The sequence below is a fragment of the Podarcis filfolensis genome (genome assembly GCF_964270895.1).
Source record: "Podarcis filfolensis genome assembly, chromosome: 3".
Lineage (NCBI taxonomy): Eukaryota > Metazoa > Chordata > Lepidosauria > Squamata > Lacertidae > Podarcis > Podarcis filfolensis.
In genome coordinates, this window is record NC_139606.1 from 52,408,666 (window position 1) to 53,562,098 (window position 1,153,433).

Here is a 1,153,433-nt window from a genome sequence, read left to right on the forward strand (position 1 = left end):
CACGAGGTGTAGAACTTCCATTTTTTGACTGTGAGGGGGAATTTGTAGATCTGGGTGAACTATCTGGGGTTGGTGTTAACGCCTCATTGTTTCTTGAAATATACGGCTCTAAATCTTCAGAAGCTGCATCCATAAGTTCACCATCCGGTGATGATAAAATGGAAGAAAAAGATATACTAATTGAATCAAGTGACTGAACAGGTTCAAAAGTGGCTTCCTTTCTAAAGTGGTTTTGACTCCAATCACTATTTGGCGATGAAAGGTTAAGAAAAATTCCTTTCTTCACTGCATTTCTCTCCAACTGAAATTGTTCTTTTTGGCACATCTCCGCCTGTTGCACATCTAGTGGTAAACTAGGTTCAGATGGTGATGTAATAATGTTATTTTTCCACTGGCTGTGGAGATGGTTTTCATTCGTATCAGGGCACCTTTTATCAAAAAGCTGAGGACTTAGTGGACCAGATCTTAACCAAGCTGTGGGGTCTGAAGAATAATGGTTTTCTTCCTTAGAAATTTTGCTATTGTGACTTAAAAGATCCATTTCTGCTGCTTGACCTGGAAAAAGGTCCTGAGTTACATCGCTCAGAAACTTCTGTGGTAGATTTTGATCTGCTGGGACAAACTGACTTGCAGAATAAAAGCTGCAAAATCCAGTCTGTCCTATAGTATTAATATCAAAATTGTAATTATGATCAGGTGACAGGCTGTCTTCAAGTGAGTAGCAACTTTCAAAACCTGGATCTGAACCAAAAACCAGGCTATCAACAGATAAGACATGGCCAGTCTTACTGTTTTGCTGCTTTGCAGAATCTTTGAAAAGCTTGAGATTTTTTTCTTTAGTTTTTTTCTCCTTAGATGTACGAGGATTTCTTGGGGATGCAACTGAACGTGATTTTTTAACTGATTTGTTTTGATCAAGAGGGTAGGAAGCACTTCTGTTCAACTGAGTTTTAAATGATAACTGCTCATGCATGTTGTTTAGATGTGCTTTTTGTTGTCTTTTTTGAAGTAATTCCTTAAGAACAGCTAAGCCAGAATGTCCTTCACTGAATGCTGAAGGTGTTACCAGTGTCTTGCCTTTACACTGGGAATCAGCTTTGGTTTGAGAGGTTGTTTCTGACAGACCCTTCTGCTTTATATTTTTTTCAGGGTTAAAATGTGACATATCCAAAATAAATCCTCTTTGTTTCTGTTCCCATCCCAGCTTTTTAACTGGACTTCTCAAAGAAGCTACAAAGCATTTTTTTGGCAACTGAAAAGATCCATGGCTTTCCTCAGAAGTTTTAAAAAAAGAAGAAATATGCTCAGCATTTTTTGTTGATTCTGGAAGATAAACAATCTGCTGCTGATTATCTTTACAATGCAAAAGTTTACTAGGATGAATCTGATCAATCTTCATTGCGTCTGAAGAAATATAATTTTCATTTACATTTCCAACAGGGGATAAAAGTCTGCACTGTGAATTTGTAACCTCTTCAGCCTTTTTATGCATTATATCTTTAGAACTGTATGCATTCAGTGCTACCTGAGATATATGGTGAGACTGGTCAAATAAATTATTTTGAATTGGTTCTTTTGTCCTAAATATACCACTTTGACTAGTAGCTCTTTGGAAATTCATTTTGGCTTTTTCCTTTCCAGACACCACAGAAGTTATGGCTGGATGATGGTCCTCCTGTGTCAGGAGGGAACCTTGATATCCTACAGGCTTTTCATTTTCCAAGAGTGAATGGAAATATATCAATGGATTTACTTGTGCATGAGCTGTCAATGGCAGTTGTGCTGATGGTAGATGCCCTGTTGAACAGCCAGTTGCTTGGATATCTTTTTGGGTACAAAGTGGCTGCGAGTTTCCCAAGCTGTGAGCATTCTCAGGTAAATCATGGTGGTTCAGCACAAGTTTAACCTCAGTTGAAGGAGGAAAACTACTTTTTTCATCGGTTACTGTCATCAACTTTGACACTTTTTCTATTTTTTGTTTTGCTCTAGGCTTTCTCTTCACCTCATTTCCGGTTTTGTTAGTCAGATTATTCCTAATCTTTTTATTAACTCTAACAGTAGTATTAACAAATTGCTTTTTACATTTTTTAGTCTGAGCTTTTGCTTGACTATGTTTTCCTGTATGGGAATTAACAGTCTTAGTGCTATATGTGGTAGCATTTTTAAACACTAATGTTTCTTTTTCTAGATTATTAATAATTTCTTCTGCATTTGGGTCAGTGGGAGACCAACAGCGAGGTGGGGATACATTAACTGGACTTGCACTTCTTTCTGACAGAAAGCCTAATTTAGACATAACATCGCTATAGTTCAAGTCACAGTCTTCAGCTTCAGTGCTATATGATGGTAGAGGGGGAGACAGAAAGGCAGAGGTTCTTCTTCTGAAATATAGGGTTCTTTTAATATTTTTACTGTTCATGTTTTGCAGTTTTCCAACCTTTTTCTTGGTTGACTTGCATTTTGCTTTTCTTTTGTGACCTTTCTTTGGCATTAATGGATAAATAGGATATTTGGTTGCAGGCGAATCAGGAACTTTTGGCCAAAAGTCCTTTAAAGGTGCAAGTTTTTTATATAGATTCATTTTTTCCTCTGTAAGTGTAACTTGCTCCTCACTAGAATCTATTTTTCCTAGTTTAACAAGCATATTTTTCCTCCCTCTGAACCTATTTATAATAATATATTTTATAATAACAGGTGGTAATTTTTTAGAAAGTTTTCTTCGTTTTCGACATTTTTTTGACCCATCAATATTTTCATCATTTTCCAAAGAATGAGGTAGGCTAATTTTTGAATTATGCACACCAAAGCTAGATTCGCTGTCTTCAGTTTCATAATTTATCTTGCGTTTAGCTCTGAGTGTGTATTTATTTCCACATAGCCCAAACGCCTGCTCAGATTCTCGAGCACCATCAGCTCCATCTTCAAAATGGCAGTCAATACAATTACTTGTATCCATAGACAATTTATTTTCTGAAGCACCAGGAGAAACTTGAATGATATCATTTGGTAACAAACTCTCTTTATCAGGAATGTTATTACTAGCATTACCTTGTACATAGCAGCTCTCTTTTGTGGAAGCAATATCGCTGATAGTTGTAGATGGCTGATTGCTAAGAATTACTTTCTTTTTATTTAGTTTTAACCTAGATTGTTTCTTGCCTTTTTTCAATTTATATGTAACGGGACCTAATTTTTGTGGCTGACTGAGACAATTAGAAAGAACAACACTAGGAAAGAACATGTAATGCGCTGCTTGTTGATTAACATTTGTTTTTTCAGCTTTATGCTCCTGAAATTCTTCATATCTAATTTTAAGGTTATTAAGGCCATCTCCATCAGTGCTACCTTCAGCAGAATAAATACTAGTTCGATTACCCTCTGAGCAAGACACCATTTCACAGTTTTCTGGTGCTGGGAAGAGGTTATCTGTATTTGTGTTGCTGGCTTTTTTATTTGCTTCATAGGATGCTTTATTTTTGGAGTGGACCAAATCTGAAAAGTTAGAATTCTGAACCGAAAAACTTTCACCCATTTGGTGGTTCATATGCAGAGATAAATCCTTTGTAGTTTTTCTTATTCCAGTGTACTTTCTGTGAGGCAAATGTCTACTTACTGAGGAAATGTCTTCATAAACTGTTTCACACGAAGCAGGGAATATTTCACTTTTATTACTTTCTGTGTGTGAATTTTCAGAATGGAGAATATTATTGAAGGATGTTGGGTATTTCACATTGTAAGTGCTTTCTTTTGTAAGAGAATGGACTGACAATTCAGGGCTTATGTCTCCTTTGTTTGGCTGAGAAAGCCCTTCTAAGTCATCATTGTTCAAAATATGAGAAGAAAGGGCACTTGTGTGTTTACACTGAAAGGTAATCTTAGCAGAAGAAGGTGGTTCCAGAGTAGCAGCATCTTTATGAAAAATCGAAGACTTTACAGATGTTTTGCTTGTTGCAATTATCGAGGTTCGAGAATTCTCATTGTTCAACGGATTGTCTAGAAAGGGATAGATACAACACATGCAATTTTCACTATTCATCTTTTATTTTTTAAGATCAGCTATTTTAAAGATTAGCCAGTCACTTAAGTATTAGGTAAAATAGCAACTGCTAAGAGACCCAATCTCTCTATCTCTTCCTTAATCTTACATTTCCTCTGAAACTCACTTTTGGTAGTTTTTGGTAGTTTTTCTTATTAGAAAAATACCACTCTCAAATATTTTATTGCTGTTTTTTTAATCTGGAATTTAGTTACTCCCTACAATCTATATCTCAAAGACAATTGAAGTCAGGCTTCCCTTGTCTCTTAAGATGCTTTTAAAGTGTGCTACTATGTTTCTGTTTTTCTAGGATTTTATTGCATTATATGGTTTTCTTGTATTTTTGTTTAATTGTTATATATATGTTTGTTATTGTAATGGCCCAAACCTAGAACATTATTAAGCCAACATGTAGTCACTTACCTTCTTGTATTTTTCTCACCAGTTACATTGTGGCGATTAATATTTTTTTCTCCTTACTGCTAGCTTCCACTTAATCCCCGCATCTGACTATTCTACTTGTGCCCGCCCCCTGCCCCGCACTTCATCTCTGCAGCCACCATAGCACACCTTTATATTCTCCTGTAACAGCTAACCTTTCAGTAGCTACAGATGAATATGGGACAAAGCAGATTAGAATACTAAATTTAAAGTTAAAAACAAGGCACTAAAATTGTAGTGAAGCTATTTTTAAGTATTAACTAATAGTAATGCTTGTTTGAAGGATTATTTATCAGGCTACACTTAGTTACTTTAAATAGCACTGCATAAACAGGATTATTGCCCCTTTAAGAAGTTAGACATGTAAAACTGCAGTTTTATCCCCTAACCAAGCATGGCCAGTTACCCTATCATTTTCTTTCTCCAATTAACACACAACTCCCATCACCTAGGACTTTACATGCAGGCTTCAACTTGGTCCTCCTTTCCTTCAGCCTGGAGTTCTTCACTTCTCTGCAGTCTTCAACCTGGCGCAGCAACAACTGCCACCTCAAGTTTACAATAAGCAGTTGTCACTTGACAGTACCTTTCTTTTCAGGACTGCCACAGAGCTTTGCTACCTTTTACTATCCCTCCTTACCCAATCACTACAATTTGGGTGAAATTCAACCCTTATTGGTCTGTAATTATGAGCCAATAAGATGAGGAAGCATGTCTATGATCCAATTAAAACTGGCTACCCTGTTGATGCCTGCGATACTGAATATAAAGCTAGAAACCACTTCAAATATAGGCATCTTGCCAACACTAGGTTGCAATGACAGTTTAACTGACACTTCGCTGCCTGCTAGTCTTTGATACAATGTACCCCTCTATTCCTGGCAGAAACAAAGGCAGTTTAGTTCACATACTTCATCTTTTTTGAAATGATAAAATAGCCTATAATTTCACCATGTAAACAATGCAGTTATCTTTTATAAACTGCTTAAAGTCTGTTTTGGCATTAAGTAGTATACAAATATATGAAATAAATAATGACATGAAAAGTTTGTAATTCTATTTTACCTAGATCAGGAGTTCCCAACATTATGGGGCTTGAGGGCACATTTGGAAACTGATATAGTTGCCATAAAATGGCTGTCATGAGGGGCCTGGCTAGTTGCAAAAAAGTTTAGTGTCTGGTTAGAATAAAATAATAATAAAATTGTAAAGTTGGAAGGGATCCTGAGAGTCATCTAGTTTACTATATGTCTTGCATTTGTTTTTATTTGTAACCTACTCTGGAATTGCAGTTGCAATGAAGAATAGATAATAAATATTTTAAATAAAAAATACATTACAGTTTTGTGTCACAGTTTGAAAGTTAGGAAATTTAAACAGATGAATTAATGCAGTTTTAAAATTTCAACCTATTTATGTTGAGAGTTCTAATTCATAGACTATATTTGCAGAATATTTAGTACAAAGGTATCTATTGAGATATTTTTTATCAAGAAAAGAAAACTACTTTCTCATGGGTATATGAAATTCCAAAACTATGATTTACCACTGTTTTCATCTGCAGTTCCATCTAACTGAGGTATAGATAGGCTTGCCAGAAGCAAATTGTTTTCACTCCAGTCCATATCATCTTCTGAAGTGCCATCATCTTCAGTTGAGCTCTGGTTCCTACTTCTGCCCAATGACCTGGAAGTGCAATTTATTTCAGGTATATAAAAACCTTTGGTCAGCCACTTGAGAATTTACTGGTTATGGTGTTAATACATGATACTTTGCTTGGGAAGGAAAGATACAAAGCATCTGAATGTTGCTTACTAAAAATGAACATTAACTTATTACACTACAGAATCTGGTCTAATACAATATTTTAAAGATAGTCATTAAACTGTATTTCAAACTGACAGGATGCAAAAGTGAATAATCATAGAGCGGTTTCTTCCCCTGAGGATACAAAAATATTTCATGAAAATCACAGTAGGGTTGAAACCCACCCACCAGTGGATCTTCAGAGTGCCAATACAATCTTACATCAGATTATATTGAATGAGCCTGTTGTTGATTCCGTTTTCGTCACAGGACTTCTCCCCCCTGGACTTGTATTTTATCCTGCTTCCGAAATCCTACTTTCCCCTAAAATTTCCACCACTCTTCTGTTACAAGCATGCTACTGTGATTTTGTGTTCCAGACCCTGATTCCAATATATCTGTTTCTTGTTGCCTGCTTATTTGCACCAAGTATGGGTGCTCCCTTCTCCAATGGACCTTCCTTTAGAGGGCTCATCCTCTTATTTATTCCCCCAAACTGTTCACTCAGAAAGCAGGGTATGTGGCCTGAAAATTCCTCTTCTTCCACTACATCTCTCAGCAATCGTCGCTGTAATTTCTCATCAAGTCCACACCTCCCCACCCCCGCCAGTGCTTTTGTTTTATCTCTGCATGCTGACAAACCTGATTTCTTGCTGGTGGGGCTTCCTGTAACAACTTACACAGACACAGCAGCACTGTTCCTTCCTCCTCACAGTATTTAACACACATTACTATAATGTACCCATTGAGCAAATATAGCAATACACAGTAAGGAGTAGAATTCTGGAGCAGTCATTGCAGAACACACTTATAAATCTCTCTCATTCCATTCAAGCTCTGGCAGTCTAGTAACCTTTGGGTTTTCTTATCTGCCTGCTCATTTGAGCCACATGAAATTATATCACCAATCACATTTCTTGTCCAATAAACACCTCCCTTCATACTATACTGGCATCTGGACACCCACATTGATTTTCTTTATTAAGTATGAGAACTTCAGTCTAAGTTAGTTAGTACCATTTCCTCCAGAGCTATTATTCAACAAACAGAAGATACCTTCTCTTTGCATTCACGTCATTAGGACTGCTGTCCCATCGTTGGGACATTAGCAAGCTGAGCTCCATTTCTTCCTTTTCAATTTGTGGTTCATTTTCTTCATCATCACTGTTCTGGGGATTTCTACAGCTTCCAGAGGAGAAGTGTTGTGATAATGTACCATGTCCTCCAATTGCGTATCCATCATCCTCCAACCCAGCCAAGAGATGTATCATGGCTTGATCAGCACTACTGTCCACTGAAAGAAAAACATAAACAAATTCAGACATAGCCTATATCTTAAAAAGTTCAAGATTATCTTTATGATGTGTTCACTTAAATAACCTATATTTTCCATGTGCAGATTGAACACAATATTTTAAAAGCAAGTATTAGACAAACAAAACTTTTTACAGTATCTTCTTTTTGATGCCCTTGTCCTTTGAGAATCTTACTACCTTTTGATAATTTCTCACTTTTGCGGTGTATATTTTAATTTCAAGCTTCCAAAGGGAAGTGGTTTTGCAGAGCACTAGGACTCACAAGTCGCCTCTTTTCAATCAGTAACAGAACACCACTACTGATGAACAGCTAAACTAGAAATACTTTACAGAAATCTAATTTTTGGAGTAAACTCAGTTTAGACAAACTGCATGGACCACTAGAGACAAAACTGCCAGCATATTGAAGAATAACCTATTATTGTGGGGGAAAAGAATATATTTATATTGTACTTACTGAACACTGGGGTCTTATTCAGTCTCTGAGATGAGGATTGAAAATGCTGACTATTTTCCATGATGTTCAAAATAGCTTCTTCATTAATAAGTGCCTCCTCCTCCTTATACTTCCTGCTGGACTCCTCTAAAAATGAGATTTAAAACTCTGCACATGAGCTGCCAACACATTTTCCCCACAAAAGTAGTCACTGAAGACTATTAAACATATTAACATATCCAAATTAGTTGAACAAGATTTTCAGAAGATAGTTAGAGACTTGTGCTAGTTGAGATGCATAAGTTTATACAACTTACAGAGTCTGAAAGAGATAGGAATTAATGGTGGCAATTTGAGCAAACTCAGTTGTGGTTATTTATAACTGTTTTTAATGGAACTCGCAGCAGATCAATACATTTCCAAAGGGTACCTTCTCCTTTCACAAGTTGCCACTTTCCAGGCATTTTGCTCAGAGGAAGTGGCCGAAGATTACTTGAGCATAAGAAGAGCCTGCTAGATCACACCAATGACCCATCTAGTCCAGCATTGTGTTCTCAAGGTGGCCAACCAGATGCCTACGGGAAACCTGAAAGTAGATCTTTCTGCACTTGAGAACAGAGGGGTGCAATTCAGATCTTCTCTTCCCAGCAATTTCTGGAAAGAGAATAGAGTTTTTGGGAGAGGGTGGGGCACAAGGATGTGCACTAAACCTCTCTTTTCTTCAAAAGTTTCTCTCCCCCCGCCCCTGCCCAAAAAAACTATTGGGGAAAGCAAATGCAGAAGGTAACTCTTCCTTGGTGCCACTTCTCACCATCACCACACCCTCAGAAACAGTGAAATGCAAGCGGAGAAATGTTTTTTCTGTGCCTTTCTCTCTCTCTCTCCATCTCTTCACTTTTGCTTTTCTCAGCTGTTTTATGACACAGAAAGAAAAGAACAGAGAATATTGTAGACAGACATGCAAAGGTAAAGATTATTCCTTGTGCATTCTTCTATGTCTCTTTCTCCTCCTTTGCTCAGTTTTTCCATAAAAGTAATTCCAGCTAGGATGTACTCATGAGCTGTATTTGACTTAAAAGCCAACTGTATTAATACTACTAACCTTTGCTGAGTTCTTTATCTCTGTGTACTTCTACCATATTTGCTGGTGAACACGGAACAACTTTAGGAGATTGTACCTCAGAATGTAGCGTCAACTCTGCAGAGAATTCCTGTGATCCATTACTGTAGTCCAGTGATCCAGATAATGTCCTTATTAATAAATTAAAAAAACCTTTTAAAATGACTGTACAACTCACAAATAAAAACAAGAGTAACAGCTAAATGAACGCTTACACAGAGAGATCACTTTGCTTGAGGATTTCTTTAAGCCTCTTCTGAAAGATTTTTTCACTTTCTGTTGCAGTTACAAAGCCACGATCTTTAATTAAGGGGGAAAGGTTATACAGGATGGTTAATACAGCAACAAAGAAAAGACTACTGAATTCCTAAATAAGAAACTGAAACTTCATAGGCATTCTATTAACAATTAGTACCCTTCTCTTTATGTATTTTTTCTAATACTTTTAAGCTCAGAGCAAGCAACATAGTCTGAATTTCAAGCAGCTCTGAGCCAATTTTAAAAAGGTTGTTTTCTTTTTACCATGCTTTTTATATAGTTATAAAAATATTATAAGGAATATAATCTGTTGATTATATCCAAATTTGCTGTTCTACTAATTAAGTTTCTCCCACTCACAGAAGGCTGTTTCCAAATTAGAGGAAGAGCACTGTGTGAAAAAACTGACTCTAAATCCAGAGGAATTCTTCTGTTTGCACAAACATTCTCAAAAACGTTTGTAATCACCCTCTACGTGATGCCGCAACTGATTGCAGGAACCTAGAGCACTATCAAATTATAGCTCGTGGGATCACTTTCAGTTGCTGCAGCCCAAGGATGTGAATGGGATGCTTGCAGTGTTGGGACTGACTTACATGCTCTCTCAATTGTTGCCCATAAGATCTGGTAAAATCTAGGAGGGGATTGACGGTATGGTCCAAGGAGTGATCAGTGGAATGGAAATACACCTAAAGCCTTGAAAAAAGAGTCTCAAGTGGCTTCTGTCATTTGGAGAGCTTATGCCCAGCTTAGGCTGGTTTGCCAGCTATGGCCATTCCTGGAACAGGTAGCCTGGCCTCAGTTGTCTATGTTCTGGTTATTTCTCATCTGGTCTACTGTATTGCATTGTGTGTGGGGCTGTCCTTGAAGGTGGTCTGAAGACTGCAGCAAGTAAGGCTGGTAAGTGGGGCAATCTGATGGGAGCATGTGTCAGTAGTCCTAAGACTGTTGCACTGACTGATTAACCATTTTAAAATTAATCAACGAACCAGGCAGCAGCTTAAATAAAGAATGTAAAGTTTACTATCATGATGTCTCCATTAATTTTATTAACTACAGTATAGTATTAGAAGAAGAATGGGAAAGCTTCTTGACTTTCTGATTGCTGTGATAAAATTAACAACCCAACAAGCAGCAAATGCTTAATTGAGTACTGACCCATCAAACGTACCTGCCCAGGAATTGTGACTGAGAAATAAATATATAACAACAACAACAACAACTTTGACCTGTTTACCTTGTGAGTTAGGAGGACTAATTTGAGAGGACTCATTGTTTTCTCTACGCCGTTGTTTCTCATCATCCCATATCGCTTGCAAACCTGGGTTCCGACCAACCTGGGCTGGAAAAAGTAAAAAATACAGCAAATTCAACAGGAGTGTCAAGCTTACTAAAATGTAAACTGCAAAACCTCTTGTCTGTACAATCTATGCTATTTGCAAGAATTAACCTGACAATATTCTCAGACAATTGCCTTCCCAAAGTGACTACTGTGGTGAGGGGGTGCTATGTTGCTACCCTCCCAATAGCAGCATTGCTGCTGTTTACCATAATGCTGTGGGAGTAACGTGGGACACTGTCTTCAGTACCAGAGTGGCTCAGCTAGTGTACCTGTCTCTGCACCTTCCCAGTAAGTAGCAGCAATGCCACTGTTGGGAGGGTAGCGGCGTAGCAGCCCACCATCTGTTCCTGCCTTCACCTTGTGTCAATTGTTTATATAATCCCTTCAGTTATATTTACTTACTAGGTTAACTGTAACTTAGAGGTTTTAAATACCACTTAGGATGCATTGGGTTATGCCAGCCTTCCTTTTCTGCTCTGGCTGGGGCAGAGTCCAAAATATCTGGAGGAGCAGCTCGGGAACATTGTGCTAAGCACGCATAAAAAACAAACTTGTTAATGTCCTAAATGATTACACAAAGCAAAATTGTTTACCTTCAATATCCAATCTGTTTAAAATATCAGCAGCCACTGCATCTACTTCCAGTTCACAGGTACTCTGTGGTTCAACACCCTCCAGTATCAAAGAACTGCAATTATATTAAAATTAAAGGATGATTAAAATATGGTACTTCCCACTAAAATTATATTCTCTTAAATTCTATTAGTAGAAAAAATAACTAACTGAATATTAAATCACAATTTATCTTAAATAGTCTGAACATTTTAAAGTAATGATATTTATGCCATAGTTAGATGGTAGGCAGAGGCACATTAATCATGCACTCTGAATGAACATGTATGCAAATCATCACCTGTTCCCTACCTTAATGGCACTGAGAGAAAGAGACTCATTTTACCTAAACAGCACCACTGAAAGAAAGTATCTATAGAGATTTGCAGGCAGCACGGGGCAGAGTATACAAGCAAGTTAGGTTCAGAATATGTCCCATGGGATAAATACAGCTACCGTATTTTTCGCTCTATAAGACACACATTTTCCCCTCCAAAAATTAAGGGGAAATGTGTGTGCGTCTTATGGACGAATGCAGGCTCCTTGGCTTCAGCTCCCGCCACACTCCGGAGGCTTCGCGTTGCTTTCGCTGAAGGGTAGGTGCCCCTTCAGCTAAGGCGCAGCGCCCCTTCAGCTAAGTGGGAGGAGAAATGAAAGGGGCTCAGTTTCTCCTGCCGCTTCACTGAAGGGGCGCTGCGCAGAGAGGGAGAAATTTTTTTCTTGTTCTCTCCCTCTAAAACAAGGTGCGTTGTATGGTTGGGTGCATCCTATAGAGCGAAAAATACGGGAAGTCAGGATGTATTTAATAAGTGGTTTGTGAATGTATCGAAAGGGAGAGACATTCATGTGTTCACAATGATAGAAATATAGGCAAGATTCGTATTTTTATTGTGTTTGATGTTTTATTGTACTTGTATATATATGTGGAGGTGAAGATATCAGTATGCAGCCACATGTGCTTTACCGTATTTTTCGCCCTATAGGGCGCACCGGCCCATAGGGCGCACCTAGTTTTCAGGGGGGAAATCAAGGAAAAAAATATGATTTCCCCCTCCGCAGCTCTGGGAGCAGCGGGCAGGCTGCACGCAGCCTGTGCGCTACTCCAAGACCTTCTCCCTGCTTTTGCGGGAGGTGGCGGAATTCCCCTACCTCCCACAAAAGCCCACAGGAGCCGTGAGCAACTCCTGCGGCCTTTTCGACCAGGAGGGAGAAGGGACTGAAACGGCCAGTCAGTCCCTTGTCCGTCCTCGGGGAAAAGCCCCCAAGAGCGGCGCGCTCTTTAAAGGCTGTGCAGCTTCTGCGTGCTTTTGTGGGAGATGGGGGAATTACCCATCTCCCGCAAAAGCCCACAGGAGGGAGAAGGGACTGACTCGGCCAGTCAGTCCCTTCTCCCTCCTTGGGGAAAAGCCCCCAAGAGCGGCGCACTCTTTAAAGGCTGCGCGGCTCCTGCAGGCTTTTCGACCCAGCTTGTGGGGCTGGCGGTGGGGAGAAGCGCTGCTTTCCCCCACCGCCAGCCTCCAAACCAGGTCCGGGAGCAGCGCAAAGGCGTTGCATGCCTTCCCGCTGCCCCCCCGAGCCTGTGGGGCTGGCGATGGGGGGAAGCGCTGCTTTTCCCCACCGCCAGCCTCCAAACCAGGTCCGGGAGCAGCGCGAAGGCGTCACACACCTTCCCGCTGCCCCCCAAGCCTGTGGGGCTGGCGGTGGGGGGAAGCACTGCTTTCCCCCACCGCCAGCCTCAAAGAGCAGACTCTCCTGGCTTCAGTGAAAGCAACGCGAAGCCTCCAGAGCGCAGGCTTCGGAGGCTTCGCGTTGCTATCGCTGAAGCAAAGGAGCCTGCATCCGCCCCATAGGACGCACACACATATCCCCTTCATTTTTGGAGGGGGAAAAGTGCGTCCTATAGGGTGAAAAATACGGTACTTTTCATGACCTGTAACCTTTCCTGACACATGTGAAGATGTTTTATGACTCTTTGTTTGCTGTGTTTGAACTACTATATAAACATCTGTTCCGAAGTGCCTCGGGGCAGACCTTCTCAACTGGCACATTGAGCTGAGTGAGCTCTGTCCTATTGCAATAGCTATAATAAATGCTGGGTTCCTAAATCTGGATGATGGACTTGGAAATAGTTTCCTTGGGTCCGTTGTTTATTCAAAAGGTGATTGTTCCTCAACTGGGTAATGAACAAGGTGGTGTAGAGGTGAATTCTTACCGTACAGGGATTGCGCCTAAAGTCAAAATTGTGTATAGTCAAAACACATTGGGTTCAGCAGTGAGTGGGATTGCCAAAGTAATGTTTCCCAGAACCCCACTCCTTACTTTATATTTATTTTTTGCCACTGGTGTAAAGCTGAATGCACACAAGTGAAATGTGCATAAGTTGAAGACTTACTGTATTTAGTAAATGCTGTTTGGTCAGAACCATATTCTTAACCATGGCTTAACTGGGCCTATCTGTGCTTCCTCCATCCCGCCACCTTTGTCTTGAATCAATCCACCAGTGATAGCAAGTAGACACTGAACCAGGGCAAATATTTCTTTTTCTCACATTTCATGTGTTAATTAGCTAACCAGTGCCTGGACATGTATACTTCCAACTATTTTTTAGTCAGTGGCCACTGTTAATAACATAATTATCAACAGCTATACTTTTAGCATTTCCTTTTCTTTTGACATTACTGTTTACAATTTCCCCCAAATATGCATATATTTCTGTACCTCAGGGTAACACTTCAAGCCTCTGATGAAGTGGAATGCAATCCATGAAAGCTTATGCCATAGCTATTTTTTAGACTAAGTGGTCTCAAGACTATTTAGAGAGATATATATTCAGAGATGCTAACCTTGGTATTTGATTGTTTTCCCATTGAAGAAGGGTTCTGGTAGCAGAATGTCCTGACAAACTGTATTTATAAGATCCACTTTCTTCTAATACATCACCTACAAACAGATAACAGTAGATAAGCTTTCAGGTACTGTGAACTATTATTACTCTAAACATTTTATATTGAAAGTGATTTTTGTTGTTGTTTCTTTAACAAAACATTCATATTCCACTTGCATTGTGAATGAAGTCAGAATCCTATAACAAAAATAAATGCAAAATCAGTTTAAGAAAGGGTGCTTGAGAAAATACAAGAGTATCAGTAGGTATATGATTTTGAATACCAGCTGCTGGGGAAACAAGCGGGGAAACTTATTATGCTCAGGTCCTGCTTGTGGGCTTCTCATAGGCATCTGGTTGGCCACTGTGATAACAGGATGCTGGAATAGATGGGCCTTTGCTCTGATCCAGCAGGATATGTCTTATGTTCTTAAAACTCTCTAATCCCATTTGTTTGCCCTATGTGACCTTTTCAGATTCAGAGAACATTGGGCGTTGCATAAGTAGAAGAGAACCTACTAATACTTTCCAACAAAGTTTGAGCTTCTAGGGCCTTAGCTTTTTTTTTTTTTGCTTGGGTCACATATTTTATTTGTTCTCAATACTCTGTTCCACAGATTGGTCCCTAACCAAATGCCCATTAGTATAACTCAACTGTCCTCTCACAACAGTACTAGTTTCCTGTTGCCTGATAAAAAAAAGTATGGTTTTGGAAGAAATTAATCTGAGCCAGACATTTCTGTCAGAGAATTTGAAGCGGTTGCAATCTAGCAGTTGAGGTAAATTTTCTTTGTTTATATTTCTGAGGTTTTAAGTATCTGAGGTTTAATTTATTTTTTAAATGTATATTTTTATCGTTGTAAGATGCTTTGAGATTTCGATAGTGGAAAACAGGATGTAATTTTTAAAAAATAAATAAATAAGGGCTAAACCTGCTCTCCCGGTGTTGAAAAGTAGTGTCACGGTAGAGAGTCAAAGATAATTATTGACATTCATGGAAGGAGGAGCTTGAGAAATGTTAACAAGGTCCTACAGGGGAAAGGGGAAATGTCTGTGTACACACATTGCCTCAATCATATACAGTTTCATTATTAGTGGTGTGAAGGCCCAGGGAGCAAAATGGGACTCCCCACATTTTTCCAGTTTTTGCTGGTTTGTTTCTGGAAAGTGGGAGAAACAAGGCAGATGAAAGTTGCCACTGTGCAAACTCAGAAGTGGAGCTGATACAGCACTCCTGCCAGTGCATTGCACAACACTAACTTTCCAAATATCTGGCTTCTCCCGGTCTCTGCTGCTGGGTAAGCACTGCCACTACACCCAACTGTCTGCTACTGCCTATGACAGATTCCCTAAAGCAGAGGCTCCCCCATATATATGCACTAAATGCTTTTTTGCCTGCTGGCTATGTTCCTGCAGCTGCTGGGGTGGTGAGGATGTACAAAGAATGTGTCAGCATCTGTGGTAGGGCTGACAGGAGTGTTCCTGCTTCCTCCTCATGTATTCAGTTAATGCATGAGATGGTTGTTGTCTTATCAGCCTTACAACAAATGTAGGGCAGCTGTACAATCTAAACAGCACAACTTTGTGAATAAGCATAGAAAATTACTAGCCTGAAAACAGAATCATCCCTGCTGAATCATCCCACTGCATTCCTTTTTAATGTATTTTAATTCTTTTTCACATGTAATAAACATAATCTAAAATACAATAAACAACAATGATAGCAGCTAGTCTGTCATTTATTGTGAAAAGTGTAACAGGATCTTAAAGTTGGAACCACTACTTAGAACCGATTTATAATGCCTATTTAAAGCCTCTAATCCAATAGGTCTCTACCAGTGTTTCCATAGGTTTGGGGAGGTTGTCTTGATTGAGCATCACATCTCATATGGGAGCATTTCTATGCTAGGCGTGGAGGAGGGGGCGTCTCTCCTCTCGCTGCCTACCTGGTGTCTATCCTAGGCACAGAGGAAAAATGAAGCAATTCACCATATTCAGCTGCATGGAATTACTTGTCATCTATGACTGCTGGCTAATGCTTAAATAGGAGGCTGCAGTAGTTCCAATGTAGCTCTGTATATGCCAGCTAACTTCCTATCATCACAAAAATAACCCTAAGAGAACCCCAAGCTGAATAAATTGTCTCTAAATGTGGGAAAGTACTGTGTTTCTTTCCTCAATTCAAACTACATCTCTACACATTACATGGTATACTAACAGTGAAGAATAGTATGGAAAATACACCATTTATTAGAAAGGCAGAATCAATTATCATATCTTGTGTCACACAAAGTCTATTCCAGAGATTTGTCAAAAACTGCTAAATAATATTTATGAATTGGAATTGCATACCTTTTTTCTTCGCCTTTCTAAACTTGACAGCAGCCAGGTTTATTAGATTCATTCCATACAAGTTGTAATCTATAAAGAGCTGGAGGAGGTAGGGAATATGAGCTTCATGAGGTTGATAGTTTTTATTCATTATGGCTCCACCTTGTAGAAGCTCACACACTCTAAAATGGGAAAAAGTTAGAAATGAAACATATTACCATATTATTTAAATATAATGCTGGTTTAAACATAGCGCTGGTTAAAATATAATGCTGATCAATACTGAAACACAAGCCAAAAGTACAAAATACACTTTTTCTAGCACACAGAATTATAGCTAAACAGTCAAATTTTTAGGCACTAAAACCATGTTCCAAAGAGCCAATTTACATGTGTTATATTTGCAGGAGCAGATATTAAAAGAAGCTGTTTGCATCTGTTTAAGCCAGAAGTTCCCAAACTATGATCCAGGAGCCACCAGTGATCCACAGATTAGAATTAGAAGCAGCAGCTTCTAAATTGTCTTTAAAGGCAGCCGCTGGCAGAGTGCAATATTGAAAGGTAACAGGGAAAGTGTTATTTTCTAAAGTAGACACATCATATTTTTATTACATTACCTTTTCACCATAGCAGGATTATAAAGGTAGATCTTCATAAATTGTCTTTCTTTTTCATGGTAACCATAAAAAGGTCTGGAAAACAAATATTCAGTAAGGTGTAAGGTTATTGTTTGTCCCATGATCTGTATGCTGAACAACCCTATTGTAGTAAATGGCAGTTCAGCACTTTAGACCTTCCACTAAGCTCCAGATTTGGATATCCTCTGTGCATCATAATTATGGCTGTTTGCTAGTCCTACATGAGGGGCATTTTATCATCCAAAATCTATGTAGTAAATGGACCAGAGTGAATCACAGGACTTGAAAGGTAAGACTTTGCTTACTAACACAATCCTAGATGGCTTTAAAACAAATCTTTCGCATATGGTTCTCAAACTATCCAGGAAATATTACAAAAGCTTACCAAAAATATAGTATGTTAAAGAATACAGCACAAGTGTACTGGAAACCTATGTAGTCGATATATTTAATTATTTTGTTTAATAAATTTATAGCCCACTTTAAAAAAAAAAAATCTTCAGAGAAAGAAAAGTTGGGGCTGAATTAAACTCAGGACATCAAATTTACATGGCATCAAAAGGGCAATTAAACTGGTGAGAGAGTGGGAATTGAAATGACTTACTGGGAGGGGGAAAGTTGTTCTCTTCTGTGTATAAGGATACTAACAAGTATTGTCAACTCAAAGCCTTTGCAGAAGTATTTTTAATACACCTTTCTTCAAGTTACAAGAAGGGAGATTCTTACTAAACATTGGGAAGAACTTTCTGACAATAAGACTTGTTTGAGAGTGCAACATACTCCCCCAGTTGGTTGTAGATTCTCATGGCCATCTGTCATGGATACTTTAGTTGAGAGTCCTGCATTTAAGGAGTTTGGACTAGATGATTCTCAGGATCCCTTTCAACTCTACAATTCTATGATTCTAAATCCTTTATTAACTAACAGTGCTTTATAACCTGAATACCTTATAAGTTTCTTTAAATTTTGTCAACAGCAACTCACGCCCCACAACCCACCAAATTAAAAAGGGATAATAAAGTAATACTTACATTCCATATACTAGTGACACTTTGAATACATGCTGAACAGAAGAGGATGGATTTCCTAAAGCTACATTCAGTGCTCGGTCAATGCTGAATGCCAAATGACGCAGATAATGTTCTGCCAGCTGCCCATAACCATCATATGGCACATACAGGTAAGGAAAAATACCATGTAAATGGAGGCAAGTCTTCTGACCTAGAGGACCAGATACCAATATTTGAGAATCATAAAACTGGAAAATTCCAGAAAGTTGTCAAACCTATTTGCCAAAACAATTAATATGATTCACTAACTTTTAAGGGAAATAATAAAAAATCAAATTAATTCTATTGAAAGTAACCTATAAACATAGATTCATGAGTATACGTGAGATATGAACACCTTAAACAAGGTGGATAGTTCATAGAAACAGGTTTACTGTGTGGCCTGTTTTTCATCAGGTTTGAAGTCTACACAATAGTATTTCTGTTTGTTTCTATGAAATTTCTAACAATGCAAAATTTACAATCCTTATTCATCCTAACAGACCTAGAGCACCAAACAAGGATGTCTACTGTCCCAAATCCTCTTTGCAAATGCAATAGAAGCATTAGTTCAAAAACATAAAGTGGCTCCTGGATTTCAAAGTATAAACACAAATGATATGAAACATATTACCAATCAGTCTTTTTGCTGATTATATGCTATTAACACTTTGAACTCCGTACTGACATTTTCAGCACTGAAGTCAATTAGACTGCTTCCATAAGGTGGGTGGTTTAAAAATAATTATGCAACGTTCGTTATCTTTTGTATTAATTTATCACTTTTAGCGCAGAAGCACTTGCAAAAATCCATTTCATACTTGACTTTGAAATTCAGCAGCTTTCAATACATTGCTATCATTATAACTAAGATTATTTTACAAATAGGTGATAAACTTCGATCCCTTGTTAAAAGGCTTAAGGAATGAAAAAAATGTCTGGAAAATATTGTCCTGACTGGGTAGGAATTCAACATGGCATAACTTTGGCCTGAGATTCAAGTGGCACCTTTTCTCAGTCAGGTTGTACTACAAAACAGAGTAGCAGTCCATTCAATTAGACTGGGCCCTCACTTTTTTTTGCAGGGGAGGGGAACCAAATAATCATTATGCAAGGACTTAATCTTCAAAGTGTTCCTTGCAGCGCTTATGGAAATACAGTAGTGCAAAACTCAAAGGCTGGAAACATTTTCTACTTGAAGGTGGTACCAGCAACTAGCCCTGGATGAAAAATTAATTCAGCAATGTAAACTAGTGAAGGAAGAATACAAAAACATGGCTTCTTGGCTATGTGGTCCCTGTTTATCTATGTTAATTCACAAGATGGAGAGATATGGATGCTGCTCTGATTGTTTTGGCAAACCATCTTTGTATGGCTATGGGTGGCATTATTTGGAGTAGACCAATGAAACTAATAGACCTTAGTCATATACAATACTTTTCAATGGCAGTACTATATATTTTAACTGTATAGGGAAAATACATGAATATAAGTTTATGCATTTTTATGCCATGTTATTTCAAAGGAAAATTACCATATTTTCCTTATTAGGAAGCATTAAAACATTAAATAAAACATAAACCTAATTAAAACAAAATTAGCCAGTCCAGAATGACAACAGAGTAGGTCAGGGAATTTCATATACAAAAAGACCTCATAGATACATACATAGAAAAAATATTGCTCATATACTCAATTTTCCTGTTTAATTCCACGACACTATCACAGATTTTGGAAAAATCCAAATTTGCTATCAGGCACCTGAGAATTCCCTCCCCACTGCAGGAAAATGTTACCATATGTGTGTGTGCCAGCAAGTCTGTTCCTTCCTCACAACAGATATAATCAGCTCCATGAGAATGAAAATGGGATGGGGGTGGGGTTGTTTCTGTTTGTTTGCTTTACCTTATCTGCAGGTGAGTGGGTGGGAGAACTGTAAAACTGAACAATTCCAAAATTATACACTGCATTGACAAAAGGCAGTGAATGAATCCAATCAATCAAACTATAACCATTAAGATAAACATGTAAGACATGTTAGCAAAAAAATAGGAATGACCTGAAATCACAAGATTTTAAAGCATTTCCTTGTTGTGGCTGCTACTTGGTATCAAGGGATCCTTTTTTTTCTAAGTAAACAGCAATTATAGTAGTACTCCCTGTAGGGCTGGGGGTGGGAATATCTGAGGTGCTAACAGTTTTGATTCTCTACTACACTACAATCCAGAGCTTTATATGTATACCTGAAAACCATGACTGGAGTGAGGAATCAATATTTTTTGGTGCAGTGGCTTGTAGAAACAAAGAGGCAAATAAAAATTCAGCGTAAGATTTGGAGACTTTTCAGAAAAAATCTTGACCACAGAATCAAGAATCAGGCCATTCACACTGCTTAAACAAGGAGGGAGGGAGGAGCAGAGAGAGGGAATTGACCTCATATATACTACCCAAACTTCGAGTGAAGGCAAGTTAGCAATGTAACAAAAAATAAATAAAACTCCTTTGGCATGTGGCTGCAGTTTGGTAAAAGCAAAGTATAGCATTCTACCAATTTAGTGTTTTTTTTTGCCATGCATAGGATTTATACATAGGCCAAATGACTGATAATAAAATGCAAGCCAAGGATAAAGCAAATACTGACTATAGTACCACTTTCTCAAGAATTTAAAACTACTTTTCTCTACTTGTTTATTTCTTATTATAAATTATGAAACTGGGATACACATTTCCATTACAAGCTAGTTAATCTTTTTTACTTTCTTATTGTATGAAAATACTATTAAATCAGTAAAAGCAACACCAAGGGCTACTTCAATATTATACAACAGTAAATTTATGTTTACCAGCATGTGTACAAGGGTGGGAGGAGAGACCAGCTGAGGCCAACTTCAGCTCCCTGGCGTATACAGCCATATCATATGTACAGTGGAAGCATGCATTTGCTGCAAACACTCATTACATTTTTAGATGTACATGTAAAATGCTTTACATACACATGCAAACATATAATTGGTGCAGCAATGTATTTGATGCTCATGTTTCCATTATTTTGTTGTGTCCAATATAACACAGTAATCCTGGAAAGAAAATCTTTTCTCCTACGTAAATGAACACTTCAGCATTTACCTGATTTTTCCAAAATCAATGAAAATTCCAACACAAATATATTTGTTTTTCATTAAAACATGTTTCAAACAATATATATATATATATATATATATATATATATATATATATATATTCAACAGGCTTTAAAGTGGGTACCGGGCAAGCATTTCTGAAGAGGGATTCAACAACTGGAGTGCCACTGCCCCAAACGCGCACCCTCCAGCAACCACCAGTTGCATATCATTTGGTGAGGGCACCTGGAAAAGGTACTTCAGAATCTGGCTAAGTATATATGGGAGGAGATAATTCAGGTCACCTTGCCATAGCTATTAAAGGTTAAATCAGCACTTTGAATTATTATTATTAAAATTTCTGTGCCTCCCTGGTAAGAGCATTCCACAAACAGGGAGCCACTGCAGAAAAGGCCTGTTCTCATGTTGATGCCCTACAGACCTCTTGTGGAGGCACACGAAAAAGGGCCTCACATGATGATTGAATTGGACCTGGAAACAGAGTTGAAGTAGGTGCAAATGAAGATGTACTGATGTAATTCGGTCATGTTAACCAGTCCCTGTTAAAAACCTTACTGCCTGGTTTGGAGGCACCTGAATTTTTCAGACCATTTTCAATGGCAGTTCCACATATAAGAAAATACAGTAATCCAAGACATGTATTCCCCTTTACTAGCTATTGCACTGGATTAGTCATGGTATATGTGGTACAGTTCTTATCCCCATCTTCCCCTGATACAGTGGATCTTCAAGAAAATAAGTCCCTTTACTTTATTGACCCTGCTGTGCAGGGAGGGCAGCAGCCGATGGAACAAAATTCCCTCTTCACCAGGATTGTTGTTTGTCTCCATACCTCAGAGCAGCTACCAGCAGGCCTTTGCTACCCTTCTCCCTTACCATTCTCACCCTACTGCTACTAGAAGGCGTTTGTTGCTAATGTGTCAAGTGCTATACAGGACATAAAAAAGTTTTATGCTCTTTGCACTATACAGGTGTCTAGACTCTAGACATAGTGAATAGCTTAAGGTCAGATAGAAGTATGCAGACGAGGACAACCAAAATGATCAAGGGTCTGGAAACCAAGCCTTATGAGGAACAGTTGAAGGAGCTTGGTACCTTTAGCCCGTAAAAGAAGAGACTGAGAGGAACTATGATAGCCATCTGGTTTACTGCAATGCACTTGTGCTCAGTCTAGGAGCTGCACTTGTGGGGCTTCACTTATGTTCAATCTAGGGGCTGCAGTTAGTGCAGAATGCTGCAGCACAGTTGCTAACAGGAGTGAGACCTTCTTCTGTTCTGTGATCTGGGTGTTCATTTGCTACTGGGCCAAGTTTATGGATTTACTATTACTGTAGTAGATAAAGCCCTTACCAACTTAGGACCTGCGTTTGCCTCTACACAGTTCCATCCTTATTTCAGACATCATGATATATGAATATATCGTGATGTTTAGCTGGTGATATGTCACTATGTTGAAAACCAGATATTGCCCAGCCCTGCTGTTTACTTACAGGATTGCTTTACCACATATATGCCCACACAGTCGCTTTGATCTGTAGAACAGGCACTGTTACAGGGCACATAATACTCGTTCAGCGCACACACACACACAAAGTCGATCTCTTAGCATGGTGGCACAAACATGTTGGAATGCCCTGCCTATTAACTATATTTGCTATAGTCTTTTCATTGTCTACTTAAAACATTTTTGTTTAGGTATGCCTAGCCAGCAAGTAGTTATATGTTTTATATATTTTTAGCTATTGTTGATTTTAATCATCTTCTGAATATTTTTAAATACCTGTTTACACAGTCATACCTTGGATCCCAAACGCCTTGTGAGTAGAATGTTTTGGCTCCCGAACACCACAAACGCGGAAGTGAGTGTTCCAGCTTGAGAACGTTCTTTGGAACCCGAACGTCCAACACAGCTTCTGATTGGCTGCAGGAGCTTCCTGTAGCCAATCGGAAGCCGCACCTTGGTTTCTGAATGTTTTGGAAGTTGAACAGACTTCCAGAACGAATTCCGTTTGACTTCCAAGGTACGACTGTAATTGTTTTTAGCAATAATTTTAATGTTTTATATTTTGTAAACTACTTTGAGCTTTCTTTGTTTTCAACCATCAATCAGTATATTTATATTTTTTAGCAACATATATAAAATAAAATAAAAATCTGAAGTATGGTGGGATAAAGAACCCTTTTAGTGCATGTGCCTCAGCTTGAAAATATTCTCCCCAGAAAGCTTCACCTAGTGCCCACTTTGATGTCTTTCTTGCAGCAGCCAAAGGCCCTTTTATATTTTAGGCCTTACATTGTTTCTGAGCTAAAATCTTGCTGAAGAATTTGCCTTTGCAAAGAATATACATGTAGTAGGGACATTCAATAGCTATTTGGTATTCTCCTCATTACTCCCCATTAGAGAGCTCATTTTCCTGTTAAAGGCAATAAAGTTGTCAAAGGGAAACTTTCCAGTGTCAGTCTGCATACAAAATTAAGAAGCAACCATGATAATACTTATCTCCAGCCTGTTCACATGGTTGGCTGATCATTTTCTTTCCCATCCAGAGAAAATACAAATGCTCCCCAACCAATGAAATGCACAAGATTCAATAATGCACATAATGTATTTACCAAAATTCAAATTGAGTAGTTCATGTATAAATCCCTTATCCAGCTATGATCACTCTAGTATTATATTATGCAATATATTGATTGCTTCACTGTGAGGTTGCATGCTACATCCTGCAGAAAATTAGTTGCTATATAGAGGATTCCATAAAGAAACTGGTACTGCAGTTCTTTAAATGACCACTGCCCTAAAACCAGGCAGGAAATTTTTTGTAAATTGGAAGAGCTGCCCCCCCGCCATCAGCAATGCCTTACAAAGGCTAGCCAACAGACTAGTAAAAAAAAGTTGTGGCTTGATGTATTTGAGGGACTTACTTGTAAGAATACTCTGGTCACTGTTGTCATGTTGGATCTTATGCAAGTCATGGGAACACTAAATTGATGAGGCATGAAACTTTGATAACAATGCACTAGCTGTAGATTTTTAAATCTTCTTCTTTGGTGATCACTCATAGCCGAGTAAGATGGTCTTCCAAAGACAAGGTTACAATAGCACAGCTATATAATACAGGTATACTGAGGCATGGTACAATGGCAAAATAGTAACTTGACAATTTTTGTACTGCCAGATATGCAGTCATTATATGAAAATTCTGTTCAATTTCAGTGAGACTTCCAGTCCATTCTTATGCAGATTTACTGAAAGTAACTTCCACTGAATTCACTTTGAATATTATTTGGCTTATTCCCAAGTAAGATTGTATAGCAGGCAGCTTTAAGGATGTTGAGAAGCGCTGCTCAAATCTTTTTCCATTCTGTAGCTCTCTCAAGGAGAAGTATCAGGTTAATCTTTAAACTTTTTAGAAGTAAAGAACACCTTATTCCACAGGCCATTTAAAAGTGCATACCATGTTATCAGGGAATTTTATTCAATTACTCTTTATGCTACATTGTGCAGGGGGAGGGGCTTTGCCATACAGGGATGGACAATTTTTATCTTGGCTTGTTGTCAGCCCTCACTTTTGGTTGCCTCCCTTCTCTCATGCCCTGTGGCATATGCAGAAAACTCTGGGATAACAGAAAGGTGCTTTCTGGGCATTCCTAGAAGGCACTGAAGTACTGTCCCCCCCTTTTTGTAAAAGTCCAGTGGGAAGGAAATAAAACATCCTCTCCATCTCACAAGTTGCCCATGAATTGTAGAGAATTCAGTAGAAAAGGAGGGTGTTTTTTATGTCTTTTGTTGGGCTTACACAGGACATATATTGCTTCTCCTCCCGATTCTCTGCACTGGGTATGCAGGGATGTTCACTGCTGCTGTGGATGGGTGTGTAAAAATTTCCAAAAGTAAACATCATAATTGACCACAGTACTCAGGGCGGGGGGGGGGGGGGAGAGCCACACTTGCTAAACAAGAAGCTGCATTTAATGCATAAATACCATGCTGCTTCCACAGCTTCCTTCATACTTATGAATTATGAAAACAATTACCCAGTTTACATAACACTCAAATATTCTCCCTTCATATAATTAGTCTGAAAACGAATTCAAAAAAGTAGGTGAAAATAACATGTGACGTATTAACTTCTGCCAATAATATGTAGGATACTAAACACAAGCAAAGAATCGTAGAAAAGCTATTAATGTTTTACACTAGCATATCTTGTCAACCTACTTCCTTGTTATTCATTACAATATTTGGCCTAAGTCTGAACTATTGTGTCATTTTCTTGTGTAAGTCCAGTCTTTCACCATGCAATCAATATCACTGTGTGGTATCATCAATATATACGTGGCCCAGCTGAAACACAAACTGTAGTTGTCCAGGTCACTTTATGGCTACCAAAGGTTTATATAACATCAACTAAAACTGGTTTGTTAAAACAGTAATGGGAAATTATTATTATTATTTTAAAAACCCAATAACAGTGGTTAGCTTGACTGGTGGAGCAGGAAGATGACAAGAGTAGAGAAAAATGAAAAGAACAGAATGTAGTAATATATGGATATTAACAAGGAATTTTGAAAGGAAAACCAGTTTAGAAATTTTCTGAGGGATTAGAATAGTACTCCTGCAGTGGAGACAACAGCTCTTGTTTACCACCCCAGCGAATTTATGAAGTTTGCAGACTGACAATTTAAAGGCCATGGATTGAAAATGTCCCTGTTATGGATGCTTAATGAAACCTTCATGAAATAAGAACACGCTCAGGAACTTCCTACATGTGGTGTGGAAATTCTACAGCTGAGGAGGTTATGCTTTAAAACACGACAACAACAATAAAAACCCTCCCAATATGAGTTGTTGCTCAGCACTGCCACTAGTATGAAATAGCCCTGTTTATACAGCTGCATTTCATTACGGCTTATAATATTTGTAATACACGGGGGCGGGAGGGGAGCGAATCCATCCACTTCCAGCAGCACAAGCACAGGATACACTGGCAGTGCACCCGAGACACACCAGCAGCAAGTAGAGCGCCCTCCACCCTCCGACCACCTCCCATCCGTGCAACTGTCAGGGGTCAGCGGCGCGGTCCCTACAAGGGAAGGAGGCGCTCTCCCGGCGTTGCCTGCGTGCCATAGCGAACACAATAATACACAGACACACCGCGGCGGGGGCTGCTTGCCGCCGCCGCCGCCACCAGGCGGGGCCCCGGCCATGGGCGACTTCACTCAACCGCAGCGGCCAAAGGGGTGGCGGCGGCGGCGGCGGCGGCAGGTAGGTGAGGCACCCGCTGCAGCGCGCCAACACCGCAGGGAGGAAAGGCAGCGCCTGTCACTCAGCCAGTCACAAAAAGGAGAGGCAGCCCCGAGAAAAGGGCTGCTGCGCTCGCAGGATTCCCGAGCCGCGAATGGTTTCTCAATGGGGCGGAGGAGGGGGAACCTGCTGCACCCCCGACTGGGCGGTTCTCTCTCTTTCTTACCTGCCGGGGTGGCTCCGAAGACTCTCACGACGGGCACCTTCTTGACGGGCGCCTCTCTGAAGTGGGACTGGCAGGGGTCCAGGCCGGGCAGAGGGCTGCTCATGTAGTAGTCGGCGGTCACGACCCTCACTGAGAACATGTTCGCCACTGCGGGGGGAGGCGCCCCTGAGGGCGACCGTTGGGCGCACCGCGAGGCTGGGGTGCACCGCCCCCCACCCCGCACTTACGCCTCCTCAGGCGGCGGCGGCGGCGGCTGCTGCTGCCACCCCGCCGCAGCTCGAGCGCAGCCCCCTCCCTCTCACCCGCCCGCCGCGCGCGCTTCCTCGTGCGCATGGACGAGCGGGCGGAGCACTCATGGGAGGGGGGGGAAGGAGGGGCCCGACGTGTGTGTGCGCGCGCACGCTCCAGCCCTCAGGCGACAGCAGCGGCGGCGGCAAGCCCGGGCAAAGCTCGCCCCAGCCAAGCCGATTGTGTACACCTCACATGGTCAGAAGCCGCCCTCCCTCCCCACTGGAGCTCCTCAGCAGTAGTTCCTTGGCTGCAGCTGTTGTTGCCATGATGATGATGTCACGGACCCAACCACCGCCGTTGGGTGACGGAAGGGGTGTGTTGGCGGTGCCGACCCAGAAGCGCAGGAAGGGCGGGCTGTTGCTTTCTTTCCCCCTCCCACCTCCAGCTTTAGCGCGAGAGTTTGGTTTCTACTTAGTGTGAGGAGGCATCGGTGGCTCGGCTTTCGGCCGCGCTGGCCTGGGTGGGAATGAGAGAAGCCTAGGGAATGCCGAATCGCGGATGGGTGGGGCAGCTTCGGGGCTTGGATGGGGGCTGCTCGTGATCAGGGTCCATGTTTGGCCGCCATTTCGGAAGCCCTTGTCTGTAGGAAAAGGTGAGTCTTAGGGGCGCTTCAGAGGACAAGAGGGGTGATGAAAGGGGAATCTCGGGTGCCGGTAACATTTATAGGGCGCAGACATAAATGGGGTGGGGGGCGAAGAGAAAGGCCCTTCTAAGGTAACGTCTCCTCTGCGCGCGCGCTCCCCTGGGCTTCTCGCGCGGGGGGCGGTGCGGAAGAGAGAAAGATGAATGAAGCGCGGAACTCATTTTATAAAAGGGCGGTTGCCGCTGCTCGTGTTCCTGATTGGGCGGGGCTACTCTCGTGCTCTGCGGAAGTGGAAACCGCCGTGCTCTTCCCTTTGCCCCGCCCATTGCCGCAAGTGAGGAGCTCAGAGTTGCTTTCGCAGGAGCCCCTGTATGAAGGCTAAACCCGGGCGCTCTTGAGCAAAGGGCCTCCGGTGGAAGGACCCTTGCTCCTACTATTGCGTAGCGATGTTTTACACACACACACACATACACACACACACAGCCCTCACTCAAGCTTGGGGATGTATATGTGGGTCAAAACTTGAAATACCTGGAACGTCATGTCTGATACCTGTTATACTCTGATTTCCCCCCCTGCCCTTCCTTTGAGACGAAACTTTGGGACTCTAGCCATTATTCAAACCTGAAAGCCGGAATAGAATGTATTAATCATTCCCCCTCCATCCAGATATCTCAGTGTTCAGTGGAGTGAATTACTAATGGAAAGCGTTGCTTCACTTGGCCAGTTAATAATGTTAACCCTTCTGTTTCTCCAGTCACAATAATACAGTGGTACCTCGGGTTACATACGCTTCAGGTTACAGACTCCGCTAACCCAGAAATATTACCTCGGGTTAAGAACTTTGCTTCAGGATGAGAACAAAAATCATGCTCCAGCGGCGCGGCACAGTGGCAGCAGGAGGCCCCATTAGCTAAAGTGGTGCTTCAGGTTAAGAAGTTTCAGGTTAAGAACGGACCTCCGGAACGAATTAAGTTCTTAACCCGAGGTACCACTGTAATCAGTTTGTCTGGAAACCAGCAATATCTGTCAGGTTGTGTTTATAGTCTACTTTCCCTTCCAGCACAGACCTCAGAAATGACCCGAGCTTAACCAAAGGAAAGCAATACTATTCAGTAAGGATACAAGCACCACATCTTATGTGTTTCTGCAGTTAGGTTATGCTGCAAGTATATTAAAACGAATGCTTTATCTAGTAAAGATAATAGTGCTAAATTATGTGACACCAATAGTCCAGTCTATTGTGCACAATTTGAAGCTTACTGCTTTGCAAGCTTAAGTTGCTGCACTGCTTTGGACATTATAAAGGTTTATATCATAGGTAATGTAAAGAACGTGGATTGTGTACTTGCCCCCTTTCATATTTGTGGTCCTTCAGTGAAAGAGATTCAAATCACATAAAGTATTTTCCCCACAATGTATAAATAACTTTACTACAGTGGTACCTCGGGTTAAGTACTTAATTCGTTCCGGAGGTCCGTACTTAACCTGAAACTGTTCTTAACCTGAAGAACCACTTTAGCTAATGGGGCCTCCAACTGCCGCCGCGCCACTGGAGCACGATTTCTGTTCTCATCCTGAAGCAAAGTTCTTAACCCGAGGTACTATTTCTGGGTTAGCAGAGTCTGTAACCTGAAGCGTATGTAACCCGAGGTACCACTGTATTTGATGGTTTTAAAAGGGGATAAGAACAATTTACAGAGACCAGGTCTATCAATAGCTATTAATCATACTGGCTATGTGAAGCCTTCAGATTATGCTTGAATGAGTTATGGCCCTTTTGATTTCCTTGAGCTATTTTGTCAGCCACTGTAATTGATGGACAAGCACACATACCTACTGTTACCACATGCTTAGTTTTGTTGGTGGCCTTTTGGTCATTAGTGTGCCACATAGATAAGCCAACTGTGGGCTCTTATGATTTGCAATGATATAATAGACCTGCCAAACCTAGTAGGGGTTCTCAGAAGTGCAGTAGCATCAGCTAGGCCCATTTATTGGACTATGCTACTGGTCACCCAAGATACGAAGCACACACACAAAATTCACTGTTAATATGATCAGATATGTATGTATCAGATGCTTATAACTCATAAGTATGAGTTATGCTGGGTTGGTAGGACATGTGACCAAGCTGAACAGAGTTTCACATAATGGGTAAGTGTCCCTGCGGAATGCCTCTTTTTCAGGACTTAGGCCAACCTCAAATCAGATTTCTCTAACAGGAATCTAAGAGTAGAAATTCAGGGGATAGTAAGCATAAAATGGTTGCTAAATTTCTGCTGGTTTCTTGTATACTGGCTTACATTGTACCAGTTATAATCTTCCCATCTGAAGAAGAGTCATGGTTCAGTGGTATAGTGGAAAGAAAAGAGGGAAACAAATTGCTGCTTGTGGGGGAATGGTTCCTTCTTAAGCAGTGCAGACTTTGGAAATGTTCCATGAAAGTTTTCTAAATGTTCCAAGCCACTGCTATAAAGAGGAATGTGGAGGGAAGGAATTCCAGGAACAGACCTTGTTGATAGGCATACTTTGCTGTCTTCACTTTTTCTTGAGAAGCTCTCTGCAGGTTAAGTAAGGCATGCAACAAAACATTATTCAGTTCCCCCACCCACCCACAAATAAGTTCAACAGTAAAAAATCCACTAAAATATTAAATCAATTCATCTGCAGTGTTTGCTGCAGCTGTGAATCACAGGTTGGATGGTGAGGTTAGAAAGCAGAAAGTGTACAATTAATGGTAATATCAGCTTAGGAGAAAGTAACAAGAAGAGCTGAGAATGGAGAGGGTTTTATTTTTCAGCTGCTCTTGGCTGGTTTCCCAGTTGCTTGAAGAGCAATATGAGTGGGGCAAGCCAACCAACAACCATGAAACCACGGTTAGAAAACTGTCTGGGTTCAGACATAATGCTAAACCATAGTTAAAGTCAGCAACAAACCATGGCTTTTTTGTTAACAGACCATAGTAAAGTGCTTGACTGAAGTCACATGTAATGCTAAACTGTGGTTTGATACGATGTGCAAACCAGGTCAAGAGATGATATTGAGTTAGGTGGACCAGTGGTCTGACTCTGTGTGCGTCAGTTTCCTAAGAGATAACTAAGGGTCAGTTCTGAAAATATAGGGGAATTTCCCCTCCTTTTTTGCCCAGTACAGATAACCTGTGACTTATGTTCATTTAACACATGCAGGTTCAACTTTACACATTTGGCTGAAAAAATTTAAAGGGGAATAGGTGTCCAGCAATCCTACCCACCACTGCACTCACCTTGAGAGAGTGTTCAGAGGGGGCAGTTGGAGAGTGTGAGCAACCTTGCAGACAGTGTGGAGGGAAAAAGTGTGAGCTGCTTTTGGAGAGTGTGCAGAGGTGCAGGGAGAGACCCAATTGTCTGTTTCTGTATTTATCTTCTTGAACAGATGTGTTCAAATCCTGTTTAGAGCTGAAACACATTGTCTGTTAAATTATCACACAAATTATTTTAATGTTTAAAAAATCATTGTCGACATACACCTCTGAAGTTCGTAGAGTGTGCACAAACACTTATTATGAACATTGTTGAAGCTTGTTAGCCACTGTTAAAATAGAAATTTCATAGGGAAAAGAAGATACTTACCATATTATGCAATATCCAAAGGCCCTAGTCAGATTTCGTGTTGAAATGAGGAATTTCTGCCCTTTGCCCTTCAGAACTTCTGACATCTGTTGCTAAGCAACATTTACATTCCTCAGTAATCAGCTACAAATTTGAATAAATAACTGGTACCAAAGAAAATTAAACAGCTCTGCCTAAATGCATGTATTGAGTCATTTCTTAGTCACCTATCTGTCCCAAATGGCCTTCTGAGTTGCACATAGTATTAAAAACAAAATAGCATGACACTAAAAAAACTTGGGTAAAAAGTTAAAAACAAACCATAACTCCACAAAGCAACAATGGTGCAAATAAATATAATAATATTAGTTTTGAAAAGTCCACCAGGAATGCAAACAAAAATTTTGCTGTTTTGATAGCTGGCTCTGTAATAGCACTATTGTGTCTGTGTGTGAACATTTAATAACTATAGCTTGATTGGTGGTTCTGATTAAGTTCAGTTTTGTGATGGTACATTTAATGTCTATTAGTGGTAGCAGCGGCAGAACTATTCCCCCCCCATGCTAATATGTTCTGCTACTCCCCATTCATAGTAAGTCTAACAGCTGGAATTGGTTTGCATTCAGTGACTTGGGATGCAGTACATAATAAATACCGTACTTTTCGCACCATTACACTCAGTTTTTTTCGTCTAAAAGGTAAAGGGAAATGTGTGTGCGTGTTATGGAGCGAATGCAGGCAGGAGGAACCGCTCTTGCTGGCTGTTCGGCAGCCTCTCTTCCTCCGCTTGGCTGGCTGAGAAGCCGGCAACAGCTGAGCAACAGCTGAGTGTCGGGAGACAGCCTCTCTTCCTCCTGCCTGCCTGCTCTATGGCTTTTTGGCGAGGTGGGAGAAGGGAGGCAGCTCGGAAGCCAGCAAGAGCTGCACGCAGTGTGTAAAAGCCAAGGTGGGGAAAGGGAGACAGCCTCTCTTTCTCCTGTCTGCCTCCTCTATGGCTTTTTGGCGAGGTGGGAGAAGGGAGGCAGCTCGGAAGCCAGCAAGAGCTGCACGCAGTGTGTAAAAGCCAAGGTGGGGAAAGGGAGACAGCCTCTCTTTCTCCTGTCTGCCTCCTCTATGGCTTTTTGGCGAGGTGGGCGCTCGGAAGCCAGCAAGAGCTGCACGCAGCGTGTAAAAGCCAAGGTGGGGAAAGGGAGACAGCCTCTCTTTCTCAGTGTCTGCCTGCTCTATGGCTCTCCCTTACACAAATGTAAGCGGCTCTTACTCTGCTTTCTTTACAATGAGCCAGAAGGAGGGACAAAGAGGCATCCCCTTCCGTCCCTCCCCCAGCACCTCACCGGTAAATTCAAACAAAGCCGCTTACAAGGCTCCTGTCCCTGAGTCTCCTCCTCCTCTTTTTGCTCCCGTTCGAGGCAAGGCAGCTCCACAAATGTGAGTTCCCCCTCTCTCTTCCTTCCCTCCCTCTTCCAACTTCAAAAAATATTGGGGGGACAGCCAGGTAAGCCCCACTCACATACCACAATGGGGGATGGGGGATGACTCCCTCAAATATTTAATGGGGGGGGTGAAGGCATCTAGGCCCATAGGAGTTGGCTGCTTTGCCTAGGACAAATGTGAGCTCTCCATCTCTCTTCCCTCCCTCCCTCCTTCTTCCAACTTCAATAAAATATTGGGGGGGCAGGTCACAGACTGCAATGATCTCAAGACAAAGTGCATGCACACTGGTACCTTATATGAATGGCAATGCCCATCAGCATGGGGGGATGATGACTTTAATGGGGGGGGTGAAGGCACCTAGGCCTATAGGAGTTGGCTGCTTTGCCTAGGACAAGTGTGAGCTCCCCCCCCCTCTTCCTTCATCACTGTATTGGAGATGTCATACATTACTGACAGTTCCTTCATTCACGTGGTTACAAAACACGGATCCACATGGATCCTCAGGATTTTTGCACTGGGTCACCCCAAATTCACCATCAGATCACATAGCATGTCCATGGCTACAGCATGCACCAAAAAAATCAAGCACCCACTGTTGCCTGGGGCCGCAGTGGTGCAAAAACGTGGTTACAAAGTACGGATCCACGTGGATCCTCAGGATTTTTGCATTGGGCTACCCCAAACTCACCGTCAGATCACATGTCTGTGGCCACAGCATGAACCACAAAAATCATACATCCACTGTTTCGTTTAGAATATTTTTTTTCTTGTTTTCCTCCTCTAAAAACTATGTGCGTGTTATGGTTGGGAGCGTGTTATAGAGCGAAAAATACGGTAGTTGTGAACTCCATGTCACAACAGCGTAGAAAGTGACATTTGGAATAGAGAAATAGCAGAATTTGTGAAGAACAGTGGGCAAACAAAATTTTAGCTACTGCTAGTTTTTTTCTAGTATGAAGTATTTGATTGTATTGCAGGTCCTGACAATGAACACATAATTTCTGCTGCAGCTCTGTTTGCCGGTGAAAAATGTATGAAAGGATATCTTTTCAAACAATCTGTGTTATGTCCAACAACCCTGAGCATGGAAAAGCTGTCAACCTTGAATATTTCAGTTGTTTCAACAAGTAAAATATTTAATAAATGAGGTCAGTTTTTTTTCTAGTGAAAACATGACAAAATTCTATTTTGTTAAATGAACAGTTACTTGTGTTTTCAGCTGCTTTGAATGCTGAGGACCTTGCATGATCCCACAGTGCTGTGGAATCTGCAGGAACAGATCATCTCAGTCTAAGCAGACATTGTGATGAGTTCTTATCTTTCTGTTCTTAGTACTTTTGCCTCAAGCCTGCAATGGCTTTCTTGAAATTGGCATCACAGTGCAGATTCACATTTCATTTACTGCTCATTTTCAGCTTTTGCAAAATGGTTCTCACATTCTCTCATATGTTTTATTAGGTTGTTTGTCTTATATCTTAATTTTCCTAGATGCATCTTTTCTCGTTAGCTCTTGCTTATGTTTTAAGCGAAAGTAGGATCCCTTTCTTATAGTGTACTGCTGCAAAATAACTGTTAGCTTTTTCAAATAACTCAACTTGTAGGACTTCTGATTACAGTAAATGGGAAATATACAAGATCAGTGCTCTGAATACAGAGCTGAAAATGATAAAATTATGCCTAGTGTGAGTTTCAGTAGAATCCCTCAAATTGTGCTGTTTATTCTGCAGTTAACTGTTAATCTTTGTTATGTTCTAATGTAAGCATATGTTATATTTATCTTGAGGGTAACATTTAAAATGCTATGGAGAATGCTGATGTGCCTTTCCATATATTCTGACTGAATAAATAGCAGACCACAACCACCCTTTTAATATATTTATTACATTTTTGAGCTACATTAAAAATTCAGTAGAAGAAAACAGAATTGTTTATTAATATGTGATTGGAAAATGGATTTATCTGTTCTTTCATTTGTCATGTTAGATCAGGTGTGTGGAACCTTTTGCCCTCCAGATGTTCCTGAACTACAACTCCCATTAGCATCAGCTGGCCAGGAATGATGGAAGTTTTAGTTCAGCAGCATCTGGAGGACCAAATGTTCTGCACTCTTGGAATATGTAGTATGTATTTATTGTTTAGTTTTGATTTGTATTTGTGGCAAGGCTATATCATTGTAATTGTTTGATTTCCTTTTTATGCGTGCTTTTGATAGTTAACAAAATGAATAGTTGTAAAAAATGTTAATGTTATACTCAACCATATCTTACTGACTCCACAATATTTATATAAGTATCTCTTTACAGAATGAAATATAATTTCTTGAAGTATGAAACCCTAGCATCTCAAACTAAACAGAGAGCTAAGATCATTTCAGTTCTGCTAATGAGCAAACAAGAACATGGCTTCTCCGTTAACAGGCCAAATGCAAATCCGTTCCTCTCTGCTTGTATGTCCTCACTTGAACTTGATCCTCACAGATCTGTAAACGATTATAACTCTTGCTATAACTAGACCAATATGAGTGACTATTTTTAGAACAGACTCCTTATTTAGCCCACATAGAACAGAAAGGATTGTTTTCCACAGCTCAGTGAAAAAAGTATAGCTTTTCCAAATGTAACATTAAACATTGTATAACTTCTGCAAAAGTAGAGCCTTACTTCATGAAGCCATGGTGTAATTAATTCCAGATGTGATTCTGTACTTCTTTGGAACCATACCAGGGCAAAATCTAGCCCTCAGCTAGTCAGCTACTTATATGCAGTCAAAAAAACAAAACAAAAACACAATTAACTGCACAATCTTGCACATGATTACTCAGGAGTAAGCCACATTGAGTTTAATAGGACTTATTCCCACATGAGTAGGCATAGAATGGCAGCCTAAGAGAAGTATTGTAGTGCTAGAAATAATACTTAATAAGCAGCTAGGTCTCTAACTTCATATGTGGATTTATAAAACAAAGGAACACAAGCTATTTTATCACCAGATCAGACTATTTGTCCATCCTTGCCCATTGTCTGCTTTGTCAGTGACTCTTCTGTGTCTGAGGGCACTTCCAAATTTACTATTTCCAGGTCAGATTCTGTCACATACTGGCAAATTCAGGTTGCTCAATCATAGTTGTGCAACAAACTTGCTTCCTCAAAAGATCACACTTCTTGTGATAAGGAAAGTGATTGGAAATGCACTAGAAAGTGTGAGATAACACCGCTTTGATGCAATGTCATCTAACCACCTCACAAACAAATCAGAATGAATGCTCCTTCAATAGCCAAATGTCATCTAATTTCCCTGGGGGGAAATCACGAATGCTCAATAAATGGGTCACCTGGGGGGACGGACCTGAGGTAATCTTTCACATCACTTGCTATTGGAGATAACAGGAACCAGAGTTAAATGTCAGTAATGTTATTTCCTCAGCTTTGGTCAGTGATTTAAAGCAGAGCTATGTGTTGTTCAACTGTGGTATCTTATTTTATACTTCAGATTATGTTATTGAGTAAAACAGTTTTTTCACAACATGGGGGGGGGGAGGATATGCTCCCCTAAAGGCCACCCCCTATGTACTTTCATACATTGGAACTAGCAGGTGAACAGCAAATTGTGATTTGTTCATTTTCTTAAGTTGTAGTATATGTTGTGTAATAGACTTGATAGGATTTGGTGAGGCCAAGGTTTTAGAATTTAGATGGGGAGTACATTAGCTTTTTGTGCATCTTCATTCTGGTTGAGAAAAGGAAGCATTCTCCAAATGACTTTAGCTCTCTGTGATCGGCTTGTTATGCATCCAGTGATGCCTGTGAGATTTAGTGTTTTATCTGCTAGGATTTCCACTGGCAACTGAGAAAACTCATTATGCACATTTATCACATGATCCACTTCATTAGACAAATAGATCTGGGAGAATAAGCTCTCCTCCTAGAAGACTCTTCAGAGGCTCCCACACAAACTGTTTACTGATGGATAGGCTTCTTTGGTCAGAAAACAATGCATTTCTTTGTAGTGAAGTGAATGATTCAGGAAGTTCATTCTCCCCTATCCTTATTCAGAAGCTCAGAGAGGAAGCACGGAAAGGAACATAGTCTCAATGAAGCTACAGAGAACCTTTAGTAATAAAGTGTAAATCAATGCACAGTTAGCTGTCAGCTAAGGCCTTCACATTTGTACTGTGTACAATGTACTGTGTACCATGTACACTACGTTGTCTTGCATGGACACTGTGTCCATGTGTTAGCTGGGCTTGATAAAAATGTGTTTCTTACATGCCTAGACATGAGCCCACTCACATTATTATTATTAGTGGGAGTGGTGTAGCAACAAAAACAGCTAGACTGTTAAACTGATTTATATGCAATATTATGTTTGGGCACTGTTTGTGAAATTAACTTTGATTTTGATACATTTAGAGAATTTAGGAACATAGGACGCTATTGAGTCAGTCCATTGGCATATTTAGCTCAGTACTGTCTACACTGATAGATATCAGCTTTCCAGAGTTTCGTGACAGGAGTCTTTCCTAGCCCTAGGTGTAGATACAAAGCAGGAGCTTCACCTCTGAGCAACAGTCCTTTTATGAGCTTCCCTTCTGCTGGGAGGCCCTTATCTGTGCTGATAAACTAAGCTGTATAGCTGCTGCTTGACTGTACAAATATTATTTTAATGGAACAGGTGTGGCTATGCTGAAATTCATGAGCTTTGTGCATTTTAAAAAAAAGTGCAATGAAGGACTAGAAATCAATTAAAAGGCTTTTAGGACACAAGCACACTGAGGAACTTGTCTTTGCTTCTTCCGCTCTTCCTTTTCAGATAAAGGGAAGCTCGCCAAAGCAACTGGCAAGGACCCTTTTCAGGATTCAGCAGCATCCTACATTCATTGTACAGAATTGGAGCTGTGGGCATAAATAGAAGCATTTCTGAAGCCTGATTACATAAGGCCTGAAATATAAGCTCATTGCCCTCCTTTTCTATCTAAATACAAGTGGCAGCACTACACTATAGGGACCCCAAGGTAAGGGTTACCTATTTTTCTGATCCAGGTCTCTAAACAGCAGAACAAAACAACCCCTTGGCCAATTCTTGATTAGGACAAGGAACAATCTTTAAATAAACAAATACCCTTTGCCTGATTATCAGAAAGAACACAAACAGAGCTGCTTTAGTAAGCCCTGCCCACTGGCATTTCTTTGAGTACGTGACTGTTTTCTTTCAAGTCTAAGTCAAACCTACTCTGTCCCTTCAGTGATAGGATAGCTCCAAGAGGCTAGTTTCTGCCTGTTGCCATGGTAAACTTGTTGTACAAGGATATGCAGCTTTGTTTCTTTAAAAATCCAGGTATTCACCCAAGCTTCATTAATGTGGACAAGTGATAAATTATAGTAATTATCTTTCCCTTTCAGCAGCCTGTCTCGCTTGTGTGTCACAGAGCTACAAACTATTTCTCCCTTTGAACTTTACAGAGGTTAGTAGCAGTCATTCCTGATTCCTGCTGCACCCCCAGCCCTGGTAACTTGAGATAAGGGATGCTAGGCCTTTAACAACAGGCCTTTTCAATTAAACAACTCTTTTGGGCAAAGCTCTCTTGTTTATCTTGCTGCGCATGTAGTAATAGGTTTTGGCTTTCTTGTTTAAATGGTGCCAAACAGAACCTAAAAGCAAAGGAGTAATTTTGTGTGCGTTTGCTAATGGAAGCTTCTCTTATTGGGCTAGCAGCAACTTGAGAGGCAAGGTGTGAACAATAGCAAGTGGGGAGGGGCTGCTGTGGTTAACACACACCCTCCTATATGCCACAATTCTCCTAACCCCATCCTGCACAGTTGCTGTTGTTAAGAGTAAAAACAGGCATGTTAAGTGCATTTAACCTCACATTTGTTTTGGCTCTTCGGAGTGGCAAATGGGCAGTTCTTGGGACGGTCATTGGCATGCACACGGGGTACACCCAGACACATCCTAATGTTTCAAAAAGACAAGGATCATAGTGAGGAGGAGAGGGTATGGAGCAGCAACCCGGCTCTGTCAGTTGCCATAACCTGTGGGAAAGTGGCGGAGGGAGGAGAGACAAAAGCAGGAGAAAGGAGGAGGAAAACAGACAGAGATACAGGCAGAGAGAGATACAGGCAGAATAACAAAGCTAGAATGGATCTGCAGCTTCTGCCTGTGTCTGTCTCTGGAAGTGGCAGTGGCAGTGGGGTGATTGGCTCCTCCTGTACTGCCGCCACTGGAGCAAATCACCCTACTGCCGTTTCCAGAGTCAAATGCAGGCAGAAGCTGCAGATCCACTCCAGCCCTTTCCTTCTGCCTGCATCTCTGTCTTGTCTCTGGCTTTGTCCAAGCTCCGCTCACCACATTTTGTAGAGAGAAATCTGTTGGGGTGAGGGGCTGCTTTTGTGGCATGCAAGCAAGGAGATGGAGGAGGATTCATCCTGCCCTTTGCTTCGTCAGTTAATTGCAGTAATGTGATTGAGCAATTTAAGTCCATAACACCTGGTGAGAGATCGTCTCATTCTTTAGGACAGAAAGAAAGATGCCATATGTTTTGGCTGGTTTAGGTTAGCTCCTTATCTGGTTAAAGATAAAAATCATGAACATGGAGTGTTTGTATATGCCTGTTTATCTACAGGAAAAAAAATAATGTATTTTGTGTCTCATTTTTTAAGTTTGCATTTTAAAAATAAAGTTTAGTTAATTTTTAAAAACATTTTAGATTCTTTAGTTTCCTTGGATAAAAACAATGTCATTTATGATTGTGTATGAGTATGCATTCAATAAATATTCACCTTAAAAGAAAATTCCCCTGGGTGCACACTAATGAAATGTTTGGTTCATGCCTATAGGTACACTGCAGCACTACAATGGATCATGGGACTAATAGGGTACTTGTACCTTTTTGGAAGTTTCCTGTCGGCTGCATCTCCATGTGAAATCTAAGGACTGATGCAGAGATGCAGCTGCACTTGCGCGGCCCCCACTTGCAATGCTCCCATCCTATTCAGAACAGTTTTAAAAACAAAAACCTATAAAACACACTGTATTGTATTTTTAAGGTGCCAGAGACACGCTTAACTGTATGAATACACTATGTCCCTAACATTTTTATAAAATGTGCCCAAAATGTATGGGTGTTTAGGGGTTTGAAGAGAACAATAAAATTGGCATTCAATTTGGAGTTAGAGGTTTGTGTGTGCGTCAGCTGAAATACTGTTTTGAGAGGGGAAACTGCACTGCATTAGCTCCTATATAAATCCAATTACTCTTGGTGGGCGGTGGGGGAAGACACATTCTCTCATTCTAAACATGCTCTTGTGGCAACTTTCTACCTTCATGATTACCCCAGATCAATAATTTCTGCTAGGTAAGAATGGCAGCCTTAATGTACTCATTAATTAACTGAGCGCTTATCTCATTTGTTATGTTGTTATTTACATGGAAAAATAATGGATTTGGGCAGCAAATATATGGTAATATTTCTTCTTCAACTCCTGGCATGTTCTGAGACTCATTTTCATAATCTATACTATCGGCCCTCCTTTCCCCTTTCACACTAGTTTTAATTAAGTCAAACCAGCAGTAAACTTTTTCCAACCTATTCCATGTTCAGCTTTATTCAGAATGAAGTTCTGAAGCTGAACTTACTTCCCAATATGTTGCAGGTTACAGTCTAAGGGCAGAACTACTCAGAATGCTAAATCAGTCATAGGTGGTGTTTATTTATTTTTGTAACGAGCAATAGTTATGGAACCCTGAGTTTGATCAGTACCACAACACACAGGGAGGTGAGCTTTAAGCCTTATCATCCCAGTTGCAATCCTGTAAAAAAACCTCTCATGCTTCTATTAGGCTTGCGGTGGGTTGGGTAAGCTTCCATCGCTTGTTGAACAAGGAATGTAGCCTTTAACTGTCCTCCACCCATGTCAACAGCTGCCTTCTCAATAAAGATCCCTCGAGTTTACATACAGTATCCCCAGCTGACACTGGTAATGAAATGCAGTTCATGGAGTTGTCATGTCACAGGATAAGCAATTCTGCATGTTATAGGGGAGACTGACATTAGAGGATGCTGTTTGGGGGAGTAGCTGCATGTCAAGTGTAATGTGCAGCTCTACCCTAATAAGTGGTAGGGTATTCAAATAGAGCACAGATGGTGCTTGACCTGCGTTTAACAGTTTATGCTGCCCGAATCCAGCATAAAATCATTGTGCTATGGTTCACAGCCAAACCAGCAAAGAAAACTGCATGATGTATGAAAAAGATTACACACACACACACACACACACACACACAGAGAGAGAGAGAGAGAGAGAGAGAGAGAGAAACCCATTAACCTTGGGGAGGGGGTTAATGTCTGTGTTTACCCACAATTAAACTGTTGAAACACTCGTGTCTTTCTCTACAGTGAGAACGATAGCAATCCATATGAAAGACCAGAGTTTTATTGTGTATATGAAATGACTGCAGGAGACCATTGCACAATGCAAGAACAGCTGGCCAATAATAAAAGGAACCCAGAGGAAACAGGAATGCAATTGTTTTGCTTATTACAGTGCCACTCACTGTACTAACTGGCTGTGCCGCAGACTTCGAAAGCAAGTTGCTAGAAGACAAAGCGATGAGACATTATTTCCATTTGCAGTTTGTTTAAATATTGCCAGGGAAGCAACGTGCCTGATCAGTTGCAGAAGGAAACATTCAGAATAAAAGAAAACACATGGGCTTGCATTAACCCAAGACAATTCTAGTGTGTGTGTCTGTGTGCACATGCTGTTCATCCCCCTAGAAGGGGAAGCCAGGAAAACCCTGGCTGCCAGCCAACAGTTATACAACGATTGCTTCATATGCACTTTAATGGACATTCATAAAGGCACAACCTGGAGAGTGGGCAGAGGTCCTATCGGAGGAGCAACATATTCCTCTTCTCTCAGCAACCGCAACAGAATGTTCTTTTTATTTTGGGGCCAATTGTAGATGTGAGTGTTCTGAAGCCAGGTAGGCACATGCTCCTGTGGGGGAGGAAGGGTGGAAGGCAGCTATATTAAATTTCGTTCTGTATTTCAACTTTTCAGAAACCTGAAGGGATCACAGTCACAGGTATATACCTTCACCTCCCTCCCTTTCTTAAGAGCCTTTGCCAAAACACAAGCAATTAGTCATGCTTTGGGTCCCCTCTCAGCTTATGGTGCAATTTGAATAATTCATTGTAGAAATCACCTGTGTGAAACATTGCTGTCAGCACATTGTGGCATTAACCGTCACTTACTTTTAATGCTCTTTAACTGACATAAAGTAGACATAGTCCCAAAATGCACTCCCCAGCCTTCAAACTGAGGGACAATGGAAATTATTTTACATCACCACATTCATTTATAGCAGAACCTCCCCTCCAAGTGTCCTCACCAAGGCACCCCAAGGAGGCAAGCAAAGTTCCATGGAGAAAGAGGATCTTGTAGTAAGTGATAACTTCTCCCATAATCACACGTGAGGAGACTGCTGACCCCCCCCCCGGCAGTGGATCCCCACTAATCCAAATGGTTGGAGAAAACAGCATTCCTACAGCCTGATCATCTCAGTGGGATTTGGGAAGAGGAAATTGGGAAAGAGTTGATACTTGGTTGTGAGATTTCCCCGTATGGCACAAAGATGGGGACAAAGGCAGTTTGCTCTGTTCCTTTTCTAAGGGCTGCTGTGAGATTGCTACCTATCTTTGACAGGACCAGCAGGCTACATGAACACAACTGCATGTAAGGTCTCTCCACAGCTGCTCATCAAACAGGTGTTTGGTACTATATTGAGCAGAGGGGTTCAAAGCTACCTCATATATAAGTTCAAAGAGGGGAAATAGAAACAATGGGTATATTCCATCAAAACAGGATAAATTGTGCCAGTCACGCTGAATAAAAAGCACACTACTGAAATCAAACTAGACCTTTATCTAAAAATGTTATGAAGCATTTGTCTAAGGTGCCACTTCAAATACTAACATGATTTTATTCAACATTCAAAAAAGGCTTTTGAAGGTTTTTGTCTCGGGTTGTAAAAAGAAATAAAAATAGCATGATTAATCAGTTTTCTTTACCTTTTTTGCATTTGGGAAAAGCACAGGAATGAATCTAAAGTTCATGCTTCCTTGCTGTATAAACTCAATTTGCATCTAAAATATGAAAAACAACATTAGCCCAAATATAATTGTAAGAATTATGCATTCTTATCCTCCAACCATTCTTTGTGCTGGAGCCCATTTCTACTCAATTTGTCTGCTGTATCACATTTCCTGAATCCAGTGGTTATGCTTCACATGTGCAAGCCTGTTTGTGTAGGCCTCTCCTTCAGCACTGAATTTCAGAAGCATCAGGGTGGTGCCAGCTGTTTCTTACACCAGGTCAGAAACTACATGCCCTGCCCTGCTCAGCATTCTCAGCTCTTGACAGTGCCAGTCACACATTTGGAGGTGGCAGAACTGTGCCTCATTCCCCTTTCTCCCTCACCTCCACATTGCAAGTACATTTGTTGCCGTGTGCAGGCAACCCATTGATGCATATTCTTGACTGAAGACCCCTAACACTATGTTGAATTGTATTTTCTCATCTGCTGTTTAGGTATACTAGAAAATGATATCTAAATCTGTGTTTTAAATAATATAAAAAAGAAAATTAATCAGTTCCTTACTACAGAACTTGTGTTTTGTTGACAACAATACAGAATAGAATTGTATTTGATTTCTGAAATAACCTTGACTTTTGACCATCTTAGGGGTTTAATTTCCCCCTGTCCTAATTCAATTCAGATTGATTTCCGAGCCCCCTAGAGTCCATCTCTGGTCTGAAATGAATCTGGATTAGTAACAAGTGATGCTCAGGATCTGCTGTACACACACAGGTGTTTCCTAGGCTTTGGTGAAACCTGTGACACTAGGCTTGTAAGTTGGTTCTCCAAGCTACTTCCCATGTTTCAAATGAGTATCATGAAGAAAAGAAAGGGGTGCTTGACTCAGAAATTGTATCAGGATCCGAGCTCCCCACTGTCCCTTCCTTGTGTGCTGCCAAGACATATCACAAATTTTAGATATTGCAAATACCAGTTGGGTATCTGGGTGAAGAGTCTGGTTAATCTTAAATCACCAGCCATAACTAATCATGACTAAGTCCTACTGAAAGCAGTGGAATATGACTTAGGCTTACATAGCTTTTGCTGAACTGTGCCTTTTGATTGATTGATTGATTGATTGATTAAATTTGTATACAGCCCTTCATCAAAAATGATCCTATGTTGATGCAAAGCAATGTTGGAAGAAAGAAACTAGGTTCTATCCAGCTGCATTATACAGTAGACCGAAATTAATGGACCTAAGTTAGTACTGTCCATTAATTACAGTGGTTCTAATCAAAGTGGACTCATGTTGGATAAAGTCCACAGACACTATTGAAACTTCTGCCCAGCTCAGTTGGTTACAACATGGTGCTGATAATGCCAAGGTTGCGGGTTCAATACATATACAGGCCACATACATATTCCTGCATTGCAGGGAGTTAGACTAGATGATCCGTGGGGTCCCTTCCAACTCTACAATTCTGTGATTCTAAATCAGGAAGCTTTTTCTCCTGTTAGGAGTGTTCATTGTAACAATGTTTGAAGAAATTATGCCTTTCCCTAACAAGATTTGTGCTTCTTTTTCATAGTCTGGCTCTATGTTTTTGTGTCACGTGAAGAAGTCTGATTCACTGGTGGATGTTCTTTTACTTAATACTGTACTTATCTCCCAGCTGAAAGAGGAACCAACTTTGTTGGCAGCTTATTTGATCCGATCAGAAGAAATTCTAGAGAGACTTTGTGAGGGTGTGAGCTAGCTGAGTTTCTGTGGCAATGGGAGGGCCATAAGGGAGAGCAGATCAAATGCATGGAGACAGAGAATACACTAGCTCAGATGGGAATTTCCTTCCCCGCCTGCCCCATGCTTATTTTCATAGGTCAGGCAGTCAGATTTACTGTTGTTTGTGGATTCCCATCTCTTTCTGGAGTGAATCTGTATGAGGAAGTGCAGGCATGAGATAAGCTCATATTAAGGGACTTGGGGAAAGGGTATAAAGGGATTTAAACAGGCTGCAAAAGCCATAAAGAAAGTCAAGCAGCCAGTCATATACATTTATCTCAAACAGAACTTCTGAGCAGTCGCAAGTAGCACTGCTTCTAAAAAACACTCAGTACTAACAGGGAACACCAACAAAGCGGCATTTAACTGCAGGACTGATGAAGGACAAGACACAAAGGGCAGTTATTTGGGAGAAGGGAAGCTGCAGGCCTCTTTTGAAACGGCAAGCACATGTCCTCACTTACCATCCTGTGGATATACTTAGTATGTAAGCCATGCTCATCCTTGTCCAGCTGGGATTCAGCCCCTTCAACATCCTGTTTGTATTTTGGACTGATTGCTATGATTATCATCACTGTCTTCTGTCAGGGAGAAAGACGCTTTTATGAAATTGTAAAATGCAGTGTGGTTGGGCAGAGCAGCTTGGAAACCTGCCAGTTTGTATTATACGTGATCTGATGTTCTCTGGAAGCATAAGACTATCCAGTGCATTTTGGCAATGAAGCAAAACTAATCTCTGCACACTGTATTTCCTCATACCAGATTTCCAGGCTCTCTCTCCGCTAGTAAATTTTAACATACTTTAAAATGGAGAGGGGGGAAAAATACATTTTAGCATTGACCAGGTTATCTTCCAGAAACATAAATCTAGAAATAATGTATGCATAAACAATGCACCATTACTGTTTATTAATTGAAACTCTATCACTCTTTCTAGTAGAATATGTTCCCTATTTCAGGAGAATCTGAATTCTATGCTCAAATAGACCATGATTTGTGACCTGTATAAAATTGTGACCATTAATAAATATCCTTACTTTTGTTTCTGTTTTGTACCTATTGTCTTCTGGTTATGCTGCCTGCCTGTTTGTTTCCAGACCGAATATAAAGTGCTGGTTTCTTCTTTTAAAGTCCTAAACCATTTAGGATGACCTAAAGGCAAGGGAACCCCCAGGAAGAAGAGGGCTCAGAGCCAGGGAATTGGTGGTGGGACAACAATATGTGGTCAGAGGAAAAAGAGGGATCGCACTGGGAGGAGGAGGTGTCGGAAGCTGAAGAGGCAACAGGGTTTAGTGAGCAGGAAGAGGCTGTGGCAGCAGGCAGTCTAGACTCAGAGGTGGAAGCAGAGGCTGGAGAGGATGGGGACCAGGAGACAGAGATGAGGCAGGCTGCATAAGAATCCAGGAACTCTCCCCCTCCTGCTGTGACCAGCTTCCCACCTCCTGGTCTCCCAGAACACACAGAGGAATGAAGAGGGTAGAGCAATGAGAGACAAGATGAAGGAGCCTCAGGCTGCTGGGGAAGGAACCAGGGGAGGAGCCTTGGAGAGCAGAGGGAAGGCAGGGACCTTCAGTCCTCACAAATGCCCCATTGAGGCAAGACCTACTCAGAAGAGTTGCCTGGATCATTAGGACTGAGCTGTTTTATTTCTTTGAATAAAGATTTAACTTCACTGACATCAGGTGCTTTTATTGTTTTATTGCTGACCTGCACCAGACTCCAGCTCCTGACAACGAGCCTGCCTGAGCATGAAGATCAGTCCCATAGGCCCTACTGCCTGGTCCACTAAGATGAACATGTACTAAGGACATGGCCTTTTCAGTGAGGCTCCCGTATTTACAGAATGCCCTTCTACAGGAAGTTAATATGCCCACCCTCGTCACTGGTGACTTTTAAAAAGAACCCGTAAGAGCTTTTTCAGTCTGTGCTTTAATTGCTGTGTCCAGAAGCAGTTTGCCAGGTGGGACAGAGCCACAACACCAGCTTCTTGGCAGGTGAGTCGCCATGCTGTCGTTTCTGTCACCTCCCTGTCCAGGTAAGCATTAGTGGCTCACAGCTGGGAAGCTAGCTTAGCAACTGTGCCCCACCAGCTTCAGATTGTGTCTTGATTAAGTTTTACTTTTCATTTGAAGAGGTATAATGAGGATTTTAACTGAATTTTGTTCATACACACACACACACACACACACACACACACACACACACACCCATGAGCAGCCAATTCACCTTGCTGAAACATTTTTGAGCCTGTTTTCACGGTTTGGGCCCCTGGAAAGAATTTGTTTATTTTTAAATAATTAAAGCGAAGGCACAATTCTGCCTTCAGCTGTACACTTAGCACTAACACAATGTCATTGTGGAATGCACACAGCTTGTCAACAGTTATTTTAATCTTATGTAGGTCCTCCTTCCCCAAATGCTTTAGACTGCAAGCCTAAACTCCATTTTGCCAGGAGTGAGCCTCCCTAAATTCAGTAGAACTTAACCTCTGAGCAGATATGCTTAGGATTGTGCTCTTTCGTTTGTGATCCTAAAATACTTAGCAGTATCTTCTATGCAAAGCCTCTATGTCAACCAGTGTTCCAAAATGCATAGGTTCATGAGGAAATTTGAAAATGGAAAATGTTTACAAACTTTTTTCAGACTTCCTGAGAAGACTGGGGTGGGGTGTGCAATGGACATAGAAAGTGCACCCACAAAGATGTTGGGGCATGGCTGGCATAAGCCCCCCTCCTTCCCCACGTATTTGGAATGCTTGAAAAGTCCTGATGTATTTTATTTTGTTTGCATTTATAAGCTAAAAACACAAATGTTTTTGCTTCTGCATGCAACTTATAAAAACCAAAACAAATAAATATGTAGCTAACACAGGCATTTTACAGAACTATGAAAGCCAAGTTCTCCTATCTCAGAAGGCTCACATTTTAAATTAGACAGAATGGGTGGGGAGGCAAGGGTAGGAACAACATGAATAATTAAGTCACAAGGGGGGCAGGAGATGCTTCTGTTTCAGTCCTGGGTTCTTACCAGTATTGTCTTAAGGACTGATTCCTTAAGGATTGCCATTGAGCTTCCTATGCCCAAAACTGTCTTTGAGCTGCCTGTGGAAAATGCTTCTACAAGAACCACCTTTCCCCCCTTTACTTACATCACTCAGGTAGCGTTCCATCCACTTGATAATGTCAATACCTCGAACTGTGTCCTCAAATATATCAATCTATAAGAACGGGAAAATATTAACATTTCTTCAGCTCTGTGCGCAGAGGCAAATATTTCCATCAATACAAAGAAGATTCTCGAAGTATCTCCAATGCATATTGAAGGCATATGACTTCCCTCAAAGAATCCTGGGAAGTTTAGTTTATTCTTTACAAAGCTACGATTCCCTGCAACCTTAAACTACAGTTCCCAGGATGCTTTGGGGGAAGCCATGCTCTTTAAATGTTTATTGGATGTGCTTTGAAGGCATAATATGGTTCTACCCTCAATGTGTAGTTTCCCAGTTCAAAAGTTGAGGTGCAAGTGTACATAGTCTAACAAGGCTCTCTATTCACAAAGAGCCAGGGCATTTCTGCAGCTTGGTAAGTTTCTGCTAGCAATATCACAGCTGACAAGGAATCTCCAGGGACCTCAGCTAATTATTTTCCCCTTCTGTCACCTGAGGCCGACTCCAGATGGGTCTTTGACAGCAGGTGTATTCTGCAAAAACCGTATACACTTTCAGTGTATTTTAATGGTTTTGTTCTGGACCTCCTGCTCCTCCTGCTTCAAAAATGTTCTTCTGTACTACTGCATTATTGACTCTGTACTGTCCTCCTCTGATTCCATCCAATCCTTTGTTTCAATTTCCACCATCTGCCTTCCCCTCCATGGTCTTTAGCAACACTGAGCCATGGCTCCATATCACCTTGCCTAGTATTCTGCAAGATTGAACCCCAGTTTGTCAAAAGTGGCAAAGAATCACACCTTTCCCCCTCTAGAAAAAAGAAGCATTATTCAGAGTTTGTGAGGTCATTCCATCTTGTCCCCTGTGCTGTTGTGTAGGATTCTTGTATTCCAAGACAGTTCACTGCCTGGGGTTTCGGCTGTGATGCAAAGTTTAGACCCCTGTTTAACCTTGAACTCCTTCAGTGACCTTGAGGGAAAATACAACCCTATCCACACTTGCCCTGAAGCCCTATTGAACACAGTGTGACTTGCTTCCAAGCAAAACTGCATAAGCTTGTGTTGTACGGGTGATGTAGAAACAGTTTCAATGTTCCAAAGGATTGTCAGTACAACCTTACTCCACTTAGTGTATTACATAAACTTTGTGTTGGAATTTCAAACACACCACTTAAGCCTCTTCCCCCCTTATTCATATATTTAGGGTTTGAGTACATGCCCCTGCATACAAGATTCATCAGCACAGGCAGGAACATTAAAAAGGAAGACAAAGCTTTAAAGATATAGACAACCGATTTCATACATTCTTGATTGAATTCCAGCAAAGGGAAACACCCTTCCAGAATAGAGTACTTACAGCTGTCTGAAATCCATTTACAAACAAAAAGTTCACAAATTTCATGACCTCCTCAGCTGTGTCCACAGAGTAGGTTATGAAGACTTTACCTAAGAGAGATGATCAAAGTATTGTTCAAAGTACTAGAAAAAAGCGCTTGCCTTTTCTTTGTTATACTAGCACAGAGCAGACAATAAGCTCTATCTTGTTTGGTTTAGATAATAGTCATAATAATTTATTACTTATACTCCACCCATCTGACTGGGTTGATTATTATTTGTACAATGGAGCTGAACTGGCTCAGTGTCTTGAGATCATGCTAGGCATCTCCATTAGAGACCTCTAGAATACCTTTAATTTGTCCCATGTCCCTGCTCTGAAAAGCAGAAACCCTCAGAGTATATGACACTTTCAATGGAAAATGCTCCTTCTCCAACCACCTAATGATTCCTGGACCCTAACGTTAAAAAACTGAAAGTTCATAAATATGACTGTTATAAGCCATGAAAATGTCACTTCCTCCTCCAGGCACTTCCTCCTAATCCTTCTAGCTGTCTGTTCTCCAGATTAATTGCACGGTGCCTGCTTAACACTTTGAACTGCATGCTACTTTGAACCCCAAAATGTGGATGTGGTTAAATCAAGGACATGGGGAGTAGCAAGAACCTCAGGCCTAGCAGAGTTGTATCCTGGCAGTCTCCACCTGGAATAGTTTCAGGCCCTTTAAGGTTATAGCTGGGCTTCTGGTGAAAAGGATCCACTTTCGGGACAACTAGAAGAAACCAATTTTAAAAGGTCATGCCCTGGTGTTATCTGCTGTTAGGCTGAGGCAGCACTAGAAGTTGCTGCGATCAGCAGGAGAGCGTGGTTCTATGTATGCATGATTCTCCTAGGACTGGGCCATCCACTTTCTTCACTAACCAATGCTATGGCTTTATACACAATTTTCCAAACATGGCGGTGGGGGGCGGGACTTACGCAGCTCTTCTGGCAAATTACTTGTCCTCAGTGTTCCTCTGACTGCAAAATTACTTGGAGGCCTTGGGATGGCAGCTGGGCATGGTGGGCCATTAGGCTGAGCCATGGAATCAGAAGGGCACCTATAGATGTCCTCATAAGCGCCATAAGCCTTGGATGATGCTCCACCATGCAGTAGTTGGTTCTGAAACTGGCCACTAGGAAAAACATGAAGAGTCATTATAAAATGTTAAAAGCTGCTGATTCTAACAGCACATGTGTGAGGCCTGTTTTTAATGAGAAAATTTTCCTTTTATGAAAAAGGCACTTTAGCAATAAAAAGGTGATCTCATGCTGTCAGCTCCTGAAGAGATCACAAATAGCCTAAGAGAATCTCTCTAGGAGGCCCTCCAGCATCTTTCCAGAGGCTGCTTAAAGATCCACGAGCCCCACACTAAGCCCAGGGCAGGGAGCATGTGCCACTAGCCCCTGAAGAGACCACCAGAGTTCTAAAAGAATTCTGTGGCCGGTGCTTCATTATTTTAGCTTTTAATTTTGTTTGTTCTAATATTTTAAATTGCAAAGTTCCTGCAGTGCATTGGCCAAAAACTGGGTTATAAATGTAGCAAAAAAGAGATAAACGTACTCAGCATTCTGAAAAACCCTCTCTGTGTGATATAAAAGCAGTCTGGTACTGTGAATCACCCAGGCCTTTAAACCAGCTCCAGCTAGCACAGTCAGTGATCAGGGATTATGGGAGCTGTAGTCCAAAATGTTGGAAAGGCACCTGATTGGGAAGGCTGTTTAGACCTACTTTAGCTGCCACAGTTAAAACAACACCTTATGCATACCAATAGCACCACTGCTACAGTCAAGACAGCCTCTAAAAAGCTTGCATTAGCTTCTGCCAGCTTCTTGCTGATGAAATTTTCCAGTGAATCTCAGGACAAACTTACTACAATCTTTGAAATTCTCCAGAAGAGCTCTCTCTCTCAGGGAGCCTTTCTTCATTGCATTTAGGAGAAGGAGGACTGGAATAATTTGGGATTATTTGCCGGCCAGGATGGATGGCTCTTACACAAGGGCCAGGAACAGGAAGCCGTGGTTGAGGTGGATGTGTGAAGTGTTGGTAGCGTGTTTGCCCATCTAAGAGTAGAAAAGGAAAACTTGAGCCACTGCATAGTTAAGTCACCTTTGAACAACAGAATTTAACAAAACAGCTAATGAATATGATCAAACTACAGTGGTACCTCAGGTTAAGTACTTAATTCGTTCCGGAGGTCTGTTCTTAACCTGTAACTGTTCTTAACCTGAAGCCCACTTTAGCTAATGGGGCCTCCTGCTGCCACTGTGCCACCAGAGCATGATTTCTGTTCTCATCCTGAAGCAAAGTTCTTAACCTGAAGCACTATTTCAGGGTTAGCAGAGTTTGTAACCTGAAGCGTATGTAACCTGAAGCATTTGTAACCCGAGGTACCACTGTACAAGTTTAGCACATTGCACCAACTAGAATTCTGTCACTTTAAGCAGAACTTCCAATTTGCTGAAGGTGATGCCCGCGATGTAGTGGCAGGCCTTAAAGTTCGCTTCACTAGTTGAGTGATGGAAATAGGTTCACAGTATACCTAATGGGAATGATCCACTTTTTTACTTCCAGAAAAGGTTAGCAGTATGTTGCCTCACTCTGGAAGATATGGCAGATTTGGAATTGAGAATCTTGACAATTAAGAAAATTGCCAGTGTTGTGAACAGACTAAAATGGTGTGAAATAAAATTATGAGCATCAATACTGTAGGGTTGTTTTTGTTTAAGTTCACAGTGCAATCAGGTTTCTCTCCTTGAAAACCTTGGGCACAAATCAGCCAAAGTCAAGTATTTCTACTAGGAATTTAAGAATGTGCTTCACTGTCCCACTGAAATCAATAGTCTTAAAATTCGTTAGTTGTAGATAGATTGTGTTTTGTATTTTTCATGGTTTTCTTACTGTTTTAGATTTTAAGAAAACACCTGGCAAAATTAAGCACTCTTTCAGCAAACTAATGAATAGGATAGAGGAACAGGGCAACCCTTTGCATACTGACACCAAAGGAAGCATTTGATTTTTTGATTGATTACTATAATCCAGTCTGATTATGAGTTATAGAAAAGTGGGAAACAAATGTTGGAAATAAACGAATAAATAAATGAGGCTTACCTCTAGATCAGTGGGGGGAGGATTGCGGCCTTAGACGCCATGTTAACTCATTGAAATGAACAAAGTCTCAAAGTGCTTCACTATGGTGTGATCATAAACTCAAAAAGCTACAAGACTCGTGACGGAAATGCAAGAACTAGGAATGCTCCAGCTCCAGCAATTTATCTTGCCCTTCCTTCCATGGGAATATGAGCTGGTTTCACCTCCAGCAATCACATACCTGTGATTTGAATACTAGGAACCCCCTTGCAAAAGTAACATTCATTTCAGAAGGCATTATCATTGAGAGAATGCAGCTGAAATGCAGTGCTGAGTCTATTATGAATATGAGAGAGCAGATGCCCTGGCTACATGGCTGCCTGGGAGCACAGCACACTAGATTGTTTCTGTCTAGAAGGTGCACATTAGAACACATTAAGTACAAAACCCTATTGTGAGCGATGATTGCCCAGTAATCATTGGAAATGTGAAAAGCTGTCAGGAAGCCATTTTATGCCTCGTAGAAGATAGGAAGTTAGTAAGCAAAATACTGCCTCCAGCTCTGAACAAGTATGTTGGTTTGGGGTTTTTGTGGGGTGGGGGGAGGCTCTTGAAATATGGCTCAAATTACATAATGGCTCACGTTTTAAAGAAAGTGTTGTTCAAGTAGCACTGTTAAACTAGTATATATTTAACAGGGCGAGAAATGAGGGGGTGGTGTAGTCTGGGTCCATTTAGCAAGTAATTTTTGTCTTTATGTTCTAGGTTTCCCTTCTTAGCATGGAAATTGGGGTGATAAAATCTGATGTGATAGTGGCTCAAACTTTGAACATTTCCATGGAAAGACACGATGAACCAGACTGTCCGAGGCCTGGGGATTCCTGTGCATTTTCAACTATCCTCCTAATTATCACTTATATCTTTTCGAATACAGTGGTACCTCGGGTTAAGAACTTAATTCGTTCCGGAGGTCCGTTCTTAACCTGAAACTGTTCTTAAGCAAAGTACCATTTTAGCTAATGGGGCCTCCCGCTGCCGCTGCACCGCCACACAATTTCTGTTCTCATCCTGAAGTAAAATTCTTAACCCGAGGTACTATTTCTGGGTTAGTGGAGTCTGTAACCTAAAGCGTCTGTAACCTGAGGTACCACTGTATCATCATTTCTCATCATGGAAATTAAAAATCTTCATCTAGTGCAGCTTTGCGCAAGAACGTGGTACATTATGGGCACGGGGTGGGATTGCTTCTAGTCGGAAGCATCAGGGTGCCAGAATGCAGGGATGACACGAAAGAGGACATGGCATCCAAATATCTGTCAGGTAACAACACTGGCAGATGGCTATAAAAGCCATAAGACCCCCAGGGAAGATGAGGCACAGTGAGGTGGGTAAATTCACTCTAACGGGGAATCTAAAAACAGGTATAACTTTTCACAGAAGTGAATGAAACTTGCAGCCCCTTCAGAGTGTGGAGCCTGATAAACTGTAGGCAGATACCCATAGGGGTTTTAATGCAGGAGCAGGGCACCTTTCACGTTTCCTCCCCTAAACACAGCCATTGCAATTTCTGCAGTACAGCATGAGCCTGGGAACTGAGGGAAGGCAGGGGTGTTGAGGGAAAGAAATGTCTACATTGATTTGCTCAGGGGAAGGAGGGGTGGAAAGTTAGCATTAATTGCCAGGAAGGACTGGGTTGGTGGAGGAAATGTCACCCTTAGTAAGGCCCTTGTTACTCCAAGGGTCAGTGGGGGCGGAGGGGGTGTAGACCAATTCCCACCACAGATTTTTGGGGATATGTTAGAGATCTCTCCATAGGAGAAGGCATTCAATGGTGCAATCAGAAATGTGAGAACCTTCCCCAGATCACCCTGATTTGCCTTGTAATTTTGGGTACATACAGAGTTCATGCATACCCTTAGTCTAGTTTTAGCAAGTTGATAATAGGAGAGAAAACTATTGAATCTTCAGATTCTGGCAGAAAGGAAGGAGAAAAATGATGGAAGTGATTAAAGAATGAAAAAGGGAAATATAATATTATCAGGACAGGAAGTTATAGTAGAGAAAGGCTAGTGTCAGATCACAAAATGTGAGGATTAGATTAGCAGAGATTTCTCGTTCAGAAGTTTAAACATCTGAACTGTGCAGCTGATTTGTTGAATGGAATCCCCAGTCTTTATGAGGTCACTGGTATAGCTAAGAACTGCAAACATAAAAGTGGATGGCAAGAAATGCTAGAAGCCAGAAGCACACGTTTCTTATGATTAAATATAGTTGGAAAAACATTGTGCAAAATTCTCTAAGCTACTTAGGGAAAAAAGTATTCTGAATACCTGACCAGTTAACTTACATGGATTCTGGCAATGTAAATCCCCAGGAATGTAGTATCTAGGATGCCACTGAGATTGTGGGGAAGGATGGGCCAGTTGTGGGAACACAGGATATGGCTGAGGGTCCATCTGCGGTAACTCTCTGGACATCAGAGGCCTTGGAAGGTCTTGGAGGTTAAACACGGAAGTAAGTGGCAATGGAGGTTCTAGCTGCCTGATGCCCATAAGATCCAGAGGCTGAGAATCATATCCTGCATCTTCTGTCCGTAGGTCTACTGGTGGTCTATTACATTGAGTTTGGTTTAGATTTGCATTCTCCTGACTTTCACCAGATGAATTTTGGTAAATGTCAGATGAGCTTTGTTGCAGACCACTAGAATTGTGTCCAGTGTCAGGAGAATCAGCTGAAGGCCTAGACCTCAGCAGCTGGTTCCTTTTGTCTATAGATAAAATATGAAGTTCTGATGAAGCTGTTGATTCAGTGAATAGACCAGGAGGTATCTCCCTTCTAGAATCCTGGCATCGTTGCAGGTGATTGTGGTTAGACGCTTCCAGATCAGCATTATTATAATCCACACGATTAAGGTGCTTGCAGAAACATGATTGCTTAGTCAATGAATGGGAAGCCATTTGAGATGGATAAGATCCTATGGGCACCAAGTTCTCTATATTTTCACCAGAAGGGTCCAAAGCCTCTTCCAGTGAATGCTCTGGAAATGGCGACCAATCTCCAGTTTCATCATGTTCAACTGGTATACTTCGACCCATCGCAGCACCTAAAAACAGAAAAGAAATACAGTATAAAGTGTCTGTTGATTTGTTATGCATAAAATACAAGCAAAGATGTTTGATCTTGTGAACAACTTGGATAGCTCAGTTGGTTAGAACATGGTGCTGATAATGCCAAGGTTGCAGGTTCAATTCCCATACTACTACTACTACTACTACTACTACTAAATTTATTTATATCCTGCCCTCCCCGGCCAAAACCGGGCTCAGAGCGGCTAACATCAAATATATAACATATTACCATAAATGCAATCAATTAAAATACATCCTAAAATCAAATCAGAATCAAAGTGAAATCCAGTCAGATGGCAACCTGCAAATTAGGGATGTGGACCTTAAATGCTCACCAGGCCTAACTGTTTATACTGATCTTGTATGAGCCTGTGAGAAAAGTTGGGGGGCCACTTTCATGCAAATTCTTATAAGGAGAAAGGGGGAGTCAGACTGGACCCTGGCCAAAGGCCTGGCAGAACAGTTCCATCTTGCAGGCCCTGCGGAAAGATGTCAGATCCTGCAGGGCCCTGGTCTCTTGTGACAGAGCATTCCACCAGGCCGGGGCCACAGCTGAAAAGGCCTTGGCCCTGGTTGAGGCCAGTCTAATCTCCTTGAGGCCCGGGACCTCCAAGATGTTATTATTTGCGGACCGTAAGGTCCTCTGTGGGGCATACCAGGAGACTATATGGGACAGCTGGATATTCCTGCATTGCAGGGAGTTGAACTAGATCAGGGGTTGGCAAACTAAGGCCCGGGGGCAGGATGTGGCCCACTGGGCTCGTTAATCCAACCCGCAAACCTTGCGGACCCTGCCACCCGCTTGGTCAGTCCTTGCACTAAACCGGCCCAGCGCAGAAGCCTCGCCGTGCGGGGACTGACTTCTGTGATGCTGGCGCAGCTTCTGCAGCCAATCTGAAGCTAAAGATTCCTCTGGGTGATGCTCCTTCCTTCTCACTGAGGCAGCCACGTATGGCCAAGAGCCGAACGGGAGGAAGCAGTGGTGGCGGGGAGGCTGCCTCCACCACCCAGGCCAGCGGCTTGGCCTCTGCGCCTCGCAGACCCCTTGCTGAGGAAGAGGACACCGATGCTGCCAAAGATGAGGCAGCGGTGGTGGCGTGAGTGGCGGCGGCAGGGGGTCCTTTCAGGAGAGGGGGGACTTTCGGGGGGGTGCTTTCGGGAGGGGGGATGCTTTCGGGAGAGGGTAGGTCTGGCCCCCCCCAGGTCTGAGGGACAGTGGGCCGGCCCCCTCCTGAAAACGTTTGCTGACCCCTGGCTAGATGATCCCTTCCAGCTCTACAATTCTATGATTCTATGCTCAGATACCTGCAAGCAGAATTAAGTTGGGCACAAGCCACATTGAGCGGCCCCTCACCCCCAATCTTTTTGTTTCATACCCAGCCCTTTGCCCCTGTCTTCAGGTGAGGTGTGTGTTTTTATGCTGGTGTTGGAAGGCATTTGGCATTCTTTCAAGGATAATTTTTCACAGCAAGCAGCACACTGTTTACCCATCTCTGATGTGATTCGTGATTAGACAGCCAAGAGATTACGATGCATTTTATCGTCGCTGGTTGAATGGCTTTTGAAGAATTAAATTAACTCTGCATAGTTGTGGAGCAAAAATACTAACCTGTTAGGGACGCCATTTCGATATTTTTAAATAAATCCGTCGATAGATGTACCAACTGCAGATGCAACTGCGCAGGGGAAGACAAAAATATAGCTGAGGATCAGAGCAAAACTTTTGATCACATTGATCTCTCAATATGGATTCTTAGTCTAGTGGCAGCATTCCTATCTAGTCTTCTATACCACAGATGCTGTGTTGGTTTGGATCCTTAGAACCTGGTGTTCTGCTCTATTTTTTTTCATTTTATTCTTAAAAGTGGGTTCTGGCTAATAATAGGCTAATAAAAGGTTCATTTATGCAATATATTGTTTGTGACTGTCTCCAACACATCACACATCTTTTTTCACTATGATTTTATTTATAAAATAGTTCCATTCTAGCTATTACACCTTCCCAAAGGACCTTTCATACTTTTTAGGGTCTCTGATACACAAATAATAATAAATCCCCTTGCTACTAAAAGTGTTTTTAGTTTGACACTGTCCTCCACGGTATAACACTTCAGAACCAAGAGTTAATACTTGTTAAGGACATCCTACTTTAGCTCTCCTGCGTTTTCATTTTATAGCATCCATTTGGGCTCTGGGTATATGGGTAAAATACCCTGAATTTCATAGCTTGTGACTTATCTAAATTAGCAATTTCCAATTCCATATTGCATCTCTTTTATGGAGGCAATAAACACATAAAACTAGGTAGAGGTGAGAATATTCTTTGTTAAACCCCTTAGAAGTTTTAGTTACAGTTAAGAGATATGCATTTTGTTACATAAATTTGCCACAGAATGTCCAAGTATGGAGTTGGTGGCAGATTTGGATTGGAAGGTGATGCAGGAGAGGGAGGGTGCAAGCCTTTGCCTTTGCACTATAGTCCCAAATCAAGCCAGCGCCCTCCCAAAGCTGCCGGCTTGGGAAAAAGGGGGGGGGGAGGAAAAAAACCCCGCAGGAACTTGCAAGACATTTTCGTCTTGCGAAGCAAGCCCATAGGAAATTCGTTTTGCGAAGCACCTCCAAAACGGAAAACCCTTTCGTCTAGCGGGTTTTCCGTCTTGCGAGGCATTCGTCTTGCGGGGCACTACTGTATTACCCACAGAGGGAAAACCTAAAGGACTTAGGATCCTAACAAGTGAGTGTTTGTTTCTCCATTCTGACCTGTGCAGCTCTCTGGTCCAAAAATCCGTGCATTTAATTTGAGGAAGCACATGTTATTCATGGTTAATTTTTCTTGCCAAGTTTGGAAGAATAATAATGTGTTCCAGTAGAGATGATTTGATGTGTTCCTTCAAGCCTCACTCATTTTGCAGTTGCATAAAGGGAAAAGTTCAATATTAAAACTGAAACAAATCCAATTTAACTTCTTCAGTTTCTGCTGAGGAGAAACCACTGAAAACTGCCTGCACATACCTAGAGTCCTGTAGACTTAAACTGTAGTAACCTCCACACCATCAGAAATAATCACTTAAAAATGTATTTCTCTCTGGAGGAACATAAACAGGCATGATGAAAATCTACTCCTAAATGAAATACAATAGGAGATCTGCTGACTGGGTCAGAGAACAATCCTGTCCCCCCTCTTCCTTCTTTAACCTCTAAAATATCAGGCTGAATCTCATCCTTTCCCAAAGGACTGCAGAACAAAATAATACATGGAAAGAAAAAAGCACCCATTAGTAGCAGAAAGTGAGATCAAATGGACACTGCAACTAGACAATCACTCTACAATTTATTTTTAAAATGAATGTTTTTTGTTTCCTTTGTTGCTTCATGGTCACAGTGAGGTTTTATTGTAACTGCAGGGATGTTGGAAGAGAATATAAAAGACCCAGGAGAACATTTTCATACTGTATCCTCAGCTTGAGGAAAGTTCATTCTGAATTTTGTTTCCAAAGGATTGGAGCAAAAGTAACTCAGTCCTGGTTTAAACAGCTCTGAGCTCTGTCTATAATACGGTCTTCAACCCTCCACTTCCCAAGTCATCTGAATATACAATGAATATATCAGTGTGGCAGGGAAGTAACAATAGTGCTGCAGTGCCAATGTTAAAAAAAAATAGAGCAGGAGACTCTTAACCTCAGGGTCGTGGGTTTGAGGCCCACTTTAGGCAAAGGTTTCCTGCACTGCAGGGGGTTGAGCTAGATGATCCTCGTGGTCCCTTCAAACTCTGCAATGCTATGGTTCTATGGTTTATTTAATTTATTATTACATTTCTACCTCACCTTTCCTTCAAGGAGCTCAAGGTTCTTTCCCTTCCCTGTTTTATCCTCACAACAACCCAAAGTTCTCCAGTGAGCTTTCCATGGCTAAGTGGGGATTTGACCCAGGGCCTCCCCGGTCTTAGTTACACACTGCTATGAAAACTTATAGCACTGATCATCTGTTCAAGGCATGCATATGCACAGATACTTGAAAGCATGGGAACATAGGTTTTTGCATTATACTGACTTACACTCTTGAACCGTCTAGCTCAAAATTGCCTGCATTAACAAAATTTAGGATCTATTAACTCCAATGTTTTCTCTCCCTTCCTTGTCAAAACTACATTATGCAACACAAATTCCTTCTGCAAATTGCTCTGGAGGTCTTCAGTGAGAGATCTGGCAGAAAACTCAAGCTCTTGTGAGTAGGCGGTTCCAAATCTGAGTTGCAAAAGGCCCAGACAGAGAGGCGATCTTCCATTTGGCCTGTCAGCGTGGTTGAAGGACTAGGAAACACCAGAAGCAGGGGAGCAGTTTCCCCTTAGCTAAAACAAAGAGGCACAGCAATGTTGATAACTAAATGACTGCGCCAATGGATAACAGTCATTCAGGCTTCCAAGATGCGGTAGATGAGTAGTAAGAGACGCAGATGCTAATAACTAGCTAATAATTTATCATGGATGAGTTCATATTGATGGCTGAAATGCACAACGTAATAAGATTCAGCATTTAAGAAAGATCACATCTTACTCTCATGCTCAGTTCCAAATTCACACTGCTTAGTACAATTCTTCACATAGATTGTTTGAAATCTGTGTAGTTTCCTGCTTAAAGGCTTGTGTCGGCCTACGAGATTTCCAAAGAACAGGCCTGCTTTTGATTAAACCTTTTCTGACAGGAAGAGAAAGAATGCACAGTGAAGAATGGCGTACTAGGTAAATTCCTCCCACTTCAAAGGCCTTCAGTGTTTAAGACAGGCCCATAGCTAGGTTTCAGGCATGTGAAGAAAAGAGAGGAAGCAGACTATTGAGTATATATATATATATATATATGTGTGTGTGTGTGTGTGTGTGTGTGTGTGTGTGTGTGTGTGAGAGAGAGAGAGAGAGAGAGAGAGAGAGAGAGAGAGAGAGAGGCAGGCAGAGGGAAGAAGAGAATGACACTTGCCTTCATATGCTTTTGTCACAGCATTTTTCTTAAATTAAAAAGAGTACAGGACAAAAGATACATGTCCAAAAGAACTATTCATCAATCTCACTATTCTGCTTTCAACAGCACTCAGTTCTGCATATTTCATAGAAACATTTAGCAGTCATGGAACCCTAGCAACAACCTTCTTCAGCTATAGGTCTGTGACAATGTCCCTCTCCCATAAAAAGTGTGTGTTGTTTATTAATGTATTTCTATTTGTTATCTTGTATTTCTATCTATTATCTATTATTTATTAATCTCTGACCATTAAATCCACTAACATTACTAACTGCTTAACCATTTAACTAGTAGCAATAACTTGCAAGCCCCGTAAAAACACACCTTTTGAAAATACCAAATCCATTACAAATTGGAAGCCATACAGAGGTCGACACTTCTCACACCCATATGCTTAAGCAAGCTCATTTTGCATTGCATATACGGAGGAGCAGAAGAATCACAGCCATGGTCTCTCAACCTGTGAGGATCTGCTGTAGCAAGGCCTGACATTTCCCCACGACAGTACTGCAGATGTACAGGACGACAGAAGCAAACTTTCTGTGTTTTCAAAATATCTGTCTTCCCCACTGATAATCAGATATAACTATCTGCAAAGTGGACACCAAAGCTCTTAAGCGCAACCCTTTTGCTACTGGAGAGAATTGGCAACCAAGAAGAGCACACCCAGACAGAGAAGAACAAACCACATGAGAGAAAGTGGGTCAGCAGCTAGGGAGAAATATATAAGGAAGTGGGGTGGAAGGACCTTTGAGAACTTACCTTAGACCCCAGAAGATGACTAGGGAGGCAGAGAGGACCACCCTAGCCTTGCTAGGGTCCTTTTTCTCTTAGGACTTATTCTCTTCCCCTCCCTTTTCTCTCTCTCTCTCTCTGTTTTCCTCTGCCTTCCTCTGCCAGGTAAGTTGCTGAACAGGCTTCGTCTGTACCAGGAAGTAAAACAGTCTATGCAAATCACACAGAAACAGTGTGGGACGCCTCTTTCTGAAAAGCCCAGAGGGCAGACAAGGGGGAAAATGCAATCGATAAGAGAGCAGAACGATGTTAAAAATTGACTAGAGATTGTCAAAGGAGGCGAAGCTCTTTTTCTTTCAGCTGTTCGGGGAAGTGGGAGAAGAGGGGATTCTACTTTAATTTCTGTCAGAGAAAAAGTATGAAGATCTTCACTTTGTGTTACAGAGTGGGAGAAGGTAGAACAGCTGAATCAAATATTAGTACATTAGCTACAAATACTCCACTACATTGTACAATTCTAAATGCTAACACGAGAGTTTTCAGGTTAGGATATGATGGGTGTTAATTTTATTGTTGAAAAGTGGGGTGTACATCAGTGGGCTTGGTTTTAGGTGCCATTTGTGAAAATGTGTGATTAAAAAAAAATCCCCCAAGCAATGAGACTAAAACATCTTTCAATATAAAGTATATAATTTAAAGTGGAACATAGCACAAGAGCCTGGTTTTAATGTGGCCAATCCTGGGAAACCTAGAAAACCTTTAAAAGCTGTGTGCTGGCAGAAGCTTGTGGGGTGTTTTCCCTGACCCCCATCTCTGCAGCAGAACTACAGAAGAAGCTGCACCTATTCCATCAGATCAGATGCAGTCAACGTGGTGCCTCTCAGACACTGCTGGACTCCCAACTCCCATCAGCCCAGGTGAACAAGTGAATGGCCAAGAATGATGGGAGTTGCAGTCCAACCACATTGGAAGGACACCACTTTGGCTTCTCCCACATCGGATAGTATCCACGTCTTCCTAAAGGTGGACAGTGATGGCAGGAGTGTGCACTGTTGAGCGTTGCTGCACAAAGATGCATAGAGAGCCTTGAGCTGTGTCAACTTTTCCCCTCTTGCTTTTTTCTGTTTGGAAGCTAGACAGGTGGGTGAGGGTTGTATGGAATTGCTGATTTGGCCCCATGTGGCTGAGGCATTTCAGAACCCTTTGCCACCCAGATGCCAAGCATTTCTCTCCTTCCTAGCAACTTCTTGGATGATCCCACCCACCTCTACTGCTTCAGTGTTGGGAGGAAGACTGGCTGCTTGTCACGCTTGTCAGACGACAGGGTCTGCTCTTGTCAACTTTGGCCCTGAGACGGAAGAGCATTTTTGTTTTATTATTTGAAGCATTTTGAACATCTCTTTAAATGTACTTATTCTTTGATTAAATCAGTTAAAAGGAATATGATTAACAAACTAAACATCTTTAATCAGTGGAAGGGCCTCAGCAAAGAGCAATAGTGATTAGAAATGTGAGGAGAGTCTTCATTCTCCATTTTGAAGAGTACTTACCTTGTTCCTGTTTGCTGGTGGAGTGGGGAAGCTGAAATGAAAAGCACCACAATTTTCAGCCTAATTTTTGCTAGTAAGAATATTTTGCTATTTATTATTTAAAGAAAATGGTTATAGTTGTGCGTGCAGGACTGGCCCAAGATGTTTTACTGCCTGAGGCAAAAAACAAGCCCCACACCTCAATTTCATATACAGAAGCTGACCGGCCAGGCAACTTTATTATTACTTGACATCTTTCCGCAGGGCCTGCAAGATGGAGTTGTTCCGCCTGGCCTTCGGTCTGGGCCCAGTTTGACCCCCCTCAGTGGGACCTTGTAAGTTACCTCTTTGGCCCTTTTATCGGCTCATGTGGGACCAACATGGATATCTGGCCCTGATGAATACTTGAGGTTCCCGACCCCTATGGTTGTAATTCGTGGGCAATCATTTAATTTTATCCTGATTCTAATTTTTAAGCTGTATTTTAATCAATTGTTCAGTTGTGTTTTAATGGTATTTGATATTTGATATTAGCCGCCCTGAGCCTGTCTTGGCTGGAGAGGGTGAGGTATAAATAAAAATGTACTTACTTACTTACTTACAAGAGGCCAGTGTCCTCCCTTGTGTTGGTGAGCAGCAGGCAAGCTTTGGGCAAGGCAAACCACCCCATGGCACATTCCTCTCTGTCCTCTAACACCTCACCATTGTTTCCTTTCCCTCAGCCTCTGCTGCCTGAGGCAGCCATAACAAATGGTAGGGATGGTCCTCTGTGTATGTATTACCTCACAGTATTTTTTAAAAACACATTTCATTTTGATAAGCCCAGTTCAGGCATTCTTCTTGAAATTAAATTTATTGTTCTCAGGAGCTGTATCTTTTAATACTGTACCACCATTGTTGGAAATGTTGGATATCTAGCAGTGAGTCATTTAGAGATTATTGGACAGGTAAGATCCATGCACAGGTGGAAGGCTGAAAATTAAAGGTGCTTTGCAAATCATAAATAATTCAGTGACCCTCTTTTATGAAGCTAACTTTGTGGCTTGTTTCCTGGCTTCTCCTATAATTATATTGCCATAGGCAATAAAACAAAGGCGTTGTGCAGTAGGTTGAGGGAAGAACTTAGCTTTGGCCTTTGGATTAAAATCAACCTTTGTGTGGCTCATTATGTGGCTATTGACGTTACTGCATATCAATCTCAGTCCTCAGAATTATACAACACAATCCTATACATGTCTGTTCAACAGTAAATCCCATTATCATCATCATCATCATTATTAATTAAATTTGTATACTGCTCTTCATCTGAAGATCACAGGGTAGTTCACAACATAAAAACACAAAATGATAACATAAAATACATTTAGATCATTCCCAGATAAAATGTACAGAGATTGCAGCCATTGTGACCTGCCTAGCTGCTGCTGCTGCTGCTGCTGCTGCTACTTCTTCTTCTTCTTCTTCTTCTTCTTCTTCTTCTTCTTCTTCTTCTTCTTCTTCTTCTTCGGCAATCACTCGTAGCCAAGTAAGATTGCCTTCCGTAAACATGGTTTTAACAATGAGTCTGTAAGTGACTGTGGAGGCCAATTCTGGATCCACACGTCCTTCCACAGTGGGGACATTGGTTTCTGGGCGGGAGTTGATCATGGTGTGGATTTGCCAAGCATGCTTTCCTCTTAGCATGTTTCTCCCTTGCATCCTGAGTTTGAGTGTCTTCAAAGCCCATGACACCTTTGGTAAAGGCTGTTCTCCAACTGGAGCGCTCGCAGGGCAGTGTTTCTCAGTTGTCAGTGTTTATACTACATTTTTTATGTTGTGAGGGCAAACCCAAGCTTACACAGCATTCTGCAAAAAGGGCTTCTATCCTAAACAAGCTTACCAGGGAGTAAGCCCCATTGAACTTGTTAGGGTTTATTTCTAAGTAAACAAGGTGAGGATCATACTGCAGAATGCTAAGCAGATTATTATTATCATCATGCAATGCACTTTTGTAGCACCACTGATTTCGGTATGAGAGAGAAGCTTATCTCTTCTACTGAAAAAGTGATCCATTTTCAGTTTCATATCAGACCTAAAAATACTTTCTAATTTTTGCAAACCTGGCATGTTTATTTCTCAGGCAATTTCTCCAACAATAAAAAATGATATTATGCAAGGCAGACTTCTCACTGTGAGCTGACAGCTGTCTTCTGGTTCCCTGATTGCTCCCAAAAGTTTTCCAGACGGTGTTTGCAAGAATATGGCAGCCAAGTGAGGAAAACTATTCCCAGTTGTTGGCCTTGTTACTATTCCATAGTTCCATTGCCTTTAGAAATGAAGAAGATCATAGACTGGCAAAACATAAGGCACACAGTCTGTGTTTCTTTTCAGGATAGAGCTCAAGTTTGAGAATGTGTTCATCCTAAATATTTTGCAAAGGTTTTGATAGTTAAAAAAACCCACTGGAATCAATGCAGCGAAAGGATATATAACTGTTAGTTCATTTTGTTCAACTTGTGGTAGATGATATAACCGATTTGGCTTAGCCTTTTCTTTCTGTGGGAAAAGGGTATCATATGTTAATGCTGTGTAAGCAGCTGAGTGAGCATTGTACATGTGTGAAACAGCTGGGCATGGAAGCAGTACGTGTGCTGCGGAGTGCCCTGGAGTTAAGAAAGAACAAACTCGCACACACATTTTGGATTTAGAGGAAACTTTATTGCACAAAGGATTCACACTCTAATGAATTGTGCCACATACTTGTGTGATCACATGAGGAAAGACTGGTGTAAATTGAGCAGTAAAAATGGTGTAGTGGCAGCAATCTCCTTGTTTTTGTAGCTTGTGCCAGGGAAGACGGCTGGCTCATACATGTTGCGCAGGGCATGCTAACTATTTTCCATGCTGTTGCTAACCCCTGCCTATTGTGTGGAGAAATTCATTGATCTGTCCCAGTCGCATTACACACATCAGTTGCAGATACGAATGTTAAGTTGTGGACACTTAAGCACAGAGAGCAGAAAGCACAACACTTGTGCATCCTGGTATATCTGAAGCCGCTCAAAATGGTAAGAGGAAAACACTTTGCACATGCGTACTCAAATGAATGCAGGCTGTGTGGTTGAGCCTTGCCGTCAGTCCTTCTCACAGAACACCTGGCTTTATAGCAGTAAATTTTAGAAGGGAAGATGCAGAGGGTTTAATAGACCACAAGTTATTTGTCAGCAGAACAATACAGCAGCTAAAAAGGCTTAATGCATCAGCAGTGTTGCAACAACAGACATATCATGTCCAGGTCATGAAAAGAAACAGTACTATTCTATTCTTCTTTGCGTCAGACTTCAGTGGAAGTATGGTGTTCTGGTCACCACAGTTTAAGAAGTGTGTCAGCAAACTACTGGAACACAAGAAGGTGACGACGACAGTGAAAGGCCTGGGGACAAGGTGCTGTGAGAAGAGGATGAACGAACTGGGTGTATTTCACCTGGGGAAGACACAATGTGATAGCCATCTTCACATAGATGATGGAGCACCTTAAACCGAAGGGTTCACGTTACAAGGAAAGCGATAAGTTAAATTAAGTTTTAATACGTTTTTTTAAAAATACTGTCAGCTAAGCATTAAGAAGAACTTCCTGATGGCATTAGCTGTTCAACTTGGATGGCAGTGGACTCTTCTTAAAAGTTTTTAAAGCAGAGAATGGATGTCCACCTATTAGGGAGGCTATAGATGCAGATTTCTGGCATCAGCAGTCGACTGGACTGGACGACCTTTGAGGCTATATGTGTGCCTCAAAAGAACAACATCAGGATGCTGGGAAGATTGCTGAGGGAAAGCCTGAGCCCTCTTCTGCCCCCGTAATTGAATTTCTTGTAGAAATCATGAACTATTAACCAGGTCTCTAGGCAGCTTCACTTCAGTGGTTTCTTTACTGTATGACCTGCCTGAACACATCCTCGTTCATAAGACCCTGACGGTGATGAATGAAGCAGAAAATGTGCTCCAGTGTGGCAAGGGCTGACGGCATGAGTTATGATTTGTAATACTGCTGGCAGGAGGAACAGGCTGAATTCATACACACGCCAGGCAGTAGAACAGGAAAAAAAGGCTGCTTGAATATTTCTCTGGTGTGCCAATTTCAAAATAGTGTCAAAAATGCATCTTTGCGCAAATAAAAATGAAAATAAAGTGTGGGGCTAAGGTTTGAAGCATGAGGAAGAAGGCAGTGAGGAAATATATGGTAATATAAGGGTGTCCACCTTGAACAGTTTCAAAATGGAGGAAGTTCAGAGGCTGCAAATTGCATACAAATCGTTAATATGTGGGTCTGGTCTGCTAAAAAAATTGGCAACCTAATTTCTGCTTATATTGAACAAGTTCTTTTCCTCCATTTTAATTGGGATGGTGTTATCTCCTTTATAATTTTCCCCACATGTCTTCCTTCAAGGAGGTATGTTATGTATGTTCTAAAAAGAGGTACTTTCCTTAGAGATGCACCCTACCTCTAAAATGCCCTCCTAGCAAGGTAAGCCTGGCACCAACATGGCAGTATTTTCCGTACCAGGTTAATACTTCTTTATTTGCTCAGGCATTTTAAAGGGTTATGTTGCATCAGTCCGCTGTAATTTTTATACTTTCCTGTTACTACAATTTGTTGTAAATTATTTGAGGGATGTTGTTTTATTGTATTTTTCAAAATTATGGTAATTCATACATTTATTTTCTAATTAATTGGTGAATAAAATTGCAGGATACATTTTTTTAGCACACAACTATTTAATATTCAGATTTTGATCAGTATGTCAAGCTTACAATTGTCACCAGAGGCTCTTCTGCTCCTAGCAGAGGGCAAAACTATAGATTCTAGGTAATGCTGGATGTATAGGCCCAGACAAAACACAAATCATGGCTTTAGCATTATGTACATGAGCCACAGTGCCTGTCTGCTTTCAGGAGGCTATAAAACATCTGATTGTAATTTTGAAGAGTTTCCTGTTTTGTCCAAATATGTGAAACTGCAACATCCAAACCACAATTAGTTAATGAACCAGGATGTCAAACCATGGTTTCTTTCATTTGGATAAAACGTGACACTGTTATTTGTTAGAAACCTTGAGGGAAATATTTACATTTTCTTTCCTTGTGTGAAGGAGTACAGAAGGGGAGGGGAGCACGAAATCCAAAAGTTTACAGCTGCTCAAAAATGCAATCTGTGGTGCACTATCATATCTGAAGGGGCTCAGAGACACTAACCTGTAGCAGCTGGAGTGGGAATAGCCTCTAAAATCAAATAACTTATTTTTGAGGATCAGTATGAGCGGAGTAAGAATGAGGGCTGCTTTCTAGGTAAGCAGCCTTTACCCAGCTATAATGTTCTGTCACCTATTTACAGCTTCGTGGCTGATGAAGAAATTATAAATTATTTCCATTTAGGGCTGTATGAATTTTGTAGCTAACTGAATCTTCATCTTATTAGGATTTAAGGCTACAAGATTTGTTACACCCTGCTGAGATGCAAACAAAAGAGTGATCACAATGCCTCTATGTTAATTTATAAGCAACTTCCAATTAACTCCCTCTTAATGATAAAAACCTCTCTTGCTATTTATTACAGTTTTCCCCACAGCAATACATATCTCCTTAATTAAGATCAGCAACAAACTAATGCTTTCCTTATTCCCTTTTGCTTTCAATTAACTGTTCATTGATCATTACCTAGCAGACACTTGATGATTAATAGAAGAAGAATAAACAATAGGAGAGAGAGAGAGAGAGAGAGAGAGAGAGAGAGAGAGAGAGAGAGAGGAATTTACTTGGAAATTATGCTTCAGGAGTAAAGGAAGATTCAGTCAATATGATGAGAAAGGCGTCAAGAGGCAACAGGGGAATGTACTGGCTAGGAAAAGACAAAAACACACATATACTTGGAAGTGCATGTAGCATTAAGGAAAGCTAAAGGAGTGTTTAATTCAAGATTGAGCATTACACATAATGAGGTGCCAGGGATTTATAGGAGAAGCAAGTTTCTCTGAGTGGATCATTTTTCTGAATTGGGATCCACATGCACACAAGGCTGCTAGTAAAAGATCACAGCCAGTACCTGGGAAAATTGGCTGTACCTGAAATTATCTTCACTCACTAGAACACTCCAGGTACCTGCTGCAGCCTGCAAGAATCTCCCACCTTTTTTCACCAAATATTTGCCTGCTGTTATCGTTTCTGACAGTTCCAATCAACTTTTTGTAGGTGACTGGTTTTCAATTGAATAAATGTTTGTCTGCAGAAATCCTTGTATGCAAGACTATGTGTATGAGGCTTGAAGAATTAGATTTCTGGAATGTTGATGTTAACCGACCTAACTCAGAGCTCCCAGACTGATATATGGATTAGATCAGAATTACCATATGGATTTTGCACTTCTCTGAATGTTGTGATACACTTCTCACCTTAAGAAGCACATCAACAAGGGTTTAAAATGTGTGTTTCAGGATAAATGCATAGATTGAGATAGTATATGTATGTGTGTACATATATCTATATCTATATCTATCATAGAACTGCTGGAAGAATTGGAAGGGACCAAAAGGGCGATCTGATCCAACACCCTGCAATGCAGGACTCTTTTGCCCAATGTGGGTTTTGAACCCACAACCCTGAGGTTTTCCACAGCTCTCTTAGAGTCATTCTTTTGTATCAACAAAGGATTGGGAACTCAAAAGCAGTAGGTAGCACTGAAATGCTATTTGGGATAGCAGCTGTTTTGGTGTTTGCAAAAATTTGATCAAGATTGTCATCCATGCCCAGAGAATGTTATCAGGAAGCCTTACCTTCAGACTTAATCTTAGTTGTTACCATGTAACCGTGTTTGACGCAGTTCAGACATTTTAAGAGAGGTACACCAGATGCTCTCTCTACTGGACAAGTTCAAGTCCAAGAAAGCTCAGTCAATGCAGTCTTTTCCCCACAGAGCTCCTGGCTCTCCTGTTTTATTCTCTTGCCCTGTTTAGTATCTGTTCTCTGTAATGTAGTCGTCCAGGAGGGGTATGTGAGAGGAATGCAGTAGCTCTGTAGCAAAGAAAACATCTAAGCGGCTCTCCACCAGGAAATTTGATTGGCATGGTTTTTGTTTGTTTTTTAAAAGAAGGCATTACTACAATGGCAAAAGCAAATGATGAAGTGCAACATCTAGAGGACTACTGGTTTCTCACTCCTGGTTCCACAGGGAAAGTGGCATCCACGTTAATGGTCCATATATGCGCAAGCCTTTAATGGTTTTGAATAGCATCTTATTTTATAAGATTATAAAGTAGTTTGCTTGCTGGCCAATATCTATATTACTATATTGTTTATAAGCTAACATATGTTAAGCACGGTTAGGAGGTTAAATTTTTTGTATTTTTATATTGTGATTTTATGTTGTAACTGCTCTGAGACCTAAAGGCAAATTTAATAGTTAATAAAATAATAAGTGACACAAAACAAAAAGAAAAAGGAATGGGGATAGAAGAGAAAAGCAAGCAGATTCATATATCAAATTTTCAAGTTAAATAACCTTAGCAGAATCATCTGAGCATGTGGGCCTCCCCGCCTTTAAGTGCACATATTCATACAACCTAGCCGCCCTTAATCTTCTGGGGGATGGAGGGTGCCAGACCATAATGCCCCCTCATTTCTGCAGTCCCCATGCAAATGGAGCCAAATCTTCCTTCTGGCAGGGAAGGAAGAAACTGAGCTTTCTGTAGCTGATTTTTCTCTGGCTGTGGGATAGGACCATTTAACTGTGCTGATCTTCCCGGGAGACAGGGGATATGCAGGCTCCCAGTGGCCCTTGGCCACATGGTCAGAGGCAGAAGTTAGAGTGTGTTTTCTGCTCAGTTATGCAGTCTCAGGGCAACAGGGATGAGAACCAAGCATGTCACACACACATATATATTTTCGGCTGGGGGAGCCGAGTACAGAAATGTTGCTGAAAGCTCATCCCTGCACTCACCGACTTGCTCTCATTGCATAGTATAAATAGATTACGCTTGCTGCCCTACTAAGGAGGCTTGCAAATTCTGGCAGGGAGATCTGGAGCTCAGATCCCTCTGCGCTGTAGTAAATCTGATTACTTGAATCCCTGGCAGGCTCTCAGACACAGATGTTCTGAGCACAACTGGTCCGGTAACCTTTAAACCACTTGCATGGCCTGATCAGATTTCAAGGCTGCCTTTTAGACAGTCACCTACTATTCCTTGGAGAAGGTCCTCATAGCACACAACGTTAGAGGAGTCTTGCAAAAGCCAGAATAGTCTGAACTCCCTGGCTTTAGCATTACACAGTACCAAGGGATTTAGAGCAGTGAGGTAATCACAGGAGTCATCTTGCGGCTGCTAGATGGTTTCAGAAGATTGCACCCAAACCTGTCATCAGATTGGGCACTTCATAAAATTCTACACAGGGCATTTTTTAACATATAAAATAGTGGGGAAATTCCACACCAGCCCTCATGAATTCCCCCCCAGTGAAGTAAAACTTCCTCACCAGTAAAGTTCACCCAGCTTCATTCTTCTACATGATATGGATTCCTTTGCTCCTCTCCCCATGTAACCCATCCTAGGTTCTTTCTCAGTAAACATAAATCACATCCCACTTTTCACCCTGCTTGCTTTGTGACAGGAGACAGACAAAAATGAATGACACGAATCTTATCTGAAGGCTCATTGGGAATAATAGGAGCCGTGAAGGTCAGTTTTAATGATAGGGCTCCGCTGAAAGAAGTGCAAGCTTTGGTGTTAACAGCGATGAAATATTAACTGCTTGCTTAAGTAATTTTCTATCTTAGAATAGAAAGTGGATAGAAAATTTCATTGTACCCAGACTTTTGGATTGCTCCTGGTGTTATAATGGGAGGAGGGTGAAAATTTAAGCCTGTGTTGCTAAATACATAATCATTTAGAGGGTATTCTGCATGTGTGCTTTCATCTAATTTGGGGATCCTTACACAGTGTATACATGCCTTGAATCCTTTGCCAAGCTCCCTTTCCCCTTTGCCTACAGATTACTGATTTATTTGATTCTGTTCATTCATTTGCCACCTTTTCCAGAGTTGGGTGTGCAGAAAGCAGCTTACAACAAAAGTTGATTTATTTTCAAAATACAAAATGGGTGTGGTGGGGGAAGAAACCAGTTTACAAAGCATATCAATAAATTCAGATAGGACAAACACCTATTGGTCTTGCCTAATATTAATAAAGAGGCAGCCTTAAGTCTAACAGGGAGATTTTGCTGGACTGTGAAAGCCAATTGGAGTATAAGCAAGCACCATTATGTACTCTTCCTTTCTGCGAGAGACAGAGAGGCCTGGGTTTGAGTCTCAAGTTGTGAGATTTGAGTCTGTAGACCAGGGGAGGCAACCTAAGGCCCCGGGGTCTGGATGCGGCCCAATCACCTTCTGAATCCAGCCCACGGACGGTCTGGGAATCAGCGTGTTTTTTTTTAATGAGTAGAATGTGTCCTTTTATTTAAAATGCATCTCTGGGTTATTTGTGAGGCCTGCCTGGTGTTTTTACATGAGTAGAATGTGTGCTTTTATTTAAAATGCATCTCTGGGTTATTTGTGGGGCATAGGAATTTGTTCATTATTTTTCAAAATGTAGTCCGGCCCACCACATGGTCTGAGGGATGGTGGACCGGCCCATGGCTGAAAAAGGTTGCTGACCCCTGCTGTAGACAGATATCTCAAGAGACCTGGGGAAGGGGTGTGCATGATGCCAAACGCTAAAAGAAATGCGAAAAGAGAGCAGCTATAGGCACTCTTCAGCCACTGCTATTGCTACCACCGTTGTTAAAAAGAGATGTTTTGGAGTTAAGAAAGAGGCTGATGCTCCTCAGTTGGATAAAAGAATGAGGACAAACCACACACACCCAACAAGAATTAGAATCTGCAGCAGATGATATACCAGAAAGTGACCAGCTGTGCTGGACAAAAGAAAACTAATGAAAAGGGAGACAGTTATTATCAAGGCAAAGGCTTGATGTGATTTTTAAATAAATAAATGAATAAATAAATATCTGAATTGAAAATATTTGAAGCTGTTAGGATTGGGGGCGTGGGGGTGCGGCGTGTGTTATCTTGCCCACAAACTGTGGCTAGAATATTGAGGAAGGGGGAAAGTACTCAAATAAGTGGTCTAAGAGCTGAATAGAGAAGACGTGATTTCAATGCTGAAATATATTTATCACAGTATTGCTTTACTATGGAATTTTTAGCTTTATGAAATGAGTACCTTTGTGCATGTTTAAATGAGTCCTTTTGAGTTCATTCCCCAACAGTTAAAAATCATTAAAACACTGTTCTGAAGGCTTTTTACTAGCAGACCATTTTAAGGCTTGGTTGCCCACAACCGATTCAGTTAGATACTTCAGGGATTACAGTCTTTCTGTGTTTTCTTTCACAGACAATTTTCCCCAGCCCCCAAATCTAAAGGATTACTCATACAAAATACCAGCCTCTGGGAGTTTCCTCTTCTGTTCCTGGAATAATTCATTCGTACTCACATGAATACTCAGAGATGAAGGGCTTTGCCAGAAGTAATTATTTCCGAAACCACTTGGGTGTCTTTTGCCCCTAGAGACAGCATTGTTCAAGGGTAATGTTAGAAACGAAGACTCCTGGAGATATGGAGATCCTTTCTCTATCATGCCACCAAGACATACTATAATCAGACAATAATTTATTGGCAAAAGCTGTACTAGAAGCACAAGAAATGATATTTGCCAAGGATTTAAATAACGCCAGGTAAGGAAATCCTCTCAGCAGCATTCTGAACAGATACATTTGATACCACGCTTCAATAAAAAATACACGCATTCTTTTTGTCTATTACACACTCTGAATAACAATTGCTTTCTGGTGTAGCTGTGGCAATGCTGTGATATTTTAGCATTATGAATGAATCTGTAATTTTTGTTGGCTATGAATTGAAACAGGCAAGCCGTTTTCTGAGGCAAACATTGTGTCCTCCACACATTTTTCTACACCATCTTTGCGGAGCAGCTGCTTAAGGTGTTTTCCACATAATTATATGAGCAATTATATGTCACAGCAACCTCACGTATTTTCACATATCTCTTCTAAGTGTTTTGCACTGTAGAATATCAGACAATGTGCAGATTTGTCTACCTGCTACTTACCCTGAAAATACCTGGGGAACAAATAGTATTGTTACCCATTTTGCTTAGGTTATTACAGGTCTGCTGTACATTGGCCCACCAACCTGAATACAACACACAAGCCTTATTTTGTGGCCTGTTAGACCCTTATAGATCTCCTTTTTTGCTGCTTGTTGGCACTGTTGGCAACAATCTCTACTCAGCCATGAAGCTCACTGGGTGGGCCTTGGGCCAGTCACTGCCTTTCAGCCGAACCTACTGTCACAGGGTTGTTGTGAGAATAAAATGGGGAAGGGGAGAAGAACTATGAGCTCCTGGGGGGAAAAAGGTGGGACATAAATGCAACAAAAATAAAATTAAGAGGGGTGGGGGAAGCCAGCAGGTCAGGCATTCAGAAGGCCCAATGTGGTGGACTCTATTCAACATGATGGTTCACAAACACTATAGCCATCAGGTAACCTATTAATGAAGATAAATGGACCTGCCTTTCACGGAGTCAGAGCAGTGGCCCATTGTACAGAGCAGTCTTCTGTGACTAGGAGCAACTTTCCAGGGTCTCATGAAGAGCTATTTCTTGGCTCCAAGATCCTTTAACTTGGAAATGTCAGCAGTGACACCTGGGACTTGGTTCATTTAAAGTATTTGATCCACCATGAAACTGGGGCTTCATACCTGACAATGTAGGCCTGTTTGTGATCAACTGAGATAGTGCTAAAATCATTTTCAAGAAACGAGATCCTAGCTGCTAGCCCGTGTCAAAAGAAACCAGTTACTCTTTGGGGACACACCATGTTTGCCATGCTGTTACAGAGGACTGATTCACATAATGCATTTGTAGCTGTTTAATCTCAGTCTGACTCTATACATAGTAATAAAACTTTTGTGCATTTGGACCATAAAAACAGATTAGTGATCTGCACAATGTTTGGAGAGTTGTGTAATTCACACACACTCAGTATGCAGGTGATATCGCATGCTTGAATTGAGTTCACAGATTAGAGTTGGCTTTTGAATTGAGCTAATCTTTGTCCCTTCAGATGTTGCTGGACTACAACTCCCATCATCCCTGACCACTTGCCAAGGCCTCGTGGGAGTTGGAGGGCCACAGATTGGCTGCCCCTGTGTTAGATAAACAGCTGTTCAGGGATATAATTCAGACCCCACTCTTCCCTGCAGCTGGTAGGTACAATTGTAAAAAAAGGGCTTTGTAAAGATTGACACAGAGCATTTTTATTGAATGGAATAATGTCTTGTACTTTTGTAGTTCTAGTGAGCCTTCCTGATGGTAGGGGTGGGGTGGCTGTGCTGCGGGATTTGACGGAGCTGTTCCGCCTGGCCTTCGGCTTAGACTCACTCTGACCCCTTATATGGGATTTGGTATATAAATTTTCCCTTGGCTTTTTTGCTGGCCCATGTAGGACCAGCATGGATAGCTGGCAGGGTGAATATCTGATGTTTCCTCTCTTTATGGTCTTGATTTATGGGTTACTACTAAAATGAGGCTGTATTTTAAGCCGTATTTTAATTAACTGTTTGTTTGTTGTTGTTTTCTATTGCGTTTTATTGTAATTTATATTTGGTGTTAGCCGCCCTGAGCCTGGCCTTGGCCGGGGAGGGTGGGATATAATTAAATAAAATAATAATAATAATATCTGCCTGGCTGAGTTGCTGCAGCACTCGAGGAGGTGAGGTCATTGCAAATGTGCTGGTGGAGCCAATCTAGCACTCCTGCCAGCACATTTGCACTGCACTGCCCTTGCCACCGATGCATCGCCTCCATCCTGGGATGCTGCAGTGACTCAGCAAGATGGGAGGTTAGGTAAACAGGGCAGCCCCACCATATTATCAGCTGCTGGTGGTAGTCTAGCAAACAAACACCCTCTAAGGTTTCTTGTAACATTTTTAAAGATCTATTAGCATAAATGACCCTTTGGATTCTTCCAGATATGGATAGGATTTTACCTTTGTTTTGCTTCAACTCATTTGCGATAAGAGTTCCAAGTGCGAACGTTGGGAAAAATATATTTATTTCTACATAGAAAATATTCTTCCTTCCTTCTGACAACAGTGCACAAAGACTCACACTAAAGAAAGTAATTCTTGAATAATTATAAGAGTACAAAAGCCTTTCACTTCCAGTCACCCTCTTAGGCTGAATCCCAGCTGTTTCACATTAGCTTCATAATACAAGGCTGCTGCAAGAGCCAACAGGCCAAGGACACTCATCCTCTGCTACAAACCTCCATCTGGCTATGATTTAAATGAAAGAACAAAAATCCAAATGTAAAATACTCTTTTAATTACTAAATTAAGACGGTTAAACATTTTAAAAAATGTAAACTTGCAAATAAAAACAACAACAAAATGTAATTAAGACTAAAATTATTTTTTTAAAAAAACTTAAAAGAGACATAGAAAGGATGTGGCTTTTTTGTTTCTTTTTGGTTAAAGGTAAGAAAAGAAGGTATCCAAGGCTTATACAGACAACTGAAAAAGTAATACTTGTGTGTATCCCTCCATTCCCTCCCCGTTTCCCCATAAAAGAAGTGCATAGTAATTCCACTGAAACACTTGCAGACATATTGAAAGTAATTTCATCAGCAGTACAGGACATTTAAAACACCTACTTTACGATGGGTTATGGTATATGAAAAAGGTACTCTAGCGGATGCCTGATGAATGGTTAAGCATGGGGACATGATTAAAATGCTATGAGGTTGAGACTATTTGCATGTGGTTGCAATGTTTATTAATTTTTTTAAAAAATCAGAAAATGTTCAGTATACATATTTTGATACAGGAAAGTACTTGCAGTTTCAGTCTTCCAGTCTGAACAGGTAATGGCGCATTTTCTTGCTTTAATAAGTTTGTTATTAAATTTTGATCACAAATTCAAACCACGCAGTTGGCAAAAGTTGCTGGAAATGCTGCACATGATTTCTGAAAGATCAAAAGTTACAACAACCTACAGGTACACAGTCAAACCCAAAAGTGCAATCCAATTTAAAAAGTCATGCTTGGCAAAAGCCAAAAATTCAGTCACTGGCTTTCAGAATCTTCACCAGTGTTTCATGTCTACAAGGAAATTAGTCTTTTTCTGGGTGCTTCAGCATTATGGCTAATCCGTTTCTGAAATGAGTTTCCTCTGCAGTAGCACCCACAACTATATATACAAGTATGTATATATTTTACATATATCTTATATATAAAAGCAAAAAAGGAAAAGGAAAAAACCCAACCAACCAAAAGAAACCAAAATCCCCAAACACTGGTCCTGATTTTATTTTGTTAGAACGTGAAAAAATGTAGACAAAAAGAGGCCACTTTTGGAAAATAATACTTTAGTTGAATCAGGAGAAGACTAGTTAAAATCACATAACTTTGCATTATTATTATTTTTTAAAAAAGGAAAGCACTAGGATGTTATTGGCACTGAATTACTATTTACACTGAACAAAGATTTTGCAGTTTACATAACATCAAAACAATGCAGTTTCTGAGTCTCTGATGAAGAACAAAATCAAGTGTTCACTTTTCTGTTCATAGAAGACATTCAGATCTTTACGGCAGGTTAGGTCTGGGAATTCTCAGCTTCTGGCTCCAGTGCTTTTTGGTGCTCTAAGATGCAGCCTTTGGAAGTAGCTAGTCAGCCTTTGTCAGCTGCAGTCGGAACACCTGATAACTGTAGTCTGCACAGACCAGAAAAATTACAGGTTGTCACCTGGCTGGTACTGGGGTTCAGTTGCAGTAAAGTAGTCTTCAAGGAAACCCTGCAAGTACTCAAATGTTGGGCGCTCTTCTGGGTCTTTCTTCCAGCAGTGGATCATGAGCTCATGTAGGGAGATGGGGCAATCCTGAGGGCATGGCATCCTATAGCCCCGTTCTACCTGCTCCAGGACTTCACGGTTATTCATACCTGCAAAAACAACAACAGAGAGATGTACTGAAAATGAATTTTGTTTGGAAAAAAGCAATAGGGCTGGGCATATTTCCCTTAACCACCATCATCTTGTCAGGACTCCAGTAGCAGATACCAAGATGAAGTATTTATCACACATTATCATTATGGTCAGTGGCTTCAACGTGCCAGAACTATCAAACAGAATAGCAAATTCAGTACTTGGAGTGCCTAAAAGTAGTTTGTGGATGAACAATACTTAAATTTGCATTTGATGGCACCTAAATTATAGGTGCATCAAAATTGTGATTCAGAAAAGGTGTTGTCAGGTGTCTGCTGCAAACACATGAAGAGCACAGCGGGGCCATGCACCCAAACCCTTCTCTGAGTGTCCCCATCTCTTTGGGGAGTACAAAGTTCTGGAGGGGATTTCCTGTGGGTCTGCAGAACACATGCAGAAGCGCCCCCCTCCGTGGTTGGGAAAACTGACTGAACAGGGTTCTTGATTGTGGGAATGCTTCTATGTGTGCTTAGCCAGACACACTTAGAAATCCCCCTTCAGATCTTCCTACTCGACGTGAAAAGTTCAGGGGTGGAGATGATAAGGCTAGGGATGGAGCCAGCCCACGTACCCACATGTCCCCTGTGTGATCTGAGCAGAGTTCAGATAATGCCCAAACAGGGCTACTACAATTGAGAGAAATGGCCTCTCGACTATGGCAAGGATTTGAAGTGCAGTGCATATGCGGAGGAGATCTCTGTGTGCAGGTAGAATTGTTTTTGCTGCCTGAAATGAGGTGGGGGGTTTTTGTTGGTGCTCTGCCATGCACACGTATAATTTGTTGGGATCCAAGCATTAAAGCCACAGATTTCACCCAACTCGCATAATTGTCTGAAATCATTTTTAGCATGGTTTCTTATTTCCTTACCTGGATATGGCACTCTCCCTTTTGTTACTAGCTCTGTCAGCAATATTCCAAAGGACCAGACGTCTGATTTTATTGTAAACCTTCCATACAATGCAGCTTCAGGGGCAGTCCATTTTATTGGAAACTTTGCACCTAGGAGAGAACAAAGCAGCTACCATTGAGGTATCAGTGACTGGTAGGAGGTCACTTCATTTCTTTGCTTGGGGAAATAATTCAAAGCTTCTTTCTACTTAATATCAACTTCAGGCCACAACATGCTTTTTTTCTTTTGTTTCTCATATTTACAACATGATGCTTCTGGGTATATTTGCATATAAATGACAGTGATTTGTGTGTGTGATCATCAGAAATTAGGGTGCATTTGGCACCATCAAAATCTACCTGTTCTTATTGCAAAATCTAGAAGCATAATTATTTTGAACATGATGCTCGCATATGGAAAGGCACCTAAGTATCGTTAAAGGTTTCCAGAGGAGAAGTGAGGAACCTCACATCACTCTCAAACACATGCCTGTAACACCCATCTAAACACCCATCTTCTCGCTTCCCCTTTCCTGTCTTCTCCCCAGCTATTAGCATGTCAGATTCAAAGTTTTACTACTTGTGTATTAAACCCTACGTGATTCCTGACCAGGGTATCTGTGAAGTCACCTTGCCCTCTAATTTCACCCTGGTCTCTTGAGGTCAGTGGATGAAGATTTGCTGATAGTGCAGCATGCCATAGTGGTGAAGCATGCTGTCACTTGAGCACATGATTTTATCACTGTTTGCACCAGTTCTTCAGAATTCTTATCCCCTGTAAGTGAAGCAAGCCCCAATATTTTGTAGGGGGGGAAAATTCCTTTCTCCCAAAGCTTCATGAATTAGCCCACTTTATTTCTGTAGTTTTTAATTTTTATTGGCTTAATGTTTTCAATATTGTTTTATGGTTTGTATTATATTTTCTGTTTTTCTACCATAGTAGCATGCTGCAATGAAAGAGTTAAGCCTTTCCTCCCCAAGTGTCAACCCCCCTGAAAATCCTGCTCCTTCCATCCAGCATTGCAGTTAGACCCTTGGGGGGGGGAGTCTCATTTTTGTAAAACTAGCTTATTTCCCCCCCTCAAAATATACATAATTACATATGAAAACGCAGGCATTTTGTGTGGGTGTGTCATGAACAGGGATAGATGGATCAGTCTTTATTATTATTTATTAATTAAATCTGTATACCAACCTTCCAGTCTATGTCAATTTCAAGTGCGTTCATTCCACTATAATATGTTAGGGCTGCCCTATTTCAAACAGTGAGAATCCGGACAGAAAAGTTGAGCTTTTTTTGGGTTGGGTTGCCATACGTCCACCGCCACGAAAACTGCTTCCGACTGCAGTCTTCCAAATATGTCCAGGAAATTCTGGACGTATGGCAACCCTATGATATTTTTAAAAAACATGATCTGCATGGAAATTGGTACTGAAGTTGTATTTTATCATGCATTCTACGTTTCTATGTTTCTAAATGAATGTTGCCCTTAAATATGCATTTCAAATATGTTTTGGTAAAGGGCAAAATCCAAAGGATAGTTACATTCCAATCCACACATAAGTCTGGGAGGACTAGATCCAGTCAGTTCACAAAGGAATTCACAGAAATTTAATTTGTCAAGCACCTGCTGATCATGATCACTCATTCATAGTGATCAAGACTTGCAGCCAGACTTGCAACACTATGCAGGGAAGAGTGAGAAGGCAGGGACAGCTTTTGCTGCATGCCAGGGAAACCACATGTCAGTGCATGCCCAGCCGTTGCTTCCACATGATTGATAGGAAATAAATAAAGTTTGCAGGCCTATTTTGCTCTTATAAATAGTCAGCGTAAATGTTAGAAAAACACTGAGAAATCAGACTCAACGAATAGTACCACATCTTATAAGACCACTGGAGATGGGTATCAACACCATCTGCTTCCTTTAGCAATTTATTCAGGGATTCATAGGAGCACTTTTTAGAGAGTGGAAGAGGCAGGAAGTCAGTTCTATTAATGTCAAGTACACAAACTATCAGGTGGCAAGAGGAAAAAAATGAAAGCCAAGTGTATTTGACATGCAACCTTCAACGCTTAACAGAAACAAGCGCTTCCTGTCTCCAAAAGCAATTGCCAGCCTGTATCATACTTTCCCAGCCAGTCTTCTGTTCCTGTGTGCCAGAGACACCATAGGAACAGTAGCTGGCTAGATAAACACAACAATCCCCCAGCTGCATCCCTCTGGAAAATCTATGTGAGAGGGTCGTGGGGGAAAACATACAAAAACAGCTATTGCTTCAAAGTGTTACTATGCCATCAACAGCCCCTCTGGAGTTAAGCGATGTTGAGCAAGGGGAAATCTATACAATACTCCAGTATTTAAAAGCTTGCTTCAAAAATTATTTTAAATATAAGGGAGAAATTCCAGACAGTGATCTGAATTACAGGCTCTTGAATGCATATAGAGAAGTCATTGCCAATTGGTCTGCATTAATTCATGTAACTCAGGCTGATTATAGAATTTCCTCTTGCAGAATGTATATGCAGAAGAATCTACAGAAGAATCTGCAAGTGTATTACAATCAACATTCATTTAATTCTGCATTTTTATATAGAGCATACATTTTTGGGGGAACTATTAGCAAAGCAGTTTGGTTACTGTGGGCCCAGACAATGATATTAAGTTTTCCCTTTAAGAGAAGTTCCTAATGCTTTTCACAAAAGCAAGGTCACTAGTGGAGGCTCTCCTCCACAGAGAGGACCTTTTAAGAACATATGATAATCCCTGCTGTCAAAGGCCCATCCAGTCTAGCATTTTGTTCTCAATGGTATTTACAGCGGTGAAGCCCTGTGGATGGAAATCTCTCACTAGGGAAATTTGCTTGGCTTACATGTTTTTGGTACCCAGTAAGACCTCTTCTCTTGGGCTTCTTGGGTGTTCTCTTGGGCTTTTATTTTTTTTTCTTCATTTTTAGACTGTTTTATTTACTACTTTTAATCTGCTGAGGGTTTTTAACTGTGAATTTGTTTTATTTTAGTTTTTGCTCTACTGTATTGATTTTACTGTGGGTTGTATGTCCTTATGCACTGCACTGGCAATTATACTGGACAGTATTCAAATAGATATGATAAAGTCAAAGTAGGATAGTTTAAGTATGCTATGAATTAAAGAATGGTACATATTGTGAAGTAAATTCACTTCAACCAATAAAATATTTAGAAACTAACAAGGAAATAATTGGTTTGCATGATTCATTTTTACATGATCATGCTACAACCATAACGTTTGACTGTTATGTTTAGTTTTCCTTGGGATGATAAATTTCAAGATATGCTGGCTGTACTAATCCATAAGAGAAAAAATACTATATGGACTGATCCATATGTATGGAGTGAAGAATTTACAGAGCAGTTTCTTCTAAAATGTTCTTAACAGTACACCAAGGAAATAATATTCTACTTTAGTTATAGCTGTTGTTCCCTTTGACAGGGTTTTATCCATTGGTTGCTTAAGCTCACACAGCTGATCTTTCTCTCCGTAGGGTCAAAAGCATTCTGAACAATAGGAGCTATTCTGTATGGACCTGTATGGGTCTGCAGTGCAGGGGATGAATTGCCTAAATTTGGGATATTCCCCTTTGCACTGCAGCCCCATATTAAACAGCCCTCATGATTTAGGCACCCAACTGATGTGAGATAGTTTTGGGGGTACAGAGAGCTGTGGTGGGGAGGCGCCAGAAAATAAAGATCATGTGCACAAGTTGCTGCCTGCTTGAGCAGCCATCCAACACAAGCCATTGTTTATGCTGTTGTATGGTACTGAGTTTAGGGCAGGCATAGGCAACCTCGGCCCTCCAGATGTTTTGGGACTACAACTCCCATGAACCCTAGCTAACAGGACCAGTGGTCAGGGATGATGGGAACTGTAGCCCCAAAACATCTGGAGGGCTGAGGTTGCCTATGCCTGGTTTAGGGTCTGTTTCGTTTTTCCTTACACTCAGCAATAGAATCCCATTCCTCTTTGTCTTTCAGAAATTCTTATTGAAAACCGCTGGTCAAATTGGCCAAAGAGGTCATATATTATACAATAACACTTACATTTCCCGTGTATTGTAACTGATAAACAGTTTCATAATCTGTACTTGTAAATTGAACATTGATTCACATTTCTTTTACACGAGATGAGTAGGAAGAAAACCCATCAAGATTTTGGCATGTTTTTCTGTCAATCACATTTGAAAGCTACAGTAAAAGTTATAGTGACTACTTATCCTACCTTGTCTGGCTGTGTATTCATTGTCTTCAATTAATCTTGCTAGTCCAAAATCAGCAATCTTGCATATTAGACCATTTCCCACCAGGATGTTTGCAGAACGCAGGTCTCTGTGTATGTAATTCATTCGCTCAATGTAAGCCATTCCTGCAGCAACCTGTTGGATTTACAATACTCTCTACTTAATAAAGAACACAAAACCTAGACATGAGTACATTGTACTAAGCACATAGTCAAAATTTACCTGTGCTGCCATATCCACTAGGTTTGGCAATTTCAGAGCTCTTCCTTCTCCATCTTTTAAGAAATCTAGCAAACTTCCTGCAATGCAATACAAAAAAAGGGGAGTTTAAAGAGGTTTAGGTACTCAGTGCTGGACAACACATAGACACCAATGTTTTTCATTGAATGTAATGATACATTTTTTTTTTAAGTGTAGGTTATACAATTTATGGAAGATTTCAGGTAAGATAACCAGATGGAGTTTACATGGTTACAGAATCTGAAATGGTAGATTAATGCAAGTGAACTACAACCCTACTTTCATACTTCAAACCTATTACCAGATTTTCTAACACCTAACTATCCCAACCTAAAAATCTCCTGATGTATATTATTATTATGACACCAGCATAAGATTATCGTGCTGTCATAGTTGCCTGTACGCTCCACCTTAAACATTTATGGGCATATATTCATGAAAAGGATTCATGAGAATCCTTCCAAAAATATTATTGTAGAAGTTACTATATGCCTTGTTTGGACTGGCCATTATGCCTTGCTCACGCCTTTTCTCACTTAATACCATTCATTAATTTACATTTTAATATACAGTGAAAGATACATAGTTGCATATAGAGATAGGTGGGCACACAAATGTTGAAAGTGTGATGTCTTGCTGTTTTGACACTTGGCTGGGATTAGGATTTGAGATTTCTTTACTTAGGGTGCCTGGGTTCTGGCGAGTGAAATTCATTTTGAGCAACGTAGAAATGTGCATTTTGAGAAACTGTTATAATTTTCATTAACCTGGCTTGTGTGCCACACTAAACCAAACTATGTCTTCGCATGGACATGCAAGTGTGTGGACTCTGGGAAAGGAGATTGCAGCTCCTTTGCACCTTTCCAGTTCTGCTTCTGTGCTGCATTCTGCTAAGCCATGGCTTGACTTTGTGTGCAATAAGAACCTGGGGTTCTGATTTAGATCTCTCTAGATTAACCACAAGCTGTAACCAAAATTTAGCCTATGGTTTACTGTTTGTGGTTTGTCTGGGAAAGCTAAATCCCATCCTGGGTCTGAACAACATGTTAAATCAGACCATGGCTTAGCACAGCACAGAAGCAAACTTTTTGAGAAGGGGAAAAGTAGCCATGACCTCCTCTCTGGGAAACTACATACTTGGTTTGTGCTAAGCCATGGTGCAAAGCAGGCCAATATATCACATCACCAGGATCTTTGTGCTTTTCATTAACTATCACCAAAGTTACCTCTCTATCAAGTGTATTCAGTAAACTATGTTTCTGGGTATAGAATACAAGACAAGAATACTTAACAAGATATAGTTCTTTTATCCCTAAATGTAAATGCAGCGGGAAGTGTAAAACAGCTTAGTAAAGCCCCCTTTGCCGAAACAAAATAGAAGGGAAAACAGTGTTTTACTCTGAATTTACAACTTTTAGTATCAGTTTGCATGAAATCAGAGCAAACCCAACAAAGAGCGAGTCTTTAAGAAGATCAATCAATTACTTTGTATGAATATTTTTTAAAAGGTAAAAGATGCCAGTGCCCATGCATGGCTAACTCATCATTAAAATGAGTTCTCACCACCCTAACAATACCTTGCAGAGGCCTTCTATGCAGGTAATGTATTTAGAAGGTCAGTTCAGAATGCTTCGTTAAGCATTCCCTGATGGAGAAAGTGGCTAGATCGCCTGAGCTCAGCAAATCCATGGAGCCACAATTGCCTTAGGAAGTGGAAATCAATAACCCTTTCCATTTAAGAGAGAATAAGATGGAGTAATATATAAAAATTTAAAGATACAGTGTTAAGGGGAAATAGCCTGGTATGGATTGCAGAGCAGCTAGGAACAGCAAGATGGGAAAGAAAGAAATGGACCATTTTTCAACACTGAAATGACAAAAAGAGTTAAGTGGTTGTGATAATATCACCAATCTTAAAAAGGGATTTCTATTCTTTGTTATTCTGTAAGAAGAATGTAGCACAGAGGCAAGGGTTAATCTTTTGTGCCCTGAACCATAACTTACAGAATCATCCATGTCTTCAAAAAACAAAAGTAATATCTAAAGTGCTAGATTTCGCAAAATTCTTTTTAAAAATGATTTCTGTCCTAAACAAACAAACAAAAGCAGATGTTCATCTCTATGAAAACATGGTTGCTAGGAAATGCTCAGAGCAGTCTGAGAAGGGATGCAGAAAACAATCTGACAACAAAGTGAAAACACAATTAAAAATACATAAAAGTATGTTTCCTTTCTAGCACTTAAAAATAGCAACTTAAAACTCTTTGCTAGATTGTCACCCACAATCAAGTGGGCATAGAAAAATATGCATGCAAATAATTATATAGAGAGATATGGAGGGGTTTTGACAGTGATATGCAAGGAGATTCTGTGCAGTCCTCACTGTACAGCAGAAGCAACAGGGGCAGGAAGACAGAGGCAGTTTTAATGCTCTGGGACCAGAAAGGTTTTAGTGAAGAAACACATTCTGTCCAAGAAAACATTGCCATTTGTGAAACAAATGCCCTTTCATGTGACTATATATTGTGTGTACCTACATAATTTCTTTTAAGCTGCCTTGTGGGGAATAGTACTATTTTAGTGTTTTGGCTAAATACATGATTTAATTAAAGTTGATTAAATTAATTTCAATATGTTGTTCAATAGGGCTTCATGTGTATATGATGAGGGATTCAAGATTGCTAAAATGAATCAACAACCCTCATTCACTCACACAGGTAACGCTGGTGTGTTCTGGTCAAGACTATCAGGCTGAATTCTAATCCCCACTTAACTTGGCACCCACAAAATATCTAATTCTGACATGGAGTAAATGGCAACTTTTATACCCTCCAATTAATCAAAGGCTGTTTTCTTTACTCATTAAGAGTTTAATTAATGAGTAATCAATTAATTCAACACTCAAAGAAACCAGAGGCCATGTTTATACTATACGAGTCAACGCAAGAATAATTAAAGAGGCGTTCTCCATCACTGCTTCAACAATGCAATGGGGAACAGTGGGGAAACGTGTAATGTAGAGGCTCAGGTATAGCATGCTGATGGCAGGTCAAATCCTCCTTAAACTGTCCTGTGAGCAAGCAGAGGATAGCAATGAAAGATAGCAAGCAGAGGGTAGTGCTGTGAAATGCCAGAGACAGCATACCCACCAAGACATGAACCTCATCTGGGGGAATAGGCTTTGAGCAAGACATTCTTTTTCAACAATATGGTGTAGTCAAACCTTGGTTCTCAAATGGCTCCATTTTCTAATGTTTCAGCTCCTGAACTCCGAAAACCCGGAAGTAAATGCTCTGGTTTCTGAACGTTTTTTGGAAGCCGAACATCCGACGTGGCTTCCGCTTGAGTGCAAGAAGCTCTTGCAACCAACTGGAAGCTGTGTCTCAGCTGTCAAATGTTTCAGAAGTCGAATGGTCTTCCGGAATGGATTACATTCAACAACCAAGGTTTGACTGTATCAGGCTACAGCCAGGGAGACTCTAGTTTAAACAATCATTTATTCAATGAAGCTCAGTCAATGTGTGGCCTTAGTACAGCCAATCTGACCTATTTCACAGGATTGTAACGGGATAAAATATGGCTGAGGAGAACTTATTTATGAATTGCCTTTTACAGCAGTCTCAAGGCAACATGAAACAGCTAAAATAGATTTTAAAACAGAAAAAAAGAAAACGACTGTAAATGAAATATAGGCTTAAAAACAACACTAAATTAACATATAAGGCAGAGATCTTTTCATCCAGCTGAAAAAGCTTGCCGAAAACAAAAAAAAAAAATCTTCAGTTGTTTCTGTTGTATCTCAACTGGGATGCTGCTTCATAAAACAGGAGCAGCCATACTGAAAGCCCTGCTTTGAGTCTTGATAGTTTTGAGACCTGAAGCAGAAACTCTCCTGCAGTATGCAGTGACCTACTGAAATGTAAGGGTTAGACAGGGTGGTCTGTCAAGTAATCTGGATCCTCTAACAGCAGAACTGGATTGAGGAGCACCACTGGAATATGCACATGTTCCTTCAGGGAGAATGCAATCACATTCAGGACAGGCAATTTACTGACTTCTCAAACCCACCACCAGAGCTTCCATCTTGCCAGAATACAGGCTCATTTTATTAGCCTTCATTCAGCCCAACACTGCATCCAGATACTGGTCCAGGGCCTGCTCACCCATTCCCAGTTGAGATGTTATAGAGAAAGCTGGATATAATCAGGGTACTAAAGGCACCTTGCTTCAAATCGTCTAAAACTCACTCTCAATGGCCTGTGATACCATACAGCTCTAGTGTCAGGTCTCTGGGAAACACTCTTCCAAAATCATATTCCCTGGAGATAAGATGAGAAACGCTGCGGAACAGTGCCCCAATATGCATCTCTCATACAGTCCAGGTTACCATGATTAATGGTATCAAAAGCTGATGGGAGCTGCACTTCCAGTGTTCCTCTCTTGATAAAGGGTGATCAAGGCTGATTCAGTCCCAAACCCAGCTGTGAACCCAGATTGGAATGAGACTAGAAAACCAGTTTCTTCCAATGATGCTGGCAATGGCACCACCACAACCATCTTGTAGACCTTGCCCAAAAAGAGGTATTTGTGACTAGGCGGTAGTCGTTAAAACACCATCAGGTCTAGGGTCCCCTCCCCTGAACTGACCATGCTACGGCCTCTTTCAAGGTGCCAAGCACCACCTATTCCCACAAAGATGTGTTTATCATACTCTGGATCCACCCAGTCTTGTGTACATCATCACCTTTTGTCACTATTTATATCACCTTCAGCTTCTTAGAGAGAGAAAAAATGCAATAAAGAACAATTACTTCAAATGGGTAGCTTTAAAAATAATGGGTAAGCAAATGGTTGAAGGTGATGCTAATTTGCATTAATCAAGCTAGAGAGTAATTCCTGACTCACATCTACAAGCAGCATGGTGTTAACCTACCTTTGCTCATATATTCTGTGACAATGTAGATAGGTTCTTCGGACACCACAGCATACAGCTGGACCAGTTTGTCATGTTTTAGCTTTTTCATGATCTGAGCCTCCTCCAGGAATGATTCTGGGGACATTGTGCCAGGCTTCAGAGTCTTTATTGCCACTTTAGTATTTCCATTCCAAGTACCTACAAAACACCCACAAATGCTGTCAGCAGAAACATCCCATGTCCGCAGAACTCACAAGACTCTACTTGCAGTAGGTAAACAAAGAACAGAAGTAGCAAAGATCAGTAAGTGAGACATCTAAGAAGCAGTGGACATTAATGAGGCTGTGCATTTTTTGGTTGCCAGTTACTGTAATCTAGATCCATACACTGTAGTGGCCAAAGGGATGAATACACATATGCTAAGCTAGTTTTAACTTCTCTGTTGTAAACGAAGTGACCAAGGACAAGCCATTGATCTTAGGCTAATCTACTTCATACTGTTATTGCACAGCTGAGACACAGCCCTGAGCAACTTTGAATAAATTTTTCTGCCTCTATTATTAAAAGAGGCCATAATTTTTGAGCTCCTTACACAAATCAGCAGAAGTCTAATTTAGTTGACTGAATAGTGCAGACTGATATTTCAGTGCTAAAATTAGTTCCATTTATTTGAGGGAATTCATTATAAAAAGACTTACTAATGGAAGAAGAAGAATATATATATAGCTTTGGCCAAAACAGCACATCACATAGTGTTTTTTTATTTAAAATAAAACACAGAGCTAAGGAATTCATTCACTCTTAGTTCTGCATTGAACCAACAATGGTGAGTGTGTTAATGCAGGAATTCACACATTAGCTCAATACTTTTTTGGTAACTATCTATAGATTCCGCCTCCCCTGAAATGAGAGGCACTTATTTTGATCCAGAAGAGAAAGCTGGATCATAAAGGGGCTATGCTGACATGCCTATAGATGTTAATACACACAAGCAACTTGTTCTCACGTATTCTGAAGAATAGGTAGTCTTCATGCAACTCCCACCCCCAGGGTTGCTTAGCTACTTATTTGTAACCAGTTTGATAGGAACTGAGGCAGTAGACACAGGCAAGGCACCATGACTATTTGACCTCCTGTCACTGGTATCACTGTGGCTTATTGGCAGGGAGAGACTTGAGGTGGTAGCAAGGTCCAGGTGATGCAAATGCATGGGCAGAACCATGGGCAGAACCAATCTCCTGCTCCTACCAGTGTGTTTACTGAGCTCATTGCCATCTCACCCCTCCTCCCCAGCAGGCTGCAGCAATGCAGCTGACAGGTCAGGTAAGCAAAGATGTCCTACCTCGCTGACTCTACAGGACAGAGTGAAGGTTTTTTCCTCACTACCATGAAGTCTCCTAATGTAGTGCTTTACTTTTCCCCATTGACATGTGGTAGCCATACATATATATGTAGAAAAGTGAACTTGGGGACAACTCTTCGGTGAGCTTCACCCTGCCCAGTGCTGCCTGACCTTGGTTACTCTGAAATCTGGAGCACGTTTTCTCCCTTTTCAGATGTATTTCAAATTATAGGTCATTTACTTTGTTTCATAGAACTCAATAGGAACTATTGACAAAGTAGTCAGTACATATTTGCATAGCCCCAATCTTGATTTCATTTCTGGGACTAGTTAACAAATGCTGAAACTTAGGAACTGGTACAAAGGGCTGTATTCAACCAAATACAAAGGATATGTACTGTATTATTTGCCTGCAGTGCTAGAATAAATTTCTGCAATGTCAGTGTTGCAGTTTGTGACACTGCACAAAGGCAGCACTTGGTGTGATCTGCTCAAAGCCCATGTGGACTTGCACAGCTAGCAAGTTGACAGACTAGGCATCAAGAGACCATATAAAAAATTTAGATTTAGGTGTCACTAACTTTAGATTTATTTCACTTCGTTTAATGATAGCTTTCTGATTTTGAAACGGACAGGTTTTTTTATGACGGCTTTAAAGTTATCTATCCCAAACAGAACAGTTTCCACTGCCTTACCACTCCACACTTCAGCGAAACAGCCCTGACCCAGCTTCTTTTCCAGAAACAATGAATCTCGCGCCACTTCCCATGCATCCTTAGCCAATCCGACAGTTTGTGGAGTGCAATTCGATGCAATCACAGTTAAGTTAAAACATAAACCATCAGCTTTTTCTACAGGAAAGGAAATTAATAAAAGAAATACTTATAATCCACACAGTTATTACATGCACAGAGAAAGATGGAAGGTGGTTTTGTCCTTCAGTGCCCATGCTCACTTAATTTCGAGGTAGAAGGCTCATCACAACCTTTACATAATTAACAGATTAGAGTGTGTGAAGCTTGATTCTTAAGCTGAAGGTAGTTTGTCAAACCTGACATATAGAGCCAGGAGAGCATATGAGATCATCTTTCTTTCTTTCTTCTTCTTCTTCGTCTATAAATTACTCAGTGCTCAGAATGAAAGGTTTTCAAAGTCAGAAGCATGTTATCCTAAGTAATCGAAGACATCTGCTCTTTGATGTTGCTGGTCATGGCTCATTTTGCTTCCACATTCCATCTTCCATACTTGCCCCCAAAAGTTGGGAGACTATGGGATATATATAGATATGTATTTTCTCTGCATACCCATCCATACTTCCCCAAACTGCCCATTTCCCAGTCTCTTGATCAACTGTAGTGACTCTCGTGGAATTTCCCAGACATCTTTGGTTTTGACAGACAGATCAGTAAGCCTTGGCATTCCTTTATGACAAGGGACTACTAAGCGGCAGCAAAGACCTGCAGCTCTCTCTGATGAAGCAGAAGTGAAGCAGAGGGAAAAGAAAAGAGTAACAAACATGAAACATACACAGGAAGCAAGAAAAACAATGCTAGTAAACAAGTTACATCATTTGTTAGTAGCATTCTCCCCCGAAAGCTTGAAGATAAACAAACTGTACACTTAAAACATTCACTTTTGAAATATTCACTCAAGGGCATTTATTAATCCCATTATTTGTTTGGCATAAGGAGTGGATAAATCATCTCTTAGTTTCTTCCTATCATTGCAACATTCTGCAATTATGGGCGACTGGCATAATGTAGTTCAAAATAGTCATTTAATACTGTCTGACTTGATAAATTATTTATTTGTTAAATTTTCAAATTATTTAACAAGTTAAAAAAACAAAGCAGCACATAAAATGAAAATCCTCACACCTCAGTCTAACTGTATTACCTTTATGAGAATCTTACTTTTTATAATAAAAAGTGTTTTAAGTTACAAATTGTGGTTTCCATTAAAAGAAGAAGCACATGCTGATGAGATTTGTGTTTCCTCTCCCCATCCCAAGCCAAGAAGGCCATGAATGGATGCCATACATGTTACATCATTTTGTATTTTAATGTCACCATGAATGTATTTTCACAGTAATGTTGATCTTTAGAATGGTTGGCATGACAAAAGTCTGTAGAATTCTTTGAGCTACAAGGAAGCATGTAGGGCAGGTGGGGCTGGGAAAATAACTTCAGCTTAGTAATTCCACACAAATGTGTGAGCTCCTGAAGACGAGCTTGCAGCCACTTTGCCCTGTCCTGATTCTAAAACTTGGCATAGCAGCAAAAGGGACCAGGGGGGAGAAAATGGCTGGGAGCTCCCTTCCAGGAACCTGCATGTTCAGGCAGTCTCGCCAAACCATGGTTTGGCTTAGCATGCCCCGCAAATCAGCTCCCTGTCTGTACACAAACAATCACAGATGGACTGATTGTAAAGTTATCACCCCAGTAAGCTAAACTAAGCTAAGCTAAGCTAAGCTAAACTAAGCTAAGCTATAGGACCCCTGGATGGTTAAGTCCAGTCAAAGGCGACTATGAGGCTGCGGCACTCATGCTTTTCAGGCCAAGGGAGCTGGCTTTTGTCCACAGACAGCTTTCCAGGTCATGTGGCCAGCATGACTAAACCGCTTCTGGTGCACGGAGGACCATGACAGAAGCCAGAGCACATGGAAACGCTGTTTACCTTACCACCGCAGCGGTACCTATTTATCTACTTGCACAGGCATGCTTTCGAACTGCTAGGTTGGCAGGAGCTGGGACAGAGAAATAGGAGCTCACCCCATCGTGCAGATTCAAACCCCCGACCTTCCAATCAGCAAGCCCAAGAGGCTCAGTGGTTTAGATCACAGCACTACCCACTCTCAGTACTACCTACCCCAACTGCTTCCTTGTAGTGTTACTTTATATTACTTTTTGCTTCTTTCTTACAATGTGTTAAGAGGTTCCAAGTCAGGAATTAACACAAGTAGTGAGGACAACTATTGAAAGGCAGGAAAAGGACATTTAAACTGTAGAATTGTTAAAATAACAGCTATTTGATGGGCTGCAGTATCTCCTGGAAGGCTTTATCTAATATATAAATGCAGTAGTGGCTACTGGATTGTCCACTACTGGGTAAATATATATGATTTACTTGTCATAATTGGTGCTTTAGGAACAAGGGACATGGGGAAACAAATGCCCAGAAGCAAGTTTGTGGTGCCTTGTTTTTATTTTAAAAAAAGCTGGAATTGATTTAAAACTAATACAGCCCAAAATGATCTAAGCCCCAACTATGTGAAAGAAGGCCTTCTCTCATACCAACTTGCTACAGTTTTAAGATCAGTAGGATAAGCACTGCTTGTGGTCCCAAAGCACAATGAGATTCATGGGACAGGAGTTTGTGAGCAGACTTTCTCTATAGGGACCCTCAGCTGTTGCTGCTGGTGCTATCTGTAACTGAAGTCTGCATTTTGTTTTATGCTGTTTTAATTTTATTGCTTAATTCTTGCTTAGGTTTGTATATGTCTGCCCTGGGACCTGGTTGAAGAGCAGATTATAAATAAATGATAAATAAACGTTTTTCTTTTCACCCATGAGTGCAGAAATACATGGGTATCAGACAAAATCAATTAATGGCTATTAATACAATCAAGTTTGTTCTTTGGAGCTGTTAGGTACATGTTATACCTCTTATCATAATACACAGGAGCCTGACCCAGAGTTTGTAAATCTTTTAAATGGGGTTTTCTGAAATAAACATGAAGCAGATGCAGCAAACTTTTGCAGGTAAGGAGAAGAAAAGGGAGAAATGGTGGACGGGGTGAAAGAATTAATTGGGAAACCAATTAATAGACAGTTCAGGGTGGTGTAGTGCCAGAATATGTGTGGAGGATCTTGCAACTTGTTTATGAGCTAGCTCAAATCTAGGCACAAGAATTTTCAAAACTGCTTTCCTAACACTATCAGAATTTGCAACATGGCCAATTATGTTCCCAATGGAAACAAAACCATAGCTTGAGGCAGAGGTTTTTTGTTTGTTTGTGAATTTTGTTTGTTTGTGACCTTCATAGCAGAAGGCCGGGGGGGGGGGGGAGGTAGTCTAAAAGAGGAAGGAGTACTGGGACAGAACACATAGCTAGGAGCTGTAGAGGAAAAGAGCTGACAGCCATATCTGACAGGGGCTGGTGAGGTAGAGTAGAAAGCAGCAAATGGCTGCCACTGACAGGGAGGGGAGGCCTGCGCCCTTATGAGTGGGCAGCAGAGACAGGCAGTGGCTCATGCAGCACCCATGCAGATACACTGCTGGCTAATGTAATTGACCACACCCAAAGAGAGAGATGCTGGCCATTCATCAGCAGCACACCTGCACACCGCAGGGAGATGATTCTCCCTGCTTCAAATACCCTCAAACAGGCCCACCTTTAAGTTTAAGCAGCTTTCCAGGATAGAAGAAGGAATTTCAATAGATGTGACTTGCATGACCATCTATATCTGCTGAAATTCCTTCTTCTACACAAGTTTTAAGCAGCCCTGTACTTAAAAAGCAAAACAAAACTGGCTACCCAGACACCCCACCCTCTCAGTTTCTGTTCAGTGGCGGCAATTTACTGCTTTCCATTCTATCTCACCAGCCATCACACCTCGATTTGAAACAGCCACCCAAATTTCTAGGCTGAAGCCAATGTCTTTGCAGCCACATATTTTCCTAACAATGGCAAAAATCTGTCAAAGATAACATTTCCAGCACTACACCAATAGAAGAGCTGAGACTAGAAACCACAAAGTATTAGAGTATGAAAGTCTGAATGTGTATAGGGATAGAATAAATAGATCTTAGAAGCAAGATTGAGGGCTTTGGTGCAATGCAAAACAGGGAGTCAATGTATGAGAATTAGACGTAGGATTAATATTAAGAAATAGTTGAAGCATAAATTGTCAGCGCTTCTCTAGTTAGCATAACCTTAGACCAAGCAGAAATAGAAGGTCAGAGAGTCTTTTCAGAGAAGCTCTGAGTAATATTACGAACAGAAATAAAATGATGCAGCAATAATCCCAAACAGATTCCCCTCCCCCTACAGTTTATGAAACATTTTAAAGATCGAACAATCTTAGGCACCATTATAGTTATGATATCCTAGACTAGAATAAGCAATTTTAAATATAGTTATGAATAAATTTACTTTAAAATAATGGTAGGAAACATCTTGAATATAAGAACTTTGTAGAATATTTATAGAAATGTGTGTGCATGTGCGCGAGCGCATTTGGAACAACATACACAACATAAAAGTACAAGGAAACTATTTTAAATGATTAAGCAAATTATACAGACATGAGTTTCTAATTATTTCACAGCTGTGCTACAATGCAAAGTATGGATACAATATATGGAAATCAATGTAATAAAACATGCATGTTAACTATAATGTACAGTACTACCTGGACAGAAACAGCCTTACTACAGTTATCCATACTCTGGCAACCTCTTGTTTGGATTACTGTAATAAATTATATGGGGCTGCCTTTAAAAATGATTTGGGGGGCACTTAGGGGGATGCGGGATGGGGGAAAGGAAAGTGAAGTCCTTTTGTATAAGCAGAAGTCTGGTTGCACAACATTGGATAGCATCAAAGAAAGAAAAATTACTGATATGCTACGTAGCTAGCAAGAATTATCCAGTCAATGTTCCCAATAGTTTCTTTGTGGTTTTGTACTCTAGCAGTGCAATTAATGAAGAACATTGCTTATGTAGTGCAAAGCAGCTTTTATTTTATTGGTTTTTTAAAAGGAAACTGTTTATTTGCTCTCATCAGATATTGCTGTGTTACATTTGGAACAGTTTAATGTGTTTTGCAATTGTATCTGTTTTTATAATTGTATATTCTATTGTTGCAACCTGCTCTGGTACCTCATGGTGAATAATATCAAAATTACTGAATGAATGAATGAATAATTCTTAAATGTATTATACAGAAAAAAGTTCTATATACACTATTGATACCTTATAGGAACTGAGAATATATACCAAACATTTATCTGCAAAATTACCTGAATAATGCTGAACAAGCTGTTGAAGAGTTTCAAATTGTGCCCTGGTTGTAATGTAATATCCTCCATTGTCAAGTTTGCGAATTTTATAATGTTTGACATGATCTCCTTTCATATCATCCCAGTCACGAATAGACAATGAATAGGCACCTATTAAACAAGTTTTTAAAAGCTACATATAATCAGAAGTAAAGGAAATAGTCTTAATTCAAACTAAAAGTAATTTAAATTCTTTTGATAACATATTACAGTCCAAAGAAAAAAAAGACCATTCACTGTAATTACAAAAGGCATAATTAAGCCATCATATATAATGTATGCCAAAAGAAGACCTTGCTGGATATACAAATTTACAGCTACAACTTTCAGTATTTTAAGATAAGTGATACCTCTATATTGTAGTCAGCTCTGAACAACAATTATAACACCTGTATAGGTTTTTTTAAAAAATAAAGAATTGCTTGATTGTTTTGAATTGCATAACAGTTTAAAACTCATGTCTAGGGCATGCTTTAAGTGATGACTTAAGCAAAACTAAAAGGAAATCATACTATAAATGCTATCTATGTGCACAGGATCCCTTCATCTTCAACCTCCGTCGTCCCTTTCTTTTAAATATATATTATATTGATACACTTGATCAAATTCTTAACCAATTGCAAACAGTGGTTTGCTATTTATTGTGTCGAATATAAATTTCTTTTTCTGAGCTTTGCAAAATTCCACAAGCATGCAGCAAAAGTTGGAGACATCACCCCATAACCCTGCAGTTGCTTTTCTATACTTAGGAAAGGCACTACAGAAGTAATGAACTAGAAATGATGATTATTCAATACCAAATACTGGTAAACTCAACACTGACACTCATAGGTCGCACAAACAAAAAATCAATGTATGCTTGATAGATTAGGTCCCACTTGTTATCGGCTCATCGCTTTGTAAGCATCCACCCCCACCCCCAGCCCCGGTTTACTTAACAATTAAAATACTGGCCATACTACCTTTGGTGGTTTCACTCTCACGAATCAGGAAAGTTCCTCGAGGATTTCCAAATGTTAGCAGCTGCCTCTCAGCATCCTTTCGTCCAAGTTTGCCAAAGTACCATCTATCAAAAACACCAAGAAAGAAAATTTCATTTTAAATAGAGGGCTCAGCAATATTATTTAATTTGTACAAACAGGAGGTTATTTAAGGGTGATTTGTGAGGATCTTGTGCCCTGAAAATACAATCTGGAAACCTGTTATGGATAGTAAATGGTACAGGACTCTTCTGGAAGCAGAAGATGGAAAAGGACAACTGCAATAGCAGTCAAAAGTACGGTTCACCTCATGAAAAGTCAAACCATGATATAAATGGGGGTGCGGGGAACTTATGAGCCTCCAGATGTTGCCAAACTACAACTCCCATTTCCTAGACATTATCCATGTTTGCTAGGGCTTATGGGAACTGTAGTTCAGTAACATCTAGCAGGCTGAAGGTTGCCTACCCCTGGTTTAGTTTGAAGCAGGCTCTCTGAGAAGAGTTCATGGCCACTTTGATCCTCTCTGATGGTTTTGCTACTGCGCTGTACTAAGTCATGGCCTGGCTTATCTGGTGGCCTGAACCTGGGATCATGATTTAGCTCTATTCAGCCTAACCATGAACTGTAACCAAGGTTTGCTCTATGGCTTATGACTCAGAGTTTCTCTGAAAAAGCTAAACCATGAGCTGACTTCAGACAACATGCTAAGCCAAGCCACGTCTTAGCTCTGTGCAGTGCAGAAACAGAATGACCAGGGAGAAGTGTGCATGCACACGAAAGCTTATAGCCAGAATGAACTTAGTTGGTCTCTAAGGCGATACTAGACATTTTTTTAATTTTTTTATATATTTCGAGAGAGAGTAAAGTTATTAATTTCTCTGGGAGGCTGTACACTCATCCATTCACACAAAGCCATGGTTTGGCTTAGCATGATGCGTGGCTCATGCAAATATGAACAACTTGTACCTGTGGTGACAACTGCCAAGACCTGACTCCTGACATTTATTTGAAATGCACAATGCAGAACAGAAGGATACAGCTATTTAATGTGCATTCAGAATAGTTTCCAAACCGAACCACTTATGCTGGCAGATCTAGAAACCATTGAATAAATATGCATGTTTAAGATTTAAATTTTCAACTTCAATGGACCTTGCACAGTACTGAAAATGCAGTAAAAAAATTCCCATAGCATTTACATTTAAATACTGTAGTCACAATTATAAAAATTTTGTTCAGCTTGCAATTATTACGCCTTTATCTCTAGTGAATTGGCATGTGCAAAATTTATACAATTTGTCTTCTGTACTGACATACCAACTGCAACATGAAGGACACTCAGGCCAAGAAATTTTGGGTGCTCCTACTTTGACCTAATGAGAATGAGTTTAGTTTTCCCCCTTCCACTAATTTACCCAATTATTTATCATTGAGCTGAAGAAGGAAACCAATGTGAAATTTGAAAATCACCCCAATCAATCACACACAAAATCTTTTGCACTTTCTTTAAGCACAGCTTTAAACAGTTTTCATAAAATTAAAAAAGCATACTCCTCTGCTTGGATGGAGTCGACTGGAGCCACATAATTACTGGGAATGTATCCAGTTTCTCCTGTAGTCAAAGAACGGGCTTCCCACCAGTCTCCTTCCCTGAAAAACAAGAGGAAAAAAACAGTAAGAGAATTCCCACTCTGAATTCAAAGCTACTTACCATAAACTGTTATAGACTTAATTTGACACCTTTCATAACGGAATTGCAGAAAAAGAGAGAATTAAAGGAACAGGACAGAAAGAGTCAGAAAAATGACAGAAGAGTGAAATGTGTATTGAAACTATTTACTGGTTTTTATTTTGCTACCGCTGCCTAGAAATTCCACTAGATGGAGATATTTTATCACACCCATAAATACTGTAGCTGGTGTCGTTTAATAGGGGCTTCTCCAAGCGAAATAGAGAAAGGGATTGTTTTGGACTGTCGCATTTTGTACAGTTTGCCTCTCTGTTAATGAATGTGCCAGTATGAGCAGCTTCAGAAGCTCTAAAGTATATGCATCTACACCAGGGACTTTCCCTAATGGCAGCCCCCTGAGGTGCATTGTAAGAGGGTTTAGAACAGGGATGGGGGACCCGTGCCTCCTCCAGATTCTGTCGCATCTGCCCCAGTCAGCATGGTCACTGAATGGTCAAGGATGGCGGGAGTTATAGTCCAGCACCATCAGGAGAGGCACAAGCTTCCCACCTCGCTTTAGAGGCATGTGTGTGGGCAGGACTCTAGAACAGGAATGTGAGAAAGAGGCTGTGTACACTTTACCGGCTTAAAGCACTGAGTTTCCCCCTCCCCGTAACTTGGATAAAGCTGGTATCGGAGGGAGAAACGCATCAAAATGTGGTATTTCAGGGAAAACCATGACAGGGCAGTTAGAGGTTAGGTGTGGATTATGGTTAATTTTGTGTGTACCCCCCTTGCCAAACCAGTGGTAAGGAGTGCCCTGGATGCAGAGTAAATGGGAGTCTAAAAATTCTGTGGCATGAAAAATGGTATTGGGGCAATTTTTCCAGCATGTTTATGAAAGCAATGAGGTGTTCAGCGTATTGGTTGGTATAAAGCCTATATGAGAGCAGGGACAAGCATGCTAAGCTCTGCTCCTGCACTGCTATCTCTGTCACTCTCCACAATCTGGAATACGATTATCTAAGGTGGGGAGTCTCCACAAGTAGGAGGCAGCTTCCCGCCTCACACTTCTCCCTCCAACTTGTGGGGGGGGGGAATGGAGACAGCGATGGGGTAGGGGAAGAGCTAAGTAAGCACATCCGTACTCATCCTCTTTGCAGGTAGCATTTACACTAGAGTAGAATGCCTAAACACAGACTCTCTTTGCTGTGCCCCAAGCAGAGCACCTCAGACTCACCCACTGCAGTTAAGAATTTGTAATGGATTTGTTTATTATTCAAGCATTACTTTCTTAGGCTCGCAGCAGGAGCACTTTGAAGCATAAAGGAAAGTGTATAATGTAAATATTTTGTCGGCTTTTTTCACTGTCAATTTAAAAGAAAAGGGTGTTTTCATTTATAAATCATAGCCCAAGTGACTGTGCTTTCATGTGCATAAAAGCTGTTCAGGTAGGCAGAATAATGAACTATTCCTTGAAATTATCTCATCTTTTTACTTCACTCTTCCAGACATCACAATGATTTATTTGCAATAAATGGAAAACTATAACTAAATACTATAACTAAACACCCCCATCGTTCAGCCCAGACACTGAGGTCCAGCGCCAAGGGCCTTCTGGTGGTTCCATCACTGCGAGAAATGAGGTTACAGGGAACCAGGCAGAGGGCCTTTTCGCTCCTGCCCTGTGGAACGCCCTCTCATCAGATGTCAAGGAAATAAACAACTATCTGACTTTTAGAAGACATCTGAAGGCAGCCCTGTTTAGGGAAGATTTTAATGTTTGAAGTTTTCTTCTGTTTTTAATGTTCAGTTGAAAGCAGCCCAGAGTGGCTGGGGAAACCCAGCCAGATGGGCGGGGTAGAAATAAATTATTATTATTATTATTATTATTACTATTATTATTATTATTATACCTTTGGTTTGCACATCACAGTAAACTACAGTAAGAAATAAACACGGCTTATCATGGTTTACCATAGTTATTTCCTACTGGTCATGCAGACCAAAGATATTTGGTGACCGTTTGTGTGATGACTACAAAAAATTACTTGGCTCTGTGTTCTGCTACAAAAATCCATGTACCTCATAATGCTCTTAATATTGTTTATAGTTTAAATGTGTTGTTTTTAAAACTTATCCAAACCAGAGCAATGTACAAGGATGGTCAGAAATAAACATTCTGCAAATTGCATCAGTATAAGCACTGACTTCTAAAAGGTCATATTTCCATTGCTAATTAATTTATTCCATCTTTCAGATTCAAGGACTAAAATCCAATTCAGTATTTAGCTGCGATCATGAATGGTAGGACACAGTGGATCCTTGCGTGAGTGGGTGGAAGCCAATAAGCCAAGGGTTTCGGACAAGTGAGAAGCAGGACTGTCTTGAGTATCCTGCGTTTCTTCCTCCAACTGTTTAGCTTACTGCACCTGATGCTGTGCTTCTCATGTCCACTTGCACCAGGAGCAGAAGTTGCTCTGAGTGTGAAGATTTCACATAAGAACTCCACTGCATCAGAAAAGGCTCCTCTCTAGTCCAACATCCTGCTCTCTCAGTAGCCAAGCAGATGCTTACAGGAAGCTCACAAGCAAGACATTAGAGCAGCAGCATTCTTGCCACTTCTGATTCCCAGAAACTGGTACAGTCATACCTTGGAAGTCAAATGGAATCTGTTCCAGAAGTCTGTTCGACTTCCAAAATGTTTGGAAACCGAAGCGCAGCTTCTGATTGGCTGCAGGAAGCTCCTACAGCCAATCGGAAGCCATGGAAGCCCTGTCAGACATTTGGCTTCCAAAAATAGTCCGCAAACCAGAACAGTCACTTCCAGGTTAGCAGCTTTCGGAACTAAGCTGTTCGAAAACCAAGGTACAACTGCATTAGGAGTTATTCTGCCTCCAGTACTGGATGATGTACACAACCATCATGGTTAGTAGCCTTTAGTATCTTTATCCTCCATGAATTTGTCTTAATCCCCTTTGAAGCCATCCCTGTACATCTTTTGGGAGTGCTGCTGAAGGTACAAATCACTCAACAAATATTAATAAAGTCATGCGGTAACATAAAACTTACGAGCTGTTAAGTATCTGAAATTTTTCTCCTTTATGAAAACTTAAATCATCTTCTGTTCTTGCTTCATAATCATACAGAGCCACAAAAAGAGTTACACCTAAGAGAAATAAAACGGCAGTTTACAAATTTGCTACTGCATAATAGGGGTAGGGGAAAATAGATGGCCAACAAATTCTGCCTTTTTAAAAAAAAAAAATTACAGAATTTGGTTTAAAAATTGTTTTTTGTTCCACTTACTTCACAAAGTATTATTTTTTCAAAACAAAAACAAAAACTGTGCAAGACAGAGGACTATCGTTATTCCTGTACTGCAGATAAGGAGTGTGTGTGTCTAAGGAAGAGATAGCAGTGGCTTTCCAAAGGCCACCAGTTGAGTTCATGGGTCATACAGGTGATATCTGAACGAGGGAATTCATATCTCAGTCTCTCAACCATCATGCTACCCTGGATTGCACGTGCACTCAACAAAACTTTATTATTTATTTAAATGAGGTAAAAATAGGTTAGAGACTTTGAAATCTGTGTAGCTATTGCTTGTAAGAGCTCTGGCTTCCATGTACTCTGTGGAAAAGAGTTCAGCACAAACAGCAGTAGGCAATGTGAATCACAAGGTCACCTGTTACAGACTGCAAGTATGAATGTTGCATAAGTATGAGAGCAGCATGTAAATTATGAGGGCAAGAAGTGTATATACGTGAGTGCTGAGAATGAGCAGCGTGAGGGGGCTCTGTGTGCACTGTGTGAGACAGTGAAAGGGGAATGGAGACAGAGAATATATTATACCCAAAGTCATATCTGACTTTGTGCAGGCCTCCATTTGTGTGCTCTGCTTACATTGTGAATTATTATTATATTGTGAATTGTGTCCCATATGAGCAAGAATAATTTCATGTCTTCAGATCAGAGGTGGGTATTGCAAGAATGCAAATGATCCTCAATAAAAGACTGATTTTTTGTTTTTGATTTTTGTACTGAAGAAACCTAATATGCTCTGAAAAAGATAAAGTTATTCTAAATGATATACCTGTGCCTCCTCTTGTTCGCAGTGTGCCTGTATGTGATGAGGAATTTACACCACCGAAGACGGTCAGCCCCTGTCCACCGGCTGTGGGGAAGTTGTTGTAGTTTGGAATGGAAGTCACACCAAAATTTGGGTAATGTTGAGGGGTGGGATCTGTCCCATAGCGATAACCTGAACTCTGGTTTAAACTGCCATCCCTCTCGTCTGTCAGTTTTGTTGCTTCTTTATCCTTACATTGCACACAGCCCATTATCTAAAATCCTGCAGTAAACAAACAAACAAACAAACAAACAAACAAAAACTGTTTTCATTTTGATGTCTGATATACTTTACCAACATGATATGGCACATAAACAGTTAATTCTACCAATCAGCAAATGCAGAATTATTTTTTGGATACATCAGTATCAAGCAGCTAAAGGCAACATATCTCTTTTCTGGGACATGTCTAGGAAGCAACTTGTTGAACCTTCCATTGGGTGTTTGTGCTCCAACTGAGAAACATGGTTGGGCAATAAAGAAGTTTCCTTTACAAGGCAATGTCCCCCTTTTTGCATTTCTAAAGTGTGATTCAAACATGGCTTATGCCAGTCCTTTGTTTGCTGTGATGCGAACAGCAAAAAGACAGACTATGGACCAACACAGGATAAAGTCTCCTACAATTCATAAAAAGCATCTTTGCACCCAATGATTTTAGCCTCTTGTTAACCGATCTCATAGGTATCTCTTCTGTAGTTCTCCTGTTAAAGTATTGACGTTAAAGTTGTGTTGGCTTTCTGAAGTCATCTCACATCCTTTCTGAAATCACTTCACACCACCACTTTGGAAAATATTGCTCATAAACCACTGAGCATTTGGTTTCTGATTCTATAGTCTCAACTTCTCCCACCCCATTACAAAAATTCCCCAACATTGAGCAAGCTGCAAGTAGAAAAGGCCACCAAGCTCTTCTGTCTGTTGTATTTGCTTTGACAAGAGATTTACTCATGCTCTAGCTGCCTGACCTGGGCAAACCCTAACCCCACACCAAGTTCTGACCATCCTCAGGTAAGATTCTCTGGAGAGAGACGGATCCCATGGCTCCTCCAATAGTCCTCCTGCTCCACACCTCTATTCACCTATTCTCTGCTACACTTTGGGATGGCAATGGCAGCTGCTCACCCTCAATATAGCCAAGGAGCTGGCATCCATTTTTGAGATAGTTGCACTTTTATACTAGAGGCTGTTACCTTGGGGACAGCTGCTGGTTTACCGCACGTACAGTTCCTACATACATATACATGCTGCATTCAGAGTTTACACTGCTTCACTTTCCACACACAGCATGATTCAGAATATACCACTCATGGAAGAGATCCCAACAAAAGAAGAGTGGCAGATGAAGTTAATGGACTATGCCAAGTTGGCGAAACTAACCGGGAAAATTCGGAAGCAGCAGGACCAGACCTTTTGGAAAGACTGGAATAAATTTACATTGTATTTGAGAGACAGTTGTGAACAACTGACATCGTTAGTAGGGCTACAAGAAGTTTTGTACGGTTAGATATATCAATTATTATCAATATGATGTTTAAATGTTGTATTTAAGATTTGGATTTAAGGGTAATAATAATAACAATAATAATAATAACAACAAAATGCAGTATCAGAGCATAATTAGGAAAACCATTAGTTGAGGAGGAGGGAAGTCTCAGGCCAAGATGGCAAAGCGGTCTTTATATATTATATGTAAGATGGATGTTTTGTCAAAAAATATTTATAAAATTCAATCAAAAAATTATATATATAAAAAACAGAATATACCACTCATATGTAAGAGCCATATGGGAAAAAATGGTGTGGTGTGGGTTTAACCTTCTATCCCTCCCCATGCAACCCCACCAGAAGATTCTAACGGGGACAAATGTGGCAGAATTTTGTATCATGCAACACACAGCCTTGATGGGTGGGCGGGTGCTCTAAGCATCTCCAGGGGCCAATTATATCCCACAGGCTCCTAGAAGCCTCCACACAGGATTGGAGAGTAGCTGCACACTGTGATTTCAAACTGCACATATTGGAAAGGGCAGAATATGCTTTGGAGATCGGAATCCCAAAATAAAACAAACCTCCAAAATGAAACAAAAAAACTTCTGCACCCACATTTGGGCATATGAATTTATGTGGAATTTCTCTTCCACTAGGTTTAGCCCCCATCTCTATTTAATAGTACTTTATAGATATCTGAGCACTTTTCACAATTTGAATTGAGCAAGGATATACTTTATTACAGAGGAAGGGGAGGATATGGCCCTAAATGTATTATTCACACGCTGAGCCAACAAAAAAGTGAATTATTAACTTCGAGGTGCCAAAAAGGAAAAAAAAGGGAAGAAAGAAAAAGGAATAAAGCAGCTATTCAAGAAATGCAGGCCAACTAAACAAGTAAAAGAAAACTAGGCCAGCAATGAATAGGTACACAGGCCTTCCTAACTGTAAAAAGAGAGGGACCCAAACGAAACAGATTTTTATAAGAGGTAATAGTGACATCAGTGCAACATATTTTAATGAATATATTTTAGTCAGTTTCTCCTCTCTCTCTCTCTCTCTCTTTGCTGGCATGTATTTTCTTTGAGAGAGGTGGGGAGGAGCAGGCAGAAAAGTTTGATGGAGAGGTCATTTCCCTTTCTATTGTCCTCTTCAGCTTGGCTCCAGTGCCTGGGCAGTGCACGTATAAAAGCTGCTTGATTGCAGGACTGTGTGAGATGTGACAGAGGGTGTAACCTACATGTTTCTTTTCAAGCCAAGACTTTGAAAAGCTGTCCATTCCTTCTTGAAGACACTAGCTATGGATGATATCATTAGTCGCCTAGTTAAGTTTCAGGAGGAAGTACAAGCACATTGCTGGACTTGATTCAAAAGGACTCCAGGGTTTTTGTAGATATTTTTAAATACATCCTCCATTCAGCAGTAGCACCACAGCTCTGAACAACCAGAGGGCAAGAATCTATTTTCCGCTGTTATCACAAAGCATCTCAAATTCAAACCTGAGCTGAATGGAGGCATTCATGGTTTGGTAGAGCTGAAAACATGCATGCTCAGGACAAGCGGTGATGATATCATTCAACAAAATCTGGAAACTATTTGTGCCAGACCCCTTGGAGATTTATGTTCAACACCACAAGCGGTAAACAAGATTTTAATATAGTTCTAATGGATGATGTATTTCTTCCTCAAATGTTTGGATTGCTGGGTCATAGGACCATTTCAAAGTTTGCCATTACCGTTACCATAATTGTAGCAGCTTAATCTTGATCCACTTTCCCAAAGCAGTATTAGGAATTTTCTGAAGAAAGCTAAACAAAGTTTACAGGAATAATGAAACTTCAAGTGATAGAGCACAAATTTACCTTTCAAAATATTGTTCAATTGTACAGAATCAACAATTCTACACTCACCAATGTGTTCACTAACACATTGTGGCAACACTATACATCAGAAGTGGGGAGCCTGCTATACATTCCTACATGGGCCCCATTAAACTTGATAGGTCTTACTTCTGAGGTGCTATGTATAAGAGTTTGGGGGCTTGATTTAGAGAAAACACGCACAAAATTACGCCAAAAGTGTCATCCTTATGCATGAATATACAGTGAATATCTGTGGAAGGGATGAATTGTTAGGATCAATGACTCATCTAATTCTGTGAGGAACCATGAGAGTCACCTAGTCCAACCCCCCTGCAGTGCAGGTCTTTTGCCCAACGTGGGGTTCAAACCCATGACCATGAGATTGAGAGTCTCATGCTCTACTGAATGAGCTATTGCAGCTGTTGAGAAGCTTTGTACTGTTGATATATAGTTTATTAAACGTATCTTATGTCATTTGAAACAAGATGATCATTTAACTGACATGTTCCTGATGGAAGCTAGAGGAATATGTTGTATTGAAGGTAGAACAGCAGACAGAAAACTGTCAGTTAAATTGTCACTGCAGTCTAGCATGGGGGGGGGGCGGGCGCTTTGCTTGGAGAGATTTCTGGCTTTATACAGGCAACAACCATTTTATGCCGGGGTTACATTCTGAGGCACTACACATTTAAGTGAAATTGCGTATATCAGGAACACCATTGAAAAAGCCTACAAACACCCTTTGAAAACCCTTGAAAACCCCTTGAAAAAAACAAATTCCACCACAATTACTCCTTCCAAACTGCCCTGTCCAAACTCCAACTCTCCACAGGACTCAACAGTCAGTGCAAAGCCTCCTTGCAAAGGCTTATGGGATTGCTAGGCGCTGCTTTTACACTGTTTTTGCCCTTTCTGCATTCTTTTAGGGCCACTTTTGCACTTTTTCTAGTCACCTCTGGGTTTGTGGTGACGTGCACATGTTTGTGGCTATGTGTCAAGCACATATTGAACACACATAAAATGGTTGTTGGCTGTATTGAGACTCAGTCATCAAAAGGGTGGTCAGTTTTAATTTGTCCATTAGTGGACATTCTACCATGTCTTATTGACTCATAAATCAGTAAGAGGATGGAATTTCACCCAAATTTTAGTGACTGCATGGAGGGTCTTGGCTGATGTAAATAAAAGGGCAGGTTTTGTATTGGGTGGGTAGAGCAGCTCTTGGAGCTGAAGGAGGGGTGGGATTTAGGAAGGGGCAACAATGAGCTGGACCTAAGAGGCAGGCATCTGAAAGGTCTGTCATATGTAGCCCTGAACTGGACACAGGCACCTTGGAGGATGGAGTGAACCTCCCACTGACTTTGGGGAACATGCAGGATCCCGTGTCATGAACCCTGGGACTCCCTATGAGGAAGGGTACTCCTCAAAAGGGAAGCACTCTCTGAATACTCCTAAACAGCAGCAACTGCGATTAGGTGGGGGGATGGAAAGACAGGCTACATTAGCCCTTACTGTGAGCTTCCCAGTTGTGAAAAGCATAGGCCCTTAACTAGGTTCAGCCTGACTTCTTGTTCCTGCCTCCTACACTGAATGACCGCTGCTAACCCCTTGCTTTTGAAATTTTGCCTACTTTTGGACTGCTTAATTTTGGCTTTGTCTCATGTCCCTGCTATTGGACCACATCCATGCTTGGCTTGCATCACTGTGCTTGACCTCAGCTTCTCCTCTGTGTTTTTGGATAGCCCTGATGCTACTACCAGATCAAGATAGGACAGGGTAATGAAGATTCAACCCAGGAACTGATAATACTGGGGCAAAGAGCTGAAAGAGGTCTGCTAACAAGAGAACAGGATTGTATGACAGCCCTCAAGGAAGAGCTACGTGTAAGTAATAGTTGGTTGTTGTGAACCTGATGCTTGAGGGTTGAAGACCAAGGCTGCAATCTGTGAGCAGCCTGAAGGACTCCAGAATGAAGACCACGTTGGAGTCTCCATGTAAAGTCCTCTAGATGTATTAAGTTGTGTGTCAACTGGGGAAGGAGAGTGACAGGGTAATTGGCAAGGGTTCAGTTAGGGGATGGAAGTTTAATCTCATATAGTTACCTCCTTAAAGGGACGGTAATTCTGTTGCTTATACAGTGTCATTTATTCAAATCCTTGCACTCCTTCATGAACTTGGGTTGCTGTGTACAATATGGCAGGTGTATAACAGATAAAAATATTAAAAATACATCTTTGATTTTGGAACTTGTGTAAGCAGTATGGTTCAGAAGGGGAAAAACAATTTTTTAGACTCTTTTGATCTTGCTAAATGGGCTAGAACCCGTTAAATAATTTTTTGTAAACTCTTGCCCTTGCTTTCCTCCCACTCACTGTGGTCATCAGTTTTGCATGGAATAGACAAGAGCTGCCAAATACACAGAGTCCAGCTTAGCAGAATCCTTGCTACAATGCTAAACACTGTGCTGTTTTCATTGGGTATTGGTGCCTCCAAAGGGGGTGATTCTCAAATCTTTCCAGGCACCCACCTCACCTCCTGTAATGTGTGCAATGTTGTGAAAGCAGTCACCTAAAGGAAAAGCCCACATAAAACATTCTGTTCATGTAAATTATACTGTCAGCTGTTCCATATGTTCATAACTCTCCAGCTACTGAGCAGCTCCATTCACACAGCACAGCCCCTAACAGAGACAACACAGTTAGAAACACAAAACTAGAACTCCAAATGCAATGCAGAACAGAACACTGGACAGGTATACCCAGTTGCCAACTACGCATTAAGTCACATTCAACTACAATGCAAAACACATTAAGGAATTAAATGGCAAAAGTGAGCAAAAACCTTAAAAATAGGTTGAGTCACACTTATTCGTTATGTGCTCAAGGAGCCAAGTATGTAGGTAATTGTTATCCATTTTAGAGATGGAAATAGTGAGGCAGAGACAACTTGCAAAAGCAAGGCTTTGAGCACTCAGACACAAGCCATTGGCCTGTCTGGTGACCAACACAGGGGAATTAATAAATGGACTTCTAAAGTGTTTTTTTAATCTTTACTTTTTGATTTTTTAAAATCTGCACAGAGCTCCAAGTCTAACCAGAGCAGCAGTACTAGAGTGATAATTATCTGCCTTCACTATTTTACCCAGACTAAATAATTTCCTCACACTGTTATAATTTTAAAAGGCACAATTCCCTTAGCATCAGGCATCCTTTTTTAGTTCAATATTTTAAAACATTCTGAGCAGTTTATCCCAAATAAGATTTCTAACTCCATTGTCTGCACATCCTGCTTTCTGTAGGATCATCCCCCTCTCCCTCCAATTCTCTAATAAAAAATGAGTCACAGAGAAAACAACGTGAGGTAGGTATTGTAGGCTTTCGACTCCTCTTGGATGAATAAGTGCCTTGCCTGCTTCATCATGCCTTTAAATCAGAGTGTACTCTTAATATATATATATTTCTATCATTTTCTGCTTAGCCCAGAATGTAGAGAGGCATCCTAGTGGAATGTGACAGAAAGATAAATTCATGTCAATTCTGCCTTCTATTCACAGGGACCTCATTCCATTTTTAATGCAAAGTATTTTATTCCTTGACCCAGTAGGAAGAAGCATCCGAAATCACTAATATTTGACAAAGTCCAGACAGGTATAACAGCAAACAACATTGCAGGCAATATTGTGGTGTTTCCTGCTTATTTTCCATGATGGAAATAAAAAAGAAAAGTGAGAAGAGAAAGGAGAAAAGTCCTTCACAAAGGAATGCTGATCTCAAAGTCATGTGGTCTTTTCTGCTGCATAGAGATGGGAAAATGAGGCGGAAATTAAGTGACTTGCCAAAGTGTAAGGTGTGATCCAGAACCAAGCAAGAGCATAATGTGCCAAGTGGGAGGTATGCCTGTTTAATTATGTCAGTAGTATAACATCTGTGTTGCTAATGCCAGATTTCTTTACTGGGAAGGGATAGGCCGTGCTTTAATTAGGACCTATTACCCAATACTTTTAATTCTCTCTTTCTTCAGTGATAAACAAATGTTTATTTCAACATTTTTCATACTAACACTAGGTTTTGTTTTTTAAAAAAATGCTATTTTGTAACTCTTTTGTTACCACGGGAACTGGGGCAGTTTCAGCCAGGCACTCATGGGCTGAGACAACGCAGCTTGTTTTCACAGTTCAGCTAGGAATCGGGAAGGTTGTTCCTCCTTCCTAGCTGAGAAAGCTTCAGTGCTCCCTCCACTCACGGGTGAGTGGGCAACCACCAACTGCGCTCCCTTCAGCTGAGCAGTTTCACGGAGCCCCCACTCTGCCGGCGGCTCACGGGAGACAGCCCTGGGCTGGGAGCTCCTTTAACTGCTCAGCTGAGGTAAGGACAGCTGCACACTCCTCAGTCGAGCAGTTTAAAGATGCAGAGGGAAGAACAAGCTGTATCGGCGCCTCATATTGGTCCTGGACGATATAGCGATATATCGCCCAGGCCTAGTATGTAAGAGAAATGGCACTGTACACCTCACAGATCATTTGCCTGTTTCTTCTTTCTGTCTTAATGAACTAGCACCCCAAGAGCAAAATGGCTGAGAGATGCATATGAAGTCAGTCTCACATGGTACTCTCCAGTTCTCTTGACCTGAACATGCAGCTGGGAGGAGCCTTTGGTCAGTTATATGCACACAGCTCAGCTTTGGAGTCCATTATAGTTTCTGCTTATAGCATGCTTATTCCAGGACAGCTGCTACTCACCTCTACCTGCTATAGAAATGGCACATGAAAAGACGTCCTTGTTGCCCACAGAAGACAATTTCCTGGCATTTGTCAAGGAGGAACACAGACAACAAAAAGATGACTTATCTACTGTACCATGTCAAGTATGCCCTTTCTTGTTTTCTTTTCTGCTTCTCTCAGTTGCTACTTTCCATATCTATGTTACATGGAACAAATTTATGGTTATATTGTGCCATTTCACAGCATTGATTCAGCCCCAAATTGGCACTGATATTTACAGCCAGTAAGGACACAGCAAGACAATAGCAATGTTACAATTATGGATGTGTTGCCTTTGCTCTGGTGGTGGTGGGGTGGGAAGAAGGACACACACTAGAAATAAACCCACATGATCACCTTTTCCTGTGAACAAAACTGCCCCTCTCCAGAACAAATGCTGTAGCTTATGAGCTATCTTTCATTTTATATGTACAGATAAGCCTCACAGAAAGAAGCTGATGGAAGGAAACCGAAGAAACCAAAGTAGAGCACTCCATGGGATGAAAATCCACTAGTATTCTGGGTGATGCAGTAATCAAGGAGAGGAAGAATTATCTTGCAGACCATCATCAAAAGCCATCTTCTTTCTTTTGGCATTCTGAGAACCATTGAGGTACTTCAAAAAACAACAACAACTCACCAAAAACAACCTTAGGATATATTCACCACTAGCTGAAAAGGAACAGGAAAGTCAGTGTTCCATCTGGACAGCAGTAGCAAAAACTGACTTCACTTGCTGTGCTTGTTTAAGGAACAGTCGCTGTGGTGGAACTGGCAGGGTGCCCATGAGTCAGGGGGTCACCTGGCAAATCCGCAAGAAAACACATTAGCACAAAGTGGCTGTTTGAGCAGGCGTAATCAAAAACTCTCCAATGCAGGAAATGAAAGAGAAGGAGGCTCACCTCCAAGCTCCCAACAAAAGGCCACTTTGCCAACTCTTCCCATTTTGAACAGAGTTTCATTGCCAGATAATTCTATGAGTGTTAGGGCCTCCTTTTTTTGTTTTGTTTTGTTAACAGTGAATTCTTTTTCCATTCTCTTTGCTTGTACCAGTTTCAGTCAAGGAAAAGAGCAATGTTCAGTTGGAAGGAGAGTAATTTCAGCAAACTTGTTTAAGCAAGTATCACTGAAATCCATCTGCAAGACAGGCAGATTCTGTCATTTCCCCAGAAATCTATTTATATTTTATAAAAAGAACTTATGCAACCTTTATATCATGGAGCACTAATTAGTATAAGCTAAGAAGTAGGTCTGTTTTATTTTTAAAGAGTGGAGGCATACTCTTCTTTGAAGCAGAAATATATAAATTGTAAAGATCTATTATTATTTTTTTCAAATTCATACTGTTATTAAGTTATGCCCTTAGTTTTAGAAGCTCACTTTGATTTGCCCAATCATATTTATTGTGCACTAAAAGTTTAATGGAAGATCCAAAAGACACACCTTTGTACCCTTTCACACTGCTTTCACAAAAGTTTAAAGCTTTTTGTACTCTTTAAAAGGAAGGGGATTATCTTGGTCACTTTTTTTCACGTTTTTCCCCCATGAAGATACTAAGAACAGGGAGGAAATGACACCGTGAGCCTCTCTGCACAGTCTCATTACTTCTCTGTAAAAAATACAGCTGCTCCACGATTCCTTACCACTAACTCTCAACTATTTACATTTATATGCCACTCTTAGTTACCAAAGTAGCTTACAACAGATTATAAACAAAAGCAAATCACTGACACATTATAATAGACTACAATAAAACAAGTGAGAGACAAAATACAAAACCAGAAAAATTGCAAATGCCTGGTAAAAATAAGGCTTTAAGTGCCCTTCTAAACAGTCAATAGTCATTTCCATCGGGCATATAGCAGATCCAAGATAGGACTTTCTTTGGGAAAATGTTATCGAGGGGCCATCATGACAAGCATCCATCAAGTGCTTGTGTTAGGGAACAGCGATCCCCTTTACTCTATGCATCGGTTAAGAGAGTGGAGGAGGAGGAGTTGATGTAGGTAGAAGAAGGAGTGATAGAACAATTAGCAATGAGGAATACATAGTACTAGCAGTACACTTGTGCTATTTGGCTTTTCCATTCACTTACAGTACATGTGTTCAGATCATGTTTTCATCATTTGGTCAACTAACTCATCAGTCGGATTAGAAAGATGCCCGCAATTAACTGAACTGAAGGTTTTGTTTTGTTTTTTAAAACTGTTTTAAACTTAAGTACCTACAAAAACCAGAGCTGATAAGTGCCATAGTGTCACAGGGGAACTTCTTTACCTCAGAAGTAGATGCCTGTTTCAACACGTGCAGCAAAATATATACACCTGAAAGGTCTAAAAGAGTAATCTTGTCATATGTTAGTTACTTGGTACTCCAACTGCTACTAAAGACTATAATGAAAGCATTTTGTCAACATTTTATAGGATATAGCTTCTAAGGACTTTACCCAGCTATGTTTCCTTCAGGCAGCATTATAATAACAAAATATTTGAAGCTCCAGTGGCCTATTTGGATGTGTATGAATATGTAGTAAAACGTACTTCACCCTGCAGATAATTCTCCTGAAACTCAATTCACTGTTATGAGCTTAAAGACGAAAATGACTTGTAACAATGAACTGGCTCCATTTTAAACTCTAGGGAGCAAGTAAGTTTAGGAAAAGAGGAACTGTTTAAACCTCTTTGATCTTAATCTTTGCTTAGAATGTAAAAAAAAATTAAGGAAAAGATTAACATTATCTTTATGTATTATGATATAATATGCACAAATGTATCCTTTTGAATACATTTTAAAGTACAAGCTTTGCTGGTTTTTGTTCTCTGCAATTGTTGAGGCTACATTGCAAAAAGAAGCAAGAAAAAGAAAAAAGATAAGCACCTTTGGTGTTGTTTTTTTTTGGGGGGGGTAATTTCTCAGCATGCTGGAATTCCAAAGAAATTGGACTTTTTATCATAGAAACATTGGGAAGGAAATACCATGGGAATAGCTCCATGTTAAATATGTAAAAATTGTTAAATAAGCAGAAGCATTTACATGCTGGTGACAGCAGATGGACAAGTCTATTGCCAGTAGTGAAAAAAACAGGACAGGGAAAAGGGAATGTTTTCCTAAATGACATCTAGAAACTTGTAGAGATTTCAGTCCACGTAGAACAGGGGCACAAAACCTGGTTTTACTAAGGATCATATTGTGGAAATAAACCATTCATTCATTCATTCATTCTTTCACCACATTTTTTCCCTGGTGGAATTTAAGGTGACTTACAAAAAAAGAAGAATCGCTAAAAACACAGAGAAAAAAAATCATCAAAAACAATGAAACATTAATAGAATTAAAACTATATAGATATATAAAATCTGTTTAAAACATACAAATAATTACAATGAAAACAGCACTGCACCAGCCCTTTCATCAAAAGCAGTTAGTTCCCCAAAGTCTGCTGAAAGAAGACAGTTTTCACCTGCCGGCGGAAGGACAATGAGTCCAGTCTAGCTTCTCCAAGGAGAAAGTTTCAGAGTCTGAGAGCAGCCACCGAGAAAGCCCTTTCCTGTGTCCCCACTAAGTGGACCTCTGAGGGTAGGGAGACCAAGAGAAGGGCCTCCTCTGAAGATCTCAAAACCCAGGCAGGTTCGTATGAGGAAATACGGTCTTTCAGATACCTTGGGCCTAAGCCATGTAAGGGCTTTATAGGTCATAACCAGCACTTTGAATTGTGCCCAGAAACAGACAGATAACTAGTGGAGCTTTTTCTAATACAGTGGTACCTAAGGTTAAATACTTAATTCGTTCCGGAGGTCTGTACTTAACCTGAAACTGTTCTTAACCTGAAGCACCACTTTAGCTATTGGGGCCTCCTGCAGCTGCCGCACCTCCGGAGCCCGATTTCTGTTCTCATCCTGAAGCAAAGTTCTTAACCTGAAGCACTATTTCTGGGTTAGCGGAGTCTGTAACCTGAAGCGTATGTAACCCAAGGTACCACTGTAAGGGAGTTGTCTGCTCCCTGTAACCAGCCCCAGTCAGCAATCTGGCTGCAGCTCTTTGAGCCAGTTGAAGTTTGTGAGTGCTTTTCAAAGGAAGCTCCATGTAGAGCACGTTGCAGGGGCCATTGCTTTACTAGTCTTAAACATCATTGGTTGTGCTACATAACCTGCGAAGAATGCAAAGTTAAAGCTTTGGCAGAGTTGGACTTAAGTGCATGTCTGATTTTATCAGGTGGGATAGAAATTGCAAGCTTGAAGAACTCTCGAAGGAAGGGCCTTTTGTTATAGGAGTCACCCTCTCTGGCAATCCGTCCGTCAGCATGTGCATTTAGTGAGCTCCAAGGACACAGTGCAGGCTTTTGTGCTCCTTTACGTGGGACCACGGCCAGGGGCTTTAGTCCCATCAATGAGTGTATGGGTGGGTAGTGGCTGAGCTGGAAAGAGGGGAGTTGTTTGGCTCATGGCAGCTGCTGTCTTTAGCTCATTTTGATTCCTGGAAAAAATCCCAGGCAGCACAGTGCAAGGAGCAGCAACTATAAACTCTATTAAAAGAAAGGGAAAAAAACCCTGAGTAAGTGAAAATGTACTTTATCTAGAAGCTGAACCACATATTTCAGCTTCTAGGGTTAAATGAGGTATAATGTCAGCTGTCTAAAGGTTTATTTGCTAATAGAATTTTCTATATGGATTGGCTGAACCTCCAAGAAAATGTAATTTGGAATCTCACCCCCCCTCCCTATTATCCAATATATATTACTCTTCCAATTTCTTAATTTACCTGGATTTTTATGCAAGGAGGCAGCATGGGCACCGATATTTTGGATTTACAAATCGTTTTATAAACAGATACTTTTTGCCCCTTAAAAGGGTCTCCCAAGTGGCTCCCATACATAGTAAGAATAACAGCTGTACTATAGACGCTCAAAAGCATACTAATAACTAAATGAATCCAAAAATAGCCTGAGACTGGCCCTTGCATTATGCCTGTGGTGCATTAGTGGCAGCAGCACTGATCCTTCCTACACTGCCAGGGATATGCACCATACATTTAAAGCACCCCCTGAATCCTGGCACCTGTAGTTTATCCCTCACAGAACTACAAGCCTGAGCACCCTTAACAAACCACAGGTCCCAGGATTCTTTTTTTTTTTGGGGGGGAGAATGTGGCTTAAATGTATGGTGTGTGCACAGCCCATATGAGAAGAATATTCTTCCTATGCTTGGGAGTGAGTCCCTGAGTGAACTGCTGCTGCATGGTCATGGGATTCCCATGTCACCTGACTGCATGGGAAGGAATGGGGCTGCTGCAACTCCTACGGTGCCAGAGTAATGCAAGAGAAGCCAGCCCTGGTGCCATCCTTTTTCTTTTCTTTTTTATTAAAGATTTTCTTGTTTTACAGAAGTATGTGTAATGTCTCTCGTATTTTTTCCATGTAACGTTTTTACAAATCAGTTTCATTTGTTGTGATATTAGGGGGGGGGGGAAGGGGTGGAGAGGGTGAAGATGGGGGGTGAGGTCAGGTGGCGATGTTTCTATTTTGCTTAATGTATGTAGGGTTTGGTGTCAGCCTTGGTCATGCTGTTCATTTGTGTTTCTTTGGTGGTGAGAGAGGTTGGGGTTGGCCTAGGGTGTGGTTGTTTGTTTGTGATTGCCCTGGTACCATCCTGAGTAATCCATTCACACACCCATCAGCTGATTATTTTGCTCAATTTTGCATATCTTTCTGCATTCCAGGAGCAGAACCTACCAAAATGTATTCTACAGCAAAAAATCAACCAATCATAGAATCAGAGTTGGAAGGAAGACACCAAGGGTCATGTAGTCCAAACCCTGCATTGCACATTTCTGTAATCAAGGCACAAATGATACCCCCTCTTACCTTTCGGTTAGTGTTTATATGGATTAAAGCCTGCATTTTACCACTGCAACAAGAACTAGGTTATCCACCTAGTAAAACTAATTCGTATTAATGTCTACTTTAATGTCTTAAGGCTTTAAACACGTTCAATTTTAATAGTGACCTATCAATACATATCTCATTGCTTTGCATGGCTTCAAAGAATCACAGGAACTATACTTTGTTAAGGGTACTGGGAATTGTAGCTCCATGACAGGGAAACTACAAGTCCCAGGAATCTTTCAGGAAACTAACGTGTTTTAAATGTACATTGGATGTGCTTTAAATGTTTGGTGTGGATCTTCCCTTAGTAATTTTAATCACATATTCAGTTAAAAATGTATAAAACAATGGATTACTAGAAGTTGTAAAGAAAAACAAATTACAAATGGCAGCTGTGTGTATACACACATTCCCAACACAACTTCTAAGATTTCTTTACACTTGCTATGGTTTTTTTTATATAACTCTCATGTCATGTTTAAACAAAATTCAAATGACTAAGAAATGCAGTATGTTTCTGCTGTTCAGCTCCTTCAGAACTGTAAGTGCAAACACTTAACAGAAATCAGTGGTTCTGGTCTCAGTTTTTTCCACTGCATGTTGCAAAAACTTTACTCACTTTTTCCTTATAATTGCTTATTATTAATAGATGGTATGTGGGAGCTATTGCCCACATTGGTTGTTATCAGCAACTGAGTACAAAATGCTACCTAAGCAGCAACTAGACTTTTTACCCATATTTATGAACTCTCAAGGTGCCCATGAACTGGGTCAAACAGTTTTCCATCTTTGCCTATTATGAAAAATTATGAATTGTTGATGTGATTCAAGGTACTCACTAAGAGCTCATCCAGACTTCTGTTTGTCCCTTGATTTCCAGTTACAGGTCTGAAAAGTTCTTTCGTCTTGCCACTTTTCCTGGGAAAACAAATTGCCAATCAGGTTTTCTGCAGACTGACGTTTGTTCCAATTCAGCAGTAAAGAGCAGGTATTCCTGGGGAAAGCGGCAGGAAAAAACTAAAACCTGTCAGACACATGACTAGAAATCAAGGGAGAAATAGAAGAAATCATGGAACAAACAGAAGTGTGGATGAGCCAGCACAAGACAGAAGAAACTGTCAGAAATGTGTACTTTGGCCTATACACAAACAAAATTAAATTTCTGAAACTGAATTATCCTTTGCTCAGCTAACTTCCCTTCAGTCCAAAATTTCCAGGGCAGTTTGTATTAAGGACAGTTTGGATTTGGGGGAGGCTGCTTCTCAGAATATGTACACACACACACACATGGTCTGCATGTATTCAATCTGCTAAATTCAATATGCCTTCTTAACAGTAATTAAAGCATTAATAGGATTGCTCAGTAGATTAATTCATTAAGTTTAGATTTAGAAGGTAGAGTCTTAGCCAGATCTTAATCAGATTTGTCACCACCGTGCTTAAGATAGTTTCCCAAATAATACATTGTTTGTATGTCAAATACCGGTAATCTTAATTGTAACATAGTTTTTATTCATTTCCATCTTTAAACTGTTTAACATGGTTGCATTGAGATATATCTTTGTCTATATTAGAGCATATGTCATGCAACAATGACATAAAATTAAAAATAAAGCAATAATAAAGACTCAGATAAACATTTCTGAATATATTAACAAACTTGTGTCAAAGTATATAGCTCAGTCAGTAGAGCATGAGACTCTTATCATCTAATACTATAAACAAATTAAAACCTTAAAAACTTCACACAACATTACACACACACACACACACACACACACACTTCAGAATGCACAGGACAAGAGTCAAGGAATAACAGATAATCAGTTATATTCACTACATTCAAAGACTTCTAAGCAATTGGGTCTTTTTCTTATCAGTGCAATTGTTGGGGGGACAAATGCAGCTCTACCTATAGAGGGTTCCACACTGGGGGTGACATCTAAAAGAAGACCATATGTCTTGCCATTGTGAAACAGGCCATGAGCAGGGACAACACCACTGCTTTTAGCGTATGAGCTGGCAGTATTGGAGAAGGTGATTCTGCAGTCACCTGTGGTTCAAACTATCCAATGTTTCAAATACTAAGACCTTGAATAGAACCCAGTGCCTCACAGGTAACTAGTGCAATCCTTTCACAATTAGTGCTATAGTCCAACAGCTGAACAGCCACATTCTGCACTTGCAGGAGCATCCAGACCAGTTTCAAGGGCAGTCCCATGTACAGTGCATTGCAGTAGCATTGTCACAAGGTTACCCAGGCATAGATTTCTGAAGTTAGACTATCCTGGTCCAAAAACAACCATGGCTTGCCATCCCAGCATTGCCTGGGATGTTTCTGCACAGCATCTCCTAATTCCGATGGAACTGAGAGACACAGTCAAGTAGCATCAGCATACTGATGACACTGCGCTGCAAATCTTCAGATGACACCTCTCAGTGTCATCATACAGATGTTAAATATCATGGGGGAGAGAATAGAACCCGGTGGGATCCAATAGCACAAGTGCTAGGGACCAAGCAGATGTTCACGAATGCTATTTTCTAGTAGCAGTCCTACAGGAAAGAATGAAACAACTGTAACATGGTGCCCCTGACTCCCAATCCACAGAGCTGCTTCAGCAAGATAAGGTATCATCTTCTCCCCAAAATGCAGTCTTCATTCTTCACCTTAATGTGCACATTCAAAATTGACTTTAGTTAAGCTGTTACATTTTACAGAGCTGGACAGCAGCTTCCGTACAAAGAGTCATAGATAGAGAGATAGAGAGATAGACAGACAGACAGACAGACAGACACACACACACTTATATTCCCATACTAACCCCCCTCTCCCAAAAAAAGCAGAGAGGGAGAGTAGGAGAGAGCGAGAGCGAGACAGGAAGAAAGAAAGAAAGAAAGAAAGAAAGAAAGAAAGAAAGAAAGAGAAAGGTGGAAGTTAATTTTGTCCATTCCTGTTAATATTTCTGTAAACGTTTTCTCATCTTTAGAACAGTTTTCTTGAAGCATAACAATCAATACTCTGGCTTTGTTTGTAGCTATTCTCTTTTAAATGATTTTAATCACTGCGGCAAGAAAAAGTAAACAGCAGAGTGTTCAGCACCCCTCATCATCTCAGTAGCCTATTTTCTGCATGGGCAGCTTTGTCCTTTAGTTTCTTCAGCATAGAACCTAATCATGTCGTCCCTAATTGTAAGTGATACATACTCGTACATCTGTTTTCTCTGTAGAGCCTTTTAGAATTCTCTGAAGGGCACAGGAAGGATGTGGGCTCCTTTTTAGATTCAAATGAGGCAAATTAGCCTTACATTGGGTGCCACAAAGTAATGCCTATGTTACATTTAAGCGTGAGAAAGCGGAAGGAAACACACCACACACCATTCCTATGTAGGTTAACAACTTTGCCAAAGTTCATTTTGCCTTCCCGCTCAAACTGATTTTAAAACCTCTGAGGTTCTTTCTTTCTTTCTTTCTTTCTTTCTTTCTTTCTTTCTTTCTTTCCTCAAGGTAAGGAACGGTTGCCAAAGAGACACAGGGGAGAGTAAGAAAAAAGTGCAATAATTATGCAACAAAGAAAGTTAACTATCGTTTCACCTGTAGATATTTTTACATACATTTACATGCATCAACAGTTCTGAAAATGCACAGAACCTATTTAAATGCAGTGCTCTTGAAACAATTCCACACACTTGGGAATTGAATGGCATTTCATCTGTCCTTGTTGTGAACCCACGTGGTTTCACTTCAGCCCTAGTATTGCATCTCTGTAGGAAGCAAGGTAAGGCTGGGAGAGGGTCACAGCCCAATGAACTGCAAGATTCAGGGGTAAAACACATAATAACTGTATTTCACAAAGTCAGACAAATGGTGCATATCACCTGCTATTGTAAATCTTCAGTAGCAGGTTTGTCCCATGGCCTGAGGCAGAGATCATTTTCAGTCTTGCTACCAGAAATGGCCAGAAACAGAAGATGAACCTTATACATGCAAAAGCACCCATCCCACTGAGGCGCTGCAGTGGATCTTGCTCTTCTCCCGCATGTTGCTACAAAAATTGATTTTTTTAGTGACAATGGCCTGATTCGCATGCCACAGCAAGTCAAACCTTTGCTTAGTATGACCACATGAGCCTGCAGGCTTCCAGAGGGGAATGTGGTAATGGTTTTAGCTCTCCCTGGCAAATAATAAGCTGGAAAACCATAGTGCAAGCCTTTGATACAGCTCATGATTAGTCTGGAGAGAGTGGTTTCAGACAACATGCCAAGCCATATGTTAATGCATGAGCACTAAGCTGCCACTGTGGTTGGTAACTGTGAGAAAAGGATGCTGGACTAGATGGGCCTTTGCCCTGATCCAGCAGACTCTTCTTATGTTCACAGTAGTAGAATGAACAGGGAGGAGCAGATTAGCTGAATCTCCTCTCCTGGAGTCTACACACCCACACATTCATGCTAAGCTATGATTTGGAAAACTACTCAAGAAACGGGATTTGGAGATAACTAAATTTGGAATTCCTGGGTACTATATAATTTCCAGACCTTGTGATGAACATGCAATGCTTACTGAACACGCAACTGCTATGTAAAAGTATGCCATTCATTTGGTATAAGAAGAACTTGCTATTTAAAACGAAAGTGACTTTCTAATTTAGCGGGTTCAGATTACCAGGCACAAAGGCTGAGTCCAATTAATCAAATTTCAAGGCCAAGAGTTATCTGCTCCGTTTGTCTCCTCCTGTTTTCCCAAAGTAGAGCAGGTTTCAGTCACAAATTTTACACTAAATACTGGCACTTCCATATTACTATTGCCTTACACTGGCAGTTAGCAGAGGAGCACATATAGCCATCCTGTACCTCAGGCACAGCAGGATTTCTCAGAGCTCATTGTAAGTTTTTTTATAAAATTAAATTTGAGAATTTCCCAACTTCAAAGCGTGAAATGCGATGACTGATAAAAGTAGTGAGGAGAAGAAATGAGTCTGAGGAGAACAGCACAGTTTCAGATTAAATGCAACTAGTCGTCCAAGCAAGTTAGGGGAAAAAAAATCATGTGAAGTTAATAGGTATGTATCTTGGTAATTAAGCCTTAATTTAAAATTATCTTTCTTCAAATACTTCTCTAGGCAAGAACCCTATAATTATGCCTGCATATATATATATATATATGCATGTCATAATAAAATGCCAGCCATATGATTTTCACATACATTTAACTTTAACAATTATTTATGAAAATGGGAATAGGAAAGGCATATATTGGTGCACAGGATTTTCCAACAGGACTAAAAAGGTCAGAGTGAGAGTAAGTGTAAACTTTCTCTTTCTCTGTGTGTACACAATGTATGCAAGGTTCTCTTTTCCCCAAAGTCAAAGGTTCCTCTCAGTGAATTGGGTTAGACAGAATCAGGGGTGAGGTGGCAGTTACTGCCAAGTTCATTCCATTGAATAGGAGACATTCACTCATACAACTTTGGGGTGCGGGAGCCCCGAGTAACCAATGTTTGGGGTAAGAGTCAAGTTGTGTCCCACAACAATTGTATTCCATTTTCTTTGTGCTGTTTGAACATAGCTCTCATTAAAAACTGATCTCTCCCAGCACAGGTAGTTTAACGGTGGTGAAGATGACATGTGCGGGAGGTACAAATGGAGCAGAGACATGTGCCCAGGGGTTCAGAAGGAAAAGGTGATGGGGAGCATGAAACCATCAGGTCTCAACTCAAAGCCTGTCTCAGAAAGAAGGAGTGGGCAAACTGGAGAAAGGTAGTTAAGAAGCTGAGTACCACAGTGGAAGGGCAGGTAGTAGTAATATAATTTATTTATACCCCGCCCATCTGGCTGGGTTTCCCCAGCCACTATGGGTGGCTCCCAACAGAATTAAAAGCACAATAAAACATCAAACATTAAAAACCTCCCTAAACAGGTAGGATCAATTATAGGTGCTGAGCAGAGAGAAAAATGGTAGTAAGAGATAAGCAAGGTATGAGTGCATCTAAAGAACAATGTTTATGCAATTTAATCACATTTCAACTAGGAAGTGCCCGTATCCTCCAGTAACTCTAGGCATTCATTCTTCTTAACAATGAATCCCTTAGCCCTAGTACACTTGTTTGTGAGGTACGATTTCCTGCTGTGTTCCATGATACAGTGGTACCTCGGGTTACAGACGCCGCAAACCCAGAAATAGTACCTCGGGTTAAGAACTTTGCTTCAGGATGAGAACAGAAATCGCGCTGCAGCGGCACGGTGGCAGCGGGAGGCCCCATTACCTAAAGTGGTACCTCAGGTTAAGAACAGTTTCAGGTTAAGAACAGACCTCCAGAACGAATTAATTTCTTAACCTGAGGTACCACTGTATAGTTATAACCCCCTATCCCTCTTCATTACCAACAGGCATTAAGTACTCATTGCCCCATCTGTTGTGCATTCTACAATTTCCAGATTATTCAAGGATTCATATTCATGAATTTAGATTTCCTCTATAACCTTTAGAATAAGAACCAATCTATGTAATTAGCACATTAATTACAGCTTAATCACATACTCAGTGATGACATGCACAATGACCTTACCTCTTGAATTAAATACTTCATAATGCTTGTTCATAGCACCCCACATATAATCTCAATAGCTACTAGTTTATATTAAAGCAGTTTTCCTTTATGTTCCACATTCATGAGATAGTGCATACATGTACATAAGGCATAGCAACAAACCTAATGTAGCAATACCAGCAAACTTAAAATGCTGATTTGCAAAGTGAATTGTATCCTAATAGCCAATAATGACATATAATATATAATAAAATTTATAATATACTTTAAAATAGCCCCCCCCAATGATAAGCTCTTTCAAGGTGGGATCAGAACCCCAAAATACCACCTAATTAAAACCCCTAAGTATCACACACCTCATTTCAGGGGGAAAGTTCTTATTGGAGAACATTCAGCACAGCTTTTTCTCATCAAAAGAATAGAGTTCTCAAAATATTTGGAAACATTTTGGTAAGCAATACAACTTTCATTTTTAAAAGGTGTACTCAATTTTATCTTGAGAGAGGCAGATAACAACAACAGATATTGGTTCAGCTTTTGTGGCTGGAAGTTAACATTATTAAGTCAACTTGTGTAGGACAGGACAGCATGTATCTGAAATTGAGTGTAAATGGCTATCAGATTTTGAAGAGCTGGAATCACTGCATCAAGCTCATCAATTTTGTTAACAGTTAAACCAAATAGTTTTAATCAGATTTTGAATAAATGTGCAATTACTTTTGGGGAAAGAAACTTTCATTTTTAAAACAAAATATTATCAAGGAACTAGAACAGAATCCAAATCAAGACAAAATATGAGAAAACAGAATGAATCACTTAACAAACAAACATACACTATATTCTCAAAGCTGTTTGGGTTGTGAAAAGACTAGGAAAACCTGGTATGACCTTTTTCCAATGCCAGTGGCATTTAATTTAATTGATTATCTGCATATTCTGAGTAACAATCATGCTAATTACCCATGGGGTTTAAAGCAATCAAAGTACTGATGAGAAAACAGAGTGGCACATGTGTCTGCGTACAGGCAGCCTGTGTTGCTATTTAAATGCAGATCCTCTATAGTACAGTTGTCTTGAACAGAGGAGCCATGTCTGCAGCTGTCACATCAGCTGACAAGGGATCATTACTGCTATTTACATACAGCTGACAATTAAATAATTTCCTATGGAAGCAGAGCAAACACTGACACTTATGTGAAAAATACCTTTTTTCTGAAGGTATTTCACATTCTTGTGCACAGAAGAAAACAGTGCAAGCTCTGTAAAAGTTCATCTGCATACTTTGCTGTAAACCTGAAATAATTCAAAAATACTTTTAGAACACAGGTGATTGCACAAATTCAAGTTTTAGACTGGGATAGCTATTTTGCCTTCATTAAACCAATGGATTAATGAAATATGAGTTGAACCTCCTATAGTTTGGAAATAAACTGAAGGTTTGTGAACACACAGACACACACACACAGACACACACAGACGATAAATCTCTTTAGTTAGATCTTCCCAGATTACCAGGTACATGTATCAATGCAAATAAAAAAAAAAAATACAAACTACACTTAAGCATCTGGACTGAATTCAAATATACCCTGAATACTACAAAGAAAATCTACGTTGAGCATTTGAAGAGTCATAGTAAATGGATCTATTTATTTATTCTGCATATAAGATTTTCTGTATTTCCTCATGCGTAGTTGTCTTCAAATCTACGTCAGTTTATATTCCACATGATAAACAGGATTATAACTGGAGACCTAACATATAAAGCAAGAGGGGGGGTAGCCCTTCAGATGATGTTTAATTCCAACTTTCCTCATCCCTGACCAATAGCTATGCTGACTGGGGCTGATGGAGTCCAACAACATCTGGAGGAAGAAAGATTAGCCAACTTTGAGATAGATGAATGAGTTAGAGAAATTTGCTGGTTTAAACCTTGCTTTAGCAACAAGCTCAGGACCAAAAGAAATGTGACGTTATTCACTCATTTACTAATTGCAGAAACGTTTTTAACAGTGCAATGCTGTTCAGTAGTATGTACCACTGAGTTCAATGGGGCCCACTCCCAGAGAAGCGTGTACAGTTCTGCTGCTCCTAAATAGCTGCCTCAGGAGGCCCCATCTGGATGGGAACTTGGGGGAGGCTTTTTTACTCCTTTGCCCCTGCAATATGAGAATAACAACACCAATCTACTTTAGTGGGCTGTTCCTAAGATAATGTGAGCTGCTTTGTACATCTGGAAAGTACAATATGCTTCTCAAGTTAAAATGGCTCTAACAGTGCAATCCTAACTATAGAAAGTTTGTGTAAGTTACATGAGTAACTAGTGTAAGATACCCCATTCCAAACTTCATTCGGGAGAAGTTTGACTGACACTACCATTTGCCAGCTAAATTCTGCTGGGTTACTAGATCACATGTCCTAGCTGAAAGGGGTCTAGAATAGGTATGTGTTTCCTTACCCCATCCTGCACTGACCATGTCCCTTTTTGGGGCCTTTGGTCAGTATAAATTCTACCAAATTAAATTCTGGTACACCACCAGCTTAACCAGGGAGAAGGACTTCTACTGGTGTAGCCCCAGCTAAGCCAGGAAGACCTAGGATCCACTGAATCCCAACTCCCTTATCCTGGCAGATCGTGGGTTTGAATTGCACTGTTACTTATTTCCTGAAACGAAGATGGGCTTAGGTGCACCTTCCTCTGCTCTTCATTCCCCCTCCCGCTCCACTTGAGTAGAAAGCAATCCAGCCCCAATACTGTGCCTCTCCAGATTTGCCTCTACTGGGTATTGATTAAGGTAGGTAGATATATTGAAAAATATGGTGCAGCAGCCCCTAAGTCATATCACACTAGTATTGGAAATACTAATCAAAACAAGGGTGGAAAAAAGGAGTACAGCTAAAATAAGAGTGATGCAAGTTTCAAAATCGCACTGATTAATAATAGATAGTACACTTGGGGATTTTACTACTGATTTATTGAGATTTAAATAAATAAACCATCGTAATGGGTTGAGATGGCAAATAATTTAAAAGCATCTTCTTCCCCCCTCCCCTTAGCCACTGCTAAAGCTCTTGTTAGTAGTGGTAAAGTGTACAAAATGCATAAACAAGAAACATAATCTCAATTCTGGAAAAAAAGGCTTCTCTCCCACTCCTCAATGCAAAACCTTAACAATGCAGATACAGACAAACCTAATACTCAGAAATGGATGCTCTGTCAGCACGTTAAAGAGAAAATGTTATTTTAAAAATGGCAAAGAAAGAAGCCACAATTTCTGGGGTCTTTCTAGAATTCAAGCCACTTCTGAGCATATTAAAGAGAAGTGTTATTAAAGAAAGGACAAGAAAGAAACCATAATTTCTGGGGTCAATCTACAGTTCAAGCCACTTCTAAGGATATTAAATGGAAACTATATTTGGATTTCAGTGAGCAAAATCTTTTCGGTTTTGTGGCAGGTTTTTTTTTTTAACCCTTAGCACAGCGCCCCCACAAGTACAAAGCAGAAGATATTCCATTCTATTAAAATCCTCCAAAGACGTCAGATATGCAAGATGTTATTCAGGCTAGTTGCCAAGCTCTCCAGAAATACTCACCAACCCTGTTCCTTCATATTGCAACTTGCCCACAGATTGCACACCAAGGAAAAATCAACTTATGTGCTCTCAACTGGGTTCAGGCTAGACGTATGACAGTTTCACTGCAACATCATGGTGATCATGGTGTTTGCTCTGTGTCAAAAGCAGTGGCAGCACTGGGCTCTCCTGTGCCATATCACCCCACATGGCAAGGGTCCTCCAGATGTTGAATTCCAACTCCTAGCAGCAGCATGGCCAGTAGCTAGGGATGGAGGGAACTTGAGCCCAACAATATCGGAAGAGGCACAGCCTCTCTCCCCCAACCCCATATAGGATGTGATTCAGTGCTGGCACAGCTATTGAGGCAGACTTGGCTTTAAAATCAAAGCTTTTCACAAAGTGAGAGCTTTAAAAGAAGGGGAGATAAAGATGAGAAGTCCAGAGTTTGCCCCATAATGTGGGTGGCATGAAATATAGTTGGGACATGTCAGCGAAGTCTCAGCATGAATGTATGTGTTAACATACTGTGTACCTAGAACATAACTTAGGGGCATTAATTAAAATGGATCTGGTCTGAGTAAAATTTAGGTGACCACCACTCATAAAGTTGGGCACACTGAGCTCCAGATCACTGTCAGAAAGCAGCTGAATCCTAGAACACAGACGTCTGCCAACATGCCAGTGACAGCTTCCTTTTTGGGGCTAACCAACAGCTTCAAGGGGGTGCTTCTTCATAAGGTTCATGGTAAGGGGGGAAAGGCTTGTCCTCCTTCCCCATGTTCCATGGCCCCAATCCTGGTCTTCCCTCCTCCCCTATTAATGTTATTTAGAATAAAATAACTGGACATATTAAATTTAATCCCACATTGAATGTTGCATCTGATTCGACCCTCAGGCAGAAGCATTCACATTACTACCCACCCAGTGTTTATAGCTGGAGATGCCAGAGACTGAACCTAGGGACTTCTGCCTTGCAAAACACATGCCTTACTATTGTGCTATGGTTTTCCCCTGCTTCATTTTGGGGGCCTTCATTTTGAAAATGGCTACTGGTAATTGGCTAAAGATGCTATACTGATGGAGGGTTAAGATACCAAATGTTTATTATAAATAAAATGCTACATTGAGTAAGTATTTTTGTTCCTATTCATAGTATTTTAAATACTGAATAGGCATTAGAAAGAATGCAGAATCACCCTTTGAAACAGTATTAATATAAAACTTTGCACCAAACTCATACTAGATAAGCTTTTCTACCTTATGGTTTATATGAACAAATCCTATCAATGACCACAACTATCTTACCCATAATTATCTCTCTTCAGTACTACCATCAGAACCAAATAATCCTTGAGAAATGAGACAATACGCAGGAACACATCCTAAGTCCAAGTGCTATACATACATAGAACAAATGTTTCTTTTTAAATAGCTATGATGAAAGTCCTCCTGGGCATTTTTTTTTTAACCTAGCACATGAGCATCATTATTCCAGTTCCTGTCACTGGTCAGCTGGGATACTTTCCCAGGCTTCTGTCTTAATTTGAGCTCAGCAACCTGATTAATAAGCAACTCTATAAAAATATTTCATCATGTGTTATTCATTTTTTTAAAAATCACACCAAGCTCCAATGCTGTTTTCATAATTCATGTGCCAAAGAGATTAAAAGTAAAACCTGGAGAGATCTTTTAGTCAGCAAGTGTAATGGCTTTAGGGGTTGCTTGTGCGTAAGTTGCCGCCGCTCTGGGCTAGGTTGGCTGGTTAAACCATTTCTCACTGGACAGCCATCCACTCCGTGGCTGTTCAGTCGCTGGCAGAATCCGTCAGTGGGCGTTTCTTAAACCTTTTCCAACATAAAAGTTGTTTGACGCCCAGTCTCCTCCTACTCTCCCTGCGCGGAAGTCTTCTGCGCAGGGAGGGCGTGGGTAGCGGAGGACCTGTGCTCTCCCCGCTGGTGTCCAGTGAAAAGTCCCGGAGCCTGCTCTCTGCTTCCCCCATTGGCCCCCCTCTATCCCTGGTGTTGCGCTGATTTTCTTCCCCAACCGGAGACCTGCCTCTCTCCCTGCTTGGCCCCTCTCCAGCATCGCTGTGGAGCCTCGCCTCCTCCTCTAGTTCCGATGGCAGTTCCCTGACAGCAAGCAATGTGTAGTTTTCTCACTGAGGCCACATCCTTACTGTTGAGGTTGTGCATATGAGCGTATAGAAAAGCCATAAATATATTTAAATAAATCACATAATTATGTCAAGGCACTAGTATGCCACGCTTAGTAATATGGAAATGAATCTATGTTGCTTTTGCAGAGCAATCCTACTGAACGGTTGTGTAGGGTGAAAACTGATGGCAGAGGATGTAAGATCTCCAAAGTCCTGCTAAGCAGACAGCAAAAGGGTAGAAGAGAGAGCAAAGTGGTGCCTGTGGTTTTTGTCCCCCCTTGGGCTATTTTTTTAGTTAATAGATACATGGCATTTAACACTTATAAGACTCAGCTACATAGAGAAAACATCCTCTTCAGCATGTTGGAGGTGATGCAAGGTAATTGGCATGACTTTCCATATGTGATGGACATGGGAATTTGTGCAGCCATTTGGGGAAAGGTTATTTACAGAAATAAGCAAAAGTATGAATCACAATGTACAATGCAACCCATGCCTAGGTTTATTAACATTTTTTAAATCACTCAAATTATTGCACAAGGAACTTTTCTTCTGGTAGCAGCATGATTGCTCATAGCAAAAAATATAAATAAAAAATTGGAAAGGACTGGATCATCTACACATCACACAATGGAAACAGAACGTATGGACATTGCTTTATCTGAAAAACTAAGAGAGTCCATGCCCTGAATGATGGCAAATGATACGGACGATTTTGCTGAAATATGGCACCCCTTTTATAAAGTATTCAAATGAACACTCTGATGACTGGCAACTACCATCTACACATAGATTTATTACTCTTCTGTCCAGGGAGAGGGGTAGGAGGGGAAAAAACCCAATTGTTTAGACACTAATATCTTCCACCTCTTTCCAAGCCTCTAACAAGAGTTACTACTTTCAGTCAGCACACTGATGGACAAAAAGTTGAATTATATGGGAAGTCCTATCCTCCAATGAGAAATCTGCATGGATCATCTCTAGGGAGTTTTATATGTCATTGTCTGATATAACAAGGAGTAACATTATACAAAATCAGTCCTCGATAAAAAAAGACATGGTACAAGAGACAAGAAACAGATGCGGTATGTCAGTCTCCACACTGTTACAACATCATTTATATCAACCTTTTAAAAATAGTTCTATCAGAACCATAATACTAGTTTGCATGATGCCATAGGAAATTTCTTTTTTAAGGCAAACCTTTATAATATCCCTCCCTTAGATTTTAGCTCCAAGGCTTTTAAGTACTTTATAAAAGCCACAGCACAATAAGTTTAAGCTGTTTCAGAAATTAAACTGTCTAGTGCATTCCTTGCCTCAAGGCTCAGCTTGATTTCTTTCAAGACTTCTCATTATAACCCAAAAGTCTTCATGCAAAACTAAAATAAAGGAAAATAGAAAAGGAGGAAAATACTGCCCACACCAGTAACCAACTTTGTAAAATTATAGGTTTCCTATCTAAGTAGAAATTAAAGCAGAACAGTTGAAAGAATTTAATGGGCACAACTACAAAAGCGTAAGATATAGAGTTGCTTACCAGAATTTCCCCCCTGTAAACAGAGCAAGTTTTTATTCACCACATTTTTTCAAGGGCTTCTGTAAGACTGGACCTGCAACAAAAGAGGGAATTGCTCAGTTATGTACCGGTACTTCCATCATTATTTACTTACACAGTGCCGAACAATTTTGGTGTTTCTAACAAAACTCCTTTTATAACAATCTTTGGATCGGGCTGTACACCAATGATGGGACTGGAGCATAACACCAACACAGGGAGTTGACCTGTTTTTCAATTTTTTAAAAATGCCAATATGGAGTTACCAACAGCCAAGAGAGCAGAACCAGTGGATGAAGGCATTGTCCAATCTTTCTTTCACAGTATTGATTTTTCCTCTTTGTAAAAGGTATACTTGAGATTGAGCGTTATTAACAAAACATATGGTCTGTGATAAAACCAAAAATAACGTACCCTTCAAAATTACAATGCCTACATAATTGGAATTTTCACATATTGTTAAGAGGCCCCATCCAGCAAGGGAAAGTGTTACAATAAATACAATTAATTCCTTCAGACTTGCTCAATTATTGGCATGTTGGTGTTTCACATAGCAATAAAGTGTCTCAATCATATGCAACAAAGTAGTTGTAAGAATGAAAGTCTGCAAATTGCTTTCCCACACTCAGAAAATTGTTACTGCTGCAATTGTATCTTTCTGTAAAGTTACAGTTTGCTGCAACGGGTTTACCCTTTATCGTTATACAAAATCACAAATAAGCAATACAATAAGTCCATGATCATAACTGAACACAATTTTCCAGTTACTGAAGGCCATACAAACAGACATGGCATAACTTGGGCACTGTAAAAAGAAAGAACGGTAAAATGGACACGTGCCACTATTTCACCAAAGTTCACTAATTTTTTCATGGCAGCTACTTGAGTTCTTTCCTTAGGCTATATACATAGACAGAACAGCTTGCAGTGCAGACAAGCAGCACTGTCAGAACAATTTTTAGGGCAATAATCATTGGGGAAAAGAAGAGCCTGTGTCTTGTGGTAGTATAAGTTCTGAGAAACAGAGCAAGCAAGATGTTGGAGTGGTTGGAGAATGAGGTACAATGCCATTGAATGCCTGAAGATTAAGGAAGAGAACAGAGGTACAGTACATTCTCTACAGTTAGTTCAAAACTGTTTCCTCAGCATTGAGAGAAGGATAACAATTGTGTTTAAGGTACACATGACTAAAGACTGAAGGCATAATCCTGCTTGGCCTACACAAAGGCCCAGTTCACACATCCCATTAATTAAACATAGGTTTAAATCAACTATGCTTTAATGTGAATTAGCAGAGTACTTGTTCCCAGCTCCTGCTACTGCCATGAAGCAAAGCAGAGTGTCTGTGTCATGGGTAGGAAAACTAAGGCCCGGGGGCCGGATCTGGCCCAATCGCCTTCTAAATCTGGCCTGCGGACGGTCTGGGAATCAGCATGTTTTTACATGAGTAGAATGTGTCCTTTTATTTAATATGCATCTCTGGGTTATTTGTGGGGCCTGCCTGGTGTTTTTACATGAGTAGAATGTGTGCTTTTATTTAAAATGCATCTCTGGGTTATTTGTGGGGCATAGGAATTCGTTCATTCCCCCCCCCCAAAAAAAATATAGTCTGGCTCCCAACAAGGTCTGAGGGACAGTGGACCAGCCCCCTGCTGAAAAAGTTTGCTGACCCCTGGTCTGTGTCATCTGGCAGAGTTGTGTCATCTCAACCTAGGCTTATGGTTTGCTTTCCCCAAACAAACCATGAGTGGTGAGTCAAGAGCAACCCTTGGTTACCACATGTAGCTTGTTGGGGAAGAATCAATCCAGGAGCCCAGGTTTTGATAACATTGGTTTGGTTTGTTTATGATACGGAAACAGCAGCAGTGCAGAAGGAGCACTATGGGGACATCTGTACACCGTGTACTAGCAAGCTTCTTATTTACATTAAACCATTGTTTGTTTCAAACTGTAGTTTAATTTGACCTCTGAACCAGGCTATAGACCGGCTTCATTAGAGGTCAGTATGGCTCTTTTCTCACCCATGCCTACTCCACATATGCTCTGCCACAGCTCAACTATTCATTTCAAGGAGAGGCTCTCTTAAGATGCACAATAAAGCAATCCAGGAACTGCATTTTCCTTAAGCCCGTACATGAAATACTGTTACTCTGAAAAGTGCCTTATTTATTTCCCTTTCCCCTGGAAAAATGTATTGCTGACTTTAAGAAAACATATTATGGCAGTGAACAGCATAAGATCCACAACAAAAACCCAACCCGAAAGTACAAAATTCATCACAAAAATCAGTAAATCAGCTTATTACACCAAATAACACATCTCAAGGAAAGTGTGGGTGGTTCCATAGAAGCCATGAGGCAGTCATGGCGTTTCCTTGAAGTGAACATTCATGATACAATCTAGAGTGTGAGGAGAGCTGCAGCTGCCGAGTACCCAGGGCAGATGTTGGGGAGGCAAGAGTTATAGCGGTCTCTAAATATATCTCAGGGTATGGTCTGAATGAAGGCATGTGAGGCCATTGCCTCCGTCTGGTCAGTGCTTGGATGAGAGATTGCCTGGGAACCACATGTATTTCCACCTTGCGTTCCATGATGAAAGAAAGGCAGGATATGAATGTAAATACATAAATATACAACATAAATACATACATAAATAAAACCGAGTCTCTGCATGAGTTGCAAGAGTGCTTCACAGGGGAGTTTTTAAAATATATTTTGAACGGCATATGTAAAAAGAGTTCTATTATCTATGTTTTAATGATACACACACACACACACACACACACACACACACAAGATATGACTTCATCCCTCATTAGCATGCCCTGCAATTAAGATTCTCCTTGGAGGTTAGTCTTTGGGTCCCTCTTTAGATGTTAGGCAGGTTGTAACCTGTGACAGCTGCCCTGCCTGTGACACTCTCTCCCCACGGAAGTTTTCCAGCATCTTCTGGGTATCAGGTAAAGACTCTTCGGGTGGGGGCAAATCTTTTTGTTGCTGGCTTTTACAGTGTGTTTTAACTTGACTTGCAATCGTTTGCATCCTAAGAATCACAAAGTGAATTTTTGAATTGTGCAAAATGAGAGTTTCCCTCATGCAAAATGCCTCTGTCTGATTTTGGGTAATTCCTTCTTCCAACACCAGCTCCCCATGCCATTCTCATGCTGTTCAGGAACCTTTTCACAGCACAAAGGGGAGGGTGTTCAGAGGGAAAGGAAAAAACCCTTCCATGAGCTTCTATTTGTGTATTTTTTCTTCTTCAAATCTAAGCCATTCTTTTTCTGCTGCTCTGTTTTATTTTGATTTTTTTAATGTATTATGGTCATGTTTAAATAATATGTTGGCTATGGTTGAATCACATGCTCCTAGAGGCTTTGCTTTGTAAGAATGAAGTAGAAATCTTTTTGTTTCAAGTACCCCAAAACAGTGATCAACAAATTATGATGTTGTAACTTAAGAACATGCGGCACAATCCTATGCTTGGTTATGCTCAGAAACAAAACCCACTGTATTCAGGGATGTTCATACCCTACCATATTGGACTTGTGTTTTCTGAACTACTAGTAGCAAGACTAGTTTTTTTAAAAAAAAGATTATGTTGACAAACCAATGGAGTGATATCTGATTTGTTCAGCAAACTAAATTAAGTATGTGGGCACATAAATTAAGTATGAAAAGAGCTGTGGTGTATGTACAGAATAAACAATAAGTAGTGTATTCTTACAGACTGATGCTGATTCACTTATTTTTGGGAGGCCAGATTACTATTTCAGAGTGTATTTTGTGACAGATCAGTACTGAAGTAGATAGAAAACTCAGATAAAGAAATATATAGATATATATTATGAGCCAAAGCCTCAATGTGTGCATTTCTACTGTCCACCGCTCCCCAGCTATAAACACTAAGGAGAAATTTTTTCCCCATGTCTAATAGATTTGAAAACCAAGGCCACAACTATATTTTCCCCTGACCTAGAATCCTTCTACACCCAAACCACAGTGAAAGGAAAGTCTAAAGATAAATGAGATGTTTTATTACTTGATTTCATTCAGATCACATTCTGCAAAGCAGAAAACAATAATTACTGGAATTTCTTATTTCCCTCTGACTTCTTCCTGCTCTGCTCAGAAACTCTAATAAATCTGCAAAGAATTATCTTGCTTATGTTAATTAGCTTGTTAGCTACACAGTAGCTCAGCTTTTGCAAAAGAAAAATGCTTGCCATAACTGCCAATGAAATTGGTTAGATAACCTCACCCTTTTTCTTAATTTTAAAAAATGGAACTAATTTGAAGAAAAGCTGAATACAATATGATATATTCAGATTCCAAGAGGCAGCCCTTACAGTGGTAGCAAGATATTTTTGTTTGCAAGTCTAGGCCATGCTAATACAGAAGATATTGGTTCAGATGTAATGCTCCAGGCATCATAAACCATGGTTTATGAAACCAGGAACACGCACAGGGCTCACATCTCCTCCTCTCTCCTCAAAATGTGGAACCCTGGTTTAATGCTGGTAAATTAACCAGGATAGTTCTTCCCAGCTTAAAAAAGTATGGTTTATTAAATCTGGAATGGAAAACCGAAACCATGAAACGCTGAAGGCCACTGAATCTGATTTAAGCAACTCTGACACATGGCCCTCAGGGTCCCTTCCAACTCTACAACTCCATGATTCTATGAAGGAACTCTAGCTCATTACGTTCCTCTGCCCCCTTCCTCCTCACTCCCAAACTCTGGATTTGGAATATTAATCAAGTTGAAGCATTCCCTAATATTATTTCTATTATTATGTACTGTAAATCATTTGTACTGCTACCAAATGAAGATGCAAGTGAGTGCTCTAATTTGTAATTATATTATCTATGTTATGTTTTTATTGTTAGCCACCTTTAGTGCTTTGTGTGTGGGGAAAATCACAAGCTATCTCTGGGAATACAGTTCTCAGTTTTTGCTGTTATGTTGCTACTTATGGGTAGCAGCTAAAAACAGTCCAGAAGAAGCACTGATAAGGACAGATCAATATTTGTTCCCCAAAATGGTATTATTATATTATTGTGATTATTTGTTTCGTTTATGAATCATTTCCTATGAAGCATTTCAAAGTGATTTTGCAAAACAATTAAAAATATATAAACAATTGCATACGTAAGAACAAGTTCAAATCCAATATGAATACAAAAGGAATTTTCCACCTAAAGGGCACCAACAGATGCTGAAAAGACAAACGTAATCGTAACTATGAAAGATGCTTAGCAGAACTGGAAAGGCTTGGGCCCTTTATGATTCCAGTAGATATATGTTGCTTTAGATAATGATAATACCTATTATTATTTATTAGATCTTTAGATTGCCCTTAATTCCAAAGGATTCCAAAGAGAATGACAAAGCAATACAAAAACCCAGCTCACATTGAAATAAAAATTGACGTACAATTGAAACAGGGATGGCTAACCTCTCTGGATATTACTGAACTACAACTGCCATCAGTAGCATAGAGCATGGCCAGGAATGATGGAAGCTGTAGTCTGGAGGGCCACAGGTTTTCCATTCATGCTTTAAAACAATAATTGCAATAATTAAGGTTCTATAATATGAAAAAAGCCCAAACCGAAAGGTAGGATCAGTAGGGTGACTCCAAACACAGCAACCAGGAATCTTCTGAGGGAAATTATCTCTTTCCCCAAGCATCAGCAAACTGTAACATCACAACAATATTACTATATACAGCAAGTCTAGACAAGCCAGATCTTTCTCCTGACAATGCAAAATGTTATAGTGGTGAAATCAAGATAGCAAGACAAACTGCTTTCCTTGTTTTAGGTAGATGTCAGGTGCTATCATGTAGGATAGTTTTCATATGACCAAAGCACCCTTGAAAAACAAAGAGAATACTATACATATCTTAATGCATCTAAGAATTGCAATGATAAACATTTCATAATAAAGTAGATCATGTTTGAAATGAAGTGGCAAACACAACTGTATCACATAATTAAGTGGTGAGGAACTGGTCATGAATGAAATATGGCCTGCAAATGAACAGAAGCACACTACTGAATCATGGCCTTAAAGTGAATAGAAGAAATGTCTATCCAACCTTCTCTTAAGTGGCTTCAGAGTACCGCAGATACTGCCAGAAACACATGAAAATACCAGGCATGTTTTATAGTATCCTTCTCATTCCAGGTAGCACTACGGCTTCCAGTCATAGACAGTTGCAAGTATGTAGGAGTCGGCAAGAAAGTGAATGAGAACCCAAAGTCTCAGTGTCAGAGCAAGTCTCCAGGCCACCAGGGGTAGGTGTGTGGATCTGCGTTCACAGCATTGTGCGCTGGACACAATGGGGCCAACATCTTGGTCTGAATGCCTGAGCCCATACTACTACTACTACTACTAATAATAATAATAAATTTTATTTATATCCCGCCCTCCCCAGCCGAAGCCGGGCTCAGGGCGGCTAACAACAATAAAACAGTACAAAAGTACAGCACAAACAACATTCTAAAATCATTCATTATAAAATTAATTTGTATCAAGCCACTGGCAACCATTGGGCCAGAGCTCCGCGAAGATTGCCAAGGGAGGGAGTCAGGCTGTGCCCTGGCCAAAGGCCTGGTGGAACAGCTCTGTCTTGCAGGCCCTGCAGAAAGATGTCAAGTCCCGCAGGGCCCTAGTCTCTTGTGACAGAGTGTTCCACCAGATCGGAGCCACAGCCGAAAAAGCCCTGGCTCTAGTTGAGGCCAGCCTAACTTCTCTGTGGCCTGGGACCTTCAAGATGTTTTTATTTGAAGACCGTAAGTTTCTCTGTGGGGCATACCAGGAGAGGCGGTCCCGTAGGTATGAGGGTCCTAGGCCGTATAGGGCTTTAAAGGTTAAAACCAGCACCTTAAACCTGATCCTGTACTCCACCGGGAGCCAGTGCAGCTGGTATAGCACTGGGTGAATGTGATCTTGCAGCGAAGACCCCGTAAGGAGTCTCGCTGCAGCATTCTGCACCCGCTGGAATTTCTGGGTCAGTCTCAAGGGCAGCCCCACGTAGAGCGAGTTACAATAATCCAGTCTGGAGGTGACCGTCACATGGATCACAGTGGCTAGGTCAGGGTGAGAGAGGTAAGGAGCCAACTGCTTAGCTTGGCGGAGATGGAAAAATGCCGCCTTTGTTATAGCTGCAATCTGCGCCTCCATGGAAAGGGAGGTGTCGAAGATTACACCCAAACTCTTAACGGACAGTGCTGGCACTAATTGCGCCCCCGCAAGAGATGGGAGTTGCCCCCCCAATCCCATATCGTCCCGTCCCAGCCACAGGACCTCTGTCTTCGAAGGATTTAGCTTCAACCGGCTCCCACGTAACCATCCAGCCACAGCTTCCAAACATCTGGTCAGTGTGTCTGGGGCCGAGTCAGGATGACCATCCATCAACAGATAGAGTTGGGTGTCATCGGCATACTGATGGCAACCCAGCCCAAAACTCCAGACAAGCTGGGCGAGGGGGCGCATAAAGATGTTGAAAAGCATCGGGGAGAGTATCGCACCCTGAGGTACTCCACACAGCAAGGAGTGGCGCGATGACAATTCCCCCCCAAGCGCCGCCCTCTGTCCCCAACCAGAGAGAAACGAGCGCAGCCATTGAAGGACTGTGCCCTGGATCCCCACGTCGGCAAGGCGGTGGTCCAGGAGTTCGTGATCGACCATGTCAAAAGCTGCTGACAGATCTAGAAGAATCAGCAGCCCCGACCCGCCTCGATCCAGCTGTCTACGAAGATCATCTGTTAGGGCAACCAGAGCCGTCTCGGTCCCATGACCAGCGCGGAAGCCGGACTGGAATGGATCCAGAGCCGATGACTTGGCCTAAGGGGTATGACATGGGATGGCCTGCTGCCTTGGCTGACATTGTGCACTGCAGTGGTGGGCTCCCCAGATGCCCTGATCATAACTGTAATGACAATTATATGGTCAGAACCATTGGAATGCCAGAACGGGAGCGGTGCTTTGAAGCCTGCACAAGTCAATCACACTTGGAAGAAAATGAACAGGGTAGTGCAGCACGCAGTGTTGGCACTCTAGGGTCAGGTGATTTGTCACCTTGGCATTAGATTTGACAATGGGGCTCTATACAGACCCACTGGGGTGCACTTTCTGCAGGGGGAAATGAGGGCTAGCTGCTCAATGTGTGTAATAGCAGCAGGGATTGGTTGAAGATGCAATTGGTTTGGCAGTGAGTCAGTAGGAAGGGACTAACTTGTGTGGTGGATAAAGTATTAGGTTGGATCCTTAGTCTGTATGGATGGTGGGCTGGGAGCGCCCCCCCCCGTCCAAGAAATCAAGGTATCCTGTTAAAGGAATCTAGGGTGGGGGTGCTTCTGTCCAGACACCCAGATGGGCACTGAAGGGCCACAGCATCACCAATATTGAGCGGGATTGCCCTGATTTGATGTACATCATAGGGCAACCCTTAAGCTCGGTTAATCCTGTCAAACAATAAAGCAGCAGACAGGGATTTGAGTCAGGATACACACCCAAGGCATGTGCCTGTAATCAATAAAGTTGTGGCCTGTTTTATATCCCAAGTGGTTGTCCTCTGTTTATTTGCAATTTCACCATGCCTTGGCCCACCACCCATTGCTTTACTGTGCCTGGGGCCCACAACATCAGTCTCACATACTACATGCTACACCACTTTTGAAGTTCAATAGTGCTTCAGAATCAGTTTATGCTACAGCATGATGGATGGATGTTGATTTTCCAAGAAAGTCCTGCAGGACACACAAGCCTTTAGGCATGCCTCAAGTAGCTCCCTTAATTGCCACTGTTACCTCCTAGCTGTGCCTTGCAAGTCTGAACAATTCAATCTGTAAAAAATTTGCTAAGATTTAAGCATTTAAATTCAGTGGTCTGATTAAGAAATTAAGACAACAAAACATTCAAGCAAGGGGCTATGCTTAGGTTGCAGAAGATATTTGTACTCATTAGATTTGAGATGAACTGTTTTGTTGCTGTTTGTAGAGCTTTCTAAATTGCATATTATAAACGGCAGACAGAGTATGGTGTTTTTTCTCCCTCTTATGAGTGCTGAAATTGGGATGGGAAAAGTATTACTGCCCGTGGCATGTATACTAATCCCACTGTTCTATCTGGTCACAACTTTTTGGTAGGTTTTTTTAAATCTGCAGAACAGATCTGGCCGAAGATGGCAGCAGGTCAAAATAAATGAGGATGTATACCATGAGAAACAATGCTTCTCTCACACTGTGTTCAACTTTCTTAAACTACTGTTTCCCTCCAGTTAGAAAGAGCGTTTTATCATTTATGAGAATGAAAGTTTTAATAATTCCTTGGGTATAAAAAGTTCTAGCATAATACAAAAAAAGTTAAATAAATATAGTAGGCCAGGAATCCAGGAGGCTACCAAAGTTAACAGGAAGACAGTTGCCTTCTAAACTTGTCACAAACTGTGTACAGACTTAGAGCATTGAAAGCATGCTCAGGGGTCACAGAATGCCAATCAGCCATTGTGGCACACTAAACAATTCATTGCATGTTCCACTTGCCTCCATTTTTATTCAGATATCACCTCTTTACACTGAATGAAAGAAACACAAGTCAACAACCCCTGCTTTCTCTTTAAAATCGTTTTAGCTGCTGATCCCCCCCCTCCTCCAACCACAACAAATATTGAAACCAAGACAAGATCAGGGATTGATGTTATTCCAAAACAAATAATCATGTAAACACTGTCAAGAGTGTTAATTCATTTGTTTAAATTTATAGTTTGCCTTATGTGAAAGTCAAACCTAAAAATTATAACTCCTTACAAGATAGCTAAAATAACTGCATTAGAAATAATTCACTATATAGTCTTCCCCGCTTGCCCTTGAGGAGGCAAGAGCTCACACTGAAACAGGCACATACTATGAGGCAGACACATACCAAGCATTTTGCAGATGGGAACAAAAACCCCATTTATAGGATTCTTTCAATGAATGAACTTATGTCAATAGAGTGAGTTGTTTATAGCTTGAACCATACTTGGTGACTGCCCTTTTTAAGGAATCACATTTCACAACTTGAAAACTCTTTTGAATCCCAACAAACTTACAACTTACAAGTTCTTGTTCCATTACACATATTCTGCCACCAGCAGACACAGAATCTCACTGTGTTTCCAGCAAAACTGTGCTGAACACAGCAGCATTCTTATACTTGCGCAGTATTATCAATCATTTTTCATTTCAGAGCTGATTGCTTAGGACTCTCTCTGTTGTGTTCTAATCAGGGAAATAATATTTTGCTGCAGTATCTACTGCAGTTACTACTAGTCTATCAGCCACACAGTTCATATGGTCCACAGATCAAGTGCCCAGTACAAATCACTTTCCAAGAGAAGAAGAACATCACTGTCCACTTGCACATACTAATTAAAAAAATTTAAATGCATTTTGCAGGCCATTTCATTCCTTTAAATCTACTAAGGATTTAATCAAATTTAAAAGGACTTTCTGTTTTTGTACAGAGAGGCTCTCTCTCTCTCTCTCTCTCTCTCTCTCTCTCTCTCGTGTGTGTGTGTGTTGAGAAATCTACCTCACAAGCCAAGCTTTTTTCTTCATGTAGGAAAGAACAGCAGAAGCCTTTGTCTTTTGTTCAAAAAAGAATCACAGAAGCAGAGCTCCGAAGATGCACTGGGGCTGCTAGAGTTACAAGACTCCAGTTGCTAGATCACAGACATAGGCTCAGACCAAGGTATAGTAACTTTTTATTGTGTTCAGATGTTGCAAACCAGAGCGGCCACTGGAAACATATTACATTCTGTTCTCAATATCTATTCTGGTTCTCAAACACTGCAGAAATGATGGTATTTATTTACTATTAACATCTACATCATTTAGTACCAGGTTATCTTAAGAACCACCATCTCTCCATACACTTTAAGATCATTAGAGGTGGTCCTGTTAAGAGTACCCTTTCCTTCAGACAATGGTCCTTCCTGGTGGTTCCCCTCAGGCTATGGGATGTACTAGAGACACTCACTGGATCCATTCTCTTGGCATGTATTTCAATTCAGCCTTTTTCTGATTAATATCTTGTTTGGCCTTTCAATTTTTAAAAAACCACTATATTATTTGCATGAGTTGTAAGGTAAAAGGTAAAGGACCCCTGGACGGTTAAGTCCAGTCAAAGGCGATTATGGGGTGCGGTGCTCATTTTGCTTTCAGGCCGAGGGAGCAGGCGTTTGCAGACAGCTTTCCGGGTCATGTGGCCAGCATGACTAAATCGCTTCTGGTGCAACAGAACACCGTGACGGAAGCCACAGAGCACGGAAACACTGTTTACCCTGTAACTTTACTTGGAGCTTTACTGTTATTTAAGTGTGATTTCATTCTGAGGATTTTGCTTTTTTTTTTTAAACAAACAACAAGATGAGCTTTGTTGAATTTCAGAATCATGAATTGAAGGTATGAAGTTGCATTACACCAACTCTGACCATTGTTCCATCCTCCACTGTACTGTCTGTTCTAATTGGTATCACCTCTCCAAGGTCTTGGGTCAAGTCTTTCCCAGGCTGGTATCTGTGATCCTTCTAACTGGGGATCCTGGGAACTGAACCTGGGGCATTTTGCAGGCATATCATGTGTTCTTCCCCTTCCCTTCCCTTCTGATGTCAGACAAGCAGTCTGATTGAAATAGAAGGCTTTTCTGATATTATTTTAGGAAGCCCATTTACAGAGCTGTGCTTCACAGTAGTTCATTAGAACCACCTTCCCTCATCTATACCACTGAGTATCAGGGCTAAAGCATGTCCACAAGTAATAGATTTAACTAAGAAGGTAGATTTAAGAATTGCATTTCACATTATTTGTAGCAGTGTTACCATGAGCCACCCCATGGTCAAGACTGAACTACACCCTTGTTCTTTAGTCGTTTAGTCGTGTCTGACTCTTCGTGACCCCATGGACCAGAGCACGCCAGGCACTCCTGTCTTCCACTGCCTCCCGCAGTTTGGTTAGACTCATGTTTGTAGCTTTGAAAACACTGTCCAACCATCTCGTCCTCTGTCGTCCCCTTCTCCTTGTGCCCTCAATCTTTCCCAACATCAGGGTCTTTTCCAGGGAGTCTTCTCTTCTCATGAGGTGGCCAAAGTATTGGAGCCTCAGCTTCACGATCTGTCCTTCCAATGAGCACTCAGGGCTAATTTCCTTAAGAATGGATGCGTTTGATCTTCTTGCAGTCCATGGGACTCTCAAGAGTTTCCTCCAGCACCATAATTCAAAAGCATCAATTCTTCGGCGATCAGCCTTCTTTATGGTCCAGCTTTCACTTCCATACATCACTACTGGGAACACCATGGCTTTCACTATAAGGACCTTTGTTGGCAAGGTGATGTCTCTGCTTTTTAAGATGCTGTCTAGGTTTGCCATCGCCTTTCTCCCAAGGAGCAGGCGTCTTTTAATTTCGTGGCTGCTGTCACCATCTGCAGTGATCATGGAGCCCAAGAAGGTAAAATCTCTCACTGCCTCCATTTCTTCCCCTTCTATTTGCCAGGAGGTGATGGGTCCAGTGGTGATGGGTCCATACACCCTACCATTCCTTAAAATATTGTGTGCTTAAGAAACATAAGAGCAAAATGTCTGTCCATGTTGCAAGTCCAAAATTCCTGTTGCTTTCAAGGAGAACATATATTTATCCAATATTTTAGAACTGTAATTCAAAAAATACAGTAATCTACTTATATTTACAACCAGCATTAGAATTTTTTGTGGACTGCAATTCACATTTGGATCCAAGACAATTCATGCACTTACTGGGCCTATGGCTGGCTTCTTACTTCTTGCTAGGTTGATGTTTTTCATCGGCCTAGACTCAAGAGCGTTTGTGGTTCGCATGAGTGCTCTGTCACAATGTGATACATTTCCTGTCTGGAAAGCAATTCAGCGCAGGAAAGAGTGTTAAAACCCACACACAAAACAACGTTCTGACTTAATATCTGCCTACTACACCTTGTGCACATACATGTTATGCCTGCAAAGACACAACTGCATGCAGTCTACTGGCTCCTGTAAATCTTGCATAAAGTAAAATAGGTAAATAGGTAAAGGTAAAGGACCCCTGGACAGTTAAGTCCAGTCAAAGGCGACTATGGGGCTGTGACGCTCATCTCACTTTCAGGCTGAGGGAGCAGGTGTTTGTCTGCAGACAGCTTTCCAGGTCATGTGGCCAGCATGACTAAACCGCTTCTGGTGCAACAGAACACCATGACAGAAGCCAAAGCACACGGAAATGCCCTTTACCTTCCCACCACAGCCATGTGATTATCACACATGGCATCCCTACACATTGGGATTTACAATTTTCCTTCATTAAAGCTTTCTACACAGCTTCCTTCACTGTCTACACAGAACATACATTTTTGATGACATGCCACAGCATAATCCAATTCTTCTTATTTGTACCGCAGCCCTGAAAAGCCTTTTGTGCCCATGAGAGAATATTCTGTGCACATGGACAAGTCCTAGGGCCTTCCTAGTTAAATGGTTTTAGTGTATAGGGCCATCAAAGCTCAAGTTTTGGGAATGCATATTGTGTGCTTTTCAGATATTTATTTTCTTTGCATGTATTGGACATATATAGCTGTAAGTGATGATGACACACAAAAGGTTTTCATTTGTTAATATAATTTTATTTCAGGCCTTGCTTCAGAGGAAGGAAACCTTGGGGAACTATAATATTTACTCTGAAGTTCAGAATGCTGACATGTAGCAAATGTTCCACAAAACGGATTCTCAATAGCTAAATTCCCTATAGGGAGCCAGCATCAACATCGTGTTTGAAGATTCGTCCCTCACATACTCTCTCCAAAAAAAGAAAAAGGAAAAGTGTCAGAGCAAGCAACTGTGAGTCCCAGCTGTTCAAACCGTTCATTTTTCATAGCAATCCTATTCTTAGTCTAGAGCTCAACGGCATGAAAAGAAATATTGCCTGAAAGAGATTACTTTTCTATGGCAGCAACACTAAGCGCAGTTACTTGAAAACTCAGTGTGGCTTACTTCCAGTTAGACATGCAAAGGATCATGCTGTAAAAATGCAATTAACTCTGTGAAACGAATCTATAAAACTTATTGGTTGCTTTTTTAATGTCATAGTAATATTGGATTCATAGTGTCTACTTGCTGACAGATGCCTAATGGACAAAATACAATCCTACTAGGGTCTTTTTCTTCTCTAAGCAGCTGGACGCATTTTCATGTGTCCAAATATCCTTTGGCACTTCCTGGCACTGTAGTACTTTAAAAATGTACTCAATAGGTTTCTGTTATAGACCTTCTATGTAACATAGACTACATCCCCACTCTTCTCTACAATGTGTTAATTGTTACCCCTCTGCTGCATAGCTCTAAACGGCACAACTTGCAAATTACTGTCTTGGTAAATAAGGTTCTTTTAAAATTCAAATTTTGCTAGGAAATAAACAGTGCGGCATAGGATGCACAAACATAACAAATACAAATTAGTAGTTGTATGTGCAAGGCCCATATATGATAGATAAGAAATAAATATTATCTTGTATACATAAGGTACCATATTTTTCTCTCTATAATGTGTGTGCGTCTTATGGAGAGAATGCAGGCAGGAGGCTCTGCTCAGCGCTCCCTTTAAAGAACCGCATGGAGCATGTGTTTTCTCCTCGGGGAAAAGCCCCCAAGAGATGCACACACATTCTGTGTGCTCTTTAAAGGGAGTGCGGCTCTTGAGGGATGAAGGCTCCCCTTGCCAGGGAGAGGCTGCGCGCGGCTATCCCATAAGCCAGGACAGCCAGTGGGATCTAGCTATAGTTAACTTGGGGTAGGGTAATTCGAAGTGGTCAAATCTTTACATCACTTTCTTCCCATTAGAAAAGCAGCTGTTTTGCCCAACCATGTTAAAGGACAACAACTTTTGGTGAGTGAATGAAGAGACTGCCAAAAACCATGATGATTGTGGAGTGCATAAAATATTGCTGTTAGAATCTATCCTGACACAGCTCTAATGAACTAAAAACAGCATTAGAAGGAATTAGAAAAGCAACACAGGAAATCAGTATAATGGTGTGTACCACTCCAACCAACAATGTGGTGGAATACAGATAGCTGTACTGAATACAGGAAATGTTAACTTACAGCTGAAGCAGCATAACAACAGACTTCTCTTGGTTTTGTAGTGGTTTGGTAGCCTCTTTGTGTAAGAGAGGCTTTATCTAGAACTTCTGATACACACTGTGAAGACAAAACTGGCTTCAACAGTTTTCCTGCCATAGCTGATTTAAAATGGTTGCAGAGAGTCACCCAATCTGGACTCTGATGATCTCCTGCAGGCCCCCATCTTCTCTTGTGACACGACCTGTCTGTTCCTAATCACCCTATTTTCAGCTGCAGAAAACTTTCTGGAAAAGCAAAATTTTCCATTTTCTGAGTTCACTATTAATAATGAATGAATGCCCATTGCAAAATACAATATTAAAAGTAAAAGAAACATTTCAAAATAAATGAGTCTCTAGGGCATTTTCCAGTGCAAACTGAAAACTTTCTGATGCAAAGTACAATACCATATGCAAAATTTCCATTCAAAATTTTATGGAAAGCCACATCTCTGCTCCTTCCTCAACCTGTTTGAGGTGTCCTCCTCTCCACTGTCATAACCAACTCCACATTGCTTCTTAACTGCTGTGCTGTGTAGCCCACCTTGGGGAAAGCCTATTTTTCTTGGCAGAGAGGACTGTGGCTTAAAGGCAGCTTTCACCCTGTGTTTCTTCTACTGCAGCGTTGGAGAACCCTTTTGGCTCCACAGACCAATTTTAGCATGTGTGCAGGTGTACCTACCTGTTGATCACCTGACATCAAAATAACAACAGGTGACTGGATGCTCTGAAGTCCCAAAGTAGGGACCTTCAGCAGACTTCTGCTCTACTGCCTATCATCAGTTGAATTCTGCTTTCCATTGCAAATATGCAACCAGGAGTGAACCCAAATGTGCACCGGCAGCTGCATCTCTATGGGCATGGTTTGATGAAAATGGCCTTGTGGGCCAAATCTGAAGTCCTGTCAAGCCAAGTTTGGCCTGTGGATCTAAGGGTCCCCACCACTGTTCCATTGGGATGGGCCTGACAATGGGTCTAATGAACACAGCTGACTACTGTCAGCCAAGGCAGCACCGGTCAAAGCAAGGCAATGACAACACTTCAGGCTGACCGGTGCTATATACACTATCTACCTTTGCAGAGGATTCAGCAAATCAAACACTAAGGAATGTGCTGCCATATCTGAAGGGAGGAGATGAGAGAAAATCACACCTGTTGTTGCCACTGTGTGTCAGGCCTTATGGACAGCTGTGAGGGTCCAAACATTAGCATCCTACTCTCCATCATATTATGTCCTCATCTTAAAGATATCTGATGGCAAGGAATAAAGGGACAAGACACCACAGATATAGTGTGAGAAAATCTTGCAAGTTCTGTTCACATTATTCACCTTGCAATGATATACAACTCCTTGAAAACTAGAGGATGTAAACAGCTGACTACCAAGCACAAACACTCAAGTGAGATGGGCAGAGCTAAGCATACCTCACTTTACCAGTCCACTCACTTTACTTTGTGAAATTCCTTGTCGACTATGGCTATTAGGTAGGTAAAACCAGTTATAAAATGCAAAGCTGAACAAACAATCTTCAAAGTATCAGGACAAAGTGAGGAGTAAAACAGAGGCGCATGAGAAAGTTGTGTTGGTTCAAGTGTTAGGTGAAACGTAAGTAAGAATGATAGCTATGATAACCAATGCCAATTCCAATACCTGATTGCACATAGTGGGGAACCTGAGGCCCAGACATGAAGGCGGCACTTCAGGTGTCTCTATCTGGCCCTCAGGACTCTCCCTAGGCCACATCTCCTTCCCAAGCCACATGTCTTATTCCCAGGCCACACCCCTCACTCTCTCTCTCCTCCGCATCCTCCTTGAGTGCCCTTGTGTGACTGGAGCTGTGATAATGCTTCCCGCTTGCCTCAATTGACAGTGTGTGGGTGTGAGTGTGTAGAAACTTCCAACTTTTGCATGGCTGGAATGAAGCCCACTGTACAAAGGTAAGAGCCACATCCATTGTTACACCAATTTCTGCCTCTGCCTCTACCAACATGCAGCTCTTAGAAGGCTCCTGCTGAGAGCATATAACCATTAGGCTGAAAAGAATTCCCCACCCTAATATAGCAAAAAAAGAAAAGGTCTAACCAAGAGAGCATTGTTAAAAAACAAAACAAAAACAGCCTGCAGGTGCAAGCCTGGATTAAGACTCCTTCATAACACTATTAGTTATAAGAAAACATTTTTATTTCATTTTTAAAGGAACTGCACTTAAAAAAATAAGCCATATTTTAAAAACTGAACTGGTTTTTTAAAAAAATCTCTTACACAAAGCCATTCTTGTAACGCTAATGTCTCCTTTTTGAACTTGAGCAATAGATAGCTACATCACACCACAGGAGGAGAGAAAATGCCACCATGTGCTTCAAATGTCAGCCTTGTTCTACTTTGCTTTGACATTAGAAGTCTGGCAAGATATTCTAAACAATTGCAAAGAGCTCAGAGGAGCGCACTCTGGAATTTGATAGAGTGGAAGGGTAGCCACAATTTCAGAAGTATTTAATAGGGGTGAGCAGTGACCACAAGATTTGCCTTGTATCTGCCGTGTTTGAGAGCATCCTGATCTGTGTTGTTTTGATTCAATTTTTTATTTGGGTCCAAATCTGATATGTTAAATCTGCAGCTCTATTTTATCCCCATATAACAGGGGTAAAACACATTGTTATTTCAACATCTCTCAAACACAACACTGTGATTGAAATGCCCTGGGAAAGTAATTCCCAGTGGAGAAGATGGAGAAATGCTATTGGGTGACAGAGAGAAGGCAGAACTGCTCAACACCTACTTTGTCTCTTATCTTCACCCAAAAGGAAAGCGGTGCCCAACCTTGTGATAATAGAATAAACAATGTAAGGAGGGTGCTGCAGCCCAAGACAGGAAAAATAGGTAGTAAGGGAACACCTAGCTACTTTAAATGAATTCAAATTTCCAGGGTCTGATGAGCTTAACCCAAGGGTGCTAAAGGAGCTTGTGGATGGTCTCAGAAGGTCTCTCCATAGAAGGAAAGGAGCGAATGGCTTCCCTGCTCTTCTGTTACAACCAAGTGCTACTGAGTTCTCTGCTTCAGCATTACATGAGATTTCAGAATACCTGTGGAAATTACTTCCATACATGCATGCATGTAGTAACATATGTAGAAACAGCCCAGGTAAATGAAAATGAGTTTTTGGAGATCAACAAGACAGACTTTGCTCAAGACAACACTATGCTCAAGCAATTTCTGCAATTCATTTTAAAATCTGCTCATCATGAGTTTCTTTTTTGAATATTTGATTTTTACAGGGTTATTCATTCATATCTACATTTCATTTTCTTTTATCCAATCTTCTATACAAGTAATGAACCAATAAACCAAGATGAGTAAGTGCTGACCTATTTCAATCAAATGCCTTAATTTGTATTAAATTAAAAAGTGTAGGAGGTCCCTCCTTGGCCCCTCAAAGCACCAGATGATGCTCCTAGCTTCCTTCCAGTTTCAAGCATCAACCTTTGTTTAACTGGTGCTGTCACTATACCTAGTTTCCTGAACTGCATGCATGTACTTGGGTCCCTATGAAAGCTATGCTGTACCAGATCTATATTTCATGCTGAATACGGTAGTTCTTTCCCCAACTCTGGGAAGGGTTGTTAGGATTTAATATGTAGGCAAAGGGATAACACAAAATGAGACATCGAAAGTAGGACAAAAAGTTAGAGAGGAGGTACTTCCAGGCAACCTGCTTATTGAACATTCATACTAATTTGTTTGCATGAAAATAAGAGGACACTAGCTCTTTATTGAGGATTTGTTCTGATTTGTGTGCAGGGAGTTCAGCAAATGTTATCCCGCACTTTTCAGGGCCTTTCACTGTTACTGTACTTTTCTTATTGCAAAAAATCTGATTTTGAGAAGTAAATTTCTTGCAAAATAGTTCCAAATCAATTCTAATTGTGTAGCCTGAATTTGATGGTCTGTGATTGAATTTCAGCAGGAAACAGTGACACAGTCTGGAGGTGCCCAGCAACGGAGGAAAAGGAAAGGGAGGAAATATAACCTGACCAAATAAATCGGTTCACACCTCTGCCACAATCAAAGCTAACAAAGACCATAGAATGAACACCAATATAATGTACACCAGAGGTCTAAAAGCACATTCATCTCTGCAACTATGTATGTCTGGGCCTCAATGGTGTCTGGGAAACCATTTTCATACATTTCTTGTATACACACATGTGTGCAAGAGCAGCCAAGACACACACACACACACCTACATGGTTTTCTATTCATCATTTTATCTATAACTGACACAAAATCATCAACACACAAGGACGTTGCAATAAACCATTCTGATGTTTCACAATGATAAGACCTATAAAATGCCTTCCTTTCACACACAGAGCTCACACAAGAAGTAATGCACAGCTTCCTTCACTCTCATTATGTCTTGTTCTTGAAATCAGCATTTCAATGCCTATTATTTTGTTCAAGCTTGTGTTATTAATGCTGTTTCTACATCCACCACAGAGAAAACAGGCATATTTTTTTTTCTTACTTACAGAAATTTTTCTAAAATAACATAATGAGGGAAGCAAGATAATCAGGAAGTTCAAGTACACCGGAGATCTCAATTAGATTCAGGGTGTATTCTTTAGCTTTTATTAACCCTTTTGTATTGGTCGAATGCCACTGAAATAGACATTCTTCCATTTCTCTTTGAAAGTACACCAAAGAGTAGAAAATACCTTATACAGTGGTACCTTGGGTTACAGACGCTTCAGGTTCCAGACTCCGCTAACCCAGAAATAGTACCTCGGGTTAAGAACTTTGCTTCAGGATGAAAACAGAAATCGCGTGGCGGCAGCGGGAGGCCCCATTAGCTAAAGTGGTACCTCAGGTTAAGAACAGTTTCAGGTTAAGAATGGGCCTCCAGAAGGAATTAAGTTCTTAACCCGAGGTACCACTGTACAGTTACAAACAGGAGGAAACGACCACACAAATAAAAGTTAGCAAGACATGCATCATCACCGCTACTAGTCTAGCTGTGCTTTGGTCCTTCTTCCCTGTCAACCCTCCTGTAAAGCATAATTTGATAAACTATCAAGAAAACCCTAAACCCACACGCAAACTCAAAGGCTACATCGAATATATCTTGCCCAGGTGTTACTATGAATTCACAAGGAAACTTTTACCAACCTGGTGCCCTCCAGAGCGGCCAGCAGCGTCCTGACCAGTATCTCTTGAAAGGTCTCAGTATATACTCCCTTAAAATCTAAAATGCATAAAACACTGTTTGCTCTTCTTATTTGCAGTGGCTCAGTCTCTCATACATTATATAATCCCCCCTTAACATGCACACTTTTCATTGGATGCCAGGACTGGGTACCCCCCCTCCCTTCTGTTCTGAACAGAGGAGAGGTGCAAAGAGCTGAAGTGACACAACCTGCAAGTGTAACCACAGTGCTAAACAGATTGTGCTCAGGAAACAACAGTGTGAGCTTTTGGTTTCTGCCTGCTTGAACACTTCTATCTCTACAGTAACGAGGTTTCTAGAGCAATAATCACAATCATGCTCTAATCAATACAGATGTACTGCAAACCATGGTTTACCAACCCATTTCAAATCATGGTTTCTGGACATTTGCAAACCATGGTTTAGCTATTCAGATATAATGGCATGATGTAGATGATCATTCCAGGTTTCATAAACCATGATTATGAAGCCAGAACAAATGCCAGGGATGAATTTTTCTCCTCTTTCATACCAATGTGGCACTTCATTTCTGGATTGTATTAAGACAGCTACCCCATTATGTCCAACCAAGGAATTCTAGCTTAATGTCATATCTAGCTTAATGTCATATGTTAATATAACACACCTTAAGCCAAAGTGTCTTGTTCTGACATAAGAGGGAACTGTGGCTTAATACAAGCTAGAAATAAAGCACTGAAGTGGTACATGAAGGAAAGAGCACTAGTTTTGTTCTTGGTTCCAGATCATAGCTAAGGAAGAGAGAGTTTAACCATAATCCCTGATTTGGATGATACAGCTGCTGTATCACGCTGAGCTAAAAAGACCAGCAAGAAACAAAGTGGGGGCAACCTAATCTCCAGAAGCCAGAAGATTCCCACAGTCCTGATAAGCCATGACTTGGCTTACTGTGACGTGTGAACCAGGCCACTGTGTTGATGGATGCCTTACTGTGTGTTCTTTACTGATGACAAGGTATGAAACTTTCTACTTCATCTTATTGGAAATAGTTCCAGGAAGGTCTCCTCTTTTTCCTGGTGTTTAAAAAAATTAAAGTGTAAGGTAACTACAGTGTAAAGGCAGTGCCTTCCTTCCTGGAAGTACTGTGTGATATAGGTGAACGTTTCCAAGAATGAACTCTAATGCAGTTGCTTAGTGCTTCTTTCAGATTGTTGATTTAATTCACCCGGCTGTAATAGGTAACACTTAGAAAGTGCTGCCCAAAGGAGAAAACTTATAAAAGCAAAAAAAGAGTCATCAGTTTAGTAAATCCCCTCAATTGCCTAATCCTCCAAAAGCCCTACTAGTAAAAGTCTTTTCAGAATTACTATTTTTTAAAATTGAAATTATGAATGAATTAATAAGGTTTGAAATTAAATCCATTCTAGTTTGCAGTTAGCACAGAAATTTTTAAAGCTGTATACAGATGCATTATGACTCCTATTTAGAATCCATTTATAACAATACACATTACTCTTCCTAAATCTCAGGTGGATAAGTGCACACAAATCTGAATTTTGCTGTTGTATTCCAAAAGAGGAAGTACTGAAAAAGAATGTGGGACAGGTGGATCTCTGGATGCTCTGTAGATCCCTTTGCATGACCCCATACAACACTGGAGATCAAAAGACATTTGCAGAAGGCAAATGAAGACAAAGGGCTGTATTAAGGATTTTTCTTACCTGGTTAAAAAATCCAGCTTACTACATTTTTTTGCTTGGCTATCCTGTCTGTATTTAAAAAGATTACTGGTTGATAGCCTTTCGTTTTCACTATTGGTTTACTGTCTCCATCTTATGGCTTATTAGAACCCACAGCAATAGGAAATACAGTGGTACCTCGGGTTACATACGCTTCAGGTTACATACGCTTCAAGTTACAGGCTCTGCTAACCCAGAAATAGTACCTCGGGTTAAGAACTTTGCTTCAGGATGAGAACAGAAATCGTGCTCCGGCGGCGCAGCAGCAGCAGAAGGCCCCATTAGCTAAAGTGGTGCTTCAGGTTAAGTACAGTTTCAGGTTAAGAACGGACCTCTGGAACGAATTAAGTACTTAACCCGAGGTACAACTGTATTTTAAAACAAGATAGGTTTTTGATAGTACAAACAAGTTTCTAGAGAATGTTCTTAATCACTGATAATGTGAAATGATTCTCAATTCATTTCCTTCAAAAACGAGAATGAAAGGTGGTTTCTTAATCTTCTCCTGGAAGAAAAAGGAAACAAGCAATTGATAATTTCCAGAGTTATACATTACAGAACTGAACTGGAGGTTCCTTGACTGAAAATTAATTCACCACATTTGCTGCTGAGGAAATCCAAAACTCGTGCAAATTTATTCTACTTTTGAAGATTATGTTAAAATGCAAAGCCATATAGATCTACAGTAACTTCTGGTATGATTATAGGCTCTGGGGAAAGATTTGTAGCATAAATGCAACTGTCATGTTAACAACTTTCTAACCTCCAAAGATATTTTTAACTCCATCCATGCAATTACAAGTATTGATTCCTTTCTTTCTATTTTATCCACAGCTACAGTTGCCTCTGAAAAGTATAAAGTCAGCCCTTTGAAGTTCTTAACTTTTTCAAGCTATACTTTCCCTCCTATATATTTATAGAAACATCAGATACTCTAAACTGTGTCATTTAGCTTGCCTATAAGTCTCACTTCCATTTGGAAGTTGTTTTAGCATTCACACAGATCTATTTCACAGAACAAATGCTGAGCAGAAAAGACAAGGACATTTTTATATATAAGCAAATGCACTGGTCTACTCAGCAAGAGGAAAACACAGCCTTTTGATCTAGAAACAGGCTCTGAACCACATACTAGTGCCACATGGCATATAATATTTTAAAACTAGTTTTAGACTAAATGATAACTTTAGAAACGCATTCAGTAGCTTCCCATAGTACCCAAAGAGAATCAAGTAACCACTCAAAGAAGCATACAGGCAACTCCCTGTTTGCAAAGGGGTTGAATTCCAAGGCACCGCACGAGTTGGCAGGACGTACGTAAGACCCCCCCCCTTTCCGGTGTTGAAAACAGTGCGCGTATCAGTTCTACGTGCCTCAAATGTGTGCAAATGGGGACTTGCCTGCATCTGGTACCCAACATCTCTATTCAATTAGCATATTATGTTATTTATTAATTCATTTAATTTATGCCCCGTATCCTCAAGAAATTTCAAAGTTATCATGCCAGTTACAGGAAGAGTCAACGTATTGGTACATCAAGAATATAGGATAAATACACCTGCAAAATCTGAAAAGTTGTGGAATTGCTTCATGTGTAACCTACCTAGCTCACAGCACAACCTGCATTTAATCAAGCTTTGGCTCAAGTTGCTTCTGTCAGTTTTGCGGTTGCATGGCAGGCTTAAATTGCTAGCTAAGCATATGATGAGGCAATCACACAACTTCACCAAGAGCCACAAGCAAAATGAAAACGCAAGCAGGGTACTTCATGTATGAGAGGAGGGTTTCAGAAAAGCATACCCAGGGCACACAGATACTACAAAGTTTCATATTGGTTAGGGAAGATATCTTTAACTATCACGGCCTTCTCCCAAGAATCTTTTGCTGTTTGGCAAAAGTTCAAAGAATTTGCTTGGATTCTAGCACTGTAATCATATACATGTTTACTCAGAAGTAAGTCCTACTGTTTTCAATGGGCCTATTCCCTAGTAAGTGTGTTTAAGATAAATGTATGCTCTTTTGGAGGACCATTCATCCTCCATAAAAGGGAGGGGATGAATGGTTACTTTTGTGGTGGGCAGGTAATGGGGAAGGTCACTCTCTCATCCCAGGGACATGGTGTGGCCAAGAGCAGCTAAGCCTCTGTACAAAACCCCTGAAGACTGAATATAATTGTTTTTGCTGCAGCCCCGAAATTAACATGCAAAAACTTCAGACCAGTATCAACTAGGGATTGCATCCCAGGGTTCTTTAAGAAGATGCAATTACTATTAAATCAGTTAAAAGTTTACCATATAGCAATGCATCTAGAGGTCTTACTCAAAACATCTGTCAAAGCATAGGGAAATTGTTTTTTATTAGTTCATTAAAATATAATGTGCTTTCCCATCCAAAAACCCCTTGAAGAGGCAAATGGGGGTTAAAGCAAACTTCCCACTGAGAACTAAAATGTGAAAAGAAACCCAAATTGCCCTTTCGACCAAGGAGAAGCTAATCCTCAAAAGTTAACAGAATATCTCAGATTATCTCAAGACTGAGTTCTTTGTGTGACTCATTTGTTCTTCCAGCACAACAAAAATGCCGACAATCAGTGTTAAGTCTTGACTGTGTAGCCTGATAATCATTCCATGTCTATAGAACATACCACCACAGGAATTATTAACACATCATGGGTTGCAACATTTTCCACTTAGTTCAAGTCACCCTCCAGGTTTTTTTTCTACTTAAAAACTCTAGGCAGCTTGCAAACTCCAAATATTTTCACTATTTTCATCCAAGAAGATGGAATAACAGACTCATTGACATGGTAAGGTAAAGGTAAAGGGACCCCTGACCATTAGGTCCAGTTGTGGCTGACTCTGGGGTTGCGGCGCTCATCTCGTTTTATTGGCCGAGGGAGCCGGCGTTTGTTCGCAGACAGCTTCCGGGTCATGTAGCCAGCATGACTAAGCCTCTTCTGGCGAATCAGAGCAGCGCACGGAAACGCCATTTACCTTCCCGCTGGAGCGGTACCTATTTATCTACTTGCACTTTGACGTGCTTTCGAACTGCTAGGGTGGTAGGAGCAGGTACCGAGCAACAGGAGCTCACCCCATCGTGGGGATTCGAACTGCGACCTTCTGATCGGCAAGTCCTAGGCTCTGTGGTTTAACCCACAGGGCCAGTCATCCCTTAACACACTATTCAGAAGCAATGCAGATGCTGCAGAGGTGTTTGCCATGGGGGGAGGGTAGAACAGCACTGAAGAAATGGTATGTGATTGTTAAAAATGAACAGACTCAACTAATCAAAGCACATGAAAGGAATCTTGTTGCCCCAGAACTGATAGGAAACTGATAGTTAGAGCTACTTCAAGACAATGCTTACCAAGAGTTACTTACCAAGGCCTGCTTAATTCCAGAAGATAGTGGGCCATGGTGAAAGTCCTTAAACATGTATACTTCATATGTGTGCTCAGTCGCATTAAAATGTACCTGCCATGTATGCTGGCCAATTGATTTGTAAATGTAGCATGCCAGTGATCAATAGCCTGGTTTTGTTAGGATGATGACATTATACATGAAAGGGAAAGCACACATAGTAACTGCATTTAAATGTAATCAGGCACATGTGAAGACTTTACACAGGTAAGATCATGCCTGTATAAATAAAGCCTAAGGAGAAGTTACAAAATTAGGGTTTTCTGTGTCTCTGCATTTTGCCACCAAAATGTTTTAAAAGAACATTGTTCAGTGCCTTCACCAAAATTCTCTTCCATTTGAGGAGTATGACTTTGGACATATTCATGTCACAGGAGTAGCTGAGGGCACAGGACTTGCTGATCTCTTGCTGCTTGGCTTTCCTTAGCTTTCTGCATTACATCTCCTTCTGGGCTTTTGCAGTATCTGTTCCTTACTTTAGCATCTAAAAGCTCATTCTGATGCTCTCCCTCTCCATTGCCCAGGGTTACTGGGGGTGAGGAAGGAAGAGAAGTAGTGACAAGGACCCACCCTTACGCTAGGAAGCTCATTTCAATCTGTGGATTCATTCACTTATGGGGTGGGGGGAACTGTTGTGAACAACCCACCCAGCCTCCTATTTCAGTTTTGCTGTAAGCCCATAAACCCTCCCCTAACTTCTGAAGCCAGTTCACACTATCCTCACTTCTTTTTCAGTGGCACTGCTGGAATTCAAAATGTTTCACTTCCTTTTTATTTTTAATCATTCATGTTATTCTTTATAAAGCACAGACTTCTGAAAGTTTCTCCTACCCTCACAGGGCTTCTTTGGAGGTTTTTCCTGATTCAAAAGTAAAGAAAGCCAAACAGAAAACAACAAATGCTGTCACTGAAGTAGAATAGCTATTTTCCTTTTTACAAAGCCTCTCCTCAGAAAAACCGACACCAGAGCATTGTAGTCTACTATTGGATGCAATTGCTGCCTGCTGAGTTTCCCTCATCTTCTGTTCACAGTTTCCATCACTGGCTGAACTATTTTTATCAAGGCCATTATAACCTGCAAAAGCATGAAATGGACTTTAGTCCATTAAAGCATATACCATAATAAATTTGTCCGCTTTTAAGATTCTTTTAAGCCACAATACAATTTTGTTGTTCTTTCACATATATAAGGCTGCACACGTCTCTGGGCAAATAAACTCATGTATGCCTGTCCATCTTCTCCTTAAAAGCTTTGCTTATCTAGACTAGGGAAGTACCACCAGAAAGCTCAGAGGAAGGAGATATTAACAGGCTAGTTATGGTTCTCTGTAACCTACTACCTCAGAAGAAATGCCTTTCAAATGCCTCCAAGAACTACATTTGAGGAAACCCCATGATGACTGACAGGATGCTTGGTGCCAGTGCTTTAGTAATACCACTAACTAACTGATACATCAGTTCCTTCCCTCGTATCTTATCTACTTGTCAGATACCAAATCACAAGTCTGATTGGTATGATGGGGGGAAAAAACAGAAGGGTGCTGAGAGCTGCAGCCAGTTCAGCAACACTACAACACTGATAAGAAAATAACTACAGTGGTAGCTTGGTTTAAGAACAGCTTAGTTTATGAACAACTTGGATTAAGAACGCTGCAAACCTGGAAGTAGGTGTTTTGGTTTGTGAACTCTGCCTTGGAATAAGAACATGTTTTCCTTCCTGTTGAGTGGGTTCCATTTGTAAATTGAGTCCCCCACTGCTATGGGAAAGCAAACCTGGGTTTAAGAATGCTTTGGTTTAAGAACAGACTTCTGGAACGGATTAAGTTTGTAAACCAAGATACCACTGTATTTAAATACACCATAAAATATTTGGGTAGTGAAAGCCTGTTACATGCAGAAGGTGAGCAGAAATTAGGATAAGCCATTTCCTAGAAGAGGACAGTTAATGTAAGTTAATGACATACACTTTTATGTCCAAATGGGAGTTTTACATTAGTGGCTGGTGCTAAACTGTTTAAAGATTCATTTTACCAGATGTAGTAATATATACTAAGTCAGACTACTGGTCCATCTATCTATACTGACTGGCAACAGCTATTCAGGCTTTTAGGCGGGGGTCTTTCCCAGCCCATCCTAGAGAGACCAGGGATTGAGCTTGGGACCTTCCTGCATGTAAAGCAAATGTTCTACCTCTGAGCTATGGCCCTTCCTAAACAAACAAGGCGGCAGCAATGCTAAGGAAAAAACAAGACTATAATCTCTTCTATCGGAAAGGTTTCAAAATAAAATTAACCAAAAGCCCAAAGTTCCACACTCTTTCTAGCTGTAGAGGAAAACATGTCCTCTCAGCAGCCATTGCAAAACAAATTAATAGATTTATCACTAAAAACAAACAAACCCCACAAACACAAATTAATGTTTGTTTTAAAATTAAATTAACTGTAGTTAAGGGCTTTGTTTTGACCTATAAAGCCTTAAATAGCTTGTACCCTTAAACCACAATACTTCAGTAACTGCCTCTCCCCATATGAACCAACCTGAACCCTGTGATCATCATCTGAGGCCCTTCTTCGTGCGTCTCCTCCACATAAGGTCCAGAGGGCCTCTTCTGTGGTGGCTCACCATTTGTGAAATGCTCTCCCCAGCGAGGCTTGCCTGGTGCTGTCATTACATATCTTTAGGCGCCAGGCAAAAACATTCCTCATCTTCCAGGACTTTGGCTAATTAAACAATCGATGGCTTTTTAAACTGTGGCAGGGGGTGTTATTGTTTTTGTTTGTTACTATGTTATGCATTGTTGTGTTTTTATATTGTAAACCACTGTGATCTCAGATAAAGGGTGGTAGAGAAATTTAATAAATTATTATTACTATTGGAACAAAACAAGAAGTCATCCGCATGATATCTTCCACAGCTTTTCTACTTGTAAGCAAACAAGATTATGGGAGATATAGTCCCAGTCTGACACTATTCCAAGGGATCCCAGCACGATGTAAGACAGCATAGAAAGGTTAATGGTAGTTACTTTCAAAATTATAATAACATGGAGAATGCGGCTGCAGTATAAACAAAGTAGGTTCCAGAGATCATTTAGGGGTTATAGTGGACAGCATAGCTGGTTCTAGTTTTGAGAAACCTCAGCAGTATCCCATCAGATGGGTCATCTGCCCACCAGTTTCCTCTGTTCAGTGGCAGCAGTGCTGCCCTCTGACGAGACTGAGACATCAGTAGCTGCCCAATGGTAGACCCCTATAATGTCATCCAGGTATGCAGGAGGTCAGCACTGGGACAGAGGCACTAAGCTACAGTCCTCACCCAAATTCATTAATCCCTGGCCCTCAGGCATGAAGCACCCACCACATTAACACCCAGATAGTTTTAACGTATTAAAAGAAATATTTTTTGCGTACCTAATATTTTATTGCTCCTGACAGTTGCCAAAGAGTACTAGCTTTGAATAATTTGTTTATGAACTGAACAGTTGTGGTATAGGCAAGCTTCCCACACACTGCTTAACCATGTGGCTTCATTAGGAAATGGAAAAGAAAAGCTTATTCAGTTTTTATGACTATTCACCCTTTAGCATCTCAGCTGAGGGGGACAAGTGATCCTATTTATGTGAGCTGCAGCCATCACGTTTTGTTTTTTTTTGTTTTTTGTTTTTGTGAGCTGGAAGCCACAAGCCTCGTTTAATGCAGACCAATGAATATGCCAGCCACGTTCTGAAAATGCTTATCTTAAAAATATCGGGAATTGTTTGCACTTTAAGCTGCAAGCAGATTTAGAAATACTGGGCAAATTTACTGTGTGTATTGTATGCACATTTGAAAAACACACACTCCACTATGAATGCAGGCTTTTTTTTTCAAGGAAAAAAAATAAGGGCGGCAATTGTTGTCTTTTGCAACAAGGATAAAATGTTTGAACATACTTTCATCAACCTCTTGATGCACTCTGCAGAAGAATACTGAGCTAAACAATGACTCAACTCTGCACTTTCCTTCTCTGTTCCTTCTGTGCACATCCAAGCCACTGCCACATTCTGCTACTTAGTCTAGTTACTATATAACCTCTTTTGCTAGCCTCCACTCATGCCAAATACCTTGAGAATGGATGTCCTAAAGCTCTCTCTCTCTGCCACTACACTCATTACCATTGTTCCAATCCTTAAAACCTTTAAGTCTCACTATCAGTTTACAAACTAAAATGAATTGACTAGTATTTACCACTCCACCTCTGATTATTTCCCCCCCTACACTAACCGTCACTGATTTGTCCTTCTCCTTTTGTCCTTCTCTCAGGAGTGCATAGCTCTATGTGCCTCTAGCCCAAATCACATCTGCATTTTCAAGCAGTTAAATTGCTATTCAGGAAATTCTCCCTGCTTCACCCCATCCACTATTCCTGTGGATTATCCAATATCCTGCTTTGGATATTGTTACTGCCACCCTCCCCTCTTGATAGTGGGTGGTAGGTAACACTTTCCTTGTTTGCCTATCCGGTGTACTGGTTCATACTCTCCTGCAACTTGATGCAAATAGAATCCCATCATGTCATTCTTGGTGACTGTCAATAAAGTCTTTAACTCACATTTCTACACTACTCCTTCCTACCCACACTTCATTCGAATATTTATTCAGTCTCTCTTCCCTTCCAGTTTCCTGTGAAGCTGACAACACCATGGAAAGCCCTGGTGAAATCGAAAGTTATCTTATCAGCTGTTGGTTTTTAAACAACAACATAAAATTATACATGCCCTTTTGGAAAACAACGACGAAATAGACAAGGCTTTTTCCTGACCTTATTGGTTTGATCAAAGAAGAAAGAAAGGTTTGGAATGTGCTGACACAATCATAGAAAAGGAAGTAGAATTGGGTAAAGGAGCTGAACCCCTTAACAGTAACCAAAACGACATAGTGAGGAGAGATTAAAATGCTAAAAAACATATTCCCAAGTAAGCCAAGCTCTATGGAAAATAGTTGGTGGATCACTAAAACTATTGCAGATTTCGAAAAAATCTGCTCAACAGCAACACACGTGAAAAATGCAGAATGAAATGTGATTGTAAATCTATCTTATATGGCCAGCAATCAATTTAACAGCATTATACAGTATGTACATCAATTAATGCTTCATTTTTGTCTTTCACACATGCACAACAGCAGTGGGAAAGAACCTCAAAAGCCCTTTTAAGCATGTGAAATCTGTCTTTGTCTTGTATACTCCTGTCTTAAATGCCTCTTGTCACGCTTGCATCAGCCTTATCCTCTACATCAACCAAATTAGCACATTATTCTGCCTACAGATTTCTCCTTAAAGCAAAATATACTTTTGTCAAGATTTTCCTGGACCTCACATTTTCTACACACTGCTGGGTCAGCTAGATTCTACTGCATTCCCATGTAGCCTTTAACAAATCTTATCCTCTTTCCTCTATTTTTGTCTCATCTAGCTGCGTCCTTTCATTAGAAATTACATCAGTTCTGTCTACTCCGCAGCATTTCTACGATGCTGGCACGAAGCAGATATGAAATAGTATTCAGGTCAGGAGATGGGTCCCAAACAAAGACATTCTTTGCCCAGTGGTGGAGATTCCTTACTGGCTAACAAGGTTGAGTATCTCCCATACAGTCTACCAGCATAGTCTGTAGTCCAAAGGCTCTTCCAGACTAGCAGGTGGTATTCAAATACATACTTGAAATTCAGGTTGTTAAATTAAAATGGATTTGGCATGCTTGCACAACAAACAAACAAGCAACCAGATGTAGAGGATCAAGAGAACACCCATCAGTTTACATGGGGAGGAGGAAAGCCTGTTCCTTTGTGACATTCACTATTAGGGCTCTTGTTGAAAGTTTCAATATATGGATTTCCATAAATTTATTTCACCTATGCTGATATAAATCTTCACCATTTGGCAGGAAGGAAGAAAACTAACTAAATAAAATTGTAGCAACTCTAATGCAAACACAATTTTTGTCTCATACAAAGAGATGGATGCAACATGAATTCCTAGGCCACCTTTTTGAGCAAGATCTTTCAGAAACCCTGATACCAACAATCTTACTTCTTTCTATACATTTTCCATTAGAATCATAGAATTAAATAATCTCTTCTTCACATGCTGCTCCTACAGACATTTAGGCTGCAATCCTACTCACACTTACCTGGGAATCAATCCCTAGAAATAGCTCAGGCTTACTTCTAAGTACAGGATTGCATTGCAAATCCAGTGAAAATATCTCAACTATCCTACACTACACTCTTTAAATTCACTCAAACTTGACTGTCCTTTACCAATATATAACTCATTAGAATCCTCCAGTAGCTACATCACAGTTTTAATTCAACAACAACTTGGAAAAAATGTTTGAAGACCACTAAGCTTAAAGCAGTTAGCTCTGCAAAGGCATTAGTATGCAGACCCAGGTAAGAGATCTGATTTGATTTATTCTGCATTCACATCTCTGCAACCACTTTAAAGACAGTACAGAATGAGTTTGTCATGTTGCCTTAAACCGCATTTTAGCTGCAGTTGAAGTAGGTGATGCTGAATATGTGACGTTCCTGCCAAAAGTACAAATTAAAGGACTAGAATAGTCAACATTTTGATTACGCTGTCCCAAGGCTATCCAGATTATGTAAAAAAAGAAAGTTTATGCAATCCCAGTATGTGACAGGATTGCTGTTCTCTGTGATACACAAAAAAATTCACAAACATGTTTCACTGCTGGAAGCTTATTTCCAATTCCAGTTTTAGACAATTAAGAGACACTAACTTGGACTGGCAATGGCTGATGACGATTTGCAGTGGATTGTTTTCAGTGGAATGAGCATGTGGATGCACATTTGGATAAGGCCCAAATGCTCACTCCAGTGAAAACAATGTAGTGCAAATAACTGAGCAGCACTCTGATCAATGATGCATGCCTAATTAAACAAAGGGAAATCCATGCAAAGAAACATGTTTCCATATGTGGAACTTCTCAGATGGATTAATACAACCTAACTAGGATAACCATTGCATTCCCTCTGCTCAACAGGGCAGCACCTAGCCAAGGTATAAGGACTGGGGTGGGTCTCCCTGAGCTTGGCTCCAAACACCCATCTCTGCAGGTAGCTATTTCTGGTCTCCATGTGCCCCATCTGGGAAGTAACAGGCTCAAGACCCTCCAAGAAACTACACCTGGCTTGTCTTTGGCTTTATGACTGAAGGCAGAAAAACCAGGTTCATCTCCTGAAGTTGCTGCAGTGGCACCGGCTCATGATAGGGGCAAGGAGGGAGAGAAGTAGCTTGTTTTCTCTCCCTTTCACCCACTGAAGCCACCAGTCACAGAGGGCTGTGCTACGTTGGGATAATGCCTCCTTTACAGTTTAAAAGCAGAGGTGGCAAACCTCCAGTTCAGTGGCCTGATCCAGGCCGTGTGCCTGTGTGCGAGTGCAAGAGTGAGGTGTTGCCTCAAGAAGGTTGGCCAAGGCTGAAAGAGGCCATGATTTTTTTAAAAGGCTTGACACTCTTGGGGTTGGAAGTCTTGTGTGCAAAGAAATCAGTACTGGAAGATGTGCAGGTGCCTATGCACAATTCACAGTAGTTTCCCCTTTGCTGGCATTCTTGTAACTTAAATGGCAGCATGTTGCCTCATGGTTGGAAAGATTAGGAGGGGGAACTGGGATCTCAGGAATGCAAGTATCTTTTCAGCCCAAGGGCAGGGTGCATGTGCCTTCTTCTTCTGCCATTTTGGTCTGTGTCTGTTGTTGTTGTTGTTGTTGTTGTTGTTGTTTTAAAGAAGTGTAGATTTTCCTGCACAACTCAGGAGCAGGAAGTATGCCCTGGCACAGATAAATATACTCATCTTCTCTTTCTGACCCATTTTATCGCTGATCACGTTAGCACATGGGACATCCACTTGTGCCAAAAACAGAAATGAACACATGTCAACTAATCAGACTAACATTATAATTTACAGGATTTAGCCTATGGTTCCTCTGAAAAAGAAAGAAGAGGCCTGATGTTGAATATAATATCTCATATAAACTTATGCATTAACCTTCTCATACATGGGACCTATGAATTTCAAGGGTGTTCACTACTGATAATTTTATCCATAAATATGTATGGGCTTAAGTAAGCTGTTTTCTGACCTATGGAACAGTCTTTTAAAATGTGTTTTTATAAAAAGAAACGATTGTTCTTATAATTAAGTGTTCTTTGTATAACTACAACATTAATATGTACTAGGCAACTGTATTGTGAAGATTATAAGTCTGTGCTAATATGCTGCTTTGGCCTTTTGCCCACTAGTAATAATAAACTTTTGAATTAATTTTCTCCAGGGCTACAATTTTCAATCGATTTAATTGATAGCTTTACTAAAGCTTCAATGACAGATTAAAATTAGTATTACTCCCCATTTAATCAGTGGGTTTGAGATTAGGAGCAAAACTGAACAGATTCAAATGAGTAGTCAAGTTGCCAAATTATACATTTCCTTGCTCAGATACATTAATTTTGGTGGCTTGCAATCATCATCTCAAATATGGGGCAAGCATCATAGCCCTGCAATGTCTCTGGTTTGGATTAAAATCCAAGCGAGTAAAGATTTTAAGTCTTCCCTTCCACCCTGAGAGATGCCAGCTGCATGAGGAAAAATGCATTTTCAGCATGGCTATAACAACATGCCATGTATCAGAGGGGTGTGGAAGGGAGGGAGAGACCTGCTGGTCCTAAGATCTGCAAAAACGTTAAGGTGTTGGAAAGTAGCTGAAGAAGGAAACAAAACATTATTGTGCTCCCAAGGACATATTTAGGAATATCATATAATCTGATTTGATTGACAATTGGGTGAGAATAAATTGAGCAATTTTCTGAGTAGAGTAACATGTCTCGGTTTTTAAGCTTGATCAGGATAGTTTACCCCATCATTATAGATCAGGCTGAAAACAGCATCTTCCCTAACATCAGTTGGCTGCTTTAAAAAGTAATAGTTTTCGGGTCATAGCTGAAATTACGCAACTATCACCAAAATATAATGGAATGGTTCACATGACAGAGTGCAGAGAGATGGCATGAATGTGTGGGCTCCCAGAGTGAAGCTCACAACCTCTTTGCTTCCCCCCAGTCCTTTTTACTGTTGTACCACTTTGAACTAAGCCAAGGTTTGGCTTCGCATATCATCCAAACTGGGACTTGTGGTTAAGCTTTCTCCTCGCTAACTGCGATCTGTTACCTTGGCAAAGTGACTGCAAGCTTTTTGCCAGGACCCCACACATTTGTGGAGCTTTGCTAAGCCACACTTTGGCTTGCCATGCTGCGAGAACCAGGCCAATGTTATATACCAAATCAAAGAATTCCAGTACATTGTCTAGTTAAGCCCCACCCCGCATAATCAATCACATGACACGGTGCACGCACACCATTTGAATGGGAATGCTCATCAACTTTGCAGGGGGCCAAAGCCCCCATGGCCCCTAGGAGCTGGCTCCTATGCCAAGAAGATATCAGTCCTATCATACTGCTGTTCCTCTACCTTTGGAACTTGGATCCTGTCTGATAGTCTTTAAGATAAGGAATTGATGAGACCGATCCACTATGAATAAGCAAAGTTGTAGCTCCCCAAGAATGAAAACTTCTGTGGCAAAATGCAAGCTATTTATCCCTATGAAGCGGGGTTCTTGAAGTTCTCTTTCACATGATAAAAATGTTAAATATTCATGGACACGCTTTCCTTCTTTTCACTGTATATCATATATACATACACTAGGGGTATTTTAAAAAAATTCCAATGATGTTTAAGTTTAGGAGCAGAAGGCAGAACAGGCATTCTGAGAACAAATCTGACAATATTAAGTCAATTAATACTGATACGCCAATAAAACATTCAGCAAAGCAAAATTCCACAGAAGACTTCCAGCAGCGTCACACACACAAAATGGCACACTTTCCCACTCAGAAAATATATTAAAGCTTTTCACCATTTTGCTCCCTTCCACACCAAAACTGACAAGTATAATATAGAAAGCAGTTGAACATTGGAAAATGTGGTTGGAGAAAACAGCAAACAGATGGCTCAGCAAGATATAGGGCTGCTGGTTTTGCTCTTAATTTTAGTTGTATTTTTAAAACATTTCTAATCACCCCAATGGATTTACAATGCTGCAAGTTAAATAGATCTTTTTATTTTAAGTGCATTGAAACGGGCACACCATACATAATAATTCTTGTATAACAAAGGTCTCTTTTTATTATTTTTAAGCACTTCAAATAAGAAACCTAATGACTTCACCACATGCAAAATATATAGCATGAGATCTTACTTGTTTAATAGCACAAGACAACTATGAACCCCATGGGAAGCACCCCACATATTTTTATCTTTTTCCCTGGGAATTTTTGTTCAAACTAGTAACAAAATAACAGTGTTCCCATATCCTTTTTTATTTTTTAAATCAGCGCAAGCCAGTGAGAACTTTTGTCTTCAGTATTAACTGTTGCAGTTGGGGATCATGCAGTCCCAATGAAACAGTTGAAAAAGACTTGCCCATTTAATTAAAAAAACATTCCTGCATGTGATATTTATTTATTTAATCTGCATTAAGGCACACACAGAAAGGGGGCAGCATTAAGGTGCTTAGCCATATCCTGATGATCCCACCCCACCCCACAATTTTGCATACTTGAATTTGTGTTTGGATACCCTACATTGCATTCAGTGCAGCACTATGGCGAACATTCTGTCAGTACAAGGATTTCGCCTTGCATGATGGAACATCCTTCTCCCCGTAAGTGCCCCTAAATCTGCTCTTGGGGTTTCCCAGAACAAGAGTCTGAGTGGTTTCCCCCCTTGCCCTGCTCCTTTCCCAGGGAAAACCTGTTCTTTAGTGCTAAATTGGACTAAACATCAATATGGAGAGAAAATGCACAGTGGCTACTGTGAGAACAGGATGCTGAGCCAGTTGGGCTCTTCTTATGCTCTTACCATGTCTGGAGAGCAATTTGGACACAACACTGATCTCCCCAGGTTCCTTTTATCCTCTAGGCAATAAATTCATGTGAAAGATCTCTCCTGTTTCCCCAACCTTTCCTCTCTGAAAGCAGGAACACTACAAATCAAGATTTCAGAATTAGTGTTCACAAGTGTCTGACTCTGAAATGATATTCAGAGTCACATACCAGTGACTCTGGTATTGAGCGACACATACCAGTGCCACTCAAGTTCTGAACCTGCAAAGGAACCCAATGCCCTTAACATTTATGAAACTCAAAAATCATACAGATTTTTTGGTGGCACATAGTAACCTATGTAAAAGAAAAAAATTGTTAAAGAAGACGGCATGTTTCAGCACTTTCTTGCCATGTTTCTTGTTAAATCTGGGAAAGGCTAACAAGGAAGAGAAATAAAATACAGTGGTACCTCAGGTTAAGTATTTAATTTGTTCTGGAGGTCCGTTCTTAACCTGAAACTGTTCTTAACCTGAAGCACCACTTTAGCTAATGGGGCCTCCTGCTGCTGCTGCACTGCCGGAGCACGATTTCTGTTCTCATCCTGAAGCAAAGTTCTAAACCTGAGGTACTATTTCTGGGTTAGCGGAGTCTGTAACCTGAAGCGTATGTAATCAGAGGTACCACTGTAACTTAAAAATAAAAAATGCAAAACTTTTCAACATTCAGTGGTTGGTTAACTTGTATTCTCAGATACCCAGGTTCCCAAATACTCCAACCAGGTCCATCTGAATAATTTCTCAGCTGGTTCTAGTAAACAACTTAGTGCTTTTAAGGGGTCAAGGCCTAACAGTGTCTTTTTACAAGGTTTCACAATTTCATTAAGAACATGACATACATACCTGCATATTGAATGAAATAATACAGCAGTAGCTCATCTCAGGCAACAGCTGGGGCTCTCATGCAAACGTCGCTTTGTGTCAAAGCCAAGTTAAGAAGTTTCTGCTGTTTTCTTTGAGGACAAGAAGATTTTGTTTTCATTCTCATATGAACCAGTTTTTAAATATATCAAAGTGTTTATATGCCATCATACAGGATGAGCTAGAAATCCATTGCTACATATTCTGCTCCATATTTAAATGTCACAGCAGCCACTGAAAAAAACAAACTCAGCAACAAATCCTCTTATTATCTGCTGTTTTTACTACTCAGCATGTGATGTTTTAAAGTATGACGGCAAAGCATGTTTCCTCCTATATTCTCTTAACCTATACAATTTATTTTGCTCACTTGACATTCATGCTCATATGTTAGTAAAAGAGATTCCACTCCAGATTTTAGCTTGCCAGTAACTTCAGCGTAGGTGAACAATGCCAGAAACTAGTGAATACTCAATCTATTCAGTGGCGTAGCGTGGGTTGTCAGCACCCGGGGCAAGGCAAGTAATTTGCGCCCCCTAACCCGTGGATTTGCGCCCCCTAACCCATGGATTTGTGCCCCCTAACCCATGGATTTGCCCTAACCCCAGATGTTGCGCCCGGTGCGGCCGGCCCCCCCTGCACCCCCCACGCTACGCCACTGAATCTACGCCACTTCTTCCTCCTCCTAAGACTTCTTTCTAAAAGGTTTCTTTTTGCATCTAGGTCTCTTTCCTTATAAGCAGAACCCTTAGAACCCACAACCAAAATACCAAGCCTTTTGTAATCATCGTAACGTTGCTTTGCTTTAATTTTTAATATTGTGAAGAGATCACAGCAGCTTGCAAAACTAGGAATCAGATGACACTCTTGAGATTGGCAAGTCTTTTTCTCTGGCACCACAGGATGCCAGCCAATTATACATATATATAAATCATTACATTTTCACACCAAAAAATGGGCATGTAGTCATAAAATGAATTGTATTACAATGAATTAGACCCAAAAAGACTTTCAGAAATCACTGGAAGCAAGTATGTTACAAGAACATTTTAAATGTTCTTATGTAGCAGCTACATAAATGGCACATCTAAAGGCAAGATGAGACAATATTTGCAGAATTTGCAATATTTGGCAAAATCACTGGGGCCAAGAGTGCAGCTGTCTAGCTTAATTAAGTTTCTACTTGCTGCAAGGATTTAGGTCAAACCCTTAAAGTTACTCATGGGATTTTACAATCTGACATTTTCTTAAGGTCTGCAATGCAGACAGTAGTGTGTAACATGCAAATGAACAGGAGATCAGAGGAATCCAAGATACATAACATCAAGATCCTTCAGGGTCACTAGTTTAAAATTATACAGGTCACAACAGTGGCATGTACAAGTTGCTGCCATATGTTGGCTCCTTGGTCTCTCCTATGGGAAGCAACTATAGGAATTTCAAAACAGTTTCTATTTTGGCTGCTGTCCATAGAACAACTCCATAGAATTTGCATCCTCAATAATATTAGCTGAGGCCCAGCACAGAGTGGACACAGTGACACAGCTGGATTTACAGGTTCAGCAGCAGTGTGAATAAACAAAACTCTGAGATGGTTTTTTTTAATGCAATTAGGAATGAAAAACATTTTTAAAATGTATGTTCACTAATTTGTAACAGCCACATGGCTAACACGCAGACATGCTAGAGCTTTTAATAACTGAGACTTTGTTAGTAGTATTTATTCACTGCTGTTCTCAAACAGTAAGTCGAATCTTAATCTCATTAAAATCTGTCAACAGTCCATATAAGAAACAGATTTTACTTTTCTGCACACAAATACACACGCTGCCCCAGCCATATATAGACAACTAATGAGGAGTGCTTGGTGATACCTGGGAATTTTTAGAAAGCAATAAATATTGTGATTTTTAAATGGATAGTGTAATTTGTGAATTTGGATCCATCATACCAAAAATCAGGTAAAGTTATGTTTTGGTCCACTATCTTGATTAAAAATGGTGACCAGCATCCAAATGTCTGCAAAGACCGCCACCCTCATCTCAGGAACCCTCATGCCAAGTTCAGTGAAGAGGCAGCTGAACCTATGCCAAAAATGGATGAAGTCACACGAAACTGGTGCTTTCGTCTGCCATCTTGATTCAAAATGGCACCTGGCATCCAAATAGCGACAAAGTCCGCTGCCCCACCTCAGGAACCATCATGCCAAGTTTGGTGATTACATCTTGAGATGTGGCTGAACCCATAGAGAACAAACATACATACAAACAAACAACCTTCCAAAATACAGTATATAATAGATAAAAATAGTGAAGATTCCTGCTACCCTTCTCCAGTATACAACAAAGGAGATAAAGGAAAGCACCAGGCAAAACAAGAGGAGAGAAGCTCTAAAACCTAGACAATCCAGAACTACAAGTTCTGGAGGTTACAAGTTCCTTACCTCTGAACTAAAGTCTACTGACTTATCATTCATTCATACCAATATATTTTGATTTATAATCTTCAGCTGTCACTGTAAAAAAGGTAACCCTCTTTATCTTCCGCCTCTGCTTATAATTGCAACTATCAAAATGCAGTGAGCTGTATAGATAAAATTTAGTGCACCTTAGGGGCTGTCACTTCACTATACAGCAAAACAGTTCCATTCATCTCCACCCCAGAGTCCTCTTTTCATTTAATAAACTCCTCATCTCCAAATTGAAAGCTATTATTTAAACAAAAATATTTTTCTTCTTTGTTTGCAAATATTTTTTAAAGAACAATAGCTGTGAACCTGAGATGTAGCCTCACATAGGCAAGTGAGACTCCTCCACTGAAAGCAAAAGCAAGGGAGAATGTCTGATCATAATCTGTAAAAAATATATACTCAGGTACTAAATTCAGAGTAGGGTACATAGAATAGGAGAATATATGTTAATGATCACTTTTGGTGGATTGCAGTATATTAAACAAAATGTTCAGTAATATTGTTGCCATCTTCTGGATTTGGTTTTTTTAATGGTCCAGTGTACAAAGTTATTCTCAGCACATATAACAAGCGTTTGCCTTCTGAAAATACACATTTGTAAAACAGCAGGCTGTTTATACTAGAAACAAGGTTACATTTAACTTTAGATGAGCATTAGAAAAGCAGAACCTTATCTAGTCCAGCTTTCTGCTTCCCACTGTGGCCAACCAGATCCCTCTGGGAAGCATACAAGCAGGACATCAAGGCAATAGTCCTCTCCTATTCTTGTTCTGCAGCACAAGAGGCTTCCTGCTGTTGATCCTGCGGAATGCATTTAGCCACCATGACTAGTAGCCATTGATAGCTATATCCTGTATCAATTTGTCTAATGCCCATTTAAAGCCACCTAAATTGTCAGCCGTTTCCACATCTTATGAAAGCAAATCCCATAGTTTAATTTTGTGATGCTGCCTTGGAAACTGGTGCAGAATGTAATGACTAGATGACAGAAACAGTCACCAGAAACAGCTCTATTGACTTATTTGTTTGCAGCCATAATTCTGGGCAGCATGAGTTTCAAAAGCCTTAACAACCATATACGGAATGGGACCCAGATACCTGAATGGACATCACAAGAAATGAGACGTAAGAGCATAAGAAGAAGAACCCTACTGGATTAGAACACGTCCATCTAATTTCACAGTGGCCAATTAGATGCCTGGAGGAAGCCCACAAACTAGACCTGAGTGCTACAGCACTCTCCCCACTCATGTTCCTCAGGCAACCGATATTCAGAAACATACTTCTTCTGCCACTGGAGGTAGTACATAATAACTAAATATGATAGTCATTGACAGCTTTATCCCTCCCTGCCCCAATAAATTAACAGAATCCCCCTTTAAAGCTACTGAAGTTGATAGCCATTGCTACATGTTGTGGGACCAAATTGTACCATTTAAATATGTGCTATGTGTTTTGCTGTCATAAGAGACCCTTCTTTGTGCTCCCTTACATTCAGAAATGAGGCAGGTGGTGATGGCCCCCTTATGAATACCCTAGAGACTCACATGCCACCTTTACTCCCAAGTTTCAGACAGCAGGTCAAGTTATTTTATTCACCAGGCATTTTAACTGGCTTTATGGACAGAACCCAAAAGTTTCTGTATGAATTGATTTTATTCCCTGATTTTAAACTTCTAGGGCTTTTTTTTTTTAATTTGCTGATTTTCTTGTTTTTAGTTATTTGCTGGAGGTGTTTTTTGTTTTTGTTTTTTCAAACCCTTCGACCTTTACCGGTTTTGGAATTGGTTTACAGATTGAAAAGAACATAAAAATATCTTAAATAAATGAATAAGTACAGTTACCTGTGCAAAATTAAGGCTAGAGGGAAAATACACAAGCTCAATTTGCAACAGCAGAAGCATTACTATCAAATCCTCTGAAGCCACAACTAAACATATTTCATGTGTAGAAGATATACAAGCTCACGAAGAAATGAGTGATTGTATATATTTGGGGTGTAAGATGGACTAAATGCCTCAAGGCAAAGTTAAGATTTCCCCTGAAAGTAGTGTTTTGTGTTGCTTGTTCTGAAGGGTATGTGTGTGAAATCATCTATCAGAATAATGGCTGCTAAACAGAATGATGGTTTCCATCTTGAAGCCATATTAATAGACTGAAGGCTCTCTCTAAAGTAATTACCTGGACACAAAAAGGAAAGGGGGAAAAATCATTTGGGGGAGAGATGAAAGTGCTTGCTGGGAAGAGTGAAAAGGTATCAGGTGTCCCTTGGTTTGCTTCTGGCACCCTTCACTGCCCAGAATATTGGCAAGGAAATTGCTATTAAGTCACCCTGAGCTGAAAGGACAAAGTGGTATTGCTAGTGCTTCCAAGCATTTTAGAACAGTTAACCTAGAAAAAGACAACACATTCCAGTAACGGTTCACAAAACATAAAAGAAATCCTTTGAGCCTGACATTTACCAGAATTCTGAAGCCCATTCCATCCATTTCTTACAAACTAACCACCCACTCATGGGTTCACAATGATTACCACAGAATCACAGAGCTGGAAGAGACCAGAGTCTCCCAAGTCCAGGTTTAGGCACCTACCTATTGATTAACTTTCAGAATTCAAACCACAGGATACTAAAACCAGACAGAAAACGTGAGAGGACATTTTTTAAGATAAATTCATGAACACGAATAAATCCCATTCACTATAAACTACAAGCTTTACTGTGTACAATTTCACATTATCCAGTACACCATATCTGTGATCCATTGAAGCACATGAACAAAGTATTTCCATGCATGATGGGTAGTTGTCATCAAACAACTCTTCTCGCAATGGTGTCTCATGCCTCATGGAGTGCTTTATATCCCAGCCCATGAGAAGGAAAATTCTAGATGCTCCAGAAAGAAAATAGGTAATTTTTATTTTATTTTTTTGCTCAGTCCTTGAGGCATGTTGCCCCATCAGCCTTCACTGCCCTCATTTCCTTTCTCTGATTATTTGTTCAGGAAGTGACTACAAGAAAAAAGCTGAAGACTGGAGAAATGTGCTGCATCTTAGGTTCAGGAGCAAAGCTGAAGTCACTAAAGTTCTAGGAAAGGCTCTGCAATCTGCTGGTATCCTGTAGCATCTCTGAAATAAGATGCCAGCTGAAGGCAATTTCTCACTTTACATTTTATAAATGTATATGTTTCTCAAGTACAAAATGCATAAACTTCCTATTAGTTGGGAACAGCTCATACACACTAAGATTGCCACTTTTTCCAATGAACTATATCTAAAAGTGGCTCAATTCTTTCTTGATGCTGTCTGTACATATTTAATGAGCAAAACACACACATGCATCATTCTCAACTAAATCAACAAGATGCCTGTTTATTAAACCAAGGATTCCATACCCAGGTAGGAAATGTAAGCGAGAAGTAGTCTTGAATCTGAGTGAAATTGTCAGGCCTAAACAAGGCAATTGTAGAGTGTAACCATATGCACTTGTACTCAGAAGAAAGCTGTATTTGTCCCATAAAACGTGCTCCCATATAAGTGTGCACAGGATTGCAGCCTTAGTCTGCAACTCTGATCATCAGCAGTTTTTTTTAAAGTGTAAGGCAGGAAAGTTTATTTAGCTTTCCAATTTCAGATGCCAGCTAAAGACAAAAACAACCAAAAACCCTCCTCTAAACCTAAAGGATGAAATTCTCTGCATTTTCTGAAAACACAACCACAAACTTCTTTTCCTGTGGTCATGCCTGGCTTTCCTCTTATTTTCCCTGTGTCTCTTAACTAGAGTTTGTAGCCTGGTCTATAAGAATGCAAGTCCTTTCCACTGAGCAAGAACTTCCAAAATGTAATACGTGTGCAAGCCCTAAAAGAAGAACAGCTGACTCCTGAGATGCATTCATTAAACACAGAGGCTCCATAGTAATGCTAGTGTTCCATTCTCTCTTTGCACACCACACCACTATGAAGGGATTTAGAAAAAATTACTCTAACGGGGTGGGGAATCAAGAGTTTCAGCTGCTCAGTCACAGACAGACTATCATATATGATGCAAATATTTTGCTTTATGTGGAATGAAACAGAATTTCCAAAGAGCAAATGCTCATGTTGTAATACAGCATCATTCTGCATTGCTGACATGTGAAGTCACCATGTCATGTCACCGTATAGGAAAAATCTGATTACAAGCAGGCGTGCTGAGTATGCTTAATGCTATTCTTTCTCTGGGATTCAATACATTTTACGTGTTTTTAAAAAACAGAATGTCTACACTAAAAAGGTGACCTCCAAGTAGCAGTGCTGAAAACACCTTGTCATATATTAGAGCAGCATTGACCAACTTGATGCCCTCCAGATGTTTTGGACTACAACTCACATTAGACAACTAGCTATGCTGGCTGGGGCTGCTGGGACTACTTACTAGTTCAAAATATTTAGAAGGTACTAGAGTGTGGAAGTCTGCATTAAGAGAGCTGCTGCCAGTCAGAGTGGACAATATTGAGTTGGCTGGACAAACTATTTCAGCAGAAGGGTTCAGTTTCACTGATAAAGAGGCAAATACAAATTGCACCCTAAGCACATAGACGCACACAATTTGAATTCCTATCAAATTGAAAGTTAATAATGCTGGAGCAGTTCTTCCCAAATCATGAAACAATGCATGGATTTTCCAAATGTGAGTTTCACTGCAACATTCATCAGCATTCAGTTATCTGCATGGGTATACACAGAATTATGCCTTATTAATTTTGCTTGCATTAATTTTAGCTCTTTTTTCTTGTTGTGCTTGACCTACCAGCATAACTACTAACATATAGCTATACAACAATATTTTAAAGGGAGATTTAACAGTCACTCAGCATCTAATAATAATAATAATAATAATAATAATAATAATAATAATAATAATATTTATACCCCATCCATCTGGCTGGGTTTCCCCAGCCACTCTGGGTGGATCCCAACAGAATATTACAAACACGATAAAACATCAAATATTAAAAATGTCCCTAAACAGGGAAGCAAACCTTACTACTTTAGTCTTAAAAGACAAACAGTGCAAATTAAGGCTACAAAACTTTGTTGAACATCTGTCACTGAGACTTCCTACAGTTTCCTAGATTGCAAAAATATGAAGCGATCTGTACCCCATACTCATCAACTGAGGCCCTTCTTCATGTGCCCCCTCCATGAGAGGTCTGAGGGTGGCAACATGAGAACGAGTATTTTCTGTGGTGGCTCCCTGTTTGTGGAATGCTCTCCCCATACAATGATGGTGCCATCATTGTGTATCTTTACGCGCCATGCATTTCCCCCCCTTTATAACTGGGCCTCTGTCCTTTAACTATCTGTGGCATTATGGAAGTGGGCAGGATATTTTTAATGTATTTCTTTTTCCTCTTGGTTTTAATTTATCTCGGGGAGGGGGGGTCTCTGTCTATTTGTTTGGTTGTAAGTTGCTTTGGGCTGGCCTGGAAAAACAAAGTGACTATATAAATAAACAAATAACAGAATGTATAAATAAAATGCATAAATAAAATGCATAATAAATTGGGGGTAAATAGGATCCCCAAAACCTGCAGTTTCAGTCTAACTGCAATGACTAAAAAATACTGTAATGTGAATCATACTTCTGCAGAGGCTAGACAGTTTTAACTTATCCAATCACATTTTTATTAGACCATAAATTTACTGCAAATCATATCATGCCTAATGAAGCCCATAGGGCTGTTGGCCTCAATGGTATCTTCACATAATGCTCCATATATATATATATTTGGATAACATTACTCAGGCTCCTCAAGCAGGATAACTGTTGCGTATTAACACATTCCACAACTGCAAATTCACTGTTTTATACATAGGAAGCATCTGTTTTAGAAGTGATCTTCTTTGTTGGAAAACTCCACAAGCAAAAATTGTCACATGCTATGCCTTGCATTTGCACCCTCTGAAAAAAAATCACCAGATAATCCCTACTTCAAAAGCCCACTGTTTGTCCATCTGACAACTGCTTCCAAAGAATGCAAACATGCCATCTCTATCAAGTGGTAACAAAGATTACTACAAGTGTTATGAGTTGTGTGCCCAGTACTGAAGGTAAGAAATAAATATTTTGCTGCAGATGGGTAGCAGAAAATTGTTACTACTTAGGTTTTTTCTAATGCCAATGTGAGCTCAAACATTAATAGCACATCTGAATGTTCTAACATGTATATTGCTTGATGAAGTATACTGTATATGCTTCACAGAGGCAAAAATGGAATTTGCTCAGTAAAGCAACAATTATCCACTATAGGCCATGTCGCTTATAGGAAAAGGATGCTCATTATTATAACGACACAGTTCCAGGCGTAGTTAATGCCTGTTTTCAGCAGCTCAACTCTTTCCAAAAGCATACATATGAACTACAGTCAAGAACATTTATTCTGACATGATTAAAAACTCAAATCCTATGTCCCGCTGTGCAAAGACAACAGAGCACAGAATTGTGTTCAGGGTTTTCAGACCCGTAACAGTAGATTGCTATGCTGGAAGTCTGCCATTCCTATTATTATTATTCAATGTATTTTTATACCACCCTTACTCCCATAGGAGTTCAGGGCGGTTCGCAGCATAATAAAATATAACCAACACAAAGCAATAATTAAAACATCTAAAACTGCGTAGCTAAAATCAAAGACACAGTGCAGCAAACATCAATAGTAAAACTGTTGGGGAGGAATTTAATGTACTGCTAAGCAGGCCACTCCACCAGTGCAAGTATTTCTGCTTCCCTGATGGAACATTCTACTTTCTCCCCTGACCTCAGTGTTGTTCTAGGGGTCTCTCAATTCCCTTCACAGCCAACTTGGGGTGGCAAGAGAGGCACCTGGAAGGAGGAGCAGGGGAAGCCCTGTTGCACTAATGGAAGTCCTTGTGTGGGCTTCTGCTGGCATGACTAGTTAGTTGAATTTGTCCCATGGACTCCATAACACATTTATGTCCTCCAAGCCCAGGCAAACAAATGCAAGATCAGACCTAAAGCTTGTCAACATAGGAGACAGACCCACTTTTTCAAGAAGAGAACTCCACAGTTGGCACACTACCGCTGAGAAGACTCATTTTCATGTTACAACACCACAACCCATAGTCATTGGCTGGACCATGAGCTGTGCTTCCCCCACTGATCTCAAAGCATGAGCTGGTAGGCATTATAAGAAGCACTCCTTTAAGTGCTCCGGCCCCAAGCCATTCATATATCAGTGCTAGCACATTGAAATACATCAGGTACCTCACAGACACAGAGTGCAATTCTATAAGGATTAGTGACATCTGAGCCCATCCTGCTACTTGACTAAACTCTACAATTCTATGATTCTACAATTCTAAACTCTGTGATTCTATGATTCTATACCTGCTGCAGCTACAGGACTGTCTTCAAGGATACCGCCACATAAGGTCACAAGGTCAAACTGTGAGGTTAATACTGCTGAAGCTGGGCTATCCTAGTCCTGGAATGGCCATAACTAGTGAACCAGTCATAGTTGGATATCACTCAGGCTTCTAGCAACAGCTTGGAATGAATGAGTACCCACAAACTATGTACCTGTTTTTTTCAGGAGAAGTAAAACCCACTCCAAAACAGGCAATTGCCCTAATTCTTGGACCCAAGAAACACCTGTCCGTAGCTCTCCATCTTGTCAGGATTCATTCTCAGTTTACTGGCACTCATTCAGGCCATCACTGCTTCCAGACATTGGTCCACCTCTCCTAATTCATTTGTAATGTAGTGTCATCAGTAAATCAGTGAGACCATGCTCCAGATTCCCAAATGAACCTCCTAGGAATTTCAATAGCATGGAGGACAAGTAAGTTCCTTGTGTCATGGGGCTGAGCGAAAGCTCCTCAATGCTACTCTCTGGTAATGACCCCACAGGCAGAAGCAGAATCATTGTAACTGAGTCCCAACCTGCACAACTGCTCAAGGATATCATGGTCAACGATACTAAACACTGTTTGTCCCCTGATAAAGAATCAAGATGACCAAAGCTGTTTCAATGGTGAATACAAACTGAAATGGGCCTACACATTATCCATGCATGTCTGCAGCAGGCTAGCCACCACTCTCTCAATCCCCCTGCCCAGGAAAGAAATATTTGCAACTGAATGGTAGTTATCTAATACCTTGGGATCCAGGGACAACCTCTTCAAGAGGGACCACACCACAGTCCCTTTCAAGGCAGCAGCCATGTACTTTCCCACAACGAAGCATTAATCACTCTCTGGATCCAGCCAGTCAGTCCCTCACTGTTAGATCTTAAAAGTAATGATGGCCTACCCGTGCAACACCCAGTCCACACTGTCAGGATACAACAACTAAAAGTGATCCCATTAACTTTTACCAGATAGTGTAGGACCTGCATGAACTGGATAGGAGCTCAAAACGATCGCAATAATTAGTACTGCTATTCTAGAAAAAGAAAGTATTGCATGGCACAACAGCAATGCTAAGACAAATTTTCGGTATGTGTTTTTCGGATATGAGCGTTACGGTATATGCAGCTCCGTGCAACCCTTATGAAGTAGCACCAACATGAGCACCACCACCTTGCAAGTGCCAGGCATTTCTTTGAAATAGCAAGGTCAGCAGAGACATACAGCTCTCTGCCCCAATTGTCTCACATAAAATACTGTGGCACTGTTGCAAAGGCAGATAATGCTAGCATTTCCTCTGGCATGGTACTGAAAAGTCTGAAGATAGTATATTTGACAAAGTGCCTGGAACAGCTACAGCTTTCTGTTCTTTCCTTCTTGCTTCTTGAACATGAAGCCTGAGAAACATCCTATACAGTATGTACAACCCAAAATACTGCATCCCACATTTTAAACATGATGTAATTCAAATAAAGTTACCATTTCACTTGCTCTGTGCCCCTAAAGCTTGTAAATTATTAAATTATATTTTACAACCTCAAATTTTAGAACCAAGAGTTTATTATACCAATTTAATTATAAAAAGAATAAGCACAATTCATCCAAGATAGGTATTCTGAAGCCCATTACATGAGATGTTTGCAGATCCAAACATCTAAAATGGGCAGGGGGTTGCTGCCATCATGTCTAATTTGGATCTTACTGTCTTTGATTTCACTGTAAGAAAGCGCAGACATAATTTAAGAATCAACACGTGCTTCACTTTGCTCCCTACAATCAGTGGTTATTTTAGAGCACTCAATTTACATTTTGTCCAAGAACTGTAAATTATAATAAAATGGTGGGCATCTGAATAACTATTCTCCTTTTTCTGTCACTGAAAGATGAACTAAATTAACTGCAAAAACAGGACCCTTCAAATTTACCTTTCAGACTAAACCACAACAAATTGTATCGTCTGCAAACATAACCAAAAGTGCTCAACAATTGTTTAAATGCTGACAGAGTTCTCATGAGAAGAGTTTGTTTAAAAGAACTACAAATTGTTACACATTTTTTCAGGTAATACAAAGAAGAATGTGGGGCTGAGAACACATGTGAGCAGGTAAGTATCCTGGAAGAATTTTCAATTTCTATGCATGCCTTTCTAACACACCCTGTCTCCACTTCTGAGCATAAGAAATGAATGTACCACAGTAATGGAGCAGGGGTCGGGGGGAGAGAGAAAGCATTTTACAAACACTATGTCTTTTAGGCTACAATCCCATACACGGTTACCTGGGAGTAAGTCCCATTGATATTGATGTGACTTACCAGACATGCACAGAATTGTGCCCCTGATGTTCTACTAATTTCCCTTCATTCACCATCTTTCCTGATGGAAGCAGCAAAGATCACTCTATTTTTTTTTAATATTTCACAGGTTAAAAAAGAGGGGGAGAGAGAGAGCTGGCTTTAACATATAAATTGTGATTCTGCAGGCACAGCAAAATGCTGGCAATCCATGTGTGGTGTTAGGAATCCTTCACTAGACTAAATGTGCCTGGAAAGATACTGAGAACAGTTCAGTGGTATCTTCTGGAGAAAGAGAAAGAAGAAGCCCCAGGGAATAAGCAAATAATAACAACAACAACCAAAGGAAGAAGGGAGGGGGAAAGGGGGTCTCTTTTAAACCTCACTACCCTTGAGCATTGTGTGAATCTCTTTTCTTCGCTGAAAGCCTTCTTTGTCACACACACACACACACTTCAAGTTCTATTTGCAAGAGGGGGAGGAGTCACTTTATTTATTATTTTCCCCACTCCCCCTTTTTGCAGTTAAGTTGCAGCACATAAAGCCTTGGGATGAATCTCGGCTGTTTCCCCCCCTCCCCTCTCTAAACTAGTAAAATCATCAGTCTGTGTGAGTTCAGAAGGTGGGGATCTGGACAAATTTCAGCATTTTTGCCAAGAAGGAAGGGGGAAGCAGCTTGTGCATGTGGAAAACTCTACTGTACTGTATAGGACAACTATCAATTATTAAAGGATTACATCATTGTAGTTATTCTCACCCTCTCCCTCATTCAACGTGCCACAAAACATTATCTAATTGATCCTCTTGCAATCACAATGCATCCCCATCAGGGGTTGACAAATGTCCCTTATACTGAAGCGGAATCCCCTTCTTTTTAAAAAGAAGGTTTTTGTATTCCACAACATCTCAGCACGTAGAACCTAGCAGGCAGCAGTCCTCATTTGAGAAAGCCCAAGCTCTACTCTGTAGATCAGAGGCATCATCTCCAAAGTGCCCCTGTTTTGAAAATCCTGTCATATGGCCACGCCAGTCACCAACCCCGTCAGCAGCAGGGTCACAAGAAGGGCCAATCCTACAGAGCAGACAGCAGCTCACACAAATCTCTGCTTTTGATAGCTATGAAGCATTTCTGCAAAGGCGTGGGACAGGCAGCCACACACGCACACACACACAACATCCTATAAATCTCAAATGAAAAACTTCTTAACTGCAGACTGTTCCTCCCAGACGCCAGCACAGGGCACCCTTATCCAACAAGAGCTGGACACAAATGGCATATGGAAATAGCAGGGCTTTAGAGAGCTAGTAAATACGTTGGATGCCATGCTTTAGAAATGACATTACAGTATTCTGGCTCCCCATCCACACCTCTCTGCCATGTTCGACGATGCCGTTATTGTTATTGTTCTGTTCTGGTTTCCAAATCTTCTTTAGGCCCAGCCACCACCACGCCTCTCGAATTATAAACGGACCCATGCCTCTGGTCCCATCATCACTCCCTTTCTAGGTCCCATCCCCTTTGGTCTGGCGTTCACACACACGGCTCTAGAGGTGGGAGCTCCGCGCGAGAAACGACATGCAGCAAGACAATCTTCCCAGAGCCACTTCAGGAGAAGAGCGCGCGCACACATACACACACACACGACAGCACAAAGCGGGGAACCCAGCCCCGCGGTACAAAAGCCGGCGCATGCCTCGTTGCCCTCCCTCCCTCCCTTCTATAAGGCAGGGGCTGCGGGAAGTCCGGGCGGCGCGTTCTCGTGCTTACCTGAAGCGCAGCCGGACTTGGGTCTGCAGCGCCGCCTTCACCCCAACGCCCCCTCCCCCTCGCGCTCTCTGCAGGGTCCGGAGGGCGGCGGCGGCAGGCGTCCCCTTTCCAGAGGAAAAAAGCTCCGGGCGGTATCTGTCGCTCGCTCCCCCTTGCTATTCTTAACGTGAGGAGCGACGGGAGGAGGGGGTGGGGTGGGGTGGACGTCCCTGCCTCAGCGGCCGGGGGGCGCCAAATGGCCGAGGAGGGGGCGGCAGCTTTGTCTGGCGCGCGGGCTGCTTGTCCTGAGGAAGATGGGCTCGCGCTGCGCGGCTCCGTTGCCTCCTCTCTCTCTCTCTTTTTGTGCCCAAGACTCAAGCCAAAGCCGCTTCAGTCTGTCTCCTCCCCTCCTCCTCCCACCACCGCCACCCAGGCTCCTGACAGATGGCGCAACCGCAGCATCGCTGCTTTGGCGCTCCTCCTGGCCAGCTCGCGCGGATGGAGCCTGGACTCCTCCACTGCCTTGCCTTGCCGTCCCTCGCCTCCTCACCCCTGCGTCAGTTCACTAAGCGGGGAGAGGATGGGGGGGGGGCGCACGCACGCACGCGCGGAGGAGGAGGGAAGACTGACATCCCTAGCCGGCCTATGGCGAAGCTTTTTTGGGGTGGGTTAGGCGGGGAGAGGGGACTCCGGTTCTTATTGGCACGCGCGCCACTCGGGAAGGCGGGCGCAATGGGATTCGCTTCTGCACATCGCATCTCGGGTTGCTCTGTGGGATGGATGGGGTGGGTGCGCCCAGCTGACAGAGCGCTTTGTTGGGGAAGGGTTCTTCCAGCCGCCCAATGAAACGGAAAGGAAACTGGAACAGAGGGAGAGATTCTTCCTTTTTTTAAATGTCTGGGCTTTGCATTGCAAGGATGTGAGAGTGAGTGAGTCAGAGAGTTGGAAAAACCAGCGTGTCATCTCATCCGCCCGCAGTGACCATCCGCGCCAGCATCCCTGTATGAATCAATCCAAGGAAACGTGAATAGGGATCTGGTGGTGCTAGTCTGATCAGAATGGCTTGATGCTTTTCACAGTTTGCCAAGCCATAGAAATGTAGGTGTTTTCTGACCTAGTGGGCAGGTTTGGTAGGTAAGTTCGGGCTGGGCCAAATGCTAGAAAGAGGCTCAAAGTTTCCATTTGGGGCCACCAAAATCTGGTGCTGCCTGTGCTACACCCCTGTTGGTTCCTTTTCAGCCACTGAATGAATGCATAAATTTACACTGTAGATCTCCGGTGCTCTTAACTCCAAAAGAGAGCTTGACCATGCCAAACTTTCCTTGACTTTCCCACTGATTAGGGAGGGAGGAACACTGGTGTTTAGCACCTCACCTCTTGAATGGAAGGTCTGCTTTCCATCATAGAACATCTGTTTCCTATTCTTCAGTAAAACAGAATTCATTGAAGTGTTGTACTTTGTAATGCCCGCAGAATTATGAAATCCTCAATTCAGCCTGCCAAATGTTTTGCAATAATATGTGGGTAAGTTCAGATAACATGACTTTGTTGGTCTTCATTCATATGACAAAGAAAAAAATAAATTGCTTCCCAATCTGACTGCAGCCCATGAGTGTGTGTGTTAGGTGGAATACACAGACACACTCCATCTTTTTAGGTTTTTTTTTATATGATTATGTCGAATAGCATATCTAGGCCACTTTTTGGTCCCACACAGTGGTCCCCAAAGCAGTAACAGCAAGGCATTTGCACTTGTCTTCAAAGTATAATTTAAAGGTAATGTAATCTGCTATCCTATACACAATTATCCCATTGAACTCATTAGGGCTCGCTTCTTAGTAGATGTGTTTGTAGATTGCACTGAGATATCTATACATTGGAGGTAAACAGAAAACGAACATATCAAAAGTAAACCACCAAATTAAATTTTACCTCTTCTCATGCAATTAGAAATATAGTCTCATTTCTATGTGTAGAAAAAAAGTCACTTGTGGAACCTTAAAGACTATCAGATTAGATTAACACCTAATTCCCTCACCCCTTCGTTGTTTCAACATGTGCAGAAAATTATGTGCCTCTTAAGTTCTATGCCTGACAGTGCATTGCGGTCAGAGGTAGATCTGCAATCTTATACACTTACCTGTTTAACTCAATGAGACTTAATTTTGAGAGGGCATGTATAGGCCTGTGCTCCTCCATAATATATTTCAGCATTTCAGGGACTGTGCTATTGCTCATTAAGGATACACTACCTGCAACAGTCAACTAACTGCAACAACCAACAAACATGTTTATTGTGACATAATATTCTATGGTCAGAAGTGGGTTTATGCCACAGTAACTGTACATACACTCTGCCTACATTCACTCAGAAGTAAGCCCCACTGAATTCCATGGGGTTTACTTGCTGACCTAGTGGTAAGCATGTATTGAACCCTACAAATTGGTTAGCCTTAACCAATGGACTTAACTAACTCCTTGGGCAAAAGGTGAGGCAGAAATGTAAAAATAAATAATAATACCAATAAGAAGTCAATTTTTACTATATAATTATAATACAAATCAATAAAATGCTGAAACAAGTTATCAAAGTACTGATGAGAGAAATAGCAGGATACACAGAAAGAAAAAGTCTATTGTCATCCTCCTTGTACCTTACAACAGAAGAACAATGATAGGGTACCACTTCCCATCTAGAAGCAGCCTAAGTGTAGAAACATTTCAATAATTACCTTCTCTATCAATGTTTTGCTTTTTAAATGATGTGAGCCACCAGTGCAGTGCAACTGAATAAATCCTTACTCAGAAGTAATCCACACAGAATTCAGTGGGACTTACTCCAATCCAAGTAGGTTTCTGTGCATAGGATATGACTGGGCTGTTAATTTCATATAGCTGTTTTCCTTTTATCTCAGAATTAATTAAAACATCCAAGGTTTTCTGCACATTCCTAGCTCCTTCTAACTTCTGAGCAACGTATCTTTACCCTTTGATCACACATCATTCCAAATGTGGTATTTTGACAGTTTCTGTGAGCCTTCAGAACCACGTATCAAAGATCCTTTGACTTTCATAAGAGCAACCTGAAAACAGCAGGTATTGAGATGGAGAGAACAAACAGGGTTTCACAAATGCAATCTGTAGCAAAATGTGCTTTTGTTCACTGTTCCAGCCAGCCATACCTTCCTCTATTTCCCCATGCCCAATACCTCCCACTGCTAACACACACTCCAAATTCTACACTCATTAAGCACGATCAGTTCTCATTGTGCTACAGTATTTGGAATTCCACCCACCTTAGGGATTATTCCTTTTAAAAAAAAAGTACTTCTGGAAACCTCAGGATTTCCCTCAGCCTGGCGATACCTCCAGGAGTGGCTGGTGCAATGAGGGAGTTCCATGCCCCTGTCCTCCTGAGAGTGGTGCTACTTCCATTATTTCTGCTTACCTGGGTGGGGCAGAGTGATGGTGAGGTTGTGGCTAAGCAACTCCACCAACGGGAGTGATGGATTGGCCATGTTGCTGCACCCACACAGCTTTGGCCTTGATATCAAAATTAGGGGAAATTCATGCTAAAAGGCTAATGGCTTTTTCATTAACACACACACACACACACACACACACACACACACACACAGAGTGAGTAAATTGATGTAGAAATGTGAAGTATGGGACTTAAGATTGTGGGAAACTAAAATCTCAGTGAACTCAGCAGGGCTTCCTTCTGAATAAACATGTATTTGATTAGGTTTCATAGGTCTGCCTTCACTTTGAAAATATTATAAATATTTTGAAAGGAGATAAAAATTCAGAGCCAACTATGCAAATCTAGTACAACCTCCAAGCTTTGCTGTCCAATCTTCTATTGTCTGTGAAAATAAAAACCCAAATGATTACTATGATAATTTTTACAAGTGAAGTGCCACATCAGATTACATAAAACAAATCCTTGCTAAAGCCTGTCATATTAAAAGGTCATATTCCCCTCAAGCTGCTCCGCCTCACTTTTGGCAGGACTTTAGAGAGGGAAAGCTTATGGAGCAAAGGAGATGAGTGGGTGGGGAAGAAGAGCAAGCAAAACGACTTAACAATGTACCCAGTTAAGACAGGAGCATGAAACTGTGGGTGACCAAGGAGGAAAGTCTGGTAACTCCCCATCACAATCCCTCCAGGCTGGTAAACACTGGATTGGACCAGTGCCATCCATGATGCATCTCACAGTGATTGTAGAACTATATCCTTGATGGAAAACATAATGTGGAAACATAATGGAAAACCCATCTCCAATTTTAAGTCAGGAACAGGTATGCTGGGGAACTCACCAGGAATCTAAGGTAAAAAAATATACAGTGGTACCTCGGGTTAAGTACTTAATTTGTTCTGGAGGTCCGTTCTTAAACTGAAACTGTTCTTAACCTGAAGCACCACTTTAGCTAATGGGGCCTCCTGCTGCTGCCGCACCGCCGGAGCACGATTTCTGTTCTCATCCTGAAGCAAAGTTCTTAACCCGAGGTATTATTTCTGGGTTAGCAGAGTCTGTAACCTGAAGCATATGTAACCTGAAGGTATGTATATCCTTCCCACATTTAAGTGATGTGTTTTTGTGTGGTGTTTTGTTTTTTGGCAATGGAAATGTTTTGTAGTCCTACTACCTTGAACAAAACTTGCAATGTGAAAAGCAGCATTCTGTTGCTTCTCCTTTAGATATGCTCTGCCCTGATGGGATGCTATCATGATGTGGAAAATAATTTGACCAAGGATGACAGATGCATGAAAGCTGCAGGTAAAATTAAAGTGCCAACATACATATTTTACTGTTTTATTTGTTTGTTCAACTTATATTGCCACCCATCAATGAAACTCTCTAGGCAGCTCACAAACAAAAGCAAATATAATACAGTATTTTAAAAATACAATAATTAAAGCAGCAAAACGCAATAAAAAAGCAAATAAAACTTTCCATAGCAGAGACAGAGCAAACAGTTTGCAGCTCAGCTTAATACACGCTAAAATATGTGACTTTCAGTGAGTGACTGGCTCTTTTTTCTCATACTACATTGTAGTATGTATTGTAGTATGCTGAGGCTGTAAGTCCACTTCTGGTCCACCTACACACTACAATACAAATATTTTACTTCAAGTGACTGGCTCTTTTTTCTCATACTACATTGTAAAAACTGCTGAAGATGTAAGTCCATCTCTGGTACACCTACATGGGCTGCTAATTTGTTACTGAGCCAAGTCCAAAGTGTTATTTTGAGCTATAAAACCTTATATGGCTCAGGACCTCCATCCAGGACTGCCTTTCCCCATACAACCTACCTGGACCCTGAGGTCGATCTCTCAAGACCATTTTCTTTCTGCCCCCTCTGAGAGATGTTTGGAGAGTGACAATGAGAGAACTGGCTTTCTCTGTGGCAGCAACCTATTAAGGAATCCACTTTGCAAGGATGTTTGCTTGACGATGACTTTGTCTTCTCAGTGCTCAGTGGAAATATTTTTATTCTCCTAGGCATTTGGACAACACTAATGGTTGGGGTTTTATTTGGTGTTTTGGTCTGTTGGATGTGGGTGGATAATTTATGTTGTAGGATGATTTCTTTGAACGCTTAGTATTTCTACATATGTGCTGTTTTAATTAACTTTATAATGTATTGTATATGATAGCTTTGAGTTTTATTGTTTTGTAAACTGCTTCAGGACTCCCTTTGAGGGTATGATGCAATATATAAATTTAATAAACTTAAGTAATTAATGTATCCAATATTTTCTCTGCAGTATTTGTCCGTGTGATAGGAGGCATTGTTTAATATATTAAACTATAACAGCACTGCAGGCAAAAGCAAGAATTCTTGTTCTGTTAATTCTAGAAACACTAGTGCACAGTATATATGGTCATATTTTTACTGCATTGTGTATTGCCTCTTGAGAGGAAAAGTGGTATAATAATACATCAATTACATTTCTAGGGCTAGCCCAAGACAGATTCTATACTGAAAATTTAAATGCTATCCAGGTACATTTTAAAACCAGCTCGGTGTTTGCACTCAAAAGCATTTGTAATTTGTTAATTGCCTTGCAATGTGTTCTCAGTTAACACAAAATCCCTCTTTAAAATATAGCTGCATATATGAGGATGTTTTTAATATATAATATGAGGATGTTTTACAAATAATGTTTTCAACAGGATTTTTAGGAAGATGTGATTCTAAAAAGGAGCAATAACAAGTTTCCTCATTGCAACCACAAATTATACATGATTGGTCAATGACGGCGTTTATATTATCGGAACATTAGTCGTCATAACTAGTTGCAGGGACCCTCTTTCTATACCTTACAGTTGACCTGGATGATGAGAAATACAAGCTTCCAGAACCTTACATTTTAAAAATTAAAACTTAAAGATGTGGTTAAATTGGCTTTCATCCTATCCTGTATCTATCTATAAACAAATACAAAAATGAATTAAGTGGCTATGATTTGAGAAAACAGGTTTGAGAAGAAAAACATAATATTTTCCTTTGCCTTTATTTCATGAATCAAAATCTGTTTGGTTTTATTTGCTTAAGTCGGATTTTCTAAATTGTGTAGCCCAATGTTTGAGGGAATCAGGAGAATATGGAAGAGGTGAACCTGACAGCTGAGGAGGCAGAGTGGGACTTGCAACTGTTTGCACTTGCACTTCCAATGCCCTATTCAGCATCACATGTCTGCAATATATATTTATGCAACAACCTATCACACTGACCTACTTGGAGAAGACAGATGTTGCTTAGGAAGGGTGGTGTCTTTGTGAATTTGCGTCTCAGCAGTTCTCACATGCTTTAAGCCTAATTCCAGAAGAAAGGTCATACATATTCACAGGTGGCAGTGGATGCCTTTAGAATTTGGATAGCTTGATGCAACAAAATGATTAGAGCTGTGCAGCTGCCACATAACTGGGACTTAGACAAGGGATGGGGAACCTGTGGTCCTTCAGTTGGAATGGTTGCACTCCAACTCTGATCATCCCTGACTATTGGACAGACTGGCTGGGACTGATGGATGTTGGAATCCATGTACATCTAGAAGACCACAGATCCTCATTAGATATTCAAATCAAATGAAAGTATCCCATGATCTGGGGCTCAGAATCTAGAATGAGGTATGTGTTGTTGAACCACTTGGGAATGTGTTGTTAAATCGCACGAGTGTCATCAAATCTGACATATTTTTTAGATTGCCCTGAAAGTCTAAAGATGTCAGGCACTAGGCAGAGGAGGACGAATGGTGGAGACTACCTCCCCATCCTGATCCTTCCAGGGAGGAGGAAGAGGAAGACAGTATAGATTTACAACAGTGGTGTGCAGGAGGTCACAGCTCAGAGGCAGATGAGCAGGAAAGTTGGGAAATAATGGGAGAGGAGCAGCAGGCAGAGCTGGAGCAGCATCTGGCTTACACGTTGTCATTAGAAAGCATTCAAGATCCACCATCTCCCAGAACCTGGCAAGCCTTAAAAGTAGGAGAGCAAAGAGTTCGAAGACAGAGGGCACTTAGCAGCACCCATAGAGGAAGTGATGGCAATGACAAATGAGGAAGTGGGAGAGATGGGGGGGTGGAGATTCACTCAGGACAACGCCATTATCCAAGAGGCTCTCTTTACAGCCTCTCTCGGTAAAGTTTGAAATAAAAAAGGATTATAATAAACTTTTCCTTGTCTTTACACTTTCCTGGGCAACCAGCTGGGAGCCACTGACAGCATCCTGACAAAAGTGGTTATGTTTTAAAGAAGATTAAATTTCTTTGAAAAAATGATGGGAAATTGAAACCAGAAGAATTAGGAAAATCAAACCAGCGCTAGGGAATTATTTAAAACCATGATACTATAAGCTCAGAGAGAATCACAAACTAGTTTAAGAGGATGCCTACATGATTAATGAAGAGAGGCAAGGAAGTCATAATGAGCAAGAAGACTTCCTTTAGAAAGTGTTGGTCTTGTTCAAATTATGAGGAGGCAAGGAGCAAAAGTAAGCTGGCAATAAGGCAAGCAAGAAAATAATAATCTGATGAGCCTATTACTGAAAAGATTTGGCTCTTGCCCCACTCACTAGTGGCATGTGATCCTCAAAAGGCTGCCCACAAGGGAATGTGGCTGTTGCTCTCAGACTGAGAAAAATTCCCCATCCCTGTGTTACAGGACAAAGAAGAGAAAAGGTTCCCATGAATCACGGACTGAAATGACAAATGAGCTAACGGAATTCTATGCCTAGAATTCTATATCCTTCACCGCAGAAGGTGTTGAACAATTACCCAGGCCAAGTTACTTACTGTTTCTCTTCTCTCTCTCTCTCTCTCTCTCTTTAATTTTAATGGCGTGTGAAGAAGAGCCTGAATTTCAGCCTGTTTCTCGCCTGCTGCAGTCATGTCAACAATGGCTTCACACACTATCAGAAGTCATTGTCCCCCAGTGGTGCAATGGGTCAGTGTGTATGTATGGCTGTTAACCATACATAACTGTTGTTTTGAGCCCACCCAGGGGCAGTTGTGGGCAGGATTGCTCAGGGTCCCTTCCGACTCTACTGTTCTATGATTCTAATTGGCTATGAGGTATATTCATGTTCAGAAGCACTGCACCTCTGAATACCAATTGCTGAGGGGTAAACTATTTGAGGGGATGATTGCTGCCCAGCTTGTAAACTTTCTGGAAGCATCTGCCTAAGTGCTTTGAAATAGTATAATGGATTAGATGGAACTTTTACCTGCTTTGGTATGGATCTGTGCACATCTTATTTTTAAATATTTCTGTAGCCCTGCAAAAATATATTGTTCTTTGAGGTAAGGCCAAAGATGTTGCAAATATATAGAAATATCCCTATTTTCATTTTGAAGGGTATGCATTAGTATTGCCATGAAATTTAACAGGACTGCCAAATGACATGAATAAATTTAACAAAATAAGCTAGAATGTTTATTAAATAATGTTTAGAAAGACCTACATTAGTCACGACTGATTCTAGGCACTGTCAGACATGGGGTAATCCTTAACTTCTGGCAATAAGAAATAAAGCAGCAATCTTGCCCAGTTAGGATGAAATTAATCGGAGTGTAAAGCAGCCTTTAAACAAGATTTAAGCCCTAGTGGCTAAAAATACTAAGCTGCATCACTATATATAACAGAATTATGGAAATATTTCATCTGCATGCATATTTAAGACTGTGTGAAGACAGTATTTTTATTTTTTTACCACAATACACTATAATGTCCTGTATTCATCATTTCTCATAAAACTGTATTTCAATGTGTGGGTGAAGGAACTTGCATTCATCTCTTATTGATTCTCCTTTTGTGCTTCAGCTTTTAAACAATGTAAACAATGTAAAAAATGTAGCCTATTATAGGGCAGCTTGCTGGCTCCCAAGGCTATTGTCAGCGTTCATCAGGAACTGCAGTAACAGTGTATTTGTTCTGCACTGTGGCTAGTCATAAAAAAAAAATTAAAATCTGTTTTTCATGTTTTCCATTTTAAATATTCAATATGTCACAACCGATTTAAAATAAAAAGCGAAGCTTCTGCAACCCTATGCTATAATATGCAATTTTTAAAGACTGAAAGAAACACTCATTTAAATGTCTTATTTAGTCTCTAAATGTCTTCTGAAAACTTTTCTACGTAACTTTCCAAGCTAATGCAGGCAATTAAGAATATAGCTATATATAATATTTTGTTATCTCTCATTCTGAATCCTCTTTTTCCTGCCATATCACCCTGGAGCACTCATCATGTTGGGAGTTCCCCCAGTCTGGCTCCATGCCATTTGCTACAGTGGGAGAGGGGCATTTTGTGGTTAGTTCTCTTAGATTAGGGAGGCAGGACCTTACTGGATTCCAACTTCCATCATGGCCATCAGTCAGGGAAGATGGGAACTGTAGCCCAACCAAATCTGGAGGGCTGCAGGTTTCCCACCCCTATGTTAGATGTTATGTCATGAAGACCAAACGCTTGAGTCATGCTCGACAAAGGCCTGGTGAGTGCAATGTAGCCAACATGATGCGCCCCTGATGCTTTGGACTGCAACTCCCACGAGACCCAGTCAACATGGACAAGAGCCAGGAATTATGGGAGTGGTAGTCCAAAATCTCTGACGGACACCATATTAGCTACCCCCCCCCCCCGCTTTAATTTATGGCCTAGCTGTTAGGGTGCTCAGAAGGATCAATAGAGTAAGTGATCTTTGGGAGAATGATCATTGTGTACAGTTGTTCACTTGAGAAAGCAACCTAGCTTTCTAATAGGTATGCTCTTGTGTTAGCTATCTTCTGCAATCTGGGCATAATTTTGCTGGGTCGTTTTGCAAGGCTTATGCTGGCCACGTATTTGGTAAAAAGACCTTCCTTGTTTCTTAGATGCCAGGTAACATCCCCTGTGAGCTTTAGCATGAAAGAAAGGTAATGCAAGAGAGCTGTGATTGTTCTATGAAACACTCTGGAGGAATGCAGAGCAGAGGAATCATGTGGCCATCTTGTAGCTCAGATAGCCCCACCCCCCTGTTAGCTGTGTAGGGAAGCACACTTTCCACCTGCAGTTTCACTCTGTCACTTAACATGGCAGAAGACCAAATTGAATGACAAAGTCTATTTCACAGAGCAGAATCAAGTGATGCCACATAACAATAATGCAAAGAAGCCGTTCTCTTTAGCTGGAGATAGAGCAAGGAGGCGCAGCTGACAAAACACATTGTCAACACCGCTGATAAGAAATCCCTGAGCAGGATGTGCCACATGAAGATGTGCAAAAACATCAGGAACCACAGAGCTTTAGAGGAAACAAAACAGGAAGCATGTCCCAAATAATCAGAGAGCAGGCCCTAGACAGGTTACCCTGCTGAGTCAGGAAAGAAAGGAGCGATCTGTTCAGGGTGGAACGTTAAATGTGAACATTATCATTGTGACAAAATCCTGCCAAAGATGGACCATGGGAAATTCATGCTGACACTCTTGCCTTTCCACGCTTCATCACCAAATAAGTGAGAGAAGGGAAGGCTGTGGGAGCAGAGTGTAACTGACACAGACAGGGCTTTTCATACGCTCTGTGAATATACCATGGCTCTTTCTGTTGCAAAGGGAAATAATCTGGGCCTGGGAGCCTTTGGCTCAAAGAACATCAAAGCCTTCTATGCACAGCCTCAGAGCTACACTTTGAAATCACTTGCCTTTTAAGACTCATATCCAGTAGGGCTGGGGAACCTCAGGCCCAGTGGCCAAATGCAGCACTCCAGGACTCTATCTGGCCCTTGGGACTATCTGGCCCAAGGTCACACATCCTTCTGAATCATAGCCCTCTCCTCAGGCCACACCCCTCATCAGCCCTACTTCCTACCCTCCCTGAGTGGTTTTGCTTGGCTAGAAATTAGATAATGCCTATTGTTTGGGTGGAAGTAGGAGAGGAGTGTGTGCAGGAACTAGCTTGCCATACACAGGTTAGAGCTCTATTTGTCGCTCTGCCCACCAGTGGTATGTGGCCCCTCTCAAGATATTGTCACCAAACTTGGCACAAGGGTTTCTGAGGTTGGGCGGTGCTCTTTGTTTGGATGCCAGCTGCCATTTTTAATCAAAATGGCCGACTGAAATGTGACTTTGGAATGATTGCACTGGGTTTTTTTTTTGTATAGGTTTGGCTGCTTCCCAATATATTTTCACCAAACATGAAAAGAGGGTTTCTGAGGTGTAGGTGGCAGACTTTGTCACCGTTGGGATGCCAGCTGCCACTGTGAATCCAGTTAGCAAACCAAAACATGACTTTGTCATGGCTTCACCTGGTTTTTTGCATAGGTTCAGTTGTGTCTTGATATATTGTCACCAAAGTTGGCATGAAAGTTCCTGAGAGGTGAGTGGTGGACTTTGTCACCATTTGGATGCTGGGAGCCATTTTGAATCAAGATGGCAGACCAGAATATGACCTTGACATGATGTTGCCAATTTTTTATTTTTTGGGGGGCATAGGTTTAGCTGTCTCTCAATATATTGTTGCTAAACTTGGTACAGGGGTTCCCGAGGTGGCAGCAAAAGTCTTCCTTGATGTTTGGATGCCAGGCACAATTTTGAATCAAGATGGTGGGCCAAAAGGTCACTTTGGATTGACTTCACTTGATTTTTGGCATGACAGGTTCAAATTCACAAATTGTACTATCCATTTAAAAATCACAATGTCTTTTGGTTTTTAAAAATACCTGGGCAGTGTGAAGCACTCCCCCGCTAGAACTAACATAAATTAAAAATGGGCAAGCCACCAGTTCCTTATGTTCTCCTACACAGACAACCTAAAAAAATTGTCACAGGAGTTTTTGCTCAGGAATTCAGTTTTGTGAGTTATGGAAGCATATATTTAAAGGAAACCATTTCAGCTTGGACTACTGCAATGCACTCTACATAGGGCTACCTTTGAAGGTGACCTGGAAACTACAATAATCCAGAATGCGGCAGCTAGACTGGTGACTGGGAGTGGCCATCAAGACCATATAACACCGGTCCTGAAAGACCTACATTGGTTCCCAGTACATTTCTGAGCACAATTCAAAGTGTTGGTGCTGATCTTTAAAGCCCTAAACAGCCTCGGCCCAGTATACCTAAAGGAGCATCTCCATCCCATCGTTCAGCCTGGACATGGAGGTCCAGCTCCAAGGGCCTTCTGGCGGTTCCTTCCCTGCGATAAGTGAGGTTACAGGGAACCCGGCAGAGGGCCTTCTTGGTAGTGGCGCCCACCCTGTGGAACGCCCTCCCATCAGATGTCAAGGAAATAAACAACTATCTGACTTTTAGAAGACATCTGAAAGCAGCCCTGTTTAGGGAAGTTTTCAATGTTTGATGTTTTATCAGATTTTTGATATTCTGTTGGGAGCCGCCCAGAGTGGCTGGGGAAACCTAGCCAGATGAATGCGGTATAAATAATAATTTATTATTACTATATTATTATTATAGGAAGCTGCCTTGTACCAAGTCAGATCTTTGGTCTAGCTAGCTCAGTGCAATCTACACTGACAGGCAGTGGCTCTCCAGGATTGCAGAAGGCTTTCCCAACCCTTCAAACTTCAGATACCAGGGAATAAACGTGGGACTTTCTTCATGAAAAGCATTTGTTCTGCCACTGAGCTAAGGTCCTTCTCCATGTTTATCAAGGTGCTTTTATACACATGCAGTTAAGCCACATATAAGATGATACAGCTGATACACAAATAATTCTGTGCCACTTGGCACTTCTATGACTAAATCAATTTTCTGTAGGCCACTGTTGAACAGTTCCCTAGTCTTTAGCATACCAGAATGCAATCCAAGTTGGCTTAATCCATGCTAAACCAGAGAACCTTTTGAAAATGCTAGAGAAGAAAGGCTATTTTCTTGGACTGTGTTTTTTCTGTAAAGTAAAAAGAAGCATTTAAAATTATAGATGCAATAACCCAATATGCCATTGCTAAATTTTATTGAGTGGATGAATCAAAATAATTTTATTTGTAATTAACTTTTGTTCAGGTGTTTCATTTTCTATTACCGTTTTGAGATGATGAATGGCTCCTAGCTTATTTTAACATCTAGATTTTTATTTTATCATAATAGTGACCTCTAGTGTATAGTTTGCAGTGTGTATGCTATGGCATTCTAAAATGATGGAGAATTTTGTTTCATGCAAAAGCTGAAGGTCTTGAGTGCAGCTTAACTGTGCATTCTTAGTTTTTACAGGGATGAAGAAAACAAATTACACCCCAAAGAAAACCCAGAACAAAGTACACCTAGCAAATCTCCATGCCACCCCCCCAAAATCTGGATTTTACACATTTAGGACACCAGAAATGTTAATCTATTTTCAAATGCCGACAACGTCTTGCTAGAAAGCATCTAGTATTAATGGTGTAATTTTCCCCCCAACACTAGATTAGCTTCATCATTATTATTCTGCATATTCAAAATGGATAGGCATCATTACCCAAATTATATGTCTTAAAAAGGGTCTTTCACTGTAGGGCAAACTAGAAAAGAACATTTAAATGGAAAGCAATTTTCTCTCTTTGCTGTGTTCTGTATTCCCTTAAGTGGTGTTGAAGTAAAAGCTTTCCTTGTGCTCTACACTAATTTTCTTTTTTTCTCCTTTAGTCCAACTGTGAAATCATAAAACTTCATGTTTATGCCAATGATTTGTCACCATGGATACATCATGATGTCATGCATTTATTCACAGGATATGGCCTCCCTTGCTGCAAAACTCATGGGAATAGATATGCTAGGAATGAGGCCTTTTTGAACCAGAAATGTCTATTGAAACATTTTGCTGTTAGCCTTTTTGGTTCTCAATTAATAACAGAATCTCTGATATGAACTCCAAGACCAACCATGATGCCTTTTAAATTACCCTGAATGTGATTTTGCATGTCAGCTATCTTTCACTTGAAACTCTCTTTTATAGATTTCCCATCCCACTTAATAATATATTATTATAGTTTTGGCAGTCACACTGCCATCCTTTTGCATAATTTCGTTCTGACATTATGATGCAAATTTTATCCCAGCCCCAAAACAGCAGTTTAGTTGTAGCCAGAAAAGCTTTGAAACTGCTATTCAGCCAATTTGCACCAAGATGTCTTTCAGAAGCAAAAGTGTTGTATGGCTTCATTTAAGAAAAGCCACAACACTACAAAATCTTATTTTTTTTTAAATGATTCTTTTATTGAGCATTTTCTCTTTTGTTTTCTTTAATATACAAAAGAGCAACAATATTGAAATTTTAGAAACCCTGCAACTGAGAGCATTGTTTACAGTTCAAAAATTGATGCAGAGAGACGAAAGGTAAGACAAAAAGAGCTAATGGACTGGATTAGGTGAACAGAGATTCAATCCAGACAAGACAGCTGTACTGTTGATAGGTGATTCATTTACTTGGATGAGTGGTGCTCAACCCATTCTGTAAGGAGTTGCACCCATCCCTAAAGAATAAAGATTGCCATGTGAGTTGCTTATTGATCCAACATTGTCATTAGAGGCTCAAGCAGTCTCTGTGACTGAAAATGTCTTTTAATAACCCAACTGTGACAATACTTGTATAGAGATAGCTGGCCACAATTACATGTGCCCTGCCAACCTGTGTCTATTGTCATTGGTCCAAGGTAGGGCTAACCTATGTCCCTTGTCATTGGTCCAAAGTAGGTCTACATTTTTGCATTCCTTTCCACCCCTCATTACACCTTTTTGCAGTCATTGTATCCATTTACTTTTTGCTCTGTCCATGACAAATATATAAGAACTTTGCAGAGCTCCTGTGGAAATCTGCTGGCCCTATATTATATTGGAAGCTATTCTATATCTTAAGAGAAAATGTGTTTGATTGCAGACTTTCTGATTTTTCACTGTCTACGCTCAAAACTTTTTCTGTTGTTTATCTGCCTTGAATTATTGTGTTTCCAAAATAAATGCAGTGTTATTACTGAGGCCCTCTGACAGGGTAACACTAACGTAAAATGACTTGCTTGCATATTATTACTTTTCACTGGACAATTCTTGCCTTGGTATATGACACAGACAGTGACAGGGACATGATGATTGTTTACGCTGAATTTTTAAAAAATCTCTAGGCTCACAGCTTCCCCACAATTTATATTTTCCTCCCTTGCCTATATTTGCTTTTATTTAATAATCTCATTCATGCTGTTTATCATGATGAATCTGAATTTTGAGGAAAAAAGTAGGAAAAGTTTTTCTATACAGTGGTACCTCAGGTTAAGTACTTAATTTGTTCTGGAGGTCCGTACATAACCTGAAACTGTTCTTAACCTGAAGCACCACTTTAGCTGATGGGGCCTCCTGCTGCTTCTGCGCCGCCGGAGCCTGATTTCTGTTTTTATCCTGAAGCAAAGTTCTTAACCTGAAGCACTATTTCTGGCTTAGTGGAGTGTGTAACCTGAAGCGTATGTAACCTGAAGCGTATGTAACCCGAGGTACCACTGTATTTAAAGCAAGGGTACTCCCTTTGTAGGCCAGAACAAGAGGCTGTGTTTTTATGAACAGGCTATCACATTACAGTACAACATAGATAAAACGAAAGTAACCACAAGAACAAGCTGAAGGGTGCAGTTTTAGTTCCAACCCATAACGACTTTAGATAGTATTTAACTATGGTGACCAACCACTACAAAAGGTTAATGTAACTTAATGCGGTGGGAATTTAAGCAATTTTTTTGCTGATATTTTATGTTTTATCACTGATAGATTTCAAATGTAAGAGTCACCAGTGTTGTAAGTGACACATAGCCATTTGCCAGCTGGAAAATCCCAAGAACAGCAGGGAAAAAATTCCAAGGAGCTCAGCACATTTGGACTGATTCTTAGAGTACGAGTGGAGGCACAACAAAACACAGGTAAGAATTAGACTTACTCTGTCAAAATGACGGTGGTGAAGAAATTGTAATTGTATTGTAGGGTGCCTCCGGGTTCCAGCTTGTCCCATGTGGTGATAGAGTTGGCTCAGTCAGTAGAGCATGAGCCTCTTGATTTCAGCATCGTGGGTTCGAGCCCCATGTTGGGCCAAACCTCGTTGTCCCTTCCAACTCTATGGTTCTTTGATATGAGGGAAAGTAATTCAGATTACTAAATTCCAGATACTAAAATTTAAAGTTGCATGATTGCTTTAGTTGTCCAGATGGGGCCTATGTAATGTATAAAATGCTGCCATTCCCTCTCTTGTGAAGCAGATGAAAAGTGGCCCCATTTTTATAACTACAGTAGTAAGTCATATGATATTCCACGCAACTGTTTTCAGGTTATGCACAAGTAAGTGCTATACTGACCTTCTCCTGGTGGAACATCTTCCCACAAGGAAGATGGATGCCGGAAAACCAAAGCGGAGGCTTTTGGCTATTGAAACATGTTGCTCAGAAAGAAGATGCAAGATGGAAGCCTTGTTGAAATCCCAGAGGGAATGACTGGAGGGAGATGAAAGGCAGCAGCAGGACTGCCTTCATTGGCATGGTTGGGAGGGGTCAACTGCTCTTTGGCTCCTCCCTTCCATGGACCACAGAGAGAATCAGCAGCAAGGCCTCCAACACCAGCATCAGAGGAAGAAGCAAGGCAGCAAGACTGTGGTTACCAGATTTTTTTCAAGGAATCCGGGGACACTTTTTTTGAGGGGGGGGGGATTTCATGCTTTATTTTAGGAAAGGGTTGTTCAGAGTTCTTGACCTTTTTTTAGGGGGGGACCCCAAAGTTGTCAGTCGTGCACCTTGACACAAGGCAGGCGGAGAAGCCCATCTACAACACACAAACACCAAACAAAGAGGTTGGTGGGTGGGGCGGGGGAGAGATGGAGTAAAGGCACTCACTGGTCTTGGGCAAACACACATTAAAACACACACACAAGGCACCAGCTTCCCATAAACTGGAGACTGCTGGAGGGTGAGTGCAGACTCTATGGAGATTTAACTGGCGTGGTGGTGTCTTGTTACCAGAGGTGGACAAACAGCAGACTCGCACACAGCCCTCCTCACAAGAGAGGCTGCTGGTGCCGGAGGCGGCGCGGAGGGAGGGAGGCTTCGTCTCCCGAGAATGTTTCAAACCCCACCCCCCGCGCCCCAGTGGCGGACTGGCTGGCTGGAACTTTGACATGGCCGGGACCTCCGGTGCTGCTCGCTGCCATGGTGTCCACCATGTTGCCTCCCTGGAAGTCCCCAGGCATGAATCTGGGGACATTAAAATCCGGTGACATTCCGGGGACAGATTTTGTCCATGGGACAGAATGGTGAATCCGGGGACTGTCCCCGGGAACCGGGGACATCTGGTAACCCTAAACAAGACCCCCACTCCACTGACCTTCCTGGGACCAACTGCCATTTGCATCCTCCTTTGCGTTGGTAGTAGAAGGAGAAAGCACAGATCAAAATTTTATGTGACGTTTGTTTTGTAAACCGTCTTGAGGGCTTTTAAAATCTAAAGGCCAGGCAAAAGTACCCCTTACATCCCCAAATGCCTCCATAATCTCATTAGCCAATTCGTCTTGGGCAAGAGTTGCGGCAGATTTGGGGTTTTGTCTCATAACTTCAACAGCTTTCTACATCCAGGGAATATTTCAAAGGATAACCCACAGGCAGTAACCCTATGTCCATTCTGAATTGTTAAGCCTACCCCCCCACAGCCCCTCCCATTTCAACAGATGAAACTAAGGGAATGCTTTTATGCTCAGCTTCCAGCTGGCATTTCCATGGAAACAGAGAACTTGATTATCCATTCACTCAGATGAGTTAAAAAATGAATAGCATTCCTATCATAGTAGTCAACGGATGTACATCTTTGGAAAACTGAAGCAAAAAGAGATTCAAGCCTATTTCTCTTTTTTTGTAGACTTTCACAGAGCACACACCTCATATAAGAGCTGTGTTCAAGTCATTGACACCAGTTTGGTTAAAAACGAAGGATGTGGTCATTTTTTATATTTTTTAATGTATTTTTATTGACGATATTAAGTGTCTTTGTGTGCACATCACAATATAGCAATTGATGACGTGCTAAAGCTCTGGGAGCTAGAATCTCCACTGCCTTATGCCATCAGCAGTTAGAGTTTGTAACCAGGGACAGCAAAGATTATCTTTGATAATTACAAGTTGTCTGATGTAGTCCTGATGATACTGTCCAATACCAGCCTACTTGTTTCAGCTATTGGAATTTGCTGCTCTTGTTAAGTGTGATGGGCACAGGTTGTGTACTACTAGATATTATTCCAATAATAATAATATATAATTTATATCCCACCCATCTGACTGGGTTTCTCCTGTAACTATTCTCCTGTTGAGGTTTTGTATTTTCATTGCTTTCTCAGAGGAGCAAAGACAAACCTCTTGTCACCTTCTAAAGAAAATAGTTATATGGTTTTGATATCTTATTGTTGTGGCTGTTATAGTAGAAAGAGTTAAACTTCAATGGCTTCAGATGATGTCATCAAAAAGGGACAGCTTTGTTTGGAGGTAGGTTGGTTGCAGTAATGCTCTTGAACAAATTAGATCTGTCTCAGCTCTCCTGTGTTGTATCCATGCACTGTGTACACATGTACGTTTATGCTGCACCATCTATACGTGAGCACCTTCAGTTTTATGCATCTGAAGTCTATCTCATTGCTTCCGGTTCGCATTAGTGGGTGCTTCTTGCACTGTGTGTTTTCCTTGCTGCTCAGTACTTCCTGACTCTCTGAGTTCACATGAAGCCTGTTTATCTATCTGTGCACACTTTTAATTTTTAAATTGTTTGTGGCCCTGCTTTGTTTTGGCAATTTGCAGATCTGAGTAACTGAAAATTGGTCACATCTCTTTAAGCTAAATAATCATTGCCAGGAAGATGTCTCTCTCCCTCCCATTCAAGCATGCCTGTGTGGCTCTTAATGCAGCTGTTTTGTGCTAAAACAATTCTGCAAAAAATAAATAAATCTGTTTATATTTTTTCACAGCATTGTTTCCGTTGGACAGATGGAATAAAATGGGAGTACGGTGTGTGGTGATAGCACCCCAAAAATGTCAACACACCCACACAATAACGGTATTTAAGAGCATCCACACGTGGCTAATGTAATTTTACATTGGATATACTTCCTTGCTGGATTATCCCTGGATCAGGAAAATCCAAATTTAATGGAGGGAAAGTGCAGGCTGCCAGGTAGGTGAGAATGATACTATGTGGGTGAAACAAAGAGAGGCATAAGCAGCTTCAAATCCACATTGAACTCCCTTGTCGATGAGCCCTTAATAATATTGCAGTGATGAGAATTTTGTGCCCCTAAACAGTCAGCTACCACTCTGTTGTCAACTGGAACTCCTCCATCTTGAGGCAGCCAGCTCCAGCTAATTTAGGGCATCTTAAATGTAGCAATCAGCAGCTTGCTTCAGCTAGAGAGCAATGAGCCAATGTAGCTGCTGCGGAGAACACTGGAAGCAGAAGCCTGCAGGGCACTTTATGGTTCAGTTCAGCTTTAAGCTCTTGGGAAAGAGATTAGCCTGAGGAAACTCTCGGCTATGTTTTGAAGAGCAGAAATGACTCTCTGGGGGGTACACTGGAAGGAGAGAGGAGGGAGGAATCTATGAAAGTGATTTGTTTTTTCTGACATTTGTTGACAAATATTTTGCTGCACTGACACCTTTAAATAGGGGTGTCTGAATCATCTTTCACAAGCCTTCCTTAAGCAGCTGCTTTCCTGAAGTCTGTAACAAAGCTAAAATTAGCAAAGGGGGCTGTTTTAGGCCTTGTTCAGTCCAGGCACAGAGTGTGCTATTTAGGGGTTCTTGATCAAAATATTCCACAACTTATCAGTGCAAACAACTATTTATGATTTGGGCTCCTCTTCACTCTCCTTCCAACCTCTATTGCCCTGCCCCTAAATTAATAACTTCCCAAATATCTCCCAAAAGTTCTTTGGTATTTTTGTATCAGTGACAGCCATTTCAACCAAATGTTCCAATTCCATCTTGTTTTCTCCTCCAGTGGCTTCAAGTTACAAGAAATGAGATTCCAGCTAAACTTCAGGAAGAATTGTCAGACAGTAAGAGCTGTTCGACAGACTCCCACAAGAGGTGGTGGATTCTCTTTCCTTGGAGATTTTTAAGCAAAGGTTGAATGGCCATCTGCCATGTATGATCTAGTTGAGATTCCTGTATTGCAGGGAGTTGGACAAGACTAGACAATCCATGGGGTCCCTTCCAGCTCTACAATTCTAGGATTCTATGGTTTGTAGACAATCCTCATCCTACCAGTCTACTTGTTCCCTAGCTTTAATCCTGATCTCAAAGCTGCCATACCCAATATGGACACCCCCACATCTCTTACATCTTCAGACAGACACAACCTACCCCTGAGCAGTGCCTCACGATTTGCTAGATTGAAATTTGAAAAAAAAGAAGAAGCCAGGGAACAATCTCATGCTTTGCATTAAAAAATAATGCTCTGAAATAAGGGGAAATATTTTAAAATATATTCCTAAAAGTAATGAGCAGGCACAACTAGCCTAATTTGGAGAATAAGCCTCAGGAAAAAGAGTTATTTGAAAGATTCAGGATGAAGCTAGTTTTTTTGTGAGGGATTCCAAACATGAATATGTGTGTCTTTGTGAGTGTGCTGAGGAGAGAAGGTTTGCAGAGGAGAGACAGAGGAGACTTTGTGCATGGTGTTGGCTCTGACACAGCTCAGCCTGTTCACTCTCTCTGTTTTTCATTTCTGCCTTCACAGGAACATGCAGTGGCTCCTCATCCCCACCATCCTTATAATCACTTATGCTCAACAGGTAAGTTTTCTAGAAAAAAAATCCTCGCCAGAACAAAGGCTGAAACTTTTGTTTTGCTTCTTAAGCAAGTGAAATTAACTTAAGGGAATAAATTGTTTGTGCATAATATTGAGTTGTTCCTACTTGTGGGTGATTCTTTTTTCTTTTTACATAATTTGCAATTCTAACACAAGGCACTTGATTGGATTATTATGGCATTATGCTTTTATAAAATTCTTAGAGCGTTTTTTTGGGGAGTCTCTAGAAATTTTTATAAATTGTTTTCTGCTACTATGTTTAAAGCAAGCATATCCCCCCTGTTTAGGTCCCTGTTGTCTTTCATGGTACAGTCTGCTTGAGTTACAAATAAATTTGCTTTTAGAAAACAGCTTTAATTTTATTAACTAAATCTAGTCATTTTTCATCGACCAATACAAATGACCCAAATTACATGGAAATGGGATTTCTAGAGTACACAAGCAGTTTCTTCCTCGTCCCCATTTCTGTATCTAGTTATTTTCCATAGTTTTATCTTTCTTCCTAGCCATAAAGTCTTTTAGGACTGATTATCTCCTTTCCACCTAGTTAAAAAAATAACATTGCAAGGTTACTATTGATTCCTATCACAAGTATTTTGTTCAATAGTACCTTTGCTGCAAGAAATTGCTGCACAATTTTCAGTTCTGCACTCCACTGTTTTTACTTGGTGGGAAATGGTTAATCGGTCCTAAAAGGCTTTATGGATAGAAAGAAAGATAAAACTGTGGAAATCAACTTGATACTGAAAAGGGGGATTTTAAAAAAACTTGCCTTGTGTTTTGATATACTCTGTTTTATAATGTTTATTATCATTCTGATATTTTGCATTAATTGCTTTTATGTTTATGTTAGCTGCTTTGGGATTCTCTTGGGAAGGAAAGGCAGGTTATAAGTAATCAGTGAAATAAGGATAGCAAAACTGTTCAATATTAGCTGTACACTTTTTCCAGGACGGTTAACAGATAATTTTAGAGTAGAGCAGAACTAGTTTTTCTAAAGATTACAGAAGTTTGCACTTGGGGGAGTAGAGTGGGGAAAACTAATATTTCTGTGTATGGAGCATGGTCCCCTGAAAGATTCCTGCAGCTTGTTTTGTAGGAGCGCCAATCTGCTGAATATGCATGTACGCATGTGCTGTTATTAAAAGAAATCCTTTGCTGGCAGGCCTTCATTTTCTTTCCTCTCACTGGATATTATTGAGGCTCTTCCAGCTATGTGCCCACTGCCCAGTTCTCAAATATTTGACTTGTGTGCTGTAGGCACTGCCATTGGACGCAAGAATTTACAGATGCTCCCTTGCGCCTCCAGAATAGCATATCCTGAGTAAGTTGCTCAAGCTCCTGAGTAACGTAAAGTACACAAATAGTGTCATCGGTTAGTGACATGGTGCTGCACCTGTGAACGTTTGCACAGGAAAGGAAAGAAAAGTTATGAACACCATTTCCAGCCTCCTCTCCCCAATGGTAATAGCAAGCTCAGGGCCCCTGGGCTGGATTAGGATAAGGTTACCAGATTTTTTTCAATGAATCCGGGGATACTTTTCAACTTCCTACTAAACAGATGGATTTTGTGAGGGAACTGATTTGTAAATCCGGGGACTGTCCCCAGGAAACGGGGACATCTGGTAACTTTAGATTAGGACCACAGTGGGGACACACAAAGAAAGGGTGAAAGCCCTCTACCCTCATGCCAGGGTCCTGGTGCAAATCAGGGCCTTCCAATGCTTGTTGTTCACTTTTAAGATGTGATCTACAATTGCGAACTGTGTGAATAGTTTCAGGTTTAGTTGGTCCTAAACTACACCTGGCAATTGAAGCAGGAAGCTGGCTAAACACTGTTAGCCAAGCCCCACATCGAAAGCTGTTGTTGTAAGGATACTAAGATTGCCCCATAGCCCTGAGGATATTTATAGTTGTATAGTTTCTGTGTCACTGTACCATCTGGGTACAGTGCCATTTACTTGACTCGATGGAGATGTGTGTGTGTGCATGTGTACATGGTGTGTATGTAGATACCTCTGACTTTTGCCTAGCTAGAATGTAGACTGCTGTACAAAGGGAGGCAGTCATACCTGACCAGACTGAATACATGCCCCTGTGTGTCTGGGAGGCTGGGAATCCTCCTGGCCGGGCATTAGATCCAACAGACAAATGCATTATAGAATTTTCTTTAAAAATGTTTAGGGGTACTGTCATTTTGACTCAAGAAAACCACCCTTTTATAGTTCAAATCGGGGAAAATAAATACAGTAAATGGCCCAAAATACAAAGATTCACAAAATGTTTAAGGGTATGCGTCCCCTGCATCCCCCCAGAAAAAAGCACTGCATTATACAGTACCAATTAGGACAGAGTTAAACAAGATTTTCTTTACAAGGGAAAATATTTTGTTGTTGTATTGTATATAACTGTAGCTTGCCACGATCTCTTGCGAAAGGGGAAATAAATATAAATAACAGCAGTGTGTTTGTGTGTATACACACGCACATTTGCCATTTTTGTTGGATGTTTTCCAGCTCTCAGGTAAGTCCACCTATATGAAAGCTTTCTTGCAGGGTGCAAACCAACAGGCAGAAGCAAGGAAAGCCTGGAGAAAAATCTGCAGAGGTTCATCAACGCAGAGAGCTATGCCACTGGCCCTGCAGATGCCCAGTGGTACCAACCTGCAGTCCCGGGGTGAGCCTGGTGAAGGATGGCTGCGGATGCTGCAAGATGTGTGCCAAGCAATCAGGGGAAACATGTAATGAAGCTGAGGTCTGTGACCCCCACAAGGGGCTATACTGCGACTACTCTGCAGATAAGCCTAGGTATGAAAATGGAGTATGTGCATGTAAGTCCCTCGTTTTTTTCTATTTTCTATCACGTGTGTAGTATGGGAATAGGGAATAAAATGTAACACCATGACTTCCATTGCTTTCTTCAGTTTCACACCCATTTTCTTTCAAAGGAGATGCAACCCTAAATGATAATTAAAAAATGTATTTTCTTGATGTCAATGGGCCTTAAATTTTTAAGAAAACTATTATTGCTGGTGTTTAACAATTTGGAAATTATATCTCTAAATTGGACTCTGCTAACCGTTAGGAACTCAGGCACCCACAGAGAGCTTTGGAAAGGAATCTTGTGGCGTTGCCCTTTTATAGAAGATTTTTGGGAAACAGCAAATAAAATAATGGTTGTAGCAACTGTGATATTATATCCTGCTGTCATAGTCAAGGGTTATACTACAGTAGGTGCAAAATCTTAAGCAGTCTGAATTGTGGATTTTTAATAGTCAGTAAATTTATATATGCAAAATAAGTATATGTAGTTATTTGAATACTCCAAAGGACCCATAAAAGCTAAACTCTACTGTTATTAACAAATGTCGCCTAGGAAGTCTTACGTTCCATTTGTCTAGAACAGACCTCTTGCAGGGATCCACACAGGTTTACTTGGTTTTTTTCTTCACTATTCCCAGATATGATAGCAGTGGGTTGTGAGCTCAATGGGGTGCACTATGTCAATGGCTACAACTTCCAGCCCACTCCTCTTTACAAATGTCTGTGTGTGAATGGTGCAATTGGATGTACACCTGTCTTCATCTCAAAGCCAGCACCTAATGAATGTGCAGCACCGAAGAGCAGAAAGAAATCTGGACAATCCAAATGTGTTTCAGGACAGCAGGAGCAGCAGTCAACCAGTTACAGATTAATGTCAGGTAGGCAAGGCTAGACTGATATCTTCTTCATGATAGATTTATTTTTTTAAAGAGGTGTTTCCTTATTATTTGAGGCAGGTAAAGTTATTTGCATTTCCCCTTTTTAAATAGGTAACAAAAACTTCTGGTACTTGTAGGGCAGCTTTATAATTGAATTTATAATTGTTAGATTGGGGTAGAGTAGGTGCTTGTCTCTTCTTGTAGGTCACTGTTAGGTTCCGGGGCAGGATTGGGAAACCTTTGTGTCAAGAGCCTCAGAGGTAATCTTTTGGGGGCTCTGTGCCAGAGCCACAACTTTAGTGCTGCCACTCCTTTTTCTCTCTTTATGCCCCTTTGTCTCTCTCCCCTCTCCACCCCATAAGCTGCCAGAAAGAATGGGAACAACTTGCTTTGGGAGGACTGTTTCCCCCCCCCTCCTTCCATGACTCCATTTGTTTGAGCTTTCTCCATTCTTCCCTCTATCACCCCAACCGCATGAAGTTACACCGAGGGCCACATGCAGGACCCAGAATGGATGGCCTTCCAGATTTTTCAGCTACATTATCAATATAGTCAGAAGTACACCAGCCAACCTAGGGGTCCAAAACAATATGACTCCTGTAACATAGAAAAGCTTTTCAGAAGATATCAACACACATTGGATGTAGAACATGCCCTGTAATGTTGCTTGCAAGATATTAGGGCAAGACTAGGCAGCAAGTAGAGAAAAGTTGAAAAAGACAGATTAGACAAAACACACAGTTGCAATCTTACTTCTATGAAAATGCTGAGAACCTCCAAAACAATCCAAGCAGCTTATGATTTATACACTATTAATGCATGGTTTGCATGCTCTCACAATTAATTTTGAAAGCTAAGGGTTTTTTCCTTCCGTATCTTGCCGAACAAGCTTAATTTTAATATTTTACTATCTTTCCTTCTTTCTGCATGCACTGCCCTAGTTAACAAATCCCTGTTGTAAAAGCAATGAAATTATTTTATGTACAACAAATATATATATAAACCCACAGCTTTGTAACCTTGCTTTATTTATTTCAGATCTGTGCCAGGCTTTTAAATTTGCTTCCTGCGCTGTGATTTTTAAGCTGCTGCTGCTTACTTCCCAGGTACCCTCATATATCTGCTCTGTCCTCTTGAACTGTGCACATTTCAAATCTGGTCAGTCATCCTGTAGAACTCCCATCATCAGGATTTGCTATGTGGAGATTGTAAAAAGCAGGTTTAAGATCTATAGCTATTAATGCTCCGACTCTTTGGAATGTGGGGATAAAAGCCCTCAACCCCAATCCTCTTAAAGAAAACTAATTTGATACAGAACTTTCAGCATATGTATGTTGATAAAGCCTGGCCTAGGTGCCCCATATCTACTTTAACACAGGTATTTCACATAGCCAGTCTATTTTGTAAGAACTTTTTCAGGAAAATGTCTTGCTTTCTAGGGCAGACTTGAGAGTCATGGCATTAAGAAACAAACAAGCAGCATTACCAAGATATAAAATCAAATCTTTGGAGACTGAGGTGCTAAATTCCTATAAAAGTTAATTGAACTTGTGGCAGCTATTTCTTAAAATCTAAACCCAATTTCTGTAATTTAAGCAAGTAAAATCCAAAAGGTGATCCTGGCAACCTGGCATGCTTAATTCTCATGTTCCATGCTATTTTGGGGTTGCCTTAGTAGAACTGATCTGAATTAAACGGCTTAAAAATATTTGGCTCAAGATGTAATATAATTCTGTCTTCTAGCTTTCAGAAGTGTACCGCTTGTTTTAAAGAAGAAGTGCCTGGTTCAAGCAACTCCTTGGACACCTTGTTCCCGAACCTGTGGCATGGGAATATCTGACAGAGTGACCAATGAAAACAGTAAATGTGAAATAAGGAAGGAAAAGAGACTGTGCTACATTCAACCATGCCAAGCAAAATTTCCAAAGAGCATAAAGGTAAACCACATTTCAGAACACAATTTCCTCATTAGGCTGAAAGTATTAACTGCTAGATGTATGATTTTTTAAATAACCATGGGGCTGGTGGGGAGAGAAGTTATGGTCTTGCTGTTCAATTGTGGATTTGAAAATTAGGGAGACAAGAATAACAGATCATCTTGTAGAAGCTTGTGGAATGTTTTCTACATTGCACATATGGCACATAACTACCAATAGAGAATTATTGGGCCCTTCTTTGTACTACTGGTGTTCAAAGGAGATTCTTTCAGGTGCCATCTACCCTATTCATTTAAAGCAGTATTATACCACTTAAAATATGAATTGCATTCCTCCAGTGAATCCTGGGAACTGTAGTATATTCAGGGTACTGGGAGTGGTTAATAGACTCCCTATTCCCCATAGCGCTACAATTCCAAGAGTGATTTAACAGTCAATCTCTTCCCAGCAAACACTGCGAATTGCATCTACTTGAGGGGGACTAGAGGTCCCTAGGAACTCTTAGAACCCTGAACAAACTACAGAACCCAGGATTTCTTTGGGGGAAAGCCATGGCTATTTAAAGTGGAATCATGCTGCTTTAAATATATACTGTAGTGCAGTGTATAATCCATGTCTATTAGCACTGGTGCTTGCTGACTGCATTCCCCAGTTGTCACGTTTATATTAGCCCAAATCAGGTGTCCAGAAAGTCAGGTGGTAAAGCGCTGGGATGAATCTCACAGGTCACTGATTAAATTTCCCACTCATATAGTGCCACAGTGGTCTTGAAGTGGTAGGATAGTGAACCTGCAGGAGTTAACTGTGTAGAACTAAGTTATCAGCACTGCACAAAAATCAAGCAATGCTAAACTTATTATTTTAAATTTGCATGCACTGTAGGTGGCTAAAAACATGGCCTCAACACTGCTTCTTCAATATGCATGTACAGTAATAAACTTCACTTTGAACATAATAGCAAGATTTTACTTTTACTTATATTTCAAGATACCTAAAGGAAAAACATGCCGACCTACATTCCAGCTTGCCAAGGCAGAGAAACTAGTATTTTCTGGATGCACAAGTACACAAAGATATAGACCAACCTTTTGTGGAATCTGCCTGGACAAGAGATGTTGCATACCCAACAAATCTGTAATGATTACAGTGCAGTTTGATTGTCCAAAGGAAGGCTCCTTTAAGTGGAAGTTGATGTGGATTACATCTTGTGTTTGTCAGAAGACATGCAATGATCCAGGAAACATATTTTCTGAACTCAAACTCTTGTAAGTGGCAACACAGGAAAGAAAATGGTCAAATGTTCCCATGAAAAGTTGCTCATGTAACACCACTGACAGGTAGCTGTGTTTGAAATTTTAGGTTTTAAATGAATTCACATAGCAATCCTTTCATCCAAGACAGAGCTTGCCCCTAATGTGTTTATTTTGAAAAGCAGAATGTGTGGCTATTATATCCAGTTAAATACTGTAGCTACAAAGCATTTTCTTAAATATTTTAAAATGCAATACTTTGATAATTTATGTGGAAGGGGTATACCAATCCCATAAAAAAATGGCAGGTTTTCAAACATAAAAATTCAATCAGTTACCTATACACAACTGATTCATATACATGATTGCCCAAAGATGCATATACACAAGCCCCACCCCAACATCCAAGTGCTCAATCCCTGATCATCGCCACAGTGAACAGGTCTGCAAGGGACCTCATAAAGCCTGCATGAGATGTTCAGCTGACATGAGTGAAAGCTCCCTTAAGATCTTCCCTGTTCAATGCAGGTATGATTAGGGATTGAATGAGAAGTGTGCAATGCATGGACATTGTGTGCACACCCCTTCACTTTTCTCTAAATTTGCGCATAAGCAATATTTCAAAGCTGTAAAGTGAACAATATCAGACTGTTTGCAAAAGAAAGAATTCAAAACGCATAAAATCATTTATCCAAATAGTTTGCATGCATGTGCATAGTGTTAACTTGTGATTAAGAAGAACTCAATGGAGTTTACATCTGAATAGAAACGTATAGGATTGTACTGCACCTGTGTGAAAATGTGGTGGTGTGCAATTTGTCACCCAAACCAGCTAGTGATGGGTACATAAACTTCAACACATGCATCTCCTCAGATAGATCAGGGTGATTGAGGGAGTCAACACAAAACAAGGATTTGGGCATTTATTTATGATTATTTATGCGATCTACAAAGCATGATTGTATGTATCAAATTGCATATTTCTTGATGATCGATAGTGTAGTGAAACACCTTTATGTTTACTGGAACCAAAACGTAGTTTTCTAGACAGGCAATTTTCTATGGAACAGTCTTTGATATTGATCTCCCAGGTTAGTATTTTCCTTTTCTCTTCAACAAAAACAAAGCAAAGCAGCCAAGCAATTTAGCAGCATTTCTGTATGCCTCTTAAAAATATTGTATCAAAGCCTGCAAATCGGTAAGAATGTAAATACTCGACTTGTGAACTGGAGGATAGAACCTTCTTGTATGCCGTTTCACGGATAACTGCGTTATTTAAAGTTACTCTGCTTGCATGGAAAATCTCTATAACATAATGTTCTCTACAACATAAGGTTCAGAAGTATGTACTGAGTTTACAGTAGTAGATATATCAGGTCTTGTATTGCTGTTTAGAGCTAGTAATGTTATGTTGTTAAACTGCATTTGGTGCTCTAGACTGGTTGATAACCAGATGTATAACAGTTTGGGGCATGTAGTAGACAAGGATTCACGAGGACGAGGCCAAATTTTATGAAATTATACATTTTATTATGTAAATATCTTGTAAATAAAATTCATTTATGACAAAATCCGATATGGTCAAATTATATTAAAGTGGTTGTTTTCATAATCTACATATAAAAGTATCTTCAAAATAGTGCTTAAGTTAAAATTACATCATGAGAGGTAGACCATAAGAAGGTATTATAATTATTCTACTTTTTTGAGATATGTAATCCAGCATCTGTGCAATATGAGAAATATGTGAAACTGTCACTTAAACTGAACACTTCCACTATCTTTTGACAATGAAATTTACTAACCCCAGCCAAAGTAAGTTCGTCCCAGGTTATTTTTAACTGGATTGCATGAGAATAATTTGCTGATCTAAACTTTAACACACACACCCCGCCCCTGTAACAAGTGCTACATTGCTATCTTCAGTCTTGGTGGATCTATAGCAGGTCCACAGTTAGCAGCATCTAGCTGATTATAGTCTTCTATTAAATCAGACAAAGATGAAAGCGCTTCAGGGAAATAGGACTGATCCATCCCATCAATATGTAGGTAATGGTGAAGGTGAGCCTGCAAGAATAGATGTTACATTAGTCACATGATTTACAGGAACATTGAACAAAATGAATTCAAGTCTTCTTCCAATTCCATGTGCAAAACTGGTTATAACTTTAATGTAAAGATCTGTTGTGATAATTTTTGGATTAAGGGTTAACAACAACAATAATAACAAGAATATCACGCACAATCTATCCAGCATGTGTGTACTGTAGTTGGGTATGTGAGGGATTTGACTTCCTACTTTCGCTCTCTTTTCCTCCAGTTCATGTCCATGTGCATTTGCACCACAGTCACCCAACCATTTATTTAACTCCAAACTGTATTATAACCCTTTGTAAGTCCAAGTGAAGCATGTGGAGAGGCTACCATTAGTGCAGCATATTTCCACATACCACTTGTAATATAAGTACAACTGAACTACTTATAATGACAATATTACTTCTCATTATGTGGCATACCTTTTTCTTGTACAGCCTTGTGAATCTCTCCTTGAGCTCTACAAAAGTAGATTTCACACAAGTGTTATTTGCTAGCGCCAACAATGAGTGGGAATGACCCACAGGTGGTACTGAACAGAGGCCAGTTTTCCATCCTTCTTGATTCCAGGAGACAAACTGAAGTGAAGGTTTCAACCTGCAATACGAAATTAGGAGACTGACATGAAGGCAACAGTAAAATAAACTACACAAAACATGAACCCTAAATGCACATTTGACTCCACCCCCCAAGTGGCACTTTTATGGGCTTTCAGCTACTGCTGTGCAACCGATCTGGCTGAATCCTAAACATAATTGGACCAATTTCTACCAAATCCAGATTGGCTAAAGGCAGCTACAAATCACTACAGAGTGGTTTGGGTTGATCTGAATCAATCTGAACTAAAAACAGGCTCTAAAAAACCAGTGTTGCAATTAAATACAGGTAACCCCCCATTTACGCGGGGGCTACGTTCCGAGGCACCGCGTGCATCATTGAAATAGCATATATTTGAAACCACTGAAAAAGCCTGCAAACACCCTGTTCTGCCCATGCCCTGCCCCTTTCTGTGACGTTTTTGGATCATGATGTACACGTGCAGTTGCGCACATATTGAAGGTGCGTAAATGGGGTGTGCGCGTCTATACAGAAGAATGCTGGGTGTGAGGGAGCTAGACTTTGCTCATTAAGACCTCCAACTTCCAATCCAGGATTAGAATCTCATCCAATGTATTTTGTTTTCTGACTGTCTTTATAAACAGGCTGTCGTGGGTTTGTGTCAGTAGGTCTTGTGAGACAAATGTATCATAGCAAAGGCTTTGAGCAGTCACCCTGCCCTGCTACTTCATAGAAACCAGTGCCAGACCGGCAGTGAGCCGAATTACTATACTGAAATGCAGCTGAACAGGCCAAAGAGCATGAGAATTGGCAGGACTGAGCACTCAACTGACTGTACAGTCTTCCATACACAAACACGAACATCTCTCTATGTGTGAGCGTATTTAGAAAAAGCAAACTTTAAAAGGTTGCTAGCACAAAATCCCCCTCATCTATTTACCTGTCCAATGTGTAGCAAGGAGGGGCTGCTATGCCTCCAAATTTCATGTAACTATGTGACAAAAAACAAAATGCTGTGGTTGTTTGGTTTTCCAAATACACATGAATGGGAGTACGAAATATTTGAATTTCCAGATCCAGTCAAAATGGGTCACACTCCAGACTGATTTCTGCCAGATCAGGGTAAGTTGGATTACCATATCCAGCCCCAAGTTAATTAAATGCTCAGTTAAATAGTATGTGATAGTGTTAATACCTATTTTCAGGCAAATATGTTATGCTACCTTAGCATTTAACAGCATTTATTTGAAAAATTATATACATATGTACCTAAATATATGTGACTAATTTTTCAGTCTCTGTAGGTTATTGAGAATATAGTCTTTCCCCTCTCCCTCTGGATGCAGCTGTGCCTGCAGGAGTGGATCAACATAACCTTAATAAGCTTACTGGAATTTGATCCTACAAACCCAACACCAACTGTGAAGATTTGCTGTATGAGCAGTTAGCAGTTTCTCTTCTAATGTATGATGTGTGCAAACCTTTCAATGTTTCTACGAAGGTCTGAAATCTGCACATTTCCTCTGACTAACAGGGCACAGGCAAGGTACAAACTGTGCTTTGGGTCAGCTCGTAACAGTTGGTGATCTTTGCTAAAAGCATCTGAAAACATTTGGTCCAACCTAAGAAAAAAAAAGAGTATCTGAGAATATGCAGCTGAGAAAACTTAGCAAATGTCAACACAATCATAATTTGTCAGCAGAGTAATTCTAAATATGCATCAAATAATAGAACACTATTTCAATTGAAAAGTATGTTGAAGATTTAAAAATAACAAGAGTACAAGATTCCCGTTACTTTATCATGTGTTACTAAACACATTCCATTTTATCTTCATGTAGTGAGCAACTATCATTCATATGCCAAACAAGGTTACCCACCTTCGAGAGGGCACATTAACATCAGCCAACGTATACAGAGGTGTCAAGCTGGAAACAAGATAATGAAGTCGAGGAAAGGGAACCAAATTCATGCTGATTTCATTAAGATCCATATTAAGAGATCCTTCAAACCTAGCAGAGCTGTATACAGATAATGCAAGAGTTATATAAAAAAAGTTTGGACACATATATTGCAGCATACAAAATCACGCTTTTGAATATTTGTAAGCTTGCACTGTGAAATGTGTTGCAATCATTTCAATGTAGGGGAAAGTCCCTTAGCAATATAGAAAGAAGCAACACCCTAGGGGCTACAAGAGTATTGCTTGCTGTGTTCAGCTGCTGCTACAAGAGCTTTTCCTCTTTGTACTGGTGAAGCAGGGCTATTCATCTCTGCTGTGCTTCCCTCCCACATCATACCGTAACAGTTGCACTACGAGCTTCTGTTCAATTATGGGATGGAAAAGGAACGTCTCTTAGTATGCTACAATAATGGGTGTAGGTAGACTAGACGTGAGAGAAGCTGGGTTTTCCAAACGGAAGAAATGAAAGGGGAGCATAGACATTTTACCACACAAGCTAAAGGTGACACCCATTGATTTCAGTTTTAGCAACCACTTATCTAATTAAAAATTTCAGAAGCTCACCTTGTCAAGTTCAACAGTAAGTTGGCCACAATATTGTTCATAGCATCAAATGGTTTCTCCCGAGAACACTTTATTCCACCTGCACTTGAAGTTACTAAGCTGGCTGGCTTTATGGTTGATCCTAACTTTCCACTGTTGGTCATCTGGTTAATTTTGCTAACAATGTCAAATAAAGACTGGAAAAAGCATAGGTGAAAAAGCTGGTAAATTTTTTTGAATGCAAAGCTATCCAACGTACAGCAGACTCCTAAGCATGACTACTCAGAAAGCCTGCTGGATTCAATAGGGCTTACTTCAAGGTAAGTAATTATAGGATTGAAGCTTTAATATTTTACTCAGTTGTTTCAGGTAAATTTTAAAATGAAGAATAAACAAAGAATAACTACATTGCACTTAAAACTGTAATCTAGAAAGGCTTTAATACATTAGTACAGTATTATAAATTCTTACTTCATTTTCAATTGGCAATACACAGTCTGCATGGTCACTGAGTTCTTTCATAGCCAATACACTGTTATAAGGAGATGTAATGACATCATCCTCCCGGGAAGGATAAACAGAAGTAACAAATCTATATACTTCAGGAAATTCATCCTCAAGAAGCTTTAGTACAAATGTACCAAGACCAGATCCTGTCCCTAGAAGCAAGAATTCAAATAGTTAGAACGACAAGAGTACATGAAAAAGTCTTGTGTGGTATTCAACTTCCTTTGGATTTTCTTACAAGTGAGAAAGGTTTTTATTTTTATTTTAAAGTTCACCAATTGAAAGTTCAGATTTGGAGATGCAAAGATTGTCTTCTACTGGAAAAATTATGAGCGCTTAAGGTAGCAATTCACCAATATCATTTCTTTTGATAATGAGATTGCAGTATGGACTGCAATCTCAAATGGTATCCAACATTTGGATTTAAAGAGATGACCCAGATTTGAAGGCACTATTTCCATGAGACTTTCTAATCATGACTAGCTTATTATTTTAAGCAAAAACATTCAACATCATAAGAACTATCCAATTTACAGTATTTTACTGAGCAAAAACATTTATGTTGTGTTCTGTGCTTGTGATAGAAATATACTAATTGCAGAAATACATTTTTTGTCAGATTACAATGAAAACATCATTATATTGCTCATTTAGAAACTGTCAATGTATTCTGTACATTACAATGTTGTCCTCAAAAGAATATTCTAGCATAGAGTACTATTATTCACAGATCATAGATTTCAAGGATAATCACTTGCCTAAGGTCACCTAACGAGTTTATGACCCAAGTAAGATTTGCAACTGGGAGTCTGGCTGCACAAGAACCATGCTCTTCTCATGTAAATTACAAAGATGCTGACAAAAGTGTTTTGGTGCATAACATGCCATTATGCAGCAGAGCTTTAAGATGCATTATATAAATATTTTCTGATAAGGAGGTCCACAATTCAATCACCAGATTTCTATTGGTTATAGCTTTGATTCAGGAAACGTCTACTTGCGTGCCCCAAGCTCATTGCACAACACAGCAAACACAAGAGGTCAAAGGGAACTCTTGTTTGTGCTGGGTTGGAGACAGACAAATCCTCCTCCAAGTACTCTAGTATGCCCAGAGGATAGGGGAGAGGCGAGGGTCCCATCTTTGATCATGTGCTGGGTTTGGAGCACTAGAGGCGGTCCTTAAGGTCATGAACTCTTAAGCTTTTGTTTCACCTTTTATCATACTTACCCCCTCCCATGGAATGAATGACAAAAAAGCACTGCAGACAGTCACAATGCTCTGCAGTCTTTCTTAGCTTTTCAACAATATCTTCTCGGTATTGACATCCATACACTTTGTGACCCACAGCCCTGTAAAGAGGAAACATTTAATATGCTACCCTTCTAGTTCAACTCTGACAATTCTAGTTTATTTAAAATGTTTTAAATTCTTCAAGTATTTTTATGCCTATACAGAGTTCTCCCCACTGAGTTTTTTAGTCTTAACAGAGCAACAATGTAGAAAGGTTTACAACTTAAAAATTAAATGAAATGAAACTGAGGAGAATTTGAAAGCAGCTTTAATTACGCTGGAAATAGCAGGCTGAGCCCCATTAAAGTCAACCAGGGGAAAGGCCTTCTGGCATGTACAGGGCTGACTCAGCAGCTGTGTGTCCATGGACACTCTTTGCCTCCCTAAACAAAAAGATAATGGATTCATGTTAAAAGAGCCGGGGGATGGGACGGGACAGGGGAAGATCAGTGAAACAGCATGAAACAAAATACCATATTACCAAAAGCTTTTTACCAAAAACAAAAAGATCAAGAAAATAAAGCTATAACCAAACCATACAGTGTTCAGTGTGACCAGGATAGAATTCTAAAGAACTGCCTTGTCCTTTTTCTCTTGGCCTTCTGCTGCCTGGTTAAGACATTTTTATTCTAAGTGGAATTTGACCTGTCAAGCTGAGGTTTAGTGGACTGATCCTTTGTCTTAACTTGTTTTTAATCTGATGTATATCTTTTTTAGTATTTTTACTATTAGATGTATTATTATAGAATTTTTCCCTAATGACTGAATGACTTGTTAGAAGTTTTTAGTACTTCTTTGTGATCATCGTTTGATCTTCTGTTTGGAATCTCCCCTTTCATTATATAATCATTCAAAAGCATTTTTTTATAAAGTTTAGATTTCTTTGACTTAAATTTCCATCTGTTTCCCTTCTTCTCTTTAGTCAGCTGTTCATATCTGTAATTAGATTACCATTTGACCAGAATGAACAACACTAGGAGTAGAAGAATACCAACACAGTAATATGATACATCTGTTCATGGAAATTCACAAAACTGGTTTTTTAAAAAGAGTAGCTATGTAGATATGACATACTGGCAGAATAGCTGTTAGTTGTGTTTTCAAGTTTTCCTAAAGGTAACAATAAAATAAAATATTAACATGTCCATTTATTCAAGAGACTGCAGGAAGTAAAAAGACAGAAATGTAGGGGTTCTGCTTTCAATTTCCATCTAATCTGTGTAAGAAATTTTTGTATGAAGATTTGAGGGGAAAAAATTCTATCCTCACCAGTTGTTCCCTGAGCCAGAAACATCTGTTATCAGCTGCTTGCTATCAAAGACATCTCTCAATGGCCCCTGCAGAATTTCATTCACTACACCCTCTTCCATGTCAATCAGGAGAGCCTTAGGGAGCAGAACAAAAAGAATTTGGACTGAGAACGTCTGTCTTTAAAAACATTACGCAAAATAAATGAAAAAGATAAAGATAAAAAATGCTTTCTTTACTTTAATTTCAGCACACCCTTGGAATAAGAAAGCAGACTTCAGAAGAATATCTCTAATTTATTTGCCTCAGGATGAAATTTAATAAAGGATCATTTTGGCAAGCCTGATTTAGGGCAACTCAAGAATTAAAATGCACATATGCAACACATAAGGAAACATGCTCTTGCTAAAAAAAATAAACAAATTAGAATGACTGCTATTATGTCTCAGCTAATTTCCTTTTTCAGAATGGTACATAACTTTTAATCTTTTCTTATTATTTATTTCAATCTTTTCTCCCCTGTATCAAATGCTCTTGGGGCATATTCCACAAAACAGGTAGCAGAATAAAACATCTTAAAATCACAACCAACAATAAAATTAACTACTAGATAGACCCTACTATAATTAGCACAACCAAAATGGCAACTTAAATACCCATGTTTTTAACTTGATGCTAAGCAGCAAGGGGATGACATTCTGTAACCTGAGTGCACTACAGCAGAAACCGAGACACTATTGTAGTATTGGAGTTCCGTTCCTGACTCCTGTGTGCATCCACAGAGCATGTAAGCCCGCCCTGCCTTCTTCAAAAGAACATGTGTCAATTGGACACGTGCAAAATGGTCACCACTGGTATTTTCAATTTAAACACATTGAAGCCAACAGTACTTTATCACTAGCTAAATGTACATAAAATAAAATGGCACTGCTAACGGTACCGTGTATGGAGAAGCAGCAATTGTGCCATTAGCTATCTGATAAAGAGAAAATTATTAAATCTAGCTTACAAACTTGCTCATCTTCTGATGAGCTTTTACTTATTTTTCTAACCGGGCTCTTTAAGTGTGGAAATGACAGTTGGATTGAAGGGGGAAAACTGTGCATGCGCAGTTCAGAAGGTTTGTGTGTCTCATAGCTGGATCAGTGTCAGTCTCTAAGGAACCTGAAACATTCCTATATTCCTTGTACTTGCAATTTGTTTCTTTTACTTGGTTTCTCGTTTGTTAAAATATATGTTTCTGGAAGCCATTATCTTTAGTTTACCGTTTACAATTGAACTATAGGATTTGTTTTCAAACAAACATATACCCAAGTGCACATACATATAGATATAATAAAACCTAAAATTTCAGATATTTCAGAGGCATACAAAGTATAAGAAGTGACAGAATCAAAGATGTTTCCCCCTTACGCGTGCTTTTAAGGAATAGATTTTTCCTCTGCAGTCAGCGCTATCATCATCTGTCCTAGAAAAAACAGAAGCAAAATTAATAAAAATCATGGAAGAGGACTACACCTAAGCTATCAGAGTATTACAATTTTCCCCTTTCACTGAAATTAAATTAAATTGAAAAGCAGAATAACAAGAACTAATATAAAGACTGTACACTTTATGAATTTCATTGCTCTTGCTCATTTTATGGAAGCCTGCCATGCAGAAGTCAATTAGGCTTTTCCTAGCCTAGGGATGGAAAAAACATCACCTGCTTAATTTCTGCAGTTGTGTAGACAAAGGAGAACTATTAAATAAAACCTGGCATGCCTACCAATTGTAAGCAGTTATATATTTTATATCTTGGTTAGAGCAAACTGCAAAAAACTAGGGGTTAACAGTTTCATGAAGGCAAAAAGCAGATTCAGGTTACGTATAAAGCACTTTTCCTATAGTGAAACATGACAAGCAATGGTATTAAAGGGCACATTAGTAACTCAAACTGGAGACTGAAGGGCTCAGGATGCGAGGACAACACTGACCACAATCTTATTTAGACAAGTTGATACTGCAAAATGTGAATTACTCCAAAACAATGAACACAAAGCACCAAAGCCCATTCAGTACAGGTCAGACACAAGTAACTGATTGTAATGTATGCTGACATGACTGGACACAAGATCCTACCCACTGATACCCACAGTATCTACAAAACCCAACGGGAAGGAGAGAAATAAAAATAATAAGTGGGGCATAAACTGAACAAGAAATCCACAAAGTAAATGCTGGATCACTGCAATTTTATTTTTGTGACGCAGCACAAGGTGCTAACTAACCTGCCTGCAGTAGTACAAGGTATGATGAAGCAACATTTCTCTATGGATCCCAAATATTGTGTTGTTATTTATTTTAAGGGCATCTTTAATAATTTAAGATTGTTCATAAGAAGAAAACTTACCTGGTATTCACATTTCTAAAGAAACTGCTTAATGCTTCATCATAAATTCCTTTCTAAAAAAGAATCATTCAGTAAGCAAAACTTAAAGTGTGACACTTGTGCTAAGACTTAAAGTATGCATTTTTAAAACTATTTAACTCTTCTGATATTATACATGCTCCTAATATAAAGCCTCATGTATGCCACTAAAGTGAAAGTAGCGCTCAAAAACATGGAATCCACAAATTATTTCATATCTATAGTGGAAGAGTATGACTCTATATAGAGAGAACATCCTAATGAAAAGGAAAGTTGCATCACAGTAAAGCAATAATTTTGGATTTTCTTCAGAATGACTTCATACTTTAATGCACACCTGGACTTAAAGGCTCTCAATATTTATTAGTAAAATTTGGAGTGAGGTTGTCCAGCCTGCCCTGGCAACCCCTCAGGCATCTGGTTGGCCCCTGTGAAAACAGGATGCTGGTATAAGGTGGGCCACTGGTCTGATCCAGTAGCCTCTTATATTCTGCAAGCAGAGCAAGTGGCTGGGATCAACTCATCCTAGACTCCTCTGCAAGAAAACGACAGCTTTTTCATCAGTAGTCTGGTGACCCAGGTGACCCATCTGAATGATCACGCTTGCCCTTGTTAGCCAATAACAGCCGACAAAGAGTTGGCTAGTGGGGTCCAGGAAGTGGTTGATGTCTCCTTGTTACAGTGGCCTTGAAATGGTGGCTATGCATCTCTAGAGTCTTTTGGATGAAACTGATTTTAAACACCCATTTCAATCGGGTTTCAGGCCCAGTTTCGTAATGGAAATTGCCCTGGTCATCCTGATGGATGATCAGTTCTTGGAGAGGGAGGGGAGAACATGCCTCTATTGATTTTCCTTGACCTACTGATGGCTCCTTATTTAATGTTCCGACTAGTTAGCCATCCCTTCTTCCAGGATACTGCATTCCACCAAGCATGCTCAGTCCTCACTGGGCCTTTTTGTTGTTGTTCCCTTCAGCTTTTTTAAAAAAGTGTTCTCTGTCCTTCTACAAACCTTGAGTTTCTCTTGCGCACATCCCTGTTCTATATTAATTGTGCCACTTTGGCCACACAAGCTTTAAAAGAATGGTGCTCGTGCGTGGAGATCTTGTGTTCCACATTCCAGCCATTCCTTTCGTTCTTCCAATGCCCATTAATCTTCCCACGTTTCCCCCAACAGCATTCCCTGACCACCGGGTATATTTAGTCCCTCGCCTAAAGCAGACGAACGAAGACACGGGAATGCCAGAACAAAGGAAACGGCAGCTATTTCTAAAAATGACTTGAGTAAGAATAGGATTTGCTCTTTTAAACAAAGCAGCCATTTTAACTCGTCTACTGCGGAGCTCAGCGACAAGTATTAGCTGAATGCGTTAAAAATCGCGCCAGCGCACGCGCCAGGACCACGCCCACAAATTCCAAAGCGCGGCGGTTTAACGGACACACCTTTCAGCGGCTCCCTCAGAGGGGCGGGGCAGAGGGAGCTGTTAAGCAGGCATGCGCGTAAAAACGTTCCGAACCGTTTGCATTTTACTGAGCATGCGCGAGCTGACTGGCGTTTTAATTCTCCTCCCAGTCGTCAGGCGGTTACCTTGTTGACGGCGGCGTGTTCCCTCAGTGCCAGATCCCAGAAGCGGCATCCTATCTGGTTGCCACACTGACCCACTGTGAGGTGAAAAAACAAACAGAGGTCAAGCTGCCGAACAGAGCAGAGTGGTGTGAAAAGGGGCCAGAGAGGGGGGAGGGAGAAGGGGGCGGGAGAGAGCACGCGCGCGCTCACCCTGAACCACCACGGACTGCGTCATGTCTTCCGTTGGCGCGGATCTGGTTTCTAAGGCCGGCGAGAAGTGTAGCCCCGCCCACTACGGACGTGAGTGTGAGGAAAGTTCCCCGCGTTGTGTCGCAGAGAGGAGTTCTGGCCGCACGTTCCGCTGTCGAGACGCGCCGCGAACGCTCATAGAGCGTTTCGTTGTTGCTTTGCGCGCATGCGCCGCGCCGCAAACGGTGCTTTCCTGCCCTCCGGTTCCCTCGCTAATAACCGTTATCCGTTTGTAGACCGCGGGCCACTTTGGCTCGCTTTGTTCCGACCGTACTTGATGCAAAGGAGGGCGAGGCTCATGTCAGAGCGGGGGTTTCGGCGCGTCGGTCCCGCTAGTCTCTGTCGCCCCCTGCAGGACAACTTATTTCCATGCGGCTGCTAAAAGGTCCGGGAGTCTCATCGCTCTCCCTTCTTATCTGGCCAACATCTGGAAATGACCGTCTGGAAGCGAGTAGAAAACGCGAAGGGAAAGGACCTTGCCGTTAAGCACGTCGCGTATGAATACAGAAAAGTAACATTTAATTTTTTTAAAAAAGTTGGAATCAAAACGCATTTTTTGATCCTGCTGCATGCATTGCAAAATAATCTGTTCAAAAATGCACGGTTCTGTTTGAACAGTGCATCCCTTCCATTTCATAATATTAAAACCAAATTACTAAACGCTGAAAAGGCAGACATTAGGTGACCCTCCTCCTACGCTCCCACCTGGACCATGCGCTGTACTTGGTGGGCTCCTCGTTGGTATGTTGAGATAAGTTTGGGGACTAAATAGGGAACTGCAGCAAATTTCTTCATTATTTGACCCAATTGTGCAAAGGCACAAAATTCTCAATCACAAGGGTCTGGTAGGTTATCACACTCCTGTGACAGGAGTGCATTGTGCTATAAAGATCAGTTTCGCACTGAGAAGTGAGCTGTAATAATACAGTCACAAGAACCTAGAGCACTCTAATCCAGAAACATTTTAGCAAAAGTATCTAAAATAGTCAATACAGTTTCATAATGCCTGTGAAAATAATAAAAGCTAGGCTTTTAATTCAAAATAGAATATGAAGTTTACAAAAGATTATGCTTCGTGATTTTGTAGGTATATTACCTTCAAGTACTAGAACAGACAATCACCTGTTCCATTTTTTCTTTCTACTTGTTTTCAGACCTGCGGATAGGAAGTATATTGCTGACCTTCACCCTTACCCCAGTGCAGAGGGTGAAATGAAGCAGAAACAAAGCTTGATTGCATACACAAGTTGATTGGAAGAGACAGCCTTGACCTTTCATCATATTCCCCTAAATAATCCCCCCGAAGAAATGCATTAACTCTGTTCTACCTGTATACAGGCTCTGTATCTTGTACAGAAGCACGAGAATGGATGTTGCTGTGTTTTTCCCCATAACAGTCAAGTGTCTCTAAATTTCAAATAAAAGGGTGAAGCTTCTTTGCTCTGCATCGTTCAGACTAGAGATTGTTTTGGAGAAGATTCCATTAGGTGTACTCCTACCTAACCCTTGGGAAGCTCATTCTTAGTTCAGATTACCTGCTGGTGGACCAAACAGGATAAATAATATGTTGCACTAGAGAAGATGGTTGGTAAATGAATAAAGTAGGGCAAATGGTTGCACTGTCCTGAGGTACTAGTCATCTTTATAAGGTACTAGTTTCTAGAGATTTAATAACTAAAGATCTCCATATCTGATGCAAAATGTATTGCTGCTAATTATAAGGAAATAATGTATATATAGCAGATATATAATTTAAAGCTTTATTTCTTTATTTCTCATTTTTCTCCTGTTTACATTTCCATAGAGATTATTCTGCTAAGGTCAATCAACTGCCATTGTTTTGGCTTTCATTATAGAGAAATAAAGGCACAAGCATTTGAGGCATGCAGTTCTTTTATTTGAAACAAGAATTACATTTGGAATTTAAAACATTTGAAATAGTTTTTAAATGAACACTCATTCAGTGTGCTGAGTACAGCTTGTTTTAAGGTAGACTAGGCTGGAAAATTAGAATTTTTCAAGTGGAAAATGATAGTTCAGGTTTTTTTTCTAGTTTCAGGGATAAATGCATAACTCTGCCTCCAACTTAGAATGTCATTTTGTCCTTAACTGAAAATCTGATTTCCTAATAAGAGTGCTAAGAGTAAAACCATGTAGCTGAAATTTATCTATAAAACTAATATGAGCAAAAAAAAATTAAGGAATTAATTACATTTGTCAGTTATGGAAATGAATTATAGTAAGTTCAATGCATTCAAATGAAAATTGAATAAAATATCAGTTTTCCTGTGACAATTGTTTTCCCCAGTCTAATTGAATGAAGAATAAAGAGACCAAACAAAACGATTCAAAAGACAGTTGCTTGTGAAGCATGTCCATGACATAGTTTATTTTGTAATGTACATGTAGCAGATTTATTCAGTACAAACTACAAGCACAGATCCACTCACAGCACAGGCAGAGCACCTGTGCATGAAGGATCCCAATACAGTTCAGAAGAGATCTGTTTCCCCCCTTTCCCACCATTGGGTGCATCTAATTACATGCACATGTGGCAACACTCCTCTTGTAGTGTGCCTTGCAAGTTATTGAGGCTTCATGAGTACTGCACTGGGCAGAGAGATAGGACGGGATGAGGATTCTCCATGCATTTGTTGTAGATCCATAGTGAATGCAGTTGACTCAGAGGACTTATGTTCCAGGGATAGTGTGTAAAGCCAAAATCTTGTATAGTCAAAATTCATGTGCCTTACATCTCCAAACTCTCTCCCAAGGCAAGTGCAATGGCAAGTGGGATTGCCAGTGTTTTTTCTGCTGGGAGCTTGCCCACTTAAAAAAAAATTCCTGGCCAAGCACATAAAGCTGAATTCATACAAGTTAATGTGCATAAATTGCGAGTTGACTGTAGTGACCAAAGGTTGTTTTAGCAAATCTGCAGCATATGAACTGAAATAAAACCTTTGGTTCTGTTAAACCTTTTAAAAGATTTTAATTTACTTGTTTGTAGCCAATGAACATTTCAGTGCTCTTAATACACCTAGAAAGGCTTGCTACCCAGACTCAGTTGGGGCAGAATTGACAAAATGATTTTAAGTGTGGGGGAAGCAGAAATCTATATTTGAAGTGCAGTTTCTGGGCAATGATGAGCAAGGCATTGGTAGTGTCACAATAGAAGAAATGAAGTTTTCTGTCTGGAGCCTCTTGATACAGATGGGTGGGTTTCTGCTTGGGCTCCTTGCTGATTCACACAACAGCTATAATTTTGTCCAGAATTGGGCATGCCTATATCGGTTATTTCAGTGGGCTTGGTGAACCTATACAGTGGTACTTCGGGTTACATACGCTTCAGGTTACAGACTCCGCTAACCCAAAAATATTACCTCGGGTTAAGAACTTTGCTTCAGGATGAGAACAGAAATCGTGCTCCGGCGGCGCAGCAGCAGCAGGAGGCCCCATTAGCTAAAAGTGGTGCTTCAGGTTAAGAACAGTTTCAGGTTAAGTACTGATCTCCAGAACGAATTAAGTACTTAACCCGAGGTACCACTGTATCTGCTTAGAATTAGACTCATAATACTCATTCCCCAGTAATTTGGCACATTGCAACATACTTATAATTTTTTTGGAAGCAAATTCCAAATGAAAAAAGAATAATGCTTTATCGTGTACATATAGTGAGTGATACATTTTTATTTCCTTGGTACTAAGAATTGAAGGTAGCACGGTTGTTTTTCTCCTTTGGGGCTGTACAGGCCCCTGCAGTTAGCAGTTCATCAAGTGGCAGGACATAGGTTGATGCTCACAGCACCACTGACCAAAGCTGCCTTACTGAAACTTACTGGTCTTTCATCAATCATAAAGTTACGGATGCATCCAGTAAAGGAACTGTGGGTGGTAAGGCTGAATGTCAGGAGAGACTCTGTAGAGAGGTAAAATAATAATAATACATAAGTCATTCAAGAACTGCAGTATCAATATAAGATCATGCTAGGACTAGTTTAACTAAAAGAGACAGCTGTGTAAAACTTGGAATGTGGTTTGTTTGAATGGTATTGCCCTTGTTACTGCTATTTACTTTGATATATATATATGTATGTATGTGTATATATGTGTGTGTGTGTGTAATTTATAAATAGTCAAATAAAGGTTTTCAATAAACTAAATTGTTTTAGTCTTATATTTGTATTCTGTTATATTGTCAATCACTTGTATTAAATCATTCCTTCTAAAATATAGCACAAAGATGTATAGAGAGCTACTTCATCCCACCTCCAACAGCAAATATTTATTACAGTCGTAGACCAGCATAAGGAGGGAGGGGTACAATAATTTAAAATCTAAAACCCCCTCCCCCAAATTATAGGTCTTTGCTAATGAACAGCACAAGGTATGTGACCATTACTTTAAAGAATACTTTTTTTAACACACACACACACACACACACACACGATTAATCTTTGAAAATAATATTAAAATGAGAATAAATCGTACCTGGCACTCCTCCAACAAACACAGGCTCCCTGTGGTCAGTTGCTCTTGGATTTAATGGCCCTACTACATGATTCACTTCTGAATCTACATCCAGCTGTACCACATTAGCATCTCTTATAACTGTCACATGAAGCAAAAAAGAATAATATGGATCACCACTCTTTCTGGTTTTTCTTGCATACAAGCATACTCATAAACATACAAAAATCCTGAAGAACTAGACTATTTACCCATGGCCTGGATATGCTCTCATATCTGAATAGCTCAGTAGGTCCCAATGTGGATCTTATAACTCCAAAGCCATGGGCAGGATTTACCTAACAAATCCCGTAAGTGGAAGGTGTGCAAGAGCTTCAAATTGCACCATGGGGCTTTCCCCCTTCTGCCTCTGAAATTAGCTGGGAGGGGACTTGCAAGAACCTCAATAACAACACATTTGAGGAGGACGGGGGGGGGGGGTTTGCTGTCTGACAAGCTGAAATGCTGAAAATGGAAATGACATTTAACCTCCCTCCCATGCTTAGGACAAAATACATACATCCTAATATAACGTGGCATTGTTCCCCACACCCTGTTATGCAAGTAGCAAATGATGTGCCTAGAAGCAGGAAAATAGATAATGTGACAGATATTGCAAAAGATGATAGGAGATTAATTGGATGTTTTCCATTTTCAGTAGCAGCCAAACTCTTAACCACAGAATTTTGGATACATTGTCACCCTTTTTCAGACCAAGCACTACCTGATTTCCACACATGCATGGCCTTACAATTCTAAGTCATTTACATACATGACAGGATTCAGAGCCCTAGCCAGTATTGATAATGTTCAGGGATGCTGGGAGTTGTGCCCCAACAACATCTGGAGGGAGCACCCCATCAACCATCCCTGATTTAGAGTACTGATGAGAGGGAAGATCAGGAATCAACACTGAACAGGACTTTAGATGTTCACTCACCTGCAATTCTGTGCCATCGGCCATCACAGAGATTCTGTTTTGGTGTAACTGAGGTTGAGAAGTCTTTGATGCCATTGTTCAGCTTCACAATGACCTAGGAGAACCATTTGATTCACATTTAAAACCTTAGTTTTGACTGGAAAGATTTAATTAAAATGCATAAAGCGGTGTAAAGGCTTTTTAACAAACTGTTCTCCAAATGAATTGGCATGAATTTATACCACAGGCATAAGGTCTATATTTCTTCACACTTACAATGAAATCCCATACATGTATATTCAGCTGTAAATTTGAGTTTCTCAGGGCTTATTTCAGGTATGTCTATAGGATTGCAGTCTAATTCTTGCAAAAATCCTGGATGGTTGATTACCACCTCCAATGTCTACACGAGGTGAGGCTGAGAAATAGTGGCTTGCCAATGGGCACCTAGTGAGCTTTTTTTTTTTACCATGGCATAATTTGAACCAGGACATCACTTTCAGGATTTACACCATACTAGCACTATCATAGCCTTCAGATGAAATATTTCCAGCATTTAAAACACAAAAGGAAGCTAATAAATAAATAACATAAAGTAATTGGTTCTCAAATCCACTTAGCACTGCTACATTACACCGTATAATTCATTGGAAAAATGTGATCTTTCCTAAGCTTGTGCCCAACATAAAATATAGTCACTAACACAACAGAAATTTTAAATTATAGCAAAACCTTTTAGCTTCTACCAATATCAGTTGCTGTGATAAAAACGATTCCGTTTCTATGGTGGCAGTTACAGAGCTTTGAGGATGGACTGCTCAGACGGACTTCATTCGTTGAAGCTAAGCGATGCTGGTACTATCCTCTAGGCTGAAGCTTTGCTATCCAGAATAAACTTGTCTCAAGGACCGTACAATGCTTTCATAGCTATCTAGTTTTTGGGGTCTGGCTTTTTTGTCACTCCCTCTATTATTCAAGGACACTCAAACACATTCACAGGAAATGGTATTTGTGATGCATGCTATAAAGAAATTATCACTTGATCCAAAACTAAAGAAAAATTACCTAGCTAGCCTAGTGGTGCCGCCAGGGCCATTCAGCAAACAACACAGCAGGGCTGGTGTACCAAATTACCACCTTAAAAGGGCTTTTCTTAAGACCATTAAGCTCAGGGTCTAAAATTAACTAGGGCTGCAGTCCCAACCACATTACTCAGAAGTGAGCCCCACTGAATTCAGTGGGGCTTACACCCAGATAAGGGGGGTTAGAATTGCAGCTTAACTGCACAACTCCTAACCTGCAATCTCTTAGCAGTTACTGGAGACCACAGAAGGGGAGAGTGCTTGTGTGCTTGGATCTTGCTCGAGGGTTTCCCACAGGCATTTGCTTGGCCACCATGAAAACAGGATGCTGGACTAGATAGGCCCTTGGTCTGATCCAGCAGAGCTCTTCCTATGTTCTTAGGTAGCAGCTGTAAATTTTGAATTTTTAAGGCAGCAACACAAAAATATCAAATATTTTCCCCCTTCATCTTGACAGTGTTTTTAAAAATCGATGTGGACTCTTAATGCACCTGAAACAGAAGAACTACAACTAGTGTATATTGTGTCTTTTATGGGTAAATGGGATCCCCTTTTTGAGAAATTAGAACCTGTTGCTATAAAGAGCGAATTTTGGTTTGTACACAATGAACATTCAGAAAGGCCTGCATATAAGAATATAAAGGGAAATATTAGTCCTCCTTCATACCTGCCCTTGTTTCATGTGTACATTCAGGAATTCTCCATTTATACTGTGTGCATGCATCAGGATTCCTGAACTGCTTCGAGGACGGATTTCAAAAATAACTTCAAATTTCAGCCCCAAACTGAAGGATTCATCTGTAGGAGAAAATCATGACAAATCACAGAATGATTTTGTGTTTGTTTGTTTTTTGCACCAGAGTTAACTGGAAAAAAAATAGTCACCTGCTGCAGGACATAAAGATTAACTATGACTTCCAATTGTGTATATTTCTTAAATATTTTTCATCTTGGGAATATGAGCCCCCCCTTGATAGCCTCAAGGAATGATGATTAAGAGCCTTACTCTTCAATTCTTGCTTGAATTTGTATTTGGTGGTATCCAGTTAACTTAAGCCAGTATCATGGCTAAAGTTATGACCATTTATTTCAGTGGGTATCAATGGGTTCTACTGTATATTATGTATATTAGCAGAATTTCAGTCCATTGCCACTTGAGCAATGTGCTGGTTTTGTGAGAGGGCATGGCTCCACGCTTATCCATTTTTAGGTGAGCAACCCCTAGGCACTATTTATGAATTTATAATCTGTGGCATTGATGGTGACATCCGCAGTTCCTATGCTACAGTAAAGCCAAAGACTAATGGCTAACGGCTGGACAGTGCCCACTAGCGCTGCCACTGAAATGACTGGAATCTCTTCCTCCAATGAGGCAGGTTATCTGGAGCAAGGCGGGAGTGTGTGGAGCAAATGATTCTACTGTATGCTAATAAGACTACATGGCACCCAGCATAATTTTCATATAATAGTTTCATTTCAATTTAATTATGTCTCCCCCCACCCCTTCACTAGGCAATTGGTATCAATTCAGGCATCAGTCTGATGGAATAGTCAATCGTTAGTGATACATTACCAAGTATAATGTATCCTCCTTCTGATGAAAAATATGTTCCTTCTTCTGATAGGCCTTCAAAACAAGGAGTTACGCTAAAAGTTTGTGAAGGAGAAGTGACTGGTCTTCCATTGAGCTGTAAACTGCCGAGACAACCACTAAAACTGTAGACGGAGTTGATCTGATAAAACAAAACAGAATAAGCAAAATAGTAAAAGAAGTAAAAGAAAAGCCTTTGGCCTTTCCATTTGCTTAGGTGTACAAGTGTTAATGGATACTTTTTCAAAAAAGCAATTTAAGGCCAAAAGGAATAGTGGGAGTAATAATGAAATGGCCTATGATTCTCACAGTCTGCTTGGTTCTTTTTGTTAGTGTCAAAGCAGCCTAAGTTATTTTCTAATCATATAACTGGAGGTTCTAGTCTAATCTCATTTGATGTAGGAAGTTTGGAATGAGATCATTGCCAATGAATCCAGAATATACTAGTGCTAACAGATTCAAATGCAGGATATATTCTGATTCATTGCAAATTGTCTCCAGTAGATGCAGAGCTTTAAAACATTTCTGTCCAGTTAGTTCCCATGTTATAAATGTTGCTCTGGATCTTAATATATGCAGGCTTTGTTGTAGAAAAATACTTTTACCTGGATATTTTTGGCAGCTTTTCCTGGTGCCACACCCCCTACGTAAAAGGGTCTAGCAACTTGCCATGCTTTATCAAAAGAAGGAAGACTGTCTTCAAGTACCCGGAGACCATCAATTGTCAAGCGGCCAATATTTTTCTCCCGAACAAACATTACCTAAAAAAAGGCAGAGGTGAAGTCAACATTAGCATACAGAGACTAGTATATAATATAGAATTGTATAGCATCATATGTATTTTAGAGGAGACTGTTTGATTTGTTCCACTACTTTAGAAACTCTTCATCCACTTCTCAAGTGGGAGCCTGGTATTTTATTGCAATAAATCCCAAATGTTTTGACAGACAGATTTTATGTTTCTTTGGAATAGCACTTTTCTAAAGCACATCATAATCTTTTCTCTTCCCACTTACATTGTGCCATTGGTCATCATTGTACTTCTCCTGGCTTCTAATTCTTAATTTCCGGTAGCCACTGTTGAACATAAAAACCAGACGGCCGTGGGCAATAAAAAGGGCCATGAAATTTTCCTCCTCTTGATCAGAGACATAGAAGATCATTCCATGGGATGAGTGAGTCTTCAGGCTAATGGAAAACTGAGATCTGTCAAACAAAAACGGCACTTTAATATGTGAACGGAAATTGGTGAACAACCTGCCTTGCACAACTTGGTGGGAATATGCATACAGGGAAAAATAGTTGTGAAATGTCAAAAATTACTTTAGTTAGTTTAGTTTTTATTCCTTCCATTTTGTAAAAATGCTTATCGGCATTTATATGTAATATTACAAGTGTATGCTTAGCTGACTGTACCTTTCATTGAAATCCTTTGGTAAGTAATCAAATTCTTGCCGGCTATTTGCTGTTCCTCCAAACAGATATGTATGCTCAGTTGCTTTGGGGCTGCTGAGGAAGTGACAATGTGGGTCCCCTTGAGCGATCTCTTCTTGACCTTTTCTTTTAATGTTTGCTGAAAATTGTGAGGCTGCTGTGTTGTCCTTTCCAACCTTCATACAAATAAATAATAATAATAATAATAATAATAATAATAATAATAATAAATAACAACAACAACAATTGCTATAGAGTTGGTACAATCTTCTGTCTACTTCTAGATGTTACTTCAGATTAACAGATCTAATCTTCACTATAGTGCTAATATAAATCAGCTCTAATCAAAACTGCACAGGCCCATGGTAAAAACAGCTACCTATTTATTTAAAGCCCTTGGAGAGAGACACTACAGGATGTGGAAAGACTCCAGTTGTCCTCACTCATGTTTCCCCTTTGCTATTAAAATTATATCCCTGTCCTTCTTTATATATGATTGCAGCAGACAAAACAGATCTGCGGTCCATCACATTTGATGGGTTCCTTGATTTCTTTTCCTTAAAGGGAAACAGTCAAGGTCACGTACCCCACTCCAGATTTGGCACTGAGAACAGGAATACACAGGCTCATCCCTGGAAAACCAGGCAACCTTTACACTTATCAACTACACCAGTAGTTCCCAAACCTTTTTCTTTTTGGGCCATTGGTTTTCTGCCTGTTGTAGCAATTGTAATGTGTGGTGCTAGATGCTATATGATTTTTAATTGCATTTTAATGCTTCTTTTATTTCTTACAAATTGTATAACAATTTGAATTCCATAGAACCCTTTCCACTGCTTTCAAGTCGCTGCCTTTTTCTTCTTGCTGATCTGTCCTTTGTGCTGCTAATCCTTTCCACCCCTTTCAAGTGCCTCTTCCCCTTCTCACTTCTGTTTTGTCCTGGTCACCTTCAGGATAGACCAGACTGCCATGTTCTACAGCTGCTGTGCTTGCCTTTCTTCACAGACATGCTGTGGACCAGCTGAATGAAGCATGCAGACCTCTGGTGGTCTGCAGGCCACAGTTTGGGGACACCAATACTTTGCCCTAAATGAACTAACATTTTGCAAGTCCAACATTCAATGGTGTTCAAAGTCTTTGTTCCTTCCAAGACATCATTGAGAGCCAGTGTTGAAGGAAACTTGGATCCCGCCCACTCCATCCCTGGTCTGAAAGCACCATGAGTAGTTGTAAGTCTGGAGCAGCTCACCCGTTTCTTTTGGCTTCCTTTGGGTTTGGAGGAATTTTTTCTTTTCTTATGGAAAAGGGCAGCAGGAGGAGATTCAACAGGACATCCATATAAGGATGCTTGGATTTTCTCAGGATACCGCTGGAAGTCTTCCACCTCAACGTCTTGATCCAATCTGTGTGGGTTTTTTAAAAGATAAAGTTGTTATTCCTAACAATCCACTATGATTGTGCTTGTAGGGATTTTCTTCCTTCCCTCAAAAACAAACAACAAATTAAAACAAATTTTTAAAAAATCCATGTCAGTAAGAACTACATGCTCATGGAATAGATTCATGGAAACTCAGCCCTTTGCCACTTTTTTTGCTGCACTTACAGCCAAGCTTTGCTGCATCATTCATATAATTTTTGTATTATATTTCAAACTGAGTGGCTGTATGTCTGTTTGTTAGTGTGTAAATGACTGCAAATGGAAATATAAATGGGATATATGATCTAGATCGCCTTTCATCCTCAAGGGAAAAGCAGAAACATAAGAGTGTATGGTTGTAGATCGGAGACTTTGTTGATTGCCTGCAGTTTTAAAAGGTTAGCAATTGACTTTAGTGAAGTGTTCCAGCAGCTTATCTCAGTAGCATATTTTTTAATGCACTCATTACATTTTAAAATCCTGTCCCATCCTAGAAGGCTCTTGGTGGGTACCAAACAATTTAAACACAGCATTAGGTAAAATGGCCAATATTAAGAGGATAACTGCTCAATCCTTTGAGCCTGGTTTCAGCAATGACATTAACACTGAAAACATTGCCAGGAAAAACAGATTCATTTATTCTTTTTTAGTTATCATATAACTCAAAAGATGTATCAAGATCCAAATTCTATTATCAAAAGACATGATCACATCCTCAGAAAGCCTATGCAGCAGAAGCTGCCATTGACACAGGGGTATCTGATTTTTCTCTCTTCCGTGCAACACAGCTCCTGGCTCCTTGATGGGGTATACAGGGCGGTCCTAGATCCTTGCTCCTTTGCCTTAAGGCAGTAATTGAATCTGAAGCAGGTTTGACAACAAGTGGGTAACTGTTGTTCTCTTATCTTGTTTCTTAGCAGATGACATTACTTTAGCTTCTGTGGCAGAAACTGCTCTTTGCACCTCTGTAGCTATGATGCCCCGGGGTTGTACTCAATAGTTATCAGAGCAGTACATACCCTTACATGGAAATACTACATATCAACATATCACACGACCATGGAGTCAACGCGTATCAAAACAAACAAAACCAATGCAGTCCCGGGAAAAGACAGCCCATCAGGTCTCCCAAAGACTTGAAGCAGAAAATATGTTTTTCATGACACATAAAAAATTGATAACATGAAGAATAACTATATACCCATCAGGAGGAGTTCGGGACCCAAATAGTTGAAGAAACATCTCTATACCAGCTTGTCCGGGCTGCTATCTATAGGGGTGCCCCTTTTCATCATCCCACCAATGAGCTTGGCTCACTGTGATGCAAGACATGGAGGTTTTTTGTAATGGCGCTCTCTTTTATGCAACTCTCTAGCCTTGGAGGTACATAGAGTATTAATTACAGTGGTATCTCAGGTTACATACGCTTCAGGTTACAGACTCCGCTAACCCAGAAATATTACCTCAGGTTAAGTACTTTGCTTCAGGTTGAGAACAGAAATCGTGCTCTGGCGGCGTGGCAGCAGCAGGAGGCCCCATTAGCTAAAGTGGTGCTTCAGGTTAATAACAATTTCAGGTTAAGTACGGACCTCCGGAACGAATTAAGTACTTAACCTGAGGTACCACTGTAATGGGGTTTCAGTGTCATCATAGGCCTGATAGAATCATCCAGGCCATTAGAATATACTAGGCCCTGAGGTGAGACCAGCTGTAATTGACATACTCAAATGCTGGAGAAATACTGGTGGTTCATGGTATGGTGTTTTAATTTGTTATTATTGTGCTATAATTGCTTTTATTTTTGTTTTAAACTGCCCCAGGATGGATTAACGGTGGTATAGAAATGCATCAAGTAGCTAAATATACAAGTTGAAATGCACTTGCCTTGTGAAATAAGCGTTGCTTATACACCCGGTGAAGTTGGCAAACTCAGTAGTGATGGGAGATCCACCAAAGTAGAATTTCTTGGTGCTCACTGGCTTTTCCTCACTTTCATATGCTGAATTATCTACACTTTTCTTTTCTTCATCTACCAAAAGCTCAAGTCTGCAGAACAAAATAATGCACCTTACACGGAGTCTTTTAAATTTAGCATGCGATAATATATATTACCCAAGCAACGTAGCCATTTCGGTGATGTTGAACTTGATGAACGAGTCACTAGGTGGCACCATCAAACCACGAGTGTGCTCAGAAATGAAAGGCAGCTCAGTAAAACCCCTGGAAATACTGAAGTCACACACATCTTAACTGCAATACCTGGGAGCAAGCCTCGCTGAATTTAATTGGACTTACTTCTGAGTAGAGATAGGTGGGATTGTACTGTAAATCATTGTAACAGTGCAATCCTAACTATAACACTATGCTTACAGCAGCATCGCAGACAAAGGAAATGCAGAAACTGAAAAGCCATTGAGTTTTTATAATATTTCATGTGGCAGGGATGTGAGTGACATTGTTTTGATATGGCTGAATAAAAAGCATGCAGATGCCATGCCCCCACTCATTCCTTTCGTACTGATATTTCAATCTTTGTGTGTGACCACTGGGCTGCTGTTGTGGGAGGGAGACAGATCTAACATGGCAGGACTGCCACACAGCATCTTGCCAGTTTCAATGTCGCAAAGATATACGAGGCATTTAAAACCTATGCTGCATATTCAGAATATTGACCTATTTCAGGTGCCTTTGGGCCTCCACATATTGCTGAACTACAAGTCCCATCAGCCTCGGCAAACATGGGCATATGCCCAGGGATCATGGGAGTTATAGTTCAGCAACATCTGGAGGGCCAACGGTACCCTGGACCTGAGCTTTTTATTAATTGTGTTAAATAAAAATATTGTAATACTCTTCTGCTGAGCTAGGGTGTTCCTACTAGTTTTGGGATACAACTATTCCATGCTGACCTTCTTAAAGAAGATATTAGTGTGGAATGTAGTGTGCATTTTTTTATTCTAATAAATATATCCAAGTGGAGTAATGAACTGTGAGTGTAATAAGTGCATCGAAACAAAAATAGTTTTTTAAAATAGTTTTACCTTTCTGGTGAGGCGGATGTAATGACAAAATGGGCTTTGCCATCATTATAAGATCTTTCTTTTGCCTGAACTTTGACTCCTTTAGCATTTAAAACAACAGCTCCCTTCTCCAAGGAAATAGAGAATACATCTGACTGAAACACAGAGAAAAACATTGGACCCACAAGTCAAAGAACGGTTAGTAATAATTCTTGTAATGTAGTTGAGCAAAGTAAGCGTACTGAGATAGAACCAAAATGGACGGGATATGATGTTTGTGAATGCATTGAGGGGTTAAAAAACCTCATGTTGTAAACACACCTGTTTTGTCTCTAAGTGCTTAAGCATTTTCCCTATCATAGCATTTTTAAAAAAAGATGGCGAGGGTGGGGTGGAGAGAGAAATGAGGTCATTTTCTTGGCTGGGATTCAAAAGGACATAAAAGTTCTGCATATGTGCCCACACTCCCCCCAACCTAACAGTCTTTCAGAAATTCACAACTGCTGTTCAGATGTACCATGTTGAGAATTTGGCAGAAGAGAAAGGGTCCTTTGGTAGGAGAAGGGCCGCCTCTGCAACAAGGAGTGGCTCCTTTGATGCAATTGTCCCAGGGCTCTGGATTGACATTTCAGAGGGGGTTTGAAATTGCACTTTCTACTCTGCTTCTTCATAAATGATGCAATACCTATTTATTCCAGAGTGCCTTTTGCAGCTGATTTGTCACCCACTGCTGTAAATTTGTTGATGCATATTTTTTTATTATGGCTTGATATGTCTTGTTTAACCTGTTCATTGTATTTTATGTAAGTTGCCTTGGAAAGGCAGCTGGATGTAAATGTTTAAAATAAACAAATTCATCTGGACTGGTGCCATTTCCTCTTTGAACAACTATTATGCCAAATCTTCTAACCGAATCTGAATGTGCAAGGTAGTTTCCAGGAAGTTGTGAAAAGTTACTTAAAGAAATTCACACAGAGAACTGGGCTTCTGGGTGATCAGCTGATTTTTTAGCATCAGTCACCCAGACCTACGCACACTGATTATTTATTTTTTAACACCACCATTTAAAAGTCTGAAAGTGGTGATATTTACTGACCACAAATAAATTCCATCCAAAGTTAAACTACAGTTGTAAAAGTACTATCTCAGATTTTATGTACAGGACATTCACATTTGCACTCACTGTCAGGTCTCAGGGAGAATTTAATATTTTGGCCCCAATTTAGCAAAAGCTGGTTGCATTGAGGTCCACTGAAATAAGAATAACGTTCCACTAATCTCAATGGGACTTTATTTTGACCAAGTTTCTCTAAGTCATTACCACTGCCATTCAGCCCATAGGCTGCCCTGAAATATATCTACTGACAAAGCTATTTAGAAATAACATTTTCTTTAAAAACAACACAGGTTTTTATTATATTTAATGGGGAAACTCGACTTACTCCTTCACTACAATAGAAGAGCAGTCCATTGGGCTGTAAAGTTCGGAAATTAAAGCCACCTTCAAATCCATTAAAGGGGGAGATTTTCTGGCTGGATGCAATGTAGCTTTCTCCATTGAAATATGCTTTGCGGGACATCTGCTCATCAAACAAACAGAACAGAGGTAGTCGTAGATTATTATTTTTTTAAATAACAATAGAAGAAACAGAATATGAAGGCCACAGGTGGGTAAGTTTTCATGTTCATAAAAGTCCAGCAACCCCTGTGCTTCACATGTCATTGCTACAGGATATTGCAAACTCTTATTACATGGGAACTTTAAAGTGCTGTTGAGCAGTACTTCATGAACTGTGTCTCAAGTGGAAGAAAGGGACTGTTTGGATGATACTCTCCCCCTCTTGGAACCTCTGTGTTATGGCCTGGAAATAGATCCCCCATTGTCAGGGATGAAAGAAAGGGCTCTGAAGCAGAACTGGAAGGCCACACAGTGCCAGCGCAAGAAGCACTCTCAGATAAACCTGCCAGTGCAGGAAACCCCCACCCCCAGGATGTGGCACTGTTTTCTGACTGCAAAATGTCCAAGGCTCCAGGAGACTACTGGAGAAGGCTGGGACCTTTAAGAGCTATTGTGTTAGTTCTTGCACAGGGCACCTGCTGTTGGGACTCATTAGTTGAATCCTGCCCATAGGGTTGTTGCTGGTATCCACCAATCTCAAGAGACAATGGAGCGTGCCTCTGGGGATGAAGTCAAACTGCTGTGTTAGCAGCACCAGAATGACTTCCCTAAGCTGTAAGTAGGGAGGTCCTGGGCCGCCCAGACGACAAGACCCGCCCCCTCAGCCTTGCTGTTGTGGTCCAAATGAAAGCAGAATATATTTGGCACCAGCTTGGCTGCAGGAGTTGCTGGAAGGAGGCATACAAGACGCCATCCAACCATCTTAGGGATTCCACTCTAGATTTGTGTAGGGTTTACTTCTTAGCCTTAGACCTATTGAAATTAATGAACCTTAGTTAGTCATGTCCATTCATTTCAGTGGGTCTACACTGCATGGGACTAATATTAGATACAACTCATAATTCTACAAGTCAGTTTTTTGGGACTGAAATTTTACTTGATGGAGAGAAATTGCCCTCATATTTATGTTCAGTTTTGTATTTTGCTTTATGGTTTGTGTGTCTTCCCTTTCTGAGGCCACAAAACATTTTTACATCAGGGGCTCCTCTGGTTTCATCAAAATTCTGCAGCTGAAATTCTGCTGTTTGGCATCATACATTTTTGTACTTTACTTGTTTATGCCAAGTATGCAAATCTGAAGATTAAAAGCTAGTTCAAAATATGTAAGCCTAGAAAGATTTATTAAGCTTTCAGATTTCTTAGTGGATGCATAGTGTTGGAGGCCTACCACACTGGGTTTTTTTAAAATTCAAATTTACTTTCCACATTCAATAACATAAGGAGCACTACATTTCCATTTCTGTACTCTAAATGAATGTAATTTATTTTGTGTGTGTGTATTGTCTTGAGAACATCAACTGTTCCTATCCCCTAAGTATCATAAGCAGATGGGGAGATAAATAGTAATGCTTTGCACTTTAAAAATTGAGGAAAAACTCAGTAGATATAGGGGAAAATATCAGAATATATAAATGTTGAAAAACACAAACAGAAGATCTATGTACCATACTTACAAGTGATTCTTCTGGGCATCCATAGCCAATTCCTAGAGTTCCTGGTTCCTCCAACAAGTTGAAGTCCTTCTTTTGGAACTGGAAGCCTTTCATGCAGCCTCTAAAGCCTGTGGCGGTGGCTAGGTGTGAGCTCATACTACTGTGAAGACACAATGTTTGTTCAGAGGGAACCAGTTAACCACTTACACAGAACCACAGCATGCACAGTCATAGGTACAGAAATATTGTGTGAGGAATGTCCATTCTACTAGGTTCTGCCTGAGATGTAAGCAGTGGTTTGATGCAGGGAGTAGTCCATTGCCACTTGCAGGATGGTCAAAAGGGGAGAGCACTTTTATTACTTCCCCCTCCCTCCTTGTTACGAAAAAGGAGCAATGCTGCTAAGTGCTCCAGATGGCTGGAAAGCCAAACAGGATGTTGATGTTATGGGACTGTACCGTGGGAACAAGGGACAGTCTATTCTGTGCTCTGAGCACCGGATGTTAGCTCAGATTGTCACATGACCCTGTACCAGAAGTACATGGGTGGAGTTATTCTCTCTCTGCTGCTGATGTGAGAGAGTGCAGACACGTTTCTCTGCACTACTGGAAAGACAGAAATAAAGGCATGTAAATACATTTCTGTCTGTCTCTCTCCCCTCCCTGGGAAATGAGGGAGGAGGGATGGTTGTGTTCTTCTCACGTTGGGAAGGATCGGCCGATAGAGATCTCGCCTTGTCTTGCCGGGAGCCGAGACGGGGGAGATCAACAAGGATTCAAGCCGGGCACCTGGAGAGTGGCCAATTCCTCTGACTGATATGGGCTTGATTCAACATATGGTAGCAGAAGCTGCTGGTTATCTGATCCATGGGAATCAGCATGAGAGGTGAGAGGTTGATGGATTGTGTGCCATCCTCTGCACCAAGCAAAGAAGATAACGTCTGCATTGCAGCCAGAAGCTGAACAGACGGCTGGACACCGAGAGGGGGTGTTTTCCAAGCATCGGAGCCCCGAAAAGGTATGCTGAATATCGGGCTGAGAGTGTGAATGCAGATTGATTTATTCTCTGGTTCACAGAAGAGCTGCGTTTGGAAAAACAGCTCTGAGAGCCTAGCCTTGCATACCAGGCATACTTGTGGTGAGATAAGGATGAAAAGTATGCACAGTTGCTAAGCAACGACGGTCAGTCGGCTTGGAAAGTTACTGACACGAGGGGCTGGCTCAGTCAGAGCCTGGGAACTCAAAGAGATGTTTTGACTTTGAGGCTGCTTGGAGATTGCCTGCCTGAGAGAGGCAGAAAAACAGCTCAAAAGAGCTTTTGGATTTTACTAGCTCGAGGGTGAAGAGCTGAGACTTGGATTCAAAATGGATGCCAAGGACAGGGGGAGGGAAGAACGGAGTTCTAATTCCCCCACTGATGTTGCTACTGGAGAGAATGCTGTAGCTTTGAACGTTGTCCGAGTTTACAATTGTGGACAGGCTGGGCATCGTCAGCGGAGCTGCAAGAAGCCACGCCAGCCAACAGGAGCGAAGGGCCGCTCAGCAAAGCCTGAGGCAGCAGGCAAAGGTCATACCAAGTCTTCGGTGAAACCTGCAAAGGCCCTGATGGCGAAAGGAACCACGCCAGATATTGGACACTCTTTTATAATCGATACGGGCTGTAATTTTCATATGTCCCCACACAAGGCGCTCTTTTCAACGTTTAAGAAGCAAAGCTTCGCTGTGGAACAAGCCAACGGTCAGAAGCTGGAAGCGACCGGGGTTGGAACTGTGTATCTTAAGAGTCTGAACCTGACTATACACAATGTTTACTTGGTTCCTGAATTGAAGTTCAATCTGCTGAGTGTTTTGCAGATTGCAAAGAAAGGACTGAAACTGTCCTATGATGCTGAGAGCTGCAAGATCTTCAAAGATGGAGAGTTGTATCTTTCTGCCAGAGAGAAATGTGGACTGTATTTGTTGGACTTTGAGCAAAGTGATTACATGGAATGTAATTCTGAGTCTAACATGATTTCTCTTGCAGGTGTGACCAAAACAAGCGCCAAGAAGGTGGCCAGGGTCGACAGAGCGTTTCAGCGGGTGTATGCTGATGTGATTGGTCCTCTAGAACCGTCTAGAGGCAATGCAAGATTTTATCTTGTGTGTGTGGATCATTTCTCTAACTTTGTCTGGGTTTATGTGTTAAAGAGGCCACAGGAAGCCTTGGAAAGGTTTCAGGAGTTTTGTGACAAGGTTAAAGATATGCATGATGCTAACATTGATTGTCTTTTGACAGATGAGAAGCAGATTTTTCTTTTACAGGATTTCCAGAGGTTCCTGCACAAGAAAGGGATAAGACACAAGGTTGCTGTTTCAGCGGAAGCGTGGAACAGGGGTGTCTGTGTACGGGTGAACAAAGAATTGCAAAAGGGGATGAATGCGCAATTGCTTAGTTCACATCTGCCACATGAGTACTGGGCGGAGTCACTCATGTCGTTTAGTTATGCGTGGGTGAGAAAGGTTTCGAGAGAGTTGGGAAGTTCTCCTTTTGAGAAACTGTTCCAGAGAAAACCTTCTGTTGCCCATTTCAAGGTTTTTGGGTCTCATGTGAGGACAGAAGCTCCAGGTGGAGTAAAGAATGCCAGAGGCATTTTTGTGGGATATGAAAAGGGTCTCTACAGAGTAATTTTGTCTGAATCTGGTCAGGTGATTCTCACAAAATTTCTAGAGAGTGCTCCTGAACAGGAGAGAGTGATAGGACACACATTTCCCACAGAGGACGATTCAGATGATGATGATGATTTCACAGAGTACAGTGGTACTGAGAGTGACAGTGATAGCTCAGACAGCTCAGTTGTCACAGTCATTGAGAGGAAATCTCACTCAATGGATAGACCTTCACAGGTGAAGGATGAACCACTGTTTACTATTGGAACTGGTTCTCCTAAGAGTCCTGAGACTGAACCAGTGAGCAGAGAGGATCAGCACCTCTTGCGCAGGTCTGAGAGAGTCACAAAGGGTGAACCACCCAAAAGGTACTCAGAAGAGTTTGCAAACTTAGCTGTTGCATGTGTTGCTGTTGTACACAACCGAGGACAGGTTGGAGCTGTGTCTAAGTCAGAGACAAAGACACAACAGAGAGTTGCTAGCCAAGGGAATGCAGATGCACTCATTCCTTGGAAGCCAGACAACCAGAGAGGTACACTGGGGAAACCAGTGGCGGGTAGTTCCAAGGGTGGAACTGAAACAACAGGGGAGTGTTATGGGTATAACAACTGCTTGTTTTCTTCTCTGGATCACGCTTTGCTTGCCGCAACACGCATTGATTCTTTTGGGGGAGGTTGTTACGAAAAAGGAGCAATGCTGCTAAGTGCTCCAGATGGCTGGAAAGCCAAACAGGATGTTGATGTTATGGGACTGTACCGTGGGAACAAGGGACAGTCTATTCTGTGCTCTGAGCACCGGATGTTAGCTCAGATTGTCACATGACCCTGTACCAGAAGTACATGGGTGGAGTTATTCTCTCTCTGCTGCTGATGTGAGAGAGTGCAGACACGTTTCTCTGCACTACTGGAAAGACAGAAATAAAGGCATGTAAATACATTTCTGTCTGTCTCTCTCCCCTCCCTGGGAAATGAGGGAGGAGGGATGGTTGTGTTCTTCTCACGTTGGGAAGGATCGGCCGATAGAGATCTCGCCTTGTCTTGCCGGGAGCCGAGACGGGGGAGATCAACAAGGATTCAAGCCGGGCACCTGGAGAGTGGCCAATTCCTCTGACTGATATGGGCTTGATTCAACACTCCTATCACCTTTCCATTCTCATCTCAGTTCCACTTAACCGACCTGGAACAATCTACCAGAGAAAAGGCCGCCACCCATGGGACAGAGGGTCATGGATGAATGATAATCCAGCTTCTACCTAGGGTTTTAATAGGTCATAAGATTTTAATAGGTCATAAGGGTTTAATAGGGTTTATATTCGTAATGTATTTTTGTCGGTGTTTGTCCTTTGATGCTATGGCTTGTTGGCTACGCAAATAAAGTCTATTCATTCATTCATTCATCTCAGTTCCTGCCAGAGAACAACTTGCTGGTTAGATACACCACATTGCAACGCTATTGTTGTTGTTTAGTCGCTTAGTCATGTCTGACTCTTCGTGACCCCATGGACCAGAGCACGCCAGGCACTCCTGTCTTCCACTGCCTCCCGCAGTTTGGTCAAACTCATGTTAAATTCATTGGAACATTGTTGAACATTAATTGTCTTAGGGAAGTCTATGAAGGCTGAAATGCAGTAAGATAATCACTAGTCCTACTCTATCAACATGCCTTAAATGCTGCGGTGATGTATCTGGAAATAGCAATTGTTCCTATTATGATGGTGCCAGCAAGAACTTGCCTGGCCTCTCACTAAGGGCAAGCAGGTTGGTAAGTATCACTGACAAGGCATTTTCAGTGGTGGTCCCACACCTGCAGAATTCCTTTCCCTGAAAACTTCAGAGCCCTGCCTCTTGTGGCCTTTTAACAGACCCCAAATACTGTTCTTAATTTTTTTTACTAAGCTTTCTTGTAGTCTTATTGCTGGCCCATTTTATATGCTTTTAATCAGGGCTTTTTTCAGCTGGAACTCACTGGAACTCAGTTACAGCATCTCTCAGGTGGGTTCTGGCACCTTTCAGGTGGGTACCATTGCCCTTCTAAGAGAATAAGGTGAGTTCTGGCACCTCTTTTTCTAGAAAAATAGCACTGCTTTTAATCTTACGTTTATTCTTTCTTGCTTTTTTCCAAATTGTAAACCACTTCGTGAGGGCTTGCTCCAAAAGGCAGGGTATAAATATTTTAAATAAATAATGAAATATACAATGTATGCAAAACAATATGCCTACATATATAATTTGTCTTATTAGATAAAAAAACTTTCCCCCACTGGGTTACATGTTTTAATTTAGCAATGTGGGTGCAGTAAATTCATTGCAACATATAAAATGAGAAATTACTGAAACATTAATGGTGATTGAATGTGGATTATAAACCAACCTAGATTTTAAAATCTCAGGAGGAGCCCCTCCTATATAGATATCAGTAAACGGCATGCTTTGCTTCTCGTTTTCCACACTTCTGATATGTCTCCTATCCACCAACAAGATCATTTTCTTGGAATTGTGGTATATAACAGATATCTGAAATTTGAAAAAAGGGAGTTAAAAACCACAGTAAATATAGTACATAACTACATTTTAGAAAGATGCATTAAAAGTTTGTAAAATAAGAGGGCTTTTAAAAGAGAGAAAGACACTTTATTGTCTGTTTACTGTTCATTTGTAATTGTTTTGCAGATATACTTAGTAACTTTGGTGGACTGGAGAGGGCCCATTGGGGCAGTGGTTAAAGCATACCGTATGTTTTGTGTTCAGAAGATCCTATTTCTAAAGAAACAAGGCTCAGAGTTCTTACTCGGTTCTTACCTGGCAACTGTAGTTAAGAAGACATACTCAGTTTGCAGTTTCATTGTCACCATCTCTTTCAGAGAGTTTGTTGCCACTTCACTCAATCTGTTCTTGGAAACTGTGTTATTTCCCACTCAATAAAGGTTTTTGGTACTTAATATAATATGTTGCATTATTTTGCTCAATAATCTATAGTTATTTACTTATTTCTTATTATTACACCTTGTCTTTCTGTGTAAAGCACCCAAGGGAGATAACTATAGTGATAATAATACTGAGATGATACATTAACTATTAAAAAAATAAAATAAAAGCAAATTTCAGAAAGTCAACAACAATATACCTCATGGAATTTTGCATCATTAATCAGAGCTTTCTTCAAATGATCGTCGAGAATCATAGGGCCACCGGGGAAGCCAAAGTCATACTGTAGATACAGGTACCCATTCTGCATCTCTAGGCTGAAGAACATACTCTGCACAACAGACACACAAAACCAGTAAGATTTATCTGAGAGGATTTGTATTTCAGGTATTTATAAGGCTTCACAAATTGTTTGTCAGTATATGGCACAACTGCCTATTACTTTAAATTTATAGCTGTAAGTGAGGCACAAGTGTAGTTTCCTTTATGCAACAACACCCTCTCCTGTCCACTTCACCACCTTTTGGAACAGCATAATGTTGGGTGTAAGTACTGCAATAGAAGGAGACAATCTTGCACAAGTGGATGTGCTTTTCTACTCACAACAACCATCTATTTATGTTCTTAAACAAGCTTCTCTTTGCTTAGATGACATCTCAGCCAGAGCAACTAATGGTTGTAGGCATGTTAATATCTTCAACCTTTCATTTTTCTATGAGTCTACCAGATAAATGCCAAGACCAAGGATGACCCTATTATGATTTTTATTGGAAACTAGGAATTATTAGGCATCAGTAAAATGAAAAATAAGACTTTTAGGATTTTTCTTTTCTTTTCTTTTCACTTACTCCATTAACCATCAGGAGGAGAAGTCCATTATCTGTTGGTGTCCGAACTTCCACATCAAAGCGCGTCACCAAGCCAAACCTCCCTCTTCTCTCAATATTCTTCACCAAAGCATAGCCAGAGCCATCAAAGAAATAGTTGACAGCCCGGCTCTGTGTAAAGGCCAGCTTATTCCTAGGGTGGACAGGAAAAGATGCGAAGAAAAATCAGAAGCCTGAAGGCCTACATTCTCCAACCTAGAAAGATCATTATGGAAGCAATACTGAAAGGGAACTCCAGAAATGAGGTTGTTGGCCTGAACAAAATATAGTCAATGCCAATAATAATAATAATAATAAATTTTATTTATATCCCGCCCTCCCCAGCCGAAGCTGGGCTCAGGGCGGCTAACAACAATAAAACAATACAAAAGTACAACACAAACAACGCTCTAAAATCATTCATTATAAAATTAATTAAGTTCAAGCCACTGGCCACTATTGGGCCAGAGCTCCGCGAAGATTGCCGAGGGAGTGAGTCAGGCTGTGCCCTGGCCAAAGGCCTGGCGGAACAGCTCTGTCTTGCAGGCCCTGCGGAAAGATGTCAAGTCCTGCAGGGCCCTAGTCTCTTGTGACAGAGTGTTCCACCAGGTCGGAGCCACAGCCGAAAAAGCCCTGGCTCTAGTTGAGGCCAGCCTAACTTCTCTGTGGCCTGGGACCTTCAAGATATTTTTATTTGAAGACCGTAAGTTTCTCTGTGGGGCATACCAGGAGAGGCGGTCCCGTAGGTACGAGGGTCCAAGGCCGTATAGGGCTTTAAAGGTTAAAACCAGCACCTTAAACCTGATCCTGTACTCCACCGGGAGCCAGTGCAGTTGATATAGCACCGGATGAATGTGATCTCGTAGCGAAGACCCCGTAAGGAGTCTCGCTGCAGCATTCTGCACCCGCTGGAGTTTCTGGGTCAGTCTTAAGGGCAGCCCCACGTAGAGCGAGTTACAATAATCCAGTCTGGAGGTGACCGTCGCGTGGATCACAGTGGCTAGGTCAGGGCGAGAGAGGTAAGGAGCCAACTGCTTAGCTTGGCGGAGATGGAAAAATGCCGCCTTTGTTATAGCTGCAATCTGCGCCTCCATGGAAAGGGAGGTGTCGAAGATTACACCCAAACTCTTAACGGACGGTGCTGGCACTAACTGCGCCCCCGCAAGAGATGGGAGTTGCCCCCCCAATCCCATATCGTCCCGTCCCAGCCACAGGACCTCTGTCTTCGAAGGATTTAGCTTCAACCGGCTCCCACGTAACCATCCAGCCACAGCTTCCAGACATCTGGTCAGTGTGTCTGGGGCCGAGTCAGGATGGCCATCCATCAACAGATAGAGTTGGGTGTCATCGGCATACTGATGGCAACCCAGCCCAAAACTCCGGACAAGCTGGGCGAGGGGGCGCATAAAGATGTTGAAAAGCATTGGGGAGAGTATCACACCCTGAGGTACTCCACACACCAAGGAGTGGCGCGATGACAATTCCCCCCCAAGCGCCACCCTCTGTCCCCGACCAGAGAGAAACGAGCGCAGCCATTGAAGGACTGTGCCCTGGATCCCCACGTCGGCAAGGCGGTGGTCCAGAAGTTCATGATCGACCATGTCGAAAGCTGCTGACAGATCTAGAAGAATCAGCAGCCCCGACCCGCCTCGATCCAGCTGTCTACGAAGATCATCTGTTAGGGCAACCAGAGCTGTCTCGGTCCCATGGCCAGCGCGGAAGCCAGATTGGAATGGATCCAGAGCCGATGTTTCATCCAGAAACCCACCAAGCTGTTCAGCAACCGCTCTCTCAATCACCTTACCCAGGAACGGAAGATTCGAAACCGGGCGGTAATTGGATAGATCTAAAGGATCTAATGATGTTTTCTTTAAGAGCGGGCGCACCACTGCCTCCTTCAGTTCCCCTGGGAATGTCCCCGTACCAAGGGACAAATTGATGATATCCCCCAGGAGGGCCCGCACCTCGTCTGGACACGCTCTAATCAGCCAAGACGGGCACGGGTCGGGAGGACAGGTGGTGGGCTTTCCAGCTCGGAGGAGTTATTATTATTCAGGAGGCATTATTATTCAGTAAAATTGTTTACTTAAAGTGCTACCTTATGTAAAATTTACTGGGAGTGTTTGTATTATTTTTGCTTGCACGTTTTGTTGTACTAATCTGCAAATGTGTGAAGTGGGCAAGGGAGTTAAGAAATCAGTATGATCAACTGAGGGGGCTGTATATGATTTTTATTTTTATTTTTTATTTTTGTAAACTAAGGCTAATGTAGTACAGGTATCATCTAAGGAAAGGCTGTAGCTCAGTGGTAGAGCATCCAGTTTGCATGCAGAAGGTCCCAAGTTCTATCCTAGCATCTCCAGGTAGGGGTGGGAATGTTCCCTCCCTGAAACCCTGGAGATCGTCTGCTAGTCTGTTACTGAGCAAGATGGACCAATGGTTTGACTCAGTATAAGGTGGGTGCCCATGTTCCTATTTATATAGACAGGGGTCTCAGAAATGCTGGACAGGAAGTGATGTCGACTGAACTAATGGCTGATGAGAGGTATACATTAATGCCTGCTAACTTGCAATGCTTAATCAAGCAAAGTAGATACACGTGTGACCAGGCCACTAGGCTAAATGCAATATAGCTAAATCCATTCCATCATGAGAAGTACAGTGAATACAGTTCACCCTACCTGGCACAGGGTACTGATTTAGTGACGTTATAGATATTTTTGAAATTGTACAAACTGATGACATCGTCATTCAGAGTTGCAAGCTCCAAACAGCCCGTGAATCCAGGCAGAGCCAAGGTTGCAGGGAGCTGTAGAGAGAAGGAAGCAAAATAGATTATGTTCAAGTCAATGCCAAATGAGATAGTGAGCCAATCTGCATCTGTAAAAAGGCTTTTTGTAGGGTAGACTTAGGTGACAACATAAAAATCTTATTTGTTTAATACATTACAAACCAGCTGTCTACAAAGGTATTTCCAAGATAAAGGTGCCAACTTAATAATTATTCCATCCTGTTTTGCTTACCTTAAAATCTGGAGGCACTCCACCAACATAGAAAACTGTATTTTTAGGTTCCAGATTCAACAGCGCATCATCACCAGGGACTTCTCCCTTTTTGATAAACTTTTCCTCAGCTGTGCTGCTAAGACTTGGTACAGTTAGAAACACTTTGCCATGCTTCCCAATCCTATTGAAGAAGAGTAGGGTGAGAAATTGGACCCAAGGTCATGTTCGCTAGCTGAATTACAAAAGACTTGTTAAACAATCAAAAACAAAAAGTAAAGTTTAAGTTTATATTTTTGAAGTCAGCAGCAAAAGCAACAGTTGTCTGAAATTCTAGACTTCGAAAGGAAGAGCTAAACTACAGATTCTAGATCATGTTGTTTCTTTGGAAATGAAGAGTTGTAGTTCTATAGGAAGAAAAATCATTTCAGAATATTCAGAAGTGGTCTTCCTCTCAGATATTACGAGTAAGCCTAACACCTGAAAACCCAATTCAACCTCCAAGCTGCTTATGAGACAAAAAAAAAAGAAAGAAGCAATCTGCAGCGAGATTAGTGGTTTTAACTGCAGTGGACATGGTTCGTTCCGGAGGCTCATCCGTAAAGTGAAAAGCCTGCAACTTGAAGCACCGCGTCTGTGTAGGCGCATGGTGCAATTTGGTGCTTCTGCGCATGTGCATGTGCATGCATGAGTGCCGAAACCCGGAAGTAACCCATTCCAGTACTTCTGGGCTGCTGTGGGATGCAAGATGAAAACACGCAACCTGAAGCGGATGTAACATGAGGTATGACTGTTTTGCCATTTATTTACTTCCATAGATGATGAAATACAATAGTAGATTGGTCATCATCTCTGGGCACAATTGCATAAAGGAACATAAGTAATCTCTCATTGACACAAGGTGGTTAGCACCCTCACCTTTGATGTACATATAGACAAGGGGTGTAATCTTGGGATAGTGGGTTGTGGATGTAGCAAACTATGTTAACAAACATGAGATAAAGTCTGAATCTGGTTTATGCAAACAAGACTTCAATCTCTTTGGAACAGATATTAAGATCAGGCCAGGTTAGGCCTGGTAATGGTGATGCATTGAAAAGTATTGGATGAATGAATGAATTAAAGGGAAGGTGCTTATACAAGCCACAAGCAAATCAAGATGAATGTTCCCCCCCCCCCCACTTTTTAGCATACCGTATGTGGTGATCAGAAAAAGGAATGGAAACTTTTCCAAACTTACTTTCTTTCTCCTCCCTTGGGGACAGTTGTACCGAAGCAGTAAGTGCTGATGATAATTAAGGGGTGATTGCCATCTTATCAGTTTGTTCAAAAGGTACAATTAACACCTTAAGCATTACTCCACAATGTAAGTTTTTTAAAAACAATGTTTCCCATTTCATCTCCATTCTATTCAACCCATCCAACCACATTAAACATGTAGCAGATCAAGATCATATTACCTCTCTATTTTAACAAGGCTGAAGTAGGCAGGCCAGGAGCTGACTGGCTTGGAGTCTAGCGGTATCTCCACATCACCGCTACCCAAATTATAAATGTATACTAAGTTGTCATTCTTAATTGCAAGACCCAGGTAATTTTTTGTCTAGAGAAGGAATGAAAATAGACAGTCACAATGGTTTCAAGATATGCTACAGACAACACATTTGGTTCAGCATAGTATTCAGAGATGTCTATTATGAATTTGTAATGCAGCCTTTAGGACATCTTTTGCTACTGAATGTGACTACAAGATTTCTGGGGGCACAAGGGAGGCCATTATTGTTTGCTAGGAAAACCACAAACTCTTACAGTCAATAGGCAAATAAGCACTCTTTATCTTTGAACTGGAGCACTTGATGTATATACTGCAAGCAATCTACTGCTCATTGAATGTGAACCTTAAAAGCTAAAGTGGAGTCATTTCCTCAATATATTCAATGTCTGTGGAGAGTTGATTGGAAATGTGGAAGCTCAGTATCACACCATAGTAGATGATGTAATTTGCTATTTGAAGAGACTGAAGTGCACAATGAAGAATATGGAAAGAGAATCTGTTCACAGGATGTTCGAAAAATCAATAATTTTGTTCATGCTGCTATGAAAATCTCATTAAAAAATAGAACCATACTTATGAAAAATCCTAAATCACACAATTCATAAAACAGTGCACTTTCTATGAGAACAATTAAATGTTGCTTACATTTTTATTTCCTAGATACAGAATAAACTGATCCTGAGGTGTTGTCCGCTCTGCATTGTCCTTATGAAGCATCATGTATAAACTCAAAGATGTGAAAGCCTTTAAGTCTTCCATGTTTGTTTGGGGATTGACTTCAACAGCAGATTGACCATCAAATGACATTGAGACTTGAACCTAGAAGATAAAATGTGTTAGATTTTATGCTAACCTTAGAGACATAGTTTATGGACAGTTTGCAAAAATCACAGGCAACAGTTACACCTTATAACAGCATGATACATAGTTAATGAACTGCATCTGGTTTGGTGGCTCACGTGTTTTGAGGGTGTGGGGAGAGATTAAAAACTAAAATAAACTAGAAAATGTAAATCATTCATTAATTAATTTGAATGAACTATTCCACCGTCAGAGGTGTAAAATAGTATTTGAGATGATTAATAAACTATGGGATGGATCCAGACATGGTTTTCCATGAATGAAAGGTCTTCTGTTTGTAGATAGGACTGCAATCCAGTAGACTGCCTGCATATGGAAGGGGGTGAGGGAAGAGAAAGCAATTTTCACTGATTCCCTGTTCTTCCTGCAGCCCCCAGACCATCTCCCATTTGTTCTGGAGGGTCCCCCAACCCTCTGGATTAGCTTTCCTGGGGGGTGCAGAAGGAAGAAAGAGAAATCAAGGGAAACCCTCTCCTTCATCCAGTGAGGGTATTTGTTAGCAAAACTTTGCTCATGAGAAGTCTGGATATCCAGCCCTGTGAAATTTTCTAAAATGAAAAAATATATATCCAATGCCATTTATATCATTAAAAGCAATTAGTATTTTGCTTTGAATGTAAGAGGGCTGCATTTTGGTCTCACACTCATGTACTTCAGGTGTAAAATATATGCAGTGGAGCTGCATTAGTGTAAGACTGTAATGAATGTGAGGACACCCACCCCAAAGTATTCATTTATTCATCAGAATTCATTTTAATGTTTACCATGCAGCATTTTTTTGTCTTGTTAGCTGCACATATAAATCCTTAATTTATATGTGGGAAATAAATCCTTAAACAAATAAAAGTGGATGGAAAACACTGTGATGGGTTTCAATCTGCAGATTTAAATGTCTTTTTGAAAACATTTTTTTCTAACACTGCCACTCTGATAAAGGTGTAACAGAAGAGCTTTAGACCCATTTGGCAAACTCATACTCAGAGTAGACCCATTGAAATTAATAGTTAGCCATGTCCATTAATTCTAGTGTGTCTAACTTTGAGTATGACTTAGTCAAATATGACCCTACACCTACACACACAAACAAAATAATTTGTCATGAAGCTGGAACACAAGAAAGCCCCCACGAAACCAGATCAAAGGTCTATGTGGGTCAGCATCCTGTTTTTCCAAAGTGGTCAGCCAGATGCCTTGGAAAACCAATAAAAATCACATGAGGGCAATAGTCTCCTGCTGCTGCCCTCCAGCTCTGGGCATCCTGGAGGTTTCCTAGAGTTCAGGAATTATGTAGCAGTAAACATTAGCATAGTACCAACACTATTCTACCATTCAGGAGGGATGCGGGTGGCGCTGTGGTCTAAACCACTGAGCCTCTTGGGCTTGCTGATCAGAAGGTCGGGGGTTTGAATTCCTGTGATGGGTGAGTTCCCATTGCTCTGTCTCAGCTCCTTCCAACCTAGCAGTCTGAAAGCATGCCAGTGCAAGTAGATAAATAGGTACCACTGTGGCGGGAAAGTAAACAGCATTTCCGTGCACTCTGGCTTCCGTCATGGTGTTCCGTTGCACCAGAAGCGGTTTAGTCATGCTGGCCACATGACCCGGAAAGCTGTCTGTGGACAAATGCTGGCTCTCTTGGCCTGAAAGCGAGATGAGCACCACACCCCATAGTTGCCTTTGACTGGACTTAACTGTCCAGGGGTCTTTTACCTTTACCTTTTACCTACCATTCAGTTAACAGTTAACTGTTAACAGTTGCTATATTGCCAAGGGTCATCCAGCTCAGATGATATAACTGAACACCAAGTTTAAATTTAGGAGATGTTTGTAATAAAAAGCCCAATATATTATTTGAACACATAAAGTTTCCAGCAGCCTCTTTACCTTGTTGGCTACACTCCTTGTCTGTGCAATGAGCTCCCTGACCCTTTGAATGCTGGCGGAGACATTGTTTGCGGGCCACTTCTGTTCCACTGTCCGCAGCTTATCTAGCAGCTGGGGGACAACTTCTGTGAGACTCTTCACTATCATGGAAAAGGAAAGAAGAGGGTGGGGGAGAAAGTAATAATTCCATTCTGTGAAGAATTCTGTGTACATTTTTCTAAACTTCAACTCACAAACACAAGAAAATCTTACTTGTAGCAAGGAGTGAAAAAGAAGCACTCCTATATCTATACAGTGGTACCTCTGGTTACAAACTTAATTTGTTCTGGAGGTCTGTTCTTAACCTAAAACTGTTCTTAACCTGAGGTACCACTTTAGCTAATGGGGCCTCCCGCACGCAATTTCTGTTCTCATCCTGAGGTAATGTTCTTAACCCGAGGTACTACTTCTGGGTTAGCAGAGTCTTTAACCCGAAGTGTTTGTAACCTGAGGTGTTTGTAACCCAAGGTACCACTCTATCTATCTATCTATCTATCTATCTATCTATCTATGAATAATATTATTATATAGCAGTGGCTCTTTACTCTTTGTTACAAGCAAGATTTGTCCACTATAACAATTTATACATTATATCTCTTCTCTTTTCTCTTCGCAACCCCCCCAAAAAACCTTGTGGGGTTGAGAGGGTACAGCCCCCCGAGATCCCACCAATTTTGGTACCCATTCTGCATACTAGTGTTTCCCATCACTGTACCTGTATCCCTTGTTGTGACTGTGGCACGTTCATAGGCTGCTCTTTCAGGCTTAAAGTTCTTCAGGTCTTGGGACCATTTGCTCACATTCTCAGCCATTGGATTAGTAGTCTGTGTTACTGCTGCAGCAGTATCTAGAGCTTGATCTGTAATGACTTTCAACTGGTTCAGACGTTGTCTTGCATTATCTGTTAAAAGAACAAAAGCAAAAAACGACTCTTAATAGCCAATAGATAGGATAGATACACTGTAATGACAGAGGGAGGGGGGAATTCTCTATAGTAAGAAATCACTAAAAATTTGAACCTGAGGACTGGGGTGGAGGCTGGGGTGGGGAAACCAAGAACAGAACAAGATATGGTAGAGAGGGATGCAGTAGTGAGGAGAGAAATGGCAAAAATTGGCTGCCTCAATTCACCCAAGGGAAAATATTTTAGTGGTGTTAGATGTTCTGATTTGCATGCAAGAGGTCCCCCGTGTTTCTCCAGCAAGGGCTGGGAGTGACCCCCTGCCTGAAATCCTACAAAGCTGCTGTCAGCCAATACTGACAAGTTCAAGTTCAAGTTCAGTTCAAGGCAACTTCCTATTTTTCTATACTTTCTATTACGGCAAAGCTACCATAGGATACAACTCTGTCTCCCCTTGCAGACACTCACACACACTGAAAACAGAGGTGTGAGTCAGGATGGACAGAGATGTTTTGCTACATTATATGTGATTTTCAGTTTGTTCTAAATAACTTATGCCAACTATTTGCTATGTAGTCATTCAGAGGTATTTCTGCATGGGCACTAAAATGTATTTTATTATCTAGGTAACTTGGCAGCCTTGCACCATGCTTAACCCTTTTGAACATTGCAGAGATTGCCAAAATTAATTGTAAATAGAATTAACAATTACCTTTATGGAGAAGATCCAACAAACACAACAAATCTGAAGGCAATTTTGTGATTCAACTATTAAAAGGAATCAGCAAAAGTAGGATTTTGATTTGAATCCTTCCTGACATAATCGCTAAGGGGATTTTTAGTATAAATTTCTTCTTCAATCAGTTTCACAAGATTAAAATTTTCAGTATTTATCTCCTGACCTTGTTCTGACATCTGTATTTTTGAAATGACTTTCAGCAAATAGCTTTTCCAATTATTCTTTCTGGCAACAGTTCCATTAACACGGCGACCTGCGTCAGCAACAGCTAAATAATCTGTAAAGGAGAAATAAAATGTAAGGAACAGTTTTACCACTATGGAGGACTCAAGACCCAGTTCACACATGTGCTAAATCATGTTATCAGGATGAACCGCAATAAGCCTCATGTGGTTTCCTTCCTCCCCTCTTCCAGTGCAGCTTTGACAATGAGATCAAATGCTTCTGCTTTCATTTTAGATTAACCACAGTTTTAGTGCTATATCCAATCCCTGTGGTAATTTTAACTATGGTTAGTGAAAACAAGTGAGGTTCATAACCCATGGTTTGAAGTCAGCTTTTCCCAATTAACCACAGTTCATGACTAACCACAGTTTGCCTAAATTTGGATGTCACCACAAGCTGTGGTTAGTCTTAAAAGGCAGCAAAGTTTCTAAACTCTTTCTTGTGGCAATTCCAGAATAGGATGTGGAAGCATGCAAGCTCAATGCTCACTGTGGCTTATCATTGTAAACAGTCTACATCTAGTCTTAGTATTAATTTTATCAAAAAAGGCACTCCTCCGTAAGTATAACTGGTGCTAATCACGGCAATATTTAATTAGGAAATATTTAATGACACACATTTAGGTAGTCTCGCTTTCTCAATAGTCTCCTTGTCAGTGCCCAGCAACAATTCCTGATGGAATACTGAATTGTCTTCAGGGACCTCTTAAAAAGAATTTGGCAGATGGTATTCTCTTGAGCTAGGTGACAGTACATTTACATTAGAAAAATAATGCACTACAAATGGAAAAGCATTTGCTTCTGACAGATTAAAAGCAGTAATTTCCATAGTTTTAAGTTTCAGAAAAAGAAGTATTAGCATCCTGTAAATCTTCTATATGGCCTGGTAATTGTACAGACATTTGTTGCAGTGCAGGTCCCAGAGAACAAGAGATACAAAATGGATAAAGTAATGAGTGTTTATTAGACTAGCTTCTGTTCTACTGAAAATAGACAAGCTTTTGAATTACAGAATTCTCAGTGGGATATAATGATTAATTCTCTCCTGTCAACATTTTTCATTCTTCATGATGCTCCCTTTCCATATGCAGAGCTATTATACTTCCAGAGAAGTGTCCAAATCAAGAGACAGGATTATATTTACTAGTATGTGCCGTCTGTTCCTGATCACTGGCTTGATTGAGAACTTTTTTGCTTTCTTCTTTATGGTAAGTGATCTGGGTGCCAATTCCAACAACAGCCTACAAATTCATTTTAGAAAGAGAGTCAGAATAAAACCTCATTTATTTCTTTTCATGTTCAGGATTTCTATGCCACCTTTTCAGAGCAACCCCCCCCCCAAGGCAGCTTATGTCAAAACTATGACCCAACCCAAACATTTAAAAACGACACTAAAAAAGGAGCAGTTAAAATAAAACTTGATTTGAAATAAAAAGGGGTTTCATTTCAATAGAGAGATATTACACGTATCTCCCTAGGGAGAGAATTCCACAGGCATAGAGCCACAACCAAAAAGCCTCCTCCCTTCATTTTCTCTCTTTCTCGTAATTTCTGCAACAGATAGTGGAAGGTTATGAAGCACAAATTCTTATTAAGTCCATAACCATGGTGGAATCTAAAGGTAAAGGTAAAGGGACCCCTGACCATTAGGTCCAGTCGTGACCGACTCTGGGGTTGCGGTGCTCATCTCGCTTTATTGGCCGAAGGAGCTGGTGTACAGCTTCCACATATAAAAAATGTTATGAAAATGCTTTTAAAAAAAGTTTTGAAAAATACATTGAATTTAGCATAGCTCACTGTGGCCATCTAGTGTCACTTTTGTATATTGCACTTTACGACACATTAAAAATTTTTATTTGCAGTTGTATAGCTGAGTCTCATGTCTAATAGCAGTTTAAGGTAAGTGATCTGAATTTGGAGGAGGTGCGTAAGACTCAGGCCGCCTCTTCCCCTTTGACACAGCCATATCCAAATCAGGCAGCCCATACAGCTGATTTTACTAAAGAAAATTTACATTGGGAGCTTGAATGTGACATGTGGTTTGGCCCTTTACTTTTAAAGGGGCTGGATGGGAAATTGGCAAAAAGTCTCTAACTCCACTTTGCCCAGCAAAGGCATCCTGCAACCAAGGTTCCAGTCATGGGTGCTCTGAATCTAGCCTATTGTAACTTTTGCAAGTATACAGAAATTATGCAATTGTTGCAGTAAAAATTAGAAAATGGCTCCAAAATGAATTACCTATACCAGAGACTGCGACTGAAATGTATTTCCTCTCATTTGATGAACTGGGCAATAGTTATGGAAAATAACAGTCACATGATTTCTGGTGTGTTTTGTATGCAGCCTAATAATTAGACATTACATGTGAAAAATTCTATAAAAGAGTTTTCAGCAGGCGCTGGAAATATTGCTTCATCCCAATGATACAAGGGTCATGGAGCATAGATCAGGGTTTATAATGCTGCTACTTACATCACTGACCCGCTCTGTAGTGTTTAATGCCAAGGTAGAGATTTGTTCGGCTTCGTGAATGTAATTAATGATATTTTCATGAACATTGGAAGCATTTAATGCTTTTTGGACTAATCCATTTGTATCAACACCATGCAACGTCCTACAGCAAAGGAGAAAATAATAATAACAATAATAATCTGAATTACTGACAGGTGAAAACAGGTATTTGCCAGTTGAATCAGGTAATTGAGAGACAGTGGTCTTCTGCACATATTTAGTGCTCAGTAATGGCACATGCACATGCTAAAAGGTGAGTACAGATCTCCCCAGCAGCTCAGCTGTCACCATTGCACAAGTCAGCTGCAGTATCAGTTGCATAACCTGCTGCTAAATCTGTCCATGAACAGGGATTGGAAATATGCCTACCTTTTTGAAACCCATTATTTGCAATAAAAATACTAAACCTACCTCCAGACTGTTATGATTTTGCAGAAGGGATTCATCTGCACACTGGAACTTTACGTCTGCACAGTTAAAGTGGATTAAAGGACTTTTGTTATAGCGCAGCAAACTCACTTTAGAAAAGAATTGGACTTTTTATGGTTTGGAAAGTGAAATGGGTATTCACTGAAAACTGTGTGATGACTATTTCTAAACAGCTGCTTTGAAGGAAAGAAAAATACAATGGTGGATTTGATCATCTAGTTGGACCCTATGTTGAGAGCTGGTATGCATAACACAGTGGTGAAAAGACTATAATGCAAAGTACAATTACTGTATTGCTATATTCTACTTTCCTCCCAACCAGCCAATCCTTTTATGAACATTGGACACAATCCAGCCAAAGCAAAGCACTTTTAAGTTCCATTGTTTTCAGTGGGAGAGTAAACCACACATTTAATTCTGTTCCATAAGCCTGAAATGCACTTCACATTGTTCTGGTTCACACATCACAGTCAGGCAAATCATGGCTTAGCGTGAACACACAAGGTTTGGGAGAAGAGGCAATAGCTGCTTCTCCCCAGTCATTTTGCTGCCGCACCATGCTAAGCTAAGCCATGATTTGGCTTAGCATGTTGTTAGAACCTGGACTCATGGACAAACCACAAGCTGTAAAACCTAGGACAAGTCCTGGAGACAGCACACCAGGAGCAAAATAACCAAAATGGCAGCAAACTCCTCTCTGGGAACCTAAATACTTGTGGAGTCACATGAAGCCAGGGTTTGGCTTAATGTGATGTGCAAACTAGGCTACTGGCTGAATTGTGCTCATTTGTTTGATTTATAGAGCACAGTTAATCTGATATATTAATATATATTAACTGATGGCAGTTTACCTGTCTAGCTGATCTGCAAGAACACCAAGCTCTTGTGCATATTCCATGGCCCTTTGCACCAAATCACCATCAAACCTTGAGAGGTTGGCCAGTTTGTCCTGTAGCTGTATTTTTGCTCCATCTATTTCTGCATAGAACCCTGATGCATTCTGTTCAAATGAGAGTACAGAGTGGGGAAAAGTAATTCAAGGTTAATATTTCTAGAAATTGATACTATTTTCCCAGCAGGTGTGTTGTTAATACTTACCAGGAGGGAAAGAGGTATGGTGGTAGGGAGGTTGGCATGGTACAAATGTACTAGAAGGAGCATTGGATGGGCTTTGCCAGTACATTTGCACAGCACCAACATCCCCATTGCCTCTCCTCTCCCACCCTTTAAGCAACAGCATCCCACTAACTAGGAAGGTAGTGCAGTGACTCTGCCCCACCTGGTGAGCTGCTTCTGGGCATTGCTGTTGACCATGATTAATGCTATTGGGGAAGTTAAAGGTAAAGGTAAAGGGACCCCTGACCATTAGGTCCAGTCGTGACCGACTCTGGGGCTGCGGCGCTCATCTTGCTTTATTGGCCGAGGGAGCCGGCGTACAGCTTCCGGGTCACATGGCCAGCATGACTAAGCCGCTTCTGGTGAACCAGAGCAATGCACGGAAATGCCGTTTACCTTCCTGCCGGAGTGGTACCTATTTATCTACTTGCACTTTGAGGTGCTTTCGAACTGCTAGGTTGGCAGGAGCTGGGACTGAGCAACTGGAGCTCACCCCGTCGCGGGGATTCAAACCGCCGACCTTCTGATCAGCAAGTCCTAGGCTCTGTGGTTTAACCCACAGTGCCACCCGCGTCCCATTTGGGGAAGTTACTCTTAGTCAATATTTGAAGCTGGTTAGCAAACGCTGGAAAAGAAAAATTGGGTAGTGTTAACCAGTGCGTTTTTATGGGGGGACGCAGGGGTACATATACCCCTGAGGGGCACACATACCCCTGAGGGGCAGTATTTCAATATGAGTAGGGAAATGAGAGTACCCCTAAACATTTTTTTAGAAAAAAAAGCACTGATGTTAACCATGGGAAATGCTGGTGCTGATGCAACGCCTTAACTCTGATTAAGGTCAGTGAGGAATGTGTCATTCACAAGGAAGTTACCTTGATTGCCTCACTCAGTTCCAAGTTGAGTTGCTGAGGTACATCTAAAATATCTCTTGCCTGTAGCAGGGTACTGTTGACATTGTTAATCTGTGCCTCCACTACTTCTTGTTGCTTCTGTGAGAAAATAGATGAATGAATGAATAAGCTCCCAGAAATGTTGGATACATTTATTATGTTCTTTTGGGTTAGTGGCTTTGATCTATCCTAAAAATGCACTGCTGAACTTCTGTAATCCAATTAAAATTTGGAAGCTGAGGTTATTAGGAGGTTCTGAATTAAGAAAAATGGAATTTTAAAAGAGAGCAGATAATAGATAGTTTAATTGACTCCTATTGTGGCAGGTCACTTTTGCACAGTCTGTTTTTAGACATTCAGTAACGCTGCCAAGAGCGACACACACGACTTTCTGAAATAAGACTTGAAACAGCTAATATATCTTAGGCAATTTCTGAGAAAAGACTTGAAATATAGAAAAAGAAGATTGAAAAAGCAGTGGATTGGGAAGAAAGGTAGATGGTGTATTTTCCTGAGTTGTTACTGGCCTCATTGTAGTACAGTAGCAGCAATAGTAGTTTTACTTACCCGCCCTTAACCAGAAAGTCCCAGGGCAGGTTACATCATGTGAAAACACAATAAACACAATAAAAAAATGATACCTTACAACACCTCACAGGAAGGACACCAAAATCTGTTCTTCAATTTTCAAAGACCAGGGCAAAGAAGTGCATAAATGTGCACATTTATAGCCAGGGCTTTGTACATGTCATATCAAGAGAAATCCATTTTGTATATGATCTTTTCTGCAGCCAAACATGGCAGCAACAAAACGCATAGGGCAGCATCCAGTTAAACAGTTCCACCAGTGCAAGGACCTGTACTTCCCCTCCCTCCCCTCTGTCCACGCAGGGGGGCGTGACCCTTAAATCTGCTCTGTGGTTTACTCCAACCTCTGGAGCAGATTTTGGAATCATGCTGAGAAAGGAAACAATTCCTGAAATCACCATCCTCTCTTTCCACTCTCCTAATCAGGGCAGGAGGAGGGGAATGTTCTTCACAGATTCACAGTGCAATATACTGCATGGTACCTCCTGCCTTCGGAATGTGGCGGTGCTTTCTTTATTTCTAGCTTCTGCTTTCTTAATGTCATCAACAGCCTGGTCCAGGGCCTTCTGCAAATCTGCAAGCTTGGTGTTGTAATCCCCAAGCTGGTCCAAAACGACAGGAATCAGAGATCTGGTTTCATTGTATGTCTGTCTCCACTTTTCCACTTCTTTTAGCACTAAGAGAAGATAAAGCTGGTTAACCATTGTGAATGGCCTTACTCTTGGTTTCTGCAGCAAGTCTAGCCACACATGGTTAGGGATGAACAAACTGTTGCCAATTTCTTTCATTTTCTCATTTCAGTTCAGTTCTTCACATTTCCATATCTGTTTGCAATTACTATCTTTTTAATTGTAAAAATTCATTAGCATTTCAGGACAAATTTATCCTAATAAACTATATTCGGGGTTGGTGGTTGTACGACAGCACACAGAGTGTAACAAGGACTGAGAGACTGTGGGGGGGGGGGAGGGGGGCTCATTTAATCTCACTGTAAACAAGTGGTACAGTGACAATAAAGTATTTTTATTTCTATATATTCTGGATGCAATTTTGCCTAATGTACACATTTCTGCATAAACACCCCCATAGAATGCATTTTTAAATATTATTTTGATGAATATATGCTTTTATATGCACTTTACATTATTGTGCACATTACATGGCTGGAGAATTGCATTGCAAAATTCAGAAAAGTGTGAACTCTGAAGCTCCTGCAACCAATCAGAGGCCGCGGAAGCCCCATTGGACATTCAAGTTCCAAAAGAATGTTTGCAAACTGGAACAATCACTTCCGGGTTTGTGGCGTTTGGGAGCCAAAACGTCCGGGTTCCAGGGCATTTGGGATCCAAGATACGACTGTACTCTTTTATATGAATTGCACATGATTTTGAATTAATTGGTGCCATCATGGCTGACACTCATAAAGATCTGTGAGTATGTATTTCAATATGCAACTGTGCTTTTCCAATGCCACATTACACTGTCTTGACAGATGGAAAACTCACACTCTTGTGCTGCATCAGATTCTTCGTATGCAAGTGGTATCTGAATAGTGAATGGCTTGCGACGTTTGATGTCCTTCACCATTTCTTCTGCTGCCTTGAGCTTCTGAATGATATCCTCAGGCCTCAGGTCATGTTCAATGCCATAGTATTCCACCTTGCTGCTGACTTCTGTGAACAAACCCCAGGCAGATAAAGCAACAATGAATTGTGATTGAACAACTAACTACACAAGCCCCCTTGAATCATAGGTTTCTGACAAGACCCTGAATGTTTCATATCTTTATTGATATGTTTATAGTCCCTTCCCCCTGAGGTCCTTCAGGGTACCCAACTCTTGTGCCCATGTGGTTCTCTTTCTCTGCATTGTAGAAACAGCCTTGTGGCCGGTTGCAAAAACCATTTGTTGGTAACAACTCGTTTTCTAGAATTGCAAACCTGCATTTATAAGAACATTGCATTATGCAGAATTTGTAGTTAGCAGCAAACACCTCACGATACACCAGTGGCATGGAACTTGTGCCTCTTTTGTACACAGCTGCAATGATTTCAGGGGGCTGCTTTTATGCTATCTCTCTTGATCAATAAGCTAGTATGAATAAATAGCAGTTTTATAAGTCCCAGGGCAGCAGGAAGATTTAATAATTCAACATCTATTGTATTTGGTTACAAATGGAAAACAGCTCTAAATTCTTTTTTGCAGGTTGTTTCTTTTTCAGCCCCAAATGACTGTACTATTCTTTCAGAAACTCAGAGCTAGTTCTCCTGTTTTTATTCTGATAACGTAATAATAAAAGTTGGGCGGGGGGGGGGGGAACCAACAACTGGTATTTTGATGGCTACATAGACATAATGATCTCAAAGATCTCAGTCAAAATACTTATGTTTGCTAAGAGTTGTCTAGACAGGACTTGGGCATTTCCCCCAGTGGTGTAGAGTGGGTTGTCAGCACCCGGGGCAAGGCAAGTAATTTGCGCCCCCTAACCCGTGGATTTGCGCCCCCTAACCCATGGATTTGCCCTAACCCCAGATGTTGCGCCCGGTGCGGCCCGCCCCCACTGCACCCCCCACGCTACGCCACTGATTTCCCCCCATGTTTGAAAGTAACAAACCACAACATTCTGGTGGACTGCTGATTGGCATCAGAATAGGGAGCCTTTTTCACTTCCTGTTACACCCTCACTAGAGCCACATTATCACTGCTCTTACACAGGAAATTGAATATATTGTTTCAATACACACAGGAAACTTCATCAGACACTCATCCGCACATCTGGTAGGAGCAACTGTGAGACCGATGTGTAGCTTGCACAGCTATTTTCTTTCTCTCAGCACAAAAATGTATTGGGGTGGTACTAGAAAGCCTGATTACTTCTTCCGCACTTGTAATGCTCCTGTGATGACTTTTGCCCATTGGCAGCCTCGCCATTTCGATGAACCAAGACAAAACACAGATTTACCTTGGATATTATCTATCATATTTTCAAGTGCCTCCACAAGAGCAGCAGCACGGTCAATGCTCTTCATGGTTTCCTTCTGTATCAATTGGCCTTTGCTGGATTCTTGATTTCCCTGTGAATAAGCCATGCAATTGCGATATTAGATTTTTTTTTCAATCTCTAGGCATGTGCAGGTCTGACTAGTGTAAGCAAAATCTGTCTGATGAGTGCAGGAAGGTCTATTGAGCGTATAAATGATATCTGGCAATGTTGGAAGAAAAGAGCTGCATCTCATTAGGTGCCTGGTATTTACAATGCAGGCTTTGGAAACCTGCTCCACATTTCAGCATCATTTGCTGCACTCAAACCATCACTTATCTGATCCAACTCTGAAGCTGATCCTTATGCAAACTTCCCTAGGAAAGAAGTTTCATTGAATATAGTGGGATTTATATCTGAGCAAATTTTCTGCACAAAATATTTGGCAACCACATATACAACATTATATTGATGATCTTTTTAATAAGCAGCTTCTGAAGGAGGCAATTTGGAAAAGAAGGAGATGTATGTGTGTGTGGAAAAGTAGATTAGAAAAATGGTGAACAGGAAAAATTGTTCCCCATTCCCCTTCTCATGCTAATTTTGATTTTCTTTTAAGTCATTAGGCTTTTTAAAAAAACATACACATGTCTTCATGGCATGTAGTGTCTAGTTTTGTCATATAACATGACTCAGTGTGTCACCTTCTTTTGCAAATCAGTGCTTTGCTTGCTGAAGCACCAGGTGGCGCTTTCAACCAGTTGGAAAAAAAATGAGTCTAAGATCACATAGCCACTTCCTCAAATCATGAGAACAAATCTCCCTTGTGTCCTCTCCTGATACTGAAATGTACAGTTAAAACACATTTGTTGGTGTAGGATCGAAGACCTGAATTTCTTCCTGTTAGTGCTGTGCTTATGGGAACCTGCTTTTAGAGGGCTTTTTATGTTAAGGGCTGCATTCCCTCATAAGTGGTCTGTCAGAGGCCATATCCTGGCAGTGGACATATTCAGAGTCAGAGGGAGTGGGGCAGCCCCCCTTTCTTGCTCTTTCTGCAATTCCCTTCTCTCTCTCTCTGCAATCCCGTTTCCTTTTGCTTTTCCCCTCCTTGCCACTCTGATGAAATCAGACTATTTGCTTCATGAAATTAGGTAGGGGGCCACAGATTGCCCAGGATTATTTTAGACATTGGAATTTCCAGCCATACTCTACTTAGAAGAGCTTTTTTAAATTAAAAAATCAATTCTTTTGATAGAATTATCAAAATGGGTATCCTGTTTCTGGACCTGTTCCAAAAAAGAAATTTACAGGAACAGTATAGCTGGGAATATATATATATATATATATATATATATATATATATATATATATTTCACCAAACAACAGCAGCACTATACACTAAAGTATTTGCCATAATGAGAAATACAGAATACAGGAAAGAAAAGCTTCTTTTCCAGTGTGTTAGGCACAGCCAGTACAGCAAAATAATAATAAAGGTATGTGTGTGTGTGTGATCACATGTAACATGTATTGTTTTTATTTCAGCAGCTACCCCATAGTCTAGGGATGGGGAGCTTCCAGACTATAGGCCAAAAGTAACCCACTAAGGTGTCTCTTTCTAAATGTGCCGCATGCATTTATAACTGAATTTGTGGCATATGTGGTGTGTATGTGAGAATGTGATGTGAGTGAAGGGGGCTAGTGGTGTGTGTGTGTGTGTGTGTGTGAACTGTGTGTGTACAGCCTTTGACCAAGAGTATGCAGACCTTGAGTGGGGTGGTTCTTCAGCTCCACCACAGAGATTATATGACTGAGAACTTCTGATGTGATCTAATGTTTATAACAGGATTGGGGAACTTGTGACCCTTCATATGTTACTAGACTACAAATCAAAACATTCCTGATGCTGGCTAATGGGAGTCCAAGACTATCTGGAGGGCAGCAGGTTCTCCAGGTAGGAGCTGTACTGTTGTGGCTTTTGCACCACAAATATAATTCCACTCATACTGACCCTTCGTGATCCACAAAAGATGCCTGATTAGCAAATCCCTACCAGAAAATTATGATCCTTATTTAAGCGCCTGCTACTTACTGTGTAAACAATTACTGCTGATAATTGACAATCTCGGGGAAGACTTTGAAGTATATTATTGTGCTAATGGAAATGCTACAAAAACTTCCATGCACAGCACCCATAGCTTGAAATATCCAAAAGAGAAAGAAAAGCAACTGAATGTCATTTATCCTGATTACTGTAATCAGTTTAAATTAGAATTTGAAGTAGGCATGCCATATTTCCATTAGGGGGGAAAAAGGAGCACCAAGTGAATAACAGACAAGCAGGATGTGGAGGAAGCTGCCTTCTGTCAGGTTCACCTTTTGCTACTTGCCTTATGCTACTTGTTCACCTAGCTCTGTCCTAGCCTGAGGGGCAGCAAATTTCCAGGGTTCAAACAGGAGTCCATCAAAACTTTTTAACTGATCATGTCAGGGGTTGAAACTGGAACCATATGCATGTAATGTGGCTCTTCAGGTGATCATTGACCATGCTGGTTGGGGCTGATGGGACTTGGAGTTCAACAACATCTGCAGAGCCACCAGTTCACCACATCTGATGTTCTGCAACTGAAGCATGGCCCCTCATAAATGGAGCCCCACATTAAGATATATTTTATGTATGTTTTGGGGACAAACCCATACTATTATGCCAAACTTTTTTCTTCATGTGAACATTTCTCCCCTCCCTCATCGCCTCCCCATGCACACACATATTTTTAAAAAATAAATAAGTGTTTTGTGTTACGCAAAATTAAATAATTCTTTAGTAATTCGTTGAGCTCCTAGGACTCATAAGGGTAGATTGCACCAGTGTGGGAATCATCAAATACTCTTTGATGGCCCGGCAGCAAGGCAATAGGAAATTTCCTACCCATTCCCAAAATGTTCCTTTCACGGTTTTCAATCAGAAATGCTTCATCCCCATTTACACAAGAAAAAGGGGGAATGGTCAGAGATCTCCAGTGGAAATAACTAACTCTGTATTTGCATCTGATGCTACCTATTTGATCATAAATGTGAAAAAACACAATTGTCACAGACTGTATTTTCTGCATCCAGTTGACACATAACCACAACCTGAACAGTTTTCCCATTTACATTCATGTGTAAATGCCTGATTACTTGTCTGTTCCTGCTGTTAACCAAGTACTAGGAATATGCTTTCGATCTGCTGATGACATGAAGCTCTCTGGGGAAGGGCTAAGGGAGGGTCATTGGATGCTGAGGCAGGGACTCATGTTCCTGAATACAGTATAGTTTTATGTTGTATATTTTTTGTGTCTGAAACTAAAAAAAAATATATGTTAAAAATACCTGATTACTGAGGATCACACTCAATGCATCTGATGTAAATGGGTTCCATGAAAGCTTATGCCATAATAAAATTTGTGAGATCTTCAGACGTGGGTGGCGCTGTGGTTTAACCACAGAGCCTAGGACTTGCCGATCAGAAGGTCGGCGGTTCGAATCCCCGTGACGGGGTGAGCTCCCATTGCTCGGTCCCTGCTCCTGCCAGCCTAGCAGTTTGAAAGCACGTCAAAGTGCAAGTAGATAAATAGGTACCGCTCCGGCGGGAAGCTAAACGGCGTTTCCGTGCGCTGTTCTGGTTCGCCAGAAGCAGCTTAGTCATGCTGGCCACATGACCCGGAAGCTGTACACCGGCTCCCTCGGCCAATAAAGCGAGATGAGCGTCGCAACCCCAGAGTCGGTCACAACTGGACCTAATGGTCAGGGGTCCTTTTACCTTTTAAGATGCCACAGGATTCTGCCTTTTTTGCTGTAAGAGATGAATATGGCTGCCCCTGTGGAATTTGTTAACCCTTGTCCCTCAGGTCTATCTATACATGTAGCATTAATCCACCTTACTACCCAATGAAGTTCACAATAACTTCCATAGAATTAACAAGCTTTATAACAGGCCTTTTCATCAAAGGAATTGAAACCACAAAATGGCAAGCAAACCTTTTCATCAAGTGCGTTGATTTCCTTCAGCAGTTCTGCCATTTCATTCGTAGCATTATCAATCTGGCTCTTCCTCAGCAGAGAATGGTTATCCTTTTCTGACAATTCTTCCTAATAAAGCAAAACAAAACACAAGGGTTGGTTGAGTTGTTTTTAACAAAGCATCTTCATTCAGTACAGGTAAAAGCCAATTTCCTCAATTTTTTTTTAATGAGCACCATCAAAATAGCACACTGATGAAGTACTTAGTGAATGTCATAGAATCACAGTGCTGGAAGGACCTCATGGGGCAGCTAGGCTGACCTACTGCAGTGAGGCTGGAGTTACTAGCTCTAAATCATCACTGACAGATGTTTGTTTAGTGCTTTATTAAAAATGTCCATTGAGGACAATTGCATAGATTCCCAGGGAATTTGTCCTATTGTCTGAGGGAGGATTCACATTCCTGGTCTGGACTTGTTTGTTCTTTCCATACCGTACATGCCACTCTGCATACCACCCCAGTGCAAAGTGGCCAGGGGGCCTGACGCTTTTTGTTGTTATGGGGTATGGGAGCTACCTTTTGCGTGTGCACTGCTCTTGTCTGCTGCGGGGAGCAGCACACAAACAGAACATAACCCCCAAATTTAAGCAGGAATTTGAACTTGCTATTCTTACCATTGGGTTACAGGATTTTTAAAAAATTGATCACTAAATTGTATAGCTTCTTATACTTTAGGTCCAATGCCCCTTTTTTCTGTTCTTAGATGTGAGGGAAAACAACGGTGTTCCTGCTGTGATGGAAAATGGCTCTGGGAAGTACCAAAAGGCAACAGGGCATTCAGGAGATAATAAGAACACCTTTCAGCCTTGGTCAAGGCCCACAGATATGCATGGTCTGGCTGAGTGATAGAGTGAGAAGGATGTGGCGAGAGCCAACCTTCACACGCACCTACCATCTTGCTTATGAACCTCTTCTATATATCTAAGGAGGTAATTCCTCTCTCCTATTTACAGTTTTTTCCTCACCAACTTGTTCTACTTTTTTCCTCAAAGGCACTGCAGCAGGTAATGCTTTCAAATACCAGTTGCTGGAAAACACAGGTGAGGAAAGTGCTGTTGTGCTCAGGTGCTGCTTGCATGTTTCCCACAGACAACTGTTTGGCCACTGTGAGAAAAGCAAGCTGGACGAGATGGGCTGTTGGCCTGATCCTGTCGGCTCCTATGTTCTTAGTTCCAATTCATCTTGTCTTCTTTCTCTTTGCACAGAGTACTACAGCTGCCTATGCTGCTCTATAGTAACATTCTAGCCCACATTTTCCCCAAGAGGGCACTCCAAGTGGGCATATATTGTATTTCCCTTACTTTTACTCTCACAACAATCCAGCAAATCAGGTTATGCTAAAAGAGAATACCTGCCAAAAGTTTGCCCAATGAGCATCATGGTTAAATGGGGATTAACATACCTCAGCTGTCTCCAACCACTACACCTCACAGACCAATTCACTCATGCACATGACTACCATCTGAGTTTATAACACTTAATTATTCAAACACTTCATGACTGAAAGCAGAATGTGAGAACTGACTGCACGGAAAAACAGTGGTGATAGATCTGGGACGGCCTGTTCACATGTGTAAAGTATCATGTTGCAGGCATGGCAGGGCCAGCACGTCCCATTTTGCCGCCTGTGGTGAATGGGAAGTGCTGCCCCACTACCTCTGCCGGCAGTGGACAAGTGGCACCGGCATCAGCACTGATTTCCAGTGCCACTTCTCTGCCACTGGCAGAGGTTGCAGGGCAGGCAGGGTGTTCATGGCACTGCTGCCTCAGGAGCTTATGCCACCCATGGCTTCACCTGCCTCATGGGTGGGCTCGGCCTGAGGCACAGAGTGATGGACATGCATCTGAGAACAAGACTCAGACCTTAGATGCACTTCAATCAGGGTGCACAGCCCTTACCTATATTTATATCTGTATTCCTGCATACCCTCCAACATTTCTCTGGTGAAAATAGGGACATCCTATTCCATAATAATAATTTTATTACTGATATCCAGTCCATCTGACTGGGTTGCCCCAGCTACTCTGAGCAGTTTCCAACATAATAAACATAATAAAACATTTAAAAACTTCCCTATACAGGGCTGCCTTCAGATGGCTCAGGGGTCGCATAACTCCATACTCTCCAACATTTTTCTGATGGAAATAGGGACATCCTAAGGAAAAGCAGGACATTCTGGGATCAAATCAGAAACTGGGACACCTGCAAAATCAGACTGTCCCTGGAAAATAGGGACACTTGGAGGGTCTGTCCCTGCACCCCTGTCCCTAGACAGGGCAGCCATAGCTTCAGGGAATGGCAATTTAAAACAGGAACATGCCAGCAAGCGGAAGGATTAACTTCCTTCCTCAGTCTTGATTTGAGGCGTCCCTCTATGGCTGTTTTTAATTGCACCACATCTACTTTGAGTCTGACCTTTCTGCAGCATATTAATGCTGAAGGAAAAGCAGAGACACAACCAAATAAGGTATAACTGGTACCTTCAGCACATAAGTAGTGGAGTTGAGGTCATTCAAGTGTCTGTGAACAGCAACCCCAGTGGAGATGCTCTGCAGGGTAGCTTTGCTTTCATCAATGGACCGAACTGCCAAGCCAATATCATCAGTCAAATCCCAAATGCATTTGTCACAACCTGGCAATGAAATGAAATGAAATATGGGCAGTTGAATGGGGAATACATTCCTGTTGGAATCTTGAAATCCACTGATTTCTCTTGGAAAAAGTAAGTTTCTGTTAGCTTTCCCAGTTGTGAAGATAAAATTGAAATTAGAAAAGACAGTTCCAAGAGGATGAGAGAAAAGCTACAAATAAGAATAACCAATTCATTATGTTGTCAAGATCTCCTAACTTCTAATCCCATATAGCAATATTGTTTTGCATTTAGAATGGCAGTACCCATTGTAATCTGCCACGTTCTCACAACTCTATCCAAATAAATATCAAAATTTAGCATAATATAGAAACTGTTCACTATACCAGGCAAGAAGAGAAAAATGGCTTAACCCCTAAGCAGGTTTTCTACAAAAGAAACAATTTTAGCTATTAAGGAGTGATTTCATAGACAAGCTTTTTAGATTATGTCATGTTATGCAGAATATGTCTGTATGTAATTTTGTGAAAAATGTATTTGCCAAAAAAAAAAGCCATAAAATATGTAGAAAAGCTGCATCCCCTGCGCCCCCTAGCTAAAGACATATTCAGGACTTAATTTCTAAAAGAAGAAGTACCGGGTTCAGAGTTTCTCAGAAGCTATACACACTCTGATGAAGGGCACAATACTATGTCCCCTGTATGGGCTTCCCTGCAGACAAAAGACGTTTTGGGTTTCCTTCTCTGAGGGGTTCAACCTTAGGAGCCTCCTAAGTGCAGTCTGAAACTTCAGCAGTCTTTGTTTCACTGATGTTGTCATTCTGACAAAAATAGGATTGCTCTGCCTGAATTACTGTTCTTTACTCCAAAATATATTAGGGGTGGGCATTATTAAAAAGGGAACAGCACACACACAAATGCAAACTCTGCTTCATAACTGCACACATGTGTTCCAAGGCTGAACCCTGGCACTGAAAAAAAGAAAGGGTCTGGGTTAGAGCTCAAATTAAACCCTGTGCCTGATTTTTTTATATGGCCTCAGTGATGCTTAGACAGTCTATTCCCTGCTGTAGCCTAAGCAATAGTATTTTGCTCTGACGTCACTGGCCTCATAGATATTAAGATGTAGCCTTGTTGATATGACCAAACAGAAGATACCAAGCACGGCAAAGGGGTACAGTGGGGTTGTGGCAGCAGCTGCTGCCACTGATCCATGGAATTCAGTGCAGGGCCTGCTGTATCCAAATCTGTGCCTCCGTCCAGGAGCTTGGTATTCCCTGTCCAACAGGACGTGTGGGGAACACAATGGTCCACTTCTGCACAAAGGCTCCAGATAATGTATGAACTGGGTTTCCAAATTACAAATTACTCTGGAATCCCTCACCCCACCAATTATTACATGTTTCGTTCTAAACAGCACTGCCATTAGAAGCAACTGTGTCATCGTATCACTGAATCAAGTCTTTGTTTTTAGAGTTAAGGGCAGACAGTATAACCACAATGGACTGTGTTTTGTATGCTGGGGAGCACTGAGGTTCAAAGTCAGTGCAGTGGATAACAAGTGAAGGTTATTGCAGATATGCTGCTGCTATTATTATTATTATTATTATTATTATTATTATTATTATTATTAAAATTATGAATAGCTTCATATGAAGCATATGTAGCAAAATAAAAATCATTGTGTTTAGAAGGCCTGCTTGATTCTTGACTCCTTTCCTGATTCCTTGATACAAGAGGCTGTCTTTGGCCTGTCAGGACTTTTTCTGGACAGAGAAGCTTCCTGCCTTTTTCAGAATGACCAGCTCCAAAATGAGTAGCCACATGATTGGAGGGTAGGACTAATGTGTGCCACATGGTAAATAATGGGCTGGGATAAGTATTAAATTCATCTACCACAGGCCCAAGTAATTTGCTGTCCTGGCTCTTTCTCCCACACCGCTAGTGAACATTATTTCAGATATGTTTTCATGGCTGCCTCAGTACTGGTCACTAGCATCACTAGCATAATCTTTTTCTTTAGGGCGGGGGAAAGGGACAGAGGGAAATAAGCACAATCACATAATCAGACCATAACCCTCAATGTATGTCCTTCAAGATACAGATGCTCTGGAAAGGGGGAAGCTGGAGGACGTTGACAGTGCAGCCAATGTTTCATATAATTGCTATTCTTACTGATTACTGGGCAATCTGTGACTGGAGGAGACACTGGAGGTTCTGCTAGGCATTGCCCTGTTCGACGGTCACAAGGTCCTCCTCTGCAATTGCATGCTAGGAAAGGAGAGAGAGAGAGAATTTTATAGTAATTGTTTAAAACTGGAAACCTACAACCAAATACTTAACTTCTCTTCTTAGCCCCTTCTTGGTTCCCCGCCCCTTCTGACCCTTTCCTTGAATTTACATTGTCTTCATCTACCATTCACATGGAGTCCCCTTTTTCAGTATTTTCATAGCTCTATACGGTCTCCTTTCCTGGGAGCAATTTCCGGTTCTCAGCCTCTCATGCATAGCTACTGCCCCCATGTGATATTTTGATCTCTGCCAAACTGACGTGCTTTCGTTTGCTCATAAAAAACTGAACTGTTAAAAAATCCAAACTGCTATAGGCAGCAGCTGAATAATTTCTATTCAAAGTAACTAAGTAACATTAAATACATTACTTATGAGGAATAAATTTAAAACCAGAATTCCAAAGGTGTTTTGCCGTGTAATAACAATGCCATTTAGCATTTCTTTATCACATTTGAGTGATAAAATGATAAAGCACAGTCCTAATGACCTACAACAGAGAAGGTGGAGGCAGATCTTAAATGGAATGTCTCTGTATGTTTTCTGTTACAATTGCACATATTATTGCTATACATGACTGAAGTAAAATAACGGTCCTTTAAATCTCTCACTGCTTGAATTGTTATTTATTACTGCAGAGATTAAGAACCACAGTATATCACCTACCACTTAGAAATTCTGTGCTCTTCTAAAGTTTGCATTTTCAGAGTACGTTAAAACCTTCTGGCCATTTCATCTTATTATGGCTTCTAAAATTAGCTTTGTTCCCAGGGGTAGTTTGTTTTAAAGACATGTAATGTATACATTGCATGGCTAATGAAACACTGAAAAGCAGACAGAAGCCTTTTATGGTTAGCAACGTGAGCATATTAGTCTGCCTTAGTTGCAATGACACAAAAAGTGGAGCAGTTAATGTGGCAAAAAGGGAAAAGAAGCCTCTACCTGAAAGTAGCTCCAAAGCAGTGATTGGTGTATTTCACTGGTTATTAGCCACAACACCAAAATGAAACATCCAAGGCTACAGGTCTCAAAGTATTAGATGTGGGAATAAATAACATGGGAAGATTTTTCCTCTGTGCCATTCTTTTAAGTTTTCCAAAGGCATTGTTAAGGCCAGTCTAGATGTGTCATTAGGTCTTGTAAGCCATGAATCCTAAAGGTAAAGGTAAAGGACCCCTGACAGTTAAGTCCAGTCTCAGATGACTCTGGGGTTGCACGCTCATCTTCCTCTATAGGCCAAGGGAGCCGGCGTTTGTCCACAGACAGTTTTTCTGGGTCATGTGGCCAGCATCACTAAGCCGCTTCTGGCGCAACGGAACACTGAAACCAGAGCAGTGCACGGCAACGCTGTTTACCTTTCCACCGGAGCGGTACCTTGCACTTTTTGGAGTGCTTTCGAACTGCTAGGTCGACAGGAGCTGGGACCAAGCAAGGGGAACTCACCCTGTTGCGGGGATTCGAACTGCCGACCTTCTGATTGGCAAGCCAATCTGAACCTGTGGTTTAGACCACAGCGCCACCCACGTCACCCATTAGACCTAGTAAGTGCTTTTAAAAAACAAAACAAAAACCAACAACCTAGAAACAGCTTGTGGGCTTGTGGGGTTGGGAGGGCTACTCCAGTCTAGCTTGCCCCATGTTTACCCATAGGCAGGTTTTGCTTGGATCTTAAAAATGCATAAATAATGACATCGTTGTACATTGTACATTGTACAGTTGTACATTGGTTGTCGAACGCCTTGGTACTCATAAGTTTCGGCTCCCGAATGATCGAAACCCGGAAGTTCTGGTTTTTGAATTCTTTTTGGAAGCCGAATGTCCAGGGCTTTCTGCAGCCAATCAGAAGCCACACTTTGGTTTCCAAACGTTTTGGAAGTCGAACGGACTTCCGGAATGGATTCCATTCAACTTCCAAGGTATGACTGTAATAACAGCAGTAGTATTAATTAAATATATCCATTAAAAAATTCTCAAAGTGACATATAAGATAAATATACAATAAAATGGACAAAAGCAATAAAACCATACTAAAATGTACATGGACCAAGAATCAATACCAATATCCTTTCCCATCCAGCTAAAAGGTGAACACTAAGAACAGGACTAAAATTAAACCAATGTTGGACCCAGGCAAGCCTCCTTGGGGAGAGCATTCCCAGGCAATGGGCAGCCACTGCTTGGGGTCATTCTTGCATTATCACCCTCTGCAGACCCTCTGATGTCCAAGTAGGTTCATATGGGGAAAAGTGTTGGGGTCAAAAACAATACAAGGCTTTATAGGGCATGTAAATCAACTGGTAGCCAATGCAGTTAAGCCAGAATCCATGTTCTGTCTGGCTTGGGCCTAGTCCGCAACTGGACTCCTGAGTTCTGCACTAGCTGCAATTTCCGAGCATTGCAGTAATCTAACCTATAAGTTACCAATGTGCAACTGCAGCAAGGCTATCCACATCCAGATAAGAGTCATGGCTCGGCTACCATCCACAAGTGACAGAAGGCACTCTGCAACACAGAGGCACCTCCAAGGACAGTAAGGGATCCAGAAGCACTCGCCAGCTCTGCACCTGCTTCTTCAGGGTGTGACATGGCGAAATCCATCCAGAATAGGTTGCACTCCATCCATTCAATCTGAGCAAACCCCTGTTAACAGAACCTCAGACAGCCATTCTGGAAGGATACCATAGCTGATAGTACTGAAAGCTGCCAAGAGATTGAGGAGAATAATTTTCCGTTCAGTCACAGCAGCATTAGCCAACTTCCTTTCTATAAACACGCAAAAAGCAGACTGGCAATAACAGAAATATCTCTGGCCCCAAACCAATGAATGGGCTTAATATGAACATAGCAAATACCTGTGCATATTTTAGCATTTCTGGCATCCCCATAATAACCAGGAGCACATAGTTCACAGTTGAACCCTGTAGTGTTGCGCATGCAGTTGCGACACTGGCCTGTCACTTCATCACAATCCTCAAAGATCAGGTTAGGATCTGAATTGCCACTGCAGTCACATTTTTTACAGGAACTGCCAATCACTAAGGGATTTCCATAGTAACCTGGAGCACACCTGGAAGGAAACACAAATTCAGCAATGATTAATGGCAATGTCTTGTTAACTCTTTTGCTTGGGGGCATTCTCTGTGGTCAAGTCAACAAAATCAATGTAAGGTGAGGGGCTGTGCACCCAATTGTCATGGTCTGATCATGATCTGGTAAATTTTGGACTGGTGGCCATTCTCCCCTGCAGGGATTCTGGACCTGTCCAGATGGGCCACCCTTGGATACTGATGGAACCTGATAGGTTCCTGAATGTTCAGGTTTTTTTCCAGTGGAAAAAGCAGACAATCCTCTTGAAGCTCGCATCTTACTGTGGAATGGCAAATGAGATGGGCAGTAGACACAACTGCCTCATGTGTCCTCTTTGCCACTGTTGAGCCCACTGGCTCGCTGGTTTTCTGGGGAGCTATGGGCTATGAAGCAAGCTGGATTAACAAAAAATAGAGTGCAAGTGGCACAAATCTCACTCTGAAGTTGAACAAACACTGGTTAGTGCACGTGATTGTGCCTACATGTGGATGTGCAGGCAGTGAAGGGGGGATAGATACTGACCCAATATAATGCCTTGCCCTGAGCTGGTGTGTCTTGAACCTGTCAACATGGGGACCCTTGAGCCAAAGGACTACAAACTGGGACCTCCAGAGAGGGTGAGTCTGTATGCCTTAAGGTATTGGGCCCTTCCACAACAGGAATTCTGCATCACCCAATGCTGAATCAAGATATTTTGAAGTGTTCTTTGATTCAAAATTTAAACCAAAGAAGAATTTTAAGCCCTGGAGGAAAGATAATTCCTGAGTTCCCATTTTGTACTCCCATATTCATTCATATTTCTGGATAATTTGGGAAGCTGCATGAGTTGTGGGGAGTTTCTTGCTAAACGAAGCACTGTTTTTCCAGATCTGACAAGTTCTCAGAATAACCTTCAGATGACAACCAGCTTTCATCATTCCCAATCCAAGCAGGTCTGTCACTGTCACTGACAGCAGAAAGACTTTCTTTGCCCATTTAAAGCAGGGAGGGAATATAAAACCTGTATCTGTAAAACCAAATGTATATTGTCAAGATAAATGACACAAAGGTTCATAATCCTTAACATTTGCACCTGAAAATGTACTTACCTTTCACAGTTTGGCCCTGCATAATTTTCTTTGCACATACAGCGTACCACTCCATTTTTTCTGTAACAGGAAACTGCAAAACTAAGCACACATTAAAAAAAATCAGAGATTATGGGTTATGCCACCATCCACTAAAATATTTTGGAGTGGGTTTTTTTTTAAAGAACTGTTGTGATCAGTCAATCATCAGAAGGCAAGGAAAGAATGTGGTCTGTGTATTGTTTCCCTTACGAATGAAAAAAAGTATCAAGGATTCTGGCTTACATTCAGTTTTTTCATCTGCTTTTCTACAAAATTATTCTCCAGAGTTAAAATGAGTGCATTTATTTGCCTTGTTTGGAGACATTTATAGCATCAGTGAGATTTGAGGTTTTCAGTTTGCAATTTTCGTGAAAAACAATACTCATACACTTCCTTCTGTAACATTTCAATGACACCATCCCAACAGAGCTTTAGATATTTTCCCCATGAATGGGTTAATTTCTTAAGAAATTGCTCTTTGGGACACAGTAACAGGCCAAAAGTATTCCTGAGCCTTTAAAAGGAGGTTTCATTACAAAAAAAGGAATAATAATAATAATAACAAAGTGGTCTTACAATTCCAAGCGAATAAAAAAACCTAAGTACATTTGCAAGGGTTTGGAGCAGCTGGTATCCAGTTGTTCGAAACAAATGATAGCTCTTTTTAATGAGAACTCTTCCACAAGTTCCCAGGATATCAGATATGGATGGAAATCATTTGGCCAGACAAAAATATTGAAATAAAATCCACAGAGATGAATCCCAAGAACAACTGTGTATATAATGAATCTGCCATCTTAGAGCTTTTGATACAGTATTTGTCAGACTTCGTAAACCCGCTGGCATGTTATTCATGGGGTTCGTTCCTTTGTTGCAAGCAGAAGAGCAAGCCCTATCTCCTCTCACACTTTCAAGGTATGAAATCTGATTCTGCTTCCATTCCCTCGCCATATAAAGAAGGGATGAAGAAAGGGAAATAAATCATTATAATCATTTAACCCTTTACAAACCCAGTTAACTGACCGGAGAACTAGGCTCTCTCTTTTTTAATTACAAGTTAATAAGTCTGAAATCCTAGCCCTTGTAATGGCAGACAGCAATGGGTGTTTTGCTAAACTTCTTACTATCAGAGAAAGTTCTTGTTCTGAAGAGAAGCCATTAAGCTGTGATGCAACAGAACACGTGGAGTAGTCGTAGCTCAGCATACAGGTCCCTTCTAAAAAAACGGAAAACCCAGTTTTCTGGGATTGGATTACAGGGGGACATAAAACAAGCCTACTGGATCAGGCCAGTGGTCCATCTTGTTTAGCATCCTGTTTTCACCGGAAGCCTGAAAAAAGACCTGAGCACAACAACACTCTAAGCACTCCCAGCAGCTACCTCCTGTTGAGATATTCCGTTCCATCTTAAGAACAGACGTGTGGAATTGTTGTATGTCACATGTCTGTTTACACTCCACCACAGCTTGCTGGGAACTTATATTTGTGTATAGCTTTTGCTTATGCCGTCTTGCTTGGACACGAAGGAGATTGGACATGTTTTCCTTTTGTCCTGCTTCATGCTGAATAAACTGTTTGTAAATATGCTCACACAACTTCTCCTGCCACTTCTGTTGCATAGCGTTTACTCTGCTGAGTAGCGTGCCCTAGCTTCTGAAGCTCGGGTCGCTGATGCTGCACCTAGGACTGGAGATCGCCTGGCACACTGGCCGGTGGGCTGGGGCCAGCTGGGGGCCTGCCAATTGTCTCAGTTTCCTAGGTGAAGGTAGAAGACAGCCACCATGAGCCATACCCACTGATAGACTTAACCTCCGTGAAGGACTGCATCCCAAACTCTGCCATAGTCAGCTGATGTACAAGCATGTAGCCCCAACAGCTACACTGCGGAAGGGAATTGTGTGTGCAGCATCCATTTGCATGCAATTCCTCATCCGTCTGTGCCGAGCTGACAAATCCTCTGTTTTTTCAGCTCCAGGCAGGAGGCAGGAACAAGGATTTATCAAGAGCTTGCTGCAGGCAGCCTTATGTGCATTGGCATGCCACATAAAGACCAAGGGCTTCTGATGCGCTAGACTTGATATATTGCTGAAAAGCAGCTTCACCACTGTAATAAATGTTGTTGCTGTTTGCGGAACCTTGTATTTTGCAAGGCTCCCAATGGGTGGTACACACAATGTAGTGAATGTGTGAAGGTCAGGGACAGGCCTTACCATTGCATAGAAAGGCTAATTTTATAGAGTATCTGCATAACCAGCCATGCTGCACAATAATATAAACCAGTGATAAGCGGATATGAATATATTAAAGCAATAGAATTGCCCAGAATTACCAGCAAATGTGCATATTAACCATTCAGAGACTACATAGATTCTGTCATTCATGTACACAACTTTATGTATCTTCCACTGCTTTTGGTGAATGCATGCATTGTGCTATGCCCATGCTCTAATTACGGAGATTTGCTGTAAGTAACATATACCTATGATAAGCAGGGGTGCTTTATTTTAGGTCACTAGAACACTGGTCCATCTGGTACAGTATTGTCTACTCTAATAGGTAGTAGCAATCCAATGACTTATGCAGGGATCTTTCTTATCCCTTCTACACAAGCTCTTTCATTGGAGAAGGTGAGGACTGAATCTACTAAATTCTACTAAAGAGGTAAATGGGGAACCAGCCGATATCATATCTCAACAGGGCTCAAAATGGCGCCCACCAGTTGTGTTTGGACAGGAGTCTAAACTGGAGGGATTAGACATGTCAAAGCTGTGCATCTGATCCCCTATCTATCAGCAATGCCAATGAACAAGCCATCACATAGTTCAAAGTTTAAAAAGAAAAGGGGATTCGGAGATAATCAAATGAATTGTACTTCTTTGTGTGCTTGTTGGAATCGCCGGCGTGACTGGAGAAGTAATAATAATAAAAAAAGGAAAAGCTATTGCATTTTCCCAAGCTGACAGTAAAAGCAAATAGGTCAAAATTACTTGTTCTTTTGTCATTTCTCCCTTCCCTTAGAAAGTCTCATGGAATCTGGCCATAAGATGACTTAGCAACTGGGAGAGCAGCTGCTGGAACCAATAACATAAATCAATTGAGCATACTTGGCAACCAGTGGCAAGGGACAAGGGCAAGGTTGGCAGAAGCTGGGTGCTCCTCTGGTGACATCTCCCAGGTAGCCATCTGGACATTGTTCACAATGGTCTCCAGTTGTGTTTCTTTGACAATCCTGCAATTAAATAGAAAGAAGGAGGAGGACACTTGTGAACAGCAAAGGAAGGGACTTTGAATTCATGCCTAGCAGAAAGCATTAAACATCCTTGGCAAGCAGAATGAGAAGACCTTCTGCCCTTTACCAAAACCTTCCAGGAATCGACTGAGTAAACTGAAAGGGCTTGGAATTGGCAGTGCAGTGCCAAAGGAGATCTTTTGAACAGTAATGCTAGACTGCCAGAGATTTTTTTGACAAAACAGCCTACAAGAGCAAGGCTATCTCTGGAGGCATATATCTGGAGGCAGTTCTGACTCACTCTGTACAACCTTTGTATCTCCTACAGTAAAAGAAGTTGTTAGCATTCAGAATTGTCCATGGCTGGATATACTCAAAATAAACAATCCCTTTTATTGATACCTCCTCATTCAAGGCTGGTCACTGATGTGTATTCCGGTGAACCTACAATTATTATTACATTTCAAAGAGGATGCATACTGGTATGAGAAGTCTGGTCCTTCTTTGTAAAATAATGGTTGAAAGGGAGCCTCAGTGAAAACTGCAGGTTAGCAGTGATTGAAAGGTTGGTGTTATTCACTTTATTAAGGATTTGCATATTCATTATTCTTAACAGAGTGGTGCATAACATTGTTGCAGCCTTCAGAAAATGAAAGAGAAGAAAATGATCTTTTTAAAACACTCTAATTTCAACAAAGCAACATGGTTTAGTGATAAGGGAATGTGGGTAGTGCTGTGGTCTAAACAACTGAGCCTCTTGGGCTTGCCAATTGGAAGGTTTGCAGTTCGAATCTGTGCCACGGGGTGAGCTCCCGTTGCTCTGTCCCAGCTTCTGCCAACCTAGCAGCTTGAAAGCATCCCAGTGCAAGTAGATAATTAGGTACTGCTGCAGTGGGAAGGTAAATGGCGTTTCCATGAGCTCTGGCACTTCTCACGATCCTCTGTGCACCAGTAGCGGTTTAGTCTTGCTGGCCACATGACGCAGAAAGCTGTCCGTGGACAAACACTGGCTCCCTTGGCCTGAAAAGCAAGATGAGTGCCACACCACATAGTCACCTTTGACTGAACTTAGCCATCCAGGGGTCCTTTACCTTTAGTGAAAGCTTTTAGTATTTTTGTTTTTTAAGAACTTATTTGCAGTTTGTAGAGACTTTATACATCACTTTGCATTTTAGTCAATTGAAAGCGCAGGGCAGAATTTTATGTGTTTGCTACTGTAATACATAGCCATGCCACAAATGTTCCCTGAGTGTCATGTTCAAGCCTTCCAACTAATAGCTGTGTGACACCTGTACCTATTGCTGCTAAAGGCAGTACCAGTGACAAAACTCCTGTGACAAAGCTCAATTATCTGTGAGAATCAGGGTCAACCCGACATTAAGCAGAGCAAAACAATTGCCTTAGGCACCAGATACCAGAGAGAGGGAAGAAGTGACAATGTATTGGAGAATGTATTGGAGAGGAGGGAGAAAGGTTGTTTTCTGCTGCTCCAGAGAAGCGGACACGGAGCAATGGATCCAAACTACAAGAAAGAAGATTCCACCTAAACATTAGGAAGAACTTCCTGACAGTAAGAGCTGTTCGACAGTGGAATTTGCTGCCAAGGAGTGTGGTGGAGTCTCCTTCTTTGGAGGTCTTTAAGCAGAGGCTTGACAACCATATGTCAGGAGTGCTCTGATGGTGTTTCCTGCTTGGCAGGGGGTTGGACTCGATGGCCCTTGTGGTCTCTTCCAACTCTATGATTCTATGATTCTATGATTCTATGAATGCCTGCCTACCATTCTCTAAGCTAGCCTCCTTCCTTCAGGTGTAATCAGTAGCAGCCACTGAGGTAGCTTCTATTGCTTTCTTGGCATTTCAACACAGTGGGTTGCTGCATTGGAGAGGGGGAGGGACGGGGCTAGAGTCCCACCTGTGTCTCTTCACCAGCTCTATTTGTTCAGCCTCAGGCAGAGAGCAAGAACAAGGCTTTATCAAGAACTGAGGAAGGCCTGTTAATGATCTGCCTTTTCAGTCCAGATACCATTCATTACTACTTTTGACGAAATATGCATCCACTTACCTGGGACTAAGCCTCACTGCATTCAGTAGGTCTTAATTCTAAGTAGACATGGCTAGGATTGTGCTGCAAGTAACCAGAAAAGGCTACTTACCAGACAAACACCAGATCCATCAAGGCACTTGTATGCATTGTTGTTGCACTCACATGGGCTGCAGTCTCCTGAGTAAGTTCGGAAAAACCCTTCCTGGCATCTCTGCAACACAAATACAAGAAAAACATTCAGTACGCATACATGATTGAGGTTTTACACAGGTTATTAAGGGTTTTGGATTATGTGTGTGTGTGTGTGTGTGTTGTTTTTGTTGCTAAAACAACCTTGCATTTTTGTAACCCTTTGGTTATAGGAACTACAAGGCAGGCCAACAACATAAAAACATAGGAAGCCGCTTGATATTGAGTGAGACCATTGGTCCAGCTAGCTTATTATTGTCTACACTGGCTGACAGTGGCACTCCAAGGTTTCAGGGAGCAGATACTCCCCCCAGTGGCGTAGCGTGGGTTGTCAGCACCCGGGGCAAGGCAAGTAATTTGCGCCCCCTAACCCGTGGATTTGCGCCCCCTAACCCGTGGATTTGCGCCCCCTAACCCATGGATTTGCCCTAACCTCAGATGTTGCGCCCGGTGCGGCCCGCCCCCCCTGCACCCCCCACGCTACGCCACTGACTCCCCCCGGCCTACTTGGAGATGCTCTGGATTGAACCTGGGACCTTCTACACACAAAGCTGATGCTCTTATCCCTAAGCTGCAGAGATGGGTGATGGAGGAACAGATGGTTGAGTTGGTGCTGAGGGAAGGGCAGAGAAGAAGAGACTTGTGAGGAGGTTTACAAGGGAAAGAAATGAAGTAGGGTGTGCACTGGATTTTACCAGCCAGGCCTTTATTACTGGACATTTCAGATAACAGAGCTTCAGATAATAGACATTTTTGTACTTCCGTGACCACTTAGTGAGAAGATTAACAGGCTTTCAGATTCAGTATCATGTAAATAAGGATACAATGGGAGAAGATATGGAAAGTGACAAGCCGGGGGTGCGGAGCTAAACTGAATGTAGGCTATTTGTATCCATTAATAATAGCTTTCAGGTGACATTTACAGTTTAGCAGGTTGTGAAGGAAAATATCAGGGGAAGAACTGACTTCAGGGGTTGGGTGGTGACATTATGTGATAACCAATAAAACCCATGAATACAGGCATAGAGCTGTTTAGGATAATACACACAAATTATCAGCTCTCTTTCTCTCTCTTTGTATATCAGGAATGGGGAGCATGTGGTCTTCCAGATGTTACTGTAGTCTTAGGCTGTGTACACACTCCTGTTTACTCTGCATCCAGTGTGCTCCGATTGCTGGTTTGGGAAGCAGTATACACACAACGTGAACCACAATCCATATCTATCCTGCCATTTCTTATGAAATACGGTACTTTGATCATCACCCCCACTCCAAACAAGCTTTAATTGAAATTGAGAAAAAGAACCACCCTGTTGCCATTTAAGCTGGTAATGTGTACGCAGTCTAATTCCCATTAGTCCCAGTCAGGATGCGTGATGGCCATGGATGATGGGAGCAGTAGTCCAATAATATATGGAGGGCCACAGATTCCCCAGACCAGCTCTTGATGTTGTTGTATTGACTACTGACCACAAGGAGCATGGCTCTTTCCTTGCAACGGATGAAAGCAGAAGAGTTCTGTTGAAGCTTATTGAGTTCTGAATATCAGGTCCAGAATGCTATCTTTCTCTAAGGCTGCTATCGTCATTATCTTTGTCTTTATTTCTTGAGACAAACCAGTGATGTTCCATTACGCCTCTAGTACTAAAAAAGCTCATCATCAGAGCATCTGGCTGGCCGAATGATTTGCGTTACTTAATGTTCCTTGGTGCATAAAATAACTGATTGGTGTGTGTATGCAGGTCTGGAAAGGAATCAATCTGGCAAACTGCCCTTGGCTTTCTTCATTGCATGGACAACAATTAACCCACCTCTCCATTCCCTGGCCTGTATCTGAACTTTGGAAACAGTTGGTGGGCTGAAATATCAAGCCTGTATTTCAATTGTTTCTTTAGGATTAAAACACTTATTGGCTCTGGAGGTCGGTTCAAGCCTGGAGGGTTGGAATTCTTTTTCTAGTCCACAAATGAGAAAGCATGTTTATTCAACAGTTGTTTTACTAATCCCAGAAACATATTTTAAGTTGTTTTGACACCTGCATTTTTTTTTGAAGACAGAATACATCTGCAGTCCCATAATGCCAAAGCAATGATTGTTGTCTTCCTTTGGGCATTTTGCTATGCCTAAATCAGACAATAAGTGATATTACTTCCTCTTCCCTTTTAGCTTCTTTATCCTGCATTAGCCAGTATTAATGGCATAGCGTAAAGCTGTCAGCATAGAGATAACAAAACATGATATGAAAAGGAAAGGAAAGGAAGTGTCATGGTCAAAGCAGAAACAAAGCAAACCAGTCTAAAACAGGATGTGTGTGAACTGGAAAGTTCTTCTTTTTTTTAAGAAAAGCAAAGTGTGACAAAGGATTAACAGTGCCTTATGGCCTAACAAAGGGGTAGCCAATGTGATGCCCATCATCCCTGATCATTGGCTACAAGGGCTGGGGCTGATGGGAGTTGAAGTTCAACAGCATCTAGACATCACCACACTGACTATCCCTGCCCTATCAGATTCCCCATTACAAGTGGCAGTAGTATAGCTTCTTCCTTTCTTTCCTATGTCTTTTGCCTTTATTTATTTTTTATTTTTTGCTGCTGCAGCAGCAAGTGATTTGGCCTCATTCTGGGGCACTGTGGGAAGAAAATGGCAGCCATCACAATTTTTAAAAAATGGTGGAAAATACTTGGGGGGGGGGAATGCAAAGCAACCTTTTTTGGGAGGGGGGAGTAGAAAAAAGAGAAAAAATTCAAACATTTTCTCAGGAGAATGTAGTTTGAGAAGCTTCAGTTCAGATCTACTTAAGCATCATGAGCACAGTCCCAAAGAATTACTAGATTACTAAATTATATATACTACAAGAAAGGTAAGTTTGCCTTTAAATATGAAGTGAATTGAACTTCTACCCCAACCATACGATCTGACAACATCAACTGATTGCAGAAGTGCTGTTTTTGTTTACCCTTCGCTTGTTGCACCCAAAATGAAAGGTGGGTCTAACTTACAGAAGTTCCAACACACATCCAGAGGAAGGGCTGAGCGCTCTGGCAGTACTGTGTTTTATCCTGGGTTTAAATGGTTTACTGCAGGGGTAGCTAATGTCCAGATCTTGTTCAACTCCAAATCCCACCAGTCCCAGCCAGCATGACCAATAGCCAAGGATGACAGGAGTCGTAGTTTAACAGCCCCTGGACAGCACCACATTGGTAAAGAATGAACATGACCACCATAGAGCCAATGGCACGTAATCCTTATCCACATGCACACAAACGTCTTGCAGTTGGTGAGGCAAGATCAAGCACTTCACAGAGGGAAACTTTGCTATCATTGGAAGACCCCATATGAATGCACCACAAAGTTTCTACATTCTAATTCCGCCCCGAAAGAAATTCTCTCCATTTTGAGTCAATTAAAGCTCAGAACTCTAAATGACTAAATGGATTCAAAGGAATAAGACATAGCAGCTGCTTTCTATTTTGTTGGAAAAGGAAGACTCTGTGTAATGGAAAGAAAAGCTTTTTTCTCTGCATATCTACTTTTATGGTAACATGACTAGCTTATTAAGATACATTTTCTTTTGGTTCTTTCAAACAAATCATAAGCCAAGCACATTTCCTTCCCAAAGGCAAAGGGGGAAAATTCCTCCCATCCTCTTTTGTTCTGTGAAAAAGATTTTGAATATTGGCTCTCTTACATTGCATTGTATAATAAGTGATAAAATGCTCACTTTATGGTAAGGTCAGTGCAAGCAGTTCTAAATTCAGTTCTCAGCTCAGGCCTTCCCCACCCATTATGACCATTTCATGTTAGAGCAGCAGAGGAGCACCCTTGTGTGGCTCCCCGTGCCAGCAACAATTTATTGATACATCATATTTAAAATGATAATAATACAGCAGCACATGTAAGAAATTTGTGCCTTCAGTACATTTTTGTTGGCATCCATCTGTCTTGAGAGACAGTGGGGTGCGCAGTACAAGGGATGTACTAATTATATCCAGATTTGGAGGCTGGAATAAAGCCCATTCTGTGAACAATACTGGAATTAACAATCTTAAATTACACCCACACCCTAGCCCAATTCCTGCAGCAATTAAATGGTAACCAGATAATGTAACAACTTAAAGCCTCTTCAGTTGTTGCTGTTAGTAGTCAGTGAGGATGAGCATGCTAGCTCTGCATCCCCTCTGCTCAATTTGTGTTCCCTTTCAACATGTGGAAGCAGGGAGCTGTTTGTATCCATGGAAAATCAGGGTTATAAAATGTGGGGAGCAAAGCATTTCCTGATACACTGTCTACCTTCTTCCTCAAGATGCTTCTGGTGTTCTGTTTCTCGATTTCTGCTTTTGCCATGATATACAAAGGGGCTTCGCTTCTTAAACATGATTTTCTGTTCTTCATTCCATACCACAACACCTGGTCTAAACTAGACAACTAATCCCATCAACATAAGGTTTATGGGACTGTTTGACTTTAATTGTGGAATAACTTTTGTGAAATTCATTCATTCATTCATTCTGCTTGAACTTCCATGCCCAGAAATGAGATTTGCAGCCACAAAGAACGTGTCTCATCTTTAAACTACAACATCAGCAGTGCTTAACAAAGTATATCAAACAGGTTACTGGCACATCACTGCGAGATGACTAAAGCGATATATAGAGATAGAGATATATATACAGTGGTGCCTCGCAAGACGAATGCCTCGCAAGATGAAAAACGCGCAAGACGAAAGGGTTTTTCGGTTTTTGCGTTGCTTCGCAAGACGATTTTCCCTATGGGCTTGCTTCGCAAGACGAAAATGTCTTGCAAGTTTGTTCGCTTTTTTCTTAAAGCCGCTTGAAGAGGCGCAGTTGTGACGGACCGTGCTTCGCAAGACGAAAAACATCGCAAGACGAAAAGACTCGCGGAATGAATTAATTTCGTCTTGCGAGGCACCACTGTACACACATCACATTCAATGAGTGAACAATTTGTGTACATAGATAGTTCACCTGTACACTTGTACAGTTCTTCACAATCAGGGAGTGTATAGGGTACATGATAGTTGAGCTGCACACTCTTTAAATGTACTTCTGTGGAGATGCTTGCACCTGTGTTCAGTGTAACATGTAAGCAGCCTTATGATACCTTGCTCTCATAGAGTTTCTTCTTGAGGTTCTTCATTACTACAATATTCCACAAATACCACATTTGAGGCTTTGGCACCTTCCACTGGGGAAATACAGATAACCTTGTTACTTTCTTTCTGGAGGACACATATAAGTTCTTAAACTACAGCATACATGATTTGGGCAGTTTTGCCACACCATACTTTGGTAACCACCAATTTTCACCATGAAATTTCATTTTGAAAGTTAAAAATACATGCAAGAAAAGAAATGCATGTAACAGCACAAGAAGGTCACTTCAGTAATAAAGAAGCTCACTAACTACAATACTTAGTAGAGCATACTTATGAAGCGACTGTAGTATTAGGGACCCGGAAGGAACTGGCTGCATTACTTTACCACCAGGGACATGCAGTAATATATCAGTCTTGGTACCACCCATGAAGACTTCAGCCAGATTTTTCATATAACCATTGACGCATTTGTTGTACTGAAGTTCAGTGACCTGAACTTGATTGTCCACAAAGACAATGAATCTTTTTTCTACTGGTCTCTAGATCTTTCACATCATGGAGGATGCTCTGAAGGTCGAATTACATGGCTAGATTTAAGACAATGGACTGGAACTATGTCCTTATTATCAGGAACAACTGGCACAGTGGGGGGGGGGAGGAGAGGCCTATGTGGGTACCCACTGGTGGGAGCACCAGATTGGAGCATCTATCAGTGTGCCCACTGAGCCTCAACGTTGCTGCAATGTCTCAGTAAGCAACACTGATGCCACTGTTGGGAGGGTGGCTTCATATCCCCACCCCACCATACCATCATTCCTGCTTATTTCATTTTGGGGTTTCTCCCACCACTGGGAAGATGGTGGTTGTGAGGTCATCATATAATCCTCAATGTGCCAAATTAAATGAAAGTTCCAGAGTTATCTTGGTATGGCATTGACCCCAAACTATTGGTTAGAAAGGACTAACTAACCACAAAGTTCATGCTCTGGACAGCATCAAACGCTATTTGTACAAAAGAAAAAATGGAGACTTCTTAGCATCTCTTATAGGATATGAATTGTTTGTGTTGTGTGCCTTTCTTGTTATTCTCATGGATGCTGCACCATTTCAAAATACCATCACATCTTGACCAAAGTAGCAGCTGTCTCAAATTCCAACCAGTACACTGAGTCCAGAAGTGCAGTTTTGCAAACACAAACACAAAGACTCAGTTCTTCAGGAGATTGATGGGAAACAGTTTGCAAAACAACAAGAGCTATAATAACTACTCCCAACTGTTCTGATATTTCTTCATCTTGTGGCATAAATTTCAAGTCCTCTGTTGCTCCTCTATTCTTTCTTTCTTTTTAACCATACATTCTACACATATTAATTTATAAAAATATTTATAGACTGAACTTTCAAAACAATATAGTCAGGCAGTATACTGCTTAAAAAATTACAACAAGAAGAGAAATAAAAGTATTAGCAAAAAGATTAGTAAACAATCTGTACTGGTTGGTATTCACATTGCAAAGGCCCATCTGAGTAATACAGTTTTTAGGAAATGTCTAAAAGAAGGGAGGAATGATTTCTGCCAAGCCTTAACTGGCAGGGAGTTCTACAGGGCAGGGACTGCCAAACTGAAGGCACAGTCTCAGCCTGATCTTAACTTCTTTTAACTACTTATTTTCTGCATGCTGTTGCTTATTTGTTTTTGAAAGTGGTCGTTCCTCATTGGTATTATGTACACCAACCCGTTCTTTATCATAAATACATGGAACCTAAGGGGGATGATCCATCTGTATCAAATACATTCTTCCCTAGGACACAGAGCTCTCCTCCTCCTCAAAACATCTGGATGAACATCTGCCAGCACTTCTATATTCTGTTCGTCAATCTTCAAAGCATTCCTTCATTTTTTCACAATAGCATCTCCAACCATTACACTTTACATTTCATAATGATGATTCTATCAAGTTTTTCCTTTTATGTACAACTATAATTCATTGGGGACACGGGTGGTGCTGTGGGTTAAAGCACAGAGCCTAGGGCTTGACGATCAGAAGGTCGGCGGTTCGAATCCCCGCGATGGGGTGAGCTCCTGTTGCTTGGTCCCTGCTCCTGCCAACCTAGCAGTTCAAAAGCACGTCAAAGTGCAAGTAGATAAATAGGTACCGCTCCTGCGGGAAGGTAAACGGCGTTTCCGTGCGCTGCTCTGGTTTGCCAGAAGCGGCTTAGTCATGCTGGCCACATGACCCAGAAGCTGTACACCGGCTGCCTCGGCCAATAAAGCGAGATGAGCGCCGCAACCCCAAAGTTGGCCACGACTGGACCCAATGGTCAGGGGTCCCTTTACCTTTATTGTGTATACCCATTATATGATGGTTTCACATTCCTGATCTAACTCTAACATTGTCTTGATATATATGTTGCTCAATGGTGACAGGACATGTTCATGACAGCTATGTTTTACCAGTCACAGGTGGGGAGAGTGCTATTTTGCTCAGGTTCTGCCTCTGGGCTTCCCATAAGCATCCGGTTGGCCACTGTGAGACCAGGATACAGGACTAGATGGGCCATTGGCCTGATCCACCAGGGCCCCAATGCCCTTATGAATGGCGGTTTGCCTTATTTGGTGCTCACTGAACTGTTCCTGTGTAGTCTGCCTTGGGCACTACAAGACAAGCTACATTATCTCACTGCCATAGCCCAGTTAACCAAAGAAAATAAGGAAAGATAATCAAGAACAAAAGTCATATATAATACTGAAAGTTGTGGAATAAAAATAATCTCAAGCCATGCCTACTTTAGTCATACACAAGTCCATTCAAGGAAGAAGGAGAACTGATTATTATTCCTGCTTATATGGTATTCTTCTAGTATAATTTTCTTGGTATGTGCACAAGACACTCATGCCTTTTAAATAATAACCAGTTCACTTCTGCTGTGGTTATGGAAGTTTGTTAAATGGCATTTCTCCCAAGATACTTTACACAACCACTGAAGTAAATGAATAAGTTCTGCTCTGAGGAATCATGTTCGCATTGACTTTAAAGACTGCAAAAGAAAGGTGGTTATGGGGAAATTACTGCAGAGGAACAGACCCCCAAAATTGACCCATAAAGCAACGCCTTGTAACCAAACCATCCATGGCAGTGATGAGGCTTGTTTGTTGTTATGGTCTGTTAGGTAGAGGAAGGCCCCATAGCTCAGGGTGGTGAAGCATTAAACTCCAGTCTTTACTTTCTCACCATTCTATTTCAGGCAATTCACATTTGTTATTTATAGGTTACCTTTCAGCCCTGTCTAAATTGAATGTTTTCCTTGTTGATGAAAAGAGCTTGGATGTCATTTCACATTTCTAACCTCATTGCTTCTGACGCAATGACATTGTTTGTACTTGGCTCATCATCAGAGGCGCCCTATGTTTTCCTTTGGAAAGTGTTTTATTATTATTATGAACAGCCGGTGCCTAATATCTTTTGTCTAGAGACCCTTCCCCCTTTTCCTCACTAACCAGTTTACTGCATTGGATTCAGTTCTGAAAAGTCAAATGTAAATAAGCCAGTACTTTCTGAATAAACACAATCCCACAATACGTATATTGATGGTGATGAAAATTACTACTGTTTCACAGCTGCAGTGTGCAATGTGCTATGTGGAATGATTAAACACACCCAGTGGTTCAAGCAAGTAATTTTAGAATCTGGATTAATGGTCTAAGAGGAGCGAACTTGTTAGATGATAATGCACATAATTTAATTTAAATATGTGCTATGGAATACTTATACAATAAACATACATACATACATAATTTTATTTGTATGTCACCTTTCCATAGCTAAAACCATGCTCAGGGTGGCTTACAGCATGAATCAAATTACATAGTTACAAATATAACTACAGTAGTCAAAAACAATAAATAAAACACACCATATAGTATCCTATAGTTTAGTATAGAACATAATTAATTATTATATTCATTAGTAACCATGAATACTGAATCACTGGATAGGCAAACTCTTAGCCAGTCCAGTGAAATGGCATTCATTAATCTACTTTATCAGACCTATTTTACTGGAATATAAAAGGCATATCTTACAACTTCAGGACATTCCAAATAATCATAGGGTGGAAATCAACACCACACTATACTGAACATTCCATGTGTGCAAGCTTAACAGCTTGTGAGACTGAACAAAACCCTCACCCTATGTGCTGTTCTGGGGGTACTCACAATCCCCCAAGGGGTGTGAAGGCGCTCAGGAAGAAGAGAGGAGGGAAGCCCCATTGTGCAAGTGGTAGCCCTTGGGGTTGGGAGAATGCTGCCCCGATTATCTACTCTATATGAACTTCATTACAATTACAATGAAGAAGGGAAAGAACCAAACACCCACATAAGTAAAACAAATCTCCATTATTAAAATTAATAATGAATCATCTAATACCTAAACAGGTGGCTCTTTGGGTTTTCTGTACATATCCTATACCCATATAGAAATTGTTTGCACATATCAATACACCCATACAAAAATTGTATGAACACATTTGCATAATCTTGGAACCAGAAAAACCTGGATTCTCAGTAGTGCACAGAGCTTTTATGTTCATAGGCTCTGTTGAGAAGAACTGCTGAACATGTTAAGGACAGGAGCAAGGTCTGTCACCACAGTCATGCTCCTTCCCTGACACGTTCAGTCTATCCACATGAGCAGAGCTGATGCCCAACTTTAGGCACAATGCTGCCAATGGGCCCACCGCACTCCAACATCCACACATGTACAGACCCTCCAAGTGTCCCTATTTTCCATGTACGTCTCTGATTTAGAGAAGCCATCCTGGTTTCTAATTTGATACCAGAATGTCCCACTTTTCTATCGGATGTCCCTATTTTTATTGGAGAAATGTTGGAGGGTATGGAGTTATCTGACCCCCGAGCCGTCTGAAGGCAATCCTTTATAGGGAATGTTTTGGGTTTGTTTTTTTTAAAAAAAAGTTTAATGTTTTCTTATGTTTTTATGTATGTTGGAAGCTGCCCAGAGTGGCTGGGGCAACCCAGTAAGATGTGTGGAATGTAAATACTAAAATTATCATTATGGAATGGGATGTCCCTATTTTCATCGGATAAATGTTGGAGGGTATGCATGTAGCTATAATACTTTCTTTGCTGCTGCCAAAGCAGTAATAACAACACCACTCAAACTGCCCTCCCTGCTGTCCCACCCCAGATGGCATTTTAGCACAGTGGGCAGGTGGGCAGTAAAGCTTTTGAATGTGAGCCAAAGTTGGTTCCCATCAGTGGTGGCTACCCACCATCTTAATTTATCCAAAATGCAGCATCCAACATTTTAGTTATATTAAGCAACCACAGAGGAAAACAAAATTTTGCTCCCATTCAAAAGCAGCACTACCACACGCCAACATCAAAAGACCCATGCTGTGGCTCAGTGAGAAGGATGGTGAGAGTCAACATTCCTTGGTTAGGTTGGTGAGGAGCCCTTCTGATCCCCTGGGGCCTTCAACCTATGCCCAGCTTGGCTGACTATGGGTGCCAGGCCTGGTCATGACAACAAGGATTCTATAAAAGCTGCAGTGGAAATTTTCTTGCTTGGGAATGGGCAAAAAGTTGCCTTTGTTCAAATCAATTAAGCATGAGCTTATCATTTGTACTACGAGCAAAGTCTGTTTCCTGATCATGAAGTGTGTCACAGCACTTGAATGCAGCTGAACAGCAGCTGAGAAAAAAGCATAAGTCTCTCTCTGTGTATATTGGGTCGGGGTAGCTTTTAAATCAGATCATCTATTGCTATGGTAAAATCTAGTTTTCTTCTGTTGCCGAAGCTTCCATAGGGCTGCTCCTCTCCTAGTTCAAATGCAAAACAAAATACCATTCAGCAACAGAGAGTGATTTAGAGATGGGGTTGATTCCAGTATAAACACTTCGCAGTTAGGCATTCTCTATAAAAGTGCACACTCATATTTTCCATATACAGTGAGATAGACAAAGCCTTAACTTAAAAGGGATTCTTTCCTACAAAGGGGGGGAAAAACATGCTTGCTGTTTGCAAGATTTCTAGGGTATAAATTATTTCTGGCCTCATAATTTGTTTAATTCCAAAGCTTGCTATCATAAAAAATGCCATCCATAGCAATGTGCCCTACAAGGTTTGACACTGTTGATAATCTGTCATTCTGTTGTTATTTATATGCATTGGGGTGGGGCTTTTCCTTGCTAAAAAATTAATATAAGGTGTAAATATATGTCGTTTTATCTCATGGCTTCAGATGTTGTGCACTACAGGTTATTTTTCCTCATATCAATTCACAGGGCACACTAGATAGAAAATGACAGTTGGGTGGTTTGCATTTAATTAAACATGCAAGTTTCTTAGATGTTGAGCAGCTTTGATGTGAAATAAAAGAAAGAAATGTAAAAAGGCAGGTAGGCACCTTCAATAAATGGCATACTTAATATAATTAAAGACCTGTAACAATCTGTGGACTTTTAAGCTACCTGCCTCCCACCTTGCTCTCCATCCCTGACTACTTTGGTCTCAGGTGGAGGAATTCAGCGCTGTGCTCTTCTGATCTGCGCAAGCATCCCTGCTTGCTACATGGAACAACCTCCTCTCTCTTCCCCCAAGCACCGTTCTTGGCATTCTGGGGGGGGGACTGGGGAAAACCCCATTGGGCCCTTGCACTGGCTTCTTCTAGCACACCGGGTAAGCTGAATCTGAGCCAGCTAAGAACATAAGACCCTATTGGATCAGGCCAATGACCCATCTAGCTCAGCACCACTGAGTTGTATAATAGCATTTTGATGTTGGCCATTGTATCTTCAATTCATTTTCTAACTATCCCTAAAAGGCTATTCACTGGGTTGACATCTTTATCGAGCTGTTTACTACTTAATGCTCTCTGTGACAGACAGAGCAACACCACCTTTGTGATGTCCTTCTCTGACCTTCCTATAGAGCTTATTTCCAGAGACAACCATGTCCTACTGGTTCTCTCCATTCCACCAGGTTACTGTTAGACTCAAAATATCAATACCAAGACCAAGCTTCCGTTCCAGTTCACCCATCTGGGCTCAGAAGCTTCTAGCATTAGAATATAAATGCTTGCATACAGTCTCTTTCTTCAAGTGTCTTTGGTACTTGCATTTTGTTCTGAAGTGCTTTGGCGCCTCTGAATTGCTGTCCTGTGCCCCTACACTCACAGCACCTAGTCGTCTGCCACCTCCATTTAAATTTTCATCTACTTTATCATCATCTCAGGTGGGCAGATTCATTCTGAACCGGAGCCTTCTCAGCTCTTGTCGGCTCCCTTTCCCCTTCAAACGGTTTAAAATATGCTCTGACACCTTTATGATTTTATGTGCCAACAGTCTGGTTCCATCCTGGTTCAAGTGGTGCCTGCTCCTTTTATACAGGCCCAGCTTGCCCCAGAATATTTCTCAGTGCCTAACAAATGCAAACCTCTCTTCCCAGTACCTCATCCATATTGAGACTACAAACCTGTGTCCGTCTAGCCAATCTTCCATGTGGAACAGGTAGCATTTTAGGGAAAGCTACATTGGAGCTCTCAGCTCTCAGTCTCCTACCTAGCAAACTAAATTCGGCTTCCACCATCTCAACAACCCCATGTCACTGGTGACAAACAAACCACTGACTCCTCCTCAGATAACTCTTCCATGTTATATAAGCAAAGGGCAACACCCACAACCTTTGCACCAGTCAGGCAATTCACCCTGCCATCCGTATGCCCACCGCACACCCAACTATTTATGTTCCTAATGGTTGAATCACCCAATCTCCAAGCCTCCAGAGAAGTTTCCTCAGACAAGAGGAGTCCCTCAAGGAACGGGCCCCTTCTAAGGGAATGCTTCATTCTTCCTCAAGGCGACACTCTCTTTTCCTGAGACCTTCGTGCTCCCAGACAGCAGGGGAGCTATCTTTATGGGAGTGGGACACAGCTTAAATGGTCCTTGAAGGCCTCATCCACCACTCTCTGCCTCTCTTGCATTTCCCCCCATTATTAAAGGTAAAGGTAAAGGTACCCCTGCCCATACGGGCCAGTCGTGTCCGACTCTGGGGTTGCGCGCCCATCTCGCTTAAGAGGCCGGGGGCCAGCGCTGTCCGGAGACACTTCCGGGTCACGTGGCCAGCGTGACGAAGCTGCTCTGGCGAGCCTGCACCAGCGCAGCACACGGAAACGCCGTTTACCTTCCCGCTATAAAGCGGTACCTATTTATCTACTTGCACTTAAGAGTGCTTTCGAACTGCTAGGTGGGCAGGAGTTGGGACCGAACGACGGGAGCTCACCCCACCGCGGGGATTCGAACCGCCGACCATACGATCGGCAAGTTTTACCCACAGCGCCACCCGCGTCCCCATTATTTACCTTTAACTAATAACTATCACATTGGGAAAAGAGAAACAGATGTACATTAATGGTTGTTCTCCTTAATCTTTCTCTTCTCTGCAGCTTTTCTTGTCTCAAACAGGCTCATATTTTCACCAGAGTCCAAGAACAACCCTTTCTAGCTAATAAAGGTGTATATTTTGTTTAGAATTCCACACTAGATATTTCAAATGAAATATGTTTTCAGCATGGACAGTCTATGACCAAATCATTTGTAGGAAAATTTCTGTGTGGCATTCATCTGACATGCCATAATTGCCTATGTATGTATTCAATATGCTTTTCTTCACTATATAGTGCCATATTTTCCTAGTGGTTTTTCAGAAACTGTAGTCCACCTCGGAACATTCTATGAATTGCTTATGTGGTTCTCATGAAACCACCCTTTATAAAAACTGGCACTGCTGAGCATGACTAACAGACTATGTCTGTTTAGGAGAGAGAGGCCAACCCAAGTCAATATTTGGACTAAGAAATAAATCAAGAAGGATTTCTGAGTGAAATATATATATATATATATATATATATATATATATATATATAGCTCATAAAATGACTTGTTTTATATACTTTCACATACAGGGCAATCCTGAGCCTGAATGGCTTGGATGAGTACAGCTAGTCATTTTGTGCAGGGATGTGCAAAGGAAAAATAGTTTTGTTTTTAAAGCTGCACTTCTTTCAGTTTAGATGTCTTTGTTTTGTTCTACTTTTATTTTATTTACACTCATTTTTTACCTCTTCTGTTCTAGTAATTTGGATATTTCCCCTGAATGTTTCATGAAACTTGCATGGATGCTTCCTCAAGGCATCATGCCTGACAAATATGGACAAAAAGTCCATAGCTCAGTGGTAGAACATCTTATTTGCATGCAGAAGGTCCAGGGTTCAATCTCCAGCATCTCAGGTAGGGTTGGGGACATCGTGTCTGAAACCCTGCAGAGATGCTGCCAACACAGGAAGCATCCATCAGGAAGAGTCCAGAGCAGAAGAAAGAAGCAAGCCAGAAGTTATGACTAGATAACAATCATAGGATACAATAACACACCAAAGCTCAGTAAATCTGTGTTGCCCAGGAAAGCTCAGCTGAGACCAGGAAGTCCTCATACCCCTTCCTGTCCATAGGAGTCCAGTTGTTGGCTGGATGATCAAAGGCTGCCCATGGCCTAGATAGATGTTGCAATGGCTTGGTGTCTCACCATATGAACAGAGATCCCTAATCTATCAATTGATGTCATTGCAACTCTTGATACAAAGGAAGGGAGGTTTTCTGTGGTCCCATCCAAAGCTGCAAAAGCATGCAGTGCTCTATTCAAGATGGTGCAATGCACGAGGTGGGACAATAGCTGCACTACTCAGATTGGTCCTTCCTACTACATTGTTGATTACCACTGAGCTATAATGGCTGGCAGGTATCTTGTCTGCTGCTTGGTAGCAGTTTGCCTACATTCCATGGGGCCACCTACATGTGGTACACAACTGGTCAGCATTAGGAGATCTTTCCTAAGCTGCGCTGAAAAAATTACTCTGTTTCCTCACTGTAAATTCCAATCTAGTTAAAGAATGTACAGAAGATGTGTCTGCATGGTTCTAACCATGTCCCTTAAAGGAAAACATAAATGTGTTTTGTAAAACCTAGCCCAATATAAAATGTGGAGCTAGAAATCCCAGATTGCACTCAGCTATCATTTGTTTTGTGTGGGCTGAGATGGGTGATCTCATGCTCTTTCCACTCCTTCCTTAATCCACTGATTATGGGAAAGGTCAAAGCACATGTTTAGTTCCCCCCTTGAATTTTGGTTAGGTTGTGACCACTCTCTGCTCCAAGCTAGGATTTATGTCCCACCCAGATTACAAAGTACATTTTGATCTTAAATCAAATACTTTATTCACCAAGCAGCAGGTGGTGATCCTATTTCTTAACTATTAATTTCAACAAGCTTCTAAACAGGCAATTTCCCCACCACATTATGGACTGTATTCATGCTCGCTCCTAGGGAATCTCAGACAATTCCATCAGAAACTGAAATGTGAACAGAAATTGTCACAGTTTGCATGCTTGTCTGGTCAGGAACAGAGATCATAAAAATGAATACGAGCAGGTTTCTTTTTTTAGTACACTAACATTATGTAAATAATTACAGTGGCACCTCATGTTAAGAACTTAATTTGTTCTGGAGGTCCGTTCTTAACCTGAAACTGTTCTTAACCTGAGGTACCACTTTAGCTAATGGGGCCTCCCGCTGCTGCCACGCGATTTCTGTTCTCATCCTGAAGCAAAGTTCTGAACCCGAGGTACTATTTCTTGGTTAGCGGAATCTGTAACCTGAAGCGTCTGTAACCTGAGGTACCACTGTACATCATTTTTGCAGTTTTTAAAAAATGTTGTCCTTCCTTTGAAACACACTTAAATTACTTACATAATTGATTGTGCTAGCTTTTGCTGTAGCGGCCCGTGAGATGAATGACATATGTTTTAGTGGAAGCCAAACTGCAGAGGAAAAGAAACAGTGCTGATTGCAACAAACACAAGGTGGGATGGAAATCGCTCTCTCCTTACATTCCTAACTCCTTCCTCCAAGTTACAAATGACTAAGGCTAGCCTTATCAACTCTAGCCTGATCCTGAAGTCAGTGCCCACATGATTCAAATTGCATGGAGAGCCATAGCAGTGCCATAGGTGCTAACTTTGCCCTTGGCACTGCACCCTATGCTGGCCCCTACCTGAGGCTGTCCAAGTACTGGCAGAAGGTCTGAAGAGAGGGAAGCCTGCACACAGGCTGTTGCCATGAGCTGGAACTCTGAGGGAACACCAGCACCTGAACAGGGCTACTTTCTAGTTAACCATATCTTACCACCCACCCAAAAATGGTAAGTGTTGAGTGATTTTGATTGACAGGCATATTTATTGAGATCAACATATCAGAACACAATGGAAGGAAATCCTGATGTAATAATAGAATGACAGTTTTGTTTTTAATAAATTCACCCTTAGTTGAATCTTGATTCAGCTATATGTGCCAGTGTGGCATAGTGGTCAGAGTGCTGGATTAGGAGCAGCAAGAGCCAGGTTCAAATTCCCACTAGGCATGATGCTCATTGGGTGACCTTGGCCCAGTCACCATCTCACAGCCTAACCTACCTCAGAAGAACCATGCATGCTGAAGCTCCTTGGAGGAAAGGCAAAAAATGCTGTATATGAATTAAATACCAAAATTGTTGCGCTTCAACCACGACTGCTGTTCATTTATCAGTAGTGTTATGTGTAGTAGAGCTAGTAACTGGAACATGTCATTACTGTGATATTCACATTGCTGTGTTAATCTCTGCTCATTTTCAAGATCTGGCGCCAAGATACACACTCCTTCCTTTCCCATGACCTTATGTGTCTTAATTTGCCTGCTACACTGAGTCACCTCCACAGGAGGTACTTACTCCCATTCCATAACCTCATGTTATGCTGCTCTCTTGTTTGTAATTTTTGTTTTTTCAACATAGTTCTGTTCAGCTGCTACCAAACCAATGAGTTCCAACTATCTAAGATTTCAAGAAAACAAACGATGTATTTATTATATAGGGTATTATATGGTGTTTCTCGATGGGCTATACCTGCCATCACCCTTGACCATTGACCATGCTGATCGGGTGCTGATGGGAGTTGGAGTTCAAAAGAATCTAGATAGCACCCCTTTGGGGAGCTGATATAGGAGGCTTCCAACAGCAGCTGACTTGACCTCTTGTCCCTCTCTCCACCACTGCACACCTCTACCAAAATTCTGCTCTGGAAGGTCTCTGTACCCTCCAGAGTATATTTTTTTTGTGGGGGATGCCTGGGGGGCGGGCGGGAATCCATTATGCTAACAATATCTGTTGTGTTGGTGCATGGATTTGCTAGCTACCTTGTATAATACGTACTTTCCCATACAAAAACCTGATAAAAACTAGTTTAAAACATATACAATATTAAAACAAATAAAAAAACAGTAAAACCATAGCAATCATAACAATTCCATTCCATTCCTGCACAAAGATTAAAGATAGGGCTACTAAGAAACAAATAGCAACCTAATCTGCACTGCCAATTAAAAGCTATCTGAAAAAGAAACACAAATGACAATGGGGACAGAGCTGATCCCATTTCCTGAGGGAAGGAGTTCTGTAAGTGCCATCACTGACAAGGCCCTGTTTCCCATGTTTGCCAGCCTAATATCTCTTCCTGGTGCCCATGCACAGCACTTCTCTAACCACATTGATGCTCTGGAAGGTTTGCATGGACACATTAGATAGTCCTTTAAGTGTGCATGTGTGTACACAAACATGAGAGTAAGAGCACCTTCAACATTTTCTGTTTTTTGTTTTTAAATATCACTAAAGTATTGCCATTATTTCTGGCAAAGTCAAAAGCGTTTTAAGCTTCTCTTTTCATTCCATTTCTGCAGGTGTTTCCTCAGCCGCTTGTTTTCCATTGCTAACTTAGAAGGAAACCCCATGGAATTCTGTGGTAGCTACTTACAAGTCAACAAACAGTTCTAGCTGCACATATTTTTTTCATATAGATTTCTTGCAGGAACTATAGGATCCTGTATGGCACCCTAATAGAGGCATACACATCCCGCTGAAACCAACAGGATTTGTGGCCATTTCCCTCATTAGGCTTTCATCTCATGGGGATGCTCCTACAAGTAACATGTTTATGTAAAATCATAGACCCCAATACAAATATTGGTCTGTGCGTACAGGACGCCCATAAATTCAGGGCTCCTAATTCACACCGAGTACATGCAACAGTGAACATGTATCACTTTGTGCATATACAGTGTACACTTTTACTCATAGAAGTAAAAGTGTGCATAACCAGAGCTCCTATGTCCCCAAGAGATCGCTGGATGTGGTGATCACATAAACATAGAATTGAAAGGGGTTCAAAAGGTTATTTAGTCCAACCCCTGGCAAAACAATAAAATCCACTGTCACAGCATTTCTGATAGGTTGGCAACCAGCTTCCTATTATGCAAGGACTTCTTAAGCAGTACTGATTTGAAGAGAAGTGAGCTGAGAATCCAGAAAAATACACACCTTTCCTACACTACAAGATTAGACATGAGAGGGACTTTCAGGATAGGTGGGCCCTGACAGACATAGATCAATGATTTCACACTGAAATGAATGGGATTGACACATGCCCATCAGCACAGTCAAAAGCACTGAAATGCACCCCAGACTTTGTACACACTGTTTGAGAGTGCCCCCCTCCTGTCACATGCTGCCCACCCCCATAAAAGCTCCTCCTTTCTGGATACCCAAAGGCATTAAAATCTAAAAAAAAAAAAGTAGCAGGTTTTTAAAATGTGCACTGATAAATCTATCCACTTGAAACTCTGCTTTGGGGGGACAGACTCGTTCTACTGCTCTTGCATGAAATCCAAGCAACTGAACATGACTTTATAATACAACAGCCTATTCAAAGAAGGCAGCGTGACATGTACATTTTGGACGGGGGGGGGCATATTTTAGAGTTTCCCTTGAAATGCCCTAAATCCTGAAAACTCCACACTCCCACTTCAAAACACCCAGTAGATTACATTCTCTTGAGCCAAATGGAGACACTATAAAAACACAAAGGGGTTAGGGGAGGGGGAGTGCTGGAAACAGTACAAAGAAGGAGAAAGGTCAACAGACAGAAGAGTTACTCTACCTCAGCAAAATGCGGCCAACTTTGAAAAGATACAGATTGTTGCTGCCCTCTGATAAGGGTGTCTTCTTGGCTGCCGACCGCTGAGCTGCCTTCAATGTCAGCGTGAAAAATGTTGCCCTCCGTTGAGGCAGAGCTGAGGGAGAGATATCCCAGGCAGAAGAATAGAGGAGAAACCAGGGGCCAGGCCAAGATCAAAGCCATCTCCTCCCCTCACATCCAGCAGTGATTCTGCAGCTTCCGAGCACTGATTTCTGCTCCTGCTTTAATCGCACCCCCTTTGGTTTAGTGGCGCCTCAGTTGTTTTAACTTCCAGCTTCCAGAGGTGGCACTTCTAAGGCAGCTCTTCAGCAGATCCTTATTAAAAGGAGTGCCTTTGCTTTCGCTCTCTGCCTTTCCGTGCCTGTAGCTCCTCTGTCTCCCTAGAGGCTCCGGCTGAATAACATACAGATGGGCAGTGCTTAAACAGAGAGTGTCAAAATGCGGATTGTATTCCAGGAAAGCACCATGAGCTGTGCTGCCACCTTATCTTCACTCTGTCAGGATACAGACTGAGGCTGCATTCAAAGCTCTGGCTTCCTTCAAGTTGTTATTATCATCACTCCTTTTCCACCTTCCTCGCCACCCACTCAAACTTTGCCATTCACACACACACACACACACACACACACACACACACACACGGGTCAGACTGCTTCCTCTCTTCCTACTGCCAAGCCCCACAATCAGGATTTAATTAATAAGAAGCTTCCCGATTCAGATGGTCTCCTGTAATGTTTTAAAGCACTTTCAGTCACAGAAAACGTGAATTAAAAAATAATATGTTCGCAGTCTCAACAGGCAAAAGAGATTCAAGGCATTCTAAATGTTGGGAGGAGTTGAAGCACCTTTTCTTTTGACCAAAGGATCAGGTTCACGAGAATCGCAAGACCATACTTTGCGGGGAAATGTGCAGCCGAACACAGTTAATTAGCTGTCCTAATTCTCCTCAGCCCCACTCCTCATCATCATGTCTGCTCGCAAAAAGAAAAAGAAAAAGAGTATCATTCAGCACTGTTTTGGAAAGGGACTTCATTACGCAAATGCATGAACTTTTATTTACAAAGACCAACTTGTTTTCCTCTTCAAGAGATGCTTTGTGAGGTCCCTGAAACAAGGCTCTTAGTGTATAGACGCCTGCCAACTATACTGGTTGGAATGGACCCTGTAAAGTCTCTTGACATCAGCATGTGGACTAATGTTTCCAAGGCTCTTAAGCAGGGTTGTCACCTTTTCCTTTAAGCATTCCAGTTCCTACCTGGATCTTTTTCTCCCTTCTGATTCTCCCCAAAGCCTTTCTCCCCTCCCCTAATCAGTTTAGTGCTGTAGATCCGGTGTCCTCTCCCACTCTCTGACCAAGCAGCACTGTAAAAATACTGCCTATAGGTGTAATGTTATCATGCAAAGATGTTTTGGGGGGAGATAGGATTTTGCCCAGACATACTTCCAACAACCCTGTGAGTGACCATTGTCACCCATGCCTCAAGTAACAGCTATGCTTGACTACTGCAGTGTGCTGCACATGGGGCTGCCCTTGAAAATTTATCAGAAATTTCAGGCGATTCAAAATGAAGTAGCTATATGTCTTGTCAGTTCTGTAACAGGTTAAGTGGCACCCTGTTTCTAGGTTCAGTGGCAAGTGCTGATGTTGACCTAGAAAACAGCTTGGAATAAGGGTAACTCGAGAATCACCTACTCCCATATGAAACTGCCCAAGGTCCTTTACCCACATCTACTGAGACTAGGCAAATGGGGAATGTGGATTGGACCTTCTCTATGCCAGTTGTGAAATGCCATCTCCAGGTGAAAATGATTTAATCCACCTTTTAACTTGGCTAGTACATTGTTGTCTTACCTGGCTACTTGTCCTGAACTCCTGGCCTACCTGGCGGCAAGTCAATATGTCAAGTCCCCAGTCTGGGGTTAATCCACATGTCCAAACTGAAGCACAGTCCCACACAGACCCTGGAGCATCCAAGCTGAGGTCCATCAACATGAGCAGCTGAGCAGACACAGCTCCTTAGCTCTAAGGTACAGGTAAAGGGACCCCTGACCATTGGGTCCAGTCGTGGCCGACTCTGGGGTTGCGGCGCTCATCTCGTTTTATTGGCCGAGGGAGCTTCCGGGTCATGTGGCCAGCATGACTAAGCCGCTTCTGGCGAACCAGAGCAGTGGACGGAAACGCTGTTTACCTTCCCGCTGGCACGCTACCTATTTATCTACTTGCACTTTGACGTGCTTTCGAACTGCTACGTTGGCAGGAGCAGGGACCAAGCAACGGGAGCTCACACCGTCACGGGGATTCGAACTGCCGACTTTCTGACTGGCAAGTCCTAGGCTCTGTGGTTTAACCCACAGCGCCACCTTTTTATACTCTGCATGCTGATTGCAGCACCTGCGCTTGATGAGTCATGTGACTCTCACATGTTCCAAGCCTCCTCCAGCTGAGGAATCACAAGCTACTTCCAGAGATGGCCAAACCCCACATCCCTAGCTAGGGTTTGGACTGTGGGCCCTTGCCTGCCTCAGCCTCCTAGAGCACCCCTCTCACTGCTCCCTATGCCCCAGAGCCCACTGTGTTCATGGGGAAAGGGGCTCATCTGGCTCTGGTGATGGGTCCTGCTGCTCTGGTTCCTGTGCATTAACCCCCAATCCCCTCATCATCTTCCGCCACCCCCACCACCAACCTCTCCTTCCCCATCCCCAGTGTGTCCCAGTCCCAGCTACACCCCTCGCTGGAATCCTCTTCTTCCTCTTCTCCCTTGTCCTGCCAGTTCATGACACTAATGCTTTACATGCTCTTTAAAAACTTAATATTTAATTTCAACAAAAATAAAATAAACATATGGTTAGCTGCTACCTTGAATTTTGACATTAATGCTTTGAATTTTTTAAATGTTGGTTTATAGAGCAATTCTAACCCTTCCAAGGCTGAAGGCTGGTTGGAGGGGGGTTGTAAGGATCTCCAGGAAGGGCTACCTGAAACCTTGAACAGCTGCTATCAGCCTGTGCTGACAATAGTGAGCTAGATAGACCAATGGTCTGACTCCGTATAAGGCAGCTTCATTTTTCCTTGAAAAGGGAGAGGGAATGCCTGGACTCTGGGTGGTCTTTTTCTCCGCTGCTGTCACACCACTAATCTGTAAGGCAAAGAGGGAAAGGGAAAGGGAAATGCTTACACCGACCAGGTTTTCTGGCTGTTTCACCACCCTGTGCTGAGAACTACCCTAGACAATGGTAAAACTGACAGGCTGGCAAAACACTAGTCAGGTGGCCACTCTTAACACAGTCTGGACTGTGATCTGAATTAGAAGGAAGAGAGTTTTCATTCTGATTTTCAGTTTCTGAATGTTTGTGTGGATATCCAGTTTCAAAAGAAACTGGTTTTGATGAGTTCAGGGCCACCTGCCACGCATGATGTGAGGTGAGGTGGTCACCTCAGGTGGCATATCTGAGCAGGTGTGCCCCTCCTCTGCCACTTGCTCTGCCCTTGCCACTGCCTTTGCTGCTTTGGGCGCACCCCACCATCACCACGGGTGCGCCCTGTGTGGTGGAGGGGGTGCACTGCACCCATGGCACAGGAGGCAAAATGTCCTGGCCCGGCCCACTCTACCTCAAAGTGAGGTACTTGCCTCAGGTGGCAGATGCTGGTTGGTGGTGAGCAAGTTGGAGGTTAGAGCTGTGACTACCACATAGCCTGCCCTGTGCCCCTTACACTAACCTGCTGCCTTTGAGTATAATACGTTACCTCTTTGCCAGCTGAACAAAAAATCAATCACTAGTCCAGTTGGCTTCCACAGGTGGAATATAAAAGGCACTGAGCTCTGCTTCAGGCTGTAAAATGTCTTGGACATGAAGTGTGTGTGTGTGTGTGTGTGTGTGTGTGCCCCTCCAGATTGGTGTTTTATTGCAAGTGTCTTCTGCAACATGTTCTCGACACATGCTATAAAGTGCATTCACTGCCTTCTACAGACTCATTTTTCAATCAATGCACACCCATTGTCGTCTTCATATTGTTGGTATGTCATTCTTTTGATGTTTTGAAAGCTATTATAAGCTCACTTGTTTTTTGTGACACATTCTGAAGCCCTTCTTGCCTTGTGTGGAAACTGAGAGCACCTTCCCTGGGAACCTCCTATTCGGGAGGGTCTTGTAGCCTTGTTTGGTTGCACTTGTGTAGCCAGTGATAGAACACCTGATTTGCATGCAGAAGGTTTCAGGTTCAAGCCTTAGCATATCTAGGCAGGACAGGGCATATCACATATGCCTTTTTCCATTCTCCATGTCTCCTCCAAACCTCTCTCACAATTTCATCCCATCTCTTCTTCCCTTCCAGGACCAGGAGTCAAATACCGGCTGAGCCACAAAGCTTGTGGGTTGACCTTGGGCCACTCACTGTCTCTCAGCCTAACATACCTCACAGGGGTGTTGTGTGGATAAAAGGGAGAGCGGGAGAACCATGTATGCCATCTTGAGCTCTTGGAGGAAAGGTTGGATATAAATGCAATAATAATAATAATAATAATAATAATAATAATAATAAGTAAGAAACTGGCCATACGCTGCTCCTCAAATTCTCTTTCAGTTTGCCAGCAATTTGCAGAGCCATTCTACATGTAGATCCTGCAAACTGTGGCATGAGATACCCATTTTCTTCTTGGTTTCCTTGATCACAGCGTGTGTCTGGGGAAAAAGATAGGAAGGGTTGAAAGGCAAGTCTCTATTGCAACCATCAAGCACATGCACACTAAGAGCTTCATTTAATACTGCTTTAAGAAGCAAGATCTATTTCAAGAGGGCAAAACATAAAAGCTATTAGAGCACTATCTTTAGAAAAAGAAAAGTGCTTAGAAAAATATTGGAACAAGAAAAAAACTTAGGGAAAGTGGAGCAAAGATTGCATTTGATAGTTCCTTGCCCGGCCAACTATATATTTGCAGCCTTATAAGATCTTAAAACATGGAAGGTCATGTTACAAAGTGAGAAGAACGAAAGGGGACACAATAATAAAAATGTTCACTGTAAGATGTCTATCAGTAGGCTGGCCCTATATGAGGAACAGAGAGGAAGTTCGACAAGACAAGGGCTGTTTCTGAGTGCTAGGAAAGAGGTTGCTGAGAACTGGCAGCAAAGCAACAATCAGGCATCTTTCAGACTTCTATTGCCAGATTGGGTGGGTGGATGATTTTTGTCGGTTTCCAGTTCACATGATCCACAGTAACAGTAATTAATACCTCTGGGAAGCATTGTGAGGAAAAGGAGACTGCAGAGTCAAGTCACACAGAGAACAGCGAGTTTGTGTATGATGCTGTTCTCTGTTCAAGCTCTTCTTAGCTTCCGAAGCAAAGAACTTTGCCAGTTATTACCTTTGCCAGTTATTACCTTGGACTTATCTACTAGTTGTATTGTATGTCAAATCAGGCCCTAGCAAATTCAGTGGCTACTGTTTATTTAATTTGTTGTATTTTTTACTTCCACCTTCCTCCTACATCCAAAAGGATTTCAGGGCAGCTTAAAAGTGGCACATCCTAAATTCTTATTCCATTGTTAGTTACCTTATACAGGGCAGTTTCTAGCTCACTTATAACCAAGATAAAAACATAGAAATTGAAACTTTGGTTAGAATCTAACATAGTGCCAAGTGGGGTATGTGCACTGGGAATGTGGTCGGCTCAGGCAATGGGACTTCCCACTCCAGGAGGTGTACCGTGGTCAGGGCTCGGGGGGCCTTCAACCTGGTCCCAGTTTTTTTGGGAGGCACATTCCTCACAATGCCCTGCCAGTCCTCAAGGTTGGCAGGGTGTCGTGAGCTGTTGCATCCTTCTGAAGCTGCCCTCTGAGTGAGAAGGATGCAACAGGCATGTGCCCTGCCAGCTCTTCACCGCTTTTGCAAGTATCGCAAAGCAGCACTGGGCTCACAGGGTGCCGTGAGTGCACCCCTTAAAGCAGGGCAGCATCGGCCGAGTCGGCTGGCAGGGTTCCCCACTGTGCGGCCGGGCAAGCAGCACAGCGCAACCCCCACTTAGCTCCAGTGGGTAGGGATCACTCCAGCGGTGTTCCCCACATGCCCTGCCCCCAGTGCATTTGAATTTGGATACATTTCAGATAGACAAGACAAGACTACGAACAGCTTCCTGGATACGTCATAGTTTATCTAGCCCAATTTTTTTTTGTACTAACCAGATGCATCTGGAAGGTCACAACCAGGCATAGAGGTGATGGCCACCCTCTCTTTATTCCAGGCAACTGGTTTTCAGAAATATAGTGCTTCTGAATCAGGAGGACTTATCCAGATATTATGGCTAAGAAATTATTGTTGTTAGGGTGTGATTCCTGTAACATGCAGTTTGGCATCTTCCATATACATAGTAGAACTCTATTGGAGTGTCTGGTGTTTCCTCATAGCTTAGGTTGTCCGTGAAATGGGTACCAAATAACTAGATAACAGCTAGAGCAAAGTATTGCTTGGGCCCTTTAGCACTATATAGCACCATGGGGAAATGTTTCAGGAAGATGGGAAAGAAAAAGGTCCAAACATTACTGCAAAGGTCCATTTTCCAGACAAGAGCTTTCTTGCTCAGGGACTTGGAATACGCTGCAACTTTTTGGAGCGCTTGGGATGTCCTCAAGTTAACTAGGGGTGGAATGTGTCCAACAGCTTAGGCCAACACTCTTGGGAAATAACATTTTCTCTTCTTACTTCCTTCTTCTGCTATCCTTGTTCTTTCATACAAGATTGTATTACTTTCACCATTTGGTCCGGCTGCTGTGGGAGATGCTAGGATTAATGACGTAGAATGATCCAGCTGGATGAAATAAATACTGCCCCCCCCCGCAATATTTGGAGTTCTCAAGAAGCAAGCAAATAAACAAACATGAGCACATGTTCTACTTTTTTCTTTCTTTCTGATCTTCTTTTGGATGCTTTGTATGATTGCCCTTTCCCATATGACAGTGTTTTCGCCTTGACATCTCTAATCCTTTGCACTGTGAACTTTTGGCATTTGGCCAGTCTGGTTTATGCTATGAATACCAAGCTAGTTTTTCTCTTTCTTTCACCCCTAAGGCTCATTCTCTCCCTGCAATGCCCTGAAAACATGGCTTGTTTTTGTTTATCTTGAGTCTGATGAACATCCCCAGGATGACGACGACCACAATTTGATCTCCATATGGGACAGCTGCATATTCCTGCATTACATAGGGGATTGAACTAGATGATCCTCAGGGCTCCCTTCCAACTCTATGAGTTATTTTTTACTGAGGGGGGGGGGGAGACACATCTGCACATTGGCAAGAGCTCTCAAAGTTATGATCGTGAGACGGTAAGGGAAAAGGAAGTGTGGACAGTGATGTAGTGCATCTGTTGTGTTACAAAAACTGAAAGATGGGTGGGAAATCATTTATAAGATGCAGATCTCTATAGTTATGTCTCATGGGGAAAATGGAAGCAACAGAGTGGCTGGGGAAATAATAATAATAAATAATAATTATTATAGTTATATAAACTATAGTTATAGTTATTGTTATTATAGTATACAAAAACAGCTCATTGAGCCTAGCATTTAAAAACACAATGCTGATGAGTTTTCTTTAGATCACTGAAAATGGCTATTATGCTATAAATACTTAAAAAATTGGTAGACTCAGAGAACTTGAAGGGCTGAAGGTTGAATAGTTCATTTGATAAATAACAAGTCAAATGAGTTGCACAGTTAGCTGCTGGCTGGGGGGCGGGGAGGGCAATACTTGCAAAAGGGCAATACTTGCATTCAGACACCAACCCAGAGCTTTTGCAGCTTCTCCTGATTCCAGTGTTAATATATCATATGATAGCATGCGAATTAACCCAAATTCTATTATGATGTCTTGTGATTAATCTTGATGAAATGGTCTGGACAAAATTGGATCATAAGGTCTATGACAGGCTTACTATATATTACAGTATATGTTAGTAAGAGTGAGAGAATTATCAGGTAGTTCACATTGTTTCTAAAACGCTACAGGTGCCTAGTTATTTGACTGTACTAAACACTCTGAGCTCATCCATACCTTCTTGCCCTGTGGCTAGAAAGCATGGGTCTGAGTGGTCTTCTACTTGTTCCGTGCTTTTTAGGCATGGGCCCAGGGCCAGATTTAGATGAAGAGAGGCCCTAGGCTACTCCACTTGTGAGGCCCCTCCCCATCCCCCACCCTCACAACTAGAAGAAAATGGAAGAGTGTTATAAACAAAATTGAGTGAAGCCAAGGATGATGACGGGTATTTAAAATTCTGCAATTCACAATTTCTCCTCTAAAAGACATAAGACATTATTGTTAAATACTATGGTGATTTTTAAAAATGCATAAAATTAACACTCAAAAACTTTAGCAATAAGTGAACTTTGTAAACCTTTTGTGGGCCTGGCCAGGGCAAAGGCCTCTTATATACCTGCTGGGATTGACAAAGCAACTGACCCTCACCTCATAACTCTCCTGACAGGTGATTTGCTCTGCAGTCACAGTGTGGAAATAAAGGATGAGCACTCTACTATTCAAATTAGGCCCGGTGTTTTTGTTACAATCCCCTTCTCAATTAAGTAATCAATTTTAATCTAGAATTTAAATTCTCAAAACTTTCTTATTAATTTGAGCAAGTAAACTACTGCTCTCCCTTCATTACAAACAGTATTTCTACCTGCAACACACTTGAGCAAACCTGCTTCTCTTCCTTTCACAGATATTTTGTTGCCATTTGCAACTGTAGCTGCCTTTGATTAGTTATCATTTAACTCTTTGGGGAAATGATTAGCATCACACGTCATGTGCATGGAAGTTGCCAAATAAATTAACCAACTAGGGTTACTGTTCATAGCACCAGTTTTCCTATAACTTGATATTGCTGGATAGTTCTGATGAACTGCCAAAGGATTTTTAGTTTGCTTTCTGTTGCCACCCTGGAACTTTTCTTTATTAGTGCCACTTTGTTTTGTACGATTCCTTGCAAATGAAGGAAAACAACTTTTCTCCTTGTATATGTTGATAATAGGATTTTGGTTACTGAGAACAAACAAGAGTGTACAGAAACAAGATTGGGTGCAGGCCTGGCCTGGACATAGGCATGACACACCTGTGACAAAGGTGACCTGTGTGCTTGCTTGCTTGCTTAACAGCTGTTGGGAACTTCAAGGTCCCTGCTCTCCCTTCTTATGGTCTTTATATTGGACCTGGAGACTCCAATAGAGAGCATTTCATGTCAAGTAGGAGGGCAAGTGGCACCCTATCAAATGACAAGGCAGGAGCTACACGGAGCAGGGCCTTTTTACTGGTGGTGCCCATTGTATGGCTCACTCTTTTCAGACCTGCTCTCTTTTGGCCTGTATTTTGGAGCTTTATAATCTAGGAAGACTTTGGAATAACAGGTTGACAAGTCTTATCAGTCGCTGACGTATGAGTGGATTTTATTTGCTATTATTCTGGGTTCCTGGTGCACCAGGGTTTACACCAGCGTAATAGAGTTGGCCAGTACAAAAGAAGGGATACAGTTTAGGAGCTTTCTCCATTATCCGCACAGCAGGCGGTGTTCAGTCAACAGTGCAAAGGCTGAGCTGAAGCATTTTCTGCTGGTTACCTGCTTTCAGCAATAGGGGTTGCTGTTTAGTAGTACCCAATTGGTTAGCTGTCGGATTCTAGAGCTCCCTATTGGTAGCTCTAGGTAATTCCAAAAATACAGAGTACATTAATAAAACACAGTGTTCATTCATAAAGCAATAACATAAATCTCCATTGCTACATATTGGGTGTGTATTTCAGCGGTTGAACGTACAGCTTTATGGCCATGCTGTAGTGTAGTGCTTATGAGACTGTGAATAAAAGGTGGCTGGGCTCATCGTCCCCGGGGTTTGGCGGGGAGGTGACAAAACTGATTTCCAATAAGTTCCCCCCCTCATTTCCATTACAAGTCCTTGAGTCTGTACTCTGAATAGTGACACCAGGGACCTAGAAGGTGCAGGGCTTGTCAGTCCAACCCCTGCACAGACTCATCAGGGCTGACCTTAAGGCCTGGAACAATTGGGCCACATTGGGCCTTGCGGGCCGCTCCTAAGGGGGCCCCCACACCAGGGCACTCTAGATGGATTTTATTTATATCTATGAGATTTTGCAGATTTTGGCTGTGAACTGGGGCCCTACTAAAAAAAAATAATCAAGCTGTGCCCCACTGCTTCAAATTGGGCCCGACTGGCTAGCCCCAAGTCTCATAGTTGCTGAGCCTGAGTTGCCCTGCCCTTGCATGAAGTCTTGGGTTTGCAATTTTGGGAGAGGGGAAACTGTGGCACTGGGGAGTGGGCAGGCTGGCGAGGCCCCCTAGATTTAGAGGCCCAAGTTATCCTGCCCTCACATGAAGTAGAGTGGACCCTCTGGATATGAATGTAATTCGTCCTGGGGGGTCTGTACTTACCCTGAACAGTCCGTATCCAAAGTTGCTGCTTCTGCGCATGTGCGCAGCACAATAGAGCGTGTCTGCGCACGTGCGAAGTGTGCAGAGCGCTTTTGCGCATGCGCAAAGTGGCGGCAAAACCCAGAAGCAACTTGGGAGCACCCAACACAATGATGGATGAGAGAAATTTTTGGACTGGCTGACTACAAAGTTTGCAAGCAAGAAGTGCCTAATTTTCTCCTTGGACTTTGAGAGAATATTTCATTATGTTTTAAACAAATTATTTTTGTGTTTCGTTCTTCTTGAGCGATCACTCTAGCATAAATATGGTTCCAACAAAAGAAAATTTGTTCACTTTAACTATTTGCAAATTTTATTCCTCCTAAGCCCAAGAAGATTCATACAGGCGGAGGTTTTATATACACGCTGTATAAATGTTTATGCTTGTATAGTACAGGACGTCCAGGGGTTTAGAAGGTCAAGTGAATGTTAAAGAAATACTGCCACATATTTTATGTTTGAACATACACTGTGGTTCCCCCTCCCCATGCAGCAAACTGTCTTTGAGGAATTGGGGAGACATAAATAGAACAAAATCATTGTACAATTATGCCCTCCATCTCTATAGTTCCACTGCAAATATCTTCACTCTCTCTGAGATCATTCGACCACATCCTCCTCTGACAGTGCATTCATAATTTCCTAATCCTCATGTGCAGCTAACTGTGCCAGGCTGAGGCTAAAATAATTCCCCCGTTGAAATGTTGCATGCCTTCATGGCCGAGCAACTGCCAAAGGCCCACACCCCAAGAAAAGAGCATTTGGACCTGCTGCCCTGAGAGCTGGGAGAGACTGCCAATTTTAGTTTCTCATGGTTTCTCATTTTTTTCAGTCTTCATTAGTTCACATTTCCCAATCGGTTTGATTTTTTAAAATGAAAATTCTTACCTTATGCAAACTCACCAGTATTTTAGAGCAAATTTCTCCAAATCAATGCATGTTTCTGTGAAATTTGTCAAATACAGTGCTTCTCAAGCTATCTGATGTGGTGGACTGACAGTTCTGCCCCCCTTCCCAGTGTCCCAGGGACTGGGACTGCATTTGGTCCCTGAAGCATCCCACCCTACATGGGCTGTGGTGGAGTTCCTGGGAATCAGCAGCTGATGGCTCACTGACTGGTACCGGCTGTGGACCACTACTTTGAGTAGCACTGGTATAATACACAGTTTCTGCTAATATAATACATATTTGCATACTATTTGGCTACGTCTTCAGGCAGACCTAAGTCATCGAGCCTGAGCTTCCCCAGTCGCTGTCTGCCACGAACCACCATTGGCAGGATTGGCAGCAACAGCAGCAGATATATTCTGTGCTCATAATATTTTATTCTCTTGTTATAACAAAAATTTTTTTTTCCTTCCAGTAGCACCTTAAAGACCAACTAAGTTAGTTCTTGGTATGAGCTTTCGTGTGCATGCACACTTCTTTAGATACTACAAGATATTCTCTTGTTAATTATGCTGTTTTAAATGTGCACTTTATATCTGACTTCCTTTAGTAAGATTTTTTTTGGAATGTTTACGATATTTATTTATTTTGTTAACTTTGCTGTGTTAAATGAGCATTCTGTTGTTGACCTTGCTTGTAATGTTTTATTTTGAAATCTTTAAGATAGTATTTTAGTTTCCTGTTTATTATGCTGCATTGAATGTATACAATTGAATTTCTTCATTAATTTTTTGTTCTGTATTGCTTTATTTGATGTTTCAGTGTGTTGTAGAACACTTTGAAATTATTTCCCCATAAAAATATAAAGTGGTTTGTGGTTTCAATTCATCCCTGGAGGTGCACTCCATTGTTTCTCAAGACATATGGATGCCAGCAATAGAAATTAAATGAATAATAACAACACTAATTTGAACTAATATATGTATATTTCTGCCCCAGTAGGTGCATTTTTGTACACATTACTTGGCTGGAGAACTTCATTGCAAAATTCAAAGTGTTCAAAGCTGTGTTTTTGGGGCATGGTTCTCACTGAGCTCTGCCATGGCTGTCAGCACAGGACTATGACACCTTGCGATAAAATATGAGATGTCCCAGTTTTTCCAGGACACTTGCATTGCTCTGTGTATCTTAGTCTTGTGAATGCTGTTTGGCTGTGGTTCTCCAGGGTTTTATTCTTTCACAACACCAGGGGTGGAACTTAGGGTTTTTGCAGATAGAACATGCCACTGAGCAGTGTTTGTTCCCACATAAATGGCTTTGACATGTCTTTCTGTGGCTGTGGGATTCGCAGCATCCTCGGTGTTTCAGAATGGGAACCTCCAGTTCTTTCCATATCACCTCCACTGATAAAAATGGAAGTGCACCAGCATCAGACATAGATATATTTGCCTGAGAGTTCGTAAGTCCTGGTCAGTTTTCCACAGCCAAAAAACAAGTGTTTTATGACAGTGGGGAGGCATGTCTGAGGGACAAACCCCTCTAAAACCAAGTATGTGTGTGTTGAGGGGGTCATGCAAATATCTTCCAGGCTCTAGCAGATATTTAAATCCACTGGATTTTACAATTGCAGGGAGTGGGCCTGCAAGAAGCACCCTTCAAACAGCTGCACTGGTTGTTCATTCTGTAAAGCCACTGGAGAACAGCAGAAGGGACAACAACTGTGATTGCTCAAGCATCGCTTTTTGCAGGTGCTGGATGTATTTGTTCTTTAAATCAGTTTCTTGAACACTGTGCTCATAATCCCTAAACTCCAACAGAAAACTGAGCAACGAAATGTGACAGAAGGTTGAGGCTGATTTGCTTTTCTGTTAGCAGCCAAGCTGGCTGGGCAGCTGGCTCCCATTCCATTGGTGGGAAATGCTGACAACAACAGCTACACAATTCAGCTGCTAACCTGCTTTGCAGTACATCTTGCGGCCTAATGAAGTGCGTAAACACAACCCAGCCCAGCTTGAAATTAGAAGAAAAGAACAATCCCTCTGGGACTGCCACTAGGGATATAGATATTTGCACTGTGGAAAGTTTTACTGCACTTCTTGTCTGATAGTCATTTTGAGGCTGGGAAGGAATTTTCCCCATCTGGTTGGTGAGCCTGGATTTATTTTTGCCTTTCCCTATAGCATGGGAATGTTTTCTTTTTGCCATGCTGGTGACTCTACACACATTTATTCCATGGTTGCTGCTTTTGGGTGTTATTATGCTGCACCTTGGTAGCTTCTTTTCTCTGCTCCTTCGGTCCTGGCATATTATAATGAACTATATGTGTTGTAACCAAAAAGAAGTTAAATCAGCACCACTAACCAAAATTCTGTGCAAAGAAAAGCTGAATTATATGATCATTTGCACATAACGAACTTGTGTCGTGCTTGCTTACATCAGAAAATAATGTTGCTTCTGTGAGTCATGCGTAAGAGATTAGGGCACTGATGTTCCATATACTTGGCTCATTTCTAGCTTTTGAGTTTTCTTGAGGCATGGCTGAACTGGCCTGTTTTCAGTCTACTCTAGGTAGCCAATATGGGCCAGAAACTTGCTTTTCTGAAGATGCTGACTTCAGTGTCAGACAATATTTTGAGCTTGACTCTCAGTTCAGCTGGTTAGAGTCATGGTGCTCCTAACACCAAGATTATGGGTTTGATCCCTTTATGCGACAGCTGCATATTTCTACATTGCAGGGGGTTGGACTAGATGATGCTCAGGGTCCCTTTCAACTCTATAAAGCAGGCATCCCCAACCTTCGGCCCTCCAGATGTTTGGGACTACAATTCCCATCATCCCTGACCACTGGTCCTGTTAGCTAGGGATTATGGGAGTTGTAGGCCAAAACATATGGAGAGCTGTAGGTTGGGGATGCCTGGTATAAGGGAAGCAACCTGATAAAGGTTGGCCTCTCTGCTTGAAGCAAATTGTGAAGACATCAGCATATTTGCCTTTAGGTTCACAATGGCTCGAATCATTATCCATCTGCCATGTGATAGAATCATAGAACTGCAGAGTTGGAAGGGACCATGCAGATCATCTAGTCCAAACCCTGCAGTGCAGGAATCTTTTGTCCAATCTCAGGGTCAAACTCATGACCCTGAGATTTAGACACACATGCTTTACCAAGTGAGCTGTCCCTGACGTGGAAGTAGGATTCATATTGGAATTTCAGAAATATTTGTTCTGATCATTCACAATTTATAATCAATTAATTTCAGCAATCCCTTTCAGTTAGGATATACTGGAACTGCTACTGGTTAACATGTCTATACTGTCAATCTCCTCAATGTAAAGTGAGCCAGCACACATCTTTCTGTAGTCATGTTCTTAAACTAGTATTGCAAAGTAGTGAGTGACTGAACAGCCCTCTTAGTCTATGATGGCAAGCACTGTCTGGAAGTTTCTATTGCATGTATCCTGGGAACACTTCATAAAACCATAGGCATGCATTAGCAATCCCATTGATTCCAGGATCAATAGGGAGGGGGGAAAAGATTTTATTTGACAGCCTTGGTTTAGTGGATCTTTGCACATTGGCTTAAGAAACCTAACAGATCTTTACTTGCCCCCAAGTTATAACTGAAAATAGAGAGAAAATAAATCCTTTTATTTCTACATAAATATCAGCCATTTTTTTTAAGGAAGAAGAAATGTGAAAACTCATTTTCTTGGTAGCCACCACTAGCCCAGTAAATTGCCTTCTAGCTGCCAGGAAGTTTTTCACACTTCATCATTAAGAATTATTCTCCAAATACTTTCCGCATGCTCTTATTTTCTACATTCCTTTTTTACTCAGTTGACAAGCACAAAATTAGCTGGGGGTGGATTTATATCCTGTCCTGCTGTGATAATCTTCTGCTCTGCAGCCTGCTCAGCTCCAGAGCTTGTTAGGGGCAAATGGAATGCTTGGGCTGGATAGGCACAGTGGACTTCACATTTTTCTTTCTTTCGAAGCCTTAGAGACTGAGAAACATCTGAGTGCTTAGGGCAGCTGCAGTGGCTTTATGTTTCTGGTAACCATAGCAGCCAACACTACATTGCAGGGGGAAAATAAAAACCCCGTGTCATATTAACGTTAAATTGGCCCATGAGGATTTAAATTAATGAACTAGTCTGTTGTGCATCATGTACAGTGAAATTGTCTACTTCAGATTATTGTTGAGTTCTTATTCTTCCAAGGGCTTATGTTGTTTGACTTCTGTTTCCACATTTCTTTATGGGCATTTAGAAAGAAACAAGATTCTGGCCCTAACCCTATTTTCCATCACCTCATGGGAAATTTTAACATTCATTTCTTCAGAGAATTTTGCAAGGGAGAACTCTGAGTGATTTGTAATGTCAACTCAGCAATAGTTTTGCCCAAAATGAAAAACCAAAACTGAAAAACAAAATCTCTTTCAGGAAAAAGAGTTTCAAATGACAGACAGAAAGTTTGACATGGCTAGGGAAAAAGTTTGGATTATTGTTGGTTTTACTCAGGGATATAAATGCCTAATCCCCTATTCGATACATCCGTTCCCAAACAGGACACTGCATTTTATGAGTTTATTGAAATGTTTAGCAGCTGTTTTTCATACATATGCAGTATATTATATGTACAGTAAAATTATGCAGTTGTATCTTTTCCCCTCCACCCAGATGAGCTCATTTCCCTCCATCAATATTAACTCCATTCTCTTGAAGTGGGAGGAGGTGGGAAAAACACAGTCAGCATATGAAACAAAAGCATTAAACATGTGTTGCGACCTTGGTTTTCTACGTATAATGATCACTGAAAGAAATTTAGGCTGCAATCCAATACACCTGGAAGTATGGACCACTGAATTGTTTCTGAGTAGAACAAGGGTAGGATCACACTGCTAGGAGTCTTACAGGCCAACCCCAGCATTTAAATCAGGGATGGGGAACCTGTTGCCCTGCAGACTGGGTCTGATGCTAGGAGGAGTCCAACAAAATTTGGAGGACTTCAGGTTCCCTATCCTTGACTTCAATCCTGATCTACTGAAATATGTACTGGTAGTACATGCAATTTCCTTGTCTTCTCATGTGTTATACAAATGTATGAATGGCTTCACACCAGGCTGGGGAAGGCTGCATATTAGTCTCTTTTAAAGCTTCTATCAGACTGCATCCCTATTCTGCTGGTCCCCAGAGAGGAGAGGAAGCGCTGCTGGATACTTTTATAGTAGTAGCTCTGTGTGTGTGTGTGTGTGTGTGTGTGTGTGAAGGACATATTTGTTATGTATGCAGGCATTTTAGACGGAAGCCAGGCTGTATGCATGCAATACAGGCCTAGGCCTTCAGACCTCCTGGAGCTCAGGAGCTTCATCTGCATAACAAAAGACAGAGAGGCTTCTAAAACCCTCCAATGACATTGTTAGTAGCTGGCAGGCAGCCAATTCCTGCTGAGACAGTATTGTGATTCGCTAATTGCAGTATTAAGGTGACCTATCACAGGTGGTGTGTGTGTTTTGCCTGGGCCAGCTTAAGGGATATATAGGCCGACTGGGCCAAGTACTCCTGTTTGTCATTCTTGTTCCTGATGCTCCAATAAATCCTTTTTTAGCTGAATCTTGGTCTTAGGTCATGCCTCAACCCATATTATCTCACCAAAGTGAAATGTTAACTTCAAAGGCAGTGAAAGTCAAATAGGCGAGTGTGTTGTATCCCCTGGTGGTTGGAAAATAGGCCTAGCTATGGGAATTTTTTAAAAGAGAGGTTCTGTTAAAGTTTTTTTTTGGTATCATCACTATATATTATTTCAGGAAACACAAAGACTTGGCAGGAAGGCACTGCTTGCACCAAGGCAGGGGGTCACTTTTCACCCAAGAACAAGGCAGATGAGTGACATGCCTGGCAGCGTATGGAGATTAGCAAGCACAAAATCCCATCCAGCTGAAGCTGCAGGAGTCCTGCAGCTTAATTCTTCACGATTACAAACCCTAAACGCAGCCTTGAACAGTTGTGGAGATAGAAACAGGGGCTACCAAGAGTCTCTCCTTAGCCAAAGATATGAGAAGGCAAAGATTTAAAAAGAATATTGTGAATTCCTGTTGTTTGTAATTATTGTATGCTAAAACAGCATAGAACAGCTGAATGTACAAACAAGTTATTTCTAATTTAGTTGACATGTGTTCCAACACAAGCAGCTCCTATCTTCACATACTATTAGGCTATTTGAATTATGGTGCTGGAGGAGACTCTTGAGAGTCCCATGGACTGCAAGAAGATCAAAACTATCCATTCTTAAGGAAATCAGCCCTGAGTGCTCACTGGAAGGACAGATCGTGAAGCTGAGGCTCCAATACTTTGGCCACATCATGAAAAGAGAAGACTCCCTGGAAAAGACCCTGATGCTGGAAAAGATGGAGGGCACAAGGAGAAGGGGACGACAGAGGATGAGATGGTTGGACAGTGTTCTCGAAGCTACCAGCATGAGTTTGACCAAACTGCGGGAGGCAGTGGAAGACAGGAGTGCCTGGCATGCTCTGGTCCATGGGGTCACGAAGAGTCGGACACGACTAAACGACTAAACAACAACAACAAATAAGGCTAGCACCAAACAGTCTACAGTTTAAGACCTGTTCCTTCATTGTTTTCCACAGATTCTCCTCCAGGTCTAGCATGTACTTGACAAATGAAATATTTTACCCTATTTAAAAAATGCTTTTTTCTTTTTAAATGAAGAAAAAATATATATCAGTAAAATTTACAAGTAAAAAGCTCTAGACAGAGAGCAAACAATGAATGAAGCAAACAATGAATGACACAAACCATAAATGAAGTAGGAAACCCTACTGTTACAAATACAAGATACACACCCACACACCCACAGACACGTGTCCCAGATAGCATATAGAAGTAGAACACGTGTAGTATATAGAAATAATGAAGCAGGTGATCCTGATGTGTGTCCTTGGTCCATGCAAACCTTTACACTTTCAGGCTGAACACCTAAGCAGAGCTATTATGATGTGTGAAAGCTATGGACATGGTCCTTTGCCAAACACTGTTTAACCCCAACAGTAATATCCACCATGGAGTAGAGATGGAAGCAGCAATTACAACTGAACCACAGCTAGGATGGCCAATGGTCAGGGTCAGAATCAGCCCACCCATGAGGCAAGGTGAGGCGACTGCCTCAGGTGACAAAACCCACAAAGGTAATAGAATCTGATCTAGATTTCTATTCCCCTCCTTGTTCCTCATGCAGATCTTTCCTCAGCCCTTCTTCCCTGGCCATTTTGTGGCTTGCCTCAGGTGCCAAAATGTCTTGGGCCAGCCCTGTTCAGGGATTATAGGAGTTGTAGTGTAGCAACATCTGGAGCGCCAGAGAGTTCCTCACCCCTGCCTTAGAAGACAGCTCAAAGAGACGACAATACTAAAACTACAATTTAGGGGCATGCATATTCTTTATCCCCCCCCCCCCCGATTTCTCATTAAGCATTGACTCTTAACACATTATAAAGTATTGTTTTGCATGTTTCCCGTTGCTAAATGATACATACAAAACAAAGCAGCGCAGACTAATGAGAAGACCCTGAAACACAATTTTACTATGTGATTTTGAAATGTTTCAAAGTTTGGTTTCCAGCCAAGATATCTAAGCAGAAAGTAGGACGGAAAATGCATAATGAATACTGAAGCTGAAAAACCTCTTATTTTCATTTTCTCTATTCATTTTATTATTCTCTTACTTGTTTAAGCTGTTAGGAACATGAGAGGAGATGATGTTGATGTTTCTGCAATTTTTAATTTCTGGGGGAGGAGAGAATCCAAGAAAACGTGTCAGCTAATGTTAGAAATTATTCATGCCTGCCTGCCAACACAAGACATCCCTTCCTCTTACAGCAAAAGGTCAACAGCACAGCAGACAAAAACTGCTATAGTCTGGAAGCTGTAGTTAAGGAAGGCATCCAGCTTACAAAACAAGCTGCTATTAGCACTGAGGGTTTTTACGGGCTTGAACCCGGGTTGCTTTGACCATGAGGAAGAGGATCTGGACACCATTAAAAAACACAAAATGGCCTGATATTTATTTATTAAAAACAGTGTGAGAGGTGGTGATTATTTGTTTTCACCATAGTTGCCAAAATGGCTTGGGATGGCTCTGCCATGAACCATCTGTTCATGCAAAGGAAGTTTGGCTTGCTTCTCTTACACGTATCTCAGGTCCCTTTGTGGGCAGTCTTTCATTAGAACATAAGAATGGCCCATCTAGTCCAGCATCCTGTTCTCACAGGGGTTGACTAGATGCCTATGGGAAGCCCCAAAGCAGGGACCCAAGTGTGTTAGCACCCCCCCCGTGGTTTCCAGAAACTAGTATTGAGAAGCATTCTGCCTCCAACAGCAGAAGTAGAACATAGCCATCAGGGTTCCCAGCCACTGATAGCCTTCATTAATTCGTCTAATTATTTTAAAGCTATCCAAGTTGGTGGCCATTACTGCCTCTTGTGGCTGTGGATTCCATAGTTAAACTATGTGCTGTGTGAAGTACTTTCTGTTGTCAATTCAGGTTCATTGGCTGCCCATGAGTTCTAGTGTTATGAGAAAGCAGGTTGCCCCCAAAACTGAGGGAATTGAGGGGGCCCAGCATGTGCTGAGTGTCACATGACATCACGGGCATGTCGCATGATATAACACATGTCTCCTGACACTGCGCAGGCCAGGGCAGCCTTCTGGTAGGCTGCGTGCTGGGCTGCCTCAACATTGAGGTGGCCAGATCCCCTTGAGACAAATATTGAGGGGGCCAAATACACCGTGGCCCCCCCTAGAGTTGGCACACCTGTGAGAGGGGGAGAAAAACTATTCTCTCTCCACTTTCTCCATGGCATGCATAATTTTAGGCACTTCTTTCATGGTGCCTCTTCCTTGCCTTTTCTGTAACTAAAAAGTCTCAAATGAGCCTTTCCTCATAGAGGGGCTGCTCGATCATCTTGGTCATTTGGGTTGCACGTTTCATAGGAATTGTGGGTTGGGGAAAGGAAGGGAAAAGAAGGAGCTTATGCTCTACTCTCACGCCTGCCTCTGGACACTTTGCAATAAGCACACTAACGTAAGAACTGCCTTGGTGGCTGAGAGCAAGATGCATCTATCCAGTCTAGTCTTCTGTTTCAACAACAACAACCAGCCACATGTATTTGGCGAGGTCATGAGCAGAGCGTGAAAGTGATGGCCTCCTCCTGCTGTTTGTTCCCAGCATTTTGACACTCAGAGGTATAGCATGAAAGCTTTCCATCTTTAAAAAAGAGAGAGAAAACGAGATAAGGAATTACACAATAGATAAAGACACTGCAATAAATCAAGGCAGATAAAAACCATTCTGATGTTGCTGTGTGTATCTTGGCTTCTGGGCCAAACAAAGTGGGAAAGAAAAAGCCATTCCCTCTCCCTCCTGCAATTCTCAAGCTCCTTCTGGAAAGTGCAGACATTATCTTGATTATGAGCTGACTGGCTTGTGTTTTCTGTGGCAACGTGCTGCAGAGATGAAGTGGGGAGAGACCACACAGGAGCAGCCAATGTGCACTCGCTCATAATGTTTACTGATAACAAAAGGATGAGGAAACCGTAAGAGGCAATTTGTTAATTTTTGAACGCAAGAGCCCTGAGGTCCATTAGAGGTTTCTCAGATTGCTTCAGGAAGCACTATCCACTGCACTTGGTGTCTGTAGATATAGGATTGATCCTTAAGGCTTTGCAGGTTGCTGCAAGGTCACAACATTAGCCAAAGACCTCACTTTTTGTAGTACTGAATGGTGTCTTTGTTTTGAGGGCCAGTTCCTTAAGCTCGTCATTAGTTTTAGTGGTGCTTTGAGGCTCACTGTGTACAGAAAATGCAGAGTCCATCTCAACAACTTGGCACTCTGGATTATCTGCTTATTTATTAGACTCTTATCCTACCCTTCTTCCAAGGAGCACAGGGCAGCAAACATGCATCCCATCTTCCATTTTATCATCTAAGCAACCTTGTGAGGTAGATTAGGCTGAGATGTAAAGATAAGCTGATAATGCCAAGGTTGCCGGTTCGATCCCTCTGTGGGACAGCTGCATGTTCCTGCATTGCAGAGGATTGGACTAGATGATCCTCAGGGTACCTTCCAACTCTACAATTTTATGATCACTTAGTGAGCTTCATGGATGAACAGGCATTTCATTTTTCTTCCTGTTCCTAGGCCAGCCTCCACAAACCTAGTGTTCTCCAGATGTTTTGGACTACAACTCTCATCAGTTCAAGCCCACAAAACTCCAAGTAGAGCTTCTGAAGTAAACGAACTTAGCCATGCCTACTGATTTCAGTGGATCCACTTTGAGTAGTATTTAGTTGGATACCATCAATGGAAAGCAACAAGTGGATATTCATTTATCTGCAGGTTAAAATGAGAAGAATCCAAATTAGAATAGATATGTCACATGCCTATATTAGTCAGATGTGGCTATCCCAAATATCCTAATACAATGCTGGTTTCCTTTAGCACTGTTTGGGAATCTTTCAATAGATCTGTGGAATTTCAAAATGGTGCCAAAAATTTGTTAACAGGAATTTTGCAAAATGAGCATGAGGTCACAATTGGAATGGGACTACTACTTTCTACGGAATAAAATAATTAAAAGGCTAATAAAGGGATTAAAAGGCTTTCAATTCTAAGGGTGCCTCCTGATGTCCTGTGTATTGTGCATTCAGCCTGACTTGTTTGCAGGGAAGTTAGATGATGTTTAATAAAAGCATTATCCTACATTTTCTACTGTATTTTCCTGTCACTTCCCTTATTACAAAAAGTCCACTATTTTGAGAAAGTGGGGTTTGTTTTGCAAGAGCCTGCAATCCACTGGAACTGTGCAACCTGAATTAGCTGGTATGTGATTAAATCCCATCTGAAAATAGTGAGTCGCCTGTAAGTGCATTTTGACCAGCCATAGATGCGCCCAAAGGGCTGTTTCTTTGTATGTGGATATGGATCGAGGCCTAATTCACACATGTTATCACTTAATATCTTATTAGAGGAAAGACATCAGGAGGCACACCACAGAATGTGTGACCTGCTACTATTGAAAATTAATGTGTTTGATAGAAGGTGAGGTGTTGGGAAAGCTCTCCCTCTGGTGTTGGATCTGTGATGGCAGTTTCACACATGTAGATATCTCTACATACTGTTGCTTTCAAAGCATCCTTCTGAGAACTGCTATAGAAATTTAAGGATTTACTTAAACACAGTATTGGTATGAAAGTCAGTGCTGCTAATTTTTTAAGGAAAGGGAAAGCATATGAAATTAGTTTTGTATAGATGCTGATAATGTGATTTTTTATTTTTTATTTGGCATGGAAAACAAATCATTGGCCAACAGGAAGAACTGGCTCAATGGAAACTACCAGGAAATGGTTTTTGTATTCATTATTAATCTTGCCTGCCCAATGTTACAGGGAAAGGAAGAGCAAAGGATGAGAACCGTTGCAGACATTTTGAACCGCCTGCGAGCTGGATTCATTTCAAAATAAGGCCCTCAGAATTATTCTACTTGGGCCAATTGCATTCATCCTCAAGTTTTGATTTTTTTCTTAACTGTATAAGAGTGAAGTGGTTAAAGATTGGCTGGCTGCTTTCCAGTGAGATATCTCAAGAAGAATAGCTCATTTAATGGATTTTGTATGGGAAGGAAATACTGCTGTCTTTGCCTGTAATCTGTGTTCAGAGCAGAAAATATCTAAGTTAGAACACAGGGAAGGCTATCTTTTTATTAGTCTGGCGTGATGATGAAAAGGACATGCAGAGCTTTTATCTATCTATAAGAACATAAGAAGAGCTCTTCTGGCTCAAACCAAAGACCAACATTCTGTTCCCATAGCGACAAATCTACAAGCAGGACAGGAACACAATGGCACTCTCTGGATTATATTTATACTCTTGACCTTGGCTTACTTCTTGGATCTTCAGATATACTCTTATGCAGCTTTTCTTCCTCTCATGCACTCTAGATGTTTTGGACTCGAATGCCCACCAACATGGCCAACAGTTAGGCATGATGGGAGCTGTAGTCCAGAACTTCTGATGGACAGTAAGATGGGGAAGCATGTGTTTGTGAATCACTGTCAGAATTCACATGACAACATCCACCAGATTTTTGACATTTCACTGTAACATCCTTAGAAACTATATTTAATTCTTAGGAGGGAATGATAGGGGACTTTACAGCTATATATATGGAATGATCAGTTATCTTTGTATCTTTAGGTAGACTCCTCTTTCTGCAGTGATTTTTTGGCCTTGTCACAGTATCATCTTAGAAATTTCCATTTCTAGTTCATTCCCCTTCTGGGTGGTGCTTTGCTTTTTATGGTGCAGGCTGAGGCCTCACTGCTGTAGCACAAGTGGCTTTCATATACTAGGTAAAGGTAAAGGTAAAGGGACCCCTGACCATTAGGTCCTGTCATGGCCGACTCTGGGGTTGCAGCGCTCATCTCGCTTTATTGCCCAAGGGAGCTGGCGTACAGCTTCCGGGTCATGTGGCCAGCATGACTAAGCCGCTTCTGGAGAACCAGAGCAGCGCACGAAAACGCCGTTTACCTTCCCGCTGGAGCAGTACCTATTTATCTACTTGCACTTTGACGTGCTTTTGTTTTTTTTATAAATATTTATTGAATTTTCCAATTTTATACAAACACAAAAAGAAAAAGAGAAAGAAAAGTATTAAAAACAAATCAATTTCAATAACAGTTTTTCAATAACATGTTTCTTTGACTTCCTCATACCTCCCCTTCTTGTTTTCTAGTTCAAATTGTTAATCCAGCAAATCCTAATCTCTTAACATTCCTTTTAACTAACACCTTATTTTCCAATCAACTTTTTAAATTTTATAACTTAAACAATTTTAATCCCAGTTATTTTTATCATAACAGCTAGAGACCACATAAGTTCAATCCAGCATCTTTCAGAGTTCATTAATTTTGTAGTATTTCTGTAAATAGTCCTTGAATTTCTTCCAATCTTCTTCTGCCGACTCCTCTCCCTGGTCGCGGATTCTGCCGGTCATTTCTGCCAGCACTTTGACGTTCTTTTGAACTGCTAGGTGGGCAGGAGCAGGGACCGAGCAATGGGAGCTCACTCCGTTGCGAGGATTCGAACCGCCGACCTTCTGATCAGCAAGTCCTAGGCTCTGTGGTTTAACCCACAGCGCCACCCACGTTCCTTTCATATACTAGGCATTTTTTTCATATACTAGGCAAATATAATTGCGTCACATCCAAACAACTTTGTACCACTTAATTTTGGAAACACCCAACACCAGCAGCTGTGCATAAGAGTATAGAATATGGATGAACAAATCTGTCAATTTTGGTTTATCTCAGTTTCTCGTTTCTCTTAACAGCATCATAACCTCAGTGCACCACATTTCCACAGAGAAGTCATGAATATTGTTCGCATTTTAGTGTGCATTTCTCCTAATAGACACATTTTTGCAGGCAATTTCTCTTAATGTATTGAATTACTGCATGCTCTTTTAAACAAATATACTATCTTTTATTCACACTTTCTCCTATATGCATTTTTGTATGCAAGTTTTGGTTGGAGAACTGCAACACAAAATTCAGAAAAATGTGAATTTCAAAGGACAGCTCCATTTCAGCTCTCCTATTATTTCTCAAGGTGCTAATTGGGTTGGCATTAAAATGCAAATTGAATGGAATGCCCTCCACTACTTCAGACTGTTAGGATGATATTTTAGGGATATAAAAGCATTGTACAGGAAACACTTTCTTTACAATGTGGTTACCGAATAAAAAATGACGAGTATGAAATCATTTCTTTGATTTGAAATGGTTTAAAGATCATCTCCACATTCTTCCTTCTAGCCATTTTGACAATTTGCGATTCTGCTGGGTTTCGTTCTACTTTTATAAAAAAACAACAAGAAGTGCTTATTTATTGTACCTGGCTATTGCCCAAAGTTAACTTTGAACATCAAAGGAAAAGCATAGGATTTGCATCCCTCAAATACATCAGCTTTTCTGTGTGTATTGTTAAAAACACCAGTCTTTTATTTATTTCTCTCACCCACAGGAAGGAGTTAAAAAAAGAAAAAGCCCAAAGGCCCAAAATAGTTTGAGGCTTGGTTAATAACAATAACAGATTCTTGGGAAAGATGAGTGCCTAGGGTTATTTCCACTGTGGGAATGAAATGAACGTAAGGCTGTTTCTTTCCAAGCCTAACAAGAGGAACACCTGGTATCCCACTCCCCACCCATGATTATAGATTGTGGACTGTGCTGGAAGGCTGTACAATTCCATCATCTTGGACCATGGCTTGAGCATGACACAAATACGTTTTTACAAGAATGGGAGCCCCAGGGTATAACAATTTTTTTTCTTGGGGCCTTTCCAGACAGTCCTTTTTTTGCATGATAAATGCAAAATATTGCAGTATTTTGTGGCAGGGGTATAGTATATGTTCCAGATACATCACTTCACTAGAGCAAGTGTACAACATGTCCCTGTAACACCACTATCAATTAGCTGGGGAAAATGTACTTATTCATTCAACTGGTATAGTGCACGGATGTGTAATATACAAGTGTAACAATGGACAGAGATGTTCTTCTAGATGTGTCTATTTCTCCAAACCCAGTTGCTTAAATTCCAGCTGTGCCTTTGGCATGTGGCAATTGGTGGAAACAGTTTGTCTCTTATAGAAAAATGGTTAGCTGTGCTAAGGTGAAGAGCAGAAGGAAGTAGAGGCATGGTGATAGGTCAAAGAAGATTGTGGCCCTTTAACAATATATTTTTTACCTACTAGATTTTCTGTGTTTAGAAGAAATCTGGATCATATGTAAAGGATAAAAAAGAGGGGGGAGATGCTGATATTGATGCTGATGACATCTAGTGGCTGCTGTGAAAAAAGTGGGCATGAGCAGCACTGACTCTCCAATAAACTCCTGCCTGGAATAACTGAATTCAAGTTAAGAGCCAGTCTACAACTTTTTTCTGCCACATGAGCTGTCTGAACAGCACCAGGGTGGCAGCAACAGCTGCAAAATTCAGAGCCGTCCCTATCATGGCACTGAAGGCTGTAGAAGGGGAAGATCACTGTTCCAACCTAAAACATGAAAGACTTAATAGCAGTGAAACACTGTGGATCACAGCCTTCATTCTAAAGTTAATACAGTTTTGTGTCATTTCTTAAAATGTCACTGTCATAATCCCTCACATCCTCTTTAGCTAGGTTCCTAATTTGTGATCATGAAAATGAAAGATAATGACTAACTTAATCTAGAATTCAGTTACAGATAGGTAGCCGTGTTGGTCTGCCATAGTCAAAACAAAAAAAAAAATTTTCCTTCCAGTAGCACCTTAAAGACCAACTAAGTTAGTTCTTGGTATGAGCTTTCGTGTGCATGCACACTTGTGTATCTGAAGAAGTGTGCATGCACACGAAAGCTCATACCAAGAACTAACTTAGTTGGTCTTTAAGGTGCTACTGGAAGGAAAATTTTTTTTTTTTTTTTAATCTAGAATTGTAAGCTTCATGAGCCCTCTAACTAAATTGTCTCTTTATCTTTCCATGTTTCTTTCAGGTGTTGTCCTCCAGAGTCTGAGTGACAGAAAAGTGACTTTGAATACATCCAGTAAACAAACAGGGAAAAGAATAGCAAGTGAATTTCTGGAGTCCCTAACCTCTACTTTTAGGCATTAAAAATAAAAAGCCATTAAAATAATTGCAAACCTATGTATGTCTGTGTACCTAATACATTCTCCTAAGCATGCAGAAGCCATTGGCTTATTTTTGGATGTCTTCTGGGAGAAGAGATGCGAGTATGGAAGTAGCTGCAGTGACTGTTCATCCTATGTGATGTTCCCTGAGCAGTGCAGGAAGCAGCCATACTACAGCGGCTGTCATGCTATGGAGGTGATATTGAATGAGAGCCCAAAGACCTCCAAAACAGGAATCCCTGCAGGTGCAGGTTCTTTTCTCACGATACTGAAACAGCAGTGGGGGCAAAAAAAAAAAACAAAAAATGTAATTCAGCCTTCAAGCTTCTATGCAGGCTATTAAGTGTGCATGGGTCCAGCCTAGCACAGAACATAATAACACTGGCTTGAATCAGATAAATTGTTCTTCTGACCTCACATCAAGGTTACACTTATTTCCCTTCCCCAGAGTGCATACTTCTTGTTTCTCCTCAAGGGATTTATGGCACTCAACACAGCTGCCACCAGCAGTCACACATTCTTCCCTAGGGAGGTCTAATCACTGCACCTGTCCTGTGTGCAAAAAGATATCATAAACCATGCCATTATCCTTGACTGGTTGGAGTTTAATCAAAAAGTGTTTTCATGTGCTTCTGAATGGACCAGAAATGAAGTCAGGTGGGTTTTTTTCCTCTTAGCAGGGTCCTAGGGTGGGGTTTTTTTTGGGGGGGGGTAGGACGGGCTGTTAGATAAACATAAGGAAACTACAATTGAATTTAGGTGGCTGTTGCTGATTGTCTCTGAGTAACCCAGGTACACTGGAGACTGAAGCCCTAGGTCTTTATTCATGATGAGAAAAAGGAAATTTAGGCAGAGGCTGCTTGTCAGGCAGGGATGAAATTCTGCTGCTTCTGTTATGGCTTTGCTTCTGTTATGGCTTACAATGGTGCAGGAGCCCTGAAACTCATTGACATCTAGAAGAATTCAAAGGTAGGTGCGTCTTGGAGGTTGGCTTACCAGCCCAATGCATTTCAAGTCTATTGACTCTTCCTCTGGGCAAAGTGATTTGGCTTTTTCAAAATATGCTTGAGACAGTGTGGTTTGGGTTGCAATCCTAACCCTGGAAGTGATCCCTCTTGAATTCAGCAGGACTTACTTCAGAGTAAACATGATTAGATTTGCAGTCTTGATCATGATCTGAAAGAGCTAAATCAGTTAACCCTGAAGAACAGACGATAGATTTAAAAGACATATTGGGCTGGGCCAGGAAGCCATTCATTCTGTGCCTTTGCAGTTTCCTCTCTTTGTTCTTGAATCTGCTGCTCTCCCATATTCCCTCCAGATTTATACCTGCCTTCAACAGAGCTCAGAAGCAACTGAGCAAATTCTATTAGTCAATGAATTGGGTGGTGGTGGGCCATTAAGAAAGACTGAACCCACCACATTCACCTCACAAAACTGGACCTTAGGTTCATATGTGACACCAGCTATTTTTATTAGTATGTTGTACATTATTAAGAGGAAGAGTCTGTGCATAAATATGTTGACCACATAGACCCTTACTATACCAATGCAAAATAAATAGATTTATGCACAGCTGTTGCCATTCAAGAGCATTTTGAAATTCAGAACAGCTTTTAAAACAGTATTTCACCCAACCAAAATGGGTTCTCTTGAGGGACTACCCACAAATAGAAGGGGGCCCCTCTAGTGTTCGTTTCATTTGTCTTTTAAATTTTTCTTTCTTTAAGAAAATGAATAGATTCTTTGCCTATCACATGTTTACATGCTGGCTGTGTGACAGATAAAAGCACACTTCCCATAGTGCTGGAATAGCAGCCCTCTCAGTGCAAAGGTGTTGCATCATCAGCCCCACAAGGCTGAGGTGAAAAAGATGCTTTTGTGAAGCTCCCAGCTTTTTTATTATTATTAAAAAAAACATGCAAGCAGGAATTAAGCAGACAAAACTTCACCTACCCCTGGAAAAAAGTAAAGTCCTATATTTCTCCATGCCAGGCTTCATACATGCGGCTTTTTCTACATAATGTTTTCTACATAATATTAGCATTTTCAGCCTCCAGGCACCACCCACGCAAGTACTGTTGTTGATATAGAATCAAGCACATTTATAGTAGTGCATTTCTCTGGTCAAACGCCATTGGAGGTTTTCAGTATCTGTTGTGGTTAGTTAAATGATACCTGGCTGCCTTTTCCAGTCTACTACTTCTGCTTGCCAGAAGCTTCACTGGCTTATACCATTATAAACACTTGGGCATAACTTGGCCTTTAGAGAGAAGATTGTCCTTTTCTAATTTTGTCGATCACAGAGGAGGCCCGTAAGCCCTCTTTAAACTCTGTCACTTAGCATGGCAAGACTGACGGGGCTGGAGTGGTACAGACAGGCCAGTACTTATAGTTTAATAATGCCTGAAGATGTATTCCGACATTATGTTCTTAGACATGAGGTTGATTGTAGGAGGAATCCTATGACTTAAAAGCAGAATGTGGTAAGTACATACAAATATCCAGCAATATTTGTGAAAAATGCGACCACTTTTTTAAAAAAAGAAACGGATTATTTGTATGTTACCTCAGAAGTATGCTCCACTGAGTTAAAGAGGGCTTACTCCTAAGTAAGCATGCATAGAACTGTAGTATCACAGCAAGCTCTGTGTGAAGAACATTAAATCTCTGGCATCTTCCAATTTAGAAGGTTCTCAGGTAAAGTGAGGGCCCAGGAAAGAACGCAGGCAGCTCTGCTTGCATATATATGGTTTGTGAAATATGTTGATGGCACTTCCCCTCCACAATACTTTAATGGGATGTGCACTTTGAATATGCCATTTGAGACTACAGCAAATGATATATGCTGTGGAAAGGCACTTTCAGACAACTTGCATCATTAATAAAAGTCCCACAGCAACCCCTCAGCTACAAGAAAAGGCATTTCAAAATGATAGGCTGAAGGTTGTAACTGGTCTCAGTGAAGGAATGAGTAATAGGATACTGAGGGAAGAGAGACAAAACAGAATGAAATTCAACCTCGACATCTCTTTATACCCACCCTCTTTATCCTTGCTTCAAGGTTGAATTCCCCCTCCTTTCCAAGGACCTGTGAACTGCTGCACGTCTGTCTCCTTGTGTATATGTTTATACAGTAGGAGCTTAAATTCACAACCTCCCCAATATTGCTTGAAACATTAGCATATTACCTAACACCACAAGCCTATGCACATTTTTGCAGATTCACTGAATTAAATGAGGCTTACTTCTAAGGAAGTAGGCACAGGATTTCAACCTTAACAATCATTGGTAGAGCACATGCTTTGCATGCAAAAGATTCCAGGTTAAATCTTGGCATCTCCACTTTATAAGGATCATGGCCCATGAAGAGCGTTTTAGCAACCTTTCAAGGTCTAGCGTGGAAGCAGCTTCTGTCTGGAGAAGCTGCAGTGGGCACACCAGCCAAGATGATGAGTGGCAGCTCTTTACCACTGAACATCAACAGGTAAATCACCTAGCCAAAGCACTTTCTTGTCAGGAATGAGTTCAACTGATTGGCCTTCATCCAGCCGGTTTCTGATTTGAGGTATCCGTTTAGCACTTCATCTGCATCACCTGAATCTGATGAGAGAGAGAACTCAAAGTTTTCAGCATACTGACATCACCTCACTTCATATCCTCTGTCCCAGTGGTTTTATGTAAAGGTTACAAAAAGCATGGAGGATAAGATAGAGACCCTGAAGATGGTCATACCATAAAAACCCTAGAGCTGAGCAGTAGCACCTTCTTTAAGTGTTTATTACCACCCAGAGTGGGACGCAGGTGGCACTGTGGTTAAACCACAGAGCCTAGGAATTGCCGATCAGAAGGTTGGCAGTTCGAATCCCTGCAACGGGGTGAGCTCCCGTTGTTCGGTCCGAGCTCCTGCCAACCTAGCAGTTCGGATGCACAAAGTGCAGGTAGATAAATAGGTACCGCTCTGACGGGAAGGTAAACAGCGTTTCCGTGTGCTGTTCTGGTTCGCCAGAAGTGGCTTAGTCATGCTGGCCACAAGACCCGGAAGCTGTACGCCGGCTCCCTCGGCCAATAAAGCGAGATGAGCTCCGCAACCCCAGAGTCGGCCACGACTGGACCTAATGGTCAGGGGTCCCTTTACCTTTACCTTACCACCCAGAGTGGCTAGGGAAACCCAGCCAGATGGGTGGGGGTATTAATAATAATAATAATAATAATAATAATAATAATAATTACAGTCACCAATGCAGTGTCCTACAGATGTTGGACTTCAATTCCCATCAGCCCCAGCTGGTCAGGGCTGTGGATGACATGGCACTGGCAACCCCTGGTTTGTTAATAAGACACACTCCTGTTTTCTCACTATTGCACTTTCAAGAATGCAAAACACTGGGTTTCTTTTCTGCCTGTACACTGATGTCATCGCATCACTATGTTAGAGAGGACACATGCAATCTTGCTGTCTGTCTAGAGACTGAGGTGCTAGACCTTTTGCAAACTAACAGAAATCAGCAATGAAACCCCTGGAAGAATAGGAACAGCAGCATTGTACCCGGCCTTCTCCCACCCCATGTACACACAGTCAAAATGTAAGCTAGTCCCATGTGTCCCATCAGCCAATTAGCCAAGCCAGCAATAAATATTAATGTACCTAATTAAAGATCTGTAAAAAAGAGACCCCAAACCTAGGAAGCTGCTGTTAATGATAATGTAAGCCAGTGATCTCATAAAAAGAAATCTTAATGAGTCTTGCATTTTTATTCATTAAGCACATTTCCAAGACGCAAGGAAACACTGGTTTGTAATTGTTGTAATGGTTGAAGGATTTACAATGAGTTTTTATTAACTTGTTCACATAGAGAATATTCTACAAATTAGGCCACTGTTGGGGTTTTCATAGCTGCTATTTTATTATCTTTGTGCTGCATCTGGTATGGAGCTCATAAACATTCTCACCAATACACACACGTGCTCGTGTGTGCGCGCGCACACACACACTTGCACACACACAAGCACATGCACACACATTGTTTTCTTATGTCAGAAAGAAAGCCACTGTGAGGAAAGGATATTGGACTAGATGGCTCTTTGGCTTGATCAAGTGGGGTTCTTCTCATGTCCTACTGGAGAGCCAGTGTGGTGTAGTGGTTAAGAGCAATAGACTCGTAATCTGGGGAACCGGGTTCGCGTCTCCGTTCCTCCACATGCAGCTGCTGGGTGACCTTGGGCCAGTCACACTTCTCTGAAGTCTCTCAGCCTCACAGAGTGTTTGTTGTGGGGGGGGGGGGAGAAAGGAGATTGTTAGCCGCTTTGAGACTCCTTCAGGTAGTGATAAAGCGGGATATCAAATCCAAACTCCTCCTCCTCTTCTTCTTCTACAAAATACATAGACCCATCTGTAGATTTTATAGACCTTTGTTCCTACTGGGATTATCTGTCTATCCATTTTATAAATCTATAGACCGGGGCAGTGCATTTTGGATAATAGCTGGTCTGGTGATGGGAACGCAGATGGGAACCAAGCTTGGCTCCCATTTAAAGCAGCAGCAGCACCTCCCCAGCTCTGGGGGCCTAGTGGGGAGGGTGGTAGTTTGGGACTTGTGGCATTGCCTTTCCCATGTGTGGTTGTAAGCAAGGCAGGTGTCCTGTCCTTGTTGGTGTATGGTGGCCTGGAGAGAAGGGGCTTTGCTGCCCCCATGCATGATGATGAACACACAACCTTCCCTGTTCGGCACTGTGCTGAGAGCCTCCTGAAATCTGGCGCCCACCCTGCCTAAGTGCCACAATTCTGTCTCCATTTGTGATTCACAGCATTCTGATGCACACTTCCTCTGGAACTGGTGGTCTAGTGTAGCCATCATGGTAGCCACTGAGAGCCTTATTCTCCATGAATTTGTCTAATCCTCTTTTATTTGAAGAGTTACACTCCTTGGTTGGAGCTGTCAAATACGCTGGAGGTCCCAAATGCTCATCCGACTATCGTTTTGATTCTGTGGTTTTGGTACAGCAGGCACAATGAAAGTTATCTCTTTGAACTTCTTCTGAACCCGTCCTAAATTGCCATGGGTGAGCTTCAACGTCCAAAGAATTTGGAAAAGCAAAGCATTATTGGCTGCCTAAGCAATTATGATGCTCAAAACAATCAGGCTGACATGTACTCGCTTGTTCAAGGGTGGTTGCAAAAATTCTGGAACCATCAGTGAAGAGTCCGCAATGAGAATCAGGCCTTTTCCCAAGCAAGCCTGATACTCAAAGACTGCTTCCTTTCTTCCAACCAGCCCTTGAAACAGTATCTCCTCAGAGAGCTGGGCATAGGTGCACTGACTGCACCTATGGGTCACTACTGCACACTGAGGAGGAGCAGAGTGGAAGCTTGCTGTGGATGGGCAATAGCAATAGCTACGTGATGTAAGGAAATGTGGAAGTTTTCCCTGCTCTGGGCTTTGAGCCAGTGAACTGGTGCTGGAAGAATTCATTCACACGCCCACATGTACACACACATGCACAAAACTCTTTTTGTTTCCCACACTGAGGCATAGAAAAGAATCGGAAATGTTTGCTGCAGATACTAGTAAATCCTTCATTTCCTACACCCAAACTCTGCTAATCACAAATGCACAAATGGTTGATTTCCCTTGAGAACCAATGCAGATAGTTTAAAAGGGTAATTAGGGTTCAACATCATAAAGAATTGTGAGGGGAAAACTCCAACCTTATTGGTTTTGGCTCTTTATGGGAAGAATCCCTGGGAATTGTGAAAGCTTCATTCTGAAAATATGGTGGAAAAGAATTCTCATTCTGACTGTCACTCAGTCGATTCAAAGATTCACAAATGTACATAGCCCAGCAGAGGCGCTGGGTTGCCCCCTAGATTGAGGGGGCTTAAGAAACCTCTGCCCCCTAGAGTTGGTGTGCCTGTACAACACCAACAGAGATTTAATAAGCTGTTTGTGTGTGAGAGAGTCTCATTGATTTCAGTGGGTCAGCTCTAAGCATAATTAAGTCTGGATCCATCCTATTCTTCTGTCCCCATAGGGAATATAATTAATGAACTTAGCACTGCTAGAATTTGAATTTGAATGCACAATATATACGTCAGAAAACTGAGGATAACAATAAAACTGAGGATAAAATATGATTAAGTGGAATCTAGTTGATGAAAGCCTATGCTGTAATAAAATTTATCGGTCGTTAAGAAGCTACTTATGTTCTGGCGTATAAGAGGACTTTTTAACCCAGGAAAATCTTCTCAAAAGTCAGGGGTCATCTTATACGCTGGGGATATACGTTGTGGGGGTCGCCTGAGTGTTGCCCTCCACAGCGGTAAAGTCCAATGGGAAGCTCTCCACCGGCTGCCCATGCTCCCCCCACGAGACATGGGTCGGGGGGCAGCTCCTCTGACGTCCCTCGGAGACCTTTGAAGCGGAGGCAGGAGGAGCCGGAGCGAACCATTGTCCCCAAAAGAAGCGGGGGGGGGGGGAGAGGAGGAGGAAGGGAAATCCTTTCTCATGGCTCGCCATGCCTCCCGAGTGCCGAACCTCCCCACTCACCCACACAGACCGCCGAAGCAACACCTACCTCGGGTGACCCCAGCGTGTACACGCATTTTCTACAGTTGTGCTTGTCTCCGCTGTCTCTCTCTGCCCACCCCACATGGATGGACGCCGCCGAGCTCAGGCGCGAAAGAGAAAGAGAGAGAGAGAGAGAGAGAGAGAGAGAGAGAGAGAGAGAGAGAGAGAGCTTTCAGGCAGCTGGTGCAAAATTTAACCCAAATTTAATTGTGAATTTAGTCAGATTGACCAGCTTTTGCTTTCTTGATGCCTGTTTGTTTTGCACTCCCTCAGCTGACAGAGACTATTTCTGAGGGGAATCATCAGGGCCAGCATGAGACATCCTGCAAGATGAGGCAGAGTCACTCCTGCTCCATATGCCGCCCTTCCCCAGTGCACTGACCTCGTCTCTCCTTATCTTGTCTTGGCCACCAATACCAGCAACATGGGATGTGCTAAGGCTCCCCATCTGACAGTGTCCTTCTCTGATGAATACAGGGCCTGCCATGTTTGGTTGCTTTCTCTTTCTCATTTTTTTTCCATTTCCATTTCCGTTCTCCATATTTCCACAGCTATTTTTGGGAAACCCATTTTTGTCTGCAGCTTTAATTAATGCAAACTTTTTTTTGCGAGCAATTTTCTCTAATATAATGCATTTGCATGTTGTTTTCACCAATATACTCCCATTTATGCACACTTTCTTCTACAGACACATTTTTGTATGTATTGATTGGTTGGAGAACCTCACTGAAAAATTCAGAGAAGTGCGAATGTTGATTTCGGTATCATGTATTGGTTCAAAAAGTGCAAATTAGGTAGTTTCTCATTAAAATGCAAACAAAATGGAAATTCTCCCTCATCCCTTCTTAACCCTAATCTTTCCTCAGAACAAGGTGTGAGTGATCTGACCCCTCTGGAGAGCACTGTAAGAGTGCTACTGACCACTTTGGTGGCACTGTTTCAAGAGTGCTAAAAGATGGCTGGCCAGGGAATGGCATACACACCCACTGCCCTTCCCAAGCTGCCACCTGAGGCAAAGGTCTCCATGTGGCTAATGGATGGGCTAGCTCTCGAGATCACACTTACCTTGAGTTCCCTCCAGTATCAGCAAATGGAATGTGGGGGTAGTGTCTTTCTAAAAAAGCTATGAATTTTGAACTCTCAAATTTCATAGATAATAATAATAATAATAATAATTTTTTTTATTTATATCCCGCCCTCCCCAGCCGAAGCCGGGCTCAGGGTGGCTAACAACACTAAAATAGTGCAACATTATAAAAACATTATAAAAATTAATTAAAATCAAAATTGATGGCAACCATAAACTAAAGTTCTGTAAAGATTGCCAAAGGAGGGAGTCAGGCTGCGCCCTAACCAAAGGCCTGGTGGAACAGCTCTGTCTTGCAGGCCCTGCAGAAAGATGTCAAGTCCTGCAGGGCCCTTGTCTCTTGTGACAGAGCGTTCCACCAGATCGGAGCCACAGCCGAAAAAGCCCTGGCTCTAGTTGAGGCCAGCCTAACCTCTCTGTGGCCTGGGACCTTCAAGATGTTTTTATTTGAAGACCGTAAGTTCCTCTGTGGGGCATACCAGGAGAGGCGGTCCCGTAGGTACAAGGGTCCTAGGCCGTATAGGGCTTTGAAGGTTAAAACCAGCACCTTAAACCTGATCCTGTACTCCACCGGGAGCCAGTGCAGCTGGTATAGCACCGGATGAATGTGATCTCGCAGCAAAGACCCCGTAAGGAGTCTCGCTGCGGCATTCTGCACCCGCTGGAGTTTCTGGGTCAGTCTCAAGGGCAGCCCCACGTAGAGCGAGTTACAATAATCCAGTCTGGAGGTGACCGTCGCGTGGATCACAGTGGCTAGGTCAGGGCGAGAGAGGTAAGGAGCCAACTGCTTAGCTTGGCGGAGATGAAAAAATGCCGCCTTTGTTATAGCTGCAATCTGCGCCTCCATGGAGAGGGAGGTATCAAAGATTACACCCAAACTCTTAACGGACGGTGCTGGCACTAATTGCAACCCCGCAAGAGATGGGAGTTGCCCCCTCAATCCCATATCGTCCTGTCCCAGCCAGAAGAGCTCTGTCTTCGAAGGATTTAACTTCAACCGGCTCCCACGTAACCATCCAGCCACAGCTTCCAAGCATCTGATCAGTGTGCCTGGGGCCGAGTCAGGATGGCCATCCATCAACAGATAGAGTTGGGTGTCATCAGCATACTGATGGCAGCCCAGCCCAAAACTCCGGACAAGCTGGGTGAGGGGGCGCATAAACATGTTAAAAAGCATCGGGGAGAGTATTGCACCCTGGGGCACTCCACACACCAAGGAGTGGCGGGATGACAATTCCCCAAGCGCCACCCTCTGTCCCCGACCAGAGAGAAACGAGCGCAGCCATTGAAGAACTGTGCCCTGGATCCCCACGTCGGCAAGGCGGTGGTCCAGGAGTTCGTGATCGACCATGTCGAAGGCTGCTGACAGGTCTAGAAGAATCAGCAGCCCCGACCCACTTTGATTCAGCTGCCTGCGGAGATCATCTGTTAGGGCGACCAGAGCCGTCTCGGTCCCATGACCAGCGCGGAAGCCGGACTGGAATGGATCCAGAGCCGATGTTTCATCCAGAAACCTACCAAGCTGTTCCGCAACCGCTCTCTCAATCACCTTACCCAGGAATGGAAGATTCAAAACTGGGCGGTAATTGGATAGATCTAAGGGATCTAATGATCTTTTCTTTAAAAGCGGGTGCACCACTGCCTCCTTCAGTTCCCCTGGGAATGTCCCGGTGCCAAGAGACAAATTGATGATATCCCCCAGGGGGGCCCGCACCTCATCTGGACACTCTCTAATCAGCCAGGACGGGCACGGGTCGAGAGGACAAGTGGTGGGCTTTCCAGCTCGGAGGAGTCTGTCCACATCGGCTGGGGATATCCGGTCAAGGTGGTCCAATACTGGACCCGAGGACAGTCGAGGGGCCTCCAGTTCCTTTATTGTATCCAAATTGGCAGGGAGGTCATGGCGGAGCAACAGGACCTTCTCCGCAAAAAAGCTCACAAATGCCTCACAACTGTGTGTCAAATTGTTATTTAAATTTGGCTGTCCTTCGAGGGACGTTAAAGACCGAATTATACTAAATAATTGCGCCGGGCGAGAGCTAGCGGATGCAATGGAGGCCAAGAAGTAGGACTTCTTAGCGGCCTTCACTGCCATCTCGTAGGTTTTCATAAAAACCCTATAAGATGTTCTTGAAGCTCCGTCACGGGCACCCCGCCATACTCGCTCTAGCCGTCTGAGGTCCCGCTTCATTTTCCAGAGCTCCTCGGTAAACCAGGGAGCCCGGTTTCTGCGGGGTCGCAGAGGGCGCTTAGGTGCGATCTCATTGATGGCTGCCAGGAGCTGGGTATTCCAGCCCTCAACAAGCTCAGTCAATGAGTCGCCAGGGGGAGAAAGGTTGACGGAATCTATCAGGGTCCATCAGCCTCTGCGGGCAAGCCCAAATCGGCTCGCCACCTAAGCAGGGTGGGGGTGGAACGTCAATCCTGGCTTTCAGAGCGTAGTGATCAGACCATGGCACCTTCATTGAAGGAAACATGATCGCATCTATACCAACGCCAAAGATCAAATCCAGCGTGTGGCCTGCTTGAAGTGTGGGGTCTGAAACAAACTGGGAGAGCCCTAGTGTCACCATGGAAGACACCAGGTCCAGAGCCTGTGAGGTGGGAGTGGCGTCAGCATGGATGTTGAAGTCCCCCGATACCAATAGGTTAGGGAACTCCAAGGCCCAGCTGGCCACCGCCTGCAGCAGGCCTGACAGGGTGGCTGCTGGTGTGCTAGGTGGCCGGTACACCAGCCAGACAGCCAAGTTCACCTCGGAGCCCCACACTAGGCCAACACATTCAATGCCGGGGATTGATGGCGATGGTAGAGCCCTGAAAGAACAATCTTCCCGGATTAATAATGCCACCCCTCCCCCCTGGCCCACAGTCCGCGACTGGTGGAGGACGGAGAAACCCGGGGGCGCCATCTCTCGTAAGGTAGCAGTATCCCCTTCGCGCACCCAGGTCTCCGTCACACAAGCCAGGTCGACCCCCTGCGAGATGAAGAAATCTCGCAGGGTGGCAGTTTTGTTGCCTATAGACCTGGCATTGCACAACACCAGTGACGGAGGTAATCCTTGCTCACCCTACCCTCGTCTCTCGGGATGGGGCGCAGATTGGAAGGGGTACGAGCATATCCGTATCTCGATCCCCTTCGCCTATGACATCTGCCCCCACCGCCATACCTCCCTCGCCCCTCCACAGTAGGAATCCCAAGCCTCATACTCGCCTCCATTTACAAAATATAAAAGCAAGCAAACAAACAAAAAACAATTACACCAAAACAAAACCAATCCCCACCCCACTTTGTTTGGAGATAGAAATATGTTAACTGTAGCTTTAGAGCATGTCTGTTTAAGCTAAAGGCACCAGCATAATGATGTAGCAGTTCACCAAAGGTCTTCCAAAGCAGTTCGCCAAATCTTTTGCTTTCTCTGCATGCCTGGCCCTGCAGCAAGACCTGGCTAGCATTTATTCAAGACTGGACGAGCTGTAATACCTGGCTTGGTGCAATTTTTATATGTCTGCTCTCCAGGACATATTTCCTTCCATGCGTTTGGCTCCAGGTTATGCTCCCATGTCTTTTAAAGGTGCTGTGAGAAAGAACAAAATGGATTTCCATTTTTAAATGGAGATGAATGCTGTTATTGTCCTTTTATCCAGATATCAGGAAATGGATGTTGCAACAGACCAATTATGGACAAAATATGCCACAAATCTTATGATACAATATGTGAAGTAATAGAATTTCCCCAAAGGTTTGAATAGTCTCAGAAGGCCTATTTCGTTGTGCTATGGGGAGATGATTTAAGAACCACACTACTATTTTTACAAGGTCTTTTCCATGCTGATTAAAATGACTGCATCTATAAACCCATTGTTTACAAGATTGCGTTCATATAAGAAAAATGCAGATGACCTGTTTAGTGTCATTGGGTGGGAATAATGAAATTTAATTGTGTGTATCTGCATCATTTTATTTGGCTATTTGCACGGGCCTATTCCCAGTAGGATGTTAACCCCTTGCCAAACAGAATGAGAGTAATCCTCACTGGTAATTGTATTGCAATTAAATTTAAAATACGGGACTGCAGACATCTTATGGCCTGAATTCCAGGCTGCAATTTGGCAGGAGACACAGCAGATGGCAGTATATAACATAAATTAGTTTATCAATCTTGTTCCTAAAGGTAACTTGCTGATGGAAACCAGCAAGATGATATCAGTAGGTCCACTTAACCATTTCCCTTGCCTGAGTGAAACAGCTAAGGAGAAGTCTTGCATGAAACAAAGTGAATTCAAATATAGGTCGCATTTAGGGAACAGGAATGTCAAATCAGCAAAATGAATTGTCTCTGATTTTACTGGTTTCAGAATATGACTAACGTGGAACATTATGATGCATGCTTTTGGTGGTGGCTGCTGCTGGGCTTTTAAAACTGGGATTTTTTTTAAAAAAGAAAAAAGATAATAAATTTCCACTGCTCTACTTTTTGCCCACTACTGAGAATTAATTATACAGTGGTACCTCTGGTTACGAACTTAATTTGTTCTGGAGGTCCGTTCTTAACCTGAAACCGTTCTTAATCTGAGGTACTACTTTAGCTAATGGGGCCTTCCGCTGCTGCCATGCTGCCGCCATGCGATTTCTGTTGTCATCCTGAGGTAAAGTTCTTAACCCGAGGTTCTACTTCCGGGTAAATTGATTTTTTTTAGTGCAGTCCCTTTTGCAGCAGTGCATGGGCAGCAGGTCATGGAAGACAATATAGTCTTCCACAGAAGACAGTATATGTGTCCTTTCCATGCCACTAACTCCATTTGCTGTTGGTACATGAAGGATTGTTCCTGGAACATTCATAGGGAGACATATTCTCTCCTGTCTCATACCCACATATCCACTCCATTCTTGTTTCTGCCGACACTAGCCTAGTGTTTGAAGATCATTTAGGTAACAAGGAACTGAGAAGTTTAAATAACAGCAAACAACAACAACAATAATAACAGTAATAATGTATTGGGACCTGTAGTTTTTATCTTGTTCATAAATGTTAGGAGCCAGTAATGAAGTGGCCAAGTTGGCTGATGATACTAATTTGCACAGGGCTGTTAAACCCAAAATGTATTGTGAAGTGCTCCAAAAGGAGTGAATGGTCAGTAAAATGCCAAATACCATTTTGCTATAAAATAGTAAAAAAGTGTAATGTGACACAGGTTGAAACAAAAAATAAATAAATCTTAACCTCACATATATGATCATGGGGTCTGAACTGGCAGTGACTGACAAGGAACGAGATCTTGGGTACATAGCTCATGAAGATGTTGGCTCAACGTGCCCTAGTTGTGAAAACGGCAGATTTCATGCCAGCGATGGAAAAGGAATTGAAAATAAAACTTCTGATATCCCAATATACAAATCTGTGCTGTGACTGCATTTGGAATACTGTGTACTGTTCTGGTTGCCTCAGCTCAAAAAGGCTCTTGTATAGGTGGAAATGGTCCAGAAAATGGCAGCCAAAAGGATCATGGGGGTGGAGCAGTTCCCCTTTGAGCAGAGGTTACCGCATTTGAGACTTTCTAGTTTAGAGAAAAGGTAAGGGTTGACACAACAGAAGGGTATGCTTTTATGCATGCTATGGCTAAAGCTGATAGAGAAGTTTTTCTCCCTCTCTCATAACATTAGAATTTGTGGACATCCAAGGAAGCCAAATGTTGGAAGATTCAGGACAGATAAATGAAAGAATTTATTGGCATAGTGCATAGAGAGTCAGTGTAGTGTAATGGTTAAGAGCGATAGACTCGTATTATTTATAATGGTCCTGGAGGTTTTGTTAAATACGATTAGACAAAATAACTTAATTAAAGGGGTATCAGTAGGTCGGAACGAATATAAAGTAAAAGCCTTTGCCGATGATTTGGTCATAACGATGGAAGAACCAGGGGAGAGTGTTAAAAAAGTATTGGAGGAGATTGAACAATTTGGGAAAGTGGCCGGTTTCAGATTGAATAAGAAAAAAACTAAAATAATGGTGAAAAACATGGAGTATAAAAAGATAGAAACATTGCAACAACAGACAGAGATAGAGGTGGTAAAGAAAGTAAAATATTTAGGAATTTGGTTGACTCCTAAAAATATTGACCTGTTCCAGAATAACTATGTTCAGATATGGAAAGGAATTAAGAAAGACCTGGAGGTGTGGGGTAGAATGAAACTGTCCTTTTGGGGCAGAATATCTACGATAAAGATGAACGTGCTCCCAAAGATGTTATTCTTATTTCAGACTATCCCTGTTATTAAGGGGGCAGGGATTTTTAAAGATTGGCAAAGAATGATTTCAAGGTATATCTGGCAGGGCAAGAAGCCAAGAATAAAATATAAATTATTGACAGATACGAAGGAAAGGGGAGGCTTCGCCCTGCCAGATATGAAACTATATTACGAAGCAGCATGTCTTTGCTGGCTAAAAGAGTGGATTAAATTAGAAAACACGGAATTATTGGACTTAGAAGGTTTTGATAACAGATTTGGGTGGCACGCTTACTTATGGGCGGACAAGAAGAAAGTCCATAAAGGATTTGGGAACCACATTTTCAGGAGTTCTTTAATAGAAGTATGGGACAGGTACAAAAGCCTCCTGGAACCAAGAGTCCCTCACTGGTTATCCCCGTTAGAGGTAATGAGTGTGAAGAAAATTAATATGCGAGGGAAATGGGCCACATATGGAGAATTATTAACTAAAGAAGGAGGAAAATGGAAATTAAAACCATACGAAGAGGTTAAAGATTATGTGTATGATTGGTTGCATCACTTCCAGGTAAATGAAATGTTAAAAAAAGATATAAAGGAAAGTGGATATGCAGAAAAAGACTCAAAGTTCCAAACGGAGATAATAGATAATGACTACAAAATTCTGTCAAAAATGTACAAGATATTGTTAGAATGGAATACGAAAGATGAAGAGGTTAAATCGGTAATGATACAGTGGGCCAAAGATTTTGGATATAATATTCAATTTGAAGAATGGGAAAAATTATGGAAGGAAAGTTTAAAGTTTACTGCATGTATGGGGTTGAAGGAGAATGTAATGAAAATGTTTTATAGATGGTATATCACCCCGGTAAAATTGGCAAAAATGTACAAAACATGTAACAAATGTTGGAAATGCAAAGAAAAAGAGGGAACATTCTACCATATGTGGTGGGAATGCAAGAAAGTAAAAAGCTTCTGGGAAGCAATATATAATGAACTGAAAAAGATGTTAAAATACACTTTTGTTAAGAAACCAGAAGCCTTCCTTTTAGGGATTACAGGAAAAGATATAAGAAGAAAAGACTATAAACTTTTCCAGTATGCAGTTACGGCAGCAAGGATTCTTTTGGCCCAGAAATGGAAACAAGAGGAAACACCGACGATTCAAGAATGGAGAATGAAATTGACTGACTATGCGGAACTGGACAAATTGACTGGGAAAATAAGATATGTTCAAAACCAAAAGTTCATCGAAGATTGGGGAAAATTTGTTGATTATCTGAAAAATGTATGTGAGGTGCAAACAACGCTAGTGGGGTTTCAAGAAGCACTGTAAAATTTCTAAAAGGTATTGCTGAAAGTAAATAGAAAAAGGAGGGAAGACAAATGGCAATGCAATTAAAGAAATGCGTATTAAAGGGTAAAAATGGATGATTTTCAGGGAAGTTGAAGGAAGTCCAAAATTTGAACTTTGTTAAAATCTGGTAAAATTTGGATAAATTGTATGAATGTATGGAAAACTAATAAAAAATTATTTAAAAAAAAAAAAAGAGCGATAGACTCGTAATCTGGGGGACCGGGTTCGCGTCTCTGCTCCTCCACATGCAGCTGCTGGGTGACCTTGGGCCAGTCACACTTCTCTGAAGTCTCTCAGCCCCACTCACCTCACAGAGTGTTTGTCGTGGGGGAGGAAGGGAAAGGAGAATGTTAGCCACTTTGAGACTCCTTTGGGTAGTGATAAAGCGGGATATCAAATCCAAACTCTTCTTTTCTTCTTCTCTTCTATGGTGCTCACTCCCACAGGAGGCAATGATGACCACCAACTTTAGAGGATTAGACAAATTTATGGATGATAAGGCTACCAATGGCTACTGGCTATGATGGTTGTGCACTGCCTCCATGGTCAGAGGCAGGGATGCTTTTGAATAGCCCTTGCTGGAAACCCTGGGAGGGGACAGTGCTCTTGTGGGAAACCATCAAGCAAGACGTGAGCAAGAGTATCTGGCTGGCTATCGTGAGAACAGGTTGCTGGACTAGATGGGTCAGTGGTCTGATCCAACATGCACTTCTTACATTCTTTGCATGTTTTTCAGACTTTTTACTGGCAAACACGAATGTGCCTTTGCAGGCTATATTGCAATTTTTTACTAGTTCAGTGGGATCTTCTCCCAGGTAAGTGCTTCAGATTTTTGCCTTAGTGGATATATTATTATGATATGAGGCTAGGTATGTCTCATAACATAGAAGAACCAGTTGTCTGGGGCTTTCCTAAGCTTCATATTATAAATAAGATTCCTAACTTCCTTTACCTTTAAAGGTTTTGTGAGAATTTCCTTTAGTGGAAGAACTAGCCGGGAGAGATCCTGCCCCTAGACTCACAACTCACAGTAACCTTATCCTAAATGTATTTTTTTAGAACAATACATTCAAACCATTAAATTTATTTCATTTGGTGTTGTATATACCATATTATGGATCATCATCATCATCTATTTTTTGCTTTAAGCAATAAGCCAGATTTTACCTGGTTTCTCTCCACTCTCCCCTTAGCTCTGGAGCAGATATGCCACTGCAAATTCAGCTCTAGCAGAATGTAGATTATTCAGTTCATATTTTATGTGTTGCAACCTTCAGATTTCAGCCTTAGTGGATAGATCATTAGGATGTGAGGCTAGATATTCCCTGAAAAAGAAGGGAAATAAAATATAATTAAAAGTTAACCAGATAAAACTCCCATCTTATTTTGTGACATGACTGTGATTTGCTTGGTTATCTTCTTTTTTTGCGAACCAAATTAAAAACAACAGATCACTTCATTGCATTTAGCAATGCTGCACATAGTGTCCCTTTGTCAACTCTGGAGTGGCGGGGGGGGGGGGGAGGGAATTTGCCAACAATTTAAATGCCCCTACTCATTCACAGTCCTACTTCCCATTTATATTCATAATTACCCAATGCAATGCTCAGAATACTAAACACAGAGGGAAAATGGCACCCTGTTAACCAAGGCACTGTCAATTTGGTGACATAAAAACAAGATCAGAAAAACAAGTCACAGGGCTATGGTTTCTACCTTGGGAAAACAAGACTGCGTGTTTTACACAAACATGCATAAACCTCTTGTACGAACCAGCCAGTGGCATTCCATAATAACAGTGATTATTTTTCTCAATAGCTCCATCAGGCATGAGCAGTGTGTTTTGAGGGATGTGCTGATCTTGGATTGGAAGCTATGGAAAGCCAGTTAATTCATGCTCTTTGTTACTATGCCGACGGATCAGGGCAGTTCCTGAGGGTCAGCTTCTTAGCTGTAGAGCAGCTTTTCAAAAATGACTTTAGCACAAAAGCATTTTTAAATCTGTCTCTCTTCAACAAAGGGGGGGGGGGAAGGATGTGGTTCCCCTCCCCTGATGGAAGAAAAAAAAAACCCCAGTTAGTGAGTTACTGTACGTCTCTCGGCAAAATAGTACTTCTAGAAAAGCCATATTTATTCTCTTCTTGTTTCTGTTACAGGCTGTCCTTTTGGTGACCTCACTGAATGAGTTTCAGCAGCTCGGCAAGGATATTGACTCTGTCCCGGGGATGCCATGAAACATAACCGGGTTCTTTCTTTTGCTGTGAATTTTAATGTAATAAACCATGTTTCTTTTAACACTTACAGTTGCAGCTGCCGCCTTCTTCTTATCTTACAGCTTGGCTATGCGAGAACATCTTATTGATCTCGATTAATCTCTAGTGGCCTGAGGTTCATGTCATAAAACTAGTGCTGTGCCAATATATCTGCCCAATCTGTTTTTTGGCCATTCATGGGAGAGCTGGAAGAGAAATGGCCTCGAAGATAGGGAGGAAGGGAGGGGGAGAAAATTTCCCTGAAGATTCCAGGGGGGCGGGGAAGGCTGAAGTGTGTGTGTGTTTCATTTTCTTAACCTTGCTTTTTGTTAAAGGACTTAGTGACTCCCAAGTTGCTGCTGTGATGAACACTTCTCTTACTCCCCGTTGCATGGGGTTGGAGGGAGTTGCTTTCCTTTAAATAAGATGCCTGTGGGGAGATTTCTTCTTGATTTTTTTAAGCTTAAAAATCACGTTGTGGTGCTTCCCCCATCCCCACACAACCCATTTAAAGACAACTGCTCCCTCCTCCAGCCCCTATGAGGCAAAGCTCAGCATCTGCCAGAATGCTCAAAAATAAAGTTTAAAATATCTTCGCCCTCTACACACACTGCTTTGGCCAGCTACTTTAAAAACAAAGTAAGGCAAGCTATCACCAGCTAAAACAGTTATGTGAAGCGTGTCCCCAACCATTCCTATGAAATAGAAAATAGGAAACATATATACAGTCGTACCTTGGAAGTTGAACGGAATCCGTTCTGGAAGTCCATTTGACTTCCAAAAGTTTCAGAAACCAAAGTGCGGCTTCCAATTGGTTGCAGGAAGTTCCTGCAGCCAATTGGAAGCTATGGAAGCCCCGTCGGACATTCGGGTTCCAAAGAACGTTTGTAAACCGGAACACCGGCGTGTTTGTAAGCCGGCTTTTGGGAGACAAAATGTCCAAGTACCAAGGTGTTCGGGATCCAAGGTATGACTGTACACAGAGTATGTTGAAAAAGTTTGAGGTCCCAGGGTCTAAGCAGATTTAACTGGTCAGTGCCTGAAGGAGAGACTGACTGAAGGTGAACAACCCACCCCCAAACACCTGCTCATATTTTGCAGCTCAAGTACGGTGTTGGTGAAATTTCAATTCTTTTCATAAATGAAAAATTTCCTCCCGATAACTTAATGGCCCTTATAGCTGTCTTTTGCTGTTCCTTTGTTTGATGGATTTTTACAGTTGATTCTGATCTTGTTTATCCATACTTCATTTCATTTCATTTCTCTTTTAATTTGTATACCACCTTTCTGTATTACTATACACAAGCTGAAGTAACAACAAAGATTGCACACCTTGTAACAATACAAAAATATCATAATGAAAACATGTTTAAAAGATGCAACTTATTACCATAATAAAGGACAAAAGTGGTAAGGACCTAACAGAAGCAGAAGACATCAAGAAGAGGTGGCAAGAATACACAGAGGAATTATACCAGAAAGATATGGATGTTTCGTATACCCCAGGTAGTGTGGTTGAACCAGACATCCCGGAGAGTGAAGTCAAATGGGCCTTAGAAAGCACTGCTAATAACAAGGCCAGTGGAAGTGATGGTATTCCAGCTGAACTATTTAAAATTTTAAAAGATGATGCTGTTAAGGTGCTACACTCAATATTCCAGCAAATTTGGAAAACTCAGCAGTGGCCAGAGGATTGGAGAAGATCAGTCTACACCCCAATTCCAAAGAAGGGCAGTGCCAAAGAATGCTCCAACTACCGCACTATTGCACTCATTTCACACGCTAGCAAGGTTATGCTTAAAATTCTACAAGGCAGGCTCAAGCAGTATGTGGATCGAGAACTCCCAGAAGTGCAAGCTGGATTTAGAAGAGGCAGAGGAACCAGAGACCAAATTGCAAACATGCACTGGATTATGGAGAAAGCTAGAGAGTTCCAGAAAAAACATCTACTTCTGCTTCATTGACTATGCAAAAGCCTTTGACTGTGTCGACCACAACAAACTATGGCAAGTTTTTAAAGAAATGGGAGTGCCTGATCACCTCATCTGTCTCCTGAGAAATCTCTATGTGGGACAAGAAGCTATAGTTAGAACTGGATATGGAACAACTGATTGGTTCAAAATTGGGAAAGGAGTACGGCAAGGCTGTATATTGTCTCCCTGCTTATTTAACTTATATACAGAATTCATCATGCGAAAGGCTGGGCTGGATGAATCCCAAGCCCGAATTAAGATTGCCGGAAGAAATATCAACAACCTTAGATATGCAGATGACACAACCTTGATGGCAGAAAGTGAGGAGGAATTAAAGAACCTTTTAATGAGGGTGAAAGAGGAGAGTGTAAAATATGGTCTGAAGCTCAACATCAAAAAAACGAAGATCATGGCCACTGGGCCCATCACCTCCTGGCAAATAGAAGGGGAAGAAATTGCGGCAGTGAGAGATTTTATTTTCTTGGGCTCCATGATCACTGCAGATGGTGACAGCAGTCACAAAATTAAAAGCCGCCTGCTTCTTGGGAGAAAAGCAATGACAAGCCTAGACAGCATCTTAGAAAGCAGAGACATCACCTTGCCAACCAAGGTCCATATAGTTAAAGCTATGGTTTTCCCAGTAGTGATGCATGGAAGTGAGAGCTGGACCATAAAGAAGGCTGATCGCCGAAGAGTTGATGCTTTTGAATTATGGTGCTGGAGGAGACTCTTGAGAGTCCCATGGACTGCAAGAAGATCAGACCTATCCATTCTTAAGGAAATCAGCCCTGAGTGCTCACTGGAAGGACAGACCGTGAAGCTGAGGCTCCAATACTTTGGCCACCTCATGAGAAGAGAAGACTCCCTGGAAAAGACCCTGATGTTGGGAAAGATGGAGGGCACAAGGAGAAGGTGACGACAGAGAACGAGCTGGTTGGACAGTGTTGTCGAAGCTACCAGCATGAGTTTGACCAAACTGCGGGAGGCAGTAGAAGACGGGAGTGCCTGGCGTGCTCTGGTGCATGGGGTCATGAAGAGTCGGATACGACTAAACAACTAAACAACAACAACAATATAAAATAAAATATTCAATAATCCATTAGAATACAAATAGTACACAATAAAGTCGATCTTCCCGAGACTTACCACTAAACTGCAGGAGAGCAGAGCAAAGACTTGCTATGGCTTCCCAATGGTCCACTTTCCCTGGTACTGGGGAAAAGAGGCAGAAAGGAACTCTATATGGATTGGAAGGAGCTGGCTAGGTAGAAGAGAATTCTTCTGCAAGCCAGATTAAAATCCAAGCCAGAGAAGAGTTCATACTTTTGATGAGCATTATGAAGCCCTGACAGTTATATTTTGAGGCCCAGAAATATCATATTGATGATATCACTAGCAAAAAGATGTGTTTTTAGATGTTGCTGAAAGATGTAGCAAAAATATGAGTGCACCTATAGTTGACATGGTCATCAACGTTAAAACTGGCCATATAAAACATCTCTCCATACTTTCTTTGCTCCTGTGCTTTGAGATTGATTCTGTTTACCTTAACAAATAGTCTCTTAGGATACAGATAACTAAAAGCCAGAGTCCCTTCTCTGATGCCCTTCTCAGATGTCCTCTCCTTCACTCTTTCCCCTACTGAAATTAGGCTTGAATGAAGCATTCTATTGTAGCCAATGGAATACATTGCAGCATTTGCTCTGTTGTAGTGTGTTTCCTCAATTTGAAAATGTGTGATCCCTGTATTAGCTTGTGGACTGATCTTCCAAGAGAAATGTTGCAAGTTTCCAAGTTAAGCACATTTACATACCTGGCTAAAGGGGTGAGGTGGGAAACCACATTTCTGCACATATCAAGGCACAATCTCATTTCACAGGGAGGAAGGGTAGCTGTCCTCTTTGGTCAATGGCCCGAAGTTGACACAATGGAAACGGAAAAGTAACATTGCCATGAATGCTTGGAAATTTGCATCTGTACACATGCAACTCATAAGGGGTATGTCTTGGGGTGAGTAGAGCATTCTCTCTACATGAAAAAAAAATGGCACGTTGCTTATATTGAGTTCTTTTTTTATAGTGCTTTAACAAGAACACATTTTTGCCTTCTAACACTTTTTGAGAACTTGTGATGATGGTAATCAGCCATTTTTTATTTGAATGGAAACCACAAAACCACAAACATGTGTTTAACTTGAAGCAATTAAAAAGTACGTGCATTTCCTTGTCCCTATGAACAAACACAGTTTGAAAAAAATGGAGACTGTTGGCTACTTATTTCCATTTTTGCCATGGGCGGTGGGGGACGGGGATGGGGACAGGACACACAGAATATTTGAATTCCCCCTTTGCAACAGAAATGTGATGTGGAAGAGTCCACTGTGTATATTTGGGGCTGTATGTTATTTCCCAGATGCAGGGAAAATAGACAGTGTTAGAGGAGTCTCTTTCATAAGTAACCTAATGGGTGATTCTCAGATGTGGAATATTTCAGTTGCAACCCTATACAGTCATACCTCGGGTTACAGACGCTTCAGGTTGTGCGTTTTCGGGTTCTGCACCGCGCCGAACCCAGAAGTACCAGAATGGGTTACTTCCGGGTTTCGGTGCTCGCGCATGCACAAAAGCACAGAATCGCAACCCACGTGTGTGCAGATGCAGCGCTGCGGGGTGCGAACATGCCTCTTGCATGGATCCCGTTTGCAACCTGAGCGTCCACTGTATACAATTAACTGGAAGCAAGACTAAAATAACTCAGTAAGATTTATATATGAGTAGGCATGCATAGGATTGAACTCTTGCAGTGCAACCCAATCCATGTCTGCTCAGAATGCAGTGGGGGTTACTCCAAGGTAAGTGGCCATTACAGTCGTAATTATTTAAGACAAAGGTTCCCAATTTGTGATCTGGGGACACCAGGGGGTCTATGCAACCCACCCAGGGTGTCCATGGCACCAATCACATAACAAAAAGTACCCTGGAGATATCAACATTTTCAAAAATAGGGGGCCCAATCCACCAGCTGTTTCTGAGTATAGGATTACAGCTTTTGTGTTGCATCTTCAATTTAACTTTTAAAATACATAGTGAAGAAAGCTTACCAAATAGTTACATAATACCAAAGAGAAACAAGATCTAAAAGCACTTCTCTCAGCTAGTGCTGTAGCAGCGCTTGTAGACCTCTGTAGAGAGCGTAATTGTCACATGATCTTCCCTTTCCTCGCCAGTATCCTGGCCATGATCTTCAGGCAGATGCTTAAGCTCTTATAGATCCCCAAGGACACACTGCTAAAACATTAAAGAACAAAACAAACTTTGCAGCTAAATTTGCATTTTTTCTTGGCAGTTGTGTCTAGTGCTTGAGTCAGAAAAGAGGGGTGGCTAGCCTGGTTTGCAAACTCTGTTGTCCAGGCCACCCACTGTGGAGTTACAGAAAGGCCCTTTGCACTGTTCACTTTATCATATTTTAAACCCCAAACTGTTATCACCACTCTTTTCTCCCTTGCCCCCAGTTTACTAGGAATGCAGAATATATTTTAATAACTGAACACAATTAAGTATAAGTTGTTCCTGTAGTTTCAGAGGCAGGCGGAAATGCTTTACTCAAATCCACTATTCAGGCTGCTGCTGAAATTTGAGACCCCCAAGTCCACCACTAGTACAAGTCTCCAAGGGGTACAGTGCGTTTCTGTGTAGAAATAATATGTACTCCACAGGATCTATGTCAGTGAGGGCTGGACTATTAAGTGCTAGGATGGGGGCAGCCTCTTTCTTCACTTTTCTCTTTCTTCACTTTTTTTTTAAAAAACTACTTTTGTATGTATTGTAATACTACTATTACTACTACTACTACTAATAATAAAGGTGGGGACATGCTTTATGTCACTGCTATAGTATTCTCAAGAGAAAGTATTTACTGTGTCCTAGAGTAGTAAATGGCAACCATTCACTTGTATGACAGAAAATAAAAGGGTCCATTTGAAGGACACCACTGCAATAAGGATGGAAGCTGCTGCTGTGGCTGGTGAACTTAATTGTTTAGAATCAAGTTTGCCCTCTCTGCATTGCTATAGTTTGAATGCTGTTTCTTTTGTAGGCATTGCAAAAATCAAAATCAATATGGTCATCAAGTTTAATTGGTTAAAAGCACACACTTTTAAAAATAATGTTGCAGCGAAACATGTAGTTTGATAAAATTCCATTGTTAAAAGAGTGTTGGCAGATGAACACTCATTTCTTCATAAGCCCATCACTTCAACATGTCTTTCCAATGCCAAATCTTGTATTATATTTTGCTTCGCTAAAATTAACAACAGATTCTATAGATCATAACACAGAATACTTTTCTAAATGGTTTTGACTGGATTAATTGCTTGAGGCAGACAAAGAGCAGATATGATTAATGCTGCTGTGAAACAACTTTCCTGATGTGAGATCCAACAGGATATATGTGTGTGTGTGTGTGTAGGTCACGTATAACTTCCACATGGTTACTACAGATTCACAGGCACCAGAGAAGTGGTTGCATTACATTTTCTACCTTGAGCACCTTGAAACAATGGGGAAATACGTTTGCATGACCAAGGAATGTGATGGGGGATATGTTGATCAAGATTGTAGAAGAGGGTTGCTATTGTTTAAGCAATCAAGATAGGAGTTTTGTTTACTAATGATATGTTATCATACTACTTATTAAATTTCTGTATCACCCTTCATCCAAGGCTCACAATATAAAAACACAAAAATACATAACATAGTAACAAAAAAAAAATACACCCCTTCCCAATTTAAAAGGCCAACGGCCTGGGTTAAGAGGAATGTTTTTGCCTGGTATCTAAAGACATGTAAGGAAGGCACCAGGTGAGTCTGTCTGGAGAGAACATTCCAGAAGAGAGGAGCCACTGCAGAAAAAGCTTGTTCTCGTGTTGCTGCCCTCCAGACCCCTTGTGGAGTAGGTACATATATGTAGGTACATATAGTAAAGAAGGGCCTCAGATTATATACATCGCCAAAGAAACTAACACCTGCAAAAAAACATTTTTAAATGTATACAACATTTTAAAAACAAAATGCAAGACCCTAGAATCTCTTTATCCATCTGACTGTATCTTTCACCTTCCAAAGCACAGCAGAATTAAAAATAATACAAAAACTTGGCCTGTGTTTTTAACTGATGAAAAATACAAATGACCTTTATGGGGAAGAAGGTTCTACAACTAAGGTGCCATTATAAAAAAGGCCATGACCAGTTAAGTCCAAGTGTTAGATTTTCAGTGTCAATATCCAAGTTAGGATAACCCTAAGAGTGGCCAGTTTGCTTTGTGGTGTGCCAGGTTTGACTCGCTCTGAACCTCTTCCCCCTGCAATCTCAGCTATATCTGTGGAACACCCAAAACATAACCGCTTCTCTCACAATCAGTGTCACTCATTCACGACAGACAAGGAGCATGCTGCTGCTGTTATTCACGTGCCTATTAAGAAACACAACAATACTCGACTACTAATAAGAGACAGAGGGTTGTACAGCGTACACTGAAATGTATGTGAAGTAAAATGTCATAGATAAACAAAGGTGACTATACTGACGGGGACCTGGGCGCCGACTCTTCTCTTCTAATTATTTCCTTTGACTCTAATTCTAATGGTAAACATTAAAAAGGGCATGTCAAACCAGTACATTTCAAGACACTGAACTACCCGCCCAAAATATTCAATAGACCTTTTCTCAAGCAGTACATGAGCGATTTGTTAATGTCCTCATCACAATATTTAATGCATGCATTTATTCTTAAGTGGACACCAGTAGAATATATATGGAGGGATTTTTAGCTGATCAAAATTCTAAGGAGTGAGTAGTACACTGTGGGATTCTTAGCAATAAGCTGTAAGTGGAGAAAACACTTTCATAATCAGGGCCAAGAAATATCAGCTATGTAAGATTTCAATTTTATAGCATACACACACATCTAGAGATGACTCTACAAAAGGTGCATTTTATCCCAGATTTTGGGAATTCACAGCTGCTAATTGATCTATTTTTTATTATATTTGTTTGGGGGGTCCAAACAATGGACCTTAAAAAGATTTGGTTGAAATAGATCTAGATCAGCTTCCTGATACCTTTCTTTTGCAGGAGCAAGGCTACCCCTGTCAGACTTTTGAAAATGACAACTTCTAGTTCAGAATTTGTCTGCTAGTATTCTCGATGGAACCCAAATTACATCAGTTCTGAAGGAACTGTTAGGATTATAGTTCCGTTCCACCTTAAAAGGAACAGGCATGACTGTTGTGTGTCACATGCCTGTTTGCTTCCAGCACAGGCTTGCTGGGAACTTCCGTTTGTATATTGCTTTTCCTATATTGCTGTTTTGCTGGACATGAAGGGAAGCAGACATGTTTTGCCTTTCTTCCTGAGCTATCCTGAATAAACGCCTGTAAATAATGCTTACACATGTCTCTGTCCGCCACTTCTGTTTTGAAGATTTATTCACTCTGCTGGTAAGAGTGTGCTCAGCTTCTGAATGTTTCGGAGGCTCGAGTTGCAGATTGATGCTGTTCCAGGAACCGGAGTTTGCCCGGCTGCCGGCTGGTGGCTGGAGCCAGCTGGGGGCCTGCCAAATGCCCCCGTATCCCCGGACGCATCTCAGCAGGAACCACATTGGCTTCCCATACTCTACTGAGCCCAGTTCAAGGTGCTGGTGCTTACTTTTAAAGGCCAAAATAGTTTGGCCTCATCTTGTCATCAACCTGTCCATTACATTAAGGTTGTCAGAGAAGGTCCATCTCAGTCTTTCCATCATTAGGAGAAATGCATGATGTATGTACAAAAGAGAGGTCCTTCTCTGAAGTTGGACCCCAACTGTCACGGTGATTCATGGGTGATCGAAGTCCCGGCATGGGACGTCAGGACCAGGGGCAAGATGGTGGGGTGGGAGCAGGAATGAGAGTCCAGAAGCCAGGAGTTGGGAAGCCAAGAGTCTGAGGGTCAGAGAACTGGAAGTCAAGAAGCCAAGGGTCTGAGGGTCAGGAAGCAAGGAGTCACAAAGTCAAGGGTCCGAGGATCAAGAAGCAAGGAATCACAAAGGCAGGGGTTTGAGGATCAAGAAGCAAGGAGTCAAGGAACCAAACGCAGCAAGGCAGGGAACGTGTTGCTGTGGCAAAGAGCTAAAGGGAAATGCTGTCCTTATATCCCTTCCCAGCTCTTGCCACCAGGTGCTGTGAGTTACCAATCGGCCTCACCTGTGAGGCCGCGCATTGCCTATATTTATATATTGTCTATATTTATCTAATTAAGATACTTTTGTAATGAATGAATGAATTAATGCTTACTTAGGCTTCTGCTATAGTCAGTGTTTAATAAAAATGCTTACAGGTAATTTATGAATAAAATATGAATAGCATGAATATATGATGGCAGAGAGCTATTTTCTGCCTGCAGTATCTGAGCAAATCCAGTTCTCACTGAAGTAACCATTTGCAGAATGTGATAAAATGCTCCCAAACACTGACATTTAATAAGAACACGTCACTCAAAGATGCACATTCATAAATGTATCAGGGAGCACTCAGGTGCTTACAATTCTAGAAATAATGAACCTGTGCCATTTGTCTTAGCACCTGAGCTATTATAGTAGCATTAGTCTTGTTCCTGCTTATAAAAAAATCAATTTAAGATGGGATGGGAAATAATAAGTAACTCAAAATGAGAAGTCAGCAATTACAGCAAAAGGGGAGGCTGGGCTACTTGCCTGATTAAGTGGTATCAGTAACATTTTTCTTTGATGGATCTCATGGTGGGGGGGGGGGGAGGCGGACCCTGAAACCATGGAGACAGAATGAATGATGCCTTGGTCCTAAGCTACAATGTTACAATGCAAAGTTAGGGTTGTTGCTTCCCCTCTTCAGATTAGTGACATGGTTAGATGTGAACACTTTGAAAACAGTATCTGCTTTCAATAGTTAAGTCTTCTAGTGAAACCAGGCTGCACAGCAGCTTACATGGGCAAAAGTGTTTGCTGTGTGTACAGCAGCAAACATGTCAGATGTGGAGGTCATACATGAATGTACACAAGTTTTTTAATGCTCATATACACCCTGGCCCAATCAAGGATCCCAGTGATGGGTATGAATGAGTTTAAATATGTGTATAGACATACGTGTTGCTCACCACCACAATCCACACCTTTGCTGTGGGAAGTCCTGAAAATCAAGCTGGCATTCATATAGCAAAAACACGTACAGTGTAAAGTGTGGTTCAATGGGACTTGAAAGTGCTTGCTTTTGGACGGATCATTTCTTTTCTTTGGCAAAGGAAGCAGCACTGCGCTCTGCCAGTTGGGCAAAGTCTACAGTGAATGAAAAGCACTGCTGTTGAGCCTGCTACTTACAGAATATTTAATAAGAAAAGATTAAGGGAAATGTGATAGCGTTTTTTCTAATATGTCATAAAATGAGGCCAATGTGACTCTCTAAAAAAAGTAAAATAAAATTGCCCAGATTCAGCAACCTGTTCTGTGCACAGAATTGCTGATCTGCATACGGAGCTCTCATTACCAGTAGCGGTTTCCCAATTTATTGCAACGGGGAAAACAGATAACATGCATGCAATCTTTGTGGTTTGCAAATCTACCAGCTCTATTGCAATAACAGCAGCAACTTGTTCGTGAAAGAGGGATGTACACATAGCATGTATACAGATATTTGAATCAGGATACATAGAAGTTGTGATACATAGGGGGCTGGGCCATGGCAAACCATATACTACAATGCGGCTTTGCCCCTCAGGTGCCTCTGAACTGCAAAATGTGCTCCAGATCGATTCAACAGTAATGAAGAAGTTGCCAGAGTATGTGTGCTTTCTTCTGTCCATCGTTTTACTCCTGAAAATTCCCAAACTGCACTGTCATCCCATGAAGTAATTTTTCAAGATGGCAGAAATACCACACAATCCATGCCGGATTGACATATAAGCTAAACAAGCTATAGCTTAGGGCCTCACTCTCTTGGGGCCCCCCAAAAAATTTAAAGGAAAAATATCTGGATGTACATTTATTAAAAATATTTACAAGATAAAAAACAAATAAAATAAAACCTACATACAGCAACAGTGTTTTGTGTTGTGTAGGCTCCTATGATGTAAAGAATGGGCCCTGCCTACTAGTCTGCTCCCTAAAATATCACTGGTTTGCTCATTTCTATATATAGGGAGCCTACATTCTGTATGTGTAAATGGCTTCAGATACCTATTAGGTCCAAATAGCATATATTCATCGCAAAAAAACAGCGACAATTTGTTGTTGACAAAGGACAGCTGGACATATAAAGGGCCCCATTACCTTCAGTAGCTTAGGGCTTCATCAAACCTAAATCTGGCCCTGCACACAACGAGCATAAAATAATTTGCCTATCCTCCCTCGGGGAGAGAGGATTTTAAAGATCTTTGGGTGGTATGAACACAAGGGCAGCCCAAGGCATTTTGGCACCTGAGGCAGACACCCAAATGGCGCCCCCCTCCCTGCTTAGGAAGAAGGGGTGAAGTGAACAAGGTGTGTGTGGGGGGAGAGATTAGCATCTGGATCTGCTGCCCCGGCGATTCCTGCTGCCTGAGGCAGTTATCTCAGCTTGTCTCACGGCTGGGACGACCCTGTATGGACACTAACAGTTAAACACACACATTAGTTGGGGCTTCAGGAGCAGCAGGGACAATGGCAGAAACCTAAGAAGCAAAATGTACAAAAACAGGAGAAGGGAAATGGAGAGCCAGGAGTGTCATGTTTAGACATTTGTGTAATTCTGTGCTATATACGTATTACTCTTACTAGGTAGAAATAGATTTGACATCACTGTGCCAGTTGTCCCCTGGAGAGCTAATGCAGGTGTGTAAGGAAGGGCATGTTTACTCAAGCTGCATTTTACATTGTGATTTATCTCTTTATTCTTCAAGGAATATTTTTCAATGTGAGACAAATTAAATGTCAAAAAAGCTAATTTGGCTGCTGTTCATAAATTACATTGCCATTTAAATGCATTAATTTCATTCTTATTGCTATACTTTCTCACTTTTCATTGCAGGATTCTGTGAGATAGCCACTGGCTTTATCAATGTTTGTCTTTTATGAATGATTTAGTACTGTTTTTCTACACATCCCCTCATAAATGAGAAAATAGGATTGTTATGTCCTCTATTATTACTAAAAGTTTAATTATTACAAATATTTGCCCCAGCTTTGTCGTAATGAAATGGTGATTTTAAACAGAAGGGAATGGAGTTTTCTATTTAGATGTACTATGAGGTTTTGAATTATTGTGACCGACATTTGAAGATCAATCCTTTTCAGCTGTTTGATAGATGGATTTTTGTTTTAAATAGGTAAAGATTTGCCCCATTTTCATCCGTTTTTCAAGTTGTTCAAAATTGTTTGAAAATGTGTCATGGATTTAGGCTTAATGGCCACATTTATAAAACATGAACTTTGTTCTTTCAATGATACCAAGCGGATATTTTTATGCCCCCAGATTTATACCTTCAATATTTCATTACTCTTTCTCCAGTATTTCAGTGCTTTGACCCTTCATTTTAGAGAGGCGTTCTAGAGAAGTATATTTATAGGGGCAAGCAATAATGGTTTCTTCCCGGAACTCTGAACAATCTTGACTTATTTCACACATCTTCAGAAAATGTTGTCAGTTCCCTTTATTTATCCCTTTCCTGTACATTTCTAAAGGTAGGATAGGATAAGTAAATGGAAACAACTCGACAACCCAAAACAGGTGTGTGTACTTGACCTAGGAATTGCTAAAGATTTGGCTAACCAAGTATCTTCATGTGTTGCCATGGCGATGATACTATATATCTATATCTATATCTATATCTATATATATCTATATCTATATATATCACCTACTTCTGTTGGAAGAGAGGTGTAGATTACCCCTCAAATGTTGAATGTGTGCACTTCTGGCTGCAGTGGCCACCTGGGTAAAGAAGGATCCAGGAGCAGACCTAGACCAGGTATCTCTTCCTTCAGAAGGGAGTTCAGCCCTGTCCTCACTGAAATATCTCCTGGTCCTGGACATAGAATCATAGAATTGCAGAATTGGAAAGGACCCTAAGGATCATTTTGATGTTTTATTATGTTTTATACCTGTTGGAAGCCGCCCAGAGTAGCTGGGGTAACCCAGACAGATGGGCAGGGTACAAATAATAAAATTATTATTATAATTATTACTCCAATCCCCAGCAATGCAAGAATATATAGCTGTCCCATACAAGGACCAAACCTGCATCCTTAGCACCCATGCTCTAACCATCTGAGCTATCCAAGCTTGGAAACCTCTACCTGCCTAATATATCATATCAATTTATTAGCCACCATCCAGCCCACTACTGTGCCCAGACACTGGTACAGAACCTTCACAGTTACTCCTGATTCAGATTTTACAGAGAAATAGAGATTCGTGTCATCAGCATACTGACAGTACTTTGCTACATAGCCCCTTATAATTACTCCCAGTGGATTAATATATCTATTGTATAGCATTCAGTCAAAACAGTGCCCTGAACCACCCCATGGCACAAATGCTTGGGGTGGTTGGGTCAAAGAGTTTATCATCCTGTTGCTTTTTGAATTTTTGGGCAAATACCTGAGCAAGCCAAGATGTTTTGCCTGAGATTCCTATGCAAAGTCACTTATTTCTCTGACATGTGACCACAAAAACTTGAGTTAAATGAACAAGCCCACCTTGAGTGTTCAGGAATTAGGTGTTTATTCCTGACAATTGCATTGACTCATTGATGTAATGCTGCATCCTAGAGAATGTAGAAGACTCTCATTCTGTGCCACTCTGTTTTGTGAGATTCAGTTGCCCTTCTTCATTAATTTACACTGATTGGTTTGTATTAAAAGTACCCTTTCATCAGTGTGTATGAAACAAGCTACAGTTTCAGTCCAGTGCCACAAGAGCTGTCATTCTGTTCTTTTTTATTTTCCTGAATACTTATGGAGGCTTTTTGACATAAAGGACTTTGAACTTTGTGAGACTCATTTTTCTTCATCCATTTTCATTTTCTATGATTAAACGTTCAATCAGCCACACTGTCATAACCATTAATACACTGGTGCAATCTGTCTTCAGTAGTTGCTGAGAAACGTGCCTTGATTATTCCTTCCCAAAGTGCTGAAGAAACGGGCCTTGCTAATGAAATATTTAGCCACCCATTTATCTACCCATTTATGGCCTGAACCATTATTAACTCCCAATATCGAAAGCATAATAAGGTGTCTGCAGGATGCTTGTAGCTGTTTATGCAATCATGTTGACCCTGGGATACATTTCCCAAGCAGTACTCCAAAGCCTGCACTTCTCTCAAGGAGACTTGTAGAAGTAACCAATGAAAACTCACTTGTTTGAACCATTTGCCTTTTTTTACTGGCTGAGCTCCACCTCAGCCCCTTCCTTCCTTCCTTCCTTCCTTCCTTCCTTCCTTCCTTCCTTCCTTCCTTCCTTCTTACTTATATCCAGTCTCTGGTTCCATTTGCTGTTGGTCTTCCTGCCTTCTGCCCTACCAGTCCCCATGGACCTTAGCCACCACTGGGGTTGGGGAGAGATCAGAACCTTTTGAACTTCTGGTGACATTGTGTAGGGATGATCAATGCAAACACATTTCCCTCCAGGAGCAAGTGCATTTCTTTCTGTTTTTGCTATTGTACTGAGAAACATGCCCGTTTACATTTATGTGGGTGGCGCTGTGGTCTAAACCACTGAGCCTCTTGGGCTTGCCGATCAGAAGGTCAGCTATTCGAATCCCCGTGATGGGGTGAGCTCCCGTTGCTCTGTCCCAGCTCCTGCCAACCTAGCAGTTTGAAAGCATGCCATTGCAAGTAGATAAACAGGTACCACTGTGGCGGGAAGGTAAACAGCATTTCCATGTGCTCTGCCACTCGTCACAGTCCTCCATGTGTCAATAGCGGTTTAGTCATGCTGGCCACATGACCTGGAAAGCTATCAGTGGACAAATACTGGCTCCCTCAGCCTGAAAGCGAGATGAGCACCGCACCCCATAATCGCCTTTGACTGGACTTACGTTCAGGGGTCCTTTACCTTTACCTTACCTTACCTTACATTCTAGCATTGACTTTTGTGCCTTGGGTAGGATTTTGGCTTTTTTCAAGATAAGTGGCATATTTATCAATTGATACATTTTTAAGACCTTGTTTGTGTGTGTGTGAAAAACTAAAAATACTGCTCTGCCAGGAGGCAGAGGGGCGGCTTTGTGAGTGACACCAGGGTCACCCAATCAACTTTCCACACACTGGAATCTCCTAGAAATAAGAACTTGTGGAATTGTGTGGAAGAAGATACAAGCCTGGAAAAGCCAGCTTTTGACTTATTTGTGCTTTCAGATTGTTATTTGTTATATCATCTATCATCTATCTATCATCTATCTATCTATCATCTATCATCTATCATCTATCTATCTATCTATCTATCTATCATCTATCTATCTATCATCTATCTATCTATCATCTATCTATCTATCTATCATCTATCTATCTATCATCTATCTATCATCTATCTATCATCTGTCTGTCTGTCTATCTAATCTCACACTCATTCAAGAAGGCAGTGTCTCTTGTGGAACCAAACCATTCCCTTGTCTCTTCCTTGCAGACAACAGGAACTGGGTCACTGCACTCATGTTTATGACTTTTATCTATCTACTGCATTAAAAATGTGAGTATCTCTTTCTCCTATTCACTGTTATCTACATTGAGTGGAAAAATACAGCAATGATATTCTGCATTAGCTCATCCATTTCAGTCCCTGGGAAAGTTGCAATAAGCGAGCACTTAATGAATTTTAGCAGGTTTTATAAAAGCGTGTGCACATACACAGACACAAAGAAAGAGAGAGAGAGAGAGTGTACACATTTCAGCACCTTCCATTTACAGATTCCCTTCGAGTCCTCTCCTTTTCCTTTTGCCAAGTTCTCATCTGGGAATTCAGATTTGTTCCAGAATATCTGGTAGAAATGCACCATGCCTCCCCCTCCAAAGTTATATATTTATCTTCTTATTATATATTTAAATTGGGACTTAGAATAGAATATTAATATAGATAAAGGTGATTGTGAATCTGAATGTAACATGGTAGGGAAAGGATTGAAGTGTTCTCATGAAAGCATTCTCAGCACCCCTTCCAGCTGCAGGTGATGTGATGGAAAGAAATTAGATTCCACAGGACAACTTATAATTCAGCAAGGACTTTTATTTAACTTGCCTCCTGTTGTGTGATCTGCTGTACAGGAAACAGACACTGGGGGGAAAAGATACTTTACAAAGCACTCCTAAGTAGGGCCAAGGCTTAAATCCAGCACTGCAACAAAGCTATTAAAGACAAATGGAATATGTGAATCCTTAAAATTAAAAAGACAGCTGTTGTTGTTGTTCTTGCACCAAATAAGGACATGGTATTTTACAAAGCAGGGACGCGGGTGGCGCTGTGGGTTAAACCACAGAGCCTAGGACTTGCCAATCAGAAGGTCGGCGGTTCGAATCCCCGCGACGGGGTGAGCTCCCGTTGCTCGGTCCCAGCTCCTGCCAACCTAGCAGTTTGAAAGCACGTCAAAGTGCAAGTAGATAAATAGGTATCGCTCCGGCAGGAAGGTAAACAGCGTTTCTGTGCTCTGCTCTGGTTCGCTAGAAGCGGCTTAGTCATTCTGGCCACATGACCCGGAGTGCCAATAAAGCGAGATGAGTGCCGCAACCTCAGAGTCGGTCACGACTGGACCTAATGGTCAGGGGTCCCTTTACCTTTATTTTACAAAGCAAAGCAAGTTTCTGCCCCAAAGAGTTCGCAATCAAAAATTCAATAGTGGTGAGTCAAAGTGAACACAGGAAGAAATAGGAGACAACAAGAGATGACTGTACCACATTCATATCTCACCTTTCCCCCATTATGGAACACAAGACAATGTACAAACAACAGGCAAAGTGTTATAACGGTGGTCTATAAATTATATGCATCTATGCATCCATTAAAAAACTTCAGTCAACTAAATAACAGCTTGCATTGTTGATCTTCTGTTCTGTCATTCTGATGGGATCTCAGGACATGAATGGGTTTTGCTAGAAGTCCGAAGAGGAACTAACACTACGTTTGCTCTCTTAATTTGCATTTGTTCTATAACTTGTAATAAAGATGTTGGCTTGCATTCTGAGTGATGAAGTTCCTTTCCTGGACATCATTGGTGCCGCACTAAAAAAAAAAAAAAGAATCACGTTCTGGGAAATAAATGCATCCTTACTGCTCTCTTCCCCCAGTTTCTCTTCATAGGTCTTAGCACACTAATTGAATTGGGAATTGTGGGTGGGATGTGAAGGAATTTAAAATGCCTATTACTCCATTGTGAATTAGGCTCTCTTCATGGCATGGTCTGGAATGTGTCCTTAGGGACGTTTGCACCGGCAAAGCTGACATGTAATGCAACAGTTCAAGATTTCTATTTGATTTATTTTAAAACCACTTACCTTTTATGGTCTTATAAACTGATTTATTATCCCTTTTTACGGCTGTCCCCAATGCTTTGTGGGGCAAGGTTTTTACAAGCCTTGTTCCTCTTTTCGAGGTCATGGATTTGAGACACACAGAGTGATTGCTTATATTGCCTTGGAAACTTGCGGACAGAGGAAAGAGTACAATTTACTTAATGTGTAGCAAAGCCATTGAATTGCCAAGGCAAAACTTGCCCAGTTCCTCCTTTTATAAACATGTTAAAGTATATAGCTTGCTTTGGCCGACTGCAGCAGAATCAACAGAGATGCTACTTACATTGTGTTGTGGCTTTGTAGTCCTTTGCTGCAGCTTCTTATCTGCATCCTCTCTCCCATCACAATGATAAATTTTCCTCTGCAGTCTTGTGTATCTGGAGAACCCAGGAAGACCAGAAAACATGTAAGCCTAACCAATGACCAGTGTATAAGAGGACCACTTTGACCAAGATATGGGTGGGCAGGTGGGTTGGAGCTCCTTCATCCCAAAGCAGGATATCATGTTGCACCTGAGACCACTGTTAACAAAGTACACTCCAGAGGTTCCTGGAGCATGATGAAGAACAGGGAACAAGATGTGGTGATGACCACCAAGCTACACATGACAGTAGTACTCTTTATTTTACTTGATTGTATCCAGTAGCTGTGGGGCTGGAGCTGCAATGCTCTTGTGTTCTCCCAATGTTGTGTGTTGCTTGGCATGGTGAAGAGCTGGCTCAAGACATTTTGGCAGCTGAGGCCAACCACAAAATGGCACTCCCCCTACCAGGGAAGAAGGAGTGACTGAAAGGTGACACCAGGAACAAGAGGGGGAATACAGATCTATATCGGGAACAAGAGGGTCAGTGAAGATCTGCAGCAGGCACAAGGGGAATTAAATCAACCTTATCCAACAGCCGAAGTGGGAATCAAAAGCTGTCAGAGGGGCAAGGAGCCTGCTTTGAATCATTCAGGGAGGAGACCTCAGAGGGTGGTCCTTCCCATTTGCTCCCTACTGGTGGGAGAAGACCAGTGGGATCCCATATTCACCCACTGTGATTTGATTTTGGTGATCACTCATAGCCAAGTAAGATTGTCTTCCACAAACATGGTCTTAACGGTGAGTCCGTAGGTGACTGTGGAAGCCAGTTCTGGATCCACACATACTTCCACAGTGGGGACATAGGTTTCCAGGCAGGAGTTGATCACTATGAAGAAGCCACTGTAGAGGTGGTGGTGGGGCCCTCTGCTGAGGAGGCAGTAGATCCAACCTCCAAGGAGAGCTGGCAATGCATTCCTTGGAGGTCAGATCTGCAGCTCTTGTGTTGGAAGGGAAAATTTTTTAATCCCACACTACTATGGCTCAGATGTTCAGATGCACTTTGGACATCCCCATGATTGCTTTTGTTAAGGAGCGGTTGTCTAGCGTAGCCTTGTGTAAAATGTTTGAAAGTCACTGTGTTATAGTGAACTGAATGAGAAACCAAGTTTACTGTTCCTACTGAGAAAGCACCCCCCCCCCCACCAAAAAAGAGAGTATAGTTCAGTTTATAAAATTCTTACATTATTGGTAAGATACATACTGTTTGATTTTTCCTCCCATTTTAATTTCAGGTTATAAATAGGATTATGTTACTGACTTCACTCCAGCTTTTTGAGTATTACTTACAGTAGAATGTGTGTGGTGTCTGACCATAAAAGTCAGGGAGAAAATTAAACTCACATGGTTGAATCTTGAGAGAAGATGGATTTTACATTTGCTTTTTCTAACGTGTGTTTACCCAAGGGACATGATCATAAAAGATTCATCCAGTCCATTAAAAAAAAATCATATTAATAATTTGTAATAGTAATTATTGTTAAGGTCTTCCCTCTGGAAACACTCTTACTCTGATTTTATGAACAAAGATACTTTACATAGCAAGCAACCCAGCCTTTCTACTGCACTGTTGCATTGCAAAGAGGAGAGGGAAGAGGACTATTCTTTATTTTAAAAGTAAAACAACCATCCAGAGGGAAAGAGTCTTCTGACAGCAAAAGGGTATGCAGTAGTTCCATCCACTTATATACATTTCCTTGTATATCTTTGAAACTTCTGTAGTTTAGGCTAGGATTTTGATACCTAGCTGTCTCCACTGGGCTCCTCCCTCTTTCTGCCTTTTATTCCATACTTCACCACTATTGGAGACCATGTCAGATTAGATGACAGAACCAATAGTCCCACATAGAAAAAATGGGCTTCCAGCATCTCTGTGCAAGAGATGTGGCTCACTAGGGTTACAGTAACAGTCACTGCTCACCAGTTAGAATAATCACAGGGATCTCCTAATTCTGGTCACATTTCACAAAAAGCAGAGCTATGGCCTTCAAATAATGTGTATCCTCTGGAGTCCAGATGGACTTTGATGGAACAGAAATGTTGATGGATCTCAGGGTATAGTTGTAGTCCTCAAATCAATTTGTCATAACTGCAGCCAGTGCTCTGCTGAATAGATGGTATACTGCAGTGGCTGACATTGTGAGTCGTTAGGTGACCTTGGGTGAGCCACTATCTTCTCATTCCCAGTCTAGCATATGCAATTTGTGGTTAAATTGTGACAATTATTAGAAGGATGTATGCAAAGCACTTTGAACACGCTGAAGCTCTGCATGTGGGAACTGCAACAAAATGGTTCTGTGTGAAGCACTCCGTCTCAGTATTCACCATGCCATGCCCCTTTCCAGGGTAAACCACTAAATTCCACCTCCTCTGGTTGCCTGTCCCTTCTCCAAAAGTCAATTGGTATATATACTTGGGCTCCAACGATAACCCCACTTACCCGGGAGGAAGCCCCATTGAATTCAGTAGGAATTACTTCTGAGTAGATATGGTTAGGATTGTACTGTTAGTCCCCATGAAATTATTTTGGGTTCCTCCTCCTCCTGGTTCCCCCCCCCCCCAAGATTTTTTGTGTTTCTTCAAATCTTGGATTCCTTCTATCTTGTGTCTGGAGGTACTGCTTTGGCTACAAAAGCACCTACACTCTTTGAGCCACAAGTATACAGGATATACGGTAAGTGCTGCTATCCTAACTCATATTGTTAATAGCTAATCAGAGTGGTCCAACCTTCAATGAATTACTACATACATACCCCCTCTCCAAGCATATAGAGCTACAGCCATACCTGGTTTGTGTAGGTGTGGACATCATCCAGTATAGCTGTAGAGCTGTTGCGGTACACACTTTTTAATTAGCTGAGCTCTTCTGATTGCTATCTTGTTACTTAAGTCATCAGGTTGAGTTTTTTCTCCAGCTGGTGATTTTGAAAGCAATTGCAGGTTTGTTTCAATGAAGAACTGATTTGACTTGACACACAGAAGGTATTTTAAAGGTAACTTCATGTGAATCTGTAAGATATCATTAGGCTTGAATTTCCTCCAGACGTTTATTGGCTGAAAGCCTGAGTCAGCATTACAAGTCAAGGCATATTTAAAAGATATACCCAATTTTTAAAAGCTCACTCGTATACTTCCCCCATCCCTAGCCAAGAATGTCTGCCATCATGGTGTCCTGTACTTGGAATATATCAAAAGGTACCTGGAATGTGAGACACCAGGTCCTGTGCTGGTAGATCACTTGCTTTCTACTGCTTCTTCCAATGGCATAGATGGTAATGATTCTATTTTGTTTTAATGCCATCAGAGGTACTGGACAGCAGCTGCTATCGTAGTCTCAGATGCTTTTCTATCTTGCATGCTTGTCATTTATGCCACTGTAAGTGCCAAATGCATATAAAATGCTGCACGTCTGATTTAAATGCAGACAGAGCCTTCCTAGTTCCACTTCTCTAAGGCCAAATAATCTTACAAGTCTATAACCGATAACAGATGATTACACAGGAAATCTTTGTGCACTGAGAAGCTTGCTTAAGAGAATACAGTAGCTGGAGCATCATGCCTGATTAATCTTATTTCACCGGTGTATTCTTGAGTTGTGTTTAGTGGCATATTCTTGAAGGATTCCTCTTCTTCAGAACGATGAGTTCACTACTACAGTAATCGAATCCCCTTCGGGATGAAAGAAGCACATGAAATGGCAGAGCCTGAGGGAATGGAGAAGGACAAAGGACTTCTGGCAAGTCAAATACATATAGGTTAGGTCTGTACACTGAAGAGCTCAAGGTTAATCAAGGAAACAGATAGGTATGGAGAAAGAATATATTTTTCAAAAGTGACTATTCCTACCCAAGTCCTCTCATAGCCCCTTCCTTCCCCCTCATCTGGGCATTTGAGTTCTGACAGTGATGTGATTCCAAGAAAAAAGTGGCCTTGTAAGGAATTATGGAATTGTGAATTTAGTTTCAAATACTATAGAAGGGCTGGGGAACCTGGGGCCTGGAGGCTGAATGTGACCATCCAGTTTTCTTTGTTTGGCCCTCAGAACTCTCCTGCAGGTCAAACCCCATCTTTGTAGGCCACATTCCTCACTGGCCTTGCTTCACATTTCAAGTGTTTTTGCCTGACTGGAATGTGCCTTTGAAGTCTGACAGGTGGCCCTTGGAAGGTTGCCCAGGTGGGAATCTGGCCCTCAGGTAGCAAAAGTAACCTATTGATACAGTCTTCTCTTGTAGCTTTTCAGCAAATGTTAAGGTTGTCCACAGGAAGAAGAGATACCGTATTTTTCGCTCTATAAGATGCACCAGACCACAAGACGCACCTAGTTTTTGGAGGAGGAAAACAAGAAAAAAAATAATAATCCTGAATCTCACAAGCCAGAACAGCAAGAGGGATCACTGCTAAGTGAAGGCAGCATCCCTCTTGCTGTTCTGGCTTCTGGGATAGCTGCGCAGCCTGTATTCGCTCCATAAGACGCACACACATTTCCCCTTACTTTTTAGGAGGGAAAAAGTGAGTCTTATAGAGCAAAAAATACGGTTTGAGGAATATATTCAAAGGTGGTGCTAGAGGAAAAGTTAAACAAGCAAACATAAAATTTTAATGGATGGAGGGAGCTATCCTAAATTATTTGGTGTAAGTGTGAGTCAACACAGTTCTGCATATGATACCTTCTGAATATGATGCTCATTTTACTTGAGATTGTAGACCACAAGCCATTTTCTCCAGTGGGGATTCTGCCAAATACCAATTGAAGTCTTTGTACCAGGGTTTCCCCAAAGGAGGCACACGACCTGACCCTCGGGGAGGGGATACTGACGTAAGGTTACCAGACGTCCCCGTTTCCCAGGGACAGTCCCCGGATTTACAAATCAGTCCCCATACAAAATCCATCAATTTAGTAGGAAGTTGAAAAGTGTCCCTGGATTCACTGGAAAAAAAATCTGGAACCTTATACTGACACCAAGAAGGTGTACAAGGGATGGAGGAAAACAGAGAGATAAACCTATTGGCATTGCTTTGCTTTTAGCAATGCAAATCTGTATTTGGTTGGAGAAAAAGAAAGCAACAACAAATGACAGATGAGCAGATATAAATAGGCTTCCCGGGAGGCAAGAGAAGATGGAGTGGATCCCTACATGCCTTTTGTCAACTTGTAACAGCTTCTGTAGAGTTGTATACATTTTGTCCCTTCAGAGAAGATTTTACATTCTTGCAAATGTATACTGAAGGAGAACCAATATTTTATCTAGCCCAGTTTGTGACTAATATATTTTCACAGGCAGAGGTCCTTTCCCATTCTGCTCTCTCTTTTTAATTGGAGATAGATTGAATCTGGGACATTCTGTATGCCAAGGTGTGTTCTCCGTTTCCATGCTATTGGCCCTTCAAATATATACTAAAGAAAAAGTAATGGGCTGAAGAAGTACATCCAAGGCAGCTCTGATCTTGGGTGTCACAAGGCCTGTTTCTGCATAGATGACTTCTCACTATGCAAAAAAACCACACATGCCCTATGGATCTCAACCGAGAATGTTGGACATGACCTGGTCCTCTTGACAACAGTGATCAAATAACCCCACCAGAGACGAGTTGGGGGTGGGTTAACATTGCCACACTGTTATCTAGTAAAATAAAGCCACTTTGCTGCTATTTATATAAGGACCATGCACTATTGTATCACTAAGCAAAGCCAGATGGTGTCCTCAAGGCTTGTTTTGGATAATTGGGTCATTTGTTTTCCCTCCAACGTGATATTATTTCACCACTCTCTCCTAAAAGCTTTTCAGAAAATTGCCCTCCACCAGTACTGAAAACAGCTGGAATGGATTTGGGGATTCTAACTCATATTTTCCTAATTTGAATTTTTTGTTTTAAAATTCTCAGTCACGGGTACTGGTTTTTGATATGGTGGTTTTATTTTTTTATTTAAAAATAATAATAACAAAGGTGTCAAAAGTGCTGAATTTGGTGGTCTGAGGCTTGACATTATTTCCTTAAAGCATATCAATGCAATTTAAAACTTTTTTTAAAAAAATGTATGTCTCAGACTCAAAATATTCAGATCCTGAAAAACTTACATTTTTCACACCAGGTTCCATTTCAGCTTCAGCATGTATCATCACTTCTCATTCTGAGGTATTTTCAAGACAGTGTGCTTTATTTGGCATAGAGTCATGAATTATATCACAGTGGATTTTCAATTGGGCCCGATGTAAGTGACTAGGTTGTCCTGTCTTGAACAATCTTTGGAACAGCTATAAGTTAATCAAACTGAGCTGTGTGCGAATGGCCTCTCAAAATTCTCCACCTTATTTTCAGGAAGAGAAATTAGGGGGACCATTTCACCATAATTCCCCAGAGGAGGAAAATCCTGCAACAACTTGCATTCACCCCTTGCAAAAGCACAGCTTCTTTCCTTTTCGCAAACGTCTTCTGAGAAAATTTTGGCTTGGTTCGGCAGCATATCTAATGGGAAATCAAATGCCGGAGGCAGTGCTTACTTTCTGATTGCAAAGAAGCATCTGGAGCTATTGTGCAGTTTTAAGACAATATGAAGAAATCCTCTTGTCCCCTGGGAGCCTCATTTTGGACACTGGGAGCAGCAAACAGAGAGAAAGAAGGCAGCAAGTGGTGGCAGCAATGTTATGCACAGCCCCCTTTACGCAGGACAGATCTAGGAATTGTGGCCTGGGGTGAGGGACAGAAGCAAAGTTCAATGGCAGTGAGAACTGGCAGGAGGAAAAAAGAGTGTGGCAATGGGTATGCCATTGCAAAGAGGACAGACAAGGTTAAAGTGATGCATGTATTATTCAATTATTGCCCAGTCTCAAATCTTCCATTCTTGGGCAAGGTGATTGAGCGAGTGGTTGCTGAACAACTCCAGGCACGCCTGGAAGAAGCGGACCATTTGGATCCCTTCCAGTCGGGATTCAGGCCTCATCATGGGACTGAAACTGCCTTGGTCGCACTGGTTGATGATCTCCGGTGGGCTAGGGACAAAGGTGAGAGCTGTTTCCTAGTTCTGCTGGATCTCTCAGCGGCGTTTGATACCATCGACCATAACATCCTTCTGGACCGTCTTGAGGGGCTGGGAGCTGGGGGCACTGTCATACAGTGGTTCCGCTCCTTCCTCCTGGGCCGTGTTCAGAAAGTGGTGGTGGGGGATGAGTGTTCAGACCCCTGGGCTCTCACTTGTGGGGTGCCTCAGGGTTCTGTCCTCTCCCCCATGCTTTTCAACATTTACATGCAGCCACTGGGAGAGATCATCAGGAGGTTTGGGCTGGGTGTTCATCAGTATGCGGATGATACCCAGCTCTACCTCTCTTTTAAATCAGAACCAGTGAGGGCGGTGAAGGTCCTGTGTGAGTGTCTGGAAGCAGTTGGAGGATGGATGGCGGCTAACAGATTGAGGTTGAATCCTGACAAGACAGAAGTACTGTTTTGGGGGGACAGGAGGCGGGCAGGTGTGGAGGATTCCCTGGTCCTGAATGGGGTAACTGTGCCCCTGAAGGACCAGGTGCGCAGCCTGGGAGTCATTTTGGACTCACAGCTGTCCATGGAGGCACAGGTCAAATCTGTATCCAGGGCAGCTGTTTACCAGCTCCATCTGGTACGTAGGCTGAGACCCTATCTGCCTGCAGACTGTCTCTCCAGAGTGGTACATGCTCTGGTTATCTCCCGCTTGGACTACTGCAATGCGCTCTACGTGGGGCTACCTTTGAAGGTGACCCGGAAACTACAACTAATCCAGAATGCGGCAGCTAGACTGGTGACTGGGAGCGGCTGCCGAGACCATATAACACCGGTCTTGAAAGACCTACATTGGCTCCCAGTACGTTTCCGAGCACAATTCAAAGTGTTGGTGCTGACCTTTAAAGCCCTAAATGGCCTCGGTCCAGTATATCTGAAGGAGCGTCTCCTCCCCCATCGTTCTGCCCGGACACTGAGGTCCAGCTCCGAGGGCCTTCTGGCGGTTCCCTCACTGCGAGAGGCCAAGTTACAGGGAACCAGGCAGAGGGCCTTCTTGGTAGTGGCGCTCGCCCTGTGGAACGCCCTCCCATCAGATGTCAAAGCGATAAACATCTACCTGACATTCAGAAGACATCTGAAGGCAGCCCTGTTCAGGGAAGTTTTTAATATGTGATATTTTAGAGTATCTTTCATCTTTGTTGGAAGCCGCCCAGAGTGGCTGGGGAAACCCAGCCAGATGGGCGGGGTACAAATAATAAATTATTATTATTATTATTATTATTATTATTATTATTATTATTATTATTATGTAATTTGCCAGTTGTTGATTCTGGTATGTGGGTTTTGAGTGTTGTCCTTATTCCTTGGGCATTTCAATAAGAAGATGGATCACTCTCTGTTTGCCACTTTGGTTGGGGGCTACATTTCCACATAACTTTTGGCATAATTAACTCCTTTGTCCTCGTCATCGACTGGAATGAAGAATGCTGGTGCTTCTGTATTGTTTCACATCTGTCCTCCTTGCTCACTTTCTTTCTTAAGTATCATCCCATCTGTTATTCTTTGTCCTTCTCTGCCCTCGCCACCCACCCAACATCGAAATATAGATTGTAAGCTCCTTGGAGGCAGAGTCCTTTCTCCTGCCCCCCCCAAGAAATTCTGTAAAGCACCATGTACATCGATGTTGTTGTATAAATAGAGATCTGTAACAATTTGCAGTTCTCTGGTGCATTATAATTTCTAACGTCTCCCTTTCTGGTTTTGTTTTCGTTACTCTGAATGATGAGAACATTACTGCTATACATACCCTATGTCTTAATTAGACTAGTCTACTCCCCCCAAGTGCTGGTAGCTTCACTCAGTTCTACATTTCACCTCTTGCGCTGATCTTTTGCTTTACCTTGATCTACTACCAGCATGGAAATAACTTACTGAAGATCTGACCTCGGTGTGTACCTTGATTATGGAACATGTACATACTTGGCCCTGGCAATATTGCTTTGCTTTGATTGACTTCTGGCTTCTAACCCTGTGCTCTTCTGGTCATGGCTGTAAGCTGCTCCCTCTCAGGAGCAAAGCTCAGCGGATCCTCTCTTCTGCTCTCTTGATATTTTCACTGAAAGCACACTGTGACCTTTTCGTTGCAATGCCTTCATTTCACCTACTACATCATGCTCACAAACTGAAAAAAAACAAGAAAGATTTGATTATTTCCGCCTAGAGATATTGCGAAAGGGAGAAGTGAAAAAGAGAGAGAAGAGCGGTATGAAAAGCTTTGTAGAGAAATGCAAATAAGCGCCTTAATTTTGCCAGTTGGACTCTCTATTGAAAGAGGGCTTTGGCTGTTACAAATGCAGAACCCCTAGGTGGCTTTGTGTTTTATCACATGGAGGCAAACGGCAGGGAATGGAGATATCTAAAGCAAAATAACATTATGGATATGCAGTGGGAAAGATCTGTATTCTGTTCCCTTTTGGCATGCCCTGCTGTGATCTCATTAAATTCTCATTTAACTTTTAGAGAGAAAGGCGATACAGACTTAGCCTCCAAGTCTAACAGTTGCAACCCCATTCCTGATTGAGGCCTGCTTGGTGGGGACAAGATCATAAAATCCTTGTGTGCCAAACATACACTGGTGCAGGCAGTCCAGGGCCATAAAGCACTGCCATTGTACCAGTGGAACTTAGGGCAGGCAGGGCACAACCAGTGCAAAGGTAGGAAAGTAGAGATGGGCATGATCTTTGTGGCACATGCTGAACTGGCCTGCAAATAAGTCAAACTGCTTTCCCCCTCCCTTGCCCAAAATGAGAAATCTGAATTTGTTCAGCTAGCCCCACACCTACTCAGCCCTAAAGGAGTGTGTAGAGCACTGGTCTTCAACTGATGAGTGGGAACCACTAGTGGGTCATGGCCTGATCCAAGGTGGGTCACAACAGAGGCACTACCACCATGCAAATCTATGGCAAAAGGTTAGGAAATGGGTCCCCAAATGCACATTTGGATTAAAAGTGAGTCTTGGGTCTGAAAAGGTTGAAGAATACTGGTGTAGAGTCTTGTGAGCAACACAGATAATCACAGCTTCCATGGCCATGTTTGCATTATTATTGGCTAAGAATACAGTGGAGATATTTTCCCCTGCTGGATTTCAAGTGACATTTGCATGGTGTTGCTTGCCTCTTGGATGTGGTGGGGATGTATTATTGTTATTGTTATTGTTATTACTATTACTATTATTATTACTGGTGCTCAGGAGAGTCCGAAGGCACCACAGACACCTCCTCTCCACATTTCAGCTGGAGCTTTGGCCAAAAAATTCCATAGATTCAGGCATTTGAACATAAAGGCCCTGGATCTGCATAATGGAATTTCTGATGTAATCACTGAAAAACATGCCGATGTCCGCTTGCATTGTACACAGCAGTGCAGATAACTGAAGCATTTATGCCCCCAGTTCTAGTGTGGTACAGAGATCTCAGCAAACTGATTCCTTCCTTTTTATCTAGCCAAGCATGGATATCTGGAGATTTACAGTGAAGCATTAAGCTGACAGAGGTCTATGTCTACATTTCTACATTTATTCTAATGGCTTTCCAACCTACTGCATCTTTCTCCTATATATTCTCTCAAGCATATGATTCAAACTTCTGGCCAAGGTTGTGCGGTTGGCAAGAATGCTGAATAACCTAAGGGAGAATGAAGTGGGGGAGAAAACTGTTAAACTTTAATCGAGAAAATGGAATATAAATTCAGTCCTATAACAAAGGGGGAAAATGCATTTGAACTAGGTTTTGCCTGGATAATAAAAACCAGGGCAGAAGATTTAGAAAAACCACAATCTATTGATTTAACAATATTCTCTATTAGAAAGAGGAGTCCAGTCTGCTTCTCAGCTGACAAAGAATATAAGTAGTGTCTCTCTTTACGAAGCTTCTTTGGGAATAAGAGACCACATTTTAGAAAACCCCATAGAGGTTAACTAGTTTTTCCAACATGTTAGTTTTAACATGTCAGTTAAAATAACAATAATGCAGCAGATGAACAAGTAACCTTTTTACAGGTAACCCAACAAATTACCCCATAATTATCCCATAATAGCCAAACCCTGAGGGTCTGTGACCATATAATAAACGATTGATCCTGTGTCAGGCTCCCCCAAAGTCCCTCCCACCACCACAGCCAGGCTGGGCAATTGGGGCATTGGCTGCCCTTTACTCTGAAACTTGGACTGTGGAACATGTCAGTCTTAGAATAACTGATTTACCTATCTGTGCAAGGGGAGAAGGTGAGACCTCCTTATCTAATTTCTCTCATGGGAGGAAGCTGATTGCTAAACCAATGGCAGTTTTTTTCTTCTTAGGCAAAACTGCACTCCTTGCTGCTTTGGGTGACATCATTTTTCTTTTAAATAACTAAATGTTGATACAGTGGTACCTCAGGTTACCTATGCTTCAGGTTACATACACTTCAGGTTACAGACTCCGCTAACCCAGAAATAGTGCTTCAGGTTAAGAACTTTGCTTCAGGATGAGAACAGAAATTGTGCTCTGGTGGCGCGACAGCAGCAGGAGGCCCCATTAGCTAAAGTGGTGCTTCAGGTTAAGAACAGTTTCAGGTTAAGAATGGACCTCTGGAACGAATTAAGTACTTAACCCGAGGTACCACTGTATTTGTATCTCAAAAGAAAAAAAGGGGGCAGGATTTTAAAAAATCAAAGGAAGCAAAAGTAGAGGCTCAGCCTTTTGTTATTATTATTTGAATGGGTTTGTTAATTGGTCTTTATTAAGGATTTTTTGTATTATAAAACAGATAGGGAAAAGTATCTATCATCTCCACTTTTAATTCATAGAGTATTTTTGCATGTTAGGAGATAATAGTTTTACGTATTTTGGTGAAATTTGAGCTGACTGTCCCTGAATTTTATTTAAGTGTTGTGATGGGGAAAATGCAGGTTTGCATTCATTTAGGCAACACGGAGTTTATAAATGGTATCGATATTCAGTATCAATTGTTTAAATAATAAAAAAATCTATTGTCAAATAATACTAGTCCTAATAAAACCAATAAAATGTCCAATGTTCTTTTGGGAATCAAGAGTAAGGCTCCCCTGCCAAGGCAACATATTGCTTGCCAGGTGAACCATAGTAATCAATTAAAACATATTGGACATTTTATTGGTTTTTAAGAGAAATATTATTGTTTGGTAAGAAATATTATTCAGTTCCATTTTGAGGTTCTGCCTCTTCTTTGAATTCTTTGTTTCTTTTAACCTCACAAAAAGATTGCTTTCTGTCATAAACTGTGGGATGTTTTTCTCCTCTAAAAACTAGATGAGTTGTGCAACAAGAAATCTGTAAAATACAGGATTTTAAGGTGAGCCCTTTTGCCACAATCTCCAGCTCTTTGGCCACAGAGACAATGGGCCGCTGTGAATGAGAGTAAACGGGCACAACTGTTATCCATGTTGAATTCATCCATCCAAGCTTCTCAATTTCTGAACCTGTCAGTCAAACTTCTTTCATCAGAATTAAATTGACTTAAACAAATAAACAGAAAGAAAAAAGGCCCATAGCTTTCAAACGAGAATGCCTGCAGTGTGAAAATGAATTATTATGTAGTTCAGGCTCCATTTCAAGTTTGTGACCTATTTCTAACCATGTGTTTTGCTTGCTCCATATTGGCTAAATGAATGCACATCTGCATTGTGCCCCCCCATCACAAAGCTTAAATAAAGTTCAGATGTTTAGGGCCAACCAGCTCAAGTTTCACCAATATAAACAGAAATATCATCTCCTGATTTTTTAAAAAATAAAGATTGGTGCTGTTTTCATTTCCTCCAATCCTTGTGTGGATGCACGTGTTTTTAAAACCATTTGTAAAGACCTGACAATCATTATTTCATTTTAGGCCAAATCAGACTAGGTTTGTGTCTAAAACTAAAACCAACCTCCTGAAAAATGAACTTTTAATTCAAGGAGTGTGTGGAAGAGGAGGTTGAAAGCAAGGAAGGCTTAGGTAAAGGCAGGCCCCTCCTCCACAGTAAGTCTTCAAAGCCTCTCCACCATTCCTATGGATTGTGGAAGCTGGGCAGAAGAAAAGCAGCTGAAGGGGAATAGGAAAGGAAGGAGCAAATTCCTTTTCATCCCGTGTCTTCCTGATCCTACTTTGCAAAGGAGAAGCTATGGATAAGCTTAAAGTAGTGAGGGGAATGAGGAAGAAATTTGATTTTGTTCACATTTAAAGCCAAACTGATCCAACTTGCACTTTTGAAACAATACCCAAACCAAAATGTAGCCCTCATTTGAAATCCACACTTTCCTGAATTTTGCAGTGCAGTTCACCAGCCAATTAATGTGCCCCAAAATACACACACTAGGGTAAAGTGTGCGTTAAAATGCATAATTAGTGAAAATAAATTAAAATGCATTAAATTAAACTTTGCTTTGGAAATGTGTATATTAGGCAAAATTGCATACAAATTTGTACTCCAGGAGAAATTCGCTGATGATTTCTTATGAGGAATTGAAAAAAGAAAAAGAAATATCCAGCTGATGTGGAAATGTGGAGAACAGAATTTAAGGTTGGAAAAATGAGGAACTGATCCTGACAGATTCACCCATTCCTAAAAAGCAGTGGAGGATAAGATAGAGGGGACAACTGGTATCCATGCAAATGCACAGCCCCCACTTCATGGTTTTTAAGCTGTTCTCCCAGACCCTCTAAGACCAGAAAAAGCTGACTGGAAGACTGGGATCAGCTTAGCAGATTGTTTGCACAGGGGAATCAATGGGTGGGGCAAGTTTCAATGTTTCATTTCATCTGCTGATTTTCCTCCAGAAATATTCTGCGTTTGTATTCCCTTAACCAACACTAGTTGGGGAACCTGCTTTTGCCAAAGATCATCTTTTAGTTCTATCCTAAGAGCTACCGATTTGTAAAATGCATGCTTAGCTCATCAGGAACATGAAGCCAGGTTCCTTGGGTCCAATTTTCAGTTGACTTCCAGTTTTCTGACTCTCAGACAAATCTCCTGTTTGTTTGGCTTTGACATTTGAAATGCTGATGTACCCATCACTGGGACATTTGGCACCAACGTGACCCACTAATGATATCACTTATACAATATGTCCACCATTGTGTGTAGCAAACACATCAACATCTTCTGAAGCTCCTGATAAGAGGCTGAGGTATGAGGTAATCAGCACTCAGCTGTGCGAGCACAATTCCTCTAGGGTATGTTGCGAAATAGAATAAGGGCACTCTCTGGCAAAAGCTAGCATCCCTGTTGGTCTCCTGAGTAAGTTCAAGAGAGCAGAGCCGTCCTTCCAGCCTTTGGTTGTCAGACAATTGTAGCAGCTTTTGGTTGCCATGTTCAAGCCAAGGATTGTGACTGTAGGTGATCCAATCATAGCCAGCCTGCTGAAAAAGCTGCTTTGCGCAATGCTTTGTGTTTGTTAACAGTTTGTTTTGGCTATTGCTAAGACACCTGAATTGTTGGAAGCTTTAGTCCGTTTAGCAAAGCCCACAACAGAGGATGTCCCCGATCCTCGTCAGCTCCCACATTCCTCAGCTAAATGTTTCACAGCAAAATATTTTCTCAGCTGGATAGGAAAAGCAGTAAAACTGCAAACAGCAGTGGTGGAAATGATCGGCACCCAGGAGACACTTATTTTCTGCTTTCACATGGCAGAGCCTGAAATATGAATCCCTGTCTTGCTCCTAATTTACCTTGAAAAATTCCAGTTCTGGCATAGCAAATGTAAATTGTCAAACATGCACTCCACTGGAGTGTAGAAATGTGGAACACATTCAGAAATGATAGCAACTTATTCTGCTTTCAATCATGCATTTGTTCTACCTCTGTATGATAAATGGGCACTGTGTCTGTTTTCTCTGACGTTAAGAAGTATCAAACAGAAATATTCTCTCTCAAGTTATTGCTAGCGTTCTATAAACTCCTGTTGTAGCTCAAATCCCTAAACAAGACATTTTGTGCATGTGCAGCTTTAATGAATTAGGGAATTTTTTTGGGTAGGCTAAATACAATCTTTTTGTGAATTTTGTAAACCCAGCAGCCTCAATCCAGGAATTTACTACAGGCGAGAGAGATTCAAAGTGCAAATGGAGGACCACTGTCCACCATTCATGCCCATGTTGGCTGCTGAAGACTTTTACTCTTATATTAAAACTCCTTCTCAGTTCTGTCCCTCATGGTCCAGAAACCTTGGGTACATGCATGACACATGTGCACATATGTTAAAGGGAAATTATATGGCAAGTAAAACATAACACACACAACACATAAAGCAGAAGAATAAAACAGCAGCATTTCACATATTTAAGCACAGGGGGCAAAATAGTTACCCACCCCAGCACCACCTTCTGGAACTGACCTACCAGGTCAGACTGTAGCTCCCAGAGTCTGGTGCCTCCAATTACCATCCCAACCAGAAGGATGTTATTGTCAGTGGTATCAGTGCAGGTGAGAAGTCTAGGAGAGCTAGTAAGTTTGCATTCCCTTTACCTGTCCAAAGGGAAGAACTTCACTTGACCAATCGTTAAAATTCCCTTCCACACCCAAGGAAGATTTCTCTAAGGGTGGCTGATACAACCATTTGGTCTCCTTTATCACCACGTGTAGGAAATTAAAAAGTAGGCTTATAAAGTTTTGTTTTTACTTTTTTACTCTTTGGTAGCGAAAGGTTGCCATTGTTGGGGGTGCTTTTAACCTAGGGAGTTAGACTCCTCTAACCTCTGATACCACCTGCTTATCATTCTTCATTTACGTTTTACCATTTTTTTGTGGCTGAACACAGTGCAGCATGCAAAGTTGCATACTGTGTTTTATCACAACAATTGTTAAAAAATAGCTGGATTAGACGAATTATAAGGGCAAGGAAGTATGCTCTAAAGAAGCACTTCAGCCAGACATGAACTCTTGCCCTAATGCATTGCCTATAAAAATTATAAAGAAGAAAAGAATATATTTTGTTACATTTTTATCCAGGCCTTTCTATCTAGTTAAAGCCAGGCTGATCTGGTGGGTTTGCTTGGATAGAAATTCTGCAGCCGACCAAGCAGCCCTTTTCCCTCTAGCGCTTCCCTTCTGCTCTCCAGTCTGAGGGCAACTTGCAACTGGAGACAAGTGCTGGCAGAGAAGCAGGAAGCGAGCTCACTGCAGCTGCTTCAACTCTGGCTAATGGATAGGGCTCCATCAATCATTTATTATGGTCACTCATCAAGAGAATCTCACTACGATGTTTTCTGAGGTAGACTGTAATATAGTCACACTGATCCCTTCCCTTCTCCTCTATATTCTTGCATTGTAGCTCACCACTAGGGGTGTTAGACCTTCAAGGGTTCGAGTCCCAGCTCGTCAAATCTGAAGCTCTTGATTTGTGTTTCCATTCCATATCCTCAAATCGATTGTTTTAATGAGCACAGCTAATTAGTGAAGTTCAGGATAGCACAATGAAGCTCAAGATAACTTTCCGTATGCTGTGATAGGCTTCATGCTGGTAGTCAACGGGCTTGATTGTAATGGGTGACACTATTGCATTGTGACAGCGGTCATGAGCCTAAGAGACTTTTGCCCTCCTTAATCTTATAAGCTTTGCACTGTGGAATGCTCCCATCAGTTTTTATTAGGCAAAAATCAACCCAAGCCTATCTCTTCTCATGATGATGTGCTGCAGGCTTTTCTGTCAGGTTGAATGTTGCCAATTTGCTAGAAAAAGAAGTCTGCTGGGGCCACTGAAAACACCATTAATTTGAATCCAGAAAACTGATTGTTAACAGATGAGTAAATACAGTATTAAGAAAGGTGTTGTTTCAGTTCAGGAGCTAAATGCAGAAAGCACCTTTGACATAATATATCCCATCACCATGGATATAGTATGCTTTTCTTGAGATTAAGGGTGTAATTATATACTGAAGATCTGCTGGCTAAGGGGCTGTATGGGAGGTGCCATGATGCCTGCAGAATGCTAAATGTGCCACGATGTAAAATATGCTTCTCTTTACTAAGTCTTTGCTTGGTTTTGCATTTTAATTATATTCATACCATAAGATCAGAAGCATTTCCAGAAAAGCCATAAAACAAATAAGAAATAATGTCATCAAATTCTCTTTTTCCCCAGCCATCTATTTCCTCCCCTTTGCTTCTCAAGTGCAAACTGTACATAAGGCACACACACGCACAACCTGAAGTTATTAACAGCATCTCTCCATTCTTTTTGCCAGCCAGCAGAGAAACTGCTATTAATCTAGATAGGTTGCTTCTGAGGTCCTCAAGTATACTGGCAACGTGTTGAAATTTAAGTAGCCATGGTTTCTATTTTCTAATGCTTGCTGGACCACAAACAAATCCAGGGAAAAGGAGAAACATTTAGCTTTCTGTTGATTTCAACAACAACAAAAAATAAAATAATAAATCAGCTGTCTTAACCCTATATACCTTCAGAATTCCATTTGCTGCTATGGAGCAGGGGGATATATTTTACTTTCTGTAATATAGCTCTCTGTATGTTTCCCCGATATCTGTGGCTGACTATTGAAAAATGCTTGGGAGGTTGAGAACGGTGGGCTGTAATGTACTGCTGCAACCCCTCAGGCTGTCATTTTGCAGTAGACCTAATTATAGCATTCTCGGCAAGCCTCTTTGATTTCACATTTGTTTATTGGAAGAAATATAACTGCATTTTTTTAGGGGAAAAATCCACACGAATGTGGAAGGATATGAGTTTTTTCTCTTTGTCACAATGAATGCATGTTCATATACAGATATACATGCCACATTTGTGCACTATCAGATCCCTGTCTGCTTTGCCCAAGGCCCAGAGTGAGGCAGTTATTCAGCAAGTGTGAAATGCAAAAGGAAATCTAATGAGCACTGCGGGATGGAGGAAGCCTCTAAAATCCCCCTTCATAGTCCCTCTTTCCTACAAAAACCAGAAAAGTTGTTATGTGAGCCTGCCCATATTATCCTGCTCTCTTGCCATGTAGAAACTCCCTGGGTTTTGCTGAGGCACATATAAAACATTCATGCTTACACATTTCCCAGCATCTGGAAGGCTATACTTAACATTCTCATCTTTTATTTGTTTGATTTAGATTCATGGAGAGATGTGATCAAGACAGATTTCAAGTTTGGGCCTTTCTACTGATGTATTGCTGAGCAGCCAAAGAATATCAAGCACAGCTGAAATTCCCAATGGCATTTCAGCCACTTGTATAAAATAAAGGCCCAGTCTCATTAGGAGTCTAACACAAACATGCCTTTCTCTATGAGATAAGAACTGTCACTGAGATCTAGCATGCTAAGATGTTGCTATATCTCTCTATGAAACCTAGTTCCTGGCATTTCATTGTGTTCTCTTTGAGGGACTCAACCCAGAATCCAAAGTAAGAATATGTGGGACCTTTAAGAACAGTTGTTGAGAATCACCAAGGAGGTAAGGTAAAGGACCCTTGGATGGTTAAGTCCAGTCAAAGGCGACTATGGGGTTGCAGCGCTCATCTCGCTTTCAGGCTGAAGGAGCCAGCGTTTGTCCACAGACAGCTTTCCGGGTCATGTGGTCAGCATGACTAAACCACTTCTGGTGCAACGGAATGACGTGAAAGAAACCAGAGCGCATGAAAATGTTGTTTACCTTCCCATCGCAGCGGTGCCTATTTATCTACTTGCACTGGCATGCTTTTCAACTGCTAGGTTGGCAGGAGCTGGAACAGAGCAATGGAAGCTCACCCCATCATGGGAATTTGAACTGCCAACCTTCCAATTGGCAAGCCCAAGAAGCTCAGTGGTTTAGACCACCGTGCCACCCAGTTGTGAACAGGTCCTTCTCTTTGGCTTCCCATAGGCATCAGGCTGGCCACTAGATGGGCCACTGACCCGATCGAGCAGGATCTTATGTTGTGGACAGACACAGATCCCTGAGCAAAACCTTCATCAGAGATCCTAATGATCCAAGCTCTTCCTATTTACTCCTGTAAATCCCAGGGCTGGCCAGTCTTCTTATTGCACTTGCTTTGCTGGATCCCCTACAGGCCCACAATTCCACCTTCTAGATATCTTTTATCTCTTATGTCATCTACTGCAAGAGATTATTAAGTGATCCTCAGCTTTGCATAGCTGCATGGTGATATTTGGGAAAGGAAACTATGATGCTATTATTTCTCATCCAAATGTCTTTATTTCAAAGTACAGTCATACCTTGAGATAAATACGCTTCAGGCTGAGCGCTTTCTGGTTGCTTTTACGTCTTGCGTTCTGTTCGGGATGCGAACGGGGCTCTGGAACGGATCCCGTTCACATCCCGAGGTACCACTGTAAACATCTGCTGGAACGGAAATATTCCTTAGGCCTATCTGTGGATGCCACCCCACCCCCACCCCCCACCCCCATATCACACTGCCACAATTTTAGCTGCTAATCATAACACTTCTGGAAAAGGGATCTATGACAAAGCAAAGCCGTATGGGAATGAGATGGAGTATAGCAAGGAACTATTGAGGAAGCTATGGGGTGCGAAGGGTTCTACAGGAGGAAAATGAACCCACAAGTCACCAGGATCTCGGAAGGAAGCATGGGAGACCAAATAGGCAGAGGGTTGAAAATAATTTAGTGCACATTGTTTCTCCTTTAGACTCATCTGCAGGACAGCTTTGAAGTTAGATGTGCATGTTCAGCTCCTGTATGCATTGAAGTTAGATGTGCATGTTCAGCTCCTGTGCATATGCATATGCACTACTGATTTTCAGGGAACCCCGGGAGCTGTACTTCTGTAAAGGGGGGCTTGGGAATCCTTAACAGAGAATTCTTACAACCACACCAAGGCTGGATGTAGACACATCAAAGAAGCAATTCAGTTAAACACGTTGTAAACTTCTCACAGGGAAATCCCGTTGGCCGAAAAATGGGATTCCACAGCGCCATCTGGTGCTACAGTATTATAACACATATAAAGTGCTTTATCTTTATGAATGTAGCTGAGTCCCAAGATTCTTTGAGGGAAACAATAACCGTTAAAGTTGCAAAAGCCATAAGTTTGTAGTGCAGATTTTCTTTCTGTGGCAAGACCTGAGCTTTGGTAACTACAGAAAAATGCTTACTGGCAACATTTGGGGAGTGGGGAGAAGTGCATGCTATTTTAAGGGGAAAGGCTTACATCTGAAATGCATTTGTTGTTCTTGCAGAAACTGGATGGAATAGAGTTTTGATTGAACACATTTAAACTGACATGGACTAGAAATATATCAATATATGTACCACTAGCTCAAAAACTAAGCACCTTTGTTCCTTTGGAACAAACAGACTTACAAAAATGTATTCTGGTTTTATAAGTCAGTTACTTTATTTTGCCCCTTTGCACAAAACCCTCTGCTAACATGGCTGGATAAGATAGGAAACTTACTGACATCAAAATATCTCCATTCATAAACTCCCTTATAAAGTGATTATTATAAATAGGCATGAGACATGCTACAGACACTGGAAGGAAGCCTATTAAAATATAACTGGAGGGCTATAATGTCCCAAAGGAGCAAGCAATCTTTTGATCTCATTATGCAAAACCTAAGTCAAAAGTATATCAGGAGGGCCTATCATTTCACTCAAAGGTTAATAAGCATCTATAAATGAAAAAAGTGTCATATTCTCTCTTGTTGTTTGAGTATTATGGGTTAACTGAAATAAAATAGCAGAAAAAGAACAAAACATTCCCTATCTCATACCGAGGCATAAGCCCAGTATAAGATCCTGAGTGTAGCCCAGTTCTGGTCTAGCAGCTGGAGAATCTTACAGTGGGATTTGCTTGATAGGATGTGAAATAATGAAGTTTATCTGACTCCTGGTGGCTAGCTGTGCATGGTAGCTGTTTCTCATGTATGGATCCCATTTTGGTTTGGATCTTGGGCATGCAGACAGAACTGTGCAAACATTTCTATTGTTAGAAGCCAGTGTGGAGATAACATTGTTGGACTGGGCACATGCATGTACTGATTCACTAAGAGATGGTAGGAGACGTCAATTTAGGGTAGATCGGGGGGAATGACAATAGCACCCAATGATTACATAAACATTTATAGTCTCTGAAGCTGAGGGAAGGAGTTATGTACAGTGTGGGACCACAGTTTTCCCCATTTTCATATATATAAGATCTATATAGTCCCTGCTTAATGCAGAGTTTAAAACTGATGCATTTATTTACATTTTTGCACTATTTGCTTGCAAATATGCAGGACGTTTTACTTTTTTTCTTTGTAGCAGATACAAATCTAAATCTGTGAAATTATTTATATGACTTCTAGTGCAGGGAAAATGCTGAAGTTCTTTATTTCCTATGACAGAAATAGGAAAGAGAAAACAACACGTTGTGATTTGGAGTCTGGTATATTATTTGTGCCTGGAAGGCAAGAAAACTCAGTTACCCTTCAGGCAGTACTAATGCAATGGGAATTTTGCTGTTTGGGATTTTGTTGCCTCTTAATGTTAGAAGCAGTATTTAAAAATTTACACTTCTCATAGTTTTGGGTTTTGTTACCCGCTTCCCCCATCTTCCCCCTCTTTCCCATCTCACGATGAACTGGATTTTTGTCTTAGTATAAGCCAAAGATAACAGTGAGAGACACAGTGCAAGCAAAGATATTTATTCTGTTTTGATCACTGGAATAGGAATGAAATAGCCATCATTTTGTCAAGATCTGTTTGAGATGAAATGCACTTTAAAGCTTGAATACAGTTAAAGATAAAGTTACAGTTGCAAATAATGTTTGGATAGTTGCAGTTTATAGTAAAGAAGGTTGCCAAAGCAACAGCAACAAAATCAATACACACCTAGTAAAGTTACAGCCTAATTTATAACCGCATGATCACAAATGCTTGCAGCACAAATATAAATGTTTGTCACCTTTTAAATTGTAAACGTAGGTGGGATGATTTACTTGGATGTAGTAGAAACCAACTAGTATAATAGGGAAGTGAATACTTATAACACAGTTTCAATTAATCACAGTTTCAGTTGATCAATCTCATGAAGAAAGTATTATTACGATATTATGCTCTATCTTTTCACATATTGATGAAGACTGTCACAGGTAGGACCTTATTGGCCAGACTTGTTCCATCAGGATTGCACTGTGAGGTGACCACAGCAAAGTGAAGTAAAACTTCAAACATTAAAAACTTCAGATGTCTTCTAAAAGTCGGATAGTTGTTTATTTCCTTGACATCTGATGGGAGGGCGTTCCACAGGGTGGGTGCCACTAATGAGAAGGCCCTCTGCCTGGTTCCCTGTAACCTCACTTCTCGCAATGAGGGAACTGCCAGAAGACCCTTGGTGCTGGACCTCAGTGTCCGGGCTGAACGATGGGCGTGGAGATGCTCCTTCAGGTATACTGGGCAGAGGCCATTTAGGGCTTTAAAGGTCAGCACCAACACTTTGAATTGTGCTCGGAAAAGTACTGAAAAAGAGACAGAGAACACCACAGCACACCTCAGTTCGTTGATTTGATTTAAACTGAAATGCTGAGAGTAAGCTCCACTGAATGAAGTGGGATTTAGTTCTGAGTAAAAACGAATAGGGTGGCGCTGCTAATTATGCCTCAGATGGCTACAAAAATGTGCATTCCAATATGTCAGGCATACCACATAGAACTATTTTGATTCAGTTAGATATGGTTGAACTCTTTTAACCAGAAAGGTGTCCCCGTGTGTATAGATAAAAACAGACATTCCTGTGCATGAGTGGATAGGTAGAGTTGGACAATCTATAGGCCGGGTCTGGCAGACGTTGGTGGACAAACATAATCCAGACCATAAATGTAAATATTTTACAGGTAAGTAGTATTATAATTAATTAGTTAGATTTATTCATTAGTTTTCACAAAAAAGATGTCTCAAAGCTACTTAGGATTCAGGTTTAAGTACAAAACACAGCATTTTACAAGGCTCTTCAGTCTGCAGTCTTTTTAGGTATTCCATGGGCTTTTGAAAAAGCTCCTTTTTATTTTTTAAAGGGTTTTTTTTTAAGCTTACCTGCTTGAAAAGCCTGAAACAGTGACATAAAACAAAAGTATAACTGAACAGCTTAAAATCTAGAAGTCAAAATCAAACAATTTCCAACAAATTTATTGTGGCATAGGCATATGGGGCAAGTAAGGAGATTTAAATAGATTTAACGGTGGCATAAGCATCGCCTGAGGATTTAGAATATTGGAGTTTAATCATTCAAGTTGTTCTTTGGTCTCCACTCCCATTGGCTGGAGGACTGAGCTGGAATAAATGGACTTATCGATTTTGCAGTATGTTGGATCCAATGCTTTTAAAACAACATTCCATCCGAACAAGACACATCAGATAAATAAGCAATATGTGGCTTTGCTAAAAGCATGACTTCCTATCTGTAATGCTCAATTACAATTTATGCAAATTATGCTAAATGCCTGTTATATGAAGGATGCAAACTCGTGATGGCCTTTTCTTATTCTGAGTATGTTTACGATACAGCTTTTCCTGGTACTAGGAGAGAACAAAGCTTTATTTCTACCCCCTTTATCATTTTAAAATGTCATATAAACCAAAGTTATTCATTGTTTGCTTTGCAGATAGGCCGTATATCTCCACAGCAGGAGTGATATTTGAAATAATAGGCTGATTCTATCATCAAATCATTTTCAGGCAAAACCAAGATATTTTCCACTGAGGCATAAAATATACCAAGCTCTTGCTAGCTTTTGCAGAAGGAATTATTTCTGGAATCAAGTTTGGGTTTTTTTGCCTATAAAGAAAACTGGAGGCTGACCTTTTTGAGGAAGACTGGCTTTAAAAAATCCCTTCAAACCCTTACTGAAGCAGTTTAGCTCAGAATTGCAAAATTACGTGGAAACTCCTCTGCAAGTATATGATTCGTTTTCAGAAATAATTGATATTTCTGTCTCCTATCCAGGTTTCTTAAAGTACACTTTGAAGTTAGTGATCCCAGCTGTCTACTCCAATTCTTGCCTCTGTTTCAAAGATAGTAAGACACTTTCACACATGCAGCCAGCTATGTGGGAGGTAGCTTTTACCATGCGGCACAATTCTACAACACAGGGGAGAGGTGTGCATGTGAATAATGTGGTCATATAGGTGGATGGGAACCAATTAGGTAACATAGGAACATAGGAAGCATTATAATGATTGATTCACTGGGCTCAATATTATCTGCATTGACCCACTATGGCTCTCTAGGATTTTAGACAGGAATCTCTCCCATCCCTACCTGGAGATGCTGGTGATTGAACCTGGGACCTTCTCCATCCAAGGCAGATGCTTTGCCATTGAGTTATGGTCCTTCTCTATGTTGAAAAGACGCACAAGCTTGGATTACTTGGTGCAGGACTGAACCAAGCAGAAGTGGTTCCTTTGTGGACTGAGCCTCTATTCAATTCTTAGTTACACAGAAACATATTTATTACCTATCAGAGCCCTATTCAGGAGCTTGGTACTTGTAGGTACTGAATAAGTGAATGGGCCAGCAGGAACAATCAGGGATAACCCTGCACCCTTCATGTCATGCACACCAGCCATTGTATGATCAGTGCCAGTCTGATGGGTGTAGCTTCATTCATGGGATAGGACATTTGATTGTCTGGGCTTCCTGTCCCCATGTTGGAAACCCTACACCATGGGTAGGCAAACTAAGGCCCGGGGGCCGGATCCTAATTCTCGGTGGACGGATCCTAATTCCCGGTGGACGGTCCAGGAATCAGTGTGTTTTTACATGAGTAGAATGTGTCCTTTTATTTAAAATGCATCTCTGGGTTATTTGTGGGGCCTGCCTGGTGTTTTTACATGAGTAGAATGTGTCTTTTTATTTAAAATGCATCTCAGGGTTATTTGTGGGGCATAGGAATTCGTTCATTTTTTCCCTTCAAAATATAGTCTGCCCCCCCCCCCAAGGTTTGAGGAACGGTGGACCAGCTCCCTGTTGAAAAAGTTTGCTGACCCCTGCCCTACACATATAAAAGCTGCCCCTTTAGACTGAACCTTCTCATACATTGGCCAGGGGCCATGGCCAGCAGACATGGTGTGGTGATGGTTGGGGCAATCCCTTCATATGCCCAACAACTGATAGAACTCAGGTGTGAACCGATGGGAATAGGACTCTTTGAAAACTTCTAAAACATCTTTTTATGGTGGAAAGGGCAGATGCGAAAGTCTCCTGGCCTGTTTGTGAAGCTCTACACATACTTGTCCTATATGCTTATTTGCCAATGCAGCAAATCTTAAGGCTGATTGACACATGCATGCATATCACTTCCCCACAAGTCACTCTGTGTCTCATTTCTCAACTCCCACCTCTATGCTTTCTCATCTTACAGCCATGGAGCATCAACGTATGTTGATGGTTAGGAGACCCAGACTGGCTGAGACACCCCCCCTGCCCCGCTGCATATATTTTCCTTCATCCATCAGAGCTACCTTTCCTTATTCTCCAAGGCTAGGGCAATGCATCTCATCTTCACATATTCTACAGACATGTTGAAACCTCTTCTCTCTTCTTTATCCAGCAGTAAATACCCACTTCATTAAATTTTGAAAGATTGTTGATGTGGTGAGAGAGAGAGAGAGAGAATGAGAGGACACAACCCCAGGAGATAATTTTTGATACATTTTTCTTACATCAGAAGCGGATTTAAAGCATTCCCAAAGATCTACAGTATGTGAGTTTCCTGTCGGTGATTTACAGGCTGTGACAGAAAATCCATTTCTGTCCCAGTAGATGCTAAATTCATTACTTTACCAAAGAAGTCAGATTCTCCACTTCTCCTTGTACTTCAGCTGGCTGCCATGGCAACCAGTGCCAGACAGTATATATGTTTTTCATTCTCCCCCTTTTTTGCAGACGTACTCACATACAGCAGCAAAAATGGAATCCTTTGAAGATATTAAAAAGTAATCACTGCTTTTTATTACAAAGGGTCCTACCTAGGTTATGACCTTATGCCATATATTCTATATGATCCCAAATCTGACTAATCACTGAATAGCCTGTAGCTTTATATATGAACAGATTTCTTTTAAAGCTGTGTACAAAGAGGATTTCTCCCCCTAAATCTTCCCCCAGCTGGACATTTCAAGTCACAAGATAATATTTGAAATGGGTCTATTACAAGTGCAATCCTAGGAATATCTACTCAAGAGTAAGCATCACTGACATGTAAGATTGTAGATGTGGCACACTATGAAATCTGGTATACACATTCTGCGGAATGAAGAGAGCCTGAGATGATAAAATGGACTGTACCACTTCATACTGCAGGTGGGAGGAATCACATCTTTAAATGCTCCCCTGTTTTTATAAATATGCATTTTAATTGTCTCTAAATCTTGGGCCCTACAATCAGCAAGGGATGACCTGTCGTTGGTGTTGCCACTGGGGGATGCCTGGTTGGTGGTCACCCATGACAGGGCCTTTTCAGTGGTGGTTCCCTGGTTGTCAAATGCCTTCTTTGGTAAGGTATTGGATCATAGAATTGTAGACTTGGAAGGTACCCCAAGTCATCTGCTGCAACCTATTGCAATGCAGGAATCTCAACTAGATCTAGATCAACTAGATGTGTCAGTCTCTCTTGTTAATCTCCCAGGCATGGGAACCACCAACCACAGTGACTCCATTTTACCAGGGTTCAAGCTTATTGGCCCTCATCCAGCCCACCACTGTACCCAGGCTATGGTCCTGATCATGCACAGCCTCTCCTGACTCACATGTATGGAGAAACAGATTGAGACAAATGCTGGTGGAGGAGATTGTTCATTTTATAGAATACTGGCATATGTTATGAAATTAAACCACACCGGGGTAAAGCCAACTTTCTTTATCTGAGCACAAGTTAACCGTAGTTTATTTGTTAATCTATCAAGGATGTCTGTTTCCCAAACTGTCTATGGTTGTGCCAAAAAGGTCTGTCCATTGTCTGGTTATGAAGCACCTCAACACTTGTAATAAAAGGCTTAATTATCATTTATTATGTAAATCCAGATTGTTGTCTTTGAATATATTAAATATATTTAACAAAGCTAATTCTGTTATGACTTCCAATTGTTGTTTTATTATTTTATTAATTTTTTGGAATAGCAAATTCCAGAAATGCTGGATTGTTGTACATTTCCACCACATGTAGAGATATGTACTGGGTGTGGGGCAGCTCCTCCAGCAATGTGGTGAGGCACCACAACGGATCATCACCAGCTTGCTAGGGGTTAGGTACCACCTATATATGCGTTTTAGGGTTTATTCTTGATTGCTCACCAAAATAAGACTTAAAGGCGCTCTTTTTGTCTATTCCATTGACCTCGGTCAAGTTCATAGCCAAAATAACATTCCCATCAATGTTTAATAGGGTCAAGTGAATCAACTGTTGCACTGACTAGAATTTTATAGATTGTGGATGTTATTCCTGGGCCTTGTCCTGCTGTAGATATTACAAGTGTGGATTTGGTGGAGTAGCAGCTAAGGGATTTGTAAGTTTCCTAGCCTAGTTTGTATTTCTTGGTCTGATACTGGTGTATTTTTGTTATAAAAGTCAAATAACTGATAGAGAGAGCAAATAGCCTTGCTTTTTCCTCCACTAAATCGCAACCAGGGATGAATCTATACTGTTTATTCTTACTGTTCCATAAACTTTGGAGTAGATTTATTTGAAATTTATATGAATTTGGAGCCAAATTGCATTTTAGATAGGAATGCCAGCAAGTACCCTCATTCCAGGCAGCCAAAGGCCTTGAGGATGTCCAAGGCCATGACTGCCAATGACTGCCCATTTACTATTTTTGATTATGTTTTAAAGTTTTCTGGTTGGTTAAGTGATGTTTCAACAGGGAACAAAACCAGCTTGGTCTGGGGCTATTAGTTTGTGTAAAAGTATCTTAATCTTGTTGACTAGTACTGATGTAAAGATTTAATCATCCTGATTAATCAGAAAGATTGCCCGAAAAGAATTCTATCTTCTGGTGGTCTTCTGGTAGAAAGCAGTTTCAAAGGAACAATTCTTTTTTCACAGCTTCCCTACTGATGGCTTTAGAGACATTCTGGTCAAAATTATGAGCAGACATTCCTCACATTCAATCGCATGAAAAGGTTGTACAGATGAGGGGACTAAATCACTGTGTACTGTTTGCTGAACTGAACATCCATCTGGGCAATGACTTCACTGTGCCATCCACTTTGCCGAGTCCCACTTCTTAGAATGTGGTATTTCTTCATGGGCAGTAGTAGCAGAAGGCTGATTCACATGGCAGTTGTGAGGTAACTGTATGCGAGATTTGGGCCACAGAAATCAAAACAGTGAAACCACTTGGAAAGTGACAGTTTCTAAAGTGTTGCCAGCATTTAAATGCCAGGATCTTATGTTATCCCAATAAGCTCCTAAAAGAGCAGAACATCTGGTTTAGATAATGGTAATCACTTCAAATATTTATTTATTTTACACTCCCAAGATTTCAGTGGGCAAAAGGACAGCAGAAGAATAGTGCGAAAGAGATGTTTCGGTTTATAACTTTCCCCCTTAATATATACACTCTCTCTCCCACACCCATTCCTTCATATACATTTAGACAATAATTATTTCCCATAAAGATATGCTTAGCAAATATTTCATGCTTACTAAGAGGTGGTGGAGCCACATTCTGCAGGGAGAAATCCCTGTCTCCTTATTCAAGACTGTGAGGCCCTCTGCTCTTTCAGTTCAATGGCATTTCTTTAACTTGTTATTACTCCAAGGAGTCTAGAACTGAACCAGGCTTACTGAAACAGACTAGAGTTCAAGCATCCTCAGCCTTGGCTCAAATGCCTGTATTGAACAGAATCTGGACCGTGAGTGCCCCTGCACTATGTTAAACACACATAACCTGTAATGAAAGTCTTGCAGCATTTTTCCTTGTCAAGCTATTCATTGAAATATATTGTAGACTTTTTTTATCTTGAGTGTAAACAATTCAACATCCAAATGTTTACAAGTAAAGATATATTTTTAAAGGGCTTTGTACTCAATTCCTTAAAATCCATCTATCAATTTTCCTAGCTCTCTAGGATTGGCAGTAGCAAGTGTTTTTCACATTGCACACAAACACATACCTTCTAATTTAAACACCTTTTAGTTTAAACACAAACACAAACACAAACACAAACACATACCTTTTAATTAAGATGAATTTAATGCTAATTCAGGTAAGGTCCATTTCGTAAGTTTCTGGAAGGGCTTCACCATGAAAATATTGTCCATGCTACCGAAAAATTCAGAAATGCTTATTCAGCAGAAAGTGCAGAAGCTGCCTCATCTGCCCTTCTGGTTCTTTGCCCTCTCTCTCACTTACCAAGCAAAGTTGCCATAGGAACCAAGTAGCTCCCCATACCGCCTTCTTTTCATGATCTGCCTGCAAGGTTTGAACCTGGTGCTAAAATCTTTCTTCCTGCAAGTACAGTAAAGATATTTCTTCAGCGCTTAGACATATTATTGGAAGGGGGGAAATGTTTGTGTGTGTGTGTGAGTGAGTGAGAGAGAAAGTTCTTACCTTGCTCTTTACATTTTGAAGATACATCTTCAATTTGAGGAAGAACTTCAGAAATTAACGCATCTACCAGTTGGCTGATTTGTGTCCTTCAAGGACCTAGATTGTTTGCGTATATTGTTTGCGAGATTTTGTTTGTGGCATATGCCAGAATTTTTTACCAATCTCATGCTTCACCTAATGATGTGAATCAAGTTTTTTGTGTTAATAGGTCAATGAGTTGAATCCTCTAATTTTCATTCCTTTGGGTCCTCTTTCTCTCTTGCCTGCTATAAAAAGACGTGTGAATAAAGAACTGCAAACATAAAAGCATAATAATGTACCATATAAAACTAACCGTACGGTTAGTTACTTGTAATATTTACATATTTACAACCCCTATAGCAGTAGTTATATATCTTTATGTTTGCAGCAAAAAAATACTGGTGGCATACATACATTCATTCTCTTCCACTTCACCCCAGTTCACAATCCCCAGCGCTTATCATTTAAACACACAACGGTTTCTCGGTACTGAACTTACAGCTCTGAGGATCTATAAGCTGAGGAACTATTTGTGAAAGAGGGAAGTGCAGGTTATTTTTATTACTGATTTAGGGATTAGCAGCCACCTTCTGGCTGGGATCAAAAGATGGCCGACTTAATTCTAGACATTGAACCTGTATTTCTCAAACAGGCCCCTTTTCCCAACACCATTTGGCAAACTCCATTTGACACTGAGCAGTGTTTCAAAAAAGGAGCTTGTGATACAGCAGGCAGCGCCTGCCGTTCAAAGTATAAAAGTAAAACAAACAAACAAACAAAAAACTTACTGAGTGTGCCCAACTGTTGCATGCTGCATGCATCTAAAGTTGCTTGTGGAATGCTAGCCAATATATGTTTTAAATCACACGTGGGCAATCCAGAGGTGGCATGCTGCCCTTAGTCTCTGTGAAGCCCTTCCAGTGCCTCTGAGCCCTGTCTGTTACCACCACCAAAGCTGCAGCAAGAAACATGAGCAAGCATGAAGAGTTGTTCTAACCAAAGAGCATGGTGCCTAGAGTGGGTTGTCTCTGCCCAACTTCCTTCCTGACAGCATCTTTGGTCCCTCTTGTTGGCTTGCCTGTTTTTCATTGTGGTGGCACAAATGTATGCTGGAGGTAGTGCCGGATTTACTAAACAAGCTATAGCTTAGGGCCCCACTCTCTTGGCCTCCCCCCCAAAAAACTGGATGTACATTTCCAAAATATAAGATAAAAAACAAACAAAATAAAACCTGCATACAGCAACAGTGTTTTGTGTTGTGTAGGCTCCTATGATGCAAGTACTGGGACCCGCCTGCTAGCCTGCTCCCTAAAATATCACTGGTTTGCTCATTTCTATATACAGTGGTACACTGGTTCTCAAACTTAATCCGTTCCGGAAGGCTGTTCCAAAACCAAAGCGTTCCAAAACCAAGGTGCACTTTCCCATAGAAAGTAATGCAAAACGTATTAATCCGTTCCAGACTTTTAAAAACAACCCCTAAAACAGCAATTTAACATGAATTTTACTATCTAATGAGACCATTGATCCATAAAATGAAAGCAGTAATCAATGTACTGTACTATAAAATAAATAAAACAGTATTGTAAATGATACAAATTAAAATTTATTTATTTTTCTTACCTGCACTGATGATAGTCATTGTTTGGACGTGGGGCCTTTATCCATTTCTGCAGTCAAAGGACAGCTGGACATATAAAGGGCCCCATTACCTTCAGTAGCTTAGGGCCGCATCAAACCTAAATCCGACCCTGGCTGCAGGGCACAGAGCAAAGCTGTCTAGGGACAGCAAAAGAACCACTAAGTTTGAGGGTGTTCAAGGGAGAAATATGGGCTGCAGGCTGGCAAGCAGATACTGCTGGTCCCCAGTGGGAGGCAGTCAGGCAGATGGGCAGACTAAGACTGAGTAGAGGCTGGTGCTCACACAGGGAGGCAGAGGGAGAAGCATGTGGTATGTATATGTTTGGTGGGTGTGTGTGTGTGTGTGAGAGAGAGAGAGAGAGAGAGAAAGAGAGAGAGAGAGAGAGAAAATGAATGAATGATGAATAAATGACCCAGCAAAGCTTGGCCACCTCTTTGAAATACTTTGTGTTCCAAAGTATGTCCATTATTCATCTTTTGGAAATTTATATGCATTCCTTCATTGAAAAGTGGGTTTTATTATATTGCAATAGTTAATATAAAGGAACAAAATGTTATCTTTATATGTCAAAAAACATAAGTCCATAAAAGCTAATATACATACCTGTACTACATGGCCCTTAGGTTGTTTTTCCTGATATACATTAATCCCAACGGAAGTCTTTATTTGTAAGTAACTCCAATAATTTAAATGGTGCTTACATACAACAAGGTTAGAGTTGTTTGTAATGATTTGGGGAAGATTTTATTCAGTTCACAGTTAAAAACAATCCTGTCTAATCCACACTTTATGAAACAATATGCAAAGCAAAATACAGCAATCCTTCAAAGTTCACAATTATCCGGATTTTGTGATGTAGTTTTCCAATCACACGGTGGTTACAAAAATGCATTATAGTAGGGAAAATTGCTTGTAAAAATGTGTCCATTCATCAAAACTGTATCAGAAAATGTGTTTATTGGGGGGGGGGGAATCACACTAAAATGTTGCAGAATTTTCATGAGGATTAAAAAAAATATCGAATTTTGCTGCAGAAATGTGGAGAACTGAATTTAAAATCAGAAAAACAAGAAACCAAGAAAGACAAAATGGACAGATCCATTTAGTTCTAAACATATTTACTTAATAATAAACTTTCTGGAAATGTATATATTTAAGCTGGTTTAGATGTTACAGTTCCTCTATGCAGACTACAGAAAGCACCTTACTTTGTTGTTATGAGAGCACATGTGTTGGGCATATATAACATTCAAGGTAATTTGTGGGAGCGGGAGGCACTGTGTTCTAAACCCCTGAGCCTCTTGACTTTCCAATTGGAAGTTTGGGGGTTCAAATCTGTGCAACGGGGTGAGCTCCCATTGCTCTGTCCCAGCTTCTGCCAACCTATGAGTTTGAAAGCATACCAGTGCAAGTAGATAAATAGGTACTGCTGCGGCGGGAAGGTAAACAGCATTTCCATGTGCTCTGGCACTCGTCACAGTGTCCTGTTGTGCCAGAAGCGGTTTAGTCATGCTGTCCACATGACCCGGAAGCTGTCTCTGGACAATCGCCAGCTCTCTTGGCCTTAAGTAAGATGAGCACCGCACCCAATATTATTATTATTATTGTTGTTGTTGTTGTTATTTCTATACCACTTTACATTTTTAAGAAAAATCTCAAAGCGGTTTACAGAATATTAAAAGGTCAGCTTTGACTGGACTTAACTGTCCAGAGGTCCTTTACCTCCCCCCCCTACCTTATAACATTCAAAATAGGAACCAACAACTGTTTACTCCTGGATCAAATCCTGCTCCCTGGGGGATAATATGTGGTTCCTCTTTAGCCCTTGATGTGGGGCAGAAACATTTCCCTGGAAAAATATATAATATACAAATTGGCTCCAATTTCCAAAATGATGAGTTGAGTCCAGCCTTAGCCATGCTTAGAACATACCCATTAAAATACATTAAAAGTCATTTCAGTGGATCTACTCTAATGTGGAGCTCTTCAAATGTTGACAGTGCCAAACCAACATGGCCAATGGGGATGGAAGCTGTAGTCTAGTAACATTTGGCAGGCATGATTTCAACTATCCCTAATCTACTTGATGCATGGCTGTGGCTGCAATTATACATGGACTTTCTTCAGAGGAAGCATCAACGAACTCTGTGGGACTTACTTTTGGATAGACATTCATAGGATTGTGATATAAGTTGGGATCCAACCCAATGAGTTAGCAGTTCCCCTATGCAGACTACAGAGAGCACCTAAGGAAGATAGTTCATACACGGACACTGGCTTGTCAACTATTCTGCCATAAACTTTAAAATACTAACAATAATTTTCTGCTCCTTATCATAACATGACTTTGTATTCATTAGTACTCTTTGTACTCCATGGGTCTGAATATGTTAATAGTACAATCTTCCACAATAATAAATCCAATGTGATTTATTCCCAGGACGCAGGTGGCGCTGTGGTCTAAACCACAGAACCTAGGGCTTGCCGATCGGAAGGTTGGCGGTTCGAATCCCCGAGACAGGGTGAGCTCCCGTTGTTCAGCTCCTGCCCACCTAGCAGTTCAAAAGCACATCAAGTGCAAGTAGATAAATAGGTACTGCTTTGGCGGGAAGGTAAACGGGGTTGCCGTGCACTGGTCTGGTTTGCCAGAAGCGGCTTAGTCATGCTGGCCACGTGACCCAAAAGCTGTCTGCGGATAAACGCCGGCTCCCTCAGCTTATAGAGCGAGATGAGCGCCGCAACCCCAGAGTCGTTCGCGACTGGACCTAACGGTCAGGGATACCTTTACCTTTTAAGCATGTCTAGGATTGCAGCCTTAAGAAAGTAAAGATTTTCAGAACACATAATTTGATTTTTAATTAGCATCACATCTTGGACTTGCTGTGTGCACAATGCCACAATTTATTTGTAACACAATGTGACTGCTTTCATTCTTATTGTAAACTAATAATCATAATAATGTAACAGACAATTAATTGGCATGTGACTTTAAAAATTGTGCTTTTCTCTAGGAACAGGAGAGGGAGCAATTCTTCCTTGTCCTGGCAGCTCTGTGAAAGAAGAATATTTGTTTTTCATTTGCTTTCTGTTGATTCCCCTTCCCCCCTGCTCTATTTTATTATAATCCTCATACTTATTGGGGGAGAAGGAGGGGGCTGAAGAGTAGAGGGAGAGAGGGACCACCCACTTGGCCCAGAATGATTTTTTTCTTCTGCTTTGCCAACCTCCCAAAGGATATGGCTAAATATCAGATCCTTTTGTGCTACACTGTATATTTTTACTTTTAACAATGCTCTTAAAAATACCCAACCCTGCTCTCCATCATTTCACAAAGAGTCAGTGGCAATGTGTAGTCAACTGTAGTGAATGTGTACATTCCACAGACCTCGTTTTGTGAGAGACTTTGTCCCACTGTTCTTCCCACTCAGAGCTGAGGAGAAACCACGCACATCTGAATAACAGGGTCCTTTCTGCCAGTTGTAATCCCGGATTGTTACAGTCTAGAGGCCAGCCATGCTGTCACCGTCACAAATTGATTTAACCATCAATTGCAGTGGTCATTAAAGCTGCTAGAAGTCCCAGCCAAGCTGATGAATTGCAGCTGAATGTGAAATGAGCCTCTAAGTCCGTTTCCCACCATCTCATATCAAAGCCTATTGTGTCCCTCCAAAGTAAGAGGTCGGAGGTTCAGCCTGGAGTTCAACAATGGGCTCAGTCAAAAGATAGAGCCCCATTTGCTCTGGCATTCCCAATTACAGTTCTCTCCCCACCCCCCGCCAAATCTTATTGTGCAGTATTTGCATCCAACTAATACACTGAATTATTGACATACTCTGATGTCAATGGGACTATTGAAAGTTTTATCCCCCCCAAATATATGGAATTCTAAGCATCCGGTGAGGCGGGGGGGGCGGACTACTAAGTGGCAGCACAGAAACCATGCAATGCATCTCTGCCCCTGACAATGCTAGATAGATTGATAGCAGTGGAATAGTTGCCAGGGCTCAGTCCATAGGTTAGTTACTTCCAGATACATAAAACCCCATTCAGTTGCTTTGCCAGTTCATCTCGTACTGCAGATCATCTTCTCCATAGAAGCCTACATGATCCATGTTAGCATATAGAACTCAACCAGCACTGCCAGTATGTAGGGTGTCAACTGTAGAATCTACCCCCAATTTAGTTCACTCAGTATTTGGCTTATAGCTTGTGATCACCTTAAAATATGTACATGTTATGTTTGTTTGCTTGCTTGCAATCTTTTTCTCACTGGTTTTTAACACCCTTGTAAACTTGGGTTACTTCTGAATCCCCCAGTATGGAAAAGGTGACAATCATGCAGGCTCGCCAAACCAGCACTGTGTACAAACCATACAATTAAAGCACATTATTCCCCCCACAAAAGAATCCTGGGAACTATAGTTAACCTTAACAAACTACAGTTCCCAGGATTCTCATTTGCTTTCAATGTACGCAGCCAAAGTTCAAACCCTGTCATTTCCAGGTAGGGCTCACAAAGACCCCTGTCTGGAACTCCTGAATGCCACTGCCAGCTGGTGTAGGCAAAACTCAGCTAGAGGGATATATGATGTAAGATATATAAGGCAGCATTCTCTGTTTCTATTTGACTAAGTGATGCCCATTACATAGACAAATGGGTTTCTCATGAGGCCAAATTGTTCAGTTTAGAAAATTAGTGCCCTGGATCCACTGTGGTATGAAATTATTAAACATTCATAAATTTGGAACATACCAGGGGAGAGACCATCTGATTTAACCTTCAAACATGAAACACGACCATCCACCAGGGCTACCAACTTCAGATTTTTTAAATGGCTTCTCCCTCTAGGGGTGGGGGAGAAATTTGATTCAGTTCACTTTTAAAGGCAAATTGATCAGATATGCATTTCCTGAAACTATATGAGAACCAAAGCCAACTTTCAGACGTTGCACTTATCTGAATGTTGTATGCAGTTCTCTGGTGAAACATTTTCAAAAATTTGTACATGAGGGAAAATAACATACAAATGCATTAAACTGCACAGAGAAATGTGTTCATTAGGAGAAAGTGAACTAAAATGCTGAAGAATTTTCATGAGCTTTTAAATTATTATTTTTTCAAATTGCTGCAGAATTGTGGAGAATTGAATATTGGAGAAATGAGAAACTGAAGGAGCCAAAATGGAGAGAGCCTTCCATCCCTACCCCCTATACTGACCCAGTAGTGGATCAAGAGGAAGGAAGACTAGGGATTGATCCTTATAGAATCAGGCAGACCTTGAGGAGCCAAGGGATTTAGCAGGTCATGGGTGAGATTTTGCAGAATCTGGAGTTTATTGGCTATTCACACTCTAGTACTGCTCACTGTTTTACTGGTTGGGTCTGCAAGGTACTGATTTGTCCACAGTGCATACATCTTAGTAGACTGGGTGATGTTCTGCAGAAAATGCCTTAGGAATTTAGGAAGCTTCTTTATACTGAGTCAGGCCATTGGTTCCTCTAGCTCAGTATTGTTCACACTGACTGGCAACAGTTCTCCAGGGTTTTAGACTGGGCCTGGTTGAAGCTGGAACATCTTAATGTGCTTCCAAGAGTAATGTAGGCTTGACTCTGTAGGCTTGATGCTTGGGAAAGGCACTGTGTTCCTGGGCAGCATAACACAGGGCATTTTGTTTTGTTGGCACATGCTGTTGTGTGAGGTGGTAACACCATAAGGGTAAGAAATGCAGGGGAACTGTTAACAGAAGAATGTATTCTGAGGAAGTGGAGGTTGTATAGCCACAAAAATAAAAGAAAAGCATGCTGAGGAGGCAAAGCAAACAAAAGGAGTAAAAAAAAAAGAAGGAGAGGAGAGTGGGAGGGTTCAGGGAGTGGGTCAGAGGTCCAAGCCATTCAGATATATTTATAATGAAACAGAAGACAGTGCCAGGTCTGTGTTTCTCTGTACTATATTTGTTATAGACTGAATGTCTCTGACAAATCTGTATGGGAATGCTGTTAGAAAGAGGGTCTAACTGTAACAGTTGGCTTACGCGTTTCAGTGACCCCAAAGGAGGTCACTGGAGTCTTGTTTGTGAAAGGTCTATTGTTCTAGAGACAAAAAATGGGACCAAGGATTAACCCTCAAATTATTTAAGTATTGTGCATTAGTTGAACTTCTGCTTGACTTTGACCTGTGACCTTGATTCATTGCTACTGTAAATTTAAAGAGCCCTTTAGGTTCGTGGTATACATTTCCCCAGAGAGCACATGAAACTTCCATCAAGAGCATTATTCTAACACGTATTCAAAGATAATCCACTGACTGAATTATTTGGATTTAATTAAAAAGATAACTCTCATTTGTTAAGACCATTTGATGACTTTGCACTCACTGGCTTTTAAAATAAATGATCCTTGCACAACCCAAATTACCTGATGCAGCAAAACTCAGGTGAGTTTACGAAAATACCAGTGTCCTATTTACATGTTCTGTTTTCCTTTAAGCTTACCATACAAAACAACCACCACCCTGCTTCAGTTACACATCAAGAGTAAAAGGAACTCCCCTCAGGGAGGCACACTCCCCTCAGAAAGAAGGTAGGGAAACTTCCAGATTCCCTCTCACCTGAATTTAGCCCCATAATTTGGAGTTTTAAATTACCTCACTGACTGGCAGTGTTACCCCTTTGCCCGGTTGTAAGCAGGAAGGCAGGCAGGTAGGGCCTGGCTGAGGGCAGATTGAGGTGGGTGAGGCAGCATCCCATTCACGGCCAGCCTCCGCTGCTTCTGTTCGAAGTGGAAACACTGCATTAGGAAGTGTCCATTATTACTTTCTTCCTCTGAATTTTATGCAAAACACTACTTATGTGATGTTGGCCACAGTCTTCAGCTCTCAGTTTTCAGTTCCTTAGTGCCTACTCCTCCTCTAAATTCTCAGTGTATTTTGATTAAACAGCTGAGAAGGGTGTGTGTGTTTTTAAGGCAGGCTTGATTATACAGATGATTGCATCAAGGTTTTTGTGTGTGTGGTGTTTCAGCGCTGCATCCATGAACTTGTATTCACTGAAAAAAGGCAACAAATAAACACAGACTTCCAGTTCTACAAGTCTGTGATTCTGTACATGTTGTTCAAATGCTCTATTTTCTGATGTTTTAAGTTTTGTATGTTGCATGGTTTTTTTTTGGTGTAAGCTGCATTGAGACATATTGTGAAAAGTGGGGTATAAATGCCGTAAATAAATGAATCAACGGATAAACACAGCGTATGACAATCATTATGCCTTAGGACCCCAGTACCTGAAGGAATACCTTTTCCTGTATGTGGTTATTTGGTCCTTAAGTTTATCTATGGAGGTCCTCATCAGAGTGCCCCCTTCATGGAGAGAGTGGAGAGTAGCAAAATGGGGGTGGGACTTTTCAGTGGTGGCCCCCTACTTATGGAATGCTCTCCCTAGTGGTTTTTGTGAAATCCTATCAGCACCATGCAAATACCTTTCTTTTCCCTAGGCTTTTAAAGTAATTTCCTGAAGTTCTATTAGTCTTAATAGGGTCATTCTTTTTAAGGTTTAGAGGTAACCTGTCTTGTGTTGACAACTTTGTTATGGTTTATTGGAGCTTTTATTTTTGTTTTTAGATCTTTGCATAATAGTGTACTGGAAATGTGCATTTTAAACTGTAGTACTTACTTGTATATTGTAAGTTGCCTAGAGGCTTTGGTGTAGGAGATGCACAAATCTAATGAATAATAATAATTGTGATGATAAATAATGAATACTATTGACTAGTAGCCATTGATCGCTTTATTGTAGTGCCTACCTTCACATTCTGTTGTAGGCATTGTGTTTTTCCTGAATATCCCACTATTTATTCAACATTATTGAACGAATCTAGTTTTTTGAGACAGAAGAAAAAACATTGGTTCCACCTTCTGCACCCCACACCTAAGTTGAAAAAACCTTTATCACATTTCCTCTTCTTAATGTTTTTTTGCTAATCAGAAATGTTGTAAACATTATGACTTACAGTAGAGTTGCTCCAGCCCACTGATAATGTCAGGTGCCCTTTTTTGAAACTTTTCCAGATCTAGATCATTTTTTAAAATGCGGTGACCAGAACTGTTTGCAATGTTCCAAGTGCAGTTGTACCGTGTAAAGGTTTTATGATACTGGTAGTTTTATTTCCAATCCCTTTCTAATGATCCTTAACGTGCCATTCACTTCTGTTGCAGCTGCCGCACACAGGATTTTCACTGAGTTATCACCACCCCAAGATCCCTTTCTTGCTCAGTCACTGCAAGCTCAGAGCCCATCAGTGTAAATGTGGATTTAGGATTTATTGAAGTTTTTACCCCAGTGTCAGTCACTCTGCACTTACTTACATTGAACTGCATCACTTGTTTTAATGGCCACTTCCTCACACTGGATATGTGTTTTCAGTGTTCTTTGCCATTCCGTATGGATTCAGAGCTGATGCAGAGTAAAGTTCCTCTGGGAGTCTATGGTTATATAGAAATCCAGCTCTAGCTCTATGGACACACCCTGGTGCTTGTGACAGAGTCATTATCCAGAACTTGCTATGGGTCACTTCTAGACACTTGTTTTGAGGTTGCAGGGGCAGGAATATGTTGCATGTAATTCGTAAAAATCCTGGTTTGCAACATTGCAATGACACAGCAGTTAGTTGACCCCACAACCACAGAAGGCTACAGTCTTAAAGTTCAGCATTCCCTAACTTGCTACCTTCTAGAAGTTTCCATTTACAGCTTCCATCAGTATGGCTGTTCTGGCTGGGCCTGATGAGTCTAGTACTGTAGTCATTGGAGGGTACCAGGCTGGGGAACGCTGCTGCACAGTATGCTTCAGTGGAAACAACTGGGTTTATTTCCAAATGAACATGCGTAAGATTGTACCGCTATGTCCACACCATGCAGTGTGTTACAGCCATCTGTTCTCACTCTTATCCCTTTGCAGAATGCTCCCAGGGACTCCCATCACTTTTGTGTACAGAGAACAAATGTGTGTCCTCTTATAATAACATGGAATATTATTTGCATTTGTCAGTCAGGCTAATGCGCTTTTTAAAAGTGAGAATAAAAAGAAAATCAATGTTGATTTTGAAAGAAAACTGGGGTTTTCATATTGTGAGAGAGGAACACAAAAATTGACCATGCATTTTATTATTTATATGCTTAAAAATCAATTTCTTGGATTTTGATTTGGGTCACCAAAATGTCTTTGGATAAACAAGATATTTATTTAAACATTGTACAAGGAAGTATTAATCACACTCTCTCATCTACGTGTGTTTGTGTGAGAGAGGGTTGATCTGACGCATACTGCTGCCTGCACAAATACATATATGCTTCAAGTTATTTTAATTTCAATCCCATTCCTTCATGTTGATGAATATTTTAGTGGATCGCTATAGAGGAGCCTGTAAACACAAACAAACACAGAGCCAGGAAAGAGATGTGAGATGCATTTATATATTTTGCTGCAGTAAACTCTGCCCCATAAAGCCCAAGTAATCAAATTACAGATAGCAGTATCATAAATGAGAAGCAACACATTTTTATTGATATCTCCTTGACGAGTATGTGGACGAGTAATTTCCCCTCCCCTCAATACAGTATCTGCAAACCACCTGCAATGGCAGCTTCTTCTAAGGGCTGAAAGTCTATTGGTTGCCATGACAACAGGAGCAGGGGGAGAAGAGAAGTGAAACCAAATGAAAAGCATTGAATGCCTGAGCTCTGCTAGTAACAGGGATCTTGGGGGTGGGGGCTTATTTGCATTCTTGTGCATAAATCAGCCAGGAATGCTTCCTTCCTGTATAATTTTTGGCTTTTTTGGATCATTGTTTCTTTGGCTGTTTGTGTTGAGGGATGAAGCTTATATTGTTCTCTGTCTGATTTGCTGTGTAAATTTCATGTGGCAAAGGAACGAAGAAAGAAAGAAAAATGTGACGAACAAAACAATTAGCCACATCGAAAGCTGCAAAGAGAGATCAAACAAAGCCTCTGTTTGTTTACAGCACCGTGACAAGCAGGTTATGAATATTTCTTTCATTTAAGAGTTCAAAATACATTGTGAATAGGAAGCATCATTTAACCTAAAGGAGACTTTCCCCCTCCCACTAAAGAGTTCAAAACAGGATCTTAAATCAATGAAATAGCTGAGGAACTGCCGTGGGATTTTGAATAGAGCACAGGACTGTGCAGTCTAATTAAACATACATATAAAGTCTATTCTGCGCTGTGCCATCTGTAGGGCGAATGCTAAGTTTATTATATTCATTATCTTTATAGAAGATGTAGGCAGGTGGCACTCTCATGCTCAATTGGTAGTTTGCTTATTATCTATAAATTCTTTATAGGTAGCAATAAAAATTATACACAGGCATAGAGGAAGTTAGTAACTGGAGCTGCCTAGACTACTTCTAGTGTCTATGAGAAGCAATCTGGCTTCTGGGCATGGCAGGGGGAATATGTGAAGAAATGGCATTTGAGGCAAAAGAACTTGTCTCTGGGGGGCGGGGGAGGGGAAGAGCACTTCCACACTATCCTCAATTCCTGTACCATAGTAGCTCTCCAGGAAAACATGTTGCTGACCATTTGTGTACAGTATAAATGTTAAGGGGAATGTAAACTAAGCAGTTAATGAAAATAACAACTGGCCATTGTACACATTCACCAGGCCTCATGAAGAGGGCATTGTGCACATTTTCCAGTCAATGTGCATAATCTCCAAGAGGCCTTGGGTAATGTGCATTTGTCAACTGACTTTTGCACATTCTCTGGTCGTTATGTATTAAATCACTTCATAGGAAGCGATTCTTATATACATATATACAACAGAATTTTCCCTTAGTCTTGCTATTTAAGGAAAGAGGTCATTACTGCTTTTGTTACAAATCTGGCCCTTTGATCCAAAACATTTAAAGTGACAGTTATCCTATGTAGTTCAATTGAGGGCCAACCTGATTATGACTAATCTAGGTTTGGTTCATCTGTTTTGTCTTATTTCCAGCTAAATTACCGGTTAAGTGTGTGATATAATGCAATCACCTCTCAAGTCACCACATGATTCGTTTCCATTTTAAACTATTATTTAAATTGTACAGCTAGATCTGAGAAGGGGAAACGTTGTGACTCTTGCTCCACTGAAACTATTCAAGCAAGGGAATTAATAAGGAAGGGAAATTCTGCTGAGTAAGCAGCATGTTGAATCTGCTTTGTAGCACCGGTAATTGGTGTCTATAAACAGAGAAGAGAAACAGTAAAACACTACAGGGACCAGATGCAAAATGGAAGAAGGCTCCTGGATGTTTAACAGTGGAACAGAAAAGGGAATTTGGGCAGGTAGAGCTTGTCATGCTTGGCTGAGAATAACAGCACCAGCTGAAATTCACTCTTACCCAACTGATTAAAACTTTAAAAGCCTTTCCTTCTTTTATATCAGGTTACTCTTTGAAAACATGCTATTCTAAAAGAAGCTGTTAAACACCAAGGGGTTCCCAAATGCCACTTAGCCTAGCAATTTCAAGATGTAGCACAAAATAAGAAATGGCAACTAGTTGTTTCAGTTGGTTTGCGTGCTGTGATGGAGCCCTTGTAGTTCCAATCCATACTGATGAGGTGTGAAGTTACTGTTGTTGTTAAGTGTTGGTTAATATGGTATGCATATCCTGATGCACAGTCAGCACTCAGCTAATATATCGTGTCCTCCCTAAAAGAGGGCACGTGTTGCGGTGAGACCTGGGTGGGTTTATTGGATAGCCACAATATCCGATTGGTAGGTCCCTCGTTTCTGGGTGTAATCTGGCCAATGGGTGCAGTGTAAACGGATTGAGGGACCTATACAAACCCTTGCATGTGTCCTAGAGCTTCCTGTTTTGGTTCGTGCTTTGGAACACCTGCCCACCTCTCCCTAATTTTAGGGTATTTCGTGATTGACCTTGCTATGCCATTGTGTGTCGTCTGTTGTTGGGACAGGGGCACGGCAGGAATTTCCCCCACTTGGCTGATTGGCTGTTGCCATTTGGGTTTTGCCTGCCGTGTAGCAAATTGTCACAACTTGTAAGGTTGCGGATAGGCCCTGGTTCATGTCATAGGAATGGGAGAACGGTCTCGCCATCCCTATGTGAAGGGTGTTCCATTAAAGGAATCCAGGGACTCAACTTGGTTTGGTTAGCCCCTGAAAGGGGGTTGTGCCCGTGCCTAGGTCCAGGAGAACATCTGGGGAGTGAACAGAGTCTGTTCCCAGGCTTTTTACCTGTCTCAGGTGTTCACCATTGGCTGTCCTATGCTGGAGCCCTGGGTCAGCGATACCTGCAAGGGTGCAGGGAGCTAGTCGAACCAGAGCCTATGCAACCATTCACTTTTTTGTAATCAATAAAGTTGTGGCCTAAATTCTGCCAAAAACCAAAACTAAAATTTGAGTCAAATGCGTCTTTATTTAAGGGGGAGGTGCCTAGGTCTCAACACGCAAATTGCTGTAAAGGTTGTGCACCACCCCTGTCTTGCCAAATGCAAGGTGGTTCTTTTAAAATGAGATTCAGAGGCAATACAAAACACAAGTGAGAGAGAATATTCAAGATTTTATTCTAAACAGCAAGCAATATATACATTACCAAGCAAGCACTTCAATTTGCCACTTGGAAGCCCTCAAGAAGTGGCGAAGTGACTTCCCTAGGTAGCCTTAGGTTTGCGCGGTCCTGCGACTGATCAGTCCATGCACAAGCTTCTCAGACTCTGCCCAACAGCACCTGATTTATAGATAGCTAACCTGTTAGCCTGCATGGCTTGCTCAACTGGCTATGTGAGATTATTCATTAGCCACCTCACCCAGTGCCTCACGTTCACCAAACAACGTCTAACATCAAAGAAGGTGAAGGTACCTAGCGCTATCACTTCCTTCCACAGATTAGGGCATTAAAGGCTGTTTACAGCCATCAAAGAGCTGAACAAGAAACAAGAGATATCGAGAGGGGGAAGCAAAGAGAGGCAGGAAGGGTAACCGTGTCAGATCACTATCTCCTCAAAATACAAATATCTTCCGGGTAGATTGCCCATACAGCCCCCAACCTCTGCCAAGCAGTAGCAAGATTCCCGGAGGCTCCAGGCACTTACCTAGAGTTGTATTTCTGTTTGGAATTCAGGCATGTCAGAAGCTATAGTGTTTTGAGGTATATCACTTATTTTACACCTATATACACCTGGGTCTAGGTGGAAGAAGAGAATTCACAGCATTGCACACCGAGAGGGACTTATTCTGCACAGCAGTGTAGCATCGGAGTCCAAAGCATCCTGCACACCATTCCCGTGACCCAGCCCACCAAGATGGTTCTGTCCTGCATGGTCTTTGTCTACAGTTCTGGCACCTCCTTTCTTCTTCCCAAGAACCTTCACAAAGCTCCCTCTCCCATTCTTCAAATCTCTCTGTTTTAAAAGGGGTACATTTTCCTGTGTAACACCACATCCCCATCATCTTGGCAACCTCCCAAATCTCCTATCCACTTCTCAGAGCAGGGGTGAGGGTGGAGCCGATAGCTTTTTGCATTGCCAATTGCCCTTAATGGCCCAGTACATTGTTTCTTAACGCTCTGCACTTAGCTAGCCTGGCCAGGCTGGTTTGCATAATCTAAACCAAGAATTTATTGTCCTGCACAGTTCTGTGGCTTATATTTTCCCTTCATATCCCAAATATTATCTAAATACTACCATTTATTAATTTCTGCCATTCACCAATAGATTATGGTACCTCAGAGCCGTAACAATATTTAGTACATGATTGCCTGCTTGGCATTATTGAGATCTGGAGTTTTAAAAAATACATTTTAGTTCAAGAATCGTACAATGAAAATTGCCTGTAATAATCATGGTAGCCAATGGACAAGGTGCAAGGGATATCCCGCTGGCCCATGTGCCTGTCTTGCTGTCTGGGTGATTGTCAGAAAAGAAAATAGCAGCCCTTGATATTTTGAAAGTTTGCTTTATGTGAATTGAGAAACTCGCCTCTGGACATGCAAACACAAAAACAACTGCTGGGCTTTCCCCCCTGATGCTGTATCTGGACCTGTTCTGGGTTCTTCGCCTAGACCCATAGGGACCCTGCCTGACCCTCCACTCAGCTATTAGAAAGTGTTTCTCTGTCCAATGAAAGCTGCGGTCAACAAGGTCAGACAAACCTCAGTTCTGGTTCTGCTCAGTTACAGCAGGTGGAGTTGGGGGGTGATTTCTGATCATCTTGCTGAAGTAGCCAGGAAAGTGAGAAGACCCACATTCATATGTTATTCATGTCAAAAGGAAGTCGCTGCTGAGAATTATAAGTGCCTGCTGGAATAGCCATAAATTCGTTTCAATTCCTATCTCGCAGGACAATATGTCAACTGATCTCATAAAATCCCAAGCAATTTGACAAGCTAGATTTAACATCCAACCACCAAATAATTTTCAAAGATTGCTTTTGCATCAGGGAGAATCTGGAGTAGAAGTACATTAGGATCCATGAAATGGCCACTTGCCGACACACAAGTGCTTTGTCTAGCACCTGGGCACTCTCTGTGACTTTCTGTACCTTTGCTTTATCACAAGATTCTCGAGGCTACGTGTGTGTCATGTTTGTTTGTTTGTGCTTCTTGGGCACGATGAAAAACGTGCTTGGCTCTAATGAGTCAGATCAGCAATTGCTATAAACTGACAGAGCTCCATTGACTTCTTAACCCTATAGCTACTCAGGAGGGATTACATCAGTCAAACGCAAGATTGCTGGATATTGTTGAAGCCTATAAGATTACCAGGCACACATATCTACCAGTCTTTTATTGAGCTTGAGCAAATCTGTCAAGTCTAAGCCTGCATCTTTGTTAGCGGCTTACTTACATGAGGAAAAATGGAACAGGTTGGAAAATGCTTTACAAGCAGGTTTATTTGGGTACTCATTTTGGGGGTGGGTATTGTAGAAAGCCCAAGGGACGTGGGTGGCGCTGTGGTCGGCTTGCCGATCGGAAGGTTGGTGGTTCGTATCCCCATGATGGGGTGAGCTGCCATTGTTTGGTCCCAGCTCCTGCCAACCTAGAAGTTCAAAAGCACGTCAAGTGCAAGTAGATAAATAGGTACTACTCTGGCGGGAAGGTAAACAACGTTTCTGTGCACTGCTCTGGTACACCAGAAGCGGCTTAGTCATGCTGGCCACATGATCCGGAAGCTGTCTGCGGACAAACGCCGGCTCCCTTGGCCTATAGAGTCAGATGAGCACAGCAACCCCAGAGTCATCTGCGACTGGACCTAATGGTCAGGGGTACATTTATGTTTATTGTAGAAAGCAAACCAGGACTTTAGGTTTAAAGTTTCTCTCTCATCCCGAACTGTAGATTGTATCTGGCAGAAACACTACTTGCTGCCCCCTAAGTGTGTTCTCTAGGGCTGGATCCACAGTACAGCTCCTTGTGCTGAATCTGGGCCTGTGTGCTAGCTTTAATGGCCACCCGGATCACCTTCTACCAGGGCTTTTTTCCCCCAGCCAAAAAATTGAGTTCACTTGAACTCAGTTCTGGCACCTCTCAGATGGGCACCGTTGCCATTATAAGAGAACAAGGGAGGCACTCATGGTGAGTTTGGGCATCTCTTTTCTAGAAAAATAGCACTGTCTTCTACAATATCCATGCATCTTCAGTCAGTGAGCAGCACATGGTCTGATCCTGGTTGCAGCCCAACCACAGTCAAGATGTACAACATGAGCTCCTCATAGATCACAATTCCCATATTGGAAGTGAAATGATTATGAGTTAGAGGGAGTGATACAGTTTTAAACACTTTGCTTTCCACTGGAACTCCCAGTACAAATCACAGTCCTATATGTGCTATTTGCATGAGAGTGGGTGGGGGAAGAGAGAGAATGGGAGATCATCTATCTGAAAGTGCAGTCCCCTCATTTAGATCAGGACAAGAGTGGATGGCAAAGGGTTTTGTCCCAGGATCCCAATAGGTACTGGGGTGAACCATACTAAGCTGCTGTAGTGGTCACAGTTTTGGACTAGGACGTGAGAGACTGGGATTCAAATCACTGCTTACGGGGTGACCTCAGGCTGGCCAGTCTCTTGGTCTAACCTACCTCATGTGGTTGCTGTGAGGGAAAAATGGGGAGGAGGAGAACTATGTTGTGACCGTGATCTCCTTGCATGAAAGGTTGGATATAAATGTAATGCATACATGCCTATACTTTAAAAGCCATTCATGCTATTGCTAATGATGTGAATGGCATCTTGTGTAGTGTGGTCCCAAAGTATTTGTGGTAAACAAATAATTAAAAACCAGCAGATCAGATCATGGATTTTCTACTTCCCATATAGTTTGACCCTGACTTACCATAACTAAGACTGTGATTTTTACAATAATAATAAAGTAAAGACCTACTTTCACCACATATATAGGTTCATATGCAAGCGGATCATTTCTCTGGGGGGTACACTGTGGTATTAATGTGCATGTTACCCCACTCTTTGCCCTTGGAAGTATTATAAGAAGTTACTGCAGGAGAGGGATTTTGATCAACATCATGGGAAGGATGTTTCCAGCTACCCCACCTTTGGAAGCCTTGAAAGTGGCTGCAGGAGAGGGACTGTGAGGAACATCTTGGGAGGGATGTTTATAGGACTAAAGTGAAGCTGTGAAGCTCCCTTGTTATTTTTGCTATTGGATGCTACATGTTGTTTATGTAATCGTTTTATATTTAGAGTATAGAAATGTGGGGTTTTTTTGTATGTTACTATATTTGCTGTTGCTTTGCTATGTTCTTATGAAATTGTTTTTCAGTGTTTGTTTGAAATGTTTCAAACATTATCATGTTTGAAATGCTAATGCTATAAGCCATTTGAGCATGATTTATTTTGTGGAAAAGTGACATACAATTGACATACATGTTATAGAACTAGACAAAGCACAAAGTATCCTCCTTCATGTTGTTTAGAGTCACAGGCACGGTGCTATTCCATTTTTCCTCATGATGAACTTGTAGAATGGGTTACACTGAAGGTTTGTGATGGGCCTATGGTCAGCCCATCTGTTTAAATTTTAAGTAGGCGCATGCAGCAGAAGAGAGGACTTCAAAATGAAAAAAAGAAAGTGGATTCCAGAGTGTGGGTTGGAAGTGCTCACCTGAAAACATCTTCCCTGAAAGGAATCTGCTCTCCTTAACTTCAGTTCCATTAATCATGTTACACCACCTATATTTCATAACTAAGCAGGGATTTAAATTCAAGTGTCTGTGAGGGCCAATGTGGACATAGCCTTTGCTTCCATGTGAGAGTTTTGGGAGCTGAGCGGAAATTTATCTGAAATCCACATTGCAGTATTTTCTCCAGATATTATTTACCCGTTTTTGTGTGTGTGGCTGCCTCTTTACTGCTTAGTGCCCTGGAATGATGGGCATTGTGGATGATTCAAAATGGCAGCCAAGTTGCCAGTACAGATGCTGCTGCCACCACTTGCCAGCCACAATTTTTTTAAAAAAAAAGCATTAGGAAAAGGAAGGAAATTGTGGTGAGCACTACCCTCAAGAAACTGGTGGAGAATTTCCTCCTCTGGACACATTTGATGAAATGTTTTCCCAGATGTCTTCCCTAAAACAGGGTAGAGAATGTTGAGAAACCATTTGCACACAGCTCTGCAAAATTTAGACATTCATAATACGAAAAAAATCCTATGGTGAAATGTTTGCCAATTAGGAAAGAGCACAAGATGCTTGAATGGGATAATGTTAAATCATATAGCTGTTCGAAACAGCTGGGCTTTAAATCAGAGCCACAATTTTATTTAAAGCTTTGCTTGCCAAGTTTATTTTAAGTGAGGCCTATCTGAGGAAGAAATGGATGTAAAACAGACATGATGACCTTTGATAACAAGATATCATGGCAATGAATGAAACTGAGATTGGCTTTCTGATTGGAACTGACTCCAATTCTTTTTTGTATTGGCCAAAACCTGAAACAATTGACAAATTCTGCTATGGGTATTTCCAAATTAATTAACACACTATTCCAACAAGCAATTTTTAGTCAGAGCCTGTGATTATATGTTTTAAATTTTGCTGCTCACTATTCTTTCTATTCTTCTGCTTTTAATGGTTGATTGTTTAATTTGTTTAATTTGTTTATACACACCTGTATAAAGCACACCTTGAATGTGATTTATCATAGAAAGGTTTGGTATAAATGCCGATAAAAATACTTCTTTTGCTTTTATCTTTAGCATAAACATTAAACACGAGTAGGCTGATTTCCATACACATTTACTCAAAAGCGAGCTCCACTGTGTTCAGGGAAACTTACCATCTGCATAAAACTGCAGTCTTATACATGTGTACGTAGCAGCAAGTACTATTTAAACAGTTCAGGTTTGTTCATGTGTCATGAAGCAGTGATCCTGTGAGCAAGTATTGCTGGGTGGGGCCCTACAGGCAGGTGGAAACAATTAGTCCCCAAAGTGGGGGCATGTGATGGAGCTGGCTGCTTGCCAGCATTCCCCAGCCCTTATAAATCTTTGAGTTAACCTGGTGGGGGAGGGACAAAACATGCCGTGTTTTAGACTTGCTGTTTGATGTTCTGTAGCTGGTGCCAGAGAAGAAGCCAATAAACCCGTTCGGTTGTGGGTATGATTGATTAGTAGCTTGGAGAGGGGACTCAGGAAAGCGACCCCCTCCTTGACACTATGTATCACCAGCATTGTTTTTTGTTCCGATTTGAGATTATTCTTGCCATGTGTCTATCCTATCCAGATTCCAGCATTGTGAATTAACTTGGTATCTGGTGGTTCCACTATGGCCATATAGGATGCACAGGGTGTGCCATGCTCCCATCACACTGCCTATGATAATTTTGTCATAAATTATTCCTATACAAATAATTTCAGTTTGAAGTTGTGAACTTTCTTCAAAAAAGTTTATAAAGTTACTGATGTTAAAAAATTGATGTAATATCCTAATATAACGTGGTTAAGTCAATTAATACTATCTATAGATGCATCTATAAAACATTCATTCTTGAAGATAGGTACTTCATCTTTAATTAAATTTCATCTTCTCATAATAATGTTTAGTCTCTGATCAGAAAGTACATGACTGGATACTAGTTCATAAACAAACAAAATTGGGAGGGGACTCCGCCCCCCCAATGTACTTTGCACAAGGATTACAATGAAGTATGGCTGGTTTCAAGCCAAAGAAGTTACAGTAACTTCAGAGAAGCTTTGGAGGCTACTTCAAATCACTGAGCTTGTTGAAAATATTTTATTACAGATCAACTATGAGATCTTAGCATATCTGATTATGCTTTTTTCATTGTCACTGCATAAGAAAACATGCCTGCTTGTAAGATGGCCTTTTGGTGAACTTCGGGGAAATTCTGAGGAAACAAGCATTGCTTGATGAACCATAGAGCTGACCTAGCATTGAATGGGATATTATATCTTGACTTCTCTGGTACAATGTACCATGTTCAAGTATTAATCAGTGTCTGGATCCAGACTCAAATCAAGCAGACAGAGGACAAAGGACCCCAACACTAGTTTTGATACACTAATGCTGCCTTGTCACATCTATGTAACGCCAGTGGTGTTCTACTGTGTTACATCATATGGATTGAAGTTTGCTATGGACTGAGGAAAGGATGCATAACTGTGATAAACATCTTTTGTGATGGTAATTCTTCATTTCTTACTGCCCTGATGCCTTCTGGCTATCCCAATGTCAAGCTCTCAGCACTTTCTCATTTTCCACTTGTGAGATACAAGTGTCCCTGTACAGTACTTCCATGTTAACTCCAGCAGTGGCGCCAAGAGTCTTTGCTGATGTTTCTTTTCAGTTTGCTTTGTTATTCAAAAGCATAATGCTGTTGTGGAACTCTTGAAACATTCATAGTCTGAATGACTGCTCCAGAGGCCATCTTGGCTGGGAGTCCTGGGAGACCTGCTCCCTGCCTTGCAGGTCTTTTTCCACCTAGCTTGGGAGGGTGGGGCTCTTACTGACTGTGGCTACAAAAGCTGAGGCTGCTGAACAAACTCTTGGGCTGAGGTGGTGTTTGGCTTTTGGTTTGTTTTGGAGGTGGATTGTTGCTGTTGTTGCTATGGTTTTTTGTATCTTTATTTTAGAAATTGTGATGTATGTGGAAATGGCTCGGTTTGGTTGCATATTCTTTTGAAGTTTTATTTATTGTTTATGACTATCGTTAAGTTGTAGTTATGTATTTTTTTTCATGCTCTAAGCTGACTTGAGCATGGTTTGAGCAACTAAAAAGTATGTATGTAGGTAGGTTATTCTTAGAGTCAAACAGCAGTCCTTGAGCTTCCTTTCGTTTTGAAACTTTGGTCTGCCAACAGTTGGGTAGATAAACCCTTTCCGTTATTTATCCCATAAACTTGCCACACAGTAAGCTAAGAGTCAGTGCAAGTCCTCAAGTAGTGATGAAATGCATGAATGGAGAAAGCATAAGGGACTCGATGCTCACTTGAAACAAATTAACTTTGCAGTTTTCTTGGATTTTTTCCAATCCCAGCATAAGACTTTTTTTAAAAAAAAGACTAAGTGGGATCTTTGTGAACAAAAGAAACTGCTCCTAAATGTTGCCAGTATACTGTACAGGGAGAACCCCAGAGGGAGCATATGCAAACGCTCACAGAGTCTCAAGCTTCAAAGCCAAGCAATCATATTGCCATACACGCTAATCATGCTTCATTGAAAGCAGAAAACACAGATTCTTGTTACATGACAACAAATCCACACAAGGCACAAATCGCTGATCTCTGAGTTAGGGAATGCAGCAAGACTCTTCTCTTGTGCATTTTACTTCCCAGAGGGTGTGGAAGGAAATGATTAATGTTAGTATGATACTGACAACATGCAGATTCAGTGGTACCTTGGTTTACGAACTTAATCCGTTCTGGAAGTCTGTTCTTAAACCAAAGCATTCTTAAACCAAGGCGTGCTTTCCCATAGCAGCGGGGGACTCAATTTACAAATGGAACACTCAACAGGAAGCAAAACATGTTCTTATTCCAAGGCAAAGTTCACAAACCAAAACGCCTACTTCCGGGTTTGCAGCATTCTTAATTCAATTTGTTCATAAACTAAGCTGTTCTTAAACCAAGGTACCACTGTACTATAGCAGGGTTCCTGAAAAGCACCTGATCCCGGCCTCCAAAAAAGATCATGGACACAACCATTAATATTGTTAGTGTGTTTGTATTCTGCCTCTCCAAGATACTTGTTTTTTTAAAATGTGGTTTTTTTAAAGGAGAAAATAATCCATTTAGAATGTGAAAAATCATCTTGCACCTTTACCTCACCTAAACACAAATTTGGGTGAACATTTGTTGCAGTGTGTATAAGCATGATAAAATGCATGGATTTATAACTTTTTTGTACAACATTGTATTAGGATGCTTTCTGAACTTTGGAAAAGCATCACACAGTTGTGTGCATTGTCAAATAAGACTCTCCTCCACCACCACACTGCTTTATAACTGCACACAAGTACATTTTTAATATAGGTAAAGGTAAAGGGATCCTCACATTTAAGTCCAGTTGTGGACGACTCTGGCGTTGTGGTGCTCATTTTGCTTTACTGGCCGTGGGAGCCGATGTTTGTCCGCAGACAGTTTTCCCGGGTCATGTGGCCAGCATGACTAAGCCGCTTCTGGCAAACCAGAGCAGCGCACAGAAACGCCGTTTACCTTCTCGCCAGAGCTGTATCTATTTATCTACTTGCACTACGTGCTTTCAAACTGCTAGGTTGGTAGGAGCTGGGACTGAACAACGGGAGCTCACCCCGTCGCAGAGATTCAAACTGCTGACATTCCCATCAGCAAGCCCAAGTGGCACAGTGGTTTAAACCATTTTTAATATAGAGGAAAGCAAAAGATAAGAAACTTACTCACGGAATTGGAAGCAGTACCAAACTATGCATGCACTTAGTGTTTTATATAAGATCTAGAAATAAAACTGCAAAAATTACATTAATTTCATTTCATAATAGGAGTGGAAAACAAATTATTTAAAATGTATAATCTTCACTTTCGAAATCAATTCACAAACTGAAACACCACCACCACCACCACCACCACCACGCTTTATTATGTTTATAGACCAGCATAAACTGTAACACAGAAATGATCCAAAATACACCCTTCTAATAATTTTCGACATGGTTCTCCAAAAAACACATACAAAAACTGTACATTAGGGGAAAGTGGCACACAAAGTTATATTTTAGTGAATATAACTTACAAAAAGGTGTGTTATATGGAAATAGACAGCTTGTAATAATGTGCATCTTAGGCAAAAATGTGTATATTAGGAAACATGCACATGAAAAGCGGCATTACAGCTTTTGATAGAAAAAATCATGGCTATTCATTCCTGTACAGAAACCTGAAGACTGAAGAGTAATGGTAGAATGGAGACATTATTGAAGAAATACAATTTTCTAGTGAAAAGGCATTAACAGATCATATACACCTATTGGATCAGGGTAGTCTCCCTCTTAAACTGAAGTGGTTAAAATTTTGGATTAGGTTATGGGGGATACAGCTTCAAGTCCCCACTTAGACATACGTAACGCTCACTAAGAGACCCTGAGTTTGTCATAATCTCTCCAAACCTGCCTCGTTGAGTTGAGACCAAAGGCAGAAGAGAACAATGCATACTGGCTTGAGATCCTTAAAGGAAAAATGAAAGAGAAATGCCATGAATAAATATGTATGTGGAGTGAATCCACAGAAGAGAAGCAATTATCTTGTGCTGATAGTGGGGAGTATGGTAGGACCTAGGAGGAATGTTATATGCTGATTCCTGTCTCCTGCCACAGCACAGTGTTTTGTCTACAAAATAAATGAAATAATCTGAAATACTCCAGTAGAAATCAATGGATTTCCTATCTCTACAATCTTTTTCCTCAACAGCTGCAATGGAGGACAGAATTATGACTAGCTCTGCAGCCAATCATGGCACACCATCAGAAATATTTAAGATCCAATAAGGAAACAGAAATCATATCAAGATGTGCACGATGGGCCTCATCATATTTCTGACCTAAGGCTGAGCCAAAATTATGCTCCCCCCATTTCATTGCCTCATTCACAGGCAATAAAATTTGAGGTGGGGGAATGAAACTCCCTGGGCACAGACCACTCCTCCCAGTGCCTGTCGGCCATCATTTCTCCCATCTCTACAATCCCTATGTGTGTTTTTTAAGGTCCTCCACAATATAATGCAAACCGGAACCAACGTATGCAAAGCACTGAGACATCCATGGCCATAGAAGTTCCTGTTTCCTCTGCAAATATAGAGTCCTGGTAAGATAATTTGCCTCCCTTTTGCATCAAAAAATCCCGCAGGTCTATAATTTAGCCCAGTAGACTTAGGTTGCATGTTAATATGCATTTTTGTTAAAAAAAAATTCTGATAATACACTAGAGTGGAAACCTTTTGGAGAAAGTATATTTCTGAGGTTTGATGGCTCATAACACCACTTTTTTGGGAGTAATACCATAAAATTATATATCAAGGGAAAGATAATTTAATGAAGAATGTAATACAACAAAGTTTGTTTAAGTATCTGTATTGTATCAAAAGTTATAGCCAACTAACCAGGAGTGTTTAGAGAGCCAATCAGATGTCATCTTGTTTTGGCAATGATGGCTCATAACACCACCTTCTTTTTTTTAGTAATACCATAAAATTATACATCAATGGAAAGATAATTTAATGAAGAAGGTAATGCAATAACTTTTAGGAAGGACTATTTATAACAATAGCAGTCATAAAGAAGAAACGTGAAACACATAGGAAAAAATGAGATATACAAAAATTCTCACCATATCAGTTAATACTTAGTTGGGTAACCTTTAGCCTTCCCATGGAATGAACCATGTTTTTTTTAGTTCTGCAGCTGCAATAATGTGAAACCAAGAATGAATTATTGCCTCTATTAATTGGGTTTTATTGCTGGGTTGCTTCTGACTAACAAGTTTAGTCTGCTCCATAGATTTTTGATTGGGTTAAGTTCTGGGCTATGTATATTTGGGCATTTACATTCTCATTAATGACCCTACTAGTGTAGGGTGGGGGACTGTCTCTCTTTGATATAGTTATGAACCAACACTCAGAAATATTAAAAATGTAGGAAAACAGTGACAGACTGAGGTGTGCCGTGTTGTTCTGAACACAAAAGGAATCCCAATAGGTAATTTGCTTGCAGCCATTCAGATTGTGATTTAATCTGACATATATGGATGGGATTTACCTGAGAGTCTTATTCTAAAAGTATTGATCCTCAGAGCTTCAGAACTGGATTGCTTCAAGCTTTTGGAATTTAGATGTAATCCCAGAGGTATGTGGGAATCTTCATTCCCTGACAGGTTTCTAATGAAAGTCCATTTATTTATTTTTTATTATACAGGCTCTATGACCAATTATTTCAATACCCATCAGGTTAAGGCTGATGAATTAATTTGTGTCAAATCTATACAAGCTTATATAGTAGAGATACATTACTTATGAAGCAAAGACTCCATATCAAGGAATCAATAAGGCAAGCTTGGCTTTCAATTGGTGCTGCAAACTTCCCTAGGATTAAGAGGCTCTTTATCCTGCTGAACGTTTCTCTGAGACAAATTGCTTAGTGAGTGAAATTACTTAAAGGTAGGCATTCATTTCCCATGCTGATTATTTCTTAAGTAATTGAACTTGCTCTGGACAAAACCATCAACTCTAAGTTAGTGAACTCATTCTGAAGCAGTCATGAAGTTCGAGAAAGGGATTTATATGGACATTTTCATACTGAGTAACCCACACCAATTCATTCAACGAATATGCCCATAACAGTAATATACCAAAATCAATGTAACTAATAAAAGGAATCATGATTATTATTTACAATTTTTACAACTCCTTTCAATATACAAACTCAAGGGAGGTTAGAGTTAGTGGCTTGTCCATGGCCTAACATAGCCTAGAAGGCGTCACTGCAGGGGAAAGGAGGAAGAGATGGTACCTATGGCTTTTCAAGAAAGGCTTTGTGTCCATGTGTTGGGTGACCTGAATCAAGTTGCTTTTTGATTAAGCACATTCATACATTTAAAGAAAAATCTATCATTTACAAGTGTAATTCATACTTTTCAGTAGGGAGTATTCTCAGTCCTTTGAACAATCAGTTGTGAGGGCTGGAAAATACCTAGGGCAGGCAAGGAGGAGCCAGTCTGGTGGGCAGGTAGTCTGACAGTGCAGATTAGCCGCAATCACTTCCCCTCATGAGCCTGAGGCAAGCAGAGCATTGTTCACCTTGACCCTTTTTGCTATAATCCTTCCCTGACACTCCTCTGTCCTCTGTCCCATGACCTTAATAATAATAATAATAATAATAATAATAATAATAATAATAATATCTTTATTGTCATTTCCCCCTCTCAGGGACAACGAAATTACTTGACTGCTCCATAAAAACACTAATTAAAACAATACAGTATAGTACAGCAAGGAAGATTAGATGACTTTCAAAGTCCAGGCTTCCCATTCAGGGCCGAGATCGCTCTGGAGAAGAAGCTGTTCTTAAGACGGCTCGTTCTTGTCTTCATCGTCCTGTATCTCTGTCCCGACGGCAGGAGCTCGAAGAGACAGTGACCAGGATGCGATGGATCTTTTACTATGTCCAGTGCCTTCCTATGGCACCTTGTGGCATAAATCTGCTCTAAGGTGGAGAGTGGGCAGCCAACAATGCTCTCTGCTGCCTTAACAACTCTGCACAACCCCATCCTGTCCTGGGTAGTACAGCTTCCGTAGCACACACATAAGCCATAAGTGAGCACGCTCTCAATGGCACAGTGATAGAAGGCAAGCAGCAGTTTCTGCGGAAGATGGTTTTTCCTTAGAATTCTCAAAAAGTACAGTCTCTGCTGCGCCTTCTTCAGAAGCCCCCTTGTGTTGACACTCCAGGACAGATCCTCTTGTAATTCAATCCCCAAAAATCGGAACGTTGTTACCCTCTCCACACAGACCCCATCAATCAAAAGTGGCTGGATATTGCTCTTCTGTCTCCTGAAGTCCACCACAAGCTCCTTTGTCTTCCTTGTATTTATGAGCAAGTTGTTAGCTCTGCACCACTCTGTCAGCCGCTCCACCTCATCTCTATAATCCGTTTCACCCTCCCTTTCAGGGATGAGCCCAATCACGGTTGTGTCATCTGCAAATTTGACAACCCTATTACTAGGGTGAGCAGCGACACAATCGTACGTATAGAGAATATAAAGGAGCGGACTGAGTACGCATCCCTGTGGTGTTCCTATGTTAGTCTTAAGCATATTAGAGGTATAAGGGCCCAACCGAACCCTCTGGGGGCGGTCTGACAAAAAGTCCAGTATCCACCCACGAAGTGATAACGGAAGCCCCAGATCTTCCAGTTTAGACATCAGACGTTGTGGTAGAATGGTATTAAATGCCGAGCTGAAATCTAAAAAAAGCAGTCTGGCATAACCCCCCCGCTGCTCCAAATGTGCAAGGACGGCATGGAGGGCAATCGCCACAGCGTCCTCTGTCGATCTTTTCGTTTTATAAGCAAATTGGAATGTGTCCAGTCCCTCTGGTAGGCAGGCAATGACATGATTTCATACCAGCTTTTCAAAGCACTTCATGATTATAGGTGTGAGTGCTACTGGACGAAAGTCATTCAGATCTTCCGGGTTAGGTTTTTTTGCTATTGGAACGATAATAGAGGACTTTAGGCAGGATGGAACAATAGCCTGGGCTAGGGATCGATTTAAAATCCCAGTGAAAACTCCTTAAACCTTACCTTGGTAAGGAGGCACTAGAGACTGGTGTCTTTTGCCCCTGAGGATTAGAACTGCGAGTCCCAGAATTCCTGGCATAAAACGGACTCTACACATGCAATTTCTGCTGGGCAGAAAATCTTCTGAGCACCCTTGGTACAGATGGATAGACCAGCAGTATACAACAAGCAGGTATACTGAAAGAGTGCAGCAGATCTAGGAGCTTCATAACAAGTAGTGACATAGGACTGGCTCTCTGAAACCCCTAGATTCTCAAGATTATGAGGATTCGGTGCTGTGGTGCTAGTGTCCTGGCTGCATCAACAAACAGTTCTGTCTCCTAATCAGAAGTTATATTGGTGCAGGGGACAGGAAATTAGTGCAGGTACTCCCAAGTTCAAGCTCTGCAGCACCTGACAAAATGAAGATACAATTTAATGTATTTTCAGCCTTTCATCGCAGCACCTCTTCTTCTTTAAACCCATTATGTCTCACTGTGCAAGTAAAGTCAAATTATTTGAATCTACAGTGCAAAAGGGCAGACATTTCATTAGACCCTTATTATATTGTCTACACAAATAGAAGAACTAATTGAATCAAATTAGTAATGGAATTATGTGGGTAGAGATTTTGGTGAAAGCATGACGATGTGCATTTATTTTACATTGCCAGCATTAATTTTATTAAGATAGTTTCCCCTTTTTTTGCTTTCAAGTGCCCATATTTTAACATGAGAGTGTCAGACCTATCTATGTGGCATTTCCAGTTTTGATGGCAGGACCGGCTGGGAATCTTTCCCTCTGCAAATTGGATCGATTCTCAATATTTGTTCTGCTTAAGCCAGGGGTAGCCAATGTAGTACCTTCCAGATGTTTTTTGGACTACAAATCCCATAAAGCCCTGTTGGTGCAGCCAAAGGCAATATCTGGAAGGCACCATGTTGGCTACCCTGCCCTGGCTTGAAGAGTATTACAACTTTACAATGATATTTTCATTTATTAGGTAGCAACAGGCATTTCCCAAACATAACTGATAATTCCATGAAGTCTATGCACAACATCCCCAAATTTTGCTTGGATAAAAAGAGATTGGATTGAAGAATTATTTCTCTCTTTTTTGTAACGACCTTATTACATTTTGGAAATGAGTCATCTGGAATTACATGTAACGGCAACATTTTACTGTGGTTTCAAGTATCTTTCAAAAAGTGAGAAGAGACCTTCAGTCTCTTGGGACAGTTTGTAAATATCATCAGAATGCTTTTCTCTTCTACTACAGTTTTGCTTCTTGCAACTGGTTTTCATCAATTTCTGTACAACTAATGTATGATCTTAAAATGTAAAGGGGGAAGCAAGTTTTAGTTGAACTATCTTTATTCTCTATCAAATGGAAATCTCTAGACAAGGTGTAATGCTTATTGATTACGCGAATCAGGAGATTTATGTTTCAGGAATGCCACAAAAGCTTTCTTCGTCAGATAAATAACACTTGAGCAAAGAACAGTTTGAAACAAAGAATTGACACTCTCAGAAATGTGGAGCATATTACTCACACAAATTTGTCACCTGTTTGTACATCCATTTCAATGAAACATTTGGAAACATGCTAAATGTCTTCCTTTAGACATAGCCGAGGTAACTGTTTAGTATTAAGTCAAACAGTTCCTCAGAGCATTTCTTTCACACTTTCCTGTACATGCTGATTGATACGGATGAGAAAAAATCCAGAGTTGCAATGCAAATGTGTAACTTGTAAATTGAAACAAATGAAGGATGAGGGAGAAAGAGAGAGTGAGGCCAGAAAAAGGCATAGCTAGTTAATTACTTAGGGTTTGTACAGAATGTCTTATTTGTATATTTGGAACCACAGTATCATTGCTTCATTAATCCCTTGGTTTTGAGTATATACATTTTAGCCTTGAAGCAATGAGATTAATGGGTAGCTTCTATTCAGACATTTCCCTCTTGGCTCAAAAGTGCCACGTACAAAATCTGTTGCTTGTGTGGTTGGTAAATCTGTACATCCAGCTCCCAACGCTATACTGAAAACCATACACAGAATACTGAAATGTCCTGCTTCGGATGATTTGTTTGCTACCAATCTACCCTTCTTCCAAGAAGCACAAGTTAGCAGCTGCATGTATGGGAGTTACTCTAGGAGTGTTGTTAGATAGGTTAGCTGATAAACAGCAGGTGGGCCAAGGAGGGATTCTCATGCTTAAGCAGGAATTCAAAGCAAAGTCTTCATTGGGGATGGAGGAGCAGCCTACTGCTCACGCTAAAAATAAATCATGCTTACTTTGCCAAATAATAGAAGTCATACCTTGGGGAAAGGGAGGAAGTAGCAGGTGGTGGAGGGCTCCCATGGACGTTGGTGCATCATTTGCCACTGTTGGCAGGCAAAGGAAGAAGGGGTGACTGAAGACCTACATGAGGAACAAGGGGTGGGGGTGTAAAGATCTACACTGGGAACCTGGGGGGCGGGAATCAAATCAGCCTTACCCAGCAGTTGAAGTGGGAATCCGAGACCATCATTGGAGGAAAGGGGTCCACTCTGAACCATACAGAGTGACTGCAGTGCCCAGAAGACCCCAGAGGGAAGTCCCCACCATTTCCTTCCTAGAGGTTGGATGACACCAGCAGTGGACCCAATTCACCGAGAGGCTGCCATAGAGGTGCCATAGGGTGGGGCACTGATGAAGACGTGGCATATCTGGCCTCCGGAGAGTGTGCCACAACTGTTGCTGTCACTGCAGCAAGCGATGCATTCCTTGGAGGCCAGATCTGCTGCCCCTGTGGATCTTGCTACCTAAGGTAATTGTCTCACCTTGTCTCATACAGGGGCTGGCCCTGAGAGCACTTGCTTTATTTATATATCACCCTCCCTCTCACAGAGCACAATGTTATGCAAAATATGGGAAAATACATTGCAGCAATTATAATGAGAAACTATGGCATCTCTCCAATTCCCAAATGACATGGCCCTGATCCAGAGATCCATGGGAACAGGATCTGGGAACATTGGTGGGTATAGGAAGACAAGAGGTTTTATGAGATCCATTTCCTTTTCCTGGAGTCAGAGTTGCACATAAAACTATTATCCTATGGAGGGGGCAGATTTTCCTACCTCTTATGACAACCTCATGCAACAAAATAAGGAATGTATAATTCTATTGCTTTAAAAATGAAAGGATAGTGTATGGGTTTGAGGTTGTTGTATATTACAAACTTGGTGGATCAGTCTGATCAATCTAGTCCAACATCCCATTTCCAGTTGTGGCCAATCAAATGCTTCTGAAAAGCCCCACAAGCAAGACACGAAGACAATAGCCCTGTCTGCTTTTGCACCACAGCAAGTAGAATTCCATGGCACGCTGCCTCCAAACATTTAGCCAAAATGGCTTGTAGCCGCATCCTTCAATTGTCAAATTCACTTTTAAAGCCAACCAAGCTAATGACATTCACATATTGGGACCATGAATTCCATAAATTAAGTGGAGTGAAGTATTTTCTTCCTAAATCTATTATCCGCCCATTCAGCTGAATAATCTTGAACTATAGTTCTTTCTAACTATAGTTCTAACTATTTTTTCTTCACCATTCTATCATGCCTTTCCTTTCCCTGACAATTTGGACTGCCATTTTCTCTACCTTTTCCTGTTTGACAATATTTTCTTTGACACGGACTATTATAAACACAACACCATCATAGATTTATTTTAAATAACGATGCTTTGCCTTTTTTTATCGCTGCCCATTAGGAATGGAGAAGAAATTCAATTCAGTACCACATATTAAAAATATGTGAACCGAAACACAGCTATACTTTGAAATTTGTGGTTATCTGAATTTTATTATGCAGTTTTGCAAACAGTGTTTACAAAAATGCATATATTGGAGCAACTGTTCAAAGGTACAGACATTTATTATATTTAGAATTTTTGTCTTCTAGTCACATCTGGGACTACAGATAATGTGGAGGTAGCTGAAATCACCCATTAATACCTCTATTTCCTCCTTAACCACCTTCAGTAACTTTCTCAGTTTCAGAGTCTTGATCAGAAGGGTGGTCATATATCTCAACACCCCTGTAGTGAATTATTTTTTTGCTTAATATTTTTATGCACAACACCTATATGGAGGAGTTAATTGTCGTTTCAATGATTCTGTGCTGTTTTCAGTACGCAGAGCGATGCCACCCTCAAAACATCCTTCCTGGTATAAATAGTAGGCTACTCTTTGCCTAGCAGCAAATACTTCTAACTTGGGAGAGACATCTCCAGAGCTCTTTCTGATTTGCCAGCCTGTCCATTACCTTGGAAACTTAAGGGGGTGGTGGTGGTAGCTTTCTCATTGCTATAGAAACAAATCTATATAAATATCTTTATATTTTATTTTTAGACTATATAATACAAAGGGCAAAACAGACTCTTGATCTGATGAAACATTGAGGAGTTTTCTTCACTGTTTCAATTAACTGAAGTTGTAGGTGACGCCGATTGTCTCCACCTTTGCACTGATGCAAGTGATCAAGAAGAAATGGTCACTTCTTGTAATGCATTAGCTGGATTTTTAAAACTGCCACATAGGCTGCAACCCTGTACCCATTTACCTGTGCCCCTGGGAGTAAGACTTACTTTTGAGTAGATGTGTATAAGATTACACTGTTGGCCTTTCAGTGATTCCATTTACTGTATATTTATAAGGCAATGTGCATAAGGATTAACAACGATATTACTTAGATCATAAAAACATCTAAGAAGGGACCTGATATATATAGCCCTTCCAAGCTGTGTCTCTCAGAGTCAGATCTAAAGCAATTGCAATTGTATTGGCTAATGGATTTTTTTTGGCATCTGTGTATCTCGAGAGACAATGGAGTGTGCCTCCAGGTGTGAAGTCAAACCACTGTGTTAGCAGCACTTAAGTGACCTCCCTGCGGTTCAAGCCTGGGCAATGTGTATAGAGGTCCTGGGCTGCCCAGACAACAAGACCCCCCTCTCGGTCTCACTGGTTTGATCCAAAGGAAAGCAGAGTGGTATGTTTGGCACCAGCTTGGCTGTAGGAGTTGTTGGAATGAGATGTACAAGGTTCAGTCTAGCCCTCTTGGGACTCCACTGTGAATTTGTGTAGGATTTAGTCCTTAACCTTTTCTTCTCCTGAAGATATTCCACAAGGCAAAGGAGGTTTAGGGTCGGAGTTTTCCTCTTCCAGGTTGACGAGCCCCATCTGCCCCTCACTTCCCTTTACAGCATGTGCAGAAACTACCTTCTTGAACATTGGACCCATTATTGGTCTGGTCCACTCAATCCACCAGATTTTGCATGCAGGAGGAGGTCCCAAACTGAGGGTTTGAGACCCATCGGCTACCCTAGCCCGGTTTAGCTGGCCAGTCAAAGCTATTCCTGGGGTGTGGCTGCCGTTGCATGCTGACAGCTTCGAGGAGCCACAGGTGAAAACTGAGTGCAGGATGGGGACCAAAGATGAACAAAATCCCCCAGAAGGAACATGATGTGCCTTCACCAGAGATACTACCCCTCTCCTAACACTCCATATACCCACAACTGTTAACAAACTGATTTTATGAAGACAATATAAAAGAGCACAATATGTTTAATTCAGAAGCTAGATGGCTGAATGAATATGAATATGTATAGTTATAGAATAACTGGAAGTCTCAGAGAGGATGGGGATGCCAGTATTTAATAATGGTATAACTGTGGCGCTAATGGTGCAATTCTATGCATGTTTATTTGGAAGTAAGTTCCACTGTGTTTAGTTCAGCAGGGGTTACTTTCAACTAAATATATTTAGGATTGAACTGCATGAATTGCTCAGCAGCCAAATAATTATATAGTAAGCTATATACTAGGCTCTGTACCTTATTTTTATTTGCTGACTTAGTGAGCCCTATGAGTAGTATACCATATTTTTCACCCCATAGGACGCACCGGCCCATAGGACGCACCAAGTTTTTTTGGGGGGAAATAAAGGAAAAAAAATTATTTCCCCCCCAGGTGCTTGTGGGGCCGGCAGCGGGGAGACGCACTGTACCTCCCAGCTGTCCCCGGAGCTTGCAGGGCAGGCAGCGGGGAGAAGCGCTCTTCCTCCCACCGCCTGCCTGCAGACCAGGTCCGGGGACAGCGGGAAGATGCGCTGCACCTCCCAGCTGTCCCCGGAGCTTGCGGGGCAGGCAGCGGGGAGAAGCGCTCTTCTCCCCGCCGCCCGCCTGCAGAACAGGTCCGGGGACAGCGGGAAGACGCGCTGCGCCTCCAAGCTGTCCCCGGAGCTTGCGGGGCAGGGGGCGGGGAGAAGCGCTCTTCTCCCCACCGCCCGCCTGCAGCCGAGGTCCGGGGACAGCAGGAAGACGCGCTGCGCCTCCCCACTGTCCCCGGAGCTTGCGGGGCTGGCGGCGGGGAGAAGCACGCGTCTCCCCGCCGTCAGCCTCCAAACCACATCGGGAGACAGCGGGATGGCGGCGTTCCGCCTCCCCGCTGTCCCCCGACCTTGTGGGGCTGGCGCTGCGGCTCTCCTGAAGCCTGGAGAGCGAGAGGGGTCGGTGCACACCAACCCCTCTCGCTCTCCAGGCTTCAGCGAAAGCCTGCATTCGCCCCATAGGACGCACACACATTTCCCCTTCATTTTTGGAGGGGGAAAAGTGCGTCCTATAGGGCGAAAAATACGGTATTTTTTATCTACACTACAGACTTCTATAATAAATATCAAGTGTCGGTTTCTCAATAAACACAACTCTTTTTCTCTATAAGATGTGTTTTAGAAATTCATGTCAAAAATACATGTGGCAAGTGGGTATATTGTGTGTCCCAGCTGTAAATCATGGTGATTAGGCATGATTAAAAGACACAGAGGCACATGATAAGGACATTCACAAGAAGAGGCCGATGCCTGTCTCTGGGGCCTGAAACATGTAGCAGCTCATTATTTTAGTTTCTGGGCTGGACCAAAGGATGCAGTTGCATTTTGATTTTCTTTGAGTCCCTTCTCGCAGTTGAACCACTTCCTGTTGATGCTTAGACTGGAAGTGACCACTTCTCTTTGTAAGGATGAGGAAACCTATAAGAATGGTTCCCTGCCAATGAAATCAGAGGGATTCATGAAAATGCTTGGGGAATTTCTGGTTGCTCTCACTGGTGCTCCTGCTTTCATCCTATTCACTTTGTGAAATATGGAGGTGACTCATGCTGTTGACCTGATCACTTCCAAAGTGCCCTCTCCCACTGGGCAGAGACCACTCAGCTCCCTTGTTTTCTGGACAGCTTGAATACATGTGACAGAAAACCCCCTGTGAATCTGACTGAACACACACACACACACACGTCTGCTTCTCATTTTCATTGATCCAAGTGATGCAATAGAAGGATCAAGTTAGCCTCTGGCCTAATGGTAATGGACAGGATAAAGGTCAATAGAGCTCAATCCATATAAGATATGAGGAAAAATGTCCATTTTCAGTAGCAATTTGAAACCAAACTATGCCTGGACAAAGTGGAGCTTGCTGATAGCACAGATCAACTGATCTGTGCTGTCTTCTAGCCCTGTTTGTAAAAGAACAATTGGGAGTTCACATTTTTGCAAAGCAATTCTCTCTAATATAATGCATCATTGTATGTTATTTTTCTGTATATGTATATTATGCAAACCTTGTTCCAGTATATGCCATTTTGTACATATTACTTGGCTGGAGAACTGCATGCAGATTCAGAAGGGTGAATTTTGACAGATTGCTGTGTTTCGGTTCACATATTGTTACAGAAAGTGCTACTTTTATAGGTTTGCCTTTAAATGAAAGCTGAATCAATTTCCCCCGCATCCCCAAGAGCCGCAGCAACCCTGTCATCATGGAGAAGTCTAACATGCTGGTGTCATATATGAATGGGCTCCTTTGTCCAGTTGGTTTGTCTTGAAGAATGAAGCTTACACGGGAACATGCCTGGATTTTACACTTCGCTGCAGGAGTTGCCACCAAGCTGGTTTACTCCCTTGTCTGACAGATGAGCTTCCCTGTGCCAGGTTTATTGTGCTTTTAAGCTCTCACCCCTACATCATAAAATCCATAATATGTGGTTTAACTGTCCAATAAAAGTCAGATATCTCGTTCTTACTCTTATTTATTTATCAGATTTATATTCCTCCCTTTCTCCTGAAGGAGCCCAGGGCAGCAAACGCATCTGTAATAAAAATACAATTAGAAGTAAAATAAAAACATATTTCAATCTTTCCAAAACTGTTAGAAGCAGCTAAAAGCAATGCATCACAATAAAACCTGTAACCAGTCATGCCTCTGACTAGGGCCGCTGAAACAGAAACAGAAACATTTTCAGCAGGTGTCTAGAAGAATGCAATGATGATGCCTGTCTAATGGTCATAGGAAGGAAGTTCCCAAGCACAGGTGCTGCCACACTGAAGATATGACTCTTGACATGCAGCATAGACACCGCATAGCACTTGTAGAAGGCCACGTTCTGCAGACAGAAGTAACTGAGTTGGCACGTATGGTTTAGGTGACCCCATAAGTTAACTCCAATGCTTGCTGATTTTGACAGCAGGTGCGGGGTGGAAAGAATTGTTGAATCTGAGACGGAATTAACCATTGATTTTATTGAGTACTCACTCATGGTAGAGCATGAGACTCTAGGATTATGGGTTCGAGTCCCATGTTGGGCAAAAGATTGCTGCATTGCAGGGGGCTGACCTAGATGACCCTTGTGGTCCCTCCCCACTCTACAATTCTATGATTCTACTGATATTGGCAGCCTATGACTGCTTTGGAGGATGGTTGGCATGCTTATACCCTGAAACCCCAGCATACTGGATGTTGCTTCTTTATTAATAGCTTTTCTCAATATACTGTGATGCAGAATGTTTTTAAACTTGGCACCTAAATGCTTGTACGCTTAATTTTTTCTTGTCCTGTATCAATGTGTAATTTTTTTTTTTTGCAATAAAATAGCTCCCTTGATTGTCACTGATTTTTTCTCTGCTCAAAAGTTCACTATAGGTGAGTAGAATCATTATTGTTGTTTTATTGAATACATCTCTGTTTTCAGTTCATAGAGTCCTATCTACAGGTCAGTTACATTTGGTGTGAGACACTGCTCTCATAGGCATTGGGAGGTTGGGGGGGAAGAAAGAGGTGAGGAAGGAAAGGTGGGAGAAAGAAGAGGGTAATGGTTTATTTTAAGAAAGCTAGGTAAGGGGAAATTGAAACTCAGTGAACCCAGAAAGGCAGTAAATATCTTAAAAGGGCATGATATCAAGAAAACACAACCTGAAGCTTGAAATCATGCCTGGATAAATTAAGATGGTGGTGCAGAAAAGTGAGGTGGGAAGCGGAAAAAAACCTAAGAGTAAGTTATAGTATCTAATGAATATTCAAATCCTTTGAGTTCAAAGCACCATATTACTTCACAAAGGTCATGAAAAAAGACTGGGCCACCCTTGTCACCATATTAACCATCAATATAATGTTGATTGAAAGGTATGTTAAATTCAGTAGGAGTCTTATTTTTCCTTTTGTATTTTGAACAACTTGATACATAGCCTCTATGTAGCTCCCCCCCCCCCGATGATTTATTCTGCTTTCTCAAGTGTACACACAGGGCAGGAGTAAAATGTGAGGATGTCCCACCACCAGCTGTTTAGTCTCAGCGCTGATCAGATGCAGCTGCTTTGATTATCATTTCCAGCTCAGACCCCCGCCTGGACCAGGTGTTGGAATGTGCAAAAGTGGAAGTGATAGATCAAAGAGTGCATGCAGTTACAAAAGTGTATTCCCAGAAGGGGGCATACATTTATTATGCCCCCTGAGAGAGCATTTCTTTTTGGCAGACTTCTTGAAAGAGGCAGAATCATGCTTGCGCATCATGTTCCTAACCTTAAGGACAGTGAATCATGCCTCTTCTGAGATGATCAAAGGCACCAGTTATGAGTGGACACCACAATCTAATTATTATTGAAATATTTGATGTATTGGGTGAAGTTCAGAGATGATTCATTATGATCATTTTTAAAAAGAGGGAAGAAAGTCACCTGGAGGTGACTTTTCCCTTCAGGGGAAAGTTTAGATTCTTACAATTTGTTTAGCCTCGGTGGGTTTTGAATATTCATTAGATATATATTCATTGGATATTCATGTAGTGAGATTGCTATTTCCCAATTCCTGCATAAAATGCTAGTTTTTCAAAGTGCCTAAAGAGAGAGACTTTTCACCCACAGTAAGGGATTACTAGTCAGTACCTCACCTTACTATTGTCGGGACTAGACTAGTTTACTCTGAGTCTAGGCTATAGATGCTGAAAGTTCCCAAAAGTTAGCAACATGTGAGTATAGGGGCCTGAAGTAACTATGATTTAACTAGGAAAAACATTGCATGCGGAGAATATTTAATAATAAAATCAGTATGGAAGGGGTAGCAAGGCTCATATTTCCTTTGTAATAGTGACTTGGCTGGAATGTATCCAAAAGCAAGAGAGTTTGTCTCAAAATATATCAGAGACTCCACAGCCACTTTTTAATCTGCCACTGTGATGTGTTGTGTGCTCTGTTTTCTGGAACATATTACAGAAATTAATGCATATATGCCATATATTTCTGCACCATATGGAAATGGTTTAATGTTTAGCCACATTCCAGGCCAATAGCTATCAGTACTGAAAGCAGAACATTTCTGCATCTTTTCAATCACAAGCCCACATATTTTAGGGCATTTTTATGCAATTCTGTTTCCCAGGAAGTTTAGATTTTAAAAAGAACAAAGAAAATGTCAAATGAATAATAAGAGTTTGAATTACCATCCTTGTCTCAACTATGGCACTTTTAAGTCTTAAGCATTTCATTAGATCACCTCAGCACATGCTTAAATTTCCCTCACTAATTTTGATATACTCATCTTTAAATACTTCTTAATCCTAATCAAAGAGATTACTCATGCTACTTATATGAAATTCCTGTCTTGTGTTTGGTTTGCAGGTGGGCAGTGGACTGAGGCCATGATTGAGAAGGCAACTGACTGTACTAGCTGAAAGTCGTTATTATGAATAGAGAAGAGACGCTGATCTCTGTAAGGTAGAGATATAGATTGGTTTACTGCAACATGCTTTATGTGGGGCTGCCTTTGAAGACTGTTTGGAAACTAGTTCAGAATGCTACAGCTAGCCTGTTGCCTGGGGACGACCACAGATGGGACATGAATAACATCATTTTTGTTGGAAGCTAAACTGCAGCAGAACTGAAACACTACTGCATGCTACAAACATGGGGAAGAACAGAAATTGATGCCTTCTTACTGTATATCTCTAATACAGAAGCAAGTGTTTAGTAAGTATCTGTGTTATAAAGAGCTGCCACTTTATAGATGATGTTCCATCCATATTGTTTCTTCTCCTATGTCTCTTGAACTAACTACTACTCAGGCACTCATTTGGTGATGGATAGATACAGGATCGGGACATGGGTGGCACTGTGAGTTAAACCACAGAGCCTAGGACTTGCCGATCATAAGGTCGGCGGTTCGAATCCCTGTGACGGGGTGAGCTCCCATTGCTCGGTCCCTGCTCCTGCCAACTTAGCAGTCTGAAAGCACGTCAAAGTGCAAGTAGATAAATAGGTACCGCTCTGGCGGGAAGGTAAACGGCGTTTCCGTGTGCTGCTCTGGTTCACATGACCTGGAAGCTGTACGCCGGCTCCCTCGGCCAATAAAGCGAGATGAGTGCCGCAACCCCAGAGTCGGTCACGACTGGACCTAATGGACAGGGGTCCCTTTGCCTTTTTATATACAGGATCCTGTCTAGGACAGAATAATTCTCTGGTTCCTTTCAGCCTTTTCATGCTTTTTATGGCAAACGTGAGAGTGTTTTGTGTACTTTCATAAAACAACGGTTCAGAATTGCCTGGCTATTTTTAGTTGGGAGATGTGACTAAACTGCTTCATTTTCTGAGTTGTAAGCACTAAATAATGGATACTTAGCACTAAATTTCCAGGCTATAATTTATTCTCTAAAATTTCATGTCATCATTTGCATTGGTTAAATTGCTGAAGTGATTTCTGTTTAAACAGAAAATAAAGATGTGATTTCAACCTCCCTCTTGCCATGCTTCCAGCCCTGTGATTTACTTTGTTAATGCCTGAGATCGAGTACACATGAAAAAACCCTGCCATAGACTGACCTTTGTAAAAAGAGGAAAACATTTATGTTTTGCTCTTTTTCCTGTTTGGAAGCAAAGTCAAGCAACGGATTCCAACTGACAATTGCAATTCCTTTGAGGAAAAATGCAGTACTTCCACAGTTCTTGGGTTCAGACTTTACATATCCTCTTAAGGGTGGAGTACTTCTAACATTAACAATACCACATATATGTCTGAAGTAAACATTTTCTTTGAAAATGGATGGTTATGATTACAATGGAGCCTCCTTTCTGAGTGGTTTGCTTGCTTGGTAATATATGATTTCTGCAATAGTGGCAATACACAATGAGACTATGCAAGAAGAACTCTCTTAAAGAAAAGAGACTCAAGGTGGGGGTTATCTCATTAGTTTTCCTGGTTATAATACTGGTCTTCCTGCCCCAGTTTCTAATGCTGCTTGGAGGACCTTCTTTGTGGCTGCTCTCAAACTTTGGAGCTCCCACCCTATAGAACTGAGACTGGCTCCCTCCTTGTTGTCTTTCCACAGGCAGGTGAAAACTTCCTTGTTCCAACAAGCTTTTGGGAACCAACTGCTTTTAATGAAAGCGCTGGTGCTATGCTGTTTTTATTACAATTATTAAGGTAAAGGTAAAGGGACCCCTGACCATTAAGTCCAGTTGTGACCGACTCTGGGGTTGCGGCACTCATCTCGCTTTATTGGCCGAGGGAGCCGGCGTACAGCTTCCGGGTCATGTAGCCAGCATGACTAAGCCGCTTCTGGCGAACCAGAGCAGCACATGGAAACGCCATTTACCTTCCCGCCGGAGCGGTACCTATTTATCTTCTTGCACTTTGACGTGCTTTCGAACTGCTAGGTTGCAGGAGCAGGGACCGAGCAACGGGAGCTCACCCCGTCACAGGGATTCAAACCACTGACCTTCTGATCGGCAAGTCCTAGGCTCTGTGGTTTAACCCATAGCGCCACCCATGTCCCGATCCTGTATATATCCATCACCAAATGAGTGCCTGAGTAGTAGTTCGTTCAAGAGACATAGGAGAAGAAACAATATGGATGGAACATCATCTATAAAGTGGCAGCTCTTTATAACACAGATACTTACCAAACAGTCTTCAAAGGCAGCCCCACGTATAGCAGGGACCGAGCAACGGGAGCTCACCCCGCCACGGGGATTTGAACCGCTGACCTTCTGATCGGCAAGTCCTAGGCTCTGTGGTTTAACCCACAGGGCCACCTGCGTCCCTACAATTATTACTATGGTTCTAATAGAATTTACATATGTACAAAATCTTAATGCTATCAAAGATTGTTTTTCAATGATTTCCCCCCTGTTTAACAGTTCTTAATTTTATCTGTAAGCTGCCTTGAGTCCTGTCAGGGAAAAAGGCACAACAACAACAACAGTGCTCTTTTTATGCTGCATTAAATGCTACTTTATAGAACTGTGACTTTTGGGTCAATATACCATGTTACACTAAATTTCATTCACACCAGTGGGCACGGTGTGACATAACATCAGATGTCATCAGACATGATGCAACCTCCTCCCATACTTTATATGCCAGCAAACAAACAAATGATTACAAAAATTATAGAACACTTATATGAATATAGTTCTTAATTAGAAATGGATGGATTAGTCTGTTTCAGTCTTTGTCAGTTTCACACACGTGAATCTGTTTTGTTCTGTTTCCCCATCAACCTCCATTTTAAATAAATAAATTAAACTCTATATATCATCCTGACTAATGCGGTTTTTAAACACATTTTAATATCAACTACACATTTTATTGAACTCAGAACACATCTTTCAGAAAAGTGAGAAAACAAACTGAAGGAGTAATGCTCTGTTCTGCTTTGTAGTCCAGGAAAATCCAAATCAGGTGAAATTGCATAAAAGCATAGCCTGCACAAGATCCTTGAGCATCTCTGGTCTACACCAGGCACATCTACAGATATTAGCTGTTTCCCCTGAGTCACCCTGACTCAGCAAGGGTGACGTGCAGCAGGTGGAAGCAGGTTTTCAAAGAAGCAGTCCCAGGCCTCCCCTCAGTTGGTGACTGGCAACATCAAAGTTGACAGCGGCAGCTTGCCGAAAGGTGGCTAAGCAGATCTCGCTGCTTTGTATGCATGCTATGCTTGGACTACAGAGTGCTGCTTAGCAGGATGGTTCACTGGTTCTGTAGAAGCCAATGAAAGTTCATTGAAAACTAGCATGCCGTGTGGCCCAAATAAGAGCAACAAGAAACAAACAAAAATAAATAAATAAAAATAAACCAGAAACCTGCTTCTATATTTATGCTGCACTTATTTAGTTTTTAGCAATGGCTCCAGAAGCACACATGAAATAAGAAAGAGCTGCAATTTCTCAGAGTGCAATGAGAGCTCTTCTCACAAAGGTGCCAAGAAATATTTCATGAAGAAAGCTACGGAAACCATGTTACAGGAAAACATTAGCTTGGTTTGTAGAACAGAGATGGCAGCCAATGTCATTCCAGGTCCCTAGACTTTGCTGATTTTTCATGCACTGGTTTGCCAATTATTCATAGACTTAGCCACAGATAGAAGCACTAGTGATGGGGGCAGATGGGTCATATTCCCTGGGGGATAGCAGGCACGCAAAGGCTGCACTCTCTAAGACATTGTTAAACTGAACAGAAGAAATAAGACCCCAAGATTATAATAAGATTTTGTGTTGTCTAGTGAAGCTTGCCTGACTGATTTTTGTATCCTCTGGTCTCCCTCCATACATTGTTCGTGAGAAAATAACACTCATTCTGTATTTCATGCATTATGAGGTGTGGGTGTGTTTTTTCAAAATAAGAAAAATGTCATTTATGAAGTGTATTGTATTTCTGGTTTCTGGATCAAATGGTTTGTTGTATCCTAATTTTTATAAACTCATTTGTAACAAATGCTTTGTTTTAAAGATTTACAAGCATATTTCCTCAACATTTTGGGTGAGGTGTATTTTTTATTTCCCCATAGTTTTTCTTCTTCTAACTTCTTCATTTGTTTTGTTTGTATGTTTTACTTTGTTTTATTATGTATTTTGTGTCCTCGTTTTGTATTTTTGTGTTGTGAATCACTCTGTGATCTTTGGATGAAGGGCAGTATACAAATTTATTTACTGTATGTATGTATGTATCTATTTATTTATACACGTCAATCATCTCTATCACCTAGCCCTCGAGTCACATCTTGGACTGCATCTCTGTGGATTTTCATGTATCATACTAAAATATATTATTAAAAATATTAACTGAGGGATGGGGTCAGCAACCTTTTTCAGCCGTGGGCTGGTCCACTGTCCCTCAGACCATGTGGTGGGCTGGACTATATTTTGAAAAAATAATAATGAGCGAATTCCTATGCCCCACAAATAACCCAGAGATGCATTTTAAATAAAAGGACACATTCTACTCATGTAAAAACACGCTGATTCTCGGCAAATGGGCCGCATCCGGCCCCTGGGCCTTAGGTTGCCTACACCTGAATTAGGGCATAGGTAGGCAAACTAAGGCCTGGGGGCCAGATCCAGCCCAACAGCCTCCTTTGGAAGTGAGTTCCATAGTTCAACTAAGTGCTGCTTAATGACAAAATAGTGGGAGAAGAAGTTCGCACCAATGATGTGAACATTAAAATATAAACATCCACAACTAAAACAAAACAATCCCATTAAAGCATTAAAATATAAAACCCAGAATTAAACTATGCAATACAACAATCCTTTTTAAAATAATGCAGCAATTACTAAAGGAGACTCAGGTTGAAAGACCAAGGGTGTGCCTCTGTAAAAGGTGTACCAGTGAAATGCCACTACAGATGAATCCTCTCAAATTTCATCAGGGAGTGCTGAATATAATTCACCTACAAAGCTGCGTATATTATTGCGAGCTGCTTTGACAACTATTAAGGTGGAACTGAGGTGTGGGTACTTTAAATAACAATTTTAAAATAATACAAATTTTTTGATTCATAGGAGAGGAAACCTGGAAATGCCATCACCCTTCCACACATTTTTCCTTGACTGGCTTCACATTCTCTTGAGCTCTTCAGTGGCAAAATGCAAATAAACAGCACCACTAAGATAGCTTTCCTGCTAACTTGGGGTGTTGTTGTGTCGACATGGTTGCGTCGCTCGATCAATTGTTGGTGAGACTGACACATTATCCTGGCAGAGACAATTGATTAATAAGCCGGATGTGTTTATTGAGGGATGAAATGGAAGTCAGAGGGACAGAAAGAGAAATTCTGTTTAGAAAACAAATGATGGGGTGGGTGGAGAAGAACCCCTCTCCAGATAGAACTAGCACAATTTTGACAATGGTACATTGGCATCAGACTTCTAGTGAGACGTGTGTTGTCATCTGGGAGGTGATGGGTGTTTGAATGTAGCGTGGCCTCAAAGTGAGAGAGCCATTGTAGTAATAGATACAGATCGCAGCTGTGTGCAGGATCAAATGGAAGATAAATGAGTTTTTGATATGCTTAGCCCATTCTTTTTTGATTTTTTTTGCAGGAAACACACTCCACTCGAGTTTGACCTGTTCTATTTGATGAAAAGGTGGCTGTGTTTCATCAGTGCAATATGCCTGTACACACCATATGTCTGCCTCAGACTCTCAAGGAGAAGAAAACATCCAATACAATTCTGCTAGGCAGGCCAGACAGTGGAGTCCCCCCCCCCCCAGGGGGATTTACAATGTATTAGCTTTGCACTTTCTGACAGCAGTCTAATGTGTTCTATAAATATGTTTTATATGGGCATGTATAAACAGCCAGGGTGATGTTAACAGTTAAGAGTTGTATTTTTTTTAATAAAAAAAATCCATTATTTCAGGGGGCTAAAGCTGGGTAATTGTTAATTTCTTAATTAGGCTATAACAAACTGCCTAAATCTGATCCTGTCCCGAACATCAGCAGGAGAATGTTAGTGAGCAACATGAATAAATGATGCTGTTAGAAAGGAGATCGCTCTTCTTCAACAGTATTTCTCAGCCCAGTTAGTCACATGCCAACTGTGAAATTAATTCCTTAATTGACAACGCAGGACACTGCACATTTTATACCCTTTTCCAATATTATGGTTATTTACAGGAATTTAAGTATAAAGCTTGTAGTGTTAAATCAACAACAACGCCCATGCAAAGACTGAATAGTTCTATTTATGACCAGCAATTTCCATTGTTTGGAAGGATCCTTTGAGATGGAAGGGTGACAGTTCCTATGAGTGCAGGATGAGAGCCAAAGGGGTGGACAAACTGCCCCAGAAGCAGCACAATTTGTCCCCCAACAGAGGTACCATCCCTCCCCTAACACCCCACACACCCCATGGATATGAACTGCCTTATAAATGGTGCTTTTGCCAAACTCTGACCAACCAATTTCATGAAGTCATTCATCCTTGCAAAAGAGTGATGATTTTTCTCTTTCTTTCATGGGGATAGAGAATGTTTGTGGAATTTTCAGAATTCTGGGGTTGGGGCTTTCCTTAATCATCAATGTAATAAGTAAAACAATTAAAAACAGCTTCATATGTAAAAACAATTTCCTGCCCTTTAGCAGGTTTCTGCAGCACCGCCCCAGTTTCCTGTGCATCAATGAAACTATTATCCCCAGTACCACAGGATACATTTTTATAAAGGTATTGGCAGTTTTATTTTATTTTCCTTTCCTAATAAGCTCTAGCATGGAGTTTGCTTTTTGAACAGCTGTTGTGTATGGCATCAATGTTTTCTATGATCCATCCATCATGAACCCAAGATTTCTTTCCTGATCAGCTCAATCCACATCAGTAAACATGTGTAGTTAGGATATTTTATTGCTGTACTTAATCACTTTGCATGTACTTATTTTGAACCATAATCACCATTTTATTGCCCATTCATTCAGTTTGAAGAGATCCTTTTGGCGATCTTCACAATCAGCTTTTGCTTTTACCATGCTGAATAATTTGTTTTCACCTGCAAACTTGGAAACTTCTCTGAACTTGGGCACTATGCTGTTTGCCCCAGCTACATACTAGTATGCAGTGCTTTTTTTCTGGGGTGACACAGGGGTACGCTTACCCCTAAACATTTTGTGAATCTTTGTACTTTTGTCCATTTACTGTACCTGTATTTATTTTCCCCGATTTGAACTATAAAATGGTGATTTTCTTGCGTCAAAATGAGAGTACCCCTAAGCATTTTTAAAGAAAAAAAGCACTGCTATTATGCATGAATTAAAAAGAACCAGTCCCAATACAGATTCATGGGGAAGTCCACTTCTTATATCCCTCTATTGTGAGAATAGTCTATTTATCTCTGCCTCTGATTCCTGCCCTTTAACCAATGATCGATCCACAAGAAGACCTAACTTCATATCCCATAACTGCTAAGTTGACTTAGCAACCTTTGATTTAGACATAGGTTTTTTGAAAGTCATAGACAGTTAATTCATGGGCAACATTGACTCCTTACCCAGTCACAGGGTGGGTGGCTGTTGCGACTCATTGCGAGCAATGTTGGGGTTCAGCATCTGGCCGTTGGGGAATTCCCTGGCCAGCCGCTGTGGATTGGCAGACTTTCCCACCATCCGGTCATTTGAGTTCCAGCCATCTGGCTGGACAGAGTAGGCAGGGCTTGGAGTCCAGTTAACCAGGATGTAAATGCCACCCATCTGCAATCTATAGTGTTATAATCGCTGGCTAAGACTGAGACTCCATTAGAGTTTCTCTATTGGTGAATTACTTACATCATCCTTGACTGTGGCCCATATTGGTTCCAACTAATAGGAATTGGAGTCCAACAACAGGTGGAGGGCCTCATAGCTATATGGCTCTGTTCCTGAGCTATATCAGACCGTAACAGAAAATCTCAGAAAGGTCACTTGTTTGTGATTCTATCTAACTATTATGCCATCTCCACCAGTGGAATATGGTCACTTAACAATAATCACACATATCCAGGGTGCCTAATGAGAAGTTGTTCTACGAATTGTTCCTTTTAATCCCAACAGCTGCCATCTTTGACAGAGAACCACAAGATTAATAAAAATTTAAAGCTCAGCCATTGGAACTTTGCATTTTCAGGCTTGAATATATAGCCACAGCTGAATGTCAAAGAAAAAGAACTATACAGGTGGCAAGAGATACCGTAAAATAGGTCAGACTGGTAAAACGTAGCCAGAATGAGAAAATGCTTGGCATGGCATGACTTGACTTTGGGTTGGTATGGCAGTCCCTTATTCTATCTTTTCTCCATATTTTTCCATGTTCCTGTTTGTAATGTTGCTACAGATTGTACAGTTGCAATTCACACTCAAGGGAGGTGAAGTTTAATGAATATCAAAAGTGTATAATTAATTTTTCCACTGTGCTATTCCAAGGTAAGTGCTTCAGAACATCCATGTAAATTATGCATCCTAGCTTTTACAAGCTGAACTTTCTGTTGCTGTAGCTAATCAGGGTGAAACAGCTGGAGTCCTTTTTAGCCATAGGAACTGTGGGCCCAAACAGACATTACTTTAATTGCATAGCTAGCAGCCAGAACATAAAGGCAATAGCACTCCCCCATGTCTTTGTTCTCAGTGTTAGGGATTCAGAGATACCCTTCGTCAGATTAATTAATGTAGGATTGTTTGAATGATTCCCTAGGCCAGGGGTGGAGAACCTGTGGCCCTCCAGAGGTTGCATGACTACAGCTCCCATCACCCCCAGTCGGCATGACAACCGATCAGGGATGATGGAAGTTGTAGTCCAACAAGATTTGGAAGATCACACACTCACCATTCCTCGTCTAGGAATTGTTCTATTTTCCCACCCCACCCGCTTCCAAGCCATCTAAGCTAAGGACCACGAGGACCATCTAAGCTAAGGACCATTCATATTGTGATGATGTTTTCTGTAAGTTAATTGTGCAATGTGTCAAGTAGCACTTATCTGTCTCAAGCCAACTGCTAATTGACTGGGACTGGCCGCCGGGACCACATAACACCGGTCCTGAGAGATCTCCATTGGCTCCCAGTACGTTTCCGAGGACAATTCAAAGTGTTGGTGCTGACCTTTAAAGCCCTAAACAGCCTCGGTCCTGTATACCTGAGGGAGTATATCTACACCCCCATCGTTCAGCCCGGACACTGAGGTCCAGCGCCGAGGGCCTTCTGGCGGTTCCCTCATTGCGAGAAGTGAGGTTACAGGGAACCAGACAGAGGGCCTTCTCGGTAGTGGTGCCTGCCCTGTGGAACACCCTCCCTTCTGATGTGAAGGAAATAAGCAGCTATCTTATCTTTAAAAGACATCTGAAGGCAGCCCTGTTTAGGGAAGTTTTTAATATTTAAGGCTGTATTGTTTTTAACATTCGACTGGAAGCCGCCCAGAGTGGCTGGGGAAACTCGGCCAGATGGGTGGGGTATAAATAATAAATTATTATTATTATTATTATTATTATTATTATTATTAAGATCACTGGATGAGCCCAGGTACTGGTATTGTGAGAGAATTTGTACCTTCTTAGCTCTTTGACATACGGCAGTTTTTGAGAAGGCTTCAACTAAGGAAAGTATGCCAAACGTGGCTTGAAAAACATTAAAGGAGGGGAAGAAAATCTAAAAACATTTATCAGAACCAGGATTGTCAGGCTTAGTGTCTTTCAGCCATCAAATGCCTGGGTAAACAGGAATGTTTTTGAATTTCTCAATAACAAGGAAGACAGATGCACCTCACTCGGGATGGCATTCCACAAATGGGGAATTGCCGTGGGTCAGTGCCAACTGGGGCTGTTATTTTCAACCAATTGCCTAAAAATTCCTAATACTGAATTTTCCTTTTTCTCTACCACTGCACCACAGCCCTAACACTGGAATCCTCTATACACTAATCCGGGAGGAGAGGTGGGTGTGGGTGGGGAGAAATTAAATTCAGTTGCATTTAAAGATAAACATACTTAAATGACACTTTCTGAAACAATACATAAACCAAAACACAGCCATCCTTCTCCCAATTTTGCAGTGGAGTTCTCCAGCCCAGAAATATGCACATTCTGGGGTAAAGTGTGCTAAATGGGCATATATTGGGGAAAATAATGTCTACTGTTTTAAAAATCTGTTTTTATTCCCACTTTGAATTAATATTCATTTTATGTAAAATGCTTAGAGATTTTGTTTTTGATTAAGTGGCATATGCATTTTGCTGAATTAAAAAAGAAGAAATATTATAGGCAGGGGATTGAAGCATGGAGCTACCGAGCATTATAAGCATTGATTTAAACAATCTTCTCAATTTATGCTAATATCAATTTTAGTAAGTTCCTAGGACTTCATATGTCAAAGGCAGAATAGCACGCACACACAAAAAATGAATTACAAGCAAATGGACGTCAAACTGATTTTGCCAACTATAACCATTGTACTTGACTTTCACATTATTTTAACTGTCATTTCATTCTCTGACTATAACAATTACTTTGCTTCCTGTTGCATTTTCTCCTCCTAACATAAATTTATTTCTGCAGTAGGTTGCCTCTTTTAAAAGATTTATATCCACTGCTCCCACAATCATAAAACAACAACAAAACAGTGGAATCCTTAAAAAGGGGCAAATCAATACTTTAAAAAACAGCAAAGCCAAGCACAGATAATAACAGCTGAAGTAAAAACACACACACCAGTGCATCTTATAAATACAGAACTGTGGAAGAATCCGACGCCTCATTGTTGTTTGAGTGTTAATATATGCCCAAATCCACAACAGGATTTCAGAAGGTGTTACTGTTACAGAAACTGCTTTGAAGCTGACTCCAAATCACTTTGAATTTTAATTCGTTTTTGGTGTTAAGTGGTAAAGTATTTATAGACAGAATTGCACTTGCATAGATTTTCATGGTAGGCGATAATTTTATGTGACTGCAACCGCCGTGTTTGCTTAAGGGAGAGCTACAGCGCTGCAGTTGGTTCTCAGGGAAAAGAAAGGCAGCTCTTTTTTAATTATGTCACTTTGTGATGCTACTCAACGGGAAACAGAAAGCCTTTGTTAGACAATTCTTCAGGTATGCTGCGGTCTATGTCACAACGAACCTATTTGTTAACAGTTCCTTTTTCACTCCTGTTGTTGTATCCATCACCTTTTCTATATAAAAAAGCAGCCATCAGTTTTTACTTGTTTTTATTACCTGGAAACCTGCAGTTAATTGCAAGGAACTGCTGATCTGGTTTTTTCCCACTGATATCACTTGGTGTGTATTTACATTACCGTTCGCCTTCTCATGCGCAGCTGCCATGGCAACAGGAAACTGTACTAGGGACATGGGAACTGATTAACACATAGAGACAGTTGTTGCTCCAGTTAAGATGCCCCTTGTTTCATGATGTTATTTTCCTCATTAAAGCAAACAGAAGTTGAGGGATGGTCCTTTCCCTGATGAATTAGTATTTTATCTTCCCTTTAGGGAGCAGCTGTTGCCCATCAGGATTCTCTTGAAGGAAGCCAGGAACTTAATGTTTCAACGACATGTCCACATGTAACTTCAAAACTCCTGTCTGGGTAGAACAATATATTTAACTGGCTGCAGTTCACTCGTCTGATTTCTGATATTTCCAATTAAAAACAATGCAAAGTAGAACAATAATGTGAGAACATGACATCTTCTACATTGACTCCTGTGATGCGGAAGGTATGACTTTAATTTTGCCTAAAGGTTTACAGATGATGAATTGTTTTGAAGTAATTCAACTTCATACTCATAGCAGACATACCAGTATCAGTGGAGGAAACTTAGACACATCAGAGGTAAGTTAGCCCCATGGAGGACCTTATAGTCTGCTAATAACAACACCTTGATTATCTCGGGCCCCAGGGAAATTAGACTGGCCTTGACTAGAGCCAGGGCCTTTTCAGCCGTGGCCCCAGCCTGGTGGAACACTCTCCCACAAGAGACCAGGGTCCTGCGGGATTTGACATTTTTCTGCAGGACCTGCAAGATGGAGCTGTTCCGCCAGGCCTTTGGCCTGGATGCAGTTTGACTTACTTTCCTTTGTATAAAACAAGCCCGAAGGAGGCCCCCAACCTGCTCACAGGTCCTTGTATGATCAGTGGAAACAGTTGGTCCTGGCAAGTATTAACCACTCTCAATTCCAACCTGATAATTGCCACCTGCCCAAATTTTAACTTGTCTGAATTAATTTTAAGATGTATTTTAATTAATTGATGTCTGTTTCTATGCATATTGTGTTGTTTTTATGATGTTAGCCACTCTGAGCCTGACCTTGGCAGGGGAGGGCGGGATACAAATAAAATTTACTATTATTATTATTATTATTATTATTATTATTATTATTATTATTATATCTATTGAATGCAGCATGGCTAATCTAGGTAGGGCTGCATATATTCTGTTTCTGAACTGGTTAGTCAGTCTCAGTATAGTCGATGAAGTACTTCCATTGAAATGAATGCAATACATTCAAAGTCTAAAACAAATCCCAGCCTTTCTGACTGTAGTGTGGAGAATGACAAATTGATAAAAATGATTTGGCAAAAAGGGGCAAGTGATGTTTATATTTTTATCAGCCACATTGCAGGGGGTTGCACTGGATAACCCTCACGCTCCCTCTGAACTCTGCAATCCTGTGATTCCATGAACAGACTTTCTCGCACATTATGCTGAACTCAGGTACATACTGCCTCTACACATGGGCAGAGTGTGAGCAGTTGTACAACTGTTGATTTGTAAGTTCAGTTACACAGGCTGTGCATGTATCAAGTTTAAGATGAATAGCATTCCTGTGCGTATATAGTGGTACCTTGGGTTTCAAACGTCTCCATTGACGAACGTTTCGGAACTCAAACGCAGAAAACCAGGAAGTAAATGCTTCCATTTTCGAATGCGCCTCAGAAATTGAAAAAGCTTCCACTGAAGTACCACTGCATTTTTCTCAATTTTCTTTGTAAATTTGCGGACTGCCCTTTGTACTTTGGTTTTCGAATGTTTCGGAAGTCGAACGGTTTTCCGGAACAGATTACGTTTGAAAACCGAGGTACCTCAGTAATTCTAAAATAATGCAGTGTGGTGCAGTAATTAGAGTGTTAGACTAGGACCTAACCTACCTCACAGGGTTGTTGTGAGGATAAAATGGAGAGAAGGAGAACTATGTATGCCACCTTGAGTGCCTTGGAGGAAAGGTGGAATATGAATGACATAAATAAAATGAAAAATAAAACTCAGAGTAAGGAAATAGTGGTAGTATGAGCAGTAGCTGTACTTAGAAGAAGAAGAAGAAGAGTTTGGATTTGATATCCCGCCTTTCACTCCCCTTCAGGAGTCTCAAAGCGGCTAACATTCTCCTTTCCCTTCCTCCCCCACAACAAACACTCTGTGAGGTGAGTGGGGCTGAGAGACTTCAAAGAAGTGTGACTGGCCCAAGGTCACCCAGCAGCTGCATGTGGAGGAGCGGAGACACGAACCCGGTTCCCCAGATTACGAGACTACCGCTCTTAACCACTACACCACACTAGAAATGGAAGAAGTTTATAAACTCAACATAATTTTCTAACATGAATGAAACATTTAAATTGCAGTGGCAATGAGAAGATTTTCATTGTTGTGCACTAGGTGCCCCCCCCATGTCACAATTAGGTTTGGAATTACAAGAGACGGTAGCAGTTACAGTGAAAAAAATAGGACACTTAATCAATACAGCACTTCAACCTTAAATGAGATCTAGCCCCCAGAATGTACCGTTCAAAAAAGTAAATGAAGAGGTCTTTAGCTAGCTATCAGGCCTTGGCCTAGCTCCAAGTTGGGCTGCAGGCAGGTCCAGATCAGTGCAGATGGACAATGGTCGGAGGGTCTGGATGCTGTGTGCTGGAGCAGGCAGATTAGAACTAAAGTATCAGAGGCAAGTGTGGTGTAGTGCCAGAGCCAGGAAGAAGCTAAATTCTAAGGCAGCGAGAGGACTGAAGGGGCCAGAAGTAGACACAAGGTCAAAGGCAAGGACCGCAAGCAAATGAAGCCATATTGGGGGGGGGGGGGAGAGACAAACAGAAAAGTAGGCAGAGTTCTCGTAATCAAGACATGTTGTGCAGATGGATCTAGCTACCAGGGCTTTATAGGAAGAAGAAGAAGAGAAGAAGAGTTTGGATTTGATATCCTGCTTTATCGCTACCCTAAGGAGTCTCAAAGTGGCTCACAATCTCCTTTCCCTTCCTCCCCCACAACAAACACTCTGTGAGGTGAGTGGGGCTGAGAGACTTCAAAGAAGTGTGACTAGCCCAAGGTCACCCAGCAGCTGCATGTGGAGGAGCGGAGACGCGAACCCGGTTCCCCAGATTACGAGACTACCGCTCTTAACCACTACACCACACTGGCTCTCTAATGTCTAGGGTCTAATTTGTCCTGTTTGGCTTGGTTGGTCAGCTGACAGAATTCAAGCCAATATGTTAATTGACTCTTTTCAGGCAAGAACTGCAGGTTTGAGGCACCCTTTCACCCAACGCTTCATCTGCCTGGCCTACTGAGGACTCAGAATAGTGCTAGCATAGGGAATACAGCATAAGACTGGCTGCTGCCCCAAGTTGTCTGAATAGTATTGGTTATTACACACATCTCAAGCATTGTGAGCTGTGTCTATTATCAAGACACAAGTGGTACTGTATTGCTTCATTCACTCAATGGAAAACATTAATAACACTAGGTATTTTGATAATGGTAGAAGGGCTACAGAATTTGACCTATTTGTTGAATTAAATTTCAATAAACATAGTAAGGTTTTCAGGTCTTGTTTGCCCTTTCTTGAACCTGTGCAGCATCCTTGACATATTCTGCCTCTGACTTCTTATTCTCTTCCAGTCTGTGCAACCATCCATCCTCTATTCAACTTTCCCCCATCTAGTTCCACTTATTCTACCACAGAACAAAACTGGGATGGATGCATTATTTGAAGTCTCTATTTCCCGTAACAAATTTGTACAAAATACCCCCCCAAAAACCACCCCATTATGATATCTGAAACATAACCATCCTTCAAAATTAGCTAAATTTGCAGTGCGGTGCTCAAGCCAAGTAAAGTACACACTTTATTAAAGTGTTCAAGAAATACAAAAATGCACATATTAGTGAAAATAACCTACCAAACTGCCTTAGGGATGATTGCATTGCAAAAATGTTTATATTAGGCAAAATTGCATTAAAATGGGTATGTTGAAATTTGTGCTAAAATGTTGATATATTTTCTTGAGAACTTTAAAAGAAAGAAAGAAATTGTAGCCTAATATGGAAATATGGAGATCTGAATTTAAGATTGGGAAACTGAGAAACTGAAACTGACATATTCACCCATCCAGGAACTAACTAGCCCCTACCACCATGATGATTTTCTCCAACAATGCCTCAAGTCAGAACAGTTGTTTATTTGAGCAGCATCCTGCTCAGCTCCATTTAAATTTCTGTTGGCATCATTTCTGGAGTTTACGGTGCCAATCTTTAAAATGAGACATGGAATAATGAGCAACAATATTAGAGGATATGACACCCCCCCCCCATGTTCGCTACAAGGAATAGAAGAGTCACAATAAGGTCATACCTTTAACTAGATCAACAAGGCAGGGAAGGAGAAAGGTAGAAGCAAAATGCTTAGAGCTAAACCTGAATGTACTTGAGCCTAGATTCTGTCTGGGAAATAGACATCTCCACCTGATAACATAACTACAATTTGTGGCCATTTCATACTACCATGATAGTAGTTATATGCAGTGGCGGAGGAAGGTGGTGGTGGTGGGGGGGCAGGGCGCCCCGGGTGCCATCTCAGGGGGGTGACAAGAAGGCACCCCGCTGGGGGCTCGCCCCGCCGCACTGTGCAATCCACCGCCATTGCACTGCCGCAACCACGTGTGGAGGATCCCCCTGCCGACACTGCAGCCACGAGTGGAGGATTCCTCCTCTGCAGCTGCAGTCGTGAGTGAAGGATCCTGCCGGTGCCTTGAGCAGAGGACCGTGCCACCGCCGCTACCTCGAGTGGAGGATCCCACCACTGTCCATACGATGCTCGAGCAGTGCCGTCAGTATTGGCGCTGCCATGCATGCGCTGTACATAGCAGCACCACATGTGCCCCGCCAGGTGGTTTGCCTCGCCCCTGTGGCATAGCTGTCAACTTTTCCCTTTTCTTGCGAGGAATCCTATTCAGAATAAGGGAATTTCCCTTAAAAAAGGGGGAAAGTTGACAGCTATGCCCTGTGGGTGGTTTGCCCTGTCCCTCAACATCCCACACAGGATGCCAGAGAGCCTTTCTTTGCCCCTGGTTATATCGTCACAAGACCATTCATTGTTCTAATTTGACTTAAAAGTGAAGAAAGCTAGAATCTTTCTTTCTTTCTTTCTTTCTTTCTTTCTTTCTTTCTTTCTTTCTTTCTTTCTTGAACAGTTGGAAGGATATATTTGTTTTCTGAGTAGCCGGTCACATAGAAACCTGATTATAAATTTTAGGTTGCAATGCCATGCACAGAAAATCCCATTGAAATCAGTGGGACTTATTTGTGAATAGACGTGCATGGGATTCAGGCTGCATATCCATAAGTCTCCTATTAAGAACAGCTCATTTCTAAGGAAACAGGAAATTGAGATGCAGCTTAGCCAAAGTTTTTATTTAAACCAAAACTGAAACTGAACATTGTTTTCTTGAAAGGCAGAGTGGAAAAGGAGGGAGAGTTGGATTGCCTGCCAGACCCAAATATGCTCTTGGCCAACATGCCATTTTTCGTTTGTACTGAGCAGAAATGTGCTTTCATTAGTTGCTATTTTGTCAACCGTCATGCATAATTCGATACTTAAATTACCTTGTTTAAGCTAAAGCAGGCTGCCAATTAACACACAAAAATGCGTGTTTCCTCTTTATACGACGAGTTACCTAAAAGACGGATTGACAGGTCTTACCTATTTCAAGTTCGATTTATTTATTTCCTCCCCCTGCTGCTCTGTTTTTTATTACATATACCCTTCCCTAGCAAAACTTGCACAATTTCTCCCCAAAATAAAGGATGGGAGATAATCGAAAATTCAGAATGAGAGGGGAAATGTACAAACTTGTTTGGCTGAAATGCTGGAGGTGGATTCCCAGGAATGATAAATCATGAACATTTTCCCTTTAGTGTTTCTATTGCTGCATAACCCTATAGTTAATAGGGTTTGGCAGTTTTGTGTGCAAGGGTTATAAAAGCATCCAAGCCAAACTTCAAATATGCTGCATGTGTTCAGCAGGTAAATCTGCCGTTATCTGGTTTGGTGTTGGCTTCATTTGTACAAAATTGTATTTTGGGGGGGATGGTATTGATTTTGTTATACTCTAAGCTGCCTTGAGTACTCTCTTAGAGTGGAATGATGGTAGAGAAATCCTGTATATTTAAAGCAAACAAGTGAGCAAACACATGAATCACCTGATCACATGAACTTTCTATTCACAGCAAAACACAGGAAATGCTTGTGCTCTTTGTTTTTTCATTGAAAAGGACCCACATTATTGCATGATTCATTGACCTGATTCACCTATAATACTAAGCCAAATCATGACTTAGTGTGAACACGTATATGCATGGGCTCCCAGAGAAGAAATTTCAGCTACTTTGGTCAAGTTCTGTTCTTGCTGCTGCGAGCTAAGCCATGGTCTGGCTTAGTGCATTATCTGAACATGGGCTCTAGGCAAACTACAAGCTTTAAGAAAGGTTATTCTTGATTTGTTAAAGCTATGATTTTCCCAGTAGTGATGTATGGAAGTGAGAGCTGGACCATAAAGAAGGCTTATCGCCGAAGAATTGATGCTTTTGAATTATGGTGCTGGAGGAGACTCTTGAAAGTCCCATGGACTGCAAGAAGATCAGACCTCTCCATTCTGAAGGAAATCAGCCCTGAGTGCTCACTGGAAGGACAGATCCTGAAGCTGAGACTCCAATACTTTGGCCACCTCATGAGAAGAGAAGACTCCCTGGAAAAGACCCTGATGTTGGGAAAGGAGAAGGGGACGACAGAGGACGAGATGGTTGGATAGTGTTCTCAAAGCTACCAGCATGAGTTTGGCCAAACTGCGGGAGGCAGTGGAAGACAGGAGTGCCTGGCGTGCTCTGGTCCAGGGGGTCACGAAGAGTCAGACACGACTAAACGACTAAACAACAACAACATTCTTGATTTAAAGTTTGTGGTTTGTCTAGAGAAGACAAACTATGAGCCCTGGTTCAGATGACAAGCTAAGCCAAACCATGGCTCCCAGCCTCAGGACTGGAGGCGGACCTAAGGAGCAATACCTTCGTCTCTGGGAGCTTGCACACTCATGTGTTTGTGCTAAGCCATGGTTTGGCTTAGCATTATATCTGAACCGAGCCAATGTTACATTTGAAAAAGTTGTGGTATATCTTCTGATCAGCCTTTGCCAATCATGTGAGTTGTAGTCTAGAACATGTGGAGGGCACCAGGTTGGCACAGACTGCTCTACATTTTCTGTGATTCAACATCACAGACGTTTTAAGTCTCTTAAGATTATGCAGAATGGATTGCAGTGCTCATAAGCAGACCTCGGTGTGTACAATGGAGAAACCGTGTGGAAATGATTGCCCCGCAGCCTAAAGTTGCCCTCTAAGAATGCAACAGAAAAGCCAATAAGGTGCAGCAAATAACTCCTCCCCGCTTCTTTCAAAATATGCCTGCACATGCAATAGGATAGGGTAACCACCTCAAACCCCACCTTTGAGGGCTCTCCCTCACAAAGAGGCTTGTAAAAATTGTAAAAACTTTGGAACAAATACCCTGCCAAATACAGTGTCCCATAAAGTTATATATAGGGGGTCAGCAATAAAATTAATAAAAAGCCTGAGGCAATACTTTTTTAAAGGTTTTAGCAGTCACATGAATGCTGCTAGAGAGGACACAAAGTGGGGTTCTCAGGGAGGCTGGGATTTCACATATGTGAAGCCACAACTGAAAAGGCCCTTTAGGATCAATGAATGGCCTTAGGAGTTTTCACTGGTTAACAATGAGTCCTGCAAGTGTACAACCTTACAAATGTGGTGTAAATTGTTTCTAAGCTAAGCTGTTGCTTTAAAAATGTGATTATGGACATCACTGCTAACTTCCATGTTCTGCCATCTTGAGCTCCTTTGGAAGAAGGGTGAGATATAAATTCAGCAAATAAGCATGTTTTTGAACTTCTGAATGCTAATAAAATGTGACCACGCATTTCTAGTATACGAGAACTCTATATACAAGACTATGTTGCTGAACAATCCCCCCCACACCTTTAAAGTAAGCAGGGTGGGGTTCTGATTTTCACTGGGGCTGTGGTACTAAGTCTCTGTGGGGGGGCATGTTCAAGCATTTTCCCATACCATTGCCTCAAACCCAATTCCCCCAGCTGTTATTATTCCTGTTGCAGGAAAAGGCTGCTACTCCAAAAGAAATCTTAGCCCATGGGGCTACTTTGGAGTAAAATAAATAAATAAATAAATAAATAGTGTGACCTGATCACATGCATTTTCGCCTTTTATGAATGGCAATGTTTTACACACACACACACGCTAAAAGTCTGGACATTTAGGCTCATGTATCAACTATAACTCTTTTACATCTGTTTCATTAAATGTTGTACATGGTCCTCGTCAGCTTTAGACGTATATTCAAAAAAGAAAAAGAAAAAAGGATTTACTGGTGGTACTGATTAGGCATGCTATGTATTTTCATTAAAAAACAACAACAACACACACACACAACTTTTTTCTTCAACCAATTTTCTGAAAGTCAGCAACGCATACATTTCTCATTGGTGACTAATCATGTGCCAAGTTGGAATGTTTAAAACAAAACCATATTTAAGTCATCTGAGAACTAAGGAAGGGCCTGGGAAAAAAACCTTAACAATGTAAAACAGCTTTGGCTTAAAGGACAGGGCTTGAATATATATATGGAGTTAAAAGGAAAAGCCCTTTCCATTAAACCTTTAATGCTACTCTGGCAACATTTTATTTAATATTTCATTGATTTTTGTTTTCTACTTTCATAATTAATGGTCAAGCCAGTAGGGAACTATCCCTGATGCAGCAATGCTTCCATACATCACCAACTGAAATGATTTGGGAGCCACTATGAATGATGCACACTTCATTTCTTGCCACTTTGGGGTTTTGCTTGCTGAAGGAGTGCGGAGAAATGCCATATATATGTTTATGTTTGGAATTAAAAAGTAGTCTGTGACATCTGTGGCAGAGTTTAAGGTCTTGTGCTGTTGTGACGTTGCAAGCCTGTGTGGCAGTAGTTCTTAGTGACAGGGTCTGACAGAGGACAGAGAGACTGTCACTGCCAATTAGTTTCTGGGCCTAGTTCAAAGTGCTGGTTTTGACCTATAAAGCCTTGAACGGCTCAGGACCACAATACATGAAGGACCCTCTGTCTCCATATAAACTGTCCTGGACTCTGTGTTCATCATCTGAAGTCCTTCTTCGTGTGCCTCTTCCACGTGAGTCTGTAGTATGGAAACACAAGAATGGGCCTTCTCTTTACCAGGCACCTGGTGAAAACATTCCTCTTTAGGTAGGATCTTTAAGGCCTCCAGGATGCAAGTTGTAGAACCTTTTGCACAGAGCGCTACACCATTGGATTACCTACATGATATACTGGAGACAATTTTGCACCAGAAAGAAGGACTTCAGTTACCAAGCTGTGTTGTATCATATGCTTATCTGGGATCCTCATGCGGAGAGCTTCTGATCTATTTTGGGATGTTAAATAAGAAATGTTGTGCATTTCAGTTACGTTGGTTCTGGAGAGTGAGAAAGACAGTAAGTATATTTGACTGTACCATCATCCATGACCTCAGTTGAGAGAAAGAAAATGGGTTTTTGTTGTCAGTATCATATCCTGTTTCACATTTGAGTTTCACTTCAACATTACTTCCAGTCTAATTGCATTTGACCCAACACTTTTGCAATGCTAGTGTCAGTTAAGATTTGGAGTGTCTGTTTCTGGAGAGCCTTCTTCTTCCTGAACTGTGGCATCCAGTAAGAGGTGAGCAGGTGACCTTCACAGCCTTTTCCTCTCAAAGGCTGAATCCCATTTCCACAGCTCTTAGCTGCAAAAGCTTGGGCAAAACTAAAGCACGCTTGGCTACGGTATGGGACACAAGGGACCTGTGAAAGCCCTGCCTCCTCCAAAACTCTTGAGTTGATCAACCTGAGTTGAATCCATCACAACTCTTAGGTTTCAGACATGATTTCCTTTATGTAGCCAGTTCTCTACATTATCCTCAAGTGCCCCTCTCTCTCAAGCATCCCTGTTTACTTCTAAGTAATACCTACTGAGTTTAATGGGACCTACGCTTAGGAAAGTGGGTATAGGATTGCAGTTTAACTTGGAGTCATCATTACCATTTCTTGCTATGAAATGTAATTCATCAGAAATAGTGGCTGGGTTTTGTTTTGCAGGAACACCCCCTCTTCCAGCACAGCAATTTTCATAATGAAAATTGAATATTGTGAAAACTGGGCACAGCGCTAGTCTATCTACCTGATCTCTCATTCCCAAATTGTGCATGGTTTGTAGACGGATACACATGCTTAAATGTGTGCAAGCCTTGATCATATCCACCTCATTCAAAGTTCCTTTCACATCTGCATGCTGTGTGCCTCCCCCACCTTCACAGCTAGTTATGCTGATGACCTTGGCTCCTTCTGTTAATATAGTTGCATGTGGAAAAGATTTGTTCCACAGTATATGAATTTCGACCACCGCATTCTTCCCCATAACAGAATAAAAACAGAACAATGCCAACTAAATGTCAGTGTTTTGCTCCTTGTCTCCTAGGCCATCTATGAATCATGAATGTTTTGAAAGCTTGTAACTTTACATTTTTAATGTGCATCACATCTGCACATCTTGGAGTTATCCATCTATATGAACAACAGCTGAAATACCTCATTCTGTCCCACTGCCAATGGCCTTTCATGTGTATCCCACTAGTTAATGCAGAAGGAACCAATTATTTTAAATGGGAAAATGTCACCAAATCCTTTCTCAAATATTTAAGATATTTTGGGCTAATCACATTTTCTTAATCCTAATACAGCTGTTTCAGACCCAGGCACGGCAACAGAGAACCTCTCCCCTGATTTTATTAGCTGCCCCGCTCCCCGGCAGCTGAAGCTGAGCAGAAGATTATTGTTCCTTGTATAAACTCAAATCCTCATCTGCAGTGTTGATGGTTTGCATCATATCACCAGCCTGGAAACAGGCAAACAAACAGCTTAATCCTGTATGTGAACCTTCCCACAAAGACCCCAGAGTCCCTGAACTGTATGGCTGGCTTGCACCTGGCCATACAACTATTGCACATCGGTTGAAGGGGGAAGAACTACCCTAGAACTTGCACACCTTCATACAAAGGAGCCTGGCAGGTTGACTTGACTTTAATTGTGGGTCTGAGTTTTATTTGCCTAGTTGAGGTCAATTCATGTCAAGCTATAAGTAGCACTGTGCTGGGTTTTAAACAAATAAACATTTATTGCAAGATATGCCAAACGTACATTTATATCATCAACTACATAATCCACCTAAATTTGAAAACCACAGCACATTATTTCCTATTATAGGGTTGTCATAGCATCTTAATTCATTTTCCTACAATGCTTAATTTCCTCTACATATACTGTTGTTTCTAAACAACTATTGCTGTCACCAGTGGGGAGAAAATTGAAAATCAAGTGTGGGTTTAAGGTATCTCTGTAGATATAGATCTATAACCATTGCTACATGCCTGTCATATTTGATATGAGGGTGTTAAAGACCTTTTTCTCCTCTCAGCTCTCATAACCAAGATCGTTGCCTCTTGTAGAGAAAGGGGTAGGTAGGCCAGACCTTCATTTTCAAAATGGGACCTTCTGCTCTTCCTTCTTTCCTGGCCGTAAGAGGACATGTGCTTGGGGTAGGAAAGGGGAATGGGCCATGATTCACAGTGCTACCTTCCTGTTGTGACCATCACTTTTAATCCTGTTCCTGGTTTGGCTGATCCCCTGCAATCCTGGAGTTGCTCCTCTGATGGGCTCCCTGGCAAAGATCGACTGACCAAGCAGTGTTAAGGACAGCTGGGCAAGTTTTACCCCTGTGTTGATTTAAGGGACAATATCCTGCTGAACAGGAGATGTAAGATAGGGTGACTCCACATTTTATTAAAGATGGTTTCTACATCAAAGATGGATATGGTTTTGTGCTCTGAATCTGGGACTAGGTTTAGGTCATCCTAGGTAAAGGGACCCCTGACCGTTAGGTTCAATTGTGGACGACTCTAGGATTTTAGCACTCATCTCACGTTATTGGCTGAGGGAGCCGGCGAACAGCTTCTGGGTCATGTGGCCAGCATGACTAAGCCGCTTCTGGCGAACCAGAGCAGCGCACGGAAACGCCGTTTATCTTCCCACTGGAGCGGTACCTATTTATCTACTTGCATTGGCGTGCTTTCAAACTGCTAGGTTGGCAGGACCTGGGACCGAGCAACAGGAGCTCACCCCCGTCGTGGGGATTCAAACTGCCGACCTTCTGATCGGCAAGTCCTAGGCTCTGCGGTTTAACCCACAGCGCCATCCTAGTCTCTGCTATAACATTGTCCCCACGTCTCTTCCTCATTTCTTTCAATAAAGGGAGAAACCCAGAGATAAATAGAGCAAGGGATGTACACGTTGTGGCTCTCATATAATCATGGAATCCTAGAAGTGTGATGGGAGAGCACAGTGGCCTTGGTTGCTATTAGACTCAGGGTGGCAAATGGCCTGCAACCTCGTGTCTTATAGGAGGAAGACTAGGGTCTAGATGCACACTGTCAGGCACACAACCTCCAACTGTGTGAACATTGTCTGTCCCCCAACCCCCACTGCAAAAGGAGTCAAGGAATTGTGGGTGCTCCAAGCAAATGTTTGAAAACCAAACCCTCTAGTAGTACATTGATTAAAGAATAGCTGGATTAATTAACCATAGTTTTCCCATTACACCCAAACTGGATGTAACTATGGTTGCCACAATCTGATTCTACTGACTGTAGTTTTATGGTTTGTACTTAATTTAACGCAGGAAGATTTCAGTGGTGGCATACTCAGCAGAGATCCCAACTTACAGCGAAGATGGAGGGGGCCCGGTGTTGTGTGTGATGTCACGCAAGTGACATCGCGTCATCGGGAGGAGGCTGAGTGCAGAGCCAAGTGCAGCACAACTTCAATGGCCAGTGGCTCCTCCTCTCTCACACTTGGCTTCCTTCCTGCACTTGGCCTCTTCTGCTACCTCAATATGGGTGTGTGGGTGTGTGTGGCCCCCTCCCAAAGAATATTGAGGGGTGGTAAAAACAGCTCAGCCACCATGAGTTGGCGTCCCTGATACTGAGAAGAAGGTGAGAAAGAGCTGTACTAGAATGGAGCATGTACACACAAACTTTGAGTATATCTTAGTTTAATAAACTGAATTACGGACATCCAAAATGTGTGCAGCTGATGCTTTTCTAACGGCAGCATGAACAAGTAGTGCCATTATGCTGGTGTATATTATATCAGAATGGATGCCAGACCATTGGCATCAGATCAAGGAAACACAAAAATTAGCTTAAAGCCACTTTATCAAAGCTTGTGATCCTAAGTGCAGTTACTTAAAAGTTAAGTTCCACTGCTATCAGCAGGATCTATTTCTAAATAAATTCAGTGATACAGATGATAATGTGCACTAGTAGTGAGTACACATCCTTCAGATTTTATCTCATTCTTCTTTGGCCACAAAAATGTACTTGTGGTCACACATTTAAATAGTAAGGAAGTTTCTAAGAAAGTAGGGGGGAAAGCTGCTGCTTCTATAAACTACAGGAATGATGATTTGCACTATCCTAATCTATGAATTTTTACAAAAAGAGCCAATGAATGCCCTCATTCACATGCAACACTAAGTCAAGCCAAGCGAATGTGAAGGCTCCTGGACAGGAGTTAATTGGCTCTTTGCTCCTCCCTGGCCGAGGCCAGCACATCCATGAGGAAAGGTAAGGCAACTGTCTCAGGCGGCAGGATCCACAGAGTCAACAGATTCGGGCTCCTAGGAATGCATTAACCACTTCTGCTTTTGCTGCCACAGTGGCAGCGACAGCTAATACACTCCTTGGAGGCTGGATCTGCCGCCTGCTTGGTAGCTCCTCCAATGCTGCCTCTACAGTGGCCTCTCAGTGAATAAGAGGTGCTGCTGGCCTCCTCCCACCCCTAGGGAGGAGATAATGGGGGCTGCCCTGTGGGTCACTCTCTTGAAGAGCATTGCCTTGTGGAGAGTAGGACGAAACCTTCCTGAGAGTAGTTGAGCTGGCCAAAATGGTTGAACCTTTTCTCTCTTTTTTGTATCAAAGTCCGCCCCCCCCCCCCACGTGTTTGTTAATCATGCAAGTCACAAATTAGATTTCAAGGCTCATCTGCTGCCCCCCACGGAGGTCTCAGGAAAATGAGGGCTGAATCCCTACTAGGCCTCTCTCAGTGTCACTTGGTTTCTTTATGGCTTTAATCCCCCATGCATTTACAAGGGAACAAGTCCTACTAAATTAAACAGGACTTAATTTTGCAAAGGATTGTACTACACATTCACATTCCTTGATCTATGTTGCCAGGAACTGCATCTCAGTAGCAGAATCTAGCTAGTCCTAAGGATGTAAAAATACAATTAATGTTATATCCATTTACCTGTGTAACTAAGCTACATCGAACTCTATGGGACTTACATCTGAGTAGACGTGTATCAGATAGCATTGCGAACCATGTCAGTTCATACAGGAACATTCCTCACAGCATCTATTTTTCTGGGTTTTGGCTAGCCATCTTTGATCATTTCTCAGGACATTTATACCCTCAACAGATGTTAGTAGTTTGAAAGGGGAAAAAAGGATATTTGATATCAAAGTAACCTAAATTCTAAACTGGATTTTTTTTTACCTAAAGGAAAATAAAAGAGAAAAGCTGTTCCCCGACTAACTCTCTATGGTTGATAAATAGTTGGTGCAAAATTGATATCTTTTTAGCTGATCAGTCCTCCTGCAATTAAGTAAAGGACTTTAGTTTTTCTTTTATTCAACTGCCAGACATTCATAGCCAACAGTCAGCCGTGCATGACAAACTTGTACAGCCTTAATGAATGAGACAGAGTGTGGAGAACCCCAGGCCCAGAGGCAAAACGTGGCTTCCAGGCCTCTCGATTGAACCCAAGGGACTCTTCCTAGGCCACACCCCTCAGCAGACTGCTTCCCACTCTCCTCAAATGCTATTTACTGGCTGGAATGTGTCCTCTTGCTTGTCTAGATGGGGAGATGTGTGTATAAGAACCTCTGACTTCAGCACGGCTGGAATGTAGCTCATTGGACAACGGGAAGAGTCATATCCTTTGCCCCACCCACTTTTATCTTTGGGCTTGCCCATTTTGGCCTCTGGCCATACCCACTCCTGGCATGTGGTCCCTGGAAGGTTTACCATGAGAGAACGCCGTCCTCAGTCAGGGTGGCGTGGGGCAGTTCCTTACCCCTGTGATAAACCCTCCGTATCCATTTGGAACCATTGATGTCATTTATTCCACAGCTCATGCAAGTTCTCTGTGCGTGTGTTTCTGCCATGATCCATTTTTTTTTTGATCCAGCATGAAATACATTAATGCTCATTCTTCTTAAAGAACTACTCAAGCTGTTGTTGCCTCAAGCTTATCTTATGTCGTCTGAGGCTGGGTTTGAAAACAGTCTTGGAGACAGACACATGAAAAGCATAAGGACTTGAAGGGAAGCAACTTTAGGTGGCCGTGCAGAAACACAACGAAGTGAAGGTTTGGATTTCAGATATTTTCCAGATGTGGAGACACATCTGGTTTGGCCCTGTTTTGTTGTGGCCCAGTTTCACTTACTTTAAATTGCAGAACTCAACATACAAGACAGACTCTGGCTTCCTCTGTGGCTATTGAGAAGCATATGAACAAGGGCTAGGGTGTGTATTAGATTTCATTTAAATCGAATGTCGTCAATCTTAATTTTATGCCGTTATAACTATTATGTGCGAACAGAATAAGTAGTGAATCCACAGCCAAGCCATAGCAATGGCCAGTAATGATAAGAGTGCTCAAAAAGACATAAATAGGACTATTCAAATGCTATAAATACAAAGGAATGAAAAATGTAGCAATCCTGCCTTCCATAGTCGGCACAGAAGTTCGCTTTATTTATTGGCTCATATATTTAGTCCATTTTTGCCTTATTGGACTGGATCTCAGGACAGTTTACAACCAACACATTAAAACAATGATAGAACCAATCCTAAATATTACTTCAAACAGTACAACTATACAGTTAAAACAATTAAGGCTTTTTTTTTTTAAGCTGGTCTCCCCCAGGCACTTTCAGTTTCCCCAAAAGAACTGTGTGAAAAGATTATCATCAAATTGTGCCAAAACCCCAGTACAGCTTTAACAGGAAAGAGTTCTAAAACTGTGGTGCCACCACAGAAAGGGCCCCCTTTCATTTTACCACTGAATGAGCTAAGCTCATTGGTGGAACTATCAAAGACCCTCTCTCTGCAGATCTCAGGACTTGGGCAAGCCAATGGAGAGAGAGAGGGGTGCACCTCTTTGAATATTTGGTTCAGGGCTTTGCATGTTAATATCACCCCTTGACCTTACACCAGTAGCTGTTAATGAAAATGTTGCAAGACTGATGTAGTATGTATCCACTTAGATACTCCACATAGGATCTTTACAACTGAATTTTGCATCAGTTGAAATTTCTGGACCGTTTCTGAGGGCAGCCGACATCAGTAGGTTACTAGGGTTACTGTAACTAGCCTATCCTGGTCCAGGAATGGCTATAGCTGGAGAACCAGCCATAGCTGGTAAATATGGACTCCAACCCCTGACATCATATGAGCTTTTAGTGACAATGCTGGGCACAGGAATATCTCTAAAATGTAACTATGTGCAGCAGTGATGCAGCAGAGAAATCAACAGAATTTTCTGTAGTTGATACCATATTTCAAATCGCCAAACGGCAGTATCTCAACACCTTTGCAAACTATTTAAATAGAAAACTCCGTAAGAAATACATCCACTGTCAAGTTTCTAGCTCTGAACTATCTCCTGTTTAGTCTGTGGACTAGTTTCAACAGAGTAGAAACACAGCATTATCAGACTTTTAAAATGGTCTGCTCTGACTCTGCTGAATCCTTGTGGAGATAAACTCTAATAAACCATTTTTTTCCTGCCATGTATTTGCTGGCAGTTGTCCAACCTGACTTTCCATGTCCTTTCCTCCCAGTACACAACCTGTTATACATTTAAATGCCTTCTTATAGTAGACATACCTAAAGAAATGCCTTGGCAGATGTAGGGTGTGTTTCTTGGCTTGCCTGTGAAAAGATGTCTCCTTGCACAACATTCCTTTCATCCCAGAGGAGCTGTGAGCTGTGCATTTGAAGAGCACAAACATTATTTTTGTTGCCTGCTCTGGATGGATGGAAATTTACACAACTTAATAAAATCAATGCTTAGAAGTGTCAGCATTGAAACACATAGGGAATAAATTAATTATTAATTAATACAATTTTAAGAAACTTTTGTTTTTTTTGGCATAAAGCCAACATGCCTACTATGTTTATAAAGGTGTCCATAATGTGCTGCACTTAAGCATTTGTCTGTTTCCATTGTAAACTATTATTTCTTTGGTTTTGTGTCATTACAATATACAACTTTTACCCAAGTTAAAAATACAGGAATAATGCCAGTTAAGTTATACATGGCGTAGACCCATTGAAATAAATTTCCATCACTAACTGGTCTATTTAAATGGGTCTACTCTACGTAGGAAACATAGGCTTCATAAATTAATGTGTAACATTAATCGTGAGATTTTAGCCATACAAAATGTGCTTGGATACTAGTATGCCTATATCATCTTTCAACAACTTTTGCTTATTAATAACTTAAAGACACAGTTTAATATTTAAACTGAAGTTCTCTCTTTTTAAGATAGACTACTAATCTATGTTATGTAACAAAATATTTGCATATCCAAGAAAACAACATTTTTCAGAATCTGAATATTTTGAAGATTAAAAACCTGAACCACTAAGGAGGATGTATGTTGAAACAGCTCGTGGGTTCTTTTGCTGTTTCTGGACAGGAACTACATGCACAGAGTAGAGATGGTTGTTGAGAAAATCGATGAGATCTTTCTTTGATTCATTCCCACCATCCTTTTTTTTTAAAAAAAGCCCACTTTACAGAATTTTTCCCAAACATGTTCTACCATTTGTGTGTGTAGTGGCTGCCATTTCTCCTCCTCTCCACAATGCCTTGGAATGCACCTTGGTCTGAAACTTTGTAGAAGAGACACAGTACTGGCCAGGCTTAAAACAGTTGCCACTGTCACCACTTGCAGTGGGAGCAAAATTGGTGAAATGGCCTCCCAAATTTCTTGGAGCATAATAGAAGCCATTTGCCCACAGCTGTAGTGGATTTACATCAGGACTGCAGTGGACCCTTGTGTGTAAGCATCTCACGTTGCTGCCATATGTGCTACATAGAAGGTGAGCAAGAATTTCTATCCCTCTTGCGGTACAAATGTCGGTGGAGATTTCCAACCGCTGTCTTTTGCTGCGTTTTGGATTAGGGCCCAAATGCTCTTAGTTCACACTCTCTATAGTTTCACTTTTTCTTTTCCAAATGCAGTGGTCACTCTAAAAACGCAGCACTTTTGTGTGAGTCCATAGAGCAACTTGGAACTTTTAGAGTCCCTGATCCAACTCGAGACACCTTGCATGTGAAAACCTCACTTGAATCCCTCCTATTTATCTCATAATGCAGGAAGCATCTGTAATTGTCCTCCTGCTCCAGCCACTCCGTTCTATTTCCTTTCCCACCATTGTGACATGCCCCTATCCCAATAACACAATCCAAATCCAAGACCCACTGAGATGAGAGAGTTTGGTTTCAGAAGATCTTGGGGTTTATTGGCTGAACCAGGGCTGAGCTGGCAGAACCAAGGAAAGACTTACACCTAGTCTACTCACACTCACATGAGCTGGCAACCCATCAGAACTTAGCTGGCAAAAAGGGCAGTGTAAATTCAGCTCCTCCAAGTTCCTCCAGAATGAAATTTGTTATGTACTGAGTTGAATAGGAACCAAAATGCAGCAGTCTGATTGGTCCTAGAACAATAGGATCCAGAATGCAGCAGTCTGATTGGTCCACAGGAGCCACCCAATCCAGCTCCAGGTGGAAGTGAATCTGCAACCTGATTGGCCTGCAGGAGAATCCCGGAATTAGCCAATCATGTGTTAGTAAATTCAGCTCTGGTCCTCCAAGCTTATACGGCTCATCTTCGCTTGAGCCCAGCAGAGTATAAAACACCCAGAGTCCACAACAGAAGGATGAGGCAGGTATGGCTACATTGCTAAGCTTTATTACTAAGCTATGCAGAGAGCATACAAATATACATCTTGTCTCTGTGAGAAGCAGAGAGCAACTCCGACAAAGAAATGACAGTACAAAGGAAACAGGAAACCAGTAAACGTCACATCCTGTCTCCCTTTCCCGTGGGAATCCAACAGCATCTGAACTGTGGAATGAAAACATAGTCCTGTGACTACCAGCAGCTGCGCAGTGAGGGAAACAGAAACCAACATCATGTGGGGCCCATTGTGTAAATAATGTATATAAAGCAGACATTCTGGGGGAACTTCCATTTTCCTCCTCACCACTATGAATAAAGAGCATGAAATCCACTCTTGACCGAGTATATTTCAAAATTTAAAATAGGAGAAACTTAAGACAGCGTAATTTATGCTGGTGTAAATTACACCAGTTTTCTATTGTTAGAATTACTTTGTTACAGTGCAGTCCTGTCCATGTCTACTCAGATGTAACTCCCATTGAGTCCAATGGGGTTTATTCCCATGTGAGATGGTATAGGATTGCAAAGTTAGTCTCTCAGCAGTCCATGCTATAATGTTCTTAAGGAGCTGCTTGGGGGCTTTAGCCAGCCTTGGGGTTCCCTGAGTCTGTCCACATGCCTGTCTTGGGCCTACCTGCTGTTGTTTTGATGCTGGGCACACTCCACTGAATTTCAAAAACAGAATATAAGATAATAGTGTTTCTCATGCCTACCTCCCTCGTATGTGACTGGAAAGCCTCATGTGGCTTTTAGAATGTTCAGGTGTGTCAATTAAAATGTTTAAGGAACTGATTAGGCACAGAGAAATGAGGACAATCATTTGAACGGGGGGAGGGAGGTGTTTCTCTGCCACCCACCACCTCCCTGCTCCCTTGCCTTTTCACAGACTCTACTACTGATGAGGCTATCCCAAGAAAGAGGACCTGGTTGCCTTCCACTGTCCTTCAGGTAACCTGGTCCTTTTGGGTTTAGCCTCATGAATGATTTCAAAGAACTGGGAGTCACTGAGTGTCTTGGAATATGTAGCATGGCCAAAATGATTTAGTTATTTGTAACAATGATAATATTAATAATAATTTTACATTTATTACCCACCTATCACCAGAATATGCCAGGGTGGGTTACAATAATTTACAATTCGGTATTAAAAACAGTAATAGATAGATCAGGCATAGGCAAACTCGACCCTCCAGATGTTTTGGGACTACAACTCCCATCATCCCTAGGTAACAGGACCAGTGGTCAGGGACTGTAGTCTCAAAACATCTGGAGGGCCAAGTTTGCCTATGCCTGAGATAGATAGATGATAGATAGATGATAGATAGATGATAGATGATAGATGATAGATGATGATAGATGATAGATGATAGATAGATAGATAGATAGATAGATAGATAGATAGATGATAGAGCAATAGGGTGGTCCTGAAAACACGTATGGCGTGTCAAAGGTCGGAGTAAAGAGGTGTGTCATTGTGGCATATTCTCATTGTGGCAAATGAGGTGAATTTGAGTAAAGGCAATGCATCCTTGATCAATCACTTGGATGAGCCCACTTAATCAGGAATCACATGAATGAGATGATATCACAATCCTGACATATTTGGATGCATGCTGCCAACACTGAGGGTAAACTAAGTCAATTTGGAGCAAAGGAAGTGCTTCCTGAACAGTGAAGTGACCACAGAAAAACCAGAGTTACTTTTTGTTGTCAAAAATGTTCACAAAAGACTGTAAATTAGTTTGAAATATATTTGCCCTACAGCTACTTATCACAGAGAGATGCATCTTCTTCATTACACGAAGGATGGTGGCCAAATCATTTTGTCAAAAATAAACAGAAACACATGAGAAAAGCCCACCAGAAATTGTCTCCTCGGCAGCATTAGGGCCTAGTCACTAGAGTGCCAGAGAGGGGGAGGTGTTTTTTTTTTTGGCAGAAAACCTGTACTGGAACTGCTTTAGACTCTGGTGAACTGGAACACATAAAACACAGACTGGATTGCCTTAACATCCAACTGGCCTTTTGAGCTGCCATATAAGAGCTAGTTTATGATGAAGTGCAATGAGTTTCCTTCTTCATGATTAAAGGTACTCGGTTTACTTGATTTTCTGTGCGCCATCATAAATATGAGTTCCTCACTTTAAAACGTGTTAATTGATTCAATTGACTGTACAGAAACATGGCGCTCGGCAGAAGCCTTTAAAAATGTGTGAGGGTGGCGACAAGCATTAGTGGGGACATTTCCTCCTGGCTGAATTGAAGGTCAGCATTTTGAACTAATAGCTGACCTCTTTGGCATACCGTAGGGCCATTTTGCTTAATAGCCGGAGTTAATTTGCTAAGCGACAGGGTTGGCTGCTCTTTATTTCAATCTGCCGTACCTTCCCTTCTTTGTTGGGAAAGCCAGTGCTCTGATATAATCCAGTTGGCACAAGATTGCCCAAGGGAATCAGCCAGCATGCTGCTTTGAGACAGACTGTGCCGTAATTCACCGAGTCTCGACTTTCCAGGAAAAGAAAGGAAGAAGGGGGAGGGGAAGGACACAAGACACAGAGCAAGAGACAGCAGGAGGCGAGGCCAGGGATGGGGGAGACGGGAAGGAGGAAATGAATTGAGAAATGTCAAGACTGACATCCGTGCACACAAAAGCTGCATTTTCACCCTTGTTTTTGTTTCCTTAAACCATTTTTTTTGTCCGTGTGGTGGTGGGGAGAACAATGCAGATGTCGTTTGCTGCAAAGGAGCAACAAATAGCTTTGGTTGCCTTTCACTTTGCACACAATCACACAGATGCATTTGAAACGCAACCAATTTTCAAACGAGTCGTACGTCTAAGGCCCTTCCTGTGTTACCAAAACGGCACCATGAATATATGAGAGAGAAACAAAATCAAGTCCTTTCAGCACAGCACTCAGACTGTCAGGTCCATCTGCGTTTGTTCCTGGCCTGTTGGCATTGTAGGAGGAACAGGAGGACCCCTCTGGCTTGTGCCCCTGCACAATATCCAGGGAGTACAAGACTAATAAAAGATCATCCCCATCCAGGAGGCTTTTTTGGAACCACACTTTTGGCAAATGAAAGATGGAGGAAATTCTCTTTGCAGGTATTAATCAGGCTGTCCACTAGAAATATGGGACTGGATTCAACTAACAGTGGGCTAGCAGTACAAATACTCCTACCAGTGAAACAGGGATTTCCTTCTCCTCCCCATTTCTCCCACAAATCCATTTAAGAGAACCTTCAGAAAAGCAGGGGTGGGGGGAGAGAGAAGGCCCTGTCTTCTTGCTCTGATGGAACAACCCTAATAGCATGACATTGAAATCCACCCAATATCACCTTTATTATTCCGGCATGGTCACATTTTCTAAGTCATCTTTGCCCACTGAATCAGTGCCATAAGCAGGTCCTGGCTGTGTAGATAAGGTACAGGATGAAGTAAAATAAAAATAAAAATCACGTCTCTTTTGTTTGTTCCTTGCTGGGCTTTGGGAACTCTAATTCCTCCTTCTATGGAGCAGAACATATGAACATGGCCTGTGGCTTATGCAAAGGCAAAGGGACATAAAAACAACAACAACACCAACTCGTAGAAAGCTGTTCCATCACCATAACTTTTATTAAACCAGACTATGGGTGCCTTCAGACTATTACAATTTGTGGGAGGGATTTAAGTGCATACCAGAACCTTAGGTTTGTAGATTTAAAGTGCATTAAAGTGCTCTGTTGCCCTAGTCCAACAAATCCATTTTCAAGAAAAGGTCTTTTGCAGTTTGGAAGGTAAAGAAGAAATACGCTGAAAAGTGTAGGATGGACAAATGATGGGAAAACGTATAAACTCCCCTCAAGCAAATTTCAGGGTGAATGCTCCTTGTCATTTAACTGCTCTGTAAACAAATCTGAAAGAATGCTCAATGAAGACCAGACATAATTTAACCACTGTGTAACCTTTGTGCAGGAGAATCAGGATGAAGGCCCACTAAACAGGAGCTATCAGTGTCCCTTTCATGCTCTTTGGTTGGCTATAGTATTATAAAAATAGTTATTCATTATTAACAGGGTCTGGTAATGGGTCAGGGAAACCTGGGCAAGATGATCCCTGCAAAGCAACTGATGGATGATACTTGATAAATGGCAGAGAGAAGGGCATTCCAGAGTGCAGGGGCAATGGTGGAAAATGCCTATTTTGGGGTCACTACAAATGCCCATTTGTAGGATGTGGTGCCACAAGTAAAATATTAACCCCATGATCCCATTTATACAGATAATATGCATTTATTGGTAGAAATATTTTCTGTTTGTTTTTCTGTCTGTAATTATAGACACACTGATTTCAATACGTTTCTGTGTGCGGATATGCTTCAAGATTATATCCATCAGTCAAATTCTAGGGAAACAATTCTAGAGTGCGTTATTTTAGAAGGTAAACTATGTGTGATAGCTCACTCTTTCAGTACTTTTCCATATACAGTAGTACCTCTGGTTACGTACTTAATTCGTTCTGGAGGTCCGTTCTTAACCTGAAACTGTTCTTAACCTGAAGCACCACTTTAGCTAATGGGGCCTCCCGCTGCTGCCGCGCGATTTCTGTTCTCATCCTGAAGCAAAGTTCTTAACCCGAGGTACTATTTCCGGATTAGTGGAGTCTGTAACCCGAAGCATATGTAACCTGAAGCATATGTAACCCGAGGTGCCACTGTATATATATGCTGGGGTTAAATGTGGTCTCTTTCTGATACATTATATATGGTTTGTTGCTTACTGCACTGGAAATGTCTACATTTTTGCCTCTTTTTATACAAATGACAAGCTAGAAATTCAAAGTCCTCCTGTAGGTGGTGCTGTAATGCTGCAATCTAATTCTAATTAAAACGGTGTCCAAAATGCCTCCATTACAAATAGATTTTCTTCACCACAATTATATTCAAGATATCTTATTATTCTTTGCTACAACGGATGAGCTACTTTCATTGGGAAGATTTTGTTATCATCTTTCAGCAGGAAACATAGGGGACATCCAGACTGTAGCACTTTTGCACTGATCTCTCCTATATTTGGGTAGATACCAGCATATGCCTGTTGCAGAATATGACCTGCACCTTCTTAACCCATCATGAAGAAACTGGACATTTTATTATAAATAGCAATGGCAATGAGACACTAGTGCAACAAATCCACTATATATATGACTCTTTGTGGTAAGAAGAGTGATGGAAAACTGTCTCCCACCACATATCAGACATCATCTCTATTATCTTTTCAGCACCTGTTGAAAACATTCTTTTCCCAAAAAGCCTTTTAAGTGGGTGTTTTTCTCCAAGTCAGTATCTGTCTGGGACTTGAAATTGTTTTATATAATGTTTTTATTGTTGATGTTTACATTGTTAAATCACTTCAGGGCATTTAATGGGAAGTGTTTCATAAAGGAAATAAGTAAATAATGGGAAGTACAGGATAACAGCTACTTAACAGCAATATTGTATAACCACCATTGAAATTTGATGAAAGCAAATCAGGCCAATTGCTGAATATACGTTTTGTCTGGCAGCGACCCACGCTTGCTGTTGTGTGGCCGAAACCTGAATACAGCTACTATAGCATTCAGGTGCTATTTCCAAATTGAATAGGGTACATTACAGTCAGAGAGATAATGTGAGAGTCTTTGGTTGTATGTGCAGACTCTGGCAAAGGGACACGGGTGGTGCTGTGGTCTACACCACTGAGCCTCTTGGGCTTGCTTATCAGAAGGTTGGTGATTTGAATCCCCATGACAGGGTGAGCTCCTGTTGCTCTGTCCTAGCTCCTGCCAACCTAGCAGTTAGAAAGCACACCAGTGTGAGTAGATAAATAGGTACCCCTGCGGCGGGAAGGTAAACGATGTTTCCTTGCGCTCTGGTTTCCATCACGGTGTCCTGTTGCACCAGAAGAGGTTTAGTCATGCTGGCCACATGACCCAGGAAGCTGTCTGTGGACAAACGCCGGCTCCCTCAGCCTGAAAGCAAGATGAGTGCTGCAACCCCATAGTCGTCTTGGACTGGATTGAACCATCCAAGGGTCCTTTATTTTTACCTTTTGCAGACTCTGGCTTTCATGCCAATTACACAAGACATATCCTTTTCAGGTAGACAGAATCCGGAGGAGATAATATGCAAATTGTTAACTTTGAGTGGTCTGCTGCTCTTATCCAAATTAGAGGAAGTCAAACAATATAGGCTCCCCACCTCCTCAACCATAAATATCAAAACACTTCTTCATACAAATGGCATCTCCGCATAAGCATATCCTTTGCCTGTTACAGGGATGGAAGAGGAATTCATTCAGTCTGCAGTAGACTGACCCAATTTATTGGTCCTGAACTTGCTTGCAAACTGGAACACAACTTCCAATTGAATTACACGCTTCTCTGGATTTTGCAGTTCAGGGCAGAACCCTGATCTCCTCTGTCGTTTCCACAATATGGCACTACAGGCTTCTGCATATGAATGGTTAGATCAGAGAGGACTTGCTTCTACCTGAGGTTTAACAAGCATGAGTCTATACATATTTACTCAGAAATCATCCCCCCTCCCCCCGTGTTCAATGGGACTCTTGGCTAAGTTTACATAGAACTGTGTTAGCTAAGGTGGATATAAAATTGGGTTCACAGTAGAGCTAGATCAAATTATTACATAAAGAAAGTAAAGTCCAAATGTCAATATAGCCAAGACTGACACATAAGAATGAAAAATGTTCTGAGAATTAGCTCTTGTAGGAACATGAAATAAACATATTTATGACACAGACATAACCAGGTGGTAGAAGTTATTACCTAGGAAGACTGACAGATCAGCCTAGTTTTGGAATTCATTATGATAGAAACTTGACAGGCTGGTGCATTGATCTTACAGGTTCAGTGAAAAGATAGATGGATTAGCTGTTGTACAAATCAGATCTCATTATTTCTACGGTTGAAAATTCCGATAGTCTATTTCTGGATTTCCTGTATATAGCCCTGCTTGCTGAATGCTTCTATTTTCTCATCAACTCCACTTTTCCTCTCCATTCTGAAGTGGCTCTACTTTTCTTCTAAGTGCATGGCATTGTTCAAGATCCTTGTTCATGTTACATCTGATAAATTATTTTCTCTTTCCTGATGTGATGTTTAGTTAATTTTGAATGTATAGCTTTTCCTTTTGGCAAGAATCTAGCATCTCATTTATTTCTTCGACATATTGTTGATACACCACAGGATGCAGTCAGACCATTGGTCCATCTGGTTTGGTGTTGTCTACATTGGAGGGCTTTGGGTCTCCAGGGTTTCAGGTCTTTCTGAGCCTTTCCTGGAGATGCCAGGAACCAAACCTAGGGCTTTTGTACACCATGCATGCAGCCTGCCACTGAGCTATATCCCTTCCCACAAAAGTGGCACTCAAAGCAGCTTCAAAACACAGGACTGATCATCACAACATAACCACCGCAATAAAGAGAATCTCAAAAACAAGGTTAAAACAACTCTTTGTACAGAAAAAATATGTTATATTATTATTTTTTGTTTTGTCAAGAGGGCCACAAACACCGTATAACAGTTTGGTCCTGTGCAGTTTGACAAATCTAATAATTATGCATAGAAATCTGTGGCAAAAAAGCTCTTGCAGGACAAAAATAGTTGCTTTGTCTCCTCATAAAAAGAAGCTTTTCCAGTTATACTAGAGTGTCATGGCAGTTAAGACCATATTTTAATTCCACTAGATAGGTCACTACGGGCATGGGATTGTTTTACAACAAATCCCAACCTTCCCCCTAACTTTTTGAGTATCTGTGAACATTTGTCATTGACCTATATGAAGAAAAAGGAATGCCCAGCATTTGGAAACACATTAATGGTGAAGAAAATAGCAGCTCTTCACCTGTGAGACTCGGTGCCCCATTCTGGGATCCCACAAGATAAACAGAGATGCTCTGCACCTTTAGAGTCCTTGAACAATACAAGCCCTCCCTGCCCCAAGTATCTTTGGCATAATGATGCCATATTTGTGCATCATATATACAAAAGCCAGTTCTCCTAACATTTCAACTCCTAACACTGAAACTTTTTAACTGTTGCCCAATTTGGGGAAAATGTGTCGTCTAACTGGGAGTTGTGTTCTTGTCCACAAGCAAGTCCAGCACCATCAGATTAGATCAAACCAACACAAAAAGTGACCTGAAGTAATTTATCCTCCATCCCTAAGGACAGGGCCAGCCTACCCCAGTGAGGAAATTGCCACAGACAGCAGGAAACACAGGGGCAGCAGACCCCAATGTAGATCTTTATTCTTCCATTGTTCCTGATGTAGATCTTCACACATCCCTTCTTCCCTGGCAGGGGGGATCATCATTTGGTGGTTTGCCTCAGGTGCCAAAATTTCTTGGGCTGGCCCTACCTAAGGATAACCTGCAATGGTGGAGGTTCCATACGCAGTTTAGAATTAGTCTCCCAGGGTTCTAAATGGTCAGGTGCAGCAGAAGTTTAGTCCCCACCATGCGGAGGACTGGGGGAAGAGGTGATGGTGATGCCAGGGAGAAGGTAGGCTAAGAAGCATACCCCTCCTCACACCTAGAATCTTGCATGGAGCAATACCTGAGCAATTATTGGTACAGATGGCAGATCCAACTGTCAGTTCATTTAAAGTGCCCAGGAATTGTTTCCACATTAGAAGGTGAATTAATGAAATCAAGGATTCAGTCATAGTAAGAAACAGTCACGTGTCTCTTCAAAGCGTCCTGTGCAATATTTCTACATTTTTGGAACTGACCACTCAGTGGCTCTTAGCCTCTTAGATGGAAATTCTGTGAAGTTGATGTGACTGACAGTCACTTAAAGTCACGAGCACAAAACAAGATGCCTAGCGAGGCAGAAAGAGCTATGCATTAATTATATTACAGCTTTTTCTGAACATGTACCCTGTCAACATAAAAATGAAATAGCTCAGCTGGGAAACTTTTCCTGCAACTAGTAAGACATAGAATCATGTTACTGAACAATTATAGTGGTTGCCTTAATCTATATTATTAATAGAGATTGAGGACTATGTAAACATAACTCTTTATATATGTTGTTAAAATACTGTGCTTTGTTGCAGGTCGAACTATAATAACGATACAGTGGTACTTCGGGTTACATACGCTTCAGGTTACAGACTCCGCTAACCCAGAAATATTACCTCGGGTTAAGAACTTTGCTTCAGGATGAGAACAGAAATCGTGCAGTGGCGGCACAGCGGCAGCAGGAGGCCCCATTAGCTAAAGTGGTGCTTCAGGTTAAGAACAGTTTAAGGTTAAGAACAGACCTCCGGAATGAATTAAGTTCTTAACCCAAGGTACCACTGTATAGCATTCTTCCAACTGCTCACAGCATATTATTTCACGAATCCCTGATGTTAGAAGTATTGGCTGGTTGCTTGAGAGCAATCAGGCAATAAGCTTCAATAGTCTGTTTTAAAGGGTTTCTTACTGGTGATAAAAACTGTTAGAATGCAGAGCGCCTCTATTCCGTGTCTTGCTCATTTACTGGCAGAATCTGAGAGTGGGCGGTCCTTGAACCTTCCCCAGCAGAGTAGTTTTTTGACGCCCAATCTGCGCCTCCCCTCTCGGCACGGAAGCCTACTGTGCCACCGCCTTGCCTCCTCCGAGCCCTGCATCTCCTCTCTACTAGAGGTGTGGCTGCCTTCCTCCGCTGAGGAAGTGCTGCTTCCCACAGTCTTTGGGGGCTCTTTGTAATCCATCCGGCTTTCCCCCTCTCACCCCTGCGCCGATGGCAGTTCCCTGACACCTGACAATAACCCTATGGGGTTAATTTCCCCCAATTATAGATGGTGCTGAGAGATAAAAGGCTTACCCAATGTGTCCAAATGATTTAATAGTTGAAATAAGTATTGAAACAATCTTACTTTGTTAAGGCTGCAATCCTTTTTTAGCTTATTATTTCTTTAACAGGATTTATATACTGCTTAATAGAAACAAAGAAAGAGGCATACATCAAATAATTTAAAATGTTTGGAGGAAACAAGTAATAAAACCAAGAGACTTATAAAAAGCAGATACAATAACAATATCAAAATATGCATAAAACCAGCTGTTTTAAAATAAATTATATAATAAATTTGCATGTCTGGGTTAGGTTGCTTAAACAAATATTTTAGCAGGTGTCAGAAACAGTACAGGCAACTCCCCGTTTGCGATCATACGTAAGCCTGCTCCACTTCTGCCCCATTCCAACCTCTTCTGGGGCTGAAAGCACGTGTGTTGGCAGTCATGTGTCAATTGTACATGCAGAGAATGGTTGCTTCCTGTGCAATGAAGGTTCCTGCCTAATACTAATAGACAGGAAGTTCCAGAGAATCAGTGCTGCCACCCTCAAAGATGGATACTTTACAAGATCAGAATGAACAATATACAGTATGGCACTTGCAATAGTGCCAGTTCTGCAGCTGTCCATGGAACACATATATGGGGCAAGAGAATAAGAATAAGAATAAGAATAATTTTTTATACAGAGGCCATCTGGCTAGGTTTCAACAGCCACTCTGGGTGGCTCCCAATAGAATACTAAAAACATGAAAAATACATCACACATTAAAAACTTCCCTAAACAGCCTTTGGATGTTTTCTAAAAGTCAGGTAGTTTTTTATTTCCTTGACATCTGACAGGAGGGTGTTCCACAGGGCGGTTGCCACTACCGAGAAGGCCCTCTTCCTGGTTCCTTGTAACCTCACTTCTTGCAGTGAGGGAACTGCCAGAAGGCCCTTGGAGCTGGACCTTATTGTCTGGGCAGAACGATAGGAGTGACTTGCTTTCTGGGGAGCAAATGTCATAGAAACCAGTGGAAATTATGCACAGGTAACTTAGTAGCCATGTATAGGATTGCCCTGCAAGTTAAGTCATATTCTACCACACTCCCATAAACCTGTAAGTTGAACCTTTGAAACAACTTTATTACATGGGAAAATACCCAAAGATGTTACATGAGCATGCTACTGTCCACTTGGAAGTTTGCACTGAAAGAGTTTCAAAGAAGGTTTTCAAATTGAGGTATGTTTTTGGAATAAATTTCCTGCACAGTTGGACCCAGGCCATTGCTAATGGCATTAACAGCAACATCTGTTGCTGGACACGGAGTGAACCAATTTAGAAGATGAAAAATAAGTGAGAAATGCACTTAATAAACATAATTTTTAAAAATAAAACCCTGTTGGAAAAATCCTTTTCGTGGTGTATATGAAGAATACGTGCTTTTACATAAAGAGCACATGAATATTATTGTAGACTGGAGACACCTGGGTTCAAATCTCTATTCAGTCATGAAGGTTACTGCATATCCTTGGGTCAGTTACAGTCTTTCAATCTAACCTAAAAGGGTTGTCATGAAGATGACAAAGGATATAAATGGATAGTGAGGTCATCAATATTTCACTTAACTGCTTTTACTTATTGTGTGGCTTGGTTAGCTTGGTTGACTCACTGGGTTCATTTACCTAACTGGAGGTGATTTCCATACATCTAGTAGATTCATTGAAGTCGAAGTCCATTGATTTCAGTGGGTCTACCTTGAGTGTGATTAATGTTGGATCTCACCCCACATCTTCATTTGTGCAGGCATCACTGACGTAAGGCCAATGATTGCTTATGACTGATCTACCACTGTGTGAAGAGAAGCCTACTTGCCCAATGGGACTTCTCCTTTCTGTCCTCCTTCCTGCAATTCTTATGCCCCCCAATCGCTCTAGAAGGCTCCCCATCTCCATAGGGTAGTTTTGAGGATCTATGGGGTGGGTGATGCAGGGGAGAAGAGAGGAAGGAAAAATCCTATTGCACAAGGAAAAGTCCGTTTTGCTGATTGGCTAACACTATTGGATGTTAGCCACTGTTCTCTGGTTTGGAATACCATAGTCTGGATTATGTAGCTGATCAACAAGGGCATATTATGTACCTTGGATGTGATCGTTAGGTGTAGCACCATTTCTTAGAAGCTCCACTATCACATTGCTCAGGAATGAAGCATTCCTTGTAACTTTAAAGCACATATGGGATAATGCATTTTTGCAAACATGGCTATTTGTGCAGGCAGAATTTACCCACAGGGTTAGCTATAGATCTAAAATTCAAACCGGAAACCCAGTAAAATATAAAGTTTGGGCTCTTATTTCTCAGGAGCATATGATGACCCAGAGTTCTGCATTTGTTCCAGATGGCCAATCTGCCCTTTTTCTCACTACTGTTTTCAGACAAGTAAGAGGAAAAGGTTAAGAATAAGCACAGTTACATGCTAAACAGATGGACTAATGAAAAACAAAGCCCCAATATTTTGAGAACACAATGTAATGTTTAAAAGCAGATAGCTAATCTCAATTTTTTAAATAAAAAAAATATATACTTGTGGCCATGGGATCAGTGTTGCAAACAAAGAAAAAGAACCTCCACACCTTTATTTTGCTAGTGATGTATGGTGGGAGGCACCTAGTTCTTCATGCTCAGGGGAAGGTGCTCATTAGAGTCCAGGCTCTGGCCCTATAGGCCCCGGGGGTCTGGGGCTCCTGTCCAACAGCCTCAGGTACAATGGCCTCCCTAGGTTAAGCAGTCAGCTCTGAGCTCTGGCCCTGACTTTCTGCTGCTGCAGCCTTCAGCTCTGTGTTGCCATGACTGCTAGATTCAGGGTCATGATGATGTCCCATTATTCCTTGGAAGATTCCAGGATGGTAATTTAAATAGGCTTCCAGACCAGGATTGGGGAAGGTGGCAGCACCTCAGTGGGGCTACCTAAAAGCTTCCTAAAGCACTGTTCAGAGTTGTGAGATCAGTGGTCGATGTCAGGTGTCTAGCAACCTTGAGATAAATAGATAAGTAGGTCCAGTGAAGCAGCATATGAAGCCCGTGGGTGGTATCTCCCCATTCATCTCCTCAAGTACTCATGGAGAACCTCATGCTTAACTGTAGCCTACTGGTATGTTTACCCAACTGGGAAGATATGATCCATTTTTCTCTGGGATTCAGAACAGATCATGATATATTACCAGAGTCCCTGGTACAGTGGTACCTCTGGATGCGAACGGGATCCGTTCCGGAGCCCCTCTTGGCCTTGCTGATGTGTTCCAAAGGATAGCACAGCAATACAATTGGCACCAATTTGGCTGGGAAGGCATTAAAAGAAAAGAAGGGAAGAATTCTGCTTTATTGTGCCCAGTTTGTTGGGAATTGTATACTTCTTCAGGAACACTTGCAGGCACAACAAATGTCAGTCTTAAGTCTCTAAACTCTACTGCGATATAATGATTTTTCAAAGACTAGTTTTCTGTGAATTCTGTGCTTCCAGCAGGCTCAAACCCATGGTCCAATATTTGGACAAATTCCTCTTTGTAGGCCTGGAAGACATGAAGCAGTGGGTTTAATTAATACAGAAACTCATTATCCTGTGATCTTTTTGACAACATGGTTTAGTGTTCTCTTCCTCTCATATGTACACACACACGTGCGCGCACACACAAAACCCACACAGCTGTTTCTTGATTCAAGATTAACAAACAATTGGAATTTAGCTGAAACAATTTAGCTGAACAATTAGACAGTATTCAAAAACCACTGCTTTTCAGCACATCTTGTGAACTTGTGCACCTCCCCATTTCCACTGCCCGCTCTTGCTCTCACATTTCTTCATTTGCTTTGTTTGATTGGCTAATAATTGTTGCTGTGTCACCTTCTTCATACTCATACTCTGATTCTAAACGCAAACAGTAGCTTTGGATGAGCAGTTTTTGTGAGGACCACATTAGAGTAGAGTAGCTGTAGCCTCAGTAATTATCAACCTCCTCCCATGACTGCTGCTTGCATGTTAAAAAAAATAGGCACGCTAAATGCATTTAATGTCACATCTAGTTTGACCCACAGCCTGGGCAGTTAGCAAGTTTGGCTGAGCCAATAGGAGTGTGAGGTTCTCCCCAGCACCACCATGAAAAATATTGCCCATGTTTCCTTTCTTTTTGTTATACTTTTCATGCATTCCAACCGACTGATGAATGCAACTCTCATTTCACAGGTATGCAGAGTAGTTTGGATCACTTCCAGGCATTTGATGGAAGTAATTGTGGAGGCAAGTATTTTGGCAACAGAGGATTTTATAAAGATGTGCACTACAAAGCTGAAAAGCCTCGGAGAGAGTGCTTTGATCTTAAGCAGTGTGTCCTGGGGTAACTGGCAGCCCTAATGATAGTGCATTATATATTACTGGATTTTTAAAGTGGGAAGAAATTTCTCTTTATGAAACAAGGATTTCCTCTAACGTTGTCCCAGAGACATGTACAACCTGAACTCGCATTCAGTCACTCAAGCTGCAGCTTATGCACGTACACAAAACAGAGTTTGTCCCAGTTTCTTTTTCTCCTTAGGATACTTCCCACATAGTAATGAAAGGCTGACAACTGTGCTGCAAATTATAGTGAAATTTTAACACACTGAAATTTATTTTATTGTAATATTGTATCTTTTCTTTCTGCAAACTGCCCTGAAAACATTGCTGAATGAGATGCCACTTTTAAATGAATAGAAAAGCATGCAATCAATCTTCAGTCACCCATGGGCTTCAAAATAAAGAAAAGTGTCCTGCCCCAAGAACCTTACAATTTAAAATTTGATACTGCAGTTGGGGCACAAGCAGGGAAGTAGAGGTAAATGTGTCTGTTTTTCCTCCTAGAACCAGAAATAAAGACAAGTATATGGGGCTGAAAGAGGGCCAAATTGATTTAAACTTACAAACAAAATTACAAAGGTACCTGGCTATGTGGAAAGCTAATTCTTGCCAGCTCTGGCAGGTCAATAGCTGGGCTGGTTATCTGGGTAACCAGAGGCAGATTTAGGGGAGGACAATTGGCTGCCCCCACAGGGCACAGTGACCAAGGGTCCCCTTCCCGCCTGCTTCACAAAGCTTCGGGGAGGGGGTGTGAGGGCTTAGTGCTTGCCCAGTTTTGGGAAGGATGAATTGAAATGATGCGTATTGGCATACTGGTGTCAAATGTGCCCCACTGCCTTCTGACCTGGCACACCTCTCCTGCTTGATGCCCATGGAGCTGGACAGCAGAATGGCTCAGTTGCAGACAGTAGGACACAGGAACAACTAGGGGTTGAGCTAAAGGCTTCATAGAAAAGCTGGGTCTCAAGAGGGGATTGGAAGGAAGTGTTCTGGGGTAGAGTTCCAGGCATAAGAGGCAGCAAGAGAGACAAAATGGAGTCTTTTGAGGGAGTTTGAGAACTTTGGACAGCTGAGGCTGGTGGAGCTGGAGTCAGGTCATAGGCAGCGGTGTATCAGAATACAGTGAGACCTTGGGTTACAGACGCTTCAGGTTACAGACCCCACTAACCTAGAAATAGTACCTTGGGTTAAGAACTTTGCTTCAGGATGAGAACAGAAATTGTGCGGCAGCAGCGGGAGGCCCCATTAGCTAAAGTGGTACCTCAGGTTACGAACAGTTTCAGGTTAAGAACAGACCTCTGGAACGAATTAAGTTCTTAACCCGAGGTACCACTGTATAAGAGCATTTGAACTCTCAGGCCTAGCCATTCTTGAACTAACGGCCATGCCACCTCCTGGGAAGATCCCGTTTCCTTTACTAACTCTTGTTAGTCAATGGGCCACAAGACAGCCTCCTGCTCATGCTTGAGACTTTCAGTCTTGTTAGCTCCAGACCATATTAGCTCTCCCTGATTTTTGCTGGCTATTTATTTTTCAGCATTAAACCCAGCCTGTTGCCTGAGCAACAGCTTACCTTGTGCTCAACTGGCTCCCCGTTCTTTCTCCAGAGGTTTGTACTCTTGATTTGGCGATTTGACCCCAGGGTCATTCCATGCCTGTCCATCTTATAGCCTATCTTGTACCTATTATGCTTCCTGCCCTGACAAAAGAGCTCTGTGCACTGAACACCCCAGCGTTGGCCTCAGCCTGCTCTGATCACAGCATCTGCTGTTTTCCTCCTTGCCAGCCCACCTGTTCAACACCATGGAATGGCTTCTTGGCTGTGAGTGGCTTACATTTGGTAGCTGGCATCCATGAGAGCGGTGCCCTTTGGAACAGGACCTGCTGCTGCTGATCGAGATCAACATGGCCAGCCCTCCCACTGACCTACATATAGCCTCGACTGCGGTGTGCGTCAAGAAGCAGGGGAAGTGGCAGGTGGGGGTGAGGAGAGAGAGAAAGGTACTTGTGGAAGATAAAGCTTCAGCTAATTGAAACTGATCAGCCTAAATGCTTCATTAATTTATTAGCCATTTTGGGCGTTTGCAAAAGTCAGTCTAGGTCTGCAGGCAGGCACAGGAAAATGCTTGGTGGGTGTTTATATAGGTTCACTGGTAAAAACACAGGAACACATAAGGAAGCTGCCTTATACAGAGTCAGACCACTGGCCCATCTAGCTCAGTATTGTCTACTCTTATTGGTAGCGGCTCTCCAGAGTTTCAGACGGGAGTCTCTGCCAGCCCCACAAGGACATGACAGAATTTGAACTCGGAACCTCTGTATGCAAAGCAGATGTTCTGCCATTAAGCTATGGTCCATTCCACATTTATGCAGGGTCCACATCTGGGTTCCTTTGGAGGAGAGATTTCTGGAAAATTAAGTTGTGGGTTTTGTGTCGCCATTTCTTTATTTACACAGCTGGCGGTGAGCATCAGACACAATCCTATTCAATGACAATATTGCTACCCCACAAGCTGGAAGCATCTTGAAGGTGAGAAGCAGCAAAGTTCTTTTCATCTTCAAGATGCTTCCAGCTAACTCCCTGCTTCGTCTGTCCCAAAACTGCTACACTTGTTCCTTCAGAATGCACACACACACACCCATTCTGGAATGGTACATGCTCTGGTTATCTCCCTCTTGGACTACTGCAATGCACTCTACAGAGGGTTACCTTTGAAGGTGACTTGGAAACTACAAATCATCATCATCATCATCATCATCATCATCATCATCATCATCATATATTTATACCCTGCCCATCTGGCTGGGTTTCCCCAGCCACTCTACCTCAACTAATCCAGAATGTTAGACTGGTGACTGGAAGCTGCTGCAGGGACCATATAACACAGGTCTTAAAGGTCCCACCTTGGCTCCCAGTAGATTTCTGAGCCCTAAATGGCCTCAGCCCTGTATACCTGAAGAAGTGTCTCTGCCTGCATCATTCAGCCTGGACACTGAGGTCCAGCTCCGAGGGTCTTCTGGCAGTTCCCTCACTGCAAGAAGTGAGGTTACAGAGAACCAGGCAAAGGGCCTTCTAGGTAGTGGCGCCCATCCTGTGAAATGCCCTCCCATCAGATGTCAAACAGATAAACAACTATTTGACTTTTAGACGATATCTGAAGGCAGCCCTTTACAGGGAAGTTTTTTATGTTTGAGATTTTATTGTGTTCTTAATATTTTGTTGGGAGCCGGTCAGATTGGCTGGGGCAACCAAGTCAGAGGGGCAGAATTATTATTATTGTTGTTGTTGTTGTTGTTGTTGTTGTTGTTGTTGTTATTTTAATGTGCATGTTTCCTGATCACACAGCTTCCTAAATAATTCATTGCCCGTTTTTCAGATTGCATGAATCAGAGGATCAGAAAAAGCTTGTGTCCGATCACTCCCATTTTCTCAACTATTAGCTGGCACAGGTTTGAAAGTCTGATATTTGTGGAGGCTTGTGACAGATGTGGAAAGGAAACTATTGCAGATAAAATATAAAAAAATGTTGTGGAGGACGGATTCCTCCCTAAATCGGCACAAGGAGTTCTCAGTGTTATCTTTTGACATATATATTTTAAGCACAAATTTGCTTAATGGCAATATGTATAAACTGAAAATAATACCGAATGAAAAACTTGAGCCATAAATAAGAATGTATGGGAGTGTTTCACTATTATGATCATTCCAGCAGTGCAAATATTTGTGCTTCCCAGAAGGAATGATCTGCCTCTGAAGATAGTTCGGAAACTTCAGCTACTGCAAATGCAGCGGCCAGGTGGCTCACTGGGGCAAGATGGTTTGAGTATATAACACCAATCTTAGCTTGACTGCACTGGCTGCCAATTAGTTTCCAGGCCCAATTCAAAGTGCAGACCTTGACCTATAAAGCCTCAGTTGAAAGCCCATTCACTTGCATAACACTGGGACCTCCAATTTTCACCATTTTTCATTGCGTCGTGCAGCTTGCTGAATCATATCCCATCCTGTAGGAGGGTGGGCCAGCAAAAATCAGATGCCCTGATTTGCATAGGTAGAAGTGATTTGCATAGGTAGAATGCAAAGCTGTGATTGGATACAGCCCAAAGTTTTAAGCAAAGAACATAACTGGACTGCTCAATTTCATATAACACCAAAAGCCAGTACAGTTGCCATGGTGAGAAAGCAGTTTCAGGGCCTTTGCCATGTCAATACTGCTACTGTCAAAAATGGTCGATTTTGTAATTGCGTAGTACTGAAGGTCCAAAACCACACATTTAAAATTCCACTCAAATCTGATGGAAATGCATGGTTTTGGTGTGCAAAAATAATTCAAGGATAACTGATTGGGATTTCTGGATTTGCATTAGCCGTGGCCAGAATCTCCTTCAATGTCAAATTTAACAAGTCCTCATCTCTGCCTGTGCAGTTTCTGAACCACATATGTAGTTGGCAAAATGTCAAAATGCATCATGAGCGGTATATGTATTGCACGAAAGTAATGGCATTAGAAGGCATTTTTCCTCTTCAGAAGGATCAAATTATTATAAAAATAAATCATAAAAAACAAAAGCAATTGATGTGGGCTCCCTCGTTTGCCGTCTCTTGGCTCCACATTTCAGATTCCAAGTCAGACTTGAGTCACTTGGAAGGCTTCCCAGGGCAATTTTCTCTACCCACCCCTCCCGCTTAGTATACTTTGGAAGAAGACAGTCATTCTGAAGTGTGGTGTTAGTGGCTTCGACACACATTCAGTTCATTCCCAGACCTTTCTTTTTAAGGAAGTAAATGTGTGTTGAAATCACTCACACTACACTTTAGAACGCCTATCTGTCTTCACTCTGAGTGTAGCAGTAAATCCCGTTTCCTCTAAAGCTGTTGTTAGCCAGTATTATTGACGACTTTAAAATCAGACTAACGTTTCTGCTAAGGAGAGGTAACAGGAGACATGCACAGATCCTGATCAGACCAGATGGAACGCAGAAAGAGATTTTCTGTGGCTGCAGAAGACATCACGCAGAGAAGCTTGTCCCCATTGCATATCAGGAGATACATTGCTTTAATGAATCTGCCTTAAGCTATTTAAAACATTTGAGAAAGCGGCGATGGCATTTATGATAGTAATTCTTTTCACTGCTTTTGAAAGCAAGGAGAGCTTGATGATCTGCTTCACTGCAATTTGTACTCAACTATTAAGCCTCAGATTATACACGTTTATATCACAAGGTGGCCACGGATTCCTGAGGGGCAACAATCAGAAAGTGGAAACGGTATCTTTAAAAAATGATCAGTGTAACAGAATTCTGTGCAGGTTTTTTTTTTAATGGCACAATTCTGATTTCAAATGGTAAAAAATCTGGTGTGTATATGTAAGGAAGATAAACCATTCCCTAATTGCATTGCAGGGCCCTGGGGCCCCCAGTTCCCCTTAGATAATAAACACACGGACACAAATATTTCAAGTTAATGGGATAAATTTTGACCAAATTGCAGGAGGCAGTAGAAGACAGGAGTGCCTGGTGTGCTCTGGTCCATGGGGTCACGAAGAGTCGGACACGAATAAATGACTAAATAACAACAATGGGATAAATAAGGCCACAACTTTATTGGTTACAGATGTGAGCGGTTTGGCTTAGGCATTGGGTGAAACCAGACTATATCCTCACTCCTGTATGCCTACAGGAAGTCTCTTAAGGGTCAACCACTGGTAGGGGGAGCCCTATGATATACATCAATTAAGAGCACCCCCAGGGTTCCCGATGGGGTCGTGCCATGGTCCTAGCCCACGCCCAGGGTTCGGACAGGAACCACGCCCCCGGATCCCTTTAATGGGATACCCTTAACGAGAAGGGGCAGGCAGAGGCAATAACCTCCCCTCCCATGAACAAGGCTTACCGCTTTCATAGCTCATGAAAGCTGAAATGTGATATGAAAACATTGGAGTGCCTTTCGAAGGACTAATGTCTTCCCACCCTATATTTCTATTTAAATGCCTGCTGTTGACCCCAGCGACTTTATTGGAAGAGATTTTGTTGTGCGAATTCTAAAGCTCCCATTTTCACTTCTCATTCTAGATCCAAATACACACACACACACAATGCTGCAGGCTTTGATCAGAGATAAATATTATATGAAACCTGTGTGTCTTTTAGCCTCACATTTATAATGGAATAGGGTGATTTTGAATAAAAATGGCTTCCTATACCAGCATCTAGATGGTCACTGTGAGAAGAGGATGCTGGAAATAGATGGACCCTTGGCCTGATCCATCAGTTCTTTTCTTCTGTTTTTCAATCCAATCCAAGCTTTTAACCATACCACCCCCTCGTATAAATCTAGCAGTCAAGGAATATATATTACAATGAAGCATGAGCTACTGTGACATCAGGAAGAAAGTTTTAAAACAGAATAAGCAAGGGACTAGTAAATACTTTTAGTCTTCAAGAACTCTCTCCATCTTATTGAAAGGAAGCTTGGGGGACAATTTGTTTTATCAGTCTACATATGCATGAGCAGTACCTCTGAAGAGTAAAGTCAGCCAGACTTAATAAAAAGGACACACAGTCCTGCTCATGTACCTAATGAGGTTTTGAAACATCAAAAAGGGGGTCTTGATTCACTAATTTGAGTATTTAAAGTGTGATTGGCTGTTCTATCCAAAATATGAATAATTAATTAAACTTGCATTCAAAAGTAGAGCATTTTACTGACTCTACAGATTCGGAAGAGAGAAAATTCTGACCATATGGACTATGAAAGCTTGCACAAAATGATCCCTCTGTGCTTTTAAACATGTAGTGTTTTGTGAACGATACCAAAAACAGCAAGCTAGTTAAGGTAAACAAAATAAAGGTCACACTGAAAAAGCAACAAAAATTTATCAGGCATGCTACTGCCACATGTTCTTGAAAACAAAACTAATTGACGTTGCGTTAGAAATAATAGTTGTTGATTATAAAATCACTGTAACAGTGAATATCTGTTTGTTAGATTATTATTACTATGATGATGAATTGCTTCCTATAAGGCATCTTGAAGTGATTTGCAATAAAATCATATATAAAATATTTATATATAAAAAGACAGTTGCAACATATTGCATATATTAAAAAAACCAATTACATATAAAACAATTACATACATCAATCAATTTCAGAACTGTTACAGATACCAACTAGGATAACAGCCACCACTTAGGTTTGCTGAAGGTCTGAGTCTCCAAAAGACCAAAAGAGTCTCCAAAAGATTGCGTTTGTCCGATATATAATGGGGGATAATTTGAAAGAGTAGGTGTCTCTTGATATGATAGTCTCTGTAGGGTGCTCTCCCCTGCAAAACACAGTTATTGGCTGGGTATATAAGGGATGAGTTTATCTTTTAGCCAGGGCTTTTTTCCAGCTGGGACTTGGCGGAACTCAGTCCCGGCACTTCTTAGGTGAATTCTAGCACCTCTCAGGTGGGCGCCATTGCCATTCTAAGAGGAGGTGTTGGTGAATTCTGGCACCTCTTTTTATAGAAAAATAACACTGCTTTTAGCTATCCTGATTCTAATAGGGCTTTGTACAACATTTATCAGCACCTTGAACTTAGCTCCCATATGCACTATAAACTATTATTATTATTATTATTATTATTATTATTATTATTATTATTTGTGTACTGCCCTTAATCCAAAGATCCCAGAGCGGTTCACAACAGAAAAATATAAAAGCTGAGGCTGATGAGGAGACCAGAGACAGTAACAGATTTTGCAGGGAGGTACTGGCTAGTTTAAATTGGTGGTGTGTGAATCCATCCCTGGCCAACGTCAAATACGTTTATATCTTATTTCCCCACCACCACCTACTTAAAAGTCCTATATCAGCAATGGTCATATATGGGAAAGATGGTATGCATTTAAAGTTTTGCCAGCCAATTTGTAAGGAGAATTTTCTTTTAAAAAATTCCCATCCTCCCACACACAACAGAAAAATGCATTTGAGCTCCAGGTTTTTCTCCTGCGGGCTGCTTACAGAGGCATACATATCTGAAAACAAAACTCAACATGAGAGCATCCTGAGGAAGCATCATTCTAGCTATCTTGTTATCTGGTGAGCTCTATAAAAATCAATCCAAAGCTCCGGGAGGCAGTTTGGTGAGAAAAATCAACTCCAGAAAAACTCTTGTAATATTAATTATGCCTACATTGTCTTCAGGATTTTCAACAGTCCTGATCCATGCAGAAATCTAGCTAGGAGTCTATGCAAGGAAAGGAAAACTGCATTCTGTTTAATATGTGATTATTACACTACACTGACTGTACATGAAATGACAGTTCCAGTCAGCGCACTTAATATATGAGTACATGTGCTTATTTAATGCTTACTGTAGTATGCATTACATTTGATGGGAAAAGACTTTTTCAGGGTAAAGATATGCCACAGTGAGTGTAGTGTGCAGACATTGTACTGATCCATTCTAGCTACCTTTCTCCACTCTGAAAGCAAGCACTATAGACAAGGATGCGTTGTGATTTTCACTGAATACTTGGGGCTTTGCCAGTGGTAATATTAACTCCCCCAAAACACACACACACACACACACACACACACACACACAGCCAGATGCATATACGCATTCAGATTATTGTTCAAACAGTTCTAGCAGCAACAAACTCTAATTTTTGCAGAAACATGACAATGAGTTTGCTCCCGCTAGTGGCTGCTTTCCCTAAGGGGAGTTCTGCACAGGATGCTCCTACTGGCAAAAATAAGGGGCGATGTTTGGACTGCAGGAAGCATTCACAAAAATGGCCTCCTCCCTGTTCAGTCAGAGATTTTCCTTGGTACCAAATAATGCACTTATTCATATATGAAAGAAAATGTTCCTTAGTACAGAAGGGTCCACCAACCAGAAGTCAGATGACTGGTCCTCCAATATTTCCATTATGCCTAACATATTAAGTATTCACTTTTTATTTTGGATGGCCAGAACAAAAGTTCACAGGCAAGCACAGTCAGTGGACAGGACAGGCTAAACCTGACCCATCTGGGGAGATTTCAGTGGCAGGGTCAGAATACCAAGATCAGCCTTTCTCAAACTTGGTTCCTTGGTGTTGTCCCATCATTCCCAGCCAGCATGGTCAGTGGCCAGGGATCATGGGCACTGTAGTTCATGAATGTCTGGGTACCCAAGCTTGAGAAAAACTGTTCTAAATGGCAGCTCATGATATTGTCATGCTCAGCAACACCCACAACAGAGCATACTGTTAGCTACTTTGTTTTTTTAATGACTCTTAGCTCCTCACCCTCCAAGGAAGGCAGCACAATACCACTCACATGAAGAACATTTTTCTTTCTCGTTAATGTAATACTGTCTTTCAAGCTATTGTAACTCCTCCCCCCATCACAGTGTTTTCCATTACATTCCTTGGCCAGTTACGGGGCTGCCAAATGAGATGGCAACCAGTGTAGTTACTTTCTCTAGCCATGAAGACGACTACATTCTACAGTATACCACAATTTGCCAACTATTGAATCTGCAGTGCTTTACTCATTAAAGCGACCGCATTTACATTAGGATTTGAGCAGTACTACGTACAAGTGACAAACATAATCTAGGTTCTCACAAGACAACATTTGCCCATACAATCAAATGGATTCACAACCGTTCACATGGTTGGAGGTGCCTCAAGCAGACACCCTGAACTGTGATGTTCATTAGCCTCCTGAAATGTCTATAACTGAACTGTACTTTTCAGAAGGCCAGTGCACACATTTCCAGCATGCTAGAAATGGACAACTCTGAATTTAAACTATGAAGAAAGGTAGTTGTGTTCTTTCCCTCTCCTTCACACAGGTTTTGTGGTTATTGTTTCTTTCCAGCAGCATGTGGGTGTAAATCTGATATTTTTCTGATGATTTTGAAACCCTTAAGCAATTTTTATTCTTTCCACCTGAGCTCTACCTGTGGCTTGTCATTTTCAGAGAAGGGACACAAACAGGGGGACTGAAGCATGAGCAATAGTGGGCGCACACATCCACTGGTGACATGCTTGCAAAAAAAAAAACACCACATTTGGAGCTGCAGACAGAAAACAGTAGTAGTAATTAATACCATCTTGACTCAAACTGACTTCCTCACAGAGATAAGAGAAGCAACACACAGCCTGTCTCCTTTCTGTTCCTTGCAGATGCAGACCATGACTTCCTCTCCCTGCTCAGTCTGATTGAGGATGCTGTTCCTTAACCCTCTATATAACAACATGCAGCATGCAGACAGCCTTATGGCCCAAGCATCATCATCATCATCATAATGTGAAAATGCTGCTTTATTTATTCTATTTTCTTACATTTGCACCCTGCCTTTCTTTCCTTATGGAACCCTAGGCAGTGCACGTTGCCAAGCAATCTCCAAACAAGGAGAAATGCACTTCCCTTAATGAGAAATTAAAGCTGGATATTTGCTGTCTGATGGTGAGCTATTTAAGACACATATAGCTCTTCTGTTGCTGCCCCTCTTTCATGTTTCAGCACCACAGCATTGGTATGAGCATTTAAGAGAAACATTTACACAAGAGCTAGAAACTTGTTCTGTTTTCTTTTTACAAGAGAATTATCAGATTCTATGTCACTTGTCCATTTTGTGGCTGTGTAAATTCCTAGTCACTCTTGCCCCAATCCAGAGAAAGTTAGTTATGTAATAGCCTGCAACGTTCTGCTCACTTACCTTTGAAAAAGCCCTATTGAGATCAGTTTTGAATTTGTTCCCTTGGTTTCAATAACACTTAAGTGTGCTTTACTTTCAGCAGGCTGGAGCCCAGTAGAGTGACGTAGCAAAGGCAGTGCCTTTTAAAACGTGTCTATCCCACTCTTAATGCTTCAAACATTGCAGCTTTTCAGATATATTGTCTCAATACAGTGGTACCTCGGGTTACATACGCTTCAGGTTACATACGCTTCACGTTACAGACTCTGCTAACCCAGAAATAGTGCTTCAGGTTAAGAACTTTGCTTCAGGATGAGAACAGAAATCGTGCTCCGGCGGCGCGGCAGCAGCGGGAGGCCCCATTAGCTAAAGTGGTGCTTCAGGTTAAGAACAGGTTCAGGTTAAGTACGGATCTCCGGAACTAATTAAGTACTTAACCTGAGGTACTACTGTATATAACTACTTTATCCGGTCATGAAAATGGGTGAAGAGTGATCCATTTATCCCTTCTACCCCAGGAAGTAATCAATAGAGTACAAGCTCATTTGTCCAAATAGAATGGCAGAGTTGAAAAGAAACGAAAAAAGAAAAAAAACTGATGGATGGAAGCAATATTTTCTCAGAATCAAAATGAACGATTTTTGTTGAGACAGAATTCTTTTGGCTGTAAATTCTTAATGTAGTAAGCCATTAGAGATGAGGTAGAATTCCACCCTGCTTGGAATCCAGACTGAAACCAGGTTCTGATTGGGGTGGAAACAAAACAATTTTGGATTTGACAACCTATGCTGGAGTTTTGACAAAGTAGAATGCTTACATTCCTGGCTCTACAATCCCCACTTCTCCAATTTTTGCATTGCTAGAAGCTAAACATACTTCATATAGGACAGTCATTTGTTCTTAAATATGTATTTAAAAATAGAATCCAATTTTTCTAGTAACTTTTTTATTAGTTGCAAGAAGAAACTATTTAACAAGAACTTACTGAAGGTAAGAGCTGCTCAGCAACAGAACAAGCTCCCTTGGAAGGGGCGGATTCTCCTTCCCTGGAGGTTTTTAAGCAGAGGCTGGAAGGCCATCTGCCATGGATGCTGTAGTTGAGATTCCTGCATTGCAGGAGGTTGGACTAGATGACCCCCGGGATCTACAATTCTAGGACTTCCATAAGAAAGATTTTTCTCAGAGGAAATATTAAATCATTATCAAGCATTGATACTACACTGTATATATAAAGAGTCAGCTCTGCCTGCAGAACAGCAGCCTGAAGGGGGAGAAGGTGGAGTGGCTCCACCTGCAGCTGATCAGCCTTCAAGGGCACTAGGAGAAGGCACTAGTAAGAACCAGCTGACATTGATGAGAACCAGCTGGCTCCAGCCCTCTTAAAAAGAGCTCTCAGCAGCATTCAGATGCAGGAAACATTGCCTGTGGTTCCAGGCCCTACCTTTCTGCTTGCCATTTGGACCCTTGGCTCTGTGATCATCTGGATCCCATGGCATCTGGACTGTCTGTGACTACATGGATTGCTGCCTGCCCAACCCTCGGAACAGACTTGACTTTGTGTGTGGATTCTGCTCTCAGGCAAGTGTTCCTTGGAGACTCCTAGCCCCTGCTAACTCAGCAATGGGACTCGGATGGGGCAATTTTAATTATTCTGCAGTGCTCAGGAAGACACTGCATTGGGTGTTCCAGGACACTGTGGGGAAAACGAAAATGGTTGGTAGTGCCATCTGTGACCATATGCCCACAGCCTAGGGACTGAGCAGGCAGGCCAAATGGCTGCAGTGCTTTGCCTGCCAGGGCTCTTTGGCTCTAGCAGCTTTCTAAAGTTGTATGGGGAATTTCCGCTCCCAATAACTTGTGTTTAGGATTAATGAAATGAAAGTCAAGTCCTATATGAAAAGTAAGCCATAGTGCTGTCTAGGGAAAATAAAGTTATGAAGTGAAGATGAAAGGCAACAGATGAAACACAGCATTTTAAAGGGTTAACCCAAGAAATGTCAATATGAATAGGGTAAAGGTAAAGGGACCCCTGACCATTAGGTCCAGTCGTCACCGACTCTGGGGTTGTGGCGCTCATCTCACTCTATAGGCCGAGGGAGCCGGTGTTTGTCCACAGACAGCTTTCGGGTCATGTGGCCAGCATGACTAAGCCGCTTCTGGTGAACCAGAGCAGCGCACGGAAACACCGTTTACCTTCCCACCGGAGTGGTACCTATTTATTTACTTGCACTTTGATGTGCTTTCGAACCATGAATAGGGTAGGTGTGGATAATAATAATAATAATAATAATAATAATAATAATATAGGATTTCCTTCACAAGATCCCACAATTTCTTACATGTTTAACATCAAAAACAAGGAGTTGTACCAAAAGTAAGTCACACTAGGAGTGGATTTGTTGAAATCTATTTACCTTAACATGTAATTTAAATACACTAATTTTATTGGATTTATTCTGAGTATAACTTGGAGGCTGTAAACAAACCATGGGATATACTAGCTTGAGAGACAATGGAAAGTTTCAGGTTAGACTTGTAGATATCCAAATAAGAAAGCATCACAGATACTCCAAGTCCAGTTTTGTAACATTCTTAACACACTGCTGTGTTTTCATTAGTTTCTGGAGTTACTTTCCTTGAAAAAAGACAACTAACTCATTTTGTACTGTCATACTTCATCTCAGAACTACCGGTAATTTCAAAGCCCGTCGATACTGAAGAAATAAACAAGTAAATGGAATAGTTAACAAAGCTTGCAGTTGCAACTTTGATGAATAGGTTCCATTTATAAGCATAAAGCAAAGGCATTCCTTTTAAACAAGCATTTAGCATTAAGTTGTAGAAGCGCGTTGACATTGTGGGAACTCATAATTCATCAGAGCATTAACAGCATTTTCAGTAACAGCACCGTCAAGTGAGGACTTGCATATTTGAAACTCGCAGATCAAACGCCATAGACAAAAGCTCTCATAATACCTGACAGCACATCATTTCATCTGAAGGCATTTCACACATTCAGTGGCAAGATGAATGTGCACGTACGAAACGGAATGGAATTGTGGAGGAAAAGGTAATGCCTTTTCTCCCCCAGATGATGAAACTTTTCACCAAGGAAGCCACAGCACTGCTGTCTCTGATTACTTTCTGCTGCATGGCAAAGACATTTTCATTCACACAAGAGGGGTCCTCTCCCTTAACTTAATAAGAACATAAAAGTGTTGTGCTGTGCCTGTCCAAAGGCCCATCCAGTCCAGCACTCTGGCTAATCAGATTCTTATGGGAATCCCACGAGAAGAACCTGAGCACAGCAGCTCTCTCCCCATTTGTGTTTCTCAGCAATGGGTATTGGGAGGCGCACTGCCTCTGACAGTGGAGACAGAACCTAGACATCATGGCTAGCAGCCACTGATAGGCTTATCCACCATGAATATGGGGAGACAGGTTACCAGTTGTTTCTTTTATTGATTTCAGAGATCTTTTCCCTGCCTTTTCTCCTAGTGTTTTATTAAGCCTAATATATTGTACTTTATTGCATTTGTTATGTTGCTAGTCACCCTGGACACCATTTGGTGTACAGACGCTTGCCAGATCAATCAATCAAAGAGAAGTGAGGATGAAACTTGGGGCTATTTAAATAAAAACAATGTGCAGAAATGGTGAGGCTATCTCAGTTCAGGAAAGTTGTGCCTTCAGCAGGATGATAGTTTAAGTAAAATACAATAAAGGTTGCACTGTCAGGGTAGGAAGAGGCAAGAGATTGGAAGACAGAGGTGTACTTTTAAAAAATAAATGAAAGCATATGTTCTCAAGGACAGTACAACTGCTTTCAGAAAATATTTAACCAGAGGCCTTATTCACATGTTAATTTTTAATGTGATAATGCCACAAAGAGGTGACCTGTCCATGTAATTTTCATATAGTGAATTATTTAAGAGGTGGGAGAAAATGTGAAGTTTTCAATGAGCCCCCGCTAAAGATAAATATATATCATGTGCCCTTATATGAGGATACGTTCAAAGAAAAATTGCATACATAGCTCACGTGCACACACAAGCCCATGGGAAAGTCACCTCAAAGTAACCCAGAAAAAAAATCAGGAACTAGGCCACATTCACACCATACATTTAAAGCTCTATGATACCACTTTAAACAGCTGTGGCTTCCCCCAAAACATTTAGGGAACTGTAGTTTAAAGGTGCTGATAGGTACAGTATTCAGAGTGGTTTAATGGTCAAGGAACTCTGGGAATTGTAGCATCTGAGAGGAATAGAGGTCTCTTAAAAACTATTAACAAACCACAGCTCCCACAATTCTTTGGGGGAAATCCATGACTGTTAAAAGTGGCACCATAGTGCTTTAAATGTAAGAAAGTTTAGGTTTGTAATATATAAAAGGGGCTTGGAAACTCTCCTCCACAAATCTCAGCATAGACCGATGTTATAGGACTTGATCCATTGCTGTTCTGAGGAGATCCTAGCAATTGAAGGGGCATAAACATTGCTTATTCCGCCTGTAATCAGGCTCATCTGTTTTGGCCACTGCATTCGGATCCAGTAAAAGAACTGTTGCTGTTGGCAACACAATTACGAACTGCTCTTAAAACAATGAACATTTCCCCTTGGCCTTGGTTTCATATTTTTTTAATCTAAATGGACATGCTGAATGGTCTCCCCATTGAGATCAAGTAAGCACCAGATGTGGGGTGTTTGTGCTACCAATTGAAGATATACTTGATCACCTAGGTTCCACTAGGCCCTTAATATAATTAATACTGGCCATTGTGATTCTTTTGCTGTTTTTACTGCTGATTATTTTGTTGGATATTGTTAAGTTTTATTATTGAGTTCTGGTATTTCTTTTCGTAAATGAAAAGCAGTGTAGAAATGTTTTAATAAACGACTAAAAGAAATAAATGATAGTTTAATCTAGGAAATGTTTTAGCAAAAAAATATCAGTGGCTTCAGATGTATCACAGTGAGCAGATTTCATTTTTCAGCTTTCAACAAATGTCCAACTATATGATGAGAAATGGATTTCTCGCCACTTTTTATGGCAATGAAGTGAAAACAAAGGTTCTCTGATAACTGATTAATCAGATGGACATAATCCTCTTAAAGATAAGAGGTGGGAATAATTGGGGGGGGGATATGTGCTTTTCCTGTGTATGATCTCCAATTTAATCCCTGTCATCTTCAGTTTGAAAAGGACCTCAAATTAGTTGGGTTAGGAAGAACTTCTTTCTGAAGCTTTGCAGAGGTTCTGTCAGTTGCTATAAATAGCACTAGGCTGGGTAGAGCCATATTATGACTCTTGGGCTACAACACACTATTCAGCAAAGATCTTGTCAGGTTTACTGCTTTACCCCTGAAAACCACAGCTCCATCTGATTTCCCAGTGACACAGAAAACCATACCTGTCAACGTTTTCCTTTTTTAAAGGGAAATTCCCTTATTCCGAATATGATTCCTTGCAAGAAAAGGGAAAAGTTGACAGCTATGCAGAAAACATGTATTCAAAGCCTCCTATGGGGAGAAAGCAACCATGTGAGGAGGGCATGGGGAAAGTGGACAGAAAAAGGGTTAAGCACACCTGCCTGCCTGCTATGTCTATAGTTTAGTTTAGTTCTGTCTGCAGCTCTTTGTAATGATTAGGTAGTGACCCAGTACTCTATACCTGGGGTGGGAGGAAGACGGTATACTGGATTTATGTGATCTGCTGTGGATAACCGATGATTTCTGCTTCCCAGGCAGAAAGGTTCCCCTGCAACCCTTCATATTTGACTTCTGTAATCTTCTGTATGTGGCCTGCCCATGAAGAAATCATGGTGCAAAATGAGTTTTTTTTTAAGGTTTAATATTCTGCAGGGGAGAAAGCATATAAAAATGCATATTTTAGAGAAAATGCATTGTAAACTATTTCCAAAGTATATAAAATGGGAGGCCCAGAACAATCATGAGCCTAGTGACCTCAGGAGTGGAAGCTCCCAAGGCAGCACTCTGCTGCTGCCTCCACCTCCTCCACAGAATCAGCGCCAATGCAGGATGGGCAGGGCAGCACTTCCTGTTTCACCTCAAGTGAACAAACGAATGAATGAATGATAGAGATGATTTGGCTCAGTCTTAATGACTCATTGTCACCTTACATTTGCATTGCCCTGGCAGGCACATTCTGTGGCCCTGTGATAACTGAATTAACTCAAGAAGCTGTTGGGGTTGGGCGAAATCCGGCCAAATCTTTATTGACTGTAGTGGAAAGCAGGGTTGGCATGGCAACAGGGCAAGGATCCAGCTCCTCATTCTAACAGCCAATGCTGAAATGCCAGTCTCCCTCCTGGGGAGTCACCAGCGCTAATCCTGCCCAGTGCCATTTCCATCAAAGTACCGGCATACACAGTTCAAGTATACACAGCTCCACTGTCGCCTAACCTAAATAAGCCATACTATAAGTCACTGAGGAAAAAGGTGAAATGAAAAAACCCAACCCAGGGGCCAATTTCCAGTGCTGTTAACCAGCAGCCATTTATCCCAGTGAGGCTCTAACACTGAGATTGGGCAGGTGAGAAACTTGCAAGGGGCAAAATGGCCCTGAGCCCTGAGGTGTTTTAAGATCCTGCAGGTGATAATCACTCTGTGAGAGCCCTGTACTGCTGAGCAAAGTCGCCCCATGCACAGGATGTGGCTGTATCAAGACTTAGCAATGAATCACCAGAAGATCCCATCCAAAATGTGTTAGAAAACATCTTCTATTGAATTCAATGGATCTTAATTCCAATCAGACCCTGATCCTAAACAAATGTGCATGAAGTTCAAAGTGCCACTTCAAGGATTTTTGTTTTATCAGAACCTATTAAAATCCTTCCCCTTCCAACACTCCTTTTAAAATATTAAATCCCAATATTTATATGCATTGCCCTAGAAATTATATTTATAAATGTTTTATTGGATTTTTTTAGTTAAACCATTTTCTGAGATGCATAAATGCATAGGATCACTGTTAAGTGTGTTTGAAACAAATTTCCCCTTCAATTTTTTAAAAAATTAAAAATGGAAAAGGCATACTACTGATATAAATATACATTTTTTAAAATTACTCTTTCATTCTGATATTAAAGGAAAGGATGTTTCAATCAACAGTCAGTACAATCTAACTGACCATTTATTTGATGAACCCTATCCTTCAAACAGAATTAATTAGTATTTTAACCAGTTGGATCTACTACAAAAATGCTTCCTTGGGGACACATGTTTAAAATCACTACTTAGATCAGACCAGACACCATCATGAGAAAAGAAAACCCACAGGAGTGTCATTGAAATCAATGAGATTTAAGTTATATGTTCCAACCACTTTTTGGTTTCATTGTGGGCACACACAGCTTTCTCTGTATCACACCCAAACGCTTTTAGCAGTTTGATTTATGGCTCTACTGCCAGGAAAAATACTTTGAGGATTAAGCTGTCCAGGTTTTCTTATGGTGCCAATTAGGATGTGCTAGCAATGAATGGTTTGTTCACTAGCACCTAAAACACAAGAGAGGGGCATAATTGAATCTCTAATGCAAAGGTAATTCATCTTACCATTACTGAAAGGCCTTCACCTGTTGACAATTTTCACCACAAGTGAAAGATCAGCATTATATAGTTCAGATGAATGAAATGTAGCAAGGAAATTAGTTACATTGCAATTTTAATACATTTGATTACAGCACCATTTAATTTCAAGTGCAGTTAGGTTAGTGGTATATAGACCTGTTACTATATACTTGGCAGGAAGAGGAAAATTTTTCCTGGAAAGGTTTTCTCCTTTTACTTCCTTGTTTTTCAGTATGGAATTACCGTAATTTAGGAACACAAGTCAGGCTATTGGTTCAACTAACTTATCTCACTAATTCTAACGGATATAAATATAACCAATTCTATATCCAATGGACGATGATGATGATGCAGGCATTATATTCCCTCCAACATTTCTTCGATGAAAGTGGGGATATTTTATTCCATACCCTCCAATATTTCTCTGAAAATAGGGATGTCTTAAGGAAAAGCAAGACAGCTTCTGTAAATCTGGGACTGTCTCTGGAAAATAACGACACTTGGAGGGTCTGACATCATTAAACTATCCTGATAACCTTGTCCCAGAAAGCATCATGTTGTCGGGAGACCACTGTTCCCTAACTCTGAACCTGTATTGTGCAATTCTTGAAAAACAGTTATGCAAGAGTCACAAATACTCTTGTTCTGAACGTCTTCATAATTCCAAAAATAATTTTATTCGAAACAGCAGCTTATGTAGGAAGGCCAAGTACCTAATGTGGGCTATTACTAATTTGCTTGGATGTAGTCCAGAAGCAACTCTTTCCATTATTGTTGTTAGCAATTCTTTGGGGCGTTGTTTCTTCGATGAATAATGCACACTATTAAGCTATCTATTAACTTTATGTTGCTTTACCTCTTACGTCTACTTGAAAATCATTTTCAATTTTTATTTTTTTAAAGTAAAATTTCTAGCTAAAAGTGAATATTGTTGCCTAATGTGGATAGGTCACTGAGATATACGTATAAAAGATCACAATGAAGTGTCAAAAGAAAATTTTCAGCACCATATAAATTCACAAAACCAGACTCTAGTTTTATTTTTGTGTAGAGATAATGAAACATTCTGCTGGCTATCTGCCTTGCTTTTGGCAAATCTTCCACATTTTTGCCTTGAACCACAGTGTGTTTATTTTTTATCACTCATTCATTTATTAGATTGGTACCCCATTGTTTCTCTAAGGATCTCAATATGGGACTTCTTCCATTTTATTTTCACTCCAGTACTGTGAAATAAGCTATCTCAAGAGATAAGGATTTACCCATCCTCTTCTTATGCATTTTCTCTGTACCACTTTTTTATTTATAATTGATAACAAAAAAATCTTATAATAAAATCTTAATACAATTTATTTTAAGGAGGGATGAAACCTTGCAAAATATTGCCCAGGTCCTGCTTATCAAGTCAGAAGTGTTGGAGCATTCTCACTAATAAAGCATCTGGTTGGGTTTCTTTCCAATTTCTGACTCAGGACTGTTTAGTCATTGTTTTAGATATTTGTTCTTCTTCTTGTGAAAAGGCTTGTCATTTTGTCTTCTAAGAGTTGTGTGAAGTCAAAGAACTGAAATGGAAGCCAAGACACCAAAGCTACATATCCAGAGCAGGGATGATGAGTCAATGTTTAACTGTTGGAAATAATTCAGCTATTCATCTACAAAATGCTTTAATTTACTTTTTGCAAGTATCTCAATGATTCCTTCTTCCCCTACTGAAATGTTTGAGATCTTCAGAGGTAACACATCCAGTATGTGGGGGGGGGGGAACACCCAAAACCCTTTAGCATACTGGGGTTTGCCTGGCAACAGACTGGATACTTCTCTTCCAAATACAAGTGTAATTAAACAAAGACTCTTCTCTAAATGTTTCTCAGCCCTGGTAAATTGTTTGCAACAATCACTACCAGCTGGCTCACTCTATTGATTAGTAAAGTAATAATAAAAATCACCCAAATCATGCTATTTCTATTTCTTAGATCTCTATCAACCCAAAGGGACTTTCAAAACTCAAAACTTTTTGAACTTTTGGGTGTAACAAAATACCCTGAGGAATTATGGAGGTTCATAATTGCCCTTGTCTTGGAATTTTCCATGTAAGAAATGGGGAAGTTTTCTTTTGTGTACTGAAAAGTCTTCAGCTGGACAGCAGGGGCTGATGCCACAAGCCCCAGCAGCTGCCCCTATTACTAAGCTGCATGGGCTGACCATTTCAGAAGCTAAAGGGCACTGGAAGTAGCTCCTCCAGAAATATGAGTCCTGAGCCTTTTATCCATCCCCCACTATTGAAGGACATAGCTGTGTATCCCTCAACTAACCTGATGAATCAGGTGCAGTGTAGTATGCTATCCCAATGTCAGCGCTGAATTAAGATTCAACTACTAGTCCAGTCAGCTTTTTTATACATGGAAGGGGAAGAGAAGCTCTGGCTTGCCCTTTGCTTCAGGCAGAAAAATGTCTTGGTCCCCAGGCAGGTGGAGCTTGTGCCATCAGGCTCATCTGTATGCCCTAGAACCAAATGGGGCAACAAATCATAGTTAAGAGGATTCCTAATATAGTACTTTCCAAAAACAATTTCTTTTCCCTTTTACTTTTCTTCTGGAATTGACACTGCTGTAGAACAGGAAGGGAGTAATAAAGTCTTAACTGGTATCTTAATAACAGCACAGCTTTGGGCACCAGAGATGTTTCAGTAATGTTTCCTCCCCTGCTCCTGCCCCCATGATCAAGGCTGCAGTCTTCAAGCCATTCATTTTAAGGTGCCATGTTCACTTCAGACAGGATTCCTCTAGAGTCCCATTTAGTGTACAGTAAGTGATTTGAGGATTGCAGTTAGAGTAAAAATAGGTCAACCTTCTAGAGGAAGAAGGCTATAGACATAGAGGTTAAGAGGAATATACACAAACTGGAGGGGAGACGGAAAATTGTACACATTTCTCACTGTTAAGAGTATTTTCTAGATGGGGAAAAATGCCAAGAAACAAGAAAGAGCTGGAACAGAACTGTTGTACTTTCAGTTTTATAACTCATGACCCTCAAATATCAATTCCTTCAGTCCACTGGGTCAACCCCAGTACATCTGGTAGTTATCTGCTATGTCATCAGTCCCTCAGCACATTCTGCCTTTGGTCTCAGTAGAACAGTTCTTCCCTCCTCTTGGCCCATTCCCTGTTTAAAATACTCATATGCTTTTTTAATGAAATCTTTTTAATTCCAGAGAAAATTTCTCAGCCGTGGTCCATCTATTTCAAGTCTGCTTTCCCCAAACTTCCATTTCTTCAGCTTTCAGTCCTCAGAGGCGTTCTGGTGAGATTATCATTGACAAAGGCACTGAATATGTGAAGCATCATAGTTTAAAAAATAAATAAATTACTGCTATCCATATCAAGACACAACCCCCATTTTCCTAACTTGATTTGCCCCTCTGTGCTAATTAATTAACATGTTCACTTGGGAATGTCAGTGGACACATGAAGCTCCATGGTACCAGATTCTCCCCTTTTTCTCTTTAATGTCAGGAAATTCTTAGATCCTGAATGCATGGTTGAACTACAGAGGAGGATTCTTCCTTGAACAAGCAGTGTTTGCTCCTTATATACAGACATCCAGATCTCTGAAGAACTTTGGATCATGACCATTCTATGCAAATTATTATGATGGGACTCAGAAGTACATAACTGTGCGAGAGTCTCATGGACATCAGCACAGATTTTTCCCCAGATGTCAGTTTAAGCTTAGTTGACCGGTCTTGTTTACTGATAGTAGATGAATGGAAGCAGGAAATTCTTAGTTTAATATAAATGTGCTTTTCACGAAAAAGGGCCAAGGATACCTGAAAGGTTCCATTCTGTATTTGGGACATAAGCCTTTTTGAAGAGAGCAGCTTTTTAATGTGTACTCTGTGTTTGTGCAGACAATGTAGTTCCTTTTCCCTCTGCTAAACATGTTGTGGTTTTTATGTACAACATTTAATTTGTTTGGGCTGGATTCAACTGCCTCTCACTAGTTGGAGTACACACCAGGCTTTCACCCATCTCCTCCCGCATATACCCCACCCCCAAATTTTGTATGGAGAGTGTTGGGAGAACCCTCTAGAACAGTGCGGGGGGGGGGGGAGGAGAGGGATTGTTCCATCTGGCAAGCTGAACAATTGCTGCAGCACTATGTTCAATTCCACAATTAGGGCTTACTTAGAGTATATCCACATAAATGGGCCAAGCTGAAGCTGAATCATGTTTATTAATTTATATAGGTCTACTCTAAGTGAAATTTAGTTGCATACTACCCCAAGGTGTCTATACATAATAAAACTTGCAACCTTATCCTACTTTATACTCGAAATTAAGTCCCGTCGCTATAAATGGAATTTAGGTTGAAATCCTAGACATGCTTACCTGGGAAGATATCCCAGTGAACTGAGAACAATTGCACTGTTCCAATTGCACTGTTACAAATTTGATTGCTAAGACTGCAATCCTAAATTTTCTAAGTTCATTGCCTAAATCTAAGCATACTTGAAGAATACCAAGCACGTCAAGAGAAGGGAAATAAAATGTAGAGTAGAAAGTGTATTGCTTGCCACATTTGTTTTTTAAAAAATTGATTAAGAGGTCCCCTTGAAATGACTATGATGTGCCACCCCTTCCTGAGTAATTGTCCAGAGAAAAAGGTGGCTGCCCACCTTTTTACATCACAATGTACTGCTGCTTCCAGGAACTTTTTTAGTCAAAAGTGTCCAATGAGTGTGGCAGGCACCATACTTCCCAAATGTTACAAACAAGTAAACATAGTTTTAAAAGATAGGGAAAATGGCCGAGAACACCTTCAGACCACCTCTCCTTTTTCTTGTAGTCAGCTTGGAACAAACAATGCTTAGAAGAGTTTGTAGACATGCAATCTAATCCATATGTCTATGTTCCAAGCATAATTCATTGGATACAGATGAGCGAGGTTCACTCCAAGTTGTGAAGTGAACCAAAAACCTCCCCCACCTCCAGTGGATGAAGGGCAGAAGCTGAGAAAGACCAGCTTGTTCAGGGCAATCGAGCAAGTTTAGGCAGAGGTGAAATTCAAGCTGATAGCTTCTTGATTTTTAGCTTAGTCTCTTAGCTGCTTTGCTACACTTCTTAGTGTTCCAGGTATGTGCAGTTTCTTTGCAATCCTCCCATATAATTAACATTAACCTTTGAAATAACCTATATGTTCTGGTTCTAACCCGGCCAAGAAAACTGTGTGTATGATATCCCTGTACCCTTGGGTGGGGGGAATCTGGAAAGAGTATGCTGTACGATTGATTCCCACATCACAGTTTATATTTATGATACAGAATTGATCCAATCTGATCCTGTTCCATATTATGTAAGATAATGCACAAGCTGTTTCTCATCCCTTTCCAATAGCATTTTTAACATACAATTAAGTTCTAAGACAAATTTAATTACCAGTGACAAGAGTCTAGTGAAATACTGTCAGACCTACGAAACAGGTCTGCTGTTACACTGCCAAGGCCAATTAGGTAGAGGACCTTTTCTCCCCTTACAATGCCCAGGGGAGGAAATGAATATTTAACTCTGTTTGACAACTTACAGCAACCACCAAGAGCATTTAAACAGTTGTGGCTCTGATCCACACTTTCTTGGAAGTAAGTTATACTGAAACCCATGGAGCTTATGTACAATATAAATGTTCTTGGGTAGGGGATAATTTTTTTCAACTGAAGTTCCAGTCAAACCCCGGCAGTTTTAAGCCCCACTAATTTCAACAGGAGAGTTAACCATGTGCTTAATGCGGTCCAGTGAAATCCATGGGACTTAAAAATGCTTACCTTTGGCTTAGTTGTTGTTTAGTCGTTTAGTCGTGTCCGACCCTTCGTGACCCCATGGACCAGAGCACGCCGGCACTCCTGTCTTCCACTGCCTCCTGCAGTTTGGACAAACTCATGCTGGTAGCTTCAAGAACACTGTCCAACCATCTCGTCCTCTGTTGTGCCCTTCTCTTTGTGCCCTCAATCTTTCCCAACATCAGGGTCTTTTCCAGGGAGTCTTCTCTTTGGCTTAGTCATGCCCTAAATTTGTTACTTAATGTTCATTGCTATGTACATTGTAGAGTAAATCTGTTGGGAAAAGGACTAAAGCAAATTGTAGAGAGACATTTGTTTCATAAAGGTTCTATGGTCTCACAGTAGGGGAGTAGAGAAATGTACAATGTAATGATAACATATTGCAAGAGAGAAAGTGCATTTTACATCTCAAAAGTATGGACTTAGCACTGGGGTACCATTTTTAGTGACAGCCCCACATAGGCTGCAAAGAATTTTCACCTGTTTCAGTTTTGGGATCAAGTTTAGTGTTTCAAGGGAGAAAAGATTTTCCTCTAAAACCTTTGGACAAGCAAATGCTAATCTTTCTTTAAAGATGTTCACTGTCATAGTTTCTTCTATTTGCTACTGCTTCAGTACCATTTTCCCCTCCCCTGATTTGGCCTTCATTTTACCCGCTAGACTAGAGCATTCCCAGAGAAGAATGGTGATGACATCACTAGGGCTTCATTCTTCTCTGCAGAGTATTCCAAGTCAAGTACAGGTGATAACATTACAGCGCTAGATAGCCAGTGAGATCCACCTAGAGGCTGAGGGCAAACAAATGTGATTTAAAATGAGGGCAATGCTTCCTGGTCACATGGATTGGTCACAGACATCACAGCAAACTATTCTGACATGAGAGCAATGTTTTCTCAACAGACAAATAGTCCCCCCTTTTCTGTAAACTGGAATGTGTCCTCCTTTAAGTGTGATGATGCCTCTTTCTTGCCCACATGGAGAAATGTGTGCATTTGAGTTTGCGTGTAGAACTGCCAGACACTGTATGACTGACTGGAATGTAGCCTATAGTCCAAAAAAAAAGAGGCACATCCACTTCTGAGCCTACCTTAGTTCCTGGCCAAAGCCACCACTAGCTGCAGCCCCCATGTGGGAATGAGTAGCTCAGGCTGAAAAAAATATATATCCAGTTCTATCCTGAAATGCTTGAGATCTGGTTACCTGAAGGCCTACCTCCACCCATATGCCTCCCAGACATTAAGATTGATGTCTTAGGCTTTGATCTCTGGCAAGTTATTAAAATATGTCAGATTGATGAGTACCAGGAACAGGCTTTGGTAGTGGTAACCCCACATTCTCCTTAGAAATGTATGTGGGATCCATCATTATTAGTTTTTCTTTTTAAACTTTAAAATCTTTTAAAATTTCACTCTTTTTTTAATTAATTGCAATCCCTAGGATTAATTTGAACTGTTCATGTTAAAGTGTTTTAGGGCTATGATTTTATAAGTTTTACTGAGAAGTGCACGCCACCTTGTGACGGACTTTTGTGTTATAATAATTTAATAATAATTATTTATTTATACCCTGCCCAACTGGCTGGGTTTCTCCAGCCACTCCGGGTGGCTTCCAACAAAAGATTAAAAATGCATTAAAACACCATTCATTAAAAACTTCCCTAAACAGGGCTGCCTTCAGATGTCTTCTAAATGTCAGTTATTTGTTTATTTCTTTGACATCTGATGGGAGGGCGTTCCACAGGGAGGGTGCCACTACCGAGAAGGCCCTCTGCCTGGTTCCCTGTAACTTCACTTCTCATCGTGAGGGAACTGCCAGAAGGCCCTCGGCGCTGGACCTCAGTGTCCGGGCAGAACGACGGGGGTGGAGATGCTCCTTTGGGTATACTGCTTAGAAATCTTAGAAATTAGAAATTTATATTTTAAATAAAATAATAAGTATAGTAAGTCTACATCTTTTAAGTACAGTGGTACCTCGGGTTACATACGCTTCAGGTTACATACGCTTCAGGTTACAGACTCCGCTAACCCAGAAATATTACCTCGGGTAAAGAACTTTGCTTCAGGATGAGAACAGAAATCGTGCGGCGGCGGCACGGCAGCAGCAGGAGGCCCCATTAGCTAAGCTAAAGTGGTGCTTCAGGTTAAGAACAGTTTCAGATTAAGAACGGACCTCTGGAACGAATTAAGTATGTAACCAGAGGTACCACTGTACTCAAAACCATTTGAATAGCTTGTATTAGCAATGGGTGAAGTTTAAAAATTTAAGGCTTGTTCTCACATCACTAGTAGATTTGGTTTGATGTTAAAGTGAGATTATAACAGAGGAATTTTTGTCTCAGTGTTCTTCTCTTACACTGAAATCCCATGCATATCTATCCAGAAGGATATGTATTGCACTCTGAGTACATAGGCATAGGATTGTGCTGTTAGGCACTAAAGAAAAACCATGAGTCAAATTATCAGTCAAGAAACAAGTAAAGAAAAGTTAAGAATGAGACTGATGAATTAAAGGTCCAATTCTATTCCCTTTTGTGTCATGAGGTTGTCTCCAATTATGTTTGACTTAGTATAGACTTACTAAAGTTAAATGAAATTAAGTTAGAGGTGTATGTTAATTTCAGCTGGTCTACTCTAAGAAGGAATGGAGGAGAAATCATTTTTTAGTTCATGCTTAAAGATGAATCTACCAAATCTGCACTTTTTGAAACACACAAGCCAAAATGCAGCCATTCAGAGAAATTCACACTCCTCTGAATTTTGCAGTCCAGTTCTCCAACCAAGTAATGTGTGCACTAAATGCATGTACTAGGTTAAAGCGTACTGAATAAAAGTGGCAAAATAAGAAATGGGGAGATTAACCCATACTTAAGTATGGTTAGCATTGGATGTGACCTGTGCTTTTTAGATTATAAGCACCAGGGCAGGGAAAGTCTTATTATTGGTATTTGTAAGTCACTCTGAGATCTGTATTTCAGCTGAATAGTGAGATGAAAATTGTTTACATAGATAAGTAAATGCTTCTAAGGATGTGTCTGTACCAGTTGGTCAAAGGAGGAGACAGGGTTTGACCTGAGTCAAGGATCACACCAGAAACATCCATATAAAGGTATCCAATTAAAAAATAAACCAGAGGAGCCACCATCACCCACATATTAATTAGAATAAGTAAGTCTTCCAGCATAAAGGAAACTTGAATGTTTTTCTCAAAATTAGCCACTGGAACTATACATGAGTAACAGTATCAAATGAAAATGAACAGTGTATACTCAACTCCAATAATCCTATAGAATGGCAGGGCCTTTTCTAATTATGTATAGGCCTAATAAGAGTGCAGAATCATGCACTGGATGCATTAGACTTGTTCAAGAAGTTGTATTTTAAGAAATGTTGCTTTAAGGTCAAATCACGAAGTGTTACTATACATCTGAGATATTGGCACTAGCAAAATGTTACCTATAATTGGGTCTTGTGAGGATTATACACCTGATGCTTAAATAACACTTCAGCAATATAAAGTGGAGCAACACATACGAAATATGGGGAAGGGAAAATATATTCCTGCTTTGCAGTTGTACCTGAGCCAACTTGCGTGTTTCAAAAATATGCTCAGAATTGTCTCAGAACAGATAAGTTAGAAGTCTGACTGAAGCCAAGATAAAAGAACCAAATCATAAGATTAATGCCTTCTCTTTACAATTAACAGTACTGACGCTGTGAGGTACAATAATTCTGAAGATGTCATATGACCAGCTGCTAAATAGGACAATGAATCTTGCCACTAAGCAACTAGAAGAAGGTGCCAGAAACTTTTCAGCATAAAAACCTCTGGGTCTCTGATTCCAGAAGTCAGATAAGTCTCAAACATAGACAAAATTACATTGGCTGATTTCAGTCGCACATGACGGGAGACTTTTGTGACCTGATGAACCATACAAAGTCCATCTTTCATATATAATAAAGCTCCTATTCCTGCTGTCTCCTGGGGCTACAAAAACAGGTGTTAAAAAACACCTGGCAGGTGCCCATGTTTGCTTGGTAGGCTGAGTTTGGCTTGGGTCACAAATGACCTGGCTATATAAATAAGGGTCTATTCAGCTATTTGTAGATCTGAAGTCTTGCAGATCTGCCTTAGTAAGCTGTTTCTGAATGGCTTATAGCCACAGAAAGTGTTGGGAAGTATCTGCCTCCAGAGAAACTGCCTCTTTTTTCCCCTTGATGTCCCTCTTTGTTTCCTCAGCAGTGAAATAAACAGCTTATTCCATGGGTTTAGACCCATCTGATCTTTGACATTGTGTCATACTATACACGGCAAATGAATTTTTCAAGTTCTTGGGACAATAAATCCAATAACTCATTCACAGCTCTGACACTTGCTCTGTCACCCAAACTTAGGGACTTGGCTACGCCATATTCTTTTGCATGATTTATGGAATTATTTTGCTGGGACTGGAAGGTCATGGGCCCCTTGAATTAACTGATTGGATGACACTGGAACTTTATAGCTGTCTTTGTCATCCTTCGGTCTCTTTGCCTTATGGTCATTTATCCTTTTATTCCCTTCAGTCTCTGAGCTTTTTTGCAGAGCAGTTGTCACATCCTAATTTTTATACAGGAGTGAGTACAATGAAGTCTTGAGAAATGGCACAAGTGAAATTCTTGCCTATGAAACATTCCCAGATATGCAGGAATTTACACTATATGCAATTATAATATAAGACTAATATGTTGTTAGGACTACTTATGTTTTCATTTGTTTTGTAAGTGCAGCTTCTGATTATGTGCACAGTGCTGTAGATAAAAGTAAAAACATCATGACCCACTCAGTTCTAAATAACGATGCATGTGTGTAAAAATGCAGGTGACAAAGGCTGCATACTTAGGAAGAGCTCCCTCTGTTTCATGAACTGGGCTGTGTCCATTAACAGAAAGGCTTTATTTTGTGGACAGCCATTTTGATACAGTGCATAAAGTTCTTTTCTTGGACATACAAAGTACTAGTTCAAATCCTTATCCTGCCTCGAGGCTTCAGGGAAGTGTTGCGGTGAGTATAAAGTCTTCTAAGCCCCATAGGGGAAGAGTGGAATACAAATGTAACACATAGTTATGAGAAGAAATACATTATTTAAATCAAGGATAGATGATCAGCAGGATCAGAATGGAGGGATCAGCCTCCAGATCCTGCCCCGCCCCCAAACATTGTTCATGCTGGTTGGGGCAGACGGGATCTGGAGTCCAAAAACATCTGGCAGCACCATGTTGGCTACCCTCCCCAGCTTAGTTAAAAATTTAGTCCCAGGCCCTGTCAGAGAGCATTTGAAGGGGGAGAAAACTCCACTCCTATACAGACTTACCTGGAACCATGTACTCTTGAACACAGGGTGGGGGGTTTTACATCTGAGTAGATATGTATAGGATTTCACTGTTAAGGTATATTCTGTGTGGAGGCCCCTTCACAAAAACAAAAATAAGCCTGAGGAAAATGAAAGGGAAAAGTCACTATGTGACGAATCTGTTCTATCCTAAATGACTGCAAAACATATCCTAAGTGACACTGAGCCAAACCTATGTGTCTTCATGGAAAAACACATCAGGCACACTTACTGTACTTTTACAAGCAAAAGTTAGGCTTGGTGTACACAGCCATTTCTATAAACAATTTTCATTTCCTTGAGGGCAGCTGTATCCAATACCTTGTGCAGCATTCTCTGGAGAGAGTAGCCTGTACTTTGTCACTGCTTTTAATGATGTGAGATTATTTTATTTCCACTGACATTTTGTTCAGAAGGAGAGAGCTGGGGGAAAGAAAGATTTTGAGTTTTCTCCCCTTGACCATTTGGATAGTGGTGACAGGAGAACTTGTACCACTCAGCCACCTTCCATTCTAATAATAATAAAATCCAAATGCTGCCCTAAAGTAATCCTATAAGCAATAACATTGGAAAAAAATAGGCGGGCAAACTCAAAAGAAGTGAAGAAAGGTTGATAACATGATTAACAACAGATTTTTATTTGGGGGTGGGGGAGATCTTAGCTATGATTCCAGTTCCCCAACACTAAAATCTCCACAAAGAGAATTCTGTGTGTCCTTTATGAACTCTCTACATTTGGGTTAATGCAAGAACTACATTTTAACAAGGCAAATGTTTCCTGACATTTCACACCTGGGCCTTCAAATGTTTTCACACCCACTTGATCGCTTTTTACAGTTGCTCATGTGAAAAAGGACTGGAAGAGTAGAAGCAGACTCAAGGTCATTCCCTGCCTGGAAACATATATCCAGAGCAGAAAATATAGCTTGAGTTTGGACTGAGTTTTTTAAAAATATATATGCTAAAGAAAATTATTAGTGTGAAGTTGGACTGTTTAATGGCCACCATTTTAAAGCAAGGTGAGCTCATTCGTCAATAAGTCTAAATTAGCTGTGCCAACTGTGTCATGTAAAACTGTAGGCATCTGGCATAGGTACTAATATCTCAGCATGCAACCAAGGCATTCTAATACCAATTACCTCAGCTTGCAATACTGCCTTGCCAGTCAAAAATGCTCGCCTCACACATAGGGAACACTATTAATTTTTCTGCCTTACACTTTTCATCTCCCCTCAATACAATGAGATACACTGATGGCATTTCATTTTTATTCCACCCAATTAAGAGTTCATCAACAATCCCCAAAGAGTTCAGAGGATAAATAAAAGGACTTTGCTAAATAAACAAGCACTTTCTTTGGAATCAGCCCGTTATTAGCTAAATGGAATCCATGCCCAGAGTTCATTATGTTCACACAAATTTAAAGAGCAACAAACACTCCAGGCAAACATCTCTAGAAGTTGTACTCCATCCCTGGATCAGTATTTAAAATTAAATAAATTAAAGCAGATAATATTGATTTTGAAAGGGGGAAAATGCTATTTTTTGTTTTCTTATGCAGTAGCCTTGAACAGAAAATTGAAAAGGTATGGTGGATATCTATTGTGCTGGTTTTCAGTTCTTTCCTTCTAATTATATATAAAAGTGCTATTATTTAAAATATATGGCCTCATCAAAGCCAAAAGGATGCGTGACATAAATGGGAATGCACCTATCAATCTGATAGGTGTTTAGTAGCTCTCTCCTTGACTTCACTGGCACAGTTAAGTAATTTTGGACTCTGGAGATTGAACTTAATGGTCTTGTGTGGGGGTCATTTTCAGATGTTGACATGTTTTACTTCACTTACCTCAAAAAAGTGATTCTGCGGTTTTCAGGGGCCAGGACACAAAATTGGGGGCCATGAGCAAAATTGGGGCAGCCTAAAGTAGCATTTTAAGGAAATCAGCCCTGAGTGCTCACTGGAAGGACAGATCGTGAAGCTGAGACTCCAATACTTTGGCCACCTCATGAGAAGAGAAGACTCCCTGGAAAAGACCCTGATGTTGGGAAAGATGGAGGGCACAAGGAGAAGCGGACGACAGAGGACGAGATGGTTGGAAAGTGTTCTCGAAGCTACCAGCATGAGTTTGACCAAACTGCGGGAGGCAGTGGAAGACAGAAGTGCCTGGCGTGCTCTGGTCCAGGGGGTCACGAAGAGTTGGACTCGACTATACGACTAAACAACAACAAAGTTGCATTTTATGCAAATTGTTTCTTAATTATGCAAATTTAGTTGGAGGTTGGGAAATGGTTAAGCACATTTCCCATCCCAAACAGAACCTCCCAAAGTTGCTTAATAAGCAACACAGCTATTGTAGGTTTGGGGGTTTGTTTGTTTTTTCAGGGAAGTGTGAGGGGGCTGAGAAGTTGATTGCAGTGGGAGTAATTAACACTTTCTTTCAGCCTGTTTGTGTAATTAAGACTTATGAGATGTCCTCTGCTCTCTCCACCCCACTAGCAATTCATTTCTCCCTCTATTTCCTCTTCCATAGTGCTGCTGGAATTGACTTCACAATGCATGAAAGAAGACCGAAGTTGGAAAGATCATTCAAGACTCCTTTCTTTATTTGTAGCTCCCTCCCTGCCCTGGTTACACTGAAATCCTAGATTTCTCTGTTATTCCCTCTCATCAGCTAATTTCTTCTACAAAGAAGACAAAAACTGGTTTCAAAAAGAATCAGAACGTCTTTTGGGTAAGCAATGAGTGTGTCAGTATACTACACACAGTGCTACTTCTCTAAACGTTAGTCATTGGCTAAGAACAATAAAGAGTTGGGGCAGTCTTTTTTTCACAAAATAACTGGCATAATTCAGGCAATTATGGGTACCCTTAGAGTAGTGTCAGGGAACTGTCATCTGAGACGAAGGAGGTGAAAGGGCTCATGGAGGGTGAGAGAGACCACTCAGCGGAGGAGGGGACCAGCAGGGGGAGAAGTGGAGTTACAAGGGAAAGTGAGTCGGAGGGAGAGCTCAGAGATACTTCAAGCGGGAACAGTGGAGAGGTTTCAGGACCTCCCGTAGGCACACCCACTCCTCGGCGGAAACTGTCACGCCGAGAGTCCAGAAGACGCGTTTCCGTCAAGGAGCTTTTATGCTGGAAGAAGTTCCGTAAACGCCCACTGTCCGATTCAACGAGCGATTGATGGAGCCATGCTTAAGGAGCTCCATCACAGACAGAGGTTTGGGAACTTAGCCAAACTCTGAGGGATCAGGATTTTACGCACAAGCAGCTCACCATCCCATCACAGCAATCGGACAGTCCCTGAAAGCAGCTTGTGCAGAGAGGCATCATGAGCAACCCAGCTGGAGCCGGAGGAGCAGCAGGAGCTGGAGAAGGTCCAACTCTGGAAGAAAGGTACAGAGTTTTGGAACTCCAGCTAGCAATGCAAACGGCGAGGCTAGAAGAAAGGAGGGCGCAGGATGCAGAAAAGGCAAAAGGCGCTACACTAGCAAGAAAGATGCCAGGAATGGTGCAGAAGTTTGGGGGGGACCCCAGGAACTACCAAGCCTTTAGGACAGAGATGCAGTATGCTCTTGAACTGCAGTTTAACGACTTTCCCGATGAGGCATCGCGAGTGGCGTTTGTGATTGGCCATCTCGAAGGGGGGGCGAGAGACTGGGTCCGGCCCCTGATGGCAGGGAATAGTGACATGCTGAAGGACGCGAGGAAGTTTTTTCGCGCCATGGATTTGATGTTTTCCAGCGAGATTGAACAGGGACTGGTGCGCAGACAATTGATGGCTTGCAAACAGGGGAGCCGATCGGTTCGTGAGTACTGGACTGAGTTTACAATGTTGATACATAAATTGGGGTGGGACCTATCGGCGGAACCCATTCAAATGCTCTTTGAAGAGGGGCTTTCTTCGGCGGTGAAAGACGAACTTTCCCGGGCGCCCAGGGCGGAGTCTATGGACCAGCTGACCAAATCAGCGCTGACCATTGGAGCGCGCCAGGAGGCAAGAGCCTTGGAGAAGCGGGAGGGGAAAGGAGAGCGTTGGAGGGATTTCCGCATTCCAGAGATTCCAGAACCCAGTTTCCCGCCCGGAGAGCCGATGGAAGTTGGAACAGCGCGCGCGCGCGCAGTTTCAAATCCCAGTGAAGGGAGGAAGAAGGAGGGAAAGAGCGCCAAGAAATGTTACCTCTGCCAGCAGCCAGGTCACTTTGCCAGAGTCTGCCCACAAAGAAAGGAATGGCAAGGGATGGCGGGAGCTGTTGGGGGGAAGGAGGAGGAAGTCCAGGAGCCAGTAAAAGCCAACGCCTGTCTGCCGCTGTCAGGGCACTGCAGACAGGCCAAGGAGCAGTAAAAGTGCCCACTCCGGAACCTCCAAGACCAGCTCTAGTAATAGAGGTGCTGCTAGAGCTGGCAAACGGATACCCACTAAAGACCAAGGCGCTGTTGGACTCAGGCAGCTCCTGTAATTTTATGAGCAAGGAGTTTGCAGCTGAACACCAGATACAGACACTCCCTTTAAGCAACCCCCTGCAGGTCACCACGATCGATGGGAGGGAGCTGTTGGGGGGAGAAGTTAGCCTACAGACCGTCCCAATGGTTATGAGGGTGGCAAGGCACACTGAAAGGATAGCGTTCAATGTAGCCACCCTGGGAGGGGCGCCAGTCATTTTGGGAATGAGCTGGCTAGCGTTGCATGACCCGCTAGTGGGCTGGCATCAGAGAGTGGTCTCCTTTGGGTCAGCACATTGCCTGGAACACTGCAAAGAGGGAAAGGTGCCAGAAGGGGCAAAAGCCTCCCTAGCAGGGATGGAAGTGGCGGACAAAGGGAAGGTGCCCAAACAATACGCTGACCTGAGCAAGGTCTTCAGCGAAAGGGAAGCAGATAAACTACCACCGCATAGAGACTTTGACTGCCAAATTAACCTGGTCCCTGGGGCCCAGCTCCCCGTGGGCAAGCTGTACGCCATGTCAGACAGGGAAATGCAGGAGTTGAGGGAGTTTATTGACAAAAACCTGAAGAGAGGTTTCATCAGAGAGTCCAGAGCGGTGGGGGGCAGCCCAGTGTTTTTTGTGGACAAAAAAAACACGGATAAACCGAGATTGATCGTGGACTACCGGCGGCTAAATGCCGTGTCAGAACCAGTGACTTTCCCCATGCCCAGGATTGATGACATTTTGACCAGGGTGAGGAAGGGAAAGATATTCACGAAACTGGACCTGAGAGGAGCGTACAACCTGATACGAATAAAGAAGGGGGATGAATGGAAGACAACGATGTTCACCCCCCTAGGGGCTTTCGAATATCTTGTTATGCCCTTTGGATTACAAGCAGGCTCCGCCTGTTTTCAATCGCTCATGAACCATGTACTGGGACCTTTGCTCTACAAGAATTGCGTGGCCTTTCTCGATGACGTGCTGATATATTCAGAGAATGAGGAGCAGCATGTAAAGGATGTCAGGGAAGTGCTGAGCCAGCTGCAAGCAAACCAGTTGTGGGTGAAATTGGAGAAGTGTCAGTTCCACGCCAAGGAGGTGGAATTCCTGGGGTACCGCCTATCAGACAAGGGATTAGCCATGGATCCAGGCAAGGTACAGGCGGTGCTGGAATGGAAGACACCGAAAACGAAAAAAGATGTGCAAAGGTTCTTAGGGTTTGGGAACTTTTACCGTAAATTCATCAAGAACTTTGCCCACTTAACGGCTCCCATCACGGACTGTCTGAGCAGCAAGAAGAAATTCGTTTGGACGGCGGAGGCGGAGCACGCTTTTGAGGAATTGAAAAAGGCATTCGCTTCGGAAGAACAGCTCCTGCATGTGGATTTACAAAAACCCATGAGAGTGGAAACTGATGCCTCAGACCGCGCGGTGGGGGCGGTGCTGCTTCAGCCAGGGAGCAATAAGTCGGAATGGAGACCGTGTGCCTTCTTTTCGCGTAAGCTGAACAAATCCGAGAGGAACTACACGGTATATGACCGAGAACTACTCGCCATTCACGAAGCGTTCCGGAGATGGAGACACTTACTAATTGGTGCACAGCATAAGGTACAAGTATGTACGGACCACAAGAATTTGGAGTATTGGAGAACGGCACGGGTGCTCAACCAACGACAAGTGAGATGGGCCCAGGAGTTCTCCAAATTCCATTTTGAAATCTGCTATGTGCCAGGTCCAGAAAACATCAGAGCGGACGCTCTCTCTCGCAAACCTGAATATTTGGAGGGGGAGGGAGCGCCAGAAGAGAGACATATTATCCCAGAGGACCACTGGGTGTGTGGTGCGGCCTGGGTGGGGCAAAGAGAACTGGTAGAGGGAACGGTAAATGATGAGTACGCCCAGGATAAGCTCAGAGGTTTAAGGGGAGAGGGAGAAGACCCCGGAGGTTTTGAAGAAAGAAACGGGGCATTGTATTACAAAGGGGCGCTATATATACCCGAAGGGGAATTGAGGGGGAGAGTACTCAAACAGCTGCACGACAATCCCACAGCGGGGCATTTTGGGCAACACAAGACCATGTGGTTGGTGACCAGGGAGTTTTGGTGGCCCAAGGTGAGGGAGGATGTACGGGAGTATGTGAGAAGGTGTGACCAATGCCAGAGAGCCAAAGGAGAAAGGCGGGCACCAGCGGGGTATTTAGAACCGTTACTCACACCAGAACGACCGTGGGAGGCGGTGTCGATAGATTTTATGACTGATCTGCCCAAATCCCAGGGGAAAACCGCCATACTAGTCGTAGTAGACCAGTTAACTAAGATGGGTCACTTTGTAGCTTGCTCACATGCAGTCACGGCGGAAGAGACAGCAAAATTGTTTGTAGAACATATTTTTAGGCTGCATGGCGCCCCCTTGAGGCTGGTTTCCGACAGAGGGAAACAGTTCACGTCCAGATTCTGGAGGAAGCTTATGAGCTTGTTGCACGTAGAGGTCAACTTTTCGACTGCCAGGCACCCTGAGACCAATGGGCAGGCGGAGAGGGCAAACGGTATCCTTCAACAATACCTGAGGTGTTATGTCAATGACAGAGAAAACGATTGGGTCGAAAAGTTGGCACTAGCGGAATTTGCTTACAATAATGCAGAGAATGTGTCCACCGGGATGAGCCCCTTTTTGGCTAATTATGGGTGCCACCCCAGGGCGTTTCCAGGGGAAGGAGGAGAGAGATGGAGTGTTCCGGCCGCTGAACTTTTTGTAGAAGAAATGGAAGCGATCCATCGTCAACTCCAACACAACTTAGAAAGGGCCAAAGAAGAATATAAGAGGCAGGCAGACAAGAGCAGAAGGGAAGGTGAAACAATTAGGGTGGGGAGTCGGGTCTGGCTATCAACCCAAGGGTTGCCGTTCAAGGGTAGTTGCAAGAAATTGAGACCCAAAAGATTGGGACCATTTGAGGTCATCCAACAGGTCAACCCAGTGGCTTTCAGACTCCGGTTACCGAACCACATGAAACTGCACCCAGTATTCCACAGGTCATTACTGTCACCATACAGGGGGGAAGGTGAAGGGGTATCCACACGGGGGCCAGCCATAGAAGAAAGGGAAAGCCGCAACTATGTGGCGGAAATCATCGACTCCAGGTGGAAGGGTAATCAGGTGGAGTATTTGGTCGCGTGGGAAGGGGAACCGGAGTCGGAAAACACCTGGGTGAAGGCAGAGGAGGTCCATGACGAGGTCTTGATCGAAACGTTCCACCAAAGGTTCCCCAGGAAACCTCAACCAGTAGCGAGGTTCCGGAGGGAGTACTTTGGCACCACCGACGATGAGGAGGAACTGGAGGGATTCAGGGAATCGGAGTTGGAAGAGGGTACAGACTCCGAGGAGGAGGAGTACTTGGAAACCGGGAACAGCAAAAGGTGGAGGGAAGTGTTCGAAACTTCGGAAGATGAGGGAGGTTCCTTCAGGGGTTTTGCTCCCTCGCCTCCCGCAGAGGAGGGGAGGGAAGGGGGTGAAGGGGGCCCTAGAGGGGAGGTGGATGTCAGGGAACTGTCATCTGAGACGAAGGAGGTGAAAGGGCTCATGGAGGGTGAGAGAGACCACTCAGCGGAGGAGGGGACCAGCAGGGGGAGAAGTGGAGTTACAAGGGAAAGTGAGTCGGAGGGAGAGCTCAGAGATACTTCAAGCGGGAACAGTGGAGAGGTTTCAGGACCTCCCGTAGGCACACCCACTCCTCGGCGGAAACTGTCACGCCGAGAGTCCAGAAGACGCGTTTCCGTCAAGGAGCTTTTATGCTGGAAGAAGTTCCGTAAACGCCCACTGTCCGATTCAACGAGCGATTGATGGAGCCATGCTTAAGGAGCTCCATCACAGACAGAGGTTTGGGAACTTAGCCAAACTCTGAGGGATCAGGATTTTACGCACAAGCAGCTCACCATCCCATCACAAGTAGTTTCTATAAAATTGTCTTTGTGCCAGCAGATGGGCTCAGAAATTAACTCTGTATATTTCTGCAGTGATAGTTTAGAGTTTTGGGCCCAAGCCTTACCTTCATAAATCGTTGCTCTAGTTCTAAACTGCAGAAGGTGCTCTCCCACCCTCCCTCCTAAAATGTGGTTTGCACAACATTGTGGATAAACTGCAGTCACCTTTGATTCATTATGACATGATTTGGAAAAGTTTGCCATTACATATTTTAACTTGACTCTGGCCCTGTGTGAGCCAGAAACTTGATTTTCAAAGATGAGTGTTGGGGCTCTGGGGGGGTTGAACATAATCCTGCGCAGGCAACAGGAATTAGCCTTTGAGGAGAGCCTGAATGGGGCTCACTCAAACATTAACTAATATCCAATATGGTATGCTAAAGACTTTCCATTATTTTTATTTCATGAAAGACAGAAAGCTCCAGCACTGCATTCTCATTGTGCTTTATTTCTTGGCCCAGCTATAATTTAAAAACAATATGGGGATAGTTTTCTGTTTTCCAAATTTTAAATACCCTTCTTTCTTATTTATTAGAGGAAATGTGGTCCTATAATGGATGCAACAGCAGCTCTACTTAAACTGCAGTTGGTGCAGATGTAGTGTAGCATCACACAGGATGGGTATTATGACTTACACATTTCTGACAGGTCCTGAAGCCTGTTGCCATGGTGCCAGCTTGGATTCTAGGGCAGAACTAAACAGCCGACTGTAACTCTCTTCATTTCCAGCTGTCACTGTGCTACAGCCTGTTTTGTCACAGCATCAAGGAAAACACTGGGATTTTTTTAAACCAAACTCCATAAACATGGACTGCATCAACTTCACAAACACATATTTTCCCACAGTTCTTCTATAATTTCAGCACTTCCAAAATGAGACGCACCATAAAATCGATGAATACTTTCTTCCATCCCTCTCTAGTCAACACTGCATTTGCCCCTAAAGCACTCAATGCAACTTGATAGGACAAAACTATGTATCAGTCTGTACATGTTCAGCTATTATAGGCCTTTCCCACTGGGTATTAAAACATGCCTAAGTCAGCTGCTACTGGGACGTAACAATAAGTGGGAGGAGGGGACACAGTGTACACTGTATAACTGATTGTAGAGAAATCCATACCATCCATGTTCCCAAGCTTCTGTGGGCGATGGCAGTGCAGTGACACAGGCAAACATAGGGCTACTTCTGAACCCTGTGACTGCACAGGTTGTAGCTATTCCATGAGAAGTTGGGGGGGGGGCAGACATACAAGCAAATCAGACAACCTATCCTCTCCTTGTTAGTTTCACTGGTCACCACAGAGTGGATATCATTTCCCTCCCACCCTACTTACCTCCATTAAACAGCACTGTAACCTTTGGGAATTTATAATCTTTCCAACCTGCTCCCTATATTGGTTAGAATGGTGTCACACTCAGGAATGGTGAGAATAAAATCTCTATCCAAATTTTCTAAAGGAAACTTTGCTTTTGCCTACAGTTTTAGGAAGGAACAAGTTTGTGGGACAATGGTTTTAGGGAAGAAAACTACTTCTCCCATGAGAGAAAATAAAAATAATCCAGCTATATCTATTGAAGATTGCTTCTCTAACCTAGCCAGTACTTGTCCATTTATGTCATAAAGCATCTGGGTTTCTCTGAAACCTTCTCCTGGCCCATTTCTGCTGTGGTGCCCAGCTGTGATTTCTGACACTTTCCAATGTTCCACCTTTCTTGAAATCTGCCAGATCTTGCTCTCTTGCAACTTTTCAGTTCCCAGTCATCAGTGAAACTTTTCATGGACGTCAATGATGACCTTGTTCTTCAGTTTGACTGATATTTCCCCTCCCCCTCTGACCTTTTCACCAGTTAGGAGTGTGGAGTCCTTCTATTTCGCCTAAATCCCTAGGTTCCTAGGCTGAATTCATTTATTTAGTCCATTTATTAGGGTTCACATATTTCAAACAGTGAAAATCAGCTTTTTAAAGGCAAAGTTGTTGAGCAACCCCCCCCCCCAATTTTTGACCTATTTTTATGGGAAATTGAAAAAAAGTCACTGTTGACATGCTGCCATTTGTCTGATTTTCCTAGACATTTGACCAATTTCTGCCTGGACACTGCTGCCCACTGCAGTATCCCAGATAGGTTTGGGAAATTCCAGTTATATGGCAAGCCTACATTTATAAACCACTTAAGATCCACAAATCTCAAAGCAGTTAGAATAAATAAAAATCCAAATAAAAATTCAACAGCATTGTTTCAAATAAATTAATTTACATGAAGAAAAATCCAAATACATAAATGCACAATATCTATTTTTATAATATCTATTTAAGAAGCAATATAAAAGAGTCAAATAAATCTCTACAACCAATTAAGAACAGCTGGAATTAAACTGCCAAATGAGCATAAGTTCAACCAAATACAATAAAAATGAGTGATTTTTTTTAAGTATGTGAAGTCCACTTAAAAGTGACAAGCAAAGGGATTATTCTACATATTTGGAGGGCAAGGAAATTACACTTCAAAATTAAAGATAACAGTATGGCAGAATAAGGTGGTACAAGGGCATCACCTTTAGCACACTTTCTCCATGTTTTGGCCTGAAATCTTGAGTACTTCAACATTATCATATATACGAAGAGTGATCCCAATGTTTTGAGTGCCTGTTCTTATGTAATCCAAGCAAGATAAGTGCATTTGCATCACAATATCATAGAATGGGTTGAAGGAAAGCTGACTCACTTGATTGTAGGGATGTGGGAGAAATTCAATGAGGTCCACAGAAGTGCTATCATTTGCACTTCCGGAAACAAGAGACAAACTGAAATGCAGTTATCCTTTGAAATTCACACATCTCCAGATGCTCTTCAGCCAAAAATGTGTACAAATATACATATTTTGTTTGAGATGCACAGCGAATGAAAGTTGGGCTGTTATGTTATCAAAAGAAAGACTTCCCAGTCTCTTGGTACATATTTATTAGATTAGAGCTGAATCTGCACTAAATATTTATGCTTCAGATGGTGTTCCATTCATCAATAAGAATTGAAAATAATTTCAATTCATCATATATTATAGCACAGCTTTTTATATAATTGGAGGTTTCTGCAAATTTGATGGAGTGGCATATGACTGGGAACGAGGGAGGGAGCGATATCATAAGCACATTCACAAAAATCTGTAATAACAAACTCAGTCTCCAAGAGTGTATTCTTATGTAGCCAAAACAGCACCACAAGAGAGAAGTATAAACATGGTCTGGAGAACAGCAAGGTTTACATAATACAGAAAAGGAGTTGCGTGGAAAGTCCCCTCCCCCATGTGAAATGAAGACACTGGACACATTATTTAAGGTTAATGGGCATAAAAAGGCCACAACTTTATTGATTGCAGAATTGAAAGGTATTGGCCTTAGGCATTGGCTCCTATCGACTACCCGGCATGGAGACTGGGAAGGGTTACCCACAAGCCGTGGGAGTCCTGTTGAAGTACGCCAACTAGGATCCCACGGGTGTCACCGCCCTTACCTCCCTAGGTTTCGGACAAGGCAACGCCCCCCGGAGTCCTCTACCGGACTACCCTTTTCATTGGGGGAAGGTGATGGCACTTCCTTCCCCCCATTCATTTGCATAACAATTCAACCCCCTGCCAATGCCTAACCGCCAATACCGCGAAAGTTGTGACGTTTGCTACGAGGTAGGCGAAAAAACCAAAAGGCTAGAAGTGCGCCAAATTGGAAAAATTCCTACCAGGCCCCTTGCGGCAAGGTCATAGCTAGCTAAGCCTAAAGGGTGGGTGGGATGGGAAAAAACCGCTCAGCTGGAAAGGGGAAAGAGGGCGGTCCCTGGGCGTGCCTGGCCTTAAATAGGCTAGGCCCCGCCTCCCCAGCCCGTCGATTGGCGGGCAGGGTTGAAGGCACGCCTGGGGATTCCCTGTTCTCGCGGGGGCAAAAGGCCAGCCCCCGCGTGTGTGGGAGGGGTTAACCTGCAACCCCCTCTCTTCCCTAAGCTCAGAAATGGCTTAAGGGAACCTAAGGGGGAACCCCTCTTAAAAACAGCAACAACCCAACACTGAGCACAAATTTAAAACAGAGTATCAAAAATCATTTAGAACAGGCTCCGTCACAAATTTCACTTGTAAGACTTAATAAAGAAGAAGAATGTCACTGAGCAGGTGCAGAGTGCATATCTTTCACTTGGAGTAGCTACAGCTAGTTCGCAGATGTCTGATGTTGAGGATATGATTACTGACTTCTGAGTCTTTTTTTGGTCACTGCCACTCCGACTCTTCTGTCTACCTGCTGATGTGTTAAAATTAGCTGTAGTCAGAGCAGTCCCAAAGGCAGAGGCTGAGAAAGAGGTGGGGGAAAGTTCAGGGACAAGCAAGTCACAGCAAGTTAGCTCATTTCAGAAAGTGGTGCTCAACTGGCCACTCACTCTATTATGGAAAAGAGCGCTTCTGTCTTCGAAAGAGACGTCGGTGTGATGTTGTTGTTGTTTAGCTTCCTATTTGGAAAGACCACCAGAGAGTGGAAATCTCAGGGTCCCTGAATCCCAGTTCCTTAATTTTCACATGGAGGCTACAACCAACATTGACAAAATACTTTCTGGCATTGAGCAATGAATTGTGCTGACAGGTTATATAAATCTCCTTTTTGTATTCACTAAAGTCTAAAGCTAATGGCTTTTTTGAGCTTTGTTACTCTCCTTTGGGGGGGTGGGGTGCTTAAGCCAAAAAGGAGAGAGATGGTTATAAATACTTGGCTCCAGCATCTGCATTACATCTGTTCAACAGGGAAAGAGTGAAGAATGTTTTAAAGCAACAAGCATGCAGTTAAAGGTAACATGCCAGCATTGCCTCATAGCTTAAGTTGTGACAGGACATAACAGCAATTCAATCCGAATTGTTCGACAAAATAAAGGGGTAAAAATGGATACCTGTGGTCAGCTTAGGCCAGATACATGCCTAAATCTAGTACTCATACTAGGATATGACATCTATCAATGTGATCCTTTGCCAGATCATAGGAAGTAAGTGGAACCATTGCGGGGGGGTGGGGGACACAACACTTAAGTTTATAAAATATAGTTGGCTGTTTTAGTTCTAGAACTAAAACAGTAAGATGGAAAGCAGTCCTCTCATGAAGCTCAAGAAATCCAATCAAATTGACCTTCAAACTGTAATCCTAAAACATTGTTTTGAAGCCAAAGGCAAACTGAAAATATATGGGATTTGCCAAGAATCCTATATGGTTTGACTTAGGACAAGAATGTAAACAAAGAGCACAAACCTCTGCATGTTTGCTGGGAAGTAAGCCTGAGCTCACTTACATGGGAATAAGCCCCATCAGTGGTGACTGGTGCCGTTTGGGACTGATAGGGTAGAAAGCATGGAGGCTAACAGTAGGTGGAGCCAGAGCCAAAGCAAGATGGAGCCAATTCATTTTGGTTTTGTCCCCATCTTCTACCCTTCTGAGTTTCATGAAGACAAAACAGATTGAGCAGGCTGATTGTCCACCCATTAGGCTAAATAAGAAGGCAGGCAGGTGGGGGGCTGGCTGAGGGCAGACAGAGGTTGTTGGGGTGCCCCCCATCCAAATACAGTAGTCCAGCTTCCACTGGCTCAAAGTCACCATTGTCTCCTATGAAAGCATTTGACCACTGGATTGAAAAGTTGTGTGCAGCTTTGAGGGCATTTTCCAAAACCAGGATATAATATGGTAAATATTAATAACAGAAGGCTAAAAATATGTTCAGGCATCTTGGAGAATAAAAATATATTTGCCTAGCTACAAAAATTCACCGTGTTGGCTCTCTGTAAGCCTACTTGGGGGAGGGGAATTCCCTGGGGGAAACCACAAAACACCTGTTTTTATTTATGCATTTCAGAATGTTTCTAATCAACCCTGTGAGAGGACCCAAAATAGCATTAAAACACTCTCAAAATTGTACGTAAGATCATTAGAAAATACAGGATAGTAAATATATATATATATATATATATATATATATATATATATATATATATATATCTCAAGTACAGTGCTACATTTTAAAAGTAAAAACTGCCTTCTTTGTTATGTTTGCTTTTTAATTTTAAGTGAAATCTCTCTTCAGTCTAAAGCCTTATCTGGAGAGGTAAACCTTGCACAGTTTCCTAAATGAAAGCATCGCCCCTCTATGCAGATGCTCAGTGTCTTGAGGGGGAAACAGGTTTGTGCCAAATGTACTGACCTTGGGGACAGTGGCAGCACCAGTGGAGGGATATTCAATCACTTTTTTGGGAAGCAGGATTTGAATATTTCCCCCCCCTTAACTTCATGCCTTGTATTGACATGTTCTTATTCTTCTTTTCTTAAGTGAAAAGGTCTTGCTGTGGCTTGAAGCAGTGCATTAGCTGTTCAACTACTTTCCTGAGAGAACGTACCTGAAAATATGGCTCCAGCGGCCAAACTGCTGCTTGCTTCTTATCCATGTTTGTCTTCTCGGCAAGAGAGTCCAAAGCAAAAGCAATAACACAGCGGAAGTTCCGCTAACGCCAGCAAAACAGTGCTGGAATGTAAACAGATATGTGACACGCAACAGTTCCATGTCTGCTCCTTAAGGTGGAATAGAAATTTCCCAACATCTCCCATCCCTATCACCTGAACCAGTTCCTACCCGCAACCTTACAAGTTGTGACGATTTGCTACGTGGCAGGTGAAACCCAAATGGCAACAGCCAATCAGCCAAGTGGGGAAAATTCCTGCCGTGCCCCTGTCCCAACGACAGACGACACACAACGGCATAACAAGGTCAATCACAAAATACCCTAAATCTAGGGAGAGGTGGGCGGGTGTTCTGATGCACGAGCCAAAAGAGAATCTCTGGGTCATGTGCAAGGGATTAAATAGGTCTCTCAAACTGTTTAGACTGCACCCCATTGGCCAGATTATACCCAGCAATGAGGGACCCACCAATCGGGCGTTGTGACTATCCAATAGACCCACCCACAACGAGGAGGTCAGTCTCCAGGTCTCACTGCAAAACGTGCCCTCTTTAGGGAGGACACGATTTATTAACCAAAACCTTGACCAACTTGTGTTTAAGGTAAGCTGGGAAAGTTTTCAAGTTCACCTCCTTTCCCCCAAAGTTTACTCCAATTTTTTTTTTGGGGGGGGATGTCCCCTGCAAAATTTGTAAAAAATCTCTGGGCTAAATCTTTCATCCCAGCACTTATTTACCTGTGCTCAAATCAAAAATCTCTGCTCTTTGCAGAGGGAATATGCACAGATTTATCATTATTGCCTAGGTGATATGGGCTCCTTAGGTTATATGGTTTCTAAAAAAGTGTTTCTTTTTCTTTTAGCCAACTCAGCTGCTAACAAACCAGACTGGTCACCAATGAGCCAAACTATTTGTAAACATAGACATGTTCTGGCCCTTGCATTTAAAAAAAATTAAATGTGAACAGCAGGTATAGAGAGGCAATTTTGATTGGCACAATTGGCACCAATGGCCTTTTTAATGCAAATTGCAGGTTCAAGGAATAATTTTCTTCAGGACCACAACAGAGGTGGAAAGTATTAAATGCCCTCGTTCTGCCTGCTTCAGCCTTGAAAATGATCAGCCCTCATCCCCAGCTCATGCTGTTTGCATTTTAAAATCAACCTGCAAATAAAATGCAAAGTTGCATTTAACATCACATCTAATTTGGCCTGAATTTAGATATTGGATATTTAGTGGCATTGTGAAGAATTTCCATTTCATGGGAAATTTCATAAACCAATTAATAATATTTGAATACAATGTGTATTTTGCATTTTTAAAACATTATCTTACCCTTTTCTTCTTTTAATTTATGCAAAGTTTGTACATATGCATACTTCAATTACAGATATTATAACCTTCATTGTCATTATATATACTAACTTTAGTTGAGTTGCTATTTTCACAGTACTGCAAAGCATCTGCATATGTTTCATTTTTGTACGTTTATTATAAAAAATGTGGGCACAGTGCCAACTGCTTTCACTGCAGTTTACAAGCACAGGACAATATACTGCTCCTGTTTACTCTTGTGTAAATTCATAGTGACAAGTTGGTTTCTGAATGCATTTAGCCTTTGAACAATATATCTTTATAATAGCTGGGTGTTATTTCTAAAGAAATAAAAGTGCTTTGTTTCCCAAAGACAATTTATTTTCAAACACATTAAAACAAAAGAGAAAGAAAAAAATATTACTGATATAAAACTCTGTAGCTAACACATCACAAGATGGAGCCAAAGAGGCTACCTGGAAGGAAATACATAGTCAAAAAGGGGGGGACGTAGATCTTGAAGAGGAAATAACTTGCTCTTTACCTACATATAAAATGATCCATTACTACTCTATTAGGCCTCTATTCTATGCTCATTTGGATAGTGACATAGTGGTGGACTAGAAGGAAATATTTCTGTAGTAGCTAAACAAATGACACTTTTAAAACTGTAGAAAGATGGTCACTAGTTTTGGATTTGAAAAAAGCAAGCACAATAGCAAAAACATACCCTACTTTTTTGGTCAGGTATGACAGTCACTTGTATTGATTAATAATTATCACCCCCCCTCTCTCTCCTTCTCCTTCCCTCCCCCCTCCCCCCTCCAGTAAAAGGAATTTGTCAACTGAGGGCATGAGAAAATCCATTTTCTTCTTCACTCTCTTCAAATTGTCTTCCCAACTCTGCTCAAAGGCCTTTCCCCACTGTGCCTAAATCACATATGGCATATATTGCCTGGTTCCAAATGAATCTGAATAAGAACCAAGCAAGAGAGGAACACACACACACACACACACACACACACACACACACACACCTTTGCTACTGTTTGAAATGTGAGCAGTGAATTGGACCAGAGGGACCCATTTGTGATTCTCAGCAATTGATATTCCTTATACTCCATGAATTTGTTGAATCCTTTTTTAAAACCATCCAAGCTAGTGGCCATTGCTACCTCTTGTGGGAGTGAATTCAACAGTTTATCTATGAAGAAATACTTTCTTTTGGCTATCCTGAATGTTCCAACATTTAGTTTCATTGGATGGCCCCAAGTCCTAGTATTATGAGCTATAGGGAATGGGGAGCTTCTTCTTATGCCCTTTAGCCACACCATGCATAATTCTATTGTGTGTTTCTTGTTCGCTGGGTGTGCCAAACTGCCATCCCTGTGGTTCCTTGCTAGTCTGCTGCTCTGAGGTGTCCCTGAAGATGCAATCCTCCTGATTGTGAGTGCAATAAACCACTATTTACTGCTCATCTGTAGCTCAGTTTATGTATGTAAATATTCTGTGATCTCTGGAAGGAGGAGCAGTCCAGCCACTTGGCTAATATTACCACTACCGTCATGATGTTGCTATTTCTTTCCCCTTGATATGTTAAAACACTAAAGAAGAAATAAAATTATCTCCATTTTGTGTTCTGTGTACAGCCCAAGCAGGGTTCATTCTGCATAGATCCCATCTGAGATAGGCAAACTCATCTTTTAGTTTTAACACAGCCATCCATTATCAAAGCTGTATATTTTGATTCCTGATGAGATTGTTAAAAAAATAGCTTTGGCTGTGGAAACTCATACTGAGAGCAGAAATGTGTTGCCCATTTTATAATGTGATACATGGGGTCAGTTCACACAGCACTCCCCCCCCCCCATGAGAGTAGCCCAGAAATGTTGCCAGCTGCATCCATAACTGCGACGGGGAATAGTCAGTGTGGGGAGGGCTAGACTCAGATAGATCCAGAAGCAATTTTTCACATCATGGCAGAACTTTTTCTAGCCAGAGCGATCACAGGAATTGCTATGGCTGTCCCTGTGTACATTACCCTCTTCCAAATTCACACATGTGGTTGAAGACGGCTCCAGGCTGCTGGTGGTGAAGGGGGAAAAAATTCATGGAATCTGACACAAAGTTTGCTCCTAGAAATTTGCTTTTTGTGGATTGATGCTGCCCTGCTATCCTGGGTTTGTGGTGCCAAATTGGAAATAAATCCTAACTGTTTTATTTTTGATCCCTTAACTAATAATGCCAAAGTTGCATTTGTCTTTTCTTTTTTGCTTCTGCAGCACAGTTTTAATAAAAATTCCACTGTGCTTCCAACTCTATTTTCTGGGAAGTCACAGCCAATTTAGACCGCATCATTTAGTATTCACTTATATCTTCCATTCGGTGTCTCATTAATTCAGTCTAGAAACCTAGTCTGCTTTCACTACCCTGAATAATTTGGCGTCATCCACTTATTTGGCTTCTTTACTGGACACCTGATTCCAAATCACGTACGAACAAGATACATGGTTCTGCTCCCAGTAGGAATAATTGAGGGACACCACTGCCTACTTCCCTTCCTTGTAAAAACTGTCCATCTATTCCTTTCCCCCCATTGCTCGTACTTGAAAAGATGTGTTATTTTATTCCAGGACTTAATACATTTCTGATGAAAAAGGGCATGAAGAACGGGTCCTATGTATGCTTACCCAGAAACAAAGCCCATTGATTTCAGTGTACTTTACTCTCAAATATACACAGAAGTCCAGCTTGGCTAGAAACTTTTTGAAAGTCTGAACACATCGTTCTAGTTCATTATATTCCCTGAGCAATTCAACACCCAGAAAGGGGGGACGGTGGGGAGATATGGCTTTTAGCCCATATTTTAAAGAGAATTCCAGTGATTAAATCTTCAGCTAGTCTAAGTGGATACAGTTTGTAGCATCAGTGGAATTTTGCCAACATAAAACATGCTTCGGATTCTGCAAATCTGTCTGCATCATGAGACACCCTTTTTTTTGGGGGGGGGAGTGTTGAGCTTAATCAAACATTCATGCTGCTGCTGCTGCTAGTCCTACTAATTTACATTCTTCCAATATGGGTTTGATGCTATAATAATAAAAAAAGGCATGGAATGGCCTCTTCCTAGATAGCTGTGCCAAGTGAGACTAGAAAGATACAAAATAGGCCTTGTTAAGCATGAAGGTATTGAAAAGGGACTCAAAGATGAGTTGGAAATGGTTAGGCAAGCAGAAAAGGGGAGAGTTTTCAAGGCAAAAAAGCATCATAGATGGAGATAAAGTTCAGGTGGAATGAACTTCTGGAGGAAGACGCATGGCGGAAGTACTTTCCCATGGCAGGAGTGACTCCTAACACCTCAGAGGAAGGTTGTCAACAGGATCGCTTGTCTCATGGGCCTTTAGGGGCATTTGTAATCTTAAGAGTGTGCCATGGAAATGCTGTCGGGCTCTGTGTGTTTGTTATAGTATGAGAGAGGTGAAGCAGGATCTCCACAAGGTGAGCAAAGGACCCTTGGAAGCAAAAAGATGTCTCAGCTTATTATAACACCAGGGAGGGATGAAATGGAAAGGGAGAGGAAACTTCAGAGTGGGGAAGAGAGTACAGAGGAGGAGCTCCATTGTGATCAGCACAACCAGTGGCGGAGAAAGGGGGTTGCAGTAGGTGTGGGCCACCCCGACTGTCACCACTGAGGGGGGTGACAAAATGCTGGGCAGCACTCACCGTGGGGCTTGCAGAGACACATGCTGTCAGGGACTCAGGAGCAGGAGCTCTGGGGAGAGAGGAAATGGAGAGCGAAGGGGAAGAATCCGAGGGCAGCGTAGGGGAGTATGACAGTGGCCCGAGAGATTCCATGAGCTTCTCCAGCGAATCAGAAGATTCCCAGAAGGGGGCGCCTATGGTCAGGGCAAGGGGGTCCCAGGGGGGACGCACCAGAAACAAGGAGACAGAGGGGAACCCCAAAGCAGCAGTGGGGGATTGGGACCAGTTTCCCCACCAGAGCGTAGTGGGGGGGAAGAGTCACATGTGTCAGGGCCAGCGTCTCCTCCAGCGGGGAGAGAGAGTGAGTCAGGGCTGACCACGCCTCCAACGGAGGGGAGGTCAGTTGCAGCTAGCCCCCCCAGAGGGGGAAGCAGTGACAGCAGCAGCAGTGAAACGGTCAGGAGAAAAGTTACCGGCTGGGCGCGCGCGCCAAGTTCAAATGTACAGGCGCGGGGAACAGCAGGAGACCCGGATGGGGAACTAGCTCCTAAAGCCCACCGGAGGGAGGGGGAAGGCTCAGGGGACTCAGCGTCAGAAGAGGCTAGAAAGGGCGAGACCCCAACGGCCAGGCGGAATCAGAGGCGGAAGGAACTGAGGAAGAGGTGGAGTAAGGCTAGAATCTTAAATTGGTGTCAGGGGGGAGGAGACTCAGACGGAGCATCAGCGGTCTAACAGTTGAGACGTGGGGCTGCGCGCTGAGGCTCTGGAAGTGAAACTGAACTTCAATAAAGACTTTGTACTTAACAAAGAAGCAGCGTTGGTCCTTTGTGAGCTGGGACCTTGGGCAGCCCTGACACATGCGATGGCCAAATGGTCTGTCCGCTGCCTCCCCCCCAGCTGTAGGGCGGCTGAGTGGAACGAGGCAGGCAGACTCTGGAGGCTCTGTGGTGTGCCCTGCCCCTATGGGTGGTGCGCCCCGCGCTGTCCCCAAATGCCCGAGCAGCTTCCTTCACCGTTAAGCACAACACCCACTTGGCAGGAGGTCTTTCCAGACCATCTGGAATGTTGTTTCCCCCGTGCTCCTGCCATGTAGCTTCTTTTGCAGTTTCCTTGAAATTTTGTTTTCCAGGGAATGTGTGATGAACCTTGCAATCCATCTGAATGTTTATTTGAACAAATTCAAGGTATTCACAAGTTGTTGTTTTTCTAAATGTGCTGTGGAGTTGTGCCATTTTAGAAAACTCAACAATTTAAAATAAAAGTCACATGGTTATTGCCGGGACAATTCTTCGTTTGATAAGAGAATGAGTAAGGTTACATTTAATATTAGTCATCAGTAAGCTTACACATTATATACATTGTTGAAGTCAAAATTGGAAATAACTACTTAGGAAAGAGATGCCAGAACTACTGCATAAAGCTTATGGGGAAGGGTTAAATAATTGTTCTGCAGCACTTTTTAAGAGTCAAATGCAGTCTTATGAAACTACAAATAAAATGGAAAATGTAATTCCACACACACACACACATCTATGGTGGCTTTATTTGCTATTTAACTACTCATCTTTCCTGTGAGTTTCATAAGTCTGCCTTACATTTGTTGTGGGACTGAACTTGAAGGCCCCAAACATTATGATACTACATGCGCAGTCTGTTAGAGAGCAACCATATATTCAAAGTTGCTTGGAAGTCAATGTCAGTGAAGTCAGTGGCACTTCCCCATTGCTTAGGATAAGGCAAAGTTTTCTGATTTCTAGTTTCTATCCCCCCCCCCAATTTTATTTCTACTTAAGACACATTGCAGGGGGGAAATTGTAGTCATTACAGTTAGGCGCAGGTCAATGGGAAATTGATTGTGTCGAACAAAATGAATAAAAACAAGAGATAGGGCTCAGTTCAGCCAAAATTAAACATTGCTTATTTTATTTATTTGTAATCCATCCTTCAAGGGTGACAGATAATGAGTTGAGTCCAGCTGAGTAATATTCAGAGTACACCCACTTAAATCAAGGGATGTGAGTCTGCTGCAGGTATTATTCAGCTGGATGAGACTCGATAACATGAAAGACATGATCATCAGAACAAATTTAAAACAAAAGACATCAAACAATGTCATATAATCACAACTAAAACAAGCAGATATGAAAATAAAATATCAATATGGACTTCATCCCTCTCCCAAAGCCTGGGCAAAAAGTTGTGCATTGCCTTGTCTTCTGATGAAAACAACGTAGAGAACAAGCGAGTTAACCGCTTCATGCTGAAATGAATGGGGCTTAAATATGTTTATCTTTGGCAGGATCAGCATAATCCCATAATAACTTATCTGATCTATCCATCACAACAGCTTAAATATTTTTTTCAAAATAAGAGAACTTTAAAAATGCCTTTAAAACCAATGTGATTTATGCCATCATCTGCTAACAATGCCTCTCTGCATTCTACATAGGGCAGGCAGGTCAGACTCCAACTGTATAGGAACACAAATCTGACATCAGAAATGGCAATAGCCATAAAGTAGTGGCAGAACATTCAACCGCCGAAGATATTCAGTAACTGATCTTAAGGAAGCTATTCGGTAACAAAGGAACTTCAATGGGAGAATAAGGAGCCCACCATCAGTCATCTATTATCTTCAGAGCTCTTGATGGTGGGGAAAACTGTAACTGCATGGAGCTGTACATGCTTATAATCTCCCTCATTGCAGGAATGTTGGGGTGAATAAAGCAGGGGTTCATGCTTGCACAGTCATTATTGAATGTATGATGAGGAATGACTAACCTGTAGCCCTCCAAATATGATTGGACTCCCATCGGCCAAACCTGGTGTAGCTAATGGTCAGGGAATGTTGGGAGTTGTAGTTCAACAACATTTAAATGGTCAAAGCTTAGTCAGCCCCAGGATAAAGAGTACATGGGATCCAAGAATCTCTGTCTTTGAACTAAAGCTGAATCACCCGTGCAAAATAATTTTGCATCACTTGACTATTTAACACTGCATGCGTAGAATGTATTTTGTTTGAAATGTAAATGTCTGATGTGATATTATATTGTATGAATGACACCTCAAAACAAATAGATTCATTTTATTTTATTGAGTCAAGTAATTGAACAGGATTGTGGCTAAGCAATGAAATCATATTCTTTTCTGTGTGAATTCTAATTCCTCCCTTGCCCTTTCTTCCCTTTTGTACAGATATATTGAATAATTTTTGGAAAATGTGGTGATGGAAACTCCTTATCCTATTGCCAATGGTTTCAGAGGTATTATTTATTTTGATGAAGAAACATCTGCTTCTTGTTATGAGTTCATATCATAGTAGTGTACATTAAAATGTCAGTCACTCAGCTAAGGAAGATATGTGTAAATGTCAGCAGTAACAGAACTGATAGGGTTGCCATATTTCAAAAAGTAAAAATCAGGACATCCCAGAAGTTTTTGAGCTTTTTTAGACAACCCCCAAAGTTGTGGTGTTTTCTTTTTACAAAAATGTCCAAAAACCCCCCATGATTTTTTGATTGACTTTTGGAAATTCCCAACAGACGTCAATTCCACTTTGAAATCCAGGTGGTGTCCAGGAAAATCCAGACATATGGCAGCCCTGAGAACTGATGCAATACTATTCATTAATAGGCACAGCAATCTTCACTTGAACTAAGTTCTGCTAACTTCATTGTAGGGATGGTGGGCTTTTTATTTTTCTTTGCATTTTAATGTCAACCTACCTAATTCTCAGTCCGTGAAACAATACAGGCAACTCCTATTTTAGGTGGGGTTTACATTCTAAGGCACTGCACAAGCGGAATCACTTAAGTGAATCTGGTGCAACATTTCTATTAGTCACCCGGGTATTTGAAATGATCTGAATTACAGTTTGCCTACATTCAATTTCTCGCCTTCCTACTGCTTTGATATTAACACATTTCTTAATGTAATATTACATTGTAAAGGAAAGATGCAATACATTCTGAGGTTTACCATGATAACTATATGGAAAGAGTATCTACTCTCACAATCAGCTTCCCTCATCAACATGCTCTATGACAGCATTCCATTTAAGAGCTGGCATTTACCATGCCAGATTAGGACTAGAGGGAAGTTAAGCTATGATGCTCACAGGGTAGGTATATATGTAAGTAAGTATGTATGTATGTATGTATGTATGTATGTATGTATGTATTTGCTACCCATCTGACTCCAGTGACTCTGTGTGGCCTCCAGCGAAATATAAAAACACAATAAAACATCACTATAGGCTGAGAATGGGTCAACTCACCTCATATAAAATTGGGGGAAGATGAACTGTATACATAATCTTGACCTCCTTGGAGGAAAGATGGGGTATAAATGTAATAAATGAGGGTTTTTTTGTTTTTTGTTTGCTTTATAAGTACCATAGTGGATATTTCCTTTCAAGCAGACAATTTATAAAAGAATCACAACTGAGCCCAAACCTGCAATTATAGAAAATTGGAGTCTTACTGATTTTTTTTTGCCCTCACTCTCTCAAAAAATAGTCATTTTCAGAGACAAGCAAATAAATGCATTGTCTCTGTTTGAAAACAAATGTTGTGAGATGGTGGGAAATCCTCTCCAGTGGCCTTGTCATTTTTCCAGAAGAAATTAAGAGCTGGATTCATCAAACATTTAATGTTAAGGAGTTAGAAACATTGGAATGTTTGTCCAAAGTCCCAAGCCCCACAGAAAACGTTGTCATCCTGCCGGGCTCCAGTCAAAAATCAGAGCCAAAATAAACACAGACAGAAACTGCATCTGACTGATCCTGTGGAAACAGCTGTAACCACTTAGGTGGAAAACCACCTCAAATTCTTCTCCCAGAAAACACTGATGACATGGGAGAGGGCAAGCAGGAAAACTCTGTCAAGTTCTCTTCAGGAAAATATTTTCTTTCTCCACAACTGTAAATAGATGGTTTCAGCCATGATCACAATAATAATAACATAAGAAACAAGCCACAGGAATGCTAAACACTCTCTCTCTCTCTCTCTCTCTCTCTCTCTCTCTCTCTCTCTGCTGTTACCTCTCTTCGTTTCTCTCCCTTGTATACTGCTGATAATTTGGTGTTCATCTCTTGTGGACCTAGGCAAAGGGTGCCTGACCAGTGGGACCCAAGAAGAAGACAAAGACACAGAAAAGGCTCTTGGGTTCAAATAGGCCACAACTTCACTGGTTACAGATATAAGTAGGCTTTGGCATAGGCATTTGTATGTGTCCTGAATCAACCAGCCTGATTAAGTCGACTCTGGGGTAAGGGCGATCCAGCCAGAACCATCATTTGGAGGGGTGCTATGGCCTGTCAGTCCCCATCTGGGCATCTGCACAGAAGCCACCACTCATGGACCTCTTTAATGGGATACTTACAGCGGAGGTGGGCAGGCTACCAACTCTCACTCCCGGCTAAGACTCAATCCAACAAGTTATGGCAGCCCCTAAGTTGTGGAACTCTCTCCCCACAGAGGTGTATCTGGCATACTCAGCATTTTAGTGCATGCTGAAAACATACCTCTTTACCCTGGCTTTTGACACCCGAGTTGTACATTTTTAGGACCCACCTTATTTTGCGGATTGTGCTTTGAGCTGTTTTTAGCACTGTTTTCATGGTTGTAATCTGCTCTGTGAATTTAGGGTGAAGGGAGGGGAAATATTCATAATAATAATAACACCACCACTAGACCTAACTTTTAACTTTGTACCTTGAATGTGCACCCCAGCATGCTCCCAAGAATCCTCTGGCATGACCAGGATTTTCATGCACTTGAGCAAAGGTTCATTGGCAGACAATTTAATGTGCAATCAGATCCGTCAGTGAAGAACCATTTCAGTAAAGTTATTGTTTGAAACCCACTGAGAAGAAAAAAACAGATGCTTAAAAACTTCCCACTGGAAAAAAAAGGGACCGAAATAGTGCTTAACTTTGGCTAGATTGTGCCTGCTGTTTTGTTTATAACATTAAAATCTATCAATTAACAACAGAATCACAATAACCTCTCTTCTGCATCTGAAAAATCCCTTGGCTTGGGAGGGACCAGAAGAGGATAGGAGTTTAGAAATAAAAGGAGGGTGTGAGTTGGAACAGGAATCCCAAGCAATCCAATTACAGGGTGAACAAGCCCTACCTTGATAAGTCTGTGCCAGAATGATGTAAAGCCAGAATGAGAACAAGAACATTCCATTGTTATGCATCCCTTTTCTACAGCTGCAGCTGGACCACTGCCTAGGAGGCCAGAAAAGCCAGCAAATCCCCTTCCTCAGAGCAACAATGTTACAAGAACATCTGCTGTGGCCGAGAGAGAAACTAAAAGTAACTGAGCAGTGGAAGTGCTGAGCAAAGAACACCCAAAACTTGCTCACCCAAGGATTAATACCTGCATTCATTTTCAGTCAAAACTGGCTTCAGCCATGGGTGCTAAGAGGATGTTATGGGCCCAGCATGTGGATTGGTTCCCTCACCTCAGCTGCAAAACAAGGCACACATTTGGATACAATATTCATATGTTTTGTGCCATATGCAAATTTACACAATTTCAGTCAATTTTTATGAGTGGTATGGAGGATGGATGGATGCCTGTTGCTGTTGCTTTTAGAACATACTTGCCACTAGTCGGTTTGTGGACATAAGTATTGGTAGATCATGACAATTTCAATGGAATTAACCATCTACATAGGCCTGGTTAAACTACCCCAAACATTTTACTAGCAGCCTAGCATCAGATTCACAATGCTTCACTAGTAGGCCATACCTCACTCAGCTGAGTATTACAAATATAGACTATGTATTATACAATTAAGAATCAAAGGTTATTCCAGAGTGGGTTTTTCCAGGCTACAGTAACAATGTCAAGATTTCCTTATGCTGCTAGCAATTGTTGATGCTTTCTCAAGATATTTCAGCCCCAATTCTACAGGATTTCAAAGAGTTTGAGCTGGCATACATGGTTCTTCCCTGCTCCATTTCATCCTCTAAACAAGCTAGTGAGGTAGATTAGGCTAAGAGGCAGTGACTGGCACAATGTCATACAGTGAGCTTTATGTTTAGGTGGGGATTTGAACTCTGGTCTCCCAAGTCTGAGTTCGGTGCTTTAACCACAACACCCAAGTGGCCAGTTATACTTTGTGGTGAATTTTGCATTGGTATTTTTCAATCATTCACCCATTAGTTGTTGTTTTTGCCCAAACAATTAACCAGAAAATAAAACTGTTTGAGGCCCTTTACGAACTCCTGGGTGACTCAGGGAGATAGGATCAGAGGATAAAGAGCCTTCCCAGGCTAGCTCTTGTTTTTAATCTCATCAGCTCCATAAGACCAAAAACAAAAAGGGGGGTTGCTTGCTCTCATTTGACAGTTCAGCCAGATGGCATGTCTACGTGAAATAATTGGTGGTGTTGGGACAGCTTGTAGTGGCCAGATGTCCACATCATCACACAAACAAACAAATGAATCCACAAACACATGTTCAATGATGGCTTTGTTGGCACCCAAAGCAGAGAAGCCAAGTAGTAGATGAGAACACTGGCTCAAGGTTAGAGACGGTGATAAATTAGTTGAGGGACCCCATCAATGCTCACACCTGTACTTATATAAAACAACAACAGAGAAAGATGCTTGTTAAAGCTGTCACTTAATCTCCTGTCACATTTATAGGGTCATCTTCAGAGCAGACCCATTGAAATCAATGAATGTGACTGACTTAAATCTATTTGTTTCAGTGGGTCTATTCTGAAGATGACTTAATTGGGTACAATACAACCCATGACATTTGTTTATTCCATGATGGAGGAAAGGAAGAGGCCATTTCAATCACTTCTTTCTTTGAGAATCAGCAGCTCTCGTGATTGAATGCAGTGAACTCTTGGGAACACACATCTTACCACTGTTCTCTTTGCCAGAACAATTTTGCTCCCTTCCTAGGCTGGTGTCAGGGCAGGTGTCAGGAGAAGGTCAGCAATAACTCAGACGGAGTCAGTGAAGTTAACTCTCTTTATTCAAAGTAACAAAACAGCTCAGGAGGCAGGCCTAGTGAGCACAGCAACTCTTCCCATTAAATCTTGCCCCCTCCTTCCCAGCCTTTGCCTCTGCTTCTGCTTCTAGGACTGCTCTCTGCCCCAGCCTCTTCCTGCTCACTAAGCCCTGTTACCTCTTCAGCTTTCAACACTTCCTCCTCCTAGACTGCTCCCTTTTCTCGCTCTGACCACTCATTGTTGTCCCACCACCCACCCTCTGGCTCTGAGCCTTCTTCACTTGGGGGGTTCCTAGCTGTTGCCTGCCACCATTCCTGGGCACCCAGCTACCATGACAGTTGGCAATGCTAGCAAATGGCAGATACAGCATGTATTTCAAGCCCATCATTGCATCCTCCAATGTTCTCTAGATAATGTATTTTCACATCAGTTACATGGCAATGCTATAAATATTTCCCCATCCAGTATAAAAATAGACCAGCAAACACTGCTGAAATCACAGTAGCTATTAGGATATATAATCTGCTAAATTTCTAAATGTCTTCTTGAACCAATATATATGTCCAATAAACGGCCAGCAGTCCTGTTTGGTGGCAGATGCTACTACTGCAGCAGATCAGTCATTAAACATTTCAAGCCATCCACAAAAAGGTGTTGCTGGTGGAGGAATAACAACTACTCAGTGCTTAATTTCATCTTTCCAGATTATGTGTCCACTCTATTCCTTCCAGACAGATTATACAGGGTTGTGTTTGGCAGTTGTCCCTCTTCTTAGAGAAGACTAATCAGTCAAACTGATTAATTCCACCCCTATCTCATTCTCTGGATGCTAAAAACCCAGTAGAGAGAGCAAGAGGCCACAGACCTTGATGTTGTTGTCAGCCAAACAGCACAGATATCTGTTAACCATTAAAATGCTGTCGGTGCATAGAAAATGACTCCCTGCAGAGAGTTCCCAAGACTGTTGACTCCATGCAGCAGTGTGACACCAAATGATTTGCCTCTCTCCTTTGGGGGATTTTGACTCCTGTTGGCATTATTTCATGTGCTTATTGCACATTATTTGCATATTCAGCCTTTGCCTTGTGTGCTTGGGACTCCCCTGGCTTGCCTCCTAGTGCTTATACTTCTCTGTTAGCTTGATTTTCTCCCCTCAGCCTTGTCACCATGGAACAATTCTTTGCCAGTATCTTATGTTATTTATTCTTATTATTCAATTTAGACCATTCATTTTCTGAAAAAAGGTCAGGGTGGAGCTTATTTATTTATTTATTACGCTCTTCATCTTAAGATCACAAGATGGTTCACAACATAAAAATACAAAATGAGAACATAAAGTAAATAATAAAAACAAAAACAGGCCGATAACCTCCCCTCCCACAAACACACTTAAAAGTACATAGAATATTAATCAGCCAAAGGCCTGGTTAAAGAGAAACATTTTCACCCAGTGCCTAAAGATATATACTGATGGTGCCAAGTGAGCCTCACTGGGGAGAGCATTCCACAAAAGGGAGCCACTGCAGAAAAGGCCTGTTCTCATGCTGCCACCCTCCAGACCTCTCATTGGGGACTCACATGAAGAGGGGCCTTGGGTGATTATTGCAGGGTCTGGGATGGCTCATATGAGAAGAGATGATCCTTGAGGTATTGCAGTCCTGAGCCATTTACATGGCTCTCCCTTCCCCTTTTATCCTCACAACAGCCCTGTGAAGAAGGATAGATGGGATAAGGTGTCTGGTCCCAGGGGTGGATCTTGGTAATATGCCACCCTGTTTGAGGCCCTCCCACAGCTTTTACAGGATCGGCTTAAGTAAGGCTTTGGGAAAGAGGTGCAAGGCTCTGGCAGAGTCCTAGAGCCTTCCTATCTCCTTCCCAAAGCTTGGTAAGTGCTTGCCTGGCTTTGTGAAGGAGGCAGAAAGACTCTAGGATCCTGCCAGAGCTCTTACACCTCCTTCCTGAAGCTGGGCAAGTGCTTACCAGGCTTTGAGAAGGCATCCTCTTTCTCAAGCAGCGACTGCACCACTCGCACTGCCTAAATCCGCCTTTGCTGGCCCAAGGTCACCCAGTGAGCTTGCATTTGCCTGTTGCATCAGTTGCTTTGATTCACATTCTAATTCTAAAGCTAATTTTAAATCTTGATGCCAGTCTCCTCTGGACCATTGATCTGCTTCATTTACATAGGGCTGCCTCACCCTATGTGCATCAATCGCCAGAAACAGAATTCAGGAATTCAGATTTTCAATGACTGTGCATGGGAAGATGTTGGCTACTGCACACCATCAACATAATTAGTGTCATTATGCATTCAGGTGAACAACTGAGTAGGACTACGGCAAAAGCTTATTTTGCGATAGCTTAATGATTGTGATAGCATATCTTGTGTCCTTAAATATGTGTGTGGTCGGGTTTGGCAGAGTTTGGGGCATTACATTCCTACAGATGACTGCCATGATATAGGAATGATCTAGTCTGTGCATTTCTTTGTCAATGCAACAAGTCTTAGCCCTGGTCAATTCCCAAGTTCAAAAATCCGTTGTAAACTTTTGGAATTAGTAGACTGCAGAAATGTTCGTTAAAGTGTGTCATTTGCTCACTTGTCCTCATTTGCCCTCTCTTCCTCTGAATTGCAGGGTTTTCTACTGAGACGTTTGCAAAGAAGCGCTTTCTTGATTAAGAGAACTTATCGTATAAGCCACAATCCAAAGGGAATTTTCATCCCTGAGTTAAAACCCCTGTAAATGCTGTTTTAGAATGGAAAGACAGCTCTAATCTATAGAGTCACAAACTCAGAGCCATATAATACTCCTATCATCACCTTGCAAATTATGTCACGTAAATATGTCAAGATACTTGTCATGTTGTGAATGGTTGCAGGAATCAAATGGAACAAAATTTACATAAATACCAAGAGACTTGATTCTGGAAGCCAAGCATACACTCTGAGGCCAAAGAATTTATGGTGCTGAATTTAATAACATAATGGGGTTTCTGGATGCATAATTTGGCCCAGTTTACCTTTGTGGAGCCATTTGCCAAAGTTCTGGAAATCTCCCAGGTCATTTGTGTAAATTACGTTGCATTGTACATCTGTTTGGTCTCTTGATCTGTATTTCAACTGTTCTGGAAATCTGGGATGAAAGTTGTTCCAATCAGAAACATATTCTCTGTTATGTTAATTTATGACCTAAAAAAAAAACCACACTGAAAACCAGAAACATGATGAGGCAGAACTTCCTTGATATAAGATGTGCATTTTCAGTAGTATTGTATTACAACTTGCAGCTCTGAAGGCCAACAGTTTCTGCAGAAGGCCAAGAGTAGTTAATGGCCAATGCAATAACCCTGCCTAGGTTTCTGGTTTCCATGTGATTAGAACTGTGTATGGAGAGGAGGGGAACCAGCCGCTCTGTTACTTTCCACATATTGGGTTAGAAGTCTGATGTGGGGAGGTTGATGTTCATTCGTAGGCATGATTTTGAACCCAGATTGCACAGGGTTCTTAATCTCATGAGGTGCCTACACATGTAGAGAACCCAGACCTTCCTCACCATTTCATGTCTTCTCTCCCAATACATAAATGGCTGGGGCCAGGGAGAGAGAGCAGAGGTTGTGATGGTGGATGCAGAGACAGTGTGTATAGCATCACTGCCCCCACTCCTGGCACACTGTCCTAATCCAATGAGGCATAAAGCCTGAAAAAAGCTAATGATGCAAGGGAAACTCAGCTCAGCTTGGCATTCCTGATAAGCAGATATGATAGTAATAACACAAGCAACTCCCTGTTTGTGTGAGGGTTGCATTTAGGGTCATTGCGTGTGTCCATGGAATATGCGTAAGACCACCCCACCCCCTTCTGGGGTAAAAAAGGGCACATGTGCCAGTGATCGTGTGCCAATTGAATGCACACAAAATGGTGGATGCCTGTAAAAAACACTAATAAATATCTTCCTAAATGAGTAACGCGGGGACGCGGGTGGCGCTGTGGGTAAAACCTCAGCACCTAGGACTTGCTGATTGTCAGGTCGGCGGTTCGAATCCCCGCGGCGGGGTGCGCTCCCGTTGCTCGGTCCCAGCGCCTGCCAACCTAGCAGTTCGAAAGCACCCCTGGGTGCAAGTAGATAAATAGGGACCGCTTACTAGCGGGAAGGTAAACGGCGTTTCCATGTGCTGCGCTGGTGCTGGCTCGCCAGCTGCAGCTTCGTCACGCTGGCTACATGACCTGGAAGTGTCTTCGGACAGCGCTGGCCCCGAGCCTCTTAAGCGAGATGGGCGCACAACCCCAGAGTCGGACATGACTGGCCCGTACGGGCAGGGGTACCTTTACCTTTAAATGAGTGATCGTAGATCTACAACTGGAACTACATTGTTTTCAAAATTCTCCTCAGAATTCTCTTTTGCAAATGCGAGGACACTTCTGAATATTCAAGTATTCTCCAAATATTTGGCATCTGTATTTCATACCCAATGATAAGGAGTTTCAGTGTATGGTATCCAACAATTAATATTTTGAGGTATCTGACAACTGGCAATAGAATTCAAGACAGGCAGTGACTCTGTACAGATGTCACACTATACGAGCATTCACGGTTTGTGGATGTATACAGGTGGCTATATGAATTCTTCTGCAACAGATCAAGCATGAGCAAATTTGCTCCAAGCTTGTGAGACTTGCCTCTGTGGTGGGGGTGGGTGGGATCTCATTCAGCTGCCCAGCAGCCGAAGATGGGCTGTGTTGCATCACCTGTTTAAGAGTGGTACTGTAGCTATTACCTCTTGACTTCTTACTTAAAAAAAAACAAAAACCTAATAACATCACTATAAAATCATAATAGTTGCCTGCAAATCTTTCACTGCTCAGCACATCCAGTGAGAAGACGCACAGAGTATGAACTTGCATCACCCCTCTTACACAGATTCCATGATCCCATCCCATGCATAAAATCATAAATCATGAAGGAAAAGTTCCTGTTTCTAATATAAGGGCTCATCCACACTTACACTGGTTCTGTGATTTCTAGACATGGGTCCGAGAGGATTTTCTTTTGTCTCGTCACTTTCCCTGGGAAAACCTGCTTTTTACTCCTGAATTGGAAAAACATTAAACAGGTTTTCTGCAGTTTGATGTTTGCTCTGAATCAGTCGTAAACAGTGGGTTTTCCCAGGACAAAATAAAAATTTCTTGTGGACTCATGCCTAGAAATTATGGGACAAACAGAACAAAACACGTAAGTGTGGATGAACCCTTGAATAACAACAGTGTCGTTGTTACCATTCATTTATTATTATTTATTGCATTTATATACCACCATTATTCCTATGGGGGGCATTTGTCAGTACTGGATTGATGCCATGCAATAGTTTTTGAATTTTGTTCCCAATTTCTTCATTCAAAAATCAGAATGGGAAAGTTTTGCACATTTTGAGAAAATTCCTTTCAGATCTAAATCTGTCATTTTCTTATAATGGCTAGGATGAATACAGTCCGTAAAAGCATGTGTGGAATGACTGGGTGCTTGTGAATTGGACTTGGGAGCTGTGTGTCCAACTTCCTGCTCAGGCATGAAGCTCACTGGGTAGTTATTTTGTCTCCTAGCCCTACCCTAACAACACAGGTTTGCTGTTAAGAAAAATGCAGTCATCCACAAATACATTTCCACAAGCTTCAAGCTTCAAGGATTGAGGGAAGGATACCATTATTAGGAAGGAATGAAACAGAGCTTTTGTAGAAATGTTGCCTTTGGGACTATACCTTGAATATGAATCCCAACATATACATTAGGGGTTTCCTACTAACTGTGGTCCAATTAGAGCTGTAAAATAAAACTGCCTTGTTTGTGTCTTTCAAATGTACTTTGATTGTTTCAGACCACATTAGAGAGTTTTCAACAACAAAAAAATTAAACCTGAGTGGCATGTTTTAAAGCACTTGGTTAAATGATACGTTGAACTGCTCTGAATTGGTTGGAATGAGGTGGTGCTGTTAAACTTAGCTGCCTCCCTTTGAGATTGTTGGAGTGAAGTCCTTTCCTTGCGATTTCTTTTTATTAATACGTTGGGTTCTTAGAACTTGGAAGTCTACGTATTTATTTTTGTTATTATTCTAAGGTAAAAAAGTCATGCATGGGGTGTGGGTGCGTAGTATTGGTTTTCTTAACAGCCAAACAATCTGAAGGCAAGTTGCGTATGAAAGGGAAAATCCTCTTTTTCAGCAGGACTCTGAAATATGACACCTTGATCCCCTCAGGAACATAGGAAGACAGCATTTTTATTTTTTTAAAACAGCCTTCAGATTCATGTTAAATTCAGATGTTTCCATGCTAGAGACAGCTTTACGGCAGATCAGATTCTACCACTGGACTGCTGCCTTTTATTAGTTTAAGCTGTCTCTGGCTGCCCAGAATGGAAAAGTCTCCCTGCCGCCAGTGGTTAGGAGTTATTATTAACAGGACAGCCAAAGAGGACTCACATGCCTGAGCAATTTTATTCAAAGATCTTGTTTAAAAATGTGAAGGGCTTTACAGGCCACTCTCAAACACAGCTGTCATTCATTTAAGTGCCACATTCACAGAAAACTGGGCTTATTTCTTGCTGCTTGGTGGGGAACACCATGCAGACAGGTAGGGCCAACTGAACTGTTGGACTGAGTGAGGAAACCACCTCAGGTGGCAAGTGCTGAGGGGCTGGGAGTGGTGACAAGGTGTTGGAGGACAGAACTGTGTATGCCCCAAAACAGACGCTGTGCTTCGAATCCTCTGCTTTCGAGTGTGATGCAGATTTATGTTCCATCAGTTGAAGTAAGATTCAACTACCAGTCCATCCAGCTTTTATAAATGAAATGACCTCCTTTGGGGGAGATGATTGAGAGTTGTAGTGGAGTAATTGCAGGCCTGGAGGAGACTGATCATCTAGATCCATTTCAGTCTGGGTTCAGGCCTAGCTTCAGGAACAAATTGGCGCTGGTCACCCTGGGAGAGTGACAAGGGGAGTGTGATACTATTATTGCTGCTTCATCTTCCAGCAGCTTTTGATGCCGTTGACCATGTTATTTTGCTGAGATGGGTATTAGACACTGAACCTCAAGAGTTTCAGTCCTACTTGCAGGATCATTTTGAGTATTGGATAACAGATCTTCAGCCTCCTGGCAAGAGATTGAACTGTGTGATTTACAGACCGGCTTGCTCTGCTACACCATGCTAATCCTGGATCTTTGGTAGTCTGCATGCAGACCAATGAGCTGAGCATGAGACCTGGCAAGGTAGAGGTGCTATGAGTGAATGGTTCCTATATCTGGGAAACAGGCCAGTTACTTGCTCTAGATAGCACTGCACTCAATCTGAATGAACCAATCTGTAGTCTGGGTGAACTCCTAGGTCCCTCTTTGACACCTAAGTGCCCCCCCAAGGTCTTCAGTGGTTGGGAATGTCTTTTACCAGCTTCAGCTGGTAAATAAGATATGACCATTCCAAGGATTGGGACAGATTAACCACCGTTGTTCATCCGTTGGTAACCTCAAGGCTCAATGACCTTACTTGTGCCTTCCCTGCTCCGTATGCTGCAGTCATCAGAGAAGGGGCTTCTTACAGTCCTGGATTTTTGACATCCAACACATATTTATTCCCACAAGCCTTCCCAAAAGGACAGCCATGACCTGGCCCCTGTCGATTTTGGAAGAGTATGATGCTATTTCAATATATCATTATTATATTGTATTGCACTGTGTTTCTGTTCGGTGTGCCATTTTGAATTTCTCTTGCATACAAAGGGGTTATGAAATTTTCTAAATAAATAAGAAGAGGAGGGACACCATCTTGCCTTCGTTCGGGTCCTCTTGAACTGGTCCTGCATAGAGTAATGGATGAAGTCGCTAAATGTACCTACTTTCAGTAACACTTCTCTGGATACTGTGCTAGCTTGTTGGTGTGGCATACAGAACCATATTATTCATAGTAAGTACTGTGCCCTTCATCCAGTTAATGGTGCCACAAATGCCAAACCATATCATTTCTGGAGAAAATCTAGTTTATGAGATAGGAATTGATTCTGCAACAGATCAGGCTTTTTTCTTCTTCTTTTGTAGGATGCTGTTGTTATTCTATATTCTGAATACCATAGAATTCAGGCAATCTGATCAAGTTAAGAGTGGGAAAAAAAAGCTTTTAAAAATACAGATATACTACAGTTTGGTTTGATATAGAAAAAGCTATTTCCTGAAATTGGGGGGCAGGGTGGGAATCTTCCCTGTGACATTGCAAACTGTAAACCTCTTTCCCAAGTCACTCTTAGCCCTGAAGTTTAATGGCAAGCAGATTTAAATGCAAAATTACTCCATCTTAGCATAAAGTTAAAAATTCATGAAAAAGAATCATATCGTTATCTGCTCTGTGTCATTAAAAGGTCTTTAGCAAGTTGATGAGGCATATTTTTAACCACATAAGCTCTTATCCCGCAAGCCAGTTAACAGGGCAAGGCGTGGTAATATGTGGTAATTAATGTGAAAATGCCAAACCCACAACCTCGGCTTAGAGGGAGTACTTGTAAAGGGTTATACAAACAAAGCGTAAAAATACCATCTGACATCAGCAAGATGAAGTTGAGATGGAACATTAAAGACTGCAGCATCATTTTGCTTCCTATGCATGAATTTTATGTAGATAAAACTATATATGGAAGAAGTTTATTCTAACAATATATTAAATACAGATATATGGAAAAGTTTTCTTGAACAAAGTTTCTAATGAATTTGAGAGAATAAATGCTCTGTGGGGAGTTGAACTAGAGGACAGATTCATTAAATAAGTAGCTTAAGAGCTCTCGTCAAGCTTTCTGTCATCATATTCCGTTGACATGTGAAAGGAGCTGTTATACGGATACACGAATTAGCTCTGACCCTGTATCCCCTGGTCACCATTTTGGTTCACCCTTGTCGTATGGAATGCAGCAGTGGGGTGGGGTAGTGGCACTTACATCATGGCTGTATACCAGGATGGAGAAGGCTAAGAAGGAGGAAGATGCAAGGCTGGTGCAGTGCACACACGCCGGAAGAACCAATATGGTGCCCCCATGGTGCATTTGCACCTTGCTGACTTTGCTGTCACCTTCCCCTTTCTAACCTAGTCTGTAGTGATGCTGTGGGTAACTGGAGGTCAGGTGAGCACTGCTGCCTCACCCTACAATCCACCACAGGTTGGAAGCTAAGCGCATGGATGTTTGTAGTGAGGAAGTCCTCTGTTTGCGGAAGCTCCCCATGCATTTTAGAGCCCTTGAAAATTAAAGATCTAAAATGTTTGGGGGAGCCTTGAAGCAGGATCCCTGCTTCACAAGTCTGTTCTCTTTTTTTATTTTTTTTATTTTTTATTGATTTTAATTCATTTTGCTACATCCAACATTAAAACAGGTGAAAAAATAAACATACATAACACATACATACAAAAAAGGAGTACATAAATAAAAGAAATAATAATAAAAAAAACAAAAGAAAAAACATCTCCTAACATAAAACACCAACTAATTAACTTACATTAACTAAATAACTAAATAACACACAACATTAATTGACTTCCCTTCATCTCGGTTTCAGAATATATTATATGATTTTTATCTGCAGTTTCTTTTCCTCAAAAGACTCTTTACGTCACAAGTGTTACGTCATACCTACTGTGATTTTTAGATTTTTTACCTCTGTTTCCATATATGTCATAAATTTATTCCATTCTTTATTAAACTTTATGTCTTTTTGATTTCTTATTTTCTGTGTCATTTTTGCCAGTTCTAAATAATCAAATAGTTTGATTTGCCATTCGTTTATAGTTGGGATTTTTGATGTCTTCCAATTCTGCGCTATTAGAGTTCTGGCAGCCACTGTCGCATACTGAAAGAGTGTGTGGTCTTCCTTTTTGATTTCCTCCCCAATTATCCCCAGCAGAAAGGCTTCGGGTTTTTTTTATAAAGGTATATTTGAGGATTTTTTTTTAATTCATTGTAAATAGATTCCCAGAATTTTTTGATAGGCTCACACAACCACCACATATGATAGAAATCGCCCTCCTTGATCTTGCACTTCCAACATAATTTATCACCAGTTTTATATATTTTTTCCAATTTTACGGGCGTTACATACCACCTGTACATCATTTTATACATATTTTCCCTGAGTGTTGTGCATGCTGAGAATCTCATGCCTTTATTCCATAATGTCTTCCATTTATCAAACTCTATGTTATGTCCGAAGTCCATTGCCCATCTGATCATTACCTCCTTTACTTCTTCATCTTTGGTATCCCATTCAAGTAACAGGCTATACATTTTCGATAGGAGTTTTGTTTTACTTTCTAGTATTTCAGTCTGAAATCTAGATTTTTTCTCACTTATCCCATTCTTTTTATCCTCAGACCATATAGAATTAATTTGGTGAAATTGGATCCATCCTGTCAATTTGTTCTTTATTTCTTCATAAGGCCTAATCCTCCAACCAGTCTCTGTTTTTACTAGTAGGTCTTCATATGTCCATCTTTCTCCTTCGATGTTTGGTTTTTTTATTGTCAGGATATCAATTGGCGATAGCCACCAAGGGGTCTTCTGTTCCAATATTTTTTTGTTTCTTTCCCACACTTCCAGCAGTGGTCCTCTAAAAATGTGGTTAGAAAATCCTTTATGAACCTTTCCCTTGTTACGCCATAGGTAAGAGTGGCGTACAAGTCTGTTCTCATGAAAGGTAGCAGCAGAGTGATGATGGGTGGAGCCAATGTGCTTATCCCTGTAGCCCCCCTTGCATATTTACAGCACACATGGATGGAATGCCTGCAGAGGCCTAAGATGGGTAACAGCAGATGCAGGTAACAGCATTACTGTTTGAAACCTCCACAGCACAGAGGAAAATCTGTGTGTCCGTCTCTTTTACCCTCCAAAAGAAGACAGGAAACAGGAAGGCAAGTTTCATTTGTATGTACAGAACTCAAAAGCTTCAAATCAGTAGTTAATGGATGTAACTCAGGGCCACAGTAAATGTGATGTGGCAGAGATGGATAAATCTTCCCATATTCATTTCTCTTGGTTTCAATTTTTTTTTTTAAAGCCCACATGTGAATTTATTCAGCATATTATACTCTTTCCTTTTGGAAACAATGTTCCCCAATACAATGCATTTTTATGTTATGCACATTTCCCACTAATATATGGATTTTTATACACCTTATTTGGTGGGGGAATTGCACCACCAAGCTCACAGGTGTGAAAGGACAGTAATAGGCAAAGAGGATCTCCTGGCATATATATATATATGAGAGTCCTGATAGTAGTGGAATTGTGGAATGCCACTTGTTTGCCCTTCCATGCAGCTTTGGCACTGGGTATAGGAAAGCTATTTACATTAGGAAATTGATAGTGAGAAAAAGGTTATACCTCTCCCCCTATGCCAGATCCTTGATCTGAATCCCCTCCCATCCCCATAACACACATTTAAGTGTTTGCATGCACGTGCGCGCGCGCACACACACACACACACACACACACACACAGAATACTAGAAAACCCAATTATGGATCTCATACATTACATTTAATTCAACCCTCATCATTCTGCCTTAAGCAATAATGCTGACAATGGTAGGAGGATGGAGTGGGTTTAGCAACCAATATCATTTTTCTTGTTCATCCTTAGGCTATCTATGATATCTTGGCTCTTGTTGATCACCATTGGCTATGAAAACTGTATTTTTTTTCTTCAAAAGAAAAACAGCTACAGCCATAGCATCCAGTTCCTGACTAACATTATAAAGGCAACATCAACCAAGCTAACAGATTCTACCTTAACTTACAGTTTAAGCCAAAGCTACATTTCCCTCCTCCCACACACTTAACTGTTTCTGCTTTATCCATTACCTGCTCTGCCCTTATATTTCAACAATGAAGCCAAGGTGGAGATCATGACAAATCTAGCCCAATACATATAGAGTTTTCTTTTGCCATTCAGATCTTAAATGCTGTGTGTAATCTTAGAACTAGCCATACCCTTGGTGCAGAATCCAATAATCTCTAAGCGAATTTACAGCCTGAAAGTAGCATAATATGTGTATATAATAATTTTTTATATCAGTATCTTGTTCTGTTTTACTCGCGCTCTGAACACTTTGGCCTGATAAAAGGTATTATTTCACCCATTTCAATCCAAGCTGGTAATAAACTGGGACACATTGCAGGAAACAATAAATATCTCAACAGTTGGCCTATAATAATGCAACAGACAACCCTCTAACCTACTTCCTCCACTTCAAAAGATAAGAACTAAACAAACAAAAACAAAGTTAGCCTTTAAAAACCAAAATACAATGGGGAAAACTGGGTGAAAAGTTTGAATAAAAACTTTTAGAAAAAGATATAAAATAAGGATGTTAGATGTAGTTTCTTTTTCATTGAATTGTTACCTGGGTGGCTTGGGACCTCCATAGACACTGCAGGCTTGCTTTCCAGGGAGGTCACTTGTAATATCTCTTGTAAATTAACCATGTTAGTTGAAACAATAAAACTTGATTAAAATATCTGCCTATTGATTCAGCCCCCAGGAACCTGTTACATATTTTTATCCTGCTACAAGCTTTATGACCCCTGAAGATTTGTAAAGACCATTTCCAGAAATGTGGATGTTGAATTTTGATCTACAGTATTGTGCTTTGAGGGTGGACTCAATATGAGGAGTCAGCATATTATTTAATGTGCATCCTGATCTTGTGCACATGATCTTCTCCCTAGTATGTTTGGCTTGTTCTAATGGTTGAATGTGTCTAGTTTTTCAATAAGGCTTCCACTGCCGAGTCAGAAAGAGGCCTGGCTTGATTGTGAAGCACAATCTGCCTTCATGCAAGTAGGAAGCGATATAAGTGGCAGAATGAAAAACAGATTAAGGTGGCGGCTGATAAGGAAACTACTGTGGGACAAGCACAACTGGGCTGTAAAAGTTCATTAAGAGACAAAGTGCTGATTGACAGATAGCATGCAACGTTTGGAGTATAGTTTAAAAATAAAATTGGCTCTTTCTCACCCAATCTTCTTTCTCACTTCATTCTTACTGTGTGTATTTAAAGGTCACAGTGAAAGCACACAATACATTTAAAGCACATCAAACACAAGCTTCCCCCAAGAATCATGGGAGCTATAGCTTATCGCTCACAGGACTACAATTCCCAGCACCCTTAACAAACTAAAGTTCCCAGGATTATTTGGGGGAAGTCATGCGCTTTAAATATATGGTGCAGATGCAGCCATAAACTGAGGGAGCATTCTTTTGACATATACCGTATTTTTCGTCCCATAGGACGCACCTACTTTTTTGGGGGGGGAATAAAGGAAATTCCCCCCCTTTATTTCCCCTCCGAAACCAGGTCGGGGAACAGTAGGATGGTGGCGCTGCGCCTCCCCGCTGTCCCCCAAGCTTGTGGGGCTGGCCGATGTCTGCCGGGCGCGAGGGGCGCTTTGCTTCAGGGCGCCTCGCGCGTCGGGCGGCAGGTTGCGGACACCTGCGCGAAGCACGGGGCATCCTCCGGAGGGCCCCCGTGCTCCATGCTGCAGGCTGCCGCCCGCAAGCCTTGCGCTCCCGGGGGGAGATCCCCCGGGTGCGCAAGGCTTGCCGACAGCTGTGCGAAGCACGGGGCATCCTCCGGAGGGCCCCCGTGCTCCATGCTGCAGGCTGCCGCCCGCAAGCCTTGCGCTCCCGGGGGGAGATCCCCCGGGTGCGCAAGGCTTGCCGACAGCTGTGCGAAGCACGGGGCGTCCTCCGGAGGGCGCCCCGTGCTCCGCGCTGCAGGCTGCCACCTGCAAGCCTTGCGCACCTGGGGGAACTCCCCCCAGGCGTGCAAGGCTTGCGGATAGTTTCCTGGAGCCTGGAGAGCAAGAGGTGTCGGTGTGCACTGACGCCTCTCGCTCTCCAGGCTTTAGCGAAAGCCTGCATTCGCCCCATAGGACGCACACACATTTCCCCTTTATTTTTGGAGGGGAAAAAGTGCGTCCTATAGGGCGAAAAATACGGTACCTTTCCAGCCACAACAACAGAAATCTAGAGGAGACTTAATTTGAATTCACAGCTTAAATAAACCGAGTGTCGTCTTTGGTACAGTTTAAGAATATATCTTGCAAAAATAAAAGTTATTAAATATACAACTACGAATGAAAGTCAAGAAACCAGTGGCTGTCAACAAAGGATTAAGACCGGAACTGTTGTGTCAGGGAACTGCCATCAGTGCAGGAGGGTGAGAGCAAAAGCCAGATGGATTATAGAGAGCCTCCAGGGATCGTGGGAAGTAGCTCCTCTTCTGCGGAAGAGAATAAACGCGGCTCCAGTGGCGAGGAGGTGCAGGAGTCGGAAATGGCGAGGCGGTCCCAGGACTCCTTGCCTGGGAGAAGCGAGGAGGGAAGGGGTCCTCCGCTGCCCACGCCCTCTTTGCGCAGAAAGCATTCGCGCAGAGAGGGGAGGCACCGACTGGGCGTCAAGGAGCTTCTTTGCTGGGGGAAGTTTAAGAAACGCCCACTCACGGATTCTGCCAGCGATTGAGCCAGCCACGGGAGAGTGGTGCTCCGGACAGATAAAGTTTACTTTGGCAGCCAAGCCAGGTTTTCACAGCCAGGCAGGGAGATATTTGCCTGCTTGCTCCCGAGCAACCCCTTGGAAACATAACATGTTGTTTTTGGATTAATTAAGATTATGAAAGCAGGAAGAAATAATAACTTTGTAACCTGAAACCCAGTACACAGGAAGTCATGTCAGATTGATTAATTTGGTTTTTGAATAATTGGCTCTTTCTTTTTTAATTGGATTGTAATTTGGTAATATGACAATGTGGCTTTTATTGGAATTGTATTAAAATTAATAGAAATTATTATAATAAAAAAGAATACAGTGATACCTCGGGTGAATAACTTAATTCATTTTGGAGGTCCGTTCTTAATCTGAAACTGTTCTTAATCTGAGGTACCACTTTAGCTAATGGGGCCTCCTGCTGCCATTGTGCTGCCGGAGCATGATTTTTGTTCTCATCCTGAAGCAAAGTTCTTAACCCGAGGTACTACTTTCCGGGTTAGCGGAGTCTGTAACCTGAAGCATCTGTAACCTGAAGCGTCTGTAACCTGAGGTACCACTGTACATTCTTACAGCAGCTTTCTATGTCTGTCTGTTTAGGAATTTTTCAATGTACAGTGGTGCCTCGCAAGACGAAATTAATTCGTTCCGCAAGTTTTTTCTTCTTGCGAGTTTTTCGTCTTGCGAAGCACGGTTTCCCATAGGAATGCATTGAAAATCAATTAATGCGTTCCTATGGAGACCGTCTGTCCCCGGACCTCTTCTGAAGGCTGGCGGGGGGGGGGGGAGAAGGACTTTTCTCCCCACCGCCAGCCTTCAGAACAGCCTTCTGAAGGCTGGCGGTGGGAAGAAAAGCCCTTCTCCCGCCGCCAGCCTTCAGAAGAGTTCCCCCAGGGCTGCCTAGGCTGTGGATAGCAGCCTGCTGCCCCGCGCCAGGGGCGCTCTGCTTCAGAGCGCCCCTCGCGCGGGGCAGACATTCGCAGCTTGGGGAGCTCTGCAGGAGTTCCCTGCAGGGCTCTCCAAGCTGCGGATAGCAGCCTGCTGCCCCGCGCGAGGGGCGCTCTGCTTCAGAGCGCCCCTCGCGCGGGGCAGACATTCGCAGCTTGGGGAGCTCTGCAGGAGTTCCCTGCAGGGCTCTCCAAGCTGCGGATAGCAGCCTGCTGCCCTGCACGAGGGGTGCTCTGCTTCAGAGCGCCCCTCGCGCGGGGCAGACATTCGCAGCTTGGGGAGCCCTGCAGGACTTCCCCGCAGGGCTCTCCAAGCTGCGGATAGCAGCCTGCTGCCCCACACGAGGGGCGCTCAGAGCGCCCCTCTGTTCCCGGACCTGTCCTGAAGGCTTGCGGTGGGAGGAGGGCTTTCCTCCCCACCACCAACATTCAGAATGCTGTTCTGAATGTTGGCGGTGGGGAGGAAAAACCCTCCTCCCACCGCAAGCCCCGGGAACAGAGGAGAAGTGCTGCGCGCCTTCTCCTCTGTTCCCGGACCTCCCACCGCAAGCCTTTAGGACAGGTCCGGGAACAGAGGAGAAGGGGCGCTGCGCTTCCCCGCTGTCCCCGGAGATTTCCCTGTGGGCTTTCGTCTTGCGAAGCAAGCCCATAGGGAAATTCGTCTTGCGAAGCCGCTAAAAAATCGGAAAACCCTTTCGTCTTGCGGGTTTTTCGTTTAGCGAGGCATTCGTCTTGCGGGGCACCACTGTAGCTTACTTCCAGGAAAAGTAAAACTTCTGTCTAAAAACTTATTGCATTTACAGTAAGATTTGAGTCTGACTTTATTCCTTGAGTTGGATTCAGATATAAACTTTCATGAACAGAAAGGCTCCATCTACCCACAGAAGGTTTTTGATCCCATGGAGGAGTTTTAAGTAGTGCAAAAGGGAGGAGGCTGTTTTTGCTGACTTTCTCCTCCAGCAGCTTCACTTCGCCAGTTTCAATCGGTCTCCCAGTCATTCGGAAGAGATTTTCAGAGGATGCAAGCAAGCGTCTGTAGGGAAAATTGGCAAAAGTACACATACCATTTCAAAGTTAGCTGAAAAGACTTTAACACATTTCTGTATCTCTATTTATAACATTTTGTGAAAATTGCAACCACCAATGATATTTTTTTTAAGAACAGGAAGTACAAAGTCTTGGGAAAACAGCAATCTGCATAGACAAGCTCAAATGATTAAAACATTCCATTAAGTAACAATAAGCTCCATCTATGAGAGGGAAACTCTCCACAAGGATCTTTGAGAAACTGGAGGCTAGATATCTCTTAACCTTGGATTAATGCATAGAGATAAATATCACTCTTTCCCCTCTTGCCAATTTCCATTTTTGCTAGTTTCCCAACAAAGGCAATTTTCCAGACCCTGTCATACCATTGCCTCAATGAAAAACCCACTTTGGTTTCTTTCAAACAGCTAAAGATACCAAGAAAAATGCTTATTTAACCCTCCTCCCCTCCCGCCAAAAAAAGGCAAATTAAAATTGTCTTTACAGTGCTTTATTAATACACTCCTCTAAAATAAAGCAGCACACACTCGTATCAATACATTCAGCCTTCTATAATGTAAATCCCAACACTACAGATCTAGTGTGAGCTGACAGCTGGTGTGGGCTGCTTCCATGTGACATCCCACACCCCTTGGCCTGTAGTGACAGTGTAGTATTTAGGATTATCCTACAAAGCATGAGGCCATTTTCAATAGGCATGTTCCTAAAACCCCTTATATTGTATGGAAAAGAGCAGAGAGCACGTGTTGTGGTGGGGGATACAAGCCACCTCATTGTTGCTGGGCAGATTTATGGAGGGACCCAGGCAGTGAATTGGTTAATTGGGCGGGTCGCTGGGGAGAACTGCTTGTTGCCAATTTTGAAGGAGGGGTCAGAGGTTTTAAATACTGGATGCCCAAATTTGAGCGTTCTCTTGGCTGCTTGCACCGGATCACCCGCCCACCCTCGCTGTATTGGAGGGGTTGCTCACTTGACCTTGCTATGCCTGTCATGGGGTCGTCTGCTTTGAGGCAGGGGCCTGGTAGGAATTTGTCCATCTGGCTGATTGGCTGGTACCATTTGGTTTTGCCTACTGCGTAGCAAATCGTCACAACTTGTAAGGTTGGCAGTTAGGCATTGGTTCAAATTGTTTGGTGGAGGGGTAAGTGCCTACCCCTCCAATGGTGTGCGGAAAGGGAATTCCGTTAAAGGAATCGAGGGGCTTGCCATTCTTTTTGTCCTTGTCCCTGACATCGGACTTGGGCCGTGCAAGCCACCAGGAACATGAGGGGAGAAGTGAGGGACTGAGGCCCAGCTTCATTTTCTCCCCAAAATTTGTTTCCCGCACTGGCTTTCGCTGGGATCTGGAAGTCAGTTCTGTCCCCTGGGCAAGGACAGATAGTCTGAACCAATACCTAAGCAACCACTCACTCGGATGTATTTAAATAAAGTTGTGGCCAAAATCGTGTCAAAAACCCCAACCAAAATTGATGTGTGATGTGTGAGTTATTGGGGGGTGGCTTGGGGACCTCAACACGCAAACCCTTCCTAAGGCCTATGGAAAATATTGCCCTTGTGATGCAGAGTTCACTGTTACACTGCTATTTCAACTATAGACTGTGAATCATGCTGCTGTTCTAGACTCCTTTTTACAACAATGTTGGCTGGGCTTCTTTTCTGAAATAACCAAACATTCTCCTACAGCTACTTCAATTTCACTGACCCATGTTCCTTGCATCCCACATAGCGCAACACACTAAACTAGTTCCAAGCCCTCTATGCCAAGCATTCCAGGAAACTTACATTTGGACGTTTCCTTAGAAAGCAGGAGTCTGAGGGTGCCATGCTTTGTAGAATAACACAAAATGCCTCCTTGTAGGCACCAGCCAAGACCCAAGACCCTGAAACGTGGTATGTTTTCTTCTGTGCACGCTCTCAGATCAGGGCATGGCAGCTGCAATTCCCTGTAGCTACAGATGCAAGCATGCACAGTTCTTCCGCATTCATTGTTGTGTTTGAAAAATGGAGAACATTCAGAATGTATCCTCCCCAAGACAGTGAAAACGCTGCTGATTTAATTGTAATGCAGGACACGATGCAAGCTCTTACCTGTCTTAAGCACCCGAGATGCTCATGTGTTTAAATACGCCTATCATGGATGCTGGCCCAGACGCAGCAAGAACATGTCTGTGATTGGCTTCCCTCATGGCCTGCGTTCAGCTGGACCTGAGAAATGATTTATAGCAGGATTGTGTAACTTGTAACAATATATGGAAAACGTGGGTTGGAGTATATTGACTAGACCACAGAGCACAAGACACCAGCATTCCAGGGACATGACTGCTAAAGATGGACAAATCCTCGGGTTTTGGCAGCCGTTATCTCAGCTACATTTTTATTTCAATATACTGGCAGAACTTTCTGTATCACACTTTAGCAGATACGCATTCACCCTTTCACAGGAGTTGTAATCATTTATGCATATAGCCGAACATGCTGTTTGTTTGTATACATTAAGTAGTTACTTGGAAACTTTCACTTCCTTTCTGTCGTTTTACTGGGGCTTTCTCCTTCTTCACAAGCCTCCATGCAGAAATCACAAACGGAAGTGTCCATATTCCCATAAGTGAATTATGTAAAGGCATGTGTCAGCGAGCAACTTAAAAAACCCCCAGACTTTTTCTAGTTTAACTCAGCCATTCATGGCCAGAAGCAGCAACTTGGTCACCAGCACCCAAAATCCCCTTATGGCTGGGGCTGATGGGAGTTGTGGTCCAAAAACCCTGGAGGGCACCACTTTGGCAAAGACTGCCTTTTAGTGAATTACAATATAAATAATAATAATTTATACAGTATATTTCAGGCAATCAAATTGTTTCACATACATTAGTGTGTTAATAAATTGTTACCTTTGAGCAATTTATTTATTATAGACTTGATTTATTTCTTTGCATTAAGAACTGAAGTTATAATGGTAAGGCTATTTATCCTTTGGTACCTGGTCTTTCCCACAACCAAGAGAAACTAATATATTTCTACTCCCTATATGAAATGCGGGGCCCTTTTTGTTTTGTATGCGTTGCTTTTGGGAAAGTATGACTTATATTAACCCAGCTTGCTAAGCAAAATGCCCTCTTGGCTATCAGCCCAGAACAGCAACTATAAACATATGTTTAGGTTTCAAGCTGCATTATTCTCCAGATAGTTTATCATTTCCTCACTGAAGTCGTTTGATTTCACGCCATTCATCAGACCTGTGCAAATAAATCACATCCTACAGGCCTTTAGCAGCTTCCCCAGGAGAGCCAGAGTGCCCCTCTTTTCTCTATTTGGAAGCAAGACCTCAAAGGATAACTTAGCAGGCATTTGAAATGCTTATTTGGCTTCCCACAGCTTTCGACTGCATTTGTCTTACCTCTTTACACCCTATAACTGCACTCCAAGATGTAAGTTATATTGGACTCAGGGGAGCCCAATTTCCAGGAAAACATTTTTAGGATCATTAGTATGTTAGATATTGCATCAGCTGAATTTGTCAATAAATAGTAGAATTCCTCTTCAGAGGCTAGACAGCAGAAGGCGATGCTAATAAAATTAGGAGAGAAAATATAATCAATGTTCTGGTTAATCGTATTAAGAAAAATGTCTTGAAGGCACCTGTTGCAGTGCAGACTGAACACTTGATCAAAGTGCTTGGCCCCTGCTCATTGCATAGATCGTAGCTACCCAACATGGTGCCCTTTGGATGTTGCTGAACTACAACTCCCATCAACCCTTACCATTGGCCATTCAAGCTAGGGCTGATGGGAATTGTAGTCAGGAACACATGGAGAACATCCCTGGCTTGGATGGAAAGCCATTGGGACTATAGACAAGGTTGTTGGAAACCCAAAGCACGTGGACACCTGTCAGTGCTCATATGCATCAGCTGAGCCATAAGGACACTATTTCATACAAATGGCTGGGTAGAAAACACAGACAATGCATGAAGTGGGGCCAAAATCAAATATTTGCTTCATTCTGAGGCCATTTCAGATATGGCTTCCAAGCATTGATTGAATAATTGGGGAACAGGTTTGTGCTTGCTGTCCTGTTCCACTTTCCGAAACCTCTGTGCGTTCAACAATGGTGCGAAAGGGGTTCCTATATGCAGATAATTTTACCCAAGTAAGATCTTCCCCCAGGGCTGGATAAGGAGAACATGAGGGCTGCATCTGGTCCTTAGGCCTGAGGTTCCCATGCCAGCTTTATAGCATCTTAATTCATTATTATTAATAGTCTTAGTATTATTTTGCTACTGTTTGAATCACCACTCACACATGCCTCAAGATGGTTTACAGCCATGCAATCAAAAACAACTAAAGATAGATTTTTAAACAATACAAAACCCCAACTAAAGTTAGGTTGTGACAGTGTGCCAGAACCATTGTCTTGCTTCATGGAAAGAGACAGCTACTCTGTTCTTTTGCCAAATGCACAAACATCTTCAGAAGATCCCTGATTGAGCAAAGTACTGCAAAGTCCATGTACACTCCAACCTTCTCTGAGGAAAATGGGGACATTCTGTTTAACAACAACAACAACAACAACAACAACAACATTTATACCCCACCAATCTGACTGGGTTGCCCAGTCACTCTGGGCAGCTTCCAACATACATAAAAAAGCATTAAAAAAAAAATCAAACATTTAAAAAAACTCTATACAGGGCTGCCTTCAGGTGCCTTCTAAAGGCTGTATCTTATCTCCCTGGCTTGGGGGTTGCATAAATCTATAACCTCCAGCATTTCTCCAATGAAAATAGGGATGTCCTAAGGAAAAGCAGAATATTAAGGGATCAAATCAGAAACTGAGATGGCTTCTGTAAATCTAGGACTGTCCCTGGAAATAGGGACACCTGGAGGGTTTGCATTCACCTAGGTCCAAATTTGATACTGCATGAAGCTTTCAAGCTGAGGACTCAGGCAGCATCTCTCTTGTTCCACAGACTGCAGGCTTAAATCAATTCTACGTGAGCCTGCCATATTAAAAAAAATAATAATACACCAATACAAACACAATAGAGAGCACGTAAACAAGCGACTGGGCTTAACAGTTCACAATGACTGAGGGGCAGCTTTGCATCAGACAATGAGACCTGCATTCTGTGTGCAGATTCCCCCCCCTGTTTTCACCACTGTTTTTGTCTTCTGTGTCAGCATGCTGCCTGGTCTTAGCAAGTCTGACATAAACTGTAAAAACAAGTTACACAATGTTCTTCATCAGAAGACCTCATCATTATTTTATTTTATTTCTGCCCTGAACATGCCCCAAAGCATGACTGAAATCCAAACCAGATCCCTTTTTTGTGATGGAGCTGTTACCTTTCCTCTCTATTCTTACTGACTGAATTTCCATGTATATTTTCTACTGGTTTTCTACTGGTATGGTTTCCCCATTTTATTCTTTATCAATCTAATGGAAATCCAGTTGTCAGATATGCTCACTGTATCTCAAAACTGGGCCTGAACTCAGACTGGGATGAGTCAAGTTTGATCCAAGAGGACCTGCAGTTGAGCCAATGACCCTAGCTCCCAAAAAGGTGTACTGGTGACAGCATGGTAGTTGGCATAAATCTCTGGGTTCAGGTTGTTTCTTTCCAGGTGTGGCCACATCTCAACCTCCAAGTATCACCTCATCATGCAACGATGTGTTCCCCATACCGCGGTTCCCCCCAGTGAACCCTCCTTAGTTTGCATGAACCAGCCAGGATGGGCAAAGGTCAATAAAGGATGTAACAGGCTGGAAGTATATCGTCCAAAGTTGTGACCCAGGAGTCAGCAACCTTTTTCAGCCATGGGCCGCTCCACTGTCCCTCACACCTTGTGGGGGGCCAGACTATATTTTGAAAAAAATAATGAACGAATTCCTATGCCCCACAAATAACCCAGAGATGCATTTTAAATAAAAGGACACATTCTACTCATGTAAAAACACGCTGATTCCCGGACCATCTGTGGGCCAGATTTAATAATAATAATAATAATAATAATAATAATAATAATAATAATAATTTATTATTTATACCACACCCATCTGGCTGAGTCTCCCCAGCCACTCTGGGCAGCTCCCAATCAAATGTTAAAAACAATACAGCATTAAATATTAAAAACTTCCCTAAACAGGGCTGCCTTCAGATGTCTTTTAAAGATAGGATAACTGCTTATTTCCTTCAAATCTGAAGGCGATTGGGCCGGGGCCGGCCTCTGGGCCTTAGTTTGCCTATCCATGTTGTGACCCAAGTAATGTTTCATGCAACCAAATAACCACATCAATAAATATTGCAACCCTGCCTGCTCTAACAGCATGCAGAGGGTAGGAAAAAAGGTGTTCCCCTTGTGCTGAATGTGAGAATAACACACACTCAGCCTAATGGACAACTGGTGAATCCCATAGGGAGGGTGGGCAAGTCTTGACATGCTTGTCTTTCTGGATCCAAAGAGACCAGGGGCGGAGGGCACTCTACCTGCCAACTAGTTGTCTATCCTTGCACTGGCCCTGCATGGTGTCATCCTGGCCCCAACCTAAACCAGAGTAGCAACATTACTCAAAAATGTTCACCCATCAGACATCACTGCAAACAATTTTTACCACTAACTTAATAGTCACTCACAATACCTTCTCTTCCATAAATACATCTGAATTGGGAGACATTGCAATCTTTTCTAGGCTACATGGGTTTTTCATTAGAAGTATAAATGCTGGAGCTGAAAAGAAACCTATTTCACCTTGTGAGGTATTTGCATGTCCTTAAACTGAAGTTGGGATCACGTCAGGTTAAAGTCCCATTTATTTACCGGGTGGGGGAGGGACCCTAAGTTTCATTATGAATACAAAATATTGATAAGACGAAAAGTGGAACTATGTACACAGCTTCTAACAGAGCTACAAATTGCCTGTTAAGCATCAGTTGACCCACACAATGTCAAATACACATTTGAAAGCATATAACTAGGGACCTTGATTTATACCTTTCAGAAGCATATTACATTTTACTCCCTACAGTCCTTAGAGACCCATTGGTTAAATGCAGCAAGTTTACTCTAAAATACTGCCAGGCTATTTTAGCACTGCATTCAGGAATTAAGCCCATGCTGTGGTTCATATTACTTTGAAGCCATTAACAAGAAAATACATTGCAGTAAAGAGTTTCCACCAGAGCAGTCTCTCTTGTATTAAGGCATAAAAAAGGGCTTACTGATGTATTGAAATGAAGAATTTATTAACGATAGGTGGCTTCTTGTGCTTCTCTCTGTTTAGTGGGTGAAGGAGCAGAATGTTCCACAGGGTATGGGAGGAAATGGATGAAAATTGGTAAACAAGAACAAAAATACATGTTACAAATGGCTTAGGGAGGCAAGAATGCAAACAATCCACATTTCCCATCAAAACTGATAGCCTTCCACAAAAGAAGAAGAGAACTATGGATATTCTCAGTATGCTATAATATGACATTTGCTTAACAATATATGATATGGTATACAATTTTATTTCAGGAATATTTCATAATCATGAAATTTACAGGAATAAACATTTTTTTAAAATGGGGAAACAAGAAGTAACAAATTAGAATCCAAGGCTGACCTCTATAAGCACTCCTTAAGCAAAGTTATTTATGTGCTGTTCTGTCGCTCCATGCATTATAAATAGGCTGTGAGAATGGGGGGAAGGGGAGGAAATCAATTTCTAAAATAAAAATAAAAATATATAACATACATGTATAAAACAATAGAAATAAAAATAGGAAACCAGCTACAGACAGCAGCCTTTAAGAGTCTTTGCAGCAGAAAAGAGAAATATAACAGCTGGTTTTGATATTAATTAACTGTATCAGGCAATAAGAAAGCCAAATATCACTGATGCATAAGAAAAGCATGCTAGATCAGACCAAAGGCCCATCTACTGCAGCATCCTGTTCTCACAGTGGCCAACAAGATGCCTGTGGGAAGCCCACAAACAAAACCAGAGTGCAACAGCCATCTTCCTCACATGGGATTCTCAGCAACTGATACTTTGTGGCATACTATATTTGACAGGTGGTGCTGTGGTCTAAACCACTGAGCCTCTTGGGCTTGCTGATCAGGTCGGTGGTTCGAATCCCTGCAACGGGGTGAGCTCCCGTTGCTCGGTCCCAGCTCCTGCCAACCTAGCAGTTTGAAAGCACGTCAAAGTGCAAGTAGATAAATAGGTACCACTCCAGCAGGAAGGTAAACGGTGTTTCCGTGTGCTGCTCTGGTTTCACCAGAAGCGGCTTAGTCATGCCGGCCACATGACTTGGAAAAACTGTCTGCGGACAAACGTCGACTCCCTCGGCCAGTAAAGCGAGATGAGCACCACAACTCCAGAGTTGTCTGCGGCTGGACTTAACTGTCAGGGGTCCTTTACTTTTACCTTTTATATTTGACAGATGAGGCAGAACACAGCATGGGTGGCTACTACCCATCAATAACACTGATGTTGGGATTGTGCAGAAGTTCTGGCAGGAGCGCCAGTTTGCCTCCTCTGATGCATCCATACAGACCCAACTTTTCTGCTGCTTTGGCTTGGCCCAGCACTTGTTCAGGTAAGATGCAGAAGCAGCGGTATTGACAGGTCAGCTTGCAGCTCCATCCCACTACTGCAGTTCCTGAACATGCCAGGTTTACCCCCAAAAAAGTGTTCTTGCGTTCAATTTAACGCCACAATACTCTGTCTCTGTTTCTGCAGATTTGCTGGATTTCTGGGTTTCTAGAGTTCTTGCTTAATCTTTAGAAGTCTTGAGCAACTGCCTCGAAATAACATCAGCTGGATGGAGCAGAAATATATCAGAATCTACATCTTTAGTTATTTTCTGTACTTCTCTAATCCATTTTGATATCTTATGATAATAATAATAATAATAATAATAATAATAATAATAATAATAATAATAATTTATTATTTATACCCCGCCCATCTGGCTGGGCCTCCCCAGCCACTCTGGGCGGCTTCCATAAAAACCAAAAATACAATAAAATATCACACGTTAAAAACTTCCCTGAACAGGGCTGCCTTAAGATGTCTTCTGAATGTCACGTAGTTGTTTATCGCTTTGACATCTGCTGGAAGGGCGTTCCACAGGGCGGGCGCCACTACCGAGAAGGCCCTCTGCCTGGTTCCCTGTAGCTTTGCTTCTCGCAATGAGGGAACCGCCAGAAGGCCCTCGGTGCTGGACCTCAGCGTCCGGGCAGAATGATGGGGGAGGAGACGCTCCTTCAGGTATACTGGACCGAGGCCGTTTAGGGCTTTAAAGGTCAGCACCAACACTTTGAATTGTGCTCGGAAACGTACTGGGAGCCAATGTAGGTCTTTCAAGACCGGTGTTATGAAGGAAACATGCCTAGAAAAACCAGACCTGTAACAAACACAACATTAATATTATGATCATGAATGGATTTAATGCCCCTCTCTTTAAATGCATTCCCCCCCCCATTTTTTGAGTTGTAAAAATGCAGTTTAATTCATTATGCATGCTGTATCGAATAAGAAAAATGGGATTATTCTCACTAAGCTAGGCATTGATCACATCCCTGATAAATCTCTGGTTTATCTGCAATGAGAAGCAAATGGACTTCTGTTCATTCTCCATTGCATTTTTCAATGGCCTTCCATCAAGTACAAAGAGGCCACTGTAATCCTACAAAGCCCTTATGTTCAATTCACCATTGAATTCCAAACATTTTTTCTTGTTAAAAATAGATGGTCTTTATTCCATTTTTTAATGCATAGCAATATAGATCTGAAGAAACTTTCGATAATGAGTACCAGTTCACTGTTTGACCAGAGGAAGAATGGAAGCCAACAAATGCCCTGTTGAATTTTGTATTGCCTACAGTGACATGATCTCTGGCCTTGAACTCAGTTGTTTGACTTACCTTGTGTTCTCTTTCAAAACAGTAAGACAAAGTAGCTAGTTCTCTCTCTTTTTTATGCTAACCTATGGTTTTCTCTTGTCTATGCAAGGAATAGAAGCTATACCTAGAGATTAACTCAAGGACAAAATTAGTTTCAGGCCAGTTCATCACATGACAGGACTAAAGTCCATCCATTTTCTGTGTGGGTTTTAGAGAACAAATATGTATATGCTATATATATGCAGGGTTTTATAATGTAAAAAATAGAGGAGGTAGAGCGGTTCCACTTTTTCTCTTTCATCCAATAGCATTTCTACGTTTTCCCCATGCAGAGGACCTACTACTTGCTTGTTCTTCCTCTTGCTTCAAACATAGCCAAAGAAACCTTGATGTTTTGCAAGAGGGAGGTATAAAAATACTTTTAAAAATAGCTAAATGACAAAACAAGTGGGTCTAGCAGGGTTTGAATATCTTCAAAATAGCAGACGTTTGAATACTTTTTGCAAGTATTTTTTACATTGTTGCTAAACAACAATAAAGCTCTCCAGTGTGTTTTTATAGGGGAAAAAATACCTGATACCCAAACATGCTAGCTTGTTCTGTTTTTCAGTTAAGATTACGATGCTGAATGTTAAGGTGGAAAGAGTGAATTTGTAGATAGTGTATGGTATAAAACACCCTTCCACAATATTTCGGTGTCTCTGGTGATGCTCCTTCAGAAGTTACAAAAGACCAAACGTGGAACTAAACATGGAAGCATTATAAAACAATATTCTATGATTCTATGATTCTATGAATATTTGTGTTGTATATAATTTAATATAGGAGTGCCTTTTTCAAAACAGTATGCTACAGGCCTGTTGCAGAATACACTAGATTGCTTTGCTCTGATTCAACATTACTGAAAAGGATTCTCTAAAGTACTGTAAGGAAATAAATGGGCACATGTATGATAATGGCACAAACACAAAGGAATTAAGAAGGAAGCATAGATGGAAATATGATAGGCTTCTGCCCAAACCTTTATCCCTCCCCCCAATTAACATATTTATCCGAGTTGTATTTTGACTTGAATTTATTAGTTGAAGTATCTATCAGGATGATGCTTAAAACTTTTGATATTATAAGTAAACTGTCTCTGCAGGAAATTTCTAGAAAGCTCTATCTGGTGATATATATGAAGCCAAGATGTTTACTAATTCTACACTTCTCCCTTTCTCTTAAACACACAAAGTTCTAACACCTTCTAGGTATTCTGGATTGACCACTCCTGCCTCCTTAACACCAGAGGGCATAAACTGTTGCCTAAGTCTGTGATTCCCAAGTTCTTTGAAACTATTAGCCTGTACAATCAAAATTTGTAAGGCTGAGGCCTGAGAGTTCATGCCAGAAACATCTGTCGTCTAAACCATACAATGTCTGTGCAGAATATAACCTTTAAACCATTAAAAGGAAAATGGGAATCTTTAAATAACTTGAGCCAGAGAATAAAGGGAGCTATCTGACTTGAACTCAGAGGAGTCACAGTCTTGAATACAGATTTGGCTCCTTAAGATTGGGATTGAACTGAAGCTGGAATGAAATAAACAGTGGAGTCTCAGAAGTTTAAAGCTTAAAGGAAGTCATTCATCATAGGGAAAGAATGTTTGATCTGACACGCAGTAGTATAGCTCACAAACTTTATCTCTACAGCATTTATCTCTAGTCTTCTTGCAAATTCCAATAATAGGAGAAGGCATTCGCTGAAAAATTCAATAGGTTTCAATAACTGTGAACAGAAGTCTATATGGAATGTATAAGACAGTGGACATTGGCGACAATATAATTTTTACTTCACTACATATGGATTGATTTTGGATCTCTATTTTACATCAATTTGATTACAGGAAATATAATTTCTCAGTGCTTTCTTCAGAGATCTTCATATTTATCTTGAAAACTCCAAATAGCTGGCTGCGTTGGTCTGTTGTAGCAAAAGCAGCAAAAACTTCTGTCACCGCAAAGAAGTAGTGACGAAGCTGTGGCCCTATAGATGTCTCTGGACAACAAGTCCCATCATCCCTGACCACTGATCATGCTAGCCGGAGCTGATGGATTCCAAAAACATCTGGAAAGCCACAGGATACTCACTGCTGCAGTAAGCTAATTGCTTACAGCACAGGCCTATACATGTCTCTTCAGAAGTAAGGGCCTCTAAGTTCCACAGTGAGGCCCTTTTCAAAGGTCAGATGATGGGCCTGGCCACAAAACATCTGTGCTGGTTAGTTGCTTGGTTTGGTGATTTATCTTGGATTGGAGGAATTATTAATGAGAAGCCAAGTCCCTGCTGGGTGCTTCACAGCTAGAAGGTGCTACCTTGTTCTTAGAAGTTCAGGCAAGCAGCAGTAGCCGTGAGTGGCCAAAGCAGTGATCAGAACTGATCTTCAATTTGTTGGCTCTCATCCAGTCCATCACTGAGGCCAGACAACGGTCCAGCACCGTCACACCTGCAGATTTAAAGCAGAAGTAGAGCTGTGGGTCATCAGCATATTGGACACCTCTCTGTTTTTTTAGGCCATTATTAAACAACCTTAGGGGCTTCATGGAATCATAGAAACAATACTAGGCCCTGCTTAGCTTTGCAAATGTGCTAGCAGTTTTATTGCTGCACCAGTATGATCAAACAGTTCCTATTTGTCAACAAAGTACATAGTCAATATGAATTGTGGCTAATGTTATCTACCTTTCTGTTTATCTCTGATACCTGCATATGTAAATGTATCACAGATGATTTTTGTTTAGCTGCTCTGCCATCGCTCAGCACAGAACACATGCTCTGCAGGTATAAAGGTTTCAGGTCGAGTCCCCTGCATTACCCCGGCAGTAGATTCTGGGAAATATCTCTTTTTGATACTTTGCAGAAGCATTGCCAGCTGCTGTAGTGCCCACTAGATAGTAGTGGGCAAGATGGACCACTGGCCCAGTATTAGACAACTTCAGCCCTTCAAAATAAAGATGTTGAGCGGATTCCCCAAGGCACTTGTGAGGTTACTATCCAACTGCCCCAGGAATAGGGAAATGGCTTGGTTCTTTTCAAGTGCTTCCACTAGGAAATGAAGCAGCTGTTAGTTCAAATTGAAAAACAATTTTTTCCAGACCTTTATTCAGGATTTCTTTTTAAACTAGCCTCTAATGTGGGTTCACATGACATTTCTCATTGTGATGCTACATGGTGCATTTCAATGGTCTCCTCATGCAGTTCAGAAGTGCAAAGCTGGCTGGGAGTGTTAAAGCCCATCTACCAGGTGGTGTGTGGTTAGGTGTTCTACATCCTGAAAAATATATAGTGTCTCCTTTGAGATGCATACTGCTGGGGAATTGTCTAAATTGTTGAGGGCTGATCAAATGGGGTTGGGCATGTCCACTTACTGAAAGATGTTTAAAATAATGAATGATAATGACAAAATAATATCAGTGCCTAGAAATGTTTATTTTAGTTTACCTCATAATTTTTCATTCAGCAATTTTATTATCCATTAAGCTGTCAGTTTTGAAAGCAAATTTTCAATGGTTGTACCCTAATCTCTTAAATGCTGTTGTTGTGATACTCTTTAGGATTGTATGTTAGCTTGATACTTGCTATTCAGATTTCTAGGATAAAATATGTCCTTTCTTTATATTAAGTACCTTTTGTTTGAAATTATGCACTTATTAGTTTTTGAAGAGCAAGATAATATTTATCCAAGAGTTTGCTATAAAAAGTAGTGCACCCCACTTACACACAAAGCTCTTGAAATAATTGCAGAGTTTGAATGTTTTAATTTCTTTTATTTAGCCATGCAACTCACTAGAGCATTCTCAATGGTGAGAGCTCTGTTGATGCTGTTGCAATTTCATCCTAGTTCACTTTTGCTGCTATATTTTACCTATAGTGCATCTATGTTTTCTGCACAACATCCCTAAAAGGTAAAGGTTACAGTTTACCTGACAGTTAAGTTTGTCTGCAGACAGCTTCCAGGTCATGTGGCCAGCATGACAAAGCCACTTCTGGAGAAACCAGAGCAGCGCATGGAAACGCCATTTACCTTCCCGCCACAGTGGTACCTATTTATCTACTTGCACTTTGATGTGCTTTCGAACTGCTAGGTTGGCAGGAGCTGGGACCGAGCAATGGGAGCTCACCCTGTACCAACACACATCAGTGCTTGCACCATTTCTGGTGCACTGAAAAGAAGATAGAAGAAGCTGGTCTGAATTTGCCTTTAGAGGAAATATTTTGGGGTGACACTAAAAATATATATGAAACTAAAAATAATAATGAAAACATGGTGCACATTCACATGCAAACTTTATATAAAGAAAACTTTTCTCAGTAGTTTGGTGAAGTACATCTGCTCCCACTTCTGTCTCTTCTGCAAATGCATTAGATGATCTTACTTTTTGAATGAACCATAGCTAAAATACTCCACTGACACAGATTCCCATCCACAGCATATACTCACCAAATTTTCCTTAGCCTGTGTTGTATAGGCTCCTGAGCTTCAAGCACGCCTTGACACATGCTGCATGCATTGTGGGTCACCAGGTTGTTCTTTTTACTAAGACTCACACCTATCTTATCAGAAAGCACTTTCTGTGTGTAACAAACGCCTGGAAGCTGTTTCACAGACATTCCAGTTACCCAAGATTATATTCAAGAGAGGGTTTTTTGGGGGGGGCTGTCTGCTAACCTTTTGAAATTTAAAATCATTCTCCAACCATTTTCTACCTTGAAGCACAGAGAAATATGGAATCACAATTTGTATGATACATAATGCTGGGTCTCTAAACCATCATAGGTTTGAAATGTGTTCTCAGTATTCAGCAGAACGAGATGAAGGCTATCAGGAATAGATCACTGGGAATAGCAGCTCAGTGCCCTGTACAAATGCAAATTGAAAACAGACTGTGAGGAGTGGTGAGGAAAGGGAAGAAATCTGGAGATGCCACATGTTTTCACAGCTTAAGTTAAAACGAATATCAGTGCCAGAAAGGTTTAGGCAATGGAGTGAGTCAAGGCACTGATGAATCTAGGGGTTTTGCAGAATGCAAAGATCCCTGTGATTCTCTGGTAGTAATCTGCAGCTTCAGTACTAGTGAAAGTTAATGCTAGCAGTGATACCTGACTAGGCACAGCATTGGTACAACAAAAGTAGCGTTTCTGCCAAAGTTACAGTATGGGAAGATATAAGGGTTTTGTGGAAAGCAGGAAAGTGGACGGGCCTAAGTCCTAATTTATATGTCACAGCAGCACTAGTCATTACCTAGATCGAGATCTCCAGCCTTTGACTAGTGAAGTGGCAAGCAATATTTTTTTTAAGTGACATTGTTCTCTTCCAGAGCTCCAGACAGTCCCCAGACTTGCAATGGAATGTATCTGTGATGGCCTGGGAATCTGATTCAGAAGCTGAATCTGAGGAGTCCCAGCCTGCACAGGAGTCCCCGCCTACAGGGCCAGCTGAGCCAGGGCAGGGGCTTGAATCTGAAGGGCCTGCACCTGTATCGGGTCCTCAGGAGCAGACACCAGATGTATCCACTCTGGCTCCGGAGGTGATTGAGGACCCATTGCCTGCAGGTGCGCCTCTCCCAGCCCTGTCAGGGGAAGGTGAAGCTGCCCCTGGTTCCAGTAACCCTCCAGCCTCTCCTGAGCTGCAGAGGCTCAGGGCAGAGAGGCGGAGGGAACTAAGTTCCCGCAGGAGGAGTGCTCGCCTTAAGGCCAGGAGAGGCGGGTCACCTGTGGGCCGGGACCGCCCCGGCCTCAGAGGAGATAAAGGCCATTCAGCCCAGTCCCAGGTTGCGGGAGCAACGTCGTTGGAAACCTGTTTCTGCCAGCACCCAGACCTGTTCTTCCGGAATTCCTGACCACGCCTGGCTTCTTGCTTTGGACCCTGCTTCGCCCTTGGTGGACAGTCTCCAGGCCCTCAACCCATGACCGGACTCTGACCACGCCTCTCAGTACCCCCCCCCCCCGGGTCCAGCACAGTATCATTGGAATCTTGCAATATACCAGTGGAAGTAAGTGATTGGGCAAGTATTGCACACGAAATGGAAATGTACACAAACACACTCACACATCTCTGCTGAAGGCCCTCAAGGACTAGCTGCATCTGTAGCAACTATCCAAAACACTTGTGAACCATATACTGTACAGAGACTCTTTTTACCAGCCAACCAGTAAAATAAAAGGTTAGCAGCAAGAACAAAGGTTGCTTAGCACAACAGAGTCTGTTTGTTTTATATTTTTGTGGAGATGTTTCCTTATTAATATATGAATAATGAACAAAGAAGATAATGTTGGGACCATTATTCCAGGAACTGACAAACACAGCAGGAAACTTTCCCCACAATTGTTATTAACGCTGATGTATACTACATCCTGTGTAAGTTGATGTACTGTCTTGTTGCACACTACCCCAGTCTCTGCTTACAGGCCCTTATCCAGGGTTTGTGTTTCCTTTGGCACAGTGGAGACTGAGGTGTCTTTGTGATATATGGTTTATTTACACATAGATATAACCTGAGTCTGTGATGGAGAGATTGATAGCATCAACACACCATAGCTGCAGTCTTGGATTCAAACAGGAATCAAGCATTGCTCTGACCAGAGGCACCATCTTGTAAGGGAGATTGAGGAAGGCAACATCATCACTTCAGGAAGTTGGAGGAGCCAGGAACACAGTGGCAGCGCAGATTAAATGGCCACCAGGGGCTCATCCTCCTCCTCCTGTTGCTGCTGCTGCTACCACCATCCAGGGGCAGGAGGAGGAGAAGGAACCAGCCACCGAAGCCACACCCCTCTATGGTGACTCATTTACCAGAAGTAAAGCATTTAGCGTTAATTGTAGGACATCAGGAGGCTAAGTTTGGTCAGAATTGTGAATATACTTCCAGAGTTAACATTAAATACATTACTTCTGCTTTTTAGACATCATCTACCCATGTATGGAACCAAAAGGGTGCATTGGTTGCCAGATGTGATTTTTCCCCAGCTCTCTTAACCCACTATAATGGCCCATTATCCCAATAGGAAGCTAGGCTGGCTATTCCAGGAATTTGAATCCTGGATGATATGCATGCTGGGCTAAGGAGGGTCTCAGCATACAGCCTATTCCCCCTCAACTCGTTGCAGTATCATAGGATTAGGAGGCAGGTTGTCATCATGCTGCAAGAGTCTATTCACTGCTCCAGAGCTGCACCTAAGCCCCAGTGGTAGTGCAAAAGCTGCACGGCAGCCCCAGCTGATGCAAAGCATCCATTGTTGCAACATAGTCACCAGTGCCCTGTGAATTAATCAATGGACAAATGACCGGTAATATTGGCTCTATCTGAAAGTCAGTCCACTGGAAGATGAGACACAGGTGAAAGGATCCTTTTCACAGAGCCTCCAACTTGTCAGTTACCCATGTGTAGTCTGTGGTAGGAAGAGTTTGTTGAGCATAAAAAAAAGCACAGTAGAGCAGAATGTCTTAGCCCCATTCCCATTCAACCTGCACCTAGAGCTGCCCAACTGCAAATCAGTACACAGTTAATTATACATAACTTCCATTGACTTCAATAGGTTTTAATGTGTGCTGGGTTTGAGCCTTTGTCTTCACCACTCCCCACCCCATTTGCTGTCTACATTTCAAAACAAACGCAAAAATAAACAAAACCCAACAGCACCACAAACATAACCTCTCTTATATTGGGCTTGGTATACTAAAATACTCAAACTACTTCCTTTGATGGCATTTTGTGAATTTCAAAGAAACCGTGTCAGAGCGTGTAATTTGAGGGCTGTAGTTAAAGTGTAATGTACACATAATTAGGATTTATTTTCCTTCTGCTACTCATCCCAACTCATATTGTCCTTTCACTAAAGAGCTGATTAGGATTGATAGCATTACTACAGCAGTGTCAGAGTTTGCATTAAGAAAATAACTGCATGGGGTTCATGCATACCAATGCCCACCCCAATCCAATCCTTATAAACCTCTTGCACGTGCTTCAGATTTCTGGATCTGACATTTCAAGAGCTCAGCTAGATTTTGAAAATGGGCATAATTGTCAGTAATTCCTGGTTAATAAGTAAAAAACTTTTGGCACAACACAGATGCTAACATCATCATTCTGCACAGCCACATCTAGTAAGTTCTTTGGAAAAAAAGAAAAGAAAAGCCATTTTGCAGAAGAGATTTTTATGAGTATGTTTTTTAAACAAAAACTTATTTTCTTTTCTTTTCTCAGAACAGAAGGCTATCAGTTACAAAAAAGAGCTTTGTAAGCAATAGGCTTTTTCTGTTTTCTGTTTTTTTGCCTAAAGGAATATTTTCATGAGGCCTTGAGATTCAAGAAGGAATTTTTAAACAACTGCTTTTCATATTAATGTAGATTTAAGAATGCCGAAGCTTCTTGAAAGTTTTATAAAGAACAAAACTCCTATTCCTATGGCTTTATGGGGCTCTCCCTAGATTACTTCTTAAAAAAAATAAAAAATAAGAGGGGCAAAGGTTCAAAACACTTTACAAACATCAGCCTGGAGTGAGGAATGACATTTATGGTCTTTCCCACCATATTGGCAGCTAGACATATTTCATTTAAGAAGGAAATGGATCCTAAATCATAAAAGAAGAAAATCGCAAATGAATATGTTTTACAAACATTGGAGTGGAAAAGAGCTGTCAGTGAATGGCCCTGAAAAAGCTTTCTAATTAGCTATTATTCATAGGAACATATTAACCCTATCAAGAAAAGCATGTCTGCATGGGGTTTTGTTTGGGCTCAGGAGCATTGAAGAAATAAGTGGAAACCCTTTTAAGCCAGGGTTTAGAAGGAACTGGTAAAAGGCAGAAGAGGAAATTTTTGCAGCATTAAAATTTATTATTGTTAATATATAGGGTTTGCCATATATATGTGTGTATTCTTCTGCACACACATAAGCTATATAATTGTTTGTTAAATTAAAGAATTAAAGTATATTCCACAAAAAAGACAACAGCCTGTAGGGAACCATCGATGCACAGGTGGCCCATGAATTTGATGAGCTGAAGCTATTTGCTTCGGGCAGTGGACCCTCTCCCCTCCCCATCACTGCGCTGCCGACACAGCCAACACCATTGCTCTCACCATGGCCACTGTACCCTCACCACTGTGCCTTCAGCCACTGCTGCTACATCACGGCAGCAGTGTGAGAAAAGCCACAGGTGAGGGTACAATTGCAGTGATGGGGTTGGCAGCAGCAAGGGTGCAGACTTTATTTTGGGGGTGAGGATCATGTTCCCTCCTCTAGGGTTTTTTTTTTTTGTGCCGAAAGTTTGAACAAATAAGTCCAGGAGCTATTGTGCTGGGTGAGAAAAAACTGGACAGGTCACATTTTTCTCTCATTGCCTGGCAATATCTTCTGTGAAGAAATATATATATATATATATAGAGAGAGAGAGAGAGAGAGAGTTTATTTGTTAGAAAAAAAGAATGACTGAGTAAGAAGCAGGCCACCCCAGTAGTCTTACTCTATGGCTTACGCCCTGCTCTCTCAGCCAAACCTCAACATGCTTACTTCAAAATCTCTTCGAAAACAACCATTGTGATTGGAGTGCAGTGGGAAATAATTCACTGTGATTAAAATCCAGACATGTCCATCAAAGCTCAATATCCCCCTTCTACTTCAACTCTACCTCTCCATCACATCCCTTCTCAAGTTCCGGGTGTTTCCCCAGTCAGTTTGGGGAAACGCCAGAAAAAAGAAAAGGGGAAAGAGAAATGGCCGCACATTTAACTCTCTCAAAAACCCAAGGCAACTCAGAAGTTAGGCACTCTCCCACCTGCCTCAACACTCCTTGTTAACAGCTCAATCTGATGTGGTAACTTGAAAGACCACCTTGAATCAACCAGATCCATTGTGTTATCCAGGGTAGGCACAGAGCCAATGCACACACCTTTTAAGGACTGCAGCCATAGAAATCCCTCTTAGAAAGATGGACGTTTACTGGCCATGCCCTGTAGTTGTCAATCCTCTGTTTATGCTTTTGACAGTAGAATGTGACAGTGGAATTCCTTCTATATTTACATTTTGCCATTCTTATATTTTTGAAAGTTCAAGCAATCTTTTGTGAAAGATCTTTCTGTCACTCTGCACTTTGCATACCAGTAATAGCCATTCCCCTGAGTCTACACTGGTTCAGGGGGTTTTGTCACTGCTGCTGAGAATAAATGTTCACCGTGCAAAAATGGCAGGCAAAAAGTCACACCAGGGTGATATCACATCATCAAAATGAATATGAGAAGTGGGCCTTGGAGGAATAGCTGAGACAAATCATAAACACGTACGTTTTCCTGCATTGCCAATAGGAATAGGTGTTATTTTCTCTCAGTTTCTTGTTACTCCAATTTTAAGTTCACTTAATTTCCACACAATTTTCTTTAAAGTCCATGTGAACATTTATATGCCTTTTTCATGTGCATTTCTCCCAATATATGCGTTTTTGTACATGGTGTTGCCTATTAGCACATTTTGGAAGCAACGTGCCCTAATATAACGATTTAGGTAATCAGCTGTATTTGGGTTAGCAGGGGTCAGCAAACTTTTTCAGCAGGAGGCCGGTCCACTGTCCCTCAGACCTTGTGGGGGGCTGGACAATTTTTTTTTTTGGGGGGGGAACAAATTCCTATGCCCCACAAATAACCCAGAGATGCATTTTAAATAAAAGCACACATTCTACTAATGTAAAAATACCAGGCAGGCCCCACAAATAACCCAGAGAAGCCTTTTAAATAAAAGGACACATTCTACTCATGTAAAAACACGCTGATTTCTGGACCATCCGTAGGCCAGATTTAGAAGGCAATTGGGCCGGATCCGGCCCTTGGGCCTTAGTTTGCCTACCCATGGGTTAGCATATTGGTTCAGGAAGTGAGAATAAAGAAAGATTTGCATAAAATGCAAACTGAATGAATTTCTTCCACATCCCTTCTTCCAAATTGCATATGAGTGCATCATGTTGTTTTATTTCCTTGGGATGGAAAAAAGAATGCCCCGACTATGTGGAGTTAATGTTAGATCTAATTTTTAAATAGCAAAGGAAGGAAGGAATATTGAAAGGAGTTTCAATAAGATGTGTATTTTCGATGGACCAGGAAATGGCAAGGTCCGTTGTCTAAATGTCAAGTGGATTTGCAAACCTGGAGTATATTTGCTAATAGGCTTTTGTTATCTCTGCTTCCTTATGGATGTGCTGTAATGGAGGAGAAATGTGTACAAACAAAAATGAAGTATTTTTGTACGCACTGTCAGAGAACAGTGGCTGATCATTTCAGTGGGTAGCACTCTTAGCAGGGTTGCCTAGCAACACCAACTCATCATTGATGCTACTCTGAAGGTCTTGTAGGTAGAAGGACTCTTTGCTTGTTTGTGTTACTGAAAGAGATAGGACTAATTCCAGATGTCTAGAAATGCAAGTAACTTTGAACTGGTAAATGACCTTTCAGAATATTTCTACTTGTTAGTCATCCAGTTTTAATTCATAATAATATGAATTTTCACAGGGTGTGTGAGATATATTTTTATTTCTTCTCCCTGGGCCAGGGTGTCCAGAAGAATACTATCTTGGTAATCACACATCAGCGTAGCATTCATAGATCTCCTACAAACCATCAGGAATGCTATCCCATGAGGAACGTATACCACTACACATCACTGAGCTTTTCCACTTACTTATCTCACACATTATTTAAGATTTTTGGACATCTTGTATTTTCAGATCACTGGCATTGGCAACTTGTCTCCATGATATGACAGCACATTTATGATTGCCTTAAAGCAATGCATCTTCAGCTCTTGCCCCAGAAGTCCCACATCATGCTGAGATACACTGATTATGTCATCACCTGGACCCAATCATTCAACTTATGCTTGGACCAGTTCAACCACAGCTCAATATTTGGAATATTATTTCCACTCCAGAAAATAATTATCTCCCTTAGGTGTTAAGCTAGCATGGCAAGAAAAATGGGATCACCATTAATGACTGCTGTAGCAGGGTAAGACTGATAAATTATAAACACCATCCTGAAATTGAGGAGAAATAAATAACTCAAGATCATCATTCATGGAAAACTATGCTAAAATAAAACCATATAACCTAATGACTTGAAAGAGTTTTGACTCCACAGTTTTAACTGCTGATACACTTCAAATTGAGTAAATTATATAAAACAGAAGCATTACAGATCATTGTACATTTATGGTGTCCAGGTCTAGGTCCAGCAGTTGACCAGATCAGGTACTGGTTGAGGGCCCAGGGATTGGGGGCGGGGCTCAGCATTCCAAGGCGGCTGTGCCACCAATCACTTCCCCTCCTTGTCAGGCCCCCAAATAGTGTTTTTAGCAGTGGGTGGGCACAGCACCACTTCTGAATGGCACACAAGCTTGCATTCTCAGTGGCTGATCATCAGTTTTAAGTTGTTACTGTGGCCCATAGATCTATGAAATGATTGATTTCACTGATAGATCTATGAGATCTGGGGTAAATTATGAAGGTTGGTGGCCAGTGCAGATGGGAGGCAACTTTGGCTCCCATCAAAAGTAGTACTTAAGATACTTCCAGGGAGCCTAGTCAAGACCCAGCAGGGAAGGTGACGAGAAGTGTTGCTCTTACTCTTGTGGCAGTTGCATGTGAAGACCCCCCAAACTACCCCCAAATGAAGACACAATAGACACAGATTTTAGTTTAAGGTTTTTGACATTAAATTTTGGCCACAACTTTATTAATTACAGCATGTGAGTGGTTGCTTAGGCATTGGTTCCAGACTACCTGAACCTGCACGGTGGCAGGAACAGGACTGACACTGGACACCACCATATGTCAGTAAGGGAAAGCATCCTGGGGGAGCGAGAACTCCTTCGATCTCACAGCTCACCCCAGATGCTCCCAGGGGCTCTGGCGTGGCCCTAGCCCCTTGGATTCCTTTAACGGAATTCCCTAGCAGCAGCAGAAATGGAGGGACAGGCACAGCCAACCACGTCACCTCTCCAAAACATTGAACCAAATGCCTAACCACCAACCTTACAAAGTTGTGATGATTTGCTACATGGTAGGCAAAAACCAAGTGGCACCAGCCAATCAGCCAAATGGCAAAATTCCTACCAGGCCCCTGCTCCAAAACAGGCAACCCCTAGACAGGCATAGCAAGGCCATAAGAACAACCCTAAATATAGGGAGAGGAGGGCTGGTGATCCGCTGTGCGTTGCAAGAAAGTGAAACTCTCCAGCGAGGTGCTGCAGCTTAAGTAGCCCCTCAGCAGTGAATAGCCAACACAATTGACCAAATTTCTGCCCCAGCAACAGAGGAGCAACCAATGGGGTGTTGTGGCCATCCAAACGGTCCTGCCCCACAACAGGGAGGCAGTTTCTGGTGATCTCACAGCAACACGTGCCCTCTGACGTGCAAGAGCAGAAAATATCCTTCCTGGCTGTGTTGCAAGTGTGTGGGGGATGGGGTGGAGTGTATATTAGGTCCATGGGCCAAGTGGACGCCCCCTGAAGTCTGACCCTGGCGCTGCTTATCTCCACATGAAATGGAGAGAACTTCAGTGTGACAAACTTCATTTGGATTGCACCGTGATTATTGATCCTTCACTGTGTTTTGAGATGATTCATTTATTCTATTCTTCCCAGTATAACTCTGTAGATCAAAACTACTCAGTCTAATCCAGAACACACTGCCTTTGTTCACACTGAACATGTTGCTACATAATTATTTCTTCCATACTTTAATGAAATGCAACAGATGCATTGCCTTTGAGTATACCAAAATATTTTCGTCAGCGCTCTAAAATCTGCAGCAGAAAGATAAGCTTTAAACCAAGTCCCACTCTTCAATTTCTGTTTCTTAATTATAATGTAGCATAGGGCTGAGCATTATTAATGAACTTTTGTATTAATCACTGTTTTTATCCATGTCTTTGAATACATCTCCTTTTCTCCTCAGCCATTGTTTATTTTTATACTCTAGAGTTAAAAACTGAAGCATTTTCCTGTGTTTCTTAAAAGGGGTGACTTCCTTGACCACTAAGCACTTGTCAGCTGAGCACTGATTAAAAAGTGACATAGGATATAAAAGCCTAGTCTGTTTTATTATTGATTCAAGCGCGGCAAATTAAAGGATTTTCCTCTTATCCATTTCCCAATATCCCTTCTTACAAAAGATACCAACAGATAAACTAGAAGTGTCAGATTCATTAAAATTTAACTTACAGTGCTCCTAGTGCCATAGATTAGTTTTATTCCACAAATACATTTTGCCAGATACGACTAAAATAGTTACATTTGCACCTTCTATGAAACTATTTATCTAGCCAATTTTTGGTGTTGCCGGAGGTACAGATTAAAGCAGCATTACTTCAGGCCTGGAGGAGCAGCTGAAACGTATAACTGCAATCACGTTAAAATATTTTTTGGCTGAAAATCATGCCCTTTATTATAATACCAGGACCTTTTTCATTTCCACAAATGGTACAAAGATCAAGAGAGGAAGGGGCAGTTCTAGCTTCTCTGCAACTTTATCCCATTCATGGTTGCTGATCTGAAGAATTTTTTTTTTTTTGCAAATGAGCGAGACGATGTGTTCTTATAGCTGTGTGAAGGGAAGATGTGTGCTTATAGCCACATGGGCTGCAAAGAATGTTTGAACAGCAATGTTGATTTAACAAAATGCCAACTATTGTGCATGTGGGACAATTGCCAGGAGTTCTGGTCTGAGAGGGAAGTGCCAAGTGGTGAGCTAGCTCCTGGATGTCCCTCCACTTCAGTTTCTGTTATTGTTGTGGGAAGAAGGGGGAAGGAAGGAAGCACCACCAACCAAGCCAGGACTGGGGAGGAAAGCCATAGCACAACCAAATCTGAGAGAAGAAACACTAGGGTTGAAGAGGCACAAAACTAAGCTTTGTTCAGACAATCCACAAAACCTATGGGAAATAATCAGAGTGAAATAACTCTTGGAATAGCAGATGTCCAATGAAAATAATGTTAGAAGCCAAATAATAGCAATTATGCAAATTGCTTTTCTTGATGTATGCAAAACCACATACCAAAATACTTGCAATGAAACTTCTTTAGCACAGCAGTCTGCATCAAAAGTAATAAAGTGGTACCTTGGTTTACGAACTTAATCCGTTCCAGAAGTCCGTTCTTAAACCAAAGTGTTCTTAAACCAAGGCGTTCCCATAGCAGCGGGGGACTCAGTTTACAAATGGAACACACTCAACAGGAAGTGAAACATGTTCTGCTTCCAAGGCAAAGTTCACAAACCAAAACACCTACTTCTGGGTTTGCAGCGTTCTTAATCCAAGTTGTTCATAAACTAAGCTGTTCTTAAACCAAGGTACCACTGTACATGCAAAACCAAACTATTATAAAACAAATGGTGGCAGGAATTCTAACTCTTTTACATCTATGATATCAACTGATTTCTTTTTCTTCAAAGACTACAACCAAAGTGTAGGACTGAACAAAGAGGGGAAAGATGCCTGTAGCTTGGAAATATGCTTCCTTGCCACTAGACTGTGAGAGTGGAAACCTCTGAGCAAAAGCATGCATCAGTTCAGAATCTCAGAGTTGAAGATAATGACAAAGGATTCTGATGAAGTCTGAAGAAAAGGAGTCTTCAGATAATGTGACAAAGTGTGTTTGTTTCAATTTCCCCCTGATAGTTAACACAAATTTAAGGTATTTTGCTATCAAGTGGTATTTAAATTGTATGAAAGAATAAATAAATAAATTTCAATTTCTTTTACTAGGGTTCTCCATAAATGCAGCCTAATTAGGGCTATAAACACTTCTAATAAAAATGTAACTGCTGCTTTGTTTGAAAAAACAAACAAACACAACCTCTGTAGTTCCACAGTCATTACTGAGGACAGGCTCAGTTTGTAATGCCTGTTAGAGGACACTCACTCCTAACACAAGCAAACACTGGGAAAGCTAAACTGCTAATTATTATTATTTATTATTATTATTATTTAAATGTAGAAGTGAGAATGCAACCCTCTTGGCCACCTCTTCATGATTTTAAGTTAAGAAACAGCAAGCAACAAAGCCATGATCTTCCAACTGATAATATGAAACTAGTATTATTAAGTTAGCTTAATAAAGGTGTTGCTGCAATATATCTTATGATGGAAAGAGCACCCCTTTTACTTTCCCCAAAGGTCCCTAGACCTCCAGTCCATGAAAATTTCATCTGTGTCTGCCAGAAGGTAAAAAGAAAAGAAAAGGTTGAGTTCTTTTTAAGGATCCTTCATAATAGTGACTCTCAAGAGCACAGAGCTTTGTTTTATATAGAATAGCTCAGGACGTTAATCAGACTAAAGCAAACAGATCAGAATTTTTAAAGCACAGAGACCCAAGGCAAACCCTGCACATCTCTACAAAATACCACCTATATGTCAGTCATCACAGCAACATCGTGATGCCATTGAACAGAATACTAGAAGAGCAGGCAAGCCGTCTTAATAGGAATTCAATATAGCTAGTGCATTATATGAGTAATATGTATACGTGATGAGCGGCTATGGCAAATCTACTAGGAATATAAAGGATTTTTCTTGTTTTATTAAAACACTGATTTACTGAAACCGTTTTGCATTTTATTTAATAATAATGATAATAATAATTTATTATTTGTACCCCGCCCATCTGGCTGGGTTTCCCCAGCCACTCTGGGTGGCTTCCAACAAAGATCAGAAATACATTAAAATATCACACATTAAAAACTTCCCTGAACAGGACCGCCTTCAGATGTCTTCTGAATGTCAGGTAGTTGTTTATCTCTTTGACATCTGGTGGGAGGGCATTCCACAGGGTGGGCGCCACTAACGAGAAGGCCCTCTGCCTGGTTCCCTGTGGCTTTGCTTCTCGCAATGAGGGAACCGCCAGAAGGCCCTCGGCACTGGACCTCAGCGTCCAGGCAGAACGATGGGGGTGGAGACACTTCTTCAGGTATACTTTCATTAAAGTTGCATTACTATTCATTCATTTATTTGATGAAGTTACATTTAATGCTTTTTTTTTAAAAAAAAATTCATTTATTTTACTCCCCCACCCCCTGATCCTGTTTTGCTCTCCATTTTGTCACAAAAATTGTATTGTTCTGGGGCGTAGTGGGTGACATGGCAGGTGTCACACACAAACAAAATGGCAGATTCTGTGGCATCCACTAATATTCCTCTCAAACGTTTTCCCTTCAACCTGAGTAAATTGCATGATCCTTCCCCATGCCCAAATTTACCTTATTATTTTTTTTCTCCTGCAAGTTTTATCTTGCATGGACTATTCTAACTGTTCCAGCCTGAAGTATCTGGAAGACTGAGTTGGACTTATCAGGATAAAATCATATGTCAGCTGTATACTAGTTTGTAACTGTCATAGTATGGAATTCTGAGAATGGTAATTTCAAGTGCGATTTTTCCAGAGGTTTCTAGCCCATCATTCCAGAACTACAGTTACCTGGATACCCTGTAAGGGGGCCTGATGATTATTACTGAAATGTAGATATACTGGGTCCAAGTTTCTATGCTCTTGCTACACAAATGAGGTTAAAAAAGCAGTTTCAAGACAATAAGTAATCTTTCTGTGTCAGGATCCCAGTGAGTACATTAAGAGGCTTGGTTTTCTGTAGGCAAACGAAAATATGTTTCTGAGCCTGAGCTGAGCATGACCTGGATTTAAAATATCTTATAAAAGCAGCAAATCATCTTTAATTTAGATCCTCCATGCTGTAATTTATATATCCTCAGTGAATTTTAATGATACAATATATTTAATTTATTCAATTTGGGCCCAGTATTAGACCAGAAGCCACTCAATCAATAGGCCTTTAAAAAAGATCTTTGAAAAAGCTTTAGAAAATAATCAAAATAAAATATCTGTCTAGGAAGATTTAGATAAAAAGAACACCAATAGTATATAAGTAGAAAGACAGCTTCAAGTGACTCTGTTTTGATTTTAGCAAAGCCTTCAAGCATCATAATTTGCTTTAATGTTAACAATTCTGAACGTTGGGTTTGGTTTGAGGGCCAGTGGGATTAAGGTTTATTGGCTTTCTCTGCTCAAGTGTCTTGGACACATTCCATAGCTAACCCTACAAGGACTTTTGCTTAGATCCTTCTATTAGCCATATGATCCCTTCATCTTATCCTATATTATCAATATGAGTTGCCAGAATGTAGATTAGCATAGGTAGGAAGTTGGGGAGAAAGGCAGGGCAGGTGTGGATCCATACCAATGTCAGGAACTCTCAAGGTATTGAGGAAAACATTTGTCAATACGACCCCCTTCTCCATCCCCCCAAGAAGAAAAAATAGGCAAGCAGTAGGGGCACTCCATGCACCACCTTTGATTCCTAGGGAATGCTTAACCTGGATAGTATCGTACAGGCAAAAGCCTTCAGGCAGTCAACATAGAGGTTGGGTGACCATCCTCTGGGTGAAATGAAGGGAGAGAAAGGAACTGCCATTGGAGAATGACTCTCAAGCATTCCCTAAGGCCCATTCCCACCCCTTGGGCTTTCTCCCTTCAATTTCCAAGTCCCATGATGGAAGCTGAGTGGGACAGAGTATAAGTTCCTGCCACTGTGGGACCATGGGTAACTTGAGCTCAGCAAGCCCCCAAGAGAACATATGAGGCAGTTATAATGATCCAAATAAATTAAAACAATATAGTAAGATCCCAATTAACAGCAAGATTCCGCAAGCCTCACTGCTGAAGCAGGGGTTGTGGGGAGTCAAATTCACATATGTTCATGTTACAGTTAAGGAATCAGTTGCTGGAGTAGGAAGCAAATGGCTAGAGGAAGGAACCAATGCAGGTGTCCTGGTACTGTGGTTCATGTGGCAAGTTGTGAGAAGAATCACTACCACAACTTTTCTGCTTGAGCTGTATAAACAGAGTGAATGTTTAGCTTTCATTTCGATCAATAGTCATTGTTCCAAAGCTATTTGGCCATTTTCATTTTGGAGTACAGCGGTACCTCAGGTTAAGAACTTAATTCGTTCTGGAGGTCTGTTCTTAACCTGAAACTGTTCTTCTTAACCTGAGGTACTGCTTTAGCTAATGTTGCCTCCCGCTGCTGCCACGCTATTTCTGTTCTCATCCTGAGGTTAAGTTCTTAACCCGAGGTACTATTTCTGGGTTAGCGGAGTCTGTAACCTGAAGCATCTGTAACCTGAAGCGTCTGTAACCCGAGGTACCACTGTATATGGTTATAAGGTCTCTCCTCCACCCCCCCACCCTTATAAAGACCTAAAACAACATTCTAAAGAACACCTTAACTGTTTTATAGAAAATTGTTTGGTTAGATCATCAAGAAATCACTCAACAATTATTTCTGAGATCCCCTTACCTATTTGACTGTTTAAGAGGCAATAAAGCACTTTATCTGAATCTGCTTAATGAATTAAGCACACAAAAGCTCTCACAGTAAGCAAACACATTAGCTGAGGTTTGGCTTCTCCTTGCCAGCACCACAGGATGCCTCTAAAATTCTCTGTTGTATTCAAGCACAGTGAAAAAAACTCTGCATGATAACTCTTGTGCCCGAGTTGGAGGCTGCAGGCCATGCAAACTGCAGCTGCTCGGGTGCTTAGAGGGACACCCAGTTTTACACATGTTACACAAGTGTTGAAAGACCTGTGTTGGCTGCCTATTGGCTGCCTATTAAGTTTTGTTGTTGATATTTAAAGCTGTGAACAACTTGGGACCAAGATACATCACAGATTATTTCTCCTAGTACAGGCCAATCAATATTTAAGACTTTTTGAAGAGAGCCTGTTGGTCATTCCACAACCAGCGATTGTCGTGTTGTGACAACAGGGAAGCAGGTCTTATAAGCAACAGCACCTGCCCTCTGGCATGCTGTCTGAGGGGTAAATTATGAGAGAAAGGCACCAATGAACTTTAAAGCATGTAGGTAGTCTGACTCCTGAAATTTTAAATTTTTGTTTTGTACATTGCTAAGTTTTATTTGTTATACACAGTTGTCTTGTTGTTGTTCCATATTTGGGAAACGCAGAGTACAAGTTTTACCACAGTTGTGTGTGTGTGTGTGTGTGTGTGTGTGTATATATATATATATATATATATATATATATATATATATAAAACTTTCATAGATTTCATCATGCTATTCCCCCACCCCCTCTGCAAAAGAAATTACAAGTGAAATTTAGAAATAATGACAGATGTGATCCTAGGTGTGTGTCCTTTAAAAAGTGTACCATATATCATTCGGTGCTATTTTCCTTCCTGGGTCGGCTGTGCCTTTGCCAAGCTAGGGCAAAGCCAAGGCAGCACTTACTTCCCTGCTTTTAATGCTCTTTGCAAGCCTCTTCCTTGCCTCATTGGAGGCTTTCAGGCTGGTGATGAAAAGCTGAACTGACAGGGCGGAAGAGCAAGTCCCTGGTACTTTTTTCACATAGACAACACTACATGATTTTAACTGATCATTTTCCTTCAGCTTCTGACTTTTTGCAAAATTAATGATTTTGTGTCTTGAAATATTAAAATCTCCTACCAGCCCAGTGCATTTCAAATGCCCTTCCCACAGCCTGCCATGGTGCAAGGACAAAGGCTGTGGAGAGAACAAGAAGAACAAACATGGGGAGCCCTGACTGTGCTGCTCTGTACATGCGCTGCTCAGAAGTATGCCCCACTGAGTTCTGTGGGGCTTACTTCCCAGGTAAGCAGGCATAGGATTGCAGCATTTATCTGTTTCTAAAGCGTGCTTTTTATGTTTATTAGATTGCTGAAAAATTAATAGCAAACATAGAATCGGGCAAAGAAAATGTAAACTGCCTGTATATATTTAGATATAACAACATCCAACATAGCACAGATACTGCAAGGGCTAGAAAGTAGCCAACTTAACATCATTTTTTTAAAAGGGTGATGCAGAAAATCACAGGCCTGTTAGCCTAATATCTCTCCCAGGTAAATTATGATGCTCCTGTAGCCTAATTTGAGTATTGGATTTGTGTCTCCCTAACCCCACCCCTCCTACTCATTTGGGCTGGAATAATGACATGGGAGGGCATCTGACATCTCAATGATAGTTAACTTAGCTAGGGTGGTATAGAGGCATCTCTTTGACCCAGTTCTGCCTACTCCATGGTCTCTTTCCTTCTGGGCTAACTTCCTTCTTGAGCAATTGTGTGGCTTTCAGTCCCTTATGGGGCCGAGTAAGAGATTTTTTTGTGGGCCCGCCTTCTTTTGCCTACAATTCTATTACTATAAATGCTAGATCAGACAAGGATAAAGCATCAAATAAAAACATTGGATTAAAAATATTGGGGCTTCTGCTCTTTTTTGCCTCCACTCCTGCAGCTGCGGCTTCTACTTGTGGTGGCTCTATGTTATTCCACTATTTCAGATTGTATAGAAAGCAGATGTGATAGCAACAGCCAATCAGGGTGTCCTTTGATAAATGGTGTTTTGGTACACAGGGTAGAAAAAGAGAACAATATTATGCAACTCCTAGATATGGACAGATCAAAATACTTCTCTCCCTTGTGAGTTCCAATTTCTCCCATTTGTGAGCAGATTCTTTAGGAAAAATTCTGAAAATAAATATGCCACGTTTTGCACACACAGACACGGAAAAAAGGTACTTACAAGAAGTAAGTTGCCTCTTTCTATACATCATAACTAAAAAAAGTATGTAAAGTGGCATACATAAGGCAGTTAAAGATCACCCCCCAAAATCAACCAATATTAACTTCACAAAGAATTAAACAGTAGGCAAATTTGTTTATAATAGGAAGTAATTATCTAGTGTATTTCAATGATAATAATTACATTCAATTATTTATAATGATATTAAAAGATAATATCATCTACAAATCTTCCTCTATGAATTTTGGCTTCGTTGTAAATGTTTCAGAATTAGGTTTGGCTATCATTTTAATTAAATAGGGTGCTTAATAGTCTAATACATTATTTGGCACAATGTCTCTGTTTTCAAGGTATGCTTTAGTTTCCTTGCCAGTCTGCTGTGGCAAGTTCCAAACATTGTGAAAACAAGGACATTGTGCCAAATAATGTATGACTCGTGTCTTTTTCTAAGCACATTCACCACACAATTCTATACATGCCTATTCATAAATAAGTCCCATTGAGTGTGGTGGATTGCAGCCTTTTATTGCTATGGACTTGCATGTAGGATTTGTGCCACTTTACAGATATGGAGAGGGTTGCAGTCATATTACTACTATTCATCTGTTAGTTCATCAATTTTTCTAGTGTAAGGTATTTCAGGGAGGAAGGAGAAGCGTATTCTTTCCCTATTAATAAAATTCACAAATTCACAATACGTAAGGACATGACTCGACTGCTTTGATACCTCTGATTAAATGAAGTAGTGCATGAAATCTCATCAGAGCAGAAACCCATGGAGCATTTTGGTTGATAAACACAACACCAGCATGAGTACTCAGTGGTCACAGGCAGCAGCATTTTAAGAGATGATCTATCATTTTCTTGGAAATAAAATATTCATGGAAATTAACATGGTCATTTTGTTTTGTCTTTTATCTTGTGTGTTTTGTCATGCTTCCATGAGGTCAGACACTCTGATCAATCTCGAGTCTCCTCTGCTATTCTGAATGCTTTCCCTTCATTAACCTCTATTAAATATGGAAGAGGTTTCAATGAAGTAGCCACTCTTCATGCCTACTCTGGTTGGGACCAGATTTTATGTACTCCATAGACTATAGCTAAGATTCAGAAAATCTTGGCATTCATGAAACAAGGACAAAAACAGGTAGCCCTTCTGTGCCTGCGTGTGTATGCTTTAATATAACTTATACAATTTAATGACAATGTATAGATGCTACCAATTCAGAATCAAAGCACCTTAACCTTCCCCTGTGTAAATCAATACTCGTAATGAATAATTAAACCCAAGTCAGCAAGAAATGGCTTTAAAAACGGAATGGGTTCAAGGTCCTGTTTTGTATATTTCTAGGAGATATGTAAAGGTTTGGTTAAGTGCCCCACTCCATAGCTCAGCCCAATTGATACAGACCTTTGGAGAACATATATATTCAAAACCCAACTAAAATACTCTGAAACATTTCGTGGAACAGCCAAGATGATTGCTTGCAAACACATTTATTTCAATGAGAGACATCTAATTAACGGACCCTTAAGTTGTGTAGTTTTTACTGGATTCCTCCTCAGGGTGTTATTCTTGATACTACACTGTTGCATATACAAATGTCAGGAGTCCAGGTTCCCAGCTTGAGAGCACAGTAAGCATAGATAATTAAAAAGGAGGATTTATTGCAAAAACAAACAGATAACTCTGGATGGCTCTAACAAAGCCTCCAGGATCATTACTCAAAATGACCCTTCTGAAGACTTCTTCTGGCGTCGACAGAAGATATTGAACTTAAGACCCTTATGTCTCTTGTTTTGCTTCCTTTCTAGCAGCCCTCCCATTCGCTGACTCTTTGGACTTAGTGGATCAGCTCCCACCTCTTCCTGTTCTGAGAGGCTGTCTCTGAGTTTGTGCTTCTTGTGAGCTTTGACTGTGTTCTAGCCTGCTCTTAGCTTCTGCCTTATCAGTCAGCCCATCAAGATCAGAATGAGCCAAAGTCTGCTGCTGCCGGCTCTCTCCTGCCTGACTAACATCTAAGCCTCTCTTCCTGGCTGCTTTCTGCAGTTGGCTGTAAACCTTTGCTTGGAGCTGGCTCATTCCTGACAACAAATGTATCATTCATTCATATGAATTACTAATAAATATGAACCAATATCAATTCTTTCTCCTTCTGGTACACCTCCTCTTTCAGTCTCCTGGCTCTCACCCATCCACCCTGGCTTTCACCCGGGGCACAGATAAGCTCTAGGTCACCCACAAAATCTCACAAAGAAGGTTCCTGGACCCTGCTGACATCACCCAAGTCTCTCCCTCTAGGCTTGTTTTTATGGGCAGGCATCAAGGTAGATAGAGTTTCCTCAGGCTGCCCACACAGCTGTGTTCTTTGAGCAGGCACAGCAGACAACCAATTCTAGGTTACAGCAGGGTTGGTGGGTTTTCCTGGAGGTCCCAATGATGACAGACAGGACACTCCTCCACTCACAGTTCTTTCTCTGGCCTCTGCACACTTCTCCTCTAGCTACTGCACTGTTCCATGGCAGTGCTTGCTTTCATGGGCAGGCACCAAAGTTGATGGAGATGCTTCCAGCTGCCCACAGCTGTATCCCATTCAGCTGTTCTCCACACAGCCTGTTGGCAGATAGGACCATTCTCCATTCACAGTTCTGGCCTCTGCATACCAGCTGCTCCAGTATGTGGTAGCAGGCTCTTTTCGGACCTTACAATGAGCATGGATAGGTTGGAAGTGAAGCCAATACACACACCAACAAACATTCAATGCACATTCATTGAACACATGAATAATGTTTAAGGATATAAGACAGTGTTGTAAGAACAAATACAAACAATATCAGAACTAAAAAAAACCCAACAATACACTTGATATTAAAATATTTTACTTAGCAGATTAAATCTTTGAAACAACCATCAGTTGCTTGTTTTAGGTGTCCATAATGCACAGGTTTTCAGAATGTTCTTGGCCCTCAGTTGAAGCTCTTATACACATGGAACTCAAATATGGAAAGCAGTTGAAATGCAATTCACCAAAGACGTACCATAATTAGAACGTATTTTCCACTCTAAACTAAACAGCAAGATCCCAAAGAGTAATTGGTCTTAATCACATAGGTACAGAATGGGATTATAAACACAACATAATAATTTATCTTAGAATATGTCACAAAGTTATCTCCTGGAACAAAAAGTCAATAAATCCATCTGTCTACCATTTAAGCATCTCCCTCAGGTGACTGATCTCTTGTATCGCCTATTGCAGTGGAGAGTTGACACATGGGACCTCGTCAGACTTAAAAGCAACAAAGCTATCATCCTTCAAGCCCCGAAGATGGCTAGCATCAAGGTCATGAGCTAATAGAACCAGGATTCGTGAGCTAAAGCCTCCAAGGAATAGCCTATTTGAACTGTAGCTCCACCAAATGAAATCACATTGCACTCAACCAGAGAAGGCTGTTAGCCTAATATTAAGAAAACACAGAAACAGAAAAAGATAAATGACACCCTGTACAGCCCTTTAATCACCACAATCTGCTAGTCTTGGACAGCCATTCAGTTTTTGAATTGGTTAGCTGCCAATTTAAAAAGACAAAAAATGAGAAAATTCTGGACAAGGCTCAGGGTATTTGCGTTTGAGGTTAGGTAATGATTGTTCAGATCCATTTGTTATTCAAATTTAAATGGCTCTAACTTCATTCAGTATACAAAACACGTTCCATAGCCCAATTTTTTCTTGCTTATGTACAAGATACATGTGTGTGTGTGTGCACACACACACACACACACACAGGAAAAGGTAAGTGAAGGAGAAAACAGAATAATCATATATTCAAAATAAGAAAACTGCCAAAGGCTCAGAGCATGTTAAAGCAACAAGAGCAAACAGTATAAATATATATAATTTCTAAACTTGTCATAAAAGGGGGCTTTGGAAAGTACAATCCATTATTAAATAGAAAGGAAGACTGCCTGGAGGAAGCTGCAACGAGGAAAACTATATCCTGGACCATGTTGGTGTAATTCACATCTACACAGTGAAAGATTATCCTGCTGCTAAATTATAACCATTTCATTATAAGCTGTGTGATTTAGAACACTGTTTACATTTTAAAATTAATATAAGTATGTGCGTCTCTACCTCCCAGCCTTCCCTAATAGCTCAGAGATGAATAAAGCAGCTTGGTTCTGATTCCAAAGGTTTTGGTGGAATTAAGGATGGATTGATTCATTCTGCTCTACCAACATTCCAGAATGGATTGTGGAATTGGAAACTGCTTCATACTGGTTCAAACTATTTGCCTAGTATTGTTTGTTCCAGGCATGGGGAAACTCAGGCCAAGGAGGCTAAATGTAGGTTTCCCAGGCTTCTTTGTCTGGCCCTCAGGTCTGTCCACAAGCCACCTCTCTCAGTGGCCTTGCTCTGCACTCCCTGCAAGGGCCTGTCATAATGCCTCTTAATTGTTTGCCTGGCTGGTGGATGGAGAGAAAAGTACTGTATGTTTACAGTAGTGATGTACATGTGTGTGTAGAAATCTCTGGATTTTGTGTGGTTGGAGTGTACGACACTGTACAAAGATAAGAGTCACCTCAGTTGCTCCACCAATCACTGTCATGTGACCCCCCCCCCCCAGAATGTCCATGAGCAAATTTGTTCCTCAGGCTGAAAAATATTTCCTCTGCCCCAGTCTTATTCTGACCAGAAGCAGCTGTCTGGCAGAAGTTCTTCCTGTCATCTCTTACCCAAGCAATGCTCGGGGTTGAACCTTGGATCTTCTACATATAAAGCATATGTTCTACCACTGAGTCACAACTTCTCCTCTAAAAATGGCCTTTCCTTCTGCAATCAGCCTTGGGCATATGCAAATATTATGAAGCACAATCCATCCCCATTCCATCAGACTGTGCTAGACCTATTTTCATACTATTTCTGGAGCAAATGTGGAACTCACAGGAATGCGGCAAATCCATTCTGGAAACCATTCTACCCTAGCTGGAATACAAATTTCTAGACCAGATTTCAATTGAAATAGAATCTTCTACTGTGTGTGTGTGTGTCAACCATTTATGCCAGGCTTCCTCAAACTCGGCCCTCCAGATGTTTTGAGACTACAATTCCCATCATCCATGACCACTGGTCCTGCTAGCTAGGGATCATCTGGAGGGCCGAGTTTGAGGAAGCCTGATTTACACTAATCCTCAGTAACACCAAGATGATTCTCTAATCCTCATAATATATTCTGTTTCTATATTTTATGGGAGATTGCTGACCCATAATATGAAGACTGCCCAGAAAAGGGACAAAGTGGCAGACTCAGAGGGAGCTTAGAGGTTGTATGAAGTACAAAAAATCTTAAGGAAAAACTGACACTCCCCATAATGCACGTTATCATTCACTGAGACTGTGGAAGTGCTGCAGTGTAATGGGAAAGACAAATGTATTTGTTGCTTTTCTCTTGCCTGCCAACGTCAGAAGGAGGCTGGATTGCCAACAGGCCAAAAAAGCAACTGGGCCTATGACTTTGCCTTAAAACAGAAATAAACCGTTAAAGCTTTTCACGGCATGTGGAGGCACATTACCACCTGCTAATGTCTGAGGAGAAAGTTGCTGTCAAAAGCACAGAAAACCAGGGCTGGTTAAAACGCTGGCATTGGGTATTGCGAGATGGCTGGGACATGAGAGAATTGAATTCAAGTTCAAGCTTTGTCATAAAGTCCTGTGGGTATGGCAGGCAAATCATTCTCAACTTCAGTTTCCCATCTAATAATAGTGGGAAATGTTGGCTATTTGTAGTATGGTAGCGCTGCAGAGAGCTTGCTGGGGAGACCATGCATTAAAAAGGGACTCAAAAATAACTTAAACAAGGTTTTAATAAGAAAAACAAAAATTCCTTATAAACTAAATACATCAACAACAAACCAGACCCAACCACCAACCCATTCCCCAGGGTAATGGGAGAGCTAGGTGCTGCTCCTTATATACTACACCCAATTGCTGACACAGCTTAATCAATACAACTCAGCAGCACCTGCTATGTTTCACAGCTGCAAGACTGGGTCTCGTTATCTTGCTCTGGCCCTTGCTCTGGCCCCTTAAAGACATACACATCAGGTGGAACAATGATGAACCTTTACATTTAAAGAAACCATTCAACAGGGAAAGTCTATCTTGGAGGTTTGTTAGGAGGGCAAAGGAAATAACAATAGTACAAAACCTTGAAAATTAACTTTTTAATATATAAAAGTTAGCAATACAGCATGTCACGCTCCAGCCCTACTTCACATTACTACAGCAGCTTCTCTCTCAACATTCTATGTCTACTGTGATATCTGATTTGTTTCTTATCTCCCCATACTTTCTTTTTCTTTTTCTCCTTATCACCATGCCATCCACATCTTTATGCTTCTAAATTGGCTCTTTGCACTAGGAGGATAAGCACAGAAATCGGTATATTCCCCACATTGTTTGTGCGTGTCAAATAAGCTGAACAAACAACCTAACAAACTTAACAAACCCCCACTCCCATCCACCCTTGACCATTTCTCTAGGTAGATAGTTACCAGATATTTTTTCTTGCCTTGTGGCAACATTAATTTCATAAATTTTAGTGTAAGGGTGGAAACATTCAGATCTTCTTCTACCATGTACTCATCTTTGTCATAGCAAAGTCATTTCCATAATACATAGCTGCATTTTTGACTGTAACTCAATTCTCAATTTACTTTTCTGAAATGAAATGGTTTTTATTTCTCATGGGAGTGGTTTTACACATTTGAGAAAGAAAATATTTTTTTCTTTAAACATCCACATTCTTTTCATTCCATGACATATCACTACACTTTCAGGAACAATAAATCACCATCTCAAAAAGTTGCATGACTATGTTTTGTATAATGCGTGACTTAAAACCATCACAATAATATGAAGGTAACAGGAATTGATGTGCCACTCTCTAATAGTGAAGTGATTGAGTTCCTTTCAGTTTGGAAGAGAAAACGTGCTGCTGCCACCCCTCCCAAAATAACAGAAAGCGCATACTACAGATTTCATGGGGCTTTCATGCACAAAAGTAAATAACCTTGTAAATTTATATATATCAGTAGCTCTTTTAGGCATTTGAACACACCTATACATACAATGGTCAAGTGATTTTCTGGGAGCTCTAAGCTTTCAGAACCTCAACAGAAGGTTGAGAGAATAGAGAATTTTTTTAAAGAGTAACTCACTCATTGTCTAGAAAGGGATATTCTGGATTCACATTCGTCCGGGGCCATGGAAAATGGATGCCAAGAAACTGGACATTCAGTAGAGTTTATGAGTGAAATTTAGCCTATGTCAGAGGACAGTTGAGTCATGCAGTGTTAAAGGTATCAGTTAAAAATGGGACGATGCAGGAGAAGGCATGAGGACCTGTTTCAGCTCCAATAGCTCTTACACTGTTCTAGAGGCAAGCAAGTGGCTAAGAGGAATGCCTTCCATGAAGAATAAAAAAAAATCAAAATGTTAAGCTATGTGGAAAACATATGAGGACATGTCTTCCTCAAGGAGGTTATGCATGTAGTGCACCTGAATGTCTTCCACCTCGGCAGTGGATAGGATCTAAACATATTTGCGTGCTCAAGAACTTATCTTGTCCTGTCCATGAATGAGGCCCACAGCATAATCTGAAATTCTTGGCCAACAGACCCAATCATATGGACCAGATGGAATGATATTAGATAGTCCACCCACAAAGCAGGTAAGATTGGGCAAGAGCTACAGAACCTTGGACAGTTACAATGTAGAATCCATTGGGCTCAGAGCTGGATTGAACCCTTATAATAAGCCTGTTTAGCCTCTGAATATTCAGCTGGGTCCTATGTCCTCAGATTAGGAGTGCATCAGATTTTATGTTAAAATCAGAAGAGCCCTACTGCATTATACCAATAGCCGATATAGTCTAGTCTCCTGTTTCCTGCAGTGGCCACAGATGCCCATAGAAAACCTAAAAACAAGACATGTGTGCAATAGCACTCTTCTAGTGTTCTTCTCTAGCAACTGGTATTTAGAAGCATGCTGTCTCAGAACCTGGATATAGCATATAATCCTCAAGCCTAGCAGCCATGAATAGCTCTATTCTCCATTAATTTGTCTTTGAACTATCCATTATGGTGCGCACCACTGCTTCTTGTAGAAACAAATTCAAGAGTGTAACTATGCATGGTGTGCAGAAGGACTTTATTTGTTCTGTCCTGAATCTCTCGCAATTCCGTTTCACTGGATGACCCCTGGTGCTAGAATTATCCACTTTTCTCCACACCATGAATAATTTTATACAGTGTTACCACATTTGCTAAGGAGCTATGAGAGAACTATGAACCCAGCCTTCAAAGTTGGCATGAGAGTCATCAGAGTTTGCACATCTCTGAGTAAAAAGTTTCACGGACAATTCATTTTATACCTCACTTTACGCTGTCAGTTCTTGTTAAACACTATGAGAAGTTTCAGGCCTTACCATTAGTTCTCTGCAACACCAAAAGTAGGCCTGAGCCATCAGTCTCTTTCCCTGTTATGTAATGGTAAGGACCAACCAGTTGAAGGCCATGGTTTTATGCATGCACTCCACCATGCTGTGGATGTTATAAATTTATTTAACTGAAGTTACATTTACATATCCTTTTACCTGTAGTATGGCCAGGGAGAGCCGCTTACTCTTTTGATAGTAATTATCCCCATCATATTGCTATGAGATGCTGTTGCTGAAACAGAATATAGCACATAGCGTTCATTATGTATTACCCTGAAACAGCAATTTAAATAATTGAAAGGCACTCTCTTCTTTTCCTGTTCCTTTTTTTTTCCAGGGCACTGTAATTACCTGAGTACATACTAGATATAGCTCTGTTGCAATCCCAATTTTTACATCAGCAACTTGGAGATTCTCAGCATATTATAAGGATCTCATGGTCCAAATCAATTGATCTGGGTGTACTGACTAGAAACAGTGTGAAACCTTCCCAATGTGCTTTCCACACCCTGTATCAGAACACACAAAAAACTGGGTTAGAAATACGGATTAAACATAAGAACAAGTTTCCTTCCTGATACAGATAAAGCTGTAAGATGTTAATGAATAGATAGATAGATATTTTCTTGCATGGGGCAAAACAATTTGCAGAGATGCGAGTGTGAGATTTGGCTCAGGAAAATGGGGCAGAAGGAAAGGATTAATTCCTCTCTCTAAGTGCTGCCACAGTCCCAATCTGAATCCTAGCTCCCAGCACCTGAATTTAGCACCTTTAAAAGCAAACAAACCCACAACTGACCAGATTATGGATCAGCACAGACAAGTTGTATTTCTATCCCTCCCCCTCAATTTGCCAGAGAGAAATTCCAGTATTACATGGGCATGCTTGTGTGATTTCTGTGGAGCTAGATAAATGGAAAAAATATTACACAGCTGAAGATCTACTTTGATCCCCCCCCCCAGAGAAAATCCATACAGAAAGGAGAATCCTGTCAGCTTCTATTCACAAATTCTTTGTTGAAAATTCCACACAGATTTGAATTTCAATGTAATGTTCTTCCATGAGAATGTTCCAATTAACTAACTAGGATATAAATGATTCAAGTGAATTTATTATGCCACAATAAATTTGCTAGCCTTTAAGGTGCTAAGGGCTCTTTATTGTTTTCCATTGAGCTGTTAGAACAAAGAAATCACATAATTTATTGCATCTTGTATGCCTGATAGGATTACAAAATCCAGCTTGTTAGCTCAGATCCAAGGTCCTCTGAGACCTTGCAAGACTTTAGAGCTGCTCTAGTGAATTTGCTCTAGCACTTGAATCTTGCTTGCAGGCTTCCCATAGGCATCTGGTTAGCCACGGTGAGAACAGGATGCTGGACTATATGGTCCTCTGCTGTGATCCAGCAGGCTCTTCTAGTCTTATGTAGATTTGAGCTGCTTAGTTATTCAGCTTTAAGAGAATTAATTAATTGACTCTGCTCTTTCATTTATTTTTTCACAAACAAGAATAACATGAAATATCCCTATTCATATTTGCAGAGTGGCAGTGAACTGCAAATTATGGCTGGGCTTGATGAGCAAGCATGTTAAAAACCCATCTATTTCCAACTGCCTTTTATGTTATAAAAGAGCTCTGTTTCAGTTGTTTTAGTCTTTGTAATGGATTTTTAATAGTTGTTAATGCAACTGCTTTTGTTCATTTGGGTTATTTTAGATCATTGTACCGGTATATCATTTCCCAGAATGCTTTTAGAACCTTACAGATCCACCACATATGATAGAAGGTGCCTTCCTTTTGCTTACATTTCCAGCAGATATTTGCACTTGTCTTACACATTTTTGCAAGCTTACTAGGAGTCAAATACCACCAGTACATCATTTCCATATAATTTTCTTTCAGCATATAACATGCTGAGACTTTCACCACCACCCAAGCCTCCCTTACCTGGATTGTGCAGCAGTGCCTGGCAGCAACAATGGCAGATTCTGGTGAGATCTTGTGAGATCTCACTAAGCTCTTGCAAGATCTCACAGAGCTCTTGTGAGGTTTCAGGAAGATCTCACAAGATCTTGCTAGCCTAATACTGCTATTAAACCAACTAGATTTGGTAGGATTATGCATAGGGTTTCCATGTTGGGTTGCAGCTAGCACTGTCGGCAGGGTAAGGTCCTGGCACTTACATGACCTCCCACTACTGACATTGCTGGTGCTGGCAGGGTTGAGTATGGTTGGCACTGTGCAAACACACCGGTGCAGCCAAACTGGTGCTCATGCCAGTGTGTTCACACCACATCAACCTCACCTCCTTCCTCCTCTACCTTCTTGTAAGCCACAGTGGAAGAGCTGTGACAGTCAAGTGGGGAAGAGCCCGTCGGAGTGCCACCGGCTCTTCCCCGAACTCCAACGCTCGCCCCCGAACTTGCGCTGAGCCACAGCAGCAGAAGAGCCTGGGGTGCTCCAACAGGCTTGGCTCTGCTTGACTGTTGGCTCTTGCCCCAGCTGCATGCAAGCTAACTGTTTTGGTGCCACACCCAGAGCAGTGGGATCCACCACGTGCCGACAGCACTGAAGGCAGCAACAAAACCCGACAAATAGGCGCACACAGATCCTGTCTGAAGATGTTGCACCGATGCCGCTTGCATTCCCCATCGTTCTGCACTGACACCCCATGTTGGACAGAGCTGGGAGTGTGCGGCGACAGCGGAAAAGCCAGCAAAGGAACCCGCAGCTTGGTGCATGCAACAGGATGCATTGCACAGTGCCCACAATGTTACATGGCGCTCCGGGTGCTGCACGCGCAGCCAAAACAGTTAACTGCCATGCAGGGGGAGGGGAGGCAGCGGGCGGACAGCTGTGCATGCTGCCCGACATTTTGCTCCCCAGCATGGAACCCGCACCCCCCTTTGTACACCCTTATGTGTGGGGCACTGGCACCCCATTTGGTTGGCACTGTGAGTCCTAAAGGTTCTAAAGGTAAACAACTATTTCCTTTAAAAAAGCTAACAACTTTGGGGTCTCCCCCCCTAAAAAAAGGTCGACATCTCTGGGCAACCCCGGTGCAAAAATCCTGAGGATCCATGCGGATCCGTGCTTTGCAACCATGTTTTTGCACCATTGTGGCCCCACGAAACAGTGGGTGCATTATTTTTTTTGGTGCAGGCTGTAGCCATGCTATGTGATCTGATGGTGAATTTGGGGTGACCCAGTGCAAAAATCCTGAGGAACCATGTGCTTTTACCTCCCCCCTCCCAGGCAGCCTCCTTTATCTCTAGCGTCCCTTATCTCCCTCCCGATCCCTTGCCGATCAGTTGCTCAGTGGCTTTGTTTCAACACCCCCTTCCCTCTTGTTTGCCTTAGTGTCTTTTCCTTAGCTGGAGCAGTTTGTTGCTCCTCCTTTTCTTCTAATTTCTCTCCTCATTGCTTTAATCTTCCTGTCTCCTCTCCTTGCATGTTCACTGTCTTTACCTCCCCCCTCCTAGGCAGCCTCCTTTATCTCTAGAGTCCCTTATCTCCCCTCCTGATCGCTTGCTGATCAGCTGTTCAGCGGCTTTGTTTCAACACCCCCTTCCCTCTTTCTAAAAAAAAAAAAAAAGCATGATGTGCTTTTTGCCCCTGGGCAATTTGGCTCCAGGGACCATGCATTCGCTCCATAAGACGCACAGACATTTCCCCTTACCTTTTAGGAGGAAAAAAAGTGTGTCTTATGGAGTGAAAAATAGGATATTTTTGTGGTTTTATTGCAGTGTGAGCCACCATGGGTAGGCTATGCCTCTCAAAGTAGCTGCACTCCTACTTACCTGAGAGTAAGCTCCCCTGGATTCATTGATGTTTGCTGTCAAGTGCATAGGGTTGACTTGTACTGTAAAACACTGAGGTATAACAATGTATTCTGCAGTCAGTTGAAACAATACCATTAAACTACTCACCTGAAGAGGAAATACTATCATTTAGAAGAAACGCTTCCTGTTCTCTCAGGGACTGTAAGGATTGCAAACTGGAAAAGCATATAAAGGTTAATCTACTATTCCCTCAGCCTTGTTTTTAATCTCTGCTCTCCACTTGTTCCAATTGATTAGTATTGATAAAACAATTGAACAAGCATTATCCCACTGTCACAAACAATAGTAAAACCTGAAGGCCTTGTTGTCACCTTACTCCCTAGAGGAGGAAGGGCCAGTCTCCATAACTACCATGATGAATGGCTTCATTGAAGTCTGCATTCACTTCTCTCATGCAAGCCTAAAGATTGGCAATGTGAAGCATCTTGAATGCTTTTGGTTTGAGAAAATATTTAGGAAATAATTGTGAAAGATGAAATTTCAATATTGGCCCTCACTTACTTGACATTGCTTTTATTTTAGCTGAAGTTAAGGGCACAAGGGTGTAGGACCTTCAAGATCAAGAGGAGTGGCCTAAGTCAAAAGATGGCAGAAATGCTAACATATGTTGTCTGGAAGATATAGACTAAACACAGGATTCTTCCATTTCTCTCTGTCAAATAATGGTTGTAATGTGGAAGAGGCAGAAAGAAGGAGGGGAAGCCCACAACTCCCTCAGCTCTCTTTTCCATACTCATATTTCTCCTACATAGAAACCCAAGGAGGAAATAAAGTCAGATATATTTGGGCCAATGCATTGTTTCAAAATAACAGCTGTCACAAACTGAGCAAGAGCTTAATTTCAACCACGTATTTTAATCCTCCAGTGAACACTATAGTTTTTAAAGTGTCAGTAGCAGGGTCTAAACATCTATCGAAAACATTATGGAAAGGAAATAGCAGTTGGGGTCACTCTTGTCTATCAACATGTTACATTCCTTTCTTGTCAAGCTTTCCCAGTGAAAAGTTTGCCAAAACACATTAAAATGTAAAGTACTGAGTGTGTGTGTGTGTGTGTGTGTGTGTGTGTGTGTATGCTACATAATTTCTCTCAGAAGAGACCTAAGAGCTATGATGGATCAAACCAAAGGCCTATCAGTGTCCAGTGTCTCACACTGGCCTATCAGATGCTCACAAGTTGGACGTGGGTCCAATATACTTTCCACACTTGTGTTCCCCAAAAACTGATATTCAGAGGTATTCATTGTCATATTCCCAAGATCTAAGCCTGCTTATTAAGAGGGAGTGCAATTCTAGTTTTAAATGAAATGTTATCTCTGTGCTAGTGTTGTTGTTGTTTAGTCGTTTAGTCGTGTCCGACTCTTCGTGACCCCATGGACCAGAGCACACCAGCCACTCCTGTCTTCCATTGCTTCCCGCAGTTTGGTTAAACTCATGCTGGTAGCTTCAAGAGCACTGTCCAACCATCTCGTCCTCTGTCATCCCCTTCTCCTTGTGCCCTCAATCTTTCCCAACATCAGGGTCTTTTCCAGGGAGTCTTCTGTGCTAGTACCTCAGTGCTATTTTTCTAGAAAAAGAGGTGCCAGAATGCACCATTAACACCTCCCTTGTTCTCTTAGAATGGCAATGGCACCCGCCTGAGAGGTGCCAGAACTGAGTTCCCGTGAGTTATGGCTGAAAAAAACCCCTGTAGAACCTGATATCCATTTGCTACCAGCAGTTACCACTAGCAATACTGAAGGTTATTGTCTGAGCTGGAGAAGCAAAAGTGAGGGCTCAGGTGTGTTAGATACAAAAGAATACATCAGTGCAACAAAACATTGTACAATTCTCTTTCTGTCTCATAACCTTTCTATAGATAGCTGTGCTTTATCTAGGGTGTGCAGAAACAGGAATAAAATCAATATGTGGAAACTAAGATGGGCGTAATCTTATTTTTCTTCATTGAACAACTACAGATACATCTACAAAAGCAGTCAGTGTGCGCTTTGAGTTTACGTGCTGATGTCTAATGTGCCAGTCCTAAGGATTCAAGAACACACTTTTCTGCTTTAGAGCCCAAGATTCTGGAAGGCTCTTCTTGTGCTTCCATGCCAAGATAAGACTATTTTGAAGTCGTCTGTCAGTTCTGAAAGTAGTAAAGAAGCTTCTGAAACATCCAAAGTTGCCTTGCTGACTTTACATTTTAATTTGGCAGAGGAACAAATTGTGATAGATTTGATGACAATGTGATAAAGGGAAGGTCTCCCATTGTTTTGAGAAACATGGAAGTATGCATAAACCACCAATGCCACTAAAAATGCCTTATTGCTCTATTCCAAAGAACTGTCTACTACATCAGTTGAGAGGCAGTATTGCGTATGTGTCTTACCTGTTCTTCACAAATAAGATACCAAAGAATGTATCTGATATGAGCATCTGCTGAAGTAAGGGCATGTTACTGGTGGCAGGCAGAGAAAACAGGATCACAAAACAGACAAAAAACAAATGGAAGGTATAAAAATATTTTGTATTTCAGGCACTGATTTTGCAAGCTGATGGTCATGCTTGTATAGCAGTCCTCAATGTTCAAAGGGATTGTGGGAGGGAGGGATAGTGGGGACCCGCCCCAGCCCCATCCCCACTGTTGTATCCTCATCTATGCTGCCCTTCTCATGCATGAAACATTTGAAGTGAAGAGTCTGGTCTACATGTGAAAGTTCCCTATGGAATTCAGAACCTTGGTCATGAAGGACTCTTTTTAAGAAGATTTATTATGACATTTTCCCAACACAATTTTTCACCTTGCGTATCACACTGATGTGCAAACCCTTTGCTGCAGCAGACTGAATGGAATGAAGATTAAAATTAAGTGCCCAGAAAAGCTCTCACTGCTGAAAGAATATTCAGTACATGGTCAGAAATATTCTCACTTTTAGCCTTAGTTTATGTATTCCAAGGATCAGCCCTGATACTGCAAACTGGTTCTATGCTCTGTCCTGTCTGTGCCCCAAAATATTCTGCACGGACACTCGTCTCGCCAACATTGCTCCTTGTAGGTTTCAAGGATGATTACAAAGGGAAGCATAGATAAAAAAGTAGCCAAATCCCAAATTCTTTCAAGTCTCTTATCTTGCTACAAGGAGTCCAGCAAATTAATCTGCTGCCCCTTCCTTTATCACCAAAATAGTTATTTCTTCCCTTTCCTCTGAAGTTAGTTTTCCATCTTCAATCCATGTACGGTTTGTGCTTCAGAAAACTTTGCTGAAATTTAATTCCATGTCTTGCTTGCACACTCTTTTTTACTTTGACTTTTAAGAATCAGGCCTTTCATCAAACAGTTTTCAGCTATTAATAGGTAGTTAGCAGCTACACATGAGAGATCTTCCATATAAATTATTGATTTCACAGTGGGAGGAGAGACACAAAACAGCACGAGTAACTTTTAAAAAACCAAGATATCCCCGTCACTCAAATTCAGGGGCAGTTTTTGAAATCTTGTGATAAGTACTCTAAACTCTTTAGTTCATCCACATATCTGCCAAATACAGTGGCAGCTGGTGCCTACTTTTTATTTATTAGATTTGTATACCACTCTTTATCCATAGATCCACAACACAAAAATACAAGATAAAACACACAAAATACATAATTAAAAACAGAAACAAACCAATAACACCCCTCCCCATCACCTGCTCCCACAACACATTTAAAAGGGTATCAGATGTTCATCAGCCCAAAACCTGATTGAAGATCAACGTTTTCACCTGGTGCCAGGTGAAAAGTGTATAATGAAGGTGCCAACCGAACCTCCCAGATGAGGGCATTCCAAAAAGGGAATACTAGACCTGCTAGGGTGGTTAGGAGCTCAAGGGTCAATGGGCTCATGGAGGCAATAACAAAGCTGGTTTTCTCCTGACCTTCCTTTCTTGCAAAGATGCTGTGAACATTACTTAGTACCTTAAAAAAACACCCTATGTGCTGTGACAATAGTTATGAGATTTTTAAAAATCTGCACATACACTTAGGGTGGTATTCAAGTAAATTTTGCTCAAAGCAGACCCTCCTGTAGTTTCCAACAACTGGTATTCAGAAGCATCACTGCCAACCATGGAGGCAGAGCATCGTCATTGTGTATAGTGGAAATCGATTTGCTTATCCTCCATGAATTTGTCTGGTCCTCTTTGAAAGCCATTCAAGTTGGTGGCCTATACTCCTATATACTCCTATAGTCCTCTATAGGAGTGAGTTCTCTGCTCATGGAAGCTGGTGGAGAAATGACTGTCATCCAAAGCTATCACTATCTACTTGTTCTACTTTTCTGAAAGAAGACCATGTAAGGCAGTGGGCAATACTGAACTAAGTTTTATTCAAAGTAGACTCATATTAAATCAGTGAACATGACTAGGTTAGGTCCATTAAGAAGAAGAAGAAGAGGAGTTTGGATTTGATATCCCGCTTTATCACTACCTGAAGGAGTCTCAAAGCGGCTAACATTCTCCTTTCCCTTCCTACCCCACAACAAACACTCTGTGAGGTGAGTAGGGCTGAGAGACTTCAGAGAAGTATGACTAGCTCAAGGTCACCCAGCAGCTGCATGTGGAGGAGCGGAGACGCGAACCCAGTTCCCCAAATTACGAGTCTACCACTCTTAACCACTACACCACACTGGCTTAATTTCAATAGGTCTGCTCTGACTAAAACTTAGTTGAACACTGCCCAGTATTTTGCTGGGTACCCACCCCTCAGAAAGTTACCTACCTTTGCCCGGCACTGGGCAGTTCCTCCTTGTAGTCCATGGGGTTGAAAAACAGCAGGAAATTATTTGTGTCTTGTATGGTTCACTGTGTACAACACAAACTTTAATTGTACATTTGCTGTGGTTATGCAAGTGACATTGGCACTTTTATGAAAAGAGAATGGAGGAAAGAAATGTTGGGTGGTTTGTTGAAGACTGAGAGAATATATTTCTTTAGGAGTAGGGATAGCAGTGTCATTGATATGCCAGTGGAGAAGTCACATCTTTTTACATTAATCAATGGATAGCATGTTTAGATATTTCTTCTGCTGTGAAGGCGACTTGTTCATTTAGTCACAAAAAACCAGTGTGCCTGGATTACAAAATAAAAACTCATTGCACAGTATATAAGCACAAGTACAATTTACCTTATCTGGAGAGTGCAGGGAACCTCAAACATTTAATGTATCACATTTTTTTTTGTCAAAAATGGATGTGAAGACATTTTAAAGAACATTTTCTATCTGTTATAGTATATGTATTTTTTATTTTTTTTAATTCTTATTGTAAGCTACCTAGATATATGCATATTTTAAGTAAACAAAATAATAATAATAATAATAATAATAATAATAATAATAATAATATTTATACCCCACTTTTCTGGCTGGGTTTCCCTAGCCACTCTGGACGGCTCCCAACAAAACACTAAAAACTTCAAACATTAATAACTTCCGTAAGCAGGGCTGCCTTCAGATGTCTTCTAAAAGTCAGATAGTTGTTTATTTCCTTGACATCTGATGGGAGGGTGTTCCACAGGGCAGGCGCCACTACTAATATCAATCAGGGCAAATAACACTGAAATACCCTCAATGAGTTTATATCCTGGTTTATTCTGTATATGTATTAATCACATTGTCATGTTTATGGTACCTATATTTTAATTTTAAAATGGAGTAAAAGAAAACACAGATCACTGGACTTTAAAACAGGAGTTATGTAGATAAACTTGTTTATGTAGAAAAACTTAAATCTGCATAGTCACATTGTGATGTTATGCTAAGAGTAATTACGTAGATAAACGTGTCTCACAAGAATGTAGTATTGAGCTGGCAGGTTACAGGCTGGAGTAATGAGAGAAGAATCAGCTCATACACTCTTCCATCTCTTCTGCCTCTTCTCCTGTAGCTGCTGTAGCAAAGAGTCCAGGTATGCCACAAGCTGGTAAGTGGAGAGGGCAAAAAACAAGACTGGAAACAGATTTAGTCCATTGTGTTGGGAAATTTTAAGCTACCCACGTTTCTCATGTTCTCTGGGTTGCGACCTGGTAATCTTGTACTGAAAGGCTATACACGCCTCCTTCAATACATGCCTTGTTCAATGGGAATTATGCCCAGATGAGTGTGTATAATATTGCAGTGTTAATGAACTAGTCTAATGTTCTAATGCAAACTAGTTTAATGTATTACTCAGCTGGGTTGCTTATTTAAAGATGGCCTTAGATACATGAGAAAGCCACAGAAAGGTCAAAGATGTGAATGACATCCCATCTAGTTTGGCCCTATAAGTGAAAACATGAGAGTGATTCTAGACAAGACAGGTTCATTGCTTCCAAATCTCCAGGATGACCCACATTGTCCAAGGTCTTGTTGCTAACATATAAAGCCCTGAACAACTCAGGACCAAGTTACCTGAAAGACTGCCTGTCCCACCTGTAGATCATATCAGGAAAATTTACTTGTGGCACTGCACCCTTCAAAATATCACAGGACAGTGACACCAAAATGGGCAGTTTCCACCAGTGTCTTTGTTCTCTGGAATGCCCTTCTCTCTACCATATGGAGAACTTAGCAATGGGTGGCAATGAGAGCTGCCAAGTTGGATGGCTTTTAAAGAGGACTGGACAAATTTATGGAGGATGAGGCTATCAGTGGCTATGTTTTGCTTCCATAGTTGGAGGCCGTAATGCTTCTGAATACTAGTTGCTAGAAGCCATCTAGGAGAAGGAAAACTCTGATCCTAAACCTCCATCGCCTTGCAGGATATCTTTAGGAGAGGAAAAGGCTAAGGAGTAAATCCAGAGTAGAGTCCCTAAGACAGCTGGATGGCACCTTGTACACCTCCTTCTGGAAACTCCTTCAGCCAAGCTGGTGCCAAATGCAATGCTCTGCTTTCCTTTGGACCACATCAGCGAGGCAGAGAGTAAGGACTTGTCATCTGGGCAGCCCGGGACCTCCATGCACACTGCCCAGGTTTGCACCCTGTAGAGATAACGTCAATGCTGCTAATGCAGCAAAAACAACACCAGAGGTTATGAGTTACCAGTCTCTGCAGCCACAGCAGGCACAGTGATCCTCCAGTGGTTTGACTTCACTGCTTAGAGAGTTAAAAAAAATAACTGGTTCATGTATCTTTTAAAATAAAATAGCAAAATTAACAGAACGCTATCTGTGCTCACAAATGGAAATCCATACTGAATGGAAAGAGAATTTGTAAAAGTTGAACAGCTGTACACAGCTGGACTGTGGGAAGGGCTGAAACATCTTTCTCAAGCCATCAGATTGGAATCATCTGGACAAGACTGTATTTATTTTCCTTTTTTCTTGAAGGACCAGCCCTCCCATGAGTAGAGATTCCTAGCCCCAGGAGGCGGGGATAGGCTATAACAGGCATGGGGAATATTTGGCCCTCAAGAAGTTGATTCCCGGCAGCTCCCATCTTCCCTAGCCATTGGCCATGCTTGCTAAGGCTGATGGTAATTGGAGTTCAGCAACCTTTGGAGAACCAAAGGTTCCTCACTCCTGGACTAAAGGAAGACAGGACCTGGTGTCCAAACGTTGGCGCAAATGTTTTCTGGGGGTGCTTCAGCACTGGCATCTCATCTCTCTTGCGGCTGCATGAACAGGGCCTGATGAGCAGAGGCAGTGTAAGGAAGAGGAGAGAGAGAGAGAAATCAATGCCTTTTTTAAAAAAAAAAATGTAGGTACATCAGCACTGACTTAACAGCTGTGCATGCTATGGCTCTGTGCCTTTAAATTTAGCAAAAGGAAAATAAGAACAGCTTGACAGAGACCAGCAGAGAACAGGCTCCAAAGATCCATTCTTTCAAAGTCCATTTGGCAGGGAGGCTGTGGAAACATGCGACCTTTTACATACTTATAGTGAGAAAGATGAGTTCCTAGGGAGGAAGAAAAAGTGCTCAATGAGATTAGCAGGGGATATCTTCGCTGCTGGGAATCCCACCACAATGTTTGCTCATCTGGAAGGAATCTAGCCCTGCTGTTTATATTTGATTAATAGCATTTTAACATACATCACAAAACTTAATGCTCATTCTGTGGGAGAGGGCAGTTATTTTGCAACTTGCAAAAAAGAAAGAAAGAAAATTACTTCTGTAAAATGGGCCAAGTACAGCCAGGGGAACGGTGCCCAGATTTTTCCATTAATATTAATTCATTTCTGTAGTGAATTCACACCAGTGAGATTTGCCAGGCCTATTTGTGTTTGCAGTTTGTTTTATGGCCAACTGTCTCCTTGCTACATCAGCTAATTTGGTAGAATTACTCCTGCCATGAATTTGGCCCCTTTGTACGTACTGTGGAGTTTCCAAAATGGGTAGCAGGAGCTCCTGATGAAACAGCAACTGCTTTGAAAGGCTAAGTGGTGTCACACTGAATAACATCATCTGTTCAAACGAGGCATAATCAAAAAGGAAGAAGAAGAAATAGTAAGAATGTTGTTAAAGGATGATGTTTCCATCTGTTTAATTGATATAATATGAAAATATTCCCTAGGTAAGATGCACTTAGTGTTTCTAAAGGCTAGGCAGAACAGCTGATCATGCGGTATCACCGCTTTTGGGTTGTACCACATTAAATTGGAGGTGAGAAAGATCACACTATTCAATGTTCCCCTACATTTCTTTAAAGAAAACAACTCCCTTCAAATGTCAGCAGAAAAAGTTCTGGTCTAGTGGCAACCCATGCATAAGATTTAAGGCTGCACTTCTGTACACACTTACTTTAGAGTAAACACCAATGAACTCAATGGAACTTACTTTTGAGCAGACTTGTAGAGGGTCGCACCATTCACAAATATTGCTAATATTGCAGATTCCCACATAACCAGAGTCTCTTTCTGTGGGTAATTTTTTCCATGTATCTGTCACCTATATGTTCCTCCATTCACATATTTAAGGGATGTATATACTACTTTTCAGGTGTATCTCACAATGCAGTTGAGAAAAGATTATGAAACTAAGCACTGATAAAAAAAAGAGCTGCAAAAACATTGAAAGGTAACTTTGTTTAGAAGAAGCTGTAGCTGCTGCTTCTCAGTTCCACTTAGGGCATGATGGTCCTTCAGATGCCTCTGTGGTGGCAGTTGTTCAAAGGAGGGAGCTCACTTGGAGCTGGGTGGCTCTACACCCTTGTGCGAATTAATTGAAACAAAGCATGTTCTCTATCTTATGCGTAATCCTGTACTCAAAGCAAACACGAAAAGTCAGTTTGATCATTTTTTATGTTTTAATGATGGAATCATTATGTCAGCAGCTACTGTATTACATCAGACTGCAGAATCCTGCCTGACCGCCGTAGTGTATGAAGCAATCATTACATCAGCAACTACAGCATTTCATCAGCTTTTGATTCGACCACCGAGATGGATGTGACACCTAGGAAATGTACGAAGATCGTAACTCTGCACGAACACACAGCTAAGCCGTATCGAGAGATTGCTTCAGTGGTTGGTGTGAGTTTAGCAGCTGTCGGTGGTGTCATCAAGTTGAAGCAGGATCGTTTTCTCCTAAACATAAAGGAAAGTGTGATTGTAAGAAGAAAACAACTCCTAGAGATGATGCTTTCTTGCTTTGACAAAGCAAAAAGGATCCCCGCAAGATGAGTGACGCATTGAATACAGATTTGAAGGAGAAAGGAATCCAAATCAGTTCCTCTACAGTTCGCAGGTGCCTTATTGTGGTCAGACGAAAAGCCAGAATACCTGTCAATGAACAGCTTTTAACCCAAAAATTGAAAGAAAAGCGGTATAAATGGGCAAAAAAGTACAAGGAGTGGATGAAAGACCAGTGGAGAAAAGAAATTATGGGCTATATGCAAAAGTCACCTCCGTGCTGTAGACTGTACGACTATGGAGAAGCTCATTCAGGCGCTTATTCAATTGTGGTACAGGTATCCGAAAATCAACAGTGAATGTCTGAAACTAATAGACTCCATGCCAAACCATGTTCAAATGCTGCTTAAAAATAGCGGTGGTCATATCTGTTACTAATGTACGTATATGTGAGTTTTGTACAATAAACTACTAAATTCATTGTTTGTTTCAATTAATTCGCACAAGGCTGTAATTCTCCAGGCTGTTTTTCCTTTCTTCTCTGCTCTCCTCAGGCAGAGATGGTTTTCAGAAGCACCCATGGTGGCAGTTGGTGCCACCCACCTATCATTTTTGTAAGATTTATACACACGCTAAAAGATATGCATCACTGAAACAACGTGGCCTATTCCATTTCCTACTGTACGCCTTTCCAGCGGCAGCCCCACCTGTCCACATGTCACACTGAGTGCTGCCAATTTGAACCCCTGAACAGGAATGGCTAGTTGGGTTGATCATGGCAATTCCAGAACACCTCAAGAGCTGGAGCCAATATGGAGAGTTCAATAGTCTATGTTCAACAAAATAAAGTTAGAATTCTTGCAGCTAATAGCTTGGAAAGTTCCAGTCCTCTCTTTCTGAGTTTCTATATTGGGGTAGTAGAGGAAAACGAGTGTTTCCCTGCAATTGTATGTGATCTGTGCTTATATATACACACCAGTCATCCTCAGTGACTATAGGAGACACTACAGGAGTTTGTCCAAAACTGATTTTGACCTCTCCGATGGGTATACAATTTTTATTGTTAAAACCACTCTAGGAGTAAAAGAGGAAAAAAGAAATAAAGCAGGTAAGGAACTTAAGAGATAGAATCCAAACTCTGATATTAGTACCTGATCTTTGTGCATTCTAAAATCCTGGAAAGTCACAAGTATAGTCTCCAAATAGCCATCCTGGGCAGCCCAGAAGCTGAGTTCTATGGCAGGATATTCGGCTATTGAAGGCTGCTGTCACAGGTGGCCAGCAGTGCAGCTGCAAAGAGCTTCCTGCCAAGGGGGCAGAGCGGGTCCACAGGAAGAAATGTTCCTTTCCTCTTTCAATCTGTTTTCAACTATAAAGGAAGACACGGCCTACACGCCTACACAATATCTGCCTGCACAGCGTTTTTCTCCCTGCCGTAGTAAAAACCCAGAGTAACATTTGGAACAATACATGTCACAGGAGGATCACATCGTTCACATGGTTCTAAAGAACAGGAGGCCCTGGGCTCAGCCACAATGCTGCCCTTGAAAAACTGTGTTACAGTGCTGCTATTTTTTTGTCTTTTTATCCTGACAGAAAGCATGCTCAAGAGCAGTTAGGGCTCTGTGTAGAGGCATGCATGTAAGTTTTTGGGCTTCAGAATATGTGAAAAACTGGGCCTCCCTACTTCTGCATATTAGAATTTGTTATTATTGCAATGGATAGTCTGAAGCAGATGGATAGATAAGATGACAGAACAAAGATTAATGCAGTATTTTTTCATGTGCATAAATTTCAGCCAGCCCATGGGTGTGCAGGGATAAGGACTGATATCTGAACAAAAGCCCAGTGATGTCAACAGAAAAGAATTTATTTTATTCACTTCTCTTTGGGCTACAGTCAAGACTTATGACTCAATATTTGGGTGGAGATCCCATGACTTCCATTTCCCCCCAGCTTAGATCTGCTTTTTAATATATCCATTGGGATATGTGCTTCATGTACACTGTAGCACAGTCACGTTACTTTTGAATTCATTTAATTTACAAATGCATGAGCCCCATCTGTCTTTGAGTTTTTAGTAATATGTGTCACTCGGCCAAAAGCTTGTGTAAATACTTGAAATAGAGAACCGATGTTGTGTAGTGAAGAGAGCACTGACTTTGACTGAAAGTGAGGCCTGAGTTCCATACAAAGGAAGTGTGACCAGTGCGATGTGTTGCTGTCTGCTACAATACTGGGCTTAGATAGAGGAGAAGGACTAACCTTGAGTCTCTTGAGCAAGCTTCCATCTCTCAGACTAAGTTACCTCACAGTGTTGGTATAAAATAGGATATGCCAGCCCCAAGCTCCATGGAGAAAAAGTATGCTTTCAATGTGATCAATCAATAAACCTTATTCATTTATATTGTTCACAGTAGGCTGTCAGGGACCGTGCTGAGGAGGGCTGCACTGAGGAAGAATGGTGGGAGCCACCCCCTCTCTCTGATCCTAATCCTGAATCTTCCCAGGAGCAGGAGAACAGTATAGATTTGGAAGAGTGGCTTGTAGAGGGGCATAGTTCAGAAGGCAGAAGCTGGATGGGGAACAGCTAGGAGAAGAAACACTGGAAGAGAGAGGGTTAACAGATTCACAGTCTCTGGACGCCATTCACTCCCATTTCCCCCCAAACACGGAAAGCTCAGAAAGTGTTAGAGCAGAAAGTGCAGAGCGTACAAGCTCAGATTACAAGACATACGAGTGACGTGGATTAATATGGGGGAGGGGGAGTGAGCCTTAATTGGGAGCACCACCATTGCTAGGGAGACATGTTCTTTTCTCTCTCACTGTGATTATTAAAGAATCTAACTGGTAAGATGTTCCTTTCATTTGATCTTCTTATTTACTGCCATGGGGGAGGAAGCCAATTCCAAGCCTGAGATAGGCTATAAACCAGTGCTGGGGAACTGGTTCTGCCCACACTCCCTGGGCCATTTTTGACAAGTGGCCGGTCTTACCCACTAGTCCATCACGTGGCATCATGGTGCCCCACCCACCGGCTAGGACCACTGCTTCAGAAAGTCTCACTGCTTCATTCAGACATCAGTTCCAACCTTCATTGTCCACCAACTCATGTTGCTACCTGAAGCCGAAGCAGATTCCTTCATCCTTCTGCCTGGCAAAGCTAACCTTCTCATTATACCCCTAAAACAGTAGTAGGCGGCATGGTGGGACAGAGGTGCTTACCTGACCTCCTGCCAGGTGAGTTACTGCTGCTTACCAGGAAAGCGAGGGGCAGTGCAGCAGCAGAGGCAAGCAGCAGTGACTAAACTGAAGGAAGGCTAGGTGAGTGCCTCCACCATACCACACTGTCTGCTAGTCACTGCGCTAGTCACTGAAGAAGACATTGCCACAAAAACTAAACCACCCAGATTCCTTTCAATAACACAGGTAAGTTTACAAAGGCATCCTTTTCCATGCTCCTTTGTACATTGATCATGGGGAAGTAAGGCAAATGTTGAAATTACCACAGCTACTAAACAATCAACACAGTGTAAATTGCAAGCAGCTCCCTTGAGTAAACTATAAATAAACAAACCTGCTGATCCAGAAATATTGCAATATTCTCCCATGCTTTGTCCATTCCCTAGCAAAGTTTCCCCCAGTTAACCAATTTCTAATTTAAAGTTCCTTGTTTTCCCCCTCTAATTTATACTCTCACTTCCTTTAGAGAACACATCTAAATTATCACCTTTCCTTTTTCAATATCCCGCTATTAAGGGACCTAGTTCTAGGTCTTATCTTGTCAGATACAAATTAGTGCCTAATAGCCCAACAATTCACAAGATTACCTTTTCACTTTGGTAATTTCCAGTCTCGAAAAAGTATTGAGACAAATTACATCCACCAGGGGAATATTTTATGCTCCTTACTTAGCTGAGTGGCATGAAGTTTTAGGGCAGCTTTTTACAAAAAGGAAAAGTGTGTGTGAAGAAAGAGTATTGCAACCTTATGGTTTGGCTGGAGGGAGTAGTTTCTATATGATTAGTTCACTTTTTAAATGTTAAACAAGATTATCTAGTTTGCTAGCAGTTTTTCTGGAGACCAAAGCCCTATTCAGGCATTCAAAATAAGGTAAAAGTGCATGAGCTAGGTAGGATGCATGGGTGCATGTGCGCCATTCGCACCAGGTCTCTTTTCACCCAGTCCCTGACCTTCAGAAGTTCATAGAGGTGGGGAAGGATTTTGACTGCATTCCCATTTAAATACAATTCACATACAAGCAATACTTGAACCAAACACACAACGATCCTTTGAAGTTCACGCTTCTGTGAACTTTGCAATGCAGTTCTCCAAATAGGTAAAATGTACAAACATGCATTTGCCTGGGCAAAATGGGCACAGAAATGCATATATTAGTGAAAATAACATACAAAATGGCATTATATTAGGGAATGTTGTCTTTTAAAAAATGTGTATATGAGGAGAAAGTGCATTCAGACATGTGTATATTGGGAGAAATGTGTAGTAAAATGCAGGTGAATTTTCATGAGGATTTTAAAAAAAGAACGAAAACCATAAGCTGATATGAAAATGTGGAGAAACGAACTTTGGATTGTAAAAAGGAGAAATTGGGGAAAACAAAAATTGTCACATTTATACATCCCAAGTTGTTGAATGGGAAGGTTGAAAGCAGGATTTTAAGCATGTACAGCTGAGTGCACATGACATTTTCCTTGAGATCAGAAACTATGACTGTGCAGTGTTCCTGATCTCATGTTCAAAGCATGTTTAGCCGAATGCAGTCAGAATCTTCCATTAGACCTTTGTACTCAGTCCATGAAGGCTGGAAGTGGATGGGGGTGGGCCCAGTCCTGCAACCTCTACACCAGGAATAGCCAATACAGTGCTCTTCAGATATTGCTGAGCTACAACTCCCATCAGCTCAAGCAAGCATGACCAGTGGTCAGGGATGATGAGATTTGCAGTCCCAACAACATTTGAAGGACTCTCTGTTGGTTACTCCTACTCTACACAGTTTGTGTCTTCACACATTCCTGTGAACACCTGAATAGGGGCTGACTTATACCAGAGTGCTAGTTTCAACTGCTGTGTTACTGATTATATGTTGAGTAGTTTCACCTCAGAGAACGTGGATAGTTGAAATGAATCGGGACTATTGAAAGTGGATTCATATAAATTACCTCATCTACAACTCTGTAAGGTAGATCTATGCTGCTGCCTTTAATTAAACAGAATCCTTTCAAAATTGTAATATCATCTCACCAGAAACCACATTACCCATCATGCCATGTGTAATCATCTGTATTACCTCCCCTCTTCCTGCCATGTCCCCAAAATTGGCTTTCAGGGCATCAGGAGAACCCCTGGGGGGAGGGGGGAGGGATTGTTTGGTCTGGCAAGCCAAAATGCTTGTCCTGACAGAACAATTGCCTAAGTGCAACACTGAATTACTCCCTCTACTTTGTATTATAGAAATGAAGAGTCATTTGAGTTAATATATACTTATCTCAAGTTTCCCTAAATTGTTTTAAATATACATTCTTTCATAAAACTTTACTTCTCATGCTGTATTATGAAGAGACAATCATTTTAGGTCATTATAGCACTCTCTTTCTCTCTCTTTCTCAAATTGTTCATTTAATATACAGTTGTGATCACAAGTTAACTTTAAAAAGTGAGTGACTTTGATAGTCTTTATCCTATGAAACTGCTGCAGATGTTTCTTATACTTAAGTAACAATGGCTGCAATCAAAATATATTTCCATCATTGTTTATTGCAATCATCACCAGCTCTGCTGAGGTTTTAGTTCTTCAAGATATAATGTTAAACAAGCACCACTGAAATACATGCTATTAAATAAGTCTACACCAATGGAAGATTTGACCCTTAAATCTAATTCTGGTGCTGTTCCTATTGAGTCAACAATGTGCATTCATTTCAGACAAAATAGCAGAAGACAATGTACTAGCAAAGTCCATATTCATGAAATCACTCATCTTGGTCTCATCCTAAATGATTACTGAAATAAATCTTTTTCGAATGCTTGTTCCTCTAAACAATATGGGGCTGAGTTTAATTTGTTTAGACTGTACTCCTATACATACCAGTGAAGTCCCACTGCATTCAGTGAGACTTATTCCAGAGTAAGCATATATAGGATTGCACTGTAACTCTTTTGTTAAATTTAGAAGCTGCCCCTTCTCCCAAAGGTAATTAATGATTAACGCATAACAAATTCTGTTGTTGAATCCTGGTTCTGAAAAACAACAACAAAAAACACCTGAATTGAATACTCCAAGCTTCTACTTCGAGTAACACTGAAGTAATAAAAGCTATGTCATATAGCACAGTTTTCTTCATCCTTTCACTTAAATTCCTGTTTAGAAAAAATGTGATGTTGTCCATTGCTAGCAGGATGTTGCTACTATGTTGACTTTACAGAACTATTCTGTATACAGATTTTACACAACTATTCTGAATGACAAATTTCCTATGGGCGTTACCCATTTCCCCCTTTATAGCTCTCTTCAAGATCTCAACCTGTCCCATTATATCACACACTTAAGCAAGGGTTGGGGAACTGGATCTGTCTGTTGGGCTAGATTCATCCTCTTTGGGCCACTTCTGATTGCTGGGTATGGGACATCCATCTGTCTGTCTCCTGACATCATATGATGTCCAGGCAGTTCAACTTCAAAGAGAACTAAGAGTGTCTTTAAGTTCGCTCTGGATTTTTGTTTCTTTCTTTGCAGGTCCATCTTGAATTCAAACTGCAGCTGCAACTCTTCCTGCCAAAAGCAGGCTTGCATTCGGGACCAATGGCAGAGATCAGTTCCATCTCTACTTGCAGAGGAACAATTTGTGGTGCAACTGAAGGTTCCTAAGTGGTCCTCTGAGGCCATGTCATGACCTGCCCCACACCTGGCATTGTATGTGCAGATTCTCCAAGTGCCCCTATTTTCCAGGAGTGTCCCAGATTTACAGAAGCCATCCCAGTTTCTGATTTGATCTTAAAATGTCCTGCTTTTTCTTAGGACACCCCTATTTTCATCAGAGAAATGTTGGAGGGTATGTATGTGTTTAGGTGTGTGGCAGATGGGCACAGCTGAGGGGAAATGGCCTAGTATGCCAAATTAGGACCACGGTGGGCCTAACTGGGTTCCCCATGTCTGGCTGAAGTATTTAGGTTTTACTTGGTAGCTTAAACAAACCCAAGCATGATATTCATTCCCTGTTACAATAAAAGGCTTTTTATGCTAAGGGAAGGGAAGGTGATCTTCACTAATTTCCCATTTTACCCTGAAGCCCTCTGCAACACCTTCAGCACTGTTTAGAGGGTTCCCCAATAATGTTTTAGGGGTGAAAACTGCTACTCCCCACTAAAAGGCCTTCTCTGAATGGAAGGGCACCACTGGAGTCAATTCTTTGTGTTTGACCAAAATCTTCATTTCTGTGTGCGCGGTTAAATAAGAGTAATAATTTATTCGTGGTTGAAAGCTGAATGAAAAGACCTCACATGTGCGGAAGCATGTGTAGGAGAAAGTCTAGTTGAATGCACAAAGCTCTTTTCTACATACAGGAAAGAACATGGAAGTTTTGGTGCTCATACAAGTCTACACGCACCAGAGCACTGAATCATATTCATTCTGTGCTCTTTATTCTATGGGCCCAGCTGAGCAGTAAAACAGGGAAGCTATCTGAATAGTAAGTAACCCACACATTTTATGATGAGATTTCAAGAGATGATTTTTGTTCTACCTCTTATTATTTAATTTCTTCAAATGAAGAAGTGGCCATTAAAAAGCATTTATTAATGAATTATGCTGTGCAGGAATATAATTTCTGGGCAAGAAAAGAATACGATCATATATTATACGGCTAGCCTTTACTTCTGGGAAAGACTGCACAGCATTTTTATGTGTTTTAATAGTCTTGGAAATGTAAACTCAAGATTACCCTTTTGAAATAACACATTGAAAAGAAATTAAAATGGTTAACAGTGTTTAATTAATTTATTCTCCTGAGTTTTGTTTGTCTCTTACATTTCCTTTAAGTGATCCACAAATATAACTATTACAAACTTTCCTGTGAGTCTTGGGGAGTTTATCTTTCATCATTGCCATAATCATATAATTACATCACTATTGATGAATTGCATGAACGAGAGTTCAATATAGAAAAAGCAACATATCAGGCATGCACCATTTCCAGAAATCATATGGCAATGATGTATAAAAGATCAACTATAAATCTGTGCTGTATTTGCAGATCACTTTGAGCTTACAGATCGAGTGAGAAGGGTAAGTCAATTCTCCCTCTGAGAGCCAGACAAAAATGTTAAGTGAGGAAGTGTTATAATAAAGTGGTAATAGATTCCTGCAAAGGACATGTAAGAAAGTTCTTTATAGCTGTAGAGGTGCAGGAAACCAGGCTTAATTGTGGAACCCAACTTATGGGCAGTCCAAAAGTAATAGAGGAAGCCTCCCCCTACCCCAAAAAACACTACTGAAGTAGTGGTATTATTTCAGTTTATTGAGCCCTTTGCAGACATTCAAACAATGGGAAAATGAGTGCCTTGCCCCCCAACCTACGTATGTGTGTTAATATGAACGTCTGCACATAAGGTTGAGTGCATATGCATCTGTGTGCATAGATACTGTGTGTACAATGACTGCTCCCCGCTTAAAACGGGGGGCGCCCTTTGCGTGGACGCGTGCAGCCCTAGATCTGGAGCGGCTCCAACAGCATAGGCTTGGCTTTGCCTTCCCTCAGGTGGGATACCTGGAGGTCTCCGCCTACCTCAGTCAGTTGTCCAATCCCACCTGGGGGAAGCATTGCCAAGGAGACCAGGCCAGGTAGGGGAGGGATTACCTGCCCACACAATAGAGGGAGGATCTTACCTGGGAATCCTCACTTGGCTCCAGAGCTTCTCCCACCCTACCCACCCTCAGTTAATGTCTTCTTTTGCAGGTTAACTTTTCTTCACAGGTATGCGGGCGCTGCTACGTTAAGGTCGCTGTTAAAGGGCCGGAAAGGAATTTCCCTGCATTGGCAGGTTTCGCCTTTCCCGTAGCAAAACGTCACAACTTTGGCGGTATCAGGCCTTTTGTCCATCTTCCTCTTTGCGGCGGCGATACCAGGGTTCCCCGTTAAAGGGGTTTTCTGAAGGGAGGCTTTGACCGTACGCCGAAAGGTCGTCATTGCTCTCCCCTGCGGCGGCGGCGTTACGGGGGCGGCTATCTCTGCTTGAACATATGTTCTCCAGAGCCGGCCCATCCCCCACACACACACTGGATAACCCTGATGCTCCCTAGGTCCCCGGCTGGTGACTGGGGAGGGAGAACGCCCAATGCCTGAGCCAAGGTCTACCCACATTTGAAATTTAATAAAGTTGTGGCCAATTTAATCCCATAGCACGTTGTCTTGAGTCGTTATTCCACATGACGGGGGGACCGCGCGGGATCTGGGGAGTCCGCCTGTCCACGCAATCTATTCTCTTCATTTTTGAAGGGTACATTAGATATTCAAAGTCAAAGGTCATTAACATGTTCCGGAAATCCGTTCCGGAAGTCTGTTCAACTTCCAAAGTGTTGACTTCCAAAGCTCAGCTTCTGATTGGCTGCAGGAGCGTCCTGCAGCCAATCAGAAGTCGTGGATGCTGTGCTGGATGTTCGGCTTCTGAAAATTGTTTGCAAGCCAGAACAATCACTTCAGGGTTTTGATCGTTCGGGAGCCGAAACATTCAAGTTCAAAGGTTTTTTGTTTCCAAGGTTCCACTGTAGTTTAATTATATCCTGGTATCCACAAATTTCCTGTTACAACAATGCATTATCAAGGAATAATTATAATAATAATTTATTATTTATACCCCGTCCATCTGGCTGGGTTTTCCCAGCCACTCTGGGTGGCTTCCAACAGAATATTAAAATGCAATAGTCTATTAAACATTAAATAGCTTCAAAGATGAGAAATGGGCTCTCTACAGTGACTTGAATCATTACTTTGACTGTTTGCCTTGTGCCCATCTCCATGTAGGTTCAGTGAAAATGTTCAAAGTCTGTATTATTTACTACAAACCTTCCCTTAAGACACCATGTTCATAATACAGGCATTCCATCCAGTGCTCGGAAACTACCATTCTCAAGCTATGCTGACTTCCACATGGTGAAGCACTCACGATAATACAAATGGTAACTTCTGACCTTACTGTTAGGATATGCCTTTCTGTGCATAAAGCCAATTCTCACTGAGTTCAGTCCATGATGTCAGCATCCCATGGCCACCTTCCGCATGTGGCAGACCAAAGGAGAAAAGGCCATAGCTCCGAAAGTCACAGGTTCAAACCCCCACACCTCATGCCCCCTACCTAAAAGGGGACATGAGGAGGGTTGATTTTGAGGGATGAATTTCAAAACTGCGCTGATTTGGGGGTTTCTTGGAATTCCCAACAATCCTGGGCACAAAGCTTTCAATAATTTAAATATTTAACCACATGGAGAACTAACCAGTGTTTGATGACAAAAATGCAGGCGTTTGCAAATGATATTCTCTGGAGTTGCTGTGTCAGCTCTAGCATTAATTCTAATTGGATCATAACCAAACATGAGGAAAGGCAATGGTGACACTGATCTGTAATGTATTGTTTCTACAAAAATAAATCCATTTTTAAGAGCTATTAAACAGCTATTAACAATGTGGAGCACATACTATTTTGTATGACCTCATGAAAAAGAAAGATTAATTTCATATGGAACTCTGCTAATGCACCTAGAGTTCCTTATCAACGCTCATCAGTAAAGGAAATGTCCACATTTTTGTTTCAAGAGAAACAAATATGGCCTGTTTTCACAGCCCTGACCTGTATCTTTCTGTGTGTTTTTCATACTTCTCTCTAGATTCCAAAGCAGATGTGAGGCAACTGGAACCTGCACTTCGGTTGAGATACAAGCTGCCATTAAAAGTGTCATCGGGATAGAGGCTGTTGGTCACTGCTGAACATTTGCCAAGGACGTTTGGTGCCAAATGCATTGACCTGGCCACCCTCTGTGAGTGCCTGTGAACAAACGGGATTCCTGCACGGATGGAGTTTCCTGCTCCCTTCAATGAAAGGGAAGCTCTGCATGCGCAAAGGAATGCCTGCTTCTTTCCTTGACAAGAATAGGAAAGCCACTGTAGGAGAAGAGCTCTGTGACTACCCAGAAGGCTCCATGTGCACAAAGAAATCATAGAACTGTAACTTCATTGAAGAGTTGATTTGAACAATGTCTTTTCTTTTCAATTGTAGCAATGTACACAGGGGTAGCCGCCTTGGTCTGTGTCTTGCAGCAAGAGTAGCAAAGTGTCTCGTGCCACCTTAAATTTTAACTAATCTATTGTGGGATGTGTTTGCGTGTATTGTTTCTACAAAAATAAATCCATTTTTAAGAGCTATTAAACAGCTATTAACAATGTGGAGCACATACTATTTTGCGTGGGGTGTGTTTGTTGTTATTTTTCTCTTCCAGATGCAACGAACACTGCAGAGAATGGGGGAATTCCACCAGGCCCCTTTCTGTGAAGATTCTTAACAGCCGTCAACCCAGCAGAAAAACTGGGCAGCAGGACAGGAGCTACTCAGGGCCCTTCTGGCCTGGACATTGTCACCTGCTCTGCTCCTGGGTCTGATCTGTGAGGATGGCTGTGTTTCCATTCACATAGAATCGTAGAACCGTAGCGTTGGAAAGAATCATGAGGGTCATCTAGTCCAATCCCAACTTGGCACAGGGTGACTTTGCCTGTCAAGATGTTGCCTGGAAAGTGTTGATGGGTTGTAGAGTTCCACCTTCACATCAGGTTTTTACGAGATACAGTGGGAGAGTCTTGTAAAATGGTCTTGTAAAAGGCAGGGAAGCATCACGCTTATGGCTTCAGGACCATTTTGCTGCACACGCTTCCCGTCCTTCTGTCCTTGGGTTAGAGCCTCCATTGAACTATTTGGGTTGCTGGTCATAGCTGTCAACTTTCCCCCTTTTTAAGGGGAATTTCCCTTATTCTGAATAGGATTCCTTACAAGAAAAGGGAAAAGTGGACAGCTATGTTGCTGGTTGCTGACACCAGAAATGTACGCCCCCCAAAAAACCCCTGTTAATTGGCCCTTGGTTGTTTTCACCTTTCCCTCAGTGAAATTATGGCCTACTTTTGTTAGGCATTTAGTAGTATTTGTTAAGTATAGGGGTATGAATAGCATTGGGCAGGCTCAATATAGTGAATGGGACCTCCATAAGTAGTCTGAAGGGAGAATTAGCTATGGCATGCTTGAAGCTTAGGTTGGGGTCTCTCCCTGGCTGGAAACCTCATCCTGGTCACTCAGTGAGACCCAGGATACTCGGTTTGCACCACATCGAGGTTCAATGCTGGGTGACTCCTGTGGAAGTAGTTTGGCACTTCCCAACCCCCAATGGATTCTACTACATCAGCAAGGGCTGAGTGGAATGAGAAACTGATTCTTGCCCTACTGCCATTCTAACCCTACTTTGCCTGTTGCAAATGATAAAGAATGGCCTGATTTTTAACCCAACACTTGATGCCCTGTTATTTCACTGCTCTCTGGGGCCACAGAATGTGCAACGTCAGCCTATCTGATACAATGTCAGATGGGAAACAAAATAAGAACAGGAAGTACAGTATTCCCAGTATGGTGAGAGAGTCTTTGAGTTGCACAGAACTATGAACTGATGTTGAAATGTATAAAAAAAGAGGAATGGATATTTCTAGAAGAGGGCATTGTGCAAACCCTTGTCTGTGATTTGTTCCAGTCTAAAGATAATAATGGAGGAAGCACTTTATAAACTACTGAAGTTGGAACAGTGCATTGTGCAAAATATCTGAGGTTGCAAAGAGGAATGCTTGAACAGAAAAGTAGGAGGTTTTCTCTTTGAAAGTATAAAACAAAGAGGTTAGCTTTATATCTGGGGCTGATTCCACATGTATCCCATTATGAAGTTTATATATGTATGTGTGCACGCTGATACACTCACACACACATGCAGAGAGAGAGAGAGAGAGAGAGAGAGAGAGAGAGAGAGAGAGTAATCTCCATAAAATAGGAAATGTTTGTCTAAGAAGTCCACCCTTTCCAAGACTTATGTGGGGAATTTAAAATGTGTTTTGTTTTATAAGGCTGGAAATTGAAACTACCTTTTATCAGTCATACTGTTGGGTAATTACACTAGAATTACAGCAGTCAATCTTTGCAGAAAGTGCTCCAACCGCATATCATGCCAGTTTTCAGAAACAGGCCAAGCTGAAAGGTAAAAAGGTTTCTTGTGTTGAACAGCTTGAACTCCATGAATTTGATCTCTGAGTAAAAAATTCTCAAAAACCTTTAGAGTGCTGACCTGTTGGTTCAGATTGTTGCAAATACCACAGTCCCTGAATTGATTGAAGCTGTACACAGAGTGGTATGGCAGACTGGCCTGCACACCACTGCATATTATATATGTTGTATTAAAAGACATCCAAATAATGCTTGTGGGTTGTGTTATTTTTATGTGCTTAGGCTGAATAAAATCTAAACTGTTATTCCCTGGGAGATCCAATAAGTAGTGATTTTTGAAAAACAAAAACAAATACCCCCCCAAAAAAAATGATGCAGGAGGTAAAAATCAAGTTTTCCATCTAAGTGACTGCTTGACCTTTAAGAAACCAGTAAGAACAATTACAGTTCAGTTTCGGAACAATTCTACACTGAGAATAATTGGTATTTTCTCCTACTCTCACAAACCACCGTTCCTACTGCCAAAGAAACAGGTAGTGATGGACGAGCTCTCCAGCTCCAAACTGGATTAACTCAGAAATTATCCAAGCCATTTCCCACCCCCACCCCTAAATCAAACTGCCCTTATTTTCTACACCATTGATGGCAGGACCCGTCACAAACAATTTCTTTCACACAAACAGATACACCTAGCCACACCAAATGAGCAAAACAGCAACTGGTATTCAGGGCAATGTTGCCTCTGATGCTGGTGACCATATAATGATCATGACTAGTAGCCATTTATAGCCTTACCTTTCATGAATTTGAAGTGCAGAGACTAGAACTGTTCACAGTATAAGTAAGGTCATATATATTCTATATGTGATGTGACTTTTTGTTGTTCCAATGTGCATCACTTTATGCTTGCTTACATTGAATTGACTTTGCAACCCCCACATCCCCACTTTAAAATGCCCAGGCACCCAGTTTGGAGATACAGTGGTACCTCAGGTTAAGTACTTAATTCGTTCCGGAGGTCCGTACTTAACCTGAAACTGTTCTTAACCTGAAGCACCACTTTAGCTAATGGGGCCTCCTGCTGCCGCTGCACCGCTGCTGCACGATTTCTGTTCTCATCCTGAAGCAAAGTTCTTAACCTGAAGCACTATTTCTGGGTTAGCGGAGTCTGTAACCTGAAGCGTACGTAACCTGAAGCGTATGTAACCCGAGGTACCACTGTATTCTTTTGTAGCTCCTCTTCATCTCTTTTGATGTTAGCAAACTTGGCCATTTTACTGCTCAGCTCTGACTCCAGATTCTTTGTGAGCAAGTTAAAAAGCACTAATCCTAATTCAGAGAGTTGGGTGGATGGAACAGTGGAATGTGCTGTTCATTATTGTTCTTTTCACATGGAAAGAAATGGTCTCTTTTGTTACCTGTGGACCTTATCTGTGCTGCTCAGATAAAGTCTAAGGATCTCAGGCTGCCAAACGCAAAATCATGTTTACTACTAATCCTCAAGAAATTATCTTGAGGTTTATGTTTCAGCAGGTGCGCACACATGCTCATTTTCTGTCTAAAATATATATTGCTGAAACAAACTGTGGCATTACAAAAAAGAAACTTACATAAATGGTATTAGAGTGCCTGTAAAATGTTTAATATGCTCACAGGACTTCTTATAACACAGGACAAAAAGCTCAAAATATCAAAAGGGTGCCAAACTGCCCTTCCCTGATGCCTGAGAAAGGAAGTGAGAAATGCATTGCAGGGGTTGGACTGAATGACCCTCTGGTCACTTCTGACTGTACAATTTTATGATCCTATGATTCTATACTGAATTGCAAAATCAAGATAGCAAGGCTGCAATCCTATCCCCATTTATGTGGCAGGAAGCCCAACTGAATTCAGTAGGAGTTGCTTCTGAGTAGATGGACGATTAACTATTTAATTAGCTTTGTCTTTAAGGTACCACAAGACATTTGGTTTGTTTTGCGCAAAAGACTAACAGGGCTATCTGGGAATTCATTAACTTTGAAAGGGAATACCCAGGGAAGGTAATTAATTTGTAAATATTTGCTGATGGCCAATACACATGCGCATCGTGTCCTAGGCTATATATGTAAAATAATAGGAATGTCTCCACATCAGCAGATGATGAAGTGGAAGAAAGACCTGTGCAAAATATACCAACACCAGATGAAAGTGCTAATGAATGTTGGAACACATTGAGCATGTTCATAAATCCCTAAGTCAGAACAGAGATATTGTACATTATGCATTGAGAACAAGGTCCATGCAGGATTTGGGGACTTCCTGAATATGATCTACCCCTTCCCATGATATATCTTTTTTCTTCACGAAGAAATACACGCCATAGTTTCCAATGCTGGGCCAAGACATTTTGCTGCCTGAAGTGGAGGTCAAATGGAATCCAACCCCTGGCCAGAGCCAACAATGCACAAATTATTGCTGCATCATTCAGACACCATTTCCTGCCTTCATCTGCCCCGATCTCACTGTGTCACAAAAGCATGGCATTCAACCCTGCTGCACAGCAGGGAAAGCCCTGAGAATTTCACATATCCACTGAGGGTGCTTTCAGGTGTCTCATCTGTCAAGGGTCTGTTTCAGGACTTTGTTCACCGTGCCATACACACACATGTGTACGCCATGGGAGAGCTCCTTGATTAGACTGTGACCCTCATTATTCTATGTGCTTCCTGGGCTTGAGAAAATGCCTTGTATTCCAGCAGCTGCCCAATCACCTCCTTATTGAGTTAGGTGTATTTGCGATGCTTGCTGACCTCCTCCGTGAAGATGTCAGTACCTTCCTGCAGCTACTTAACAAGAACAGAAAAGACTCACTGGAGCACAAAGAAGTACTTATGCACCTAAGCTTTAAAACAACCATTTTTCTAAGGCAAGATATAAAAAGAAATGGGGGGGGAGGACACAATTTATGGGTTACTTAGTTTTTGACACATTCTCTTTTAATAAGAGGCAACACAATTATACTAAAGAACCAACACACTGAGAGCATACTCAGGGGTAGGCAACCTAAGGCCCGGGGGCCGAATGCAGCCTAATTGCCTTCTCAATCTGGCCCATGGACGGTCTGGGAATCAGCGTGTTTTTACATGAGTAGAATGTGTCCTTTTATTTAAAATGCACCTCTGGGTTATTTGTGGGGCCTGCCTGGTGTTTTTACATGAGTAGACTGTGTGCTTTTATTAAAAATGCATCTCTGTGTTATTTGTGGGGCATAGGAATTCATCCATTCCCCCCCCAAAACATATAGTCCGGCCTACCACATAGTCTGAGGGACGGTGGACCGGCCCACGGCTGAAAAAGGTTGCTGACCCCTGGCATAGATTCAGAGGCAATCACTGGGGCTTCCGTACCCACTTATGGGAAGGCAAGAGGTGATTTAAGAACATAAGAAGAGCCTGAAGGATCAGGCCAATGGCCCATCTTGTCCAGCATCCTGTTCCCACAGTGGTCCACCAGATGGCTGTGGAAAATCCAGAGGCAGGAATCAAGCATAAGGCCATTCGCCCCTCCTGTGCTTCCCAGCAACTGGTGCCTCTGACTGTAGAGGCAGAGCATAGTCATCATGACTAGTAGCCATTGATAGCTCTCTCTGCCATGAATTTTCAGGGGCGAACTTGGGGGTTGCTTTTTCCCTTCTTCCACCCACCAATTCACTCCTGCAGACCCTGTTTTCCTCAAGTTTTTCTGTGTGTGGGCTCTGAGATCAGAGTGAAGCCCAATGGTCTCCTGGGGGGCTGTAGAGGAAAAATAACTGGGTGAGGAAAGGGCTAAGAACGTCTTTCTCTATCTGCCAGTTCTGTCTTGCAAATGTCTTCCTGCCTTTGCATTCACCTTTCCTCAGCAAACACAGGTTTGGGAATGCATGTTTTGGGGGCTATGTTTCTCAAATGTGGGTCTCCAGCTGTTCTTGACACACAGCTCCCATCATCCCTAGCTATCTGTACCAGTGGTCAGGGATGGTGAGAGTTGTAGTCCAAGAACTTCTGGAGACTCAAAGTTTGAGAAACTCTGAGCTATGGTATAATTTTTCAGCTGGGATGCGTAATCTTTTTATTAAGTGTTTCTTATATTGCAGGAGTCTAGATCAGCAAATGCGAACGGTGTTGCATTCATGCACAAATAATTTTATTTTTTTCATATGGATTATAAACCTATAATTAGATGAAATTGTTGTTTCTAGTGACTGAATCATTCTCTTAGGCTCATTTTTTCCTTTAAGCCTCTTGTAGGAAATAATACTGAAATACTCTTACAATTCTAACTCAAACTCTTCCAAGCTCCTGCTATATTACCCGAATTAAAAACCATTCACGTTAATTTCCCATCAGTATTCTATGAGAATCAAGAGGATTAGTATTACCTTGCAACCTCTAGTTAATGGACTAGATCTAGATGCAAAAGCAATCCTGGCTGTAAATGAACTGGGCCAACTCCAACTAAGTCCTATTCAGTGTAGACCCACCGAGAGTCATGGCTGTGACTAAATGATGTCCACTGGTTTCAATGGGTGTGATCTGAATATGACAATCCACTGTGTGTTTTTGGATATGCCACCGTTCTCCCCTAGCCTGTAACGTGGAGTTCTCTGTCATCCAATGAAAGCCAAAGTGGTTTACAAACAGGGATAAAACAGTGTTCTTGTCACCTTTGTATGGGGTTAGCCCAAGGCATTTACTTTCTGAAGTGGAAAAACAAATGGTCCTGCTATCACTCAAGGTGCATTATACACCCAGGGCCAATTCAGTTATTTGGGCACTAAGGAAAGAAAATCCCATAAGTGCCTCTCTCCATTACAGTGAGGGGGGGAGGAATGTAACAGCAATAAAATTAAATGACAAAAAACTTTCATGACGCTCAAAACCAGCTGCCCAAAGTGGCTACCTCACTCTGCTGAATGAAGGACTGGCCCCGCTGCTTTTCTCCCTGAAACAACCTCAAGCATTGACTCCTCTAATTGTGAGCAGGGTGAGTGGGTTTTTACTGACTATTTTTGTGGGTAGTTGACACCTTAGAATATGCCTTCAGTTCTGGATTGATCCACTGTGTGTTCACTGGCTGCATTTCTGCAAGGGAAAGCAGTTCAGAAGTGAATGGTTTTTATAGCAGTGAGTGTTTATGTCCTTTTCCTCTTCTCAGTGGATAAATTGGGATATTACCATGTGAATTAATTTGGTATCATGCAATAAGGTAGTGGTGAGGTGTTATATTCTTTTCACTTGAGGAGGAAAGCCTTTTTGACCATTTCTCCAGGGGAAGAACAAAGTGAGACACATTGTTTGTTTTGAGGAAAGCTACAGGGATAAAGAAGTGCCAGAACAGATTTAAAGTCTCTGGTCTCAGTTTCAAAGTCTGGAGGGATTTGTGGCCAAAGCAGAGATTAATGTGACTTCCCGTGCTGAAGCTAATAGTTATGGCTGGCTTCCAGTGAGGGCCAAAGGACTATAAAACAATTAATATCCACTGTTAAGCTGACTTACTTTATTAGGAAAATGCTGATATAATGTTTCAATTACACTTCATCTTTCTGTAAATTTTATATGCATATTGTAATGTAAGAAATTGTGATAATAAAGGGCCCTTGTGCATAATTTAAGTTATAAATGACTTTAGCTGGTAACTCAGAAAGACAAAGAAAAACCATATTGCTTTCCCTGGGAGATTGATATATTTCCATAGTCTTCAGTGACAGAACCATAGCCTAATAATTTAATGCTACACAGTAGAAAAGTCTCCCCATAGACACACAGCATTGCTGACACTATAGTTTACACCAGACGCGTTCTTCATGTGTTATTGGACTCCAGTTCTCGGCAGCCCCAGCCCGCACAACCAATGGCTTGTGATGATGAGAGTTCTCATCCAACAACATCTGGATGGCCACAATTTCCCCACCCCTTGTTTGCACAGCCTATTGAACTACCTTTGAAGGTGACCCGGAAACTACAACTAATCCAGAATGCGGCAGCTAGACTGGTGACTGGGGGCGGCCGCCGAGACCACATAACACCAGTCTTGAAAGACCTACATTGGCTCCCAGTACGTTTCCGAGCACAATTCAAAGTGCTGGTGTTGACCTTTAAAGCCCTAAACGGCCTCAGCCCAGTATACCTGAAGGAGCGTCTCCACCCCCATCATTCTGCCTGGATGCTGAGGTCCAGCGCCAAGGGCCTTCTGGCGGTTCCCTCATTGCGAGAAGCAAAGCTACACGGAACCAGGCAGAGGGTCTTCTCGGTAGTGGCGCCCGCCCTGTGGAACGCCCTCCCATCAGATGTCAAAGCGATAAACAGCTACCTGACATTCAGAAGACATCTTAAGGCAGCCCTGTTCAGGGAAGTTTTTAATGTGTGATATTTTAGTGTATTTTTGGTTTCTGTGGAAGCTGCCCAGAGTGGCTGGGGAAACCCAGCCAGATGGGCGGGGTACAAATAATAAATTATTATTATTATTATTATTATTATTATTATTATTATTATTAAGACAATCTGATGTTTTGGATATTATATTCCTTCCTTTCTTCTTGCTTTCAGATCCATCTCCAATACCCAGCACCAGCTAATCCCAGTCCTGACACTGACCATCTATATCAACTGGAACCAAAGGCAGCCTCAGGAGCCTGAGAAATGGGAGCTGGGGGAGACGTTGAACCCTTTGCCCTTCAACCCTATTCATGCAGTACTCTACAGGGTGAGTACACCCTCCAGTCACCACGCAATTGCCTTGTAGGCAAGTAGCATGTTTTGCTAAGAATCACTCCCTGCAGCTTTTTCACAGGTAAGGGAAAAGACATGGGAAACTTTCTTCCTTGTTCCTCTGGGTTTTTTTTAATGGTTGTTAGTTTATTGATATGTTTTTAATGCTTTGTTGTTTGACATGCTAGTTGCTTTGAAAGGATTTCACCCTAAAAGGCAGGACACAAGGACACTGACTCTTGTGTTGTTTCTGCTGCATTTGCAGCACCAAAGTGACCTCTCCGGGGTGCAAGCCTGGGCAGTGTGGATGGAGGTCCAGGGCTGCCCAGATGACTAGACTCCCCCTCTTGGCATCAGTAATATGGTCCGAAGGAAAGGAAGGCAATATATTTGGCACCAGCATGGCTGCAGGAGTTGCCAGAAGGAGGCCTACAAGATGGCATCCAACTGCCTTAGGGATTCCACTCCAGATTTGTGTAGGGTGAATGGGGTTTAGGGGAGATGCAATACCTCTGGTGGGGGACATGTCAAGCTCCTTCTGGGTAGTTCATCCACTATTGGCTTCCACCCTGCACTCAGCTCTCACCTGTGGCTCCTAGAAGCTGTCCCCAAGCAACAGTGGCCACACCCCAGGAATGACTTTAACTGGCCAGCTAAATCAGGTGATGGCTCTCAAACCTTGGTGAGTTAGGGACTTCCCCTGCGTGTGAAGGCAGGCTCTGGTGGATTAAGGGGAGAAGACCAACGGTCAGGAAGGCGGTTTTTGTATGAGCTGTAGAGGGAAGTAAGGGGCAGGTGGGACTCAATCAACCCCTCTAGGAGAAGGAAAACTCTGATCCTAAACATCCACTGCCTTGCGCGAGAAAGGCTTCAGGATTAAACCCTGAGAAACAATCTGTACCCACTGCCTTGTGGGAGAAGAAAAGGCGAAGTAGTAAACCCTACTCCAATAGCTTAAATAAATTGAAGAACCCAAAATATTCATGTTGAATTTGTGACCTTCATTCTATTTGTGTAGAATACACAAGCATGAATAAGTCCCCCTCTTTATCAAGTCGTCACTCTTGATTTAAACCTTTATGCAAAACAATCGTACAAAGCTAGGGAATGGTAAGAAACGGATTCAATCTGTTGACTTTATTGTGTTTTTAAAACACTACATGATTTATTGTTTCAAAAGCTCTACACCACATATGATTGCCATATTTTAGGAAATTCACTTCTTCTAAATAGCTCTGTAATCCTACCTGTTCCTTTGGACTAGATGAATAAGCGGCCATTATGTGTTCTTTTGCTGAAGCCAAAATATGTGAAATAACAGCCTATCAGTGCCATAGACAACAAAATCTACTGTGTCAATCCATCTGAATGTTTGATTTCATTCTGTTCCAAGCTTCAGTGAGGAACACCCATCTATCCCAGGGTTTACGCTTTTAAAAACACAGAATAAAAATATTCTCCTCCCAATTTTTTTTTCATGCCTACACATGATGCTTGCTGAACTCTTAATATTTGAAATATATAGGGAACACCCTCTCTTCTGAAATCTAATATTCCCTCCATCAACAGGACCCAAACCAGAAATAGGTCACACCCTTCAGACAAATCAACATAGGCTTTTAAAACAGAGTGCTAGTGATCATATTCAGATTCAAACAGGGCCAGATGGTTTATAGGAAACACGAACCCTCTGAATTCATACAGCTCCCCCCCCCCATTAAAAATACCTCATATTCAGAGAAAATCAGTAATGTCAAATGCTGACCTAAGAAGAGAATTGGCCACTGTGTGGCTGATTGTGCAACTTGGGCATACCCTGAAGATGTGTGTAGTGTGATATGTAGAAATATAGAAATAAACACATAGAAAAATTCAGCAAACACTGTACACCAAATATAATTGTTAGGGGAGTAGCTAACCAAGTTATTTAAATGTGTTAATGCTTAGTTGCCTTTACATAATTGTATATAAATTATATAATTTTTCCTTGTGGATGTTGATTAGCCCTGTGCAGTTTATTTCGAAAGAGTTGCACAATTATAGAGACATATATTTAACTGTATTTATTTCTCTCCCTCCAAGCAAGTAGCACTGAATGATGTGCTGCTGCCCCTGAATACAGTAAGAAGATTCAATTTCGCTACCACAGCTAATAGCCACAGACAAGTGGGAGGCAGGAAGTTTTTTATTTTATTTTATTATATTTCAAAACCAAAAAGAAACAAAGTACAAGCATCAAATTCAAACTCCATATTTGTATTCTAACATAAGCCTATTACATACATTACCTAAATTAAAATATACATAATTACTCTAGGCTTCCTTTTGCTATATGCAAATACAACGCAGTCAGAAAATTTATATTATAAATAATATTATAAATTCCCACATCCCCCCACTCCCCTTCACCCATGTGTGATCTCAGTATTTTACTTCTTCCATCTTGTTGTATTGTTATAGTTTAATAATTATTCAGTTAATTCTATTATTCTTTTCTTGCTTACCCCTGCACGTTTTACCCATTATCTATTAATTTTTCAATTCCGGAACAATATTTTTTCATGTATTCCTTCACACCATCCCACTCTTTGATTATTCTCTGATTTGAGTGGCCTCTAATAATTGCCGTCAATTTTGCCATTTCTACAAACTTGTAGAGTTTGTTTGGCCAGTCTAATAATGATGGGATTTTCTCCCCCTTCCAATTCTTTGCGATCAGTATTCTGGCCGCTGCAGTTCCATAAAGGAATACATTTTTCTTATCTCTGGGGATGTCATTAGATATTAGGCCTAACGAAAAAGCCTCTAGCTTTTTGGTAAACGAAATCTTAAATAATTTTTTCAGCTCCTCATATACCTCATTTCAGAATCGTTTTACTATTTTACATCCCCACCATGTATGGTAAAAAGTTCCCACCTCCCTCTTGCATCTCCAGCATAGATTTGATTGCTTTTTATAAATCTTAGCCAGTTTTTCCAGGGTGAGATACCAACGGTAAAACATCTTCATCATGTTCTCTTTTATCATGTAACAGGCTGTGAAGTTCATATCAACCTTCCACAACCTTTCCCAGCTTTCCAGTTGAATTGTATGGCCAAAGTCCTTTGCCCACTTTATCATTACTTCTTTGATTGTTTCATCCTTCAGTTCCCACTCTAACAGCAGATTGTACATCCTAGAGATGGTCTTCCTCCCCCCCCCATTTTTTTTATTAATTTTCACAAAATTATAAACAAACAAACAAGCAAACATAAATCATAACCTTATTAAAGTTATACTTATCAACATTGCTAAGCGACTTCCTCGCTTCCCCTTGGTTGAATTTCAATGTATATCCTTTTAACGGTTTTCCAAATCAGAGTTCTTATAAACTTAACTTAATTGTTTAACATCCTTATATCTTTTCAATTTGAAATTAAACATATTAATTCAACACTTAACTTATATACAATCCTAAAATAATCTAATACCTGCAAGCCCTTTTCCAATTAATTTAACTTAACAAATTTAACTAAATAATCATTAAATTTTGTCCATTCTTCCTGGTACTCCTCCCCCTTCTGGTCGCGGACTTTTCCGGTTAGGTTGGCTAGCTCCGAAAAATCCATCATCTTCATCTGAGATGGTCTTCTTTTTAGGTTGTATTAATTCACTTTGTAGTTCTGACACTTTTTGCTCCAAACCTTTCTTTTTATCCTGATTAAATCTGTGTACTATATGATGATATTGTAACCAGCTATTCCAATAACTGCTAATCTCCTCATAGAGTTTTAATCTTATATCACCATCTCCTTCTGTTAATTGTTGGTACATGGGCCATACTGTTTCTGTGTTCCTTTTTTTTCACTGCCATGACCTCCATGGGTGACACGCACCGAGGTATCTTTGGTTCGAGGAGCCATCTATATTTTGTCCATATTTTGTATAATGACTTCCTGACTATATGATTCAGGAAATCTTTATGCACAGTCACTTTCTTGTACACTAAGTATGCGTGCCATCCGTAGCAGGTATTCCAACCTTCCAGATCTAAGATTTCTAAATTATTTAGAGTACAGTGGTACCTTGGGTTAAGTACTTAATTCGTTCTGGAGGTCTGTTCTTAACCTGAAACTGTTCTTAACCTGAGGCACCACTTTAGCTAATGGGGCCTCCTGCTGCCGCCACACCGCCGGAGCACGATTTCTGTTCTTATCCTGAAGCAAAGTTCTTAACCTGAAGCACTATTTCTCGGTTAGCGGAGTCTGTAACCTGAAGCGTATGTAACCCGAGGTACCACTGTAATCCAATCTTTAATCCATTCAAAGCAAGCTACTTCATAATACAATCTCAGGTCCGAGAGACCAACTCCTCTTTGAATTTTATCCGTTAATAACTTAAATTTTGTCCGTGGCTTCTTCTTTTGCCATATGAATCTTCTCCATTTCTCAGAGCAATCAACTTTGCCTATTATCAGTAGCATTTGAAAAAGAAACATTACCTTTGGCAGGATATTCCTTTTAATCACCGAAATTCGCCCCCATATTGATAACTTTAGCCTTTGCCAAATCTCTAATTGATTTTTTAAATTCTTTCCAGGTCTTATTATAATTATCTTCAAACAAATTTATATTCTTCATTGTCAAATTTATCCCTAGATATTTTGCTTTTTGTACAATTTGTAATCGTATTTCTTGCTCCAATTTCTTTTTGCTCTGTTCGTCCAAATTCTTAACCATCAGCTTAGTTTTTTCTTTATTCTAAATCCTGCCACCTTGCCAAATTCCTCCATCTTTCTCAGCTACTTGCTTATACTTCCTATTGGTTTTTCTACCATTACAACCAAATCATTCACAAATGATCTTATTTTATATTTGACTCTTCCTAGTGTTATACCTCTAATCTCCTCCTCCGACCTGATAACTTGATTTAGTACCGTGGGAGGTGGGAAGTTACGGGCAGTGTGTTCCCAGCCTCTAAGAGAAGTGCTCCTGTTTGGAATGAATACTCTTGAGGAAATTCAGAAACCATTATTTTCCCAGTATCTTCACCTTAAAAATAAAAAAAATAAACCTCCTTTTTTAAAAGAATCATTCTGACAGTAAGAGCTGTTCGACAATGGAACGGACTCCCTTGGAAGGTGGCAGACTCTCCATCCTTGGAGGTTTTTAAGCAGAGGTTGGTCATCTGTTGAGGATGCTTTAGTTGAGATTCCTGCATTGCAGGGGGTTGGACTAAAATGGGGGTTCAGTATTCCCTTGTTTACTTCTCAGGTAGCATGGACGTTCTAGCAATAGTATCCAAGCCTTGGTCATAATGAAAGATGAGTAAGAAAAGTGTTCCTGAATAATTTTTTCATGCCCAGAAATTTTTTAATTCCAGTTAAATTCATACATGGGTAAGGAACCTATGGCCCTCCAGATGTTGTTGGATTCCAACCTGTGGTCTCTGCCCCCATTCAACAACTGGAGGGCCACACGTTCCCCATCCCTGACTTAAGATGAATTTCAAAGACAGAAAGAAAAAGAAAAAGAAAATGCATTGCTAACCAGTTCACTTAGGGAAATGCTGTAGCTCAGAGGCCTGTGCCCTTTCCTCCAGTTGGCACCTCTGCACAATCCATTTTTAATTCAAAGCCCACTGGCGACCCCCCCTTCCATAGATGATCACATGGAAGCCACCAAGCACCTTTTGCAGGATACAGATGTATGTTGCAATAAATGAATAAATTAAAAGAATGCTGATTTCCAAATCTATAATTTAATCAACTCTATGAACCTTCTGACTACATTAACAAAGAATGCTAACCTACATTCTTCTTGTACACTTTAAAGTCTTATTTAAAGCAATGGGCTTCGAGTAATGGGACACTAGAGCATAGCCAATCAATGTTTATCATCTATCTCAGTTTGCGGCAGAGGCAAAGGTCATTCTAAGGCCCCAGTACTAATTTTATTGTTGGCAGCTGAATGGATCATCTTTTTACAAAAGCAAACCCAAAGCTTTATTTGGGAATATTTTTTTCTCAGCTCGCAGCCTCAGTTTGCTCATGCATACGACTGGGAACCTTTATGCTCAATGAGAGAGAGAGGTGGGTTTTTTTCCCTTTTGGTTTGTTAAACAGTTTGTTTTAATGAAGGAAATGAAGGGGACATTAATGGCAGGATTTTATGGTGCTTTCCAAATGGCTTTGAAGAAACTATTAAATGTGATTCCAGGACCAGGAATGTGATCTATTGCTTCATAAAGGATTGCAGTTCCACAAGGGAGCCATACAACTACTTAAGCATGAAAGATGACACCAAATAAATACCATTACTGGCATTTGCTTCTGGAACTTTACTGCTTATTTTGCTTATACCACAGATAAATAGGAATGGATACTGGCATTCTGCTAAAATCTAATCATACAAAATTCAGCAACTGTTTACAGCCTTATAAGTTAGTCCACGTATCTCCTTCATGATGTCGGAAGGCAGAAATGTTCAAAACTTTTTTTAACACCCAAATGTTTTTGTTTTAAGCACCGCCATGCCCCTCTGTTCTTGCTTGATCACATCACTGCATAGAATTCACCCTCTAATAAATTCTGATTCATTTTTCTCTGAAGCACATTGATTTTGATGGAGTCATATTTCAAGTAAGCAGGGTTAGGACTGGAGCCTCATTTTAATTTCCAGCTTATGATTTAGTTATGATCTGTTTGTGAAAAATGCCTTTCCATCATGTAACCACATGGGTCAAGCAAGGTAGGGCAAGTGCAGAGGGAGCTTATGTAAGACCCTCTTACGGCCACATGACAGCTACTCATATGTGAGTGTGTACACACTTAGGAAAACATTTCCGTCCACATGGGTGAAACAGGTTGTGCAGAGCTTTTCCATGGAATCATCACCCACTTCCTGATACTTGGTTTTCTCCAGCTGGAGTAAATTCTAGTTGTGGGGGCACTGTGTGTGTGTGTGTGTGTGTGTGTGTGTGTCTGTGTGTGTGTGTGTGAGAGAGAGGGGGGGGAGGGGGGAAACCAAAGGGCTAAAGCCACTCTATCCCCACAAAGTTCCCAGACAAGTCCAGACCACACTCCTCCCCACAGGCCCCTTGTGCTGGTTATTCTGAACGGGAAAAAAATCCTGCATTCATGGGAAAATAATGTTATTTGTATAATGTACATTTTGACCCTTCGGGCTGCTGTTAAAAGCACAAGAGCAGGCCAGAAAAATGGTCAACTGACAACTTCTAGATAAAGAATGGACCGTTTGATTTCATTTTTTAAGAACACACTATTGGCTCATTTGACTAGTTTCATGAACAACTTTAGATGGGTGTCTAAGGAATGGCACTGCCTCTTCTCACACGGAGAGAAACTCCTTGTTTAGTTAGTTATAAGGTACCTTTTGTTATACAGGATTCTCCACTAGACTTAAAAAAAACCCCTCAGTGGGTTGACTCTATTGTGGACCTCCTATGGATAGAAGGGCCCCTTCAATTCATGGATGGGACTGAGATCCAGTGGAGGGTGGGAGAGGATTTCTACCACTCCCTGCTTCTTCCTGTATCCCCTGGTGCCATGTCCCACAACGTTGCCTAACCCCCTATCAGCTTTTCAGGGAACTGCAGGGGAAAGTGGCACACATCGTGTCCTCCAGTCCTTTTCACCAGAGGAAGTGTCCTGTGAGTAGAGTTCCACTCATGGAACTTCTGGATCCAGCTCATCGTGGTCTTGGCTGATTTCCTTTCCTTTTGCTGTCAGCTAAGTGGTTTTGTTCTGCCTTTCGCCCAAGGGACCATCATAGCAAACTCACTTTCCTCTCAGTTATGCTTAGTTAGCATGTTCAGTAATGTCAGGTGCTAAAGCACACAGAAAAGGGTCGTTTATAAGCCTCATTAAATGCTGCCTTTTTAAGAGCTGAAATGTTTGACTGTGCAGAGTTAATTAGAAGCGAGATGAGAAAAATAGATCTGTAGCAATCCTAGCTCCCTGAAAGAAATTGTGCTGCTTCTTTCCTTAAAAGCCTAAACAAACTAGGCCTTTTTGTCCCACTGATTTCAATGGGACAGTTAGGCAACTCCTGTCCAGAATAAATGGAATTTAGCTTTACTTTGGCAGAATTATGTAAGACTTCAGCTTAATTTTGTCTAGGTCATACTCAACATGTTTGTGTGTGTGTGTGTGTGTGTGTGTGTGTGTGTGCGTGTGCGCCATTATCATTATTATTGTATCATTCTTACTCCTATGGACATCAATGGCTAAACTCCAAATGGCCATAGCAGATCAGGGAATTAAGCACGCTCAACCTAATTGAAAGTAATGGGCTAAAACATGCATCGCTCTGTATTGGATTGTGTGATTTGGCCATGATGCTGGTCTAGTCATCCACAGCAGTGAGTCCTCAATTTATGCTGAGGCCCTGCCAGGGTCGACCCATCCATGAAGCAAGGTGAGGCAACTGCCTCAGCTGGTAGGATCCACAGTGGCAGCAACAGCTGTGGTGTGGTCCTTGGAGGCTGCATCTACTGCCTCCTCCTCAGCAACACCCCCTGCTGCCTCTGCAGCAGTCTCTTGGCAAATAGGAGGCACTGCTGGTCTCCTAGGGAGGAAATGGCAGAGGCTGCCTTCTGTGGTCTCCTGGGCTTTGTACTCACCCAGTGTGATTCAGAGGAGGCCCCTTCCCCTGCTCTGCAATGCCCTTTGAGTCCCTCTTCAGCTCTGGAGTAAAGTTGATTTGATTTCCCTGTCTTGTTCCTGATGTAGATCTTCACCCTCCCCTTGTTCCCAATGTAGATCTTTATTTTCCACCCCTTTGTTCCTGATGTAGATCTTCACTCACCCTTTCTTCCCTGGCAGGGGAGACAACATTTTGTGATTTGCCTCAGATACCAAAATGTCTTGGGCTGGCCCTGGACCCTACTTAAAGCCCACCCCATTTAAGAAGATGGCACACTTAATCAGCAGCCCAACCAATCAGGAGCTAGAGATGGATGCAAACATTAAACACCTTTCCCTGACTGGTCTTCTCCACCTCCTTGCCTCCTAACTGTGAGATATGTTTCCACTTACTGCCTCATCCCCCTGGTGGTAAACTTGGTTTCAGAGCAAATACAGTGGTACCTCGGGTTAAGAACTTAATGCGTTCTGGAGGTCTGTTCTTAACCTGAAACTGTTCTTAACCTGAAGCGCCACTTTAGCTAATGGGGCCTCCTGCTGCCGCTGCACCGCTGCTGCACGATTTCTGTTCTCATCCTGAAGCAAAGTTCTTAACCTGAAGCACTATTTCTGGGTTAGCGGAGTCTGTAACCTGAAGCGTATGTAACCTGAAGCGTATGTAACCCGAGGTACCACTGTATTGTGATAACCATTCATCAAACTGAAAGTGCTGCAGATCTTTACGGAAGCTGGATTTCCACCCCAAAAAACCCAAAACTTTTGGCTTTTTAAAGGTAATTACGATCTTATATTTATTAATGCTCCCTCTCTCCCAAGAGCAATAACTCATTAGCTTGATGACTCTGGGTACAGTTTACCGAGTCAATACTACAACTTTAACAGAAACAGAGAATCAGACAATTGCATAATGAAGCTGTCTGTCTTTATTTACACAATGTATTTTTGTACTCACAGGCCAGAAAGAACAGTTCTGTGTAGCAGCTGTCATTGTGTTCCCCGCCCCTTATCTGTGTCCTGTCTGCCAATTTTATAATTCACCAGCTGACACCCGCCTTGGCAAAGACCAAGTGGAGTTCTTCATTGCCAAAGCAACAACAACACTCTGAACTATGACACAATGCTTCTTGGTTCTAGTTAACAACAGTGGTTTCTTTTTGGCTTTCTCGCTGTTCTGTTGATACACTTCACTGCTGTGGGGGTACAGTCCCAATTAGTGCCAAGAAACAGATACAGCTCTGTTACGCACCATGGATAGAGGCCATAGGGAGGGAAGACAGGACTAGCTGTGGAAGAGAATGGGGATGGGTGACCTAGAGAATAAACTAAAGCTTTTAAACAACAACAACAGCAAAAACAGCAATGCATAATTGGAAGGTTACGAGCAACTGAGCATTATTTTTCAGCATGCTTTCAGTTGAATGTTTTGAAAAACTGCCACTACCTCATCCACTTGTTCTTACTCAATCAAAACCTTTCCCACCTAAAATCAGCACGTGATTTAACTACATTTGGGGAGTTTTGCCCCTAATGCAGTCACTGCCATAATACTTAACTATGACTAAATGCATCTAGACTGGCAGTGCAGTCTTATACAGTGGTACCTCAAACGTCTCCATTGACGAACGTTTCAGTTTTCGAATGTTGTAAACCCGGAAGTAAATGCTTCGGTTTTTGAACATGCCTCGGAAGTCAAACATGCCATGCAGCTTCCACTGAGTGCAAGATCCTGAGGCCTAGCTGTTGGCTATTGAGTTTCTGTTTTCAAATGTTTCAGAACTTGAACGGTCTTCCGGCACGGATTACATTCGAAAACCGAGGTACCACTGTACTCAGAAAGTAAGCCCTATTAAACTCAACAGGACTTACTCTTTGGTAAGTGTGTTGAGAATTACAGTCTGAGGCTGCAATCCTATACACATATGCCTGGGAATAAGTCTCACTGAACTTAATAAGAAAACTTTCAACTGTGAGTGACCTTTCAGTTCTCAAAGTGTGCTCATTTTTTGATCTCCCCCATTATTGAAACATTCAGTCCCCTCTACACTGTAGACAAAAGAGCAAAGTGGATCAAGCCAGCTCCATTAAGAAGCACCATTGAAGAAATGTGAATTATGTGAGTTAATGGATTGTGCCTTCAGGGAAACAGGGAATGTGCTGTGTTTTCCTGGACAACATCACATGTGAAGCAATCAATGAAGCAAGATATTACAGGAGACAGGCTACACATATGGGTGAAAACATATCCCCTGAATAAGCTTCTGCGTGAACAGAAAGAAGGTCCTTCTAGTGGATAAAGGATGGTGTTGCTCTTTGGCTGACTCTGTGTGTGGTAGGCTGCATGTGCAAGGATGGAGAAAAATGTAGAGTGGGATTGTTTTTTCCTGACATACTGAACTAATTTTCATTGGAATTCAGTTTGCATAATGACTCAGGGGTTTACCACATAGTGTGTTGTGACATGTAGCCAGGGAACAACTTAAAAAATGACTAGTTTATGTAAGAACAAGGTGGTGCAGGTCACCCTTAATAATACAGGTAACAGGGTGTTTCTTTTTTACTTAGCTAAGTAGTCCCAATTGGGATTGCTGCTCAGGGTGGATTTATTTATTGAACTTACAAAGGCTCCCATCAACATATATTACCTGTGCAGCTGAAGGTCCTCTGGAACTTCAGGTCCCTCCTGAAGGGAAGGAACAATCACTAGCCAAAGGAAAGCATTCAGCCTCCTCAAGCTGTACCTTGAGGAGGCTGAATGCTTTCCTTTGGCTAGTGATTGTTCCTTCCCTTCATAATTTTAGCAGCAAGAATTGTTATAAATTCATTAGTTCTCTTCCAAATTATCACTTGTCAACTAAGAGCATTTCCCCCCATTTCTGAACCACTGCAGGCATGTTCTGTTGCTCTCATAATGTGGCAATAGCCCTGAATCAGGAAACACAACAGGAACTGCCTCTAGATGAGGGCTGGGGAGCCAGTAGCCCTCCAGATAGTATTGGACTTCAACTCCCTCAACATGACCAATATTTGTTTCTTTGATGGCTTTATATCCTGCCCTTCCTTCAAGACAGAGCACAGGGTGGCCTACAACAATGATAATAAAATGCCATAATCCGAATAAGACATTTTAAAAAGTGGTAACAATAACCACTCAACACACAATGCACAATGGCTATAAAACACATCTGGGGGACACTTTCTGGAGGACCATCCCTGCTCCAGGGCAAGTGTTTCCCATTGCACAGATCTAGTGTTGCCTTTGCCGGTTTTGGCATGATAATGGTTCTGCTACCTCCTCAGCAAAACACCACCTCTGGAAGTGTCCTTTTTACCTGGAGATGCCAGAAGGAGAAAAACAGGGTCTCGTGTATTCAAAGCCCATGCTAACAGTGCCTCCCTCATCATATTGTGGATGAAGCAAAAATGGAATGAAGTTAAAAGGAAGTTGTTACTCGGCTCAGTTTTAAAATCCCATTGCTCAGGACAGTGATTTGGGTAAAAACAAATCATTGGCATGTAGCTGTCCACTGAGAAGGGGGGAAACTGTGCTCCACAAAAGAGCAGTATATCAAACAAACATGACGACAGAGGAATGAAAAAGAAAAACCTAGAATTTAGACACCCGATCTCTGGAGATTCATAAACTTGTACAATAAAATGTTGACATTCACAAAACCCTAACGATAGTGTGTTCCGTAAACTGCCTCACCCCTGGATAGCAGCTAAGAGACATTATGGCTCATCATTCCTCACTTATTCTCAGAAGAGGGGTTAATTTTATTAGCTATAAAGATCTACTTGTACATCTTTTATCCGGTTACATGCCATTTACTTTGGTAAGAAAGTGCAACTTCCAGAACTTCTACTCTAGAGTGATTTGCTGCACTGAAATAGTAAGTTATTTCAGGACCAAGGTTTTATTTATTTAGTCATTCAGTCATTCAGTATCATCACAGGTCCTGACACTTTACAGAGTGTCATAACAGACCCTCCAAGTATCCCTATTTTCCAGGAATGTCCTTGATTTAGAGAAGCCATCCTGGTTTCTGATTTGATCCTGAAATGTCCCACTTTTCCTTAGGACATCCCTATTTTCATTGGAGAAATGTTGGAGGGTATGGTAGGATGTCCCTATTTTCATTGGAGAAATAGGTATGGAGTTATCCGACCCCCTAGCCGTATGAAGGCAATCCTGTATATGGAAGGTTTTTTTTTAAAAAAAGTTTAATGTTTTGTTATGTTTTTATATAGTCAAGAGCCCTACTGACCCACTCAGGGCAGGTCAGATTTTATTTTTATTTTACCATGGGTTATGTTGAGGGAACGGTGGGACTTTGGAGCCAGTGGATCCAAAGCTATCCCAAACATAGGCTGAAATGCTCAGGTTTGGTCCTAAATGCCAGGAGGAAGGTCTATGCATGCGAAGCTTTCTATGAATTGGGCCTTCAAGGCAGACAGCAGAGCTTTCCACTGGTTCTAGCCCATCCTAACCTCCATCATCCAGCCTTTGGCAGTGATTAGGACTGCTCAGTAAGTCAAACTTTTGCTTCAGGAGCTTCCTATAACATGGACAACTAAAACTCTATTTGGAGCAATACAAGTCAAAGAGATGTCTGAAAACAGACATTAAAAATAATGGCAAATGTTTCCTCAGAAGAAATAAATGCAACTGCAAAGTAACACCATACCATTTTGTTTTGCTTCGTTTCCCCCCTCCTACCACTTTTTTCAATGTGGGAGATTTGGTTGTAACTCTCCCCATACAGAGAATTTAGTGAATCCTTTAAATGCCAAGCTTTGCTAAATCTGATGGGTTTAAAAATTGTAACTCTCTCATACATTTCATCTCAGTCTTTCCTGTTTTTCAAAGTCACATTTTAAATTAAAGGCTTTTAAAAAATAAATAAAGAAAGAAATACACAAATGTTATCCTTCCCATCAAGTAACTCTTTACAAATTATATTTTGAAGAGATATCCAATAAACAATCTAGGCGCAATGGTGTGGTTTTCAGTTTCTGACTATCCAAACATATTATATTTTATTATGCACTGCCAGCTGGTCATGTTAAGAATTACAAAGATTCACAGGGCACAGTGAGTGTGTGGTAGGTAATAAATCTGCCAAAGATTATGGAGGTTTATATATTTTAACATACTGTGATGTGACCTTAATCTCCATAAGTCTAAAGAAAAAGAAATTCTGCCTCTTTATAAAAGATCCATTATCTACTTGTAGATAATGCTGTTTGCAATTTAATTCTGATGTTGAAGTTTATTTTTTCCTGATGCGTATTTGGCACGTAATGCAAAAAGATGCAACATGATTATATGCTGTGTATTCTTCTTTTTTTAAAAAAACAACAACCAGAGAATCATATTTTTGTATGATGAGAGAATATTGCATTTTGTCTCAAGAGATATTCAGTTTTAGAAAAGAAGCTGAGTTTCACATTTGATGATAGTGTATAAATGAGTAGAGAAAGTGTAATTTTCAAAATTACAAGCACATGAAAGTATTGGGGAAAGTCTGCCTTGTTTGTTTGGATTGCTTTCTGAAAGAAATTCAGTTATAGATTATTTCTGGTATTCGGGTTCCAGACATAAAAGTAAATAAGTTCCACAATGTGACATTGAATAATGGAAACCTGATACTGCAACATTTTGTGAAATAATATACAACTTTAGAAAGCAGGCTGCGGATGAGAGCAACCATTGTGAAAGCTGAGTGAAATGCAGAGTGTTTTTCTTTTTCTTTTTTTAAAGAGGACATGGAAAGGGCAGATAATTGAAAACTGCATCTGTGCCCCAATCCGGTTAGGGGCCCATACATATGGGGAATCAGACTTCTGCTGTGCATATCCCAAGCGGGATGAGCAACTCGAATAGGGGCTTCCCCAGGCCATCCTAGAAACACCATAGTGTCAACCAAATAGAGATAAGCAGTTGAAGCCTCCTCTGCCTGCCCTGCCAAGCAGCTCATGAGTACAATTGTCATTGTGTGGCATGAGTGCTCAGGTGGATCTTGATAACTGTAAACACTCCTTGCACACATGAACGTGTATCTGTGTTCAGATCATTCTGTATCCTAAGAAAGATCATCTGAAGTTTGTTCTAAACAAGAGGCAGGCAGCATAGCTGTACCAGCTGTGGTCAGCCACACACTTTTTCTTTCCATTTATGCTTGCATTCTGAGTTTCCATCCATGCTTGGGTTCCCCTTTGTGCTACCCTGTAAATCTGAAACAAAAGGCATGTGGTCCTGCAGGAGCACAGGAGCCAATTCCTAGGGGCCAAGTTCCCTTCTCCCCCCCCCCCAATAAAATATTTGAGGGGGCCGGGCCCCCTCCAAAGTGGAAGGGCATTGCCATTCAAATGGTGTGCCATGCCATGTGATCGGTTATGTGAAGTGGGGCTTACCCCCCATATTTTATTCAAGTTGCACCCCTTTTTGCATTAAACAAAGGCACAGTATATAATAATAATAATAATAATAATAATAATAATAATAATAATGTTTTATTTGTATTCCGCCCACCCCTGCCGAGGCCGGGCTCAATGTGACTAACATCATAAAAACAACATAATATGCATAAAAACAGACATCTATTAATTGAAATACAGCTTAAAATTAATTCAGACAAGTTAAAATCTGGGCAGGTGGCAATTATCTGGTTGGAACTGGGAGTGGTTAATACTTACCAGGACCAACTGTTTCCACTGATCATACAAGGACCTGTGAGCAGGTTGGGGGCCTCCTTCGGGCTTGTTTTATACAATTTATTAGCAGGTGAATGTGTGCCCTACAGAGCTCATGAAGTCATGCACTAAGAAGAATAGAAATACAATTTCAAAGAAAAATTCCTGATCATAGCATTACTATCAGGGCATCCCATAAGGGGTCTTCTCCTAGGAAGCTCAATGGTAGTTTAGCAACATACCAGAAAAGTGATGTGATACATCTCAGCGACAAAACCCATGGCACCTCCAATTGACTGAGAGCCATAGAAAAAATATCCACTGGGAAGTTTTATGACATATTTATACTCAACTCTTTGGCCATGTCAAATGTTAAATGACTAAGTACAGGAACATGTGTGCAATGTAGCTTAGGTTTCTCATATATTTGTTCTCTGGGAAGTTCACACTTGGTTAGTTTTTCATTATCACAACATAATCAAGGTGAAAGCCAAGTTTTGGAAACCACCCAAACTATTTGCTGTAGATAGATGACTAATCGGGGAAGCTTAGTGTGCCAGAGTTTCTAGGAATTTAATTTCACATGATGATTGGTAGTATATAGTTTCCCCCAGATTTTTTCTTTATTTTGTTTTTTTAAAAAAATAATGTGCATTCATGAGGAGATTTTTTAAAACCCTCTGGCAGCTTTCTAACTACATGTTCCATGATTCTCAGCAGGAAATTATCCTCTGTACATCAATTTCAGCTAACAGGAAGCCTTGCATTGTCTCTCATATGAGGAAATGAGCCCTTTACCCCATTACCTCTTCCTATTTCCTTAATTAAGAGAAGTCTCCCCTGCCCTTGGGAAGGCAGAGGGGGCTGGAAGAGAGAACCAGGATAGTAGCAAATGCAGGGTGTGGATCCCATTTGAACTTAGACCCAGCTCAAAGGGGACTGGGCCCTCTTAAAAAACAGCCAGGCATTTCAAGTGAAAAGGGAGTTTGCATTTCCAGCTCTTCCCTTAAAAGTCACTGCTTCATAACATTACTAATAGTGGGTGCTCTTGAGAAGGTTTGAGATGGGTCGAGATTGCAACTAAGAAGATCTTGACTCACTTCACACTTTTAGAATCTCATAGAATGAGATGACCCAAGATCTCAACACATGGTAGAGCATTCACAGAATAAATTGCCATATTGCAAAAACGTGAAAAGGAAATTTCAGGAGATGCCTAGCATAGCAGAAATGTATCTTTTGCTTGCCACAGACTTTCCCAAAAGGTTTCCATTATTTCTTAGATAGGAATGGATAGATAAGTCTTTTTCTTTTTTGCTTTTATTCTGTGAACCACCCTGAGACCTGCAGGTATAGGGTGATATATAAATTCTATTATTATTATTATTATTATTATTATTATTATTATTATTATTTTGTTTCATGGCACTTTTGTAACTTTTCAGTTCTGAGTCTCTTTCATCCCATTTCTGCAGTAATCCACATATTATGTCAAACAGTAATCCACACAAAATTATGGCACATGCTAGTTTTGTTTGTGTGTGTGTGTGTGTGTGTGTGTGTGTGTGTGTAATGTGCTTGAAGTGGTCAGGAAGCACGCAGCTCCTGCTGTGCACTGTGAAAATATAGCCACAATTCCACTCCCTCTGGCCATGAGATGCTGTGGCTCAGAAGCACCATTGGCAGCCTAAGGAGAGGTGAAATGCTGTGATCCTGGACTTGCCTGTGCAAAGCAGCATTGCGGAGGGAGGCATGTCCACAGGGCCTCTTTCCCCTTCTTGGTACCTGCCCAGCCCATCCTCTTTTCTAGTGACAAATTTCTAGTGACTTCGAGACTGAGCGGGATTTTTCTGCCTATACAACAAGTTGATCAAGTTAGGCAGGTTTCACCCCCCCACCCCCCAAACGTGTACTGGGGACTGGGGTGGTATCCTAATAAATAGGTTAACTGGGCACATTGTTTGCCAGAAAGATGCAGGAAATATTAAGGGGAAATAAGGACACAGGTGAGCACCTGAACTCCTTTTTAAGGTGAAGTGTTTTGTTTTGTTAGGCCAGCTATTCTGAGTTGTGGGGCCCTTAGCCTGTATATGGAATGTTCTTGAGGTTTCTGTATTCTGAAGTAATGTGCATTATCAGCTAATCTGGCCCCATCATAAAACCATTAAGTCCGGAATCTAAAATTACCTTACTCCACTGAGGAAGATTATTTTTGGAACATGTTTTCTGCACTCTTCAAATAATACTCAATTGCTCTTCTCAAGCATCAGACTGAGCCTGGCTCCCTGTTTGTTTGCTTTCTTCCTTGTTGCCTCAGAGGATTGACACCTTCCCCCCTTCCCTTCCGGTCCCGTTTAGCTATAGCTAAATCCTGTAGCCATGATATGGCGGGGGAGCATATAGATTTATGGGCAGCAATTGCTCTGTTTGTTTGTGCAGCCTTGTATAATGACCAGGCTCTGTGTTTTCTTTGCCCCAAACTTTGGAGAATATGTCCTTTTCCAGTTTCTAAACCAACCTCTGTTTTCATATATGTACGCCCAGATTAAAACTTTTGGGTTCTCTAAAAACAGTTTGTTATCTTCTCCTGGCTCGGTGTGGTAACAACACGGCCATTCAGAAGCAAACTCTGTACAAACAGAAAGAAACCCAGATAGGATGCCATTGTTTAAGTTTTGCAAGGAGACTGTTTTTTCCATTCAAGGCTGGCAGCATGGCTGGTAAAGATGTAGTTTGTTTTTGGCCACCAGAGCAACTGAGGTGAGTGGCATCCAGATTCTCACTTGAGGGATATTTTAATTTATCTATTTGAGTCCATGTATTAATCGCTTCCCACAAAATATGTCAAACTGGTTTCACAGCAAAAACATAAACACTTAAAAAAAATTCCATATGTACAAATGAGTTCCAATCCAATACAGATGCAGAGTAGGATAAAGATGTGGGGTTACTATATGTCCTAATTTAAGCTCCTTTTTAAAAAATGGGATTTGAAGGAGTCCTCTATTTGAAGGACTGTCCACTCCAAATATAGTCTTATTTTTTTAAAAAGAAGCTTCGGAAGGTAAAGTGGGAGCCTTGAAACTGTCTATCAGTGGTTAGAAACTGGACTGTAGACTTAGCTGACCACACAGGTCCTCCACTACCGTGAGATGTATTAGAAATTATAGTTATTATTTCTAAATTTGTATCTCTATGTATAAACTAGCATATGTACATTTTATGCAAACTGGTGTCCTCTTTCCTGGGTGAAGCACTTCTTTTGTGGTGATGTACCGTAGATTCCGGCGTATTAGGCGACTGGGCGTATTAGTTGTTTAGTCGTTTAGTCGTGTCCGACTCTTCATGACCCCATGGACCAGAGCACGCCAGGCCCTCCTGTCTTCCACTGCCTCCCGCAGTTTGGTCAAACTCATGCTGGTAGCTTCGAGAACACTATCCAACCATCTCGTCCTCTGTTGTCCCCTTCTCCTTGTGCCCTCCATCTTTCCCAACATCAGGGTCTTTTCCAGGGAGTCTTCTCTTCTCAGGGCTCAGGGCTGATTTCCTTAAGAATGGAGAGGTTTGATCTTCTTGCAGTCCATGGGGCTCTCAAGAGTCTCCTCCAACACCATAATTCAAAAGCATCAATTCTTCGGCGACCAGCCTTCCTTATGGTCCAGCTCTCACTTCCATACATGTGGAGAGTTTTGACCAAACGTGATCCACCTGGAGCAGGAACCGGTAAGCCACTTCAGGACCCCTGCCAAGAAAACTCCATGGACAAAGACAACGGGCATATTAGACGACCCCCTAAATTAGCAGCTGCAATTTGGGGATTTGTCTTATAAGCCCAGTCGCCTAATACGCTGAGCCTGCCGCTCGCTGCTGCTGCTTCCGAAGCAGCAACGGGGAGGGGGACGGGCTGTGCGCCAGGCGGCCTTCTCCCAGTGTGTAGCTGAGCCTGCCGCCCACTGCTGCTGCTTCAGAGCTGCCGCCACAGCAGTGGGGGATGGGGGTGGGCTCCACTCCGTGCCACCCATACCCGGCGTATAAGGCGACCCCCGACTTTTTAACCTCTTTTCCAGGGTTAAAAAGTCGCCTTATATGCCGGAATCTACGGTATATATGACCATCCTGGGGAGCTGTGAGGTGGCGATTGATACATAGGGCAGGTCATTTAGCACTGGGCAGGTCTATAGCAAGGGACTAGGCAAATGATCTCTGGGTGTCCTGCTGACATGAGCACATGGTGTGGCTGCCGCTACTTACCCCTTAGCTGCTTTTTCGTACCTTCCTCAGGTAAAGGCACGGGGTTGGGCCCAATGCGAGTCCTACTCAGAGCAGACTCATTTCACTTAACAGGCATGACTAACTGAGGCATTATTTTTGATGCGTGTAACTTAGTTGCATACAACCTATCAGCTCCTGCTTAGTGCTGGTGGTGGTGGCTGAGTTCTGCCTCCAGTCCCATCATGCACCTCCAGCCACAGTGGCAGCTTTAAAGAGATGAACAGCACCTCAGCTGCCAATCTGGCGACTTTTATTTACAATTAGTCTTAATGCTTTTGTTTTAATAGGAATTGTTCTGTGTTAAATAGCATTCCAGATGCTCTTGTTTCATTATGTTAATAGCCAGGAGTCTGTCTTCTCTCTCGTTTATAGATGTGAACATACAGACCCGCAGTGTAAAGATAGGCTCTGAGGAGTGTATAGAAATCACAGAAAAGGAAAAGCTGCCCAGCTGAGCAATGCATTAATAGGAGATCAAAAGACTGAAATTATAGACTCACAGTGAGAGCCCTATTGTGCTATAATGAAGTGAAATTAGGTACTCAGAAAAAGTGGAAATAAATTAGATTTCTACCCAGCCAACAAGAGGAAACACAATGCTTCTGCAACTGTATTCCATTATAAATCTAGGAATAAAGCTACTATGTGTGTTTCAACAAAAGAAATGCTTTTACCATTTCCAGTATTCCCTCTTTTTAAAATGTCCAGTGCATTTTCAGAAGCATATCAATAAAGATAAATATCTCCAAAATAGAAAGATGATATTGTAAGTTACCTAGAGGCATGTTGTATTTGGTGACAAATAAATTTAATAACCAGTATAATATCATTTTACCCTTGTCCCGTTAAAATTGAATGCTTTGAATTCTAATGTTGTTTGTGAGTGGCATTGTGATTGCTAAGAAGAATTCCTGTGAGACACTTTGCAATACTATATATAGATACAACTATAGATACAAAAAAGTACTTACCTTAAACACTTTACAGGTGAAAATGGGAACACTTCCAAATAGGTCAAGGAGATGGAAATTGGTAGGCAAAACAAATATAATCCAAAGTAAAATTGTGACACAGAGAGATAGCAGGAACTAGCAATTTATTTTTGATCCGTTTTTAAAACTATACACCACACTTTCTCACTTTACAAAGGGTGGGGGTTGCTCAAAGTGGCTTACAAATAAAAATCAAACAGGGGGGAAAAAATCAGTTATCCAACCATTAAAGCACAGGTTATCAAGCTAGAAATGCATACAAACAAAAAAAAAACTCTAGGTGATAAAATCAGGTCACTGTACGGCAGTGGTTTTCAACCAGTGTTCCGTGGTACCCTGGGGTGCCTTGAACAATGGTCTTGGGTGCCGCAGGCAACACTTGCCTCTGTCTCTCTTTCCTTCCCTCCCTCCTTTGATGCCCTCATGCGTCTCTGCCTCCCAAAGGCTTGAACAGCTTTTTGTTGCAGCAGCCCTGGCTACAAGCTCCCTAGTCCAATGGTGCCCAGGGGATTTTGATTGCCAGGAGCTGAGGTGGCTTTGGAGTAAGCAAGCAATCAGACGAGCGAGCCCAGCCAGCCAGTCCACCAGCCCTTGCTGTTGGGAATGGACAGACTAGTGGGAGGCTGGGCATGCAAGGCACTGTGCTGGTCTTTCTTGTGCTTGCTTTGTGCAAGGCTTGCCTGGGAGCTGAGTGCCTGGTGCCGAAGGGGAGCCTTTCCACCATGCAGGCCTGGCAGTGCCTGCTGCTGCCACTGCTGCTTCCCAAAGCTCGATCTCCATTGGGCCACTAATGCTGGGGTTTTCCTTTTCCCAGGGCCTTGTGTGAGGAGGCACCTCTCTTTGGGGTGGGGGGCAGCTCAGAGACCAGGGGCAGCAGCAGTGGCTGCCCACAGTGGTGGAGGAATCCTCTCCAGCACCCGGGGCGGGACACCAAGGGGCAGGGTGAACCATACAGACTGCGCATGTGTGGCATCCCATACAGAGTGTGCACGCTCAGCGACCATATGGGCTGCTGTGCATGTGCACTCCATACGGGATGCCGCTCGCGCATGGCAGTCATACAGGCTGTCACTTGCATGGCATCTGTACAGGGTGCCATGCAAGTGGCATCCTGTACGGACTGTGCATGTGCAGCATCCTGTATGGAGTGTGCATGCGAGAGGCAGCCCATACAGTCGCCATGCGAGAGGCAGCCCGTACAGACGCCTGTATGGACAACGCGCGAGAGTGGCAGCCCGTACGGATGCCGTGTGAGCAGTGCCCATACGGAATGTGTGTGCCCTTGGCCGCTCTACAGGTCTACATCTTGTCCCCCCCCCCGAGTGGCACCCGGGGCGTATCGCCCCCTCCGCCCCCCACTTCGTATGCCCCTGGCTTCCCAGAGGACTCTCAAGGAGACGGGAGAGAAGAGGAGGTTGAGAGGCTGCCAGCTCTGTAACTGGCTCCTGAGTCCCACAGGGGTGCCGCAGAAAGAATGTCATGGACTCAAAAAGGTTGAAAATCTCTCCCGTACGGTAACCATATATATGCAATAAACTCTTAAGAATTTCACCATTTATACCATTTAGAGGATATTCTGGATTTATAGGACATTCTAGAAGTGTCATGAGCCATAGCTTAATTTCCTGACCACCATATGGGAAAGCATGCATAAAACATGTCAAATTCTGTCATTTTGCTCAAATGTGTGAAACTAGAAAAAGAAAATGTCAAGGCAAAGAAATGTCAAGGAAGAAGACAGATAAGAGCCCACTGGTGCACTGAACTCTTCAGCTCCTGAAGATAAGTAGTTGCCTTGAGATGTAATTAGCATCATTATATGCTATACTACTAAACAGAATGCCACTGGTCAGCATGCAAAATGTTACGGAGGATGTGGAGGGTGTGAGAGCCAGTGTGGTGTAGTGGTTAAGAGCGGTAGTCTCGTAATCTGGGGAACCGGGTTCGCGTCTCCGCTCCTCCACAAGCAGCTGCTGGGTGACCTTGGGCTAGTCACACTTCTTTGAAGTCTCTCAGCCCCACTCACCTCACAGAGTGTTTGTTGGGGGGAGGAAGGGAAAGGAGAATGTTAGCCGCTTTGAGACTCCTTAAAGGGAGTGAAAGACGGGATATCAAATCCAAACTCTTCTTCTTCCTGTGAGGGTGCATATCGTTCATGAAAGAGATCACAACTAGTGAATAAATATTGATGTTGCATTCTGATTGATTTTCATTGTGAGTCATTTGGGGAGCCTATCCTGGCTGAAAAGTGGGGCATAAATAATATAACCAACCAACAAATGTCTCTGATTTATTCTTTGGAATTCAATTGGAGGTGAAGACAGCCAATGCATCTTTGAAGTAAGGGGGGGTCACAGACATTCTCAGTAGCTTGCAGTGGTGCCAACTTGAATAAAATGTTGGGGGGACCACCACCCCGCCCCCTGCCAGAAGGTCCCTGGAAAGTTGGACTGAGGGAGAGAGAGAGAGGGAGGCCAGAGTCAAGCGAGCCCAGCCCAGGATGAGGCCCCGCAGCTTGAAGGAGGCTGTGTTTCCTCCCTCCCTCACCTGGTGCTTCTGAGGCCCAGGCAGCTGGGCTCTGGGCCTAGGAGGCAGCACTGCAGGCACTGGGGATGGTACTGAGAGGCTGAGCCAGGAGGCTTGAAGACAGGCCCAGCCTATGCCTGCTCCTTTCCACACCCAGACACCAGTAGGCAGCAGCCAAGTCTCCTCCATTACAGAGGGTTTCCTGGGCACTGGGTTAGGCCAAGGAGGGGAGGGAAGGAGGTTGGGTGCCCTGAGAGAAAGGGGCATGGTTGGGCAATTGGGCACATTTTCTGGATACAAAGGGTTTGGGTTGTAGGGTTTTACTTTTGGTTTCATCTCACTGGCAGTGTAGGAAACAAGACTTTTGTGCTTTGGGTATGGTTCCGTTTCAGTCTGATTGAAATATCCTTTAAACAGCCAACAGAGACAACTCAAGGCCTTTTACTGCCTGAAGCAAAGAACAAGATTGTGCAATCTTACTTTTATAAAGGTAAACAAGACAGTGTCTTTCACCATATCTGAGGGAAGCAAGCTAGCTTAGGGGGTAAGGGCAGGCACACATACACAGCTTTGCCCACTAAGGCCTCAGCACTGGGCTCCCATCACCCAGCATGCACCTCACCCTGCTGTCAGGAAGCTGCCTCACTCTGCCTAGGACCATTCCAACACATCTTTCAATGTTGTGAAGCTTAAAATAGCAATAGGTTAATTGTCAAAGAACCCGAAGAATCACTTTCAGAGGTTTTACTCCATTCCTGCCTGCTAAGGTTGTTAAACTTGGTGGGGATATGGTGGGGATATGGCCTGCCTTACTCACCCAAGGCTATTCCATAGCAGGTAATGATGCACTCAAGCCTCCATCAGCAAACTTGTAATCATAATCACCAACAACACAATTTTTTTTAAATAATTAAACAAACATAAAAGCATAATGTTGTACAAAACATACACTTGCACACCTGTTAAATATCACAAAACTAACTTTTTTTTAAAAGATTTTTTCTTGCTTCTAATAGAAAAATTAAATTAAATACATAAAACTATTAAAGAAATCACTTATACCCATATCATGCATAATTTATTTTATTGCTGGATTTCTCTTTCCTAATGGTAAAATGTTATATTTTTATACTGATCTTTGTAATGCAAGTAACTTAGTCATTGCTAATCAACCCCCCTTTAATGAATTCTATCCTGCTAGGCTTGTTATTATTCTCAGAAGTGTCAGTGAACAAAATTATTTCAGCCATCACTATATACAATACAGGTTCCTCATTATCCTGTGAAATAACTGCTTTTACATAATTTGATATACAGGCTCTTGTTCAATATTTAATTGAAATATTTCATTTATTATCCCAATTTCCCTATTCCAAAACTGATTTGCTAGACTTTCCCTTACCAGAAATGAACAAAATAATCTTTTGCATCTTGACAAGTGCAGCACTTTCCTTTTCCTGCTTCATATCTTTTATCAACTTTTCAGGCTGTCAAGGTCCCCAACATGACTCTTTTGTAACAGTTTTCTCTATAATGTACAAAAGCCTTTTAAGATAGATCAATATATTGATAGATAGATAGATAGATGATAGATAAATGTCATGCCTCTTCATCAATCATCCTTTGGATAGCTCTACTCCCACAGAGTAGAGAGAGCTCATAGAGATGTGGTTGATTCCCATAGATGTTTGATTTTGTTTGAATATTAAATGCAATCACTTAATCATAACTTCAGCCTTGTTCACGCAACACCTGATTGTGCAGGTGTCCCACTCTAGTGAAGCTCTTGCTTGTGCCCTTTCCTCTACAAACTTGTGCCCTATGTCCAAGTAACGTAGGAATGCAACTCTATGCTCTTCTCTTTCTCAAAATCCCTTTCACAATTGATAATACATATTTTGTTTCCATCTGAGTGAGAAAGATTTGTTTTGGATATATTAGAGATGGCTAAGCAGTCACGAAATTAAAAGACGCCTGCTTCTTGAGAGAAAAGCAATGATAAACCTAGACAGCATCTTAAAAGCAGAGACATCACCTTGCCAACAAAGGTCTGTATAGTTAAAGCTATGGTTTTCCCAGTAGTGATGTATGGAAGTGAGAGCTGGACCATAAAGAAGGCTGATTGCCAAAGAATTGATGCTTTTGAATTATGTTGCTGGAGGAGACTCTCGAGAGACCCATGGACTGCAAGAAGATCAAACCTATCCATTCTGAAGGAAATCAGCCCTGAGTGCTCACTGGAAGGACAGATCGTGAAGCTGAGGCTCCAATGCTTTGGCCACCTCATGAGAAGAGAAGACTCCCTGGAAAAGACCCTGATGTTGGGAAAGATTGAGGGCACAAGGAGAAGGGGACGACAGAGGACGAGATGGTTGGACAGTGTTCTCAAAGCTACCAGCATGAGTTTGATCAAACTGCGGGAGGCAGTGGAAGAAAGGTGTGCCTGGCGTGCTCTGGTCCATGGGGTCACGAAGAGTCGGACACGACTAAACGACTAAACAACAACAACAATCTTTTTTTTGGCATGTGCAGATGATCAAATGAGCAGTCTGAGGAGTGGATGTTCTGCATCCTGCTCAGGATGCTGGGCTGAGGATAGGTGATTAAATCTCTCTGTCCACTCAACTGCTGTTACATATACATTCTCACATACACATTTTGCCACAAAAATTAGCAGGCTTGGCAGTGGGATCAAAATATCTGCTTGGGGAGCTGGATTAGGCCTCTGAACTGGTGCACTCCTGCATTAATAGTAAATTGTGACCCTTCAAAAGAGGGGTGGGGAGAGAGGGCGCTATATTCTGTGTAGCACTGAGGCCAAGGTTCTATCAGCACAATATGCTATTATTACTTTTTGCACATTGGAACCTTCTTCCTCCACATGCCATCTAAATGTGTTCTATCTTTCTCTGGACCTCCAGAGTAGATTTGGGGACAACATGGGATGTCAATGGGTGAAGTAGGGGAAAAGACCCATTGCCCTAGCATTGCTCCTTGTGTTGACTTTGGCTAGCACAACATTAACTGAAAACAGCCCCAAGAATTTTATTCACCCTTATTATTGTGTCTTATGGCTAATGAAAAGTTTAACTCAGTAGTGGTTCTGGAGTGTAATTGGCTCCCTCTCATCGAAGCAACTAAATTCTTGCAAAACACTTAAAGCCTGTATTAACAGCAAAGAACATTTCTGATCAGATCAACTTTTACAGTGATTATGTTTTACCTCTATTCTGGGATACTTTTATGTCCCTTATTTAAAGGGCACTGTTGAAACAAACCAACTAAAAAGAAAAGTTAGGAAAAACTCAAATGAGCCAATCCAATGGCATTAAAGTACTAATGTTAGCCTGCCATCTAAGATAGCACCCTGATGCGAAGGAGATAAGATATTCCTTGGTTGCAACTTCATAAAAAAGACCTCTAAAAATGCCAGCAAAGGGAGACAGGAGCATCTTGTCTAATGATCTCCACAGGGAGAAAACAAAGACAGCAGCTGGGTAAGCTGAATGGCACCGTGAAGTGATTCATTCCTAAATGTGTGTGTGTGTGTTTTTCTGCCAGAAGGAGGAATCATAGCCAATTACAGCCATCCTACATGGACGTGATAGCAAACCTTTAGGTTGATCAAGCCATTCCCTGTTGGGAGAGAAGTTACCATTCTGAAAGATCGATCAGCACTGTGTTGCAGCGGGCCCAATTGCCTGAGGTTCAGAAAAAGAGCAGCTGAACTAAGAGACAAATGTGTAGCAAGCATTTTGGCTTTGTTCCTTCTTCTGGCGCTTGGTATAAAAATGAAAGTGAGAGGGCCTTTATCAGTACTTGTCAAAGAGCCTGAGGCAGTCGGGCCCATCATTTACTACCATACGTCAACTTTCATGTTACTTTACACAACAAGAGCTCAGAGGCTGGTGACTAATCATCATTTCTGGTTGGCCTTATTATGCTCACTCACATGCAGAGCAATGATACAATTACTTCTGAGCAAATATCAAAGGTTATTTTAGTCAGTGCAGTTACACAGAGATGGGGCAAACTTAATAAACAAAGAGAGAGAGAGTTCAGAGCTAGGATCTAGGCACAGCTCTGAGCCAGCCTCTGGGGATGGGGCACCTGAGTGGTGACAACATTTATTTTATTTATGTCATTCAGTTTATGAATCACCTCTTATAAAATAGCTCAAAGTGATTTAACAATAACTTAGAAGTACAACAGCAGGGATCATTTGGTTAGTAACCAAGGGGTTAATTCTCCTTACAGTTAATCAGCCAACCAAGAGGATTTTGGCGGTGGAGCAACCAGTCAGAATAGCATGATTCTTGTTGAGTAACTTGTACTCTGATTGACTATGTAGTCCTGAGGGAGTTCTCCCATGTTTTGTAGTTTACTATCTCCCTTCTACGGACTACGCCTGAGCCCTATAAGAAAGACAAAACTTCTCTCTTCCTTTCTCCTAAAGTTATGCAATATTTTTGTTCAGTTTATCCAGCAAAGTTTTATCAGCATTTTCATTTCTCTCTGGGCTCCCTCTGCACTTCCTCTGCACTATTTAAGTGACTTTGCGAACAATCACAACCATTGCATAAATTTCATATATTTAAAATTAAAACAATTTCACATACAGAGACTGTTAAAAAACTGTTGGAGGAACTTTCTTTCTTTCTTTCTTTCTTTCTTTCTTTCTTTCTTTCTTTCTTTCACCATATCCATTTACAAACTTAGACTTTCACTGAGTGGAATGTAATGAGCCTGGCTGGAATTTTGCCAGAGCCCCAGGGTTAATACACAAGCTCTCAGAGGTTGGGGGACTCAGACAATCTTAATTAGCACAAGTGGTCAAGACTGGGATTTAGTTTGAGTGATGACACCTCTGACAATGAGCAACACCTTCCTAATCATACTGCAGAACTGGTACTCTAGTATTGTCATATATGCCAGGACACACTCCAAAAAATCTCATGTTGACTCCAAACAGAGCTCAATCACACATCCGCCTAAATGTTCTGCTTTGAAAAACAATATTGACTCAATGCAAGTGATAGCAAGGACAAAACAATCTGTTCCAATTGATTTCTAACATTATTCCACAAAGGATTTATTATAATCTGTTCGAGCCATGGGAAGCGTGAGAGTTCAAAAAGATTGGCCAGTTTAAGTTCATTGATGTTTCCAATGCTATTGTTTTATTTCATATAGTAGATAAGAGCACCATTGTTCACTGTATGAAATTTAGTGGGACATTAAATAGTTGCTCTAATCAATACATACAAATAACGCTTAAACAGATTGTTTTTCAAGAAAAAACAATTTACTTTTCTCTTGATTCATATAGGTCAAGTGTGTGTCAAGAAGGGAGAATTTCAGGGAAAGTGGCAAATTTACCTGGTGTGTTTAAAAGGATGGCTGGTGGAAAGCAGGTGTTTTGTTGCTCCCTTCTTCTTCTTCTTCTTCTTCTTCTTCTTCTTCTTCTTCTTCTTCTTCTTCTCCCCCTCCTCCTCCTCCTCCTCCTCCTCTTCTTGCAGTGGTAGAAGCAAAGCTGACATTTATTTTACCAGCCTCCCTTATACATAGCATTGTTGCAGGTAGAAAATAATGTAGCTGCCATTTATTTTCCATAGAATACCATGGAACAACCCTGTGTCTGGGGCATTCTGAGGTAATAGCATGATCCCTGTCAGCTGATAGCCACCTAGACAAGATCTGCTGCTACTAGTAACTTTGTGGTCACCTGCCTAAACAAAATAATTTTCAAAAGGTGTTTCAAGGAAGGTAAAATTCTTACTAAGACTCTACAGGTAGGTTGTTCCACAGGGCTGCCACACTATAGGCTCAGTCCCCTGTGAAGGCCAGCTGAACCTCAAGGGCATGGGAAACCACTAGAAATGTCCCATCAGAGGAGTTCAGTGTTTGAGCTGCAGCACCAGATGTTCCTTAAACTACTTTGGGACCATGTTGTTTAGGGCTTTGTGAATGAACACAAGTACCTTGAATCAGGTCCAGTAGCCAATTGGCAAGCAGAACAACTCTCTCAGCAGAGGAACAGCATGTTGCCAGTAATCTGGTCCTGTGAGCAGTCCAGCTCCTACAGTAGTTGAATAAATATCTGGTTCAGAAGCTTTGCTTTATAAAAGTTATACACCTCTTGCTTGTGAAAAACCTCAAAGCAGTTAAAGACTGCCAATGCTGTCAGGCTACTGCGGTCTAGGAATGGTCATAGATGGCAAAGCAGCTGAAGCTGGTGAAAAGCACTCCTGCCCACAGAGGTAACTTGGGCCTCTTATGACAGAGATGGATTATGCAGTTCCCTCAGATTGCACGCCTGCTCCCTCAACAAGAGTGCAACGCTGTCCAGAACAGACATTTGACCCATCTCCCTATCTTTTTAATCCCTGGGTTACATGTGGGGCAAGCAGTAAGCTCCAGCACATATCTAAGGACTGTTTCATCTATTCAGAGGAATTACTCTTGCTTCCTTTTTCCTTACTTCCCCATAGTGAGCCTCTGTGAAGAAATGTAGCTGTTTAAAGCTGCAGCCCAGTGTATGGTTGAAGTCAATAGGACATCATTGTGTACACAATTGCATAGCTCTAGTTGTGAATAACTACAATCAGCAACCATTTTGTGCAAAGGTCCCATGCCTGGTCCCCATGCATGTTGGTGGAGTGCATCTAAGTGCACTCCAGCCCACCCCATTCACTTCAGCTCCAGCCCCGCCCCATTCCACCCCTGTTCCACTCTCTTCTGGGTCCAAAAGGACTGACGCATCAGTGATAGTGCATCAGTTGGACGCACCTAAAATGGTTGCTGCCCGTAGTAGCTTTGGATGAGAATGTCTCCATCCAAAGACATACGCAGCCTGTCTAATAGGGCCCAGATTAGCACTATAATATGGATTTCCATCTGCACCCCCATTATATTGGTTATGCAGGCAGAAGACTGCCTGCCAAGATGTGCCTCAATGGAGATTATTCAGGACATGATTGCCGAGCAGCGAAAAGAATTCAAAGCTGATTGTGTTTAACATAGACAGATTTATTTTGCCATCTACTTTCATAACCATAAAGTAAGCACACTAAGAAAGAGTTTAGGTACATATATGTGTAGGTGTGCATTGGAATACAAACTATGCTTAAAAGGAAAGAATGAAAGCTACCAACCTTGTAAAAAAAATCTGATCAGTATTTTAAATGTGTTCAGGAGCATCAAAAATCAAAACTAAACAATTGCTGCATACCAAGGGAATGCATGGTTTTTTTCAGGGAGAGAACTACTTAGAATCTGTAGCCTGTCTAGCCTGTTCCTAGACTCCTTAAGACTCCCTTTTTACATGACAAGGGAACAATGTTAATAATCAATGTGAAGAAATATAATACAGCATGGCAATGTAGGCTGTATATTCACTGGAGCTATCCAGCAAGAAAACAAATTTCTCCATAGAAATAAGGAGACATGCACACCCCCCCCCCGTGTATGCTAAGGCAGTGTTGTGCTTTATAAAATATTACGGTATTATGCAAGAGGAGTGAAATAGGGGCAGTGGTTGAAATCTTATGAGATGGGGGGGGGATCTTCTCAACTGAGATAGTGACTTTGGAAAAAAATACTCAGAAGGTACCATTCAAGTGGAAGGTCTGAGCTGGGGTAGCCAAGATATAGCCCAAAATATCTGGAGGGAACTGACTCTCATACTCCCCAAGCACGGTCAATTGTCAGGGATAATGGGAATTGTAGTTGTGTGACAATCAAAGGGAGCCATGTTGGCTACCCCTAAATAGGTTCTATTCATCCTGACTAAAGATGAGTAAAACTATTTGGAATCTGGAAGGTTCTGGCTGCCCTGAAGACTTTGCCGACAGTACAGTCCATGTTTTATGCTTATACATGTTGAGCACATACTGTATGTGTGTAAATATTGAAGATTATCTAGTCGTCTAGATAAATCTTCATAACTAGTGCAAGGGATTGTTTTTCAAATTACATACGCAAACAAACAAAAATCGGTATTGTGCTTTTTGCCTCTTTGTAGCCTCTTATAGCACCTAAGATAATGTTCTATTCTCAATTTGCAAGTGCACATAAATAAACATTGTGAAGGCTGTGCACTCCTAAGGTGAAGAGTAAAAGCACCGGATATCTAAAATTCACTGAATTATTTCAGGGTCTGGTCTGGATACAAAGTTGGACACATCAATAGGGGAAAGAATCATCTATTGTCTTTATTGGGCTTTGAGGAAAGGCTCTGCATCTTTGCAAGTCTCCAGAACAAATACTTCAAAACTTCACAAAGTTCACAAAGATAGCTGCATTTATATCTGGAAAATAGGCAACTCTGTGGTGAAAAGGCAGGAAAATGGGATTAAGCGCAAGATGAAAGAAGGAGAATGAGGCATGCAATGCCAGATGGCCTTAGCCATTCCAAAAATGTCTCCTGTTCTTATCTCTCAATGGTTGTCTTTGCTTTAAAAGCATGTAAGTATATCAACAATGATCCCAGGCATGAGGAAGGCAGAAACAAAACTAAATGTATCCTGGAAAAAGGCAGGTGCTGCTTATTTTATTTTCTTTTTTTGTTTCAATTTGGATGCTTTATTTTTGTCAGGATATGTAACATTCAACTTTAGAAATTATGTTCCTTTCCATTTAAACAGTTCCCAGAGTAATAAAGAAAGAGCATTAAAATCTTGCCGCAGAAGTAGGTGATGAATATTGACAAGATTTGAATTTTGTCATTGGAGACCTATATGTATATGTTGGCATTTTTGTTGTAAAAGGAAAAAATATTTGTCATAAGAATCCCAGTGAAGTCTAGGAGCTACAATGTGTTTCAAGTTGGTTCCCATTCAGATGTTGCTTTTCCTTTATTCATTTAGAAAGTCAACCACACAGGTTGCAGAGTTCATGTGGCAAGTCTTTTCACTTGTACCATTGCTCCACGTGTGCCCTATAGCACATACAGTCCAGTATATTGGGTAACCAATATAGGAAGCATTAAACATCTGGCAACATGTGGGTCCTATTAACTGCATGGTAAATCTGAATGAGTTATTCAGAGTTTCCACAAGCATAATATTCCCTGTGACGATGGGGGAGAAGGGCAGAGGTGCATTAGTTTGAGGGTGTATATTAGTATATGGCTACATTTTAAAATCAACACCTGTTTGTCCAACAAGGTATATGAAGTGCTGAAGAGAGCCAAATGCCAGGAGTGTGCATGGGCCTCATATCTGTATTCATGCTTTTTTAAAATAAATAAAAATAAAAATCCAATTTGTTACTGAGTTGCTCTGAACATTTTGATTTGTGACTTGGATTCTTAGCTGCTCTGTATAAAACAAAGCTCTGTGTTCTTCATTCCTTCTAATGGGGAATTTGAAAATGGCTGTAACATTTCCCCTTTGGGTAGGAACATATGAAATTTGCATGCACAGGAGCCAAAATTGCAGGCAAATTGATCAAGAGGCATTTGTGGGTGAAGTAAAAGAGATTTGTTTTTCTCCTTTATATTTTGGCAATGTCTGCCCTTTTCTTCCATTTGGTACATAGTCTGGAACACAAGAAACTTGCACTGAAACAAAGGCTGGATGGGGGTTATGGATGCTATAGCAAGACCTCCAGTTCTCTATAATAACCTTTCACCCTGCCCTATGTGTTAACAGTATGAATGAGGGAACCTAAGGTAAGGAAGGGGAACCTCAATATGTAGCCTGTCCATAAGAGTCTATGGTAGGTGAGGTTGTGCCTGTATATATTTTTAATGGTGGTGCTGTGAAATCAGTACTGCATAACTTACCTAACATCTCTAATATCTGTTTTGAAACTCAATATTCTGAACTCTTACACAAAGCTAGTGGAAGTGTTAAAAACATATACCGTAGGTGATATGAGAACAGGAAATTCCTCACCGCCGAAATATCAAACAGAAATGGACCTAATTGACATTAGTTCCAAAGGCAAACAAGGTGGGCTATTTTTTGTTTGTTTGTTTTTTGGAAAGAGGTAAAGTTACCTTCTGGAACCATGTTTTCTCATGAATGTGACTGAGATAAATGAAAACATGCTCTTAAATGCCTCCTAAAATATGTTTGAGCCAATTATGGCTCATCAAGAAGGTTAAATAGCTAGTTTTTTTGTTTTGAAATTGGTTTCAAAGAGGGACAAATCTCCCCTGGTTCATATGAACAAAACATCCTAGAAAGGAGTTGTACAGCATCGCTATATTGACCCAGCTGTGACAGACTATTTGCTGTAGAGAAGATTAAAGAAATAGAAATGAGCACAAAATATTTAAAAGCTGGTAACTCTCTGGCTTGTAATAAAATTGGCACCACAGGGCCATCAACCATTTGTTGTTGCAAGTACAATCTTTCATTACTTAGTGTATAAGAAAATACTTAGACCTCTGATGTCCCCCCCCCACCCATATTTTAGGATGGATTCTCGTGTCGTAGTCAAAGGTGGAGCCATACAGTGTCCTGAGCACACCCAGCCCAAGGAGGACAAACGACTGGTAGTTCAATTCTTTACTGACAAAGCACACGTGTATTTTGTGTGCACAGAACATGCACACACACCTTTGGTGAATAAGTAGCTGGCATCTCATTCCCAGGCTTGTGCTCTGAGCTGGACTGTTGGAGCAATAGATATTCTGCTGTGCATCAATTTTTTCTTTGATTTCCAAATGCGCCCATTGGCTCAAAAAGGTCAGGGACCCCTTGCTAAGCTATCATCTCCAAGTAAGTTGGCACTCAATCTCTTGTCATAAATTGTCGTGAAACTTCTTTCTACTTCACTCTACAGAAAACTTTTTTACTTATCTTTTTTCTTCTCTTTCTTAAAAAATGGAGGCTGCACATTTTACCCTCTAATAAACTGTAGTGCATATCTAGCTAATTTTTTAAAAAAGAAAAGAAAAGAAGAAAAAGAAATAGAAAACAAGCTCATGGCCATATCGTCACAACAAACCCATGTGCTGACAGGCTAGTGTATTGTTTTCATTGAAAAGCAACTTCCAGGAATATTGCTTAAAGGCTGGAATAAGATTGGGACAGGCTTTGACTAACTGATTATATAGAGGAGCCTTAGATTACCAGTACCATGGTTAATTATTTAGTTAAAAGATCCGCAGACTAAAACAATAAAATACAGACAAAACACACACACAATAAACTACACACTCAAATGAAAAACAGCAGAATTAGATATTAAATTGGAAAACTGACAGTACAATGTTGTACATGTTCAATCAGAATAAGCCCTATTGAGTTCACTGGTACATACTCCCAGGAAAGTGACAGTAGAACTGTGCTGTATTCTCTATATGGAGAGCAAAAAGGGAGTTCACTGGCACCTAAAGGATAACAAGGTGGGAGGATTTCCATAAAGCAGGCACCATAAAAACCTTGCACAATAGGTAGGGATGGGCAAATATGCCAATTTCAGTTCCGTCAGTTTCCATTTTTCTAAACATAAGTTATCTGCATCACTTTGCAGGGTGGGAAATTAAACTCCTCATGAAAATTCATCAGCACTTTAGTATGAATTTATCCTAATATTTCTATGCATTTTTACCTAGTATATTTGTGAAGCGATTTCTCCTACTAGAATGCATTTGTGTATGCTATTTTGACTTATAGATGCATTTCTATGCATTTATGTAGACAATATTTCACTGGAGAACTGCACCATAAAATTCAGAGTTGGGCGTATTTAGAATGAGGACTTTGTTTCAGTTTGCATCTTCTTTCAGAAAGTGTGAATTAGCTAAGTTCAGCTTAAAATGTGAACTAAATCAGATTTTTCCCCATTCCTAGTCAACTATTATTATCCTGTATTACAGATAGGGACCTGAAGCCAGACTAAGGGACTTCCCTAATGCTACCTGGTAATTTCATGGCTGGTAATCTCATGGTGACACTTGATCCAGGGTAGTCTTGACCCAACCCTGTTAGCTGCTGCTTGACATTAGAAAGAGAGAGCAATTTGTTCATTTCATTGTCTACAAATTACACTGTGTCGGGATATTTCAACACACACAGCCATAAAAATCCTGTTGATACTGTCAGGTTCTCATCTGGTTATGCATCTATCAGCCTGCCCTTTAACAAGCCACATTGCAACAACATCTGAGAGCCAGGCTTAAAGCTCATCTTGGTCCCAGAGCCATGGGACACTGCATTCACCTCTCTGTCTCTCACACAAACTGAATGCACACACACGTAAACACACTTTAGCTGTAATTCAGTGCTTTAAAAATTGGAAGCAGTTTGTGTAAATGTCCCTGATTCCTGGCAGTGCCACAAGTCAGCTGTGATCTCCAAGTATAATAAGTGCCTTGCTTCAGATTCCTCCTCTCTGCTGTGTGTGAAGTTTGTCTGCAGCTCGTTAAAATGCTAAAGGCTCTATCCAGAGTCCAGATGTGCTTTCAAATGGAGGAACAACTGGGTGTAGTGGGGAATCTTTCCTGTCTTTAGCAGTTTCCATTTCACAACCAAACACATCACTATAAAATTACTATGGCCTTCAGCAATTGTTTTCCCAAGGACATAATGACCAGCAACTAAAGTTCATGGCATTTAAGAAACAAAACATCAGCGCTTGGCATCCAGCAATCTGAAAATTAGCATTCTGTAAAGGTACACTCTGAGACCAGCATATTTATGTGAAATCCCTAACTGTAGAAAATACAGTAAGAATGGCTGGACCACAGGTTAGGGAAAGAGTCTTTAGGTGAAGAGGAGTTTGTTGCTGAAAAGCAGTAGGCAGGAGGAGGGTGCTTAACCCTTTCCCACACTCTGCTTTCTTCTTCTAATCCTCTGACTCCATCTGCAGCTGTTTCCCCCTATGTTTGATGCAGCAAACATACATTTGAAAGCATAAGTCCATCAGATAGTTCTGACTTCCATTCCAGGGTTGGTGAAATTTCTTTTTTCTTGAGGTTGTCACAGTGGCTCTATGTCAAAGCAGTAGAGTTGGCAACTACCGTATGTAGTGACGACATAAAGACTTTCTTCGTAAAATGCTCTGTTGCTTCAATGAAATGAAATCCACTCCATCCCTTGAACTTTGGCTAGCTTTCACTTAGTACGTCTGTTCCTTGGGAAATTTAGCACAATAATCCTTTGGAACTATGCTTTCCCTTTAAAAAAATAACAACATTCCTCATTGCAATTGAAAGAGAAGCATTTAGTGAGATGAAAGGCCTGTGAAGATTGCAGTCCCACCATAGCAGGAGCCGTGAAATTCCGACAGATGTGCCACAACTTGTTCTGCATAAAGTACAATTGTGAAAATGCATTAAATGAACAATGCTCAATGTATAACTATGAAATGGAACTGGCTTTGGGGGTAGGCATTGTTGGGCACCTGCCAGGATGCACAACCCTGCAAGGGGCCCACTGGCAATGCTTGGAAACCCCTCACTATGCTGACCTGGAGGTAGCAAGCCCTAATTCTTCATTCGTGTTCACCAAACCCAGCAGGTTCTTAAAGATTTCAGTGGATTCTTAATGCATTAGATTTCACTGTACATGTAGAGTGGTTTCTGCCCGTACCTGTAGAATGGTACAATACCATTAACTCTCCACATTCATACAGAAGGCCTTTGCACAAGTCCAGCAAGGTGTTTAGCATTGCGGAAGTTTCTAGAACCAGGAAAGTAGTGCACCAGTTTTTAGCCCATTCCCGTGCACTTTGCTGTGGGTGGAGTGGGAAATTTGCTATCAACTTTCACCTGTGGCTGTACAGGTGATATTGCTGGACTATAACATTCATCCTGACCATTGGCCATGCTGGCTGGAGATTATGGAACTTCAACAGATATGCATCCTATATGTTACAGAGTTTAATTTAATGACTTGGTATCCAATATCTGAAGGAACATGTCTGCCTGTACTATTTTACCTGGATGATAACACCTGCTGGGAAGACCCTTCTTGTTTGTTTGCTCACTGGATGAAATCCATTATTCAGTCACTCAGCAGAGGAGACATTTCAGTGGAGGCGCTCTGGATTTTGAATACTTTCCCCCTCAAATACAACCGACACTAACTCTGTTCAGTTTTAGACGCCAGTTAAAAGCCTACCTTTTCATCCAGGACTTTGGTAGGAAGCATTCATGAGGGCTTGAGGTTAGTAGTAGCGTATTGTTACAAGTCCAGATTATATAGCAAACTTATGTTTGCTATATAAGGGTTGTTAGTGCATGTTGTGGTTATTACTGTAATGTGCCCTGGGGTCTCTGTGTGATACAAGCAAACACACATACAGTGGTGCCTCGCAAGACGAAATTAATCCGTTCCGCGAGTCTCTTCGTCTTGCGTTTTTTTCGTCTTGCGAAGCACGGCTATTAGCGGCTTAGCGGCTTAGTGGCTATTAGCGGCTTAGCGGCTATTAACGGCTTAGAGGCTTTAAGAAAAAGGAAACAAACTCGCAAGAACTCGCAAGACGTTTCGTCTTGCGAAGCAAGCCCATAGGGGAAATCGTCTTGCGAAGCGACGCAAAAACCGAAAAACCCTTTCGTCTTGCGCTTTTTTCGTTTTGCGAGGCATTCGTCTTGCGGGGCACCACTGTATTAAATAACACCTTGGGGTCCCCAATCCCTTCTATACACATACAGCTGTACATACATAGGCACCTCTTTCTGACACTATGGATGAGGCAGACTGGGGATGAGGCAAATTTCCCCTCAATGCATTGGGTATATATGCATGGGGGCAGCATCCCAAGAGCCCTCATGTGTCACTTGTTACAATAGAATACATAGTCACACAATGCCAAGACCTTTTAGGCTGCAATCCTTTACATATGTATTTGGAAGTAAGTTCCATTGAATAAAAAGAGATTTGCCTCCAAGTAAACATGCACAGGATTGCGCCACTACTCACAAGTAATTTGTCCCCGTGTTTTGGCAGGAGATAGGAGCAACTCTGTTCTCCACCCCAGCCTTATTAGGAAGTCGACTTGGGGTCAAGGTCAAAGAGCTTTAGAACTCTCTCTGTTCTCACAGGGTTCAAAAGCTTTAGTCTTTGGATTAGTCAGGTGACAGCTTGAACTGCCTGACTTTCAAACCCATTTGCCTGAACTGAATGGTCCTTCCTCATGAATTTACAAATTATACAAGTTCTCACACACTTGTGCCTTTGGGTAGTGTGACATAACTTCTCTGGCTCTCTTTTAAATTGGTTGGCTGCATATCATTCCATTATTAGTTGTCATGAGAATTTTGAAGAAAATGACAGGCTATAAAACCAGAAACTGAGCAATTTATGACTAAGGTTGCAAGAATCTTACTTTCGGGAATATGCAGCTTGCCTCGGAGAAAACATGTATAGGACTGGGCTGTGTGTCAACAAATGTTCAAATTATTTTGCAGTACGAGCGAATGCAGGAGTTGCACACATCTGCTGAGCAAAGAAAATTGAAGTACACGCACCTTCATATTTCAGTTCATTTCCTTTCTTACTCTCTCTCTCTCTCTCTCTCTCTCTCTCTCACACACACACACACACACACACACACCCCTATATGTACAGTATATGTATATGTATATAACAATTATGATGGACTTGTTTGGAAGCAGATGCTGGTATAACCACTGTTGCCTCCCTAAGCTGACCTTTGAGTCTCAAAGTGGTGGCTCCACATTTCCCCCCCTTCTCAAAATGAATTCTTCCCTACCTATTTTAAAGCTAATGTGTGCTGGAAAACTTGCTTATAGCTCTAACTAGCTTTGTAATAGATCAGCACGTTAGCTTCTCCAGATCCCATAAAGCTAAGATGCCTGTGATTGAATTAGGAGCTTAACTATACTTCACTCTCGGACCCTAAAGCCCCACTCCATTTCAAAGAATAGCCAATGCCAGCTGATCAGGCTAATTCTGATCTGATCTTCTACAAAAGAGATGGGCATTATTGTTAATGTAGGTATTCTAAATGTATTGTTTATTTTAATATTTATATATTGCCTTTTCTTATCAAATTCCAGGATGGTTTACAATATATAGATAGATAGATCGATAGATAGATGATAGATAGATAGATAGATAGATAGATGATAGATAGATAGATATATCACAATATTTCATAACATGAAGACAACAGGCCACTGTAGAATTATTATTTTTTAAATGTACTGCTAAAAGCTGGGTATTAAAATCAAGAAATGCTTGATATAAAGATTACTATTTAACCAGCACCCACACACAATTAAGGTTGGTGCCAATCACTATCCATATTGATTTTTTATGTAGAAAGGAACTAAAATAAATAGAGACAACCAAACAATAAAAGAAACTAAAATTCAATATTTAGTCTGCATCACTGGGTAGAAGTGAGTCCCCAAATACTCAACTCAGTAAAAAAAAACCCCAGAGAAGGTGAAGACATAACAGAAATGGAGAAAGAAAAGGGAAAATATAGTACATGTAGTTATGTACTTCTAAAATATGAATGCTAAGAGAAAATACATCTGTTTTTTGTTTTATTGCAATATTTCATCTGGGGCAAGCTTACAGAACATTCCAAACCCTGGCCAGGCAGTGATGGGGTATGACAGAACAGCGCCACCGCAGTCCCATCACGCACACTGAGCAGTGAGTTATGGGACAGGCATATTGCTGTACCAACCTCTGTGTAGCAGAGCCAGGGTGAGGAACGTTTTCCAGCCTGAGGGCCACGTTTCCTTCTGAATAGGCTCCTGGGCCAGAACCAGATAAAGAGACCTGGAAGGTGACATGTGGACCCTGGACCTAGGGATCTCTATCAGAGGTAGAGAAAGCCCTTATTTTGCCTTTGAAGTGATGTTTTTGGTACAGAAGCACTATAGAGCAGCATGGAATAGGTAGGTACCAGAATACACTGTTTCCTGTGTCTTTCACAGGAAAATAAGGAGCAGAAAGTTTCACATAAAAGAAGGAGGATTTTCATTTTAAAAACAAAAACAAAAGTGAAGCAATAGACTAAGAATTTTGGTTGAAATTTTTTAATTGTTGGGATCTTCCACATTTGTTAACTTTGCCAAATAGTTCAAAAAGTTGGATTCAGTAGGAGTTTCTTTTCCTGGCTTTAAGGTCTTCAGCTTCTCCCTCAACTATTTGCACCAGGGTAGATGAGAAACGCTGGCATCCATGCAGATACTCTATTTAAACATACTTTAAAACTAAAAACGTGCATATGATAATGTTTCGTAGCTGAATAGTAGAAGATCAGGTTTCTCCTGCTGAATTATTTTTTCCTGGATTCCCCCCCCCCCCCCGTGGAGAGTGAAAGCTATTGAAGGCATTCAAACAGCACTAGCAAACACCCCAGCTGATGATCTGGCTCTGGAGGAATACTAAAAGGTTAATGGTTTAGGGGAAAATTGCTCCAGGCTTAGCATTAATTGACTTTTAGCTGGTCTCAGATCATCTATGATCAGATCAGAAGCCAGGCTGCATCAGTTTCATTTCCTTTCTGTCCTTTCCAATTTCTTCCTGAACCTCTTTTGCTATTACCAAACTTGCAGACAGACAGATGGGGCATCTCCAGGGGGGAGAAAAGACAAGAAACCTCAGTGAGATCTCAAAGTCCCAGAAGTGATGGCTTAAACCTGACTCCTAGCACAGATGGCAAGGGATGGGGGCAAGCGATCTGATTTCTTAACTCTAATTCCTGGGGTTTCTTTGGAACCTTAATGGACAGCAGGTAGTACAGCTTATTGAATGGTTTTCTTCTCCTTCAGACTCTTTGCTTCCAACAGACTATGATGCTCCAACTAAACCATTTAGGAAAGGCCTAAAAGAGACAAGTAGCTCTTTGTCTGTGGCTCTGTGTGAAGAATCCTAGCCTTGTTATTAGTATATTGATATTGATGGCAGTAAAGCCACCACTCTGTGGAAGGATCCATTGGCTTAGTAGCAATTAGCATCATTTATGAAGGAACAACTCACTGGGAACAACTTGCAGGTGCAGGATTCTTATTCTAGTGGCCTTTCACTCCTGGAGAACATATTGATGACAAGGTTAGGAAGAAGTCAGGAGGTTCATGCCTGCTCAACTTCCTTAAGCATTATCAGGTAGCTTAGCTATTCATGGTGACTCCCGATTCCAAGAAAAGAGATCAAGAACAGGAAGAGTGTTGCATTCAGGATGCTTGTTTTCATCACGCACGTGTTTATTCCCTTTTGTTTCAGGATAGAAGCATCAAGGCAAAAATCAAGCTCATAATGTTATCTGTGAATGAAAAGAGAATGAAGACATACATAGTAACAGATGCTGAATGGACTGAGCGTCGGCCAATGCCAGCCTTATATAACACACTTTCTGAGAATGCGGTGCTTCCAGATATTGTTTTTTTCAGGAGCAAATGTGATCCTGGGGCCTATTTGAGTTTGAATGGGTGCTGATTAGCGGTTGTCACAAAGTCAGACCGTGCAATGCTAGAGATCTTTTAAATGGCACACAGAGCGGGCAGGTGTTTCCTTATAACAGCGAGTAGATCTGATGAAGAGCCTGACAGCTGTTTTAGTGGGAGGAAAGCTGAGTCTGAGAAATACAACCAGACCAAAACACAAGAAAGAAAGAAAGAAAGAAAGAAAGAAAGAAAGAAAGAAAGAGGAGGGGGGAAGCCCCGAAAGACTTAAATATTAATTTGCCTAATAATCAAATGATAGGGTGCTGGTGATAAATCCATTTCACAGAACACTGTCATGAGAGCTGTGGAAATGTTGATAAGTCTTCCTGCAATTACAGAACATTATTCTGCATTAGAAGAAGAAATTTAGACCTAAACTTATTAGCAACCTTCAGTGCTTTTTTTCTGGAGGTACGTAGGGGTACGCATGCCCCTAAATATTTTGTGAATCTAAGTTTGGCCTCATTGAGGGGCAGTATTTCAATATGAGTAGGAAAACGAGAGTATTCCTAAACATTTTTTAAAGAAAAAAAGCACTGGCAACCTTAGCAATTAGTTTGGTTTGGAGTTAAGAGATCTCCACCCCTGATGTCATATGATATCTGTTGAATGACTTGTCTGCATGGTCTTCCCAATATAGCCTCATGGGCCATATTCAGAGGCCTGGCAGGCCTAATTAGGCCCATGGGCTGGCGGTTTCCCACTGCTGTTACCGACTGCCTAGCCCAACCTCCTCGCTCAATCTATATTAAGAATTTCAATAAAAAGCTACATGTGCTTTTCTTACCATTGCCAGAGTGAAAAACGATGCTGTGCAATGAAGATAATGAAAAAGGAAGGTGAAGAGGAAAGCATTTCAGCCTAGCATTTGTTTGCTCTAGTAAGTGAAAGAGAAGGTGTGGTGTGGGAGCAATTGCAGGTAGACTTCCATCCACAATGGCAAAGCTGTTATAAAGTCACAGGTAGGGTCTCTGATCTGCAGCCTAGTAATCCTACCGTTGGACCCAGTACAGCAGCACAAAATCTGATAAGTCTTTTGTAAAGACGTTATGCCTACACTGAGTAGGGCAAAAGCTGGATTGCCGCTATTAAAATGCAAACACTATATAAAGGTTAAAGCTCACTCATGATGAAACTAATTATATTCCAATAGTATTGCTCCAGAATCTTTGGATTACAACCAGTGAACAATAACCTGAATATTTTCACTAGTTCTCTTCTGCAATATTGAATTTCTTTCATTCTCAGGAAATATATTAGTTTTAAAAAACCTTTTAAATTCATAAGGCGTTCACAGAGGAACAAAAACTTGTTGTGGAATTACAGTTCAAAGGAAGCAGAGGGGAGCTGAATGAGACTGAAAATCCTGTAATTTTATCAACGCGCGAATGAAAGCACCACTTTTTTTGTGTGTGGATTTAATCACTTCAGAGAATGAAAGTGGAAAACAAGTTCTTGATAGGAAACTTGAAACAATTCAATGCCGGCCATTGTGGGCAGGCATTCCATTGGCTCAATGAACACAATTGCCTAGACATGCTAGAAGTGCTACGTGACTAACTTCAGCATCTGTGTGTGATGATGAGAACTATGTATGTACACCTGAGAGTTTAGAACTCAAAAGTTCATAATCATCACAAGCATTAGCTGGGGGCTGCTTCTTCAGCATTGGCAATGATCACTGGACAATTCCAATTCTAAGCTAGTTCTTTTCCAACTGAGTTGATCCAGATATCCCAAAAAATTAATGACGTTTTTCCTCTTGTTTATTTCAAAAATTGACTTTCCAATTAGAAGCTATCCCTTTTTAGCATTTTAAACATTAAAATGTTCTATTTGTTAAGGTACGTGCCCTGTCTTAAAACCCCTACAAACTGGCACAGCTTCCCTTTAGGTTATTAAAGAGGTCTGATTTTGAGCAAGCTTTAATTGCAACACCTGAAGATATCAGTTTAACTCCTTTTGGTGTTCTGCTTTTCACATCGGAAGAGAAAAGGAAACCTAAACCCGACAGATATTCTTCCTAATCCAGCTGGTTTAAGATTGTGAAAAAGACCATTGTATTAAAGTTGTATAGGCCACACCCCAAAAAGGTTTTGGAAGGGTGGCACAGGTTATTCACAATTTACAGAGGAGTTCCAGTGTAGCACCTTTGAGTTCACACTGTAGTATTTATCTCTTATTTGTAATTCAGTTTTATCACCTTTAACCATTTCTTCCCCATGACCAAATGAGTTCATGAACATTATTCACCATCCAGAACCTGCATCCTCAAATATAAAACCTTTTTCCTGACATCCTGCAGACCATAGCTCTTTGCATTTGTTATATGTTAAAAGTAAGAGTCTGGCCGTAATGGTTTTCAAGCAGCTTCTGTATTGCTACCTTTCCATGCTGAGTATAGGGCTAGCAATCATCACAGCTACTCTCCAAGATCCTTTCTGACATGTTGTGACTCTGCATACTAAATTTAGTCACTCTGTGATATTAATGATCTTCTGCAGCAAAGTGGAAAGACAATATAATTTATTATTATTGCTTCCTTTGTTGTTGCGTAACTGGCTTGAACGGGGACATTTTGGAGCAAATTTTGAGGGGTTCTGCAAGGTGCATGGGGAAGGAATTCTTGGGGAATTCCAATTATGTGTGTTGAAGTTCATTTGTGTGACATTACTTTTCTCCCTTTCCATTTTTTCTACAAATGTTCAAGTTCTCATTTTGAGGGGTATTTTGTTTAAAGAAATGTAAAGTGTTTATTTTGTTGATTAAGCTAAGGCAATAATGTTACATATCAGCTTGTTAAATTCTGTGCATTAACATCTCTTTTGCACCTAAGAATGGCATTTATTATTGGAAAAGTTGGTTTGTTGTTGTTGTTGTTTAGTCGTTTAGTCGTGTCCGACTCTTCGTGACCCCATGGACCAGAGCACGCCAGGCACCTCTGTCCTCCACTGCCTCCCGCAGTTTGGTCAAACTCATGCTGGTAACCTTGAAAACACTATCCAACCATCTCGTACTCTGTCGCCCCCTTCTCCTTGTGCCCTCCATCTTCCCCAACATCAGGGTCTTCTCGAGGGAGTCTTCTCTTCTCATGAGGTGGCCAAAGTACTGGAGCCTCAGCTTCACGATCTGTCCTTCCAGGGAGCACTCAGGAAAAGTTGGTATGGTTGTTCAAATCTTGAAATCAGGTGTCTCAAATTTTATTCAAGCAAATTGAAACTTGGAAAATACGCCGAAGAATCCTAATGTTCATTTCAGATTTCCATGCTGCTGTAATGTCAATTATCATGAAGATGTTAATATTTTAGATACAGTGGCACAATCAAGCATCTTGTGCTGGAACACTTTATAGCAGTAGTTTTTAACCAGTGTGCCGTGGCAACCTGGGGTGCCTTGAATGATGGTCTGGGGTGCCGCAGGCAACACTTGCCTCTGTCCCTCTTTCCTTCCCTACCTGTTCTGATGCATCTCTGCCTCCCAAAGACTTGAACAGCTTTTTGTTGCAGCAGCTGTGGCTACAAGCTCTGCAGGTGAAAGGTGCCTCTGGAGCTGGCCAGAGAGTTCTGGTTGCCAGGAGCTGAGGTGGCCTTGGAGCAATCAGGCGAGGGAGCCCAGACAGCCAGTCCACCAGCCCTTGCTGTTGGGAATGGACAGACAAGTGGGAGGCTGGGCAGGCAAGGTGCTGTGCTGGCCTTTCTTGTGCTTGCTTTGCCCAAGGCTTGCTTGAGAGCTGAGTGCCTGGTGCTGAAGGGGAGCCATTCCACCATGCAGGCCTGGTGGCACATGCTGCCACCACTGCTGCCTCCCAAGGTGAGTAAGATGGTAGCCAGATGCTCACCTTTGGCCAGTCTCGGTTGAGTCACTAAGACTGGGGGCATCCTCTTCCCAGGCCCCTAGGGAGCAGCGTGAGGAGGCACCTCTCTTTGGGGCAAGGGGGACAGCTCAGAGACCAGGGGCAGCAGCAGGCTACCTGGAGGACTCCCAAGGAGAGGGGAGAGGAGAGGAGGCTGAGGAAACACTTCCCAAGGGAGGGTGTTCAAAAAGGGGTGAGAGCTGCCAGCTTTGCAGGCAAGGGGTGACAACTGGGCTCCTGAGTCCCACAGGGGTGCTGCAGAAAGAATGTAGTTGGTCAAGGGAGCCATGGACTCAAAAAGGTTGAAAACCTCTGCTTTATAGCATGGGCATGCAAGTTTCCTTCTAGCAGAAATGGGGAAGGAAAGGGTTTTGCCCTTTCAGCAATTGCTGGAGATATTTTAAACTGTCACTACACTGACAATTTCCCCCTTCTGCAATGTCATCTGCTTAAGGACTGATTTTTTAAAACCCCAACTAATCTGGTGAGGGAAGCCTAGAAATTGTGTGTTTCAATTTGAAGGTCAGAAATTGAAAACCTCTTTGTTTCCACTTTTTCTAGTTGTTGTTGTTTAGTCGTTTAGTCATGTCCGACTCTTCGTGACCCCATGGACCAGAGCATGCCAGGCACTCCCGTCTTCTATTGCCTCGCGCAGTTTGGTCAAACTTTTCCTTAGGATGTGCCTATTTTCACTGGAGAAATGTTGGAGGGTATGGAGTTATCCTACCCCTGAGCCATCTGAAGGCAATCCTGTATAGGGAAGGGTTTGTGGTTTTTTTACAAAATGTTTAATGTTTTATTATGTTTTTATATATGTTGGATGCTGCCCAGAGTGGTTGGGGCAACCCAGTAAGATGTGTGGGGTATAAATAGTAAAATTATCATTATGGAATGGGACGTCCCTATTTTCATCGGAGAACTGTTGGACGGTATGCCACCCTTCATCACAAGATCTCAGTGCAGTACACAGAATAAATTTAGAAGTAGCTGCTTAGTAATCCAGGTACAGACTAATGGCAACTAAATTGTTTACTGCTTTATCCTTCTTTTCTTTGCTTGGAGGTTTTTTTTAATCACAAGTTTGAAAGTTTATGATGTGAGCCATGCCTTGACAGTCATTTGATGCAATAATGTAATATGAATGTTGTGCAGAGCAACCCTAACCATTTTGTAAGCCTCACTCCCAGTTCAGATAGCATGTCGATAATATTGCTGCCTTAACTTATAAATAAATCTAGAGTAGTACATTCCGTATGTATAAAAGCTATCTCACCCAATCTACTTTATGGTACTTTAGAAAAGAAGTGATTACCAGTAGATATTTCTTAGTATTAGGTACATCCAATATAAACCAAAGATAATGTACAAGCTTAAAATCTGCACAAAATAGAACCTAAATGTAATGAATATAGCAGGTGGGTGAATGGGTGGCTACTGATGGCTACTAGCCATGATGGTTAGGTCCACTGTCTCCGAACACCATTTTGTGGGATTCACAGTTGGGGAGAGTGTTGTTGTGCACAGGTCCTGCTTTGAGGCTTCCATAGGCATCTGTGTGGCCAGTGTATGAACAGTTTACTGGATAAGATGGGCCACTGAGCTGATCCCTCAGGCTCTTCTTATGTTCTTATGAATGGATGTTGGGGAATCCCTTTGCAAAGTCTCAGCTGTTTGGTACATGATTTGTGAATGAAAACAGCACAATCAAGCTGAATGGCAGGCTGCCCACACAGGATTGGTCTGGGTTCCAGTTTCAGCTGTGCAAAAGTACCCTCGGTTACAAATTAAGCATTACACAACTGTAACTACGAGGCACAGGTTTCCCACAGATATTGCTATTATGTTGTACTACTCTTGCTAATTTTAGTCTCACATTGTAATTCCTATTATTCTAAAATCATAGCCTACTCTTTCAGGCTACTTAAAGAGAACATTTACTCTACAGTGTATACTTTTAGAATTTCTAATGCCTGCTGCGATGCACATGAAATTGCAGGGACTCGTTTTCCTCTCTGTTCTGCATATTATGTTCTTGTAAGTAGTAAAGTGAATGGGTTTGGAGACAGCTAGAAAAAGTAAACATACACAAAGCTAAGCTATTACAGACATGCTGGCTTTATTTGGTTCGAAATGCGTCCCATGATTTTATCCTGCTCCATCTATAGTTTCCCTTCATACATGAGAATAGCAAGATAATAGTTATGGCAAGGAAACAAATGTGTGTGGTTGATGAGGTGATATGTGAGAAACAAAGATCTACATCAGAGATTGCTTTTGATGCATGCAACATTCAACATTACTTCCATTGGTATTTTGGTTGTCACACGGTCACCCATGTGGCAGAATAATCCCATGGATAAGAAAAGAATGTGAAGCTTCTGGACAGACTTCCTTTCTGGGCAAAGTATTAGCCACAGAATACTTTTAGAGTTTATTTGCAAACTTCAACTGGATAATTTACAGAAGGGTGACTTTGGGGATGGGCCATATCATGGGCCTGCTATTGCAGCAGCTGTTACTGCCAGTGTAATGCAGACAGGATCCTACTCACCCAAGAACAAAAGGTCACATAAAACAACACCATTTTAAACAATACACATAACCACACTAACAGACTTTCCAATTGGACACATGGCAATACCACCGACAACAATCTCAGGATGTGGTTTGAAGGCACATGAGATTTTTTGCACTTCTGCAAAACCTTGACAATCCCCAGAACTTGCTGATAACCCTCCCCCTTGTGTGTGGATGGAGTCGTTTTGACTAAATAATGATCCACAAGTTATTTGAAAGATCACATGTACCCATACCAAGCTGCTCACACATTAAGATCAACAATGCCCTTGCCATTTGCCCACCACCAAAATCAGTGAGGTGTGAGGAAGAGGGCTTTTCTGTGGTTGTCCCCACAGCTCTGGAACTCACATCCAACTGACCTCTGTAATGTCACTGCACTTCAGATTTTCCAAATGGCCTTGCAAACCTTCATGCTCTCAGTGACTTTCTCATGACTGATGTTCCATCGTATGATTGTGTTCCTTTTGGCTGACCCATTTGTTTAAAATGGTTTGTTTCTATGATAGTTATAGTCTTACTATTGTTTGTTTTATTAATGTTGTGATTATATTGGAAGAACTGCATTTTTTTTGTATTATGTAAGTTGTTATTTTAATTGTGTGTAAACCACCTTGAGAAACTTCTGCACAAAAAGGCAGCCAATATATAAATAAATAAATGATGGAACGATACACACAGTTCCCCCTGTAAACAGCTTCCATTGCCCCTTCCAAATCCATGGCATCTGGTACAACTTACTAGGATGCTTACAGTAGTGTCATGGTACTCTAGATTTTGCCAGTCCCACGCCACACTATTGATTGCTACTGGTGGAAGCCAGGGAAACCCACACACACAGGAAAAGTCTCGTCTGCAAAGTAAATGGTCTTTGTAAATGATACGTGGAAGTGATGGTGGTACTTTGGCTGAACCTTTGTGTTCTTACGTTGTCCCAGGAATTTGCCAGGAAATGAATCAAAGGAAAGCTCTCCAAAGGGTCAAATGGAATGTGTCCGTGCCAAGCATTCATATTTACAAACCGAAACAACTCTCTTCATTCTCAAAATAACTAATATTCTCTTCTAGAGCTGCACCCTCCACTATACTCCAGAACACTGAGCTGCTTACAAACAGAGAAAAAAAAATCCACAGAGATCTTTTGTCTGCAGTGCTGAAGACTTCCTGCAGCCAAACCTTAAAACTTGGCTTTCCCTTTTTCAGGTCCTCACCTCTGCACATGCCAGAAAGCTCACATATGTTGACATAGAGCCATTCGGAAACTGCCAAGTTCAAGTTTGTGAGTGCTCAGAGACAACAGCTGCGGTCTTTGCCAGAATTCAGACAGCGAATCCAGGGGAAAATGTCAGTATTTCCATCAACAAATGTAGATATTCACTATAAAAGTAATGATGGAACTCAAAAATGTGGTTTTCATACGAACGAGTCCCAGATTAGGTATTTCTGAGGAAGTGAAAGAGTTTGCAGAGGGTGGGATTTTAATTGACCATAGGCAGGAATGGGAAAAAGCTGTTTCTGCAAAGCAGATGTGCCCTCTTTTCTCATGGGTGGGTGGAAGTGAAAATTTTATGATGTAGCTTCAGAAGTGATCCATTGCCACGTAGACTTTGCAAAAAAGGAGTGTCATTTAAAAAATGAAGGGCATGAGCCAGTCAGGAGTAAGCATGTTTATGTCCCGTGGATATATCCCGTGTGTCAGTATCTCACACTGAATTCAATGCGATTTTAAAATTGTTTAACTTAAGAGTCTGCTTAGTGCAGGTGAGGTGTTTTGAATCAATGTAAACCCCATGTTAAACAGCTTTCTCTTTCACAAGGCTCATATTAAACCACAAATAGGGACTGTCCTCTTGTATATAGTTTCAGCTGCTACCACAAGAGGTGCATACATTTTCTTGTGATCCCATCTTGATCTCGGTTTTAAATGTAGCATTGTGGGTCTTAATTTGAATTGCAACGTCTTTTTTATCACCTTTCATTGAAAGCTGCTTTAGGGCCCCATTCTAGAGCCATATAAATAAATCATATAAATTAACATGCAAGGCTACTGCACAATTATTGTATAGCACACTTATGCCAGAGTATATGAACCAGATATCTGACTGTGCCAAAGCTAATGTACAATGGTACCTCGGGTTACAAGCACCTTGGGTTACAAACACTTCGGGTTACAGACTCCACTAACCCGGAAGTAGTACCTCGGGTTAATAAATTTACCTCAGGATGAGAATAGAAATCGTGCACTGGCGGCAGCGGGAGACCCCATTAGCCAAAGTGGTACCTCAAGTTAAGAACGGTTTCAGGTTAAGAACGGACCTCCAGATTGAATTAAGTTCGGAACCAGAGGTACCATTGTATTTGAATGTCTTCAGCTAAAATATCTCACAGAAGGACCTGTTTATCAAGGGTACCATCTTTACAGGCAATTTAAGGTTGTATCATCAAGAAGTAGAATGGCATTCCTTCAGATCATTCCAGTTGATATGAGACTATATGGTTGGATGGTGTGTTTTTGTGTGAGACAAGGCATGGAATATCTATTGATGAACCAGGCTGAATCTTCTCCTTGAATAAATCATAGTGGCTGTGTTATACCTCTACTGTCAGAGGCAGTAGACCTCTGAATACCAGTTGTTGGAAATCATGAATGGGACAAGTGATGTTGCATTCAGGTCCTACTCCTGGGCTTCCTTCAGGCACCTAGTTGGACACAGTGAGAAGAAGATGGACCTTTGGCCTGATCCAGCATGGCTCTTCTTATATTCTTCATTTCCATTACCATACATTTATTGAAACAGTAAAAGAACGTATTTTGAATTGACAGGTTATCTATATCAACATTTCCCCTAAATGCCTTACATGTGCATTGGCAACAGAAGTGGAAGACCAAGGCCTTTGATAGCCACTGGTCAAATTTTAGCTCTGACTGCTGACATGGTTTAATGTTCCTATTTCTACAACCTAATTCCTAGCAGATGTAGAATATTTTCACCCTTTCTTAATTTTCAATAAAATGTGAACCAATGGTTTCAGAGGAGACCACAGTATTATTTTCTATTTTAAAGCAAATATAGCCCACCCATTTAGTCTTTGAATTCCTGAGTCTGACAGCTTACTTCATTTGTAATGTCATGTATGCAGAGGCCATAGAGAAACATTTCCACATGGGTCATAAAGTATGTAAGTGGGTCACTACATGTATCAATTGCCTGGATTCATAGAGAGTCTCTAGGATTAGTATGGATATTCCCTCCACAGAGAGCCAATAATCCTGATCCACATGTTGCCCCTCTAACAGAAATCATGACTGTTTTGTGGAGACACCAACATTCAGGACCATTTCTTAGCAATCTTCACTTGTCTATCATAATGTATTATCACGATCCCGTTCTATCAATTTTGCCATCTTGGACTCATTCAGGAGGAAGGATGGGATATAAATAATAAATTAAATTAATAGAAATTTTGGTTAATTTTATTCAATTGTATGACTTCATTTTATGTAGATTCCACCTATGCCGTTTGAATTTAGTGTCATTATTAAATTCCCACAATGTCTGTTTTTAACTATCCTAAAGCTAAGTTATTTGAAAGCTACTTTGTCCATGAAGAAAGCTTGTTTTAGAGCTGAAGGTATGTTAAGTCAAAATGATACAAAGAGGCTTATATTGAGAAGAATTTGGTGTTATCTATTGACATTCCATGGATAGGCAAAAGAATTTAAGTACTCAGGAAATGGTAAATAATGAAAGCAGCCTGTATTTTATGAAAATATGTTGTATCATAACCACTTTTTCCATTACACGGTTCTTTCCCCCCTTTTCCTCCATCAATGAACTTTCAACAACATTAATATGGCAAGATAATCTCTACCACTTATTAGTGCCTTGAATCAATTACAATATAGAATTAATGTTTTGTGTAACTTAACTCAAATAGAATTGTTCATAGGATAAATCTGATCCAGGGTATGTATCAAGTAGCCAAGGAACATTGATTGTTATATGCTTTATCTTCATATTTCCTTTTATAGGGACATTTGATCTCAACAGTAGTGGAATGTACTCAGTCCTCATTAATTTTGCTCTCTGAGTTACGTTAATATTTTAGTGAATTTAGTAAACATTCCAAGAGCCACATTGCACTGGTCCAGGGGAAGAAAGGCAAAAGTATTTCATTTTTATTTCATTTCACTTTAAATTTGTATACCACCTTTTTATATACACAGGGCTTTTTTTCAACTGGAGCTCACAGGAGCTCAGCTGTGGCACATCTCAGGTGGCCGCCATTGTCATTCTAAGAAAACAAGGAAGAAGTTTGTGGTGAGCTCTGGCACCTTTGGGTCTAGAAAAATAGCACTGGCTATACACATGGCAGTTTACAAGCCAAAGAAACAACAAAATATGTAGCAAAGATCACACATTCTATAACAGTCCAATCCAATGTAAATGTCATAAAATATAACTTAAAACAAGCAACTTACAGTGGTACCTCGGGTTAAGTACTTAATTCGTTCTGGAGGTCCGTTCTTAACGTGAAATTGTTCTTAACCTGAAGCACCACTTTAGCTAATGGGGCCTCCTGCTGCCACCGCGCCGCCGGAGTACGATTTCTGTTCTCATCCTGAAGCAAACTTCTTAATCCGAGGTAATATTTCTGGGTTAGCGGAGTCTGTAACCTGAAGCGTATGTAACCTGAAGTGTATGTAACCCGAGGTACCACTCTATATCAATTAAATACTATTCAATAATCCATTATAATAACATTATAAAATTAACTCCCAAAATATCAGCAAATAATAATTAAACAAGAGAAATTAACTCTTGGCAATTACAATAAATCATATAACAATAAAAATAACAGCAAAGTTACAATACATAAAATACCACATTATGTAAAAGACCATGTAAAAAGATGGAACTGAGCAATGAAATCACATAAACTTATAAAATCACAAAATGCACTAACAGAAATAGTGCAATAGATGTGGGGAATTTTCAAGGGGGTCCCAAGGGTGGAAAATTGACACTCCTCCACTCACAGTTCTTTCTCTAGCCACTGCCCCCTTTTTCTCCCCAAATAGGCAAGAAAACCATTTTTTTTTTTTACCTTTGCACAGTAGACAATTTTCTATATACACACACACATCCTCATATCAAAGATCAAGGACACATTCGAGTCAGGCAAACACAGCCAAGGAGGGTGTGAAGCAGGGCTAGTGAGGGAAGGAAGTTGCGGCCTTGAGGGCCAGATGGCGAGACCTGAAGGGCCAAATTTATAGCCTCAGTCCTCAGGTTCCCCCTCCCCCTGCCAAATGGTATAATTTTGTATTGAAATAGAGCAAAACACATTTAATAATTTTGCTTACACATTTTTTTTGGGGGGGGGAGGAAACTCCCTCTATTGGCTTTATTTGCTTAATGTATTTTTTTAACCTTTTTGCAGCATGAAGATGTGACTGATGATCTCACACAGATCTGAGTGTAATTACCTGGAGGCTGCTTACAGCCGTTCAGCGTGAAGCAGGCATTTCCGTGCTAGATTTCAACATTCCTGAAGCAAGGGGGCTTCTAAACTTACTTTCTGCCCAAGAGCAAGAAGAATAAGGGGAGGAGGAAGGAGGGGAAAACCCTTTCCCTAATTAGCCAGGCTTTTAGGTTAACTGCTCTGTGAAATGGCATGAAACGCTTATTATTTTTATAGCTTGCTTTTTATCTGAGGGAAAGGAAAGTCAAAGCACATTGTGAGAAATGGTCACCCTGGCCTCAAGGGAAACACAGAAGAAAGATGGTCATGTGTTTAAATTTCCATGCTGTCTCAATGGAAGGTCAAAAGTCATTATTTATTTTGAGACAAGAAACTTATGGGGAGGTGAATAAATGATTGTGTTACTTTCTTTCTTGCTTTACTCTAATTTCCTGTTCTGGAATGTAGGCAGCTCACCCACAGCAACCCACAGTAGAATTGACACCAGAACATTCGTCTCAGTGGGATGAGCAATTTATGTTTACCCAGAAATGTGATGTTTATTTAACTCGGACACAGTTGCATGACCTTCAGATGCCAGTGGCTGGGCCAGGCTCTGAAGAAAAGGACAGAAATAACTCGGTGGAGACATGTAGAAAAAGTACATGCTGAAAGCAAATATCAGTTTTTAGCAGTGTATTTCAGCACTGAATCTCAGCTAGAGTTGGCACAAGGGTTAAAGTACTAAAGGCTATGAAAAGAGATGCCAAACTCTCTGGGTTGGTTTCTTAGGAACATACGGATATTTTCATTTTTAGACTAATCTGCATACTATATTTTCTGAATTGGCGTGTTTCTTCTCAATCACTTCCTTATTTCTGATTTGGCATGCTTCTAAGCGCCCTCTCTCTCTCTCTCTCTCTCTCTCTCTCTCTGTGCTATTTAAAAAAGAACAACAATGGGTTATACCTTGTCCTGGCTGTTTAGAATTTCCAAATAATTTTATTGTAGCATTTGAATGAGTAGGATGAAAAGGCATGGATTTTGTTACTTCAGGTATAGATCTCAAGCAGTAGTCTTGCACTTAGTTATTTGTGGTTCAGCCTCAATTTAAAGATGACGGTATAGCAGTCATACCTGGTTCAAGACAGTGCCCATCTCATCATTAGTGGTAAACTGAACAACCCCTTACTCTCATCCATTTTATTTGACTTTTAGTTTTGTTCTATTTTTTAAAAGATCAAAAACTGCAGTTGAAACTCTCTCTCTCTCTCTCTCTCTCTCTCTCTCTCTCACACACACACACACACACACACGGGGCTGCATGGCTTATCTCTAATGGTCACACACACACAGCATCTGTGCCTCTTCTGCAATGATACTCCTGCTGTCATTTCAGACTATTCCCTTTCATTTCCTCCCTCCTTCCCTCTCTTTAATACAGTGGTACCTCAGGTTACAAATGCTTCGGGTTACAAACGCTTCGGGTTACAAACTCCGCTAACTCGGAAGTAGTACCTCGGGTTATGAACTTTGCCCCAGGATGAGAACGGAAATTGTGTGGCGGCGGTGCGGTGGCAGTGGAAGGCCCCACAATCATAGTTTAGCATTGCCAGTGGAGACTGGTGTTTTGGGGCAAATGGGACACTGCCCCACTAACCTGAGTCTTGATTCTTCTAAGCCCAGTCACCATCTTACTTCCAGCCAGGTCAGGTGTCTGCTGCCTCCTCTTTAATCTCAGTTTTGCCTTGTAGAACTCTCAAGATTCAGTCATTTAAGGGAACCAAATTTTGTTTAATCCAAGATATGTGCCTTGCCTCATTATTCTTGGGTGTGGGTGCATGCAGTGGCGTAGCGTGGGGGGTGCAGGGGGGGCCGGCCACACCGGGCGCAACATCTGGGGGTTAGGGTTAGGGGGTGCAAATCCACAGGTTAGGGGGTGCAAATCCACGGGTTAGGGGGTGCAAATTACTTGCCTTGCCCCGGGTGCTGACAACCCACGCTACGCCACTGGGTGCATGTGTGATGCCTACTAGTCAATGCCAGACTAAACTGCATGGTAAAATTTAGAGCAAGCTGTTAAAACAAGCCTAATTATGAGAGCCCCTAATAATGTACGTAATTCAATTATGGGCCATGAGATTTCTGTCTTAAAATGTGCAGAGTTCTAGAGGTTGTAGATTTGCACTTTCCAAAAAACGTTCAGGAAAGTATTAGTAATTTAAGAAAACTAAGAGTTGCTAATGATTATAATTATCTTAAAGTGCAATGTTTTGGTGCTTATCCATTGTACACAATTAGATACCCTTGGCACACAGCCAGTCAGCCTGACACACAAAAGCTAAGTGTACACATGGTGTACCACTGCAGTTTGCCAAGAGAGCCTGAGTGGAACATTGTTTAAAAGAGGTGCCTAGCCAAGCCTGTGTTTAGGAGAGGGGGGAGGGGGAATAGATGAGTGAGAATTAGAGAGAGGTGTGGGAATAAGTGGCAATAACAAAACAAACAAACAAACAAAAAACACCATGGTTTTGTGAATCATCATTCTGGCAACTGAAAACCACCCTGAATTACCTCTCAGGTCAACAAGTTATTTCAAGCTCAGATATGGTTAGCAGTGCATTTGTGAATTGTATCCTGAAGTAGCAATCCCTTAAATCACTTCAGCAGATGTGCTCACCTATTCTGTGCATTTATTCAAGTGGGTTACATTGGGGCTCTTTCCTTTCTCTCATTTCCTTTTTCAGTACCTGATGGACAGGTACGTCATGTATTGGATCTCAGTGTGTGGAAAAACTATGGGGATCTATTCATAGGGGATATCCAATATGGGAACGAACTCAGGATGCTGTGTTGGATTATCAGTTGAAGAGTATCCTCTTAATTGAAATAAATTAAAAAATTAAAAAATTGTCTGGTAGCACCATAGAGACCAAGTAAGTTTGTTCTGGGTATAAGCTTTCGTGTTCATGCACACTTCTTCAGATACTTCAGATAATTGAAGCATAGCTGATGCTGCCAGTATGCATTCAGCAGAACGTCTCACAGGTTCTGCTGGCACTCATCCCATCTAACAGTCTTTTAAGGAAGGATCAGTCATAATAATAATCATAGTCAATAGACAGGGATGATATGAGTTGGAGTTCCAGAACATCTGCAAGGCCACAGATTCCCCATGCCTGCTCTTATGGGTACAGTGGTGCTATATACAGTATGTGCAAAATGCCAGCCTTCTGCAAGTTTCCCATTCACTTCAGCTGATGGAACAAGCTGCCCTGGGAATGCCAACTGTCCATTGAAGAGCAGGATATAAATTTTAGAAATGAAAGGGGGGAAAGGCTATGTGCACTGAAATGTATGTACCAGTAATTGCATTGGTTTATCATTTCCATAGGAGTGAATGGATTGAGATATTTTGTGTTGCTTCCCTCTGTTTTCCTGAATAGCAATTAGCTATTGATGTGTGCGGCATACATGACAGATTGCATTTTAATATGAAAGCAGACTGGGTTTTATGCACTGTTTTAATTACAGTGGCATAGATTTTATTGTTCAATCACTGTGTACATCACTTCAGAGGTATTTTTGAGGCAGAAAATGTTATTCATCAATTTTAATTATAAATATAAACGTCCGCCTTTCCCCTTGATGCACACACTTGCAGGTGTTGGGGTGGAAGACCTGCACACCCCTCCTGCGTTCCCACTCTGCTTTGTTTGCTATTGGTAAAGGAATGTAATGTCAGAACTTTCATTCTTTGATTGGAAGGAGAGCCCAGTGCAGATGTGGAGGAACTATGTACAGTATGTACAGTTACAGAGGAGAAGTGCAATGGGGCTCTGTATTACCCTGGGAGATCTGTCAATATGCATGTGGCTTCTAGAAGCTGTCAACATGCATCAGTAGCCACACCCCAGGAACAGCTCCAACTGGCCAGCTAAAGTAGGAGAGGGCAGCCAATAGGTCTCAAGCCCTCTGTGAGTTAGGAACTTCCCCTGCATGTGAAGACAAGCTCCAGAAGATGGAGCAAATGAGACCAATCGTGGGTCCAATGGTCAAGAAGGCAGTTTCTGCACACGCTGTAGGCAGAAGTGAGGTGCAGATGGGGCTCGTCAACCTGGGAAGGTAGACCACCCAGAAGGAAAACTCTGATCCTAAACCTCTGCTGCTTTGCGGGATATCTTTGGGAAAAGAAAAGTCTAAGAAGTAAACCCCACTAATCCAGAGTAGAGTCCCTAAGATGACTGGATGCTGCCTTCCAGCAATTCCTGCAGCCAAGCTGGTGCCAAATGTATTGCTCTGCTTCCTTTTGGACCACATCAGTGAGGCTGAGAGGGGGGTCTTGTCACCAGGGCAGGCCAGGACCTCCATACACATTGCCCAGGCTTGCGCCCCAAGGAGATCACTCGGTGCTGCTAATGCAGCAGTTTGACTTCACCCCCAGAGGCGCACTCCATTGTCTCTTGACACAGACGGATGCCAACAATACGAAGGATGGATGAACCTGCCAATTTTGATTCCTCTCAGTTTCTCATTTTTCCACACATATTTTTCTTTTTTCTTTTCTTTTTTTTAAAAAAAGGCTAACATACACATTTTTGCAAATAAATCTCCTCTGATATGAGGCACTTTTGTATGTTATTTTCACTAATATGTGCATTTATATGCACATTCTGCTCTGGGGCATACATTTTTGGGCATATCCAATGCATGGCTGGAGAACCACATTGCAAAATTCTAAGAAGTGTGAAGTTTAAAAGGTGGCTATGTTTTGGTTGGCCCATTGCTTCAGAAAGTGTGTATATGGGACGCGGGTGGCGCTGTGGGTAAAACCTCAGTGCCTAGGACTTGCCGATCGCATGGTCAATGGTTCGAATCCCCGCGGCGGGGTGAGCTCCCGTCGTTCGGTCCCTGCTCCTGCCCACCTAGCAGTTCGAAAGCACTCTTAAGTGCAAGTAGATAAATAGGGACCGCTTTATAGCGGTAAGGTAAACGGCGTTTCCGTGTGCTGCGCTGGTGCTGGCTTGCCAGCTGCAGCTTTGTCATGCTGGCCACGTGACCCGGAAGTGTCTTCGGACAGCGCTGGCTCACGGCCTCTAGAGTGAGATGAGCACGCAACCCTAGAGTAGGACACGACTGGCCCGTACGGGCAGGGGTACCTTTACCTTTACCTTTATGCAGGTTTGCCTTTATATATGAACTGAATGGAATCCCTCCCCCATCCCTACATACTATGAGCATCTTCAGAGCCAGTAGAACAAGGCATCTGGAATGAAAATGAGCACTAAATGCTTAGTTTAACATGGTTCTTTACTGACCCCTTTTCAAAATTATCTAAGGCTCCAATCCAATACCTGTTTTCTGGGAGATACGGCCCTTTACTTCAATGGGCCTTCCTTCTGAGTAGACATGAGCAGGAGTCTACTCTTAAGAGTTTAAGGCTGGATAAAAAAAAATACTACATATATACTTTTTCCAGCATAAGTCACAGAATAATTTTATGTAGGGTGGACGAACCATAGCTTAGGTTAGGCTGATTAAGGTTTCATCAAAACTGCAAGTGACACATAGCTGTGGATTAGGGGAAGATCTCTTTTATTGGCCAAGCTGTACTCTCGGCAGAGAAATGCATCATCAGCATACACTCCTATTGTCAGAAATTATGAACCTGGAGTTCTTGAAATCTAATTACACTTGACACAGGCTGTGCAATCGCTAACCAGCGCCAGTAATGAGAACACTTATTCCTATCGGAAATTTATGTCTCTCCTCTGCAGCAGAGAAAAGGGGAGAGAGACTTGGGAGAAAATTAACTGGAAACAGAACCAGAACTAATCTGTTTATCTAATTTTTACCAGATGTGGTAAAGTAATCTTGCAGAAGGAATAAAATGAAAATCTGAGGCCAAGCACAATTAGCATGTGCCAAACTTTTTGAGCATGAGTGAGCACAGGATTGTCCAAAAGACAAAATAGAGGGGTTGTGCGTCACAGTATCCAGTGCCAGCAAATTAGTGAATCGGGATTGCTGCTAGATCCTATTATTATTGCTGCTGCTGTTATTATTAATCATTGTGCCCCCCCTTATTTTACTTACTTGAATCCTTGAAGCATGTGATATAGATTCAGACACAGTGTTTGGTGCTGTGTGGCACAATTTGCTGGATGCCTGATGTATAGTTGTACATATTGGAATAGGAAATGATGTATGAAATAAAATATTACAGCTCAGTGCACAGAGAACACAGTGAGTAGAGTGCGCACAATGCCTGCCAGTGGTCTGACAGAATAAAGGACTTGCTTGGTGCAGCTTAGATTGAACATGTCTCTTTTCTCACACAAATAACTGTAGAAGACTCCTCAAACTTCCTATTTCTATATACAGATAGAAGGAGCTGCTTATAACTAGGTCAGGGCATTACTATTGGTTCATTTAGTCCTGACTGGCAACTGTTATCCAAGGTCAACTAGCAACCCTAGACGGAAGGAGCAATCTAGATTGGAAATCCCAGTATGTGAGTGTAATGCATTATTTCTGTGCAGAAATTTCTGGCCCCGTCATGATATTTTGGTTGGTGAATGTCAGAAGCAAAGCTCAGGACCATCCTCTCCATTCTCTGCCAATTACATTATTTTAACTTTCCTATTGATAAAGTATTAAACTTGCTTTCTAACCTTGGTGACTCCAGTCATCGAGAAACAAATCTGCTGTCTCCCTGCACGCTCCTAGCCTGATTTTCTGCTTCTTTCCTGGGTACTCTTTTATAGACAGACAGGTGTACATGCATGTAATAAACTTTTTAAAAAATGAAAGTGCTTTTGCAGATCTACTTTATCATGACTTACTTTTTCACAGTGCATATGAGAAATATTTGTCTTATTTTTAATTCCACTGAGAAGATCCTCAATCATTGGTTTGGCTGCTTTCTTTAGATAAAATTAAGATGTGTGTAGGCCACATCTAAATAAGCATAAATATATCACTATTAGAATAGTTCTCTTTATTGATTCATCTCCACAAGAGCAGGACACAGGTATCAGTGCAGAATTTGGAATATGGGCAGTGCATGCTGCAACTTCAGGATCCACAAAAGAGGCTGGATAACACGATTTTCCTGGGGTTGTGGGGAAAGGCTTTAGGGTTCTGTAGAGGTTCTTGTCCCTTCCTGTAACCAAACTGTGCAAAAACAGAATCAAAATGATGCAAAACAGAGGGAAAATGCAGAATAAGTTAGCAAAGTAAGAGAGAGAATGCATGTTAAGGAAACATTTCCATAATCTATACAGGTTGTAGCAGTCAGTTTTTTCCTGCTGTGTTTGAATCTTCTTTTAAGCAGAGAAGGAGCAAATGCTGTTATTGCAGGTGCCTGGAATATGCAGCTACTTTCAGATCCTACTCGAGTGGAAGCATAAGAGACCTCTCAAGTCTAATACAGCACATTAGGAGAGTTGGCAAAGCATGTTGATGTGGATCATCTAATAATGGAAGCTGGAAGTCTCTTAATGAGGGTCAATTTCCTTCAGCAGCTTTCCAAAAAGCCTATTATGATTTTAATTATAACAATCCTAGAATGAGTGCAAATGTTCTTTGATGAATTATTTAATGAGTGAACAAAATGGTAGCTTCTCATTGAAACACTGAACAAAAATGTTTGTAGTTAACACTACCGGGGGCAGGGCGGGGGGGAGCTGAACTACCATAAACTGAGCACACAGACCTTATCTATTTTACTCGAGTTATTGCTGCAAATTTAATTGATCTGAGAACTGTGCATGTTTGCTCTGAGCATGTTTACTCTGAAATACAGTAATCCCCATTGAGTCCAATGCAGTTCACTTCCTAATAAGTGTCGCTCAACATCTGCCACCTTGGTAAACACGTAAAGCTTATGCCAGTGAAAGGGCACCCTTTCCATGGGATCATGGGTAGTTATGTGCAGTCCATGCCCTTAAAACTTTGCTTCAATACCCAGTTTAATAGAGGCCAAGAGAAGTAGATGAGCCTTGATGAGCTCTCCAACCCTCATGGCCGGATCTTATGATGGCTAGGAAGTTTCCCCACCACCCTGACCACCCTGCTTCAGCTTCCAGAGGGAGAAACAGAATAGAACACATCTGACCCTCATTTCTTTGATTTTTACCCCTGGGTAGTTATGTGGTAGGATGTCTGCATGACTGGATGTCAACATCTGTCAGGGACAGGGCAGAGGAGAAATGGTGGAGACTGCCTCCCCATCCTGACCCTTCCAGGAAGGAGGAAGAGGAAGACAATATAGATTTACGATGGGGGTTTGAGGAAGGTCACAGCTCAGAGGCAGATGAAGGGAAAAGTTGGGGAATCATGGGAGAGCCAGAGCAGCTGACTGACACGTTGTCATTAGAAAGTATTCCAGACCCACCATCTCCCAGAACCTGGTGGGCCTTAAAAGTAGGAGAGCAAAGAGTTCAAAGACAGAGGGCACTTAGCAGCACCCACAGAGGAGGTGATATTGATGATGAATGAGGAAGTGGGAGAGATTGGTGGGGTGGAGATTCACCCTGGGACAACGCCATTATCCAAGAGGCTGAGTTCTATAGCCTCTCTCTGTGAAAAGTGAAATAAAAAAGGACTGTAAGAAGCATTTCCTTTTCTTTATATTTTCCTGGGCAACCAGCCAGGAGCCTCTTACAGAATCCTGACAACATCTGCTTTTGGTGATGTGGCCTGCATGACAAAAGGACAAGGGACTTTATGGTCTAACAAATGAATGAACCAAGACTATCTATTTTTGCTGTTGATGCCTAAATTATTTTGGGTATCCAAGGTTGCAGCTCTGATAGCCCAATGGGTTGTCCATATCTGCAATGGAATATTTTCTTCCTGTTCTCCCCAGACCCCTCTGCAGTGCTGTGCAACTGTAGCTTTTGGGGGCTGCTCATATAATTCAGCAGTGGGGAACCCCAAGCCCAAGGGCCAAATGTGGCCCTCTAACCTCTCTGTCTGTCCTTGGACTCTCCCTGGACCACACACCCTCCTTAGGTACTCCTTCCCCCCTTCTCCTCAGACCTACTCTGTGCCCTCCTCAAATTCTGCTGTTGCTTGGCTGGAATGTGTCCTTGAATGGTGCTTGTTCCTCTTGCTATGCTTGCATGGAGGACAGAGGTATGTGTATGTGGGTAGAAACCTCTTACTGGAATGCAGCCTACTGTAGAAGGATCAGAGTCAGGCCTGTCGCACCACCCTCTTTACCTCTTTACCTCTGGCCCTGCCCACCACTAATCTGCAACCCCCTACAAGGATGTTCACAAGGGAATGAGACTGACAAAGGCTCCCTCTTATATCCACATTCCCCTCTTCATCTTTAGTTTTCCCTGGGATAGCATCTGAATGGAGTGAAGCTGCACGTCCCACTGAAATACAGATATCTTGTTCCTAACCCACCCACGCATCTGGAACAGTATCGAGATCATTTTCTCATTTCACACTGAGTCCAGAAATGTTTTGGACACTTAATTCCAAAATAATATATGGAGCTAGGGAAATTAGTTTAAATCATGGAGGTTTGCAATTGCCAAGAGCAGAAGAGAAAGGTTTACTGTTCTAAAGGACATCGGTTATACGGCAGTAATTAAACCCTGATGAGCTTTCAGCGTTTGCTCTCACTTGTTAATTCACTAATTCAAGCTTGTTTGGTGACAGTGTAAGGCTGTAGCTTGTTATTAAGTAACCACACCTTGCTTTGAAACTCATTAAAGGACTAATAATTCAGTTTGCCTTTAGAATGTATATATTTTCAGAGGGAATTTCTCAAGGAACACTTGAAATGAACATACTTTAACTAAAAACAAATGTAGCAGTTCAGGTTGGTATGTTTAAGCAGCAGTAATGAAAGCTGTGCTGAAAAATATATCCCACCCTGATTTCAGGTGTCCAGCAACTTCTCCCATGGGACTTCTGCAGATCAGCAAGTATAGGTAGGCAGGAAGGCTGCAGTCCCTGGAAATCTGCTTAATAGAAAGAAGACTCACATACTGTATCTCCTCCAGCCTATTGCAGTGATATGCTCAACCTCACACCCACTGTAATTTTACAAGGAAGGTGATATACTTCTAAGCAGGTACATAGTTTGGAGCCAACATTTTCAACTGAAGTTAAATCATTTTTCCATCAACTCCCCTCCACTAACAAACCACACTATAGGGCATGTCCCTCTTCTTACTAGATTTGTCAGTTTAAATACATCTATTTTGGGTGAGGGGGAGGACACTAAATATTATTTCCTGGCAGCTTCCTTAAAGTTGGTATTATAGTCAGCATTTGCATCAAGAAACAGAAAAGGTAGTTAGAAGACTAACTGTTCCAGGGAAAGATGCATATTGTGAATAGTTTAAAAGCAAGTCTATTTAAGGTGAAAAATTGCATCATACAGAACCCTCTTTAAATACCAGAGCTAACAAGCAATAATAATATTAAAAAGCAGAGTGCCTGCTCAGTGTCTTATTCTCGCTATGGACAGTCACTTCACAGACTGTGAAAAACATAGGCACACACCTAAATGGATCAATAATGTTTCTCCTACATCATGAGGTCACATGTTGACCCCATTTACACTCTGCGTATAGACTTCAGCAAAGCAGGCCAAATATATTTTGCTTCCCAGAATGAAAGACAGGATAGCGACACACACAAGACCCGGCACACACATTCCTCATACAGAAGCTGGCTAGGCTGGTAGTGAAATGTTACTTCAACAGTGGCAACAGGACAGCACCCTCCATTGCACCCAAAGTTTGCAGGCTACCTCAATGGGTGCAGGGCAGAAGCATGGCACACACACAGCTATATTCTCCAATAGAGGGGGACAGCCAAGTAGAAATGGTTGGAGGAGGGCTGCCACCACTGCCACACACACACCCCACACTTCAGCACCCTGAACTAAGATTCTCACTATGCCTAATGCAGTGCTTGCCCTGTGACCCATAACTGGCTTTAAGTCAGCCACTGTTAAAAAAGACATGATAATACAAACATATGCAGTGACTTCTGCATCGCCAGGAGCTGGACTTGATGGTCCTTGGGGTCTTTCTATAGTGTTTTTCTATAGTGATTAATTCATGTAATGTAAGCCCATGGAATCTGTAACCCACTAAAGAGAAGATAGCCCACCAGCCATGTATTATAGCCTTCACAAGACTGCCTTGTTTGCACAGCTCCCAACAGAAGAGCCACCAGTTTTGCAGACCTGATGCAGTATGTGAAAGAGCCACACACCCAGACAGTGTGGAAGTCCTTCCAAGACCAAGGAGAATGAATTTTGTAAAGGTTTTGGCTACTAGTATCACTCAGTACAGACTCTGTGCATGGCAGTAACGTTTCCTGTTTGTCTGTTTCCAGATTTGCATTCTGAACATTTTTATGAACCGGATCTGAAGCACATATGTGACCCTTTGAGCAGATTGCAGCCCACAAAGCATTTGTGGTGGATCACCAGAGACCGGCTGAATCAGTCTCTTTGTTTTTTGTTTCCTTGCCTGCCGGAAACTGCAGATCAAGGAGGAGAGGATGTGAAGCACCTGGAAGACCACAATGGGTGGCAGATTCCTTTAGCTTGGTAGGTCACATGCCATGCAGGGCTGTTTTTTTTTAAAAAAAACTATTGTAAAAGGGAACTTGATCTAAGGAGTTAGATGTCTTTTGGGTGTATGAAAGTGAAAACAGTCGATCAAGACAATATATACAAAGAAATGTTATTATTATCACCCTATGTGCGATGTGGTATCGCCACCTGGTGTGCCTTGCACTTTTGATGTTACTGAATTCTGTTCTTGGTGTGGTACCCACTCTTTTGGCATGGATTGTTTCGCAATTACTTTTCATGACTGTAAATTGAAAGCAATACCCAAAGGGGCAAATATTTTCCCAGAAGCATTTCTTTCCCGATGCTTGATTGCATGCCTCTGAAAGATTCAATTATTTCTTCACTAAATGCATTTCACCTGACATCAGACCACCTAAAGAAATGTTAAGTTGCAGCTATTTTTCCTGTAGAAATTTCCATTCACGGAGGGCTATGTGCGCTTATTCTGCCCCTTGTGTTAACTTCAAACTAGAGATGACCTCTGAAAAAATGTTGCTCATTTTTGTTTGGGGATTAATCTGGTATCATTTCATTTTCCTCCTGAAATGCACATTGGCCCAGTTCTCCGGGCTACACATATGATAGGGGTGGTTCACATTTTAAAGTGAAATATGTTTTCAGTCTTCCAAAGGTCTGTGTTTTCTGGCAATGCAACATTTCTGTGAAGATGCTCTTACAGAAACGTTCAAGCACGATGACTAAGATGCCACAAAAACAACATTGATTTAATGACAGCAATTGATTTAGTATTCAAACTGCTTGGGAAAACCAGTATTGATCATGTATAAGCTAGTAGGAACAAACCGTTATTGTGACAAATCATCATTAGTATTCTTATTTCCTAAAGTAATTTCTATTTAGGGATCACATTTTATTTCATCAGTATACTTGGGAGATGAACTCAATATTTACAGCAAAATCTATTGTGTGCAGTTTAGCTGAGCTGAATGACTAGACTCTTAACAATATAATAGATTGCTGTGGAAGCAGGGCCATTAATATTTGCAGTACCACAGACCTTTCTGTATTCCTGAACTTTAAACAAAAAAGAGGACAACTGATTAATTCTCATTATCACTTAAGCTCCTTTCCAGGGTCCTCTCTGTGCATTCAGAAATTGCAAAAAAAAGGAAATTGATTATGCTTGCTTCCCCCCATATCCCATTATACTCTGTGGACCCCCCTCCAGCCAAGCTCATTGGGAGAGCATCTGCTTTGCATGCAAAAGGTTCCATGTTTGATCCCTGGCATCTACAGGTAGGGATGGGAGCATCCCCAGTCTGAAATGCTGGAGAGCCATGGCCAGTCAGTGTAGACCATACTGAACTTGATGTACAAATTGTCTGACTTAGTATAAGTCAGTTTCCTGTGTTTCTATCCCTGCTTCCCTGAAAACGCCCCAAGCATTTCCCTCCACCTTTTCAGTTTTCAGATCTCAGCTGGGTAAAAATCAATTAAACTTGTATTGATAGATACCACCCTCTATTTTACATGCATGCGTGCACGCGTGCGTGCGCGTGCACACACATACAAACATTTGTAAGTTATTGTAGCTAAGTCATACTCGGAGCAGAACCACCAAAATCAATGGATTCCAGTGACTTGATTTCAATGGGTCGATGAGGTTTCAATAGGCCCTATCTGCAATATACATTTAAAGCAGTATCATGGCTCCCCCCAAAGAATCCTGGGAACTGAGAGCTGACAGGAGACCCATATTCCTTTCACACAGCTACAATTCCCAGAATTGTTTAACCATCAAGCAGGGAACTCTTAAGAACTGTAGCTCTGTGAAGAGAAAAGGGATCCAAGTATAACACCATGTGGGAATTCTACAAATGTAGGATGCTGTCTTACACTAAGTAATACAACTGGTCCATCAAGCTGGCACTTCTGCAGTGTCTTGGACAGGAGTTTTTCCTAATCCAACCTGGGAATGCTTGGAACTGGAGCTGAACTGATCTACAGCAAATAATGTGAACTATCACTGAGTTATGGCTTTCTCTCCTTGTTCTAAATTAAGATATGCCCAAGTTACAGCGATGCAATTGTGTACATTAGCGGTTATGCAATCTCTTGGGAAGGGGATTCAGGAACTATCAATACTTGTTGATTTTCCTTAACAGGTGAATTTGTGAGTTGCTTCTTCATTCCAAAACAGACATTTTAATGTGTGCACTGAAACTCCTCTTTTAATGTTTTTTGCTGGCTCAGAGGACTCTCACTGGAAATGGAATCCAGTAAACCTGATTCTCCATCATCCAATAGTATTTTTTATTTAACAAATAGTATTTAATTGTAAGTGAATGTGAGTACAGCAAGGCAGTAATAAAATGAAAGCCAGGACTTATAGGTTTCAAGTTAATGACTATTCACTTTTTCACAAGTGGTGAGACTTTTAAAAGTATATATTTGAGATATTAATCACCCCATAACTGTTTAAATTAGACGTGGAACATAATTGCAAGAGCCATTTTTCACCAAATTCCAGAAGTACAGTAAAAAAAAAAGGGGGGGTCTGTTGAACAACAGCTTTCCTTCCACATTATATTCCGTGAAGTTTTACAGTCCTGGTTAGCCAAGTTATATTTTCAGACACACCACAAAAGCCACCGTTTTCAATTACCATTGGTTTTAGACATATAAAGAAACACGTGGTGAAATAATTAATACCATTGTAATTCCAGAAGTTTCTTTGAACAGAGAAGCTCACTTATACTAAGTTAGACCACTGGTCCATCTAGATCACTCTTGCATGCACTAGCCTTCCCCAGCCTGGTATTCTCTGAGTGTTTTGAACTCCAACTCCCATCAATCCCAGACAGCATTATGAACAGTCAGAGATGATGAAAGCATAGTTGGTACTGACTATAGAGAAACAACTGTCTAGAGATTGGTGCCCGAGTTTTGATTTTGATCTTCCTCTTCCCTCCTCATCCATTTCCCCTTATGTGTTGTGTGTGTGTTTTAGATTGTAAGCCTGCGGGTTGGGAGTGTCTTGTTTTGATTTTATGTAAGCTGCTCGGAGAGCCTTTTAGGCTGAAGAGTAGGGCACAAATGCTATAAATAAAATTAATAAAACCAAGTTCAGCATTTTGTGAAAATGCACAGGATATAATAGAAGTCAACAAGCTGTAGAAGATAGTCAGGGCCGAGGCTAGAATGTAATTAATAAACAGTTTTCTTCAGAAGTAAAAGCTTCTCTAGAACAATTATAGGATGAAAAGACTGTAAATAAATGGTGACAGAATGAGTATTTTCACAAAGTTACAACATGACGCTTGGGCTTCCAATATCCCAATTATAGGACAATGGTACACAGTTAGTTCTAGTTAGGATAATTAATAAAGAGCCTAGCATTGGAGAAAGTTACAAAGGAACATGCAGAAAGTTACAAAGGAATACATTAGGGTTACAGGCTTCCCTTTTCTCTTTTATTGAAGAAGAACAGGGTATTTTAATGCCACCTTCAACACAGAGGTGTCTGTGAAGGGGATATATTCATTGAAAATGTATTGTATTGTAACTGTATTGTATTGTGATTTTTGAATAAATGGTTTTTTTTCACAGGGGGGGGGGTTACAGGTTAAAATCATCCATAGCAACTGCTTGTGAGTGGAGGGGAAAGGTGGGCTACTGTTGGGTTTGTGATGGTCTACTGAACCATAATCACAAAGGTGTTGTGCTAAAAATGGCTTGGAGGGTCTTAGACCCCACTCCTTTTCATATTTCACAGCACTGATGAGATCCATGTAGGACATAGTTGAGTGGTATATTGAATGGTAATTTCACTGGCACCATGCTTTAAAATATCCATTGACTGAGGGACAAAGCTGATGAGAAGTTACTCATTCAGTTAACAGAAATGGCCTTTTCAGAGTAAACAGTAGGCATACGGGTATCTAGATCTGCAGTGGGGAATGATGTGTTAAAGTCCCCTATACACCACACCAGGGTCTTGATCCAGATCAGGGCACATGTGCTTACTAAAAAAGAAGAAGAAAGCAATTCCCCAGTTGTTATTTGTGTAAATGGTGTCTTATTCATTTTGGTGCTCCATGTCTTTCCCTGATTTCTTAGTGTATCTCTTATAGGCAAATGAAAATAAAGGCAAAGATAGTACAGAAAGGCATCAAAATCCATCTCCGAGTTTGGTGGCTCTCCGAATATGCACTGGATAATAGATAAAGCTTTCTTGCACCTCAAATTATGGTAGCAGCAATGTATCAATAATTCATTTCAATATATCAGCATCAATTTTCAGTGTCCAAAACCAAGAAAATGGAGGGAAAGCATCAAAATGAGAAAAAACTCCCCAAACACACCAAAAATTCAAAGCCTCAAAACAGATACTGTGAAGGAAGAAAGTGCATTCTACGTGATATTTCCAATGTGTTGTGTTTTTTTGTTTGTTTGTTTGTTTTGTCTTCTTTGGGGCAAGAAGGTCTGATTTCATTATCTTGCTTCACTATCTTGTAGAAGCAGAACATTCAGGACCCTCCTTTCCAAACTACCCATGACCTTTTCAGCACATCTCCAACAGAGAACACTTTCCAGTTGAGAATTTGTAAGTTAGACTGCTCTAGCAACCACTAAATTGTTGGCTGGACTGACCTAAGCAAGGGGTGTTCCCAGCCTTGGGGTGTGATTTCTTCTAACCTCAAAAGAATAATAAACTTTCCAAAACACAGCTGTATGCAATATTCCCGCAAAGGAGGAACTGAAAGGGAGCATCTGTTGTGTCCTCTTCACCCAGGGTGACAAAACAAGCAAAGAATGTGGATTAGAAACAATTTATTCCAGTTTTTCTGAACTCCTAAAGTTAAAAAACAAATTCACCTTTTCCCTGCTGCAAAGCAACACACTCCTTGCCTGCCAGCAATTTGCTTAGCGAACTGTAAAAGTTGCTTATGACATGGACTGGCAGAATCTAACACAGTGGTTCCTAAACCATTTCCTCCCTACTTAAAAATTGCTGGTAGTCATGGCAAACACTTAAAGGTTTTTTCCTGCCTTTTAATGCACTGTGCTAGATGTTGTATGATTATTTTGTTGTTGCTGTTGCTTCCTTTATTTTTTTGTATTATATTATATTTTGTTACAATTTGAGTGAAGCTAACAGACCACTGGTGGTCCATGGACCAGAGTTTGGAAACCTCTGTTCTAGCAGGTTACTTGTAATGCTTATTACAATGAATAATGATGGTTAATTGTGCAAATCAGGCAATTTTGTTCACAGATATGAAGAGTAAACAAAAACAGGAAAAGAATCCAATCCTGTAGCGGCATGAAGAAAACTGCTCAGTGAATGTGAGCTAGCTGGTGCTCAAGAAATCACCAACCACAGGGAAGGATTTCAGTGGTCTCAAGTCAGACATATCTTGTATAGTCATCTTAAGATCCACTCATTTCAGTGGAATTTGCTTCTAAGTTGCTACCATTAGCAGCACAGCCTAAGTGATATTAATCAGATATCCCTGAGAAATTTGATAACCAGAGGTAAATATGTTGTGTCTCCTACAAAAGATAGCATCTCCAACAGTAACTCAATAGAAGAATTAAACCATCAAAGTAATTTCCTGCACTGATCTGCGTTGATGGATGAAATTCTAGCCCTCCTAATATCACTTGTTTACTTTTAGGATTTGGGGTGATATTTATTACATTCTCAGTTTTGCTCTTTTCCATTTATCAGTTTCCTCATGAAGAAATGAGATGTTAAAAATTATCCCCAAAGTTTTATAACTTGCCTTAGATCAAAAAGTGAGGCAAACGGCGCTGAGAAATTAAACACAGATTTCCTGAGCTCATTCTACGGTTTCAAAAAAGAATCACACACAGCCCTTAAGAGGATAGCTTGCTATTTTGTTAAGCCTTGATGGTATGTACGCTACTGAATTAGACACAGGCAGCCTCATACTCACAAAGGAAATGGATGAGACTTTATTTGCTGAGAGAAAATAATTCAAGAATCCAGAATTAAAGAATCAAATTTCTGATTTTATTAACAACCTCCAAAACAGCAGAAAACAAAGGTGTTCCAGTTGATAGAGTTGGCCTAGTAAGTAGAGCTTGATCACCAAGGTCTCATTAGCAGCTTCATCCAATAGCATCCAAGACCTAAAGTGTTGGCTCATCACAATGGCTGCATACCAGCAATACACACAAACACACACCTGCTGGATCCTGCCTGTAACTCTGTTATTGTCTTTTCAACTATACTACCTGCTTCATGGCTACCTGTTATATCACTCAATCTGCACTACAAATGAACAGGAACTAATTCCAGGAGGTTTGTTCTAGTGCTGTGCCAAATGCTGTCCTGGAATTTCTCAAAAGATTTCTTCCCCTACAAAAGTCTCCTATATTTCTCCCTTATTCTCATGGATTTTGAATTTCTTTCACATTTCTCCAGAATTTTGGTGAGCGCAGGGTTGAGCTTCCTTCATCACTGTGAGGTGGTCAGGGCTGATGTCTGTGTGTGTTTTTCCAGCATCGTGTTGCCACCCTGGCTGCCTATGAAAAAGCCCCACGAGAGAATTGTTTCATAATATCTTCCTCTGAGCTGTAATTGAAGCACAGGAAACCGAAGCTGGCTACCGAATGTCTGTTTTGGTTCACCAATTTTGTTTAAGGAAAGTTCTCCCTTTTCCCTCTTAAAAATATATACCCCTTTCTATAAAAGTAAAACAAGAGAGTCACTTAAAAATAGCACATACCTGTCCGTTTCCCTGTGCTTACGGAAAAGCCCAGCTGAGGATGTCATAGGCTTTTCAGGAAAGATGGGAACTGAGGCAGGCTACAGAGTTCAGACCACTGCAGAGATAATTGGTAGAATGAAAGAAAGGACGCTTGCGAACAACACTCCACCACCTTGAAAGGAAGGTGAGTGCAACAAGAAGCCCACATCCCAGAGGGCTCTTCCATACTTCTTTAGTCTTCAAGACAGCTTTGCCCTGTGGGTGCCTGTGGGAGCAGACCTCTCCAGCTGTAGTGGTGGTGGGGGAAATCCTCTTTTTTAAAAGTCAAGTTAGATGGCATGATTCGACTACTGATCTGACAAAAATGTTCTTTCTATGAAAGTGTAGAATTCAGCAGAACCTTATACTGAAGCATTTTTTGGAGTTACCTATTTACTTATTTTTGCATACCCCACACCTTATCTGGCACCAAATCAATTAACTCAGTTCATTGTGGATTTGGATTCCATTTAAAGGATTGTGACATCATTCCTCAAAGTGTTCCTTTACAATAATTATGGCTCGTCACTGTGATAACTCATCCTCCCTACTGCCCCAGCATATGATGCTAACTAAAGAGGAATAGAACACACTCTACAGACCAAAACGCGGAATCTTGATTGACCATAAGCTTTTGCAGTAAGGTGCTTCTTTAGTTCATGCCAACCCACCCAAACCTCCAGGCCTGATTCTAATCACTGTGATAGGAAGTGGCTGTTTTCCATGGAGAATGGTGATAGCCTGAAGATAAGAACAACAACAAAAATGCAAAGAATGTATGGAAACAAAAAAAATGGCTTCCTTTTTAACCTCTTTTTATCTATACTTAATGCAGCTAGAGTGTGGGAACAGAAAAAGCACGAAGGCAATTTTTTTAAAGCAGGAAATTCCATCTTTAATAAATCTCATTTAAGGATTTGATGGACACATAATTCTTTTTGTAAGCATGTGATAGTGCTACTATAATGTCAAAGGAGAGCGCTGAGCTTTTACCAGAGATCTAAGGTCAATCTGCTTGCTGTCTTTCCATGTGTCTCTCCAACACTCAATCATAAAGCCAAAATGTTTATATTTAAACAAGAATTCCTGGAGCAGGATATTGAGGTCACAAGACTAAGGAGAGATTGACAAGACTTTGTGTAACAAAGAAATGAAATTCTCACCAGTAATGTGCTTAAGTGCATTGGGATTCCTGTTGCCCCTCAGTTCCTCAGACAAAAAGGGCAGCAGAGAAATGGGCCAATCCTGAAGGGGTTCTTGCCTTCTCAGTGGGGAATGTTCCTAAGGTAAATTGACTTTTGCACATTAGAACAAATTGAGTTGCTCCAAAGTTAATGAAATTAATTAGCCATTTGTTTTGAACAAGTAAGTAATAAAAAAAACAAAAAAACAACCTGGATGGACTCTTTTGATAAGCATAGTAATCAGCCCTGTCCCCAGCGCCAGAAAGCAAAGTTCAAAACTGACCCTACTCTGGTATTAATGGGAGATTGCCTCAGCATGTCATACAGATGGACTGGAATTGATGTTTAGGATCACGGTTATAAACCTTCTGACCCTAAAATATTTCCTCACAAAATGTAACAGTGTTGGATTATTGGTTATTATTACATTACTACTTAGTAATAAAATTTAAACTTATTGTTAACAGCAGTGTAAATTCCATTTAAAGTATTAAAACAAGGTGGGCGGGTGAGAGAAAGAATCTAACCTACCTCACAGGATTGTTGTGAGGATTAAATAAGGAGAACTATGCATACCACCTTGAATTCCTCAGAGAAAAAGGTGAAATATAAAATGCTATGTAGATATTCACACACACACACACTGTTTTGGGTTACCGAAAGGCCAGTTTAGCAGAATCCTATTGTGACTTTCAGGAATATCTTTTGCCTCTTTGCCTCTTTCAACCTTCATGTGTGCAGTGCCTTTTTGCCAGCACCGCAGGACTGAATAATTGAAGAGCTCAGTGCTACCTGTCATCCCATAATTGTGAAAACATGTCACCAGGTGATCCATGCATAATTTGAATGGCCACCTTTTGTGTTAATACAACTTGCGATGCATTTATTCTGCCTCCAAGTTTGGGTGTTCACTAGTAACTGGGCGGAAGGGTGAAATCCATCCATTCCCAGTGATCTGCTGTGGAGTGGTAGGACTGCCTGCTGAGCCCATGAAAGAGACAGCAGTGACAATGGCAACACAGTTCTGATTTATCCTAATCCTTTAGAAGGCTCTTGCTGGGGGCGGGGGGAGACAGTTGACCTTCAAAGCTTTGTTTCCAAAAAGCCCTCTTTTGTTTTGTTTTTTTAATGGCTGTGGCTAATGGTATTGGCCATCTCTTCCCCAACATATCAGATTCTGAAGATGCCCATCTTCATCAGTGCTCCATTTCAGAGCTGCGACACAGAACTCTGAAATGGTCCTGGGATTAATTTTGGGATTATAATCACACAGGAAACTCAGTCCCAGTAGCTCTATTTGGACATGCTGTGAATTAGATGAAGGAGAAGATTAGGGCCACAGTTGCTCATCTTACCTCTGCTGTTGTGTCCACACAATGCTATCCATGGGTTGAGAGGGTGCCTGTAACAGGACAGCCTCCTATATACACATAGGTTGTCCTTGTAAGCCAGTGGCGTAGCGTGGGTTGTCAGCACCCGGGGCAAGGCAAGTAATTTGCGCCCCCTAACCCGTGGATTTGCGCCCCCTAACCCATGGATTTGCCCTAACCCCAGATGTTGCGCCCGGTGCGGCCGGCCCCCCCTGCACCCCCCACGCTACGCCACTGTTGTAAGCTACAGCCATGGTTGATCAGTGTTTGCTCGTGAAGACAGCCTATGCTTGTTTGACAGACTGTTCCACTACATACATGCCCTAAACTCCTAGACTAGGCAGTATTAGGAAGGGGTTGGAGCACTAAGGCAAGCCTTGCTTCTGTCACTCACATTATACATTATTGTTGCTTAGTTTTGAACACCTGAATATGACTGGTGTCAGTGTGACAAGGGGCACATTCAGATGTGGGGATTATTATTATTATTATAATATATATATATTAATGTGATATATATACTAATGTGATTTATAGAAATAAATGTGCCTTATATTGGTATCCTCAGATACCAGAATGTTGGAAGATTCAGAACAAACCCAAGAAAGAACTTCTTCAAACAGCACATAGTTAAACCATGGAATTTGGCCCTACAAGAGGTCGTGAGGACCACCAACCTGAATGGCTTTAAAAGAGGATCAGACAAATTCAAGGAAGATGTGGCTTCTAGCCATAATGGCTATCAGAGGCAAGATGCCTCTGAGTACCACTTGCTGGCAATGACAGTTGTGGGGAGTGCTGTTGCTTCCAACAAGGTGTCTAGTAGGCCACTATAAACAGAATGTTGGACTAGATGGGCCTTTGGCCTGACTTAGCACTGATCTCCTCCTCCTTTTAGAATGTTTTTATTTCAATAACAGTGCAGAATACAATATATACAGAGCAGTCATACCCAAGCAATGTCCTTCTTATGTTCTTAATGCATGTGCTGATACCCAGATGCTTTTAAAACTGAGGTAGTTTAAAAGGTAATTGGGGTATGGGTGGGCATGAGTTGAAGGGGCAACTCTCAAATTAATTCAGATATTGTGTTTGTGTGTGTGCAAGCACACACCTATGGATCGTACCTGATGCGCTTTAGGTTCTTTAGCCTACAGCTCTGATTGTGAAAATCCCCCAGTTGTGATGATAAAGTAAATGCGCCTTCCCTCAGTATTCACAGGTTCCTATGACAACCGGAGTTAGCCAGCAGTGGCCTGGCAGTGAATCCTACTGACAGAATGCCAGATTTTCAAGTTCCATCTCTCCCTACTGCTATGTTGACGTCCCAAGTAACTCCCAAGTATTCAGAATATGGCAATACTGCATAAAAGTGTGCTAAAGGGTAGTACAAATAAATTATTTGGGGGAAATGTATGCATAATACACCCATCTGCATCTGCTGAAATTCTCACTTAGCTTACTGATAGATCACAATTACTTAAGTACTTGTCAATTACACAAATCCTCAGGGAGATGAGCCAAATCTCTACCATAGAAGGAATGAATATGCAGCACATTATTTTTTAAAGGAACAGAGACCTTCAGTACTGCACTTGTCAAACCTGACCATTTTCCTCCAGACCAGAAAGCAGCAATCAATAACGGCAAATGACAATGACTTCATCTGCAAGGCATATGGCCAAAGGCAGGCATGGCGAGGTTATGATGCACTCTTCATTGTGACACAATTTCAAAACTGTGCTTTCCGTTTCTCCAGATCACTTATTTTGTGTAGAGATTCTTCATGCTGCTTTTCTCTTTCCTGTCACAGAGACATTCTTTTATGCATAGGCGGAATTATCAAAAGGACTGCTTATAATTTCAGTTAAAAATAGATCCTTTAAATATTGTGGCTGATGAAAAGGTTGAAAGAATGTAGCAGGAAAATGAAATTAGCTCAGCACATAAACCATATTCTCATGCCGTGGCTTTTCGAGCAGTGGCTTTTTTGGAGTGGCAGCAAATGCCTGTAATATTTTCCAGTTCTGAGTGTTCCCCTCTCTGGGGCCACCTGGGATCAAAGCAATTCTTCCCCCTCCTGCGGTCTCAGCTAACTCCATTAACTCTAATTACAAACACTTCTGTTATACTAACCAGATTTTATGGCTTCCAAAGGTTGAGCCTCATAGGGAGCGAGAAAGTACACACGGTCTGGATGGTTCCTTCATTATGATGGCCATACTGTACATTAACCTTTCTAAAAAAATAGGTAGCTCTGAACTGGAATCACTTTGTTTTTAACTGATGCAATAAAATGACACTTTAATTTTAACCTGAAGTGCCCGGCATCAAATGTGTGCTTGGGAGATTCAGTGAGGTGAATTTGAGAGTGACGGAGAACATTTTGCCATTAGCCAGAAGGTTAAAAAAACAAAATGAAAAAGTGGGTCTCGCTACTTATTCATGCTGCTGACATGCAGCTCTTGAAACACAATGACATCAAGTGTGCCCCTTTACGTACACTCTATCAAAGAAAATGCACTGAGTGCTCCCCACTCATGATGTTGTCATTGTTTCAGGCTTCTTAGCAACCTTCCACCTCTCTTCAGGTGTTACACCTGAGCAGCGAATTCCCAACACGAGTAGGGGGTGTCATGGGGCGCATGTGACCCTTGCCATCAATGTCCCTGCATGCACTAGACGTCCCATCAAGGATTCGAAACATGTTCACTCAAATGCTCCCTTCACATGTCCCCCTACACACCTATTAGGTGGAGCTGGCTCATGGGGCTAGCAAGCCACCACCAAGGATTTGACATTCCAAGGAAGTTCTAAGTAATTGTGTTCCTTTCCCTCCCCTACAATACAGCAGTGATTGAGCTGCTTTGCACACAGCTGCCAGGGGAGAGATGAGTGGCAGCTGGCAACTGGCAAGGGCAGTGAGGGCAGTAAAGGAAGACAGTTGCAAAGAGCCCTGAGGCGCCACTTAGCTCTCTGGATCCACACTGGAACTCAGTAGAGTTGCGTGTGCATACACAACTGTTGTCGAGGTAGACTGCATTATTTAACAGACACTGTTACAATATGGAGATCCTCAGTAACTTTGGTGTTGTGATGCACATGTTTATTTCAAAGCTGCAAAATAGCATGGGATTTATAACTGAGCAGAAGCTTAAAAAGTCTGGGCAGGAAATGGAACACTATAACTTTTGAAAAGATCTTGAGACAGACCTTTCCAAACTTTGCATGTTGGTGACACACTTTTTAGAAATGCATCATTTCGCGACACAGTAATTCAGTTCTACTAGCAACCTGGAGGTTAAACTAACCCCCTTCCAGCCCCAGGAAGATCGTGTGGAATGTTAGCACGAAACACCTACTCACTGCAGCTGACACACTAACTGTGCTGGTCCAGGGGGGAGGTTACCGTGGGGCGAGGTCTAGGACCTGAGTTGAGGGTCGGCAGACAGTCCTCCTCGGGCGAAGTGGGGTTCACAGCGAGAAGCCGGGCGAGGACAGGAACTCTGGGGGAACAGGACTGGATGCTGGCCGAAACAGCTCATCAACGATGTTGCTCCCGCAACCTGGGACCGGGCTGACTGGCCTTTATCTTCTCTGAGGCCAGGGGCGGCCCCGGCCCCCAGGAGACCCGCCTCTCCTGGCCTTAAGGCGAGCACTCCTCCTGGGAGAAACCAGTTCCCTCCGCCTCTCTGCCCTGAGCCTCTGCAGTTCAGGAGAGGCTGAAGAGTTACTGGACCCAGGGGGAGACTCACCTGTAGGCACTGAGTCCTCAACCACCTCCGGAGCCAGAGTGGATTCACCTGGTGCCTGCTCCTGAGGATCCGGCACAGGTGCAGGGGCTTCAGAATCAAGGCCCTGCCCCAGTTCAGCCGGCCCTGGAGGCGGGGACTCCTGTGCAGGCTGGGATTCCTCCGGTTCAGCCTCTGAATCGGATTCCCAGGCCATCACACTAACGTGCGGGAACACACAGTTTGGAAAGCTCTGTCATAGGACATGGTTTGGGTCAAAACACCACAACAATGTGAGTGGTTGGCTACAAAACAAATACAGTGGTACCTTGGTTCCCAAACTTAATCCATTTTGGAAGTCTATTCCAAAACCAAAGGGTTCTAAAACCTAGGCATGCTTTCCCACAGAAAGTAATGTAAAATGGATTAATCCATTCCAGACTTTTAAAAACAACCCCTAAAACAGCAATTTAACATGAATTTTACTAACTAATGAGACCATTGATCCATAAAATGAAAGCAATAATCAATGTACTGTACTATAAAATAAACAAGACAGTGTTGTATATGATAAAAATTAAAATCATTATTTTTTCTTATGTGCACTGATGATAGTCATTGTTTGGATGGGGGGCTTTTATCTATTTCTGCAGTCACACAGTCACTCAATAAGTAGCTGAACTGTTTTCCACACAGTCACAAAAACGAAGTCACAAGCCACAGTCACAAGTCAGTCTCATAAAATGAAGAACAAGTTACAGTCAAAAAAACAAAAAAGCCACATAAACAAAAACACAAAAAATAGCAAAAACAAAAGCTCCTCTGGGTTGTGTGGGTGCTTGGGACAGCCGACAGACTCAACAGGAAGCCTCTGATTAGCAACGGGGGACTCAATTTACAAACAGAACACACTCAACAGGAAGCGGAACATGTTCAGCTTCCAAGGCAAAGTTCACAAACCGGAACACCTACTTCTGGGTTTGCAGCGTTCTGTTTCCAAGTTGTTCATAAACTATGCTGCTCTAAAACCAAGGTACCACTGTAGTATGGTAGTGGTGAGGCTGGCGGTGGTGGTTATTATGACATTTATATGCCACCCATTTCTCCAAGAAGCTTCTCTCCCCCTCAACAACCCTGTGAGGTAGGTTGGACTCAGAAGTAGTGACTAGCTCAAGGTCACCCAGCCAGCTTAAAGGTCTCTGAGGTCATAGTCCAGCAAGTTACACTGGCTCTGTTGTTTCTGAAATGCCTGATTACACTGCTGATGAGAAGTGGGTAACTGTATTCTGCATGAGCTATTGTTAGTCTCCGAGGACTATATCTCAGTTTAGCCTATATGAGAGGCAGCCCCCCCCCCCCAATTCTGGTGCTGATATATAGGCCATGAAGAGGAGCCAAAAGCATGGCAGATTTGGATATGACTTCCAGAATTCTTAGGATAAAATTATGTATTATTGAAACTACAATATTCAATCCACATTCCACTTTTTGCTGGAGGAGAGAAGGCAATTTCTAAAGTATTCATGCCAGCTTAATCAAGAATATTTTCATTATGGCCACCTATGTATCAAGCATGCGTAGTTAGGCATTCTCAGAGGCTCTCCTCCATAAGTAAAAGGCTGTCATTTGTTCTCCTGAAAATGCTGTTGCATTGCGGACAAGACCCATCACAGAAACACCAGTCATAGCCTGGGAACTGTCCACTACTAGATTCATGCAACTACTTGCTGAACAACAAAAATAGTGACTTTATTTGTATGTAACTCTGTAGAGAAACACCAGACACCTCCTTGAAGTCATAAAGTTCGTTCATGTATAATCGATGATGGACAACAGCCTTCTGCTTGGGGAGTTCTGCTCCTCCCCTCATTTGAACGAAGAGGTACATCCCTGCAAGAACTCTGCCATATGGGTCTGCTGTTTATATAAAGCAGGATCCAAGTTTGCACTTGCAAGTTCTGCATTGAATTCCCGTACTCAACGGACAGCATTTTCAAGCACAATCTCTGCTTTCAGTGTGATGTAATTTGAAGAGTGGAAATATTACATACCATTTATATAATGGCCAACTCAGTTTTGTAACTTATGGCAAGAAACTTTGGAAAATTTGGTGATTTGTTTGTTTGTTTGGCACTCCTCCCTTTTGGTAGGTTTGCCTTTCATCTGTAATATGAAACATTTGCTGGCATTGGTTCATGCATTGTCCTACTGGTGGATTGCAGCATTACTGTAAGAGACAACTGCTCTCGCTTTTCATTTAGCTATGGCCAGAATTGTCCTCTGCAGCTAACTTGGTGGAATGTTGACTGTCTGAACCCTTGCCAAAGAGTACAGATAAATGGTGTGGTGGCTGAAAAACAAGGCATAATATATTTTGCATAGTGTCAAGAAAATTAACAGGATGTCCCTGGCTGGCTCGTTTGTAAAGACTGAGACAATCCCTGCTGACAAGCTTGATCGGTTACTCATCCAAAACTATGCCATTTGTTGGTTCATTCTCTCTCTCAGACTTGAAAGCACAAGTGAAAAGATACTCCAAGAATAATAGTAACTCAGATGCATCCCTTTTCACTATGAAACCAGTCCAGCAAGGTTTTAAGACTAAGCATAAAATGGAAGAATGTGTTCAGTAGCCTTTAAACGAAAACAAAACCTGTCGATTTCTATTTATTGATCATATTTTCATCCTGTCCTTCCTCCAAGAAGCTGAGGGTGAACAGGGCCATCATTTTTATACCCATGACCATTCTGTTAAGCTTAGGCCAAGCGCCAGTGACTTGTCCAAAAATACCCTATGTGCTTTCTTAGAGCTGGCCCAAGACGTTTTCCAGCCTGAGGCAAAGTAGCAAATGGCATCTCCCATCCCATGTCAAAACAAAGAGTACCCAAACCCACCTCTAGTTATTTTGGCACCTGAAGCAGAAAAGCCCATGAGTCCTTGGACTAAAAATGTCATGGCTCCCAAAACCAACTGGCACAGCTGTAAGTTCTGTGACTGAGCAAGAATTTGAATCCTGGGCCATATTTGCACCATACATAAGTATTCACATACTACTTTAACAATCACTTTAACAGGCATGCCTTCCAGGGAATCCTGGAAACAGTTTGATAAGGGCAGTGAGAGTTGTTAGGAGACCCTTCATAGAACTAAAATTACACAAAGTTCCCCTAGAAGAGAGCTTTATTATTAAGGCACTTTGGATTTATAGCTGTATGAGGGGAATAGATGTCTTCTAACAACTATCAGCACCCTTAATAATTACACTTCCCAGAATTCTTTGGGGGAAGCCATGACAGTTAAAATGGTATTTAAGAGATCTTTCAATGTATGGTGCAGAGGTCGTCCATGTCTCTTTAATCCACAAAACTAAACTATACCCATTCCGCACAGGAACAGAACTTTAATGAAGCAGAAAAGACAAGCAAAAGCACAAATTAAATTATTTGTGAATTGTCCTTAAAAGCTAGTTAATAAGGGTTGTTTTATCATGCATTTCAAGAGACATTTTGAATGAAAGAATGCTATTAATCAAACAGAGAAGCAACAGAAAAAATAGTGTTTATTGTGCTATTTAGTCTCTGAAACTGGGAATAGTTAAAATTCCTAGAAGTCGAATAGGAACATGCAAACTGGTTGTGCAAAGTAATAAAGGGGCTATTCAAAATCCTGGTGCATTATGCTCTAGGTGCCCTTATGCATGGGGTGGCTTTTCCTGGTGGTACCAGGCACAAAAGCCTTGTTGGTGTTGGCAGCGGAACCAACAGATCTGCTATTTCTCAGTTTCAGTACCCATGGGTAATGTTGTGGGTTACCTTGGGTCCTATACTAGGAGAAGGGTGGGATATTAACTCTTATCCCTGATGTTGAAGAAACAGAGAAGGCAGTGACAGACCCACATATCTGAGCACAAATTCTAAAGACACTGTTGACCTTTATGTGAGCAGGTGTAATCTTAACTTATTCCTTAGCACTTAAGGAAACGGTCCTAGTTAATTGCAACTTGTGTGGGTGGGGGACTCAGAAGAATCAGAAGAATAAAACATTCTGCCAGATTGGCACTTAAATTTGTTGTGATATGTTTGCAGCGGGTGAAAGTCACCAGAACAATTTTCTCCTCCAAAGGTCATAGGATAAGGCAAATATCACACGTTATCTGCTAGCGAAGTCTCAGAAACAGGCATATTGATTAAACTATCTGGATTCCTTACAAAGTGTAATTGGCTCTTCAAAGGCTTTATTGCCTTGATTACCTGTGACATCATTATATTCAGAGTAAAAACATTCCCTTATAGTTGGATTTATTTTTTTTTAAAAAAGAATTCCAGGTTTTGGCAACAGGGATCCTTGATACAATTAACATAACACTGGCAACAACTCCAGATGACTGTCAGGATGCTGTCAGCAGCTCCCAGCTGTTTGCCCAGGAAAGTATAAAGACAAGGAAAAGTTTCTTGCAGTCCTTTTTTATTCCAATCTTTACAGAGAGAGCCTGTAGAACCCAGCCTATTGGATAATGGCGTTGTCCTAGTGAATCTCCATCCCCTTCTCTCCCACTTCCTCATTTGTCATTCTCATCATCTCCTCTATGGGTGCTGCTAAGTGCCCTCTGTCTTTGAGCTCTTTGCTCTCCTACTTTAAGTGCTCTCCATGTTCTGGGAGATGGTGGTTCTGGAATGCTTTCTAATGACAACGTGTCAGTAAGTTGCTCTGGCTCTCCCAAGATTTCCCCCTCATCTACCTCTGAGCTGTGACCTCCCTCAGACCCCTGTTGTAAAGCTATACTGTCTTCCTCTTCCTCTTCCCTGAAAGAGTCAGGATGCAGAGGTGGTCTCCACCATTCCTCCTCTGCCCAGTCCCTGACAGGGATCCTGGGTGCCCAGGCACCCACAATTTTTTTGCTGTTGGTGCCTGGCCTCTGCACCCCACCACCACCACCGCCTTACCTCTGGTGCTCCAGCACTGCATCAGTGACAGGGGTCTTGAGCGGCCTGCTGTGGCCATGGGTGTGTTTCCAGGGCACGCATGCTGTGCATCCACAGTCTGATGCCCAGGTTGGCATCACTGTTACATAGCATTCTTCTTCATCACTTGCCTCTACCAACCTCTTGCTTACTTTTTAAAAATGCAAACTGCTCAGCTAGTGATATGAAGGTGTATTAAAAAAAGAAAAACAAAGAATAGAATCAGTTCATGCAGACTGTAAGTATGTCTCATTGTTCCTGAAGAATAAGTAACGACACTTGGCAAAGAGTCACTGGGTAGGAAAGTTTCTACTGTGTTCCTGCCCCATGTTATTCATTCTAGGAAGTGATGGGTGAATATCAGTTGTCACTGTGATTTTTTACCCATCCAGACTGCATGCAGCAGTTGTGTAGGTAGGTGTCAGATATAATCTTGCTGTAAAAATGTTATACATCTCCACTGGGAGGCTGGCCTTACCCTTTCACAACTGTGGCATTAGGACTATTATAATTTCCCACACAACTCTCTAGACTAGTTAACAGAGCAGATATTTTTCTCAGCTGTTGCAAGCATTTTGTCCAAGGCAAACATCCTGTTAGCAGTTTGTGCAACTGCTTTCTAGCATTATTTGTGCATTTATGTTACAAATCTTAATGTTCAAGTCAAGTTTTAGCCAGCAGGAGGTTGGGGAGCGGTTTTCAAAATTCACAGAAATGACATCAAAGTGGGGAACAGCTCAATGCTAAAGCATTTTCAGAACTAAAAGTAATGTTTTCTGGGGTTTTACTTAGCAGCATAAAAGTTAATCAGAAGTTGTTGACTAGACTCTTCAGAATTCTGTTTTGTTGGCCGATGCTAATGAGAAAAACATTTGGGAATGAGGGTCATTCTAATTTGACATGTTCTCATATTCCTTAAGAATTTTTATTTCACATACATTAGCAGTTGTGTAGGTAGGTGTAGGTATTTCACATACATTAGCAGGCCTGTGTAGCAGCTGGATTAGTACAATACGCTGGTGTCAGTGTGAGCTACAAAGTCAAGAATTTGTAAACTATGAGAGATTTACATAATAGGCCATATTGCTTGTCTCCCAGACATTTTAACACACTGAGTAAATATCACACACAGGTCATAAATTCTGGACACATAAGAAACACTTATTTACTTGATAAACAATAACTGGCCCAAAGACAACAATTTATATGCCATTGAGACTAGAAGATAAAGAGACATGGTGAGTTGGAATTGGAGTGATAGTGGAACATTTTAATTCTTTAATACCCCATTTATCTGACAAGTGATAAGACATCTGTCAAGCAAAGGCATGAAAAGTACCATGTTTATTTGGCAAGTGAAAGAGGGCAATTTAGCAGGAGTAATGTCTGCAGAAGTCAATTATTTGCTTCATCCTGTTGGAGGCTAAAGTCAATGTTGGATTTTTATTTCTGCTTTTGGCTTTGTCAGTTGGTTTCAGACCCTGAAGATGACTCAGTTGCCAAGTTTTCCTAGATACTTCTCATGTTTCCACTTACTGCTAAACAAGGTAGGTTTTGGCACTTATGTGCTTCCGTATGCTTAGTTTTGATTTCAAATATCCTGCCTAGTCAGGTCTCTGAGAAGAATGATTCTAGCATTCATACACATCCCACGTCCCAGGAGAGAAAATGATCAGGACAGCGGTAAATCTCATACACTGTTTCTTGCCATCACATTCTGGCATATGTAGTTGAAACATGCAAATATGTGGTTCAGAGAAATGTATCCAGCTTGCAATAGTTTATCCACTGCCCACCCCCTTACTTGTTTATGCTCCATTTGTCTGAGACAGATTCAGTACTCATGTCTGGCCTAGTTCTCAGAAACAACAGATGAGGGTGTTAACTTGTGCCTAGGCTGTACCACTTCATAGTGCAGGTGGGAATACTCCAGGGATGTTTGAGATTTATTTTGGTCCACATTTATTTTGGTCCACCAACCTGATTCACACTTCCCATAACAATACATAGATCAAAGCACAGTTATCCTTCAGGTTTCACACGGGCTCAAATTTTCTGATATGATTCTCAGCCCCTGAAACATGTCAAAATGCATATAAAAACGTGTACAGAAATGTGCATTTTAGAAGACAACACATACAAGAAATGTGCATCTTGAGGTAAAATGCATACAGAAAAGGCATGTTTTAAGATTATATATGTACAAAAATGCAAAATTCAAACCACAAAAAAAGGATTTTGAGACAGATGCAAAAGTGGAGTGGAACTGACATATGAATGAATACTTAAAAAGCTGATTCAGACTAGAAATGGACTGTTCATCCCCAGACTGCTCAGATAATATATTCCCCCCTCCCTCTCCTCTCCCTTTCTCTCTCTCTTTCAAAACTGAATGGAAGAAGTTCTGCTGGCTTGCTTATTATTCAGACTCCCTACAACCCAATACCAGCTTTATACAGGGGTTTTTTTTACACTCTTTGAATTATTAGAAGCAACCATGAGTGAAGGAAATCGTCGTCGTCATTATATCCTAAATTTCCAACAAGACTATAATATGGGATCCCTGCCACCGTACTATAAACTTCAGCATATCTTTTTCTATCATACATGTACACACAATTTTTTGTACTGTAGGGAATTTATTTTTATTTATTTATTTGTAGGGGGGGGGGAATTGCAGCACAGGAATAGGGAAAGCAAGGCACCCAAACAATTTCTTACTGTGCGGAGATTCTAGGCCACATTTCCCTACACGTTTGACACCATTTGGCAATCTTTCCAACACAACAGGGATAGGCTACTGCTGTCTGTTGCTGACTACTTACCTACAGGAGGAGAGGCAGCAGGGTTTCAGCTAGACTAGGAGCAGATGAGATAAAAGAGTGGGACCTCAGGGGAAGGAAACAAGAGGCAGAAGTGGCCAAGTCCCCTGCTTCTTGACTAATAGTTTCTCTTCACACACCCTTTCAATACTGTCTTACTGCAACACCATAGAGCTTTCCAAATCAATTGTTTTATTATGTGCCACTCTGCCATTCTTTGTTGTTGTGGTGGTTGCTTGTTTCTTTTCACTATTGCGTACTATCTTTTTTTAGGGATTGGCTTTTGCTATTGGTTATTTTAGCCACTTGGATTTCCTTCTGAAAATAAAGTAGGATTTAAAAAAATCAAATAAATCTTTACGACCACATTCCCATACACATTCCTATCATTTCGTAAATACTTATGTGTTAAGGAGAATTGATTCAGATATTTCTCCCCCCACTCCCCCCTTTTATTGCAAGAAGACTTTTTGTTTTCTTGAGTGATTTTGAAACTTCAAAAACGTATAGTCTGTCTAGTGGTAAATCTGGCCTTGGCACAAGAAAAGCCCACTTCTGAATAACTATAGAGATCCCAGTGGCACAGAGAGAAATAAGTGGTCTCTTAAGACATTCAGCACCCATCATACATACAAACCAGGCCCTTCTATCTGCACAAAAGAAGGGAATATCCTCACACATAGGAAAGTCCTGAGGTTTGCAGAAGTACAGAGAAATCTTTGGGTGGGAGGAGAACCTTCACTTTCCAACATTGTGTTATATGCTCCACTTGTATTCGAAAGCTATAATAAACCTGTGCGTAGTGCAATGAAAAGCAAGAAGCTTGAAAGATGTGAGTAAATTAAAGGCTTTTTTAAAGGATCTTCTTTCCTTGGGACTCTAGCTATTAAGCACAGGGAGTGTGGAGGCCACCCAAAACTGAAAGCTGCGTATCCAGAAACATCAAAGTCCCGTACAAAACTCTATAAAAAGTTTCAGTTTTGAATTCAAACGCCACTCTTTTGGATTTCAAAAAGTCTATGCCTAGAAATCCTGTTAAAGTTAATAGGGCTTATGATGGGGAACCTTCATATGTGAACCTCTCACCTGGCAACCAGCCACCCAGAAAGTTTCCTGTGGCTTCCCGTTGAACCATGGCTGCTCAGGAGCACTGTCAGAGGATACATTTCTGATGGAATACTACCACTGGATGGACTCTGTTTCCTATCATGTTTCCTTTGGCCCTCTGGATGCTGCTTCCCTTGTCCCTGGCCATTGGCCATGCTTGCCGTAGCTGGAAGGAGTTGTAGTTCAGCAACATTTAGAGACCCAAAGGTTCCTCACTCCGGATATAGTGTTTGGTGCTGTCGGAAAAACTAATGGAGTTATATAAAATAACATACAAAGTGGTTATCGACAGAATAACAGTCACACACTATCAAACCTCACAAAAGGAGACTCCCAAGTGGGTTATAGCTATCTGCGTTAGCCCTTCATGGCCTATTCTAAGGACTGTTGTTACAAATTGCCTGATTTCCTTATTACCCTACTTGTGGTGACTAACAGACAGCAGCGGAGGAAGCCGCTCAGGCACCTGGGGTGGGGCGAGCCGCACATAGGGGGGCATGTCAAGGGACGGGGTGCACCGCCGGGCCTCCAGTCTCCCTATCTCCTCCCACTCAGCTGTCCCTACAGCTGGGGGGGGGAGGCAGTGGGTGGACCGTTTGGGCAGCATGGAGCCTGCATGTGCCCAAGCCACCTCATCTCTCCCAGGAGAGATGCGTGGCTCAGGTGTGCTGCAGGCCCCGCGGTAAGTGCTGCCCGGCATTTTGTCACCCCCTTAGTGGTGACACCTGGGGCGGACCGCACCCACCGCACCCCCTTCCTCCACCCCTGCTAACAGACGAACATGTGAACAGATTCTACTTAAAAACATTGTAGCTCCTGTGAGAAGTCCAGAATACATGGCTCCATATGAGAAATGTGAACATATCTTTGCTTATATCTTTAATATTGATTTGCTTAACAGGTAGTGGAATATTAATCCTTTTAAAATGAAGACGGCAATGTGGGTTTTCCCAGAAAAAAATTGAATTCAAAATATTCTGATGCCCAAAATCAACTGACATCTCTTTCAGGATGTCTATATGAGTTATATTTAGTAAACACAATTTAAAAGAAGTATGGCATGCTAATTTTATATGCCATGTAAATATCTCAAAGGTTTTTTTAATACGAAAAAAATAGTAAAACTGAAATTTTAGATTAGAAAAACAAAACCCAGTAAAGCTCATCTGGTGTGGTTTAGAAGTTATATTCAAAAAATTCAAGGCTTTACTTTGAAAATATTTTTGCTGGAGCATTTGTAAATTTTAAGGGAAAAAATGAAGACATTGAAAGTCTAAATGCACTAATTTCAGCTTGCATGGAGAACCCTCTAGGGATACTCATCTTTAAAAGGATAATTATAACTTTCATTTTAGGTTTGGCTGGTAATAGCTTCCTTTACACATAATGCAAAACTATGGTTTCACATTATGTGAACAAGCCTCTCTCCTCTTTTCTTCTTGCATGGCTTTGAAAATATAGGAAGCTTTCACTTCCTTTTAAACAGCTACTCATTACACCCCAGCCCAAACAAAGGGTGGCTATTCTTAATTGTGGTTTAGGATAGGGAACCTGTGGCCCTCCAGATATTGCTGGACTACAACTCCCATCATCCTTTATCATGATGGCTGTCAACAACATCTGGAGGGCCACAGGTTGCCCAATTCTCATTGATTTATGTTATTGTTCTGGGGTCAGACACAAGAATATATCACAGTTATTGGGAAATAGCAATGGACACTTCTGAAAACCTCTTCACAGGAGGAGAGGGGAGCAGAAGAACCTGAGGCTTGTGCACGTGACCATTAAACAATCATTTTATATTACATCCCAATCAGATAATTGTATCTATTTTAATTTCCAAATCTGACTTGTTCATTCACCATGTTATTAATTAATTTTATGAAATGATAATATTTGAAAATGGAAAATTTTCCATCTGCAGTTATTGCAGTAGAAAAGCTTCTGGAAAAGTTCCACTTTCAGGGCAGTGGAATTACAGAAAAAAATCAGCCCATTATCTCTGGTTGTAGACATTATCCCCATTCAAGAGAGCTTAGGCCTGTAACATGGTTGCAAATAATGTTTTTACTTCCCAGTTAAATTTATTATGGATTACAGAGTTATGGATAATAGTTTAATGAGTACAACACAAAGTATATATAAAATAGGGACACTTTGTGTGCCCCTCTAAACAAATGAAAGTTGTATGCTCACTCACAGAGATTCTAGCAGTTCATTGACAAAATCTACTTAACCCTATCAAATGCTTTTTTAGCACTGAGAAATAAGAGGGCCTCTCATCCCCTGATCCCTTTAAAAAATATTTGTAAAAAGTTGTGTTTTGAAGAACTATATATGCTCATAATCAACATACATATTATTTAAAAAATTTAACCAAGTGTAAAGACCACATTTTAAATTTCTGATTTAACTTGGAAATGGATTAATAAAATTTGGTCAAAAGCAGGTCAACAAAATCAAGCTTAAAAAGGAGTCTTATTATTTTCATATTATGAGTAGCTCATGTCATCTCTTCCTTCGTGACAGGTTCTGCCAGAGTTCAACATCTTCTGACGAAAGCCTGGCACTAAGTGATGATCTTTAAAACTGTTTAAATATAATTCACATTTGACTTGTCTGGTTTTTAAAATGCCTTACTTCACAAATCCCTGGTGCTTTCTTTTATACAGGTTGCACAACTACCTGACCTTTTCCTTTCCTTTCCTCTTCTTTGTTTCAGCATATTGGCTGGAAAATGACCTGTCTTATTGACCTTTCAAATTGAAAAGATCCATTGTCTCAGGTATCTCAGAGGTTTTCCAATTTTATGTCTTCCAACTTACATAAGGACAGTATAGATGCTTCCTTCCTTTTTAAAATGGATTGCACACTCTAGTTGAAGCGGTTTTCTTGTGTTAGTCCATGAATATGCTGAACATTTTAACATTCACCTGCTGGTGAGCACACTATGAAATGTTTAGCTATTGAGTATCCAACTAGATCATACGCAGAGTAAACTCACTGAAGTCAGTGGACCTACTCTATGTATTACTTAGTTGGATTCAACTCATTGTCTTACAAGAGATCGATTATTTGGTATTGTTTGATTTTCTGATTGAATAATAACGATCCTGCATAGGTGAAAGGCAAAAAAATGGGCCACACAGTCATCATACAGAATCGGCTATTTTGTTCAATGGCAACTTTTATGTCATTTTGGTCCACTTGGCTTAGAACCAAACACATGGTCACAATATAGAGCTAAGCCTGCAATAAGCCATTGGAAACAAGGGTTTAAGCATATGTAAATCTGTATTGGATATAATCTATTAACAGACCATAGTCATATATTTGTTTGGAAATAGGAAACAAACAAAATCACTATTTTAGAAGTGGCAGCAAATAGAATAAGGCAACACTTTCATTTGAAAAAATGACTGCTTCTCAATCTACCTTGTAAAAAATAAATAAAAACCAATAACATGAGAAAATCAGGTTATATATGCATTGAAGGGCCAGGTCAGTTGCAGGATCTAACATCCATTGCTCTAGACCTCAGGAACTTCTATATCATTTTCCCTTTCCAATTGTGAAGCTAATGAAGCACTTGAAATTACAGTCATTTGGTATTGTTCATTTTCTTTCCTTTCTTCTATTTAAACACAGTATTTATAATGCTGAGCTGCCCATTGCATTAGCATTTCTGCAAAGTTTAACAACCCTGTTTTTCTGATTTCTGTTTATTGACTGAGCAGAAGCAATGGTGTTAAATCATGCTTTTAAAAACACAGAGACATACACTCTCACACACATGCACTGTTATGTATACAACGAAATACTAACTGGCACCCATCCATACTGGCAAGAATTGTGATGTGTTCAGCAGTTTGGCTGATTTGTACCATTGCCAGTTGCCAAACTTTTTGTCATTTGGTTTAATATAGCATTTGTCCCTTTAATATTTTCCCCTCTTCCATAAAAAGATATTTTTTTTATTTTGCTCAGTAGGACTATAATTCGAAGGTATAATTAGCATCTTGTTAATTGTCAATAATTAAACATGTCATTCAAAGAGCTCTTGCAAAGGGCATGCAATTCATTTAACAGAATTTCCTCAGGCTTGTGTTATAAAGCCCCTAATGAACAGAGAAAGGAGCAGGAATGGATGTAATGATATGAATTAAAAATGGGAACGCAGATAAACAATCTAAATATAAATCAACTAGGCCAATTGCTAAGAAGCGGACAAAAATATAAGCCATGATCAGTGTTATAAACGCTCTTTCATCACACACAAAAAGCTAACATCCTCAGGACTCAATTTGAATGCCTGTTTTGGCCTCCAAAAAAGAGAAAGCTTTGGGCCTCCATTTGAGACACAAGACATAGATGCAATATGTAAACGCAGTATTGCACCCAGTCTTATTGTGAGAAAAGAGTTTACTCCCGCTTTCCACTGATATAGCTGGTGATGGAAGGAGTGATACACATAGATATAGGAGAATAATGGACAGAAATAAATTCTAAATATTGGACTTTCTGGTTCCTAAATAAAAAATAAAAAACCCTTTCCCCGGGTGAAGAGGATTTTAGCAGAATTGTGATGAGGTGGTAACAATTAAAATTAATCATAAAAACAGAAAGACCTCAGTGATCAGACAGGGATATAAGGAATCAGGCAGTCTATAAGTATCCTAGACCCAAGTTGTTAAGAACTTTGAACCTGGCTTGATAATAATATAGGAGTCTGGTAACATATACTGTACTGTGCAACACTTTATTTTTTTCTAAGAGGAGTACAATGAGGTTGCAAGCTTGTTTTTTAACCTCTGGTTTTATTGCTATTTTTAATGTATACTTTATATAGTTTTATGTAAACCACTTAGAGGCCTTGATGATTAAGTTGTATAAAATCCTGCTAAATAAATAAAGAAAAGATATACAAAAGATAAAATCGGTTAGAGTTAAACATAAAATCACACGCACATTAATCAGTTACAGCTCTGTTGGCTGCACTCTTGGCCCTTTTTACAGCTTTTCAAGAGTATGGCATGATGAGAAACAATGCTTAAGTCCATGTATTCAGCCATGGTGGTGTTGTACTGTTATGTACTAAGCTTGGATAAATAGGCAAGTAGGATCCTAGAATGCAACAACTGATTGGCTTGCAGGAGACGACCAATCAGGCTCCAGGAGGAAGTTAATCAGCCTATTAGGCTGGTAGGATTGTAGAATGCAACAACTGATTGGCCTGCAGGAAAAGACCAATCAGGCTCCAGGAGGGAAGCAGAATCAGCCAATCAGACAGGACTCATTGTGAAAATAATGTATATAAAAGCCTGAGGTTTAGGGGGCAATTAAATCACTGTTTCATAAGCTGCAATAAAGAGCATGAAATCACTACAGGACTCCGAGTATATTTCATGTACGATGGTTGAAGCTAAAGCCCTCCCCTTCACCAGGCAGCCTCCATTGAAAGCCAGGCTCTCCACATGAGTTCTTGGTTATGTAGAACTCCATCCATCACATGATGAATTTTCTCTCAAGAAATTGGGAGAAGAGGGGCCACAGTTCAGTGGTAGAGCACATGATGCGCATCCAGAAGTACATAGCTTCCGTCCCCAACCTCTCCAGATAGCTGGCAGTAGAAAATATCTCTGCCTTCCACCATGATTCCTCCATATCGCCATGTTCTGCCTCCACAGTTGGATAAAGCATGCCTCTGAATGTCAGTTGCTGTGCTCAGGTCCAGCTTGCTTTCTTCCCATAAGCACCTGGTTGGCGACTGTAATAACAGGATGCTGGGCTAGACAGACTACTGGCTCTTCTTATAGTAGGGCTAAAGGAACAAGTAGTATGACCTATAGAGAAGTTCACTATGTTCTGTGTTTCACATGAACTGTGGCTTTGAGTGGCCATGTACTCATGAGGAAAGCCTTGTTCACACTGAGGGCTATGTGTGCTTGGTGGAAGGAAGACACTTGCGCTCCTCTCCCATTGTACTGCTCTGGCTGAATACAGTGGTACCTCAGGTTACATATACTTCAGGTTACAGACTCCACTAACCCAGAAATAGTGCTTCAGGTTAAGAACTTTGCTTCAGGATGAGAACAGAAATCGTGCTCCGGCAGTGCGGCAGCAGCAGGAGGCCCCATTAGCTAAAGTGGTGCTTCAGGTTAAGAACAGTTTCAGGTTAAGAACGGACCTCTGGAACAAATTAAGTACTTAACCCGAGGTACCACTGTACATGAATGAATGCATACCATTGTACAATGTTTTGTCACTTATCTTAGGATCCACGCCAATAATATTTCTTTGCACCCACCTGTGCCTCCCACCCCAAGAAGAAGAAGAAGTGTTTGGATTTGATATCCCGCTTTATCACTACCCGAAGGAGTCTCAAAGCGGCTAACATTCTCCTTTGCCTTCCTCCCCCACAACAAACACTCTGTGAGGTGAGTGGGGCTGAGAGACTTCAGAGAAGTGTGACTGGCCCAAGGTCACCCAGCAGCTGCATGTGGAGGAGCGGAGACGCGAACCTGGTTCACCAGATTATGAGTCTACCGCTCTTAACCACTACACCACACTGGCTCTCCAGTCTTGAAGGCAAGGGGCCCTCCTCAACAATGTGAGGTGTGGTCTGGGTTTGGTTGGGTGACAGAGGAATCACTGACAACTGGGTGAGGTTCTACCCAGTTTGGGGCAATCCCTTCCTTCCCAAGCAGCCTTCCACACCTGATCCCATCTTGTTCATGGAGCCCCCCTTAACCTTCTAGAAGAGCTTTTGGGGAGACATAGGAGGGTGCAGGGAGGGGAGGAGGGTGAAACCTTTGATCCATGTATTCCCTTCTGTTCTCTTAGGATCCAGCTGTTGTCTGTAACAGCTTAACATTTAGGGTGCTGCATGGAAGTGTGCAGTTGTCGCTGTTATTGACCTTGAACTGAACTGGAACTGGAAAATGAGCCGATATAATGTTTGCATTCTCGCTAAAAGCACAAATTTAATTAGCACTGCAACTAAAAGACAAAGGAAGAGGATCCAAAAAAGAGCCTTAGCCAAGTTGTTTTGGTTCTTCACGGCACTCACTAGGGTTATTAACAAATTTGCAACATTCATTGGCCCTGTACAATGACAGATGATTCCCTTGTCCTTTGCAACATTTAGCCCATCTGCTAATTATTCGGGCAGTGTGCGTGTCAGATTAAAATCAAGTTGCTTATTTCGCATAATAAGAACATACGAAAATTAATCCATGGAAATCACTGAGCCATTCAGTGGTACAAAGTAAGATACCAATTTCGGATGCCCTTTACATTCCAGAATATTGAGGACAGCCACAACAAAGGACAGAGGGTTGAATCCAAATAAGTCATACTCTGAGTAGACCCATTGAAATTAGCAAATATAATTAACTGAAGTCTATTGATTTCAGTGGGTCTCCTCTAAGTATGGCTTAGTTGAATTCAACCCAGAAAATGATTGAAATGAAAGTTATGAATCAATTGGACAAAACCCATAAAACAAGGAAATAACTGTGATTAAACAAACCAACAACTTGGATATAAAATAAATTACTAATCTAATAGCGAGCTCCCCTGTTCACTAATAAGGTTTTAAATCTCTGGGATGGTACTTGTCAAGTGAGTATATCCTATGTTATTGATCCCTTGCAATATGATTGCTGTGTTTACACATGTATGCTTACCCACAAGTCAGATATTATCAAGTAGAAACCGCTCCCAGGATCTACTTGGCATGGAGGTAAAGAGATCCTTAATATACCATGCTCAGAATGAAAGTGGGAAGAAAGGGTTGCCCTGTTATAGGCCAACTTTTACTAGTAAATGATGGTTTTAAAGGCAAAAATCAGTATTTTGGATACCCAGAATGTGGACACTCAGACTATGGTGATTCTTCTGTGCACAGGCACTGTGAACATGTATGAAGAAGGTTTGTGCCCTTGCTATTTCTTGTGATGTACCAGTAAAATAGCAGAAATCTTTCTGCTAAATTAGGTGGGCTTGCTTCAGACAGACTTGGGACTTGTCCAAGCCAAAGCAGAATCTCTCCTACGTACCCTGAAGCAAGGCACTTCCAAGATTTGGAGATTTTGCTGGTAAAAAAACCCAAAAACCCTCTGCAAACAGGGCGTCTGCAAGAAATAAAACCTTTCTCCTTACATTTGCCATATAAGAAAATGCCTGGAGGAGGAGAGAGGGGGAGGAAGAGTTCTTTTGTGACTGACAGTCTAGCTTCTAATCAAAGAGAATGATTTTTCCCCAGGCCCTCCAATCGCAGTGCTTTGGGGAAGAGATACTGAAGCAATGTATCGGCTTGTTCTTGTCTGTGCTGTGCTCTTTGCTGGTTCCGTTAGTGCTGCTTGTTCCAGTCCTTCTGCCTCTGTGCCACATGCCCACCCAGCCTCACCTGTCAAATCAGTTTTGCACATAGTTTCTGTGACTTTTCATGCCAACTGAGCAGAACACAAGCCTGAAGCTGGTTGGTTTTTTTAAACAACAACAACAAATCACCATAACTCTTCATTCCAGCCCCCAAGCTTCTAAAAACCTGCAGTTTACTTTCTTAAGAAAACCTCTACAATGTCATTTTCATTTTTAAAAAATCATTTCCCACAAAACCACAGAGAGGGAAGCAATTTCCATTTACTTGTCGCACCCCAAAATTAACTAACACAAAAACCCCAAACTGATTTGTCTGTAATTTGGCAAGTTTCTTTGTCTAGGGGCACCTCACTCATGTATGCTATATCATACAGATTGCCCACAAAATAACAGGAAATGGTAAGTGAATACTTCTTTAACCACCTCAAAACTGAAACGACTGCCCTTGCAGGAGAACTTCTATAGCTTTCCTTCTGGCATTTGGCAGGATTCATCCTCTCAGAAGGGGAAAAACATTAGGTCCTTCAGGAAAAACTTTTAATGTGCTCAGCACAAAAAGACCTAGACATATTAGTCTATGATTCGTAAAGCTTTATCTGCTCTAGTGGAGCTACTACACCTGCAAATTTCATCCACTTCTTTGAATTAGCTTCTTAAAATGCATGTCCTTATAATAGGAAATGGGAATGGTATGAGGCGTCATTTTTCTAAATCAGGAATTGGGCCTGAAGCAAACTGGGGAAGCCTCTGAAGAATTTTGGTCAAAATTGGGTTGTTTTCTGGATCTGAACTGAAAATTGTGTTTGGTCCACACCGCAAATAAGTATGATCATTTACTGGTAAAATGGTGCAAATGAGCTGTGCCCATTTAGTGCAGGCATTTAATCGGCCTTGAGATAACTAGTATGTCAGAAAATGTCCATTACAGCCCTGTTCTTGATTCCCATTCCTTAAAAAGGCCAAAATGAATTGTGTTAATAGTAGATTATGGGCATTAGTGGAGGGGAGAGGAAGTGGGCAAGGGGGAATTGTGGCACACATGCACCAGCAGGAACACCAGACTGGCTCAACTGGTGCATTTGCACTGCACCAACCTTATTGCCACCTTGCCCAATAAGGTTGGTGCAGTGCAAAATTATATCTATTTAAATAATTTTGTATACCGATGGATATCATAGTATCTAAGAGGTGTACAGGAGGGATTCAGAATGCACCATAAAATCAGTTACAAAGAAGAGAAACACCTCACTTAAAATGTCTCCGAAATTACAAAAAGTCTTCACCAAGACACCAGAACATCATCAGGCCTGATATCAGCTGGGGGGGGGAGTCCAAAGATGGAGTTTTGTATGTACAAGGTTTTGAAAAGAATGGAGTCTTTGTGCTTGATGCAGGTCAAAAAAGTGAATGTGGTCAAGAAGAATTCAAGTGCAACCTGTGTTCATCTGTGGCACAAAAGGTTGAACATAGAGACTTCAGGATTATAGCAGACCTGCCAAAGAAAGGTTTGGTGAGAGGAATGGAAATTAAACCTTGTAAAGTTGACCTGAATAGTGAAATATGTGAAAGCTGGGGCCTCAGGTGGGGCTCACTAGTTTGGGGAGTAGGTGTGGGATTCCTCAGCTGGAGTAAACTCAGGTGAGGGTCAGATATCTCATCAAGTCCAGATGGTATCACAGGCTGTGACTTGGCCAGGCCTGCAGTGTTGCATGTCTGCTGATTGTCCCACCATAAAGGCAAGGAACAAAGGCAAGCAGCTAGGCTGGGTGGTCTATGGCTGGGATTGATGGCGGTATATGGAGTTATTGTGGTGGCTGGGATTGGTTATGACTTTTGAACAATGATAATGGATTAGTGCAGGTAATTAATTGAAATAGAATTGATTTTGGATCTGCATAGGGAATTAACTAAGTATAAATTAATTAAAAAGAACTGCTTATCTGGAGTGATTTGGTGGTCTGATAAAATTTAGAGAAAAATAATTGGGGGGAATTATTTGGATGGGAAATTAATTGGCCTTCCATCTGTGAAATTTAAATAAATTCTAGTCAGTATTTTTAAATCTTCAAGTATAGATAGAATTTGGCACATGCAAATGTGTGCCATCTTTCATCTATTTTTTTTGTGGAGGGTAGTTTCTTTTTTGGCAATGAATACATGTCACCCTACATAAAGGACAAGTTGGATCATTAGAGTGTCACACAATTTGTATGCAGCTGACTCTGGTGAAAATGGAAATGTTGCTGCCTCTTTGAGAGTTTCTTTTCCAATGTTTTGGAACCTATTGATTTCCTTCTTTTTTTTGCCCTGGAAATGCACAATTCTTGACATCCTGTGCTCAGTAATACCCATGTTATTACCTGGGGAAATGTGGAATTGAGGTTTAGGCACATACCTTTGGCTTGGCTCACATGTGAGTTCACATACCACATTCATCCCAAAGGTAAGGGTTGTTTTCCTTAACTATTCCTGTTAGTCCCTTCATAGGTTTCTATAATGATTTCCCCAGGCGATTAAAAACCACAAGGATGAATATAAACAACAACTGCCATTTTTGGTTCCATTTTTCACTTTGTTTGCCTTTGTTACTGGAGTTAAAATGAAATGCAATTCACCACTACCCACTTCAGCCATGGCATGTAGTTCTTTCTCACTTCCCTCTTCAGAGTTCGTTTGTCAGTCACCCCAACAGATTTTACTTCAATAAAAATTTTCCCTTGGCTTCTCCTGGGGCCCAGCTTTTAGTTTTCCAGGAGCACCATCATCCTTACAGCTACTGTGAAGACTTAGGCACCAATTGCTCCTCACTTCAAGAGACAAGGACTATGACCATAAACGATGGCACAGCCACAGTCTACGGAAACTATTCTATTGTTGCACGCAATCCCAATCTCTAAGTGGTGTGAGATTCCAGGAATTCCAGGCAGTTACCCACTGTTTGGTTTCCTTGGATGGGGGACAGCAGAGACTGTGGTGTCTTTATGATATATGGTTTATTTACATATATATACAATCTGAGCCTACGATGGAGGGGCTCACATCATTAACACTCCAAGAAGATCTTGCTTCTCCCACAGCCTTGGATTCAAGCAGAAAGCAAGCATGGCTCTGTCTCTCTGGCATCTGCCTGCTTCTAGCTCACACACTCCCTGATCAAATCTGATTTCCCACTGGTACACTTGGAGTCCCCGTCATCTTCTTTCATCTTTCTGCCCCTGGACCAGTCCACTCCATCCCCTGCCCCAAATTGCAAAACAAAGTTATGCCACAAGTCTTTATCGAGGGGCACCTTCTTCTAGATAAGTTAACCCAGTCCACCCAAAATGGTGGCCAGGATGTCCACTCTCTGCTTACTCTCAAACAACTTCATGGGCCCAAACAAAGGCAAGTAACCTTTCCAGTGGTTTTTGGCCCCAAAGCTCATGGGACTGTGGGTAACCCTGGCTGCTGGGGACTACTTAAGGGCAGCACCCTGTACAATGAATTGTCCGCATGCTGCAAAGCTATCTTGGAACACCCAAGGGGTAAAGTCATTGGAGGGTTTTATCTCAGTCAATTCAGCAAGTGCTGCTGGTACATGCACACAGGTCTCCAACTTTTCCTGCATGTTTTCTTCCACTGTCACTTCCTCAGGTGCTTGGCTCCTCCTCCTGCACATTCACACACACCTCCAATTCCTCCTGCTCATGCATGGACACCTCTTGCATTCTAATCCTGCACCACTGGCACACATAGAGTGAAGACATCTATAAGGAACAGCTCTTCACCTCCATCTCGGAGTTCACTCTCCTCTGAGGTACTTTCTTCCTGCATCTTCTCTTCTACAACAGGCTCCCAGGGAGTGCAGAAATGCAAAAGTGACTATTCTGGAAAATAAGTAACAGTAATTCCTTTCTGGCATTAGTGTGCAACACACACAAGCAGCAAAAGCATACCAATTCGTTCTTGGACAACTGAGGGGAAAATTATTTTCCTTATGCCATGCAACAGGAACAAGTGTTTGTTTGTATTTAAATCAATTTATTTCTTATCAAATAAAATGGAACCTCTTCCAATTGTTCAGAAACCATATAAGACCACCTCTTTAAAAGCCAGAAAAAATAAGGAGGTAATAAACCAGGTAGAAGGAGCTCTTAAAGGAGTGGAAGAACAGGGGAGCTTTTATCCTAAGTTGTGGAACTTACTCCGCATTGGGGTATGTGTGGAATCTTCATTATATGCCTTTCTGCAAATGCTGAAGATACATCCCTTTACCCTGGCTTTTGACACGAGCTGTATTTTTAGGGTCCACTCTATTTCTGTGCTTATTAGTTGTTTTTACCTGTTTTTACTACTATGTTGTAACCTGTCCTGGGACTTTAGGATGTAGGCTGGGTAATAAATAAATTAAATGGTGACAGGACTGCAAAAAATGAAACTGAGAGCTCATGTGGTCTCTGGGCCACAGATTGTCCACCAGTAACCAGCCCAATACTAGCTATATCTTAGCAGGGGAACTCCTATTCCTTGAAATCCTTTGTTGAGACTGAAGCTGGGTTTTTTTCCCATATAAAAGGCATGTGTATTACTATCTATGTCTGGTGCCTTCTAAATTTTAAGGAAACATTTCTGTTTTGACAGGAACTTAGGGGTTAAGTCTGATATCTGATGCTGTGTATATGGTGATTAGGGGACTAATGACAGGCCTTGTGGTTTTAATATTAGACTTGTTGCCTAGTTGCTTCTGTCTCATTTGATGACAGATTTTATTGCTGCTGGTTTGTTTTTAATGACTGTGCATCACTTTCTTTGCCTGCTTATGGAAGAGCAGTATATTAGAGTAGTTGAGCTTTGTTTTAGGCAGACCCCAAAATTGTTGAGCCTTTTTAAAGGAAACCACCAAAATTGTTGACAACCCCCCCAAAAAAACGTACAGGAAAATCTTAAGTCAGGCACCCCTAAACTCGGCCCTCCAGATAGTTTTCGGACTACAGTTCCCATCATCCCTGACCACTGGTCCTGTTAGCTAGGGATGATGGGAGTTGTAGTCCCAAAACATCTGGAGGGCCGAGTCTGGGGATGCCTGTCTTAAGTATATGTATATTAAAAATATAGGTGCTGACCCATAGCCTCCTCTCACAACAAAACAGAGCAAGGATCAAGTGAGCAATCTACAGCACTCCAAGCTGGGCCTCAAAGCCACAGGAGCTGCTAAGGAAGGGAAATGGGGTCACTTTGCATGCACAAGGTCCCAGGTTCAATCCCAGGCATGCACAAGTAGGACTGGGGAAGATTTTCTGCCTAAAACCCTGAAGAGCTGCTGCCAGTTGATGTAGACAATAGTGCTCCCCACTCTGCCTGGTGCCTGCTCAAATAAATGCTGCAGTGCGGCAGCAGTGATGCCAGAGCATGGTGCCTGCTGGAATGCATAACCTGTCCTGACTGCTTCTCTGACTGCTTGTTCCAGCAGAGACCCTTCCCAGCTGTCCTGCTGTGAGGAGAAGGCACTGGGAGGAACAGTCTAAGCCCAAAGAAGGAAGCACCACTGGCACTGAGGCACCAGCTCAGTAGAATACAAATAGCTAGTAGGCTCAAGACATCTCCTCATACTCTTAATGACGGTTGGCATCGTGGGGTGGTAACTCAGGTGTAGCACTAGCATGAGGTTCACTGCCAACCTCCAGATCAGATGGCCCTGCTGTTCTCACTTCCTGTTTACCTGCAGGAGTTGCAGGTGCAAGGAAAAAGAAGAGCTTCCACTAGGCTTTTCTTCTAGGCAGAGATGAAAATTGGGCTCAGAACAAGAAGGTGAATGGGCACAGTTACTAGGGTGGCCAGATGCCCTCTCTTAGACTGGGTAGTCCTCTTTTGAGGGACCAGCCCAGTGCCTTTACTTGTCCTCTACAAATCCGTTATTCTGGGTGCTGTGTGGTTTTGATTTTTCCCCTTAAACCCCTTGTTTTGTTCTGCTAAGCTGCTGGGCCATGGCAGTGTGGCCAGCTTTGTTCCTGGTGGCAGCAGCTGTGCACGCCATCAGAGCTGGAGGGAAGGAAGAAGAGAAATGGGTGTAGGAAGAGTGAGCAAGTGGGTACTTCTTGGCACACACAGCAAGCTTCGAAAGAGCAAGAGAATAGGGCATCGTCTCGGAGTGAGATGTGGCTGATTTAGCCAACATTTATTCTCTTTGGCGCACACAGCACAGCAGCAGCCCCTTCCCTTGCCAAGCTTTCTTGCTTCTGTGCTACAAGATCCAAATCAGCACAAAGAAAGGCAGCAGTTGGTGTGGCTGCTGAAAGTGAGTCCTAATTAGTCCGCCAGTGGCATGGGGGAATCTTAAGAGCAAAGGATGGCTCCTTGACTGAATACACCCTCTCTTGGTTGCTTCGGCTGCGCCCTGTTTGTATTTCTCATTGGAAAGCCACAGAGGGCAGCTGTGGCACATGACACTGAGGGTCATCATTACTCAGGATAGCTGGATTTGTCCATTACACCTCCTGTCAGTTTTTCCCTTTTTCCAATCTCAAGTTCAGTTTTCTCTTCACATTTGCACATCAGTTTGAGTTTTTAAAGAAGTCTTCATGGAAATTCACAGGCATGCAGGTCATGTAGTCACAGCCTTCCCCACAACCGCGAGTTGTATTGCGCAATTTTATTTACTATAGTTTCATACTGTATTGTGCTATTTTAATTATAGTAATTATTCCTAACTTTGCATCTATAAATATAAATTAACAAGCAAGTTTTATGCAAATTGGCATCCTCTTGGGTTCTCTCTTTTTGCGAGGCATATCCTATCTGTTTGTTTTTGGCAACATATAAACGGCTACCCTACCAGCAACAGGAGTGAAGAGAAAGGGGTCTCACCAGAGCCTGGCCTCAGTGCTTTAGGTAACATTGTTGTTGTTTAGTCGTGTCCGACTCTTCATGACCCCATGGGCCAGAGCATGCCAGACACTCCTGTCTTCCACTGCCTCCTGCAGTTTCGTCAAACTCATGTTGGTAGCTTCGAGAACACTGTCCAACCATCTCGTCCTCTGTTGTCCCCTTCTCCTTGTGCCCTCAATCTTTCCAAACATCAGGGTCTTTTCCAGGGAGTCTTCTCTTCTCATGAGGTGGCCAAAGTCTTGGAGCCTCAGCTTCAGGATCTGTCTTTCCAGTGAGCACTCAGGGCTGGTTTCCTTAAGAATGGATAGGTTTGATCTTCTTGCAGTCCATGGGACTCTCAAGAGTCTCCTCCAGCACCAAACCCTAGTTTGCCCCTAAATGTTCACTCAGCAGAGATCAACACTAAAACCCAGTATCTTGCCAAGGCTCTTCACACTATCAGGTGTGTTGTGTACAAATGGCATATTAGAGAGGGAAGGGCTTGGCAGTGTATTCCTACTTCTGCTCACATTTTTCTTTACCTATCAGGAGTCTGAATGCCTGGATAAGTCTATTGTTTATGTATATATGTAAAGTACATGAATAAAGCTGTTAGGGGGTTGATAAAGTCCTCACTGGGTCCGCCAATCCTCACAACTCCCCTGTGGACAGGGGCAGGTTGAGTCGTTCTATGGGTAACACCTGCATCATGTATGGACAGCAGAGATTAAGTGTGCCCTAATGCAGCTAGTCCCCCAGAATAAGTCAAGCACAGACATGCCATTAGGGTACATAGAAACAGTAACAATAATGCATTCTGAATGGTTAGCTGCTGCAAGCACCAGAGCATCTGCTTGGGGCCTGATTATCCCCCACGCAGGGCAATCCTTATAAAAACACTTCTGCAGATCTAATTGTAAAGTAAATTTTGAAATACTTCTTTATGGAACTCTCCACCCCCGTTCTGTCCACACCAAACCATAGGGGGAAAGCAAAATGGTGAAGAAATCACTTTTGTGTGTGCAATGTTTATTGAACTAAGAGAGGCAAGTTGTCCAGTGTGATGAGAAACAAATGTAAAAATCCCTGGCTTCGCAATTCTTTTGCAGCACACAGAGGGTTTAACTAGCAAGCAGCGCTTTCTATTTCCAAAGAAGCGAAACTTTGGTGGGTTGCTAGCACTTCCTAGAGCAAAGGCCTGCAAATAATTAAAAAGAGGAAATGCAAGGGAGAGAAGGACTCTAAGAGTTGCCTACAGAGGCAGCTTTGGGGTTGAAGAGTTGCTTGTTTGTTGTTTGTATCTTTGCTTAGTGCTTTGCACTTCCTTAATTGTCTGAAGGAGCTGAAAATAAGGAAAACGAAACAAGAAAAGCATTTTGGAGTGATCCTGGCATGCCCTCCAACAGTTCTCTGATGAAAATAGGGCCGTCTTATTCCATAGTAATAAAAATAATTTTATTATTTATACCCCGCTCATCTGACTGGGCTGCCCCAGCCACTCTGGGGAGCATCTAACATATATGAAAACATCCTAAAACATTAAACATAAAAAACTTCTGTATGCAGGGCTGCCTTCAGATGTCTTCTTAAAGTTGTACAGTTACTTGTCTCTTTGGCTCAGGGGTTGCATAACTCCCTATCCTCCAACATTTCTCTGATGAAAATAGGAGCATCCTACCACATGCTCCAATGCAGAACATTCCGGGACTGTGCAGAAACCGGTGTGGCTTTTGTAAATCTGGGACATCCCTGGAAAATAGGGACACTTGATAGGTCTGTCCTGGATTGATATAATTTTGAGAAACATCATGCAAATAACCAATGCAATGTTAGTCATGCTCAGATGTTGAAATTAATGGACGTAGGGTTGCCATATGTTCGGAATTTCCTGGACATATACGGAAAATCCGGATGTATGGCAAGCTATATTGACAGTGTCATTTTTGCTAAATTTTAATTAGCAATAGCTAATTAGCTCTAAAGCAACAAATTTGGTTTTGCAGAAAATGTTCAACTTTGGTCAAAAAGGGGGAACCATCTCAACAACTTTTGTGTCTAGATTTTCACTTTTTGAAATATGGCAACCCTATACTAAATTAGGTTCATAAGTTTCACTGAGTCTATTCTAAGTAACACTAAGTTGTATGTAGCCCAAAGAGTGAGATCCCAATTTCCTCATCTCATGGCAACTCTAAAATATGTTCCTGGCAAAGCTGGTATTTTCACTGGAGAAAGGGTGGCTTCAATTTCATCATCACTTTCATTCTTATTTTTAAATGGGAAAATATTATTATTTCACTGTTTTAAAAAATGCAAGGAAACCAGTACAGTGGTATCTTGGGTTACATACGCGTCAGGTTACAGACTCCGCTAACCCAGAAATAGTACCTCGGGTTAAGCACTTTGCTTCAGGATGAGAACAGAAATCGTGCTCCGGCAGCACGGCAGCAGCGGGAGGCCCCATTAGCTAAAGTGGTGCTTCAGGTTAAGAACAGTTTCAGGTTAAGAACGGACCTCCGGAATGAATTAAGTACTTAACCTGAGGTACCACTGTAAATATAGTGACTCCATGCTGCAGGAACAGCAACTGACACTCGGGCAATTAAAAGGGGTTATGAAAGGTGCTGGTGGTGAGAGGGGATTCATTCATTACTTGTCCCCCAGCTGTAATCAACAGGTAGTAATAAAATAGGCAAGGCATGCAAACAGGAAACTCTTAATTAACATAGGAGAAGAACTTTGATGAACTGAACCTACTTGTTAGAAACACAATAAAAGTATATTGGCTTTGGAGAAGGCATCCCTGCCTTATATTGCACTATATTAAATATGTTGTGTGAAATCTGTTTTAATTCAACTTCCTGCTATTATGGAAAAGCAATGCATCAGCAGTGCAAAGGCTCTGGTGTGGAAGCAATGACTGTGTTTGTGCAAAGAGTGCCGACGATGTTACCACTGTGCTTCTGGATCCAATCATGAAGAAATCAGAAACTGTACCACATATGCAATGCATCAATTAATCCCAACATCCGCTTATCAGCCATTCTTCTGTCTGAATAAATATCATCTTATCTTTGAGCAAAAATAATGGTGGCTTGAGTATGCTCAAGTGTTAGCAGATACAGATCCATCTGTTTTAATGACTTATATCTGCTCATGCAGCAAATGGGCTTGAATTTCCTATCCCGATTCAAATCCAAGTTTAATCATAATGATGTAATAATTGCTATGTGATCACTGCAATCACACTTTCCATTCTAAAACACTCCACCCTTTCCGCTTAAACTGCAGGTTTCAATGCAAAAAAGTGCAAACAAAAACACCTCCTTTCTTTTTCTTTTCTCTTTTCTGCTATTCTGATGTGCGCACAAAGTCTGTAGCCTCATTGATGCCACACTGCTGCACAAAAATGCTCTTGCTCACAAGCCAGCGCTCAGCGAAGAGTCACATCATGCTTTTAGAATCAATTGTTGCTTGACTGTGTTTTCAGTGTGGGAAAGGAACATTTTCAAAGTTATCTTTTATTTAGAACAAATGACATCTTAGAAATGCTTTTAGAGTCCCAAAAATAAAAACAAAGCACTTTTTTCAAGCGACATTTCACTGTGGCTGCAGTTATTTTTCAAATCCAATTTCATTTGTCTACACATTTCAGTGTGGATGACATGCCGCTCACATCAACACGAACATATCCTGCTATGAAATCTTCTTTTATTTATTGTGGTGTAACACTTATCCAAGTAATACAATGATTTCCATTCATAGGGGAGTTGTGTGCAGATAACTCCCGTCATAAAATTGAGAATGTGGGAAGAATTTATGCCTATCTTCCGCTTCCAAGCCAGACATGGATATTGTAAGCCACTCCCAGTTTTGGCATTCCTGTCTATGGTGGCCCCAGCCAACGTTATCTTTAATCACATGGGAGCTTTTTCTGGGACGAGTCCAGAGAACACCACTCAGTAATGGCAGAAGTTTGAAATAACATGGAACAAACTCACAGTAAAGCTTCTTTGCTATTACAATGTGCCTCAAATCACACTTCTCTCCCACATTTCCAGGGGAAGGGATTTTACGGTCAAGTCTTCAGGCTATATTCAGCCCACCCTTTAGGAAAGCAGTATCGGCATGCCTATTAAAGGCAGATGTGCCTTCCTTCAGTGGATTGCTGTAGCAACCCACCCTCCCATCTATATTTTAAGCAGCATAAGATTAGCCAGTGGCCCTAGGGATCCACTAGCAATGGTTGGGCTCGTATTCCTATCAGAATGGACGGGCTTGGATGTCAGGTTTGTTGTTTAGTCGTTTAGTCGTGTCCGACTCTTCGTGACCCCATGGACCAGAGGACGCCAGGCACTCCTGTCTTCCACTGCCTACCACAGTTTGGTCAAACTCATACTGGTAGCTTCGAGAACACTGTCCAACCATCTCGTCCTCTGCCGTCCCCTTCTCCTTGATCTTTCCCAACATCAGGGTCTTTTCCAGGGAGTCTTCTCTTTTCATGAGGTGGCCAAAGTATTGGAGCCTCAGCTTCACGATCTGTCCTTCCAGTGAGCACTCAGGGCTAATTTCCTTAAGAATGGATGCGTTTGATCTTCTTGCAGTCCATGGGACTCTCGAGAGTCTCCTCCAGCACCATAATTCAAAAGCATCAATTCTTCGGCGATCAGCCTTCTTTATGGTCCAGCTCTCAAGTTTAATTGGCCAAGGCTGGAGGGAAGAAGGGACATGAGTGGCAGTGGCTGTCCTTCCAGGGTTCCCTACCCTTGCATTAGAACAACCAGAGCTGTTTCAGTCCCAAATATAGGCTGGGAACCAGCATGGAATTTAGGGGTAGCCAACGAGAACCATGTACACCACATTGAACTCAGTGGAAGATAAAGGTGGTATATAAATAAAATGAAATAAAAAAATAAATAAACAACCTGCCCTCAAAATGTTCTGAACTACAGTTCCCATCATCTGCAGGACCAAGAAGAAGGGAGTTATAGTCCATAACAACTGGAGGACACCATGTTGTTCACCCCTGGACTAGATAATCGATGCCATACAAAAGTGATAGCACAGACTGAACTACCAAATACCAAATTCAGAGTGAAAAGCAGCCCATATCTTCAGCGGTACAAAACAGCAAACAGGGTTCTGGCTGCTCAGGCAGCAATCCCTCCCATGCACATGCCATGGCCGTCATCATTAAAAGCCTGGCTAATATCTTCATTTCCTCACCCTTACTATGCCAGTGCTGCTGAAGAGGCCAGAAGCCATCTTGGCTGTGAGTCCTGGAAGACCTGCTCCCTGCCTTGCAGGTCTTTTCCACCTGGCCTGGGAGGGCAGGTCCCTGGCTGCCTCCAGCTAGAAAAGCTAAGGCTGCTGAGCAAACTCTTGGGCGGAGCTCCTGTTTAGATGGGGTTGTTTGTCAGGGAGCATTGTTGCTGTTATTGATTTTACATTTTTTGTATCTTTATTTTAGATGCCATTATGATTTATGTGGAAATTGTTTCAATTCAGTTGTACACTTTTGGCTGTTTTATTTATTGTTCATGACTGCTTTGGTTGTGCATGTAATTTTTGTATTTTTTCATGTTGTAAGCTGCCTTGAGCCCAGTTTTAACTATAGAAAGGCAGCATTCAATAAAATTATGTCTGTCTGTCTGGACTCACTGGTCTCTGGATATAGTCTGAAGGCATATGAGGGAACTGCCTTGCTTAAGCCAAAGCAGCTCTGGGTCTGGGAATCACATGTACATTGCTTGGGATCCATGATGGAAGAAAGGTGGAGAAAATAAATAAGAAAATAAATAAATAAATCTGTGAAATGTATCTCATATGATTTCCCTGTGTTACATAACAGAGGCAGTAAAACCTTGTGAATCAGGCTCTTTCTGATTTGGAGTTAAAATGATTCTGTTGCCATTGTTCATTGGCATTCAAGCAAATGCCACAACATGATATTCAAATCTCCATGTGTTTATTTCACTCAGCACTAATTGCCTTGCTGACAGCCACAACACTACCTCTGCAAAGAGCAGTGTGCATTGTTGTGGACACCCTGCATACTCAGCACTCCTGCCTGCTCTGGGTGCTCTAACCTTCCCAGCAGAACAACAAATCTTTTGATTTTCTTTTTTTCCTTTTTAACCAGCTTTGCTTGAATATAAAAAAACAATTCACTCAACACTTTCCTACATGATTAAAAGAACACAATTTAGTCCTTTCAACAGAATGTGGTGTGTGGAGTCCCCCGAATGCTTCAAAGTCCCTTGACGCATGACTCACCACATCCTGATTCAGCCCAAGATACACGTCAAACCATTCACAATATCATTTAAAAGCACACCAGCATAATGAAGAAGGCAGTTTGTGTTTGTTTCACTGCATGGCTCTTTGAATTGGCACCAACGTTGCCCCTTCAACGTTGGTGTTATGTACTGAAGTTCTCACCCTAGGCCAGCATGGGGGATACTGTAGATAGTTTTCACTCAGGTCCACATATGCAAATAAGGGATTGAAGTGACGTTCAGTGATTGGATAATTACAGAAAATGGTTACTGTTGCGTTCTAGTGGAGCTCTATATAAGCAGGCTGGCTGAACCCTTCAGTTCAGTTCTGTTCTGGCCTGTGAATAAACAAGAGCTGTTTGAAGAATCGCTGTGTCGTCTGATATGTTCACCCACAACCTAACAGTTGGTGCCCCAACTGCACCCATTTGGAGGAAGATCAGAACTTGCCATGGTGACACAAGTCTTGAGTGCATTAAGATGGGCTAATGCAATGCGCTCTACATGGCGCAGCCTTTGAAGAGTCTCCAGAAAATCCACTTGGTTCAGAATCTAGCAATGGTGCTCTCAGGAACATGGATACATAGCATATTATGCCAGGTTTAGAACAGCTGCATTGTTTACCAATATGTTTCCAGGCCCAATACAAGGTACTGGTTATAAAGCCCTAAGAGGCTTGACTTCTGGGTTCCTAAAGAGCTGTGTCCTCTCATACCATCCTGCCCACAACCTAATATCTGGTGGAGAGACGCATCTCTACTTCCTAACACAGGCTATGGCAATCCTGGTCAGGAGGCATGAGGGGTTCATTGGCTGCACCACAGGTGTGGAATTCTCTTCATGCATCATTTCCTTTGTGATTACTACTGCCTGGTTCAGATGGGTTTGCTTAGCTTAATGTGGCTGGTCTTTCATACTTTCTACATTCTCTGTTAGCTTATATAGAGACTCTGGTTTTCAACATGTTGCACTGTCTCTTTTATAACTTTCCTGATTTTATGTTGCTCTTTGTATTTTTAATTGTGTTTCCCCCCCTAGATGTTAGCCATCTTTGTATCTCTATCTCTCCATACTAAAATGTGATGTGTACTGTATCTTAAATGGCCAGATTGTATCTGAGCATTTCTGGTGAAAGCACTTTGCCTTTGGCTCTTTGCCCTCTTGTGTGTATTTATGAGTCTGCACCCTGATGACTTGTGTGTGCCCCACAGGTACCCCATAGCAGACAGTATACTGCCACTGGCAAAGGCAGAGAAAGCACACAGCACTATAACTTCACAATTTAACAGTGCTTTCCCCCCTAAAATAAATATGTTTAGGGGTACTATCATCCTCAGTGTTGTTTTCATGGGATTGTTTCATTCTGCGTTTTAATTATGGGTTTTTTTTAGTTAAATGTTTGTGTAACTGGTTTCTACACCTTGTAAACCTATTTTGGCAATAAGTAGTATATAAAGTCAACTAAAGACAACTTACCATGCCCTGCCCCCCAACCTCTCTCACTGCCAAGGAAAAGCAATAAATGAATAGAAAGATAACCTACCCAAGTGATGCTGACACAAAACCCCTACACATACACTATGTAAAATAATTTTATCACCCCCACCCCTTGCCCTTCCCTTCCCTTCCAACCTTATACTGTATACAATATAAATGTCTCACACTAAACGTAACAGATCAGTAGAAATGATTCTATGACCTGAAAAAGAGACAACGCACATACTTTTGTAACCCCCCAAAAATCCTTAATAAATATTATTTTTAAAAGAATCTCCCATGTGATTATTTGTCAAAAAAGGAAAGGAAGGAAGAAGTTTGTTCCATTTTCCAAGAACAGCTATCAGAGCTGTACCCCACTATCCATATTAGTCCTGAATGATATTACATTTTATATCCCAACCTTCTTCTACAAAGAAGACATTATACCCACAGGGCTATACCCAGGAATTTCCCCTTCCAAGCACTGACAAACTACGGGCCAGTACAGCTTGAGCGCAGTTGTGGCATCAAGTTCTTCTAGACAATGCATGCACGAACGCTTCTGCTGGTAAGATTGAGATCAAGGGAAGAAAATCACTCCAGTTGGTCAAAAAGGGCAGTGACTGTACAAGGCAAATTGTACACCTGTACAACTCTTCCTACCAATAGCGCCTTGAAAGTATTTCAGCAGAACCTGATGCTACACTGGTAGTGGTTGACAGGGCAGTAGCTTCAAATGTAAATGACAGCCTGAGACTATGGATGTCCCATTTCCTGCTTTGTATCTCATAAACCTGCCTGGGTGATTTAGTGAAGCTTTGCTGGTATAAATGGTTATTAATAACCCATGCACAACAGTGACAGCTGGTTGTAGTTGCCAAACCAGACAAAAGCAAGCAAGATTTGTGGTCAGCATTCCTCAAACATTTAATGAGAGACAGCTTCCATCCCATAGAGTTTGGCTGCAAGCTGACTCACCCAAAGCTGACTCTCGAGTTTCATCTCTTTCCAAGGGACTCCAATCCCAGTCCCTTAATTTATGATGGGCTTCAGTCTAAGAGCAAAAGTGGTGGCAATATGTAAAAGGAGACAGGAAAGGGGGGGGTTTCTTTACTCTCCATACTCCATGGTTGTTGTTTTTTTTTAAAAAAGGAATTTCCTGTTGCTCCATGTGGGTCCATTAACATTTCAGTTAGGAAGCAATGGAATGGCTTATTTGAAAAAGATGTATTTATTTTCCTTCACCACCTGGGGATTTCCAGTGTGGAAATGCAGTGCAATTCATGACAGCTGTCATTCCGTTTCACTTCCACTTTTCCTTTTGCTCATTTTGCTTATGTGAGCTACAAATAAAAGGTTTTAAAAACAAAACAACTAGTTGCCTGTAAATGTCTGGTGTGTGTGTGTGTGTCTGAGTGGAGGAAATTCCAGACTTGCTTGGACATAGTTTCTCACAGAAATTTCCTTGAAATGCAAAATTTCCTAATACTGAGGCCCATCAGCAAGACGCAGTCCCAGAGCCAACCCTACAAGAAGGAAGAGCAACCACAACACTGTGACACTTTAAAAGCTTAAGGTTGTTGGCTGTGACATTTCAGAGATTGTCACAAATGATTACTAAGGATCTATTTTACTCTAAAAGTGTCATGTCTGAATATTGTGAATGAAACATCCGAATGGAGAGGTGGGGCATCTATTTTGAAATTGATTGTACATTTTTTATAAATGTGGCTTTTGCACTTGAACCCAACATCACTCGTGTCATTGGTGTCAGCATCTCGCTTGTGATGAACAGCCTTCAATGCTTAAGGGTGGCTGATTGAAAGGTGTCAGTGAAAATGCAAGAAGAGCCCTGCTGGATCAGGCCAATGGCTCATCTACTGCAGCATCCTATTCTCACAGTGGCCAACCAGATGCCTATGTGATACCCGCAAGCAGGACCGAAGCCCAAGGGAAAACCATCCAGAGCAATGTGTGCTGGAGAGATATAAGCATGGCCAAAGGGAACTGCTGAATATCAAGTTAAGCCATAGCCATAAAGTATTTTATACAAAGTCAGAGAGTTAATCCATCTAGTTCAGTATCAGCTACACTGATAGGCAGCAGTTCTTCAAACAGGAGATTTTTCCAGGTCTTCACGGTAAGGGGCGGAGCAGTAAAATTCTGGACTGTACCATTCAGATTGCAGGTGAATTCTCTCCATGCAAAAAGCTCCTTTCATATGGTTAGCTAGCTATATATGTGGGGTGGGGGGGTGGGGTGGGGGTGGGTGGTTAGCTATATGGTTAACTATCACATCATAGAAAAAGGCTTAGCCTTCTCCATAATATGTTTGTGTAACTGCATGAAATGTGCATTTTAGGTAGATAAATCTTACAAAATAAGAGGCCCTTAGCCTCATAGTCTAATGTGGCACAGTCAAGAATTCAATTGCTTCAGTCCAACCTATTTTGTATAAAATATAGATCAACTCTGAGTGTTATGGTCCCCACAGGGTGGGCTCTGCAGCTGATTGCAACCCCCACGCCCCACCTTTCCTCTTGCCCGAACACCATTCATATCCATATAGATCATTTCAAAGTATGGCCATTTCAAGTCCTATAAAAACTCAGTGTGAATGCGAATGCACCGTTTGACAGCAAATTGAGTGGTCATCAGAACTTTCCCGCAATGTCTTAAATATTCATAGAGCATGAGGAAGTGCTGTGCAGTCATAAACTCCTTTTGATGTTTACATAAGAGATTGTGAAAGAACTATATATCTCACAGTCACATAGCAAATACCACAGTGCCCAAAGGGCTTCAGGCAAGCTGCTTTTCCTTGAATCTAAAGAAAAGTCTGCTAGGACCCAAGAGAAGCAAAAACCCTCACAAATGCTTGCACAGGAAGTTCATCCTAACTTGTACAGAGAGACCCCCAGCAAACTCTTCACAAAGGAGCATGAAAACATTCCCACAGACTAAATAGCAGTGCAACTCTATACATGACTACTCAGACGGACGTCCCACTGAGTTCAATGGTGCATGCTTCCGGGTAAGTGTGTTTCTGGGATGTGCATATAGGATGTCAGTCTTAGTCAAAGGCTCTGCCTTTCCATATACATAGCCTGAGATTTCTATTATGAATGAACAATGAAGACAGATAACAGCATTTAGAACAGTCACAGTAGATTTTTTCAGCCTCTTCTGCCTTCATGAGTTAGGAAGGCTATTTCATGGTACACATATGTTCATTTATGTAAATGTTTGTTCATCACCATAACAATATGTGGGTGTGTGTCGCGCGCGCACGCGCACACACACATATAACTGTTCCAGGCATTATAGAAGAGGAGTTGGTAATGTCACAGACACTAGCCAGTCTGCACCTGCCACAGCTGGATTTGCTTCATTCAAACTATATCTAAATCTGTGGGAGACAGAGAGAGAGAGAGAGAGAGAATGGATAATGTAGTGAGAGATGTTAGGTAAATGAGGAAAGAAGAGTACTTGCATACAATCACTTTAACTCCCAATTTGCTGCAGCTCCCTCCTGTGGTTGGCCTGCTTTGGGTGTCCTGCATGGCAAGAACCCAGGAGGCAGTGGCTATCTGCCTTGCTGGCCTGGCCTCAGAAGATTCCCTGGCGTTCCCCAACTATAAAAGGTGGTCCTGGCAGCAAGGCCAGGCTTGCTTGGAACATGGCTTCCCCACCCACCCTTTCTCAAGATGAGGTCTTCTGTTGAGAACATGGGTTGCTGTTGCCTGACAGAGCCAAAAACAATTTTAGCTCACACCTAATTGGCCCTTGGTGGTGAGGATTTTGCCTTCCACCCAATAAAAGCTGTCCCAATAAAAGCTGTTTGCATTGTTAGGCATATTTACCAGTAATACATATTTCTGTCACAGCTCCAGTGGGAAAAGGCACTAGGCAAGATCTGGACCTTAAGTGAGAGCCTCACATGGGGTCTTGGGGACAATGTGTTAGTCCTTGGTCTTTGCCCTGGTGGGGGAGCTTTTGCCTCTCAGCCCACATTTCCAGCTGGAACCATGATGCATAGCCTGCACCACAGTAGGGTTAGGCTGGCAACACCCAGCAAACAGGTTGAGGGTAGGATCAGACAGTAGGCTGCACAACCATTGAGCCTTGCCCCATGCTGAGCTAACCCCATGTACTTCTGAAATCAATGGAACCGTGGCCTATTTTTGTCTATATTTGGTCTGATTTACTCTCATTCTGCTCCTGGAGGCAAGGCATCCGTGCATATGGTGCACAGTAGTAAGTATTCACAACATACTATTCAAGAACTGGATATGATTTCCCATTTACTATGGGTGCACTCAAAGAGCCCCTGAATATTATGGTCCTGTTCACTGGCTGCAAATTTGGGGGCCCATTTCTCTGACTTGCAGGAGGGTGGAATGTGCCTCTTGCCTTTAGCAATGATGGCATGTGTGGCTTCTACTTTTATCTTAACTTTATTTCGCTATCAGGACCTCCAGGTACCCATTGGCTCATGCCATGTTTGTGCTGCTGTGTCCTGGATGACAGGCAGGCGATGGGAGAGGAAGAAGAGCTCTCTCTATAAAGTGCTTCTACCACTGCTGAAGTTTTCAAACAAGGAAATAAATTCTGTCTTCGCTTACCTGACCTGACTATTTCTCTTTTCAGCTTCGTGGCAAGCTACAGACGAATGATGGTGGCACGATAAGACTGGACCATGATCCTCACTTGCACATTTTTCTGTAATTCTCCCCTCACTATGGTGGCTAATGCTCATTGGGAGTGGTAGAATAGAAGGGAGAGGGGCCAACAATAGGTGTAGACAGAGGCAATGCCAAGTGGAGCCAATTTATTTTAGTTTTGCTCCCTTTGTCCTCCTTGTTGAGTCCTACCAAGGCAATGCTGAGATGGAGGAGGAATAAGCTGACAACCAGTCCCAGTGCCTGGAGTGGACATAAGTAAGGAAACAGGTGGGTGGGGACTCTGAAGACATACTGAGGTTGGTGGAACAGTGCTCCATTTGCCGTACTGGACCAGCCTCCACTATCCCCTCAGGGGTTGGGTGCTGGAGGAAGAAGAAGGCCTACATTTGCCGAGTGATGCTCTGAATGCTCTGAAGAACTGGCCAAGCTGTTCCATCTTGGCTGGCTACTCAAGTGTATTATTAAAGGATACTGGGATATGTTCTCTGGCACACACTTTCAATTTGCTAGGGAGCTGGCCAAGGGAGGAGCGGATTTGCCAGCCCCCTGAGCACATTGATATTGTAGCATTAACAACATCTAGTTTGAGAAAGGAGGAGTGGAAGAAGGATAGGTCCTCTCAAATCTTGTTTCACCCCAGGGGCTTTTGGTCACTGATTGTTTCATTTTATAACTGAATAAAATAAAAAGTGAAACTTCCTTCCATAGTAGAGAGAACCTGGCTTGCTTCAATCTATAGCAAAAGTAAATAAAATACATTACAAGAGGTTGGTATGCTAATATTTTATTGACGGGCATGCCAATTAGTTTGAGCTAAAAAAAAACACCCCCACCCCTGTTCCTAATAAGAAGTTACAGCAGTTTCCCCCACTGGGTTAAAACAGCTAAAACCTTCAGGATTTCCCTTGTGTTTTGAAGCAATTTACTTCTTGAAAACAAATCCCTTACTTCCTCTTCTAGCAAGGGAAAAAATGTTTTATTGCTGCACTGCTTGGTTTTGCAATGGCATGCTGCCACACACACACACACACACACACAAAGTTTCAATAAACACAAAACAAACTGTCAGCATGGTCATATCTGTAAAGTTAAAATGAAAAGCAGAACTTTAGCAGTGACCATTAGCTTTCACCAAGACAGTTTTTTCAATATCTTTGTTCATGTTGAGACCACCACTGGTTCTTCACACTAGTCTGTATGGTGAATCTTCACCCATTTCCATTTTCAATTAAAAAACAAACCATTTGGGGGCAAAATATTGCCTGGAGTATTTGTGGAATGCCTCAGTGGGTCATCTTTCCCCACTCTCTCCACTACTGTGTGTTTCCAGTGCCTCCTCCTTCTTTTTTCTGGTTAGGGTTTCTTTCTCCTTCCCTAGAGTAATCCTAGCCATTCTGAGTCCACACAGTGAAGTGGCGACATCAGGTTTGGCCATATGATGATGTCACTAAGGGGGACTGATGCAAATTTAAATGGAAAGCAATGTTTCCAGAACTGGTCACAAAGATGGTCCCAGACAACTGGACTGCCGATTTTCTTCATTTTGAATAAATGAACACATTTGTTTTCTTTCACTGTAGTCTCTGAAAAATCCCTGAAAGGTGGTTGTCTGAAAATATTCCCATTCAGCAAGCAGCAGTGATTCACCTGCCAGGCGGTCAGGTAAACACCTCTGCCCCAATATGATGTCTACAACTGTGTTTTAGTCTGTAATTCTCTGTTAAACTTTGTTCTTATTTGTTTATTTTTATTTATACAATTTATACACTTACTTAGTTATATCTAAGCCATGTACAAAAAACTCAAGACAATGAAAAGAAAAACCAGTTAAAATTACAAAATTAGAATTCAGTTAAAATGCCTGTTAGAATAATAATAATAAAGCCTTCAGTAGGTGCCTATTGTTTAACTGAAAGGGGGGCTATTTGACCTCAGCTGGAAGAGAGTTCCATAAAACTGGGCCATACATCTGAGCTATAGGGGAACCACTGACAGTCACACTGCCCCCAGATACTTTTGTGATCAAGCAGGGGATGGATGGTATTCTGGACCCAAGTCGTTATAAAGGTAAAGGGACCCCTGACCATTAGGTCCAGTCGTGGCTGACTCTGGGGTTGCGGTGCTCATCTCGCTTTATTGGCCGAGGGAACCGGCGTACAGCTTCCGGGTCATGTGGCCAGCATGACTAAGCCGCTTCTGGCAAACCAGAGCAGCGCACGGAAATGCTGTTTACCTTCCCATTGGAGCGGTACCTATTTATCTACTTGCACTTTGAGGTGCTTTCGAACTGCTAGGTTGGCAGGAGCAGGGACCGAGCAACAGGAGCTCACCCCGTCGCGGGGATTCGAACCGCCGACCTTCTGATCGATGAGTCCTAGGCTCTGTGGTTTAACCCACAAGAACCTATGCTGTTATCCACTTCAAGAATTACTTTCCAAACTGAAAAGTGGGCTCAAATATATCTTAAGGAAATTAATAACCACATCCAGGAAGGCTTAGCTCATATAAAAGATGAAAGGGAAAATTACGTATTTCCAAAAACAAAATACAGGTCTGCTGATGAAACTTAGTCCCATTTTTTGTGGCAACCCCGTGTTTTTCGTAATATTCTATATGCATGGATTTTGCTACTTTATTTTTTCCTTTAAGAACATATTGTATGCTACCGAAGCCTCTAAACACCAAAGCCAACTTCACCAAATTACTGTGCAAAAATATTAGAGATTAATAGAGCTGATGTCTTAAATTTCCACCAAATTGTTTTTGCTCAAATGACATAATTTAACATTATATTTTCAAAACTGCATATTACATAAAAGTCCGAGATATACCTTTGAGAGTAGTTCAGAGCTGCCCAGCTCTAACTGAGGTGGGCTTTAATGCATTGTGTTTTCAGTTCAGAGCGGGGCTAGTTCTTTTACCATTCTAGTTTGTCTGCTCCTAAAAATCACCAGTGAAGAGTTTCACTAACCAAATATTTGTTTGCAGAAAAAAGCTATTTGCTGGCGTTCGCATAATTGACCACAGTAATTATAGAGAAAGCTATTTGTGTGTTATTTATAATTCTGCTGGATAGCTTGTTTTGGCAATATATAAAATCTAAGTCTTTAATCCACAAGAAACATGTTTTCCAAAGCCTATTTTGAAAATTATGGGGGGTGGGGTGGGGGGAGGGGAGGAACTTGCAGTTCCTCATATATTCCATAAACTATACAGTTCTTACTTAGTACTTTGAATTTTAAGGAACTAGATAGCTGTGGGTGTTGAATGGCAGTTTATTGAGGCAGCCTATAAACAGGTAATGTGAGCTACCATCACTGCCCAATCAATGTGCCTTAGCAATGACCTGGATGGGCTATATCCAAAGGTGAGAAGGTCATTCAAAATGTCAACAAGGCCAGCTGGAAAGCTTGGATGTAGACAACATCAACTCATTAATAGACTTAAGGCTATATTCAACAGTCATATGGTAAGAATTTTGGTTACCATACCAACCTAGACCAAATTCAAACCAGTGACCTAGGGCTGAAAGCATCCATATCATATTGCCACCCCCCTGGGCCATTCAGACTTTGCAATTGTAGCTTTTAATGCTTGGTTAGGAATTCATGCAAGAGACTAAGAAAATTAAAGCTGTCTACTTCCCTGGTAGCAAGGAAGCAGACCCCCTCCCAAAAGTAGACTCATTTAGAAAGACATATGGAACTTGTCAAGTTTTTGATATTGCTTTTGGATTTTGCTATTGAAGATACCTTAAACTCCACAGATCGGAGAGAAGAATAGTATTCTCTCTGTACACCAGTCATTTTGGGAACGGATTTCTTTCTTTCTTTCTGAATTAAAATGAATTACTAATGTTTTAGTAGCCGTGTTGGTCCCATAAATTAAGACACATAAACCAAAAAGTGCACTCTTATTGAGTAAGTTCCATTGTGTTAAAAGATGCTTACTCCAAGGGAAGGGTGCATAGTTTCAGAAGTCCAAATATAGCAGCTAAGATTCCAAAACACATGGTCCTTTCTTCATAATGTAGTTTGCAGCAGGTTTACTCAGATGTCCCATTAACTTCAATGAGCCTCACTCACTAGTAAGTGTGTATAGGAATGCAGCCATAGTCTCTCAGTGGAATCAATATCTTATTTTAATTCCTTCCTGCTCCATGTAGATACCATTTTATAGCATTTGACAGATGTAAAAGATAGAATATATATATGCTAGGCTTCCTCACTATTTTTATTGTTGTTCTTGTCATTTCCAATTTTTACTTGGGACCGTTGGTCTGAATGGAATTTTATTCTGTTATTATTGTTGTTTATTGAATTTATATAGTGCCCTATACCCAGAAGTCTCAGGGCAGTTCACAGCATAAAATCAAAATATAAAACCACCAAATACATAATCAAATTTAAATGTAAAAATGTGAGCAAATCCTGAATTAAGCTTGGGTTGGCTGATTTATCACAATCCACTAACCCACCTTTGAGAAGTGACAGTGTCCCACCATTTCTTCTGAAAGCCACCACCACCATTCCCCTCTGTTGCAGAATGTTCCTCTTTGTTGAAGCCTCCTAAGCTTGCTGGCTATCCACATGTGAGGTGGAGAACACCAGGTAGTCTCCAGTGTAGGATTTCTGCTTGTGCAATGGAATGTTCTCCCATTCTCCTTCCCCTGTGCACCCCCAAAATCATCTCTAGGGGTTCCCCCAACCCTCTAGAGCAGATTTGGAGAGTGTGCAGGGTGCAGAGAAGTGGAGAAATTCTTGTTGCACAAGTGAAAATCCTTGTACTGTTGGGATGCATTCACCGCATATTGCCCACTGTCCCATTCCCAGCATTGAAGTATGGTCCAACTTCTAGTATGTTTGGCTTCTGAACATGGAATGAGTGGGTGCTGTCTTTTCCTTCATCTCAAGCAGCAAAATGTCTTGGAACAACCCTGGGTCTCTGGGAATGTGATGCCTATGAATAGTTGGATTAAGCTGTGAAAATTAAATTTGGGCCACCGGGAAATCCGGGGAGAATCCTGTGTGTTGTATTTTGCCCGTTGCACCAATTCCATCCCCACAGTTCTGCAAGGTGAAGATGGAAAATCGGCATAGCTCATGCAAGTCACCTTGTTCACAGGCCATCATGAGGCTAAGGCTTCAGAAACATTATGTGTGTACAAGGTCACAACAAACACCTCAGTAGTTCCAATGTGAGATAAACTGCAGAACTTTTCATTTCTTTGTAGGACAGAAAGGCTTGGCTTCAGGTTGTTTGTTTTAATTTGTTTGTCAGTTAATCTAATTTGCTGATTATTTAAACAGGAATTTAATTCTTACTGATGCATGGGAGCTTGTCTGTTGCAAGAGAAAGTATTTGCAGCTGTCATGCCTGCCAGCTTCTGTTTGGACACTAAAGCAGACTTAACTAATTAGGAGAGCTTTCCATCTGGTAAACTCTGTGTGAGCACAGCTCAGAGCCAAGTTCTGAACCACGGCTGCTACTGGTCAACTGACATAGGCCAAAAAGAGGTAGAATGGAAGCTCCTGTCATTTCTTTCTGATATAAGACCACATGAAGAAATGCGGGAGTTAGATATTGTAAACAGCATACATCCGCAGGATGCTATATCACTTTCACCATATGCAAATCATGCAAAGGATCACATCCAGGTTCATTTGCCATTACATGAATCACTATTCTCTCCCTCTAATAGAAAGCCCATGTGCTGTTGACAGGATTGTAGCCAAAGCAGGACCATTGAGGAACAAGGGAGAGATAACAGTGTTCTTGGGTGAACTCCATTTTGGAAGTACTTTTTAAAAAGACACCCAATAGAACAAAGAAGATAAAACAACAGCAGCCCAGTGAGGTCTGAGGATACTCAATAGTCACAGACTATCAGTTGGAAAAGAAACAGCTCCCTGTTTGTGGAATGCTCTCCTCAGGGAGGTTTGCCTGGCGCCTTCATTATACACCTTTAGGCGCCAGGCAAAAATGTTCCTCTTTCTCAAATTTCCAAATGGGGCTGAAGCTAAGTGATAAGACCACGTAGTGCTCAGAGAAAGCACAGGTAGAACTGCACTGAGCCAGGGCTACATTAGCAGCCCAGGTTAGTGCCTGCATGGTTGATGATTCCTGCATTTACAAAAATAAAATAAAAATCCTCGCTGTAGAAACGTAGCATGTGGGATGCAGAGCAATCTATTCTAGATGTCTTCCTGACATACTAGATTTCCACATACAAGGAATTTCCCACAGGGGAAGCATTTCTTTAAACAAACAAACCTTCTTTGCATGCTGAAGCAGTTTAGTCTCAGGGTGGGGATTTTACTGGTAGTATAGATCAACTCAAATGCTATAATAGTGGACTTCCAGTTTGAAATCTATTTATAAAGCAAACATTAATATGCATTGCCTTCTGTGTTTAGAAAACCATTATGTCAACGCCAAAACATTTTATTTTAGAATCAGAAGATAAAAGTGCTGATAAACAGGATGCTAATCATATTTGTGGAGAAGTAAACAAGTCAGCTAAAGGGTGACCTCACTCAAAGGGATGTGGTTTGGATACTATATGTAACACCCTACACTGAGCAAATAAAATAGCCCTAATAGCAGGAGTAAGAAATGCCTAACCGCAATTTGCATGTTACCAACAAACTTGATTACACTTGCTGCTTGATCCCATTCGGAAGAAAGTCCTGATGTGATCAGTTGGATTTAAGGGCAAATAAGAGTAATTAGAAAATAAATACACTAGTATATAAATAAATCAAAAGATAAGAGGCTTAAAGCTAGAATTTATAGAAGGTCCCCAGTTCTCCAAATTCAACATCTAATTTCAAATGCATTTTGCCCTAGCTGAAAAGTTTCAAGTCACAACTGAAGGTTTGTCAGGTGAATAATAAGCCATGATGTAGTCATAGAACAGTGGCATCTCTTAGGGATGGGCATTTGTGGCCTTAGTATCGAAACAATTCAAAGTCAAAGTGTGATGTCAAACTCAGGGCCCCTAAAAAGCCACAGTGTTATGTTGTTCTGTTTCTGTGACCCATATGCTAACATAGCTGTATACCTTCCTGTATCTCTTGACTTTAACCAACTAAGTTTTACTCAAAGTTGGTTCACTGAAATTAATCGACCTAAATTAGTCATCTCCATTCATTTCATTGAGTGTATTCTGAGTATGATTAACAATAGATAGAACACACACTGTTTCCCTAGATCACATCTTATTAGGCAACCAGTGGACATCTTTTAAGTGACTGTCATTAACAGCAGAACAGACTATGCTGTGTGTTGTATTATTTTCTATTCTTATCTCTCATTCATGGGATACAGTTAATCTATTTTCTGTGCAATATTTTAATCTGCCTCTGGCTACCCATAAAACCATTGTTTAAAAAACCCAATAGGCTTCATTTCCTTGCAAAAATTTATTGTAGGAAGAGGAAGACTAATTTATTTTACTAGTGGAAATGGTCACCCTTGTGTCTCCAAAACAACAAAAATCTCATAGAACCATTCCCCTTAAGTAAACTAATAAGGCTGCAATCCTATACACTCTTTCACAGGAGTAAGTCCCATTGAATTCATTGATCTTACTTCTGAGTAGACATACATACATAGAATTGTGCTGTTAAACTATTAGTGGTGATGGTGATATTTAATGGTGATATTTTATCCCACTTCAGTGTAATTCCCCAAGGCAACTTTGATATATCTCATCATTCATGGCAATTTGTAAGTAGGAGCTCATTCTCAAGATGAAGGATTTCTCCCACTAGTTTATTCATGGTTGTCTTCATTTTTCCAGTATTCTAATTTTTCCATTGATTAATTAAAATCATTCTCGCTCCACAAACTTAGCTAAAAGAGAGAAAGAGAAAGGAAAGGAAGGATAAGCATAAATGCCAAAACATATTTTTTTCCCAGGGTTTTCACACAGCTCTAATTCACACTGCAGTCACACACCAGGATGTGTCTGAAAGAAGTTTGGCGTTTCCTGCTTATGCGTGCTTGGAATGCCTAACCTCTGAGATGTCAAGAAGTCAAGTGGGTCATGGGTACAAGGCCTGATCCACAGGTTATGTTTTTGTGGTTTGCAGATATGAAGCACGTAAACAGCCCTTTGATGGTTTAGGTTTGATAGATTACACAGTTTAAGGAAACCACCAGATTAGCTTGTGGGTGTTTCTGAAAACGAATGGCGTATTTTGCGTTCCTGACTTCAAGGGAATTTTGTAGTTCGTAATGAAAACAAAACAAAAAGCATAAAATAAAAAGGGAGGCATATTAGAGCAGGCATTAGATAACGGAGCAATACCTCATCACAACTACAGTTGAAGAATGGGGTTCTGTTAATCCTTTCACATTTTTATGTGTATTTGATTCCCCCTCTTGTAAAGGTGGCCATCAAAACAGACTCAACATTGCAATGAGACATGTCTCAGATATTGTTACACCCAACTGAGACTTTAGGAGCACCCCAGTGTAACTAGCTCTCAATTCATTTCCCTGGGGAAGGAATAAAGCTTGCACATATGAAGGCAAAACAAAAAAGGAGAGGCACACAGGATTGCACCTTCCATTGAAATAAATGAAGAAGCCTCGTTTTGGGGGATTTCATATGCACATCAGAGTTTCTGCACTCCCAAGAGATTGCTGAATCTGAACAGAGATGTTTGATGCAACCAATGCTGGAAAATATACTGTGGTTTTGGATTATTATTATTATTATTTTTTTGCCTTAAAACGGTGCTCACACATAAAACACCGTGGGAATGAATCTTCAGGGCAACTGCCTTTGCTGGATACACACCCACTTCAAGCACTTCTGTCCCATGTCAGTCAGATGATATTTTTCTCATACATCAACTACTGAGAAGTTTGCTTTTTTAAAAAAAATTCCATAAAAGAACACTGGGCTGCAGTTTACCAGCCTCTGTCAAATGCCCATTGCTATTTGTGTGGCATGCACAGTTCCTTCACATACAGACTAAGGGCACATACCATGGGTTGAAGCTGTAAGGACTTTATTGTACTCAATATAACTATCTAATCACAACGAGCAATATATTGATTTGACTGCGCCTGTATTGATCTCCTTTAGGTTATAGATGGAGAAAGGAAAGAGAGGGAGACTGCATACACACTCCCTTTTATGCTTCATCCAGCACATTCTCACCACGGGTTTGGGAAATGGTGAACATACTGTTATCCACAATTAATATCTATTTTGTCATTTTTTGTGCTATATGTGTTTTCATGCATTTTTATTTTGAGGATTAACTAAGAGGGACAACCATGAGGTGTTGTTGTTGTTTGGAGAAAAGGTGGGATATAAATGCAAGAAATAATGATAAATAGAGAGTAAATAAGTCCCAATGAAAATCATGCACAAGGCTGGAATGTGAAGGTCTTAGGAGGCCAGTGCTTCTTCTGGTTCAGTAATCAGCACTGGTAGGAGCGAAAAGTATTCACTCCAGCCTAGAAATTGTCCATCCTTTACCTCATGCTAAATAGGCCTTATCTCATACCAAAAAACCATGGGAACAAGATGGAGCTCTGACAAAAACATCCATGATAGATGACAAATTTATGAGCCTCTTCTAAAATTACCCCATTACCTGGCCTGTGTTCTGGCTTGCCAAGAAAGGAAAAGCAGCTCTAGCTTTGCGCTCTGAGGTAAGTACAGCCAGACAACTCATTTCTTGCCTTTTCTGTCAGTCATTGAAGGCCATTCTATACCAGCAGGCTTTCACTTTAGATAGGGGCATGCTGAGGGCTGGGTTTTTCTTATTCTGAAACACCTGTATAACTTTATGCTATGAATTTATTTTATTGTGATTTTAATTTATGTCAGCCACACTGAGTGGGGCATAAGCCTCAGAAAAACAGGGTAGAAATCTTGGAAGCAAATACTGTATTTTTTGCTCTATAAGACTCACTTTTTCCCTCCTGAAAAGTAAGGGGAAATGTGTGTGCGTCTTATGGAGTGAATGCAGGCTGCGCAGCTATCCCAGAAGCCAGAACATCAAGAGGGATCGCTGCTTTCAATGTGCAGCGATCCCTCTTGTTGTTCTGGCTTCTGAGATTCAGAATATTTTTTTTTTCTTGTTTTCCTCCTCCAAAAACTAAGTGCGTCTTATGGTCTGGTGCGTCTTATAGAGCGAAAAATACGGTAAATAAAATTTACTTCAAGGCTTCAAATACACTCAAGAGCCTCCTGTTTTCTCCCCCAGAAGAGCATAATCAAGTGTCGTTCTTGTTGTTTTTCACATGACTTTTCATGACCTTCTTCACTCTTTCCTGGAACTTGAATAATGCTTCTAAATGTTACTTCCCAACATGGTAATTATGATGTCTTATTTGCCTTTGCATTCGTTTTAATAATACAAATGCTTCATCTTTGTGGGAAGTGCCTTCACATAGCAAAAGCTTCACCACTCCTTCAACATACAGAAATCTAATAAGCCTATTTTTTTTTTTACCATTGAGAACCTAGCTACTCATGATGCTAATCAAAGGGAGCTGGTAGAAATGTGCAGTATGTGTATTTTGTTCCCCGGGGAGTTAAAAAAACAAACAAACCCTCCATCTTCATCCTATCACAGAGATCTTCCAGTTGAAGTCAATGGGAGTTTCATCACTTTATCGCTTGACCAATAATAGGATTAGACCCCTGGGCAGTATGTGGCACAAAAAGGGTTTTGGTCATAGAACTCAACGTTAGATTAGCATTAGAAACTGTCCTACTTTGTTAGCATCTATCACATCAATACTACACACAAGTCTTTAGTTCCTAAGTAAACATTACTTTTTATCCAGTCAGGTCATATAGATAGTTCTTTTATTTATAGGAGAGCACAGAAGTGTTATTATAGGTCCTTATAAATATTTTAAATATTTATCTTTCATTTTAAAAAGACTTAGGACTTTGAAATTTCAAATACGGTGGAATCTTGGTTCTTGAACACCTTGGTTCTTGAACATTTCAGCTCCCGAATTCCAAAATCCAGAAGTAAGTGTTCCAGTTTTTGAACATTTTTCAGAAGCCGAAAGTCTGATGTGGTTGTCGGCTATTGTTTCCAGGGCGCCTGCGCCAATCAGAATCTGTGCCTTGGTTTTCAAACATTTTGGAAGTCAAACAGACTTCCGGAACAGATTATGTTCAAGAACCAAGGTACCACTGCATACAATATACTGTGGCAGTCACACTATATGCTCAGTTAGAAAGCAGTGGCTTGCTTTGTACACATTAGAAGTGGATTATGCTACCAGTTTTTACGGGGGGATGTCACTGCAAGGTGGAGTCCTTTCTTTATTCATGATTATAAATGTACTGTCACACAGTGGGAAATGGTATATGTGCACTGAACACTGGTATATGTGCCCCTGAATGCAATAATGCTATTTTATTGCAATACACACAAAAGGGAAACAGAAAGGTCCATGGCTACTACTAGCTCAACACTTTCCCATATCAGCATTTTATATAATAATGACTTGCAGACTGAAAATCCCACAGAAGATAAAAATAACACATGGGTTTGGATCCTAAGCCTTGATTCAATGAATGGAAGGGCTCCTTACATTCAAGGAAGGCTTTCAGTCCATGGTGGATCCAACTGGCAGAAGGATAGAGATAATTTCCACTCATTCCCCTCTTCCTCTGATGCATCTCTCCTCCGTTGTTGGTAGAGAGATACTCCCACTGGTGGAAAGAAATCTGAACTCCAAGTGTCATATTCAACTAAGTTGAGTAGACCCATTGAAATTACCAGACTTAACTTCATCATTTATCATTAATTAAAATAGGACTACTCTGAGTTAAACTTAGTGGAACCTTCCATGTACTTTAGGAGAAAGCTCCCAAGAGGCATCACCCTAAACATCAGTGCCTTTGTGGAATCAAATACTAATTTTCACTCTTATAATTACATGCCCAGCATTTTTCATGCCTCGTGCTACAAAAAGGGTGAACACGACCATTCTTGACAGCCTCAGAAGCAAAGGATCAAGAAGCAATATGGACACGAAGAGGTGAGCAACAGCCAGCACAGCCATTTCAATTCAATGTATGTATCACTTCACACTGCCGTAAATAGCCCTGAAGCTATTTACAGGGACAACAGCACACAATAATCAATGAAAGTCCATTTACAGTGAAACAAATATACTAAAAGTATTTGTCTGCAAAAATCACCCAACAACATAAATAATCACCCCATCCACAGAAGGATGAAAATAACAAAATACGTAATGAAAAGATTGATCATTGACACTGTCCAAATGATTGGGAGAATAGAAATATCTTTGCCTGTTGCTGGAAGGATGACAAAGTCAACCTTTGAAATATAATTTTCTTTCAATGGTCTTATATCCTTCTCTTCCTCCTCCTATTATTGTTAGTAATAGTATATTAAACAAGTTATTGATTTATTATACAAAAAGTTCTTCAAGTGATTTACAACATATTTAAATACAAAAGCATAAGTAACAGTATGTTATGATATGAACACATTTACACAAAAGCATGTGCAATTCAGTAAAAGCAATAATACCCCCCTCGCCCCATTGCAGGAGCAGAAAGCTTTAGCAGCACACAAGCTAGGAATGTCATCATTGTCTATCAAAAACCTGAGGGGAAATGTTAAGTTTTTACCTGATGAATATCAGTGGGAGCAGTGAACGGCTAACAATATAAATGAATAAGATGATCATAAATTACAATTAAAATAAATAAAAACATCATTCACACAACCAGAGGAGCCAACTCTTAGGGGCTGTGGGGGCTTTCACCACCACAATAAAATATTTGATGGGGCTGGCCCCCCACAAAGTTGATGGGAGTCTCCATCAAATGGTGTTTGTGCACTGCATCATGTGATCGATTATGCTTACCTGGGCCCCCACAATATTTTATTCAAGTTGGCACCACTGCACAAAACTGTAACAAAACTGCCACAGAGGTGGAAGATTTAGGGTTCATCTATATGTCCACTTGTCTCATACCTAGAAAGCACGGTTTTATACTTGACCCCCCTGATTCTTTCCCAAGGAAAACCTGCTCTTTAGTTCTAAATCGGAGCAAACATCAGTCCAGAGAAAGCCCAGAGCGATTTCCCCCAGGAGAAAGCAGCTGGACAAAAGGAACTATGGATGAGCCCTTAATAATTACATTCCAAAGGCCTGGAAAGGTTTTTTAACTGTGCCTATGTATTGCTAACATGTGGGGTAGCCAAACTTGCAATTCCACACCCACAGCGCCTAGTGCAAAGGGTGCCACCGCCACGTTGACCAAAAAGGTTATTTGGGCAACGTCTATTTGTAATGGGAAATCAAATTATTTAGTTTGTTTGTGAGATATACGACTGGCTGGATATTGTTTTTCATTCAGGCTGATGGGAAAGTTTGTGTCACAAAATTAAATTGCAAGAGGCACATGAGGCTTTGGCCTTGAAAAATGTGCTGTCTCCCCAATTGCTTTCCTGAATGTGGCCAAGTATCAAAGAGCAACATCTGCCCTCATTTTAGCTTTAACAGCAAGATGTTGCTTTAGGGTGGTTCTTTAAGATGATCGCTGCCTTCAGGCTTAGTTAAGGCTTTGAACTATGTAGATGCTTGCTGTTCAAAGCCTTTCTTCTCTGCTTCCCCACCCCCTCAGAAAAAGCAGAAGCTAACAGTTGCCATATTTTTCACTTTTACATCCAGATGCACTGCCCCACCTTTCATATCCTCTCTCTCTTCTCTCCTCTTCTCTCTCACCTACCCACCCGGCTTCTGCAACCAGTCTTGTAAAACTATCAACCAAACACAACTGAATGTCACATACACACACACTTAAAAATAACATTGTCACCTTGGCTTCTTTCTTGTTATCTAGTTGACAGGAAGCAGTTAATAGAAACAATGTGCTCTGCCACTTAAAAAGAATTGGGAATTTAAAAAAAAGAAATCTATCAGACGCAAAAATATTTCGTGCTTAACAGAGACATGCATCACACACAGAGAAAGACACACACACAGAGAGAGAGAGAGAGAGAGACATAAAGAGTTTAGATCTGAGTTTTAAGTAGGTGGAAAAGTATATGACATTGTTGCAATAATTTTGCTCCATGCCAGCGGCAGGGGAATGTGATCCACCACTAGGTATGTTTTCACAAAGGGCTTGGAAAATATTTGAGCAGGGCCTCTTGTACAGTATGCCATTTTTACAATCTAAGTTTTTCTTGGAGGCTACTTTCCGTGTTGGTGCTACTTAAAATTTTGAGATGTGAAGGTTGGATACAGGAAGTGGGGGTGGTGGGGGCTCTATATTTTCCAAGGCTCAAAAAAGAAAGAGAGAGAGAGAGAGAGAGAGAGAGAGAGAGAGAGAGAGAAAAGGAAGGGGAGACTTATTTTTTAATGGTAGAAAAATTGAAATGATTCTTTTGCAGGCAGGGAAATACAGAAGTAAAATAATTTTAAAGACTATATAAAATAATGCTCCTTCCCCTAATAATATGGTTCAGGCTCCCATTCCTGCCAGAACACAGTTGAGTGGGGCCCTGTCAGTGTGCCAGCCAACCTGCAAACTCTTCTACACTCCAAGCCTACTTCTCTCATCCCTAGGTATGGACTGGATGGATCTTGATGCCTCCCCACCCCCCCAGTTACTTCCCCTGAAGACACGGGGTGTAAACACAGGGCCCAGGTACATTGTCTGCTTGTCAGATCTTTGCATGATTAGTGTCAAGGTCTGGAAAGAGTTTTTGGGAATTTGGTTGAATAAAATTAGAAACTCCATGACTGAGAATTCTGAGAGAGGTTTTCAAGTGCCTTCTCCTGAAGGTGCTTTAAAACCTTATTCAGAGCTTTTCCTAATTACACACAGGTCTCAAAAGCAGTCAATAAGCCTAGGGATGTTGTGTGGGGGACTTGCATGCTTGCTTCCACCACCTCATCTATTTCTTTTACACGTTGTGCATTCTGCTGAATGCCTCAACATGGCTCCTTTCCATGCTGCCTTTAAGTTTTGAGATGAGGTCTTTGCAAGGTGTCCTCAGTGGGACCCAGTCCACACCACCTTTCAGGGGGAGAGGACAAAGTGGGCAAAGAGTGGTGCTCCATAAGTTTTGATTTCACTTTGGAAACCAAAGTGAGTGCTGCTGTTGAGTGCAGACCATTTTCCTTCCCCTCTGCTTTTGCCTTGTCTTACCCTCCACTGCATAGGAATCAGGTGTGATAGGTGAGGAACAGCTGGTTTGCACTGCAGACACGCCAGGGTTGTCCATTGCTTCTCATGAAAAAGAACAGATGCTCATTAAGGTGTGGAAAGGCAACCACTGCTCTGCTTTCCTATGGAAGACACCATTGCCTTCTGATTTCAGCTATAGATACACAGTTTCCCCAGTGCTTCCATTTACAGAACTATTTGAAAGCATTTTTTTAAAAAAACAACAACATATGAGTGTCTCTAGATCCCCTGCACTCTTTACAAGCTGTAAGTTACATTAGCATGAGAATCGGTCATGCTGGGAATTTATGTAGAAAACACAGATCTTGGGCCATACTGACCTGCCAAGTTAAACCTTCATTTGTTTGCAATAACCATGTTGTGTAATTCCAGAAGCATGGAAGAAATATTACCCAGCCTCCAAACCATCTCATTAGCAAATGTGCTAACAGGAAGACTTTTCCACTGGGTTTAACACCTTGCTCCCAACAGCTTTAAACAAGGAAAGTGAGAAGGTGACACACAAAATGACTTACTGGACAAAGGTTAAGATTTGAATGTTCTAGGTTTTGATTACTGAAAGACTATTTCAGCACCTTATCCTTTCAACTAGCCATCTTCAAATATCTAATGGGCTGTAACATGGCAGACGGAGCAGGCTTGTTTTCTCCTGCTCCGGAGGGTAGGACCCAAGCCAATGGATTCAAGTTACAAGAAAGAACATTCCAACTAACCATCAGGAAGAGCTTTCTGACAGTAAGAGCTGTTCAACAGTGGAGGTGGTAGAATCTCCTTCCTTGGAGGTTTTTAAGCAGAGGTTGGATGGCCATCGGTCATGTGTGATCTAGTTGACATTCCTTCATTGCAGGAGGCTGGACTCGATGACCCTTGGGGTCCCTTCCAACTGTACAATTCTGTGATTCTATGATGATTGACCTATTCAAAAATCCAGTTCCCACACAGAATTAGAATATCATGGGAATGGCTGGCCCTCCCCGTCCAACATGCCCTTCCAGCCAACCTGCTTTCCTCCCCACATTAGAGAGCAAACATCTGCTCTGGACAGCCTGGTTTACTTCTGGAGGTTTCTCGTAATTTTAAACTCTGCTCATGTAGTATAGTTATGGACAATGGCGATGGGTGGTTGGAGCAAGGTGGCTGGATAAATAGACAACTACTTGATCCTCTGCTTGCCCTGTTCTAGAATATAGTAGAAGAGTCTATCCATGGCTTCAGTTTGTTTTGGAGGGAATAAGGTCTACTTCCAATGTAATATATTCTTCCTCAGGTATTCTTCTGACACAAAAAAATGGCCCTCGGTTTTCTGTTTATGGTTATAGTTGCCTCACTATACCTAGCTCACTATAACTGCATAGAATTTCAGACTGACTTTTGTGAGAAAGAATGTTGAATGCCATTTTATTATTCCTCAATAATACTTATACCCTACTTAATATGCAAAACCTTAATCTGTTTTGAGGAAAACAAAATAAGATCACTTTTAAAAAATCTATAAGCAATACAAAGAAATACATCAATAAAAAGTTCAATAAACATTCAGCAAAGCATCAAAAAATAATAAAACAGAGCAGTTTGATGAACCTTTAGAAGACACATTTTATAGGTAAATCTAGAGTGGGCCACAAAGAAGCAAAAGAATAGCCAATAATTTATTGGTGGCTTGTTGAAGAAAAGAGAGCAAATATGGCATTCCCATGACTGCAACGGTCCTTGTAAACAGGAACAAGATTTTCATACACTATCTCAGGGAACATATAAATCCATTCCTTTAGAGAACATTAACACGTAAAACACAGTCACGCTCATTTGAGGGTGGAGGTTACTATTTAACCAGAACTCTGTGTGCATCATCATGAACAAGACAGAACGCTGTTTTGGCAAGCAGAAACGCTGCACATGTTGTTTTGAGTCCACAGTGGCTTCCAAAGTGAAGCACAATTCTTTCAATTTTCTGTGGTGGCCGAGACTGTATTACTAACAGGAGGGCTCATGAAAGGGAGAGGAAACGAAAAGAACAGAAAGAGCTTAACATGACCCAGGCTGGAATTTTAACAGGATGGCCAAACGGTGGGTCTTGTTAGTCAGTGCACAATGTGTTCTATTAATAATGATACACAAACTATCATTTTGGAATGGTGTTAAGTTAGTACTAATAGAGTGAAATGGATACCTGTCCTGGAATCATAGAATCACAGAATTGAAGAGTTGGAAGGGACCCTGAGGGTCTCTTGTGGACATCCAAGGAAGCAGAAGATTCAGGAGCCGAAAGAAAATACTTATTCACACAGCAGATAATTAAATTTTTGAATTTGCTCCAGCAGGCAGTGATGGCCACCAACCTGGATAGCCATAAAATACATATTCACTAGCCATGATTGTTATGCTTCTCCTCCACAGATGGTGGCAATTGGCTTCTTAATACCATTGGTGGAAATCACAGGAAGCCACACTCAGGTCCTGCTTGGAGGCTTTCTATAAGCATCTGGTTGATCACCACAAGAACAAGTTGCTAGACTAAATGGGCCATTGGTCTGATCCGGCATGATCTTATTTTGAAGCCTTAGAACTTATCATCATCATCACCACCATCATCATCAATATAAGATATTTTCTTCTGATGTTTGAAATGTGAGTCCACATTTTTATAAAGCCTTCAGTGAACAGCCAGGAAAGTGGTTCTTCCCAAGAGATATATAGAAGAAAACAAGGGAAAGAAATTGATTGCAACTCACTAACACCTAACACAATGCTGTTTATTTTTATACATTGTTTTTTCATACAAAAGTCTCACAAAATGGTTCAAGTTAATCTATACCCATGCCTGTAGACTATAAGCAAACTATTTCATATGCAGGAAGCATCTGTCGATGCTGGAGGGCAGGGGGTGAAGTGAGAAACAATGGTGCAGTTTAAGGGGGAATGATTGACTGCAGGGAAATCAGGAAGTTCAGGCTGGAGGTGAGATCCACAAGTCCCACTTTAAACATTAATTGAAGGGAATCAGAAGTGTAAGGTACTAGTGCTAATGCAAACTCTACAATTCAAGTAATGTATGAAAAGGCTTTGATTATTTTTTTAAGAAAAGCGAAGAAGCCATGTCTTATTCAATAGTGCTTGCCGTCAGATGGAATTAAGCTCGGTTAGAAAAGCAGGCTGAAGAGGGTATTTCAGCACTGATGAGAGCAGAGAATAAGCATCAGTCTTGGATCATTACAGCAGGCAACCCACTGGTGGTGCAACGGCCAAACTACACGTGATGCTTATCTGCACGTACTTTGAGAACAAACTTTTTCTTCACACAATGTCAGGTCAGGATGCAGGAGTGGGGGGTGAGATCTATGTGAAGACCCTGGAATGGGGTGGGAGGGATTCACTCCTTCCTGCAATGCAAACTGCATGTGGACGGACTGTTGCAGATTGGTACTATAACCGGGGACAAGGGTTAAAGCCCCCCACAATCCCCCCATACCAGTTTCCCAGTCTGGATCTGGGTCCCCATGCTGCCAATTTGTGATAAACAGGACATGCAGTTTGGCCCTTAGCAATAGAAGTAGCAGCAGCAGTACAATATTTGCAGAGCTAAAATATTATGTGATTTGACTGCTACTTTGAGAGCCAACAGGCATTTGCATTAATAAGCAACTATGTGCGTTCTACAGCTAAGAATTTAGCTATCATTCCTTTCTGCCTGGATTAAAAGTTATGCGAAACCTGACAGGCTGCAGAGGCTTTAATTTAAAATAGTTCAGTAAAGGACCATATTATTCCACAAATCTGAATTTTTGCTATACAAAAGCATCGCTAAGGGTTTTCACCAGTGAGGCCTAATGAAGTGTGATGTCACAACAGCAGCCTTACTAAAACTTAGGATGAGACATAGTCTCATGCTTTTTGTTCATGAAAACCTCCTATCTCTTCTCAAAACTATTTTAAGAGAAGAAGAAGAAGCAGAAAAAGCCAGTGAACGCAGAGCCTGTAGGGCTCCAAAGGGTGGGGAGGGGGCATGGCTTGCTGACATGGCCCATTTCCTTGGAGATAGCTGTGAAGAGTTATTTTATTTTGGCAAGTCAGAAGGGCGAGGGCTCTCTGTCAACATGGGACAGGTAATGAGGCAATTTACCGCCTCGTGAAGCCTGTGTAGAATAATGCACTGAAGTCAGAGTCAGTTTTTTATGGAATGTATGACTGGAACAAGAGGCCAGACTATATACGACCCATTAATTTCCCCGCCATCAGTGATATGATGCAATTAGGAATACACCCACAGCACCTGCGTGCATTGTAGCACAGCAGGGCACCTCTGTCAATGACCTTTTCATAGCTCTACACTGTATTTACACAGTCACTAACCAGATTAGGGTTGCTGTGCAGCTGTTTTCGTTCTATTGTTCATGGGTGGCTTTCAAATACTAGCCTTGCCAGGATCCTTGAAACAACAACAGGATGAATCTCCTTCAGGGATACTTCCAGCCACATTCTTTCAGTGAAAGGAAGCGGTGTTTTCTGTCTTGCCGTCCTTGAACTCTCAGGCTTTTTATGTCCCCGACTTACTGTAAAATGAAACAGATCAATCTAATCTAATATAATATATAATATAATATAATATAATATAATATAATAATAATATATTGGTCTGCCCCCCCCTTTTAATGCACCCACCTTAAGATACAACAAAGACATTTCAGATCACCAAGAAAACTGGCAAATCTAGAAACAAGCAAAGCCTCTTTTACTTAAAAGCTGAAATTTGGGCCAGTGTAATGCCTGCACTTTCTTGGGAACAAAAAATTGTTGTGCCCCGAATGGAAAACGAAAGTTTTGCCCATGCAGTTTCCCAACAAAGAGGGGATATAGTGAGCTAAGCTGTGCAGATGTCATCAGTCATGAACCCGTCTGAGAATGACTGCTGCTGAAGCAACATCTGAGGTTGGCTCTCACAAAGTATGCAATCTGGGCCCTACATGGCCCTGTCCAGGGTACCCTGGCCTTGCCTCTGCTGAAGTCAGTGATCACAACAGAACACACAGAGAGACCCTCATCCTCCATCTGGGCAAGCAAGAGGCATGGCCTCATACAAGGACACATTCCAGCCAGGTGAAGGTACTCAAGGAGAGTGCAGAGCAGAGCCAGTGAGGAATGCCACCTGGAGGGTTGGACAAAGAGAACTGAAAGGCTACAATTGGACCCTAGAACTGAGGGTCTGTACCTCTGCTGTATATGTTTCCCACTATGTTCAATGGTGCTGACTCCAAGGTAAGCGCCATAGGATTTCGGCCTTGATAAATCAATAGGTTTGATTAATTGGTTAATCCTGCCTATCAAAATGCTGCCCTCACATTTCCTGGCTGGCGTGGCTAATTTACTTCTATTCTTCCTTGCCTTCATAGTTTTTCTTACAGTATCTGACTTTTCTGACATAGGAAATAAAACTGCACAGAAGACATATATTGTATATTATTTCAAGATGTCAGTTCTGCTCCTTGCGAATGATCCAGCATTCCAGGCCACACAATGGCTGGCATTGTTATGACTTCATATTCATATTGTTGGGGTGTTAATGCATTGTTGTACGTTTGGCCATCTTGATTACTAGGAACAAGGCCAGAGGGGGAAACATGGCAGAGCAGATCCCTGACAGCCAAAAGTTTTACATCAAATAAGAAGCCATGTACCTTTTACAAATTATTCTGAATAATATAAGAAAACTGTAATACTGGGTTTTAATTTTTGGTAAAAAGGGAAAGAAAGAAAGAAAGAAAGAAAGAAAGAAAGAAAGAGAAAGAAAGAAAGAAAGAGAAAGAAAGAAAGAAAGAAAGAAAGAAAGAAAGAAAGAAAGAAAGAAAGAAAGAAATGATTTTTACCTCTGAAATGATTAGAGGCACTCTCTAATGACTGTACTTAAAAACATGCAACACAAGACTTTTTTAAAAAAAATAAAAAAATATTCCCCTGCAATAGGATCTCTGAGCCAGAAAATCTTGGGCTAGATTCCCATGCTGAGTGTACACATTTCCTCTTTGGCAACAGGCAGTGCATCTTAACCTGTCTTGATTGCTTTAATGTCCTGAGGGAGCGCTTCTTATTTAATTAAGAATTAATTTCCTCTATTTAGCCATTTTGGGGCCAGTTCATATGCAATCAAATAGCATAAGATCTACAGTCTGATAAATCATAGCTCTCAGGTAAGGCCCCAAGAGTTCAGATGTTTATCAATACATTGCAACCCTGTAAAATATGACTGGAAACCAGGCCAAAATCAGACTTGCTGATGAAATTTCCAGTGTTTCCTATTTTGGTTAAGAATCTTAAATGTCATTCAGACTGTTCCCTATTCTTCCAAGGACATGGCAATTTGTTTTTTCAACTGACACCCTGATTGTAACACTTGATTGAAAACAAAGACTCATTGACTTCTATGAAACATATTGCCAGTTTGCCATATAGGCAAATGGAGGACTACATATGGAGAAGTGAAAGCGGATTATCAGGTATTGATGTCTCAGGGAGATCAAATTTTTCTTCAAATTTTATCTTAGTCATCAATTATTTGGTGGTAGCAGGATATGTGTACAGAAAGTTGCTGACTTTCCAACTCAGTGTGCGCAAATGAAGGGTTTTATTTAAAGTTGATCAGCAGTGAAGAGCTGGTTGAAGATAATTGGTATATCTGGTATAATAATCAGAAAAGACTTTGAAGCAATGTGCAAGGCAAAAGTAACATGCCTTAGGCATGGGGTGAATGAATCCATACTGTAGGAGTTCATAAAATGTTTATCGGGCAGCTTCAAGGCAGTGGCGGAGCTTCATGCTCTGGCACCAGTGGCAGAGAGCAGGCAGGGGAGGGACTGGTGTGCGTACCAGGGGCTGGGCGTGCTGCCTGCAGGGGTGTAGCACGCATCCTGGGGATGAGGGGAGGCGCCGCCTGCAGGGGTGGGGGGGCAGCTGCGATGGCACCCTGGGGATCACACTGCTGGGGGTGGGGCACTCCCCCACACTCCTCTTCCTCTGCCAGTGCTTCAAGGTAACTCCAGCTCAAAACTCAACCTCCATTTCACACACCAGTGCCACACCAGTGCCTCTCCTTTCCTGAGCTTGTGGAATAGGAGCCGCTGTAATGCTTTGAACCCCTCCATTGTAGGCTGAGGTATAAATGTGTAAATAACCATATATCGTAAAGACACCACAGTCTCCACTGTGCCTCATTTCCAAGGGAAACACAAACCCTGGTTAAGCGCCTGGAACCCCTGGAATCTCACACCGCTCAGAGATTGGGATAGCGTGCAACAATATGTTGTGCTCCAAACTCCCATGAGCCCCAGCCAGCATGGCAAATGGTCAGAAGTGATGGGAGTCAAAGTCCAACACCATCCAGAGACCTCTGTGTTGGCTATGAATGATTTTAAAAGACTCACAAAAAGAAAGGGCACTCAACTGTTAAACCACACTCAACTGATTTTGTGAAGAGACTAACTCAGAGGAGGTATTCTCAGCTGAAATAAGTGCCTGCTGTACAAAGGGGGGGGGGATTTTACCTTCCCATTGGCTCATCTTCTCCATTCCCAGCATTGTGCTGACCTCTGCACTGTGTCACAAATCCGTCCCACAAGGCACAACACAGCTGCAACAGCAGCAGCAGCTTAAAGGTTTGCAAGGCAGGAGGCAAACATCTAATTGAGTTTTCTAAAGCTTTGGAGTGAAGCTCCCACTGTACACATCCAATGGTCATTGTTATCCAGGTGTTATTCTTATAACCAAAACCATTCCAAGTATTGATTTCGAAAAGACTCTCTATGCCAATGAAGGGCGGGGAGAGGAATCACATCATGATCAACCTAAATTCAATAATATTCCATATTTATGTTGAAAGTCATAATTAGGCCCCTTTTCTCCATCCTTATTTGTTCAGCTGTCACAGGGGTCAAGAGGCATTTGATGCCATCAGGAAAATAACAGAAAGAGGAATCTTGGAGTTACAGATGTAATGCAGCCCCTAGCTACTAAAGAAAATAAATGAAGGCTGGAATTTAACATCCTCTTTGTTGGCTTGAAGTAATTGTAGAAGGTTCTTGGAAAGGTCATTTCACTTAAAGGAAAAAAACCCCATTTCAGAACCATTTTTCCCTCCAGAAATTCCAGTTATCTTTGTAAACACCATCAGTCTTCTCCCACAAAGGGTTCATTCCCAGTTTTGGCTTATCTCTGCAATCCACCACTCAGGTGAAGTGTGTATACTCTACAGGCACTCAGGAGTAATTGATTCTTGCGCCTTTTCAATCCAGACATCTTAAATGGGAGTAAAACTCAACCATTACAAGAACCCATGTTTTTTGTAGTATGGCTATAAAAATGCTGCTGATTGCTTTTGCTCCCCCTGTATTTTAAAGATCAAGCTGAAAGTGTGATTTTTGTACACCTAGGCTATAAAACCTTATCACATCAGAGACAAAGGTTCAGCATAGTCCTCTCCTTGCTATTTTAGTTGCTACCTGGAGAGAATTCTCCATGCATAGGAGCATTCAAAATTGTTTTCAAAGTCGGACTTCCGGGTTAGCGCCATCAGCTAATGGCGGACTCCCTCCGATCTGGAGGGCATTAGTAAAGAAGTCGACAAGAACCCGGCACAAGAATCTTTTCCAACTGAACAAATTGAAGAATCTGAGAAGGAGGAATCTGTTGTGATTAAAGTGATGCAAGGGGGGAGCCGTAACCCTACAGAGGCAAATGGTGGACTATAACTTGAGGCCTTACATGATGGCAACTAGGAGGAGCCAGTTTTTGGAGATGGAAGCCCGGCTTGGTTTGGAAAATGAAAGATGGAGAGATCACCCTATGTGGAGATCAAATGACTTTTGGGATACAAATCTGAGTCAGGCGGAGGCTGGAGCTTTTGGGGCTTTTGGATTTGAAAGGAATGTGAAACAAGATTTGGAATATCCTATAGGCCCTACTTTTAACTACGGAAGTCTGGCATACCTGCTAAGAAGGAATATGACTACCGACGGGTTGGAGCTTCACCGAGATCTGTTCTTTAACACCAAAGACTACCAAAAAGACCGGCAGAGGGGACATGAAAGAGATTTAAGAGCCTCGGACTTAAGATCTCCGGGTTGATGGTTTTCTGAGATTGATGGAACTATCGCTAGGGGCCGAAACCGGGGAGGGGAGTTGGTGAAAGAAAATTGGAAATTTAAAATGTATATATTACAATTTGTTGTTGTTGTTTTTTAATGAGAGATGGGAAAATCGTGGAATGGAATTTTTTCTGACCCTAGGGGAAACGTTTTAAGAATAAGCTTAGATATATAAGTTTTAATGAGAAATAAGATTAAATAAAGTAAAAGTGGATGATTAATTGGTGAAAGAAAGAATGGGAAACTACAGTATAATAAGATAAGATATAAGGATAAAAATAAGGTGAAGGATTTGCTGAAATATCTATATGAATTAGAATGCAAAGAGGGGAGGTGTGAGGAGGTCAAGGAGATAAGTTAAGAAAGGGAGTTATATTAAGGTTTAACTTGTTCTTTTGCTTTTCTTTTTTGTTTTTTGGATTGTGTTTTTTTTTCTTTTTTAGTTGTTTTTGCTTTCTCTATTCTTCTATTTTTATTTTTATTTTATTTTTCTTTTGGATATGTTTTGTCTTTACATATTGTGTTCTTTTTTGTAACCTTTTAAAACTTGAATAAATCTTATTAAAAAAACCAAAAAAACCAAAATTGTTTTCAAAGTGGTACATTTAATTTTAGTAACTCCAAACACTTCCACCTCAATCTGACGCATGTGTAAATTCAGCTGAACTGTTGAAAAGGCTACTCTGATAAAGATCAGCAAAATGCATTGGGAAATAGTAAATAAATATGGAACCTTATTAGTTTTGCTATTGCATTTTTATTTTCTGGTTTTCTTTTGGAGGGTGGTTCATTCCCCTCTTTGTCTGGTCACCTGTATGCAATCCCAGCACATTATTGCTCGTGCTGTGATATTACACATCCTTAAATTGTCTCTTGAAACATGTCATGAAGGAGTAACTTTGATCCAATGCCGTGGCAACAACCTAAATCATTAAACTTGGCCAGATCACAAAATCTAGACCTGTTTGACTACTTGGCCTACAAAGTGGAATTTTTATTCAAAGGCCACTTTGATGAAGTGAGCTCCATCAGCAATGTTCCCATGACACGGAATGTCTGATATAATGAAATACAGTTGAATACAAAGTTCAGTTGAGCCTGCCTCTAGCATCCCATGGTTTGGCTTTGTGGAAAGCAGTAAGTGGGTGGCATTCCACTAAGCTTTACTCAGAGTAGCCTAAGGTTAATTAATTTCAGTAGGTCTACCTTAAGTCAAACTTAGCTTAGTACAACCCAGAATGTCTGGTAGCCTGGAAAGCTCAGTTCTGCTGCCTCTGGAAACCCCTCTCTTTGCCAGCTTGGCACCAAGATGTTCAAAAAGCAGGGAAAGGAGGATAATTCACTCACCTTCCTAGCAGCTCTGCTAGGAAGAAAGGGTAGAGTGCAAGGACACACTCTAAAACGTATATACCCAAGCACAGTGCACACATCAAAACACTTCCATTCCCAAGCTTTTTTTATGCCTGTATGGTTTGTGGTGAAGTTTTACAGCTGCAAATGCAGTACAGTGTAGATGGTCTGTTCCTCTTTGTAATGTGGGTTTTCATCTCACCTTCCAGCCCACCTGGGTCCTCCTGATGACTAACAGCATAAGAACGTAAAAGATGACAGTCACATTGAAAAAAATAACACCAAATAAAATAGTATGAAACTTTTTTTAAAGAATACTAATATACATATAAAACTCTCTGAATCCCAATGATAAAACACATTTTGAAAAATGAAGCTACAATGAGAAGTTATCTGAAGAAAACTTCAGCGCTCACTGAAACACATTGCCAGCCCAAGAGATGCAAAGCAAATCAAGTTATCAAGAGCACTAAATAAAAGCTGACAATCCATCAAGGGACTGGGAAGTAAACCTTCAGCTGACATATTTCCTCTGCTTTTCTGCTTTGAGGGAGACCAAATGAAGTTCCTTCCAGTCCATTAAACTCTGCTTGCTAAGAACATTGTCTTGGTTGGTTTGTTGAATCTATTGATTGGCTTCCTACAACTCATCAGGAAAAAAACAACTCTCTGACCTAAAATAACTTTGCATTTTAGGATCTTCTTTGCTAGAGACACTGCTAGCTGTAGCTCTATCACCAGTGTCATCTTCCTTCTGGTAGCAGTGCTGGACCTCAAAGGAAAGGGTGTTGCGGAACACCAAAGACTCACATGAAAAGTGACTGAGGACAGCCAGAAAGAAAAGAAGCCCGAAAGTGGCCATAGTTGATTGCAGTAATTTTGACATAGTGTTTCTAAGGTGGTTCCCCCATACTCTCAGAAGGCTTGAGGGGGATTTTGAGGCTCCATACATTGGCCTTGCTGGAATTACCTGCAGTTCAGCTCTTCCCCTTACAGACCAGACTCCACACGACTTGCTTTTCCAACTTGCAGCTGTCAGAAGATGGAGACAGACAGCAAGGCTCTCACTCCTTCTCTGACCAGCCTGCACGCCTATATGCTGACATACATTTCATGTTTCATCATCTTTATTCTAATTTATGCAATGATGGAAATGTTTCTCTCCTTCCTTTTGTTTTCACAGCTTTCGTTCAAATTGGAAGACATTCTGACAGGGATATAGTTTATCCTTTGTATGGTTTTAGGCAATTAATAGGATGGCCATATGTCCTACTTTACAGTGCATATAAGTGTAAAATAAACCATATATATTAAAACACCGCAGTCTCTGACATGCCTGAATTCTCAACAGAAACATGCCTGGAAACCCCTGGAATCTTGCTACCACTCGGCAGAGATTTGGGGTGGTGCACAACCACTGTTGCAATACTTACACCAACTGCTTTTCTTCCAGGCAGCCTGAAAATGCATGCAGGGTTCTCTGGCTCAGGCCTAGATCAGTTCATAATTCAGGAAGGGGGGTGACATGGTGCCATCTAAATATTTTGGACTACAAATCCCACCAGCTCTTGTCAGCATGGACAATGGTCAGGGATGATGGGAGCTGTCGTCCAGCAACATCCAGCTGTAGGCATCACACTAGCTACTCTTGTACATAAGTGACCACATCAAAACATATAATCAACTTAAAATTTCTCACAGAATGTACCTTTTCTTCTTCTTAGAAACACTCTGCAAATGAGATTACGCATGGTGTGGAATGCTTTAACTTAACTCTTTCATTAACTGGCCTAAAATCTATAAGGCTTTCCTGCGCTTCTGAATATCACATGAGAAAGAGCTTTCCCTTTTTGTTTTGTTTTAGTAGGAGAATGTTCTTTGCGTACCTTTCCAACAGTGTCCCTATAGCTTATTCTTCTTGCATGCCAAGAAGCTTTTGGTTTTTTACATTTAACAACAGCCCAAGAAGCAGCAGCACAACTTGCTTCTGAAACTCTCCTGAGTTTTATTTTTTAAGTTTGCCATGTAGCATGTGGAGCCGCCTTTCAACAACACAAGGGAAAACTCCTTTTGGAAGCATAGAATTACTTTCACAGTTTTTTGGTTCTGGGCAATGGAGGAGGTCACTGCTCCCCACCCCTGGTGTCTTAAGAAGAATATTTTGGTAGAAAGCTATCAAAATACCATTGCATATCACCATCCACATTCAGTGCCAGCAGGCCCTGCTCCAGATGTTGGGGTGGTGGACGCTGGGGGTCCTGCCAGGGTGCATTTACCCCAGCAAATGTCCCAGGATGCCAGGGGCTTATGCTAGACTTGGGTGCCAGCTTCCCTGCAATGAATGAGAGCTATGTAAGAGCACTGCACCGATATTAATCTAACGATTTGCAAGATTTTCTATGCTGCCAACATAAGAAAAAAATACAATGTTGGTAAATAGCAACCGTGAAATCACATTTATAAAACAAGTACAAATGAGTACACCATGAACCAGTGAAGACATCATCATAGCTGGATCATCCCTCAAGGAAAGCCTCGTCAGTCAGCGAAGACTTTAAAAGGAAATGAAAGAGATTTTAAATTCTGTACAAAGCTTATCTGTAGTTTTGAAGCCTCCACAAAGTTGCCTGGGCTTATGCAATGGCAAAGGGAGAGAGGGAGATGTTTGTATTGTTGCTTCTGGAAGAGGCAGGGGAGTTGTCAGTTCTGCTGTGATTAAAACTCACAGGGGGCACAGCTGAAGGCTAGGAAGAGGTTTTTAGGAGATGGGGAATTTCCTTTTCCCCACTCCCTGCACTACAATGCAATAGACCAGGGGTGTTCAACTTCCAAGAGACTGCGATCTACTCCCACTATAAATAAACTGGCAGTGATCTACCCATTGGATTGACCAGAAATGTTGAGCTTTGGGGGGGGGTAGGTCACTGGAGATCACATGATCAACCGGGATCGACCAGGGACAGCCCACAATTGACCGGTAGATCTCAATCGACTGGCAAATCTAAAAAAATGCAGTATAAGGATGTAAAATTGGGAAGCACTGGCCTGCGAGTGCTCCAATTGGAAAACAGCCTTTGCCAAAGGTGCCCTGGACTTTGAAGAAGCACGAACTCAGGGCGAAAGGCAGAAACGAGTGAAGAGGAAAGCACGTTTGGCAAATCCTCACCATGATCAACTCCTGCCCGAAAACCTATGTCCCCACTGTGGAAGGATGTGTGGATCCAGAATTGGCTTCCACAGTCACTTACGGACACATCATTAAGACTGTGTTCATGGAAGACAATCTTACTCGGCCACAAGTGATCACCAAAGAAGAAGATTATCAGCAATTGGAAGACTGAATTGTAAGTCTTGCACAGTTCTCCAGGGGTGTTTGTCTGCCTTTTTTAAATTAAAAATGTCATGTGGCTATTTAGGATCCAATGTCATCATATCATTAGCAGATATTACTGCAGGCTTCCAACTGCACAACATCAGCTCCTAAGAAGAGCCTGCTCATTCAGTGGCCCATCTAGTCTAGCATCCTATTCTCACAGTAGTCAATGAGATGCAACAAGACATATCCTCCCTCTCTCTCCACACACCCCTACAGTCAGTGCTTTTTTTCCTGGGGGTTTGCAGGGGTACACATACCCCTAAACATTTTGTGAATCTAAGTTTGGCCTCATTGAGGGGCAGTATTTCAATACGAGTAGGAAAATAAGAGTACCCCAAAACATTGTTTTTAGGAAAAAAAGCACCGCCTATAGCACCCACTAAAATATGCTCCAGAGAGTTGGGGAAACCTCCAGAGCAGATCTGAGTGGGACACATGCTGGGGAATGCCAGGCAGAAGTCCTGCAAAGTCATGGGCATGTTGCCTCCTTACAAAACTTTTGAAAGTGAGTTTTAAAAGATTTTGAGGTGACTGAAAAGATGCTGAGGGAAAGGAGAGGTGGTGGAGAAGTTGCTCAGAACAAAGTGTGGCTAAAGTGAGTGGGCCAAAATCATCAGTAATTTGAAAAACAGGAACATGAGGTAACAATCATGGCTGGAAAAGTGTAAAGTAAGGATGAGCAAAAGCAATGCATACAACCTGAAGACAGAAACTATTGCGTGCTTGGCAGAAAAGAAGGCAACAGGTAAGGAAGGGTTAGAACAGTGTCTGACAGCAGAATCCTGCCAACTGCTGCACAGCAAGCCAAAATGATTAAGCCAGAGCGATAAAGGTGACTGGACTTCACATATTAATTTGAATTACCAACTACATAACCAATCTGGCTGCAAACTTCTAGCACTCATTGTTGTCACTAGCATATCTTTGCATGAGAAATAATATTAATAACTTTAACTTTTTTGTTTATGCTTTCTTCTATAGTTTGTCTTTTCAAATGTAAAGTGTGTTGTTTGTTGTTGTTGTTGTTATAACAAATGGATTATTAAGCAGTTCAATTAATAGTAAAATCCCAATTGTACAATGGATATCTAGAGTTGTTTCACTCTGTAAATTCACACAAGCAAATTGATATATGTTTAAGTGGCCAAGGCTACAAATATGATTTAAAGTATTATAATTCTCCAGTTTCTAAATTTGAAGCTCCCAAAAGCCAGTGAAAATGGAATATACCCAGTTTTGCACATTGGACTGTTTTCATGTTTACCAATATAGATTCTATACATTGCTTAGGGAAACACAATGTATAGCGGTGTTTGGTCTCATTTCATGTTAGAATTGTCAACAATCTTGAAAATATGGGTAGTAAAGCTAATAAATAATTAGAATGAATTTGCTACTATGAAAGCACAAAATATGTTGTTTATATGCTTGTGAAAAACTAGAAATGTGTTTTTATTGACAGAATGAATTATATCAATATTAGAACTTCCAAAGCTTCTGCTGTACCACATGCTTGTTTGTGCTTGATAGAAAGAGAAAAATAATTTGCTAGTTTCACACTGTTAAATACATGAGCATAGTTAGCAGCTCATGATGTACATTGCAACATTCAGTAAGACAGTAGAATTGTGTTGACATATTTTTTATACATAAATATGGGCAGCTTGAGGATACTGTATGGGCAAGATTTCTGGAGATGTGTGGCCCACCACATGCATTCTCAATCCTTGCCCTTTCTGGCTTATTTTGTCAGTTAGATCTAAACTGAGGTGCTTGGTCACTGAGGTAATAAGGAAAGGTGAAGTCTTGGCAACTTTGAAACAGGTCACAGCAAAACTTCTTCTTTAATAAACCCTGGTGTCATACTTCATTTGTGTGCTGGAGCCTACAATGTCTAGCTTTTAAAAATAGGGGATATAGAAGTGCAGCAGGTATACAGAACACAGCCAGTCTTGGCTCATTAAAGAGACTGCATATCATATTATTTGCCTTTTGGAAAATTAACATAAATGGATGGAGTGCAGTAAAGCCACATCAGACAGATTGTTTGGGAAAGCCACCGGAAAAGAAAGCAAACATTTTGAATTCGCACAATCTAACTTTCAAATATGGCTTTTAAGGAGATAGTCTATAAATTTTCACTTGTGCTTAAATTATGATACTTTTTTACCCTGTGCAGAAGGGAAGAGACACCACAGAAACACAGCAATTCACATTACCAAAAAATATCCAATTGACACCAATGAGAGGTTCCCCACCCCCTTATTAATTGCTATGTGTGGAAGCAGGTGATTTTACCTGAGATCACGTCTGGTGTGGGAAGGGTTAAACCTCATCTCCTCACACATCATGGTGCCAATGATAATTGCTCCCCTGCCCCAAATGCACCTAGTGTTTAAATAATAATACAGTGGTACCTCAGGTTACATATGCTTCAGGTTACAGACTCTGCTAACCAAGAAATAGTGCTTCAGGTTAAGAACTTTGCTTCAGGGTGAGAACAGAAATTGTGTTCTGGCGGCACGGCGGCAGCAGGAGGCCGCATTAGCTAAAGTGGTGCTTCAGGTTAAGAACAGTTTCAGGTTAAGTACGGAGCTCCGGAACGAATTAAGTACTTAACCCGAGGTACCACTGTACTTCAAAATATGGTAGGCCATATTTTGGTGCCTGTATGGCACCACTTGATAAAAGGTGAAATTACGGAAGGCTATGGGCCTATTCTGGCATTCAAACCTCTTGCATTGTGAATTTTGTGAGGAGAAAAGTGGGGCCATGCTGATTGCAGCCCACCTGCATCTGTGTGCCACAGCTGAGTAGGAGATCTGAAGCAAGGTGCCTTCTCCACTTGTGTGCAGAACTCTAAACCAGGCAGTGAGCGTCAGACCTTTCCTCACCAGGCATGTGGATGGTGCAGCATGTGGGGGGGGGGAGCAGAACTATCAGGGATATGTCTGTGGGGATGAGGGCAGTGAGCCTGGCCCCTCTGCTCCCTTCATAGGGATTGTAACTTATTGCTATAAAATATTAGCACATAATTGTGCTTTAAAAAAGCTATGGAGGCAGCTGTCTTCATTCTATTGTTTTCAACACCTCCTGAAACAAACAAACCCAGACTTGAATGCAAGTTTGTTCATATTTTCCAAACAGTTGATTTCTGCCCTTTTATCATCATTTTGAACGACTGTTTTGCACTATTATGTAAACTGCTTAGATATTGTTTTGTTAAATGGTATATAAATCTTGCTGAATAAATCTGTATGACACATTGTGGTGGTGGTGTTCTTACCAGCAATTTAAAAATACAATATTAAATCAATTTAAAACAAACAATAGTATTCTTTACATACGGTAACTCACCTTGATTTATGTCACCAACATCTAGTCTTGAAAGGCTTCCCTCCATAATTTTCTGTACCATGTTTCAATGCCTGATTCTAAGAAATGAGGGGTAAAATTTGGGATCAAAGCTAAATTGGTTTTGTGACATTAGTTCACTTTTACTGGTAAATAGGCATCATTATGGAGATTTTGCCCTGCAGATTTTCAGCAACTAATTTCTGTTTCTTTTCTTTTTTCTTTTAGGGCAGCTGGCAAATAATATGCCGAAAAAGAGCAGTGTTCCCAAGACTTCAGAAAGGGAATTTCCATCCCGTGGTAACAAAAATGATGTAAACTGCAGTTCTTAAGAAATATATTAAGACTAATGCTTTCAAAAATGGGGACACGTCATTTTTAATCATTTGGGCATTATTGCAGTTCAGCTTTCTATCTTGACTTATGGGCAAGTTCTCAGGGTGAAAAGCCTCATAGTATGCAATACCATTGGAATCCTGTTTAATGAAAGCTTCAGTGTTCATTCAAACAGAGGAACACTGATACAGTCATCATGACACCATTTTTAGCAGAGCCCCTCATTTACTAAAAGAGGTTATTTTTAAGAAAATGTACCAAATGTACCAAAATGCTTATAGGAAGAGAGAGCAGTTTGTTGTTTGAAACTGACTTAGAAATACAATGTTAAAAAAATCAAAATTAAAATGGTGTCTAAAAGCAATAAAATCCAGTAGCAATAAAAGAAAAGAAAACAGTAAAAAATAATAATCAATGTGCAGTCAAGAATCAATCCCAACATCTTGCTGGAAAAGGGTTACCTTGGCCAGGCACCTGAAGGTCAACAAGAAATGAACAAAGGCATCCCTTGGGAGGACGTTCCATTGCTATGGTACCATCACAGAGGAATAAGCTTTTCCTGCTTCACTTAACATTGTGACTTCAAATGCAGAGTGGGCACCATTTACTTCAGCGAGGAAAGAACTAAGTATGAGCATAGCTCTGCCACCGAAATAAATTTGGTTGAAAATTACTTCACTTGGGATGGATGGATCATGCATGCCTATACTTTGTAGTGCCTTGAAACTGCTTATATACAAAACAAGAGAATGAGGAATTGTTACAGTATGGCATCCTACAAAAAAAAAAAAAAGTCTAGTGGTTCTGTTCTTTAGAAGTCAGGAATTTCCCCTTCTCCCCCTCTTGTTTTCTAGGAATCATAAGACTTTGGGTTGTGGTTTTTAGGAGGAGGAAGCAATCCTAGCAAGACAGCTGCCTGTTTCATGACTCTGATGCACGCCACTAGATCATGTGCTGCTTGAACCTATTTCTACAGTGCCCCGCATTAAAATTTTAATATCCTGTGCCAAAAATTAAAAATGCTTGAAAATGAATAGTATTTAGGTCAATTAGAAACAACTTTTCCCCAAAACCAAACAAACCACAAACAAAGAAACAGTGTACACTGTACTCCAAATGCATTGATGTGAATTCATTTTCCTCGGCCAGCCACATATTAGAGCCTGCTGAATAAGCAGTAGACTTTTATCCTTGCCTTCTATGGATGGAACTAAGCATTACACTTAAATGCATAGAACAAAATCTGCATGGCAACTTTTGTTCAAGAAAGGGAGGCTGGGGAAGGTACCTCACTTTGAGGGACCTTTCGATTGAAAGGTGGTCTGGAAGTGACCTAAATAAAGAAATAAGATTTGGAACTGGGAATGTGTGTACAGTGGTACCTCGGGTTAAGTACTTAATTTGTTCCGGAGGTCCGTTCTTAACCTGAAACCATTCTTAGCCTGAAGCACCACTGTAGCTAATGGGGCCTCCTGTTGCCACTGCACTGCTGGAACACAATTTCTGTTCTCATCCTGAAGCAGAGTTCTTAACCTGAAGCACTATTTCTGGGTTAGCGGAGTCTGTAACCTGAAGCGTATGTAACCTGAGGTACCACTGCATATGTTTCTCCATCTGCTACTTCCTTCTGTCTCCCCACCCCATGCTATATCAACAAACAGGTCACAGCCAGAAGTTTGTGAGCTGAAACATCTCTCTAGAACTCTATGGGAGGAAGCATCTGGGGAGCAGGTTAGAGAAGACAATGGGTGGGGAAGGGTTGAGTACCCCCCCACACACACATGCACACTTATTTTCTCCAAAATTAAGGAGGAGGGAGAAAACAGCCTTTTTCTAACAAAAGCGGTGATTCAAGTTTTGATACCTACCTTTGCAAGAAATGTTTAGTTCTGACTCAAGGCTCAAAAAACTGTTACTGCTTTTTGCCTAGAACGAGCAACTGTTTACATTCTGAAGCATGCTGAAGAGATGGAAGCAGAGTCTGTCCATGAGACCAAGAGCCTTAGAGCCAAATCATATATTTCTAATTATACCCTCCGAGATGAATTTAATAATGAGGAAGGCTGGAGGTCGTTTTGGCTACAAACTACTCAGAGTTAGACATACTTAAGCTCATTGAACTCAGAGTAGGGCATGCTTAACTATGTGAAGGATGGTGGCCATGACATTGTTTTCCCAGCTTTGGATGATTTCCACAAATCACAAACTGCCTGCCTCCAGAGAATGCGTCTTGTGTAGCATGTACAAATATGAAGACGAAGCAGAAGCAGTTGCTGAGACTGAAAGCCACTGCTTCCCCACAGCTGCCTAAGTCCTTCCTCTCCAGAGTTTCCCCCCCAAAAATCCACCAATCTCTTATCTTCCCTTTTCAAGCCTCTTATGGATCTGGGAGACAAGCAGGAGGAGAGCTTGTCACAAAAGGAGGGGGGAGCCACCCAAGACACTTCACCAGCCTCATCCCATTCTCCTGCTTCAGCTTCTGCCTCTGATTCTGCACTTCTCTCTGCCACAAACTCTCCCAGCTCACTAAGCTCTGTTACCTTTTCTGCTTCCAACACCTCCGCCTCCTAGTCTGCTCCCTCTTCTCCCTCTTCATTGTCCCACCACCAATCTGTGGGGTCTGAGCCTTCTTCCCTTGGGGGTTCCCCACCTGGTTCCTCCCACCATTCTGCTTCCGACCATTCCATGGTGCAGTCTTATCCTTTTCCCTTTTCCACATCAAACATAAAATCCCTTCCCTTTAAAACTCCCCATGGCCTTGTCCCTCTTAGCCTTTCTGCCCTTGGCTCCCGATACATTCATTTCTGTTATTTTGGTATCCTTCAGCATTAACTTTCCTCAGACCCACTGCTCTCAAAATCTCCCCTGCTGTTCTCTAGTCACAACCCAACTTCAGATTGTAAGCACATTGGGGCAGGGACCTTACAAATTGTAAGCACTTTGGAACCAGGGGTCTTTGAGACAGAAACATTTCCATAATGGACTCCTAGTGGATTGACGGTACTATTTAAATAAACAGTGCTATCGTATGCCGTAATAATTGCTCCAACAGGGCATCCTGGTGTAATCTGTCCCTATGGTGCAGGACGCATTTAAATGGATGGTACAGAAGAGCAAAGCTGGGCAGATTTGAAGGCTAAAGCTGGGAACTGCATTAATTACATACTGTCTCTGCTTGAGTTAAATCAGTGCCTTTGCTAGCCTATCATCAGGCACTTTTTACATCTAGAAGGCGAGACTTGCCGTTATTCCTGCAGATGCTCTGAATGTGCACTGATCCTCTTCTGCTACAGCTTTTGTTTTCAGACCCCCCTTTTCTTTTTCAATGGTTGCCATAGAATCTCTCAATTATCATATGAAAGGCACGCGCACGCACACACACACACACACACACACAATCCCACAAAAGCCTGTTGCCAAAGCCTCGGACAATTTTATTGTATTATTTTCATGTAGAAAGAGGAGGGGGCCCTGAAGGAAAATAATTGGTGAGGCTGATGCTAATTCTCCACCTAACTTAGAAGATTGTGATGATGTTGATTACTATTATTTATTCTTTTAAATGTGTGAATTCAATTCTTACTTGATTCCTCCTGATCAGCTGTGTCATAGCTATTATGGGAAATTAATTCACTGAAATACATTTTAATTGCTCTGTGAGTCATGGGACAGACATGCATTTTTCTCACGTTAATGCATTATGCACACAGCTCCAGTTAGAGCTTGCCTGATTTTCACTGAATGTTTCAATTATCAGTTCCCATACCCTCTTGGCGATGGGGGGAGGGGCACACAGCCAGGAAATGGTTAATAAAAGTACTCTTTGGTATTATTGTTTCAGGACAACTGGCTGCTATTATTTAGGAGTAGTGGCTGTACATTATTGGGGGGGGGGATATTCAGAGAGTCCAAAAAGCAACTGAACTTTCTTTTTCCTATATATGTAAGAGGAGTTCCTGTGCCCATAAGTTTTTGGGTTTTTTAATGGATCAGCTCTTAATGTTGCTTTTGAAATAACACATAATCATCAACATCATCATTGCTGGTCAAGGTCCAACTTAAGCACTTTTAAGTTGAATCTAGCCATCCATTTTAAAGGCTACCTTTCAGGCAACATATGCAACAGGGTAATGCTGTAAGAAAATCAAACTATTGTAAAGCCACTATAAAACAGCAACTGGAACTTTTCCATCAAAGTTCACATGAAACATTTTCAAACGGCTCTGAAATCTGAAAACAAAAAGTCAAGCAAAAACCTCACTAGCTGCATGGGCCCAAGGAGAGATCCAGAAAGGCGAGTTCTAAGACTCACTTAAAAGCCTGTATCATACAGGCCATTTGTCATTGGGTTTGAGGAGTGCTTCTTAACTGGGAGGCCACCTTGTTATTTTAATAATATGCTTTTATATTGTCACTACTGAGACTTGCAATAGGAGAAGATTCTAACCATGCAAAGGTTTACAGAGGAGCCTGTGCTTCTGGGGACATTGGACTTATAGTCATGTCCTTGCCCTCATCCTCAACTTAATTCCACACGTGCTCAGGCAAACACCTTAACAGGGCTATACTTGTTGCTTGTTTGTTGTGCAGAAAGCACCTCAGCACATTGTGGGTCTTTCCAGCTATCCCCACCCCCAGCCCTTGCCTTTGGAAGCCTTCTAAGAAGCAGCTGCAGGAGAGAAACTGTGAGCAACATGGGACAGCTGTTTCTAGGACTAAGAGTGGCTGGGGCAACTCAGCCAGATGGGCAGGGTATGTATGTATGCATGTATGTATGCATGTATGTATGTATGTATAAACAAACAAACAAACAAATAGGTGAAACAGTGAGGCTCCCTTGTTATTTTTGCTACATGATGTGGCATGTTGTTTAAGTAATATTGTTATATTTATAGTATTGAAATGTGATGTTTTGTATGTTATTATATTTTTGTTTTTCTACAATATTGTTGTTTTGTAGTGCTTGCTTTGAATGCATCCCTATTTTTTTGTCATAAGCTGCTTACAGCATGCTTTTCTGCGCAAAAGCCACTTACAAATTAAATGAATGAATGAATGAATGAATGAATGAATGCTAGGGGTATCTGATTTTCTCAATAACTCATTCTTCAGGTATTCCAGCTCCCATGTGAAGCACCAAGGGAGTAGCAGCACCACACCTGATATTTAATGTATTAATAAATTCCTTCCTCCAACATCCACACATCCAGCCCTGCTCCCATGTTGCTCTATATGGGAGTTAGAAGTCTTTAGTAGAATACTCATTGAGATTCAGGGTCTATTGATTGGATCTAACGGACTCTCACTCATCGTAGCACCAAATCTGAAGCCAGTGAATTAACCTGAATATTTTCCCTCTCCTGCAAATGGTGACAGCAGCCATCGTGTACACTTGAAGCTTTCATTGTCTATCTAGAGTAACCCTGTATGAACCGTCTCAGCACGTGCAAACGTAAACATCACTTGAGAACTTCTTTATGAAGATATGTACAAGAGTGAGTGATACATGGCAAATGTCCAGGGTATAGACATTTCTTTTGTTGCCCTGATTGTGTGCACCCATAGGCTATCTGACTGGGTGCTGTGGATACAAAATGCTGGACTAGATGGGCCTGGCAGCAAGGCAAAAATGTATGTGTTTATGAACGAAATGAAGACTGGAGAGGCTGAAAGCTCTTAACTGCTGGAATGGCAAGAAGTCCTTAAAGCAGCTATGCCTGGTGGCATTTATGACCTAGGCTACAAAAGCAGGAAAGGAGTTGCATTCTTTGATAAATGAGTGGACTGTCAAAGTTAAGCATTCATAGGTCCCATTGGTTTGAACAGCGAACTTACGCAGGCTGAAAATGCTCAGCTTTGGCTGGATTGTGTTTCTGCAGTCACTATATTCCATTTTTACTGTTAGGAATTATCTATATAGGAAAGAAAGCATGCCTTGAATTTTCCGTGGAGATAGGGAGACAAAAACATGGACAGGCAGAGTGACCTCAGATAAGAAATCTTTACCAGACCAAGGCTGTTAAATGGTTTCTGTCATAAACATGGCCATCAAAGAAACGAAACCAGCTGAATTTCTCATTATTCATTCCAAGTGCCTCATCTATGGTCCACCCTTACAGAATATGTACATTTTTCCATATATTGTGAAATATCTTGGCTGCTTCTTAAGCATGACACTTATGCTAGCAATGCAGCTGGAGAATCACATCAAGTGATTGTGTTTGAGAGTTAATCCTATGCATCTCTACTCAGAGTCTTTTTTTTTAGTTTTAAATTGTTTCCCAATCTTCTTCGTTATGTGAAGGAAACATTTGTTTTTACTGAGCCTGAAGAGTTCTACTTTTCTTCCCTCTGTGTATCATCCCACCTTATCTGAACACAAATGACAAACAATGGCATGGAGGAAATCTTACACTCCCCCCACCAGTGTGGACTTCAGGCCAGGTGTGTTGGAATGTACTCATCCATCCCAAGCAGGCTGAGGCGCTTCTGCACCCCACGCCTCAGGTGTGCATGCTATTCCTAGCAGAGCAAAGGTGATGCACAAGGAGGTTCAGAGAACAATGGACTTCAAGATGAATATGAATGTGTCATTGGCGTATCTAGAATGGCTAGACCAGAGGTAGCCAAAATGGGGCCCTCTAGATGTTTTGGGTTTCAACTCTTATCACCCCTGGATATTAGCAATGCTGGCCAGGGCTGATCAGACCAGTAATCTACAATGTCTGGAGGACACCATGTTGGCTAAAATTGAGAAAAAATGCCCACTTGAAACATTCAAGAAGCCAGACAACTAACTATATCAACATTCAGATTATTTTGTCCATCTGTCAAATGCAAATGAAGGCAGGGAATACAAATCTAATCTGAGTCCTCTTTAAAGATATATCTTTCCTATCTCCCAGGACTTCTTTCAAGTCTTCTGTAGTGATAATGGAAAATTTTGGAATGGAAGGGGGAATCAGGAACAATCTCCTGCAGTTGAGAATTCCCAGGCTGCGTTTAAATTGCTTCCAAAGTTCCATATTAGCCCATAGGGGATTCATCACCAGTGCTCCTCTTTAGCAGCCATCCCTTTTCCCAAGGAAATGTATCATTGCAAAGGGGAAAACCCCCAGCAAGAAGTGTCAACTAAGGAATAAAGAAGACTTGTAGGGGCAACATCCCTAAGGCCCAGATACACCATAGCCTGTTCATCAGTGTTTCTTGCTATGTGGATGCATGAGAATTGTAGTTTCCAATGTTAACAGGTGTGGGAGAGAAATCCATTCAGTTCACATTTTAATGTAAGTCTACCTAGTTAGCAATTCCAGAACCAGTATGTGAACTGAAACACAGCTACCAGCTGAAATTTTCACTTCTCTGAATTTGGTGATACATTTCTCCAACCGAAAAGCATAATTGTGGGAAAGCGTGCACAAAAATCCATATATTAAAATGCAGTACTTTAGGGGATGTTGTTTGCAAAAAGGTGTATATTAGGAGAAACTCACATAAAATGCTGAATTTTCATGTTGATTAAAAAAAAAATTTGCAACCTGATGTGGAAGTAGGGTTAATTGAATTTAAGATTGGGGGGAAAATCAGAAATGAATTAATCTGAGATTGACATGTTGATTCATCCCTACCTCCAACTTTAATAAATTGAGCTAGGAGGCATTTAAAATTATAGTTCCTATGCATCACAGCAGCAAAGAATGCTCCTGAGAATGCCAGGCCTTAAAGATGACGTTCATGAAACCTCTGCTGCCTCCGTCCAGCACTCCTTAGTCACCATTGCCCCCCCATACAAACTTTGTGAGCGTAAGGACATAGGAAGAGCCTGTTGGATCAGACCAAAGGCCAGCCAGATGTCTATGTGATGCCCTCAAGCAGACCTGAGCACAACAGTGTTTCCCCCAGCAACTGGCATTCAGAGGCATACTGCCTTCAACAGCAGAAGTACAACATAGTCATAGCGGTTATTATGAGCTTGCTTGGCTAACAAAAATAAACTTTATGGCTACTGAGAATAAGCTTGCTTGGAATGGGGGTGGGGGAAATCACTTGGAGACTTGATCTTTCAAAGCTTTTCAGAGAACCCTCAGAAAGACCCTGAGTATTTTCCAGGAATTTTCTGTGACATCTCAGAAATACCAAGCTAATTATGAGGAGAGCTAGAGGGAGCTTTCCCATCCACTGTGTGAGGTTTTAACCCCAGCCAAACCAATGAAAATTTCCCCTTCCTTTGCAGAAGCTGGTCTGCAAACTGCTTTGTTCCCAGAGTAACTGAACATTCCAAGCCATTACACTGGTTCAGCCAGTCAACCAATACAATACAGATGTCATCTTTTGGGCACATCAGTCAGCAGTATTTTTGTAAAGCCTGGAGTTTCTGTGATTGAGGAAGACAAGCATTCCATTGTGTCTTTGTGAGACATTTTTATTTTTAAAAAGGTCTTATCCGTTGCCTGCCATTTGAGCATAACAGAAAGATGCTTGAAATTAAGCCTGTTTGCCAAGATTGTTTTTAACCACACAGAAACATTTTGCAGCCTCCACGAGTTTGGGGTTGTTCTTCCTGTGATGTGCAGCTGGAAATCAGAGTTTGCATGAAGATGGCAAATCACATTGGAAATTCAACGCTGCAGAGAGGAATGCTTAAAGAGCAGGGAAATGGATGTGAAAACTGGTGATCTGTATCCCATGATCTTAGAACCAGCACTTCTGTGAGGTGAATGTGATACAATGCAATAATGTTAGTTGCTTGCCTCACCTGCCACAGAATACCAAGCAACATCCCTCTTAAAGAGCACTGTCCAAGTGACAGGGCCAGCCCAAGACATTTTGGCAACTGAGGCGAACCACAGAATGGTGCCTCTTTCCCTGCTAGGGAAGAAGGGGTGAGTGAAGATCTACATCAGGAACAAGTCGGACATCAGGAACATGCATGCATAAGATTGCACCCTTACTTTTGAGTAAGTGTTTGTAGAATTTCAGACTAAGACTTGGCTAACTGAACTTCCATAGGGCACACCCATTGCTTGCATATGGCCACCAGAGAGTGAATGCATCCCTTGGGCCAAAAAAGGTTACCCACCCCATCCCCAGTCTAAAAAGGTCAAGCACTGAACAGAGCACATAGTTCTAGGAGGAAAGGTGGGATAAGAATGTAACAGAACAAAAAGCCCTGAGTAACTAGACCTTCACTATGTTGTCTAAAATATTTTAGTTGACTTCTGAGTCTCTTGGGCTTGCCAATCAAAAAGTCGGTGGTTTGAATCAGCACAATGGGGTGAGCTCCCGTTGCTCTGTCCCAGCTTCTGCAGTTTGAAAGCATACCAGTGCAAGTAGATTAATAGGTACTGCTGTGGCAGGAAGGTAAACAGCATTTCCATGCGCTCTGGTTTCCATCAGGGTGTTCTGTTGCTCCAGAAGCAGTTTAGTCATGCTGGCCACATGACCTGGAAAGCTGTCTATGGACAAATGCTGGCTCCCTTGGCCTGAAAGTGAGATGAGTGCTACAACCCCATAGTCGCCTTGACTGGACTTAACTGTCCAGGAGTCCCTTACCTTACCTTTACCTTCCTTACTCCTAGAACATAACATTTTCCACTTCCCGAAAGCCAAAGACAACTTAACACAAAGTGGACTAAACTGCCCATGTTTAAAAGGCCATCTGCTGAAGCTGTGTGATTGCAGCAAGCACAACTCCACATTTACTATATAATACTAGAAGCATACAAAATTTGGAACATTCTAGACTGCATGTGTGGGTTCAAATTCAGACATTGTGTGTGTTTTCATAGTCACAGGGAAGCTAACTGGTCTCTCCTAAGTTTTCATTTTGCACTCTCATGGATTTTACACTCTCCAGGGTATGTTGCCCAGATTTGTAACCCTATTTCATTTCTGCACTCATCGCCATTTAGAAGAGATGGACATTAATTCAGCCCATTTGGTGAGGGAGGGTGGTCAGCTGACCCTGCTCCCCCCTTTTCTACTGCAACTCCTCTTCAGGCACTCGTTTCCCATTTTGTCCCCATTAACATTTTGCAGTTTCCTGTCAATTTTTTTTTTTAATGGCAATAAATTTTAGACATTTCAGTGCCAAATCTTGGCTCATTACAGGTGATCGATCTGCATTAAGTGAGTGCGAAAAGAGAAATGATTCTTAAATGCATGTGAAACTGCTATCGAGGGAAGAGACTTTTGTCACCACTTAGGCAACGAGCACAGAAACACTCTGAGGTCTCTGAGTGTGCACATGCATCCACTTTGTAAGCAGGTTGTCTGCATCACCTGCCAAAAGGCAATGAGGATTTGATGCAAGAATCTGTTGTAATGAGTAGCCATTAATTTGTCCTGCACTGCACTGCTTTTGCAGGTATTTGGAAATGAAACATTTGATCTCACTGCCAGCATGTGAGGTTAATTCCGATTATGGTAGGTGGGCGTGAAATGACAGTAAAATTACAGTGGTACCTGGGGTTACAGACACTACAGGTTACAGACGCTTCAGGTTACAGACTCCGCTAACCCAGAAATAGTACCTCGGGTTAAGAACTTTGCTTCAGGATGAGCACAGAAATCGTGCAGTGGCGGCACAGCAGCAGCAGGAGGCCCCATTAGCTAAAGTGGTACCTCAGGTTAAGAACAGTTTCAGATTAAAATGGACCTCCAGAACGAATTAAGTTCTTAACCCGAGGTACCACTGTACTTTCATCACTTGCAGGATGAATAGTTTTCCATGTGTCTGGTTACATCTACACCATAATAAGTGGCCACTTGGTCATTTATTGCCTGTATCTACCCACTGTCAAGAGCCCGTGTGGTGTAGCAGTTAGAGTGTTGGACTAGGTCCTGGGAGACCAGGGTTCAAATCCCCACTCAGCCATGAAGCTCACTAGGTGACCTTGGGCCAGTCACCACCTCTCCACCCAACCCACCTCAAGGGGTTGTTGTGAGGAGAGAAGAGGGAGAAGGATAATAATCTATGCCACCTTGAGCTCCTGGGAGGAAAGATGGGATATAATAATACTACTACTACTAATAATAATAATGCAGAAAAACATCAATTGACTAGTCACCGAAGCTAGTTCAGAAGATATTTTTAGGTCAATTGCAAGTATGTCCAATGGCCAGGGATTGTGGGAGCTGTAGTTCAGAAATATCTGCTAAAGGTTCCCTGAACCTGGTTTAAATTATAGTAATTATTTCTAAATTTGCATCCACCTACAATTTAGCATGTACTAATTTTATGAAAACTTGTGTTCTCTGATTTGGCAATGCATTCCCATTTTTTGGCCATGCCTGAGTAGCCACTCTACCACAAACACCACATCAAAAAAAGGAATCTCAAAGACAGACATATGACAATATTAATACTGAGGCGGGTTTGGTCAGGAGAATGCAATTCTGGAAGCACTCCAATCTCAAGCCATTCAGGGCTTTTAAGGTAAGGACCAACACCTTAGATAGTGCCCTTAAACAGATGGTAGCCAATGAAGCTTTTAAAGACTGCCATGATGTGATCCATTTGAGCAGTACCAGTTAAGTTGATCAGGTGCAAAAGCAAGCAGGGCTCCTGCGCCTTTAAGGTTGCACAGAAGGGGGAAATTTCAGTGAGCACTGTTTGCATGATAAGCTACATCTGCAGAAATGACCTCCTCTACATTACTATGAAAGGTTCAATAGCGCTGCCCCACATTCGCACCGGACCACCCTAGTTCCAATGAGTAATTGTGCCACTGTACTTTCTCCTAATTGAAGCTTATGAACAATCTTCAAGGGCAGCCCTGTACAGCAACACATTACAGTAGTCCACAGTTGCCACAGCATACCATCTGATGCCTTGATGTAGCTTGAGCTTTCATAGACAAGATGCTTGAAGTAGATACTGACTGCGATAAAGATATGGACACACTTGCAAGATATGTGTCATTTGGGAGTGGGAATCTGTTCGATGAGATGGCATTAAAAGAAAGGGACACGTCCAGAAAGCAAAGCCCGTGTGGCATTTGTCCTTAGAGAGAACTGGACTCAGAATTGCTTCCTCCTGTTTCTAATCCTCCACCACCACCCTTCTGTTATAGTGTAACAGAGACAGACTGTAGCTAATGTGTGAAGGCAGAAATGATTTTCCATCTGAGCGCCTCCCCTCACATGTGATGGGGAAAGCAGCGATCGACGCGTTGTAATGTATATTTATGAAGTTGTGTTGAGTTGACGAGGGAAGTGGAGATGAGGGGGCTGGCAGAAGGAAAACCAATTGTCAAATTTACCAAAGCCGATGTGCAAAAAGGATTTTTTATATAGATATATAAAGAAAGAGCCAACACAGAAACATTGATTTAAAGGTACATTTGTATACCTGGGCTAAATATATTCCCGACTTCCGTATCTATTAGATAGTGTCATGTCTGCTCTGAATGTCTGCTAAGTATATTGCAGAGAAGGGGGAGGGCTTCCTATAAAAAGCAGCAAGTGTGCTTAATCTTGGAATCCTCTAGGAGTGCTTCTTCTTGGGCTCTGGTACAGCAAATCGGGTTGCCATGGTAAAATGGGTCAGCACAGCGAGCAAGTCAGTATGAGCAACTGAAATCAGGCTCACAATGCTGAGATAGCAGCACAGGCCCGAGCAGACAGTAATCTAGTGGAGAATCTAGGTCACTGGGATTCTTTGAAGCTGCAGCTGTCCGTGTCGGACCACTCGCTCTCAGTCAGGGCTCACAAAAGAGTCACGGCGGCTGGGCTTCTGATTAACGGTTACAATGCATGGGTTACAACGCACGGCCCCGGTTGCACGCTTTGTCTTCGGCGGGAACAATTCGCTATTTCAGATTTCGTTTTACGATTGCGTATGTGTGGCGTGTGTGCGCGCACATACACATCCAGAAAGGGTATGCAGAGGTGACACATCTCCGTTCCCACAGATACACACCTCTTTATTATGCATTTGCATGACAGTACAAATTAGAGCTTTCTTTTCTTAAGGATAATACATTGAATTGTTTACTTCACTCCAAAGCAGAGACAAACATTCATCTGCAAGCAAGATAACACGTTCTTCCGTCCTTCCCTTTCCAGACTACATGCAGCCACATTGCTAAGCCAAACACTTATCAAAATGGAAGCAGGGGGAATTAAGTTGCTTCACAAAATTGACAGACCTCTGTATGTTGCCACACATCTTCATTTCCATCCCTAACTTCTCCATCACCATCTCCAGTACTATACACACATAAATCCACTGGCATCTAATCAGAGGAAGAACCTTTTTCTTAAAAACCTGTTCAATAATTACATTGGATAAATTGTGGACTAATTTGGACTTAATTTTACTCCAAATATACCCACTGAAATTAGCAGGCCTAACTTAGTCATATTCATTCATTCCAGTAGGTCTACACTAGGTGAAACTTGGTTGAATACCACCCATCATCGGGGGGGGGGGGTGTCAAACCCTGGTCTGTTCAGCAAACCCTTTTACACATTTTGAGAGTGTTTCCCATGCATAGCTAACTTTTACGTTTTTAATTGTTATTATTTATCCATCATATCCTATTATGTAGAAGTGGCCCCTTTTAAACAACAGTTTCACAGAAGTATGCTGGAAACTGCTTGTGAAAGTAAGAATCGTCTTGCTTGCTTCTCTGGATGGTGGCCAATGTGGAGAAGACTCGTGTATTAGCAGATGAACAGCCCGCCTTGTAACATCGTTATTACACAATAAATACATATGGATGTTAACAAGGATGAAATTGTGGGAAGGATTTAATGAAGTTTCTCAAGCATCAATAACACAAAGGAAACAGTTATTGTTTTTAAAATATCATTGCTATATCAATATATGCATACACAGAGATTGAACACAATTTTGGAGCTCTTTCAAAGCTCCAAACTTGGTTCCAAACTATTCAAACATCTACATTTTAAAGTTAGGATTAAGGAATGCATTAATTGCAGTAATTAAACAATTAACATTTTGTGGTTCAAGTGCTATGGAATATTTATGAGAAACCAAAAATGCACTAGAGCACAGAACGTTAGGGGGTAAAAACAAACAAAAACAAACAAATAAACAAAGCTGGGCACTGCCCTGTCCCCCAGCTTGCCTCATGACATTCGGTGCCATTTCCAGCTGCATCTGAGCCAGGTCAGGCAGGTGGGTGGGTGGGCAAGCAGGCTGGTAGCAGGCGGCAGTTGGAGGCAGGGGCAGGAAGTGGGTGAGCGGGCAGAAACTTATCATGCACGGGGGGGGGGATGAGAGGCGAGGGATAAAGGTGCACTCTGGAGAAGTGCAAGGAGGAGGGAGAAGTGTGGAGAGGGGCAACAAGGGCAAGCAGATATATGCCTACCTCTCACTTGCTTGCTTTTAAAGATGATTAAGGACTTAAACCACAGAGCCTAGGACTTGCCAATCAGAAGGTTGGCAGTCCGAATCCCCGCGACGGGGTGAGCTCCAGTTGCTCGGTCCCTGCTCCTGCCAACCTAGCACTTCAAAAGCACGTCAAAGTGCAAGTAGATAAATAGGTACTGCCCCGGCGGGAAGGTAAACGGCGTTTCCGTGCACTTCTCTGGTTCGCCAGAAGCAGCTTAGTCATACTGGCCAAATGACCTGGAAGCTGTACGCCGGCTCCCTCGGCCAGTAGAGCGAGATGAGTGCCTCAACCCCAGAGTCGGTCATGACTGGACCTAATGGTCAGGGGTCCCTTTACCTTTAAGGACTTACCTGGATTACTTTGTAAGAGATACCCCAACAGTAATTCTGTCTCAAGTCTAGCTTCTCAGAAATTAGCACCCTTACAACCCCGTCCACAATGTCCTATGCCACTAGCCATGTCCCAAACACCTGTCTGTTGACCACAGCCATCTAAAAAAGGAATCCCATGTGCCTTCAGCTCTCTCTCTCTCTCTCTCTCTCTCTCTCTCTCTCTCTCTCTGTGTGTGTGTGTGTGTGTGTGTAGGCTTCCACGCAACTTGAGGAATCCCAATCTTGCAATGCTCCCAGTTGCACTGAAGCCTATACTCATACAGTTAGGCTTCCCTTTTTTGGTTGTTTGTGTTCAATGTGTGGCTCAGTGTTGAGGTGGGCCAAGTGGTTGTGATGTCCTGCTCTGCCTCCGCACATTTTGCCTTCATGTTGAGGCTTGTAGCCTCAGAGTGCTCTGAACTCCCTGCTCAACTAGTATCATGAGAAAGTAAATCAAAGTGGAAAGACATGGAGAGAAACCCCAAAGGACGCTTCTCAGAAGTAGGTATCAGTGTGTTCAATAGGATTTACACCCTATAAGACTAGTTTAGGATCACAGCCTAAAGATTACTACTTTATAAATCAAGTTCTATGTAAATTGCAGCACTTCTGTGGGTAATTCACCTTCCATAAACACATATAACAAGTTTCAGTCCACATGCCTAAGGAGAACCTGCAGTGAATGGTACCAAATTACTGTTACCATTCTACGGAAAGCATGATTATCATTATATACAATTGAATGGACCAGTATTTTAGGTAATCGTGCCAAAGGCACAAATCCATTCCCTTAAAAATAAAGGGTGGTGGCTTGACTTGTATAAATAACACTGCTGTTGTTAGTGACCAGAATTAACAGTAGTTTAACAAACCAAAAAGTCATCTGGTTGCACAAAGAGTATATGGAAGTATATATACAAATATAAGACCAGAATATGTTGGCTGGTCTTGTGTGCGCATTTGAATGTGCACACGCACATATAGATATATTTGATTCTCATCATTCTTGTGTTTCAACAATGAGAAAAATACAAGAGTATTCCTTTCTGTAGACTTTATCTTCAACATGTTTTCGTAAGATAAGATCCATATACTTTGGGCTTAAGTCCCTCAATTATTTTGTCATTCTAAATGGCCTTTAGAATCAATATGAAGCAACATAAATGACTGAAATATTTGCTCAGGCAGGCTTCTTCTTGCAAAATCAACAAACTCTACTTGGTTCAAAAGAGTCTGCAATTGAGGTCAACAGCCTATTGGTACAGAGCATAGCTCAACACAGGCCTGTAGCTCAGAGGAGCACACACCTCCTTAGGTATCTGTAGATGTGTGTTAAAATATCTCCTGTGATGCTGATAAAATTCTTTCCATTCTTTAAACACCTAGATAAACAACACTGAAGCATCACAGATACGGCTTGCCTTCCAGACCATCCTACCTGTGGCTGGTATTCTGGCATGACATTCCATTTGTATTTTTGATGTGGCAATATTGCAAGGCAAGCGTGGAGCCCAGTGTACATTTTGAAGGAAATGCCAAGCCCCTCTGTCTGTGGGATTCCCATACATCATCCAAATGAGAGCTGCCCCCAGCACTGAAATGAATGAATGAAGAACCTATTGCCCTGAATGTACATATCGCTGATCATTGGATAGGCAGTAAAATCAGCAATGCATTGAGCAAGACGTCAGTGTGAAAACCGTGGATAGCTCAGTCATTAGTGTGTGAGACTCTTACTCTCGGAGTCCTGGGTTCGAGCCCCCCCGTTGGGCAAAGGATTTCCTTTATTGCAGGGGGTTGTACTAGATGACCGCCTGAGCACCTCCCAACTCTACAATTCTAATATTCAATTAACTCTTTTAAGATAAACCGGATAGACAAAATGGGAGAGAGGATAAATGACAACCCAAAAGAAGAGTAAGAGGAAAAATAAGTAATAAAAGTAAACAATAGAGGGAGAATGAACATATAACTCACATATATTGCTAATTTGTGTTCAGCTTTATTGCCCAGAAATGGTAATCTGGGGATTGCATACCATTTGATGAAGAAACCTCTATGACAAAATTCCAGGGAGAGCTGTGTTAATCCATGGAAGGAAAATTGCTAGATAAATTCAGGATTAGGTCACATTCCATTATTAAAGAGCTAAGAGTTTAAGATGTCATATCTTCCTCTCTGGTCAAACACCTCTTGGAAAAAAATAACACAAAGGAGCAATTCATTCTTTATTTGCAATTTTGTGACAATTCTGTATAATCAGGATGCAGCAGATGTTTAATATAAGGGGAATGATTTTTCTCAGATGCAAAATATCCCAAAGGATACTTGCTGAGTTTTCACTCTCTTTCTTTCTTGATCTCTCCAGGGAACTACCAAGAGGTCAGCTTCTAGGAGGAGTGGACACCCCCCCAAAAAAAAATCTGACAAGCCAAGAAAAAAACTGAGTTGGGAGGGGACGATAGGATTTTTTTGTTGCTTTGTGAAACCCAGAAAGCTGGAATTTCTACATAAGTCACTTTAACCCAGGTCTGCAATAAGTTGTGATCCACAAAGTGGAAAACAGCCTTCCCAAGCCATACATGGCCAATCCACCTGGGGTTTGGAAAAGGTCATATTTGTTTGCTGCCTGCCTGTCTGCTACTGCAAATAAAATAAATGAGGATGGCATCCAGAAGGACAGAACAGGGGGCTGGTAGGGGCTGCATGTGGCTTGATGAATCACAAGTTGTGCCTGCCTGCTTTAACCTTGAAGGCATCCAATCATTCTTCTGTTACTGATAGCTTCACCCCTATTGAATGACATGTTTCTTTAACAATTATCCTGCATGCAAGCTGTCTGATTTTAGGCATTCCCCACTCAAGTAGCCTATTTTCTCAGAAGGGCAATCTCTTCTAGAATTGTACGTATTCACAAGGTACCTCTTAACTGTGGTTTGCATTTCTTTCCTCTCCAAATATTTAAGAGGCTGAAAGAAGGAACATATCTGTCGTATATAGCCCTCCCTGGAATATTCTTAGGAAAGGTTAGCACTCTGGCTAGGAGAAATATTTATATTCCATTTTACAACATAACATCTCTTTTCGAATGAACAGGGATCAAAATGGACATGAATCCCCTTTTGGATAATTGGCTGCTTTTGCATTCATTATTCTTGTCACTGGGCTAAGTACAATACCAGACGGGGAAATCTTATGAATGTGTTAATATGGCAAATAAATAAATAAATCGATGATTGTGACAAAAATGCAAAGTTCATAAAGGTGATTTAAGTTAGTCCACCCACTGATTTCAGTGGCTGTACATTAAGCATGACTGAAGCTTGAGTTCGGCATGGCTAGGGTTGTGCTGTTAGTTGGCTTCACCCCAGAGAATGCTGGAAGGCAGCCACAAAAGCTTAAAGAATAGGATTGCTAATGGCGTACTTAAATTTAAATGAAGAGTTTGGCTAGAATCAGTGACAGAAATTTTCCCATGTCATCAGTGTAGACACATTAGGTTATTATTAAAACAAAACAAACTTCCTTGGCCACTCATTGAGCAAACTGGGTTACAAATATTTCTGCCATGGTTATTTTGTTTTCAGCTACACTTTAGATTCTAAAGTTTAGAAAGTTCTTCCAAGGCAGTTACATTATACTGCTAGCTGTCAAATACCAATTTTGTAGAAAGCAAGCGTCACCACTGTGCCAGAAGTGGATTTTATTAAGATCACATTACAGTGGGATCCTATGAAATGATAATGAATGCCAAAACAAAATTCACCAGTAGTTTCCCAGTTGGAGATAACAAGAAACAACAAAGCTACAATCCTAATTACATCGTCTTGGAAGCAAGCCCCATCTGTTTCACTGGACCTTCCTTCCATCCCGAGCAAGTCTGCCTGAGTTCCCACCCTAATAATATTACACTTTCAGCCAATTACCAATTACCCAAACTGCCTCATGCCACCATGATTGTAATCCTCAGCAGAGTTCTGTTCCACAAAAGAACTTGGGAAATATTGTTATTCCTTGTCCTAAGCTATTCGCAGCTGTGCCCAAGTGTGGGGAAGCAAGCAGAGTGTTGCTCTTGGAGCAGGGAGAGCTGAGTTCAATTCAGCCAGCCATAAGGCTCCGTGTATAGCACTGGTCTTGTCAGTAACGGCAATGAGCTGCTCCACACACTCATCTGACTGAGGGTTGAGGTTTAAAGGCATACATAAGCCATTGTGTGCAAGATAAATGCCATATTGCAATAGAGCAAGAATGTTATTGAAAAGCTGTCTTTCTTTTTAAAACAAATGTTTTTACACCTGCAAGCAGGGGGAGTTTGGATACTGAGTCGTCCATATTGATTTCCCACTTACATCGACTGAGCTGCCAATATCTGTGAATGTGTAAAGTGACACAAATAAGCCCAGTGGCTGTGGGTTTTTTTTCTTTCTGTGGGATCAGCAAAGAATTTTACATGTGTTTTTGTTTTCCGAAAGCAACATCATTTCACACCATGTTGTGTGACTCCACACCCTTTTGGAACGTGAATGTCTGAGAAATTGATATTCTTGCCCCATATTGAATTCCATTATGGTTTGTGTAGTTTATTTAGCCTGCGAGCCTATACAGTGGTACCTCAGGTTACAGATGCTTCAGGTTACATACACTTCAGGTTACAGACTCCACTAACCCAGAAATAGTACCTTGGGTTAAGAACTTTGCTTCAGGGTGAGAACAGAAATCACGCGGCGGCGGTGGGAGGCCCCATTAGCTAAGGTGATACCTCAGGTTAAGAACAGTTTCAGGTTAAGAACGGACCTCCGGAACGAATTAAGTTCTTAACCCGAGGTACCACTGTACAAACCTACCTGAAAGTAAGTCCAATTGCAAACTACAGAGCTTACTCGTGAGTATACATGTATAGTATTTCACCATTAGTTTTGTATTTTGTCCAGAAGGGTCTCATTTAAATTCTTAACTGGGCAGACATCAATCCTTTCACTATGCGTGATCATGTTTTCACTTGGAAAACTTGCTTTTCACACACTGAGCAATTTTTATCTAGTCAAGCACCTTCCTCTCATTGATCATTGACTCCATTTTTATGCCAGTCATGTCACAGATAACATAGTTCAATTTAACTGGCACATAATCTAACCTTAGCATTTTAACTTAGAACTTCAATTCTGAAACCAGTAACTAACAATTAGCCCCACTGACTACAGAAAGACTATCAGGAGTAACAGGCTTCCAGACAACCTAGATCTTTAAATCATAATATATTCTTTTAAAAATTAATATTCAGACTTCAGCTTTAGTGAGCAGCCTGATAGTAGTGGAGCTAGTGGCAGAGGCTGCCACCCAATAAACATGCCAAGCAGTTGCTCATGAGACGCTGTTCTGGAAATGTCACAACAACTTTTGAAATATGCAGAGATAGCCAGACTGTCAGGATGCTGTCAGTGGCTCCCGGCTGGTTGCCCAGGAATGTATAAAGACGAGGGAAAGTTTCTTAGAATCCTTTTTTATTTCACTCTTTACAGAGATAGGCTATAAAACCCACCCTCTTGGATAATGGCATTGTCCCAGGGTGAATCTCCACCCCACCCATCTCTCCCACTTCCTCATTTGTCATTACCATCACCTCCTCTATGGGTGCTGCTAAGTGCCCTCTGTCTTTGAGCTCTTTGCTCTCCTACTTTTAAGGCTCGCCAGGTTCTGGGAGATGGTGGGTCTGGAATGCTTTCTAATGACAACGTGTCAGACAGCTGCTGCTCAGGCTCTGCCTGCTGCTCCTCTCCCATTATTTCCCAACTTTTCCCCTCATCTGCCTCTGAGCTGTGACCTCCTGCACACCACTGTTGTAAATCTATACTGTCTTCCTCTTCCTCCTCCCTGGAAGGGTCAGGATGGGGAGGTGGTCTCCACCATTCCTGCTCCTCTGCCCAGTCCCTGACACAGACAATTTGCACCTTTCTATGCTGGCTCTTGAACAGAGACATGAACATGTACTCTGCGTTTTTGTGGGATCTGGGTAAAAGTCAGAATTAAAGTAGAATTAAAATTAATCCTCATGAATTTTCATGATTTTACATATGGCTCCCCCCCCCACACACACACACCCGAACCATCAAATTGAAACTTACAGTGATAAAATCACAGGTCTGCTTTTTGGCAGCAATACAAAAACATTGATCCAAGGCATAAGTCCACATGGATATTCATGATTTCACCCCCATAGGATAGCACCACCAACAAATCACATTGAATATCTGTGGCCATAGAGCTGAGATGGGATGGGGGAGGGAAATTTATTCAGTTCACATTTAAAGATGACTCCATCAAATCTGCATTTTTTTTTAAACAATATGAGAACCTAAACACAACCATCCTTCAAAATTCGTACTTACCCAAATTTTGTGATGCAGTTCACCAAACAATAAATGTTTCTAAAAATACATATACTCAAAAAAGTGTGCATTAAAAGGAATATATCACTAAAAGCAACATATAAAAGGGCATTATTTAAAGAGAATTTTCTTGCAAAAATATACTCATTAGTTAAAGCTACATACAAAAATACATTTATTAGGAGAAACTTGAAGGAACTTGCTGAATGAATTGCTGCTGAAATGCGGAGGGCAGAATTTAAGATTGGAAAAATATGAAACTGAGAGGAGCAACATTGACAGATCCTTCCACACTTATAGGTGATGGGTTGATCTGATGGTGGGTTTGAGTGGATCGCTCATAAAACAAATAATTATAAGAACCCACATGTCTTCTTTGTGCCATGGCAGTGCTAGAAAACACCAGATCCATGATTTTTCCTTTTCATTTGATGGTGCATATGGGGAAACAAAAGTTATTCAATTTCAGTGGTATCCATTTCACTCATCTGATGTATTCATCTAGGTGCCTGCACACCTCTTGTTCTCTCCAACCAGTATGGCCAATGGACAGGAAAGGTGGAGGTTCTATTCCAGCAATATCTGAGGGGCCACATGGCACAGGCAACTCCGCACTCTGTAGCTAAAGTAGCATTAAAACATTTGCTTTAGCAAATTTCAAAATCTCACTAGAGTATAAGAAAATTATAAAGAGGGGTCAGAAGTGCAGAGCTGGCATCAGTGCGAGCAAGGTAGATGAGGCAGGAGCAAAAGAGCCTGAGATGCAGCAGTCAAAAAAGACTCTTCTCTTACGCATTGCGGGGTTTGGGCCTTGCTCCAGGCTCTTTCCTGTAACATTCCATCATCGCTCGCCTGCTCTGAAGTTAGCATCCAGGCTGCTTAGTGTCCCAGCCACAGCTTGGGTGAGGAAAAGGGCAAAGCCAAAGGGAGAAAAAAGAAGCTTTTGTGACTTTCTCTTTTTGAACTTTGTTGGCAACTGAGACTGAGCTTTGTCACAGCCTATTGGCCTGTGACAGAGGTTTGGGGAGATGGGCATTCTTTGAGATACAGAGCACAAAGGGAGAAAATGAAAGGAGAACTGTAGTTGAGCTGATTGGGAAATTAAATGTGTGCCTACGCAGAAGTATATATAAAAAAAAGACCAGGGGAAATATATCCATTTTAATTGGGGTTGCCACCTGCTTTCATTTCAAGGGTTCTTCTCATCTGAGTGCAATACTTTCTTCCTTCATGAAACACTTGTGAGAGCTTAAGGTCTTCTTCAAAAGCCATTGTTAATGTCCACCACCTATTTATTTAAGTAGCCTCTCGTTATCTGAAAGTATCACATCAGTGTATGGATAAACCAAGGCTGATAACTCAAAAAATATTCCTGATTGCTAGAAGTATCTCATATCAGTAGACTTCCAGGCCCAGATGACACCTTTGGCCCTGCACTCTAGGCTGGTACCTGAATGAGCTCCCCCTCACACAGCCCTTTTTTCACTTCTAACATAGAATGAAACTCTCCAAATTTTTATGAATGGTGTCACAGTCTGTTTTTAGAACTAAAGGTACAATGCCATTCAGGGTTTGGGAGAGCTGCTGTGACTCAGAATCTCCTAAGTGAGAGGGGCACTAAGAATAGAGGGGTAGCAGCAGCCTTCAGGTCCATATTAATTGGCAGAAATGGAAGGAAGATTTTATGAGGGTTGGATATAATGACATTAAATTATATTGTGCCATGGATGGTCGCAGAGCAATGACACATAGTCCTCTTGTTTAACTTGAGAGACACAGACAAAAGTTTCAGGACCACAATGTAATGAAAAGCTACACTGAGCTTAATTTGTTAGTGTATTGTGTGTGTGTGTGTGTGTGTGTGTGTGTGTGTGTGTGTACGTGTGTGCGCGCATGCATGTGTGTGTGAAAGAGAGAGAATTTGGAGTAGATGTCACATTAATGTACCAAGTGCTTATTTCTTAACAAAAATTTTGACACTAAAGCAAATGAGATGCAGCAGATTGGCTTTGAAGTTTGGAGTTTGTTTTTCTACTTCCCAAAACTCAAAAGTAGGATAGGAATCAAAAGCAATCAAATATAAAGGAAGCATTCACCAAAAAACAAACAAAACAAAAACTACTTCATGAAGGAAGACCACAAATCACAGAGTTTAGATACAGTTTCCTGATGCTGTCACTGTGCCCCAGATGTAAAACTCTGCAACAAGCTTGCTCTATATTCTTGGTGAAAGAAGAGCAAAATATATCAGTCTGGCAGATGCCACACCATGTGCTGAGTAGAACACACTGGTGTTCTGCTTTTTTGTGTGGTCCCCACTCAATGTGGGTCATTCTGAGGAACATCAGATGTGACTGGATGATTTGGTGATTTCATTGGTAACCAGAGGTGCACCAGAATCATGGTGAGGGACCATAGCTCAGTGGCAGAGCGCATTCTTTGCTGGCATCTTCAACTAAGTCTGGGAAAGACTTCTATATGAGATCCTGGACAGCCACTGAGCTTAGATGGACCTATGACCTGCCTTGGTATAAGGTAGCTTCCTATTTACCTACCCTCAGAGGATGCCTGCTCAGAACAGTGACTCACAGATAACCAGTGTTCTCTTTTTACACTTGTAAACACACCTCTAATTTTAACTAGGAGGTGGATAGCATGTCTCAGAAATCAAAAGTATCAAACACACTGGATGAAGAATCTAATCATCATGGCCTCCCACAAGCTTCTTACCTCCCACATTAGAATAGCCAATAACTTCAGGTTGAGATAATAATTCCAGCATCCCTACATGTGCATGTAAATGTGTGTCTAAATGTGCACTGAATAACTCCCATCAAGTAAAGCAGGTCAAGAACTGTCATGCTGAGTGCTGGGAGAGCCAATCAGAGCCCCGGGAAGCTGCAAGCCAGAGTGAACCAGAGAGGCACCTCAGTGGCAGCAGCGAGTAACAAGGAAGCACTGCTCTGCCAACTGCTCAGCTCTCCCACTGCCCTCAGCCCACCTTCCCCACCAGTTACCTGTGGAAGTAGTGGTCCAAATCATGCCACCCAGGAGCTAGCAAACCAGGGGTGCACCTTTACTCGGGCCTGTGTGCCCAGCGGAGGTCAGTTTCACCAACCCCTGGGTATGCCTCTGAACACACCTTTCTCCTCTCTTCTCTCCTCCACACTACATTGTCATCATAGATCAAGACTAGATATTCTTTGCTGTCTACCCAACCTGCCTACTGGAGCACATGCCACATTCCCTCACCCCAGATCTAGGCCTGCACTAGATGCAGGAGTATCCAGCAATTTGTAATCCTCATTGGACTCCTTGTCAGTAGTGCCCAATACAGCTATGGACACAGAAGACCCTTCCATACCGAGAAGCATCAAAGATGGCATTGTAGCATCAGAATGTGAACTTCCTTTTTCTTCTGTGGAGAAGCCATGTCTTGAGAGTCCTGCAGTTGACAGTAAAATGCCTTCAAGAAGTTGCCAGGCCACCCCTCCATTGGACAGGGTAAGTCAACCACCTCAGGCAGCTAACGTGAGGTGTCATGAAGAGGAGGAAAACTAATATCTATTTAATTTAATATGATTATACTGTACTTGTTACTGCCAAGGAAGGAGGGAGGCACCTGTGGGATTTGTTGCCTTGAGTGACAAAATAACTTGGGTAGCCTTGGGAAGGTTGTGCCTTGAGAGTTGCCATTTCTGCTCTGCCCTGGCAGCAAATCATCTTAGGCCAGTCCTGCCTTAAACTTACATGCCAGGCAGGCACTATAACCTAACTTGTATTGTAGCAATCAAAAATCTTCAGCTGTTCCTTCAACCCTAGGCAAAGCTGTCACTGCACACAACCATAGGCGCTTCTGCATAAGGACTGGAGAAGCCAAAATACAGCTCCCCTGCTGTGTACTTATTTATTTGTATGGAAACAAACTGTCTTTTGTAGGACTGACAGAGAATTCTTACAACCAGCTTCGCCTGATCTAATGGCTGAAGCATGAAAGAATTTGAAAGGGGCCACCCCAAAATACCAGGGAGACTTCTGGGCATAAATATTCACAATGATGTACAGTAAGCAAGTGATGAAGCGTGCACAGAATGAAGCTTGTTTCATGGCACTATATAAAGATGTCTCATAAGCACTTTGTCTCTTTTATGCTTCTCTCTCCCCCTGCCCCCAACCTTGGTCATAGCCAATAAAACACCCAAACAAAATTTAACTGTGTTACAATACTGGGCATCATTCATTTGCTGTTTGTGCCATACTTTTTTTAAGGCAGATGAACAAATGCTCGCATCAGTAGGGATGGGGGACAAATTTGGCTTCCAAAACAGACTTACCTGCCGGACCTCCCATCACAGAACTAATATCCTCAGTGTTCCCTCTGAATAGGGATTGATTGTTAAACCACTCTGATAGCTCTGGGAGAGGAATAGGGGCCTTCTAAAAACTCTCAGGACCTTGAATAAACCACAGCTCCCAGAACTCTATGGGGGAAGCCATTACTGTTTAAAGTGGTATCGTAGTGCTTTAAATATATTGTGTGAATGAGGCCGTGGTCAAATCTGGACAGGTCATGACCCTGAACAGGGCACTTTAGATCCGCAGTCCAGCAAATTCCTTTAAGAGTTAGTCTGATGACTGCAGCACAGCCTGTGTTTGTGTGCGATCCTTTTAAAAAGTCCCAGAGAAGTATTCCAGTCTGAGCAGGTATCACACAGGGTTTCTTGCTGCTACATTTTCCAAATAGAGTAAAGGAGCATGTCCTGCTTGGAGCAATGGGGACTTCCTGATGTTCAGTCAAAGGGATTTTTTTAAAAAAATGGCTGCCCTCAGGTAAACACTTGCCAGGTCAATTCAAAACATACTACTACTCGCTCTTCTGCTACCAGTGCCATCATGATACTTGGTATTCACATAGGACTTGAGGATGTTCAGATTGCCTCACATACATTAGTCCAAAAGAAAACCATGAGCAGAGTTGGCTAGAAACCTGTGGGCTACTGAAAGACATGCAACCACCCTTTTTCATTTTTGAGCAGTTCAAAGCTGTCAGGGTTTTCGCTAATGCACATGTATCCTTCCAGGACTGTTGGATATTGTCCTGCCAGAGAACTCATCATTTGCAAGAAGGTGGGGTTTTCTAAATTGGTATCTGTGAGTTCCTAACTCATCAGCAATTGGAAAGAGAATAGAAAAGAAAGACTCATATGGTGGATTTTTACCGAAACTAAGCTGGAAAACATGAAGGAAATTATAGACTGTGGGTTTTTTTCATAACAGTAGAGATATATGGTGGGGTGGTTTTGGTACTACTTTCATTCCCTTAATTCCTGGAATGTCACTTTTATTAGAACCCTGAAACTACTGGACACTGTCTTCTCTTGGTGTAGTTAGGAGGAATATGTTGTTCTGTCTATAAACAGCTTCAAACTATAAAAGATAATGTGTTGGTAAACTAAAGTACGGCTAGCTGGAATTGCACAAACACGTTGGCTCCTAGATTGGAATTTACATCTGCATACCAAAATTAACAAGAAGTCTGAAAAATTGCCCTGAGATAGATTGGACATGCCAGCAGGAGAGCCATCATCACATTCCACATATTGTTGTTCTTGTTGTTTTCAAAAAGTGAATACAGCCATTGGGATTATATTGTTGGAGAAGAAGCGATAACTCTTCTCTCTGGCCCTTGTCCCAGTTTAAAACCCATCTTGCTCAATACTGCATTTTTATTTTTATTTTGCGCTAGGGAGGGTTACAGATAACTCGCATGTTTTACCCCACATGGCAAACAGTAGATTTGATGGGACAAGTTAAACCAGGGGAAATTACACAAGGGAGCCATATTAATCTCTCCTCTCCAGCTCCACATAAGAATTTCCAATTGCCCTCTCGCTGCATTTACCTTGCTTTAAAACAACATAGGAGAACTGATCATGTATCCCCCAACTTCACATCCAGTTTGCACCTCTGTGTACAAATGCATGTGTCTATGTGTTATTTTGTAATCGCTGCTGTTCTATGCTCATTGCCTCACCAGTCACACAAACACTTACTTACGTCTTGCTTCCCTAATCAGATGGAGTTTCAGGATTCAATGAAAAACAAGGAGGAGTGGATGTGATCCAAGCTGAGTAATCATTTACACTAATGTTTCAGAAACATCCTTTTGTTGCCAAGCCACCTATCCCTTTTAATCATTGTGTTAGGGACAAAGGATTCACATTGGATATTCACTGTGAGCCAATAATAGGCCGGCTTTACCTCAGAGAGACATTGCTGTATGTTCCACCTATGATGCTGTGGTTGCTATGGTATGTCCTTGTTCTTTTTGCTGAATGGCACAGCAGAAGATCACGTACAATTCTGCTTACATGAGCAATCCACAAAGTACACTGGGCCAGACTGTAACATGCAGACAAGCCACATCCCTGTGGTAAACTTACTGCTTTTTCCCAGTCTCCATGAAATGCAGGGCAAGTCTGCAACAAGGAACCATTTCAAGTTTCTAAAAAGATTGGAATGGGATAAAGCTTACCTTCCACATAGCTATCCTTTGCCATCTTAAACTACTGTGACAAAGTCGCAACTGATTAAATGACCCCTTTGCTCCTGGCAGCCATGACACTGTCTGGCTTAGTGCCCTGCTTGTGGGGAAGAAGGTCAACTGATTAATTCAGTTTGAAGCACAGTCTGCCAGTTTTTGCACTCCACTGGTGCAGTGGCACTTTTGTGTTGACAGCAAATGAACCGAATCATGCATTCTGGTAAGAGGGCTGAATGCCGCTACTTGGAATCTGCCACTATAGTGTCCAAGGGCTCCCCCAGAAGACCTATTTATTGAGCATTCATGCTGAATTGTTTGCATAAATATTATGCGTATGTTGAACTATGTCCAGTCATCATTGAGCATTTGTTCTGATTTGTTTGTGGGGAGGTTATATGACAACAAGCATTCACCCGCATTTGCTTGCATGGTGTTTATGTCGTTGTCGTTGTTGCTGTTTAGTCGTTTAGTCGTGTCCGACTCTTTGTGACCTCATGGACCAGAGCACGCCAGGCATTTCTGTCTTCCATTGCCTCCCGCAGCTTGGTCAAACTCATGCTGGTAGCTTCGAGAACACTATCCAACCATCTCGTCCTCTGTCATCCCCTTCTCCTTGTGCCCTCAGTCTTTCCCAACATCAGGGTCTTTTCCAGGGAGTCTTCTCTTCTCATGAGGTGGCCAAAGTATTGGAGCCTCAGCTTCACAATCTGTCCTACCAGTGAGCACTCAGGGCTGATTTCCTTCAGAATGGAGAGGTTTGATCTTCTTGTATTCCATAGGACTCTCAAGAGTCTCCTCCAGCACCATAATTCAAAAGCATCAATTCTCCAGCGATCAGCCTTCTTTATGGTCCAGCTCTCACTTCCATGCATCACTACTGGGAAAACCATAGCTTTAACTATACGGACCTTTGTTGGCAAGGTGATGTCTCTGCTTTTTAAGATGCTGTCTAGGTGTTTATACATGGTGTTTATACATCTACCCAACAGTCCTTTGTTCACCCCACACTTTTCAGTGCAGTCAGTCGCTCTATTCTTGTTTCTTTAAGCGCACCAGGGCAACAGAGTGCTTTAATCCACTTTAATTGCTCAAAAGTACATTTCTGGTGTGCCCTTGAATCCATTCTGCAAATTACTGATGGTCTGGATGATCTTCATTTTCAAGGAGGGTTGACTCACTTGACAGCTCTGCATATTTGTAGCCACATAGTCGCTCCTATTCCTTGTTTATGGCAAGTAGATTACAGTGGCTGTGTGCATGTAGATTAACTATTTGGCTACTGGTAACAACCAAGGTTACCCACAATTACAGAGTGTAACACTTGGTGCCAATGCTGTACCTAAAGTGATGGTAGCAATGATGCCTAGAGAGTGTGCCAACCAGTGTGATGTTATTGGACCATACTGAGTGGAGCTAGTCACATTTCAGGCACAACACCTGCCCCATGACCCCTCACTTCCATCATTAGAAAGTAACACCATCTTCTAACAGTGCGGTTTCCACACCATCTCAGTCACCACTTGGCGTCAGTGGCATAATACCATCTTTAAATTAATACTTATTACATGTATGTCCTACCTTTCCTCCAAGGAGGTCAAAGTGATACAGAGGGTTCCTCCCATCCCACTCTTATTTTATCCTCACAGCCACCATGTGAGAGAAAGTGACTGACCCAAGATCACTAGACTGCATGGATTTTGCCATTCTCACTCCTGCATGGACTGCCAGTGGCTGGTATCTCTCTGATCACAAAGAGGAAACCATCATGTGCAAGCAGAAGAAACTGGCACGATAATCAGGGCTGTTCTCACAGACAGAGAGACAGACAGACAGACAGACAGACAGACAGTAAAAAGGCCTCTTGAGCTTTACTGTCAAGCAGGAGCAGTCAAAGTCAGTCTCCTAAGGCTCAGGCAGTGGATCCTAGGAACTCAAGGATGGGACTTGTCAATGCAGAAGAAAGAGATTATAATATATTGAATCTGAAGGAAACATACTGAACAAACAAAGCATATTCTTGCATTTGAGAACTGGGGAGAAGCAGGAACCTGTGGAAAACAGCTTGGTTGCCCTGCTTGTCTCAGGACCTTGAAACTTCAGGTCAAACACTCAGGGCCAAGAGGCACATTAGGTCATTCACACTTTGTTTTTTAAAAGTGTGCTTAAATGAGCCTCTTTTATTCTGAAGAAAATGCAGCTGCAGGGCACAGGTCTGTAATGGAATTGAATGGAAGTTGCTCAAACCACACAAGGTTAATGCCACACAAAATTTGGGGAATTACTCAAGACAGACTCTAAAATGTGAAAATATTGCAGAACTGTTCCTGATCTTATAAAACATCAGATTTTTATTTTTTATTTTTGCATTAGAAGAAAAAAAATAGTTTGATGATATTATATGGAATCAAGCAGAAACGACACAAATGTCTTCCATTGCTATCGTGCCATAAATGGAAGTGCATACCTGTAAGGACCCTTGCTATGGTCCCTCACATTCTCCTACTGCCCCCACAAGTCCTCCAATATGTTTGATGTGGTATGTTGCTCTTGAATGTCTAGTGCAGATGAAATGAAAAGTGGCTGCATTTGGATCATCATATATGACTTAGCTGTGATTCCTGCATCGCAAGGGCTTGGACTTGAAGGCCCTAGAGGTCCCTTCCAATGCTACCGTTCTGTGATTCTATGATTTGTCTGTGACAACTTATTGACAAAGTAGAATCGCACAATACAGCTCTGACTTAATGCACTCTCTCTCTCTCTCTAATCACCTATACATTTAAGAAAAACCCATGTAACTACAAGTTGCATGACAGAAAGAAAACACGTTTCCTTTGTGTGCTAATGTTTATATGCATAAAAGTTATTTTCCCTCCACGGGGAAATGTTCTGAGTATACTCCGAATATACATTCTGAGATAAATTGTACCACACGATTCCGCGACATTTGTAGCATGCCTGCAAAAAAGTATGCAGTGACCTCAGAGCCAGCCTTCAGTCAGAAGTCCCTTGGCCCCTCATAAAATTACAATTCCCTGGAGGACCTTCACAGTTAAACCATAGTTACCCTGTGCTGTAGCAAAGACAAGCTCTTGCATCAGCCAAGCACATCAATATGTGCAACTAAAACTTATGTCCAATTCTTATATGAGCTTGCTTATATCTTTAAAATGAAAACGTTTTAATGTTGCTGTAATGGCTTTAGGGTTGCTTGTGTGTAAGTTGCCGCCGCTCTGGGGCTAGGTTGGCTGGTTAAACCATTTCTCGCTGGACAGCCATCCACTCCATGGCTGTTCAGTCGCTGGCAGAATCCGTCAGTGGGCGTTTCTTAAACCTTTTCCAACATAAAAGTTGTTTGACGCCCAGTCTCCTCCTACTCTCCCTGTGCGGAAGTCTTCTGCGCAGGGAGGGCGTGGGTAGCGGAGGACCTGTGCTCTCCCCGCTGGTGTCCAGTGAAGAGTCCCGGAGCCTGCTCTCTGCTTCCCCCATTGGCCCCCAATGGGGGTCCCCCATTCTCTATCCCTGGTGTTGCACTGATTTTCTTCCCCAACCGGAGACCTGCCTCTCTCCCTGCTTGGCCCCTCTCCAGCATCGCTGTGGAGCCTCGCCTCCTCCTCTCGTTCCGATGGCAGTTCCCTGACAGTTGCTTAAAAAACTAGTGAGAAAATGCAATTTCAGCATTCCTTCAGAGATGATGGAAAATGTGCACTTGTTTTGCCAAGACTCTGAATTGTTATTGACTATAAGACCAACAAATCAATACTGCGTTAGAGAGAGGGGGGGGGATGCTGTATGGGTATATGTTTGAAAGGCTTCAAACTTTTTTTTAGCATAAACTTTGATGTGTGTTGTGCTTCCATTTTTTTAATCCTAACTGCAGCCACTGTCTTACTCAGACAAGAGGATGCTTAAGATTATATGAAGGAAATGATTTGCTTTGCAATTCCCACAGCTGTTGCAATTTACTTTCCCAAGAGTTCACCAGATGAAAATATAATTCAGTCTGTCCACTTATATACTAGACATGGTTCCTGTGGATAACAGCTTTTTCTGGATAATAAATACATAAGTTGCTACAGATGACAATAGATGCGGCTATTACCCAAATTGTTCATGTACAGTGCAAAAGCTGTTTATGTCATATTGTCCGGTATAAGATGATTGCTTCCTTAGAGCTCCACTAGATGGGACGTGGAAGGATCTTGCCTGGCTGATTTCCTATAGCAAGGCCACATTCCCTTTGTGGGGTGGGGGGCACATACTCACATGCCCCTCTTGGGCTACAAACTTGATTCAACACCTGGTCTCCCACCATTATGTCTAGTTCAGCCCTTTGCTGCCTTCTGGATCAAAAGCGGCTGCTTCCCCAGAGTTGGTAAACTGTGGGTTAGACAAGATAACTGTTAGATGGATTTGTTCCTGGTTGACTAACAGAACCCAAGAGTGGTCACTAATGGCTCCTCGTCATCCTGGAATAGAGGGGCAAATGGGGTGCCACAGGGTTCTGTCCTGGACCTTTGTTGTTCAACATATTTATAAATGACTTGGATGAAGGTATTCAGGGGATGCTCACCAAATTTGCAGCGCTCTGCTGGATCAAGCCAATGGCCCACATAGTCCAGCACCCTGTGGTCACTATGGCCAATCAAATACCCATGGGAAGCCAGCAAGCAGGACCCTCTCTAACTGCAACTCCAAGGAACTGGTATTCAGAAGCACACTGCTATTGACAAATAAGTCCATTGGGTTTCCAGGATTGAGTTTGCAGGATTACAGACCTACTTCTTTCCCCTTCTGATGTGACAAATAGCAGCCTAAGGAGGTGATCTTAATCAGGAAAATAACCCGAAGGAAGGGGTATTAAAACAGTCTCTCCAGCCCTCTTCTGCTTCAGTCAGTTGGCATAACTACTCATATGCATGGCTGCATTTCAGTTAAGGAAAAGAAAAGAAAATGCTTGAGGATGGCAGCCATTGTACGTCTACTTTTCCTGGGTGTCTTCCAGCTGCTTCCACTTCCTTCCGAAATGTTGTGTGGGGAGCTAATTGTAGCATCTCACTTGAGGCAGACGACTGTTCCCAAGCGTGTGGTTTACATGCCAAAAACACACCCACCCACCCACTTGTAACCCCAACATGTTTTCAGGATCTTTTGAAGACGGCCATAGCGAACAAATATGGCATCATTCTGATTTTACGAAGTGTAACGTAATTGTGTAATATATAGATTGGGCCTAGCAGGCAGTACCAATGTGTGGAACAGGCTGTGGGAACTTTAAGAGAAGCCACAACAGCTCACTGATTTGTAGCACCCACTTTCTGCATAACCACAGAAATGTTTTGTGCACATATGTAAGTTTGTTTTGATCTTTTGCAGGTTTCTTCTTCTGGTCCTCCACTTTGTGCAGCAGACACTGACCTGTTGCCTGCCTTGCCTGGCTCCTGAACATGCACCAGCAAAAAGAGTGCCCTGTCTCAGCTGCAGAAGGACAAATGTGTTTTGAAAGACCAGTCTCTGAAGCACAGATGTTTGTTGCTTTGTATGCAAATATCCTGCGAGCTCTGGTTTAAATTTAGTCCTCTGTAACTATTGGCTGATGATACCTCCCAGTTTTAGATGCTTGACTTAAACACAAGAGACAAAGAGAAAAATTCACAGAAACCCTGCAAGATGTTCACACCATTCTTTTTTTAAGACTATGTGTGAGGAACGTGACATCCTTCCGTCCCCCCAGACATATTTTAGATGATACAAATCAGCAGTATTCTGTTACACTGATACCGCCGAGATGGCTGTGTTGAATGACAAGCAAGAGAAAATGTATTTAAGGGCTAACTAAACTCAAAATTGTTCTGCCGTTTCAAAATGCCTGCATGGTCTTTGGCTGGGCTCACTCACAGCAATACTCAAGGCTCATTGTTTGTTCTTGAAAACTGATTACATTTGGTAATAGCCAGTGTTAATTTGGCAGTTCACCGATGCTTTAACCTACTTTGAGTGGCAGTACAAAGGAACCCTGGTTTTATGATCTTTTTAGCAGCGCATTCTGGAATGTCAAAAAATAATGTTTACTCTGCAACAAATTAATTCACAGCCATTAATTTTATCTGTGTCGGGCTTATTAAAAATCCTCATCTTGTGATGGCTGAGTTGGCATCTGTACACATGAAATATTTGGAACACAGGAAGCTGTCCTGTACCAGGACAGGCAATTTGCCCATTTAGCCCAAGTCTTGTTTCTGATTCAGAGACACTGTTATGCCATCCTGTATAAGTGGAACTTGGGACTTTTTGCATGCAAACCATGTGCTTTACCTTGAACTATTTGGTGGTATTCCTTTCCTATCACAGTGAAGATTAACTTTTCAGACCAAGGCTGCATACACATGACATTTTATTCTGGAATCAGTGGAGACGGAGCACCTCTATTCCTACATAGTTTGCATGCAATCTACATCTATTGCACATTTTCTACAGCTGAAAAGTGCTTATTGAAAAACAATTTCATTCTGAAAATAAATGGTCATTTTGCAGCGTTTGCATTACTCCATAGTGTTTCCATTTGAAAACAGATGTAGGCTATTGCAGAATCAATAAGGTTTCCTACCCCTGCACAACTTAAGCCCTAGATATGTGAAAGACAGCTTGCTTTCCTAGAGATCATCTCAGGTGTTAGATTACCAGAGGGAACGCTCTTCACAGTCCCACCACCCTGAGAAGTTTGGGGTGGAGGCAACTCAGGAGAGGGCATTTTTGTGGCACTTTCTGTCTTTGCTAAACACATAACTCATTGCCTGGCCTTTGACATCCGAGGTGTATTTTTAGGGTCCACTTTTTCCTGTCTACTGTAATTTGTTTTATACTGTTTTGGCCTTATGGTGAAGGGGGGAGGGGGGAGAGATGAAATAACAACAACAACAGTAATAGCTTCTGAATGAGTTGTTTGCCATAAACAGAATCTTCAAGAAGTGTGTGGCCGATGGGAAGGTGATTTTTTCAGCAGGATTTTCAGCACCAGAGGTATGGTTCCTCCCATGACTGCTTTTCCTTTGAAAGCAAAGTGACCATGATTTTCCCCAAACATGAATAAAGTAGCAATAGCTTGGGCCTAAACAAAATCTAACATAAAAAACAGCAACATTTAGTAAACAGTGGGGGGATTTTTTAATCTCCCAGCCCAGCCTTCCACCAAAAAGTCACTATTCTTCAACCTAATCTGCTTTCAGACTTCACACTGAAAGTCAGCATATTTTATTTATAGGTATTCCTTTGCAGCTGTTCCATGAGGGGAAATCTTAATGTTGCAAACAGGTGGATGAGCCCCTGCAATTGTCAGGCACTAGAAAAGGACATGATATTGTCACTTAGGGAATGGTATTAATCATCTGGTAACCTTCTAACTGCAGGTTAATTCTTTCTCATCTGTGAGGGAGTGAAGTACTTTTGCTCCAGCCTTGGAAGCAATTTTCCCTTGTGGCATTATTGATAACCCCTGCATATCAAAGCACCAATTAATTACCAGAAGTATATTTTTGCTAACTCCTTATTTGTTTCCCTGCTTAAAGCACATTATCTATCTGAAACAAAGGGAATTAATTTGGGATCGGGCTGAATATATTTACTGAGTTTGGAACTTGGCCAAACCATAGAGTTAAGAACATTTGACTCTTCTGAAAACAACCTCCCTACCAGTCTTATTTTGCAAACCAATGATGTTGCAGGTCTTTTATTATCTAAGGTTGAAGACGGATGTAATCATCAAACAGTGAAGACAGCACTGTGGTAGCAGTATTTAAATGTTAGAGCTGTATACCAAAAACAAAATTTGAATCCCACTGGACTTTTATGTAGTTGGGAATGAAGGCTGGAGGTAAGAAAGGGCTTCACCAAAAAGATGGATTGTCCATAGTTGGTCCTATTCCTTAGCCCGTTGAAATTTTCTTGGTTCTTTCCTTTTTATTGCATTTTTCTATTGTCTTTTTTTAAAAAGCGTTTGTTCCTGGTGATAGGAAGGAAGGAAGGAAGGAAGGAAGGAAGGAAGGAAGGAAGGAAGGAAGGAAGGAACATAGGGAACTGCCTTAAACCAAGTCAGACCATTGTTCTATCCAACTCAGTATTGTCTTCACTGATTTGCAGTAGCTCTCCATTTTTCAGAATTTCCAGTATTTCCCAGTCCCACCTGCCGATGCCAGGGGGTAAATCTGGCACTTTCTTCATGCAAAAGCATCTTCTCTACCCTTGAGCTATGGCCCTTCCATCAGTATGGCACATAAAGTCTGGTTTGTCTGCTTATGAATGAAGATTGTGTGGGCTGAATATCTGAAATTGACATTATTATGATTATTATTATTACTATTTTCAAACTAGTCAATAATGAAATTATGAGTTCCACTACTATTCATGCTGTTGTCATCTCTGCCTCTCTGCAGTCTACAGTACTTCCAACTAAAAAAGGATTTCTCATGCCCACCCCTTATGTACACACATTCAAATTACTTTCTGGAGATCTAAAAAACTTCCTTTGCTGAAATCTTCCTTTGTATTAAACAGAACAGCTGCTTTTTGCCTCAGGTAAGCAGAACCCAACAAACAGATGTAATACAAAAAGCCATCTCAGAAAAGTCATCACAGTTCAACAACCATGCTAGTTGCCTTGCAGTGTTGAATCTGCTATAATCTGAAACCAGGAATTTAGTTTATCAATGCTGAGCTACAACACAAAGTCACCAGTACTGTGCATTTTTGAGGCTTCACTTCTATGCAGATACACTTACCAGGAGTAAGCCTGAATGAACTCAGAGGAACTTAACAGAGCAATCCAAACTATAGGAAGCTGATTTAATATACACCAGGATAAATCATGCTGGTGTAATTTGCCCCTGTTCCAAACTCTGTTCAGGAGCAAGGCTGAGTGAACTAGCCCAAACCTGGAAGAGGGGAAACAAGCCTTAAAAAAAGAAGAGAGAGTTTGACTTACACCACACTTTTTTGACAGTGTAACTTCTGCTGGGTTGCTAGGTCAAGTTTGGAATAGGAGCAAGTCTCAAGCCATCTTGCCCTGGTGAGCTGCCAAATTCTGTACCAGCTGGTTCCCAAACTGTCTTCAGAGGCAGCCCCATGTAGAATGTGTTGCAGTAATCTAACCTAGAGGTTCCCAGAGCATAAAATTAGAGAAGTTAAACTATCCCTGTCCAGATAGGGGCACAGCTGGGCCGATGGAAGTCCCTCTGGGCCACTGAGGCCACCTGAGCCTCAAATGGCAGCAATGGCTCCAGAAGTACCCCAAAGCTGTGTACCTGCTCCTTCAGAGGGAGTGTAACCCCATCAAGAGGAGGCCACCTCCCAGCCAGCCAGTCTAGGAAACCACCCACTAACAGTGTGTCAGTCTCATCTGGATTGAGCATCAGTTTGTTGGTTCTCATCCAGTCCATTACTGAGCTGAGACAATGGTTCATCACATCCACTGCCACACCTGCAAATATAAAGGAGAAGTAGAGCTGAAATAGGAATGGATATATGTACATTACTGTAATTTGCATGCATAAATGTGGTCACCTGTCCTCCTCCCTAGACTGACAGGGGCACAGGCCCATGGCCCAAATGTTATTAAAGTTTGCATATGCAAATCTATATGTATAGATGCACATTTAAGTCAACTTTCTGATGGAAAAAAACAAATCTAGTTCATGCTAACAGGGAAAACTCTGAACTATGATGTACCAACATGATTTTCTGGGCCCAGTACATTACATATGCCCCCACAATCTACTGGCAACAAATTCATAGAATCATAGAATCATAGAATCATAGAGTTGGAAGAGACCACAAGGGCCATCGAGTCCAACCCCCTGCCAAGCAGGAAACACCATCAGAGCACTCCTGACATATGGTTGTCAAGCCTCTGCTTAAAGACCTCCAAAGAAGGAGACTCCACCACACTCCTTGGCAGCAAATTCCACTGTCGAACAGCTCTTACTGTCAGGAAGTTCTTCCTAATGTTTAGGTGGAATCTTCTTTCTTGTAGTTTAGATCCATTGCTCCGTGTCCGCTTCTCTGGAGCAGCAGAAAACAACCTTTCTCCCTCCTCTATGTGACATCCTTTTATATATTTGAACATGGCTATCATATCACCCCTTAACCTCCTCTTCTCCAGGCTAAACATGCCCAGCTCCCTTAGCCGTTCCTCATAAGGCATCGTTTCCAGGCCTTTGACCATTTTGGTTGCCCTCCTCTGGACACGTTCCAGTTTGTCAGTGTCCTTCTTGAACTGTGGTGCCCAGAACTGGACACAGTACTCCAGGTGAGGTCTGACCAGAGCAGAATACAGTGGCACTATTACTTCCCTTGATCTAGATGCTATACTCCTATTGATGCAGCCCAGAATTGCATTGGCTTTTTTAGCTGCCGCGTCACACTGTTGGCTCATGTCAAGTTTGTGGTCAACCAAGACTCCTAGATCCTTTTCACATGTACTGCTCTCAAGCCAGGTGTCACCCATCTTGTATTTGTGCCTCTCATTTTTTTTTGCCCAAGTGCGATACTTTACATTTCTCCCTGTTAAAATTCATCTTGTTTGTTTTGGCCCAGTTCTCTAATCTGTCAAGGTCGTTTTGAAGTGTGATCCTGTCCTCTGGGGTGTTAGCCACCCCTCCCAGTTTGGTGTCATCTGCAAATTTGATCAGGATGCCCTTGAGTCCATCATCCAAGTCGTTGATAAAGATGTTGAATAAGACCGGGCCCAAGACAGAACCCTGTGGCACCCCACTAGTCACTCTTCTCCAGGATGAAGAGGAACCATTGATGAGCACCCTTTGGGTTCGGTCAGTCAGCCAGTTACAAATCCACTGAGTGGTAACATAGTCAAGACCGCATTTTACTAGCTTCTTTACAAGAATATCATGGGGCACCTTGTCAAATACCTTGCTGAAATGAAGGTAGGCTACATCCACTGCGTTCCCTTCATCTACCAGGCTTGTAATTCTGTCAAAAAACGAGATCAGGTTCGTCTGACATGACTTATTTTTCAGAAATCCATGCTGACTATTGGTGATCACAAATTCTGCTTATGTACATAAAAATAAGTCTTGTTCAGCATCTAACACGACTTATTCCCCCCAGGTTTTTTTTTCTTTCTCTCCCTCACACACAATTTTCCTTCCCCACCCTGTCCAGCAATTGTATGTACTTAAAAGTGCTGAAGCTTTGTAACAGTGGGAAAGCAGAAAGAGGTGAAGGCACAGTTGTGCTAATACACTGATTAAGTCTCTCATTAGCTGATAGGGAAGTTTTTCTAATGAGCCATAATAATAAGCACCAAATGAGACAGTTCTTTCTTTTTTGAGTCACCCAGCCACTGTGTTTACTTAGCCAGTGCACAGAGCTTGAAGCTACTGTCATTTATAGTTTATATTGATCTATCTGCATCGCCAGTGTTTTGCCTGTTAGGAACCTAGATAATAGCTTCACACACTTTACATTTCATTGGATGAAGAGGTCTCTTCAGCTGAAGTATTGACATATAGAATACAGCAAAGAAAATGAATCTATTTCATTATTATTTAAGACAATGACAACTGACTGTTCTTCCTTATTATTTAGAGTTTAGCCCTTTTCATGTGTTAGGGTTCCACAGTGACCTCTGTGGTCCTCCAGTTGTTGCCCCAGTCAGCATGGCCAATAGTGTAGGATGTTGGGAGCTGTAGTTCATCAACACCTGGATGACCATAGGTTACCCCATCCCTAGTTAACACTAGTGAGCCCTAGTTCCACCTCTGTTCACCTTCCAGTTTGTGGCAACATTGTCAAAAGGGCATGTCTTGTACTTGCTCTTTGCATGTGTCTGCATTGCTATTCCCTTTTTCAAGTTTATGTTCCTACATCTAAAATTGACCAGTATTTTCAAGAGATATACATACTTAACATCTCCCATAGCTTCTCTCTCCTGACCAATGGCTGTTTAGAGTTTAGCCATTAAAAAATGAGGTCCATGCACACCATACCATCTGTTGACTCAGAAAAGGTTCTGCACACACAACAGCTAGTTCTCTATCCAGCTAGGGATACTATTTATAGTGCCCTGAGATTATCACTATGTTAGGACCAAAAAAAAGTGCAGAAAAATGTTTCATGAAATCTAGCATGTGAATAATGGTTCTTGAAACAGATTAAGGGCTTGGCTAATAGTCAGCCATTGGGCGGTTCCAACCTTACATTTTTCTGCACTTTTTTGGTCCTAGCGCTTCAGCAATCCATATTACACGCTCCATATGATAAAGATATGCTCCAACAAGTATTCTTGCTGAATAGTGCAGCTTCTCGGTTAAGGCAAAAATGAGCCATTCTTCAGAAGTTCGCCGGCATGTTCTGTGTTATTATAATAAATCATGTTCAAACAATCTAAATATGGGGGTGGGGGGACATGGATTGGAACAAGCAAATTATATCACCTGTGGTTAAATATTTTGAACCTCTAGAGCCACAGGTCAAAGCCTGCTCAAGGCACATTCTTAATAGATTCTGTAGTATTATAAACAGTACTATAAAAGCCACATAGGCATATGAAGTGTGTCACAAGCATAGCCGCAGGTCTCATAGTTGTACATTGATCATACAATTATAAGTGGTAATAAATAGCAATTTCATTTCATAACAATCCAAATTCCTAAATATTTTAATCTGAATCACATTGGTAGCATTTGATTCTGCAAAGCCTATGCAATATGATGAACCAAAGAGTTGTTTAAGGATTTGCCTATGTAAAGTAAAAGCCTTCCCCCCCTTTTTTTTAGGGCTGAGAATCTTTTAAATATACAAAATCTAAAACCCTGTAAGATGAAATACCCAACTTATGCCCTCCCCAAATGCAAATAATGGAGTGGAGTGCAATGAATAATTAAAAACTGGGCTATTTCTTTTTATGAATCATAGGCCTTTGTCTTTGAAATGGAATTGTATTCATTTAGTTCACTCACTTGCCATTCACAATGCTTTGCAATGGCTTTTGCACTAATTAGAATGGATTAGTGAAGTTACTATATCCCACTAGCCTGAGATCAAATGCTGGCACCGGAATGGTGGCCTTGGGCCAGTCACTTAGGTCCTTGCCCCCACCCCCACCCCTGCCTGCCTGGGCAGAAAAATCTCCCAACTGTGTAAACTTGGATGCCCAGCATAAGATACCTCAGCCCTGGTTTCCAGCTACTGAATATGCTTGGCAATCTCATTGAAAAGCAAGCCCAAACTATGCAGAGCTGGGCACTCCAATAATAAAGTTTTTGAAATCAGCAGGAAGTGTTGGCCAACTTTCCATTGCTTGCAGAATGAGGTAATAACAAAAGAGTAATTAAAGCAATTCATGTCTATAAAGCTCTTTGAAAAAACAAAAAAGGAGGGAGATACAAAAGAAAAAGAAACCAGGGTCTACTTACATTACTCATGTTGTAACTACAGTCCACTTGCAGTTAACGTAATGGACAAGTTTGCCCACATTGGGGGCATTTTCATCAGTAAATGTCATATTCAATTGGAATTCAATTGTAAAACCTGCATCAGTTCACCATAACATTTGCAAGTGACGTATTTCTGATCACTAGGAATGATCAGTCTTATTTCTGGGCAAGAAAAAGTACATGTCTATTGAAATATAGGAAGGAAACTACAGTTCACCTCCGCTCTTGCCATCTCATTTCCACAAAGCTGGATGTTGGAGGGACAGTGAAGGAAGCACAATGCTACTTCGTTCCCCATTGGGGAGAGACCAGTGCAGGTCTAGTTGTGAGGTAAATTTGAGCTCTTGTCTCGGGAGCAAGCTCATGGGCATCTGGCAAATTGACACCCAACCTCTCCTGCCAGGGACTCTGAGAAAAGGGCCAGCAGGGTCATTTTTCAGAGCAAAGTATTTTCAGCAAGACAGCCAGGAAAGTGCTTGTGCTACCGTCACTTTGTTACAACAGCTAGAAGTTCTGTTTAAACGTAGGTAAAAATTGCACTCACAGGGAGAGCGAACAGAGCAACTATCCACCCCACCTCAGCCAAGAGAAGGACAGCTGCTTGCTACCTCCCCTCCTTGGGGATGAAGACAACACCCCTGAAATAACCTCCCCTTTCAAGATGGTCCTTTTATTCTAAGCATAAGGGAGATAGTCTAATACCTATTGTACAGAATAAAAGGGCCAGTAGGGCAGGGGGTGGAGAAGCTGTATGGTGGACATTCAAAACTTGCTTAAATCTAAGGGTTGCTGACCCTTCAATTCTAGGAGTTCAAGTTCTGTGAGGGAGCAAACTAAAACTAAAAATTAAAAGCATTATCTTCCAGAAGCTACAGTAGCCAGGCCAGTTTCACAGTAATTAAAATTTATAACAGAATGTGTCCCTACAGAGTACTAATCTGATAAAATGTAAGAAGATGATAGACAAAAGATAATATATGTGCAATGCACACATAAATACTACTGTGAGCACTGGTAATACCATTTCATTTTTGCTTTTTTTTAAAAAAAAGTATTTACCATTAAGTTCAATAAGTAAGTTGTTCAGTTTATGGTGCTAAAATCTGCACAAAATTGTTACCAGACAGACAAATATAAAGAACAGAGTGCTAATAAATATCTTACCAGCCAGGCTTCCTTAAATTTTTGCTTTCCTCCCCTCCACTCCACTCCCCTCCTCCCCTCTGGCTTTCACACACACTCACAGACAGAAGTGTTAATGTATTGTTGTTATTTACTATGATAGAAGAATACAAATAAAAAGCAGACATTAGAAATAGCATATATGGATTAAATGGGAAAGTTTTGCAAATCCCTGTAGGAAAACCTTGGCCAGCCTGCTTTTAGAGATAGTTTGGAAGATAAGGCTGAAAATTGCTAATGCTTGCTGAACAGATGGAGAGGATAAGTGAAATAATAGGTATTCAACATAGCTGGAGCTAAAGTAAACAACTAATCACTGAGGAGCAGGACCATAGGAGGAGGGGGGGTGGGAGAAAGAAAACAATGCCAGGATGAAAAGGTTAAAGACAAGAAGTGTTGCAGCTCCTTGGGGCCTAGTTGGTTTATTAAAACAATAAAAAGTCCAGTAGCACCTTAAAAACTAGAAACAAAACTTTGTGGCATAAGCCTGCATGGAATGAGATGAAAAGTTTGTTGGTTGAGCAAAGCAAGTTTGAATGTGTCCCATAATCCTTTGCTGTGGAACCTCTGCATACTGCAAAGTTTTCTGGGACACATTCTAAGATGCCCTTAGTTCATATGCATACTTTCCCCAACATTTCAAAAGGACACTTATGCTAAAGTTTGGGTAACATAAGATGTACAATTAATCAAATTTAATTGATTAATTTCCTTTAAAAAGGAGATGGGCAATCAACCCAAATTCTTTAATTGGTTGACAACAGAACCCTCACTATTGATGATGGATAGAACATCTTTGAATGAATAAAGTTGCCCTGGATTGCCTCCATCCTGCCATATAATAAATGAAACCATTCCCATCTTGATTTAAAAAGCAGAAAAGAAAGTACGTAAAATGAGGGAACAAGGTAAAGCAAAACAAATCAATTTCATCTTGTCCATTAAGTGCGGCTTTCTCTCCTGTTAATAGTTATTCTATGCGTTTGCATGTGTAATAAATATTTACTATGGTATAGGAACTCAGTGATAGCTGACAGATAAATGTCATATATAAATCAGAAATTACAGCCTTGGACATGTGCTTTTCACATCACTGTGGCCTAATTTTCCCATACTTCTGGGTACTTGCCTAAACCTACATGCCATTCCTTAGCAGTCTAACCTCCTAATCTAACAGGTAATAAAATAAAATGTGTAGGAGCATGACTTCAAGAAAGCTGGCTAAGAACATTTCATATTTCTTAATATTACTACCACCTCGGTTACTTAGACTTTCTGCCAAGTAGAATATCACCCTGACCCCAAAAAGATATGTGTTAGTCTAACTGTGCAATATTGTAACACTACTTTAAAATAATGCTATGCCTTCTCGGGCATTTTACATGAAAACCACTATTTCATCACTAGTTTAACATGCTTCAAAATTTAAAGCATAAGTTAAACTAGTGATGAAGCAGTGGTTTAAATAAATGCACACAAGTGGACATAAAAATATAAAATAGTGATTTTCCTAAGAGATAGCCCAGGTCTTCAGCTCATGTATATAATAGCCCCCTGCTCTAGCAGAATAATGGAAAAATGTGTTTGGTTTAGGCCCCATCTGTGCTATACATTTAAAACAGTATTATACCACTATAAACACTCATGGCTTCAGCCAAAGAATTTTGGAAACTGAAGTTTCCTAAGGATTCTGAGAATTTTTAGATGACTCCTGTTTCCCCTCACAGAGCTACAATTCCCAGAGTGGTTTAGCAATCAATCCCTCTTCTCAGGGAACTCTGTGTAACTTTCTGAGGAGAATAAGAATCTCCTAAGAACTCACAGCACCCTTAAGTTAAACAAAAAACCCCAAAACCCTACAATTCCTAGGATGGGCATTTTCAAGACTCCTGCGGTTTGGGACTTATATTTTAATTGTCTGGTCTATCTCACCACACACTGGTGCACAACTGCACATGATTATTATTAGCCTATCACACCAGCCCTGACTGTTGTTATTTTTTCCACTGCCACTGCAAAGGAAGGGAAATTGCTGAAAGCACATCTAGTATCTCCTTTGTGTTCTTCTTGGCGTTATGCAAGGCACCACACAGAAAGAAAATAAGTCCCCAAAACTACAGGTGCCCAGGTGCCCAATAAGCTAACATTAGATCATCAGATGCTGTGCTCCCTTCGATCCTAATACACAAAATGATTCTGCACATTGGAAGAAGTGTATGTTTCCTCAAACAAGTGATACACTCTGAACTGAATCATGTTCAGGTGTTCAGTCAGTGCTTGGAAGGGGATGATTGAAGACAGGCCCACTCATTCCAACCTGAGTCCTTCAAAGTCCATCACCTCCAGCGTGTATTGCCAGTTATGAAGTCCACAACATGTAGAGGGCACCTGTTGGAGGAAGGTTGCTCTATGCATTTAAAGACCCAAAGTACATGGAGTCTATGTGTTTACACACACTGATGGGAGCTGAATTCCAAAACATATGAAATGTGCCAGTTTGGGGGGAAGTTCTTTACTGCATGGAAGTTGCTAGCAGGCATAATCTCAATCACATCCTTCCCCACATTCTTTCCTCTCTCTCAAATCACTGAATAACACAAAGTGGGTTGTTTACTTCAGTCATTCCCAACCAACTGCCTTCCAGATGTTGTTAGACTGACCACTGGCCTTCTAACTGGGTCTGATTGGAGTTGTAGTCCCAAACACCTGCAGGAAACCAGACTGGTTGACATGAATATGTATTATGCTAGAATGGGTTATAAACATTACCGATGTTGCAATTCACATCTGAGGCAAGTTTTCATATATAATGAAGATAACCATAGGGACATGCACACTTCTTGGCTTTGGAGAACACAACTTTCCATATCACTAGATATGTAGTCTGGTAGAAAATACAATGGAATGGAATATGGTTCTTACAGACAGAGAAGCACTCGTTCAATATTTCAACAGTACCACATCACTCACTGTCGGAGAAGGAAGTAGGTTTTTGGGTGTGTGGGTGTGTTTCTACCTCCAAGCTGCAATCTTTTAGCAATCAACTTGGAACTTTAGTGGGTAAACAATGGTCCCTGATAGGGTATAGAATTGCATGCAGACTTTACTAGTCATGTGAAAAAGTGCCTAGTGAATACTATGACTGATGTCAAAATCAAACATGCCCTTGTGTTTTATTTCACTGTCATAAACCAATGTTTGCCTAGAGAAGAAACCCCCCAGGCTAATGAGGCAGGGGAGACTGCAGTAGCCTGAAAAGCCATTTCATTTTTCAAAGACATTTTTGCTAGGCCCATCCTTCCTATTCATTCTCTTCTCCTTTGTCCTTCCTGCCACAAACATCTGTACTTGCATGTTAGGTTTTAAATTGTGAATTTATGGGGAACTGTTTGATCTGTAGAGCTATGGTTTTTGTTGTTGTTTTTTTCAAAGGACACTCCATTGTTCTAGAGAGATTTATAATTAGGCAACAGAGGCAGTACAATTCAGTAAAGTAAACATCACAGGGTAGAAGAATTTCCCATGCTTGGGTGTGGTGATGAATGGCATTGACTGGGTGTATCCAGGTACGGTAAGAATTCACCAAAAGACAAAAAGAAAATAAAATTTAAACTAGCATTTCCAAAGAACTAGAGCTAGACTTGACTATAATTCATACTACAGTATGCATGTACAGATGCATTTTTTTTATTTATGCTACAATAACTTATATATTGTACATTTCAAAATCAACAAAACCCACTTTCAAAGCCTTCTGGAAATTTTATTTTTTCATAAAATGTATATACCGCTTGATTGTAAAAAAAAAAACCAACAACCTCAAAGCAGTTTACAAAAATATACATCCATAAAATAAAGAAAAAATGCAATACTTTAAAACACGCAGATTAAAACAGATTAAAATCACCTCAGCTTTCTAAGCATCTGGCCAGCAACTTATAATATTATTGAGTCCTAAAATCAATTCATACATCATTTGAATGTGTGTCAGTCTTAGGCTCAAGTCATATGTTACACTGATGCAGGTACTGGAAAAGTGTGTTTGTTTGTTGAAAGACCCATGTGAAACATACAGGGGGGAAATGGCAAGGAGGTGTCCACTGAAGAGATGCAGTGGACATCTCTGAAGAGATGCAGAGGACATCTGCCAGCTCCAGATCACCAAAATTACCAGATTTCTATAAAAAGAGAGAAAACAAGCAACAGCATTTGAAATCATAAGGAGAAACCAAATGAATGGAGTATGGTGTTTTATGAATTCCTTTTCAACACATCCATTTTGATTTGGACAGGACTACTATGTACTTCCAGTTGCCTCAAGTGGAGAGTGATAGACAGTATGATAGACACACTTCATTGAACTGCCCCAAAAGCTACTGCTCATTTGTACATAGCAATTCTTAACTAGGGTTGCCTAATTGTTGAGGGTTTTTTTCCTTCCAAAAATAGTTTTGAACTATTTTTAAGGAAATCTACACTTCCGACATGGGTTGCCATGCTTCCGGATTTTTGCAGACATTTCAACGATTTTCACCCAGGCACTGTTCACGAGTGCCAAATCCCTGCTAAGTCTGGACATATAGCAGCTCTATAACACAGTGGTACAGTGGTACCTCGGGTTAAGAACTTAATTCGTTCTGGAGGTCCATTCTTAACCTGAAACTGTTCTTAACCTGAGGTACCACTTTAGCTAATGGGGCCTCCTGCTGCCACCACGCCGCCACTGCAAGATTTTTGTTCTCATCCTGAAGTAAAGTTCTTAACCCAAGGTACTATTTCTGGGTTAATGGAGTCTGGAACCTGAAGCATCTGTAACCCAAGGTACCAGTGTACTAACTCACTGATGCAGAGTAGACCAGTATTACTAGTTGCATATTGCACATGGCGAGTGAGCAACGCTGAGTTAGTGGTTCACTTTGGCCCTGTATACCTGAAGGAGCATCTCCACCCTCATCATCCAGCCTAAATGCTGAGGTCCAGTTCCACGTGCCTTCTGGCGCTTCCCTCACTGTGAAAGGTGAGGTTACAGGGAGCCAGGCAGAGGGCCTTTTCAGTAGTGCCCCCCCCCCCGTGGAATGCCCTCCCTCTCATCAGATGTTCTGTGTGTCAGAATAATTGCTTCTGAACTCATATTCAAGCCAACTGATTGATTTACTAAAACTCAAATGACGAATTTGTGACAATTTATTTAACCATATGATAGTCCTAAGTGTTTTTCCTCTGCTTCTTGAAAAACACATGCACAGTCTCCATTGACCCATACATTGCTGAGACACTTCTGTCCTGGAATGTGTTGGTTCTTCCAAACAGTAGCTAAAAGCATTTTTCCTACGTACCACTGGCAGCAACCTACTGCCATATGGAGTATTTAACTGTATTTGCATTATGCTTTGAAGCTTTATGAGGCAGTCGCATAACTACAGCCTACTGAGTGTATTATATTTTATTGTGGACGAGATATATGTAATATTTTCCTTGAGATCAGTTCTGGATATGAATCATCTTATGCAGGATATTTCATGAGATTTTCCTCTGTTTTAGTACATGGTGAACAGAAGTTGAAGATGCATATATCCCTAATCTAGCAACTACTGGAGACGGTGATGTGCATTATACTTATGAAGTATGGATGCGATAGTACCATCACATCCAACCAGCCAGCAGTTCTCTTCCCTACAATGCCAAATAGCCTTGGCTAAAATATTAGTGGCTGGAGCAATGGAGATCCTGCCTGACATCTAACTGTGGGAGACCTAATTACTGGATAACAAAGGACCCAATTACAGGAGAATGTGCTTTGCTTATGTGGGTGTAAAGGACAATGAGTGTGTCTCTGTTCTACATCCACACCAGCCAATAAAGACACTGTGAACAAGGATGGCACATTCTTTTGCCAAGTGAGTAGACCACTAATGCAGAACATTTCTTCTTGAGGAATTTTTACATGAGTCAATTAGGACTGCTTTGTGGCCAACATCCATGATTTTCTTGCTTTAAAAACACACACCAAAAAACTACTCTGGAATGATGACACAAGTCTGGTCTGGTAACATTGCGTGGACAGGCGGAGTCCCCAGATCTCGAGCGGTCCCCCCCCCCCCGTCATGTGGAATAACGACTCAAGACAACGTGCTATGGGATTAAATTGGCCACAACTTTATTAAATTTCAAATGTGGGTAGACCTTGGCTCAGGCATTGGGCGTTCTCCCTCCCCAGTCCCCAGCCGGGAACCTAGGAAGCTTCAGGGTTATCCAGTGTGTGTGGGGGGATGGGCCGGCTCTGGAGAACATATGTTCAAGCAGACATAGCCGCCCCCGTAACGCCGCTGCCGCAGGGGAGAGCAATGACGACCTTTCGGCGTACGGTCAAAGCCTCCCTTCAGAAACCCCTTTAACGGGGAACCCTGGTATCGCCGCCGCAAAGAGGAAGATGGACTAAAGGATTCTGCCCAAGGCCTGATACCGCCAAAGTTGTGACGTTTTGCTATGGGAAAGGCGAAACCTGCCAATGCAGGGAAATTCCTTTCCGGCCCTTTAACAGCGACCTTAACGTAGCAGCGCCCGCATACCTGTGAAGAAAAGTTAACCTGCAAAACCTATGAAGAAAAGTTAACCTGCAAAAGAAGACATTAACTGAGGGTGGGTAGGGTGGGAGAAGCTCTGGAGCCAAGTGAGGATTCCCAGGTAAGATCCTCCCTCTATTGTGTGGGCAGGTAATCCCTCCCCTACCTGGCCTGGTCTCCTTGGCAACACTTCCCCAAGGTGGGATTGGACAACTGACTGAGGTAGGCGGAGACCTCCAGGTATCCCACCTGAGGGAAGGCAAAGCCAAGCCTATGCTGATGGGGCCGCTCCAGATCTAGGGCTGCGCGCATCCACGCAAAGGGCGCCCCCCATTTTAAGTGGGGAGCGGTCATTCTTGGTTTCTCAACGTTATCTTTCAGAACCTGTGAGAATTCCCATGGTTCATGACTGTGAGGCCTAGTCACATCATGTTTTGAGTCTGTACCATAGTCATGAATGAATGTTCCCTTATTAGAAAGGAGGAAAAACAACCGTGAAGGATCCTGTCATAACCTGGCCCCTGACTCTGTGCCCTCACAGTGACCTTTATCCAGCTTAGAAGGGCTCAACCCACAAGTCCTGCAGCTCCCAAATCTGCCTTAGACAAACTCTGAGAATGTACTCTCTGAAAACCTCTTGCCAGGAGGAGGAGGTTGCCCATCACTGAACCTAGTAATAGTGGCTCATAAATCACCTAAGGCTACCCAAGATCCCTAGCTGTGGAAACACGTAGCTAATTTCAGCTGTACCTTTTCTCAAAGCAAGCATTGCTACAGTCAGAGTTGTTTTTAGTACTGCAGCCTTTGTTACTGTTATACTACCTGCTGTCTTGCAAGTAAGTAACCTTAAATGGTTAATAAAATGTTTGACAAATAGTCAATGAACATACAACAGAGCAAAAGTTTTGCAAAGATGCAGCCAGGTCCTAAATGTCCCTGATTGGAACTGTCATACTTGGTTCAGTGAGACTGATATCAAGATAATGTGCAGAGTATATCAGCTTTATAATAGTTTTATAACCTGACTGGTGCTGAGTAGCAACAAGTGCACTACCATTAGGCACCCCATCTGCAATATGGAAGACAATAATATCACTACACTACAGGGCTGTTGTAAGAATTACAACTAGCTAATGTGCATGGAGTGCTTTGAACACACAGATTCCAGGAGCTGTAGCTCTGTGAGGGGTAAACTACCATTCCCATAATTCTCAAGGGAAGCCATGTAGGATGTTGATGTTTGAAGTATTGCTGTTTTCCATTTGCAGTCAGAGAACCGAACCAACATGTGAATGGTGAATTGCTGTTTTGAGATTGCATGGTTTAATTGCTTGTGATTATTTTTCTATAAATCTTATGTGAATAATTTATTATTATTATTATTATTAGTCTATTTTTGGTTTCTATGGAAGCCGCCCAGAGTGGCTGGGGAAACCCAGCCAGATGGGCGGGGTACAAATAATAAATTATTATTATTATTATTATTATTATTATTATTATTATTATTATTATCCTTTTTAGTAGAAGAATTGTGTTAATAAAAGGGTTAAGGGAAAGTGTACAAAATACATCTGGTGTATTCTGAAGTAACAGAATCCACATCCAATCAGTTTAAACTGACAAATATAATGCAAAACTCTCTTCATATGTCAATGGTGACAATAATGATGATTAGGAAATTTTAAAACATAAGGAGGAAAGGTCAAACCCATCTATTTTCTGAGCAAAATCATCAACACCTGTCTAATGTCATAAACAGTAAAAGAAAAAGAAAAAGAGAGAGAATCTGTTGGAGAAAAAACAGCCCTGAAGCTGCTTCTAAATGCCAATGTAGAATGGATAATACTCTTCAAAATGTAGCGGTGACTGATTTTTGTGACAAGGCTTCACCTGGGAAAGCAAATGAATAGTGATAGACATCGTGCCCTTCTATATGCAGCATGCTTGAGTGGATCACATAATCAGATATGAATTAACTATCTCTGTTTTGTTAAAAATTGAAGTTATTGAACACAGTTTATTTTCAAAGACCAACAAAGCAAGCTTAAATATTGCATCTTTTTGGTGCAATGTCCACAGACCATACTACAATTCAGATGTGGTTCCCTTTGGTTGAAAAGCTAGACTAAGCAGGATATATACTCAGTTAGCCACCATTTTTTTTGTCAGTGCACATTTGCCTTCAACACTGATATGAATGAGTAAAATTCAGCAGCTGACTTTTTCCACAATATGGAGGCGCAGCGATGCAAGGTTAATTTCTGCAAGTTCTTCTAATGTTGAAGACACAGGAGCCTTTCCAGAAAACAAACAGTAAGGAGGGGAGCTTGAAACGGGCTTCTAAGAAGGGATCTGTGATCTTGGAGAGCCTTTAACTGTCAGGAGACAAGAGTTAGAGCCAAGAAAAGCTGCAGGACTGGAGAGTGAAGAACAGGCACTGGAGGAAGGAGAGGCAGGTCAGGCTGATGGAGAGTCAAGGGCCCCTACCTCTCCTGCTCCACTGTCTTCCAGGACCAGGAGAGGGAAGAGCAGAAGCAGCTTACACACACATGCAGTCTTTACCTGCTTGCACAAAGCTCAGGTGAGGAAAATACACAAGCTGAGGGGCAGGGCCTCTGTGGTGCTGCAACTGCCTTATTGGGTGCACATCTAGGAGTGGCTGAGAGACATAGGACTGATGGACATGCTTTTTCCTAACTTGTAAGTGTACTTTTGACAATAAAGAGTTAGTTCCTCATTTTGGACATTCCTTGCCTGACGGTGCCATGACAGTGAATGTCTGTGGGGATGGGAGCTTTGAGTGTGCATATAGAACCCTAAATGACTGGTGATGTATCTGCATATATCAGGTGATGAGCACATGACATTGAGGGCATGGCTATTCACCATTGTTCCTATTCCTTGCTCCCATGTTGTTGAACACAAGACCAAATAAGCCTTCTGTTGACATTGCATGTTGCAACAAATTCCAGCAGAAATATTTAGGAGTCCAGTCTGTACTTGTTTCTAATACTAACTCCTTCCAACTGGTCATTAGAGTCCATTAAAAGATAACTGTTGCTACTCTTTTCCTTCAGGCTCTGCAGGTCTTCCTTGCCTTGAACTGATTATCTTTTGGTAGAGTGGTTTTCCTTTTCCTTCTTAATCAGAGGCAGTCCTAAGTGGATTGAGTGATTCCATTATGCAATCAAGCCCATTACATTTAAAGTGCCTTTAGTGTGAAGCAACCATTTGTATATAAGTGAACGCTATTTATTAGATGCACAAATTAAAAGCATCATTACAAATCCGTTTGCAAAACATGATTCACTGCCAGCCTGTCAGAGATATTGTATATATTGCACTTTAATAGAGTTAAAAAGCCAGGCCTTATTTTCATTTGAGTGTAAATGTTTTCTTTATATATTCACACTCTAAAATAGATTTCCATCTCTTGTAAACTCTTAAGTGATGCTTTGCAGTTGACAGAAAATACATAAACTGAGAGAAGTGTATATAGATTCTGCGTGAAAGCCATGTGGTGTCATCTGACAATCCTACCAGTGAAAGAGTGAGATTTAATCAAAAATAAAACTGGTGCAAGAATGGGATCTTACATCATATTCACACAGACGACCACCTAAGATTATGCTTCCACTAAGGAAACATGCGGGTGGCACTGTGGGTTAAACCACAGAGCCTAAGACTTGCCAATCAGAAGGTTGGTGGTTCGAATCCCTGTGACAGGGTGAGCTCGGTCCCTGCTCGGTCCCTGCTCCTGCCAACCTAGCAGTTTGAAAGCACATCAAAGTGCAAGTAGATAAATAGGTACCGCTCTGGCGGGAAGGTAAATGGCATTTCCGTGAGCTGCTCTGGTTCACCAGAAGCGGCTTAGTCATGCTGGCCACATGACCCGGAAGCTGTATGCTGGCTCCCTCGGCCAATATAGCGAGATGAGCACCGCAACCCCAGAGTCGGTCACGACTGCACATAATGGTCAGGGGTCCCTTTACCTTTACCTTTTAAGGAAACATTGCCATAGAATGTGCTTTACATATTGTACCTCGATATATAGGAACAATAGAGCATCCAGTAAGTGACCCCTAATGGCAATGTGTGTGTGTGTGTGTTTCTTTCCTCCAAGGAGTTTAAGGCACTGTATATATGGGTCCTAACCTCCATTGTCTTTCCACGTCAGCCTGCTGAGGTGGATTAGGCTGACCAACAGGAACTGGTCCAAGGTAATCCAATGAGCTTCATGGCCATGGGTGAATAAAGATTCACCAAGTGGTTCTCACAACAGTGGAAGCAGTGCAGGACATAGTATGCGCCATGGAGGATGAATGCACATCATGGCCTGTCTGATGTGCATCAAATGCCAGATTTGAGAAGCAAAAAAGACGTGGCCTGCCAGTCCTGAAATCACTAAATGCCGCCTCTCAACAATGGAATGAAAACACAGCTGTCGGGAAATGTTTCTGATACAATTGCAAAGCAAACCCTCTTTCTGTCAGACTGACACATGTTCTATTTTCCCTGTCTTTTCCCATTCCTCAAGGAATCAGTTCTGAGACAAACTGGTAAAATTACAACTTCTGACATCCTCAATATTATCCTAATATAGGGGAGGGCAAAACCTGATTAGAATGACTCCATAATAATTTCCCTCCATTTTGCTGACATGGCTGACACTCCTGAGTTATTCATTGGAATCACAAGCAGCCTTTTCTGCTAAGTGTGCCGCTATCTCAGAGCCAAACTGCTGAAACTTGGAACCTGAGTTATTGCAGAAATTCAAAGATCCAAAGAGATGGTCCACATGTTCCATTGGGGGAAGTGACCTAACCAGCCACCATGAGCCATATGTACTGAACACCCATGGCACAAGATAGCAATATTTAAGAGGATTGGTTGATGGCTGACAGGACTGGGGAAGAAGGTCTGTAGAAATTCAGGAAGACAACAACATTGTCAAGCATGTGCTCTTAACTGTAATGGATGGGCTGTGAAGCCTAAAGCTCTCCCTGGACCCACCCAGGGAACCCCCTCATGGCTTGCTCTAAGAAGCCAAGATGGGCCAGGGTCTTTCAGCAATTATCGTAAGACATTTCATTTGTCCCAATTGATATTTTTTTAAGCGAGTTGATCCTGGGGTGGGAGAAGTCCAGATCCCAGGCCTCTCCTTTCAACTGAAGAGGCCAAGGTTTAAGTTGGAAATGTTGACAAAGGCAACACATGGTAAACATTCAACTTTGTCTCTCTTAACACTTTATCTATAAATCGATAGCATAGCACTGAATTCTTCTGGAGGATGTGGAGTATGTTCCTGAATGTAAGCTTCCATCGTATAACATATTTATTGCCTCGTAAAGCTGGCGGAGAACTCTGCAAAGATCAAATGTAAACGTAAATCAAGGGCAGACCCTGTGCCATACCAGCAGTTCCCGTGCGAAAGCCTTAAATTCCAGAGCCACCTTTTATTTGGGTCGTGTGGGGAGCGAGCGCTGCTGCAGCACTGGGGTGGGGTGGGTACTCCCAGCCATAGTTCTTCTTCCACACATGAAGCTAGCAGTAAATAAGAGTGTTGATTGTGTCCCACAGAGGAAAGCCTTGGGTCTTAGGAAAGAAGCTATTGACTTTACCTTTATGTGAGCCCTTCCCCCTGGGCTATCTGTGAAAAGGGCCTTCATGGTGAATTATGGGAAAGATTAATGTTTCAGCCTACCAGCTGGAGAAGGCCAACAGGGTGCTAGAAACCCGAGGGAGGGGGGGTTAGCTAGCTCCCCGGACTGACAAGGACAAACTCTCGAGCACAGTTGTAACAAATTTAACAAAATGTGCTTTAGGAAAATGTATTTAACACAAATTGAAGCAATGCTTCAGCTTGCATCATTATAATTTTTTTGTCTTCTTAACTGTGCTATGTTGCCATGCGCCAGGAGGCCAAGATAAAAATGGAGACCGTATGCCAGTAGGCTAATGCATTCTGATGTGGCAGCTAACTTGCAACACAAAGCAGGGAGAAACAAAGGGCAAAAGAAAAGGGAATTTCAGAAAGGGACAGCAGTCCCTAGAACCTGAAAAGGGGATTAACTCAATCTCCTGGGTGTGATTTGCCATGCTGATATGAACAACTAAAAGGACCCGGGACTGGGATGGCTGGCAAAATACTAAACCCCAAGGAAGCCTGCATTGACAAATAGCTCAGCCTATCCTGAATTACTTGCTCCATCTGTATCTGTTTGCATCACAAATGACAGCTGCCAGCCATCTTTGGCAAGGAGTAGATGCAATTTGAAACTGCAGCGAGATGTGTACTGTACTTTGCATGTGTGTATATGCAGCGCTATTTTTCTAGAAAAACAGGTGACGGAACTCACCTCCCTTGTTCTCTTATAATTGCAATGTCACTCACCTGAGAGGTGCCAGAACTGAGTTCCTGTAAGTTCAGGCTGGGGAAAAGTGTGTGTGTGTGTGTGTGTGTGTGTGTGTGTGTGTGTGTGTGTGTTTGTACAAACACACACACACACCAAACAGTTCTACTAACAGAGGTGTTCATTGGCAATCCTAAACACATTGAATGCCTCTTCATCTATAGCAAATTTGTAGTTTCATTCATGTGGCTCGGCTCGGCCTCCATGGCATGGCATTTATTGAATGGATATCAATTCAGAAAAGTTAATGTCAAGTTCAGAAGACTTCCATATTCATGAGCTTTCCATTGATGAGTGCAACTGTAGAGGATACATTTTTTTTAAAGGGGGAGGATAGAAATTTAGCATTATCTGGCAGCTAGTTTCATTTTTTAGTAAGATAATATCTGAACCTTCAAGAATTAATGAGATGCAAAAGATTGCCATCTTTATGTTTGAGTAACAGGGAAACTAATTATATTTTTCTATCTATAAGAAAATTGCAAGTGCACATGGAGCGATTAATTTGAGATAATCCCTGTCCTGGCTACAGGTGTTGAGCATATAATCATATAATCAAAATATAGGAAATTTTCTGGCATGCCCTGCATTAGAAGGTTTTTAATGTTTGATGTTTTAATATGTTTTAATATGTGTTGGATGCTGCTCAGAGTGTCTGGGGCAACCCAGCCAGATGGGTGGGGTATAAATAATAACATTATTGTTATTATTACAGATTGAACTAGCAAAGATTGTGGCACACAGAAGAACATGAAGAGTTAACACACAGCAGATTGCCATTGTTATGAGTTTGTGGGTGCCAGACTCCTCTAAATTCTTGTACCCAGCAAGGGTTAAAATATAAGCAAGGTCAGCTTCCTCATGAGTAATCACCTGGGAGATGAGCCATTAAGAAAACAAAGGCAAGGTAATGGGCCATTAAGAAAGCCAAGGAGAAGGGGCTCTGTTCAGTTGGGCGAGGCCTCTCCCCTAGCTCATGGTTAGATAGAAGATAAAGCCAGAATTTAGAGTTGAGTTGACTGTGATGTAAGACCTGGGTGGGGGAGGTTGTAGACTGGAAAATATTGCAGAGCACGATGCTTTAATTTTGAATCCAAGGCTATGGCTATGGAAGAAACAAAACCTCCTTGGAGTGTTGATGTTATGAACTCCTCCATCAAAGGCTCAGGCTGTATATATGTGTAAATAAACCATATATCATAAAGACACCACAGTCTCCACTGTGTCTCAGTTCCAAAAGGAAACACGAACCCAGGGTAAGCTCACCTGGAACCCCTGGAATCCCGCATTGCTTGGAGATATGAAGTGGCGCGCAACATTATTATTGTATTTTTGGCAGGTACCATAATGTGGCATCTGGCTTGACTTTACTCTTGTGGAATTTCTGTTAACAAGAGCCTTCTAATGCAATTTAAATATAATACTGTGTGGATTTTGCTCTATGATAAGAAACTGTCCACAGTCAGAACACATGGAAAGACATATGGTACTTTAAAAATAAATTCCAAAATAATAATCATAATGAAATCCTATCTATTTTGAAGGGTAAAAAAAAAAATCCTATAATAACTGAAGCAAAAAACAACAATGTGAAACTTTTGTTGCGAATAATCAATAATGGTATGATTAGGCAGCCACATAAAGTTTATGTTCTACAGAGACAGTGGTTGTTTCTTTTGAATATTTTATTCTTCAGGGATTGGCCTACGGCAGGCATAGGTAAACTCGGCCCTCCAGATGTTTTGGGACTACAACTCCCACCATCCATGACCACTGGTCCTGTTAGCTAGGGATGATGGGAGTTGTAGTCCCAAAACATCTGGAGGGCCGAGTTTGACTATGCCTGGCCTAAGGCATACTGTATTTGGGAAATCCTACAGCTCGTGACCTCTATCTGTATCCCCTGTGATTTGACAGGCCCTGAAAGGATCTGCCATAGTTTTCCTAAACCAAACCCTCTCTGCTATCTCTCAGATCATTGGGCAGCTATTCACTGAGGGCCTTGTGGAGCAATCCAAACCCAAATGACACTGGAATGAGGGAGGGAGGGGGTTGAAATAGTTGAATCTCTGGCTGATCCTGGACTACCCCAACTTAAGTCTTCTATCCTGGCTCAGTCAAGGCTGGGGTAAGTTTTAAAAATGGGGGCTTCTATGCTTGTGGTGAGGGCAGAATGGAGAAGGGGAGAGCCATCTGTGTTCTGAACTCCTTTCAGCTTGGTCACATGACCTAACAACCCAACAGAAGTTACACTGGCTAAAAGGGTGGTTTAAGTCACACTCTGTTTTAAAGGCTTGTTTCCCTTCTGCTAACCTCGCTCCTGAACATAGTTTGGAATGGGGTAAATTACACCAGCCTGGTTACAGTATAATGGCTTCAATAGTTTGGATTGCTCTGCTAGTTAGAATGTTTCACTTAATCCTTTCCCTCCAAGTAAAAGGGACTCTTTATTCCTTTCTCCTACAATTGCCTCTGCTTGTGTATTCCATCGTTTGCTGGATTTCATTCATCCTGGAATTATATTCAAAACTGTTCATATTCCCCCCCTTCCTTTTCAAAGAACAAAGCGTTCATTACACTGTAATCTAAAAGGCCACCACCAGGCTTTGAAAAGGGGGAAGGTGGAGGGGAGTTGTTACAGAACAGGTTCAGAACACTGCCGTCTCTCCTAAAGAAAATTCATTTAGATACTATCAATTTATTTAAATAAATGCAAATTCCAAATTGCCCACTGCATTGAGGCAATGCTATTTAAAACAAAAATCAAAATGGGGAAATGCAATAGTCTGATTGGTTTGAGGCTGCTCAGGAAGCAGTCTAATTGCAAGTTTTGGAGTCACATAAAGGTTCAAATTCTAATTTTTATATTAAAAAACCATGGGAACTATAATAATGTTTCCAAACTATAAGGGGGAAGAATATGACTGTGATCCTATATACTTAATTGGGGATAAGTCCCATTAAACTCAACTCAGTAGGGTTTATTCCTGAGTAAATATATGTAGGATTCCATTGTATTTTGCATATTAATTGGCAGATGGAAAAATCTCTGGGTGCGGGGGGGGGGGGATTAAAATAAAATGCTAGTAGCCAAAGAAACGTCTTCAGGCAATAAACTCCACTGGTATGTGATGCATGAAGAATTATTTCTTTTCAAGCCCCAAAGTTACTGCCTATTAATTACAGGATAGCTCCTAGTTTTTATGTGGGAATACTTTTCTCTGTTCATTCATTCCCTCAAGCCCTACATTATCTTATAAACCTGTCATGTCACTACTCAGTTGTGTCTTTTGCCTAGTTACAAAGCCCAATTGCTCTACTAGAATGCAGCCAACCAGTTATTAACTAGTGCAGGTCACAGGGACAGTCCTGGGCCAGTTACACTGGCTTTCAGTTTGATACTTTGCTAAATAGAGAGCTATAGAAAAGAGCCTGGGGCTCAAATGAAGGTGGTAGAATTCATTGAGGATGTGGCGACTGGCACATTTCTCCTCTGAGCTCTGGGAATTAAAAACTCCAAAAATTATTGGTGCCTGTAACCTGCTGGGTGGAGCCTGTGATTTACAGAGGCAGGTAGGCAGAAACTATTTCTAGGAGTAGCTAGCTTTGGGGCATGAGGTTCAAAGTGGAACTCTGGAGACAACAAAAGTTTGCATGCCTGGGAGGGAGATAGCAAAAAATCATACACCTGCAACCTTAGGGAATGTAACTAGGGAAAGAAAATGGATTTGCATTTAGCACATGGTTCTTTTCATTTTTTGGTGGAAATCCTACAGCCAATCGGAAGTCGCAGAAGCCGCGTTGGACGTTCAGGTTCCCAAGAACGTTCACAAACCAGAACACTTACTTCCAGGTTTGTGGTGTTCGGGAACCAAAACATTCAAGTCACAAGGTGTTCGGGATCCAAGGTATGACTGTATGTTCTTCTCTATCTGATGAGAGCAGACATACAGTGGTACCTTGGGTTACATACGCTTCAGGTTACAGACGCTTCAGGTTACAGACTCCGCTAACCCAGAAATAGTACCTCGGGTTAAGCACTTTGCTTCAGAATGAGAGCAGAAATCGTGCTCCAGCGGCTTGGCAGCAGTGGGAGGCCCCATTAGCTAAAGTGGTGCTTCAGGTTAAGAACAGTTTCAGGTTAAGAACGGACCTCCGGAACGAATTAAGTACTTAACCCGAGGGACCACTGTACTTGGAACTCTCTTCTCTGGAGATGAAAAGGGCTAGCATGGGTCATTGCATCTCTACCTTAGCCAGATACAACTAGGATCCTTTCTATCAAACAAGTATTTCCAATAATAAATCTTAGTTTACTTATTTTTCTAAACCCAGAGCCTCAGTTTATGTAAAGTGTGTTTGTCCAATGGGGAGTCTATATTTAGTTCCACTAAGCGTACAACTCAGGTACTAACAATTCCTAAGTGAGGAAGTGGGGATGAACAGTAGGGGGACTTTTTGTTGGACTGGATCTCCCTTCCCCAGGTAGCATAGGACCCAGGTTGCCTGGGGTGCCAGCATAGCTATACAGTGGTACCTCAGGTTACAGGCACTTCAGGTTACAGATGCTTCAGGTTACAGACTCCACTAACCCAGAAATAGTACCTTGGGTTAAGAACTTTGCTTCAGGATGAGAACAGAAATCATGCAGCGATGGTGCAGCTGCAGCCGGAGGCCCCATTAGCTAAAGTGGTACCTCGGGTTAAGAACAGTTTCAGGTTAAGAACAGACCTCTGAAACAAATTAAGTTCTTAACCCGAGGTACCACTGTAGTAGCAAAGTAGGAACATTGATCCAAGTTCTCTCCCTTGAATCACTGCAGCCAGTTCAGACCCCATCAATGTAGACATGCAGAAAGAAACAAAGATATGCAAATGAGGAAGAAAATAAGGTGAGTCATATTGGAGAATGCTTCTCCAATCCAAAATCATACAGTGGGAATGGCATTTAATGGAGATAAGCCACATTTTTTTGATATCTTTTGGAAAATCTGATTTGGAAAAAGTGTGCAATCAACATTTGCAATTTCCTGTGACATATGGGGCCATGTTGGTCCATTGTGAATATTCTATGTTAGATTATAATATATCTGCAGTATGTTTTATGTACTGCTTATTAATAAAACATACTTAGTTTCATGCAGTTCAACAGAAGTTCACTGCCGCTACATGCAGCCTTTAGAAGATGCTATATTATTTATTTATCTGTGAACTAAACAACAGCAACAACAAAAAATCCAGCCATCATATACTCTCTCTGAATGCTCAAAACCCTTAAAACAATCTACAGTTAATTGATAAAATGTCAGCTTACATTGAATCCTGTTTCCTGAATACCGCCTCATACTGAACATTGTAAGTTCTTATGGTTGGGTCCCTAAGGCAAAAGGCTGAGTAAATTGATTGACCTTTCTACAGTGCCTTGAAGGTCAACCTATGCTCTGTCAAGCCGATTGATGATGTAAGTTTCAGGAACGAGGATCTTCCTCTGTATTCCACTTTAGACATCATTTCCACCTGCTTATTCATGCTGCAAACGGAAGCATAGGAGGTCAATTGTTACTACTACTGGCACTTAAGGAGGCCCTTCTATGGAAGCATCATGAGTCTCTTTCAGAAGGGGGCATATGCCATGGAAAAGGAGGTTGTTTCTGAGAGATCCTTCACTTCATTCTGCATTAATGACCTCAGCCTCAGAGTGAGAGAGCAAAAAGCATTTGTGTATATAATTTATGTGATGCAACACATTAACTTCTGAAAAATGTCTCAACGGCTATAGCCGTACTTGTCATGTAGCATGCTTTGCATTAGCTTATCGTAAACAGAACAATGGAGGGGGAGGGATACCCTCTCCATGTAACCCTTGGGTACTATGTTGGAGGCGTAAACCAGAGTTCTGATTTCTTCTCAGATATAATCTACTTGTGAGGCCTTTTTGTGTTCCAGGAACCATGGGACAAGTAGTTGTGCACCACACACACTTGTCTGATGATATTGCAGTGCAGGATTAGCCAGTATGACAGCGCCCTCCAGGCTAAGGCTGATGGAAGTTGCAGTCCAACAACATTGGGAGGATGCCATGGTGGCTGTTCCTGCAACGTATAATAACCCTTGGCATCGGCCATCCCCTTCTTCAATACTGATCTGCATAGGAGCCAACTCCAGGGGGCCGTGGGTGCTTGGGAACCCCCAATAATATAATTGTGGGGGTCATGCACCCACAAAGTCAATGAGAAAGCCTGGGAGGTGGCAGCAGCACTGCCTCCAAAAGAGAAGCAGTTCAGGTCTGCCCTCCGCAGTCAGCCAGCAAGGCGCCCTTTTCTGAGGGGAAGGGCTTGGACCCAGAGGCAGAGTCTCTCTGCCTCTGAGTCTGAGCCCCTCCACATGGAAAAGGGTGCCTTGCTGGCTGCAGAGAGGAGAAGAAAGAGGAGCCACCAGCAGCAGCAGCCTATGCAATGTGGGTGTGTGAGGTCACATGCCCACGTCTGTGGTGGGCACCCACAATCCTGAGGGAGAGATGGCACACCTGCTGAACAGCCACCTAAGTACACCACCCACATGAGTAGGTATATCAGGATATTAAAAGAGGGGAAACAATTGTAACTCCAGTTCACAATGAATTGGAACTGGTTCATTATAGATGGTTTATCAGGAGATGGTTTCATTATCTGTTCATTAACAATATACGGTGCACGATGACTTTGCTGCAACCAGGGTAAGTGGCTTCATGCAGGCAGTGTACGAGCTGGAAATATAATCTAGTTGGGAGTGGGTGGAAAGTGGATAATAAATCTTTGCAGTCTAGTTTGGTTGAGCTGGAGGAGCCAAAAGAGAAGAATGCAGATGATCACAGGTAGCCATTTGTCAGGCTGATGCTAGCGATTCCTGTCTGGTTGCCCAGAAATGTACAAAGTCAAGGAAATGTTTCTTAATGTCGACTTTTTATTCAGTATTTACAGAGAGAAGCTATAGAACCCAGCCTCTTGGATGATGGCATTGTCCCGAGTGACTCTCCACCACCACCCCATCTCTCCCACTTCCTCATTCATCATTCGCATCGTCTCAGCTCTTTCAAGGCTCGCCGGGTTCTGGGAGAGGATGGGTCTGGAATGCTTTCTAAAGACACTGTGTCAGCTGCCCCCCGGTGTTTCCCCTTCCTCCTCTCCCATTATTTCCCAACTTTTCCCCTCATCTGCCTCTGAGCTGTGACCTCCCTCAAGCCCCCGGTTGTAAATCTAAACTGTCTTCCTCTTCTTCCTCCCTGGAAGGGTCAAGCCGGGGAGGCAGTCTTCACCATTCCTCCTCTGCCCAGTCCCTGACACCATTGAAAATTAGTGATATGTATAATTATCATTTTCCAATATGACTTAAAATGGTAGCATTGTTGAAATCAGGGTTGTTTTGTTACGGCCAGGCCATTGTTTACACAGGGCAGCCACATGGTTGCTGCCATACAATTCCCTCTGAGGGCGATGGGCCATTATCCAGTCCCATCATTCCCAGGGGGACCTGCTCCTATACTCTATCCAAAGTGTGCTGTGCCAACAAACTGTCTCTCCCACACTCTCCAGGCTGCAGGTGGATTGAAAACCTCTGGAGTTTTACTTTTTAAAAGAGTAAACAGGGACAGAGACAGATTTGCGCCTTCAGATCACTCCATAAAGGAATCTGTTTGATGGCAGATTCTAAAGTGTACTCATGACTCAACCTGGGTCATGATCCACCTGAACTGAATCAGGTGAGAGCACTTTGGAATCTGAGTTCTGCAGATTTCTACCCCATCGCTAGTGATGACCACCAACTTTGATGGCTTTAAAATGGGATTAGATCAACTCATGGAGGATACGACTAGCACAATGGCTACTAGACCTGATAGTTATATGCTACTTCCAGAGTCAGAGAGAACATGCCCTTCAATACTGTGGCTGGCAAACAACAGCTGGGCAAGGCTATTGCCTTCATGTTCCGCTTGTGAATTTCCAAGAGGAATCTGTCTGGGCACTGTAGGAAACAGGAGCTGGACTGGATTGACTGGCTGGTCTGATCTAGCAGGGCTCATCTTACGATCCCTGTAGCAAGGATTCTTTTTTTTTATCTGAATTGTTTCTGATTCAATGATCATCCAAGTCTGATTCCTATAAATATTGTGAATGAGTTAGTCAAGTTTAAGAGCAGCCTAGTTTAAGTTCCACTGATTTCAAATGAAGAGTTAGACACATGATTGATCTTTTGCAGGAAAATAAATGGGGAAAGTGCTTAACACTGGCCAAACTGTGGCTTTTCTTTTCACTTAATAAGAGTCCAGTGGTTTGGGTTGACTGATGACCGTCCAATATGAAACTGACAAATGCAAACTTAAAATGATAATTCAAATATTTAGTGGGCAATCCTTAAATTTCTGATACAGCAAAATCTTATAAGGCTACGCAACCTAAAAAAATTCAAGTCTTCCTGTTGTGACTCTGTTATCTGATTTGGTTTTGGGTTACCGTATGTCTAATAGAGAAATTTCACATTTGGGTGAGAAAAAACAAGGATACATTTCCCTGGTGAATTGGTTTGAGTTTTAGTGACAGCTGTTCTGAGACTGCTCAGAGGATTGGAATGTTATCCTAATTTCCCTCCCAGTTAGATCAGCAGGCACAGTGCAGGTGAGGCAATCAAAGGTACATGAAAAATGGCATTTTATCCGCAATGGTGTCATCACCCCCATCTGTGGCCAGCCGCAAATATGTCAGAGATGGGAACAGAGCAAGTTTCCAAGGACAAGCATGCTTAGCCTTCAGGAGCAGTGAATGGAATCTCTAAATCCAAAAGGATGTGAGCAAACATTACATCTGACTGCCTTCCTTACATACTTGCGTAGTCACTGTGCAATGTACATACAGCACATCTTTCTCAAAAGGATTTTCTCTCACACATACTGCAGACTAAACACACAGAAATCTTGTCAGCGTAACTGGAATCACCCTAGTGAGCTAGCAATGAATCCAATTGTTAGTCCAGTTTCCATGTCAGCAGAAAAACAGATGTATGATACAACTGAGGAGGAGAGAGTTGCTTTCTGTTTGTGGAGCAGGTGCCTGCATTAGCAATTGCAAGGAGCTTTCACCAGTGGCTTTCGATCCAGTTGAATAGGAGCCAACTGTAAAGCTTCCATTTCATACTCTGGAAATCCAGCTGTTCTGCTGCTTGTATGCAAAGGCTCCCCAAAACAGCTGAAGCATTGGAGATATGAGCACATTCACATTTTGCCATCAATGTTACCCCCACCCCTAAAGGAACAAACCTCTGCCTATATAATCTAATTACCCAGCTGCTAGATATGTTTATCAAGAAATCAGGGATGGAGTCACAATCCAGGATGATATCAAGTTTCCACACACACCCTCCTGATGATTATTGTATCTAACACCTCAAAGGATTAAAAATATGTCTTCCTGCACACGTGCAAAAAGAACCTTGGGAAAGATCAGTGGATGGTCCAATTACAGGCTCAGTTATAAGATTATGATTTAGACTGCCAAATAATTTAATTCCAGCTGGAAACAAAAATCTGCATTTAATCATTATGAATTGGAAACATAAGCAGTGAAGTAAACTATTCTCAAAATGTGTTACACCAAGGGCCTGTTCTCACAATCATATCAGTGCATGGCTGTAAATGCTCAAGCTCTGCCAAAATCCAATCCCAGCTGCTCCCATCCAAATGAGTGCATCATCCATTATCATATACTGGATTCGTCTTTGGAAAGCCACCACCAACCCTTTCCCAATGCAATCATATGCATGTTACTCCAAAGTAGCTACAAACTGGATTCCATGGGACTCATTCAAAAGTGTGTGTGGGTTTGTGGCCTTATGATTTGTATTGGAGTTTCAGAAGCATTATAGATAAAACCTGAACACCTTATGCACACAGGCTAGCTATTGTATAGTAAGTTAACCACTGATGCAGTGCAGCTCTCTCTTATACGCACGCACACTCTCTCTCTCAAACACACACACACTCAAGGAGATTTAAAGATTTAACAGAAGAACAAAGAGGAAATCCTGGGTCATTGGGATAGCTCAGTTGGTAGAGCATGAGATTCTTAATTTTGCTGTGTTGGGCAAAAGTTTCCTGCATTGCAGAGGGTTGTACTAGATGACCCTTGTGGTTCCTTCCAGCTCTATGATTCTGTTATTGTGGCACACAACATCAACACATCTTAGTGCACCTAACTGAGAGCAACAATTGCTGTGACATCAAGTAGAATATCCCATTTCTCAAACAATAATAAAATACTCCTTAGGGCAGATTCTTAGTTTTTGTATCCTGATTGAAGAGGTGTGAATTATAGAAGCAGACTCAGAAATACCACCCCGAATGCCATTTCTGATTTATTTACTTTTTAAACAGAAAAGTGCTTAATTCTGAAATTGTGTGTCCCTCACACTTGCTAGGGTAAGTGTGCAATTTTTACTTAAGCATATATTGCAAAATACAAAAACCAAAAGCTGAGAAAACGTAAGAGTCATGGGATATTTTTTCCTTTTTTGCTGCAGCTCTCTAACACTGGTACTCGTTGCCAGTACAGTACTGAAAGTTTTCAAATTGTCAGTTAATAAGATAATGGCACCCTTTAGAAACAAGTCTATATTAATAAAGTTAATTTCCATCCTATGCCTTATGAACCATGCTATCCTGCTGTGCTTGGTTGAGTTCACACTTCATTATTTTAAGTGCTGCTGTGAAAATCATAGCAAAATCATGAGGATGGAGAATGATGATAGGTCTGTTTTGTGTCCCACCTTTCCGAGTTGAAAAAGGTCAGCCTACTGCTCTCTGCTTACACAGAAGGAGCTGCACACCTAAATTCTGGAACTCTGAAAATGGCCACCGGACTTGACTTTCACATGTATTTTAAGGTATGTCAAATGGCTCAACTTCTTGTGACAACTAAATAATGTGTGACTCAATATTTCGTAAGCATTGTCAGACAAATTCAGAGCATTGCTTGGTAAAAAACCCTCCAGCACAGCAAAACAATTAAAAAGAACTTTAATCTTATCCTAAGCAGTTCACAGACATGACTCCACCTAAAAACTGCTTTTGATGACCATAGTTTAAGACACACTGTGACCTTGCTATTGACCTCACTTGCATGTCATGATAAGTCCCAGTTTGTCTTAAACCATGGTTTGATTGTGAGCACGGTCATGCAGCACCTCAAACAAACATCTGAACCTGGAATGTAGTTTCTTTGTTTCAACAAACAATGAATGGTATGCCAGAAACAAACCACAGTCTGGATTCAGATGTCACAGCAAGCCATAGTATGGCTTGTTTGAGTCAAACGGACACCACACTGGGTGAAGGCTGGGGAAGACAAGTCATACGGGGCCCTGCATGACTGTGGCTTATCACAACCTGCAGACCTGCTGTTGACAAGTAATGTCACTTTTGTGCCCTAAGCACGAGTTTCGTAAAGGGGAATTTAAGGCATAAATTCCAAGTTAAGCATGATTTAAATTATGTTTGGATGAATTTGGGAATTCTGCACAGCACAACCATCTAAATCCACAGAAACACAGTGGAATTATCCATTTTCTGAGACTGTAAACCTTGATCATATCCTGAGATCTTTATATGGCAAGCAGAGAAATAAATTTCCTTAGTGAAAGACCGATGTCAGGCTTCGCTACATCCCTCCCATCTTTGCAGACCTTGTTTGATGGAATGTACAGGATTCATGCAGCGTTGGGTGTGGTGTCCCAGGGTCTCAGAGGGATGAAATGAGGGCAAGGGCATTATTCAAATCCTTTCAAGATGAATCATGTGGAATGGATATTCCCTAACAAGATATGTAACTAATAAAATGTCAGATTGGTGAGTCAGGAAACCCTGACAAAGCAACAGGCTCTCTATCCAAGTCACCCTGAAGCAAATGCAATTCAATTGGTCTCAGCAATGATAACACAACTTCCATTCTGTGATAGAGGAAAATCTGTTCTTCCTAGAACCTACATGATGCTAACTATATATTTTCCTTTAGTCCCTCATCAAGCCCCACAGTAAAGCCTTTGCTTCATTCCCCCAAATCTCATGATTTCTAGCCCTAACAAGGTCTAGAGTAGATGTGACTTCATTTGCTCATCCCTTAGCTTTGGCTTCCTCCCCCTTCCTCTTCCTTTATTGCAGGCATGAGGAATCTCAGGCCTGCAAATGGCCAGATGGAACCTCCCAGATCTCTCTGCCTGACCCTCAATATGTCCCCTCCCACAACCCCTCTTCCCAGGTTACCAGCCCTGCTTTGTAGCTTCCTGGAATGCTTTTGCTTGGCTGGATTTTGTTCTTGAACTCGGCTCATGCTTGGCAGGAGAGGGGAGTGTGAGCGTGTGTAGAAGCCAGCCTACTGCACAAGGGCAAAATGTGCATGCGTAACTCTGACCACTTTGTCAGAATGTGGCCCCAGAAAGTTCACCCAGAAGGAAATATGGCCCTCAAGCTGCTTTATTCTAACCTGTCAAACTTTTAGATTGTAATGAAACTTGAGCAGGGGTGTGTGTGTGTTATGCTCTGAAGCTAAACACCCACCCTATCCAAAAGAGTGCCTGCCGTTTTAAATGCCAGGAAAACAGAGGAGAGACAGACACACATACACACACACACACACACACACACACAGAGAGAGAGAGAGAGAGAGAGAGAGAGAGAGAGAGAGAGAGCGCTCTGGGAAGACCACCATTGCCCATTGAGTCCAGATGTATCAATAAGACAGAAAATGGTTCTAATTGTGGTGCATGATTGGTACTGCAAACATTATACACTCTCCCAGCTGATGAGTGCAAAGTGCTTTTAAAGTGGTTTCTCTCATTTCAGGGTGCCTGCATTTCTGATAGTGTGGGTTGGCTTGGGGCATCTTTTGTGTCAGCAATATTTTCTGCCAACAACAAAAAATAAATAATCCATTTTGAAAACACTGAAAACTGTACTCTCCTAATGAGGACATTTCAAAGGACTTTTTCTTTCTCTTCGCATTACAGAAATAATGCTTTCCATCCCAAGCAGCTGTACTCTTGAGGTTACAGTCAAATAGTTTGTATCTTTTCTAATCCAGACGTCTGTGGAAACTGGCCCTTTCCAGCCATGGGACACATATTCCAGGGCTCCCCCTGACATAATCTTGCCTTCTTTGCCAGGGTTCTGAAGTCAGGCCAACTGCACAAAATGTGGTTCAGGAATGCAGAATGAAAGATGCAGCACTCACTCACCATAACAGAAGGCTCTTACTCAGCCAAAGAGCAGGATGGAAGAATGAAGTTGGGTACAGTTTTTCTTTTTTTCTCTTATGTAAGTAAAAATAAATAAATAAGGTTGTCAACCAACCATAGAGTTTCCATTCAATAATCCAGCTTGATCTTAATGGGCTAATTGATTAATTAACTGACGGTCACACTAAAAAGCACTATGTCCATCTGATTTATAGGCTGATTCATGCATTAAGACTCCAAAACATTGTAAGATTTGGAAGCTGCTTATCATTTTGATTAGGCCAACAGCATGGGGTGTTTCCACAGCCATGTCAGGGGTCACCAGAATTACACAACATGGAGAAAAGGGCTGATTTATATCTAAGCAGCCTGTAAATCTCATGGCCCCAAGGGAAGTGGAGAGGTTTACTTGCTGCTCCTTAAATCCTGCTACCTGTAGTATGCTAGGTACCGTACAGAACACAGAAGCAGTGATGAATATCTATGCAAGGTTCTTCCACAGTTATTACTGGATGGTGTCACCATTGTAGAATGCACTTAGTAGCCTTGAGGTAACCCTGCCCTAAAGCTAAAAGGATCTCTGTCATTTGCTCCTTTATTTTCATTATTCTTTAGTGGACAATGAGGAAGTCCAGGCAGCATAAGACAGAAGAATAAAAAGCTGTTTGTGTTTTAAAATATGATGGCAGTCATTTACATTTGCTTTAGTATGGCTAATTAAAAATAGGTTCTGTGTCAATGCAGCTGTGTTTTCTTCGTTGACTTCCAAAGACAAGTCACACCTGGCAGTTTCCTTCTCTTCCTCCTCTTTATTGCTGTTTTTTGGTGCAAACCTTCCTAAAAAGGAGATCTTATTAAGGAAGTGTCAGAGACAACACTGGCATCAACTACCATCTCAGTACAGGGAAAACAATGCTGACTGATTGCAAGTTGAATATTAATTCCATTGATAAGATTTATTTCTTTATTTGCAACACAGTGGCTTTCCAGATTTTTCTGTATGATGCAACGTGTGCACCGTTCTGCCTAGTATGAAGCAGGTTATCCATGTACTAACAGGAGTGGGGTCTCAAGGAAGAACACCAGCATATGCTGAGTGATGTTCTAGGCCATAGAGCTAGGGATATTAGAGTGACCCACAGCTTTCACTTCCAAGCATAGGAACATAAGAACCTGCCTTCTGCCAAGTCAGACCTTTGATACATCTAGTTCAGGATGGTGTACACTGACTGGCAGCAGTTCTCCAGGATTTCAAGCAAACGTCTCTCTCGGTACTATCTGGAGATAGCAGGGGTTGAAGTTAGGACCTTCTGCATGCAGAGTAGATAAATCTACCCAGGGAAGGATTTAGGTTTGATGAGGCCCTAGGCTACTGAAGGTAATGGGGCCCTTTATATGTCCAGCTGTCCTTTGTCAACAACAAATTGTCACTGTTTTTTGTGCTGAATATATGCTATATGGTAATTTATGGACCTAATAGGTATCTTGGGACACGGGTCTCGCTGTGGTCTAAACTTCTGAGCCTTGGGCTTGTCGATCAAAAGGTCGGCAATTCGAATCCCCGTGACGGGGTGAGCTTCCGTTGCTCGGTCCCAGCTCCTGCCAACCTAGCAGTCTGAAAGCACGCCAAAAAAAAGGGCAAGTAGATTAATAGGTAAACAGTGAGAAGGTAAACGGCGTTTCCGTGCACTGCTCTGGTGTCGGTGTTCTGTTGCTCCAGAAGCAGCTTAGTCATGCTGGCCACATGACCTGGAAAAACTGTCTGTGGAGTAGACAAACACCAGCTTCCTCGGCCTGTAAGGTGAGATGAGCACCACAACCTCAGAGTTGTTCACGACTGGACTTAACTGTCAGGGGTCCCTTTACCTTTAATAGGTATCTATAGGCATTTGCCTAATAAGTATCTAAAGTCTACACAACACAAAATACTGTTGCTGAATGTAGGTTTTGTTTTATTTGTTTTTTATCTTCTATTTTGGAAATGTACATCCAGGTTTTTTTTCTTTAATTTTTTTGGGGGCCCCCAAGAGAGTGGGGCCCTAGGCTATAGCTTGTTTAGCTCATACATAAATCCGGCACTGACTCTACCACTGAGCTATGGCCTTTTCCCATTTAAAAAGTGCCATTTAGGAGTGAAGAGCAACACAGATAAGTCCAGTCAACAGCATCTTTTCAGGGAAAGCTCTATTTGCTGTGGCCTTTGTCCAATGTCAATCAAACTGCATGGTTGTAGTGCTATCCAACTATATATTATTTAAAATACTTAGAAACCTATTTAATATTTTAAAATTCAAAACAGCATATAAAAGAATAGAAAACATACAGAAAGTAATAAAACAGTATAAAAACAGAATCAAATTCAATTTCACAGCTTCACAGTGACCAGTAATATGTGTGACTAATATGGCTCCTCTGAAAATGCTTGTGTGAACAAATACATTTTTAGCACATGTTGAAAACATAAAATTGCCATTGTTTGCCTGATTTCCAAGTGGAGTGTTCCCTACAGTCGGTGCCACCACACTATATCCTTGGGCATTAGAAACAAGAAGGGCGAACCCTTGATCTTTCCCACAGTCGTAGAACAATTGTCACTACAACTGCAATATTGTGGAGAGACTAAAGCTCAGACAGGAGCGTAATTCAGAACAGCAAAATGTCAGGTGTTAAGTGGGAGATGGTTTTAGCTGATTGCTCAGGCCAGTTTTGCTCTGTATTAAGGCCAAGGCCAAGCATGTGCTTTCAGGGATCTTTAAGGAAAAATAAAAGCCAGCAACCTTGTTGGAGCATAAGCCTCAGCTGGGTGATGCAGAATAAATTGTTTCCATCTAATGTGCTTTAGGTTAAGGCAGAATCTCAGTTTGTTCCATAGCAACATAGGATTTTCCCAAACACATGATTAGCAACTATGGCGGAGCTGACAGCGAGGAGCAAGTGATGCAGGTGATGTCAAATCCATTTTCAGCGCTTTCACCCTTTGCTGCGCCTTTTTGCTGCTCACTCCCACCCAAATGTGTAGAACGTGACACATCTTTTCCTTTTTATTAAATGTTAAAAGATGCTAGTTTTGCACACTCACTCTGGGCATGCTGCTCCCAGGCAACGTGCTTCTATCAAGTGAAAACTCAAAATAACCATTAGTGCATGATACATAAACGCAGAAAGTGAGATACAAAGCATGTTTCTCCCTCCACCCCCTCCCCTCCTTTCCCCCACTCCATCTCTTGTGTTTCCTACCTACCCACTCACCCCCAAAATAATAATTGATCTGGACAGGGATTGGGATATAAAAGGAGAAGATAGAGAGCCAGGGTGGTACAGTAATTACAGTATCAGATTATGTAGTTCACTGAGTGACCTTGGATCAACCATTTTCTCCCTCCCTATTCCGTGTAGCAAAGCCGTGCCTCACTAGTAAATATCAATTTCCAGAAGGGTAGCCATGTTACTCTCTTGCAACAAAACCAACAAAGAGTCTTGTGGCACCTCACACAAATTTTATAATGACATATGCTCTTGAGGACCAGTCAACAGAGGACTTCATACATCTGACGAAGTGCACTCTAGTCATCGGAATGGTTTTTACAGCATCGCCAAACTCTACTTTTTGCAGCCAAATTTCTCTGTTGTCTTCATTAACTATTACCACATATAAGGGCTAAGGTGATTGCAGCATCAAGTTCTTTTGTTTTTTAAAGGCTAATTGGAACAATTCAAACAGTAGCATTTGAATTACGTAGTCTACCAAACATTCCACCAATGTTAGGAAAGCCTCTGAGAAATGCTTCGGATCCTTGATGTCCTATCAACCTTTAAATGTATTTGGGGAGCACACACTTCCTTTTCGTCTGGAATGTGGAATCCTGATTTTATTGTTGACTCATAACTATGTGCTACTTAAGGTGGAAAGATCTGGTATTCTATTGCTCCATTTTTGGTTTTTATCTGCCTCAGGTTACTATCCCAAACTGATATGAAGATAAGATTGTCTCTTCACTGTTGTTGCAACTTCAGGCGCCTTTGTCATTTGCACGTCATAGGCATGTTCTGTTGCCTGACCTGGAATTTCTATTGTATTAAGACTCCATACTGAAGTGATTCCATATACTTTAATCCTTTATGGATACTTAACCATTAAAATGGAATAATGACTGCAATAATCACACTCAGGGAATTCGGGCAACCAGTGTCCTTATACAAAACAAAAAAATTTTTTTTCCTTCCAGTAGCACCTTAAAGACCAACTCTAACTTAGTTGGTCTTTAAGGTGCTACTGGAAGGAAATTTTTTTGTTTGTTTGTTTTGACTATGGCAGACCAACACGGCTACCTATCTGTAACAGTGTCCTTATAGTTTAAGAAGGTATTAAGCCATAAACTTTAATGTACCATCTTCCACAAGACTTAAATATGGGATACAACATCTTTGGCTGTCTAGTCTCCATCTATTACCCTCAGCCATCCAGGCCAATGGTCATGAATGATGGAAAGTGAAGTCCAGCAACATCAGGAGGACCTCGGGTTCCTCACCCCTAATTGAAAAGGAATATTACGCAGCAATCAGCTGTAGCATAGCTACATAGGTTTGCAATGTCTCTGCAATAACTTTTCTCTTCATTTCCCTTGCACCTATCTGTATAGAAATATTCAAAGTGTCTTTTCCAACTTTTGAATTGCACTCTAACCATATTCTAGCCATGTAAATGCTAATGATGCTTCCTTTGTTATCACTGTTATTTCACAGATAATTGATCTCCATATTACCAAAAAAGAATAGCAAGCAAAACTTCTTGAACAAAGGAATAGCCAAAATGGAAATGGTGACACAACTGTTTTCCTAGCATGTCCAAGCCTATAAAGTTCCTGTTAACATCAAATAAATGGATACAACATATAATTTGTTTCTTTTGAGGCTTGGTTCCCATGAAACCCTTTCTGCTACTGAGAAACAAATCCTGCTGGATGTTATTCTTATGATCAAGCGTTGTGGTTAATGCTCAGAAAACTTTTCTTCCTTCTTTTTGAGTATGATAGTAGGATATTGTTTCCAGCAGAAAATGCCTCCCGAGCAATTTACTTGTGTCTGTGTATGAAAAGGGAAGATGGCATATTAACACAACACACAGGTGGGCAACCTTTGTTCCAGAAGCTGCATGCAGCCCATGACCTCATTTTATTGTCTCCCCCAGACACACACACACAAAAACCACCTTCTGCAGCTTCCCCATTCTTCTAACACCTTCAGAGTTCCTTCCTCCCTGTTTGTTTTCTCTTTATTTTTCTTGGCTTTTTGTGTCTGTGTGTGTGTGTGTGCGTGCGTACATGTGCTGTTTGGTTCTGTATCATTTCAGAACAATTGGAAGGGACAGTATTTTATTGGAGAAAAGTAACATGGTTGTTACTGCATGGCTTATGCTGGTTCTTAGTTTACAAACTGCTTTTTTTTTTTTTTGAAAAGCAGTCTATGAGTCATTACATAAATAAGCATAAAAAAATAAAAATAAAAACTTTTCCCTGGTTGTATGGCAAGGGAAAAAGGTTTTCCTCCACAGCTGTCTGAGAACAAATTAGTAGTTTCTGCTCTGTATGTGTGCGTGTGGTCGTGCATCAGACTAGTCAGAAAGGAAATCATCGTAATCCTCTGTGGACTTATTTGAGTGTACAGTAACTCTACCTCTACCAAATCCTGTGGTGCTTACTTCTGAGTAGACCTATATAGGATTGAGAATTTTACTTTGAGGTGGTTATAGTAAAAACTGAAGAAAAGTGGTCTTTCATCCAGATTTGTGAATCCAAACATCTTTATAGCTAGCTCACCCCATCATCAGCTCCACAGTTATGGCAATGGCCATTAGTACGTAGACTGTGCAACAGGGCCTTCTTTTTCTTCCCTCCCCCGGCACATGTCACTTCCCAAGACCACAGAACAGATATAGGGGTTGCATGGGGAGAGGAACACTAGCTGAAATCCTTGCCCTGACAGAAGTCTGTGCTACATCGGAGATAACCCATACAGCCCCTGACAAAGACAGGTTACTCCCCACCCGAGGAATACAGCCAACAACAGCAAAAAGTTTGCCCACTCCAGCTTTAACAAATTATTTCAGATGCATGCAGGGAAGACTGGAGGAGTGAAGGTGTGTGTGATGTCAGCAGGGCCTGGTCTTGAATGGTGGCAACCTATCAGATTGGGATCTGAGTTTGGTCCAATGAAAGGGATGTTGACCTGGGTGAATATGCTCAGAGACTGTGGGTATGTACACATTAGTAGCTTAAAATGAAATGAGGTTCTTCCCCCATCACTGTGTGGTGTTCCATGTCACATTTGCATGATGTTATATACATCACACAAGGGAGCCTTCACCTTAAGCACATGCCCAGTTTTGTTTCCCTGCCCCTGCAACCCACCCACCCTGGAACTCATATTCATGAAGCTGTCGTCTTACGCATGTGCTCATATGCAATGGCTGTCTCAAATGTACACACTTGGCTTAAGTACAGAGTCAATACAGCTTAAGTTTTCTAGGCAGACTGAAGCTGCTTTGAGGAGGGGAAATGCATCAAGTAATAGTATTTCTCAAGAAACCACAGGATCCATATGGAGTTTAGATAACATCATGTGCATGAAACTTCCGAATCTAGCAGCGTGGGAGGACCGGATGTGGAGAAAGCAATAATGTGTTCATACCTTTGGGGGTTGTGTGTACACATGCATGCACAAGCACAACTGCAGTCTGTTATGTGTTTCACAGACCTACCAGGCTGCTGCTCATCAGTAGAGCACAAAATTTGCATGCACAAGGTCCCAGGTACCTGACATCTCTAGGTAGGGTTGAAATCCTTGCCAAAAATCCTGGAAAACCACTACCTGTCAGTGTAGAAGATGGTAGTGAGCAGATAGACCAATGGTCCAAATGCCACTTCCTGGATTCTTTCACTATGGAGGAATTTGGTCCCTATCAACTTGTTCATGATCACATGAACTTGGCTGTTGTACCGAAGGCATGTTCAATTGAGGAAAAGAAGAAGCAGCAACTATCATTATGGTATAATGTGCCAGTGAAAGGAACTATAAGGAGGTGAATGGCGGCTGGCAGTCTGTTCCAGCTGGTGGAGTTTTGTCATATGGACTGAGAGCGGAATGGCAGAGAACTTGAAGGAGATATTTAATGAAGCTTATATGCCTTTGAAATGCAAATCGTGCTAAAGGGAACTGTTTGCTTTTAAAAGAAAAGGACCTCATTAGCTGGCCAGCAATCACTGCTGCAATGGCAGCACTTTAGATTGCACCAGTAGAGTCATCACTCCTTGGAGAACGACTCACATCTGTGTGTCATTTGCCGGGGCTCTCCAACTGCACGCCTTTGAAACCTGTTGCGAATATGCAAGACTGTTTCAAGTGGCACGGCAATTAGTCAATGAGGAACACGTTGTGTTTTGATGTAGCTAATTGTTGCCAGACTATCAGGGTCTAGATTTGTTTGGTGAGCTGACTGGCATGAACAGAATGCAAGCAGAATAAAGATCACACAGCCCTAAATTACACCACTTCTCAAGTCCCCCCCCCCCAGTATACAAACTGCATTATTAGATTGCATAGCTGTGTGATTTAAAAGAGCTTCTAGCCTGATTCCCTCCATCTATAACACTTTCGGTATCACTGCTTGCATTGCAAATTTATGTTGTGGTTGCAGTGGAAAAAAATCAAGGCTGTGAATGTGGCTACATGTTCCAGCTGTCACTTTGCTGTATTTTCCTGCATTAGCTACATGAGATTGGAGGAGGGGAGAAAGTACTGGCCTTTTCTCTCCCTTCACTTCATAACGCACCATGAACTGGTTCAGATATAATACTAAACCATAGTTTAGTTTCATTTAGTTCAGCATTATGAGAATTTGCCTAGGAGAACCTCTGGTTTGGGATAAATATATATATAGTGTGTGTGTGTGTGTGTGTGTGTGTGTGTGGCCAAAGTCACCTGTGCTCACTTTAATAATAGCTAATAATGAAAATCACTTAAATTATATTGAAGAATCAGACTGTAATCCTGGAAGTAAGACTGTTAAAAACACTGGGACTCACTTATGAGCATGCATGCATAGGGTTGCACTATTGTACTTTTACTATTCCTAATAAAAATGAAACAAATGGGATTTTGAAGTTCTTAATGTCAGCAGATCAGGCCCATTAAGATGATAATTTTGGGTTACTATGTACAAGATCTAAAGGAAATATAGAATGTGCTGATATCTTGCATTAGATCAGTGCGAATGAGGCACAGCAAAGCAATAATGTTAAGAATTTATTTGTACTTTTTCTAGCAGCAGGAGCAAACAGTTTAACACATGGCCACCTGCCCAAGAGAGTATCTGTTTTATGACTCTTATTAGTTTGCACTACTCCACGAAGAATCAAATTTAGCAGAGTCTTTGGTTTTTAGTACTACATAAAACAAGATTCAGCAAATGCCATGGCAGATTTTCAACCATTTAATGTCTGGTTCCCTTATGTTCTTCTTTTTTAAAAAAAACAACCTATCTGTCAGTCAATCTGCTTTTAAAATTATGCTGCAAGTTCTAATTAAAACTAATATATCTTGTGTTAGCTATTTTGTGGACATATGCACAGAAAAAGACATCAGCTGATGTCAAAGTTGTGATTAGCAGTGCAATCCTATACAAGTCTGCTCAGAAGCAAGAACTGTAGATTCCAGGTAAAGCATACACGCTTGCAACTGAGGTCTCACTGAAACCAAGAAAGCCCATTTACAACGCCTAATTTCAGCCCCATTGTTTTCAGTAGGACAAGCAGTACAATCATATGTACATTTACTTGGAAGAGATCCACTGTGTTCAATGGGATTTACTCCCTGGTGTGTGTGTTTATGATTGCAACTTTACGTGTGTGATCTTTGCTGTCTATTTTGTTGTTTCTTCAGCATGTAAACCACTTTGCATATAGCAATATAGAAAGGCAGTATACATTAAAAAAAACCAAAAACCTTTGGCAAGATCTAGCTTTAGCTGAATTAGGACCACAATGTTTCACAATGTTTTATTGTTGAAGGGCCATTGTTCTCAGTGATGGGCCATAATTTAGTGGAAGAGCATCTGCTTTGAATGCAGAAGGTCTTGGATTTGGTCGCAACCACCAGGTAGGGCTGGGAGAAGCCCCCATCTGAAGTCCTGGAGGATGAGCACCAATCAGGAGACGGACCAATGATCTGGTTTGGTATAAGACAGCTTCCCATGTTCCCATCTGTTTCAAACAGAATAAATGTATTTGCATTCTGTAATTAAATATGCTCCACCCATAAACCTAACCCCACACCCACTGAAGTTCTAAAAGGCCTTGAGAGCAAGCAGAACAAGCTCTCATTATTTAGACATAGCAAGTCTTGAATTCAGGGGACTCACCAATGAGTACATCTGCAGAGGAAGCTTTCCTTCCATCTTGTACTTTAGCACATGGCTAGATGCACATGCTTTGTGGGGGGGGGGGGTTACAGACTAGTTTTCATACCCACATTATTCTATCACTGAAGAGGCAAAGAACTATATTCAGTCACAGAAGGGCACCATGTACTTGTGAGTTTTATAATCAAATTACTCAACTTACCTGGGACTAAGCCCCATTAATTTAATGGGACTAAGTAAACATGTGCAAAATTGGACTGTAAGATCTCAATAACGTCTCTGTAATAAACCTCTCCTGCTTGACAAAATGTGGTTTCAGGAGGCACATTGTCCATGTTAGGTTCTGAAGATGGCACCAGATGGGAAGGCTATCCTAAAATAAGTTCTAGAGATGCCACAATAGTTTCCCATAGAGGTTTGAGCCACGTATATTTTTAAAAATGAAAGCCAAGATTCTCATGGTTGTAAAAATGGCCTTGCCATAAATCTTTCAGCTGCCTCTGCCAACCAGATGGCTGGATTTATACACGGCTGAGTGAACACATTTCCATTTTTAAGATGTCCCTAACTTTATTTTGTTTTCAGAAGTTGGTAAGAAGATGGAGCAATCCATATTTACAGATGTTTGGAGGAACCTAATACTATTAACTGTCAGAAACGTTACGCTGGACTACATGCATGGTTCTTAAGGTTAGAAGAGTTGAGAACCTCACCTACTCTGTGTCCCTGCTAGGAGAGATGTCAAACATCTCTCTTTCAGAAGGCAGCGAGATCCATGTGTTAGAACACAGCTTGTGCTTAGCAGATATATTGGGAGAGGGAATTTCACTTGGAGAGGGGTGCTGAACCCTTTCTCTGACACATATTATGTCCCTAAAACTGTGTCCCTGCTGCCTCGTTTCTCCCAGTCAAAATTTGGAGATTGGCTGAGGCAAAGAAAAAGCAGTTTGGAAAAGATATTTCATTGGGGGGGGGGGGGAGTTCCAACAAGGAAATAGGTTCAGAATCCCTCCTGAATGTACCTTTTCACATGCAATGCACAATGTCTTCAACACTTTATACTTGTCCTGTGATGATCCCTGACTGTATATCCCAAGGATTATGGGGGACGGTGGTATCCAAGTTGAGTACGTGACCTCTCCCTTAGAGGATTATGAAGATAGACGATGTCCAAGTCCGCCTTTCCTTTTGAAGCAAAATGTCATTGAAATGGGGGATAAATGCCCTCGCATGAAGTCTTGGGTTTGCAATTTTGGGAGAGGGGAGACTGCAGTGCTGGGGATCTAGAGGCCCTAGGCTTCAGCCTACTTAGCCTATACATAAATCTGGCTCTGGATGACCCTATACTCTATGGGTCAACTGATGTCACATTAAGTTCAATTAGACCCCAGTCACATTTTTTAATGTGCCATAGGACTATTTCCAACCATGGTATCCACTGAATAAATATTTCTGAAACCTGCAAGTTACACATGTGCAAGGACTTGTCACATGCAGGACTAAGCGTTCAACCACTGCAGAATTTTGTGGGGGGAGGGGAAGCAAAAGCAAAACAAATCCAACAGGCTGGTACAGGGTATTTTGCTGCCTGAGGCAAAGGAAATGATGTCTGTTCCCACGAAGCCAACATACAGCAGCAATCTGTACTGGCAAATGGATCTTTCTTCAACAGCAGCAGCAGCAGGACAGCATCCTCCCTTGCACCTGAAGGTAGCAGGCTAGCTTAAGGGACACAAGGTAAGTCGCACAGTTCTGTCTTCTAATACCTCACCTGAAGATCGTCATCTGCTCACTCAGACAAAAATTGCAGCAGCAGGAGTGTGGGGTCACATCATCAGAGCAATACACGCTGCAGGGCATGGCCTGGGCTGGCTACTTTTCTGCCTGCTCACTTGGTCAGGGACCTTTTCAAAAGCTTTCTAGGACATGTTTATTGGTGATGGTGATGGTGATTGACCTCATACAGAAACATAGGAAGCCAGACTGCAGGTTTCGCTCAGTCAGGATTATCTACATGGACCTCCAGAGTTTCAGACAGAGGAAACTCCTCTCCCCATCTGGTTTTTATACTTTGCAAGTGGCTTGGGAACCTGGAGGCGGTTGGAGGATGGATGGTAGCTAACAGATTGAGGTTGAATCCTGACAAGATGGAAGTACTGTTTTGGGGGGACAGGGGGCGGGCGGGTGTGGGGGATTCCCTGGTCCTGAATGGGGTAACTGTGCCCCTGAAGGACCAGGTACACAGCCTGGGAGTCATTTTGGACTCACAGCTGTACATGGAGGCACAGGTTAATTCTGTGTCCAGGGCGGCTGTCTACCAGCTCCACCTGGTACGCAGGCTAAGACCCTACCTGCCCACGGACTGTCTCGCCAGAGTGGTGCATGCTCTAGTTATCTCCCGCTTGGACTACTGCAATGCACTCTACGTGGGGCTACCTTTGAAGGTGACCCGGAAACTGCAATTAATCCAGAATGCGGCAGCTAGACTGGTGACTGGGAGTGGCCGCCGGGACCACATAACACCGGTCCTGAGAGATCTGCATTGGCTCCCAGTATGTTTCCGAGCACAATTCAAAGTGTTGGTGCTGACCGTTAAAGCCCTAAATGGTCTCGGTCCTATATACCTGAAGGAGCGTCTCCACCCCCATTGTTCAGCCCGGACACTGAGATCCGGTGCTGAGGGCCTTCTGGCGGTTCCCTCATTGCGAGAAGTGAGGTTACAGGGAACCAGACAGAGCGCCTTCTTGGTAGTGGCACCCACCCTGTGGAACACCCTCCCTTCAAATGTGAAGGAAATAAGCAGCTATCCTATCTTTAAAAGACATCTGAAGGCAGCCCTGTTTAGGGAAGTTTTTAATATTTAATGCTGTATTGTTTTTAACACTTGATTGGGAGCTGCCCAGAGTGGCTGGGGAAACTCAGCTAGATGGGCGGGGTATAAATAAATTATTATTATTATTATTAGTGTTGAGAAATATATAAATTCAATAACAGTAAAATAATCATAGCAAAACCTGGAGATGTCAGGTATTGAGCATTCATGGCAGATGCTCTACCAATGAGAGACAGCTTTCCCCCACATATTTGTACCTCCCTGGTAAATAATACAAAGATTGATAAAAGCTTTGTCTTATGGCAAAGGAGGGTGAACTTGGTTCATACTATTGTGGCAAACAGTGACTGCCATTTACAATGATTTCTCACAGCTTTCATATACGCAAGCCCACACATTTAATAGAATAACAGTTGCCTCCGTAGAAGAGGAAGAGGCGATGATGACAGACAGCAGTGTTCGTTCCTCAGACAGCAGCGCTGTAAAATCCAGCACCGAATATAATAGCAGCTGAAAGCTTCATAATGTTAAAAGAGCATACACAACATTATGAATTTAGAGCCGGCAGTAGAAAAGTCCTATAGAAAATGTTATTTAGAGCAGCAACAAAACTAAAAAAAATAGGGCCATTTTCTCTGATGGAAATGGCCTTAGACTTTGGACTGTCAAGCAATAAGGAGTTTTAAAGCAAAACAAAGAAGTCCGAAGGCCATTTTCACAAGTGGCACTTAAATCTATCTTTGCATTTCCTAGTATTTTCACCTCTCAGATTCAACTATTAAGCCTGTATCTTATGAAAATGCCCTGAGTTCCACAAATATGAAGCAGGAGGTAAGAAAGGTGAAGGCAACTGGTTTTATCTCCACAGTACTTAGGCCAGAGGGGGCATGTCTAACCACTCAGTGAAATGACGCAATATCCCCCTTAAGCCTTTTGTCACAGTGGAATGGAACTGTGCTGTGATCCCAATACAAGTAAATGAGCTTGTTCATATTTGTGGTTTGCCCTTGAGCAGTGGTTTTAGGTGAAGTGTGAACACAGTCACCATGGGTCAACTGGCAGTGGGGAGGCATCAAGTGTAGTTGATATTGTTTCTCAGAGGACATCAAGGCCAAGCAAAATTTATTGCTTAGAACCAAGCCAGTGGGGGGGGGCAGGAAAGGCCCTGGGCAAGAGGAAAGGTAGGGGGCTCAGTTTTGGCATCAATGACCCAGCAAAAAGGCATTTACAGAGGACAAATGCCTTCTGTTATCATATTGTTGATAGATTCTAGCTCATTAGCACTTGAATGCAGAAAGAAGTAGCCCATAGGTTACCCATAGCTTGTGATTCGTCATTCATGTGCCTACATGTCTTGTAGCCAAGTTCTGAAGTTGCTGTAAAATATATATATATATATTTTTAAAAAAAAATAACTATTCAGTGTTGCCGATTGACACCTATAGCGTGGACAAACCAACTGAAATAGGTATGTGAAATCAGAAAACCCTGCAATTTTAAAGAACACTAGCTCACGAAAGAGGGTGAAGTCACTGGCTCCTAATTCACGTAAATAGAAATTTGTAGGTGAGGGAGCTGGGGGTGACCCCTTTTCATGGATTGTACCAATTCAGATTGCAAGTGAGGGATCTCTATTTTGTGGGGCTTGGGCAGGCGTTCATATACAAATTCTCTGTAAAATTCTAGCCTTCCTTCTCTGTCACTCTCTGTCCCTGTCGCTCTCTCTGGGGGTAGAAGCGGACATCCATGCATATAAAAAGCTAAGATATCAGCATGCTGGGCTAGAACACTTCTCCCTAATCTCTCGCTTTCTGTCTGCAGGAAATGTTGTGTATGAAGCGCCAGTCAACCATGCAATTCTTCAACTGCGGTCTGTTGTTTGTGAATGATAACTGTAATAAACTCATGCCTCTAGAGTGGAGTTTGCTGTGAAGACAAAGCTGTAGGCAAACAAAAATTAGAGATAGCTGTGCTAGTTTAATGGTTGCCTTTATTACAACCTGCCCAAATACAGATAGGCAACCTGTGTCCCACCAGTGTTGTTCGGCTCCAGTTCCCACCAGCCCCGGCCACCACGGTCAATAGTCAGGGATGATGGGACTTGTAGTCCAACAACAGCTGGAAGGACACAGGTCCTTTACTTCTGCGCTAACATGTGGCTGCACTGTGACAGTTTTGTTGGTTGCCATATAATAAAATCATATAAAGTCTGCTGTGGTTTTCCTGTTTTTCTTGAGTTTTCAAAAGATCCATCTTTACATAATTCCCAGTTCCTGAGAACCGATGGTTTTGAACTCAACTGAGAGATGACTGAAAAACACTTGAGAAATGTATGTGCTGTAGTGTGGTGGTTTCCCTTTTCTTATTTGTTAACTTTATATATGAATAAAACATAACTACCACATTTTCATTCACTGTTGAGCCACTAAAATGTCAGTATTACAGAATGCTTTCTCATGTTTGATTTGATTATAGCAAAGAATGTAATGCCAAGAGTAATTAGATGAATAACTAAATTGAGTAATATTCTATTTGGATACATGAGATTGTACTAGTGGACATTAGCATATAGAAGATGCACCGGGCTGCTCATTAGTTAATTGTTACTTCTTGTAGCAGTTAAATGACTCTTCATGAATATGATATACAATCATATAACATGCTTAAGAGATGGGCTTCTACAAATGGGACACCACCACTGAGAATGCCTTGTCTCATGTCACTACTCCATGGGCTGCACGCATTGACATGACCAAAAGCAGGGTCTTCCCAGTGATCTCAAAAGCTGTGCATGGCTTTTTCACTAATCCCAATACCTTAAATTTGATCTGGTAGCTCAGAGGAAGCCAATGCAGTTCTTTAAGGACTTACTACATGTCATCCCATCTTGCTGCCCAGCACAACAATCTGGCATCATCCTGCACCAATTGCAGCTTCCAGACCATCTTCAGGGGCAGCCCAACACAGAGGGCATCCCAACAGTCCAATTGTGAAGTCATTAGAGCATAATTCATAATGTTCTATACATAGTAATACATAAGCCATGGTATCTAGGTCCAGGCATAGAAAGTATCAAGTGATGGCTACATAAGCAAATATAATGTATAGTTAAACTCCTTTTCCCTTCTATCTTTCTTTAACATTTGCTTGGCACAGAAAGCTTAAATTTTGATAGATGTTGACAGAATGGACACAGATTGTACAACACTGGGCAAGTCATTAGCACATCTCATTTTTATAATTGTATACCAGTGCCATGTGTTTTTCTTGAGATACGGCTTTTCCTAGCCTGAACCACAATACTAACTTTGAGTTATATCTTCTGAGTCTTTTCTGCCAAAGGCTGGTGATGGTGGAATTCCTGTACTTGGAGTAGGTTGGACTAGATGACCTATGAGGTATCTTCAAAAACCCAGAAAATGTGGGAATTCCAGGGAAGGGCTAGTGATGAAGAGCATCTGTGTAGAGCAGCAGGGATGGATCAGTCAGATCCACCAGCCCAGCAGTGCTTCAGGCAGATGTCAGGACCCTTTCCTTGAGCAGAGGAGGAGGAGGAAGACTAGTATTTCACAGAGAATTCAAATACCCAGAAGTGTAGCCCCTCACTTGAAAATGCAAGCATACAAATTTCATTCAACACAGAATGTTGTTCATATGAAGTTGGTTCAGATATTTATGAGTGGTGTGTGAGTCCAGTATGAGACTTCATTTAATGCATTAGTGAAAAACCTAGGCCATAAGGCTTCCTCCTGATATGATAGCTTTGTATGTGGCAAGAGAATTCAAAAGAAACCCTCACATCAATTAATGAAAGTAATTATTAAACTGAATAACATATTTATTTTAAATAGTGTTTCCATCAAGTTTGTTCTAGAGGTGATATAATCTTAGAAGGACTGTAACATTTGCCTACATTGATGTTTAAATTACCTCACTGAAACAGCTCTCCACACAACTGAAAGAATTGGAACCTCTACTCCTCTTTTTCATGGGGTTGTAGCAAAATGGTTGAAACTATAATCGTATGTGAGGCCACCATATAAACAGCTTTCCACATTAAATAACGTTTCAATATTTCTATTTGCGTTGTCTTGTCTTGTAATGTGTGGATTGGGCCTAAGTAAACCAACAAAACTACAGCTCCCATGGTTCTTAGGAACAATCCATACAGTACTGCCATTTATGTTTATACTGTGGATGTGCCCTATAGTGACTCATTACCAATCCCTTTGTGTAATAACCACTCATTTTTCAACTCTATTAATTTTATTTAATTGCAAAGGGAACAAGGGAAATGTCGATTATCACAACGGGAATGAGAATGATGTGGTTCTGCTGTGAACTGTAATTAACTCTAGGCCCAGTCACAGGCTCAAGTGAGCCCCAGAGCCAGACAAATTTTCCCAACCAAAGTTATAAAGGTAAAAGTTTGACTGAACAGTAATGGAGGGGCATTTTATTTGGGCCTTTCTCAGAATTCAGAGAAGTATATGAAGTGCCCTGGGCACTCATGGCAGTGGTTGGCAACATGGTACTATGGGGCACACAGGTGTCCACAGATGCTTCCTCTGGCACCCACAGTGTCATCTCTCCTAGGTTGTTAAAGGGCCTGGAAACACAGCCTTATGAGGAGCAGTCAAGGTAGCTGGGAATGTTTAGCCTGGTAAAGAAGAGACTGAGAGGAGATATGATTGTTGTTGTTTAGTTGTTTAGTCGTGTCCAACTCTTCGTGACCCCAATGGACCAGAGCACACCAGGCACTCCTGTCTTCCACTGCCTCCCCTAGTTTGGTCAAACTCATGCTGGTAACTTCGAGAACACTGTCCAACCATCTCGTCCTCTGTTGTCCCCTTCTCCTTGTGCCCTCAATCTTTCCCAACATCAGGGTCTTTTCTAGGGAGACTTCTCTTCTCATGAGGTTGCCAAAATATTGGAGCCTCAGCTTCATGATCTGTCCTTCCAGTGAGCACTCAGGGCTGATTTCCTTAAGAATGGAGAGGTTTGATCTTCTTGCAGTCCATGGGACTCTCAAAAGTCTCCTCCAGCACCATAATTCAAAAGCATCAATTCTTCGGCAATCAGCCTTCTTTATGGTCCAGCTCTCACTTCCATACATCACTACTGGGAAAATCATAGCTTTAACAATACGGACCTTTATTGGCAAGGTGATGTCTCTGCTTTTTAAGATGCTGTCTAGGTTTGTCATTGCTTTTCTGGAGATATGATAGCGATCTTCAAATATCTAAAGAGCTATCAAATGGTTTCTCCTGCTCCAGAGAGTAGGATCCAAACCAATGGCTTCAAGTTACAAGAAAGGCAATTCTGACTAAACATCAGGAGAATGTTCTGACAGTAAGAGGTGTTTGACAGTAGAACAGACTCCCTCAGAAGGTGGTGGACTCTCGTTCTTTGGAGGTTTTAAAGCAGAGGTTGGATTGCCGTCATGGATGCTGTAGTTGTGTTTGACAGCTCCTTCAGCAATCCTACCAGTTCTACTATTCTTCTTAGATTAACTGATGCAATTTGTTTTGCTCTTTAAGCTGCTGAGTCTTTCTTAATCACCATGGATTCATGTGGAATATAGAAAAACTGCAATTATAAAATATTATATACATACACACACACATTAGCTTGCCACATGAAATGATTTTTAACACACATGGATATAAGTTAACAGAAGATATTTTGGTCCTGGCAAAAGGACCAAGTAACTGTAAACCATTTTAACCAGGCAACCTGCAATAGGGTTCTACACGGAAAGTATTCTGCAGCAGCAGACCATTTGTCTGCATTAGCAACAGATTTTTATTTCATCTTCTCTTGACAAAATGTAAATGCTGGACTATGTGGCATGGATTTTCCTTTGTGTCATGGAAATAGAGGTTCTATAAAAATATAGAATTTCAGTGCAGCTGGTATAATACTATGTCAAATGTAAAAGTCAGTGGATTTCAACATCTTTTTTAAAGAAACCAAAAAGCCTTTAAAAATATATTGGTAGCAAATTTATTTCATATACTTGGTGCAATACTGAACAAATGACAGAGTGCAGATTAAATGTGTTTACTTGGCTCCTTGGTATATGTGGCTCAATACATACATTTATCTTGTGCATATACAATTCCTTGATGTGCCAATAAAATGTTATATGTAGGTGACATAGCATGTGAATCATATCTCAGACAGTTTGAGGAGTAATTCCTGCATATGTCTATCCATTTTTCCCCATAATTCATAAAAGTAACTTCCCAAGACTCAGAGATTAAAATAGGGACACTTGTAATAATGCTGCACTCTTACCAAGAATCACTAACTGACTGATTTCTGACTCCAAGATACTCCAGTCTTAATAGCCTCTCCCACTCCCAAGAAGGTGCCTGCACATTACATTAAAGACATGCTAGGAAAAAATAATTGCTCTACACTTCTTAATTGTCCCCACCAACGCATGAAGACTATGAAGCATGACTCACTAGGTTTGTCTGCATGCATTTATAACCTGGGTATCAAATCAATGGGCTAATCTCAGCCCAAAGAGCCACTTCTAGTATCCCACTGCCAACATTGGGTTGGGGGGAAATAGTGCCAGAAACAGGAAGGAGCTCTAAGACCTTCTTGTAATGACACAATGCCCTGAGGAAACATCTCTTCTGATCTCAGCCCTGCAATGCAGAGAAAAAATACTGGGTGTGTTAACAAACTGCATTGATCTAGCCATTGTTCACTTTGGGACATTTCTCCTGTACCATCACCACATGGAAGATTAGGTGGGTTTTGGAGAAGGCCAATTTTCCATAAAATGTGCAAAAAATAATAATTGTGTGGTCAAATATCATTCAGAGCTGATGTGTTGCATTTGTACACTGTGCTTGTATATATATATATAACACTGTCATGGAATAAAATTGTATCAATTGCATGTTACCTCTTTTGAGAGTAAGTTATAACTAGACTTGAAAGCAGTCTGATGCCACTGTGTTTCTTAGCTAAAAAGCGAACACGTCAAAAAGGGAATGTGATTTGCAGCAAGTGGCCAATACTAAAACAAAAAACCCACACATGAATTGGACCCCCACCCTGACTCCAGACTGCTTTGTTTTAGTCACATATACTAGAGCCTTGATGAAACTGATATATTTAGTTTCAATGTGTTTGCTGAGAGGAGTTGCACCAGTTCAGCTCAGTTATGTAAATTACTTGGACAAAAAGAGTTGACAAAGCAAAGTTGGGCATCAGTGAACTCAGAGTGACTCTGACAGCTCATCAGCAAAGCTATGTGACAGACCAAGGCTTCGCTCTACAGTTAGAAGCACAATACATGCTGCTTTCAAAGTGAATGCCAGCAAGGAACCAGATGCTTTAAGAAAGATGTCTGAAGCAGAGCTGGAATAAACTTGCTTGCGTAAACTGTCCACTGAATTTTTCTTTGCATATTTGGATGTGGTATTCTGGCTGAACATTCACTAAATCTTTGATACACAAGTCAACACCTATAATTCAGTTAAGACAAGCCTTACTGGATCAGACAAGTGGCCAATCTGGCCCAGTATCCTGTTTCCCACAGTGGCCAACCAGTTGCCTCCCTGGGAAGCCCATATGCAGGGCATGAAGGCAACAGCTTTCTCCTGCTAGTTTTCCTAGAAAACTGCCTCTAAAATGGACATTCTCTTTGCCAAATTCCCTTTTAAAGTTATCAGCTTTATGTGACGGTAGATAACTAATAGTACTTGAGAGATGATGTGTAATGGTATTTAAAGTTGGTATGCAAGGGTATTTGCTACTCAGTTGCCTTTGAGACATACCATGCAATGCTATTTTGTTTTTAGAGGCTGGCAGCTTATGAAAATTTCATGCATGATGGCCCACAAAATCAAAGGACACCGACATCTAAAACACAAAATATCAATTGTGGCTTAAATTTCACATTTTCAAACTGCAAATGTTTTGCATTATGAATTTAAATGGTGAACATCTAGAACATCTTCATACATGTGGCATATGTAAATTCTCTTGAATGTACACTCTGTTCTACTAACAATGCTGAATTAGTTGCTTTCTTATCTATATAACAATTCTGTGAAAATTGCTATGTAAAAAAAAAGCAAATAAATTTCCCATATCAAGCTGCCCAACCAAAGAGGAAGCAAAAAATAAAATAAAATCCTTTGCACTTGAATATTATTTTTGTATATTTATTTATTTGTTTATTTTGAGAGCTGTTGAAAGCTACAGGCAAGACCATATTTCCTCTCAGCCTTTTAATAGCTGCCCAATTTGGGTGAAGAGGGAGTTTTTGCACTTGGTTGCGTCTTTAGGCTCTCACACCTGCCTCAGCTATTTCTAGACCTGTCAGAAACCGCTTGGACCCACCCCAAATCTGCACAAGGTTTCCCCTCAGAGACTGGATATCTTTTTCTTCCCTCAGCCCCTCACTCCCATCAACTTAATACTAGAGTTTTAGTTTTTAAGAATTCTGCTGCCCTTTTAACACCGACTAAATTCAGACTTGGCAGCTTAACATGTTTATGTAGCCCTTCCTAAGAAGGGCCTAGCTACACATGGCATTAAATGTGCCTCTTGCACTGCCATGTTGTTGTTGTTTGTTATGCAAAACTAAGCATATGGGAGCAGATCTATTCTAAATTGGGAGTGGTGTGCATAGGAAGGGGAGGTTTAACCATTCCCTCCTTCACCATGTTTCTGGCAAAATTTTCCCCACTGCACATGCTGCTCTTAGTGATGGGGCAAAGCTCAGACTGACACCAATGAATGTTTTCTTCCGCTGGTAACTGCAGTACGGGGGGGGGGGGCATTTTCAGGATTGTGACAGGAAGGGAGGGGGTAAACTGACTCTCAACAATGAAAAAAGGGGGGCACTGAATGTAGGCATAAACCAGAGAAGGGAAAGTTATCAAAGTACTCTGAATACTTTATTGTTGTCTGATGCATCTTAGAAACAAGACATCTCTTCCTCAAGGACAAATCCCCCTTATCAGCACCCTGTAAATACATACGACAGCAGCAGTTTTCTGTTTTGCCTGGGCCAGCCCTGTGTAGCTTCCATTGCACTGGTCAAATATGGCACAGCTCACTATGCATTGTTCCAGTCAAAGTTAAACTCCAAATAATCCCAACTTTAAAAAGAAAAAGGTAAAGACATTGAGTCTACCCTTACCATGTGGGTTTGGGAGTGACCTACTTTAAAGTCTAGCCGAAGTCGTTCCTTCAGAGTTCTAAGCTTTTACTTTTACAACCAATTTATGTTCTTCTCTTCCATTTGCAGAGCGATGATCCGTTTTTTTATCACGGGGGAGTCTGTAACCAACTTTAAGTGTCTGATAGTAAATTTAGGGGTAGTTTAATAGGTTAGAACAGGACTACACTGTCTTCTTCAATAACACTTCCCCTTAAGTGTTAGAAATATGGGCACCAAACTCTTCAGCGAATAAAATGCAGTGTCATAAAAATACTTCATCTACCTGGGACAACTGTCATCGCTAGAACACTAATGGTGACAGATTCATTGCTTCCAAATGGAAACAGAAGAAGCATTATGTACTTGGTGAAGCTGGTTCTATTTATGGAGCAACACTGACACAGAAAAAGTAGGTATGGAATACGGTTTAAATAGTCTGTATTTTCTATGGTCTGGTTCAGACAATCATGTATTGGCTTAATAAGCACAAGACTTTTGACTATATGCCAAGCCCCTTACCTGCTCCCCTTTATGGTATCCAGTAGATATTACCTGTAAATCTTCAGTTAACCATTATTTCATATTTTGTCCAAATCAGAAACAATGGTTAGCAGGTTTGGAACAAGCCAGAATCTTAAACCAACTTGATAAGATTCTGGCCTTGATAACCAAAGCTTCCTGATTTGAACAAAGCAGGCAATGGTGGTTCATTGGAGACTAACGGGCTTCATTTGTAGTTAATACGGGCCCTAGTAGGCGTTCATAGCCAGCAGTTATGGCACACCATGAGCAACTATGATGACTTAAGATGAATGATACTGTGTCCTGACTGTGTGATTTTTGTGTAAGCTGCCTGGAACTTTATGCAAACTTTTGCTGCTTTAGTTGCTGTTAGATGAAACCTTGGCATCATGATAAGAGCCACAGCAAATGACCACGAAGCCATAACAAAAGTGAGAGTGTCATATGTTTTGGCAAGCCAGTGCTAGAAACTGTGTCAAAGTGTCCTGTTTGCAGAACAGCTGATACAGCAGCGCTCTCAGCTATTCATTTCCCTGCTCCCAGGTAGATTGTGGTCATTCATGGCCTATGTCTTATGGGGGTCTGCTCACATGAGTAATAAAATTAATGCGAAATTCACCAAAAAAGAATCCAGCCCTATGGTCCCATTACTGATTGATATTAAATGTGTATTCGGGTTTTTCAGTTAGTTTATTGAGGGAGAGGGTTTGAGGGTTTTTCTTTTGTCTTTCTTCTGTTTAGCATTTTTATCATGCTCAAGTGTTTTGCAGTATTTACAAGAATTGTGTGAGGCAGCGAAATATTGTTTCCAGTTTAAGATGTGTAAGACACTGACTTGCCTAAGGCCATTCAGGGAATTCATGCTAGCTATGGAATTTGATCCTGGGTTTAATGGATTTCCATGGATTTTGGAAGTCTAACTGTTGAACATCATGGGCTAACAAGTGAAAATGAAATATTTGATCCTGTCATAATATGTCAGGACATCCCAAGACCCCAATATCATCCCAATCTGTCACACTAAAAACAACTACCAGCATGGTTTGAGAAGTGGCCATGGGGAAAAAATATTCCTTGAGGTCAGTTTACAAATGACCTGGATATTATTTTCTACTAAGTAATGAGTGAGCTGGCAAGGTGCTTGTGAAGGAGATAACTATGAGGGGGAGCCAGGGACCTCAGGGCTTTCACTAAATTGCTTCAGACATCACATTGTGGGCATGTGTTTTATGTTCTGACAGACATTTCATTGGGTGCTCTGTCATCACACCAAGTACTTCTGTTGGCTTGCTGCCTGACCACAACCTAACAATTTTGTTTCCATCTGCCCAAAGGGAAAGGATGCCTCCTAGATTAGGGGTGGGGAACTTTTTTACAACTGAGGGCCACATTTCCTCATGGGCAACCTCAAGGGGGCCAAATGCCATTGGTGGGTGTGAACAGTGGTGTAGTATGGGGGCTGGGGGGCATGGCCCCAAGCACAAAATTCTGAGGGGGCACAACCAGTCGCCCACACACAGGTGCCAGCTTCTATGGGGATCCCTGCCCGGCTATGACAAAGCCAGCTGAGCAGCTCATGCTCACAGTGAGTGGGCGTGGATTGAGGGGCGACCTCTGTGGCAAGCGGCACAGAGTGCTGCCGCTTGACTTGAGTGGGCACTCTGGTGGCATTGGTGGCTTGCCCGCCCTGGGCACCAGCAGCTCACGCTACACCACTAGGTGGGAAGAGGCAAAAGTGGGTAGCACAGCCAGTGTGGCCCTTACCTTAGAGTACTGTGTGTTGTACAGTGTGCTCTATTTCAGCTGTGCAAAAATCAGAATTTTTACTTATACACATATCACCACCCCATCTGTTCATCCTCCATCCTAGCAAACAGGGGTATTATGACAATTCAAGGCCACTTTCTAACCAGAGCCATCAGGGAAAACATGAAGCAATGCCACTGAAGATAGAGTATGTGACGTTGCGTGGCCTGAGAAGAGTCCCAAGAGTCAGATAAAAGGGCCATTGGACAGAGTAGGACTTACTTCTGAGTATACATGCATAGGGTTGGGCTGGATTTATGTGGAAAGATGACTAATGCAAACAGAATGAACTCAAATGCGCCTCCTGGTTCTAAACATATTAAGGGGACAATGAAACAAATGGTGGCTTCATTAGTCGTATAGTATGGAGGTTAAAATGTCATTGGTGTTTAGATCACACCTGTCTTCTAATTGCAAAGCTCTCACTCTTTCACTTTGTCTAATGCAAAGGGAAAGGAGAATTTCCAAATATTTATGAAAGAGGAGTTTGCTTACATCGTGGTACAATTTGGCATTGTGGTTCCAATGTCAACAGTCTGCTGCTGAAACTTCCAGTAATTTTTATCCCAGGCACTCAGATGTTGTCACATGGCAGGGTTTTGAGCTGGCGTGTGAAATTGGATGAAACGGATTGAGTCGGTGATCTTCTCTTAGTTTATCTTCACGGTTGCCTTCAAAAACCAGAACTTGTGACCAGCACCAAAGACAAGCCATGTAGCTCCTTGGAGGCCTTAGGCTCTGGGGGGAGGAGGAAGCTCTAGCAGGACTTTTTTCCCCCCCACTTTCTTTGGCTTGCTTGTCTGCCACAAACTTTTTCAGTTACTTCAGAGCTCTATTCTGCTGCAGAAAGAGCCTCAGATTGGGATGGGCAAAAGACATAAACTGGAATTGGGAGGTAATGCTGGTGTCCCATTGCACAGGGCCCTGCAAATGTATTGAGCAACTCTGGAGTTGCTCAGCACCAGATTTAGAGTAGTGTGGCCAGTTCCACACTGGGTGCTGAGCCAAGGAGGCACAAAATAAATAAGAAGAAGAAGAAGAAGAAGAAGAAGGAGGAGGAGGAGGAGGAGGAGGAGGAGGAGGAGGAGGAGGAGGAGGAGGAGAAGTAGTCCTGCTTGGACTACTGCAATGCACTCTACATGGGGCTACCTTTGAAGGTGACTCGGAAACTACAACTAATCCAGAATGCGGCAGCTAGACTGGTGACTGGGGGCGGCCGCCGAGACCACATAACACCAGTCTTGAAAGACCTACATTGGCTCCCAGTACGTTTCCGAGCACAATTCAAAGTGTTGGTGCTGACCTTTAAAGCCCTAAACGGCCTCGGTCCAGTATATCTGAAGGAGCGTCTCCTCCCACATCATTCTGCCCGGACGCTGAGGTCCAGCGCCGAGGGCCTTCTGGCGGTTCCCTCATTGCGAGAAGCAAAGCTACAGGGAACCAGGCAGAGGGCCTTCTCGGTAGTGGCGCCCGCCCTGTGGAACGCCCTTCCAGCAGATGTCAAAGCGATAAACATCTACCTGACATTCAGAAGACATCTTAAGGCAGCCCTGTTCAGGGAAGTTTTTAATGTGTGATATTTTACTGTATTTTTTGTTTCTATGGAAGCCGCCCAGAGTGGCTGGGGAGGCCCAGCCAGATGGGCGGGGTATAAATAATAAATTATTATTATTATTATTATTATTATTATTATTAAGCAGGTGCCTGCTGAGAAGGTCCATTAAAAAGCAACTGTAACAAAAGGGACTATTGTGAAAATAATAAATGGGGGGGGGGGATTTTATTCCTACACCAGAGCACAAAATTACCAAAGTCTGCCCCTGAGTGTTGCTGTTTCCCTATATTCTGTCTCTATGCATATGCAGACAGCATGGAGAATGTTCTCCGAAATAAGTTCATGTGTATGCAGATGTGCAGGGTCTATATATGTGGAACCGCACAAATGATTTCCCACCAACACCCTTGTGATTCTTAACGCTACAATGTTTTTGACGCTAACTCTGGCATTGTCTAAGTGGCTGACTTAATAGTGAAAAAATGTTCTCTGTACTCTGCAAAAAGTCATGGTCAATCTCATTCTAGCTTACGCATTTTGTTTGAAACTCTGTTTATACATGATAAAATATCTTAATGTACACAAGGCCATTAAGTGTTAGATGTTTGAGTACTTCTTGGCGTATCAGTTACGGTTTATAACAAATCATTAATTTTCCTAATATATCCTTGAGGTCTCTTTTATGCAGTTCATCCCCTCCCCACCCCAAATTTGCATCAGCATGCCAGCCTTGAAACATCTTGATAATTAAAATAATGAATCACAGATTTGTGGTGTGTTTTTTGTTTGCCTTTTTACAAGTGTTGGAATTTAAAATAAAAGAGCCAAATGAAATGGACTATGCTTTTAAAGTAACTATTGCATTTCTAATTACATACATTATATTCTGCTTATAAGATCTACAGTTGTGGTCACAATCCTATTCACACTTACATGGGAGTCAGCCCTGTTCAGCAAGCCTAACATTTTTGAAAGCTCTACAGAAAAGAAATAACAAAAATTAGAAACTTAAACTAATAATTTCCAATATAAGTCTAATTCCAATTTATACTGGAAATTTCTAGATAGTCAGATGAATTTGTGTCATATTCATGGTTGTTTGTCTTCTGATTGTATGCCTGTTTCACCCTGTGGAGGAGTGTTTATAAGATCATAGAGACATTCTACACAATAAATTTACCCTCATTTCAAATAGCTGTTTATGGGGCTATTTTTACTAACTTCTTAAATAATGAACCATTTCAGATTTTATCTTAGGGCCTTTCCAGATTATTGCTTTTGAATGCAAGAGGGGCACATTGTCGTCTCTTTGTTGAGTCCAGTCCACATAATATTCCCTCAAAATTATAGTTCTGTCACAGAGGCATCTTGTTTCTATAGTTCTGGGGGTGTTGTATTTATTTATTTTTTTGTTCCTGGAAAAATATTAATGTTCCTTTTGTACATCCTTTGCCATTGCAGTGCAGAATATGATTGCACCCACACAAGTATCAGGGACAGTGATTTAATATGTGAATAGATATGTGTGACAGAGTCTTTTCCCCTGCCTATGTCTGCACCATTTGGCTAACAACACATTTAGAGGCCAAGTCTTCCTCCAGAATACCATTGCAGGGCAGGAATTCTCACTTAGCCATTAAAAATAAAAAAATAAAATGGTTGCACCCCAGACTTCTATCCTGCAGTAATTTCACTGAACTTTGGGGGTGCTTCTGGTAGGGTACTTATTGTGGGATGGATGCTCCTCATGCATGCAAATGTTTTGCAGTGCACACACATCAGTTGTATTAAAATGCCAGCTTCTCTCTCTCTCTCTCTCTCTCTCTCTCTCTCTCTCTCTCTGTGTGTGTGTGTGTGGGTGTGTGGGTGGGTGGGTGTGGGTGTGTCCCTGCAATTTAATTTGGATTTCCCCCACAAAGGTTTAAAACCCTGTTGCCAATGACCTGTTTGAGATATATGAACACCCTACTTACAATTTTAAGCACCTGCCTAGAAGTGCCCCTAGTTGGACTACTTGTGACAGACTTAGAAGAACCAGTTCAGAAGACTGCATCCAAATAAGATTAATAAAAGCCAAAATCTTAGGCTATGAGTTAAGCACACTTTGACTTCATCCTGATGTATGCTGACTTGGGAGTAAGCTTTGTTGAGCTTCTAGCCATTCTTTCTGATGACCTGCCTTTGTGCTTCGGAAATAAAAAAAACCTATATTGTCAGTGGGCAGTTTTAGGAGTGCTAGCAAGGTAAGCATTTGCCTTTCATACTTTTTTAATGATCTAGTAAAATGCAAAATGTTTCCTAATTTAAAGAAATGAAAGGGCTGGATAAACCAATAAATATTTATAGACTGTTACCAAGAATGCACTTAACAAGTCTTATCTCTGGTGGATAAGATATATGAATAGCACACATAATAGCTCTCTTTGGGCATTCAGAGTCAAAGTGTGAAGGGGGCAGCAAGGTCATGTGCACAAGCCCTGCTCCCTGATGTTCCTGTCCTGTAAGAGGCTTTTGCACATTGAGTGGGAAGATCTGAAGAGAATTTCTACCCATGTTTAGCTGAAGATTAGAAATCTCTGTATAGTCAGGAACCTTGCATTATAGGCTTCCCAGTCACATGGAAACTTCTAAACACTTTCATCCTTATGTGCTTAGACACCTCCTTTCGACTTCCTTGCTCAACAAATGTGCCCATGCACCCTACACACTTGCCCACATGCTGCTTGAATGTCCAAGCAGTGCTGTTTAGTCCTAGGGTCCTTCCAGGGAGCTCCTAGGCCCTGAGCTATGAGCATCAGTCACCTGAGGCCTGGCAGAAGCAGAAGCAGCTGAACTTGTAGATGCTCATGGAATTGGGCAGGATGGTTCCAGGCCCGTAAGAGTACTGGGAGGATGTGACACAGATGTTTGAATGCCAGCTCTTATTTCTGGACCCCAGAAAGACAGAAAAGGAATGAAAGGCAAGTGGCATGGTGTATGAGTTCACCCATGGCATCTCCCTCAAACAAATCTATGAGGAACTGCAATCATTATGGAAGGCAGGATTTAAAGCTCTGCTGACAGATGGGTATGAAAGCAATACAAAGGAATTCAATAAAGACAAATGTCAAACATTCCAAACCGATGTATCAACATCATTTACAAGACGGGGGGGGGGATAGTATTGCTCTACTCAGAACTGACAAGCCTGCACCCAGATTCTTGTCAGGGTACCACACTTAGAAGAGGCATTAAGTGGTTCATAATATCCTGAGGATGTGAATTTGGTGGGGTTTTTGTAACAACATATATGTACCACCTAATTGTAAAAGAAAACCCTGAAGTGGTTGACCAAAAGAATGAAGCAATAAAATTATCAGTAAAAACTGTTATTGAAACATTCAAAAATAATTCAAATAAACAATGAGCTAAAGCCAGGCCAGCTTTTGCATGCCTGGATAGGCCTGCCTAAACAAAATGTTTTGAGCAACTGCTGGAAAAGTACAGTGACGGCATCTGCCTGATATCAAAAGGCATACTTGTGTGGTGCCACACTATGGAACTCCCTGCTGTTTGATATCGGGCAGGTGCCTTCACTGTACCACAGAGTTTATTTAGAGAAATCACAGCACATTCTTAGCCTCATGAATCTGGCATCTGGTTGGCTGTTGTAGGGAGTAGTATTATGTATCCGCAGTGCCTTAGTATGGAAAGTAATTGAAAGTCTGCATATGAAAAATATTAGCTGATTAGTGCATAAGAGGATATTATAGATAGATGGATGGATGGATGGATGGATATGCATGATAAATAAGTGATGAGTCATACCCTTTTCATTAAAAAAAGGTAGGGTTCATTATGTTGTGTATTCGCTCACTGAAAGAGAATTATGCATAGCAAATAAAGCACTTGTTTGATACAGTTTCTACAGGCCCCTTGCCCTTCTCCCTTTTTAAGTGCAAAGTAAAATCTTTTTTAAAAAATTCAGACAAAGGCTGGAAGTGATTGGATGAATTCCCATATCTCTGCATTAATCCATAACCCATTAATTAAAAATGAAATTAATTAAGGATTACAGCCCCAGAGAACATTTCCAAATGATAGTGTGCTGCTAGCTTGCTTGAGACAAGTTAGCTGAACAGATGGAATTGTCACAGTTTCCAGGGTGTACACATTTTTCAGGAATTCCTTGTGGTGACTGTTATGTAATACATAATAACAAGTGGTGAGAAAAATGCTGGAAGAGAATTCTAAAAATTGACCAGACCCAACCCCTGCCCCACTCCACCCCATAACAAAACCAAAAGGTTTCGTGGCAATATTCAGTCAATAGCAGTAGCATAAATGATCACTTATGCATCAAACTAAACAAGTTGTGCAAGTTCTGTGATTAGAATTCCTAATGTATTTTCCTGCTACACAAAAAGCCAGGTGCCCTGATCCAGATTAAGACAACGTCATGAATGGACCGGGTGCATTGTATCCCCACTGATATTGTGGCCTATCTCCTATTTGTCCTTCTTGGTGAAACCGATGGGCATACATGACTGTGCTCACAGGTTTTGACAACTATTAGCTTTAGGTGGCAGTTTTTAGTGGTGAAAACAGCATGGAGGAAAAGTTTAAACTCACCTTGTTCCACACAGCACTCCTGATCAGAATCATTTCCCTCTTGTAAAAGAAAATTATGTTGGGAGTTCCAAGGACAGAATGCTAACACCATGATGCACAAGTATCAACTGATATAAGGTGAATCAGAAGTATTTTATTTAATTAATAATTTCTGAGGAACAAGCTAGTGCAATGCAGTGCATCCTGGACTATAGTGTTGGCTTGGATGTGAGTCATCCAAATAACAACAATTATCATTACCATTATTATTATTATTATTGTTATCATTATCATCATGAAATATTTCAGTCATTTACAGATCTTTTGGATGGTCAACATTTCAGTGAAATGTTGGCGCTGTTGTGAGTCCTGCAATATTGATTTTATCTTCCTCTACACTGCATTAGTTTTTATGTTTCTCCTTTTTTGCTGTCATGTCCCTTTTTTAAAACTTTAATTGTAAGCTTACCAGAGAAACTTGGTTATTGGGCAGCATATAAATGTCAGAAATAAATATAATAGATAATAAATATTTCATTTTTATGCACCTATCACCATCACTGTGCATGGTGCTTTGCAAAGTAAAAGAGGTCGGGTCCCTGTCCCAAGGAGCCTGCAAATCCAAATCCAAAATGTTCCACATTTAGCAATAATCAAAGTGGTGATCTTCATGAGATTACTCATTTGCTCATCCTAACCTTCCCACCTCACAAGGTTGTTGTGAAAATATGCCACAGTTCTGAACCCCGTGGAAATAGGGTAGGACACAAATGAAAGAAGCTTTTAATCATGTTAAAGATGATGGAATAAATAACTGAGCCGCAAAGCAATAGATATTTCTTTTCTTTCTTTTTGACTTCCAGGTGCTATAGAAGTCTTCCACTGGACATCCCTGTCATGTCTACTCAAAGGTAATTCCCACTATGTTTAATGGTAGCAAACCTGTATTAGGATTGCAACAGGGCTCCCTCTCTGAAATTTATAATCAACGTAGGGTAAACATGAACTTTGTCATCAGCCAACCCATAACAAATAGTAAGCTGCAAAGTTTATGCTGAAATCTACACAGAAGTAATGGTGAACCTTGTAAGGGGACTTGGCTTCTTCAGCAGTAGCAGTATGTCTAGCGTCTTGCACGCCATCTGGTAAGAAGAGCGCGCAAATTGACTGGAGGGACATGGCCATCTGCTTTTGTCAATAAAAAAGCCACATGGATTGCTTGAGGATTGATGCAAGCCATTTGCAGTCCAGTGGATAAGAAGAAGAGGAGTCTTCCTTTCAGCAGGAGGAAAATATTTTGAGTTTGTAACTATTACATCGAGGGGAGGAGATGGGAGATTCAAAAAAACTATTTGGATTTATGCTTACAGGCGGATGACAGTATTTCCTGCTACATCCAGTGTTACTTCTTCGATGTGCCACTGCACATAATGTTCCACGCCCTTCTGTTGGACCATCTCCCACAGGTGATGCAAGAGCATATTGAGTCTTGCTCTAAATGGCTAGCAAGGACATCTGATGCCCAGATTTGAATGAGAGTTTGAGCTTTAGAAGGATTGACACTTTGTAAGCACTGCCTTAATGAGACCACTTTCTCTGCTAATTGCTGGAAAACCTCTTCCACGGCATCAACAGGAGAACTGAAGAAATGAACATGGTAGCTGTTTTTTGTCATGGCGTCTGAGCACTAAACATTTGATCATAGTTATGCCCATACATTAAAGAGTCCTCCATGTGTCCCTTATATTGTGCATTCATGATTATTTGTGCACCCAGTGGTATCAGGGTGGTTACACACTATCCTGCTTTCAATACTGTTTGCACATGCAAAGGTTTTGGGGTGGACATCTGGCTTCATTTCCAATCAGTGCATGTCATATAACTTCCCGTTGAAAACCTGTTTCCACCAAAATGTTCTAGTTTATTTTCTGTCCTGCTTTTATTGCACTACAACATAACACTATCCCTCCAGACAGCAATAAGACAATGATATTGGGAAAACACCACAAATCAAAGTGATGAGTTGATAGTCTGAGATAAATCCACCACTAATGTACTAGTCTTTCATCAATGGCATGTTGAAGAAGACCTCTAGGGGGCAGGACCAATCTAAATGGAGTAAGAGCATGTGCTATTTAACACTTTGACTGCTGCCAGGAATATTAACAGTGCTGCATCAAAAACAAACCCTTACGATGTACAACGTGATGCTATTTTGCTTGTTCTGGAGAAAAAGGTATAACATGCTATGGTAGGGTCTTCTGTTTGATAAGGGCATCTGCTTGTAGCATCAGCTGGTCTAGGTTGGATCCCTGTTACACATCACTAGGTCTTGTTGATCTCTCATCTTCCTCTGAAGGATATGCAAACAATGTAGACCTTACTTAGCAAACAACGTTGGCCTTCCCTCATAAAAGCTTGGTCAATATTAGTAAAGGGCTGAACCCAGCCTTAAACAGCTATAGTAGATAACAAAGCTTTGAATTGTGTGGCACAATGCTGGGAGAGGGAGAGAAATAGCATAACAAAAGGAGAACAACATTTGATGGATTGTCCAGAAGTCATAATCCAGAACAGGAGTGAGTAAATACAAGGTGGTCCTGTAAATTTGCTTTTCTTACCCAAATGACTGCCCTGCTGTTCAGTATTGGGGAGCAGGGGGAGCACATCTGACACAAAACAACACCTAAATTGTTTTTCACCAGAAAAGCTGAAGGGTCCGTGGAAAAACAATGACACCCCACCTTTTCTTGTGCATATGCTACATTGTTTTTTGCACAAGGAAGAGGACAACAGAAGGCTGATAATAGGGAACATCATTTGTTAATGTAACTTGTGATCACTTGTTTTTAATTGTTGCTACTTTCTTTTTCAATAGGAAGGCTTTCAGTGCATACCAAAGAATTGCCTTTTCAGTATGTTCTCAGATAACTGTTTAGGTCAGAACTTTTCAGTAACTTTTGTGAAATTATCCCGGAGACACAGTTACAAAAGCAGCACACAAGGAGTAGTAGAACCTCAGGTGGGGGACACATCATATTTTGTCCATCTTTGGTCCCCACCCTGCACTCAGCTCTTACCTGTGGCTTCTAGCAGCTATCAGCATGCAACAGCGGCCTCACCCCAGGAAACTGCTTCAACTGGCTGGCTAAACCAGGTGAGGGTAGCCAATGAGTCACAAACTCTCAGTGAATTAGGAAGGTAGTCCATCTAGAAGGAAAACATTGATCCTAAACCTCTGTTTCCTTGCAGGATATCCTCAGAAGAAAAAAAGGCTAAGGAGTAAACCCAACACTAATCCAGTGAAGTCCCAAAGATGGTTTGTCTTCACCATTGAAGGTAGACTCCATTATATCTCGAGACAGACAGATGCCAACAACCAACACAAACTACACAGTGGCTATAGTTGCTTTGATCCAAATATTTTTCCTTCCCCTGCTTAAAAATGCTGTTAACTTTTTAGATTTTTTAAAAAGTCTACTTGCAGTGTTATGTGAGAAAGGAATACTCTAAACTCAAGACACTTACAGAACCATCCTGGGTCTGCTTACTTGGAAACATGGTGTTCAAAGTGGAGGTGGGCTTACTCCCACATAAGTATGCACAGGATTGCAACATTAATGAGAACCTTTGCAAGCATATTAGCCTGTGTGTCAGCCTGGAACTGGCTGCATTGGATCAGTGCCTGAGAGATCAGTATCAGCAAAGCTGCCGTAGGCCAGAAAGCACCTTTTGTTCTCAGGGCAAAGAATAGGCATGTTTTAGTTCCTTCACTAGAGCAAAATTTTGTATGCATAGCTCATATCCTACCTTTTTCCTACTAGGGGTCATAGAAATTAATTCTTAAGACCATGGAAAACCATTTTATATGAAAAGTGCAATCCTATGCATGCTTACTTAGAAAAGGGGAGGGGAATTTTAGGCCTGGGAACCAAATGCAGTCCTCCAAGCCTCTCTATTGGGCCCTCAGATAGAGGCCACACCCATCACTAGCTCTGCTTCACACTCAGAGGGGTTTTTGCTTGGCTGGAATGTGTCCTTGAATTCTGATAATGGATAGAGAAATATTGTGTGTGTGTGTGTGTGTGTAGAAACTAGCCTACTGTACAAAGGTTGACTTTGAAGACGGTTCTCCTTGTCTGACTTAAGTGCCACGGTGCTCAGTGGAGCTTACGGTACTTCTAGGTTTGAGTGCAGCCTTTATAATGTGGCCCTTGAGGACCTTTCAGCAGGCCCTTCAGACTCTCTCCAGCCCAGGCTTCCTTGGTGTTCAACTTCCACTGACTCTGCTCCACACTCTCCCTGAACTGACCTTGGACAGTGGCCTCGAACTGTGGCAATACTTTTCATCTGCCTAAGAGGATGGAAAGAGAAATATGTATGTGCGTGGAAACCTAGAATGTAGCCTCCTGCAATGCTACTCAAAGCAGTGAGCCACAGGACCTGCCAGTTTCTGAGCCATCCATCTCCGGCGACTTGACCACATTTCAGGTTGGGTGGGACCTTTTGATCTTGGAGTGGACTTGCAGGGTCTGTACCTGGTGTTGGACCAGAGAGAGAGACTGTGGATGCTGCTTGCTTGAATAAGCCAGGAGGGCTTGGGGTCCAGAGAGCCACAATACCTAGTTAAATAAAGTAAATAAAAATAGCAGATAGCATCATCTGTAGATTACCTGGGGTGATCATGTACAGCTTTGCTCATTCTCCCAGAGGCCACACCATACATTTAAAGCACATTTATAGCACTTTAATTCAAATGGTTAAAGTGATTCCTTGGGAAGCATAGTTTATCACCTCCAGACTATGACTCCCTCCATCCTTAAACTACAGTTCCCAGGATTCATGTATGGTGCGAATCGGGGTGTAGCAGTAAGAACCTTATTACCCAAGATGCCGAGTCAGATGTAGAGTTTTTCTGACAGTTACAAAATTCAGCTTCAGAAACTTCATTCTACGGGTGTTTTGTCCAGATTATGGCTTCTAACTCTTTCATCCTTCAGCAGGTTTCCACTAAAATCCCATCCCATCTTACCATCATTCCAAATTTTTTTATTTATTTTTTGTCCTTTTCCTCATGTCTGGGAACAACTATGGGAAAGTTTTAGTGGAAAACCCTTCAAAGTGTAGGTTTACAAAGAAAGCTCTTCTCTGCTTCTCTTCAGCACCAGATCACAGCCTCTTTTCGCTAGACTTTTGCAAAAGAAAAAGGGAAATATCAGGAGGAAGATTACTCGGAACTCGGTGTTACATTAAGTTTGACTCTTATCCGGGTATCAATTTAGGTCAGGGTCAGTCTCCTTCAAGGGACAGAGGGTAAAACTGTACAAGGCAAAACTAGTCCCAGCCCCATGAATCACAGACATTTTAGAAGCATATCAGGCTACTCATGCCAAGATTCTGCTTCCAGCCACCAGGACAGCCAGTTATTCTAAATCTAGGCCCAAATCTGGCTCTCTTGCATTAGAGTTCCACTAAATCTTAGACTATCCTTGTTGCTGGCTATTCAAAGTGAGTTGTTATGTGAGGGGGAGGGGGAAGAGACCAAATTTCACAGGAGGAAACTTTTGGGGTTTGTTTGGTTCTTTGTTTTTGGCCTGCTAAGTCTCCCTAGGTTGTGGTGTCTTCTGCAGCTTACCTTATAAACAAAGTTTCTTCAGCAGTGCTAAATGAGTCTGCAAGTGCTCAGTGCTAATTCCTTTCAAAGCCTCATATTGAAGAGGTGGTACCAAAATGCCCTGGAACATGTTTTTCTTTGGAAGAAGCTCGATCAACTAGCAACGTAAGTAAGGAACTGCTGGTACATCTCACTAAGTATCAAGGTTTGTCGAGTGGCATTTATCCATTCTGCAAAACCTTAAGATGTGGCCCCTGAAGGTGTTTTGTTTTATTAGTTATTTACTGTTTGATCTCAGTCAGCCACTCCGTGATCAGAGCCCCCCGTCTGCCAAATAAAGATGTTGAAACTGCCTCACAGCAATGGGCTGTGAAAATGGATATTTATAGCACGTTTTACATGATATTCTCCCTTTGGAATATAAAACATAAAACTTGGCAGAATAATTCATCACGTGCATAGCACTTTGCAGTGCACCAAAGTACTTTCCTATCTTTATCTTGCTCTCTCTTTTGCCCACACAAAACAATATATTAAAATGCCAGGGGATTTTGTTTTTGTTTTACCGATGGGAAAATGAGGCTGAGAGTTAGTAACCCACCTGAAGCCACCTATTGAGATTTGAACCCCAAACTCCAAGGCTCAAGTCTAACAAGATCATACCTGTCAGCTCTACCTCTTTGTCTGGCTGATCTACAAGAAGTGAAAGATGCATCTATAAATGCAATAGATCCACGCTTGATCATTCTGACTCATCAACAGGAAGATCAAGGAGATTCAACAAACGCATCTTCTAATTAGCAGGTACTCACTACATCTACAAAACAATGCTAATATGGACACATAGGTTTTGGGGATGCATGCTCAGCAACCTCTGTGTAAGATAAAACACATAATTATTCTGTCCATTTTACATCAACAATGAAGTGTTTTGCCTCTTTAAGTCCATCATCCAGTTCCTGAAATTAACACTTCAGTGGGACTGTTCTGATGTAAGCACTTTGCAGGCAGATGTGTAGAATCCTGATCAATCAGCATCATCATTATTATTATTCATTAACCGCTTCCTATAAAGCATCAACGAAGTGATTTCGCAATGCAGTAAAAACACACATAAAACAATGGCATATACAGAACTGTTTAAAAAATCACATATATAAAGAATTGCACGCATGCACACACACACACACACACACACACACATATAATACATATATAAAAACAATTTCAAGTCCAATACGGATACGGACTGTGGTAAAAATAAAAGGAAAGTCTTCATTGGGCACCAAAAAGACAACAGAGATGTTTCCTGTCTGATTCGCAACTGGGGGAAGTCCCAAAATTTAGGTGCCACTACACCAAAGGCCCAATGATAAGATAATATTTTCAGGATGCCCTCTTCTGTTGAGTATTGTGATCAGTTGGATATATAAGAAATGGGACTCTTTTTAAGGTATCCTGGTGGTATCCCAAGCCATTGGGATTTGTTCCCCGAAACCAGGCTGGTAGGCAATTGGCAGCTACTGTAATTCAAAAGAGGTGTGATATGATGGTGACATTTTGCAAGAAAATATATACCGAAAGAACCAGCATGAGGGAAGGGTGAATGATTCAGAACATGCTTTGATTCAAAAGGACCATGAATCAATTACTGGCATTTCCAAGTAAGGCTGAGAAAGACTCCTGTCTGAAATCCTGGAGAACTACTGCCTGTCAGTGTAGACAATACTGAGCTGGATGGATCAGTGATCTAACTCGATATAAAGCAGAATGCATTGCTTATCTATGCTAGTGTAACATAGTGACTAGAGTGTTATGGGGAACCCTGTTGGGTATCTGCCTATGCAGCAATGAAGCACATTGAGTTGTACAACCCTTTCTCCCAGCCTAACATCAGGGGCTTGTAGTGCAAGTAAATACACACCAGACTTCTCTGAGCATCTCACAAATATGACGAATAAAGCATGCAGAAGTAAGTTCCAAAATCAATGGTACTTACTCCAACTTAATGTATTCAGGATCAGAGTGTAAATTTTCCAAATTGCATATACTCCCGCTAGGAATCATAAGTGCTCCCTGTGCATATAGCTTATATTTATATCTCAATTAATTAAGCACTGTGAAATCCTTTGGGGAGTAAAGGGATGGCACATGGATGCCTGGTGCTTATAGCACATTTATTGGAGATTTGTAGTATGACTTTTAAACGAATGTTTAAATGCAACTTCCTCTTCCATTTGTCTTCTTCCTTTCAGTGTAAAGTTGGCTTTACCGGGTTTATGATATATCACATCATTTATAAATGTAGAAAATGCACGTACAGTGTGATCTTCTCAGGCATGAGCCCTGTTGAATTCAATGGGACTTATTCCCGAGTAAGCATACAGAGGAGTGCAGTCTTATTCTTTTATGATATTCAGCCCAACCTAGATTTACGCAGATGTAAGTTCCATTCTGTTCAACAAGACTTGAATGCTGCTACATTAAGATTTGTTTATTTTCATTTACATGGATACTGAGAATGGTGAGGGTAAAATAGGGAACTCCATAGTAATCCAGACACCAACTCTTGCATTTAGTTTGACTTAAGGCAGGTTAAAATGTCACCACCCCTGCATGGAAGTGGACAATTGGTGTGTCACCTGCAGCTATAATAACTAAAGAGTGTAAAGACACTTGCTACACTGTTTATCTAAATTGCCGGGAGCCTTAATGCTGCAGAGTCCTTAGCTGGCTTGCCCAGTGAGCCCACAGAGAAGTGGCTAGCTGAGTGCATCACTTCACTACCGGCACAAACCAAGTGGTTCAACCCAGGGCTGTTTGTAGCATTGGGCCAAATACCGTATTTTTTGCTCTATAAGACTCACTTTTTCCCTCCTAAAAAGTAAGGGGAAATGTGTGTGCGTCTTATGGAGCGAATGCAGGCTGCGCAGCTATCCCAGAAGCCAGAACAGAGAGAGGGATTGCTGCTTTCACTGTGCAGCGATCCCTCTTGCTGTTCTGGCTTCTGAGAGTCAGAATATTTTTTTCTTGTTTTCCTCCTCCAAAAACAAGGTGCGTCTTGTGGTCTGGTGCGTCTTATAGAGCGAAAAATACGGTAGTTTGGAAGAGGCACTGAGATAAAGTCATTGATCAGCCGGGGAAAAAGTTAAACTGCTAGCCAGTCTCACATGCAGCAGTGTGAATATTTAGGCTGATGCTTAATTCACACCTGCCTGTATTAGGAACAGTTCCCAAATTATCTTTCAAAATGACTAAAACCACACCACCAGGAAAATATCTGAATCCACCTGTGTCGGAGAACAGGACGGCCTCAACATGACAGGCAGGGCTGCAAGCACAGCAGTCTCCTCATCCACTGATCTACATATACAAAGACATTCTGAACTTCTTGAAATTCTACTCTTGCAGCTTTGAAAGGCACCAAGTCCCACCAGAAAGGAAAAATACCGATCCTGCTCTGGTGTCTTGAAAGGAAACTATTAATCTCCAGATTTAGGCAGCTCTACCACACTTTCTCTAAGGAGAGTAAGTTTGTGTGTGATTTTTGTCCACCCTTTCCCTGCCCTACGCTGTTTTTTCTTCTTCGACTTTTCCCTTTCCTGTATCAATTTCTGGACTCCAAAGTGAATTATGTTTGTTGCTGGGGTTGCCCAACTACTCCGATGAGAACCAAGGCCTCCTGTGTCACCTGAAAGCCTAACAAATGCATTACGTCAGGGATAAGGAACCTGGGGTCCTCCCATGCGCTGCTGAGCTCCATCATCCATTGGCCATGCTGGCTGAAGTTCCCATTCCAGGTATGTTTTTTGAGTTCCTTTCATCCTGTGCACCACACAGTTTGCCAGAGCTTATGCCACAGTAAATGTGTGAAAGGTTTTCAGGTACCACAAGACTCTTTGTCATTGTTGGTTTTGCTGCAGTAGGCTAACAAGCCATTGCAGCATAATGGTTACAATGTAGGGGGGCCAACTTGAATAAAATTTGGGGAGGGGAAGTAAGCCCCATCCTGCATAACTGAACCAGGCAGAGGGCCTTCTCGGTGGTGGCGCCCGCCCTATGGAATGCCCTCCCATCAGATGTCAAGGAAAAAAACAACTATCCGACTTTTAGAAGACATCTGAAGGCACCCCTGTTTGGGGAAGTTTTAAATGTTTGAAGTTTTATTCTGTTTCTAGTGTTCTGTTGGGAGCTGCCCAGAGTGGCTGGGGAAACCCAGCCAGATGGGCAGGGTACAAATAATAAAATTATTATGATTATCACAAGATGCAGTACATGCACACCGTTTGAATGGCAATGCCTATGAACTGGGGGTGAGGGGGAGGCAGCCCCTTCAAATATTTCGGGGGGGGGGCTGAAAGGACCTCAGCCCCTAGGAGTTGGCTCCTTTGTTACAGTGCTGGACTAGGACCTGGGAGACCAAGGTTCAAATCCCTAAAAGTAAAGGTAAAGGGACCCCTGACCATTAGGTCCAGCCGTGGCCGACTCTGGGGTTGTGGCGCTCATCTCGCTTTAGTGGCTGAGGGAGCCGGTGTACAGCTTCCGGGTCATGTGGCCAGCATGACTAAGCCACTTCTGGCGAACCAGAGCAGCGCAGGGAAACGCCGTTTACCTTCCCTCCGGAGTGGTACCTATTTATCTACTTGCACTTTGACGTGCTTTCAAACTGCTACCCTGCTTGGCCATAAAACCTCACTGGGTGCCTTTGGACCAGTCACTGCCTCCCAGCCTAACCTACTTTGGAGAAAGAAAAGGTAGGGAATAAATGCAACAAATAAATAATCAACAAACATGGCTCCCCCTTTGGAAATGGTTCCAAGAAGTTGTTCAGAGAAAGGAAATGAGTCCCCCTCCCTGCTCTCAGAGCTCCTTTGCTCCCTTGGGGTTTCTTCCAGCTGGTTCCTTTGCGAGTCTCCTCCCAACTCCAGCAGCCCATCTTCCTCTCCACCCAACCCCCCGCCCCTCTCGAGGGTCCATCTGCTTGGTGCTGCCGCGCCTCGCCCTCGCTCGCTCACTCCCTCCCTCCCTCTCACGCGAGCCCCTCCCCTCCCTTTCGAATCTTCCCCGGCCGTCGCCTAGGCAACCAGCCGATACCGTGTAAATAGGCACCCTGCAAAAGCAATGCAGCCGGGGTAACAAAGGAGCAATAAAGGAGCCGAGCCTTCTCAAATGAGGCTGGCCGAGAGAAAAGAAAGGAGTCCCCAGACTAGCTCAGTTTGCCCTCCCTTTGATGCAGATGCTTGCAAGAGATGCCTGTGGCCGTCGCCGCGCTGCCTCCTTCCTCTTCCTCCTAAGACAGGATTCTCAGCAGCGATTTAAACCGACAGCTCCCAAATAATGGAGATGGAAGGGAATATGGTGGTGTTCCAGTGAAGAAAAATCAACAGGCTCCAAAACTGCACCTGGATGCTAATGGATTTATCCAGATGACGTTTCGGTTGGGGACTGCCACATGTGCACACACACACACGCACACGGTCGGTTTGCATCAACTAGTGCTGCCGGCTGCCTGCCCGATTTCCCTAAAGGGCGATAAGCCCTGTTTGTTGGCGCGATGCACATCTACAAAAAAAGGGGGGGCTCTAGGGGAATATAACTTGGAGAGTGAATAATGCATCGAGCTGAAGCAGCGTGTCTAAAACCGTCGCCGTCGTCGTCCCCCATCCCCTTTCCAAAAGAGCGAGAAATAATGATTAAAACAAAGAAATCGCGGTTGGCACTAATGGATTTCCACCACGCGATCCATTTTTCCCGTCCTCCGGGCTGGAGAAAGGAATTGCATTTGAAGGAATACCGCGGGGGAGGCGAGGGAATAAGGAAGGAAGCGGGGAGTGCGGGGGGAGAGAGAGGAGGAAAGCTTGATGTAAAAACCAAATGCCTCGTGGTGTATTTTGCCCACAAGAAACTAAATATTCTTTGACTGAGTGCCATCTTGCTAAAAATACTAGAGTGTTGGCAAGGGAGGGGGGGTATTACTGAACGGCAGTGAGTGCACAAATCTGGAGCCATCACACAATGAAGTCCGTAGGGAGGGAGAAGGGTGGGCTGTGGAGCTGCTGCTTTGCAAACCCCCTTTTAGAATCCATCACCCCCCCAACCTCAACCCACCGGCATTTTGGTATCCTGAGTGATGTGATTGCTTTCGAAGCAGCGAGAGGAGAGATCGCTCGGCGTTTGCTATCACTCCACTGTAGCCATTTAAACTGAACGGGCGGAAGGGGGGGGGAGAGAGAAAGCCCACCATGAAGCTATGCTAGGGTTGTATTCCTAACAATGAAAAGCTAGGTGTGCCCAAAGCTCACGGATTTCGATGGGTGGGGGGAGGGAAGGAGGCGAAGTATAGGATCGGGCTGCGCGGTGCTTAAGGTGGGAAGCCCCCTCCCCTGCCTCTGTCGAAATCCAGACCATTCGCGTTTGCACACAAGCCATCATGGCTCCGACGTGCACCACATGGAAACGAATCAAGACTCCCGTTCCATTTGGCTAGGAGCGTTTTCCAAGTACACGTGGACGCTTCTCTCGCTCGCTCGCTCTTTTTGGAAAACACACAAGCAGCTCTTCTTGATGGCATTGGCTTCATTTCATCATCATCATTTTTTTAAAGGGGCTTTGCAGTCTCAGCAGCTTTTTTTTTTTTTTTTAAAATAAAATTTAGATACAAATCAAAGTTAATCAGGCAGCGAGATTTAATTAGACCCGTAGGCTCCTCGCAAAATATTTTATTTCAAACCAATATTGATGGGGGGAAGGGCACTCTCCCTTTCCCTAGCCATGGCAGCAGCGGCGACGGCAGCTGGTGGAAGCATTTTTCACATCTGGCCTACAGACCTAATAACGTTCAACTCGTGATCTCGTTTGGCGAAACTTGATCTACGTGGTTTAAATACCTTCCAAATTGGGACGATTGAACAATTGCAACCAATTAAGGGGGGGAGCGAAACCTCGAGCCTCCATATCTGTTGAGTCCTCCACCCCCACCCACCTCTTCGAGCTGAAAAGGGGGAGGAGGAAGAGGCATGGAAGGGGGGGGAGAGGCAGCGGGGGCGAGAAGATGAAATCACAAACACACACACAAGTCAAACCATTGTCTCTAACTTAACACGGGGGTTGGGGGAGGAGAAGGAAGACACGGAGAGACAGACACCAAACAGAGGCTCCCACCACTGCAAGAAGAGGGATACCTTCTCTCCCTCCCCCCCCCCGCTTTTTATGAGGAGTGTTCGTCCGCCAGCGAAAGGAAAGGGAAATAAACTCTGTCTCCCACCGTGCAGCGTTCGATTCCCCCCCCCCGCACTCCCCCGCTTTTTAAAGAGAAATCGGGGTGCACGCTCTAATCTCATTAATTTATTTATATTCTTCGGAGTATTAATTATCAGTCCAAGGCCGATTTCAAATTATTTGCAATCGCAGCTCCATTGTTCGCTCCAATTGGAGGCCCCGCCCCCTCTTTTGTCTGGCGGCGCCGTGATTGGTCGGCGGCGGGCGGGGGCTGCCGTCAGCGCTCGGGAAGCCCATTCATCTGTGCACTTGGGCGTTGGACTCCGCATCTTATTAGCGACCAGGGAGATTTCTCCATTTTCCCCTTGTCTACAGTACGGCTACAAATCTGGGATTTTTTATTACTTCTTTTTTTGTACTAACCTTGGGCTTCTAATATTTTTGCTCGACTTTTTTCCTCCTTCCTTTTTTCCCCCCCTTTTGCTTCTGCGCTGCTGCTTTTTTGACCTCTCCAGCTTTTAATTTTTTTTTTAATAAAAAAAATCCGGGAGTGTACATATTTTAAAATAATCGGTTGTCTTCTCTCTTTTTTTCCCACCCCCACCCCCATCACCTCCTCCTCCTCCCCCTCTGGTGTGTGTTTGTGTTGCTGCTCTTCAGGCTGCTGGTCTCCCAGCATTTATACGAACCCACCGCTCTTTGTTTCCCCCCTTCTTTTGGATCTGTTGAGTTTCTTTGTTGAATAAAACCAGCATGGGTGCTCAGTTCTCCAAGAACGCTGCAAAAGGCGAAGCCGCTGCCGAGAAGCCCGGGGAAGCGGTGCCTGCGTCGCCTTCGAAGGCGAATGGACAGGTAAGCGGGGTGCAAATGGGGAGAAGCGAGGAATGATGATAATGGAATAATGTCTCTCTCTCTTTGAAGAAAATAAATGGTGTGCACGGTGTTTCGTTCGGCTCCCACTTTCTTGCTTGGTGGGGATGCATGGCTTTATTTATTTTTTTTAATCTGACTACAGCCCTTTAAAAGAATGGTAATGAAAAGGAGTGGCTTTTCGCACTGCTGTGGACCCAGTGTTTTAGGCGTAGTAGTGTGGCGGAGGCAGAAATTTGCTAGATGCTTGTGTACAGTGAGATGTGTTTTCCCTTTGGCGTGGTGCACAGTTTGCTGTTTATAAACTGGCGGCATCTTTGAAGACCTTTTTGCTGTATTCGTGCTCCTGGTTGGAACTGATCGTGTGCTCCTCTCTCGATGGCTTCCTATCCTGTAGCAGCCCCTATTCTGTTCTCTTTCTCTACCCCCCCCCCCCCCCCCCATTTCTCCTCTTTGGCGCGTGAGGAGAGTGTAGTGGAGCTTGGCAGTGATAAGGCAAGAGCAAGCGACAGCGGTGCTTGGTGGGTGGGGGGCGCTGGAGAGTTGTCCGTGTGTATTGGGGAAGGGGCTGAGAGACCGTCTTCTCCATCTTGCTTGCTGGATCCTTCTTCGCTCTGTCGGTTGCCTGCATACAAGCTTGCGGCACACGCTGAATGTGGTTGATCGTAGACGGCACTACGAGACCCCCCCCCCCCGCCCCGTGTGCATATTATTGTCGTAGCCAAGGCTACTATCCCGGCATTGGTGGGAGATTAGGGCGAGATTTTCGGAGAGGCGCTGCTGTGCGCGCGCTTTGGAGAGCTGTTGCTAAGGGATGCGCGAGCGTGCCGACGGCACCGGGCTGAACGTGGGGCAGCCCGGGAGGCTTGCGCGCCTGCAACCGCGTGCATGTGCATGTTGCATGTGGCGGCGCTTCGCTCTCGGCCGGGCGCGCCACGCTGTGGAGGGCGCCGGGCTGCACCACGCCTCTTAGCGGCAGCTGCTGTCTCGTCGCCTCGCCGCTCCACGGAGGAGCTGGAGGCGCGCTTTGCATAGAAATAAAAAGGCAACCGGTGCGCTGGGGAGCGGAGGCGCCGCTCCTTCCACTATGGTGGGCGGGAGGTGGGGATTGGTCTCTCCGTTTGGCACCAGGAAGGAGGTGGTGGTGGTAGAAGGACGGGGCTGGGAGAAGCTGCGGCTGCGGACGGAGCTTTTGTTCGCCCAGCAGAGGCGATCCTGGCCAAGGCGACGCTTCCTCCTGCTTCGCTAGCGCTTCTCTCCGAAGTCTCCTCCCTCGGCGCTTCGCTCCGCCTTCGGGTGGATTTGGCAAAATGGAGCCGCAGTGCCCTCTGCCGGCGGAGACTCCTCGCTGCCTTGGCCTCGTTCGATGCTCGCAGGGTGTGTTGAGAAAAGGTGGTGGTGATGGGTGATGCTTGTGCGCGGGGCGGGGGGGGGGAGTGTTGATTAAATCGCAGAAGGGAAGCAGCAGCGTGGACGGCGGCCACGCGGCGCGTTTCCAAAGGACGCTGACTTGACGCCGCGCCCAAATAGCTGGGTGGGGGAAGCCCTGAAGGGACGAGCCGGAGTGAAAAGGGCGCGGGGAGGAGGGGCTTGCGTCTGAGTGGCGTCGCCTCCCCTCCCCAGAGCCTGGCCATTGCGTCACGCGCGCTCCTCGGGAAAAGCAGCGGGAAAGTCGCTGGCAACGTGCTGCCATGGCTGGCCCAGGGAGTTATGTCACATAAACTGATTTGTACAGTGCTGGGTTCCTTTGACTATGTTCATATCCCTTTGACTGAAACAGGGTATATAGTCCTGTGTCCACCTGCGCTTGACGTGAGAGAGATCTTCCTCTCGCTCCCCCTTCTCCTTGAATAACGCTGAGTTCATCTCTTCCAGGAGAATGGCCACGTGAAGGTGAATGGCGATGCCTCGCCAGCCGCCGCCGAGGCAGGCAAGGAGGAGGTCCAGGCGAACGGCAGCGCTCCGGCCGAGGAGTCTGTGAAGGAGGAGCAGAGCCCTTCGGAAGCTGCCTCGGAGAAGGAGGCGGCCGAGGCCGAGAGCACGGAGCCGGCCTCTCCCGTCGAAGGGGAGTCCTCCTCCAAGGCCGAGGAGGCAGCCACCCCTTCGTCCAGCAACGAGACCCCTAAAAAAAAAAAGAAGCGCTTTTCCTTCAAAAAGTCCTTTAAGCTAAGCGGCTTCTCCTTTAAAAAGAACAAAAAGGAGTCTGGGGAAGGAGCCGAGAACGAAGGGGCGGGCGCTGCGGGAGAAGGGGGCAAAGACGAAGGGGCGGCCGCCACCCCGGAGCCCGCCAGCAACGAGGAGGAGAGCAAAGCGGCCGCCCAGGAGGCGTCTCCTTCCGCTGCCGCCGCCGCCGGCAGCACAGAGGAGGCCAAGGAGGAGGCCGGGGGCTCTCAGGAGGCCAAATCGGAAGAGACTGCGCCCGAGAAGCCTGCTGGGGAGGAGGCCAAGCCTGCCGAAGAGCAGAAGCCCGAGGAGAAGCAGGAAGAGGCGCCCGCTGCCCCGAGCGCTGCCCCCGAAGCCAGCTCAACTGAGCAAGAGGCGCCCAAAGCAGAGGAGCCGGTGGCAGCGGCGGCAGCTCCTACACAGGAAGCCCCGTCCGAGTCTAGTCCAGAAGCTCCACCAGCTGAGTCGGCAGAGTAAAAAGAGAGAGAGAGAGGAAAATTTGGCAATTTTGAGATGATTGAACTTTTCTTCCCCCCCGTTTGTTTGTTTGGAGTGGTGCCAGGTACTGGTTCTGGAGAACTTGTCTACAACCAGGGATTGATTTAAAAGATGTCTTTCTCTTTTTTGTCTCTACCCACAGATCCCATCTCAGATCATTCTGTTACCACCATTCCAACCGGCAGAGGAGAGACTAAACGCCTCCCTCCGCCTAGTTCCTCCTCCTCCTCTTTTTTTTTTTTTTTGCATCAGTATTAATGTTTTTTGCATACTTTGCATCTTTTACTCAAAATGTAAACTTTTTTTTTCTCTGTCAATCTATGGACATGCCCATATATGAAGGAAATGGATGGGTCAATAAAGGGATAGCAAATGAAGTGATAAGGGGTCACAGTGGGGAATTAGTGGTGCAGATAATTTGCCAAGAAAATGTGCCACAAGAAATAAGGGGTTAGTCTTTTTTAAAAAAGAAAGTTATTACAATGTATTTTGTGAGGCAGATGTTCTATAAGGTTTACAACACTACAAGTCTTGACTAAGAAGGAAGAAGAAAAATTCCAATACTCAGATTTTAAAAAAAAGATCATAGTCTTAGGAAATTCATTTAAACCATAGGAACTTTCACTTATCTCATGTTAGCTGTACCAGTCAGTGATTAAGTAGAAATACAAGTTGTATAGGCTTTATTGTTTATTGCTGGTTTATGACCTTAATAAAGTGTAATTATGTATTACCAGCAGGGTGTTTTTAACTGTGACTATTGTATAAAAACAAATCTTGATATCCAGAAGCACATTAAGTTTGCAACTTTTTCCACCCTGCCCATTTTATTTTTATTTTTTTGTAAAATTGCAGTAATCTTGGACCTTAAAAGAAAAAAGAAAAAAACCACACACAATTTTAAACTCAACCAAGCTGTGATAAGTGGAATGGTTACTGTTTATACTGTGGTATGTTTTTGATGACAGCAGACGATGCTTTCTTTTTCCAGTTGTCTTTCAGAATAAAGAATAAAAACCAATTTCAGATGCAATGGTTTTTGTGTAGCATCTTGTCTATCATGTTTTTGTAAATACTGGAGAAGCTTTGACCAATTTGACTTAGAGATGGAATGTAACTTTGCTTACAAAATTGCTATTAAATTCCTGCTTAAGGTGTTCTAATTTTCTGTGAGCACACTAAAAGCGAAAAATAAATGTGAATAAAATGTAGAATTGGCTGTGTTTCTTTTTCTGGATACTCTTGATAGCTTAGTAGATAGCCTGTATTGTCTAAATTTGTATAAAAGAAGGCACTTGTTTGCCACTTAACATTATTCTTTATTTCTAAATTACGGATTGTGTAGTCTTCTGGCCCTACTTAAAAGCTGTATCTGTAGAGGGAAGAGCATTCAGGCCTTCTAAATAGAGATGTGCATTGGCTTTTGAATGAATAACCTGTGCTACTTTGGACATATGATTGGCTAATATGTCAGATCTGGGGGTAGGGGGGACAAGATAAATGTGTTCACAACAAGCTTGCACAAGTTGACTTTAGCTAGAATGGATATGTGTGTAGTCAGAGCCTTGAGGACCACTTTATGGTACATTAGATTATTATCTCTTAGCTTGAGTTGACTTGACACTTTGGCTGTGGTTGTTTGGGATATCTTGGGCTTAGCCTGAGTTTTCAAACAGGGATGCCTGAATTCAGGTGTAAGACAGCAAAGGTCCAATCTTACATGCGACTTCTTAACCATTTCAGCATCTACTTCAGTGCCTAACTTTAAGCTTGCCAGCCTTGGAAGTTTGGCCTAAAGTAAAAAAAGAAAAGAAAAAAGTTTTTATTCTACCAAATTGTTGAGCAATACTTTTTGTATGTTACTCCCAGCTTAATAGGTGAGCTAGCAAACAAACAAACAAAAAAGATTGCTATATTTGTCTACAAAAGGGTCACTTGGTGCTTGCCTTTTAACTGTTTAGACTTTTGGGCTAATTTCCACCAAAATTGCTCAGGGCAAAATATGCCTTAATAAAACAGTAGGCTTTTGTAAAAAACAAAAAAAACCCACAAAAAACAAATACAGAGTAGTAATGGTGTTGGAGGGTGGAAATTGATTCAAGGAAGTGTTGCTCCTAGGTTTATAGGTGAAATTTAGTGTTACACTTAACTTGCTTCCATCTATGTTTTCAGCAGTAACTTGCTTTGGAAGCAATTACACTCACTTTATATGAGAGTGGCACATTAGCACCTTGTTCCCTAAAGAACAAAGCCTGAGCTGAATGAAGTTCAATGGATTCCATACTGAATACATACTCTTATTCAGCTGTCCACATCTTTTTTATTTTTTATTTTTGGCTTGTATATATACTCTGGTCACCCTGGTATTATTTCTCTGTAGTGTTAGAAATGTATTGACTATTATGCTTTAAATGGCCATGGGATGAAATAAATGGATGTAAAATGAGATCTTCCATACCGGTGTCGTTCTTGGACTGCATCTGTTGGGAACACAACATTCATACCTCTTGATAAAACATTGACAACAGCATGGCTTCCCTCCTCTCTTCTGTTGCTCTTGGTGCGTCATAAATGTGTGTTCTTAAGTCAGTAAAATAAAGCTGGGCTTTATTTATTTATTTATTACACATTCTGCACTTAAATGGAATTCTATCTCCACAAACTAGCTGGTGCACAGTTTTATATATATTGAGGCCCACTGCTTTCAATAGGACAGAGCCAGCTGGAATGCTGCAAACTGGGAGACGCATGTATTTTAAGGTACACTTATCTCAGAACTTTGTGGGGCAGCAGTTCTCTGTAGGGCAATACCTTTGATTTGCCTCTGTATCAGGTCTTCCCAAACCTGGTATTCGCTAGATGCTTTGGACTAACAGGTGTTCTAAACCAAAGAATATGGAGGGCACCAGGTTGGGAAGATTGCTCTGTGCGATATATAGAATGGCTCTTAAACTCTGAAATGTGCAGATTACAAGTCTTGGTTTCTTAATTATGTTAAACTATTTCTATCCATCCCCCAAAGATGTCTGCTGTTGCATCACTCAAGATTCTTGGTCACTTGTAGAATTAACTGCATAGTTAACAAATTTCTGCTCCTCCTCCCTGAACATGTCTGGCTTCTACAAGCAGTAGTGTGTGTGAAAAGTGCTTTGTTGTCACCAGTACAGTTGGTCAGCCAGTTGGAAGCAAAATGCTAGGTTAGACAGCCATGCGGTCTTCTATAGTAGTCTACTAGATTCCAGTCTACACGGAAGTTGGATAATTTATCTTAATGCTGGACAGTCATTTATTTTCCTAGTACAGGAAACACTGCTGTGGATTTTAAATTATTGCAGGGATTATTTCTCAAACAATATACTATCAGATGTCCCATAGTGGAACTACCTAATTAAATGAGTGCCGCTGCATAGCAAGTGGAGGATTAAATCGTTGGATGTTGAAAAAGAATAGCACACAATAGAATTCTATGGAACAATTGAGTTTACCATGGAAATGTACTGTTGACTATTTTGAATTGGCAGCTAACTTACACATTACTTGATGAACAAAAGTACTGAAGCTGCATTCTTACCTTGAAGCAGCCCATTCGTTAAACAGCACTTTCTTTCTAAGGGTGAATTAGGTGCTGGTATCTTATTAAGCCTCATGTGCTAGATCGTGATTTCCATTTTTTAAACCAATGAAGAATCAGTGTTGTAATTCAAGGCATACATATGTGATGACAATAATAATTTTATTATTTATACCCCGCCCATCTGGTTGGGTTTCCCCAGCCACTCTTGGGCGGCTTACAACATACCTGAAAACATAATACTGTAATAACATCAGTCCTTAAAAACTTCCCTAAACAGCGCTGCCTTCAGATGTGGAAGTAAATCCCACTTCTGAGAAAATGTGGTTGGAGCTGGACTTTCAGTTCAAAAGATATGTACTCAGACACAATCCCCATTGGTTTCAGTGGGAAATGTAACAATCTCAGAGTTACTGACCCGAGCCCATTTTTGTTACGTCTGAGTTGAGATTTGAATGCAAGGATTTAAGTCTTGACGCTCTGTTGGCTGGCCCATCATGATCACTAACAATGTTTTCCAGCAGCCAGATTATAGTAAATTATAGTAGGTTTTTAAGATAACAGATGAGATTCAACATAACATGAATGGATGTCTGTTGTGCTCACATACAGTAATGGGACCTTGCTCCCCCTGCAGTCCCCATTCCCAAAATCATTACTCCAGAGGGTTGAGGGATCTTCTGGAGATGATACTTCCCTAGGCTGGAGGAGAGAGAAGAGAAACCAAAAGTTCTGTTGCACAAGTGGGTTTTTGCTCAACAAGACACATTTGGTTGTCACCAAGCTGAGAACTGATTAAAACAAATTCTTCTGAAAGGATTGTGTGCAATAGCCAGTTTGTGCTCTGTGAACATCCTGGTCAACAAATTTTAGCTGTGGAGTCTTATACAGTAGCATCCTTCAGCAAAGTGCATTGTACTTGTTCCTATACCCACTAGTACTAAGTTCCATTGAATTCAGTGGGGCATATTTTTGAGTAAATGTGTATAGGATTGTACTGGAAATTTCACAGGCTGTCAAATATTTTAGAACAAAGATAATCTAAATCCACCATAAAGCTTTGTCTCCCACAGATTAATAACCAGTGATTCCCCCCTCCCACTCCCAGTGCTACTATTTTTGTTAAAAAAAACACACCATAATCTTCCTGATCTATATTCACTAAAATTAGGTGGTGGTGATGTCACCCTATGCAAAGAATTGTAATGAAATAAATGGAAGAGCAACAAGTGTTCTGAAATGTTGGACTATGTCATAGCAATCCTATTGGGGGGGGGCATTCATGGCATAGAAACTACCCTATCCAAGCCCTTTTGGGCTTGCACCAGTCAGGGCAGAGGCTGTGGGGTGGCAGATTTTCCCCAAGCAATTTTTGTGTGTTTCCTCTTTTATTTTCTGCCCATTGGTTCCTATGGGAGGGAAATTCCCTATGCCAGTATCAGGATTCATTTTCTTCCTGGGTAGGATTCTCTGAATCCAAGGCCTCCCTCAGTCTGCCCCAGCATGCCCCTGGCACACACATGACCTATAAATAAACATCGACCAAATTCATTTCTGTTAGCTTATCTGGAATATGGCTTGAATGTAGAATGAATGGCTTTGAAACCAACAGTCAAAGCTGTGATAAACTCACAGTATCCATTTAAGCCTGTATACTCTTGACTAATTATGAGAATTGCCAAATATGTTTCCTAAAAGCTATTTTAAAGGTTCTGTACCTAATGACTGTATAATATGTCCAACATTTAGTAAGTGGGGTTTGAAAGTGTTTACAAGCTGTTCCGGGCACTTTACGCCAGCTAATCAAAAAGTGGTTGTAACTGAGCTGTAATTTTAGAAAGCACTTGAATATATTTGGGATTGGCCTTTTCAAAGACCAACAAAAGTATTGACACTCAAGACTGAAACATGTTGAAGAAGAAAAGAATATTTATTTTGAACTGTTTCCTCCCCTGTTGTACAGTGTTGCAGTTGATAGTTACTTGTTAACATTTTCTGGAGACAAATAAGTATGTTTGCACGCTTCTGGGCACCACAATTGCTCCAGGGAGATAAGAGATTAATAATTGTGTATGACTACATGGGCCGATGTAGAAGTAAAACTGCCATTAATCAATTTACCTTGGAGTAAGGAAAGCAAGTTAACATTGAAAGTGCTAATTTACTCATCTGCATGTGTGGATGGGTTTGCCTAGGGTGCTTCAAAACAAAACCAAGCTGTCTATTTAATGTGAATATGCTATGAACTTAAATTGAAGAACAATCTTGTTGCATGTGAGATTTCCCCCCATTTCCACAGGTTAAGATGCACTTCCTTTTTTAAGGAATCCAAGTCCACTAATCCTTGAATCAAATCAGAATCAAAGCAAGAAAAAGAGGGTTCTTCTTCTTTTCCTCCTCCACCTCCTCTGGTTGGGCACTGAGTATACGTCAACTATCTGCATAAGATCATTGGCGTCTACTTGCAAGTCTTAGATTGCCTTTGAATGTCATCAAGCCTTCCTGGAACTGCATGGGGCAAATGTGCTTGGTTGATTTCAGCCAGAGAAATCAACTTGCTTTCTGACCTTTGCTTAACCGTTTGCTGGCATTTGCATCCTGCACTGCAGAAGACTTCTCCGGAGCTATGCTAATGTGTGCTGAGTTCCTTAAGGATTCCATCTCTTTTCATGCACCACATCTAGAAATCTGTTAATTTCATGTGCTCCAAGGGTGGAGAAGCTCAGGCCTGGGAGTGAAGAGTTGCCTTCCAGGCCCTTAGGACTGTTCTCAGACCATGTCTCTTCCCCAGGTCACCCCCCCAGTGGCGTAGCGTGGGGGGTGCAGGGGGGGCCGGCCGCACCGGGCACAACATCTGGGGGGGCGCTCGCACTCGCAGCTCTCTGCCCCTACTAAAATCCACGGGTTAGGGGGCGCAAATTACTTGCCTTGCCCCGGGTGCTGACAACCCACGCTACGCCACTGACCCCCCCCCCAATGTCCCTGCTCCAAGCCTCAAGTGTGTTATGCAGTGGAATGTATCCTTGAGAACTGTGTGTGTGTGTGTGTGTGTGTGTGTGAGAGAGAGAGAGAGAGAGAGAGAGAGAGAGAGAAGGGTGGGAAGGGGAAACTGACTCGTGTTGTTGGAATGCAACCTATTGTACAAAGGTAAAAATTGTATCAGTTGCTCCATCCACTTTTTGCCTCTGCCTACACTGGCATGTAAGGGACGCGGGTGGCGCTGTGGGTTAAACCACAGAGCCTATGACTTGCTGATCAGAACGTCGGCGGTTCGAAGCCCCACAATGGGGTGAGCTCCCGTTGCTCGGTCCTAGCTCCTGCCAACCTAGCAGTTCGAAAGCATGTCAAAGTGCAAGTAGATAAATAGGTACCACTCTGGCGGGAAGGTAAACGGCGTTTCCGTGCGCTGCTCTGGTTCGCCAGAAGCGGCTTAGTCATGCTGGCCACATGACCCAGAAGCTGTACGCCGGCTCCCTCGGCCAATAAAGCGAGATGAGTGCCGCAACCCCAGAGTCGGTCACGACTGGACCTAATGGTCAGGGGTCCCTTTACCTTTACCTTACACTGGCATGTAGCCCATCAGGTAACATGGCCATGATAATGATGGGTTTTTCTCAAATTACACCTGTCCCCTACATATACATAGCATCATACACTTGATTTGCTAAACAGGAGGACCATGCATCTTTGCTTAAACAAATTCCTAACCTCCACAGGGTTTAAGGGCAATTTGGATGGTCTGCCCCCAAGGTCTGAATCTTTCCCCCAGAAACTCTGGGGGTATTTCTTGCCCTTAATGGTGGCCATGTCCAAACCCAGTTGATCTCTGGAATAGGAGGATGACCTGGGTGGGTGACATAATTTATCAAGTGCTTTCTTGATACGTCAGGAAGAACTTTCTGAACAGTAAGAGTTTTTTAAGCAGAAGTGTTGAATGGCCATTTGTGATGGATGTTTTAGCTGAGATTCTTCTACTGGTTTTCTGAGGAGCTTGGAGTGATGAAACAGCAGGGATGGTGGTTAGAATGCAGGGCAGAAACTCAAACTTAAGCCGACTGAACATGGACCAGACTCTAGTCTGTAGCAGCGATTGCAAAGGAAGCTGACTTATCCATCACTATTGCATCTGCCCAGGGTCACTCTGTAGAGCTGATCCAAGTGCTGAAGTGCCCATTTCATATTGCTCTCAGTAGTGTTTATGGAGGGTGGGCAGAGTGAGAGAGCAGAAGAGCCTTGCTAGCCTGCTGTGACCAATTTGCATACAATTATTGGATATAGTCATTCATAAAAGCACTCCAGCATGAACTCCATATTAACTACTGACATTGTTTTGGATGTCTGCATATGCAATAGGAGTAAAGAGAGAAAATGTAAGTGGCAAGATTGGCCAACTACCCGAGGTGTGTATATGAAATGTCATTGTCCAGGATAGAACAAAATGTCAGATCAATCTCCCAGGTAAACCAGTCCAATCGTCCTGATACTTCTCTCTCCAGGCCTTGGGTTGGAAGGTCATTAACCCCACTACCTGCAACATTTTGCTTCCTTTTACACCAATGCCTATGCAAACATCCAGAACAAAATTGAGTGCAATAACACATAGGTTCAAGTTAAATTATTAAGAAATTGTGATAAAATAAATTGTATGCTGTTCCCTCCCTGCCTTGCCAATGATATCTTTGCTGTTTATAACCTCCATTTCTTTCTCTTTCGCAATATGACCCATTGCACATCTGCTCAGAAGAAAGCCCTACGTGGTGTTCAGAGGAGCTTTGTGTCAGGTAAGTGTGCATAGGATGGCAGCCTCTCCCTAGAGCACTGCAATTGTCTTCCTTGTCTCTCCCTGTTTATTGGATAGCAAGGGACCCGGGTGGCGCTGTGGGTTAAACCACAGAGCCTAGGACTTGCCAATCAGAAGGTTGGCGGTTTGAATCCCCGTGACGGGGTGAGCTCCCATTGCTTGGTCCCTGCTCCTGCCAACCTAGCAGTTCAAAAGCACGTCAAAGTGCAAGTAGATAAATAGGTACCGCTCCAGCGGGAAGGTAAACAGCGTTTCCGTACGTTGCTCTGGTTCGCCAGAAGCGGCTTAGTCATGCTGGCCACATGACCTGGAAGCTGTACGCCGGCTCCCTCGGCCAATAAAGCGAGATGAGCGCCGCAACCCCAGAGTCGGCCACGACTGGACCTAATGGTCAGGGGCCCCTTTACCTTTACCTTTAGGGAAAGCCACATACCATGTCTATTTTTATTCACTTTCTGGAACTGCTCTCTAGCACAGATTTGTCACCCTGGATTTTGGACTGGAGGAGCAACTATTTGCATATGCAGAGTCAATGACAGGCAACCAATGATGGGCAGGTTGTACTTGCCCTTAAACATTTTGTTTTCTGTCATTCTTAATTTTGCATGTGAAAATCATGTGTCAGTACTCCAAAATCAAGCAAAACAGATGCAATGCACTGATCTGCACAGCAAACCAAAACACAGGATTAGTTTCAAAGTCAAGTTATTTGTCACCAAGCTATACTTATGTTAGGAGCATACAGAAGTGAGATTTCTACCTGTAGTATCCCTTCACAGGTCTGTTTTGATAAGTAAATGGATTTTGAATCTTAATGTAGTGTTTTGTGTGCCTGTTTCTTGACAGGTTTTTCTCTATGGAGGATAAAATTTAGATCACAATTGGCCCCTTCAGGGATGCTTTCAATTTAAATATCTGTAAGTCAGGTATGTAAGCCTCATAGATTATACTTTCACTAGTATTCACCTTCCAGGGAAAAAATGACTGTTATACAAAGCTGATATTAATGAAGCTGAATGCAGCACTTTAATTAAGAATGGGGAGAAACAATGTATTAAAAGCAGATACATATTTTGAACAGATCTGATCATTATGTAGAAAATGAACGTGGAAAGAAGTATGGGTTTTATAGAAAGCTCTCTGGTGACACAGTGAGGCCACTGTAGTGTATTACTTCAGTGCATCTATTTGTCCAGTTTGCTGCTAAATACACTGCCACAGAGAGAATATGTTTATTATAGGAGTATAAAAGAAATGTTTCAAAATAGTCACTGGGGTGGGGAACCCCAAACACTATATTAAGCCAGTTCAGAAAGTCTTGGTAGGCTTTCTCCATAAATTCTGTTCTTAGTGGGCCGGATCATCAGTCTGGATAGCTCAGTTGGTTAGAGCTTGGGGTTGATAACACCAAGGTTGCTGGTTCGACCTCCACATGGGACAGCTGCATAGTCCTGCATTGCAGAGGGTTGGACTAGATGATTCTCAGGGTCACGTTCAACTCTACAATTCAGTGATCCAGCAGGTTTATTTGCAATATAGGCTGGTGAAGCAGCAATTTGTCTCTCCACAACTTCTTAAGTTGGTTCTCTCCTCACCCAGTCAGCAGTGGAAGCTGGTTGAATGACTGCATGAGCAGGCTGGAAGCTTCCCAGTGAGTTTGTGAGTGCAAATTTATTTGCACTCAGATTCCTCAGGTCTAAATTGACCGTTAAATTGAACATTATCTCGGTTGGGCTATGCTGTTTGTGTATTCACCAAAGACGAGTTTTGGTCTTTTTGTTCCATGTGAACATCACTGAATAGCTTTTTCAACATGGAGATGCTTTGTGCAGAAGCCGTACCATGCAAGGTCTCTGATCCCTTGCACTCCAGTGCTGCTACTGTAAGGGATATGCTACTACTTAAATGTGTGGTCCTTGTGATTGTGCACGGCACAAGGTCAAGAACATTTAGATGTTGCAATGTGAGGCATGCTGCTGTAAATCTATGGGTGCAATTTTGAAGCAACATGATGATTTCATGATGCAATAGAACAAACAGTTTTAGGCAGAGTAACAAAAGAAAAATAAGTGATGCCTGTAATTAGAAATAAGGTCATGAATCAGCCCACAGTTCAGTATGAAATTAGTACTATACAGTACATAACATTCCAGGCAACCTCCTAAAAAAGGTATGTGTTACTGCTTGCTTATATATATTTAAATCTCCCTGACAGAGCCAGAGGTTTTCCCCCCTTTTGCACTCATTATAATTTTTCTGTAATTCTTTTCAGATGGCTGAATTAATTTTACTGATTCAGCGAGAGTTGCTCTTTGAAAAATGGTATATGATCACTCAGCACCCAGCAGACCTTTTCAGCAGGAAACACCTTTGAGCTGAGCCATGAAACTCTTTCTGCTTAGATATTCATGTGTGTCATGTAAAAGCCAGCCAGCAAACTAGCTCATAAGTTCAGGGTGATAATGTTGTTTTCCTCCACTGAAACCCCGGTCCTAATTCATTTGTCAAAGTACATCTAGGAAACTAATCTGGCATATGTATAACAAACTGATCCACCTGGATGGCTGTTTACCATATGGTATTGCTAGTTCTGGCCTTGACATTTTTATTTTTAGGTTTTCTAGGAAAACCTTTTGATTTTGACCTTTCAAACAATGCAGGAACCAATGCTACATATTTCAGCATAATGTAATATAGATTTTTTAAAAACTTAAATAAATCCTTTGCTCACTATTGACTACTCAGTGCTTTGCTAAAGTGCACTCATTTACTTACACACACACACACACACACACGCACACACACACACACACCTTTAAAAAAAATATCCCTAGGTTTGGAATGTTAAGCAGATGGATGCCAATATAGCCACAATGTTGTATGTAACAGGATGAATGGGATTTTTTAGTCAAAATGGCATACCTGAAACCTGTAGCTGGTCCTTGTCAAATAAACATAAGGAAAAATGTGTTTTCCACCTATTACACTCTTTAAAGTTGTATTGAATGGATAAACAAATGCAGTCATACCTTGGTTGTTGAATGGCTTGGATCCTGAACAAATTGGCTCCTGAACGCCGCAAACATGGAAGTGAGTATTCCGGTTTGCAAACGTTTTTTGGAAGCCGAACGTCCAACATGGCTTCTGCGGCTTCCAATTGAGTGCAGGAAGCTGCTGCAGCCAATTGGAAGCCGCTCCTTGGTTTTCGAATGGTTCTGAGAGTTGAACAGACTCCCAGAATGGATTAAGTTTCACAACCAAGGTACCACTGTACAGGCAACACCCCATTTATGCAAGGTTTATGTTTCAAAGCACCATGCATTTAATCGTGTATATTTGAAACGCCATTGAAAAAGCCTGCAAACACCCTATTCTGTCCCTGCCCCTCCTTTTTGTGACATTTTGGGGTCACTTCTGGGTTCATTATTGAACACACATAAATGGGGGTTTCCTGTACACAGGTAAATAAGATATATAAATAAACAATACAAAAAATAAGAGGGGGAGTACATTTCAACTGCTATTATATTATCTGCCTCCTCAGAAGTCCCAATATGTTCAATGGGATTTACTCCCAGGGAAGTGTGTGTATACAACTGCAGATCTTACTCCTTAAAACAACAAACAACAAACCCAAAATATGACTATGCTATCCCAAAGTCCACTTAGAATAAGTCCATTATATAAAAGTATGTATCTCTAGGTCCTTTGAGAAACTTAATAATGCCTAGTTGATGCTAGCATGACAAGGTCTTTTCAGTGGTGTTTCCCCTGTTGTAGAATGCCCCCCCCCCCAGTGTGGTTTGTCTGTCTCCATCATTATTAGCTTACAGGAGGAGTTTGAAAACATTGCAAGCATTTCGTGGTTAAAGAATACTGTTTGTAGCAACCTTGAGATCACTGGGTGAAGTAATGTTTTTAACTGTAACTGTTTTTAAAATGTTTTAAGTGCTCAGGATGCTTTTTTAAAAAAAAAGATATTGTGGATGGGTTTGCTGCCCTGGGCTCCTTCTAGTTTTTTATAGCACTGACCACAAACTATTAGCTGAGTAGAAGTGAAACAGCTGGAGTGGAAAAATTTGCAGAAACTGTCTTAAGTTTCCTTTTTACACAGTTTCATTGTTTTCTTTTTAAAATGTGATGGGTTGTAACCAAATATTATGTTTGCACCTCAGGGTTTCTATCCCCCCTCCTTCCTCCTGCAGCCTCCTTCTCTAAATATAAGGTTACCTTACAGTATTTTGTGCTTCTTTTTTTGTTCACATTTTACAAAGCTCTGATGAGTGGATGAACTTTTGCCTAGGTCTTATTTTTTTTGCTCTTTGAGCCATCAAGTTCATGATATACAGTTGGCTTCCAGTTTCACTAAAATTATTATCTATTTTTCTTTTGAAAAGATCAAAAGGGCAAGAGATAAATTTTGCACTTGCACCCTTCAAATGATGCCAAAGTTCGTCTGCTTGCTATAAAAACTTACTCGTTATCATACAATTAAACAGAGGACCTGATTTTTTTAAAAAAATTGCAACGAAATATCCAAAGCTTTCTTGCTTTGGTTTAAAAGAATCTTTGATCATACTTTTTTAACAGATTTCCAAATGCAATATATTTTGCAGGTGGGTGGGGAACACATTCAGGTCAAACTGAGGCTGTAATTTCTGCCTTTGATGGTGGAATGTGAATTTTTGGTAACAATGAAAGCTGATCAGTGCAGATCATGTGCTTGCTCCAGATGTATTAGATATTTCATGGTGTCCATTTCCATCTAGGTCAGGTGTTTGCATTTGTACATATTATGTCTATGCATACCTTCTTTTGCAACAAGGATCAGTTTTGTTTGTGGGTAGCCAAGATGGGCAGACTCATCTCACATTGGATCACAACTTGGACTTCCACCGAAAGGGTAGTTAATTGACTTGGTCATAAGGCTGTGGCGAAGAGTCAGGCAGTGCCTTTTTTGATGGAGCATCTTAATTGCCCTGACCTACTATATTGGGGGGGGGGGGTTGTATCTGGAATTGAAAACCCTCCTTGAGATTTCTGGCATTTTGCTTCACGAGCATTCTCTTAGGTATCTGCTATTGGCCTTTAATGTGTTTCCTTGTGTTAGTTGCTGTAATCTGAGGTGTTGGAGAGGTGTTTGTGTGAGAGAGGAAAGGGTGAGGTACACCTTGCTATAGAGGATAAAGTGCTTGTGCACCCTGCACCCAAAGGATGGAATCCTGCCATAGGGTGGCTTCCAAGCAACTTTTAATGTCTTACAAAGAATTTCATTTATACAGATGGCATTTATCTTTCAACCAAAGTGTGCAAACCTTTTATTTGCATTTGCAAAAGCTTTTGAGGATTTTGTGTGCATGGATGCATGATGGTACCATTACTAGTCACTAGACCACTAGTCTTAACCAGTGATCTGAAGACTGGAAGTTTGTATCCCCACAATGGGGTGAGCTCCCGTTGCTCTGTCCCAGCTCCTGCCAAGCTAGCAGTTCGAAAGCATATCAGCGCAAGTAAATAGGTACCACTGTGATGGGAAGGTAAATGGTATTTCCCTGTGCTCTGGCTTCCGTCATTGTGTTCCGTTGTGCCAGAAGCGGTTTAGTCATGCTGGCCACATGGCCCAGAAATCTGTCTGTGGACAAACACCGGCTCCCTCGGCCTGAAAGCGAGATGAGTGCTGCAACCCCATAGTCACCTTTGACTGGATTTAACCATCCAGGGGTCCTTTACCTTTCCCTTATTACCTATACCAACCTTTCCCAACCTGGTTCTATCCAGATGTTCTAGACTACAAATGCCATAATCCCTGAACCTTGGCCATGTTGGCCAAGTGATAGGAGCTGTAGTCTGGAGGGCATTAGAGCAAGGAAGACTGACAGAGATATTGAGTCATGTCAGACATAACTTTGTAATGTTTATCATCGTGTTTTCAGTCTGATCTTCCCATCGCACATCCTTCCATTCCTTCTCCTGCTTTGGGTCAGTTCAGCTCTGCTGACTGGGCTCATTGGAGCAGCGTTTTAAGATTGCTTCCATTTTCCCCTTAGCACTTTGATGTCCAGATGAAGCACGGGTCATTTTAACTCCTTGCCCCTTTCCCCCATCCCCATGGCTTTACTTCCGTGAGTAAAACTGTGGCACCAAGATCACTTGCAAATAAGCAGCTGTATATGTGTGTTCATTCCTTCATACTGTGAATAAAGGAATGTGGTTTCTTTTCTTCTTTTTTTAAAACTGGAAAAGTTAATAGTTCAAACTGGAGCTTCATTGTTGTGCAAAAGAGTTTCAATCAACAGATCCTTGATGGCATTTGTTTGGAAAGTTATCATAACTTAAATCAGTCTACATTCCTGTGTGCTTAACACAAATATTCTTCTTTTAAAAGGCCTCCTTTCCAAATCTCAAACTTTGAACAGATTCCAAAGTATGTTGCACTCCCCCCCCCTTTTTTGTCTGAGAAGGCCACATTTTCCTTGAAATGACAGAGACCAAAGATGATTGCAGCACAATCGTTTCAGGTAAACTAAATTACACACTTTTTTCTTTTTTCAAAAAAGAAAATGGCTGCTTTTATTAAGTAGCCAAAATGCATTATCTGTGGAATGGTTCACACAATAATTTACTGCCCATGTGATCAGACTTCCAAAAACCTTTAGATTTTCACTCACGTATTTAAGAACGTGTTATTTATCTAGCAAATACGTTATCAAGATAGCTTAGATCCCATAAAATAACTAAGGCTGCAATCCTAATCCCTGGCTGGCAGTATCAGGGCTTGATGGAGCGCCAGTGTGTTGCATCAGTGGTACCCCTCCCTTCATGCCAGCTTTGTAGGAAGGGAAGGAAAATGCTCCTCTGGGACCTATTCCTGTCCCATGAGAGCAGCCTGGCCAGGCCTGGCCCCATCCCCACCCCCAAATATCATGTTTCAGGAGTTTTTGCTGGCTACTGCAAGTGGGTTTACTGGTGAAAGTAGCTTCTGCCCACCATTTAGGTGGGTGCATTGGGGTGCTGTTTGCTGGCAGGGCTTCCTTTAAAAGACCCCTGCGCAGTGGCAATCAACCACATGTCATAGCCCTATCCACACACCTGTATGAACATGTGTGGGTTTAAAGTAGGGAAGACATGCCAATGTCTGCACACACACACACACTGGTTCCATTTCTGCTCTTCATATATTGAACACAAATGTTTGAAAGGAGATTCTAACCACAAATGTGCTTGGAAGCCTCCCGACAACCGATCGCCTTCTGCCGTCAGGGTTTCAAAGCACAACGCTCAACAGGAGAGCACATGCTTTTCCTGCGGAAGGTTCCATATCAAATCACTGTCATCTCCAGGTAGGACCAAGAGAGAAATCTTGGAGAGACCCTGCCAATCAGAGCAGACAATATTGAGGTTGATGGAACCATGGTCTGACCCCAGTAGAAGGCACTGAAGATGTGCATGTGCTGGGATACAGTGGGTGGGCCTTGCTTGCACAGCCTTGCTCCTTTTCTGCACACATTTGCCCCAGATACACGCCTGTAAGTTCATAAGATGCCATTACAGACATGACATGTTGCTGGATGTTTGGCATCCGCTTCTCGGCTGCTCTTCTAAGAATACTAGTTCACAGGACAAGTGATTTACACAACAATTTTATATGTACTTGAAAGTAAGCTGCATTCAGTTCAATGTGGCTTGCTACCAGGTAAGCCTGGATAGGACTGCAGCCTCAAGAATGGAAGACTTTCACCTGAAGGAAACAAAGAGACAGTCTGGCTGCCGAAACAGGGTGGGGCTGAAGTGAATTCCATTCATGGGAACTTCCCAGGTATCAGTGGTTTGAAATGATAAAAACCCTTTCATCTTTAACTAGTAATCCTCACCAGACTAAAAGGAAGCTTCAAAGATGTAAGTGTTGAGGACTTTGTGGATGCCAGACACCAGTACTGGACGGTTCAGATTTTCTGAATATTTGTGAATGAATCTTTGCCGGAACACTTACAAAAGAAGCATACTTTCCAGATTTGCTGGTGGCCACTGCAAAAATTAAGTTTCCACCTGTGATGAGCTCATTAGCTTGTGCTGCTTATTCTTTACCCCAGTTCTATCCATTTTCTAATGTTGTTGGTAATTAAGATAAATAAAAGCTGTGAGTTTTGTAGCGCAGATTATATTTGTTCTCCTCCAAAGCATCACATTATTGAGCCTATATACAGGTTTCTGTGGCTGAGAAATGCCCAAGTCTAAAACAACCATAATATTGATATCTTGTGTGACTTGCTACAGAAATGGTAAGAAGTTTGCCACAGATTGTTAAGAATAACAACAGTGCAATCCTATGGATATCTGCTCAGAAACATGGGATTTTCTATCAGGTAAGTGTGTATATAGGACTACAACTTAAATACAGTAATATGTTGTCTCCATTTAGAATTAAATACTATAATGCAACGATAGAATCATAGAATTGCAGAGTTGGAAGGGACGTGAGTTGTTGGCACAAAATGATTATCAGGCAGAAGGTCCTTTTTCCTAATTATTGGTTATACCTGAAAGTCTTCCTGAAACCAAATGAAACAGACATCATTAAACTGCTTCTCAAGCTGAATGAATTCATTTTGCATTATGCATACTGGGCCATTCTCCCATGAAAATTACAAAGCACTCAGCATCTTTATAACAATGCAGTGATTAGCAGAAACCAACATGGATTTGTCAAGAAGAAATCCAGCCCAAGAAAAATCTACTTATTAATTGGGTTACCAGTTTGGTAGATTGCAGAAATGCTGTGGATGTGATTTATCATTTCAGCAAAGGATTTGACAATGTGCCCCATGATATTTTGGTTAGCAAACTGTTTAAATTGTATACTAGATGATACTGCTGTCAGGTGGAGTCACAGCTGTTTGGAAAACTGTAGTAAAACAGTGCTAACAAAGGTCCTCATTTAACTAGAGTGAGGATTCAAGTGGGCACAGTGCTCTTGAACATTCTCATCACCGACTTAGGGGCTGGGAAAAACATACCCTTCCCCAGTCAAAAAACTAATCTTAAATTACAAATGTGAAGAATAAAACCACAATTACCAGATTTATTTTTTTTATAACTAGGGTTCTGCAATTTGTCTTACTGGATTTTAATGGTGAGCTTTGTTTGTCTTGATTTAATTTGTTATTGTGAAGTTCTCAGCCATCTTGGGATTTTCTTCATAAGCCTGGAGTTGGAATTGAAACGGCAAAACCCTCAAAAATAAAATACATAATAGATAAAACTGTGGAAAAAGCGAGGAAGTGGGAGCCATACGTTCCCTTCCATTAACCACCCTTCCTACTTATTCATGTAACTCTTACTGACAGGAGTCAGCTCTTTCCTACCAAGTCAACAACTGTCCCACTTCAACTTCAAATCCTAGGTGATGGGTTAATTTTGTTATCTGTAAATATCAAGTGACAAAGAGTAATACATTCACTTCAGCAAATAGTTTTGGTTTACAGACTCCTACTCAGTATTACAGCCCCCTTTCCCGAATTAAGGCACTTCCTCTTCGGCTTTAGTGGCCGGCTGACCTTTTGAAGATTTGTTTTGCTGCTTTGCCCCCTTTATTACCAGCCTCTTTTATTTGGGTCTGTAAATCAGTAGCGCTCAAGAACAGTGCATTTTTCTAGACTACCTCCTGGGAAAGAGAGAGGAGAGCAAACCTACTTCAGAGGGAGCTGTTGAATTAGTCAGATTTTTATTGGAAATATTCATGAGGCCTCTTTTTTTAAAAATGGAAAATCATATAACCTGCTTGTTCTATCTTGGCTAGGCAAAATGTCTGAAGACATCTTGATCAGCTCATTTTATTAAATGCATTTTAATACGCGTCCTTCAAATGTGCTTAGTGGTACGTATCCAATTGTAGAACAGACCATTCCATTAATATAAATGACCTGATAGTTCATGAATAGAGGAACAGATCCACATGGGCAAACAAATGAACAGGGCAGCTGATGAAAATGGAGAAATTCTAAAGGGTATTGGAGTTTGCATGCTCTTAAGAAATCACTGGATCAGGGGGCGGGGAGAGATGATGTTTAAACATACTAATTATTGTCAACACTCACAATAGTTAAATTTTCTAGGGCTGGATCCAGACATAGTCATGTTTACACAATACCCATTGAAATCAGTCAAATTCATTAGATCATTCATTAATTCCCAAGTCTTGTTGTGCAACTGGTCTTCCTGTCAAGTAAGACTGAGGCCTTAGCTATTGGGAACAAGCTTTCGCTCTTGAACTAATTGAATTTTTGTGTCACTGAATTTCATTGTGACACTTCCAAACACAGAAAAATTCACAGTGCCATGGTGTGCCCTAGTTATGCATTCCCAGACAAGATTTCCAGGTGTGCAGGGGCAATGAGGGTCACTTCACGGAGGACATTTTACTCACATAGGTAAGTGAACAAGCTCTAGGAATAAAGGGCATTTAGAAGACAAGCCAGAGGTACTCTGTCAGAATACTGAAGACGACAAGCTGGGGGATGAGAAGCTCTTGAAGAATTTACAGAAGTGGAAAAGTAAGAGAATTCAGCAGGAAAAAAGAAGCCACAGTCTTCCACAGGAAACCATATAGCAGAACAAGTGAGAAAAGTATTGGAGAAGCAAAACCATGCCAAGTAAGAATGCAGAAATCACGATTAAAGCTCCACATTTTGTTCATTTAGGGACTTGTGTCCTATCTAGTATCAGGATAATGGTTATCGCCATCATTTCACCTGTCAAATGGACGCAGCATCTTCAATATGGCACTTATTAGAAGCTTACTAGTGCACCTGTAGTGCTGTAACAGATTTTTATTCCACAAACTTAATCTTCAACCTGGTACCTGCCCTGAACCCAGCGGCAGAGGATATGCCTGTGCTGCCCAGGGCGGGGCACGCTCCCGAGGGGGGCAGGGCATGGAGAGTGCCCTCCCAGGCGTGGGATAGCTACTTGGGTGCACAGAGCGGTGCCCGCGTCCTGCAGCCAGGGGCGGAGTAGGGGGCTCGGGGTAGGCTTGGGAGTCACAGGAGGGCAGTGCGCCAAATGTCACCCCCCTCAGCAAAGACACCCGGGGCAGACCACCCCCGCACCCCCTTCCTCCGCCACTGCCTGTACCTTCAGGGAAAGGGGTGGGCTACAAATAAAAACAAAAACAGCCTCCCATCATAATGCACTTCGAGAAAGAGCTGGGATTCCAAAGAGAATACCTTCAAAATAGCTCAATTCTATGTATATTGACTTGGATGCAAGTCTTAACCTAGCTCTGGCAGCAGAGTTGCTTTTGAATGCCTGCAGCCTCCACACACCATGGCACCTAAGCTGCTGCTGACTTAAGGCCGTGTGGGTGTGAGATGGAAAGGTGGAGATGTGGAGGGGACTACCGAAAAAAAGGAGAGAAGCAAATCCAGTAGGATATGGCAGGGAGGTTGGCGAGCAGGAGGGCAGAGCTCCTTACCCCCTTCCCCGCCCATAGATTTATAATGCCACAAGTGGACCTGGAATAAAACATGATAGTATATCTTCATCTCCTAGTGGGTCTGTTTAAGGTTTCAGCCAAGCAGCCATACCCTGCTCCAGGCTACTCCATTCCATCGCCTTGCTTTTCCCTTTTCCTCAGCTAACACAAACTCCACAGTTACTGACTTTGCTCCATGCTCATGGAACTAATTTTGTGCGTGTGCATTTCTTGATTCCCTTTGTTTCATACTGTTCAGAATATTTCCTTCTGCCCTCCTGTATAACTTAGGGTTTTGTCAAGCATGCCAATCTGCCCCGCTTTTCTCTGTCGCCAGAGCTGTTGGCATGTGCTGTCTGAGGGGGCAGACAGGGAGCCAAATAGGGAGCAATTGCCAGCACACGTTGAAGTGGTCATTCTGAAGTAAATATCCCACTCCTGCCTAATGCACTGTGCTTTGGGGCTGGGAAGTGAAAAAAGCAGAACCAGCAAAAAGACATGCCTCTCAGTGAGACGAGAGTCCCTTGCAGTTCAAGATGGCTTCCTGTTTCACCAATGGAATGAATTGTGGGTATGGCTGTGGCCTGTGCCAGCTCTGACAGAAATATGCCTGGAAATCTATCAAAGCGACATCTGAGAGCTTCAGGAAACGACACACCAAAGATTATTATTGCCAAAGATATAATCCCCCTAGTGGGTCCTGTGCATGTTTGCACCCTGGTGTAATGTTTAGAATAGGCCAACAGCAGCTGCCAGGAGCATGGAGCAGAAGCATGGAAACTCAGTGCAATGGCAACCACTTTTCCGTGGGCAAGCCATTCCAACAGTAACAGCAGGGTGTGTGCATGTGCCCAAGTCAAAGTTGCCACAGGAATGTTATTGATGGCATAACGTGCAATGCAGCCCTTAGCGTGGCTTTGAAAAGTTTCCACATACATTTCTGTTGGAGTGAATATAGGCCCACAGCCATGCTGACAATGCACTCCACTGGCAGGGCTGAAAGCCATCTTGAGCTGCAAGAGTTTCCCTCTATACAGAGTGGCATGCCCCCTTTTCTGACTTCTATAACCTTTGCTCAAATGGTAGGCTAGCCTCCATCCCTGCATATGTTTCCCTTTTCCTTTCGTACAGCCGCCCTGCAAAATAGACTTCTCAGTGTCAACACAGAGGAAACACTTCTGCCTGCAAAAGGAATAATTTCAGAAGATTTTGCCTCTAAAGAGCTAAAAAACACATCTTTGCTCCATTCTGTGCATCTGTTAAAGAAGCACAAGCTCTTGTTTCTTACAGAAAATGGCAACCTTATTCCAGAACCCCAATATTCTACTGTTCCCCACAATGCCAGCCACTGAAAGAAATTAGATTCTGCAAATCCCTCAATGTTTAGTTGTTAGAATGAAGAAAGTCGTGCAAATGGATGCAGAAGACCTTCATTCTACATTTGGAGATATGTGTTGTGAAGAGAGAAATCTTGATGTTCCACTTGCAGAAGGTGCCTTCCATGGAACAGTATAATAGTATTTTAGAACCTGAGCTGTATTTCCATTTTGTTCTCCATACTTATCAAAAGACTGTGTATCTAATGGGTGGGGGAAATCTGAATGCTGAAACTTACATAAGCGCTTAAGTGGTCCATCTAGCCGAGTACTTTTGATTGGCAGTTCTCCACATTCTCAGGCAGCTCTGCTACTCAGAACCCTTTACTAACTGGATAGAAAGGGCTGAACCCAGTGTTTTTTGAATGCAAAGCATGTGATCTACTACTGGGATCCACTCCTATCACTTCTTTCTTTAATGATATAGAACTCCTTTCACTAGCAGGTATGTCCTAATAGCTTTTAAAAATAGAATTACACTTTATTTAAAAGCGTACTCTCCTAAAAATAGGACCGGATTCAACAACAGACTGACAAATATGTGATGTGGAATGATTGAACACTTGCCCACAGCTCGTTTTGTGCATTTCTTAGCAGTGCAAGGGGGGGGGTATTGGAAATGGATTCTTATTCAAAGCTGGGAGGTTCCATTTATTTCTGCCTACCCACTGCCAGTTCAGATGTCCCAATCTTGGCATCTGTTAAGAATATACACTCAGTGTTATTTATAATTCATCATGTACAATTTAGGATACCAAGCACTGCATGAAAACAGCCGCAGATGGTAAATGGCCAGTTTTTAATGCTGCCCACTGTATATGTCTGCGCCATCTGCGCCATTGTGTATGCCAATGAAGCTGAGAAGACTGATGCAAATTATTTCCAGGAAACAGAAAATTAATTAATTATTGCAACAGATTAAAAGGGACACTTAACAAGGACATCAAGGGCTGTGTCTACAATGCAGTGTTTAGCCATGGCTTTATGTTAAAACATGACCAGTTTGGTATGGAATGACACTGCACTCAGAGTGCTTTTAAAATAATAATTGTAAAAGTGCTTTGCAAATGCCAAATAGTAGTAGCAGGCCTAAACTTACCATATTTTTCGCTCCACAGGGCGCACCTAGTTTTTAGGGGGGGAATAAAGAAAAAAAAATTATCCCCCCCCCAAAGAGCAAAGAAGCCAAGACAGTGAGCACAACCTCGCCTTCGCTCCCAGAGCTTGCTGCTATCTGCAAGCTTCCTGAGCCCGGTGGGAACTCCCGCGGGGCTCCGAAGGTTTGCAGATAGGTGCCTGTAGCCCGGGGTGCGCAGCGGGAGTTGGCACTGCGCTCCCCTGGCTTCAGGCTGCTATCCTCAAGCCTTCGGAGCCCCGCGGGACCTCCCACCGCACTCCAAAGGCTTGCGGATAGCTGCCTGAAGCCTGGAGAGTGAGCACACTCAAATAACTCCCCCTACCACACCCAATCATTATTGTTCCATCAACAAAGCTTCATTTCAAAAGCTTGCTATTTTTCGGATTCTAGCTCACATGATGAGAGGCATCATCTCATCTTCTTTGCTCAGAGATACTGATAAAGCTACTAATGCTCTAGTCTCTCAGATAAGATCACAATCTGAAGGTGTGGAAGCATTTTGAAGCAGTAAGCATTTCAAAAAGGTGCTACCGTATTTTTCACTCTATAACACGCACCCGACCATAACACGGACGTAGTTTTTAGAGGAGGAAAATCCGTAGGCATGCCACCCGTAGGCATTCCCTCCATAACACGCACAGACATTTCCCTTTACTTTCTAGGAGGAAAAAAGTGAGTGTTATGGTGCAAAAAATACGGTAAGTGGGAAATTGTGACACAGGCTACTAAGCATTTGTATGTGTGCTCACTCAACCACTTTGACCTGCAGAACTGATGCATTTACAAGTGCTGCATGCTTACTCCACAGTCCATCAACCTTTCAGTGTAGCAGCACTTACACTCTGGAACACTCTGCCCATTGACATTAGGCAAGCACCTTTACGGTTTCCAGAGCCTGCTAACGGTATACAAATTCTATTAAATAAATAAAACACTCCCAGTGCTACAGACACTTTACACTCTTTAGAATCAGTTCCCCAAACAAAATGTTTTATTGCCAACATTCCAATCAGAATGCTAGTCTTCAAACTGTAATCACCAAGCAGAAGCTGAAAAACTGGTGCTGATGTTGTTGTTGTAGGTCAGTGTCGAGTGCACTCTCATTTCATTCTTGCCTTTAAAGAAATGAAACTTTTAAGAAGATCAGTGTATTGTCAATGAGGAAGAAGGGAGCTTCATGGGCAGGTTGTACTAAAGACAGACTCAAACTTTATCTTGAAGCCTCCAAAATAAAAACCTGTCCCATATATGAAAACCATAGAATCCGATTATAAAACATGTCCTATCAACACTACACCCTTAAAACACTATTTTTATTCTTAAATCAGTTTGCAGCAACCTGGGAAGTAAGAAAGGCCAAAAACTACATACAACTTACAAATGCTAGTAGTATAATCCAAGTTTTATAGGAAGATTGTTTACAATGACACAAGCAGCCTTACAGGGTATAATATTTTTGTGCCAAGCTTGCTTCCTACATACAGTGGACCCTCAGGTTATGTTACCTTCGGGTAACATAATCTTTGGGTTGTGAACACAGCAAACCTGGAAGTGGGTTTGCTGCTCAGCGTGCACAGAAGTGCTCTGTGGCACTGCGTGTGTGCGCAGAAGTGGTCCTATGGTTACAAAATTTTAAGGATACAGCCGGGCCTCCAGAATGGATCCCGTTCGTAACCAGACGTATCACTGTATTACTGTTTACTTCTCTGGTGAGTTCTCAACTGTTACCACCTAAGATGCATTTGGATGGTGGGGCAGGGGTGCAGAAAAGAGGAAGAATTGCAAGAGACCTGATGGGAAGATGGTTTGACAAACAACCCTGTAGTTCTTCATTCACTAAAAGCCTGTACAAACTGAGCTACAAAGCCAAACATAACCTGCCAGCCAGGGTCAACAGAGCTGACAGTTTTGAACTGCAGGAACAGGGTTCTCAAGCACTTGACTATTATATATTGATAGAGGGAGTGATATATTGATAGTGGCATGTTTTTCTAGTTGGTGCGTCATTCTTTGATATTCTGTATCACTGATAGTACTGAATAGAGCATTTTCTTTCAAAATATCAAAAATTGTTAGTGATAACTATGCTGTTTCCCCCTTAAGGTTCTCTTAGATTATTATACCTTTTTTTACTGAATACTTGAACACAACTCTGTAGTTTAATTAGTGTGCTATAATTCCAAACGTGATTTTCACTAGTAATCTCCTAGTAGTTATCCATGCAAAGTAACCTCTCAACATTCATTGTTTGCCCCAATAGTTATACAAAAAGCATTTTTTGTGAACTATCGAATGTAGTTCAGTGCAATTTCAACCTTCACTATATTTCTTTATAATAGTCTTACCAGCATGACATTTATGTGTTTTCTAGGCAATGATGGACAAGACAGCTGAGTACATTTTTTTTAATAAAGATATAATTACAAAAAGGGGTAAAATCAGTTCAGGAAAAGGCAAATTTTAATAGATCATTTAGACGTCTAACATAATAGCACATCCATTTTGAATACTATTACTTAAAGCCTGGCGGAAGGAACAAAATTTTGCATCATAATTAGAAAACTCACAATACAACTTGCCAAAAACAAAAACACAGTTGTTTGAAAATAAATACGCTCCATGCCAAATAGTACAAAATGAAAATCAAGAGTCTCTTCTCATATGAAAAGTTCCTTTTAACTTTTCCCCCCACTTTTGTATTGTGTCCTTTAATTGATGTGAGTCTCTACATTCAAGGATTGTTGAGCTGTTCTGACTTTGTGCTGTTCAGAGGAGGGAAAAAGTCAACTGTTAACATGGGTCACAATTTAACGCCATTCTCTGCTCATTTAAAAACAGTAAGGGTTGCATTGCTCACATTATAAATTCTTTAATAGCTATTGGCACTGATTTATTGTCATCCATAATGGATAACAGATGCATAAATAACATTTCAAAGTTAATGGCTGTTCTGAAACAGGCACATTATAGGGTGGCCACAATTTACTTACCCTTTGGTATCTGCTTTCTCACCACTGCTATCCTTGGATTTATCTTCCTCTTTAATGTCTAAAAATAATTAAAAGTGGCAGGTTTATATAAATAAATTTCAAATGACAACTGCTGACTTAGCTGTTAACAAGTTACAATGAAAATGAACACTGATAGAAGAATTTGAATGAAGCTGCACCTTTGCCAGTGCTGATTTCTTCTTTCAAAACAGGTGTGTGGAATCTTTGGCCCCACCACATGCTGCTGAACTACAACTACTGGCCATGCTGGCTGAGGCAGATGGGAGTTGTAGTTTAGCAACACCTGGAAGGTGAAAGGTTTTAATAAAAGAATGAAAATTTAAAAAAGGGTTAAAGTAGAGATATTCTCAGAAAGATAAACATTCCAACCAACAGCCTAATCCAGAAATGCACAACTTAGATTCAAACTAAAGGAAAACCAACAGTTATGGACCATGGCATGTGAGCTGCTTTATGCCTCAACTGCTTTTGCAGAATGATGCATACAGTGGTAGCTTGGTTCCCAAATGGCTTAGTTGTTAAACAAATCAGCTTCCGAATGCCACAAACCTGGAAATAAATGTTCTGGTTTGCAAACGTTTTTTAGAAGCCAAACGTCTAATCAGACTTCCGGAACAAGTTCGAAAACCAAGGTACCACTGTATAACAAATATGGGTAGTTTACCATCATAAATTAAGTAGGTCTGACCTAATCTCAACAATATTTAGTTGGAAGCAAAACCCATTACTTTCAGGAGAGTATGATATGCTTAGGAATATAGCCAACAAGGAAAGTAAAAGAAAGAAAAATACTGATTTAGACTTTTACCTGCTTTTTTATCTTCTGTTTCTTTTTTGTCTTCTTCTAGTCGGGCTTTCTTTGCTCCTTTCTTATGATCTGCAACATTTCTGCGTCCACCTTCCCCTTCATCTTCAGAATCAGAAAATTCTTCATCACAGGCTATTCGCTTATCTGATGCACGAACTAGAAGGGAATAGGATTAGAAAACACATTCCTCAAAGATCACCTTCTTGTGTGTTCCATTTCTCTCACCATGGGAAGGCATAAAATAAATAAAAGTTATTTGGTGACAACTCTTCCCTGCAATTTGCATCAGTAAAGGAAGTCCTGCTGCATTGATCATAACCATAATGAAAACTTTCCATATGACAGCAATGTTGTGTTTAGAAAGACATTCCTCAATACAGTGAGTGGGTGGGGAATGAACTCATAATGGGGTTGCAATTTCAACAGTGTATTGGTGCTAAGTGCAATGTGTACTCTAGCTCTTATTTAGGCCTGAGGCAAAATTTGCCGCTTATTAGCCAAAAGATGCAGTAGAAATAGCATGTATTACCGACATGAAATTTCAACATATAAGCAGCATCAGTCCTCATTCACAGGCAAACAGGTTATAAAGTCCAAAGTAGAAGTTACTATTGCAAAATAGCACCTGCAGCGTCTACTTGACCCAGTTATTCCCTTCCTGGAAACTAAGTAAAAACCAGAACTTCTAGGCCAACTCAAATGCTCAGACATGTCTTGTGAACTGGTCCAATATGTAAGGCCTGTGTATCTAATTTGTGCCTTTAAACAGGCACAAGGCAAACATCTGCTGAAGGAGAAGGGGAGGCAATTTTTGTCAATTCCCCCTCCACCCTGCAGCCTCCAGTGTCCACTTCCCAAATCTGCTCTAAAGAGCCCCCAATGCTCCAGAATCATTTTCAGTAGGACTGGGGACTATAGGGAAAATAGGCAAGAATCACATTTGTCTTATGTTAGCAGAAACCTCTGCTGAAGCAACAGTGCTAGGAGAACTAATTTAAAAAGCTTGGTGTACTAAGAACTATGCCAAAAATGATTATATGATTTCAAGATTGGCTTTAAAAATTAAGCAGCTTCCCCTTGGTTGCCAGTTGTGTTTATTTCCCAGGCTTTCTGCCTTCATGTTCTGATATGTAATTGCTGTCTTCCTCAGAAAGCACTAAAGCCAATTTGTTTCTGGATGGTAATTTTAGATGCCCATCTGACTTACTGGGGCACTTCTGTTCCACCTTCTTTAGTACTACTTCTTCAACAATCCACCCAGTATTAATGTTAGTCCATTCTTACTAGAAATACGTTTGTCTGGATCTTCACCATCTTCATCACCACTGTCTTCATGAACAGCATCTTCAGGAATAGCCTGCATCTGTACACCTGGGGCATGGGGCAACATGCGCAAGTTCTCAAACAAACGCTGTCTGCAAGGCAAGTAATCCAGGGAAAAGTTGTTATGAGACAACTTTCTTCTTAATAGCTTGGGAGTTTCTTAGTTCTCGTCCTCACAAAAATACCCAGCTGCCTAGTAATGGTATAGGAAAATAAGGTGAAAAGCAAGTTACATAGCAAGAGGGGCAATTTTCTTGAAAAAGGCAAGCCATGGTATCCAAAGGAAATACATGTGTCAGACAGAACATCTATGGTTAGAGGTGAATACATTTAAAAAATACAAACTCTCAGAACATATGGCTGGCATTCAACATAATGAAATTAAGCAAAATATAGTGATACTTTGATCATGTTTTTGCATTTCTGCTGACAAAAGAGCTTACTGAGACTTAATAGCTCTTTTGCAAAAATAAAAAATTATTTTAACAATGTGTACCAAATTTTGAAAGATAAAAAGGTTTTTCTTTTCCAACCATTAAGTACTGAGAGCTGTAGCCATCTAAGCCATGCTCAGAGTAGATCTAATGAAATCAAACTTAAGTCTATTAATATTAATGGGTCTACTCTGAGTATGACTTAGTTGGATACAACCCTGAAACATTAAAATACAGGTTTGGGTTTATCCAATCATGTCCCTCCAGCAACAGAAGATAGTTTGATCAAGCAAAGGCTTCCATCAGAAGAATGAGGTTTGGGGGTTTTTCTGCTTTTTCCCTGCCCCAGAAATCCATCCCAGAAGGTTGTTCTAGCTTTTAGAACGACATGGGAGGTGGCACAGGAGGCCATAGGGAAGAGAACTGGTGAAAAGTGCTTCTCCCCCTTCCATTGACAGAAGCATTCACTGATCAGAGAGCCTTTCTTCAACAGAGGGACACTAACTGAATACAGTCTTTGACTTTCTAGTTTCACCTGCTGGCTTTTAAAGCAGTAATTCTGCTATCTCAAGAGCCCAGGACCTTTTAACCCCTCATTTTCCCTGCTTCATATTGAGCATAAAAAAGAAAATGGATCCTTACCCACTGCAAAGATTTAGATCGTTATAGTATTTATGTGTCTTTATGGCATTAATACTCACTTAATCTTCTCCATATATTCTGGGGTGTTCTGGTTTGTCATATTTGAAGGGCTAATATGCAGCTTGAAATCTGGTCCAAAATACTCAAAGTAGTCATTGTATGGCAATTCTGTAAAAACAAAATGAAGTAATAATAGCTTCTTAAAACAGCCTTATTGCTCTTCAGATTATAGTGGTCAGATATGATAGTATGCATTTTTTTTTATGTTTGAAAGCATAGCTTCTGTTTTCTTCTACTAAATGCTGAAAAAAAGAACAAATCCACAGGAATGCAATGCAGCTCTCAAATATTTAATAGACATTCAAAATTATTTTCTGATCCAGAATAAATACATTAGGAAGTATCTGAATTCTAAGGAAGAACAAATATTTTTTCAAGATTAAATGTGCTACAGTTATCTTTTATAGCAGAAATCTAGATGCTCCACCGTGGTATAAAAATGAAGCCTGATTTGTTTCTGTGATTGTAAGTTGCTTTAAACTGTTTTAAATAATGTGTGCTGGTTTTTGGAACCCACTTGGGATCTTAAGGTGATAGGTGGGTAATTAGTAACAACAACAACAACAACAACAACAACAACAACAACAACAACAACAACAACAACAACTTACTGGCATATTTCACACACCACAAATTATGTTGAAGATGTAGAAAATCTCGTGTTTATGAATGTAAAGTTTAAATGATTGTATGGTTTGAATGAAATAGAGGAAACAAGCTCAACTTTAGGTTGTCATGAAACCAGGTTTTGCTTCCTCAAGGTAGACAACAATCAGTAAGCCATAAATAAATCTTCACTTTCTGGTTGTGGTTTGTTTGGAGAGAAACCAAAGTCCAGGGTTCACATGTCACTACAATCCAGACTCTGACTTGCTTCTTCCCTTGCCCAGCACAATCAGGAGCTGGGAGGAGCAAAGCTCTTGTGCATTTAAAACCATAGCTTATTTAAACAATAGTTTAAAATAAAATATACTATGTTGAAAATAACACATTGTGTTTAAATAAAACACACCAAATACACTTACTCATTTATACAATCTATAAAAGGTCCATGCAGATTTCTATGCATCTCATTAATGCTTTCTAAAACATCTGTGTTCACCCATCTAGGTAAGCCATTTGAAGCTACCAAGAATCTGGTTAATGAGCCAGAAACCACATGAGTCAAGACAGATATCCCACTTCTTAATGATTCAACCATTAGCAAAATCCCCTGTAGATCAAAGAATGGTTATTAAGTCTTTTCTGTCAGTCTCCAATCCTCTGTAGCAGGTTGGCATAGGCTCTATGGCAAGATACACTGTACTGCAATACATACTATTTGCAGTTACAGAATACAAACAGTTGGCAATCTCCCTGGCCACTGAAATGGGGGATCTGATGACTAAGGCAAGCTAAAGTTTAAGTCACATGTTATTCTTCATATGCAGAGAACTTAAACCCTGGTGTCACCTGTGATACTCCTTAGAACAGTGGCTCCTAATCCCATTCTCCCAATGAACCACTTCATGAGCCACTTAATGATTTTTCTGCCTGTTGTAGCAATTGTAATACACTGCACTACATAATGTATGACTTTTCATGAATTTTTGCAGACATGCTCTAGACCACTTGAATGAAGCTCATGGACCACAGTTTGGGAAGCCGTGGCTCCAAGCATTTACCATTAGGGATTTCGCAATCTAAGGCAACAGCAGTCTCATAGGTCCAACATCGAGCAACGTTCCGTATGGTATATCCACCTCCTCCAAGCATCAGAAGAGGCAAGTTGAAAGTCTTCACAACTTCTACACATTTAGCATGTCCTTAAAAAACAAACAAACCATAAAGACATACAGTTATATTCCTTTCAAGATTACACAATTAAGATCTGTATACAGAAACATCAGCTCTAGAAAAACAAACTTAAACACAACTGAAAGATGCAAGAACTAAAAAAACAGAATATCCTATCAATTTTGGAATCCGATCTTCTGTTTTGCATTTATGGCATTGAGTTACACAAGAATTATTATTTTTTTGCAAGAGTCATAAAGGCAAACAGATGCACACTCAGTTTAATAATTCTTGCAATCTAATCATAAATTGAATGCATTTAATACATTACTGATCTAATTATACTAAAATATTGACCAAATTGCATCTCACACATTATGCAATATTTAATAGCTTATTCACATAAACATCACTGAATTTCTACATGTGATCATGTGATCTCTGCCTACTAAGACCTGAACTTACTTCCTAAAATCACACAAAACTGAAGCACTGCAAATAAAAGACATTGACATGGAACATCTTTTTCGCATCTTCCTTTAGATGTACTATGGCCAAAAGGGTGCATACTTGACAGTCACCAGTGTGTTTGTGTGTAGCGGGGGGGGGGGGGGGAGGGGAGTCCCAGCATTAGAGATGGCTGCCCAGAGAGATGGCTGCAAGAGAACTGATACTCAAAAACAAAACAAAACAAAACATTTCCACTAAATCTGCATTCAGTACTTGTTTTCAAAACATATGTAACTGTGACTCTACAGTAATGTTTTGCTCTCTGACCTTTGACCGTAAGATTAAAACATCCCAGCCTGTCACCAGACAGTGAATCTGCCCCACACTGCAACACCACAGCACTAGGTTGGTACATCTCCATGACTTTGGAAATAATCTGTAAAGAAGCAGAAATCATGGTAAATCTATTATTCAGCCTCACAGAAGCATCTCTAAAAAAAAGTATCTAGAATATACTCACTGGCTTAAATATCTGACCATATGACTCATCATCTATTCCATCTCTCATTGGAAAGTTGACAGCATAGTATTTGCCTTTTCCAGCACCTATGTCCTATAAGAGAACACAAACAAGACAAAAACAAAAATCACAAACTCATATCAAAAGGCAAAACACATTTTGTGTTTACCACTGGACCACTTGTGGCCAAGAGTGTTTGAAAGTAGTTTAGTTGCTACCTAGACATTTTAAAAATTCTGAGTATGTAATGAATACCAAAACTGCACATATAAAAAGTGTGCCAGATATTTATTATTAAATTTATCTCACCCTTTCTCCCAAAGCAGCCCAGGGAAGCAAACAATACTTCAAGTTTAATCTTCAGATAAAGCATTAAATCTTCAGATAAAACATTTGATCAGTGCAGTAGAAGAAATCAGTGCACAAGGAAGTATATCCAAAAGAACAGAAGGATGACATGTGAAAATACAGAAGAATCAGACCCAAAAGTATAATTTGGATTTTATGACTTTATTGAAATTCACCAAAGTATGGTTTTAGAATCATTGCAGGGATTTAAATAGAGTATCACCGAGAGTGGGGATGGCATAAAACAGAAACATATGGGTAGATCGGCTTTAAAAGACAACCAGTTACCTGGGGATGGGGAGTAATGTCATGGGTCTGCTGTGTCAGATCCGTAAAATCACATGTTATTATATCTACGAGAAATGTGCCACAATTCACTAATTGAAACACATCAAGTTTATTCCTTTTTGCACCTGCTTCAACATTCATGATTTACAAACGGAATTCAAGACCTTTGACGTCTGTTTAGTACATCAGTAGCTAAAAAGACATTTTGTTTCCAGTTTGAATATATTCTTCATATTTACTAATAGAAAGTTACAATGTTGTTCTAGAGGGGAACCACAATTATTGTACCTTAAGGATAAATGATTATTTTGTGACAGAAGCTTTCATTGTCCACTTCAATTGCATGAAGTTTTATACAGTTTGACTACAAGAATTGTGCTAGTACAGGGCAACAGTCTTCTTTGTTTTTTGACGTACTGCAGCAGTTCCTAAAGCAGTACAAGCTTTATATATCTAAACAGTAGCAGATTTTTAAAGAGATACAATGAAAATGTTTCTTATAGAAACGTCTTTCCAGAAGAGTCAAATCTTAAAGTGAGGAGCTCTAACTTGTTATGGAGTCACTTTTTATCACCATGTGTCCTTCCTTACTATTTCACAAGAAGCAAAACTGTGCAATGCATCCAGGCTCAGGACCACAATACCTCAAGGACTGCCTTTTTCCATATGAACCTACCTGGACCCTGAGATCATCACCTGAGGACCTTCTTTGTGTGGCTCCCCATTTGTGGAATGCTCTCCCTGGCTGGCACTATCATTATACACCTTTAGGTGCCAGGTGAAAATGCTCCTCTTCAACCAGGCCTTTGGCTGATGAACATCTTATATACCCCTTTTAAATGTGTTTATTATTTGTTTGTGGTTACTGCTTTTTGTTCTTGTTTTATTATGTATTTTGTGTTTTTATATTGTATTTTTATGTTGTGAACCACCCTGAGATCTTTGGATGAAGGGCAGTATGCAAATTTAATAAATAAACAAAATGCTATTAAGAGAATCTCATACAATGGTTTTATCTAGATACAGCTGAATTAACACGCAGTGCTCTTAGCATACATTGTAACATACACAAAAGGCATGTAAGCAACTTAAGTTTACTATGTTGTATTATACAGTACATTTTTATAGTTATTATATTATATATTGAATGATAGGCAGCACACCCACCATGCTCCAAGTAAGCAAAATTAAAAAGTCTCAGAAAATATGGGAATCAAACAAATATATTCCTGTTTAGCTGAGGTATTAATGTCAAAATTAACTGAATTTGCTTTCTGGACAGATTATTAAGGATATCAGAAGATTAGGTTTAATAAGAAATTAAACTTTCATGTATTTGACAGGTGAGAAGCCTAGTTTAAGGTCAGTGCATCTGCTCTTTAGAGGCCTGGATTTAGCATGAAGCAACAGTACCATCTTGTGGCCAATCACGTTGAGATACAAAAGCTGTCTCCAAGCTAGCACATTTAATTTCTGTTGAAAAAAGGAACAAATACCACAGCTAGCAACAACAGAAATGGGTACCATGGATTATATTATGCACAGGAATTTTAAATGAACAGCTTTGTGTGCTCATGCAAATGCAAGCATCTCTACTATAGTAACATTCTAGATAAGCTTCAACTATGATTACTGGTGATTTTTAAATGGCATTTTAGGAACTATTAGCAAGCTGGGCAGTTTTTTTCAGCTATTTTGACGTTTTGTATACCTATCTTACGCATCATTGATATGCTTGAAAGTATTTTTGCCCACTCCCAGAATGGTTTATAGATCAAAATAAAATGACGCAGGTTTACAATCTAAAGAGCACAAAAAGGAAAAGAGATGGGAGAGGAAGGAAGGAATTCAGATCTACTCTTGAAGATCCAGTTTTTAGATTAGCAAAATGGATGTCAGATATAAAACGACAAGAAAAAAGTAACCCTAGTTACCAAAACTGCCATTCATTCCAATGTTGCAGTACTATGCCACTCAGGGACAACACACATTGTTTACATAATAGCCCAACTAGTGTAGGAAACAATACCGTAATTAAGATGAAAAAATACATCATATATAGAATCAGACTCATCAAGTTAAGAGTTAGCCTTTTTCACCCTGATCAATTTCAAAGTGTCCTTCTTCAGAAGGAAGGATAAAACTAAGTAAATTAAAATCGCTAACTTGATAACCAGGCTTAAATATAGCATTTGCAAGATGCTACTTTAATCAAATGGTAACCTCATATCTGAACTTACTCTCAAATCGCCTGTGCCAGGGAAATATTCACCATATTTATGGAATGATACTGTCATTACACGATCAGTTGTGTAAAATGCTTCTTCAACGCCATCACCATGATGGATATCAATATCAATGTACAATACTCTTTGGTGGTATCTGGAGGGAGAGAGAGAGAGACTTTACTTGAGCAGTACCAATAAAACTCACTACTTACCTTTCAAAAAGTTTATCTGGTGCCAAATTTATCCCCAGACTAAATCAGATATATAAAGCCGCATGACTACATGTATACAGATCTGTTCTCCCTTTTCCAATATAATGCTTAAAACTATGTGTATCATGACACAATATCAAGAACCAGGAAGGTCACTGTGTATAGCCGTACTGACAGCTCATTAATAAAAATAAAATTATCTGCAAATTACACTTGTTTAGCTCCCAGAGAGGGACCAAATTAGGGCGCCTTTGCTACACCAGCCTACAGCTCATGCAGCAACAATGTCCCCCCAGAAACCCCCAAAGCCTGAATCCCCTCACTTTTTGCCCTGGGCAAGGCTTTGGATGGAACAATAACTCTGCTGCTTTATTTTGTTCTGATGCTTGCTCCCCAGCCAGAGTCTGAATTGATCAGTAAGCTATTTAGAACAAAAAGGGTTTTGCAATTTATATCATGCATGCACACATACACAAACACACATATAAACAAAATATAATTTAAAACGACCAAGGAACAATGATCGCTAGTCCTCTGGTCAATATATACAGATTAAGCCAGTACACAGCCTATATTTTTAACATTTCTAGAAGACAAGTTGTGCATATAGCACCAACATGAACTTACTTTAGTAATTCCAGAATGGCAAGCACAATATCATTGACATAGCAGAAACCTGATGCTTCTGACTTCTTAGCATGATGAAGTCCTCCAGCCCAATTAACAGCCATGTCTGTTTGTTGTCTGTTTAATTTTACTGCTCCAGCTAAAGAACCATTATGGAGAAAAATGCAGGTAAGGAATGAAAAAGGTAGACAGTATGTCTTGCCAAAAAAAAAAGAGAGAGAAAGAGAGAGAGAGCTTCAATGTAAGACATCGTGGTGCAGCCTGGATTTTAACTGTTTATTGTTAGGCACTTCTAAAGTTGGATATACCAACTCATGCAACAGAATGAACTATTAATTTGTAATGGGAGATGCTGAAAGATAAAAGGCCCAACTAGTCCAGCATTCTGTTCTCACAATGACTAACCAGATGTCTAGAGGAAGCAGAGAAGCAAGACATGAGTGCATTAAACTTCTCTAACTCATGATCCCCAGCTACTGGCATTCAGAGGCACACTCTGATACTGGAGGTAGTACATATCCATCATGCCTAGTAGCTACTGATAACAACATTTTCTTTTAATTAAACATTTCACTTTATATTTCTATTAAATTCTTTCTCCCTCATTGATTTCCACAAGAGCTATAAAAGTTGTCACATGGGTAATGTTTGAAAAAAACTGGTACAGCCTTTTAAAAATTAACAACTCCAGGAAAACATTAGGATATACTTACCCACAGAGCCTCCAGTTGACAGCTGACAGAACTCAAACAGCCCATCAAACACAGGACAGTCTTCCCCCACGTTAACTATACAAGACAAGTTTTATTTATCCTTAAATGTATTATTACTTAAGTTTTTTTGTTGTTTTTTTTTTGTGTGTGTATATATATATATGTGTGTGTGTGTGTGTGTGTGTGTGTGTGTGTGTGTGTGTAAGTATAGCATGTTGGTCAATTGACTAAACATTGTCAAATGTTCCATGAAAAAAGAACACCTCTGCATTGGTAGCATTATCTCAAATGTGGCCACACCATAGATTACAATACCTTTTAGAAAACTGATTTCACTGTTTGTTAATCATTCAACCTGCTGATGTTGAATCTATGTGTATTGTTCTAAAAAAATAATAATGCTAAATGTCTATTACTTGACCAGTGATATGGATCAAATAATTTTTGATCCGTTAAATGCCCAACACTATCTTTAAAATGAAAACCAAAACCTTAGAACAGAGGCATTTTTCAAAACTTAACCTAACCATTACCACAGATGTGAAACTTGGTAGACACCTTTTTTTGTCAGTTAAGTATATTTAAATATGCTTTTATGGATTCAGAGCAGTTTGTAGCTGAGTGTATGCCTAAATTTACAGCATCACTATATGTCAAATTATGGCTTATGAAGTTTCAGCAAAAAGACAATTACCAGTTACCAATTAAGGTACTATAGGCGGCTTAAACTGAGCAAATAGTTATCCAACTAGTAAAATACAATTCTCTTGCAAGTTATGCTGTCATTCAGAATTCATAATGGAAATCAATGTTCAGAAATCAAAGAAAGTACAAGTTAATTGAAAAGATAAATATTACAGTTTTTCGTCATGCTATCTAATGTTCTAAATTTTGGGATGAAAAATTACACTAGTTTAATTTAATACATGTGGCAAACCTGTTACTATGGTCCAATTCAGATATATAGCTTTGAAACTAGTGAATGAAATTAGAAGCTGATTTCCACCTCTGGTGTAAAAGCTAACTATGGTTAGCAGTAACTATCCCCTAAGAAGAAAAGGGAGACATGTGCAACTCCTAGAGAAAGAATCATGTGCAATATGACTCAGTTATCAAACTATGGTTTGGTAACTGGACAGCATTACATCTGAACAAGCCTGAATGTTATAACCACTATAGCCAACAACTAACAATTCAAAATGATTAAACATCATATAGACAGGATTCTACACATTACAGTAAAATAGATAATATAATACTCTCCATCTTAACAGATCAAGTTCGCAAAACCAGGTGGGAAACTGAGGGAAACCAGTTATTTTTAGCATTAGACTTACATCTTTGCATTTGTTTACTATATTCAGACATATTGTCGGGTCTAATTGAGCGAAGAAATTTTATGTACTCATCACTGTGGTATTTCGTCATTTCTTCTGCTGTAGCTTTGTGAGGCCGCTGGAAAAGAAACATTGAATTTGATCTGAGACAGAATAAAAAGCAGTAGTATTTCAAGTACTTCAAACAGATTTGATCAGGCATGTGTTAAGTTGAAACTTGCTGAAATATTTTAAAATATGCTCAACAACACATTATAAACAGAAAACACTTTGTTGTATATATTTTACTGTAACCATGTCATGTTTTCCATCCAGTAGATATCTGAACACTGAATGCTTGTGAATTTTGTTTCCTTATGTGGCATTTTCACAGGTACTCATAGGTTTCATAGAATCATAGGGACCCTGAGGATCATTTAGTCCAACCCCTGCAATGCAGGAATATACAGCTCTCCTGTATGGGGATTAAACCTGCAACCTTGGCATTATCAGCACCACATTCTAACCATCTGACCCAGGCTCAGTTTGTGTTCTTCTTTGGAAGAAAACTGTTATCTCAGAATCAGCCAGAGGATTTTCCACAACAAAGAAAGTGTTGAAGTGAATTAAAAATCTTAGGAAACTATAGCCTCTTCACTGCTCATCAACTTTCAAGTGACAAAACTGTAAATGTATACTCACATAAATTTCCATTTTTCTGTACAAGCCATAATTTAGCAACAAGTTGTGTGTCATGCGAATCCTGTGAGGCTTCATTGGGTGCCCCTGTCCATAATAATAGTTCCCAATATCACCTAAAAGAAAGCAAATGAGTCATGCTTGAAAATGTAATGATCACTTTTTCTGGCTTTACTTAACTAAGTTCTCTCTCTAGAACAGGGATTCACAATGCAAACACTAGTCGTAACGGCAGGCTGCCTTCCTGCTTTGGTGAGTATTCCTTCAGTAAGACTGTGCCCTCCCTTTGCATCTCAAGAGGATGTAGGAAAGAAACATAGTTCTGCTTCCTGTTGAGTCTGTTCCATTTGTAAATTGAGTCCCCCACTGCTATGGGAAAGCACGCCTTGGTTTAAGAACGGACTTCCGGAACGGATTAAGTTCGTAAACCAAGGTACCACCATACTGTAATGTACTCTATATGAGGCTGCCCTGGGGTCTTGTTCAAAAGCTCCAGTTGGTGTTGAATGCAACAGCCAGAGAGCTTTAAGGGGGCATCTGGCTGAGAATATGTGACATCAAAGCTTTTATTCAGATAGAACTCAGTTCCAGCATCTCTTAGGTGGGCGCCATTGCCATTATAAGAGAATGGGGGAGTTGTTCATGGTGAGTTCTGGCACTATGTGACATTATTGTTAAAACAGCTGCATTGGTTACCCAGCTACTACTGAGTCTGCTTCATGGTCCTTGTACAAAGTGATTAATGTACAAAGGGCTTGTACAAAACAACTTAGTGCAGGATACCTCAGGCACTGCCTGAACCCTTACATGCTAGAGCTGGGTGATATATTGATATATCATCCAAAACTATTTTGAAGTTCATATTGTGGTAATTGTTTCATAATATCTGAGCTGGCAATATATTGCAAATCACAATGTGTGTAAGGGCTAGGCGATATCTGGTTTTCAACACTGCAATAACTCACCAGCTAAACATTGCAATGTTATCACCAGCTAAACATTGCAATCTACCACAATGTCTGAAATAAGGATGGAAATATACAGAGGCAAACAAGGCAATGTCCTGGCAACTGCTACTACTTAGGGGTCTAAAACTTAAATGACCATATTATTTATCATCACGCACTCAGTTTCATCAGCAGGCAAGCCAAAATGCATCCCAACAGAACTTTTGGTTTGGGGCTTGGCTACCAAATGGTGGCATTCAGAACAATCCAAAGTACAGCCAGTCTCCTGCTGCCACCACAAGGCCTCGCAGGCCACCATTACAGCCACCCCCATGACAAGGCCTTGCAGGCTGTCACTGCTTTTACCACTGCCACAAGGCCATCACTACAAGTTCTCACAGGCTGCCGCTGCTTCTGCCCACTGCCGTGGCAAGGCTTCACAGGCTGCTGTTGATTCTGCTGCTGCCGCCTCTGCTGCCTAGTAGGCCTGCTGGCAGTCCCAGATTATTTGTATTCACTATGATTCATCACCAAATTTTGGATTGTCCCGAATATAAGCCCAAAACCCAACGTCTCATTTGGATGCATTTTTGGTTGCCTGCTGCTGAAAGTGACAATGAGGTGATCTTCTGCAGGAGTGTGGTTGGTTGTTCTTCAAGTTGGCAAGGCTCCTTTGATTAGCACTCAAATAAATGGATCTGAAGAAAAGAGTTTGCTCTTTGCCCACTATCATCTACATGAAGACCCACAAAAGACTTGCCACAAGTCTGGGGGTTCCCCCCCCTTAAAGCAATGAGTCACGACATCCTTACTATTTAGAGCAGTATAGAGCAATGGATTCTGGGCACTCTTCCACCAGGAGACAAGGACTCTCTTGCGCAAGAAAGTGGCAAAAAAGCAACTCTCCTTTCTGCAGCACTCTACTTCTTGCAGACAAGGGAGAAGTTAAGCACCCCCATTCAATTTATTTGAAGAGAGCTTCTGAGTCGCCAACTGAAGTGCACCTGTATAGTGTTGTCCCAAGCACACCACAGATGAGGAACTTGTGGCATTGCTATCAGTGGAGCTATAAACACACACACTTAAAAGAAAACAGAATAATCACTTAGAAAATAGAGGAGGAAATATACTGAGCTAAGTAATGTTATACAGTGGTACCTTAGGTTAAGTACTTAATTCGTTCCGGAGGTCCATACTTAACCTGAAACTGTTCTTACCCTGAAGCACCACTTTAGCTAATGGGGCCTCCTGCTGCTGCCGCGCCGCCAGAGTACGATTTCTGTTCTCATCCTGAAGCAAAGTTCTTAACCTGAAGCACTATTTCTGGGTTAGTGGAGTCTGTAACCTGAAGCGTATGTAACCTGAAGCGTATGTAACCCGAGGTACCACTGTACCTGGAAAAATGATGCCTACACTTATATTTGGACTTATATGCCTACACTTATATTTAATATCCGAAGTCAAATATTTGGACTTCCGTTTAACAAGATTAGTGACAAACACAACAATTAAATACATTATTTAATGTATGAAAATCAGCATGCATTCTCCATGTATTCTTGCAAAGTACTGGACATACAACAAGATTTTAACGCTATCTTTCACCTATAAAAACCAAATCTCAGTTCACAAACAGCTCTCCCTACTAAGGGCTATTTTCTCATCTGTTGAAAACTAAACAAAGAAGAGTGAGCAACAAAGAAGGCTGCTGCAACCACCATTCTGCCTTTCTTGGCAGCATTTTAGAAATTTATACTAGGCTGAAAAGCTTCTGTCTCTGCAAAGCAGATTAACTGCACTACAGTCAAACTTTGAAATGCACAGCTATCTACCCCAAAACTGTCTATTCAGAGTGTGCAAAGTACTGAGGATATCCTTTCTTCACCCAGCTCCCACTGAGCATAACTATCAGATTCCCCAATTCTATCCATTCTCTCAGTGAAAAGAATCACTTAATTTGTGGTTATATATTTAATATGATCTAAGCATATTTGCTTAAGAATCATTTCACAAGTAGATGCATTTAGGACTGAAATCCTATTCTAATTATTATAGCTAGCCTATTGATGGCAAGACAGAGTCTCAAACTAGGATGTGCTCTCCCAAGCCCACATTCTGAGCATGTTCATACTCCTGTCTCAGGGAAATGTGAAAGTATGATGATTCGTAATAGTATTAGTATTCTTTGTTTCTGAATGTGAAATTTTTATTGTATTTTTGATAATGGTTTTTTGGGGGGGGGGACACCTGCAAATTGTTTAGAAATTTCTGTTGATATGAAGCGGAAGATAAATTAAAAATAAATAATAAACATAAAATATGAAACAAATTTATTAACCATTAAAATTAATTTAATAACTCCAGAGGTAGCAAGCTACTGAAACCCAGCAACTGGAGCTTGGGGGCTGAAAGGGAAAAACTACTGCCCTCATTCACTACTTCTGGGTTTCCTGGAAACATCTGCTGACAAATTGTACCTCAGGATGCTACAATATGTAGCTTTTTAAACTGACCCTGCAGTGTTCATTTTAAAATGAACTTAATAAGAACTTTAAAATGAGCTTATGAAGACACAATAATTAAAAGCATGAGAGAAAGCATGTTTTAATTGTCTGTGCCCAAGAAAGATTTTAAACGGCTGTTTGAAGTTTTTATCTTTTTTATTTTTAATCTTCCATCCCTCTAGTGAAAGTGCTGGCTGCAAACGTGAAGCTAACATATGCTGCCATGAGAGAGGAATGAAGTGAATCCATTCTGATAAGAAGCCAGGGGACTCAGGGGTAAAGCAAAGACTGTAAAATTTTGAGGAATGAGAATTATTAATAAGACCAAGAACACTCAGTATGGCAAAAATACAGTTAGATACCTCATTTACTGTTGGCATCGTGCAGCAACTGCTGTATGTGCAACTGAAAGAGCTCAGAGTTGGGATGCATAAATTGGTGAATGAAAATGGACAAGAGAAAAATAAGGCTAAAGGCGGCACAGAACCTTTGGAAAATAATACTGATGCAGGACTACCAGAACAGGAGAGTGGAATGGTAAAACTGAAGCAGTATATGGTGAAATGGAGAGGACCTCCAAATAGATGCCTGGAGGAGTGAAACAGTTCAATGGTGGAATTATGAAGTTGGAAGAGTGGAATGAAACCATGGATTGAGAGATTAAAAAATATTCTGGGCTGGCAGAGATGGAGCTGAGAAAGGATTCTGTATACAATTTTGAGTGAATTAAGAGAGGAAAACTATCAAGCCTCTGGAAAAAGAATGGAAGAAGTGATTGTGAAAAGAATCTCTTTGTTCTAAATCAGGATGGAAAATCACAGCCAACAGGAAATGAGATTGGAATACAGTGGTACCTCGGGTTACAGACGCTTCAGGTTACAGACTCCGCTAACCCAGAAATAGTACCTCAGGTTAAGAACTTTGCTTCAGGATGAGAACAGAAATTGCGCGGCGGCGGCGTGGCAGACCCCATTAGCTAAAGTGGTGCTTGAGGTTAAGAACAGTTTCAGAACAAGACCTCGGGAAAGAATTAAGTACATAACCAGAGGTACCACTGTATATGGAACTGGGTGTGAATTGATCAATATACAATGTGGAAATAACTATGGATTGCTGTTTTGATGTATGACCACAGCAAATAGACTCCTGTGTAAATGAAGACGAAGGATTTATTGTTTTTCAACACTGGAGGCAAAGTTGTTTTGCTGGACTGGAGGAAGAATACTGTTGACATTTATTGATATTAATAACTGGAGAAGCTCTTTTAGACTTGTGTGGAAGGAAAAATGAATGAACCTGAGATGCCTAGATTTGAAGACTGGGAAAATATCACATAGCAGAAGGAGGAACAGCTGTATACCATCTTGGAATAAATATTCTGCATATTTTGAATAATATTTATATGCATAACTATTGGAAGTCCTTTTTATTTCTTCATTTTTTAATTATTATATTATGGTTTCTCTTTTCTACATTTTTTTGCTTTGCTCTTGCTTATGCACATGAAGGTGATGGGTGGTTGGTGAAAGACCCTGTGTTAGAGGCAGAAAATGGAAGATCTCCCGGGTGGGGGGGGGGGAGAGAGAGAAGAAAGGGAAACTCCCAGGTGGGTCCACCCTTTTCTGTGTGAGACAAGGGTTAAGATCTACCGTATTTTTCGCCCTATAGGACGCACTTTTTCCCCTCCAAAAATGAAGGGGAAATCTGGGTGCGTCCTATGGGGCGAATGCAGGCTTTCGCTGAAGCTTGGAGAGCGAGAGGGGTCGGTGCGCACCGACCCCTCTCATTCTCCAGGCTTCGGGAATACACCCGCAGCCTAGGCAGCCCTGTGGGAGGTCCCGCAGGGATGTCTAGGCTGCGGATAGCAGCCTGCTTCCCGGAGCGTCGGGCGCCCTGAAAGCAGAGCGCCCGGCCCTTCGGGAATACATCCGCAGCCTAGGCAGCCCTGTGGGAGGTCCCGCAGGGATGTCTAGGCTGCGGATAGCAGCCTGCTTCCCGGCACGTCGGGCGCTCTGCTTTCAGGGCGCCCGGCGCTTCAGGAACACATCCGCAGCGTGGGGAGCCCTGCAGGAGTTCCCCGCAGGGCTCCCCACGCTGCGGATAGCAGCCTGCCGCCCGGCGGGCGGGATGCCCTGAAGCAGAGCGCCCCTCGCGCCGGACAGACATCCGCAGCGTGGGGAGCCCTGCAGGAGTTCCCCGCAGGGCTTCCCACGCTGCGGATAGCAGCCTGCCGCCCGGCGCGCAGGGCACCCTGAAGCAGAGCGCCCCTCGCGCCGGGCATACATCCGCAGCGTGGGGAGCCCTGCAGGAGTTCCCCGCAGGGCTCCCCACGCTGCGGATAGCAGCCTGCCGCCTGGCGGGTGGGGCGCCCTGAATCAGAGCGCCCCTCGCGCTGGGCAGACATCGGCCAGCCCCACAAGCTCGGGGGACAGCAGGGAGGCACAGCGCCGCCATCCCGCTGTTCCTTGACCTGGTTCGGTTTCTCCGACCTGCTTTTTGTGGGGGAAATAAAGGAAAAAAATTTTCCTTTATTTCCCCCCCCCAAAAAACTAGGTGCGTCCTATGGGACGAAAAATACGGTACCCTTGAGAGAGGACTTTGCATGGTGATAATGATGGTTTTCTCTTTCTTTTTTTGTTTTCATTTAGATTAGTCTGTTTTTATTGTACAGTGGTACCTAGGGTTAAGAACTTAATTCGTTCCGGAGGTCCATTCTTAACCTGAAGCTGTTCTTAACCTGAAGCACCACTTTAGCTAATGGGGCCTCCCGCTGCCGCGGGAGCACAATTTCTGTTCTCATCCTGAAGCAAAGTTCTTAACCTGAGGTACTATTTCTGGGTTAGCGGAGTCTGTAACCTGAAGCGGCCGTAACCTGAGGTACCACTGTACTATATTATAAAAAACCTTTTATAAAATTTTATGGAAATAATAATGAACCATAATAATTTAATGCATCCCAGCAAACATATTTCTACAGAATAATGAATCTATTTGTGAGGTAGTAATCTTTTCTGTGTACTTGATTTCATCTTAAAATAATTGCAGTCATTTTTAAACTTGCCTGATGTGTGACCAATAACTGCCCCCAAAGTATAATGAATGGCATTTTCCTATTCCTCAATGTTGAGATATCCAGATTTTTGCAGTCATTAACAAACTGCAGTTTAATTCAACCTCCTACTCTAAACCCATTTAATTCAGATGACATTACCACCACCACCAGATCCAGTGGGATCAACTTCTCTAGGAGGTCCCTAACATTTTTGAATTGAGGAAAACTGTGTATCCCTGCAAGTGTATATTGTCTACCTTACTAGAGCCACAGTGCCAACAAATAAAGGATGTATTTGAAAAAACATTTCTGGAGTCTCCAGTGCAAGATGCCATTTTGTGTTAAATTGCTGTGAAAATGCACCTAAATGATGAGTGAGCAGGAAAAATCAGAGTGCCACTATCACTACTTCTTTAAACAGCACCCATAGGCAAACATTCTACCAGAAATAGGTAACATTCACAACTTTCAAGTCTTTATCACCATACAAGTTAAGTAACCTAGAACAATCCTTAGTTCAAATGCAAAAAAGTCAAGATTTCACACATGCCATACAAGAGATTTGTTGCTTTAAACAATCCAACATATTCAAGTTTTGAGAATCAATATACGTACTTTAGGAAAAAATTACAAGGGACATTAGTTCTTTGGAGAATGGTATAAATACAACAACTTCTTGGTTTCTCTCTCTCTCTCTCTCTCTCTCTCACACACACACACACACTAGGCTGGATGCTTCAATTTCTTGTATTATTTTCAATAGATGCATGTTCTGCTGTCTATTTGTGGATAGCCTGGTGAAGCAAAATAAAGTTCCCCTGCAATGTCCTTACATCTGCAGTTTGTACGGCTAAGAGCAAATAAACTGAGAATAAAACTTAACAGCTGGAATATGCAACCTATTTTTTGCTAAATAAGTGGTTGAGAAATAAAGTCTTGCTTTAAATTAGTGGTTGCTTTTACTTAAGTGCCCAGGAAGATGCACTCTGTTCAAAACATTTACATGTTGCATTTGAAGTTTAATACAGTGGTACACCAGTTTTCAAACGTCTCGGAAGTTGAACGTTTCGGTTTACGAACGCCAAACAGCTGGAAGTAAATGCTTGTTTTCGAACACGCCTCAGAAGTCGAATGGCTTCTGCTGAGTCCCCCCCCCCCAATTTTCTCCATTAAATTTGCAAACCGCCCTTTGCGCCTCAGTTTTTGAATGTTTCTTGAACGGTCTTCCGGAATGGATTATGTTAGAAAACCGAGGTACCACTGCAAACGTCTGCCTTATACCCATGGGCTGTCCCGCACCCGCATTGTGCTTCTTGATGGCTGTAGTAATTCATTTCTACTAAATTTCACATAGAGTATAATCTTCACTTTTCTACGTTATCTCCACTCCACAATTTTAAATCTTTACCATTCTTTTGGCTACCATGTATAACAGTGTTCAAAACAATACGCTTATATCCAGGATATAAACCCCTAACTACAATGAAAATAACCATTTCCTGAATTAGTGATGGGGTTCCAATGGATGGTGGGGACAACCTGTATTCACCAGGGTGAGGTGCGCAAGAAAGATGCTCTATGGAGCTATGAGGATGCGATAGGCAGGCCATTCATCCAGATCCTTCCAGTGGGGCTCTCAGCTTTGGCCAGGGCGTGCCAGTCTCGCACCTTTCAGGGATTCAACGTTGAGGCCTTCAGATTCTCAACGCAACGCAGTTACTCGCGCGCCCAAGTCCCACTCTAAGGACGCTTAGTAGGAAAAGGATCGCGAGGCCAGCCTCGGATCCCACCCCCTCAAAATGGGGACCCTTCCCATGAGGTTTGTTGCTAGGCCGAGCCGGGCGCGCACCCCTCACCCCCTTTTGCAAAGCGTTCGTTAGTAGATGCGCGCGGATTTCGAAGGAGGCGAAACCCGATACAAAAATTAAAGGGGGTGGGGGGGTGTAGATGCGCTTTAAGAAACCAGGGGCTCAGCACCTTCCTTCCAACCCAGATGCAGCCCCTGCAGACACAATGGGTAAAAGCAAGAGGGGAGGGGAGGGGGGAGGGCTGGAGAGGCGGCGCGTGCGCCGGAAGGAGAAGGCGCGCGAGGACAGCCGAGGGGCTGCCGAGGGGGCCGGGGCGCGCGAGGACGGAGCCAACGAACATTCCCAACGGCGAAAGAAGCGCGGCCTGGAGGGGAAGGCGCGCGGAGACGAACAGCTGCTCTTGCTACCACGCGCACACGCACCCCAACCGACACACAAAACACAACAAAACCCGGCGCCCTGCCCCGCCCCCCTCACCGTCATAGTAGTAACAGACTTTCTTCTTGCCGCCTCCCTGGCTGTACGCCATGAGACTTGTCTGAGGGGAAACCCGGGGCCGGGCGAGACTAGGCTTGAAGGGGCCGGGATTTACGTCGACGGTGGCGGCGGCGGCGGCAGCAACAGCAGCAGGGACGCCGGAGCCGGGGGCAGCCTCAGGAAGACCCGGTCCCGCCTCTTCCAGCAGCGACTGGAGCCACCCGAAGGAACCACCCTGAAACGGGGGGGGCAGAGAGAGACAAAATGCTCTAGCGCCCCCCTTTCGCAGTCACGGAAGCTCTCTTTCGGCTTTGAACCGCTCTGTAATGGGTTGCCCCGTTCCCGTGGGTGCTTCGGATTGTAAGTTGCTAAGGCTTCCGGTTAATGGGAGGAAACGTAGAGCGGTCAGCCCCTCCCCCCCTGGGCAGAGTCGCAATGGTACAGGCCATTCTGGTCAGACTCTCTGCAGAGCGCGTGCGCAGAAGCATCTGCTCTGTTCTTGCTTGTATGGGCTATGACCACGAGAGCGTTGGCTCCGCCCCTACTCCTTTCTTCTTAGGCCTCCACCAAAAACAACCCACAACCCCCTCTCGCTTTTACTAATAGACATTTCACAATGTCTGAAAGAAGGATGGAGTGATACAGAGGCAAACAGGGCAATGTCCTGGCAACTGCTACTACTTAGGGGGTCTAAAATGGATAAATGACAATATTATCAATCGTCACACAGTTTCATCAGCAGAGAAGCCAAAATGCATCCCAACAGGACTTTTGGTTTGGGGCTTGGCTACCAAATGGTGAGGGGACGCGGGTGGTGCTGTGGGTTAAACCACAGAGACTAGGACTTGCCGATCAGAAGGTCGGCAGTTCAAATCCCCACGATGGAGTGAGCTCCAGTTGCTTGGTCCCTGCTCCTGCCAACTTAGCAGTTCGAAAGCACGTCAAAATGCAAGTAGATAAATAGGTACTGCTCTGGCGGGAAGGTAAACGGCGTTTCTGTGCGCTGCTCTGGTTCACCAGAAGTGGCTTAGTCATACTGGCCACATAAAGCAAGATGAGTGCCGCAACCCCAGAGTCGGCCACGACTGGACGTAATGGTCAGGGGTCCCTTTACTTTTACCTCAAATGATAGTATTCAAGACAATCCAAAGTACGGTGATCAATCATAGAGAATACAAATATTCTGGGACTGCTAGACTGCCAGCAGGCCTGCTAGGAGGCAGAAGCAGCAGTGGCAGAAACAACTTGCCATGACTGCGGTACATGTCAGCAGTAGCAGCGACAACCTGCAGGGCTGAGATGGTGGCAGTAAGGGCGGCAGCCTGTGAGGCCTCATGGTGGTGATAGGGAGTGATGGCACCCTGCAAGGCTTTGCAACGGTGACGGGAGATTGTGAACGACTTTCAGTTGTGAAAGGGCTCTTCTCTTCCAACCCTTTGGCTTTGGGGCACGTAAGAAGAAGATAGTTATGGAGTGAGGTGAGCAACAGATACCTTAGATGAGTTTCATGTTGACTAAAGAACAGCTTAACCCTTGCAAATAATTACCCGCCAATGCTGTTCGAGCAAGTGGCTGCCTTGCTTTCTGTCCAGCCATTTTAGGGCAGGCTCCATTCGACTGTTTGGCCTGGCCAAAACTGTGTCTTTCCGAGTCAGCCAGGGCACCCTGGACTGAGTGGCACTTAGGATGCATATGTGGGTATCTATAGGCTAGTTTTATTTCATTATTATCATTTTGCTATTTATTTCTGCAATGAAAGGCATTGACCCTGACACAATCTAATTCTTAGCATTGGTGTGACACACCTGTGAATAAATGCAGTGGGGCTTACATATGAGTAAATGAGTGTTGTATTTCCATGGCTTAACTAAGAGGGGGACAGCTGCCCCCCATCCAGTAAATAAATAAAAATACAGATAGCTTGGTTCTGTCCCCCTAACATATATCTTGCCCCCCCCCCCCAAATCCTAGCTACGCCCATGATGGCAGCTAAAAAGTAATTAACAATAATGGTGTTCTGTGATTAGAGCAAGGATGGGAGAGTGAGTCTGGCCCCTGAAATAATTTTACCCTGCCTTTTCAGGCAATGGCCAAGTTTTATCTAGAGTGAAATGTTTTATTACCATGTTTTTGTTTTAACTTTTTAATTTCTATCATTTTGTATGTCCAGCTGTGCCTGGGCACGTATACCTTTTATTATTACAGTGGTACCTCGGGTTAAGTACTTTATTCGTTCCAGAGGTCCGTTCTTAACCTGAAACTCTTCTTAACCTGAAGCACCACTTTAGCTAATGGGGCCTCCTGCTGCCGCCACGCTGCTGCGGTGCGATTTCTGTTCTCATCCTGAAGCAAAGTTTTTAACCTGAAGCATTATTTCTGGGTTAGCGGAGTCTGTAACCTGAAGCGTATGTAACCTGAAGCGTATGTAACCTGAGGTACCACTGTATTATTTATTACTAGGTTGCACCAACTTTATTGTGGCACTTGACCATTTGTATGAATAAAAATGATTAGAACACCTCAGAAGCATTCCAGAAGAAAGTCAGACCAAGGTTGACTTGACCCTGCTAGGGAATGAATGATTGTTGAGGTGCCACTGCAGGCATGGTTCCCAGATCCACAGTATGCCCCATCTCAAGTACCAGTCTACTGTGGAAGCAGCAACTTGGCCACACATTTTTGAAGAAACTCCGTGTTTACCTCCTAACATGTAATTTTGCCCTTAGCCATGCTATAGTGCCTCCTAATCTTTTATTGTTGGCATCTGTCTGTCTTGAATGACAATGGTATTCACTTCTGGGGATGAAGTCAAACTGCAGGAGAGTCTTTTTGGCCTGGCAGGCCAGACTCTTATCCTTCTCCCAACCCCCAGTGGCCAATTTTGACAGGCGGGACAACCCACCAGTCAATCATCTGACAAAATGATGGTGCCAGATGATTGACACATGTCAAAGTCCCCTGTGCAGTGCTTCCCAAATGTTTGACAGCCAGCTGGAAGCACCATGCAAATGCTTTGGAAAGCCTTAGGAAATGCTGAGCACAGGGCTGGTAAAAGTGCTTTGTGCAGTGGTTTTCCAGTGCCCACAAGCACCCAGCTGTTGGGCATTTGAGAAGCACTTTGTGCATCAATTGCCTGGCAGCCAGCTGTTTGCCAGGTGCTTGGGAAGCAATGCGCAGCAAGACTCTTCAAAATCCCCTTTACGCAAATCCCACCTTTACCTGTCCCATACCTTATGTCAGGTGTAGGGCAGGATGCATGGCCTGCCTCAAATGACTTCACAGGCCAAATGGTTGGGTTTGGTGGACTGAAGGTTTTCCGTTACTAATTTAATGCAAGCTCTAAAGTTTTTACACTATTCATCTTTTGAGAGGAGATGGCAATGCAATGCTATTTTTAACTTTTCCAAAAAGATGAGGGAAGAGAACTTAACACATTTCATTTATTTCATAAAATTTATATACCTCTTAATTGTAGGAAAAAAACCCCTCAAAGCAGTTTTTGCTTGAAGCCTTTGGGGAAAATAAAGAAGAATTTATTCATCCTTTGAAGTATATAAAGACAAGGTCAGTTTTTGTTCAAGTAGTTTCTTCCCAACCTTTGAAAATTTAAGTGCTTTCTAAATCTAGCAGATACCTAATGGAATAAAATGGCACAATTTTTTGTTTAAGTGATAGATTAATCTTAACAGTTCAGATTAATGGTTAAGATTGATGTTATTAATCTTAACCCTGTGTAATCAGAAGGAAATCCTACTGACTTCAATGGGGCTTTGTGTCGTTTGCCCTCCTAGGTGTGTGACATCATACTGGGTTCATAAGGAAAGGGTTAACTAATTGTAAAATGACCAACCTATAGGAACCCAAGGGGAGGAGTTAGAGTTAGAGTTGTTAAGAAGTCAGTCTGGAGTTAGAGAAGAGAGAGGGAGGATAAGTCTGTGGGTTGGGCTAGTCTGATGCGAGAGAGTGGAGAATCTGTTAAGAGGAGTCAATCAAACAGTTGAGATAATCAGTCAGAAGGTATTAGGAAGGTATAGGCCGGTAAAGAAACGAATATTAAGAAACTGACAAGAAAATTATCTGAGAAACCATAAACTTGTTAATGCTTATAAAATAAACTTGTTTATTTGGTTTAATTTTAACAACTGTCTGGACTCAGTGTGTACCCGAGAGTAATGGGTTGGTGTTAGCGGGGAAGCGAGCACAGTGGTGGCACAGGGATCAATAGACCATCAAATGTCCGGGGACCCTGTGTGATTGCCACAGGCTTATTCCCAGGTAAGTGGGGTTAGTACTGCAGCCTGCGTTCTGATATTGGTCAACATCAGTCTCTGGCAAATCTTTAAGCTGTGAGAGCACAGCAGGGAAAACACAGCACACAACAAAGAAAAGTTTAGCAAATTGAAGCAAAATAAATGTTGGCTTCTTTCAGGGTACTCCTTTCCATGTTGGTATACAAAAGGAACCTTATTTTGAGCTGATTCAACTGTTCCTTCTTAATGCAACATGATTTCTTAGAATTATGAGGTTGGAACAAACCTTGGAATTCATCTAGTCCAACTCTCTGCTGAATGCATGACCTGCAACATAGAATGCTTTGTGCAACTACAGTGTTCCTGACATGCCTCTACTTAAATTCCTCCAGCAAAGGAGAGCCCTCCGCTTGTGGAGGCAACAACTTTCACTGTCAAACAGCTCATACTGTTAGGCAGGTCCTCCTTATGTTTAGCCTAAATCTGCTACCCTGTGCTTTTTCTACCAACTTATTCTCAGTCTTGCCCTCTGAGCAACATAGACCAAGCCTGCTATGTCTTGTGCGTGACATCCCTTTTGACACTTGAAGACTGCCATTGTGCATCCTTTTGACATTTGTCTTCTTTAGGCTACCCAGCTCTTTCAACCATTCTTCAGAGGACATGGTTTCCAGACCCCTCACTATCCTAGTCATTATCCTCTGGATATGTTCCAGTTTGTCAATGTCCTTCTTAAAGGATGCTGTGTTCTTGTGATTGCACATAGTATTCAAGCTTCAGCCCAAACAGTGCAGAACATTTGTAATGAATAATAGCTTCTGTGCCTTTATGGTCACTGATCTCACTGGGGTGGTAATTCTATGTCTGGAATGTAGGTGGACCTTACCTGATTGAATGCACCACATAGAAAACTAGTCTAGCACTCTTCTCATTGACATGCAGTTTTCTATTTGCAGATATATTTTTCTTCTATTTTGTTTAGTATAGAAAAATATTCAAACATGTGAAATCCCGCATGCAGTCTGAAGTGGTGTAGATCAGATTTAGTGCCTGAGTGAGAAGTGGCCCTCCATGACATTATAAGAGAAAAATCTTACTCCTCTGTACCATATTTTTCTGACTGATGCTTTCCTGAATTGATCAGAACCAGTGAGGGCGGTGAAGGTCCTGTGTGAGTGTCTGGAAGCGGTTGGAGGATGGATGGCGGCTAACAGATTGAGGTTGAATCCTGACAAGACAGAAGTACTGTTTTTGGGGGACAGGAGGCGGGCAGGTGTGGAGGATTCCCTGGTCCTGAATGGGGTAACTGTGCCCCTGAAGGACCAGGTGCGCAGCCTGGGAGTCATTTTGGACTCACAGCTGTCCATGGAGGCACAGGTCAAATCTGTGTCCAGGGCAGCTGTTTACCAGCTCCATCTGGTATGTAGGCTGAGACCCTATCTGCCTGCGGACTGTCTCGCCAGAGTGGTGCATGCTCTGGTTATCTCCCGCTTGGACTACTGCAATGCACTCTATGTGGGGCTACCTTTGAAGGTGACTCGGAAACTACAACTAATCCAGAATGCGGCAGCTAGACTGGTGACTGGGGGCGGCCGCCGAGACCATATAACACCGGTCTTGAAAGACCTACATTGGCTCCCAGTATGTTTCCGAGCACAATTCAAAGTGTTGGTGCTGACCTTTAAAGCCCTAAACGGCCTCGGTCCAGTATACCCCATCATTCTGCCCGGACGCTGAGGTTCAGCGCCGAGGGCCTTCTGGCGGTTCCCTCATTGCGAGAAGCAAAGCTACAGGGAACCAGGCAGAGGGCCTTCTCGGTAGTGGCGCCCGCCCTGTGGAACGCCCTTCCAGCAGATGTCAAAGCGATAAACAACTACCTGACATTCAGAAGACATCTTAAGGCAGCCCTGTTCAGGGAAGTTTTTAACGTGTGATATTTTACTGTATTTTTGGTTTTTATGGAAGCCGTCCAGAGTGGCTGGGGAGGCCCAGCCAGATGGGCGGGGTATAAATAATAAATTATTATTATTATTATTATTATTATTATTATTATATTATGTGCTTTGGGCAAGAATCTTTTGGATCTGGGTAATGCTAGTAATCTATTGTTTAGATTTCCACCTGACTGGATGAGGTTGTTTGGACATGATCCAGTTACGGAGGAGTAGATTCATTTTGTTACATTCTGTTATCATTTTGCTATTCCAACATGTGAAGACATCCATAGCCTCTACCTACTAGTGTGGGCAGACAGCAGGCAACTTGGAAACACATCCAACTGTACTGATGTGTACAAGGATATCCGTCTGCAAGTTGAAATGCAGTGGAAAACAGCAACCTCTGTGTTTTATGCTGGCATTGTATACATGGACTGTGTCTTTCACCAGGTGTTTATCCATGCTGCAGTCTTTCCCTGACTCTAATTAATCCAATGGGATGCACAGCCATACTCTCTGTTGAACTGTATGACAGAAAGAGAGAGGGTGTAGTCTAGCATATTCATGGGGGGAAACTGTCAGCCCCTGCCAAGGTCCTGTGGGGAAATAAAGTCATCTGACTCTGCTTTCTCTCTTTCAAGCCAATCAATTGGCAGCAGCACCAGTTGGAGTCAAGCCATTCTCATAGAGGCCTCCAATGGCAGCTGCTGTATATTGCATAATACAAATATACATATGCATGTTAGTAGCATTCTGGTAAATAACATCATGTCTAGTTTGGGCCTTATAGTGTGGGAAATATCTCCCAGTTTATGAAGCTTTGGATGCTGCAAGGAGGGGACAGTTGGGCAATGAGTGCATGATGTAATTCTGGTTGCAAGTTGACTGCGTGGGCTGGAGGTTTGCTAGATGCACAACCTGTTCCTCTTCAAAGCCATATGCCCTTGAAACACACAAAGATGTTTTGCTTTCCTTCTTTCTAAGGAAACTGCACTTCCTGAGACTGTTAAAAACAGAAAAACAACACCTCTAAAAAAGCAGCACTTACAAGTTGACCCCACACCTCTTTGTGGGGACTGGGGCTAAGGAAATAGCACTTCTTATTCCTGAATAAAGCACATTAGCCAAGTCCTGCAGTACAACTAAGTCAATTAAAGCAATCTCCATATTTTCTATTCCTCCCTATCAAATTATGACATTGCATTATTAACTCAAATAGACTTGACGAACTTCCATTACAGCAAAACAAACTTCTTTTTTTTAACACTGTAAAGTGGTTATGCTGAGAATTTTTTAAAAGGTCACTGAACAAGGGTGTTCTGCCATGAACAGCAGCATTTGGTATTTATTCCCTTATTTAGAAAGTTCAATAATGGATGTGGGGCTGAAAACCTCTAGCATTTGGTGACTCGTCCAGAATAGCAAACAGGCAACTTGCTACCTGAGATTTGTTGCAAACCTGTGAGATGACTGCTTTCTTCCATAATGAATCAGATGACACAAGGGGATGGTGAGGAGTGCATGAATCACAGATGATTCATAAAGAGAATTAGGCTGAGCGCAGGAGCAAAAGGGGTCAACACATGGGCCTCACATGGCAAAATGAAACTTCGGGTGCAGCTTACTGAGACAAGAAGAGTTAGCTACTCAGTAGGCAGGCATTGGATCCCAGCTCTGTTTTTAGATAAGATAATAAGAACATGGTAGAAGGTGGAGGTGCTTGTTCTTTCTTGTGAACCCTGTTTCTTCCTTGGAAATGTCCCTCGCGAGGCAGTTTCTTTCCACACAGTCCAACTTTCAGTTCAGAAGTTCAGAATGTAAGATCAGGACAGTGGCCCATCTAGTCCAGCACCCTATTCCTACCAGGTGCCTTCGGGAAACCTGCAGTAGTCAGGACCTGAACGAAAGGGCACTCTCTCTTTCTGTGGTTTCTAGCAACTGGTATACCCCCCAAGTGTGGAGGCAGAGCACTTCCCCCAACAGCATGTAACTGAATATGCTTTTCTCTGCTAAATAATGACTTGTATTTTGGGAATTCCAGGCCTCTCTAGTCAGCTGATATGCCAGAAATATAACCGCTTTTAATATTGTCATCTTGTTTTAATTGATTATCCTTTTTAATTTTTATTACTAGCTGCAGTTGTGGTTTCTAAAAATAAATAAAAAATTTATCCCATTAAGAATTTCTCCCATCTTCTTCATTAATGTTTGCTCTCTTTGGTTTTATTTATTGAATGATTAAATTACCATTAGCAGATGGCAATTGAAGTATATAAAATGCAAATGCCTCCAGTATCAAGCAAGCATATTTTACTGACAAAACCCAATTTACAAGCATGTGGCAATTGCTCTCTGTTTTGCACACAGAATGGAAAATGATAGGGATGCACAGACCATCTCACTTAGATAAATTGAAAATAATTTATTCATCAGATCAAAGTACTGCCAATAGTGCAGTTCGGAATATGGATTGGGAGATGGAATTTGAACATATGGTTTTCAGTTTACTCTTCATCAAGGAGGTGAACTGTCTCTTTTTTTCGCCCACTGTCAGTTTAACAGGAGGCCACCGGGGCATTTGGGGTGGTAAAGAGTAGGTTAGTTTGGATGTGGTGGTTACACGCACCCTTATGTTATGCCAAGAAAAGTATTGGTCTTTAAGACTCAGAGCTTGCATTAAAAACTTGGCACTAAAGCATTGATCTAATGCAGAACAGACCTTTGTGTGTAGAATGAAAAATACCAGAGTGAAAGATACCAGAATGAAAGATGCAAAAGCAGCAAGACTGATTAGTTTTTATTGGACCTTATGTATATTGATAAAAGTGTATGTAATATCCCCAGTCATTTTCATTGTTTCCAGAAAAATCATTGCACTTTCATTTACTTTGCAGCTAGTGCTCAGTACTAGTTCCACCCCAGGAGTCATACAACATATTCAGTACAATCCGGTGGAACAATTCTATATTCACTGGGCACTATTCCCCAAAGAAATACCACAGAGGATTGTAGCCACATTACTGCAAACATATCATTAGGGAGTATACATGCTACCCTAATTCAGCAGTTTCTTATAGAAGCATAAACTTGCTGCCATTGACATTGGGGAGAGAGGAGGGTAACCGTACTGTAATTACCCGGTATTTTATTTGTCACCAAGTCAGCTGTTTGTGGGAAAAACAAGGTGGCACCAAAAGCTGTCCTGGCCTCCTTGCCTGGATGTAATCACCAGCTCTAATCTCCCTTGCTTCAGCGGAGGGTCTGTGTAATGGAAAATACATGGGAAAGTATTGTACTATATCACAAGGAGAGGGTGGCATCTAACAGTTATTTCTCTCATGTTTTATGTTAGCCTTGTATAAGTAACCTGAAATTGCTTAGCTAATAAAAAAATACTTCTAGGCTGCATCTTACATAAAGAATTAACTGTGTGTAGAAATGGATGATGTCATGCGAAGGGGTAGGACCACACCATGCGAATAAGGGTGGTAGGCTTCCCTTACAGGCCATCAAGATAAGACATTGAATAGCTGCCTAGGCAAGTGCATGAAGTTAGCGCAGGAGTAGGGAGATTCCAACAGCAACTTTGACTGGAGGGGTAGGAGGATGTGCTGCTGTTTGGGAAGGAATTTGCCAGCAACTCAACGGGCCATAAGGTGCCTGCTTCTCTAATGCTGGTGCTTCTGTTCTCATCTAGCAAAATAAGCATTATTAAAAATCAAACTGGTGTTTCATTTATTGACTACCTGAATCCAAATAAAACCCCTTCCCCATTGACAAGGAAAACCCCCCTGCTTTTCATCCAGATAGCAAGACAGCCAGAACCTCCACTGATTCTGGTTGTGATGTTAAAAACTAACTTTAAGAACTAGTGCTTGGGCTCGCTTTTCCCTTCTTCCTCCCTTTCTTTTTTTCCTTGTGTGCCATGTGCTTGTAGCTTGTGAATCTGTGGGCAGAAACTGCCTTAGAACTGACAGCCATTTTTGTAAGCCATTCTGACAGCCTTTTTGGCTAAAGGGAAGGGTATAGATGCTGTAAATAAATAAGAGTTTCCACATTATAAAGCTGCTTTCCCCATTGATGTGAATGGGAATTACGGTCATGATCATCTGTCCACTGGCATACAAGTAAGCTCCATTGTAGAACTTGCTTCAGATTAAACATGGGCAGGACTGAGATGTAAGTAAATTAGAAAAGACACATTCCATTGAATGTAAGCCTGTGTAGGGTGTGTATACACAACATTTTATTTTAGGATCAATGTGGACTGAATACTTGGTTTTTTTCCATGTAGTCCACACACCAGTTAGATTTGTTGCGTGTGTTTTTTTGCCTTAGAAGTCTTCCTGAGAAAGTAGTTTCATTCAGAAAATAAAAGTTCATAGGAGATTGATTATGCATTAACCCAGAGTGTCCCCATTTTAAAACAGATGTAGGCAGTTCCAGAAATATGTGTGTATTTAGACATTGGATGACATTGGGGGTGGGCATCTACCAAGAGCACAATCATCACTTCCTTCATCATTAACTTTTAGCATGTGCAGGGAGACAAAGGTATAGATGAACTTATAAAGGGGAGGATTTTAAAACTTATATCAAGTAACCACAACCACCCTTGTGGACAGTAGGATCTAAAAACAATCTAGATTCAAAGAGCATTTTGAGGGCAAGCATGAATGATTCCAGGAAGAGAAGGGGCGGGGGAATTGTGCTGCAAACAAGTTAGGGCAGTGGTAGTGAACCTATAGCACGCATGCCAGAGAAGGCACTCAGAGCCCTCTCTGTGGGCATGCGCACCAGCGCTCCAGCAGAGCCATAGCTTCCATGCTGGGGGTGGAAGGAGGAGGAGATGAGGGCTCGTGCATGCCGTCCAAAGCCTGCGGCACTAGGGCCTGGAGAGCTAGTGAGGGGCTGAGCAGGCATTGACTTTTGATGCACCAGGACCTCCCGCCAGTCTGTTTTTCCTACTCAGGAGTAAGCCGCCTTGAGTTCAGCAGGGCTTAACTCCCAGGTCAGTAATCATATAAAGATGGCAACCTAAGAAGGGGCTGCTGGGTTTACATGTTCGCTGGGGTTTCCCGCGGAAGCCAACAGAGAAATTCATTCTGTGGAGGCTGTGATCAAATGGCAGCTGAAGAAAGGGCAAATAATAATAATAATAATAATAATAATAATAATAATAATAATAATAATAATAATAATATTTATACCCCGCCCATCTGGCTGGGTTTATTTATTTATTTATATTTATTTGTATGTGCACACTCAGGCAATCATTATCTCATATTAAAAATTGGGAGAGGGTGGCTCTTAGTACAGCCCTCCAGTGTACACTAGTGGCCAGAATTGTGGAACCTTCTGGAAAAAATGTATTTCCGAGGTTTGATGGCTCATAGCACCACTTTGTTTTGGAGTAATACCAGTGCTTTTTTTCCTGTGGGGACACAGGGGGACACATACCCCTAAACATTTTGTAAATTTAACGGGAGAAGAAATTCACTGTTATTTATTTTCCCCGATTTGAACTGCATTTATTTTCCCCCGTTGGTGATTTTCTTGAGTCAAAATGAGAGTACCCCTAAACAATTTTTTTTTAAGAAAAAAAGCACTGAGTTATACCATAAAATTATATATCAATGGAAAGATAATCTAATGAGGAATGTAATGCAATAACTTTTATGAAGGATTGTTTATTACAACAGCAGTCATAAAGAAGAAATGTGAAACACACAGAAAAAAATGAGATACTGTACACAGGTTAAATTACCGTGTTGGCATTTTGCGATATATAAGTGGGTTTTGGGTTGCAGTTTGAGCACTTGGTCTCTAAAAAGTTTACCATCACTGAGTTGGGTGTATGCAGTGATACACAGAAAGTCCTTGTTGCACGTTGGAACACAACATGGAGGTTTTTCCTTTTGTAGCATGTGTTGAGACCACCCTGACACTTTGATAAACCTATGCTAGGTTTGTAATCTCCAATTGGGAAAGTGAACTTTTCACTTTACTCCTTGAGGGGGAGCTCTTGTTCATGCAAAGAATCTCACTTAAGTTAACTAAGGGAGAAAAACCCAACAATCCATTAACAGAAGAGCTTTCCAATAAATGGTTTTGTTGAAACTAACCTGCACTGCTCTGCAACCCTTTACTTATGCTATTGGAACTTCTGTATCATTTTCATGCAGAGCTGTAAATATTTGCTATGTTCTTGACATTTCACGTTCTCTGACTTTTTCTGAATTAAAAGAAGTACACACAAGTGGATAATTTGCTCAAATAAAGCCTGCATTATGGTTTAATAGAGTCTCTACTTCATTTAAATATTAATATTATTTTTGGATCATTTTAGTTTATGCTTTTCAGCCACAACTTTTGAGCTGAATAAAAATATTTCCAATGTTCAGATTAATTTATTTAAAATAATGGCATAAATCAGAAGTAGCAACACCTGTGGATTAAAAAAAAACATTATCAAGAATAATATAAATTAGTTGAAAAGAAATGAAAAAGAGAAAAATGCAACCCTCACACAATACGGCTAATTATAAACATCCTCATCAGACCAGGCAGTTGCCCTGTAAATATAACAGTATATTGAGACTGATTCTGAAGTGAAGATGTGAGATAGGTCTAGGCCCCACCCCATTTACATGGGTAGAGCTCCTCTTTGCATGACCCAATCATGGCCACTCATTGCCTGAAAGAGCACTATGCATATATATGTGAGTTGAAGAGGTACCTTTGTACCTGTGTGTACAACTAGTTGAGTTGCACAAATCAAATGCCTTTCATACAAACACTTGTCTGTGTGTAGAGACAACTGGTACCTGAGTTCAGTGTAATGTGTGAACCAGACTAGTTGGCATGAGTACGGTAGGTATTACAACAGTGGTTTTAAAGCGTGTAGCACTCCACACTGGTGTGGCAGGAAAGGATGGCGAGTGTGGTGGGAAGATTCAAGAACAATCAAATAAACATTTAAACATTTCAGTGTAGTATAGTACAGGCAACCCCCGATTTGCTTGGGGGTTGTGTTCCGGTCTTCGTGCGTTTTGGAAGAGCACACATAAGCTCTCCATCCACCTCCATTACATCCCGTTGCACCCCTGTCATGCCCTCTTCTGGGTCCAAAAATGGCCCACGCATGGTTGAGCGTTCTTTGAATGTACAGTCATAGCTCGTGTTGTGATTGCTTCATGATACATTTTTTCAGGTTGCGTCCCGCAGCGACCCGGAGGTACTGGAAAGGGTTACTTCCGGGTTTCGCCGCTCGTGCATGCGCAGATGCGCAAAATGATGTCACATGCATGCGCAGACGCGGCGAATCATGACCAGCACAGACACAGGTTGCGTTCTGCTCATGTTGTGAACGGGACTCCGGAACGGATCCTGTTCGCAACCAGAGGTACCACTGTATGCAAAACAGGAGAGCCTGTATAGTATAGTTTCTTCTTCTTCTTCTTCTTCTTCTTCTTCTTCTTCTTCTTCTTCTTCTTCTTCTTCTTCTTTTGATATACAACCAGAAACACTATCCATGCCTCTCTTCAAGAGCGTTAGCTATTCTTCTACAGTTCTCCATGTCATGTCATTGTGAACAGGGATTTTAAACTCTGAGAAATATGCAAGATCAGAAGAAAGAAAGACTTCTTTGTGTTGATGTGGTGATTTGTTTATCTCAAATAAGATAATATTGTTTAAAATAAATGAGATTACCCACCAAAAACAAGCTCACACCTCTCACTGAGTTTGTATACATACTTAAGGTACATAAGTAAGAGGTTTGTTTATAATTATATTTTAGGAATGATTCACGTTCTTATGTAGCTGCATTGTTTTATCATTTCTAGATGGCCCATGGTCATATTGTAAAGTAGTTGGGTTCTGTGTTATAAATGAAGCACGGCTAGGAGTTGTTTCTGTTTTCAAATATATTTCTTATCCATAAAAAATCAGTGTGGTGCAAGCAAATTTTTATTCTGAAAATGTGGCCCAGAGAGAAAAGTTGGAGAACTACTGCATTAGAGAATGGTGCCATTGGCAGGCAGGGTTTGCTCTGTGACCCTTCCACATCTTCTTTCAACATGTGGAAGGGTTTCTGTGAATGACCTTTCTAGGGAGAAAGGGAACAGAGATTTTCTACACTCTGATCTTTAGGATGCTGTCACCAACTTCTCTTGTCTTTGAATCAGCTGATGTATTGTGCTTTGTGATGGGGCCGCACTCTGACCTACATGCTGTTGAGAATGAATAGTCTGCTTGACCTGAGGTGCAGGTCATATATTGCTCTTCAGGATTTTTGAACTGATTGGGTAATATATCGCTTGATAATCATGTTACATTTTCTAATATATTTTGAGTTAGAGTTTAAAGAGAATATCTATATAATTTATTACCACATTAGAAGTAAATGAAATCCATTAGAATCATTGGTACCATACATAGGTCAAGATGATGATGAAGTTGTTTGCATGATTTTCTAGAATATTTTAGCTGAATTACACTTTAGTTGCCTAATGCAGCAAAAAATCTAGCTAGGTCATGCCCACTAATGGGTAAATTGAAGAGTCTGAACCTTGTAAATAGGTCACACTTTGCTAAAAGTGCAATAATTCTAATTGATAAAATAATGTTTTGCAGAGTGCTTTTCAGTCTCAGAAAAGATCTGGAGGGTACCACAAAGGACATTTGTCCTTCCCTGGTGACTTACAAAATTGACCTCAAAATTTTTTCTTTTTTAAAAAAGTCTTTAATTTACTTCCAGAAGCTGGAACTGCTAAGTTACTGAAAACAGTTAAATGCTTTACTTATTATTTACTCACTAAAACACACCATCATTCAGCATAATATATTAGCTCCTGTTTCAGAAACTAATATTGGAATGACAATCAAAGAAAAATGTGTTATGTGCAACCCAAATCTCCAAGTGTCAAGAGACTCCAGAGGTGCCAGTTCATATCCAGGACATATTTTTCTTGGAATTAAAGAAAGCAGAGACTATGATATCTTTAGGACATATGGTTCGTGTGCTTGCTTGCTTGCTTGTTTGTTTGTTTAATAAAGTTTGTTTGTTTGTATATGCTGCTTAATTGTAAAAAAAAGCCCATTAAAGTGGTTTACAAAAAAGACAAAACAATGTAAGTGAGAAAAAGTCACAAACATACTTTAAAACATACAATAGTTAAAACACTAAAACAAATAAAATGACCTCAATCTACACATATATACAACCTGAGCGTAGGATGGTGGGCCTCACAGAATAAATATTCACATTGCTTCTCCTTTCGGATTCCAGGAGAGCCCCAAAGTCCAGCACAGAGCAAGACACACTTCTAGCTCCCATCCAGCTTTGTAGCTCTTTCACACAACAGCTCTTTTATTCTCCTCTGTATCAGCCAGGTGTGGGGAGTGAGGAAAAGACCCATCCATTTTTTTCTATCACATAGAGCAACTTATTTGGATATGCTAAATTGTGGTCTTTAACAAGCCAGTCAACCTTATTACTTTGACCATGGAACTGGTTTGGCAAGCTTCCTCTTAGACATTCTACCCTCAGGTTGTAGGTTTGGAAAGGGGACCCAGGGTTCTATCCTGATACCCCAAACTCTCAACATTTATATCCCCACCCTGGTCCCTGCAAATTCCTTTAACTGCTGATGCCTCTGTTCCAGTGTCATAACATGAAGCAGTGTCATAAAATGTGTTGAAAACAGTACATTTACCACCAAGAAAGAGAAAGAGCCACCTGATCTGAATTGTGTGTGTGTGTAATGGAGGTGCTCCACTAATTTCTGTCCCAAGGTGAAAGTATCTTGGGAACAAAAGAGCATGTCCTTCCCATCCATTGCCAGTAATGGCTCCTTCCCCAAGTTATTCTAGGTAGTTTTTAGCTAAGCTGGTGTTGGTGGAGGAAGATGGGTGCTGGCAGAGGGTTTCCCAAATTGCTGCCGGTGGAGATGTGCTGAAGAACTGGTCTGCTGTAGGGAAGGGAAAGGACTGACAAATCCTATTCCTTCTGTTCCTATGGAGTATATTTTCAGGGATCTGCCAGCTTCCATGTTCTAAGGCTTATGTTTATAACACCAAAACTGAACACAAACAAGTTTTGTTTTGGCAAGCCTATCTAGACATGCTAACAAGTTGTAATATATCTGTTTTTACATTATGCTGATTTTATTTGTATATTGATACTTGCTTTAGATTGTTCTATAGTCACTGCTTAGGGATTCTTTGATTAAGCAGTTTATTAAAGCTCTGTTGAGTCACCTACAGTTATCTGTAGCATCAAACTTGCCAGACCTCTTTGACCAGAGAAAACAGTGGGGCTAATCCTACCAGTGGGACCCATGACTCTATGGTGCCATCTTCAACAGTTGACTGATTCCATCCTGGACAATCATTTCCCAGAGTTAAAACAAATTTTCTAGTGCCGAGGCATTTGCTACTGTGGCAGCAGGTTAATATATGGCATTCGGCAGAAGACACATTCTTCCATTTCTCTGAAATCCCCTTTAGACCTCCTCTATATAGTGAAACTTCCTCATAGGCATCCTGAAAATTTAATTAGAATGCCGGCTGCATCCCTTTGTACCCCTCCGCTTTAATATCTCTAAATGACATCTTTTATTAGCTCGGTTAGTGAAACATGACCATGTCCTCCCTGCAATAGGCTGCCCATTCTTAATCAAGACATGCTTCTTTCTTTAGTGTTCCCAACTGATATCTAAAAATAGTGCCCAAGCCTTTCTGTGAAATTGAAGTTAAACTAACTGGTCTATAATCTTCTGGAGCTCCCTCTGGACATCCCTTAATTATGACATTAAACTGGCCAATTTCCAACCTACAGGGTTCCTTCTCAAAATCACATTAACAGAGTGTTAATGGATCTCTCCTAAATTGCCTTTAGCAGTTAGTTTCTTTCTTCCACCCACAGAATCCTTGGACTTGTTTGTCTTTACAATTTTATTAAAACACATACAGACACCTCTGTTACACTTCTTCCCAGTGGAAAAATGTTACATAATTACCTGTGTCCAAAAAAAAAAAAAAAAACCAAAACCAAAAACAAAGGGAAGTCATGGTGACTAAGGAGCCCATCCAGTCCTTCCGCCTTAGGGCTCAAATAGCCCCCAGATTTTAAAAGGTTGGCCAGAACTGAGGGAACTTGCATAAATATTCCACACAATTGTGCCTTATTCAGTGTACTATTTTTTATTCTGTAGTAATGAGATACCCATCATTAGGCATCGTGCTATATATTAACGCAGTGCCCATTGGTCCTTGGCAGTGGAGACTATCATCCAACTCTGTTGGATGGGTCAGACTATGCCATTACGTATACTTTACGTCAAACTGCAGTATCCCTTTTTTGACCATGTGTATGTTTCTGTTCAAATAAATATAGAATATAGAGAAGACACAAAAATATGAAGAAATAGTGATAATATAGAAAAAATGAATATTATCCCCTTCTAGTTGAATGAATGGCAGTGCTTCACATATATGAAATAAGTAAATGGGTACAGTCACTAAGTGGGCCGAAACCTTCCCCTCCTCTGGTGACCATGAATGACAGAGGGTTGTTGCTCCTCCTCACACTGACTGGGCAATCCCCACTACAAGCCACAACCAGCCGTGGCAACAATTATGTCATCAAGTTGCATCTCTTCTCTGGACATGCCTTGGCAACAGTACATCCCCATCTTGTCTCCTTGTCCCACACTAATGACTGAGCTCCATGTTTTGCTCTCTTCAACTGTGTTGCAGGTACTGGCATGTTTATTTTGCTTCATAACATTAAGCCCCTATTTGAGTAGGCCTGCCGCCTTTGTATAACTGTTGGTGCATATCCTTCTGTTTCCTGTTGTGCTGGGAATAGAATACAATAGACTGAGCAGAATTTTTGGTTTCTGTAGTTGCCTAACTAGGCAAAGGTAAAGGGCCCCCTGACTGTTAGGTCCAGTCACGGACGACACTGGGACTTCAGTGCTCATCTCACTTTATTGGCCAAGGGAGCCGGCATACAGCTTCCGGGTTATGTGGCCAGCATGACTAACCAGAGCAGTGCACAGAAATGCCGTTTACCTTCCCAGCAGAGTGGTGCCTATTTATCTACTTACACTCTGACGTGCTTTCGAACTGCTAGGTTGGCAGGAGCAGGGACCGAGCAACGGGAGCTCACCCCGTCGCAGGGATTCGAACCGCCGACCTTCTGATCAGCAAGCCCTAGGCTCAGTGGTTTAGACCACAGCGCCACCCGTGCCCCACAGTTGCCTAACTAGCATGCTTCAATAGGTTATAAGAAGCCTATACAGTCGTACCTTGGCTCCCAAACGCCTTGGGAGTCAAACGTTCCGGCTCCCGAACGATCGAAAACCGGAAGTGAGTATTCCGGTTTTCAAACTATTTTTGGAAGCCAAATGTCCGGTGTGGCTTCCGCTATTGTTTCTGGCACGCCTGCACAATCAGAAACCAATTGGAAGCCGCGCCTTGGTTTCCGAACATTTTGGAAGTCGAATGGTCTTCTGAAACAGATTCCGTTCGACTTCTGAGGTACAACTGTACTAGTTCGTTAACCAGTGTTACCAGGCTTGCTTGGGACACAGGTCTCTCTATACATGTATTTCTGTAACTGCTTCTACATATTTGGGGAATAATCTTTTTGGAACATGATTTACTGGAGGGAATTTAGCTCAGATATGCTAAGGGAACAATTTCCCACTGTGACCATGGCACTTTTCTGCTTTCATTCTGTCTGAGACCCATTTAAACAACCTGATATGGTGAAATTCTGGACTGTACCACTTCAGTTTACATGTGTGTGTGTTTTCATATCTTTATATGTTCCCTCCAGTAAAAAGTTACCTGATATAGGAAGTGAAGAGATCAGGGAGGAGGATTTCTTTTTGATGTCCTACTTTATTACCTTCAGGTAGATCTGCATGTGTGTGTATATCTATATCTCTCTATCTCTTTATCTGATGGGAGCATTTATGACCCTACCCACTGGCAATCTGCAGTGGCACAGCCAACAACTTTATTTGCACAACTCCTAGTCTACAGATAAGTATCTAGAATACTTGATTAGACAGAGTATTTCTAGTGTTGACAGCAATAAATCTCAAGAACTCACCTGTCGAGTTCTCCCAAGGTTACTTATTCTTACAAATGCCCTTGTCCCCAGACATGATGATCTTGGGACATTACAACCACAGTAAATGCAACTATCTAAAACTCCATATTGCCTTCCCCGTGCATTTATCTCACTTATATAAATTTAATTGTGTGACAATAATGGCAGTAATGAGATGCATTAAAAGCAATGCAACTTCTTACTAAAAACATAGAAGTCTGTTTGGGTATTTTGTTTGTTTGATTCACAAGTAGATAATAAATTGACATGCCTGATCTTATTTGGGGTAATTTGTTTACAGCATAATGGATTTTGACAAGGCCAGTTTTTTGCAGCTTTGCTTCAAAAATGACTCAAATTTTCCCCATGTTCAGAACCAAAGGCCTTTCCTTATAGAATTTTATCAACTTTTTGTTATTAAATGGGGTTAAATGATACAAAGCGATAATTCAGGCTTTCTAGGAAGAGTAACCTCAAGCTTCCCAGAAAGAGTAAGATGTATTATTTATTTATTTCAAAAATGTATAAGCTGCTCGTCATCCTAAAATGAATTTCAGAAATTAAAAATCTACCAAACATATCCAGAGTTTTAATAGGAGTAACTACTTCCTCAAAGCTGTCTTGCTTTAACATTATTAGGTAAATATAAGTTGCCATTTAAAGTGACAGTAGCCAATTTTCAAAGCTATTCTCATTTGAAAATACAGTACCATATTAAAGTAACTAGTGTTAGGTGGCTGCAAGCGACTTCCACAGCTGGTTGCCAGGCACGTACAAAGACAAGGACAAGTTTCTTACCATTCACTTTTTATTAAATATTTACAGCCTCTTGGATAATGGCGTTGTCACAAGTAAATCTACACCCCACTTCTCTCCCACTTCCTCATTCGTCATCAGCATCACCTCCTCTATGGGTGCTGCTAAGTGCCCTCTGTCTTTGAGCTCTTTGCTCTCCTACTTTTAAGGCTTGCCAGGTTCTGGGAGATGGTGGGTCTGGAATGCTTTCTAATGATAACAAGTCAGCCAGCTGCTGCTCCAGCTCTGCCTGCTCCTCCTCTCCCATTATTTCCCAACTTTCCCCCTCATCTTCCTCTGAGTTGTGACCTCCCTCAAACCCCTGTTGTAATTCTGAACTGTCTTCCTCTTCTCTGGAAGGGTCAGGCTGGGGAGGCGGTCTCCACTATTCCTCCTCTGCCCAGTTCCTGACAACTAGATAAACTTATTGTGGACTTCACAATCTTGAAGCAAATGTTAATATCTTTAATTTAATACAGTAACCGTATCTGACTAGCTTTGTACCACACACCTGTACCCCATAGCTTCCAGCTTTTGGCAAATTAAGAGTCCAGATGGAATAAGGAAAATGGGGTGGTGGCAGTGGCCCAGGGGTAGGAGCACCACAAGAGTGGAAATTGGGTTTTCGTGCCACAAGAGGTCCAGAGGGCGACAACATGAGAACAGGCCTTTTCTGAGATGGCTCCCCGCCTGTGGAATGCTGTTTCGATGAAGGCTTGCCTAGCGCCTTCATTACATATCTTCAGGTGGCAGCTGAAAACGTTTCTCTTCAACTGGGCCTTCAGCTGATTAACATTCAATGGCCTTTTAAATATGTTTGGGGGGTTATTGATTTGTTTTAGTTTTATCTTATTATGTACGGTATTTTGTGTTTTCATATTTTTATGTTGTGAACTGCTCTATGATCTTTGGATAGAGGGCAGTAAACAATTTTTACAATAATACCACTACCACTAACAACAACACTATATATATTTTTTTATAATAAATTTTTATTGGTTTTACAACATATATTAACACACAAGAACTAACAACTCACAACACAACACATTAACAAACAAACATATAAACACGTATAATTTCATAACCTTTTTTTCTTAAACCTTATTTCAACGACTTCCCCATACCTCCCTTTTCTGCATTCCTGTTTTGAACTTTTTCAGCAACCCCTAATTTCAATTACTTATAGTTCAAATTTCTTTAATCCTTTTTCTCTTACCCAATCGTTTATCGTTGCAATTCTATTTTACGTTACCCATGACATTTTAGCACTCAATAATTTTACAACAGTTCTTAAGATAAACTTTAAATTTCTTCCAATCTTCTTCCACCGTCTCTTTCCCTTGGTCACGGATTCTGCCAATCATCTCGGCCAGTCCCATATAGTCAATCACCTTCGGCTGCCACTCTTCCAGCGTGGGTAGTTCTTGTGTCTTCCAATACTTTGCTAGAAGAACTCTTGCTGCTGTTGTAGCATACATAAAAAACGTCCTATCTTTCCTTGACACCAATTGGCCTACCATGCCCAGGAGGAAGGCCTCTGGTTTCTTGTGAAAAGTACACTTAAGTACCTTCTTAATTTCATTATAGATCATTTCCCAGAAGGCCTTGATCCTTGGGCACGTCCACCAAAGGTGGTAGAAAGTACCTTCAGTTTCCTTACATTTCCAGCATTTATTATTGGGCGTATGATAGATTTTTGCAAGCTTGACTGGGGTCATGTACCACCTGTAAATCATTTTCATAATGTTCTCTCTTAAGGCATTACATGCCGTAAACTTTATACCGGTGGTCCATAACTGTTCCCAGTCAGCAAACATAATGTCATGACCAATGTCTTGTGCCCATTTAATCATAGCTGATTTAACCGTCTCATCCTGTGTATTCCATTTCAACAGCAAGTTATACATTCTTGACAGATTCTTAGTATTGGGTTCCAAAAGCTCTGTTTCTAATTTTGACCTCTCCACCTGGAAGCCAATTTTCCTGTCCTGTTTGAAGACTTCATTTATCTGATAATAATGAAGCCAGTCTCTTACTTTAGACTTCAATTTCTCATAACTCTGCAATTTCACTTTTCCCTCCTCATGCTCTATAATTTCCCAATATTTTGGCCATTTGGATTCCATATTAAGTTTTTTCACTTCCTTAGCTTCCATTGGTGACAACCACCTAGGGGTTTTATTTTCCAGCAAATCTTTATACTGAATCCAAACATTATATAATGCTTTCCTAACAATATGGTTTTTGAAACCTTGATGGATTTTAACCTTGTCATACCATATATATGCATGCCAGCCAAATCTGTTATTGAACCCTTCCAAATCCAAAATGTCTGTATTTTCAAGAAGCAGCCAGTTTTTCAGCCAGCAAAAGGCCGCTGATTCATAATACAATTTTAAGTCCGGCAGGGCAAACCCCCCTCTTTCCTTTGCATCAGTTAGTATCTTAAATTTTATTCTGGGCTTTTTGCCCTGCCAGACAAATCTAGATATGTCTTTTTGCCACCTCTTGAAACAATCCATTTTATCCACAATCTGCAATGTTTGAAACAAAAATAACATTCTCGGCAAAACATTCATCTTAATAACAGCGATTCGGCCTAACAAGGAAAGTCTCAAATTTGACCATATTTCTAAATCTTTCTTAACTTCTGTCCAACATTTCTCATAATTATCTTTAAATAGGTTCACATTCTTAGATGTCAAATTAATCCCCAGGTATTTCACCTTCTCAACAACAACACTATAAAGTATGGGGGAAGAACCCTTCACACACACAATTCATTGATATCTGTAGGTGTGGGTGTGTTGACAACAATGTGATAGAGGGATGCTGTGCCTTCACTCTTTCCCTGTTGATAGCAATAATCCCTGAATACCATTGCTCCCACCCATACCCATCTCTTCCTCTTCCTCTTCCTTTCTCTCTCCCCCACTCTCTCTGTGCAGGCAAGCAGGCAGGCATGTAGACATTAATTACTGGTTTCCTAAAACAAAAAAAGAAAAATGAGAAGAAACAAGTGGGAGGAGAAACTGGCATTGAGACAACAGAGAATATTGAAAGTGCAGATCATGGGCTACTCATCGCTACTTCCCTGGCCTTGATCAACAGGAATCAATAAAACAGGATGAAGCTATATAGAAGAAGCTTTCAAATAAAGTTGGAAAGAACCTTTGCTGAATGGAAGTGGTTGCACATTATCAAAGGATATTTGTCAAAGAAAAGGGCATTGCTTTATCATACAATGGTATATTAGGTGCTGTGTGGAATTTCTGTTTCAATTCTCTGTCCACCTCATTTCAAAAGTGCAATGCTTGTGTGTAGAGGAGAAGGGACCTTGTGCGGTATTATGTGGCTATGCTACCAAAGTCACATAACTTCTTTTACTCCTGTTGTGTAAATCATGAAATCTGCAATGGGAATCTTCACGTTTGTGGAGGATTCCCTTGCCGTTTAGAAACAAAGGCTATCAGGCTTCTCAATGTTGCAGAGAAACCTCACTCCTAGAGGAGTCTTCCTGCTGTAGAGTATTGTAAACATGACTGTGTTAGAATATAGTTCTGTTCCACCTTAAAACGGCATGACTGATGTGTGTCACATGCCTGTTTACTTCCAGCACAGTCTGCCGGGAACTTCCATTTGTATATTGCTTTTGCTTTTTCCTGTTTTGCTTGGACACGAAGGGAAGCAGACATATTTTTCCATTGTCCTGCTGCTGAATAAATGCTGTAAATATGCTTACACATGTCTCTGTCTGCTACTTCTGCTGCAAAGAGTTTTATCTCTGCTGGCTTGCGTGCTTAAGCCAGCTGGGGGCCTGCCAGACGCCCCTGTCTCCCGGTAGCATCCCAACAGACTGCAGTAGTGGGGGCAGGAGAAGCCAGACCCTGGGAGTGGGAGGAAACTCTTTTCAACATGCTTTCCCTCTATATGTGACTAATGCATTAAGAAGGCTCAAGCCTCAGCTACAGAAACAGGTTCTACTGTGGAAGCATCCTTACCCCTACCTGTTCCAAGTCCAGGTCTGCAGCCACTGTACCACAACTGTCAGTCAACTAGCAATCTCTCAGATAAATCTGTGGTCAGTACATAACTGAAATATAAGAAATTGCCTTATGCTGATGCAGATGATCTTACTGTTGTTTCACTCTTACACTTTTTCAGATCTCTTCTTGATGGCATTCAACTAGAGTTTCTAGGGATTACATCTGGGTGAAACACATGCACCCAGTCATGCCCTCTTTGATATGCATGTCTCTTAACATTTAAAAACACTCCACAGGGCATTCATAGGATAAATACAAATGTTGCAGTGTTATATAGCAGCTACAAATTTGACTGAAAACCAGTGGCGTAGCGTGGGTTGTCAGCACCCGGGGCAAGGCAAGTAATTTGCGCCCCCTAACCCATGGATTTGCGCCCCCTAACCCGTGGATTTGCGCCCCCTAACCCTAACCCCCAGATGTTGCGCCCAGTGCGGCCGGCCCCCCTGCACCCCCCACGCTACGCCACTGCTGAAAACTAAACCAGTGGTTCTCTTTCTTCTCCACGCACCAGTGAGCTGAATGGATATGATTTTCACCCAACATTTGAATCTGATTGAAATAGATGAAATGAATTATTCACAGATTGCACTTAAGAGATAAATGCCAAAAGGTCGAAAGTCTCTTAGAGTATTTCAGCACAATTCCCTTTAAAGGATGGTTGTTCCTCCCCTGAAGGCCACGCTTTGAGTTTTAAACAGGAAGTATCAGCAAAGCGTCGGCGTTTCTATTATCACTTGGGATTTTGAAGAATTCTGGTGGAATTAGCATCCCAGCTGTTATTGAGTTTTCTTCCAGCACATTAATCCTGATGGTAGCTTTCAAATCCGAAACTCTGAATGAGTCCTATTGATTTCAATGGCATTATTCCAGAGTAAGCAGTCTGAGGACTGTGATTATGACTCTTGGCTCCATAGAACATCTGGAAGATAGAATCTTTTGACTCATTTGTATGCAGTCATAAAAGCATTTATAAGAAGCTCTCTCATAAATGTGCTGTTATGGTCTAAAGAAAGTTTGTGAAGATTCGTCAGGGGGCATGCTTACAGATAAATCTGTCCACAAGAGGGCGCACATAGAAAAAATATTCTGTGAAGGCAGTGCATAGTGATAGTGTCCTCACTTTGCCCCAAATCACTGTTAGAAAACAGTGTGATATGTAGGTTACTGGATCCTACCTTCTCAGAGCACAGGGCTAGGTTAAATTGGCTCCAAGATTCATTAGATCTTAATAAAAACATTGGTTCAACCATGTATGCAGCTGACAATTTTATTGGCATGGATACATCCTTCTCCTTGGCACATGAAGGCCACAGAATAGTCTGGGAGCTTTCCAAAATATCTGTGGTTTATCATTTTTTCATTGCACTGTACCCTCCCTGCCCCCGCACACCCCCTTGACATAGCATTTTTCAATTGGCCTCTTTTCATGAATATGATTCTAGCTTGAACTCCTTTTTATCTAGGGGTGGTAAGCTCACTGTCACTTAACTGGCTACAAAGTTGCATTATCCACATTTTAAATATATATAAAAAGGTGGTGCAAAAAGCTTTCATTTCTTAAGCTTCACTATTGTCTACATTCTAACTAACTGAGCTGCTGCTTCTTTTCGTCTGTCATGTTAGTTTTAAACAACTGTATGTCTCTTCTGGTATTAGGAATCCATTACTGCCATGTTGGACCTCTCAAGCAATGATAACCAAATTACTTGAAGGGCATTAATGTTCTATGAGGTGTGTGTTACCCCAATTTTTAAATTGGTTTTTAATTAATTATCTCCACCTTTTTGCAGTTTTGACTTTTATTCATTAGAGAATGCCTAGGGGTCATTATGATATGGTGATTTTCTTCCCACAAATCTCTTTGTCTCTCAAGCACACATTCACGCAAACCGTGTGTTTTGCAATCTAGCTAAATTGAATTTAACTTGCCTTTAAGCTTGAAGCCCTGGCCTCAACAGAGTGTCCATGACCCAGAGAAAACCCAGACAGACCCAGCCTTTTTCAATCAATGGTTCTTTCCTGTGCAAAGGTACAAGTCATTGTGGTGTAGTGGTGAGAATGTCAGGCTGAGATTGAGGAGAGCCACTCAGCCTTGAAGCACACTGGGCGACTTTGGGTCAGCCACTACAGTGGAACCTCGGTTTTTGAATGCAATCCATTCTGGAAGTCCATTTGACTTCTGAAACATCTGAGTGAAGGGCTGTCGGGAAAGTGAATGGCGAAAATGGAAAAACGTGCAGCAGAAGCCGTTCGACTTCCGAGGCGCGTTCGAAAACAGAAGCATTCACTTCTGAGTTTTTGGGTTCAGCTTCTGAATCATTTGGCAGCCGAGATGTTCGAAAATGGAGGTTTGACTGTATCTGGCTTGCAGTAGAGAACTGATGCAGCATGTGGTACATCTTTTCTAAAGTTTTCAATAATAAATTACCTTAAACTCAAGTCGTCTCTCTGAATTGATTAGTTTTACTGATGGGTAGGATGCAGTGAAGTCCCAGGTAAGCCCATATATTATTTTACTTTGCAGTTCTATTTCATTACCATTATTGTGTTTGTATAGTTCATGATAATATGAGTTTAAAGATTTCCATTTTCTGAAGGAAGCCTTCTTACCTCTTATACTTTCCTTGACTTTGCTCATTAACCATGCTGGCATCCTCCTGGCTTTGGTAGTACCTTTCCTGTTTGCAGTACACATTCTACCTGAACTTCCATTATAGCAGACAATAGCACTCTGATCATGTGTCTATTACTATTTTAGAATTCATGATACTAATATTTGCTATGATACTCCAGAAAACAGCAATATGATTGTTATGCTATATGATTTGTCTTCTCATTTTGTATTTTTATGTTGTAAACCACCATGTGATCTTCAGCTGAAGGGCAGTATACAATTTATGTAAATAAATAAATATTAATAATAATAGATTGCCTAGTTTTCTAAGAGCCGATTCGGTGTGTATGTGTGCATAAAAACTTGTTTAGTGCTTAACTCTCAACTGAACATGTGAATTGCCTCCTTTGAAAAATATAGTGTTTGAAATAATGTGACATTCATCAAAGAAAAGGAGAAAGCCAGTTGCACATATAGCAATTTTAATCCATTCCATTTTAAATACCACAATAAATTTAATTTTCACAATAAATTAAATAGCCATATTCAGTTTACAAAATAGAATTACTTAGTGTGAAACCAGTATTTACAAACAATATACATTATGTACAGCAGGTTTCTCTTTGTCAACGTACAAGTATAGAAGGGGGGAAATAGACTTCCTTTTCGACACATGATTGACATGCTACAAGTGCCAAGATGATCCATACAATAAAAACAATAGTGCAAACTCACCACAGGAAATTTGAAACAATGTTGATTGCATGAGAGAATTTCTTTTCAAACAATAGGAAAAGAGTTCCAGTAGAACTCAGCATTACAAGGGATATATTTACACTGCAAACTTGTATTGGTTTTTTGCCAGTTTAATTAGTACGGTCCCCCCCACCCCAATAAAAAATCCTGGAAATAGTAGTCAGGTGAGAATTCTGTATTGCAGATCCCCTGCCCCAGGTCAAAGAAGCATAGTTACTTTGAAAGAGTGACTGTTAAACCAATATAAGCCTGAAGCATAGATTTACACCTTTAAAGGGTCAATATTCTTTTAGCAATATGTATCCATAATAGCCCATATTAGACCTTTCAATGCAATTCTTGCAATGAATTCTACCATAATATTCTGCCTTCTCTCTAGATATGTTTGGTATTAAATTTTACGGAGCAAATAGAGTACTGACCCTTTGAACTGAGTAGCTGAGTTAATTCCTTTAAATGACACCTTCTCATTTAATTGTATAGCATAAAACGATGCAATTATGCAGAGAGTAAATTTTATGTTATTCACTGCTCTGTAGAAAAATTGATCCCACCTTATATTTGGTCACACACTGCATATATACAAGTATGCATGAAAAAGGGTTACTTTGATAGCTGTGTATACGAAAAGTGCATATTTTTTACTCTAATAGAGACACGGTGGCATATCTCCAGGTGCAACACACAGTGTTGTATGAAATTTACTTTAGGGCCAGTTAAATGTCCTCCCTGTGATCTGGTAAAATTTCTGATTAAAAGGGTGAAAGAACTTGCGCAATTTGGTAATGACAGAGGAGTCCACCTCCGGATGGATACGTCCTTTGCTTCCCGCCAGGCACTTGTTAAAGACAATGTTAAACCGCAAGCAATAAAACCCTCTGGTGACATTGAAATATAAATTATATTGACTTATCCTTGGAGGAAGATTTAAGAACTTCTCTACCAGCTGGAGTTCTGGCAGTGGTTCTGTAATGAGACGATCGCCATCGACAATATGAAACTGCTCTATGGGAAAGTATTTTAACCACCTCTCCAAATGTTTTGTGTAGATGCTCGTTCTTACTGCCTTGTATTTAGTGTTCACCTCACAGGTATTAGGATCAATGGCCAGCTTTTCAAATTTGTAGTAGGTTTTGTTTTTCCTTTCTTTTCCCTCCAGCACCTGAGTATAATCAGAAATAGCTCTTGTTGTGGGTTCCCTGACAATGATCAGCAATTTGATGGAGGAGTTCATCTTATAAATCCTTTCAGGTACCTCCTCTGTGATAAAGTATGCTGGACTTTTCTCAATGGTTATCTGATGAGGATAAGAAAATGGCATTTTTTTCCTGTACCACTCGATGCCCTTGGCGTAGTTCTCATCATTATCAAAGAAGTGGATTTCTTGAGAAGCTTTGACCACTGCTGGGTGGAGGTTCAGCATTTCCAGCAGCGCCCGAGTTCCACCCTTCCTCACCCCAATTATTATGGCCTTGGGAATCTGTTGGACCAAACTGTGAAGTCGAATTTGCTCCTTGCTGGCATTGCCCTTCCGGAACTCATGTAGCAACCCACGCTTAAACTGTAGAGCTCGGAGTGGAATTTCATCTTGGCCATGGAGTCCAAATCGACCATCAATAGGGCATATGGGCTGCAGTCTGCAATTCAAAAAAGAGGCAAAATAGGAGTTATTAACAGTGAAATCTTACACAACTGCTCAGAAGTTAATGGTGCTTTCTGTAAGGTGAGTGGATACTGGATTTCAACATAAAGGTAACAAGAGACATCATTTATGCAACTGGGATGATTTGCAACAGCCCTATTAACTTGCCTGGATGTAGACAGTTATTATCATGGTAAGAGTTGAATTGACAGTAAACTAGATGGCAGTAGAACAGATAACACACAAAACAGTTCACCATGCCATTGCTTCATCCACTCCAGGAAGCGTCACACAGATACACACTGTGTTTCCAATGAAGCATGTAGTTGCCACTGCTTATATGTATGGATGTTTCCAAATGGTTGCGTATTGTGGGATCAATGCATGCAAGCTTTTTACAGTGTCCCCAAAACTTCAATGCCATCAAAAGGCTAGCCCATATTTTCTCTCTCCTTTAATTTGGATTCAACTTCTGTGGAAAATATGATATGTTGAAAATCCTTGTTGTCAGTCTTGGCATCTGAATGGCCTGTTTGCAGTATTAAGCTGTAATCTGGTAACATCCTCAATCAGGAGCTTAAGCCTTCATGTTACACATTAAACCGTATGCTTGTTGTGTACACCCACATGCACAGTTTTAAGCCTACACTGGAATCCAAGTACCTTGCTACATAAATGGAAGCCACTTTTGATTGAACAAGGCAGTGTTGCTGATTTTCTTCCCCACCTCTGCCTATTGCCTGGAATTAAAATGCTCCTACTGGAATTTTCGTTCTTAGAACAACCCCTCTCCCCTCCAAAAAGGAAATGGTTTTTTGAAATGAACTTCTAAGGAAATCAATGCTAAAGAATTTTGAGCAACTGCTTGTGTCCTTGTGAACCAAAAGAGGTATCTAGAGCAACCCTTTCAGATAGGATAGCCATTCCTTGCATGAAATATGTGAATGGAAACTTTGGTGTAAGTGGGCAGTATTTTTATCACACAACTGCAGCCTGTACATAAAACGGATGCAGAGTGATCATTGCATGTCTGAAGGCAGTTGAACCATGTGGTGAGCCACAGGACTGTGATTTAGAGCAGCTCCTTGAGCAATGAGCAGTAGTATCAGCTTCTATACCTCCTAGACAGGAAGAGCTATAAAAGACTTCCTGTTTGGGCTAAGGCTTTGCCTGAGCAGCAACTGGCTTTGGCATATATTTGTGTGTCCTTTTGCTCTGACTCTCTAAGTATAACTCCTTCCTCCAGCTTAGCTGACTGTTGTCTCCTCCCAGGTTCTGACACCACAGCAGCAATCACTTTTAATAGCTCCAGGAGGTGGGGAAAGAAAAGCAGCAACCATAAGTTAATCCCAAGGTGTTAGTTTTCCTACACTAAGAATGATGTGACTGCAGATCAAGGAGCCTATTGAGACACTCAGACTTCTGCAGCAACAGAACAGGATTCACTAGTGAATAAAAGCCCCTCACAGCTTGGTAAAAACAGGAGATATTGGAATAAACCCTTCATGCCATTAGCAATAATTATATATGGATCCTGTAGCATTCACTGCTGCACGAGTTCAAGGAGTCAAGTACTGTGTCTGGATAATTTTATGACCATTAATAACATTTGTAGCTGTGCAAGCTTAGATTGGTGATAAGGTTAATTAAATTTCATGCCTCAGGGCACAGGACAAATTTCTGCAGGAGTCAAGAAGGAATTTTCATCCCATACATGAAACTGCATAATTGGCCATGGCCATTATGCATATCGTTAAGGTATGGAGTTTTGCTGGTGGATGGTGGGATAATGCCAGCCTAGGCATAGATGATCCTTCCTTTTTCAGTATATGCAGGACTTCATTTTCAAATAAGAAACTGGAGAACTAAATTGTGACAAGTGGCAGAATATGGAAAATTTGTCACTTTCTGGGCGAAATGATGCATAGGCTTTATCAGTAGGTGGATCTTTTTGGCAGTATTTAGGTCTGCATTTGTTCTCACAAGCTCAGTTTTGTACATCTGTCCTGTTGCTTCAGGAAATCATTCTCAGGCAGATCCTCTTCACCCAGTGTATCCAGCTTCAACACACACACACAGCTAATTAACATAGTGAAAATCCCTCATCCCTGCAGCAATCTTTCAAGTGCGATAGGATTCCAGGCTTGACAAGCTAACTCTGCAGGCTCATGCATAATTTTAACTACCACAGTAGCACATTAATTGCCCACTCATAAATTTCAGAAAGGAAGATGCATAAATACATCATAACTGTTTGTCAAGACTCGAGGTCAATCCGCAGATGCACACACAGACAAAAATGAACCGCTGTAATGACATTTTTACTGTTTGCTGCTTTAGTTTCCTTCTGAAAACAACTGCCAATGCGCATGGAATACAAATGGAAAGGCAGGATGCATTGGCTTAGGCAAGCTGAAACTTTTAAGTTTACCCACACCCTCCTCCACCCTTAAAAAGAAAGGAAATAACAATGAAAATCAATACTGCAGCAGGTTGTATTTCTAGATCTTAGTAGTAAGACAAAGAGCTGGAAACCTATTCAATTTTTTCCAAAGTCTAAGAGGGAGTTGTGTGGGGAAACCTCAGCTAAAGCTATTTAGGATTATGAATGTCACCCACATGTGCTAATTTAATGACTTACCTATCCAAGCTCCCAACTCTGGCAACTAGATATAGGAGACTTCCAATAGCAAGGCTGCCTAGCACAAGGAGCTTCTGTCTCAGCAACGCCTGCTGTTTGAATAGCATGGCCCTCCATCAATCTTCAGGACTTCTTCAGTCTGCAGGGAGCAGAATACATAAACCACTCATGAGCAAGTGGCAATATACAGGCTAATGTTTATTAACAGGCAGTCAATCAATTCCTACAAGTGATTAACCCACACTTGCATCTTTCTCCCGCTCCCCCTCTCACTCACAAGAAAAGCAGACAACGTCTTTATGTAGTGACGGTTTGGGCAGTGCTTCTAAATTCCAGCGCTACCAAATTCAGGGGGTTCTTGGGTCTTGAGTCCTTGAACACTCAGCAGAATGGAGATAGAGGTGGGTGCCATGTAAGCATGTCAGTTTCACCTGAATAATGTTGGATACAGACAAGTCTGAAAAGGATGGAAAACATTCTTTTTGCACACTCATTCACTAGCCGTTTTCTGACATCCATATGTCCAAAGGGAGAGGAACGGGCATGAAGGTGTAAGCAAGGTTTACAACAGTCGCTTCCTTGGGAGAAAAGTCAGATATAAATGAAGGAGCCTGGCTACACACTCTCATGCTCCTGTTTCCCTGCCTCTGGGTGTCTTTTCTTTGGGGATAAATCAGATGTTACAATGGCATAGTTTGCGTGAATATGTGGGTTGTGCCGAACTAATATGATACGGTGTGATTTGTAGCAGAGCACGAATTGGCAGGTGAAGCTGCTGAACCACCTGTTTCCCTGAAACCACTTGTACTGAGCCTCTTATACGTTCAGTTAAGATTTCCCATTTCAAAACCCCAGTGGATATTCTCTGAGAAGGCTAGAAGAAACAGGAGGGAGTTTGTGGGGTGGGGAAGCATGGGGAGCAGGGAGAGAGAATGGTTTAGGACTCCACTTATCCTGCACTTTTTATCCCACCCAACCCCATGGTTAAATGCTAAATTCAGCAGTGACCCAAATGTAAACAATGGCTCTCCCATCATAACATCTAGTTTGCTCCTTTGCTAGATGGAAAAACCGAACAGGTAAGACTGCAAACTCAGAAAAACATGAGCTGGTTTTAGAAAAGGGACATGGAATGGAACGGAAAAGTCTGTCAAATAGCTGGCTCTTCAGATGATCTAATCTTTGAGTAAAGACTACATCTGGCAAGAGAGTGAGATTGTACCCATGCCTCCTGCCACATATACCTATATTACTTCTGGGCTCCCTCATAGGTGTGTTTTGACCAGTTAGTTGACCAGGAATGCATGTAGGATATAAGTGTGTGGTTTAGGCCTACAGTATATGCAAAGATCTTTTGTAAACATTACAAACAAGCAGACAAGTATGGTGGGAACAGAAGTGAGATAGACATGACTAGTGCATAGGACAGGCAGAGATCATATTGTTCTTCTACTGTGTGCAGTCTATTGCCTAAATAGTTCTATGGAAAATTCTTTCAGCACGGGCCACCAAACCTCTAGAAGAACCTAAGTGGGTATTATTTCAGTTATTCAGGGTTACTTGCAGTGCTGAATTCTTGCTTCTAATGAACGTGTGAACTCTAGGCAACTATGGTTTTGAATATTTTAATCTAAAGAGACAGATCACACCCCAAGCTTTATTTTGGTCAAAAACACTGTGGGGTTTGCTTTTGTTTTGCAATAAAATCTAAGGCCCTGTCTTGAAAGATGCATGGAGAAAAAGTGGCACATTTCCCCTGAACAACTAAGTAGACAAGGATTTTAAGGGATTTTCACAAAGCTGTACTATACGCCTTAGACAAAGCTAGGATTTGAACTTGGTTCTCAAGAATTCTAGTTTGAGCATTAGCCACAAGATGATACTCTCTTTTTTATTTCTCTTCCTACAGTCTTTTTTAAAAATCTCTTGCATGTTTTTTTGCTAAAATAGGTGAATTTTTTTCCTTTGAGATTTTTAGTAGTGAAGATATACTATTGCCAAAAATTATGATTTGCACTGAGAATATTACAACCACACATGACAGCTTGAAATGTGTGTACCTCTATAATCCCAATGATTTTAATTAAATTCTTTAATTTTAAAAATGGTTGTTACAATGGTATTAAGGGTAGTGAATATTTACAGTTTTATAGCTTTTGATCTAATACTACTGATATGAACATCAACACAAAAGTTACAGTTTTGGAGGAGATGGTTCTGATTTGAGTTCTCAAGACTACAGTCCTATAGAAATTTAGCTGAACTTAACAGGACTTACTGCAGAGTAGGCATGCACAAGATGGTGCTGTAACAAACTTGAAATCCAGTTCTTCTTTATGTTGAAAATAAGCTTGTTTAAGTGTCTCTTTTCATGTATAAATATGAGGACTTCAATGCTCATTAATGTCTGCAGACTTTGTCATGAACACAGGCAGCCGTAGATGACAGCAAAAAATACATGAAAAGACAATTTATTGTCTCTGAAATTTCAAGGTTATATCCAACTAAGCCTTACTCAGAGGAGACTCACTGAAATAAGTGAATCTAAGTAATGACCATAGATTTAAATTGGTCTGCTCTGAGTTTGATTCACTGGCTTCAACCCATAGTCTTTAGTGTCTTTCAGGTAACAGGAGAGTCAGATATATAAGCAATCTTTCTCTGAGCTTCCCCCAATGTTTTAATTGCACATAATGATACAATCATCATCTTGTTAGCAGCAAATTTAATGATTTACACAGAACACTAAAACAAGCTGCTTAAAAATGAACTGCAACTCAATTGTCTTTAAGGTTTCACTGAAGTCATTCCAATATGTTTTTTAATTCTTTGTCAAACAGTCCTTGTGAATTCACATTATAAATGTTCACATATGCATGGATTGTAGTAATGGATCCAAAGAATTTGTGGAGGCCTGGTTAGGAATGCAGTAAGAATTTCTTTAAAAGGCTGATGCTCTTTTACAATTCCTTAAAATTCTAACCTCTTTTATGGTGCAATTTGACACCATAAGGCATTATCCTTTTAAGTGTGCCTGTCTCAGATATAAGAAGAAATCAAATTTCAGTTTTCTGAAATTGTTTGCATTATCATCTTTAACTTGGAAAAGTTTGGATGGCATCCCCCCACCCCCTGACTTAAGTAAGTTTACTTGGACAAAGTCTGAAATCCAGCTTATGGAAGTGCCATGGTTGTTGCTGGAAACTGTTATCCCATGGTTCATGCAGCTTATCGTATAGAGGACTTCCCATAGAATATTTTATTATTAGTTCTGCAGACACTGGCATGGAAATATTCCATTAGGTAACTGCTTAACATGCAAACCCATAACTCAAATTATGACACCTGTGTGGAGCTCCAATGATGGGAAAGGTGTTTTTTTTCCTGCAGCAAACATAGTTTTGCTATAATATATGAACCAACTCTGAGAACTTGATTTAACAATAACAATTACTGTAAATAATTGACAAGAAGACAAAAGGAAGATTCATAGACTCTGAACACCTGCTCCCTAATAGCTAATTACTGGCGTAACTGAATTTGTCTCTTATTTTTATTTTGCATGTTGGTCCTTACCAACTATTCTAGTGAGTGAAAGATGCTTATGTATTTTTAAAATGGGAGTTAATGCAAAAAACCCCCAATACATTCTGGTATGTTAGATATAAAATAATAAATGTATCTTTCAGTCTGTGTTTAAGTCTTAAACTGCTATAACAGTTTAAGTTTGTTTTATGCTCTTTTGTCATATTGTATTGTGCCACATTTTAAAACAAACATCCTGAGAACCAGCTGACAGGGAGGTTGTCTATAAATAAAAGGCTTAAATCATTTTTGACTCAAGAAAGGCCCTATGCCTTGCTTGACATGTTTTGCATGTACATAATACCTTGATTCTGTGGGTGGTTTCTTTTATAGAAAAATGTGTGATATATATACAGTGGTACCTCGGGTTAAGTACTTAATTCGTTCCAGAGGTCCGTTCTTAACCTGAAAGTGTTCTTAACCTGAAGCACCCCTTTAGCTAATGGGGCCTCCTGCTGCTGCCGCACCACCAGAGCATGACTTCTGTTCTCATCCTGAAGCAAAGTTCTTAACCTGAAGCACTATTTCTGGGTTAGCTGAGTCTGTAACCTGAAGCGTATGTAACCTGAGGTACCACTGTACAATCATTTGCCTTGTATCAAAGAGTTTGCCTAACTCTTAGTAGCTTGGTCAGTATTCAAGGAATGCACTGTGTATTAGAAGCAAGAAGCATAACAAATTAGAGGGGCTATTAAAGTATGAAGCGGGGAATGTCTGGCCAAGGTAGCCATCTGAGAAGCTGTATGAGTAATCTGCTGCAATCTTCAAGGGGGTTGGAAAATTTTCTACACCTGAGCTCCTCTTTTCTTATTAGGGTGATAAATTTGAAAAATGTTGCAAACTGCTGTGTAAGAACAAGACAATGAGGAAAGGCATTATGAACTGTGAAATAATAATTTATCAGTCCCAGATGGTATTTTTCTAAAAAAAACCACACCACCTGAAATAAGAAATTGCATAAGTTCCTGTACCTTAAATTATACAAGATGGGTATCAAGTATCTAGTGAAACACCAATGGACTTTATATCCTCAATAAATATTTCACAGGCACCCCAGGAAACTACAGGGCTAAACTGACACCACTGAAAAGAATCACTTTTGCAGTTGTGTGCGTGCGTTTGTGTGCGTGTAAAGCTTCCCTGCCTTGTTGCCTATAGGAAGGACTTCTTCACTACAGATAGGCAGGTGAGTAGTCCATTCAGAAGCCTGGAGAGATGCACAAAATATGTGAGTCACCTGTATGCATGGTTAACACTATATTTTCTTCTTTTGCAGTCTGAGTAGTATAGCTTGATTAAAATACATCTCCTTTACCCTTTCTCATTTTTGTAACTGCATCTCATTTGGTAATGAGTGGTTGTTGCAGATACAGTAGGATCAGCGTAGCATTTTGGCCAAGTTGAATGCCAAAGTTGACACAGCAACATTTGTGCCTTCTATACCACCTCCCCCCTCCTCCCAATGCCTTTTTCTTTCCTTGGCAGGGATATGCCTCATACAATCAGGTAGCGTGATTGTTTCAGATTAATTAAAATCTGGGAGCCGTTTCAGTCTCGCTATTCTTGGTAGTATTTTAAAGAAACAGACGTGCGGAATTCAGTAAGACTTGGAAATGTTAATATATGTTGAATTCACTGAGGAGGAAGCTAACACCAAAATCATTCATGCTGGAAATGTGTTTTAATGCTACATTACAACTGCAGCAATAGCTATGTGGATTCTCCTGATATTACTTTGTCAGCACACAAATGGTCACATTGCATGGTCCTAGAAGGGACCAAACAAGAGGACTTGCCATCTGTATAAGAATTTCAAGCATATGGGATGTTTAGTAGCAGAAATCTAAGCTCTTATTTTCAGAAGGAATGTTCTCATGAAATAAGAGAATTAACAGAGTAGAGCAATAAAGACTAGTATTGCTAGGTTGGCACAGGGAGGGAGGACATCGCTCATCTGCATTCTGAACACTGAGCATCACTGTCTGTTCCTGAGAGCGAAAGGAGCATGGCAGCAGAGCCAGTCAGACACTCCTGCCACCACAGCTGTACTGTGCTGAACTCCCAGCACCTCACCACTCTCCTAAGGAACTGACAGCAATGTTTGAGGTTTGGAAGGCAGGTCAGCAATGTTGCTTTGCCTGGTCCACCCCACAAACCTCTATTGCTGTGCTGAAAATTTCCTGGACCATTCTTCATCAACTAATGTTGCCTTCCCACTTCCCACCTGCTTTCGTGGTCTGGCTCTTCGGCAAGTCGTTGGGCCTCTTACATTCCCTTTTCAGAAACTGGTATTTGATTGTGCAATTTTCTCTCTCCACAGCATCTATTTTAAATGAACTAAGAAGTTTTGTACTGTTCAAAATATGTTTATGTCCTTAAAACTATTCCATAAATAACTGCCTGCTAATACTGTGGCTATCTGAGGAAGTCAAGATCCTCTACAGGATGACAGGATGACAGGCAATAAGAGGGTAGAAGATGCCAGTTGGGATCCAAAGGTTCACATTTAGGAGCTGGAGGGTCACAAAGTCCAGGGGGCAGGTTCGTGAGTAGCACAGTCAGCAGCAGGGACTGCAAGCAAGCAAGCAAGCAAGCAAGCAACTGCAAGGACTCTATTCCTCATGCTTATGAATAATTTGAAATGCTTGGTATTCTGTCTTGGAGCTGCAAACCGTGATGTTATTGGATGGCAGTTTTAGTCTGTTGGCTCTTCAAATAGGTACCGCTAGGGAGACGGATAGCCTTAGGTGGTTGACTAGATAGGTATAAGATGTGAAATTGAAGCACAAGAAAAAGTGGTTCTGCCAATTTGCCAAATAAATCACAGGAACCGGAAAGAAGCAGTAAGACCTTAGTTGTGCACCCCACAGCCGTTGACAGCTCCCTAGCAATATCTATTAGCAAAAAACCCTCTGGCTTCATTTTATCAAATGGTTTGTTGCATCATCCAACATAGCCTGAGCTGCTGTGATGTCATGGGATGATCATGGAACAGTCTAATTATGCAAATGTAGCAGTAGACAATCCTTTTAAAGTGTACAGGAATCGCTTAAATATCACTTGTTAAAAATATACAGGATAGCTCTTCTTTTTTTAAAAAAAAAAAAAGCTCTAGAAAAACCAGTCACATAAGAATGAAATGTTCTTTTCTCCTGTCCATTTGTTGGGTTTAACATTTGGAATGTATGGGGGTTCTAGACAGAACTGACACCCTATAGTGCAAAAGTTGAAGTGAAAAGAAAACCATCTCATTCAGATTTATCAAGTGGCTCTTACTGTTTTCTCTCTTTGTTTCCTTCTTTAAGCATAACATAAGAATTGTTGTGAATAAAAAGGGTGTAAGTTTATAAATTATACACAGCTATAGAGCTTATTACTGATCTGTACTCATCCTCTTGAGAATCACTGCAGGAAATGCTTTGAGCAAATTCCAAATTTTGAAATGGGTTCTCCATTTCTGTATCTCATTCAGCTTTTGATATTGGGCATACATTATTTATCATAGCTCACCACTCTTTCGTCAGCTTGAGCTGTCCTCTGGCACCATGTCGGCAGAATGATGTTCATTTTGCATTTGCAATTACCAAACTTAAAAGAAAGTCAGTTAATCCTGCCTCTGTTAAGCTCTCTCATTTAACAGATTGTTAAGGGCTGAGATGTGAACAGAATACCACTGTGACCCAGAATTCTAATTATTCTTTTAATCTTGCCATTTCAGTGGAATATGTAAGTATATGTTTATATAAGAAATACTGCCTTTTCTTCTAAAGAAGGGGATAAAAGGTTTTTGCTCCCCCCAACACCACATCATAAAATTGTCATTAGAGCCCCAGTGAATTATATGCTGTTCTACCAATTCCAGAGTAGTTTCCCCTATCAAACAGTTTAAGACAATCTCCTTGAAAGTAATTCCAATGCAGTTCCATTAGGAGTGTCTCAGCAGTTTGTGCATGGCCCTGCTTCTCAATTACCTCACCTTGAGAAATGTGAAAGAATCACCTAGTCAGTTCTCTCCCAATAAATAAAATATATGCCTGAGAAAATCCTGTTTTTTTCTGGTTGACTTCCTCTCCTGTTAGTCCCTTGCTGCGCTTGTCTCATCCTTCTGCCCTTTGCTCTGCCTGGTCACTGACACTGAAGTAAGTGTTGGCTACCAAAAGGCCTCTGGAGATCAAAAAAGCCTTTTATTTTGCACATGAAGATGCTGGCATTTGTTTCAAGAGAGATCCAACCCAGTTCGCAGCTGACAACTGAAGTGATTTGTTTACTCCTCGACAAATGTCAGATGCGAGACATTAGTTCCTCTTCTTGTCTCTGGCACATCCCAATCTAAAGTCATTAACAAGAGTAGAAACAGATGGTTTGGGGTGGGAAATGTTGGAAGTGACCATGAATAGCATGATCTGTGGGTTGACCCTGGACCAATTAGCTCAAAACAGACATTGGGATCCAATGAAGCAAAATGAAAGAAGCTGCCTTATAGCAAATCAGAGGAGGAGCAGGGATGTAGCTCAGTGCTAGAGCATCTGCTTTGCATGCAAAAGCTCTCAGGTTCAGTTCCCATCACTTCTAGGTAGGACTGCAAAAGACCCCTGTCTGAAATCCTAGAAAGTTGCTGTCAATCACTGTAGACAGTTCTGAGCTATATAGATCACAGCTCTCACTGTATTTAAGGCAGCTTCTAAAGTTCCTGCTATTTGTTCATATAATCAAGTATTATCTGCTCTAATTGACAGTGGCTGTTTAGGCTCTAAGGCAGAGGTCTTTTACATCCCCTGCTGCTATGTTTGTTAATCACCTCGAGACTAATGTGAAAAGCAATTAACAATTAGCTAAGGTGGTGCTTCAGGTTAAGAACAGTTTCAGGTTAAGTATGGACCTCCGGAACCCAAGGTACCACTGTATTTAACCTGAGGTACCACTGACAAATTTTATCCAACATTTTGTAATTGCAAAGTCTTTGATCAGATCCTCAAAGCTAATCTTACATAACACATCTCCTTCTATATTTAGGGGAGATAAGGTATCCAGGCCAGCCTGCCTTGTTGCATACTTGTTCTGTTGGGGTTTTTCATATACTTCAACTGCGAAAATTAATGCTCAGCTGAACAATTTGTGGCCTTTAATGTTAAAAACCCGGCGACGGAACATTTCTGTGGAGCCCCCTTTCCTTTGAAGCCCTGAGCACATGCTTATTTTGCTTAATGGTTAATCCAGCCCTGCCCATTGTCTTAATTTTACATTAATGGAGAGCATTGACTGAGGTATATTGATTTCAGTGGGCTTACTCTGTGTATGACTAGCACTGGATATCACTCACTGTACATATACCAGCAGCAGTTTCTCTTTTAGTAATCCCTGCCATCACATCAAATCTCCAAATGTGTAAACTCAGCAAAGTTTAAGTAGTAGTGGAAATTCTGTGCTAACAGCTCCTGAGAAGAAATTACACGGAATAATATAGGTGCATGCCTAGACAATCTGGGTCTAATCCCTCTTGATCACAATCTGTTATCTATAATCAGATAATAAAAACTTGAGAAATAGCACAGCCTGCTAATTACAGTTCATAGCATTTCATTTTCTTGCTTTAAATGAATTTAAAGAAATACTAAATTATTGTAAACAAATGATATTTCATGGTTAAGCTACCTTTAATTGAGTTACATAACGGGGGCAGGGGAATCTTGAGTTCATTGTTTAAGTCAGGAGATGCATATTTTCAGCCCTGTTGCATTACTGACTGGAGCTGTCCTTTTTAGCAGAGTGCCAATTAAGATCTAGTTAAAATGTGTACTTTAAAACCTGTACAATGTTTAACTAATAATGGGACCAATTAATTCATTAATGCTTTCAGCACAAACCAAGAAGGATCTGAATGCAGGCATTCTGAATTAGTGAGCTTTTACCATTATGAGAATGCCAGTGACTAAAATGTTTTGCCCAGCAGCATTTGATATATAAACTTAATTGTTAAATCGCTTGCACTTCTGTGCATCTCGTAGTTTTAACGTTGCAGTAAAGCACTTACGAAAAGGTTGGCCACAGTGAGATTGGCATTGTTCCTTTTCTATGTACAGGGTTGGATGTAAAAATTACGTAAGGAGAACAGCTGTTAAGCTTAGCCTTTGAACAAACAGATGATAATGCAATTGAGCCAGCTTTCAGCAAAGAGAGGTCACTACACACTCATGCTTTAGACCAAAATATGGATAAGTGGACTTATTCAGTATTTGAATTCTGGTGTGCACATGATATGCTACTTTAATATGTATTCCTATAGGTTTCCTAGATGCTTGTTGCTTTCGTGCTGCCTGTGTCAGTGTGAAGTTAAAGGAATTTGAGATAACTGGATGACTTCCTCCTGCATATTGCTCTTCTGTGTATAGGTTGCATATCAGCCTGGGTAGCCCCAAATCATTCAACTCCAATTTCCTTCCTCTCCTTGGGGATAAGACTGCTGTCTCACTGCCAAGAAGAATTGACCACAACTGCCTCTCCCTGCCAGCTACTGCAACTGATTGCACTGAATCCTCAGCTGGGACTAGGAATGCACTGAACTGAGCCCAACCGGAATAGCTGTTTTCAGTGTATGATGACAGATCTGATTGAAATTCGCAGTGAGAGTGTAATTCATTCTCTCTCTATCTCTCCCCATACCCCACCGCCCAAACTACCTTACAGAATAGCACAGTCAAAGTCAACATAACTTACATTTCCAATGCACTTAGTAGTCTAGGTCATTTTTAAACTGTTGGGTCCTATCGTAGGGGCTTGTCTTTTCTACAAACTGTGCCTGCTTGGTTATGGCTAAGCAAAGATGTGACAAGAGGAACCCAGAATGGGTTTGATCCATAGAGCCATGTGTGGAGACCTGCTAGAAGGACAGGAATTTCCTCCCACCCTCATGCTGCAGTCTGTTGCCTTCTTATAGGATTCCCGGGAATGATTTGGGATGTAATGCTGGGGACTGCAGTTAGAAGGGTTCAGTGAAAATTAAGGACATCCTTGTGCAAGCAAATCTTTGGAGCTACCATTCACAACTAATGTCACTTCCAGACTACCTGTTTATTGAGTATTCATCTTTACTCTGTTTTCAGGGAGATTAGACAATGCTGGCAATTTAATGAGCATCCATTTTGTTTACCGGGATGCTAGACTACGTTGCATCAAAGCAAGTGGCACTGGACTCGGGAATCTTTTAGGGAAGGAGGTTTGTTGCACAAGGCCTTCCAATCAACTATAACTGTGCAAGCTGAATTTGCCAGTATGTGATCAAATCCCACTTGAAAATAGTGACAGTCTGGAAGTTTATTGGTCCACTGTGTGCCTTCCCTACAGTTTCCTGTGCCCTACATTTGAAACTCACAAATTTAGCCATTAAAAAATAAGCATTATCCACTAAAAAAAGTGAGTTTTCTTTTACTTTAATGCCACAAGTAGTCAAGCTTCATGCAAGACGCTATCCCCCATGCAGATAAAGTTGTTGGCCTTAAGTCCCACTAGAATCCATGGTTTTAAACGAGTTGTGGCAAATGGTTCCATTGATTTCAGTGGGATTTGGGCAACAACCCTATTTGTCCTTACCTAAGAGTAACTCACTTGAACTAAAGGAAGACTTCTGAAAAGACATGCAAAGAACTGCCCTGTTAAATGCAATTCATCGTGAATTGGGATCATCAGCTAGCATCAGTGCTAAAATCAGTGACAGATAATGCATGCTGTTTGCACCACACTGAACATCTACATTTGGAAACTGCATCTACATATGGAAGTAGCTTTCCTGTTGATATTTAGATATGATTGACATAATTTTATAGGCATGGCTTATTAGTTTGCTTTGTAATCACATAAAATTCTGACAATGATTATCCCAATTGACTCAAAACATCCTTTGCATAGCAGAGTAAATAAATATGGTAGGAAGGCTTTTTCTTCTCAAACGATTGCTCCAAGTCCTTAATGAGCATGCTAAGTTATTTCACAAGCTCTTCACTATTCTAAAATCTTTAATGATCCCATCATTATAATTTCTCATTTCCCTTGCAGTAAAGGACATGGATAAATACAAGTCTCCCCAATGCTGTAGCTGAAAACAACTTTAAGGAAAACTGCCAACAATTTCTGTATTGTATAAAATGCTTCATATAGTTGATCAAATTTACTGTGAGTCAGGGTAGTATGGTGAGCAGAATGCTGAGTTGGGATACAAATGACCCCGGATTGAAACCTTTCTTAGCTTTAATGCCACTGGGTGATCTTGAATAAATCACAGCCTCTCAGTCTGTCTTAGCTCACAGTGATGTTCGAGAATAAATAGGAAAGCAATTGTAAAAACACACTCTGTACAGTGAAAAGTCTTATTCCAACTGAGAAATAATTACAATTGTATTTGGGGGTCAGGGCAGTCGCCGCCCGGTCACGCAATTGTATTTATCCTCTTAACAACTCTAGCAGAACCTGTTTAGTTTTGCAAATGTAGGGTATGGTATGGTTTCAAACTGGATGGAGGACTGCGTGTTGAGATTCCTACATTGAAGGATTTGGACTGGATGACACTTGAGGTCCCTTTCAACTCTAAAATGTTATTATTCTAACTCTTCAGAACACTGAAGGCCCTACTGCACATTACTATCAGCATGATACTGAAAAGTTTCGCCCTAAAGCTGTAAGTTGCAAAAGGAAAACCAACTCCCATTGGTGAATTGTTGCTGTTTTATTGTCAGTATTTGTTGAATGGGGGATAATCCCATCCCTGCACCCCTAGGTCATGGCAGGGAAGAAAGGTTAAACTTTGTCTCACATTATTTTGCTCCAGATCAGACCAGGAAGGGCTTGCTTGGTTTTGATTTTTTGAAATCCCCAATATCACTTCATGTGACATAGTTCATTTCACATATTTTATGTCACATGAAGTTGTACAAGAATGGTGGGTAGACCCTCAATGAATGTGAAATGGTTGTGGGAAATCAGGAACATGTCTGCTGCCTCCATTCCCAAAGTGTATGTTTATTCAAAAGTCTTAACAGAGTTAGGAGTGAACATGGTGAGATCCTTGTTCCTTCCCTCCAAGTATTCACTGAACATGTCTGCACTGGCAGAAGGTCGCTTAGTGAATTTAACAGAAGATTGTTCCAGATTTCTCATGTCAAAAGCAAATACTTAATTCATTTCCCCATGATTCCTTGCCCATGAAGCTTTTCTTCCCAGCAGAAATATTTTCAATATACTATTTTGGAAACGTTTTCAGCTCTGTTGCAAAAGCCTTTTTATGGCTAAATGCAAGAGAGCCTGATGAAAGAACGAGCAACACACTAAAAGCAAATTGGACTGTTAATTAGCTAACTAGAATAGACCTCGCTATTGGTTGGCCAGCACTTGGAAGGAATTCTCTTGAGAACAAAGGGGGCTGGTTCTCACAAAGAGCCTTCCTGTTTTATAGATCTTGACAGGGCCTAATGGCTTTTAGGATTGGCTTCCATTTAATTCAAAACTCTGGGTGATAACCGAAGAGAATGACATATGCTTTTCCTAAAGAGGAGAATTATTAGTCTTCGTGTGCCTAATTACAAAAACGTTTGCTATCATATACCCCCAACTACTTCAATCTCCCAGGGATTGGTGGTGTGTAACAATGAAGCAAGGTTACTCTAGCGTCCAATTAAGCTTTTCTTGGAGGATTAATAAGTCATGTCTCATCAGTCCCGCAACACCCAGAAGTGTTAATCTTCACCTCATCATTGTAATCTTAAAACAAAATTCTGCAGATCAAGAGTTGCTGAGTGTTAGAGTTAATTGCCCCATTAGAGCGATGCAGTCTTCAACCTCATGTCCAATAATAGACCATGTTATCCCCCAGGCTACATAGCACATATCAGCTGAAGAAGAGGCAAGTCAGTGTTGTAACTATTTATACCAGTTCTATCTGTACCAATTCTCAGTGCTATTTGATCGTCTTATTTCTCCTTTTGTTGTAGTGCCTCGACCAAAGTACTCTTTCCCACCTTGCTGATTTCAAAGAAGGCAGAGTGGCAGGGATAAATCAGTGGCAGGCTTTGGGCTCACAGATTTTAATGGCTCCCTGCGTGACACTAAAATTTGGCGCCCCCTGCCTCTCGTGCTCCATTCTAGATCATCGCTCCTGTGCCCTCTATAGTACTGGTGCTCAGTGCGGCCCAACTGGTTGTGCTATCCTAAACCCACCTCTGGATAGGTTGGTACATCTGAGATGTGCACCTTTTTAAACCATTGACTGGTAAGAATTTTAGAATTCATTTTTCTTGTTGGAGCCACCTTCTCCCTGATGCAAGAGCTTTTCCGAGTAGAAAGTACATCAAACCAGCAATATCAAATATTATTTAAGGAAAAAGCAATCTGACTTTTTTTTACTGTACAGTGTAGATACTTTAATTCATGCAATAATACATTTTCAATGTATTTATTCTTGAATAGAAGAGCGAAAGTAAGTATTATCAACATCTCCAAGTCTTTACTTGGAAATTGCACAGGCCGTTATTGAGGGCTATGGGGAAATGTTGTTGGAAGAAGGATAAGCTCTTGTACATGCTTGGCACATGTTGCACAACCATGTGCTAATGCGACTGATTTCAGAGACTATACATATAGAAGTGCATTGTTAGCTGTCTGTTACTCATCTAAAAAGAGTTCACATTGAATCTTTGTTGTTATTTATCAACGTGATTCAGGCCATAATCCTATATCCACCTACATCTGGTAGTAAACACCACCGAATTTCACAGGACTTACTTCTGAGTAGATGTTAAAGAATTGTATCATGAGTTCCTATGGGGAACTCAGGATTTGTTCACATATTCCACATCTACCCAAGAGACTTCTCACTGCTGTAGCTTAAATGGCAAAACCTCCTAAGCTTTAGCAGTAGCACTGTGCCGTGTCTCTTCACACCATTCTCTAGATATTTTTCAGGTGTTATTAAGATCAACTATCCAACAGGTATCAGGTATTTAGCACTGTAGTCCACATTTTTCTTGTGCCTGAAAACTTCATAAAGTTCTCTGGTAGCTTTTAGGTGCTAATTCTCACCATAAAACAAAATTGTACTTTTCACATGTATTTATAGGGTGTCTCCAGATTTTTCAATAGCCCTTTATTCCCTTCAGAATTTTATTATCCCCTTTCCTTTTCACCAAACTCTTTTCTCACAGTACGAGCTGTTGATGCTAAGCACTGTGTCCACTTTACTTCAGTAAAAAGAGGAAATTTGATGCTTGGACATGTGTAGCCTTGTGGAAAAGGGTCTTATTTCACTCACTGACAAGCATAGTAGTATGTCTGGCAGTATTTCCCAGGGGACAACCTAGCTTAAAAAAAAAATCAATATTGACTCTTGACACATTTTCATTTACATCAGCGCATGACTTTCAGTCTGGGCACAAATCAATACCCAGCTTTTAACACTGCTCAACTAGTTTGTTCTATGTAAAAGAAGACTGATTTTACTTGAGTGGCTTGTTTTTTTCCATGGGGATACAGGCAGGTTATCCACCATTAACACATAACTGATTCTTAGGAAGGAAGTTTGGCTTTGCCATTTGTTCTGTGAATGTTCAGAAGAACTCAAACTGTTTCATTAATCACATGGTATTTACTTGGCCAAAGCCACTTAAAATCAATTGACTTTGTACTTTGGGAAGGTTCTCACCACTGCTAAACATATGGGTAGCACTGTAAAACAACTTAGAAATGTTGACTCTGTGTCTGCAGTTAGCTGGTTGTATGCAGGTCCTACCCTGTGAAGTTCAAAGCTTTTTCTGTATGCCTTAACAAAATTTTAGAAATTAATATTTTCAGTAGCATACAAAAAGCTTCATTGTGTGTTCTGCAGGATTTTCATGGGTTTACCACCATAGTTTTGTGAATTGGCCCTTAGGAAAAGGTGCTTAAAGCAGTCATTGCAGTGCCTATAGTGCAATTCTATACATGTATTTATTTAAAAGCATTTATAAGCTGCTTAATATTTAAAAATCTGTAAGCAGCATATAGTACAACAAATAGTATCATTAAACCAAAAATACAACTTAAAACCGATAAAGCTTCAGCATAGAAGCATCTTAAAGCTTCACCATAGAAGCATCTAAAAGCATAGAAAAACAAATGAAACAGGAATCCTGTGAATTCAAACACATAAAGCAGGCTCCAAACAGGGTCAAGGAGAGCCTGGGCAAAGAGAAAAGGCATCTGAAGCACCTGTTTCTCTTTATGTATGGCAGAGGAAAGGGCTGTTCGCAGTGTTTTTGTCAGTGGTAGGCTCCAAAATGAAGTGTTCTGGGATAGGTCAGGCAGCCTACGATTTGCTGGATCCAAAGTCTCTCCATTCTTCTGAGAGGTTTCAGGAATGGGCCATAAACAATACCAGCCTGAAGCACACTTAGCTAATTCCTCCCACTGAAACGAGTGGTTTCAAAAACTGCTGAAACAAAAAAGACATCCAATACTATCTGTCTCTCTATCTACCCTTCAAACTAAGATTATTCACTATTCCATGGCTCCCTGCTTTTCGGATTGCTCTGCTCAATTATTTTTGTAATTGCAGCTAGTGTCTGAAAGATCATTAGTTTCAGATTCTGAACCTTCACTTGAGCTTCATGGACTTCAGAAAATTGATTGTTTACATGAAAAGGGGAAAAAAAACCATTCAACAATAGCACTTGTTGTTCATTTCACTTGATTGCAGAAGATGGAATAATCTGAGTCAAGCGAGAAGCAACAGGAGCTAGAGTTTGTTTCAAAGCTTACACTACAGAGCTTATACAACATGCTTGAAAGACTCTGAGATTGCACTCTTGGACCTATTACCTAAAGTCTGAAAGATTTTAAAGTACTTTTCCACCATCAAGACTTAAGTGTTGTTTGTTTAATAACCAAACACAGAAGCAAGACTATGATCACTATACTTTTGCATATTGCATCTAAGGAATTTGTAGCAATGTGAATTTAATGCAAGAATACTAGTTTAAAAAATTCCTTTAAAATATTTCATTCATCATTCTGAGAGAAAAAAAGATATTCATTTTTCAAATATTTCCTGCACTGCCCTAAATCTGGCTGTTAACCTAAATCTGTTAACAAGGCTACATTATACCTTCTGAATAAACATGCATTGGATTGTGAGGTTTGTGGCACACATTATATAGAAATTAAAGGAAATACATTCTGGTCTTTGCCTTTGGCTAGGCTCAGGGCAGGTTGCATTCCATCCCTCTCTCCCACAAATAATACAGCAATGAGAAGACTAGTTCATCTCCAGCCATCAGCCATAGGAGGAGGAGATTCAGGGAAAGGACTCTACTCTTAACTACTAGCTGCCCCAGGAGTGAAGAAGGAGGGGAAGGAAACATTGGTTTCTGCCTCCATTCAGAGCAACAAGAGCACCATGTAGATTTCTGAATAGCTTCACTATGTCGTAAGCTACCTTGAAAATGATTTGTTGAAAGGCAGAGCATAAATATTTCCAATCTATCGATCAATAATACAGATCACAGTAGTAGATTAGCTGGATATTCATCAATTGAAATGCCATTTATATCTACCCCACATCTGTTAATCAGTTGCAAGTGTCAAGGAGTTCAACGTTTGCCTTTTCCTACAGTGAAAAAGCCAAGTGAGAAGTCAAGCGCCAGGTCATTCTCCAGCTTATAATGGGTTTGATCATAATATGTAAAACTACTTTGGATTGTGTAGCTTAAAGGCTGCAAACAATGTAAGTGTCTCTGAAGTTCCAGATAAAGTACTAACATTATTCAAAGGCAAAACAAATGTCAAGCTATAATAGTAATGCTAACTGAAATGTTTAACACATTTGCATAATATAAATTGTACAGTGAAAAGCACTTAAAGAGACTGCATATTTCACAACTGAGTACTTTTGTAATAAAATTAGTATTGAATGTAAAAAGTCAGTAAATGTAAAGGTAGTAGATAGCAGATCATTTGTTTTGATCACAACAGATTCAATAAAAGTCTTCCCAGGCAATGCATCTCTTGGATGTGGAGGTACGCATGGAAATTTTCACTCTGAAAACTGAACATGGTTAGTCTGAAAAGAGTGGAGGAGGATTCACGTGTTAAATGTGATGCTGCAAAGCTACTCTCCTCAAATGAAAGTGTGGGATAGGTTTAAAGCAGTGAAACATCACATAGTATAATAGTAATGGGCAATTCAGCTAATGAGTCCAGCTAGTGAAAGCCCATGGAAGGATTTCCACTAGTGCAATGGGGCTTGCCCTCTCTGCATCCCCTCAAATTGGTTCAGGAGGATTGCAAGAACCCCCAGAATTGGGGGGGATTCATTCCAGCTGGCAAGCTGAAATGCTTTTGCTGATGGAATGATTAATGATTGTCACCTAAGGGGTGGTATTCAACTATGTTTTGCACAGAGTAGACACACTGAAGTTAATGGGCCTAGGTTGGTCATGTTCATTGACTTCTATGGGTCTATTCTGAGTAAAATTTAGATTAATACCACCCAGGGGTTTTACTATGTGTGGTGAGAATTCATACCATAGCTTGTAGGCAAAGAGAGAATGCACAACAAGCTGTCCACAGAATTGTTGTGGCACATGCTACAACCTGGGAAACAGTCGGTGTGAATGCACTTACTGGCTCCATGTGGAATTAGGGCACCCAGACTTTCCACATATGTTGGTCTGCATGCAATAGGGATGTTCATACAGCAATTGCTGTACTTAATAGTGAATCTTTTGCAAGTGCTAAAGCTTTGGGCGGCGCTGGCCCACTTAAATGGCGAGGGAGTGGACTGGTGAAGACTGCTGATGCACAGTCCACTCCCTGCCCGCCCCCTAGCCGCCGCAGATTGGCCAGAATTCAAAATGGGGTCTGGCAGGAACCCAGGGGAAAGGACCAATGCCCACAAGCTTCAGCATTGGGTCGCAACCTCCGCCCATCCAGGTACCGGGTAAGTGACCATTGAAATGAATGGATCTTATTTCTGAGTAAACACGTACAGGATTTCACTGTAAATCTACCAGCCAAACTTCCTTTGCAGTCACAATGCCTGATCTTGCTGATCATATGAATAAATTCCCTATGAAGGTTGCATGTCCCAAACATTTAAACACTGTCTCATCACCAGGGCCAGCCCTGCCATTAGCCTGACTGAGGCAGTTGCCTTAAACAGCAGGCTAGGGAGAGCTGGGAAGGGTGGCAGATCTGGAAAGGAAAAAGAGGGGCATCCTTATGCACCTTTGCTGTTGCTCCTTCAGCTGTGGATGCAGCGCCATGAGGATCTCACTGTTACCCAACTGGGCAGGGCTCCAGCCTGGCAGCTCCCCAGGCCACTCCCAGTCACCAGCTATCCCCCCTCCTGCCACCCTTGGCCACTGGCTGGACTGTGCCAGACCGTAGCGTTGTCCTCACCAAGAGCCAGGTGAGAGGTTTGCCTGCTGCTGCTGCTCCTGTTTATTGCTGGTGGAGCTGCCGAGAAGGCAGGAGGCAAAGGAGAAGAGTGACTTTTCCCTGTGTTTCTCTCTCTCTCTCTCTCTCTCTCTCTCTCTCTCTCTCTCTCTCTCTCTCTCCACAATTCCTGGGGGTGGCATTTTCTGATTCACCTCCGGCAGTAAAATATTATGGGGCAACCCTGCTTATCACACTATTGCTTGGTGCTTTATGAAAAGAATGGCACACTCTGTGTGACACTATGGGGGAAATGCCAGCACACAGCTTGCAAGAAACAATCTCACACAGCAATAATGGAGTTGGAATATATATAAACATGAACTGGAATTGTGGATTCTTCTTTGTTGATCTGCTAGACCAGTGGGCTTCAAAGAGGAGCTCTTGTCAAGATCCAGAAGAAGAAAAGCTTTTGACAAATTCAGATCATTGCATAGTCAAGATACTGATCTAATAAGTTCTATGAAACCTTTTAAAAACTCAGTCAGAGGACTTATTTAGCACAAGTTTTAAACAGAGCGTCACAGCTTCACAGTATATTCTTTTACATGAATATTATTTGATGTATGAAAAGAATCCAGAGGCTTGAGCTAACTTCAGGCTAATTGGTCCAAGAAAAGCTATCAGCTCACTTGTTCCACGCTTCTTACTCTACGAAGCCAACACTGCTGCATATTTTTTAGTTCAGATACAGAAAGAGCCTCACATTAAGCCAGACTGGATTAGCTATTAACCATCAAGTTTCCATGTCTTGATAGGACAGGCCTTGCCTGTCTAGCATCATTTTTTACTCTCCTGCATCATGAAGAACTGCTTATATTTTGAAGGAAGAAATATCTGTACCAAAAGACTTCCGGGAAAGAGTGTGGATTAATGCCAAGGAAATTGCTAAATGATACATGCTTCCCTAAGGATTTGTTCCAATTGGAAATCCATACAGTTGTTAATGTTGCCAGAAGTCGTTGCAGTTTCTCTTTAAGTTGCTGCACCATTCAGACTAAACTGGCAGTGGCTAATATGCAAGAAAAGAAAAGAAAGAGTTGTGGTTATGAGCCTGGCACTTGATCAAGGATATATTCATGTTCTACATTATATCTGGACTCTTATGAAGAAGATGGTGAAGTAGAAGACATGAAGATGATGCAGATGATCAGTCCATGGAATGTTGAATCTTGATTTGGTAAATACAAGTTTTATCATTTTAGGGAATAAGCTGGTGTAAAGCAAGTTGGTGAAAGTTAAAGAGCCCCATGTTACACCACATCTAAACCCCATTCAGCAGTGGCGCTGCTACTGCTATGCATAAGCCTGGCAGAGGGAAAACAAGCTTTTAAAACAATATTCTATGCCTGGTTGCCAAGTCATGCGACTGAAAAGCAGAGTGATTTGAGGCCTGTGCAGCAATTTGAACAGGGAAACTGGCAACATAAATAAATTTCAGGAGAGTTGTGACTCCTGCTCTCTCTCTTGTAAATTTTAAATAGATCTATATTAATATATCTATATGCTAAACAGGATGTTTCACAGAATGATGCCAGCTTTGCAACTGATGTTATAAACTTGCACATTGTTGTCAAATGCTGCTTCTAGTGCCAATGTGGAGTATCACCCACGATCTTTTGGCTACTATGATGTATCAGGCAGACTGTTTGACTTTTATTTTTAATTGCAAAACGGAGTTAGAGATTCAGCAAAATCTATGAAAATGTGACAAGTACTAGTTAATAGGTGCCCACCACAGCTGATTTCTCTCTTTTTCCACATGAACCATGCTGAAAGCTTACAGAACTGCCTATTTTGGAGCTCACACAGGACGGAAAAAATGTGCACGTTTTGAAGCCAGTGATGTTCCTCTTAAAAGGTTTGCTTTGTCCCTACCTTTGAAGAAGTCAACTTTTGTTGTTCTTATTCTTTACTTTCCTAGATATTTTTGTCAGTGCAGTGTGCCATCATACAGCCTATTTCACTGCTACAGCAGGAGCTTTTATACTCACCGAGAGTTTCTCCACCCATAATATCTTCATTGTTCATTAAAGCAAAGGGAATTTTTCTCTGTTTACTATGTATTGCATGTGGAGATTGGCATTTTCTACTGAAATGAATAACCTGGCTAGACCTGGCTTCACAGCTGTGAAGTTCACTAGACCTAATACCAATCAACCTCTTTCAGCTTGATCTACCTCACGCGGTTGTCCTGAAGATAAAATAGGGGTGCCGTGTAATGCCAAACTTACTTGGAGGAAAAGTGGGACTAAAATGCAGAAAATTTCCCCTCTGAATCATGAGTCTGTGGGCACAAATTGGTATAAATAGGTGTCTGGACTGAATGACTCACTGTTTCCTCTCCTGAAAGCACACAATTTAAAACTATGATATAGCCAAGAAGTGTTAATGGAATTTTTTGCACAAGACAACTAAAAGTCTGCTACATTTTAAATGCAGCATCTTAATTAATCCACCCTGGTGACAAAGGAATATTTTACTTAAGAGCTCTTGAGCAAAACTCCTAATATAGATGTAAAACTCTGGTAAAACATTACTGAAGGTTTCACGCTTCATATTGAATTTGAGTCTCAAGGCTTCAAGTCATTGACATTTTGTTTGAGGTAAATTATTTAGATTGCTTAGGTGAGTTGATGAGAAGACATGTAGGGTTAAAAACAAGAACCCTCAGTGTCATACATGCAGCCCACCTTTCTTTCTTATCATTATTTTTTGCTGTACTTCCTGACATGACACATACTTTCCTGAATTGAACAGCCAAATTGCAGTGAATAATATGCATGTTCTCATTTCAACTTTTCATTTCAACCTTTCAAATATGTCATGCACTAGTAAAATGCTTGACAGAGCTTGTCTGCACAAGCAAAGGGGGAAATAATTGTGTTCTAATAACACAGTATTGAAACCTTATTGACTATTTACTTGTGTTTGTGCAGAGAATGAAAGGAAAACTTCACTCTTGATAGTAAACACAGAACAACTTGTGAAAGTCACGTGAAAGATCTCCAGATGATGCACAGACTGACCGGTATATTCAGGGTGGTGACTTCTGGGCATAGTAGCAGGAGATGAAGTGAGCAACTTTGTGCATTGGCCTCCCTCTCACACGTGGTAAGATCCCCCCACTTCCAACCAAAGATTCTTATGATTGGGACACCAGGAAAATGCAAATATTTCTTTAAAAGGTTTCTAACCCACCTTTCAGCGCACAGTAGCTGTGAAATCAGTGTCTAATTCTAGAATAGAACAACAACATATAGAATTGTGAATCTAAACATATACACCCATTAAAATAAACAGCCAAATTGATCCATAGTGTAGTTGTTAGTAAAACACAGCTTGAAGTAACAATGGTTTTAAAGTTTTGGGGTTTTTTAAGCCTCAGTCATGGTGGAGCCACATGAATTTCGAAGGGGATTGTATTCCATACATATGGGGACACCACTGATCAAGACTGCCCCAGTCGCCTTCAGCCAAACATTTTTCAGCGATGGGCCAGAGAACATGTCCTCAAACATGGATCTTAATGCACAGGCAGCCTTGGGTGCATGCCAGCCCTCCAGATAGATGTGTCCCAAATCATTAGGGCCTTAAAGACTAAAACCGCTGCTTTAAATTGAGTCTCCAAGTGGTTTTCTGCAACAGTTGCAAGTGTCTATGGAAGTTGTTTGAACAGTGAGATAAAGCTGATTAGCAAATTCTCTGTTTTATTATTTAGGCTTGTGTGCTGGAGAAATAATGCTTTAGGCTACAGTTTGTTGCTCAGGGGAGTGTAGTAGAACTAATTAAAACAATAGAAGGTTAAGGAAAACCCTACAGATATAATTAGATTGTTTTGCTGACACAAGGAAGTTATCGTCTCTTACTCAGATGACTACAGAAAAAGCATGAGATGTTTCTAACCTAAAACAAATACTCTGAGCCTTTCTGCATTGCTGTTACTTAAAATCACATATAGACTTCTGTATTAGCCCTGAGCTAAAACCAGTCATTTAGCTGATTATTTACCCTAGATTTCCCGCTCTCCAGTTTTTCTCCTGCTTATAACAAGGGCAAAGAAAGGTACCATACCATTGGAGCTCCATGAAATTCTGCTTCAGAAAATAAAGCAGAACAAAACCATGGCTTCCTTTGAGGATGTTAAATTTTTGTGAGGAAGAGATAAAGTAATCATAAAAACTAAATTGCTAAATGCTTTGAGTGCAGATCGTGAGCTGGGGGGGCTTCCTTTAGGAGTGCTTGCCAAAGTTTAGGCACCAGCTACTGATAGTGTGACCTGCTGTTTGTTTTCTTGTGTGCCTTTAATTGTAATACATTGCTTCCCCACCCCTGATTTTATGCCATGCTTTGTTTTCAATTTTTATCAGTTGCTTGAAGTCTCCTTATGTGTCACACATGCAACTCATGGATTGAATAAATTAGTCATCGTTATAAAAGATAACACACCTCATTTCTATCTGCTGTGTCTCAGACAGTGGTGGTGGAGGGTGTGTGTGTGTGTGTGTGTGTGTGTGTGTGTGTGTGTGTGTGTGTCTGGTAAGACCCAAAGTTCCAACTTTGATGTGATTTTTTTGACCAGATAATATGGGATGAGGCCCTCTTTATGCCGACAGCAGCTACATATCCAGCAAGAAGTAGGGATATGATTCAACCATTTCACCTACCCAATTTAGGTTCCCTGGACAGGCTTGGTTTGTTTTCAGGAGAACGTCCAAATTATTAGATACTATACCATTGGGCTTTGGACAACAAGGGAAGGAAAAATACTTTGAAATATTTTTCATTCACGTGCCTCTCTTACTAGTTCAAAATAACATTGACTTGCTTCAGTCAAGTATATTTTCCATTTACCCTCTCCTCTACCTTTCATTATCCTATTTTCAGCGCTGTTGTTGTTGTTGTTGTTGTTGTTGTTGTTGTTGTTGTTGTTTTAATTTATTACCTGCCTAAGGTCTGCTTATTCACCCTAAGGTCCCAGGTGGACTCAACAATTTAAAACACAACATTAAAAACAATAGAAAAAATAGATAGAATGGGTCTTCATTCTTTGCCACAATCAAATACGATCTCAAAAAAATATATATAACGTTTTCTGTCTTCTCTGTTCTTCTTAAATAATTTATCTTTCTTCCTTATAGGATACATGTTTTATTTACTGTTTTCACTAGAATATTTTTACTTCTCTTTCTATAATTTATATCATATACTCTCCTCTGCCTTCTATTATTCAGTATTGTAAATCATGGCTAGAATCCATTTCTAGAGAAGAAGCCTATTTGTCATTGTCTTACAGAGCCACTGCTGTGCTTTTTCCAGGTGGCTCCCATGCAACAAGCTTTCTAAGCCACACACACACACACACAGAGTACCACTTTAAAAAATCCACACCTTTGTCATCTTGCACTGTGACTTGTGTTTAAAATGATGCTTTGTACTCTCTTGCTCTCTCCTCACTCCAATATATTAATGCTCATTAATTAATTTATATTTTTTATCCTGTCCTTTTCCCCAAATTTGCCTAGGTATGCAAACACATCAGAGATCAAACAATACAATTTTAAAAAATATTTGAAACCTTACAAATCCATTAAAAACTTTATTTTAAATGGAAAAAACAAGTAAAACAATCACATACTCTAATAGCTAGTACTTTCAAGATTGTCAGAAACAGTATTGTTATCCAAACATTTAGGTGAAAATGAATGTTTTAAATTCTTCCTGAAAGCCAATAATGTGAGAGAAGGACATCCCTCATCAAGGAGGACATTCCACAAACAGGAAACCACCACCAATAAGGCCCTGCCATGGGTCAGTGACAACCAGGCAGCACCCAGCTTCTTTGGCTATATGCTATATGAACCTTCTCCAATCTGATGCCCTCTAGATGTTTTGTACTACAACTTCTATCAGCCCCAGCTAGCACAGCTGACTGGAGTTGCAGTCCCAAACATCTGGAGGACTCCAGGTTGGTGAAGAGTGGGCTGAATCATCTAAACTAGATGATCCTATGGAAGCCTTGTGCAGCCTCTAGCTCATGTTCATATCCTGAGAGCTCATTATGAAAATGTATGGTTTAATGCTGTGAAACCCTAAAACATTTACATCCACATTACAAATAAAAGCGTAAACCTGAAAAAGGAAGGTATAATTTGCATGGAATTAGCACATTCAAATTTAGAAATCATTACTGTAATCTAAATGGAAATACAATACATCTCACCACAGTGGGGAGACTTAGCAGCAATTTGTCATGTGTTTACAGCTGATGAACAACTTGAAGCCTTCTTCTCCCCCTTTTTATGGTTCTTCATATTTAAACTGGACAGGACAGCCCTTCCAATAGGAAACACTTGCAAATAGAGCAATGCCTTTGACAGCCATGAGGGGTCTCCTCTGTAATGTAGGATACATGGCCACAGCTGTTCTGGAGAAAATTTGTATCTGGCCCTGTATTGCCCCCAGAGTCTCAGAGACATATTTTTTAACCTTTTTTTACCTGATCCCTTTTTACTGGAAATCCCTGGGATGAAGCTGGGACATTTTACATGCAAAGCATCAGTTTTACCATTGTGCTGCAGTTTCTCCCCATTGTAATTTGTAATGTCAAAATTCCTAGTATTGAATGCCACACAAAACACCTCCATTCCTCCTATGTGTTTGCATTAACTGTTTTCGAAGATGGAGAAACAGCCTGTGTGCATTTTACTTCCATAATTCACAACATGCCTGCATTATCCTGAATTGGCCTCCTGCCCCTGTATGATGAATGCTGTCTTCATGCCAAAGGAAGCAATGTCTTATCGTTCCTATTGTTTCTGTCTCTGCTTACTATTTCATTGCTCCTATTTAGCTTTTGGGTTCAAGACAAATAGTACTTTGATGGTGGTGGGACCATGATAAAGACAACAACTAATGGTGCAGCTGCTAAGTGTACTGAACCAAATGAGCCTATAGGAATCTGTTCATTAAGAACTGTGCCATATAAAATGGCTTTTCACATTATCATATGAAAATGTTTATAGTACACTATTTTTCCAACAGAAGTAAAAAGAGGAAAGTAGAGGAGGAAACAGTAGTTCCAAACTTTTTTGTTGCAAACAAAAACTAGGTAATAACCAGTTCTAAAATGACCCTCAGCACACAAAATTTATTTTCCACATATATTTTGAAGACTTGGTATTAAATTCATGAGCAATCCTTTTAAACTGAGCAAACAGCAAAAACAAAAGAGAAATCCGTGTAATTTCAGTAGATTTTATGTTATATATTCAGAAAACAGTAATCCTATTGCAAAACAGATATTTTAATGATTGTAAAATAACATAAAATGGCTAGGGCCATTTTGACATCAAATTCTAGAGCTCATTCTGTTTTGAAGTAACCACTTTCATGGACTTTATCTTTTTCCAATTATACATTGTAATTAGTATTTTGCATTTGTCTCCATGATTTAAGATGTTAAATAATGTATAGGTTCAACAGAGTTCTATGATGAAGGACAAGTATTTGAGTGAACATGTAACCTGACCCCAAGGCACTTTCCAGCACTTTGTCATTAGTACAGGAAAGGTTGGGTAGGTTACAGTGATGCATGAGCTTTCACATCCTGCAGTGCAGTTGAGTTCTACAGTTTCCATTAGGAACAAATAGGTATCGTTTGATAGCTCGCAAAATAGGTGGGCTACAATCCAAAAACCACTTGGATGGATAAAAGGTAATACACAAGAGAAAGAGAGAGAGAGAGAGAGAGAGAGAGAGAGAGAGAGAGAGAGAGAGCGAGAGAGCGAGAGAGAGAGCGCACTTTCTAATTAACAGAGTTTGGCTCTGTGATTGGGAGTTTGTGGAGGTAGCTCTGTGTATGTGGCCTGATTAACCAGGACTGAAGTTTTGATTGAGCCAGGATTTTAATCAGTTAATCAGTTTGATTAATTGTATAATCTTGCAGCCCTCCAGATTTTAGCTGGGCAGATTCTTGTGGCCATCACCAGTAAACTATATAAGGTTATAATGCTCTTTTAAAAACTGTGACTATTTAAAAACAACACCCAGACATTAAAAATGCCCATTCTTAACAATTCAAGGGTGTATATCTATGCTCATCTTTAACTCCAAGCTGCAGCTGAGAACACTCCCCTAACAAGGAAAGTGTGGTGGGGCAGAGGAGCATCACACGTCAACATCATGTGTTGGTGGCCACAGGCAGTGCAAGGCAGCTGCCTCCACTATCATACTTTTGTGTTGTACATTATGGCCTATTAGCAAGCTGAATGTGTGACTTATGAAGTCTCTCCTTCCCCACCTAAGCCCCAGGCAGGCAGGCACGCTCTTAGAAAGAGAGGCAGATCTAGCACAAAAAGTACTCATCATAATGCCGAACAAAAGGTTACACACACTTTTCTAAGGTTAGTTAATAGCACCTAGAACACACTTCATTCTTTATACAAGGCCAAAGAATCACATTAATGCATTGATTTGCATTAACTCATTTTAGCCTTGCAAACAACTGCACAATGCTATGGGTAAATTTCTCCAACTACTTTATAAAATGTCAAGATTCTAAAGTATCCCTGTCTTTTCACAGAGAAATCACTATATTATTACCACACTCCACTGAGAGGCTATGAAAGGTAAGACCCACGATTATGCTTATGTGGAGTACATGGGGAGTCCAGGATCACAAGAGAGGGACACACAGTCCTTTTCATATGGCATCTTCTTATTTACCATGTGTCTAGTTGCATATTGGGTGTTGGGGGGGTAGTACATCTGGTGGGCAACACATCATGATCCTTCTGGAGCAGTTTGTCCACCTTTGGTTTCCATCCTGTACTCAGCTCTCACCTGTGACTCCTGTCAGCACTGACAGCAGCCACACCCCAGAAAATGACTTCAGTTGGCAGCATAAACCATGTGAGGGTAGCAAATGGGTCTCGAACCCTCAATGTTCTCCTGCATTATCTCCTGTTTATCAAGATGCCCTTTTCAAGTTGTACTGTATAGCAAACATTTTCTGCTTTTGGTGTTTCATTACCTATTTGTATGAAATGTTTTCAAAACCAAAAGAAAAAGAACAAAAGGATGCCAAACTGTAGCATAAGTATTTAGAAAAGTGGATACTTTGTCCTAAAAGCATATTTCCTAAAAAGATATTTCCTGTTAAACTTATTCCTGTTAAATAGATTGCCCCCTCAGAGTTTCAAAGTGCAGAAGTTCAACTCAAGGCAGCATTTGTGAAATATCAATAGAAGAATCTGTCTTTACTTTACAACATCAGCACATTCCATTATTTATTTATATTAAAAATAACAACTACATTGCAAGCAAAGCATATTTGCCTTTGAATTTTCCATACTGATTCTTTCAGCTTTTACACTTAATTCAATATATTTTCTTATTGAAGTTTCGACCCCCTTAATCAGTAAGTTGGGGGGGCGGGAATCCTGCAACCAACAAAAAAATGAATTATTTTGAGGCAAAATGGTCTCAGGAAAACTTTAAGTAATGTATGTTGCTTTCAGTTTCAAAATGTCTTTTATGCCAAGTAAGACACCAGACTTTTGCTTTGTGAAATTACTTAATATATTTCAAAATTCTAGCCTTTCCTTTTAATCACATACATATTCTCTCTGACTCACTGTTTCCAAACCTACGGTATTTTTTAAAATTGTTCTTGTTTAGTTGTTTAGTCATGTCTGACTCTTCATGACCCCATGGATCAGAGCACGCCAGGCCCTCCTGTCTTCCACTGCCTCCTGCAGTTTGGTCAAACTCATGTTGGTATCTTCGAGAACACTGTCCAACCATCTCGTCCTCTGTCGTCCCCTTCTCCTAGTGCCCTCAATCTTTCCCAGCATCAGGGTCTTTTCCAAAGTATTTTTTAATACTTTGCCATAAAGAGGCACCATAATAAAATAAAAAACCCTCACTTTCTGCCAAGTGCATAACTATGGAGCCCCAAGATTCAGTAAAGTTGATCCTACATTTGTGCTTTTGGTGTCTCAAATGGCACAAAAGGAAAATACATTATATAATAATTATACTAGGGTTGTCATTTTCGAACAGAAAAGTTGTTGAGCTTTTTGGGCAAAATCACAAAAAGTAATGCTGTTTTTGAGCTGTTTTTATGGGAAAATGGAACTGCCAGCATGGGCTGTCATACGTCTGGATTTTCCCAGACATTTTTCCCGATTTCCGTCTGGACACTGCTGCCAACTGCAGTATTCCAGATATGCCCTGGAAGATCCAGACATATGGCAACCCTAAATTATACCCTTCTATTTTGTACATGCATGCCACCTGATACCAACCACATATAGACTATAACAATGACCACGGAAGCTAGGCATCACCATAGTTAACCTTCTTTCTCTCACACCAGAAAATTAGCAGAAACGTGTTTCAGAAAATGTTCAGATACAGTCAGGGCCGGATTTAGGTTTGATGAGGCCCTAAGCTACAGAAGGTAATGGGGCCTTTAATACGTCCAGCTGTCCTTTGTCAACAACAAATTGTCGCTGTTTTGTGTGTTGAATATATGCTATATCAGTGGTGGCCAAACTTGGCCCTCCAGCTGTTTTTGGACTACAACTCCCATCATCCCTAGCTAACAGGACCAGTGGCCAGGGATGATGGGAATTGTAGTCCCAAAACAGCTGGAGGGCCAAGTTTGGCCACCACTATGCTATATGGTAATTTATGGACCTAGTAGGTATCTAAAGCCATTTGCACATAACAAAATATGTATTTTATTTGTTTTTTACCTTATATTTTGGAAATGTACACCCAGTGGTTTTTTCCCCTTTAATTTTTTGGGGGTCCCTAAGTTATAGCTTGTTTAGTTTATACGTAAATCCGGCACTGAATACAGTACATGATAGAAGAAGAAGAAGAAGAAGAAGAAGAAGAAGAAGAAGAAGAAGAAGAAGAAGGAGAAGGTGTTCCTATAGTGAAAAATGTATTTTACTGTTTGTAACATAAAAATAATAATCCCCAAGCCCTACATTGTACCTTTGAAACACGGGATTATATCCAGTTGTGTCCCTCCACTGGTGGAAGGCTCTTTGATCCAGTGGATGCTTCAGTGAATGGAAATGGGGTGGGGGAATCTGTCTTGCTCCTGCATCCCCTCCCTTCATCCGCATCTCCTCATATGATGCTCCAAAGGGTCCCCAAACCATATAGAGTAGATCAGGAAAGGGGCACAGAGGTCTGCAGGGGAAAGGGGAAAATCTCTCCCACTCCATTTTTCACTCATAGAAATCTCTGCTGGATCAGGGAGCCCATTGCCAGCAGAAGGATGCAACTGGAAATAGCCTGTGACCTTCTATTAAAAGTTAAATACCTTTTAACTAGCAGTTGTTTTCATCAAGGCAGAGAGATGTAGTAGAAACTATTTTGTTGCTGGAAAGCTTGCTAATTACTTGTTTGAAAGGTTAGGAATGGTTGGTTTATACATGAACGCCTGTACTGTAGTTCCAAAATTTAGCTTTTAAAATACTGAACTGGTTCCAGATCATTTTGCACAAGGGAATTAAAGATTCTCTGCTCCGATCAAAGTGGCAGACCTAATTGTCACGAGGCCCAGAGAAATTAACTTAACCAGGAAACTAAACTAAAACTTATTTCAGTACTTCTCTCAAAAAGAGCATTTGCTCAAAATATATTGGGAATTTTATCTAATCTCTAAATATGGTTTTTCACCACTTTGTATTTGCCCCATTTCTTGTTTTTGTATTGGATCTAATAATTAGCAATGATCCAAAGAATATGTCTTTGAAGAAGTATTTAATGAATTAGATTAAGAGTGTGGGTGGGAATAAGCTTATTGAATATTTAAAGAAAAGTTATATGAAATGTTTTAATGTATGTGTTTACATACTTAATTTATTTGTGTGTGTGTAGCTTATATATTGATGTATTTAACATAAGATTATAGGTATAGATTAGGCAGCAAAAATGGGGTTGGTGTGAAATTTCAAGTTGGGTGCACAATACACCTTAAAACACCTACAAGAAAACCGTGAATACCTTTCATTTTTGAATCTGGAATTCTGGATTTCTTTTAGGCTTTAGTAATAATTTGGAAACATGGAATAATATGGTGATCCCACGTGTAGGGATTTAGCAGTATGAAGATTTGCTACCATGATTGCTTTGGGCAATCATCAATTTCACTAATGAAACCAAATTCAGAACCATGTGCATGCCTTTGATTTTTAATTATTTATTTAATGCTAAGTAAAAGGTAAAAAGGTAAAGGACCCCTGGACAGTTAAGTCCAGTCAAAGGTGACTATGGTGTGTGGCACTCATCTCGCTTTCAGGCCGAGGGAGCCAGTGTTTGTCCGCAGACAGCTTTCCAGGTCATGTGACCAGCATGACTAAACCACTTCTGGCACAACAGAACACCATGATGGAAGCAAGAGTGCATGGAAACACCATTTACCTTGCTACCACAGTGGTACCTATTTACCTACTTGCACTGGCGTGCTTTTGAACTGCTAGGTTGGCAGGAGCTGGGAAACAGCAACGGGAGCTCACCACTGACCTTCTGATCGGCAAGCCCAAGAAGCTCAGTGATTTAGACCACAGCACCACCCGCATCCTAATGCTAAGTAATGCTAAGTAATGACCATAGGAGACCTCTTGATATAGAATAGCCCAATATTATTTCAAAGGCTGTGCACTTTATTTCTAAAAAGAAAGATAGTTTTGGGTGGGCTTATTTCCCCATAAAGTCAGAAAAGTAAATTTGACTCAACAAGCAAGCTTTTTCTTCTTTCTTTTTTGCTAGTGAAATAATACATTTCTAGAATCCAGCTCAACTGGAGAAGTGGAAATGGTAGAGTTCTTAATTGATTGAGGTAGCATTAGGGATGATGCAATAACTGCTTTAATTAGCTCCTATTAAACTGGTCTGTAAGTTGATAGTCTGCTTCCATCTAAGCAGCTTCACAGCTGTGCTCTCTCAATACATCAGCTCATTTTAATCTCTTTGCTTCTGTGCTGTGCCTCTCCTTTTTGAACTCTGGTGTTTTCTCACTTCATTTCAGTGATTAGTCATATATCCCCAAACTATATACTAATCAATTTCAGCCTGATTAAAGCCTAAATGTTGCTTCAAGGTGAAGTACACAAGCTTTTAAGTGATACAAAACTCTTGATTGGGAGGAAGCATATGTGCTTACTTTGCATATTTTAAAGCTGGCCATTTGTATTTATCTGCCAAACAGTGAATAAAAAATTACCATACTTCAGCTTCACACCTGATAAGAAATCCGATGAATCTAATGGTAAGATAGTGACAACTGGCTTACCAAATAGTTACATGCACACTCTCCTAAATTACCAGTTGGTAAATTGTTGTCTTTTATTTGCCTTTGATACCAGGGGCAGTGAATTTCCTTTAGTCCAAGGACCACATTCCCATTTGGACAACCTTCTAAGGGTGATAAGACAGTGCCAGAGGTAGAAGTGGGTGGAGCTACAGATGTGCCTCTGACCTTTGTACAATAGGCTACATGCCAGCCTTGCGAAACTCAAGCATTTCCATATATATTCATAAACACATTTCTCCATCCTCTAGCCAGGCAAGCAAGAGGCATTATCATAGTTCAGTGATACACTGAATGACTCAGAACTGGGCTGGTGAGCAGACCTGTCTGGGGGAAAGCCCAGGACCCACTGGCAGAGGAATGGGGGGGAGAGCATCACCCCTGGCAACATTGGGGAAGGGGGTACCATTGCAGCTGCCCCCAGACACGGTGTGCATCCCTCCACTATGCTGGGCGCCACACCCCCAGGAAACATGCCACGCCCCCAGATGCACACCACGCCCCAGGGTTGCATGCTACACCCCCGCGTGCGACGAGCCACGCCCCCCACCCCCCAGGATCAGCACCAGCCACGCCCCCGCCTTCTCTCTGCCCCCCAGTGCTGGAGCATGCGGCTTCACCACTGCCCAGACCTCAAAGTACTAGAGAGAAGTACCTGGAGGACTGTGTTTGGCCTCCTGCTCTAGGTTTCCCACCCCTGTTTTATCACACAAATTCATGCAGATCCAAATATAATTTGCGGGAGATATATATTTTTTAAAGACTTGTCTAGTAATCAGGGTGTGTTTGGCCCCAGCTGGGATAGCTCATTCGGTAGAGCATGAGACTCTTAATATCCAGGTCATGGGTTCAAGCCCTACACTGGGCAAAAGATTCCTGCATTGCAGGGGGTGGTCCCTTTCAAATCTACAGTTCTATTTCTGAAAAAAAATAATAATTCCAGTTTTCTATCTGTTGTGGAAGTACTATTTTCCTTAACTGTCATCACAGTGAGAGAGCCAGAGAAACTCAAGAAACTCCCCCCATCCCAAGTCACAAAATTCATTATGAAAGAAAATATTTGTAGTAATCTCAAATAGCTGACAGCTTAATCACATGTTTCCGTTCAGGAGAACTAAAAATGGCACCCCTCCAATACTCAAATATTCCCAAAGGCATGTAAAATATGCTACGATTTTAATCCAGAAAACTATGCTAGTTTCTTTTTGGATATTCCTGTTCGACACTTCAGAAGGAGCATTCAGAAAAAGCTATTATTATTATTATTATTATTATTATTATTATTATTATTATTATTACATTGCCACTAGGTAATGTGTAATCCAAGTAAAGAAGAATACACTCTAGTTAGTTGATGTTGTTTTCTAAAGTATAAAACTATACAATAAACTCAAACTTTCAATTCACATTTAAAGCAGGTATCAGGCACACTTAACTAACAACAGAAAGGTGAAAGTTAGTTAGTTATTAGGTAAAGGTAAAGGTACCCCTGCCCGTACAGGCCAGTCTTGCCAGACTCTAGGGTTGTGCGCTCATCTCACTCTATAGGCCGGGAGCCAGCGCTGTCCGCAGACACTTCCGGGTCACGTGGCCAGCGTGACAAGCTGCATCTGGCGAGCCAGCGCAGCACATGGAACGCCGTTTACCTTCCCGCTGGTAAGTGGTCCCTATTTATCTACTTGCACCCAGGGGTGCTTTCGAACTGCTAGGTTGGCAGGCACTGGGACCGAACAACGGGAGCGCACCCCGCCGCGGGGATTTGAACCGCCGACCATGCGATCGGCAAGTCCTAGGCGCTGAGGTTTTACCCACAGCGCCACCCGCGTCCCTAAGTTAGTTATTAGGGCTAACCAAAAAGTCACAAAAATGTGGCAGAAATTTAGCTCCTGCTTTGGGTAGCGCCCTGCTTGATGAATAATTTCAGAGAATGAAAAAAAAAATGAATGTTATTTTAAATAACAGGGTTTTTTGTTTTTTTACTTTCCAAACTGAATTGAAATCTGAAGCTTTTATGATTCAAGGGTTTGAATGCATGATGCATAAAATAGTGGCTCCTATTATCTGGGAAGAGGTAGTTGCTCTGGTTACATAACTTGAGAATGCAAGTTTCAAAGTCAGATGGATGTCTCTGTTTTAGTTTTACATAATAGACACATCCACCGTGATATACTTGTACAATGTGATATAATATGATACGCCTTCTTCCTAGATGTGTCAGATATCTTCTTGCAATATTTCGTTCCTCCTAAAGAAGGAGGTTGGTCAGCAAGTGTGAGAAGAGATCAATACTATTTGATTGTTTTCCTCTTTAGGGTACTAATACATCCGAGTGTTTCACAACATGCTGTCTAAACCCAGCAAAAACAAACATGCCAGCAGGATAATTAATTTAATGAGATTATCTCACCGGTGGTTGCCCTTCTTTTGGCAGCACTCACACTTAGGCACAGTCCATGAAAAGGACTGCGGCTGCAGATACCCTCAGTGAAAACCTTTTTATATTTGCCAAACAATATGCTATGTTTTAATGAGAAGTATAAAACAATGGTTTTTTAAAATAAATATAAAATAACATTTTATTTCTCCTGATATTTAAAAACAATTATCTTTCTTAAAGGGAGACTTGTTTCTAAGCAAATGCTGGATATCACACTGGCAGATTACTGCAATTTAATATGATAGAATATAAGTAATGGAATGAATAAATAAAAATGAACACCTTGTTGGAATAGGCTGTGTGTGCTTCTACCACTTTTCAGTTTGAACTTTACTTTGCATGAAGTAAATATATACTTTATATACTTTGTGTGTGTGTGTGTGTGTGTGGCTGCAGTCCTCTGTACACTTACCTGAGTTCAGGTGGGATTTGCGCTACATGAAAAATAAAGTGAAATGGCAGCATATTCCTATAGGTAACTCTGCTGCTGCACTAGTAGAAATTACCACCATATCTAATGCATTGCTCGGCCAAGAAAGAAGGAAACTACACAGCGTGGAGAATATAAAAAGCGGTGTAGAAAGTACAGACAGAGCCCTAGAATCCCTGGAAGTACCATCATGGCCCACCATTCAGGGGCGGTGCCAGTGAGCGAGAGCTGAGCCAATATGGTATAGGATTGCACCCTGATATTGATTAGCAGCAACTGTAGCAGGGATTAATGTTGTTACATGCATATTTAATCTTCTGGGATTCATTCCAAAGCCTTACTTCTCCTTGGACTTTGAAAAATAACAGCAAGGCCTCACTGGCATTAACCTGCAACTTTTTTTTTTGTTTTTGTAACAGATACCAGTTTCCCACAGGAAACTGCAAGGCACTGCTGGGCAGCTCAGAATAAATTATTATTAGATTAAATAAATCCCTTAAAATAAGTCTGGATTCTTCAGAAAGGATACACACAAACCTTAATAAATAAATAAATCTGTAACTCTTTTTAAACTCCATACATTTTTGTGCTGCTGTGTTAGCTGTGAAAGCCATTACTACTAAAGAGAGGGTATTTTTTGTGACCTAAAGTGACTTAGAACTAAAGGCTAAAGAGGTCTGATTTATTCTGATGAATTTAAAGGCCACCTATGACACTCAGGGTGAATTATATCTTCTTCCTCTTTTTAATTCATATGAAAATAGCATTATTATTATTACTATCATCATCATCATTATCACAATCATCATAAATTTATGTTACTGTTAGAGTTTATTTACCCGAATTTGGAGATTATGTATTTACATATCTGTTAAAGTAGTTTTTAATATATGCATGCTGGTCTCCATATATGATGCAAAGCTGTAAATCCTCATAACTCTATTTCATTCTTCACCAATGACAGCCGTGAAGTCAGATTGTAATTCTTGCACTGTGAAGCATCTATATACAAGTACTTGCTTGGCAAATGGAGTACTGCAAGGCATGCATTTTCTTCCCCGTTAAGTTTTTTGGTTTTTTTTAATTCAAGGGTAAATGTCAAAACAATGCTGTAAAACCAATTAAGAAGAAAGAAAACAAGATTAGAGGTGCTACTTGAATTATTTATTGTTGTGCACTGTTGCCAAGTCTTTAAATAAGTAGTTAATAGACCTTACAGTAACTCTCTTTGCAATACAGTAATTTATTTAATGCACTTTTCAGCAATGCACAAGCATTAATCTGAAAGACTCCATGTTGATATGTACTGTACCTTTCTACAGAACAGTAACAATATACACAAGGAATCTTCAGCAGAAGGGCAGCAGACCACATTTACTTGAACACTCTTGCAGTGGTACTATTCAACTACACAGCTTTGGTTACTGTGTAAGCAGCAGGTAATGAAAAATCATTGACCACTAATGCTGACTTTTGTAGATTTGCTCAGTGTCATTAAAGAAATAAGCTACTGACTGCTATAATTTCAAGCATTTTTCCAAACTGGGTACAGTTATCAATACTGTTCTGAATATGATAGCTCCTGTTGCTTGGTCCCAGCTCCTGCCAACCTAGCAGTTCAAAAGCACATAAAAAGTGCAAGTAGATAAATAGGCACAGCTCTGGGGCGCGAAGGTAAACGGCATTTCTGTGCGCCACTCTGGTTTCACCAGAAGCAGCTTCATCATGCTCGCCACATGACCCGGAAAAACAAACACCGGCTCCCTCGGCTAGTAAAGCGAGATGAGCGCCGCAACCCCAGAGTCGTTCGCAACTGGACTTAACTGTCAGGGGTCCTTTACCTTTACCTTTCAACCTGATCAGAGTAAATACCCTAAGTTCTCAATACTGTCCAGTAGCCCGTTAGAGACCAACTAAGGTGCTACTGGACAATTTTTTTAATTTATTTCGACTGTGTCAGACCAATATGGCTACCTATCTGAATTCTCAACAATGATTTTCCTTCTGAATTTTTAAGATAGTGGTAGAAAATATTTAGCTCATATTCTATAAAAAGTCTTGCAAGGTCACCTTACCCCATATATACCCACTCATCCACTTCAATCTGTGGAACCAGCAGTGTTACAGGTGTTGCATAAAGTTGGCATGTACTGTACTGCAACCTTGTTTTCACCTTACCGCTGATTTCAATTATTTTGGAAGAGTCATATATATGCCTAATATAGTCCACCAAAGGAAGCACGTTTGAAGGAGCTTGTATAAGGCAACATTATGGGATGGGTGTTTCCAGCTACCCTGCCCTTTGCCCTTGGAAGCCTTATGAGAAGCTGATTCAGGAGAGGAACGGTGAGGAGCATTATGGGAAGGCTGTTTCTAGGACTAAGGTGAAACTGTGAAACTCCCTTGTTACTTTTGATATTGGATCCTGCTTGTTGTTTAAGCAATCTTCTTATATTTATAGTATTAAAATGTATTTTTCTATGTTACTATATTTGCTATTGTTTTGCTTTGTTATTATGAAATCGTTACTTTGTGGTTCGAGGACCCGGTCCCCGCATAGTGGAAATGAAAACACACGGACACGTGATATAAGGTTAATGGGCAAGAAAAGGCCACAACTTTATTGATTACAGCAAGTGAAAAGGTATTGGCTTAGGATTACGTCAGTTGACTCCACCCACTCAGAGTGGGGTGAGTCTAAAAAGGGGGGTTTATTCACCAGTAGGTGGAGCCTGTTGATGCTAATCCAACTATAAGCTCTCCCCTGATGTCACCGAGGGTCGTGCCATGGCCTCCCGCTACGCAGGCATCGGAAAGAATACACGACCGCCGGATTCCTTTAACGGAATACCCAAAAATTGAAGGCGTAGGCGATGGCCACACCTAGCCCTTCCACACACCACAACACATTATTCCAATGCCTAACCGCCACCCCAGAGCCCAAGAGTGAGGGCCGCGTGGCTGGCGCAGCAGTGATTTACGCTGCCGTCCACGCCCCTTCAAAGGCACCTGGTTGGGTGCCTGCCTGTGGGCGTGGTGCGCCAGCCAGGTGAGTGGGAGGCAGGGGGCTAACGCCCCCTGCTTGAGGCGGAGACCGGCTCCCGCCCACAACCACTCCCCTCTTTTGCAGGAGGAGAGTCTATGTCATTTTTTGTTGTGCTACATTGAAATTGTTTCTGTAGTTTGTTTGAAATGCATCCCTAGTTTTTTTGTAAGCCGCTTTTGAGCATGATTTTTTGTGTGTGTGGAAAAGCAGCATACATATAAAATGAATGAACAAATTTACTCTTTCTGCATCAGGTGCTTAAAATATTGAGGTATTGGAACATGAACAATGCTTTTAAACAACAACAACAACAAAGAATAAATAGATCTACTGAAAACCAGAATTTTTGTTTTATCTACTACTATAGGATCCAATCAATTGTGCTGGAGTAGAGCTAGCCTTGGGAGAAAACTAAGTTATTTGTCATATATTCAAATAACACATTTGTAATGTGGTAGCTACAGGAGAAGTGCTTTTTAAGTGCTTATGTGATGATGGCATTGTGTGATAGAAGATGCATAAAGCTGGCTGCTGGCCACTGACTAGGAACTGGCAAGCCTTGCCCATGCTAAAGTGTCCCAAGCATGTAGGCCCCCCATTCAGGTCTGTGAACTTGCCATTAGTGAGTTAAATTAGAAACAACTACAGCATTTTTGCTCAAGGAAAGGATATTAAGAAATAATAGAAAGAAATATGCATGTTTAATATTCTGGGCTTCATTCCAAAGTCTTACTTCTCTTTGTGCCTTTTTGAAAAATAACATCGGGGCCTCACTAGCATTAACCTGTAACTTTTTGTAATAGATACCATTTCCCCACAGGAAGCTGTCTTTCTGAAATAATACCAAATACTAACTTGTGTAATAATTGTTCTAATTAAAAAACAATGTAGGACACTGCTGGGCAGCAGAGGCTGTCTAAGGTGTCCCTATGCAACAACAGGAGCTTGTATCTGAATGACTGATCTGCTCCAGAAAGCACATAATAATATTGATGGAGGACTGACATGTCCACAAACCTAGTATTAATATCAATTATACTGAAGATTCTCTATGCCCTTGAGTCCACAGTTATTTTTGGGTGTTGGAACTGTTATGTATGCAGGCGTTTTAGGCCGAAGCAATGCAGGCCTAGACCTTCAGGCCTCCTGGAGCTCAGGAGCTTCATCTGCATAACAAAAGACAGAGAGGATTCTAAAACCTTCCAATGACATTGTTATTAGCTAGAAGACAGCCAATCCCTGGTGAGGGCCAATGTTGTGATTCACAAATTGCAAACTTTCACAGGCGGTGTGTGTGTTTTGTCTGGGCTGGCTTAAGGTATATATACTGGACCAAGTGCCCCTGTTTGTCATTCTTGTTCTTCCTGATGTTCCAATAAATCTTTTTTTGAGCCGAATCTCAGTCTTGTTGTCATGCCTGAACCTACCTACACTTCAGGAACCACATATTGATTCCTGTTCTTCTGCATAATCCCTGTTTTACCAAGTATCAATGGAAACAAAGGTTAGGGAATGCATACCAGGTTCTAGGCTGGAACTTCAATTATTTCTGACCCTTTAGGTAAAGGTAAAGGTAAAGGGACCCCTGACCATTAGGTCCAGTCGCGACCAACTCTGGGGTTGTGGCGCTCATCTCACTTTACTGGCCGAGGGAGCCAGCGTACAGCTTCCGGGTCATGTGGCCAGCATGACTAAGCTGCTTCTGGCAAACCAGAGCAGCGCACGGAAACACTGTTTACCTTCCCGCTGAAGCGATACCTATTTATCTATTTGTACTTTGACATGCTTTCGAACTGCTAGGTTGGCAGGAGCAGGGACTGAGCAACGGGAGCTCACCCCGTCGCAGGGATTCGAACCGCCGACCTTCTGATCAGCAAGTCCTAGGCTCTGTGGTTTAACCCACAGCGCCACCCCCGTCCCATGACCCTTTAGGTACCACTGCTTATAGTAGGACTGAACATACAGATTGACTGCAGTTTGTGTTTCTTTCAGCATAAACAGTGAGGAAAATTCTATTACTAACATTAAAATGACGATTATGCATCTAAGACTCAAACAGTCCATTGAAATAAAATAACAAATGTCTCAAGAACAAATTTCCACCCTTGACCTTAAATTAAAAATGGACAGACAAATATTTCGTTTACTCTGGCAATGCTTAAGGTTCTAAATTAAAGTTGAAAACACAATTCAGAATTTAAGAACATAACAAGAGCCCCGCTGAATCAGACCAAAGGATAATCTCATTATTTTCTCACAGTGGCTAACCAGATGCCTGTGTGAAGCCACAAGCAGAATGTCAGCAAAACAGCATTCTCCTCACTTGTGCTCCTAGCTGCTGGTTTTAACAGGCACCCTCAGCAACAGATGCTCTGACACTAGAGGTAATATAGCCAACATGGCTAGTAGCCATTGATAGTCTTAACCTCCATATAGTGGTATAATGCCATTTTAAAACCATCCACATTGTTGACCATTACTACATCTGGTAAGAGTGGTACTATGCTCTGTTTGTCTAGGTTCACAAGTAACAGTAAGGCTTACAAGGGTCACATAAACAAACATTGGCTATAGGTCGTGGTTAAGGAAACAGGAGTTTAACGGTGAGGCTGCATTCGAGTATCACACTAAGCGAAACCTTGGCGTGGGTGCCATGTTACACTGAACTCAAAGGACCAAGGAGGACTAAATTGGCTGTGATTTCCCAGGAGCACACACTTTCATGCATTTGCACTAAACTGTGGTTTGGCTTAGTGTTATGTGCAAATGTAGCCTTTCTGGGTCCTGAATGTTCTAACATTCAGCTTCATTGGATGGCCCTGGTATCTAGCATTATGAGAGAGGAAGTAAAACTGGTCTCTGTCCACTTTTTCCACCTTACATCTCCTTTTATGTACTGAAGTTCTCACCCTGAGCCAGCAGGGGGATACTATAGATAGTTATGCAAATGAAGGATCGAAAGTGACGTTCAGTGATTGGATAGTTTGTATGCAAATGAAGGATCGAAAGTGACGTTCAGTGATTGGATAGTTTTAGAAAGTTGCTACAGTTACGTTGTTCTGGAGCTCTATATAAGCAGGCTGACTGAGCTCCTCAGTTCAGTTCTGTTCTGGCCTTTGAATAAACAAGAGCTGTTTGAAGAATCGCTGTGTCGTCTGATATGTTCGCCCACAACTTAACATCTCCCATCTGCGAGACTCAATATTTTGAGCAAGCGGTAGCTACTAGCTCATTGCTTAGCCAAAAAGTCCCAGGCTCGGAAGGAACATGGTCTTAAGGCACCACTTACACCAATGATGTCACCATTCGCTTATCCAAGTTATTGTCAACATTTGAAAGTTCTCAGGTATTTAGTATATGGAAATAAATAATGTTTGAGAATGGTGTTGGAGGATTCATAAATATAAAATTACTTATTACAGTATTAAAAATAGAGTTCACTTTTCTAAAAAAAGTATATATTACCCAATTGTAAGACGATAAATGTGCCATTCTCTCTAATGCTTCAACATTACAGCTCTATCTCTTAAAAAGCTGACATGGAAAATAGCAGCGTAATAAACCAATTCATCATAATGCGCAAAAGAAAGCATTGGAATAAATTGTAATAACCTTTCAAAAACTAGCAGCTTTTAAAAGTATTAATTTCTACTCCAGATAATTGGAAAGGACACCTGGGCGGTCAGGCAATATTTTTCATGGGATTGTCCTGTCAGGAACTCAGATTGTCTTTGGAGTCAGGAACAATCGTTTAGCGCTAAATGACAGTGAATCTTGCAAATGGGTATTCCTAGATGGTATTGCCATAAATTACAAAACTGAACTCCCCTCAAGGTCAGCCATAAAAGAGGGCAGGTATCAAACGGCATTCTTGGAGCTCTGAAGTAGTCTTCAAGCTTCATACAAACGGACACCGGTTGTGTTCCTGCCATAAAAATCAACTTAATGGACTGACAGCACATATTATCATCAAAGCTTTATAAATTTCCTATATAGATCTACAAAATGCAATGAGGACTGTGTTTGAAATGGAAAGAGCTGTGGTTTCTGCTTATGCTAACTGTAAACATTGTTACTTAATTCTGAAGTGCTGACAGCTTTGAATTTGAGACTACAGTGCATTTTGCATTGAAAGCAAGCAACGCTTCGGTGCAGTTCAGAATAATCATACTAACACAATGGCTATTTTTTATTTCCCTTTTCCCTTTTTATAACATCTTTTGATATTTTGTAAGAAAGAGGTTGTACCAATGAACTATATTCCCATTTAAATATGAGTACTGTAAACAGGAGATCAAAAATCAAAGAGCAGCTTCTGAATTTTTTGGATGTTTTTTCTCTAATAGTCTGAGACAGTCACTGAATGGAAATAAACAAAACCAATTCAAGGTTTTTTCAGATGGCATAGGAAGGTTCCCATGGAAAAGCAAGTGCGATTCCTCCTTATGCTGTGTCACCACAAGGTGCACGTATTATCTCTTCTACCGCTGCATAGGCATTGACCAGACAGGTAATGTGACCAGAATATGCAGTGAACTAACCATGAAATCAGTCTGCACACACTGACTCCAAAAGTAGAACAGCATTTTCCTGGGCTTTTTTCTGTACTCTTTTTAAATTGGATACATATAGATATGCACGCACACACACACACACACACACACACACACACACACAGAGAGAGAGAGAGAGAGAGAGAGAGAGAGAGAGAGAGAGAGAGAGATGTAACATTACATTTTCTCATTTAAATCTTATAATCATAATCTGTTTTCCTTAAAAAAAAATCCAGCTTAAATTGTTGCACCTGAGTGCAAAGGTTGATTTGAGGGAGGGGAAGGCTGCAATTGAACAAGTTCCCAAAACCTTTGGGTGTAATACATTGTAGTGCTGAGTCTCTCATTTCCCCAGTGCAAGGATTTTTCTTACCACAATGGAACATTCTCCCTGCCTCCTCTCCCTCTCCCTGTTCTTTAGAGCAGATTTGAGGAGGGTGCAGGGTGCATGCTGGGTGAGAAGGTGGGGAAGGCCCCATTGCAGAAGTGGAAATCATTTTATTAGCAGGGTATGGTAGCTGAATACCACTCACACCTCTTCCTTTTTGCTAATATTATATGGAGGCCACCATCCAAAGCTTTGTTGCCAGTTTCTTAGCTATGTTTATTACAGTATTCTACTTTGTGCAGACCAGTGGCCAGCAACCTGAAGTGTCATATCAGACCCCGGAGTCTCACATTTCATTGGCACCCTTTTGAGACAGAAAAATTTGGTGCGAACCACCTCTTGAACTCCTTTCTAAATCATAGGCACGGCATCCCCTGTGGCGCCTGCAGGGCTCCGATCTTAGCGTTACCAAATTAGTTGTGCTCGCCTAAATCTGCCTCTGATCATATCTTGAATATGTGGTTAGTAAGTCGTTGGTGCTCTGATTTAGAGCTCCAGTTATCTGTTACACAGTAGTCCTAGAAATGCCCTTAGCCTGTGGCCCAACCCACAGCAGACCATGCTTCAGAAGTGACAAGCCTCTCTTCTGCACTCTCCTTCCAAACTCAGTAGACTAGTTCAGATGATATTTACTGGCTGATCCAGTGCAGTGAGGCCACACCTCTGCATGTCTGGAGTTGGCCTACATGTAAAATACAAGAAAAATATTTGAAGAATCAGTTGACTGACTGAGCCTAAACTGAGGAAATGGTACACATAGGCTGACTTCAGACATTCTGTTTCTGTGGGGAAGGCAGAAATGGGACCAGTGTGTGCCATGGCCAGGGGAAACAACCATGGATGTTTTTGTCACCATATTCTTGTTAGTCTTAATTTGTCAGGTGCATGAAGGTACATGCATGAGCACAGTGGTAAAATGGTTGTGATCAGTGGCAATGGAAAGCAGTAGAAGTTCTATGCTGAGTTTAAATATGAGTGACTCATGCACAACAGTAGTCACTGGTGATAATACTATCCCTGCTATGCTGATTTAAACACCTAGCGAGAGAAAATTATGGCTAAAATCACACATGCATTTTAAAATTCTTTAATAATCACGTGGGAATCTTCAGTTAATTATAACCATGTTTCAGTTAATTAGTGCCACCCTCAAGTGGTTCATTTTCCAGTTTAAATATCACCACACACTCCTTTAGCTAATGCAGAAAGGACCCTCGCCTCTCCTGAATACTGGTCCATACTGTCCTGTTACTAGACTGTGATGAAATCCCATGATAAGGCATGTAACCCTGCCTTTCTACATTACCAACCCACCTATACCTCTGCCTCTAGTAGCACAAAACGATTGCCTTATCTATAAGGCAAGCATTCATGTCAATTTCAGCATTGCAATGCATTCTAAATTTATTTTATAAAATGAAACCATTACTGTTTACTCCATTGGCCTTTTAAACACACATCTTTCATGTGGATCCCCTCTCCTGTCACTGCTTTGAGACCCTCCTGCTCTCTTTCAGACTCCTAGGATTTGCTGACAATGGTATTCACTGGCACACACTCTCTCTCTCTCTCTCGCTCTCTCTCTTCCTTCCCAGTAAAGAATTTTCAAATGCTGCTTGTGACACACAGCCTGATCCTATGCATTTTTATGAGCAAATATGTGCCACTGAGTTCAGTGGAGCTTTCTTCCAAATAAATGTATATGATTGTAGCTTTAGTTGTTTACAGTTCTGTAGATGAATGTCGGGCTCTCGTGGACTAGAAGGTCCTTTTGGTCCCTTCGAACTCTACAATTCTACAATTTTATGATTCTGTGACTTGCAGTTCTTGTCCCCTGCCCCATTCCTTTGGCTACAGAATTCCCTTTCACTCCCTGAAGGAATTCCTTTATTTTGACACCAGATTCCGACATCTAGATACACAAAGGATCCCCCCCCCTTAATGCTGGGAGACTCTACCCCAGGATGCACAAAGTGGTGGTTTGTAGCTGGATGGTGCTAAGTTTCACACACTGATGAAAATTTACCAGCCATAGTTTGACTATAGTCCTCCGCTTTGTGTATCTGTTTAAGAAAACCTCTTCACCATACCTATTAATCTCCTTCCTGAAGGAACATAGGGGGAAAAGGAGACAGATACTCACATCCTCTCTTAGTGAGCTTCCTTTTCCATGCTATAACTCAGAATTAGGTCAACCAGCCTGTTTCCAAAATATCACACTGATTTCTGAACAATTTTACAGTGATGTTGCCTGAGTGTCTCTGCACAGGTATTCTGAAGGGGAAGAAAGAAAATAATAGAATGATCTGCTGTTGGACATTATTTTTAGCTTTTAAATAAATCTGTCATGCCATTTGAAGCTCAGCCTAATGACAATAATTATATGGGCTCTGAAGAAATCCGATTAGGTGAGCTAGGAAACCCATAGCAACTATTGTCGCTCATTTTCTTGTATGACAGGGTTGTCATTCTGGTAATTGCTGGAGCATATGCTTGATGACTGCTTGAACTTAGAACCTTTTTCTTTGAAAAAGATCTGCAAAGTTGGAAACTGACTGAAAGTCACAGCTAACATATTGAATCTGATAGCACTGTGGTACATCAGAAGGCCTATATTAACATTGCTATAAAAAAACCTACGCAGTTCAGCTGTTGACATGTATGGAAAGGAGATGTGAGGAAGAAGGATTTGAAGCATACAAAAGAAAATTATTTTAAAAGAAAACTACTAGTGAAATGCTATGTTACTTATCAATAGAAAATATGGAGCTCAAGGACTAGGAGTATGACAATGGATTATTACTTCCTCAACCCCTAAAACCAGTAGCCAATGAAATGGAGTGGAGCTGGGATGTGGAAATGACAACACAACCATATCTTATCACAAACTGCATGATAGCACAGAAATATAGGGGTGGGTGGAGAGAGATGTGGTTCAGCACTATCAGGATTTTTGGCCTATACTGTTTGCATATGAAAGTGCCAAATGATATCATACATACATGAACTGGGTCAGATATATTAAAAAACTGTAACAAAAATTATTGACTGGATTCATCCTAGTAGAAGCCAGCACAAGGACTCCTGCTAGCGCAATGGGTCGTTCTCCCTTCTCTTCCCCTGCAGGCGAAGTTCTGCCAGGCAGGTAGAAATGTGTTTGCTGACAGACTACGCTGAATTCTACCCATGATCTCAATTGTTTCCATAGCAAAGCCTAGGCACAGAATGCTGAAAGGTGTTTCATATGCAAACAATTTAGATTAAAATAACACATGATGCCATTGCTGAGCCACATCTTTCCTCTCCCCCACCCCCCACAATATTTCCCTGTCTGATATCTATTCTGAGAGTCAACTCACCAATTCTAGAATATGGTGAGTGTGAAGTGTAGGAGGGTGAGACCAAGGAATGGCTTGCACATGCATGCTCCTTACTTGTTGTCTGCAGTGATAATTGATGACTTGTATGTGTAAATAAAACATCACAGAGCAAACATCACAGATTCTCAAGTGGAATCCATTTGAATGGAAGTAGAGCCATTCATTTCAATGTATGGAAATGCTTAATCACATTTCAACCCATGAATGTGGAAGAGAACCCTGGATCACCCCGATTCACCAAGTTATTCACCCGCGCTCTCACACTTGGCCAATGCATATCCCTAGTATAGATATCTCTCTGTGTGTGTATCCTATATCACCAAAATTCCCATCAACCCCCAAGTAACCTTCAAAGAAGCCAAACCTAGCTTATGTACCAGGAGCCCCCCAATATCTCTTACCACTTTGGAGATTTACTATTATGTTTTTGTTGAACCTCCATATTACTATACTTGTGATCTGCTGTAGTATTAATTGGATGTTGATGCTCCCGCCATCTTTTGTTTCTGCAAGACAAGGCTCTTAGTGGGAAAGGTTGCTGCCTGAGCCCTTGGAGAAACACTACCAATAAGAGCAGATGTACTAGGTTAGATGGATCAGTGGTCTGATTCAGTATAAGGCAGCTTCATATTTATAGTTACATTTCCTTGGAACTCATTATTTTATTAAATACAGCTTTTACCGTTTCTCCATCAGTAACGGACTGATGGAATTTCATAACTCCAGCAAGAACAATGGGATTATATAATTTCCTAGTGTTCAATTGCTCATGATGAATGGGGAAAAGCATGAAATTGGGGAAATGAGCGTGCAGAGCTCATTTTCCAGGGTTGCTTGAAATGCAGGCATGAAGAGGAAATGTGCTGCTATCTGTCCCTCCGAGTGTAGGAGAAACACTGGTATTCACAACACTTGATGGCTGCATCTGTAGAGAGGAAAGATCATAGTGGGCATCCCAATAACCACTAGATGAAAGTGATTTAAGAAAAGGGTAACTTAACAGTTAGCTTTTCTAGGTATATCCACTCAGAATAAGGCCTCTTGGGTTTGATGGAACTCAGCTAACTGTGCATAGCATTTAAGCCTTAACGGCTGTATGGCTCTATAGTGGCAGCCATCTTTCCCCTCATACATTGATTCTGAAAGGAATGGCATTTTGACACATCTCATCAGTCTCACAGGCATTTGCAATCCTATTTTAATGCAGGTGGTTGGTGGTTTGTGACATTTGAAAGTCTGGCGTCAACATCTGAAGCAGCCCTGTTCAGGGAAGTTAATACCCAGTCAGATGGGCGGGGTATAAACATTATTATTATTATTAGTAGTAGTAGTAGTAGTAGTTGTAGTGGTAAATGTCACATTTAACGCTCATGTTATTGAAGGAAAGGCAAATATATTGATAGAGTCATTGTGCAGAGAGGACTGCATCAATAGTGCTTTGCCAAAGATTCCTGCAGCTTGAGGCTCTCAATGACATTACTGAATGCCTAGTAGATAAAATACGGATGACTTATGTATTAATTTCTCGTTATTGTGAAAAGGGAGATTAACCTGACTGACCTTTTAACATATACTTCTTACAAAGTGAAATATTTATTTGTATTCCCCTTCCTTCCTTATATTCCACCCCAAAAAATGACAAAGAAAAAGGGGAGAAGGCCAAATTCATGACCTTTCCCCACATTTTTCAAATGCATGTTTTACATGTTTTTTTGTTCACTTATACTGGTCCAAGCATCAGCTGCATGGTGTCAAACATAGAACACACATGCAAAAAATAATATAGGAAAAATATTTTTGTAGCAGTTGGCCACTTAACACAACCCCTTAGTTCAGCATATGCTGCCAAGGTTTGATTATGGTCAACAAAAATCTAAAGGTATATTTTGCTGTCTTCCTGCCTTACATTCACCGAAGGCAGAAAAGCTCCTTCTAGAGTCAGCAGGATTGCAACACACACAGACTGCTGCTACACTGGACGAACTACTGCTGTGTTGACATGCTCTGTCATAGGGAAAGGGGCGAAGGTAAGGCATCAACACAAAATCTGAGAAAGAGAAGATCACAACCATGCACTGAATTATTATTTTTTGGTCAATCACGCATCAAATATTGCCGTCCTGCTTCAGGAGAACTGGTTTAATCCATTCACAGGGTTAGTAGGACAGTCTTCAATCCTCTGAATGGATTAAACCAATTGCCCTGGAGGGAAAGTCGTGAGACTTGAAATATGTCGGGCCAATAAATAACTTCTGTTTATTTATTTTAAATTCACAACAATGTCATGTGCAAAATTCCTTCCCTCACACAGGGTCAATAAACCATTTTCTACACACTACCCTCTCCCTCCATTTTTGTGTTGCATCACAGAGAGGCATTTTATCTCTTAACAAAGGACTTTCTGGACCTTACACAGGACAATCGGGGAGGCATCTCCCTATTAGGCTCTATACCCAGCGTAGCTGCTGTGCATAAAGATCTGCATGCTGGAAGTGACGGGGAGACGGAATGAGGCTGCTGGACAGTCCTGTTCCTTCATCTGGCATTTTTAAATCTTGCCCTTCACTGCAAAATATCCTTTCTGAGGCAGAAAGGGGTTCTGCAGGAAGTAAATTCCAGCCCACAATGGAGCGTGTAAGCATAGCACAGGCCTATCAGGGGATATTCAGAAGGAGGGACTCATAACGCAAGAGTTCAAACCAAGGTTAATTTTGCCCAGCATCTTGTTTATTGTTAAGTTGTGGGTGAACATATCAGACGACACAGCGATTCTTCAAACAGCTCTTGTTTATTAACAGGCCAGAACTGAACTGAACTGAAGGGTTCAGCCAGCCTGCTTATATAGAGCTCCACTAGAACGCAACAGTAACAATTTTCTGTAACTATCCAATCACTGAGCGTCGCTTTCAATCCCTTATTTGCATATGTGGACCTGAGTGAAAACTATCTACAGTATCCCCCTGCTGGCCCAGGGTGAGATCTTCAGTACATAACATTTATAACAAAGGCCAGCCAGATGCATCAAGGAAGCCACCCAAGCAGGTTATGAAAGCAATATACTTCCCAGTGTTTGCACTCAGCAACTGATATTCATTGTTATACTGCCTTTGAACATGGTTCTCTATAGCCAGCATAGCTAGTAGCTATTGATACTGTTGATTGTTCCTGGTTAATTTTAAAACACCATCAAAGCCACAGCATATCCCCCTTCATAAACCAGTCTTTCATGCATTAAAGAACGGGAGCAGGGTCTCATCGCAGCTGGAGTATTAAAAAACTTATGAAACAAACACCTGTCTAAAGGTTTTTGCTGTATGGTGAAACACCACGAAAGAGCAAGACAGAGGGAGATCTTCTCAGACAGACTTCACATGGTGAGTGGAAGCTGAATGTGCATAGATTTCCCTTTCAGTTCTTTGGCTCAATGCACACATATGACCCAATGAGAGAGAGAGAAAAATTAAATTTCCATTTCCTTCATACTGTGAGGCCATAGTCGTCATACAATGTTCATTTGAGGAACCACTTTCAAAATTCCAAGAGTACATTTCTTACCATTATGTGTTGAATTTCAGCAGCAAATTGAAAATACTGACATGAGAAGTATTTATACATTATCCGTTACTTAATATGAGAAACGTTCGCCTTTTTATTTTAGTGCCAAATAAGACTCGCAATGAATCCTGTACCAAAGTGACCTAAGCAAGATTAATATAATCCTAGTTATATCTGCTTCTTGTGGTTGACTGCCTGTTGGGTCATATAGTTGATGAAAACAGCTATTTTAAAACGTGTTTGCTTATGTTTAATTTTAATATAATTATCATGTACAGTTTCTGAATGCTGCCACAGTCACTTGAACATTCATTATTTATGAAACTGCATCTAAATTATATTTAAAGCTTTGATCTTCAAAAGACTTAGAGAGCAATCTGGCTTCTTTGTTGTTTTAGCTGATCGTTTTTTAATGAAACCTCTATCTCACCACTCTAATATTCAAAAACCTAGGATGTTACTATGTTGCAGAAATACTTGTGTATTTTCCCCCCTTCAGAAATACTCATTGAAATTAGTAGGTTTCTAGGGCTATGATAATGCTCCACCACCCACCATCCTGTTCAGAGGAGAATTTGAAGGAATATGATAGTTTTTGCTTTGTTTTTTAGGTGGTGGATATTTTTTTTAAAAAGGGTTTGTATGCTATTGTTCCTTTTTTGAATTTTATGTAAAGTTTTTTCAACTTTGGGGGCGGGGGGACTTTTTTCAGTGGCTATTTCAGTGCTGCATTTGGCCAGCTTATAAAGTAGGACAGGGGAGTTTTAATTAAAGGACTGTCTCTATTGCTGCCACCAGCTATGGTGAACCCCACCACACATGAACCTTAAAAAAATCCCTAAAATTACCATTACTTTATGAGAGCATACGGGAGGCAAAGTAATTGTATTTTGCCACACGCCATATTTGAGCCTGGAGTTCTTGGGCACTTTTTGAGCAGCTTTATGATTTGCATCTTCTGTGATACAGCACATATATTTGGTGGATATTATAAAAATTCTGCAGGGGTGATAATGTGTCAGTGGAAACCTGACATGGATCAACACTTACTATATTTGGGCCAGAATAGTTAAAGTCACTTCTTTTGGTCCTACATTATCTATATGTATTGTTTTCTTCTCGTTCCTCTAGACATCTTCACCATTTTGTAATTTTTAAAAATAAATTAGTTGTTTATAATTACCTTCATTGTAGTTTTTGTATGTCAGTTGCTATGGTCCTCAGAATTCTGGCTGCAGAGAAGTTTTGTTAAAGTCAGTGTAAGTCATCTGAAGGGTGTGGTTTGAAGATTGACATGAACATTTCCTAAGAATGCTGGTATTTTATCCACTTTGGTCAATCATTGCATTATCTGGTTTTATGTAAGCAACTTACGTAATGTGGGATTTCGTGACTATCTCTTACAAGAAAAACCTTAAATGCTACAAGATAATCCATCTCTTGTTTGTTGTCTCATGATCTACTTTCCTATATATAAAGAACAAGGTTACAAGGAGTACTTGCCCACTATTTCAGTGTATATGTAAGTGTGGGGTTATAATTCTTCTTGTTAAATTTGGATGCAGATAATAATTATTCCACTTCAATTAATTTAGAATAAAATAATGTGGTCTTTACTATGCACCTTCCAAGGTATATCTTAATAGCAGGATTCTTTATTCAATTTTCTTTATTGGGCCTAGATTAATGTCACCTTGGAGCTGATAAATCTGCTAATGAACCAACGAAACAGCTTCTGACTCTGATAGTTCTTATTTACTAACCTGATTGGACTTTTGGCAGGTATAGAAACCACAGCATTTGCATTCCAGGAAACCAAATTTCTTGTTAAGCTTCAAAATTTCTATGGTAATAATGTTAAAACTGTATTGACCTTTTTTGAAAAATAAATAAATAGCACCATCATTTTAACATTCTATTCTGTAGCAGTGAGCTCTGAACAAAATCCCAAAAGAAACATAACAGAAATGTAGGAACTACATATTATTAATTTTATTTAAATCAAGAAACATCCACGAAACAAAAATTGGTGGCATGATATCTTGGTGATAACTGATTGATCCACAAATATTACCATCTCCAAGTCTATTTTGGCAGCTCCAGAAAGTGTGAAAACCATGTGCGGAGGAACTAGGTTTAAATTTTAATTTTGTGCTTCATCTTCAGCCATGCCGAAATACAGTTAGCAGCAACACATGTTAATGACAGATAAGGGAATTGTTGCTTCTCATATAATTATGTTGCTCTTGCCATAGTGGAGTCTGGCAGCAGAGCCAGCCGTATCATCACATTATTAGGGTAGTTACTCTGTTTGACAAGAATCCATTTTTACACAGTCACAGAGGCATCTTTTGTGAGTTGCGCTTCTGGAGCATAAAAATACAGAATATTTTTTGCTGAACCTTATAATGTACTTTCCATACAAAATGCACTTTTATGTGTACAAACATACAGGGTTGACTCAGAATAAATCAAGAAGAATAAAATAAACATGTGAATCTCAACCTGTCAAAGAATGGGCAGAGCTGCTTTTCCCTAGTATTGTGCTTTACCATGTTGGAATTTTACCTCAACTATCAGCTGTTTCGTTAATTCCCCCATCCACCAGCAAGCCTCCTGAACTCTGTTCATCAATTGCACTTAAGTTTTAACTATTAAGCTCACTTGCAACTATTAAGCTCACTTGCAAAGCAATCCACCACCACCACCATATTCCATTGTGCTGGCCAGAATTGGATGTGATAGGTGTGTTGCTCCACTTAACTCCACTGGCAGTGCTGGATTGCTTTGCAAGTGAGCTCCATTGAAATAAATCAGACTTACTTCCAAGTAAACATCTTTAGTGCATCTTTAGGGGCAAGCTAGACTTAATGGGGCAGCCACATATATTTACTCATATGTCTGCCCTATTCCCTTATGCAGTGTACGGGAGGGTGTCTGTTCTATGCATGAAGTGGAACGTGCCTCACCTTGCTGCGCTGCATTGGATGAATCACTTCAATATCAGAAGTGAACTGGGCTGGGAGAAAATTGCTTGAGGAAATTGGAGCAATAAGGTAAGTCAGGGGAGGGGATTGGTTTTAGATCTACACCATGTAAATAAAAAAAGCTGCCACCTACCCTGCTTTATATGTAAATGGGACAGATATGAATAAAATCTGCATAGCTGCCTCATCAAATCTAGTTTGACTGAGATTACTGGCAGATATTAGGGGGCCTGCAAAGATGTGCATTTGAGCTGCATCAAAGAAATTTGTAAAAGGGAAACATTTATGGTTTGCAGTGTTTGCAGAATCTAAGAAAAAGAAGAGATGGCTAATTTCATTTTCACATACCTTGCTTTCAGCACAATACTGCACTCTGAATTTCATTTGATTCTTTATAATCACCAGTATTCTGACAGCTGATTAAAATTCAGAATTGGCTTCTCCTTGGAAAGTCATTTATATGTGGAACAGAAACAGGAAAACCAGCTATATACTGCTGTGAATCAATAACATTTTCATATATATGTAATTGTGAAAGTTGCTGTGGGAATTCACTGTCATCTTAATGGTGTATGAGAAATATATAATATAAAGCAATTGAAGCAGTTTACTACTCAGAATCTCAAACTCAATCATTCTGTTCTGCAGGAAGAACAACGAACATCTTCTGGCACACTGCGTCTTTAAAAAAGATAGCAAAGCTAATTGGAAATATGCTGCAAAAAGTATCAATGTGGCTAGCAGAAAAATAATACTGTATTAGAATAATGTATGTGCATCATGAGTAATTAAAAGTCTAGTTACTAAACAGTATGTCTGGCCCTCCCAGCTAGATCTCCACGGGAAGCTTTATTTTAAGATGAAAGCAACAGAATTATTTTATTTATTCATTAATTTTTTATCCCGTAATTCTTCTAAGGAGCTCAGGGCATCATCATCATTTTCATTTTTAAGTCACCTGACTCAAGAAAGTCTAAAGGGAACTTACATTTAAAAAGTGTTACATTTTAAATACAAGAGTTGCACACAAGTTTTTAAAACTTGAAAAGTTGTCATGTGCTTATTCTGAAAACAACAATAAAAACTCTACCTCTCCTCAACAACATATGAACTGACCCAGACCCTGCGACCATCATGTGAGACCATCCTTCATGTGACCCCCCTCTCACGAGAGGTCCAGAGGATGACAAAACGAGAACTGGCCTTTTCTGTGGTGGCTCCCCATTTATGGAATGCTCTCCCTAGTGAAGCTTGTCTCGTATCTTTGTTACATATCTTTAGGCACTATGTGAAAATGTTTCTCTATAACCGGGGCTTTGGCAAATTAAACAATCTATGGCCTTTGAAACTGTGTATGGGTAGGAAGGATTATTGTTTCGTGTGTTACGATGTTATGTATTTTTGTGTTTTTATATTGTAAACATGAAGGGCAGTATGGAAATTTAACAAATAATAATAAGCATGATTGCCATGAAAATTAATCCTCTAAAAATGTCCATGAAAATAGTGAAAGACAGCAGAGTTTTTCTGGGAAAAGTGTCTCATGAACTCATGGAAAAAGAACTCTCCTCTTTCTTGTCAACCAGTCTTTCAGTTTCTACCAAAAACTGCAAATGACCTCAGGCTTTCGGTAGGCTCATATGGATCACATGGGAGGAGGCATTCCATAAAGTATTGGAGTCCTGAACTGTGCAAGGGTTTATAGCTTTAAACCAGCACTTTAATTTCAATCCGGGAACATTCTGCAAGCCAGTGAAGCCAGGCCAGAATTGATGTAATATGTCAACTCATTCCGTTCCTATTAACAAGCTGGTCACTGAGTTATGCACCAGCCACAGTTTCTGGACTGAAAGGGCTGTGAGCTCAGTTCCTGCACTAAAAACAAATGACTGGGGTGAGGATTTATATGTCCACCTCACTTTCTAAGCCATTATTGGGCACGCAAGTGCAGCTGGTGGGCCTTGGAGTTCTAGGGCGGGAAACTAGATCTTGGAAACCTGAAGTCCGCCCATCTATGTCCTAGTTTGCAGCAGGTAGTCCTCTGTTTGAAGGTATCTTCTGTTTAAAAGGGCTGTCTGTTCAATGCCCATTTTAAAGAAAAAGAAGCATAAGAGAAGAGCAGGAAGGTCCTTGAAGATGCCCATCAACAGGGTACTGAGCAGGGACACAAACCACCCATAATCAACTATAGTGACATGTAGTGATTTTTTCCTATTAAATTTAAACTAATTATTTCTAAATTTGCATCTATACATATAGCTTACTACATGGAAATCTGATGCAAATACATGCCAAAATGGTGACGTATTTACTTTCTATTTTGGTGATGCATATGTGGCCAACCTAAGACAAACCTGATGCAATAGAAGTGCTAAGGCAGAAAGGGAGGGGGGAGCCTTCGATTCCCTTCCCTATCTCGGACTCACACAAAGACACAGACGACACAGCATTTATAAAACTTTCAGACAACCAATCACTATTACAGCATAGTAAAACCCACGCTTTAAAAATTGATCCACTTAACAAATTTGATTAAATCTGAAATACCAGCATGGCAAACATCATGTCTCGCTGCCTATGGAAATTGATTCTTATGCACTGTTAAACATCTTGCTGGTTTTATAAAATCTACAAACTCTACAAGCTACCAAGTTCCCTGCTTCATTTTTGAAAAATGCCACAGCAGCTGTATATGTCATGCAACTTTGATGAAGAGAGAAAATGAGTTTCCTCCATTTGTAGAAGGAGAGTTGTTGCCATGGGGGGACTTACACTCATGGAAAGTTCCCTTTCATGCGCAGAACTCTCCTGCTCATGGAGCAAAAAGTTAGAATTCAATCCATTGTCTTTTGTAGATAGAAACAGAGCAGATGTTTTGAACCTTACACAAGTGATTTAATGTAATTTTCACTAGATAAAAAAATACCATTACAGGCTATAGTGGGAACATTTAAATGAAATACACATATTTTATTTCTTTTTATCTCAAGTCCTCATTGATCTTGCTTCAGCTGAGTTATCTATTGCTTTCCATTTTAAAACTTTGTTTTCAGATATTTCACTGGGAAAGCTCAGTGAGATATTTTATCTCACTCTCATTGGTGTCCTGGGGCTATCATGTAAGAAAGTAGCAGAAAACAATTTCAAGGGCAACATAAATAATGGGGATTGAATAAATTGAATAGAAGTGTCAACAACTTTATTGCAGAAAAAATACCTTGCTCTTGCACTTTTTTTTTATAAAAAAAGTATATTCTACACATTATGGTGGGCAGTAAAGTTTCCAAATAGCATGTAGATTTTGCGGTGGTTTCTTCCATTTTATTGAGGGAGTTGCTATGTATTCTGGCATGTCTGAAGTGGAATATGAGGACACAACCTTCAATACTTGAAAATCTCATTCATTTTAATAGCAAGAGTGTGCCAATCAAAAACCTTCCGAGTCAGACAGGAATGCAAAAGTGTTTATCCACACCTAAAATCAAATTTCTACCTGCTCTGGTGTGACCTTTGCTAGCATTTTACCAAACTATGTTTCAAAAGAAGTCTTTATATGAACAAAGACACTGGCTTAAGAATTCCATGGCCATGGCCCCTGATGCAAATGCAAATGTGCACATGCAGGTGTGCAGATGTCATGCAGCCTGCTTTGGTCTACCCAGCCCCTTCTCTACCCTTGGGCTCTCTGCAAAGTGCTGCTGGGTTGCAGATATATGCAGCCAGGAGCAGCAGCATTGTGGACTTCCCTTGAACATCTAGACGGGCCTTTGGTCTGATCCGGCAGGGCTCTTAAGTTCTTATGTTTTTATACACTCTACCTTTAGCTTTGGTCCCTCAACAGACAGTCTTTGGTTTCTTAAAATTTAGAACTTACTTGGAACACAGTATTAAAAAAAAAAGAAAAAAGCTTTCACCCAGAGCATCTTATTGCCCATGAAGCATTGCTGTTTTTCAAATAGATGGCGGTGGAATAAAAAAATGATTTAAAGCAGTACCTTTCCCATGGCCTAGATCCCTCTATAACTTTTACTCATGAGTAAGAAAAGAAAAGAAAAGAAAAATATTTTTTAAGAACATAAGATTGCAGCATTTGGGACTTTTGTTCAGAGAAAAGATGAGTAAGACATGATAGAAGTTTATAAAATTATGCATGGCAAGGAGAAAGTGGATAGAGAAAAGTTTTTCTCCCACTCAGAACTTTAGAACTTGTGGACATCCAATGAAGCTGAATGAAGATTGAGGATAGATAAAAGAAAGTACTTCTTCACACAGGGAGTGATGGCCACCAACTTGGAGAGCTTTAAAAGAGAATTAGACAAATTCATGGGAGAGAGTGTTATCAATGGCTACTAGCCAACTGGGATATGCTCTACCTCCAGAATTGTAGGCAGCAATGTTTCCAAATACCGATCGCTGGAAACCTCAGGGTGGGAATGTGACCTTGTGTTCATGTTCTTATTGCTTGTTTCCCACGGGTATCTGTTTGGCCGCTGTGGAAACAGGACACTTAACTAGATATGCCATTGGCCTGATACAGCAGGCTATTCTTATGCTCTTACGTTAAGCTATTTGCCACTTATTCCCAAACCACAATTAACAGGAAGCAATAACAGGAAGGAGGAAATCTAAAGGCATGGAAGCCCTGACAATATCTTTGATTCAAAATGGATAGGTTGCAACTGCAAAAAAAAAAAACTAGATTGCATGCACATGAAAGCTCATAGCAATAACAAACTTAGTTGGTCTCTAAGGTGCTACTGGAAGGAATTTTTTTATTTTGTTTAGATTGTCACAAATCAGGTATGGGGAAAAAAATACAGGAGGAGAACAGAGAAAACACTGGACTGCAATGATTTGACAATTTTGGCTGAATTCCCTGAAAAACCATGGCAATTCCAGAGAAAACTGCTAGTGTAGAAGAAATCTTTGTCCAGGTATTTTCCCCAGACAACTACCACTTACCATGCTTTTTTTCCCTGCTGAGTGGTAGCTCATTTTTTGTGGGAGAGAAATAGCCAGTGTCATGTTTACAAGCCAATTTGTTGTGAGCACAGATTTACTACTTGGTTCCCATCTAAAAGCATGCTCTGTATAATCTGAAATTTGGCAGCGATAGCCAAGTAATGAAGTCCTTTTAAATCTTGATTGGTACAAATTCCAGAAAGTAACTAGTGAATTGATTGTTCTCTTGCTATAATGGTAGAGTATTTTAGTTTGAAAATGTCAATCAGAACCGAACCCTGACACTGCCCTGCTCCACCACCCAGTCAGGAGGACTAGGTACCTCATGTGTCACGACAGAGGCAAGAAACCTGAGCATCTGTACCAAAGTGTAACAGAACCACCAGCACAGACTTGCTGATGCAAATGGTATCCCCCCACTGAATTCCCCTTTCTCTGCCCATATTGCAGGTTTGGTTTAACCACATACTTTGTAGCTGCCAGGACCTCAGTACAGAAGTAGGATACATTGATAATGTCTTCCTTTTACAAATAATCTGGTTCTGGGAGCTGCCATTTTAATTTCCCACAATGTTTCACAGTAATGCTATTTTGGGATTATTGGTTCATGAAAGCAATTGTATGGTGCTGTCACTAAGCCAGAAGGGACTGAAGGGAGAGGTGTAGGGATTGCACTTTGTGCCTAAGGAAGGGGATTGCTATCAGTAATCCCTGGACCCTGTACCTGAAGAAAATTCCTGAAATAAATTCAGTAAATCCTCTCTTAATCTTGCTTTGCAGTTGCAAGCAAACAGCAGCAAAACCATTTCCTGTGCTTGCCAGCTAAGCAGAAACCGCATCTATTTACCGTATGTGGTCAGACAGAGCGAGGGGGCCGCTTCCTATTGCAGCTTCCTATTGCAGCTTCCTGTTGCAGTAACTCAAGAGAAGAACACACGAACAAGGGAAGGAGGGGGGCTTAGCTGGTCAGATAGCCATATGCCATATAAGGAAATAAGCATAACCTTGCTAGCTGATTGGAGGATTTGAAGAGGTGGGAAGAGATGGGCAGACTCTCAGGTATAAAGATGCTTGTTTATTTGTATCTATGGGCCAGTCTTTTGGGAACGATCCCCCTGGCCACCTCTGTGCACAGATTTCAATAAAACTTTTTTTCTCCAAAGAAGAATCTTTCCTGGTGCTTTTTGCTCTCTCTTCGGCCCTGGGGATGCAGGCAAACGATTCCCTGGCAAGGATAAGGCTTCAGCCTTCATTTTGGTGCGTTGGGCCGGGAAATTGCCCCACCCCAGGGGGCCGGGGAGGGCCAGGCCCGACCTCGGTGAACAGCTCCGGACCGGCGTTCGCGGCTCCAAGTGCGCACCCCTGCCTGTTCGTGGGGGGAGCCGGCCACACCGCTCCGGAGTGGAGACACCCCTGGTCGAGGGAGAAAAGAGGACGGCCGAAGGAGAGGTCCGCAGCGGAGTGCAGGTAAGCCCTAAGGGAAAGGGCGTGGTAGGAAGCCCGATCAGCTTCCTCTGGCTGTGAGCAGTAGAGTGCCGCCAGAAAAGGGATAAAGGGTCTGGCTGTGAGCAGTAGGGTGCCGCCAGAAAAGGAACAAAGGAACTGGCCGTGGCAATAAGGTGCCGCCCCGCCAGACAGGGACGGGAAAAGGGAAAAGGGGAAACAGAGGTGGCAGTGGAGTGCCGCCAGTAAGGTTGGGGAAAGGGGAAACAGAGGGAAAATTATTTTGGTGTGTTTTGTATGTTGCATGTCAGATACTCCAGTGGTTGAATTGTCAAGTGTGGGCCGGGGCTTAGCGTCCCCTTGGCCGAGCGATTGCAGGGCTGTGCATTTCTTAGCAACGCGAGTTCGCTAAGTCACAGCCTGTAGTGGTTGGTGTGTGAAAGGATCTTAAGCCCGGTTAGGAGCGGAGTATCTAAAAAAAAAAAAAAAAAAAAAAAAAAAAAAAGGGGTCTGGGGCAAGCTAACGTAGTCCTCTGAAATGCTTTTTAACCAACTGGAAAGCAGCTACGAAGCATGATGATTGGGTTCAAATTGAGAAGAGAGAGGATGAGGACATTATATGAGGTTGATTGGCCCACCCAAGGAACTAATTGGCCCTTGGAGGGCAGATTTAATTTGCAACTAATCAACCCACTATATCAAAATATCTTGAACGTCCACCCAGACCAGATCCCTTATATTTCTACCTGGAAAATCAATGTAGAAAAGAATCCACTGTGGCTGAAAGCCTGCCGAGGCGACGCCCCACAAAATACAATTTGTGCAGTCCAACCGGCAGGGAAGTCAGAAAGGCCCCCCCCCCGGTGATATCAGAGCCGGAAGGAGAGGAAGGAGAAGAGGGGGAAGTCATTAAACCGCCGCCACCCTATGCTCCACCAACTGCCCCTCTAGCGAATCCCCCAGGCCCAGGGCCCCAGGACCAGGGAGGAGCCGGCCCTCAGCCTGAACCCTCCAAGGTTGATGAATTAGAGAGCGAAGAGGAAGAGGATGATGAGGAGTTTATGAAGGGACTAATTGAGTTAGCAAAGAAAGGAAAAAATGTGGACATAGTATCAGACATTGAGATTGCAACAGTATGTACAACCCTATGCGAAAGAAGTGGATGTTAGTTCCCATTTGTTGGCACAGAAGGAATGGATAGAAGCAGAAACCAGGGCGTCCCTCCATAAGTCCCATAAGGCACAGAAAAAGGGTGGGACTGCAATGATGCCTCTACGCAGAGTGTATGACCCACCAGCCCCCCAGGACAGGGTGGGGAAGCACCACCTTGCACTTATACAGTCCAACATGTGCCTTTTTCAAGTGCTGATGTGTGCAGTTGGAGAAATTAGAACCCTACCTTTGAGGAGAACCCAGATGATATTGCCAACGCCCCATTATAAAGGCTGCCTTTGTAGCTCAGGCAGCGTCCGATATTCGCCAAAAGAAAAAAAAATCCAGAAGCCTGAGGGGTTCATCGGCCATGGGCTGGAATAGATGTTGGAAATAGCTCAAACCACTTGCAATCAGAAAGATGAGGAAGCCCAGAGAAAAAAGGAGAAGTATCAAACAGAGAAGTTGATGGCATTACAGGCAGCCACCCCCACCCCTCAGGAAAGAGGAAGTGCCCGGGGAGGAGGGCGAAGCCGTCTGGGGAGGAATCAGTGCGCCATCTGCCGACAGGAAGGGCACTGGAAGAGAGAATGCCCTATTCTATTATTAGGAAGAGATTTGTTGGTAAAGTTGCAAGCCCAAATTACTTTTAAGCCATCGGGAGAAGCCACATTGTCCACTATGTCACTTGGGGAACTGGTTGTGGAGGCACCCCTGAGGGAGTACTGGCGCCTCATGATGGTAAAAGAAGAGGAGGGACCCATCCCCGCCAGTATTCTGGAACAAGTGAACCCCCCAGGAATGGCAAAGAATATCCCACCAATAATTGTGAGGCCCAAGCCATTTGTCAATCCTGTTGCAGTAAATAAGTATCCCATCCCACGAAGGGCGACTGAAGGAGTGTGGGTGCATCTAGAGCGACTGCTCCAACATAGGATTTTAAGACAATGCCAATCACAGTGGAACACCCCTTTGTTACCAGTGAAGAAAGGAAGCAGGCTATTATCCTGATACCAGAGCCAAAGAACTGCAGAGAACTCCGTGGCTTTCTGGGGTCTGCAGGATTTTGTAGGATATGGATATTTAATTACAGCATCATTGCCAAGCCTCTACATGAGTCAACCAGAGGAACTGAGAGAGACTCCTTTGTTTGAGGCACAGAACAACAGCAAGCCTTCGTGGATTTGAAGAGGGCACTACAGCAAGCCCCAGCGCTTGGCATCCCAAACCCTGAGAAACCCTTTACTCTATTCGTGGATGAGGACCAAGGGACGGCGAAAGGGGTTTTGTGCCAAAAATTGGGAAGCTGGCAACAGCCAGTGGCATACCTATCTGAGTGCCTGATGCCTACAGAACAAGGCTTACCGCCATGCATGAGAGCAGTTGTGGCAGCAGCCACCCTACTGAACAAAGCAGACAAATTTACTTTTGGCCAAGACACTGTTTGTGTGACCCCGCATGCAGTCCCAGCTCTGCTTGACATGAAGGGTACCTACTTTCTCTCCCAAGCGAAGATGAGAAAGTGCCAGATGTTACTGCTGCATCCGCGTTTGAAGTTCCAGGTTACCACCGCCCTCAACCCAGCTACCCTGTCCCCGGTAGGAGAAGGTGAGGAGCAGATGCACGATTGCATTGAAGTAATGGATGAAGAATATTTTAGCAGGCCTGACCTTAAAGATGAAGCAAACCCCCACTGGCCTTCATGGTTTGTGGATGGAAGCAGCTTTGTTAAGGCTGGACAGCGAAAAGCAGGCTATGCAGTGGTAGCCTTGGAAGACCAAGTGATCGAAGTGCAGCCACTCCCGCCTGGAACATCGGCCCGGCTGGCATAAATAACAGCGCTCACCAGAGCCTTGTGGAAGGAAAGAGGTTTGCTTACCTCCAGAGGAAATCAGGTGGCCCACCCACAAGCCTTATTGGACCTCCTGGATGCAGTATGGGAACCTGAGGCAGTAGCAGTGGTACACTGTTATGGACACACAAGACTGGACTAGGAGAAGTGGTCAGAGGAAACCGACTAGCAGACAGAGTGGCCAAGGAAGTAGCCCGGGAACCAGCCCCCAGCGTCAGTTATTGGAGCACTGGTCCCTGGAAGGATCTTGAACACCGCTGATAAGCCAATATACACCAAAAGGAGAGGGACACTGCAGATGCCCAGGGGCTGACCATGTCCAAAGAAGGATGGTACCTTACTCATGATGACAGAATATGGATCCCAGAGTCCCTTTCTCGGCAGATTACTCAGAGATACCATGAGTCCACCCACATGGGACCAGATGCCACAACCAGACAGCTGAAGCAGTGCTTCTACATAGCCCACCTTTATCAACTGGCAGCCCAGATTTCCAGGAAGTGCCCGTTATGTCAAAAGAATAATCCCAGAACCGGACCCTTGGTTCCCCCGGGGATTCAGCATAGTGGAACTGCACCCATGGAAGACCTTGTTGTGGATTTCACTGAATTGCCCCGCTATGGACTACCTAGGTCAATAGGATCTGACAATGGACCAGCCTTTGTCCACTCAGTTTTGCAATAACCCCCCATGCTAGTCAAAATGTGCAGTTTGATAATTATGTGCAGTAATTCTCCCGAGATTTTTTTCTCTTTCTAATAGGTGGACCCACGAACGCACCCCGTGTGCTCTGACTGAACCCCTGCACCAGTTCGAGCCGGGTGACGAGGTGTGGATCAAAGACTGGGCCCAGACACCTCTACAACCGTGTTGGAAGGGTCCCCACACTGTCCTGCTGTCCACACCCACCACTGTTAAAGTCACCGGCATCACCCCGTGGGTCCACCACACCCGAGCGAAGAAAGTTGTGTCTGACTGGTCAGCTACGCCAAATCCTGCTAATCCACTGAAGCTAACCATCTCTAGAAGAGCGCTAGACGACCGCCTTGCTAGGGTCACTCCGGACGCTGACCCTTCTACGCACGGCTGAAGAAGGTGGATGGGAGGGGCGCCCGCAGGCAGCGCTCCCACCGTAGTTACCCGACAACCAGACAATCCAGGCGCAGCTCCCCCTGGACTGATTTTATTAAGCCCAGACAACTTTACCCCTCTTGACGTGCTGACCCCTTCTGAACGTCCCTTGAACGCTTGGGTTTATTCTTGTGGTTGCCATTATATCTACGATTCTTATAGGCGACCGTGGGGTTACGCAATTTGCGTTCATGATGGTTGGGTAGCAGGAAAGTTGCTTCAAGTAATAGGGGAGGAGTTGCTGGGTAGGAATAATCTTACTGCTTTTCTGCTTCTGTATGCCCTGCTTGATGCAATGTGTGCAAAATATGATGGGGAAGATGATGTCCTGCAGGATGGGGCCCCGTGTCATGACCCTCACTGCTCTCCTCCAGGAATACTATGAACCCGAGAGGCCAGAACGAACCTAAGTATTAGGTTGTTCATAAGAAGAGGAGGGAGTGAAGGGAGAGGTGTAGGGATTGCACTTTGTGCCTAAGGAAGGGGATTGCTATCAGTAATCCCTGGACCCTGTACCTGAAGAAAATTCCTGAAATAAATTCAGTAAATCCTCTCTTAATCTTGCTTTGCAGTTGCAAGCAAACAGCAGCAAAACCATTTCCTGTGCTTGCCAGCTAAGCAGAAACCGCATCTATTTACCGTATGTGGTCAGACAGAGCGAGGGGGCCGCTTCCTATTGCAGCTTCCTATTGCAGCTTCCTGTTGCAGTAACTCAAGAGAAGAACACACGAACAAGGGAAGGAGGGGGGCTTAGCTGGTCAGATAGCCATATGCCATATAAGGAAATAAGCATAACCTTGCTAGCTGATTGGAGAATTTGAAGAGGTGGGAAGAGATGGGCAGACTCTCAGGTATAAAGATGCTTGTTTATTTGTATCTATGGGCCAGTCTTTTGGGAACGATCCCCCTGGCCACCTCTGTGCACAGATTTCAATAAAACTTTTTTTCTCCAAAGAAGAATCTTTCCTGGTGCTTTTTGCTCTCTCTTCGGCCCTGGGGATGCAGGCAAACGATTCCCTGGCAAGGATAAGGCTTCAGCCTTCAGGACCACTAATGTAAGGGGGGGGGCCCACAAAATGACACTTTGTCTAGGGCCCCCTCAAACCTGGAGCTCTGCCATCATATATAGTTATGGAAACTTTTCTCCATTCCTTTCACCATTTCCAGACACTGCATGGCCAAGAAATACATGGTGTAGTGACATCATTATACCCATTTTCAATATAAGCAGATGAGAAGGAAGTCAAATGAAACTTTTGCTGTTAGCAAAACTATCAGCCGTCACCTTCCCTTCTGATCCGAGGTTAAAAGCAGTAAGCATATTTTCAAGAGGAATAAACTGTCAAAACACAATACTTTTTCATAGAATTGTAGAGTTGGGCGGGCCCTGGAGGGCCATCTAGTCAAACCCCCTGCATTGCAGGAACCATAGCCAAATAATTCCTTTCCAGTGTTCATGAGGAGTGCAGATTTATGAGGAAATGTGTTCATGATTTGGACCCCACAAACATAATAGAACAGGAATGTCCTTCACATGTTGCTCGACTCCAGGCTCCATTAGCTTCAGCCAGTTTAGTCGATGGTCAGGGGTGATAGAAGTTAGAATCCAACATCTGTAGGCCGCTCCATTGCTATCCTTGTAACAGAAGCATCCCAATAACATGGCAGTAATTGGGCAACACCACTGCGAAAGCAGGATAAAAGGCAGGCCATTGATCTGTGAAAATTACTTAGTATTAACAACAGCTGGACAAAGGAGACTTAAAATGCACCTTCATGTAGGGCCAGCAGCTAAATTTAATCAGTTATTCAGGGTAGGGGTGGTATTCTACAGTATGTGTCATGCTGAATGCAAATACATAGTTTGCTGCAAATGCAATCTACTCTTTTCCCTTGTAAGGTTTTCATAATTTCCTTTGTCCTTCCGGGGCTTCCTGATGAAGCGGTAACAACATAATATATCACAGCACACAGAAGACATTGTGGTAGGCTGTGCCCAAAATATTAAATATTCTATTCAGTTTGCAGGAAGTGTACCACATGTTTCATAATCAGGTTCTTTAACCATGAAGACCATGGAGAATAACAAAATTCTGGAAAAGATATAAACAACAAATGCATAATTCAAAACACAAATGTAAGAGTCTAGTCTAGTTGCATGAGGGATTAATAATAACTTTTTATCTATTTGAAAAAGACAAGGACAGAATAAATTGCAGATGCTATTTTATATATATATTTAAAATCTCTTGCCTCCAGTTACCTCAGCCTATCAAACAAACTGCATGCAATATGACTGCACTTCTGGTATTGTTTTAGTATATAAACATAATAATGTATACTCCAGTTTAATATTTATAGCATCTTCTAAGATAACCTATGTAGCTTATGTTGCAAAAGCAAACGGAACTATTTTTGCAGATTCAAAAGTACTACATTGCCATTTCCCATAGCAAATATATGGTGTGTGGATGACATTTAAACATTATAACATGCATCAGGAAAACTTGTTCCTTGTATGTGAGAAAATGTGTATCACACACACACACACACACACACACACTTTACATGGCGATTGTACCACCAACATACATGTCATAATGGTCAGTAGTGGAGTGGAGTGGAGGGGGAACACAGGGGAGATGGCAAAGTTTTAAGACAGGAGTCAGCAAACTTTTTCAGCGGGGGCCGGTCCACTGTCCCTCAGACCTTGTGGGGGGGCAGACTATATTTTGAAAAAGATAATACTGAACGGATTCCTATGCCCCACAAATAACCCAGAGAAGCATTTTAAATAAAAGCACACATTCTACTCATGTAAAAACACCAGGCAGGCCCCACAAATAACCCAGAGATGCATTTTAAATAAAAGGACACATTCTACTCATGTAAAAACACGCTGATTCCTGGACCGTCCACAGGCTGGACTGAGAAGGCGATTGGGCCACATCCAGCCCCCGGGCCTTAGTTTGCCTACCCATGTTTTAAGAATTTTTTCAGAGTAGGAACAATGGCATCATCTTCCCACTCTGTCATGCAATTGTCAGATCCTCCTTTCTCTGGCAAGTAAATGAGGTGATATGGAGGCTTTCAAATTTCACTTATTGTTTGTGCCAGAATACAGCATAGGGAAATCAGAGAGTGAGGAATGTAATCAAGAGTTGATAGTTCTTTCCTTTGATTTTTTAAAAAACAACTTAATATGGTCACACTTCTTTGCAAGACTGTTTGCATTTCTGATTTAAAAGTTTGAAAATCAGCTGACTGAAGTTCATCAAAGCTCAATATATTTTACAAGGATCTATGTAGTCTGAAGGAAGCAACCCAAGTTCAACTGAGTTCAAGCTTCAGCCAATATGATGGTAATTGAGAACTTCCTTTTAAGTTCCTAGAAGCGGCATGGTTCAGTGTGGTTCACGTGCATGTTCCCTAATATTCATTAGTGGCTACTTTGATTGTCTCCTTCCTTATAGTACCAAAAACGTACTTACGAAAACACTAAAATTTAGCAGCATATGAGCAAGTAAAATGGGCAGTGGAGACCTATATCCCCCTCTGCATTTTCATAGACAGACAGGCTGAGCGAGTTCAACAGTTCAATGAAGAAAATAATAAAGCAGAAAGTCCTCCAAAAGCTTGATAATGTTTTCATTTGACTCCCTAGCTTTTTTGCACATTTTGTTGTTTTGGTAACCATAGTCCTACTTGTGAGCTAAAGCTTCATTTAACACACCTAGAATACAATAATAAATATATGGTTGTTATGGTCGGTAGCTGAATTAGTGGGCTGCCTGGCTAAGCAGTGGAATTACTATTCTGAAGAAATCACTCCCAACCTTGTCTGAACTTAATTATATTAAACTAAGCTATTGTTCTCGTAGTCTAACTTTTTGACCTCATGTAAAAAAAAAAATCTAACTTTTTGACCTCATGTAAAAAAAAATCAAAAATCACCAATGCAATTGCCTGAAAGGTGTGTCTGTTTTATTTTGGTAAAATTGAAAAGGGCACCTGAACTTCAGCTGGGTTTCAAAGCCCACACGCAGTAAATAATGAGTCCTGCCTGGAGCTCTCCAGGCACTTTCACAGTTGTGCTCAGCAAAGGTCAGGAAAAGAAAAGAGCTCATCAGAGAATATTTGGCCACATTAAACTATTCCAGCATAGCAGAACCTGACAAATGACACCCTTGGGTGCTGAAACAATGTGTGAGGGTGCTGGGGTGGGGGAACTAAGCCATATGCAAACTTCCCAGAGAGGTCTAGCAAGACACAGGAGATGGAAGTGTGGGCTTATTTTGCAATGGTTAGTCGTCCAATGAAGAATTGTATGGAGTACTTAATAAATGTGGTAAAAGAATTGAAATGCATCAAATAATAAAGTTCTTGGGTTCAGCACACAAAAGTGGTTTTCACATGTTAAGAACTTTCCATCAAGAAAACTCTCATTACTAAAGTCACTGTTGAGAAAATAGCAGAAAGTACAAGGGCAGGGAATTAGATCACGTGGCCATTCAAATGTTTGTTGAACTCCAGTTCCCAGCAAGACCAATGGACAGGGGTGATGGGAGTTGAAAGCCAGCAACACCTGGAGCAGCACAGGTTCCCCATCTCTGTAATACGATGATGAGAGTAAACCATATTGAAGCTGGATAGTGGGAATAACTTATTATTAAAAAATAGTTGGACAATGGCACAAATTTCCAGTTAAAATATAAATTCACCACAGGTTTTTAAATAAAGACTTGGAGGAGTATACTGTGTCAAGTGGTGACTTGACCATCACTTGAGATTTCATAACTCTCAGCTTAGTAAGAATGAATATGAAACAAGTTCTGCTGGCTTTTATAAATCAACTATCATTTATCATATCCCCGTCTTCCCACACTTCTCCCTAAATTATCATTATTCTTATCTTTTTCAAACAGAATAAAACCACACTGACAAGATGGTGCTGCCATTGCATTTTATTGCAATAATCAATCAATATATCTATCAATCATCACTTCAAAGCAGCCCTGAAAAAACACCCCTATCTTAGACTTAACTCATCTTTGAACTTGCTTACTCAGCCTGCCCACTTTACAGATGGTTTTCCAAGCCTGCTTACCTGCTTGTTGGCTTTGATCTTGCACATACCACACTCTCCCCTACTTATTTCCTTTCCCTTTGCCCAACCCTACAAAGAACTGTGTTTGTCCTTTATTCTAAAAATGTGTCAGCATTGTAATTTATCAAATAAACAAAAAGCTATTCCCTGCCTTCATCTATACATTAAATCATGCATTCAGCCCCCACTGCTCTTAAATGACAATGCATTCAATGAAATTGCATGCAAAACATACACTGGCAAGTCATGGCAAGACATACAATGAAATAAGGACAAAAGAAATCAGAAATTCAATGCTGGGAATGAATGGTGCAGTGGAGGAAGAAAAGAAAAAATAACAATAGTTTCTCTCCCCTTCATTTATTTTCTCAGGCTATCTGTCTTTTCCTAAGTAGTTTTGAATAGGACACTAGTAACAATTATCAGTACAGCCTTCCAAGTAGTTTTTTTAAATAAAAAAAGTCTTCAAAAGTTCCTGAGCCCATTTTAAAAATTCAATAGGAATTTTAATTGACTATTAAATACAGTGCTATGCACAATAAGATCATTACTGCACTTCTATAGAAGAATACGAAAAGAAATGTGGTATTTTAGGGGTGGGGAAGAGAACCTGTCTTTTCAGGAGACATAAAAGCTGCTACAGCAAAAGAAACAATTATGCAGAAACAGCAATAGCAGAATAGTGTGTTTGTGTGTGTTTGTTTAAGTGTAAATGCTTACATTTGTTTCTCTTCCTCTGCTCCATCCTAAGTATCAATTCTTTCTCAGTATAATATATGGTGTTATTAGGTAAAATAACTTTTCCCAGTTGTAGTTGCTTATGGAACTGTAGTCAATTGTGGAACTTTCTGCTTCTTTATTTTATTCTGTTCTTAAACAAAGGTAAATACTTTACTAATTAAAATGGGGAATAGATTTTCAAGGGTGGTTGTGTAACTCATGCTGTTATCCTCATTATTAACAGCAGGAGAATATACAGTGGTACCTTAGGTTAAGTACCGGGACTTAATTCGTTCCGGAGGTCCGTACTTAACTTGAAACTGTACTTAACCTGAAGCACCACTTTAGCTAATGGGGCCTGCTGCTGCTGCCACGCCGCCGGAGCACGATTTCTGTTCTCATCCTGAAGCAAAGTACTTAACCTGAGGTAATATTTCTGGGTTAGCGGAGTCTGTAACCTGAAGCGTATGTAACCTGAAGCGTATGTAACCTGAGGTACCACTGTATTTCAAAGCCAACAGAGGGTCTATCAACTGACCTCTCTTCCCTTTTTTTGCCATAGTGGAGCATGCTAAATAGCTCTTCTGAAAAAGCCCCAGAAGTCTGTCTAGAAAAGTAGACAGAGGGGCTGCTCTACAGGAGTTCAGAGGAGGCCTGGATATTTGTTTTCGGCTATAAGATGGGTGGCATCAGAACTGCCAGCAGTACATGTGAAAAGGACTTAGTAGACCAGAAGATAAACATGAGTCAGCAGCGTGATGTAGCAGAAGCTGCAGCAACAGAAGTATAGTGTCCAGATCAAGAGAAATAATAGTACCGCTCTGTTCTGCCTTGGTTGGACCACAGCTGGAATACTGTGTGCTATCACTCCTCATCTTCAGTTTTCCAAAAACTTGCTCAACTTCTGACCAAAATTTCTGGCATCCTTCCAAATGATGACAGAAATATTTAGGAATTTCTCTCTGCAGTATAAGTGTACATTTCTGGAAATTCACATTGTGATGTATCTGAATAGTGTGCAAGTCGTATGTACTTATATAAAACTCATTAGAGAAGATAAGTGTCTGGTGGCCTTTTGTTTTCATTGAAATGATTACCCACCAGACAATAAAGTCTAGAAGACAAGACACAACTCTAGAAACCCACTTGGTATGATACGCTAGTCAAAAGATACAGTCTATGCACATTGTTTCCGGTCTCAAAGGGCTTTATTAAAAACTGAAAGCATATGCAATAGCTGCTGAATTGGATAAGGTTTGATTGGGTCCTCCAGGGATAATTGTACATAACAGGCTGTTTTCCCTTTCTAAAGAGAGACCCTCTGCTCTCCTTCCTTTGACTGTTGCAAGCCTTTGCAATGCTGATGGACATTATTGTAATACCAGTTTAATATATGTGTATACTATGTAGGTGTGAAGCATGTATTTGCTTTTTTAGACACTACAGGACATCTTCCATTGTTGAAAAAAAAAATTGAAACAGACATGTTATGTTTGTAATGGAAGTACTCATAGTCAAAAAGAGCCATGCTCAAAAATCCTAGTTCTAATTGAGTGGGTCTGAGAACAGCACATGCTACTGACCCCACACAATTAAACAGTGAAGCAAACCAGCCAAATACAGACCCTCAGGGCACATAAGGCATATATCCTGGTTATTTTAAAAAGAAAAGAAAAATCAAGACTTTATTATGGTGTTAAAAAAAAGAGGGAAAAAGCAAAGCAAAACAAACAAAAAAACAGGGGCCACATCATTACCTCATATAACAAAATACATCCCCAAGAGACTATACAGTGAATTAGAAGTTACTACAAAAATGGACCTTATACAGAAAGAATACAAACTAAATTATAAATACCAAATCCATATTTCATTGCAACTTGCCATCCCTTTGATTGACCTATCCTGTAAGTAACAAATGGCCACCAAATGGAGGCAAAATCCATAGGTTTACCTGCACCCTGAGATACCCTTGTTATAAGTCAATTTCTGAGAAATGAGAATAAACATGTTATTGAAACAAATATTTGAAGAAAACCCCTTTTTCTGAAAGGACTCCTTTCAGCCCTGCAATATGGTCAAACAAGCCCCTACTAACAGAAAAATTATAACAGGTTTACATATTAAGTCTTTACTGTATTTGACTCATCAAAAATTTACAAAGGACACACTTTGGGGGTTAAAGGCACTGGTACACTGGTACACCTATTATTTCAGAAATGTTCTTCATTACCTCTTCCCAAAATTTGTACACAAATGTACACATGTGCAAGACCACCACATGTTCCAAACAGTATATTGGATATTTTAAAGATTTGGTGAATCAAAGGGGATGTACCGTATTTTTTGCTCTATAAGACTCACTTTTTCCCTCCTAAAAAGTAAAGGGAAATGTGTGTGCGTCTTATGGAGCGAATGCAGGCTGCACAGCTATCCCAGAAGCCAGAACAGCAAGAGGGATTGCTGCTTTCACTGCGCAGCGATCCCTCTTGCTGTTCTGGCTTCTGAGATTCAGAATATTTTTTTTCTTGTTTTCCTCCTCCAAAAACTAGGTGCGTCTTGTGGTCTGCTGCGTCTTATAGAGCGAAAAATACGGTACTTTCAAACTAGGATGGTCAAAAGATAGCCCACCTAATGACCCCATTCATTTTAAATTATTTATTTATGACATTTGTATTCTGTCCCATAAGATATAGTTCTTTGGGTGGCTTAGAAACACATAAGGTGTGCTGTCCATAGGTTTTGCCTACAGTTTTGCTTATAAAGAACAGAAAATGTCTACTAAAAGTTGCATGCAGGAAAGTCATTTTACACTTTAACACTTTCTTTGGATTTTATTTGTGATATAATCCTCTTTTCTTTTCAGAAAAAAATGAAGTGGCTAATAACAAATTAGAAAAAGTAATAAAAAGCAAAATATCAAGTCAGCAAAAATGTAGCATTCAAAATACAAAATAGCAGCAGCAAGAAAGCAAAAACAAAATAAATAGAAAATCCATGTAAAGCTACTGGCAGAAAACTGCAGCCAGGCAGGAATGTGTCCTAGCCAATAACATTCTAGACAATGTATTAGGTCAGGTTGTGTGGCAAAATACACAGTCCTTGGCCCACTCTCTTTATAACAGAGTGATTTCCGAGATCACACACTGTTTTAAAGCTAGTTGAGTCATTCAGTCAAGGGGTTAATTGCTTCTGTTTCTACCTGGCTTAACAGCTTGCCTCTTCTCTTTGGCTGCACCTATCAAGTCAGTCTGTTAGGCCCCCACAACACTTACAAGTCGTGTCCAGCCATCTTTCAGACCAGCTGAAGTAAAATGCAGAAAGCCATTCCTAGAAGGAGTCATGCTTCCTTTCATAAGCTATGCAGCTATGCTTATGAGGAGAAATACCTAACATCAAACAACAAACACATTAATTGGCTCTTGGCAAAGGCATGCTAATGGCACCAAAACAACTTGCCAAAATAATGCAAAATAAAGAGTAACTAAGGGAAGTGAGGTCAAAACTTGAACAAAACTTTGGCATCAGTTTGTAGGGAGCCTGAATTTGGGGGTCACATGTTACTGAAGCTGAAGTGAGGCCTTATTGCCTGGCGTCTAAGCAATCTAGGTTCTAGAGCCCTTGCCAATATCAAAGGCTCACGGAACTTCAGCCCTGAGTGTCCTAGCACAGCAGTCTTAAACCTTTTACAACCCAAGGCCCACTTTTAACTCAAGTTTACATTTGGAGACCTATTTCTTTTTTAACCATGTATTTGCATCGTGGTAGTTCTGCTGTTGTGACACACCTTAGATCAGGATGTGACCTAGTAGCAGATCTTTACCCACAGCTGAAGATCAATGCTCCCATTACTAATGCGGTAGAAATTTGATTCCGTTTCAATTTAAAGGTGAGCAAAACTTGAGCCTTTGCTAGACAGCATTAATAATTTCTGTGTAGTTTTTTGATAAATTGATTTGGATATGTCAGTGCCAAGAAACCTCTCTTGGAGGAAAAAGTTCATATTTACTTATGTCTATGTTAAATAGTGGGTAGACATAGCAGACGACACAGCGATTCTTCAAAGCAGCTCTTTATTTGTAAGCTGGAACAGAACTGAACAGCAAACAGCTCAGCCGGCCTGCTTTTATAGGCAACCAGCTGTCAACATTGTAGCAACAGCAACCCAGGGTTTCCCGCCTAAAGTAACTGACGTGGACCTGAGTGAAAACTATATACACGATACTCCTGGTGGCCAAGGTGAGAACTTCAATGCATAACACCCTAAGAAAGTTATATAAATTTCATACTACCAGTTATTTCATAATGACATAATTATACCAGTTAATGAGTGCCCAAGCTGCCTCCACAACTATTGTAGTAGATGGCCTGGTGCTGATTTATACCGTAGAGGACTTGACCCTCTTATTTAAACTTATTCTGTTGTAATGACTTTAGACTGCAGCATTTTCTTTGCTTTGTATTGATGTTAAGTGCTGAAATGTGCATAGTGAAAGGGCCAAGATGAAAGGAAATGATAAAAACCCTGTATAAAATATCAGCTAGTAACAGTAATTACAAGCATCAAAATGAAAATGAAAATTTGATATAAACATGAGTAAGTAATGATACAATACTAAAAATAACCACCTTTGAATCAAGCCATTCTACATCAGTAGTCATTTCAATAATATGGACAAAGGGGCAGGGGAGAGAGGAAATTAAATATTAACTATAGTTTAGAATTGATTCCACTACCTTCATTTGTAGAATTTCCTCCCTACAGAGGTTTGTTTGGCAGGGCTGACCCAAGACATTTTGGCACCTGAGGCTGTCCCCCCCCCCAAATACTGTCTCCCTCCCTGCCAGGGAAGAAGGGATGAGTGAAGAACTACATCAGAAACAAGGGGGGAAGAAAATTTGACATTGGGATCTGTTGTTCCAGTGGATCCTTCCACATGAGGCATTCATCTCACTTTTCCTCATGGATGGGCCAGCCCTGGAGCTTAGGGACATTCATGCTATAGTTTCTGCCATATGCTGAAGATGCCCCACTTTACTGTAGCCTTTGACACTTGAAAAACATATTTTTAGGATCCATCCTATTCTGGCTACAATAATTTGCTTTAAATTTACTTCATATTGTATTTTTAAATTGCAGAGATCAGCCCTGTGACCTTATGCACCTGTGTTTGGACACAATCCCAGTTTAGGTATAGTTACTGCCACCCATAATTCTGATCTCTTCTTGTTTGTGTGCGTGTTTTGGTTTTTTTGCTTTGATGCCTGCATGGAAGAGGTGCACTCTACAAAGAAGCTCGCTTTAGCAGGTCAGTGAGCCCTTGAAGCATCTAGGGAAATGCTACATGGGCACCACTTTCTTCCCATATATTTCAATGCTAGGGCATGTGGGTGTGTACAAAAAGTGAGGATACCCTTCTTCATGTTTCATTGCAGAAGATCCCACACAGTCACGAGATACATGAGAGATATCAAAAGTCACACATCAAGTGTTGTGGAGCCAAATAATTGAACTAAACTCACTTGCCTTTAATCTCACATTTGTTTCATCACATTTATTTATCTATAAAATTTATATTAACATTACAGCAATTTGCCATGGTATGTAAGTCTGCAAGTCAGTACAGTGGTACCTCGGGTTACAGACGCTTCAGGTTACAGACGCTTCAGGTTACAGACTCCACCAACCCAGAAATAATACCTCGGGTTAAGAAGTTTGCTTCAGGATGAGAACAGAAATCGCACGGCGGCAGCGCAGTGGCAGCAGGAGGCCCCATTAGCTAAAGTGGTACCTCAGGTTAAGAACAATTTCTGGTTAAGAACAGACCTCCAGAACAAATTAAGTTCTTAACCCGAGGTACCACTGTACAGTGTTCCTTATTTATACAAATAATACTGATTTTTGGTGATTATTTCTTTCTATTGTTTCTTAATTAATATTAAACAGTCTCCTTTCAGAGCTCTGGCTATACACCATGACACTGCCCAGAAACAGTGCCTCTGTCTAAGGCTGCAACCCTATACCCGCCCATTGAACTCAACAGAATTTACTTCTGAGTATACACATTTAGGACTGCACTGTTTATTGACAGTCTTGTTATGCCACTTATTATATTTCATTTAACTGTCAAAAAGGTGGTGATGGTGTGGCAGAGCAGGATGGCACTTCCTGTTTTGCCTCAAGTGCCAAAAAGGGGCATACCACCCCTGACCTCAGGATTCAAGAATTTACAGCTGTTAGTTCTGAGAGAAGGCAGGCAAGGAGCCACAGCCTAGGTGGGGCCAGCAAGCTTGGGGAGTAGATGTGTGATTCCTCAGCTGGACTGGGCTCAGAGCAGGAGGGGGGTCATATGCCTCACCAAGCCCAGAAGGTATAACAGGAAAGCTGTCCTGGCCAGGCCTGCATCCGATGTGGTGCAAAACACTAGCAAAAGTCCCACTGCAACGTTTGATGGTTTAAACTACACATTTCATGGTGCCCCACAAAATGAGCCCTCGGCCCCTTAACCAGCGGGGTCAAGATTTCACCGAAAACCCAACATTGTCTGATTCACCCCAGTGTTTTTCTTCCAATCCCCTTCTCAATGTGCCTAATTTTAATTAATCAATTTTAATCTAGCATGTAAATTCTCAAAACTTGCTTATTTAAACATTCAGCATTTTTTGTACAATCTAATTTATTCTCAGTAACCAAAATTATATTATCACCGTATTTAAGCAGAAAAGTTATTTCCCCATTTTGTTGTTTTTGCCATGAGACATCAGTTGAATTGGACCCCACATAGCACCTAAATTATTAAATTCAGTATTTGAACGATTGGTATTAGTAATTGTATTATAAATTGGTATTGTTATAATGAGGCTATTATTGGATTGTAATTGAAAACTAATAATTTTTTTTAAAAAAAATCTCAATAATGACAATTGGAAAAATCAGAGATGGAACGTAAATGGTTTAAATAATAAAGCAAAAAGAAATAATTGCATGGAATAGCAGAAAGGCAAAGGAACCAGAAAATGTGTGGAAGGGAAGTCATATGGTATATGTATACATGCTGTCTTTGGTACGAAGTTGTAAGTGTGATGGGGGCGGTTAAATATGATCTCTGTTCCTGGTTTTGAAAATGCAATTAAAAAAAAAACTTTCAAAAATACTGAAAATAGAAAATCCTGCACTTAGGTTGCAAGCTGTTTGTGTCATGTGGGTAAGACATAACAACAATATAATTGATTGGGAAGTTGCTGTGGGTTACAGAAACTACTGTAAGGTTGGATAATAAATTTCTGAACTACAGCCTCAACCAGGGAAATTGTAATGGCCAAAGGAAAAAGGCTTTTGACAGGCATAATTGGCACTTTGGCCCTCCCACCTGCTATTTTTGGGTAGCCAATTACTTCCTTGAGGGAAGGATCAAATTAAACTGCAGGTGGCAAATCCCATACTGGGTAATTCCTCTCTCCCAACCTGCAGAAGTAAATCAACCCCCATTCTTTTTTTTTATTCAGACACAAGCAGGATATGGTTACAAATTGACAACAGGGGCAAGATAGAGCAGCTGGAACAAACTATTCATGTCATACGTAATTTTGGTAAGTGAGGTGGGTGCTATCTGTTGAAGCCAAACCTATGGACAAAGGGGAGGTGGTGGTGGGCCTTTGTTTTTCTTGTTGTGATAAAATGTGGTGCCTTCGTCTTCCATTTTTATAACCAGCAGAATTGCAAACTTGGAATTAAACAGTGACCTTTCTAAACACTCAGATTATGACCAAATTTGGGGAAGAGGGACTTGAGCAGTTACCAGCAATAAAGCATACCGAACATTTTCTGAGAGAGAGAAGGGAAATTACAGTAGAACTCCCTTGCCAACATGGAAATAAAGTGCTGCCCCCTCTTGAAAACAACCACAGTGGAACAAATTACCGTAGGAGCAAGTACACAACATAACACTTAGATTTGGCATTGCACAGTAGGGTTGGGATGACTGCTTTACAGTTGAAATTATTTTCTTAGTCAAGTCAGCTGTTTGTAACCACGGCCATATATTGCAGAAATGATTTCACAAATATATAAGCACACCAAAAGAAGCATGACAGTGACACATATGGGTATGAGTATTAAATACTTCATAGCATACAGCCAGATATTTTATTTTACTTATGACGTTTAAGTTTCACCCTCCCTCCAAGGAGCTTAAGGTAGCATACATGACTCTTACTTCACAACACCTCTGTGAGGTAGGTTAGGTGCAGACAGTAGCTGGCCCTAGTCTCTCAGGTCCTAGTCCATGACTACACCACATTGGCATTGATAGTAAACTGCAGAAAACAACACAGATTGTACCATTAGGAAGCCACAGACAGTACTTACTGACTGTTGTATTTGGGCTAGATCTGAATGCAAACCCTTGAACTAATGCTTGTGGCAAAATCTGACACGGACCATGTTGCATTATTAAGATGAACTGGAACTAGCCAGGTGTTAATTGGCAATCAATAAAGACTACAGGCTGCTTAAGTCTGTTTGTGTTTTCTTACCCTTAGAGAGATGTAGGTAAAGTTACTGCCAGTTCTTCTCAGTCAAATCTTCATGCTAGTTGACTTACTAAACCACAGGACAAATCTGAGCAAAGTTTAGAGTGCACAAAAGGCCCAATAATAAATCACTTTGAATTGTATGCCAATGCTATAGATAAGATGCTTAGTAAGAATACCAGAGTGGGAAAGAGTAGGAAGCGAGCAAGGGAAAAGTTTATTGAACTCCAATATTGGCTTCCTGTGCAATATTAGTTCTACTGAGTTAAGAAAACTTCTGATAACCCCTTGTGTTTCAACATTCCGTCATTTTAATGTTTGCAAATAGAAATTTCCCTTCCTGATATAAAAGGACTAAGTGAAAAATAAATGAAGCCAAGCAAGCATTGTACTTCTCTACTGAACTTGTCAGCTTTCACCTGCTGAATATAACATTCAGCTTTTGGGAACAGAGTGGCTTTGTTAAGTTTCTCTAAGCCTTCCTAATTATGTACATTTGATAGTGCAAAATTCTTTCATTTGAGACACTTATATTATCTGATGCAGCTCTTTCAAAACTATTCAGAAACATCATCTGCCAGGATCAAGAGTAATTGAACTGATATCTATTGGGTTTTATCTGCAGCTTTAGTGCATAATTTTTCATTTTCTTTAGAAGGCTTTTAACATAGAGACAGAGCGTTCCTACAGTCCCACAGAGGTGTTTTGACATTAGACTTAATAAAGCATGAAGAACTCATTAATAAATAATGTTCTGCTAGGTTAACAAATAAAACTGAATGCATTTGTTGGACCCAAGAGTAAATTGCATCAAACATGTGACTTGTTTAAAAGATTGCAATGGTTATTCTGTTGGAGCATTTGGCATGTCTCAACACATCAGTGCACTTTTTTTTAAAAAAAATCACTTCAGAAGTTCATGTATCCGCAATTAGAACGTAGTCTGTCAGTTTGAAGATGCTTTCTGCTAGCCTGAAGTTTGTCTAAGTAAGCATCCATGATGCTGACAAAGAGGCAGTTAAGCAGCATTAGTAGCCTTTATTGAGAGACTACCGCTCCCTGTCATTTTCAAAGTCAATTCATGAATTAATGGAATCATTCTACGTCAGAGCAAAAAGTTACATAATTTTAAACTGCTTTTATACTCTGGACACAACTATCCCTTTCTGTTTCTAGTCAAACTTAGAATGCTATGTATGTACCAATCAAATGAGCATCCGGTTATAAGCAATGCAGTGTGCAGACTGGTGAGATCAGTACTAAGATGTTCATTCCAATGTGCTGTTGGAAGGACATTTCATTTACTCTTGTGGTTTGTGACAGAGCAAGTCCTTCATGGATCACTGCCTTGTCGTGGCGAAGGGACTTGAACAGCTCAGAGAAGCTATGAGCTATGCCATGCAGGGCCACCCAAGAAGGACAGGTCATAGTGTAGATTTTTGACTAAACGTGATTCACCTGGAGCAGAAACCGTCAAGCCACTCCAGTATCCCTGCCAAGAAAACTTCATGGACAAAGACGACAGGCATATAAAAGTTATGATGCTGGAAGATGAGCCTCTCAGGTCGGAAGGCATCCAACATGCTACTGAGGAAGAGCGGAGGACAAGCACAAGTAGATTCAGAGCTGATAAAGCGGCTGGGCCAAAGGCAAAAGGTCGCTCAGTTGCAGATATGCCTGGAAGCAAAAGGAAAGTCCAATGCTGTAAAGAAAAATATTGCATAGGAACCTGGAATGTAAGAACCATGAACCTTGGTAAGTTGGATGTGGTCAAAAATGAGATGGCAAGAATAAATATTGACATCCTGGGCATCAGTGAACTAAAATGGATGGGAATGGGTGAATTCAGTTCGGATGACCATCATATCTACTACTGTGGGCAAGAATCCCGTAAAAGAAATGGAGTGGCCCTCATACAACACCTTCTAGAAATGACACCAAAGAAGGATGTTCTTCTCATTATAGGGGATTGGAATGCTAAAATAGGGAGTCAAGAGATAAAAGGAACAACTGGCAAGTTTGGCCTTGGAGTTCAAAACAAAGCAGGGCAAAGGCTAATAGAGTTCTGTCAAGAGAACAAGCTGGTCATCAAAAACACGCTTTTTCAACAACACAAGAGATGACTCTACACATGGACATCACCAAATGGGCAGCATCGAAATCAGATCGATTATATTCTCTGCAGCCAAAGATGGAGAAGCTCTATACAGTCAGCAAAAACAAGACCTGGAGCTGACTGTGGCTCAGATCATCAGCTTCGTATAGCAAAATTCAAAATTAAACTGAAGAAAGTAGGAAAAACCACTGGGCCAGTAAGATACAATCTCAATCAAATCCCTTATGAATACACAGTGGGAGTGAGGAACAGGTTTAAGGATTTAGATTTGGTGGACAGAGTGCCTGAAGAACTATGGATCGAGGCTCGTAACATTATACAGGAGAAAATCATCCCAATGACAAGGAAATGCAAGAAAGCAAAGTGGCTGTCCTACGAGGCGTTACAAAGAGCGGGGGAGAGAAGAAAAGCGAAATGCGAGGGAGATAGTGAAAGATACAGGAAATTGAATGCAAATTTCCAAAAAATAGCAAGGAGAGACAAAAGGGCCTTCTTAAACGAGCAATGCAAAGAAATAGAGGAAAACAACAGAATGGGAAAAACCAGAGATCTGTTCAAGAAAATTGGAGATATGAAAGGAACTTTTCATACAAAGATTACCACAATAAAGGACAAAAGTGGTAAGGACCTAACAGCAGCAGAAGACATCAAGAAGAGGTGGCAAGAATACACAGAGGAATTATACCAGAAAGATATGGATGTTTCGTATACCCCAGGTAGTGTGGTTGCTGACCTTGAGCCAGACATCCTGGAGAGTGAAGTCAAATGGGCCTTAGAAAGCACTGCTAATAACAAGGCCCATGGAAGTGATGCTATTCCAGCTGAAATATTTAAAATTTTAAAAGATGATGCTGTTAAGGTGCTATACTCAATATGCCAGCAAGTTTGTAAAACTCAGCAGTGGCCAGAGGATTGGAGAAGATCAGTCTACATCCCAATCCCAAAGAAGGGCAGTGCCAAAGAATGTTCCAACTACCAACTGCAGTCATTTCACACGCTAGCAAGGTTATGCTTAAAATTCTACAAGGCAGGCTTAAACAGTATGTGGACTGAGAACTCCCAGAAGTGCAAGCTGGATTTCGAAGGGGCAGAGGAACCAGAGACCAAATTGCAAACATGCGCTGGATTATGGAGAAAGCTAGAGAGTTCCAGAAAAACATCTACTTCTGCTTCATTGACTACGCAAAAGCATTTGACTGTGTCAACCACAGCAAACTATGGCAAGTTCTTAAAGAAATGGGAGTGCCTGATCACCTCATCTCTCTCTTGAGAAATCTCTATTTGGTAGAAGAAGTGACAGTTAGAACTGGATAGGGAACAACTGATTGGTTCAAAATTGGGGAAGGAGTATGACAAGGCTGTATATTGTTTCCCTGCTTATTTAACTTATATGCAGAATTCATCATGCGAAAGGCTGGACTGGATGAATCCCAGGCATCTGGTTGGCCACTGGTAAAGCAGGATGCTGGACTAATGGGCCAATGGGCTGATCCAGCAGGCTCTTTTTATGTTCTTATATTGACTCAGGAATCCAGTAATCCTGTACCTTCCTAAGTAACTGCTGTATATGCTTCTTGGATTCCTTTGTAGGAATCTAGGTTGAGTCTAGTTATTACCTCTGTGGAAGGCTTCCAGTTTTTGGCCATATGCACAGCACTAGCATAGTATACATTTAGCAGATAACTGGCAGGGAAAATGAAAGGAAAAGAGCTTAATAATGCCATATGCGCGCTCTCTCTCTCTCTCTCTCTCTCTCTCTCTCTCTCTCTCTCTGTGTGTGTGTGTGTGCGTGTGTTTAGAAGAGGATAGATGATGCCATGGACAGCATATGGAAACAATTTCTTTTACTTATCTCCATAAGCAGAAATATATCAGCTGCTATTCAAAAGAAGAGAGTTCATATCCTCAAATCAAAAGTGGCTTATAAATAAAATCCTGACACCGTGTGAAAACAGATCAGACACCCTTTTAAGAGATTGCAAAAGATGTTGAGACAGGAGAAAGGCCTTATAACAATATGGATGATCTACATACATTCTATTCAACTACAGAATTACTTTGTAGATCTGACATTATTGCTTTCTCAGTTGCATGCATATTCATTTGGGGGGAAATGCACAAAATATTTCAGCTAGTGTTAGAATATGAACTTGAACTACCACAATCCATCAAAAATTGTTAGAAAAATTAGAGAGTGAGAGAGCCATTATTTTAATATTTTCTCCTTGAATTACTAATTTAAAAGACATTTGCAATTAAACACCTTTAAGAAATAGTGAGATAATTTCACTGTATTTGAAGTGTTAAAATGTATTTGAAGTGCTATATAATTGCAGCTGGAGCATAAGATAATTTCTCCTGGCTCGGCCCCCATTTAAAAATTATTTTTGCAGAGAAATGTGTTATCAGTTATCTAGGGAAATAGTATTTCATTTTCAAGGAAGCAGATACCTGGTTTTTGTTATCTTAGTAAGAGACACAGCTGTTTCAGTAAATCTCACCAAGCTTATTAACATCTTTGTGCTGAAGTGTAGTCTACAAGTGTACAAAAAGGTGTCCCGGGGAGAAACACCAAATAGGGAAAGTAGTAATCAGTCATGGTGATAATATACCAGTGTTCCCATTTCAGGGGCTCAGTGGGCTCTTCCTCAGTGGGCTTCCAATCCCACACACCAAAAGCATGAGGTGCTTGTCTTCACAACTGCACAGAAACATGCACAGGACTAGCAAAGGTACCTTGCCATACCAAGTACCAAGTACCAAGTATAATATATATGAAGATATATGAAACATACGAAGACACTTTATACTTTATCCTGTATACCTGAAGGAGCGTCTCCACCCCCATCGTTCTACCCGGACACTGAGGTCCAGCACGGAGGGCCTTCTGGCGGTTCCCTCACTGCGAGAAGCCAAGTTACAGGGAACCAGGCAGCGGGCCTTCTCAGTAGTGGTGGCCTCAATGTAGAACGCCCTCCCACCAGATGTCAAAGAGAACAACAAACTACCAGACTTTTAGAAGACATCTGAAGGCATCCCTCTTTAGGGAAGCTTTTAATGTTTGATGTATTACAGTATTTTAATATTTTTTTGGAAGCCGCCCAGAGTGGCTGGGGAAGCCAGCCAGATGGGCGGGGTATAAATAATAAATATTATTATTATTATTATTATTATTATTATTATTATTATTATACTATGAGTCATTGGTCCACCCATCCCAGGATTGTCTATGCCAACTGACAGCTATCCACAAAGGCCTGAGACATAGGCATTTCCCATCCTTATTTTCTGAGATGCCAGGGACTGAACTGGAGCCCTTATACAGTAGATGCAAAGCACATACTATACCTCTGAGCCATGAAGCCTTCCAGGGCACCTGCTTTTCTCCACTTAAAGTCAGTGCTACATCACTTAATGGGGAGAGTAATAAGCAGAGATGTTCTGCAGGCTTTTGCAACATTCTGTTTATATACACAGGACCTTCTGCTCCCTCTAGTATTATGGATGAATCTCTCCTCCACAGCCGGACCCTGAGTTATTATTATTATTAAATTAATTATGCAAAAGGCTTCCTCATCCTTCTCTTTCGTTTTTCTTGGTACTGCTTAGGATACACGCATTTAATTTTTAGACTGCATTATAAAAAGGGAAACGTGTGAAATCACAAGAGGCTGAAAGGTAGAAAACACTCCTTTATCCTTTCTCTTCCCCATATCTGGCATCACTGCCATCTACCTCTCAAAACTGGTTACTAGGTTTGGTTACTTATTTGGTATGGGAGACTGCAGTGGTCTGCCATTAACTCCCTGCCCATCTAATCCTAGCGAAGGCACATGTCCACATTTTTATGTGTTTTATTCTGTCTGACTTAGAGACTTCGTAGAGACAAAACCAAAAATTCCTAGCTTGACTGTGCTTGACTGAGATGGGGACTTTGTGAGTGATTGGGCAGATGGAAACATCTTACTCCTGTATAGGAGTTGCCCAATTCTCAGGGCTCTTCCCCAAAACAAAATGTGACCACAGGGAGGGGGCAGCATTAAACAATTCATACTATTTCAGTGGCACAGTTTAAGCAGCACGAACACCTGAGCACAGACCACCACCATTTTCTTTCTTCCCATAGAGCCTCTAAAAAAGGATGACAGGCTGCTAGCATCCTTCCCAGAAACATCGTAATTCCCTTTCCTACATTTCATGTCCTTAGGATGCACCTCTTTGTAGAGATCTATACATAATTTGCACCTTTTGACAATTTTGGCTTGGGGTGTGTGTGAATGGCTATTTCAATAGAGTGCTGCATGTTATAAGCAATGCCATCATATAAACCACTTTGCATGTATTAAAAGCAAGTGCTTTATTAGATGGGGCAATTTAAGCACATTACTTTTCACTTGTGGAAGCTAGGAAGTGTTGCATTATGGATGAATTAGATTGTTGTATGTTTAAAGCATGTGTTACCTGGAACTGAGGTTTGCTAGATATATCACATTATAACATATACATCTGCATGATGATGGCAGGACCCCTGATGTGAGGAAGATAGGAAAATTATTATAATCTCCATTTCTAAATTGAATGAGCATTTTGCTCAGCAGAAACCTCTTGACTGCAAATAGTCTGAGATTACATCCTGCTGTTTAAGGTACCTGTGTGTGTCTGTCTGCATGTGCATGTGTTTATGAGCACTCATTTATTTTTAAACTGAACATAAGTTTCTCACATTCCTTTAAATCAGATATCTTTGATATCCTATACTGTTAGAGCTACTCACATGTTGTCACAGACAGGTCATATTAGTGCAATAGCTATTTTATGATTTATTTATTTATTTGAATTTTTTGTATTATTTGTATTATTCTGACCCAAGAGATGAGTCACTCTCCTACAGAAAAAGTACTCAAGCCTACCCTTATCAATCTCAGGATGAAACTCACAGCTGCCCTGATTGAAAAGGACATGAAAGAAATTATGCAACAAAAACTCATTGCAGTTCAACAGCTACAATAAAACTGGGGAATGGAGAATTACACAGTGGTTGCATTCAGACAAGAGATTAAGGCTTGGCTTGGTGCTACAGGAACGGCAATCTCCCCTCATATCTCCTCTTGCATGGCCACGAGGACGATATTCAAATATTCCCATTACATTTTATATCAACTGCAGTTTAGGGGGTCATCTGAACTCTAAACTGTGGTTAATCTTAACTCTGGTTAATGAAAAGAAGCCACCTGCATAAACTATGGCTTGAGTTCAGTTTCTATCCACTGGCCAAAGTTAAGATTAACCCAGTTTGTCCATGTTCAAATAACATGGCCAACTGTGGTTAATCTAAAACAGAGGTGAAAGGTCCTAAAGTCCTCCTCACAGTCACTTTCCACCAGAAGAGGAATGGAAAGCACCCAAGCCCAAACCTTGCTGCAGGTTGTTCTTGTAATGCTGAACTGGCCCATAGCCATCAAGGCCTACTCAACATTCAGAGCACCATGCCACCTGTTAATTTTGGTTAACAAGGCATATTACAGGAAGGGAAACAAAAATTGTGCAGAGAGAAGCCTGCACCTTATTTCCACACAGGAAAAAAACAGGCAACGATAAATGACTCAGATTCATATTTTGTTTTCCTCCTTTATTGCTGTACAAAAGAGGTAGCCTTTGGTAGTTACTTCTACACAAGCACATATTCTTCTCTAGAGAAAAAAAGAGAGGCTCTATTAAAAGGTATGAGCAGTGTGGGTAACAATGGGACAGCAATCTAGGAAAGTGATATAAAATTATAACGTGTCAATCCAAAGAAAACTAGTTACTAATATAGAGCTAAGAGGACAAAAAGGGACAAAAGATGCTTTGTAGTGTTGGATTGCAAGAAATGAAACCAGGGTGGAAGAGAGATGGTTGTGGGATGGGGATGTTTGTGGTCACCAAAGGGTTATCTTCCCTCCCTTTTTCTATACATAGTGTTAAAATGTTGTTGCATCTTTCTGTTTCTTTTCTATGTTTGCTAAGGGTTGCACATTAAGCTTCCTTAATGTGGGTTTTTCTGTCTCAGCCCCACTTTTCGAAAGCGTGTTCTCCTTCATGGAGAGCACGTGTTACGGTGGGGGAAAACAAGACATCCCTCTGTTGCTGGGCAGGTTAGTTTGGATGGCCACAAATCTTATTGGGCACCTCTTGGTCGTTGGTGAGAATGTGATGTTGTAATTTATGATTGACAACCAAGGGGCCATTTATTCCTTGTGCGCAGCGTTGAGTTGCCTCTTTTTGCTGCACGCATTGGATCACTCGTCCACCCTCCCTATATTTAGGGCTGTTTGCGTTGACCTTGCTATGCCTGTCATGGGGTCGTCTGCTTTGGGGCAGGAGCCTGGTAGGAATTTTTCCATTTGGCTGATTGGCCGGTGCCATTTGGTTTTTTGCCTACTGCGTAGCAAAATTGTCACAACTTGTAAGGTTGCGGTTAGGCATTGGTTAAATTTGGTTGGTGGAGGGGGTATGGTTGGCTGTGCCTGCCCCTGCAATGCTTCTGCTGCAAGGGTATTCCGTTAAAGGAATCCAGGGGCTCACTATACTCTTGTCCGAACCCCTGTCAAGGGGCTAGGGCCACACAAGAGCCCCTGAGAGCATTTGGGGAGAGGTGAGGGCCTGGTACCCAGCTCTATTCTCTCCCCAAAATGTTTCCCCTTATTGACTTTTGCAGGCTTGCGGATGTCAGTTCTGTTCCTACCTCTAGGTGGGAACAGATAGTCGCAAACCAATGCCTAAGCAACCACTTACATTCTGTAATCAATAAAGTTGCGGCCAAAAAATTATGTCAAAAACCTTAAACAAAAATTCTGTGTGAATTGTGTTTTATTTGAGGGTGGCTTGGGGACCTCAACATGCAAGAGAGTATTCTATGCTTCTTATTGAAAACATGGAGCTTACTACCACAGCTATCACAGCTGCATTTATTCAAAAGTAAATTCATTATTATTATTATTTGTTAAACTAGTTACAATATTTCCCCATACCTGTTACCAGTTACCATTGAAATATCACTGACGTATTATTATTCACTTTAGTGCAGAGCTTTAGTTGCATGCTTTCGTTGCTGCTCTGTTACATTTATTATGCAATGGGTTTTTTCGTCTTGTATTTGGAATAGCTAATTGATGCCATTGGGACATAAGTCTCTTCTGATAAAGGACTGCATGTTGTCTGTCTCTTATTTATGGTTTATAACTGGAGAAATAATATATACAGCATGCACACAGTAGTTACAGACATACTAAAAGGCAGACAGATTGAGTACCACAGTATAATTCTGCTGAGGGATTTATATGGTATCATTTACCACAAAGTGGAAATTACAATGTAGTAACACTGCGAAGTTTTAGTTTTGTCTTTATTAATCACCATACTCCCATGCCTTATAATAGCCAAGGCAGAAAAAACTTAGAATAAATTATTCTCAATCCCCTCCACACACCTGATTTTCAAAGTGCTTTGGCGGCAGAATACCTAGACTGGTGCAAAGGGAGCATTTTGAAACGAAAGCTGGTGTATTTTCTGCATTGGCAGACTTTCCAGCTCTCCAGCTGTTTATCATGGCATGTTTGTGTTCTGCCTTACCCATTCTCTGCCCTACAGGGGCTATGAGAGTCTTTTAAAAGTAGAGGTGGAAACTTTAAATGAATTCACACATGCATGTTCCTAGCTTAAGAACTGCAACTTCGATTGGTAACTTGTATGTGTAAGTAGGCATCACGTATCAAATGTTGAATGAAAGCTGACCTAAGACTTCAAAACAAAACAAAACCCCACAGTTTAACTGGTAGAGGCAGTCCAGTGAACAACAGGGAGTCATCACATCCTGATGAGATATGTTCAGTCCTATACATGTACATGCAGCACATGGTGGTTATACAGATTTAAAGTTAGGTCTGTCTCCTCCAAGTCTAACATTATAGTCTAACATTATAGTCACTGTTCCACTATGGAGTGTATGAGCAATAAATTGGAGAAAGAGAGAGGGGGGGAGATATCAAAGGAAAAACACCTTTTTAAAATGCTGATAAAGAACAGTACATTTGAAGTTTTTAGTTAATTACTTCCAACGTTCTTCAGTTAAGAATCTTTTGCAATGGGGAATATTCACTTGCCACTATGATAAGGTATCACATATATATCAAGTCAAACAAATACATTCATTTTCAGCTGCAAAAAGTGGGCAGTGTGAAATGAGATATGAGAACCCCCAAGGAAACGAGGGAGTATAAACAGCAGAGGCCAGAGAAAGCCCCAAAGTCCAAAAGTCCTTAACTAAGGTAAGTACACTGGAGGGACAGTAAGTGGCAAAACCTTCTGTGCCCCCTTTGCCATACATCACCTGGTGATCTCGTTAGACTAGTTTCTAATAAACATTGGGGTTTTCCCCTGCGGCATTAACAGCATGTATATAAACTATGGATCAGTAATTAATCTCTTAGGGCCAAGCTAGATGCAACTTGGAATATCCATGATCAGATTGCCTGACATTTTTTTTTCTTCAGCTAAAAGCGGGAGTGGGGTGGAGTGGAGTGGTTCAGGGCAGCAGTGCAGAAGGAGGGCTTTAAATCCTGGTTCCTCAGTGAAAATGCCCACCACCAAAGGTGATATCAGCTGGAGAGATTTGGGAAAGGGGTATCTGGATAGCTGTCTTTTTAAAAAGAAACCTCATTGGTTAATCATGGCTTCTTGGGGTGAGATTTCCATCACGAATGAGGAAGAGAAAGAGTTAATGCTCTCCATGCACAAGTGTCATGGTCCCAATTCATTCCACTCCATTATCGAATGCAGCTTCCCATTAATTAATTCTATATTCACCTAAAGTGTTGCAATTTTTGTATAGATACAGCACTCACATCCAATACAAGCATAGGTATTTTTTTCCAGTGATACAACATCCCATTTGATACGTTCAGGTTAAATCAGTTTTGGAATATGCAAAAGCAAATCTGTCAGATCGAGAGAAATCACTGGATGCTTTTCCAGTAGGAAATTTGTTCCATGACATTCCAAAAATGGAAGGAAGGAAGGAAGGAAGGAAGGAAGGAAGGAAGGAAGGAAGGAAGGAAGGAAGGAAGGTTCTCTCTCCCAAGTATAAATAAAATGCTATACCGCTCATGGAAAACAGACATCTATTAACTCTGCCCGCCCACCCCACTGTACTATATACACAGAAACAAACAGTTCTGAAGCTGTAGGCTTTCAAATAATCCACCAACCTTTTTATCCTTATACTCATCCAGAAGATCGGATACATCTACTTTAGACCAAGAACATTCAAAGAAGAATTTATGTCTGCCAGTCTTCAGTGCTCAAAAGCCTTCAGAGTTTATAAGAGAGATCAGTGATATGGTAAAAAGGCTCCAGATGCAAAAGGGATGAATAGATATTTCTTCTTAAATGTGTTCTGACTTGTTAAGGCTGTAGGGAGAAAAACAGAATGCAGTTATTTTGAAGAAGCAATATTGTTCATGTACCAGTCTAAAACAACAATAAAATACAGGGCCACAAAATTATACTATAGCAGCCTTCCAGGTGCTTTGGACTACATCTCCCATCCTCCCTGATTTTTTACCATGCTAGCTGGGGCTGATGGGAGTTGTTGTCCAACACCTCTGGAGGGCACTATGGTGAGGAAGGCTGGGATATAGGAATGCAACTGTATTGATTAGCACTGTGCATCTATAAATGCCCACCCCCAACTTAATGTTCTCTTTTAAAACAAATGGTGTAAACTTGGAAGACAGTCAGTGTCAGCCATTTATCTATCTATCTATCTATCTATCTATCTATCTATCTATCTATCCATCCATCCAATCCACTTCTACACAGTAACCTCCACTAGAATAACAACAAAGAATAGCTGATAAGTGGCGGGGATAGCATGGGTAGAGGCTGCTTTTTATGAATTCTCCTACAATATGTTAATTTGATCATATTGTACACATTTTTTTTCAAATCAACAGGTTATCATTGGGGGTTTCTCTTATATCAGTTTTTGGCAACACAGGTTTCTGCGGCTTAAAATAACTATTATTTCACCTCCTCTTTTATATATTCCAGTAATATCACTTGTGGATTTACAGTTGCTACATATAAGGGGTCCAGAAATTCAGAACTTTTGGGCAGCTCAAGAATATATGTGAGTAATTCTGCCCTTTGTGCCCTACATCTCCAACAATTATTTTGAGTTATCTCATTTAATTTGTCTGGGGTAAGGTGCCAAAGATATTGAGCTGGTTTTTTAAAATCTTCAAAATATGTTTATATTAATTTGGGTTAAAAACATTTGGGGCTTTGCTGCACATATTTGTGTGTGATGTTTACTTCTTCTCCTTAGTTTAAAAAGTGATTAGACAATTAGGCAAAAAGAAGAAAATGTATGAGTTTCTACTGAAGTACATGCTATTTTATTTTTTTAAAGGACATGCACTTTGCCCTGTGCATTCATTATCCTGTCTTCTGAAAAGACTGCCATTATATAGAAAAGATTATCTATGCTTTAGGAAAGAAGCTTTTTAAAATGTTTCCTCCCAGTGAAATCTTGAACTCAGTATTTAAGAGGGAAGCTAAGCTGATAAGTGGAAAGTAGACTGAATTTAAAATAAAAGCTTCTACTTCTTCCTCCCCTTGAGAGTATATTTAGCTCACAGCATACAAATAAATAAATCTTCATTTAAATTGAGATGCAGTGTTGTTCAATAAAAGTGATGGTGTCAGCCTTGATATGAAAGGTTCTACCCATAATTCTGCATCCCAAGCACAACATTTTCAGTGCTTGGCTTGGGAGCTTTCTATCCTTCATCACTAAGCAGAAGAAAGGAATGAACATCAGTAGCATTAGGAAAACATCTATATGTTCACTACTATTTACTGACTTGGAATGTGTATTAAGCAGTTAAAGCATGATAGCAAAGCCTGTGTTCAAGGCATACATTTGTTCTCAATAGAACACAGTTAAAAATAAATAAAGGAAGGAAGGAAGGAAGCCAGACTTGATTTCAGCTGAACTTTCCTGCCTTGGATACACACTGATTTAATTTTACTGCTCAGCAACCCTCCGTGCCCCACTCCACAATGTTAATGAGTGTTTCCCATCTCTCCAGAGAGACTTTTAGGGGAACGCAAGTGGCTGCAGGGGAAGAGGGAGCAGGAAATTCTATTTTCTTAAACTTCCTTAAATTAACTTACCTTAAGATCGAATCCATTATCTACCATGCTTCTACTGCCACTAGTGGGAGCCAATGAGAGCAAGGGTTCTACCTCTTTATTACAAGAAGAGCATCTACTTGAACCCTCTCATGCAGTGTTTCAGCACTTGAGGATATAGCATTGGCTAGTCTCCCAGTGAACATACTCAAGGGAATCTCTCTAAACGATGGTGGCTGCTGCAACTGCTGTTGGACTACAGTTAGATGAGCAGCAGCCAAAATGGTGTCCTCCAACCATTGTTGGACTGCAGTACCCACCATCCTCTAACCCAGAGCTTTCCAAACTGTGTGTCATGATACATTAGTGTGTCGGCTGCAGTGTGTTGGTGTCTTGCATGAACGCGCCCCACACTCCTCCCAGGGCTGGAAAGGGGCTAGTTTAACCTCCAGTTTGCTAATAAAACTGAACTACTGTGTCGTGAAATGATTCATGTCTAAAAAGTGTGTCACCAACATGGAAAGTTTGGAAAGGTCTGCTCTAACCACTGACTATGCTGGCTGGGGCTGATGGAAGTTGCCATCCAGGCGGAGAAAGGCTGGTCTGCGTGGTCTCTTAGTAACACCAAACTAGCATGTACAATTGAAATTATTGAAATTATTATCAAGACTGTAAATATTAAATGATATTTTTTTCTAAAAAAAAACTTCACAGCAAAAAAGTAATCCTGTAATGTATAAAGCTATAAAGTACAGACATTTTTCAAGTGGGATCTGTAACAGCAATGAAGCAAAGTTGTATGACTTGTACAAATAACAAATGATAAATGTTATTGAAGGGCTTTAATACTCTAACCAAGGTGTTTTTGCTCAAAGTAGATTCTCAAAGGGCGTTTTGAGGTCATATTAATGCAACTTTCAGAAATATGTTCTGCACACCTTTATTCTATTACACAACACAGCAAACATTCTTTTTTTATCTACAATCTCAATGGAATAATGGTTTGGGATTTGTTCATTTTAGGATTTTATTATGGAATTTAATGAATTTTTTTGAATGAACTGAGGCAACCACAAAGTTTTCTGAAAAGATTATTGCAATCTAATCGAGTCATGAGATAAGCACTCCCCTCTTCTTCTCACGATGCATCCAGAAACATAAATATTTACAACTTTATCTACTCTGATTATTCATTCTTTGCAGAAGCATCCATATTTTCTGAAAGCAGATAAGTACCAAAGAAATGAATGCCATTTTGCTTAGTTCCTATCATCATGAAGAATATGGGCCTATTATCAGGAAAAGCTATGATCTGGAAATCCATCATAGCAGTCCTACAGAAAAGCACAATGTAACTTGGAGAGCAATGCCCATGGAACACTCCTGATAGCAGAGCATGTGCTAACAGAGCAAGCATGGAGGCTGCAGAGGCACCAGCTAAGGAGTCAGGTCATGTTCAAGGCTCTCTAGGCCAGCTGCTGGTGATCAGTGAACCACTCTGCCTTAGGCTGTCAGACAGGATTCCTCAAAAGTTCCTCCTAGACCAGCAGGTCCTGTATGGTCACTGCCAGGACCAGGGCTGTCTTTAGCATATGCGCCGCCGGGGTGCAAAGATCCACCCAGCGCCCCAAAATTAACTTTTATTATGCTTATGTCAGACACTACGCTTACGCCTTATCTCTTGTTTACAAAAGAAGGGAGGAAAAAGAAATGTGTTTCTCGCTTGGCATTCATCGTAAAATGAAGAAAAAATGCAGCTCACAGAATTCATAGTGTGTGCTCTAAGTGCGTTTTTGCGGAAATGGAAAACTAAAATCGCATGCTGAAATGCATGTGCAGTAGAGCCCTAAGTACTAAGTAGTTAGTCAAAGAAAATGCCGACAATTAGTGAAAATAAACACTATTTTTTAATGATTTCTCTAAACGAATTTGAACTGTAAGTGATGAAATTAAAATGCGCCGTTGTGAATGACAAGCGCCGCTGCTGGCGCATCGCGTCTTTGGTAAATAAGCACACAAAGTTGAAAGTCCTTTAGTGAAACAGTAGGTATATATTTTGGTAATAACTAGGTATATATGTATTTTGTTTTTCTAGCTTGATGAAAATTATTTATTATTTCATAACAGATAGATGGTTAAGAGCTTAGGCGGCTTCAGCGGCGGGTGCCTGGCGCCCCCCAGAATTCGGCGCCAGGGTGTCCTGGACCCCTTGCACCCTCAGTAAAGACGGTCTTGGCCAAGACTCCCACAAGCAACTACCTGTGAACCTGAAGAACCAGATGCCACCATCTACAGCTGTTCACTGATACAGTGGCACAGGGAGTATACCAGGAATGAGGCTACAGAGTGGAGGAGGAGTGCCTGTCGTCAGGCCAGATGGTTGATTCTCTGACATTCTCCACAGAGGAGTAAAACAACTTCTAGGGAGCTGTAAAGTGGCCTTTTGTGGCATTTACAGTTTGCTTCTGCTGCAAATGTGCAAAGCCACTATTCTCAGACTGTAGTCCCGGAGAGCAAAAGTCTATCACAACTGTTACATCTGCCTTTATCTGTTGTTTTAAGAATAGATTTTTTGCAATGTTCTCCTAGTAAACACTGCTAATTAAAAACAGTAGACAGAATGCTGTTTAAAATCCTAATATGTAATCTTAATGCACCAATGCTATGTAATACTGGAGCCCCTTATGCTGCTGTTAGAGATCTCTTTCCAGCTGTCAATGGATAACATCCCTGGATTCCTGCTAATTGGCTGTACACCAAGGCAAACATCTCAGCTAATTTGAGAACATAGTACCGATTAGTTCTAGATAAAGTATGAATATTTATAAAGAAAGAACCAATAATGAGAGAAAGGCAGAGATGGAAACCAGCAAAAAAGGGAGAAAAAACACCCTTTCAGATGCTTTAATAAGATTTTTAATCCTTCGAGCAACTGACAAGAATATTTAACTGTCATACTTTCAGAATGGAAAAGACAAAATCATCCTTGTGTGTGATCTTTGTTCCTAAATAAAATGCTTAGGGGATTTAGATTTACAGAGCTTTTCTTCAGGCACAAATAAAAATAAAGCAAATGGCTTTTAAAATTGACGGCTTGGATTCCAAGGTGCTCTTGTATGAGCAGAAACACACCTCAGCTTGTGCAAGCCCCCTGCTGATTTCCTCTTCCAGCTCCAGAGGGTTCCCCAACCATCAGAAACTTATTTTTAGAGGCACACGAACCTCCAAGGACAAGGGAAGTGGGAAGCATTCAATTAAGTTCTCGTCCAGCCAGAATATCCAGCTCAGATTGGAGGAATATAACAACAACATGCCAACAAGTCTATTATTCAGTTGTTTAATCCCCCCCACTTTTTTTAGATGAGGCAGTCATTCTTGCAATTATTTTGTATTGCTTTACAATATTATATGTTGTGCACTGCTTTGATATATGAGTGGGCAGTATTTTTCGCTCTATAAGACGTACGCGACCATAAGACGCACCTAGTTTTAGAGGAGGAGAACAAGAAAAAAAATATTCTCTCTCTCTCTGTGCAGTGCCCCTTCAGCGAAGCGGCAGGAGAAATGGAGCACCTCTTCAGTGAAGCGAAACCAGGAGAGCGAGAGGGATCGGTGTGGACCGATCCCTCTTGCTCTCCTGGCTTCAGGCAGCTATCCCTGAAGCCAGGAGAATGAGAGGGGTTGGTCCGCACCGACCCCTCTCGCTCTCCAGGCTTCAGCGAAAGCAACGCGAAGCGGGAGGAGTGCAGCGGGATGTCCTGCTGCGCTCCGGAGGCTTCCGGTGGCTATCCCTGAACCCAGGAAAGCGATAGGGGCTTCTTTCTATTTTCTTTCTATGCTATTTCCCCCCTGTTTTCCAGCACTCTCTCCCATGATCTCTCCAATCCAGACCAAAATATCTTGAGTTGAAGCTTTGGGGCCAGCTGGAGGACATGTAAGAAAGCAACGCGAAGCCTCCGGAGTGCAGCAGGAGCTCCCGCTGCACTCCGGAGGCTTCTGATGGCTATCCCTGAAGCCAGGAGAATGAGAGGGGCCGGTGCGCACTGGAGGCTTCACATTTCTTTCGCTGAAGCCATGGAGCTTGCATTCGCTCCATAAGACACACAAACATTTCCCCTTACTTTTTAGGAGGGGAAAAGTGTGTCTTATAGAGTGAAAAATGCGGTACATGCTTTTAGAAAAAGAAACAAACAAACAAACAAACTATTTTCAAGACCTGAACAGCAGTGTCAATTTAGTCAGCAAAGGTTAAAACATGCTTTTAGTAGCAGGCTATGGGGAAGTGCTTGCAGGCCATGTGGCACCATCAAAGACCAAAAGTGCTCTACAAAATTACCATTTCCTATGGAGAACCTACAGGTGCCCCCCTAATTATGCGGGGATAATGTTCTGGAGCCCCGCACACATAAGCAAAAATCACATAAGTGGGGAGCACCCTTTAGAATGCCTCTAAATGCTATTTCCCCCCTGTTTTCCAGCATTCTCTCCCACACTCTCCAATCCAGACCAAAATATTTTGAATTGAAGCTTTGGGGCCAGCTGGAGGCTGGAAGACATGCAAGAAAGTAGCTGCTGTACTGCCTCATGCATCAGCTGTAAGGCAAGGAGGCTGAGCAGCCTAAAACACTGCTGTGCCTCCAGTCTCTTCGGGGCAGTAATATAGATTCCTCAAATGAAAGAGATTTTACTAGAGATAATGTGTGATTTTCTCAAAATACTGACACATTTCAGCATTGCTTAGCTTATTCAACCTATAAACAATTCAACATGTGGTAGAATGGATATCTTTGTAAGCTGCTGGAATCCACATTTTAAAAAATGAATAATGTGTTGTTTGCAAACTCTTGGATTAGTACATCAACAGAAGGAAGACCTGAGCTCCTATACAGTAATAACTTAGCTTGAGTGTGACAACATTCATTATCGACTCTTACTATGCTGAATTATAATTATGAAAATCAGTAATTTAATTGGCATCTACTGCAATGAAAACAAGCTTAACCAATGTTATGATTGGAGTGCAAGTGCCTCCTTGTGCTTTCAAAACTCAGCCTTTCAAAACTCAGGTATTCAGTCACTATATAGATAAATGGCCAGTTGTTAAGATACACTGAACATGTTATAATGTGCAGTAATATTCATACCTATATGAAAAAAGGATGCAGAAAACAAACACTCATGGAGAAAATATAGGAAAATGCAGCAGACATCACCACTCATGTGAATGGCATGCTAGACAATAAGGACCACTTCACATATTTACAAGTTTAAATGTATCCATACAATGCTTGAAATGCACACCTAAGATTATAACAGGTGAATTGCAGCAATTGTGTTTATCATACAAGTACCCTTGTTAGGAAACTGTGATTGGATGAAGATTGTTGTAGTGCAAAGTGCTCCTGGCAAATCTAGGCTTGCCTGAAGTAATGTATGAAAGGTTTCTAATTTTTGTCAGCCTTCTTGCAAAGAACCTAGATGCAAAAATACAATGCAATCCACAGCTCTGCGCTTTGATGGGCCGACTTGAGTCACAAATTTGTGTGCCATTCACATGGGAGGAAAGGGATACAGAGCTCAGTAAGACTGGATTATCAAACTATGAGAAATGTACTGCTAGCCGGAGGGGAGAGCTAGATTTATTCCTGTTGGAAGAACAATAAAAATCCCAAGTGAAAATACTTTTGAGCCATTATCAACCTATGTTAGGCTGTAAAATACAGAACCTGTTTCAAATTTCTGCACCAAAATACTTCTATCTTCTTATTAGGTATTAATAAACTATGCTATGCCAAAGCAACATCTCAATTATATGCCATGCCTCAGAAATGATCATACTGAAAAATTAACATTTATGTCATGAAATGTTTAAATGACATGAACTATTTGAAGGCCATGAAATGCCACTAGAGCTATATGCTTTGCCACAACACATTGACCTGAGGTCTTCTGAAGTGGAAAATGTCAGGCAGGCTGTATGCTGAATCAAAATTTCTAGGAAGTTTAAGGTATTAACACCAGCCTTCCAGTAATAAAAAGGTTAATTTTAGAGTGTGCACTGAAAAAAATAATGGATGGCTCTCAATAGGAAAATGAAAAGGACAAATTGTACCATGTGAACTCACCATAAAGAAGCAGTCAAACCCAAATTCTTGAGGCATCTAGTTAAGTGCTGTAACACTTAACTTGCATGTCCAAGATTGCAGGTTCAATCTTTGGCATCTCCAATAAAACAAACCAACCAAAGGACCAGGTGATGGGTAAGAACTTTGCCTAAGACTCCAAAAAGCCATTTATAGTCAAACCAGGCAAAACTGTACAAGGTGGACAAAAATCTAAGGTGGTGTAAGATCAGCATTCTATGGGCTATTGGAGATGGTCCCAATTATTCCCAGAGATGGATCAAAACTGTGTTATTTTCTAATTTCTTCTCTAGTAATAGGTACTGCTTGTTACTGTGCACACAGAAAATATAACAGAGAAAAGCCAGCAGAAGATAGAACTGTGAGCAAAGCTGGCTAACTAGTGAGGCAGAGTGAAGCGCCCATCTCAGGCCACCCTACCGCTAACACTGTCTTCCAAAACACTCCCTGAAGCAAAATGGGAACGTGTTGTTCTCTGCTCCACCACTTCCACTGCACAATGGAACACTTCCACCTCTTCCCCAATGAATGGGAATGCCTCACGGAATGCTCCCAGAGTTCTAGCACATGGCAGAACTGGAGGGGGCAGGGCACAGGGGAGGCAGGGGGCAGCACAAACCCATTTCAACTCAGATAGTGACATACAGGGTGGTCTTTACCCTGGGGTGCAAGGGGTGCGGGGCACCTAGACACCGATTTCTGGGGGGCGGCAAATGTATACCTACTGTATACCGGTCCCTCTCGATTGGCAGCAGTGAAAAGCAATGGAGTGAAAGTCCCCGCCCCCCTCCTCTGTTGCTGTCTTACTCCGTAGCGTCAAATATTCCCGAGTCAGGAAACAAAAGCAGACATCTCCGCTGCGTCGTTGTTACAGGTGAGCGATTTTCCTCACCCCCAAAAAAGCTCAACAATCTTGAGTTCACCCCTTCTTAAAAAAAAGTCAACACCTTTGGCTTCCCTCCTCCCAAAAAAGCTCAATAAAAGTTAATTTGGGGGCGGCTAAACTAAATTTGGGGGCACTGGGCAGATCTTTGCACCCCGGCAGCGCATATACTAAATATGGCCCTGGAGAAATAGGATGGGCTGCCCCTGAGTGTGAGCTCTGATAGTAGAAACAATGAGCACATGACAATTTGGGTATATAATTGAATAATTGAAAAGATGTAGATTTTGGTGTTTCAGATGTATCCAATCCATTTCGTGCTCACTTTGGGGGCGGTATTCCATCATTTTATCTCTTGGGCTACACATAGATCCTTTGCTTCTCAGAAAACTTCAATGAATCAGTCTGCTAGTGTGCTTTTTTTACACTAAAGAGTGTCAATATATTCCTGTGGTTATTTCAGTGCTTTGTGGAGCTCCTATTTGAACTAATGGAGTGTTGTTTGAATTAAATGATGCTCGAGCTAAGTTCTTACAAGTCCTTTTACATATTCCAAGATGTGTTCCTAATGCAGCTATATTACTGGAAACAGGATGATGTCCTTTTGAGATAAGAGCTTGGTTGGCAGCCTTAAAACTTTGGTTCAAGATCTTTGTGTTTAAAATACCAACTTGGTAGCTACCATATGGATAGATATGATAGTGTATACACTAAGTCTATTGCCCAAAAATTGTGTTTCATCCTTCTTTCCTTCTTCAGATGATATTTAATTCTGCACTAGCTCTGGTAAAACAAAGATTCTAGGATATTTCCTTTCAGGACCCTTTGGCTCACATGTATAACCTGCTCACATTGCTCCTTGAGCATTTACTATAATGGTCTTTTTCAGTTAGTTGCTTATTTTAGGAATTCATGTGTAGTTAAATACTGCAGAGCTTTTACTCTGGCCAGATTGGATGTTTCATCATTTCAAATGCTCTGGGGTGTAGCTATGCTGATTTTCCTCTCTTCTTAGAGAGGAACAACCAGGAGGTGAAATGTGTGGAACATGTACTTCCTTCTGTTTTGCAATTTCTACACTGGAGCTTTTCAGCAAATGATTGGTCTTTTATTGGCGAAACTACCAGGAAGGTTAGCTCAATTCCATGCTAAATATTTGCTGGGAGCAAAAATCCCATTGGTGACATAGAGGCTAATATTTTTTATCTGTGACAGTGAGAATTAAGGAGGAAATAACCACCAAAACTGGAGGAATTATTCCCAGGAACTTAACTGAGTTTACTTATTTTGTATACTACTGAGCTTTTGTTCCTTTTTGCACTTTTTGGTGCATATCCTGTGTATCAGATTTTGGTGTATTCTATGGTTAATTTTTGGTCTTGTTTCTGGTCTGTTGACAGTAATAAACTGATGGTGATAATTTCATGCTCACTGGGAAAAGGTGGACATTTAAAAAATATTCACAATTCAGATCCACCACAACACTTCCTGCCCCCTGTGCATGAGTAGTGAAAGTGCTTCAGAATGTGCAGGGAGAGAAAATCCAATTGCAGCCACACATAAAGTAGTGGTTTGGAAGCCGCCTCACACTCGGGATTGGGCTTTGAGGCTGGGCTTGAAGGGAAGTGCTTAAAAGCCCCTCTGTGTGAGTGGAGCAGCTTTTTCAACAGGTTTGGATCCTGGCCAAGGAAAATCTGACAAATTATGCACTGAAACACTGAGCTTTCCAGGCCATTTTTTAAAAAAAGAAAAAAATCGTTTCAGAGCTTGCGTTTTGTCTTCAGAGACTGTTACTTCTCTCTCTTTTTCATTCCTTGACTTCAAATTTATAGTCTTCCATGCCTTCAATGCAGAAAATATTCAACTCAAATTGTTTGGTTGTGGCTTTTGTGGCCTATGGAGAAACTGCCATATGCAGTCTTGGATAACAAACTGCTCTAGTTCATCTATGGGCAAAAATACATAGGTTTACAACTCGATTACTGGCTCCTTGGATAGTAATATATTGTTGCTTTCTGTTCCAAACTGGAGTAAATCATGACTAAATCATTTTTTAAAGTAGCATATCAATCCAAGTTCCTGACAGCTGCAAATTAGACTTCCCTGATCAAATGAAGTAGGGAGGAGGGATAGGGGGTTAGTTTAAGGAAGCTGAATTGTCAGGCAAATTGCAGCTGGATAATTTTTAAGATAAAGCTGGCCAACATTGACCCACAGATTAGATTTTCCAAAGACAATAAGAAGATTGATATGATCTAGTTCTTTGTACTTTGAAGGGGGAATTATAGGGCTCACAGTAAGGGGAACAGGAAGGAGGCAGAGGGATGGATTGAAATAATTTTATCAGACACTACTTTTTAAAATGAAATAAGTATACAACACAGTAATAAATATACAGCAATATTGTTTGGGCTAATTTGGAAAAAAGGTTCATTGTTTTATAGTTAATTTAAATAATTCTGAATTAAACAAATGGTAAAAAGTGAAAATGATGCAGGGAAATATAAAATAGTTTCTCTTCAGAGTTTATAATATTATTCTACCTCTTTTCTCCTGTTACTTCTTCCACTATGAATACAGCACAGAGCTGTCTACATTTCTGACTCCGCTGTGGCTCATCTAAATGTTATGTGAGTTTTGAGAAGTGAGCAATGGTAGAGATACAGTTTATTAATGAATATCTAAGTGACAGAAAAATCAAAAGCAGCATTGTGCTTAGGCTCCATCCCTCCCTCCCGTCTCTGATTGTGACCTGAATATTAACAAAAAGAAGACAAAATACTTGCACAAGCCACATCTTCTACAAAAAAATATTTTCTTGGTGCTGAAATAAATGTTCATTGTGACTAATACTATGCCTCGTTGTATTATTCTATCAAGCACTGAAAATGATTTCATTTTTATTTCCCTCTCTCATATTGCAACCTGTCAACAATATCAACAAATCAGATTAACAGTCCAAGGGGCAAACAAAAGGAGAGAAGAAATGGTTGGCTTTGGTGCATCTGGAATTCAACTGAGCAAAGGTACAGAAGGAGTCTATGAATAAACCACTTGCTATTTTCACTATGGAAACATCAGTACCTTTTTGGTCATAGACAAATCTGACATGAAAGGTAGTTTTTCATTCTTTGGAATCTGGAAAAGACCACTTGTAACTTAACCAATGTTACTTCCATCACATTACAAGCATGCCCTGTCTATGAGTGTTCAGCCCACAGTCTCAGAAGTACTTTTGATTTTGTTTTAAATATGAACATTTAATACTATCACATTAAATGTGCTGCAACACTAACATCTCATAAATACGTGTGAGCCACAAATATTCTGGAAGGAATAGTTGCATTGGCTAAGTTTCTGAAAAAAGAAAAGCTTCTCAATAATAATACAAAAAAAGTTCTTGAGGGTCACCTAGTCCAACCTGCTGCAATACAGGAATCTCAACACGCGGTCCCCCATCCAGCTTTGCAAATATGCCAACAGCTTTATTGCTGCACCACTAGGATAGAAACACCATTTAATTCTTAAATTCCACAAAGGTAACTGTGTGTTTCTGTTGCTACAAAAAGCAATAGCCGTACAGCCCCTTAGAATCTATGCTTTCATGATCCAGAGCCCACATCTCAGATTTATATACTGAAGTGGGTTCTTTTTCTTGAAAATCTATGCCACAAACTAGATGTGACATTAAATGCATTACTTGCAAATACATCAGGTTAAAAAGAATATCTTAGCAGGCATGAGCAGGTAAAAGCCATATCACATAGGGAAGGGAAGCTTAATCCTTTCTTTCCTACCATGGTTTTGTGTGAACATTAATTGCATAAAGATGCCAGCATTCTATATCCATCATAGTCAATGATACCCTGGTACAAGAAGGGACTTAATATGTGCAACCTGTACCAAACTGTACATTTCCAGATTTGAAGACATTAGGTATACCAGTCATGGTATACTTTCACTCCCTTCTCCATGGATCTCAGTTTCCTTAGTCACCCCCAAGCCAAATGTTTTCATTGGAAACCCAAGTACTATGATATTTATTACCCTATAACATTAAAAACAACAAACAAAATTTATGTGATAAAAGGAAATTAAATTTTCACCTGAACAAATATATCAAAAGAATTCTGGAGTTGGCCAACCAATATGGTACTAATGATGAACCTATACCTGGCATTAATTATGAAATAAATGATACATAATAAATACTTCCAAAATAATATCACATTTGTATAGGGCAATGGCAAGCACTTAATTTCAAAAGTTTCAGAATTCCCTGGCCAAGTTTGCAGATAACCTTAATTTCCACCCACCCACCCCAAAAGAACCCTGCTGTGACAAGTTTTATTTCACCTATATTGAAGAGGAACCTTGAATGCGTCTGTCATTCATTCTGACAGATGCATTAAAGACTTCAAAAACTTTAATTGCAAATGAAATTCTTCCATTTGGAGAACTGTAATATGCTCTGCAATCTCAGCTATAACTTAAAATTCAGTAAATACAGTAACTGAAGAAAAGTGGTGCCATCATTTTGAAAATAAAGATTATGGGTTTTGTAATTCATGTAGAGCTACAATACAGCCTATGATGTAAGAACAAAAATAGCTCTCCTTGTAAAAGGCAATTTGGCCAGAGTAGATACAGTAAGCACAGTGTTAAAAGGGACAAGTGTAAATTGCATGTTTCTATATCCTTCTGAAAAGCTCAAATTTCAGCACCCTTGCTATTTTTGCCACAGTTTGGGATGAGAACTAACTGTCCTTTGGCAATCAGTTTGAAGTAGCAAAGACCATTCAGTTTTATTATAAAAGAAAATAAATGTATAAATCACTTTGCAGGGATGTTAAATTTAGATGAATTCAGTGCCCTGAAGTGCAGGTTTACCAGCTGTTTATTATATAAAATTGTTCCTATTATTTAACTGTTAAAAAGCAATTGCAAAAAATGTATGTAAATAATGTTGCTTAAATCTTTCTGTCGCTGGCCTTCTCAGGCAACAGTAGAAAATACACTTTAAAAGTATGCTGTCAGTAAAATCTTAAATGATATTTTCAAATACAATCTACATTTTTAAGATCCATTATAATTAACATGAAGACAGCAGTTTTCAAAGAAGCATTAAATACTGCATGATTTGTGTTTTAAAAGTATTTTCCTTATCAACCACTATATCCACCAAATACAGCACTGTAAGCTTTAAAAGACAAATTGTTTAATCTATTGTTCTTTCCACAGGCTCAGAATAATTAGCAGCTCATTGTACTTAAAAAGGATTCACAATCTTTTCTATACGTAATTATAAAAATCATTATTGTGTGAATGGTGTCTAAGTCTAATGGCCTCCAACAAATTATACTTTTCACCCCAGGAGCAGTGAAGAACAGGATGGCTTGGTTTTTAAAAAACAGAGTATTTCAGTTATAAGTAGGCAATGGCAGAATTTTTTTAAATATGTATTCATACATGGGGACATTTGCACATATTCATTGTTATACAAAGCCGAATACTGTGCCAATTGTTTCCAGAAAATCAATATGAATTCAGTTTATAAAAGTGCCATATAGTATGCCTTTCTTTGTTGCAAACGTGTTGTAAAACCAACCACACTGACTAGCATTCACTAGCCCATGGTTTGTAAACATATTCCAAAGGAACCATTTCTGAGTCAACTTTTCTGCTTTCCAACCCCTAAACATGTACCATGGAATACATGTGGATTGCAGGGGGCTCTGGAGACAGGGAAATTGTGGAGGCTGGAAGTTCAATTCACATGGAGTACTGGCCATGATCCCTACTCTCATTCCAGAAGAACTTAAAGTCATTGCATATGCCTAACTTTCCATGGCAGCTGACATTACAAGTGAAGATTGGTTGATGCAGGCAAATTGTCCTGGGAAACTGTGTCAGCCATGACTGTCTGCTGTTACTTCTCATGTAGGAACTGAGCGATCCTTTGGACATAGTCTGACAAACACTCTTCTATTCAGAAGCATTTCACAGAGCTTGTCATAAGGCCACAAGGAGTGCCAGGGTCAGGGCTTAGGCGTTGTCAAATCTAAATAATGTAATGGTTTAAGACTTACTGCATGAATCATTAGTTTAGGTTAAAACATATGACAAGAGTGCCCAGCTGGATCCAAGGGGTGATCCTGACTATTTAAAGGAGGCCATGGAATGACAAGTCATAAAGAAATCTGCTGGGGATCTGGACGGTGTGAATTACATCTTCAGCCAGTGCTTAACATTTATCTTCCTAGATAAAATGTTCAAGCAGGTGCTTTCCTGCAAACTGATACTGATTTTCTTGATATATTCCAGTCAGGGTTCGGACCTTTGCCATTCTCCTGGACCTCCCGGAAGCTTTCAATACAACTTCCCATGCTATCCTTCTGCCACTTACTGGGACAAGGTGGCAGTGTCAGGAGTGCTGGATTGTCTCTACCAATGTGCTTGCACAGCACTGACCTCCTCACTGCCTCGCCCCTCTCCCTGCTGGTAAGTGGAAGCGACTCCGCTGCTGGGAGGTCAGGTGCATGGTACACCTGGAACTTTGGGAAGCATATTTCTATTCCTTGCTTTGTCAATATGTAATTGTCCTTGAAGTCTGCTGCCCTGCAGAAAATATTATTTGTCTTAATTATTTGTCTTAATTATTTGTCTTAATTATTTGTCTTAATTATTTGTCTTAATTATTTGTCTTAATTATTTGTCTTAATTATTTGTCAAGCAACATCCACAATGATGCACCGAAGACCTTGAATTTCCTTATTTCACTACAAATAAGACATTTAGGGGCCACAGAAAGTCCTTTGTATGCTGATGATGTCTAGAAAACATGGCTCTGAAGTCTTGGCCAGACATGAGGGCATTCTTAAAATATCCAGAAAGCGAACACTATGGAAACACTAAATAATGTATTAGTCTGCTAAGCTATGTGGTACAAACAGCAGAACACCTTCTACCCAAATTTGTATTGGTAGCATTATCCATCACAGAAGGTGACACTACCATGACAGATGAGAAGTATCTGTTTGGTGCTGCATACTGAGTTGTTTGTACCAATCAAGAATGCTGATCTTCGGATAAAACTTATAGTCAAATTATTTTGTTAGATGCTTTAAAATTTCTTTATTTTTACTGGGTTTCCATAAGCATCACACTACCTGCAGACAGTATTTAATGATATTTGAGAACTTTTCTTAATCTTTGTTTTACTTGTATAGTTTTTATTGTTATACAGCACTGTAGCATTACTGTGATGTTTAGTGGTTTATAAGTATTCCTAATGAATACATAAATAAATACAGAAACATACTTGTTTATTGCTCACATACAACGTAATCAGAGCCACTTCAGGCAGTGAAACACACCACCTCCATCTCCATATAAACATACCAAGGCCTTTGGAAAACATTTCCATGTGGTACCACACAGTGAACAGTATTGTTTGAAATCCACCTCACATAGATGGTCAGATTACATTGAGACTCTGTATCAGAACTGAATATCTCTAGTTCTGGTTGCATGGTGTGGCATCTTACAATGTAGCTGAAATCCTCCATATCATAAGCAAATTGAAGAAGATGGGTGGGATTCAAATGGAAGAGGATGGGCAGCATTTTTTGCTTATTCTCCTTTCCCCCTGTTTTGGACAGTCCCTCAGCTCCCAGGAGCTTATTTTCATGGAGCCCTATATGTGGTAGGGGGAATTGGGGGGTGGGGGGAATCGCTCCTGTCCTCTTCCATCATCAGCAAACAGCTTCACTGGCTGCAAAGCACAAGGGCAACAATTGGCTTTCACCCTTAAATCATTTTCAGCTGTCTGCATGGGAAGGACATTGTTACATTTGTATCTGTAAAATACTAACCTTCTCAGGAATAAGGCCTGACATCTCTTATGTTTCCTTAACTTCCCCTGCAAAAAGAAGCTTTTCTTCTTAAATAAAACATTGGTGGCTTATTTCTGATCTTATCCCGGCATAAAAAACCACAGAGGCTGAAGGTGTAAATATGTTACCGAAAATACGGTAAGCCTCGCTTTGCTTACTTGATTCTTGAGGTTAGGTGTAAAAAAAAACCCAGCAGCCCCCAGGCAAATAAAACATTTGATGGTAGGTAATTGACTGAGCCTTTTAACAGCTACTGTAAATCTTTACCAGTTTTTACACTGTGGACCATCATGACCATTTAATTACATGATTCATATACAGTGTTGATCAAGGGAGTAGCTATGACCTAGATATATACAACAGGGAACAGGATGTGCAACCGTGCAGCATGTTTCCACAACTTTGTAAGAGAATGGTGTGTAATATTGACTGCCCGACATGGATTTCTGGCTGCCTAGTTCACAGCCTATTTAATATGAATTTATATCACTGGAACAATTTTCATGTTACAGAAGTTTTTTTCTCAGGGAGAGGAGTGTTCAGTGTCAGCAAGCCTACCCATGTCCCTGATCACATGTTACAGATTAACATGCATGCAAACACGTGTTGCCATACAAGTGTGATATTTCAAGATCTTGAGCCCAGATTTGTGGCACAACAAAGGTTAGCAACGGACCACTGAGTCCCAATGTGGGATCAATAGAAATTTGTTTATTACTACACAGCACTGTTCAGCCATGTGACTTGAATCGCCAGAATGATTCCAGAGAATAAAATCATTAGCTGAGACAATACACAAGGATATATTTCCTTCATCCCACTCTGTCTGGACCAACAGCTTATGTTTTGCATGTTGCTATGACAGAAGTAGAGATAGACAGAGGTGGGGAATATTTATGTTTACTATATAAGGATCTGGCAGGGGTGCTAGGAATCTGGCAGGCTACAACAAAGACCTCAGTGCAATGGGGGGGGGATCAAATGCAAATGACACTAGTTAAGAACACAGGAGAGCAGAAAGGACATGAAAAATGGAGAAATGGAGGAGACAAAGGATCAGAAGAGTAGTTGATTGGCATCCATCAGTCTTGGGAGACAATGGAAGAGTGCACCCCTGGGGATGAGTGCTGATAATTACGTGTTCTGACTAAAGGACCAGGAGTGGATTTCTTGAGTTTCATAGTGACCTGAGAATCTCAGTCATGGTTTTATATTGGGATTCTATGAAGTGTTTCGGCATGAGTTGCTGGACATAAGCTACAGTCTGCCTCTCATTATTGGCAGGCTGTGCTTCACCCAGGGAACCATGTATGGTGCAGAGCTAGCATTTTCAGAACACTCCCAAAATAGCACAAAAGTTGAGAAATTGAAAAAATGGTACACGTGGCTTCATGCTCCCTTTGGATCCTAACTAGACAAGAAAATTACCAATGAGGAGGAGGCAAGGGGGACAGGAAGGGGAGGTACAGAAGGAGAGCTAATTATAAATGAGCAATTTGTCTTAGGAGAAATCCAAGAGTATGGTCTCTTGGAGAAAAACACTTAAAAGCCTTTGTTCCCTGAGGGGAGGGGTTGCTTGTGACAAAAAGGTGATTTTGCATGAGACTGAGACTAGGAGAGGATTGGAGTTGAAGGTCTATCTTTGAGAAAAGGAAAAAGCAACTGATCACTGTGCTCTTTAGAAATACACTTTTATTTTACCAGGTCAAATTGATGGTCAGATAGAGACACATATTTAAACTGGCAACAGACAAATATATCAGGTGCATTGTCAGGCATTAGAATACACCTAGAGCAAGTTAATAAAGATAGCTGAAGTGCACCAAAGTTTGCTTCCTCCGTCATGCCTTTATGCCATGCATCTTGCATAGTCACATGAAGAGCAAAGCCAAAGGAGCTTGACCTAACACTGGGCACCTTGGTAACATTGGGTTGTGGGGTCATGACTCATGCAAAGATGACATTATAACAATATTTACGTCACCAAAGCTCCAGTGGACTTAGTGAGCAAAGCCTTCTCTGGAATTCAGTATTTGTAATAGCAGCTCTGCGCATACAAGGAGTGTGTTGAGTCATCCCTAATAATGTGTTGAATGGGGAAGACTTGCCTCTGAATCAGGGCTCAAGCTGGCATTTATTATCATCATCATAATTATTATTTTTATTTCTAGACCACCCTCCTGCAGACATACTTCTCTCTCTCTCATCCTCATAGTATTTTTTTTAAAAAAACTTCAAACACCATAAAATATATTATACAGCAGAATCCAACCATCATCTCTGGGTCATACATGGTGTTTCAGTCTCAGTTTCGCCCAAAAGCTATGAAGGAATGCATATACCTTCAGATAGTGGCAGAGAAATAGGCAAGCTTCATCACTATCACCATATGATTATATATTCTTAGCTGTCTTCTGTCATATTTGCTGCAAGATTTCAGCAACCTGAGTCATCATTTGATTGCTTCATCACCTGTTACTTCCTTCCAAACCAGGGAGCCATCTGAGGCCCCTTAATTGGATACAGCACCCAAGAATGATCCTATCAATGGCCCCTCCACTTCACTGTTCCGCCATGAGATCAGAGTCCAACATGTTTGCCAGCATGCCAATTAGAAATTCCCCCAAAGCATTCAGGAATCCTTGGGATTCTGTAGGTTTTCAGGACCATCCTAGTCAGTTTTCCATCCCTGCAGAGAGAAACTGTGAACAACAATCCAAACTTCATCAATGTTCTGTCCATGAGAATAGAGTGACTTGAAACCATCTATGATTGGATCATTTCTGAAATGTTCTGTGGCAAATAAAAACAAATGAACAAACAAAACAAGAGTATGACTAGCACATGTGCTGGACCCACCTTATAGAAAAAGACTCGATGATTGCCTTAGTTCTCATGAAGTCCAGCACCGAACTTGAAAAGGTAACCAAAAAACCACTGCTAAGACCACCTCCATCAGCTCAGGTTAGGGAAGCTGTTGGACAATACACCAACAAAATTTCTGTTCTGTCTCCGAGGCAGCAAGCCCTTCTTGGCTATGCAATAATATTTTTTACAGCAGTCAGGTTAGGAAAGAGTTAGCTATTTAAATAGTCAAACTAAAGAAGATAAAACCTGGGGTAATTTTACCATCCACTCTCCATTTCAAAGCTTTTTATGTGTAGGTTTATGAACCATACCCATTAGACATATGGCCAAATTAGTCTTAAATAGCTAATCTATTTCTAAGTTGGCCATTTCTTTAGATAACAAATCTTTATGTGACTGAATTATTGTTTTTCTAAGAATCTTTATTTTATAGGTGAAACAGGTTTGAGCATTTAATTCTATTTGAAAATGGTTCCTTTAAAGTAATGCACACCCAAAAGACATTTCTGATTGCCATATTTCTTTTAGGGGCATTAAAAATAGATGGTTGGATATACTAATTAAAGCAGCATAGTAGAGAGTATTTAAGCAATTAGAAGTGTTACCAGAAGGACAAGCCTCAAGATATTATTGATAATATTGATTATGTAGCAGATGACTAAGTATGGATGTATATCATTAGAGAAACCTTAGTTCCACTTCTTCCTCTGTTTCTTAAACCTTCTTTAAATAACTTCTCTTGCTTTTCTGTGCTAATTATTAGTCACCAATATACTGATTGGCCACCAAGTTTTTCCACCTAGAGGCAGTTCAAATACATATGACCCCAGTCCAGAAAGCTATGTAGAAAGCTAAATGTGCACAGCATAATTTTTGATCCTCACTTTCTAGAACTTGCTTCACTAGCTGCCCACTAGACCCAGTGAAGCAGCAGTGCAGCACAAGGAACCGCTGTCAGAAATAACAGCCAGGACCAAACTGAGAATACCAACTGAGATGGTATTCAACTAAGTTTTAAATGGAGTACAGTAAACTAACTTAGGCATCTGCATCAATTTTCAAGTACAATTTCTGAGTAGAACTTAGCTGAATACTACCCCAGGATTTCAATGTTTTCCTCCTTTGCCATCACCCATACAAATTCCCCCTAAAACTGCTTTTTTATATGGTACAGAAAATTACTATGAGGCAAATGGAGTTCTTTCCATGTGAAATAGCAGCGTATCACCAGCACTGTGACATGGGAGGAATCCTCTTCTTCATGAGTCATGGCCCCCATACTAATCATGAAGGCCCCTGCAGCTGCTATTTCAATTTTTAAAAACAAAACAAACCCAGAACACAAATGCTCCAAAAGACTTCTTAGATTATGCCTTTAAGAGTTTTTGTTTTGTGGTATATTTAGAAAAATGAATACTACTGTCAGCATTCACTGGAAAAAATCAAAACTATCAAAACATGTAAATACATGTTTGGACATTCAGAACATGGAGTAAGGGTATATCCCTTGGATAAGGGAGCAGACAGGTGCATCTCAAGTTTGCAGGTAACATGAAATTGGGAAGGTTGTCTAGCATCATAGAAGAGAGAATCAAGATTCAAAACGATATTGACTAGCGGTAACACTGGACCGCAACCAACAAGATGAAATTTTACACAGATAATGTCCTGCATTTAGGGCCAAAACATTAAAGGCACAAAAGTATAATTGGGCAAGCCTAACTTGATAGCATTACTTGTAGAAAGGATCTAGGTGTCTTGGTGGACCACAACCTTAAACAAGGCAGTGCATAGCTGCAAAAGAAGTAAATGTACTATTAGTTTGCATTAACATAAATATAGCATCCAGATCATGGGGAATAGCAGCTCCACTCTGTTCAGTAATGGTCAGAGTGAAGCACAGGGCACATCTGGTCTACTGTGTCCAGTTCTGGGTGCAACATTTTAAGAAGGACATTACAAACTAGAGCATGTCCACAGGATAGTAAGAGGCATGGAAACAATGAGAAATGATTGAAAGAGCTGGATATATCTACCCTGGAGATCAGAATATTAAAGCAAGACATGCAGAAGATAGAACAGATTTGTTATCTGTTGCCCCAGAAGACATGACTGCTGCCAGTAGATGGAAATTGCAGACAAGCATTTGCTGGCTAAATATTAGGAGACATTTCCCAACTGTAAGAGTTGTTAAACAGTGGTGCAAATTGCCTTGGGATTTGGTGTACTCTCTTTCACCATAGGTATTTAAGCAGAGGCTTGATCTCAGGAATACTGTAGTTGCATTTTGAATTATAAATCCTGGACTGAGCAGGGGGTGTGGACTTAGGGCACATGTGCACTTGAAAAGACATGATGCTCAGAATAATAGCTATGTGGGGGAGGGACTACAGTTACCAGGAACTGGGTATGGATGTATGCGACTCTATTCCCCAAGACTTCCACTTCTATAATTAAATGGTCCTAACATTTAATTATAGTGTATGTTCTTCCTATGAAAGCCCTAAGGGAGAGCTCAGCAAAGGTGGCTCTAAGGGAGCACAACTTGTTTGGTGGCCCCAGGAGCAGAGCTTCTGGGGCACCATACCAGGCGCTGCAGCTATGAAGTATAGTGGAAGGCGAGAGATGGGGTGTGTGCCAGATTTTGGCATCACCAAGGTGCCACTGAAATTTGAGATGTCAAGTTCCACCACTGAGCTCTGCGTTAGAGATGGAGTGACATTCTTATCAAAACAGCATTTTTCCACTTGGAGTAAATAACATCTATTCATTTAAGGTTGCAAATGTAAAGGGATGCACTCAGACATCACTGTGGTGGGATTAGACCTGCCTTGTGTTATTGCAGACCCAAACATTTGAAAATAAAGCCTGTTTCTATCTACATAGTGCGCCTCTTTACTTGCACAGCCCATCCTAGGTTCCCTTTCTTGGTCATACTCGTGTAACAGAATGTTGGGAATTGGCTTTAATGTACAGGTGACTGCTCTTTTTAAGGAACAATAAAGATAAAATATCCTCAGTGATAAATGGGGCCATATCAAACAGAAGTTGGACTGCTTAAATAATGAAGTACGCCACCGCTTTATAGGGAATTCTTCACTCTGCTGTTATAATTCATTTTAAATTAAGAAAGGCTGCTATAAAATGCAACATTTACATCAACAAATAAATGACTAAAGCAAGCTTTTCAAAGGTGTGTTATATTGTCTTAAAATGTCCTTAGAGAATTAACTGAAGGCTTCATGTGATTCATTTCCAGGATGCGAAATCAAGCTGCCTTGTGTCCGTAATACAAATTTTCAGAATTAATACTACAAAATGCTTTGTTTTTCAACAGAATTAAAACAGAATTCAACAGTGAAATTTCTGCAGGGACAAGTAAAGGGCCTGGTGCATGTTAGGAAGACTAGTGTGTGAGAGAAACAACATGAAAATACATATATGTGGAGAAAGGAAATTTCAGTTGGGATTTTGGTATGTGATATGCTGAATGGAAAAGAAAGAAAACAAATTTACAAGCACTATACTAAAAAATATATCTAGTTTTGTTGTTGTTTTATTCTTATTTCAATCTTCTCTCCAGTATTTCCTGATTAATTGCTGGTGTTTTAAATATAAGCACAAATATTTCTATTTTAAATATCTTGCCTTCACTTTGCTGAATTTTAGGGAAACACTAACCTGAATATCATACAGGAATGATATTACCTGGTTCAGAAGACAAATTCATCCAGGTCAAAATTTGGGATAGAACCACATTCTGAACCAATACATACATAATCACTTCCTCAGACATCTTTCAAATACTTTAATATTTTACATTAACTTTTGAGCACAAAAACAACAAAGATTGGGTTAGAAAGTTCCTAACACATATGCCAACATTTTAGATGGATTGTTCTCTGTTGCAGAGAACTGAAATAATTAGGGTTTCTTTGGGGCTTAAGCTTATTTGGGTCTTTATGTGCTTATCCATATTAAAACATTTATTAATTTATGGGGAATTTGTGGGCTAATTTAAGCCTTGACCTTTTCTTCCCAGTTACACCAAGCTAATTGACATTAATATGGAATGCAGTGAAAACTCCATTGTTGCCTGCCTGATACATTATAATCAGGAAAGGTCATTACAAATATCTAATGCTCTTGTGTGAACATTCTGTCAAAAGATACTTGAGGGGGGAAATCAGGATGTGCTTGTTGCAAATTAATTACTTGAAGCTACGGATGTATTTTATGTCCCTGTGTGTTAAAAGGTCATCAGTTTGCATTTATCTATTTGTTTAAACAAATTGTGATTCTGACACCACTTTGTGCCCAGACTTTTGACGACAGTGATGTTCAGTTTAAAGTCCAGGTTGCTCAGTTTAATAGGTATTCCTCTTTCTGAGAGGTTTGTGCTCTTGATCATGCCTTATTCATTGCATAAATCACCTTCAAGAAATATGTTCTGCTCTCACTTTCCAATCTTGTTTGGAGCTGTTGCTAACAGCTTTTAATTTGGGAAGTCTATCTCTGAGTTGACTGCGCCTCAGTGGTTTCAGCTCAATTGTTTCCCTAGCCAGCAGAGCATTTCATTTTTCCTGAAGGTCACTACAGGCTGCCAAGGCTTTGAAAGCACACCCACATTTTCATTGATGCTGCAGTACAACTTTGCAGTACCATAAATGGAAGTGGGCATGCATGTGTATGACTTTTCCTATCAACAATTACATAATTTATTATAATTTGAAATAAACAAGGCTAGCAACGAAGGATGAATTGCAAATAGTATGGCTTCTTGCATTTGTCTTTACTTTTCTTCCATTGAAATCATAAGATTTTGTGTGTGTGTGTGTGTGTGTGTGTGTGTGTGTGTGTGTGTTTCTACTGGATTTGCTGTGTGCTGAACAGAAGTATAAACTGACTCATAATATCACTCGCTTAGGCAAGTGGCTGTTTCAACCATGGTACTACAAATTTGCACCAACATAAGATGCAGTTAGCTGCAGATAGATCAGGGGTGCACAGCCTGTGGCCCTTCAGATGTTGGATGACACCTCCCATCATCCCTGATCACTGGCTATTCCAGCTGGGCCTGATGGGAGTTGTAGTCCAGAAACATCTGGAGGGCCACAGATTGTGCACCCCAGAGACGGATGAAGGCTCCCAGCAAAATTGTAGCACAGTGGCCATCTGTTGGAGGGTAGATGCCATTAGCTGCAATAGAGAATGGAATTGATTCTTCCCCATCCCCATCTTTCTCTCTACCCCCTCTCTCACACAAACACATACTTAAATGATAAATTAAGTGCTAAAAAAGTAACACCTGTTTTGAAGTAAGCTAAAAACAGCAAAACTGTTATTTCTACTTGCCTCTGTGCAAGTAATCCCTGGGTCTCTTATTCCCAGGTCACACTGTTGGGAATTTTAGAAGGCAGAGGTAGTGGTGTTGGAAGGACCTACTTTTTGTTGTGCTAATGGTTGGGAAGCTTTGTTAGGAGCTGGTCACACAGACCAAAAGCAATTGAGGAAAGTAGCCTTTCCCCATTGCTCATCCACAGCAACCATGTTTCAAATACTGTATGTATGTCCTACCTCTGAATATATGGTTATACTAAGCTATTGTAGCTAACAGTCACTGATAGGTCTATCACCCTATGAAGACACCTAAACCAGTGGCTATCAACACATCTTCTGTCAGAGCTCCATAAATTACTTATGCATTGTGTAAGGAAGTGAATATATTGCCAATCAATTTCATTGGGTGACCCTAACAGCTTTATCAGAGGAGCTGTTTTGCACATTGGGTCATTGGGTGACCCTAACAGCTTTATCAGAGGAGCTGTTTTGCACACCGTATATAATTTAATAAATGTATCAAATCCTTCCTTCATCAAATTTTCTCTAGGCCAAAAAGTCTTTTAGCATTTATTTTTGCCATTTCGGCCCATACCACAGAACTTGTGGGGCAATATAAACTGCAAATGATGGCTGATGATTAAGCTAAGTCACAATTTGTGGAATCCTCAATAAACATGTAAGAGGAGCCTATTCCTCTAAATCAGAAAAACACACACATACATATTCACCAAATTTCATTTAGATTTTAAAGCTCATATACTCAATTACTATCACAATTAGCAATTTTAGCCTAGATTTAAATTTAGCATACATTAGAATGAGATTTTTGTGCTTGAGAGAGAGATACCAACATTAGCATGGGATGAATCTAAACTAATTATCAGATCTTTGGCTTTTTAAACTATAATTAAAATACTGGAAGGCTTTTGTTCAAAAGCATGTAGATTCTTCAATACCATTTTATTTTAAAAATGTTGAAGTGGCAGAGAAAATTAGACCTTTCAGAGCATCAGAGATATGATCCAAGTACAGTATCAGCAACCAAATGTGGTTGCAAGTGTTCATATACATATTTTTCAAGAACTATAAAACTTACCTGTTAATATGCTTTGGTTTAACAGGCTATTACTTCTCCTGAATGAGCACAGTGATACATATTGAAATGTGCCTTCTTGTTTAGTGGCGCTTATGGTACAGTCAAAAGCCCATATTAGATATACCTTTTTATATATGTAAATAAAACTCCCTCACACTTTATAAACATCAAGATAAATAGGTAGCTTATTGATGTAGTAACACTGGACAGAAACTGATAGAAACTGCCTGAAATCTAAAGGTAATATTTTGCTTCCACCAATTCTAATGGTCAAATTACACAAGACATTACTCATGTGATTTGTCCCTGATTGCAAGGTATTTCTTCCACAAATAATCAGCAAAGATGGGCAGATATGGACTAGGACTACATCTTAGGATAAGAGGATCCTAATCTACATTGACACCTGCTATTTGCTTTATGAAGAAAAGCAGAAAAGGGGAATCCAGATCAGGATTACAACAGTAGGCAAAGGGTGAAATTCCCCACTCCCTTAACCCAGCACATACCCCTGTATTTTGTTCTTATGGAGGGAGATTGCAAGATTAATGGACATTTAGTAATGGTATTAACGGATTATGTTTGTTACTGAAGAGTTAAGTGGTAATTGTCGGAGTAATGTAGTAGAGTGGAAAGCAAGGTTTGTTTTCTCAGTTTCAGAGGGTTGAGAATGACTGTTTGGCTTTTCTAAACTTTATTTCACTTTCTTCATCTATCACATCAGAAACCAGCAAATCACAATAGGTAATACACCTGCACCACCAGCCTTACAGACAGATACACCTGCACAGATCTAAATGATTGGGTTTCCAGTCACATATACCGTACTTTCTCCTTCCCAAGCTCAACTTCTAGACGGTTCCATTGAGACAATAATTACATTTTAATTTCCCATTACCAAAATGCCAGAAGTTTCCAAAGCATTTTTAAATAGCAGCCATTGATCAGAAAAGGAAACCTATTTATGTTAAGTGGATAGAAGAGGAAGGCAGAGAGCACTCTTTCATTTCCGCCCTTTCCCTTTGTAAACATGTATCCTCAAATACCATTTAAGTTCACTATAGAACTTGACTTCTAGAAAAGAAGTATATTTTGCACACCACAGAGATTTACTTCTAAAAAGAAGTATAATTTTTACACATGAATTTATAGCACATGATCTCATGCGTTAGTGTGATATGCCTGTCATAGTCAGCTTTCATTAATACACAACAAACACAATGAGAAACCTGCATTTGCTACCATATATAGTGGCTACATTCATATGCCACAATAAATTATCGTTTATCATGATTGTAATGACCTTTGGGCTCACATACTTTCCCTCTCTTTCTTCGCTGCAGCCATGAAGAAGTAGCTCAGTGCTATGTCTGAACTGTAAATTGTGCTTCAGCTTTACTTTGCTTCGTTGAAACAATCCAGCTTCACAACCCATAGGTTGAAGTCAGCTTATTCAAACAGACCATAGTTAAGATTAATCACAGTTTGTTGGGTTCATAAGTTACAAGAAGTTGTGGTAAATCAAATATGGAAGCAAAAGCTTTTCCTCGCAGCCAAGTCAGAGCAGGAGAGGAGAAGCGGGAGTGCATGAACTAGACTCATTCCCATAGTTGATTGTGGCGTTGAGTAAGGCGAAACCATTTGCTCTCTTTCCTTTTTCTGTATTGAAATTAGTTTGTTACCATCATTGTTCCTCATTATTTTTGCTTTCACTAGACTGAGATACAAGTCTTACATTGCTAATCATTTTCATGACAATACACAGCTATGCTTAGGAAAACTCTAGCATTTTGGCTCAAGTTCAAACACAGGTTATATTTTCACTAAATGAATATACAATTTATGATGTGACCACCCAGGAATCCAGCAAAAATGGTTGCATAGAAAATATGGCTTTTAACTGAAGGTCAAATAAAATTATGATGAATATTTCAAGTGGTCAATTTAAAGAGGGCATTGCTGAGGGAAGGAGTACCTAAAGTCTGGAAACTGAAAACTGATTTTCCAGAGTGCACCCGTTCTGCACTGGATATCATTAAATTGATTGGTAGTCATCCTTAATATCACTCTTTCCTTAAACAAAGCTTTCTGCCTGAGTTTTTCTTCTTTTTCACTGCTTTTTAACAGTAGTTAGAAAGAAAGAAAAATGGGAACTCTGATCCAGTAATAGTTTAATAGAGCAGGACATCACAAACAATAAACCAAGGGGGGAAATCAGTGTAGTGGCCTCAAATAAGACATTAGTATATGCATCCTAATTTGCAATGTGAAATTAATGAAAATGCATACCTTCAACTGCATGAAGAAGGGGCAACAGAATCACACTGGATTGCATGTCTATTTTTGTATTAGACATGTGCACTCACATCCAGGCCCAATGATCCAAACCTGTCCATGTAAGTGGGATGGCTTAAAGACCATAAAAAGTTTAGAATCCGTCTTCATAGTACATAAATAAATCCCCCCTGAAAGAAGAGTATGACTCAACACGACTCAAATCATGTTGAATTTTATCATTAGAGCATACCCCTGGTTCAATCCTCTTTTTTAAAAAAATGATAATGAAGCAAAAATATAACCTTACTGGATTACAGTAATATATTTTTCAAGAATTAAGGTTCACAACATTATTCTAGGTAATTCATTTACATTGCATTTCCTCTGTATTGGTTTATGTCTGAGTCTCCTCCTGCCCACCCCCAGGGGATGGGTTAGGAAACAGTCTAGAAATGAAGAAGGAACCACCAGAGACCCAGGTTTCTGAATGATTTCCTTATTGACTTGCCCCTCTTCCCACACCTCCTCCCACAGCTCATTTACTCTTCTTCTGTCCTGGGTGGACTCTCTATACTGCCTGAATCATTTTGTGGCACGTATAACAAGCAGTAATAAGAAAAAGGAAGTGGAGGAAACATTAAGTAGCCCACAACAGTAAGTTGATTTAAATTTTGTGACCATGCTTCCCATTTTACAGAAAAATGACCTTTGTATGACATATCCTGTATACAATGGGATGTCTGGTCCAAGTCCACTATGAAGTTAAAGAACCCTAAGAAAGCAGAGGCCCTGGAGTTGGCCATGAATGTTTATCAGACTAAGCAGGCACAAAAACCACCTTGTCACAGTCTTCTCTACCGTAGTGATATGTACCATGTGCTTCTTTCAATTATAGGATCATATCAAAATTTCATGTGAATCTGTGTACTCTTTTCTTCTCTTATTGGTGATGCACTGATAGTCTCCATATGGTTACAGAATAGGCTGCAACACTAACAGGTTGACAGAAATAGGTGCAGAAAAGAAAGGTACAGAAAAGGAAAGTTCTGCAGAGGCAGCTTATCTAGAGCAAGCCCAGCTCTCTCCTTTCCTTGCAGGAAGACCGCATGCTGGGTCTGTGCTTATTTTTAATATTCAAATTTGCACTTGAAACCATTAAAAGGATGTTTATTTTGCTGCTTTAATGTGAATGCATGCATGTGAAACTTTGTTTTATAGGAACAAACACTTTCCTATTTGCTTAATTATCTAGAGGTATTCTATAGGTTAATTTATCATGTAGAATTCAAAGGGGTGCATAATAATGAGGGAAGCCACAGTTATGCTTAGTTCGTATTAACTGCTTCCATAATGTATTGGTAGAAAGTATTAATATTTCTCTCAGATTTAAGTTCAGCTTAACACACAATATTCTGGCACGGCTGCTGAACACTAAATGTCATGTAGCTACTTTAACTTCTATTTACACAACTTCCTACCACAGTGGCAAACTGAAGTATGTTTGCAACCACACAAGGAAGTGAAGAAGCAAGTTGCAAAAGAACTGGACCATATTAAAACTCAATATTTAAACCCAATTAAACCCATATTTAAACCCAAAAATGATTTGCAAAGCAGGAAGAAGGTGCAAGACCTAATAACTAAACTGTGGGCAAACCAACCCTGCCCAGAGCCCGGGCCTGGGGTATCACATCCTCTACTCCCCCCTTTCACATAAGAGTGGACCCCATTCTCCATGCAAGTGTTACAGGTGGGTCCCATAGCTGCTTCCTAACCTTGTCATCATGTCCCACAGCCCTGAAGGCAGTATCAGGACTACACCCCTCCCCTGTCCAAGGGTGTTCACCAAACCTTAACTTCCTCATAACCAACCTGCCAATGTGCCTATTAGTCTTTTTAATGACTACCCCACCCCTGCTAATACCCCCACCACATCAGTACAGAGTAGGGAAATAAACCTGACAGCAAAGCTGATCCCTACCAGTCCCTGCAAAGGTGACCAGACACTAGCTTCACTGCCAGTAGGGTGGAAGGTGGGTAGCCTGACAGATGAAGATGCCCTGAGAAGAATGGGGGTGAGTTAAATAGCACCCACATTAGCCCTTCACTCTCTGCAATGTTGGTGCAGCATGGGCCTGTACATTGAATCCACTTGCCAGACCCCTCCATTCCCTGAGTGGCTGCACACCTTTGGACATAGCCTTGAATACCTGAACTCAGTTTCTCCACTGTGATCAGTTTGTATTGGTCTCTTAGATTTAGTTAAGGGCTTTGACTCAAGGCAGTGCTTGTTACAATAATCTGTCCTCTTTTGGAGGTCTGGAAGCTTGTAGAACACAACAAACCAGTCTGATGAGAATTTACAGTGAGCATGACTGGAATTTATGGCTACTCACATAGAATGGCTACTTGCATAGAATTCTGCAACCATACAATTATGCTTCATATAAGCATATATGCCCCACTGTCAGCAACAAACATGTACCTTACTCACATTCTTTTTGTTAGAGTATTGATCAAGAATGGGAAAGATCCAGTTTCAAACTCTCATTCAGAGCCACAAAGTTCACTGGCTGGTTTTTCGTCAGTCATTATCTTTCAGTCTAACCTACCTCATAGCATTGTTGTGAAGATAAAAGAGGAATTGATCCAAATATGCTACTTTGAGATCCTTGGAGGAAAATCAAGGTATAAATAAATAAAAATAATGCTGGCCTAATTATTGCTAAGGTTGTGTCTGGCCTGCATGACTTCAGACTATAAGTGGATGAAATGAGGGCTAAACATGCATTCTATTAGTTTGCCAGAAGTAGCTTTTACATCACATGAAAGCTCAAATATAATGCAGAATTTAACAATTGGGAAATCTTGGGGCAATGGAATAACCTGCCCTGTGAATGCAGCCAATATCCTGCCCAGTAGTATACATTTAGCTAATTCTGTGCAGCTAATTTCTCTCAAGTAAGTGAAAAAAGGATTGCATCATTTCCCTCCACCGCATACCTAAAAGTTTCATTAAAAACTAGGCATATAATAGTGCCAATACATTATTTTGTTGATATACAAATGCAGCCTGCCCCAGTGAATGCCTAGACACTGTTTGTTTGTTTGTTTGCTTGCTTGCTTGCTTATACTTTATGTATTTATTGTATTTATAATGTACCTTTCATCCATGGACATAAAAGTTGGCACAACAGGGTACCCAAATAGTCTCTGACCAGGCATAGACTTTCAGCAAGCTTGCTTATTTATGTGATTTCACACCATGTCCTGGTTTGAACTTTTGTCCAATTCAGTTTAAAGTGTTATCTTTCCTACTTTGTCATCAATTATAAACAAAGGGAAGCAGTACAGCCTGTTGTTACATACTTATCTGAATGGACACCAACAGCCATTCATACTGGAAATTTAGAATATTGCCCTGAGAATTCTGCCAGGCTTACTGAAATCTGCCAGCCAGACTTCATTGTTTTATTGTAAAAAAACCAAGCAAAATGGTGTAAATTGTGACTTTGCTCATAAATGAGGTAAGCCACAGCACTTGGATATAAGTTGATCTAGCCTTCAACCCCAAACACAATTTTATACAAGTTCCATTAAAATCAATAGGATTTACTTGCAAGCAAGCATGTTTAAGATTGGGGATTGACTTCAATGTGACTAAATCTCTTAAATCCAAGTAATCCTTTGTAACTGGTTTGTGGATTAGGCTGCCTTAAACCATATGCAAGCACAGCCTTCTCTTAAAGAGGTAGCCCTATTCCAAAACAGCAGACTTGCTGAAACAGACTCACGATGCAGTTTCAGTGCAGATTCCTAAAAGCATTTTATGGACATGAAACTAACAAAATGTAACACATCTCAGAAAAATGTATGTAACATATTTTGGACCCACAGGAAGTATAATTTTCTCTGAGCTTCACTGCAAAACCCATACTCTGCTGGCACTGGTAAAGCAATTGTTAGCAAGAAGTGGGGAAAGGAATGTATTTTCAATTGAAATTGCAAAGAGAATAGTAGCAGAGCATAATTATTTAAATGAAATTTGGCCCAAACACCAGAACTAGCACCAACAGTTTGGCAAAATATGTTACACATATTTTATAGAGAGCACAGATCAGACAGGCTGCCAAATCCAGTTTCACGCCATGAACAAACCCTACAACCAGGGCTATAACACACCAATTTAGGCACATTTGACTCTCATTTCAAAATAAAATTGCAAGTGCTGAAACAGTGGTACTTGACAGTCTCCTGAAAGCTTCTGTGGCAGCTGTGGGGAGGGCTGGAACATGTAGTGTGTGCTTTAAATCCTGTACATTTTTGTAGTGCAAAAGTACAAAAAAAAATTAAAAAGAAGAGCCATACATCAATGGCAGTGTACATCATTTGCCTACAGATGTTCCCTGAAACATACATGAGTATAACTGACACTGTACAAGATAAAATCCAATGGAAAAAATCATGAATGAGAATGAAAAGACACTTCCATTATTTGATGAAACAGGCAGACATTACAACTCCATTCATGTTACTCTGGCTAAGACAACTACTCTGCAACACGGTTTGGATTTACTTAGTTTTAATTTCTACTATTTATGTTGTTGTAACCTTGGAACTGTAGGGTAGAGGGTGGATGATAGCAAAACAATGATAATAATAAATACAACCAACCCTAAACTTGGGACAGTCTACCTATATTACAGGAGGCTTTTCTGTTCCTCAGACAGAAGTATATTTTGCTGCACAACCCAATACTTTCATGGAATGTCAACATCTATAATAAAGTTAGCACCACTTTTCATATCTATTCAGCATATGACTGAGACAGGTGTGACTAGAAAATTAAATACAAAACGAAAAGAGAAATGAAATACTTTAAAGTGTATGATATCTCTGCCTGTCAAAACTTTTGACAACAGTTTTCTTTGCCTTACAAATTAAATTGTGGGCAAAGGGTTGTTTTTTTAACCATACCTTGATTAAAATTTCTTAGAGGCATTATAGGAACCAGATGAAAATGATTTGAAGAAAGCCAGTTAGCTGCCCTTATCTAATAAATTTCTGTGCATGCTGCACAACAGGTAACCATTTATATTGTCTTTTTATGTCCAGAAGGCTGTAACAAGTTTATCTCATTTCATTGATTAGTCGTGGTTGTAATTTTTTTAATAATGGATCATCACAGATTAATACAACCAGATTAAAGAAATGCAATTTCTTATTAATTATTAATCTAAGCTATGGGGAGATTCCAAACAAAATAAGTGTAAGAGAAGAGAAATTGATAGCCCAGCTGTGTCCTTATCTGGACAGGGACAGCTTCTAGGTTGGATTACTGCAACACTATATGTAGGGCCACCTCTGAAGATAGTTCAGAAACGTCATTTGGTGCAAAACTTGGTGGCCAGGTTGCTCACAGGGCAAGACGGTTTGTGCATATTACACTAATCTGGCCTGACAGCACTGGCTGTCAATTAGTTTCAGTGCCCAATTCAAAGTGCTGGTTTGAACCTCAAATGGTTCAGGACCACAATACCTTAAGAACCACCTCTGCCCATATTATCCAACCCAGACCCTGTGATGATCATCTGAGGCCTTTCTTTGTATGTCTCCTCTACGAAAGGTCCAGAGGGTGGCAACATCAGAATGGGCCTTTTCTGTGGTAGCTCCCCATTTGTGGAATGCTCGCCCCGGGGAGGCTCACCTGGTGCCTTCATTACATATCTTTAGGCACAGGTGAAAACGTGTTTCTTCTCCCAGGTGTTCAGTTGACTAACACTCTATGGCTTTTAAAAATGTGTTTGTGGGATGAGGATTATTGGGGGTGGGAAGTTGTTTCATTGAGTATTTTGTATTCTCTTTTTGTATTTCTCTGTTGTGAACCACCCTAGGCTCTTGGGCAGTATGCAAATTTAAATAAATAAATAAATAAAATAATATTAGTTGGAATATAGGTATACATTTTTCTGTACATTAACTGAATATGATTACTAGATCACAAGTGCAAAATTAGAAATGCTTTGAGCTTATTTAAAAATGAGCATGGACTTTATCTTATTTCCAGCATAGTGGTGTATTATCCTGATATATAGAAGGTGTTATTTATCATTCCTAAGCAACACACTTATCTATGCCAGCAGACTATCTATACTAGGCATAGGCAAACTCGGGCCTCCAGATGTTTTGGGACTACAACTCCCATCATCCCTAGCTAACAGGACCAGTGGTCAGGGATGATGGGAATTGTAGTCCAAAAACATCTGGAGGGCTGAGTTTGCCTACACCTGATCTATACCTTCAATAATGCATTCACAAATAAGAGAATAAATGCTAGATCAGAGCAGCATTCTTTCCACTGTGACCAGATGCCTTTGGGAAGATCACAAGCAGGACACAAGTGCAATGGCTCTAGCCTTTCCCAGCAACTTGTGTTCAGAGGCAAGCTGCCTCTGATGTGGAAGTTAATGCAGAAATCATGATCCATGAACTTGTCCAATTTCCTTTTTTTAAGCACCAATGTTGGAGGCCATCACAATATCTTCTAGTAGAAAAGTCTATGTGCTGTGTGAATAATTACTTCCTTTGTCTATTCCCCCCACCTTTCATTAAATGACCCCAGGTCTGGCATTATGAGGAGAAATAAGTTCATAAGCTGCATTTAAAACTGAAAGTGAACCTACAGGGAGCATGAACTGAAACCTAAGAATGCAGATTTTGTTTAAAGCAGGTTTAGTTTAGGTTTCTAGTTGAGGTTCGCTACAGCCACTCAAGGTTTCGCTGCTGGAGCAGAGCATTCCTTGCACAAGTAGCTATCCTAAGATTGTGCCAACAAATTTATTCAGGAGAGCAATTGTATGCTGTATATATGAATTAATGCAAGTAGAAATGAATAGGTTTTGTTAGGGCCAAACCAGTGCCAATAGGAACTAACTGCAAAGACCAACAAGGAGGTTTTTGACATAATTGTTTCAGGGAGAGAAAAAGTTTAACTGCCCCTTCTCAGGCTGCACAGCCCCAAGGCACAGTTTAGGCTTTTTCTTGGCTGCTATTTACACGACCAAAATGCATGTTAATAGCTGTCAGACAATTAAATGACTCCTACTTTGGGGTGCCAGAATGGTTTCTTTCCCAAGCAAACTGTAAGGTGAGCAAAAGCATATCTAGTGATCCAAACAATGGCAGCTGCACATTCACTCCCAAGCACAGTATCTTTCCTCCTGATATGAGAAGGATAAGGCAGAATTTATTTTAGCACCTGCATGCATTCCTAAGCTTTGTGCATCCCTCCTTCTCCCTTTGTATAATGCCTGCTGGCACAGCTGTTTCACTTACATATTTTGTTGTTACTGCTGCTCCTGCTGCTTTATCTTGTAACTGACGTAGCTTTTCATTGTGCTGCCACAGCTTCTTATGCTCCACTTGGTTCTTTTCTGTGACTTCCACACCCCAGTTTCCTGAATTCAGTCTGATGCTGACTGCTCTGACTTGTCTATCTTCCCCTTACAGCCTTCTGTGTCATTCTGTGTAACTCGACCTTGTCCTCACCTGCAGATCTCTTTTTCAGCACCACATATTGTGTTGGGCATCCAGCCATGGTATTGGGACTAAGCATAGAAAATACCCCACTGCTTTCGGGCATGGATTGAAACCCATTAGCCATCTGTTCTCTGTGATCATTATGAATAAATCCTGCTCTGGGCTGGTCTATAGCAATAACTTTAAACATCTCTAGTTGTTCCTCCACTCAACCAACCCCTTAATCTAAGGATAGTGCAATTCTGAATAATTTGAAATCAGATTGTAGAGTAATTGTAAATATATATAATCACTTCCTTCAGGGTTTTGTTTTGTTTTGCATTGGCTGTCTTCATTTCCCCCACAGTTGCCACTAAATTTATCAATGGCTTCCCTTCCAGGCACTATGAAGCTACCCCTTTTCACTTATTATCCTAATGAAACAAGCATACATTGTCCAAGAATACATCAAAGTAATGCAAAATTGTTTTCTTTCACACTCAGTCCTAAAAAAGAGGAAAGTGGTTTCAACTCCTTTTTTATTTTCAAAGATGAATGCCAGCAAATAGTCATATTTAACGGTCTTGAGATACATGGGAATAGAGTACCTCACAATTATGTAGATGCATTTGGGAGCAAAGGTCTCTTTTTCTTGTTATAATTTAACTATAGAAAAAGCTTTTCTTCAGAGAGATTTATAAAACTGGTAAAAACCTGTTTTTAAGTTTTGGTGGGTTGTTGTTTTTAACCTATAGTATGTGTCTGATTACTGAAACAAGTTAACGGAAATGGGAGAGCTGCATGGTTGTCTTAAGAGAGTACCAGAATGATGTTGATAGTTTATTCTAGGCTGCTATAAACCATTCCGTTAAATTAGGATTTTTAAAGGCATCTTTGCAGAAATGTTTTGTGATTCTTGATCCTCTTATAGACAGATTGGAAAGGATGGTATTTTACCAAAATGGTTTGTTGGATGTGTCAAACTATTGTCAGAGAGATCTGGGGTCAAATACATCCCCAGCCACAAAGCTTGCTGGATGGAGCTTGGGCCAGCCACTATTTCTCTCTCTAGCCAACCACATGGGGTTGTTGTGCTAATGAAATGGGGGTAGTTAGTTGACTGGGAAGAGCCATGTGTGAAACCCTGAGCCCACTGGAGGAAGGACAGACCATAAATATAATAACAAACTGTAGTAGGATGTATTTGAGCTGACTAACATGGCAAATAGAAAATGCAGTCAAAATAGATGAATCAAGATTTTTACTAGCTACCATAACTTTTATTAATGTTAAACACAGCAGAGGTCTCCTTCCCAAAATCAAGTAGCATGCACACTAAATATAAAGGACAGATAAGCACCACTCAGCCATAACTTTTCAAATAGGTTGCTGCATAAAGAACAGATACCTCCTGTCAGAACTACGCTGCCTGATTAGTTAACAGTTTATTCACCCAGGGATGTACCCTTGGTTGAGTGAGGATCAAAGTGACATTTGGATGGAGGCACTTTCTTTCCTGCAGAGCAGGATGAATGGCAAACCCTTTTGTACATGTCCTAAAATTATAATTGCTCAGTAAATTTCAGATCAATGTTAATGGGACTCTTTGCTCAAGACTGTTTTCACTTAAAGTAGTTCAATTTTCTCTCAGTTTGTTTCTTTGTACCTTAATCCTCAATGCATTTCCTACGAAGGATGTTCTACCATATCAACAAAACTTGCTTCCAAATGGTGTGCTTAAGATCACAGCCTCAGGGGGCAAAAAATTAAAATAAAGTATTGTCCTTATCTTCCGCTATTACTTCAAAAGAAAAAGAAAACTACAGTGATATGAAAGAGGTGGAATCAATTACATTGGTACACTACTTGATTTTTTTTAGCACACTCTAGCTTTTTCTAGAGCTAAACTGAGTCACTGTATTATTCACAAAGATAATGCTTAAGGGTGCAACAAATCATAGGTTTATCTTTAGAAAATTACCCATTTTCCAGTCTTCCATTTTGTCACAATCATATACATTTTAAGTGAGAATATAAGTATCCTAAAAATTGTCTATTAAGAAATCACATAAAATAATAGAGTTAATACCGTAGTTAATGATAGTGTTTGCCATCCTTTTATTCCTACAAAATAATTATTCTACACTGTCCTAATTATCTGAGTGCTCCCCCAAACTAATTCTTCCAATGTCAACTTTGATTGTATAGGTGGTGTTGCTGATCATTTAGCAAAGTTATGTATAGATTACCTTATAAATGAATACTAACATATTCAATTTTTTTGTATTCATTTATAAGGCAATCTATACATAACTTTGTTAAATGATCAGCATCACCACATATACTAATATATTCAAATAGGGGCACGGATGGCGCTGTGGTCTAAACCACAGAGCCTTCAGCTTGCTGATCGGAAAGTCGGTGGTTCGAATCCCCGCAAAGGGGTGAGCTCCCGTTGTTCAGTCCCTGCTCCTGCCCACCTAGCAGTTCGAAAGCACGTCAAAGTGCAAGTAGATAAATAGGTACCGCTCAGGAGGGAACGTGTTTCTGTGCGCTGCTCTGGTTTGCCAGAAGTGGCTTAGTCATGCTGGCCACATGACCCAGAAGCTGTCTGCGGACAAACACCAGCTCCCTTGGCCTATAGAGTGAGATGAGCGCGCAACCCCAGAGTCATCTGTGGCTGGACCTAACGGTCAGGGGTACCTTTACCTTTAATATATTCAAATACTAATGAGATTACACAATTGTTACATTTAATAAATATTAGTGGTCACATTGATTATGCAAATGTTATTTTTAGCATTTATTTAATTAAATGTCATATAGGTCTAATAAGTAATTAAAGCTCTTTGGTATCAACTGTGATACAAACTCATTTTTGTTGCTGATTATAATACCATTACTTTGAATCAGTAGTATTATGCTGTGTAGCAGAGGTGTGGCTGGGCTTATTATCTGCCAGAGCTCTTGCTACTATTAGAAGAGAGACATTGTGTCCTTTGTATTGTGCAAGAGACATAATTATATCAGAGAAATATCCAACAAACTCATACAGTGAATATGACTAACATTCATAGGCACCAGTTCCTAGGGGTTGAGGAACTTTCGGCCCAGCAATATTTTTTGGTGTTTTTTTGTTTTGTTTTGTTTTGTTTTGTTTTAGTAAGCCAGTCCCCCTCAATGTTCAGAGGGCATTTGGTTCTGCTCCCTGGCTACTCATAATATTGTGCATGTGACATCAGGATGTCGCATCAGGCCCCCTCAATCATCTTGAGAAGCTGGCACCTCTGCTAACATTGGATCTGACCCTCAAACTTTTCTAATAATCTGGGTACTTTGCAAGTTTGACATCACGACTGAGTTGCACTGAAAGCAACAAGGCTTGAGTTTCACTGAAACCAGGCCTGACCTCAGGTTAGAACAGGTCTAAATAATCTGTGTCTTCCAAGAATGTCTGTAGTTTTCTCACCACTAAACCAAATGTTATCATAAAGTTTTATAAACTTTGCTAAGGTTGCCCATAATTACGTACCAGTATTAAAGCTGTTTGGTTGTACTCTAAGGTGGTTACTCTTGTTGAAGTTCAGAGGCTACTGCTTAATTTACACCACTTTTACAGTCAAAAACTGCAAATTAGGAATTCAGTAATAGGAAATTTTGAATATGCAGTTGCTGTATTTGCCAAGAATAAAGCAAAATTTGTTTCAATGTTTTTTTGCCTAGTTGCATCTGTACCTGTAACCATCAGAAACAGATGCACAGATAAGGTATTGTGACTGTGCTCAGTCTTGTCCCTTTACAACTCTTGAACAGTCTTGCAGACCTGCATCTGGTGTTCTCTCAGCTAATGTGGGAGCACTTTCAGCTGTAACTCACTCAATAAGTGGGGGGAAACAGAATCTTTGGGAAGAACGACACCAGAAGCAAACTCCCACTGTTTTTAGGTTTGCAACTCTTTTGCTGTAGAAGGAACAGCAAAAACAACAACAACTCAGTCCTTCTTGGTATTTTTCTTAAGTAATACAAATGTCCACTGCAAGAAAGTGTAAGAGAGATCTACTTTGTAAACAGTATGAACATGAAATCGATTCATATGTGTTAATTAGCAGTGAGCATTCTCCCATGAAAGCCAGTGTGTCCCGGTGGATACAGACAAACAAACAAAAACACTGAGCTGAAAATGTCAAATTCTGTCTTGGCCACAGACTCACTGAATAGCCAAATCTCCCATTTTTACTTTGGAAATAACAATGATACACCTCAAATGGTTGCTGATGAAGTCTCGTACATGCCATCCATAGCAGAGGCATAAAGGTCTGCAGGAGCTAATAGAGCATTTTCATTTATGACCCCTCCTCTGTTATAATCTGAGTTTTGTCAGATCTGAAAGTTTTGCCTACAGGCATGCTGCTAAAATGCTTTAGTTTAGCTGAACGCTTAATGTTTTAAATGAACGGATTCAATACTCAGAAACTTTATTTTCTTTCATCAGTCGATGCTGTTCTGGTAAAATGTCTACTTTCACCTGCAGTCCAAATCCTTTTTGCACCAGGCCAGGGAAGGGGCAGGAATTTGACTGTTCTACCTTCAGTGGACTGCCAAGAGATGGCACATTCTATACAGCTGAGTCACAGTAACATAATCCTTCATACATCATTCAGCTTCCACACTGTACAATGTATATATTCAAAAAACACCCCTAAATTATGCTCCATTAGCACTATTGTTGAGGGCTCCAGCACTCCTGTTTAAAGAATTAGTAAGGAAAGATACAACTGTAGGCCCAATCTGATTGTTTCCAGCTACTGAAGAAAAGGGACTTCTCAGTAAGGATGTACATGGAATCACTAAAGTATAAGGCGGGCTGTTGTGCTGTCACTGGACATGTCACCAAAAGACTTTCATTTCCAAACAATAGTTATGCAACCCACGGAAAGAGTATGTAGCCTATTCTGCATAACCAGGTGTAGGATTGCAACTATAAATCTGAGAAGGTAACAGTGATAATGATATAGCCCAATGATCTTGCACAACAATATTCCACATCAAAATTATCTGTCTTGCCCTTTTGTTACAGCTGAGTGTACTAATTAAAATGACGTACCATTCAAGAACACGTCAACTGCATTTGTTGTTTCAGTATTCAACCACCTTCACAAATAGATCAGCGCTTGCACTTCTCTTCAAAAAACCCAATAAAGCATGCCATCTCAATCTCTAAGTTACCAAAAAAAGTGACTGGACCCCTTTTCAGTCTCATGTAGACAACTGCTTTTAGCGTTCCAGCAGTGTGGAGTTGAGTGCAGGTGCAGATGACTACAGGTAGGTTGAAGTAGATTCCAAATGACCCCAACTAAATTTCTTGCAGCTCACAGTGTTAGGTGTGATAGAGGGCAGGGATCCAGTCAATAAGCTGCCTGATTCCTGGCTGATACTACCACCACAACCTGAATGTCGGAAGTTGATGTGAGTTGCCAGAATCTCAGACCCACAGTAATGGGGTGGGGTGGGGTGGTAGTCTCCTATTAATGTCCTAGTATAGACCAGATGTGGAAGGTTCTCCCTCAGGTGTGTCCTAAAGACTTGCACCCTAGCAACCACCCGTCACAGCAAAGGCAAGGTCTGGACTGCAGCGGTAAACTCGACTAGAAAGTCGCAGGCTGTGGACAATAGAATACAACCCACTCCTTTCCCTTTCACCACATGATGGCACCAAGTAGGAACCCCAATAAGCAACGACACCAGAGTTGTCTTATAGTTAACGCAGAATTCTCCAGAAAGCTGTGAGATCTGAATATAGCTCACACTCAGTGGGCCTTATCCAATGCTGTGGCTCCACTGGTGGCAAAACCAACTTCCCTGTCCTCTTCCTTTCCTGATACTTCTAGCCCCTCTGCTCCCTCAGGGAAGTCCTGCTGTGCCAGTGATACCATGCATGTGGAGCATTGGGTACAACCCAATAATTTCATCCAGTCAATACAGGTACAAACAGGGATAATACTTACATTATCTATTATATAGTGTGGGGCAGGGAGCTTTTCAGCATGCTGCTGCTGCTGCTGCATAGTACCTTCTGTGATCTGTATGGAGACTAGTTGCATTTATTGTGCCTGTCTCTGACACTTAAAAAAGTTGAAACTTCTATACAAATTATACTTAATATGAACTTAACAATATGAACCTTCTTGTGGAGTTAAGTTCCTTTATAATAGGAACTTTACTCCATTCAGAAAATGTAATTATATGTGCTACATTTGTGCATAGAATTAGGCCTGCTGAGGTCTTGGAATACATCTGCATGACAATGCAATTTATCTCTCTGTGAAAATAAAGTGTTGCCTAACAGCTGTCTGATTTCAGTCTTCCACATTTCAGTCCATCCTAGTTCTAATGAAAATGTAGGTACAAGTATAAACTGTAATTAGAAAGCATGCCTTAAGAGCTAATTCTTCTTGTGTTAATTATACCAATAAACAAGCTAATTCAAATGGAGTTATCTTAAATAGAAAGGTATTTTCAGGGGGTGGGAACACTCAATTTGTTTCCTTTTACTCTGACTAATTCTTTGTTTCATAAGTGCAATGCAAAAATAATTGTTACAGTCAAGTTCCAGACCTCAAAGTGTTCCTAGCACAAACCCAAATAATAAAAAATCAAATTTGTGGCAAACATGAAAGAGAAAGTAAAATAAAAGCAACCCCACCATCCATTCTAAGAGTGAGTTCATAGAATGCCCCATCACAACTTTACTTATACTTCTGCTACTTCATCCCACACTGGTTCCACATGGACTCGCCACTGCAGAAGGTGGGACTGGGTGACCACAATAGACTGTATTCTGAACATAGTAAACTGCTTCATTCACTTATAACATTTCTGGTTTGGGGTAGAAGCATAAAACCCACAAGCATGGGAAGTTACTATCTGGGCATGCATTAACAATATTATTTATATAGTCTTGTGTGATACTCAATACACTCCCCAATAAATGCTCCTTTAAAATATTAGGCAGTGCAGAGACAATTTGCAGTGTACGGCTATCCTATGTGGAGTCACAAACAACATTTGCTCACACTGAATATATAGCAAAACCTACCCTGGGTAGCAATGTATTCTTGCCATCTTTGCCTGTATCTGCACAGCTTACAACTATTAATCACTGCTGCATTCCTTTCAGAAGCAAAAGCGCACATAGCATCTTTATTTTAGATAGCAACTAACACTTAAAGGCCTTGGTTTGTACCAAAAACTTCATTGTATATACAGATCCTTCACAGATTTGATAAATTGTAATTCCCAGCTATATGTCTTGCCAAAGTCTCTACTAAAATGCTGTATAACCACTGTATTTATGACTGTCCTTTGAGACTACAACAAATGCACACAATTATTCAAGATTATTCCAGCCATTAAGTTGCGAGGCTTTATTGCTGCAATTTGAATGGATATATTTCTTCTCTACCAGGAAAAATATGGATTGATCACCTCTGTTTTCAAACAATAACTGAGAAAATACTTAATCTAATTCCCACCAAATAAAAACCTAGATCATTTCCCACTAGCAAAACAGCCTACTGCACATACAACCCACAGAAACAGTGACAAAGTCAAAGAACAATGTCTACTACAGAAATTAAGGGATTTATTTCTTTATTTACAGTTTAATGTATTTACCCAAGTAATACAAACTCAAATATCTGATATGCCTCCTGGGTCAAACAGCTTGGTTGTGTCAACCTTTTCTTCCTTCAATTAACCTACTTTTATAAAACAAGAACAACACCCTGTACTTTATTTGGTCCATTAAAGTTTACACCATGCTACGCTGGTATCGGTTTGTACTTGAGAATTTTCCTGAGGATCCAAAGGCTTTGAGAACATTGTATAAACAATTTCACTGGTAGGTGACTTTCCCACAACAATTTTATCTCTTCAGGATTAATTTGAAATTATTGTCACGAAGGAATACATATGGCAAGTGTTACGTAAGAATGGAAACTCCACATGGATTTCGCTGAAAAGGCCCTTGTGTTAGACACTAATGCAAAAACCCTGCTCACATGGGTTTTCTATTCTGGTATGTTATCCAAGTAGCAAATGAAAAAAAGAAAGAAAGAAATGGTAACCCATGGTCCTCTTTAGTTAAATTTCCTGGGGAGCCTTCTGTATGCCTAGTCAATTCCAATCCTTCTTCACAGATATATCCAGATTTTCTGGTGCATATTTTTAAAAAATCTCAACAGCCTGAAACTTTTCTCTAAGACACAACAGTGTTTTATTATTATGTTCTGAAGGCACGTGAGGCCATCACCATGCTGAAACTAAGCAGATCTGGGTGTAGTCAGTGCCTGAAAGGTGATCACTTCAGAAACAAAATAGAAAAATTCCTTCCGGTAGCACCTTAGATACCAACTAAGTTTGTTATTGGTATGAGCTTCTGTGTGCATGCACACTTCTTTAGATACCAGAAACACATGCATACAAAGATACAAATGTAAGAAAATAAATAAACAAATAGTGCACTATTAAACATTTGTTGTGTTCAAAACACTATGTGATATGGTATAACAATCAAAGATGCAATACTGTGCATACACACACATGTATGTTTCCTACACAAACACACACCCTACCAAAGCAGTATTCTGCTGAATAATGTTTTGGAAGTCCATGCTTTCATGCTATTTCCTTCTTCTACCCCCCCCCCAACATGTTCAAACGTGTTTAGATATTATTCTACTCTTCAAATAATATTGTAACCTTTCTTTTGAATGCCATATTCAATTCATAAAATGTCATGGTCTATGCAGTGGTTTTGCCCTGACAGCACGACTTTCAATGATTCCAGCATCCAATTAATATCCCAAGAAGACATTGTGCACTTCTATGTGCATTGGTGTTTCCCTGTTTTTTCTTCAAATGCAGTTGTCCTTGCGTTCTGTTGCAAGCTACTTTCAAAAAAATCCTGAGTTTTGAAAGTGTTTTTTTCAAAAAGAGGTGGTGCTCAAATGTAGGTTTCTCAGAAGTCCTACTGCATTTGTTGAGCTTGCCTCACAGTAACCCTTGTGGATCCAAGCCAAAGCATTTAACACTCAGATCCTTAAACGATGGACTGTACCAAGACATATACTATAATACGCCCATACAAAAGTAGTCTTATAATGTATTAGCGTGCTTAGAATGACATCATAAGAATGTTCAAATATTTTCACGCACCATCTAGCCTTTCAAACGCTTTTTGAAAAATTCTCTCAAGAAAGATATATTTCAAGTCATTGGCCACTCTATTGGCCAAGTCCTATTTGAATCCTTTACTGTGGTGCATTTATAAATTGGTACCACATACTCATCTTACGGAAAGAAGCAGCTTTAGGCTGATAGCCCAAAGAAAAATTCTTAGCTATAAGATATTTCAGGGTAAATTATTTTCCTTCTTATACAGTTAAAGTTTGCTGCAGTCATCCACTTCCATATTTTATTTCTTTTTGAGTAAAACAACAGTTATAAACTGAAAATTCTGATGCACACATATATGATATGTTGTTCCAAACAACTAGATGTCAACTCTTCAAGACTGCTGCACTGAGTACTTTGAAGCTTTACACACAGAGAATGCTATCTCACTTGGCTTATTATCAAGGAAGACCATGAGAAAATAAAACAGAAGAATAGTCTCTATAATCCTTTTTTGCAGTCTAGTGTCTTGCATTACTAAAATGTTTCTCACAGTTGTCTACAAAATCATCAAGCGTTTATTAATACCTTGCAATGAAGTTAAATTGAGAAAACATATCATGAAGTACAGGTGACATCCTGCCTTATCTGAAGCAGAAGTGTTAATGGCTGACAAGCTGGTTTAAGTGATCAATTGTTCCATGTTGCCTCCCCCTGCCCCAAACTATTCTGGGCAGACTAGGAACAGTGGGTAAGGCCTCCAGTTAGGAACAATTTTATATATCCAAAGGCTGTCCTGGGAATCTGATCTCTGAAGTTGCCTATGCAGACACAAAAAAGAGTGTACAATGAAAATCGTTTCACTTTCCCCATATTTGACAAATAAAAGAAATTTGCAGGATAAATACAAGGTGCATTGCCTCCGATCCATTAACTGCTTAGTCCAGAATAGTATCCCTTAGCTTGCCTTTAGGAAAGTTGTTTCTATATTGTGGCCACGACAACTCAAAGTGCTTTAATCTTCCTACATTTACCCTGATTTTGAAACTTGCACTGATACCTTGTATCAGACTACTTTCCAGCCCATCCTTGTCTTTCTCCTTAGAAAGCATTTAACATGGCCCCAGTGCTTTTACCCAATGAAATCCATATGCTCTACACTGCTCAATTCCACAACAGAAAGAATAAGCTTTTCAAGTGAAACTCAAAAGGACATTATTGTCAAAGCACTTGCCACTAAAATTAAAGAGAAATATTGAAATCGCTTAGCAAAATCCATTAAAAAGTCTCCAGCAATTACCGGCTTTATATGTTTCACACAAATCATGCCAAGCAGTGTAAAAGAAACTGGGGTGGGGGGACGCTCCCCAGTGCTTCCCCCATCTAGCCAAATGCCTCTTGACATTTGTCAAGCCAGAACTATCATAAATCTTGAAGAAGTTACAATGCAAAAGAACAAAAAAACCCAAACATATCCCTGGTTAAATGAAGCCAGACACTAATTTGATATAAAACATTTTGCAAATATTAAGGCTTCCCTTAAGGGATCCATATTTCACAATTACGGCCAGCTATTAAAGCACGCGATGAAAAGAGATGGGATGGGAGGAAGAGGGGGAGGGAAGGAGTTGATGAGTTTTCATACCCGATGCCTCCTTGGTCCAAGTGCAGAAATGCCCACAGGAGAGCGAGAACTCAGAGCAGGAGGAGATCGGAGGAGGAATGCACCCGGATGGCAGGAGGTGGTACTGCCTTTCCCAATGTGGTAGCTTAATAGCTTGTACTTGGACAAACCTCACCTTCCCCAGGTAAGGAAGGCTGACTCTCTCGCTGCCATAGCCCTGCCTGGCAATGGCATCTCTGCTTCTCCGTCAGAGCCAAGTCTCCGGGGCAGGGCACGCACCAAGCCCTACCCTCCTAAGTGGCTGCCAAGCCCCTTTCCCACCGATCTCTGCCACAGATCCTCACCCCAACAATACACAGAGCCCGCCCGCCCCTTCCCCAGCGCCCTCAGCAACCCCCAGAGCTGCCCGGCGGAGCGAGAGCGCGGAGGCATCCCCACACTGGAACACAATGGGACTTACTCCCAGGTAAGTGCGCACACGCAGGATGGCAGCCTCCAGCAGCCTCCCGAACAATGCACTGCAGAGCGAGAGGGAGTGTGTGCGTGTGCCTTCGCAAAACTGCACCAGGAAGAGAAGCAGAGAGGCGCCCCTTTGCAAGCCAAACACGCGCGCGCGCGTGCCCACGTATACATACACAGGCACCCACCCACCCCAAAGTGTGTCCCTAACCTTCGAGCCGGGGAGAACCCCAAAGTGCCCGAGCCGCGCCAGAAGGCGGCACAGTCCCCAAGCCCCTTAGCTGAGCTCCATACTCACGCGCAGGGCTCTCCTCCGCGATGGCAAGGCAGCTCCAGCAGCCCAAAGTCCTGCTGAGGGAGGGCGGGGAGGGAGGGCGAGAGGGAGATGCCCGCTCCACTCCTGCTCTCCGCCTGCCCGTTCCCCCCGCCTCCTCTTCGGGATTCGCTTCTCCTCCTTCCTAGCTCCGGCTATGGCACCGCTTGGCGCTTATCCTTCGCCAGCAAGAAGTCTCCTTGGCGTCTTCCCCGCCAAACCGGGCAGCGCCTGGGCGACGGAGGCAGAGAGAGAGAGAGAGAGAGACCGCGGGCAGCAGCCGGAGCCGTAGAGCGCGCGGGAGAAGTAGTGGAGTTCAGGAGGCGGCGTTTGCTGCACATCCCCCAGCGGCCCAGGCCAGGTGCGGCAGCCGGAGCAGCAGCAGCAGCAGCGGCAGAGCTCGCTCCCGCGGCGCAAGCACAGCGCGACCAGCAGCAGCAGCAGCAACCCGCGTCCCTTCACTTCCAGTCAGCTTCGCTTGTGAGGAGGGCAAGCGGCTGGGAGAGCGCGAGGCGGCGGCGGCGGCGGCGGCGAAGGTGGGGCTGAAGCACATTCTTGCCCTCACTTCCCGAGGCGGCGTACAAACTCTCTCGAGTTCCTGGCGGCGAATTGGCCCTCCCTTCGCCTTCGGGAAACAGCCGCCAACATCGCCTGTTCCCTTACGGCTGTGTGTGTGTTGTTCCTCCTCACAAAAACCGGAGCCGCCTCCTCTGCTGCCCCTGTGGCGATGTTTGCACGCAGCAGCTCCTCTCTCGGCTCCCCGCTGCCTGGGGTCGAGTCACGGCAGCAGCTGCCGCCGCCGCCACAGCTTCTTCTCCGCCTCTTCCCCTTCTCCGGTCTCGGAGGGAGCCGGCAGCAGGCAGCCTCGTCTTCCCTGTTCCCGCCAAGCGAGCGAGGCTGCCCTCCGCCCACTCCCGCGGGGCTGCCAGCCGCCCGCCGGGAGCGGCGCAGGTGCTGGCAAAGGACGGCCCGGCAGCAGACGCGCGGCTTTCGGAGAGGGCCCGCCGGGAGAAGCGCGGCTTCCCTTCGGGGCCGCCGCGCTGCCGCCTGGCTCCGCTCCCGGCCTTCGTCGCGGCCAGAATGGGTAGCCGGGCGCCGCCGAAAACTCGCAGCGTCGAAGCGCGTAGACGAGAATTTCGTCGGCTTCGCTGTCAGTTTTTGCTACCTCAGGCTGTTAGCTGGGCGAGGGGGGGGGAGGGGAAGAGGGAAGCGAATTAGAGCAGATGCCAAGCCTCCCACAGATTGGATAGCGGAGCCAGTTGTGCTTTGGAGCCCCCCCCCCCAAACATAGCAATGAAGAGTTGTGCGAGGCTAGGATGTCCTGACTCAGCACAATCCATTCCATCAGGCTTGCACGCCGGACAGTGACTGGGGTTGTTAGCAGTTCACATGGCAAAAGGACCAGTCCGTTCAAGTGGCATCAGGAGGAAAGAAACATGCACACAGAGCCTTTGGTTGGAAGGCACCCACTCTGACACACACACACACACACACACACACACACAGAGAGAGAGAGAGAGAGAGAGAGAGAGAGAGAGAGAGAACACTAACCGGACTTCAGAAAGAATTGTTTCACATTCCTCTATGGCAAGACTTGCATTGGCTTACATCACAGGTGGGGAACCTCAAAGCCCAAGGGTAGCAAACATGGCTCTCTAGACATCTCTCTCCGGTGGCTCCCCTCACTGACCCCACTCCACACGCTTCTCCAGTTCTTTTGCTTGGCTAGGATGTATCCTTCTTGAATTGAAATAACACCTTTTGCTTGCCTGGATGGAGAGATGTATGCATAGAAAGGGACTGGCTTTATCATGCCTGACTGTCGTCTCCTGTACAAAGATAAGAGTCACCACATCTGTTGCCCCAACTACCACTGGCAAGTGGCTGCATGGGGAGTGCAGCCCGCCCACAATTGGTTTAAACAGTCTTTATGGGGGAAACAGTTGCTCAAATCGCCAAATCATAGAATAGCAGAGTTGGAAGGGACCCTGAGTGCCATTTCATCCAACACCCTGCAATGCAGGAATCTCAACATCCACGGCAAATGGCCATCCAAACTCTGCTTTTGTTTTTCACTGTTTGAGCCATCCTATCTGTATGCAACAGAGCCATAACTTAATTAAATATATATCATTTTAATATAGATTCCTAATATCATATATATCCTTTGAAAGGAATTATGCTGCACACAGTGATTTGCTCCTGACATTGTGAAGGCTCCCAAATGCAGATTTTATTACACAGGCCAGTTGTGCTTTGGAATATGTATCTGATGTGAAACCAATCCACGAATCTACCAGGTGGATCAAACAACTCTCCATGGACACATCTGATTATTAAACCAGCCCACAGATGTGCATAGTGTAAACACAGCTATACTTTTGAATGTGGCAACACCACATCTACACCAAAGTTTTAGTGTAGACCAAATACGTCAAAAGACACTGATAAGCAGTTAATGTCAATGAAGAGTGGCAATGACTGAAAAGAGTGGCAAACATCAATTTTTAAAAGACAAAGTACTTATCAGATGTGTGCAGTGCACATAAGCTTTATGCAGCAACCACATAAATGTGGATAATTATTTCGGATCAATGTGTCATTCTTCATTTTTTCAGTGCCTGGCAGTTATCCTCCCTGTCCTTTCTCATTTCTGTTGCCCTCTTCCCCTAGCTCTTTGTTCTTCTAGATCTGGAAAGGAGAACTTCAAGCTGAAGGGCTGAATGCAATGCCCCGGCCCCTCATACCTGGCCCCTGGGACTCTCCCCAGGCTACATCCCACACCAGCCTTAGTCCTCAAGTGCTTTTTCTTTACAGGAATCTGCCCTTGAAATGCAGCAATGCCTCTAGCTTTGCTGGATTGAGAATGGAGAGATGTACATGGGGAGTGAGTACAGGAGGTTTCTTTCCAGACAAATAACAGAGATTACTATGCTAAGGTTAGTATCCTTCTCTTTACAAAAGTAAGCTCCACTTGTTTCTGCTTCCACGCACTTTTTACTTCTCAACCTCCCCACACTGGAATCTGGCTGCCAGAAGTTTGCCCATGGGGAAAATAACACCCCTAGGCTGAAAGAATATCCCCTGTCCCTGCTCTAGATCACCTTTTGTTTCTTAAGCCTGTCCTGACTTCCACTAGCTCCTGGTTGCCTAGGTCCCTTGCTTATTGTTTTTATTTTCTTGGGACCTTCAGCCCACTATTCTGAACAGCTCAGCCAATGGATCTCTCTCTCTCTCTCTCTCTCTCTCTCTCTCTCGGCACCTCATTCAATTCCTGCTTCTTACTTCTCTCCCATCACCACTATATTTTTTTTACTGCATCACAGCATATATTCTGTAACGGAGCCTATGAACAAATAAGCTCGACTACTGAGTTTCCTGCTACATAATGATCAAGGGACTTCATTCTACTCTCCTTCCCAATGAAGCCAGTCAATGTGATGCCAGACTGGTCTTCAGTATTTATTTTGAAGATAAGAAAATGCACAGCAAGACTATGGATAGCAGCTACCATCTTCAAAAATGTGCTATTTGTGGGGGAGCAGGGGGGCGGCTTTAAGTCAGAGGGGATCTGTTCTCACAATTAACTAATGTATTGTTGCTATGCGATTGTTAGTAAATATTTGCATTGCCTTATTAAATAAAGTCACATCATGAATAAAATACATTAGCTTTGTCACTGGGAACACATAGTTTATTAGAGAAAATTTAATGTTACAGAAAAGGAAAGTGGGTAAGGTCAGCACTGTGCTTTCCCCTTGACCATAGTGTGGCAGTAAGCTAATAAATCATTTTAAAACTTTATTGATCTGGGAAATAACAAAACTGTAAACTTGTCAGTTTGACAAGTAATCTGCCATAGTAATACATCACAATAGAAATGGATACCAGACATAAAAGGCTACAACAATAAAATATTCAGTTATAAAGAACTTCTTAGTTGCTTGCATGCATGGCATTTATGCCATTATAGGTAGGTATGCATGATCTTTAGGCTTTGCTAGAATTGAAATGAAGACGTGAATAAAGGTTTCAAATTTCCATTCAATGGGGGGTATGAAGTATGACACCCTCCATAGTAAATAAGCAACTCTGATTTGGGACAGGTGCACAGATGATGAATTTGGAAAGTTCTGCCATTTTTGCATTCTGTGCAATGCCTGGCACAGACACTGCTGGTGCCAAATAATTGTTAAAGTAATAATAGCAGCAGTCATAGTCGCCGTAGGTGTTAGGCGTTGTCAGCAATATCCACTGAAGCAAGAAGAGATCTCACAGAGAGAGAGAGAGAGAGACGCTCACTAGCAACAGTAGGAAAAAAATGTTAGGAGTTGCTTTCTTTGAGGCTTCTACTTTGTTTCTTCCTTACAATTTTCTGTTTATTAATATGTTTATTCCATTACTTTCTCCATTGGGTCTTGACAGGTTAGTTGTGGCTGCTGTTGTTAAATAAAAGCTGTAAGACCTATGCTCACAATGAGAAAAGAGAAGAGTAGGTTCCCCCCCACACACATAGCCTCGATCAAAGGAAAATTCATCACCAAGATCTAGAATATTTTTCTGACATTTGTTACGCAATATTCAGGCATGGTGCTGCCATGAGACTTTACTTTAGTCTACTTATTGACAGGGAGCAATGGTACTTGGAAAGGGACTCCCTCTACCTGCCAAGATGTGGGGATAGATGAATCTGTCAAATTTGGTTTTGCCATATTTAATAGAATAATAGATCTTTGAATCAGAGAGATGGAAGGGACTCTGAGGGTCATCTAACCAAACCCCCTGCAATGCAGGAATCTCAACCAGATCATCCATGACAGATGGCCACCCAACCTCTGCTTGAAAACCTCCAGGGAAGGAGAGCCCACCACCTCTCATGGGAGTCTATTCCACTATCAAACAGCTCTTATTATCATGCACTTTCTGCTAGTGCAGTTTTGTGCACATAAAGCACAAAATTCAGAGGTATGGGATTTGAAGGATAGCAGCATTTTAGATTGTGTACGGTCTCAGGGGTGCGAATTAGATAAGTTTGCTTTGAAATGCAAACAGAATGGAATCCCCATCCCCATCCTTGCAGGACAGAGCTTAAGTTAAACCTGTACTTGCCTCATTAAGTGTGTGCAAGGTGAGCTGGAGAGGAACAGTTTGAGGCCTGTATTTTGAAGAACTAGATTTCATTACCGAGGCAGCAGCATGGAAGCCGCCGCCTCAGAGAGCAGAACTTTCAGGGTTTGTTGAATATGTATGCTAACAGTTGTAAAGGAAGCTGGATTGCAAGAGCACCTGGGCTTTCTCTATGCTACACATTTCATTGCTTCTGGTTGTATGTTATGACAATCTAAGGTGGTTCTTCAGCACGTTTGCAATATATGTGAACAGTCCCAATTTGGAATATACGTCATATGTACATTGTCATAATGAACAATTATTGCAACAGCCTTGCCATTGTGATCACAGAAATTGCTTTTTACTTCAATAATATCCGGCACCCACAAACCATAGATGGACAATCGCTGTCCCCATGATAGTTAGCCTAAATGCCAGATCACAGTCTAGCACAATTATTTTGAGTCGCATAATTCAAAACACGAATGGTTGCCAACTTGTCCCTCCCCACTGCTCGATGCATTATTATTATTATTAGTAGTAATAGTATTGGGTTGGGGCACCTAACATTGCAGCAATAAACCAGATGTAGAAAAGCACACATCTAGATACAGCCAGAGAGGAACAAAGGACTTTGTGAAGTCAAGTTCCAAGAATCCCCAGGTTACCCTGTGCCATTCCTACTAATATTGCTAATCCTCCATTATTTGGAAATACAGGGATGGACAGGCAGGGATGTTGAATCAGAGCACTTGACACCAGAGAAGAGCCATTGAGTCAATTTCCGCAAATGAAAATAGCACGGTACAAGCCAAATACAGGAATTGTTTAGCGGCTTTATGCAGCTGGGGGGGGGGAGGGACCTTTAATCATCAGCATTGTATCCAATTAGTGCAGGTTATTGCCCTTTCTCTGTGCTGGAAAGTTTGTCAGGAGCCAAAACCTGCAGCTAATTGGATACAACCACCACCTATGAACTTGTGAAAATGGGGGTTAGTACTGGATTTGGGATTGTGTTTGGAATATTCTACTGAATAATTCAGTGAATAAAGTCTATTTCAGTAGTTCAACAGATCTTGACTTTCAGAAGACAGAGGGCAGAGCTGCATTACCAGAATGCAAGGACAGTGTGCTTTTATGAATAGATGTGTCAGAAGTGAACACAGGAAATCACTGTCCAGTGAGCAGGAATGGGATGAAGTATTTCCTTCCTCTGTTTTATTTCTGCAAGCTTTTCTGTTGGCTAAGGCAAGTTATGCATTGTTTTCATTCCCCAACCCCTTGCTGCTCCTTTCCCTCTTTTCTCTTTCAGCCTCTGCTTCTCCCTAGTTGTCTTTTCCTCTATAAAGCTTCCCATTCTCCTCCTTTGAGCCAAGTAGCTTCTATTAATAGTCATTTGACTGCCCGGTTCATACCCTCAGCATTTTTTAACCATCTTCCACAGCAGGGAGTAGGGGACCTATTCCAAGTTAAAGCAATAACCAACTTCATAATTAACACCAAAGGAGCAAAATTAGACAAGAAATAGATTTAAGTATCCAATAAGCAACCAGGAGAGCTGCTAGTATATGGGTGTGACCTGGGTCTGTCAAGAACTTGGCACCAGAGAATCATGACAACAGTTGTTTGAACCTTAGAGTGCCCATAGGCAACGAGCTATAGATGTTATACCCACAATGTCATGAATTTATTTATGTATTTATGGCATTTGTATGTCACCCCAAACACGAAGTTCTCTCGGTGGCTTACAATAATAATCAAGTAAACAATCTGAATGCAAATAAGACATGAAACCGTAAAATCAAAAGCATCATAAGTACAACAAAGATGATAATATAGTCCCCAAACTAATACCTAATTCAAAAACTGAGAAGCTTGGATGACTATTTAAAAGGCTTGGTTGAACAGAAGGATCATCAACTTCTCCCAAAAATACCACAAAGATGGCACCAGGCAAACTTCTCTGGAGAGGCTGCAATCCTGACCCCACTTCTGTGGGAGTAAGCCCCATTGAACTCAATAGCAATTACTTCCAAGCAGACATATTTAGAGAGTCAATGTGGTATAGTATATAGAGCAGGGGTAGTCAACCTTTTTACACCTATAGCCCACTAATGCATCTTTCCTGATGGTAAAATTTCCTTACTGCCCACCAGTGATCGATGGAAGGAGGATTTAGCTTGTGCCATAGAACCCTCTACCGCCCACCAAAATCCTGAAATGGGCAGTAGGGACTAGGTTGACAACCCTTAGCCTTTCTCAACCTGTGGGTCCCCAGATGTTGTTGAACTACAACTCCCATCACCCCTAGCTAGCAAGGCCAGAGCTCAGGGATGATGGGAGTTGTAGTCCAACAACATCTGGGTTGGGAATCGCTGCCTTAGAGTGTCAGACTAGGATTTGGAACCCCAGGGCTCAAATCCTCACTCAGCCATGAAACCCAGTGGGCCAGTGACTTCCTCTCAGTCTAACCTACCTCACAGAGTTTTCTGGGGATAAAATAAGAACCTTGTATGCCACCTCAAATTCCTTGGAGAAAATGGTGAGATATAAATGCAGTAAAGAACAATATTTGCTGTAACTTGTGAATGATACGGTTCCCATATCAAATTTTATCTCTGCTAAGAACTCACTACGAGAAGGTGGTATTAGAGAAGCAATTATCAGTCTGTTTCAGTTTCTCCTCTTTCAGTATGGAGATAATACATTGGTACCTTGGTTTAGGAACAGCCCTGTTTATGAACTATTCAGTTTACAAACTCCACAAAACCAGAAGTCAATCTAAGAACGGAAGCTGAACGGTGGAAGGGCACTGGCAGTGGGAGGGCTCATTAGGGAAAGTGCGCCTTGGTTTAAGAATGACTTCAGTTTAAGAACGGACTTCTGGAATGGATTAAGTTCATAAACTGAGGTACCACTATAAAACTGAAATACCTTGGTGGTATGATAAGAATTACTGACATCATTTAACTAGGTTGTGTACACATTTGTACCCAATTGTAGTATTTAACTACATTTAACCCAATTGTATTACAAAAATGTAGTTTTTCCTCAATCATTCATGCTCAAGCTCAACATGATGCTTCCAATCTAGATTTATTCCATTCCCTGCCATCCATAAAGGTAGGTGTGGTTACTTGATACATATTTGCCCCCCCCCCCTCAGGTTATCCACACTTTTCCTCTCTGCACATGTTCCAGGTGAATGAAGGGTGGTGGTGATCTTGGTATACACCAGGCATAGGCAAACCCGGCCCTCCAGGTGTTTTGGGACTACAAATCCCATCATTCCTAGCTAACAGGACCAGTGGTCAGGGATAATGGGAGTTGTAGTCCCAAAACATCTGGAGGGCCGAGTTTGCCTATGCCTGGTATATACCCACCCACAATGTCATTGGGCTGGTGGGGATACATACATCCATTGCCAGGGCCACCTATATTTTTTCATTTGTTTGAAAATGGACATATTGTGGGGCAATGCAGAATCAATCTGCAATGAGCTTTCATTTTTTTGAAACCAGTTTCTCAAATGCCTTTTGGGGCAAAAAATATACAATATATCTGGATGGTGTGTGGACTAGGTAGGGGGGGAGTACTTAGACATTAGGGGGGGAAATGTGCATACGCACATAAAGTTTGCTGAACTGTCTAAAGTAGGGCTAAGCTGAAAAAGGCAATTGTTCACAAATGTGTTGCTTCCTCCCTCTGTTTTTTGACAAAGTTGTGGTTACTGCTTCCAAAGGATCAGTTGTCTGGGTTGGAAACCTTTGGCCCTCTAGGTGTTGCTGAGGTACCAAGCATGGTCAAGGGCCAGGGAGGGTGTAAGTTGTAGTTCAGCAATGTATGGAAGCCCAAAGGTTCCCCACAGCTCCCTTGGATGAACAGGTTTTGGTGCATTCTGCCTCCTGACCAAGTTTCATGTCCTGATCCATCGGGTTCTGCCAAGTATCCTATCTTAACCTTTGATCCTTATCACACCAGGCTCTGCCTCTTGAACTACTGCCCTCTGCCAGTGAGAGGTTCTTGGGGATAGGGTGAACAGATTTATTTGAGACAAAAGCCACCACAGAAGAAGGCGTACATCACTGCCGCACACTACCAAAGGATACATGGGAACATTTTACAGCCACTTTGCACAAGGACAAAGACCACTGCAAAATGCCCGAGAAATTAGATTCAAGACCCTATTATCTATTCCTTATTTATCACCATCAAATGAAATTCACTCTGAATGACAAAAGAGAGCTGAGTGGTTTCTTTTAAAGTGTTATGTAAAATATTACAACTTGTATTTACTAACAACCAAGCAACCATAAAAAAAATCAGCCCAAATGCTATTCAATGAGAGGCAACATGGCCGTTTGCCAGATCTGTGATCCATTAACCTATTTAGTTCATTGCTGGCAAGCAACAATAGCACACAATCAAGTTGCTATATTTTAAAGACAAGCCACCCCCCATGCTCATATCCACTCTCCCATATTACAGTTTAAAAGAAAGAGGACTTCAACAATACAAGCATTTAGATGGAATATACTGTGTAGATTAAAAATAAATTGGCACAGTGCTGATGTAATCGTGTTATCAGTTTGTGGGTGCGAGACACCCTAAATTCTAGGGATCTAATATATGTTTAGTATTTAATCAATGCTTGGACTGTTAAAACTGGTGGCCAGGCCCATGTGTATTAGACTCCTGTATTAGGGCAGACCAGTGTGTATTAAGCTGCATGTTACACTTTTAAATCCTCTGGAATTAGTATGTTTTAAGGGGTAATTAGTGGGACGCGGGTGGCGCTGTGGTCTAAACCACTGAGCCTCTTGGGCTTGCCAATTAGAAGGTTGGCGGTTCGAATCCCCGCAATGGGGTGAGCTCCCATTGTTCGGTCCCATCTCCTGCCAACCTAGCAGTTTGAAAGCACGCCAAAAAAGTGCAAGTAGATAAATAGGTATCACTCTGCCAGGAAGGTAAACGGGATTTTCGTGTGCTGCTCTGGTTTCGGTGTTCCATTACACCAGAAGCGGCTTAGTCATGCTGACCACATGACCTGGAAAAACTGTCTGCGGACAAACACCGCAGGTGTTTGCAAAGCAAGATGAGCGCCACAACCCCAGAGTCGTCTGCTACTGGACTTTGTGAGGGGTCCTTTACCTTTTACTTTTAAGGGGTAATTAAGGCAGGCTGGTCTCCTGTGTGAAGTGATAGCCTGGGGATGGGCCTTAGGAGCAACACAAACTATCAAAGGGAACTCTGTGTGAGATGGCAAAGGGGTGGGCCCCCTTTCATGCCACAGATAAAGCCAAAAAGTTAGAGAAAGCATCACAGTGGCTGATTGTTGATATCAAGCCATATATCAGAGGAATTTGGCCACCCTCCAGGTGCCCGGCTTGAATCCTTGTGACCTCCTGTCTGCGACTCCCGGCAGGATCAAGGGAGGTCTCCAATCGGCGATTCTTCCCAACGTGAAAGAAGAACACACCATTCCTCCCCCTCCTCTCCCAGGGAGGGGAAAGAGACAGACAGAAATATATCTACATGTCTTTATTTCTGTCGTTCCAGCAGTACAGAGAAAACATGTCTGTACCCTCTGATATCAGCAGCCAGAGAGAGAATAACTCCACCCATGTACTTCCAGTACAGGGTCATGTGCCACTCTGAGCTAACATCCGGTGCTCAGTGCACATAATAGACTGTCCCTTCTTCCCACGGTACAGTCCCAAAACATCAACATCCTGTTTGGCTTTCCAGCCATCTGGAGCACTCAGCAGCATTGCTCCTTTTTCGTAACAACCTCCCCCAAAAGAATCAATGCGTGTTGCGGCAAGCAAAGCGTGATCCAGAGAAGAAAACAAACAGTTGTTATACACATAACACTCCCCTGTTGTTTCAGTTCCACCCTTGGAACTACCCGCCACTGGTTTCCCCAGTGTACCTCTCTGGTTGTCTGGTTTCCAAGGAACGAGTGCATCTGCACTACCTTGGCTAGCAACTCTCTGTTGTGTCTTTGTCTCTGACTTAGACACAGCTCCAACCTGTCCTCGGTTGTTTACAACAGCAACACATGCAACAGCTAAATTAGCATACTCTTCTGAGTACCTTTTGGGTGGTTCACCCTTTGTGACTCTCTCAGACCTACGTAAGAGGTGCTGATCCTCTCTGCTCACTGGTTCAGTCTCAGGACTCTTAGGAGAACCAGTTCCAATAGCAAACAGTGGTTCATCCTTCACCTGTGAAGGTCTTTCCATTGTGTGAGATTTCCTCTCAATGACTGTGACAACTGAGCTCTCTGAGCTATCACTGTCGCTCTCAGTACCACTGTAATCTGTGAAATCATCATCATCATCTGAATCGTCCTCAGTGGGAAATGTGTGTACTATCACTCTCTCCTTTTCAGGAGCACTCTCTAGAAATTTTGTGAGAATCACCTGACCAGATTCAGACAAAATTACTCTGTAGAGACCCTTTTCATATCCCACAAAAATGCCTCTGGCATTCTTTACTCCACCTGGAGCTTCTGTCCTCACATGAGACCCAAAAACCCTGAAATGGGCAACAGAAGGTTTTCTCCGGAACAGTTTCTCAAAAGGAGAACTTCCCAACTCTTTCGAAACCTTTCTCACCCACGCATGACAAAACGACATGAGTGACTCCGCCCAGAACTCATGTGGCAGATGTGAACTAAGCAATTGCGCATTCATTCCCTTTTGCAATTCTTTGTTCACTTTTACACAGACACCCCTGTTCCACGCTTCCGCTGAAACAGCAACCTTGTGTCTAATTCCTTTCTTCTGCAGGAACCTCTGGAAATCCTGTAAAAGAAAAATCTGCTTCTCATCTGTCAAAAGACAATCAATGTTAGCATCATGCATATCTTTAACCTTGTCACAAAACTCCTGAAACCTCTCCAAGGCTTCCTGTGGCTTTCTCAACACATAAACCCAGACATAGTTAGAGAAATGATCCACACACACAAGATAATATCTTGCATTGCCTCTAGATGGTTCTAGAGGACCAATCACATCAGCATACACCCGCTGAAACGCTCTGTCGACCCTGGCCACCTTCTTGGCGCTCGTTTTGGTCACACCTGCAAGAGAAATCAAGTTAGACTCAGAATTACATTCCATGTAATCACTTTGGTCAAAGTCCAACAAATACAGTCCACCTTTCTGTCTGGCAGAAAGATATAACTCTCCATCTTTGAAGATCTTGCAGCTCTTATCATCATAGGACAGTTTCAGTCCTTTCTTTGCAATCTGCGAAACACTCAGCAGATTGAACTTCAATTCAGGAACCAAGTAAACATTGTTTATAGTCAGGTTCAGACTCTTAAGATACACAGTTCCAACCCCGGTCGCTTCCAGCTTCTGACCGTTGGCTTGTTCCACAGCGAAGCTTTGCTTCTTAAACGTCGAAAAGAGTCCTCTGTGCGAGGACATATGAAAATTACAGCCCGTATCGATCACAAACGAGTGTCCAACATCTGGCGTGGTTCCTTTCGCCATCAGGGCCTTTGCAGGTTTCACCGAAGACTTGGTACGGCCTTCGCCTGCTGCCTCAGGCTTTGCTGAGTGGCCCTTCGCTCCTTTCGGTTGGCGTGGCTTCTTGCAGTTCCGCTGAAGATGCCCAGCCTGTCCGCAATTGTAGCATCGGACAACGTTCAAAGCTACAGCATTCTCTCCAGTAGCAACATCAGTGGGGGAATTAGAACTCCGTTCTTCCCTCCCCCTGTCCTTGGCATCCATTTTGAATCCAAGCCTCAGCTCTTCACCCTCGAGCTAGTAAAATCCCAAAAGCTCCTTTTGAGCTGTCTTTCTGCCTCTCTCTCAGGCAGGCAATCTCCAAGCTGTCTCAAAGTCAAAACAACTTTCGCTTTCCCGGCTCTGACTGAGCCAGCCCCAGGTGTCAGTAACTTTCCAAGCCTACTGACCGTCGTTGCTTAGCAACTGTGCATACTTTTCATCCTTATCTCGCCGCAAGAATTTCTGGTATGCAAGCCTTTCTTTCAGAGCTGTTTTTCCAAACGCAGCTCTCTCGTGAACCAGAGAATAAATCAATCTGCATTCACACTTTTAGCCCGATATTCAGCATACCTTTTTTGGGGCTCCGTTGCTTGGAAAACACCCCTCTTGGTGTTCAGCTGATCAGACGTTATCTTCTTTCCTTGGTGCAGAGGATGGCACACGATCCATCAACCTCTCACCTCTCATGCTGATTCCCATGGATCAGATAACCAGCAGCGTTTGCTACCATATGTTGATATCAAGCCATATATCAGAGGAATTTGGCCACCCTCCAGGTGCCCGGCTTGAATCCTTGTGACCTCCTGTCTGCGACTCCCGGCAGGATCAAGGGAGGTCTCCAATCGGCGATTCTTCCCAACGTGAAAGAAGAACACACCATTCCTCCCCCTCCTCTCCCAGGGAGGGGAAAGAGACAGACAGAAATATATCTACATGTCTTTATTTCTGTCGTTCCAGCAGTACAGAGAAAACATGTCTGTACCCTCTGATATCAGCAGCCAGAGAGAGAATAACTCCACCCATGTACTTCCAGTACAGGGTCATGTGCCACTCTGAGCTAACATCCGGTGCTCAGTGCACATAATAGACTGTCCCTTCTTCCCACGGTACAGTCCCAAAACATCAACATCCTGTTTGGCTTTCCAGCCATCTGGAGCACTCAGCAGCATTGCTCCTTTTTCGTAACACTGATATCCTTTTCAATCCAAGGCTGCACCTAAGGAAGAGGCAAGATCCTCTTGGAGTGTTAATACTGTAAGCCCTCCATTGGAGGCTCAGGTTGTATATACACGTAAATCAACAATATATCATAAAGCCACCACAATCTCAGCTGTGCCTCATTTCGAAAAGGAAGCGCGGTCCTTGGGCAACTGCCTGGAACCACCGAGATCTCAAAATGCTCAGAGACTGGGTGTGGCACATAACAATATATCGGGAGCAGACAACTCAACAGAGAGATTCTATAAAAACTGAAGGGACAGAAGTAATTCCAACATATATTTATATTGTAAGTAATGGCGCCCTAAATGTTTACAGCCACAATGGCATCCGCAGCCCTTTTTAGGAGGAGGTTTGTAGCAGCATGGTTAAAACAGCTGCAGTAATTTCAAATGGTACTACACTACAAGCAGCATCGGTGTAAATAATAAAGACCTCAGATAATTGTAACATATTTTATATCCAAAACAGGTAAATCTTAAACTGGCACCAAGTGGATAATCTGCTCAGCTGAACATATCCTATGTGTTTCAACAGTGTATCTTCATTAAATGCATGGCTCTCTTGTTTTACAGAGTTATATCTGAGTTCTGGTTATCAAAGGGAATCTTTCAATGAGCACAGCCTAAGGGTAAGACTTGGAAAAGTTTTCAAACTAAGCTGACTGAGGCTGAGTGAATCGAAAGCAAGCTTAGGTGTTGCCAAAAGTACCTCCTTCTCCTCTCCCTCCCCATATAATGACTATTCATACAAAAGTGACATTATCAGAAGAGATGGAGAGACACAGAGGCATAATGACAGCCACACACTGTCAGACAAGATCAGCATGGCTTCCATAATAAAAAAATTCTTACTCCAACAGTTCACTTGGGGAATCAATTAGCACCAATCCTGCTTATCCCAGATATTCCCTATGCCAAAGAAAATGATACAATTTGGTGAAGAAACCACTGGTGAGATTAATCACAAAAATAATAAAAAGTCAAAGTCCTGAAGCAAGAATAAGAAAGGCCATCGCAGTTTCCAGAGTCTAGGTACAATCTGTACACTTGAGCTAGATCTACAAAGCTATTAAAAAATGTTCTGAAAATGCTCTGCAAAAAAAAAAAAAAAAAACGTTGTAAAGCTCACAATTGAAACTATCATTGCGTTGCGGTTTCAGCTCTACAGCGCCATCTGGTGTCACAGTGCTGTAATGCATTTATAATGCTGTATTTGACTAATGTAGCTGAGTCCTTCGAATAAAAATATGTAGCAGGACAGGTATTTTATTGTTAACCAGCTGGAAGTGGAAACCTTTGCTGAGCTACTGCATCTCATTCAAAGATCTAGTAGTAGACAGTGATATACCTTCTATTCTAAGGTTATCAGACATCCCCATTTCCTGGGGACAGTCCCCGGATTTACAAATCAGTCCCCATACAAAATCCATTGAAGTTGAAAAGTGTCCCCGGATTCATTGGAAAAATCTGGTAACCTTCTTATGTTCACCCTTGCACTCAGTGGACTGCAGTCAATGAAGTTTCATACTGTTGTGAGACCATGACAGGCCTTTATCACAATGTGTCCTGCTCCTCCTACCCTCCCTGCCACCTCACAGCATCATCTAGATGTTCAGGAAAAGTTCAGGGAAATATGATATCACTTCTACAAGTAAATTTTTATGACTGTACCTTTGAGCCTGATTAAAAAGAAGGAAATTTAACTTTTATTATCACACCTGGCAACAGTGAAATGCTGTTTCTGAAAATATGTTACACCCTTACTTCAAAATATTTATTCCCATCTCTGGGTCAAAGTGAGTTAGTAAATATTTAGTTTGTGAGTTTGGAATACCCCCCCCCCTTGATGGCAGATCTGGTCACCTTGTATCATGCCATACCAGATGCAAGGAGGAGGACAACCATATTGCCAGGGATAACACGCCCCCCCGCCCAGAATCTGTATAGCAATGAGCTAGCTGCATGATCTACAGCAGTTATTGGATCTGCAGAATCTTGCTTTCAGAAGGTCCCATTTTATAATAGTTGACTTTTGATATGGAAAGCCGAGTCATTTGTGACTTGCATTTGTTAATTTTTTTTGCAACAATAACAAAAAAAATCCCCTGCACAACTTGAATAACCACGGACTTCATTTTCTTCCAGAATGCTCTGAAATATGCCTTCCTGTTTGAGCAGAATCTTTGTAGAACTGGGAATTCTACTTCCTTTTGTTGAGAATCCACTCAGGATCCGGCATGAAGGACTCCCCCCCACCCCCGCTCATGTTGGAGGCCTAACCTCTGACAATGCTTTACTCTTCTTTGATCTGGTGTAATCTGGTTTACGGATGCTGAGCATTTCAAACTGTGGCTTTGATCCAAAGGAGCTTGAGTAGAAAAGGAAAATTGTAAGTTCATCTCCAGAATGTAACTGCGGTCTTCCAGCTATTGCTGGAGAACAGCTGTTATCCTCACCCACCTGTTGGGGGAGCAGGAGTCTCCGATGCCCCCATCCCTGCGTTCTGAGAATCACATTAAATAAAAGAAAGATGCAGGCTATACAATATAAATTCTAGTGGCCATCAAAGGTCTTATGAACGTGGTTGTGCAAGAATTTGTATAAACAGAAGAACAGCTCTGGTTCTGGGCTCGCTTCTCTCACACGGTATTTTCTTGTTGCTGGAAACAATGGCTTTGAAATTAAGGAGTGGGATATAAGTAACAGCAGCAGGCAGTGCTGCTCACCTGACAATGGCATTGCGGCCAATTTCTGAGACAGTGCCTGGGGGGCAGGGCTGCTTGGCCGCAGCTCCAGGAGAGCTGGATTGGCTTTGTCAGTGCACCTGCATAGCTCTGTCCTTATCCCTGCCCTGGCCTAAGCCCACACCAACCCACTAAGCATCAGTGATGCTGCTGTCAGGAGGGTAATGTCGTGACACCACCCTACTCATGCTGGCCATGCCTAGACTTAAGTCAAATATAAATCTATGGCAATTATGGAGACCCTAAGGCCCTTGATGTTCAGGCATAGGCAAGCTCAGCCCTCCAGATGTTTTGGACTACAACTCCCATCATCCATAGCTAACAGGACCAGTGGTCAGGGATGATGGGAGTTGTAGTCCCAAAACATCTGGAGGGCCGAGTTTGCCTATGCCTGATGTTGTTGGACTCCAGTTCCCATCATCCCCAGCCAGCATGGGCCAATCATCAGGGATGATGGTAGTTGGAGTCCAACAACATCTGGAGGGCCCCAGTGTTCCTATTCTTTGTCTATGGCATGCAATTCACAAAAATGAGATATATAATCACATGAGTACTGTTCTTTCAGTTTAGATTCTAAGTTTCATGATTCTTCATGATTAATATATGTAAACCCCACCAGTTTAACAATGGATATCAGATATGTACATTATTTATGAAACGTCTTATGAATGGCCCAGTTTGCTACAAAATTGTATCATGGCAAACTATCAACACATTCTAGCAAAACATGTACACTTTATATTTTGAACTGCTCACCTATTATTGACTTTTCTGGTTTCTCTGAAACATAGCATCAAAAGTCCTAACTTCACTTTTTTATAACCGGAAAAATCAATTCAAATCCTAGGCATTCAATAAAGCAGAATGGGTAGCCATATATTTTATGGCTTTTTCATCTTATTCCCCCCTCCCACTTTTTTAAAAAAAGAAGAAAAGAAGAACCAATACTTTACAAGCTTATCTGAAACATCTGAGAGTTCTGAAAACTTTCTTTAGAATATAAAAGGAAGATGTTTCTTCATGAAGTCATGGAGATCTGCTCCAGTTTAATTCCATGAAAGTTGAATTTCAAGAGCTTTTCCAAGTATGACTGTATGTAGCTGTGTGTAGCTGAACCCCAATGGCACTAAGCTTTTGTTAAGTAAAAGCCACATGGGGAGCAGGTAAAAAAGTGGCAAGGGAAGCCAGTTTAACTCTTTTCTTACCTGTTACTTAGCCATTCACCCTTATTGAAAATTACAGCGCTATCACCCACACTGTTCCAGAGCAGATTTTCAGAGGGCACAAGGGGTTTCAGGGGGTGAAAGAATTGGCAAAAGTCACTGTTCCCTCTTTCACTAGCAGACACATCTTCCAAGCAGAACTCTGTGCAAGGAATGCCCCTGCCAGTGGGAGTGAAGTCTGGATCTGTGCCGTTTCCTGATTTATTTATTTGTTGTGTATTTTAAAAAGCAAACCTCTTTCTTGATAATTATACAGTGGTACCTCAGGTTACAGATGCTCCAGGTTACAGACACTTCAGATTACACTCTGCTAACCCAGAAATAGTACCTTGGGTTAAGAACTTTGCTTCAGGATGAGAACAGAAATCACGCGGTGGCAGCGGGAGGCCCCATTAGCTAAAGTGGTACCTCAGGTTAAGAACAGTTTCAGGTTAAGAATGGACCTCCGGAACGAATTAAGTTCTTAACCTGAGGTACCACTGTATAGTTAAAGATGACACACCAACATTACCACCTCCCTTGTCTCCATCAGCAATATCTCTGAACCATTCTAAAAAGGGAACTCTCAACAAAAGGCATGCACTTGCCCTTTTCTGACTCAGTGTAGAGTTGATGAATGTATGTGTTTGTGGGGGAAGCAGTATTGCAGTGACAGTCTGTTCTTATATGCGAACACAAAACATATTAAGGGCAACATGGAGAATCTCTACATATAAATATGCATAGATCTATGTTGCTATCATGCTAATCTCCAACCGCACTAATTTAGATCTAAACTCAGATCTGAAAATGGCTAAAAAAATCCCTTGTACTGTATTTCATTTTCTTTTCATTTATTATTTTCACAAATAATAAACTTTATAAAGTCTGTATTTTTATAAACATTATAAAGGCCTGATAATACATAGCTTGGTGTATTCCTAATTCTTAATTCAGATTCCTCCGACCCTTGTAGCTTTAATTTATTTTAGATGTTTCATTGGAGACAGCTCCCAAATAAATAGTTTAAGGATTTCAGCCTTCCTAGTCAGTCAGTGCAAAGCAGCACCTTAAGCCCATAATTTAAAATTATGGTTAATTTCATTAACTTTCTAATTTAGAACCCTGTAAAAGCTATATTCATTCCATTTATGGATAAAGAAAAATCCTTGGAGTAATTTCCCAGGGGGCTGCAGGGGTCACATCATAGGCAATGAAAGCCAATTGTTACACTGATTTTATTATTGCAGGAATGTTAATGTAGGTACAGTTCAGTTAAATAACTAAGCTAAAAAATACTAATCCAAACCTTGCTGTTAGCCATATACAAAAGCCCCAGGTAATTTGTATCATAAACAGGTCAACAGAATGGGTACAATATCGTCTATTTTTTTATTTTAAAAACTGCATTCTTAGTTTCTAACTTCCTATCCTCATGTGCTCATAAATGCCTTTCTTGCTTTTATTCTAAGCTAGAATGATCCTGGAGCAGCTTCTGGTTCAGGGTGCTTGTTTGGATCCTTCAAAAAAAGAAGAAAAATAAAGCAGTTAAAACAGGCTGCCTGTTATTGAAAAGGAGTCAATGAGACGAGCAAAACCTTGCCCCCAATTAGTGATAAAATAATAAATCTGTGTGGATTTCAAACAATTGGACTTAATAGCCAGCAAAGTGTCAAGAAAAGTGTTTTCTTAAGAAGGGACTGTAGATCCTGTAATTCTACCATACATACAGCATGGAGCAAAATGACAAAATGGCATATGTCACATGCTTGCAAACTGAGCAATTCAACTGCAAGATAGCAATATTTTCAAGGTCATGATATTGCATGAATGTGTGACACATTAAGGCATGCATTATTAATAGACTAGTCATGTGCATATTACTAAATAAAAATAAGCTAATTCTTCAGGGGAGGGGGGGATATGATTCCAACATTGCTAATATGCTGGCTCGTGAACAGTGAAGCAGAGCCTCAATAGCGACACTCCAGACCATTAAAAAAGATACGCATTAGGGGCTAGCAGAATCCCCTGCTAAAACAAAGAGGGGGTGTGTCTCCCTTTTAGCAGAAGATTCTTATGCACTACCTTTTCTGATAAAATTGACTCTCCCCACAATAGTTTCTACAGGGGTTTCCATGCAGTGGAAGTTTGTGGGGTAGAGCAGGGGATTTTGATATAAACACCTTCCTTAACCAGGAGGATGTTTGGACTGAATCCTTTTGAACTGAGCAGGATTAAACCCACACCCAAAAGCTGATGTAAAGGTAAAGGTAAAGGGACCCCTGACCATTAGTTCCAGTTGTGACCGACTCTGGGGTTGTGGCGCTCATCTTGCTTTATTGGCCAAGGGAGCCGGCGTACAGCTTCCGGGTCATGAGTGGAGGTTAAATCCTGTTTGCTTGACTGTGCACCTCTGTTGGCTGCTTCTCCTGATCCTCCTGTTCATACTGCCAGCTTCACACCTACAACACCTTTTCAGCCTCAATGTTGGGATGTTTGCTGAGGAACTGCCCTGCCAGTTCTTCAGTTACTTGTCTGGGCTGCTTTCCCATCTGCCCCCATCTCTCTCCTCTGCTTCCCTTCTCCACATATTCCAATGTTGCTGTGATGATGAAGCAACTCTCAGAAGTCTGTCATGACACTGTAGATGGCCACATCAGGTGACAACAGCCTTACCATCTTATTATATGCAATATACATTATGTTGCGTCATACAACAACATTTTCTAATCGGTATATGTATAAACAATAAAAATACAAAAAAATCAATAAAAGTTCCTCAAAATAAAGTACATATCATGGATAAAACCGAAGTGTCTAAAATAGAGAATTAAAGGGTTATATTCCAGCAAAGCTTGGTTAAGCAAAGTTTATTAGAGGCATTTAAACAGTTATTTTAAAGACTTCTTTCACCACTCAGAGTTCCTGCCTTCATCTATCTCAACTTAGAGGTGCACACTTTCCCATAACGTACATATTTTTATACACATTTGGTTGGGAAACTGCACCAAAAAATAGCTGTGTTTCTGTTTACTTATTGTTTCAGAAAATGTGAATCAGGTAGGTTTGCACTGAAACCCAAACTAAAGCAAATTTCTCCCCTTTTCCAGTGTGCTTCAGAATATAACCAGTCAGTCATAACGGGTGCAAATTATGCTGACCCATAGAAATCAAATTATATATAAATCCCCACACTAAATTGGTAGAAAGTGAATAAAGTAAGATAACTTTTGTACAGGCAGCAGATTGTAATGTGCTTTTAAAATATAGAAATCTCTCCAAATTCATATTATTTCCCTAAAGACCCAATCCTCATAGTTCCATCTGTGTTGAGAGAGACTGGGCCTCTCAGTAGGACATAATGGAAATACAGAGATTTTTTCCTCCCAGTTAATTTACTATGCCTGAATTGACATAATGAATAATGACAAATAGTTTGCTACATCCACACAAAACTTGCTATTAAAATTTGAATGGTTCTATGTGTCAAGAATAGCAGATTTAATTAAAGAAATAGCAATGAAGTCACATGGCATATGAATTTAATATGGAGCATCTAAGCATTTTGTGGTAAAGGTGCACTAGATGGGTGCATTCAGATGAATACATTTTTCTTTACATGCCTTTATATTTTCCACAAGTTAGTACCTAGGCAGCATACTGAACAGGTCCCTATTAAGTTCTTATTTAATATAAAGCAAAATTACTCACTCTGTAGGCCTGGAACAAGAGGCTGTTTATTTATGAACTGACTAAATGATATAGGAAAATGAAAGTAGTCAAAGGACAAGCTAAAGGGTGGAATCTTCTCTAACCCAAATTCATATTGTCTACAACTAGTGACAATATCTATCTCCATAAATACCAATTATTATAGTCACATCTCCCTCACTACAGGGAGATATATTGCATTAAAATTATAATAAGGTCTAAATGTGCACCAATACATATAGATTAGCATGTGCAAATTTTGCGCAAATTTGTTGACTTCTTTTTTTGATGGTACACAAATGAGGATTTGTTACAAGTACAATTGATATCTGTGCATTCCATTTTGCCATGTCTGGTTATGAATGCAAATTTGGCTGTTGAAAATGGAGAGAAATTAAAGGGCCGAAAGAAGCTAAAGGACATCAAGCAACCATCCCAATTTTCAAACCAGGTATGCTATTTTGGGGAAGGGACATGGAAGGCACAAGTGGTTGCAATTAAGTAGCAGGCCCAGGTGATTTATTCTGGGGTCCTGCCTAAGATATAGGAAGAAGAATTCTGAATCTTAAAATTGACCTGCTAAATTTAAACCCCTTAATAACCTGCCACATTAATGCCAGTGGCGTGCTTGACTGAACCTAGTACAAGTAGCACATAAGTTTTGTAAGCACAGCCACTAAAATAACTATTTGATTTAGGAACAGGATGGATTGAGTAATGCATCTTAGACTATGAGATTTCAAGGGAGCATCGCCTATTGAAAATGAAATCCATGGCAGAGTGCAGCGAATGTTATTTGGAGTCCTTTTCTTATCCAGATCAATGTCGTTCTGTGCTTGATTTAGAAAGAGATTCATGGAAAGTCATAATTATTTAAAGAAGGGAGCAGTGAAAGTGTTCCTCTGCCATGTCTATAAATCTTTACTTACACTTTGCAGAGAACTCTGCTCTCCGCATCTGCTTTCGCAGCATAAGAGAAGTATATCATAATGTCATGCGTTGTCTGGGCTTTAGAAGTCTTTATAATGCAAGATCACAAACTGAGGTGTTTTCACAGCCTACCTACCGCAAATAAATAGCACCCAGCAGGTTCACTGACACGCCACAGATAGCTCCTTCCATGTGTTAACAGTCGGGAAATAACCTTATCCATTAGGTTAGAAGAGTTAATATGAATAAGACAGATGAAATTTATAAATGAATGAGACTGCTGGAAGAGAGGAGCTATTTCAAGGTAAAATACAGAAAAATGGATTTATTTTTTTAAAAAAAGGGGGAGATAAGTGCCTTTCAAAAGACGAAAATGTTTCTGCTGATGAAGCTCCCCAGGGAAATTGCCTACGATAGCATCAGAAAATGTAGCTTCAACACCCACTTGCCTCCTCATCACCTCTCTGAGATGTCAGCACCTGCAGCCAAAATTGTGAGGCCAAATAAAAGTCTCTCTTGGCCACATTACATAACAGTTAGCACATTGTTGTTTGAAGTCTGCTGTATTGCAGGGTTTTTCAACAGATATTTTGCAGTTAGCCTACTGAATATTATGGCTGTTAAATGAGTTAGGCCAGATTTTTCACGAGTGACTTGCAACTTTATCAACTGCCTTAAATAGGAAAGGGCCTATTAAGAATAAAAAATTCATCAGGATCTCAGAAAATGTGCTGTGGACTTAGCAAAATAAATGGTAGAATGGAATTTAACAGGGAAAAAAGAACACTTCCATTTTGAACATCAAGTTTACTACAAAGGGGAGCTAGAAAGCTGGAATTTTCAAATAATCAACACCTCGTCTATGTATGCATGTACTTATTGCAAGGGTGAGGAACAATTTTCATCCCAAGGACCACATTCCCTTGTGCACAGCTTTCTAGGGCCAGAGGAAAAAACAGAGTGCAGCAATAGGCATGCATTGCAGTCTCATTGCTGAGCAACAACGTGCAGAGCTCGGTGGAGTCGAGGCCAGCCAGCTGAAGAGTGTCTGAGATGTAGTTGCCTGAAGGCAGAGTCAGCATCCAAACTCAGATCCAGTCCTAGGAGTCAGGCAAACAGCAATCCACATGGTCAGACTGTCCATGAGTTAGGGAATCTGATGATCTTGGGGTCAAGGGTCCAAACGAGCAGGAAGCAGCAAGGTTGGGCCAAGAACTACAAGCGTTGTTTCCAGCATCTGACTGCTGCTGGAAGCAGTGCCTTCTTCTCTGTATCCTTGGAGGCTGATCAGCTGCAGATACAGTCACTCCCCCTTTCCCCCTTCAAGCTGCTGTTCAGCAGGTGAAGCTGACTCCTGGCCCATGATAGGGTGACTCTTAACTCTGTATAGTATGCTACATTCTAGCCACAGAATAGGCAAAGTCTTCTATAAATGCCCACATCTCTCCATCCAGTCAAGCAGTAGGCATTGTTGCAGTTCCAAGGACCCAGCCTAGCCAGGAAGAAGCACTCGGGGAAGTTGCAGAGCTGGACTGATGAGGGATGTGGCTAAATGCATATGAGGGGGCAATAAAGAACTGCACCTGGACTATTTCACCATCATCACATAAAATCACCAAGTCAATAAATTAAAGATGTCTAGCAAGATTTGTTTCAACATGTAAAGAGCTTGAAACAAGAAACACTGCATAGAACTATTCAAAATGACAGAGTTTGTCTATGTCGTGCAATCGTCAAGATAGCGCATATTTAACTGAAAATTGTAAAAAATATAGTTATTTGGTTTACATTTCAAACATGCATGTTTATTTATTTATTTCCATTTCAGATTTCTCCTAACACTCATCCTGGTTTCATACATTGGGTGAGATACAATGTTAGTTATACTCTGAGTAGACCCAGTGAACAAAATGGGTCCAAGAAACTTAAATCCCTTGATTTCAATTGATGTTCTCAGAGTATGACTTAGTTGGATATCACCCACTATCTTTCTAAAGACCCTTTTCGTTGTTTTAGAGATAATTGAATATTTTGTTTTAAGACAGGTGATCAACTTTTGTCTTCAATGCTTCTAAGGTATGCACACATATTACTAAGATTCAAAGTCACAGAGAGATCAACTGGCATGTTTTTTCAATATATGTAGATAATCAAGTAAAAGCTATTCTAATAGACTTTAATAATGCAAACATTACCTGTTTCTAAGATGAAATCTGAACATATCCCTGTACTTCTGTAATATAATCAAAAGTGTGCAACTGAGAAATCATTTTGTAAGACCAAGTATATTAAAGGTGACACTTCCACAATTTTATAACCTTTCAGCTATTAAAATACTGTATATTTACAACATGAGGACTTATATATACTGACGTATTGAAAAGTCTGTTTTTATAAACAGAAAAATAGGATTTTCATGGAAGAAAAAAACTTGTCTTCATTTTGTACTCCCCCCCCCTTTTTAACAGCAAATCAATGAAGAGGTGGATGGATAAGGTAAAGCTCTCTAAAATATGGCACAAGGATCTTTCTTTGCATTATTTATATACTTGTTTACCAAAGTGGCTTCTATAATCTGCATTCTTAAAGTGGGGTCTGAGATTTTTAAAATACTACAATTCAGAAGGTCGGCAGTTCGAATCCCCACGACAGGGTAAGCTCCCATTGCTCGGTCCCTGCTCCTGTCAACCTCGCAGTTCAAAAGCACGCCAAAAAGTGCAAGTAGATAAATAGCTACCACTCCGGCAGGAAGGTAAATGGCGTTTCCGTGTGCTACTCTGGTTTCACCAGAAGCGGCTTAGTCATGCTAGCTACATGACCCGGAAAAACTGTCTGCGGACGAATGGTCTGTAAAGTGAGATGAGCGCCACAAACCCAGAGTTGTCTGCGACTGGACTGTCAGGGGTCCTTTACCTTCTTTTTTATGCTTCTAAGAAGAGCACTGCTAGATCAGGCCAATGGCCCATCTAGGCCAGAATTTTATTCTCTCAGTGACCAACCAGATGCCTCTTTGTAGGGTTGGAGTTTGGTCTTTCAAATTTCAGTGGTACCCTGTGCAAGGCCAAAATTCACCCCCACCCCCTGGCCACTTACCTTCTGTTCTGAATGTGCCCTACATCACAGTTGCAACACCCTGTGACACCCCCCTTGGCTCAGTACCCAACTGGTCATGCCGCCCTAAATGCACCTCTCCTATGGGAAGCCTGTAATGTATTAGATTACTGGTAAATACCCTTGGCCCTCATGGTTTCTTTTCTGATCTGCAGTATATATTCCAGTTGAACATCTAAGATTGTATTTTGAAACAACTCCTGTGTTTTGAAAATATTTGGCTGTATTGACTTTGCCCTTTAACTTTTTTTTTTATACTAATCCCCTCATCTTTAGGAAGTTTCCTTTTTTGAAGTCAAATGCCACCATTTTGGATTTTATTGACAATTGTCCGTTTACATGTATATTTAAGTTAAAAGCACTATGGTCACTGCTCCCAATTGCTTCAACAACACTTACATCTCACACCAGGTCTTGGGTACCACTTAAGTTTAAATCCGTTTCCCTGGTTATTTTAGTGACCAATTGTTTTCGGGTATTGATAAATTTTCACCACTCCCCCTACTGTGAATGACAAAAACAAAACAATAAACCTTGGCTGAAACTATTTTCACACCATGGCAATCAAGCTGCATTTCCCTCCTGTTGATCAAGAATGAAGCAGGTGAGATTTGCCATTTCTAAGGAATGGGGTTTGGAGAGAACCAGTGGGACAAAGGAAGTCTTACTGGAGGCATGTAGCTACACACTTTGAAGAGGGCATCAAGCCCAGCAAACTTGTTGTTTAGTCGTTTAGCCGTGTCCGACTCTTTGTGACCCCATGGACCAGAGCACACCAGGCACTCCTGTCTTCCACTGCCTCCCACAGTTTGGTTAAACTCATGTTGGTAGCTTCGAGAACACTGTCCAACCATCTCATCCTCTGTCATATCCTTCTCCTTGTGCCCTCAATCTTTCCCAGCATCAGGGTCTTTTCCAGGGAGTCTTCTCTTCTCATGAGGTGGCCAAAGTACTGGAGCCTCAGCTTCACGATTTGTCCTTCCAGTGAGCACTCAGGGCTGGTTTCCTTAAGAATGGATAGGTTTGATCTTCTTGCAGTCCATGGGACTCTCAAGAGTCTCCTCCAGCACCATAATTCAAAAGCATCAATTCTTCGGTGATCAGCCTTCTTTATGGTCCAGCTCTCACTTCCATACATCACTACCGGGGAAACCATAGCTTTAACTATACGGACCTTTCTCGGCAAGGTGATGTCTCTACTTTTTAAGATGCTGTCTAGGTTTGTCATTGCTTTTCTCCCAAGAAGCAGGTGTCTTTTAATTTTGTGACTGCTGTCACCATCTGCAGTGTTCAAGGAACCCAAGAAAGTAAAATCTCTCACTGCCAGCAAACCAGTAATGCCAAAAATGGCAGATTCTTGCAGAGAATCGTTGTACATGGTGATACCAGACCTCAGGAGTAAATTAATACTGGGGGTGTGGTGTTGTCCCCCTGAACAAAACACTCAGGGAGGTCTTGCAATGAAGAGTGAAGTCCAGGAAGTCTCCAAAAGAGCAAATGTTGTAGAAATTGGAATATCCAACTACCATCACATAGACGACAAAGAAGTAAAATTTAGGGGTAGTGGTGAAATGAAATGTTCCTCAAAATTTGGGTAGGGAAGGGATAATTTCAGAGAAATGATTGAGAGCATTTGGAGGGGAAGGCTGGTGTTTACCTTCTTTAAACACTGTTTGAGCTGTCTGAAGGGTTGTGTATGTGAACGGAGATGACAGCCACCACAAAGAAATCTGTGAAGAATATCAGGGGGGAAATATTGTAGTCACCTTTTTGGGGTGGATTGTAAGATAGGTAAAGTTAAGGTTCTTTAATTCCTCCTCACTTTCTGCCATCAAGGTTGTGTCATCTGCATATCTAAGGTTGTTGATATTTCTTCCGGCAATCTTAATTCCGGCTTCGGATTCATCCAGCCCAGCCTTTCGCATGATGAATTCTGCATATAAGTTAAATAAGCAGGGAGACATTATACAGCCTTGTCGTACTCCTTTCCCAATTTTGAACCAATCAGTTGTTCCATATCCAGTTCTAACTGTAGCTTCTTGTCCCACATAGAGATTTCTCAGGAGACAGATGAGGTGATCAGGCACTCTCATTTCTTTAAGAACTTGCCATAGTTTGCTGTGGTCGACACAGTCAAAGGCTTTTGCAAAGTCAATGAAGCAGAAGTAGATGTCTTTCTGGAACTCTCTAGCTTTCTCCATAATCCAGCGCATGTTTGCAATTTGGTCTCTGGTTCCTCTGCCTCTTCTAAATCCAGCTTGCACTTCTGGGAGTTCTCGGTCCACATACTGCTTGAGCCTTCCTTGTAGAATTTTAAGCATAACCTTGCTAGCGTGTGAAATGAGTGCAATTGTGTGGTAGTTGGAGCATTCTTTGGCACTGCCCTTCTTTGGGATTGGGATGTAGACTGATCTTCTCCAATCCTCTGGCCACTGCTGAGTTTTCCAAACTTGCTGGCATATTGAGTGTAGCACCTTAACAGCATCATCTTTTAAAATTTTAAATAGTTCAGCTGGAATACCATCACTTCCACTGGCCTTGTTATTTGCAGTGCTTTCTAAGGCCCATTTGACTTCACTCTCCAGGATGTCTGGCTCAAGGTCAGCAATCACACTACCTGGGGTGTACGAGACATCCATATCCTTCTGGTATAATTCCTCTGTGTATTCTTGCCACCTCTTCTTGATGTCTTCTGCTTCTGTTAGGTCCTTACCACTTTTGTCCTTTATTATGGTAATCTTTGTACGAAATGTTCCTTTCATATTTCCAATTTTCTTGAACAGATCTCTGGTTCTTCCCATTCTGTTGTTTTCCTCTATTTCTTTGCACAACCTTGATGGCAGAAAGTGAGGAGGAATTAAAGAACCTTTTATTGAGGGTGAAAGAGGAGAGCGCAAAATATGGTCTGAAGCTCAACATCAAAAAAACGAAGATCATGGCCACTGGTCCCATCACCTCCTGGCAAATAGAAGGGGAAGAAATGGAGGCAGTAAGAGATTTTACTTTCTTGGGCTCCATGATCACTGCAGATGGTGACAGCAGTCACGAAATTAAAAGACGCCTGCTTCTTGGGAGAAAAGCAATGACAAACCTAGACAGCATCTTAAAAAGTAGAGACATCACCTTGCCAACAAAGGTCCGTATAGTTAAAGCTATGGTTTTCCCAGTAGTGATGTATGGAAGTGAGAGCTGGACCATAAAGAAGGCTGATCGCCGAAGAATTGATGCTTTTGAATTATGGTGCTGGAGGAGACTCTTGAGAGTCCCATGGACTGCAAGAAGATCAAACATATCCATTCTTAAGGAAATCAGCCCTGAGTGCTCACTGGAAGGACAGATCGTGAAGCTGAGGCTCCAATACTTTGGCCACCTCATGAGAAGAGAAGACTCCCTGGAAAAGACCCTGATGTTGGGAAAGATGGAGGGCACAAGGAGAAGGGGACGACAGAGGATGAGATGGTTGGATGGTGTTCTTGAAGCTACCAGCATGAGTTTGATCAAACTGCGGGAGGCAGTGGAGGACAGAAGTGCCTGGCGAGCTCTGGTCCATGGGGTCATGAAGAGTCGGACACGACTAAACGACTAAACAACAACAAAGTTAAGGTAAAGGACCCCTGGACAGTTAAGTCCAGTCAAAGGCGACTATGGGGTGGTACTCATCTCTGCTTTCAGTTATTTGTCCACAGCCAGCTTTCTGGGTCATGTGACCAGCATAACTAAACCACTTCTGGTGCAACAGAACACTGTGACGGAAGCCAGAGCGCACAGAAATGCAGTTTACCTTCCCACTGTAGCGGTACCTATTTATCTACTCACACTGGTATGTTTTCAAACTGCTAGGTTGATAGAAGCTGGGACAGAGCAACGGAAGCTCACCTCGTTGCACAGATTCAAACCACTGACCTTTCAATTGGCAAACCCAAGCGGCTCAGTGGTTTAGACCACAGCGCCACCTGCTGTAGTGGGAGTTGGCACTGAGGAGGGCTGGGAAATCAAGAATTTTCTTTTTAGAAGTTTTGACTTTGCTTTAGCCAAGACTTCCAACCATTTCAGCCTTACTGAAGGATGATATTAAAAGAAGGAGGTTTCCAAGCTTCTAAATTGTCAGTTTTCTCTTTGACAAACCATAATGTATAGCTAGAGCATTCAAATTCCATTGATATTCACATCTTTTGTTTTCTCAGTAAGGCTGCATTGAAGCCAAAACAAAATGCACATTCATACTCGGCACATATAAGTGTTTAGAATAAGGCACTTGACCATAATTTGTTGCTCAGTTTATGCTCCTGATTAAAAACAACAACAAAAAACCCTTGACGTACTTTCACAGACGCAGTTCACTTTATACTGATGCCATTTTCTGAGGGATGGCATATTCTTATGTCAGGATTGACATTACAAATATTTTCTTGAACATTAACTTTTTATGAAGGGACTTTATATTTGCAGATTTGCACACGTTGCTATATGTAGGTTAGCTGTCTTAATTACAGGAAAATAACCTGGTTATGTTTTCACTGTGTAGGTGGGGGAATATGTAAACAGTGAAGGGAAAAAAATAGCATTTGAGGATAACAGACTTTCAGAGCAATTGGAAAGCGATAAAACATCATATGCCTTTTTTTAAAGCAATGCGGCAAGCTGTTTTGTCTCCCACTTTAATTAGTTATTTACCAGCAATCTAATACATTACCTTCCTCACATATGCAGATGATTTAGGCCTTTATACAACTCAGTGCATCCGTTGCGGTCTGGAATCTGCTGCCAGCAGAGAGTGGGTATCTAATATGAAAAATGTCCTCAAATTTTACCAGTCATGTCATGTTGCATTAGACAGTGTGATAGAACATTAAACATCTAATGAGACATGACTTTTAAAATGTAAAGGAGGGTACACTTTCAGATTATATACAAGCCATCACTATATGGAAGGGAGGGGGTGTAGCCATTCTTGCTTAGTAGATACTACACATAGCGGTTGTGTTTTTGTGTGAAATATGAAGAAACTGAGTGTTTGCCTATTTACTAGGTCTGAGAGAAACACGTACCTATTAGGCACATATAACTAATCAAAAACATCACAAATTATATTGAATTAAATGCTAAAGTGCCACCATGACCACAAAATCTGCATCAGCGTAGTTGCCTTCCACACTGAAGGAAAAAAAAAGAGTAAAGTAAAGTGCAATTCTTGCATGAAAATGTTTTGAGTGATTTCTGGTCCATAGGATGATCGTTATGAGTACTTTACCATTTGAAGAAAGTTAGATGTAAATACAAAGAAGGATGAAGAGGGCATGATCTTTAGACATGCTGCCAGCCCATCCTTTTTCGTTGTACTGGCATTCCAGCAAACTGAACATTGGTTCAAGCTGTCAGTCTTGCTCCTGCCCATGATCTTCCAGCTTCTTCAAGAGCCAGTGTGGTGTAGAGGTTAAGAGCGGTAGTCTTGTAATCTGGGGAACCAGGTTCGCGTCTCTGCTCCTCCACATGCAGCTGCTGGGTGACCTTGGGCCAGTCACACTTCTGTGAAGTCTCTCAGCCTCACTCACCTCACAGAGTGTTTGTTGTGGGGGAGGAAGGGAAAGGAGAATGTTAGCCGCTTTGAGACTCCCTAAAAGGAGTGAAAGGCGGGATACCAAATCCAAACTACTATTCCTCCTCCTCCTCCTCCTCCTCCTCCTCCTCCTCCTCTTCTTCTTCTTCTTCCCCAACTTCCTTCTTCTCCTAGGACTCAGCTACATTAGTCAAGAAAACAGCTATCTGAATGCATTATAAGCATGCAACACCAGATGGTGCTGGAGAGCACAAAAATAGCATTTTTACCTAGTGGCCCCCCCCCCCTTTTGTTATAACAATTTAATTTGTGATTTATTTATAGTGGGCTTTTTCCTGTGTGTAAAGCCTCCTCCACCTACCAGTGTCAGGTTGGGTGGGTGGGAGGTTTCTCAACATGATTGACATTGTGCTGATCTACTGTTTGGTGGTAGGGGAGCAGGGAGCCCGTTCTCTACAAGCAGCTGCCACTTTTAGAAGCACCTGCTTGCTACCATAAGCTGATTAGCTCCATGTTAGCCCTTTAAAGGGTTTTTTTCTGTCACACCCAGCTGTTGAATTGGGAAAGGGCACTGCACATACAGAGCTCATTTGCACATTCTGTAGCCCACCCAGCTGGAGATACATAAATGGAAGTCTGCCTGTGTGCATCATATCTCTGGATGGGTCAGGGCATTTATGTTTACATTCTAACGATACAAGGAAATAAAAAAGAAGCAAAAGTTCTCAAGGATGTAATTGAAGTTCCTCTTTATTACCTCATGTGATAGCTCCAGGCTTTAGAATCTGTTCAACGGCAATGAATCATTAAGATTTCACTGAGAGTAGGGGGTGGGGGGAGATTAGAGTAGACACCTCTCTGTACTATGTTGTTTGCAAGATTTTAACTAAATAGCATATGTTCGCTTAGATTGCGGATGATTTAATTTTTAAACACGTGCTCCCAACCTTTAATTTTCTGCAAAGCAATGGCATACATTATTAATTCATCCATTTTTCCTCAAGGCGAGTTAGACTTAAGGTCCTTCTTAAATATTTAACAATGCTGCTGCAAAATAAACAAAAAACTTCCACATAACTTTTAATTGCAAGTCCTAGCACCAATAACAGAAGAAAAGAAAAGAAAAAAGTGACAGAGAGAGAAAATATGGAGAGAATAATATTTCAGGTGAATGACTGGCTATACAGATGTCGATGAGAGATTTTAATTTTGACCGCAGTCTAAAATTCCTGAATGAAGGCATACAGTTCCCAATATTCTTTGGGGAAAATCATGTGGTTTAAATGTATGGTGTAGATCTGACCAAACGGCAGGAATTTAAATGCAACTTGAAAGGTATAACCCTAAACTGAGACTTGATTTTTTTTTGGGGGGGGGGTGAGGATTCCCATGATTACAATATAGCAACTGAAGGGTCTAACTTTTTCAAAAAGGATATAATATGTCTAAATGTCTACACTTGCCCTCAAATTTCACTTTCCATTTTCTTTACAGAATCTTGTTTTAAATAATCACAAGCCAAACAAGCATGCTCTCCCACACCCTTTCTCTGCTACAACTGAACAGAAAGAAAAAGAATGATTAAAGAACTTAGAATGTATTGAGAATGCAAATAACTGCAAGCATTACCTTAAAACTATTTAAAGCATGAAACTTGAAAATGCAATTGCGGCCCCACTCACAGTGTCCCAACCTCTGGGAGCAAGGCCCATTGTAAGAAGGTGAACAAACTGCACAAGACAACGTTCTGGGATTTAAAATTGGGATATATAGGTCCATCGCAAGATGCAGGTCTACGTTGATGGCTCTCCCATGCTGCTGAAAGAAGCTCTATGGCCCATCTGCCACTCTAGCTTTTGGACAGAGACTTCCAACTAGACCTCTCTAACAGGGTACCCCTGTGATCAGACTACTGCAAGGTGGGGGGTGAGGCACCACTTCACCCCCCCCCACCAAAAGTTAGACTAAAGGATTCTGCCCAATGCTTAATTCACATCCAAAGTTGTGACTATTGCTCTGCGGAAGGCAAAACATGGACCATATATACATCATTTTAGTAAACTTTTATTTATATTTGATATCTAACTTTGTGTCTGTGCAAATTTTTCTTCCATTTTTGCAAGACGAATTCTTCCTCTCACTGTTTTGGATCTGTAGACAGCGGACATCAATGCTGAGGCAATTTACACACCGTGCAACTCTAAATGTAATATTTCCAGAAGGGCTCGAAAAAAATTCTGATGTTGCTGTATCCAGAAGGTGATGAGAAACGATCTGCTAGTGATAAGGGTCTTACGTGTGCATAACCATCCTCATTGTGGCAAATCAAATATCACACAAGCAGGCAAATGATCAAACCATCTGCTCCTAGACTATTTAGGAGAGGAAAGCCCCAGTGAAAAGAAACAGAAGTTAGAAGTATTATCCTGCAGATCAGATAAAAGCAAAACAGCCAGAGAGGTGCTAAACTCCAACAGGTACCTTTACCAAAGGTAGCTAGCTCAGGAACTTGCATGAGCACAAATATTTATTGATAGCTTTAATTAGAAAGACTGCCATGACCTCTTTAACAGCTGATTCTGGCAGGCACGGAGTAGAGAAAAAGGAAACCACATCGATGCTGAAAAGCTGTACAGTATGTGCTACAAACTTTACAAGATCAGATAGCGGAAATAACAAAGAGGCCATAGGAAGGGTATTACATAGTTTGATGGTATTTTGCTAGAGTGCCTTGTGAGAGTGTGGTTGCTATGTTATTACTTCTAAAGGCATTCAGATAGGATCTCGCCAAGATGGTCCAGAAGATAACATCTTTTAACAGAGTGGCTCTGTGGGTTAAAGTAAGGTAGGGAAAGGTAGGGCTTTAAAGATGTACAGAGGAATGTGTGCTCTAGCATATAGGAAGCTGCACAGCTGAGTAGGAACGACAAATTCAGATCATTAGCAGGTACCATTTTCTTTTAGAAAAATCTGTAAAAATTCACCTGAAATGCCTACTACTTCTTAAGTCTACTTAAGGCATTCAAGGTTGTCAGATATCAAATAATACATATACAGCACCTCTAAAATAGGCAGTGGGTGGCTGTTTTAGATTCTGTGTTTTTAAAAATCTTTTTTCTTACATTTATCTACCATCTTTTTCTCCAAAGAGCTCAAGGTGTTGTACATAACTCATCCCTCACCGCATTTTATGCCCAAAACAACCCTGTGAGGTAGGTTATGCTGAGAGACAGTGACTGGTCCAGAGTTACCCAAGTGAGCTTTGTGGCTGAGTAGAGGTTTGAACTCTGATGTCCCAGGTTATAGTCCAACACTCCAACCATTACACCACAATTGTTTTTTGCAATTTTACTCCATTCATTCAAGCCTTTGTAAGGCTAGACCCTTCTGAGTAGCCCTTCCACTGTTCCCTTCCTCTGAAGCTCACAAAAGTCCATGTCTGAACATCTTTTAGCAGCTGCATTTAAAAAAAATCAGATGGATTTGGGTGGCCAGAGATCAAATAAATACATAAATAAAATAAATCCATTTTATGTCTGAGGAGCTTTTCCTGCATGTGTGCTCATCTCCACCAAACCGAAGGTTTACTTATTCACAAGGTTTGCTGCAGGACACAATATTTACTTCATGCCACTGAGGAGATCAGTTACTTTCCATTGTGATTCCCTGTTGACATCCTATAGTGAGTCTGTTTACTGCTCAACAGGCTTGGATTGCTATTAAATTAAAAAAAGAAGTGACAAAAAAAGCTAAGAGTGCCTAAAATAATGTGAAGATTCAACAGACAAAGTCCAAGGAATCTAAATCCCAAGAGAATAATTGTTTGTGTTTGTAGGTGGAATAGGAAAGTAAGCCCGGGACATGCAAATGCTCCCGTCAAAACATTTCCATATTCTTTTGTATACTGGTATATGAGTAAAGGAAATGCAAGTGGGCCTGGAGCTTGGTGCCAAGTAGCAGCTCAATGCAATTTCGAATTCCTGAGTTACAAGAAAATAATGGGATTTTATAATGGAAATGCCGACTGACCTTTACGTGGAGTTGGGCAATGAGGCAGTATAGCTATTACGTTGGCAGCAGGAGAGGTACATGGAAACAAGAAACCTTCCTGACAAGGGGACTATTGAATGGACTGGGTTTTTTTAAAATAATAATAATAATAATAATAATAATAATAATAATAATAATAGTGACTGGTTTGCAAATGTCTTGGAGTAACACTGAAAATTCTGTGTGATTCTACAAAGCTGAGGTAAAACTCAGGTGAATGATGGCAATTATGGGAGGCAAATGGAAAGAAAAATGAAAGAAAGAACCCACCATTCTTTGGGGGTCTTGGTTTCAGCTCCCATCCCTCTGCCAGGGATGGAAAAATGGGAACAAATCTCTCTCTCCCCCCTCCCCAATTTCATCTTCACACATTAATCCTGGGAGAGTGCCAAAAGTCAGTCCTTGGAAGACGTTTGTTACTTCTACAGAAAGGGTAATCAAGAGCGAATGGAAATTAACTGAGCTTAACAAATCTGGAACATCCATATTTACATATGAAGTAAAACTTTAAATATTTATTGATTATGGTCTTTGTACGGCAGGCTTCTACGACCCACAAAAGGACTTTGTTAATCAAGGTCTATATGAAACAGAACAGAATTGCTTTTAAATGCCTGGTCTCATAAAACCGTTATTTGGCAGGTGCAAATTCCTTGGAAACTGCATTAATTGCCAGAATCAGACATTGTCTTAAGACAAAAAAGCAAGATGACCCAGCAATTTTTCAAAAAGCTCTGCTGAAATGTATGGAATTGTGTTTTTTCTTACCCTTAATTGCAAACACAGTTTTAAGAGGCACCCTAGGGGTTTTATTAGCAATGACACACAATGTAAGCTCCCTGCTACTACGGAAAGAGAGCTGCCTTTAACTGCTGGAATAAGCACTAGATGGCTAGATCACTTGGGGCATTGCAATAGTCATGTTTTTAAAAGAATAACTAAACGACAATTACAGTCCACCATAGACCCGTTTCTATTCTAAAACAAGAGAGAGCTTAAATGGAATTGTGGATATCGTTCCTTATTAACAATGTATGCTTTGCCCTTTCAGAGTTATTGTGCTTCAAGTGATTTGCTCTAGCGGGTGCTATTGTTGCTGCTGCACCCCAATTTCAGAAATAAGTGAAACCACTAAGCTTTGGGTTTGCCTTACAGAGCTGTCTGGGAACTGCAGTTAGCTCAGGCTGCTGCAGCGTGATTGCTGGAAGGAGCGACAGCCTATTACATCTCTGCTCAGAGATTAGCTACTGATTTGTTACTGGGACAAATTCAAGGTTTTACTATTAATATACAAAGCCCTTAACCGCTTAGGACCAGTTTACTTGAGGGGTTGGTTGCCTTACTCCATATATGTCCCTTGACACTTCGATTTGTAGAACTACCACTTTTACCACTGCCAAACAAAGTCCATTCCACACTCGTAAGGAATCAGTCTTTCTGTGTAGCAACACCTACACTGGAACTCCCTGACCATTTACATTGGGCAGGTACTTTTGCTGTATTGTTTTTGGCACCTGTAAAAAAACCACAACTTTTTTGTTTAGACAAGCCTATCCAGATATTTAAATCGACATACATTTAGTATATCATTTTAAAAGAAATACTGCATATTTTAACTACTCGTTTCATGTATATTTTGATATTTTTTAGGTCTACTTGTTTTTAACTTCTGACTTATTCTTGATAATTTTAATGTATTGTTTTGCTTAGAGAGCTAGAACTGACTCGGGCAAAGAGGAAAACCGGTTTCTTACACTGAATAGCCAAAAGCTTCTGGGAAACCCACAAAGCAGGGCATGGAGCCAATAGCACTTCCTTAATATTGCTTGCCCTCTAACCACAGGTGTTCAGCGGCACATGACCTCGGCCTGTGAAAATCCCATTTAATAATAATGGCCAGTGAAACACTGATAGAACTCTCCTCCAGGAATTTGCCTAATCCCCTTGTTGAAACTATCTAAGCTACTGGTCATCACCACATCTTGCTGCTATGAAACCCATAAGTTAATTAAAAGCTGTGTGAATATGTACTTTGTTTCTTTTATTCATTTACTTCTCTTCCGCCTTTCCACTTACCAATGTAGCACAACAACATTCAAAACTACAGGAATGCACTGAACAATTAAGCAATTTAAATAATTAAAAGCCAAAGCCAGAAATTGCATTACAGACAATTAAAAAGGTGGGCTGCTTAAAATAGTAGCATTAATGGAAAGCCCATCTGATCAGAAGGCACCTGGGGATAATGTCCATTTGTGTAGGCCTAAAGTTTAACATAGCAAAAGCCCAGACTGCTGACATTACAAATACTGCCAGTTTGCTCGTCTGCCAGGCCAAACCTCCTTCTTGCCACTCACCCCCAAGCAAAAGCTATTACACACAATCACACACACAAATGTAAACAGTTTTGTTCTGGTTGCTATGCAGTCACTAAGGCTTGAACTATATCTCTTGTGCCTGAAAATTAAATAAAACTTCAAGGCTGAATATCTTCCTGCCAAAGTTAAACTTCTGAGTTACAAATACAGCTTTACGAATAATGAAAGGACAGCATAGAATCTAAGAATTTTGATAGATAGTTTAAAAAGCATTATATGTAAGAATGACCTCTCCCCACATCAAATGGGGGTGCCTTTTGCGTGGTTGCGTGCAGCCCCCGGATCCCAGTGCGACTCCTGGTAGTTCAGGCTGGCTTCATCCTCCCCAGGCTGGATACCTGGAGCTCTCCACCTACCTCAGCCAATCGCCCAATCCCGGCTGGGGAGGTGTTGCCAGGGGATTGGCCAGGTAAGGGGAGGGACCATCCTGCCCACACAACTTACCTGCAAAGCGGCAGTTGGCTCCAGAGCTTCTCCCACCCTCCCCTCCCTCAGTTAAGTCTTCTTTTGCAGGTTAACCTCTTCTCCACAGGTACGCAGGTGCTGCTACATCAGGGTCACTGTTGAAGGGCCGGAAAGGAATTTTCCTGCATTGACAGGTTTTGCCTTTCCTGTAGCAAAACGTCACAACTTTGGCAGTTTCAGGCCTTGGGCGGAATCCTTTAGTCTATCTTCCTAAATGGGGGGTGGGGTGGTGAAGCGGTGACCCATGTCCCCCTTGCAGCGGTGATACCAGGGTTCCCTGTTAAAGGGGTCTTGAGAGGAGGCATTGGCCATACACTGAGAGGTTCTCATTGCTCTCCCCTCCAACAGTGGTGAAACGGGGGGGGGGGCAGGCTCTCTGCTTGAACATATGTTCTCCAGAGCATTCTGGATAACCCTGAAGTCTCCCAGATCCCTGGCTGGGGACTGGGAAGGATAAACGGCCAATGCCTGAGCCAAGGTCTCCCTACATCAGAAACTTAATAAAGTTGTGGCCAATTTTAATCCCATAGCATGTTGTCCTGAGTCATTATTCTGCTCGGGGGTCGCCTGGGTTGGGGGGACCCCGCCTGTCCACGCAATGAATGAATATATCATAAGCATATATGTCTCTTTACAAGATTAAGCATACTCAGCTGCCAAGCACACAAGCTGGGCCCAGTACTTCTGCTTATTAGGGTTGCCAGCTTGCTAAAACCATTGTTTGAAGATTCAAGATGCATTTTAATCTTGCCACAACAACATCAGCTCTAGCTTTCCCCCATCCACCTTTTTCTTTTGCATCCAACGTGATGAAAACTTCTGGAAAAACTGAAAACTTGTGTCATGACTTTGTGACATTTGTGTTGGTCATAATAAAGATATTGGCACACTGTGGTTTGGGGATTTATTCATTGAGTGAATCAAGATTTTTCTTCTTCCAGGTGTTACTTTCTAGCTTCATTCTGGGGCTGTGCAGGAGAGTGAACTTTCAAGGTTCCCATTCCCTTCTATTGGCTTGGGCAGAATGTTAATGGCCTCTTACTGAACTCTAGTTTAGCCTTTCTGACATTGAATTGTAGACCATTTCTCCAACAGTGTGTTGTTTATACCAGTTGCCTTAATTTCTCTTCTAAAGCTGATTGTATTTTAAACAGCCATGGTCCCGTTCATGACACTGGATTCATAACAAGATGCACTGTCCTCTGCTATGCAGACATTGTGCCTCACCAAGATTAAGTATGCTCCATGCATATAAGAGAGTAGGCTTCAGTTCAAGGTGTCTGGCAATTAAATTCTGTGGCTTTTTTCAACATGTGATTCAAATTCACCAGAGTATTTCATAACTAGATTTTTAACAGTACCTGAGACTAAAATAGATTCAAATATAGCTGCTTTGGGATAAACTTGAGGGCCATTTGTAAGAGGTCTAATTCAGCTTAAGGAGTAATGCTCTCTTCTAAGATGAAAGGATCTATTCTCCAGTCAGTAAGTGTGCATTTCCTGATAACATTAATCAGATTTATGTGTGTGAACTGACAAAAGATTTGACCTCTAAATGCAAGAGACTCTATTGGCTTATTTTATGGAGAAAAGCAAATTTGCCATCCTATTGAAATAAGCACTTTCAAAACAAAAGGTAGATAACGTAGTGCCTGCCAGATGATTTGGACTACAGCAACTCCAACCCATCATCCCCAGCCAGCATGGCCAATGGTCAGGGATGATGGGAGTTGTAGTCCACAACTTTTGCACTACTTGTGAATAAGGAGATACAGTAGGCAAGGTTGGTTATAGATAAAGCAATGATTTCTGCTCAGCTATGGAGCTAACGTATTCTAAGAAGGGCCTGCCTACAGAATAATTTATTTTGGTTTTATACCAGTTTAACAAATAATCCTGTAGCTGGTGTAGATGCTGAATATTATGTCAGAAATAATAACCTGCTCAAAATCCACATTGATGTTATACTGAGCATAGGTACAAGCTGTTCCTACACACGCACAAGTGCTTGTGTGAAAGAGTGTAAACTTGTTAATTTGTACAGCTCAACTATTTGTTTACATCGGCACAGAGAACATATGCTTGTTGAACATTACATGTAAATACAAGAATCAGTGGGCAAAAAAAGACATCAGGTGAGCTTCGCTTGAGACAGCATCCCATTTCACAGGGTACCACAGTGAAATCCCAGCATCCCAAAATCAGAACACCCTACTGTGGGTGCTTCACTCAGCTGCTTCACTTCTGAAGATGGGGGAAACCTGAAGAAAGAACTCTGAAAGGATGCTTAGCTGGTAAATTCATGATCTTTATGGTAATCTCTAGTCTCATGTCATGAAAACCAACATTTCCAGAAATGCACTGAGAGCCAGTGCAGATATTTCTGGTAAGATGTGATCTGCGCATTGGTCTAATCAATAGCATAGTTTTAGTATTTTGTTCTAACTGTAATCTCTGAGTTATCTTCAAGGACAGCCCCACATGCAATGCATTCCAGTAATCCAAGCACAATGTTTTGTAAGGATGAATAACTGGATAGGCTATCATGTCCAGAAGAGGCTTTGACTAGTACACAAACCTTAGGAAAACAGGAGCATAGAAAGCTGCCTTATATTGAATTAGGCTTTGGCCTATCTAGTCAATATTGTTTCCAGTGTCTGAGAGTGGTTCTCCAGAGTTTTGAGGCAAAGAAATCTTTCCCAGCCCTACCTGGAGAGGCTGGTGATTGAACTTGCGACCTTCTGAATGCAAAACATCTGCTCTGCAACTGGACTAGGGCCTTTCCCTGAAAGACAGTTCTAGGCAGCAAGGCTACTTACAGTAGGTCTTCAAGGGCTAGTTAAGATCCCTAGGCTATGAGCCTGAACATTTAGGGGAAATGTAAGTCCATCCAAAACAAGCTAGCTGTTATCAGCAGATACCTGGATTACCTGTCAGCAGCATTTCCACCTTATCAGCTGCAACTTGGTGGGCTGGAATGAAATCAAGTTGCTTTCCGCTAAAATTTTTGAGAATAGAGCCAAGATATTCTACTCGGTCACAGTAGAAATATGGGCATAGTGGGCATAGTTGTTTTGATGGGAAATGGTCTTAACCCACCTCCCCTTCCGTGGAATGCATATAGTTTACTATGATAAGACCACAGTATGAGAGTTCAATGACATAATGCGATTGTAAGTACAGCGAGTAATGAACAGAGCTGTAAATATGAATGCAATTGTGCTGCCCTTATAGAGAAGTGGTAAGCTACAAAAGAAAGTGGATGGAAATGTTTTATGGCATGAATAATGCCTTGATTTAGATTTTAGATAACTGCTAAGCACAGCAACATTTCAAGATTCCACCAGCCAAACCTAAAAAGGAGCATTGGAAATAAATCCTTTTTATAGTACGCAATACATCCTATTCATAGGCCCCGGGGCAATCTGAAGAAGAAAAATGCCAGGGTTTTATCTTCATCCCTGGTCTTTATGCACTGGAGATAATTCTTTGTCTAACACACACATAGAATCATGCACACATTAAAATTGCCCTTGTCCTGAAATTACATAGGGTGGACTTCTAAAGCTTTCTTCTTCTTCTTTTACAGCTCAGGCTGTACAGATTCAGTGCAGTATGACAGTAATCAACACAACTGCTTCTAGGGAAGCAGACTGAAGAGTAACTATATGTGTAGTTCCAGAATGACCGCTCTCCACATCAAACGGAGTGCGCCCTTGGCGTGCCCACACGAAGCACCCCCAATCCTACGTGACTCCCGGCAGAGCGCTCCTGGACCACCTCCCCAAGTCGTGAACTTTGAAGTTCCCACCAAACCTCAGTTCAAATAACCAATTGCAACTGGGGAGGCAGAACTAGGGTAAGAGTAGAGTGCGCTCTTTAAGCATAGAAGGGGGTGGAGCCTACCTGGGAGCTCTCAGTCGGCTCCAGAGCTTCACCCTCCCTACCCTCCCTTAGTTTAGGCCTCTTATTGCAGGTTAACGTCTTCTTTACAGGTATGCGGGAGCTTCTGTGGTCTTACGATGGTTGCTGTTAAAGGACCGGGATGGAATTTCCCCTGCATTGGCAGGTTTCGCCTTCCCCATAGCAAAACATCACAACTTTGGCAGTGTTAGGCCTTGGGCAGAATCCTTTAGTCTATCTTCCCTAAATGGGGGGGGGTGAAGTGGTGACCCCCCCACCTGCAGCGGTGATCCCAGGGTTCCCTGTTAAAGGGGTTGTGTTGAGGGGAGTCACTGGCCATACACTGAAAGGTTGTCAGTGCACTCCCCTGTGTTGCGGTGAAGTGGGGAGTGGGCTCTCTGCTTAAACATATGTCTTTCAGAGCCAGCCCAATCCCCAGACAGATTGGTTAACCCTGATGTGCCCCAGATCCTTGGCTGGGGACTGGGAGGGATAAAAGCCCAATGCCTAAACCACTGTCTTCCTACATCTGACAGTTTAATAAAGTTGCAGCCAATTTTAATCCCATTCCACCCGGGTGTCACCTGGGGTCAGGGGAGGAGGGGGGCTCTGCCTGGGCACGCAAAGCAAACTAGTCAAAGGGCTGTCAGGCTAGAACACAAAGGATGAGACTCATATTTAAATCAATAAAGGATAGGGTACCACTTTCATATGGCTAAATCCTATACAGCTCCAGTAATGGCTGTAGAGATTAATCACATGGGATAGGGCAAATTAGATCAGGTAGGTATTTATTTTCTTACTAAAGCAAATTCCAAAGTACGATACTCTGACTGATGGGCGTAATCTGGGCACTATCGTTTTCATGGATTTGTGTGAGTCATTCCTGTATTTTCCATTTTTCGAGATATGCACCACAACACCCAACCAGTAGTCCCAATATAATAGCAGGAGTTCGAGAGTAATGCATTAGTTCCAATCTTGATCCTAGTAGATGGAATAACTTCCTGTTCTCAAACTCATACCCATCCACCATTTAGTATTTATTTAGAGGAAGTTTAACTGAAGTTTAACATTGGGAACATCATGCTTTGCTTGGGAACTTCCAGAGGCATCTGACCAAGAACATAATGAACTGGATGGACTTTAGATCTGGCCAATGGCAGCAAGGCAATTTTCACAAAAAACTAACAGTGAAACAGATGTGTCCCATGATTCAAATACCACCACCAACTCTAAAATAGTTCCTTTCACAAACTTCTTATCTACTCAAGGTTCCCCTTTCTTGTTGCCCAATTAAACTACATACATACCGTTCTAAATCCTCTTTTCTCTCAGTGTCTGCCGTTTTTGTTGATAGCTGATTTGTAGCAGGCTCTTTGCAGTACAACAGGACATCAGTCAACATAGGCAGATCTAAAAGAAACTTCACTTCATGACAGAGATATGTGAAGATAACATTATGTGGTTTGCTTGGGAATGCAAAACAGCAGTTTATAATGATGGAAAATTGCCAAGTACTTCCTGAAGTTGCAGCAGAGTTTACCTTTCCTAGCTACAGTCCTGAAAATTACTGAAAAGCACATTTCTGTTTATAAATGTATAACATGAAGGAAATAGTAATCATAAAATAATACAGCTTTAAAAAAAAACAACCACCATCACCACCACCCAAACCCATTGTTATGAACTACAAAGCTGCCAGCAAGGTAAATTGCATGTCTAAAAATGAATTTATTATAAGAAGATGAAAGACTTGGGATTATTTTTTCCTAACTCTCCAATAGAGGCACTAAATCAAATCCCAAATCTTCCACAACAGATATTAGACGTCAGACTCGCAGCTTGCACATTTATCTCCTCTGTTCTCTTGATGCAGTTTGGCTTAGCGTTGGGTTGGAAGGCAGTTGTAATTAAGATGCAAAGGCAAAGTCTCTGCTCCTCACCCTCCTTTCCTAGGGTAGCACACTATTGGTTCTCGAAGCCAATGTGAGCTATGCTTAAAGAACTTTTTGATGGGAAAATAAATCAGCTTAGGGAAGGCAGCAAATTAGGCCACTGCCCTGTTTACAGTTTCTGAGGGATATATAGCAGATTCTTATGCTAGAGAAGACAACTGAATGGCAGAGTCCCCTTGGTACTGTTTTGAAAACGAGGCTATTCAAGGCTCATATAGGCACACACCTCAAAAATGTTCTTGTCAGTGAGTCCCAGGCTTATTTTCCAAGTGTGATTTATGGACCATATGCTTCCTTCATACTGGGACCATGAAAGAAAAACAACACGGTCAATGCAACCCCCAAGCCCAAATTGCAAAGGGGAATTGTTCTATAAACAACCACCATTTTTCCCCAGGAGTTATAAAGCTGCTGTGTGCTGCTAGAGTCATTAACACACCTGTCAGGAGTGTGCACATGACCAAGCTGTGGTCTTTAGTGGTATTCACAACTATTACAAGGGGAGAAGAATCTCAGGACTGCAGGTGTTCACATACTTTTAACAGGAAGGATAATGTACGTCTTTCACAACTAAGATTGTGCAGATGTAAAGGTTGTGGGAAACGGCATGAGATCTTGGTTTCATACAGATCCACATTAAAGGCGATACCACTGCACGCCACATACCATGCAAACTGTACCTCACCCCAAGGGCTTTGGAATAAGTCTTATTTCCATAGCTTCAAGCATTCATTCATTTTAAAACAGGGGAGGGGACATGTGGCTTTCCATACAATACTAGACTATAACTGCCACCATCCTTGATCAAGATGGCTGGGGCTGATGGGGGGTTGAAGTCCAACAACACCTGGAGGCCCACAAGTTATCACACCCAGTCAAGGGTGTGCAACATGTGTGTAAGAAGAGACTAGCTATGGTTGCATGGTGAATTAAGGCAGATGGATGATGGTCAGTTATACTGTCCTTGTAAACCAGCCTGCAGAGGTAGAACAAAAAGTACCAAATAAAGTTAATGCAGCTGAGGGTATTGGAGGTTTGAAAATATTATGGGAATGTACTGTAATTCTACCTCTGACTCAAATTAAGCCTCACATAAACACCTGTTTGAGAAAATTTAAAGGCAGCTCCCCAACCTCTTGTAACAAGCGTATAGAAATGCCAGTCTTGGTATTGTGATGTTAAGAGAAGCAGAGCAGATTCAAGAAAACCTAACCTAAGTGGCAGAGCATGAACCAAAATTTGTGGTAATACACACAGCAGCTAAACAGATTCTCCACTCCAGAAATACAAAGGAGTTCAATACAGAAACAAAATATTCCTTCATGGAAAGAATAATTCAGAGGCTGTGAGAAAAACAACAACCCTACTGCTGGAGCAGAAAATGCAGACTGCCTGTCATTGAATAACCTTGAAAAGTGTCAGTTCCTGGTCGCTCTTGCATTTTTCCTCACAGTCCCTGTGGACCTGGAGTCTCACAAAAGGAAATAGAAGCTTGATTTTAATGCATTCAAGGTGATCTTATTTTTTATGTATTTAAGGCAGCCTCACATTTTTAAAAAAGGTGATAGCCTTGATTTATCAATTTAGGTTATCTCCAGAGATAAATGTGAGTTTAGATCTTCCTCCACCACCACCACATCAGCCAAAGTGCAGCTGAAGAAGCTGGAGCAGCTGCTGGTACACAGGCTGTGGCACAGCAGGAGCATCATGAGTGGGGAGGTGCTGCTGGACCTCCTGGTTGGCCTCTACACCAAGTGCTGGCCACAACTCACCACCCCAGAGGGACAGGCTCCTCTCAGACTTCCTCAAGTGGGAATAGACCTCTTGATTATTGAGAGTTGCTCATCAATGGTGTCTGGGCAGGCTAACCAGAGTCAACATCCACCTTACCACTGGCAGTGGGTCTGAGAGCCCCACTGTCTCCACCATGGCCCACTATCCGAGGACTCCAGCCAGCGCAGCATCTGGCTGATCTGGCTTAACAACGGGCACTGTGTGTGTGTGCTTTATGTTCATTCTGATGAACTGGATCAATGACAAATGAGTCATGGGGATGTGGAAAGTATGTGTATGAACTTAACAGTGCTTAGCTTTTTAAAAAGTTACTATTTTTCTTAATGTTGTTAAGAGCAGAGTCTCAGATACGCTTGGCAGAGTCAGCATATGAAATCAAGTCATTCCAAGGATTGCAAACAGCAATCCACGTACTCAAGACATTCCAGCGGCCAGGGAATCCAATGATTGTGAAGCCAAGGGTCTAGGCCAGGCATGGCCAAACTTGGCCCTCCAGATGTTTTGGGACTACAACTCCCATCATCCCTAGCTAAGAGGACCAGTGGGTCAGGGATGATGGGCATTGTAGTCCCCAAACAGCTGGAGGGTCAAGTTTGGGCACCACTGGTCTAGACAGAGCAAGAAGCAGCATTGTAGAGCCAGGAACCACAGGTGTTGTTTCCAGCATCTAACTGCTGCTGAGAGCTCCGTTTAAGAAGTCTGAAGTCAGCTGGTTCTCATTAGTGCCTTCTCGCTCCTCTGAGTCCTTGAAGGCTGATCAACTGCAGGTGGAGTCACTCTGCCTTCTCCCCCTTCAGGCTGCTGTTCAGCAGGTGAAGCTGACTCCTGGCTCATGACACAAGGTGGTCTTTCCCAGGCCGCTGCTGGAAGCTCTATGGCCTGTCTGCCCCACACTTGGCTTCTGGATAGAGACTTCCACATAGACCCCTCTAACAGGGTGCCCTGAGTTCACACCTGCTTTAGGTGAGGGTTTGAGGACCTTCCAGAACATCATTGGAGGGGGTGACTGATGGCTGCAGAGGGAAGGGGAACATAGGAAACTGCCTTACACCTAATCACACCATTCATTGGTCCCAGTCATGTCTACACTGACTGGCAGTGGCTCTCTGGGCTTTCAGGCAGGGGTCCAAGAGATTCTGGGAGCTTCTACATGCAAAGCAGATGCACCACTGCAGAGTTGCAGCCCTCCCCTGAGGTACGGCAAAAGATTTCCCCTCTTCCACCAGCAGGGTCCTCTGCTGTGCTTATTGACAGCAGGGGAAAGGCAAACTTCCTTTTGCGGTGGATTCCCCAGCCAGATCAGGACTGTTATCACACTATAACTTCCAGACAGCAAGTTTCTGAAAAACCAATAGCTGGTTTTTGTACCTTCTGAAAATTCCCTAGGTGAAGTTTGCTTCAGTGGGAGTAACTGAAGTCTTTAAACTTTAGACCTACAGAGCTGATAAAGAATGAGCTGACAAGATGCGTTTGCAAAAGTAATTCTTGCTCGCATTAAGTTCCCAGTTCTAAACATAAAACTGGGTGATATCTGGAGGAGTTGACTTCATCAAAATAAAAGAAAATTGTTAAGCTGCAGCACTCCCATGTGATTAATTATATCTCTAAATTTGCCAAGACAAGCACTCTGAAAATTGCATAAAATAAGACCCATCACTCACAATGAATAAACTTGAAAACATACATATAAAAATAAATTGGCATCTTTTCAAAGAACATCCAGAGAAACAGGTGCAGGTTTCCTTCTAACAGTTAATATCAGATGGGGAAGAGCAATCTGAAACAGGATGTAAATTGCTTTCCCAAAACATGAGAAGAGGAAGGTAACTAAAATCAGCAGTTTCACAAGATTCTTTGTTGACAGTGGGGAAAATGTGTCATACCCTCTGCTCATGAGTCATGGGTAGGCTTACTGAGTCCTAACCCACATAATTCTGCAGAGAGAAGAATGAAATATATCTGTCCTACTGAAATTTTCATATGCCCTCTTTCATTTGTGTTGTTTTGATAACCTTATTTCATCTCCAGGGACAAGTCATTGTATTTTCAATCATACTTGAAAATACTAGTGGCTAAGAGAGCCTTTAATAATAATTACTGGTAGTAAGGAAGACTGTGAATGCAGCTAGCAGGTTTCAGACCAGCAGTTGTTGTTGTTTAGTCATTTAGTCGTGTCCGACTCTTCGTGACCCCATGGACCAGAGCACGCCAGCAGTAGTTGGCTGCAAATTATAGCCTGGACACTTGGGCAGGGCCATTCCTGCCCTCCACTACTCCCCTCTCCCAATTAGAAGAAGAAGAAGAAGAGTTTGGATTTGATATCCCGCCTTTCACTCCCCTTCAGGAGTCTCAAAGCGGCTAACATTCTCCTTTCCCTTCCTCCCCCACAACAAACACTCTGTGAGGTGAGTGGGGCTGAGAGACTTCTTTGAAGGCCAAGGTCACCCAGCAGCTGCATGTGGAGGAGCAGATACGCGAACCCGGTTCCCTAGATTACGAGACTACCGCTCTTAACCTCTACACCACACTGGCTCCATTTCCAGGGTAACCTTGTGATATTACCTGAGGACTCTCCCTGTGACATCACCAAGGGCTGTCCCAAGGAATCAGGGTTGGCTCCTGAAATCTCAGGGTCTGGAATGTTCCTGACCTGGCAACCCTACCCACTGCTGGCTTTTTAAGTTGGGTTCACAACACTTCTGTATCCTACAGCTTTACAGAAACATTCCTCTTCAATGTGCTTTTTCTTAAACCTGTTTTCATGTGATTTGAAAATGGAAGCCCCAGTTCCACCATAGCTGTCAACTTACAGATTTGAAAATAAGGGACCAGCAGCCTTGAAAATAAGGGACCAGCAGCCAAAATAAGGGACCTGCAGCCTCACCTGTTCCAGGCACTCCAGTCTTCCTGTCCTCCTGCAGTCTGGTCAAACTCATGCTGGTAGCTTCGAGAACTCTGTCCAATCAACTTTTTAACCAGAGGTTCAACTGAATAGAATCTGAATCACATGCACCACAAGGCCTATGCAGCCTCAACCTAAGATGGCTCCCCAGCCTGGCTTTGCTGCAAAGTTTGCAGCAGCACATGCAACAAAATGGCGTGCAGCATTCAAAAATCCCCTCAGCTTGCATTAACTAGCCACACACAAGGCATGCAAGCTCCACCCCCCAGTTGTTCTTAGACTTGTTACTGGGTGAGCAACACAGCCAAGCAACACAGTTGGAGCCTCCCTCCTCCCTGGCCGGCAGGGAGGGAGGGAGAGGAGCTGCTTCCTTTGAAATTTAAGGGACATCATTTAAGGGACATTTAAGGGACATCCATCAATAAGGGACAGCAGCGGGACATGGTGCTGGAATAAGGGACTGTCCCTTCAAATAAGGGACACTTGACAGCTATGAGATCCACTGGGGTGCAAACGGTTCAGAAAACTTTGCACATGCGCAGATGACAGCATGTGCACAGATGAAAGCTTAACTGAATGGAATTTGGCATGGGAAAATAAATCATTGGGTAAAGACACCCTGCTCCCTCTGCTCTACTGTAACAGCAGCAGCAGCAACAACAACAGCAGCAAGTGACTTGGAAATGCAGCAGGGGGCAGGGTGGTTAAAATGACCTCACTAATGTGAACATAGCCTCAGTATTCCACATCTCCCTCTTGGTGCCCCATGCCATCCCCCCCCCAACCAGAAGAATGGAGAAAGCCATGACAAAAACAAAAATACAAGAACTTCTTCATGTTTAGGAAAAAGTGTCCTGCAAGACCCTTTCCAAATGTGGCCAACAGTATGGCCTTAGGAATCCCACAAACACAATATGCCAATAAATCAACCACTCAAACCAATTATTTGTCACCAGCATCTGATGCTGAGAGTCAAACAATGGTGTTTCTGAGCTCACCCTACAGTCTGAGCTTTTCAATTCACTACATCATAACCATCCATGCTCAAAGAAAGAGGCGTATTTGCCTTGTCCTACTTTCCCATAGGTTTTTTCCCCCCTTTACGCCCTTGTTTACCAGCTTAGAGCACATCCTTGCAAAACTACTTGGCTGGAAAATGAGCTAAGATTTTATTCTTATAAAGAAAGATCCTTTAGCTCATTGGCACAAGCAAAGTTGAACTTCAACCTGATATGGATGTTTGTAAGATGAGAGGTTTAAAAATCAGGTCAGCTAAATGAAAACACTTTTATGACTCCCGCGCAGCTACCACAGTCAGCGAGGCTTCTGGTAATCTGCTATATAAATGCCAAATGTGCAAGGTAAAAATGCCTAAAGGCACTAGAGTTCAGGGTTATTTTTTAATATATAATGGCAGTCAAATGCCAAGTTTCATTACAGCACAAAAATTTAGTATTTCTTTTGGTCACACCTATCAGAATTTAACATAAATCAGAAGAAAAGCCATATTGATTTAGCTATCACTCAAATTACACACATTTTCTTCTGATAAAACTGGTGTACTTTGACAGCTTATTTCTTACAATGTGTGAAAGAAACATGCCTTAGTCCATGGGGGGCGGGGGGGGGGGCGTGAAACACTA

At 41.4% G+C, this 1,153,433-nt stretch overlaps 10 protein-coding genes and 4 long non-coding RNA genes across 64 annotated transcripts in view; 5 read left to right on the plus strand and 9 right to left on the minus strand.

The window, feature by feature from the left end:
* Positions 1-27,765, minus strand: part of REV3L (REV3 like, DNA directed polymerase zeta catalytic subunit) — a 63,014-nt gene extending 35,249 nt beyond the window's left edge. The window contains exons 1-13 of the mRNA XM_083608472.1: positions 26,884-27,765; positions 18,252-18,441; positions 17,200-17,274; positions 16,604-16,764; positions 14,211-14,307; positions 11,349-11,443; positions 10,651-10,755; positions 9,371-9,455; positions 9,138-9,286; positions 8,057-8,182; positions 7,340-7,577; positions 6,024-6,163; positions 1-3,993 (exon numbers count right to left, since the gene is read on the minus strand). The exon at positions 1-3,993 is cut by the window's left edge and continues 139 nt beyond it. Coding sequence (XP_083464598.1) covers positions 1-3,993; positions 6,024-6,163; positions 7,340-7,577; positions 8,057-8,182; positions 9,138-9,286; positions 9,371-9,455; positions 10,651-10,755; positions 11,349-11,443; positions 14,211-14,307; positions 16,604-16,764; positions 17,200-17,274; positions 18,252-18,441; positions 26,884-27,022 — 5,593 coding nt within the window. The 5' untranslated portion in view covers positions 27,023-27,765. The remainder of the gene's footprint in view (positions 3,994-6,023; positions 6,164-7,339; positions 7,578-8,056; positions 8,183-9,137; positions 9,287-9,370; positions 9,456-10,650; positions 10,756-11,348; positions 11,444-14,210; positions 14,308-16,603; positions 16,765-17,199; positions 17,275-18,251; positions 18,442-26,883) is intronic.
* Positions 27,766-31,712: 3,947 nt separating this feature from the next.
* Positions 31,713-39,479, plus strand: LOC310760350. Its single transcript, XR_014546907.1, has 2 exons — positions 31,713-31,990; positions 33,608-39,479. It is a non-coding gene; the product is annotated as an uncharacterized lncRNA (long non-coding RNA).
* Positions 39,480-41,191: 1,712 nt separating this feature from the next.
* Positions 41,192-61,338, minus strand: TRAF3IP2 (TRAF3 interacting protein 2). 2 transcript variants are annotated; one of them, XM_083608570.1, is made up of 11 exons: positions 61,178-61,338; positions 58,164-58,488; positions 57,013-57,079; positions 54,623-55,378; positions 51,059-51,248; positions 50,124-50,320; positions 49,167-49,255; positions 47,793-47,861; positions 45,109-45,225; positions 42,854-42,928; positions 41,192-41,780 (listed from the first exon to the last, which is right to left on the minus strand). In XM_083608570.1, the coding sequence occupies exons 2-11, from the start codon at positions 58,194-58,196 to the stop codon at positions 41,634-41,636; spliced, it is 1,740 nt and encodes a 579-aa protein (XP_083464696.1). In that variant the 5' UTR covers positions 58,197-58,488; positions 61,178-61,338; the 3' UTR covers positions 41,192-41,633. The 2 variants fall into 2 exon arrangements, with proteins under 2 accessions (XP_083464696.1, XP_083464697.1); XM_083608571.1 differs by lacking the exon at positions 58,164-58,488.
* A 14,750-nt stretch (positions 61,339-76,088) lies between these two features.
* Positions 76,089-181,973, minus strand: FYN (FYN proto-oncogene, Src family tyrosine kinase). Of its 26 annotated transcripts, XM_083608593.1 has the most exons (16): positions 181,418-181,961; positions 167,463-167,572; positions 130,093-130,165; positions 124,027-124,114; positions 117,111-117,189; positions 102,246-102,503; positions 101,222-101,318; positions 98,032-98,130; positions 96,460-96,563; positions 95,459-95,608; positions 90,131-90,286; positions 88,112-88,291; positions 83,161-83,237; positions 82,920-83,073; positions 78,640-78,771; positions 76,089-77,728 (listed from the first exon to the last, which is right to left on the minus strand). In XM_083608593.1, the coding sequence occupies exons 6-16, from the start codon at positions 102,490-102,492 to the stop codon at positions 77,520-77,522; spliced, it is 1,605 nt and encodes a 534-aa protein (XP_083464719.1). In that variant the 5' UTR covers positions 102,493-102,503; positions 117,111-117,189; positions 124,027-124,114; positions 130,093-130,165; positions 167,463-167,572; positions 181,418-181,961; the 3' UTR covers positions 76,089-77,519. The 26 variants fall into 26 exon arrangements, with proteins under 26 accessions (XP_083464719.1, XP_083464727.1, XP_083464717.1 ...); XM_083608601.1 differs by lacking the exons at positions 90,131-90,286; positions 167,463-167,572 and adding an exon at positions 90,740-90,904; XM_083608591.1 differs by lacking the exon at positions 124,027-124,114.
* A 20,503-nt stretch (positions 181,974-202,476) lies between these two features.
* On the plus strand, positions 202,477-210,681 carry CCN6 (cellular communication network factor 6). The gene is made up of 5 exons (XM_083608693.1): positions 202,477-202,668; positions 205,230-205,515; positions 206,146-206,385; positions 208,129-208,322; positions 209,310-210,681. The coding sequence occupies exons 1-5, from the start codon at positions 202,549-202,551 to the stop codon at positions 209,589-209,591; spliced, it is 1,122 nt and encodes a 373-aa protein (XP_083464819.1). The 5' UTR covers positions 202,477-202,548; the 3' UTR covers positions 209,592-210,681.
* A 399-nt stretch (positions 210,682-211,080) lies between these two features.
* Positions 211,081-222,245, minus strand: TUBE1 (tubulin epsilon 1). 4 transcript variants are annotated; one of them, XM_083608623.1, is made up of 12 exons: positions 221,964-222,245; positions 221,775-221,848; positions 220,169-220,221; positions 219,190-219,244; positions 217,798-217,913; positions 216,466-216,587; positions 215,202-215,389; positions 214,752-214,927; positions 214,105-214,245; positions 213,706-213,846; positions 212,089-212,263; positions 211,081-211,639 (listed from the first exon to the last, which is right to left on the minus strand). In XM_083608623.1, exons 1-12 carry the CDS (start codon positions 221,986-221,988, stop codon positions 211,481-211,483), a joined length of 1,425 nt encoding a protein of 474 aa, XP_083464749.1. In that variant the 5' UTR covers positions 221,989-222,245; the 3' UTR covers positions 211,081-211,480. The 4 variants fall into 4 exon arrangements, with proteins under 4 accessions (XP_083464749.1, XP_083464750.1, XP_083464752.1 ...); XM_083608624.1 differs by lacking the exons at positions 221,775-221,848; positions 221,964-222,245 and adding an exon at positions 221,630-221,650; XM_083608626.1 differs by lacking the exons at positions 221,775-221,848; positions 221,964-222,245 and adding an exon at positions 221,199-221,575 and having other exon boundaries at positions 219,190-219,239.
* Positions 221,729-832,935, plus strand: LOC310760351. Of its 4 annotated transcripts, none has more exons than XR_014546908.1 (3): positions 221,729-221,855; positions 223,157-225,351; positions 832,908-832,935. It is a non-coding gene; the product is annotated as an uncharacterized lncRNA (long non-coding RNA). The 4 variants fall into 4 exon arrangements; XR_014546909.1 differs by lacking the exon at positions 832,908-832,935 and adding an exon at positions 771,812-771,838; XR_014546910.1 differs by lacking the exon at positions 832,908-832,935 and adding an exon at positions 504,438-504,487.
* Positions 224,361-301,964, minus strand: LAMA4 (laminin subunit alpha 4). 2 transcript variants are annotated; one of them, XR_014546883.1, is made up of 39 exons: positions 301,053-301,964; positions 281,756-281,857; positions 279,478-279,602; positions 276,354-276,434; positions 275,031-275,245; positions 272,065-272,160; positions 269,781-269,932; positions 267,257-267,367; positions 263,219-263,330; positions 261,762-261,929; positions 260,739-260,932; positions 259,651-259,767; positions 258,511-258,659; positions 257,192-257,333; positions 255,864-255,960; positions 254,659-254,772; positions 253,571-253,756; positions 252,817-252,956; positions 250,720-250,893; positions 249,980-250,122; positions 248,541-248,703; positions 248,199-248,326; positions 245,500-245,671; positions 244,851-244,982; positions 244,098-244,240; positions 239,104-239,242; positions 237,414-237,551; positions 235,993-236,126; positions 234,836-234,997; positions 232,784-232,937; positions 231,517-231,710; positions 231,117-231,306; positions 230,706-230,861; positions 230,083-230,242; positions 229,177-229,307; positions 227,449-227,542; positions 226,491-226,610; positions 225,704-225,918; positions 224,361-225,329 (listed from the first exon to the last, which is right to left on the minus strand). XR_014546883.1 is itself a non-coding variant. In XM_083608493.1 (38 exons), exons 1-38 carry the CDS (start codon positions 301,251-301,253, stop codon positions 225,773-225,775), a joined length of 5,475 nt encoding a protein of 1,824 aa, XP_083464619.1. In that variant the 5' UTR covers positions 301,254-301,963; the 3' UTR covers positions 224,361-225,772. The 2 variants fall into 2 exon arrangements, 1 of the variants encoding a protein (XP_083464619.1); XM_083608493.1 differs by having other exon boundaries at positions 224,361-225,918; positions 301,053-301,963.
* On the minus strand, positions 551,948-559,563 carry LOC310760357. The gene is made up of 4 exons (XR_014546920.1): positions 559,462-559,563; positions 555,640-555,809; positions 554,334-554,450; positions 551,948-552,231 (listed from the first exon to the last, which is right to left on the minus strand). It is a non-coding gene; the product is annotated as an uncharacterized lncRNA (long non-coding RNA).
* Positions 738,770-773,861, minus strand: LOC310760346. Its single transcript, XR_014546901.1, has 3 exons — positions 773,541-773,861; positions 772,747-772,823; positions 738,770-739,027 (listed from the first exon to the last, which is right to left on the minus strand). It is a non-coding gene; the product is annotated as an uncharacterized lncRNA (long non-coding RNA).
* A 51,249-nt stretch (positions 832,936-884,184) lies between the features above and the next one.
* MARCKS (myristoylated alanine rich protein kinase C substrate) lies at positions 884,185-890,331 on the plus strand. 2 transcript variants are annotated; one of them, XM_083606260.1, is made up of 3 exons: positions 884,609-884,728; positions 885,015-885,206; positions 887,100-890,331. In XM_083606260.1, the coding sequence occupies exons 2-3, from the start codon at positions 885,108-885,110 to the stop codon at positions 887,862-887,864; spliced, it is 864 nt and encodes a 287-aa protein (XP_083462386.1). In that variant the 5' UTR covers positions 884,609-884,728; positions 885,015-885,107; the 3' UTR covers positions 887,865-890,331. The 2 variants fall into 2 exon arrangements, with proteins under 2 accessions (XP_083462385.1, XP_083462386.1); XM_083606259.1 differs by having other exon boundaries at positions 884,185-885,206.
* A 22,301-nt stretch (positions 890,332-912,632) lies between these two features.
* On the minus strand, positions 912,633-934,953 carry HDAC2 (histone deacetylase 2). 2 transcript variants are annotated; one of them, XM_083608622.1, is made up of 14 exons: positions 934,485-934,953; positions 925,700-925,812; positions 925,019-925,136; positions 923,682-923,756; positions 922,969-923,107; positions 922,142-922,283; positions 919,266-919,358; positions 919,073-919,181; positions 918,184-918,324; positions 916,519-916,627; positions 915,345-915,475; positions 914,061-914,216; positions 913,232-913,289; positions 912,633-913,003 (listed from the first exon to the last, which is right to left on the minus strand). In XM_083608622.1, exons 1-14 carry the CDS (start codon positions 934,534-934,536, stop codon positions 912,973-912,975), a joined length of 1,467 nt encoding a protein of 488 aa, XP_083464748.1. In that variant the 5' UTR covers positions 934,537-934,953; the 3' UTR covers positions 912,633-912,972. The 2 variants fall into 2 exon arrangements, with proteins under 2 accessions (XP_083464748.1, XP_083464747.1); XM_083608621.1 differs by lacking the exon at positions 934,485-934,953 and adding an exon at positions 933,749-933,824.
* A 3,009-nt stretch (positions 934,954-937,962) lies between these two features.
* LOC310760342 (uncharacterized protein) lies at positions 937,963-1,078,939 on the plus strand. 10 transcript variants are annotated; one of them, XM_083608709.1, is made up of 10 exons: positions 952,225-952,434; positions 970,931-971,068; positions 987,122-987,196; positions 988,275-988,449; positions 993,920-993,965; positions 1,043,321-1,043,404; positions 1,056,552-1,056,630; positions 1,067,613-1,067,689; positions 1,070,988-1,071,164; positions 1,078,764-1,078,939. In XM_083608709.1, exons 5-9 carry the CDS (start codon positions 993,959-993,961, stop codon positions 1,071,131-1,071,133), a joined length of 393 nt encoding a protein of 130 aa, XP_083464835.1. In that variant the 5' UTR covers positions 952,225-952,434; positions 970,931-971,068; positions 987,122-987,196; positions 988,275-988,449; positions 993,920-993,958; the 3' UTR covers positions 1,071,134-1,071,164; positions 1,078,764-1,078,939. The 10 variants fall into 10 exon arrangements, 7 of the variants coding, with proteins under 7 accessions (XP_083464838.1, XP_083464840.1, XP_083464835.1 ...); XM_083608712.1 differs by lacking the exons at positions 952,225-952,434; positions 970,931-971,068 and adding an exon at positions 937,963-938,048; XM_083608715.1 differs by lacking the exon at positions 1,070,988-1,071,164 and having other exon boundaries at positions 987,115-987,196.
* Positions 961,724-1,104,110, minus strand: HS3ST5 (heparan sulfate-glucosamine 3-sulfotransferase 5). 7 transcript variants are annotated; one of them, XM_083608652.1, is made up of 5 exons: positions 1,103,216-1,103,386; positions 1,055,708-1,055,909; positions 966,575-966,728; positions 966,298-966,436; positions 961,724-963,651 (listed from the first exon to the last, which is right to left on the minus strand). In XM_083608652.1, the coding sequence occupies exons 4-5, from the start codon at positions 966,402-966,404 to the stop codon at positions 962,721-962,723; spliced, it is 1,038 nt and encodes a 345-aa protein (XP_083464778.1). In that variant the 5' UTR covers positions 966,405-966,436; positions 966,575-966,728; positions 1,055,708-1,055,909; positions 1,103,216-1,103,386; the 3' UTR covers positions 961,724-962,720. The 7 variants fall into 7 exon arrangements, with proteins under 7 accessions (XP_083464778.1, XP_083464773.1, XP_083464776.1 ...); XM_083608647.1 differs by lacking the exon at positions 966,575-966,728 and having other exon boundaries at positions 1,103,216-1,104,110; XM_083608650.1 differs by lacking the exon at positions 966,575-966,728 and having other exon boundaries at positions 1,103,129-1,103,218.
* Between the last annotated feature and the right edge of the window lie 49,323 nt (positions 1,104,111-1,153,433).

Excerpts from the sequence above, each read along its gene's own strand:
- TRAF3IP2 (XM_083608570.1), bottom strand. The coding sequence starts at position 58,196 with ATGCACGGATTTTTGGACCAGAGAGCTGCACAG. Across the intron at positions 55,379-57,012 it reads CGAAATGGCGTCCCTAACAG|GTGCTGCGATGGGTCGAAGT; the intron begins GTTAGTATTTTT and ends TTCTGTTTTTAG. Across the intron at positions 47,862-49,166 it reads TAAATGGATTTCAGACAGCT|ATTGATATATTTGAGGACAC; the intron begins GTAAGTACTCTA and ends CCGTTCTTATAG.
- FYN (XM_083608581.1), bottom strand. The coding sequence starts at position 102,492 with ATGGGCTGTGTGCAATGTAAGGATAAAGAAGCAACAAAACTGACAGAC. Across the intron at positions 98,131-101,221 it reads TTTCAGATACTTAACAGCTC|GGAAGGAGACTGGTGGGAAG; the intron begins GTAAGTTTTATG and ends CTTGTTTTTCAG. Across the intron at positions 95,609-96,459 it reads TGAGAGTGAAACCACCAAAG|GTGCCTATTCATTGTCTATT; the intron begins GTAGTATGGCCA and ends CTTGTTTAATAG.
- CCN6 (XM_083608693.1), top strand. The coding sequence starts at position 202,549 with ATGGTGTTGGCTCTGACACAGCTCAGCCTGTTCACTCTCTCTGTTTTT. Across the intron at positions 205,516-206,145 it reads TGAAAATGGAGTATGTGCAT|ATATGATAGCAGTGGGTTGT; the intron begins GTAAGTCCCTCG and ends CACTATTCCCAG. Across the intron at positions 206,386-208,128 it reads CAGTTACAGATTAATGTCAG|CTTTCAGAAGTGTACCGCTT; the intron begins GTAGGCAAGGCT and ends TCTGTCTTCTAG.
- TUBE1 (XM_083608623.1), bottom strand. The coding sequence starts at position 221,988 with ATGACGCAGTCCGTGGTGGTTCAGG. Across the intron at positions 219,245-220,168 it reads TTTAGAAATGTGAATACCAG|GACAGATGATGATAGCGCTG; the intron begins GTAAGTTTTCTT and ends TGTTTTTTCTAG. Across the intron at positions 217,914-219,189 it reads TCTATTCCTTAAAAGCACGC|GCTCTCCTGATTGACATGGA; the intron begins GTAAGGGGGAAA and ends CTGCTCCCTAAG.
- LAMA4 (XM_083608493.1), bottom strand. The coding sequence starts at position 301,253 with ATGGCTTTGATCTTGGCCTGGCCCCTGGTTTCTCCTCTATTCTTCTGC. Across the intron at positions 281,858-301,052 it reads GTTGGCCGCATTTTGCTGAG|AGATGCCAGGAAGGGTTTTT; the intron begins GTAGAGTAACTC and ends TTTGTGTTGCAG. Across the intron at positions 252,957-253,570 it reads AGTCACAACAAGGGATACAG|TGAAGAGTCTCACAGAAGTT; the intron begins GTACAGTGATGG and ends TTTCCATGATAG.
- MARCKS (XM_083606259.1), top strand. The coding sequence starts at position 885,108 with ATGGGTGCTCAGTTCTCCAAGAACGCTGCAAAAGGCGAAGCCGCTGCC. Across the intron at positions 885,207-887,099 it reads CTTCGAAGGCGAATGGACAG|GAGAATGGCCACGTGAAGGT; the intron begins GTAAGCGGGGTG and ends CATCTCTTCCAG.
- HDAC2 (XM_083608621.1), bottom strand. The coding sequence starts at position 933,809 with ATGGCCTGCCTATCGCATCCTCATAGCTCCATAGAGCATCTTTCTTGC. Across the intron at positions 919,359-922,141 it reads CTGGCACAGGCGATTTGAGA|GACATAGGTGCTGGAAAAGG; the intron begins GTAAGTTCAGAT and ends GTTCTCTTATAG. Across the intron at positions 918,325-919,072 it reads TTTTAATCTTACGGTCAAAG|GACATGCTAAATGTGTAGAA; the intron begins GTCAGAGAGCAA and ends TTGTTTTTTAAG.
- HS3ST5 (XM_083608647.1), bottom strand. The coding sequence starts at position 966,404 with ATGCTATTCAAACAGCAGGCGTTGCTGAGACAGAAGCTCCTTGTGCTA. Across the intron at positions 963,652-966,297 it reads AGAGTTGGGAGCTTGGATAG|ACTGCAGCCCATATGCCCTA; the intron begins GTAAGTCATTAA and ends TTTGAATTGCAG.
- LOC310760342 (XM_083608712.1), top strand. Across the intron at positions 1,056,631-1,067,612 it reads TGGGCAGCTCAAGAATATAT|ATTAACAGTCCAAGGGGCAA; the intron begins GTGAGTAATTCT and ends TCAACAAATCAG. Across the intron at positions 1,067,690-1,070,987 it reads TGGAATTCAACTGAGCAAAG|TCAGGGTTCGGACCTTTGCC; the intron begins GTACAGAAGGAG and ends GATATATTCCAG.